Source organism: Vanessa atalanta, chromosome 26 (genome assembly GCF_905147765.1).
Source record: "Vanessa atalanta chromosome 26, ilVanAtal1.2, whole genome shotgun sequence".
Classification (NCBI taxonomy): Eukaryota; Metazoa; Arthropoda; class Insecta; order Lepidoptera; family Nymphalidae; genus Vanessa; species Vanessa atalanta.
In genome coordinates this window covers 6589548-7742673 of record NC_061896.1, presented here as the reverse complement: position 1 = coordinate 7742673, position 1153126 = coordinate 6589548, and the positions used below count along the sequence as shown (strand labels likewise).

At 32.5% G+C, this 1153126-nt stretch overlaps 36 protein-coding genes and 11 non-coding genes across 70 annotated transcripts; 24 read left to right on the top strand and 23 right to left on the bottom strand.

Moving 5' to 3' along the window:
* Positions 1–2311: 2311 nt before the first annotated feature.
* On the bottom strand, positions 2312–43360 carry LOC125073968 (cuticle protein 7). The gene is made up of 6 exons (XM_047685100.1): positions 43316–43360; positions 33698–33730; positions 13784–13921; positions 11204–11281; positions 4235–4450; positions 2312–2982 (listed from the first exon to the last, which is right to left on the bottom strand). Exons 2-6 carry the CDS (start codon positions 33716–33718, stop codon positions 2872–2874), a joined length of 564 nt encoding a protein of 187 aa, XP_047541056.1. The 5' UTR covers positions 33719–33730; positions 43316–43360; the 3' UTR covers positions 2312–2871.
* A 37087-nt stretch (positions 43361–80447) lies between these two features.
* Positions 80448–80520, top strand: Trnak-uuu. The gene has a single exon. It is a non-coding gene; the product is annotated as a tRNA-Lys (tRNA).
* A 6985-nt stretch (positions 80521–87505) lies between these two features.
* Positions 87506–87578, top strand: Trnak-uuu. The gene has a single exon. It is a non-coding gene; the product is annotated as a tRNA-Lys (tRNA).
* An 11691-nt stretch (positions 87579–99269) lies between these two features.
* LOC125073970 (neural/ectodermal development factor IMP-L2-like) lies at positions 99270–105879 on the bottom strand. Of its 2 annotated transcripts, none has more exons than XM_047685102.1 (8): positions 105805–105879; positions 104364–104521; positions 102830–102999; positions 102207–102369; positions 101593–101780; positions 101248–101380; positions 100248–100531; positions 99270–99369 (listed from the first exon to the last, which is right to left on the bottom strand). In XM_047685102.1, the coding sequence occupies exons 2-6, from the start codon at positions 104476–104478 to the stop codon at positions 101252–101254; spliced, it is 765 nt and encodes a 254-aa protein (XP_047541058.1). In that variant the 5' UTR covers positions 104479–104521; positions 105805–105879; the 3' UTR covers positions 99270–99369; positions 100248–100531; positions 101248–101251. The 2 variants fall into 2 exon arrangements, with proteins under 2 accessions (XP_047541058.1, XP_047541059.1); XM_047685103.1 differs by having other exon boundaries at positions 100248–100528.
* Positions 105880–120461: 14582 nt separating this feature from the next.
* On the top strand, positions 120462–196437 carry LOC125073953 (neural/ectodermal development factor IMP-L2-like). 4 transcript variants are annotated; one of them, XM_047685077.1, is made up of 7 exons: positions 120462–120804; positions 188876–189011; positions 190401–190558; positions 191641–191803; positions 194383–194576; positions 195318–195440; positions 195803–196437. In XM_047685077.1, exons 2-7 carry the CDS (start codon positions 188903–188905, stop codon positions 195821–195823), a joined length of 768 nt encoding a protein of 255 aa, XP_047541033.1. In that variant the 5' UTR covers positions 120462–120804; positions 188876–188902; the 3' UTR covers positions 195824–196437. The 4 variants fall into 4 exon arrangements, with proteins under 4 accessions (XP_047541033.1, XP_047541030.1, XP_047541032.1 ...); XM_047685074.1 differs by having other exon boundaries at positions 190398–190558; XM_047685076.1 differs by lacking the exon at positions 120462–120804 and adding an exon at positions 179537–179545 and having other exon boundaries at positions 190398–190558.
* Trnan-guu lies at positions 136980–137052 on the bottom strand. The gene has a single exon. It is a non-coding gene; the product is annotated as a tRNA-Asn (tRNA).
* A 6621-nt stretch (positions 196438–203058) lies between the features above and the next one.
* Trnak-uuu lies at positions 203059–203131 on the bottom strand. Its single transcript has one exon. It is a non-coding gene; the product is annotated as a tRNA-Lys (tRNA).
* Positions 203132–210825: 7694 nt separating this feature from the next.
* On the top strand, positions 210826–214816 carry LOC125073894 (pro-resilin-like). The gene is made up of 9 exons (XM_047684977.1): positions 210826–210882; positions 211193–211236; positions 212085–212143; positions 212545–212643; positions 212869–212965; positions 213008–213209; positions 213534–213604; positions 213792–213926; positions 214685–214816. Exons 2-9 carry the CDS (start codon positions 211231–211233, stop codon positions 214814–214816), a joined length of 801 nt encoding a protein of 266 aa, XP_047540933.1. The 5' UTR covers positions 210826–210882; positions 211193–211230.
* Positions 214817–221349: 6533 nt separating this feature from the next.
* LOC125073934 lies at positions 221350–248937 on the bottom strand. 5 transcript variants are annotated; one of them, XM_047685044.1, is made up of 14 exons: positions 248633–248937; positions 245421–245563; positions 231208–231222; positions 230631–230784; positions 228659–228852; positions 227549–227749; positions 227042–227191; positions 226462–226669; positions 225591–225766; positions 224917–225169; positions 224531–224682; positions 222858–223017; positions 222526–222629; positions 221350–222133 (listed from the first exon to the last, which is right to left on the bottom strand). In XM_047685044.1, exons 2-14 carry the CDS (start codon positions 245561–245563, stop codon positions 222052–222054), a joined length of 1992 nt encoding a protein of 663 aa, XP_047541000.1. In that variant the 5' UTR covers positions 248633–248937; the 3' UTR covers positions 221350–222051. The 5 variants fall into 5 exon arrangements, with proteins under 5 accessions (XP_047541000.1, XP_047541001.1, XP_047541002.1 ...); XM_047685045.1 differs by lacking the exon at positions 231208–231222; XM_047685046.1 differs by lacking the exons at positions 245421–245563; positions 248633–248937 and adding an exon at positions 237474–237571.
* Positions 248938–250382: 1445 nt separating this feature from the next.
* On the top strand, positions 250383–252353 carry LOC125073961. Its single transcript, XM_047685092.1, has 2 exons — positions 250383–250449; positions 251518–252353. The coding sequence occupies exon 2, from the start codon at positions 251522–251524 to the stop codon at positions 252329–252331; it is 810 nt and encodes a 269-aa protein (XP_047541048.1). The 5' UTR covers positions 250383–250449; positions 251518–251521; the 3' UTR covers positions 252332–252353.
* A 3486-nt stretch (positions 252354–255839) lies between these two features.
* Positions 255840–264494, top strand: LOC125073893. The gene is made up of 10 exons (XM_047684976.1): positions 255840–255892; positions 256611–256793; positions 258299–258451; positions 259477–259687; positions 259915–260090; positions 261104–261356; positions 262361–262518; positions 263254–263362; positions 264234–264337; positions 264419–264494. Exons 1-10 carry the CDS (start codon positions 255840–255842, stop codon positions 264492–264494), a joined length of 1476 nt encoding a protein of 491 aa, XP_047540932.1.
* Trnak-uuu lies at positions 261631–261703 on the bottom strand. Its single transcript has one exon. It is a non-coding gene; the product is annotated as a tRNA-Lys (tRNA).
* Positions 264495–266171: 1677 nt separating the features above from the next.
* On the bottom strand, positions 266172–280948 carry LOC125073892 (pro-resilin-like). The gene is made up of 6 exons (XM_047684975.1): positions 280934–280948; positions 273881–274016; positions 273404–273537; positions 267661–267796; positions 267112–267198; positions 266172–266329 (listed from the first exon to the last, which is right to left on the bottom strand). The coding sequence occupies exons 1-6, from the start codon at positions 280946–280948 to the stop codon at positions 266232–266234; spliced, it is 606 nt and encodes a 201-aa protein (XP_047540931.1). The 3' UTR covers positions 266172–266231.
* On the top strand, positions 269594–272678 carry LOC125074025. Its single transcript, XM_047685202.1, has 2 exons — positions 269594–269606; positions 271335–272678. The coding sequence occupies exon 2, from the start codon at positions 271750–271752 to the stop codon at positions 272608–272610; it is 861 nt and encodes a 286-aa protein (XP_047541158.1). The 5' UTR covers positions 269594–269606; positions 271335–271749; the 3' UTR covers positions 272611–272678.
* Positions 269701–271341, top strand: LOC125074026 (ommochrome-binding protein-like). The gene is made up of 2 exons (XM_047685204.1): positions 269701–269830; positions 270326–271341. Exon 2 carries the CDS (start codon positions 270331–270333, stop codon positions 271171–271173), a length of 843 nt encoding a protein of 280 aa, XP_047541160.1. The 5' UTR covers positions 269701–269830; positions 270326–270330; the 3' UTR covers positions 271174–271341.
* Positions 275192–275264, bottom strand: Trnak-uuu. The gene has a single exon. It is a non-coding gene; the product is annotated as a tRNA-Lys (tRNA).
* Positions 280949–288400: 7452 nt separating the features above from the next.
* Positions 288401–288473, top strand: Trnak-uuu. The gene has a single exon. It is a non-coding gene; the product is annotated as a tRNA-Lys (tRNA).
* A 2509-nt stretch (positions 288474–290982) lies between these two features.
* Trnak-uuu lies at positions 290983–291055 on the top strand. Its single transcript has one exon. It is a non-coding gene; the product is annotated as a tRNA-Lys (tRNA).
* An 8152-nt stretch (positions 291056–299207) lies between these two features.
* LOC125073891 lies at positions 299208–301205 on the top strand. The gene is made up of 3 exons (XM_047684974.1): positions 299208–299277; positions 299740–300646; positions 301097–301205. Exons 1-3 carry the CDS (start codon positions 299208–299210, stop codon positions 301203–301205), a joined length of 1086 nt encoding a protein of 361 aa, XP_047540930.1.
* A 3804-nt stretch (positions 301206–305009) lies between these two features.
* Positions 305010–318754, top strand: LOC125073939 (damage-control phosphatase ARMT1-like). Of its 3 annotated transcripts, none has more exons than XM_047685057.1 (16): positions 305010–305146; positions 308331–308436; positions 308941–309158; positions 309949–310105; positions 311194–311328; positions 311664–311741; positions 311958–312032; positions 312441–312543; positions 313137–313222; positions 314282–314343; positions 315177–315241; positions 315799–315914; positions 316694–316871; positions 317732–317858; positions 318260–318333; positions 318614–318754. In XM_047685057.1, the coding sequence occupies exons 1-16, from the start codon at positions 305052–305054 to the stop codon at positions 318622–318624; spliced, it is 1686 nt and encodes a 561-aa protein (XP_047541013.1). In that variant the 5' UTR covers positions 305010–305051; the 3' UTR covers positions 318625–318754. The 3 variants fall into 3 exon arrangements, with proteins under 3 accessions (XP_047541013.1, XP_047541011.1, XP_047541012.1); XM_047685055.1 differs by lacking the exon at positions 305010–305146 and adding an exon at positions 305536–305850; XM_047685056.1 differs by lacking the exons at positions 305010–305146; positions 311958–312032 and adding an exon at positions 305536–305850.
* Trnak-uuu lies at positions 307054–307126 on the top strand. The gene has a single exon. It is a non-coding gene; the product is annotated as a tRNA-Lys (tRNA).
* Positions 317127–317199, top strand: Trnak-uuu. The gene has a single exon. It is a non-coding gene; the product is annotated as a tRNA-Lys (tRNA).
* A 2643-nt stretch (positions 318755–321397) lies between the features above and the next one.
* Positions 321398–333767, bottom strand: LOC125074063 (zinc finger and BTB domain-containing protein 41-like). Of its 2 annotated transcripts, none has more exons than XM_047685287.1 (25): positions 333649–333767; positions 332515–332593; positions 332069–332211; positions 331373–331613; positions 330479–330944; positions 329768–329835; positions 329466–329616; positions 328992–329117; positions 328560–328646; positions 328119–328216; positions 327793–327853; positions 327416–327547; positions 326960–327044; positions 326740–326863; positions 326260–326377; positions 325984–326121; positions 325778–325916; positions 325387–325669; positions 324918–324977; positions 324540–324599; positions 323115–323166; positions 322721–322786; positions 322235–322288; positions 322041–322117; positions 321398–321811 (listed from the first exon to the last, which is right to left on the bottom strand). In XM_047685287.1, exons 2-25 carry the CDS (start codon positions 332590–332592, stop codon positions 321737–321739), a joined length of 2982 nt encoding a protein of 993 aa, XP_047541243.1. In that variant the 5' UTR covers position 332593; positions 333649–333767; the 3' UTR covers positions 321398–321736. The 2 variants fall into 2 exon arrangements, with proteins under 2 accessions (XP_047541243.1, XP_047541244.1); XM_047685288.1 differs by having other exon boundaries at positions 321398–321808.
* A 3328-nt stretch (positions 333768–337095) lies between these two features.
* LOC125074073 (heterogeneous nuclear ribonucleoprotein L) lies at positions 337096–745417 on the bottom strand. Of its 2 annotated transcripts, XM_047685304.1 has the most exons (16): positions 745252–745417; positions 648943–649056; positions 412390–412475; positions 404190–404286; positions 390467–390518; positions 360545–360628; positions 346822–346908; positions 344278–344357; positions 343655–343750; positions 343020–343130; positions 342571–342692; positions 341714–341864; positions 341291–341409; positions 340407–340495; positions 339536–339689; positions 337096–337226 (listed from the first exon to the last, which is right to left on the bottom strand). In XM_047685304.1, the coding sequence occupies exons 1-16, from the start codon at positions 745312–745314 to the stop codon at positions 337223–337225; spliced, it is 1509 nt and encodes a 502-aa protein (XP_047541260.1). In that variant the 5' UTR covers positions 745315–745417; the 3' UTR covers positions 337096–337222. The 2 variants fall into 2 exon arrangements, with proteins under 2 accessions (XP_047541260.1, XP_047541261.1); XM_047685305.1 differs by lacking the exon at positions 346822–346908.
* Positions 449743–450657, bottom strand: LOC125074074. Its single transcript, XM_047685306.1, has one exon. The coding sequence runs from the start codon at positions 450655–450657 to the stop codon at positions 449905–449907; it is 753 nt and encodes a 250-aa protein (XP_047541262.1). The 3' UTR covers positions 449743–449904.
* Positions 745418–747093: 1676 nt separating the features above from the next.
* On the bottom strand, positions 747094–748988 carry LOC125073993 (adrenodoxin-like protein 1, mitochondrial). The gene is made up of 5 exons (XM_047685145.1): positions 748804–748988; positions 748665–748716; positions 748356–748462; positions 747998–748138; positions 747094–747348 (listed from the first exon to the last, which is right to left on the bottom strand). The coding sequence occupies exons 1-5, from the start codon at positions 748904–748906 to the stop codon at positions 747245–747247; spliced, it is 507 nt and encodes a 168-aa protein (XP_047541101.1). The 5' UTR covers positions 748907–748988; the 3' UTR covers positions 747094–747244.
* A 269-nt stretch (positions 748989–749257) lies between these two features.
* LOC125074048 (zinc finger protein 845-like) lies at positions 749258–753932 on the top strand. Its single transcript, XM_047685269.1, has 3 exons — positions 749258–749460; positions 750557–750876; positions 751829–753932. Exons 2-3 carry the CDS (start codon positions 750577–750579, stop codon positions 753845–753847), a joined length of 2319 nt encoding a protein of 772 aa, XP_047541225.1. The 5' UTR covers positions 749258–749460; positions 750557–750576; the 3' UTR covers positions 753848–753932.
* A 1404-nt stretch (positions 753933–755336) lies between these two features.
* Positions 755337–762592, top strand: LOC125073940 (F-box only protein 28). 2 transcript variants are annotated; one of them, XM_047685060.1, is made up of 9 exons: positions 755337–755575; positions 756150–756277; positions 756537–756657; positions 756768–756963; positions 758203–758318; positions 759311–759398; positions 759890–759970; positions 760604–760690; positions 761321–762592. In XM_047685060.1, the coding sequence occupies exons 1-9, from the start codon at positions 755492–755494 to the stop codon at positions 761587–761589; spliced, it is 1170 nt and encodes a 389-aa protein (XP_047541016.1). In that variant the 5' UTR covers positions 755337–755491; the 3' UTR covers positions 761590–762592. The 2 variants fall into 2 exon arrangements, with proteins under 2 accessions (XP_047541016.1, XP_047541014.1); XM_047685058.1 differs by having other exon boundaries at positions 760604–760717; positions 761321–762590.
* A 3367-nt stretch (positions 762593–765959) lies between these two features.
* On the bottom strand, positions 765960–792173 carry LOC125074064. Its single transcript, XM_047685289.1, has 3 exons — positions 792056–792173; positions 771936–773371; positions 765960–767469 (listed from the first exon to the last, which is right to left on the bottom strand). The coding sequence occupies exons 2-3, from the start codon at positions 773364–773366 to the stop codon at positions 767263–767265; spliced, it is 1638 nt and encodes a 545-aa protein (XP_047541245.1). The 5' UTR covers positions 773367–773371; positions 792056–792173; the 3' UTR covers positions 765960–767262.
* A 4241-nt stretch (positions 792174–796414) lies between these two features.
* Positions 796415–796486, top strand: Trnap-agg. The gene has a single exon. It is a non-coding gene; the product is annotated as a tRNA-Pro (tRNA).
* A 3379-nt stretch (positions 796487–799865) lies between these two features.
* LOC125074027 lies at positions 799866–801462 on the bottom strand. The gene is made up of 2 exons (XM_047685205.1): positions 801434–801462; positions 799866–800818 (listed from the first exon to the last, which is right to left on the bottom strand). The coding sequence occupies exon 2, from the start codon at positions 800788–800790 to the stop codon at positions 799900–799902; it is 891 nt and encodes a 296-aa protein (XP_047541161.1). The 5' UTR covers positions 800791–800818; positions 801434–801462; the 3' UTR covers positions 799866–799899.
* A 1453-nt stretch (positions 801463–802915) lies between these two features.
* On the top strand, positions 802916–812533 carry LOC125073890. The gene is made up of 2 exons (XM_047684973.1): positions 802916–802992; positions 811518–812533. The coding sequence occupies exon 2, from the start codon at positions 811526–811528 to the stop codon at positions 812531–812533; it is 1008 nt and encodes a 335-aa protein (XP_047540929.1). The 5' UTR covers positions 802916–802992; positions 811518–811525.
* Positions 803202–805203, bottom strand: LOC125074019. Of its 2 annotated transcripts, none has more exons than XM_047685191.1 (2): positions 804945–805203; positions 803202–804073 (listed from the first exon to the last, which is right to left on the bottom strand). In XM_047685191.1, exon 2 carries the CDS (start codon positions 804063–804065, stop codon positions 803238–803240), a length of 828 nt encoding a protein of 275 aa, XP_047541147.1. In that variant the 5' UTR covers positions 804066–804073; positions 804945–805203; the 3' UTR covers positions 803202–803237. The 2 variants fall into 2 exon arrangements, with proteins under 2 accessions (XP_047541147.1, XP_047541148.1); XM_047685192.1 differs by having other exon boundaries at positions 804950–805203.
* Positions 812534–812664: 131 nt separating the features above from the next.
* LOC125074017 lies at positions 812665–827768 on the bottom strand. 5 transcript variants are annotated; one of them, XM_047685186.1, is made up of 2 exons: positions 827547–827768; positions 812665–813750 (listed from the first exon to the last, which is right to left on the bottom strand). In XM_047685186.1, the coding sequence occupies exon 2, from the start codon at positions 813740–813742 to the stop codon at positions 812729–812731; it is 1014 nt and encodes a 337-aa protein (XP_047541142.1). In that variant the 5' UTR covers positions 813743–813750; positions 827547–827768; the 3' UTR covers positions 812665–812728. The 5 variants fall into 5 exon arrangements, with proteins under 5 accessions (XP_047541142.1, XP_047541143.1, XP_047541144.1 ...); XM_047685187.1 differs by having other exon boundaries at positions 812665–813752; positions 827550–827768; XM_047685188.1 differs by lacking the exon at positions 827547–827768 and adding an exon at positions 824783–824867.
* A 5374-nt stretch (positions 827769–833142) lies between these two features.
* On the bottom strand, positions 833143–838033 carry LOC125074058. Of its 4 annotated transcripts, none has more exons than XM_047685281.1 (2): positions 838000–838033; positions 833143–834238 (listed from the first exon to the last, which is right to left on the bottom strand). In XM_047685281.1, the coding sequence occupies exon 2, from the start codon at positions 834228–834230 to the stop codon at positions 833208–833210; it is 1023 nt and encodes a 340-aa protein (XP_047541237.1). In that variant the 5' UTR covers positions 834231–834238; positions 838000–838033; the 3' UTR covers positions 833143–833207. The 4 variants fall into 4 exon arrangements, with proteins under 4 accessions (XP_047541237.1, XP_047541235.1, XP_047541234.1 ...); XM_047685279.1 differs by lacking the exon at positions 838000–838033 and adding an exon at positions 837785–837812; XM_047685278.1 differs by lacking the exon at positions 838000–838033 and adding an exon at positions 836700–836754.
* Positions 838034–841695: 3662 nt separating this feature from the next.
* On the bottom strand, positions 841696–842736 carry LOC125073889. Its single transcript, XM_047684971.1, has one exon. It carries the CDS (start codon positions 842734–842736, stop codon positions 841696–841698), a length of 1041 nt encoding a protein of 346 aa, XP_047540927.1.
* Positions 842737–848743: 6007 nt separating this feature from the next.
* LOC125074040 (GTP cyclohydrolase 1) lies at positions 848744–889588 on the bottom strand. 3 transcript variants are annotated; one of them, XM_047685223.1, is made up of 7 exons: positions 866105–866202; positions 853293–853570; positions 851807–851914; positions 850864–850965; positions 850147–850312; positions 849554–849670; positions 848744–849090 (listed from the first exon to the last, which is right to left on the bottom strand). In XM_047685223.1, the coding sequence occupies exons 2-7, from the start codon at positions 853549–853551 to the stop codon at positions 848961–848963; spliced, it is 882 nt and encodes a 293-aa protein (XP_047541179.1). In that variant the 5' UTR covers positions 853552–853570; positions 866105–866202; the 3' UTR covers positions 848744–848960. The 3 variants fall into 3 exon arrangements, with proteins under 3 accessions (XP_047541179.1, XP_047541180.1, XP_047541178.1); XM_047685224.1 differs by lacking the exons at positions 853293–853570; positions 866105–866202 and adding an exon at positions 889272–889588; XM_047685222.1 differs by lacking the exon at positions 866105–866202 and having other exon boundaries at positions 853293–853653.
* A 3341-nt stretch (positions 889589–892929) lies between these two features.
* Positions 892930–893580, top strand: LOC125073888. Its single transcript, XM_047684970.1, has one exon. The coding sequence runs from the start codon at positions 892930–892932 to the stop codon at positions 893578–893580; it is 651 nt and encodes a 216-aa protein (XP_047540926.1).
* Positions 893581–902984: 9404 nt separating this feature from the next.
* On the top strand, positions 902985–908267 carry LOC125073887 (probable beta-hexosaminidase fdl). Its single transcript, XM_047684969.1, has 9 exons — positions 902985–903062; positions 903531–903703; positions 903978–904179; positions 904835–905147; positions 905328–905454; positions 906070–907410; positions 907479–907579; positions 907682–907799; positions 908169–908267. The coding sequence occupies exons 1-9, from the start codon at positions 902985–902987 to the stop codon at positions 908260–908262; spliced, it is 2547 nt and encodes an 848-aa protein (XP_047540925.1). The 3' UTR covers positions 908263–908267.
* A 428-nt stretch (positions 908268–908695) lies between these two features.
* LOC125073996 (proton-coupled amino acid transporter-like protein pathetic) lies at positions 908696–920952 on the bottom strand. The gene is made up of 9 exons (XM_047685148.1): positions 920930–920952; positions 919999–920111; positions 919156–919300; positions 916733–916863; positions 915673–915908; positions 915041–915241; positions 914801–914906; positions 909325–909541; positions 908696–908896 (listed from the first exon to the last, which is right to left on the bottom strand). Exons 1-9 carry the CDS (start codon positions 920942–920944, stop codon positions 908699–908701), a joined length of 1362 nt encoding a protein of 453 aa, XP_047541104.1. The 5' UTR covers positions 920945–920952; the 3' UTR covers positions 908696–908698.
* A 1112-nt stretch (positions 920953–922064) lies between these two features.
* On the bottom strand, positions 922065–934053 carry LOC125074012 (proton-coupled amino acid transporter-like protein pathetic). Its single transcript, XM_047685179.1, has 10 exons — positions 933987–934053; positions 933886–933903; positions 932732–932847; positions 931312–931456; positions 930779–930909; positions 929637–929872; positions 928837–929037; positions 928411–928516; positions 927595–927811; positions 922065–922391 (listed from the first exon to the last, which is right to left on the bottom strand). The coding sequence occupies exons 1-10, from the start codon at positions 933999–934001 to the stop codon at positions 922194–922196; spliced, it is 1383 nt and encodes a 460-aa protein (XP_047541135.1). The 5' UTR covers positions 934002–934053; the 3' UTR covers positions 922065–922193.
* A 2345-nt stretch (positions 934054–936398) lies between these two features.
* Positions 936399–1084277, bottom strand: LOC125074029 (limbic system-associated membrane protein-like). The gene is made up of 14 exons (XM_047685207.1): positions 1084177–1084277; positions 1056406–1056598; positions 947128–947229; positions 945840–945953; positions 944653–944761; positions 944008–944144; positions 943238–943353; positions 942075–942222; positions 941543–941633; positions 940833–940971; positions 940574–940729; positions 939175–939346; positions 938756–938788; positions 936399–938160 (listed from the first exon to the last, which is right to left on the bottom strand). The coding sequence occupies exons 2-14, from the start codon at positions 1056470–1056472 to the stop codon at positions 938078–938080; spliced, it is 1467 nt and encodes a 488-aa protein (XP_047541163.1). The 5' UTR covers positions 1056473–1056598; positions 1084177–1084277; the 3' UTR covers positions 936399–938077.
* Positions 1084278–1100484: 16207 nt separating this feature from the next.
* Positions 1100485–1106692, top strand: LOC125073966 (delta(3,5)-Delta(2,4)-dienoyl-CoA isomerase, mitochondrial). The gene is made up of 9 exons (XM_047685097.1): positions 1100485–1100652; positions 1101006–1101147; positions 1101321–1101409; positions 1101909–1102012; positions 1102546–1102649; positions 1102835–1102922; positions 1104584–1104696; positions 1105089–1105215; positions 1106451–1106692. Exons 1-9 carry the CDS (start codon positions 1100598–1100600, stop codon positions 1106544–1106546), a joined length of 918 nt encoding a protein of 305 aa, XP_047541053.1. The 5' UTR covers positions 1100485–1100597; the 3' UTR covers positions 1106547–1106692.
* Positions 1106693–1107431: 739 nt separating this feature from the next.
* LOC125074054 (sprouty-related, EVH1 domain-containing protein 1) lies at positions 1107432–1121201 on the top strand. The gene is made up of 12 exons (XM_047685274.1): positions 1107432–1107599; positions 1109906–1110021; positions 1111105–1111205; positions 1112265–1112430; positions 1113747–1113838; positions 1115136–1115277; positions 1115479–1115555; positions 1116091–1116190; positions 1117375–1117459; positions 1118382–1118493; positions 1118760–1118851; positions 1119316–1121201. Exons 1-12 carry the CDS (start codon positions 1107580–1107582, stop codon positions 1119443–1119445), a joined length of 1233 nt encoding a protein of 410 aa, XP_047541230.1. The 5' UTR covers positions 1107432–1107579; the 3' UTR covers positions 1119446–1121201.
* Positions 1121202–1123091: 1890 nt separating this feature from the next.
* Positions 1123092–1139828, bottom strand: LOC125073974 (igLON family member 5-like). The gene is made up of 12 exons (XM_047685108.1): positions 1139663–1139828; positions 1132972–1133129; positions 1128362–1128419; positions 1128153–1128274; positions 1127115–1127256; positions 1126581–1126725; positions 1125890–1126020; positions 1125554–1125658; positions 1124586–1124708; positions 1124312–1124393; positions 1124186–1124238; positions 1123092–1123324 (listed from the first exon to the last, which is right to left on the bottom strand). The coding sequence occupies exons 1-12, from the start codon at positions 1139802–1139804 to the stop codon at positions 1123125–1123127; spliced, it is 1461 nt and encodes a 486-aa protein (XP_047541064.1). The 5' UTR covers positions 1139805–1139828; the 3' UTR covers positions 1123092–1123124.
* Positions 1139829–1144489: 4661 nt separating this feature from the next.
* Positions 1144490–1148116, top strand: LOC125074036 (m7GpppX diphosphatase). The gene is made up of 4 exons (XM_047685215.1): positions 1144490–1144832; positions 1146076–1146221; positions 1147113–1147337; positions 1147814–1148116. The coding sequence occupies exons 1-4, from the start codon at positions 1144490–1144492 to the stop codon at positions 1148114–1148116; spliced, it is 1017 nt and encodes a 338-aa protein (XP_047541171.1).
* Positions 1148117–1148168: 52 nt separating this feature from the next.
* On the top strand, positions 1148169–1149480 carry LOC125074035. Its single transcript, XM_047685214.1, has one exon. It carries the CDS (start codon positions 1148169–1148171, stop codon positions 1149453–1149455), a length of 1287 nt encoding a protein of 428 aa, XP_047541170.1. The 3' UTR covers positions 1149456–1149480.
* The last annotated feature ends 3646 nt before the right edge of the window (positions 1149481–1153126 follow it).

Here is a 1153126-nt window from a genome sequence, read left to right as displayed (position 1 = left end):
TTATCATTACAAAGACCGACTTCATCAGCACGGAAGTAATTAGTAAATACTATCAACTACCTCGCGGATAACAAAAGTGGAATAAAAATTTATCACACTTTCATTATGAAGGTGACGAAAACTAAGATAAATTAATTATCATGTTATTCTTTCATGTAACTGGTCTTCAACAAATTTAGAAAATAGCGTTTTGCTTCTCTTAAATTGTCTACATTATTTCTATCTAAGCAATATTAGTATTAGCTTTTACTACCTTGTTTGTAGCTTGTATTGTATGCCTAGAAGATTTATTTTAAATTAATTAATAAGACGATTTTGAATGTGCACGCGGGTATTTGCGGCAACGAGTATGCATTTAATTATAATTTAAATAACGATAGTTATCCGAGAGTTTTATAGAATTTTTATGAACCGAGCAATTATCCAATGCCAAAGCAAGCTATAACAAAATATTTAAAAACAAGAAATCGAGTAAGCAATCCTATAAGACTAAATAATCGTATGATGCAGTTATATTTTTTCTAAAATTTTAACACTTATCAACACTGAAAAATTATCGTGTATATTTTATCTATTCTCCGGCGTGAATTGGAACGCATCTGACTCACAGTTCAACCGTTGCACAAAACTGTCATTTTAATTTTATAATATTTTTAAATAAAATAAAACATTACGTTGGTAATTTCAAAAACTTACAGCTATGGAGTTATTGAGTTTATTAATTCGACCTGGAAAATGTAAAATTTGCATGTTATGTTACAAAGAATGTAACAATACGTTGAATATTTATAATAATGTGGAAATCGAAGGGAACATAATATCGAAAGATTTAAACATTGCAGAAATTATTAAGTACTTATTTCCTGCATTTGTAAGTTAAATCTTAAAAATATTACTTACCTATAAAATAATGTACTCCAACACTTTCTTTTGTAGGTATCTATTATCTTACCATTATATTCATTTTCGATAAAGATTAACATTCCTTATGTCTTTAAACCTTTAAACCTGTTCTATATTTTTTTTTTTAGCTGAAACAGTTATTTTTTTTTTGTTTTAGGATCTTACTTTATCTTATGCCTGTCAAGTATGTTGTGGATTGTTGTATAAGATGTATCTGATTATGAAAGAAAATAACTATAGAAAAAAAATACTTACGATCATAATCAACTCATTACATAATGAGTTAAATGTATATGACAATTTGAAATTGGAAGCCTCGAAAAAAGTTTATTTAAATTTAAATATATCAAAAATTTTAAATTCAAAAAACGATGTTGCCATCAAATATTTTGAACACAATGAAAGTTTTGTTAGAGACATTGAATCTATTAAAACTTTTAAAAATGTTTCTGAAAATTTGAATGAAATCAGTGATTCATCTTCACAGAAACAATGTCCTAAAATATTTGATAATATTAAACATTATAAAACCCATATAAAGAAACATGGAAGTAAACGAAAGCAAAAATATTATAATTGTAATCAATGTAACTACAAAAGCCATTGTAAATTGTCAGTACAGGGCCATATAAATAAAAATCATTTAAACACTCGGCCATATATTTGCCAGATGTGTTTTAAAAGCTTTTTTCATAAAAAAAATTTAAAGGAACATATTGAAAGTCATGAACAAGATCACAACGAAATGTGTGAGGTATGCGGTAAAAGATTTCTGCATAAAAAAAATTTAGTTGAACATCTTAAGCTTCATTCAGGCGATAGGCCGTATGAATGTGAAATTTGTTCAAAGAAGTTTGTTACATCTGGACGTAGGTTGGAACATATAAAAAGGATTCACATGGAGAAAACTGAGAACTGCTTGTTTTGTGATAAAAAGTTTAGTTTAAATAAAGAATTGACAAGACATATGAAGAGTGTACATTCAGCATTTTAAACTTGTTACATTTTTTTTTAATAAGGTCTGATCTTTGCCATGTCACTTTCATATCTGATCTGTTAAGTAACTGTCACAAGATCTAGGATAAACTTAGAAGATGTTATTTATAGATATTGTTTAACTTCAATAATATTTATCTGAATTTTTTTGTATGAAAATATTTTTTAATAACACATTTCTATAAATCATTGAATCTATTAAAACCTTTTTGTTGTTTTTGTTCAATCTGCGTTTTGTTAATATTCTTAACCTTATGTGTATTAGGATGTTTCCAGGGATAATAAAATATGTGAACAATTTTCTAAAAATATATTTATTAAAAAGTAAGTTACAAAAAAATATTCCATCTTATTGTATAATGTTTAAATTTTTTATTCAAATATTTATTACTATACAATAAATATACTTAAGGGCAGTGATTATGAGTATTTTACAATTGCTTAAAAGTAAATTAACATAATTATTACAAATTCTTGATTGTTTATGAATGAATCAGTTTGTTTTGAAAGAAATTGCTTATATAAAAGAAACAAATTAACTTACTATTGTAGGCTATTTTTAAATTTAAAACTTAACATTAAAACATAAAGAAAATAACAGCACCTCTAAAGGGTATGTATATGGTATAAGGCTTAAGGCAGTGTTTGTTAAACAAATGAGAAATGTGTATGTATTGTGGTAACTTTGTTTGGTAACTAATATAATATTATAATACTTATGGTTTAATTAACCAATAATTTATTTTTAATGATATTATGTTCAATGAAAGAATATGGAGGGGGATGTGAAATATTAAATTATCGATTTTTACTAGATGGCTGTACAGATTGTAACTGTAATTTTTAATCTGTTGATATAGGACTTAAAAATAAGCTTCTTCATGGCGTCGTAAGAATGCCATCTAGTGGTGAAAAATGAAAATGTTTGTGATAATTTTTTCTAAGCATTGTACTCGATCATTTTTCGGTAATCTAGTAATGGTAGCCCGGGCTCGGTGGTGGTACGTAGGGTTGTCCAGGTCCAGATGATGGGTAGCCTCCGGTAGGCTGGTCTGGGTACCGGGCTTCACCTTCATAAGTCACCTAGAACATTGATTTTGCAATAATTATTATAAAACAGATAATCGCAATTAATCGTACTAACACTTTAAATTATAGTACCTTTGTTGGGATATGTTCATACGAATTTTAGAAGTAGGTACAATTTGACATTCCGAATAAAACCTATCTACCTATATTTGAGATAGGTTTTTATTATTTACTATTTAGAGGCATTGTTTGGCGTACGAGCATATGGGCCACCCGATGGTAAGTGGTCACCGCCACCCATAGACAAAGGCGCTGTAAGAAATATTAACCATTCCTAAAATCACCTATGCGCCACCAACCTCGGGAACTAAATGTTATGTCCCGTGTGCCTGTAATTACACTGGCTCACTCACCGTTCTAACCGGAACACAACAATATAGAGTACTGTTATTTGGCGGTAGAATATCTGATGAGTGGGTGGTACCTACCCAGACGGGCTTGCACAAAGCCCTACCACCAAGTTAACGCATTAAAATACCATTTCAACTATATTAGCGGTAATACGATAAAAAATAACTTTAAAGTAAAAATTTGTATTTTCACGCGGAATTACTGACTATATTGCTTAACCTTGCAGAAAATCGTACTAAAACGACAACCAATGCTGATTTTCGTAAATTTGAGAATCGTAACAGTAGATACCGATATAACCATATCTGTAATGCTTTTATTCTATCGATTCTCACGTAACTATAAATTACTGTGGAATTTGCATTGAATTTAAAATAGTATCTTCTGTTATATATTATATTAGTTAATAGTAGCGAAATGTCTAAATCTCATTAATTATGACTAAACAAAACTAATTACTCAATAGTGATAAGATAACTATACTTACATGTTAAAAGTACATTATAATGTATATAGCTAAAAAGCAACAAACTATAATTTTATGTAAATTTACTTAAGATAAAATTTAATAAAAGCATCTATTTATTTAATATTAATGCATTTATGACGTTTTTGTATTAAAATAAAATTTTTAAATCGATTATTTTTTCCTTTGCCCATTTTAAAAACAAAGAGTACCAACCAAATACAATAAGAAAAATCATTCATTCGAAAATTAACAAATTAAATTAATTTTTAATTAGTATTAAAGCATTTCAAGCGAAGAAACGATACATACTATAGTTTTAAAACTAGGCAAAGATAGCCAAAGGCTTCAAACAAAAATGTCGGGCGTTTTATAAGTTATGAGTATTCAGTTTATATTATTTTATAAAATAAAGTAAGTGATACTGACCTCGGCATTGAAACCATTCTTCCAGTCAGCAGTGTATTTAACTATTTGCGTTCTGCCATCAGGCAAAGCGATTCTATACTCCCCACGTGTAACATCACCATCAGACTTCGCATTGTGGCTGTAGTCGTTACCATCTTCGTTCACCGCGTATGCGAAGTCGAATGGCATACCAGGCTCGTGATGGTGGTGGTCATGCTCGTGGTCATGTTCGTGGTGCTGGAAAATGAAATTATGTTAAAGGTTACAATCAATTTAGCCGATATTGCCAAGTGGTTACAATATTTAAATATTACCGACAATTCGGGTCTAGAAAATCCTAGACCGACCGACTAGCAAATAGTCGTTTATTTCCACCGTACGATTTGTGTTTTTCAATAAAATATTATTCATTTCATTTATAACATAAAATTTTATATCGATTCAAAAATATTATTATTACGCTTGGGCAATTTATAGTTATGGTTTTATGTTTGTTGTAAGTTACAAAAGTTGTTTTCGCGTGATGTGGTTTTAAAAAGTAATTGTTGTGTGGCGATAAAATGATTTCTATGCTACAATGCTTTGAGACGATTGTTTATTTTTTGGTAATTTTTTAAACAATTTTATTGCAATGCAATCTTTATTTAAAAGTATCACAACATTTTCGCTGCGTTTGAAATAAGTTTTAATAAATAATGGATTATTGGCTGTATGATTTAGGACACTACTCTTTTCAGATTTTATCTTTATCTACATCATGTTGTGATAATTATCAAGAAGGTTCGATTATTATTTCAATTAAAATAATATATATACAAGAATCTTCTTTGTATTAACAATAATTGTATTACAATTATTGTTAATAATGTATTAGAGATGGGAAAATATAATACATAATTATTAGTATTTTATATTTTACAGGATATAAAATGAGGGCAGAACAATTGCAAGGTTGAAAAATAAATATTTTTACTAATTTTGAAGCTACCTATTTTAAAGGACCTATTTTTCATACAATATAGAATTATTTTTTGTAAGCCATTTAAATTGTTTATGTAAGTTGAGTTTTAATAGTAAAATCATACATTTTTCAGAGTATGGAGAGAGATTATCTAGTGAGTTCACATTTATATTTTACGTATGTTTTATGAATGAATATAGATCGATTTAACAAAACTGAATTTTATTTAGTTACCTATTTTTTTTCTATGTACAAGAAAAAGTAATAATTGTTAAGTGGGTGATAGGTGCACAAACCTATAATATATAATTTTATAATTAATTTCCAGGTTTTGAAGACGGTAAGTAATGATCTTTTTTATATCAAATTAATTAATTTTTGGTCTGCAGTTCTAAAATAAATAGATATTTCGTTTTTCTTCTGTGACATTTGAAATTTTGAACTGCTATAGGTTCTTAAACGAATAAACACGATTGTTGGATTTTTCTCAGTCTTCATTTTTGATATTCATCAATAAATTTAATTTTTAATGCCTATCAATTTTTAAATTTAGAGGGAGTCTTAAAATTAGGTAAGCGTATTATTTTTGACTGTTCTGTAGTCATCATTATTAATTACATCGCATCATAATAATACTGCATATTATATTTTTTTATTATACAGCATGGGCCAATAATTAGTTAACATTTAAATCTAACACCCCGCGCAAGCAAAATCAGTGCGGGGAGGGTTCCTACCGCAAGCTTGTTTCTCGGAAATTTAGTCGCAATGGATCGCTTCTCGGGGCCGCGAAGTGCTTTTTGTGTACAACAGTTTTATTTAAACAACAGTTCGCTCATTATTGTGAGACGCTTATTTCACGTTGAATACAATTTACATGACTTAAGTCAGTGTCCAGGCGCTCCTTTAATAAAGAAATGGGTGAAGAAGTTCAAAAAGACGGGATTTACACTAAATGATAGGCAAACCGATAGGCCGCGGTCTTCTCGGAGTAAAGAAAATGTGCAGCAGGTTTCCGCTTCTGTTCGACGTGATCCTGACTTATCGACGCGCAAACGTTCGGGTCAGTTAGGAATACCCCGCACATCATTACGCCGTATTTTGAAATTAGTTTTAAAATAACATCCATATAAGATCTAGATAGTGCAGGAACTAAAAGCGAATGATTTAAATTTGCGCATGTCCTATGCCGAAACAATGTTCAATCGATTCAATAATTAGTAGGTATTGGAGTAATGAAAATCCTAAAGCTAAACACTAGAGGCTTCATTCAGCAAAGGTAACTGTTTGGGCTGCCATTCCTGCAAAAGGAATCATAATAATAATAATAATATATTCTTTATTGTACACCAAGATAAGTAAAACACACAGGAAATAAATTTAACAAAATAAAGCATGGCACAAAAGGCGGCCATATCGCTGAAGAGCGATCTCTTCCAGGCAACCTTGGGGCAGAGGAAATGGTCATATTATATTAACGGCATAGGTGTACAATTTTTTAAATGGAATATTCAATATACATCATCATTGGACCCTACTTTTTTTGAAGACTCTCACGGCCATTCGGTTACTGTTAATTCTGCTGAGTATGTAAAAATGTTACGAGAGTTTTTGGCACCGAAGCTACTGGAAATTACTGGCTAGAATCGAAACATATAGTTTCAACAAGATAGAGCCACTTGTCACACATACAATCAGTAGGGACTGATTGACTGGCAGGAGCCAGTGGTCAAAGAAATGTTTCTGGAAAAACTGATTTCTAGACGAGGCGACATCCCGTGGCCATCCAGGAGTCCAGATCTATCCCCAGCAGACTTTTTTTATGGGGTTACTTAAAGAGTCGTGTCTATATCAATAAACCAAAAACACTACGTCAACTAAAGGATAAAATCAGTGAAGAAATGTCAGCGATCTCGCAGTATCTTTGCTGATGAGTATTCCAAAATTTTGGTGCTCGCTTAAAAGTGTAAAAAATTAAACGGCGGTAATTTTTGGTGATATTGTTTTTAAAAGTAAATACACTTTCTTTCTAATAAACAATTATTTAAACATGTCAATTGGTTTTTTTATACGTTTTTTTCAAACTAATTCATGGCCCTTTCTGTATAATAACTTACATCTTAATTGAAAATACTTAGTGTATAAGAGAGAGAAATAGATCGAAAGAGAGATATCGTATTGATGTTGAACTAATTTAACTAGGGAGAGCAGAAACGGTTCCAGCGGCGGTTGCGTATGATGAGAACGTTAAAGAAAAATCCGTAGAATTAAATACGTTAATATCAACAAGATGTACAACAGATAAAGCAATTAAGAGTAAGTCAAACTTTACAAAAATGTTTTAAAACTTTTCTTATTTCTATTATCTATTTAATAATCTAAGCAATATAATCACCCATAGTCTATTCATACCGCATAAAAAAATAACCTCAAATTGACGCGATATCATTGGTCGAAATCTTAAATGATCTATGTTATTTATTATGGATATGCAAACAAAATGCGTTTTGGCTGTCGATGACGCTGTTATCGGACCTTTTTAAGAAAAGGTAAAGTAAATTAAATAAATAAAGATATATTCACTAGAACTATTGCTAGTGCACAATATAGCTGAACCAAAATCGCATGGATACGTAAACGGTAAATCTCATTACCATTGCCAATGTCTATGGGAGGTCTGATGATCACATGTCTAATCTTCGAATATTTCTTGCAATCAAGAATCATCTCTGTGAGGTATCATGTCATTAAAGTGACAAAGCATGTTTCTCTTCGTCCAATAACTCACAGAGTTCGACTGCTGACTAGTCAAACAAAAAAAAAAATATCAATCGTTATTGTATAAGTCGAACTTGGATCCAACCCGCATTAAAGTAGTGTGGCGGTAAAAACACCGACTTGAAACAATAACCTCAACAGGGCAGAAAGTATTTATAAGATGCTACTTTCAGCAAATTTTTGATTCCGAATTGTAATAGTCTTTGCTAAAATTTTATTTAATAAAAAAAAAAAACAAAATGACAGACGGTACATTTCATTTCAACATCATTAACTTGATGGGACAAATGGTAACGATGCAGATCGAAAGTGTAGCGTAGCTTGATGTTTTATTACCGGTAATGGAACCCAATGATGTTTTGATGTATTTTAAGGTACGTAAATGTACTATAAATTTACTGTAAGTGCCTCTAAAGAGTTGACTTTGAAAATCATTCGTTGACAAACAGTTTCCTACCAAATACATACCTTGTGTTTACTAACGACGAAAAAAAATTGTAAAAAAAATATATTTTGTTTACAGTTGGTGCAAATACAAATGGTATGTAGACAATCAAATAATGTAGATAAAATAAAACTGCTTTTTTAATTAAAATTTTTAATCTTCGTTTCGAAATTTTTGGGCAGATTAAATTGCATCTCGATCTATTTTTTTTTTCAGACTATTGTATAATAGAGTTGGCAATTAAGTTTTGTTCAATAGCTGTACATAATTATAATATATTAATTGTTAGTTTTTTACCGATAGTAGTAATTGAAACATCGGTAATATAATTATTACACATATTCAAATAGCTTTATTTAATTGTGTTCTATAAAGTTATACTTTTTTTTAACGTGTCAAACGGAACTAGATGTGACAGATTCAGAGACTTTTTAATCGTGTCAGACATTTAAACATAATTATTTTATTTCGGGTATGTCTAAGATATTCTTTTATTATCTTTACAGCTGCTATAGATGGTTTGTATAAAGTAATAATATACTATAATAATAATATAATATAAGCTACAATACGGTCTTTATATTTTTCCGCTTAAGTTTTCGTTAAATTTGCATCAACAATTTTTATATCTAAAATACAGGGATAAAAAAAATCTACCCGTTACGAATTTGCTATTTACTTTACATAACTTATAATTTTATACTTAAAATTAGATTAAATATTCATTGACAATTGTAGTCAAATAGATTCGATTAAAAAAAGTGTAAAACGTAGGTATTTTTTTTTTTTATAATAATTTATTTTCACTTTTCTTTTTAATAGAGACTAATGAAGAAGGTATGTAATAATTATTATAAATATTTAAAATATATATGTGTATATTACAATATTTTATACAGAAATTAACTTGTTGTTTTTTTTTTTCATGTACATTTTTATAGACTCCCATGCAAACGGTATGTGATATTAAAATCTCAATAAATACCAAAAAAAAAAATTATAAATAAAAATTAATGAAATTGTTGTAGATGAATACAACACAGTGTCACCTTTGAATAAGAAGATAAATGAAGGTAATGCCAGTATAAAGTATTTCTTTAGTCAATTACTTGTTCCATAGACTATTCCAACTCCAAAAGAACAAAGCCCATATAAACAATATTTGCGATCAAATTGATGCGATATTATTGTCGATAGCTTAAATAAACTATTCTCTATTCAAACTATAATAGGAAAGAAGCTAAATAAACGACATTTGACAGCAAATTACCGCGATATCATTGGTCGAGAGCTTGATTAATCTATGATATTCAGTATGTATTTTGGACGTCGACGAAAATTTTATCGGAATTTTGGAAGTAAATTTAAAGTGGATATACCTAAGTAGTTAAGTGTTGTATTATAAATAAAGATATATTAATCATAAACTCTTGGTAGTGCACGATATAGCTGAGTTATTAGCAAAAATAATGAAAAACGTAAATCTAATCTTTGTTTATAATTTTTTCTACTTCCATTGGAAGAGGCTATATAGATTTAGGAAAAAATGGCGTTTTAGATGTCAATGAAACTATTATTGGAACTTTAGAAGCAAAATTGAAGTTGATGTATGTATTTAAGTCGAATAATGTTTTATTATAAATCAATAATCAAGAGTCTTAGTAGTGCACGATAAAGCCGAGATATTAGCAAATTTTGTATGAATTACGAAAATCTAAGGTTTGTTGTCAGCAAAAAAAAATCCGTGGAAGCGTCAATATAGGTTAGGTTAGTACCGGTATATTTATTATTTCCCGATTGGAATAGGTTGTTCATATTACTGTGTATATGATTATTTTTATAAAAAAAAAATCGATTTAATTTTACAGAAACAGTCACAAAAGTATACATTCCACCGAGGCCATCGACGTTACCGAATCACTTTGTCGACGATATTTAATAATATAAATATATACAAAATAATGGGTTTTTTAATTTTTGTTTACAATTAGTTGTCATCCTCAGCTTTAAGAGTTGATCGTCTTGTGTTTGGTAAAAAAGTAACCTTGGAGTTCAAGCTTGATTGATACCAAATTCGGTTTAGTGGTTTGGTCGTCAAAAAGCAACAGACAGATAGGCAGAGTTACTTTCGCATTTATAATATGAGTATAGATTAGTATAATTTTTTGTTTTTGATTAAATAATAGTTTATACAAAGTGAGGACATTATTAAAGGCACAGTTTCGGCTACTATTTCTTTATAATGAGAAGTTGCTATAAACTTGTGATTATAAATTATGTTTATAATTGTTGATACAAATTACTTATTACATTATATTTATTAATTATTGCTCTGTCCTGGATTTCCACGGGTCGTGTTATAAGGGTATCCATAGAGCGTTTATATTGAAGGACAAAGAAACCAGAAAAAAGTCTTCATTTTTAGGGATAGGTGCTTAACTGGCTTACACAGATACCTTATCAAAGTTGTCTGGCTAGGTACCACTATCAGATATTCCGTTCCCAAATTGTAATATTTAGTATTTTTGTGTTCCGGTTTGAGTGTGGGACTGAGCGAGCCACTGTAACCACTGTAACTTGTGGTGACCCTCAAGTGGCTCCTTTGCCCGTTCGCATACGTGTTTAATATATATATATATAACTCTGACTGTTACAACCAATAACTATTTTGTAACCCACTTCGTATATCACTCGAAACATTTTGATAACTGATTTTCAAGTGGTTCGATATTTTTCGTATTCGGTTCGTTCGTATGTTCTTACAGAATAGCTCTACAAAGTCTACATAGATGAATGAAATACTTACATCATGAGGACCAGGGTGTGTGGGGGGTGGCACGTAGGTCGGTCGTGGAGAGGTCGGTCTATAAGTGGGTGGCGTTGGCTGAAAAAAATAACAGGTTATATGCAACAATTATTTGTAAATTTTCTCTAAACGAAAATGTGCAACAAATACTGTTGCCTGCATGTACATGTATGTAAATTTTTAAATTAAATATGATTTTATAATTATAATATAATTGTAATATTTTTTTAAGCCCAGTTTTAATAAAATCGATTTATAATAAATTACATATAATATGTGAACGTGCTCAACACGTATTATACCGCCAAACAGCAATACTAAATTTATTTGAATTTGGTTTAAAGGGTTAATAAGTGTTTTTAGAAGCGTAAGAGCTATATATTTAATATTTATACAGTGCTAGTACATTTGTTTTGATAAACCATAGACCAAATCAAATCCGGATGTCTGTCTTCTATTTTACATTAAAAATAAACTGATATTAATTACAATGTCTGAAATAAGCTAACTTGAATATAAGTATATATTGCTATTGTTTAGTACCTTACATGACAATATACTTGGTTACCACCAATGGCTTCGTGCCAGGTAGCTCCAAGCAGCAAAGCTTAGTACAGTTTTGTTTAGGTTTCTAAGGTAAGCCAGTATAACTACAGGCACAAGGTACTACATTTTAGTTCCTAATGTTGGTGGCGTATTGGCGATGTGAGGAATGGTTAATACTTCTTACAGTACCACTGACTATGGGCGGTTTTTTTTTCAGTCTTATAGAAAAATATTAATTTACAAATATAGAGATCCACAAATAAAGTCAAACGAATTATTATTATGCAAAAAACATAGATGGCGCTGGCGAATGAACAGACTTACAGAATACGGATTGGAGTTTTAGGCAATTAACGGATTATGTGACAAGAAGTTCATCAAACTTCAAACCTTATAATTGATGGTTTTATCTCACAATAATTAACAAACATCAATACATCGATTGTTGTTTGTTTAAAACGCGTAAAAACCGAACAATTGTCTTACCCTCATTGTGATACAAACAATGTGTTGCCTTGGTCCATTAAGGCCCATTCATATGTCAAAATTGTTTCACGATTGAAATTAGTGACCTTGAAAATATTTAAATATCGTATGAGAATGTTCTTTTATCAATTATTTATTTAATTAATATTCATAATTAGGTTGTTTTACATTTAAAATAACTACTATGTAGATTAAAATATAGATACCATTGCAGTCCACGTTATATCTCTAGCTTATATGACAGATCGCATTATACGGGGTCGACATTCTAAGAACAATAATATTATATCTTTTTTTAATCAAGAAATTCTTATTTTTCTAAATAATTTTTAATAGACATACATTTCCACATGTGAGAAAAAGTCACATTTAATCGCTATTTTATTAATTAAGTAAATATATTCATGCTGTGGTTAGTTTGACAACCCGCCATTTTTATCAACCTCTAATGTACTAAAAGCGCGCCAAAACTACTTATACTTTTTCCACAGGTAATAAAATCATAAGTTCAATTATAAATTTCTTAACAAAAGGAACGTTCGATTCCAGTAGACGTATATAATTATTGGTTTGAAATACTATAATTAATATTATAAATTATGATATTACAAATAATTTAATAATTATGATATTAATAATAATTATTATTTGGTACATAAAAGAACAAAAGTTTCTGGCCCTGGGGAACTTGGGTTCATAAGTGAAAAGGAGCAGAGACCACACAATTGCGTAATACGAGGTATTTTGGGCAGTTAATCTTTGTTGATAATGTAATGTCGCATTGGCTGATGTCCGTCAGAAGGACATAATTATCACCACCTGAAGGTGATTTCATGGCTGTGTTATTTTATTATAATTTGGGAAAAACAGTATAATAGAACATAAGTTACTCGTAAATACTATTTCACACACGTATTAACGTGTCAGTTATTACTAATTCAAAAATTAAATATAATTTATTATCTGTGAATTATTTAATATTTATACGAAATGATGGATGGAAAAAAAAATTGTTACACTGAATTGACCAATAATTTTATCAAATCCGATACCAGAATACTATATTAATTTATTTTTAAGTGTTTACAATTATTTATTTGTTTTAAATATTATGAAATACTTATAATTAGACAGAAAAATGGGTCCAAGGGAAATAGAGGAAAACGAGGTATAGAATTTTTCAATCGCACATGCCGATCATAAAGGCACGCCCATTCACGTTAAAATTTAATTATTTTTTAGTAAAATAAACTTAACAGATATACATAATTGTATTTATATTTTTATTGCTTGCTTTACTCTTAGTCGTCTTAAGCACACTAAGACATCTTGTAAGAGTACGCGTACGAGCATCACTCATAAACGTCGATAATTATTTATTTAACATGGAGGGGCGCGCCTTGGCTCGTAAGCCTTGGTACTACAAGAAGTATTAACCATTATACCATACTAGATGGCGCTAGCTGTACTCACACAAGTATACTATGACATTAATTTTATATTTACCAACAATACTAATAGATAATTAATCAGCTCTGTTAGACTTACCACTCTAGTATTTCCATTCGTGGGAGGGAAGGGAATTTTCGGAGGCTCGTAAGTATAGCCCTTGCTCGGTGGAAGGTACTCGTTAGCTGCCAGAGTTGCACTGATGTGCACGCAGACTACAAGTAAACTGAACCACATCTGAAATAAGTAATAAATAAAATTGATATTACAATTTCTCTCTTTGACCACAATCAAAATATACTTTTTTCAAGTTGGCTATTGAAGAAGAACTTTTCAATCGTAGTTCTACAGGATTATAGTAAATGTAAAGCTACTAATGGTTCAGAATATAGATACCTACTACCTATAAGAATCGACAAGAAACTCATTAATTACTCTTTTCTACCATTTGAATAAGAGAACGATCGATCTAGTTACGTAATGTAATGCAGAAAAAACGACGAAATATTAAGATGTATTAAGCGTACCACGAAATTCATTGTGAGATGAGCTAGACATTTGATCAGTTGGATAAAAGTAGACAAAATAGGTGGACTACGTCCTAAGGTTAGATAATGATGACAATGATGTTAAATAAAATTTCAGGTGATTATCGGTTGGACTTACGCACAGGCATATAAATATATATACACGTATTCAATGCGTACTTTTACTTGGTAGTGGGACTTCGTGCAAATCCGTCTGGATGACACCCACTCATCAAACAACAACATTTAGTATTGTTGTGTTGTGAATGAAAAGATGAGTGAGCCAGTATAATGATAGGAAAAAGGATCATAGCTTCTCAGTTCCGAAGCTAGTGGCGAATTGACGATGTAAGAAATTGATAAAATTTCTCACAGTGTCAATTTAAATGGGCTTTGGTGTTTACCAAGACTTACCATTAGGTCACCATTTGCGAGGGTTACAGAAGTTAATCATGATTATATATTGAGACACTTGTTGCATCTTATGTAAGTTTGAAAGATTCTCAGAAAAAAAAAACGATTAAAGCATATCCCTAATGATTTTACATTAGCGATGTGAAGAGTTTTTCTAATAATTTAGAAAATAATTACAATATAATAAGATACGTATTAAGTCGTCGTTATAGGCCTCGTCATTTGATTTATGTGGAAATTTAAACGATATAAATTATTCTTTCATAAGACGTTCATTAAAATATGTACTTTTGTGTTACTTCACTCCTGTACTAACTTTTCTGCACTCCCTCGGTACATAGAATATTAAACTTCTCGCGTTGTGCCCGTCTTTTGTAGAATTTTAAATACAAATTGGGGTTTGAATTCAGTGGTGTTGCTCCGGGTGTCCTATTATTAGTAGTGTCATGAGGGTTTGGTAAAGAAGAATAGGTACAAACATCTCACTTAACCAGTACGTTCATACAAACGTTCAAAAAAGGATTACAACTGATAATTCCAAAAAATCTTACACGGTTGGGTAACCAATATACTGGCAAAAGTATTCCAAAGGATCAGATCTTAAAAGGGTAAATTCATTTCACATGTTGATGTAGATAAAGATTACAAATGAAATAAATTTTGTCGCACATGAAATCACGGGGGACAGCTAGTACATACATAATATCAATCTTTACAAGCAATTCCTGTTAATGTTTTACAAAATAATAAGTAGCCAATAACTCTAATATATATATACATATGTACAGACATTAACATGTATGAGTAAACACAAGGTATACTTAACGAATGATAGAGTGCATCTTGGCCACGAGCGGTCGTCCTTGCACTATTGAATCATTGCATTATTTGTATCGACAGCAAATACTATATACATTCTTATAATAGAAAAAATAATAATAAAAATGTTAGCTGATTACTAAAAGAGCTGATTTAAAAAACAATTGTTCTCATATATAAAAAAAAACTAGTTTCTGCTTGCGGTTTCACCCGCGTATTAGGGAAGGAGGTCAGTCTATGCGCCCTGTGTTATTCCAGGCATATCTATATCTGTGCCAAATTTCATTCGGATCCGTTTAGCCCTCCTGGCGTAATTCAGTAAGAAATATCCATCATTCAAATTTTCTCATTAGTAAGTTTTCCTTACCAATGAAATGTATCCAATCTTAAAGGAGGCGAGTCGGTAAGTTTGTACGCGATAATATCAGAAACTGTTCGTCCAATTTCAACAGTACTTTTTGCATTAGATAGAGCGTTCATTAAAGAAGATTGTGTGCTATATTGACTTATTTTATGTATTTTAGGAGTAGAGTAATTCAAATTGTGACGTAATGGACGTAAAATGGCCGAGCCGAGATGGCCCAGTGGTTAGAACACGTGCATCTTAACCGATGATTTCGGGTTCAAACCCAGGCAGGCACCACTGAATTTTCATGTGCTTAATTTGTGTTTATAATTCATCTCGTGCTCGGCGGTGAAGGAAAACATCGTGAGGAAACCTGCATGTGTCTAATTTCAACGAAATTCAGCCACATGTGTATTCCGCCAACCCGCATTGGAGCAGCGTGGTGGAATATGCTCCAAACCTTCTCCTCAAAGGAAGAGGAGGCCTTTAGCCCAGCAGTGGGAAAATTTACAGGCTGCTAATGGACGTAAAATGAATACGAGTACAATTTATGCACATGAAAGCTCAGCGATGCGGGTTTTGAATCTGTAATATTAAAATAAGATCCACATCTTCTAGCCACTGGGTCATCTTGATTTAAAATCATTACATATTAGCATTGCATCGCTCTCCATCAGCTGATGCAAGTCGCTCTTTGGATGTATAATTACATTAGTCAATCATTAGTATAATTATACATTAAAGTTAATTGTACGTATAGACGTGTCAATAAGATTCCGCTTTGAAATCTTCATTTTTTATGCAATCGAAGTTATGAGTTTACTACTAAATAATTCGATTTGAAAAGTTTATTTGGTAGGATAGGGTTAAACCCTATCACTGTTAATTACTAGGATTGTCTTTTACGTTTGAAATGTTTTTTTTTGGATGTGAAACATTTAATGGCAGATCTGATTGACTTTTGTGGTTGGTCGACGCGCAAATAACTGCGTGACTCTAATAATTTCGTAGTCTCACAATTGAAATTTCCCAGACATCACTTGACGTCCCATTTTTTATATTAAATGATTTTTACGTTAAAGGCCTTACTTTAGCAGAAATACCATAGTTCTTTAGGTTCGTGATAATTTCGTTTCTTATATTCGTTATTATTATAATTAAATTAATACTTATTTTAGGAAATAGTGCAGTTTTGTTCGTTAACAAATATAATATAGACACATATCGAAAGCAGACGACTTGATGCAACATTTATTGCAACCGATTTCAGTCACGACTCGAAATATGTTTTTTTAACAACATACTATCAACATACTATTTTTAATAACATCTATTATAGTTTTAGAAGTCACGATATGGAATATATTATACTAGCTTAAAAATCATTCGGAATTACCCCTTTATTGTTGAAATCTTTTCACTCTTCTTTAAAGGCATTCCTTAAAAAAATATATACGTTATAAAATAAAATTATGTTTCGAATTTCAGTGCATTGATAGTCAGGATAAACAAGTGTATAGAATGATTGCTTGTTGACAAGTAAAACAATATTCGACCACAAAAAGAGATATGTACATAGCTTTTAAATTACATAATTATTCCATTTACCATTAAAACAATCGAAATTCGGAATAATATTACAAAAACCTCTACATTAAAGTCAAAATCAAAAAATCTTTATTCAATATAGAAGCAATATACTTGCCTATTGAATGTCAAAAAACTACCACCGGTTCGGAAAAACTTATCAGTATTTTTTTTAATGTCTTTTATTACAATTATAGTTCATAAAACAGTCTGTCTGTTTCCACTGATTATTTACCTGGGTAAATTTTCAGATCTGGGAACAGCGAACAGGGAAACGCAGCTGTCATTCGACGCGGTTAATTACAAATATATTAAACATTCCCATAAAGTTATTTGAAATATGGGTTTGTTACATAAAAGTAAGAACCTATGATACCCCCCTGCTAAGATCTCTCTTATGTGGGGTTGTTGGTTACACATGTAGGAAACATTTTAACGATGTTTTCCTTCACCGAGCACAGCATAAATTACAAACAAAGCATATTAAATTGAGTTTTGTTTCATTGTTTAAAAAAAAAAGTATAGGAGAACAACAACTTCGGACAACATCACATTTTTTTTTTTTTATGGCATTGGTTGGTGGACGTGCATATGGGCCACCTGATGGTAAGTGGTCACCACCGCCCATAGACAAAGGCGCCGTAAGAAATATTAACCATTCCTTACATCACCTATGCGCCACCAACCTTGGGACCTAAGATGTAATGTCCCTTGTGCCTGTGATTACACTGGCTCACTCACCCTTCCAACCGGAACACAACAATACAGAGTCCTGTTATTTGGCGGTAGAATATCTGATGAATGATGGTAGAACATACATTACTCTGATCCCAATGTAAGTAGCTAAAGCACTTGTGTTATGGAAATCAGAAGTAACGACGGTACCACAAACTCCCAGACCCAAGCCAACATAGAAAACGAATGAACTTTTTCTACATCGACTCGGCCGGGAATCGAACCCGGGACCTCGGAGTGGCGTACCTATGAAAACCGGTGTACAAACTACTCAACCACGGAGGTCGTCAAACTTATACTGAGCTAAATTACGTAATTACATATTACAGATATATTTATACAGACCAAGTGTGATAGATACAAAAATATAATCTGTAATCTTTCTGTTGACGTTACGTATTCCCATAAACGTATTGTATTCAACGATTGTCCGACGCTTGCACATGACTTCACTTGTAAGTGGGAAAAAATCCAAACAAAAGAATTGTTCGCGTATTGAACTAAGTATTTAGCGTTTTGACACGGTAATATCGTTTAAAATGTTACACGCTAGTATGCAAGGTATATTTACATAATATACTATATAACATTTTATGACGTATTATTTGCAAATTTAATTACATATATAATGAGTACGGTTTAGTGGCAGCGCTTGGTGTTTGGGTTTAGGCCATTTAGGGGGTAAATTCTACTAACAAATGACGCAGCTATGACTTCGAATTGTAACTCACGGTCGATTCTACTAATTTTTTTGGTTATACCACATCCACAGGCTTAAAGTTTCCGGTGCCGATACACTTACATATATTATTCTAAATATAGATATATTTCTTGTATTTCTAGATATAGGTAATTCTACTTACCTATATCGGTTATTAAACGATCTCAATTATATTCTGATCAAACTATCGCCGAACTTCTGGATTGTTCTGTAGAATAGAACAGAACAGGACAGCAACTTTAAGGATTCGATTCGATTTCGATGGCGTCCTGGGCCGAATTTAAAGGCTTGGAAGCCCGGGGACAAAATTGGGAAATTGTTTGTTCTTTGTTTATATGAAAGTTTTTCTGTGTTTGAACTGATGCTTATTCTGATCTATAAAAAATGTCATAAAGTGGACCTTTCTCTTGGAGGCAGCTGGCCTTTATAGCTGAGGCTTGTCACTCACAAATTTAAAGATTTAAGTCGTAATTTTAAAAAGGGTAAACTTCTTTTCCGGATTTGCTGTCAAGGTTAAGGGGTCAATAGCATGACATATGCAATGCGAAAATATTTATGTCCGTCTAAATGGTCCGTATTGTCTATGAGGCAGTCAGATTTATCCCATCGGATTAGGGAATTGTGTTCCCGAACACATTCGTGCACTACGACATGACCTGCGTAGTTATTATCCTTAAGATTGCCTCTTGGTGACATTGATCAGACATAACATTCTTAACAGGAAGATGTCTGGATCAAAAATCAAATCAATAATAATATACTTTACTCAAAGTAGGCTTTTGAATCGTCATTTCACAAAATGAAGTGAAGCTACCACCGATTCGGAATGTAGATTCGACCGAGAAGAACCGCACTCGTTTCCAACATTCAAATTACAAAATTATGTTAGTTAGATAGAATTATGTATGTACATAACATATAATTTTGCTGTTATAAATATTCACGAAATTATTATCTTAAAAACATATTTCAGAACGAATTGACTATAATTAAAGACTTGGGAACGTGTTACATTGGACGTAAATAGATTCGTGTTGTAATGAATATAAGAAAATACATTACATTATCCATATCATCTGGCTGAAGAGGATCGGATCGTTGCAACAATTCTCATAGCTCGTCCGAACAATGAATTGGTCAATTTAGTTGATAAGGTTTGGCTTAGTTTCATTGTTGAGCGAAATATTAAAGCTTCATAATGTAATTCAAGTCCTTTTTTTAATGCAATTTCATCTTAAGGTTCTTAATGACGGTGTGGTAAGCAAATAAAGACAATATTATCACTTACAAAATATTCATTAAATATGTAAAAAAAAAACCTAATTTTCTGCGTGACATTATTTTGCGCGCGAATACTTTAATTGAATTACGTCAATTATATTTAAAATATATTTATAATAGAATGTGTGATGTGTGTAATATAATATTTTTATGGAATATGTGTTAATATTATTTTTAATTTCGTTTCATGTACTATGAAACAAAAACATATTATATACGTACATACATTTGTACATGTTTAAGAAGTGTTTTTTTTTTCTTTATACGCAAAGATCAGCCTCTATTCTATATGTAACTATGTTCGTCGAAATTTATATAAATTTATTAATAAAAAAAAATACGAAATTAGAAAGCAACAGTAAAAAATATTATGAATACATAACTCCCTTTTGCGTTTCATTTAATAGACCTACGTAATAAAGTGGAATAATTTGTAATAGTAAAAGTTAGTTCGTGACCCGCCACGCCCGAGATTAATGTTGCATCAATCGTGATTCCATTCCGCGGTTTAATGTCAAAATGTCCCTAAACTTTAAAAGATTGACATTAAATTATATTAAGCAATACTAAACTGATATGATATTTAAGTTCACGTTTTAAATTGATTCATTAATTTGTATGGATATATTGAAAACAATTAAGGCGATGTGTTGTACTATTCTGTAAGAATTCACTTGAAATCTCACCCGTGAAATATTGACTACTTACAGTGACACGCCATATTGATACGTATGTACTTTTAATTTTCTAATTAATACAGTCAGTGTCGCTTACCACATTTCGACATTACAGGCTCGTATTCTGAAGTTAGTTTCGAGTTCCATCAGATTTATTTTAGTAATGCTTAACTGAAAGGTCACTAACCAAATAAACATAAAACTTATATCAGAAGATACACTACGATTCCGAGAACACCACCCATTTTAAATATAGACTACTGATTAATCTGCCGTTGCATTGCACCCACTCATCAGATATTCTACCGCTAAACAACAGTACTCAGTATTGTTGTGTTCCGATTTGAAGGGTGAGTGAGCAAGTGTAACAGGCATAAGGGACGTAACATCTTAGTTCTCAAGGTTGGGGGCGTATTGGCGATTTGAGAAATGGTTAAAATTTCTTACAGCGTCATTGTCGATGGGCGGTGGTGAACACTAATCATCAGGTGGTCCATATGCTCGTTCGCCAAACTATTACACGAAAAACAGTGACGATAGTGAATGTGTTGATATGCCTTCAGAGGTCCTTCAACCCAACGGTAGGCGTGAGGATTGGTGATACACTTCGCTGGTGACAGCGGCCAATTCCCATCACCAGCTTAAAAAAATTGTATATACGGCGCCATCTTTGTTATTAATATAATGAAGATATATAATTCAACTGTAACATATATATTATACTCATACACACCAACTTAAGACATTTTCATAATACATAATAATAGTAAATAAATACCCAATTGAGTAATAATTAAATGAATAAATTAATTTTTATGCAATATTTTAAGTCGCCTTAATTTTTTTAGAAATAATAATTATTAATCAAGATGGCTTCCTTGAACGGATACATTAATATTCAACCACAAAAATTTAATTATGATATAATTAGATTAGAAAGCGTGTAACGATAGTTTTTACACGCAATTATTTAATTATTTGCTGTGATCTGTGAAAAGGTTAAGCGATCATAATAACCGCCCCTTGTACGAAAATTGAGTGACCAATTCTAGTATTGCCAGAAAAATAAACACAATTCGCTCAGTTTCAATTTTCTCTAGTGTGTATAATTTTTCGTAATTGTTATACAGTCAAAACATTCTTATACCATTTTTAAATAATGCTACGAACAGAATTGATAAATTATAAACCATGGAATACACAGGACGAATTATTTCAAATGCTTGGGAATCCCTTTGTTAGGTAATTTGTAATATGTTGACCACTTTCAGAACATGTACTTGACCTGTATTACATAAGCTCAACTACATATGCGGCTAATCTCTGTTAAGATTAATCTTTGTCCGTTGTTGTGTAATAGCTAATCTGTAAGTCAGAGTTTCACATACATTTTTATGACAATAACAGATTTTGTAAATATAATTTGAGGAATATTTCTGATCATAGACAACGGAATTCATACGTGTTATTTTATGTTTTTTTTTTCTTTAAAGTAATTTATTATTTAATGATAACGATATTCATTAATATTAATATTAAAGGATTAACGATTAAAATTTTATAATATATATTGGACTACATCACATACATTACTCTGATCCCAATGTAAGTTGCTATATCACTTGTGTTATGGAAAATCAGTAACGACGGTACCACCAACACCCAGACCCAAGACAACATAGAAAACTAATGAACTTTTTCTACATCGACTCTTTTTTTAAATGAATTCAATGAAAACGACCGAATCTCTTTCCATGTATCGTTTCAGGTCTGAGTAATTAATTTTGAAAATGGTGGATTTTAGACAAATCAGGTGTAACGCTTCTACATGGAATAAATATATTGATTTTGATTTGATGGTAGGTGGTGAAATTTTTTAGCGCTTGCAATTCAAGAAGTATACCATTCCTTAGTAACCATTCCTTAAATCTCACCGTGCCTTAGTATCTAAGGAATTATGTCTCTCGTGGCAAATTAATCATGTTTATCAGTGTTGTAAATTATGAATGGGAACTGTCCTCTATCTAACCAGGCGAGCCTGCATGCACTTATATTAGAAAAAATATTTTCATTGCCTTTATATAGAATGTTGTTTAAAATTATGTAATGTAATATTTATATAATAAACCAGCTGTGCCCGCGACTTCGTGCGCGTTGTGTGAATTTAAGTTATTTGGATATTGTGGCGTGACTTTATTTTGATTCTATATATAATTCTAAAATAAAAATAGCCTTAGTTACTCCTTATTACATCCGTTATCTGCCAGTGAAAGTCCCGTCGAAATCGGTTCCGGCTGAACCGAGATTAGACGGAACAAACGGACAGACAGACAGACAGACAGACAAAAATTGTAAAATACATACATATGCATTTAGTAAAAAGGGGTTATTTTAATATTGCAAACAGACACTCCAACTTTATTATATGTATAGATAACAACTTTAAATTTCCATTTAAAATATTGTAATATCTGCGTTTTTTTAAACAAAATACTACACAAATCACTCTAAGCGATGATGGAACATTTGTTTTTGACAACATAATTATATGAAATAAGAAGGTTAAGGTTTCATATTGATAAAATCAAGTAAAGCTATAAATAACAACATCAAATTGAAAAGTGTTCGTATAGTTTTAAAATATTTAACTGGAGTTATGTAATGGAGTAATGTAATGTAATGGAGTATGCTAATGCTATCTGGAGTTCGATTTCAGTATAGTCAAACAATTTATAACAATTGTTACTAAAATATGTTCAAATCTTTTTCATTCAAATTATGATAATACCTTTTAGAAAGCGCTTTCGGATAAGTATGAATCAATCATCCGATTTTTTAATTTAAAAAAAGACAAAATAATTATAGTTTATATCAGTGTGCTTCGTCTGTAATCACTAATATTTCTGTGATTCGTCTTGAAATTGGAACTGAGCCAGGCACCAGTATATAATATAGATATATATATTAGAAAATGTATTAAGTAGAAATTTATTATCAGATATCCTGCTTGGCTGTCTATATTATTGTATTTTTGTTATTACATCAATAAAAATTTAAAAAAAAAACTGGTTCAAATGAAAGCAATATCGACCGTAGACTACTTTTATTATAATATGCAAATTTATTTTATATAAACTGAGTCGTTTTACCTAAAATTAGTTGTATTCAGTTAATTATACCATATGAAGGTACTAAAATGGTTTGAAGTCATTTGCCGGTAGCTTATCTCTAAATACATTTTAATTTTAAAATTTTATTTAATCTGTACGCAATTGACCGCGATTTTTTTTCCTTTATTTGGCTTTTATTACGCTGTTACTTGTCAACTCTCACTTTTAAAAATAATAATAACGCCTTTCATTTTAATATTTTTTTATTTATTTTATCATTTTTTTTTTCCGTAAAGTTAATAGCGCGTGAAAAATAAATGAGCTTTTTTTTATGTCACCCCTCTTTATAAATTTATAAAACAATAATTAACTAAATTATAAACACCATTCAGAACAACCATTTTAATCTGTTCTTTGAAAATCAAGTATTTTTTTTCACCAAAATGAACTATAACATTGAAATAATATACTTAAAGCAAAAAGAAAATTTTATTCTTTAAATCAATTATATGCAGTTGGCAACACTTATTATGTCTGTGAGTCGTGCTTTTAACCTCTATTATTATTAGTGTAACGATGGAACTCATAAATAAAATATCTAAAGAGGTAAATGTATGTTGCAATCCTTGTAAAAATAATTCGCGCCATAAGCATTTTGACACATCATTCAAAATGGCTGTCATAAAGCAACATAGAGCCCACAGCTTGTAATTAAATAATCATTATTATTTAAGACCAACGCAACGAAACTCTCACGATGGATTATTAAATATGAAGGAAAATATCGTGACCTTTATGTTATTTTTTTATCTATAATTTGAATAAGAGATCGCATTACGTATGATATAATAATACAATTTTAATTAAGAGGTCTTGCTGATTTAATTTAAAAAAAGAACGAAATAATGGCTGTCGAAAAATCATGTAACTTGAAATTTGATACATAGTATTATTATGATTAGTAATTTAGATTTAACTATCTACTTCCTTTTTTAAATTAGTTTTTGAATAAAAAAAGACATACACGCACACATACAAAAACTTAAGCGGATATCAGTGTAATTTGCTATACTCTGTACAAATAAAAACTAAATTTTTACTTTTATAATACATGTTATTTAATAGCTGGAAGCGCTTTGATAATGCTTAAAAATAAATATATCATTGGACGAGACGTTGCTGTCGGGTGATTTATTTAAGCTGTATTTCTAATAATTACTATAAAGATGGGATTGGAATTTTGAATTGTTTATGTCATATAAATAACAGCCGATCTGATAATGTCATAATTACTTAACGAAAAACAGTAATAAATAGGTAATAATAATAGTATAATAGGTTAAAGCGACAAGGTACTTCGTATTTGTACGCAAGTTAAAATTGATTATATAATATTGTAACCTGAATGGCGATATAATGGCAACAAAACCTAACGCATTCAAGGGTCAAGGGGTAACCTTGGACGCTCATCAATGTAATGTAAATTATATATAAATTTTGTTTTAGTAATAAATGATTTTGAGGATCTGTTTGTAGGTTATTATTATCAATAGAGTTTGTGCTTTTGGTTCATTTGCAGAAAAATAAAATTTAAAGATGTCATCAGTTCGGAATGAATGAATGAGTTTCTCACATATTATTGGGATGAATGTTCAAGCTCCTTAGCTTCTTATTAAAAAATGGAATTCAGTTATTGAATTTTTATAATAATTATGTACAATTAAATTTATGAATCTTAAATGTCAAATAAATAACTCCACAGTTTTATAGTATCCATACAATATATAGAGAATAATATATCTTATGTGTAAATGTTTTATATTTAAAGTTGAATATATCCGCGGAATTTTTGTTCACCAACGAAAAGCATGTATTCACTTTGCGGAGTCAGGAACTTAGGAACTTGTATATAAAGTAAAAGCGAAGTATCACTGGAGGATAACGCCCTCTCTCCCTTAAAAGAGAAGGCTTAGGAGGTTATCTATTACGCTATTTCAATGCGGGTTGGAGGAAACACATGTGGCATAATTTAATTTAAACGAAACACATACAGCTTTCCTCACGTTGTTTGAGTTATAAACACAAATAGTAATTATAATAAATATATCTATTACGCCGTAATTACGAGTACCTACCTATTTTATTAAGACGTCCCAAAGATAGTTGAGGTCAAATATTATTATGAAGGTTTTAATATACTTTTATCATGAGATTTTCATTCAATGAGTACGAAATTAATTATAAATACAATAGGTGCTTAATTTGAATACGCGACCTTTAATTAAGACCCGAGTTCTTTCTACTGGGTCATCATGGATATACGTACATAGTTATCAATACAACTAACTCTAAGGTTGGAATACTTTACAGATGAATAATCGAACCTCAGACTTACTTAATAAGGTTTAGAGGTTATTAAGTAAAAAACATTTCAAGGAGCTAAATGTTAATAGAAGTAAAAAAAGGTTTTGCTAAATTAGGTAATCATGATTGCATTTTAACGTTTTTTTCTAAGAACCTCGTCTGTCTGTCTGAATGCGATAATCTACCAAGCGGACTACACAGACTACCAAGCGGATTATCACACGGCTTTACCAATGATTAAAGGGCAAGGCTTAGGTTCGAATTTAACCTGAACCTGCGGCTTTACTCGTGCGAAATTTATAATACTTTACCTATAGCACACAAGTCGGCACTCCTCATTTCACCCCTCGAGAAGTTAATTGAAATAATTTAGCTTATGTCTCGAACTATCTTCATACCAAATTTCATCAAAATCGGTTCAGCGGTGTGAGACAGCAGAGAGAGTTACTTTCGCATTTATAATATCAGTATGTATAGATTAAGGTTCTACGTAAATTGGCTGAGGATGGTGATTGGTTGGTGGTATTGTGTCAGAAAAAGTCATGCCAACTTATTGGCATAGCGTTTACGAATAGAGCTATATGTATTACTGTATAAACGTTTAATGTACGATATAATTCTATTCAAGCGAATCCAGGACGGTAGCTGGTACATATCATTAACAAAATATTTTTTTTAAGTGTTTTAAATAGTAAGATTATGTGATTGTTTATCTCCTTATAAACATTGAATTTCCTTGCTGACCGTACGGAACGAAGTAATTTGTCCATCAAGTCGATTCCGTAACAATGACCGCTCATTGCAGTAATTATGCGTTTTGGCTGACATCAGTGTGCCTTTGCGCGTTTATGTAACATTGCGTTTAGATGTAAAAAACATTACGTAACAATCACATTATAGTTTTCGAAAAACGCACAAAATTTAATTCATCTCGTGTTCGGATGTAACATTGTGATGAAATCTGCACAGAGCTTTGTGACAGACCAAGAATTTAAACATATATAAAATATTAAACTGAAAAAATCTACTATTAAAACAACAAATGCCTTCTACTTCCTACTAGATGTAATTGTGGTAATCGACTTCCAAAAAATTCCGAAGCATAGTCCTAAGAATATGCTATAACGCTATTCTTGAAGTCGGGTGCAATTTTCCTAAATGGTTAAACACGATATTAATCATTAACTCAAACCAAGAACATGATAACACGTAACGATTTAAAACCGCAGTCTTCACTTAAAATCTACATGTATCTATTGAACTATTATACTAGAAATATTTAACAAAAAAATACCGACCTCTAAGACAGTAGGGTATAATAAAATTTCACTCATTTTTTTTACATGTAAATGAGACCATAAATGCAAAAAATCTAAATTCATAAATATCCGATATATAAAAGTATTTAGCATAAAAAAACAACAGACATGAGAACCTTCTATTTTTGTAATCGGTTAAAAATACCCTATAAAATTTAGTTCCCAAAGGTATAAAACTTTACATACCTCGTATTTTACGATAAAAAAAAACATTCTATAAACAACAATTAAAGCACAAAAAATACAATCGAAAGTCGTAAAGTGTATTGAGAAGACAAAATCAATGAAACTGTTAATAAATGGTTTCAAAGCGACGTAAATGTAATAACAAAAGCGCTTTCCGCTGAATCTGGATCACAAAGTTACCGATAAATATCTCGTTTAAGATAAAAAGTTATTGAATGGATTTAATTAACGAAATTACGCGTGTTTTTTATAACTGATTCCCTTATCGGACTACGGCAAAGGAGAAATTCGCATGGAATTTGAAATTGAGTTTCTCTTCATTGTATTTACAATTACATACGAGACATTTATTTTCCTTTCGTAGGATAGCAAGGACGTCTATGGGTAATCATTTAGTTATAACTGACTTGAACCGGTTAATACCGGAACTTAACATGTATTTATAAACAGGGAAAATAGACAAATTAGACAAAATAAGGTTTTACTTTCTTCTTTGTTTGGTAACTAAAACGAACAGATAGGCGAACGAGTAAAAGATTCACCAGATGGTAAATGGTTACTACCGCCCTGTGTCCTGTGTATTTACACTTGCACAAAGCCCTATTAACAAGTAGAAAAAATATGTTCGACAAATAATATTTGCTTACATCAAACTTGATTAATGATTGTAGTTGAGCGAGTACTATTTTAAAATGACGATTTATCAACTCTTTATTACTTGTTCTGTTCTAATAGTTATAAAAAAAGTAATTTTACAACTAACGAGTTATCGACATTTATCATTTTTTTTTTAAATAACATTTTCTTTTATAATTTTTTTTTATTAGTATCTATGTACTACGATATTTATCTAACCTAACAAATTTAAACACATAATGCGTCTTTTAATTTTTAACGTCATATTTGACTTTTGGAAATATTACATGAAGACGTCAAATGGGCCTCCTAATTTTACCACTTTACATCATCACCAACCTTAGGAAGTTAGATGTTTAATATTTATGTAGTAAGGAATCAATCCATCAGCCAAAGAATTTTCAAGTAAAGTTAATGTCAGGCAGGCAGGTAGATAAATAAATAGGACAAGGATACCTCTTGACTACCGTTTATACAAACTGAAAAAAAAACTTAAAGCAATCAAAGACTGAGTTCAAAGAAATATTTTTTAATTGCAATAATGTTTGCTGAGCAATATTATAAAACATGACATTCTCTAATTATTCCTGACTCAGAATAATCAAGACCGTAAATATTACAAAGAATAATTCACATTTAGATAAACATCGTAACCTCAGACTCCAAATATGGCGTTGAAGTCAATCTAACTTTACAAAGCCTTGCGGAGTAGACCTTTGGGGGGCTATAATTATAAAAAAAATGGCGTAACTGTGTGATGTATGAATCAGAACCCTCCTGGCGTGATGAATCTATACTACGGTTAAGTCTATTTACAAATCGGTCCAAAATAATCAACAGTTTTCAATATGGATTTGTGAATAAATTCCATTTTGAATGTCAGCGAAGTTATCGGAACTTTGGAATTAAAATTAAAGTGGATATAAATAATTAAGAGGAATTGTTGGAAGTGTTGTGTTTTATGAATAAATATATATTAATGAAGAACTATTTGCAGTGCGTAACATAGCGGAGATATTTGCAAATCGTATGAATTATGTAGACTTTGGTTTGTTTATTTACACTCATTCTACGGTTGAAATACAGTTTAAATCATAAATATAGTAAAATTATTATATTTAACTTTGCCGATTCATAAATGGAGTCATTTGTAAAAAATACATCGGTAAAGAAGGCATATTATTCAAAACAAGATTTTATTGATGATAAAAAAGCGCGGAGCTAATACTTGTTGCCTTCCAGGCAAGATGTATTATATAATTATTGTATTTAACAAACATTACTTTTGTTGTAAAGGAGTAAATACTGAATTTCTTGTCGGTTCTTCCCGGTAGAATCTGCATTCCGAGCCGGTGGTAGCTTCATTTAATATAGTTTGTTAAATGACGATTCAAAAGTCCTTCTAAGTCCTACTTGAATAAAGTAAATTTTGATTTGGATTTCGATACATTATTATTAAAATAATAATAATTATTATTATTATTATTAAATGCAATGCAGGGTCGAATCAATTTTAACTTTACTCAGAACCAAAATTAAAGACGATTTAGGTCTAGTATAGTTAAATATACCGCTTGTTAATAACTAGTTACTGAGTTCGATGATCGCTTCAAGCTATTTACTTGATTTTGTGAGTGTACGCCACGACATATTATCATTATTGCATGTAGCGATAGTGATGCGCATATACGATATTAAAATATATCGATAAATATAAAATATCAATTAATTATATATTTTTTTTATTTCCTAGTTTATTTAAGATTAGTATTTAAACAATTAAATTATCATATATGCAAGTATAGAAATGGTTTTAAAAAACAAAAATTGTAGCAAAGTAATATATTCTTGTATAGTAAACTATAACTAATAATGTTTACTTCACATGAGTTATTAATAATAAATGAATTTATTAATAGACAGTTTTAATTGGTGGTGGGGCCTTGTGCAGACCCATCAGGTCCCATCATCTCGGGTTATTATCCACTCATAAAAAGTTGTTACGTAAAACGGTAATATTTAGTATCGTTGTTTTCTGGTTGTTGGGTCAGCGTAAGTGTCTCTTTGTGGTGGGGACTATTTACCATTAGGTGACCCGTCCGTCAATCTCAATATATGTATATGTATATATATTGTTCTGTAATATTTAATAACGCTCAAATACCTATTAACAAAGTCGTTTAGGACGTTTATTGTATTATATAAAAATATATATTCATAAAACATCATAAAAGTTATAAAAAAAGACAATTAACGGAATAATTTAAGTTTTCTATCAATACCGATTGTATCTAATAACTCATAAATTTGAATGACAGTCGATAATATCAATTTCAAATAATCGAGTTGGTATCATCTAAGTCTATCGCTAATCGATTTTTTAATGGTAAAAACATCGATTAAATTGCATAATCTGTTATTATTGTACTAGTTTTTTTCATTCCGTGAGAAGTCTCCTTTATTTATTTATTAGGAGATTTTCTTGATATTCTAACATATAAAAAAAATGAGTACTGCTTTAATTGACTTTATGTCTCTTCATAACATTTTTTTTAACTGATAGTCTGTACTCGACTAGGGTATTGTTATAACTAGGTCAATGACTCCAAAGGTGGATATCAAATTAACAAATCAAATTAATAAAATATTCATTCAATTCAATATGAAAATCTAAATGAAAATACTTTTGATTAATTTAAATAAAATATAATTATCAACCAAGAAGAATCGCCAATAATTTTCGATACTAGATATCAATATTAGATACTACTTTTCACCCCTAATGTTATATAGTATATAAAGTAATAAAATAATATATAAAGCTGAAGAGTTTGTTTTAATGCAATAATTTCGGGATCTACCAGTCTAATTTGGGCATAACTTAGCCTTAGATAGCTTATTTATCAAGAAAGGTTATAGACTAGGGTGTATAACGTTGCTACGACCCTTAACCGCGGGATTCATTTAACGCGGATGAAATTGCGCGGAGCGGCCTTTTTGATTTATATTTATGTAACTATCAGACAACTGCGCGTTGCTGTCGCTTCGTCATGTTGAATAATGTATAATGTTTAGACAAAAACCTCTGAAAGACACTGAATGGTACAAAATAAATATTTACAGTTATATATCCAACGGTGATTGTATCATGCACGTTTAAGAACAGCGATATGTTTTATAGATTAAGATAAATAACAGTGAGCTATAAAAAATATTTATGATATTTAACGCAACAATATATGTAACTGTTTTCGTAATGTAAGCGTTTTTATATTGATACTTGTATCGTTTAATGGTTTTACCGATCGTCATAACAATTATATAAATAAAAATATATGTGCGGTATAAAATAGTATTAATAACAAGTAATGTAAATAATAGTTTGGTATTTAAATACGAATCATTCGATAGAACATGTGGGTTAATATCCGAGCCAGCACAACTGCACTTTCTTGTAATATTTATCTAATGGAAAACTTCTCGAGGAAGCGTACACGGGATTTAGAGATCTGGAAGCCTAGGGGCAAAAAAGTAGTGGAGGTCTTAATTTTAATTTTATCTTCACAAACATAGATCGAGCAAAACACAAGAATACATTTTTAGATCTATATCTTTCTTGTGGAGGCTCCAGAGGACGAGCATCTAACCCTCAAGAAGGCATTGGTCCGATAAAATTTTGTTACATATTAAGTGTGTATTAACAGTGTGGAGTAATCGGCTTCAAGCCTTAAGAGGCGCGATTTTAGACGTTGCACGCGCGATTTTTGCGTTCACGATTACGCCAAGTCAATATTTTTATTTTGTTTTCTATAATTAAGATAATAGACTATATCGTTCGGATGATTTATGGTGTTTCAAAACTTTTATGTTTTTAACTGTGGTATTGCAAAAGCTGGGTTAATTTTTTTTCAAACCGCGATTGTACTTACTTGCTGGTGACTATTCCTATTAAATTATTAGGAATTATCAAATTTTTGGTTCAAATAACAATATAATTAAAAAGATTGTAATTTTAATACCGAAAAATATAAAATTTCAACATTATTTTTTTATAAATAATATCTTCCTTTAAATTTTTTATCAACTTAGTGAAAGTATAATTAATGATGAAGAATTATCGATGTCGATAAATTGATTGACATCACTTAGCGCATCGTGCAATATGTAATGTATGACGACACTAAGATTTCTAGAAACTTGAATTAGCTAGATTAATATGGAAAAGACTGGGATTTATATTTTATCACAATGTTTATGAAAAATTATATAAATTTAAATTTTATTATTATTTTTTAAATAGTTATAATTTCATATGTAATTGATAATAAAATTACGTTCAGATATAAATATTCAATTTTATTTGGAATTGAAAGCATGCGAAGTTTGCCCTGACTAACTATCAAGTTATCAGCGACAGCGACAGCCAAAACTACAGTTGAAAAAGCTTAAGAAAGGACTATATTACTAGTAATTTACTATTCCGAATTATTGAAATAACTTTTTAACGTGTGACTTTTATAGTCTTATATGTTTTATAGTCATTTTATAGTCCCAATAAAAAACGTATAAAAATAGGTCGTATAATTAAAATAACACTCTTTTTAAATTGATTAAATAATATTTAACTCCATATATACGTATATAATTCTGTTTAGTAGTTTTATATAAACTTTACCACATATTAGAACTCGTGAAAGTTCTTTATTAAACAAAACACTACATATCTACAAAATCGTTTTAATTAAAATACTTAAACGAAATAAACTAACATGAATATAAAATTAGGTCAATAAAAACATATTCCTACCAATTTAAAAATTAATATTTATGAATAAATAATAAAGGTTTTTCCTTCTTACAAACAGTAACAGTCTGACCCACTACTGGGATAAGGCCTCCGCTCCATTTAAGGAGAACGTTTACAAAGACTAACAGAGCGTTAGAAGATTGAAAAAAAATGGAAATCAAAACTTTCCTTATTCATATAGGCTCATAAAAGCAATGAATCGCTAGGTTACAGTGTTGAATTAAATACAAAGCAACCATTGGTTGGGAAAGCAAATTTTATCGAGGAGAATCAGCAAGAAACTCAATAGTTACTCTTTTCCACCATTTTAATTACAGAGTATATTGATAAAGTACAATTAAATTATATAGAACCTGCGTTGAAGTCAACAAATACTAAATTCAAACACTTTTATCTTAAATACATTCCTGTAATATGCCTTATTAATCTATGTTTTTTAACATGGATTTTAAACAGTAATAGTAGTGTATTATGAATAAATTACCTTTCTTATTGAGAAAGACATCTTCGATTCGATCTGAAAAAAGAAAAATATTTTAAAATAACATAATTAAATAATATTTAACGTAAAGACATTTTTTTACAGGATATAAAATGTTCGAAATTTATTTTACGTGTAATCGCAATTTAAATTAAGTTAATTATTAATAAAAATAGTTTTTTTTTTTGTATCATGAAGTAGCAAAGGATTGATAAGTTTAATCCGTGATGGATTTAGAATACTACCAAATATAATTTACATATTTTGTTAAAATTAAATAAAATAATTTAACGTTATTTAACTTTAATATTTTTAAAAAAAATCCAAAGGGTTTAACAATTTATATTACATATTAAAGAAGGATTTTAAAACACTTTCATATCATAAAAAATATTATTATAATCATACTAGTGTGCCTTTTAGTTGATATCTAACAAAGCTCGCGACAAATATAATGATTACTTTTTAGCCAAAATCTATCATTGATGGAAGAAAAATGTTTAAAATAAAAATCTTTCAATATTTTGCAATAAATATAACAGATAATATAAGTTACGATACGATTTATTTATAGTGATAGTTTTATTGACAATTAATTAATAAAATAAATTGATCTCTTTTGTGCCTTGCTGCCATAAATTGAAAACATTAATTTAAATCAGTTAGAAAATATTTTTTATATATATAATCTGTTACGAATTTGTTATAATTTTAATTCAATTAATTGGGAATGATTGTGGGATTATTTATTAGACATTTGCAGTAATTAAATAATTGTGTCGAAATTGTGTATTTAATCGAAAACTTTACATAATGGATTTAAAAAAGTGGATTTATATTTTCAAGTAAATGACGAATGTGAATTGAATTTATAATGACAGTATTGTAATATTTATTTTATTGTATTTGGAACCAAGATCTATGTTTATACAGCCTAATGCATTTTATAAGAGTGAGGATTTATATATTCGATTATAATTTATTGTAATTTGTTGCACGTCCGATCTACTATTGTTTTTTCACGCCTAAGATGAATTTAACGGGTCATTAAAATTTATATAGTTGGAATATTTTAATTCCAATTATTGTTATGACTAACACTGATGATTAATGTTGCCAATGTTAAAAATATATAAGTGTCAGTATGTTAAGTTTTAAGTCGACGACTACAAATAAGTTTATAAAATATAGGTTCAGTTTGTATAATATATTGATGACATTATCTTTATACATAATAGAAGGGTAACACTTGCTTATTGATTGTTAAAATGCGTGACACATTAAAAAACTTCAGAATTAACAAGAGAGTTTTTTTTAAAATATTATTACAATTTTTAAAATCATTAAATTAAGATAATAATACGTTCGTCATTGCATAGTTATGTTAGTTTTTTTTTTTAGTGACACGAAGAAGACTCTGCAGAGGGTTGATGATTTGCACTCGGATAAACATCATGTGTGTAAAAGAGAAATGTATAATTTTATTAATTGTATACCGATAACCGCACAGCACAGTCGGTTAGTATACATAGATAAGGTATATGTGAAATATCAGTCGTTCCTTTGAAGTTATATGTAATAGCGTGTTTGATATGTCAGAATCGTGATGCAGTTATCTTGTAAGGTCGGTGCATTAGAACGCTTTGCATGAATAGGATTTAATTAGTTAGTCTAGACTTATGTTTATTGAAAACTAACAATAAAAAATGTATCTTTGATTTTTTGTGCATATTTAAATGATTGAATTAGCTTGTGCTTTTAATGTGATTAGTACGTATTGACATTTAAAAAACGCAATGCTTATATGGTTGTCGTCCTCAGCTTCGTGTTTTAGGGGTCGGTTAGCAGTTAGTCATAAAAAAAGTAGCCTATGTCTTTCCTTGGAGTTCAAGCTCGCTTTATACCGAATTTCATGCGGTTAAATGCGGTTCAGTGTTTTGGCGGTGAACCATAGACTAGATAGAGTTACTTTCACATTTGTAATATTAGTTTAGCTAAGTAACGCTTTTTTATTGACTTTTGATTTTGATTTTACTAGACTTTCAACAAAAAATGCTGATATACGCGTATTGTTTTCTTTTACGCACAAGGTGAGATCAAAGCTATCGAACACGCCACCTTTATAATTTTCATCATTTTTACTTTTTTATTAGGATACATAATGCAGCAGGTACCGTCCACTCGTCATAATAATTTCTACCACCCAGCAGAAATAATTAGTATAGTTGTGTTTGTGTTTGAATGGTGAGTGAGCCAGTTTAATTACAGGTACAAGGAACGTAACATCTCAGTTTCCAAGACGGTGGCGCATTGTTATGACAGAAATGGTCAAAATATCATATGGCGCTACTGTCTATGGGCGGAAGGCAACATACTATCAGCTGTTTAATTTGCCGGTTAGCCATCCGTCATAAATTACGACGATAATATTGTTACCATATATTGAACTTACGACCTTTGGTGCAGTGCATTGGTGCACCGTACCATATGGCTAACGATACTTATTATTATATAAAACCTTGCACTCTGAGATCTTGAACTTAAGCTTAATATGCTATTGTAAGTATACATACAATGAAGCTTTTAAGTTTGGACAAGGTCGCAAGTTCGATTCCGACTTTGTTTATTTTTTTAATAGGAACATTTTTTAGAATAATGCATTATAGAAGCAAATTTAGGCTAAGTTCAATGTTAATTTAAATATTTCGATCTATACTTATATTTTAAAAGTCAAGAGTTTGTTTGTTTGGTTGAACGAGCTATGCCATTAACTAATGGTCCGATTTAAAAAAAAAAAACAGTGTTTGATAGGCCATTTATCGAGTAAGGCTTTATACTATCAAGCTATGACCAAAATAAGCAAACTCAAACTCAAATTCCTTTATTCAATATAGAAGCATTACACTTTCTTATTGATGGTCAAATTAAACACTAACACAGGTTCGGAAAAGGAAACACCCTGACCTGAGAAGAATCGGCGAAAGAAACTCGGCGGGTCTTTTTTTTTCGTCAAATTAATTATATACATAATTGTATATGAATAGAAACAGCCAGGAGGCGATCGTTTCATTCCCAAGGTGTGCTATCAAACATAAACTCACTAATTGTATAGTAACCTTTCGCACACAAGCGTTCCTTAACAATTTTTTTAAATTTCGCAACATAAGCATTTTGGACGCTTTCTGGGATCCTGTTGTAGAAGCGTATACATTGCCCCACAAAAGAGTTACTGACTCTATGCAGTCGAGTAACAGGAGTAACAAGATTGTGTTTGTTCCTCGTACCAATGTTATGAGAATCACATTTTCTCATAAAAACATTAATATTTTTCCGTACATACAGAACATTACAGAATATACATTGAGAAGCAACAGTCAATATCTTAATTTCTTTAAATTTATACCTTAATGATTCCTTTAATTAAAAATTATTTATGACAGAATTTGTAACTTAGACGAGTGAAGCCGGGACGAGGAGCTAGTATCTCGATACTTAGAAGAATTCTTGCTCGAGAAAGTACTTTGATTAATTTTTTGTATACAGTAGGTAGGTGGGCTGGAAAATTTTATAAGCCAAATCTATATGGGCATACATTGTCGCCAAGGCGCGGGATCTCAGACGTTATATCCCTTGTTAAAACGCGTTAAAATCCTCTTTTAACGTGATTGCTCCGTTATTTACGCTGTGTGATTAACGCGTTACGTTAAAAACACGTTAACAGTGTGTCCGATAACATTACTACGCATTGAATTATCATACACCGCACTGTGTGAGACTTTAAACACGATAGTACCTACATCTTGCGTAGATTGTCAAGTTACTCTAAGTATCGGTAAAATAATTATGTTACATACAGATATGTAACTTACTTTTAATTAGGAACATATTTTTTTGTCGGAGCCGTTTTCATATACTTATGAGAGTCGTAGAGCAGACAGCTCGTTAAAATAGTACGGCTGTAGTTAAGACTACGAATAGATTAGGAATATTCGTCTGGATAACGGATTAGTATTGAGTATATTAAAGCATGCACCATTGTTTAACCACAAACATGTCGCAATCCAAGACTTGAGCTAAGCGCGAGCTATTTGAATGCGCTTTACTGACGCATGCTGTTTACTTAAATCCAATAAAAACAGAACAGTCGATTTGTGCACTCATTAAATTCACTGATTACTAGTTAAAATTCTATTTTAATAAGCTAGCGTTCTGCCTGCGGCTTGCATTTGAATACAAACTAGATATATACAAGCAATATTAAAGTGTTAGAATAAATTCAAATGAGTGCTAAATAATTAGGTATGTTATATTTTTGTTGTTTTGACTTTTATTAAGCTCAAACGATATTGATATTGTGTAACGTTCACACATTTTGAGGATGACTCCTGGCAAAAAAATAAACGATAAATTTATAGTAACAAATAAGCTAACGACTAAAATGATTAAAATTATAAAGTTAAGTATATAGTGTTACTTATCGAGAAATTTTGATAATACCGAGATAAATATTTGTAAATTTAATATTTAATATAGTGATGAAAACTTATACATGTAGGGTTTTCCAAGCTCTTTCATGTATAATATATACATATTTTTTACCCAACCTCTGCGAGTCTATCCAGGCAACTAATTCATATGGTTATATTTTATGTAATAAGCTATCCGTATCGGCTTCACACGAGTACAAATATATCTATATACAACTTTTATATTGAAGAAAAAACATATCATGAAAATTTTCTGTTTATTTTTTCCGGCTAGGAAAGTTGAAATTCTCGGCTTTTCTCAACTATAATATGCATGTAGGTATTATACATATCAGCCTTCCTCTGAAATCTCTCTGTTTATTGATTTATATTTCATTATTAATAATCTCGTACTTTGCTTTTTGCTTTGAACTTTTCGTTTCTTAAGTATGTGTAAGATAAAGTTTTGTCAGCTATCTGTCCACCACACTGGAAAGGGTATTAGAATTACTTCTAAATCTTTTTAAGAGGATAATTGCTTAGCCGTGGAATATTAACTTGAAATACTCTAAGCAAATATAGTATATATAATCCCACAAACCTTAACCTTAGTTTATTCTGCACTCCATCACGTAAACAAAGAACACAGAACGGCCGTTGCGAAATAATCCCACGCCGTACAATTGCGAACGCTGGAGACTAGACATATTGAACAACATCGTTTTACTTTAGAAGACGCGTAATATTTACAAAATATTTAAGAAAAAAATTGAATTATATAAGTTCAAAGTTTTAATTTTTTCAGTTAATCGAATAGGTTCTATTTTTATTTTAGTTCTATATACGTTTATTTGGTGGTAGTTAGTGCGAACCCGCCTAGGTACCACCTGCTAATCACATTCTACCGCCAAACATCAATAAGTGTTGTATTCTGGTTAGAAGGGTGAGTGAGCCAACGTAGCTACAGACACGGGACAAAACATTATTACGTGTACTTAGTTTTATAGTGTGTTTTGTTGCGCCATTAACGAGAATTGCAAACGAAGTTAACGTCAATGCAATATTTTTTTTAGATCAACGCATCTATTCGAAATTTTACGATTATAAAAATGATTTAGTGTTAACGGGTATCCTTGGAAATCCTGGAATCCTTTATAAGCGGAAAATGTCATAGGGCCGTTTAGTAAACGTCACGTCCTGCACTGGTTTATTAAGAAACAGAGGGATTGAATCGCGATTTTCGCATATCGATTACATAAAAAAAAAACTTTACAATACATAAAAAAAATGATAGTAAAAACTTTAAGCTGAAGGTTCCCTTAGCATTGTATTACTTAATATTTCGATGTAAATAAAATAAATTCGATATATAGCTTAGAGAAAAAAAGCTAATAACGATGATAACGGTTAATACTTTGAATATTAATTTCTATTATTTTTTATAGTTTTTTTTTCTATCATATAAAAAAAATAAGTTTTCCGGTAGAGATTACTAAGAAAAAAGTAAGAAACGTAAAGGAAACTTCACGTAAATTCACATCTTAAGACGAGTTTACATTCAATACACTCTTGTATTGCTTGAAATATAGCTTTAAAAATATATTGTATTTAATTTAAGGAAAATAATTTAATTATTTTTATGTTATTATCGATGTGTCATTTGAAGAAAAAAACGGCTTTGATAAAGTCATCCCCTTAACAATATTTTTAGGTACAGTTATAGTTTTACAGTTTAAATAAATAAATGATTTTTTAACGACTCAACAAAACTAAAAAGGTTCCCCATGTTACTTTATGTGTGCAAGTGTATAAATATAGGTGGCAGATGTGAAACATTTGATCATAACCATTTTTTTATATGCAGCTTTTTTTTATTTTCCCATAATGACTGGGACAAAAATCGGCTTAAGCTATTAATATAAGGATTAAAAAAGTGTCGCTATTTCCTTTAGGTATTGTACACCTACATTTCAAAGCCCCACATAAACTGTGTTTGTGGAAGGGACGCGTAAATGCATATTCTAGCGACAAGCAGCTGAGGTCTGTCACTGGATGGATAATTATATTATGCCCTTTCATATAATAATGTCACATCCTGGTCCCTCATAAATAAATCACAGCGAGGACAGCCTACAAATTTATTCATAGTGATTGCCATCTGCAAATCTTCAAGGGCGAATACTTAGCATAGGTTGGATCAATTGAACTGAAGATTTTAGATCATGAATGTGTTTGTGTGTTACACAATAACGCGGTGATATTTGAAAAGTCGAGGCTGTTTAGAGGTATGAGGACTATGCGAATGTAGGCTTAAACTAGTTTAGGTATAGTGTGAAAGGTATTTGTAAGTGCTTTTGAAGGTAGTTAGTGGCGACAACTTGTGTACTCTCCATTAAAATTAGACTCGTGTAAAATTACCATAGGTTCAATAAGAAACGTAATTTTTCATTGTTATTTACTTAAGGCGATTTTTTATCAGTTCTTTATAAATTTGATTACATCAGTCTAAAAATAGTTTCATTGAAAAATACAATTCCGATTTAGCCCTTAACAAAATCAAAATATATTTTATTCAAGTAGGCTTTTACAAGCACTTTTGAATCGTCATTTCACAAACTACATTAAGTGAAGCTACCACCGGTTTGGAATGTAGATTCTACCGAAGAAGAAGCGTCAAGAAACTCGGTAGTTACTCTTTTTCAACATTTAATACACAAAGTTATGTTAGTGAAATACAATTATGTATATCCTGCCTTGAAGTCAACAAGTATTAACTCCACGATTTTTTATCATCTATATAATCTTGTATTGAATAATATGGTCTCTTTATTATTTACAAATGATTTTAATTTAGAAATCGGCAAAGTTAAACATATCTGTGTAATTTTATTACAAAAATATCACTATATCAATTTACAAAAACAAAAAACTTCAAGCCCATTTTCTTCTTTTATATGACTAATTGATTTTTTAATATGCGTTAATGATATTTCGATTTGAGATAAACTTCGAATACATGTGAACACATCAACCCGTATTGGAACAGCGAGGAGGAATTCCAAACCTTCTCCTCAGAGGGGGAGGTATTAGCCTATCTGTGGAACTTTTTCAGACTGTTACATTGCTTATTTTAATTAGTTTACAAGTTAGTAACAAAAAAAAAATGTAAGTAAGAGTAAATGTTCGCAACATGGATATTCTTAGGAACATGATTTTTGATTTTATTTGATTTGTCACCTTTCAAGATGGGAGGTTTAAATTCCACTACGTGACTTCAATGAATGTTCATGTGTAATAAATCTATTTCAATTACATACTTATGTACGAAGTTAGAGGATACTTGAACAATGTATATTTTAAATTTAGAATTAAATTGACTCGTAGAATAATTTTCGACTTCTCCGTCTGATCGTGATGCACGAAATTCGTTAAATAGAGTTACGTGAGTCCAAGGAAACAATATAACTGATAATTTTGTATATTTAAGAAAATATGTAAGAATTAGAATTAATTAAGGCCTGTAAACATTTTAACATTTGCCAATAAATAACAAAAAAATAATAATTAAAGTCTGTAATACTTTCCTGGGGGATATCAAATCAAATTGTCTTTATAAAAAACAAGCGAACAAAATTAAATATAATATTAATCAAAATATATGATCATTATTTGTAATAAGATATAGCATTAGCAGCAAACCTTCTCCTCTCCCTTTGAGGAGAAGGTTTGGAGCATATTCCACCACGCTGCTCCAATGCGGGTTGGCGTTGTCAAATTAGACACATGCTGGTTTCCTCACGATGTTTTCCTTCACCGCCGAGCACGAGATGAATTGTAAACACAAATTAAGCACATGAAAATTCAGTGGTGCCTGCCTGGGCTTGAACCCGAAATCATCGGTAAAGATGCACGCGTTCTAACCACTGGGCCATCTCGGCCATAGGCCATCAATAAGATATAAATTCTATATAATGAATATATGTGTAATTAATTTTATTTGATAAAACAGTCTAACTCTATAGTAGCTTGCAACTAAAAATTGTTAATCTTATCACATGACGATTTAAAAGTAAGAGCTTTATTGATTATTGTTTAATAACTTTGACGTTTAATATATTTTATCTGTAATACAATTATTATTTGTAAATTATAAGTAAGTATTAATTATCTACGCTCAAATATACCCGAATGCCAAGACCACCTATAATCTACGCTATAAAATGTATAAAACGCATAGTTTATAGCAAAATATTTAATAATATATATATAAGATTAAATTATTTTAATTAATACGCTAAGTGTAACCGGCAAGTTTTCCCGCGTAATTTGTTGCAAATAAAAATGGCACCGTGAATTGTTCTTTACCGTCAAATTTTATCTTTGATCGCGAAAGTTCGTTATTTTGGCAAGTATTGATATCATCAATAAAAAAATACATAGTTTTAATATTATTTACTTTTGATTAGGATGAACGTTGAAAGTGACAGTTACAAAAATGTCATCTTTAATCTGTAATATTACAAGGTTTTTTTTTTAATTTGTAAAATGAGTTGCAATATCGTAGGTTCGTGTTTAATACGTTATCTGTTAAAGAATTATGTGGGAAAATTTGAACTGTTTCTTGCGTATTACAAAGACATTATTGTTTCGTCTTAGTTTAGTTTGGTTTTAAATAAACGAAGTCCTACCATGTGAAATTGTCGTGCATAAACAAGTTAATTGAAAATTGTAAAATAATATTATCTGCAAAGTTGAATTAAAAAATCTTATGTACGATGTCTTTTATCTTGCCGACGTTCCGTTTAAGGAATTCATTTACACCATTAAAACGGTTACAACAAATTGACGTCTCATTTGAATAAAGTCGATGAAAATTAACATATATTACAAGCGCAAAAACATTATTCTCTCTATTAACTGCTTTTAGAATAGCTTGTCTGGATTCAAGGGTATTTAGCTCAAAAAAAAAAAATTATATCCATTAATAATGCTTTGGAAAATATTTTGAAAATAATAAAATAAATAGTTATTCATTCATAAAAACTGTTACGTTTAAAATAATCGCGATAGTTCACGAATACATCAACGTTTTCCGTTACACATACCAAGTTGCTGATATTGGCAACACTAAATAACAATAAGTAAAAAGAATCACCTTTATTTTAATCCGTAACACAAACACAACACACACACGCGTGTAACAACGTGTAACGTACAACTGAACTGCGTGAAAGGCAACCACCTTATATAATATTCCTGACGAGACAAGGATGCGTATAGAGGGGAATTCTTCCGGAAGTTTTTTTTTTTAATAGATTAACTTAGATCACGATGCCTCTAAGAAGGTTTAATGTATAATTTTGAGATTTAAAATATAATTGATTAGAGAATATTTTTTATGTATATATAACTAATAGATAATAAAGATCTCTCTAATACAATCTACGGTGATTCTTTTAAAGATTTGTTACGAATCTGAAACACGAAACAAACGAAAATCGCTATTCTTCAGTGGGCAATGAAGGTACAATAGTTCTTGCAAATTTGTGTTAGATTAATCGCTGCGTCAAAAGGCCGTTAATTTAAGTGGTTTTATAATTGAATAATTTATTTTTATGTAACATTAATAGGCGGATTTTTTCCTTATTGTTTGCAATAATTGTAATTAAATGTGTTGTTCATATAAATAATACAATTTGTTAAGCATTAAAAATAAGTATTTCGTTTATATTGCAATCGATGAATTGTTAAAATTTTCCGCCGTAGTTATTCTTCTTCCCGGAAAAAGAGAAAACAAACAAAAAAAGAGTTTTTTTATTAAATAGAAAAATAAATAATTTGTTTCGATTTGATTTATTTTTGAGATAGTTACTGCAAGTTACGTGTTTTTTTATAAAATTTCTATTAAAATAATTAAATATGAAATTTCATTTTAGCCCAGTTCTGTGTGTGTTCTGTGTCTTTGTGAAATTCTGGATTCTCAGACGAGTCTGGATGACATTCATAATGGGGTCATCTCTGTCATAGTTTCATTTCCGCTAAATTATGACAGTTTATTTTACAGTTAAAAAAAAAGCAATTTAAATAGTATAAATCATGACTGCGTAGAATGGTGGCAAGAATGCTAACATTTCCCCATCGAATTGCAATTATCATTCTCTAAGCGAATATTAAGCCCTTCCATCACGAAATGACACAATGAGATAATGTATTTTTAATTAAAGTAAATTAGAGAAAAAGTAAGTCATAATTAATAAAATAACACAATTAATACCGGCTTTTATTTTAATTTAATTTATAAGACAGTTTTTATTTTTATTGCGGCTCTATGTATGTATATCTTAGTCAGTAATTTAAAAAAAAACAAACGCATACTACGTGGTTTTTTCTACATAGTATAAAATAAAGTCGCTTCCCGCTGTCTGTACGCTTAGATCTTTTAAGCTACGTAACGGATTTTAATGCGCTTTTCATTAAACAGAGGGATTCCAAGGTTTATATGTATAGCACATGCAAATTGTAGTTGAGAAAAGCCGAGAATTTCAATTTCCCTAGGCGGAAAAAAGATTTTTCTTTATATATTTTTTCTTCAATCTAAAATTTGTATATAGACATAAATTGTTATATATAGTATAGGAACTGCGTTACTTAAGAAACGATTAGGAAAAAATTTGTTTTTAGGAGTATGTACTTCCCGTTTTGTCCGACTTAAATAAAAAAAAAAACAACATAAGGGTGAATACATCTATTTTCTCTATGTATAATTTGTAGTCGGTTTTTTGTTATTTTTTATTTACTTAATCTTTAATTTTTTTATTTATCTATTTGACTACCTTTGGGGTATAAAGTGACACACTTTAAGTGTATCACTGTTGCTAAACTCTTGCCTCTCAATACACATTCTGTAATGTTATGTGTGTACGGAAAAGTATTATAGATTATCGATTTTTGTTAGAAAATGTGATACTCATTTAACAATAGGATCCTATGAAGCTTTAAAAATGCATCTGTTACAAAAAAAACAACCGTCGTTTGTGTGCAAGCGGTGTATTTCCTCACCGCCGAGCACGAGGTGAATTGTAAACACAAATTAAGCACACGAAATCTATGCGATGCTGAGCCGGGTTTGAACCTGCACGCATCAGTTAAGATTCACTTGTTTCAGTCCCTGGGTCACTTCGAAAATAAAATTTAAGTGTTAACGTACAAAAAATTAAACCATTCCTTATATCGTAAATGTTACACTCGCATATGGAACTGTTACACTGGCTCACTGACCGATAAAACCGGAACGGAGCGATACTAAGTATTGCTGCTTTGCGTTAAAATATGTGATAAGTGTGTTCCAGACGGGTTTGCACAGAGCCCTACCACAAAGTAGGTAAATATTATTCCGTGATATAATTCTAGTATTAGATTGAGGTCAGTAGTTTTATGTGTCTGCATATTGTTATATATCTTATAATTATGTTCATATTGTTTGAAGCAAAAAAAGGACCTAAATAATCGTGTCTTACGTCAAATTTCTTTTTTGTCCCATTTGCTATCGAAACACTTGGCCCTTGGAGTAATGGTGCAAAAAGCTTCATCAATAGTATAACATCTCGCCTTATTGCCTCCACTGGTGACAGGAGGGCTGGTGGCAGGAGCATATTCCACCACGCTGCTCCAATGCGGGTTGGCGGAATACACATGTGGCAGAATTTCGTTGAAATTAGACACAACTCTTAACATTTCTTGCATATATACTGGCAACCGCTTAATATGTTATCCCTTATATCTCTTAATTCCACTCACTGGCTAACTCACCATTAAAATAACTTTTTTTTTTGATCTTGCTGAAAAACTCATTACGCTTTTCCCCTACGTGGAAGTGTTTGTGGGAGGGGGAGGGTTATGTGGGACTCGCCAGTACCCTGGACGGTCACTGCGCCCCGGTATACCGGTATACCCACTAAAAAACCAGCTGTACTCTCTCCGTCTACTTATTGGAAGAACTAGTGAAACCCCCGGTGACATTTGTCACTATATTTTTCCTTTTCCATTCAAACTAAGCTCATAATTTGTGGGTACAATATTCCAGAGTTGAACTTACGACTTTTATTACATTTAACTATCAGTAAAATGTCCGTTAAATCATTTTATTCATAAAATACTTGTAAACAGACGTCGTCTAGTTCATCATAAATTTTATATCAATTAGTCGCATGCGTCGTATCAATCAATTTATTAATAATTTAATCGCAACTTACGAGCTGTCAATCATGTTTAACATTTATTTTGTAGAATTTTTAACGGACTACAAAAAGGAGGTGGTTATCATTTCGCTTATATATTTTTTTTCGTTTATTTTTTACAATGAAATATCCGTTTGAAAGAATGTTTGTATTCTTAAATTGTTCTTTATTTTATAGTGCGTATTGTTGGTTAGTTGGTTAATAAGTACATTATAATCACTACATAGTATAAAACAAAGTCGCTCCCTGTCTGTCTGTCCCTATGATTAGATGTTTAAAACTACGTAACGAATTTTGATGCTCTGCTGCATTGAAGGTCATACAGGATATATAAATATAATTGTATGTGATTATTACAAATTGTTTTTGTTTGAAAAAGAGTAATTACCGAGATTCCAGTCGGTACAATCAACATTGCGAACTGGTCTGGATATTAAAATTTACCTTGTAAAATAACGATTGAAAAGTGCTTCTAAGAGCCTACTTGAATAAAGTAAATTTTGATTGTCAAATGTTAGTCATGTCATAGTAGATTTTAGTTTTTAAAACAAACGTCAATAAATAACATTTGACATCGATTGACGCGATATCATTGGTCGACAGGTTGAATAATGCTATGATATTCTTTATGGATTTGCGAAAAAAATGCGTTTTAAACTTTGACGCAGCTATAATTATTTAAAACGGGATATTTATCATGCTTTTTATTTTTATTTGGTGGAGCTCGATATTTCGACATTATCTACGAATGTCTTGTTGTGAAGACTATCTTCACTCCTTTCAAGAAGATAGGGCAAATGTTGCGTTCACCTAAAGATAGCTTTCCCCTGGAAAACCCGTTGTTTACAAAATCTATATCTTGGATAGACAAAGCGTACGGTATCTTGTCGTATTAGCGAACATATCAAGGCGGTAAAAAACAATGATACCAAGAAATCAGCCATCGTGGAACATCTTCTGGAAGCGGAACCGAACCATTGGATCTAGTTTGATAATGCTCAGATACTCGCGACTGAAAAATAACCATGTTAATTTAAAATCTTTGACGGAGCTGTTATCGAAAGTTTGCAAGTAAAATTAAAATGGGTATAAGTATTTAATTGGAAAAGTTTTTACTATAAATAAAGACATAATAATCAATGACTGAACTGAATCATTACTCAATACAAAAAAAAAAGATAAAAAAGCGTACACTTAGTATATTTATTGATTTAAAGCGAGGATATATAAAAAAATTATGGTACTTTACTGACATACTACGCAATTAAAATTATGGAAAAGTGTAGCTACTGAGTTTCTTGCCGGTCATTCTCGGCAAAATCTACTTATCGAAACGGTGGCAGGTTTACAAATAATTCAAAACTGTTACATGACGTTTCAGAAGTGCCTTTATGAGTCTACTTCAATAAAGAATATTCAGATTTTGGTATTTTGACTGTTAGTGATGTGTTCACTGTTTACTAAGGTGTGTTTATTTTTATTACTTCGATTGGAATATACAATAGAGCCTTATTCTAACCGCGCCGAGTCACTTGTAACCTTTAAAGTCTATATACATTAAAGCGTATCATTTTAAGTAGAGCCGAAATGGCCCAGTGGCTAGAATGCGTGCATCTTAACCGTTTATTTCGGCTTCAAACTCAGGCAAGTACCATTGAATTTTCATGTGCATAATTTGTGTTTATAATTAATCTCATGCTCGGCGGTGAATGAAAACATCGTGAGGAAACATCTGTCTAATTTCAACGAAATTCTGCCACATGCGTATTCCATCAACCCGCATTGGAGCAGCGTGATGGAATATGCTTCAAACCTTCTCCTCAAAAGGAGAGGAGGCCTTAGCCCAGCAGTGGGAAATTTACAAGTTTTTAATGTATCATTTTAAGTAGTTTTTTTTTAATTTCATTTCTGCATGTTTAATTTGCATTTCGAGTGATTATTTGCGTATTTAATTTTAACTTACTAGATATAATATACAGCTGTGTGTTCAATACACACAGTAATAAATATCAGATTAATTAATATAATTATATTCAGACAGTAATCGTGAGCATCCGACGTAATGAAGTATTTATAATAATTATTATTTCATAATTATTATTGCTCATTAGAGTTATCTTCTACATTCTTTGAGATATTATATTAAACCCGTCGGAAACTGTAGCGGGTCGAAAGTACCCCATACATACTTAATATCTCATAAATTCCAAACCAATTAATAAATTGATATTTTTATTTATAGTATGCATTATATAATATTGATAAATTATTATTTTATATCCGTTTATATGAAGATTTAAATCATATACGTATGTCATATATACTCTCTCTACCGAAGAATAAACTTTGTGACACTTGATTTGTAATATTCTGAAGTAATCGTTATCATTATTTGTATTATCAGAGTAAAACCAGCATCGCTATTGTGTAGGAATACAGATAAGTAAAGTTGTAAAATGAAACTAGTTGATAAACACATATGTTAAAAAGCGTTCATAATAAGCTAGCGACATTGACAATCTTCTTTACATAGTATAAAACAAAGTCGATTTCTCTGTCCCTATGTCCCTTTGTACGCTTAAATCTTTAAAACTACGCAACGGATTTTATATAGTGATTCGAGAGGAAGGTTTTTGTATATAATACATAGACAATATAGTTAAGTAACACTGATAATTTTAAGTGTTTCTAATGTGATGTCGTAAATTTATACATTTTTTGCGCTTACATTGTAAACGCTGGCTGAACCCTACTAGATAGATCAAAATAATGTACTACGGAATTGTACACCTTAAAACGGTCTTCAAAAAAGTCCGCGATGGTATATGTCTATCTCTTAGGGATTACCCACATTGCACCCGTGCGAAGCCGGGGCGGGTCGCTAGTATATAAATAACATTAAAAGTACACATATTTGTATATTTAGAATAGATCTATCGATAATATTAGTATTTATTAATATTTATATACTTTTTTTTAAGTTAAATAAACATGTGATAGAAAAACAACTGTGATGCTAGTTTGCTAATGGAAATTTAGAATTTAATATAATTTATGTCTACCACAGTAGCGTGAGGGTTAAATGAAATAAAATTTTAATTTTCCGTCTTTATCTCGAAGCATTCATTATAAATTAATTAAAACTAGACTTTTTTTTAATAAAGTTGTAAAGATAAATTGTTTCTTTTCGTATCTTTATATATAAATCATTTTTTTATTACTATACTATACCATTCATCAATGAGTTTAGTGCGAGTTTAATTACTAATTCGATAGAGTTGACGTTTACTGTGATTTGTATTTTATTGAAACAGCGCCGTCTAGTGACAGAACTTGGAAACAATTATAACATCATATTTCCGTCTTCCTCTAGGTTTCGCTACTTGTAAGGAATAACCCACTGCTGCTCCATCCCAGTCTCTTGGGCAAACTTTTCGCTTCGATAACCTTAGATTGATGTATTCCACGTGATTTGCTGATAGCTCAGCTATATTGTACAGACAGTTCTTGATTAATATATATTTATTTGTAATACAATACAATATCACTTAACTACTTATTTCAACTTTAATTTTACTTTTAAATTTCCGTTTACAAATTCGCCGTTATCATAACGCTATTTTTTCGCAAATTTATAATGATATCATACCGTAATTATGGTTATAATTTTTTTACTTTGCCGTTAACGAGCATCGAACATTGACTTTAAACTACGATTGTTTGTTTCTAGTAGCGTGCGCAGGCGGCAATTTTGAGAATGTAAAATTTACGTTCACGCGATGGTGAAGTTATAAAAGTTATCTTGTAAAACACGCACTGGGCATGCTGTTTGAAATAAGACATTGTACAACTGTTGAATTTTGTACCGCAATAGAAGAGTTCCTTTCGACTGGATTGAGCATGTCTGGGTATCCCATCTACCCAGGCAGTTGCTCAAGGGTAACCGCGCAAACGATGTATTTTAAAGTCAGGCCTCCAGTAACGTCAAAGATCTAGAAAAAAATACCTGTACTTAAAAATGTTTAATGAGCTTTATTATTATATGGAAAAACAAATGTATAAAAAAGAAAATAAAGCTTAAGCAACAAAACGCAGATGTAAATAGAAAATATTAAAGAAAATCCATGCTAATCTGTAAGAAATCTCTTAGTACGTCACTCGTCAAACATTGAAAACCGACTCGCTACACTAATCCGACGCGTAAATCCTTATAATGATATCATTATTATAGTCATGTTCGCATATTCTGACGTGACAATGCGGTGAGTTTCGAGTTCGTTCGCACAGACTTAAAAATTATATCATATTCTATTCCATATCTATAAATATTCCCAAAGAACAACTCTATATAACCTTAATATAAGCGAAATCACATGTTAGTTACATAATGTACTTAATTACATAATGTAATTCGTGTCTACGATAATGTATAATTCATATTTATCTGGGTTAATTACACTCCAGTTCGTTAATTATATAGTTAAATACAATCACTTTGATCTCATAATATAATATATAATAAAATATACGGGGTTTTAAGAAGATTGTATCTCTAGTTTGGGTCCATTGACGGACATCTAGAGATCGAGATGTTACCTGCCTGTTACATTAATTAAATAATAATAAATAATAAATATTCTTTATTCCAATTTCAAACCCATAAGATACACAAAACATACATTAAAATTAAAATAATAAAACTTAACCTAAATTAAATTAAGAGTAACTATAAGTCTTTTGTCTCTCTTTTTAGATGGACGATATGGAATACAGAGGACATAATTCTGTTGTTACTCATGGCTACTCTGCCTGCTCTGCTAGAATGTCTCATTGTACCCAGACGGGCTTGCGCCTATTAGAGACTGGATGTTCTCTCCGATCGGACGGCAATCCCGTGTTTTACTTGCTCTCTGAGTTATGAGCGTTGCGCCGTTGAAATTTGTTATCGCTATCATATATGTTATACAACGAGTAACATATTATTACTATTATTGAGAAGGTATCTTGTCGTAATGTTTTTGATAGTATTATTTTTTAGTTCGCCTTCGACCGACCGATTTTTATTCCGCAGCAAAGTGCAAACGGCGTGATGCTCCCTTATGTCGTAATGATCTGACGACCTCCGTGGTCGAGTAGTGAGTACACCGGTTTTCATGGGTACGCCTCTCCGAGGTCCCGGGTTCGATTCCCGGCCGAATCGATGTAGAAAATTTCATTGGTTTCCTATGTTGCCTTGGGTTTGGCTGTTTGTGGTGCCGTCGTTACTTTTGATTTTCCATAACACAAGTGCTTTAGCTACTTACGTTGGGATCAGAGTAATGTATGTGATGTTGTCCAATATTTATTTATTTATTATAATGCGCCTCTCTGCCGGCGCTCTAGTCTCTTGTGACGCAGATGGTATGTACTTCATTGCTGATGCTACAATATCGTTATAAAAAAAGAAACAACTCTTACGTAGCTTACAGTAGACTGAACTGGCTGAAATTTTCACGTAAAGAAAAAGCGTTATACTCCTAGCGACCTCTCTTTCATTTTCTCCTTGTCTCTTTCTATTTAATACGGTTTTAAATAATGTTATTGAAACTAAATTTTTTTTATAGTGTTTATTAACACGGAATCTGTAATTTAATAAATAATATAAAGCGAAAATTACTTAATTCTAACGATACTACACTTTTTTTTTTGGTAGGATTTTTTTTTGTTCGTATATGCCTTGTATTATTTTGATTCAATTATTATATTTTTATATATATTTACGATGAATTTACAACGATATATTATATTCGGTTATGTCCAAAAGTATTAAATCAACGCTGAAAAGATACCCCTTGGGCATACTATAATGAAGCTAAGGGGAAACTGCTCTTAGTCTATTCCAATCAAAGAAATAATATATATATATATATATATATATACCCCTTTAAGTTTACCAGGTATCGCTGGCTTGAAAGTAGGTATACCGGTGCAGTTGGCGCGTTGAATCTCACATACCCCCCTACTTCATGGTGACTTCCACCGCCCTTGGACATGTGCAACACACGAAGCTCGCAGGTACGTTGTCGGTCTTTAAGAAATGTGTAGGCTCTTTTCTTAAAGGATCCCAAGTCGTATTTAGGTAATTTATTATGGTATTTTTTATGCCTACCTACGGTTTTATTTTCAACCAGAAAGTTATCTTAAATATGGCGGGTCTTCTCAGAATCAATAATTTTATTTGACATAATAATTATTTGTCGCAAAACGGGAATCGAATTGAACGTCTCCATATGGTGTACAGAGTGTGTAATTATGGACGATTCTAATAAAAATGCTAATTATTAATGTTTGAGTAACATTTTTTATAGCCGTGAATAATTTTTAATTGAATCTTCTTTACCAGTGGTTCTCAAAGTTTATGTAACCCAGTTTTATGTATGTCAAAACTTGGCAGTTTATAATATCACGTGATCTTGTGAACGTGTTCTCATCTTAATCTAGAGTGCAGATGTTGGACTCGTGGACGCTGATCAAGCCCATGGACCATCATCGAGACACTCTATAGAAGGGTTCTGAAAATATATTTTTTGAGAGAGAGGAGTTGAGAGGGAGGGGCGGATCAGCCGAATACTGCTTCCATTCTCAAACTCAATCGTTATATTTACTATCAATGCTTTTTTTAATAACTCACTTTGTATCTCATTCGTGATATGATGGAAACCGATTTAACACGATACGCTGTTTTGTAGCCTGAATTTTAATGTTATAATATTAATGTATTGATATATCGCAACTTTATAAAATCTATTTTAAATGTCATTTGTTTTATTTTCGCTGCCTTTATTCCTACAAGAGTAAAAAAACTGTCAAGGAACTCAATATTCACTCTTATCCGCCAGTCAAATTACAGAATATGTCAATCACGTACATTTAAATTTACATATATTCTGCCTAGAAATCAATAAATACTAAGTCCATTCATTTTTATCATTATTATAATCCTGTATTGAGTAATAAGCTTTATTTACCAATGTTTTTTTGACATGAAAAGTCAAAAATAGCTATAGAAGAATCTTACTACAGAAACGAATACCATGCCTCAAAAAGGATGAATTAACTTTGCGAAGTCGGAAAGAAGGTGTTATATATTACCTTTCCTCCTCGTGTCTATATAATGATTGTCAATATTTCTTTCAAGATTTATATTATTCTGACCATGATCAGACCTGCTGTTCTATATGGAGTGTTGAGCTATAAAGAGTGAGAGTGAGTTTTGTTACTGTATCTAAACTTCAAGGTTATCCAGCTAGCTATAAAATATATTTAATAACAAGAATAAATCTCAATATAAGTTTGAGAGCCGCTGCTTCAATCTAAGTCGTTATTATCGGCCTACGTTTCGCCCTTTACCTAAATATTATTAAATACACTAACTTTCTTTTGGTTCCGTACATATATTTTTGATCAAAATAAAAAAAAAATATTAATTTTGATAGCTACTCTTTATGTGGCAGAATACAATTAGATGTAAACCTTCCTTTTTTTATTTTATATTATTTATTGGGGCGGACGACCATATTGACCTAATGGTAAGTGTTATTATTATTGCTGTAAGAAATATTAACCATTCTTTACAATGAAAAATGTGTCACTAAACTTGGAAGCGAAGATCCCTTGTGCCTGTAGTTACACTTGCTCCTTCATCCTTCAAACCTCAACACAAGAACTCTAAGTATTGCTGTTTAGCGGTAGAATGTATCATGAATGAGTGTGTGATACCTACCCAGACGGACTTGAATAAAGCTCTAAGTAAACTGGTCCTGCAAGTTAATTTCACCTTTTATTTAAATAAAATTAACTATTCCTGGTTTCTGAATTATTATCTTCGTTTTATCTAAATAAGTATTAGCGCTGACGGTAACGCAATGCAAGATAATTTCCTTTTAAACTTAGGTTAACTTAACTGTTTATAGACAATCATAAAATATAATTAGAATTTTTTTTTAATTAATTGTCTTAATAAATACATAAGAGACATATTAATACAGCCGCTAATAAATAATAAGTTTTTGTTGATTTATGACTTTTACTGTTTTTGGACTTGTTTTATTTACATTTTTTTTTTATTTTTTTATTTTAATACATAATATAAATTACAGACTTTGTTTTTCAGCACATTAAGGAACTAAATATTTTTTTGTCATAATTACTAGACGCTAGTGAATAATCATTCAGAAACGCGATGACATTTAACTTAGGTTTATCTTTTAAACTTTAAACCGATAGCTAGTAACAACTGAGAACTACAGCAGCGCTATTCTGTAAGTCATTTCGTTTCTCAAATATTAAATATTGACAGCCGAGTGTTATTATGTAGCGAGTTACGTTAGATAAAGTAATTTAAATTAGAATTTAATTTAATGTCTAATGTAGAGGCATGCTCTACTCGATTTATGACCTAGTCAAAACTATTCTCACTCGAAGCAATAAATCCAACTTAAATCGGAATTACGACTTTTAATTCCAGTGGCGTAAATGTTCTTCTAATGTTCACATCGAAGGAATCTGTGTATCAGTACATCTCTCGTAACAAATGTGTGTAACTTGCGTGTGTCATTTAAATGCTATAATTAATACAGAAAATGTCGCATATTCCTGACATATCACGATCGCGGTGACGACGGTGTCTACGGTGAGCTTCGAGTATATTCTTCGAGAATAGTGCTGAAACTGTATGATGTTTAACTACTTATATACATATAGTTATCACCATTTGTTATGTATATGTGTGTAGAAAAATAGTCTTTGTTCTTTTTTGAGGTTCATGTTAGCTTGATGCAAAATTTCATCAAATTCGCTTCAGTGGTTTGGATAGACAAAGAGAGTTACCATAGTATTTATAATATAAGTGTAGACTGAATTGATATGAATTAGTGTTGAGTTTGAAACTATATTTTCAAGGATAAGTCAACTATATTGTTTCCATTTCGTTATTTTTTCGATGACAGCTCCTGTGAAAAATTAACGAGCGTTTTTATTATATTATGTATGCACTATTTTATAAAAATATGACGTTTGCAGACGTACAAGGTTATACTAGAGTCGGAGAAACTGATAGGGATGGAGCTATATCGATAAACGTAACACGATAACAGATCCGATATTTTTTTTTCAAAAGTAAGAAACAAAACTACTACCGGATACTTTTGTACGAATTTATTAACTAATATTACATATCATTACAAGAACTTACACGTATTAATACTTGATTGATAATGCCGACTTATTTAAAATTTTCGAAGCTGTTGTAAAATAAGTAGGTATAAGTATAAAGGTAGGAAATAATTATAACGCCCTGTAATCTTTAAAATAATAAATATATGCGATCGATATCATTACTTATTTGGTCACAACACTACAACTATCAAATTAGAACTGTCATCGAGAAAATAAAGAAACGAAAATAGTATAGTAAAATTACAAGCACAAGTAGGTATTAGGAGGAATTTAGGGTTATCTCTGACAGTATGAGGTATAAATTATATATTTCTTACAGTACCAATCCCATTGGGAGCAGGTTATTTTCATGTTTAACGAGCTTTTTTCGAGGTAAATTAAGAAGATACGAAGCATTTAGATTAATAAAATTAAACAAGTGTTATTATAAATAAATATATAATAATTTTGTTAATGAAGTGAATACATATTTCTTGTTATTATATTAATAGCAACGAAGTATAGTAGTATAGTACATGTGTTAACACATTAGGGAGTAGAGTTAGAAAGCGGCGGCATACCGTATACAAGTCGGTTCTACCCCCAAAGTGCGCCAATCGATATTTCACATCAAATAATGAAATAATTTTTCATAGATTATTTGCTGCAGTTATTATTATTCGTAAGTTAGTACACGAGAAATTTATTTTATTAATAAATACAAATTCGACTACGGAACTCTAAAATTCGTTGCATCACTCGAACTTGACCGATTTATTTTGTTATTATATTTAATCTTTAAATCAATTAAAATGAATCGTATAAAATTTGTAATACTAGAACCCTTAGGAACGATTATTTACTGAGATATTGCAAAATTTACACGTTCAAATCATTAAATATCTTATATACTCATAACACAACCCACCTTGGGTTGTATGATGCCGAAAGTCAAACTCTCTACTCAATTTCATATTTATATGGTCGAACTACGGTAAATTTTAAAATTTTCCAGTAAAACCTAATATTTACCGATTATGAATAGTAAATGTCCATAAAACTTTCGAATTCCAACTTTTACCATCATTCACATGGTAAATCTTAGGATTTACATGTTAAGTTAGGTTGGAATGGTAAAAGTCCGAAAAAGTCGTCCCTTTATAGTAAATACTTACATTTACCAACTCATGTCAGTAAATCTTAGGTTTTACTGGAAAATCTTAACATTTACCATAGTTCGAGCTTTTACAGTAACATATATACCAATATTTAACTTGTAGGTCCTAGGACTGGGCTATTCAGATGGGCAACAAGTCCTTAAAAGTTAGTACACATTATAATAATAATAAATTTTAACAAAAAACAACTGACTTCATACAATACTACCTAGAAGAGTAGATTTCCCATTGCTGAGCTAAAGGCCTCCTCTCCCTTTGAGGAGAAGGTTTGGAGCATATTCCACCACGCTGTTCCAATGCGAATTGGTGGAATACACGTGTGGCAGAATTTCGTTGAAATTAGACACATGCAGGTTCACGATGTTTTCCTTCACCGCCGAGAACGAGATGAATTATAAACACAAATTAAGCACATGAAAATTCAGTGGTGCTTGTCTGGGTTTAAACCCGAAATCTTCGGTTAAGATGTACGCGTTCTAACCACTGGGCCATATCGGCTCAAATATTTTTTTTAAAAAAAAATTCCAAACCTTAGATAACTGACAAATCGTTTCAACAATGCCGTTTAATGCATCTGATCACTGATTGACAGCTAGAGGTCACGGGCCCGTTCCCAGGCTAGGTATTTTTCGACAGAAGGACGCGCCTTTTAGAGCGTCGGAATGTCGTGCTGTATGATTATTTAATAAACTAGTATGATCTCTTGAATTTGTTCGATATACTAAATTATTAGTTTGAGATCATTCCATCAAGTTCTCACTCTGGATTGGTGGATATCAATGAAACATAATTATCCGACGCGATGTTTTAAATAAGAAAATTATCGATAGAGCAAAACGACGCGACTTTTTGTCTTTTCATTAATTAATAATTAAAGTGGCTGCACTTTTGAGATATTAACATTTAAATTATAATAGCAGAGGTTATGTCAATCAAAGACATATACATTCGGATAGCCAGATAGCCAGCTTTATTATACTTTTCGTGAGACGTGCAGCATAGCAGCATAGTATGTAAATTTGCATTAACAAATAAATTTTAATTTGTATTATTTTGCTGTCTGTACTCTTCATCTCACGCACACTAAGTCATCTTATAAGCACATACGTATCACTTGTGCTAACAATAAAATTTAACGTAGAGGGGCACACCTTCGCAGTTTAATAGTCTTTATTAATAATATCGTGGAGGTCTACGGAAACCTATTCACAATTACAGATCGTTAAAAAATAATGATTTTTAATAGACATCATACTCGTATGTATATCCGCAAAATTCCTACAATCGAGACATATCTATATTAAATCGATGAAATAACATGACTAGACAATTTAACGGGCGGCCATTTTTGACGTATTCGGGTGCGTTCAGAAAGCTGTGTAGAGAATGATGATTGTGTCTTCTCCATCCTACTTGACATTGGCGAAATAATCTGTGCCCAGTCGGCACGACAAAAAGGCATTAAACTAAGAATTGAATTGAAATGAAGAATGATTATTGTTAGTTTACACAACCTTAAATAGGTTTTTTATATATGTTTGATAATCACAACTTTTATTAAAAAATTTTTCGAAAAGTAAACGATAAACCGTATTTGTTTACTTTTATATATTTCACCGAGCGAAGCCGGGTTATCTTATAGTATATTAAAATTATGAGACTGCAAATGCTTCGGTGGTGCCGTCTATTAAAATGACTACAGTACCTGAATCAAGGCTTCAAAATAATTATTTTATAAACGGATCCGACATCTTTGTTATTTTTACTTGGACCTTGTACCCACATACATTGTTCCATCAAGCAGCAGTATTTTTTGTTGTTATGTTCCGGTTTGAAGTGTGAGTGAGCCAGTGTAACTACAAGACATGAACATCTTGGTTCCTAAGGCTGGTTATGCATTGGCGATGTAAATAATGGCTTATATTTCTTTCAGCGCCAATGGATGATGGTGACCCTTGTGATCTATTATATTTAAAAAAAAACCTGCAGTTCAAAGATTAAATATAATTGCTTTATAAAGAGCAGACAACATCCCTGCTATTTTTAATGATCACCGGCACGCACCAAGCCGCTCCACGGCGGGCGAGGTCGCACCAGCTCTCGTCCCACGATCCACTCGTTGGCGCAAGCTGGCTGCCCCATGAGTTCACAGGCCGTGGGAAGCCAGCTTTAGAAATCACTGGGTATATATTAGTGCCTGTATATATGTTCTTTTGGTTCATTCCTTGAGAATGAATTATGATTTCGACTTCAACCTGATTCGACTCGTAGATTTGTAATATATAATTAATTATTTCATTTAAATTGATTAAGCCATTTGAAATAACTGCTTATAGGTTATTTAGTTTTGTTATTAACCTATATATATTTTTTACTATATAGGAAGGCGCATGGGCAAATGGGCCATTAGAAGGTTCCCCACCGTCCATAAACATTCCTTACGACGCAAATGTGTCACCAATCTTGGGAACTGAGATGTAATGACTCCTTGTGCCTGTAGTTCTGTAGTTGCCTACATTGGCTCACTCACCCTTCAAACCAGAACACAACAATTATATTGCTGTTTGGCGGTAGATTATCTGATGATTGGATGGTACTTAGCCAAGGCTTGCACGAAGGCCTACCACCAAGTAAACTCCCTATATATTAATTTCAAAATAAAATAAAAAGACTCGTTCATAATATTAAACTAAGTAAAATAATTCGATATATAAATAATAATATCTAAGTTAAATAACTTAAGCGACAAAGTACTTAAGTCAACATATTTTGTATATACATATGAGTTACTTGACAGTTCAGTCACAACAGAATCAGAAGGCTTTATTTAATATTGAAGTATCGCACTTGTTAAATGTCAAAGTTTAATTACATAATACTTAAAGTAAATAAATATCGTCAATTGCATCGAGGACACTTTAACTAGTGCTTAGTGCTTGTTAATACACTGACTCGCTTAATTTTGTTACTATTCTAGCGGCAAGATACGATGGCCGTTTTGACACATTAAAAAAGTGATATTTAATGTAAATTTATTATCGATATAATATATTCAAATCTTTGTTATTTTGCAAGTAATTTAATTCAAGTTTTTGTTGCAAGTAGTATCTGATTAAAGATTAGTAAAAATATATATAAAATAAGTTTAAGATATATATTTGAACGAAATCAATTTAAATCAAAAATTGGAATTAGAATGAATAACTTTATAAACACATTACAATAAACATATATAAATAAAATAAATAATTTATAAAATAGATAAAATATTTACTGTCAACACAAATATAACACCGACTACGAGGTCGAGTGTGAGAGTGTGACGTACACGTTTACGCAAAAAAAAAAAGTAATCTTCGCGGTACCCTAATATTTGTAGTTTAGAAATCACATTCGATAAATTTTATGACTAACTGCACGTCACTATTGACAATAAAGAACAACAATTTGCTCCTTTGATGTAATTATTTATTAAATACGAAACTTCATGAGCGGGCAAACGTCAAAACGGCCATCATAGCGTGCCGTAGTGGCAAGCTATGATGGCATATAGCAAATAACCATAGCAATTTTTAAATATTATTTATTTAAGTAGGCTCGTAAAAGCACCTCCGAATGTTCAATGTTATGTGAAGGATCATTCAAGCAGGATATTTCGTATATATTGTATTTCAAATGTTGGATAAGAGTAACGATTGTGTTTCTTGCCGGTTATTTTCTGTAGAATCTACAATCCGAACCGGTGGTAGTTTTACGTTCAATACAGTCCCGAAAATAACGATTCAATGGTGTTAAGAGTCTACTTGAATAAAGCATTGCGCAATTTACTGACATGATATATTTATTACAATTAATTATAAAGTTATAACGTATTATACTAATACACTGTACATTCCAGTATGTCAGTATCTAGCAAGAGATTAATTATAAACACACTGGGAAAGAGTTCACGGAAGACCAAAGGCTTTACACACTTCCAATATCCAGACTCCGAGTTGAGATTACGAATCTTAAAAATTCCACCCATGGTTTAAATTCTGCACTTAAAATCTGTTACTTATAAGCCACTAGAGCCAAAAGTCCCCATTTAATGTATGACGTATGTTTGTATTACACCATCCATCTCCCACAGCTGGGCAAAGGACTTCAAATCGTTCGTTTGAACACAACACCCTGTTGATATATATGAGGTCAATATTTCTTCCGACATATTCAGATTTGTTCACGACTAATTGAATTACAAAAACTAATATATGTTAAAACAATTAATACATATTTATTACTGATTACATGAATATAAAGATAGTAGAAGAATGAGTTCGTATTAATTGACTTCTATAGATGTACAAAACTATTTATAATGATATAGTTAATAATATATATATACTGACATAAAAATTAGTAACATTAAGTTCTTAAATACAAACAAATATGACCGCTATATATAAATCTTGACCGCGAAGTGATCACGATGACGATACGGCATAAAAATTGAAAAGTTCCTTACATCACGAGAACGCCACATATCTTGGGAACTAGATGTTATGTCCCTCGTGCCTGTGGTCATACTCGCTCACTGATTAAACCAAAATTAATTATTAATGATTTATTTATTTTGGAAACAAATTGTATTATTACATTGAATTAAATGAGAAAATGTTTCTAACGCAACCAATTCCATATCGATATTATATTTACACAAATATTAAAGAAAAGAGATGGAAAATATAAGATGTAGAACTTAAACCAATTTTGATTAAACTTTGTTGATACGAGTATTTTCTGTTCTTTTTCTATATTATATAATTATAAAGAAAAAAAAAGTGACCGTTGCGTACGTTATTAATTGATATATATTGTTAAGGTACTTTTTTAAATATATATTATAAATAGATAATTATACTATAAAAACTAAGAATACAACAGTCATTGCAAGGTAGATAAAAAGATTATGCTAAAAAACTATCATTCTTATCTTATGTAAAATTAAATATATAATAAAATATATTTAATATATAATCTTTCTTTACGTATAATAAAGGCATTTTATTAAAAAAGGAATCCCTTTCAGATATTCTATATTTAAAAACTAAATAAAATAGGAGTTACGTGTCGTGGGACATCCGGTTTTCGCTATAAAATTTATATATATTTTTATATATTAAATAACAGACACAATATAAGAGGACGAGTAATAAAAATGTTGTTACAATCTCGTGTGAATTAAAACAATATAGAAGTTTAGTTTAAAAATCATTTTATATAAAACCGTATACATTGGAAAAAGACAGAGATAAAAATAAAGGGAGAGAAAGTTTGCGTCGTCGCATAACGCTTTTTCCATTCGATATATGACGATTTCCTCCGCTTTTGCTCCGCGATTGAATCCGCCATCTTTTTATTTTTTATTTATTTTTTCGCTGGAAAAACGCATTACGAGTTTTCTCCGCCATTGAATCCGCCATCTTAGAATAGCGTGTAAAATTACATAAAATGAGTTTCACAAGCTGCATAATAATAATATTTTAATAAAATTGCGCTATACAGTCAACGTAACCACGCTAAGGCAATTAATCACAGTGAAATCAATTGAAATCAATTCTCAAATTAATGGATTTTAGTTGAGCTAATAGGGTTCATAATATTATTTTACTAATGTTACGTAGGACGGAGAAGACACGATACTATGAAATTACAATAAATACGACCACAAACAAAACTATATACAATTGGCTATTTGACTGGTTTTTAAAATCCATTTTATATTATTTAATAGAGGTTAAGGAACCCAGTAAAAGCGAATTGTTTTTTTTTTAAATTTCTAGTACACATTTGCTAAAAAAGATAAAAATCAAAATTCCATATTTAAATAGCGCGCGAAAACGCTACTTTTACAATATGGCGCTGCAATGGGGTCGGTGACGTCACTTATCTGTATTGTAATCTGTGGAACACATACAGTAGGCAAACGACATTAACAAGCAAGTAACGTCATCATAAACCCGACCAATCAAAAGCGTTTTGTGTCACTGTTGCATTTGTATTTATGGATTTTTGAATAAATTAATTATTATTTTCAACTTTCGTTACTAAATAACCATTTTTAAACTCATAATATATGCTCATTATGATAATTGACACTTTATTGACATTGTCAAATACCCTATACTGGCGACCAGCCCCGGCTTCACACGGGTGCACTGCTGATACTAAATATACCACAGAATGTCTCTAAAATTATCAGTGTTTCTCTACTATATTGTGCATGTATTATACATGTAAACCTTCCTCTTGAATCAATCTACCTTTAAAAAAAACGCATCAAAATCCGTTGTGTAATTTTAATGATCTAAGCATACACAGGGATGGACTTTGTTTTATACTATGTAATGATTACTAGCTATTCAGGTTCGCACAGGGAGAACAAGGCTACGTAATATGTTTATACCGCAATCCCTACTAATATTATAAATGCGAAAGATACCTCTGTTGTTACCTGTGTGTTATCTCTTCACGCTTAAACCACAGAGCGAAAGTCCCGGGTGAAAACATACGTTAGTTTTCATCACGGAAATCACCAATTAAGGGTGTATAAGGGGGATGGAGAATTTAAAACAATCAGGTCGAGGATGTATGTTAAAATGAGGTGAAGGTTCTTGCGCTATAAAGTGTTATAAATTCGCGTGGGTACTGCCGCGTGTTCAACCAGCTTGTAATAAAATTATATTAGTTTACGCGGCATACGCCACAGATAATTTTTTTCCGACAACTTCAACAGTAATCCTAATATGAGGATGATTGTTGAATTTGCACCAAACTTTTAATGAGTCTAACGTTCACGAATCTCTCGTCAAATAAAATCTGGTAGTTGAGTTTATCACATTCAGATATTGACAACCAGACGTGGCGCTAGGTCTTTATTATATAATACGTAGCGTTTAATCCAAACTCAATAAAATATACGTTATAATATATATCGTTTCAAGATCCTCCTACTAATATGTCTTCTTAAAATCACATGGTATAGTATCGTTTATTTGCAAGACCAAAGATTCCAGAATCTTCCATAATCTAAGTAAAACTATCAGGCAGTTAGTAATTTATTTTAGTAGCCATAAAAAAGATTTATTACAAAATACTACAATTAAATTTACGCACATCGAACCGTGTACATTTAAATAAGTAAGATAAAATCAAGTATATATCGCGAAAATAATCGTACCACAGATTATAACACTGTACGACACCGGTAAATTTACAAGGGCATGCAAAACACAATTGTACTCCTCAAATATTTCTATCAACAATATTATAATATATGATAAAACTAACATTAATATGTGCTAACAATCAAGGCATCATTAAGACGCCCACTCACGTAGGATCCTACACTATTACACAATCCATTGTCATAGCAACACACTGATTCATCTCAACCTTACAATTTATATTATTATAATAACAACATATGCATAGCTATTCTAAACAAGAATAATAGACTACGTATGTAATATACGACGTACAATAATATATATGTATATGTGAAGTTAATATAATAGAGAGCCTATCTGATGGACAACTAAAATACCTCGCGCGCTTATTGGTTATATTAAATAAAGTTGTTTAACACTTCCTTAAGAGAAAAGAGGTTACATATTAAAATGTATTTACATTTTACTATTTTTTTTCTTTAAAATATACTTTATTCAAGTAGGCTTTTATAACTGTCATTTAACAAACTATATTAAGTAAAGCTACCACCGGTTCGATATGTAGATCCTACCGAGAACAACCGGCAATAAACTCTCATTTTCAACAACTAAAAATACAGTAATGTTAGTTAAATACAATTATATATGTATGTTATATATCCCGCCTGGAAGTCAACAAGCATTAACTCCACGCTTTTTTATCATCTATACAATCTTGTATCGAATAATATGCCTTCTTTACTGATGTATTTTTTACAAATGATTTGAATTTATGAAACGGCAAAGTTAAAAACGTCTGCGGAATTTTATTAAAATTAAGTTTTTAAATCTATATCTATACAAATATTAATACGGGCCCTAGTAAAAGTCTCAACATGCGTTGACACGTTGGCTCCGTCTCGTGTCCGAGAAACAATGTTAAGAGCTGAAACCGCTGCGGAAACAGCTGGATCCAACAAAGGATCTAAATATTCGTGTATTATTTAAAAATATTTTTTTGTCCCATTTGCTGTTCAAACTCATGGACCTTGGAGTAGTAGTGCCAAAGGTGTGCCTTCATTAAAAGTATAACAGGAGGGCTTGTTCGTTTTTTGCTTAGAGGATCAGAATTGCGATTCAATTCAAAGAATCAATATTTATACTGTAACTATTTTTAATACAAATTTTGAATGAATATTATATGTTTTCAGACAGTGTAATCACAGGCACAAGGGACATAACATCTTAGTTCCCGAGGTTGGTGGCCCATAGGTGATGTAAGGGATGGTTAATATTTCTTACAGCGCCTTTGTCTATGGGCGGTGGTGACCACTTACCATCAGGTGGCCCATATGCTCGTCTGCCAACTAATGCCATAAAAAAAAAATAGATATATATATATATATATATGTTTTAATTTCGTTCCTTCTTGAGTTATTTATAAAAAATCTGTCATACATAATTTATCATATTTATGTATATATAGATTTTATTCAAAACCGCGGGAGGAGCTTGTTTGACGTTATAAATTCAGAAGCCAAAATATCCCTGTCAATTTGCCAATTTTAAAGCTAATACGTTCCATAAATCAGAAGGTTTCACATTGAGCCCGTAATTGGTATTTGATTTCTATACAATTATATATATTTGGTGCAATTTATTTCGTATGGTTAATGTCTAATGTTAACAAAACCAATCATTAGTCATTGACTAATACCAGACACCCAATTACGATATCTGATTAATGATATAAGGACGTACAGACGATTGTTACACGTTCAAAAATACAAATCGACCAATGAACGCGTAATCATATCATTAAAGCAAATGTCAATATTTAATGATAAAAAAAAATTCACACAGAATCAGCTTCGCAACGTTATTTACCTTATTAATCGTGATAATGATAATATGTATTAGAATTCAATGATTGATGATTGAATTTAATGAATATATGTAATGAAATATTTTTGTTTTTTTTTTCTTTTAATATAATTGTAAATACGTGTTATGTAAACTCGATCGTTACAAGACGAATGTTAGTGAATGCGGACGGTTAACGTAAAAATAAACAAGATAGACAAAGTAAAGTAACTGTACATGTTCCATTATTGGGCTACACCTTCTTCAGTGGGATAGGAGAATCCTACTGAAGAATGTTTTGAGTTATTCCCAAAACATTAACCCAATGCGGGTCGGGTACAGATTATTACAACGTAGGAAATACTTTATTATGCCTAACGCGTGACGACCAGCCCCTAAAATGCGAGAAAAGCCTCCGGCGACTGCTAGTATTGTATATTTAAACATGACTTTGCTTGACTTGAAAGCTGACCGACCTGAAGGCTTCTATATAATTGATGTTCAGGGAACCATATAGTCTTATTTTCATAGTTTATTTAAAGAAAAAAAAAAAAACGAATCTGACCATGGTCAATACAAGTAATACCTAGTTTCATTTGCAAATGTTGACATTTATTATCAAATCAATATTTATACTTCTAGTATTTAAAGCTCTGTGCCAATAATAAATTTACTAAAAACGCCGTATATAAATATTAATAAAACTATTTTAAAATTTTAATAATGTATAAAATAAATTATTTTGATACGTCCATCCGAATATACCGGAGTGGTTAAAAAGGTAATCTATATGCTTTTCAAGACTATAATCTAACTTTGTGCCGAATTTTATTCAGTTCCGTTCAGCCTTTCTTTCGTGAGAGTAACAAACAGTCTTATGTTATTAGTAGGCGGACGGCCAAGGCGCCCGCCCAAAGTCTGTGTATCCAAATATAATACAAGAAAAATATTAAGAATAACAAAAAGTTTATTTGAAACACGAATTGTAAAATTCTGCATATGAAAAAGACAAAGGTAAGGTGAAACATACCTAACAAGAAATTATAAAAATAGCTAAGCAGAAAATAATTAAAATATCCCATTCATCATCGTTATGATTATTGTAGTCTACATACAAACAGAATTGCTGGTAAATGTTAGTTATATTTACATTAACAAGAATTTATTCGAACTACATCTTAGTACTAGATTTATAGTTTTCTTTTACAAGTCCGTATGACCTTTAGATATTTATAGGATGTTATCCGATGGTAATTATTGCTCATAACGGTGGTGACATTTATAAGACGGTACCTTTGCTGCAAAAAAGTATAAATCCGTCGCCATAGTTTAAAGGTAACCGTTTAGTTTAACGTTTTTAACCGACTTCAAATAAGAAGTTCTCAATTCGGTTATATATTTTTTTACGTTTGTTATCTCAGAACTCCGTCAATTGTGAACCGTTTTGATAAATTCTTTTTTTTAATAAGTATATTATCCGGCAATATATTATCCGTTTTGCCTTTTTTTAATTTGATGAAGAAATACTACCGCTAAGGTTGAAAAATACGGGATGAAATTTTTAATGGGATCGTAGGTATTTTATTTATAATTTATATTCTCAGAGTATTATTAGGATTTGGTTGTTTTTGTGAAAAAAATATATTATTATTATTATTATATTAATTGCATACCTGATGGTGAAAGGATACTTTGTGAGGCAACCTGCATGTGTCAGATACATAGATTTATACCAACCACGCTACATCAGCGCGATCCAATCGCGCTGTTGTGGATTTTCGGACATCTAAGTAGTGCGGGTGAAACTTAGAATTTAGACGAGATGTCCGAAGGTGAAACTCAGCAGCCGGGATTAATCTAAAAAATTCTTCGGAACATTCCGCGAGGAAAATTCGGTAAATTAGTTGTAGTAATGGCGAATAATTATAATAATGAAATATACTATAATTTTATTCTTATTAAGTGGATTATTATTATTATTTTATTATATATTATTAAGTAATTGTTTGTTTAGCGAACCTGTGCGCGCGCAACACAAAAAATCACCCTCGTAATTTTTTCAAAACGCGCTAAGAGAATTATTTTCGATAATATCATTCAAGTATATTCATATAATAACAGAAGTAAAATTGTATATTCAAGATTTATGATACGTAAAGTCAATCGGAAGTTCTTAAAGGTCAATAAAAATGAGTTATTCGAACACAATGCGAAAGCGTTCGTATAATTGATATAATTGTGTATAATTGTATAGTTATACACCTGCAAGTTAGAGGAAAACGATTGTAAGAGCAATGATACTCACTTTTATGAGATAATGAAATGATTAATTGAAAAAAAATATATCTATTTAAATCACCTTTGAAATATTTAAAATATGACGCATCCTATAACGTCCTGGCTTCTTACGAAGGTTGGCAAATTAAGGCGATTTTATCTTTAAAGACAGACGCGTAACAGTTTTAACGAATAGGCTTAAAAATATTATATTTAGCTGATTTTCTCTGTTTTTTCGTTCGACTGGTAATACTTAGTCCACGATTAGCTCTTGTTTATCAAGCTGAGCTCTATGTAATGGTATTGTAATTGAGCAGTATTCAGGCTGGATAAGTATGGTAGGTACTACGGATATTAGGTACTTCAACAACCACGACTGTTCTAAGATTTAATTGCAGTAGGTAACAACCTTTATTAATCAATGTAAAAATTATTGTATTAATTTTCTAATGTGATTCAAGGTTTTTTTATGACCTTACTTGAACAAAAAATATTTTTAATTTGGTTTTATCACACATCGCTGACCTAGTCTGACGTATGGCCTAACTGTCTACTTAAGTCTTCAATAAAGAATATTTTGATTTCGAAGAAGATTTTTAGAGCTCATTCCAATAAGCTACTCCTAGGTACACGTGTAGCAGATTTTCGTCCGCACGACGATTTTTTTTACGTCCAGATGACTTGTAAACATTAAAACAGTGCAAGTCTAAGCTTCTCGACAAAATGTACATTTTTTTTTTACTTTAGCAGCCTGTAAATTTTCCACTGCTGGGCAAGGGCTTCCTCTCCCTTTGAGGAAAAGGTTTGGAGCATATTCCGCCACGTTCGGTTCAATGCGGTTTGGTGGAATGCAAATAAAGCACATAAAATTCAGTGGTGCTTGCCTGGGTTTGAACCGAAATCATCGATTAAGATGCACGCGTCCTAACCACTGGGTCATCTCGGCTTAAAATATCTATTATTAACTTTTAATTAAATTATACGGTATTTAAGAACGTTTTCAAATCAACTCGTTAAATCACCTGACGTTAGAGGTTCTGATAGAATCTCAAACATGTATCATTTGCCTCGATGATATGTTTATATCTGTTGTCGTTGAGAACCAAGTAAATAATTATAATATATATAAATCATTGTCAATTGAATAACAAAATTATAATATCAAATGGTAATTCAATGGTTTATTGATTTATATAAATAGTTACTTTGTAGCATATTTACTTCTAATTTTGTTTGCATTACAAACGTGTTATAAAATATTTAATTTGCAATAAGCTCATCAAAATTTAATAGTAGAAAAAAATCGCCGTCTTGCAATTTTAAATCCGTTCTATATATGTATATATTTTATAAATATATACGATAATACTATACGCATATATAAGCTAGTTGGTTTATTCTTACAAATGACTGCGTGAAATGGAGTTTAAATGCTATCAGAATTACCGCATTGTTACGTGTATTCATTTCTTTGAGCGAAAAATGAACCAGCACTTTTGTTTTGATGAAAAATGATTGTTAGACAGATGAGTCTTGTAGCTAGAGATAACAAATTTCAAATATTTATTCAATTTGATGTTTTTGTATCGTTTATAGTTCACCATCTGTTTAGAAATAAACTGATAACTCATGAGAAGAACCGGTCAAATAATGTCTTTATTATATTAACTTTATTTTTACAATAATTATTGTTTATATTTTAAGCGAACCTGGAGATGATCGTCTATTGTTACGGTATGTGTGTTTATTTATACTAATTTTATTATACAGACGTTTTTTGATAGTTGTTTGAACTGTTAAAGCAAAAAAAAAGAAAACGAAGTACTAGTTTATTTCCACACATTAGCATTAGCAAATGTCCTACTGTTGGGATAAAGGCCTCCTCTCCCTTTGAGGAGAAGGTTTGGAGCATATTCCACCTTGCTGCTCCAATGCGGGTTGGCGGAATACACATGTGGCAGAATTTCGTTGAAATTAGACACATGCAGGTTTCCTCACGATGTTTTCCTTTACTGCCGAGCACGAGATGAATTATAAACACAAATTAAGCACATGAAAATTCAGTGGTGCCTGCCTGGGCTTGAACCCGAAATCATCGGTTAAGATGCACGCGTTCTAACCACTGGGCCACACAGGACATATAAATTTAATTCTAGTATATATTACTGTATAGGTTTAATTAGTGAACTATGCATTTCATTTGAGAATATGAGTATATTACTGGTATTAGTTTTACATACGTTTATTTCATTGTATTGTGTAACATATTTTTTAATTATTTGTAAAACAAGAGATCATCATTTTTAAGACTAATAATTGATTACTTGGTGGTAGAGCTTTGTACACTGTCTAGGTAGGAACCACCTACTCATCAAATATTCTACCGCCGAGTAGAAACAGTATTACCGGAACATAACAATAAAGAGTATTGCTTATTTGCGGTATAATATGAGATGAGGAGTTTTGTGCGAATCCCTCTGGGTATCACTACCTACAGGTTTGCACAAAACTCAACAAAGTAATTCACATAATTAAAACCATCAATTAAAATCGTGCATCATCACCTCCGTGGTCGAGTAGTGTGTACACCGGTTTTCCCTTGTTCGATTTCCGGCCGAGTCGAGGTAGAAAAAGTTCATTAGTTTTCTATGTTGCCTTGGGGTTGGGTATTTGTGGTACCGTCGTTACTTCTGTTATTCCACAAGACAAGTTCTTTAGCTACTTACATTGGGATCTTACATGTATGTGATGTTGTCCAATATTTATTTATTTAGTATAAGTTCATCGATATTCCGTTATAATTATAATTTATTGAAATGTATAAGATGTTAGGAAGTGCGGAACCAGTAAACATATTACCTGTAAGACCTTATGCGGCATTAAACGCGTGATGTATATCATCAATAGTAATATCGTTAATTGATGTATGTAGGCTCTTTATGGTGATCCATTTTGACCTTTAGCTTGTTGATTCAATAAATAAGTGTGTTTTCCTTTACGGAACTACACAAGGTATCTCAAATATGTATATGTTACAAGAATGTTGAGAAAAAAGCAATCATTAATGGTTAAAAAAAAAAAATTAAACTCTGTAATTGAGAACCGCTTCGATCACCCATCTAGAGCATGTTAAATTTGCTCATTTTAAGATTTTCTTCACATGTGTGAGTAAGTCAAATCAAAGTCTAAATCTTAGTTAAATTTAGCAGTATAATTCTACTTGGGGGTAGGCAAGCCCGTCTGGATAGGTACCATCCACTCATCAGATATTCTACCGCCAAACAACAGTCACTCAGTATTGTTGTTATCCGGTTTGAAGGGTGAGTGAGCCAGTGACGCAAGGGACGTAACATCTTAGTTCCTAAGGTTGGTGGCGCATTGGTGATGTAAGGAATGGTTAATATTTCGTACAACGCCATTGTCTATGGGCGGTGGTGACCACTTACCATCAGGTGGCCCATTTGCTCGTGCGCCTACCGATATCATATAAAAAGAGAAGTTAAGGAGCGAAGACGTAAAAGCACACACTTTATTACACGAATTATAAATGAATTTATTATATGAGGGTCCACCTCATGTATTACGAACCCCAAGGAGAGTAATGTACTCCAAACCTTCCCAATAAATAAGGAGTAGACTTAATTTTACATAGTAATGGCACATATAGAGCTGATACTTTTCTTTAGGAGATGAATTATTCATTAGTAGTTTTTGGTAATAAATCTGAATATATATAATTAGAGCATTTCCTACCCTCCAATTTATTTGTCAAGGCTCGACAGTGACGGGTAGACGACAGAAGCTATGTTAGAGGTATCACGACATCCTCAGGCTCACTTTTGTGCGGGCCTTTGCGAGAGGTGGTCGTTAGGTAGCAGTAATTGTTCTAATTAATTAAATGGTTGTGTTAATTTTAGGAAGCGTTAGAATAGAAATAGTCTTAACGTAAACGTTATTCTGAATTATAAGAGATTGATTAGTTACGTGTTGTTTTTTTTTAATTTATCCTACTTCTGGCTTCTAATAATATATATATATATATTTTTTATAATGTTTGTAGGTGGACATGCAAATGAGTTATGTGTGTGGTAAGTGGTCACCATCAGCCATTACATTGACTTTGTAATAAATATCACACTAACTCACACTGTACACTATCTCAGCATTCAAATTAGAACAAATCAATATTAACTTTTGCCGTTTGGTAGAGTATCTGATGAGTGGGTGGTACCCACGCGGACCAAAACCCCAAACCCACCAAGTAAAAATATACTGCTAAATAAAAGTCCGCCTTTTTTACAGTGTTGAAGGAACCGAAGACTCTAAATCTCATTTAATCTGAAAATAATGACTAATTTAGAAGATTATTACGTAGTAATTATATTTAGTACTGTAATTAGTATTTGATGATTTATCGTACTTTAAAGTTCAGTAGTGCTCCGTTAATGAGTACTGTCAATCGAAAGGTACGGTTGACAAAAAAAAAACATTTTTCATAAGATAGGTTTGATTATAGATAGAAAACTTCTGTTGGACACTATGCACATAGATAAAATCAATTCAGTATATAGGGTTGAATAATAAGGTGGTTTAAACGTTTAAAAGTAATTTTTTTATATATGTTAATATTTTTCTGCTCCATATTATTCCCAAAAATTAATATATCTAAAAATATATATAGATTACTATTATACTATTATATCATATGTAATTTATGAAATATTTTTTAAATATCATTAACCTATACTGATGATATAGATAGCAAAGTTCGTCTGTCTGTTTGTCTGTTGCTCTTTGCTCCAAACCACTGAATCGAATTTTAATGAAATTTGATATATATAACCTCTGACGATAAATACCTAATTTTATTATGCAAGCGAGGCTGTAGGTGACGACTACTATAGTATAAATAAAGATAACAAAGGAAAACACGTGAATCTTAACTGATGTTTAGTAATTGAAACGTGTCGAAATATATTTATGAAAGAAAAGAAGGACGAAGGTAACGAATAAAATAATAAATATCTTGAAAAGAATAATCATTTAATTTATTTTTCTGCTTCACATATTATTACAATTAAATTTCAAAGAATTTTGGTCACTGTTTTTCTATCCGTACTCGGGTCGACCTCGGGATCAGAGCAACTAGGTTACACTCTAGTCATAAAATATTTACGTGCAATAAAAATAACCTAAGCATAAAATAACTAATATAATCATTTACTTGAGATGAGTTTAATTAAAGCGACCATTAATTTAATTGAAACTAGAACTTAAAATTACGTTAACCCTGTCTGTGTGAGTCACTCCTCCTTTTGTGCAATTTGTGTGCATAGCGTGAGAGCCTATTTCAAGCTCAGAATGTGTAAAGATGTATAAGCAATTTTGTCATTGAATTGACGCAATATCATTGGTCGAAATATTGAATAATCTATCCACTATTTATTATGGATTTGACTGTTGCCGAAGTCGTTTTTGGTAATGGGGGGGGGGGGGGGGTTCTGTAAGATAAAAGTAGATATGTACGTGGCTTTATTCGCGTTTACGGGTTAGTCGTTAAATTTTAGCCATAAGAACTTGTAGCCCATGTCCTTCCATGGGGTTGCTCCATCAATCGATTCAGAGGAATGGTCGTGAAAGAGTAACAGACAGACAGATTTACTTATACAGACGTATTTATAATATTAGTATTTATGTTTAACTAGAACTATTGGAAATGCATAATATAGCGGAGCTATCAAATTGCTTTCAAAATGCCAATCTACGGTTTTTTTATCGACTCTTCTGTCTCTATAAATTTACACAGAAGGCAAGTCGAGGATCAAAAATAGTTAAGTGATTACTTAATATATGCAAATGAGCAAAAGGATCGCCTGATGGCGAGTGATCCACACCGCCCATAAACATTGGCGCTGTAATAAACATTGACCAATCCTTAGATTACCAATACGTCATCAACCTTGGGAACTAAGATGTTATGTCTGTAGTTACACTGGCTCACTCACCCTTCAAACCGGAACACAACAATACAAAGTATTCCTGTGGCTAACCTACCCAGTCGGGATTGCTAAAAGTCCTACTAGGAAGTATAAGGTATAATATGTTCATCAATATTACAATGTGATATTGACGAATCTGCCTGAACCTTAGCCTTACCCAGTTATTAAATGATAAGTGAGTAAATTCACTTCCCTTTGGAAGTGAAACGTGACGTTAATTTTATTGAATAATAGGTTTCCTTTATGGAATTCACCTTCGGTGAACATCAAAGGACTCTAGCGAACAGCAATCAAAAACGACCACAAATAGATTAGATGGAAGGCACAAAGTGCTTTCAGAACTACATGAGATAACTAGCTTCATACCCCATTGCAACCATTGTATCTAATAAAATAATGAAGCACGCATTTTTGAACCCAAAACTTTCAGCCAAGATCCACAAGCTACATCCACTGGGCCGTCTCGGTGTAAATCTATACATAATATATTACAAAACAATAAAATCACTTTAAGACAACAAACGAAACACGATCTGGACAATGTTATGTAACGTTAAACTATGTTTAATTACATCACCAGTCAAACTAGATCTTTCTCACGCACAATAAATACTCGACAATACCTCTTAGGACTCATACAATACGAGCTATTTTCGATTTACATAAATTGCATTGTGGGTCAAGGCAGTCGGTGGAGATGAATCGGTTCCGCTGTGAAGATACGAAGTTAATTCATGTTGAATTTGCACCAATAGCAACTAAATTGTTCCTCGAGGCGTCGCGGAAGGTCCGTTCGTTATTTTTTAAATTGAACGTTGTATGCTTAGTTACCCGTCCCGACTTTACTCGGGTACAATTTGATTTATCTCAATTTTTATGTTACTTCCTTTGGCACCTTGTAAAAAAAATATGACAATGAATTTCTATGATGCGCGTCTCACATGTTGATCGAAAAAGTATTTTTGGTGGTAGGGCTTTGTGCAAGCCCGTCTGGGTAGGTACCACCCACTCATCAGATATTCTACCGCCCAATAACAGTACACTGTATTGTCGTGTTCCGGTTAGAAGGGTGAGTGAGCCAGTGTAATCACAGGCACAAGGGACATAACATCTTAGTTCCCAAGGTTGGTGGCGCATAGGTGATGTAAGGAATGGTTAATATTTCTTACAGCGCCTTTGTCTATGGGCGGTGGTGACCACTTACCATCAGGTGGCCCATATGCTCGTCCGCCAAACAATGCCATAAAAAAAAATGTAATGAAGTGGCTTGCTTAACCACCAAGTAAGTCAAGTCGCTCAAAATAGACAACTTCACACCTTATATCATTCAACTAAGTATATTTTATTACAAATTTAAATTGTGACTGTTTAGATTTATGAATAATTGTTATAGTAACATACATTACATTTATCATATAAAATATTTTTATTTTATAATTATTATTTAAGTATAATTAATTATACATGCATACATTACATACATTATCTGTAGCCGAAACCGGCCAGGAGACACACACACACATACATTATCAGCCTGTAAATTTCCTATTGCTGGGCTAAGGCCTCCTCTCCCTTTGAGGAGAAAGTTTGGAGCATATTCCATCATGCTGCTCCAATGCGGGCTGGTGGAATACACATGTGGCAGAATTTCGTTCAAATTAGACATATGCAGGTTTCCTCACGATTTTTTCCTTCACCGCCGAGCACGAGATGAATTATAAACATCAATTAAGCAAATGAAATTCTGTGGCGCTTGCCTGGGTATGAGCTTGAAATCATCGGATAAGATGCACGCGTTCTAACCACTGGGCCATCTCGGTTCTATGTATCCAATTAAAAATAATTACTCCGATAAAGTAGAACTTCTCACGCACGTATATAAAAGTAAACGCACCTTTTTTATTTAAATCAATCGTTATCATCATTTGCTTATCCTATAAGTATATTAAGGGGGTTTATCATTGTCTAAAAATATATGGAATTTTTATTTTTTATTAGGCACAACTAACACCTCTAGATTAATATATATTTATTTTTAATACAATATTATTGCATTTAAATACTTATCTCAATTTTATCTATCATCTCCATTTTTCTTCCAAAGTTCCGATCATCAACGTTCAAGACGCCATTTTGTTGGTAATTGTTTATTTAGGCCAATTCTCCTTGAGCGTGCCAACGGATTGATTCCCTGCTGCAGTCAGCTTGCAAGAAAGATTTGTCGGCTGAATGGTGCTCACGATTTGAGATGTAGTGACCTGTTTTGTTTTGATATATTAACACAGAACGGCTACCAACTGTTATTTATCGTAATGCTATCCTTAATATAAATATAATAATAATCATTTACTATATGAAAGTCCGACTTCGCATGGGTTAAATAAATAAAAGTAAACAAATAAGGTTTATCCTTTACTTTCCTATAACGTATAACTTTTTCATAAACGTTGATCTATAATTTATTGTGTTCTAGTTTCCATCGAGTCTACCGTACCCCTGCACGAAATTATTATTTGGAACACACTTTCTGAACGCACCCGTAAACGTCAAACATGGCCGCCCGTTGAACTGTCATGTAATAAAATTTTATGGATTTAATATATCGATTATACGCACTTTTTTAACGACCTGCACGACATTATTAATATAGATAAATGTAAAGAAACTTGTGAACAATTAATGAGAGCAAGAAGAGCAGAGCAGAGCTAATTACGTCGTAACAAAAAGCATATACCCTTGACATTTTTAAGGTTAACCTTTGATGCGGTAAAATTAATAAATTCCTTTACAAAGATTTATACAGTAATAATCCTAATACCAATAATTATAACAAAGTTTGTAAGTTACCAATTCATGTTTATAACCAAACCAGTTTCTTTGCTTTAGAATATAACATTTCTCAAGCGAAAAAACTGGTTTCCACATTTCCCGCACTAAAGCATAGAGAGTTTTTTTCTATTATCGTCTGTCGTTGTCTAATCAAACTTGTGTCCTTGCCCGGGGCTCAAACTATCTCCACACCAAATTTCATCCGAATCGGTTCAGCATTTAACCGTGAAGAGTTACTAGTTAGTTACAGAATTTGCATTTATAATATTAATATACATATATATTATGAATACGGCCTTATATTCTTATGTCCTGTAAAAATAGCTAGGTATCACACTGCTGGCTTAAGGTCCCTCCCCTTTTCCTTCTTCCCGTGACACATTCACGTCTGCCACATGTGAGTATCCTCACGATTTTTCTTCTCCACCAAGCGCGAATTGTAAACACACATCGACCATTCAGTGGAGTTTGTTCGCAAACTCAGAATCATCTTTTCTAACCACTAGGCCATCGTGGTTCTAATATAAACAGGTCAAATTTAATTAAACAATACATTTCTTTAATTCAGTTACAGTTTTCGACCCGGCCACAGTTTCGACACTAAGATAAAATCGACATACCGACAAATGTCTTCCACTCATTGTTCTAAACACAATAATTCCTCTCTACGCCCTTGACTTGTTCGGTTTTAATGGAGCATCTGCAAATATACATACATATTGCGTTCGTCCAATTTGTTTGCATTTTAACTGTGTAATGATTTAAAAAAAAGCTTGTAACACTTTACAACTTGTAACAATCCTTCTTTTGTTTGATTGTTACAAAGAAAACAATTATTACTAATTCTATAGTTTAGCGTCAATAGCGTATTGGTTTTACACCTAGCGATGTAAAAAGTCGCAGGATCAATTATGACCATTTGAGCTATTGTTGTCCACACTCCTAAGCCTTAAGTTAATTTGGAGGGTTTAATAGAAATATTAGTAATCCTTATAGTGAGGCATAGTTACTATACTTTAAAAATAGAGTTTAAAAATAGAGCTCACTTCGTAAATTTAAATGTAAATTTCATTCGTGAAATGTTGAAAACTGATTTACAGTGATACGCTATTTTTCGATTATGTTCTTATAGAATAGCTCTACAAATCTTGGACAAACAAATCAAGTAAATTTTAATACTTAAGCGCGACTAATTAAAAAAACAAACAAGAGGTTTTATACACTAAAACTTATTGTATGAAAAAATCACAACACTTCATCCGCTTTTATATTTTTGTTGAAGATTGGCGTTCCACAAGGGTCGATTGTAAGATCTCTTTAATTTTTTATATGCCAAATTAATGAATTTTAAATATTTCAGTCAACTCAACTTTTTGGGACGCCGTTCATTTACAAAAGCGCATATTCTAAAGTCAATTTTAAGCATTACTTAAATTTGAGAATGAAAATAAACAGCCCTTAAACACCACTCAAAGTAAAAATCTTATAATGAAATGTCATTTAACGAATGACAAATATCAAACGATCTATTTAAATTATTTGTGACGCCCATGTCAACAGTATTCATGAGTACTCAAACTAAAATTCAAAAATTATTACAGTTGCCTATTAACAGAAAAACCTACCACCAATATCACAAATTCTAATTAACACATTTAAAAGTTTGGTTTTATTATATTGAAACTTTTTCGCTTTGAACGAAGGTGTAGCGATTACTTTACCCGATATAACCGAACAAAATTCTAATGTAATGTTAGACAATGAAGATCGAAGAGTAACTGTTACCACATTTTTTAATAATTGCTTGAGATTCTAAGCGACAGTGTCTTGTTCTCATTTGTGGTTACATATACTTTCAGCTCCCAGGGTACATGGTTGGGAAACTAAAGAACAAATGTTACCATTGCTCAACTATAAAGAAAGTTGAAACTTGTTTCAAAACTAATGTTCTTGTTTAACTTGGTGGTAGGGCTTTGTGCAAGCCCGTCTGGGTAGGTACCACCCACTCATTAGATATTCTACCACCAAACAGCATTACTCAGTATTGTTGTGTTCCAAATTGAAGGGTGAGTGAGCCAGTGTAACTGCAGGCACAAGGGACGTAACATCTTAGTTCCCAAGGTTGGTGGCGCATTGGTGATATAAGGAATGGTTAATATTTCTTACAGTGCCATTGTTTATGGGCGGTGGTGACCATTTACCATTAGGTGGCCCATTTGCTCGTACCTACCGATTTTATTAAAAAACCCTGGTTATACATGAAGCAGGATATGATCAAACATCAGTTTATACCCTATTTTTTCCTATACAAAGCGGGAGAATTACAAACATCATTTAGCATAAGAAACACTTAGTGGTTACGTCTGGACTACCTTTTATTTCTCCCTATATATAATATAGCATATATTATATGTTCATAAAATCGTTTGTCCTCATTGACTATCGAGACACTGGAACAATTGTTAAGAAATCTAAAAGGAACGTAGACTTATTTTATACCAGATTAATCCCCGAAGAAATAATTTTTGGAAATTTAAACTTTAAAAGGAAAAAAGGAGAGAGATATCTGTATGAATTTTACTCATATTAAGTCGGAGCGGAATGTTAGTCACTACATAGTATTAAAAACAGACGTTTCCCGCTCTCTGTCTGTCCCTGTACATGCTTAGATCTTTGAAACTACGCAACGGATTTTGATGCAGTTTTTTAATAGATAGAGTGATTCAGGAAGGTTTATATGTATAATTAATGTATAATATAGTAAAGACACATTGATAATATTAGAAGTTTCTAATGTGCTGTCGTAAATAAACACTTTTGTTTTTTATATATTATGTAATTTATTAATGAATAAGGTACATTTAGACCTTCTGATTGACGTTTTGAATTTCTCATTCAACTTTACACAAACATTGGTACAGTAGGGAATATTAATCATTCATCACCCTATATCGCTCATGTGCCTCCAATTTGGACCCTAAGATGTTATGTCCCTATGTGACTGTAATTACACTAGCTCACTCACAATTCGTACTGGACAACAACGTTACGAAATATTGCTGTTTGGTACAATATATGACGAGTGGATGGTGGTACCATCGGGTTACTACATAGGGTTTGTACAAAGCCCTACCACCAAGTAAAAATGTTGCTATTATTAAATAATTAATAATTGGAAATGGTTATTTGAATTAGCCGTAATTAAATGTAATCAAATTTTGGTACTTACAATAAAAATGTAGTTAGTTAAAGTTCATATATGAAATTAAATATAGTTTGGTTTAAAACTAGCTCGGTGATTATTCCGTCTCAGAAAATTGAGTCCAAGGTTCGATTTTCTTACAATCATCATTAAATATGATGAGTGTGTTTTATGTTACGGTATTTTAAGACTTCATGTGTGAAAAACATAACCGACCAATCAGATCTCGTGTAATTATCTATTGTTTTGTAATTTTCTTCGCTTTTACACTGGCCTCGGTCTTCTCGTTATGCCCTAAATATTCCAAGTCGTTAATAGCCCGGATAGCTCAGTCGGTAGAGCATTGGACTTTTAATCCAAGGGTCCAGGGTTCAAGTCCCTGTCCTGGCGGGTTTTTGAACATTTTCAGATTGTAAGACTGATAATTTCAGTATTATATTTTAAATAATTTTCGATCAAAATTTATGGTGTCACATGATATTTTTCGAAGCTTTAGGTAACTTGACAGTGTCGTAGACGCGTGTTACTTTGAAGAAAAGGTGGTAATATTAGATCTTAAGGTCCAAAAAAACAAATGTCTTCATAAAAACATTACAGAAATATCGACTGCCTGTTGGTCTACTGGTTATATTCTTGCGTCTCGGGTCGTGTCAGATTTGTCATCCCATCAGATTTTAGGGATTAATGAGGAATTTATGTCCTATTATATATATCTTGCTTAGTTAGCTGGTCTCTTTTGGGATTGTCGACAGAAATCAGTCAGAAGGTCATTATTTTTCATTCATTATTATAAGAAAAAATGATAATGACTAATTTGCTTCGTGCCTCACGTAACTCTTTATAAAACTTAATACAAAAAAAAATGGATATAAATGTTCGTATTTCGACCAGTGATTGTTAAATAGAAGCGTGATTCTAAAACAATTGTAATTGGACATGAAATTTATGTTGATATTAGATTAAGTTATTAGATCAAGGAAGATAGAATAGAATCTACGATTGACCCAATTAAGAATCACATTTAGAGCTTTGTGTAATTGAAATTGAAATTTTCGACATTTTATTTTCTTTTAATAAACATATATCCACAGGCGATTGATGCCTTTACTGATATATTTTTTTATGGTATAAGTATGCGGATGGAGAACTTATACACACCACACACTATAACTTTACCACCAATCTTGGAAGTTAAGATGTTATGTCGCTTGTGCGTGTAAAACAAGTACCTGTAAACACAAGAATACTAAGTATTGCTACTTAGCTGTAAAATATAGGGGGCTGTACCTACCGAGCGATCCCGTGCTCAACTGAAGAGACGGTGTGAGTACCGCTGAATTTTTAGTAGATGGTCTGGTAATCTGGGGCGCACCAGGCATTCTCAGCACCGGCCATTCCCACATATGCATTACCCCAGGCCTGACGGAAAATATACAAACCAACAAAGTTATCGTCGCCTCCTTTAAGCTTACTTAAATAAAGTATATTTTTATTTTAAATATTTGGTAATTCTCTTTATTACATATTTAAAAATGATTACATATTTGATAATAGATATTTAAGTACGTATATGTGCAAAAAAATATCTATTTTTCATACTTAATTACGTAAAATGACCTCAAATGCATTAAAAGGTCATAAAATCCGTCAAACTAAAGTGCAATTTTGATAGCAGTCATTACGCTGATGTTGGTAGGTATTTATTTTACTAATAGCTATTGACAGCCTCATTGTTATACAAATGCAATTGTGATGGTATTCATTTGTATTGGAATTATCATTAAATAATTTTAATAAACCTTTGTAGAAATAATGACGACCTCCGTGGTCGAGTAGAGTGTACACCGATTTTCATGGGTACGCCGCTCCGACGTTCCCGGTTTCGATTCCCGGCCGTGTCGACGTAGAAAAAGTTCATTAGTTTTCTATACTGTCTTAGGTCTGGGTGTTTGTGGTACCGTCGTTACTTCTGATTTTCCATAACACAAGTGCTTTAGTTACTTAGAATTGGGATCAGAGTAATGTATGTGATGTTGCCCAATATTAAAAAAAAAAATAGCTTGGTATTTAAGCTATGTTCTTAAATGAAGCAGAGAGGCTGAATACGACGAAGTATAAAAGTACTCGTTGCTTCCTCTGGGCTTCAATCTGAGACCTTGAGCAAACTTCTAAATCAAGTACATTTCAAGACAAAATCAAGAAGACCAAATAAACGGAGGCATTAAGCAGATCCGGAGTTCCTATGGAACTCATGGCCCCATCATAACATTTTTTGATATCTCAATTGATCTTCAGAAAGGCACTCGTTCAACTTGGGTTAGGGTCAGATTATATGTGATTCCCATCCACTAAAAACACTGGCTGTCCTCGACACGGATCGGAGCAGCAGCGGGGTTGTGTATAAAGCATCCGCAGTCCCCTTTGCTATGCTAGTGGCTCGGTGAAGCACTCCTCAAGGGCGAATGAAATCTCTCCCATCATGACATCAACTACATGGTACCAAATTATAACTATATTTCAAAATACAGCTCAATCGGTTGGTAGGAAAAAGTATATTCCGTTTCGGTAGGAACCACCTACTCATCACGCCATACAGCAATACATAGTATCATTGTGTTCCGGTTTGAAGTAACCCAGTATGATTACAGGCACATGAGCCATACCATCTTAATTCCAAAGGTTGGTGGCGCATTGGTGATGTAGATAATAGTTATTATATCTTACAGCACCAATGTCTATGAGCGATTTCAAATTCAGGTGGCATATTTGCACATATTTCTATCTATTTTTATACATAAAAGGATTCAGAAATAAATTTAAAAAATGTACAAAAGGCGGCGGTATCGAAATCGTAATCTCTTTCCAACGACCTAAGCGTAGAGGGTTTCAAGTTAAAAAAGCGGCCAAGTGCGAGTCGGACTCGCCCATGAAGGGTTCCTTATCAACAAGTAACAAGATTCATGGTTATGATATTTTTTTTTATAATTGAGTTGATTGAATGAAAGGTAAATTGCGGTTTACGATTTATGACGTATTAAAAAAAAACTACTTACTAGATTTCGTTCAAATCAATTTTCGGTGGAAGTTTGCATAGTATACATCATATATATATTTTTCAGTTTTAAGTTACAGAGGGGGGAGACACACTTTACCACCTTGGAAGTGTCCGTGCACAAACTATTCAGTTTCGAAAAAAAATGATATTAGAAACCTCAATATCATTTATCCCACACGTATAGGTTTGATGAAAAATATTTTTTTGAGTTTCAGTTCTAAGTATGGGGAACCCCCAAAATTTATTGCTTTTTCTATTTTTGTGTGAAAATCTTAATGCGGTTCACAGAATACATCTACTTACCAAGTTTCAACAGTATAGTTCTTATAGTTTCGGAAAAAAGTGGCTGTGACATACGGATGGAAAGACAGACAGACAGACATGACGAATTTATAAGGGTTCCGTTTTTTGGCATTTGGCTACGGAACACTAAAAAAGCGTTGAGAAGCTACATAAAAGTTCACATAAATTAATTAACAAAATTGGCCCGCAATTAGGACTTGACATAAATCTAGTTTTGAGGTTTCTAAGTGATGAGGAAACTAACTTACAGTGATCTACTTTCACACTTATAATAACAATCTGTATCAAACACTCAAATGGGAGCAAAGCCTTGACCTCAATTGCAAAAAAGAACTGTAATGCTTTTCGAAAGATTAATTATGATATACGCAGAAGTTAAGATACATTGATCTTAATCTTAGGTCGCAGGGTTCAAACCTGGGAATGTGTTTAATATTTATCTCAAACTTGTACGTAAATCATTGTCAGTTGAAACTTGAACTGTATATGTCGAAAGAAATGCTGAATTGTCCATTAATTACAATACACTTGCTCATAAAACAAATTAGGGCTTGGTGGTCACCCGTTTTGAAATCATACCACTGTATAATTTATGTTTATGAAGTTTTTTTTGTTTTTTTTCTCTATTATGACTGAAGATTATATTATTATGAAGTGACTTTTTTATGACCCACACCACCTAGATGTCCGAAAATCCATAACAGCGCGATTTTTAAGAAATTTTCTGCCTCGCACAACCACTCTGTGGAACCAGCTTTCGCCGGCGGTTTTTCCGAACCGATACGACTTGGGAACCTTCAAGAAAAGAGCGTACTCCTTCCTGAAAGGCGTGGTGGTGGCGCTGGTGTGGGAAATGTTCATGGGCGGTGGTAGTCACTTTCCATCAGGTGAGCGTCCTGCTCGTTTGCCCCCTATAATATTAAAAAAAAAACTTTTTCATTGTTGTGATTTGAAACTAGTTACGTTAGCGACAGTTAGGTCACGGAAGATCGAAAAAAAAAATAAAAAAAATTAAATTAAATTAAGTTATTTTACAACTAAACTCAATGTACTACCTACTCAATGTAAGCTTATACAGTATAATGATGGTGATAAAAGTTATAATAAAGCAACTTGCAATTGCAATTGCAAGCATTTTAGAAATGATTTAGCATTTCCGATAAATGCACATTATTGTTTGGTTCGAAGGAAATCAACGTCAGCTGTCTTCTTGGAGTATGTTTGCGTAACTAACAAAATAAAAAATAAAGGAAAATGGGTCACACACAGAAACTAAAAAAAATAAGTTATTATCTGTACTAATATTATAAATGCGGAAGTAACTCGTTTTTTTTTACGCTTTCACGGCTAAGCAACTGAAACTTATAATTGTTTACACACTATCGCCGGCTTATGAGCCGAGATGGCCCAGTGGTTAGAACGCGTGCATCTTAACCGATGATTTCGGGTTCAAACCCAGGCAGGCACCACTGAAATTTCATGTGCTTAATTTGTGTTTATAATTCATCTCGTGCTCGGCGGTGAAGGAAAACATCGTGAGGAAACCTGCATGTGTCTAATTTCAAAGAAATTCAGCCACATGTGTATTCCGCCAACCCGCATTGGAGCAGCGTGGTGGAATATGCTCCAAACCTTCTCCTCAAAGGGAGAGGAGGCCTTTATCCCAGCAGTGGGACATTTACGGGCTGCTTATGTATGTATGTATGTATGTATCGCCGGCTTAGAAAAAAACACCGCAGACTTTAGATACCTACATTTTTTTAATAACATAAAAAGTTAACTTACAGTTTGTCCTTTCCTTGGACTCATCGTAGGACCTTGCCCATGCTCCTTCAATGCGGGGCGGCTTAGAAAAATTATTAACACACTAGTTATCGCCCGCGGCTTTGCTTGTTTTCTTGTTAGTTGTCAAATGTTCGGCATTAAGAATAAACCCTTTCCTTCGAGTTCAAACTTGCTTCATATCAAATTTTTGTCAAATTGCGCTCAGTATTTTGACCTTGAAAGAGGAACAGACAGACAGAGTCACATTCGTATTTATAATATTAGTATAGATTATAAATAATCCAAAAAAATATGTATGCAAATACCCTCAATTTTTTTTATTATTATATTTTTTCTCCTAAGCTATGTATCAGAAGTCAGAAGTTATTTTAGTCACATCGAAATATTAAGTATAATAAAATGAACGAAACCCTTGTTTTTGCAGAATAAAGGGAATGGTGATATTATAGGAGAAGGATAAGTCCGTTACACAAGCTAATTTAAAAGGCGCGGCGCACTCACATAACACACGTTACCGCGGCTCACACCAGAAGGGAAGAGAAAAGGAAGTACGTCATACGTCAAATCATTCCATAGACAAAACATAGACGTTTCAACGTACGCATACACCTAAATACGCTACATATTTTTAAATATATTTTTTAACGATGCGTGCAAATAAATTTTAATTTACCCCATATTTAATCCCTCTGACGCCTAATAAATCAATGCAGGACGAGACATCGTGCTGAACAGACCAACTTTTCTCTGCAAAATTAAGGCACAGGGGGTGTGTGGTTACTATCGGTACCTCTTAAAGATTATAAACATTGCCCACAGAAGCATGTAACTTTACTCTTAATAATACTTCATATACTAAATTAATAATCAATAAACTTTATACTTGTAGTACAAGTAGGCTTGAACGTCGTCATTTTAGAGAAGTATGTATTTTAAATGTAAAGTTGCCATCGATTCGGAATGTACATTCTACCGAGAAACTCGGTAGTTATTCAAATGTTTCATAATTAATTTATAAGTATGTATATATTTATTCTGGGGTCCTAGCATACATAATATATCAAATGTGGTTAAAGTGCAGTTACAAAAGCAGTCATTACATTAAACGTCTAGTAATGAGCAAAAACTCGTTTGTCGTGATAGGGCAAACCTTGGCGGTGATTTGTCAAATTTGGATCAAGCGGCCATCTTTAATTTATGTTCTAATTTTAAAATTAACGCTTGTTTATGCACATTGCTTGTAAATTGATCAATTGATACAAGCTAATAAATTCGACGTTCGAATTTTAGAATTATCCTGTCTGCTTGTATTCTGATTCTATATTTGAATTGTTTTATATCAATAGGTATCCATTTTTAAATCATGTTCGAATTTTAAAACTAATGTTATATTATGAAGGTTAGTAGTAATTTGACATAGATACCTTTTTTTTTAATTCACACGCAAAAGCCGTGAAATTTTAAATTGAACTAGTATAATCTGTGTAAATATGCTAATTTACTAACATATCATTTTATTTTCTACATATATGACACAGTAGTTCTCAATGAACATAATAACTGTCATGCTTCTGTCATACTCGATAATATTATTATAGTTTTCTTTTAATAAAAATTGCGTTTAACAGTTTGCGATTTGGGCCATTATTTTATTATATATTAGAAGATATTTAAACAAAGGCTCTTGAGATATGACGGGGAGCGTGCGGTAAATTAATTTACAACAGTACAAGGGTATTTGATGTATTTATGAAATAGTATTTGTTAATATTTTAAGTTTACCGATTAAATAATTAAAATCATACCGTAAGAACATTTATTAATAAAATGTATTACTCGATTAAAAATTAAATTATACAGTTAGCATTCGTAGATTTGAAATAATATGTATATAAATGTAATCTAATTGTTAGAAATAAGTTCTAAATTCTGAGTTCGTGGTAACTTTTAAATTAATATTGTCAAATAAATATTTAAAAGTGCCCTCTAATTATGAACTCTCTAGTAAATGAATAATTTTTTTATTATTCAATTACATAAAAACACGCTTGGATGTATTTATTATTATATTTCATATACATATAGGAGGCAGACGGCGGTACCTTTTTTACGTTGGTTCAGTCACCATTCAAGACGGATCAGACTAGTATCACCCCATCCTCAAACTGCACACAGTGCCAAATATTGTTATTGTGCATGTTATAAGACCATAGATTTGCCACCCAGTATAGAGCCCGGATAGCTCAGTCGGTAGAGCATTGGACTTTTAATCCAAGGGTCCAGGGTTCAAGTCCCTGTCCGGGCGGTTTTTTTTCGTAATACTACATAATAGTAACTCATAAATATTTAACTATGACAGATGTATTATATATTGATTTTTAATAAATTATTGTATATATGCAAATCGACGCCATTAATTATCTATCCTTTTGTTGGTAATAAAAATATCGAATGTAAATTCAAAAATAGATTTCTCTCTTTCTTTCATATGTAACTTGTCATGAACAAGAAGAAGACAAAACACCGCGTAACAACAACAGATACATGTGAGTAAGTACACAGATAAATAAATATTTATTTACACTTGCAACACGCAATATAGAAACACAAACACGCAAAATACTCCCTAAAAATGTACATTTTAACACATGACCATCTATACTAACATAATAAATACGAAAGTATCTCTGTCTGTCCGTCTGTTATAAACAAATTGAAACATCCTTGAACCCGAGGAACTATTTTTCTATGCATAAAACCTACAACTAACACGCGGACAAAACCGCAGGCGAAAATTAGTACTTATAAAAAAAAAATAGTAATAAAATGTCTAATTTTTTTGAATTTGACCCAAACACTTACTGTATCAAAAGTGAAGTGACGTTCGAAGTCGTACTTGCTACTTTCTCGCTGAGAAGTTCGTGGCCATTTCTTTATGATAATAAAAAAATACTAAACCAGAAAAGTAGAGGCCGGGAAACTCGCGTTACTATAGTCAGATATATGATGTATAATAAGAAATAAACTTGTAACCTCCACTTGCATACGTTATAGAGAACGTTATTAGGCAATGATATACGCATATATAATAAGGTACCGGAAAATATGATCAATTTACCATATAACAAATTTCAAAAGGTTATTAAGACTAAGTTCTTCATCTTAGTATTAGTTAAAATAATACTAAAAAAAAACGCATGGTTTTAGGCTCGGGTTCCATCAAAGGACTGATCGAATAATAATTGTGAACAGCATTGTAAATCGAAGAGCAACTATGCCTAAGTTTTTTGCCGCTTCTTCAACTTGGAGGCTAGTTTCTTGGAGTGTTTAAATATTGACGACTCAAAAACGCTTTATTGTACAGTTTACTCGAATAAAATATGTTTGATTGGATATATTACACCTGCCATCTCATTTATATAGGTAGTAAACACAATTAAGAGTATATCTTCTTGGCAAATGGCACCATCAGACAGCCAACTGTAGTACCGCGCGCGCTCGTTGGATAAATCAAACAGCGTGCGCTTCAGCGGGTTTCCGTTACACACTTCCGTCCCTTTTTACGCAATCATACCTGTAGAGTTTCTTTAGCCAGTTCTAAAGTCTGGTATTTTTTTTTCGAACTTATGGTTTTTAATTAAGCAAATGAATGTCCATGTTTGAAAATTAGGTTTTTAAATTTGATTCATTTACTACAGTAATAAAAAAATGTTACATCAAATCTCAATCCATCTAAGCGCATTTTGACGTAACGACGCCGTGACACGGACAGCCTTGGTTTCGAATCGAATTAAATCTTTTTTTTTCACATTCTAGAATATTCTTGAAATAATTCCAAGCTAGGTGATTATGCTGCTATATTTTGACTAACGTTTGTCTCTGGTGTTATCTGTTTAATGACTATATTTTTTATGTAAATTTACTTGATATTCGTTTGATAGGATTTAAGCTACGGTGGAAATCTCAAGGATGAATCATACAGGATGTATAGTGCATGTGAGCCGATGGGTATGGGCAGTCTTATCAGCCTAGATATGTTACGCTTGTCACTTCAAAAAAACTCAGCTCAACTATTTTTCCAAATAAGTCGAACACAGCTTAACAGTTCAACGAAAGTGTCATTATTATATTAAATGTGACTTATATATCTCATTATATTAATCTTAGATTTTTTATATACAGTCACGACCTTATTAATGTATATATTCGAAGCATCAAAATTAAGTCACGAAATTTGATCGGATTCGTTTTTTTTTTATAATCAAATCATTGTGATGACGTAATCAGTGAATAAAACGGAGCGTAGACTTCAATCGACTTTCTCATGACTTTTGTTTTCCTGGTACTTATTAACAACCTCGTACTACTTGTTACCCTTTTTATTGAAAGCTCTACCCGCGACTTCGTGTGCATTTGAATTTAACAAAAAAAGTTATTGCTGTAGCCTAAGTTACTCCTTATTACATCAGTTATCCGCCAGTGAAAGTCTCGGCAAAATCGGATCATCCGTTCCAGGGATTAGCCGGAACAAACAGACATACAGACAGACAGACAAAAATTAAAAAGGGTAATTTTGATATATGTACCGTGTATAGATACATATGCATTCAGTAAAAAGCGTTTATTTTAATATTACAAACAGACACGCCCAATTTTTATATGTATATATAGTTAGGCAGAATGGCAAACCGAAATCTATTTTATTCAAGTAGGCTTTTACAAACATTTCATCATCTCATTATACACAACTGTATTAAACGTAATCATCAGTTCGGAATTTAGATTCTGTCGAGAAGAACCGACAAGAATCTCAGTAGTTACTCTTTTCTAACTTATGAAATACAAAGTTAAATACTACCTGAAAGTCAACAAGTATTAGCTCCACGCTTTTTATCGTCTATATAAACTTATGAGGAATTTATACCCCTGATGGTAAGTGGTCACCATCCATAGACAGTGGTACATTTAGAAACATTAATTCCTCATATTAAAGGCAACCAAGATGGAAAGACGATTGGAAAACGTGACTATGGTTTTTTTAAAGTTATTATAATTTCTCAAAAGACGTGCTGTCCGTGTCGGTGTTATTTATTATTATATATAATTTTAATTATGTTATTTTAATGTACCTGCATTTTACTGCCAGTTTTAAAATCAGAATTTTTGGGCTCTATCTGTTGGTATCAGTGCCTGTGTTTACTCTGTGGAAGTTAAATTTTACAAGGTTAATTTAAATATGTTGTAGGAATAGATTCTATCGAGATAAACCGGGCAAACTCAGTTCTGCGTTTTTGAACCATACATTGACCATATTCCATCCACCACTTTTCGTAATATATTTAGCAAATAAATAATTTATTACGTAATATTTAATGACTGAGATTAAATGTACCGTTGAAATCGGCCCATCTGTCTGTCACACGGTAGCACGAGTCAGTGCGTCTTAATGTTACATCTTATCTGACGAACTTGATTGATGTTTTAATTACCGTTTAAACTCATTGCATTACATATAATATGTACTCACGTTTTTTATATGTTTTTGTATATAAGATAACTTATGTAATAAATACGATGTCGGATTTGTTAAATGTAAAAAATATCTTTTAAGGTACAATATGATAAACCTTAATCCAGAAAAAAAAATATCTCAAAGTAGAATTCATATAAAGACGCAGTATTAAACCAGGTTTGAATCCGGAATATTAGATAAGATCCACGCTTTTGTCGAAGGCTATAACGGCTCACCGAATAGGTACGGATGTACTTACCTGTAAACAATCTCAGTTCGAAAGATCATCTATATAAATAATTTATTTATTACCAAGAATGATCTAAATCGTGATTTGTATAAATACTAGCCAAACGCCCCGACTTAGCTCGGACAGAACAAGGGCTTACAAAAAAATTTTAGGTATATTAAAGGACAAACATATTTTGTTTTCTTTAGGCCAGTAACCTCCGCTGGTATGCAGAACACCTCAAAAATCATCTCCACAATCGAATCAATAGTTTAGGAACACGAAGAGAACAAACGTACACTTGAGACATTTATTATTATATAGTGACAAGGACGTATTAATAACGGCAGGGTTTTTTCTGTTAGATAAAAGATTACTGAGTACTTTGTGGATGAAAATGGCTTACCACAAAACCCGGATATATGACGTTTTATAATAACGATAAACTGGCCATATGCTAAGTGAACCCAGTAATATCCATAGATAATGACAGTTCTCTCCTTGATCTTGAGAAATAAGATGTTATGTCCGTTATGCCTGTAGTTAGATTATTAATAAGAGTTAGACACTTATTCCCTTTTTAAATTGAAATGTAACGATACTAAGAATTGCTATTAGGCGGCAAAAACTACGGCCTCACAGCAAATACCATCAAGTAAACTAACAAATATTTTAAATGTATTATTTAAACAGATGTATTAAATGTTATCAGTTGAATTGTGAATTTAATAATTTCTTATGATGTTTATTTATCTCATTAAGCATATCGTAATTACCTTTTTATGATATAGGTAGATGGACGAACAAATGGGCCACCTGATGGTAAGTGTTCACCACCATAGACAATGGCGCTTTAAGAAATATTAACCATTCCTTACATCGCCAATGCGCCACTAACCTTGGGAACTTAACTGTTATGTCCCTTGTGCCTTTAGTCACATTGGCTCTCTTACCCTTCAAAGCGGAACACAACAATACTGGGTACTGCTGTTTGGCGGTAGAATATCTGATGAGTGGCTGGTACCTACCCAGACAGGACAGCACAAGCCCAATCTTACTATCACCAAGTAAATTCCAATTACCTTGTATATTATGATTATAGGCTGAAATGATTTAAACTGTAAGATTTTTGGTAACTCAAATAATGATAAAAATAGCAAATCCAACAGATGGTCTACGGACCGACAGACTCAGAAAGCGAATATGTTTTTATATAATTTAAATAGTAGTTGTATCCCTCGGTTTCCCCACGTTTATTTCGTATGTTCGCCATATTAGTCAACGTTTATAGTTATTGATCTGCTATCGTGGATAGTAGCGTGAAATAACATAGTCAATAACTCCATAAAGAGGATATTCAATGCACAATAAATTATTGTAATCGGACTAGTTACTGATGCAGTGTCGACGTCTCGTTTCGGCAACTATCCAACTGACATACAGTGGAAGTTGGTGTAAATGGAACTACTATTTTTAGATATGACGAATGTCCCATGTTTTACAGAAAGAAGTCTTTAAAAGGTCTCTTGAATTTTCATTTTTAGTGACGTACTCCCTTCACGTAGGATGAGTACTGACTGCGACGTTTGAAGTGTATAAAGACCAAAGATACTAAGGATAGTTTTCATGGTTCAAACCATGGAAGATAACCTCCAACGTTCCATTTAAACTCCATGTAAACTAAGTTGCTAAATCAGCTGGGTAACTAAAGGTTGTACTTCGAATAGGGTTTAAGAAAATATACGTAACTGAATGAAAACGGAAGATGAAGCTTGGGCAGGTCCTATACAAGGTGGACTGACGATCTCGTCAGTTTCGCAAAAGCCACTGAACACGGGTAGCGCAAGAGAGGCCGTGGTGAAGATCCTTGTCCAGTAGAGGCATCTCCCGGTTGAAATGATGTTGATGGTACAAATAAATTTATTTAAATCAGTTAATAAAGTTATTATTAATAATAAATATGTCACATCGATTGTGATCAACATGGATTTTGTAAGGAGTTCTCTGAAGTGAAAAACAAGGTGAACATTGAAAAATTACTTGGTGAACATTGACAAACATAGCACATGTCTAGGAACTGCTCACCACAATGACAGGACGATTCTCATGAAGACGGATTTTTATACCATAAGGGCTAAACTAGGAAGAGACACATCTGCAACACGGCGGTTGGTTACCAGGTTCGCCAACCTTTAAATGTACAATATATATATATAAAATAATATATAAATGAATTCTATAAATTGGGGACTAAAGTAGGTACCAAATAATTATGACATTTTGATTAGAAACGCAGGCAAGAAATGTTTTCCCTTCGTATCGTAATTTCGATTCTCTGCATGAAAAATAGACTGCCAAGTCACCAGTATAGACAATAATACAGGCTGTTATATTTAAGAATTGTTTTTACTGTTAATCGTAAGTGTGTTATAATTGCAAGGCATGAAAATAAATTATTACGTAATCAACTCAAGAAAAACACTAGGAAACCAATCAAATCTTATCAAAATGTACTTTATTCTAGTAGGCTTTTACAAGCACTTTTTTTTAACAACTGTATTAAGTAAAGCTACCACCGGTTCGGAATATAGATTTTACCGAGAACAACCGGCAAGAAACTCAGCAGTTACTCTATTTCAACATCTAAAAATACAGTCATGTTAGTTAAATACAATTATATATGTATGTTATGTCTCCTGCCTGAAAGTCAACAAGCATTAACTCCACGCTTTTTTTTATCTTCTATATAATCTTGTATCGAATAATATGCCTTCTTTACCAGTATATTTTTTAGAAATTATTTGAATTTATGATACATAAATAAATATATATATATATATTTTAATATATAAAGTATTTAGTAAAAAAAGATCAAAATATAGTGGAATCTGCAAAGAAAGGTACACTATAGATCAGTTCAAGGCAACGCGTTCACATTCAATAGTATGCTACGAATTGTCCCGACAAATGCCATGGAGTCGATGCGTTTTGTAAAAACATGTTTAATTTATAAAGCCTCGCCTTAAGCGCAACGCCAACCTCGCCCAAATATAAATCTTTTAGGGCGCCTACGGTCCAAGTCCTTGTAATTTTTTTGTGCACACCCTGAAACTTGGGTTAAGACGGGTCTGTATTTTTACGTACCTTATTAAAAATGTTAGTAATTTGCTATATATGATCCATATTATATTAGGCAATAAACTCGGTACTAATAAGTGTTACATTGTTACTCTTTGACATGACAAATAACATAGCAACAACTATAAATAATTAAAACTATATATTCCGCAAATCAATAAATAATAATTTCTTGTTTTTTGTCATGTACAGGGGTATACACATAATTATCATATATTGGTTATTCGACGTATTCCTGTTAGGAGGTGATAGGGCTATTTGCGACAATTTTAACCCCCATATGTATAATGCAAAAGTGAACCGTTTTTGAGTTATCACGTTTTTTAGTTTTTTTCAAAATAAGTCAAAAACGCAACTTGAAAAAAAAAGTATTAATTTAAATCTCTTTTTTTTTTCTCACGTCAGCAATGCTGACGATATGTTTTTAATAACAAGCTGAGACAAGTCACTGCGTTATACTCGTATATAATACTGATTGTCGCACGTACAATCGTTCGCTTATCGGGAGTCGTCAGGTGCTTCGAGCTCGCTTCATACGAAATTTTATCAAATCCAGTGGTTTAGCTTTGAATGAGTGACAGACAGAGTTACTTCCGCATTTGTAATCTTAATAGTGTAAATTGTTGTAGCTTGTAAATATATTGTTATTCAACTGTTAGTTCCTTTGTTAGAATTACTGAAGCTAGACTCAACCCGATAAGAAAAAAGATCAGAGTTTTTTTTTTTTCTTTTTTATAACTCTGTTCTAGCTTAGTAAAATTTTTGAAAATAATGAAAATCATTTGTTTCTTTATCTTTATTCATTTAATGAAGTTTCGGAATCCGCTTTTTACAAATCAGACCAGTACTTGACTGTTTATTCTAACGATATTTCCTTTGATATATAAAATGGAAATCGTTTACTTATTTTTGTAATTTACATGTTTTTTTTTATGTTAGATATAGCATTTTATTTTCTCCGATATATAATAAATAATATATATATATCTAATACAAAAAAAATTACAACAAAGATCGACTCCATCGCTTTGCTATTAACAAAACCTGCACTTCGTATCTGACCGGTTAACATTTTACAAAGGTTAAATTTTCTAACATACATCACATTAAGGCCATAACTCTTATCATTATAGCAATAAGAGTCAATGTGCCATAACCAATTATCTCGAATCGACCCACTGTATACATACCTGTAACTAAGTCTTATTACGAAGCTGTTAAAGTACATATTCGCTTAAATTAGTTTACTTTATATATTTCACACGGTACATAGCGCCTGTTACTATTATATGTTATTAGTGCCATATTTAAGGATAATATTCGGATACTGAGGTATATATTATAGTAATTTCGGGTGATGTCAACTTAGAAAGGTCAGCATAGGTTATTGGGGCTTTATAATACTTTGTCTGCCTAGTTTGTCTAGACCTAGAGGTTTGTTTGTAACACCTGTACCAAACAACCTGTATGTTACCGTTTTTAATCACTAGAGAAACGGTGGTAGAGTTAAAATACAGACACGCTTAGTCTGATTTTTCAGTATATGTCAGCTTATTTGGTAGGAGGGCTTTGTGCAAGCCCGTCTGGGTAGATACCACTAAATCAAATATTCTATTGCCAAGCGTTACTTGGTATTGTTGTGTTCCGGTTTGAAGGGTAAGCCAGTGTAACTACAGGAACAAGGGACATAACATCTTATTTCCCAAGGTTGGTAGCGCATTGGCGAAATAAGGGATGGATAATATTACTAACAGCGCCACTGTCTGTGGACGGTGGTGACTACTCACCATCAGGTGGCCCGTTTGCTGATCCGCCTACCTACAGTTCTGTAATTTGTGCGCGATTCCGGAAAAATAAACATATTCCTTAATTCTTCATGATATCTTCTTCTTAAGATAAACTTTTCTTTATTGTTAAGATACTATGTCATTCTTATTGTTTATCAGCATTTATATATGTATATAACACTTTATTATAACTATAAAGTAAATATGAGGTAAAAGTAAATGTCTCACTGAAAATGTTAAAGAATAATCTTTTTTTTTCACCGTTTTTCTAACGTCCCTCCTGATAAATCTTACAACTTAATCCACATCACTGATCCATTGCACGTTGGTAGATACAAAAGTTTGCAGATTATTTTTCAATCCTCACATACACGTGCAATGTCAAAACAGAACTAATTTTAAATAGTATAATTGTAAATTAGATCGCAAAAGCCTCTTGTCCTCTTGAGATAAAGATTTTGATCAAGCAAAATTATAAGAGTCGAAATAGACTTCATTTAAGTAGGCTTTTACAGGCACTTTTGAATCTTAATTTTAAACCATATGAAGTGAGACCAGCACCTATTCAGAATGTAGATTCTAACGAGAAAAACCGGCAAGAAAATCAGTAAGTACCTGCTCTTTTCCAACATATATAATACAAAGTTATATTGATTAGCTCCACGCTTTTTATCACCTATATAATCTTGTGTTGATTTTTATACAATAATAGTACTTACCGACTTCCTTACGATTTTTCACAATAATTGGACTTGGCATACTTAGTATATAATTCATCGATAAATAAAATTAATATTTAATATCAACGATGTCATTTTAAAAACACACTTTTCTATAATGGGTATTTTTACAAGATATTTAACTTGTTTGTTAGTTAGTTAAGTTAAAATCTTTAAAGATTAATTAGAACTATACATTTTATGTCATATAGGTAGGTTGGCTGGCAAATGGGTCTACTGGTGGTAAGTGACCACTACCCATAGACACTGGTACTGGAAGAAATATAAATCGTTCATATCACCAATTCGTCATCAACCTTGGGAACTAAGATGGTATGCCCCTTGTGCCTGTAGTACACAGACTCACTCATCCTTCAAACCGGAACACAACAAAGTCAAAGTCAAAGTCAAAAATCTTTATTCAATATAGAAGTGTTTGCACTTGCTTATTGATTGTCAAAAATCTACCACCGGTTCGGAATTTAGCACCTCGGACCTGAGAAGAACCGGCGAAAGAAACTCAGCGGGATATATTTTTTTTTCATTTTTTTTTAACCATTTTCCATGTATGTACAATGATAAGTATATATTAGTTGTTTGAAACAGCCTGGAGGCGATCATTTCATTCCCAAGGTGTGCAGTCAACTAAAAAGTCATTAGTGTTGTAATATCCTTTAGCACACAAACGCTCTTTAACGACTCTTTTGAATTTTATAATTGAATAATTTTGAACGTTTTCTGGGATCCTGTTGTAAAAACGTATACATTGCCCCAGAAAAGAGTTACTAACCCTGTGTAATCGGGTACTTGGAGTAACAAGTTTATTCTTGTTCCTAGTGTTAATAGAATGTACGTCACAATTTCTGGGAAAATCATTTATGTTTTTGCGTACATACATAACATTATCAAAAACAAATTGAGAAGCGACAGTCATTATTTTAATTTCTTTAAATTTACCTCTTAACGAATCTTTTGGGACCAGGTTATAAATTGCACGAATAGCCCTCTTCTGCAGTACAAAAATAGTATTAATGTCAGCTGCATTACCCCAGAGTAGGATGCCATACGACATTATACTATGGAAATAACTGAAGTACACAAGGCGTGCCGTATCCACATCAGTCAAAAGTCTAATTTTTTTTACCGCATAGGCTGCAGAGCTAAGTCTATTCGCCAACTTATTTATATGGATTTAATACTAAGGATTACTTTTTGGCAGTGGAATTTATGATGAGTGGGCTTACTAATAATTTACGTTAGTTAAAGGAGTAACTATTCGATTATTTTACTTAAAAAAGATGTAAAAATTTAGTTCCACAAAAGAGTCACGGCGTCGAATGGCGTACATTCCATCGTGAAGTGCGAAGGCTCGGATGAAGGTTTCGTCGTGGCATTTGGAGAGGATACACTTGGATCGTGAGGGCCAAGGTCATCGGTTTAATTCAAATATATCACATTAATACTTTAAGTCCAAGAGCTGATTGCCAGGGAACTTCTCAGTTTTTTTGGACAAAGAAAATGTTGACGCTTTTTGACTTGCTATTTCAGTATAATCTGCTTCGTTGATATATAAAGTGGAGCTACTCCCGGTCCGAAATCTGGTTTCTAACGAAATTACCGGCAAGAAACTCAGCAGGTACTTTTTCCAACATTTAAATAGAAAGTGGCGTTATTTAAATATCATTATATATGTATATAATATATCCTGGCTTGATAAAAGACAGTGAAATCCGAGGTCCTGGGTTCAAACCCCAGGTCTGTCAGTATGACGGTAATTCTGTCAAAACATTTTCGGTGTACGTTTTTGCACGCACTCGTGCGCTAGAATATGTCCTGCGTCGTTGCCTGGTCTTCCTTGAGATTACATATATTTATAAGTATATTTCGTCAATAATATTTAGTTGTAGGTTAAGTTATATTTTGGAACGAAGTTCGTTACGTTATATATTTTACACTTCAAACACTTTCCAAATGAGATCTAGCCCGTAAAAACCTATTCCAATCGAAGTAGGAATAAATATAAACTAACCTTGTTTTAAGTATATCATGCGATTTGCTATTTTGTGTACTACTAAGATTCTATGTTTAAATATTTTTATTTATAATACAACACTATTACACTTAACTACTTATATCCACTTTAATTTTACTTCCAAAATTCCGCTAACAGTTTCGTCGAAGTTCAAAACGCCATTTTTTCGTTAATCCATAGAGAATGTCATAGGTTATACAAGCATTAGACCAATGATGTCGCGTCAATTTGCTGTCATTTCGTCAAAAAGTTTATATATTTATGTTTGGTACGCTATATTCAGTGACTATATATCACGTTTTGTGAATAGGATGAATATAAAAAAAAGCAATATTGAAAACATATATTTGTATTGAATCACAGAAGACATTTAAAAATATATTAAACTTAAACAAAAATCATAATTCTTGAATCGCTTTGATTGATTATATTTATTGGACTATGTAAGTCCATAGCATTTAAGAAAAAATACAAAAACAAATGTATTTTATGTATAAAAACTATTTTAATACTTATATTAATACTAATATACTTTAATAAATTAAATCTATTACGAAATAAAATTTAATTTAGGCTTACATTCGAAGATAAATTAATAATTTCATGATATTTCACGCTCTACTAGCGCCATCTGTTATGTAATAGCTGAGTTAATATTAACGGAATAAATACAAATTGCCTTAGGTCCAGTTTCACCATACCCTGTTAAATATTTAACGTATTGTTAAGTCAGTTAACGGACTGTTAAAGTTATCGAGTGTCCCACCACGAGTTAACGCGTGTTTATTTGTTATAACAAGCCGTTAAATTTAATCACCGCTGTAGACGTCCGTTAGACCGTAACAGACAATTAAACTCAAGATGGACGCTGCGTACAATTTTATTTTCGAAAATAATGTTTTAGAAAATTTAGATTACTTAGACACAATAGTGCGACGCGTGTTAAATTCTTCCGCTAGTTTCTTCCATCCTTCATTTTTGATCGCAGTAGTTACTGCGTCCGTTTTCTTATTTTCAATTAGATCCTTGTATTTTGTAACTAAATGAACAAGGATTTCCTTTTCATTTGACGAAAAATTCGGTCCGCGTGTTTTCTTTGACATAGTTATTTATATTCAATAAGAAGCACACCACAAACACAATCAAAGAGCACAAAATAATGCTGCATAACCTCAGCTCAAAAATAAATATTACCATGTTATAATTATTTGACGTTTCAATCGGTTTAAATCAAAAGTAGTTAACATTTCATTGAAATCACTCGGAGCTAACGATTTTTGAAATTGGTCGCGCAGCACAACAAATGACGTATTATACGACTAGATAAAATATTACCGAACTTCGTCTAAATGACATGTCACAAATAAGCATTTCAATTTGGTTGCTTAAAATAAGAGTGAGTAACTTACAAGCCATTCAGTTAAATGTTCTGTTTAATAACGGCTTGTTAAATTTTGTTCCTGGGACATTTAATGATATAACAGCCCGTTAATTATTAACAACTCATTAGTAAATTACTGATTAAGATTTAACAAACATAGTTTGGTGAAATTAGACCTTAATATCGACGTTTACATTTAGATAATTTAGTATCATATGATCACCGATTTGTTTAATTTGCTAAATAATTAACATGTATTAATTAATAAAGAAATACAATAAAAAAATCTTTTTCAATATTAAGTACGCTGAATGCCTTTGACAAAATACTTCTCGTGAGCACGTAATAACACATATTCCTTACTCTAAAAATAAGTTATTAATAATAAATATATAATGTAGGAACATCGCGTAATCATCGGCGGGTAACTTAGTTGGTCGATCGCAATCATTCAATTCTTCTGAAACAAAACGATTCGTATTAATATAAAAATATAATAAAATCATAACGGATCGAAATCTGTACACGGAAGGTATTCGAGAAAAAATATTACTGTGGGTATCTAACGCAATAAATCACATAAATATGATTTTTAGAATTTATGTCTGTTTATCTTTTCGTTTGTTATCGCTAATCTCGAAAACGGCTTAACCGATTTGGATGCGGTTTACATTGATGTACTGTAGTAACTTTGGGTAATAAATAGCGTTTTGTTTTATTAAAATTGGTTTAGAAATAAAAATTATATGTTAACCGTATAATACCTCTTCTTTTCAGGCTTAAATTTACGCGAACGCAGTCGCGGGAACCAGCTAGTATAAAAACAATTACAATATTGTGACACTTCGTAAGAAAATAAAACATAAACTTCGTCCTTCTGATAAAAGTTAACTGACGTTTAAAAACTCAAACTGACAAGCAGAGATACTGAGCCAAGTGGCACCGTGATTACAATAGCTGAGCGTTAAACGATGACTGTGAGTTTAAGTCTAGTTAAGTACCTCTAGATTTGTATTCGCTAAGTTTTAATATATTTCGTGTGGAAGGAAAACACTGTGAGGATAGGTTTACTTATCCGTCAAACGGATGTATGTGCCGAGTGAAATTCTGTCACATGTGAACCCACCAATCTGTATTAGAGCAGCATGTAATACATAACCAGCATTTACTTTTTACCTGTTTAAGACTTAACAGGATAGAGGAAGGTCTCAGCGACGTCCTTGCCATACGCGTTCTTAGCGGAACACGTGTAGCTTCCCATGTCAGCCCACGATAGACCTTTTATATGTAAATCGCCGGATGGGAGCACCTGATAAAGAAAATATGACTAAGATTTCATGTAATAATACTAGATGGCGTTAGTGTGTTCCATTTCTATGGATTATTTGAAAATTGCTTTACAAATTCAATAATTCTTAATAATAACTAATACCAAATAAATTATTAACTATGGACTTTAATAATAGATATTTTTAATATTTTGTATTATCATCTCATAATTGGTCATAACGAAATACTTACCCTGAGTCTGCTGTTTCCGTAAATAAGTTTACTGTTGTTATCAATCCAGTACACTTGGGCCTTGGTTGGGCTGTACACCCGGCAAGGCAGTGTCGCGCTAGTACCCATTAACTGAAATATGTCGTTGTAGAATGCAGTGATAACAGGTTTAGTTGGAATCAAGGGAGAGAGAAGATCGGACTGTTCGCCTGAAAATAAAAGAGCGAAAATAAATAATCAATTAAAACATTTCTTGTCGTATCTTCAATAAACTTACCATTTTGGTTTATCATTCAAACATTTCTAAGTGAAAAAGTATAAGCATTTCTCTAGTCTTGAATTAATAATCAAGATATTATAATTTTAATGGAATTAAAATAAAACACTGATAATTTTATTTTTGTGATTAAAGCGCCTGTTAAAAGCTTATTGCAATGTCTTATATATTCCAAATTGCCTTTATTTACAATTTAAATTATGTAATTTCTCAATTGTAGGGTTTCGTACAAGCGTAAGAAATTACCAGTATTTTTGTTGACTATCATGGGCCATTTGCCCCAATGCCTTCTATGGTTGACACAAAAAAAACATTATATCATTCCAGGTTGGTAATTTATTTGCTTAATATAAATTACCTTCAACAATAACAGTAGTAGAAGCACTGGTTTCCCTCAGGCCAGCGGTAGCAACACACGTGTAAACATCACCATTGGATGGCGAACGCACCACGAGTTTGCTTGTCATTCGCGCAACGCTGAATGTGGGTGGCGAAAATATCTCGTTGACGTCTTCTTCGAACTAAAAATTTAGATTAACATAAGTTAATGGAAACAATGATGTCATTCAACTCATTTTATACCTTCAGTAATGCTATTCTAAATAATTAATACAGCCATTTGTTTTTTGAAACTAAAGATAATCTGCTATTATTATTTTCTGTCATTATTAACATTACAATTAAATTATTAACACCCTATTGTTAATGCGATATATAATTTAGTTCTGTTAGTTTCAGTTTTATTAAGGTCATCAGAACTATTCTGATGCGTGTTATGTTCTCCAGTAAGTACCCCATAACTATACCCCAGTTAAAAACTTTGTACTATTTTTTTTTTTTATATGTACTTCTGTTGAAGTTCCTTATTATTAAATAAATAGGCTTTAAACTCGGTCGTAACTTTTTAATTTGTCGTAAAATCGATCCTAATATGCAAAGGTTTAAAGTGGTCGAAGTTTTACCATTTCTCTTTAAACTTACATCAGATATCGGTATGCCGTTCTTCATCCAGCCTGACATTGGAGCAGGATTGCCCATCACCTCGCATTCTAACACCAGAGTAGACCCCGGCATGTGTCTGACTGTCTCGGGGGGATGAGATGTTATCTTTACGTATTTCTGTACGACGCGACGTCTCGGAGGAGGAATATCTGGAATGTACAGATAATTTTCCAGTGGTTTCAACGAGTGAATATTTAAATCCAGACAATTGAAGCATTGAAATTTCACATGTTCTATTTGTCGTGAGAAAATGTATCAATCAATAAAAATATGCTTTATTCAAAAAGATTATTGAAAGCAATTTTGAATCGTTATTTTACAGTGAAGCTAGCACCGTTTCGGAAAGTATTAATAGTATTCTACCAAAAAGAACCGGCAAGAAACTCACTAATTACTCTTTTCCAATATTTAAAATATAAAGTTACGTATGTCAGTTATATACAATCAAATTTATATAATACTTTCTAGTTGAAATTCAACAAGTCTTAACTCCAAGCTTTTGTATATATAATCTTGTGTTGATTGGTATGCCTTATTTAGTATTTTTAACAAATTAATTGAATTTATTTTTCATCAAGTTTAAGATGAAAAATAACCAATCCAAAGTGTAGGAATAAGTAAGCCAGTGACTTTGTTTATAGTTATTTACATTGAAATGAAAACGGTAACTTTGGAAGTAAAATCGAAGGATTTAATATAATATGTTGGTCGCCATCTTAGAAAATAATAACAAACAACTATTACGTTTTTTTTTTAACAGATCATATAATTCCATATTTAAATATATGGAATGGTAATTAGATATTTCGGTTTGTCAAAACTCGCCCTCAAATCAATTTAAATACCACAAGCAAAGACATAGCCAAATAAAATTTTCAATGATTTTTTTTGCGCGTAAAACTTCATTATACTTTAAAAACGTCTGGATTTTTGTAAGTCAAGCGCTATGCCAGATGGTCAATTTATTCCGAATAATCTAGCAGCCAGATTTTATTCATACATTTCTCGGTATTAAAATTGACCGATTTCGGCTCTCACATATTGACATATTCTTGTAAATTAAAAAATGAGTTCGTTCACTCTGAGAGCGTTAAAATATCAACATTATTTGTAATAATAATTCGTTATTTTAATAAATATATTGAACGTAATATTTTTACGTTAAGAAAAGATGAAAATTGGTTATAATAGCCAAACGTAATTCTGGTCACTAACATGGCGGCCTTATAGCGTTTTCATCGGATATCAAGCAACTGCTCAGGACATATCAATGTAGACCGGTGTGAGTGTAAATACTTGGTGTGAGAGTCTACATGTATCATATATTTCGATGGCAAGGCGATACGATACATCTAGGGAGAGTTCAGACAACGGACCAATGGATACGTGATAAATAAATCATTACCATAGGTTGATGAGTACGTCGCGAAAAAGAAGGATAAATCATTCTAATTGTGTGAATGTAATTTTTAATGTAACTTAAATCATAATATACTAATATTATTTTTCTTACCATTTGGTAATAAATTGTTATCCATTTCTAGTTTCCCTTCAATCTGTGCGTATATGTGGACAGATTGCAGCGATATTAGCGCCGCAGCGGCGAGTAGCGAGACTAGGCTGAACATTATAAGATTTCGCTAGATGGCGGTAGTTAAGTATTAATAGAGTCTGAAATAAAAATGAAATAATATAAAAATTAACACTTCTTAGTTATAATATTAATGTATACTCTTATAGGAACGTTTAACATTATTTTAATTCACGTTTTAAAAATAAGTAAGATTGTTTAAGGGTTAATGCTAGTGGTTTTAAAGAATTTTCATCGTGAATAATTCTCAGTTACATGAGTATATTAACTCTACGTCGAGCAGTTCTTTCAAGATATATATGTATATATGTCTATATTAGGGTTGTATCTTTAGAATAGTTATCCAGTAAATAGTACCATATTATTTATGTAACTAGCGCCGCTAAAGAGTAAACCCAAAAATGGAAAACCAACTTGGACAATTCGACTCGCTCGTGGCGGATTTGTTTAAACAATAAATAATTAATTGGGATGATAATATCGATTATTTAATAAATGGAATTGTGAAAAAAAATATTGGTTATAAATAGCAACGAGTTAGGTTTATATTATGCTAAATTTTTTTTATTGCACATCTGGTATAGTATAAAATTTTATACGAGTTGGTAATTTTCGTTATTTTACGAATTAATATACAGATCTTCACGTGTCTACTTCTAGGTTACTTGTGAAGTTTTTTGAATATTTATTACCTTATAATTATTACTTGATAGATTTTACGATTGCCTTTTTTAAACTGACGGTATTACAGAATCAGACTTCGATATTGATTACCATAACATAAAGTGACATTTATTTAAATATATGAAGTAAATTTTGACGTTACTTTAAACATAAAACTCTTAAACATTTTAAAAGTCTCCATCTAATAAATATAAAGGAAAAATATATTTTTTAACAAACTCCTTAAAATAAGTTTATCCATATAAATATTTCTCGTGAAATCCAATAAATTTACATTATACAGTATATCAGATATAATTCAAAAACCTTCGCTATTTATAATACGGAGAAATTTAATAATTTTTGTAAGTTATACGAAGTGACATTATTTACATAGTTTTAATATATTATATTAAACATTACAAGAACTCATCGGTCTCATCTTCTTATTATATTATTAAATAAATATTAGTAGAATTATGATATTATTTAATTTAGAATTTAATATAACTTTTGTCAATTATTAAAATTACATACTTTAAAAAAGGCATTTAATTAATATAACGAATAAAGTCTTTATTGCCCGTAATTAAAAAATAACGACTTATTTTACGACGGCTATTTAAAAATAAAAAATTGAAACGGAATTTTTTTTTTAATGACAATTTTTTTTTATACAATAATTATTCTTTATACATACCTTATATTTCACTTGTTAAACACAGATACGAACAAGTCCAGGTAACCTAGGATTGTCCTAGATGTTTCCAGGAATATGGTTTCTAAGCGAGTACTCCGTTTGAATAGGATTCATCCCTTATATATGCTGCGAGCGGTATAAACACACTACGCGGTTTTTCGTCTCTATCATATTAAATTAAGTTTTTTTTAATTTAGCGTAACGGTGTTGAATTAAAATTTTATATTAGATAAATTATTAAATATTATATGTAATAAGATTGTTTATATTATATAAATAATAACGTATATTTAATATTTCGATTGTACAAAAAAAAGTGTTTTAAAATCATTTTTTTTTTATTTTAAATATACGTCCAGTATTTATTTTTTTGACAAGCACAGACTATAACCTAAAATTCCTTTCATTACGTCTCCAATACGATTCTTACATCATCATCGCTTTCAGAGAACTGTCGAGATATCCAAGTGAGTCATTAAACTGGTTTTTTTTAATTAACGGCTTAATGATTAAAAAAAAATGTTGTAAAATCGAACATCGACTTATCCTTATATTTATTTAATGACGTCATCATATTAATTAAATAAAATAAGATTAACCGACATGGTTACGATTCAGAAGTGCTTGAAAGGGCCTTATTGAATATATATAGATTTAGAATTATAAATGTAAAACTTTAAGTCTAATATTTTATACAAGAATACGTGACTGACTGACTGTAAGATTTATTTTGGGTTCATAAGTAAAGTCACAATCATTATTCAATGTACATGGGTTACATTTTCTTATTAATTGCTAAAAATCTGCCACCGGTTCGGAAATAAACACCTCATATCCGAGAAGAACCAGCGAATTTAATTTTTATGACTGAAATATTACTAAATTTGAAGCCCTATAGTAATTTGAGTTAGGTTCATACCAGTTACAAAATCAATATCTTAAGTCATAATCTGCTTAATATAACTATTAAAAAATAAGTATTAAGATTAAATTTAAATGAAAATATTTAAGGATAAATTTTATCTATATGATTTAAGCAATTAAGAGCTGAGATTTGCCAGTGGTGACCAGACGTGTTTTAAGCCCAGGCACAACTGTTTCAAGTGTTTAATTCGTCCGAAACATAAAATCTGTTTTAATATGTGCATCCACTAACCCAAGTTGGAGCCGAGGGGTCATAATATAAGCTCCAAAACATCTCCTCAAAACAAAGAAACCTTAGTCCAGGCTATGGTCTCGGGACGTTTACGGGCTGTTCTTTTAAAGGCTCTGGTTTCGTACTTGCAAATAAATAAAACACTACTTGACTTTTCGTGGAGTCAATCATAAGGCATAAATACAATTTCATATGTTAGTTAATGTATGAATTTATTAAACAAGTATTTCGTGCTCAGATTTTATCTGATGTGACTAATATGATGTTTCTCGGAATCAATTCTTATCATTTAAATTCAATTTAAGAAGGATGATTGTTAAAATAATTGATAAGGAAATACAAGATTTCAGTTCAAATGTCGAAACTGTCTTCGATAAAAACGTGTAATTCTTGCAACTTTAAATTGTAAATAGTTTTTTTTTTTTTTTATATCACAGTTGAGTAGTTGTAGTTAGTCACTACATATTCTACCTCCAAAGAGTTCGTATTACTGATTCGATGTTGAAATAAGTTAGAATAGAATTTGTAAGATATACGTTTAAAAAGTAACAGTCATAATACATGGGTCATAAAGCTCATTTTTTCGTGAGATTGTTTTCAGATTATTTCTTTTGCAGGTGCATGGATACACATGCATTAGAATTTCATCCGGCACGTGGAGGTTTTTTCCCGCGTACCAAAAATAAAAAACTGAAACACACTAAGTTTCATGATATTATTCAGTGCTAGCTCAGACTTGAACTCTCAATATTTAGTTACGTTTTCCGTTCTATACGATTTCGAAGAGTGTTTGATGCGTTTAAGATTTTTATATTGTGTGCTACTTGACAGATATACTGTTTCCTAACGACTAGTAATTAAGTTCTATATTCGCTTGCTTTTTGACAGAATACTCACAGAAGACTCCTATCTGAATCGTGGATATCATAAGAGCCAACTATGGGAAATATTTATGTCAAGCGTGATGGTAGTGAGAAACCAACTCACCAGCAGAGAGCGTTCCCAAAAAGTTACTCCAAGCAGTCCTGCGACCGTAAAAGTCATTCCAATCCTATTTGTCACAGACTATTGCGACAACAGTCTCATGTTTTCAAAAGATATAAATAAAAAATAACTTTTATTCAATTTCGAACGAAACGCTATGTATAAAACCTCAGACGTCCCACAAATAATAATAAATCTACGATACATTTTTACACATAATTCGGCAACGTAAAGCATTACGGAGCACGTGGTACGTATGACGCAGTTACCACCACAATGGTATTGTTAGGCGTCATCAAATAAATCATTGGCCGAGCATTTTTAAGTGGAGCATCTACATTATCTTATTCGTATAGCAATAGAGCGCAAATTAGCTTGACTTCAAAAATGTTCTCAAGAATTACGTGACACAAAAGTCTGATTATTATATTTGAATGAATGGAATGTTTATTCTGAGAAATACTACGATATGCGACTTACTATAGTGAATTCGGAACACATGTTAACATTAGTAGGTATTTTAGCTGAAGCAATATTGTATAACGCTTCTTATAATTCATTTTGTAATAATATTTTAACCTACAATTTACACATAGGAAAGGATACATGGTAACAACTTTAAAGTCCACGACACAAGTTCTGGTAAATTTCTGTAAACGAGATTAATTTGGCAACATTAAAAATACCGTGAAATGGAGACACTATTACAATCTAGAATGGGCGATTTCCAACTGAAAAAACTTATTACTTAGAATTATTCCATGGAATAATTAAACGCTATTTCCTGGTTAGTAACTCTATTAATCACCACCATCTGTAAGAAGGAAAACCCTTATGTGATGCAATTTTAGGAATTGTACGTGACCTGTTTAGAACTGATAGCCATCGAGGATCAACGATGTAGATTCTTGCTTTATTGCTTTAATTGTGATTATTCTTATGTATAAGTAATAATGTATATAATTTGTATTTATATGTAAAGATAATTTGATATCTGTTGGTATTTAATTTTGATCATGTCATTTAAAAGAATAAACGACTATTTTGATCCTTGAGGAACGCCTATATTTATGGTGACCTCGTTACTATAGAAAATAATAAAACATGATTTTTTGGTGTATAATATGATTGTCATGATCAAGGTAGTGATCGGTGATCGACAATTTCATGCAATGTACATACGTCGATTTTAACTTAATATTTTAAATTTATTTTTTTAAATTTTATTCTTGGCATCAATTCTACCAACAAAAGCATTTCCAATGCGTCAGGTAAGACCTAATGTAAAATTTACACAGTGCACTAAACCAAATAAAACGAATGGACCATGTAAACTAATTATGTCATCAATTATAGTTCCGAGTACTTTTTTTCCTTATTTGTAAAATCACCTAATGTGGGCCGATTATCTCCTTAATGGTATACAAGAAGCAGATAATTTCGGACACGTTTAGTCTCAGTATCAAGGACATCAAAAAAAAAAAAGAAAAATTTGACATGATAATTATATTTCTTGGTTTATTATTCGAGTCCGCGATTTCCCTCTTTAAAGGATTATGAATATCTCATTCACAGATGACAAGTTACTTGCCTACGGCTTGATTAGTTAACATTTATGGGAATACTTATTAATAACCTTATTAGCTTAGTGAGAGAAAAGCTTTTAAGGCTGTTGGTACCGAGTTCCTGGAATCAGACCTCAAGTCGTGTCGATAATAAGATATTAGGTATTTGGTCGAGAACTCAGTTGACAGTGTTACACGTTCGTCCAAGTCGTTGGTTCTTAATCTGTTCAATCGAACTATAAGAGAAAGAGATTTGTATTTTCATTTATTTAGTGGGAGTTTGATTTCCACCTATTTTTTTTTTTGTTATTTTTATTATATCAGTAGACGGACAAATAAGCCTGATGTGGTCACTATAGTGACCAACAGCACCCGAAGACAATTCCGCTGTAAGTACACTGTACGCCTGTAGTTACACTGGCTCACTCACCCTTCAAGTCCGAATGCAACTAGACTGAATATAAAAGAGAACCTAAATGTGCCAAATAAAATATTGTAATAAATGCGGTGGAATATTCTCCAAGACTTTTACTTAGGATTCTTCGAGAGGAGAAGAGGCAGTTGTCCAGCACTTATTTCTTTACACTGATAAAGTCTGATATTTAAAACTATAATTTATATTATTTGTTCCTGAACTATCTGAATATTTGACCTATTAAATATTAGGTCAACTTCTTCGGAATCAGAGTACAGCTAGTCAAGGCTAGACATAACCAGACATCGTAATATGATGCTCACATTATATATCACCGGAAACATTAGCGCACTAGTTACTCCATTTATATTATGATGAATATTTGTAAATAATCACAAATTGTCAAAAAAGCCCACTGAGTTTCTTTCGCCGGTTCCTTTCACGCTGGGTATTTTCTTTTCCAAAACGATAGTAGTGATTATTTGACAATCAAGAATTTGATTTGATTTAGAAAGAGTTCTGTCAAAAATATATCCCTATTCGTTATCGTTTATTCGTTTGTCTCACTGTTTTCAAATTTGAAATATTACAAGTACTTGAATATATTTTCGTATGGAATTAATCCGGGTTCGACTTTTCCGCAGTGATTCTATCACCAAACAGCCAAATTTGCTTTGTTGTAAACCAATTTGAATGGTGAGTGAGCCGAATTATTGACAGGCACGAGGGACATAACATCATAGATCATTGGGAGCGCTTTAATTGTGAAATGGATAACATTTATTTTTATGCCATAGGTGGCAAACGAGCAGGAGGCTCACCTGATGGAAAGTGACTACCACCGCCCATGAACATCTGCACCATGGGACTTGCAGGTGTATTGTCGGGCTTTAAGAAATATATACGGACTTTTCTTGAAGGTTCCCAGTTCGCATCTGTTCTGAAAAACAGCCGGTGAAAGCTGGTTCCATAGATTCTCCAGGTAGTCACTACATACAAGAATACTCAGTTCTTATGGAAATAAAATACATGATAGATTAATTGATTTATTTGTAATACAGGCATTCCTAAATAAATTTTATTTGCGGTATCTATTAGTACAATATCCGTTTATACATCTTTTTTTATGTATTATTACTGACATATTAATAAATATATTTGTCAAATCTATTTACATTCGCGATGAAGTACGTTATTTATTATTTAACTAGCGATCCGCCCCGGCTTCGCACGGATACAATGCTGATACAAAATTTACTACAGAATGACCTACAAAGCTCTCAGCTTTTTTGTCATTAGACAATACAAAACGCTATGTCCCTGCATTTTAAATCTGTAGTATCTTCGAAAATATTCATTTAAATTAAATGCAAAGTATATTAATCTATATTAAAAGCACAATGCATTTCAGGTACTTAATTGAATAATGATTAATGCTATATTGTTTAAAATCCCTTGGCAAAAAAAAAACTATTTCTTGTAAAATGTAAAGAATAAAAAATGGTTATTATTATATTTATTGGTTGGTTGTGGGCAGTGGCGTAGCTATCGTAGGGCCAGTTGGTGCAGTGCACCAGGGCCCCTGAGCTCTGGGGGCCCTCTAAAGTAAGCTATGAAAAGAGCTTTGAATAGAGATGAAGTATAGATTTAACTTACTAATGATATGTTCAACTCACTGTTCCACTCTTATTACTATCTATAATTTTGAATGCCAATATACTTTAAAGAGGGGACGAGGGCCCGATTCTTTTTCTATGCACCGGGGCCCTTACCCACCTACCTACTAGTGGGTTATCCCTAAGATATAGCGTTGCATACTTTTTTTTATTTCTTTTTATGTTGTACAATACTGTAGTACATTATTTTGATCTATCTCGTAGGATTTAGCCAGTGTTTGCAATGTATCACTTTAGAAACCTCTAAAATAATCAGCGTTTCTCTACTATATTGTGCATGTATTATACATATAAACCTTCCTCTTGAATCAATATATCTATCAAAGCATACTCAGGGACAGAGAGCGGTAAGCGACTTTGTTTTATACTATGTGATAATGATTAACTTAATTTGCATATCTATGTAATTTACTTCGGACAAGAGTTTCTTGTCGGTTCCCGGTATTTTTTTAAAGTCATATACATTGTTCTCATTTTGATTTATTTTATTGTAGTTGAAGATATCTTAATTCTTGATGAATATCAAAATTTAAAGTTCAATATGTGTTTCCAACTATGGTATGGCTTTGTGTAAGCCCGTCTGAGTAGGTACCATCAACTCAAGTTATATTCTATTGGCAAGCAGTAATACGTAGTATTATTGTGTTCCAGTTTGAAAAGTGTGTAAGGCAGTGTAATTATTATTACAAGGAGCATAACATCTCGGTTCGCAAGGTCGGTGTTGTCTTGGTTTTGTAAGGAATGGTAAATTTTTCATGTGGCGTCAATTTCTTGATGGTCCAATTGCCAGTCGACCTAATGATGCCATAAAACTATTACCATATAAATAACTATTTACACTTTAATTATAATCAAAGTACGCCAAGAGCCTGTAAATGTTTAACTGCTAGTCAAACGTCCTCTCTACATTTTGGAGCTCAACAACGCTATAGATCGAGTCGGTGTAAACGCTGAATTTTATTGATGATATTTTTCCTTCATCGATCGATTGAGCTCAATTCGATATGAATTTAAAACAGAAATTGAGCGCATTTTTATTTCAGTGCCGCCGGAATTGTCACGTGTTCTTTTCCCAGCAGTGTGAATTTAAACGTAGTGTATTCTTTGAGTTTACACAAAGTAATTCTAACTGAAATCTGAATGATAACAGACTTGCGATAACGACAAAGCTGACGATATTTTTATATGTATTATCTCTGTGTTTCTCTAAAATATTCCACGTCCAAACAAACTCCCGTTACAGTTTTATACGTATAGACAATATGTAAGTAAATTGGGCATAATTATAGAACAGCGGGCGTCATCGACTCTTAATAAATACGAGATGAACCTCATTAAAAGTTGTTCAGCCAATGATTGCCACTTGGGGGGTAATAGGGATCATTTGATATAATAATTACAGTTCTTGATTCTATTGAAAATGTCGAATAGGGGGGAAAATTGTGGAGGCAGTTTTTTCGTTGTTCGTTATATTGTTTCTTGATCGGCCTGTGTCTGATGTGTTCTTATAAATATGACTATTTACTTGCAGAATAGTACGTCGGGAAACTTTAACCATTCCTTCTATCGGCAATGTGTCCATTGTTACCCTGGCTCACTCACCCCTCAAAAAAGATCATATAAATACTGTTGCTTAGTAGAATTTTTAATGAGTAGGTGGTAACTTTCCAGACGGGCTTTTACAAAGCTCTGCCACTACGTAAATTTATGGTGCATTTACAAACCACGTGTTTTTCATAAACCACGATTCATTTTTTCATATTTTTTCATAAACACAAATCTTTATCTGTAAACGTTACACTTACTAATAAGCAAGATTGAATATTAATAGATTCCTAAAGATCTACTACCGGTTCACAGTCAGGACTGATTATTTTTTTTCAAATGTCATTTGTTCAATTTAATTTTTTATACAGAAATAAAAGAATATCTTCGTTATTTGAAAAAGATAATCTTTATTCTCAATGTACGCAATCAACTTAAAAAAAATTAAGTTAATTTTTATATTTGATTATGTTACTAATTATTTAAATAAATCACTTAAGAACAATTAACTTCATTCAGTTTCAATTAATAATATACATATAACATATGACAATTATTACGATCAAACTGACAATACACATGCACGCACACATGTGTATAAACACGTGTGAACAACTGAAACTGCCTGTCCCGATTTCGAATCGAACCTTTCAAAATTTTTTTTTTATTATCTAGCAGCCCAAACGCCTGCTACTATTAAGCCATTAAAGGAAAAGTTATTAACGTTAAGTCCTTAAATATTAATAAAAATAGTTACTGTACAAATCCTGACCGCGTGGAATGGTGGCAAGAATGCTAGCACCATATCCCGGTTGAAACGCAATTCCGATCCTCTGGGCAAAAAACGAGCCCTCCTGTCACCAGTGGAGGCAATAAGGCGAGGTGTTATACTTTAATGAAGCTTTAAAGGATAGTTTAGAAGTCCCCGATACTATATATACATAAATTAAAAAATATATATATATTGACATGAAAAGTTAACATAGTCACAAAACATCCAGTGGTCCCGCACTAGGCAAGCCTGTCTTGCGGGTACCAACTACCGGTTACAATTTCAAATGTTTAAACGAGAGCTCGGACATCAAGATAGATTACTTGATTGACTTAAATTGTTGAATTTTACTATATATATCAGATTTGCATGATAAAAGAGAAATATTGTGTTAATCTGTTTGTCATAAAACGTAAAAATATATACCATAGAAGACACGTATATCGATATTTGAAAATATAATGTTGCAATATACAAGTAACAAATTATAGTTTAAAATTGTTTTAATTATTATAATGGCAACATTTACGGTATAAATATTTATCGATATTATATTGTTCCTCTATCAATCTCTGCTATATTAATAGGAAATAATCTATTATATTTTTACATAATAAGGGGGAGGTATAAGTAGTCTGTTGACGATAGACATGCGACAAAAATGTCTTTTAGTCTTGAGTTACGACGGCGGGTAATTTTTAAATTTAGAACATGATTGTCAATATGAATGTAATCGAATGTGAATATGTTCTATGTGTAAATAAGGTTTTATACTGTTTTTTTATTTTATTATATATAGCTCTGAATACCTAGGTTAAGTTAATTTAAGTTTGCAGGTTCATTCAGGCGCCACGCAATTTTCACGTATTTTACATATGTGTGTGTGTTTATAATTCATACCTGTCATTCAAGCCTGTATGTTTCGAATGTTTTTTATCGTGGAGAAGTAGCTCTTAACCCTATCTGGACCAAAAATTCTTGGCCCCAGCAGTGGATTCTTTTTTTTTGTCGCATGTGTGGCAAATGACTGGAAAACTCACCCGATGGAAAGTGACTACCACTTAGGACATTTGAAACTCTGGTACATACAGATGCGTTTAACCAATGAAAATAAAGAATTTTACGAAAAAAAAATTAATGAACTGTCCTAAGTATATAACACACTTAAATAAAATTTAATTAATTTTAAGGAACCATATTCCTACCACGTAGCGCAATTACAAAAAATTAAATTGTGTTTAACATATTGCGATTAAAATTTACCAAAAGTCGTTAGTTTGCGCTCAACCTTATCTGAGATTAGCGTGGGCCGAAGATTAATATATTAATTATAGCATTTGTCAATATATAGGCGTTCCCATGCAACAGGCTTGGAGCAAACATCATCACCCTGTGTTTATTTAATTAATCAAAGTAGCTTACATCAGATTATAGTGCGGCGAGGTCATGATATATAGGGTGTTAGCCGTACATATTGTGAGGCGAAATGTTTTAAATAGTAAGTTTAATATGCATAGCATGACAGGGCTTCGTGCAGCTCGAAAATGAATCATTCGTTTTCACCATCAAACAATTTTGTTTCAGCTAAGGTTTGTTGTGGTGATTGTTGAGCCAGTGTAATTATAGGCAGATACTGGAATGGATAACAGTTTATACGTTTGATAGAATCTTTTACAAATGTGATGTGGCGAATAAATATATGTTGGCGAGACAGTTCCGTACATTTTTCTTCTCTGTTTATCGAGCAATTTAAATTTTTTCCAGGAGCATTAGCTAGCCGACCGCAGTACACAGAACAATTTATCAAAGAGGGAAAGAATTTTATTTACATCCAGAACGCCACCAATAATAAGGTTCAATGTGAACCATACAGGCCACACAAAAAAAATCACCTAAATCGTCTCTATATATATATATGTATATATATATGAGGTAAGTGAGGATCTCGCTATGAGATTCGTAATTAGATGGATGAGACATCGTAGCAAACTCAAATAATATTTTACTCTTTTAAAATCGTTTATTCTCTTTTCATATTTGTTTGATCATTTCTTTATTTTGCAATGACGGCTGTCAACCCATGACCGACGCCCATCCAGTCACCGCCGCTCCATCTACTTCACTCAAGCGTACTAAAGATGATTTAGACATTCTTCTAAGTGTCAAATAAAGCAATAGATGGCATCTGCGACAAATATATAAGTAAATATATATATACATATATATAATTCTGTAAAATGACGATTCAAAAGAGCTTGTAAAGGCCTACTTGAATAAAGTATATTTTAATTATGTTTTTACTCATTTACAATGCGTTATCAAAGAGGCCCTGTACGATTAAAGTAGGAAACCCCGTGTCTTAGAGTCCAGGACTTCCCCAAAATGTTCACATTTATAAGGACTTATAATTAGGTTCTTCTTGTGAGGAAAAGTAGGAAAAAGAAAAAATACAAAAGTATGCTGAAACAATGTGGTAAGTATTGTATGTATATATAACAAATATATATTCCACATTCTATATTCAAATTTGATTTTAGTTGAACACTAAAAACCGATGGAATAATCCAGATTTGTTTGAAGTCTAGAATATAACTACGTGACGAGACATAGCGGTCCTACATTAAAGCGATTAAAGGGAATACCTTCAAAATTTAGTTTGAGATCTAAATTTAGTTTCACATATAGATCTTGGAAATTAGACGAGAATTTGTTGATATTCTGATGGTTGATGGATTTAGAAATTAAATGCTATTTTAAGCTCGTAGGTAACGGCTAGTTTGTAAAGCTGAGAGATGCAAGAATTCGAACCCCAGCTCGGACAAATAATAATAATCCTATAGAAGTTATTAGTGTTTTCTTTTAAGAAGTTTTACTCCCGGCTGCAAATTTTGGATCTTAGTTCCGCAGCGGCGGACGGCCGAAAGTCTTTGTGAAAGAGGTGCCTTGTAGAGGGACATCGATTGCACGATAACGGTCCTTCGGTCTCATTAGATTAAGTAGAAGAATGTTCATGGCACTTGTTACCTTCTCGATCCGGGGCACTAAGCACTCAAAGTGCTCTTCCTTTCTAGCTTTGAGCACATGCCTTATACTAGTTTCTTGGTAAGTTTCTTGGTACAAATAGATAGTATAAGGTATATTATGAAAAAAAATAATAATATACGAACGATGGATGGAGATGTTAACCATTCTTTGCTCTTCAATGCACTGTCTTAGAAACAATGATGTAATGTCCCTTGGGATTACACTGGCTTACCCTTTAAAGAACACAACAATATTAGGTATAGCTGCCTAATATATTTACGATGTTTGGTTGACACCGCACAAAACACCACCGAGTTAATTTAACACGAATAAAAGTCATATTAAATATATATATTTAAGTCCCCAATTAGTCAATAGTATATACCTAGCTGTCTGAATAGAGATAGTTTGATTCTGACCCCTTTTTAAATATATTAAACCATGCCCTTAACACTCGAGGTACTGGAAAACAAAATTAGAAATTTATGTATTTTTTTGCATTAATACGGATCTCTATAATGTTACATTCCTTATTATAAATAGAAACATTATTTAGAAAACTTCTTACACGCGTATTGTTAATCGGATCTACGCGCTTTTGTCATTCAAAGCGCACAATGATGACTTTTTAAAAGTTTGTTACCATAAACAGTTAACTAACTTCGCTTAGTTTTATCCACATTAAACTAAGTACCGCGAATCTTACCAGGTTTATTGCGGTTCTTAATAATTAAATATGTCTAATTAATGAAGAAGTATAAATTGTCTATGGGATCATCTTAATGTATCTGATTAGATTTATCTATACATTTGATGAAACATAGAGTATATTTTTTGACAGTTACCAAATATGTATAGGGTGACATAGCCTTAAATTAATTAAGATTTCTTTAAATTAGCGTAGCAACGAAACAGTTTTAAACTTATATTAGTAAATATACGTTCAACATAATTATTTCAATAACATTCGTTTAGGAATTTAATTTAAAAAGCAATTTAATTTTCGACTTTTTGCCTCAAAAGCTACACGATGAAATTGCTCGCTAAACTGTCAGTATATGTCAAGACACTTGAAATAGACAACTTCACACCTAATCTTATTTCACAATGTTTATTTTATTGTAAATTTATAATGGAACATTTAAATTTGGAATGAGTGCTGTAGTAGAATTGAAAAAAAAAAGAATAAATTACATTTATCATAATGATAATGACAATTTTATTGTTATTAATTATTTGTATGAAATTTAATACTATTTTTATATTACTCGGAAGAAATATAACTTCTTATCTATATACACAATATTTTTTTAAATTATTTTGCATGTAATTTATATTTGTTACAAAATATATATATATTCATTAAAACAAAAATGATACGCCTATTTTTACACATTAATTTTGACTTGTGTGCGTTAGGCTGAACAATTTATTATCTGCGCCAGATAATTTTCAAGTACGTTATGACGACATGACACGCCCACGACACGTATCCGTAGTGTTGGTGTCTATATCGATGCTCTATTTGATATAGATAAATAATTTAATTGGGATTTAAGTTTATTTGATTTAATTAAAGTTTTATCACTGGAATGTTTTTAGTTAATTTTAATTTCAATAATGAATAAGATTTTTATTTGAAGATAGACTCCATAATTGCTTAATTTTTACGTGCGATATTGTTAATGTACAATATTTATACTGTTCAACTACCTGCTATATATACTAACTACAATTAGAAAATAGGTTTGTAACTACATCCGACTGTGATGTGAAGTGGTCATGTGTGGCGTGATTAAAAAATTACGTTGTTATTCGAGATCATGGGTCAGTGACTGTGCGTCCTATGATTCTATTTTGTGAAATTTTATACCGTCGTAATTGGGAAGTTGTTTTTGATACGGCAGTTGGTATGAAAATAAAGTATGTATATAAGGTATAAGAAGTAAATAAATATTAATAATATCTCGCCTTATATTTTTTTACAATTTTCGTTATTTAGTTTTTTGTGATAGATTTTTCCCAGTTAATAAGTAAGTTAAACGCTTGACTTGACTTTACATAATTAAAACTGGTGTTATTATAGCTATATTTTGAACTTGTAGATATTTTAAGATATCTTTGTGTACTATGCATTGTGTTATAAAAAAATTAATCAATAACGCGTATATGTAATATTTTATTAATAATAGAACTTTATAATATATCAATAACGGTTCGAATTAAACTAGTGATTCAAAATGTTGAAGTCATTTTGCATCGTTTCCGTTTCAATTGTTGCAAATTTAAAATAAAGGTACAATTTATGTGCAACATTTCAAATTTCCTTGTTTCAAAGTCTGACTTGGGGTGCAATATGTTAAAATAAAGTTAAAGGAGTAACGATTACTTTTAATTGGTAATTATTGTTATAAGTCATGTTACATAACAAGGGTGGAGGTTCACACATGAATATGTAAATTACATATTGTAAATAAATCGTTACGTCCGTACATATGTCATTAAAAATTTCGAACCTATGTTTTTAAGAATAGACATGTTTTATAACTATGTTACATTACAAAAAACTATATATTTAATTTATAATTTACCATTAAATTACGATTTGCCTGCATATTTAAATATTATGGTGGAAGATACAAACATAATAATTTCAATTCTATTTATATCAGATATAAAAAAGTCGCGCAGATAAGGGTTAAATATAATCGATTATGTCATACGACACTTATATAATTACCAGATACGACTAATTAAACTTTATATCTCTGAAACACGGAAATGTTTGACTAATTATCGATTCTTGGCACCAAAATTGACTAGTACGGGCCAAATCGTATGATATTTTCAACACGGAACCAATTATTCATAGTTATTATACAATTTCTATGGGTGGTGGTGACCACTTTCGGTTAGGTGGCAAATTTTACGATTAAAAAAAATTACATCGATTCGAACTAATGAAAGGAAACTACATACTACTACATACGTATAAAGCTTATAAAAATATCTCCGATAACTACAGTTATTGTTTAATGGTACCGGTTTATTAACGTCATGCATAAAATTATTATACATATAACGTCGTATTTTAATTTAGGTTAAAATATATGAGGAAGTCGACAAAATATTAAGCGTTAACCCATATACATTAAAAAGATTGCACAGGAAAACATAAAAATATATGATATATTACGTCCATTAAGAATTAAATCAACGATGAATATGAAATATATATTAGTTATATTAATATCGTGAAACCTTTCACGGTGTACAGATTTTAATTAAAAAATTCCCATCGGTCAATAACAAAAGGTTATGCACCATCATCAATGTTTAATTGTGTGTTCACGGCAATCGGATTCTGATAATGCGGAATAATCGAAAATCGATACAGCCGTGCAATCGTGCTACACTACTGTCAATAATGTTGATATAACATTCTTTATGTTAAGCTACAAACCACTGATAAAGTACCTTCCGACTTAGTATAAGACTCGGCATTCGACATTGCGCAGTCGCGAATAAAAGACGTGTATTTTTTTATCGATTCTATCGATATCAAAGCATTTTGAGCGTACACGTCACTATTTTCTTTCTGACGGGACTCGCGTTCGATTTTGAAATATACCGCCAATTTACTATTTAACTTTTTTTTCTGTTTGTGTATTTTCGCGCGTTTCTGTGATGCCACTTATGTATCTGTGAACACGTGGGTGGATTGTAATACATTTTTTTTTTTATTAAAAACAAAATGTTAAATGTGTCTCGAATACAATATTATACGTATTTCGCTATAAAGTAGTTAAAACTGTATAAAAACTCTGTCAGTATATCCAGTATTACGAAGGCGCCTAAAATAGGTAAGTTTTTTTTTAATTGAATGCTTGTTTATAAAAAAATAAAACAACATAACGCATTATTACTCGGACAATTTGTTAAAAAAATAACTGTTTCCTTGTAATGTAATTCTTAAGAATATATTTTTAAATTAAACAATTCATGGCTTTTTTCCTTTTTTAACAATTTGACCTTAAAATCGGCAAGTGTGAGTTGATTTTATGTATTGAAATAGATAAGATTAGACTATATTTATATCATAATCATTGGATATCATAAGATATGTATTTAAAGTATATTATTTTTATGTAATTATTTAATAAACTTTATTCAATTTAAATGAATAAAAATATATTTAAAAAAAATCAGAGTCGTTAAATTGTAATGGCAGTACTAACGAGGTTACGATTCCGGATTTAGCCGGTTTTATTCGGATTGTATGAAATGCGAACACTTTTATTGTTTATTTTATGATAATTTGCTATCAAGCGATTATTTTGTTTTAAAAAATTAAGGGTTTTATTTAAAAAAAAAAACTGTTTTTATATTCATTTTAGTTTAAGATGGGCAATGACATTGAATGTGACCTTAAATTGTTACAACAGACAATTTAGTGTATTTTTTTAAAGTGAATCAGTAGACCCTAATTCAACTACATACATCCAAAAAATTATAAGTAAATTAAATATTAAAAAAACTTACACGAAATAAAACGAAGTTGTTAATTTCGCGTATCGTCCTTTATAATATATAAAATAAAATGATTTTTATATTTCACATGCAAGTATTCTGCGAATATTGTATTAAAAATATATGTACTTGTTTCGTTGGCATATTTTTGGTGTAAATAGTGCACAGACACAACAGTAGTCACTGCCCATTGACAGGTATTTTTACGTCATACTTACCATTCAGTGTGTCGCGGTGATGCAAAATTAGTAGGGCTACCACAATAGACTTCCAACAATTTTACAAAAAATAAATTGTATCTAATTTTAGGCAACCAGGGCATGTATTTTTAAATTATTTGCGATATTTCTAACGTACTTAATAAAAAAATATTTCTATGAAATAAAATATTTGACATATTTTAACAACCCTTAAATCCGATGTAGGTAGTATCGGGTTGATAAACAACATACTCTAAAGCATTGTATTAGAGTTCACTTGGGCTTGACCGATGTGTAGTTATTTGTAAGATCAAGAATGTTACCTATTGTGCTATAATTTTTATTATGTACTTAAGGATCTTGTCCCATGATAATCTTAAATTTATAAAGGGCGACACTGTGAACTGCCTACTAAAACAAGTACGGCTTCCGAAGATTCTGAGGTTGAAACTTTTTGAAGACTTTACACAATGGCAATTTTTCGTGGGTGGGATCTTAGTCATTCCAGAAACCTGAGTCATGGGTATCATTTATTTGTACTTCAAGGTATTTGACTAAAATTTTTGACAGAACTAAGGTTATCATATCGAATACGACACGAGCAACACGAATGACATTGAATATAATTATAGTATATAGGATACATGTACCAAAATGACGTATCACCGAAAGTCGGTTGTCAAAATTTCACGAGTGCAATACGCTTTAGTGTTATATACGCTGTAGTTAGTAGATGCTTTCACTTTAACCGCACTAAATAAATATGGCCGACATAAAGATACAGTTTTTGAAACTTAAGTGTAATGGTTAAGTTTAATAAATATATACATATATATAAAATCGTTTTCTGGTTTGTTCGATACTGATTCTAAATGTCAAATTTGACAAAAAAAAAACGCTTCAGTAACGCGATTACTAAGACATTGTAAAGCAAGGAAACTTTTTAATGTTTTTTTTTTTTGTATATGCAACTATTTTCCGCCCTCAGCTTCGCTCGCGTTTAAGGTAGATTCTGCCACGTGTATACCAATCCGTATTCAAGTACTGTGGTAGAGTAAGCAACAAATCTTCTTCTTAAAAAGATTATAACTAGCTACTAACTCATTTATTTTACTATAAAAACTTTTAATTTATTTTACTTAAAAAACATTTATGGTATTAGGTTTTATTTTATGATATAAGTAGGTGGACGGGCAAATCTCATGGTAAGTGGTCACCAGCGCCCATAGAGATTAGCGCTGTAAAATTAACCATTCCTTAAATGTCAAAAACGCCACCAAATGACGGGTCACTCTTCAAACTAGAACACAATGATACTAAGTGTTGCTCTTGGACGGGCTTGCATAAAGCCCTAAAATCAAGTAAGGTGAGTAAAGTTAGTCCAATGCAAATCAGTCTCAACATTTCTCACCAGCTAGTACCGTGAGGGTCACATTATTTCAATCTTAATTAATGTCCAATAAAGTTAACCATCATACATACCTTGCAAAAACAGATAAAACTCTGTTCTGTAATTTAACGTTCTGTAATTACACTAGTTTAATTATTTAAATGTCAAGGGAAAAGAAATTATTTGTATTAAAACCTTAACCTTTAAAATAGGTACATTGTTGTTAAAATTCATTAAAGGTACTACATTTGTACATAGTGATGACGATTTTGCCCTTAATGCCGTTGGTTTTCTCATTCCAAATATTTTTAATTTATAGTTTGATGGTAGATGAATCACGATTGTTGATAAGAATTCCAGAAAATATCGATCGCTTGATCTTGAATTAAATGTTGGCTGACCAAGGTTCACGTACCCAGGATTGATAGTTAGGACTTTATTAAAATGTTCTAAAGAGATAAATAATTTATTAATTACCTGAAGTTTAAAAGTTGGCAATGTTACATCGTGGCTCAGGTTACTTACAGACCCTCATTTTTTTACTGGATAAAGGAATTTACGTGTTCCTCCAACATGAACCGGAACCGCGCCGGATTAGGAGAGGCCTGTCTTGACAGATTGCTGTTCTATCGGACTATGAGAACGCGCGAAAAGTGCTTAATGTGTTTTGTAGATAGCTCACCGTCCATGGTCGTAATACAATTTTCTGTACGTGTGTTTTTTTACGGATTCCGTTGAATTTTTTTGTGTATATTTTGATATATCATAACTGAATAGTTTTTAAATCATTGGAGCCGAGAAGTAAATAAAATTCTTATTTTATACGGACGAAGTAAGAACGAGTAGGTAATTTAACGTAAATTGTTATTAATAATTTTCATAGTAGATATCTTCTACTTAATCCAGTCAGGACAATATTATTATTATTAAACGACATTTGCTCCAAGGTCGTCCTGTTCCTTTCGGCAATCATCAAGACAATCTTCGATGAGAGGATTTACGAATAAATAGGTAAGGGCCGTGTGTCATTAAGTCATTAAATAGTCGTCATTAATGACATACGAACTTAATTTTGGATCACTCTATCAAGATATAGCTGGATCTCTACGCTAGAGAGATATGACTAGATATTCGTACAGCAGAATGCAACCCAAACCCAGGATAAAACTGGTCACATAACGGAGACCACTCACAATCGCCTTGTCATTTTGTATGTCTAGTTCACTAAAATAATGTCTAGGTTTATAAGTCATGCGAGCATATTAGTTAGCTGCTACAAAGTCTTTGGGTGGTGCCTCTTCAGCTGCACTCACTGTAGTGTAACAATCTGAGAGTTAATTACATAACATAATAAACAGCCTGTAACTGTATTTCCCACTGCTGGGCTAAGGCCTTCTCTCCCTTTGAGGAGAAGGTATGGAGCATATTGAACCACGCTGCTCCAATGCGGGTTGGTGGAATACACATGTGGCAGAATTTGAAATTAGACACATGCAAGTTTCCTCACGATATTTTCCTTCACCGCCGAGCACGAGATGAATTATAAACACAAATAAATCACATTAAAATTCAGTAGTGCCTGTCTGGGCTTAAACCCGAAATCATCGGTTAAGATGCACGCGTTCTAACCACTGGGCCATCTCGGCTCTCAAGATAGAGTAAATTACTAAGATTAAATTAAAACATTACGTACTGCCTTACTGATTGACATTCGTTTTGTTTAACAATCTAAGATTCGATTTTGAGTATTCGCCTGCAGTCAGTGGTTTTTATGTCGGGCCAATTGTAACATTAATTTATATACAATATGAATTATTTTAAATGATTTACCTTATACAGTGTACATGTGTGTTTACACACACACATACAACATGACTTTGTTTTATTACACATACGGGCTTTCACAAAGTTGACCGTCGATCACGAGATGAATTAAAAATTAATATTATAAACAAAAAAATAATCTAGTCTTCGGCCAATATTTTCATAGTAACATTTGACATAATACTATAAAATGTTTTGTTTAAGTCTGTTATTTATTAAACTAAATAAAAAGGGTGTTTACAGACTTCACTTTTGTACTTAATGTATAGTTTGACTTTTGATTTAATGTGGGTTTTCCCCCTTATTCCACCACGCTGCTCGAATGTGGGTTGTTGGATATACACTTAACTGATTTTCGTTGCAATTAGAAACGCCACCGAGCACCAAACGAATTATTTACACTAATTAAGCACGTGAGAATTTAACGCTGCTTGCCTGGATTTGAACCCACAATCATCAGTTAAGATGATTCTAACCATTGCTCCATCACAGTTCTTTATCTTAACATTTAATTTTAGTCAAATTAAAATCCGTTCGTACGATTTTGATTCTGTAACTATTAACATTTTATAATGTTTCAAATAACTAAAATATAATTATCATTGTACATGGAAAATGGTTAAAAAAAAATAAAAAAATATATCCCGCTGAGTTTCTTTCGCCGGTTCTTCTCAGGTCCGAGGTGCTAAATTCCGAACCGGTGGTAGATTTTTGACAATCAATAAGCAAGTGTAAACACTTCTATATTGAATAAAGTATTTTGACTTTTGACTTTGACTTTGACTTTGAATGTCACTGTGTTGCCAGTAATAAAATCTAAGATCGGCTTCACGGACCTTGATTAAATGAATGAGTTCCCATACGGCTCCAGTGAGCGGTGTCACCAACGAGTATAATCGTTATGATGAGTGAGTGAATGGTGTATAAAGTAAATTGACCTCCACACCTTGTGCCGAGTTATTTAATTGCGACCTTTACCTTAAACAGTAGTATGCAGGGGCATATCTAGGGTTACCGCATACTTTCCCAATAAAAATGATTTAAACTACATAAAAAAAAAAAAAAATTGCCGCGGGGCACTCGGTTGGAACAAAGTATTTACATGACAGACACAATCAAATAAATTATTATCAACGTGTCAATAAAATAAAAAATCAAGAAATAAAATTGTTATTAAAACGTATATAATAGAAAGAGACAAGGAGAGTATGAAAGAGAGGAAAGGTGTCCTGAGCATAATACTTTTTCCTTACGCGACGGCTTCTACCAGTAATGTAAGCCGCGTTAAAAAAACTTCGTTCCAAAAACAATTAAATATTAATGAGATCAAACTTTAAATAATAATAATGATGATAAAGTTGATTATAACCATACTAAATACATTATTACACATTTGTAAGGAAAGTCAATAATATTAAAATAACTTTGTACATCCATAATTTAAATTGGTAAGGGTCGTTGTCCGTTTGACGTTTCTAATGAGATCAAGGCCGAGCGCTATCATTACGACTCTCCTAGGCTTCATTGCGTATTTTGTACGACTGTATGACAAGACTATCTTTTAAAATGATTTTATGTAATTGCTGTAGAATTTTTCTACTTGTAGTTCTGCTTGAGTTCCTTTTTAAATTAATAAATATTTATTATATATTATGTACGAAATATTTTTTATAGTATTTATATAAACTTAATTAAAGTTTTTTTTTTTTCACTTGATGTCATTGACCCAATATTTTTTTATTAACATAAATATAATCAACGACACGTTCTTTAATAAAACTTTATCTCGTACTTCGATCTGTTTTTTAATTATTTTCATTCTTATTTACCTTTTTCTTGTAATGACTGGCTCATTTTTACAACACAATGTTTTGCATTTTGGCGGTAGAATTATTATCCTGATTATCTTTGACTACTTAAATTTGTCCCAAATTAAGTATTTAATTGCTGGTAGGGCTTAGTATAAGGCGCAGGCACCACCAACTCATCAAATATTCTACTACCCTTTACCAATACTTAGTAAGGTTCTTCCGTTTTAAAGAGTGGGGGGCTACTCACACAAGGGACATAACATCATACTTCCCGAGTAATGCATTGGTGATGTACGAACTGGTCAATGTTTATTACAGTGCCAATATGGCGATGACTTACCATCAAGTGGAACATTTGCTGATCTGCCTATAATAAATATGTTAAAAAATTTCAAGTGTCAACTATTACTATTCATAAGATACAGCCTAACAGACGGATAGACGGACGGACAGTGGAATCTTAGTAATACCGTTTTACCCTTTGGGTACGGAGCCTTAATAAATAATTCTACAATATAGCATCAAGGTTCAGGATTGGTCCTGCGACTTTTTACATCGCTAGGCGGCCTGTAAACCATGCGCTTTTGACATTTAAATGATCAAGCGTTACTGTATTTTATATTCTTTTAAAATATGTTATAAATACGAAAGCAATAGGAAACAAAATGATTTATACTAATATCTTTACTTCGTATGTATACGTTAAGTGCTGTGTCTACTTCCGTCCATATGATTTCTTAGTGTAACGGAACTAAAACTACTTAGATATGACTAGTGTGACCATGACGCACTTTTTATATAAATAATATATTTATTTTTAATAAATAATGTAAGGAAATGTTGAAAATTTAAAGCTCATGTCAAAATACATTTGATAAATAAGGCATATTACTCAATAAAATATTATGTTAAAGATAAAGAAGCGTAGACTTAGTATTAGTTGATTTCTAGGCAGATATAAAAAAAAAATACTGTACTTTACTGATATAATCTGTAATTAAAATTGTGGAAAAGAGTAACTACTGAGTTCCTTTCCGGTTCTTCTTGGTAGGATCTACTTTCCGAACTGGTGGTATTATGGTTCTCTACTTTCCGAACCGGTGGTAGTTTATATTTAATTCAACACTTTGACACTTTTATATTTTAAGAAAGACTATTTTGATTGTGATCCACCTGATTGTAAACGGAGTATTAAACGCATTACAATCTGACAGTAGCGGCAATGATATTAAAAAAGGCTTCGTAATGCGTACAATCATGTGTCCACTGCATCTGTATTTTCAGACACTTACCAAAACGTCTTTAAATCTGTACTGGAACAGCATTCGATCGCATCTTGGCATAATATTCTACATTTTGGAACGAAAATATATATCATAAAAAAATTATAACACTTCATTTATTCCGTGATCGCGTTAAATTTTTGCATAAAAATTAGCGATCATGGCAACACTTCAGTGCAAATCTATAAGATCCGCTTAAATGGTCAAATGTTGATCCGGCCTTATACCTTTTACTAGACTTAATAGGAATTAAAATAATATCTCGACGACACTTGCTTCCCTGACTTTCAAAGATAACCTTGTTACAACAATCATAGGAAATAAACGCAATATTCATTTATATTTAAAAGTAACTGAAGTATATTTTACCTATACCTGGCTTTGCTCGGGTGAAATTATTATTTGGAACACTTACTGAACGCACCCGTAAACGTCAAACATGGCCGCCCGTTGAACGTTATGTCATCGAATTTTATCGATTTAATATCGAAATATCTCGATTATTCGAAATTTGTTTCGGACATATGTTGTCGATTAAAAAAATCATTCTTTTTAACGATATATAATTGTTAACTGATTTCGATCGGATCTATCGTAGACCTGCACGAAATTATTAATATGATATGGATGGATTTGATATAAAATATCGTAATTATATATTTATTGAAAGAATTTATATATAAGCAATATAAATAGATTAAAACGGAGTTAAATAACTACGACTAAAACTTAAATTTTTATTTATGAAATAAACTTCAAAATATACTTTGTTCGACTATATTCTTAGAAGCCCTTTTAAATCGTCGTGTAAGATGGTTCAATTAATATATCAAGTTACCACCGCTCAGGAATATAGCTAACGAGATAAACTCACAAGGAACTCAATGGTACTCTTCCGATTATTAAATTACTAAGTCATTTTAAATTAAAAAAATGTATTATTATCTTGAATGAAAATCAACGAATTCTAATATCAAATTTTTTAGACGATATAATCTTTTATCGAGTACGCCTTATTTTTTTTTTTAAATTAAATTTTAAGTTATTAATCGGCAAAGATAAAGTCGAAGTCGAAGAGAAAGGGCTAGTGATTGAGGAATTGTATTTTTGTAGGATATATAAATATAATATATGATAGTATAATACAGCTAGATAGTTCATATGGTTGAACGGTTGAATAGCTGGTAGATTTGTTTTATTTTGAACAGTTAGTCACACACGGCTTTGCTTGGGAGTTCAGGCTTTTATGTACATATCTAAAGTCTTTTTTTTATTTAATATTGGACAACCTCTCATATAATTATCTGATCCCAATTTAAGTAGCTAAAGCACTTATGTTATGGAAAATCAGAAGTAACGACGGCACCACAAACACCCAGACCCAAGACAACATATAAAACTAATGAACTTTTTCTACATCGACTCGGCCGGGAATCGAACCCAGGATCTCGGTGTGGCGTTCCCATGGAAACCGGTGTACACACTAATCGACCACGGAGGTCGTCGAGGCTTACTCATGCCAAATATCATCAAAATCGGTTTAGAGTTTTGGCCGAGAAAGAGCAACAGACAGACAGATAGATTTACTTTTACATTTATAATATAAGTATAAAAATATAGATTAGATAATTGTTTTATGATAATTGTTTTATGGAGCCATAGAGCGCAGCAGTGACTATAAACATAACGTTAAGTAGATGCCCTGACAGATGTTCATAATAGTTGTGGTTGTAGGGCTTTGTGCAAACCCGTCTGAGTAGGTACCATCAGATATTCTACCACCAAACAGCAGTACTCAGTATTGTTGTGTTCCGGTTTGAAGGATAAGTAAGCCAGTGTAACTACGAGCATAAGGGACGTAACATCTTAGTTCGCAAGGTTGGTGGCACATTGGCAGTGTAGAAATGGTTAACATTTCTTAAAGCGGCATAATCTATAGGTGGTGGTGACCACTAACCATTAGGTAGCTCAACTACTCGACCGCTGGAACTGTAAGATTAAAAAAACTCATAATATTATAGTTCACAGGAGTGCTTAATATTAGAGAACTCTCTTTTGCTCACTCAAACTCATGAGACTGTTAATCCACTACGACCGAAATCATGTCAGGTGTAATACCAAGCGCTTTATGTGTATTTCAAGGCACAGATTGTGCACAGTTCCTACTTCTCGATTCTGTGCTGTTACTGATAATTTTTGGTTTAACTTTTTCATTGTAGCAACTTGGGGGTTTGGACTGACAAAGGCTATGATCTTCTAAGCCACTGATCAACTCGGTTATGTATATGTCGTAGAAGAACACGTGATAACCGAACAGTGTCACAGTTGATGGGAATATCAAAAATATAACTAGCGTGAATGACTAGACATGCATTTTCGAATATCATCACGTTTGATAACGAGTTGACCCCTAACCCCTACGATATATACATATATACAGTATGTACTGCATTATGTGTATATTAAATAAGTATGCATTACCATAATATAAAGTGTCTGAAACCGCGGGACAGTAATTAAGCTAATTTTCTAAACTTTACTGCAACAAAAAATACCGGTCAAGAGCGAGTCGTATCTGTGACAGTTTTTTTTCGCTTGACCTCATTACACAGTTGCCTGTCTAGTTTTTAACAAGGATACGTAAAATAGCGTTGAATAAATCTTGATATTTGAATGCCTAGTCTAATGTCGCGACATCTCGTGACATTCAAGGTAGATCTCTTTTCAATAGAGAGCATAAAAAACTGTTAATAAATACAACTGAGATGTGGCAACATTATTTATTAATAATCCGTTTTTGTAATTTGTATAATTCCATGCGATTTTCACGTTTTATTACACGTAAAGGATTTTGATTCACCTGCTGGTAAACGGAGTATTAAACACTTCATATTTACACGAGTGTTCATCTACATTCGAGATAAAAACAAAGCGCTTTAAAAAAATGTTGTGTAACTTACCTTACATACATTACATTAACAGCCTGTAAATTACCCACTGCTGAGCTAATGCCTCCTTTCCCTTTGAGGAGTAGGTTTGGTGCACATTCCACCACGCTGCTCAAATGCGGGTTGGTAGAATACACATGTGGCAGAATTTCGTTGAAATTAGACACATGCTGGTTTACTCGCGATGTTTTCCTTCACCGCCGAGCAAGTGATGAATTATAAACACAAATTAAGCACATGAAAATTCAGTGGTGCTTGCCTGGGTTTGAACCCGAAATCATCGGTTAAGATGCATGCATTACACTCAACTAAACGTATTTAAAGCTAGACTGAAAAATCATTTGATCACAACTTGGCATACTAATCCAGATAGTAGAGCAAAAATATCATAAAATAAGTGATCACAATTCATATATTACGTGATCGCGTATAATTTCTTTATAAAAATATGTATTAACTCCAAATATATGGAATGAGTCGAGGAAAATATTAGTCAACTGTTGGCCACTAAGTACCCGCACACTAGTAAAGTAGTATGACGTTAAGCGAGTATCAAGCGTAGCTATCACGCACACAAGGATAATAAAATTGATTCATTTGTCTCAGTTCTTTTGTACACGACACTATCTAAATATATAAATAATCTAAACAGATAAAATCCTGTTGAAGATGAATGTATTTATCTTAAGTACCCTTGTATTGCATTATTAAGAAATCTAGAGCGTTCTCTTGTCTAGTAAAATGCTACTAGATCGGTCCTCTTTCTCATTTAACTGGAGATAATCTGAGCCAGTCAATTGTGGATGTGTCGAGTTTTTCTGTTGTAATCTTACAAGTAATGTGTGTCTTATCCCTTTCTAGTTTAGTTTAATTATATTTAAACAACCAGTTCACACGGGTTTTATAAATATAATTTATGGCGTAAAGCATTCAGGAGTAACGTAGTTTTCTATCAGTGACAACAGTGTTAGAAATGGACTATTAGTTTCTGAGATAACCCCCTATATCAATAGAAACAATTAAACCTCTTTATCATATTAAATAATTATTAATAAATAAATTTATTAAGAAATAAAATATCAAGCATTCTAACAAATAAAGCTATGCGGTTTTTTTTTATTATTTTCTTAAAGCGTATTATATTAATTTCGATCTCCACTAATATTATAAATGCAATAATAACTCTGTAAAACCGCGGTTCTTCTCGGTTCAACTCATATGTTAACTAACTACAGGCACAAGGGACAAAACATCTCAGTTTCCAATGCACCACCAGCTCTGTCAGAACTCAGAACCACTGGTAATGGGTAATATGAATAGGATTACTTTACATAGTAAAATACATAACACTCTTTATCTACGTAGTCGTGTTAAAATATTCGATGTCGATTTATTTCGTGTCATATTATTAAAAAAAAACTTTATTGAGATAAAATGACAAATTCCTTAATAATGTGTGTTCAATTATATTGATCACATTTCGACACGTATCGAGTTCATTGACCTTAACTGTATCTCACGTACTTGGGATAATTACAACTATTATAAAATCATTCTGTATATTAGGTATTAGTTAGATGTATTAAATGAGTTATATATATATTTTATATAAGATTTTCGAGTCGTGGCCCAGTGGTCAGAAAAAGTAAATCTTAACCGATGATTCATGAGTTCAAACCTGGGCGAAATAAATTTCTGAATTTTCATGTATTTAAGAAAAACATCGTGAAGAAATCTGCTAGTGGTGGATGAAAATCTGACACGAGTACCCACCAACCCGCATTGAAGCAAAGTGGTGCAAACGTTGTTAACCTCCTCAAAAAGGAGAGGAGGTTTTAGCCCAAAAGTGGGATATTTACTGACTGATACTTAAAGTATTCTTGTTAAATATTTTATGAATATTTTATGATGCCAAATTGTGAAAGGGTTGTGTTTATAAAAAATTGGGGTTCACCCATCGAAATTCGACAATAATTATTATTAACAAAACTTGTATGAATTTGCAGGTTCTGGTCATATTTTCTGTAATGTACAATTTATTTTTCCTAATTACTCTCAAGCTCGTCAAAAGCTATCGGATAAAAAAAATTAAAATCGGTTGACAAAGAGAGGAAAAAAAGATAGTAAACTGTTTTGTCTTTGTATATTCAAATATAGATCTTATTTTAAATTGGAATATTGACGCAATCGCCAAAAGTCTCCAGAGGATTTTAAGTAGATTCTAAATCATTTACGACCGTTATCAAAAATAAATATCATTTTATTTATAAAAAAGAAATTGACTCTGTTGTCAAAATGCGTATGGTCGGGCCTTGTGCAAGCCCGACTGAGTAGGTACCACCCACTCATCAGATATTTTACTCTCAAACAGCAGTTCTCAGTTTTATTGTGTTCCGGTTTGATGGATCTAACTTCAGGCTCAAGGGACATAACATCTTAGTTCCCAGGGTTAGTAAGTCAATGTTTAATAATTCTAACATCACAAGTATATCTGCAAATAATACAAATATTACACCAGCACTCTGACCGAAGAAACTTCGGACTTACCCAAAACTGTACGTGCGTACAGAACTAAGGGCCGGGTATTGGAACCGACACTTCGATTTCTGGATATTTACGAGCTAACCCCTAGACCAATGACAGTTGGAAGAACGATATAATTATGTATCTGTTGACCGAATTTCTAGTGATTTAATTGTGCGTTATGTCAATCGGTGATAGTTATCACAGTCGTAGTACGTCATTGTGACGCGATCTCCGTCCTCGACCGACATACACTTGGTGATTTCTTTTATTAATATTCTTGCTTTTATACTTGATAGCTCCGTGTCATTGAATGACACACAACATATCATTTTTATCGAGAGAAAATGAGTGCAATATCACTTCGATAAATAACACTTAAGCCTAAAAATATCGTTCTCTATACGTTGAAAATTAATTCGAAATTCGCTCAAAAAGATCATGTTTCTTTTTAGGTGTTATCCGATAATAATTCACAGTTCTATCGTGTAGGCTAGATATTCAGACCCCGAGGTCCTAGGTTCAAGTCCCATATGGGACCGATAGAAAAATATTGGGTTTTTCTGTTGCAAGATTCTCAGTAACAGTCCCGAGTCTAAACGTTGGAAGGAACTTCCGTCAGAAATAGGAAAAACTATTGGTGCGCCTTGAATCCCATCGTATTATGAGAGTCGGACAGAGAATTGCGTTTGCGTACACAATTGTACACTAAAAGGTGTCCTGCGTAGCTGGCTGGTCTCCCCTCAGATCAAATAATCATTATCATTATCAAATATTAATGTTATCCGTTTATATTTAAAACTGTTATTGAACTGTTATACTGTTATAAGCTGTTATTGAAATTAACGCTTGCTTTACGACTTTGTATCTAATGGAATACAATTAATAATCGTTTCTTATATATTGTATTAATATATGTTCCAACTAAGTTATTATTCAGTTTTGGGAACGAAATCAAATATATATCGAATCAGTGATTATCTGTAATAAAGTTGAGCAAATATAATAATGATAGTCACTACAAATAATGTCCATAAATGATTAATTAAAGAAAGATTTGTTTTACATAAAATAGTCGAGATGGCTCAGTGGTTACAACGCGTGAATCTTAACCGATGAATGCGGGCTCAATCCCAGGCAAGCACCATTAAATTTTCATATGCTAAATTTGTGTTTATATTTCATCTCGTGCTCGGCGGTGAAGGAAAGCATCGCGAGGAAACCTGCACGTGTCTATTTTCAACGAAAATCTGCCACATGTGCATACACCAACCCGCATTGGAGCAGCGTGGTGGAATATGCTCCAAACCTTCTCCTCAAAGTGAGAGGAGGCCTTAGGCCAGCTGTGGGAAATTTACAGGTTGTTAATGTGTATGTGTGTGATTTGAATATGCTCGTCACATTTGTCATTAGACTTTGGACTTGAGTGTTATCAACTAAGTATATCGTGGTTATCATTCGCTTAACCTTATCTTACTTATTCAGGGTTTACTTGTTGAATCTTATAACACGACCAGAAAAAGGATATGATAACGGTGGGTTCTCATCTCTTTGACTAATAGTTTCGCTAATGGGTAGGTTTACATCTCAGGATGAGAGCGATACGTGATTTATTTCATAAACAAAAAAAATTAAAATTCCATAACATTATCTGTTTATAAACACAGTTTAATTAAAAAGATATTAAGGCTTTGAAATATTCCGATCAGTCGTTTGCATTACGAATATATTTTGAGTAATAAACACAAAATAATACTATACAAAACCTTCTATAATATATTTCTCAAATAACGACAAACAAAAGTTTTTATGTTCAGACATTGGCTCGTTTCATTTTCATATATATATATATATATATATATATATATAATAAAAAGACCCGTGATTTCAGTAGGTTTCAGCATTTGAATCTTTACCAAAGGTCGTACATTCAATTCCAGGCAAACATCGGCATTAAATCGATTCACCCAACCCGACTGTGGAATATTAATATGCCATTACTATTTTTTTACTTATAAGAATAAATTGAAAAGCTTTACTCATCTTATCTTTTAAAAAGTATCTTATAAATGGAAGGGTCTAAATAAGTGCACGCTTAAATAAGTTGACATTCAATGAGTGGGCAATAGAAGTAATATTCAATCAATGCGACCACCGAGCGTGAAGTGACGGAGTTGTTGCCAGGGCACAGAGCAGAGAAAGACTAGAGTTAACTTTTTAGTTTTTCGCCTTGTCAATTTTTTCGCGCGAAAAAATCTGTCAATGTCAATTTCATTATTATAAAGAGAAAAGGCAAAAGTATAACACGATACAGCCTCATATCTTTTATTGATCGTAAAAATTAAATATATTCAAATAAAAAGAATATGGAAAATTAATTAATTTACAATTTTTATTGTTTAATAGGCGTTTAAACGTACGTGATAACGAAAAATATTTTAAAGACTTAATAGCTTATTATATGAACAGTCGTGTCTAACACACCGTTTGAAATCAAACGTTATGAACAAAATGAACTTTCAAGGTTTTGTTTTATCTATTATGCAATAGAATATTTTAGATAAGAAATGGCACTATTGCGATTAATTATTTATGCATTATTTCTTCACATTCCTTAACTTCTATTATTAAGCAAATACAAATGTGCTCATACTGAAAATGAAAAAAAAAAGTTTTACATTTGGCAGCCATTTTGAATAATTAATAATATTATACCTATAGACAAGAACTGTTTGTTTTTTTTTAAATTATTATCATAGATATAAAGGAATCTTATCAGACAATTACAAACTTTTCAAAAAGAAAAGTAAACATAAAAATAACGGAAAATTATTTTTTTGAAATAATTAATTTATTATCACTGTTGTAACTACGATTTTTAGTTTTCATTGATTGGTTGGTACCTAATATAATGTAATGTTTGTCTCTGTTAAATCTGCTCTGCGCAAGCGCAGTCAATTGACTTCAAGAGACTGCATGGCGACACTAGATTGGAGTGCTTGCAATCATTTGATGGACTTTGGATCGTTGCATCACACGAAATGAGTTGCTTTCGATCTAACAACATATACGCATAGTATATGTTAATAATTAATACGGAATCCAAATTGCTTTATTTTTTAAAACCATCGGTGTAAGCGGTGCAGTCATAATCTTACATACAAATATTTACACGCTAATACTGATACTTAATATATAAATATATATACCATTATACACTAACATAAGAATTTATAACATTAAGTGCTTAAATATATACAAATATAAATTAAAAATAGTTACTGTATATATCTTGACCGCGTGGAATGGTGGCAAGAATGCTAGCAGCATTTCCCCGTTGAATCGCAATTCCGATCCTCTGGGCTAAAAACGAACAAGCCCTCCTGTCACCAGTGGAGGCAATAAGGCGAGATGTTATACTTTTGATGAAGCTTTTTGCACCATTACTCCAAGGGCCAAGTGTTTCGACAGCAAACGGGAAAAAAAATAATTTGACCAAAAATAATTAATTTGACCAATAAAAATTAATCGCCCCCGAGTGGGTTCGAACCACCAACCTTTCGGTTAACAGCCGAACGCGCTAACCATTGCGCCACGGAGGCTGCATTTCTAAAGTAACAAATATTTACCCCACAATTAAATCCTTAAAATCATCTCGCATTTAAATCTTAAGGCTATATCAAAGACAGCTATTTTTGCCTGAAAATAAGTCTATTGTTAGTGGAAAGGAAGAAAAGCTTAAACGCCAAATTGATATTTTGTGAAATGAGGCTTAAAATTTTTATATTCTATTAAATTAAATCTCATCTTCTAAAAGTACTATCTATATTATATCACAAAGTTGTTTAACTATAACACCTACAAACTTGGAATTTGCCAGGTAAGGTTAGACATCCACTAAGAACGGATTTTAAGGGGTTTTATAAATTTTGCGCAACTAAAGCCGCAGGATAAGCTAGTAGAAATATATGTCAAACTCAAACTCAAACTCAAACTCAAATTCCTTTATTCAATATAGAAGTATTACACTTTCTTATTGATTGTCAAGTTAAACACTACCACCGGTTCGGAAAAGAAAACACCCTGACCTGAGAAGAACCGGCGAAAGAAACTCAGCGGGACTTTTTTTTTTACGTCAAATTAATTATATACATAATTATATATGAGTAGAAACAGCCAGGAGGCGATCGTTTCATTCCCAAGGTGTGCTATCAAACATAAACTCACTAATTGTATAGTAACCTTTCGCACACAAGCGTTCCTTAACAATTTTTTTAAATTTCGCAACAGAAGCATTTTGAACGCTTTCTGGGATCCTGTTGTAGAAGCGTATACATTGCCCCACAAAAGAGTTACTGACTCTATGCAGTCGAGTAACAGGAGTAACAAGATTGTGTTTGTTCCTTGTATCAACGTTATGAGAATCACATTTTCTCATAAAAACATTAATATTTTTCCGTACATACAAAACATTACAGAATATATATTGAGAAGCTACTACTGTACTACTGTGTGTACTGTACTGTACTAGTTTTATAAGTATCCTGTTTACTTTTTATCAATTTTTGGCGGAGACGTAATTACACGGTGTTCTTCGTGACATCATAAATTACAATCTAACTCGCAATTAACTTAAATAAGTGTCATTTTAATTATATCGTAAAACGAAACGGTTATCATAATCTCGTAAGTAATAAGATTTTAACGAACTTTATTTACCATTGATATAATAAACTGTTATGTAACTTAACCTGCTTAGAAAATTGGCGACCATTTTGTTATATAACCTATTATTATTAGTCATTAGAAAAGTATACAATTAAAAAGAGGTAAAATTCCTTTGTTTATATGTAGGAGGGGGGGGGGTGCTATGATTCCCAATATATTCCATCGGTGGTCGGAGGTGGGAGGTTAGTATATTATACAAAAGCTTTGTTTTAAATTATTTTATTATTTCGAAATCAAAAATTATTACTTTTTTACAAATCAAATTAATTATTAAACAAAATTAAATATTAAAAAGCGCTCTTAAATAGATATTTTTCAAAGATGGTTGAAAGCCGAAAGAAATCGGCTTAGAATGATAAACAAGAACTGGAAATAAACTCAAAGGTTGCTCATGTCAATTCAAATACATGTAATAATTATATCAATGTAAAGATATATAACCGATATGACTTGGGAACCTCCAAGAAAAGAGCGTACACATTTCTCAAACGGCAACAGATGTCCATGAGCGGTGGTAGTCGTCTTCCATCAGGTAAGCCTCCTTGTTTGCCAATTATTCCATAAAAATAAAATAAAAATAAGAGTCAGTGGTTTTACTTCCACTGTTTATCAATCGATTTGATTTTTCTTCAAAAATAAGAGTAAAAATAAACGCTGGAAACATGGAAATATTCCCCTCACTAAAATTATTGATTCCTTGAAATCATGAATTCCAACCACTATGCCAGTATCACAACATACTTTTACAATATTTATTTTTTCAATATGACATGTACCTACCATGTTATTGAACATAAGCAGCAGATGTCTATACAGTGAAACACCTCTTAAAAAAATAATATCTAAACAAGTTGTTGTCCGCGGCTTTGCTCTCGTTTCAGGGGTCGTCCATGGGGTGTGTCCTTTCCTGGGGTATAAGCTGGTCACATACCTTCTTCTTCTGTCAATAAAGGAGTTCAGTCGCTTGACCGTGATAGAGTAAAAGACAGAGCTATTTTCGTATTTATTATATTAGTATAGAGACTGCATGACACACATAGCGAGATCAATTAGTGCTCTTAATGAAAATCATGTGTTTGATCTGACAATTAAACATCATATATTCACTGCCTAACAACAAGCGGAAAAGTAAAATAACAATTCTAAAAAAAAAATAGTTCTATATATTTACAAATCGATGTTGGAACGTGTCCATTTAAATTGGTCAAAAGGTTAAAGTCTCTTAATCTTAGACAAATTTAAAACTAATATTAACAGCCTGTAAATAATTTACAGCTGGATTAGTAGCTCCCTTTAAAGAGAAGGCTTTGGAGCTTATCCACACTAATATAACGTGATTTGTTGTCACACATGTGTCAGAATTAAATGCGACCAATTCCACAGGATGATTTATTTTAACGAATTATAAAAACGAATTACGCAAAAAAGAAAAACACTTTGAGCCTGCAGTTTATAATTAAGATTCATATTTTATTTAATACTGCAACAGAAATTAAACCAAAGCACTTCAGCTAGCGTGACTGTAGTTATTTGTCATGGTCTCCATTTTCCTCCGTCATGAAACAAATCGCGGTATCGCCTGCGTGTTAGGTACCTTATATTCTCTTATGTATTCCCGACAATTTGTAAGGAAAATTTTATGACGATAGATATGAAAGCGCAATAAATAGACTGACTTTGCCTACTTTACTAGCTGAAACCCCCTCCAAAGATAAAATGGGAATAATTTACCTTCTGGAGAAAAAAGTAGCCCATATCCTTCACCGAATTCAATCTATCAAATATCATCCAAATCGGTTCAGCGGCTTAAACGGGAATCAGAGCTACTTTTGTATTTATAATATTTGTAGGGATCGGGAGTTGAAATTTATTTTCAAGTTAACAGTTACCATTTACCAAAATGGCGCCATATTATATTTTGGGGTCACCTTACGCCTAAGTCATGGTAATGTGTTCGGCGATAACGGATTAATAAGATATTCGCATTGATATCACTACGAATTTGAACTACAGCACTAATATTATAAGCAATATTATTGTAATACTACCTTCGTATTTGTACGGGTATAACCCATTCAAAGTTACCCGTGGCCCTAAAAATTGCTTATCAGCATATTTTTGTGTTTTGAAAAATACCAAAGTTTAGATCGCTGAACCTGCGGCTTTACTCGCACGAAATTGATAGATCTTTACACAAACCGTCAACCCCAATTTTACATATTAATCGGTTCATCATCAAATCGGTTTAAGTGTGAAAAAGTAACAGACAGAGACTTTCTCATTTAAAATATCAGTATAGATAAGCGAATCAAGACGGAAAGCGCAATTATAAAGGTTGTAAGCAATGCTATTAAGAGCTCTTATACTCCTTTTAGTGAAAGCGTCCTTTGCCCAATAAAAGACCTCACCATCAATAGACGTTTCAAGGTCATTAAACAAAAGAACAATCATCATTTAAATTTTCCAATAACGCTAGCCTCGTCCAAAAATTCACTTTCTAATTGTAATTTCGTCCACAATCCATAGTCACGAGGCTCGCATCGCATGCATGATATGTACGTCTCATGACGTATATGCAAAATTTTCAGAGATGCAAGCTGACCCAGATACGTCGTTGTCACGGTGGACATGCGTCACAGTCATCTTAATTTCAAATGTGTACTTTTCATTGCATCGGAATTCGATTATAACGAACAAATGAAAATACATAACGTATTAATTTATTGCGAGATTACAGCACTGGTGCTTGGGTCTATGGTAAGTGGTTATTTCGGAAAACACATGGATTTTAATCAAACATTGGAATTAAAGAAAAAGTACATTGGGAGTAAATCTGCATGAGTCAGCAGCATTGTCGCATTGGAGTATCAGCAGGAGCAACAGTTAAATAAGTTCCAAACCTTCTCTTCAAAATGAGGTACTTGCCCACAAGTTCAACAAGCTTTCACTTTAACTACAAGCTTTCAAATAACTAAAATATAATTATCATTGTACATGCAAAATGGTAAAATATATATATATATATATATATATATATATATATCCCGCTGAGTTTCTTTCGCCGGTTCTTCTCAGGTCTGAGGTACTAAATTACGAACCGGTGTTAGATTTTTGACAATCAATAAGCAAGTGTAAACACTTCTATATTGAATAAAGATTTTTGACTTTGACTTTGACTGCTTCTGGAAACAACAATATTTGATGGAGTCTAGCCAACTATGAGGAAAATATATTGGTAGCACCAGTTCTCTAAAATGTAACGTTTTCAAAGCTGTATTAATTCTCTGATAATGCACACACTTGTGCACTAAAATATATCCTTCACAGATGGTAAATTTCCCATGAGAATAGTCGTCGTGGTGGATTTATAAACTCATTACCTACGTAAAATGAGAATGCTTAACACTTAAACGAGATTTGTGTTTATAAATTATGAAGGACATCGTGAGGAAACCTGCATCTTTCAGTGAATAAAACTGCCTCACTCCTACTACCGCGCATTTTGGAATAAGATCCAAAACCTTCACCTCACAGATAATTTCCAGACTTTTACTATGAGCATAAACACTTTGACTATCAAGTACAGATACATCACCAGATCCACTAAATAAAATATATTGGTACGGTACTTCGACTCCGCGAATAAAAATATATACTCGTTTAAAAAGACGCCCTTAAATTTTATTGATTTATCTTCTAAATTCTTATAGTCTTTTGAGGTATTTCTATCCAAACTTGTGGTAGATCTTCGACAGTCAATGACCAAGTAATGCTTCTTTATTGAAGATTTGGACTCGTCTTACCTTATATATTTATGTAATTGATGTATCTCTTATACAGTATTAATATAATACAGTATTCAACTCATATTACTGAGTCATATTTAAAAAAAATACCTTTAACAACCACACATCATCCGAAACCGAATGTGTCAGCTGACAAATTAATTATAATGATGCGTTATTTTATACATACGTTGATGTATTAAAAACTAGCTCGTACTAAAGGTTTGAATTAAAAAAAAAACCTCGGAAATTACGTCACAGGTTACGCAACGTTTTGCTTTTTATTGCACGGTTTTTTGCTCGCCTGGTTTCGGATTACCGCAAAAAGTAAAAGAGGTCAGTATCGGTGAGCATGTGTTCTGCCTGTTGCTTCGTTTGATAAATAAAAGTAATATTTATAAGTATGATAAATAAATAAAATAAATATATTGACAAACGTTTACTTGGTGGTTACTCTGTGCAAGTCGAAATCTAATTTCATTTAAATGTCTCGTTGGTCTAAGGAGGATGTCGATTTGTATCGGGTAGATGGAAGTCAGCTGTCACCGATAGTTTTTAACTTAGCAGCGTTTAGGTGCCGTGCGAATTGCTGCTGGAAGCCCAGCACACAATGGGCAGTTCTCTTGTGTCCCTTGAAACCATAATGGCCGAAATCGGTCAGCACGATATTATCTCAATTTAAGATCATATAATTGATTCAAGAGTTAAGCTGATCAATATTGGAAAACTAAGTATGATTGGAATTATCTCATGGAGAACGCAGGATGTTTGTGGATGATTGGAATTATCTCATCTGAAATCTTGGATCATAAGTTAACAGACGTATAAAATGTATCTAAATAGTCAAAAACTCTAAGCCCAAGTAATAATAATAGTTCATCCTTAAGAACGTACGTTTGTTTTAAGTTTTTTAAGTTTTAATGTTGTTCGGATAAAGAAATACAAATGTTTCAGTTTCACTTGTTCTTTATCGTCGAATGTTCGACAAACTGTCGAAGTGGCGGTTGTCGAGTATTCCTCAACAAATAATCTAAAGTTTTAATTAAAATAATACTATAAGCATTTACTTAGTAATAATTAAAATTTTCGTACTTTATGTATCCATCGATAAATATTATTTATTTACGTACAGAAATACATTTATATATACGCATAAAAGGAGACAAGGTCAAATCCTAACCAGTTTTCGTCTTACGTCATATACATTACTGACTTTTTTTTACTTTTTTTTGTGAGAAATGAATTAACACACGAAAGAAATTCTTTTTCGATGTTTTTTTGTAACCATCCAATGTAAGAAGCCTTTGAAAGTAAAATGGTCTTTATATCATTTATTTAAAGTTGAAATTAGCATGCTAGTATACTGGAAGGTATGTTGTTTAATATTTATATGATTTGGATGTAATAAGTGTTTAAATAAAATAGGTTCCGTATGTATTTATTGATGGTAAGGTTTTGAAAAAAATCCCTCTATGTAGTTACCATTCATAATACTTAAATTATTAATGCTTAGAATTGTTGTGATCCGGGTTGAAAGGTGAGAGGTTGTAACTAAACGTAAAAGGGTCGTAACATCCTAGTTCCTAAGGTTTGCGTCTTGGCGATGTAAGGAATAATTACAATTTCTTACGGAACCAATGTCCACCATCAGGTGGACGTTATCGTAATGTTAAAATAGATTTAGTTGCGTTGCAATACGCTGTCGTGCCTAAATATGGATTTGATAAAATATGACACCAATGCTATGTAATGTTCTTTTCCAATTAAATTGAGCTGGTGTAATTATATTCGCTCTGTTATGCCGCATAGACGGTATTAAGAATGGCCTAAACTTCTTACAGTATCAGTTTAAATGCCCGAAGGTTAGTTTATCCATTTTTTTACTTTCTTAAAACAATCAAACTTTCAATTGTAATTTCGTATAAATTCGATCGTCGTAATGTCAGCCCACTTGAACAAAATATCGTTGGAAGTTCTTTGACGCGGCTTACAGTAGAGTAAACTGATAAGATTTGTCACGTAAGGATAGTGTAATGGCTCCTCCAAGAGATCTCTTCTTTTCTTTCTCTTTCTCCCCGTCTCTTTCTTTATTTGCATAAGAATTATTGACATTTAATCCTCAAATATATACAAATATGAATTTAAAAAAGTCACTATATAAATTATGACCTCGTGGAATGGTGGCATGAATGCTAGCAGCATTCCTGTCCTGTAGGCAAAATTCGAACCAACCCTCATGTTTTTTTCTATTGTATTTTAGTAACTTTGTCATTGTCATGTAATTATTCTGAATCATTTTTATTTATTTCATTGTCTGATATTTAATAATATACAGCGGAAGCAACTTTGTTCTAACCGAGTGTCTTACGATACCTATCTTTTTTATGTAATGTAGGCACACACAGGCAGAATAGTAGTAGAAATAGACTAACTGATGGTAGATGATCACCCCCCTTTATACATAGGTACTGTAAAAAATATTAACCTCTACCTAACCTAACCTCTTGGTGGAGAATAAGAAGTTGAGTTATTTAGATCTTGATGGAATTTTAAACGTAGTTTTTCCTTAACATTTACATTTTAATGGTTTTATCGTTTTAAAGGATCTCTAATACTTTTTAAATTCACAAAGCGACTTTCATCGGCACTCGTCCTTCGTACACACCTGCTGGCTCGTTTTTGCTGATTTTTTTGTCCGCCGTCATACCGATGACTCATTCGTAACTAACGCTTTCTTGTCCATTTAAAACTGATAGTGTGCAATTTTTTATTTAACTTTTTTTATGCCTAAAGATCGCTTAAATACAGCCTAAAAAAATGAGGTATGTCAAAATTCGTTATCGGACAATTCTCAGTATTTGAATGAATATTATTTCACTTGATTGATCAAAGAGGTACTTTGTAAGATATTGTATTAATTACCAATAACGCATGAGATGATCCAGGAGTTAGTATACGTGAATGTTTAACTAATATAATTATGGGTTCAAGCTGTGGGTTCAATCCGCCTTAGATCAGCGTTGTTGATAAGCCCTGAACCTTCTGTTAAAGGTTTTTACTTTACTTCACCAGTAACGCTGGTATTTGTAATTATCATTTTAGCGTCAAATATGGCAACATTACACGTTTCCTTTTTTGTAACATGTAATACAATCGAAGTTTTTTTTTTTAATAATTATACTCTTTAATTATACAAATGCGTTTTCTATATATTTAATTTATTATAAATACTATATTGATAATATTCTTAAATTCAATGGAGGGCGAAATAATCCGTACTCTTGAAGTGGATTTCTAAATAAAAATTTCCAAAATGTATTTTGTAATTTTTGATATAATTTAAGTAAACGTTTTTGTTTACTTAAATTATAATCTAAATATACTCTATTCAGATAAGCATTTGTAAGAACTTTTGAATCAACATTTACAAGATTATATTTAATGTAAAGATACTTGTTCGGAATGTTGATTCTCCCGTCTCCGACAAGAAACTAAGGACTTACGCTCTTATACGGTTTGCACGTGAATTAATTATTATTAACAATTAAATTTTATACATCCTGCGTGAAAATAAATGAAAGATCGTTTATTGCCTTTATCATCTGTCGCTACTCTTAATGAAGAAGGTTGTGCGTGTTAATTAAGATTCAATTTTAAACCGCAATTATGATGTATTACTTATCTTTTTAAGTAGCATCCTGTAATAGTACCACTACTCTCCCTCCTCGCTCTTTGAGGTGAAGGCTTGGAGCCTATTCCATCACGCTGCTTTATATTGATTAGTGGATAAACGTGAGGCAGATTTTCATCAGCATTTATCTGAATTTTATTAAAGAATCTCGGGATGTGTGTTCTTTTACCACCCAATAAGAATTTAAAATCGGGTCGCTAATATTATATACTAAAACTGATCTCCGAAACGTACTGCATCTTCTATTATTTTATGTATATTGATTTAGTAGTTTATTCATATATATAATAGTTACCATATGAAATTTATTATTATATTATGTATTACATATACTATTATAGGATTTTATAAAGATTTTCTATACCAGAAAATATCTACATAGTTGGTTATCCTTGATACTTTATTAAATATCTAACAAACTGTATTAATATTGGTATTTTATGATTGAATTTCGATAATGGTGTAATATCCTTCATGTTTTTGTAGTAGAGATATCCATTTTCTTTATACTTAGTTACCCGTCCGGGCTGCCACGGGTTCAATAAGGGTTTATATACAAATTTGGATTGAAGGAAAATCCTTTTTGTTTTTAATCTAGGATCATTTATTATATACATTTTTTTTTATGGTGGTAGACGGGCAGGATGCTCACCTCTGCAACACCAGGGAACTTGCAGATCCGTTGCCGGCCTTTATGTTAGATGTAGGCTCTTTTAAAGGTTCCTAAGTCGCATCTCAACAGTTCTCAGTCAAAGTCAAAGTCAAAAATCTTTATTCAATATAAAAGTGTATACACTTGCTTACTGATTGTCAAAAATCTACCACCGGTTCGGAATTTAGCACCTCAGACCTGAGAAGAACCGGCGAAAGAAACTCAGTATTGTTGTGTTCCGGTTTGAAGGGTGAGTGAGTATAACTATACGCACAAAGGATATAACAACTTAGTTCCCCAGGTTGATGACGCATTCTTAAGGAATGGTTAATATTTCTTATAGCGCTTGGGCGGTGGTGACTTACCACCAGATGGCCCATATGCTCGTCCGCCAGCCTATGCCAACAAAAACAAAAACAAAAAAAGAGTTTCCTGAAAATCTCGGCCTAAACTCAGGAATTTTTTCATAACGGTTTAAGGGAGAAATCCGGTTAGATTGCTACCACGCGGTCATGATTTGTACAGTAGGTATTTTTGATGGTGATCTTTGAATTAATTATCTAGGTCCTCAATGTAAATTATTCTTATGATTATATAAAAAATATGCTTAACATGGATGTAATTGTGACTTTAGTGGTTGGTACAGAGCCTGTGATCTGTAGTGTTATTCAGCAGATGCGTGAAATGTCTAAAACCTACTCATCTTGATACGCTATTTTGATACGTAAGTTCTTCTAATGATATAATTAATATAATCAAATTTCCATAACACTTTCCTGATATATGACCATATTCTTCTGCGGGGAGTTTCAAATTTGTTCTTGTGGAATGGTTCTGATAGCTAGCGCTGTAAAGCGAGGCATTGCTTGTATACCTATGGAACAATTTATAACATAATTTCGTATTTAATATTTACTCCTCGTTTTGTGATTCCAAGTATAACTTATCTGGTATTTAAGTGAAATTGAGAACTTAGACGGCACGTGTAAATATCTTTAGTAATTGCTTAGTGATGGGCAGACGTTTTAGTAAAATAATATCGATATTATTTTGTTATATACTCAAACAAAATTTTTTTTTACTTTACTTGGAAGGGCTTTCTGCAAGCCCTGGTAGGGCTTTATGCAAGCCCATCTGGGTAGGTACCACCCATCAGACGTAACCGCTAAACTGCAATACTTAGTACTGTTGTGTTGCGGTTAGAAGAGATCGTGTAATAACAAACACTTAGCTACGTTGGTGGCCCATTGATGATGAATAGTTAATATTTCGTACAGCAATGGCTATAAGCGGTGGTAACTCCTAATAGCCCATCAGATCCATTTACAAGTCTGCCTACATCATCATCCTCCTGCCCTTATCCCAATTTACTTGGGGTCGTCGCCGTATGTCTTCTTCTTCCATACTTCTCTGTCAGACGTCATCTCACAAGTAACATTCTTTCTAACCATATCGTCAATGCATGGAAAAGTCAGCCTACATATTTTATTAACAAAAAAATACGAACATGTATTAATTATCTTATCAGTGACTTATATGATCATTTAAATTGTAATTAACTATATAGCACACGCCTTAAATATTAAATACTAATTTTCACCTGCGACCTCACTCGCGTTTTAGGGGTTGGTTGTCAGGTATTATTCACACGATATCTTTATAAATTTTAACCTATCTTTATAAATGTGTTATTCTAATGTATAAGCTATTTTTGTAAAGTTCCTTTAAAAGTCTCATAACTTCCGTGTTCGAGTAGTGTGTACACCGGTTTTCATGGGTACGCTACTCCGAGGTCCTGGTTCGATTCCCGGCTGAGTCGATAAATAGAAAAAGTTCATTAGATTAATTTGTTGTCTTGGAACTGGGTGTTTGTGGTACCGTCGTTAGTTCTGATTTTCCATAGCACAAGTGCTTTACCTACTTACATTGGGATCAGAGTAATGTATGAGATGTTATCCAATATTTATTATATATTTATTTATTTATCGTTACTTATATATTAATCGAAAATCTATTCAGTAGTTTTTTCGTGAAAGAATAACAAACATACAAACTTTTAGCCTTTATTATATATTTAAAATAGGATAGTAAGGATATTTAAAATATCGATACAATAATAATACGAGCTAGTGGACAACACTAGACTCAATTTCAATACTCACATAATTACTAGGTTTGTTTTATTTCCAATGCCCATACTAGATCCAATTTCTGAAATTAAGGCAACAATGTTTCATTATAAAATATAAATTAAACCCTATTATAACATGCAATAAAGTTGAAATTCGAACGACAAGAAAAACTCATAAATTTACTTGCTAGTAATTTTTAATTTAATGACTGACCCTTGGTTTTTTCTGTTTTTTTTATAGAAAAAAATATATGATTAGTACATTTTGATACATCTGTTATTCGCCACTGGCTCTCAAAGTTAAAATAATTATTAATTTATTTTCTTTTGAATATTAACAGTATCATCTGCCGTTGCACGCTTATAAATCAAATGTCCTTATGATTTTAAATTAACATGATTTACCATATTTTTTTTTATTTTTATTTGGTGGAGCTATATATTATATTACGGTATATTTCGTCATTATCTACGAATGTCTTGTTCACGAGACTAATGTCGAAATAACGAGCTCCACCAAATAAAAATAAAAAACATGGTAAATACTAAATATCCCGTTTTAAATACTCGTAGTAACCTTATGATGTGCAACATTGGGTGTAATACCGCTCGTATAGCGTGACGGAAAACGTCATTATGGTCTTTAAGGTACTATTTAGGTACTTCGTTGTTATACATGGTTATAATAATTAAAAATAACTATGTTGACGAATATCTTATGTTTTTATTTATTTTTCTTCATTATTATTATTTTTAAATACTAAGTTCATTTATATATATATACATCAATAATTTTCGGTGTTCAACATACCAGGCGACCAGTGACGGTCAAATAAATATGTGGAACTAAATCTTTATCAATAAATCAAGTGCACTTTTTTGTAAAACATGTAAATGTTTATTTCTGTTTAAACCTTCAATACAAAATGTCATCAACGAGCAGATGCTATTATGTAGATATCATGCATTCTGACGTTTAAAACAATTATCTTTCAATTGAAACAAAAATGAATCAAGATTTTGACATGAATATGCATCCTATAGTTTTAAATAAGGAATATCAGTTTAGCAAATCAGTGAACGAGCTTTGAGAGCCACTGCTACATATGTATAAAAGAATAAATTCGTTCTTTACACGCCTATTGTGTTCGTGTTAGTGTGTATGTGTGAGTGTGTGATTTAATTTTTTAAATAAAATGCAAGATATTCTTGGACAAGGGGTTGTTTATTAGGTATGTAAAATTATTACAACCTTTTAAATCTTCATTTATAAAGTGAAATTTGATATAAAGCGAGATTCAAACGTAAATACTATTGAAATGTATATATATACGTATTTATATGTATATCTTACTAATATTAATATGCGAAAATTTGGATGGAATTTTGTTACTGAATAACTTCGGAACGGCTATACGGATTAGAATGAAATTTGGCACAGAGATAAATTATATTCTGGTGTGGCACATAGGTTACTTTTAATTTCTGACACCTGCACAACCCAATATATCCCCCTATCCCCACACGCGGGTGAAAACTACTGCTTCATAAAACTCAATTAATACTAACCACAAGTTCTTATTTATTAATATATTTTTTTAATTTCGTACAAAATATTTAAAATAATTCATCCTTTGGATATTAGGACAAGAGGTAATGAAAAAGACATGCCTCGAGAAAGAGTATTTCCTATTTTTATAACAACAGATGCTATACACACCGTCTTGTCATTTGACATCGAAATAATTTAAAAAAAATGTATATATATTTTATTAAACTGTAGAGCGAAATTATTCAAAATGGACCTGAAATTCAATACACAGATTTCAACGCGTGACCTCTTTTTTAAGATCTGTATATTTTATCGTCGGCACCATCACAGCTATTTATTCATAAGTTAAGATAAATATATTTACAACGAGATAACGCAGTTCATTAAACTCATACATAAAGTCATAAGTATATAAATTGTATCGAAGTTTTACATAATAATTATTGATATTCTTTAATATGAGAACCGAGATTGCCGAGTGGTTAAAACGCGTGCATCTTAACCGATTGTGGGTTCAATCGGGTTGTGCCACTGAATTTCCATGTGCTTAATTTGTACTTATAATTCATCTCGTGATTCGCGATGAAGCGAGAGGAAATATACATGTGTCTAATTCCAATGAAATGATGTCACCACCAACTCGTACTGGAGTAGCGTGGTGGTATTAGCACCAAGCCCAATCAAAGGGAGAGGAGGGCATATCCAGGCTGTTTTTTTTTGTTAATTCACTTTTTTATTTCAAATCAAAGTATAAAATGGTATATATCAGAAGTATATAGTCCAACCAAAAAATTGTAAAACCAATTCATACACTCAATAAGCCACCAATTACACTGGCCCACTCAAACCAGAATCAACACAAAGTATTAATGTTTGACGATACAATTATAATTTAGAACTGGTAGGAACCAGCCCTAAATTTTTGTGCTAACCCTCTCCAACATACTGACAACCTCAACGGTCTGCTGGCTAGCTATCAAGCTGCAGATCCAAAGGTCCTTTACTCTGATTATCGATAACATTATGGAGTCTGGAAATTGGCCGAATTTGGCACATAAATTTAGCCTCTTTAGGTGCCAGTATTATATTGTCGTGTCAGGGTTGCTGTTCCATGGGCTTTTGAAAGTATGGGAACAAATAGTGCGTTATAATTGCGCACACATTTGTGCTCTATAATATTTCCTGTTTAATTGACATGTCTCTCTGCCTTGGCCGAAATCGATCGGGTTTCCTATCGATGTTTTCTTTTGAGCCGAGATGGCCCAGTAGTTAGAACACGTTCCTCATAACCGATGATTTCAGGTTGATGATTGCCAAGGCAAGCACCTGAATTTTCATGTGCTTAATTTGTGTTTATAATTCATCTCGTGCTCGGCGGTGATCTCCTAAAAGGGAGAGATGCCTTAGCCCAGCAGTGGGAAATTTACAAGCTGATAATGTTAAAAAAAAGAAGTTTTCTTTTACCACGGAACACGTATCTGTCGGATGAAAATCAACCACGTGTGTATCTGTACCCACATTATTGAGTTGACCAAGCTGAGCTGTCATACGAGGGACAGTCCTTTGATCATGGTTACTCACCACGAAAAGAAACTTTAATAACAAAATCAGTTCTTCTATTCAACTTTCTATAAATGACTCAGAAGGTTATTATAATCGTTAAAATTTTATTTAAATGACTGAGAATTTGAAAGCAAATTAACGTAATTACTAAAACTGTATGAGTAATGACTAATTGCTTAATTTTTTGAATGTACACATGTATGTTGCCGGATTTAAGGACAGTTATCTTATAATAATTTAATTATACATGGTGATAGGACTAATTAGTATTGTTGAGTTCCGCTTTGTTTCTAAGGATGATGGTACATTGGCACATTGTTTCATATGGTGTTAATCTCCATGGTCGATGGTGACCACACCAGGTCAAATACCTCGCCCGTTGAGCTGTTTGAAAAGATAATTCAAAAATTTATAAGGCATCAAATTTTTATATGTTTTATTGTAAATTGAATTGTTTGTTATGCCTTAACGCGTTAGTTTCTCATCTGATTAATTTTTTTTTACATATATGTTGTCAGGAGTATAGAAAAGGGCAAAGTCCCTCCCTCGCTGCGGACGAAATCACGGACTTATTTATTAAAAGCTAGCATTGTCTTTATAATGATACGATGACATATATATTTATATGTCAAATCATTCCGCTTACCTTTTTTATTCCACAATAATAATAACCACAAAAAATCATCTTTATTAACAATTACATGATTGAACTAGGACAAAAAGACTCAATGTTTTTTTTTTTATGATATCGGTAAGTGGACGAGCAAATGCGCCACCATGATGGTAAGTGGTCATAGACAATGGTGTAGTAAGAAATATTTACTATTCCTTATATCACCAATGCGCCACCAACCTTGGGAACTAAGATGCTCACTCACCCTTCAAACCGGAACACAACAATACTGAGTACTGCTATTTAGCGGTAAAATATCTGATAAGTGGGTGCTACCTACCCAGACGGGCTTGCACAAAGCCCTACCACCAAGTATAATAACATAGTCATCAAACGAAACACAGATCAAGTGCTGGCTATCCTAGCTAGGCTAATTAAATAACCTGAACAGGAAGTATAAAAGACAGGATAGTGAAGTAATTTAATTATATTTTTAACTAATTAATTTACATTCAAAAACGATTTAAAACATTTTTTAAGTCATTACAGTCATTTTGAACGCGATACTCCCATTTTTAATTATATGTCTAGACAATCGTTAAGCCGTCCAAGTAAGAAAAAAACTTTGAGCCTTTTTTTAAGACAGGAAGGACGCCACTATCTCATCAGATAGTGACGTGTGCTTCTCGGAAGCGAACGCATTCCAACGGACAATCTATGAATGACCGGTGTTGACCATACTTTGTGAAACACGCGGACAATATCCATTTTTTTATATTTTGTTAAACATTTTAAATTGTCTTAACATTAATTGCTTTTGCTAATGTAATAAAAGCAATAAAATTATTTCGTTACAAATAATGAGACTCAACACTGAACGATCTGTGTGCTGTGCGCAACTCACATTGTGTGAACCATGCACGGTATGAACTAAAAGTTATTATACAAGACGCCAACACTAATAGCGCGTCTATGGACTCGCGTTAACACGCGCCGTTTAATTACGCCCTTATGATAAACTGAATGTTCAACTGAGAAATGACAGAATGCAATATAATATTATAACATAATAATTATTATAACATTTTAAGTATATACGCATCAAAATAGCGTATCAACATATGTTGATTTTTAACATTTGACGTGTAAAATACGTGATATAAGTGGTATAAGTGGACACGACATATAGAGAACAAACTGGAGGATCCTATAAATATTTAACTTATTTTATTAATCTTAATATGATTATATGTTGTTATGTGTGATTGCATCCATTTCTTTGTGTTTGTATATAATATTATAATATAATATTTATTTAAGGTTTAATTATGATTGGAAGAAGAAATATTTGCATAATGTCACAACTATTCTCTTATTGTAATGAAAAGATAAATGAAAATAATGATTTATACATTATGACTATTTTAATATATTATGAGTTACTTGCTACCCGTCTGGACTTCGTATGAATACAATAAGGAATGTATCCCGTTATACTTTTTAACCAATTAGATACACGCATTTGCCAATGATTTTATTCCGAGCTACTTTTTAACCAATTACATATCATTTACTGTATTGCGAATCGATCTAAATAAAAATTAATAATTTTTTTATCGATCTATCATCTGTATACTTTGATATGCTTATTATATCCTCAACGTTATGTTTAAAATCGTTCGTATTGAAATCTAACTTAGATCGTGAGGTTCCGAGACTATTTTTGATTTATCGATGATCCTGATGATGACTTAACTATACTGACTATTAATATATATATAAAAACAAAAATAGTAACATTCACATGTTGTTGTCATCAGTGGTTGCGCATTCTAAAACAATTTCACAACCTCTTCAATCAGGTAAAGACAGGTATAGCAGTTTTTTAGTGGGTAAAAATCTCAAATAACGTCACAAAGGTCCGAGAATTTGTTGCAAGACTCGGCTCCTTGATTTCTCAAGGAGCCGAGACTTGCAACTTCTATTGACTATTTTGTGAAACCATACTGACGTATGGCTCAATGTGTGTATAATATATAATACGCTACACCTTAGCCCCGGGAATTACAGAATTCAGTACCAGTATTTATTTGCGCATAGAATTACTGTTCAGGAACCAGGGCTTATGCCCCGATTAATATAATTCCTACGATTTTACACCAAGAAAATCTTATAGAATCAAAGATACATTAAAAAATCCCGGAAATCGATAACCGTACTTGTCAATTCACAGAGCGCAAGATAAAGTTATCTCTTATCAGTTTTTTTTACCGTCTTATCGGATAAATTACGATGAATGGTACGCAGTTTGTTGACTTTAGGCGTAAATTGTAAATTGTAACCTTTGCTAGACATTCGATATGGTGATAACAGTAATATTGCTAGTTTTATCTCGAAGTATTTTCTTATTCAAGACAGGCTCGTATTTGACATGTATTCAATAACAAATCACTTTATTTCAATTTATGTACAAACTAAAATAGTAATTTTTTGCTTTTCAGCGACTTAAAATATGATAATTCCATAAACAACTTTAAGGAAAAGCGACCTCATCGTGGTAGTACCGCTTCTTTTACAGCCTTATGTGTAAGCAGCCTAATTCATGTCATGGTTAAAGTGAAATACCACAGATAAATATATTTACAATATACTATTAATGATTATCTCAAATACAAAATGTAAAGTTGATATAATCTGTGACCGAAAAATATAAAAAATTCCCGCGCTTTTTAATCATTGACACTTAACAATTGCAATTTTAATTTCTTAATATAATATTGTATATTAATACGAGTATAATGAAAAATAACGAAACTAAATAAAAGTTTATTCAACCTATTAGATAACCACAAATATGACGGCCATTTTGGATTTATCTTAAAATGATTTTGAAAACAAAAATGTCATAAATATTTTTTTCTATCGTGATATTAAATCACAAGTAAAACGCGTGATGTCTAATGCTTAGGCCAAACATGACAAGATAAAGGTATTCATTATTTGCTATATCATATATCTAATCAAATATTTCTCAATCAAACATATATTAGAAAGCTTAACTGTTCCAAGTAAAAACTTACGATAATTGCGAAACTGTTTTATTGTAAAATGATGAAATAGTTACTTCAATTTCTAAGACCGAACGAAGGTCACTTTGCAAATTCTTTCTAAGACTAACATTAAAAATTCTATAATTTTTACAATGTCTTGGAATTTTTACATGAACGCAATTCTCCGTTGGAATAAATGATATCCTTTGAATTCAGTTTTATATTTATTGTAAGTATGAAGTATATAGTTCATAGTTTGTATTGGTTGTTATTTCACGAATGCAGATTTAATACTCTCTCATTTTTACACAAATAGTATTCACCCTGGAAGACGCGCATCTCCACACTAAATCATTAGGATCATGTGAGTGACGTTCGTAGTTAAAAAATGTCTTGGTGTGCATGATATGACTAATGCAAGCATAAAAACACCAAAAAAATACAAATTAGATTATATTGGCGCACCTTCGTCTGTGAACAGATCTATGACAACAACTCCCTATTGAACCCTAATCCCGATCCTCTGGACGTAAATATAACAAGTTCACAAATAAGATTTATTTTTATATAAGCTGACCAAATCTCCTAGCGTAAACATTAATAGCATTACAGCCATTTTATAACACAGCTGAAACGGAGCCTTAAAATTATTATTCAAAAAGGCATGTTATATAGGTTTAATTAGTTTACAAAACGCCTTGAGTTTAAAGCATATTTACCTAAAAAAACCCGATAAAATCATATTCTGATGTGGTTTCTCATAGAAGACACCCTTAAGACGTCACACGCCCTCACACGTGGTGTTTTTCGGCTATGCCTCAGTACTCGGTCCTACCAACCGGTGACGCCGTCAAGGCCAGTAAGGCTAACAGTAATACGCAATATAGAAAAATGTAAGTAAATCAACAACGTCCAAACTCAAGCCCCTGATATTTATCTTGGTATCAATTGATAGTATTAAGGTTATTGACTGACACAATTTGATTATCAAAATAGTGTGACTTATTTCGTGTGGACTTTAAATGTCTCTTCAGCTGCGATCATAAAACCTGAATATTTTCAACGTCAATTGTTTCCTCATTCTTCACGGGCAAAAGTGAATTTTATTTATATCGTAACAACGCCTTAATTTCTCTAAATACAAAGCCGACAGTTTCTTCCTTCGTCATTTGAAGTTGCTTTGTAGTTCGGTCGCGTGGATATCACGTAATTAATGCGCGTTGGCCTCGCACCTTGTAATTCTCGTATACAATAAACGACCGTGCCCAATTACATACAAAATAATTCAAATTAAAAAATAAAAAAAAAACATATATACTATAATGAGTTATGACTTCAAAAACTAGCACACGTAACAATAAAAAAATCTTTATCAGGACTGTCCTACATAAAAACGTATTGATAGCGACCCTACTACGAACAGGAAACACGTGGATATCGTACGATCTCCACTCATGACGCAATAGTAAAACCGTTCGACTCCCGGGCCGAGCAAATAATTGAGATAAGGTTTTAGAGCACGGCTATGCTTACTGTCCTATTTGCAATTCGTTTTTATCTCTTGTTATTTTTTTTTAATTTTCTTTCTATAACATTTGATACTTTGATGTATTATGTATATATGTTCAATACAAGCAATGAAATTGATGTCCTTTTATAAAGCACGACGCAGTTGATCATGTATTTTAATATCGTTCGAAAATATTTGTTGTATATTTTTGATTGGTTACTTGGTTGGGCGTTCTGCAAGCCTGTTTAATAAGCACCAACAACTTGTTAGATATTCCGCCAAACCGATACTTAGCAATACTGTGTTGCAATTTGAAGACATCTTAGTTCCCAAGGTTGATATAGTATCGACGATGTCGGGTATGGATAATATTTCATACAGGACGGTGACTATTTACCATCAGGTAGCATAACCGAAGCACTTTGTAAGATTTGTAAATCTCTGTATATATATATTTAAATAGATCATCTTCACAAGCTGTTTTGATGTTTCTTAAGCTGTGAATTGTGAATATTAATCATAACTGTAAAATGTGTCGAAATATTAATTCTTTATTTAAACGATAAGTTTTTTTTTCTTTTATTAATTTTTTTTTACGAATTTAGACGACACGTGCCCGATAAAGACCTGTAGTATTAAATATATTATAAGACGTGGAGCAAGCGGTAAAGCTGGCTTCCCACGGCCTGCGGTTTCACGTGCCGCGACGCGCCGGCGCCAACATGCCATGGGTAGCGTACCACCCATACTGGCGCTGGCTTTTTGAGCGACCATTGGAACCACCAACAGTCGGTAACATCAAAGACCCTTGTAATCACGGGCCAGGTACCAACTGATATAGTACGGACCGATCGCCTGATATTGGTTATATTCATAATATTTGCTTAAAAAAATTTAGGGTATTTACAAATTTTCATGTCATAAAAGCAATCGTCGTGTAACAGTGTTGGTTTAAATTTAAAGCAACCACCGGTTTGGAAAGTAGATTCTACCGCGAAGAACCGGCAAGAAACTCAGTAGTTTAGGTAGTTTTATCCGGTTAATGAAACGAATGATTTCTATGACACCGGAAGATTGTCGTTTGACCTCTATAATTCTTTACGAGTATCAGTAAAACTATTTGAATAATTTCCATTCTTGGGTCAAAGTTCGTATTTTTTATCCATTCAGTAAACGGACAGTTGATTTAGACTCAGTTAATATACAAACGGAAATCTTATTTTGGAATTCTGGAATGTTATATTTGGAAAACGAATTTTGATTTTCAATAGCCTTTAACGCTATGAGGCTGTAATGAGCCGTGCTGATATTATACAATAAAATTAAAAATAAAACAAATAATATGTACACATACCACTGCTGGACGCCTTTTGAAAAGAAGGTTTCGAATTGACACTACTTAAAACCTTAAAAATAAAAATAAATAAATTTTTATATTTGAAAAAAATAATATTAATTGTACACATGTGTACTCACCGGCAAACTTTACTTTAAACACCGGCTAACATTACTTTGTATTGCTGTGTTCGGGTTTGAAGGGTGAGTGAGCCAGTGTAACTACAGGCACAAGGGACATAAAGTCTTAGGTCCCAAGGTTGGTGGCGCATTGGCAATATTATATAATATTTATAATATTTCTTATAGCGTCATTGTCTATAGGCGGTGGTGACCAGTTACCATCAGATACATTTGTAAGTCCACCTACCTATATCATAAAAGAAGATAAGCATTTAATTATAATGTGTAGTGTAATACATGCAGAGTTTTTCAACTAACGGTTAAATCCTGTTTGTAAAGTAATTTTAAGTAATTTCTGTTTCACCTTAGCTTCCTAAAAAAAATAAACATCGATATTATCGTATGAGATATTCCCAACCTATATTATCATGATAATAATACATCACTCATGATAATCACATCAGAGCGATCAAGTCGTGATAATCACTAAATAATCACGAGAATGTCATTGTTGCGTGAAATCTAGAAAGTAACATCAAATATAATTTTATTTATATCTGTGTTAATACAAGATTTCTATTTTTCTTACACAGATTACAGTCTAAAGTTTCCTCATAAATGTAGCCACTCTTGTACTCTTCTAGACAATAGGACAATTGATAAGCAGTTCTATTTATGTGATTTTTCAATTCAGATAACGATTCATTGAATTGCTGTCCCAGTTTACTTTATAATAAATACACATTAGACTACAAAAGTCAATCTATAATATTAATAAATATAATATTGTCTACAAAACAAGGGTAGTTATTGCTTAAGCATCGTTCCAGCTTTTGGTGATGAGGCAGCTCTCTAAGATCTATTATGGAACGATCTTGAACTAAAATCTTTTCTCTGTGTAATGTCTCCAAATCCTCTTCTAATTGCTATATTTCTGGATCTTTCTTTGCCATATTTATATTTATTTCTTCCATTCCAAAGCCGTTCTGAAGTTTCTACTAAAAGACGTCTTTTAAAATTGTATTGTTTTTATATAATCTTAAAACTTGCGCAATTTTTTTAGCGAAAAGAAATTAAATCATCTCCCCGATTTTATATCTTACCAGTATATGTTCTCAAAAGGAAAATGCTTTTTTTATAAGATTTAATCACTTAACTTAATCTCCACAGTGGTAACGAATTTATACTTTTAACAAACAAATTAGATAATTTTTGTTCAATATATTAAGATAAAATGATTTCCAAATCTTCAGCAAAGATAAATCAGATGCTTAAATCCGCTGAAGATTTGGAAGATTGCCAACATATTTAGTATTAAAATTCAAATGTGTAATTCAGTTAAATTTTATTTATTGTTTGGTCGTGCAAGTGAATTACTATTCTAATAAAGTTTATCTTAGATGAGAGGACTTCAGCATCACATCTTCACTTTTTCTGCCACTCTAATGTTTTTTTAATTATTTATATTAAGTAGACAGGCTCGCAAAAGAGCTACCGGTTGATACGTGGTCACCATGATATATAATAACCCCTTCTATCGTCAATGCGTCACCAGCCTTGGGAACTAAGATGTTATGTCCCTTGTTCTTCTGATGTTGGCTCAGTCAACCTTCAAACCGGAATACAACAAAACTAAGTATTGCTTAAGTGGAGCTTATTCTATATAAACGATGGTAACAGGAAAATATTGTTTCTTAATATTCTCCTTTTTTCGTAATTTAATTCTTTAAATTTATTAAGATCCGATTTTCAATTTTAAAACACTTCGCTGGTATGACCTAATCATTTAAAAATTATGATCTTTTCACTGAACATGGGAAAAATCCTATGCAAAGTGTAAATTTATATTGCCAAGGCGTTTTAAACTTTATGACATTGTGTTAAAGCTTGGAGTTGTATGATAATTGTCTACATGTTAATTGATATGTCGTCCGCCCGTCTGTCCGTGCAGCATGTCACGTAACCAAAAAAATGGACATCTCCATTCTATAACACGATGCGGTTTTTTCGATGCAGAAAATGACGTTAAATTTGATTTAAAAACATTAAATGAATACTTTGTAAGAGTCAATCAATTTCGAATGTTTGCAACGTTTATAAGTAACGTTTCAGTGAAACTTTTCAGCCGTATAAAATACCTTTCTACTTCATTGTCATGAGTTGCACTTGTAACGAAAATATGTACAACGTTGCTATGCGTAACATTTTGTGAAACGTTTTTGACGTACAAATGTTTGATCTCAGACACGTGTTCTGAGATGCCAACGCTTTCATTATTACAACTGTATCAGATAATATAAAATATATCTTTACTATTTAGAAAATTAATTTTATCGCTTTGGACAATACCACGTACCACTTAATCAAAAAAACAAAATCCGTTTAACCACTTTTTGAAACATCATTTTTCAGGATTAGATAAATTTTAAAGCTAACCTAAACTCATGTCAAATTATCTTCCGACACTAGGATTCCTCAAGACATTTTCCTTCACCTTTGATCATGGAAAGTATTATCTCAAGTTTAGCATATGAAAAACTCGGCGGTGCTTGCCCTGACTGAACCTGTGACCTTCGGATAAGATCGATGTTTTATCAATTGGGCTATCTCTCAATATTTATTCATACTTTAACAAGATAAAGATGTCTGCCAATACAATATTTCAATGGCTTAGACTGTTTCGTGCGCATTACTGTTAAGAGCTTGTTTTTTTTTAATATATATATTTATATATAAGCTAGCACTTGACTGTTATCAGCCCTGATGGAAAGTGATGATACAGCCAAAGTTGGAGTGCGTTTATATAGAAGATGCCTAATCACTCTAAACTGGAAGGTATTGTAGGTGGTGGGGAATACGGAAGCCAGAACTCGGTCGTAAGCAATCGTTTCGTACATGTTTTAAGTACGTCAACAACGTACAGGTGCAGATCTTGTCGATGCTACACAGTTCTGGAGGGAAAAGATGAAGGATTGTTACAAATGACATGAATATAAATAAAGAGCAGGATATGTGATAGGACACGAATTGATGTCTGGTTGGTTTCGGTATCAGGACTAATCTTAAGCCAACTGCGCAGGAATTATGTGTGCAAGTGTGTCCCAAAGCAAGTGCACTTGTCTATCCCGTCTCTTTTATAATCCAGAGATGAAAAATCCAACACGATCGAAAAGAGTTAAGGCGCAGAATCGTTGACCATACGTCCTTTTGAAGCACGGGAGTTTAAATACATCTAACTCAAAATCTACTCCATCTTTTACTGGCTCAACCTGGGGTTTGTAACTATGCCATCGAGATCTGCATCCTTACATGCTAATCAATATACCAATGATTTAATCAGTTTCCAAAATGTATTTGACTTGGTGGTAGGGCTTTGTGCAAGCCCATCTGGGTGGGTACCACCCACTCATCAGATATTCTACCGCCAAACAGCGGTACTCAGTATTGTTGTGTACCGATTTTCGGGTGAGTGAGCCAGTGTAACAACAAGCACAAGGGACATAACATTATTATATTAGTTCCTAAGGTTGATGGCGCATTGGTGATGTAAGGTAAATATTTCTTACAGCGCCATTGTCTATGGGCGATGGTGACAATTTACGTGGTCGTCCGCCTATCTATATCATAAAAAAATATATATATAAAGACTGACAGTTGCAAAATTACCTCAGTGCTCACCACACACACGAAGCAATGACATAAGTGTACTAACAAAATGTATCAATATTCTGTTGCTATGAGGCAACGGAAACGCACTTTTGCATCTGGGTTGACCATTTTTTCCTTATACGTTGGTAATCCAATTTTATTTGAACAAGTATAAACAAACTATCAGTAAGGTAAAATACACTATCAGTTTAGCGTTACAATTTCCGAGAGAAATCGAGTTTTGTTCGTTTTTAACGAAAATAGATAATGGAGCGATGGATTTCGATACGTTTCCTGTAAGCTATTAAAAACAATGAAACGAAACGAAACTTAGTCTCGTGAACTAGACATTCGTAGATAATGTCGAAATATCGAGCTCCACCAAATAAAAATAAAAAACATGGTAAATATCCCGCTTTAAATACTGATAGAACCGAAACTCTTTCTAAAGTCTTTTATTTTTTCATTTGTGTCAAGAAACTTTGTCCATAATAATCTATTAATAATAGTATATGAATAAGTATTGATGGTGACGGTACCGCTTACCACATATTAGTAACTATATTTGAATTGTGTGGGTTTACAGAACATATAAATCGGAAATAAATTATTTAAAAAAAAAAAGTTTTTTGTATGGGAGACCCCTTAAATATTTATTTTATGCTATTTTTAGTATTTGTTGTTATATCGACAACAAAAATATATCATCTGTGAAAATTTCTATCATGGATCATGAGATTCAGCCTGGTAACAGACGGACGGGCAGCGGAGTTTTAGGGTCCCGTTTTACCCATGGGCATTCCCAATACCCAGGGCATAGAACCCTAAAAATGACATATCATACGTCAATATCAAACGTTTCAAATATAACGCTATCATATATGTCAACATAAGAACGAGATTCATATAAAAAGTAATAAATATTACATATTCTATCACCAAACAGCAATAGGTATTGTTGTGTTACGTTTTGGTGCGTAATCCAGTGTAACTACGGACACGAGGATAACATATTGGTTCCCAACGTTGGTGCATTGGTGATTTGAGGAATGATTCATAGTTCTTACAGTACATAGTCTAGGATCAGTGGTGACCACGATAACTTCATCCGGTGGCTCATTTGCCAGTCAACCTACCTATATATGACAAAACTTAAATCTACTTGGTTGATTTGAAACTGCGAACTTGGACAATCCAAGCTTTATATATAGGTCAATTAAATTTAAGTCATGATGACAATTTTATTCAAAATCAAAATTAAAGTATGTATAAGACAATCTGCTTAGCAATCCGTGGATTGTGGGAGGAACTCCACGCAGTTCTGCAAGATAAAGGGGACCACAATTCCAATGCGGATGATCGCTCACCTTTAGTGTTCGTGTTGCTCTCCTTACCTCGCCAAAATTGTTAGAAAGCTGTAAACACCAGCATTAGAACAAAAGTTACAAACTTTAATCAAGTAAGCTGCTTGCAAAACAAGCACTTTTAAATCACTTAAGTCGTTTTAGAGGATTATTTAAAATATCGCGATATCCATGTCAATACCCATACTGTTATTAAAAAGGTCGTAAGTAAAAATGTTTCCTTTAAAAGATCATTATAAACTGATTATTTCCTTACATTTTATTATTAAAATATACATATATTTGTTTGGCTTCTCCAACACTATATATTCGTTAACTAACGTCAACTATGCAGCTACATACAAAGTTAAAAAAGCTATACAGAAAAAAAAACCAACTCAGCAATTTCGGAATTTAGAAGTATGTATCCGTGCCTCAGAAATTACGTAACGCCATCCGTCTTTCGGCTCAAGTCTTTCCAGTCGTTTCGGATTTGCCGTCCCATCGGATCGAGTGAGTTTGAGAAATAGAGAGTACATCTGTATTTGCACACACACACATACTACAAATTATCCGTAGTTGGCTGGTCTGTCTTAATATTAGCCGCAGTGGCCGAAATCAGTCAAGACATCATCATCATCACATCATTTTTATTTCTTATTAAATTTTCGGACTATTGTCCTACACAGGAACGTCAAACCCATTGTCCCTTCTTTCTTTTGTTTAAATATCATTTAATATTAATAGCCATTAAATAGAATTCCAGGAGCATCCTAGCAGATTCTAAAGGATCTGATAGAATAATTTGAACAAATCCAAAATCGAAAAAACGTTCTTTTAAATTATTTAAGAGTATTTTCTCTGATTCTGAGTCTTGCCACATTCCATCAATAGGTGATATAGATCTTCAAACTTCCACACATATCACAATCAGGAGAATCAGATTTTTTCAAATCTTCACATAAATAAAGATTAAAAATTACATTATAAAATGCTCCGTGCAAAGATGTGAGATGTCAATTTAAATAACGTTATAATAGTCGGAATTTATTTATAAAGGATACAATATTTAATATTCCAAGCTTCACAACACAACACAACGTAGGCGGTTTCACGAAAGCTTTTATAGTAAATACTTTGCTCCGTTTTTAAACTTAAACATGCCTACGTCACTATCCTTACTTATATTTTGACTTAGATAGTTAATAAATTCAAATCTTAAGTTATAAATCATTTCATCTATACATATAATAAAATTGAAATGTCTGTTTGTAATATTAAATTAACCGCTTTTTACTAAATGCATATGTATCTATATACGGTATACCAAAATAACATCTTTTTCAATTTTTGTCTGTCTGTCTCTCTGTTTGTTCCGGCTAAACTCTGGAAAGGCTAGACCGATTTAAATGGGACTTTCACTGACAGATAGCTGATGTAATGAGGAGCAACTTACGCTACAACAACTTTTTTGTTAAATTCAAACGCGAACGAAGCCGCGGGCATAGCTCATTCAATATAAGATTACCATTTTAAAACAAAGTTTCTGTCCGTTTGAGCCTCCAGCTCGTTTGGCAAATAAATCCTTTTTTTATGGCATTGGTTGGTGGTTGAGCATATGGGCCACCTGATGGTAAGTGGTCACCACCGCCCATAGACAAAGGCGCTGTAAGAAATATTAACCATTCCTTACATCACCTATGCGCCACCAACCTTGGGAACTAAGATGTTATGTCCCTTGTGCCTGTGAATACACTGGCTCACTCACCCTTCTAACCGGAACACAACAATACAGTGTACTGTTATTTGGCGGTAGAATATCTGATGAGTGGGTGGTACCTACCCAGACGGGCTTGCACAAAGCCCTACCGCCAAGAATCCACCATCCTATAACATAAAAACAAAAAATTGTATCTTTTTTCCTTACTCTAAAATTAATTATTCGTTAAATTGTAACAATTTAGTATGGTCACTGGGACAAAAATCAGCTAACGCTATTAATATATGTGTATGTTTTCTGTAGACCCTCATTTTTCCGTATGTAGGCGGTACCTTTCTGTCCCTACCTACATACAGAGAGAGGCCTTCGTGAATAGATATAAATAAGTACGATTACCACACATGCAAATTGTAATTTTACAAATATGTTTCACGTTAAAGCGTGTAGATATTTTTATTACATTTAATGTAATATTTACACAAAGGTTTCATTGATAAATGACAAGACGCAATAGTAAAAATAATTGCTTTCTTCTCTCGTCTGATTCATTGTTCGAAAATTCCGATATTCAGGAAATTGCTATTAAGATCGTGATTATAATGAATCGTTCAAATTGTGATTGTTTTCAAAATATCGCATACCGTGCCTAATTTAGAATACAGACGTACATAGGGGATAAAACATACATACATATTTTAAGCACTTACCATCATAATACTTCCTTCGCGATAATTTTTTGTTGCTGAAACATTTTTTAAAACTTCTTTTGGTGCGTCATGACAAAATGTTAAGAATTAATTTTTGTGATGCGCACGCACGGAATGGCGCAAAAACTATGTACATGATGAAGTTGCTCGCTAAAACGCTGTTTAAGTGTCAAGTCGCTTGAAATAGACAACTTCACCTTATCTTATTTTAAAATACAAGAAAAATATGCAAGTTTAATTTAAAAAAAAAAAAATTACCGTTGTAATGGAATAGGCCTCTGTCTTAAAATTTAAATTGTGAATGATAAAATTGGTTGTAGATTTTTGACTATCAATTAGCAAGTGTATACACTTCTATATTGAATAAAGATTTTCGACCTTGACTTTTGACTTTTACATTAGTGGTTAAAAGAATACGTTTACCATGATAACACTAATTATTAATAAGTAAATTATTATTATTTTATTGCTGTTATTTATTTTCATGCAAAAGCTAATATAGTTTATATGTATATAAACTAATATATAAGGATGTTAAGCTTATTCGAGAATTTTATACGATAGAAGTTTCTCTAAAGATATTTCCCTTCATACGCAAGGGATAAATAATGATTATACACTCCTGATGATCACTCTGATGATGATGAACACTCACTGATGATGTTATGAATGAAACTGAGTATTGCTTATCCGTATTTGGACCAGTGGTCTTTGGATCCACGTGTTTTTGGATGGATTGATAATTTGATTTACTTGGTAGGGCTTTGAGTAGGCCCAACTGGGAAGGTACCACCCACTCATCAGATATTCTACCGCAGTCATCAGTTGGCCCAATAGCCATCCACTTACCAGTACCATTAAATGAAAAACCTGTGAGATATAATATTCTTAATATTTTTTTCCAATATATAAATCAAATTTTAGAAATACCTTATAATATAGATTACTATTTTATCCTAAAATTCATCTTAACGCTTATATGAGACAAGGGAGACTAAAGTTCAACTGCTTAAGTTCAAATCACATCCCTTTGTATGTCGAACATCACAGATATAATTAAACGTATTGTTGGTGGTATAAGCTATACGTTTAATACGGTCCAGTAAAATGACGATTCCAAAGTAGTTGTAAAATTGTACTTCAAATCAAATCAATTTTATTCAAGTAAACTTCACAACGAAGCATTTTTGAATCGTCGATATTAAAAAACTACCACCATTTCGGAAAGCAGCCTCCAGCGAGAAGAAACGGCAAGAAACTCGCATAGTTGCACTTGAATAAAGTATATATTAATTTGGATATTTATTTTGACTGATTATTTGGCCTTGTAGCTTATTAGGCTTCCGATCTCTAAATCCTAATTTCAATTTCTACGTCGAATAAAAGTAAGCTATCCAGAAATTCTCAGTTGCAGCTTTGAATGTAGATAGTGTACCATGCTTCGTACGGTATGTAGCCGTCGTTCTAAAGCTGATCTCTATGGTCGTTTAAAATTGCCAATCCTTTCTGCCGGATTGTCAGAGTGAGACGCTATAATACCCTCCGCTAAATTGGCTAGCCGAGATGGCCCAGTGGTTAGAACGCGTGCATCTTAACCGATGATTTCGGGTTCAAACGCAGGCAAGCATCACTGAATTTTTATGTGCTTAATTTGTGTTTATAATTCATCTCGTGCTCGGCGGTGAAGAAAAACATCGTGAGGAAAGCATGTGTCCAATCTGTCCAGCAGTGGGAAATATACGAATTTAGTTTGAAAACGTTTCAAATAAATTTCATGTTACAAAAATAGTTATCATCTCTCTAAACGAAACGTAAACTTTTTATGATTCTCGCTAATATTATGTTAATTTTCATGTTTGCTTACGTTTCGAGATTTACGCAAAGAACGTAAAATACGATTGATGCAGAACTTCGCGGTAGCTTGATTACTTTTGAGATTTCCATCAGCTGACGTACAGTCCGTCGATATTTTGTTCATTTTATATGATACGTCTAAAGATGTGTACGTAGTTGAAGAAAACATCATCATTACTAGAAAATCGAATGCTTATTTAAAACTAACACTTCTTTACAACAGCTATAACTCAAATCACTAACTCTAAAAGCATGTAAACACAGGGCTACTTGGTTTAATTTGGTAGTAAGGTTTGTACAATGACGTATAGAAATGATACTACGAATTTAATTGCAAAAGTTTAAGCTTTCTTAACGTTAACGTAATGATTTCAAAGTTATCCCACGATGGTGCTGTTTGTGTGGGATATAAAATACATACGGTGCTAACTTTACTCCGACACATTTAGGTTGTTTTCCACGACATCAGAATTCCTTGGGAATGATTTAGATGAGTTGGTTTTTCAAGACAATATTTGACGGTATCGACGGTCGTAATCGTATGACGTCATTGAATAATCATGGCGGTCGTCGGCTGTCATTTTTTAAATCACTTATCATGATTAAATTTTATATTCAATGATCGCGTTTTTTGCTATAATTTAAATTAAAAGAAATAAAAAAAGACACTTGACGTTTACTGATACTTATTATTAATTTTATAATCAACGTTATAAATGCTTAGTACAAAAAGGCGTCTTTGTTTTTTACTACTTACTTATACTGTGGTCTTCCTTTTTAGTCTTATGGCGAGGTTGCCAAGCTGCAGAATGCCACACTATTTTATCCTATCTGAGGCCGGATCTTTTTGTGGTAGGGCCTTGTGCAAGCCCGTCTGGATAGGTACCACCCTTTCATCAGATATTCTACCGCCAAACAGCTGTACTCAGTATTGTTGTGTTCCGGCTCGAAAGATGAGTGAGTACCACAGGCACAAGGGACATCTTAGTCCCCAAGGTTGTTTACGCATTGGCGATGTAAGGAATGGTCAATATCTTCTACAGCGCCATTGTCTATGGGCGATGGTGACGGCTTAGCATCAAGTGGCCTGTTTGCTCGTCCACCTAACTACTCTATAAAAAAGAGATAGAGATTCAATAGAGATAGATATGTTATAGATATATTTGATATAAGTTTTATGTATATTAGTTCGGTAGTATTTTCAGTTATTTTCAGTTTAGTTTTAAAAAAAAAAAAAAAAACAAATTTTTCGTACAGATAGTGTTTCATGCAGAACACTCCGGTTTCCTCAATATTGAGCACGGGATTCATTGTAAACAATTATTGAGTACGCAAAAAACTGAAAGGCGCTAAATTTTAATATGTGACCTTCGATTAAGGTTTCCATTCAATGGATACGTAGCATTTATTATTTGAAAGCCGATTAACATATTAACACAATTAGGTATAATATTGTTATATCGGCAGTATGTAATAGAAGTTAAGATATAATAATCATGCTTGACAACGCCAATGTGCCAACCAACCTTAGGAACCAATCATAGCAACTTTAGGAACTAAGATCTTATCTCGTGTTAATTACACTAGCTTACTTTTATTTTAAATCGGAATACAATAATACTAACCTAACCTACTCAGACTTGGACAAAGTTATTTAAAAACGTAGATATCAATTAAGTAAATAATAATTCATAAAACTGGATATTTGTCGTTTATTTGTTTTTTTTTTTTATATATATTACACAGACAACGGTACAAACGCAAGCGGCCATTTTAATTTCGAGTTCAAAGTAATTAATCAAGTGTAACAAATTATAAACTTTTCACGGATGTATAGCAGAATCTCTCAACGCTTTTAAACTATTTCAACAAAAATAACCTATTTATAAAAATAATGTTTATATTAAAAAACGGATAAAAAGCACATGGCGTTGAAAGATCTTGTACAAGCAAATCGATTATTTGCTGTTATTAAACTTGATTGAGTGAAAGGTTCGTTTACATCACACGTTTTTTCTTCGGTACGATTTATTTGTACAAATCTGATGTTTATCAACGGATTTTTCGATATTTATCCTCTTAAAATTTGTTAGTAAAGTAAGCTCATAGCTTTATACATTTGTCTATAGAATGTTAAAGCTGAGAACGCATCGAAAAAAAATTAATAAGTATACGCATACTAGTAAATAAAATGGCGAGAGTAAGCTGTCACACTAAGATAATATATTTGGCCTATTTATTTCAGTTCTTTTGTAATATGACACTATCTAGATATATAAATATACTAAGATTAAGAATATCTTCGATTCGATACGAATCGACATTTTACAAGATTATATTAAATGTAAAACTACCGCCGGTCTTTCCATCAATTAAAAATAATAATGTAAATAATACATAAAATAAAATCAATTTTAATTTTTAAATTGAATATAAATAAATTAATTAATTTATCGACACATAAAACAAGTCAATTATTCAATGTCATATTTATGAATACATCTAAATCAAATAAAAAAAAAAGAATTCGACGCCATTACATTGCTTGTGATGCGACGTCTTAAAATGTCTTCAGAGACCTGTGAGCCTAACCTAGAGTTAAGAGTAAGGAACCTCGTGTTCACTCCTTTGCAGGTCAATGTTATCATCAGAGATAATCTAGGATTTTCGGGTTCCGGGTTCCGTCGCTCTATGTTGCATCGACCTATATATCTGACCTTTGCGGATCCTCATATTAAAGCGCTCTGGAAAATCCTCGGGGAATAATTCCATGACTTGCAATTACGCGGGAAGTAATTACGTTACACGTTTATTATAAACAAAGTGTGATTGTGGGAACGGGATGGAAGATGTTCTGTGTCTTTGAATTTGAACCTTTTTAGTTTGTGTTGTGTGTTTTCAGCAAAACCTGTTGTAATTCTTGTAATACATTTTAATACAATAGTTCTTTTCGATTTGCCTTTTAATTAAAACTCATTTTTACGATGCATTGCGGGATCCATCATTTCAAAATATTTATTTGTACTTTATTCGTAATTTTTCAAAATACCGCCGTTTCTGAATGTAGATTCCGAGAACCGGCAAGAAACTCAGTAGTTACTCAGTAGGTACTCAGTAGTAATGAAATAAATTCGAATTATTATTAATCCTGCATCGAATCTAGTTAAGACTAAATTCAAATCTTTTTTTTTTAAGTCTCAGTAAAACTAGGCGGAAAGACAACTGACATAAAACGTCAATGTCAATAAAAAATAAAAAACAGAAAACATCAAATTACATCAACCGTACCGATCAATCTCTTTCGTGTCTTCTCCATCCTACGTGACATTGGCGAAATAATCTGTGCCCTGTCGGCACAACTAAAAGCCATTAAACTAAGAATTGAATTGTATTGAACATCAAATTGCACGCATGAAATATACACTCAAAGACAGTTTAAAAAAAAAATTAAACCTATGCTAAGAACTAAATCTCTCGGTCTAATATTAAAAAGGATTTTTTTTTTCAATTATCAACTGACGTATTACTTAACTACCTTAGCTTCACGAGAAAGTAATTTAGTTATTTTCATTTACCGGTATACTGGATCCAGTTATATCGGATATCATAATTAGTTTCTATATCTGTAACTTCATATTAAAAATTTTAATCAAGATCATATCAGTATTTCTGTCATAAGTTTCTATCGTAAGGAAGTCATTATTAATTGCATTTTATTTTTCCGATTCCATTTTCAATCTATCGAGACCTTCGTTCAATTGGATCATACCAGTTTGAGCTAAACTTCAAGTTGTTTTAAAAACTTTGATAATCGACTTCGTGTCTTCTCCATCCTACGTGACATTGGCGAAATAATCTGTGCCCTGTGGCACAACTAAAAGCCATTAAACTAAGAATTGAATTGAATTGATAATCGACTTTGGCACACTGTTGCAGTGGTGGATTCATTGGTGGTATAGGTAGTGTACAAGCTTCGAACGCTTGTTGCATGCAATCCTTGTGATTTTGAGTGCCGTATTTACGTATACTCTATAATAGCCAAAACAAAACAGTTCATTACCTATTTCTTATCTGTTTATAAGCCGAGTTTCCATTATTTAGCTTCAGTATGTAGGAAAAATAAGTTCGAATTTTCAAATTTCTCAAATTATCTTTATTATTTCGACTTCTGGGCAATTCGTACACAAAGATCTATTAGATGACATCGTACATGGCCCTCAAATTAAATCTTTAATATATCTCTCACATATATAAGTCCCACTTATGGGCAAGAGCTCATCGGTATTACGGAGAAGTTTTGAACATGACTCCACCACGTGTAAATTATACAAAATATAAATCTAGAATTTTTTGTATGAATTTATTATTCTTAAATAATGTGATCTTTGATTTTTTTTTTCATATAAAATTTTTACGCGCTTTCTAGAAATAATGAGGCGAAAATCCTTGAAATCTGAAACATCCAAATGGATACACGTGTAAGATGGTCTAGACTGAAAATTAGACGATAGACGATTTATACTCTTAAAATTCAGACGAATTCAACAAACAAAACTTTAAAATAGTTGCGATTATAGGTTAAGAATTTGTAAGTAATATTTGTAGGCCCAGTATACAACAAGAACTCGTTTCGTATTTTGTGTGATATTTAAAATCGATAATGGTACTCGATTGGTACCACATATGGACATATTCTTTGGCACTGACTAGTCATTTTCACATTTATACATAGAAATATTTCGTTATATTACATACAAATATAACTTAACGCTATTTAAAATAATTAAGATAAGTTTTATATACATTTGTCAACGGTCGTTGTGTGTTGACTCACCGATGGACGCAACGAGAAGCGGTCTTATATTTTAATAAACTTACATTTTTTATATGAATACAACAGTTCCATTATCTATTCCTAAATTATTCCTCTAATTGTAGTGTATTCCTCTAATTTTATGAAGTATTCATTCACCGACGAATGCCTTGACGTACTGAAATAAGCCGGACAAGTGCGATTCGGAATCGCGCACTGAGGAAACCGTACCAGTAGACAAATACTTTTGCCAAATTACATGAGAATCATGATCAAAGTGAAGAACCCGTTAGGTTTTAATTACCTTCGCGAATGTATGAAAAAGCGACATAAATGGCCTTTTGATTACATAGACTTAGAAATTTGATTTTTTCACAGCTTCAAGAGACCACTAATATCAGTATTTGGTATTAATTTCAACTTTATACTTTTACGCGTTCCTGAGAAAAAGAGGTCTTAACAGACAAACGGACAACGAAGTTATCATATAGGGGTTCCTGTTTTCTTTAGTGGTAACTCAAAACAAGTTTTTTTTTTTTTATATAAGTACGTTTGTCCTTCAATAAAACGTTATATGTTTATTTATAAGCCCTTATTCTTCCCTTGCGAGGCCGGGAGTAATAAGTTGTATAACCTAACCAAGTACCGTTACCTGCTATGATCATTTTAATCACGTGACACCGAATCCGAATCGTAGGTAACATTTCGTAACACATACATTTCTGAGTTACCTGCGTCAGAGTGCGTACGTGACGTAGAAGGCGTAACTACTTTTACTAGGGAATCGTAGATGAATTTAGGCACTGTGATCGTCTACTTGCGTCATTTTATTTTATTATTATTTGTAAACAATTAGAAAAAAATACAAAAAATTAGGCAATGAGTTACTTTTGTCAGTACCTATAAGATCAGAGTATTTTTGTTTCCGTATGGGTGATATAATTCATATTATTAGATTTTAAGCAATAAAGCATTAATCCTTATCAAATTATGTAAATACATTGTGCATTTAATATAGATCAATATGGCCCATAGCGGTTACATAGCGGTTACATACATAGCGGTTTGTATTGTCTACTGACTGAAAAACTGTGAACGTTGTAAGACATTATGTAGTATATTTAGTATCAGCATTGCATCCGTGCGAAGTCGGGGCGGGTCGCTAGTACCGATATAAAGCAAGAACTTTGTTGATCGATCGATGTTACATAAGATAATTTTAAACTCAAAACACTTATCCATTTTTTCTCCTATTGTTTTTCATTTACATTTTCGGTGGCTTTTTTGCCATCGATACGATTTTCAAATCAAATCAAATGTATTTTATTCAAGTAAACATTACAATAAAGAATTTTCGAATCGTCAATATTTCGATTCTACCTTCAGGGAACGCATAGTTTTTTTTTTTCAAATAACCAGTTTTACAATGATGTTAGTATTCAAAATTGTTGCTATTGTTTAATGAGTTCTGTGTTGAGACCCGAGCTTAAATCCAGGGGGTATTATCCAAAGAGTATTCTTTTAATAAAAATAAGGTTTGTTTATTAATTTTGTCTTAATAAAAAAAAAAGGTTTTTTTTTTTATCGCAACATTTAAACATTTTGTGTTGTCATGTTAACTTGCAAATAAAAATTATTTATTCCCAGAGTTCGGTAGCCGAATTGGAAAACACCATCGAAAAAAAATTTCACTGTGCTGCTTGAATATTAAAAAAAAAAACACCACAACCAAAAAAGTATAACCTAAAAGATATAAAAAAAAATCTATACGGAACCTCAATAATATTAACGCTTGATTACTTGGAACATATCCGCGATAGAAAAAATGGACTGAAACGAGTACCTACTTAAAGATTCGTCACGTTGTGATTGCAGCGACAGAATTACAAAACTTACATAATCGTTACACAACTGTCAAGGTCGTTTTAGATCTTTCAGGAAGTTTCAAATGCAATTCGATTCTGACATAATAATATTTTTTTGAAAATAGAATATGTCGAATATTAAAGTTTAAATTAAAATATTCTTTTTTCAAAAATACACGGGAATATTCGAAAAAAAGAATACGCATTGAGTTATACAATACACCAAATTAATTGTTAAATATATTATAATAAATCTATTTCTAGGTAATCTTATTTATTTCTTTGCGTTTTTCTTAAAAAAAACCTCGGAGCAAATGACATTCGCCTACTTTTCTAAACTCGACAATAGTATATCTTTATTGACTAGATGAAAACTCGACTTCGCTCGGGTAAAATAAATAAAACTAAACAAATACGGTTTACCATTTACTTTTCATATTACATATAACTTTTTCGTAAACCAAAAATTAAATTTTAATAATTTTGGCAATCCAATTAACATCACGTTCTGAAGCAGTAAGAATTCGAAATGTTTCTTTCAACAAACACGGCCGCCATTTGAACTGTCATTTTTTAATGATCGCTAATTGTGGATAGGTTTAGATCGGGTCTATAGTAGACCTGCACGAAATTATTAATATATATAAAAAAACTCTCAAAAAAGCACTTACACGTATAACAAAAATCTTGAAAATGGTAAATAGTTATGTTAGTCATTATTAATAATAATCGATCACTATTATTTACAAAAAACACAGCTACAATGATAAAATATAATTATGTCGCAAATAAGCTTAATTAGCCGTTCAATTAACAGCCTTTTTTACTACGTCGCTCAAACATCAGCTGTACATCTTCCGTTCATGGAATAGGGTAATGTTCTTTAAACTCTTCTGACTAGGCTGTTAATTGAAAGGCTAATTAATTCAGTTTGCTTCGATATAAATAGCTCAATGAGCTTTTATTTGGAAAGTTCTAATTTCAGTGATCGTGATTTCCTCTTATGTATATTTGTTCAATTTGTTTGTCCATTATTGTGTTATAGATAGAGAAGCGTTCCCGCCAACTTTTGCAAATGTAATTTGCACGTAACTGTCAAATTGAGACGAGGGACTAGTATCATCATTCAAAAAACTTTTTATATCTATACATGTATGTGTAAAAACATAAGTACCTCTTTCTCCCGAGTTTGTTTGTTGTTTGCAATGTTTTCAAAAATTATGTCCAAATTTTGCAAATTCCCATGTTTTTCTCAAATTTCCAAAAATGATTATTGCAAAATTTCGACCGGTCTATGGGCAGTGGTCTATGGCAACTTACTATCAGGTGGTCCATTTGCTCGTCCATTATAAGGGATATTAATAATTTATTACAGCCCCAATTGAAACCTTGGTGACTAAAATATTATGTATGTTGTGCCTGCGATTGCGCTGGCTTATTCACCCCTCAAACTGGAACACAAGAATAAAAACATAGGTATTCCTGTTTGATGGAAGAATATTTGATGAGGGTCTGATGCCTACCGAGACATACTTGCATAAAAATCCACACTATCCTTCACTGTCGACGTAAATCGTGCGCTTATCTATGACTTTACAAATTGTTAACAAACGATGATTTCCTCCAGCCGATTTTAGACACGGCATCCATATTTAAGGAGATAATATAGTGCTTGAGTATCTGTATAAACACAGATGCACTCTATTCCCTAACAATCATAATCCAACTGGATTGGACACAACCAGAAAGTTGAGTTCTTTACTTGTCTTATAAAGCACGGTAGTATTAACACTGGCAACTTCATATAAAATCTTGACAGAGGAACTCAATTAATTTTTGATGGGCTCGACTCGGAGTTTGAATTTAGAACCTCTGGATCTTATAAGTTAACCACGAAACTAAAGAGACAGCCAAACAAACTGATAACACAATTATACACATGTCTTTGACTAGTAGACACGTGGAAGGAACAAAATTACAATATTGTGTCGCAATGTTTTCTAAAAAGTATTAACACATTTTTTACTTTCAAAGTATTTGTAAATTACTTTTTTTTTACAAATATTTTATGGAGCAGATCACTTAAAATAAATTAATATATTAAGAAAATAATGATAAAACTGTTTTGAATGTTATTTGTCGAAATAATGTGTCTTTTTGGCTCAAATAAAGACCTTAAAATAAAATAAAAATAGACTATCTTAACACTTTGTCAAATATTTTATTACACTTCAGATAATAATACGATAACACGTCAATATTTAATTATCAAAGTGACAGGTCTTTTGACGTATTAACATAAAGACACGTCGTTTCACACTACCGGGAATTAGCATTCAATTTTGACAATCCCATGTACGAGGAAAATAAATAATTGGTATATTTTGAAAATAGAACAATAATATGTCCTCGTTGAATTTATTAAGTGTAATCTTATTTATTAATAATAATATAAATAAAAATTTTCATTTATTATTTAGACCAACATGTAAAACATTTTTTTTTACGTTTCTGTTCAAAGTCTACAATTTATTTATGATAATTCCCGCGTCGTCAACGTTTGCAGATGAAGCTGATGTTACCAAATTTCATGACGATCGCTTGAGCCGTTAAAACGTACAAGTGTAACAAACAGACAAACTCAGTTTCACACTAATAGTATTAGTTAGAATATATATAAACCATTATTATTTATCACTAACGGACTTATTAAGTCGTTCATATTGATTGACGAGGTCGGAAGTATAAAATTAACAACAAAAAAACGAACATTCGTTTTTTGAATTTTTTTGTAGCATTAATTATTAATCTGTGGTCGTATTTGTTTTTTGTACATTGAGTCATATTATAAAATATCAAAACATGATTCATTCGTTCATTTCATTCATTCAGAGTTCTATATACCATGTTAGTACTGAGCAGTCGCGACCAGTTATAACTAAAACTGGCGTATTGTCATAAATTAATACTGTCGGACTTCAGAGGGGTTCTTTGAACGGTTTAGCTGCAGATCAATCATTGGGACTGTATCCACTTATACGAAAACAAAGAATTATATTAAAAAAGGTGCTTCTCAACACGTGTGGGAAGTTTTACTTCTTCGGCGTAATTTTAAATCTCGGCTGGGTATTGAAAGAAAGAAAGATATCTTCATTGAGATACACACTTGTGGAGTTATCTTTTTCTTTATAATATGCAATTAACAGAGTAGTTGTTGAATAGAGTCAAGGAAGAGAAGATAGACCCATGACCAGCATACCCATTTTGGATTCAGATCATAGGTTCAAACCCCATATTAACCAAACTGTCCTCTTGAAAATATTTCGATTGTGTCGTATTTGCTATCCTTAGTAATATGTGTATAATGGCCTAGAAATAAAACTCAACCAAATATAAATATAAATTGAGAAAAAATTATAAGTGTTCCGCGCTACCGATAAACATTGGCGCTGTAACAAATATTAAGCATTCTTCATATCGCCAATGTGCAACCAACATTGGACACAAAGATGTTATGTCCCTTGTGCCTCACTCATCCCATAGGCCATAAAACAACAATTTTTACCATTGCAGTTCAGTGGTAGAATATGAAATAAGTAGATAGTATTTGCTCAATTAATCTTTGACATAGCCCTACCACCAAGTAATCAACTTCTTTTTTAAGGTTAGTTAATAAGTATATAAGAAACAGCTACAATTTCGTTCATTCGAAGTGGATACTACACAAAAATTCGCCGTCAACGTAAATATTGACCGATTTCTAAAATTCAAATACACTTTTCGCATACAAAACTATTATAATTTCAATCAGAACGTCCGTAGCAGGAAATCGTACGAATCGTTTTAAATAATCGTCATATTAAATGCTGTTACTTATTTATTGATACATGTGTAGGTACTGGATGAACTTTTACTTAATGGTGGGACTTTGTGCAAGGTCTTCTGGGTAGGTACCACCCACTCAGATATTCTACCACCAAACATGAGTACTTAGTATTGTTATGTTTCGACTTATTCTACTATATCTGGGTGGTGCATCGGCGATTTAAGAAATGGTAAAAAATTCTTACGGCGCGAATGATTATGGGCAGTGGTGATTCAACACCATCAGGTATCCAATTTGACAGACCTAATAATACAAAGAAAATCAATCGCATATAACTTTATGACATTGGAGGATCGACAATATAGGCGAAATTAAGACAAAGCTAGAAAAAAAAAACAATTAGTAATTATTGCGTGTTTTAATGAAAAAAGGAAAGGTACAGTAACGCTTACCTAAGAACTACTCCAGTTTGGGTTGGTAGATAATACAGAGTATTTAGTCTGCCCTATCTGTCTATAGATATTCGCTCTTCTCACGATGTTTTTCTTCACCGAGCAATATATAAATTATAAACACAAATTACAAGCATGAAATTCAGTAGCTAAACTCGCAAGCCTTACTAACAATCACGTGTCCGAACCAATGGACGATCTCGACGTAGAAATTCGAAAAAGTATCATTTATTCCATCTTAATGCAGAATATTTCCTGTTCTAAAACAATTTATTCGTCATAAATGAAAAGTAACACAGATTATTGCAATTCTTCTCTGTTTAATCGACATTTTGAATGAGTAGCTTTACATTTGTCATCTGAATTAAACGAATTTTATTTTCGTCGGGTCGTTTCGTCGGGTAATATTGAATGAAGATGTTGACTTTGAATTTAATTAATACAAGAAATAAAAATAAGCTTGTAGTCCCTACTTTCTGCTTGGATACGGTATAGAGAACGTTTATACGCTCGACGTAGGCAACTTCACAACTTATTTAAAAATGGTCATCTTATAACAAATTTAAATTGTGATTAATTAAACTTGTACGTAAGTTTTATATTAGTGGTGATAATAAAAGAAAATAAATTTATTACAATTATTATAATTATATTTGTAACTGAGAAGCTATATGGAAACCGACTGTCATGGTATGAGCATGTTATGCAGAGGAATGAAGACCATGTTGTGCGAAACCTTTTGAGAATGGATATGGATGGATATAGAAGGAGGGGACGACCAAAGAAACGATGGATGGATTCACACATGAAAGACGATATGGTTAGAAAGAATTTTACTTGTGAGATGACGTCCGACATAGAAGTATGGAAGAAGAAGACAAGAATGATGTTATTATTATTTCTATGTTATTATTAATAAGTATATATTATTATTTAATTGTAATTAATTATTTGCGATATAAGGGGGTAATGCTGCAAGCATTCTTGCCACCATTCCACGCGGTCAAGACTTATACTATACCTAACTGTATATACATACTATACTTGACTTTTTTTAATTCATATTTGTATATATTTAAGGACTTAATGGTAATAATTCTTATGCAAAAATCAATTTTCAGATGCTCAGAAAAGGTAGAACTTCTCACGTGCGTACATAAGTTCACCATTTTTAAAATATTGGAAAAACTACGGCGAAAAAAAACGGACGCATTTAATTTCAGACTACATTGTAATATTTACAGGAAAAATGTCGTTTTGAAACTGAATGAAAAAATCAACTCGATTCATTTAAAATTCGATTCAATTTGAAATTCAATGACAACTGGTATCATATTCAGGCCACGATATGTATCCTCGTGTTTCGTGAAGCCTTGAAATCGATTCCTTAAATACGTATCATTCAAATTTTATCAGCCTTAATGGAAAAAAATCATAACTTAACATGTATCATTTATATTGTTTCATCGCAAAAGGTGATGAAGAAACCACTGGTAGTAGAGTTTATCATCATCATCTTTTGCTTGGACTTATCCTAAAGCCTAGATAAACATTTAATATTCATTAAACACTTTCCACGCGTACCACAAACGCCTATCATAATAACAATTACAGTCATTGTATCTACAGAGCCTCGAAGTGTTTAGTTGTTTTAAAGTCGCAGCCAACTACTTTGATTAGCCTTGTAATTAATAGCCTAGCCATTTTTCTAACTATAATTATTATAGACAATGTCACGTGACGTTTTCTGATATACCACGATCGTGCTCCAGGGCGAATTTCTAGTTTGATCTTACTTAAGACTTGTAGGAGATTAATCGATTCGTTTTTATTTTTACAACATCAATAAACGGTCGTGCTATTGGGTGACGGGTACCCAAAGACATTGACGCTGATAGAAATATTAACCATTCCTTACATACATATACGCCAACCTTGGGAACTAACATATCATGTCCCTTGGGCCTGTAGTTAGACAGGCTCATTTTTTTTTTTATGTTTACGGTAGGCGGAGAAGCAAATGGGCCAGCTGATGGTAAGTGGTCACCGCCGCCCATGAACAATGGCGCTGAAATATTAACCATTCCTTACATCACCAATGCGCCACCAACCTTGGGAACTAAGATGTTATGTCCCTTGTGCCTGTAGTTACACCTGCTCACTCACCCTTCAAACCGGTACACAACAATACTAAGTACTGCTATTTGGCGGTATAATATCTGATGAGTGGGTGGTACCTACCCAGACATATGCACAAAGCCCTACCACCAAGTAAATTTTACCATTTATTTATTGCATTTCTTGGTTGTAGATTATGTGAATAATTGGTGGTATACCTAGATGGTCTTGCACAAAGCCCTACTACCAGAACACATATAAAATCATACAACAGTAAATATCTAGAACAACATATTAATGGTAAATATAAAATAAAACAAATTATTCACAGGCAATTAACACACATAATAAATAATTAAACAATTTCAAATTATATCTGAAATAATTTAATTAGACAATTGTATCAAATTTTGTTAACAAGTTAAGGTACATAAATGTTGTCACCGACGCATGTTGACAACACTAAACTTTCTATTTTACTTCGATATATACGCAACGTAACAGACGCACAATTAAATTCAAAAATGTATGTAAATATATATAAAGAGTTTATTTACCTTTAAATATATTCGTTTATACAAAGATCGTCTGCGCATCTTCTTGACACGAATTTATTTAAATATATTTATGATAATTTTCATCTAGAACAATTTTATGATTTTTTGCGTCTTAAAGTTTTAAAATATACCGGTTCAAGGTAACTTATGATTTTTATGTAGTTTCTAGTAGTTGATAGTACTATTTAAACAGTAAGTTTGGGAAAGTCTGTAGATCTCTCACAGTTAGGCAAACGCCTTATCAAAACGCAGTGTATCCCTTACTAGATCTGTAACGTCGCTCTGACTGCCGCGTTGGTTAACTTATGACACAGCAAACATTGAGCTCATGGGTGCGAACCTAAGGCAATTAAAAATTAATTAAAGAAATTATCAGTGGTCTGGTAGTGAATTTCATTCCTGAAATTAGTGATGTCCCGAAGCTTTTCTCGGTCCTATCACGTAGTCGTTCCATCGGGTTACGATTGTGTAGGAATAGAGAGAGAGCACACAAATGTACACTATGTTTACGCACACTAATGTACAGCACCATATCTCCTGCGCAGTTGGCTTCGATCCGTTTTGATTGGCGTGACCGAAATCGGTCAGGAGTACAACTTCGCGCGTATTCTGGAATTAATTTTAAGTTCTTCGCCGTATATTTAAAATACATCAATATTTTACATACTTATTATATATATTTTATTTTATTTCATACTAATTTCATAAAGAATGACTCTATCTTACTGTCTTGTACTCTTTTACGGCCAAATCAATGAACCAAACTTGCCGCAAGCGGGGCCAACCTGGCGACCAACTTCTAAAACGCCAATAAAGCCGCGGGCGACAACTAGTACTATATATAAATTCAATTTAAAAGAACTTCTCGGTTTTTGGTGAAATATTGCGGAGCTCCTGTACATGCAACATATTTTTGCAGACTATATATATATTTGTTTTATTAATTTATATATATATAATAGAAATAACGTAATTAGTCAGTTATTCCTTACCCTCGATTTAAAGTGCAGCAATTTTTAAAGCCAATGTACTAGTCTAACTTTACGCCAAGAACTATTCGTTAATTAGGAAGGTTCTTGTAAAAATGAATCGTCATGCCATTGAGTTAAATTAAATATAAAAATACCGTTACTAAATGTGGTGTTCACTGTGAAGAACCGACAATAAACTCACCTAACTTTTTCTTAACTTTGACTATACATTGTCTAAAATATTTACAACCTTTAAAGGATACGTATCAAAAGGACATAACACCTTACGTTAGATGTCAAAAACAAATGAGTTACGAAGCGATATCCTACAGAATCGCACTGTATAGGCAACCAACGAATACGTATTCTACGCTTTTTACACGACTATCTAAATAGGAGTAATGTTTTCAGGTTACACGTGTGTAGGAACATATCTTTAATCCACCATAACTGTTAAATGACAACGGATTTACGCACGTAGAGTAGAGATAGAATCTTTGCTTGGTCCCGAATGACACTAACTTTAATTGTTTTTGGAAAACAATCCATTTCATTCAACGACTTATCATCGATAGATATATCCTTGTATTTTATATAACATATACATAACATAACATAAGCAGCCCGTAAATGTCCCACTGCTGGGATAAAGGCCTCCTCTCCCTTTGAGGGGAAGGTTTGGAGCATATTCCACCACGCTGCTCCAATGCGGGTTGGCGGAATACACATGTGGCTGAATTTCGTTGAAATTAGACACATGCAGGTTTCCTCACGATGTTTTCCTTCACCGCCATGCACGAGATGAATTATAAACACAAATTAAGCACATGAAATTTCAGTGGTGCCTGCCTGGGTTTGAACCCGAAATCATCGGTTAAGATGCACGCGTTCTAACCACTGGGCCATCTCGGCTCTTATATTTTATAATAAATCTTGTATTTTATAAGAAACCTTATTAATTGCTGTTTTTTTTTTCAAATTTAGACTTTAATGTATGGTTTATTAATAGACCACGTTAACAATATCAGCGGAATCCTATTATAAAAACGAATCCCTTGCCCCAGGAAGGATGTGTTTATTGACTTTGCGGAGTCGGAAACTTGGTGTTATTAAACTATTAGTACGCACTGCTTCGGGTTGTTGTAGTAGGTAACGATACTCCATAAGGGCTTCCGTATCGAGTCGATCCTCAAACATATCTGAAAGGAACACTCGCTTGGACATTTTTTTTTTCCACAAATGTCAACGTGACTTAGCAAACGTACCGTATAGCGTGCGTTCTTACAAAATACACCCCTAAAGCGACCATCTCTCTGCCCATGCGTCCAATGCGTTCTCTTACCAATGACGTAGTCAAAGAATAAATAAAATATAATCTCAAGTCTGGTTGTAGGCAGTACTCGAAGATGGCCGCGTCCGTTGTCAAAAAATCAAATGCATTGGCAGGAAAAACGGCAGGACGAGAGTGTATGCACTTCTAGACTCCGAGCTAGTGATCTTTTAATGGTTCGAGAGACATTTTTTTTTAATTTTTGCGGTTCTGTATATGTTTTAGCGTAGTTGTAATTTAGGCGCTAAAACAGCGACGACACTGAGACACTGAGTATTACGCAAAGATAGTTTATCCGTCGGATATCTATGCACCATACTAACATCATCCTCCACGTGTAACGTCTCGTCGACAGACGTAACGACCGCACGTGCGCCGCATGACGACCCACCAGTCTGACAATATCCTAAGCCGAGTAGTGCTATCACAAGAAACACCCTTAGTACGTCTCACCGACCCCTTACGTCGATTCGGTTATGTCAATACCTCGCCATCAACCGGTGACGCAGACAATACCAGTAGAAAAAAGAGCAAAATACGTTTATTTTTTATCTCTATTCTTTTAGTAAAGTAAAGTTTTTCTAGAGATTAATGATTGCCTTGAATGTCATAAATATAACGCATCTAGTGATGGCAACAATCCTTATTATATACCCTTATTTAATATAGAAAAAATGTTTTCTACAAAATATACTATTTTATTTTAGTAAAATTTAAACATCGAACTTTTCGCATTTATTTTGCAACATTTGATTGAAACCTTTTTGAAGAATGTTTGGCATGTGATCGCGACTTAATTATTTACACTAAGAAATTAATATAAAGAATAAAATAAAGTACTAGAATCGTACCGAACGTGCTACGTGCGGTAGCTCGCGTTCACAGATTGATATCAATTAACAGACTTTTAAGTGCAGTCAGCTAGCTGGAAGTCGATTCTTGCAGCTTCCTCGGTCATGGGTTCGAGGGAATTAGCGTAAAAACCAACTGCATCCTTGCAAGACTTGTCAATAGATAAATGTCAGAAAAATAATAACTTTATAATAGATCGTCATTATTAATAATAATTAATGAATTATCTATGGATGTTATAAAGATAGATTTAGTATTTTTTTTTTATTATGTTTTCGGTAAATATTTTAGGGTAACAATTTAATAATCGGAAGCCATTTTGTTATTATTCGAAAGATTATATCGCAATGATATGCTTATTTTTAAATTGGAAATAAAAAAATCCGTGGTGGATTTTTTATTATATACCTGAAATAAGAATAATATTACAATTTAAAAAAAAATCACCAAACGGCTTTAAAATGTGAACGCTGGAAGCCAATTGGTCTGCGATTACGTCATCAGCTGCCGTTAACCAATGACCATTCAGATGAATCAATCTGATTTTGACTAGCATTTTATAAACTGGAGGTTACTTTAAATACTTAAGTGTATATTCTCTAATTTATACGTTACTTATATACTTAGATACATATGTATATGTTATGTATCTCATGTTTAACAATAAAAACGATTTATTATTAAGTAAAATGCCGTAATGAACTATTTGACTCCCGGCCCGTTACGTACTTCAATCAATTGGTGATTTCTGCATAAGTTACAGGGATATTGGGAAATTAGACAATATGTAATATTTCCATTTAAGTACCGTACTTGCTTGTAAAGCTTGCTTGTAGTTACAAGACCGTCTGGGTACATATCCCCCTACTCATCTACCGTCAAGAAACAATATTTAATATCGTTGTGTTCTAGTTTGAAGCGTGAGAGATCGTATAATTACTTCCACAAAAGACATAACATCTTAATTTCCATGGTTTGAGGCGCATTGGTGATGTATGAAATTGTAAAAAAAAATACAACCCATGTAGGTACCACTTACCATCAGGTGGCCCATTTGCCAGTCCGCTTAACTACCGTATAAATATATATATCTTGAATAATGCTATTTAAATAAAAAATTAACATTACATAAATAAAAATGTCCGAAATGAAAAATATCATATTTAAAATTGAAAACTTATTTCATATTCTGATAGAGAACATTTTGCTGTAAACAATCACCTCGTTACATATATATTAGTATTATAAACACTCGTTGGTGTCGTAACGGCCAATTGAGTGACATTTTGAGTGGAGTGATCTCAATCAAAGTAATCTGAAGGCCTAAAAAACCCATATGGTAACAAGAAACCAACCGCCAAGAACCATCCACTGGGTAGTACAAGCGACTGGTCATAAACATCAAAATATTAAAAAAAAAAAATCTCTTACTGTATTTTATAACACACATAACACATAAATAATAATAAAAATATTAATGATGACTAACAAATCAACGCGAGTAAAAGCATTAAAAGTGTAATAAAAAACCATCAGTCAAGTTACTAACTGTCTTATTTCAATATCTATCTGCAACATATATTTCTTAATAAATTGATTCCTTTATCGTTGTTAGGAACGAATAAAAAAATACAATTTGGGGAACCCAATACGTCACATTAATTAAATAAAGACTTGAATGGCTTAAACTGTAATTATCTCTTACGACCTTTTATGACTAATTTATATGTAAAAATGTTCTACGTATTAATAATTTCAATTGCTAACATTTAATTAATAATGTTTTTTAAATTCCTTATTTGAATCAAACAATTATTTTAAAAACAAAAATGTTATACAAATAACGAGAGTATTTTATTATATGAATTTTTACATTTCTATAAAAATGTAAAAGAAAAAATATAATTTCTTTACCAAATTTCAACATATTAAAAATTTATACAAGGAATACGTTTATATACGTGTACATTTGTTCGGGGGAACCTCAATAAGGTAAATAAATTCGCTGTGTCCTGCTTAAATTATATTACTTTTTAGTATTAGGACGATCAGTTTTATTTAATTGGTAGTCTTGCATGATTCAATGATAAAATAAGAATAAAAGAGAACATTCTAGAAGGTACAAGTAAGTTAAATTACCACAAAATGTTACCACAAAAACGAAAAATCATATATAACATAAGAACTATTAGTAGATTAGTTATTACAATTGGCAGAGCATTGGCAGATAAGTCCAAATGTTTCTAAAATCCTACGTGCTTAAAGGCAATTTGCCTAAAAAATAAACAGTCATAAAATTCCCTAAGCGCCCCCCTTTCCTCGACCAAGACATCAGGAATTAGTGTTTAAGTTTCCAATATGAATGTGTGCGTGCATTTTTCAATTTGGAATTCAAGAAGTCCAGCCGACTATATATATACCGCCAATCATGTGCCAGCGTTTAGTCCGGCCAATGCTCTTGCACGCACGCGCCTATTTTCAAAAAGTGTTCGATTTTTAATTGTTCAGAATTCAGAGTTGTCCGTTAAAAAAATTGATTCGTTATTTTTTCGTACGTTATAAATTATTTGTATTTTTGTAAATTGTGTTCAGTGTTTGTGAAGGTAGATTTTGTGGATAGGTTTTTTTATCGCGAGTGATTTATTTGTTTTAGCTCAGTTTTACAATACCAAGGTATTTATATATAATTAATTTAATTTTTATTTTATGCCGTATATCGAAATAAATAATCATGTTTTCAATTACAGGATTAATTAATAAAAACTATTTAAAACACCATCTCAAGTATTGTAAAACACTAGACAAAATCATAGTACCGTAACAAATGATGCAACAAATGTCATATATTTCTTGTCCCTAGAAATGTAATAGAAACCTTTATCTTTGCCATAAATAAAAGATAAGAATCTCATTTTGTGTAAACTAAAAAAAGGGCCCATCATTTTTTTTTTTATAAGTCTTTCATAGTGATTCATTCTAATGTTATTTCTGATATTTAATAGTATTTAAACTATTTTGAACTATAAAAATAGGTTTTTTTTACTTCTATTGAAATATCATCAGTAAATTGTAAAATTAATTAATTGTAGTATTTTGTGTTTTTATGGCTGTATTATTTATTGTGTTTGTTTTTTTTTTTTTAATTTGGAGGATATATTTTATCTAGTTATAGTCGAATTTTTAAATTAGAATTTAAATAGTTTAATTACTTTTAAATGCGAATATGCTAATAACATGTTAACATATACTTATAAAAATATTATTAATTTTAAAAATTTATTTTTTTTAATTTCAAAACTCCAATCATTTTAAACTAACACGATTTAAACACAGTGACTGAAGAAATAACCTGCTCTGCGAAATTCATAGTATGCTTTTACAAGACCCCATTAGTGTCTTAGTTGGAACATCCAGTTGCCATTAAATACGTCGCATGTTCCATCCAACTTTTGATACAATATTTACTATTAATATCATATATCTGATAATAAAAGATCATATTTTAATAATATAGTTTATTTACTCATTTATGAATTTAATTATTTATTGTTTGTCTGGAATTTTGGTGAAAGACCAACCTACAATCGGAGCCGGTGGTAGCTATTAGCTCCTCATTTAATCCAATACTTTAATTAGAAAACAGAAGTTTAGACTTTTATACAAAATGTATTTATATACATTATTAATTTTTTTCTGTTTAATAAATCATTTTAATTCGTCTATAATAATAATCTGAGTATTTCTGAAAATAGCTTTTTTTAAAACAATTTAGCCGTTGTTAAAAAAACTTAAAAATAAAATCTACGTAAATATTTATAATATGGCTCGATATTTTAACCGACATTAAAATGATCAGTCCTTTGAATCTGTAGGTAGGTTCTTTGAAATATATAAAGTAAGCTTAAATAAATAAGGTATATTCATTTCTATACAAGATTATATATCTATATGATGATAAAATAGCTTGTTTTCATCCGTCCTGATATAAGATAAATACATTTCATTATATACAATACTCGTTTTTAAGCGCGATTTCATCCGCGTATTAAGGGGTTGACGTTGGTTCGAGGTATAAAACGCCTATGTCCTTCATTATGGCTCAAGCTTGCTTCGTCCGTACCAGTAACTTTAAAATCCTGTCAAATTACAATTCATAAGTGCTTGTATGTTGTTAGAGCCTATTTAAATCATGTATATTATGATTTTATATGAAGTATTGAAATTACGTCTGTATGTCCGTATAACACTTTAAGTCGGCTTATTAAAATATAATCTTAGTACCGTTACAGTTCGTAACGGTAGCACGCGCAAGCGAACCAGTGATACCCCTTAAGAGTCGGATTGGGTACCAGATTTTTAGGGTGTTTAAGAAGAAGGGGGGCTTTCTAGGGACCGCCGAATTATGAGCGTATTTCATGCGAGAAAAAAAAAACTTAAGTAAAGTCAAAAACAAATGGACGCGTGTAGGTTATCTCACGGTGCCTTCCTTCACACACAATTTAAATTAAAAACACAGACAATGCGAAAAAGAAATGACTCAGATTTGAACTCTTAACCTTTAGCATATATACGTTAAGCATTCTATCTACTAAGCCATCGATATTCTATACACTATATGTTAATCCGTTTGTTTCAGATAAGACCTAGAATCTCATTATACATAATGTATCTTATATACATAATCGCTGTGGTCCTGGTGGGCTGCGGGAGGGCGGCAAATGTAAACAGACACATGAAGTTACTAGAAATTGAAAATCACATAGATAAAAGTGGTAAGCATCTACTGTTAAGTTTCTCCTAGTGGTCATACTCGAGAGAGAGTAGCCTGCACAGAGACGACTGTACTCTCTCCCCCAGACTCATAATCCGATGGGTTTGTAACCAATTCAAAGCAAGCAAAGCATTTTTCTGACGTAAAATTTCCTGATACAAAACCGCAAGCGCTTTTCTTATACAGCCTTGGTTGGAATCCAGAATCTCGGGTTCTGCGGTATTCCGAGCACAATACCAACGAGGCAGTCGAGTGATGTACATTGATCTATTGCACATATAATCAAATTCTTATCACAATCAAATTTCCCAGTTTCACTTACGTTTTTTATCGAGGGAATCACGACAAGTTTTGGGTATGGTTACTTGATCCATAAAGATGAGAATCGTCTTTGAACTGTCGAGTATTCCTCGATGAATAACATAAGTAACATAACTTTTTTTAAATACCTAATTTTATATACTTTGAATATCAATTAATTACATTATTAGATTTACTCCATGTTTTAGTATAACAGTGGATACTTTGGCTTATGTAAGACTTTTGGCATCGAATGTTTGTATAGTATAATATGTTTCCCGAAAATAAAAGAAATAATTGATACGAAAGATTGTTTACTATAATAGAATCTAAGAATTATCAAATATACATCAATGTGCGGTTTTGTGAGGAGTCCCGTCAAAGCATCATGCATTTACAAGATCTGACATATGCATTTTTCCACGCATGTTTTCCTTCACCGTCATGAACGAGATGAACGATAGACTAATAATTTACACATGAACAACTCAGCTAGATTTGAACTCACGTCCTTAAATTAAGATCCACGTGTTTTCTCCACTAGTACACATGGGCTTGTAATGATTGAAGAGATTTTGATATTTCGCTTAGTAATAGATTATTTTATATCATATTAGTATAAATGCGTGAATTACCTTGCAATTTTAATGGTGAGCCAGTGTAACTATTGGCACAAAGAGTATAACATCTAAAGTCCCATGGCTGACGATGCATTGATTTTATAATAAGTAGTTTCTATGTATAAATGTCACCACATACGAGAATGAGTTTGACGACCTCCGTGGTGTGTACACCGGTTTTCATGGGTACGCCACTCCGAGGCCCCAGGTTCGATTCCCGGCCGAGTCGATGTAGAAACAAGTTTATTAGTTTTCTATGTTGTCTTGGGTCTGAGTGTATGTGGTACCGTCTTTACTTCTGATTTTCCATAACACTAGTGCTTTAGCTACTTACATTGGGATCAGAGTAATATGTGATGTTGTCCAATATTTATTATTATTATTATTACATACCAGGCGCCAAATATGATCGTCTAATGTATACTATTATTATGTTTAAAGTAATTCAACAATTTCGTTTTCTCTAGTAGTACAGACGCCCCAATCAAAACGCTTCATAACTATTACGAAGAGGCCGGGACCCCACATCATACACAGGCCCGGCACCACACTCGAGCTTACTTGCGAAGCGATCGCTGCTCCAGCGCCCGCTGTACACTGGTTTAGAAACGACGCCCCTATTTATGAGGTAACTATAACAGAACACATACTTACTATCCTGGTTTATTTAGGTTTGTAACCCATTTGGGTAGATATCACCCACTTAACATATATTCAGGTACAGGTACAAGGGACATAACATCTTGGGAACTAACATGACATTTGCGATGTAAGGGATGGTTCATATTCTACGGGTATTATATTGTCTACGGATGGTGTCTCATTTGCGAGTCTGCCTACCTATTTAAAAAAAAAACTGTTATCAGTTATACTACTAATTATCGTAGGGTACAGTTTTACTAGTGGTAGGCTACATTATAAACAATTTATATAACTTTAAACACACACAAACATACATAAACATATTTTACATTTAGACAATATAGGTACCATTAAGTCTAGAGAGAATAGGCATTTTCTAGACAAGTGCGCTCCTTAGGCTGTATCACTTTCCATCCGGTGTGATATCAGTCAAGCGTCAGTTTATATATTTAAAAAAAAGTACACCACAATTACTCACCGTATTTCAAAGCAGAAACTCCACTGGTTTTCGGTATAAAGGGCGAGCCAGTGCAACCACAGAAGGCATACAACATCTTAGTTTCCATGACAAGTTGCACAGATCGATGAACTGATACTTTATATAGTTCCAATGTCTATGGATGATGATCCATAGTTTCTTTGCCTATTTAACTCCCTCGTGTTAAAATTTAAAAAAAAAAAACCAAATGTATTATTTTAAAATTTGGCTTCGATTCAATTTACGCAATCAATGAACGATATATTTGTAAGAGCTTAGAGAAATATACTCGCCTCTATTAGGAGACGACTTGGAACTTAATCCAGCTCGCTGCTCCGATACGATATATATATATATATATATATATATATATATATATATATATATATATATATATATATGTGATAGTTTAATTTATACATACAGGTTTCCTATACATACTTTCCTTCAGGACTTTCACGCGATGAACTATAAAGACCAACTCGGTGACCCTTGGACTGAGTTTGAACTCCCAAACGGTTACGATAAACATTGACCTCCGTTAGTAGTTACTTGAAATTAGAAATTTCAAGCGTATTTTTCTTTTTCAGTACGATAAAGAATCAAATGAAATAATGGATACGAATCCGACGTCCGTCGCGAGGGTCGCTTCCACGTTGCTGATAACTCGGTCCGAGACACCGGCGGAGTATTCGTGTCTTATTGTTTCTGGAATGAAAACAGCACGAGCCTCAACCATTGTTTACAGCACAGGTAAGGCGTTAATCATCAACGGCTTGGTGGTATTTGTGCAAGCCTTGGTGGATACCACTCGTACATAATTCCCAAATCTTCGCCCAAGATTGTCGCGTTGCGACCTAAAAATTTATTGCTATATATATTACCAACAATAACATCATTTTTATATAAAAAAGGTTTTCAGTAAAGCTTCGAAAAAGTAAACTCCGTATATAATAAATTTCTAATATGGCAACATTATACACATAATATTATAAGCGAAGAATGTCTGTGATATAATTATTATTATCTAAGCAGTAAGCGTGTAATAATAAAACGTCAAAATCTGAGTCACTCAGAATTTTATAACTGATAACGAAAAAAATTAACACATGTTTAGCAATGATTAATACAACCGGACAACTATTTTGTATGCACGTGTCATTTTTTTTTTTTTACTATTCAGATAAGATATTAGCTTTGTAATCTTTGAAAAGATATTATAAAAAAATTCGTCGACACGAGACGCGCCTTAGATATGTAACATCGAATTTATTAGTTATTGAAGTAATGTTTGATCAAAGAAAACGATTAAATCATTAGAAATTAATTTATACGAATACAGAATTCCATCGAAATCTTATTATCATAATCTCTACGTATAAAACAAAATCGCTTCCCGCCGTCTTTGTTCCGCGTAGATGTTTAGAACTACGCAACGTATTTAAATGAGATTTTCATCAATAAACAGAGCGACTCCAGAGGAAGGGTCATATCTAGAGCACATTCATATCGTAGTTGAGAAAAGCCGAAAATTTTGTATATTCGTGTGTTTTATAATCTAAAGGCTGTATATAGAACCTTATCATACCCATGAGCCTTAGCATTAGCAGCCTGTAAATTTTCCCACTGCTGGGCTAAAGGCCTCCTCTCCCTTTGAGGAGAAGGTTTGGAGCATATTCCATCACGCTGCTCCAATGCGGGTTGGCGGAATACACATGTGGCAGAATTTCGTTGAAATTAGACACATGCAGGCTTCCTCACGATGTTTTCCTTTACCGCCGAGCACGAGATGAATTATAAGCATAAATTAAGCACACCCATGAGAGGAGCCGGTTATATACGGTTATGTACTTGGTGGTAGGGCTTTGTGTAAGCCCATCTGGGTAGGTACCACCCACTCATCAAATATTCTACCGCCAAATAACAGTACACTGTATTGTTATGTGCCGGTTAGAAGGGTGAGTGAGCCAGTGTAATTACAGGCACAAGGGGCATAACATCTTAGTTCCCGAGGTAGGTGGCGCATAGGTGATGTAAGGAATGGTTAATATTTCTTACAGCGCCCTTGTCTATGGGCGGTGGTGACCACTTACCATCAGGTGCCTTGTGCCTGTGATTACACTGGCTATAAAATAAAATAAAAAAAATAAAATAATCTATTTGTAATTCGGTTACTATATCGGGTACGATTCGTTTCACTTACGGATAGATGAATTGTCTAACAGGCGGGATATAGAAGCTTACTTCGTATGTATTCGAAGGTTAAGAATGGCGGATGTTAGTGGAAATGAATGAAGACGACAAATGCTATTTTCAATTAAAAAAAAATAGATAATTCTACTTTATATTCTTACGAATAGTTTTTGAATATGGTTATCTTCAATCTATCAAAAAACTTATTCCCATATTTCAACTTGCAGATAAATTTCGGACAATTATAATTAGAAGTAAAATTTCGTTCATTAAATACAGATTATAAATTTATTAAAGTACATAGTTTAGTCCAATTGTACTAAAGTAATAATATAAATATATTCAAAGTCAAAGTCAAAGTCAAAGTCAAAAATCTTTATTCAATATAGAAGTGTTTGCACTTGCTTATTGATTGTCAAAAATCTACCACCGGTTCGGAATTTAGCACCTCGGACCTGAGAAGAACCGGCGAAAGAAACTCAGCGGGATATATTATTTTCATTTTTTTTCATTATTTTAAATATTTAACAATAAAACTTCTTAACACAATAAAACACAAAGTAAGTTAACTAAATTACTGATATTGCTATAAAAATTGATGACCACATTATCGCCTGTAGTAAAATAATAGCAACACGCATAACAAGGGAATAACTATAAAAATCATAAAATATCCCATAAAAACTTTTATAAAGGCTTTTATGAGTATTGAATTGGCATTATTTCAGCTATGTTTAGATGTTTTAAGAAGTATTACTCATTATCTAAGTTAGTTTTATGTAGTATATTTATGTTAAATTTTAAACATTATTAAGGAATAAAATAAAACAAAAAGATCAATATTCACAATACTTAAATGAAACACTCAATATTATTGTGTAACATAAATAATATTGATTTTGACAGATTGGAACAATTTGGTTTGAGCATTCCTCAAATTATCTTTTTTTTTGCAATATATTTCCGTTTTTTTGTAAAACATTATAATTTATGAATAATTTAAATACACTCAATTAACTCCCAAGAATACTTTTAAACATTATACATAGTAACGTAGTATTACTTTAACGATAAAGTATAATGGAATGAAATCTAATTAACTAGTTAAAATATATTATACTAACTTTTTTCATCACCAGATGGCAGCACCGAAATAACTGAGCGTTCCAAGCTTGTTCCTTTATCGCCGAGAATCCTCGTATCATATAAAGTTTTCGTCGACACGATAGGCAGCAATATCGTGCTACCTTGCAGGGTCAAAGGTCACCCTCGACCAGTGGTGGTTTGGAGGGATAAGGACGGCGTGGTCATTGAGAACGACAGTAGAATGAAGGTAAGATTCTTTGCGAAATCAATTGATACTTAGCAAGATGGTAATATTCATAAGATTTTATTAAAAATCGTTCTTATTTCAAATTAAAATTCCTTTATTACTTACAATTAATTTAATTTAATTTTTATCACATCTATTTGCATATTTCTTTAATGTGTAGTTGAATTTATTTGTATTGGTTTATTTTTGTTTAGTTGTGGTATCGCCCACAAAATTCTGATTAGCCTAAAAGTTGACTGTCAAATGTCTTGTACGATTAAGCCCATAGTACCAATTTTGGTTATGCATTTCAATTAATAATAATTGTGTAAATAACATTATCTACACAAACATTACCCAACGTACAAGGTTACAAAGTTATCCACTTAAGGTACTACTATCCAACACTAGATGACGCTAGCGTCGTACTCTTAGTTTATTATTATTTAAATAGATGGCGTTAGTTGTATTTAATGTCAACTCATTGTTTAATGCTACAATGACATATTTCCTCATTACTCTATTCCCATTGTGAATAATGCAGGCTGCATTTAACAGTTTAATTGTTGTAAGTAAATAGAATATCAGAATACAATTAAATAATTATGTTCTATGCAGTGATGAAAGAGTTTGTTTATTTCCAGTATCTTTAGTTTAGTAATTTTAGCCAAATCTACATTTTAACCCGTGATAATTTGCCCACAAGTGCTCATAAGAGTAAACTCGTTTTAAATATATCATATTTTTATTTCTGCGTTGTAGGTGCTGCGTTCCGGCGAGCTGGTGATCACTTCGCTTCTCTGGAGCGACATGGGCGAGTTTACGTGCAGAGCCAGCAATCTCTTCGGAAGTACCCAGATCAAGACATTCGTTTATCCGGCTCGGGTACGTGTTACGTCTTATACTTATATACAATTGTTGGGTACATAAAATTCGCCGGGGTTGGGATCGAATTTTCGACTGATTCGTTCACTTTTTATATGTTGTCAATTAAAATAGTTTTATTAGCTATTATTGTCTGAAGAACAAAATTAATAAAAAGGTCTCTATGGCCTAAACTTGGCTTGAAATAACTGAATTGGTAGCTGTACTTGAATCAAATTTCATCAAATTCGTTTTTTAGTAAAAATAAGCTCTATTAGTTAATTAATAAAGATAATTTTTCCGTCCAAAAGTTCTTACATGAAATTTAAAATAGGGCTTTTTTTTAAATATGTTTATTAAAGCGAATGTAATTTCTTTTACAGCCGAATGAAACCGACGGATAATCGGCAGCAAATAAACAAACGAAGTTCCTGTTGATAGTTAAGATTGTAAGAGCACTTCACACGCTCCCCGTAACGCTGCGATGTATTTGAATTTATAAATACATTTCTAATTATTTTGGTTACATAATGTTATTTGTAAATAACTTGAACGGAATATAAAATATTGTATGATAACGGCTGGTCCGGAAGTATTAAAAATATGTTTAAATATTTATACAAACTATATACTATGTATTAAAGAGTACCGCACTGTGTACCGCAAATTAATTCAATAAGATTCTTTATATAACTTGATAAAAATATCATAACCTTGTGACTATATTAAATTTTATTCAGTAGAAAACAGAAACAGTCTTAAAAAAATGATTAAGAAATTGAAATCACAATGACAGCATATCCGATTTTAAAATCTAACGCCATTCATATTCTTGGTTTTCAATGTCATCGATAGATGGCGCTAGAGGTGTATCAAGATATCTGTTTTATGATCTTGTTTCTGACGAATATACGTATTAAACAAATGAGTTACAAGTTTTTCTTACTTTAATACTTTATAATACTTTATGAAAATGTAATTGTGACCAGTGATTAGAAAAGTTAAATACAACAAAACGTGTTAGATTTTATTACATATAAAATTATATAAAAAGTATTATTTATATGTATGTATTATATATTTTTGGAATCGGCATGATGTACAATTTAAAAAAATTTACATTATTGTAATACCAAACCCAAAAAAACTTTTTGCAAATTCTTGTACCAAAAGCAAAGCAAATAAAGTTGAGTGTACTATATTGTAAACTCGTAACAACGTAAAGTGCGTACATAAGTTCGACTTGCGATTGAGCTGAGACTTTGTACTTAAAGTTGAACTAGTATTAAATTCACTTGCGCGAGTGGACTCGAATAGCATGTTTTTTTAAGATAAAGGCTTTTAAAAATACATTCAATTGTTTTAATAGTATTTTAAAAGTACTCTTTACATTCCAATCACTGGTTAAGAACTTAAAATCTAATTAATTTATCTAACCGCTGCGTAAAACAGTAAGAGAGGTGATTAATTTTTATTATCTGTATTTATGACATGTATTTGACAAATGAAGACCCAAATGAAGTTGTAACGTTGACAATTAAATATGTCCCTTTTATTAAATATATTTTAATCGCAGCGTATTATCCGTGTGAAGAGACTCTAACTGAACCGAATCTGCCTATTATTTTATTTTTTTTTAATAAATTATAATGTAAAATGAGTATAATTTAAAAGATAAACTATAGTTTTAATATTTAACAACTATTGTGATCTATAATACTTATTACTATAGTAGACTGTGATGCAACATAGATATTGAAATTAATAAAGAAAATGGAAAATTGTTTTTCTTTTATTGCAATCAGCACTCAGTGTTGTTGTGTTCCGGTTTGAAGGGTGAGTGAGCCAGTGTAATCACAGGCACAGGGGACGTAACATCTTAGTTGCCAAGGTTGGTGGCGCATTTTTGATGTAAGGAATGGTTAATATTTCTTACAACGCCATTGTATATGGGCGGTGGTAACCACTCATCATCAGGTCGTCCATTTAATCGAACTTAAAACCAAACTGGCTCAGTAGATAAAAGTCATGGATCTTAATCAAACAATCACAACTGTGTTTTTATGTACATAAATTGAGTTTATGGTAAACATCGCGAGGATTAAAAATCTGCCCTTAGACATGTCCACTAACTGGAGCAGCGTGGTGGAACAGACACAATAAAGGTTTACGAATCTGCGAGACTGTCACAAGTTAGAATGTAATATTGGGTTAAGCGAAGTGACGTATGAAGTCCGTCAACGGGAGCATTTGACTGTATGTTAACAATGAACATTCGATCGTCCGCCATTACGTTCCAATTATCGCCGATTTTAAAATATATTGTGACACTTTTAATGACATAATCGAATGAATATCTAAGCTCTGACTCCACGGCATGCGAACGCTTAAAGTCGAATCTTAGACAGACATTACAGACGAGTTTTGTCGGTGACTGCCTTCGAGTAATTTTCAAAGAAAGGTTAATACATTACACTTCGTGAGTTCTCTAGACTTGCATCTGTTATTATGCACACATTTAGCTCTTAAAGAACCGTTTAATACACAAAGGATAATATCAGGGCAATGTGTATTATACACTCTATAATGTATTGAATTTATAACTAACGGAGCTGAATTAGATCAGAGAATTATACTTCGAACTTCGTTAAACGCTCATTATTGTTAGTCTTATATATTAATAGCGTAAACAGATTTTTGTCTCAGTGATTATGGGACGATTATTCATATAAAATTTTGGTTATGGACTCATTTTGATGAGCTCCAGCCGTAGATTTGCAGAATAAGAGGATTTATGATTGTAATTTATTAAATTGTTATGATTTACGAAGAATTAATTTTAGAGAGCGTAAAAAGTTACTGGTAGAGAATTTGACGATCGATAAGTAACGATACGAGTAACGGTTTGACAGCTCGTTTTTGGTGAGAGTCGCCAAGATTTGGAACGACCTGCCTGGGTCTATTTTTCCCGATGAGTTGAACTCTGGAGCCTTTAAGAGTAGAGTGAACAGGTTTCTTTTATGGGCGTGTACCACCTTCGTCTTCATCTACACTTTCATAGATGGAAGACAAACGCCTATTCCATTACAACGATAAAAAAAAGGCTAGTGCTTCTATATTGAATAAAGGAATTTGAGTTTGAAAACAAACTAAAAAATAATATGTATTGTGTAACGGTCGGACTTTAGACTACTAAATTCATCTCTTCCAGAAAACTCAGACATATTAAATAATAATTAAAAGATGAAGAGAAAGTTACTCAAGGTTATTTACAATTATAAACATATTAAATACCTATGAGGCAATTGTTTTATTTCCCACAAATATCTTCTAACTGTTCTATTTTTATATAATTGGGAGACTTGTTGGCAAAGGGGCCACGTTGGCGTTGTACGAAATATTACATCGCCAATGTACCACCAACCTTGGGAACTAAAGTGTTATCTTGTACCTGCCGTTACACTCACTGACTATTCAAACTGAAACTCAATAGTACTAAGTATTACTGTTCGTTGGTAGCCCTGATAAGCGGGTGATACTTAGCCAGGCTGGTGGGGCCAATTGAGCAACAGAGGCTGTTTAAAAGTTCTTTGGGATTCAGTTATTACGCTTCCAACATTGTTACTGAGTCCAACCTAAGCCCAACAGTGGGCCATTCACAAGTTGTTACCTTATTAACTATACCTGCAATACAAAAATTAGGCAATAGATTTAAAATCAATTTATTTACATAATCAAGAAACGCAGGTAAATGATTTCTGTGTCGAAATATGAAATCTATGAATCCTCGCTCTGATGTTCAACGCCATCATTACAGATGAATTTGGACATATAGATCAGTCTAGCGAATTCGTGCGGTAGGAAAATTGCGTACTACATTTGTTTTCTGTCTGTGGTCCAAGTCGTGAGACCCAGCGACGTTTTATCCGTTAATAATATTTGATGGCAGTTGGAATCTAAATTAACTCAATAGTACAGTAAACTTTTATTTTTATAATAAATATTTATTTATCAAATAAATGCTCAATATAGTTATTATAAAAATAACTTTGTACTATAAATTAATTAAAAAAAAACAGGTATTTTGATGATTTTTAAAGTACCTGTATCAAATTGGGTACTTTGTGTATTTTTAATACATAAAATCAAAGTCAAAGTTAAAATCAAAAATCTTAATTCAATATATATATATATATATATATATATATATATATATATATTTGTATATAATATTACATTACATTACATTAGCAGCCTATATATTTCCCACTGCTGGGCTAAGGCCTCCTCTCCCTTTGAGGAGAAGGTTTGGAGCATATTCCACCACGCTGCTCCAATGCGGGTTGGTGGAATACACATGTGGCAGAATTTCATTGAAATTAGGCACATGCAGGTTTCTTCACGATGTTTTCCTTCACCGCCGAGCATGAGATGAATTATAAACACAAATTAAGCACATGAAAATTCAGTGGTGCCTGCCTGGGTTTGAACCCGAAATCATCGGTTAAGATGCACGCGTTCTAACCACTGGGCCATCATTATATATATATATACATACATTTGGAAAGGCAAATTAACCGAGAAGGCAGATTTGTTGTAGGGACTTAGAAAAGCTTGGCTGTTTTTTGTATAAAATAACTGGACTAGGAATTAATTCGTAAGGACAGCGGATTTGGAATTTAGATTATATATTTAAATCACCACAGAAACAAATACTTAACCACAGTATGTATTGACTTTGCGGAGTCGGAAATCTTATTCATCGGGAGGGCTCGGGATAGAGTTAATATCGAAAAGTATATTAGAAGTAGGTATCTTTCGAATAAACGGTACATCGCCTCGGTAATCGAACCCGGGACCTCGGATTGGCGTACCCATGAAAACCGGTGTACACACTACTCGACCACGAAGGTTAAAAATAAATTACAATATTTTTTTATGTATTGAAGGATATTAACTCGCTTTTTATTTACAACTTAGACCGCACACACAAACAATTAATCGATACTTGAGCGTGGTGAGACAGCTCACGATTCGAGATTAGGCAACGCGGACGCCAGCGAAGTTATGTGACAGCACTAGTTTAGTACGCTGATACCAAAATCCGCATTATGATTACTTCTATATGATTCTTCTCTATTCTCTCAGTTGATGGTCTCAATTCTACCAAGGCTTTAAGGTACAAATGTGGCCCATTTGATAAGTGGTCATAACGGCACCAACGTTCATAAAGGGTCATCTATATAAATTACGTCACACGAATTTAATGTTTTTTTTCATCCCCTGTCCTTGTCGCAGGTGATCAATTATCAGACACCCCCTCTGGTGTGACGTCACACGTTTCGCAATGTTATATAGAAGATTCTTCTATTTAAACAGCTGCAGTTCAAAAATTATATTCGTTTTCATTTAAGTTAGTTTTAATAAAATTGTCATGAAATTAAACTATTCAGAAATTTTACATAAAAAATGTAATCAACGAATATCGTTAATTATATCAATAAAATATATTAAACTTAATCATCTGGTGTCCGTGGACTATTGACCCTGTTATAACGGTCACTTTATTTTCGTTTTGGTTACGTTTATCCGACAAAGATGGCGGCTGACAGGGACTGTCATGTCTAGCTGCAATTCTTCGAGGATGTTTTTTACAACAGGATCCCAAAAGATACAAATTTATTTAATTGCAAAATTAAAAAAAATCGTTTAGTTTCGAATACAAATGTGAAAAACCCCTGAGTTTCATAAGCCGGTTCTTCTCAGGTCTGAGTTGTTTCTATCCGAACCGGTCGATTTTTTATCTTGACAATCAATAAGTAAGTTTTTTTTTTTCTTTTTATGTATCTTCGCAATCGGCATAGCCTCTTATTGCCTCTTATCTGATTTTTTTTCTCGTTTCAATGAAAATGTTGTCACGTGACGTCACCAACCAGAGGACACCTCACTCCTTGTTAGAAACATTTTTTAAACCACTCAAAATTAACGCCTTGCGAGTTTCTCCGATACGAACATAGTTTATGTTTATGACATATTCAAATATTACAAAAAAATCTTACAAGGTAAAAAAAAGGTTTATTAACATTTTTTATAAAATGATAAGTAAGTAGTTACGTGCCGCAGTAATACTTTCTTTAATCGTATTATCACGTAGTATCGATATGATACAAACGTCTCATCAAATAACTTTGAAGAACAAGAGCGTAAAATTTAATTCGTTCAATGAATCAGCAAAAGGACATATTCAAAGTCTACAATGCAAAAGTGTTCTTATAATTCCTGTAAAATTTGGGAAACACATTATCCAATATATATTACAAAAAGCAGCGCTAAATAATGTTTTAAAAATTAGCTTCCAAACCAAGGTACGAATCGTGTGGATACAGATGTGACCTTGTACTCACCTGTCTGCGTGGTTTGCAGGGGAACTGACAATCACACAACAATTGAAGATGAAGTTCGATATTCAAAATTGTTGGTGATGAATGATGGTTGTTTTTTTTTTGTTTATTTAAATAAACCAGTTAATCTGTATGTTGAATGTATTATTTGTGCTTTTAATTTGTTTAAAATTATTTATTTAAATTATTATAATTAAAATAATATTTTAGTAATCAACAATTAATTACGAAAATCTAATTAACATTTGATTATTTATTACAGAATAAGTATTGTTTTTTTTTTTTAATATAAATAGCATTAATGGTCTGTGTATAGTCTGTGTATATTCTCCAATTCGAAATGTTTCTGAATTTGAAATTATTAAAAAAAAATGACATTTAAAAATACAATGATCAAAATCGAAGTTGTTGATCTGTTTTATGTATTCTTATAACATTGTATCATACTAAAAATTATCTTTATTTCTAGTGACGTCATACATTTAGAGCAAATATAAATATCACTCGACGATAATTATAAAGCTAACGACACACACACACACACACACGGCATACATACATATATCATTAATACACACACGCGAACAAATAAACGCACAAATACAAACTCAATAGTTAATTAAATAATATTGAATGTCAGTATTCTTTAAGAAATGTATCTAAACTAGCTTTCGCCCCTGGCTTGTTTTAGGTGGAAAAAGTAGCCTAGATATGTCATATTCGGCTTAGTGGTTTAGCCGTTAGAGCGTAACAGACAAACAGAGTTACTTTCGTAGTTATAATATATTATTCGTATAGTTTTCGATACGGCCTCGCTTTTGTTAACGGTTGTTTAATTAAACAGTCTTTTCTCTCTTTCTCACAACATCGATTTAACGTTTGAAAGAAGAAGACAAAAGTTATTAATAATTTCATTATTGGTTATGTTTTGGTAAAAAAAACCTAAGTTTTTATGTGTATACAAAAAATCGTGCCTATGCTGTTGAGTGATGAGTTCTTTCATCTGGAGTCAATGCTGGTGCAGCATCAGGTCATGGCAATAATGAAAATGCATTATCATCGGTACTGAACCAACACGTAAAATTTAAGATTTCGCATGATTTGATCTAACCTAACTAAATCTTTAAATAAAACATTTAAAAAAATCATAAAATGGAGTTTAAACGTCATTATTTTTCAGTGATTGTTACATTTCATTAGCTATGCAAATATTTACTGTATAACATAAAATATATGGCCGCCCGAACAGGGACTTGAACCCTGGACCCTTGGATTAAAAGTCCAATGCTCTACCGACTGAGCTATCCGGGCTCATGACTAATCTAACGAAATTGCATATTACAAGAAAAACTCTTTTTGTCTCAATTTCTTGTTTTGCATTTGTTTCAATGTTAACATAATCGAATTAAATTTAATAAATGATAAATGTTTAATAGTTATTTTATTAGGATCTCAATAGTTAGATGTCCTCAGTGTGTCACAGAGAACTAACTTAACCTGCTTACGTGCGCACACGCGTAGTATACTCTAACTCCGCAAAGTAAACATCTATTCTAAGGAATCTATTTGCTAGCTATTTACAGCCTGACTGCCTCTAGATATAAGGTTCCTAACACCTCGGAAACCAGGAAAAACCATTGGTCTTCATTACCGTCTTTACCATAGGGCACATAGGGCACGTGCCCAGGGCCCCCATCCTAAGAGGGCCCCGAAGAACCAGCAATTTCCTTCACACGTTTGTGCTCACGTTGACTGCTATGTATATTTTGGAAAGTGATATATTTGTAAGAAATAACTAACATATTTATAAAAAAAGGCTATTGCAGATAGTCGACATTAAAAGTAGGAAGACCTGATCTTCATGATATAAATAGATATATCAGGTTCCTACGAATTAACGAAATTTACCGCACCGTTTATTTGAAACTATACTTAAGACCTGGCCATAAGCAAATTATTTGTATATGGTAGTAAATACCTACCAAAAGGGCCCCAAATTCATGGGTGCCTAAGGGGCCTAGCATAGCTTGAGACGGCTCTGTTGCTTCTAAATATCTAAATCTAATTATGTGAGTTAGGTAATACAGGTGCCCCTGTATTTGCACACACACTAGTGCAATACAATACGGTCGTAATATTTTCCGTCGACTCCGCAAAGTCAATAAATCCTCCCTACAAGTGTTGGTTGCTCTTATGAAATTCCGCAGATATTTTTAACTAGTCTTATGAATACATTAAAATGTTTTATTTAAAAATACGGCATTTTATTTTGTATACGATAAAATAGCTAGGATCTAGCTAGTTTTTTTTTTATTATATACGTAGACTCACCTAGTATATGTCACCTATGACATTGACGCTGTAATAAAGATTAATTTATTACATTTCAAATGCGCCATCTTGAAACTAAGATGTATATGTCCCTTGTACCTGTTAAATTGGCTAACATGCAACCTTTAAACCGGAACAGAAAAATCTTAAGTATTGGTATTTGTCGGAAGATCTTACATTAAAATATTATCTCTATATAGAATACGTTACATTAAACTTCCCCGCTGTAAAAGTGCTTATAATAGAGTATGTACTTGATATTTAAACGAGAATATATTTTTACATAAATCTTCATAAGTATAATATTTATCATAAGATAAACACACCCTATTTACACAGAATTTACCATTAATCTCCTAATGTTTCCTCGTATACCTGACCTGAGATGATGCTTAAATCTTTTAATAAATCGCGCATGAAAATAGTCGTTTTCATTCCAAGAATTCTAAGTTATAAAATCAAAAATAGAAAGTCTATTTTGATTCCAAGTAGACTCTTAAGAATTTCTTATAACGTCGCTTTATAAGGTTAATTTTAAAGTGAGGTTAAGTAATGAGTTTGCACAGATCCTTAGCACCAGAGCAGCTTTAACCATCTAGATGCAAAATGATGGAGATGCTTTTAAATTCGACCAGATTCATCTAACCGCAAGGGCCTGTATGGTTTTCGTACGTTGCGAGCGTAAGTACAGTAACCCATGAATCGTTTTGAAAATATACGTAATTATAAAAATTAAAGAAGCACATGGAATCTATAATCAGATTCGCGGGCAGCTTTACCTATTTACCCCTGCGATTAAACTTAAAGCTTGTGTTTAAAGGGATCAAGATCGAACATGCTAATTTTGACATCGCTAGGCCCGTAAACTAATGCGCTCATGACACTTAAAACTGGTTAAACTTTTAAAATGAATTAATTGATACATTAAATCTAATCGACAACAATTAAATCAACATCATATCAAACATTTGACAACCAATCCGATTGAAAAAAATTTGCTAATTCCGCTGACTGTGCATAAATCCTTGCAGCTTCACCATCTCATTAAGCGCACCCGATGTTTACCGAAATTGCAAGTCGAGACCTTGCTCCGAATCAATCTAATCGATATTCGGATGATCGTGATTCGCTTGTCATAATAGCGGACTCGTGCGCTTACGAAATACTAGTGATGCTATCTCATTACGAGTATTTCAATACGATTAAACCTGTATTATTCGATTGCAAACATGTGGCCTGCGATACGATTTGATTTGATTGAAAGTACCTATGTGAAATTATATGTCATAGTATTAAAATCTAGCTAACCGTGCCGACTTCATACGTAAACAACACTTGGAACAAATTTTTTTTCCGGCTAAGAAAGTTGGTATTCTCGACTTTTCTCTTTTATAATATGCATGTATTGTACACGTAAAAAATCCTCTTGAATCATTCTGTTTATTGATTAAATTCGCCTTAAAATCCGTAGCGTAGTTTAAAAGATCGAAGCGTGTAGATGGAGGACGACTTTGTTTTTGGATGATAGAATATTTTGGGGCATGAAACTTAAATATTTCTTATATTGAAATTCTTAACAATCTTCGCAGTTTCTTCTTAGGTCAGGATTTATTATTTGTTTCACGGTAGCATGCGCAAGCGATTCTGTGAGGCCCCCCTGATGTGACGCAGTGGGTACCGCTGGTTTTTAGTTGGTATTCCAGTGAGCTATATCACAGCTGGCGTTCTCAGCTGCCAGCTGCCAGCGAGTCCCACATACCCACCTTTATTTGGGTAAACCCGTAGCGTTTTTCCACCGAGAAAAAAGGGATGTATTCCTGCCATACGGTCAAGAGTACCTATTGCTTCGATTTTAATTTCAATGTAGTACAGTACCATCGCGGAAAAAAAGCGTCATCTTGTTGTGAGTATTCATTGAGTATACAATTTAAATCATCATGTTAAAGTGTTGAATGTAATGCAAAGCCTGCGAGAAACTCTTAAACATACACACATACGCCATAAAAAGAAAAGCTTGAAAACATGGTCCTGCACTGATTGTCTCCGGTCGTGTCTTTCTTACTTTTGACATTGGCCATTATGACCGAGACTCGGTTCGAAAGAACATGATAATTACATTTTAAATATCTCTATTCTTATTCCTATATCGCACAATTTAGACACGTTGATATATAACAAAAACCATGTTTAGATAATTTTAATCTACATTGTAACCAGCTTTGTTCAAAGCTGTAGTACTAACCGGTTTTTCCTTGCCATCATTAAACTATCGATCTTTATCGGCAGCGAAGCGCATCACTAACAGCTTTTTCTTCACCTTCAGTAATTGGATTTAAACGTAATTATATGGTATTGTTGAAGATGTATTAATAACACATTTTTAAAATAGTTTATTAGTAAGTTACGCAATGTATAAATTTTAAATATTAACTCGTAACGAACTCTTGTCGAGGAAGGTTTATTATAAATTGCATGTAGAAATATATAATATGACCCTACAAGTAGAAAAATACCTCAACTCTATCTGTCTGCTTCATCGCTTTTATCAAATCAATTGTTTAATTCAATGAGCTAATTAAGGTCTTGGGCACTCTTTCGGGATACATGTGACAAACAGTATCGTTATATTCCTGTTTATTATTAAGATATTTACTATTTAGACCAGTCTCGTTTAATTATTCATTTAAATTCACCAACAATTTTATACACTAATTTATACATACGACTAGCGACCCGCCCCGGCTTCGCGCGGGTGCAATGATGCCACTAAATATACTACAGAATGTCTTACAAAATTCGCAGTTTTTCAGTCGTTAGACAATACAAACCGCTATGTCCCTGCGTTTTAAATCTGCAATATCTTCTAAAATATTTATTTTAATTACATGCTGTAAAAGGCCATATTGATCTATATTAAATACACAATGTATTTAAGGTACTTAATTGGATAAGGATTAATGCTGTATTGTTTAAATCGCTTCGAAAATAAGCCATTATATCTCGTAAAAAGTAAAGGATAAAAAATAGTTATTGTGGCTTATCCCTAAAAGATAGACATATACCATCACGGACTTTTTTGAAGACCTTTTTAAAATGTACAATACTGTAGTAGGTACATTATTTTAATCTATCAGCAATGTAATCGCAAAAAATGTGTTTATTTGCTTAACTTAGAAACCTCTAAAATTTTCAGTGTTTCTCTACTATATTGTGCATGTATTATACATATAAACCTTCCTCTTGAATCAATCTATCTCTTAAAAAAAACCGCATCAAAATCCGTTGTGTAAATTTAACGATCTAAGCATACATAGGGACAGACAGCGGTAAGCGACTTTGTTTTATACTATGTAATGATATACATTTTAATGTCTACAGTGTAGCATTACAGAATGATTAAAATATAGGAATAAGAATTAATAATGAATCAATTACAGTTTGGCTATCAGGCACGGACGCTTATCATAGATAGTCGTCTAGGCATCTGTCAAAAATCAAAGATATTAAGATATTCCCAGAGACAAGTAACTACTACATTGTCAATATTTAGAGATTTTCCTAATAAGTAAGTCAACAAGTGTCATTATCGATGATATAAATATAAATATTTATTTACATAAAAAATATTATCAATAATGCCTTAAATATATACAAATGAAATTAAAATTAGCATTAGCATTAGCATTAACAGCCTGTAAATTTCCCACTACTGGGCTAAAGGCCTCCTCTCCCTTGAGGAGATGGTTTGGAGCATATTCCACCACGCTGCTCCAATGCGGGTTGGCGGAATACACATGTGGCAGAATTTCGTTGAAATTAGACACATGCAGGTTTCCTCACGATGTTTTCCTTCACCGCCGAGCACGAGATGAATTATAAACACAAATTGAGCACATGAAAATTCAGTGGTGCCTGCCTGGGTTTGAACCCGAAATCATCGGTTAAGATGAACGCGTTCTAACCACTGGGCCATCTCGGCTCTAATTAAAATTAGTTACTGCACAAATCATGAACGCGTGAAATGTTGGCAAGAATGCTAACAACATTTCCCGGTTGAAGCGCAATCCCGGTCATCTGGGCATAAATTAACCAATCCTTCATTTAACCAGTGGAGCCAATGAGATAATTTTAATTAATGTTTTTGCACTAATACTCAAAGGTCCAACAGTTTCTCCTGTAAATTTAAATGGATGGATTATTATTTCTGTTATGTGGAATAGATCACATATAATATTTTAAGAAAAAAACAATTACTCTAACAATAATATAAAACTTGTCTTATTATTTAAATACTTATATGATATAACGCTTACACATATGTAGTGAAGTCTCATTATTAACCTTAAACAATAAAGCATTTTTGAATCAAACTTAAACTCGAAATCATTTATTCAGTATAGAAACATTACACTTACTTATTGATTGCCAAATTAAACACTACCACCGGTTCGGAAAAGAAAATACCATAATCTGAGAAGAACCGGTGAAAGAAACTCAGCAGATTTTTTTTTAACAATTTTATTATTTACATATATTCAACAAGTAAAGAAACAGTTCAATACTACAATTTCTGTTGGATAGTAGGTAAATATATATATATATATATATATATAATTAAAAAAAGCCTCGGCGGAGAGGGTACAGGTTTTTTAGTGGGTATTCCGGTGTACCTAGGCGCACTCGGCGTCCTGGCCGCCGGCGAGTCCCAAATACGGGGTGTATTTCTTTGTTCTTTATTTGTAGTTATTTTATTATTTTCACGAAAAAAAAGGGTAACGTCTAGCCTAAAAAAATATTGGGTTACTTATACTCAACAGGGATACTTTGCCCAACAAGGGACCTTTATTGGCTTATAACTTAAAACTTGGGTCTTTTACTTTGTGGTAGAGCAAGCCTGTATAGGTAGGTATCACTTATCATATGTTCTACCGCCAACACCATCCTCATTGATTCTGTATAATTATAGACACAAGGGGCATCTCAGCGCCCAAGATTCATAGCACAAAATATTTTTTACAGGATGCCTACGAACAGTGACCACTTACCATCAGGTGGCCCATTTGCCGTTGCCGTTTATGAACGCGAAATTCATTAGCATAGCAATATATAAGTAGGTAATAATTCGCTTTAAATAAGTTACAAATTACACATATAAGTAATAGTTGCATTGAAATAGATGAAGCTCGAATTACACGCATTTAACTGGATCACGACGCATCTTTAGGTGATTGTACTGCACACGCCATGTAGTATGCTCCACCACAAAAGCGTTTTAATGATAAAGGTCAATCAAAATATTCGTAATAAACTTTTTAAAGAAGTTTAGGTGGTGGTAGGGCTTTGTGCAAGCCCGTCTGGGTAGGTACCACCCACTCATCAGATATTCTACCGCCAAATAACAGTACTCTGTATTGTTGTGTTCCGGCTAGAAGGGTGAGTGAGCCAGTGTAATCACAGGCACAAGGGACATAACATCTTAGTTCCCGAGGTTGGTGGCGCATAGGTGATGTAAGGAATGGTTAATATTTCTTACAGCGCCTTTGTCTATGGGCGGTGGTGACCACTTACCATCAGGTGGCCCATATGCTCGTCCGCCGTTAGTACTCGTATTCGATTAAGCACGTGTTACTTGAAAGGATGATATTTACACTAACAAAAAATAATTATAAAAAATGTTATTTATTTTAGTTAAAATGTAATTATTTAGAATATAGTTTTTTTATTTATATAATGATTAAGTTAAAAAATAAGTAGTGTACAAATTACAATCGCTTTAAAGGGTAGCAAGATTAATTGTTTTTTTAATATAATTAATTGTTAATTTTAACATAAAAAATAGTCTCTGAATGAATACTACGCACTCACCATTTATTCTACCACCAAAAAGCAATACATAGTAACTAGTATGTTGTATTTGGGTTTTAAAAGCATATAAGCAAGTGGAATTAAAGTCATAGAAAACGGTGATGGAGGATATAAGAAATTCATTATACTTTATATTTTATTATTTTTATTAATACATTATACTTAGTGTGTAAGGCGAAGGTGGACTTTCAATCAAGCCAATTTGGCTTTCAGTATTTCAGTATAATAGAGCCGAGATGGCCCAGTGGTTAGAACGCGTGCATCTTAACCGATGATTTCGGGTTCAAACCCAGGCAGGCACCACTGAAATTTCATGTGCTTAATTTGTGTTTATAATTCATCTCGTGCTCGGCGGTGAAGGAAAACATCGTGAGGAAACCTGCATGTGTCTAATTTCAACGAAATTCTGCCACATGTGTATTCCGCCAACCCGCATTGGAGCAGCGTGGTGGAATATGCTCCAAACCTTCTCCTCAAAGGAGAGGAGGTCTTTATCCCAGCAGTGGGACATTTACGGGCTGCTAATGCTAAAAAAATTTCAGTATAAACCTCATGTTCGACCGTAAAATATAAATTGACACATATATACAGTTTGCCCAGAAGTGTGATATTCATATATTGGTAATATTGAAAATAACCAATAATAAATAGCAGATTAATTCAATATTAATCATAGAATACAATACCCAAAAAAAAAGTTATTAGAGCATACTTGCATGCGTGTCCTGGTCTTATGAGATGCGCCACATATTTAGTGTTTAACGATTGAAGAGGTATATAAGGAGGGACGGACTTACGTTAGATCATTCCAAAGCCTTCTTCTTATCAAATAAGTTCTATCAAAATCTTAGTGTTGTGTTTACAAGGTACATAATTTACATTTAAATCTAATTGTATAAACCGACCTACAAAGGCTATATTGAATAATTTGTATTCAATAGTTATTAATTATTTAACAAGACCAGTATAAGTTGAAGTTCAAAATAATGACATGAAAACATTGTGGCATACTGACCATTGAAAAAATACGATTTTTTTTTTATGTTAAGTCATAGACACTATATATATAATATATATATATATATATATATATATATATATTATAATATGTCCCTATATAAAAAAGGATGATTATAATATATTGGTAATTTAACGCTTTAATATTTTGTTTTCAAGATCATCCCACCGACTTGTCGACATCAGAAGAAATCAAAATGAAGGTAAGAAATATGTACATGATTTAATTAATAATCAGGAGAGATGAGATCAGAGATAAGAACACGCGAATCTTTGCCGATGTTGCGGGTTCAAACCCAGGCTACCACTGAATATTGCACTGCATGCGTTTTACAGAGAACTCAGTTTTTTTTTTTGTATAGATATATTACGTACGCGTTCTAACCACTGGGGCATCTCGGTTCATTATAATATACTAATCGCTGAAATTTACGCACTACTAATAATTTTGAATTCATAGTTACTCTACATCATATTATTTACCGAAACAAACTATTTACTAATTTAGATAATAGTCAACAATTATCTTATGTAAATCATAAACATATTTATTTTACAAAGACAGCTTATGAAAGCTACGCATACATACGACCCCGTAGGTCGCTATACGATATAATATAGTATTAATAATCTTTGCCCTTAGACTATATATTTAGACAGAGTGTCGCACTACAAAAGAACTAAAACAAACGAACCAACTTTATTATCTTGGTGTGCGTGTCAACTACACTTGACTCTCGCTAAACGTCATACTACTTTACTAGTGCGCATAAACTTAGTAGCCAAATGTTGGGTCACAATATTTTATTCAACGAATTCTGTCTATCTAACACATTCTCAGTCTCACTAAAAGTTTAATAATCAAAGCGTCTAAAAATATACTTTTTTGATCCTGAGATTATCTCTTTCAAACAAACAAACTCGCCAGTTTAGTTTAGTATATATTAGTCTAGATAAATGACGACTTGCCATCGCAATATGATTTCCGTACAAATATTTAAATTCCGTATTTAAAAATAAAATCCGTATTTAAAAGAAATTCATTTTACAGATCTTCATACTGTGTGTGTTTCTCATCGCTTCAACATTAGCGGAACCTCCTGTTAATAGGTAAATTACATATATATTATATTAGCTATGACTTTTGGCACTTTTAGCTCTTTAAGCGCAGCATATAACGCTTTTTCCTCTAGTAACGGCAACGTATGCCATTGGAGACATTTGTTTTTTTTTTTTACATGAGTATTTAATACTCATGCACGATATATATCGTAATACCTATATTTACTTTGATTTTATGCTAAAACCTTGAATGAAGTCCCAGAAACAACTGTATAAAGTTTTAACTTAATCGGATGAAGGACGCGTGAGGGCGTAGATTACAAACAAACATACATTAACGTTTAATGACAATTAATCAATTAAATTAGACTTTATTTTCATTAATATAATTTTTGGTACTAATAGTTATTTCATTGTAATAATTATTCACAGTTAATGTTCCATTCCAGATACCTACCTCCACAAGGACAAAACAGAGGATCTTCACTTTCAAAAACATACGGAACCCCAAGCTTCGGTAGTCAGTCGCAAAACGGAGCTGCGTTCAGGTCCTTATACAAATCATTTTAAAGAATACAGTCAATTCCTGTTTCAAGGAGATAGTATGGTGCATTATAATGCCCCCTCTCCCCTAATTACGCGTAAAATTTATATTAAAATTGGTCATGAAATTAAATAGCCACAGATACACGATCGAAAATGCGTCCTCTATATCGCTGTAGTCAAATGTATTTACTATGTATAACTTTCAAAGATTATTAATACCGTTTCAGGCAGCCTTCATCGACATATGGCGCTCCATCCAGATCTCGCCCCAACTCCCAATACTTACCCCCTTCTAACCAATATGGTCTTCCTCGTTCTAATTCCCAATCGCCAACCAGTCTATATCAAGCACCAAATAGCCAGTATCAATCACAAACAAGCCAGTACCAAGCCCCAACGAGCCAGTACCAAACCCCAACGAGCCAGTACCAAGCACCAACAAACCAATATCAAGCTCCATCAAATCAATACGGTTTGCCAAACCAAGGTCAAAGTTTTGGCCAAGTCGGTAGTGGAATTCAGTACAACGCACCCTCTCAAGAATATGGAACTCCTGGAACCGGACGAGGTAATATACTTTGTATTCTCTAAAATATAAACATGATAAATTTAATCAGAACATTTTGTTTTGGTTGACATATATTATACTAGTTACCCGTCCCGGCTTCACACGGGTGCAATAAGGGTATATACAATTACAACAACTTTATTTGTATATACAACTTACATAGAAGATAATAGATAAAACATAAAAAAAAAAAATCCGGTTATAAATGTAGAGATTCTTGGCTTTTCTCGAATATGCTTTTATTATACATGTAAATCTTCATCTAAAATCACTCTATTTATTGATTGATAGAGTATTTAAAAGTCAATCCTTATGGATCAACAGGAAACAACTACAACCAGCAAAGCAGACAATATCTGCCACCTGGTGGTGGATACGATGACGGCAGCAACGGGGTTAGTTCTTAATCACTAATATTCGCATTAATATACATCCTCAATCCTGGACTATTTTGAACAAACGGGCCCACACATAGACACACACACCAACACGTCGTTTTTCACGTGTTTGCAATTGATTGTCAATTTATTTAGTACAGATACTTTAATAAATTATAAAATATGAACTCTATATAATTCACAGAAACCAGCAAACTATAACTTCGAATATATGGTAAAGGACGCGTACTCGGGCAACGACTTTGGTCACCGGGAATCAAGGCAAGGAGACAGGGCTGAGGGATTGTATTACGTTCTGCTGCCAGACGGTAGAAAACAGGTGAGTAATATAATAATTATATCCTTTACTCTACCTCAAGAAAGTAACGGGACCCGACTGGATGTGGAAGGAGGAGAACCCGAAGCTAACTTTTGGAATAAGCCTATGTCCAGTAGTGGATTGTAATTGGCTAATGATGATGATACGTTAACAATGAAATGCCGTATATATTTTTATTAATAGAGGCAGCACTATATTAACGCGGTATATCAAAACGATCGCGTAGTCTTTAGGATCCGCGCCATAGATGGTCATTGCCGGGTTTTATTGGTTAAGAATCCCACATAACCCGGTTGAGTTCTGGAAAATTAAATTTTTAATTAGTCCCTCAATCGGTTAAAAGGGCGTGGCGATTTGAGAACAACTTGTATTATATATACGAAAGTAACTCTGTCTCTTGTTCTTTCAAGGCCAAACTACTGAATTTAATGAAATTTAGTGAGGCGCTTTAACTACAAGAGATAACGTAGGGTTTTATTCTTAACAACTGACGACCACCCCTAAATCGTGTAGAAGTTGCGAGCGACAACTGTTCATCTATAAAGTCGTCAATTTATATAGCTTTCGCACAAGCCTACCCTGACATTTTTGACTTACTTTTGTACATTTTGGAATGATGTTCTAAAAGCATAAATAAATTCCCACAAAATTACTTCCAAATGAGTTTTATATCAGTAACGCTTAGCTAAGCGCGCAACTCTGAATCCGTTATTAAGCTTAATATCATAAATTCTTACGTTAAGAACCTTCTGTCATAGACTGTACAATACGAAGCTGACCAAGATGGCTACAAACCAAGAATATCGTACGAAGACACCGGCGCACGCGCAGGCTACAATGGTAACAGCCAATCGGGTTACGACGATCAATATTCTAGCGGACCGTATTAAAATTTTGATCATTTTTAAATTATTACTTATTTATTTTAAAGGTTTTATTACTTATTTATCTATTATTTTAAAAACAAATTTCGACATCACAATTATTACTTGAAATTATTACTATGAAAGGATTTAATTAGTCAAAATAATCTACTTTTCATTGTCTGTGGCGGTCCACAGATTAGTTAGTACTTTTTATTTGATGACTTGGCTATGATAATGGATTATGAACGTAATATATAGGTATTTATATACATTATATAAATATTTGTAAGGCATAGTTTTGTATTAATAAACGCAATTATTTTGCGAATAAATGAGGCCAGTAAACTAGTTACTTTATAAGAATTAAAGAATTTTTAGTAACATATTTTATAATCTGTAAATATTTTTAATAAAAGTCGCTTTTTAATACATTTATCTTTTTATTTTAATCAATTTCCTACGTGTACCTACATTTTAAATTTATTTTATAATAACTTCCCTGATGTTGAAAGGTTGGCAGTTGATCAATAATTTTAACTTGGTCTAATGTTAACTTTCACATTGAACTGAATTCGAAAGCTTGATATTTACTAGTATTAGACGTTGCTTATTAGCAAAAGTGCAAAAGGTCATATTAAATAAATTGATGTTAACTTATGTAAAATACATCGTAACATCTTCATCATTTTAAATTAAAACAATATAAGACTTTTAAATATGTAAATTAATCTTTAAAAACGATATTTCTTTCAAACAATGAGATACGACTTTATCTCATTAGAGTTAAATCGTGACATTCAGTGAAACTGTCGAGAAATATTGATCAAATGTTTTTTTTCCTTTGCTTTCCTAGTTACACCTGTTAAGAATATGTCTAATCTTTTAATAAAAGTAGTAAATGTCTATGGAATCATCTTAATCAAAATATACTTTATTCAAGTAGGCTTTTACAAGCACTTTTGAATCGTCATTTAACAAACTATTTAAAGTAAAGCTACCACCGGTTCGGAATGTAGATTTTACCGAGAAGAACCGGCAAGAAACTCAGTAGTTACTCTTTTTCAATATCTTCAAATACAGTCATGTAAGTTAAATACAATTATATATTATGTCTCCTGCCTGGAAGTCAACAAGCATTAACTCCACGCTTTTTTATCATCAATATACTCTTGTATCGAATAATATGCCTTCTTTACCAATGTTTTTTTACAATTGACTTGAATTTATGAAACGGAAAAGTTAAAAATGTCTGCGGAATTTTATTATAGAAGCGGATACCTTGCCCCAAGAATGATTTATTGACTTTGCGGAGTCGGAAACTTGGCGTTTTAAGCTTATCCTTACTTCTTGTGCACATACAATGATTATCACTGATTTTATCAAAGTGATCAATGCTACTGTGAATATATAATAATATTGTTGTAGATATACTGTGACGCAACAGTGAGTATTCCTACTTTGTTAAAAACATCCCGAAGAGAGTCTCTAGCTCCAAGATTATAAATAGACCGGATTGCTCTCTTTTGTAAAATAACAACAGATTCAATATCTGCAGCATTATCCCAAAGTAATATGCCATATGACATAATACTGTGAAAATAACCAAAATATACTAGACGAGCGGTATCAATATCAGTTAGTTGTCTAACTTTTCTAACCGCGTATGCTGCGGAGCTGAGTCTTCCTGTCACCATTTAAAGATATATTATAATTTTGCCTTTTAACATTGGGTAGGGTAAAAACTACACATTTTGTTTTTTGAGTATTCAAAACTAATTTATTTACTGTAAACCAATCATGTATCTGTGATAATGCACCGTTCACATCGTCATAGTCAGTTTTTTTCCTGTCTAACTTAAAAATCAGTGAAGTATCGTCAGCAAACAACACTATATCACGAATACCTTTAACATAAAAAGGAAGATCATTTATATATACTAGAAATAGAAGGGGACCCAAAATTGATCCTTGTGGAACACCCATTCTTAACGTAGATCCAGAAGACTTTATGCCATTAATGAAAACTTGCTGGACTCTTTGACTTATTTATTTGAAACACCATCGATATATTCACAAAAACAATTCAATCAAAAGTACACGGACCAATGCAGTGTGATACACCACTACAGGTATTTACAGCACTATTGAATTACAATAAAAAGTAATACACTCTTAAATCAATAATAATAATAATAGAAACTAAACAAGCATAAACTTAGGCAAAAGATACGGCTTAAGGCTTAATAAAAACGTAACAATTATAAACCTCTATAACTAAAGTTACAATAAAAACAATGGTAATGTTACCCACTTATAGCGTGCAATACTGATTTCTTAAAGGTAAAGAGATTTTGATAGTGGATATCTATTTCAAGTCTGTTTATAGAATTGTAAGTCCTGATGCATCGAGTAATAACCAACAATTTCCCTTAATTATGAAGCAATGAGATCAATAGCCTTACCTTTAATACCGTAGTATTTGAGCTTATACAGAAGCGTCTCGTGTTCTACACAATCAAATGCTTTAGACAAATCACAGAATACTCCATTCTGTGATTTTTCCCAAGCATCGTAAATATTTTTAAGAGGTGCTATTCCCGCATCAGTTGTCGAACGACCTCTTGTAAAACCTATATCTTTGATTGGTCTTTACAATAATAAAAACAAACGCGGATATCAAATACTAGAAAACCTTATCGCGTACGCTACTAGATAACCTTATAGCGAACGCGTTTATCACATTGACTTGGTGGCTTTGTACAAGCCCGTCTGGGTAGATACCACCCACTCATCAATAAGTATTATAGGTGTGTTCCGGTTTGAAGGGTAAGTGAGCTACTCTGACAATGTAAAACGATACCTTAGCATTAGCATTAACAGCCTGTAAATTTTCCCACTGCTGGGCTAAAGGCCTCCTCTCCCTTCGAGGACAAGGTTTGGAGCATAGAGCCGAGATGGCCCAGTGGTTAGAACGCGTGCATCTTAACCGATGAGTTCGGGTTCAAACCCAGGCAGGCACCACTGAATTTTCATGTGCTTAATTTGTGTTTATAATTCATCTCGTGCTCGGCGGTGAAGGAAAAGACCGCTAGGAAACCTGCATGTGTCTAATTTCAACGAAATTCTGCCACATGTGTATTCCGCCAACCCGCATTGGAGCAGCGTGGTGGAATATGCTCCAAACCTTCTCCTCAAAACGATACCTTATAAGGATAAAAATAAAAAACAACCTATTTCACAGTTTTATTACTTACAGATAAATAGTTACAATCATATAAAATCGGATGTACACCATGAATTTTAATTTTACTACAATTATTTACGATAAAGTAATTTACATCATGATCTATACGCGTAACAACGGGTGCCAATAGAGATGCAAGAAAGCACATTTATAATTATTATTACAGACAGCTAATCCATCCTTATTTATATTTCTGTTTAAACTTACTATATGAGATTAATTTGTGCTTGTTTTAGCGTTGTTAAATTAAATTATACGACTAAATTAAATAAAGACTAATTATATTATACAATTGATTGAACAAATCAAAAATCATTGGTTTAAATTTTTATTCAATATCAACATATTTTTTACAAGAATACGAAATTCGTATCTACAAAGCGCAGCGAGTATAAAAACTTGGTAGCCGTTCCGACTTCGTCCGGTTGAAAAGATCATTTCATAAAATTCCCGATCGCAGCGCCAATTACACGGACTCAAGCCGACAACGACACAAAGGAAAACCCATTAAAACCGGACCAACCGTTGAGTACAGTATGATTTATACATCTACTCTATTCCAACCATAACAGGAAAAAAGGCAAATAAACATTTGACAGCAAATCGATATCATTGGTCGAGAGCTTGATTAATCTATGACATTCACTATGGATTTGCGAAAAAATGGCGTTTTGAACGTTAACGAAACCGTTATCGGAATTTTGGAAGTAAACTTAATGTGGATAAGTAGTTAAGTGTAATAGTGTTCTATTAGAAATAAAGATATATTAATCATTAACTCTTGGTAGTGCACAATATGGCCGAGTTATTAGCAAATCGCATGATATACGTAAATCTAAGGTTTGTTTATATTTTTTCCCACTTCCATTGGAATAGGCTATCGATATTATCTACTAAATCTTTCTCCGAAACGCGCTGTGTCTTAGTAATTCTTTAGTTAGACATTACAAAACTCGTCTCCTTGTTTTGTAATAGAGATTCAGGTAGGTAGTTATTATTTTATTGGTCAATATTTAATGTGTACTAACCGACTCTCATTATTTTATTATTAATTTCAACTCGACTTCATACTGATTAAAATAATTTGAAAACTAATATTTTTTGGAAATAATTAATTTTCCAGAGGATTGGAAATAATTAATAATATAACTACATTGTTATTATTATTAACAAAACAAAGTAACATAAATATAATGAATATTTGCTAATATATTCAGAGCTATTACATAAGAATAATTTTGATATTGAAATCTCTCGTATTACACATTAAGGTCTTGGTTAACTTATTTAAGACAAAAATTAAAAAAAAAGTATTATCTGTCAACTATATGACAAGCTGTCAGCTTGATATTCATAATTATAATATTTTGTACTTATGAAGGAAACAAATTACATTAAATAATTTAAAAAGTTACATTCTTCTAAAAATCTATAATTTTGAAGTACAAAAACAATAATATTTTAATATTTAATATAGAATTTCGTTAAGTCAATGCTATTTAAATACCCAAATAATAGCTGTCTGTTGCGACTTCGTCCAATTGAAATAAGAAATTTAGTAACATCTCGATTGGAGTGCCTACTGAGTCCAATCTAAAGTTTCGAATTTCGTCGAAAAAGCTCCAACCATTTAAGGTTTCTCTTAAGCACCGAAGATATATATGCATAAAGATTAGACTGTATCTATTTTTCCCTTTGTCTGAATACATTGTATAAAAATTTAATTATAATACTTTTAACGGAGTAATATAAATCAATGTCATAATATTATATCATCGACAAATAGCGGTACGGGATAACAACATTTTTTTTAAATGATATCCAAAATAAAATGTGCCTAAAAAATTTTTTAATGACGTCATGGAATGTCATATTATACAATACATGACATTAGTAGTAATACTATGTTGGGATAGTATAGTTGGGATGGGTATAGAAACACTGAACTAGGGATGCATTCTAGTATACAATTTATTTTTAGAAAATTTATTTCGACACATTTATTTGATTTAATCTACTGAGATATGACATATGTCATAGTTTAATAAAGATGGCCGATGTAGAGTTACCATTATTTTAAAAATAAAAAAAAAATGAGAATTTTCTTGATAAAAATGAGTATTACAATTTTACAAAGTGAGCCTATTCCAGTCACAAGAGGAGTAAAAAAAAACAACCTTTGCACTAAATTGGATGCGATATCTTGAATAATCTATACATATAATGGATCAACGAAAAAATGTGATTGAATTTCGTCGAAGTTTTGAAGTGGAATAGTGTTGTTTCATAAATAAAAATATATATTAATTAATATTTTTTATAGTGCATGACATAGCAGAGTTTTTATGAAATCGCATGAAATATGTAAATCTAGAATTAGTTAGTCTATACTCCTTGGATGGAATAGGCTACAGGTCAATTTACTGTCTAAAATGAGACTAAACTGATCAAATAGTCATCACGATACCGTCTTCAAGATCACCAAATCAAAAGTAAAATTAACTTTCAATATAATATAGCCATCGAGTTATGAATAATGTTACTCTAAATTTATTTTTAAATAAAAAATAAAATAAAGTTTACTTTCAATTAACATTAACTTAATTTAAATTTTATTTGGAACGCTGGAAGTACTTTCATGCTGTTAACAGTAAAGTCAAAGTGAGACTGCGACATTTCCCTCTCTTTCTTTCCCTCTTCTATATTTAAATTTATTATTGTACAGGTTTTTTTAATTAAAAACTATATTTCTTGACATTTTATATTGATTTAATACTTAATTTATTTTATTGTGTCTGTTATGTTATTTCGTTCCAATCGGATCCCGAGACGCATCTAGTTTTTTTTGTGATTCGTTTTCGTTTCAATGAGTTTCAAATCGCAACGATTTCGAGGAAATTTCACATTAACGATATCAAAAATCTCTACGTCGCTGGTACAATGTTTTGTCAACATTTTATTGTAGTTTATCACTTAACAGACGTCAATATCAGATTCAATAATATTAGCATTATTTCTTCATATTATATTTTAGTGTTGTAAACACATTACAATATAATAATATCTTAAAATATATAGAAACTTTAGTAGTTACGACTAGTTATAGTTTTGCTTGGTATTAAATAATTAATTATATTTTTTATACAAATACAAATTAAACTTACATTAATCAACAAATTATTATTAAGCGAGAGGAACAATGTTATCGAGACTAAGAGTATATACAGAGTGAATTTTTCGAATATGCTTGGAAATAGTGATATGCACTTAAATAGACTATTGGGTTTTCATTAACATATATAACTAAATATCTATATATAATAATGTCAATTAAATTGGAATTTTTCGGGTAAAATGAATATTTTAACCAATGAGATTCATGAAAGTGTATTGAGAGGTCCTGGATGATTGAAAATTAAGGTATACATATAATTTTTTTATGTAATTAAAAAATCATATGTTGTTATTAAATCCGGATATGAGCCGAGGTGGCCAAGTGGTTAACGATGATGGCGGGTTCAATCACAAGCAAACACCGCTGAATTTTCATGTGTTTATAAACCATGGATTACAAATGCAATATTTAAAGCCCAACTGTGTATCACCACACTTAGTCGACCAACAGATATTCATATGTTTCTGTGTTCCGGTTCAAATGGCCAGCGAGCCAGGATAATTACAGACATTTTAGGTCATAGTTTCAGAAGTATGTTAAACACTCGTGTCAATGCATAAAAAAAAAAAAAAAACAATATTTTTTTTTTATTATTGTCATACTTGAAAAATTCATCCTATATAATGTAGTTTGTTTTTGGTTTATATCTTAAAATAATAACAATGTTTTCACGTGTACCACATAAATTAAAAAAAATATACAAACAAAAATAATCAAAAGAGCGCATTAACTTAAAACCTAATGGTAATTAAAGTGTACGAAATAAATCTACACGAGTTAAAACATGTAAAGGGGTACCCAGACATGCGAATTTGCATCTTAGTAGGTCTTACTGCAGAGTTACTGTTTGTGGTCGCGGCAGTAACAATACTTGTTGAGGTGCGGGTGTGTCGCGCTTATACAGTCCGGCTCGTTGCTATAACTGGAATACATATAAAATTTCGTTATTACTATATCCTTTCTAATATTATAAATACAAAAACTTTTGCACGTGGCGACGAATGAATGAATATATAAATTATTAATGAGTTTTTTTTTAGTGTGTATGTAGTAGTGGCCTTACAGCGTCACCCGACGTTGGAGCTAGTACTAGACTCAGCGGTTTTAAGTTTGAGCCCTATCGTGCTCGAGAGTGACATTCGTCCTGAGGTCGTCTCCTACGAGATCGCACCTCGGCTTAGAACGTAGTCGGTGAGGAAAGGTATGTGTGCGTTATTTTACTTAAATACTGTGTTTTATATTTTTTAAATCAGTCTCAAAAGTACGATCCAATCTTCGATCCAAGTCTATATTATATAAAGTTATAAAACTCACGCGTTCGTCCGCGAGATATCCCTGGTGTTGATTTCATATCTATCTTCCTTCACGACGTACGACATCGACGCTTCGTATACACCGTGACCTGGACCCACTTCAATCTGGAATATATTATATTTTACATAAAAATGTACATAGTTAACTAATTAATTAATATAATAAAAATATATAAAAAAAAAACGTGTCTACAGTTATTATTTAATTATTTAATGTGTTTTACAGTTATTATTCTTATATCAATTATTTACCGTGAAGATATGGCTAACTTTTTATATCATATTTTACTTAAATAATAATCTTTAATTTATGATAGATTATGCCGAACTCACCTTAACTTGGTAGTTCTCCCTTTCCTGCTTGACCCGGGCACCGAACCTGCCCACGTATCCGTCCGTGTCCTTCGCCTCCACAAACGTCAGCACGCCGTTGTTGGCGACCTGCTTCATCACCCACGGCACCGACTTGAGAGTACGAACGACGCACTTAGACCTAAAAAAATGTAAGAAATTAATACAGAGGCGTTTGAATTATATTACAGAAGCTTGAAAAATTATATTCTCGTTTATGCATTTGTTTGTGTGTCGGTGAGCGCGTTGATGTGCTGCAGCAGGGCGGGTGTGTGCTCACCGCGTGGTGTCGGTGAGCGCGTTGATGTGCTGCAGCAGGGCGGGTGTGTGCTCACCGCGTGGTGTCGGTGAGCGCGTTGATGTGCTGCAGCAGGGCGGGTGTGTGCTCACCGCGTGGTGTCGGTGAGCGCGTTGATGTGCTGCAGCAGGGCGGGTGTGTGCTCACCGCGTGGTGTCGGTGAGCGCGTTGATGTGCTGCAGCAGGGCGGGTGTGTGCTCACCGCGTGGTGTCGGTGAGCGCGTTGATGTGCTGCAGCAGGGCGGGTGTGTGCTCACCGCGTGGTGTCGGTGAGCGCGTTGATGTGCTGCAGCAGGGCGGGTGTGTGCTCACCGCGTGGTGTCGGTGAGCGCGTTGATGTGCTGCAGCAGGGCGGGTGTGTGCTCACCGCGTGGTGTCGGTGAGCGCGTTGATGTGCTGCAGCAGGGCGGGTGTGTGCTCACCGCGTGGTGTCGGTGAGCGCGTTGATGTGCTGCAGCAGGGCGGGTGTGTGCTCACCGCGTGGTGTCGGTGAGCGCGTTGATGTGCTGCAGCAGGGCGGGTGTGTGCTCACCGCGTGGTGTCGGTGAGCGCGTTGATGTGCTGCAGCAGGGCGGGTGTGTGCTCACCGCGTGGTGTCGGTGAGCGCGTTGATGTGCTGCAGCAGGGCGGGTGTGTGCTCACCGCGTGGTGTCGGTGAGCGCGTTGATGTGCTGCAGCAGGGCGGGTGTGTGCTCACCGCGTGGTGTCGGTGAGCGCGTTGATGTGCTGCAGCAGGGCGGGTGTGTGCTCACCGCGTGGTGTCGGTGAGCGCGTTGATGTGCTGCAGCAGGGCGGGTGTGTGCTCACCGCGTGGTGTCGGTGAGCGCGTTGATGTGCTGCAGCAGGGCGGGTGTGTGCTCACCGCGTGGTGTCGGTGAGCGCGTTGATGTGCTGCAGCAGGGCGGGTGTGTGCTCACCGCGTGGTGTCGGTGAGCGCGTTGATGTGCTGCAGCAGGGCGGGTGTGTGCTCACCGCGTGGTGTCGGTGAGCGCGTTGATGTGCTGCAGCAGGGCGGGTGTGTGCTCACCGCGTGGTGTCGGTGAGCGCGTTGATGTGCTGCAGCAGGGCGGGTGTGTGCTCACCGCGTGGTGTCGGTGAGCGCGTTGATGTGCTGCAGCAGGGCGGGTGTGTGCTCACCGCGTGGTGTCGGTGAGCGCGTTGATGTGCTGCAGCAGGGCGGGTGTGTGCTCACCGCGTGGTGTCGGTGAGCGCGTTGATGTGCTGCAGCAGGGCGGGTGTGTGCTCACCGCGTGGTGTCGGTGAGCGCGTTGATGTGCTGCAGCAGGGCGGGTGTGTGCTCACCGCGTGGTGTCGGTGAGCGCGTTGATGTGCTGCAGCAGGGCGGGTGTGTGCTCACCGCGTGGTGTCGGTGAGCGCGTTGATGTGCTGCAGCAGGGCGCGCGCGGCGGCCGCGTGTCGCTCGCTGCGCGGCGGGACGGCCTCCCACGAGACGCACGAGCACCAGTGCGGCTCCACCCCCGCCTCGCTGCATGACCGATTCTGTGTTATCTGGAAAATATATGGCGAACGTAATAAGTGATTTTTGATATATTTCATAGGATTTGAGGATACGCAACATAGTGTAATTGAAACGTATTCTTTTAGCTTTTGTTCTGTGTTTACACGTGGGCTTAAGCGATGTTATTTTAGGAAAGGTCAAGTTTGTAAACATCAGTAAATTAAAACATTATCTCATCTATCAAGTATAGATAAGATAACATAGATGCGAAATGTTTTACTTACAGGTTCTAGAAGACTGAGCCCTCTCGTCAAATCCGCGCCAGAAACCTTGTATGGATTCCAATATTTCCTCAAATCCAGAACATCCAGCACCGTCGCGTGTATGTCATGGGGGGTTGTCAGTACTTCTGCATTGTTTTCAAGGTTTTCCTGAATTTTGGAATGCCTTATTCTCAGTGAGTCCGGCAATCTAATCGCCATTAACGGTAATCTCTCTTCGAGTTTCCCTTGGAGGGTATCACGTACTTTTGCGTATCTAAAAATTTACTTTGTGATAGAACTTTGTGCACATTTGCCTGGGTAGGTACCACCCAAACATCACATTCTCTACCGTCAAACAGCAAAACTTAGTACAATACTAAGTTTTGCTGTTTCGATTTGTAACATAAAATCTTCTTACAACGTGATCGTGACAGATGACCAATTCCAAAAACACCCAATTGTATATCCTCCAAACAGGATACCAAAGGTTTAAACTTAATATCAAATAATATATTTGTTGCCTTACATCCGAATCCTGTATTTAAGCAATATTTTTGGTACATTAATAAGCATGCTACTTTGAAACTTGGAAACATATTTTAATGGGACAATTTTATCACAGGAAACAAAAACGAACCGTTATTGAAATACAAGGTCAGTTAGTAAGTCGTACTCTAATAGTTTTTATAACTCACCTAGGTCCATGGTCGCCCATTACCATCAGCAATGTATCCTTCCCCATTCCCGATTTCAGGAAGTTAAGAAGGAAGTCGGCTGTATCGTCATCAGCGGTTGATATCATGTTGAAGTCATCGTGAGTTATATCAGCTATAAAGGTGAAACAAAATCGTTTACCATCAAGACGTAGAAACTGGAAAGAGAAATTAATTTAAAATAAAAAATATTGAATTTATTATTATTTATTAAAAGCTTATAGGGAAATTAACAAATACAACCAAGTTGTTACCAATTCGCATAGCCTTTGAGTTGTCTTTACTACTTATCAATGCATACATACATAAATAATTGTATTTAACTATCATGACTATATTTTTAAATGTTGAAAAAGATTAATTAACGAGTTTCTTGCCGGTTCTTTTCGGTAAAATCTACATTCTGAACTGATGGTAGCTTCACGTAATTTGATTTTTGATTTAAAGTTGTCTAGCAGTAGAATACCTGATGGTAGTCATTAAATATTGACGATTAAAAAACGCTTCATTGTAAATTTTACTTTAATAAAATACATTTGATTTGATTTTGATTTGATGAATGGCACTACCTAGGTACCTACCAAGATCATTACTTTTGGCATAAGGTTTAGTTTTTACACTAAGAATATTATTAGTACCATAACTTATGTGATCAATTAATTTATTTTAGGGTAGTAAAAAAATATAATCGGGACCATTTTGATTATACCAACTAGGAGTCCTTAAACACAAACATCTAGTTTATGTTCAGGTTATGTCCTAAAACCTAGACCTTGACCTAATGAAAGATTAAGTTCTGTAGTCAACATCACTAATTATCTAACTTCTTACTCTCAGTAAAGGTCATAAATACCTGATCAGTAATATTAAGCATTAGTTTATATTGTGGTGTGTCTCCCACGCAGTATTTGATCTTGTTGCTCATCCATTTCTTGCCGCTATGAGATTCTTCGAGATAAAACGCTCTGAGATAGTGATCTGCGGGCTGGTGCTGGAAACCGTTGAACCGGTACTGAAAGGTGCCGATCCAGGGCATATCTTCGAAATACGCTGTACGATACCTAAAAAATCAAGAGTGAAAATGTGTGAACCAATTTTTGTGGTAGGAACTTGAATCATTTTATTAAAAGAATATTACGCATTTTATTTGTATAACACTTAATGTTAATACTACTTCTTAATTTTTAAGTAAGAAACATTTACAATTGTATTATCTTTGTCCTATGAACTGAGATTTGAACAAGTATTGAAATCTTGTGCTTATCAATAAAAACATTTGTAGATAATAAATCATTTAATATTACGCACCAAGTATCATGTCCATCAATATACTCGTATTTAGAGTACCTCTTAACCATTAATATTAACATCTTAAAAGTTCACAACTAATTCATGACAAATCAAATATAAAGAAATGTAACGGGAAGACTTACCCATCCTCTTTTAGTTTTTTAAATATAAACGGCATTGAATCTAAAGTTGCGTTGTTCATCTTCCTCCTAACATCCGGTAGTTCCAATTCGGTTTTACCGGTTAATATCGGAAATAAAGCAGCCGGTGTACCATCGCCAACTATGTTGTAACTATAAAAGTCAATTATATATGTAATGAATTATATTGGTTCTAAAAAAGGTCCCTGTGGTAGCTCAAATTAAATATTTAGGATTTTGGCATATTTGTTAACTCATACATTGATTAAATGTTGTTATCGGAATAATGTTATTTGGACAAGACAAATCTTCAAAAAATAAATCTTCTTTTCTATTGTGTAATCCGTTGATTTCCTTAAAATACTCCATTATAAAAGATAAGAAGTCATTCAACATCAAGCGCGATGTGTGAAAAATCACAATGGATAGAAATCAATAGAACGTTATATTAAAACCAATAATTCACACGCCTAAACCAATATCTAGTACAGTATTAGCTATAAAACTTACCCATTCAACACGGTGGCTTCAAGTTTTTCTGTCAATATTTCATAACTTTTCGGCATACGCCTGATGAAACCATTCTTGGAAGTCGAATCGAATCCAAGGATGAGAACGTTGAATGAATCTTCCCTGCCCGGTGGAGGTTTCTTCGGATGGACCGAGGAGCGAAATCCAAGACTATGACCTATCCATTTTGATGGTAGAATACTGAAATTTAATCTCTGAAATGATTATCTTGGAATTTATATAAATATTTGTTTGTATAAGTTCATCACAATTTCTTTTAAATTCAATTCTTTTCACACATCCATATATTATTTCCTGTACTAAGGTCAGCTTCTACAGAAAGCTATCAATTAAGTGTTCAATATATTTAAATATTATAATTAGTATAACCAGTGTACAACCCACTGCTGTACAAAAGCTGGCTTTCTTTAATATTTACGGAGAAGTTCGATTAGTCCAAGTTAGTGATTGTATAGAGTTATATCTTACAAACAATGTTTGCGATATTTTACATCAACACCATACAAGATGTGGAATAAACACAAATTTAAAACATGGGATCAGTTAGGATCACGTGGCCATCATCTGTTAATCAAGCAACGTATGAAAATTGTAAATAGAAGTACAACAATTGATTAAAACATCTAACCTCAGGTTTTTCCTGTTTGTCGTTTCATCTGACGTCTTTGTTTATTCCAAACATAGCAACGAGATAATAAAATCGTAGATAATATCTAATATAATATACATAACGTTACATCAAATCCATACGTATAAATTCATAAATTTTAATTTTAGTTGAAAGCGACGTGTATCTGGAGAGATTTTCTGACAAATGTATCTATCGAAGCACAATGGAACGGCGTGGTGAAATACGCTCCAAATCTTCTCCTTAAAGAAGAGAAATCCTTAGCCCAGCGTTACGACATTAAAAAACCGTTACTTTAACTCCCTCTTCTAGTTTCTATGAGTGACAGGAAATGGTCAAATTTCCGCCCAAGAGATCAAATTTGCCATTGAAAATGCTGCTGGCGTTCTTGACACCATTGCAGACGAAGTGTATATGCTTAATAACGGTGTTTACACTATTAATAACAAAACTCTCCTTACCTATCTTTATGTTTCCCAGTGCACTTAATTTTAACATGGTCACTTTTACTGAGTATATACGCGTCACCTCCGTAAACCTCAAACGGCTCGCCTATTGTATATTTTTGATCGCTCTCGTATATAATATCACTATACATACAGACGATGTTCTTCATCGTGTCTAATATTTCAGGTACGACTTTGCATTGAGAATGCTAGAAAAAAAAAAACAACATTATAATAAATTGTAGTACTATAACTGTATATGAGTGTGTATTTCAATTCCTAGAAAACATTAAGACGTTACCTCACCACTAAGAATTAGATTCGCACAACAAATTTTACTTTGTTAATAAACTTCTTAAACTGTATTCATTAAATTTAAGTTTTATTTGATTTGTTTTAATTTCAAAATATATTGTATCTGACATTATTTATTTCGAATTATTTTAAAATATATTTTTATTAATCTTTTAATTTAATCTGTAGGTAACTTAAATTTAAAAAAAAACCGATTCCAATGAATAGAATATGGCTCAAGATATGACAATAGTACAACATTTGACTTAATAATAATACAGTATAAAGGAATACTTTGAACATACTTCACAAGACTCATGTACTAACACAGAACATTATAAGTACCGTATTTTTTTATCAACATAGTACGTTGTTTTATTGCTTGCGAGTCTGAAATTCTTTCGAGCAGACCGAGGCGCCCGATTGGCTGAAGCCTTATTAAATAAACGACGTATTTTCATATATTATTTTCTTGTTCAAAAATGCTGAGGGTCAAATTTTATCTAACTTTTCACGTTATTTAAAATTAATTATGCTCACGACTTGGTGGCTTGATATATATTTGCATATGACGTAATAATATTCCGATCATTATTACCAATATCGGATCTGAACTGTATACCCTCTTCGACATTGTACTATAATACGACAATCGATATTTACTCGCATCGCGACTAAAGGTTTTAACGTCAAAAACTGGCCAATTAATATTCGAATTCAAATTCATCATCATCATCCTCCTCCTGCCTTTATCCCAACTTTACTTGGTCGGCGAAGCATGTCCTATTCTTCCATACTTCTCTGTCGGACGTCATCTCACAAGTAACATTATTTCTAACTATATCGTCTTTCACACCATTTTCCATCCATCGTTTCTTTGGTCGTTCGAATTCTAAATTTAAAATTGAAATAAAAGAAGTATTACACTTTGTTATTGATTGTCAAAATCTATCAACGGCTCAGAATGAAACACCTCAGACCTGACAAGTACCAGCGAAAGAAACTCAGCGGGATATTTTTGTGTCAGTCTTTAATACAATCATAAATTACTTTTGAATCGCCTGGAGGCGATCGTTTTATTCCCAATATTAATAATATCATTTAACACACAAACCTTCTTCAACTTTCTTTTTGAACCTTAAAATTGAAAATGTTACACATTTTCTGGGATCCTGTCTAAAAGTGTATATGTTATACTGTAAAAGCTCGAACTACGGTAAATCCAAAGATTTTCCAGTCAAGCCTAACATTTACCAATTCTTAACTTTCCACCATTCACTTAGTAAATCTTAGGATTTACATTTAAGGAACGGTAAACGTTGAAAAAAATCTAATCATAGCGTGTTATAAAATAATATCCGAAATGAAAATAATTTAAATAGGTTAGGTTAGTTATTTAATTACTATCGTTTGATACCTAAGGTTTTGACTAATAGTTGAGTGATTAAGAATTACTCATTGTTTTATTCTTAACAAACCAACATCTACCAGCTGACAGCGGTAAAACCTAGTATATACTGAATTCGAGTGCTAAAAGCCCGAAAAAATCGTCCCATTTTCAGAAATACTTACATTTACCAACTCTTCTCGATAAACCCTAAGACTTATTCTTTAATTTTAAGATTTACCGTAGTTCGAGCTTTTACAGTAACGTATACATATAAAAATTTAATATTAAATACACTCAACTTACATAGCACTTCACCCAATCCCTTCCTTGACATACAACTTTCGGCATCTCCTTATCAAACTGCGTTACTTCTTTTGAAAAGGGATCTAACCTCGGTATCTGACATCCCGTTCCCTTGTCCTGTTTAAGCGCTTGTTCTAAACGTCTTTCAATAAACCTGGTAAACAATTACAGGAAATTAAACTAATGAATGTTCAAATTCAAACAAACTTTTAACAAATGAAATGAAACTAATCATGAATAAATTTAAAATTTTGATTTATTAATTAGAATTTAAATTTAGAATTTAAAAATAATCATTTATGAAGTCTAAGAATTATTAGTACTTGGAATGGTTTGATGAATTAAGATGAACACAATAATCACACAAAACAAGTAAAAACAATAACATCCGAAACTATTAGGTTTATATTATAACATGCTCAAATAAATATAGTAAAGCTACATATTACCTTATAACATCGCGTACGACAAAATAAACAACACTAACAACTCAAACATGCGAATATTTTCAATACATTTCATATTGACAGCCATTACATTTCAAGCTCAACCAAAACAAAGACAAAAAGCTACTCACTCGATTACAGATTTTCTGAAAAAGAACAAAACATTCAATTAATCATACATACATGCTTTAAATATATAATAACAAATACAGTACATACAATAGATTGATAAATATTCGTAGATACAGCCATGCGTAGAAGAGACCCTTTTTTAATAATTATATTAGGTCCTTACCTATGAAATTAGCGTTTTGTCGTACTGACCACTTTGATCTGAAATATCTCCTCTTTGGTTAAGAATTCCAAATTCAAATTTATAAATTCATTTATCTATATTTGAGTTTTGAACAGACTTTCATTTGTTTTTTCCTTATTATTTTTTTCTTTGGCGTCGCTTATTACCGCACAATGGAAAACATATTTAAGGTATATTTACGAGAACGAGTTCTACCGTGGCAGCAGTGCTGCAGAATCAGCTCGAAGGGTTAATGATGTGTACGGTGCTGGTGTCGCCAAAGAAAGCACGGTACGTTTTTCTTTTCAACGTTTTCGTTCTGGAATTTTCGACCTTCAGAACCAACCCCGTGGACGGCCAAAGACCAAATTGGAAAATGAAGAATTAAAGGCTATTGTGGAAGCGGATCCATCTTAAAGCACTTCAGAGATTGCTGCAGGCTTCGGGGCAAGTGATAAAACTCAATTAATCCACTTGAAGCAAGTCGGGAAAGTAAAAAAACTTGAACGACTGCTGTATTACTTTGCTCAAGCGACACAATAATAAAGGGTTATTAAATCGAATCATTACTTGTGATAAAAAGTGGATACTGTAAGATAATCGTTAGTGCTCGTCGCAATGGCTGAACCCAGCCAAATCCTGCTCTAAACCAAAATTGACTCAAAAAGTTACTTGTGTGTATTTGGTTGACTAACGACGGTGTCATTCACTACAGCTTTCTTAAATTTGGCCAAACAATTACGGCAGATATCTATTGTCAGCAACTGCAAACCAAGAAGGATGAACTAGCTGCTAAACAACCGAGATTGGTCAATCGCTCTAGACCATTGCTGCTTCACGACAACGCACACACACTGCACAACAAACAACCACTAAGTTAGATGAGCTACAATTGGTATGTCTGCGACATCCACCATATTCTGCTCCAACACATTAAAATTTTTCCGGAATTTGGACAACATCTTACAACGAAAAAAATTCAAATCCGATGCGGCAGTCCAAACCGCCTTCAAAGAGTTTACTGATTCTCCGCCCCCATTTTTTCGGTTTTTAGTAAAGGGATCAATGAACTACCTAGGAGATGGGAAAAGTGCATATAACAACGGTCAATACTTTGATTAATAAAAAATATTTTCCAAAAAAAAAAACTTTATATTCCACCCGCACAAAACGCCAATTTCATAGGTAAGAACCTAATACTTTTCAATTTGTGCGTATTATATCTGTATTATTTGTTATATATAAATATATATGTAAATATTCAAGTTATTAAAGCATTAAATTTATTTGTTTTTAATTGAAAATCTCTAGCAATGTTAGTCACATGAAGCATAATCTCTATTTAGTAACAAATTTTTCTATTTATAAATATATACGATTTCCTAATTTAAAAAAATAACTGTATATTTATGTAATAAATTATTTAATGCAAGATTTGTATTCAAATTCAATCCAGCAAAAAAATCAAGGTTTTAATTACGACAACAAAAAATAATGTCTCGCGATTTTTATATTCTGAAAATAGTAGACACATTTGAGGGGTGTAATTAATCAAACTAAACATCCTATATATTATTTTTTAAAAACATTGAATTGAAAATTTAAGATCTAAATCCTACGAACATATAATATGCTACCGCTATGACCAAACAGAAACACAAATCTTACCGACAGAACATTTTTTTTTTCGACTTCACGTCCGGCTTTACTTTAACAATTTTAAAGCGGTTACTGCGAAGTAAAATAAAAATAAAACTTAATATAAAAAAGACTGCATATACTACATATAAATTTAAAATATAGTGTTAGAGACTAGCCCTAGCCTCCAATACGGTGCTACGTCGTAGGACATTATAATGAATTATACCATTAATAATATCACATTATTATTATTATTGCATATTATAAAACTTTAGTTAATATTATTTTATATGGAATAACATTTAATACTGGCATGTAACACTATTTCTTATTTTAAAAGTGATTGAGCTGTCATAAGGAAAACAATTGGATGATTGTGATCATTGTAAAAATATAGAGAGAGATTGAAACATCATTGTACAACATCATTTTGCCATCCCGAACTACTGAAATTACAATAGCTTAAGATATTTCACATATAGTGCATTCGAACCACAAGAGAACAACATCCAAACATAATAACGCGATATCATTGGTCGAAAGCTTAAATAATCTATGAATTTACGAAAAATGGCCATTTGAACGGAACGGAGCAGTTATCGGAACTATGGAAGTCAAATTAAAGTGCATAAGTATTTAAGTGGGATAGCGTTGTTTTATAAATTAAAATATTAATTAAGAATATTTAGTAGTGTTCAAAACAGCTGAGCCATTAGGCAATCGCATCATTCCTGCTTCGATTGGAATAGGCTATAGATATAATGTATTATTTCATTTGTATATATAATTACCTTCATTGAACTGCGATTAGCAAACCAATATACGTAAATTAAGATTATATATAAAAGTATTTCGGTGGTACGTGTGACATTACAGAAACAGCGTTTCGAATCATTGAACTTTGAACACTGTCATGCACTTGAACATTTAGTTTATAACTAAATCGCTATTAAATAATATTATTTACTACGCTACGCTAAAATTTATAGTTAAATTAATCTAACTACTTGTTAGATCGAAAGTACTCAAACCCACAACATCTAATAGGCCCGTCAAAGTAGCTAATATATTTATACCTCAGAATTTATGATAAAATAACTTTGTTTTAACATAAAATTTGTCTCGGGAATATGAAACGGTTTAAAATGATATCCAAAACACAACTGTAAACGCTATCCACGCTCCGGGCTGAGAATACATTTAATGAATTTTTTTACATCTCTTGATGACAATCGTCTAAGGTGACCTTGGATTTAAACTTGAAACTTCGCAGTCAACCTTTTACGTGAGCCACTAGACCAAAGCTCCCGGAATTAGTGCAGATGCAGTTTCACGGTAGTGACAAAAGGACAGCGTTAGTCTATTGTTGTATTTTTTTTTTTGTAAATGTCACAATGATTATGTTAGCGGTCACGCCAATGTCATTGTTACATCATTACATGATCTATCTATACCGTCTACGAGATGTCAAAGCGTAAATAATTAACAAACATTTTTGTACTGAAATTTTGTTTGACATATAATTTTCTGAATCACGCTTACGTTTGGTTCACCCCGATATATAGGTATATATAACATATATACAAATACAGAATTGGCATTTTTAAAACATTTCGTTTTAGATAACAAATCGTACTTTTAAAGTAAAACCGTTATTTAACAAAATTATAAAAATTTAGAGGAGAGCCAATGTTAGAAAAAATTTCACTGTTTTTTCATAATTATGTCTGATTACTAGCTTCTATAAGACGTTTAATGAGATTCTATGATAGATCTTTGTTTACATTATGGCACGTGATTTAAAAAAGTTATATATTTTTATTTATTTGTATGTATTTTTTTACGAAAATTTTCGTTTAGAAACGGTTTTACTTCAAAGGTGCGAAATGTCAACGACAACTACGAAAGAAGTTTTTTGCGACACTTAGATTTGAGTATTCCATGCTATTTACAAACAGTTCTTGTTGGCTAAGCTTATCATGATTCACGATTCAAAACTATTTCAATATCAATATTTATTTATTTCTTAGGATTATCAACAGAAATTAAAATAGAACACTAACAAAAATACATAATAATTAAGAATTATGTGTTCAAAGTCCTTAACAACTTCGCCGACATTCAAAACGCCATCCTTGACGAATCCTTGACGAATATAAATTATAATAGATTATTCAATATACTGGCCGAAGATATCACGTCAATTCTAAATATAAAGATTGTTTATTTGGGTACAATCTTTATGTGGTTGGTACTACACAACACAGGCTCAGATAACGATATCTCAAACGGATAGCGCGTAACTGTTATTAATCAACGTTAAATACGTTAAGAGAGCCGAGATGGCCCAGTGGTTAGAACGCGTGCATCTTAACCGATGATTTCGGGTTCAAACCCAGGCAGGCACCACTGAAATTTCATGTGCTTAATTTGTGTTTATAATTCATCTCGTGCTCGGCGGTGAAGGAAAACATCGTGAGGAAACCTGCATGTGTCTAATTTCAACGAAATTCAGCCACATGTGTATTCCGCCAACCCACATTGGAGCAGCGTGGTGGAATATGCTCCAAACCTTCTCCTCAAAGGGAGAGGAGGCCTTTATCCCAGCAGTGGGACATTTACGGGCTGCTTATGTTATGTTATGCTTATGTAAATACGTTAAACACTGCACGTGTTTTACAATTTTTTACGTAACTTCGCACTGTTTGTATATGAGGATCAAAACACGGGGATTATTTTTTAAATCAACTTAACCGATTAAACTGATCTTTTACAGTTGGTACAGTTGGTTTTATTTATATATTTCATATTTGTGATGTGTGCAGACGACATATACTTTACTGGGTATATGTATAGTCCAGGGTACTTGGTGGAAGGACCCTGTGAAAGCCCGTCTCGGAAGGTACCATCCACTCATCTGATATTCTACCGCAAAACAGCAGGAATTAGTATTTTTGTGTATTGTTTAAGGGTAAATGAGCCAGTGTGGTTATAGGCACAAGGGACATAATATCTTAGCTCCTAAGGTTGGTGCCACATTGGTGATGTAAGGAATGGTTAATAATTCTTACAGTGCCATTGACTATGGGCGGTCATAACCACTTACCATTAGGTGGCCCATTTGCACGTCCACCTACGTATGTCATATAAAAATCATGTACACTGAAAGCCCCTACATGAACGCGTATTAAGCCGACGTCTGGTCTCAAAGGACGCGCGTATTCTGAACGCCTATGTAAGGTCCTAACGCCTGGCATGAGTAAATTAACTCGCCTCCCTGTCCAGTAACGCTACAGAGGCCATTGGAATAAACAGTTACATACATAGTCCGAATAAAAAATATACTTAAACTCTTAAGACACACGTAACCTAAGTCGACTCCCAACAAATGATTGAGTCTCATTTATCCTCGCTCCCCGCGTGACTAGGTTTTGAGATAGGCGTTAACAAATGACGCAGAATTTCTTTCGCTCATACAAATTTCACCACGATGCCTTACTTTATAAGCAAACATATACCGAATACAAGTTTATTTAAATAATTAACTATGTCCTTACCCAAGGTACTAGTTATCGACACACAAAATCCTAACTTAATTTACATTGTAACATAAGTTTGAACACAGTAACGTAAAAGATCTACAGTTTAACTTCAACATAATTGAACCTAGGACCTCTGACTAATTAAAATACAAAACCATTAATATTCGAAGTATTTTGAAAGAGTTATTTACTTAAACGTTATTTTATTTTATTTACATACTACAAATATGCATACATGAATTATTCATACGAAAAACATGCACAAACATGCCGATTCTGTAATAAATAAACCATAAGGCTTAATGCACTTTTAAAACGTATTTTTATAAGTTCAATGTAAAGCGTCCATCTTTGTGGAATATAGGCTCTACCGGGAATAATAAGATGCTATTTAGTAGTTATTTTCTTTTATCAATTATCGTCAATGCAAAAGAAGAAAGGATAAAGCGCCGAAATTGTACTTTTGGGAAATGAGGTTTTGTAGTTAAGTTACTCAACGTCATATTTCAAATGTACAATTATGGCGTACGTAAAAAAATATTGATAATAAATAACCAACGAATATTACCTTCAAGCTTTTTTATCATCTATAAATATAATCGTGAATCGTGTTATTATAAATTTATTTATTAAAGTTTACCAACAAAGTCAGAGTCAAAATATTTACTATATATTTTTTTAGAAAAAAAAATAATTATTGTGTAACAATTACTTGTACATAAACTCCACATATATGTATATGTATATATATACAAAAATATAAATAGAAATTTCCCGATGTTACCTAACTTACAGTCCTGTAAAATAAATATTCAATTGCTTCTAATAAAAGCCTACTCGAATAAAGCATATTTTTATTATTTTTTTACAAAATCAACACTAATGAAGCAACCATACATGCGAAACTAAGTAAAATTACCTTTTATTAACATTTGGCGGTTCGAGCGGACCCGTCACCTTAGACATAGACACCAAAATATCAGGCTTGCTAGTAAGTTCTAGGCTAGAAGTGCAAACAAGCAAACAGTGAAACAGTTAAAGCCAATAGCACTTTGAATTTTAATTACGATTAAAATGTAATTAGAAATCAAAGCTATTAAGACAAAACAAGCTTTAATAAAGGTAGGAAAAATACCTATCATCTTAGTACCTAAGGTTGGTGTTGCATTTTTAACATTTATTACAGTGGTTATGTCTTTGGGCAGTGGAAGAGATACTAACAGTTTTTCCATTTGCCATTCCGCCTAGAATGGTTGAGGGACAAGTGCATAATTTTTCGACTGTTAAGAACAATATATTTCCTAATAGTTGTCGCTCGCGGCTCTTATTTTGGCTTTGGTCGTCGGTACTGACGTATAAAAAAGTGACCTATATCTTCAGGATTTCAGCATACTTCATAAAGAATTTCACCAAGTTCGGTTCATTGGCGGTGAAACAGTAACAGACAGACAGAATTACTTTCCCATTTATAACATTAGTATAGATTTCAACGCCCAAAAAAATGTAGCATATCATTATTAACAATACATAATTTATTTTTAAAACATACTAGAATCACCTAGAACAATTCTCATGGTAATAAATAATAACAGGAAAATATCTATTTAATACTTATACACGACATACATTTATATAAATTTTATGTTAAAATATTCTTAAACAAATTGAATCGTAAACAATTATTAAAATAGTTTTTGTTTTTTTGAGGATTTAGATAAGCATATTAGAATCAATATCAAATATTACTTTTCTCCTTATTTTATGGCATTGTATGGCGGAGGACCATATGGGCCACCTGATGGTAAGTGGTCCCCACCGCCCATAGTATTGAGTGGAAAAACCAGACAAATTGCACAAATTCCTACCAAGAGCACCATTTGATTGTTTCGTATGAACTCCACACTGACGAGATTATATAATAAGAATGAATACATTAAATTGGTTATTCATTCAACATATAATCCAAAATTAACGCTAGTTAAACCAAAACCGTTAAACCGGTAACCACTGGATCAAACTAGTTTATTTATAAATAGTTGACATTTATTCATATTAGAATATCAAACACGGATAATCATTTAACATTTAAAAGACAAAACTTGTGAGTTTATTAACAGATAATATAATTTTAAAATTCAAAGTCTAATATAATTCTCACTTTTTTTAAAGGCCCTTCGGCCCATTGGAGCAGCGTGTTGCATGACCCAATACACGAACTCCTCAAAAAGTCAGCAATGGAACAACTGTAGCCGTTAATTTTATAGAATTAATTTATTTAAATAAGAATTATTAACATTAAGACCTTGATTATATAGAAATATAAGTTAAAAATATTTACTGTAGATATCATGACTGCGTGGAATGGTGGCAAGTATGCTAGCAATATTTTCCTTAAATGAATCATAATTCCAAATTCAATTTTATAGATGCGTTTAATCGTACATTTATGATATAGAAATATTTTTTTATTGAATATTAGCTGTGACCGCCACTTCGAGCGCGTTTGAATTTAACAAAAAAGTTATTGTTGTAGCCTAAGTTGATCCTTATTACATCAGCTATCTGCCAGTGAAAGTCCCGTCAAAATCGGTCCAGCCACTCGCAGCCACCACAGACAAAAATTGAAAAACATGTTATATGTATACGTACTATGTATACATACATATGCATTTAGTAAAAAGCGGTTATTTTAATTTTACAAACAGACACTCCAATTTTATTATATGTATAGATTGATGTATATATCGAATCGATCATTTACCTATAACTGTGTAACCCATTGCTTATCAATGTATAAACGCCCACAAACTCATATCACTTTTAAGCGGGTACTGATGATATTTCCCAACGTTTTAAACGTTTCAAACTGCGATCCAAATAATACTAATCATATCTGAAGTTAAAACACTTTTGGATATAAGTAAACGAACATACATAATTTATACATACACATTTCTATTGACAATTGTTAACAACTAGTTGTAGCCTGTGGCTTCGCTCGCGTTTTGGGTTTCGTTGACATGTCTTGTAACCTATGTCCTTCCTTGGGGTTAAAGCTTGATTCATACCAAATTTTATCAAATTCGGTTCAGTAGTTTAACCGTGAAAGAGGAACAAATAGACTAAGTTACTTTCGCATTTTTAATATTGGAATGGATATTCGAATTATATTCTGTTTCTGCTAAAGTTTAATTAATAATGCATTATTTAATATATTTTATAACAAATGAGTCTTAACGTAACTTAATTATTAACGCGGGACATGTACATAATCTATATCTACTAATTATATAACAAGCTAAAATTTGTTTGTTTGTATGTAGGTGCAATCTCCGAGATAATAATCCTTAAAAATTATTGAGCTCTTAATAGTAAAGACAACATCGTTGAATGAAAATCAAAATTAATATCTAATCAGGAAAGTAGTAAAGTTTATTTCAAAAGAAAATTAAATCAAAAAAGTAATGGTTGACCGCATAATAAATATGACGACCTCCCTGGTCTCCCTTTTCATGGGTATGCCACTCCGAGGTGCCGGATTCGATTCCCGGCCGAGTCGATGTCGAAAAAGTTCATTAGTTTTCTATGTTGTCTTGGGTCTGGGTGTTTGTGGTACCGTCGTTACTTCTGATTTTCCATAACACAAGTGCTTTAGCTATTTACATTGGGATCAGAGTAATGTATGTGATGTTGTCCAATATTTATTTATTTATAACATCGAACCTCACTACATGTGGCGGTGTATATCGACACGAGTTCGGCGTTTAGTAATTAATACCTAGAGCATATTATGCTGAAATGACATTCCACCAACAAGAACTACGACATCATACAAATTTAAATCCCTGCCGCCAATAGATCATTTGCTCTACGTAATATTATTTATACATTATAATTTATATTTATTGCAATGAAATGTTATCCCTTTAAAAATAATATTTTATTTTTAGTATTTTCTCACTATATTCTTTATTTTAGTGCGTATAATTTATTAATAAGTACGTTTTCATTGTAGTATTTAATAAAAACTATATAAGTGTTTGTGAAAGGCAGCTTAAGCTGATTTTATCACTGTACTTACATTTCCACCAAATTGTTAAGATTCAGTATTTTATCTTTCTAATTGTCTGTACTTATTTGATGTATTTTTGGTGAATAAGTTCCGTATTTATTATTCTTATTACTTTGAACACAAAATATGACTTTACCAAATAGCAAAAAAATTACAACAAATTTGATGAACACGTTCTGAACCGATAAAATTGATGCAACGTTCGTAAACAAGATTGCAGAGAGTAAACAAATGATAATATCAGAACAAATAACTGTTTCGCTGACATTTTATAATCATGGCGCATGCATAAATAATTTAATGCACACGTCTAATATCGCTTTTGAGCATTCGGTTGCAGTTGAGTCAGTGTTCTTGTCAATGTCAGACAAACTGTACCCTTACTGGTTGTCCATTGTAATGCTCAGTTCTCCTAACAGACTTATTTATTGCTTTAACTAACTGTGACAATACAGACGAATGCTCGCTGCGAGAAAGCCCTTATGAATTTAATTCGATTTAAGCCCAAAATTCAATGTTTTTTTTTTATTGAGACATTTTTGTTTCTACGATTCAACTAATGTTGTTCTGACAACAAAAGACGATCGTTCAGTACTATTGACGTGCGGGAGTTATAAATAAAACTATTGGGAAATTCAAGGGTCAGTTGTTAGGTGTTTGGCATAAAATGTAGCCTGTCCTACCTTGAAGTTTAAACTTGCTTCATCAAATTCGGTTTGTAGTTTGGCCGTGAAAGAGCAACAGACAGACAGAGTTTCTTTCGTATTTATAATATACTAATATTATATTGTTTTATTAGAATTAAAAAATGTGGAAAACAACGTAAAATGTAACAGCCCGTGTAAATTCCAGGGGCGCGAGTTAAGGAGTCCTCTCCCATTGGCGAACAGGTTTTGACCTTATTGGACTACCCGGCTCCAATACGGTAGATACTCATTTGGTAGAATTTCATTTAAATTAGACACATGCAGGTTTCCTCAAAATGTTCCCCTTCACGAATTATAAACACAAGCTTCAATTTCAATTTTAAAACGTCTGCGGAAAATTCTCCGAAAACAATTCACTGAATCACAATTTACCGAGAACAATTCACCGAATCACAATGTGTGCATGTCAACTCATTAACTGAGCAAATTTTACGGAGTCTTCAATCCGCAAGGATAACCGAACTTTCTGTTATACGAAAAGCATCGACGATCCTTGATTATAAATGTTTTTATACTAATACCAAGAATACAAATTAATAAATTTCCGCTTTCACTCGCAACGAACGAGGACGTAGCGAATATATCCATCCATTTTTACATATTTTAGTATTTAAATATCTAAATCCATCTCATCTTGCTAATTACCAAAACTAACTTAAAATTTTATCCAAATCAAAACTAACGACCCAATTTTTATTTAAGACTAAAAATGCTGCCACTTAAAAATTTGAACATCTACCTTACTTGCAATTTATATAAAATTTATTTAAAAAATAACATAAAATTACGTAAAACCAATAAAATATATCGTTCCTCATTCATTGTCCATTCACTCAGTATTTTCTCCTCACTAGTGTAACTCGAATGTCATGTAAATTCAAGGTCAGAGTTGTTTATTTACATTCAATCCTATTTCCATTGGAATAGAGTAAAATATGCTCTTTGTGAGCATCTCATTAATAACACGCCTGCATATTAAATGGTATAAACAGTATTATGATTATGACTGCAATAATTGTTTCTTAAACCTCATTGTCAAGTGTGTATGTTCCTACATGTCTTTCCATTGTAAAATATTCGTGTCTCAAATAAAGCTTTACTTATTTTCAGTAAATAAATATATAACAAACAGTTAAAATAACACACAGACGCAATAAATATACTTATAAATTATGAATCGCATGTACTATTGAACGTTTTAATACATATATTTGACGACAAAATTGTTACATAATATAATCTCACTGATATCTTACTAATTTTATAATGCGAAAGTTTGGATGGATGTAAGTGTTTGTTACTCAATCGCACCCGTAAATTGCATTACTGAGTTTTGACATGCTCATTATATAACTAATATCGTGTGACGGTAAACCTCGTGACGTGACGTGAAATAAATAAGTTGTATTATAGTTGTTTTATATATACATTTAATATACACACGTAGGCAGTCTCACAAGTGGACCACATGATGGTAAGAGGTCACCACTGCCCAGAAGCATTGGAACGGTACGAAATATTTACACTCATCTATGCTAATATTTTAAATACGAACGTAACTCTGTGTGTCTGTCTGTTAGTTTTTCACCAAACCTCTATGTCGAATTTGATAAAATTTAATATGAAGCAAAAATGAACTGCAAGGAAGGACATAGGCTTTTTTTAAAAGAGAACAAAGCCGCAGGCTACAACTAGTTAGTGCGAAATTCTGATCTTTACTTTAAATGAGGATACGTTTATTTTGTTCATAAAGCCTTACTAAAGGAACTATCAAACCAATATACATAAAACTTCTACCAGAAGATATAACGCGTTTCGGAGAAGGTTTTACTATTTAATATTATTTAATTAGGTGCGCTTCGCGGTTCCAAATTTGAACTATTCACTACTACGTGACAAGCGTGAACTCGATGTTCTCATATAATACGTATGTACATTGTACATATATAACCGTTCGTAATAAAATATATTTTAAAACTACCTACACTAAATTTATTAACCGCAGGATCTTCACATCACTGATCAATCTCTATCGGATCTTCTCCATCACACATGACATTGGCGAAATAATCTGTGCCCTCTTGGCACAAATAAAAAAAAAACAAAAAAAATCTTCATATGAATAGGTTCACACGGACAAACAAACTGAGCTCCATATATAATGAAATCACGTTTGAATTTATTCATTACCTATACAAATATTACAATGAATATATGAGCATATAATAGCAGAATATATGAGCGTTATATTAATAAAACAAGGAAACACTGCATTTATGCGTTGCTTCAAGATACACAATATATTGAATGGGTATTGCACTAACAATAATGACGTTATTTGCATAAACATACATATATAATACATGAACACCAAGAAGACACGTGAAATAGTTGTCGACCGCGGCAACGCTTGCGTATTTTGATGTGGTTTTTTCTTAATAGATAGATTGATTCAAGAGGAAGGTTTATATGTATAATGCAATACTCGTCCAATTAAGTACCCTAAATACATTTTGTATTTAATATAGATCAATATGGCCCTTTACAGAATGTAATTTAAATAAATATTTTCGAAGATATTACAGATTTAAAACGAAGGGATATAGCGGTTTGTATTTTCTAACGACTGAAAAACTGTGAACGTTGTAAGACATTCTATAGTATATTCAGTGTCGGCATTGCCACTAATTATATTAAAAATTTCATTTAAAAGAGGTTTTATCATTATGGCGCCAAATGCAGTTTACAATGAAATTAAATCAACAAAACCTGTCATAGGTTTCGAAATTCCTAAAAAATATTTTTAATAAACGCGAAGTTTCGCGGGAGACCCGCTAATAAATATATTAATCAAGAATTTGTAGTTTACAATATATCTGAGCTATCTATAATGTTTACAAGTAATGTCAATTTACAGATTAAATATATATTATATTTAAATATCAGCTCGCTGTGCACAACCCCTTCTTCACCGCGCGTCAATTTATATATTTTATTCAATTCAATTCTTAGTTTAATGGTTTTTAGTTCTGCCGACAAGGCACAGATTATTTCGCCAATGTCACGTATGATATATATATTTTATTTTCCCGCGCTTTCGCCATGTGTCACTCGAGATACATAAATACACAGATAATATATTATTCATATAAAATATTATTCCAATACTAATTATTATAGATCTATGTTGACACTATCAACAAATTGAATGGAATACGTAAATTTAAGGATTGTGATACGTGCTGAGAATGCATATTGCGTTAAGACGATTAAGGATTATAAGAATAAGCATTATTAGAATTTATATAGAAGAGTACTGAAAGCTAAAATCAATATATATTTAATATGAGTTAAAATTACGTTATATTCAATAAAACATTAATTGCTTACGATCATGCCACCAATACCAAAAACATAATCATAGAGTATAGAATCAATACGTTTTATATAAAAAAAAGTCTATGGCCGATTTAAAACAGAATTGCATTATTGACATTTCGTTACATATGTATTGCCAATATTTTTTTTTTTTAAATCGACATTTAAAGCAAAGCACTCAATATAATGTTATAACTCTATGTTTATAATTGTCAATTTTAATTTTTCTAGCAATGAATTACAGTCCATTTCGACCACAGAGTAATCACTAGTATTCCTTAGTGTCAAATCAAATCAACAGTCATCATAGCACACACCAATGCCTCCGTGCCACGGCCGGATTAACCATGTCAGGGCTCCTTGACAATGCACGTCTCGGGGGTTTACCGTTTTCTAACTTTCTAAAATATGTTTTACTGCTATGATTGATGATTCTACCAAACTGTTCAAAAACTGAAAAAATTCCCAATCATCTGACTTGCCAAGGAGCCCCCAGCCATCGCCTACCCTTAGCCTTTTTGTCTACATTACTTAATGGAAAATCCTGCCCCACTTCGTGCACTAACTAATAACAATCTATATTTTTTAAATGAAAGGGGTTAAAAATGTACTACAGCACACACACACTCACAACACACTATAAAAATAAACAATTAAAACAATCTCAGCAAAACCATGCACAATAACTAATTAAAAGATATTCACTCACCGCCGGGTAACGTCAAGGTCTGGTTCCGTATGTAGACTGTCATTCAATGATATATAATATAATATAAGAAATACTATAAAAATTATGATGATTATTTGATTCCTCCGCGAACGGTACCATCTTTTCGATATGGTCATTGTCATCTGTAACAAAACAACTGCATTTAATACATACCGCTTAGTATGTACCACCCACCGATCATAAAATTATGATATTATACCGCCAAACAGCAATAGTAAAGATTTGTAGCTATTGTGAGTGAGCCATTGTAACAGGCGTGATATTCTATTGATTTATTTTATTTTAATGGAATATACATTTTATTTATATATTATACTGTATTAAGAACGATGTAACAAAAACCCTATTGGATTTACCTGTACATCGGTATTCGTTGTCAACACTTATAGACTTAAAACTATACAATAATAACAAAATAAAATATAAAAGAAACAAAAAGCTGGTACATAGCAAATAAATAATGTTATAATTAGTTGTTTGTGTTTTTTTTCCCATAAAACAGCAATAAGTTAATTGTCGCTGTGACTATTCAGTTCCCAAGGTTTGTGACGTATTAGCGTTTGTAAGGGATAGTAAAATATTTCTTATAGTGCCGATACCTATCTATGTGATCGGAAACATTACATCTGACCACTCCAAAGAACGTCCACTCGAGTGTATTTCTATGCCGAATACCAATAACTAAGATAATTGTATCGATACACTAATTATCGGTTTCGTTTTTTGGAACGAAATTCTTTTGGAGCGAACATTTTTTTATGAAAGATAAAATATGCAGATTATACGGAAAAGGAACCGTCTTATTCCGTGCGTCTCGTATATTAAGTGTGCGTCCTAAGTGGCGCACCATAAACGTAGATCCGCCAGAATAATGCAGGTGTACGTATGCGTGTCCGCTCGCGGACCGGACAGGTTCAAACGTTTAGAGTATTCGTTACGTGAATACGCCGGTCGCCGTCACTTAGGACGCACACTAAGATATTGTAGGAACGGACGGACGGTAAACTCAAACTCAAAATTCCTTTATTCAATATGGAAGCATTACACTTACTTATGATAGTCAAATAAAACACTACTTACCACCGGTTCGGAAAAGAAACTACCTTGACCTGAGAAAAACCGGCAAAAGAAACTAAGCAAGTCTTTTTTTTGTCAAATTTATTAAATACATAATGCATTGAATACGAATAGAAATACCACGAATGGTAAATTTACGTATGTTCAGTTTCTATATTCGTTTTGATTACGAATAGTTAAAAAATGTTCCTAAAAGAAACATTTGGTAAGATTCGAAATCACTATGTGACATAAAAATTAAAAATTTTTATGGTATGCCTTGTTTCTCGTAAAAGATACTTTCTTCGAACAGCATTACTTAGCATTTTTGTTTCGGTTTGAAAGGTTACAAAAAGTAAATAATAACTTAGATGCCAAAGTGGTGGCGAATAAAGTGCCCATTTTTGTTAGCACTAGTAAACACTTACCATCAAGAAGCTCATTTGCCAGACGGCCTACCTAATTTATACAAAAATAAAACTACAATAACCATGCATTAAATATAGAAAATCCGCAAGAATCAATAGTCTATGCGAAAAATATGTGCAGTTTTTCTTTTCTTAGTTATACAACATATACAAGTGAAATAAACTGACTTCCCGTCTTAAAAAGGTACCATTATTAATTAAAATTTGTTCAGAATGATTCATATTCACTTACTCAAATCAAGTTAAAATAAACTGTATTTTTTATTGTATGTTGTCACTGATTCAGAATATTGATTCTTCCACCAACAAACTCAGTTAGTTGGTTCCTTTATTGCACCAATTACCTCAATTATAAATTTATTTATGAAATTAATTAAGTAATGTTTGTTTTTTTTTCCACAAAATAAATATAAAATATTATGATGCCTTAAGTACAGAAAGTATAATGGAAACAATTCATTTCTGAATTTGAATTTTACATTACGTGAATAAAATGGTTTCATTTGAAAAGAAGAGTATTTATACAATTTTTTTTAAGCACATCATTATTATATTGCTATATTTATCATATAAATTTAAAATAAATAAATATATAATTTTGTTATATAGCAAATATATAACAAATATTAATCTGCTTGCATGCTTAATTTTAGAACTGGCAATTATAATTCAAAATCATAGCCAAGAAAAATAATGAAAAAAACTCTAAATTGAATTCTCCTCTTATCAAATGTAGAGTACTTGTTCTTTGATTTGTTATATTTATTATCTTATCCTCTAATTTATATTTATATAACAATTATTAACTTTAAACCTTAATTATATCAAAAATTAAAATTAAAATCAATTAGCATATAAATCACGGAGCGGAATTGTGGCAAGAATGCTAGCAACATTTCTCCAATGAATTGCAATTCCAATACTCTAGGGAATAAATGAACCAACATCCTGTCACTAGTCGAGGCAATAATAATAATATTTATTAACAACTATACGAAGCGCAAGCCTTTTATCATATAGTTCTTCTGGTAAAATCTAAATTCCGAACCAGAGATAGCATTACATTTAATACAGTTGTGTAAAATGCGGATTCAAAGGTATTAGTAAAATCTTACTTGAATAAAGTATATTTTGATTTACTTGATACCACCGATTCCCAACTATTCTGGTTAAGCATGATTGGTTAGAAAGGTGAGTGAACCTAAGTGATTACAGGCATATGTCACACTGTCTTAGATCCCGCGATGGTCCTTAGAATATATTGGACATGGTTTATTTTCTGCAGTACCAGAAGCCTTGGGTGAAAGTGACCAATAAGTAACAGGTAGCTTATTACTCATCCTAACAACACTTTTTAGTGAGAAATATGAAATAGAAATAATTTATTACATTTAACTGCAATCTCAGCCAGTTGGTTGAATTTCATTAAATGAGTCTCACTAGTCGAAATGAGTTTTGAAGAAATTAATTTGCATTGTAGAGATTGTACGTTATTTTATTCAGAATTTCATCTACATTATAATTAGAATGACTGTGAAAAAAATTCAAATTATGTTTCATAATTTATTTCTATAAGTATAATATTTATTCATTAAATGACGCGTTTTCAAATTAATTAATTTATTTATTTATATTTGTTTATAGTATATATATATATACCAAAATGTATATTCACGATAATTTAAATTAAATAAACGTTTTACTTACACGCAATGATGCTGTTATTATATTATCCTTAATCCTATTGAAACCAAATCCACATTTAATAGCACTTTTTTTAAACACAAAATTTAAAAATATTTACTATATACGTATTTTAAAGAGAATTTGAAATAGCGCGCTTATTTAGAGCGTCATCACCGGAATATAATTGAAACATTTGATAATCGCTCGACAACTGTAATACAGAAAAATACCTTTAGTATTGCGATAAACAATTGAAATTATATGAATGAGAATGTGACCGAATATGACGCGCTAAGCTTGACAGACAGAGACTGCAACAACATTTACGTCAGTCAACCGGTCAACCTACTGAATCGAATAGCCATATTTAAAAAAAAAACAGTGCTGCTATTTTATCATACTTACATAAAAATATTTGATAATATTATTTTTTTAATGTATTGTATACTAATGTTTGCATAATATAAAATTATTATAATTTTTTATAAAACAGACTTATCATTTATTTGTTTTGTATGGTCGTAAGTAAAGAAATAAACGAGTTTATAATATTGTAAAGTTATATATTTTGGTAAAGTGTTTTCGATTAAACGTATTTATTTAAAAATATTGAAGACAGTAACATCCATTTTGAAATTTCATATTGCGTTTTGAAAATTGACATGCATAATGCAATATGCACATTTCATGCATTTAGTAATTAAAATTGTCTTTGATTTGCTTAAAACAAGGCTGTACTAGATGTAATATCTTTTTTTCGTTACAAATTAATTAACAAAAAATAGTTTGCAATTTATGTTTTTATATAAAAATAATAGCGTTTCGACTTTGCGTAGGTGCAGTATATTAAGAAAGAAAGTAATATGATATATGTATTATTAATAATAATGTATTATTATGAACATATTTCAAATCACTTCGGAATGAAGTGGCTTCTTAGCGGTGAAAAAATCTTTAATTCCGGGGATTACCCCCCGTACTTACAACAGAAAAATTTTACCTCTTTATAATATGAATTGGAGATTAATATTATACATTACATCATTACACAAGTTTTAAATATAATATTAAATGAACTTATTTTAATTTGAAATAGGAATGTAATATTTCACCAGTATACCACATTAATATAATACAGATAGCCGTATAGATAAGTATTATTTTTGTTATTGTACTCTTTTGACCTTATATTTACTTAAATAAATATTCCGTATTTGCTTTAATACGAAACACGCATAATCGCCTGTTACAAAAAAATAGCCAAAGACCCAAAACACTTAAATATATTAATTGCATTTAGAAAAGAAAACACCAGATATAATTTTCTTTACTTCTCCTTTTTTATACCATAAACCAAATGCTGTTTTCTTATCTGATGATGCCTGGTATCCAAACGAAATCCTTTTTAGTTGTATATTAAAAATATCTAGGTAGGTTAATAAGGATGATTTTTTTTTTGTATTTTGTAAAGAAGGCACTGGTTACCTACACCAATAAAAAAATAACAGATTTATGAAATCGGTTAATAATGTATTCGATAGAATATTAGAAAGGTAGTACGTGCGATCAACCTCTTCTAAATATAAGTACTTAAATGGCCCTTTATTGGCTTTTTAATATTTTAAAACTTTAAAAAAATAATTGGAACAAACTTATAGAATAATAAAACATCATGGCCATAAAACCATCGACCTTACAATAGGTCTTACATAACAATGATACACAATGGGTACAGAAAGTTTTATCGACATATGAGTTTCACTTCCCTACATTAGGTTATATTATATCTCAGTGATCATTGGCACTTTGGATTGTAGTGACGTCCGTCGAATTTTCAAGTAAGTTTGTTTCGTTTCGAGGTTATTTGGTTAAGGGCTGTAATTAACGATTGGATTTCTATATGGATCAGAATTTTGAAACGAGTTGAAATTGTATGTTGCTTGGAGTTAAGCTATTAATAAATAAATATAAACAATCTTTAATGTCTTTATTTACTTTGAACGATTAAATATAAACTGAAAAATTTTAAAAATACAGCCCTAATGATGACCCTAGATTCTGATTTTTATAGATTAACTACATTGGTAATATTCTTTATGTTTTATAAGTTCATTTTAACCGACTTCAAAAAAAGAGAGGAGGTTATCAATTCGGTATTTTTATAAGCAAATTGTTACTTTATACTCCGCCATTTAAGAAATTTGGTCCTGTTTAAATTTAATCTGTTTTTTTTTTACACATAACATTTAAATAATGAAACCTAAATTTGAATTTTTACCTGCAATTGTGTTTGAATACTTACATACTGTATAAACAAATTAGTTTTAAATTATCTCTGACTCATGTTAGATTAAGGTTGTACAAGAAACCGGTGTAATTACCCATAGACATTTTATTATACAACCTATAAGGTTGAGTCTTTCAAGGATACAAAAACAATATTGTTTTTACGTTAAATAAAATAAACCTCCTCTACATTTGGTTATACAGTATTTAAAGCTTAATTCGATTACATATAAATGGATACGGTAACAAAAGATGGGTATTAAAAAAAGGGTCAAATAGACACGCTATGAGACACGTGATCAAGTTAACGAACTTGATGTTACGATAGTGACCATAAAGCTGCGAGCACACGTGTGTACCTATGATATGTTTGTTTGTTTACAATATAATAAAATGTAAACAGACTACAAACTGTCTGTAAAATATATAGGTATATTATTAAAGTTTATATATGAACACATATTGTTACATGGCCCACGGCATAATGTTCTTAGATCTTTTGCTATAAAATTTATTTTTCATAGATGTTTCATAAAAAAAAATTATATCTTTATTTAACTTAGTTTATATCCAACATAAACTTGGTTTATAAATAACAAACAATTTTATTTATTTTCCAGAAAGATGAAGATCTTAATAATTCTAACGATTGCGGCCGTGACATCGGCAGATAAGCGATGTCACGGCATAGATGTTGCCAATAGATATTACAATTTGTACATTATCAAAGACGGAATAAACAATATACATGATTTGGTTCTAAATCGTAACGACAATACAGCATTTTTTACATTCGATGACATATCTAAAACACCAAGAAGACTATTGGGTCATTTAAATACAGAAACAGGTACAGCCACTGTTATTCAAGGTGTACGTAACGCAACAGCCATTGCAATTGATAATTTCAACGGTAAAATATACGTCGGTGGATCAGACGGTCTCTATAAGATAAACGAAATGAAAGTAGCTGAGAAACTGCCCATACAAGACGACATTAAATCGATGCATTTCAAAGATAATTTATACTTTATCAACCGTAGAAGAGAAGCTTACAAATTTGAAGATGGCTTCGCGACACTGGTTCCCGAGCTACGTGGTGTTGAAGTCGATAGCTTGGTTTTTGATGACGATAATAATATATTCTTCACACAGAATAGTAAATTGTTCAGAATAAAACTAAACACCCGAGCTATAAACACACACGAAAGTTATTTAACAAATGCCATAGCAACTGATTCGTATTCCAGAGTTTATATTTGTACGAGCAACGGTCTGTTCGTGTATAATAAATACAAATATGTTTTCGATAAAATTGCTAATTTGAATAATCTTAAAGCGATTACATTTAACAAAAAGAATGAGCCGGTATACGCTGCAGCTGATTACATCGTTAAGCTAAGTTTAAGTGATATTGGTTGTTTTGAGGATTAATAAATATTGTACTTAACACAGATCTGGTAATACTTAATAGTTATTAAACTGGTAATCCTGTTCTATTCATGGTGATTTTTTAATGAAATCACTTCTGTCTCTCATTGTGAAAATTTATTTAAATATTAAAGAGATAGTCCGACGAATAAGACTCCAGAGAGTGAGTATTAACCAAAGAGTGAGTATTTATCAAAGACATTCACTTTGCTATTAACCAGGAGCAGTTAACGAACAGAACGAAGATGATAACATCCTAATATATACTTCATGATGATTCTGTTGATGGCCTACAAGAAACAGTCGCATGTGTCTGTAACACTTACAAATCTCTTGAACATTTCGCCAAAAAGCAACAGAGTATTGCTGTGTTCGGCAAACATGTAAAATAAAATATTCGCGTGATCTAGAACATAGGTAACTGTATTAGCAGAAAACGCACACACTGTACCTTTGAAAATATAAACTATTACATATATAGGAATTAAAGTTTAATTATTTGTACGGAGTATGTAAAATATTTATTACAAAAATGATTATGTCATTTCTAGCTTTTAAATAAAAAACGACAATGAGTAAATAAATTATAATTGTTGACATTGATAATTGTTTTCCATAATTTGTGAAATCATATCTTACCTTTAATTTTAAATTAATAAAATAGTATGACTGTAGAAAACGAAGTTATATATTTCGCTAGTTTCCGATAGAACAAAAACTATACTTTTTACTCATTGTAAATGTACTTTTAAGTATTTGGTTATTTCGTTACTAAATGAAACTAAAGGATGAAGGATTCTGTTAAGATGCCGCTTCATAATCGAAACTTTACTTTTAATGACGCTTTACGCAAAAAACTTAATTCATGGCAACAAAAGGTTTTTTTTGCAAGTAAATATTTTATTTAAATAACGCGATAATAGTTTTTCTTTGCCTTCCTCCTAATTTTGCCGCCGCTGAAAATTTGCCACTCTGACACTAGCCTAGAGTGTCCGTAGTCTACCGCAGTCCAAATCCTACAGTTAAAGCCTTCCCAATTCTGAAATTAAATAAAGAAATAGATTAACAGAAATATGTCAGATATTTTTTGTTTTTAACTTTTTTGTTGTTTATTTGTATGTAATTGCGACATTTTAATTCAGTGTATAACTATTTAGTATAAAAAGTTTTATATATCAATAACTAATACACATGTTATCATTGTTGTTTTTCTTATATTTTATAAAACACTCTTAATTATTATCTTTGGAAAGCTAGAATATTACTGACCAAAGAGTTTCAAGCCGTTCTATGTCATACTGGCTGAAAAGAAAAGTCGTGAATTTTATCGTGTCAAAAGTATAAGTAATCTTACGCGAATTTTGACGTGGGCAAAATATTTTGCGCACAATCACTATTGGTAATTGTAATGATAGTAAAAAAGTATTAAATAACATGGAAATCAAGTGGACACTGACGTCCGCCTTATGGAAGGTAAACATCAATTATTAATATATTTTAAACATTTTTACTAAAGAAGTATTCTTTAGAATATAAACGTTCCTGAATTGATCATATACATATATATCACGCTATTGAACATTGATTGTACCTGCACACAAGTCAACAACGACTTTATTTACAGCTGCGTCGGATCAATTGTGGATACATATAACAGATATGTATACATAGCTTAATTCGTTGCATAGATAATCGGTTTTATTTTTCGAGTTTTATAATACGAATGTTTAATCCTATCCTATTATTTTAGTTTTTTATAATTTTAAAACGAACAATGCATCGAACTAAGAAGAACTATTACTGTGTTGGAATTATAGTTTTTATTTTAACGTTCACGACATTATATTTATGGAAATGGCATGTGTGTGATGAACTCATCGAAGAATCTAACCTGTAAGTCTGTATATCACAATTATATAATACGAATAGGATTTTATAGGGTTCATATGTCACACAATTAAAACGATTTGTTTTTTATTAAATTAAAGGACCAAAGGAATAAATTGTTCTTCCATACAATGGTAACATATGTTTATTATCCAAACAGATATTGCCTATTTCAACACGCTGGGGTCATACATATAGTTAACTATATATATATATATATATATAGTCATATAATTTAAAATTTATGTTTTACATTTCGATGGACAAGTCGTTATAGTTTAGTAGCGTTCGCGATAGTATGAGTCGTAGTTTTGTTAAGATTTAAAAACGTAATAAAAGACGTTTATTATTTATAAAATAGAAGTAATGAAAATCTGTAATGTTCCACACAAAGGTAACATCTGCTTGGAGAAGAATATTTCGCCACACTGGATTGTTGGTATTTCTGGTTGTCTCATAGTCCCGTAGATTTCCTCACGACATTTTAAGCACACGATAAATTGTAAAATTATTTACGTCGAGATATAGCTACGATCTTAAGTTCACGTATTCTATCTCTGGGACATCTCAGCGAGTTAAATTCTACATTAAACAAATGGTGAATAAATATTCTTCACTTACGCTTATAATTACGTGTTATGTTTGAGTAATAAAAAAAACATTGAAACAATTGTTTGGTAGCTACATCAACGGTTAAAGTAAATATCTTACTGTTGGGCTACTTTTGGCACTGTTGCCACTCTTGGAGAGGAGAAGGTTTCATGTAATGTAATCATCAACAGATATCAAAGAAATTCCCATATATACCAAGATGATTCCGACGTAGGATGTCGATTCCCAGACGTATATCCATTTTCAAGAGTAGCGAAGAAGTACGACAGAATAATGCCGAAAGTTATCTGTGACGGCGAAGATTGGATCGTATGTAATGTATGTATGTAATTTTCTTTGAAATTCTTCATCACAGCCATTCAGGTGTAAAAGGAGAAGCAGGTGTTACGTATCCTCTCTGATAAGTGGAAATGGTAATTAACTCAGAAAATAAAATTGAAACGAGAAATAAACCAATACGTTTTATGAACCAAATTAATGATTCATATAATTATACTCGTATTACTTTAAACAATGGTCTTATTTTAGAAATTAATACTTACTCTTTTGAACGACTTCACTTTTGATTAAACAGACAATTTGAAAAACATGTTGATGCGAAATTATTAAAGATAATTATAGGTGCTCTACAAAAAATACATTAATAACCATCTCTTTAAATATATACATAAAAATAAAATCAAATAAATATACATATATATAAAAGGAAAATATGTACAACTTAAGCAGCTGGTACACCGCGGCTACGTTTTCATAAAAAGAGACCTACAAAACCACATAGACTCGAAAATTAGCATCGTCAATCGTAATTACGGACGTTTAGTCCGACAATCGTCTATCAATTTTACCGTAAATCGACCTTAAAAAAGATCCCTTAACTATTCAATATAGCCAAAAAAGCAAGTAACCGCGAAAGTGTCCAATCACCATACTATCATTGCCAGCATTGGTCATTGTGTACCAATCATTACAGATGTCCATATGCCAAGTAGCGAAACATATTCTCAATAAGATGAAAGACATAGAATGCCATTACAGAGATATTAAATATATAGACGATCACAAGTACGTGATAGCGCCTGCTGTGAAAAAATATAACGATGGAAAATACATTTTAAATGCGAGCGATTGCTTCAAGGTTTCGTGCTTCGGATACGATAGATATGGGTATGAGTTTCATGGACATTTAAAGTAAAGAGTAAGACTACAAAATGTTAGACTACTGGATTAAAGCCACTCTCTCTGTCCCTCTCTCTCTCTCTCTCTCTCTTTTGAGGCATTTAGTAGCTGATTTCAAAATGTTGCTTCAATGCCTGTCAGTAGATATATGAAAGATTATCTTCGCATGCTGGTTTCCTTTCACTGCCGAGGATTAATTAAATAATTAACAGAAATTAAACAGAAAAAATCCTTTATCAAAATTCAGTAATTTTTGCTAAACTTAGGAAGCAACCTTCTGTTGTAATTCACGTATTCGGCACATCGGCAATTTATAAGAAAGATTTATCAAGAAACAAAATAAAAATTAATACAAATAAATTTAACTTACTTCGATACTTATAATGCTTTACTGTGGGGTCATATGATGGTCACTAGACAAATCTGACTGTTTTCTTGAACACCTAGTGGTTATTTTAGTTGCTGACTAAGCGCGAAATGATTTGGCTAAGATTTAAATCTAGATAGGATAGGTAGGATAGGAGATCCAAGATGATCCAGTTTCAATCTCCTCGAAGATGTATACATAATTTAATCTATTCAGTTTTAGTATATTATCAAAAAGATGGCATGGTTACAATTGTGGTATACGTCCCATCGAACCTCCTCCATCACCTCCGGGAAAAGGGAGTGCAATAAATGTTTTAATACTAGGCTTCGATTCTGCATCGCGCAACGGATTCATTCGGAAAATGCCCAAGAGTTATAAATTTCTGAAAGAAGATTTAGAGGCGGTGTTTCTTAATGGGTAAGGACTTTTTAATATTATCATTGACCCTGACGCATAATAAATTATCTATCCATGTCTTACCAATAGTGTGGAGACTTAGATATATACATATATATATATATACATCTCAGCTCACATATGATTGTTACATACATAGTTTTCTTTTAGATTCTATGTCAAATTCCTCTTTCAATATAATGTTAAAATAATTAATAATTCAATAAGTTATTAATACATAGTTTTAAAGTTAAGCATGCATTTATTTTTTCAAATCTCTACCAACCTAAATGGTAAATGACTTTACAACCTAAGATAACAACAGTTATCATTTGTACCAAGTAGTAAAGTACCATGGTACTGTTGGTACCACGGTACCAACATTAGCAACAATGCTTTATGAGAATGTAATCAAAACTAGTAACAGCACAAGTCGTTAATTCTTAGAAATATATTGATTTTTATTTGTTAATGTATTATTTGCCTTGGTTTGACCATGCTCATATCTTGGATATGCTTCATCCCCATTCAGTAAATAAACAAAAAAAATATACCTCCTTTTGCTATAAATAAATTTTAGGCTGGTTCAATATTTTTTTGATTCTAGTCTCCTGGTATGTTTATTATTTAAAGCACTCATGATATTTATTCAATTGCATGTTAACCTTCAATCGACTCTTTTTTTTGTTTTCGTCATTTGACTCTATTATCCCACATTGACGTTACTTTTAATTATAACATTTACTAATAAGACTTATTATTTATTAGTGGGTCTCCCGCGAAACTCTGCGTTTATTCGAAAGTTTTTTAGGAATTTCGTAACCTATGACATATTGTTTTATTTTGATTTTATTTCATTGTAAACTGCAAGTTGGCGCCAAAATTAGGAAACCATATTTAAATGATATTTTTATTGTCAAATAATATACCTTAGTTCAGTTAGAATTGAATTTTGTCGAAAACAATTTACTTTAAATTTTTTTTATGTTTAAATTATTTTCTTATGCAGCCATAGAACTGCTCTCTAACCGGCTAGTAGCTTTTGCCGCTCTCTAAAATTAATTCTTTGTTAAATTGTAAATTTTTTTTTCTAGAATCCTTTTTAATTTGTAAACCGGTAACGTTCTTCCCCTGTTGGAAATGTTGTAATAACGAAAAACGAGCGTCATTATTTATTTAAATTAAACTGAAATGAAAAAACCATACAAACTTAGATTAATGTGTACTGAATCTAATGAGACCAACATTGTCTCATTTCGTAATAGTTTAAAGCAGTGAAAACGCTATCGCCCGAATCAATTATTCCAAAGGAAATGTAGGTGTTTGTAAAACTGGCAACTCTCCCTCTGTCGTACGATACGGGTCTGGGCAAGCAGTATGAAACATAGCTTTTTTGAAAATCCCTACTCACGCCGCGTGCACCTCCTCGCAGTCCTCATACATGTTTTTATCTAACGACATAAATCTTTAGAGTACTCCAGCTGTGTTCCATAATACAACGTTTATAGTTACATCTTTGTTCACAGTTATAATATAGTAGGGGATGGAACTCCTGACGCTCTCTTTCCGATCCTATCCGGTAGAACTGAACTGCAGCATCCTTACGCGAGGCAACGGTATTCAAAAGACATTTATCTCGAGCCGGATTTGTTTATTTTCCACACAGTTAAACAGTATGGGTAATATATACACACATCATTTTAATTCCCTCATAATTTACTTTTATTTAGTGTCAATTTTTGTGTAGATTTTTTGTTATAAATAATAAAACATATTCCATTGAAATCATTATTATGATAATGATTTCAATGGAATTGTTATGACAATAATGACAATAATTGTTATGACAATTTGAACATAATTTTTTAAGTTTAAAATCTACAAGTTAATTGATAAATGTCTATAGTTAACAATAATAATAAGCGATCAAGTAAATGATACAGGTAAAGGTGGAATGACGGACTAGCATTTAGCATTTTTTTTTTTTGACGGACTAGACAGGACCTATATCTTTGACTACCTGGACTATAATAAATAAATAAAATATAGATGTACTGTTGTATTCCACTTTATCGTGCAACATAGGTTATAATGTAATAAATTAAGTATCACCATTGAAGGGTAATGATGATGTCATGTTAATACAACTAGCTACGCCCAGCCACGCCTACAGAGCGATTCTGTAAGAATACACTTTATATCTCTCTCGTGTAATGTTGACAATCGACTTTCGGTAATACGACATTTTGATAAACGTACCCTAAAAAATGTATAATAATTATATGTTACAGAATACCTCTACTTTTATGAAATTAATAAGGAAGTAACTAAATAAACGCGTATTTTTTCGCAATATACGAAATAACTAGTAATTTTTTACATATGTATATGTTACAAACATACGTTGCCTTTAAATGAACCGCGCTGGGCTTAAGCCTGCTTTTTTGGGAAGGTTTGACGCTAGTTCCACCATGCGGCTTCAATGCAGGTTATCTGGACCCATGTGGCAGATACGATATTTTCCTTTACTGACAAGCACGAAGAAATAAACACAAATTATTAACATGAAAATTCAATCGCGCTAGACCAAGTTCGTACTCATAACCCTTATTTTTTGTGTGTGCTCTTGAAACCGACTTGGGACTAACCCCGCAATTTTTGGAAGTCACCTCGACTCCATATTGATGTCAAACTTCTATTCTAGATATCAAACAGCTTACTATGAAGACATGCCTTGGATAGGGTCATTTCAATATCGATACAATGGGTTCAATAGACGTCCCGCTGACCACTATCTTAGGTCTTTCCTTATGGAGGAAACTAGCCATGGTTCTAAATGGTGGAAAGGGCTCCACAGGAGATACTGCCTGGGGGCGACACCGCAGTACCTGTTTTTATTAAACTTGGCCAGACAGGTGGGTAATTTTATGTTTACATTTATTTTTTGTAAATAAAGCTTACCAGCTATTTTGACACAGACAGCTAGCTTGCTCCTTACCGATTTCATCAAATTGATTCAATTCTGAAAGCGTAATATACAGACATACAAATATACACAAAAAGACTTTCACAATTATAAGATTAGTCCAGATTTACAGGCTCTAATTAAATAAATGTTAATTACATCTATATTATATTTTAGTTCATGGACCTAAACACAAAGCGTTTTTGCTTCACATTCATAGCTGATATATCCCATGATGACTTCAATCTTATATCCACTGCTGATGATGACGTAGTCGACTTCCTGGACAATATGAAGCAGAGTGGGAAGTTGAAAGACACCTTGCTTATTGTTATGGGTGATCACGGGCCTAGGTAACTTGAACGTATCTACTTTTTTATAGCAATGGTTTATATTTTATGAGCCGTCTCAAAGATGTTTCCGTTGAGTAAAGTCTTATTATGGAAATTATTTCATGATTGGGACCCATATATAGAATGATTCATACATACATACATTAACAGCCTGTAAATTTCCCACTGCTGGGTTAAGGCCTCCTCTCCCTTTGAGGAGAACGTTTTTTATTTTTTATTTTATAGGGGGCAAACGAGTAGGAGGCACACCTGATGGAAAGTGATTACCACCGCCTATTGACATCCGCAACACCAGGGGGGTTGCAGGTGCGTTGCCGGCCTTTAAGAAATAAGTACGCTCTTTTCTTGAAGGTTCCCAAGTCGTATGGGTTCGGAAAAACCGCCGGTGAAAGCTGGTTCCACAGAGTGGTTGTGCGAGGCAGAAAGTGCCTTAAAAATCGCGCTGTTGTGGATTTACGGAAATCTAAGTGGTGCGGGTGAAATTTAGCAATTTGACGAGATGTCCGAAGGTGAAATTCAGCTGCCGGGATTAATCCGAACAATTCATCGGAACACTCCCTTGGAAAATTCGTCATCATCATCATCAACATCTCTACGCAAAGCCAAAGGATCGAGCAGATCAGAAAGGGCTTGATCGTCAATAATTCGAGCTGCTCTATGTTTCAGCATATTCCACCACGCTGCTCCAAGGCGGGTTGGTGGAATGCACATGTGGCAGAATTTCGTTGAAATTAGACACATGCAGATTTACTCACGATGTTTTCCTTCACCGCCGAGCACGAAATGAATTATAAACATAAATTGAGCACATGAAAATTCAGTGGTGCTTGCCTGAGTTTGAACCCGCAATCATCGGTTATGATGCACGCATTCTAACCACTGGGCCATCTTGGCTCATGGAATGATTCATGTGTCTTAAACTATCAATGGTTCGGGATAGTACTAATAGAAACCTAAACCTTTTTTGATTAAGGTCGACACATAAAAAGATATTTGAAATATTTTAACTTCAGATTTTCACCAATGCGTTCAACATATCAAGGCAAAATGGAGGAAAGGATGGCTTTTATGTCGATCGTCCTTCCTGAAAGATTAAAAATGGAAAGACCAGATGCACTCAAGTCTTTGAAGTCTAACGCTAAAGTACTCACAACTCCATTTGATATACACACAACGATATTGGATTCGATGGGCTTGAAGAATATGTCCAGTGATTTTATTGTACCGAATTTCAAGATACGGAGAGGATTGAGTCTTCTGCAAAAGGTATGTATGTTTATATAATATAGTATATTCAACAGGCCAGAAATGAAATGGTTATAAAAAAACACAAAAGAGAAATAAGTATAAAAAGCATGCTTGTATTGGCTTAGCTTAGGTTTTTTTTTTAAATGCCCAAGATTTCTTTTAAAAAGTTGATAATTTTTCTATGTTAAAATATCTAAATTATAATATACAGGGAAAATATATTCTACATAATAATAATTATTCAAAATATTTTTTTTATTGTTTGATTTCTTTTTTTGGCAAAAATGAAGATCGCCCGGACAGGGACTTGAACCCTGGACCCTTGGATTAAAAGTCCAATGCTCTACCGACTGAGCTATCCGGGCTCATACTATTAAAATTAATCAAGCAATCACTAAGCAATGCGTACCAATACTAAATATAATAAACAGAAACAAAATATACATGTATGTACTTTTTAAGTGTAGGCTCTGACAAAAACTAAAAAATCTTTTACAATATAAAAATCATTTAAAGAAGTTGAACTTTTCAAAAATTTCGACACGTATATGTATTGTTTAATGAAGGTATTTTTATGGTTTCTTTGTTTTAAATCACTGCTCAATGGTGCTGTATCACATAAACTTTTCTTCTATTTAACCGATCACAAAGACAATTATTACATATATGTCTACAACAACGTCGATGGTTGGTATATTTCTAATGTACATAATAAAACAGGAACACAGCTATGTATATACATGAAACGCCTACTCTAAGATAATCAGATGGTAAAGCTCATCATGACGCGCAGGACCAAAGGCTTTACGTCCTTTCCGAGGGACGAGACAGTACACAGCACACTTCCAAATTCAAGACATCGAACTGTTACTGAGAATTTTTCGTCAGAACAACCCAATAACTTTTTATCGGCTTGATTTGAACCCAAAACCGTGTCATCTGTTTCCTTATATCAAGTCACTAGACCAGCGAGACAGTCAATTTTTCATAATGAATTCTTTAAAATGTCTTTCCAATTCAAGATTCCAAAAACTCGTAGTTGTGACGAAGCAGGAATACTTCCGCATTGGTGCGTCTGTCTCAATATCAAATGGTACAATGTCCTTAAAACTGATAGAATGTACCAGAAAGCAGCGGATTCTCTCAGCGAATATATTAACAATATCACTGATGAAAAACGGTAAGTATTACTATTTAAAATTAACCTTTAGATGTAAATATTCACTTGCAAACATTTACGATATATTTGGTGTCGCGTGGCACAAATTACAACAATATTGTCTCCTATTCTACTGTCATTTAATACAACAAGTCTTGCCAACACCACAGACAACTGCACAGGATGTACCATAGTGTAGAAGTGTATATGTAAACATTACTTCAGTCTTCTGTATCCATCCATAGTGTATGCATAGTTTCTGGAGAAGGCTTGGATATAATTCTCTGAAGTAAGGTTACTCGTAAAAAGCAGTTAAATAATAATTGTACAATATTTTGACGTCCCTTACAGGATAGCCACTCGTAAGATAGAAGAAAGCCGACATAATAAGATCTCGAATTCTCGAGTTCCGATATTCAGTGGTCGCTTTGTAAGAATTGTTTGTTACGAAAGTTAGTGTGGGGAAGTAAAAAAGACCAGAATCATGTCTCATACAATATATATTTAAAGTATTATAAATGACAAAATAATAATGTCCATCTGTGTGTTGCTTTTCACGGCCAAAACACTGAACCGAATTTTATGATATTCGGTACGAAGCAAACTTGAACTTCAAGGAAGAAGATATTACTTTTTATGCCTAACATCTAACAACCAACTCTTAAAATGCCAGTGGAGCCGCGGGCGACAACGAGTACTTTATTATACAATATGAATAATATTCGATATAAAACAATATTGTATTTTTTTTTTTAGTTCACTGTGCGCCAAAAGGAAATTAACTAGTATAGAATGGGTGACGCGCGAAGATTTAAAAGAAAAATCTAGTAATAATTTGAGACCAAACGTGTACTATCAAATAATGGTAAAAAAATAAACATTTTTAGTATCAGTAGTTTAAATAAATACACGTTTTTATTGGTACTTTTACGTTCGTCTATACTAAGACCTTATTTTAGTTTATAAAAAAAAATGACAAGACTAAAAAATTATACAAATTATAATCACGTATTTATGTAACATACAAACTCTGTTTATTGATTCTTCTTTCACGACCACCTGCTCGCCTTGATTTTCTGCACAGAGATGTTTTTGATCTAGAGTGACAAGTACTTTCGAATTTTTTTCTATCGTGATCGATACGGATTGTGGTCGTTGCTGTTAAGGCGTTCTCTGATCTTTAATTTAATTTTATATATGTAAGTTTAATTTCAACTTTACTGTAATTGATAAATAGTATATCAGTTTGGTTCCGATCTTAAGGATATAGAATACACGAAGTTTAGTAAAATTGTAATCCTGATCTCATTTGCTGGACATAGGCCTCCCCCAAGGCGTGCCACTGACCCCGATCTTCGGCCCTTTTCTCCTTTCCACTTCCTACCAGACTAATACAGGCTGATTATGATGATATGATAGATCTCATTTGATTTATTTCATCTTATCTTTCTAATTAATTCAATTAAAACTGGGTTTCAAATACTTACCAATCGTATTCCTCAATTTAAATAGCTTTTGGAATTATACAATTGTGTGTATGTTGTATTTATAATTCATCTCGTGCTCGGCGTTGAAGAAAACCATCGTGAGGAAACCTGTATGTGTGTAATTTCAACGAAATTCTGCCACATGTGTATTCCATCAACCAGCATCCTCAGAGGGAGAGGAGGCCTTAGCCCAGCAGTGGGAAATTAACAGGCTGTTAATGTAAATGTAAAAAAATGCGTATTTTCTAGATCGTAATGAGTCCTGGTCGTGCGGTGTATGAAGGTTCTATGCAATACGACACAAAACTAGATAAGTTTGTTATTTCGGATAAAGCTGTTTCTAGAATTTCAGCGTAAGTATTTGTTTAAAATTAAACCGGGAAGACACAAGCATGTGAAATTTTTCAACCAAAAACAAAATAAATAAATACCAGCGTGCTGTCACCTGTCAAGCGATTTGCAGTCGTGCACTTCCCTGTGGAACGCCACTGCTACAGGCGTGCTAATTGAACTACACACTAAATATAGTAATTGAAAACTGGCACGCATGCATATTGCCTGTTTTAAAGGTTTAAATAAATATAAAACCGAAATTCATGATATTTAGATAAGGTTTTAAGACAGACCTTTTACAATGGTACACTTTTATACAATTAGGTACATATGCTCTAACTCTCTTAAGAGCCATGATTGCCCAGTGGTTACAAAACGTGAATCTTATCCAATGATTCTGAGTTCAAGCACCATTGAATACGCTTAATTAGTATTTATAATTCATCTCAACGGTAAAGGAAAACATCGTGAGCAAACCTGCAAGCGTTGAAAATCTGCCACATGAAACCCATTTAACACCATTGAACCCAATTGGGTTGTAATGGAGTACGCTCCAAATGGAAGCCCTTTGCCCAGCAGTGACTCATTAAACGCTGTTATCGTTCAATCTGTCTATCTTTTGATCTAACCGCCTTTATTTATTGGAGTTTTTTTCTTCAGATACGGCGATGAGCCTTCATGTGTGAGTGCGACACATCCACATCTAAACAAGTATTGTTATTGTAAAAACAAATTTTTCAAAGCCTTTAATTTGTTGAAATTTATAAATAATACTACCAATCTCAAAGTGTAAGTGAAAATTTATAAAATGTTCAATAAACTTGTAGTAATATACCTAATATTTTTAAATGTTTTTTTTTTTATGTGGACCTGAATGTAACGGAATCTTGCAGTACAATTTTCACCTACTTATCTTCGACAATGTAAAATCCGAGATCATATAAAAACCCTCAATATCATTTGATACAATTTTGTATACATAGCAAAAACAAATGAAATATATACTTTCAAAAACACAAAATTGCATCATATAGCATTATTTTTTATCAATAAATATATCAAGAAGAGGGGGGGGGAGTCCAATCCAACCGTTTTGGGTCAGACTCAATTATTTCAAAAAAACCAAAAATCTTTGTTCTATATTAAAGCGTTACACTAACTTATTTACTATCAATAATATCACCTCAGACCTGAGGAGAACCAGCGAAAGAAACTCATCACTTATTAGGTTATATATATTACCAAGTATCTGTTCCTCAGAGCAATATCTCTACATAGTATAACACAGTCGCTTCCCGCCGTCTGTGCACTGTGGTCTGTAAACTATACAACGGGTTTTAATGCGGCTTTCATTAAAAAACAGAACGATTCAAAAGAAAAGTTTATGTATAATACGTGCACATTACACTACAGAAATTCTGGGTATTCGTCGCACAAGAATCTTCAATCTTAAAGTTGTGTATAGACTTATACCCGCGTGAAGCCGGGTCGGATAGCTAATAGTAATACATGAACAAATCATACAGAACAAAATCAATTTAAGATTTATTTAAATACTCTTTTAAATATTTATTACTTATATACACTATTTAAAACTTTATTTTAGAACATGAAAATAACATTAGAATTAACTGATCTTCCTTATATATCAACGAATCGTACAAGTTATTTTAATATCGATAATATAATCGAATACTATTTTGTTGTGTGTAGAAAAATGTGAAAATTATGAAATAAAACTCAAAAAATGTGTATAAAACATATATTCAGGCACTTAACCGTAATTATAATTACACATACATTTAAACTAAATTCTCTCTAATAATACTCATTTAGGTACGTCGGTATTTCGTTTAATTAATTTAACAGTGGATTAAAATACCCACTGCCACTGAAAACCTTATCAAAATCAGTTCAATGATATCCAGGAGGTCCGTACACGGGCTTATAGCCGGAATTACCTTGAAAACCGGTTAATGAGCCGGAATAATCCGGTGTGTTGTAGTTATAACCTGAAAAAAAGGATGAAAAAATACATTTTGTCAGTATGCAGTTATACATACAGTTACGAAACAAACAAAGAAAAAACAAAACTGAAATTCATGACATTGAATTTATTCCCGTCCTTGGCAACGAGCTGGTGTTTTGATTTACCATATATTGCACAGGCAGTATGTATAACACAAATGAACTCTACAATAAACCAGCAATACTTAGTATAGCTTATTTACCATTGGTGAGCCGGTTTAGCTACAGGCACAAGTAACATATCATGGTTCCAATGTTGGTAGTTCATTGTTGATATAAGGAATGGTTAGTACTACTTACAGCGCCTATGTGGTGGTTTGGTGACCACTTACCATCAAATGGATCATTTTCCCGTCGAGGTATCTATGTTAAAAATAGGTAAATAATTTGTCAAAGAGATATTATGTGTATTCAACCTACACACGCCAAAACCTATACACATTTGAAAATATAATCAGAAAAAAATGTTTTGTTTATCATTTGTTCTGTTGAATAAATTACTCCCATTCTTATTTCCGATATATACCAACTTCCTAGCACTACCAATAGAATCCAACACACAACATCCATGCCAATAGAAGGCACAGAAATTTAACGTCCTTTGCAATGGATAGGAGAGTAAATACTGCCAGTTTCCCGATTTCGGAATACTATTGAGAAATTCTCCAAACATTTAATAAAGGCTAATCTCTCAAAGCTTTAATAGCGCATAGTATATCATTTATTATGCGGTATTTTAATTACAAATAACCAAAAGGTAACTTACCTTGATTGCTGGGTTCAGGATAACTTGCCTTTCCTTCATACCTTACATTCGCATGAAAACCAGTCTGCCAGTCCGCGTGATAAGTCACTGAAAAATATATTAACAGTGATTAATATAAAATTTTACTGTTATAAATAGTCATCGCTATACATCGTGTTAACCTAGTATCACATTGATAGACAAAATTTCATAATAATCGTTTAGGGCGTGAAATCGTAACAATCAGACAAACTTAGTTTCACATTTTTAATTTAAGTTAGGATATAGACATATTTCTAACTAGCCGAAACCGCGACTATACCTGACCGAAAATTATAAAAAAATATAGCATAAAACCCCCATTTTACATACATTGATTTATTTTCCATACAAACTTCCACAAGCATGATGAAAACCTATGTCCTTCCCTGTTACTTAAACTATTTCCATTACAAATTTCATCAAAATCGTAACAGCGGTTCAATCGTGAAGAGATAACAGACAGAGTTACTTTTGTAGTTTTAATATTGGTTGAGATACTACTTGAATCAAGCAATTAGGGAATCTTACCGATTTGTGTTCGTCCGTCTGGCAGCTGCACTCTATATTCACCTTGCACTACATTGCCATCCGACATCTCTCGACGATCGTAATCATTACCAGACTTAGCATCCTTCACTGAATAACCAAACTCATAAGACTTCGGCTGAAAATGTTTCAACATTGATTAATTTCCGAAACCACAAAATTACTCCATTTTTCCTGTGTGGATTAGATTCTATAATATAACCTTACAGACATTTTAATCCCTTAGATTTAGTTAAAAATTCATGAAAAGCATACAGTTATGGCAGTCTAACATATTCTACTTGGTATTAGGGCTTTGTGCCCGTCTAGGTAGGAATACCATACCATAGCAATAATTAGTATTATTGTGTTTCGATTTGAAGGATAAGTGAGCCAGTGTAACTTCAGGCACAAGGGACATAACATCCTTGTTTTAAGGAAGGGTTAATATTAAAGCGCCAATATCTATCGGCAGAGGTTTTTTGACATGAACATAGAAAAATATATATGACCTACCTAAATATAGAGTTTATGTGATCCAAATAGATCTACCAGTTTAAACATAACTCCCACTTTTTAAGTCGGTTAAGAATAAGTACAGACGATAAAAAATGTATAGAAATAGTCTTTTTTCACTTCCATGCAAGATTTTAATTGTATATAATTAATTAAAAAACTATTGACAATCATTAGTGTGAAAAGAAAGTAGCCTTTAACTTTAATGTTCCGAAAATAGATTCGTTATTGGTTTTTTAATTTTATTAATTCAGTTTTAATTTAGACTCTTGTATTTTGACATACGATTTAAATGATATACCAGTTATTTATTTACTTATGTATAAATAAGTGAGAAACTGATTAATGAGCCGTAGATAAACTTCGACTTCAGGTCAGGGACCGTAAAGAACATAGACTAATAGAGTTGCCTTACTTATTTTAGATGGTCAAAGTTTTTCATTAAAAATTAAAAGAGAAATATATAAAAAATTGATAAATTAATTAGTTGTCATTTGTATTAAATCTGTATATAGAATGTTTATCTGAATTATTTTATTTAAAATATTAAGTGTAGAGGTCACTACTATATTTACGCTTATCGTGTTCGCGTAGATATAGATAGATAGTAGATATCCCTTTGTTTGACCAAACATTTGGTCGCAAAAACATAATCGCAAATAACCAACTGAAATAAAAAAAAAAAACATTTTTTCAAATAACCTTACAAGCACTTTTGAGTCATTTCAAAAGGTTTAATTTATTGTTTAGAATGTTGAATCCGATGAAAAAACTGGTTGATTAATAGCTCAAAAATATCAACAACTTGCAACGTCAAGGGTACTAACATACCAAGAACAGACAGGCAGACAAACAAAATATTTGTGTTCTTTGATTTGTCATTGAAAAGTGAACCGAAAAGCGTACCGAAGCACTTTTTTATTTGTATTTTATGGCGTATTTGATTAAAGAAAGCAAAAATAGAATGTTCGTCCGAAAAAATATTTAATATTCCTATTTTAATTCCTTTGTCACTGGTAAATATATTTATGAGGTGAAAATTAAATAGTTTCTTATACTTAGAAAAGTATAAGACTTATTGCGAACCAAAATGCTTCTATTAGAGAAAAAATGAGTAATACTGAGTCAATTTACGAATAAAATTGAAAAATATATCGCATTCCGTACTTATCTTTATAATAACTATAGATGTAGTAATGAGTGTACATAAAAATCACTCAATAAATTATATTAATTATCTATATACGAATCGTGGTATCATAAAAACGTAACAACTTTAAAATGTCATATAACTCTTAACTATATAGAACTTTTCATTTCATTCCATGGACCATCATTAAATTAAAATAATTGTTGATTCTATCAAGAACAACCGACAAAAACTCAAATGATTAAAACTAATAATTAAAATTAATATATTAATTCAAAACGCAGTGACGGCTCTACGTATTCCTTATTCACCGTTAAATAGCTTTGTATAGTATCTGTCAAGAAGCACCGACAATAAACTCAGTAGAAACTCAAATACAAATAAATAAAATTAATATATGAAGTCAAATCGTAGCGACGACTCTACGTATTCCTTATTCATTGTTAAATAACTTTGTATACATTAGTACAATTTATTAGCTGAACATCAATCAACAAGTATAAACGGGTACGTTTTTAAATTATATATTTATAGTATTTTTAATTTAAAATGAAAAGTTGAACTGTCTATCAAACCAATTAGGGTTACCGTGGCCGTTCTTAAAAGTTTGTGTATAAGCACTACCAGAAAGAGTAGCACTACCTTTATTTAAATTCCGAGATGTGTCTGAGAATTGTGCACCAAAAAAAAACAAATATTGAGCCGACGGGGATTGAACCAAGGATGATATCGGTATTCTTATAAGCCACTAGACAAACGATGCAGTAAATAAGACATGTGAACCATGTTACAATATAGGGCTAGTAATATTCCTTGCTAAGTACGTTGGGAAAACGAATTTATTATTAATTTAATTATAAATTTACTATATAACCGTATACACTAAATTTACAATAATATCATTAATTAATAAGAATGTAGTGTTTCTGTAAACGATCAAACAGACATTATTGTCAAAATATTACAAATGAATCAGTTCATAAATCAACTTCTATTTTGCAGCTAAAATGCACCTGTTCCTGATTTTAGCAACAGCTGCAATCATACAAGCAGCAGTAATTAAGGAAGATGAGGTTAAACCGTGTGATGGAATCATAATAGACAATGTATACCATGAAATCGAAGAACTTAAAATAGATATCGATCGACCATACTCACTAGCTGTAGACTACAGCACCAACAGGGTTTATTTCAGCTACAGTCTGAATAAAGACGGTGATGTATTCAAAACTGCGTATGTTAATTTAAATACAAAAGAATTTGCTCATATAGAAGGTGTTAAAAACGGCTTCACTCAAGCAGTTGATCAGAAGAACCACGAAGTTTATATAGGTGGAAGTGATGGTATATACAAATATAATCACAAAACAAAATCAGCTGAATTTTTAGGTGTAAGAGATGCAGATATTTGGCACTTATTCTTCAAGGATGTGCTGTATTATTCAGTGTTTCCTTCACAGTTCTTATTTACTTACATCAACGGCCAATCAGTAAGATACAGAGACTTAGAAGATACCAAGGTTGATCAGTTTATTATTGACAATGAAGATGTTATATTTTTTACCAATACAACTGGATTATTTGGTCAAATGAAAGGAACGAAAGAAGCAACTTTGTATCACGAATTTAGTGATGTAGGTGTGAGAGGACTGGCAACGGACATCAATGGGGACATATTTGTGTGTCTTCCCGATGGCATTTATAAAGTTGATAAATCTGACGTTTCGTTGAGGAAAATGTTAGCAATTGATGACGTTTTCGGTTTGGCATTTGATAATGACAATAATATAGTTTACTCGGATGCCACTAAATTGATTCGACTCAAACCTAATAAGGATAAGACTTGTTAAACTTAAGTACGTAAAGACTTCTTTGTATAAACAATGACAATGAACGAAAATTCGAAGTCATGTTTAATATAACGCATTCCATTTCAATTTTACGATAAAAATAACTATCAGTATAAGTTAAAACTAAAGAAAATCACTACATTAAATGTTTTTGTAAATAGAAAAATCAATACTGAACTTTCATTACTTTCATCTAAATAATATGACTGAAAAAATGATACGTTATAAATTATTATATAAAGTGGAACAAGTACAAACGAACAAATAAGTGTATGAACTCCCTTAACTAGCATAATTATGATGAGCTGTTCAAAACGACCTCTACGCTTGTTTATAACAATTTTCTCAACACATCCGCAATGACAAATACCAAATGAGTAATTGTGAAAAATTCCAAAATTATACTTGTGTCTTATCTGTATAGACATACGTATCATAGTTGAATGCAGCTAACTCGTCTGAACGCAAACATTTAATCTGTTTTAACCTCAATGAGATAAAAGATTAAAACATTTACCATTGAAGTCAGTTTTAGACGTAAAGTGACTTTACGTGCACGTTTTGAAATCAGAAACAATGCTATCGATCATAGGTATCATAATTTCAGTGATAACAGTTTGTGTCAATGCTAAGATAAATATTTACGTCACAGACACACCAATAAAGAGGATCGGTACTAGATTATATAAACAAGAACTGCTTACAAATCAATTCAAAGACGTAAAAGAGTTAGCATATGATTCAGCGAGTAGAAATCTATACTTTATGTTCATGGATGACTCTATACAGAACTCGGGACGTGCTTTCATTAATATAATAACAAAAAGGGCAGTGAAAATCAATGGTATTGAAAGAAATAAAGCGACGGCCGTTGATCCAGATACCGGAGAAGTATATTTCGGTTCAGACGATGGTCTGTACAAGTACGATCCCATAGCAGAAGAAGCTACAAACATCGGCTTATACAATATGAATATATTCAAAATAGTTATAAGAAATAATGAAATGTATCTAATAGATGCAAATAATCACATGATATATAAAATATTTGACCAAGGTTTAAAAGCAGTGTTAGTTGGAAACATGAAAACAGTTATAGAATTCGATGTCGACTACAAGAAGAACATACATTTTGTGACTATGTGTGGTGTTTACTGTGCAATCGATGGCGTTGAAGTTGTTAAGAATAAAGATTTAAACGTAGTTTATCATTTTATATCTGATGAATACAAGACATTCGGTGTTACTGAAAGTGGATTGTACGAAATCGATTGTAAGAATGGAACAGCGAAGCACGTGGCTTTCTTAGATTTCTTCCCGCGTAGTATTATTTTTGGCGACTACGGCGATATATTTTATGCTGTAGACGATAATATATACAGGTTGAAACCAATTAACTCGTATACAATTTACAAAATACATAGACATAAGTCTTGAATCTTTATACTTTTTAACAACAACCAATTATGTACATAATTAAATAATTAAAATTAGCTTTTAAATTTTTTATTGATTTTATTTTATAAAACATTTTTAAATATTCATTTAAATATATGTAAAGTTATCTATTTTACCGTATTTGTGAATGTGTAATATTTTCGTGTGTTTGTGTGCGTGTCTATCAAGACCCTCGAAATTGTTGTGTCCAATACACTGCATTGAAGCGGTATTTATTATTAATGCCAATAATGTTTATATATCTACTCTAGTCTACTAGATGTTAGTTATGAGATGCATCTACAATATATATCTCAATTATAAATCATTTAGTATTTTTGATATATATTCATTATTTTTATGTTATTATTGAGGTTATTCCAATATATTGAATTATTATTAGTTATTCCACTTTTCATTTCAAATATATATCGAGTATACCTCGATAAATAATGTGAGTATAGAAGGAACATTTAAACAAAATCTGGTTAGTAAAAAATTAATTTAAAAAACCCACTGCTGGATGAAATCCTCCTCTGCATTTGAGGATAAGGCTTAGAGTTTATTCTATTCTGCTGTTCCAATGTGAAATATATACACGTACGTGATAATTTTCAATTAACACAAGCAGTATCCTAACGCTTTAACGTTGAATGCGGAGCACGAAAAGACATAAACACAAATGATGCACATTCAACGGTAAATGAATCAAACCTCCAATATTGGGCTAAGGTTCACGGGTTCCAATCCGTTCTATCTCAGGTTATTAAGAAGTTATCACTTAAATACATACCACTTCATTCTCATTTCCATGATGGTGGCTATGGTGATTGTCATAATTATGATTATTACTCTGCCTATGGTCATAATTGTGACCATTTCCAGTGAAAGAGTTCGGCGGCAGGTAACTGCTGGGTAAATTTAAACCTGGAATGTTTAAATATAATTAATAAGATTTATCTAATTCTATATTTAATACTAGTGTCGACCACAGCTTCAGTCGTTCATTTTGCGTTGATCGTAAGGTGCTAGGTATAAAAAAGAAAATTATTATAATCTTGATGATTGACTCCCAGGAAGGACATCTCATTCCAAATTTCATCAAATTCGTCGGTCAAACCAAGGAATGGTTTGACCGTGAAAGAGCAACAAACAGAGTTACTTTCGCATTTATGATATTAGTATCGACTTGTATAGAATAAATTCTACAAAAGCATAAGAAAAATAATGTAATCTTAATCTCAAGTTAAAATAGAAATATGTTACATACTTGTTTTCGATGGCAAATAACTGCTACTAGGCGTGTTAAATGTATTCGAATGATAGTTGTTTGGTTCATAGTGGTATCCTTGCACTGGCGGCTCACAGTGAACCAATGCAATCAGGCTCAAAGTGACGCAAAAAATCTGAAACAAAACATATTTTAATTGACTTATTTCATTACTCTATTGATATTATTTATTAAACTTGAAATTGTTTTTATATTAATAATTATAACTAAATAATTTTACACTAATTTATATTGGTTGATGATATTCTTCTGAGATATTAGTTGTTTAGTTAAAGAAGGAGTATCTGCACTGCATCAGAATTATTATAAACTTACAGAGGTACAGTCTCTATTTCCTCAGTTGTGCAATCTGTTTTTTTTTGTACTTTGTACAATATGGGCCACTTGTTAGTAAGTGGTCACTACCACGATTCTGCAACGATCAGTCGTAGTCTCATACCACAAACATCCAAACCCAAGACAACATAGAAAACGAATGAACGCCGCGATTCTAACCTGAGACCTTGGAGTGGCGTACCCATGAAAACTGGTGTACACACTACTCGACCACGGAGGTCGTATCTGTATCATAGTCACAAATATTAACAATTCCTTATAACGTCAATGCACTGCCAAACTAAAGCATAAAGCAAGTTAAAAAAGCGTCGATAGCGCAATGGTTTACGGGCCGCCTTGCGATTTAAACAGTCACAGCATCGTTGCTGACCCCTTGGGCTATTGTTGTCCCCACTCCTAACACAAGTGATTAACTTAAAAGGAGGGGTAAATTGGAATATTAGTAATTCCTTAATTAATTTGGGGCATTGCTAGTATTCTTTACTTTAGAATCTTAAGAACCTTATACTATCAGATTCGTTTCGTGAATAAATTACCCGGCCTTCATTGATAGAGTTTTCGCACTGATTTGTGGTAAACTCTTACATTATTTTCACTATTATCCAACAATTAAATTGATATTTATCTGATGAACCGAGATATATATAAAGCTAGGTCATGTTACATAGTTGCTGCCATGGGAATATCACTTCCGTGACTTAATTGCGACGGACGGACTATTGTGTAGTCCAGTTAACTAGTATTTAGGTAATGTTTGAATGACCAGTTGTAAAGATTTAATTTTAGATAATTTTCCTTCTTTTTTTTTGAAGAACAGCGCACGTGCATTAATTCGACGAACAAATTATTAGAATGAACCTCTTTCTTTTAAGCCATTGTCATCTAAAAAATCAATAAACTAAAACAGATTATGTTTAATATATGTTATTATTTGTTTTGAAACAAAATTGTAAACGCCCGGACAGGGACTTGAACCCTGGACCCTTGGATTAAAAGTCCAATGCTCTACCGACTGAGCTATCCGGGCTACAGTTGCACACGTATAAAGTACTTTATTAAAGAATTCCATGGGCCACGAGGGAGTATAATAAGAGGCAAGGGATGAAACATCTTAAGAATGGATTCCATGGTTAATGGCTCCTTTACAGAGCAATAGCTCAATTTTTTTTACCACCAATTTACAAAACGTTGTTCAAAGTCAAATTACCTAGTTTTGGCTTTAGTTAGAGCGCTTATCGACAAAGATTTATTTTAAAATATATAGAAATGACATTTGTATTATATTTAAACCTTACCGCTTGAGCAGGTTGAATAAAAAAGCAATACACCACAGAATTACTTCTTAGGCTACGGTAAGAGGGCATTTTGAACGCTCAAACATAAAATCACGCGTCACACATACGAGTATAAACGCGCTCGCACGCTTACACACGACCACGCACGCGCCTTATCCTACTCATATAAATACACACACAAGCAATATTTTTTTCACACTCATAAAATAAATTTATGTACCTAAATATATAATAATGGATTTTAACATAAAGTCTGAAACTAAACAAAAAAATTCTCACACACAGGAAACTTTCCTCTCGTAATCGTTGTGATTACTTTAAAATAATTGTGATTGTATTACCAAATAAAACTTTCTCCTTTCTTCTTAAGAAAACATTGTATGAAGTCACATTAACTTTTTTATATACTTTATCTACTAGTGTCCACCCGCGGCCTTGCCTGGTGTAAGGAGGGGAAGGATGCAGTGCAGTTAGTATTCTATATCATTATCTGTATGACATATATATATATATATATATATATATATATATATATATATATATATATATCTGACAAAGTATATTTCAAATTTCAAGATCATCTGTTGAATTGTTAAGACGTGATAGCGTAACAAACAAATAAACAAACTAAATTTCATATTTATTATATCGTTTAGGATATATACACTGATATTATAAATGAGAAATTAAGATTACTGTCTATCCGTCTGTCTGTCTGTTGCTTTTTCACGACCAAACCACTGAAACGATGCTAGCAAGTTTGAAATGCTGACGACAAACACCAAATACACGAGCAACGCTACGGGCGACAACTACTATTGTATTTTTTTTTATATAGGTATGTTGGGCAAATATCCCACTACATATTAGTGTGAAAGTGGTAAAATTGCCAACATCCACACAAATTGCCGCATTGTATATTTTTTTTTATAGAGGTAGGTTGGGCAAATATTCCTCCATATATTAGTGTGAAAGTGGTAACATTGCCAATATCCATACATATTGCCGCTCTAATAAATTTTAACCATTTCTTACATCGCCAATGCGTCATTAACGTTAGAAGCAAATTTCCCTTCTGCTATGATTCTAACGAGAAGAGCCAGTAAGGAACTCGGTGGTTACCTTCTCTTTTCCACCATTTTAATAACATAAGTATTTCATGTCTATAAAGTTGAATTAAATTTATATATATCCTGACCGAAATTCAAGAAATATAATACTTGTATTGTATGTTTCTTATTTATATTTTGTTGACATGATATTTAAGTTTATTAATAGGCCAAGTTAAATTTTACTAACATAGGATAAAAAGTGAGCTGTCTTGTCTATGCCTATATTGTTTGTGTTCTTGGGTTAATCGTTCTATACAAAGGTACCTAACCTAAAAAACATCATTCCTTATACCTATATTTGTCCTTTAATATAAACGTTTTTTTTAGTTCCTATGAACAGGACATGTAGCCAGTACCTAAATGATAAAATGACTTAACCTATAATCGAACCTAGTACAACGCTGACCACTTCCACGAACAATTTCTACTTATTATTCTTAAGTAATCGACAATCCGTGAGACATAAATTTGCATATAATGTGTCTATTTAAATCAGCGGAGAGAATTCACCGGTTCATGGGACCCATTGTTTAACTACTCCACGTAACATAGGACCTAGGTAGAAACTAGGTAGGCTAGGTTACATAAATATTGTCCAGCCCCTTGAATGGAACACACGGTTCTGTAATAATTAAACATTCTGTATTCAGACTCGCCTGCCTTTTTTTTATTACGCAGGGATAATTTTATTAAAGTTACATAGGGCCCAAGGGCAACTTGTATCCAATTTACGTTTTTACTCATCCTCTAAAATCCCTGCGATGAAAGTCTTCTGCATGAATTGAAGGAGCTAACGGATCGTTTCTACTAATCATACGCACCCAGTCTCGTGTATCTCAATGAGCAGAAGTCATCAATGGGGAGCGACTCGAGTCTCAAGTCGTTTCTCACCCAGATAAACTATCAAAACATATACCTATGTCTACGTCATATATACTTGTGAAGATTTAACCAAAACTTATCTATTAGATAACCGCTAAAGCATTATTAACAGCACTTATTTAGGTATACATTTTAAGAGTTGCAATGATCCAGTGACTAAGACACTCGACTTTTAAACGCAGGGCTATATTTAGGGTAGGACAACCAGGGCAACTGCCCTGGGGTCTTTACATGAGGGGGCCCCACAACAGAAATTCGAATATAGTAAAATAATAATAATGTTACTTATAATTGTTTTAAAAGTTACCGATACGAGTAAATAAATTATAGCCTACTAATTGAAATTTAAATATTTTAATGAATTGTTTCATAATATAATTATTAGGGTCTCCACGCCCCTGTTAGTCTAGGGCCAACGCTCCTTTAAATCCAACTCTGTTTAAACGATGACTGCGGGTTCAAAAATGATTGATTTATTGAATTTTAAATATTTATTCACTAGTTGTGCCTCGCATCTCGCTCTTTGCGCTTTATAATAGAATTAATGTATACATTTCATGCACGTTATAATTACTCGCCTAAAGCTTGCCCAAATGTATGTTGTTATCCTTCGAAGGTTATGATAATTGCTCCGCCATTAATAGTCGAGGCATACGATTTACAGCCTAAAAATGATTTCATCAGACTATATCATGCAAAAATAATTACACAATACCGACTAGTAGTACAATTTTTTTTTTAATTATCGCGTTTAACAATCAATTACCATGGCGATCGAATGAGGACTTGATATGTAGCAGCGGAATCCAACGGTATATTAAACTACAAATGTTTACTGACCTAGCGACTTTATGCGCGCGAATTTGATAAACTTTACCTACAGCGCACAAAACGCCACCCCGATCACCACCCGCCACGTTGTCCTTCCCGGGAACTCAAACTATCTCGATAATAAATTTTATCTATATAGGTCCAGCGGTTTCAGCGTGAAGAGTTAACAGACAAAGCTACTTTTACATAAATTATAATATTAGTATTGACAGGAATATTATAAAAAAAAAATCTCCATGAACCAAACTAAACAGGTTAGGTTGAAACATAATTAAATTATACTTTCAGTATATTTTTAAATATCACATACTTATTATAATAATATAAAGACAAAACTTATAAAGACAAACATTTTGTTACAGCGCTGATACGTATATATGTACATTTAAATATTGCTTTCGTTAGATCCAATGACAATTGATGACGTCATAATGTAGCAGTTAACAATTCATTTAAGTGATATTTTTTTTATGGCATTGGTTGGCGGACTAGCCCATATGGCCACCTGATGGTAAGTGTTCACCACCGCCCATAGACAAAGGCGCTGTAAGAAATATTAACCATTAATTACGTCACCAATGCGCCACCAACCTTGGGAACTAAGATGTTATGTCCCTTGTGCCTGTGATTACACTGGCTCAATCACCCTTCTAACCGGAACAAAACAATACATGTACTGTTATTTGGCGGTATAATATCTGATGAGTGGGTGGTACCTACCCAGACGGGCTTGCACAAAGCCCTACCAAGTAAATATATATAATATATAATATAATTATATTGCAGAATTTCAATAACTTTTATTCCTGAGCGTAATTAATAAAAGCGAAATTATTTAAGCAATTATTATTTCAGCAGCATTTAAATTTTTAATATAGTGTATTTTTTTTTAATTCAGTCATTGTGGCCTTCATTTAACTAATAACTACAGAAGTGGAGCAACAGTGGGTTCTAGGAGCATTTATTTGGTACATAATTGAATAAAAAAAATGATATATAAAAAAGTTGCGTGTCCAAAATCATTATCGAAATCAAACAATAAATATGAAGGCCAAAACTCATAATGCCTAGTGTATACATGTGAACTATTCATCAAACCGACAAAAGATTTTTTTCCCTTACATATTTAATAATACAGTGACCGTTATTAATAAATAATAAGAAAACAATTATCTAATAATTAAATATAGAAAAGGATATAGTTTACGTAAAACCTATACAACCAACTCCCCCCTTCCCTTTTCTAAAGCGAAGTCTATTCATATAAATATAAATTGTCGTATTGGTCAATTTTTTGACGAATATGAATTTCAATGACAAAATACCCAAAGTGTATTTCACGACAATGTTGTAACTCAAATGTAATGTGCCTAATATCCGTTAAAAATAACAGTCATACAAATTGCTATTTTTATGTATGCATTACGATATTGCGTTACCATTTTTATGTCACTCATTGTATTTTTATTGATAACTAGCTAATGGTCTACGTTGCAATGTCCATTTAAATTTTCTGTAAAAAATTCGACAATTACACTTTTTGTCCTTTAACGATACTATTACTAAAGCATTCTCTCGTTGATCAAATGCTTACTGGAGATCCTGGCTTCAAGGTCCCAATAAGAACTTATATCGTTTCCCTATCAAAACTCTAAGTGGAAGTTAGCAGGGCTCTAATAAACCATAATCGAAAACCATTTATTTTGGACTCGAACTCTCTCCTGTCGTGGACCCGTCAAACTATGATGATCTCCTGATCAGTTTATTCTCCGTAGATATTGTGTAATATATTATACATATTTGTTGCTCAACGACATTCAAAATTACGTGACATATTTAAAAAACTATATTAAAACTTATCTCTATAAATGGGCCAACGCAGTTTTTTCCTGAGATTACCGCGTTCAAACAAACAAATTGATACTTTACTAGCCCCGTCTTCGCACGGGTGCAATACTGATACTAAATATACTACAGAATGTCATTATATACAAAGTCCATAGCTTTTTATCATTAGACAATACAAACCGCTACGTATTATATTTTAAATCTGTAATATCTTCGAAAATATTAATTTAAATTACACGCTGTAATTATATTGATCTATATAAAATGCACAATGTATTTAAGGTACTTTACTGGATAAAGGTTAATGCTGTATTGCTTAAAATCGCTTCGAAAATAATCCATTATTTCTCGTATAAAGTAAAGAATAAGAAATGGTTATTGTAGGTTATCCCTAAAAGATAGACATTTACCATCGCGGACGTTTTTGTAGACCTTTTTAAGGTGTACATAATTTTGATCTATCTCGTAGTGTTCAGCCAGCGTTTGTAATGTAAGCGCTAAAAATGTGTTTACATTGACATTACAATAAAAACCTCTAAAATCATCTGTGTTTCTCTACTATATTATGCATGTAATTATACTATCTATTAAAAAAAAATCCGTTGTGTAATTTTAAATATCTAAGCATACACAGGGACAGACCTCGGTAAGCGACTTTATTTTATACTATGTAATGTTGATAAAATAGTTATATTTGTTATTATTTAATAGAAATCAGAAACTGTTACCTTGAAATGGGTCATGATGGAGTTGATATTCTGTAACAAAAAACAATTACACAATAAATAAACTAATTATATTTTCCTATCCTTATATTTCATGTACTGGAAATTAGCAATGTTTAGACTCTCGTGCCTCGGAAAGCACGAAAAGTCGTTAGTCCTGCGCCTAAGTTTACTTCAGTCGTATCTGATTGCGGTCCCATCCCGTAAATAGAGAGTTTCAGGTATATTATGTTTGCGCCAATACTTAAGACCTACCACCGTGATTAAAGTTATAAAAACTTATAAAACAGATATTATAAAAGATAATAAATCACGCATTAATAATGAAAGGCAAAAACATTCTTCGAACATAAAAAAAAGCTTTTAAAAAGCATGGATGCTGTATAACAATAGCTAGCGTAAAAAGAAATTCGATATTAAACATCTGATGTTATTTTGTAACGGTGCTTTTAAATAGATTTCTTTCTAGTCTAATTTAAAAGAAGCTTTATTACAAATAAGTATATCACAAAATATCATTGTGTATCAAACTGGGTCATCTATAGCCAATTCCAATCTAAATAGGAAGAAAAATAAACAAAACTTAGATTTACGTATAAAGCGTTTTGCTAATAAAATTCAGCTATATTGTGCACTACTAAGAGTTTATGATTAATATATCTTTATAAATAATACAACTATAAGACTTTAATAGTGATATTCACATAAATAATTAGAGCAAGGATATTTTTAATAATATCGCAATAAATGTGCGCTCTAAAGGCGAGGGTTCCGTGCTCAAAGACGTCCATGTCACTTTAACTTTACTTCCAAAATTTCGATAACCGTTTCGTCGATGTTTAAAACGCTATTTTTTCGAATCCATAGTGAATATCAAACATTAATCAAGCTCTCGACCAACGACATCGCGTCAATTTGCTGTCAAATGTTGTTTATATCGTTATTCTTCTCTCATGATTGGAATAGATTATAAGTCAATAAACACGGCTCAGAACATTCATACTGGATCAATTAGCAATAACATAAGTAGGTACTTCAATTAACACCGCGAGGCCTAGTCCAATTATACAATATTTCTGTAACAGTACGTCACGTCCGACTTACGTCATAGTGCTGTAACCCCCGATAACAGCTGAAACGTTTCGATGCGATTCGGTTCATTTGTAACATTATGAGCGAAATCTACACTATGACGAATTGAGAAATACGCTATTGTATACGAAACACGAAGATTTGATAATAGAAAGATGGCAGATGAAATGACTCCGATAATATCTACACTATATTAGTGTAAAGTGCAAACAGATTCCATAAAATCAAGTCCCGAATATTGTGTATTTATTTTTAATTTCTTGAATAATTAAATCGAGATTGTCTGTACTGTAGGGTTATGCCTGTATGTTTTTATTTTCAGTCTGCATCCCAATCTAAGTGTTAGAATTACAAAAATTATACATAATTATTTTAAATCGACTCTTATCTAGTAATATTATTAGAATTTTGATAGACATTTCGTTATTTAATGTCTGACCTATATAAAAATTCCTAGATCTGTTTTATTTTATTCCTTGAGGTTCAAGCATCTACCAAATCTCATCAAATTCGGATCAGTGTTTTGGTCGTGAAAGCTTAACAGACAGAGTTACTTTCGTATTTATATTTGTATTTATAATATTAATATATATTGTCAGACATAATAAGAATTAGAGCTGCAAACTATAAGATTTTAATAATGATATTTACATGAATAATTAAATAATTAGAGCAAGGCAAGCAAATATTTTTATCCTCAACAAATGTGCGCTCTAAGGGGTTCCGTACTCAAAGACTTATTATTTTATCCATATAACTTTAAAATGAATATGCCAGTAAACAAAGATAATATATTACACGATTGAAATAAAATTAGGAAAGTCAATGACCTCGAACTGTCAATTTGCACTTGAAAAGTACGGTTAGCAAAAAAATGTTTTAAGTACATACATAACGTTTTATATTTACACTATGTAATGATTTGTGTAATTGATTTTTTATGATTATTTTTTTGTCCATTAAAGTTCTAAATTTTTCAAAAACAAGATTAATACGTAATGATTTAACAAGACTTAAAAAAATCCAGTAACAAAAATGTTATATCTACTATTCAAATTGTATTTTTATGCACACTTATATTAAATACTAGCAATGCGCCAAAATGATTAAGGAATTACTAATATTTCTGTTTACCCCTCCTTTTATCACTATCACTTTTGTTAGGAGTGGGGACGAAAATAGCCCAAAATAATCAATCCTGCGACTTTTTACATCGCTAGGCGGCCCGTAAACCATTGCGCTACTGACGCTTAAATGTTTTTTTTTTTTCTAATTTATTCTTACTACAATATATTAATTTACAACTAAGAAATTTAGCCAGCATTTTTTACGCCATTGGCAAAACCTACTAATACGTTAAATTATATTAGTCTTTATTTCTTATGTTCGAAAATAAAGAAATAAATTCCTAGATTTTTTTTCAATTCGATATCAATTTTGATATTAACTTAACGACTTATTGATCGGGAAGTCATTCACTTCTTAGTACCCATCGCTAGCCTCCCCATTCCCAAGAGCCATGGGACCTACATAATTACACAGTCCACTCTACGGAACCATTCTCGATCTATAAACTTATGAGATTTATATTTTAATGCGTTTGTCTTCCTAATACTAAATTAAAAAAAAAATACAATCAACATAACGATCTGCATTTAAAAATAATTCGCACCCTGGCTTTTTAAAACGAATTGTACTTGAAAACACAAATATTTATATACATTTATACGTTTGTTAGGAGGAAATACATTCTGTAGTTTTTTCCCATGGAGAAAGTAAGATAAGATCATTAATTATGAAACGTAAACAACTACAATTCTGAATAATTGTTTGAGTACTAACAAGCTTGTATCGTCCATATTTAAATATTTTTGTCGTAATGAGACACTAACTTTGAAAAAAAGCCGCACTAAGTTATTTTATTAAAATACTTAATAATATTATTATTTTATATTGTCTGTGGAAACTCGTTTTTATCTTGTTTTACATTTCCGCTATAAATAAATTTAAAAAAAAACATTGTGTTACATACAAAGCCCTTATGAAGGGTTTTTTAAGAATATTGAGACATTTAATTAATTTTACGGAATAATTGTATAAATATATTACAACTTTATTTTTATTTAAATGCCAATAAATATTCTTTTGATTGATTTTTGTTACGTACACTTAATGTTGATAAAAATATCTTTGATGTGGAGTATATCAGATAGAACATATGATTTATAGTCCGCACAGATTATAAGCATTTTTAGTTAACGCAATAATTCAAAAGAACACGTCTGTTAATAAAATTCTGTTTTAGGTCTTAATTTATCTGAATAAAATCCAACTATAAATTAAACCACTATCACGGTGACACTATTTACGCGAAAGAATGTATAAAATTATACTATTCATTTATAAATAGAACACTTAAATCATAACAGATAAAATAACACAAATAAATTCAACAGATATTGAATAAAACCAACCAACCTTTTTTTAAAAAATAAAAAAAAAACAAAGAAACAAATAGATATCCAATAACTTTTTAAAACAATTGTAGGAACGCGATATAGTTCAACGCTCTCGTTCAACGTACTGCGATACAGTTACGCGGGAAAATGTTTTTATATAGAGATGGGGGCCTTTGTTACATATTTTAAATCTTAAATCTCGTCCATCCATCTCCTAGCCTTATAGGTAAGTAGTTTTCATGTAAATTGCAAAATTACTTGCAATCATTTTTTTATTATTATTGGTATGATGACACTTTACAGTTGGTCATTGTGTTTTAAATAATATTCAAAATATTACTAATAAAAAAGTTGTATACGCAAAAAAAAACGATTGATGTTGATGAAATAAAATTGATCGACGTTTTGAAATAAATTTAATCTATCAAATATTTTAATGGCCATATAAAAATACAGACAGATACATAAATTTTAAATACAAAAGCTTTAGTAATTGAGTTTTTGTAACTCAATCGTGTTCTAATGGGTACGTCCATTTAAAAAAGTATTATGGTCTATAATCTAATGCCACGTGCAAGTGTCCTCACAATGTTTTCTTTCACCGCGGAGCACGAGATTAATTATAAACACAAATTAAGCACATGGAAATTCATTGGAGCCTATCTAGGTGTGAATCCGAAATCGTCGGTTAAGATGCACGCGTTCTAACTATTATAGGCATATAACTATTATATCATAGGTATAATATATAGGCATAGGTATCTTAAATTATTTAATGTTACTAAAAAAAAAACTTTGCAATATTCAATATCAATGTACTTGAGATAGTACCTTTGAGCTATTTTGAATCCAACATAAAAAAAAATATCAAAATCGGTTCATGAATCCGACATAAAGTTAAACATACATAAACTTAAATTATTTCTTGTTTTTTTAATACTTCCTACTACATATATAAATTCTATTAATAAAATTAATCTGTAAACGAATGTAAAGGATCATTATTTTAGACTTGTTTAAGTTTTTTTTTTTAAATAGATATTGCCCAGAGCTTGGAACTTATTATAAAAAGGTAATGATCTATTATAAATGTCACAGAAGCTGATGTATAAATGTACACAAAAAGTCAATTTGGTTGCTTAAAACCATTAGTAAAAAACTAAACTTCCTATTACCGAACCTTCTTTTCTCTGAAATGAGAGTGTCTGGAATTTAACCATACATCTGTAGGTCGAGTACACATGAGGCAAAATTAAATTAAACACATGTATTTTTTTCTCCACCACCGAACACGAGGGAGAAAATTATAAATTCAAATTGAGTTCATGAAAATTCATTGGTACTGTCTGCAGTCTGAACCTGCGATGAGTAAAATATGTATACATATGTATTTACATTTCTTATTATAAATTCAAATCATTTATAAAAATACCTTGATTAAGAAGGCGCGTTATTCAATACAAGATTAGGTATATTATAGTTGATTAAACAGCATGGAGCTAATACGTGTTGACTTCCAGACAGGACGTATTATATACATATATAATTGTATTTAACTAACACAACTTTGTATTTTTAAATGTTGAAAAAGAGTCACTACTGATTTTCATGCCAGTTTCTCAGAATCTGCATTCCGAACCGGTGGTAGCTTCACTTAATTGTTATATTTACCTACTTGAATAAAGTATATTTTGATTTTTGATTTTAATTTTAGGTCTAATATTACATTTTCTGCCTATCTAATTACCAGCTGATTTGATTCTGCGTAAATTATATTTAAATACAATTTTTTAAGATAATTTACATTGCAATTTATTTTACTATTAATTAGATTGGTTATACACAATCAGATCAGACCAGATCAGTGCACAAGTGTATGTAGAAACACAGATTCACTCTCAACTTTACCTCTCATTATCCGATGGAACGGCAATGCAACATCTAAACTGGAGAAACTCGTGAATGCAACTGGCAAACACTAAGGAAATTCTGGATTACAATCTCAAAATGACGATGCATAACAGAGATGACTAATTCTGGACAAGATAGACAAATACCACCAAGAACGCTGATGAATCCAGAATCCCACTAAAACTAATAAAATACGCTACTCAAAAAAAAACATCGTCACTAGTGAAACATTAAAATTTATCGAGCGAAAAACTCACAGATAAAACCACAGCGTGAAAGCTAGTAAAACAATCCCATATCCCAACATAGGTATCCATAAATTTTATAACAGTCATAATAGCGGGGACTTCAAAGAAATAAGTAATAAAACTCGATAATATCTAACCCAAAGGATGACCTAGGATGTAAATTACGAAAACATCATCCTTATTTTATAAACCAAACACGAACGCCATGTGCACTTTCTCGTGAGAATTTTAACCATAGCGCTATTATGGTGTCTCTATATTACATGATAGATGTCTTAAAATAATTACTCTACGAATTATTGCCGAGTGGAGTGGTGCCACGGATACTTGACGCGGTTCCTCGTTGATTTGCAATGTTCATTATCCGTGCGAAATATGAGCGAGCCCTCTTCTTAAAGGAAGCAACGATACCGTGTATGATTGACGTTTGCATTGCTATATCTATTTCTTCATGATCTTTAGGTTTCTGTACTTCGTAATCCGTCAGTTTGTTTATCAAGATTATTTCATCAAAATCCTATGAAGATATCGAGTTGTTAATATACTCCGTCTGTCTGAACAAACTTCTAAATGAACGAAATCAAGAGATACGGCCATTCATACCCAGTTTATGTCACATATTTTGATTCTCCTCTGAGTAGATTTAAAGTCATGAAATTAGGCGGAAAAATCATCCTCATTATGTAAAACAAGTAAAGAGGACAATCTGTAAACCGTTGAAGTTACATTACAAAAAAATATACAAAAAAGGCAGATGGACAATGGGTCACTAGAGGCGGGACAAGACGAGGGATCGAGAGAAGTTTATTCCCTATTCTTGGTGAGGGAAAGCCCGGATCGGTCGGGATAAAGACCAATCTTGACCCTGATGAGAGATTTACTAATTGAAAAGAAATGATTTAGATTAAATGACGATTTTAATATTATAAAATTATTTTATTCCAGCAATTTAGAATATAATTTTAATTATGGGAAATATATTTTTGAAAAATAAATGTATTTATATTGAACATAATATTTTCAACACTATCTCGACGCTACACATATTTTGAAGGTTAAAATGACGATACACAACTTCGAGTTTAATGACCTTTTTATACTTTTTCTAGTTAAGGTAAAACATACATTTAAAAAAGTAACTAACGTATGGCACATTGGACCAAAACAATATAAAAACGAGAACTCGAGACATAACAATTAAAGAGCGATGTCTTCCAACAGCAGCGTATAATATAAAATAATAATAACGACTGTTATAATTTGTTACATGGTATGTATGTATTTGATAGTATGTAACGCCGTATGTATGTATGCAAACCTTCGTACTAATATCCGGTCATTTCGAACATATTGAGTTTGAAAAGGCAGCTGTAAGTAATGACTAGAAACAAGTTCAACAATAAATATTATAAACTAATATTTTGTGTTGTATTTTTTTTATATCATAGGTTAGCGGACAAGCATATAGGTCACCCGATGGCAAGTGGTTTGAGTGGTTGGTGCCTACCCATACGTGCTTGCACAAAGCCCTACCAATGATAGCTTGGAAAAGTAATACTGAAAGCTAAGGGGTTTTGAAGTGATAACTTCTTATGGGAGGGTGAACCATTTCGTTACGTAACGCGTCACGGGGCCAGTCTGTCTGGCTTCCTTTCGGACAGTTCAAGTTTTCATTTCTGTCGGGCGCCCCGAGACGCAGAAATATTTATTTTTAATGTCATGTGGCCTTGTACAACTAATTTTAATTAAGTCATATAGAAGCCCGGATAGCTCAGTCGGTAGAGCATTGGACTTTTAATCCAAGGGTCCAGGGTTCAAGTCCCTGTCCGGGCGAATATTATTTTATAACTATTATATTAAACAACACTTTGAAACCAATCACATTTTGATGTATTTTGAAAGATTAAACATAAGCATTAATCTTCTACATTTCTTTACTTTATTTCATGAAACGTCAATTCTATTAAGTTAAGATAATTCTCAATATTTAATATATGTTACCAGAATAAAATTATAAAATGTTTGGATTCAAAAGAGATATAAGTAAACGTGTTAAGGACATAAAGCGCTCGGGGCAAGCAGAAATCTCATGACCCACAACTGGTTTAAGGCCTCTTCTGCCTTTGAGAAGGTTTGAAGCTTATTCCCCCACGCTGATCCAATGACGGCTGGTGGGTGTGGCATGTAGCAGAATTGAATTGACACATGTGTAAAATTAAAATTAAATACATTTCATCACGATGTTTTTGTTCATTGCACGAAATTAAACACAAATTAAGCCCATGAAAATTCAGTCGTGCTTGCCTAGGTTTGAAAATGCAATCATTGGTAAAGATGCACGCGTTCTAACCACTAGGCCATCTAGGCCCCAATTATGGTAATGGTCAAATTATAATGTTACAAGACCATCTTCGAGGGTACGCTAAACCGCAACGCTCTAGTTATCGCACACCCTGGAGTAAGACCTGATTAATCACATGTTCGAAGGTCAAAAACACACACAGACTTACGTACAGTTACATGTATTACTATTTATACAAATCCCATAATGAACATGGTAATTTATCTAACGGCCAACCTTGCAACTTTCACCTCGTTATTATCCGTATTATATAGTTTTGTAATTATTACAATACAAACGGGGCGGCCGTGCATAATAACAATGCAAACTTAGATTTTTTGCTATAAAAAGTGAAATAACAGTTTGATAATATCCCGAATACAGGTAAATACAGACTTTTTTATACTTATGTATCTATGTCCGTTAAGATTAACGTGTTCTATCGACTGGACTAAATCGGCTTTTTTGGATTACCGCAACGGAATCTTTACAGTTCGTGATTTTTTAATAATTTTAAGTTTTATTAATTAAACGTCATATTAAGTAATCAGGCAGGATAAATCTCCTGCTGAATAAGAAAATCTCGTAGTCGATAGTCGATACAACATAACAATTAAAGATACAACAATCGATATAACACGTTGCCGCACTAACTAATTTTATCTGTCAAATGTGTGTCAAATGTGAATTACCAAATGCACAGAGTATAAATACAAATATTGTCTCTATAATATAAAAATGAATGACTGAATATGTCGCTAAGTGAAAATGTCGAGAACAGCTGAATCGATATCGATAATTCATTTTTTAGAATATTCTTTGAAGCACGATGGTTTTTACGCAGAGAAAAATTGCCTGAAAAAGTTTAAAAACAACACTTTTCTATATACAAACGATTCGTAATGTAAGGTTTTCTAATAATAATCCTAAATTTAAAGTAGCTTTACCGGGTAAATGATTTTTTTATCAACTGGGCACACTGGTGGACGCTCGGTGGGGCGCGGCATCCAAAAAAAATGGCGGTTTGTTACCAAGCGCGGGAATCGTGCGGATATTTTGAAGTTACCTAATTGTATTTCAAGAAATGCGGTCCTTGTCAGTTTAATATTTGAATTTAATTATAACCTTCGTCGACACGTGCAGTGATATAAAGGGATTTTTTTTTTACAGTAATAATATTTAAAAGTCAATTTGAACTTGAGTGACGTTAGTATCGTATGAATAAATTAAAAGAATATTTTCGAGGATATTACAGATTTAAAACGCAAGGACATAGCGGTTTGTATTGTCCAATGAAAAAAAAGCTGGGAACTTTGTAGGACATTCTGTACTATATTTAGTATCAGCATTGCACCCGTGAGAAGTCGGGACGGGTCGCTAGTTATTAAATAAAAGTGCTTTGTTTATTTTCAACCGTCTGTATAAATATACTCTATGTTCTTAGCGGATAGCAATAAGAATATACATAATTTCTTATGGTAGTGTATTATTATTTTATTAATAGTCGCTTTTTCATGATTTACGTAGGCGGGCGAACAAATGGGCCACCTGATGGTAAGTGGTGACCATCGCCCATAGACAATGGCGCTGCAAGAAATATTAACCATTCCCTAGATCGACTTCACCAAAAAACCAACTTTGAGAACTAAGATGTCATGTGCCTTGTGCCTTTAGTTACACTGCCTCACTCGCCCTTCAAACCGGAACACAACAATACTGAGTACTGTTGTTTGGCGGTAGAATATCTGATGAGTGGTAACCACTAAGCTTGTATGATTTAGTACATCTTCTTTAGAAATCAACGAATGATAGATCCCAGCTTTTGTATCATTATATACAATTAATAATATTAATTGTTATTGTTTTATTTTAACATTAACTGTAATTAATTTTAATATTCAACAAATATTACCGATAGGAATCGTCATTTATAAATATTTATATAATATATTTATATTTTCTTCAAATATACTGACCTACTTTTGTAATCAAATTACACAAGCCCGGATAGCTCAGTCGGTAGAGCATTGGACTTTTAATCCAAGGGTCCAGGGTTCAAGTCCCTGTTCGGGCGGCCAATTTTTTATATTTATAACAAACTTTCCGTGTTATAATTAGTTTGATAATAATGGTATTTGAAATATAAATCATTAATACGTTTTTGTTGAACTCAAATTTCAATAAAAAAAATAATATGACATTAAACTATCAACGTACAATAGGTGGCGCGCGAGTCGTATCGTATAAATGTTTACAGAACAGCGTCTTAAAATATTTTGACTCGATCCATAAATTACGAAATTCTTAAACGAAAATACTCTTTAACTTGACTACTTACAATTAAATAGTATGTAGATTATTTTCAAATGTATTCTCTTATTGACTGTAATTAAAAAATAGATCATTTAAAACGTGTACCTTTTTTTCGAAAGAATGCAGAAAGCCAATACATCATTTTACTAGGGTTGTCATCTGTAAATTCTGTATCAAAGCGCAGCGTACGTATTGATCATTCGATTTGTGTTCCATGTTTAAAAAAATATCTTTTCTATACTTTATAGCTATTTTTTTAATTCGTTTAAAAACAACTAATGAGAGTCCAAAGTCTATCTGAATAAAAAATATATATTTTTTATTTTATTATTTATTTTCGAATAAAAAAAATATTTGGTTTTTTTTATATAATACAGGTAGACGTATGGGCCAACCGGTCATCTGATGGTAAGTGGTCAGTGGTAAAAAATATTAAACAGTCCTTAGATAGCCAATGCGCCATCAACCTTAATAAAGCCTACCTTTTGTGTAATAAGCATATTGCATGGTGAGACTACCTGTATGTAGTAGAACTTTTGCCTAGATAATTTTGAAATGTAATTTATTTTTCATTTTGGATGTGATATTGTATCTACTGTTGGTTGCCCTAATAAAAATAAAACCTTGGGAGCTAAGATATTATGTCTCTTGTTGAATTACACTGGCTCACTCATCCTTCAAACTGTTACACAACAATAATAAGTATTGCTAATTGGCGGTAGAATATCTGATGATCTGATGAGTGGGTGGTATCTACATTATATCTATGTATCAATATAGAATATATTATAAATAAAACATAATAATAGAATAAAGATTTTTTTTTTTAAGTCCTCTACCTTCAAAGATCGAAGACTTAACAGCCCTACGAAAGAATATAATAAGTCGAAATTCGTTAATCTTCGTGAAGGTCGTAACAACCACGACCAATATTGTATTGTAAGTTATCATTAAAACCTTATTAAAATCGATAAATTATAAAAATAATCTACGTAGTCTATATTAGAGTTTATTATTAAGTCACGTTTAATAATATGACCTTTTCTTATTGAGTCAGAGGAGAACTGTGTGTCATACTGTACTATATACTTAATATAATCCTCCCATTAACATTTCATAATAACGGTTGACTGTATATGACTTTATTATTTAGACAGAGTCGGATTTCAGTAAGGACTTTCTTTGACTTTAAGGATATGATATTACATACGTTATACACAAAGTAAATAAATAAATAAAATGTTCGAAACTTTGCTATCAAAGGAATAGATATGGAATCAGAAACTCCTTATCATATATAAAAGTTTTCTAGATTATTCGGTCGAATTAAATACCATTTAATATTGATTACATAATAACATAGTAATTAAAGGATTGTTTCAATAACGTCCATCAGATAAAAATCAAAAATATACTGTTTTCAAGTAGGTTTTATAAGCAATTTTGAATCATCATTTAACAAACCATATTAAATAAAGCTACCATTGGTTCGGAATGTAGATTCTACCGAGAATAACCGGTAAGAAACTTAGTAGATACTCTTTTTCAACATTATTAAAATACAAAGTTATGTTAGTTAAATACAATTATATACTAAGATTTCATTATATATATTACAATCTCATGAGTATACCTTAAAAACAAATAAAGCAAAATAAAAGGTTAATTATTCTCTCTATCTTTACAATTATGAGTTGAAAACAATTGTTCAAAAACATTTGGAATATAATCATGGACATCCTGACTTCTAAATACGTCTCCGTATGAAGATTAACTAGCTACAAGTCCCGGCATCGCACGGATAAAATAAGGTTGTACATAAAAAGTTTTTATCATAATACAGACAACAATATTAGTTTTATAAAAGCCACCTCTTCAAAAAATCTCATGAATCAATCCGTCCATTGTTGAAAATCGTATTGAAGTACGTCTAGTAGTTTTTGATGTTATAGTATTAATACAGACAGACAGACCGGCCGGAAGACATTATTTTATAATAAGTAGTGATATAAGATGGCATTCTCCTGCCCGAGTATAAAATATATAATTTAATATACAATATAATTATAAAGATACTATACTAAATAGATAGGCAGTTATAGTATATTATGTTTGAGTATGACTCATCGGTCTTTTAATATAATAGAGAATATAGATCCAAGGATGTTGGGTTTTAATCCTATCAACTTAGGAAGAAGATAAAGAAGGAAGGAGAATGAATCCATGTCTCGAAAGCACCAGCCGTTAAAGCCTGCTGGGCCTGATAATCGTATAAATCCATGAATATATATCTGCGTGTTCGCACACACTTGAGTGTATATTCGATATTAAAAAAAATACTACCATAAATAAGTAATTGTTTTTTTTTGTTCAAAATTGTACGGTCCATCAGCAAGACCATCATTGGACCATATAAAGTATTACCCTGATGCTACCACAGATAATTACCGAAAACAGAATAGTTACAACAGATTGCAAATAAAGCAACTGGAGCACAGATAAAATATCGCATACTTAGGCCGTTTGAGAGATAATTTCGTAATTCCTTTTACATAATTATGCAAGGAAAAGTCGGATTGCATTCTATTTCAAAAGAAACAAAATCAACTAAATTACACACAATGGAATAAAAATTAGATTCCTGTTAAATACTTAAATCTTATGATCTTATAGATTACCAATATTATAATATCGATGGGTAGAAATGCTCATTTAATTAGTAAAACGTCTACTTTTTCTATATTTAACTTCTACTTGAATGAAAATTTAATAAAACGCCCCAATTTTTAATACCTTTTTATAAGGGGATTTTAAAATCGTAAAAGTATATTTCTTAACGATATTTATCTCTAAGCACATAAAGGATTTTTTTAAATCCTTGATTTTATTATAAGCAATGTTATTATTTAATTAATTAGTGCCTCATATTATACGGATTCGAAAAATAAATGTCATTTTATCCTAGGTCAAAGGTTAAAAATATTTCTGATTATTTAATTCAAAATTTGATGAAAATCTCAAATAAAAATATATGACACATAAATTTAGACCTCTAAAACCTTCACAAGATCTCTCGATACATTAAAGAAAACACATTATCTTTAATTAGTACCGAACAATGAATCGGAAATGTCAACGACCTTTTATGTTTTTCTTTTCATTGTTTTTTTTAATCAAAACCATACACAATTTCCAGCTATTGTATTAAAATTTTTAATCCTAGTCAAGATCAATATTATACGACCTTGCTTTCACTTAGTAAAAGAAATCGTCAAATATGGATTAAAACAATAAACAAAACATTTATAATACAGTATGGTACAAGGTATCAACTTTGCCTCGAAAAGTTCTAAGGTAAAGGTAATGATGAACCAGATTATTCGAATAATTCGAGTGGAATTTATTCGACCATGACGAATAAATTATGATTTATGTGGTTTTTTTTTATTTACTTATTTTAAATACTAAGGTTTATTTTTATTGAGCCTAAAATTATTAAAACACACCAATTAAAAAAATATTGATTTCAATATAATAAAATATAAATTTTATCAAACATATTACATATTAATGTACAAAATTGACAAAATATAAAAAGAGTGTGTTTATGTACGCAAATTATATAATCTCGATTTTTGTTTTCCCGCCATATCCTATGAATCGTAGCAAACACAAAGATGGCCGGACACAATACACATATAATGACGACCTTGCTCTACATTCGACGCCAATACCATAGCCACGCCATGAGATTGATATTCAGACTGTCAAAACATTATTGAAGAACAAGAAAAATAAACTTTACGAAATATAAGTACACTAACTACGTACCGCGGTTTCACCGGTGTTAAATTTGACTTGGATTTCATTCTTGTTTATTTGTCTTATAGTTCCTTTAAAAGATATAATATTTATGGTTTCTTTTTTTTTACTTCTGAGCCGAGATAGCCCAGTGGATAGAACACGTGAGTCATAACTGATGATTGCAGGTTGAACCCAGATGCTGACTGAATTTTCATCTACTTAATTTATGTTTATTCATCATTATATAATTCATCTCTTGCTTGGGGGAGAAGGGAAACATCGGCTATAGACACTTTTGTTCTTAAATAGGTGGCACCTGGGTTGTGAAACCAGCTGGAGGCTCACCTGATTGAATGTGAGTACCACCGCCCATGGAAATCTGCAATTGGGGGATTGCTGGTGCGTTGCCAGCAGAAATTCAGCAGCCAGGATTAATCCAAACAATTCATCGTGAAAAGTGCAATAGAAGATGCAAAGTGATTCAATTTCTCTACGCAAATCCATAGTTACAAACATGTCAGAAAGGGCTTAATAGTTTCTAATTCAAAAATCCATTCCTAGTGGTCCTGTAGCGCTCAAGGAGTGGAGGCCACTAATTATTCTCAAAATAAATTAAAAAATATTTTCAGACTAATGTATAATCAAATTATTTTAACAATTTATAGGTCATAAATTATTATGAAAAATTCAAGTATTATATTTTCCTAGTATTGGTATATGGATGATTTAGTGAAAAAAAAAAACTTTATTATCTTAGAGGCTTATGGCCCGGATGACCCCTTAATCCAGTTCTGCGTAATATTTACTTAAACTTTAAAGTAATCAGTCACAATCAACAATAATCATAAATTCGATAATGCATCCAGCCTAGATGTGTTAATAGTCAGTAATCACAATCACATTAAAATGAAGCCATTATTACCTAATTTGAAAGGCACCGCATTAAAACTGACTAATCTTCACAAATAAATCAGTCTGATTGCCATCTGTGTGTGAACCGAGTTTTAGATGTAATGCGTAATCCGAATAATGTCTTCCGTAAAACATTTTACGTGTGAAAGATTTACACTGAATGTAATTATTGAATTTTAATTGTTAAACAAAGGTAGGTTAAAAAGGTATTGGACCTAAATTGTAGATCCTAAATGAGGCAACAAAAAATTCCTCACCATAAGATAAAATTGCGTAAAAAAACGAAATTCAATCCTTTTTTCAAGATGGCGGCGAACGCACATAGAAAATCGAGGTTGACAATTTCAAGTTAAGCTTTTCTGACGTCTCCCTACAAGATATCCAATAATCAGCCTTATCCGTTCATTTGCATTGCTCGGCATGTTTTGTTTTGTTTTCTGTATATAATGACTGAATTATTATTAAATACGGAATTCCAATAGGCGTATACATATAAAGTATATATTTTTTTTATTTATAAGGATTTATTACACTAAGGCGTTAATTGTATACAAATAAGAATTAAAAAAATTGACCGCGTGGAATTGTGGCAAGAACACAAGCAGCGTTTCCCCGTCGAATAGCAATTCCAATTCTCTAGGTAACAAATGAACCAGCCTTCCTGTCATCAGTGGAGGCAATACGACGAGAACTGTTTTAGAATACTTTTAGAATGCACTTTTTTTTTTAAATACAACTAGAGCCGTCTCAAACTATACTGGGGCTCTTGGACACCAATGAATTTGGGGCCATTTTGCTAGATATTTTTTGGCTTAATTTGGTAAATTGTTGGTTCTTCGGGGCCCTCTCAGGATGGGAGCCCTGCGCACGTGCCCCATGTGCCCTATGGTAAAGACGGTAATGAAAACAACAAACTAGCTTAAAAACGATCAATATGAACGTATTATATTTTTGGGAGTAGTACCTATATTGAATTATCATTGTTAGCAAAATTTCACCACAAATGGTATAGTAATTTTTTTACATTTCTCTACAAGTAAAAAGGAAAGCTTGATAAAAACGACAAGAATAACAGAGACAACAAGATTTTTTAATTGCGTGTGAATGTAAACAAATATTATTCGGGCCACCAATCGCCGCACGTTGCCATCATAGACTAACAAATTCATTATTCAGAAGGTACAATAGGTAGAAGATACTTTACTAGAACATCATTGATACTATGTATGACAATACCAACTTGCTAATTTACATTCGTCGTAACTTCCCAAATGCTGCCTAGCTGAATTCTTCTATTCAACTCGTCATCAAAGTTGTTTCTACCTAATCGCAATGTCTGCCCGTATACATATTTTTGAACAACTTCGAATTACAATTTACATTACAGTGATTTAAGGGGATGGCCCTGGTCGCATACCACACATGTTTCTAGATACAGATATAATTAACCAGGAACTAGGAAAATTATGTTACTTTATTTGTTACCCGCCTACACAGGGTTAACAATTCTCTAACAAGACAAAATGTGCAGTTACAACAAGATCATAGATAACGTATTAAATTAATTATAAATAAAAATATATATTTTAGTCTTTGGTATACGAAGCGCAAATCATAAAAATGTTATGGTTCTATAATAATATGCATAGCAAAGTAATTTGTATGTTCAGGCTTTGAAATTTATTTATTACTTTTATTGGACAATTTAATTTTAAATCTATAATTTGCGCCCTCTTTTGATAATTAAAATAAAACAGAAATAATAATTGTTATCCACTACGATAGCTGGCGGGACAGTCGTTACACGAAAAATTGTGAAATGATTTAAATTATTTATTATATAATTATAAAAATTGTTAGATGCATTATCTATCAAGTACATCCTAAAATCTAAGCAACTAGTATCTAAACAATTATTATAAAAATCCGAGACAACAATGGCAATTAATGCCATCTTGTGTCGAATAGCAACATAAGAGCGCACGTGCCGGCGGCTAAAGGTAAACAAATAGCGGCTTTCCTTTGTGATGAGTAGCTTCATTATAGCAAAAAAAAAAAATATTACAGCACTTACAGTTGTAATGCAGATTATTTGTTAAAAAATATAGTTACTGCTAGTCTCTTTATATAGTTATTTGATTTTCAGGCAAATTATGAAAAATTTAATTGGCTACGAAAATTAATAAAATATATTCTTTTAGTCTTTACTAGTAATAAACTAATGAATATATTCAATATTAAAATGTATTAATTTAATTTCAAATGACTGTATTTCCGTACTATGAATTGTAAGGAAAAAATTGGAGCAAAATCGAACCTACCACCAACGATACCATTGATCAGTGGGCTTAATATGTGTGTCGGCTTCTTTGATCTCGCCGAAAGTTCGAAAATCGCAAGACAAAAATATTCATTCGAGAAAAGGCAATCAAAGGACGAATAACGAAACTCTACAAAAGGGAAATCTCAATGTAAGTGTATTATTATTACTTTAAAACGATTAAATTTTCTTTCTACCCTGAGTAAAAAATAAAATACGATAAAAGATTAAGAAACCCACGTTTTGTTTTTTAAATAAATTATTATTATTATTAGGTAGGTATATGTATCTTCTTTTACTTATATATAAATATTTCATAAAATCTCAATATAATACTTATATTATGCTTGAAATCTATTGATAATACGGAATAGATATTTTTATATTTTACTTTCAATTATCAATACAGCGACCTTGATATTCTTAGCGACGCACAAAGCATTTTCAAAGTGTTCGCTATTTTTAATAATCATATTGTTTAAAGTTTTCACGTATAGATTAAGAGAAATATATTTTAAAAAAGGTACCTAAAAGCACACATTTCCATAAAACATTGTTCATTCATTATTTATATTATTCTTAGTATTTTGAGACTAGAAAAAAATCGTCTCTGTATCTTAATCGCTTGTAATTAGTTTTAATATACAGAAAACATGTAAAAAATATCCAAATATTTATTCTAAATTTAAAATATATTATTGATTATTGTATATAATAATTTAAATTGAAATAAGAATGATAACTGATTAATTTGGTTTCCTGAGACTGAAAGTTAGATAGGTTTGCGTAAACATGGCGTACTATAATACTAAAAACATGTAAATATAAATAATTATTTTATTGCAATAATGTTATTGGTTTAACATTACAGATTACGATGTTTCCTTCAAAAAACATGGATTACGTGGAAGATATACAAAACTTATTGCTCAAACCAAGAATGATGGGTAAGTGTTTTAATTTTAGGACGAAACTATAAAAAAAATGGGTCATCATGCTACATTACCGAAAGTATTTATTAATGAATTAGTTGATATCAACAAAGAAATACGTTATCTTTTTTAATTGTCTCGGTTTTATATACCTAATATAGATTTTTCTCAGTTATGTACAAAATAATTCTGATAACTAGAGGCCTTAAGAATATTTAAAAAAAAATTAAGTAACCTACAGGTATTTCGATAAATTCCGCGTGTTTCAATTGTTTTTTTTTTTTAGGAATTATTGTTTGAATTGAATTTTATGTTTGTTTTGTTTGAAATGCTGAAATTCTACTCCCTAATTTTTTACTTAGGATCTAAAATCAGTTTTTCGGCGATTTGATTCAATGAGATACAACATTAAACTTTAATGGTACAAATATCTTTGCATTTCTTAAAATTTTATGTATATATTGCTATTATTTTCAGATGGTGACTCTATCTTTAACTATGGCCAATCTCCTTTTCAATCAGGGATGGTCAACAGGTCATCCAGCTCAGCTGACTCTACTTCTCCTGAGACCTATTTTGAAAATGCATTAAATATTCGTCAAACCGCAGACCATTTCCATTGCATGAGAACCAGATCGAATACACCGAAGCATGTTTACGAAACACCAAAACTTAGTTACGAATCGCCAACCCCTATCAATTGTCGATATGGATCATTTACGAATATTTTTGATCCAACGTTTGACACCAGCACCCAAAATTTGGACAGTCCTGCATCAATATATGAACCATTTATATCAACATATGAGTCCCCTACTAACTCAAGACAGATATTTGATACGCCACTACAAATGAGACGTCAACATCCGATTGTTGGTAGGAAGATCTTGGGAAGAAATTCACAGCCCAAACTTGAGTGCAAAGCTGAACAAGAAATGGATATATGGCAAACAGACACTTTAGGCCAAACTCCACCGGACGCACAGAAAAGCTATGAGCTCTTTCCTTCTGATAAAGGTTTTCAATTCAGTTCTTCAAGTAAACCAACCAATCTATCACCTGGCTATAACAGAAGCATCAAAAACATGTCACCAATAACCAATAGCTCCCCAACATATACTCCAAGAATGCCTATTTCACCTAGGTCACCAACAGCACAGTCCAACTTCACAACTCCATTTAACCCATCAAACGTAGCATGTTCATTGAGTAATGAAGGCCAGAAAATGTGCACATTCTGCCGAAAAAATGGTGAAACGCCCATAGTTTATATGACACATTGTGTTAAAGAGAAACTTGGAAATATATATGTCGTAACATGTCCCATTCTAAGATCTCATGTTTGTTCCATCTGCGGTTCTTCGGGGGATAATGCACACACAATGTAAGTTTCATGTTTCAATTTTATGTTGTTCCCCTATAAGTTGCCAAGTACAATTGTTGCAGTGTTTTTCTTCACTGCTTAGCCAATACTTGAATTGAAAGCTACATATGTTAAGATCCATGTTTTATCCACTGAATCTTCATTTTGAAATACAATCATATTACTATTATTAAAGCAATCTTAGTTAAAGTTTTGTTAATAGTTTGGTTTTGCTTTTTTTCTGATACTTACTCATGCCAGAATACACGGACAAAGCCGCACATGAAAACTACTATTTAAAGTTCATTCTATTTATTGATTTAGGTTATGACCATGACCAAATCTACATTTTATGTTATAATAATCTATGCAATTATGTCTTCAGACTGTAAACAACTTAAAGAGCAGTAACTAATTAAAACAACTCATTTATTTTTTTGAAATCTTTAATCATATATTTTCAAATTCCAGAACCTACTGCCCAGTCTTGAGAAGAACTAACGATGGCAAACCTCTTAAGTCGACAACAATTACTCTAAAAAATACCCGCATCAAAAGCAACGGTAGGAGACGTTATTAACTTCAAAACTTTTAACCATTTATATTGAATGTTCAATTAGGATAAAAATATTTATAGGAATCTTTATGCATAGAAAAGCTACCATGGATTGGAAATCTACAGTTGTTCTGATGTTAACATCAATGATCTAAACCAGAATTGTATGTAGGGACTGTTATTACACATACTTAACTATGTTAGCAGTACATATTCTCATTTGTAGTATATTGTAGGCCATTCTCCTTTAAGATGTGATGCAATGACTAAAATTTGTCAGATATACATATAAAAAAAACTATGCATGCACTCTTATGAATTCAGTGGATCTCATTCTTGTGTTTCAAAAGCTTTGATACATATTATTTCAATTGAGTGAGTGAGATAAAAGTAAATCACAGTTAGTGGTAATACTTAAAAACAAACATACCATTGGGCGCTACAAAAAGTTTATAAGATAGAATATTATTTTTTTAAATATTTTTGTGACCAATGAACAAATACATATTCATAGAAATTTTATCTGTTTATCCATAAAAAATATTTTAATTGTAAGGTGTAACAAATGAATATTATTAAAAGTGATATCATTGTTTTATATATGGAAGACTATTTATAATATAATCAAGATTGTGCATGACAAATATTTAATTATGACTATCAATAATTTGACGAATATCATGACAAATATTTAATGATTGACTTTTAATTATGATATTTAAAAAAAAATCTGACATAATAATTCATAATATAAAAACTAGGCTTTTAATATGGGTAATGGTTTAAGATTTTACTGAATAGTATTGTATACAAGAAAGAATTCCTTTTTATGAAACATTTTTTGTCTTCTTAACAATGTTTTGATATTTTCTAATTAAGTTTTATTAATATTTCTTTAAATTGTCAGTTTATATATTTAAAAAACTATTTTAATCATGATTGACAGCTGCATGCAATTTATATTATTTCATGACTAGGAATATTGTGGACTGAAAACTCAGTATCATAAGGTATAATCAAGAAAAAAAAACTATGACTTTAAACAATTAAGATATCAATATTTTAAAATTCTATTTTGTTTCTTAACAATGTGTTTAAATACAAATTTAGAAACTATTACTATGCAAATAACGCCCCGATTGCACTAATTTAATTGTTAAGACTTAACATATTTCCTGACTGCTCATGTAGTATCCATGCACTTATGAGTGAATTTATTTTGCACATGTGTCAGTTATTTTAAAAATCACTGAAAATATGTCTGTCTGAATGATGATGCAATTCGTGATAGTGAAAACATAATGAAAAAGTCGTGAATTAGATTTAACTCTTGTATGGTGGACGTTTGATAGTTAAGATGTATTACTGTAGTTGTTAAGGTCAAATTGGCAGAGTACTTATCCAAAAAATAATATATGGTTTAAATACGTATGTGTGTGTGTTAACACAAATAAAAGAAATTAAGATTTCATTTTTATATTTTGATATTTAAAACTTGATATTAATATATACATATGTATGTATTACACATACAGTCAGCACATGTGACTGACATAAAACGTAGAAACGTCGCGCTCAAATTCGATCTTCAACTTATTCTTACATAATGTTCAATACGAAACTTATAAAAATGATGTCATTTTTTTATTCTTCGTCCCAACAATAATTTTATTTGCACACACAATTACTATGGAAATGAAGTGTCATGAATGACGATTGATGATGACGGTATATGGTGTTAAAGTATCCAAGTTGCCCCTTTTCAATTCTTATTTACGTGTGTATGGTTTTTATTATAACATAGAGATTAATTTCTGTTTTTTCTGATGGTATGTAATAAAAATGTTGCTCTTTCATACCTATGTATGTAATTAAAAAGGATAGATAGGAAGTGTTATACAAAGTCCTTTCAAATCAAGGGAGTTTGTAAACCAAATAATTAGCGCCGGTAATATATTTAATACAGAATGGTTTTAAATGTATCACAAAAATTCAATACCACTGTCGTTGACCATCAAAAGTTACTTAAACATTTGTATAAGTTAAAATCTAAGTTTATTATACATCCTAAGTTTGATATATTGTTATTATATATTATTAGCTTGTTCATGAAGATTTATAATATGTTAGGACACCACCAACTGGTACTTTGTAGCTTGATGCCCTCTGTAGCTCTTCCAGGACACCTGTTAGACAAGCTGTAAATGATTAAAAGGACTAAAATACTTTAATTTAGTTTTTTTAAATTAATTTTAAGAAAATATGTAACTGATGACTTTGTCTTAAAATAATATTTTAAATATTTACATATAAGACAGGTAGGCTATTAAGTGCCGGATATTTAAAATGAATATTGAAAATAAACTACAATTACTAGGGAAACTTTTTTTTTATAAAAAAGTAGACGAAAGAGAAACTTATTCTTGAAAATAACATCATTGAGATGGGAACCCTCATCCAGACGTACACTCATCGAAAATGGATCTTAAATTTGTGAAAATATATTGCTTTTCGTATGGAGGAAATTTTTTCACTAATACACTACAGTATGAACAGTATTTTTAGCAGTTACACACCGCGAAAATTATCAAATTTTGATTTTAACGTACCTTAACATTGTTATATAAAATATAAGTATTTAAGAAAATTGCATTCAAAATGTCAATTAAAAGATACTAATTTTGATTTGGAACATGTGTTTATAAAAGTAATTATATTAGATGAGAGGTAAATTATGAAATTTTTAATGTATGAAATTATTCTTTTTATAAAATAGTTTTAAGGTTGATTGACAAAGAATTTCTGTTAAGTTTTTTTGATTGTTAATTTTCTTAAAGATTTTACCTTTGAGGTAATTAATGTTTTTTAATATTTTAAAGTACATTGTGTACTATATACCCTATGTATAAGTTTTTTAAAACAATTAAGTATAACAAATTGTTTTAAAAAAAATTTTTTACTTAAAAGTAATTGCACAATTTTTTGATAATAATATATTTTAGAAAAACTATGTGTTATTTTTTCTACCAACAAATGCCTATCTTCGAATGGACCTCATAGAATAATATACAAAATGGTGAATGTATGTCAGCACAGCTGAGTTTACTCTTAATGAACTCTGCATTACTGGCATTGCTTAAATATGTATCAGTAGTATGTATGTATATAACATCATAGTTCGTTAAGTATACGGGGATTTCCCGCAGACTTTATGTCGATTGACAGGAGAAATTTAAATTACTCTATGCTATAACTACAGCTACTCTGAATGTGTGCTTAAACAAGTGCACTCTATTCACTCCTTTATAGTCCGATGAGACAAAAAATCCGATACGACAAAGTGCGTGCAAAGATAGAACAAACACGCTTTCTTCAAATTCCGGGCTCTTGAGAACTTTTTGACAGAAAAAACTCAATAACTTGGTTGGTCCAAAACCTGCGGCTTATACCCAGAAGTTCTAGATCTGCGATATTAGAAGCTAGGTACTAGATCGAAAATACAAATAAATAAAATTATAAATTGCGTCTAATAAAGTTATAACTTTGAAATTGTCATTTTATTCAAATCAACGTTGGGGCAAGTTACATAGATTTGAACGTAAAGATAGGTTTAATTTATCGGAATAACAAAACTTAAAAGTAATTATATATTTATTTAGAAATGTAACATTAAATATATATATATATGTTTTAGTATCCTTGAAAAGATCTTCCGAATTTATACTTTGCACCAGATTGCCTAGTCTACGATAAACTGCTCCCTATTTATAACCAACAGCCACGGTCAAAACTATTTTAGTTTATTTTGTGTCGCGAAATACACGCGCTTGTTGGGCTCTCATATAACGTTTTTATTCAAAATCTGTTAAAATGGCGCCATATGATTGGCCTATAGATACTGAGAATTATCCTGTTATGCGTATAGTTACACCGCGAAATGTTGAAATGTGTGCAATTTATGGAATGTAAGTATTACCTGTTTGTTGGAGATCATACTGTTTTTTTTTCGGTTTTTGATTTCGAATAGTCAAATAATACTCGTATATGATCAAAAAACCTTTTTTTGTATGAAGTAATATACTGTTTGCATTGCGGTGTTCGTTTTTATTTTTAACAACGACGTAAATAAAATCAGTTTAAAATCACTTCAAAATAAATCAAATTATAAAATATATTTTTTGCAATTCATTTGAAAAGTTATTGTAACATATCTATTACTTTTCACCAAAATATTTTTTCGAATAAAGTGCGGATAGAAAACCATGACAAATAAAAGCGAACTTTGCAAATACACATGACAGATGTCATTTCCTCTTATCAATAGACGTCAATTTAAAAATAAAACCTTCAGAAGTTCAGACTTCAGTTTTAGTTTTCCCTTCAGTCAAAATATACAAACATTTGGTTATGAAAAATTCATTGTGATATTAAGTATTAAATTAATTTAATAAAAAATGAGTACAACGTCTACTAGACCGGCTTCCCAATCCCAACATTCGTCCGTACGTAGCGAGACAGCCCGTAGCGCTGTAAACATATCGGACGATGAAGAATATTCGACAAAACCCGAATTTATTTACGGTGGACCGTTTATAAAAGTGGAAAAACCATGTCCGTTTTTAAATACGGCTACTCCAATGAACGTTCAACTACAGGGAACTTTCAAAAAGTATGTATTAAAAATACTGCGCATTGAATTCATATTTTATTTTTATTATCAAAGATTAATTATGTACACATTTTATTGATAGATAAATATCGTAAATAATAGCAATATGTAATTAAGACGGTAATATTCTATGCTTATAGATAAACAGCAATATTACTGTTCAAAATTGTATTATTATTGTGACATATTATAAAATGAAGTGCCTGTCGCGTCTCTCTGTCTGTTTGTTTGAATGCGACAAACTCATAAACTATGGAACGGATTTTCGTACGATTTTGCCCACAGAGAAATCCATGTGGAAGGTTTAATTTTATAATTCATTATTTTTTTGTGTAAATTACCTGAAATACAGCTTCATAAACTGAAAGAGTTGTTTGTATAATGTTTATGTAGGACCACATTCAACCCACAAAGCTGGTATTGGTATTTAGTATATTTTATTATATAATTTAGAATTTCAACATTGTTAATACACCATTAACCAGTCAAATTATTTTGTAATACTATAAAATATTATTTAATTGAGACACTGAAAATATTGCCAAAAAAATAATTATAAATCTTTGATAAATTTTTTTATACCTATCTACGACACATATTTGCCATACACTGATTTAATGTGATATCTTTGCAATCTTTTCTTGGATACAATAAGAGTTAAAAAGCCTGCTTTTTTATATATATAAATGTCTTGTATTGTCATTAAAACGATGTCCAAATTGCAAAGTGAAACCAGTATTAATTTTTAATTAAAATATAATTTATTTTATATAACAGAATTATAATTAAATAAATATATATTTAAAGTATTTACTTTTTTAAATATAACTATATGACATATTAAAGATACATTAATATGTTTATCTACTTTAGAGATCTACAAACCTTACAATAAAATCAATTCTTGTAATTGGTGATTTTTTTAAATTTGCTCAAATGTCTTACCACTGATTATCATTATATTATAAATGCGAAAGTATTTATTTTTGTCTGTGTTTTTGTTTATTGCTTTTTCACAACCAAACTACTGAACCAAATTTTATGAAATTTTAAAAAATAAATTTTCAAAGTTTTTAAAATAGTAGTCTACCAGAGTAGTACGATAAAAAAGCATGAATACGAATTTTACTAAAAATATCTAATTTATATTTAAAAATACGAATGCTGTTTATTGTGTTACGCATTTTCGATTACTTATCATAAGCCCGGATAGCTCAGTCGGTAGAGCATTGGACTTTTAATCCAAGGGTCCAGGGTTCAAGTCCCTGTTCGGGCGGCCAAATTTTTTCTTGTTTTTTTTTCCAATATTTTTCTTAGTATTATATTTATTTTTATAACGAATATATAATGTTAATAATACGTCTGTGATAGGTCTTTTTTTTTCAATATTTTTATGTAATAATTTTTGAAATTTTCATTACTAGTATAGAAGTTTTATATTATAATAAAAAAACAAAGCTAAAAATATGCAATACTAAAGTATAAGTTAGGTAAAGTAAAGTAAGCAAAGGATCCCTTTACGTACTATACGCCGCTTCGTCTATATCTTACAGACTTTTAAGGTAAACTCAAAATGATTTTTTTTATTATATCAGCACTTGTCACTTGTCAGTATTATACAAGTTATATTATATCAGTATATATGTTACACAAGTAGACGTTTCTGAACGTTTTTTGGAACCTAATTTGTAAAGGTTAACAAAATAAACAAGAATGCTGTTCTAAAGTTAACGTAACTAAATTTATTAGAATGTGTGGTTAAAATTTAGCATCTTTAACTTCCTAAGATTTGAATTTAGAACATAGTGATTAGTCTTATTAGAATTTAGAACATAATGAAGAGGTTTTTTTTTTATAAAAATGATATTTAATCTTTTAGTTCGCTGCAAGGCGACAAAATATACACACCGCGGCTTTTGATTTTTTTTATTATTATAAAATAAGACAAGCTCTTACTTGTACCATTTTGTCCCTCTACCTACACTGTCATGACGTCAGCTTGGTCATTGGTTGTGGTGACTATATATAATACAAGTTTTCATTCATATCTTCAAAAAGACGCAATTGTTAGGTAACTTGCAAACATACTTTCGTGTTTATAATATTATTTAAAATGGCCTTAATATTATCTTTTAAATTATTTAATCAGTCCTGTGTAGGACTACACTACTCTAAAGCCAGGAGTCTTTATCCAAAAAGTATTATTTTAATTTATAATAAGATTTATTGATTCATTATGTTTTAATAAATTTGTTAAATAGTAAATTGATTGAATTTTCTGGTATCTTATTATATATATACCATTGCCCAAAACATTCTCTGCCCCATATGCAAGCATAAAGCAGAGGTTAGGTACAAGTTCGTTTTTATTTCTTGTATTAATAGTATGTATATCAGCTTTTATGGAATATTTTTGTATATACTTCCGTATAAACATGATTATATTTCCTTAATAATAAATCATGATATGTTATTTTCAGGAGTTTCGCGTATTACTCGTTGAAGGAACGCTTACCGATTATTTTAACAAAAGTCATCGATTACTTGTCTCGTGAAGGTTCAAAGATCAAGTCCGCAAATAGTGCCGTAAGTTGTGAATTATATGTCAACCGACACACGGTTTGACATCGAATTATTTTCTTCCTAACATGCTCTAACTTATTAGAAGATATTTCCCTTAGTCACGCCATAATTTGATAACGATTTTACCGATTTAATTTATCTGATTTTTAAAGTTTTCTAATGCTCTGTAGAAAGTTCTGGAAAGAAAAAATTTGCAAATCGGCCGTGTTTGCCTAATTAACAGTTTACAGGGGTTTTCGAATATAGGAACTGAGATGGGACTTTGGGCCGATAAAATATACAAAAGCCGGAGATATCACAATTTTTTTTTGTAATTTCGTGTAAGGCAAATGACCACTCACAATGACAATGTAAGTGGTAGTGGAGTCCAAACGCGATGACAGTCAATACAGTCAGGAACTACACTCGCCGTGCTATCATTAATAAAACCAAACCAAACCAATAAAATAAAATATTTTTTATATTCCAATATAATTCAATATTACTAACTTTTTAATTCTCTTTCAGTCCGACGAAGACATCCGCGGCTACATCCAATACATAACTAAGCTCAAAAACGATTTAGTAACAAACAAGAAATACGACCTCTTGACCGTCGATACACCGGAAGCGAGGAAGTGGAACGAATGGATTTCAAACACAGAGAATCAATATTACTTTACCAATATATGGGTCTTTTCTGAATGCTACGTGTATAGGAGGCTTAGGGAAGGTTGTGAATTGAGGTCAGTATTAAATAATATACAAATCAAAATCTGTAAACTTCTTGCATTTTGTGCTACTGTGTTCGGTTTGAAGGGTGAGTGAGCCAGTGTAATTATGGGCATGAGCCGGGATATTATCTTTAGCGATCCTTGGTTTTAATGTCCTTTAATCTACTTCTTTCTCTATATGACGCAGTGGTTAGAACAGGTGAATCTTACCCGAAGATTGTGGGCTTAATTGTGCTTAATTTGTGTTTATAATCCATGCTATAAAGGAAAACATCGTGAGGAAACCTGCATGTGTCTAAATTCAATCAAAACAGCGTGGTATTTCACTACGTTGTTCCAATCCTTCTCTTGAGCTCCAACCCTTCTCCTTAAAGAAAGAGGAGGCCTTAGCCCAGCCATGGGAGATTTACAAGCTGTTACTTCACTTATATCTATCCGAGATAGCTCACAACACGTTAAACAGAGTCAAAGATGGTGGAAGAAACTCTAAACAGTCTCTTCTAGAGACTTATGACCATAATACTAGAACTATATGTGTGTGTTCGTTTTGCCTCGAATATCTTATAACAAATAATAATATTGATCTGAAATTAATATTAGTTTTTTTTATTTAAATAGTAAAATGTTTAAAAATTGTCTATGTCTAAATCCTGTCTTTGAACATTGACAGATTAGATTGACAGTAAATAATCACTAAAGAACAATTTAACAACTAATTAATGATGATTATACAAACTGTTCTAAATTTAAAAATGGAATTTGTTTGGGTGACATTTATATTGTTTTTTTTTGTTTTTTATAGCAAAGGTCTACAAAACTTCGATCCCTTCGATGAGCAAAAGGAACAGTCGTTTGTTAACAGTTTGGAGCCTATGTGTGTAGTCGCAGACAAACTTATGACAATGTTGCCTCCCAGTGACAAGGACAAGAGGAAAGCTGACTTCATGACACTATTGAAGGTAGCTATTTTATGATAACCTCAAGCGAGACCAGACCACCATGTAGGACTGTACTATAGTGCACAAGTGTGTGCGTACACAGGTAACACTATTCCCTCACTCACTCACTCATTAGATTATTCAATGGATGAGTGAGTGAGAGACACGACCAGAATGAGTTCAAGCTTATGGCTTTGTTTAGATTCTGGGCAGTTACTGTGAATTTTTCGACTCAAGAACCCAATAACTATTTATCGCCCTGACATGGTTTTTTTTATGTTATTACTAGCTATGCCCGTGACTTCGTGCACGTTTGAATTTAACAAAAAAGTTTTTGTTGTAGCCTAAATTACTCCTTATTACATCAGCTATCTGCCAGTGAAAGTCCCGTCCAAATCGGTCCAGTCGTTCCAGAGATTAGCTAAAACAAACAGACAGACACTTATGTGTATATATACATTAGTATCTTACAACCAATGTTGTAAGATACTAGGCACAAAAAATTACTTCCTTGGAAAAAGCTTTCTTCATAGCAAATTACATCGATTTCGATTCAGCAACAGACAGAGAGACAAATACTTTTGCATTTATAATATCAGGATAGATTTTATTGTAGATAATTAACAGAATACGAATTTATGAATAGTACAAGAATTATTGCTTAAACCTCTTTAAACTAGATACATAGACTAATAAAATCAAATCAAATTATGCTTTATTCAAGTAGGCTTTTACAAGAACTTTTGAATCATCATTTACCAAACTATATTAAGTGAAGCTACCACCGGTTCGGAATGTAGATTCTACCAAAAAGAACCGTCAAGAAACTCAGTAGTTTCAAAGTCAAAGTCAAAAATCTTTATTCAATATAGAAGTGTTTACACTTGCTTATTGATTGTCAAAAATCTACCACCGGTTCGGAATTTAGCACCTCGGACCTGAGAAGAACCGGCGAAAGAAACTCAGCGGGATATATATATATATTTTTTTATTAAGTTTATTATTTTATTAAGTTTGTCTTACAGCATCTAAAAATACAGTCATGTTAGTTAAATACAATTATATATGTATGTAATGTATCCTGCCTGATTGAATCTATCCTGTTTCAGATTTGTCTATGGGCGAACAAGTGTGACCTGTCGCTGTCCATGGGGGAACAGGTGACGCTGAACTCGGCTGACGGAAGCAGTGGCGTGAAAAAGATCATAGATCCGTTTCAGATAGTTAACGATCTTAAGGACAAGGTTATATGGTTCAAATTTGAATAACATTGTTAATAAAGTCTTGATAGATTAAAAATGTATAGACAAGCTAAAATAGGTTGTATATGTGATGAGATGGTTCAGTTAGTAGAGCTTGTGGATATTAAACGGTGATTTTGGCTTCGAACTCGAAGTAGCCCCCCCCCCTGAATTTCACTTGATTAATTTAACTTTCTGGTAAAGGATACAGCGTTAACCAAAACCTATTGGAGCAGTGTGGTGGAATGCACCACCAACTTCCATCCTACCATCCCATAGGATGGCATATCCCTAGAAGATGTAAACTAGAGGCTAATGTTTTTTTTTTTTTATTTCAGTTACTAGTGGACGATACTGCCAAGATCAGTGATCTAGTTGTAACGAAGGCTGAAGCGATGGCTAAAACTATAGAAGGGGTGAGTGTAAAATAAACCTCGTGCAGCTTGCGTGTGCAGCTCAAACGTTACATGATGAAACGTGGTACTAATAGCTTAATTACTTAGTTAATACACTCGTTTCCGTCAATTTTAACATTTCATCGTTATGATTTCATACAATAATTTTTTAAATTTTAATAAGAATTCCACCTCAGGGATACATTCTTAAATATGAGTTTTTTAATATAATTGCAGAATACGAATTTAAAAACGAAATGCAGTTGCAATAGGCTGGCAACACTCGCCGGGTTGCCGCCTTGTAAACAAGAGGTTTTATGCTATACTATAAATATTGTTACGTAGATAATGACGTTAGTTGATTTTTAAACGATTAGCACAGTAGCTACACCGTGTAGATCTGTAGAAACTTTTTTTTTTATCTTTTTAAGCTTAAGGACGCAGGTTTTAACTTTCTACTATTAGATTTTTTGTTAAGATTATTATTAATAATTCTAAATATTTAGTAACTTTTTTTAAATATTATTTGTAATTTATAATAATAAAATTAGAACTCGTGTACGTTTATTTAAATACAAGCAACATTTTAATACCGATAGCATAATAGTTACCAGTGCAAAAAATAATAGTTTTTTTTTAATTGTAACAATGTATTATGTTTGTGTAATTCGTTATGTGGAGTTGTTATAAAGTATGTGCTCAGTATCCTGTAATGTACAGTGCTGTGAAGAAGCCAAGCCCTCCGAAGAGGGGGCGGCCGAGGGGGAGGCTCAGCAAGCGCCTTGTCCGGGGAAGCTGACCGTTCCGCCGACTGTTATGTTCGGTGAGACACTTAAATATTTATATTAATTTTCGTAAGTAATGTGTGCGTGCGTGTCTTTCCATGTCTGTGTTCGTGTTTTATGAAGTTATTTTCACCTTTTTATCGTATACATTTTTTTTGAATTTATTATACTTTTAAAGGTATATTTTCTTGGAGTTTCTTGTTTCTGGTCAATTAGTCATATTATCTATCTATCTTTACTACTTCGTTTTTTTTTTTTTTTTTATGGCATTGTTTGGTGGACGTGCATATGGGCCACCTGATGTTAAGTGGTCACCACCGCCCATAGACAAAGGCGCTGTAAGAAATATTAACCATTCCTTACATCACCTATGCGCCACCAACCTTGGGAACTAAGATGTTATGTCCCTTGTGCCTGTGATTACACTGGCTCACTCAAAACGGTTACGTTTTTTGTTTGTATTGACTAACCGAAAAACAACTAATTCAAAAGATAAAACTTTATATACAGAAATTTTTAATGTATAGTATATTTAGTGATTTTTTTATAGGTATATTAATGTTTCAAGATGTATATTCTATATGTATATATGACATTGTATGTCTATAATATTTTATTGGTATCGTCGCAGACATCGTGTGCGACAACGCCGGATACGAACTGTTCGCGGACCTCTGCCTCGCCCACTTCCTCGTGTCGCAGAATATTGTCAAAAAGGTGAATTCAGAACGAATCAATATATAAAACGACTCGAACGATATATTTTTATATGTAACGTCTTGCCTCTCGCTTTTATCCAATTCGTGAAAAGGGACGGAAGTGTGTAACAAAAAAAGGGGGGAGTCGCACTATTTCATTTGGCCAATTAGCGCGCGGTGATAGAGTTACCGTCAGATGGTACCAACACATTTTACGAGGATGTTGATGTTACTTATTATCTTTGAGATATCTGATGTTACAAATCATATACGACTACCGTAATGCTACCTGGTGGTTCGAACACGTGGTACTTTTTTTAAGTTAGAGGTGACAAACGAGCTGGAGGCTTACCTGATGGAAAGTGTCTACCACCGGCCATGGACATCTGCATCGCCGGGGCGCTTGCGGGTGCGTCGCCGGCCTTTCAGGAAGGAGTACGCTCTTTTACTGCGGTACTGAGCGCCGCTGTGTTTTGACATGTTAACTAATTTATAAATATATTCGTATAGTACGACACCATTTTAATGTAGCATCGACAAATTAAAAAAAACAGCCAGTCGTTTATTTGGCGAGTGTGTGTTAGTCCAGTCATTACATCGGGAAAAACGTGTGAGGATTGCAATTGAACCGCTCCCCAAATTTTTGCATCTCTCTCGATATCCTAATAACGGTGAACGATACGTGGAAAATGCAAAGAAACGTAATTGTAGATCGTAAAAAAAGCAACAAAAAAGTATTCTGCATATATTTACGTGTCTCAAAGGAGAACTGAGTTATTATGAAAAATAGAAATTTAACCCTTTTTTTCAAGATGGCGAAAATTGCACAAAGCTTTTTCGAATTCAATATTTGGATTTCTCGGTTCATTTGCATATCCAAATGTATGTAAGAACTGGACTATTCGGTTACATGACATTAAAAATTATTACGTTTGCTTAAATGTCATTTTCGCATAAGAAATAGATAGAGATTGATGATTTTGAAGACGCTCTTAATTGGATGTGATCGGTTTTGCCGACGCTACATCTCTAAGCTGTGTCGTACTATAGTCTTCTGTATGTTACGATGTGTTCCCAGGTTCGATTCCACGTGAAGAGGATACCGTGGTTCGTGTCCGACGTCACGCCTAGAGATTTCAAGTGAGTCGATATTTTTTAACGATTTTTTATTTAATAAATGGTACTAAAACTGATATATCGTCTATTCAAATCGATGAACGAATGAAGATACACAAACGCAATTGTGTAGCCCAGCTATAAAATCAAAATCAAAATATCGCAGCCCCGGTGCGAGACCGACACTTTTGCAAAGATTTAAATTTTCCGGAAGCAACCCATAGGTGCAGTTTCCGTAAGATGGCGTGAGTGTCGTTACGGTTTTGGCGCGACACACGGCGACTCTTGGGGAATGTCAAAGTTTTAGATGTTTTTCCTAAAAAATTACATTTTCGCAAAAGTGACGACCTCGCACCGGGGGGCGGGAGGATTTATCAAGTGAGGTATCAAGTAGACTCATAGAATCACTTTAGAATCGTCTTGTTACTGTGTTGAATTTAGTTTAAAGCTCCCATACCGTGTATATCCTATGCACTACAAACAGCTCTCGATTAATATACATATATATCTATATTTATAATATAACACCTCCGTGGTCGAGTAGTGTGTACACCGGTTTTCATGGGTAAGCCACTCCGAGATCCCGGGTTCGATCCCGGCCGGGTCGATGTAGAAAATGTTCATTAGTTTTCTACGTTGTTTTGGGTCTGGGTGTTTGTGGTACCGTCGTTACTTCTGATTTCCATAACACAAGTGCTTTAGCTACTTACATTGGGATCAGAGTAATGTATGTGATGTTGTCCAATATTTATTTATAATTTTTTTTTAACACTATTCTTGTATATATTTGAATGGCTTTGCTTTTATAATATAAACATACATATATAACATTAATAATTGTATGTTTTATTTTTCAGATACGTTATAAGGTCGTGCGCTCAAGCGAACTATAGTCGAGAAGTTCCAGTGGAAAGTAAACCAGGTGGGGGAGACTGTACAAATATTGACACTTAGGTATTATCTATAAAGTAACAAGTCCTGACTGATTGATGATTCATCTTTACATAAGCAGTAACTGTAATTTTCCCACTGCTGGGCTAAGGCCTCCTCCCCCTTTGAGGAGAAGGTTTGGAGCATATTCCATCACGTTGCTCCAATGCAGGTTGGTGGAAATGATTCATCTTTGCCGAGTGTAAGCTAGGCCGTGAAATTTGATGGGAAGAGTCGTTTTATTAAGTCGACACACACAAGAAGGGATTTTGGGAAATTCAACCCCTAAGGGGATGAAATAGGGGTTGAAAGTTTGTATGGAAGTTCGTCATTTTTTAAGGTAGAAAGATGTAATTTTATTTTTGGGATACTGATTAAAAATGAGTAGATACGTATTTACGCGTTTCTGGATGTTCTACCCTAAGGGGTGAAATACGGTGTGTATTATAATGTGGTATACAATGAGGTCTGAAATTAACGTAATATTTTAAGTTCATCTGTAAATATATTCAACTTCCGAGTTAAAGCCGTTTTTTTTTCATTTTCCAGAAGGCGAAACAGAAGCGTCTGAACCAGAAGGTCTTAGAAGCGTAAATTCTAATAGTCTGGTGAATCTCGGCGGGATCTGGCGCAAGTTAGTTGACGACGGCACATTTGTTGTTATGGTAACTTTATTCATAAATCCAAGTAATTATTTCTGAATAAAATGAATATTTTATAATTTCTATGTATGCAGACGGCCCCTGTTGTGTAGGCCCCCTGTGTTTTGACACCTGGGGCCAATGTCGGATTTAGAGGCCCAGGGGCAATAAAGGAATGGAGAATCAAGAACTTTTATTTTGCTGGGTATCCCAATATTTTATACCGGGATGGATTAGATCCTAATACAATATAATTATGTAGATATAGTATTTACCTAATTAATCATTATAATTTAAATGTTGAAGTTGTTTACTCGTCAATGTTTTGATGTTATTTTGGGGGCCTTTCTTTTGTAGAGGTTCAGAGTTTTAATAAACTCTAAATCCAGACTGCATTGTGTCCGTCTCATAACTGGGAAACAGTGCTAAAGGCTTTTGTGGAATCTGTAGAAACGAACAAATGGCGTACACAGAGAGAGATACTTTGTGGTACACATACTACTTGGTGGTAGGACTAGAGAATGAGATTGATGGTCACCATTACCGCAACATAGACATTGGTGTTGGAGGATATATTAACCACCAACCTTGGGAACTAAGATGTTATGTCCCTCGTGCCTTTAGTTACACTGGCTCACTCACGTTACAGTTTGGCGGTAGGATATATGATGAGTGGATGGTACCAACCCAGATGGGCTCTAAAACGCCATGTGAATATAGATTAAGAAGTAAGAACCTATATTAGTAAAATATAGTTGCTATTTTATTTTATAAGTGATATATCTGTGTGCCCCCCCCCCCAGTGTGACGACTTCTGGACGTCGCCCCATGTGTACAAGGACATGAAGCAGCACGACCCGGACCTGTACCGGAAGCTGCAGTTCGCGGTCGCCGTCATGTTCAAGGGAGACTTGAACTACAGGAAGCTGTTGGGGGAGAGGAACTGCAACCCCACGCTGGCCTTCGAGAGCGCTCTGCAGGGTAATCGCCGCTCTATTTTATGAAATTCTGACGGACATCTTGGTTATACAAATGTTTCACTAAATTATTTAGAACTAATTCTTCAGAATTATTCAAATTTGTTCCGTTTAGAAAAAAAAAGACTTTTAAATAGCTATGAATAATTAAAGATTATCAGTTTTTAGACACAAAATATTTAAAAGATTTTTTTAATTCAATTTTTTTGGAAATCGTACATAATTTTATTAGAAGACATTTTTGAGCAGGATTGTACAAGCCCGGATAGCTCAGTCGGTAGAGCATTGGACTTTTAATCCAAGGGTCCAGGGTTCAAGTCCCTGTTCGGGCGGGCCGTACTTTTTTTAACTTTATAAACTTTTAATAAATTAATTTGAATTAATAATTTTGTTACGTTTATTTATTTATTTCATTTATTTTAGTTAAAAAATCTATTTAATTATCTACTTAACATAAAAACTTATCCTAGCGACTAGCGTACCGCCCCGGCTTCGCACGGGTACAATGCTGATACTAAATATACTACAAGTCTTATAACGTTCACAGTTTTTTAGTCGTTTCTGCGTTTTAATCTGTAATATCTTCGAAAGTATTCATTTAAATTGTAAAGGGCCATATTGATCTATATTAAATACACAATGTATTTAAGCTACTTAATTGGATAAGGATTAATGCTGTATTACTTATAATCGTTTCGAAAATAAGACATCATTTCCCGTAAAAAGTAAAGTATAAATTGATGATAGTATGAATGGGTATGCTTGCACGAAGCCACCGAGTAAAATAAATTAAAAAGTATATTATAATTAGTCAGTTCCCAGTGCCATTTGGATGTGTTTCATGTACGATGTCTCCCGAGCCAGGGTTCACGCCGGCGCCGCTGGTAGCGCTGCGGACGGTGAAGGCCGACCTCGTCTGCGGGCTGCCCAAGGGCAAGTGGGAGCAACTCAACGGCATCGACGACAAGTGGATGGAGAAGGGAGACTACGGGTGAACGACTTTTATTTTAATACGTGATTTTACAAGACTGTTGTTTTTTTAGTAATATAAATATGTTATACGATTGTATACGATTTAAAATTAGCCATAGATTTCCACAATTTTTATTTAAATAAAATCATCGGTTCATAATAGGCAATACTAAAATACTTATTAATAAAAATAAAAACTAAAATTCTAATATAAGATTTTAAAATGTTGGAGCTCGATATTTCGACATTATCCAACAAATGAAAATAAAAGACATGGTAAATATCCCGTTTTAAATATTGTTAGTAATAAAATTCTAATAATCAAATGAAGAATATTATTTTTTTATTTAAATTTTAATATAATATCCTATATTTTTAATCATCTTCGGCATTAATATAATAAAATGATATTTGTTCCAGTGTGATCCAGCTGTGCGCCAAGACGGAGGCGCTCAAGGCGTCGGAGAGGCCGTGCGCGCCGGACGGAGAAGTCGGTACGGGACTTTGGAGTATTCGACTACCGGTTGACAGTAGTTTCCTTACTGGATGTTTACGGAACTGACGTAGGACATTGACATTGAGATTTACCTTGAGGATTTTAAATCAGACTCATTATATTATATACAGAAGATTTAATAGCAGAGTTTTAAAACGAAACGAAATAGCTATTACTTCTCTTTTGTCATAAAACCTTTTTTTTTTCATTAGTTGCAATATATATTAAGGATATTTTTTTATTTGTATATATTATTAAAATATTTTTTTTTGTTTCAGAGGACGTGTAAATCATTTTTTCTAGTAAAATTAATTCCAAGAATTATGCAGATATCACCATATTTGCTTATGAAGCACATCATCTTTATCTATTTTATTAATATTATACTTGTACATTGTTGAAAATAAAATCTTTTGAAAATCATGATGTTTTTTTTTTAAACACAAATGTAGTAATGGTAATGGCGGAAATTATAAACGTCACAGTGATATAATTATTTAATTCGCACGTGACACAGGCGAAATAATCTGTCCCCTCTCGGCACAAATAGAAACCAAATTAAAAAAATAATTAATTAATAATAACTTAATTCTAAATCGGTCAAAATGACCGACCTAATAAATACATGTATATTTTTATAGTATTTAGGCTTAAAATCAAATTTGGTGACTGACCGCATCTGGAAGAATAATTTATTTTCAAAAGAAATCTAGTGATTCCAGATTATTATAAAACTTTCAAAGAAATAAAACCAGGATTTCAATAAATTAAATGTAGTCAAACTCTTCTTGGAAAAAGTTTTGTATTTATTTTCTGTAATTAAGATTTCAATTAGTATCGCTTAAAAGTAGTTTAAAGCGATTAATAATAATATATCAAACTTTAGATATAATATTATTTGGTACTTTTCAAGTTGTAATCTCACTAAAAGTATTGTTGTCTAGCAGATGACAGATGTTTTGCTTTATTTGCAATAAGAGCGGTTTCGTAGCGCGTCCAAGGCGCTCTAAACATGTGAGTACAAATTTGTTTGACTATGTATTTTTTTTTTTTTTTTACATTAGCAGCCTGTAAATTTCCCACTGCTGGGCCAAGGCCTCCTCTCCTTTCGAGGAGAAGGTATGGAACATATGTGGAATATACGCTGCTCCAATGCGGGACAAAGACGATAAGCGATTATAAATTTGCTTCGTAGCAAGTCTGTATGAAAATAATTGGTCTTTGATCTATCACATTATAAAGAGTTGACGTATTGCATTAAATGATTTGGAAGAAGATGAAGTTCAAAATAAATAATTTTGTCAAGGGAAGAGTATTCGACTTGCGTTGATGATTCGGGGCTTGCGCGCCCAAAGTGGACTTAAAAGTGTATTTGCTACTCTGGTAATAAAAGTAAATTTATTTGAAAACCGTTTTATTAATTAATGATAATTACAAATAATGTATATTAAAACATAATTGCAACAATATGTTTGTAAATTTATAAAATAAACTTAATGTTACATTTAAATTAATCACGAAAATAATATGAAAATAATTTCATTGACCAATTTAGTTTTGACCAAGGTTAAATTCATGAAAAATCTTTACAAGCGCATTTTAATTTACGAGATCAAATATTCACAACAGTTATATATATCATGATTTTAGTCAAAAATAGATTATCTTATTAACTAATTAGAAACTAGCAAATATAAAGGCTTAAATCAAAACATACACAATAATCGAATAATCTTTTAACTTTCCAACAAATGGATTAATCGCGTTCAAATTTTCAGAACCAAATAAAAAACACAATCGACTGATTACCGCGTATGTAAGACGAACCGCAAAACGGACGACATATCATGAAGTGAGATGCGATAATGACTCTCATATTCAAAAGATAGACGCATCAAAGTTGCGTATCACCGTAAATCATGATTTCATGAGAGAGATGGGAAGTGAGTTATTAATATTTTAGTTGACGTATACTAAGTGTAAACTCGATACATTATTGCATTTTGAATTCGATGTTATGTCCATTTGTTGCGGTTGCATTTGTCAGTATCTAGATCGAATAATTATTGTGTAAATTTGTGTTTTAAATCCTATAAATATATTTCCAAATTGATTTTTTTTTCTATAATTATTTTAAACACGTCTTTAAGACATTAATTAAACCAATAATAACTTTATTGTTCCTTCTACTAAATCTCTATCGAGATGCCCAAGTTGCAATAACGTAAACATGTAGATATATTACTTTTAATTTACTACAATAGACTCCGTTATCCAATTAGCGATAATCCGGCTACGGTTTATAAATTTCGAATCTTATAGTTCTGAACTATTTTTTAAGTACCTATAATATATTCATCTCGCGCTCGGCGGCCAAACATCGCGAGGAATCCTGCTTGATGCTTTGTAAAACGAAAAGCTGCCTGTGACTGATCGCCGCCCACGACAGACTGTAGAGCACGAAACAATTTTTTTATGTAATGTTGATGAATAAATTGAATTAGGTGATGTTATTTGCAAGGTCCTAGGACACCAAAACGATGACGCGTGGAAACACAGAGGGCGCGACTAGCAAGCAAAATCTCATTAATTGTTGCTGCCTTGGCCTACTCGCCCTATGGGGAAGTCCACTGATAGCACAAGGCAGCTTACACAGCCGTTCACTCGCGAAGGCGCGCCCCTCCCTACTGGCAGCCACTGTCGGCGCATTAGCTGAGTGGCGGGGGGGGGGGCGGCGGGGAGTAGAGACGGCAAGAAACACAAACGCCTTCGTGAGCGCATAAATCTATACAGGAGGTCGTATAATAAAGGTCTAATGTACATTATGTACATTGTAAGTGATATAGTACAATTATTTACAATATGCGTTGTTCTTATATATTATATTTAATGACTGTCGGTACGTCAATATAGAAAAATAGGTTTCATTTTTCTGCAAAATTTACATGAATAGTACATATTTTTTACATTTATGTATATTTATATTCTCATTCATATTATTTTTATGTAACATTCAAAAGACTCATATATATAATAATAAAATCATACTACATATATGTGTATGTAGTTAATCGTTGAAATATAAGTCAATATATTAAACGAGCAATATATTAATAGTTTGAATTTTACACATTTTTTTACACTCGCATTCATATATCGTTCATCTTTGTACAGTCGTTATCGGCACTTGCGTGAACGTTACAGGCATGGTACCGTCAACATAACAATAGGAGATGCGTAAGAGATAATTGTACGAAACGAAATGTAAAGTAACGTTAATTAATTATATATACAAATTATGTGCAATTGTATTATACATAATAATATAGACACTATTCTAATATATTATAAATGTTTTCAGTCATAGCAGCTCTCTAGGCCGTGGTCCTGTAGTGGGCTCACTAGTTGTTGATGGCGACCCAGCCGCTAGAGCCGTCCGGCAGCGACACGGACACCAGTCGCAGGGCTCCGGCCTGCTGCAACACAAGACATATCACTTACGTACATATTATAACATCACCGTATACTCTAGTATAACCGGCAGTCTATAACAGGCACAAGGGACATAAGATCGACATAACGATGTAAGGAATGGCTTATAATTTCTTAAGCTTCAATGTATATGAGCGGCGGTGACCATTTACCAGCAGGTGGCCCACTGCTCGACCAACTACCCATATAAAATACATATATATCCTCATTCACCTGTTGGTCCGTCAGCTGGTCCGCAGGGATCGTGTCTATAAGTGTTCCGTCCGCTTTCAGGCTGCTGTCTATGTTATCTGTAACAAAACGAATGCACGTATACTACCAATCTTTGTTACATTAAATGTACGGATACAATACATTTCAGACAATGGCAATATAAACGATTTACGTAACGAAAAATTAATACTTACGCAGTGTTAATAAAGTTGGTTCCTCGGATTCTTGGACGATATTAATTGTTTTTCCTGTAAAATTAAATAAATACTTCCATTATTAGTTTCTTTCATTTTTAATAAATTTAATTGATAATTGATTCTTGCTACTCTTAGTAAAAGGCGTACTACAGTTTGTCCTTGATCTGTATTGAGAATATAGTAAGTATGTTTAGTCCTATTATTTTTCCTACTATATGTATATATTTATCTGGTGTACAGTAACATATTTTCACACAGAAAAAAAAATGATTAAGAGTTACTTATTTTTAAACTTTAGATATGGTAACAAATATTTTGCTTAATGAAATGTATATACTGTCACTCATGTTCAATAATACATTCACTATCACAAATGGCAATCCTACCAAGTAGGGTAAATGAATGAGGCCTTTCCTCCGTCCGGCTACTAATACAGACTTCTAGTCTCGTCTTATATTCAAATGACCACGCATAAACGCATACCTTCTTGTAGAAGTATCTTCTTGTCTCCGGTTATATAGAACTTCGTGCCGCTTTCGTCCGTCGTAACTGTTCGATAAAGACAAACAAGTATGCGAAATTAAAATAAAAACTACACCAAAACCAAAACGAGTTGCATGTTCGTAACATCACATGTATACATCGCTCTACGCATGAGAACCGTTACGTAGCTACTCAGTACTAAACACAGATCTAAAGAGTGTCAGACAAAATAAAAATTAGAGTCTTGAAATTTTGGAAAACCTATTAATATATTTAAGTACATAAAACAATATTTAAAAAATATTTGTTACATATACAAAGTTATAAGATTATTTATGTTTCATAAATAAGCCATACATGTGAATTTAAGTAACGGCTAATTCACATAGCTTACCGATAGATTTATCGTCTGCTTCGAGTTGTAGCTCTTCCGTTGTTTCGTATATCTGTAAATAGAGAATCAAAGAAACATTTCTTTAAACTGTCTTTACTATTATTGGTATAGAGGGTAGCTAATACCGATAAGTAAATCATTTAAGGCAAATAAAGTCGATATTTGTTAAGAATGAGTTAATATATTATCACAGTGTCATATGTAGAACACTCTCTTAGGCCCAGCAGAGAATTCAGACAAAAAAAAAACGAAAATAAAAAAATATATGCCATATTTTCTGTTTAACTTAGCTTATATTTTAATAATTTATTAATAGGCTAGTTGACAAAATTTGGAAATTAGTTTAAAACTATAGCTTAGCATCTATTTCACCCCAAAAATATACTATTTTAAGAAAAATAGGTTTTTTATGTTAGTATTTTGAGTTTTTAGAAATGAACTTGAAATTGACCGCGAAAAAGGCCAAGATTGTCATGGCGTCTTGAATGACGTCACACCTCGCGAAACAGCCGTGTTTGTGTATGACAGTCAATTGTGTTTTTTAATAAATAATGAATTCCTCGTATTATAAATACTGTATGGTGCCCCAATGTGAAAGTACAACGATAAAAACGCCAGACAAATTATTCATATACGTACCAAACAATAAATAAATACGAATAAAGTGGTTAAATGGCATGGAGGCAAGATGCTCTTATTTTGTCAACTAATTCCACAATTTATTTCTGTGAAGATCATTTCGATGTAAGTATTAAATACAACTTGATATATCTATTTATAAATGTATAGTAAAAGAAATGAATTTAGCAAATATAATATATCACACATAACCTATAAAATGTTAGGACTAGAATAGGATTTTATGATTTGTTTGAGTTAAAATATTATTTTGTTTTATAAAATGTAATAATTCAAACTCTTTTTACTTTTTTAGTTGCCAAATGATATGACTAATTATACAGAGTATCATATTATGGGTAAAGACACAAGTGCGTATGAAACCAGGTTGTATACCAACGAAGTTCGAATGCCAAGAAGATATATGTTGAAAAAACAAATTTTGTCAATAATCGCAGAGTGTTTGAAAGATCCAGAACCAAGTAGTACCCCCAGTTTATCTGCCATAATGATAATTGATAGCAACAACGTAGCGTTCCGCGCTTGTTTCGCGAGGTGTGACGTCACGCGACTCTGATTGGTGTTTAATGTCACGTGATTAAATGCCTCATTTTGTCGATTTTATTTTCCAAAAATATAATTAATCTTTTATTATTTTTGTAGAAAAGTTGTTTTTTTATTTACTAATTATCATGATTTATCATTAGAAACTCAAAGCCATCCGATTTATGATTAGTGGAAACAAGCCTATTATATATCACGTTGCGACCGTTTAGAACAGTATAAAATATTATTTAAATAGCTCACCGTGTCCGGAAACTTGTCATTTTTCTCTGTATCGACAACAACTGCCTGTGTTGTTAGCATCTGGAACGAAACCACACATACATTTAAATAAATTCATTACAATCATCTGGCATGTATTCCGATTTACTTGTAAAATTACACAGTTAATTTTATTAATCTCAAATAGATATCTATTTTTGTAATTATTAATAATTATATTATATATCAAATGTATAAACGCAATATATGCTTGTTACTATATGTTGTAAACCAGATAAAATATAGTACCAAGCAATGGTATTAAGTAATATTTTAATTTTATTGTACAGGGAACGGTCTCACCCTTTGGTTACCGACTCAGAAACCAGCAGTTCAAGTAGTTATAAATTTATAGCTTACATTTTCATTTATTTTCGTAACCCTCGGCTGGTTGACGACAATCGACTCGGCCAAGTGACCCTGGAATGTGTATTTTTTTTTAATTAATATGTAATTCGTGTTCTCATAAGCAATTCAGGGGGCACGTATTTTCATAGGGATCCGATCTGGAAGGAAAACATTTGTTATGCGACCCCTGTCGACTTTAATCAGACAAATAAAGATGAATAAAGAAGTCAACTTTAACTCACTCTCATGCCCCATCGAGCACGTAAGATTTCTTTACGGTGACGTCGGATTGCCGTTCTACCAGATCATAAGAATGATTAAATAGAGTGCACCTGCATTTGTGCACTAAATATGTACAGACACTTTATCACACCGAAATATATTCGTATCCAGTGTATAAGTATAGTCGCCGCGCTAGGTACGTGCAGTCTGTTGAGAGTGGAACGTTTGACAAGGGCATAAGGCAGTCGGCAGTACTGACGCTGGTGTTCATGTGCTGGTAGAGCAGCTGCTTGCGCATGTAGCCGGCGCCGCACACGACGCACTCGTAGGGCTTGCGGTCGCTGTGCACGAAGCGGTGCGTGTTGCGGTTGTCGCGCGAGTTGAACGACTTCCCGCACACCTCGCACGTGTAGGGCTTCTCGCCGCTGTGGATGCGGGCGTGCTTCTTGTAGTGCTCCGGGTACACGAACGTGGCGTGGCAGATCTCGCACTTCAGCGGCCGCTCGCCCGTGTGCGACGCCTTGACGTGGTAGTCCAGCAGTCTGCGGACGAAGACACGAGAATACATTTAAATCGATCGAAAGCCCTGATTGTTCGTTTGGACCTTCGATGAAACCGAGGATGGAACTGAAACACAAAACTCGCCCCACCTCCTCCGTTTGAACCGCTTGGGGCACTGCGTGCAGTGGTAGCGCTTGTCGTCCAGGTGCGTGGCGCGCTTGTGCGAGTGCAGGTTGGAGCGCTGCGTGAAGCTGGCGCCGCACACGTCGCACGTGAAGGGCCGCTCGCCTGCACAGACGGAGCGTTAGCGGGGGCCCGGCGGGGCCCGGCGGGGGCGTCGCGGGGGGGCTCGCACCGGTGTGGATGCGCATGTGGTCGCGCACCTCGGCGCGGCGCGCGAAGGCCTTCCCGCAGGCGCCGCACACGAAGGGCTTGCTGCCCGAGTGCACCACGCCGTGCACCTCCAGGTTGTGCTGCGTGCCGAACGCCTTGCCTGCGACCACGACGCGTTATACATTTGTAGCGACAATATAAAAAAAGTTGTTTACAATATTATGAAAAAAAGCAATGATGTTTTTGGTTATATACTGGGTGTAAGATATAACAAAATATGTAAAAACAATATACTAACCGCAAACATTACAAATGAAGTCTTTGACTCCCGAATGCGTTTTCTCGTGCTGGTTCAAATTTTGTAAAGTGAAGAATGACTTCCCGCATTGTTCGCATTTATACGGCCTCGGACGAACCTGTAATAAAAAATAGTCGAAATTTTATCAATGGCAGTTATATTGTATGGAATAATAAATATGATGCACTCTCTTAATTTGTATTATTTTAAACTTATGTATTAAAAAGTACATCGCTGTATATATCATGTATCAGAGAATATGTATTTATAATTTATTTTATATAATAATTTTTATTTCAATATATATGTAATTTTAATTCGTTGACCGGTTGATCGGTCATTCTAACGAGAACTCTCGTCTGTGACGAACGTGCAAACTGATTATGTAAGACAAACCAAAACAGAAACAAATACTCGTAATCTTACGGCTTTTGTTAGATGGTAAGTATATAATTTGAGGATATAAAAATATGTACTCACGAGATGCGTCTTGAGATGCGACTGGTGCGTGTACTTGGAGGCGAAGGCCTTCCCGCACACGTCGCAGGCGTACGGCCGCGACCCGCTGTGCACGTTCATGTGCTCCGTCAGCAGCGTGCGGGAGCTGAGGTCGTTATTATTATTATTACATTTCTCATAATGTTTACTTCTTCATTAATTTCCAGTAAATAGAGTCCCCGGTATCGGTTTTATAACTAACCTATATTTTTTCTTACATATGTTACACTCGTGAAGTTTCGTCTTGTCTGTGTTCTGGAGGGCTTTGTTTTTCTGCGCGTGTTGCTCTGAAAATATTAATTTATTTTTATTTTAAGTGTTGCGTCGCATTTCCTTTAACTGGGCTAGTGTTTACAATTTGTAGTGCGGGATATAGAATAAGAATATAGAATATAATATCGTTCACAGGTAGCATTTGTGCAGTGCAGTGCTGTGCTCAGTGCGCACTCAGTCGTCGGTCGTGCGCGTAGTGTCTGCGAGTACATCATAGCGCTATTATACAAGAAGTCTCAGAAGTTTCATTAATAGGCTTTGTCACAGTGAGCCGCTCATGCAATTACGCGAGACCGTCTAGGAATCGAACCCAAAAGGTAAGTAAATACAGTCACATCGGGGGACTTGAATATGATAATGTGTGTGCGTGTGAGTGCGTGCGCACCGACGTGCGCGGCGTAGTGCGCGCGGCGGCGCAGCGCGCGCCCGCACACGCGGCAGATGTAGAGGCGCGCGCCGTGCGCGCTCTTCACGTGCTGCATCGCCGCCTCCGCGTCGCCCACCACCACGCGCCGCTCTGCGGAAACGGCCCGAACAGTGACTACTCGTTTCTCGCCGGTTTCTCTCGGTGGAATCTACTCTCGGATGATAGCTTTAAGTTTAGTTCTACATTACATATGTATTTGCATCGCTATGTATATATATACGTACGTAACGATTCAAATATTATTTATTAAAAACCTACACCTACTTGAATAAATCTGTTCATTGTTACCACTATAGAGAAGTATTATCTCTTTTATAAACTATAGGTCAACATACCTTTTGTTTCATTCTTCTCACATAACAAGCACCGGAACTGACCGTCTTCGTGCACTACCATCTGAAAATAAATTGTTTTATTTGATTAACAAAACTATTTCTGTTTGTGTATTAATGTTCGTATTGGATGATATAGTAATGTTTGAAAAGCACATTTAAAAAACAATTGAAAAACTACTTTTTTATTTTTGTCTGTTATGAGTATTTTGACTCATAAGGCGGAAATAAAGTTGTGTCACAATTAAAGCTTTTCTGTATGTTTCATGCGTCCTTTTTAAAACACTTTAAACATCAATTATATAAATATATACAATAACAAAACTTACAGATGTATCAACATTACTAGTATCATCATCCTCTGTCGTGCTCTGTACTGACTGGACGCGATACATCTCGCCCGACTCGACTTTTATGAAAGCACCTCCTGTAATATAAATATATATATATTAATTATAGCTCGACTTGTTAGTTAGTGAACAGTAATTGTTAATTTGTACTTAATTTTATGAACCAATATGATTACAGTCAATCAAATCGTCAACTTGCCACGGTTGGTGGCAAGTTGACGATATAAGGAGAGGTATTTCTTAGTATGCCGATGTGTATGAACGGTTGTGACCACTTACCGTTAGATAGCCAATTTCTCAATTTGTAATTATTAATTTAATTCTAAGATTAATTTTTCATTAATATCTAATTTTTGATTCTTTAATCTAATCTAAACTGATATATTTTCGACTGGACCATATTATTAAGTACATCAGTACCTTGTTCCTGCGCGGCCGCAATAATAGCATTGGCTGTTTCTTCATCGCCTGACACTTGCAACTCGATCTGGGACTCATCGTTCGAATCTGTCGAATAAATAATATTAATTATTAGGACCATAAGGATAATTAAAAAAATCGAGTATTCGAATAAAATGTACATAGATTGACAACTCGCAGGTGTGATCAACACGTTCACGTTGTAAACCCTACTTTCTCTCCCCACCCGCAACACATCTCGTGTTGCGTGCGGAGTGTGTGTCCCCCATTTTCGTTGATTATAAGGTGTGTTATATATATGTAATATCTAAGCATATATTATCTGTTCAACTTATTTCAAATAAAACCATACAACGATACGACATTTTTATTTCAACATTTAAGTAATGTTTTCAAATAACTTTGTATAAAAAGTTTAGGCAGACACCTTACCTTGCCCATCGACAGAATCCTGCAATCCAGGCAACATGAGAGATATCTGATTGTCTCCATACAGAAATTTTTGCCCGGACACCACTCGTAGGATCGAACCATTCTCTCCCTCCATCACTATTGTATCTGTAACGTTTATATTTATAAATTATATTACTAGAATTGCAAAAAATATATTTTTTTTTTTTTCAGTTATTTTGTAATCCACTCACAGTAATAGGTTTAATAAAACTTTCCGTAAATGAGTGAACTCACTCCTAGCTAATCTGTTATTAGTATGATCGTATAAAGTTACTGCTGTCGGAGGTTTGATCGCCGCCAATTGAATTGAATATATATTTAGTATATATACTAGTCGTTACGCTACACTGAAATCGGTCCGCACTACACCATCTTATCATCATGATATGTATTACTACAGTAACATCGGGTTGTGTTGGAAATGACTGCAACCAATGATCACAAGTGACTAACGCTCGTCGGCTTCGGCGTCCGGGTCGGCGTCGGCGTCGGCGTCGGCGTCGGCGTCGGGGCGCAGCACCTGCAGCTTGCCGAGCACGTAGCGGCCCTGCTCCCCGAGCAGCCGCACGTCTAAATATTCAGACTTCGACTTGTCTTCATTATCCTGTAGAGTAAATAATGATAATATGAGTGGAAACAACTTTGGTCATCCTACTTTTCAAGAAATAAACTAATACGACGGTATAACGATGGTATAAATTTTAATTTATTTCTATCAGTTGTAAGAATCGATAATTATTTAAACATATTGTTACCTTAACAGTCTCATCGAAGATCAATTTATTGTCCGATTCATTCGTCGATAGCACAGTGAGAGAGCAATCTGTAAATAAAATATCAGTCTATTATTACCTGACTTTCTTATCTATTTAAATATGATTTTGGGATGAGTGAGCCAGTGCAATAAAATGCACGAGGAACATAACATCTTAATTAAAGTGCACTTAAATTAATAGTGCTAATCTACGAATTTTAAATATAAAATATGATACGGAAGATTTCTCCGTCTCCTTTGTGGCGCGTCACCCTGTTGCTGTAAGTAATACTTAATTAATTTTAATAAATCATTTGAGACAATACCTCATAATTTACACTACAATCTTTAAATCAAATGATATTTACAATTAATTCAAGTATGTTCTAAATGAGCACTTGAGAATTTAATGAGAATTTAATAATACCACTAAGTTGAGTATTGTAGAATTAATATTTACTAATTTCATAATAAAATTAAAATTTATCTGTATGATCAGTACTAATATGAGAGAGTAATTTTATTTGACCGCCTGGACCTGATAATAAACACCCCACTGAATTTGATTAAATTTGGTATACAGCAAACTTTAACGTCAAAGACAAGCAAGGGATACTTTAGAAATGAATATTTTGTCCCAAGAATACTACATGTAATATCGAGATTATCATTACTGCTCGTGTATATATATTGTTTCTAACAACTAACAAACCTTCATCAATTTCCATCGGCTGTTCGTCTGCTTGTTCCAATTCACTAACTTCGATAGAACCTTCCTTTTTTAGTTTCTCAATATCGAAGTCGTCGACTTTCGTCAAAATCGCCGACGAAAGGAAATCTTTCGGTAACGAATTGACATTGAAACTCAATATCGGACTAGATTTCGTCGAAACTAACGTATTCGACGATATCGGCTGAGTAAACGTCACAGTCGACGAAGTCAAGATTTCGTCGGATTTCATTGAACTAGAGACAAAGTTCAGTACATTCGTCGAAATTGACGGTTGATCGATTTTTTCTACTTTTGGTGTCATAATTAGTTTTGGATCAATCGTTTGATTCGCTAGTGCTGTTTTCTTGTTGGCCATTGTGTTTGTGATTATGCTCTGGGTGAGGACAGACGACCCGACTGTCACTTTGAGATTTAGGGTTGATGACGCCGGTATCGTCACGACGGGCTGCAACAAAAAAGAAAAACGGCTCTGTTAAAAAAGTTTAACTAAAAGGGTTCTTCTCGGAAGAATCTGTATTCTGAACCGGTGGTAGCTTCACTTAATATAGTTTGTTAAATGACGATTCAAAAGTGCTTGTAAAAGTCTACTTGAATAAAGTATATTTTGATTATGATTTTTTTATTTTGGAAGGTCTTATAAGAGTGGTCAGCAAACTATCAGACAATAAATGGAGCCAATAAGACTTAGTCATTCCCATGGAGAGTTGAGTTATCAGAGTCGGGTTTTCCATCCAATTTAAAAAAAAAACAAGGAGAGTACAAAGTAAATGACCCTATTCTATGAATGGAAGATGTATTGGCTGAAGTCATTCAGGCTATTATTATATATATACAATTTTATTTTTGCGAATGATAATAATATATAAATCTCACCTTTAGTTTAGGAATAACAATGTTAGATTTGGATATTGGCCATTTCCCAGATTTTATCACAAAATCAGGCGGCAAGGGTTGCAGTTTAGAAGCTGGCAACACTAACGTTTTAACTTCATTCTTCTTGATATTAGAACTATTTACAATTTTCACCTCCTTATTATATGTATCGTAGCTTAAGTTATGTTTCGGTAAAGTTTTCTTGAAGTTATCAAGTAGTTCTGTTTTAATAGCTTGTAATCTGAAATGTTTAACAGTAAATGCTATTTATATAAAGCAGTATGCATATTTTTAATATACTTATGAGTACGTTAAATGCGAAAGTAAGTTTGTTTGTAACAAGTTCACATCTTGACAACCTCTAAAAGACCTAACACCTCCTATGTAACCCAATGCGCGGGAGGAATTAATTTCCTATATAGAGAACCACTAGGCTTGTGGTATCGACGAGTGGAAGGATTTTGTTAAGCCCCCATGGATTGCTACTATATTTGTATTACTATATCCACTAACAAGTTTATTCATTGAAAACAAAATAAATAATATGTTTACACAATCCATAGATCATACTCAGTCAGTCAGCCAGTCGGTCAGTTTTATCTACTTAATTCCAATTTTATTTTATTTAATAGATGGCAAATGACCAAGAGCCATGAGGCTAATGGACAGCTGATAAAATATATTCATGAATTATACCTGACTTGTAAAGAGTCATATTCAACGATTGCCTTTTGACATTTCTTGCATATAACTCGTGTATGGACAACATCTTCTTTAATCAATTTATCTACAATATCCCCAATTACTTCAGATAGTTTCTTTCCGGAGCTGAGCGACACCTGAAAATTTACAAATTTTTCTTTAGAGTTAATGTAAAGTATTTTATAAGGATTACTAGCACACCCCAATATTAAGTTTCTATTGCCTTTAGAATAAAGCTTGTATTAGGAATGGGTACAACAAAAGCTTAAAGGGTCATGCCGGACCTGTGGCTTTAATATATATTTATTTATTTAAAATTCATTTTGCAAGATCAAAGTATTATTTTAAAATTCAATGTGTTCAGAATGTATATTTCACCGAGAGAAAACTCGGTAGTTTTTTATGAAATAGGTACATGTATATTCTAATAAGAAACTTACATCATCCCCGAATAAGTTTAAAGCATTCCTCAAAGATGCTCCTGTCCGAGCGTTGCAAATAAAACATGAGTTATTCATTCTGAAAATATTTATTAACAATTATTTATTTGTTAATCATTAATTATAAACTGTATAAACAGAAATAGTTAAGATTGGTTGTGTTGTGGTCTTAAGGGTGAATCAGTCTAATTACAGGTATGAAGAACCTATAATCTCAAGGTTGGTGACACATTAACTATGTTTGGGATGGTTATTATTTCTTTCAGTGGCAATGTCTATGGGCGGTGATGACCACTTATCATCAGCCAGCCAGATAGCCAATATGCTATATGATTAAGTTTTATTTAATACATGGCAAAGCCTTGAAGTTTGTGTATCAGTTTTATTATTTTATAATATTTGTAAAAATTAAGGTCAATTTATTTAAAATAGAATAGTAGTAGTAACATTTCAATCGTTTCTATAATTTTCAGTATCTATAATAATATACAATTAAGTTATATTTAAGATTTTAAATTAACATGGTTATTTTTATTACTAACAGTATTTAAAACGGGATATTTACCATGTTTTTTATTTTTATTTGATCGAGCTCGATATTTCGACATTATCTACGAATGTCTTGTTCAAGAGACTGACGAGAGTCAGTTTTAAATACTGTTAAGTTATATTGTTGCAATTAGGCAAATATTAAGGGTAACTTTGAAACGCCTTAGTCGATAATAAATATCATTAGCTAATTAAAATTTAACGTATGTACGTATTATTTTATTATCACTTTATACTTTAAATAAAAAATAATCGCTAAAAGATTATCGTAATTCCTATTTAACTCCTTGCATATGATAAACAAAATAAAGTTTGCTAATTTAGTATGTTTAATTATGTAATATTCAGCTTTTATATATGTTCATTTAGTTAAGTTCTATTATCATTTCAATTGTTTACAATCTTATCAGTTGCCTCTAATTTTAAATCTATTGCCACCTTTATCAACCTAATGTCGATTCTTATTTCGTAGTAAAATAATAAACGTATTTTTTTATTGTATGGTCAGCCATTTTGATGTCGATAAAACGAAATAAAGCAAAAAATAAAGAAAACCGGCGTTTAAAACAATATTAATGAAAGTACCTGTTATATTTTTATGTTTTCATCGGATTTCATTAGTTTCTGAAGGTTTCCAGAAAATATTTTCTAAATAAGTTGTCAGCAATGATTTCTCCACACAAGCAGCCACCATTACGTGTTTAATAGTAACATTTTTCTACGCTAGTAGCGCTGCAAACTTCCGTTCTATGTTAAAGTTATTGTCAATGGTTCAAATAAGATCGGTGTTACACTTTCATTTTCATTAAAACATACTCGAAAATATACATTTGACTGTAAGTGGATATTATTTTTGTGAATAGATTTTGTAATTTAATACCTTTGCATATTTCTTAAGAAAAAATATTATAGTCATCATATTGTGACGCGAATAATTTAAAATTGTTTATGGTTTATGATTTTATGGTTATCTATAGCAAAATTTAAAGCGGAAGTAAAATAGCGAAGGCGGGAACGATATTTTAGCGGGAAATATAAAAACGGTAAGGGTCATAACTAAAAAGTTTGTACTACGTTTTTAAGCTACTGACTCTGTATTTTGGCTTAAATAAACTATTATTAAAAAAACACAGATCAATCAAAAACATGTTTATTTCTATACAATTTACATCATTTCGCGTCGTACGTGCAGCGTCCTAACATTAAATATAATTTATTACAGACTTTACAATAAAACTAAGAGAAATATATTTCATAACGAAACAATTTAATATGTACATTTAAACTTAACTCTTTTATCTTCACACTTTATACATTTATGAATTTTTGGTGCGAAAAAAAATTACGACATAAGCTTGCGACATTATAACAATTTTTATAAAATTTGTATATATATAATATATATTTGAGCAATCATAATAATGGCACGTCGTAATAATGTGAATGTATGATAAATATATTTCATTTAAATTTTAAAATGTATCTCAACTAAAGTTTATTGTCGTCCATAAAAGGAATATTATCATTGTTTTGAGTAACAAAAATCATCAACAATAAAAAAAAAAACAACAATCTATACTTTTATACTTTTTCAAATATAGAATATATTAAAAAACAATTGAAAGTGAGTGAAGACTATTTGTTTACAAAATATAATAGTATAATGTTAGTTAATTACTATAGACAATTAAATAGTATTGTTATTTTTGATATTTAAGGAAATTTTAGGTTAATTTGAATGATAAATTAAAATAGGAGAATAAAGTGATCAGTTGCGTTTTGTATTCCTTGTTTGTTGTACAATGTTGTATCCATTGAGGCCTGAGGGTTTAGAATGTTCTGGTTGTGTTTAAATGAAAGAAGTTTGTTGTGTTGACATGTATTTAATGTTTACGATGTAACTACAAGTACCTAATATCAATGTAATGTCTAGAAATAAGAAACAAGAACTAAATATAATCGTTACATTATCTTAAAATATGTAAAAGGCTAGAGTGCGGTATTTTTTATGTATGTTTTTTTATATTTTCACTTTTCAGTTCCGACAGTTCGTGCTGTGTGTCGCATACAAGTGTTGTGAATTTATTACAGTTTATTTTGAGCGTGATTTTTCAAAATGACATCATTTATAAAGTTTTATTAACGTATTTTAAATAGATTATGTTTTGTCATTAGCATTTCAGACATTTAATTTGAGAGTAATATACGTTTCTTTATGCATACAATCTCTAAGCTCAGTTTATTTGATAAAAATCAAAAATATTGCTATCTCTTTTTCTCATGTAAGGTTAAAAATGATAGCAAGAATCTTATCTTGTCAAATTAATTTCGTTTAGAAATTGTACGCAATAAATTGAACACAATTTTTTTTTAATACGTTAAAAAACATTTACAAATAAATAAGCCATGGTTTATTTTTTCATTTGCTTGTGGATGTTATTTCTCAGGAGTTGATTGATTCGCTAACATTATGTTTCTCATACAATATTTCATAGCACTTATTATAAAAAATATTACAGACAACGTAATTACTTTCCTTATATACATCAAACACAAAACATAGTAAGCTATCACGACACCAATGTCCTAATACTAAAACATTTATTTTTTTTTCAAATTTGAAAATATTTCTAGAGAAAAAGATATGCATCTATTTACCTGATAACAATGGTTTTAATCAGCTATTAAAGGGACTATTACATTTTTTTTTTAATTTTGCCGGCTATAAGACTGTTTACGGTATAACAGATAAAAAATATTTTTAAATTAAGTTCATTCCTTTTAAAGTTTTTGATTGTTAGTTTCAATCAAACAGTTAAAAGACAGTCATATCATAAACAGCAATATAGACAAGCTACCACACTTCACACCATACAAATCTATTCTAAGTACGAACAAAAAGACAGCGTGATTATGGTACCATTTGGTGTTCGTGTATTGACGATCTAATTATAAAAACCGGTTCAAAGTTTGCAGGAAAATCCAATTTCGGAATATTTCCCACAGTTCACTTAACATCAAAACATCGCCTGCAAAGTTTGAACGATGAGTTATTGTGCAGGCTTTCTTAATGTATTCCAATCGTCACATTTTTTATAATTTTTAAGAAAAATGTATAGAAAATCTGTTACGGTTCATAATTTTTTTTCCACTAGTCGAATATAATTGACATTGCAATGACACTTACTACTAGCCTAAAGAGTGCTAAACTATTCTTATAATTACACATTTTGGTTCTTAAAACGGATCAGGTTTAACGGATCGTCGACTCGCCACACTAGTGACGTCAGAACGTGCGTACAGCAAAACATGCACACTCCAAGCCTAATAATAAAAATGAAAAATAAAACTCAAATAATCTACCTTATACCACATTTTTATTTCTTGTACAATTCACAACTGCCAAGTTATCGTACAACCGAATAAAATATTACAAAATACGTTTTAAATCATAATATAAAGTTTTTTTTTTTTATTACAAACAAAAAGAAAATCTACATCTTTATACGACATTGCGCACATACGAAATCACAAATTATTAATTCTATTGATTATCGTCACACTAAGTGGGCGAAACGGTTTCATTTTCAAAACTCGATATTATATATTAGTCATTTAGAAGTTACAGTCGAATGTATTGAGAACAACGTTTGAAAATGTCACCGTTTAATAACGATAATAAACTAAAACTAGTATTAATTAATAAATGGGAATAATGCTTATTAAAACTAAATCGCTCGCTACGTAAAACGAAATGCGTTTGCATTTAACGGGTAACCCCAAAACAAAAGATAAGAAAAAAAAAAAAATAATAATAATATATATAATGGAAATGTAATCATGTGTTATTTGAAACAAATTGTTATAGTGTCTAATATTATATTAACTATCTGTTAATGTCTTTATGAGTGAACTAGATCACAAATTATAATATAAAGGAATTATAAATGTTGCCATTGCTAAAAATCCTTCAGTCATTATTGTAATGTGGATCCGAAAATTTGTAATTTAAATGTTCTTTTTTTTTTGTTTTTATAATTAAGCAATGGCAATCCCCATGTTATCCCCATTCCCCTTGCACTCGTAGTGGTGTGCCTGTGTGTGTCTGTGTGCCGTCCGTCTTGATATGTGTGTTTGTGTGTTCGCCGCCACATCGCCGTTAGCTAGAAGCAAATATTTTTTCTGTGAGTTTGCATGTTTCAAACATAGCGGTACAGACGAAAAAGGTCATAACGTAAGTTTGTCACTTCCCACTGTACATAAAGGATTTTAATTTTGCGTACGAAACAAACAATCTTTTTTTTTTTCTTTTCATTAAATCCAAATTTTTTGTTTGTTTAATTTCAAAACATTTACATATTCATAGTAAATATATTTAGTTATAACTTTGTTTATTTTCGTCTATATCGCGTATGTAAGTATAATAATGTCTGTAATAGTAATTGACTAGTGAGTAAAAAAAATATGAAAACGAAAAAATAATGTAAATTGAAAATTAAAAATAAAATAAAGAAAGAGCAAAAATTGCCTCAGACTCTTGTAAAAGACATGTAGTTACCAAATACAATTATATACTAAATTTTATTTGTCATTTTGATATGTAGGTGACTTAAGCTTTTACACAACACACAGTTAAACCATAGAGAGGCCATAGACTAAACGGTATAAAGTTCGAAATATATTTTAAAAAAAATTATCTATGCCAGCATTTTATATAAAATTTTAGCGCTAACTACTTTAAAATAAATCATTTAGAAGTGAAAATTGTAAAGTTTCCATTTCACTGTTCAATGAAACATTACTAACGCACGTCAAATCACTTCACGAAATCGACGCGCTTGAGATTTCGTCCGACACGACAAAAAATAAATGAAATATTTCGAACGATAAACCATTATACATAATCCAAATTGACATAGGTAATCCTGACGTGATCAGCGAATGTACAGTCGAGCACGACTAGTCTAATCTATAATACATTAATACTACAAAATATTTAGCATTTTAAGTACAAATCTAAATTTGTTAAGCCTTATAAAGCAATTAGACGAACGTCACAAAATATACGACAGTAGTGCACGACTATACATATACATATATATATATATATAATATACCTTATATATTTATCTACATAATTTTAGACCTGAAAATTGACTTTGCAGTCATAATCGATTATTATGTCAGATATGTAATTCAATATACATTTTGTTTCATTAGAAAAAGCGTTCAAGGATTTCTGTTGATAAAATCGAACCGCTTAAGATTTATTCAACAAAAACATATAATAAAATTTTAACTTTATACACATAAATGTTTGTATATAACTATATTATTACATAACGGTTCAAATAATTGATGTCCAATTTAAAATTGCGAGCGATCTAATAGCCAACTCTTAATAATCTAAGGCATTTTCTAAGACTGAACGAGTGCGACATCAGCCTTAAATGACAATAAAATAATATTTCAATGACACTTGAGTACTTGATTGTACATTTACGAACTATAGACAACAAAAAAAGAACAAAAACATTACAACTTTTAAATTATGTACAATTTTCTATTAACATTTAAAAATGTTACTAACAATCTTTTAACACTTTGGCTAATATTTTTGGCTTAGACATACACGGAAAAGCTTAACTAAATTAAAAAAAAAAAAAACGAATACGTCAAATGCTCTAGTGTCAGACGGTCAAAATATTATATAAACGTATACAGTTTAGGAAAGTGTACATTTTATATAAGAATATATAATTCGTTAAAACAATCAAGAGGGTATATATAGAAAAGATATCTATGTATACCTGTCAAAATTCTCGAGAAAAAAACCGTTCTAAATTTAAATAAATAAAAATACTTTTTTTTTTTAATTACATTAATATTTATATACATATAATCGTTAAAATTTCATTATCTATCGCGTTTCAGACAAATGAGTCGATTTGTTTGAATTTTGACAAGCGAACATAGAAAATAATGCTCTATGGTCCCTACTGTAAAAAGGTTTAAAATATATGGAATAATATTTATTTAACATTTAAAATTTATGAATAAAACTTTCCAAAACACCACTTCAATTAATTAAAAACAAATGTGTTTTATTTATTTATTTCAAATCCATTTTTATGATATATCTTAGGCCGGCATACCGCTAGCAGACAAAACATAATATATGTTATAGACATTTAAAAAATAACATCGACACACTACAGCTAGCTACTTACAAATTTGTGCAATCAAAGACTACATAATTTACACGAAAAAAAACCACCAACCATTTTGAGAGCTGGTAACATTTCTTTGGCATGACTGGCAACACTGCCTCAACATTCAATCGACTTAACATTGGTCCGACGCCTACACGATTTACATGTCTTTTTCAGTACTTTGCGTTATTACTCTTTATTTTATTATTTTTCTCGAGATAATATTTTTACACATACAAACTAATAGAGACAGTTCTTACTAGTAGTCCTGGTCGATGCCGTTGTCGTGGCCTTGTCGGTTGTTGTCTTGGTTCTGGTTGTGGTTCTGGTTCTTCGTCGGAGTCTGTCCCTTGCCCTGCCCGATCTGCCTCGACGACGAGAAGCAGAGCTTCATAACGAACGGGAATTTTGCACCTGAAATGTTTAGAATTTATTTTGTATATTTTGAATCCCTGCATGCGAAGATATTCTTATGATCTGATATTCACAATAAATAGTAAATACCATTAATGTCACAACGATCGGTTATCGTCTCTCCGGTGGGTGGAACGCTTAGCTGAGTCTCTTCCAACACGTGTAAGATTCAGTCTTTAAGATTTTAATCGAACGTAAGATATTTTTTTTAATGCCATTTGTTGGAGGACGAGCATATGGGCCACATGGATAGTAAGTGGTCACCACCGCCCATAGACAAAGGCGATGTAAGAAATATTAACCATTCTTTACATCACCTATGCGCCATCAACCTTGGGAACTAAGATGTTATGTAACTCCTGCCTGTGATTCCACTGGCTCACTCACCGTTCTGACCCGAACACAACAATACAGAGTACTGTTATTTAGCGGTAGAATATCTGATGAGTGGGTGGTACCTACCCAGACGGGCTTGCACAAAGCCCTACCACCGAGTAAATAATTAACGATTTCTTGTAGATAATGTAGATAGCTCTACCAAGAAGAACCGGTCCGTAAATCAGTAGTTACATTGTCTCTCGTATCAAACAATAAATACGGTGATATAATCTATCTCTCCATCAATTAGGTAAGTATTATTTGTTTCAATAGAACGTATGCAATCATAAATTAATAAAATGATAGTTTTAGCGATAAGACGGTAATTATGAAAGTTACCTGGGTGCTGTATGGTCGCGTGATTGCACGCCATGATGGCCATCACCGACTGAGATATGTTCTGGAACTCCATCAAACCCGACGACGATCTGAAATTGATCATTATTGCAACACATTAGATATGGAAGAAGTTAGCCAGGAAATCGAGCATTTAACACGTCTGTTTAAATGGACTGATTTAGGTAACCCATGGGCTACCAAGAAATCACCCATAAATATGGGCCCTACATATGTTGTCCCCCTGTCATATGTCCTTATGTATTATACAGCTCATTAGCAGCCCGTAAATGTCCCACTGCTGGGATAAAGGCCTCCTCTCCCTTTGAGGAGAAGGTTTTGGAGCATATTCCACCACGCTGCTCCAATGCGGGTTGGCGGAATACACATGTGGCAGAATTTCGTTGAAATTAGACACATGCAGGTTTCCTCACGATATTTTCCTTCGCCGCCGAGCACGAGATGAATTATAAACACAAATTAAGCACATGAAATTTCAGTGGTGCCTGCCTGGGTTTGAACCCGAAATCATCGGTTAAGATGCACGCGTTCTAGCCATCTGGGCCATCTCGGCTCTTATACAGCTCACTCACTCTTTAAACAAGTAACTGAGTAAAGCAAGCTTGAATCCCAAGGAAAGATACGGACTACTTTTTATACCCAAAACTTATGACCAAAGCACTTTCTTAACCAAAGTGAGGCAAATTCTTAACCAAAAATCCTCTTTAAAATACATGATAAAAAAACCTATGACCACCTAAGCGTGGGCATCAAGCTATGGGAAAAGTCGAGGGCAAAAACTAATTTTATTTCTGTTTAAATAAATTAAGAATAGATCAATCACGTCTAAAATATTAATGTAGGTATAAAAATGTGAATTGTGTCACCTTTCGCTCTTCAGCGGGAACTTGGAGATGGTATGAGGAGGCGTCACTCCGTAGTCCTGGAACACCTGTAACAGCTGTTCGTCCGACACATCGGGCGGCGTGTTGAAGAAATGCAGAACCTGTCAATGAGTTAAAAGCGTTAAGCATAAAGCATATTAAACTTCTAAAAAGGGTATCAGCATTATTTCATAAAATGGCAACACTTGCTTAGTGTCTGGTCAAAATGTACCGTTAAAAAAACAATACCATCAACGAAAAAGAAATTCATCAGCATTAATGTTTTAATCCAAAATTTTTGAGTTTATTGGTAACATGAGTTTATGTTATGTTTCATATGAAATATTTGTTTAGTAAAATAGAGTTCAATCAAATTTTTCAAACGTTACCAGAAACATATAAGTGATTAAGGCTAATCTGTCTAACCTTGGACGGAGGCTGTATCCTGTTCTTGTGTATGGAGGCGGGCGTCAAGAAACGGTTGTTTTTGTTGCCGACGTAGTCTTTGAACGAGGGACTCTTGTCTGGTAGGGGGTAAGGGTTCATTACTTCCGATAGGTACGCCTGTTTTGAGAAACTGTAAAAGAAAACAAATAATTGGATTTTCCGAATCGCTTCGTTATACGCCACGTCAAAAGTACTCAAATAAACAAACTTGGAAATAATAGCAAGTAACCCATATATTACAGTTGGGCACGTTCTCCTCTTGTGAAGAATGTTTGGAACTTATTTCTCCAATGTCGGTAGATAGTTAAACGTGTGGGAGTTTCATGGGATGCAGGTTTCCCTTTATGATGTTCATTAGTATTGTCATTATAAAAAATAATCACATCAAAGATAATTTGTGCTTGCCCAAGTTTAACACTGTTATCTTCGGGTATTATTGAATTCACGTATTTACTTACATACTTTTATAGTTTATTGTACGCCACATGGAGAAAATAAAAAAATACAACATGGATTCATCCTAAATAAAAGAGACTGACGACCTCCGTGGTCGAGTAGTGGGTTCGATTCCCGGCCGAGTCGATGTAGAAAAAGTTCATTTGTTTTCTACGTTGTTTTGGGTCTGGGTGTTTGTGGTACCGTCGTTACTTCTGATTTTCCATAACACAAGTGCTTTAGCTACTTTCATTGGGATCAGAGTAATGTATGCGATGTTGTAAAATGTTTATTTATTTATTTATTTATTTATAGCGATCTCTTCCAGGCAACCAACAACCAACGTAGCTACTGCACGTCCCGGCTCGTAAGTAGAGGATTCTGACTATTGGCATACTTACGCGAGTGTGAGAGTGTAGTCGCCGACGGTGACGTTGTTGAGGTTTTGAACACATCGCTCGACGGACACTCCGTCTCCCATTTGAACCATCGCCGTGCCTTCCTTCGTTTTCAGGAACTTTATCTGTTGAACGAAGAATACCCAAGTGCTTATTTGCAATTGCCCAAAGCAATCAAACATTACATAATACTTCTATAGATATTTTATTTTATCAATATCGGAAGGCAAATATAATATTGTATAAATAATATCTATATTTTTTTCAAATTTGTTTTAGTCTCTGTGTGAATTTTATAGGAATTAATCGTGTACGTGATCGAGCGTGTATCTGTGTGTATAAATCAAAATAAAATCAACATTTATTTTACGTGTACGTGCGTGGGTTTGCGTGTGTGTGCGTGTGTGTGCGTATGTGTGCGTGTGTGTGCGTGTCTTTGTATTTTAACTTACTCTCACAACATTTCCGTATAAACAGCAAAGGTTGAACAATCGATCTGCGTTGACCGTATTCGGGTCCAACCCGTATACCATCATTACTGCTCCTTGTTGAGGGGGACCACCCTGAAATTAAGCGATTACGTTAAGCGCGTACGTAAGTAAGTTCGAAAACATTGGATAATTAAAATCGACATTTACATATTGACATAAATTCTAAATCAAGATTCCTTCGATTAAAAAATTATCGTTTAAAAAAAAAAAAAGTATCAATAAACCAAAGTCGATCGAAGGTAGACACGAATACAACTCTATCTTAAAATTTAGAACCATCGTTGAAGCCATTTTCTAGGAATTATTATTTTATATAAAAGAAAATTGCTAATTGAATGGCTCTTCGGAGCTATTCTGTAAGAATTCATTTCGTATCAAACCCGTGAAACGTCATAAGTGACTTACGATGATACGCCATTTTGATACTTGTATCCTTTAAAACTTATAATTATTATTAATTAATTTCGCTTATCACTTTCTGACATATCACCGTGTTGTTCGATAAGTTTTGATGCCTTACATTTTTCATTATTATTCAAGTAGAGGCATACCTCTACTTGAATAAAAAATGTAAGGAATATCTTTAATTCGCTTACCTGATTCTGTGGTGGCATTGGCGGGTGGTGCATCGGGGGAGGTGGTACGAAGCCTTCACCACCGTAACCTTCTGGACCGTAACCACGACCATCTCGCTGTTAAGAGTATTACATAAGCATCATAAGATACCAATACTTTTTTCGAATAGGTTCTTACAGAGCACTCATGAATCGACATTTTACAATTATATCAGTTCGGAGTGTTTTGAATATATCGAGAACAACATCAATTAAATAATAAATATTGCTCGAGGAACAAAAACTTTTTGCATGAGTTATCAATTAGTACTATTTTTTTTTTGTTTATTTTAACTTCAAATAACAGCAACTGACTTACGAGACTTCGGACAATACATAATAATAGTAAAAAATACAATTTGAATGTTTTATTTTTATGTGTTTTGATTAAACAGTCTTTACTAATTACTCAAATACTATCCTCGTTATTTTAGAAGTTAAGCTTCGACTTAAAGATATATATAAATAGATTTAGGGAGCAACTTCAATATGTTTTTTTCAAATCACACTGCGCGCGCGCATCACAAAAATTCACTCTTATAATTTTTTCATACCGTGTCAAAAGGAAGTATAATAAAAAAAAGGACTAGTCGAGAGCAACTAACCGGGTGATGCGGTGGAGGGGGACCGTGTCTATCTTTCATCATTCCTGGAGGCGGTGGACCTCCACTACCGAAGTCCATATCTGAAAAAAAAAAAACAAATTAAATAAAAACGAATACCACTTCGCAATAAGAAACCAAATCGAACCCCTTTCGAAATAAACGTCACAATAATCGAGAGATCTTCTCATGAAGATATAAATATACATTAAACGTGTGAAGCGAAATTACTAAATCTTTTAGATCTATAGGCGAAGTTTTAATACAAAACGTACGCTTAAACAGAACAGTCGAAGCGGTTGAAAATAATCAAGACCGCACTTAATAACATCCAATAAAACTATGTATATACCTTCAATACGATCGATATAATCGGTCAATATCTACAACAACATTGAGATTTTTTTAACAAGCCATTACACAGACGTTATGCAAGGCTTAAATTAAAATTTAGCAAAGCATTTAGAATTGCATATTCACATATCATTATTACCACGACATAATTTCTTCGAGTCCGACAAACGGGTTTCATTCAAATCAGTTACAGCGTGTTCGATCAACAAACAAATTAACGTACAAAACTTTCGCGTTTTATTGTATAATTTATTAAAATCAAAACATCCAATTAGTTTAAACAAATTGTTACAACCGTAATGCTTTTAATCGCTCGGAGTCAATCGACGAAATGCATTTACATAAATAAGCGCTTGAACCTTAAATACCCTTCGTTTATTTAAAGCTTTTGGGGACATCCCTTTATTTCAGGCCGCCGGTATACTTTGAAAGCTGTAATTCTCGAAGCGATTAAATTCGAAAATCAAATTAATAGATGTATTCAAAATATTAACGTCAAAAATGTTGCTAGTATAATTCATCTTCGCTATTAAAAACAGAATTTTATTTAAAAAACTGTATAATCTCCACTGACTTAGGCTGTTCCTTTGTCGTTTCTATCTTTATTTCGATTGAGTTTATTTTTAATGTTATTATTTTCAGGCCGTATGTTTAAAGTTCAAACCGTTTAGAGCAGTGGTTCTTAATCTATTGATATCCGGCTGATTTTAAATTGAATTAACATGCAACATTTTTGAACTACGTCTTTTCATGGAACACTAATGTCCTCATGGACTACGAGTCTTCTAAGATTATGGATTAATAGCTACTGGTTCAAAGGTATGATAGCCAATCTTTTCATTTTGAGGAATCGTCCTCTTCAGGTGAAGAGATTTCTTGGGAGAAGCTTATGTTCAGCTTTGGCTAAACAGCGAACACAGGTTGATGATGATTAAAGAGATTTCAAACATTATGAAACATCATCACACGTCTATACCTACTATTTTGCAAATTTAATAATTCTAGCATCAACAAAAGAGGGTAGTCGAAGAAAGAAAATAATAGAAACAGAGTTGCCAGTGCTATTTACAATTTTTTCCGGCTTTATAAAAATAAATACAACGATGAAACTAGCGATAGGCGTATACAGCACTCAAACGGATTATAAATAAACCTGCAGAATTTTAAACGCATGATGGTAACTATTCCAAATTCTGGCAACCCCGAGCAACAGTGTTATAATCGTGCGTCAACGTCAACGTTTTAGAGATACACAGAGCAAGGAAACGTACACACATGCAGAGGATAGGTTTATAGAAATGAAAGTCTGTTCTTGCGGAATGATTTATTGTGTTCATGTTATGTTTACAATATTATATGATAACAATAAACTATCGGTGATTGTCTGGAAGTTTACAATGTTTATATATCTAGCTGTGAATTAATTAAAATGGGTGTATTATACTGCTAAATGAAACGTAAGTAGTATGTATAACATTATTATTATATGCTATTGTGGTTTCTTTCAAGTTTATTGATCGAAGAATGCTCTCTCGGATCGGGTCGGATATTTTAAGAAAACTAAAGTCCACGAAAGAACTACGTCACCGAATAGTTTTAGTCTTTTCGATCGATTTTGTCGCGTAGGATTTCTGTCTAATCGGGTCACGAGAGTAAGAGAATGGAAAATGAAGCTGTGTTTGCACACACACTTGTAAGCTATCACATCTCTGGCGCAATTAGCTGTTCTCCATGGAGAAAGTCACTAATATCGAGCATTCCTCGAAAAATAAGTCGTAAGTGAAACTGGAAGTTTATAAAATAAGTGAAATAATCATTATAATGATGTACACGTTACATGTATGTGTATTTTATAGTTTGTATAGTATAAACCGTCCCAAAAACAAAAGCATTCATGAATGGTGGTACAACAGTCTCTTCCCAATTCAAGCAAACTTTTTTTTATAAATTTTCTAATTTTCAATATATAAATATAGTAATGTAATCAATTGTATATCTGATGTACCACCATTCAAGAAACAATTCAATTGACACGGCTTATAGTCAAAGGTATACACAACAGCTACAGGGTTAATTACACACACAAACACACACTTCGAATTAGATACGAACGACTACGACGTTACGACTGACACACTAGCGTGTCGTCTATGTGTGAGTTAATAAAGTACACTTTACACTTGCGATACAAACCGTTCTGATCACAAGACATCTGACTGTGCTGACTGCATGAGTCCTCGCTGCATGGTCTCGGCGCTTGTGACGTCACTGTGGTCGGATCTGCCAATACTTCATAGTTACAGTTCAAAAACATAGAATTCACTTGAACATTTCCGAATGAAAATTCGTTTCTTCAACACAAAAAATTCAGTCGAAACGTTTATTTCATAAATCCGTTTGGTGCGTGTTAATTGATCGTACGAATAGTTTTATTTTGTTTCGATGGCTGAAAAGTGTAAGGTTTCAATTCATCGGTAAAGTGCTTCGACGAGTAAGGTGGAAACTTGCGTATTTCGTAACTCACCGTTCCACGTTTGATGTATTAAATCTTCAATAAAATGTTCGTGTATGTTTTAAACTCTGTGTAGAAGTACATGTACAAACACGAGTGAGATGCGAGTTTCAAATGTATTTTGACGTTTAAATTTTGTTTAATTAATGTGTACCGTTTAAAATGATTCAATTAGATTACGCATATGCGAATCTTAACGTAATGCGAGTCTCATAACTTCGAACTGGCGAACTTGTTGAACACTTTGGTAACCGATTCTGATATTCTCATCATTGTAGTACTTTTTGCTCACGGCTCCACTACGGAATAGATTGGTATGTACAATTAGTATCACATTTTATTTTCACTTTGTCCCAAAAAAATAATACTACGAATATGCGTTTCGGATAATAACAATAGTCCAGATGGACGGCTTTTATGCTGCTGAGAATTTAATCCAATTAGCTATGTGTTCGAGATGTATCGAAATCAAAACTTCGGAAGAGATTCTTACGTTTTTATTCAGACGATTCTCACATTTGTACATTCATTAATGAAATATCTGTGCGTTTGTTTACAAAATCGTTTTTTTCTTTACTTAATATCAACTCACACTAAAACTGTTGAATCTAAAAAGATGTTTTGTATGAAAGTATTTATGTTTTTAAGTTAGTAACAAAGTTGAAGTGAAGCTAGGCTAGTGAAGCTAAACGGTATCGTTTGTCAAAAATCGAATGCCCACTCCTTGTATATTCATTCCAAGAATATACAATGATTTATTAATTTAACGACTTCAATAAGTTTATGCAAATCAAAATGATATAATATCTACTGACCAAATGAGAGCCGAGATGGCCCAGTGGTTAGCACGCGTGCATCTTAACCGATGATTTTGGATTCAAACCCAGGCAGGCATCACTAAATTTTTATATGCATAATTTGTATTTATAATTCATCTCGTGATCGGCTGTGAGGGAAAGCATCGTAAGGAAACCTGCATGTGTCTAACTTCAACAAAATTCTGCCACATGTGTATTCCACCAACCCGCATTGGAGCAGCTCGGTGGAAATTTACAGGCTGCTAATGTAAATCATGACATTACGGGATGGAAGGAATACCTAGCGAAAGCGAAAAATTTAATACCGTCAGGTTATGAAATCTCTTAAGACTTTTTTAGCATTATAACTCCAAAGTTCAAGAGTTTTAACTGCAAACAGGAAAACGATATAATTTCAAATTAGAAAAGAATACTTAATATTAATAAACAGTCGAAAAGATTTGAGAAAGTGGATCTTAAATAATAAATAAACGTGAAGGTTACTATTTAAGCCAAGGTGCTTGACTTCCATGTGCTTAATTTGTGTTTATAACGTAGGTCTCGTGCCCAGCAATAAAATAATACATAGCGAAGACATTAATTTTTAGGGTTAAACTTTGACACGTGTTTGCAACAAACGCCCCCCCCCCCCGCCTATTAAAGTAGATTGGTGAAATAAATTTCAAACCTGATCCACATAAGGACAGGAGACCAGCTCTGGGAAATTAATGGACTTGCACTTTACTTTTACTTATTGGGACTGGCGAATACTCTACATCTGACTGGTGGTTGTGGAAGTGGTTCCGTCTATATATTTTAGGGCTGTGAGACAACTTTTGGGAACTGCACTGTTAAGTCCATTGCGTTACACTGGCTCACTCAACCTTTAATCCAGAACACAAATAGACTAAGGTATTGCTGTTTGGCGGTAGAATATATGATGGTACCTACACAGATGGGCTTTCGTGGCACACAGACCTACCGCCAAGTAAAACTATATATATATCTCTCTATGCTTATCTGTAAGCGTTTTAGCACAGATTTCATTTTCGAGAGGCATAAATTTATGCTAATTAAATCGGTATATTCGAAATTGAATGGTATTTACGTCGCATTAACGCAGTGGACCGCAGCGTCCAATATCGTGCGGGGCAGCGCGAACTCGCTTAATTGTTTAAAAGCGTAGTCGCGTGCCCGTGTAATTAATTGAAAGCCTTTCAATTAAATATACAATTAATTCGTAGGCTTTTTATTAGGTTTACACGACGTTACGCGATGCGGTTTTACACTCGCAGAGTTAACTTCGAGAATGTGGGAGGAAATCATCGACTGCGATTTGGAATCGACTCGTCTCGGAACCGTTGGCAGACGCTATCGACTGTAAGTAACCGGTAATAGCGAATGAAACATAGTCGTGCTTTGAAAGGCACATCCAGTAACCAAACATTGATAGATTGACTACCATTACGTGATGCATCTTTTCGGTCTCTCTCATTACGTTGGTACTTAGTTTGTTACGTTAGTGCTTCAATGTAAAATAAAACTGCCCACTTTAGAAAAATATGTTATCGTTGCTACCATCTTATAAAGGAAAATTGAACTATGTATATTTGGATTTCTCTGTACGATTAATATACTATATATGTTAAACTTTTGTTTATAAGCTAACCGGTAAGTTCCTTTAAGTGAATGTTTGTAACATTGTTTTGGAATAATCTAATAGTGGATCGAAGAGTGTCGTTTGGGAGGAAAATAAGTTTTTGTAATCTCCCGTGCCTCGGAGAGCACTTACAGCCGTTGATTCTGCACCTGAAGATTTTCCAGTGGTGGTGGTGGTGGCCAGTAAGGATAAAGACTGTGTTTATGGATACACATATACCTGTAGAGCTCGAATGCTTTGCTAGTCTTTTGAGATAGCTCGTCGTGCTTAATATTCGGTCTGCGGTATATATATATACAGCCCAGGTAGACTTGAAAGATTACATTAATAGAATACATTCTCAGTTATCCTTGTGAAATATATATATCTTGGTTCCTAGATGGATGAAAACTAAACTGAAACTGAACTTCGAACAATCACTAGTATACTCTACGTACTTGATATGTGTTTATAATTTACACTGGGTCATTCACCCTTCAAATCGGAACAGCACAACAATAAGTATTGCTTGTGTTTGACGCTAGAATATATCAGTGTATCTGATGATGGGCTTGCGCAAAGCCCGCCGAGTAAAATCATAATGTATGCCCTTAGGAAATAGTACCAAAACAAACATTCCAAACAGATGCTGACCCGATTTCAATAAATAACTGATTGATCATCCGAAGAGACTTGAAATCTTACGCCCCAGCCGTCCCCCCTCTTTTATTCGGCGATTATGTTAATATCACCAAGCAGGTTCAAATTGAATTGAACCACCGTCTTGAGCCTCGTTAAAATCTCTAAATTGTTTTTATAAGAATACTGTCAATGATTGTTTCGAAGAAATTATTTATTATCCGCTCTTACGTCTGGCCGCTGAAATGGTTCTTCTAATTTTCTGACGGATCGAATGGATGATTGAACTTTAAAATTACGAAGAACTTACGATGATTTTTTTATCATTAATATCGTCAATTTTTCCTAATAGTCAATGATATTATTTTAATCTATCAAATTTATTTTAAAATACGTTGCTTAAGAGGTGTTTAGTTAAAAAAGGTGTCGTCTTTTTCTTTCGAATGTCAAATCAACGATGGAAGAGAGGGAGAGACATTAGTTTATAAATATAAGAAACATTATTTTTAATCCATAGGTAGGATAGGTGTCCATGATCTAATAGATTTCAATATTGCATTTAATTATAGCCTATTCCAATGGAAGAAGGAATAAAGATAAATAACCTTGGATTAACATTTCTATGCAATTTTCTAAAAGCTCTTCTATATTCTGCACTAAAGTCAGTTCTCATCATCATCTTCCTGTCCTTATCCCAATTTTACTTGGGGTCGGCGCAGCATGTCTTCTTCTTCGATACTTCTCTGACGGACGTCATCTCACAAGTAACATTCCTTCTAACCATATCGTCTTCCACACAATCCATCCGTTTCTTGGGTCGTCCCCTACATCTATATCCATCCACATTCATACTCAAAACCTTTCTCACAACATGGTCCTCATTCCTCCGTATAACATACCCATACCAAGACAGCCGGTTTCCAGATAGTTTCTCGGTTACCGATGCCACTTTCAAACTTCCTCTTATGTACTCATTCCTTACTATATCCATTCGCGTAACACCACACATTCCTCTCAGCAGTCTCATCTCCGCCACATGCAATCGTCTTTCAGTCATCCCTAAAGACAGTTCTCGTCTACTATATATATTTATTTGTAATACAACACTATTCCACTGAACTACTTGTATCATCTTTAACATTACTTTCAAAGTTACAATAACAGCTCCGTCGACATTATTGACGCCATTTTTTCGCTAATCCATAAACGATATTTTAGACTATTCGATCTCTCGATTATATCGCATCAGTTCGATGTGAAATGTTTAATTACAAGTAATTTAACCTTTGATGCCAACCGCATGAGGGATCTCGTGTGGTTGGAGTACGCTATAGTGCAATTTATTCTTAAAGTTTTTGGTAATAAGCACGGACGATCAACCCATGACACGGGGTCAATCAAGTTAATGTCAAGATCGAATTAATAATTGTCTTTACCTTTTAGCTAAAATACGCAAAAAAAAATGTTTGATATTTAGACTCAAACCGCTTTACTTCAGTTCAATAGATCATTATGATATCAAAACAAAAAGGTATGCTATCGTAGGTATAACGTGTGAATAATTTTGATATTTTATTTAGACTCAGTGCCCACGGTCGGTTGAATAATATGAACACGGTACATAAAACTTTTAAATGTTATCCTGCTGAGGACGGAAAAAAAAGTAGAAATGACAAGAACAAACGATCAAAACGGTGTGATGTTTTTGATTATTATTTTCCTTTCGTTATTCGGGTCGAGTTTGCGTGAAATAAGTCGTACATTGAAGATTCTATCGAGGTTGTATATTCGACCGGTCAGCGTATAAATGTATTGTCTTCTTTATTTATATTTTATATAAAAACTTTTTGACTTTGTTCAACGGAGAATGTTGTGGCGCCATCTATAATCAGACTGAGGCAACACTGAGTCAAGCTTAGAAGCGGCGGCGGGCAATCAAAGACGAGAGCTCGATCCGAGCGGACGTGTCTGTCTCAATTTAAACTATCTTTGAACCTACCTACTCTTTGTGACTATAATAATTAAAGTTACTTTTGATTAAACTACATTATTCTTGATTTTATTGATATGCATATCCTACGAACCAATCTCCTGTGGCATATTCAAATCAAATCAAAACATACTTTATTCAAGTAGAAGTATTTAACAAACTATTTAAAGTAAAGCTACCACCGTTTCGGAATGTAGAAGAACCGGCAAGAAACTCAGTAGTTACTGAATTAAATTGATATAAGACAAAAAAAATAATACACGCAGCTTGGAATGTATATGCTTCAACTTAAACTTTTAACGGGGATAGGATATTCCCACAAAAAGTCACTCGAAACGCTGAAAAAAGTTTTCAAATCGAAAATCCGAACGGAATGTAAAATAAAATCTACATTGTACGGTTAGTGTAACAATGAAGGGGCAAGTTGACGTGTCTATAAAGTAGGGTTTGTATGTTTACAACCGACAACCGTGCACGCGGAACGCTACGTATGGTCACGCAATGTTTTCGTTTTCCTTTTATCAGCTCCATCGCTTCTGGCTCGTCCTAGTTCCATTAGATATGATTCGTTTCGACATCTTTTTTTTTACTGACAATTGAAGGTAAACTTTTTTTTATATAAAACATACGACAATTTACTTGGTATTCATTTTTGCCAAGAAGATCGGTTTTGCGATTTAACGGGGAAATGCTGCTAGCATACTTACTAGCATTCCGCGTGGACAGGATTTATACAACAACCATTTTAATTACATTAGCAGCCTGTAAATTTCCCACTGCTGGGCTAAGTAAATTTCCCACAGCTGGGCTAAGGCCTCCTCTCCCTTTGAGGAGAAGGTGTGGAGCATATTCAACCACGCTGCTCCAATGCGGGTTGGTGGAATACACATGTGGCAGAATTTCGTTGAAATTAAGCACATGCAGGTTTCGTCATGTTGTTTTCCTTTACCGCCGAGCACGAGATGAATTATAAACATAAATTAAGCACATGAAAATTCAGTGGTGCCTGCCTGGGTTTGAATCCGAAATCATCGGTTAAGATGCACGCGTTCTAACAACAGGGCCATCTCGGCTCTGTACCATTTAAATTATTATTTATATAAACATTCTTGTAATAAATATATCATAAAACATCCGATCATTATTCGACAATCCCTAGGGGAAAAAAACTAACACATATCTTCAAACTCGTAACAGATACACTAACAATATATTCAACAAACAGAACCTATATCACGATTAAACATATAACCGTAATAAATTAAAGTTGACAGCAACGAGCACAACTGATACATCGTTATTCATGGTGGAAATGAAAATTGTCATAAATATTTATAAGTGTTATCATGTATTCGGTATAATAAGCGGATTTGAACTCATATATTGTATGATATTCACGATTATACTATAAATAAACAATGAAAGTAGATACAATGGACTGGGAGAATATGAAATCAATTTTTCAAAATAGTTACATAGAATATTTCAAATTTATTTGTTAATATAGCTATGCCCGCGACTTTGTGCGCGTTTGAATTTAACAAATAAGTTATAATTGTAGCCTAAGTCACTCCTTATTACATCAGCTATCTGCCAGTGAGACTCCGATCATAATCGGTCCAGCCGTTCCAGAGATTAGCCGGAACAAAGAGACAGAAAGACAAATATTGAAAAAAATAGTTATTTCGGTATATGTACCGTGTATACAAACGTATGTATTTAGTAAAAATCGGTTTTATTAATATCACATGACACAGACACTCCAATTTTATTATACCTATGTATAGATAGAAGTGAAAATATTGAAGTACTATAAAAAATGTTACCATAGCAATTCTCGCTATTGTTGGGTTCAGGTTTGAAGGGCGACAGTGTACCTACAGACAGGTGAGACATCACGTCTTAGTCCCCAAGGTTAAGTGGCGCAATAGCGTTGAAAACGGTATGAAAAGGATAGTAAATATTTCTTGGTGCGAATATCTATGAACAGTGGTGACCTACCTACCTATTCTAACTAAAAAAAAAAATTAACCATCTTGCGCTAAGTCTTTGTCAATGTAAAGAGGACTGACCTCTAATTCTGACATCATTGTACCGTTAACCATAGGATCTTAGATGTTATGCCCTTCGTGCCGGTGAATAAACGGCATCAAAAAATACTTCTCGTTAAAATATGGATTTCAAACGGGTAGCTTTACGGTCAATTAAATTATAAAAAATTACAATTCAAAAGTGCTTATAGAAATTGAAATAATAACAATTCTATGATATTTTTGATTATTTGATATGAATGACATCTGACTTCTTACTGAAAACCAATAAAAAATTCAATAAAATATTTATCAAGATATATTTAATGTTAGTCAATTTGTATAAAAATAAATTGATTATCAAGACAAAGACGAACAAGTTTAAGCCACATTCATTTTATAGTAAACTCAAACATATTATTAATTTAATAGCGGTTTTATATCGAGTTTCATTTCATTCAGTGTATACTATAATCTAAGAATTAGGTAGAAAAAAAATTAAAGATTTTGTATTGATAATGAGGGGAAAGTAAAAAGAGAATTTGCAGACTTGTTCACTTCCGGGCAGGATGTATTATATACATGTATAATTGTATTTACTAACATAACGTTGTATTTTTAAATGTTTAAAAAAGAGTAATTACTGAGTTCAGTAATTGCTGAGTCCTTCACTTAATACAGTTCTGCAAAATGACGATTCAAAAGTGCTTGTAAAAGCCTACATGAATAAAGTATATTTTGTGTTGACTCTTACGACAAGTGACTGATATCCTCCAAGGGAATCGTTTTTTTGTTGATTTAGTTTCTGTGAGTGATGATATTAACGGCATATCCGTTGACGCAAAAACTAAGACTTATTCTATGCTTATCAGTACTAAGCCTTATCATATCCTTTGTCAGTACAAATACGTCAGAACTAGACGTATTATTCGATAAACATTCGTATAAAAATACACGGTATTAGTAATCGACGATTTTCATGCACGATATAGAAAATTCAAATGAAAATAAATTATTCATATAGTATCAATAATAAATAAAAACGGACCAAGTGCGAGTCGGACTCGCGCAAGAAAGGTTCTGTTCCATCATCTATAAAAACAGCAAATAAAATCACGTTTGTTGTATGTGAGCCCCCCTTTAGACATTTATTTTATTTTTTTCTTTTGTATTTGTTGTTGTACCGGCAACAGAAATACATTATCTGTGAAAATTTCAAATGTCTAACAATGACAGCGGAGTCTTAGTATTATCTTCGGGCCCCGTTCTACCCTTTGGGTACGGAACCCTAAGATGAAATGTAGAATCAAAAACGTACCTTATCAACTATTGAATAAAGTACATTTCGATTTGCATCTGTAAAAAACAAAAGCGATACGTATGAGGGATATATAAAAGCCGAAAACATTATTCAATTTAAAAAAAAAAGATGCATTTTCACCGAAACGAATGAATTTTATACCCTCGATCCAATTACCCGCGACTCTACATCTACATCTGTTGACCGTTACATAAAAATAATGGAATAGAAGCGCGAATCGCTAAACTGTATCTCATATTTCCGGTGAAATTCGCGTGTCGCGCAAAATTTTCAAATTCGCATCGAGCGTTACAGTCGGTAACAGAGCTATGAATTATTTAAGGGAAGCAAGCGTTGGACCCGTCACAACGCCTCGCAATCCATGGAAGTTTTCGATTTACTATAAATGTTTTACGTATTTTAAGGTTTTTACTTTGTTAATCGATTAAATTGCGAAATCATAGCAATTTATATAAAACCCTTTATTATGTATATTGATATGTCTTTATTCAATTATATCGGATTAAACATGTTTATTGATTTAAAAACGTACAAAGCGTGGTCATTCGGCCGGATATGTAGGAAGATTAATAAAAACAAAATTAGCACACGAGAACTCATTGGTTGACGGTGAGTTCCTCCTAAATAAGTCCATTCCTCATAACACCAACGCGCCACCGACCTTGAGGGGTAGAATGTTATGGCCCTTGTGGCTGTCGTTACACTGGCTCACTCACCCTTCAAACCGGAACAGAACAATACGTAAGTATTGTATTAAATAAGACGATTCAACAAGTTTAATTACTGGAGTTTAATTGTAGAACTTATTTATTAAAATTCGTTACCTAATCTCAAAGAAGGAGCATACTCGGCAGAAAAACCTTTAGATAATACATAAGATAAACTATAGTCAGACTAAATTACGTTCTAGCTAAATATATTCAAACAATCGTTTCACCTGTAAAATTTGCTTAAACTAGGTTTCTAGTCTACTTCGAAACTAGAACAGCTGTTCTATTTAGATCGAGAAAAGCTACTTTAAATAACACACGTGGATAAAACTGTGTACGAAACGAAAAAAAATAACTCGTCCACTTATAAGGATAAATTTTGGAGTATATTCCACCGTGCTGTTGTATACATTTACTCGCACGGTGGAAAGAAATTGAACAAATATTTTCTTCATCACATGAAGGTTTTTTCAGGACACCCTTTTTAACCGCAGATCACGAGTTCAATTATAAATACAAATTAAACACATGAAGTTTTCAATGGTGCGAAGTGGAGCCCACAATATTCAATAAAGAAGCCTGTAAAATTGAAATCTTTTATATAGAATGTTAAGAAATCCAAGTGGATCTGTCTTATACGAAAACTAACGGATACAAATAGTAAAAATTTGTACACTAAAATAAAAAATCGAGGTAAGTCTAACAAGAGGTGGATTTACGACAGTTACAAGTTATCAAGGCGTCAACCCTATAGCCACGCCTGGTAGAGGACCGAGACGCTTGGAGAAATTTTGAGGAAGTTTTTGCCGAAAAAGGTAAATTTTACAATTCACAATAATCTATATAAAAGCGAAATACCACTCACTGATTACTCACGAAATCTCAGAAACTATAACGCCTACAAACTTGAAATTTGGCACGTACGTTCCTTAATAGACATCCGCGAAGAACAGATTTTAAAAATTCCCCTAAGGGGGGTAAAACCGCATATTCAGCTAGTATTCATAAATGAATATAATATAAGTTTATTGCTTGCTTATCATCGCGTATTCTACCACTGATTTGAAATACTAACATTTAATAAAAAAAAGCAATTCTGAACTATATATTCAATTCGAGCGAGTTAATAAAAACATTATAAAATACTATGCGAATATCTGCGAATTTAATCGTCTATACCAATATTATGAGCAAATCTTCTGACGGTCTGTCTATTTTTTACGTTTTCACGTCTATCGAATCGAATTTGGTGAAAGGTACGAAGTAAGCTTGAAACCCAACGAAGGACGGACAAAGGACATTTTCTACACCTAAAACCTACGACACTTTTATATTTTTTTTCAATTACATAAGAGGTGAATAAAGCAAAATAAATAAATGTATGATTATTACCGTAACAATAGTAAAGTTCCAAGGTGAAATAGAGGCGCTTCTATAAAATTCAATTCAACCGTTTCGTGAGGGACAGGTGAACATGTAAAAGAATCTTTTATTCATGAAGTTATTACAGGGAACGAATACGGTTCAAATGTTTCCACTAATTGATATTCCTATTCGATTTGATGCAGCTATCATAATGCAGATAAATATAGATCGCCTTATTTGTGGTGCATGAATGGAATTTTTATACAAAAATATATGCCTGGTTACTATACAACGACTGGAGAAACGACTCGTTTTGCTTACGGTTAGTAGAATCAACACTCAAAAAGTAGACGAGAACTTAGTCCAAGAGTGAAACATTTAAACTGTTATTTAAACTTTGTTTACGAGGCGTAATCCGTAAGGCTTTATATGGAAAACGTTTCTTAAGTATTGAAGCCAGAAATATAGGAGTTACTTTAACGACTCATTTTTCGTAGCTGAAAACGATCGACTGCTGCAGAATAACGATTCGTTAAATAAATAAACCGGACATTGCTAATATATCCATAATTATTAAATAAACTCACAATAATAAAAATCTCGATCAATTGAATTATTTTTTTCCGAACCATCTCTAATCCTGGCCATACGAAGATTTAATAAAAAAATTGTTAATCTAATAACATTACTCAAAAAACAAACTTAGAAGAAAGTATAGTAACAAACTCAGTTCATAATAAATGGCGAGTTTTAACATTCAGTTGCGGAACTAAATCGGATATGTGTCTAGAAAATCCAGTACCAAATGTAGCGCATGTCAGAATCCCACGTAGAGGGAATGAGTAACACATAGAGCTAGTACGCTCTAGATTGAGACCATAATAGAAAATAGAGTATCCAACCAAATTACACAATTCTGCTTTGAGATATTGAGATACTGAAATCCTCAGAATTGTGGTTCGGTCAATTCGCATTGTGCACTTTCGTTTAATGAACAAGTTATCAAGATGTCAAACGTTTACAAGCATTTTTACTTAAAACTTAATTAATGTATCGCGTAACGGATAGTTTCCATATGGACAGGAAGCAATCCTATATAAATACCAGCTCCAACGAGACAAAGAGTAGGTCCATTTTTCTATCTAATCTTGAAACCCTAAATTCCGATGTGTGTGCTAGTAATTCTTCTCCTCCTTAATGTCTTCATCGAAGAAGATGGCATTGTTGCCAGCATCCAGAATAGTTTTTTAATTTTCCGACTAATATTTAATTTTAATATATTTTGATTCAATTTCGGTCACCAGTAGTTCTAAAAATTTTAACGCATCACTATTTAAACGAGTATCACGGAATCACGACTAATTTCACTCGTGCGAAACTATCGGAGCCTTCAGATAGGTAGCTATTCAGATTACAAAATAAAACTATACTACCATAGCAACTATTCCGATATATTATATAAGAGTGTGCATGCACCTATCAGCTTCATTTAAATTTTTAACGTTTTATTCAAAGCGTTCCGCTAATTTTTCGCTCGGATGCTCAGCGGCGCGATCTCTTTTTGTCGAGAAAGATTCTCTATTTATGGAGCCGTATTATTTTTCACTTCACTTGTTGCATTATGCATCTCATCTTTAATAGAATATATAAACAATTCGCGGACTAAGTGTATTGAACAATAATAACATTAACCGAAACTTTTCATATAGAAATTGGTATAAAAAATTATTAACATTAGCATTAGCTGCCTGTAAATTTCCTACTGCTGGGCTAAGACCTCCTCTCCCTTTGAAAAGAAGGTAAAGAACACATTCCACCACGCTGCTCCAATACCCAAATTTATGACTTTAGTAAAATATGAAAATGTCTAATGAAAACGCGGTCAATATAACTTAAATAGACCAATGGTTGAAAGAAATAATAAGTTCAAATAAACTTAATGTGTAAAACAGGACAGACATATAAGAAATTAGTGAGACTTTTGACTTTAAATCTCTTTACGAATAAGCAGTAATATTAGAAAACAATAAATTTGAAAATAATAAATTAATTATCATTTTAAATTCTATTCTTTGAATATCCATTATAATATAATAAAACTCTAAACTTTTCTAGGTAAAAACGTGTTAACTCTTCAAAGTCCAAATGGTATCATCTTGTCAAAGTTTAGTGCGATTCTTAGAGCCATGCACAAAAGTTACATCGACTTCAAGAACCGTTCAAACTTCTAACAACTTTGTCGCCCTACTTCTACTAGAATTATCTGGAAAGTTCCAGAAGTAGATCAGAAATTCACCACTAATTGATTAGATAACAAGTAACACTAGGTCAGTTTCATATTACTCTTGTAAAGTTAATTTTGTCATAAGATTACAAATATTTATGTATTAAGTATAATAGAAAATGTTTATCGGTAATCATCTATGTTTTGAATGATTTCTCTCATCTTGAATTTTAGAAGTATCGTTGTCGTGTCTGTTAATATTTTGTTAGATTCATAATCGTTATCAAATCTCACATAAAATGTTATGCTGGCTTATGTTCGTGTGCGACGCGTTCACGCATTGTTCAATCGGAATCATTGAAAAGTACCATTGGTGTTGATGCACTTGCGTGAAGGTTTTTTTTTTTAAGGTATCTCATATAGCAAGTATGAAACAATATATGAAAAAATAAAATCAAGAATGTCAAGCGTCAATTAATATTAAATTTAAACGTCGACAGTAATCTTCAAGAAATCTGAAATATCCAACTTATATGACGAGACCGTATTATAATTTATAATCGACAGAATAAGCAATTATATCATATTTATACTATTTGGTGACCATTTAACACTAGAAGGTAATTTACTCGTCAGTCTTTCCAAGGTTCCAATAGAACAATTCCAATAAAAATACTTTTTCTACTTACTGTATGGCTGTGGTCTGCCGCCAGTGTACTGAGGAGACTGCAGGAGTGGTGCACTTCGCTGTGTTGGCTGGACGTCTTCTGACACTGGAAATAGAAAACATTTGTTGTACAAAGCTGTTTAAAGCCAGAGCAATATGGATACACGAAGCTTATCTTAATAGCGTTGACTATGTCATGTGGCAGAGTGCTCAGTTATCATCATACCATCATAAACAGCTGTTCCATAACCTTTTATTTATATATATATTTATTTCAATTATTGCTACTGTTAAATTTAGATCATATTATTTTATACGACACTTCTCACGCAATATTTCATGTGATTCCATCTATTTTATGATAATTCGAAGCATGCAAAAAATATATTCTAGAAGATTACGAGGAAGCCAGATAATTTTTTCGCATATGTTATTTAAAGCAAAAAAAAAAGATACGAAGACAGCCAATCAAATGCAAGCAAGCAAGCAAGACATTTAATATGAAGCTATATATTCTGGAAAGTGATAATATATCATACACAAGGAAAATTGGGGCTCGGTTGAATAATATGTATTTATCGTCTCCATTAGCACATAAGTCGATGCTATTAAACTAAATCATACAAAACGTCTAATATTTTTAAGATATATCTTCTGGATTGTAGACCGAATCATTCAAATTATTATTATTTTATTACTCCAAAATTCAATAGGCGTCAAAGCCATAGGAGTGTTTTTCTTTCAAAACATTAAATAGAAGATTTATGACAATATAATGAATTTTTTAACAATACTTATAATAATATACAGTATAAATTAATATTGTTGTTACGATATTACAGTGATCATTTATTATTTTATTAAATAACTTTACAAAAATATATACAATTTAAACAGAATTCAAAAAATTCAATAAATTTTACCAGAATATTTGAGTTAAGATAAAAACAAAGCAAAGTAATATAAAAAAAAATATATATATATATTATAAAAGAAACAGCAACAGAAAAAAAGTTTCATTAAACTAAGTGAGCGAAAATATTAGAACAATAACGAAAAGATCATCCATGAGGTCCCAATTATGATATGACAAATGAATATAGCTCTAAAAGACATAGGGCTAAAGCTTAAATTAGTAAATCCATTCTGGCCTAATGACACACTTACCGTGATTTGAAATGTGTCAAGCGTATCTTCGCACCGACCGTCCCACCGTCACTTCCCTGCACATATAAAAAGACGACCACACTCTTTATTTCATCCTTTTCCAACTCTTTAAAATGTCCATATTACTGTTTCATCTCGCATAGCGTTAACTGTGCATGCCAATTCCACGATAGTTATAAAAGCTACAAAAATATAACGGATATAATAAACAAAAATGTATCCATCTGTTTTTCCTTATTTTGAACGTATTTCAGTGTTTGCTGAGACAATTTTTTTAACTGTGTCTTGTGTTTCTTGTCTGCATGTTTGCTTGTTGTCAATTCTGCTGTCTTCATTTCAATGATTTCTGTTTGATTCTCCACATTGAGATCTATGTCTCTCACTAAACATTTCAGAGTGTGTTTGTCTTTAGTTTTATATGTGCATGGAAGATTACTAACTCATAAATCAATGCTTATATATTATTGTACATTGAAGACGAGGGAAGGTTTACCAAATTTTGTTTAAATTATTTTCATTACATCTTCAAATTCGAATATTCATTAAATGATTATGCATTTGGACACTTGAATTATACTTTTTAAGCAATACGCCATGTAAAAAAGCAGCGTATCGCAATTTTCGTATGAAAATATACTAGCTTGAAGCAAAATTTGGTTAACCTTTCCACTCTCCGGGTGTACATCTGTATGTTAATATTACACTGTAGTGGATGCATAAAATAGCTATGTAGAAAAGCTAGATAGTATAAGTTGAAAGCGGGTAAAGAAATATAAGTATTATTATTAAAAAAAAAGCTTCCATTATAGTTTCAGTTTCTCGAATGACTTCATTCGTTTTAATATTTTCATTTTAATTATCAAATTTATATTTTTCATCAGTATAAGTATATGATTTATCTTTCGATACTTTGAAAACTGAAACTTTAACAGTCATTACAAAATTATCGTAAGCAATACATACCAAAATTTTAGGATGAGCTGAAAGCTTTGCCTGTACCTAAATATTTAATGTGAATTTTTCGGTCGATAACAATTTTTAACATTTTGTCTATAACTTAATTCTAATAGAAATTTATATTATCTTGAAATAAGTTGTATATTTTATAATACAATAATTATTATCAACCGAAATATTTGTGTTTACAGGAATTAAATTTGAATGATTAATCCTCGTGGTAAGAGAGATCTTGTGTAGTCTTGTATAGGATATAGGATATAATTAACACATAGAAGTGATAATAGTGTACTAAAATTTCTGTTACAATATGTATCAATGAAAGAAAGAACTTCGATGTACTTCCATTTATAGAAGACGTGAAATCTTTTTTACGATTGAAGTTTGATAACAACGACACTGAAACTCTCGATACACTGATATTCAATTAGTTTGTGTGTTTTGGGATATGTCCACTAATGATAAAATGGTTTAAAAGTAATTCTGTTTTACCAAACTAAGCTACAATAATGTATTATTTAGATAATGTTCAAAACTTCAATTTGAATCTTAAACATTCAATTTTTGTAAATCGTTTCAGATATAATTTTATAATAAGGAGTTTCAATACCTTTAGTATTTAGATAGAAAATCCTAAAGCGTGCTCAAGTTTAGTAGTTTCATGAATACGAGAAAATTCCTCGAAATAAAAGTCTTATATTATACAGTAATTTTATTTCGTTAACTTTCTGCGAACCTTGGCAACGATATTGAAGTTTTAATCAAAATGTAAATAAGTGATAAAGGCTTACATAACTTAAATTATTTGAATTATATTTCAATTTATATTCTCGTCGATTTGAGTTGTGTCAATAGCAAGGTCTGCTGTGTTAATAATGTAATTGGCCGTTTTTTTTACATTTTACAGTTTTACCATCAAACTGAATAATTTACATCTACGCTCTCTTGCTTCAAGAGGATTTTTTTTGTATAATATTATGTCCCTTGTGCCTGTAGTACACTGGCACACTCACGCTTCCAACCTGAACAATGCTAAGCATTGCTTGTTCTGCTCTAGAATATTTGACGAGTGGGTGGTACCTACACAGACCGGCTTACTCAAAATCATATCAGCAACCTACCTTTGTTACACAATATTAATTTATTAAATAAAAACATTTAATTTGAAGGTCTCTTGCCTTTTAGTTGTTAACAAATATAAAAACTTTACATCTCTTATTTATTTTCAGGGAAAAAATCCAAACACAACTTTTTACCGGGTACTTCTTTCATAAAAGACTACTTTCTATATATTTGGAGTAGGTATAACTTAAGTAATTTCCAATCTCCCTACCTTTCCCATAAACTGTAACTAATAAATATCAACTTTCGGTCGCTAAATTTGTTATAATCGTATATTTTATGCAACCTTCAAGGCCGAGCAAGATGATTTCAAAAAATAAACTAAATACCCGAGACCGAAAGTGCTTGCTCACATTTAGGCCCGAGATCTTTGTTGAGTTTCACGTGTTCCGTTAACTGAGCCATCTATGCTAGCACTCTGAGTTTTTAAATCTCATTACGAAAACTTAATAAACGTGAACAGTTTGGTAAAGGTGAAGTTATTTGCTCCTCTGATACACTGCCTAAAATTTCACATCTAAAACCATCCACGTACTCGACACAAAGGAATGAACGAATTGCATGTCCTCGTCGCAGCTTTGCTTTAGTAGTTCATTTCGTTCCAAAACACACGGACGGCGTTGAAACGAATCTAGATACAGAGATACGTAGAATATATAAGTATCCATTCGGAATGCAATATCTGATTAATGGAAATTGAACACAGAACCAAGCAGCTGTTCATTTTGATTCAATATGAAGGAGGAACCTGGAGCAATATTCAAATTTATACACGTATCGGAGCTAACTGACTGAGGGACTGCTACTAACAGTATTCAATTAAATTATTTGCTTAACGGCTTTTTGATGTGAAATATCTATTTGCGCGGGCTGGAAGTGACTGAATCATAATTATACCGTAACAGCTAACGGGATGAGACATATTATTTTTATTTAATTTATTTATTCTTTATTGCACACCAATACTTAAAATTAAGTCTGATAGCTTAACAAAAGTTGCACGAAGTGCAACAGCCATATTAAATACCTCAATGCATTATTATATATGTCCATTATTAAACGATCAAGTGAAAGTTACGTTATTTTTTTTATTTTACTTATTTTTACATATTGATATACTTTAACAATAAAATATTTTAATAACCATCAATCGTGAACATCATTTTTTTTTTGTTTAATAAATTGCAAATTATTTCGCCTACCGTAACCGTAACTTATAATGAACTAAATATTATATGCCTATTTACATGCCTATATCATGCACATAAAGATATTATATGCTTGATATAGGCATGAAATACGAAGGCGTGAATGGTAAAGGAAGATTGTTAAATATGAATATGGCTTTAAGGCAACATTTGTTTTCTTTAGGTAATTCTAGCCAATATTATAAATGCGAAAAAGATTTATTTTTTGTTTTAATTATTACGTTTAACTACTCAACCGATAATTTCAGTTGTTAGGGTTACAGAAACGCACATAGACGAAGCCACAGGCGTAAACTAGTTTTGTATAAAATTCTGTAATAATTTTTCAACGTTCATTGATACGTTGTTCGATCTACACAAGTTATGTTGTGTTGTTATCGAATATTATCTTTCAAACGTAAAGATTTTTTCCTGGGAATTCACAAATAAATCTGCAACGTTGTTATCCGACCCTTCTACGACTGATTATTGAGACGTCAACATCTTTTACTTCCCCTCCGTTACCCAACACCGGCGTACATCAAAAGTAAGCCGATCCCCACTTACCAAAGTCCTTGTGCTGTTTATTATCTCGACATCGATATCCGAAATATTTCACCTTCCTCGTGTATAATGGTAATACTTATAAGCCGCGGTTGCGTTTGTTTAATTATTACTAGTCGTCGCTCGCGGCTTCTCTCGTGTTTTAGGGGGTTCGTCGTCGGGTGTTAGTTATAAAAAAGTAACTCATGACCTTCCTTGAAGTTCAAGCTTGCTTAATACTAAATTTTATCAAATCATCGGTTCAGTTGTTGGACCGTGAAACAGCAACATACAGACAGACAAAGCTTCTTTCACATTTATAATATTAATAATAAATGTTTGGGCCAATGGCGAAGTTAATGGTTGTTTATGACATCGCTTAGAAACTGGGTGAGCAGTACAGTACTAATAATCCTTTCTTAAGAATCGAATTATAGATCTTGAAGAATTATAAGTTTTCATAAAAATCTAAAAAAAAAAAAACAATAATTATTAAATATTTAAAAAATAATCATGATTGGTTCCGTCTATAGACATTGGCAGGTCATATAAATCAGTACCGAGTCGAAATCTTTTAAATTTACCTGAACTCAAACTCAAAAACTCAAACTCAAATTCCTTTATTCAATATAGAAGTATTACACTTTCTTATTGATTGTCAAGTTAAACACTACCACCGGTTCGGAAAAGAAAACACCCTGACCTGAGAAGAACCGGCGAAAGAAACTCAGCGGGACTTTTTTTTTGTTTTTTACGTCAAATTAATTATATACATAATTATATATGAGTAGAAACAGCCAGGAGGCGATCGTTTCATTCCCAAGGTGTGCTATCAAACATAAACTCACTAATTGTATAGTAACCTTTCGCACACAAGCGTTCCTTAACAATTTTTTTAAATTTCGCAACAGAAGCATTTTGAACGCTTTCTGGGATCCTGTTGTAGAAGCGTATACATTGCCCCACAAAAGAGTTACTGACTCTATGCAGTCGAGTAACAGGAGTAACAAGATTGTGTTTGTTCCTTGTACCAACGTTATGAGAATCACATTTTCTCATAAAAACATTAATATTTTTTCGTACATACAAAACATTACAGAATATATATTGAGAAGCAACAGTCAATATCTTAATTTCTTTAAATTTATACCTCAAAGATTCCTTGGCTCCCAGGTTATAGATTGCGCGAATAGCCCTCTTCTGCAGCACAAATATAGTATGGATAGCGGCTGCGTTACCCCAAAGCATAATACCGTACGACATTATACTGTGAAAGTAACTGAAATAAACTAGGCGAGCCGTATCAACATCGGTAAATAATCTAATTTTTTTGACCGCAAATGCCGCAGAACTCAGTCTACCCGCCAATCCGTTTATATGGGGGAGCCACTGTAATTTGGCATCAAGAGTAAGGCCAAGAAATTCAGTTGTTTCAACTGGATCCATCGATTCCCCATTGATAAGTACATCGGGTTTTACATTTTGCACGTTTGGTGTGCTAAATTTTACAATTTTAGTTTTTTTATTATTCAGCCTAAGATTATTTACGCTAAACCAGTGTACTATATCAGACATAGCATTGTTTACATCGTCATACTGTACCTGTTTCCTATTAATTTTAAAAACCAAAGAGGTATCATCAGCAAACAATACTATATCATGTTTGTTCCCAACAAGAAAGGGCAAGTCATTAATATATATGAGGAATAGAAAAGGTCCAAGAATTGATCCTTGTGGGACCCCCATACCAACTGAGACCCCAGGAGACCTTGTCCCTTTAACGTCAACCCTCTGAATTCTATTGTTAAGATAAGAAGTCAGAAGGTCGAGTGCACATTCTCTAATTCCATAGTGATATAGTTTCCTGACCAGAGTTTCATGTTGAACACAATCAAAGGCTTTGGATAAGTCGCAGAATATCCCTAAGGCATCCTGCGACCTCTCCCAGGCTTCATAGATATTTCTTATTAGTTCGATACCTGCGTCGGTAGTCGAGCGACCCCTCGTAAATCCAAATTGTTTTCTATGAAGCAGATTGTATCTATTGAAATATGCTAATAATTGATTTAAAATAATTTTTTCAAATATTTTGCTGAGGGTTGGTAGTATCGAGATTGGCCTATAGTTGTTAGGATCTGAAGAGCTACCAGATTTAAATATTGGAATGACTTTACTATGTTTCATCAGGTCAGGAAATACACCACGTTGAACACAATCATTGAATATTATTGCAAGATAAGGTGCAATTAGATCAATAATTGAATTAATCACCTTTACAGAAATACCCCATAGATCAGCAGTTTTCTTAATGTCTAATGACCTAAATGTACAAATTATGTCATTGGTGTTTACAGGGGTAAAATTAAATTTTGATTTGCATTCACGTACATTTTCTTTCATCAATGATTCGGCAACTGCTGGAGAAGAAATAAGTAACTTAGTTGTAGAAACTGGTATGTCAGCAAAAAATTGTTCAAAAACTGAAGCAACTTCCCATTCACTATTTATGACTTTATTATTATAATTTAAGTTCAATTCGGAGCTGCGACTGCCACCTCTACCAGTTTCACAATTAATAATTTTCCAAGTCATTTTTATTTTGTCATGTGCATTCTTAATTCTATTTTTTATAGTTAAAGACTTTGCCAAAAAGCACACTTTTCTAAATAATTTTGAATAGTTACTTACATAGTTGGCAAAAGTGGCACTGTGATTGTACGTCCTTTCATTGTAAAGCTCGTACATTCGTTGCCTACTTTTATGAATTCCAATAGTAGCCCAATCATTGAATTTTAAAAAGTTTTTTGTATTAACTGTTTTAGAAGTGAATATTGCATCAAACTTGTTTCTAATTAATTTAAATAGATTATTATACAAAGCATTGGGGTTATCACTAAAAGATAAGTGTGGTAGATTAGCCAAAATATTACTTCTAAACTTCTCAATACGACTAGTGGTCAAAGGAACAAACATTATTTTTTCGGAATTGCTTATTTTTTTAACATGGAAGTTAAATAAAGCTTGTTGTCCACAATGATCTGAATTTAGTTTATTAATTATAATTTTATTTTGTGGAATATGGGTTGCAAATATGTTATCTATGCAAGTTGCTGTGGAATCTGTTATTCTAGTTGGTTCTAAGAACAGATTTACCAGATTATATGAACTTAACAATGATCTGAATCTAATACTTGTGGTTGTATTATGCAGTAAATTTATATTAAAATCTCCACATACAATAATTTCTTTATTAGATTCAGATAATTTCGATAAAACATTTTCCAGTACATTTTCAAACAATTCATATAATCCACTAGGGGGCCTGTATACGCATACAACAATGACACGCTCAAGCTCTGCACAGGCTATTTCTATAGTTTGCTCAATAGAAAGGCTCACAATATCTTTACGTTCCTTAAATTTAAAATTTTTACTCATAAGTATTAAAGAGCCACCGCGTATAGCTTTATTCCTACTGAACAAACTAGCCATCTGGTGCCCACTAAAGTTAAACATGACCTGATAATTCAGAAGCCAATGTTCGGTTAAACACATAATATCAATATCATTACAGGTCAAAAATAATTCAATTTCTAGGTCCTTCCCTAACATTCCTTGAATATTTTGGTGCACCAGGTTTACAATTTTATTATTAGCTATTTTCTTTTTTTTTTTATTGGCTTCTATGGAAACTATACTATTGGTGCCAGAGACTACCTCTATTGTCTTAGAATTTAATTTAAATTATTTGGAACATGTTCCAAAATGTATGGTCTTGTGTTATACTGCTCAATAGAAGCAGTTGTCTGGTCAACCAAACAATTGGTTGATTTTGTAAGAATAAAATATGATAGCATGCTTGCTATCTGTCTCTTGTAAAAATTGGATAGGTGACACCTATCACATGTCAATAAACATAAATTATTATTAATTATATTATTGATATCAAATAATTCTATTTTATTATTGATGTCATTTTTTGATACATAATTACAATTGGTCATTATATGTAACATATTATTTAATTTAAACCTAATTGCATTTTCCTGTGGCATTTCTTTAATATAAGGAAATGTGAACATTAATATTCTTTCTACATTTAAATTTAATAATTTAGAGTAATAATTATCAAGAATTTTTTTGTTCACATTTCCCCTTCTCCCAACTAATATGATTAGTGTAGTAGAAGGACAATGAGTACAGTTCAAAATACTATTCATTACATGTGAATAACTTGCACCTGGCATACTATAATTTGTTACTAATTGTCCCTTACACATGTCATTGAGCAAAACACCCATATCTCTTCCCATTCCATCACTATAAATTTTAGTACATTTTTTGGTAGGAACATGATGTGTTTTGCTTGGTATGGCGCTGACATGAGCTGTTGACTGAGATGGAGGCATACCAGTACACAGCCCCGAACGATCCCCAGAGTCAGAAGCGCCCTGACAATCACACGCATAGTGTTTTATGAGAGAGTCAAAGCGCTCCGAATTATATTTACTTAGGTCTAGTAGATTGTTCATGGCAGCGATATGGCCAGAGATTTCCTTTTGGGACATTTCATATTTTTTTGATATGATCTCTAATGAGTTTTTTAAATATGATATCTCAGCCTGAAGAGCATTCACATCAGCCTCATAACCTTGTCTCATATCTTTCACATTCTTATTATACTCAACCATTTTTAATCTGAGTGTATTTCTTTCCTTACTAATTTTTTCATAATTAAGACAATTATTTCTAGATTTTATTAATTTTCGTGTTTTCTTAATATATCTATTAATTTTAATGTATTTCTTGAATTTATTTTTGCTTAATACTAGAATGGAAGAACCCGTGTCATCACCAGTCAAATCAATTGTCGAAATGTCATTCTTACTGGTGAGCGGGGACACTAATGTGGTTGTATGTCCAACCAGTTCATCATATAGACACTGGGTTTGAGAGGCCTTCAGGTTGAGGTTATTGTTTTCTAATTCTGATATATATTGTTGGGCCTTATGTAATTTAACTTTTAACTCATTGATGAGCATGAGAGCTTGCTCATACTCATCTCTGCAATTATCAAACCCACTGACTATTTGTTGCAAATTATTTCTTTGTCCTTCCATTTCTACATATCGTAAATGTAACTGCGAGAGCTCAGATTTTAATATGTTGTTTTTATTAAGAATTTGCAAGAATTCTTGTTCATTATCATCCCTTTCTTTTAACAGTAGATCACACTGTGTCTTAGATGCTTTTAGTTCCTGGAGCGTCAGCTGGAGTTGTTCCTCCGCCTGACGCGCCTTGGTACTACGAGTCATCATGTTTAATAAAAATAAAAATTGTTTGATAATATAATATAGACGGCGTGATCAAACAGTTACTGTAATATTTGACTTAAAAATTGTTAAATATGGTTTCTATAGTGAGTTAGAGGGATAACAAGAAGTTGAACAAGAAAACTTTTAAAATTGAGTTCGTTACCTGCGTAATGTCAGCTGACGAACACAACACAAGGAAACACTGCACATTAATGCTCGACACTCAGTATATTATTATATTTTATATAAAGTACATTAATAGCTTGATATAAATATATAATCAAAACTAATTACAATTATTTTTTATAATAAAAATGATTTTAAATTATTGAGAGAAGTTTTTTTATGACATTTAGCTAGTGTTGCCACAGGAAAAAAAAAAAAAAAAAAAAAAAAAAAAAGAAAAATATATGGGTATAAGATTATCTACCTCAAAGCGATTTCGCCATACCTAAATCCAGCCATGTATCTTGTTCACATTGCATGACAAAGAGAAATAGAGACGGTAATGCGAGACGAGATCCTATTGCTCTGGAAACGTATTATTCACAACACTGAACCCGCAACTTTACACGCGTGGTCTTCGCAATCGGGACTTTCCCTTTTTCTGACCAATCCGAGGACATTCTCGGACAATATAAATACCACATTATATTATTTTTTTCATACTAGATATAACTACAGATACCATTACATAAATAATTGTTATGATGTCAATAGGCGTTTTATTGACTTAGAAAGTGTTAAAATGAATGAAGATCAAAGTATACTGCTAAGAGTAGACTCGATTCAGAAGTACTTGTAAAAGCTTACAATTGAATTGATTTCATAAATGGACGAACGATCAGACTTGCAGGCAATATTTATTAATAATAAACATTCCCTCGTGAGGTATATACAAACTAACCGCCCGCAACATCGAACATCCATACAATTAGAGGAATTTATCGATACAGTTTCTGAAATAATGAGCAGGATTCGCTAATCAAACTATATACTGCACGCTTTATTAGCATTAGCAGCCCGTAAATGTCCCACTGCTGGGATAAAGGCCTCCTCTCCCTCTGAGGAGAGGGTTTGGAGCATATTCCACCACGCTGCTCCAATGCGGGTTGGCGGAATACACATGTGGCAGAATTTCATTGAAATTAGACACATGCAGGTTTCCTCACGATGTTTTCCTTCACCGCCGAGCACGAGATGAATTATAAACACAAATTAAGCACATGAAAATTCAGTGGTGCCTGCCTGGGTTTGAACCCGAAATCATCGGTTAAGATGCACGCGTTCAAACCACTGGACCATCTCGGCTGCACGCTTATTGGTTGGTTTATTACGTTATCGGTTTGTACCGACCAATGATCATTAAATATTTTCACCAATTTCTTAATTTGGGTTTTAGAATTAGTTGCTCCAGTATAAAACTGAAAAATGAACGCATTTCAGTCAGACACGACATTGCTTTTAATATATCCATACAAAGGAAAGGACAGACGAATTTAATTCTGCCTAACTGAAATTCTTCATAACCAATGTAAATAAAATGTATACCAGAAGATGCAGTTTATAATTAAATATATACATACACGCACAGACTCACATACGGGTTTTATTTACATTTATTATTCACCTCGTGGTTAACTTCAGTTATTTCATTAAAACTTTTAATGAGCGCATGTTCGTTATGACCCTAATAGCATTAAAGAGACGCTATTCGAGTTGCGTAGTTCTTTTGTATTATAGAATTTCCTTATCGAGTAACTAGCTCCTTTGCGCGGTTTCGTTTGATTTAAGCACATAAGTATATATTATGCAAGCTCTCATGAATATAAAGCGAATTCTAGCATTTTTTTCATTAACCGTTCACTAAAAATGGAAGGTCATGCAATATTAAGCATTACAAGAAAAACATATCGTAAGACAATCTTCCTGTTGTCTAGAATATTCTGTTGATCAACTTGACACGATCCATCGTAGGTGAAATTATTCTGGATCATACATTTTTAAGAGTATATAATAGGCTTTAGACATTGCAAGCCGTAATGTAAAGCCTTCTCTACTCATGAGAAGGAGTCTAGACGCTTCAGCACGCTTCTTGCACGCTCTGAGGTTTCCTAATGATGAATTCTGCAACCGGTTCTAAACTCAGCATAGCTTGCCTGGTTGTCTGGGAGCCTTCATTATTTAGAGCTTTATATCTGTTCCGGATTGTAAGTGAACTAAGTACAGACAACAGAATATATAACATTAATAAGCAGCATGGCACTTAATCTAAATAGTGCCCCTATTTGAAGAAGAGATGATCTACAATTAGAAGGTCCATTTGCTCGCCTGCCTTCCATAAAAATATAGACATGATTGTCTTGAAAAGAACCCTTAAAATTCAACACTCAAACAAAGATTTCTTACAACTCAAAACCACAAACTAGTTCAAGTAAATACCCAATAAATAAACAATAAATAACTGCAGGAATTGAGTACCATTTTGGAAAGTCATAAATTTAATTGACTACTTCGGTAAAACCCCCTTTGTTCTCGTCCCACCCATAGCTTTACGCTTAGTTAAAAGGGGACGATGGAATTATCAGCAGCGCTAGAAAACGCTGATGACTTTCATGAAATATTCTCAATACCACTTGCATATCAGATCTTCAGTAAACATTGCAGACAATTATCTATCTATATTAATACACAAAGAGGTAATATTTGTTTGTTCGTATGTATGGCGTAATCTCCAGAACTTATGATCGAATTCTATAAACTGTTTTCACTGGTAGAATATGACATTATTCCCGAGTTCCGATAAAGAAATAAACAGAAAAATTATCATTTCCCATATAAGGGTATCACGGAAAAATAAAATTTATATTTTGTACGATTATTTAAATACATGGTATAGAGACAGATATTTCTAAGCTGCTGTTAAGTTATGCTACACCACCCTTATAAATTACTTGGGAAAAGTTGTATTTCTGCGAAGAAAAGCCTTTCTGACAAAAAATTTCCTTCGCAGAATCTTTCATTTATTGCATTTCGGTCACGAACATGTCTGTCCTATTTTCATCATCATCTTACCCTATTTTTTCTTTTTCTAAGACAGAATTAGGTACTCACAATATTCTTCCAAAGTTCTCACTCGTGATTCTCACCCGTGTCCTATTCTACGCCCCTACAAACATATGTCTACGCCATTCCACCTTGTAGATAGTCCCGGTGTATAACTTTAGTTTTCGCGCAGGGTATACCACACTCTTTACACGTGTTCCGTCTACATAACGTATAAAGACTCAGAACCGGTTTAAACTGGATCCAAAAGACAAAATTCGTTGATTTTGACACTAACTTTCCCAAATTAGCGATAAACATTTCATGAATAAAATATCATACAAAATGAAAGATTCAAATTAAGTATGTTCTCAAATTAAATAAATCTCTTGAAACTCCATGAACGTGACGGAAGCTCGTGAAACCTTTTTACGTTAGAAGTACACAGTACTCGATCAAAATTATCACAAAAAGCCGCTTCATCATATGAAGGGGCCAGTGCCCTCAGCAAAACTGCTATATTTAATATATTTTTCTAAAAAGTAACTAATTTATTAGTCAACATGTACAAATTTTATATTAACACCCCTGAAAGTATTAAATAAATCTTATAATACTGAGATTGAAATAAAATCAAAATTGACACAAATCTCCCATTTACGTTAAATCGGTAACAGTAATAATTTTATTTCGAACTAACTGAACTTGCGGCTTTAGCCGCGAGTAATTTACATAACACAAACATCCAACTTTCGTTTTACCCCCTCCGAAAGTCTAACCCTAGTGTTTCGTAAAATGCATGTAATGAACTGTAGACATTTAGCGAATGTCTACAGTTCTACACCCTATAAGGAATCTATCTGCCAAAATTCTAGTTTGTATGTGTTATAGTGTTTGAGATTCAGGGAGTGTTATTTCGATTTTATATATATATATATATATATATATATATATATATATATATATATATATATATATATATTTAGCGCGGGAAAAATCTTGAATTAATTTCAAAGCTATACGAATAACGTATTTAAATAGATTACACTATTTTTTATGAAATCGGCTACTATAACAAAATATGTATTTATTAAATATATAATATTAATATAACAGAATAAATAAATATTTCTATTACTAGTCGAATCACGACACTTTTAACGGAACGACTATCGTATCGATTCAGAGAGAACTGCCCACGAATCCACGTGTAGCATGCCTTGACATTTAGCATCGTTGCTTTAAATAGCAACCATCTTTTATAAGTGACAGTTTTGCTTTGATTCGAAATATTGTTCGTACATCAATAACATTAATGAATTAAAAATTATAAGTGATAATATAAATTTGTTATTTTGTTCATACTTATCTATGGACCAATTGATAAAAATATTATCCTTTATAATATTAAAGACTAATAGCAGTTTTGCGTATCAAAATTCTGGCCATACATATTTTTGAACGAAATTAGTTATTAATTTAATGGGTTTATTGTAAACTGGAACAATAGGAAGACTTCTTAAATCATAACAGAAAAATCTTAGGACTTCATGAATTTTCTTTAAGAGTCTTCGTTTGTCACAAAATTGACAGAAAATTATTACATTTACAAGTGAATTATGTTGAATAAGGCCTTTTGCTTTTACAAATGAAAATGATGATACTAAAATCAACGCAATTTTATTTTATTGTGTCGAAAGTAAAAAAGGTACTGCCGAATCTGGTAAAATAAAAACACAATGTCCTAACCTAAATGAAATACCAACAACCAAGCCTTCCTCTGGTTCTTTTATCAATTAAGTCCTGTAAAATTACTTAAAAAAAATACAGAAATGAAACAAAAACACTAGAACCTTCTTAATTAATTACATTTATTCTTTTGAACGTCCACCTCCTAGCGAATGAGAAACGAGCGAAGCAGCGGTCGTTGGTTTGTTGAATTACATGTCACTAAAGAATTCGTAGCGAAGAATACAATAAGGAGAAGGTTTTACATATAATTGAATAAAATATTGGGCCGGAGTCAATATCACCAGCGTATGCCACTATGAATACTAATAAACGAACATACGGTTAGAAAGAATGTCGAACATTTGTACAAGTCTTAGTTTCAGCACTAAGTTTATATACGCGACTTTGTCGGCAGTCTGATTAAAGAGCAATACTTTGCTATGTTTGAATTCAAAGGAACATGGAGTCTTTGAAGCAATTGTAGATTGACTTATATTTTTGAGTGCCAATGTTTTCGGGTGGAGGTTATGTTATTTAACTTCCTATCATATAAAACAAAAAAAGGAGCATCATTGCCTCGTTGCTTCAATGGCTGGGCTATTAAAACTGATAAGATTTTCAATGAGGACATTTCAGTAGCGGTCCAAGAAATAACTAGGGAATTAATGGTGTTACATGTCCGTGTCTTAAAATGAAACTAAAGATTTGGGCCCTGCACATCTCCTTCTGGTCGTATCCCTGATTCATATTCCAATGAGACAATTTTTTTTTATGTTATAGGTAATTAATAAGGGAATAGGCTATAGACCTCCAACACTTGAGTTTTTTTTATGTCATAGGTGTGAAGACTGGCAAATGGGCCACCTGATGGTAAGTGATCACCACCGCCCATAGACATTGACGCTGTAAGTAATAATAACCATTCCTTATATTACACCAATGTGCCACCACCCTTGGGAGTTAAAATGTCATGTCCCTTGAACCTGTAGTTACACTGGCTCACCCACAAACCGGAATACGAAGTATTGCTTTTTGTCGGTAGAATATCTGATGAGTGGATGGTACCTACCCAGACAGGCTTGCACCAAGTCCTGCCTCCAGATAACAAGTTCATTCATTATACACACTGCGATTAACCACCGTGAGCGAAATTCGATCAGGACGTCATTATTTATTTGACAAACTAAGCAATACTGTGTAGCGCCATTTGTTTCCATACACGCTATAAATAAATATTTCATATAAGAACCTTTATTCTTGAAGGTTACAAAAGTATAACTAAAGTTTATTTTAATATATTTTTATGTGGAACAATATACAGGGTGTTCTGTAAAATGAATAAGCCTTATTAGATTATTATTCGCTTACCGTCTTCCCATTTAATTAGGGTCAGCGATTCGGCCTCCGTTCATATCTATCTATAGTAACTTCCCAGTACTTCGGTAATACGATGTTCTAGTAAAATCGTAATCATAAAAATTTTTATTTTCTAGAAATGAAACATTTGCCTTTAAGGCAAGAAAATATATTTATACAAAATAAAATGACATAATTATTTATTAAAAGTATACGTAAAATTATTATTTATGTATGTACGTGGAAAAGATTTTTCTAGAAATGGGTCATATGTCAAAATTTCCTCGCGATATTTTACCGTCGAGTACAAATACAATTTAAGCATGAGAAATCAGATCTCCTTGTCTGGATTTAATGTATCATCGAAAACACTGAAAGCCCATTTGCCTGTCAATCAACATATTTTACTTGCTTACTGTATGCCTTGCAAGAATTTTATTTGGTTATATGATGAGGTAATATATATGTATAACACTAGTTGCTCGACCCGACTTCACTCGGCTGTATTACACTATTCTATCATAAATTATTTTCGCGAATCTGTCTCAAATCTCTGTCAAAGCTCTCAAAAGAGTAATTTTCCCCCATGATTTTAAAATATATTTCATTGATACTTCGCTCCTATTGGTAGTAACATTATGGTATATAGCCTATGGCCATATTCAATAAATGGGCTATCTACCATTCAAATATATTTTTTAATCGGAACAGATATATAAATCAGTATTATGGACCTAGGCAGCAGCATAATACTGATTTATCGACGGCAAAATAGCCGAGAAGGCCCAGTGGTTAGAACGCGTGCATCTTAACCGATGATTTCGGTTTCAAGCCCAGGCAAGAACCACAGAATTTCATGTGCTTAATTGGTGTTTATAATTCATCTCGTGCTCGGCGGTGAAGGAAAACATCGTGAGGAAACCTGCATGTGTCTAATTTCAACGAAATTCTGCCACATGTGTATTCGACCAGCCCGCATCGGAGCAGCGTGGTGGAATATGCTCCAAACCTTCTCGTCAAAGGGAGAGGAGGCCTTACCCCAGCAGTGGGAAATTTGCAGGCTGCTAATGTAAATTTATCAATACGCAATAAATATTTGATAGCACCAGTTGCTTTGCTATAACCGTAATAGCAACAGAGTGCGTTCAACGAACCAACGAACTCTTCAGTTTCATAATATCAGTAAAGATATATAAATAAATTATAATAAGACCGAAGAATCGAGGCCTGTCTTTATGTTACACTGTAACCATTTGACATGTTTTGTCCATTTAGATACATTCTATATAACATACTGAGGGTGTGCGTTCTTTCGTGAAATACAAATGTGGAAATATGTCCTATGACAGTCTCATGGAAACCCTTTTTGTCGGATCGTAAACTATACCTATATGAGAAAATTCATACACCATACACCACGGTACTATATGTCACATTATGATAAGTTTTATTATGAATTATTTTCGTATTCAACAGTTTCGTCTATATATTCCTCAGATAATATGAACCAGAAAATCACTGCAAATATGGAAAAATACCTCCATCACCTGTACTATTTTGTAAATATCTATTCATATACGAAGACGAAAGCAACTATTTAAAAAAAAAATCACGTACAATGTAAAGCAAAGTCAGAAAAATGCGAACACCGACAGACACTTCAAGGTCTTTCGATAGCTTCGCTGTTTAATGTTTGTTACATAACAACTCGCTCTCTGCCTGACTTTGCCTGTATTTGCTCAACATTGAGTATGATACTAAAAAACTCAATCTCACTTATACTTTATTCAAGTACTTTTGGAACGACATTTTACAGAATAGAGCGATTTTCTCACGCCTATCTTAATTAAAGAGCTTTTTTAATTACCATTGCTCAAAATAAATCGGACGAATCTTAATCGAACAACGACATATATTAACATAATATACATATTCTTATTTATTATAAAAGTATAATCTGACAAAATAAAAAAGTTATTTCTCAATCAAACAACAAAACAAAACGGACCTATAATATTTATAAAACTAGCTGTATCGTACAAAGTTTCCGTGTCAACGTGACGTATCAATCAAGATGTAAATACAGGCCAGACCTCGTCGAAGCGATAAATAATTCGCTATGAGATATCGACGTACATCGGATAGGTTGAATACTAAATCGCTGCGAGAGCTTCTCGAACTGGCTATGAGTCACGCCAGCGTGGAACTTCTAGCGAAATGTCACGTGGAAAACGAGACGAGTAATTTAATTTGAACACACACATATGTACCGATTTGGTGCAGCTCTGAGTCAAGTTGAAGAAAGAAAATCATAATTTGTAATATTTACATTATTCATACAAAACTATCGGAATAAAAGAGAGTTAATATCATTGTTAAATTGTTTTTATATGAGATGAACGTTTGACGTTTAAAAGGCACGTCTATATTTACTTGGTGGTAGGGCTTTGTGGTAGCCACAAAAAGTTTGGCAGCTAGCTTAGCTGCTAAACCAATGTGGCATTCAACGGGAAAAAATATATAAAATCATGTTAACGTCATCAATAAAACGTCACGTATTAAAATTGACTTTTAAAAGTGTATAACTACATTTAGCTTTGAGAAAAAAAAGCAGAAATAGAAAATTCGAAAAAAAACATCCATTTGGCGCAAAACTTTTTCTTTTCAGAAGTCCCAAAAGGGCACTTCTAAACATACGAGAACCGCGGAGGCACTTCATTACAATTCATTAATTTGTACCCTCCGAACTACCTTACAATTTCAAACGAAACATTCAAAAATAAGAATCAAACTTTAAAACTATACACGCAAGATTCAAATTCTAAAATCGAACGTACCTTTGATTTTGATCCGCATCATCAAACGAATATAGATTTTAATTGAAAGATGTAGAGTCGTCATTCGATTGAGGCGGTATGTGGGGGGTAGTTGAATATTTTAGTGAGTCGAGTAGCGTGATAGTACAACATTCTATGTCAGTTCGCATCGTACCGTCACGGAAGGTAACGAGCATTAGGTATAAGAAATATGGCGATAAATATACCTTAATATTTCGAATTTCGTTAGGACCTGTCATACGCAGCGAATCATTACGTAATACAAGTTGGTAACGCTCTGATATTGAATAGTCGGACGTCAAATGCTTAGAACGATTCTGTTCTGAATTGTTAAGGTCATTGATCTTTTAATAACTAAATCTGCATCTGCATTTCGAGTATATCTGTATATCTGGATTGGCTCTGTATTAGTATTTTATAAAATACTCTAGAAAACCTTGCCCACAGCCAACCAAAACTAACATGATAAGAGTTACTTGGTGTGTAGGGGTAGATCCACCCACTCATCATTTATTCTAATGCCAAAAAGCAATACTAAGTATTTTTGTATTCAGGTTTGAAGGATCGGTGAGCCAGTGTAACTACAGAGGGACATAAAATCTTAGTTTCAGCGACATAACATCTTAGATTGAGGGCGCGTTGGTAACAACTATTTATATTTCTCACTGTACTAATGTATAAAAGCAATGGTGACGACTAACCACCAGGTGACCCTTCCGACCTCAGTCCGTCTACCTATATGACATAAAGTGTTATCATTTGTTATATTTGAATTTAGATTGCGATGCTGCTCAGAAATATAAAGATGCATTCACATAACAAAACAACGTAAATGAAAATCTTCGGAAATACAATGACACAAATTTGACATTTTACTAGATTAAACGTTAAGCTACGACCAGTTCAATCTAGATTTTTCCGCCAAGACCCGGTGAGAAGCTACTCAGTTGTAGTTTTTATCACTACCGTTTTCACTATATAAATTATAAAAAAAAAGTATGGGAACATTTTTCTAAGTGACAAATACTTAATAATTCCTAGTGCTTGTATTAAGTAATATTTCAGTGTTATTATTTTAACATCTGGTACGAGTACTTATTGCTCGCATGGAGTGGGCCTATTAATTATCTGCTTTTTAATTTGCTCTCTGTACACGTAAGTTATTTCTCCTGGTATAATATTGTATGCAATTTCTATCGATACTCTTTATATATATATATTGACCCTGTAGCAATCTTTTCTTGGTGGTAGGGCTTTGCGCAAGCCCGTCTGGGTAGGTACCATCCACTCATCAGAACGCCAAATAACAGTACTCTGTATTGTTGTGTTCCGGCTAGAGGGTGAGTGAGCCAGTGTAATCACAGGCACAAGGGACATAACATCTTAGTTCCCAAGGTTGGTGGCGCATAGGTGATGTAAGGAATGGTGTGAATACATCTTACAGCGCCTTTGTCTATGGGCGGTGGTGACCACTTACCATCAGGTGGCCCATATGCTCGTCCGCCAACAAATGCCATAAAAAAAAAATCATAATGTTGCATTCTATCAGCGAAAACCAAATTTAGATTTGTACCATTCTTTTCGGAGGATACGTATATAATATAAAAAGTATATAAAAATATTAACAAAACATCTTCGGTGGTCTGAAGGAAATTACTGAATGTCATAAAGGTTGCTGGTTGAACCGCGCTGTATAGTAAAATGGCTAGGCTATTAGTTAAAATGCTTTTTAAATTACATAGCTACGACATTATACAGGGGAAGGACAACGTATGTTGTTTTGTTAGTTTTTTTTATGTCATAGTTGGCAAACGAGCAGGAGGCTCAACTGATGGAAAGTGACAACCACCGCCCATGGACATCTGCAACACCGAGGGGCTTGCAGGTGCGTTGCCGGCCTTTAAGGAAGAAGTAGGTACGCACTTTTCTTCAAGGTTCTCAACTCGTATCAGTTCGGAAAAACCGCCGGCGAAAGCTGGTTTCGGTTCTCTGGTTCCACAGAGTGGTTGTACGAGGCAAAAAATGTCTTAAAAAATCGCGCTGTCTTGGATTTAGTATAAAATATTAGTTGCTATGACCAGCATTGTAAAAAATATTCCAATTTTCTTACAGCGCTATTGTCCAGTGAACAGTGGTGACCGCTTACCATTAGTTGGAAAATATTCCTGGCTATTGTAAATTAAATATCCTTATCAAAAGTTTGGGCAATAATATATACTATAGAATAAATATTCCCCTCTTTTAAAATCAATTATTATTTATGTAATAAATATCATAAACTGTTTGATGAAATTAATTTGGAAAGGTCAAATATGTCACAACCGAGTCACCGAAAGTAAAGAAATTTCATTACGTAAAGTAAGACGAGTAAATAATATTCGTTTACACGAAACACTCGCTAAGGAAATCGATATTATTGCGTTATTATTGTCGTATTAATCCTTGTTATTGCTTCCGCGCTTCCAAGAACGCGAATTCAGAGCCGGTTATTATCAATAAACGGTTAGAACACCAACGGCCTTGAATATAATCTAACTAGCACGTCATAAGTGAAACGCTGTCTAACTCCGAAACAACTTAAACACTTCCATCACTCAACTGACTTTTTTGAATAGTAGCTTATAAGGTTCGAGGTCCAGGATTGGAATTCCGAGATGCCATAAAAAGTTACTGTGTTTCTTCCGTCAAGACATTCTTCAGTATAGTTTAGAAGTGGAGACTTTCGTGCCTACGGAAGCACGTAAAGCAGCACAGGATCGTGTCGGGTTTGCCAATCCAACGGATTATGAGAGCGAAACACAAACATAATAACTATTCCTACATCGCGGTAGAATATATGATGAGTACCGTACAGTACCGTACAGTACAGTACAGTACAGTAGAGTACAGTAGTGAGAATATGATGGGGTACCTACCTGAACGAGCTCGCACTAAGTCCCATCGTCAAGTGATTTGCATTGCTATTATCGTTTTAAAAATAATACAAGCTGTACGCGCGTGACTATAGTTGAGTTATAAGAGGAGTTGTTACCTCAAAATTTGGGCTCTTACTTTTCACGACACGCTCTTCTTGGGAGCGCTCCCTTGGTCTTCGCACACTCGAAGAACACAGCCAAGAGATGGGTGATGTTACAGGAGAAGGATAGTAGTCCGTTACACTAGCTAATTTTGAAGCGCGGCGCACTCACAATGCACACGTTAAAAACGACTAAATTATTGACGTTTCAATGTATGCATAAACCTAAATACGCTACACAGGCGCTATATCACAATTTGTAAAAATGTTCTTAATTAGTAAAAATTATTTTGTTATGAAAACTTACTACGTATTACCAATACTAAATAATCAGCTATAAGAAGCCTGCCTGTTGCAAATTTTGCTAATCCAAATGTCAAATTTACTTTAAGTTTTGGTGTGCAATAAAGAATAAATAAATAATAATTCTATACAAACAAACGAGATACACTTATATCTCTATTCCATCACAGACGTAACCAAACTGGAGTCTTTCTTAGCTCCTTGTCTTAAATCCATAGAAACTTCACAATCGTTCTATCGGTAGCTAATAAGGCAACAAAAGACATTTTACAAGCTCGTCTCAAGACGTAACGATCGCTAAGCATGTACTCGATCCGATTGTCATGTGAAATACTTCCATTGTCTTTGAAACAAGTCTAGAGTGTAGTGTATTCGATTAAAAAATAAAACAAAAACTGTTGAATTTTTCTATTTAAAAAAAAATAATAGAATTGTTTTTTGGAAAAGTCTGAAAATTCGTCTTTCCGAAGAACTTTATTTCAATCAAATAGCTATTAGCATAGACACTAAACTTGGTTTCGATTTTATGAGGTGTTTGACAATAACATTAAAATTATTAACATCATATTTTTTTTATTTGTAAGCAGAGTTTGCTGGTGTATCGGATATATCCGTAACTATAGCAAGCACTTGGAGTGCTGGCCAATACACAGAAATTAGTATCTGTACATTTGAAACTAATATCCCAAAAACAAGATGAAATGTATAAAGACCACTATATCTAAATTCCTTTTATAATTTTTTAAATTCAAACTTTCCAAGATTTCTATTATTTAAAAATACGGAAAATCGCGGTCACATTCTTTTTTTTCATATTTAATTCAATAATTCATCTTTCCACCGTTACCTTTAATGTGGTCTTACCCCTATATCTAATGGACGGAAACGTAGGGGAGACTGGCAAAGGTAGTGGAAGGGGAAAAAGGGGGTGAGGAAATTGCACTTCGCAAGGTTTGCCGCCTGACCTCCTTATTGTATGGAAATACCGCATTCACGCGTAATGGTGAATCGGATGTAAGAGCGGTAATTAGAGAGGGGGAAAAAAGGATTTTTTGCGTATCAAATTACGGTCTTTTAGGACATTTATGCGTTTAAAAAAGTTGACCTATTATGCGTTATTTTACGTTCAGTTTATTAAATTAAAAGAAAAATTTAAGTAAAAATCTTGTGTGCTGTACGAAAGAACTATAGAAAAACGCTAGTATCAATTTTCCAATTAGTAAGTGAATTTGACTTTGTTTCCAATTCCAAACTTGATCTTTCTTCCACATAACTATTTGATATAATCCTGTTTGGATTGGAAAAATTTAAAACTAGAAAATATGCTTTACCATTGAAATAAAATACATACGAAATCTGCCAGAAATTTTCCTTTCTCGTCCAGTTCGAAACGATCAAATCCGTTCGGTAAAATAGAAAAATCCCAATAAACTGACGGCATTGGAGCGCAAATCAAATATTTTGCCGCACAGCCACGCGCTTCCGAGCTGCGTGCTCCACAAATATTTAGCTTTATCAAACAACCCACATACTCGATTGTATCCTTTATAACTTAAGGTATAAGGACCATACTGGCGTGGGAAAACTATAGTCAATCTTTGACAAAACAAATTCTAGTTTCAACTACAACCGTTATGAGATAGTTCGTATTATTTAAATTAAATACAAGGTTACATTTTTAATTAAAACTAAAACTGGAATACCTACTACCTAAAGTATTTATGAATGAAAGATGTAAGGACGATGTATTTTGCAAATTATTCGCATGCAACCGTTGGAAACGAAAGTCTTTTGATTCATAATCAACCTTTTGGGTGATGAATTTGTATCATTTACAAAATAAACTAGAACTACTGAAAACAATATTAAAAAAAACTATAGAGTTTAAGATTTAGAATTCATTGAGAAAGTCATAAGCCATTTCAAATCTCTTCCCGCCTGTGCCCTGTATACCTCTTTGTTTTTGGCTCACTCACCCTCCATACCGGAACACGATATGAAGCAAAGCTGCTAAGCGAAAGAATAACTTACTAGTAGGTGGTATGTATCGAGGCAGAAAAAAGGGAAGTTTTGTACTTGATTGTCGGAATAAAATCTTAATTAGTACAAATTACAAAATTTCAACTAAACTAGAAACAGTTATCTTTGAAGTATGGTAAAATTAGTAAGACCGGATTTTATCAATTAAAAAACAATAACTCAATTGAAGATTATTCTCAATTATAATTATTTACATCTTACATAACTTCCATTACCATCATCCTATAATAATTGATAACGTTTCTTTTCAAAGTAATCAGGTTGAAACATTGACAACTTGAGCTGAAAATAGTAACCGCTCTAAACGTAATAGTGCTGGTCCAAAATCCCTCTTACAAGGATGTGAGCGATAGCATATTGCTATCTGTAATCATTGGAGACGAGCCAAAATGATCCACCGACGGCTTTGTATCGAAGGTAGTTTCAAGATTTGTGACACTTGCCAAGCCGTTGTCTCGCGTAGATATTACCTGTCTAGCGTATTAGTTTCTTTGTAAACAGAAGACTAATCTTGGACTTTATATTAGACAGTTCATTGTTTATTTACGAAACCTTTCTGATTAAATTTACTCAAACATCAAAATGTATCTGTTTGAACGTTATTCGCGCTGATTCATTTTAATTTACATTTAACATTTTCCATAATTAACGAAGCACGTTCATACCACAACCATTAAAATGAAATAATAACAAACGGAAAATTGAAAGAAATAAACAAAGAATCATTAAAAGTTTCACCTGATCGAGGCCCACGTTGGGCGCCAAAACGGCGTCGTAAAAATAAACGTAGCGGAACTGAGGCGAAACTTGCGAAATAAAAATATTTCATACGAATGCTCATTTTAACGATCGAACTGACTTGAAGCAACTCACTTTGTATACAACTATACGGATTATGTTTCAATATTGCCAATTTATTTAAGTATCTTACGTTTTATTTAGGCAACCTGTTAAGTCTTTCCATACAAAACTTTTTCGATTCTTAATAAAAATTTAAATAAGATAACAATACGATAATATATATTCAGTAAGTCGATTAAAGGATAGTAGATTTTTAAGAATAATATTTGTAGTAGGAGTAAAAGTTTAGTTGGTTACCCAAATGTTTACGACAGAATATTTTATAGTTTTATATATTTTATAGTATTTGTCTAACTTCATAGACAGCATGCAATGTAATACATGCCAATCGTAGTCTCGGTTGTTACATTATATGTTTCTGAACTCCTTTTATTATAATGGCTTACAACAAAAAATGCATGACGTTAAACCGTCATAAATTGTTAGGTGCCATTTAACTATTTCAACATTTTTCATCCAAACTATAACTATTTACGAATTATTCATACTCAAAGGTTGTCTGGAATATTGCTACATAAATTCTTAGTTACGAATAATTGTTTTAAAGCTTATTATAGTGTTCCAGCCTGAAGTAAGGCAAATCAATTTAATTCAATCGGTAACTTCTTACAAAAATAAAAATACTGTAACAGAATAAATGCTTAAGGCAGTCAAACATTATGCGACGATGACATTTGCAATTTCCGCGGGAGGGAAATGGCCGACGAGAGATTTAGATTAGAGGAATTCAAATTCTTCGATTGACATTCGTGAATCTTTTATTATGCAAAGTAGATCATGTTTTTCGACAGATTAAAAAAGGTTATCGTTTGAAGTCTTGAATAATAACTTTTATTCGGATTATGCGTTTTTACTAACAGTATTTAAAACGGGATATTTACAATGTTTTTTATTTTTATTTGGTGGAGCTCGATATTTCGACATTATCTACGAATGTCTTGTTCACGAGACTTTAAAATCTTATATGCGTTTTTATACCATAATTAATGTATGATCGTAAATAGACTCTAAGAAATGGAGGATTATTGAGTTTTTTTTGTTGACTACTTACTACCTACTGTTAAACGCAAAAGATAAAACGTGTTGATGCAATTTTATTTAAATATATTCCAAAATTTCGTCAAAGTAGATATTTATTTTTTAATTAAGTGTTTAAATATATTATGTGAAATACGTCAAGAAATATTTAAAAAGATCCAGTTCAGTTACAATGATAAAATCTGAAAAGTTTGAAGAATAAATTTAAAGGCTTTTAAAAGAAAATTTTCCTTAATTTCACATTTCTACAAAGGACTCGACTGTCGCAGTTAAATAAAAGTAAACGATGACTTTTAAAAGAATACGTTTCACTTTTAAAAGTTGCTATTTCAAACTGTCGCCTTCGTTAAAGTGCCAGTAAAGAGTAGTGAATTTCTTTTGTCAGTAGGGAAATATTTGCCCGAAAGAACTTCAAGTGACTTAAAACATTTTTGGTATACAATTAGTCTACGAAAATTTTATGTAAATTAAAAAATGTCCCAACTGCCTGTAAACTTATCAATGGCAAAGGGATTTACCGAAGGTATTAAACTTAGACGGCAATGTTAATTTCAAATTGGACGTATTTCATGCGTTCTACGTCTATTCTTTCATAATAGGTAGGCAGACGATTCTACAGGCTACATGAATTTAAGGACCAGATAGGTACCACCCACTCATATGATAATCCACCAAAAAGCAAAATGTTATATTATTGTATTCCGGTTCGAAGGGTGAGTGTTATTTGTAACCACAGGCAATGAAAGTAATTGTTAATATTTATTATAGCACCAATTTCTTACCAGGTGAGCTGGGCGTAACTACAGACACAAGATACATAACGTCTTAGTGCCCAAGGTTGGTTATGCATAAGCTATGTAAGGAATTATTGATATTTCTTATAGCGCCAATGTCTATGGGTGATAGAGACCACTTAACATCGTCCTATTAGCCGGTCCGCCTTGATACATATAATAAATAAGTGGTTACATACTGTTAACAGCCATAAGGGCTCTGTAAGAAATGTTAATTGTTACTTACACCAAAAATGTTCATTGCATCTGTAAAACGATTCGATAAGTCATATCCAATCGAAAGTCAAAAATATAGAATATTTGATTTAAGCCGTAGAATATTCATCAGCGAGAGTAAGAGATCAGAGATCACATGTTTTTATTCATAAATCAGTCAAAACTGGAACAATTTAAACACGAACAAACAAATTTCATAAAAGTCATGTTCCAGGCAAATAATTTCCCTTCCATCAAATGGGATTAGACGCGTAATCCGTCACGCCGCTCCGTTTCGGATATACGAATCTCAGAATCCTGGACATGCAGGTTTTCTCACGATGGTTTTCCTTCATCGTATAGCGTGAGATGAATATAAATTTAATCTTTGAAAAATTCAGACAAAAATTACTACGATATTGTTTCACTCGAAGTTTTTTAAAAGATATATATTTACATAAATGCACATTACATAAATGTAATCACAGGCACAAGGGACATAACACCTTAGTTCCCAAGGTTGGTGGCGCATAGGTGATATAAGGAATGGTTAGTATTTCTTACAGCGCCTTTATCTATGGGCGGTGGTGACCACTTACCATTAGGTGGCCCATATGCTCGTCCGCCAACCAATGCCCTAAAAAAAATGCTATTGTGTTCTGTTCGGCAATCTGGTATTGATGGTGATGATTTCTGAACGATTTTGTACCATTCACAAATTTAACTACTCAGCTGCACGGGATGTATTATTTTATACTAATAATCCGATGAGACGGACAAACGGAAAGAGTTCAAGCGTAATACCGACTTTAGCTGGTTTCCGAGGAGTTAAAGAGAAATAACTGATAGTAGAAACTCAGAGCACGAGAATTTCTTAAAATAATTCGAATGGAACTTCAAAATTGAGTTGGAATATTTTAATAGATAAAGTCAAATAAAACCTTGTACAGTATTATATATTTTTAACGTCAAAGTATGAATTGTAATGATCATTACTATGATTTTTGCGTTACAGAAAGACATTTAAAGACCCACTACTGGACGTAGTTCTCGTTTGACTTTGGCTTTGACTTCTGAATGCAGGATCTTCTTCAGATCCTCGGTTAATGTACACGTGGAATACTTTTGCTGTAAATTTATCAGCACCTTCGTATATAATCCAAGTGATCTTTTATAAGTGTTGTGAGACTTAGTATGATATTATGATGACACTGTGTTACTAAAACATAAAATTTCAACCTTGTAAGTGTATCTATGACGTGTATGAATATTTATGCAACATGAGTTTGCGAGAACGTTGTAAAATATTGTAGTTTGTATTTAATAAGGATTTATTTATTATTATTAGTTGTATAAACGTGTTCTATGTTATTGAAGTTATCATGCATTTTACCGCGAACATATAAATAGGCATGCGTTTTACAATAACACAGAAAATAATAATTTCAAAAAAAAAAAATTGTTGATTTTTTAAGCAAATACTTTTTGAATCAAAAAATAATTTCACCTTCAAAATCTTTAGTTACGTATATTATCACACAATCAATGCTGAATTAAAACATAGTATATTTATTTGACCAAAATAATTAAAACACGTAATTAATTCATTCATTTTTCAAAATCATATCATATTACAGTTTAAATTAGCACTGATTGTTATAAGCAACAGTACATGTATAACGACATTTTAAAAGTATTATCTTTTTAATGATACGTATATAATCAGGAGCTAAACAAAATATTGATCTGAATTTATTTTATCAAAATATAAACATACTTCATTCGTAGGCTCATAAAAAAAAACACTTTTGAATCGTCATCTAACAGCATATAAACAAACATTTAATAAAATAATTATTTATGTAATATACATATATTACTAAAAACCAATGATTATAATTATATTCTTTTTTTCAGCCAACTTTTATAACGAGTAATAACCCGTATTTAACAATGTTTTTTTAAATGAGATCGAAATTTATTAATAGGCAAAGTTAAAAATATCTGCGTAATCTTATTAACGAATCGAACACCTTGCTCCCGACAGGATGAGTCGGTGAAGATGGAAGGTAACTTTACTTAAAATGATATGTATATATTATTGTGAATATAAAAACATCGATTAATTTGCTTCAATGAATGAATGCTCAGACGATTCGAGTTGCTTTTAAATTTAGTTATTCATCGACTCTCATCATATTTAAGTTTGGATCATTTTCTTATACGTACCCTGAACATTTAATTCAGTAGCTCAATAAACTATTACACAATTCGATGTTATAAAATAATTATATACGGTTAATATGACCATGACGACCTTCTAAATATAAAAGGAAATAAGTATAACAAATCCAAATATAATATTGTTACAAATGTCGTAATACATGTTTCGATTGCGACAGATAAAACAAATTCAAGATAAGAATCATATACTCACATGTGTAGTCCCAGCTGTCTTGGTCATTTTTGAAAACGTTTAGTCTTTCAGGCTGTAACAAAAAAAAAAAAAAACATTAATTCGATATTCAAATACATAATATAACAGGCAATGTAAAGATAAAACACTATTTCTAGGTGACACTTCTTTCCACTTTCGTTGTACGTGTAGATAATTTTTTAACGGTTCCAAAAAACAATTCAGTTGTATTTTTTACGTCTGTTATCAGAGCTACGCCATTTATGAAACCGATTTGAAAAACTTTTTTTTTTTTCGCTCGGAGGTCGTACCTGTCGTTTGGGCCGATTTAAGTTAAAAATAGCACAATAAGGGTGATAAGCCGCTAGCTCTACATTTAATTCAACAATGTTACATGACCATTCAAAAGGGCTTTTATGAGCCTACTTAAATAAAGAATATTTTTATTTTGATTTTGAAAATATATTGAAAGGATTTATTTTGCTCAAGAACCTGCAACAAATGAATAACTTTCAATCATCTCGACTCGGGGTTTGAATTCAGGATCTCGAGACCTGACTAAGAAACCAGCGACTAGTCCAAAAAAACCCAGTCAAAGAGGTTCTTATAAATATAGATCTGCTATCTATAGCTTGTATCGAATGGCATCAAAATGACTACTAGTTCTATATTGAGTTAGACAAATTGACCGACTACAATCCGTCTCTTGTAACTGAATTATCTCTGAAATCGAATTACTATCGAGTCTAATTAAGTAAATGACGCGATTACCTGCCGAGCTATGATATAATGTATTTAATAACAGCTTTGTCTCTGCTTTCGAACGTTCGAAAATGATATATTGTATTTGGCATGTACATACATATATATCCGATTAACCAACAACGCAGGACGTATAGTGCACAATTGTGGGCGCACACACAGGTGAAACACCTCATTCTCATTATCAGATGATACGTCAAATCCGGCACTTTCGGAAAGAATTCAGGTGCAGAACGACCGGTTTTGAGTGCTTTTCCAGGCTCGAGAGTGTACAATCTTCCATCTTTCAGTGAAATTTTTTCAACAGAAAAATCTTATAGATTTTTTGGACATTAGAATCTGACTTATATCAACTCTATACTAACATCATTAATCTTGTTAATTAAGAACTATGCGATTTTCTTGCCGTTTGTTCTCACCGGTGGCGGCTTTCCGAAACGGTGGTAGAGTTGTAATATTGACCATTCAAAAGTTCTTTACTATAATGTTTACTTATATAAAATAATTTTTGATTGCTTCGTGTCGAAAATAAACCTTTTATAAATTTAGATCAACGACGTGACAAGGGTGATTTTCATGTCCCAGAATAAATACAAAAAGAGACCGTAAAAACATCCTAGTTAAAACCAGAACCTCGAAGTTATCTTACGAACAACATCCGATAACAGACGTAATGTTCATCTTATGCGTTAAAAAGCTCTCACTCCACTGGAACTTGGCTTCACACATCGCGTTACTGAGCCAAGGATTTGGCAAACGTCAGTAGAATTGGCCAGTCTTAATGTTATTTACGATAACAATATTTTCTCGTATATGCTATCTCTTGCGTTTTACTACTGTCGACTAGTTCTTGTCTGTGGTTTTGTTTGCATTTATATCTATTAAGAACTATTTACTATTTTAATTTATCCTGTAATTGAATATTGAATGCTATATCGTAATATGAAATCAGTGGAACATTGGCTTAAAAAAAAACACTTTGTTAAAATTTGATTTGATTGGACTATCAAATGATGATATCAAGTGATACAGCATTTAATATGATATTGTTGCCTTATTAGTCTTGGCTCAGTTTTCGTTTGCAATTATATATATATATATTCTAAATAAGTATAATTCTAGCATGATCTATGTTTTGGAGGCGCGCCAGACTTTTTATTATATTTATGAATATACATATCTCATAACAAAACTGGAAAATAATTTATCTCAAGTTAAAAAAAAAACAAAATAGCCATATCGTTACTTTCAGCTTGTTTTTATTTCATTTTACTTGCGATTTTAAATATATAAGCGCTTATATATTATACATATAAGTTATACAATTAACTTTGTACATTTTAACTTAGTGACCGATACAACTCTAAGCTAAAACTCGAATAAAATAAATCATTTTTCTTTCTTTTTCCTTCCTGTGTTCTTTTCTATCTATTATTCGTCATCTTTTCCTATTTCTTTTCCCCTTCCCCCTTTTCCTTTTCCCCTTTTTCCCTCTACGCTCGTGCTCATAAACTGTTCATTCATAAAAAAATTATAATAATAAACTCTATCTTATTGAGTTTCTTGGGTTTAGGTTCAGGTAGGTAGTAATAGCGACGGATTGATGACTACTCGGTGGTAGAGTTTCGTGGTAGGTACGCCCAACTATCAGATACATTTTTTTATGGCATTGGTTGGCGGACGAGCATATGGGCCACCTGATGGTAAGTGGTCACCACCACCCATAGACAAAGGCGCTGTGAGAAATATTAACCATTCCTTACATCACCTATGCGCCACCAACCTTGAGAACTAAGATGTTATGTCCCTTGTGCCTGTGATTACACTGGCTCACTCACCCTTCTAACCGGAACACAACAATACAGAGTACTGTTATTTGGTGGTAGAATATCTGATGAGTGGCACGTACCTACCCAGACGGGCTTGCACAAAGCCCTACCACCAAGTAAACTCTACCTTTAAACAGCTATATTAGGTATTGTTGTGATCCAGTTTGAAAGGTGAATTAGCAAGTGTAACAACAGCCACAACGAATATGAAATCTTAGTGGCATTAGCGATGTTAAGGGACTAGTTATTAACATTAAAGCTTGGAGCTAATACTTGTTGACTTCCATGCAGGATATATTATATATATATTTAACTAACATAATTCATTTCAAATTTTGGAAAAGAGTAACATCTGAGTTCCTCGCTGGTTCTTCTCAGTTGAATCTATATTCCGAACCGGTGGTAGCTTTTGATATAGTTCTATAAAATGTCGATTCAAAAGTACCTTTTTGAATAAAGTATATTTTGATTTTGGTCAATATTGCTCACAGCGTCTATGATATTAGTGACCACTACCGCTTATAAGATACTGTTATTATGATAGTAAATTACCATCATATAGTTTATTTGTCCGTCGGCGTATGTATTTTTATTAAATAAATAAATAATAATACTATAATAATAATTACCAAGTTATTATAAAAAACAATTACGCTTGTGTAAACACAGCTTTCGATTGTGTAAAATGACAAAATTTCTAAAAACTTGCTCGTTATGTTTTTAGCGTCATATTACAAATCGACCTCATAATTTGTTTAACGAATAAATATTAAAATACATATAGACAAAGATCGAAAACTAATCATTTATATAAGATAATTAAATACAAACATTACGAAGGATAGTTTGAGTAAATACACAAAGTGCAAATTAGTAAATAAACACGATATAAACACAAAAAAATAAAATATTTACTCATATAAAATTTCTAGACTCTGTTAAATACCATAAATAAACATAAGATTATTGTCGTATGACATATTCATTGTTTCCATCGTGGCTCTACCATCAAAAGGAGGCTAAGGTCCACTCCGACCAAACTTCTCCAGCGAAACTGTATAATTTTATGGACCAAGTTCTGTTTTTCCATGCGCCAAGTGGAGCAAACTTATGCTTGGTGGATTCCCGGTGCGCGTCATAGTATTGGTATTCGCCGAGACGTTGAGTGGGTGTTTGTGGTGGTTAGTTCCAGAAAGAAACTCTGTCTGTCTGTTTGTGTGAAAGAACTATAGTCTTTCACAGCCAAACCATTGAACCGAATTTGATGAACTTTAATTTGGAGTAAGCTCAAACACCAAGATGTTCTATAGGGTAATTTTATCTGTAAAACGCGACCGAAGCCGCAGGCGACAACTAGTTTTAAATGAATTACAAAACGTAACAATAGACAACGCCACAATATATATTAGACAATAGTTAATCGCGTCCATGTATTTTCGGAGCAACAGCCGAGAGGTATACAAAAGCATTTTTTTGTCACCTGATTTATCTCACGATATGTCGGGTCGCGCTCATGAATGAAAGCGATTGTGTAGACCCTGAATGAGATCGCTGATACTGTTTGCACGTTAGAAACATGAAATAAATCAAAGGTAATCTCGGGTCGTTATATATATTCCGAAAATATTCAACATACTTGCCCGAAGCGGAGCCCACACATTCGACATTTATGTATGAATATACATAGAATCATATGATACGAGGGCATTTTGTCACATGTTCTTAGTTCTCTGAAGTGTTTTTTCAATCCTTTGGTAGATGTTTACTAATCAATAAGCAAGTATAACGTTTCTATAATTTAGTAGCTTTTACGTTGCATCACTTAATATAGTTTGTAAAATGTCGATTCCAAAGTTTTTATAAAAGCCTACTTGAATAAAGTATATTTTGATTTTGATTAAATTAAATACATAATAAATTAATAAATATGTATATTTATAGATGTAATAGTGTGTATATTACATCTATAAATATTTTTCATTTTAAACAATAACTCAATATTAATCGGTATTTAATTTAGAAAAAAGTGAGGATTCAGTGAGTTTCAGTTGATTATTTTTTTGTTGAAACCGTTGGAACTTTATACAAAATCAATAGCGAGACCCACATTAACTAATAAGTGAAGCAAGTTAAAAACTTGTAATAAAGATATCAAATTTGCCCAGACTAAGGAGTAATGTAAAAGTTTATGTTTAGTTAAAGATTATTTTCTCTCTTTCTGTTCCCTAAACCTATTCTTATTGAGCCGTGGAATATATCGTGATAATGGCATGAGACCTGATGGACGTCAGCCCAGTTCCGAGGAAACGCTCATCCTGAGCGCTAGTCTGGCACACATTATACAATGACACAGTACCCCTGCTTCTTATCAGGGAAACAGTGTTAAGAGCGGGAGTTGCAAGCAACTGAAGCGAACGAACGAACCAAATAGTCTTCTATTACGGATTATGCCATAGTTCCATTTGCAGTCGAAACAGTTTTGGAACAGAACAAGTTTGGACCTTGGTGTAATAATGAGAAAACTTTCATTGAAAAACATCTTATTGCCTCCACTGGTGACAGAAGGGCTGGTTCATTTTTTGTCCCTAGGATCGATAAAGCGATGTAACAAAATACTTCTTGCATTCTTGCCCCCATTCCACGTGATCATATATATATATATATATATACATATATATATAGATAGGTCATAGATATAACTCTTAAGAAAATAATTGATCACCCCTTAAACAATATTTATAGATAAAGTGTTAAATAACACAGCAAAGAATATTAAATAAGACATCAAATAAATAGTTCCAGAATAGTCGGAATAATTCTATCAACTTTCCGAACCAGTTGTAGCTTCCGTTGAACTGACACGATTGTCTTATAATATATCGATTCAGGAGTGTTGCGAGAAGACATCATTGAATTTACTCAAAAGTAAAAATCGTTATTTAAAATTTTCTTTTTGGATGTTTTTAATTATTTTTTTTTAATAAAAACTGGTAGATACACGACTAAATACACTGTTCATAGAAAAAATAACGTTGGGGATTAGGATATTACATTTTACTTGGCGGTAGGGCTTTGTGCAAGCCCGTCTGGGTAGGTACCATCCACTCATCAGATATTCTACCGCCAAACAGAAGTACTCAGTATTGTTGTGTTCCGGTTTGAAGGTTGAGTGATCCAGTGTAACTACAGGCACGAGGGACATAACATCATAGTCCCCAAGGTTGGTGGCGCATTGGTGATGTAAGGAATGTTTAATATCTCTTATAGCGACATTGTCTATGGGCGGTAAGTATTTATTTGCTTTCAATTATTATCCAATGATAAATATTATATAAACACGTCACAAAGTAACGCATTAAACAGTTAATTTCCCTGTTATTTTGCCATTACGCACCGGTTCAGGGGTGAATTTTTGCCAACGGAAGTGTCATAATAGTCCCTTTGTTGCTAAGGTCCCTCGGACCGTGTCGTAATTTGTCGAGGCTAATCTAAAGTATTATAAATATTTATTAGACGTTGTACGCGTTTAAGGCACGTTTATTGTACGCCCGACGGTTATATTTTTGGGTTTTGAAGTTTATTGTCATTGTGATGTACTTACACGATATCTACACGTACAAACGACGACAACGGGGTGAGAAAATGGTCGTATTAATATTAAATTGAGAGCCAAGGCGGGTTTATGTCTCTACTTCTTTTTTAAGGTCTGTAGGAGGTGGCCTAGCAAATGGACCACGTGATGGTAAGGTTTTTTAATTTTTTTTACGTAATAGTAAGCAATTTTGTATTTTACTCATATGGTAAGTGGTTACCGCCGCCCATAGACATTGACGCTGTAAGAAATAACCTTTCCTGACATTACACCAAAGCTCCACCAACCTTTGGAGCTAAGATGTTATGTCCCTTGTGTCTGGAGTTACACTGGGTCACTCACCCTTCAAACCGGAACAAAATAGTACTAAGTATTGCTGTTTGGCGGTAGAATAATAATTCATGAGTTGGTGGTATTTTCCTCGACGAGCTTGCACTATCTCCAAGGGGTGCCTATTGTTTCTTATAGTGTCAATGTCTATAATTTGACAATCTGTCTACTCATTTTGAATAAAATAAAGAGAACACGTGGATCTTAAAATGCGACTGTGGGTTCAAATCTGGATGTCACACGCTAAATAATCACGTGTTTAATTTTTATACACCTCGGCTGCGTATGTCGTATAAAATTTGCCGTACGTTCACATCAACCTACAGTCTTTTAACAGGTGAGATTTGCCCAGTAGTACTCACTTAGAAGTACATAAGTATTTCTAAAATGAGGATGATTAAAAGAGTTTAACATTAACTTACTTTTAAATGATACTCTGCAGCACAAAGGCTATGCCTTTATTGATTAAGTATCTTACACAGTACCAAAGGTATTCTCGTGAGTATTAAGAAATGTTTGATAAAAAAAAGTTCGGTAAAGTAGCCAAGGCTATAAGAAACACGAAATGAGGGAAGTCGTTAAAACTACTCAATCGAACTGTCATAATCATAGGAGTTTGACGAATTGATCGATCCAATAAACAAATAAACTTTATCAACCTCAAATAACTTATGGCGGGGCCCTGCCAGTATTAGAAAGATAGGAAGACCAATATCTCGTTAGGATAACGATATAATAAAAATAGCTGGTAAAAACTGGACGACAATTGCCAAAGATAGAATTTAATAAAGATAAAAGATAGATATCAAGAAGAGAAAAATGGAAAAGTCTGGAGGAGGCCTTCACCCTTACAAAAGAGGGGTTGTTGCATGCCTGCGTGATAAATTATTACTGGAACTTTTTCAATGTCATGTTTTTAAATAAAATATAATTTATCAATCCATTTAACATTATACCCATAACAAGATTATTCATGTCCATTATGATCTAATATTATATTCATTATATAAATCATAATTAACTTTTTGTGTGAGAAATAAAAGACTTTTTAGTCTGTTTCTATTCTATTTTAACCACAAATAATTCCATACGAGTATAACGAAAGGCAGACATAACGACATCTAGTTAGATATCTAACGTAGCAATATAATAAAAGTTCTTCTATTGTTCAAAACTCTTTCGAGAAACTTTAGCTAATTTATCTTAACATATTTACTATTAGGAGCTACGTATACAACCTTAACTTTTAGAAAATTAACGATAATGTTAGACAAGCAGTCGCGGGAAAATCTTGTAGCATAATAGCTGTTAGAAATATTTTCTCAGTCTTTTATAAATATATATTTTTTCTCTCATTTAAAAAAACGAAGTTATCTTCCTGATTTATAACCTCGAGTAGCGGAAAAAGCGCTTCGGAATAGCGGCCGCACTCAGCGCTTCTCCTCGCTTCCGATTAAGAGGAAATAAAATAGTCCAATGTTGTTCAACATTTTTATTATTAATATATTTCTTTATTCCTTCAAAAAAAAAAAAAAACCATTAATGTTCTATTTAAATATACTTTATTCCAATTGTCTCTGATTTTTTTTTTAGGTAACATATATTGTAATATATAGGCAACAACTTACGCTGGACCTACATTACATACGGTGGTAGATTTTTGACAATCAATAAGCAAGTGTATACACTTCTATATTGAATAAAGATTTTTGACTTTGACTTTGACTTTGACTACATATGTCATATTTAATAAATAATATTTTAATCGAGATAAATATGTTAATTGGGGGTAATGATTAAGTGTTGATTTTTACCAAATCTTCTCGGTAGATTAGAATCCGAACCGGCGGTAATTTTACATTTAATTAAATGTTTAATACTTTACTTGGTGTACGGCTTCCTGCAAGCCCGTCTGGGTTGATACGACTCATTTATCAGTTATTCAACCGTCAAACAGCAAAATTTATTATTGTTATGTTATGGTTTCAATGGCAAGTCAGCAGAGATAAGACACATAATATTTTATCTCCCAAGGTTTGTAGCGTATTGGCGATCTACGGATTGCTTAATGTGTATGGACCGCTAACACCAATACTGAATGGACCAATTCGACTTAAGCTTAAAATAAACAATATTTTTTTTCATCCTTTGACTTACGTCTTATAAATCAACGTTTATAAGACGTAAGACCTTTATCAATCTGGATTACTAACAACTTAAACTATAAAAAACTTCAATTTATATTTAATAACTTGTAGATAATCTAACTAATCTAATAACTCTTCCGTTAAATAAACGAATGTAAAATTTAAATGACGTTAGTTTGTTTATGTTAGGAGTGAGGTAATATCCTTCTTGAGCAATTTACATAATCGGCCGGCTTACTGGGAGCGAATTAAAAGAAAGTTACTTATCGCAATTACGTGCAGAGATTTTAAAGTGAGTTTTATAAGGAAATATGATTATCTTTATTATACCTATATATATTATGAGCTAAAGTCGAGTAAAAATATGGATATTAGTCAAAGATTGCGGAGTTCAAACCCGGGCAAGTACTACTAAATTTTAACGTGTTTACTATTCAACTCTTACTAGGCACGACGAAAAACATCGCGGGAAAACCTGCATGAGGATGCAAATCTACCAAATGTGCATTCGCCGAACCGGTGGAATAAGTATCACAACCTTTTGAAACTTGCCCGGCTGTGGGACATTAAGAGTCTTACTTGTTTGTTCATGTGTGAGTGATACTTAATAATCTTGTAATGTACATTTATTTTCGTTTTATGTGTAAGTAAAGCAAGTTTATTTTTATCTTACAATCCTAGTAAAAATATCGTGAACGATACTATATTTAATAAAAGGGTTTTAATCGCAATATTTAAAATAAAAGAAGAAATACAAATATTTTCCAAAAGTATGTCGAATTTTATTTTTAGAGTGTCATTCAAACTTTTTTGTTCATACAGTTCCATAACGATAAAAAAAAAAAGACATTAAATTTTCAGAATATTTTCAACTGAGAATTTAGTTAAAATTTGAACGGACGTTCGCGATGAATGAAATTACTTATTTTATCGTACCGTAGTGAACGTATAAAAAATAATCTAACAATGTCAACTACGAAACCGTGATATTGAATTAAATGCGATGGTCTCTCGACAGTGACCGTACATTGCACTGAGACGGTGAGTGAGCCAGTGTAATTACATACACAAGGGACTTAACATCTTACATTCCGAGTTGGCAGCGAATTAACCGTGCAGATAGTAGTAGTTAATTACAACATTAATGTCTGTCTGTAGAATTGACTATTTACTACCACTTAGACCATTCGCCTTTAAATGTAACTAGTTGTCGGTCCCGGCTTCGCTCGCGTTTTTGGAGCTACTTTTTTATTCCAAACAGCTGACTTTTTGGAATAAAAAAGTAGCCATGTCCATCCTTGGAATTAAAGCTTGCTTCATAGGAAATTATATTAAATTCAGCTCTGTTCCGTGAAAGAGCAACAGATAGAGTTACTTTCGCATTTATATTATTAGTATAGATTTAATAAACTTGTAGTCATCCCGTTATCGAAATCCCGTTATAATAATAACTATTGCATTAACCTTAGCAGCCTGTAAATTTCCCACTGCTGGGCTAAAGGCCTCCTCTCCCTTTGAGGAGATGGTTTGGAGCATATTCCATCACGCTGCTCCAATGCGGGTTGGCGGAATACACATGTGGCAGAATTTCATTAAAATTAGAAACAGGCAGGTTTCCTCACGATGTTTTCCTTCACCGCCGAGCACGAGATGAATTATAAACATAAATTAAGCACATGAAAATTCAGTGGTGCCTGCCTGGGTTTGAACCCGAAATCATCGGTTAATATGCACGCGTTCTAACCACTGGGCCATCTCGGCTATATAATAACTATTGAAAAATTTGAAAATAACTCATTTGAATTTCGAAGGTTAAGACTATTTACGTGACAAGCGTGTATTATCAAGCATGTTATTGTATAGTATAAGAACAGCCATATCGGGTTATTTAGTAATTATTTCTGAACATCAGGCCCAGCTAGCGTCTCATATACGATATCATCGTTTTATTTTGGCCTTGTTTGTACCGGGTTCGATCGATCACCAGTGTGTATACACAGAGCCCTCTGACCTCCCCAACACTTCAGAGGGCAGACTAGCGAAAGGGGTTGGAATAATCGTCTCGTCCAAGACACCTACTTGTAAACGTTAAGCTCTTTGTGGCAAGATAAAAGATAGAAAAGAAATATTACGGTAAGGGAAAGAAGAAATATGTGTATGTATATTTGTTACCGGTAACCTAGGGATATATAAGATTAAGCTTAGATTGTAAAATAAAAGGCGTATGGAGCGCTCGGTACATTATAGTGAAGCAACAAAAGCGAATACAAAACCGAAAGCGAATGCAAATAGATGCTTGTGAAGATTGACACAATAACGTAGTACAATGAAATAAGTTAACGGCGACAAAAAGAGTCATTAAAAAAACCGTATGAATTAAAAAGGAAAGAGACAGAGAGAAAGAGACAGAAAGATCGTGATGACGTGACGATTTGTCCTCACTCTACTGAAAGCCGCGTAAAAGAACTTTGTTCCAAAAAAGGATTACAACAGGTAACCTCAGAAACATATCCACGTTTTCTTTTCCCTATTCAGCTATATATACTAAACACGTAAGCCTTCCTAAAGCCTACAATTCGTGAATTCTATCCGACGATTCTGGGTTCAATCCCGGGGCAAGCACCACAGCAGTAAGAATTCTAGTGCCAGTAATTTGTATTTATCGTGTCGTGCTCAGCGATTAGGGAAAACATCATGAGGAAATGTGCACGTGGTAGATAAGAATCTGCAACCCGCATTGGAGCAGCGTGGTGCAGTAATCTCCAAGCCTTTTCCTCAATAGAGAGGGGAGGACTTGCGTAGAGTGGGAAGTTAACTGCCTGTTACATTTTCTTACGATTTCAATTGGAACACAAACCAATTATTTATATTTTGGTTTTAAAACGTAATTTCTCGTATTTGTTTAGTTTAGTTAATCAGTAATTTTAATTTACTTCTCATATTTTTTACATTGTTATCTTGTCCGTAACATGTGCTGATTCAAACAAACGTTAATTCCTTTCAACTTTCAAGAAAATTAAAGATAGAAGATCATTGAGCTAAGCGATGTCTCCAAAGATCAGAGGATGTTTCCAGAATACTGTTTGATTTTAGCTCATACTAATCACCGAACGAGGAGTTCACAGAAGTTTCCAAGTATATTGGCTATGCATGCGAAGTTTTAGGAATCGATTACGTGGAGAGTTTCCGGGTTCAATTAGATGTCCCTCTCGTTATAAAACAAAAGGCAGATGGAGCGTGCGGAACATTATAGCAAAGCAACCAAATCCCGCTAGTACGAAACGATGCGTCTTTCTGTTAATACGTCAATTAATAATTAAAGTGACAGCACTTTTAAAACCGGATATTTACACGATTTTTTTTTCTGTAATCGCTTTTCTTGTTTAACTACATTGTCCCGCGTGTTCTATCTGCCTTTTGGTTTTATAATCAGAGCTTCCAACATAAGTTTCAGTCAATCGAAAGATATTCTTTATTCATAAAGGTACAAGCACTTTTGAATTGTAATGTTTTATAGGATTTATTTTAATGTAAAGTTTTCACCGGTTCAGACGTAGATTCTATCGAGACCATCATTTTACAGTATTTGAAATACAATATGTACTGGATCTTAATTGGACACAATTAAAAATCAAGAAGGGCCTTTACTTATATTGATTGTATTGAAATCAACTCCACGATTTTTATCTATACTAAAATTATAACGAGCGCAAAATAGTCATATTGTGTTGAGTAATATGCCTAATTTATAAATAAAATTTTATCAAAAAAAAAAAATTATGATGAATGAAATGATTACTTATCCTGCACGACAATCAACGTTGTGACAACTCTGAACAATCACCGTGTAATTAAAATAAATTCGCCATTCAGTTACCTCGAGTGCCATAATTTCTTCGTATTCGTCAAAAATTGGAGCGCACTTGAAGTGAACAGATGTCACGTTGACGCAATTTGAGAAGGACCTCGTTGGGACGACGAATCAAAAGCGTCGTCAAATATTTCAAACATCCTGTACCTAGTCACGGCTGGGGGGAGCATCGAGTGCATTATCCGCTATTAAACATACGTGCCTTGCACTTGATACTGATTGATATACATCTCTACTATTAATAGTACTAAGTACAGCATAATTCTCCTACATTTGCATCCCTTGATATATTTAAAAACGTATATGGATAAAATTTTCGATGTATTTGATCACGACACTGAAAACATCAATCATCACGAACCGAGATTGACTAATCGGTAGAACACGTGAATGAATTTACTTGATCGTAAGACTTTCTGCAAGCCTATCTGATACTTTTCCACTAACTCATCAAATACTCTACTCATAATAGTCAATACTAAGTATTACCTATCATCACATAGGCCATTTGCCCGTTTGCCTACCAATCTTCTAAAAAACGAATCCAAATCAAATCAAATTCCTTCATTCAATATAGAAGCATTACACTTACTTATTGATAGTCAAATTAAACACTATCTACTATATATTACTACACCATCGGTTCGGAAAAGAAAATACCCTGATCTGACAAGAACCGGCGGAAGAAACTAAGCGGGTATTCTTTTGTCAATTTTATTATTTACAAATATTCAATATGAACAGAAATAGCCAGGAGGCGATCGTTTCATCATTCATTCCTATTCATCATTCCTAAGGCGTACAGGTACCATTTTGAACGCTTTCTGGGATCCTGTTGTAGAACCAAAAGGGTTACTGACTCTATGCAGTCGAGTAACAGGAGTAACAAGTTTGTGTTTCGAAGGGTAAAAACGCGATTACCACTGTTACATGTGGAATTTCATCACAATTCATTTATAAATCATCACATACGTCTTTATACTCTTGACGGAAAACGAAATGTACGCAAAAATGAGATGTTTCGGATGAATCAGCGTAATAGATTAATTTCCAAGCCTTCATCGAGGGTAAAAGAGGCTATTGATCAGCAATGGTGGAATATATACAGACTATAGAATACCAGTACCATAAAAATAACGTGTATAAAAATTCAATAAAATTCACCACTACGAGTAAATATATATACGAGTATATGAATAAAAATAAGACTCACCTTGGCAAATTCGATTTTGAGAGTGCAGCATCCGGAGTAAATGTCGCAGCCGTGTAGAGCTTCTTTTGCTCGCGTCGCAGATTCGATGCTCTCGAACTTGTGGCGTTGAGTTAAGGTTTATTTTTCTTTGGCAAATATTGTTATTTACACAGATAACATATGATATTGATTGTAAAATAACGAACTTCATAAATCGTATCTAATATTGCAGATTTTATTAGTTTTCTGTTAACAATGATTCCCAAAGTATTTAAAGATCTCCTATTTAATGAAGGCGAACCTTTGGCTATTTGTTAGCGAGTCTTAACATTGAAACAGATTTGGACTGGAATTAAAGTATACTTAACGTCCCCTGGCTTAACGCATAAAGTACTTCCTTTGTCCTTTCCATCAAGGTAATGTATGTAGGTCCTTAGGGAGTTCCATCTCAAGACGACCGTTAATAACTTGCTATGAATTAGAATTCCACGGTCACGAATAATACTAGTTAATCTACTGACAAAAGATCCGACAACTTTTTGTCCAAATTTTTGTCTACTTTCACAATGAGTACACTCAACCAAAAGCTATCACATAAATTGTTTCTTTTTAACATTAACGATGCTGATTTCATTTTGGCCGAATTGTAGTACCTGAATTGTAGAATTGTTCCAACCACTCCAACATTTAGAGAAGTTATTCAGATTCCTTACGCCATCGTATTTGCACCATCAACCTTCGGTACTAAGATGTTATTATCGACCTGCAGTTATAATCTCACTCATCCTTCAAATAGGAACATCATAATACTAAGAACTGCTGTTTGGCGGTAGCATATCTAATGAGTGAGTCCTACCCTACGAGCTTGCACAAAGCCCCTCTACCAAGTATAGAATCATTATACATAATACCTCTACAATATAAATACTTTATGTGTAACGATCGCTTTAACGCGTCTAATATATATCTAATATATAATCTAATATACATATTGAAATGCGATTAGCAAGCGGATTTGACATTAATAAGTATACCATTAAGGTAAGTACGTTATGAGTTTGTCAGTAAAAAATAAAAAGTTTAAAATAGGATAAAATAGCGTTGAAATTTAAAGTCCAATAAAAAATAATTTTGTTTATAAATTAAAGTAACAATTTATAAATATCTAGACTAAGGCCATTTAAAGCCGAAAATCCTAATATACAATAATGTGTGGGATGGTACAATTTCGTTTATCAATGAGCAAGTTTAACGCCTCTATATTAAATAAATATTTTTGGTATAAAGATTTTTTCTAAGCCATTGATGAATAAACTCAAAGTATTTCCTAGAGAAGAGATATTTGCTCTGAATTCTATTTGCATATACAACACAAAACACAAAATGGATAACTAATATAATATATATATGTTGTGTATTATCTCCAAAATCGTTAGTCGCTCCGCTTTCAACTAACATATTTTTTGTCGCAGACGTCGACAGACCGTAATTTAGTCGGAAAGTTGGACAGATTTGAATAAAACTCCCACGGAATTGACAAAAAACAATTTAGACAAAAGTTTTAATGGTATGTAAATATACGTTATATTGATGTAAGGAACAGATATGAAAGTATATCTCTCGGTATATTTACATAACTAATATATCTTGTTATAGAATTATGATATTATCTTTAGAAATTGAATGAAATCAAAGGTAAATTACGCATACTTTTGGATGATTCCCATTGGCCCACTGGTCTCGATTCAAGGCGAGCAGTAATGTTAGCTTATGCCTAAATTGTATTAGTTTCGTCGTAAGATAACCTACACATGTTTTTCTGCTTCAGGTATGTCCATTAGTACAAATCGGAAAATCGTGGTGAATAAATCTTCAAATCCTCTTATTACGAAGAAAAAATACTCTTTTGTGTAGGAAATTTACAGAATGTTTCCTTTGTTAATGGATAAAATACGTTACTATTCAATACATCGATTACATTGAAACATCCGATCGCTCCGCAGGTCGTTGGACAACTGACCTTTTGAGCTGCCTGTTACACTGTTGCGATTTTGGCCGACCAATGAGCGCTCATTCCTTTTTTGAATTTCAGTACTTTATTATATTTAAGATTTTGGTTATTATATCGAAATATCGTTAAAATAAAATATTCGTGTAACCTGAGTCAGTGTAGCTGCAGGTACAAGGGACATTACATCTTGGTTCCGAATGTTGGTGGCGCATTGGCGATGTAAGGAATACGTTTTACAGCGCCGTTGTCTATGGGCGGTGTTGACCACTAACCATAAAGTGGACCATTCACCATCAGGCTTGTCTGCCTACCTATATCAGAAGCCTTTGTTATATGTCAATTTGTGTCAGATTACACTTCTGTTACATGAACCTCATTTATATGTGTTAAAGATTTTAGTTCGCATATTAAATGAGAAAATATTTTCAACTATAGCATACATCAGACTTTTAATAATACCGAACGTCAAGTTTGTACAGAGTTTATATGGTTGAACGCGCTGTGCTCAGGAAATACAAACCCGATTTGAATAATTAAATTCCCGTTAGATAGTTCATTTATTAAGGCGGATTACGGGCTTTATAAATTCATACAACGAACCGTAGCAGCGGAGCCGAAACCACAAACGTCAACCTACACGGCAAATCGTCAGAAAGAGGTACGTATAACAAATTTAATGTTTGTGAAATAGAGAAGATGCACGCCTCGCACTAGCTGAGTAAACTATTGTTGCGGGTATAAGCGACGAATTATAATGACGTCACGTCGCGATGAACATGTGCTAAGATTATCAGCATATAATTTTATCGCGTTTTAACTCGGTGTCATTTACGAATCAATGTTTTTCTCTTTGCTCAAATTACATTATAGTATTTCTTCAATAATTAAAGAAGTACCTTTAGTCCTATTTTACGATCAGAGGAACGGTAGACGTAAGTACATGGTGGAGTATTAATTTCTCATATCTATAAAAAATAATAATTAATTGTTATATTATATATTTATTATAAATCAAAAATATATCGTTCTACTTATAAATAAAATATCCCAATTACTAATAATGATTGACCAATTGATTTTTTTTATTAGGAATACATAAAATAGCTCATTAAAAAAAAACAAAATACGTAATAATATTTTAAAGTTCAAAAGTCTATTGCAACCATAAAAAAAAACTTAGCACGTTCCAAAATCAAACAAAATTAAGCGACTTTTAAATGAGTCAACCTTTTAAACTACCATATTTCAAAACAACACCCGAATACAAAAAAAAAAAAACGCATTACAAGACACAAAGATAAATCACCGACATTTTTTCTGAACGAACAATATACATAATGAACGAATGAAAACATTCATTCGTCAGACACGGCACGGTGTAACATTCCACGTGGCACGTGCTCCATATATTTCGTCGTTATATTTTTTTTCAAACAAGTCGACGTAAATCAAATCGTCTAGTTTTATTTATTACTCTTAATCTGTAACAAGTCACACGTGTTTTAGATTATTCGACGAGATTTTTGACAAATCACGTTAATATAATTAATTTGTTTTTATCTCTTATTGTTTTGCGAATATATTTTTTTCTTTTTTTTTTTAAACTGTTAATAGCGCAATGGTTTATGTGTTATTGTGGTAAAAAACACACCTAGCGCAAGCTTTAAGTTAAAGTGGAGGGTTAAATAGGAATATTATTAATTCCTTATAATAAGAAATTACTACAATTCCTTATAATATTTTTATTTTCAGGAAATACTTTTTTAAGTAACATTTATTGGGTGCGATATGAATTTAATTTGTCAAGTGGTTAGCTTATTTGACCGCAGACGATCAGGCTACAGGTTGAAACAACCCCGATTTGGACCAATAAGAATTCGGTTTTCCTCAGTGGAAACTCAAGAGTCTAGAAGGGAGTAGAGTAGTAGTAGGGTGCTTTACAGTCCCTTACTTCGGTACGCACGTAAAGCAGTTGGTACCTGAAACTCTTTAGTGTTGGATTTTCCGTGTTATTATGAAGTAAGTATTTAAGTATTTTACGTGTTATAAACAAACTGTATTCCCTTTGTATGCGCAAAGATTCGTGCACCATATTAACCTAAGCAAACTAACGGCGGTCATTCCTGAGGGAGAACTCCCTCGGGAATTACCGCCGTGGTCGTCATCCTTGAAAATCATCATAAATATCCCCCTGACAACAAAACGCAATATGCAAAATAAATCCGTAAATAACTTCCGAATCGAAACAAAAATATAACCGATATAAAATCGTTATTACTAAACTTTAGAGACCACTCTCTGAAAATACTATTTCAGAGAATCCAATCCATCTCCCGTACTAAATGCTCTAAAGCCATTTTTACAAACGACTCGAACTACGATATTCAACAAAACAAACCTTATCACGATAAACATAAAGTTCAAAATAATAATACAGGATAATGAAATAATTTCTTTTACGGCTACAATAAAGAAATTATGACACTAGAAGGAGAAGTGGGTAGTTTGAAATTGGTTATATTAAAATATTAAGAGTAAATATAAGATTTTTTTTTTATAATCTGCTTGCTATTGATCCATAGTGAGAATTAAATTATCTAAACTAATTAGCGAGGCGTTTTTGTGTAATGTCTATTAGAAAAAAAAACTATTAAAACCGTGTCGTGAGTGACGCGGTTGGCACGAAGTTGCTTTCGTTATAACGTTCGAGAAGAATATTTAAATTTTAATAACAACATTGTTATTAAAAATGTCGTATGAATTAATAAAAAAAAAAAATAACGGCAGTTATGGGGATTGTCAATAGAAGCGTAAATCTCAGAAATTTACGTATTAAAATTTGAAATTTCATAATATTTAAATTGAAAATCCAAATAATAATAATAATAAACTATACGCAAAACTTATGTTGCACAATACATCAGATGTATAGCTATAGATATTAATTATGCGGTGATGCGACCACGCGAGATTTCAGTTATCCAAAAAGCGTCTAACGCGCACGGCCACTGCGCAGGCACCAGTCATTAGTATGTCGGTGACGCGTCGGTTATCCCCTACTAAAAATGCCCAAAAGAAGTTTTCACTTCAAAAACCAATAATATTGAATAAAATCGTATGCAATAGAAAGAGACAGATAGAAAGAGAAAGAGAGAGAATGGTCGCCTGGTATAACGCTTCTTATTTTGGCGACTATTTCTGCCAGTTCACTCTTATATTAAATTATCTAAACTAATTAGCGAGGCGTTTTCGAGTAATGTCTATTAAAAAAAAACTTATCTACCGTAAGCAGCGTTAGAGAGACTACGTACCAAAACTTTGCAAAAACATGCAGCGCGTTTAGGAAAAAGTGTTTGTATACTGTAATATCAGAACATGATTTTTACGCTTATAACGTCAATAGTTTAAATTTGAAGCGTATATGTATATATTTATGAGTATACATATACATACATACACAAGCTTATGACTGCGTCTGTATATAATTGTATACGTGGAAAACATTATTGGTTTAATATTGAAATCGGAATGAAATGACAAATTGTCAGAAGCTCACGAGGTAGTATACACCAAATATGATGACTTAGTTATGACTTAGACTAGAAATGTTGGAGTAGTCTTAGGTCTTAGAAGTCAACGAACGAAGGACGGTTTTACAAAAAAAGTTTAATTAACAATAGAATAATGTAAATACCAATAATCGATATTACTAATACAGCTTATGTAAAAAAAGTAAAGTAACTGTAAATCTCCCACTGTTGGGCAAAGGGGAGAAGGTTTGAAATCCATCTCTAATATGGGTATTTATCTATCTTTACTATCGTCGAATGATGGAATTTTTCGAAATTCACCAATAGTTTAATAGTGACAACACGGAGCAGCAAAACTGGCATTCTTAGAAGAACAACGGAAGCTTTGTTGCCGAATCTATCAAAAGCAATAGAGCATTTAAACAGTTAAAAAAAAATGTTACGGCAAAAATGTCTCCATAGTAACAATCCTCTCTCCGAACTAAAATTAATACGAATGACTTAAACCCATTTCGCATTGCATCGTCCACCTGTTGGTCCATCATGATTAAAACCATCCAGAGATATAAAAACTAATTTCAACCGTATTTAATACAGAATAAGATACAAAGTCGTATAGAAACAAGGTACAGGTATATCTGTATATTTTTATAAAAACCACTATCAAATGTTAAGACGTGTTTATTTATGTATCCTTTTTACTGCTAACGATAAAGACCATGGCGATCGCTGTTGAGGCGTGGTGCGAGTGCTAACGGTGAAACGTAAAAATAAAACAAATAGATATTTATTTAAAGTGGTAACGTTGTATGCGCGAATAATTCAATATTCGATTTAAAATAAACTGTATTAAGATACGTTTTTGCTTCAAATTAATAATTTTTGGTTGACCATAAGGATACCGAAGAATTTTACCGCGAAGAGCTGGCTAGATAAGCTCAAGTGAGTAACATTTTGAACGAAGAACAAACTGAAGAAATTTTGAATTGATTAAAATAATGACTTTATTATGGTATTTATTGTAAGTCGTTTAATTCATAAATTTATCTCACCCTTATTAACTTAGTAAATAAAGCGTATTAAATTACCAATGTAACAGAATCGTTGGAAAGGAAACTCCTGATTTACTTGCGGGTTCTACTCGGAGTAATTTACAATCCGAATCGGTTATCACTCGATATTCTTGTAAAATAACGATTCAAAATTGCTTCTAGAACTTACTTTTAATAAGGCATACTTTGATTTTTTTATATCTATATAACAATATTATAAAAGCGAAAGTAAGTATCACGGCTAAGCTATACAACCTTATTTAATGAAATTTGGTATGAAGAAGGAAGGACGAAGGCTACTCTCTATACAATACGACGCCCCCCCTCCCCCGCGCACCACGCGGGCGAAAAGCTACTTGCACAATAATCCGGTCTATCTATCAAACTACATATACGTTCATAGTCGTTCACGAAAAAAAAAACACAGACAAATTTTACTATTGCCCCCATCCCATGAGAGACCTACATTACGATATTCGGGTTACGACAGTACAGTAGATATTTTATTATGAAGTTATAACATAACTGTAATGAACAATAAAATATATATTTCAAATGGAATACCTTACCCTATTATTTATTACTAGCGGTCGCTCTTTTGACGAAATTCGACAGAAATTCATTGCTTATAGAAATGAGACTTAATATTCAAAGAAGGATAAGCTACAAGTTAATAAAATAATAAATAAATAAATAATGGACACCATCACATACATTACTCTGATCCCAATGTAAGTAGCTAAAGCACTTGTGTTATGGAAAATCAGAAGTAACGACGGTACCACATACACCAAGACCCAAGGCAAAATAGAAAACTAATGAACTTTTCGTACATCGACTCGGCCGGGAATCGAAACCGGAACCTCGGAGTGGCGTACCCATGAAAACCGATGTACACACTACTCGACGGTCGTCAATCAAGGAGTTATTGTAAAATAACTAATGATAGAAAAATGCGGTTTGTGTGATATTACCTTTTTTATTTATTTTAATGTAATGTATTGTATCAGATATTTTTATTTACTAGTAAGTCTTTACTTGGTGATAGTACTTTCTGAAAACCCGTCTGGCTAGGCACCAGTCACTCATCGGATATTCTACAAGGAATACTTGTATAGTTGTGCTCAATTGAAGGGTGAGTGAGCCAGTGTAACAACACGCACGAGCGATATAACATCTTAGCTCGCAATGTTAATGGCGCATTGGCAATATAAGGAATGGTTTTCATTTCACGTCTGTGGGCGGTGAAGGTGGCCCATTTCCATCTGTCTGCCTATGCTATAAAAAATATTTCCCTCTTCTTGAATATATAAACTAAATTTACAAAAATCAATAATTATATATCTGTGCAACTATATGATATGCTAATTAATAAATAACCGCCCGCTTAGCTTGGTGGAAATTAAATTAATAAATTAAATTAAAAAAAAATATTTACAGAATACAATACGTTATAAGCGCCAGGGTGTGCGCAAGAGGATTGTATATCTGTCAAATGACTCATACCTCCGAAGAACTATAGAGAAGTAATTCTTCATTGAAAATATATTTTCCTAATACTTATCTTTAACCATCCAACCAAAGTTTCGTTAAAAATATATTATTTTATTACTCATTGAAAAGGATATTCAACCATCGCCTGCACTCCATTCTTCTTGAAGACGACAATCCTCTGTACTTGGCCGTGTGGCGTGCTGATCGTGTGTATGACATCCTGAAACAAAAGAGAAAAACAATTAAAATCGTTACTATAGAATTATTTAAAAATCTATATAATAATATATATAATTTTCTATCAACATAATTATAACTAGTCGGTCGCCCGAGAAACTTCACATTTATTCAATTTTTTTGTTGTAAACTGCATGTCACTCGTCTACATTCTGCGCCAAAATTATGAAACATTATTTACATGTTTTTTTTTTTTAATTACAAATACATAGTATATACATTAGTTCAGTTAGAATCGTTTTTCGTTCGGTTTTTCGATAACAATTTACTTTAATTTTGTTTACGTTTTTAATTTTTTTTTATACAGCCTTAGCACTGCGCTCTAAACGGCCAGTAATTATTTTGCGCTCTCTGAAATTAATTCATTGTTAAATTGTAACATTTTAGTAGCTTGCAATCAAGAATCATCTTTATTTGTATGCACATCTCCGGCTGGAGCTCTTCAAAATGAGACCATATCCGATTTTTTATGAACAGCTCGTTAGCTCGATAGCTCCCAATAATCATTGGGAGCAGAGCAGAGCAGAGCAGAGAGATTATGGGAATCGTCCCATCGACAAAAATCGGCTTAAGTTACAATACGCTATTAATATAAAAGATGTTCCAATAACAAAACATAGTGTCACAAAACTCTACTCACAAATATATCGGCCCTTTCTTGTGTATGACGTTGAAAGGGATAGAAAGATTTACTTCTGCCAAAATAGGTAACGATTGTGTACATCATAAAGAGAACCTATAAACGAGCTTCAAAGTAAGCCTAATTTTTTCAAATCCAATTCCGAAATAATCTATCGACCTGATAAAACACGTGAAGCTAAATTGAAGGTGCCAATTCGACGAAGCGAGTTTTTCTAACTAAACTTTTGTTTTAAATTTAGTTACCTCGATCTCGGCGACAAAGAGAAACATTGTAACATAATTATAGAGAAATTATTATAGATACATATACTCATTATATATATATATGTATAATATTTTATTAACACAACAGTAAGGGGTTTACCTTTTAAAGAAAGATATTTCGTAATGATTTTTGAGTTGGAATTAATATAGTCAATAATACCTATTTATTCATGGTAATGTATTTGGTATAAGTATTTATTTGAAGCGTAAATGCAATGTCCCACTGTTGGGATATGGGCCCCCCTCCTCTTTGCGGAGAAGGCTTGGAGCTTACACTATCATGCTGCTTCTGTACGTGCACATTCCCTCACGATGTTTTCCTTCATCGTGCACGAGATGAATTATAAACACAAACTTAAGCACGAATTTAAGCAAACGAAAATTCTGCGATACTTGCCCGGATTTGAACTCAGTATCATCGGTTAATCATTTTATAACAACTGGACCATTCAGACAAATTTATGAATTCATTTCATTTTATCTTTTTATATTTCAAAATACCTTTCGTCCTCTTACCTATACGATGTAACCAGATGATCTGAGGCATTGATAGAATCTCTAATAATAGAAGCTCGGAGATCCCACGTGACGTCATTAGGGAGGCTATGATGAATGACTGAATAGAGTTTTACGCCCTCACACGTTCAGGGGTTTGAGGGATGTAATTAACTTGGCTGTCTTGTCTGTCGACGGAGTGTGCGGTCTTATCTAAACACATGATCGTATTTGATATTTGTGCATTCCAGCGTTTGTAAATGCACGTATCTGTGTTTTTTATATTATCATATATAGGTAGGCAGATTGGCAAATGGCAATTGGCTACTTGATAGTTAGTGATATTGGCGCTATACCAAACTTGGCAATTAAGATCTTATGTATCTTGTATCCGTAATTACACTCACCACTCAATATCCAAATAGGAACACAACAATGTCATGTATAGTAGTCGATACGATACCTGGTGGTACCTACCCAGAAAGGCGTGCACAAAGCCCTACCACGAAATAAATCTGCTTGAAATACAGCTAAAACTGGTATAGTTATATTAAAATACGAGATTTAGTAACCAATTAATTTAACAACAATGAAACTCCACGAGACGATACAGCGGAACATCGTCTAACTTCTGACCGCATCGCCCTTAAGTTCCAAACTTGGATACCAAATTGTTCTAAGCACTACTTAGTAACAGTAAGTACCTAAATATTTATAATTGTGATTAAATACAGTGTACCGTAATATTTGACATCCTGTATATTTATCAATACTAATATTTTTTTTCAATAGTATACAGTACAGTATTTATATTTTTACAATAGTATAAATATATCTTAAAGCAGACAAAGATAATTAGGTATTTTTATATGCAAACAATTTTATCATAAGTAATTAAAAAAAAAACATAAGCTCACAGCATAATTCAAAAGTATCACAGGAAACGAATCGAGTTAGTAGATAGGTAAGGATTAGACGCAATCATAATCTTTATTTTCTATGATGTCAGATTTTTACAAAGCCCAGTAAAAAATCACGCTGTATACTATCCAGTAATCTAAGCTTAAACAAAATAAAGCAACACCAAATATAAAAAAAAAAATATATATATGGAAACTTCAGTTGTATAACAATAGGAAAAAATATATTTATAAAAAAAAAAAGGAAAAGTCCGTACGTAAATGTGACGAACAAATTGGGCGTACTTTGTACAGATCTATTGTTATGGTTTCAATAAAATCGAGGATAAAGTTGAGTGTTGTTTAACTTACGTATTGTAGAACCTTCGGTTTATGGAAATTTAAAATAATTTATAAAGGTACAAACAAAACAGCTCAGTATATTTTTCTCCTTTGCTCTTCAACTGTTTTTTTTTTTGGAAATAAGAGAAGATAAAAAATTTGTTTGTGATTTGCAATTCATTTAATTGGTCCTTCTCAAATTTTCAATGATTGACCAGTAATCGATTATAATCAATAATCGATTACTGGTCAATTATTAGTATTTATTATAATTTCAATTGTTATTTTGAATTTTAATATTAAATATATAACTACTTCCAGAAATATCGTACGATTCTTCCCATTAAAAATCTCAATATATTTTAAATTATAATCAAACTTAGATTGTTAGCAGAATTCATTGTTGTAAGGAAAATTGAATATAAGCCAACCTCCTATGCTGCAAATTCTTTCGAGTTTAAAACTTACAAGAAAAGTTTATTGTAAATTTGGCATAAGATCAAATAATGAGAAAAAATATTGGAAATTAAATTTAAAGTGTATAAATATGAAAGGAGAAATGTTTAATCTTTGCCAAAATAGACAAATCGTACATAGGACCAAACTCGGGACGTTTTTGTGTGATTTCAGAAAATACTTGAATCAGAGAAACACGCTTATTAGATATCACGGTTCAGAGTTAGATAAAACAAAAGATAAAGGATATGACATGTTAGTTATAAATTTGTTGGCGCATTGGCGATGTCAGGAATAATTAATAATTCCTACTGGTTTCTTTAAGAGACTGGCATTTGCAACCATTTTTTTTTTTAAATTGTAATTCCAAAAATATTGTTGAATAAGATTCTTATTTTTTTTACATTTGCAGGTGCATTAAAGATATTAATGATTATTATTACAATGTAGACACTGAGAAATCGAGTCGTCGGAAAAATATAATTTTGAATTAAAAAAGTTCTCATCGTCGTGTAATATCAAGCCGGTTTACAAGTTCCAATCTAGTTTCTAGACACGTCTTTGGTCCGAAGCTGGAGCACTGGATGGCGAACTCGGAGACGTTGTCGGGGGAAATTGGAAAACACGAGACATTTAGTTAGTCGAAAGGGTAATGCAATCTTCATCCTAGATTGTGTTGTCTTCTAAAATGTGTCGTGTGTAATATTCAGCTCATGCTGAAATGAGGAAAATCTTAAGACAGGATGATAATTGAAGAGATTACACCTTCTAATATCTTGGTAATATTATTTCTAGTAACAACTGTCGAACATTACGTGCCAAAATCTTCTATTGGTTTTTTCTTCTTTTTTAAATATCGGGGAACGATCAAATTAGCCATTTGATGGTCACCACCGCCCCAAGACAATGGTGCTGTTAACCATTTCTTGTATCACCATCGCGTCGCCAATCCTAATTACTCAGATACACAACTTGTGACGTGGATCTGAACTGAAGATCAAATCCAGGAAACACCACTAAGTATTCATGTAATTGGTGCAATATGCAAACCAACTCTGCACTGGGGAAACATGACGCAATGAAATCCGAAACCTTCTTGACAGGAGAGAAGGCCTCCACGATTGAAGTGTACAGCGGTTAGACGATAATTGGTCCTCTATCAATTATAAGCTGATAATGATAGAGGCACTTATGACTAAGATGTTCTATATATAATCGGAACGATCACTGACAATCCTCATTGAAACTAAAAGTGATAGTTTATCGTTCGACATGTTTGTTGATAGAATATTATTAGAATTAGGCATTATATTGCATGAGGTTAATTAAAAAATTGAAATTGAGTATGGATGTGGATGGATATAGATGTAGGGGACGACCCAAGAAACGATGGATGGATTGTGTGAAAGACGATATGGTTAGAAAGAATGTTACTTGTGAGATGACGTCTAACAGAGAAGTATGGAAGAAGAAGACATGCTGCGCCGACCCCAAGTAAAATTGGGATAAGGGCAGGATGATGTTAATTAAAAAATTGATGAGAGAATCTTGATGGTCCAGTGATTAACCGACGATTGCGATTTCATACCCTAAGCACAATTAAATTGACATGTACTTTATTTGTGTCTATAATTCTTCTCGTGTTCGACGCTTAAGGAAAACTTCGTTAGAAAACCTGAATTTATCTAATTTCAATGAATTGCTAGTAGCAGGTTAGTGGATACACATATGCATTTCTAGGTGAGCATTGGAGCAGCGTGCAGGATTAAGTTACTAACCTTCTCCACAAAGGGGAAGGGAATACATGACACACAGGACATTTACATACTGTTTTTTTTTTACGTACATCACAATCAAATGTATAATATACTTCAGTAAGTTGTAAGCTAGACTCTTTAAAATAACAAGTATTTTTAACAGATTATACTAGATGTAAATCTACCTCCTCCAAAAGAGATCTTTTCATTAATTTGTAATCGTTCGAGCGCTATATTGACATACATAAGAGATAAGCGAAAACAATATTTTATATATTTTCATAACAAAACATTTCGAACATTTTGTTAGCATAACATTATTAAAAGCCGATCAGCTAGTACGATTTAAGTTCCATGACTTATTAATAAAAAAAAGCGAATTCTATTAAAATTTTCCAGACACGTTCTACTTTCTGAAACTGGAACACTAGACAAGGAAAGAAGAAACAATTGATTTTTAAATTATTCACTTTTTTTTTTAAATTGCATTTTGAAAAGAGTTTTTTCGACAATTTTAGATAAAGTTTTTGTAACCGAATTACAGCTACGCAGCCACACGAATACTAGTCAACTGTCTTGGATATATGCATTCATATAAAAAAATCACATTAAAATTATATTTAATGACCTAATTTACGTGGGTAGTTCATTACGATCTATTATTTTGTGAGGAAAATTTGTAAGTTCACCTGAATCGGACTGCCTCGAGGGCCCTTCGCCTTTAAGTACTTTTCCATTTATTTTAGGTAGGTAGACTCCACGAGTTATTTTCTCAACAATTCTCGATCCAATTCAATTAGAGAGACTCGGGTGCAGGTTAAAACATATTGTTTTAGGTTTCTTAATACGACGTTGGAAAGTAAAATTTTGTGGTGACGGAAAATAGCTGTAGCTCTTTCTATCTTTTTTTACTCAATACTATTAGTGTCATATACAAGTAGCCACGTATTGAATGGGGCCTATCACTATGTTAAGTACCCTATGTTCCTTTCAATTTCCATCCGGTACTTTTCATATAAAGTTCTGTTTTTGTATACAAATGAAGTGAATGACGGAGATTAAAATTACATTTAAAATAAAAACGCTTACAAACATTTAACATTGCTACAATGCTTGTTGCACATTTTTTTCGTCATATAGGTAGGCGAACTGTCGAACGGGCTACCAGATGGTAGGTAGTCACTGCTGCCAATAACTATTTGCACTTCAGTATTAATTACTCCTCATATCATCAATGCACCACCGTTCATGGGATCCAAGATCCTTGTGCCCCTTGAAGAGAGAAGAAGTCCCTTGTGCCTATTCGTCAGCGGTTCAGTCAGCCTTTAAATCAGACTCCAATAATACTACTGTTGAATATTGCTGTTTGCTGATAGAATATACGACTTGCACGAAGAATTCAATAAAAGAAGTCACACGTCATATGTATGCGTACGAAGAAAACACTCAACGTTTAAACTGCAAAACGCTCCTCTTTATCCCGTAATAAAAACTTATTAAAATAAACACGTAACCGAGCACGAGTCACGATACGAGAGGACAGAAGAATAAAAAGACGAAATAAACGACGATCGTCTAAAACGTCCGCCATCGCGGGTGTCGAATGAAATTTTTATTAAAAAACTTTGTAATGTCGGATGCAAATGTTATTGGGTTGGCGCTGGATTTCAATTCCTACAAGTGGATGTGCAATATTGGTCTCGCATTGTATACACCGCGGTGCAATATTAATTATACGCCTCGACGGTGATAAACTTACGGACGATATGAATTTCTATTTTAATTTTATATCAAAATCTTGACTTATTAGTAAAAGAGCAGATTCTATTAAGATTTTCAACGCACGTTCTACTTTTTGAAACTGGAACACAAGAAAACTTAAAGATGAATCACAAATGATTTTTAAAATTATGAATATCAATATTCACTTCGTATTGAATTTTCATTTTGATGAAAATATTTACGTTGAGTTGATAATAATTTTCTATTAGAATTTCCGCTACGGCTGCTTATCTTAAGGACAAGCAGACTGATCTAAATAGATTACAGCGTGGGCACAACCACAGGTGTTCTCTGTATACCCTCATTCTCGTAAGCTTATTTTTTTTTTCTATAATTCATCTCGTGATCGGCGGCGTAGGAAAACATCGTAATGCATTCAGCTTAGTGGAATATGCTCCAAACAATGCACAGGAGGCTTTAATCATATATACATATGTACCTACAGTATGGAGTTAAATATAAAACTCAGAATTAAAGCAAGTTGGAATTTAGATTCTAACGAGAAGAACCGATAAGAAACTCAGTGTTTACTCTTTACTACCAATTTAATTTATTGAAGACGAACAAATTAATTATTTATCCTGCATGATGATCAATGAATACTAACTCCGCGCTTATTATTTACACTGATATTATAAATGCGAAAGTAACTCTGTCTATCTCTCTGCCTATTACTATTTAACAGCTTAACCACTAAACCAAACATGATGAAATAGTTGTATGAAGAGAGATTATACCAACCCCTCAAAAGCGAGCTGGGTCGCGGACAATCGCTAGTCATCTAAATATGCCCTATTCAATATAATTTATTTATCAACGTTATTCTGACATGGCATTTAAATTTATTAGGTCAAGTTAGAAATGGTAAATCATGTTCGTAATTATATACATATATATGTATATATATATATATCTTAATTTATCTGATCGTTATTCATATTTAATAACACGCAATACTTACAAACATTTACATTTCAATATTAAACTCAAAGCGATCCGAACAAATAAACAAACACGACCGTCAATTGATAACAAACAGAGTTGAGTTTAATCTTGCAATATGATGTACGAAAACAAATTACGTATTGAAAGATGATATCAATAAACGTTCGAAGGAAAAGTATTCACGATCGATTACAACAATTTCCCTTTGAATATATTCATGTAGGGACGATGAATTAAATATTAATAACATCATCTAATATATTTATATAATTTTTCTGTAATATAACGATTAATAAAGTCTATTTATCTGACTATCGGATATCTATAAATATCCGTGCCGATGCCAGTCGTCCGATAGTCGGATACATAAATAAAACATTTCTTCCAACATATGTTTATAGATTAGATAATTTATGTAAACATTTCCTAGTCTAACAAGAATACATTTCAAATTTTAATTATGTCATGTAATGTAGATCGATTCGTATGTATTTCTCCAGCATGGAGTTGCAAGCGCGGTACCCTCCGTGTCTCTTTATATACATATGTACGATAATTTATAATAAAGAAGAATAAGAATAAATAAGAATAAATATTGGACAACATCACATACATTACTCTGATCCCAATGTAAGTAGCTAAAGCACTTGTGTTATGGAAATCAGAAGTAACGACGGTACCACATACACCCAGACCCAAGACAACATAGAAAACTAATAAACTTTTATCTACATCAAACATCAAGCAAACTTGATTCATACCATCCTCAGTTATTGATAAAAATTTGATATACACATGTTTCTTGTCTTAGACCTAAACGATGTCCTAAATATAACTATTATAAAGCTGATTACACTTCAATTGTTAACGAATTAAAACACATAGATTGGTTTAAAGAATTTTCTACTTGTAACGATGTTAATGCCATGGTCAAGATTTTCTATACTTCTCTGTTCAACACAATTACAAAATTTGTACCTATGCGTAAACTACGCGATACTAGATTTCCCATATGGTTTAAACAAAATTTAATTATATTAATTGCTGAAAAGGAGAGAATTCGTGAACGATTTAATAAATACGGAAATCCAAGAGACAATTTAGAATTTAAGATACTTCGCAGACGTTGTAATAAACTTTTAAACAGATGCTACGTTAATTTTAAAAACCAAACTCAAGCCAATATCTCAAAGAATCCTAAAGCGTTTTGGAATTTCCTTAAAAACAAAAGAAGCGATGAATCTTCTTTACCTGCGTCAATGGCTTTAGACAACATTACGGCTAATTCAGGTGTTGAAATTGCTAATTTATTTGCTAACCACTTTTCCTCAGTTTTTACAAACAATAGCCATAATACAATTAGAAATTTTAATCTAAACATCCCACACATTGGTAAAGTAAGGTTTCATGAAAATGCGGTTTTGAAGCAATTAAAATCTTTAGATATACAGAAAGGTTCCGGCCCAGATGACATTCCTCCTATTTTCATTAAGCGATGTGCTTCGGCAATCGTTTTTCCATTAACGTTAATTTTTAACCAGTCTATAAATGAGGGTATTTTTCCTGAAGAATGGAAAAAAGCACGAATTGTTCCCGTTTACAAAAAAGGCGATCGGATGGATATAAAAAACTATCGACCCATATCAATTCTTTCTTGTTTTTCGAAGTTATTTGAAAAATTAGTATATCCCATAATATCTAACCATGTTGGCCGTTTTCTTACAAGTGCCCAGCACGGTTTCAGGAAAGGTCTCTCTGTCGAAACCAATTTATCAGTATTTATTTCAGACCTGTCACGTGCTATTGATATGGGACAAGAAATCGATGCAATTTATACTGATTTTAGCAGTGCATTTGATAAAGTCGACCATGTCTTATTGCTAAACAAACTAAAACACTATGGAATAGAGGGATCTTTATTAAAATGGTTTAAATCTTATCTAGACATGCGATCCCAATGTGTTGCTGTCAATGGTTTTGAATCAAATACGTACTACTCAAAATCTGGGGTTCCACAAGGATCACACCTCGGGCCACTATTGTTTCTTGTGTTCATAAATGACATCACTAATGAAATATTGCATTGTAAAAGCTCATTATTTGCTGACGATTTAAAAATTTATAGAACTATTAATGACAACAGAGATGCTCTACTGGTTCAAGAAGATCTAAACAGGATATCTACCTGGTGTACTGAAAATAATATGACTCTTAATGTTAACAAATGCTTTTTCATAAAATATATTAGAAAGAAAAAACCACTTGTTTCTAAGTACTCTATTTGTAATAAAATATTACAAGAGGTTACTGAAATAAGGGATTTAGGAGTCATTATTGATAAAAAGTTAACTTTCACATCTCATATCACCAAAATAGTTACGAAAGCAGCTCGTGCTCTCGGGTTCATTAGGCGCAATACTAAAGGTTTCTCTCAAGCTACAAAAATTATATTATATAATGCATTAGTACGCAGCCATCTGGAATTTGCTTGTGTTATTTGGAATCCCACTTTTAATGTCCACTCTCAACGAGTTGAAAGTATACAGCGTGCTTTCACGAGAAGTCTCGCTTTTTCAGCCAGTGGAATCTCCCATAGGCAGCCATATAATCAGCGATTAACATGGTGTAAGATGATATCTCTGAGGGACAGACGAACAGTCCTCGAATTGTGTTTCTTATATAAAATTCTACATAACAGTGTTAAATGTACTAACTTAGTCGAGCGTATATCTTTTTCGGTTCCTAGTAAATATCCAAGAAACAAAATTCGTAATTTATTTCATATTCCTAAAACAAGAACACAAATGGGAAGTCAAGCACCTATCGCAAGGTTATGCATAAGTTACAACACCATTAATAAAAATATACCTGGCATTGACATATTTAGTGATTCTCTGAATGCTTTTAAAAGAAAACTTTTCAATCATTTTACTTAAATAGTTTTAGCTTGTTAAACTTCTATTTAGGTATTTTCTATTAGGTTTTAATTTTTCTAATTTTATATTCAATAAATTTAATATATATGTATAATTGTTCCGTGTCGAGTTGTTTGTGAAAGTCATGTACGCTAGTTATTGATGTATATATTAAGAACATGATTGTCTACTTCTGAAATTATGTAAGTGTGTCAAATATATATATTGTTAGCGTGCTTAAATAAATAAATAATAAATACATCGACTTGGTCGGGAATCGAACCTGGGACCTCGGAGTGGCGCACCCATGAAAACCGGTGTGCATCCACTCGACCATGGAGGTCGTCAAAATACCTATATGAAAACAATTTTTCGATTTACCTATGTTATTTACTAATCCACTTAGTTAAGAGTTATGTTAGTTCCGATGACAAACTCGTCAACATTCAAATACACCTCCAATGTTTTACGAATCCATAACAAATATTTAGATTATTCAAAATACCAACCAATATTATAATGTCCTTTCAATATCAGAGTTGTTTATTTGAGAACTTCTGCGATTTGAATAGGCTATAGGGGCTGTCTCGTTAGAATTAACATTCAGAACCGGTAGTAGCTTTACGTTTAATTTTAACTTATAAAATAACTTCACTTAAGTTCTCGTAAGACCGTTTTTAAATGAAGCGTAATTTATTGCGTTATCAATTAATTTTGATAATCTTATATTTACATATACATTTACTGCATTAAAAAAGTGTATTTTTTAATGCGAAGTTTACATACTTGTTTCTCACCATAACGTTGCCTTAAACAATCGCGAATAAATGATAACGTATTGCACTATTGACAAATTTGTAAAGCGTTATACCCAACTGTGATTGGTGATCAATGACGTTCAGATAGCATTTTATTCAGTTTGTAATTTCACGTTTTCTATTAAACGCTAATATTTCAGGCAAATTTAAATTAAAAGAAGATATACGAATAGACGATCTTGACGAGCGATATTCTCGTCTTCTATGTAATATTCAAATTAAACCAAATATATAAGACAACACTTTATGTAACGATGCACAGTTTGCAGTTGATAATACTCGATTCAGTTCCTAAACTGCGAAGTTCAGAACATTTCGCGGCGATCTCTAACTTTGCATCTGGTTTAGATTTGGTCGAGATAAATCCTTCGTATCATGTGGTTCACTAAGACCTTGGTTTAATTTAGTAGCAACATAAACTATATTCGAACATTCTGGAGTGATTATAAGAACTCGAGATTCGATATAATGCTAACGGAAGCTGCTTAATCACTATGTCGCTTCACTATCAAAACAATACAATAAAATAAGATTTTATTTTAATTCAAATAATAAAGGACTCTTTGAAATACTAAACCACGACTTAGTGGACGTTTCCAAATGTCTATAGACTTTGGCTAGTCTGTCAGCATGAATTAAGTCAGATTAATTTATAAACACCATTTGAGAAGAAATATTCAGTGCGATTTCGAACCAGGAATCTTCAATTAAGCTACTCGTTTTCTAGGCAAAGACATTCTTAGTATATCTTAGCATACTTATCACATAAATATATCTACTTTTAAGTAAATTCTAATTTCAAATAAAAGGTATAGCATTTTTAAACAAAAAAAATGAAATCGTACCGATTCTCCATTAAAATACATACTAATTAAGACCAAACAAAAACAATGAAGTTTAATTAACAACTCAGGAGAGTTTCACTAAACTCTCTCCACGAGAAATATAAAAGAGCGAATTCCAAGTAATATTTTCCTTTAATTTCAAGCGATCATAAACAACGGAATTAATTTGCTCGGACCGTTGAATGTGCGACACAGCCGTTTGCAGGGCGAATTCATTCATACATTGTTTTACAGGGTACTTTTAATGCTTGGACAAAATTAATATATCCATTTCGTTTGTAATATTCCACGAGATAATATTGTAAGCGAATTCTGTTTCAAAATTAATAAAACTTAACGATTATTATGTGAGCAGATTAGAGGGTAGCAGTTTTTGTGTAGGAACGCGCAAGATCGGCTAAGTGGGCATATCCCAATACGAATTAAATAATATCTATTTGTTCATTCGTTCTTAAAAAGCAGCATTAAATGCCATTTGTTATGTATTACGTATACTTTCTTCTACATAGACAAACAATGTTCCTTAGATATCACATTTTACAACATACGCTTCATTCTATTAAATTACTATAATTTTGAATTTCCGTAAATGTATGTTGATTTTGTATCTTTTGCCCAGCAATGGGAGAGTAGTTGCTACTTTACTTATTAAGTTATATGTTTTTGAAATCATTTTAATAGCTTCTGATAAAGATAAAGGGTGTACCGTCAACAAAATAATTGTCTAGTGATTTAATTTTTGCAACTTGAATTACGCTATCCAAAAATAATAATCTAACAATATTGTTATTTAATTCCGGTATATTAATTAAATCCTTCTCGTGATTATGTTTGTTTGATTCTAAGATATACGAGACTCGAGTACAGTATTGTAGATAATTATACCTACTCGAAATAGTATTATTTAACTTGATTTTAATTCTCAATTTAAACTATTTTTTCAGTCCTATAGTTAGATGTGTAATTTTATTACTTTATTTTGCTTATTTTTTGTAGATATAACATTACTAACTATTGTTAGTTTTGTTGAATAATTTGAATAAATCAATAAATATAAACACATAATTGAGACGATGTATAATAATGGTAATCTTATTTTAGTCCAGCGTTTGACATTAACTTTGACAAAACATCTATGGAAAGACCTGATTACATATTAGCCCAATTTACACGACACTAACTTAACGTTTGAGCTCCCGAGAGATCATAACCTGCACCGCTAAATACTATACTAGCCGTTAGTGTAGTTAGTGTAGGCGGTAATGTATTCACTTACCGAGTGAAACTACTACATTTGATACGATATACGTCGAGTTTCAGCGAAACTTCAGGTTATAATATTTTCATTTGAATGTGTATTAGCTTTTGACTTAAAGTTTCAAAGGAATTTTTCTGAAATACTTCAACCTCTATAAAAGGCGAGATGGAACAGCTGCTGATATAATCGAATATGTGGAGATGTGTGTTTAAATTGTTCAGGTAAAATCACCTTTTAAACGATTGAGCTAATATTGGGCACGTCGTTTAAGTAGAGTTGATCACTTTTTTATACATCAGGCGGACGAGCAAGTGGGCCATCTGATGAAAAGTGGGGACCACCGTCCATATACATTAACGGTGTATGAAATGAAATAGTCCACAGCGTTCATACAAAGTTCGCCTAATAATCAACAGTCATAAAATACTCGAGTTCTTAAAAATACAAATAGGTATATCATTGATGATATAGTAAAATGACATGACAAAATCATTTTCTATTTTCACGTTATATTTTTAATGACATCGCTCGTTGCTGATAAGAAATTCATTTTACTTGGCACCTAAGTTGATAACAGCAGTCCATTGCTGTACGCAGCAATGTATCTGTTAGATCTGCGACACCATGGAACCGCTATCTGAACAATTGATCAAAAAATTATATAATAATTCGATTTTATAAGAGCCGAGATGGCCCAGTGGCTAGAACGCGTGCATCTTAACCGATGATTTCGGGTTCAAACCCAGGCAGGCACCACTGAAATTTCATGTGCTTAATTTGTGTTTATAATTCATCTCGTGCTTGGCGGTGAAGGAAAAATCGTGAGGAAACCTTAATGTATCTAATTTCAACGAAATTCAGCCTTATTTGTATTCCGCCAACCCGCATTGGAGCAGCGTGGTGGAATATGCTCCAAACCTTCTCCTCAAAGGGAGAGGAGGCCTTTATCCCAGCAGTGGGACATTTACGGGCTGCTAATGCTAATGAAAAAAAATAAGAAGAGAAATTGGACAAAACTAATCAACGTGAATAATAAAAGAACCAAATCTCACATTTCTGGTACCACTTAGAGCTTTGAGCGCTTTAGTTTTTTTTCTTACTTTACGGATCCCGCGTCTCAGGTATGATTTCGGATTTAATTTATTTTATATAAGATGAAATGTCCGTCAAATTTGTAATTGGAATAAATTCACACGTCTGTTCTGAGGCGAATTTTGACAATCTCTTTTAAACTATACGAATCGATGGTAGCTTTGCCATTTAATTTATTTCATAAAATCAACGACTTCAACATGCATGCTGATTGGGAACCTACTTGAATAAATTATTCTGACGCAAATGAAATAAAATGTCGATAATATCGATAACTAGACGTAAAGGCATAGCAATGTTAATATCGACATTTTATCAACATAAAATACATAAAATAAAATATAGCAACGTACAAATATACTAAAACATTAGTTACAAACTAGTAAATTACACAAAGAATATCAATCAACGTACAATTCCGTGAAAACAAACACGTGTCACAAAGACGTCGACAAATGTTCGAAATATTCGAAATGAAAACACGTCTATTCGCGGTCAGTGTAAATTCTTCGAGAGATCGAGGAACATCGACGACAAGCAAATTAAAACCGAACAAAAAACGAAGACCATTTCACGAGTCAGTCGCGAGAGATCAAAGGATGCGCATGGTTTACAGCTATAGATGTAGCGTTAGTAGCGTTGGAATAAAAAATATACCAAATATTTATTATACAAGCATTTAAATAAATAAAGCAAAAACATTATTAGCTCGTACTAATACGGTACCAGAAGTTGTGGCAATGTTAAGTACTTCATTATTTTCTCAGAAGATAATAAAAAAATATTCCTATAAATATTTTTTTGTCTCATGCTCGCTAGTTAAAATTAACATTGCTATCATGGTGAGCTAATAGATCCCCACCACATAAGGTTGGTAGAAGGCAGCGCATGTCGTCTACTAAGGGCTATAATGAATGTTGATATAATATTCAAAGATCGTTTTATTAAAGTCGCTACTATCGATCATGCGGCGGCTAGGGCGCCGCCGAGTGTGTTTTCTTTCTACAAATTATATTTTTGTATCTATAAAGCTCTTTCCACATATTTCAGGTGTTCCGCAATGTCTGTGTGTGTAATAGCTTTAGCGAATGTTTTTAATAAACATCTTATTTTACTATATCTGGCATATGGTTGTCCGTATGTGATATGTCTTGCTCTGTTCTGTTCTAGACTAGGGTAAACGTTCACGCATCATTCATTCGAATCAGTTCTGAAAGACTTGCTGATGTCAATAATGTAAGGCTTCTAAATTTTCAATTATCCCCAAAGAGTTTAAAAAGGTTTTAAAAAATTGGCTTCTCTGTTATATCTCTACACTGTCACGTCCATATATAGAATACTTAGACGTCTCAAAATGTTATGATAATAATTCATGTATTCTTATTCGTGTATGTGTAATCGTTTGTATGTCTCAATTCACGAATACAAATCAATGTAATTAATTAATTATTCGATGAATTAATTTAATCAGGCAGTTAGTAGTAGTCAGTTGGAAGACTAACCTCCAGTTTCTGAACCGCCGATCAAAGTTAAATTTGAATTTAATCTGAAAGGTCATTGGTCGATGACAACCAATGACGCAATACGATTAATTTGTTAATCCGACTTTGATCAACAGTTTAGAAACTGCTTGGTTAATTATACAAATGACATATTTTACGTCATTTGTGGGCTCATCAGTAGAATTTTTTATAATTTCATTATTTTCGTAATTAATTAAAACGACATCTTACACCTAGTTATTATTGAAATAAAATTAAAAAAAAAAAGAAATTTCAAAAAAGGCGTTTGTGTTTTTTTAAGTTGGCAATAACGTGAGTTGTCAGGATTAACTTCCAACACTGTAAATAATGAAAATCACTATAAACATTACGCAAGCCTTAAATTTTAATTACATGAACCTATTTTAACCCTCCTGTAGCACGAAAGAAAATCCACCGAACCATTACAGATTTATTAATAACAGAGAAAACAAGAGAATAGTTTCTTCGCATGCAGTATTCAGAACACCGGAGCGAAGCGCTAAGACGGACCCTTTTGTAATTCTTCGCCCTTAAATAATTCAACGTAATTCCGTTACTTCCTTACATAAGTAACATCTGCGTTAAAGTTTAAAAGGGGTTGATTAGGAATTTTAAATTGCAATGTAATCATATATGTATAGGTCTATTACTGCACCTCCTACTCGGTTTCGATTCTAAAGCCTCTTTTTAAGTCGATTGAGTTTCTGGAAGAAATGGCTAATTAGCCTCGTACTACAATTTTATCTAATAATTAGATCTCAGCATTTACTGATCTAATTTTCTACAGGTGTACAATACAGTATAAATAATGGTAACAATAATATCATAATATCACGAGCATTTGTGACCTAGCCAGTTGGAAGCCAGGACATCAGGATCTAAGGCGATATATCTAGCCGCGAGATCAACGAGGCAGTTAAAGAATACCGATACACTAATACAGTATCAATATAGGCTAGTAGTGATAACAGAAATTACAAAGACGGTGTAGAAGTGGCACTTAAATAAAGTCGCAAGTCGACGAACCTGTATTTTAATTGTGAACCCCATAGTAAAGTGCCATAAAGTAAGTTTTCGAATCAAATCCATATACAATACAATATATGTATACATATAATGCGTTTGCATTTAAGTACAAAAGTATTATTGTTCTTTGAAGTAAATTTTTACATTTTTATTTGGCAAAGCACGAAAACAGTCTCGTATTATGTTTACAATTTTTATCTAAATATTTTGGAGTTTTTAAGTGATAAATCTTTATAAATTTGTTCCATCGTTTAGCCTAAGTAGACATACATACATATATGTTAAAATTTGTAAATGTTGATTTTGCTTTTGCTTGTAGCAACGTCATAAAACTCTGTCATGAGATTAACGAATTTCATTAAAAACTTTTTTATAAAATATAAAAATGGCGTTTTGTTCCTAATCGATGCAGTTACTTATACAAACATGTTTAACCCATATAAAAAAGTATCATTTTATCAATTGCAATATAATAATAAACTACTTAAAGTCAAAGTAAAATAACATCGTGCAAAAATTTCCCACTGCTGGAGTAAAGCCTCATCTCCCTTTGAGGAGAATATTTGAAGATTTCACCACGCCACTCCAATGCCGGTTGTTGGATACACATGTGGCAGAATTTCACTGAAATTAGGCACATGCAGATTCCCTCAAGATGTATACCTTCACCACGAGATGAATGAATCGCACAAATTAAGCGCATTTTAGTGGCCGGCCTGAGTTTGAACCCGCAATCATCGGTTATGATGCATCGAACCATCAGGTCCATCTCGGTCCTCAAATAAGCCGACTATCGATAAGTAAGTTTAATACTTCAATATCGAACAAAAAGCAGTTTAATCCAGTTATTTAAAGCAGATCCAATACGCCTAATGTCTAATCGGCTTTTATGTCAAATTTGATCAAAATCCGTCAATTTCTTCGACCCTATATGGACAAACAAAACATATAAACGACCTTCGTGGTCTCCGTGGTTTTCAATGGTATGCCACTACGAGTTCCCTCGTTCGATTCCCAGCAGAGTTTATGTAGAAAAAGTTCATTCGTTTTCTATGTTGTCTTGGGTCTGGGTGTTTGTGGTACCGTCGTTACGTCTGATTTCCCATAACACAAGTGCTTTAGCTACTTACACTGGGATCAGAGTAATGTATGTGACGTTGTCCTATATTTATTTATTATTATAAATTTTCATATACATTATCTAAAGTGAAATAATAAACACACCTACATCATATGATTAAATTATTTGTGTAAAAAAAGTAGAATAATATTTATTTTCTTATAACTGTTTTCAACTATAACACTTGTTAATTAAAAACCACTAAACCGTCTATTTAAACGTACGTTTGAATTCAAACAGCTGGAGATATAGCGCAAATCTCACTGAACAGCTGGACCATCTCAGCCCCTTATAAATACAAGTATAATTGGTGAGCGATGCAAGCGCTGTTAATCATTATTATACGAACACGTAACTCAGCACAGATGACACTGGCGTCGCGTACTGTTAAACAAATAACGCTTTTAATTAACTTACGGAATACAAAGTTGAGAATTTTCTACTTAGCCCGTGTATTTTACGCCCGTATTAAGTTACGGACACACCGTGACCGGAAAAAGTTTTGAGAGATATATTGAGTTATCTCTGAAGGGACTTTTTTGAGACTAATCTGGTATAAGCTAAAAGTGACGTAAAAATTTTTAAGTGTCCAGCTGCTGGGCTAAAGAGTGGAGGCTGACTTTTCTTCCGGAACGGAACCCTGGGCTATCATGGCCCTATCTACGTGGTATATTTTGTGTTCATTTAATACTACGGCGCAAAGAGACGATTTTAATAATATAATGTGATACGAATACTAATATCTTATAATTTATAAGAGAGTTGTTTTTTTTTTTTAATGGGACGAGCAAATGGGTGACCTGATGGTAAGTGGTCACCAGCGCCCATAGACAAAAACGCCGCAAGAAACATCAACTATTCCCTATATCAACTACGCGCTACCATCCTTGGCAACTAAGATGTTATGCCCCTCGTGCCTGTAGTTAAACTGTCTCGCTCACCCTTCGAACCGGAACGGACACAAGAACACTGACTACTCCTTTTTTTATGTTATAGGGGGCAAACGAGCAGGAGGCTCATCTGATGGAAAGTGATTACCACCGCCCATGGACATCTAGAGGGGGTTGCCGGCCTATTTGGCGGTAGAATATCTGATGAGTGGGTGTTACCTACCCAGACGGGCTTGCACTAAGCCTTACCAAGTAAAATGTTTACAAAGTTATTCGATTCAAATATCAGAGATAACTAAAATATAAAGACATGTCACATGAAAAAACAAAATCACATTTCGAAATGATCAAATTCTGTACTGTGTGTGTGTGTGTAGTCTCAGCATATTGGAAGTTGAAAAAATACAATTTAGTAAATGCATTCAGTATTAAAAATATAAAAAAAAACAACGTAATCCTTTCACCAATGGAAAGGTTTCGTGCAGATCTATCTGAGTGGGTACCCATCCAGCCAACGATACCGGCAAACCGCTACTCGCCGTATTATGGTATTCCAGTTTGAAGTGCCAAAAAGTCAGTGTAGTTAAATACAAAAAGCTTAGAATATAATATCTTATCATCTTCTTATTTAGTTATTTTCATACCATGGTACGATCTGTATATTAGAAGTGGTAGCTCGTAATAATAACAGTATCATTAATGTTTCCAAACACTCATTGTTGTCTACGTTTCGTTCGAAAACGGAAATCAATAATCTATTACTTCCCGTGTTCAAAATATTGGTTTCCGAACTGAAGTCCGAGGGGAATCTAGGATTCGTTGGCTGGAGATAAAAATTGCAGAAATCTGGTATACCGTTTCAAGGAATCTTTGTAAAGTGTATTTTTCAATCGCAATAACAACTCACATTTATATTTTGGTAGGAAATTTGAATACTTTTATTCTTTAAGCTCGTGCTAAAACGATATAAGTGATCTTTGAGCTCCTTTATTTTAACAAATCAGTTAATTCACTTTTTACCTTCTACTCATAAATATCACATATCGGTTGGAGCCAATGACATGTAATCCTTGCTCATCTTGTTAGATCGATGCTCTGCGTTTTTAAGGAAAACGAATCATGAATATTACATAAAAAATTAAGCGATGGCTCGTAAAAGTAACAGCCTCTAAACGCCCCACAGATGGGGTAAGCCATTGGTGTATTTTGGCTCATATCTTAATGTGATGCATGAATCTTAATCGATGATTCTGAGTTCAGTTCCAGGGAAATGCACTAGCGTCCCACTGCTGATTCTCAATTCAGTATTGAGAATCAGCAGTGGGACGTTAATAGACTGTCAGTATTAATAAAAGAAGAATCATATAATTGGATTTTTTATTTCTAATTAGTACTATAACACAAATCGAATCAACAATATCTTTTTTTTTTTATAGTTGTAATGGAATAGGCGTTTGTCTTCCATCTCACCTGATTGAAAGTGTAGATTAAGACGAAGGTGGTACACGCCCTTCCAAAAGAAACATGTTCACTCTACTCTTAAAGGCTCCAGAGTTCAACTTATCAGGAAAAATAGACCCAGGCAGGTCGTTTCAAATCTTGGCGACTCTCACCAAAAACATGCTGTTAAACCGTTTAGTTCGACTTTTGGGTATGTCAACAACGTATGGATGAAACTTTCTATAGCAATATATCCTACTTTTTGCTGTTGAAATTGTGTAGCGAAATTAGAAAGGGTTGTGCTAGAGGTGGCCGATTGTTAGACTATGTTGACGTCATTGAAAAATGACGTCAGTCTTCATCAACAAGAGTGTCACCCATGATATCACCCCACAGCTCGAAACGTATAACCCTTATCGTTTAACGTCCAGTTTCTACATTGAAATGTTATTGTACATCAGCAACCGATCCCCTTTGGGTTATGGGTAACGCAATACGTATCATTTCTTGAATATGGTAACCGTACATTATAGATTAGACGGCGGGGTCTAATAAATAATTTATACGAACGTATGACAGAGGACAAAGCTGCTGATACGAGCATACGTTTCCTCGTAAATATACTCGTTAAATCCTAATTTTGCAAACCGAGACACGACAAAAATGAACGATCAAAAGGTGACCACAATAGGGGTATCTTTATTTTTTTATTTGTTTTTGTACACAAGTGTTAACGTTTTTCTGGATGACCTGAATATATGTTTGCTACTATGAAATAAAATCTTACTTATACAATTAATTATTGGACATTTTTTGAAACTGGTAGAAATCGTCACATAAGGCGTTGTGCCCCCTCTAGCCGATATGGCAAGCATGTGACTTTTTTATTTATTTATTTATTTATTTAAAAGGTACATCAACATCACACATATTCAGCACTTATAAATAACAGATAAAACAAGAGAAAAAATTAGGACCTGATATGAGTGACAATTACAGATGTACACAACATTCACACAAAGAAAAAAATAAAACTTATTGTCTACCTGTACAATTTAAGTAATAATTAAAAAAAAAAACAAAAATATATTAAAGAAAAATCATAAGACCTAATATACAAAACTAATATATAAAACCACAAATAAAAAACCACAAATGAAAAATAAAACAATTATATCGTAGTAACAGTACAGTGATAAAATGTGACTACAGACGAAATTTTTTATTGATAGATTTTATTCATTACTGACTGTGACTTATTCTCTTTCTCTCTGTTTCTTTTTACTGTATTCGGTTTTATTATTATGTCATTGTCTTTTAATTATTCTCAAGCGTTGTTCATTTATTTTATTTTGTTTGTTATTTAATACATAATATATAGCTAAACCAACTTGGTTCCGATCGGATGTCTCACGACACTTGTTTTAATTTTATATAAGATCATGGTGTCACTGATTAGTGGTATATGGTCAACATCGCCCATAGTACTAGCGCCGCAAGAAATACTCCTCCTTCAAACCGAAATAAACGGTTTTCACCAATGAGGTTTTTACAGAGAAGACGACCCATGAGGCAAATTTAATTTTAAAATTAATTACACTTTTATGTAAATGGGTCGAAATATGCCGAAGTTTTTCAAAAACATGTGTATTGGGAGTTTTACTGGTACGCGCTGTTTAATTCAATAGTACACCTTGTAAACCTGATATCTACCGTTATGCATCACGTGCGAAGCCGGGACGATTAACTAGTACATAATAAACCCAAATAAAAGTTTTAAAAAATAAAAATCACGCAACGCTTTTTTTTATTCAAATGAGATACTTTATTTTTTAAACGAAAAATGGCGGTAAAAAATTTATCACATAGTTCAAAACAGAGTAACGTATTCACGGAATATACGAAACTAAATTTCGCTTTTTAGTCGGCGAACGTAAATAGCTAACAGTGAATAGTCGTTATAAATCAATTCGCATTTGTGAAATATTCATTGAACCGTCGCTTTGTTTATTGTTGAGTGATATATGGACGGTAATAAAGACTTCATTTTTATATATACATACGCGTCGGAACCGAGCGCGTCTAGTGGATTGAACTTGGATGCTTAACTGAAGATCACGGGTTCAAAACCCTGGGAGGGTTTTGAACCCGTGATCTTACCATTTTTCATGTGTATGTTTTGTGTTCCGTAAGAACCTGCAAGTAAATTGTTTTGCCACATAATTATCATTAAAGATCTGCTAATGGCGAGTTACTTTTGTAATATTGATGAATATCTTCAAAATTATCGAACGACAGAGTTAACTTTGTTTTATAGTGTACATTACGAGTTATTTAGTTGCGTAATAGCAGTAACTGTGAGCTAAAACAAAAACGTTATTGGGAGTTAATATTTATAAATAACTATATGTAGTCTCGGGTTTGAACCCAGTACCTTGGAATCTACAACGTTACAATCTATCTACAAACAACGAGGCGGTTAAGTTCCTTTGATCTATATAAGCCCCGAACCTCCTGTGTCATCATTTATTGTATATTCTATTACTATGTTTATTTTTATTTCGACATATTTCTATTTCCCTCTAACAATCGTATAACCGAACAACCAAGAAAGAGACGAACATACGGCGTTAATTCGTTAATGAATAGTGACGTAATGACGACGATATTAGACGTACTTGAATTATATTAAAAGCAATAGATGTCTAGATTTCATAATTATTCGAAACTAACGCTAATGAGGCATTTTAAACGCTGACAAATTCTTAAAACAACACATTATATTTAATGCGACACAGTCCCAACTCGAAATGCGGTGTACACATGTTACGACCATGTCAAAACATGTCACTGATGTGCACTTTGTACGTGTAAATCATTGCTAGAGAAAACAGATGTTTCTCATCCTCAGTATAACCTTTCGTATAACTAAATGAAAAAACAAACGATTTTCAACTTTATTCTTATTAGATGTAAGGTTGAGCTATTTTTTTATAAATAGCAAAAGATATTTTGTAAAATTCGCAGAAAGTAGAGTAGTCATGCGAATACGCTTATGAGTTAGATATGTGAAACGTACCGAAATAAATTTCAAGCGAATTAGAAATATTGAAATAACAATGCCTCGGAAAATATATAGTCAGCTGGGTTGAGGAGAGACAAATGTTTTAAGTGAATTATGAAAGCTTGGAATGCGGTGTTAGGTGGAAACAAAAAGAAACGAGACTTACAGTAGTCCTTTATGTTGTGTATCATTTGATATGACACCTATTATAATTATAATAATAGTAATTAGCAAAATTATCATTATATAGCCTTTCGGAAAATGTGTTGGTAACATCTGATGGCAACTCTGGCCCCGCGCGCGTTCATTGGTGAAACCAAAGAGCGCGCGCGCCCAGGCTTCCATGTGTGTTACACATTTCCGTCCCTTTTCATGACATCACTCCCGCACATTGCAAGAAAGAGAGAGAAAAGCTGTTATACACATGCAGGACCAACAGTTTAAACAAGGCACGGGTATGTAGACAATGGCAACTTCGAGTTTCCGGACGGTAACTGAGAAAGTATCTTTACTTTATATACACCCAATCCGGGGATTTGAACCCAGGACCTAGAGGTTCAAATCCCTGGGTTCAAATCCCAAATTGGGCTCAGCTAGAGCTGAACCCTTATAATCCAGCGACTATACCAACGAAGCAGTCTTTACAATAATCTACAAAATTTAAGTTACATCCACAAGTTTAATAATACATACTTTTATTCTTTATAACGGATATCTTGTTTTCTTTAGCACAATCATTATGTTTTCTGTTGTACAGAATTTACTGTCAGTTTTCGTTAGAACGTCGGTCAGTTTGACGTTTTTCTCACCAACTACAATAATATAAAATATTCCTATTTACCCCTACTTTTAAGCTTATCACTTGTGTTAGGAGTGGGGAGGACGATGGCCCGAGGGGTCGGGATCGATCCTGCGACTTTACATCGCTGGGCGGTCCGTTAATCATTGCGCTAGCATTAGCAGCCTGTAAATTTCCCACTGCTGGGCTAAAGGCCTCCTCTCCTTTGAGGAGAAGGTTTGGAGCATATTCCACCACGCTGCTCCAATGCGGGTTGGCGGAATACACATGTGGCTGAATTTCGTTGAAATTAGCCACATGCAGGTTTCCTCACGATGTTTTCCTTCACCGCCGAGCACGAGATGAATTATAAGCACAAATTAAGCACATGAAAATTCAGTGGTGCCTGCCTGGGTTTGAACCCGAAATCATCGGTTAAGATGTACGCGTTCTAACCACTGGGCCATCTCGGCTCTCTTGCATTGCGCTAGTGACGCTTAAATAATAAACTATATGAACTATCGCACAATAATTATATCCACCAGTTCAAATTCCATTTCAAAAACGAACAACCAAGCTTACCTTTTAAAAATAATAAAATATACAAATAAAGTGAGATATTCCTTAAAAAAAAAATCGGAAATACGAATAATAAAAAAATAAAACATATTTTCGTTTACAAGTTGACTCGAAAACCAGTCGAGTAAATAAAGTACACCCGCCCCGGGGATTAGACGGAGGAATCCTGGATTTAGTTGAGATTTTATACAGAGATCGGACGTAAGGATAGGACATACTAAGTCAATATGAACACGTCGGGTTGGTTGAGCAATTAGGTTAAAAGTCTGTAATTAAAACCGTATATCTATTGGTTGATTTGAATGTTAATGTGATTAGTGCAGTATAATAAACTAGTAGGTCGCCCGCGAAACTTCGCTTCGTTTATGCAAAAGATATTTTATGAATTACAAAACCTATGGCAGGTTTTGTTTTGATTTAATTTCAATGTAAGCTGCAAGTCACTCATCTCCAATCACTATAAAATCTACTCTAAAATTAGTAACAATTTAGTAAAATGCCATCAAGAACCCTCTTTATTTTTCTGCACGTCTACGGCTGGAGCTCTTCAAAATGATACTATAATCGATTTTTATGTGCAGCTATTGACCCTTAATCGCTGAGACAAAAATCGGCTTACGCTGTTAATATATAAAGGTGTCCCGCTGCCGTGTGTCTGGTAAAAATTACATTTGTAATTATCATTTATTTATTGTTAATTAATTTACCACATAAGTATTAAATATGACATCCAAATTATACTTAATTCAATAGTTAAAATTAAAAACTACCGACTCGGAATGTAAATTTCACCGAGAAGTCATCATAAAAAATAACGTAAAATAATAACCTTTTGATGTTCCACTACTGGGCAAAGCCTTAAGTTACATTCTCATCCAACAAGTGCAGGCATCTTCACGACGTTTTCCTTCATCGCCGAGCAGGAGATGAATTATAAATTCAATTTAAGCACATATATTCAATGGTGCCTGCCGCGGGCTTGGACTCAAAATCATTGGTTAAGATTCACGTCTTTTAACCACTAGGCCATTACGGCTATATCAATCATGTACATTAATATTATATTTATATACATTTTAATAACTGTTGCCTTGTAATTCAATGCCTTTTAATCAATCTTTATTTTTTGAGCATGACGTTCCCAATACTAGAGTTTCGTCCTCTGAGGGTAACTCTGTATATACGACGATACATAAAAGGATAACCTTCAAACAAATAAAAATTGAGCTGTTTCTTTGTTTGTTTGCAAGTTCACAGTTGATGGAGATTAGGTAGAAGACTACAATAAATATATATATATATATATATATATATATTGTATTGTTTTATAATATTATATTATATTTTTTTATTTCCACCATTTTTTTTTCTCTGTCCTATCTATACTCTACGAACTAATCTATACTAATATTATAGAGATAAGAAGAGGAAGTAACTCACTACTGAACCGAATTTCATGCAATTTAATATAAGGCAAGCTTAAACTAAGGGAAGGACATTATTTCTTTTTTATGCCAAGCGTCTGACGAGCAACCCCTAAATCGCGAGACGATATCTAATAATAAGTCCATAATAAGTCGTATAAGTAAACCTCGTAATACTGTATGTAAGATATTATAATACACTCTAAGCCAAAGTGTGCCTAATGATATTTTAGTTTTCGAAGCTTTTTTTGCCCTACAAAGCAGTCTTAGCCGTACAAAAATTTAGAATGCGTTGTCTTTCCCGAGTCGGGGATTACTCGTGGCAGTCTTGAGTGCCTTGCTGTATAAACATTCTCTATACGAACATGTCAACTCAATTTGCAAGACTCCGGCCACTGGACTTAGGAAGTGTGTTCTGCGTCCTGATTTATAAGACGGCTCCATTGCATTTATATTATTATTTAACGTAGTATTTATTCTTTATATATTGAAAAATGTAACTAAAGAATTACAAAAAAATATTTGAATTTTGTCGTTGTCCATTGATTGTATTTTTTTCATTTTAATCAGTTTAAACACCATACAGTTTTATCTTCAGTGCGTAAAAAATATATAAATATAAAAGGCATTCACACACCATAGAAGTGACACATGATAATTAAATTAAATTGAATTCACAAGCGTTTCGATATTTGCAACGATATTTTATTCCTATATAAATACTAGGTGATGGCCTTGCAAGCCTGTTGGGTATGTACCACCCGTTCATCATACAATCAACCACTAAGCAGTAATTGGTGGTAGCTTGGTATTGTTGTGTTTCGGTTTGAAGGGCGAGTGACTACAGGTAAAAGGGATAACTTCCCTAACTCTGTTCCAAGGGTTGTTGACGTGTTAGTCATATAAGAAATGGTTACAATTTCATACGGCGCCAATGTCCATTATCAGTGGTAACAACTTACCATCATAAAAGGATATATAAAAAAAAAACTTCAATGCAAAATTTTAATAATTCATCAATCAACAAAATCCCTTGACCAACATAACATTGATAACAGTGGGATGCACTTGCATAATAATTATTAATAAATTGCCTACTATACGAATTAAGGCAAGTACAATAATTTAAACTACCGTCGATTGGACAATTTATTAAACGGCAACACCGTGTCCGCTTGTTGATAAACGACTCATTAATTTAAATTACGTCGACATCATTAATACTACCGAATAACTGAAAATATATGTATTTATAATTAATACAATTTTTAACATAAAAAAGCTTTAAATCTGACACAAAAAAAAATAATGCAGAACAATAACAATTTTATGAAAAAAAGAGACAGGTGATATCTGTCAAAACACATACTTCACTATACAAAAATTTATCTTCTTTAAATAAAACAAGAATACATCTCATCTCAACATACTCAGTACATGAAATTTCTCTGAAATCTTTAGCGTCATACGTCACACACAGGAACATTGCACTACCATCCGACGCTTAAACTTAATTCTCATCGCGCATAAAGAACTCTAATAAAACGAGTTAAACATTTCTGTAACGTAAGATCGATGTGAGGTTACTAACGGATAGGAATATACGTCCTGTGAAGAAGTTTCGACAAGAATTTCAGAAATAAATCCGTAAGCGTGTCTTGGCACATGTTACCTTTTACCTACAATTACTTTTCTATGTCAGTTAAACTATGTTCTATCAATACTATCTACAGTAAGATTATAAATACGAAAGTAACTCTGTCTGTTATACCTTCACGACCAAAGCACTGAGCGGAATTTGATTGAAACTTGAATCCCAAGGAAAGACATATCTAATTCCAACCATAAGATGAAAAAAGTCAAATAAACAACATTTGACAGCAAATTGAAGCGATATCATTGGTCGAGGGCTTGATAAATCTATAATAAAAAAGGCGTTTTGAATATCGGAATTTTGGAAGTAAAATTAAAGTGGTTAAGTGCAGTAATTGTGTTGTATTATAAACAAAGACATATCAATCATAAACTCTTAGTAGTGCAGTCAATTATTATTTTTAGCATTTTCTTTTAAAAAAAAAAAAACTTTATACCTAACATCTGTGAAAAACGTGAACGAACCCACCGGTGATAATTAGGTTTATCAGAAAACACTAGTAATATCTCTATCTGACATCTTCATACATTTACCTTACTATACGTTATTCGTCGTCTTCTGGTCCGTAAGTATTACGAATTGGTCCATCTGAATCATACCTCATAGACATTTCTTCTATTCGTTTTTGAATATATTAACTGGACATTATTTGACTGTCGATCACTATTTGTAATTGATCTTGATTGCGAACGAAACAAAACAAAGCGTTGAACGTCGAAGATAATTTTTTATAAGATCTTCGTTTCCAACTCGCTTTGTATAGGTATTTTTATAACAGTAAATACTTTTTCATAATATTTTTATCAAATACAAGCAAATCTGAAAACGATTTAAAACAAACGAAACGAAATAGAATAACTTCGATTCAACAAATGCGACCTATTTTCATTTGAAAAGCTTCAACGCTTCAATAAAACTCATATGTAATAAGCTTAACTCGGTTAACCAACTTTGTGACCACGTCCAAGTTTCAAGTTGTACGGAAACGTTATTGTCATATACTTCCTTCCTAGACATGGATGGGGTTGGTCGTGTTTGTTCAAACATTGGCCCACTGCGGCCTGAACTTGACCAAACAAGAGGGCTGTGAGAAAGTTTAACCGCACGTGATTAGGGGGAATGGGGGGTTTATTCTTGTTTTTGAATAAAACTATACTTCTCCAATTTCGAACTTTGAACACGTTTTGCGATAACAATTAACATTATATGTAAAACAAAACGAGCGATATTAACTAAAATTAGTAAAGTTTAATTAGGTATTGCAGAATTCTGTACAAGTAAACCTTAGCCAATGATATTAAGTTACTATTTTAATACATTATTCCTATAATGTTTTGTAAAATGAGTACTAATCATCAAGACATGTGTTAACAGATTTCGAGAAAAACCGACTCTCAGTAATTAACATCTAAAATATTCGAAGAAATTATATTATTTATTTACGTTTAATCAGAAAGGTAATTCCACAAAAAATGACTTGAAATGAAAATGAATATTTATAAATTACAATAAAGTCTAAACGTAAACAGTAGAGTTTGATTAGGATTTAGGAGAGGGAACAGCTCAGATGAGATGTTTCCTTATTCGGGCCGTTCAAACACATGCCTTCGGGCTGTGGGCGTGTTAGGGTGACGGCCCTGCGCGTTTTTTCAATCAGGACAGAGGTCGAGGATATCATTAAATCTTCGCCACAGCTGCCGACCAATGTTACGTTGAAACCAAAAATGTTAGGATATGAAACAGTTGATTGCACTCGGAGCCTTCACGGAAGGGGCCGCGGGTGCTTTACGACGTAGCCTGTAGCCCGTAGCACCGCAGATACGTGCAATCACAAACCTTTTAATGGTTATGAATCACACTACCCCAGCTTATCTTTACGTACAAAAAATTGTGAAAAAAAAAACATTTAATCTTTCATAAATCTCAATTGTTTCCACGAATATAACTTCCAAAATAATATCTCATAAAACATTCTTTCTGCATTATCATCAATGCAATTTACCCTTCAGTAACCTTCTTAATAAATTCTACTATAAGTACCTAAAAGGTTGAAACTTGAAAGAGATCCTTTATCGGGATTAGTAAAGATAGGATCGCCTTTGTAAACTTCAATTTCCTCGTTATAGTGCTGTTTTAACGTAATGATATCTTAAAAAAATAAAATTACGACAAAGGGATCAACGATATCTAATAAAATCGGTAAATCTTTATCAAATAAAATTTATTTTATATTATATACTAAAGTAGAATCTACATTCCGAACCGATGTAAGCTTTGAACTCAATTTGACAATGTGAAATGATTCAAAAGTGCTTGCAAGAGCGTATTTGAATTTTGATTTTGATATTTTTGATGACATTACATTACATTAACAGCCTCTAAATTTCCCACTGCTGGGCTAAGGCTTCCTCTCCCTTTGAGGAGAAGGTTTTGAGCATATTCCACCACGCTGCTCCAATTCGGGATGGTGGAATACACATGTGGCAGAATATCGTTGAAATTAGATACATGCGGGTTTCCTCACGATGTTTTCCTTCAAATTAAGCACATGAAAATTCAGTGGTGCTTGCCTTGAACCCGAAATCATCGGTTAAGATGCACGCGTTCTAACCACTGAAATAATAAGATCGTCTAAGTTTTTCTTTTAAATGATAACGTTTACAAACCATTTACATATATCTTAATGTATCTGATGTGTTTGAATTCCTAATCCGTGCCCAATGTTCCATTCTCATAGAGACTTATGATTAAACATGAAACTATGCGTAACATATGTTCGGATATAACGAACGTTAAAAGCATTCCGAATTTAAACAGCCGGCGAAGAATGCCCGCATGAATGAAAGCCAATCTTGCAATTGTAATTGATGTCAAATATAATTTTCTTTATATATACATAATTCTTCTGTACGTTTGTATGACACTGAACTCCTTCCATACGGCTTACTGATTTTTATGTGTGTTCGAGTGAGTCCCAGGTGTTTTAGATTTGACACGTAAGATGGCGCTGCGATCCGGATTAGATAATTCGTTTTTAAAATAAAAACTTAATTCTTAGTAAGATTTCTTTATTGGATATGAAGTCGAGAATGACAGCTTATTTTCATATAGATTTTAGATAAAGGTCGGTACCAGAACTTTTTTAATTGGAAGATAAATATAATAATAATTAAATAACATACAAAAGAATAATTTATGGCAACACTTAAAAGAAAACTATCATAATTATCATCTGTCACAATACAATACTTTCATATTAATAATTAATAACAAACTACGTCAAACATAAAATCAAACAATAAATGAACAATTTTAATAAATTTTCCGATTGCAAGAATCAAAACCATTTAAACGAAAATTGTAAATACCAGAAAATCACATTCGATAAAAGGAGAAACGAAGCATAACGAACGTATTCACGATCGGAAAACAACAGCGAATGTTTCTAAAAGAGCGAACATTAAAAGGACTCCACAAACTTCGTAAATAAAACGACCAAAAAAATATTCCATCCAAATTAATCATCAGCTACTCGTATGACGTATAAAAGTCACGCGTTGAAAAGTCTATCATTCAGCGTTGAGTGGTTATTATTAGAGAAAAGACATAAATAGAAAACTCATACGTTTTCCTAGGACGCATGCGATTTTAGACTTTATTTGCAGGTGAAACGGATTCGAGTAAATGACGTCCGACTGTACTCCCAGATGTATCTGAGTGAGTCAGAAATTCTATTGGACGTCATCTCCATATCTCTAGGAATCTAGTTCATACATAGCAACCAATTATACGTTAAATTTAGTCTTTGAGGCTTATTTAATCTTAATCTTAATATTAAAACAACATCAAAGCCTTCCGAGATGAAAATTTGTTGGAGAAAATTCAATAAGGATTAAATTTTAATTTATGAATAATTGTATTGAATCATATAAACTGGTCCAAGTAGACTCTTACGAGAATCTTAAAATTGTCATCCTAACGAATAATACAAATACTAAAAGTAAATATTTGGTTGTTTGTTACATTTTACGATAAACCGATCATCATGAAATTGGACGTTGTCACGGGTACAGGGGAGAACATAGACAAAGAACTGACACACGAGCCGGTAAATCAGGGGCTACCACCAAGTAAAAATTGTTTTAAAATTAGCGTTACAATAATTGAATATAAGGTAAGATAAGAGCAAAGAGGCTTCTTAAAGGCAAACGCGGTCATCTTAATACTTACCATCAAGTATGACTGTTATCAAGAAGATTCATATTATTCTAGATTAATAACTTCGTGCAGGTCCACTATAGACCCGATCGAAACCTATCCATAATTACAGATCGATAAGAAACAAAGATTTTTGAGTCGATAACATATAATATAACCGCAAAATTCGTATAATAGACATATTACACACAAATCCATGAAATTCAACGGGAGGCCATGTTTGATGGTTACGGGTGCGTTCAAAAATTGTATTTCCTACGATGGTATGGTAGTTAGTATATTTATATTTCTTTAGTTTCGTTTATTACGAGCGAAGTCGGGTTATCATGTAGTAGTTAATAACTTTGTTCCAGCGCGATATCTCAACCATTTGTACGATGGAAGTTCTCGACACATCCGAACCATATCAGCTACATAGCTTAACCATAAATCCTGCTTTGCATCATGATAACAATCTCGAAGGCAATTAATCGGTGTAGTGTTAACGAGACAGCCTGTTAATTGCATATTAATTATAAATTTGCTCGTTAACGGTGGAGCATCTTGGAAGTTTTTAGATTTTATATGCTCCAAATTTTTTTAGTTCGTGGACGTCGAATATTTTTTTCTTAATTCATTGCCCGTAATATATTAAGAGTGGAGTTGAGTTGAAAAGTTTTCTGCAATTTTATTCTCTTACAAGTAATTAAAAAAAAAAAACAATAAAATCACTACAATAATAGCAGTTCTTAGTTCTATCATTTATTATTATTTTGTGAACACAAATTTAAATTTTCAAATTTTGCTATTTTTTACAAAAAATAATAAGAGATGAAAAAACACGTTAAATAATCTGTTCTCGGTAGAATCTACATTCCGAACCGGTGGTAATCAATTTAATCTTGTAAGATGTCGAATCCCAAGTGCTAATGCATTTTCGGATTTGAGTATAATAACGATCAAATCATTTTTATAAGTTTTTCTTGATGGTGGTTTCTGTAAGCTCGCCTGGTAAGATACTCATTACATATTATCACACATAAATGGTGGCACATTCGCATAAATAGATCGTGTTGTTTAGTAAGATCAAACTAAACCTTAACACTATTTTTACTTCTTTTTATTGATACGGTTAATGTCAAAATGATGACTAAACTCTCATTTAGAGTGACATACGTGGTAGAGGCTACTGCGGGTCTTTATTATTTTATTTATTTTACTCTTTTTTGCACACCAAATATACATAATGATAAAAAAAAAAAAAAAAATATATATATAGTCTTTAAAACGAAGTTGGCCAAGCAAAAGGCGGTCTTATGGCTTATAAGCCATTTCTTCCAGACAACCTTTGGGTTAGAGGAATAATGTGTATGGAAGACGGCAATATGGTGGTGCAGTAAAAACTTACATAATGGAATAATAACAAATACAACTCAATAAATATAGCAGATACATAAATACAAAAAATACTAATAAATAAAATATAAAACAAATTATAGATATTTATAGATAAATCATATATACATACATATATCTATATAGTATATGTAATAAAAATATATATATATATATATATATATATATATAATATTATTAATAAATATAATAGAAAGTATAATAGGATATTAAATAACTGTATCTCAAATGTCATCATTATTACAGTCCAAATAGAATTTCTTCAGAGAATTTTTAAATATTTGTAGTGATTTAGATTGTCTTATGCTTAGCGGTAAGTTGTTCCAAAGTGTTATTGCCTGCACTGTGAAGGACTGCTTATAATATTTACTGCTATAGGCGGGCAGTTTTAGGATGAGGCTTCGTGATGATCGTATACTATACTGATCTCCAAGAAATTCGAATTTCTCCTTCAAATAACAAGGAGCGGTCGGATTAAACAACACACAGTACAGAAGAGAGAGAGTATGCAAGTTTCGGCGACGGCGTATAGGGAGCCACTTGAGCTTTGAACGAAATTCTGAAACATGGTCATACTTTCGGAGACCGAAAATAAACCGAATAGCTAGATTTTGTAATCGCTCAAGTTTATTAAGCTGGTCCTCGGTTAGATTAAGATAGCTTGCGTCCGCGTAATCGAGAATAGATAGTAGAAGGGAGCTTGCTAACATAGTTTTGGTAGGAATTGGTAATACTTTTTGTAGACGTCGCAAGGAGTTCAATGACGCGTATGTTTTTTTACTAATTTCAGTTAGATGTTCTGACCAGGAAAGTGTTTGGTCTAGATGTATGCCAAGGTCTTTAACTGTTGAGCAGTAAGATATATTAGTGCCGTTGTAAACAACTTGGGGAATGTTCGCCCAATCAATTCTTGCAGTCATAGCTGGGCTGCCAATAACAATGACTTGTGACTTGGTAGGATTTATTTTAAGACCATACTGATTGCTCCATTTAGAAATTGCCACTAGATCTCTGTTAATAGCAGCAATTGCGTTAGGCAGGTTCTCAAGGGTTGAGTGTTGATATATTTGAATATCGTCTGCATACATGTGATAGAGAGAAGAAATAACATGAGTAATCGAGTTAATGAAGATAGAGAAAAGTAAGGGAGACAACACGCAACCTTGAGGTACCCCAGCACGAACTTCACACCATGACGAGAAAGTCTCGTCGATACGAATTCGTTGTCTTCTACCTCTGAGGTAACTCTGAAACCAATCTTTCACTGATGGAGATATGTTTAAAGAACATAACAGACTCAACAAGATATCGTGATCGACGCAATTGAATGCGTTACTGAAGTCTAGGAGCACTAAAATTGTGAGCTGTTTGTTGTCCATAGCCCATCGAATGTCGTCTGTGACTTTAACTAAGGCTGTGGAAGTACTATGACCTGTACGGAAACCGGATTGGTAAGGATCAAGAAGAGAGTGTTCGTAAAGGAAAGTATTAAATTGTTGGAAAATTAGTTTTTCAAGTACTTTGGAAAGGAAAGGGAGAATAGAGATGGGACGAAAGTCGGAAGTTGATTGGGGATTACTTTTTTTGGGGATTGGAATGATTAGTGCATCTTTCCATGCGTCAGGAAACTTTTGACAGGTAAGGGAAAAATTGAGTATATGAGTTAACACAGGAGTAACAATGTCAAGGATTGGGATGATCATATTACGACTGATACAGTCTGTGCCAACAGCATTCGAGGTCATCGACATTATGTTTTTTTTAACATCACAGTCAGAGAAAGACGCGAAGCTAAACGGAGGAAAGTTAGGAGTTGGATGAGAAGAGATAATATTAATTGTGTTACTTTTTTCGTCGCTATTAAGTGCGGCTGAAGAAGCAAAGTGTTGATTAAGGTGTTCAATGTCAATATTTATAGAAGTATTATGAGAGGATTTACCAACTCCAAGAGATTCGAGAAATTTCCAAGTTTTTGCTGTATCGCCGTTTTCGACAGATTGGAAAATATGGCGTCGTTGAGCATCTCTACACGATGTATTGCAGCGATTTCGCGCTTTATTGTATTTTTCTCTGTTAGAATCAGAGTTATTTAATTTAAATTTGAACTTAGCTTTATTTTTTTTATCAATTAGATCCTTTATGTTATCACTCAACCAAGGCGCTGGGAGGTGTTTTCTTTTGATCGGTTTAATGGGCGCGTGTTTATCATAAAGCTGCGTAATTAATGAATTAAAAACTACAAGTTTTTGGTCGATTGTTTTGGCAGCTATAACCGCAGTCCAATCTAGTTTGGAAGCATCGTCACAAAGCCGGGTCTGGTCCATTCCTCCAAAACTACGCTGCAGAAGTATTCTCGATTTCGCTTTAGGAGGACGGATTTTATATGAGAGATAGATCATGTCATGATACGAGAAGGCGTCAGCAGAACATTGACCGAATTTAGTAACAGAGTCCGGAGAAGAGACCATAATAAGATCCAGAAGTGAAGGTGAAGAGCCAGGAAAATAGTGTGTTGCCATAAGAGGTAAGATTTTCATGTTATGGGATTCCGTTATGTCTATTAATTGCCTGCTCTTAGTGTCGCCTTTAAGCAAGCAGGTGTTAAAATCTCCCATAATGATAGCGTGGCTGTAACCTGGGATAAGATTTCCTAATAGGTTTTCAAAAGAAGGGTAGTAATTGATTAGTGAAGAAGGGTTATAGTAGACACCAAGAAGGATTTTAGTGCAATTAGATAAGGAAACTTCAATAAATAGATGTTCGGCCGCATCAGCCGAGGAAGACGGGGGTGATGAACTAAGTAAAGCAAAAGGGATGTGGGACCGCAAATAGATCGCCACTCCGCCTCCTCTCTTGCTAATGCGGTCGTTACGGATAAGTCTGAAACCAGGTAATGAGTACGACGTAGAAGGTAGACATGGCTTAAGCCATGACTCCGATACAAGTATGGCGTGAATGTTACGGGAGTCAAAAGACGCAAGCAAATCAGGATAATGGGCCGGTATACTTTGTGCATTAATGTGAATGACATTAAAATTTTTCAGACAGTCTGAGAAGTAAAAATCAATGGCGACATTAAGCGGAAGAGGTAATGTACTGTGGTAACTATCATCACTGGATGAATCATCAGAAGACAAAGACAGAAAATAGTCACTATCTAAACTAATATTTGATGACATACTGATAATAATAAAATAATTGTAAATAAATACAATAAATGAATATAATAGACTATAAATAAATATCAATAAGATGAGCTAAAATAAACCTACACTAAACTGCTGTGATATAATAAATAAATGTAGACAGCAACCACCTTCTAACCCGCCAGCTATATGAAAATACCAAAAAAAAAATTACAAACAAATATTTAACAATAACCAGACTACGCGTAAACAATAGCAAATATTAAACTAAACGAATCCAAATATATATCTATCGTTAAGATTATTAAATGTAGTAGCTAAATAAAAAAATCTATATAAATAAATTAAAAACAACACTAAAAGTTAAATTATGTTTACATCATTATAACTGCTAACATGTTTCCGAACGCAATATTTCATCTTTTTTATCTGTCGCTTGCCATTCTTTACAATTTGACGTTTGACAATTGAATTTTGATATTAATAACAATCAAATACGTAAATTCAATACATCAAAGTTATTACATTAAAAGCTTACAATAAGTGGGTAGAACTAAATCTAATTCATGAACAAAGTGGAATAAACAAAACAGAAGCACCCACATAATAAAACATAGCGTTCGTGAATAATAACAAGTATACTAACTACTTTTTAACAGTCCTGACCGCCCTTACACTCCTAGAATTAATGCCTTTAGTGGTTTTGGAGGCTTCCTCTGAAAGTGTCGACGCTTGCGGGATTGATGCATCAGTCGCAGAGCTTGGAATCGCCTGAAGTTCAGCCATGGTGGAGATATGATGCCGCGTGCCATCAGGAGACAGAACTATGATGATACCGTCCCGAGTCCAGCACTTTGTTACCCCAAAACGTTTCCTTGCAGCCAAGAATGTTTTGTGCCGACTCTTCGTAAGGAACTCTGACATCGTTATCCCAGTGCCTTTGAGATTCGTCTTAGCCGACCAGACTTTGTCCTTCACGCTGCCATCCTTAAATCTAATTAATATTGGACGGGGCTTCTGAGTGACCGTGTGACCCAGCCGGTGACAATACTTAAAGGAGTCGGGAGTAATGTGTGGCAGTTTAAGATGCTCAGTAATAATTTTCAATGCATTGTCACCAACATTCTCTTTACTCACTTCATCGACTCCGTGCAGTAGAACAACTTTCTTCCTCGAGTGCATTTCAAGCTGATCATATTGCCTTGATAGAAATTCAACTTGCAATTGCAAATTTTCTAAGGCAGTCAGGACAAAAGATCGAAAAGCATTGAACTGCGAGTTGATGTTGGATGTTGGGCTCGTCGCAGGTATAGAAGTCTTCAGCTCTCTTTGGAACTCTGACATTTTGGTGTTAAAAAGTGTAGTGAGTTCTTCAATAGTGACTTTAATAGACTCCATAATGTCAATGTGTTGTTGTAGTTTATCACTTGGTAATTCACAGTTTTGTATTAAGCGTAAGCACAGTTATTGTTTTATAGTAAAGTAGCTGGCAGGCGGTAAGGGGTCACATGAACATATTTATTAAAATTATAAACTTGATTTTGTATTTTTAACAAATTAAAATATGAGGAGCACAAAGAATTTCGACTTGTTTATTTTACACCTACCGCACGAAAAAAAGTACTTTACTATGTATTAATTAGTTAATCTCCAACAAAAACGTTCATATATCTCTGACTACATATAAATGCTAAGAGAATCTAAGGCTTAGCAGTGATTTACCAACGTAAGGAATCATAAATGCCACTTAAATTCAAATGGCATAATTCTCTCGTTCCACGATCACGTGAATACTTTGTCAGCGTAACAGTAATCATTACTTTTACACTATTTCCTTAATACATCTTAGTTCTATCACTTATCCTGTTACAATAACGAGGTTAAACTATAATAGTTCAGACGGTCTTAGACAGGATTCTTCGTGTTGGAGACACGACTAGGGTTTCTCTCGAGGCTTAGTCAAGACGATGTACCGAGCAAGAGAATTCTAAGTCAATGGGACATTTTATTCTATTAAACATAAGCACTTTATTTCTATAAATAACGTCTATACGTTGAGGTGAGACATATTAAAACATCGACGGTATCAAATTGCTCAAACACCGGAATCAACTTTGATAAAATGGAACAGGCCTAGACATATTTGTCACATTTTAGATTATATTTGGCCAAAATTACAACCAAATCGGTCTTCCGCAGTGGCTGACGATATCGCAGCAGGTCTCGAAGTAGATGTTAAAACTAATATATTAAACTATTTCCAAAAGAATTGGCCTTGACTAGCAGAATTCAAAAATTTGAGGAATGAATGATTGAACTAGTTTGTTTGTCCAGGAGTGAGTTTATTTTATTGATATTTTTCTGTACAAATGAAGCTGTTCAAACTCAATCTCAAATTCCTTTATTCAATATAGAAGCATTACACTTACTTATTAATAGTCAAATTAAACACTACCACCGGTTCAGAAAAGGAAACACCCTGACCTAAGAAGAACCGGAAGAAACTCAGCGGGTCTTTTTTTTTGTCAATCTAATTAAACACATATATTGAATATGAATAGAAATAGCCAGGAGGCGATCGTTTCATTCCCAAGGTGCGCTATCAATCATAAACTCAATAATTGTACAGTAACCTTTCGCACACAAGCGTTCCTTAACATATTTTTTTGTTCTTCAATTAACAGTTAAAAAAGACATAGAAACAAGAACTTGTGGGAATTACATATTATTATTATATTTAATCCATAGGTTTTTATTTATAATAAAAACTATAATTAAATCACACTCTATTCCTCTATGCTAATTATAAATATGTCTATCTGTTACTCATTCACGGCTAAAATACTGAACCGAATTTGATGAAATCCGTTTGGGAGCAAAGTTGAACCCTCAAGGACAAAGAATATTTTTTACGCCTAACATCTAACGACCAAATCCTAAAAAGCAAGCGAAGCTATGAACGACAACTAGTTAGTCTATGAATTAAATTTTGACTATAAATTTTGCCAAAAATGCTTTTTAAGAAACCCAAATAAAAAACGGTCTTATTAAACACGGAATATATTATGAATATTGTCTTATAACACGCCCAAGTCTATTCGAAATCTAAAAAACCTGGCCTCGTGCCAACCCCTTTTATATTATAGCACCGCTGCTCTGGTCCAATGCAAATTCATCCCTTATAATCATATTTTTCCAACTCCTCAATCCTCAATTTAATGAATCTTAAATAATATTATTCCAACCCTTCTATATTTGCTTTTGTTCTATTTAATCACACGCGTAGAAATAAACTAGAATGTTTTTTTAGGGTTAACTTTTATACGTAGAGCCGAGATAGCCCAGTGGTTTGACCGCGTGCATCTTGACCGATGATTGCGAGTTCAAACCCAGGCGCTCCACCACTGAATTTCTGTGCTTAATTTAACATTTAATTCTAAATACTTCGGAAGCGAATCGCGTTCAATATAACCGTATCTTTTATTTATTTATAAGGATATAATATTATAAGTGAAACCGACCAAAAAAAAAAACGTGCGTGCTTAACGCATCTCATAAATAAATTCGAGAAAAAAATATATTAGTGATAAAAAAAGGAAATTAAATCATATATTAAAAGAGCTTATTATTAGAGAATGCATACAGCCTAATCGTTTAAATCATCAGTTTATATACAACTGTATATTTATTAACATACAAATGTATATTTACAACTTGTATGAATAAATAGAAATTATGTATATTCGGAGACCAAGTTGTCATTTCCTATTCATAAGAAATTAACATTCGAAACCTCTATTTGGAAAACAAACGATGAATTTTCAATGCTGCTTAGTTCCATTCTGTTGCTAAACGTTATTCTACAAATCTCATCCGGAACTCTGAGTTCTTTGCGAAAGAATCAAGCGATATAGTTACGTAAGGGGCGCTGTACACGAAACGACTTGTTTTCGGTCGAGTAGTAATTCCCTAACAGGAGCTTTTATGAGATTAAAGTGTATATATTATAAAATAAGTCTTATAAAATGACAAGATTCAAATGACTTAAAATTTAATATGTATATAAATATATGTAAGTATTAATATTTATAATATAAATGCACATCAGTGGCGTAGCCAGTGCGTGAAGCCTCTGATTCAAGGTTTTACAAATTAATTATTTATTTCAAACTTTGTTGCGGAGCGGTCCTTCAAAGGTGAAAAAAAGAACGAAAGTGTCAAATCTTCCGATTACAATGATGACATAGTTATAATTAATAACAAAAAATTTAATCGTATATTGTTTATTTTATTATTTATGTTTAAAAACAAACCAAGAAAATTAGTGTCCTAAATTTTAGATTACAAATTCTAGTTTTAATAAGCTTTTTATTTAATCTGTCATGTTAAATTTACAATAGATTTGATAAAAACGATTTTGGAAGCAGTTTACATCGTCATTCAGATAATCAAGGCAGGATTAACGTAAATAGAAGTACAAATACAAGCACAAAGTACTTACAATGACTCACATACGTACGTATTGTATGGCATTGGCATTTAAGTCTAATTAAAATGGGTACTCCTTTGCTTCAATCTTACACATGAATTTCAAAATAACAGGAACATGACAGTTATACGAAAACAAATCGATCAAAAAACGAACATTACAAAATATTAAAAAGTAAAAAGGTATTCCACATTTAAACCCTCGCCCGAAACGATATCTCTACCAGATTTTTGACGATTGAATAAAAATCGCAAACCGATCAGCGACACGTGTCCTGAATGGAAAGCCTTGGTCCTTAATCCGTATGAAACTCGTGACCGGGACGGAGTGGAGTGATTTTACACCTTCCTGTTTTTTTTTAAACTTCTAGCTTTTAACTTTTAAAGTTGGATTTGGAGAGATTTTCCTACGTATACATTTATTTTGAAATGTCCTTTACTGTGATTTTTGTTTTCAAGTGTACTCTCTATGAGAAAAATATTTTCAGCTAGCTTTTTGTTTGTGTTCTTTAATAGTAATGTACATTCGCGTAGTCAAGTTTTTTTTTATTTTATAATATGTAGAATTGTAGACTATTATTCACAATACAGTAACTATGTAAATTTTATTCGTTTCCTATTTACTCGGACATAAATTTTAATATAAAGTTTTATTATAATTACAACTTTTTCTATCGTAAAATAATCCATTAGGTATTTAATACCTTAACATAATACCTTATCATAATACCTTTTTGGACTTAAAATAAATTCTCTCAATTGAATGAATGAATGAATGGATTATTTATTCTATTGATTTTATTGCCTTAATTTTATTCTCAATTTTAAAATGGTTTATATAACACCAAAGGTATCTCCTTCCATTTGAACAGTAAAACGTTCACACGAATCCAAAATCGATTTGTATCGACTTTTTCAATGACATTTATCATCATTATTAATCAATTTTCATCAATATTTGAAATAAATTAAATTGCAAAGCAGATTCATTCTGGAAATTATGCTAAATTAAAATATTTTGTATTAATTTGAAAAATAACATACTCGTAAAATAAGACCAAAACATGAACCCCAATAAAAAATTAAAACAACGGATCTATTTAGAGAGATTTCAAATTTACCCCTTAGAGGTTGACCGTAAATGGGGGTAAGTGGAAAACTAAATTATGGATAAGTCGGTAAGGGTAAACAAACCGTTTAATATAAACGGGATAAGCCACACAATCCTGTTTATGTTTAATACTATATTTTAGAATGGGTTACGAGAATATCAAATGGAGTCGTAATATCGCTGAGGATAATACAAATTTGGAAAAACAATTAAGAATTCTTTTAAAAAGATTTAGTGAATTTGTTACATATACTTCGAATTGGTACATTTATTTAATGTATGTAAAGTAAAGTAGAAGGCAGGAAATGTCCTAAAGTTGAGTCAACAAGGCTCGTTTCGATGAGAAGATTTAGAGCTTATTAAAATAGCTTGTAGCAAATATGTAGTTATTAATTAATGTTCGAATGAACTTTCGGCTTCGGTTTCGGCCACCTTCGGTCAAAAAGCGACAAGCCGAAGATTTGTATCGGCGGTCGAAAACGGACCAACTTGTTCGAATGTGTGCGAGATAAGTGCCGAGGCGAGCGACAAATAGTTTGATAAATGTATATCACGAGAACTTCTTTTATTACTTCTATCATGCATAATACCAAACAACTCGTACACTGGTAGCAATTTTCGCAACAATCAATAAAAAATACTGTAAAATATATATAGAACAAATATTTCGACATCTCAACTCGTAGCTATTAAAAAACAATGTCACGTCCGTTTATAAAACGGCAAAAATCGTACATTCTTTTGTCCGTACAAAGTTGAATGATCAGAACATTGTAACATTCACCATCAAACGAAACGATATACAAAAATATTGCAGTCGTTTTGTTACGATTTAAAAAAAAAAGACTACTATTTTGATCGGCGAACGATATTTTTGACATACAGCAAATAGTTTGCACTTAACATTAAAATATATCCTCCTTTTCAAATAAAAATAAAAATAAAAATAAAAAAATTATTAAATCAAGCAAGTTTTACTGCATCACTTATAATCATTCATTCATTTTACAGTATTAAATTTAATTAAGTGCCTAGCGATGTTTTAAAAAGACCGATCGATACCTGATCCCTTGGGCCATTGTCGTCCAAAATCCTAACACAAGTGATAAGCTTTACTTATATAGTAATATTAGTAAATCAAATGCAAAAGTACTACTAGTGTCCGCTGTATATAAAGTATCCACAGAGAAAACGGGCAAAAAATTCAGCAACAATTTTTTCCCAAATGAATGACGTCATATTTAGTGTCTATAATACTAGTATTGTAAATGCTGTATATGTATGTTGTAGCTCACTTCCATTAGATATTATCAATAGGATTTGTACTGGCTATTTAAGGGGGATTTATTCAGTGATAGCTTTTATACAGGATTAATATAAATAATATGATAAAAGTTACTCTATCTGTTACTCTTTTACGGCCAAACTGAACTGAACCGAATTTGATGAAGTTTCAACCTCAACGAAGGACATAGGCTACTTTATGCCTAACACCTAATTACCGACCCCTAACAACGACGATAACTTGTAATAAATAATGATTTACCTCGTCTATATGCTTATTATACAGTTTGATTTAAATCCTGAAAAAAAGATTCCGTAATTTAGATCTCATATTTAAATAATAAATAAATAAATATCGGACAACATCACATACACTACTCTGATGCCAATGTAAGTAGCTAAAGCACTTGTGTTATGGAAAATCAGACGTAACAACGGTACCACAAACATTCAGACCCAAGACAACATAGAAAACTAATGAACTTTTTCTACATCGATTCGGTCGGGAATCGAACCTGTGACCTCGGAGTGGCGTGCCCATAAAAACAGGTGTACTTACTACTTGACCAAACGTCGTCAAAAGTCACTTCTTCTCTTCTTAATGAAAGTGAGTTTATTTGTCATGTCTGCTTAACCGATTTAACCGATCAAAATCAGGGTTACGTAAGAGGACATTGCATACTTAAAAACTTAAATTTATTGATAAGTAAAATATTCCTGAAGAATATTATTATTATATAAATGAATAACTTATCTTTAAATTGAGACATTTCGGATATCTACAAATCTTTCATGCAAAGTTATTGTCTATCTTTAAAAGTTTTGGCAGCGCTTGCTTGGAAATCGATTTGGGCGATTTTCTCTCCGACTACGTTGTCATAATGAGTTATATCTCATAAAGTATGCAATCAATAAATGCCTATGTTAGTCCTTAGGCTATAAATTATCACGAGATGAAAATTCCATATCGATTGAGCCGGATTTTGCATTTATTCTAAAGCAAAAATTTCAAATATTAACGATATTTCAAGGATCTTTTAAATTTTACAGAACTTGTAAGAGTAATTGTAATTGTTTTAATTTTTAATTAATATTCTAATATTTGTCTCTTTCAGCCGTGCTAGTCTTTATTTTTTGTTTAACAATGAATAAAAATATATGTTCACATCCACATATAATAGGGGATAGATCAAGGTGAACTATTAAAAGAGATCACTGGTACAAATCCGGGCAAGCTAGTTATTAGGATTAAAATAAAGAACAAAATATTTGGAAAGCCTGCATGTGTCAGGTGACATACCGCCGCATGTGTATTGATGGAGCAGCGTCGTGGAAGACGACCCAAGCCAGCTAGTAACAAACGAGACTTATGCCCATCAGGGGCACATTTACGGACTTCTTCTGTATATAAATACATATTTACATACAATGGCACTACTTCTCTTTAATATTTTTATTCAAAATTTATATTTAAAAGTTGCGATTCGTTAGTAATATATATCCTTCAGTATCACCGCACGTTTAACTTAAGGCTGATTACACGAGAACTTTTATACAAAACATGAAATGTTTTTTTAATTTTAAATTTAATCACTTTATAAAATAAAATAAAAACTTACTTATAAATATAAGTAATAAAACATTTTATAATAAATAAACACATAAATGTTAGTATAACTTAGCTCAAACACCCGCTCGCTCGAACACGTTATAATACTATTGTTCTGTTTGAATAAAAATCGTTTCCAAGTGAACGACATTCACACAACGACTGACAAACAGCAATATTAAACATCGTGGTGTTTCGGTTTGAGCGGTGAGTATGCCAGTGTAGGTACAGACACATGGGACGTAGCATCTTAGTTGCCAATTTTGGTTGCACATTCGCGATGTAAGGAATGCATTAACCATCCTTTACATAATTAAAAAAAACTGAACTATTTATCGTTTAATAAAACGCTACGAAATATCCGTATGCGGAGAGCCTATGGCAATTTCGTTTCGAATACCGGTGGCACTACATTTTTAATGCTAGCTCTCTCTCACCGAGCGAATGTTCAACCCTTAAATAGGGGTAATAAATATACCATAGCGGGTCGAGATTGTAAATTACTAGCCATTTGTATAGTGTTAAGTGTAACTAGTTTAAACTGCACGAATTTTTATTTAAAGGTCTAAAGGTTATGTAACAAAAGATATATGAAAGGATTTTCGTATAAAATCGAGTTCATTTATTGTTAGTTTAAATATCGAAGGGCTAGAAAAATTCATATATATAATTGTCTGATATTTTATTGTATCGTAGGCTAAATTTAATTTCAAAAATATAATGAAAATCTAACTGTCGCAATCCTTGAAGGAGACGATTATATACTTTAACACGTTTTCACACATATAAACGCAATAGGTATGTGTGCGTATATATGTGTGATATATCAGATTCAGAACATTTTTCGTCTCTGTTTGTCAACTGAATTTCTCTTTTTTTCGTCTAGTATGTAAGAGGTAATGAGAGTAGCAAACGAAATGTTCGTAATATATGTTTTCATCAAATATTCAATAATTATTGATTACTACTCCCGCAGTTTCGCTCGCGTTTTAAATGGTTGCCAAATTTTATAAAATTCGATTAATTGTTTTGGCCGTGGACGAGGCACAGACAGACAGACTGACACAGAGACAGAGTTACTTTCGCATTTATATAGTATAGATGGTAAATTCTCACCACTGAGCGAACACAATTTGTTCTAGTCGGATCTTGTAAAAATACGGCGAGTTTAATTTCATTTAGTTGCCAGTGGATGATCGACATTTTATTTTATTAATTCATTAAAAAAAAAAAACATTTATTATAAGTATTAATTAGATCTTCTTGATTATGATATTTATTTTCAAACTAAACTTAATGAGACTTAAAAAAATATTAAGGTCATTTTCATATGAAATTTGTAAAGATGGACAAAAAATATAAAAAACAACATTGACATCTATTAAACTTTTCAAAAAATATTGCCTGCGTACATATTTTATACGCGTGTCTGTCTGTGATAACAGAGAATGATTGATCCGAAAGTTTGACGAGGTAAATTTAGCAGATATTTTACAAAGGCCAGACTTGAAGAAATTTTCGACAAGACAAATAAATACTTTTTTGATTGAGAACAGAACATCCTTAGACGTATAAAAAAATAAGCATTACCTATGTATATAAAAAATGTAAACATCTGAAACACAGTGTATGACAATGAAACAATTTTCGCCAGAATCGCTACATTAAAATATTGCGTTCGATTATTTTTAGTTTTTGTTTTAAAATTGATATTTCCTTCTGGTTTTGGTTTAGCGTGGTTTGAATGAATTGTTGCTTTTTATTATTTATTCACTGTACATCTTTTAATTTTTTGATGACTTCCCTGACCTTTGATAACTCAACATGTATGATACCAAATCTATTTTGATAGTTTAAAGCTGGAGAGTACGGTTGAACTTGCAAATTTCAAAAAACACAGTTCTGTTATTTTTTACTGTTGGCCCGTACGGGTTCTATATCATCACTGGGCGGGGAGGCGAGTTAAAATACATGAATATAATGATGGGAGCTTACTTAAGGGCCCACAGTACGCGCGTCCTCCAGTGAAGTAAAACCTCGGCTTAAGACGCCGTCGACATTGGAAAAATAACAGACTAAGAAAATGTTGACTCTTAGTCGTGACAAAGTACTAGAAGTAGTGCTACGAATACTTTACGGAGACAGTAGGTACTAAAACACTATCGACTACCATTAGGTTCGATAGGAAATCGTATCCGCAATAAACAAATTCTCCACATTTAATTGGAGAATAAAATATATATTTTACTAATTCCTTAAAGCAGGCTTTAACATAGATATATTATTACGCTCGATATCATTATTATTCGTAACAAATATCGCGATGAATTAAAAGTTGAAACGAGCTTAAGTACTTCCGACTCGCTCCAAACGTTCCTGCAACAAAAGCCGCTCGCTTTAAATTCATAAGCGGTAACGATGAATCGCGGCCATTTTATTTTTCATTCTAAATAGGATTTCGTCCGCTTCTTCGCTACATCTTTTTTATTATATAACCAGACGGTAGATAGACAACGGAATCCTTTGACGAGCCCTCTGACAATTTACTTTGGTTTTTGTCTAAATATAAAAGCCGAGAGTCACTGATAACGATATGTCCACGATTTGACTAAAAATTTGGAACAGTTACTACTTTCGCTTTCTTTAAAATATTTTTTTTTTTTAATTCAACCAGTAGAGGTAGAAATGAGAGTTGTACGTCCGTATCAATTACAATTACCGTACCGTAATAGTCGTTATAAAACAAATAAATAAACCCTGTAAATATTCTACGTAATATCCCACAATCTTCAATCTCTGTGGAACCAGCTTTGTTTGTTTGTCTTGGTTTTTCCGAACCGATACGACTTGGGAACCTTCAAGAAAAGAGCGTAATTATTCCTCAAAGGCCGGCATCGCACCTGCTACCCCCCTTATGTTGCAGATGTCCATGGGCGGTGGTAATCACTCAAATCACTTTACATCAGGTGAGCACCTGCTCGTTTGCACCTATAACATGAAAACAAAAAAAATCCTCATTTAACGTGTGTTCGAACCACTACTTAACGTCAGCTCTGCTTGATAAATAATGTATAATAAATTCCACTTACTGAACAACCCGAACTGCAAACGAAAAGACGCAATCATGTTTGATTGTAATCACTTACCTGGAAATAAAGAATATTTGTTTAAAAACAATGGCATATATATGACTTTATAGAACTATTCTATTGAATCAAACTCTAAGTTCATCGCAGAACATAATCTTGAATGTCAGAAATTTTTATACGATATTGACTATAATAGTTATAGCATATTAAGGATACAAGGATCAAAATAGCGTACCCAACGGATTAATTTAATTTTTCTTTTGAATCTTATACGAACTTTTTTTCATTTTTCCGGTAAAGCCGTAGTAAAGTATTTTATTATGTCGTGATGTCCTATAATCGCAATTAACGTTACATGTTCTGACAAAATAAATAAATAGATACCTATATTGCAAGGCAAATCTCCCACATACTATGGATTTTGCCTATTAATAGAAAAATAAAACACACCTTAGACCATTTAAACGCAAGCAACTACAAGACCTAGATCGTCTATAGAATTAAGGCTTTCAAAAATATTAACCACCCATGCGTTACCTACCTAGGTAGACTAAATATCTAGTGTGCCTGCTGTTACACTGGCTAACTCATCGTTCAAACGAGAACCCAGACGTGCTTGCACAAAGCCCTTCTACCAACTTTAACCATAGAAAGAGAAAATTTAACATATTTATCCTATCCAAATAATCAATAATGTTGTCGTGGTAGAAGATAAAATCTAACAAGATTACGGCGAATGCAGAACAGGGACGACACGGTGAACAGACTAGAATATAAACGTCAAAGAAGAATGTAATGAACTAAAGGGAGAAAATAAAAGGTATACAAGGAATACAAACTAAGCTACTGTTCCAACATATCCGCTGTGAAGCACAAGTGCGTAAAAGCTGATCTGAATAATCAATAAACCCATTATTTTTTTATACCATTTTCTTTCCTAGACGATAATTTCAAATTCAATAGCGTAAATGTTAAAGTTCAAATCTTAAGAAAAATACTTTTATTTAGATTTTCCTAGAAGCTTGTCTGTTAATTTTTTCACATTTCTCGAAATCAATCCTAGTTTAATACAGCGCATTCACAAAAAGAATACATAAAGGATATTTCATTTATAGTCATTTCAAGAATTATCTATTAATAGCATTCGTAACGTTTTTTTATATCTATTTATAGATTGATCTATCTTCAAATTTGTAAACATACTAAAAATATACAATTTTATTATGTTATTTTAAGAGCGCAAAAAAATCTTGCAAATCACACATGACCTTTTTTACACTTATAGAAACACACCAAGGAGGTTCTTATAACCTTTTAAATTGTTATTTTACAACCTTAAATTCAATGTAACGCTACAAGCGATTCGAAATGTATTTACAACATGCGGACGCTACATCGACTGGGGACGCTTCTGGGAACATAACGACAATTCATTTGTTACGAGTTGTATCGATTTAGTTTAAATTCTAAGTGGCAGCATAGATACGTTTATATAGACGTTTGAAAAGAAAAGATAAGAGTTTAAGTAGGTACAATACGGTACGGTACAGAATCTGCAGTCTTAGAAGCTAGTCAATTTTTTATTACAATAGAAAAAGTAATAAAAAAAAACTCAAGCTTTATGTGAGCCTTATCCACTACAAATACAAGTGTCGATAAAAAAGGGTAAAATGTAAAAGTTCGCAGATTCTATCAGGACTCCTTAAACTATTATCGTCCCCGCTCCTAGTACAAACTTGAAGTTTGATTGGAGGGGTAAATTAGTAATTCCTTAATGAGGCATTGCTATTAAAAATTAAAAAAAATAAAGTATAAAAACTACAAGCAAGGATCGGAGAGACTGCGGGTTCGTATCCGTCCCTTCCTAGTTGTACCGTAGCACAACGTTTGATCGTGGTTCTGCAGAGCTCCAGATAAGCTAACCACTAAATCAACGGGGCAATTCATGATTATATTGAGATTAGTCCAATAAACCTACAACAGGTATAATACCTAAACAATTCTGATCTATACTATATACAATATACATATTATAATCTAGTGAGGCTTTATGCAGACCCGCCTTGATGATCACCCCCTAAACATTGACCCTCGGTATTATTGTGTTGCGAATAGAAAGGTGGGGGGTTTTTCAGGAGGGAAATAATATCTTAGATTCTATCTTTTTTTTTTAATTAACAAAGCAGTCGGCCAAAAAAGCCTTCTAATGGACACTCCCGATAGTCATTGGCAGCGTTTGAGGTATATTAATCATTTCTAATGTCGCCACTACGCCGCCAGCTATGAGAACTAGGCTATTATTTAAAGAAGGTGACCATTTACGCCATTTGTATTTGCGATGGTAAAATAATAATGAAAAAAAAACTTTATTATCTTTCTATGATTCTACTGGTTCGTCTGACAAATGTCAATGTTACTTATTTATTTATTGAAAAAGTGACATCATCAACTTATCACTAAGCACTTAAATGAACAACTGATGTGGGAAACAGTCTAAGTGATACGTCTTTAAAGGTTGACCTTCAAAAATATAAACCAAACTAACCTACATAAAATGTTACTAAAGTAAATTGTGTTCGTGGTTTTATCACTTTTTTTTGTTTCTTAACAAAAAAAAAAACAATTTAAGATACTAATTAGATAAAAAAAAAAACATTTAATTCTGCAAACATATCGTCTTCTAAGACATAATTTGAAGAACCCTCGATTCGCAAACATTTTACTTTGCAAATATACTAAATGTAAAATATGATACTGTTATGTACCAGCATGACTAAATAAATATTCATCAAATGATATTTCTTATGATACTTTGTTTTCTAATTATTATAAAGAGAACCAGTAGTGCATATAAAGGTGAAAATATGCAACATGAAAGTATGAATCGTACGGTACCACCGGTAATCGGTACCACCCACTCATCAGATATTTTACCGCAAAGCGGCAGTACAATACTGAGTAGTATTGTCGTGTTCCGGTTTTTACAGGTACAAAGGAAATAACATCTTAGATCCATAGGTTGGTGGCGCATTGGTGATGGAATAGTTGATATTTCTTACAGCGTCGCTGTCCATGAGCGGTAGTGACCACTTACCATCGGGTGGCCAATTTGCTCGTCCGCCTACATATATCATAAAAAAATGAATATAAATTAGACAAGTTTTCGAAGATTGTACGATGTTATTCGGTAAATTCGTTGGTATATTTCGAGACCACCGAAGGCACGTGTTCACGACTGACCGTCTTCAACTGTCAGTGTTATTACTATCGTGGTGGATCTTTCGTAGTTATATTAATTAATCCGCTAAACAAACACGCCCCAGTATCTCTTTGCGCTTTCGAATTCATTAGTTATTCAACTACTTACGTAAACCGCAATCCGCTTTTGTATTCAATTTTATTTTCAATTCAATGTAGACGAAGCTGCAGTCGAGAACTAGTTAATGTAATTATCTGAAACTGGGTTTCTGGGACGTTGATGAACGTTTTTTTTTTCCGTATATCAAAATGCTGTCAAAAGCGCTGTCCGTAATCGCATTCAGTCATTCCGACGGATTGCAGCGTAATCATGTTAAAAACGGTTTTATGTCTGAAATATTCATCTACACACAATGCTAGGGCACGATGGCATAGTGGACCTTAGCAGAAAGTCATAGGTTCAAAACCGGACAAATTTTTTTTTTACCAACTGAGAATCTTGGCGGTTCTTCTCGGTGAGTCCTATATAACGAACCTATGGTAGTTTTACATTTACCTCATACAAAAGTATAACTTTGTGGAACTTCTATGTTTCAAAATATTATATTGTTATCTATTGCTAGTATATATTCCGATACCTTACGGATAAAATTCAAAGATAATACAACAATACAAAGTCACCCCTGCCATTTGGTCCCCTTGAAGTTGAAATGTCCGACAATGCTTTCTTATTAAGCGTCGATGTCGAGGGGAGTAAGTAACTATGCTAAATTTGAATTAGCGGTATTTACATGATTTAATTCTATACTTCTACACGGTAATTACAATATTATAAATAAGTAGAATTTGTATATTTGTACGTATGATACGTATAATCTCCAAGACCTATGCACCAATTCTAAAAAAATCACTGTTAGAAAGCTACGTCATTCCTAAGTGTTATGTCATATCATTTTCTTTATTTATAAATAGAGCCCGTGAGAAGCCGGGGCTGCTCGTCAGTAAATAATGTAGCTAATACTATCGAAAACTGAAAATATATATATACATAAATATATTTATAATAAATAATTTATATTAGTGGAAATTGTAAGGTTAAATCTACATAAGATTTACAGCGCTTCAGAACTACGAATGCTATATTCAAAAAAAAGAACAGTTCTAACTCTTTAACAATAGATACAAGTGGATACATTTCGTAGCGGTGTGAGCGAGACAAAGACCAAAACAGCTAAAGTTCGAGCGAGACGAAAATATTCCTAATAAACCGCGAAGTGTAGACATCTATACAACGGTCTGGTAAATATATAATTCAGCAAAGCGACGTGTAGGAAACAAATCGAAACGAATGTTCGGATTAAATATTTACGTGTAATTCACGAGCGCGGAAAAAAATTTATGTACGGGGTAATAAAAAAATATTGACCGACGCCGCGAACGGTTCTCGCAACCATTATTAACTTGTAATGATGTGTGAAAGCGTGTAGTTAATACACTAATGATTGCTAGTTAGCAACGAGTCTGAAGCTGAACCATGTTGTATAAGTAATATGGCAGAACTGTTTACGAGGCGAGTTTCTTTCGACGGTTCTTCTCAGGTCCGAGGTGTTAATTTCCGAACCGGTGGTAGATTTTTGACAATCAATAAGGAAGTTTAACACTTCCATTTTGAATAAAGATTTTATAATTTGACTTTGCCGTAAATTCGAACATTTACGTTACATCTTACTATCTATTTATTTGGTGGTAGGGCTTTGTCGGTTTGAAAGGTGAGTGAGCCAGTCTAACTACAGGTACAAGAGATTTAACATCTTAAAATCCAAGATTAGTGGCGCAATAGTAATGCACGGAGAGATTAATATTTCATACAGCGTCAATGACTAGGGGGGGGGGATATTGACTACTTACCTACCTAAAAATAATCTGTTAAAAACTATCAATTACCTATGTTCAATAACGATTCGTTAAATATAGAAACCGTATGAAATTCTCACAAAACTTAGTAAAGAACTTATACGAGTTAAAAAAAAATTGTGTCTGTTTGATAAAAAAATTCTTCCTTGAATTTAATTGATGAACAAACATAAAAATACAAATTCAGGTATTCCGGCTACGATACTTGAATTGTTTAGATTAGGAAATATTTTATAACTGTATATATAACGCCTTTTAAAAAAACATTATTTTGGCTGGGAGATAAAGGCTTTTAAATTCAAAAGATAGAAAGAGATATTAAAATATCTAGAACGACGTAAAAGTCGTAATTCTGTATAAGTATTATCATACATATCATATATGTATATGAATACACGGCATAAGAATATGTAAGAAACTTATCATTTGTAATCATTACAGTTTGATATGCTAATGCCTCTAATTTAAAACACTGCTGTATTAGAAACTAGTTGTCGCCCGCAGCTTCGCTCACGTTTAAAGGGTAGGTCGTTAGGTGTTGAATATAAAAAACTCCCCTGGGGTTCAAGCTTGCTCATTAACAAAAATCATCGAATTCGGTTCACTGGTTAAGCCGTGAAAGCGTAACATACAGACATACAGATTGAGTTACTTTCGCATTTATAATATTAGTTAATATATCCCAATAAATAATATATTTTGATTGAGGTTCAACAAGTGGATCTTATCTGTGGTGACTGAAGTTATTCTGACAAACCAACATGGAAGAATAAATCACACTTCTCCTTGAGAAAAGAGGGAGCTTTTCGTCCTGCAATGGACCAAAATACGATCACAAAACTGCCCGTCTTTAACAAGTAATACTAGACATTGCTTTCAGATCGAGAATTTCAAAGATGAGACAGCGTTTATTATTAAACGCGATGCCGACACAATCGTCTATCAATCAGACCGGGCGCTAAATATAACACACGTTCGACACCCGGAAGCGTCCGAGCTGCCGATCGATCCTTGGCAAAGGCATAAAGAACACTTTTTGTTTCGATTGCATTGACTTGCAACCGTATGGCGATTGTTTCTAAACCAACAAGCTAGAGCATTCGGCGTTTTATTAAAACTAAATTGAAAGGAAATATTTTAGGCGGATTAAAACTGATTTGTATAATGAAAATTTTAGTTCAGATGATTTAGAATTATATTTAACTTGAATTTTTTTTTTATTATATCAGTAGGCGGACGAGCAAATGGGCCACCTGATGGTAAGTGGTCACCACCGCCCATAGACAATGGCGTTGTAAGAAATACTAACCATTCCTTTCATCACCAATGCGCCACCAACCTTGGGAACTAAGATGTTACGTCCCCTGTGCCTGTAGTTACACTGGCTCACTCACCCTTCAAAACGGAACACAACAATACTGAGTACTGCAGTTTCCCGGTAGAATTTCTGATGAATGGGTGGTACCGACCAAGACGGGCTCGCACAAAGCCCTACCACCAAGTAAATCGTAAATTCGATGTTCATTTAGTAATAAATTACTTTGTGGTTGAGATTTGTGGAGGGAGTTGCAACCCTCTCATTATATATTCTATCGCCAAACAGTAATATTCAGTACTGTTGTGTTCCGGTTTAAAGGGGGAACGAGCGAGTGTAACTACAGTCGCAACATAACATCTTAGGTCCCAAAGTTGGTGCCGCATTGACTATCTAAGGAATGTTTAAAATCCAACCTCAGATATATTAAAAAATATATATATTATGTTATGTTACAAAATTTGTCATTTGCTATTTTCAATTTGGACTGAACAATAGCACGAGAATAGAAGTTGAAGAAATATTGGCCGAGAAAGACAAAGCGAAAATAAAAGCACATCATTTTCTAAGACACGCTGTTACACAAAATAACTCTTGAGATTCCATATTAGAATAAAATTCAGTATAAAATACAAATATGTCAGATAATAAAAAATACTAATTGAATATAGTGCTAGTTTTGACTCGTTGTAATGGCGACCCATACATTTGTTTACGTGAGTCAATAAAGTGGGGTTAAAATATCATTCAATTGACAACTCTTGACTGTGCCGCACGTGCACACTGACCTGAATAAAATTGTAACTATATTAGACCTACAGATGGTATACGGAGTCGTCTCCTCTTGAGGAACAGATTTTCGTGCCAATGCGGATTGGTAGATTTGATTACATAAAAAGCTAAATTATTTTACTAGACCGAAATTACTATACCAATTTATACGTCCGAGGGTTCCGAGTAACTTGTATACGTCGATTCAATTCATTTATAGAGAAACGTGATCAGATAGCAATTGTTGTAGCAGAGAATGAAATAAATCAATAACATATTTCTTTCAAAGAAATTGAATTGCAATTCAGCTTGGAAATGCTGCTGGCGTTCTCGCCACCGTTACATTCGGACATTATGTTTTGTGTAACATGTGTATTTATTTTAGTACATTCTTTTATAGATTATATAGGAAATCTTTGAAATATCTGGTTGTAGTATTTTAATTAAGAGCTTTATTGTAATTTTTAACTGAGCATTATTACGTTATATATCATCATGCTCCTGCCCTTATCCCAATTTTACTTGGGGTCGGCGCAGCATGTCTTCCATACTTCTCTGTTAGACGTCATCTCACAAGTAACACTCTTTCTAACCATATCGTCTTTCACACACACACACACATTCCGTGATGGTCGCGGATTAGAATAGGACCTCCCCAACTCTACCAGTGGGTGTCGTAAGAGTATTTAATGCGACTAAGGGTATTTAATGCCCAATGCGTATCACCTACACTTTGGGCTTTCCTCACGGTGGCGGGTAAACCACCACGACAGCATTCCCAAGGAGGGGTGGTGTCAGTCAGGCGGCCGACTGTAAAATTTAAGCCAGTATTACGTTATCTGTATGGTAGGTATATGTCATATAGATTCTTCTTATATATATCCAACCTAAACTCCGAAACCTCACTCAAACTGAGAGGAGACATTTGCGTAGAAATGAGACTTTTACGGCCGATTCTCTTGGACGCGAAGTTCTATTACGCATCTTACAGTAGTGTACCCTTTTCGTTTTTTCCTCTCTTTCTATTATATATAGTTTCATAGAAAATTATTTTTTGTTATTCTTTTAATTCATACAGAAACATTAATAACAATTTTATTACTTGTTATTGTTTCTAACCATACACAGTTATAAGCGGTGATACATAGCCGAAGAGAAACCACAGTAATCATTATGAGATAAAATGTAAAAATATATATAAAGATACTGTCACTTGGACCGCATGCAATATCTTTATTTCGTTGCGCAAAAATAGAGGCGGTCGGTTTAATTGTAAGCTATTTCTGTGCTGGGTCGATACTTGTTCTAAGCCCCATATAAATTAACTGCTTACCCTGAGGGCGTTCTGTTTCGTTAAGCTATTCTATCTTATTTATTCTTGGATTGGTATTGTTATTTTTGCACGAGTATATTTTTTCTTTTTTAATATAAAGACATGCATCCACAAAATGCTTACGAATATTTAATATTTAGACAAAAGTACTAAGAAAATCAATTCGTTTTTGTATCGTTATGTTGAACTATTAAATTAAACGTAAATCAACGGAAATAAACCGACAAGTTAACTCAAGAGTTTCACAAACATGAGGCAATTTCTCGATAGTAACATGAGATTACACATCTTTGTGTATATAAAGCTATTTAAGGGCTAATATGTTACTTAAAAAACATATTAACCGGATCGATACTGAAAAAAATCTAGTTACAAAGTCACGAAACGTGACTCGGGAAGATTTAGAATAAAATATCGCTGTTATACGATTGAACGATATTAAATCTTCTTAGTGGAATCTGACGGTTATGATACCTATTGAACCTAATATAATCTCAGATAATGCGATCGAAACCTCTTTACCATCAATCATATCTTCAGCTTTGTAGATCTTTTTTTTTAAAGCGAAGAGACATTCTTCTTTCTCAAACGTATTTTTTTTTTTTAAACAATAAATGTCAAAAATTATCTGTCGACGGTAACCACATGCGTATGTGCGTTTTCATGTTTGTGTGAGTACTACACGTACGTACGATAATGAATAAAACCTTCTCCTCAAAGGGAGGGGAGAGCCTTAGCCCAGCAGTAGGAAAATTACATACTGTTAATGTATGGTGAGACTACCTGTAAGTAATAGAACTTTTGCCTGGACAATTTTGAAATGTATTTTTATTATTTTGATTGATGTAATATTGTATATACTGTTGTTTGTCCTAATGAAAATAAATAAATACTATTAGTGTAGATTAGTATAGATCAACCAAAGGCGACCTTCAAATATGGGGGCAAATTATATTAATTATACTCGTAATAAATGTTTTCTTAAAGAGTTCAGTGACACGCAAGGATTATCTACATAAAAAAATACCCAAGAGACTCCGCGAACAGATTAACGAAAATAAAAAAAAAAAACGTAGCGATTCATGAATGAACTATAGTATCGTAAAAACTCGAATGAAAAATTACATTATAATTAATCGCTAACACGCTTACCGGAAACATCGACGTCTTAACGCTATTACTCACACTCGCTTAACGTGAAGCGATTTATAGCGGATGAACGGGCGATGTTTACATTTGCACTATATCATAAGAGAAGTATTTTTAATGAAAACAATCGGGTTTCGTACAAAATTCGAATATATTATGTATGAAAAATTCAATAATAACCGTGCGATTAAATTTTCGTAAACTGTGTATACATACATATATACACTTTTATCTGTGGTAATCGACAAATAAACTATTTGTATTGCTACGTTCTAATTTTAAACTAGTCTAATTATCAAAACCAATATAAAATTAGGAAGCCATAGTTTAATACACAGGGGAAATCACATCTGGGATAACATGATTGGCAACGGCTTAACGGTAACTATAAGTACCTACATAATCTAAATTTCGCGTCATATTAGGCGGGAATTTTCATTAGCGTTCGTTAAATAAAAAAAAAAATAACTCTTTAGCAGCTCATAAATTATTAAAGAAAATTGAATGTCAATATTGGTTCAATATATACGGACGAATAAAATGTTCAAGAAATAGGAGACAATGCAATGGATTGTTGATCTGGTGTATCAAATTCTGGTGTATTAATTGATCGTTAATATTAATCGTGTCCAAGATACCGGAGTCAATCAAACGTTTATATTAACCGACCAAACATAATCGTCATTCAGTTTCTAAGCACTTGTTCTTGAACCGATGTCTGATAATTTGTGCCTGATACGCAATCTAATTTTCCATCGAACTGCACCAATTCCATATTAAATCATAGCGTACCAATTTAACACTTGCGTTCAATTGAAATTCCATACTGGTAACCGGTTCGACACATATTAAATGCAAAGTCATGAAACGTTATCTTTATCAGCAAAATTTTCCAATAGTTTTCCTCGAGACGGTACGGAACACTAACATGGTGTTTTAAGCGGGGGCGTCAGACATATGAGTTACACGCAGCGCCCGCCGATAGTTAAATATTTCGCTGTTTATTTTACTACGCCTTCATTCATAATTGGCTATCTGGCAGCAGACGGCTAGTCTGAAAGTTTGGAAGTTTTTCACCTTTGTATTTCATCGAAATTACTTTAAAAAAATTAATTCATTTGATTGAGAGCCGGAAGGCGAACGAAAAAATAACCTTGATGGTAAAAAAGTAATCAAAATATTCATTATTCAAGTAGGCTCTTACGAATCATCATGAGATTTTATAGAGAAATTAAATAAAAATCCACGGGTTCGAAATGTAAATTCTGCCAAAAAAAAAAAATCGGCAATAAACTTAATACTAACCATTTATCTTAAATTAAATAGACAGTCAACAAAATCATAAAATTTTAAATGTCCCATATATTTGATACTAACGAAAGTATAAGAATATACGTTATATTTCATGAAAAACAACACATAGCGACATAATAACACTTTCAATATATAATTTTTATTATATTTGTTTCTTTCTCCACAAACTTTTGCATCTGTGACTTTTGAATTGCCTCTTTTATTGTATTGCGTATATACATAGATCTTGGCATCTTCATGGCTCCGTTAAATTCTTTTAGCCGAAATTGTTATTAATTATATATACCTATATATTTATTTATATGCTAAGGTCTTGAGTATGAACGTGGATGGATATAGAGGAAGGGGACGACCAACGAAAGATGGATGGATTGTGTGAAAGATGATATGGCTGGAAAGAATGTTGCTTGTGAGATGACGTCAGATAGAGAAGTATGGAAGAAGAAGACATGCTGTGACGCCCCAAGTAAATTGGGATAAGGGCTGGATGATGATGATTTATTTATATAATTTAATGACTGAAATACTATTTAACCATTGATGATGTCGTCCTGACTGATTTTGATCTCGGCTAATCTCAAGGGATGATTCAGCTACGCAAAGCATACTATAGTACTAAAGTGTGTGCGCAAGGTGCACTCAATATTCTGTCACTCACACAATCTGATGGCACGGCGAATTTGACACGACCGGAAAGAGTTCGGCACAGGATTAACGGCTTCACTCGCTCTCCGAGGCACGACAGTGTACCGCCTTCCAAACTCTGGGCTGTTAAAGAGTTTCGATTGAAAAACCCAATAACATTTTTTTAACCTGACCTGGGGTGATTCCACGACCTCGAGACTTGCGTCCTTATATCTAGCCACGAAACCAACGAGGCAGTCAAATTTATCCATCATTCATTCCGTGTATTTTTTGATAAGCTTACAGTAACAGTAGAAACATGCTCGTTTATGTCAGTGGAATGTATTAAATGGACAAAAGGTACGAAAAATTTACGCCGAGCCAACAGTCTTCTTGGGAATGCAGTCTCGAACTTAACACGCTCGTTGAACACGTGAAAGGGATCAGTGACACGGGTTGAAGAATAGGAGATGATAAGCTGTATTTTAACAAACGTCATTTGTCGCCGTCGTGCAGGGATGTCCGTCAAACATCAAAACAACAACTTACAATTATTTTTCGTTCATAGTCAAAGCCAAAAGTAAAAAAAAAAACTTTATTCAATTTTAGGAGCAATACACTTACTTATCGATTGTCAAGCAAAAGATCTACCATCGGTTCGTAAGGAAACACCTCAGACCCGAGATGAACCAGCGAAAAAACACACCCAGACATTTATATTTGTAACAATTATATTTACAATTCAAACATCCATATTTCTAATTAAAACGGTCATAAGACCAACGTAATATAACCCTGTAAAATGGAGAAGTTATGGAACTTATCATCTTGATGATTATACTTTATTAAATTCAAAAGTTAGAGACACTAGTATTAACACTGGTCTCCTATTTAAAGTATTACTTCCCTTGTGACTATGACTGTTCAATCGTCAACCAGGAATCAGGATTACGAGAAGATTAAACATGAAATTCGCGAAAGAATTCTGAGTGGGTTGCATCCACCCGGGCTCGAAAAAATCCCTACAAACGGCAGAATTTAAATATTAATAAAACACCACGTTTTATTAATATTTAAATTCTGCCGTTAGCAGCTCATATTTCAATAGGAATCTAAATTTCCCTAAAGATGAAAAGTTGAACGCAACACAACAATAGATTTTGTATCAAAACACAAGAGTAATTTATTATTTTTAAGAAAAGCTGGCATAATTTAAAATTTCAATCTTGAGAATTTACTGAACAAAAAAAAACTCATCTCATCTCGTATAAGATTTAAAACAATGTCGTGAGCACATTCTCGTCGAGACGAAAACAATAACACAAGGGATTATACATCGTTACGCACGCACCGTGTCAAGTTTTTTTTGTTTAAATGGATATATACTAAAAATAAGAAACAAAAACTTGAACCGCATAATAAAATCTATACTAATATTATAAATGAGAAAGTAGAGCCGTTTATCTGTCTGTCTGTTGCTCTTTCTCGGTCGAACTACTGACCTGAGTTTTATAAAATTTGTTATGCAAGCTTGAACTCCAAGGAAAGAAATAAGCTATTTACGCTTTATGCACCTGACAGCCAACTTCTTAAACGGGAGCGATACCATGAGCGATGACTTGCAAAACATAAATAAAGATACACAATTACTGTATTTTATATACGAGTTTTTTTAGCATTAGCAGCCTGTAAATTTTCCCACTGCTGGGCTAAGGGCCTCCTCTCCCTTTGACGAGAAGGTTTTGGAGCATATTCCACCACGCTGCTCCAATGCAGGTTGGCGGAATACACATGCGGCAGAATTTCGTTGAAATTAGACACTTGCAGGTTTCCTCACGATGTTTTCCTTCACCGCCGAGCACGAGATGAATTATAAACACAATAGAGGAATTATCTAAGTAATGGAAGAGAAGTAAAAGAGTTCCCCTCTTTTACTTCGTCTAATTTTTTGTCGCTTACAAAACATATCAGTTATAAGGCTTTTTTTTTTAATTTTCATTTTAAGAACTGAGTAAATAAGATGAGTTTTTAGTTCTCGTAAGGCTACCTTATATAATACACAACCTAAGCTATTACTAACTTAAAAGTAATTAATTCTAAGTTTAATATTATTGCGCACCATCTCGGCCCAGTGGTTAGAAAGCGTGCATCTTAACCGATGATTATAATTCATACTGTGCTCGGCGGTGAAGGTAAACATCGCGAGGAAACCTGCATGTGTCTAATTTCAACGAAATTCTGCCACATTTGCATTTCACCAACCCGCATTGGAGCAGCGTGGTGGAATACGCTCCAAACCTCCCTTAAAGGGAGATGAGGCTTTAGCCCAGCAGTGGGAATTTTACAGACTGTTAATGTTGTATGTGTTGCACCATATTATGCATCCTTTTTGCTACTGCGGGTGTCGAATTAGTCTAAATGACGTTTTCGAATCCTAACGCCCTGCCTGGCACTTTACTTAGTTAAAACGTTAAAGACACAAAATTATTTGCAAGCATAAATTACGTAGTCTACTTCTTTATATTTCCATGCCACCAAAGAACAGGTGATTGTATCCAAAAGGAAAATATACAGGAGACGAGCAGACAATTTCAGAAAGGATTCTTACACGCGATGCAAGATGACAATACGCCTCACGCGAGACTGTGGCGAGACGAGTCACGCCACTGATGCGGCAAGCGTTATTCTCGCTATGCGGGGTCCAAGTTGTAAGCTTTTCGGACCTACTTTTAAAACAGTTTTCGTATGCATGCTGTTATCTAACGGAGGTGTTTCCTGAGGCACGAGAGTGTAAAACTACCTTTTTAACTCTCACTGAAAATGTCTTGACAGAAATATTGATCTCCAAACGAACGAAACAGCCTAAATCAGACCTAGATAGACCAAGCACGGCAAGTAAATATCAAAGCATTTCATGGGTTTTCAGACGTGTCTGTCTGTCTGTCTGTCTTTTATAGCAAAAGTAAGTTTAAGTCGTGACTTAAACTTACTTTTGCTATAAAAGACGAATACATCCATTGTATTATTTGCGCTGCGATACAAGATATTTTTAAATATATTAATAAAATTTATCATTATTCTTTTCACACAAATCATATTACAAAATAAATTAAGAAAAAAAGTCAAACCTATAATGACAAACATTGAGTAATTACTGAGTTTCTCGTTGGTTTTTCTCCTTTGTAACTAAAACGAAACTTTTAATTAATCCCGAAAAGAAAATGACGATTCAGAAATGCTTCTAGGCACCTACTTGAATACGATCAAATTTCATTTTCATTATGAAAAAATCAACAAGAAAGGAAATAATCTGAAAACAAGACTTTCTCAATCATTTTTCTTTTTAAAAATATATTTTCATTGCTATATTTTAGATTGAATCTCATGGCATAGACTAAGTGTATATACATCGTAGGTTCGTAAACGTTGAAGCCAGGAATCCACTCGGGTTCTGCGACGGCTGTCCAAATACAACGCAAAACGGATTATACGGTGCTAAGTTAACATTATAAACATTGTTTCGTATCGCTTAGATTAGGGGTGACAAAAACAATTTATTTACGGGCCATTCAAATTAACTTTTAAGATTAACAAATCACATTTACATTTCGTTTTAAACGATGTCAAAGTGGAATATCAATAAATGATTTAATCATTAATAAAATAATAATAATAAGAGAAAATGATTATTAAAGTATAAATTTATAATTATTTTAATATTGTATATTTATGATTAATATCAAACGCATACAACCTAGGTCGTCTGTTTGACACCCCTGGTTGAGATTAAATACAACAGTATTTGTTTAGTATATTCTATTGTAATTCGTTAAATAAAAGCAAAATAATAACTCCTAATACATAGTTACACAGAGTTTATTATAATTTGTGAATTTCTCAGTTTTAATTTAATATTTAAAACCTACATTATAAACTATATTTTTGTTTAGAACTGTTACACTACCTATAATTTTCACTTATGTAATTTATTATAACATGACAATATAAATATGTAACAAATAATATTCGCTAGAAAAAAAATATACCTATCGAAAATTAATACGTTTACATCGTGAGACTAAATATGAAATCACTTTAAAGCAAACGTATACTATATTCATATCACTTGCAAAACTTCTGATCATATATTGTGCTAAATTAATATCAACATGAGTAAAATAGCATTTACAGATAACAGTCTGTAAATCTCTCACCGCTTAAGGCCACCTCTCCCTATGAGGAGAAGATTTGGAGCATATTCCAGGACGGTGCTTCAATGCGGGTTGATGGATACATACATATGTGACAAAATTTCTCTGAAATTAAGACAGAGAGATATTTTCCTTCACCTCCAAACACGAGGTGAATTATAAACACGAATTAAGTACATGAAAATTTAGTGAAGCTTGCTTGGGTTTGAACCCGCAATCATCGGTTAAGATCCAGCACGCGTTTTAGGCTAGCCCATCTCGGTCTCATGGAAATAGCATATACAATTAAATAATTCAATGGATCGTCTACGGAACCATAGGTAATATAATATTAATAAATAAAAAACATACCGTTACTATTAACACGATAAGACAAAAGTTAATTCGAGTAGGTACGTAATATTTAGAGCAAAAAACAATAACTTAAGTTCAGTAGATAACATTACCCACAAAGTCGTTAAGACTTTGGATATCTCGTAATGACGTAATCAGCGCTAGATCGACAGCATCTAGATTGATGGTGCGATCTTAGATCGGAGCTTAGTCGAGAGCACTAAATCTTACGTTGAATTTTTTAGTTTTCGAACTCTCGATGAGGAATTGCTCCAGTAATAATGTAGATAGTTAATACTATTATATAATCGACAATCGTAAATAAATATTTTCGAATAGCCTATAAAGTAAGGCGGTCATACAGACTAAGATGCTCGATTCCTTGATATTAAAATTAAATCGTAATTGAAATTATTAATCCAGCGGTACTCTATATTCAGTAGTACTCTAGTGTTTATATTATAAACCACTACATGTACCACTGAGTTAGAGTAGTGAGATAGAGTACCACTTCATATTTTAAATATAATATATTTTCCAAACCTGTGTTAGCTTTACGTTTAAACTAAAGTATTCATTCAATCAGGCATCTTCAAGCTCTTTAAGATCGTCTTTTTACAGAATAATTCTAAACTAGCTGAAGCCGCTGCTTTACACGCGCAAAATTTATTATTTTATAGCAATGTCCTTCCCCGGAGCTCAAACTATCAACGTGACAAACTGTCATCTAAATCGGTTCAGAGGTTAAAGTATTACTTTCGAATTTATGATATTAATGTCAACAGAGCTTGCTAAGCTTTGGAATAATTATTCTACCGAAAAGAAACGACAAAAAATTCAAGTTACTCTTTTATTAAATAACAGATGTGTTAATTAAAAACAATTTATTAACGTTGTTATCTAAGTTCATTTATATTAAATATATTGTTACGAACTGACGATATAGGGATTGAAATAAAACGTTCGTGGTCACGAACACTGCAAAGTGCTCGAAACGTCGGGATGTTAAAATAATTAATATACGCGATTAAATCCGTTAAAAACTAGTTTTATTTCAATGTGTAATAATCGCGAAAATCTAAGACAACGATATAGGGAGTGCTCGTTAAATTGCATTTGAACGAAGTGATGTTTCATTTTGATTATTCGCATCGTACTTTAATAATATTTATCACTGTTACCTGATTAATATTCAGGATGCAGTCAAATAGAATAAACCAGTAGGTGGGTGGTCAGGTCTGCTCATGACAATGGTAATTTTGGGGGCATTATACACGCTGTGAATTGTTAATTGCCATTGTCAACTGTGGTATCTAAGCTGTTTTGCTTGTAATTAAATATGTTAAAAGCTCTTTTTCACGGATATAAATCTTGAGGAATATTATTGACGCAGAGGAAAAATAATACGAAACGTCACTGGAGACAACTGCTGGAAAGATTTTACATTATACCACTGGCAACTTAGATTATTATTAAAACCATTCTAATTGATGAATCGTAAAATATATTCGGAGGATTGACTCCAACTCTTAAGCTCGCACACACACACACACACACACATAAACACATAAAGATAAATAGTTGTATTTCTCTCTTTTGTTCTTGAATACAATACTTTCACTTATAAGGTTATGGTATATGGATGAGTACCCCCTAATACAAGCAAAGATTTTTCCCAATTATGTAATGCGAATGATACGATTAATAGTGATGAAATAAACATTTTTATATTTTACAAAGTCCCCATCAATGGAAATCCTTCTTGGTATGTACTACCAAAGAGTAAAAAATAAGCAAGCCATAGAACACGCATATCATTGATAGTCCTTCATACCGGTCGTTACTTATCATAAACATCTTATTTATAGTAAAGCGCTCATAAATAATAACCCATAACAAATCCTTCTAAGAAAGCACTGAATTTTTTAACACTGCCTCGAAATATAATAATTTTCATTACGAGGTCCACTCATTACTCACGCGAGGTGTTAAATTACTAATTACAAAATGCTTTGAAGTATCACCCTGTTTCTACTTGTGCTCACAGCTCCTACTCGGTAGCCCGAACTCGATTTATTCTCTCAGGGTACCGCTCACTCATACGTGAAACCCCATCAAACATCAATACTTTAAATTACTGTGTTCCGGTGACGGGTGATTGAACCGTGTAATTACAGAGACATAAACACTGCAACACAAGACTTACAGTTGACGACACATTGACAGCGCAAAGAATAGTTGATATTTATCACGTGTATGTAAATGTTTTATTAAGAAAAACGTTTTAAATAATCATCATCAAAATCGGTGCATTGTTTCGTTGTCGTTTCGTTCATCACACACACATTCGGTGGTACCTACTACCCACTCAACATATAACAATATTTAGTATTTTGTTCAGGTTCAAAGATAAGTGAGCCAGTGTAACAACAGACACAAGGGACATAACACTTTAAATTCCAAGGTTGGTGGCGCATTTTCGTTGTAAGGAATCGATAAAAATTGGCAGTGGTGCCCACCTAAGATGTAAATATATATAATATATAGATGTAAGTATATATAGAAGAATTAAAGATGCATATAATAAGCTATACAACCCAAAATTATTTTTATTGATTATTATTTATTTAATAGAACCGCACTGAACATTTAAATAATAGAAATTTATGACACGATAAAATTCAAACACCAAAACGCATACGTGAAGTAAAACTTACGAACGTTCAATTGATCGATGATACCTCTATTTGTAAATTGGACGCCCCGAGTTGTGATGAATGGGAAGGACAGACAATAGTTCGATATAGTTACCATTGTAAGACGATGGATATGCTTTTAATCGAAAATATTTTTTTATCCACATTAAGAAAGATAATAGGCAAAGATCAATCAATATATATATGTTTGAACTAGCTGCACTTACTACTTCAACCGCGCGAAATACCTCGTTTTACCCCCTTAGGGGTGGAGTTTGGTAAAATCTTTCTTAGCGGATGTTTATACCCTATAAGGAAGCTACATGTCAAATTTCATGTGGGTTTTATATCTTGTTATAGTTAGCTGAGATTTTATGAATAATCAGTGAGTGGCATTACGCTTATAGAAGATTAAAAATGTACAACAAACATGAACGTCTTAAATAATAATAAAAAAAACATTAGGATTAAAATTTAGTTTTGAGGTATTAGGGTATACAAACTTTTGGCACACCTTCCAAAGTTTTAAGTAAGAATAAATGTGTGTAAATAAATGTAATTTGAATCCAGAAGTTTCATTTTAATTCAATTCATTTTATTGCAGATTGTGTTAAAATTTTGGAAGGTACAAAATATTAAACAAAACAATCCACTATCGTATGGAATGTAATATGTTAAACTATTTATTAATTTAACAAAAAATATAATAAAACAAGAAACGAATTACAATGAGATTAATATACTGAATGCAACCATAAAATTTCAAAGAAAAACAAAATCCGAACTACTACTTTTTAGGTCCTGTTACCGGTTTTTATCAGTTAAGAATTCTTGGACAGGATAATATTGTTTTACATGCAGGAGCCGAGAAATCATAACATGAATCTATTTGGAATAAAATAAACGTGACAACACGGTACGGTGACGACGTTGTAGTGAGATAAATGATCTATATATCGTTTCGGAAAGCCACCGACGACAAGACGAATGATCGATTCGGTAGCTTTTTAAATTACATATATATGTAGAATCAAATGGTACTATTCAATAATCAACGATACTTAAAGTAATTAATGATTTAAACATGAAAAGGATTAGCCAAAAGTTACATTAATTTATTATTAATTACTCTTAATAAAATTCTAGCTAGCTATTTTCATGTACTATTTAAACGTAATGATTTAAAAAACTACATTGTCCAAAAATAATCTTAAGACACTTAATATATTAAATGAAGTCTATTTCATATAAAATTAACTCTTGAATTTCACTAGATTTTTAAACTAAAAACGAGAAGAAAGAAAAAAACGTTCAAAACACGTCGGATAAGTTTTTATACAGTGATAATAAATCTTCATCCGATCGGTCTAACACCACTACCAGCTGAGTGATCGACTTTCAGCTTTGGGAGACGCTTAGCTGAGGATTAAAGCATTCGTTGCATTCAAAGAGATTAACTTCATCTCTAAGAGAGTAATTAATGAGCTTCGAGATAGCGCCAATTTTTACAAGGTAATATTTCTTTATAAAGTTTCGTAGGTTTTCTGACTTCTAGTTCATACGTTACATTATATGGATATCTATGTATTTGTAAGGCTATATAACTGCATATATATTGTAGTTTGGATCTTGTATTTATGCTTATCTCTTATTTTTCTGTCTAAGCTGTTTACTTCCCTGGGATTTCTTTCTTTTTTTTTACAACTTTTTTTTTTTATTAGCAACCTGTAAGTTTTCCCACTGCTGGGCTAAAGGCCTCCTCTCTCTTTGAAGAGAAGGTTTGGAGCATATTCCAGCACGCTGCTCCAATGCGGGTTGGCGGAATACACGTGTGGCAGAATTTCGTTGAAATTAGACAGGATGCAGGTTTCCTCACGATGTCTTCCTTCACCGCCGAGCACGAGATGAATTATAAACACAAATTAAGCACATGAAAATTCAGTGGTGCCTGCCTGGGTTTAAAGCCGAAATCATCGGTTATGATGCACGCGTTCAAACCACTGGGCCATCTCGGCTCATAGACACCACAAAGTAGAAAGTAAGAAATTACAGTACAGTAAGAAATTATAATCATTCCATACATCTCCAATGCACCAACCTTGGAACTAAGTTATTTTGGCTGTAGTTACACTAGCTCACTCACCCTTCATACCAGAACACAACAATACAAAGTACTGCTGTTTAGCGGTAGAGCATATGATGAGTGGACAGTACCAACTCATACGGGCTTACGGAATTTTCTGAAAGGAATCTTTTCAAGAGAAAGGCATGCCTTTCATAATTAGGTCTTCTTGTTATTTTTTGTATCTATTTTTATTTCTGGAATGTATATAATAAATATATAGTTAATCTTCAAATAATAGTATTAAATACGGTTTTGCAATACATTGAATTTGATCTCAGATCCAATTCACGATCCGTAGGTGTCATTTGCATGAACGGAACGTAAATCAAGCTACCGAGGATTATGGAATCGTTGCCAGCATTTCAAAATAAACTTTTAATTATTATAGACAATTATGACACGATATAAACGATATAAAGGAACATTTAAATGTACCGGTGTGCGCTCAGTGATCGAAATTCAAATTTACGATTCGATTTTTTAATATTCTTATATTCTTAATACCAATATTAAAAAACAACGTATTAATACCAACGTTACAAAACAAAAAAGAAAACGAGGACTGACAGAGAAGAAAGCGGTACTCTTTATTTACACGTAGATTCCAAAATTTTAACATTACCTTGAAAAACTAAACGATTGAAATTAATTAAGTTCGTTAATATAGCATTTATGAAAATCTCAAAGAAAATAATATCAACGAAAATTATTTCGCTATTATTTATGAAGTATTCGGTATAAAATTATATTATATTAATACTTTTCTTTGATGTGTTCCAACAATTCTAAATACGTAACATTTTAAACAATATCCATTCAACTTATATAAAATAAGTTATCATTCTCGATTCTGAACTAAAGAATATTATTATACAGAAAATTTAACTGTAAAGGTAAAAAAGTAACATCCCGCAATTAACTCTCTACTGAATAAGCCCTTTTGAAGTTTGCTGTTTTTTCCAAAACGCTGCACCAATCCAATGAAACGCGGTATGACACATTTTCGTCTGCCACGTGCAGTTTTAATTTCAATAAAATAAAACACATAAATACAATAGTGCTAAATTCGCGGATTGAAAATCGTAATCATCTGTGAAGATTTACGTCTTCTAATCTAAGCAATAATTTCATTTGTATCCGCAGTTTATCAAAGATTTTACTTTCGAAAACAAAACGTGATATGATACGCAGATCAAAGGACGCCTTTGTAAATGCGTAAGATAGAAAATAAATTAGTTCATCTCCGAAGCTCGGGAGATTCGAGATGTCGTTACTTGATGATATTAATTTATTCAGGAGATTAAAAGCTATATATCTATCGAAAATCGAGAGACATCAACGGGATAAGTGGTTTATTGGATTTTCCATTTTGTGAAGTGTATTCGGGATTGACTGCTTATGAGAGTCGGAGACGGTGAAGACTTATGCGGTAATGACGAATGAGACTTTAATCTTCAAATTTGGAATCTCAACGATTTCCATTACGCGTTATATAAGTACCCTTCTGTTATGGATGTAGACCTAATCATAATATTTCACTGTGTTATTCTTGGTATATTTCATCTTGGAAGGTTGGCAAAATCAATGTAATTTTATTGGGAAACATCAACAGGTTACCTTCACGTGGCGAATGAAATTCTCCCACATGGGTATATACCAACAAAATGCTTTGATAGCCTATTGGAAAATACTCTTAAATTTTAATCTAATGGAGGCATTAGTTCAGTAATAGGACGCCTAAAAGCCATATGTTTATAGCCATATATGCCAACGAACCACCTGTATAAGGAACTAAGGTACCTGGCTGGCTCACCCACATTTTAAAATGGAACACAACAATAATGTATTACTGTTTGGTGTTAAAATATGTGATCAGTGATGTGATGGTGGTACCTACTTCGACTGACTTGCACAACGCCCTATCACCAAGTAAATAGTTTTATTTTTATATTAATATCAAATCTCAGTTTAACGTAGCTTATATATTCCTATAAGCTATGTTATTAAAGTGATCTGTTCATGATGTCCACAGCCTGTCATTAAATAAATTACCGAAAATAAAACATCACAAACCTCGAACCACGTATCCCATTAACTACGTGACCTTTTAAGGGCTCGCTGTATACAAACATGTCATCTTGTGAAAAATACAAAGGAAATCATTCATTTCATTGCTCTTATTTCATTCATTTTTGCTCTGGACGGTTGTTGGTGAAGTTTATATAGTAGTAGTAATGTTATGTTCGGGTTTGAAGGGCGAGTGAGCCAGTGTAACCACATACTACATCTTAGTACCCGAGAGTGGAGACGCAAAGTTACAGTGCCAACATCCATGGGCGTTGGTGACCACATATCAGTGGTTGGCCCATTTGCTCGTCACTACAATACCAAAAAAAAGCTTGAAAAACTCGGAAAAATAATAACTTGAAAAATATATACAAAGGCACCGAATACAAAAGTTTGCCAATTTATGTTGTTTATTTTGATGAGTATTATAGAGGCACAAACTATTTGACTATTTGTTTTGGTGCACGACGAAATCATCTCGAAAATTTATCAAAAGAGAATCAAAGTACTCTCATGGGAAATTTGTCCCTCGAACGACATTAGGTGCTATTATGTGAAAAGCTAAATCCCTGCATCAGCTCGAAGGGAGACCTTTCAGGCCAACCATTAGTCCGGACATAATATATATTTTTACATTTTTATTCTTACAATAGTTAAATTTAAATTTTTAACACAAAAGGAGGTTTCATTAGAAAGTTTCTTAGTGTTTATACTAAACAGTCTTTACTTAAATTATGATGAGAGAAAAAAAATCTTTGCTTTGGGAAGGATTAAACCTATAAAAAGATTTAGCCAGTCAAAGAAACAGTATATAAAAATATTTTGAAATTACATATTAGATATAGTATATTTTCCTAAATATTATAGTATATACCTCTTTTATCATTTATATAAACTTGTACTGGATGATGCGACTTATTAATGAATATTATTATTTATTATATAAATTAAATACAGCTTGAATTATTCAACAGGGCGTGGTAACGGCCAAATCCGAAACTACGAGGAATTGCAAAAAATACTCACGAAGAAGTCTCGGACTAATTGATGAAAAATGAAACTGTTATTAGATTTTTCAAAATTACTTACACATAATTGAACGCGTTGATTTTCAAAATATAAAACATACTATATTTTTATAATAGAAACCATTCGATAGTGTCACTAATAAGGAACAAATTCTCTCAAGTAATCACACATGGCAAAACATTCATACCGTTGTGATATCCATACTGTTCTTAGCAATATTCAGAAAATTGAGTATTCAGAATTTAGTACATACGGAGACTATGCCGCCTCTAAAATTTTTAAAGCCTTATATTATTTCTGGTAACATTAAACATCTGCCCCACATTTCACATCCAGATAAATGATTTTCACGTAAAATTCATTTTCGTTTCGACATAAATAATGTACAAATTAATATTATAGAAATAAAAACGAGAAGTGTCGCGGGACACTCGGCTTGACCGAAGTTGCGTTCGCTACATATTCTGTGTATTGAATAACAGATACGATGAAATAAATTAACAAAGTTTAAGAATTTAATAAAATTTTAACTAAAAGTCCCGTTTGAATTAAAACAATAAGCGACAAATATATTAAAAAAATATTATATAAAACCGTCTATCAGCATAAAGGTGGGATAACGCTTAATCCTTACGAGACAGTACAGTAACAGCCTGTAAATTACCCACTGCTGGGCTAAGGCCTCCTATCCCTCAGTGGAGAAGGTTAAGAGCATATTCCACAACGTTGCTCCAATGCGGGTTGGTGGATACACATGTGGCAGAATTAGACACATGCAGGTTTCATCACGATGTTTTCCTTCACCGCCGAGCACGGGACGAATTATAAACACAAATTATATGATTTGAACCCGCAATCATCGATTAGGTACTTACGTGATGATTTTTACCAATTGACTCTACTGTGAGCCGAGATATTAAACTTCGTTCCAAAAAAACATGGCTTCTTGTAAATAAGCTACAACAGTACCAATGTCTAAAGTCTAAGTCCTGTCTGTACTCCTGAGGCGAATATTTAGAGCGTACTCAACGCTACTGCTATGTGGGTTGCGTACATTAATAATAATAAATGAAGCGACACAGTCGTCTCGGAAAACATTACGCAATTACAATCACGTCGAGTTTATATATTGATTAAAAATAAACTATAATAATTCTAGATTTAATGTGCCGAGCGACAATGTACCGACGGATCCAAATGTCAGACGGCGTTTAATACTGGCATGAGACATTAGTACGATCAATGCTATTACTGTTTCATTTTAGTTCGAACGTATTTATTTTGATAATTAACTTTTGATAGTTTCGGGTATTCGTATTCATGAAAACATGTCGATTTCCAACTGAAGCCACTTTTTATCTTGAGTTTGCGATGTTTATGTGCCACACGGGTAATACCCAATCATCAGACATTGTACCAATGACAAAAACCAATCATTTGTGTTTTTGACTTCCAGATTGAAGGATTTTTTATAGTGTCAATAGGTAGCCGAGCATATAACCCACATGACGTTAAGCGGTCACCATTGTTCATTTTAAATTGCATTATTATGCACATTGGATAGGAGGGTGGTACCTACCCAGAAGGGCACAAATTCATAAAGCACCCACTGACTTATCTACTACGAAACAGCAGAAGCTGATCTTGTTGAGCTCCGCTTTTAAGAAGAGTGAGAGAACTCCAGGCACAAGGGCCATAACATCTTAGTTCCCATGGATGATGGCGAATTGGAGATGAGAGGGATGGTGAATATTTCTTACAGCGCCAATGTGTATAGGCAATGATGACCATTAGGAATCATTGTTATATCAATTTCATAAAAAAGGAAACTCGCTGTGTCAAACCATCTGTATTTTCATAAGCTTTTGTTTATATAATTCATATCGTGCTCAACGGTGCGAAAAAAACACGGCGAAGTAACACGTGTCGAAAAATATTCCGAATGTATACACTTAACGTCAGTGGAGCAGTGTAGCGGAATAATCTTCTAATCACTCAGAGGAGCGCCCTTTGCCCGACGTGAATCGTGATGTTTACAGAGTTATTTCTCTTCTTGTGCATTCCTCTGCATGTCGAGTGAGAGGCACATTACAAGACTTAATGTTTCTTTACATGCGTGGTTGTAGTATTTTACGCTTTCACTATGCATATGCTTGTAATATTCAGACAAAAAGTAACGTTCGTATTTTAAATCACAAAAATATTATTTTCAATTAATAAAAGCCATTTTTGTCCTCCGATTATTATTATTTTATTGTAATCTGCATGCAGTGAAGAATTTCCAATTAAACCGAAGAAGTTTTACTTCTCAAACGCGCACATAAGTACCTATTTTTTATATGTTGCTACTTCAACATTTTTCATAGACCCTTATTCTACGACGTGTAGCTATGTATAAAATGGATGTCTGTTTAAGATTCAGAACAGACCCGTCTTAATCCAGGGTGTAGTGAGTGGTAAAAAGTCGGGAGCCGCGCGATGGTGCGCAGACTATGGTCAAGTCTTGCGCCAATGAGATTGCTATATCATTGTGTGTACCGATGAGCTAGTTCTGCTTAAGAAGAGGCTCATTCGTAGATGTTGTCATCGTTTGACCGATCACAATAATTATTGGCACATATACAGTACGTATATTCATAGAGAAAGCTTTTATACCACAAACTTTTTTTTGTAATTTGTTATTCAACCGATCGCCAAAACAATGCTAGTTTATAAACACACAGACAGGACAACGTCTTCCCGGTTTTACTCGTAACATATAAAATAAGACTCCCACTTTATCATTAATTTGAAAAAAATAAAATTTGATACGTTTTGTAATCATTTACAAAGAATCCAATAGTACACAATAATTAATTTTCTTTTGTTACGCCCTCACAATAGACTTCTTTGAAAGTTTCACTTACGTATACAATATATTGTTAGAATTATTTAATTAATTCGAATAATAATTAATAATTTGGTAAGTAATTCGATCCCTATCTGAAAGCTGTAAGTTAATTACTTCATTGAATTCTCTTAGTATATTTTAAATTTATACGTAAATAATAATAATAATGTCTTGAAACGAATCGAGACAGCACAGTGGACAATAAATATAAAATTTATTCAACAAAAACTGTCTTCAAATAACTGAATATGATTTCAGAAATGTTGTATATGATGAATAAAAAATTCTAATCTAGATATTTAAATACAAACATACAGATAGAAGGTTAATTAAAAATCCAACTTTCCCACCACAAACCCGTGATATAAAAAAAATAATTATACTCAACAAATCAATAAACAACATACGACTTTTCTTTAATAACAATCCTCGTCGTAAAAACTAAAAATATTCAACATAAAAACACGGTCGTGTTAGAGAAAACAAGCAAAAAAAAAATTGATAAAACCATCTTTAATGCCTTGAAAAAACAAAGGGTAGTGCTTTTAAATTTTAGATAGATGAGGGGTTTTAAATGGCGGAAAAGAAGGTGAAATTGGTTGCATGACAAGCGGCAGGCGTAAGTGGACTATTTCCATACATTTTTAACTCATTCGACGGCGCACTTTCGAATAGAACACTAGATTAAACAATTCGACATTTACCAATAGCAACCTATAATATCAAGGAAATAGGGCTGATTTGCATGAAAGGAAACTCATTAAATAAAAAACAGTAATGTCTAATTTCAACGAAATTCTGCCACATGTGTATTCCGCCAACCCGCATTGGAGCAGCGTGGTGGAATATGCTCCAAACCTTCTCCTCAAAAAGGGAGAGGAGGCCTTTATCCCAGCAGTGGGACATTTACAGGCTGCTAATGTAATGTATTTTTAATCTTTGGTAGATCTCGCTAAAAACTGTTGTCATTGAGATACATCACAGCACGTAATTATATAAATACAAAACAGGCAAACTAAAAAAAAATCCATACAAATTAAATAGACAATAACATAAAAAAAAAACAAGAGAAAATCTGAACTTAAACAAAAAGAAAAAAAAAGACGATCAGCAATACAAAAGAATTAGCCCTCTATAAATAAAATAAATTAGACGTCAAAGAGTAATTATATATATATTTTTGTAATCACGTTATACACTATTTGATATACGATTCTAAAGACCAAATATCATATGTTGTGATCGATAAAGTCCAAACTAGATTTCTATATAAAATTAACCATTGCAATACGGACACAATACACTGCATTCGTAAGACGTAAGAATCAGTAAAGTACAGGCAAAACGCATTACAAGTAACTCGACGTTACACGAGAATTCTATTGTTAAGACTGAAATTACAATTTTAAAATATGAACGAGTAAAAATTCAAAAAGTTTCAAAGCCACATGCTCACCGTTCCGTAATGGAGCAAGCAGTAAATTCCGAAAACTCTCTAGTTAAGGATACTTTTGAGGGATGAACTACTTGTGAAAAATTGGCGCTTATGTTAGTCGGAAATACGGAACGATTTAAAGAAATACTGCGGGCATCTTGGATATTTAAGAAACTTGTTTTACATACAAATTCCGACCATTCGAGCTGCAGGAATAATATTGGTTTGAAACACATAGGTACGTACGTACAGCGAAAAAACTATAATAATCAAAATATACTCTAGTCAATCAATTTACAGAATTATATTAAATGTAAATCTACCATTTACTCGGAATTCAGATTTTTACTGAGAAGAACCAAGAAAATCAGTAGTCACTCTTTTCCAACATTTCAAATACTAAGTTAGAAATATTAGACACTTATAATAATAGAGTATTAATTCTTTATAAACAAATTATTTCCACATTTGGTTAAAGACTATTAGTGGTGGTCTTGGTGAGAGCGCTATATGTAAGGAACGTCCACTCTTCTCTTTGAGCTTATTCCACCTTTGCTTTTGTTGATACACATATAACGGCATTACATACGACAAATACATGATATTCACTAGTAAAAATTAAACTTTGGACCTGAAATATTTTACGATTCTCGTGTTTTAACCATTACGGCAAGCGACTCGTCTTTTAGATTCATTTCAATAAATTCTCAATTGTAAAAGCAATATTCTTATTAAGAGCTAAGCGAATTACATCCATAATTCATAACCAAGTTTGATGAAGATCTATTAATCAAAATAACTCAATATCTGATCTAAAATTAGATCCCAAAGAATAATTTCACGGCGATAATAAATTTGACCTGAAATATCATCTTTCTAATAGCATCGGTGCATTAGTCAGCTATTCAAATATCGAACTCGATACCTTTTCATACGCTACATTAGGACCAGTGATCCACACATCCTGAAATATTCAATTACTCTAGCAGACTTGTGCCAAGAACTGGCAGGATATTCGTTGGATGTTTGGCAACGTTCAAGTATGTAATGGAAGGGCACATGTGGGTGAAAATTATATTTTCGGGCATAGGTGAAATTTTATCTCATAAGCTTGACACTTTTCGCGAAAGTTTTAATGAATTGTCAAATTTCATATCTGGTCGTGATATTAAACGCCTTTTTAATATGTAACTAGTAGTTTTAAATTTAGAACTAAAAGTTAATGATAAAGTGATACATAGTCAAATGACAGTTTTTTAATGTCCCAAAGATAGGCTTTAAAAAAAAGGCTTAAAACCTTATTCCACCATGCTGCATGAATGCATGCATACATTTCATTTGGACTGATGGATGCCGACCACCGAGCACGAGATTAATTTTAGATACAAATTTAAATTGTCTATATTTGAATCGGTAAACATCTATTTAGATCCACGCATTTTAATCACCAGTCCATATGTGCTGCCACCGTAAGCTCTTGCATAATTTTTATCTTATAACATCATGCATCTTTGTTTATCATGACGGTGAAACTGTTACCAAAAACAATGACAATAAAGATAATATCATCAATACGGTTGTTTCTATATTGGCGAACCAAAAAACCGAATTTCGGCGAGATGAAGTCACGTGTTCCAAGAGTATAATTTTACGAGCTCGATCGTTACCGCAACGTTTTTTTTTTTACAAAACAAATACAGATAAAAGATCAGCGAATGTTACTCGTAGTTATAATAAAATTGGTCATAATCTTTTATGGGGTAAATATCATAACATTTTTTTCGAACGTTATCATATAAAACCAAATAAACCTAGTTCACAAAATTGCTGAGGTGGATGTTCGCAATTTAATAGATTTTGGAAAATCGACCCAGGAAGCATAAACCAAGAGTAATACTAATTTTTTTGTGATATACAAACGAGAAACAGCAGTTCTTTTAATAATTGCTGGCAATTCTAATCTAAGACTCCCAAAAAAAGTCCCAAGTCTTTTAGTCGACTTAATATGTTAATCATTTTAATAAAATAAATAAATAAATATTGGACAACATCACATACATTACTCTGATCCCAATGTAAGTAGCTAAAGCACTTGTAAGCTAAAGACGGTATCACAAATACCTAGACCCAAGACAAAATAGAAAATTAATGAAATTTTTCTACATCGACTCGGCCGGGAATCGGGACCTTAGAGTAATGTATCCATGAAAACCAGTGTACAAACTACTCGACCACGGAGGTAATAAATTTAAAAATAATACTTGTTAATTATTCATGCTCATATGCTTCTTAGCAATTAATAGCACACCTTTGCACACCACACATTTGTATAGCTTACAATTACATTAAGAAAATGATACTATGTGTACTACATAAGAATAAGATAGGTAGATATGAATTTTGGGGTCCTAAACGACCAAAAATGGTGATGTTAAAGATAAAATAGCAGGTCTATTACTATAGAAGAGCAAAAAGTCATGTGTGAGATCGACATGAAAAAAAAATGAATGGAAGAACGAAACATAAGTAAATGAGGGTAATGATAATGATGATGATAAAGTGATAATGAGTGTGAAAAATAAAATTCATTCAAAATATATGAAATTTTGATTCAGCTAGAAGTAGATTTAAAATAATCGATCGTGTACGTCGATCAAACGTTGATCCTCATTTTAAAACTTTATAACGATCGAAAATAACCGGGAAATTAATTAAAAAACCTTCCATCAAGATGGGAGGGTATTTATTAAACGGCGAAACATCGAGAAGAGACATCATGACTTGCAGATAAAAAGCTATTGTTGAAGCACTAATGATTAATATGAATACTATTTTTGATTCAATTTAAGTAAATAATGACATTGTTAATGAATTATCAACATTGAGCTAGGCTCCAGGAATTACTGAGTAGTTGAATGAAGTAAGATTTATCAGATACTAGTTCAGCTTGCTTAGTACTCAATTTCATCAAACTCGGTTCAGTGATTCAGCCGTGAAAGCGTAACAGCAGATACAGTATATTATGCATTTATAATATTATTTTAGCATTAGCATTAGCAGCCCGTAAATGTCCCACTGCTGGGATAAAGGCCTCCTCTCCCTTTGAGGAGAAGGTTTGGAGCATATTCCACCACACTGCTCCAATGCGGGTTGGCGGAATACACATGTGGCAGAATTTCGTTGAAATTAGACACATGCAGGTTTCCTCACGATGTTTTCCTTCACCGCCGAGCACGAGAATATATAATATTATTATAGATTTATAATATATTTGATATTTCAAGAAAAAAACACTGGTAGTATTTTATTTATTAAAGGTATTTATTTAATTTTTATAATATTAACCAGAAGGCTATGTGTGAAATGGGTACTATGCCGGTGCATTCTGCAATAATAATTAGTATAGGCTAATGATTTAGTAATCGTTTTGCATCTTAATAATATTACACAATAATCATCGAATTAATTTCTTGGCACGTCAACTTGTAAAGATTGTATTTGTAATTAAGTTTGTCAAAAATCATAAGCAATTTATCGAATTTTCGATTTTTCAAATTTATCTGAAATATTTATCTAGCTAGGATAACATCCAAGCACAGAGGCCAGCTTAGTACCGAACTATGCGTCGACCATTTATTTCACTTCGTTGCGACTGTTTATTGATGTTTAGAATTCTACTGACATGAACCAACCAATATCGTATCGAAATCCGAAGCCTTTGAAATTTTCGATTACGTCGTTTCTTCTAATACGTCACGGAACTTTTTCGCTTTGATTTAAAATTTCGTTTCTCGCATGACATTGGCGAAATAATCTGCGCCCAAATAAAAAGCCAGAGAAAACTAACTAACTTTAATATCCGATTTTTTTTACGGTTATATAATAGCTGACTCAGTCAAAATTCGTATTTACTAATTACTTTTTTTTATAACGAGTATTTTTAACAGCAGTCAGCGGATCGACTTAACGTGCTCTCTGAGGCACGGAGAGTAGAAGTGAAACTTCGAGAGACTGAAACTATTTAACAGAAATTGTCGTGCGAGCGAATCAAAACTATTAAGTACAGTCAGACAGACGGTCGTCCAACTAATTTATTACGTACAAACATAAATAATGTAGTTCAATTAGTATAATAATGTTTTCGTCAACTATTTCGTATGCAGTACTGATATTATTACAATTGAACTCGTTGGTTTGAAGAATAGTAAACGCATATAAAGATGTCCAAAAATCCACAACAGCGCGATTTCGTACAGCGTACACCTTTCCTAAGGCAGGCAACGCATCTGCAAAGCCCCGGGTAGTGCAGTCTTGTGCAAAGTCCTATCGTGCCAAGTAATTAACTCCATATTTATTTATTTAATTTTTTTTTAATACCACCATTTTGATTTTTTTGTTATAAATTTTTTCCACGAGCCTAATTTTTTTTTGACCAGTCGATACAAATACATAAAAAAATAGTATTTTTTTAAATATCACACGAATCAAGCAAGGAAATTTTGAGAAGATAAAAGTGAGATACAGCGCTGAAATCATAAATCACGTACGATTAAAAAACACGTTTCACCGTTTGCATTGAACCTCATAGATATTTACGTTTTTGTTCAAAATGAATCGAAGCAAAACAAAGATCTCTCTGCTTCTGCACTCACTATTATTACATTACCTAAAGCTACGTTTCTATACCTTTGTCTCTTTCTACATTTAATATCTTTTATAGGGAATTATGAAATGTTCGCGAATATTCCATTTCATACAATACAATATCGAGTTCTATACTCTGAGATGCATTCGTAGGTATTTTGACATAATTAAACGGGGTTCATTTTGCGTTGTTTGTTTTAGGGAAAATCAAAGTAATCTTTCTTAGGTCTAGGTTTCGGAGTTGCTAAGTTTTAGGTGGCGTAAAACATTAAGTAATTACTTTTCAAACGATAAATGAGGAGACTGATTTATTGATCATTACCGTGATCTCATCGCTTTTAGTGATGGTAGTACAGATCCCAAACCAGTCTCCTGTACTACTTCTAAGTATTCCACCCCAGTGTCTTTAAAGGAAAACGAGGCAACATTTGTGAGTCCACGGTTGACATCGTATCCACATTCTGTGTAACGGATTTAACGTCCAACGATTAAGATCTCATGGTAAGGAAGCGAAACCTCCTCGACCAGCTCTTACGACGATTTAATAAAACGAAATACTTGTTTATAATCGTGATCTTATTTCAGAAAATCTGTAAGAAAACGGCACAAAGGAACTCGAATCATGCGAAGCAAAGGCTTTTGTCGCAGTTGTACTTTAAAAAAAACGCTCTTGGAAATGCTTGAATTTCGTAATCCCCGAACAATGTACGGGTTTATCTCTCTTTAAATTTCAAGTAGTTGATTAAACTTAATACGAACGTGTGTTCCAACAATCCCGCTAAGACGAGTTCATCTGATTATATCAGCTAACTAATCTTCTATAGTATTAAAATGGACCAAGCATCGTTAGAGTTGAGACTTTATATCAATACAATAGGGACTATTTTTGACGAGCGGATATAAACAAACTTGATATCAGTGTTATTCGACAAGCAACTTAACTGGATTGTTTTAAAGTTGTTATTTACTCAACCCGTCACGTGGATTTAATTAAAAACTTCGACAAGGCGAACTCTTATCGTCACATCTTTCGTTGTTTTAATCGATTATTCGATTATTCATACCAATTTAACTTTCAATCGCTTTGTTTACATTTTATAATGTTTTTAGGTAATTTCATATTAACATACCATTTCAAAATTAGAATGAAAACAGAGGTTATAAAATTCGAAACATATTTATTCCGCGATTTGCTAAATGTATTTAAACGTTATTATTTATTAATAAAGCTATAAATTTGTATAAATATAAAATGTTTAGTGTTACTTGAACTGTAACAAATTAAGTATACAACACCTTCCTCTTTTGAATATCGATGGAATTTTGTCAAGCATGTCACTCACCTGTAACAATAAAAAACAGAAATCAGTAAATTAATAAACAATTCGTCAATTATAAGGCAACACTCAATAAAATTACAATAAAATTTTCGTAACAAGAAATAAATGCTTTTAATGAAATTAAGAGAATTACTGACACGCAATAATATACGAAAACATCTAGAAAAATAAATTCATTGTAACATTTAATACCAGTGTTAGTATTTAATACGATTTCGTTTTCAGCGCACACGTTTCGAATTTAATTTATTGTATTACTAGGCAACTTAGTAGTGTTGCCATGATTTACTTTATTACAGGATAAATATGCAGCGAAATGTAGTAAAAACGAATTAATTCGTTTTCCTTTTAGAAGTTAAATGCAGTCAGTTGACAAACTGACATAAATTAACAGTATTAATAAGCCGTGTTTAGTGATTCGTGTATTACTTTAAGGTTTTATATATTTTTGTCAAGCGAGCATGCGTAAACACGGAGAAGGTACTGCTGGTTTTTTAGTGCGTATTCAGGTGTACGAGGGCGCACTATTTATCCTGAGTACTGTCGAGTCCCACATACTCCCCACTACACATGGGAAAATGCGTAATGTGTTTTGCCAGCGAGAAAAAAACGGTATAAACTGTCGTATATATTCATTAACATTGTCATATCGTTGTAGAATGAGTTCAAAATGATGATGTCGTACTGACCGAATTCGCTTACGGCGACCAATCTCGGGAGAGACCTGCCAACTACGCAGAACATATTATAATGCTCAAGTGTACTCAAACACAGGTGTACTCCCTATTTCCTCACTTTCATAATCCGATGGTACTACAAATTTGACACGACCGGAAAGCTTTGCTGATGCAAGGGTGGGCTCTTTGTGCAATCGTGCTTAAGAAAATTGATCCACTGATGCGCTGTATTCGGGAAAGTACCAACTGAATCTATAAATGATTTATAGGATGTTGGTCTCTACTGTACCAGTTAGAAACTTGTAATAGATTATGGTTAAGTTTATTTCAATAATAAATAAAATGATTATTGTTATAACTAAATTATGCAATATGCACATAGGGTTCACAGATTTGTAACTAACAAAATATGGACGCAGTATGTTGGAAATAAATTAATTAAAAAAATGATGTATTATATGTAGCTTTATACGGGAATTTAATAGAAGTATAAGATCTGCTTTCACCCTTAATACTTCTCAGATTAAAAAATATTCTAACAATATCCAAGGTTTTATTCACAAGAAATAAAAACACAAAGCATATATTAAGAGTAAGAGCCCATCCCGAACTCACTCGTAGACTCCATGATTATTTGGAATATTTTCTTCGTTCCCGAAATAAAAGAGATTGATGGTCAATCTACACGTAAGAAGCTCTACTAAAACAAAGATAAGCAAAATGTACTGTCGCCTCCACATGCTTTTTAGGTGTGCTATTTCAAACTTTAACTTCTCATTTATAAGGTTGATTTTACAAAAACCGAGGTGGGATGGCAAATCCGATTAGAGCTGATGCCCCGAATGCTAAATTGTAAGATTTTCGACGAAATGGAGACTTCATTTTTAGGGCCTAGCTATGAAATGATTATATTGTCAAATTATTATAACTGCCTTCGAGTATTATTTATTTTACGATTAAATTTTGTCTTCGCTTTCGCCTGCAGGATTTATACCTACATATACATATTTATCAACGTTTCGTAACGTTTGTTTAAACTTTCATAACGATTTGTTGACAAATTGAGGAATAAATACATAATCGAGACTTATTCACATTAACTATGACATTATTATTATTATTTGAGACATTTATTTACATTTGTGATGGACCACTCACCTAAATATAAATTTATTATTTTTGCACATTATTCTGTGAAGGGCCCATACTTCACACTCACCGAAACATCAGTATAAATAATAAAGACACTGGTGTTTTGGCGTTTTATATTCTCTGCACGTCGTAAATGTTGGTACGATACTGAATATTAGCATTTGGACTTGTGCAGTATTTTTTCGTTTCCTGATAAAAAATACAAGTCCTGTCCTGAGACAGTCATTGAGACAGACCAAAAAAAAAGCCCATAATTATTATGTAATGGTATTTACCAATGTTCCTTAAATGGTCCTACAAAGATACCACTTGCCAGTATTGTAACAATTCAGATTTGAGCCTTCCATAAATAATAGAATGTAATGTTAAAATTTGTGACATTATATTAGTAAGGGAAGAATCGAGCAGGCCAATGCTCTGCCGAACATTGGCAAAGTTTAAAAGTAATATACAATTATATGATACATTTCTGATCTTCATGTATTCAAAACTTCATCTGACTTAAAACTGATCCCCTGTCTAACATAGACCCTTATCCTGATCAGGTCTTCGTCTTGACAGTTAAAGCCGTTTTCTTAATAGGTGGATTAATTCGTTCGAATGTATCTCTGGTGTACCTTTAATGAAACGTCCATTTCTATCTTCTGCGAGAAGTTTAATGGTAAATTATGATTATATTATCTCGAAAATCCGAGTACAATCTTATATTTCTCTCAATTTCGAGGAAAATAAAGTTCATTAGCATTATTTTGCAGAAAGCCCCAGATAAAAATATAAAAATAAAGATCCAGAAATATATTTTAACAGTCTTTAAAAAAGAAGGAATTTATCATTTGAGTTGTATTTTTTTGTTACTCGTGAACTCCGTCGTTTGAACGAATTTTGAAAAGATTTAGTTTTGGGTATGTATAATTCACGTCATTTCAATTTTATAGTCGGTTTTCTATGACCTCATCTTTAAAGGAGAGAGTTTACACCAACTGCGCTGCTGTAACAGGTAGTTGGTGACTCACACATGGTTGATTAATCATCGAGACGCAGGCAGGTTTCCTCACGTTCAACACAAATTTAGCAAATGAAAATTCACCGTGCATGCTTGGTCTCATACCTTATAATCTTTAAATAAGATTCACGTATTGTAGTAATATCATCTAAAACGTAATATATGGTATTTTTTCTTAGAAGGTCGTATGGCTATCATAAGAAAAGTATATTAAAAACCATTTCTAAAAGCGAGAAGCCGAACTCGGTTGGGCTGTTTCGTATTATATATAATCCCTTATTACTTTTCGAATGATTTCATGGAACAACGTAAAAATACCATTATCTTTTAAATCTTCGTAAACTCGAATCAGACAAAGTGTAATAGTAACTACGAATTGATTATATTTCCCCCCAAACAGCTAGTTCAAATAATACAATTATATTTGATGAAAAAAGTGTCACTATTTGATCGATGCTTTACAAATAAGTTAAAATAAATGGTATTAAGCCATTAATTCGAACGATTCGATACTTCGAATAGGGCTGGCGATGGTTTATTATTACTTTTTTATTTATTATAGGAAAGATCACGAGCATATACGGTCTAGCTGATAGCACTACAGGGCGTCTAAACCACTTTGTACATCGACAACAAAGCTAATCTAACTACGGGGTCTAAGACATGTTTTATTACAGACAAAAGGGAGGTTACCCAATATGTACAACTAACTGTTTTGTCGGATTTTTATCATCATAAAAGATTCCCATCCACAGCACGGGTCGGAGAATGCGCGGATTCGAGAATGACTATTTTTTAAGGCATAGGTAGACAATGGTAAGAAATATTAACCATTCCTTGCATCGCCAATGCGCCACCGACCTTGGGAACCAAGATGTTATGTCCCTTGTGCCACAATTCAAACTGGAACACAACAATACTGAGTACTGTTGTTTGGCGGTAGAATGTCTGATGACTGGTTGGTACCTACACAGACGGGCTTGCACAAAGCCCTACCACCATGTACAGATACCTTGCTCGATGGAACTCGTCTCAAATGAGAAGAAAAATAATATTAATTGGTCATATCAGTTCATCTTTGCTTAAAATTTCAGAGCATAACATATCTACTAATACGTAATAAGGCTTTTATCTTTCTGTTATTTTTAATCATATTTCAGTTCTATTATGCAAAAGCACTCGGAAGCGGAAGCGGCGTCAGGCAGGCGGCCGTCCTTAAAAGTCTGCCAAATGTTCTCTATAGACTTGACACTGCGCCGACACCAAATAACCATGATAAAGGCAAGCGAATATGACATACTGTATAATTATCATCATCGTCGTGATACGATCCAGATGTAAACAACTATATACCTATATTTATAATCCTCCTCCAAAACGGCTAGACTGATTTCGATTAGATTTAGAGTATAGTTTCAGTTTGTTTAGACTGGTGTCGCTACGATCGGAAAATTAAAAAATCTTATTCATACTTCACCCGGACGAAGACGAAACTGGCAGCTTGGATTATACTATTAGGAGTTACGTTCACAAACAGTCATTAACACGTTTACAATGTCAGACAAGATTTATTTATTACTTTCGTTACTTAAGTTATTTCATCATCTTTCCTGTAAATTATTTAATAAAGCGAATCGTTAATTAATTTTTAATTAGTTAAATCAACCAACCCTATTCAGTCGGCTATGCGTCTTAACGTTTATAATTAAACGTCACACGGTCTGCGAATTGTTACGGTGCGACTGCGTCCGCCATTTTGTTTTTCGACTCGACAATATTTCGTGCAGTGTTGCAATTTAAATAACCAATGTATTTTAATTTTAATTGAATATTTACTTGTTGTTTTTATTTTTACACTTCATAGTGTACTGTTCAGTGTATGTTTCGGTGAATGGCAGGCTGTCGTCAATTATTTTAATATCAGTGAACAATTAATCGTTTATATAAATCATGTCACGTTTGATATAAATGAAAAAAAAATATACCGTGGCATAATAAACTTAGACAAACATTAAATAACGACAATGACACAATTTTCCATATTTTTAGAGTAAATGCTGAATAATCTTTAATTTCATCGATTTTATAAAGTTTATACATATATATAATATAATTGATGAAAATTTCTATCTGTTCGTCGCTGCACGCTTTATACCATAACGACGATTTAAGAGTGCATATTCGTTATCAAGTGAAATTCCGTTTGATTTGTACGACCTTATAGTAAAACCCTAGCAAGTCCAAAAGCAACTCATCATGATATACATTTTCAAGCGTGTATGAATCCTTTAAATATTCCAATTAAAATATCACATTTTACGAACGTATGTTGCGGCAATTTTCGATTGAGTTTACTATTACAGAAAAGTTTCGGAACACTTTTCCCAAACAGTGAAATAATTATTAAAGACAAGAAACACACAGGTACAATTCGTTTCTCTACAAATTTTAACGCAGCTTTAATCACATTACGTAAGTACCAAACCCTTTTCTGTTCAGAATTATAAACCCTCTGCAAGCGTGACAACCCTTGACAACATACAAAGCAGTACCGCACCATCCAATAAAATTGAAAACATACGACACAACACAACGCCAATCCATCAATAAATTCGACGAAATAGAATTCAGCAGGAAAAATTGGAACCACTTGCCAGGAAGCAGGAATGGTGACGAGATTTATTTTTCAGTCATAAAAATGTGCTCCGTCTTTCGTCATTGCGCTGTGATAAAATGTATCCAAGGTTGTCGACGTATCGCACGTACCGTTGCTATGGCTATAATTCAAATTTATTCACTCTACGATACGATATCATACTTTCGTATAACGCGATTGATATTGATAATACCAAACTTTTATTTACGGTGACGTCGATTCAATAGCTGACTATAGTGATACGGCCGAGATTCCGTTGTGAAAGTAGCAGGTTCGAATCTTGAGATATTGTTATGATCAGACCAAACACTTTTAAATGAATCTAATTGTAATGTTACAAAATTAAACAGAATGTGAAGCTGCAGGTTCGGAAAGTAGATTCTTCCATGAAGAATCGGAAATAAACTCTAAAGCTAATTCTTTTGTCCAATAAAATACAGTGTAAAATACAAAATATTCACAATTACATTTTTGAAGAAAAGATAAATGGGTTGAGACCCATTTATCTTTTACCTACTGAGGTAGGTACCACCCACTCATCATACCACCCACTCATATATGATGAGTGGGTGGTACCCACTGTGTATATATATACTTCAGTTAAATAGCAATGCTTAGTATAGGCTAGTTGACAAAATTTGGAAATTAGTTTAAAACTATAGCTTAGCATCTATTTCACCCCAAAAATATACTATTTTAAGAAAAATAGGTTTTTTATGTTAGTATTTCGAGTTTTTAGAAATGAACTTGAAATTGACCGCGAAAAAGGCCAAGACTGTCATGGCGTCTTGAATGACGTCACACCTCGCGAAACAGCCGTGTTTGTGTATGACAGTCAATTGTGTTTTTTAATAAATAATGAATTCCTCGTATTATAAATACTGTATGGTGCCCCAATGTGAAAGTACAACGATAAAAACGCCAGACAAATTATTCATATACGTACCAAACAATAAATAAATACGATATTAAGTGGTTAAAAATGGCATGGAGGCAAGATGCTCTTATTTTGTCAACTACTAATTCCACAATTTATTTCTGTGAAGATCATTTCGATGTAAGTATTAAATACAACTTGATATATCTATTTATAAATGTATAGTAAAAGAAATGAATTTAGCAAATATAATATATCACACATAACCTATAAAATGTTAGGACTAGAATAGGATTTTATGATTTGTTTGAGTTAAAATATTATTTTCGTTTTATAAAATGTAATAATTCAAACTCTTCTTATTTTTTTAGTTGCCAAATGATATGACTAATTAAACAGAGTATCATATTATGGGTAAAGACACAAGTGCGCATGAAATCAGGTTGTATACCAACGAAGTTCGAATGCCAAGAAGATATATGTTGAAAAAACAAAGTTTGTCAATAATCGCAGAGTGTTTGAAAGATCCAGAACCAAGTAGTACCCCCAGTTTATCTGCCATAATGATAATTGATAGCAACAACGTAGCGTTCCGCGCTTGTTTCGCGAGGTGTGACGTCACGCAACTCTGATTGGTGTTTAATGTCACGTGATTAAATGCCTCATTTTGTCGATTTTATTTTCCAAAAATATAATTAATCTTTTATTATTTTTGTAGAAAAGTTGTTTTTTTATTTACTAATTATCATGGTTAATCATTAGAAACTCAAAGCCATCCGATTTATTATTAGTGGAAACAAGCCTATTGTTATGTTCCGGTTTAAAGGGTGAGTCTATTAGTGTAACTACAGGCATAAGGGAGGTAAAATCTAAAAGGTAATGTCCAAGGTTGGTACCGCATTAGCAATGTAAATAATGCTTACTGGATAATAATTCTTATAGCGCCAATGTCCATGTGTTGTGGTGATTACCTACCATCAGGTGGTCAATTGCACCTAACTGTTTCATTAAAAAAAACACACACAAGTGTACATTTATTATTGAAATTAAAAAAATGGAATACATTATATATAAACAGTGATGGTATACTTAAGTAGTGGTACCAAAAGAACGTCTACATAAGATATATAAAACATATATCTCATTTATAATTTAAAAAAAAAGACGAAGATTACTAAAAATTTTGTAGTAAGTAATTAAATATTTACAAATTAATTGCCAAGAAAATTCAACTGTGAGAAAGTTTAATGAAGAAAACAAAAAATGTCATCACTATAAAAACCAAGAAAGAAATCTGTTAGAAAATATAACGACAAAACAAAGTTAAACAAACCTTTCCGCAAAATACGCCATGTTCTCGCAGTAATCATATAAGCAGTACCTACACTAGGACAGTGGAACAAACATGGCGGAAGCTTTTAGCGACACCTGCTTGTGTCTCTGCAGGGGAATGCAAATATGCAGATCACTGTTAGAATCCCCTACTATGAATTTACTAGATAGTAATCTGATAATACTTAAAATTCCCCTTTATGATATATGAATATTCATAAAATTGTACGCAAATATTACGTTGGAAGCAATTTGCATAGAACCGTAAAACATTGCCATCGATATCGAGATAATTTTTAGTAGACATTCCAAAGGTGAATATTGACACCTTCGTGGTCGAGTAGTGTGTACACCGGTTTTCATAGGTACGCCACTCCCGAGGTCCCAGGTTCGATACCCGGCCGAGTCGATGTAGAAAATTTTCATTAGTTTTCTATGTTGTCTTGGGTCTGGGTGTTTGTTTTACCGTCGTTACTTCTGATTTCCTACATCACAAGTGCTTTAGCTACTTACATTGGGATCCGAGTAATGTATGTGATATTGTCCAATATTTATTTAATATATAATCTTGTATCCAAACGTCATTAATCGACCGTCGAATCTCGACAGTGCAGAAAAACATCGTGAGCGAGCCCGTACCGACAGAGGAATGGTTTTAGCCCAATTGTGGGATTTCGTGGCTTTACTTTATTTTTATTGATGGTTCCGCTTTGTCACTCTGTGAAGAGGACGGACCCTTTTGTGGGAGGCCACATGTGTTGACATAACGGCCTCATCATGGAAATGGCGTTAAGGGCAGAAACCGCAACCGAGAATTCTAAATACAGAAATTGACGCATATACCTCCTACATAAATGTAAAAATAAGAATTAACGAATTCTATTTTACATAAAAAATATTTACACCGAGGATTTTAATAAGAATATACAAATAAAATAAAAAAATATAACAATTTTAGAAATCATGCCGTGGAAAGAATTCCAGCTGCCTTTCTTTTCTATTTTAAATTGCAATTCAAATTTAGAATGATAATTAATAAAACTAAACTTCCTGCCGCATTGCAATTACTAGTAAACGGACAAATGGTTCATTGTTCGCTCAGATAATCAGAAATGCAGTTCAAAGGTGTAATACTCCTTGAATTTGTGTTCCCATGCTATTATATATATACTCGTAAGAATATTCATATATATTCATGATTTTTGTATAAGCATGAATGAACTGTCTCTATAAAATTATTTATATTCAAACATCTACAAACATTATTTCCGTTACTTAACAAGGTAAAGAATGCTTCTATGCATTAAGCCCAGTTATATTTCAACTTATTATTCAACTAGTCGTGCCCGCAAATTAGAGCGCAACAAAAAAGTTGTAGCCTAAGTTACTCCTTATCACATCAGCTATCTGCCAGTGAAAGTCCCATCAAAATCGGTCGAGCAGTTCCAGAGATTAGCCGGAACAAAGAGACAGACAGACAAATATTTAAAAAAAAGTATTTTGGTATATGTACCGTGTATACATACATATGTATTTAGAAAAAATCGGTTTTATTAATATCACATGACACAGACACTCCAATTTTATTATACGTATAGATAATTTCAAGTGAAAATATGAAGAATAAACCCGTGGTAGCTCCGATTCAGAATACTTGATCTGCATTAACCTCAGTAATTACATAATAGCATTTCCGCAACCGAATTGCTTTGGATGATTATTTAATGAGGCCGAAATACTGACGATCTAATTATAGGATACCACCGCAAGACTGGAAGATAGTAACGCTAATATAACAAGTGACGTCTGGACAAATAGAATTATCTAATGAAAGAATAAACGACGAAAATGTTATACAAAAGAAGAAACATTTACCAAACACTAATACCATAGATATAAATCTAAGAATATATTTAACAGATTAAAGCAATAAGCGAAGAATTATTAGAATCAATGGTTATTATATCAAGACAATTATGTGTTCACTAGCTGAACCAGCGGCTTTCTCGCGCAAAACTCATAAAACTTAACCTATAGCACACAAGCTTAAAAATGTCCTTTCCCTGGACTCAAACTATCTCCATACGAAATTTCATCTAAATCGGTTCAGCAGTTTAATCGCGAAGAGGTAACAGACAGAGTTACTTTCGCATTTATAATATTAGTTTTGGATATTACAGATTGATGTCGGCGCAAATGTCCCGAGCTACTAGTTAGAATAACCATAACGACCATTATTTACGCTTAATAAGGAACCGTTCAAATACACGAGATAATATTTGTATTAAATCTCCAAAAGAATTATAATGAAAACAACACCCTAAACTCATTTAAATACAAACAAAAAAAAATCCCTCCCATATTGTCGAAAGGGAACCAAGTTAATCGCATCAAAAAAACTGCTGATTCGCCAAATATTCGCGGTCGCGAAACTTTTCGCTGTAAAAAGATTTAGTGACAAAAGCGTCGAAAACTCGCCGGCAACAAAAAGTTGTCATTAAGTCGTTTAAAGTACGCTGAAAAAGTTCACGAGGAAAACCGCGGTTGGGTCTCAGTTGAAATTTGCATCTTGTAGGGGTTTTTTTTTGTAGCAAGTAATTGATAATAAATTTAAGTATTTTTACACTTACTTACTTTGCACTACTGTCTTGAATTTTGAGATTTGGAGAAATAAGTAAATTGTTAATAATTCCTAGCGAAGAAACTACTTGAAACTCGTCCATTGATTATTTATTCAGAAAAGACAGATCAATCTCTGAATAATGGAAACTCCACAAATAAAGTTTACGTACAATATTCTCATCATGATAAATAAAAATGCTCTCCGTGAATAGAGATAAAACACGATGACAACTCCAAGCAAGCAAAACTTTTGTCAAGACAGCAAATTTGAGTCCAAACCAAGGTAACAGATTGAATTTATTAGTTAGCACGAATTTTAAACATTATAAATTCGCAACTACTCTTCGTTAATCCTAAACGGATCAGGGAAAAAAATCCACCCAATAATTGTCCGTGCGAGCGCGTGACCACTAATTGGCCGAATGCCCAATAAACAAATGTGACCGCAAGTGAACAGATGGCGCTTCGTGCAACTAGTGAGGATGTGCTTCCGAAGAAATTTATGTGTTGGATTAAATTATCGGCACATTTAGATTAAAACTCCGATGGAATTTAGTTTTCGCATCATTTTCTTGGTGTTAGGGCTTTGTGCTAGCCCGTCTGGGTAAGTACCACACACTCATCAGATATTCTACCGCCAAACAGTATTGTTGTGTTCCGGTTTGAAGGGTGAGTGAGCATCTTAGTTCCCAAGTTGGTGGTGCATTGGTGATGTAATGTATGTAAGGAATGGTTAATATTTCTTACAACGCCATTGTCTAAGAGCGGTGTGGCCCATTTGCTCGTCCACCTATCGATATCATAAAAAAAAACCTAATAAAACATAAGATACAATATTTAAATAAGTCGATACATTCGTATCTAGCTAGCTAGGTTTCTTTCATTTACAAAAATATACTTTACGGAATATAAGCTCCTTTCTGTAACGGAAATCCTATGCTAGACACGATATTTATATTGCTGATATAGTTTCTACCTAAATGCCAGTAAACCTTTTATAGTGATTGGATTAAAATTCCATTTAGTGCTTTACAAGATAAGCCGAAACATTCAGACGTAGGCGTTTTCGTGATGTAATGATATTATGTTTTCATTTCGTTGATGTGATTTAAAAAACGTTTCGATAAATCTAATTTCTGCTTTATTTAATATAAAAACGTAATATTAATTAATACAAACACTTCGGGAACATTAAAAAAGTACGTAAGTGTTCAAATATTTTCTTATACACACTTGTTCAATTCTTAAGGTAATTACGAAAGTTCGTTTATTCTGCCAAACGACTGAATGCACTCAGCTCAATTAGGGCGAAACATTTCTGCAGTTATCCCATTTTTAACGCTTGATTATGCGGATATTTCTCCGAAACAATTTCCTTTACTCAACGAAATCACGTTCACATTACATGTATCTGTAAATAAGACTTTGAATTTTCTATCTTTTTCACTTAAAACTCACTCTATATTAAAAAACGATATAATTGAAAGCCAAATCACATATATTACTCGAGTCTTATACATTAAATTATCCAAAAGCATTATTGTTTGACGGTAAAATTAAAGTTATTCATGTGCAAGAAAATTTTACGTTCCCTATTCGTGATCGTTTCGATGGTGATAATGGAAGTTCGAGACACAAATGGACAAATACTGTACAAAACACAAATTCGGTTTTACCAGCTTTATGGTCGAGCTGTTCGAACTAAAATCCGCGGAAAGGCGACCCATAGTCACTTCATTTACCGGATAAGTGTAATTTGTTGAAATGTGGGGATTATAGCTTAGTTTTCGATGAAAATAGGCGGAACGTATTCTCTATATAAAGTCCAATTAACTTTGTTTGTGAAGTAGATTTTAGGTTTAATTAAAATTATAACAGTAAACAAATTAAAAATATATACGTACGTATGTTTGTTTTGATTTCGAATCGAATATTAATAATACAAACGACGTTAGAGGATTAAGTTGTTGCGTTAGTCAAACCAAACGATATTAATAAATTTTGTAGATCACTGTGTTAAATTAATATATTAATATGAATTATTGTACAATGGAAAGTTCAGAGTTACCAATCAGTTTTTTTATATAAAATATATATAGAATTGAACAATTTACATATATATTAGGGAAGGCTAACTTAGTTTGGAAGAACGATGACGAAACTTTACATATAATTTATTCTATTTGAAATCAAACATTCAACCCTAATAGTACTTGCATTACCAAGAGCCTCTACGAAAACAAAATTAATATTCAATTTTAATTTAAAATCAAAAAGTCAGAACCCAGAGGGACGGCAGCTGAAGATTATTAGTTTCGGGGCTCGATACGCTCGTAATCGCCCTTAAACCACTTCCGTTACGAAATATTCAAAGTTTCGTTTGTACAACTTTGATATATAACCGACAATGAGAAATTGATACGTTTTAGTGAAAAGTTTGGGATGATCCTTGATGTACGCCAAATAGCGCTTATAACAAATTTTATTAATCAAAGATCATCCGATCCATTGTGTCTTGGTCGGAACTGATTCTGTATTAATTATGGTACACGCTATGACCTGATTGTTGTTTTTTATGTTTTGTCATTGTTTGACCCACTTTGATTTCGTGGCCGAAAAAATAGTAAACTTCCAAACTCAGGATTTAGTTATAGACATTTATATATGAGTACGTCTGATTTCGCCTGTAAGAAACAGGAAACAAGGCAAATTACACAAATTAAAAGCTCATTAACAGTCTGTAAATTTCCCACTACTGGGCTAAGGCCTCCTATCCCTTTTGAGGAGAAGGTTTGGAGCATATTCCACCACGCTGCTCCAATGCGGGTTGGTGGAATACACATGTGGCAGAATTTCGTTGAAATTAGACACATGTGTATTCCAGGTTTCCTCACGATGTTTTCCTTGACCGCCGAGCACGAGATGAATTATAAACACAAATTAAGCACATGAAATATCAGCGGTGCTTGCCTGCTTGAACCCGAAATCATAGGTTAAAATGCACGCGTTCTAACCACTGAGCTATCTCGGCTCTAAAAGCTCAAATATTTTAAATCAAAATCCTCTAGTTATTTAAAGCAAATTATCGTTTATTGGTCAGACTCTGATTGTCATGATGTTTTTAAATCTAATGTAACGTAGAATTTATACATAAAATATAACATAATGTTGAAGTTATACGCTATATGAATATAATTAGAATAATCTCACAAATTATTTGAATCATAAAATTAATTTATAACATCAATAAAACAATTAAAAATTTTCAATTAACGACAATAAAAAGGTCGTCAAAATCTGTTTTCATGGAATGCTAATTTCGGGGGCTCATCGTAATTATTTTTTTATGATTATTATCGTTTTTCGCTACGGGAAAAATGAATTACATTAATGATTTTAAGCGAATCCCTCCAGAGTGAGTTGATGGATGAGTGACGTTAATTTTGAATGATTACAGCTTAGAACGAAATTTCTTTGAAGTCTATAGATTAATAGGATTATGGTTATACTATTAACAGATTATAATCTATCGAAGCGAATTTCAGTTAAATTATAAAAACTCTAATATAACCCATCGATTTTCTTTTTTTTTGTAGTTCACTCACCGTTAACTTAATCTTTCAACAGTTTACAATCACGCGGGATAGATTATAATCTAACAATATTAAAAATTTCACGGTAATATTATGTAGAAATTATATCTAAATTTATATCGTATCGATTGATGTTTTGAATTTCATGTGATTGTGGACAAATATTTCATACATACATATATATATAATGAAATACTGTCAACATTAACTATATTGTAATGTTATTGTTATATCTTCGACCACACTAGCCAGCCAGTTTAGGTACAAGGGACATTAGTTCCTATCTTAGTTCCTAAGCCATGGAATGGTTAATATTTCTTACAGCGCCAATGTCTATGAGCGGTGGTGACCACTTACCATCAGGCGGTCCAATTGCCCGTCCGCCTATCTGTGTTATAAAAAAGAACACCAAAAATATTTTTACTGTTATAGTCCCTTATATTCTACTCGAAAGCTATATACATTGGTATACGCCCTCCTTTTGAGAGAAATGACCAAAATTTTTCATTGTCCTCTGGACATCAATAAAATAAAATATTAATAATAGCAATAACAATTACGCGACTCGTTAATTTATTAACATTCTTAATAACCTGACACAATAGGAATAAACAATGAGATCATACAGAAGAAAATAATTAAAACTGACTTGAAAATTTAAACGTAGAGATTAATCACGAACATGAAAAGGAAAACGTTTGAGAAAAGATAACACTTAGTAGAATAACATTTCGGAAACAGTTGTATCATATGAAAATAATACACGTGATACAGCAACGATGTATAAGAAGATACCTATTATATTCGCTTTATGTTTATATATGGATCTGTCAAATTTAAATTCATTAATTCAATGTAGACATTACACTTACTTTATGATAAAGAATGTAAAACCATCAGTTCGCATAAGACCCTAACCTGAGAAGAACCGACGAAAGAAAACCAATACGCCACTATAGAAAATCAAAAAAAAATTATAGTTTTAAGTTTTTTACAATAAAGATAAAAATAAAGATAGATATATATTTCAAATAACAAAGTCGTAACAATAAAATAAACATTCAAATAGTGATCATTTCAAGATAGCAATAAATCACCGACCTAACATACGAACGCAGTAGAGGAAATTACCGTATCGACCCACTCCGGAACAGGTATCGACAATACGCGCTATGATGAATTGGTCCCCGTTTCAAACCCTAAAGAGGATAGCTCACACCGTTCAACTACTAGTGAAATAGGTCAGCAGATGATATATTTGGTTATATGCATATTCATTATGTACTAACATGTCAAGGTACATTACATGGCCTCTGATACTAAAATGTTTGTGTTAAACTCTCTGTCACACCAGATCTTGAATCTAGTATAATTACAGACAAAGAACTCTAATTTGGATGCTACGCTCGGTCTTAATTTAACTGATATTTCTTATGATTCAAGACTTCGAAGTCTTCAAATTTGAACATTTCTATTACGTGGTAATTATTATCTTTGAATGGGATGAATATAATTATTATAAATACAGGTCTCGTACTATTTAAATTTAATACGAATTAATTGCTATTTGGGGCTTAAAATTTGTCACAGACATATTTAAAATGTGCTCATTATTAAACATTATTTGACAAAAAAATATCACAATTGAAATCTAGAACATTTCGTGATATTCAATATCAAATATACCTCTTAGACTGGTACGTATAATTTTATAAGCTAAATTTCAAAATAGTCTAGGTTTAAAACTAGATCTCGTCTCGACCATATTACGCATTCAGTCGAAACTAAAACCATTGTTTGTAGAATCAATGGGTTGAATCTGATTGACTGTGTTTAGCAATGGATCCACTGTTGACATATGTACGAGTTCGTCACTTATTCATTATCATTCATTACTTACATGAACTTAATATTCAGCGTTAGCAACTTATTTAAATTTAACTTATGAATTAAGATTATTATTTTCAAGAATGCACGAATTTTCGAGATTATTTTGAGTGTTAAAATTTTGTTCAATTTCAAGATCTACATTTTCTATACAAATTGAAAGATCTTACAATTGTCCATCCTGCAAAAAGACGTTTTGAAAATATACGATATTGTAATGTGAACTGTTATATTATTAGTAGTTACTTAAATACTTACTAACATTATAAATGCGAAATTTAAATTGTCTGTTTGTTTCGCTTTCACGTTAACTACCCAAGCAATCATCATGAAAAATTGTGCACACGTGATCAGGGGTACAGAAAAGTTCAGTACACAGGCGATTAGTCTTCTCAAATATTTTAGTATAATTAAAAATGAAAGATCTAGTTTTATCTTTAGTACAGACGCCTTTTTAAACAACAAAAATCAATATTACTTAAGAACATCCGATGCTTAACTTAGTCACATAAAAGCAGTCCAAGTTAAAAGTAAATCGACATAAAAATAAGAACGTACAATCTTTACACTGAAAACATTTCTTAAGTTAATTTAAGGAAAGATCGTAAACAAGTTTATACTAGTTTCCGTGAGTCGAGGACCAATTACATAACAAGGTAACAAATTTACCGATAAGGTGTAAGAGAAGAACAAGAAACTACTGTAACTCATTTTTAAAATTATATTAAGGGTGTAATGCAATTTTCATAAGTTTTGGATTTGGGAAATTTCAGCGTTGTACACTAAGCTTAATATAATGGCTGTCCTATTTTCGTTTCGGAAAAACTGTTTCACATTTAATGTTATAAGTGTTTCATTTACATAATTTATTATAAGTTTAGTTACTAAGTTACCGTTATGTACGACTGACTAGTTTCTGTCATATAAGGCTGCAAATCTTTCGTAAACGTTGGACTCATAGTGCTACGGAATACTTAAAGGCGTTGGTCCTACGCATAAACTCTCTTGAGATGTGTTGGATTGCCATGCCATTGAAACATGAACGTTAGAGTACTTAAGTGCACCTGTGTTTTTACACACAGTTGAGTGCTAAAATATCTCCTGCGCAGTTCGCTATACTCCAATATGAATCCGCCAAGACCGATGTCAGTCATAAACTTATATATAAGCGACAAAGATAAGTTTCAATGAATGTGTCTGTCTGTATTTGTGTTCTCTTTTCGGTAGAATCTACATTTTAAACGATACAAAAGTAACCGAATTGAATGAAGCATGCTTTGAATTCGATTAATTCAACGCAAAGTTGAACAGTTCCGAATTTAATTTAAGACACTTGTCAACTAAATAAATCGCCATTGCCTCGTTTAAATATAAAGTAAGTCATAGTAAATGCATTTCATAAAAGTTTAACATTAACCCCCACCCATACGTTGTAGTCGAACAAAGTTTAATGCGACTTGTTCAACTTGCCGGAACCGGTTCTCACACGTCTGCACCTCTAAACTCTTTAAGATGTTCCTAACTTTAAAGTTCCACTGCATTTTCAATATTGTTAAGCAAATTATTGTTACTTACTGTTATATGTCGTGTTTCCTTTAATTTATTTAAATATTTCTTTTTAACTTTTAAGTCCCCAAAATTCGTAAGCCTGCGACCATTTAAGATATATTTGTATAGGCAGTATGCGGCGTTTCGTAGCTTCAGAGGGACGGCCTCGAGCCGCCTTACGCACTAGCAAGCGAAAGATGCAAGAGTATCTCTCTTTCACTCAACGAACAACAGACGCGTGTACTAAACTGCCACTCTTGTCGAGGACAGTCATCTTAAGGGTTTTAGTAGCTAAAAACCTTACATAAACCAATTTCCTTTCAGGGACCGCATATACCAAAAACTTATAAAAACAAAACTTTGCATTTCTCGTTTTGTTTTCGATTTAAAATGTTTGCAGTATTCATAGTCACGGTATAAATAAAACCTACAAGATAAGCCATACAATACAAGATAAGTACAGATGAGGTACGAATATAACAATGAAAATCAGAAAGCAATTTTTTGATAAACGATTAAACTAAACATATCATACTAAATTTTTACATAATATACGTGACACATATACACGAAGTCCATTCGGTCAGGAAATATAGATGTCATGGGTGACATAAATTTAGGGCTTTTAGTTCCGCCTCCTCAGCTTACCACAATAGCTGAACGAAATAATTAATCATGTACCTTTAGGACATTGACCTGTGTTCAAATAATAATTTGTAGTATTCACTCACGACTATTTAAGGATTCAACGAAAACTGGTGACTAATTAGAAGAGGATATAGACGAATAAATATATTCTTTTAATTTATATTTTCATGATAAAGTAGGTAGCAAATGGGACATCTGATGTTAAGTGGTCATCACCGCCCATAAACATTGGCGCTATTAAAAATATTGACAATTAAATCGCCAATGCACCACCAACCTTGGGAACCACTTTTGTAAACAACACTACTAAATATTGCGGTTTGACGATAGAATATCAGATGAGTGGCTGGTACCAAGAAGGTCTTGCACAAAGTCCTACCTCCAAGTAAATATGTACATGATGTTTGTAGTTGTCGCTGCTCTCAGCTAAAGCGACCGTAAGATATGCTATCAATTGCTTACACTCACGATATTATTAGCCTTGTGTCTGATATGGCTAAATCAAACTATACATACGTATAAACATAATCTACATAGCGTACGACATTTATACTCTTAGTTAATACAATAAACACATATGAAATATTTTCTATTACATTAATCCAGGTTAGAACGTGTGCATCTTAACCGATGATTTCGGGTTCAAAACCAGGCAGGCACCACTGAATTTTCATGTGCTTAATTTGTGTTTATAATTCATCTCGTGCTCGGCGGTGAAGGAAAACATCGTGAGGAAACCTGCATGTGTCTAATTTAATTCAATTTCATGTGTATTCCACTAACCGGCATTGGAGCAGCGTGGTGGAATATGCTCCAACGCTTCTACTCAAAGAGGTCTTAGCCCAGCAGTGGGAAATTTACAGGCTGCTAATTACATTAGCAGCCTGTAAATGTTACAACATTAAACACATCGAAACATATGAATTACACAATAATTATATTCATAATTTATTTTATTGCACAGACGTACAGCAGACGGATATTCAGCAATTATGCATATGATACGGTTAAACGGCAACACGTGTCCTGGTGACCAAACTATTGTTTAGTAACCACAAGTGCCCGCCTCGTATTCATGTGAAACATACCCGTTTCCAATAAGCGGACAATATACTCGACTAATGCGCTTCTATTCTCGGCGAGTACTAAGTATTAACTTTATTTTTAACAAGTTCACGCCCGCGATTTCGTCCGTGTGATAGAAGAAAAAATGAGCCATATATAAAAAGGGTTTCAAGCTTGCTTCATATCAAATATCATCCGATTTGGTTGAGTTTTTTAGCCGTTTTCATTGTAAAATATTAGTATACATTAAGAGTATGTTTGAATTGTATCGATGGCAACTCTTTAAACATATGACTATACCTTTAAGTTCATCAAGTATAACTTACGTGTAACACAAAGTTCACGCGAGTAAAGCACTACCATACACAACTCTTGATCGATGTGTTATGTTATATACTAAAGGTGCAGGAAAAGTGGTACAAGCGATAATCGATCGGAGCTCAATAATTGATCAACGGTTGAGTGAGGTAATTAGTGCATCAATCAATCGTCTAAATAAAAATACACTTCACGCAATAATTGAACAAATCGCCTAGCAAATGAATTAATTCGTTTCCAGGGTCACTTAAGAGCATTGCGTCGCGAAACATAAAATGAATTACAATATTAATCCTTTAAGCTCGAATAGTGTTCAACTCGACTATTGAGGGAATAGTTTATCATTACGAAAGATTAAAATATCGAAAATTTTATTATTATTAGATAATTTGTTGTGTTAACACTACTCGTTCATACATTTTCATACAGTACATTAAGGATTTTAGCGTTTTTATCTTAGTTATTGTCAGTTTTTTTTTGTAAAATAATTCTTATTGAGTTTATTTAGCTTGAAATGTTGCATATTCCTCACGCTTCTTGGTGGTAGGACTTTGTGCAAGCCCGTCCGGGTAGGTATCATCAGATATTCTACCGCCAAACAGCAGTACTCAGTATTGTTGTGTTCCGGTTCAAAGGGTGAGTGAGCCATTGAAATAAAACTAGTTTTTAACGGATTTAATCGCGTATATTAATTATTTTAACATCCCGACGTTTCGAGCACTTTGCAGTGTTCGTGGTCACGGGCAGACCAGTCTGCCCGTGACCACGAACACTGCAAAGTGCACTGTGTAATAATCGCGAAAATCTAAGACAACATTAGGTGAGTGAGCCAGTGTAACAACAAGCACAAGGGACATAAAATATTAGTTCCCAAGGTGGGTAGCGCATTGGTGATGTAAAAAATGGGAAATATTTCTTACAGCGCCATTGTCTATGGAGGATGATAACCACTTACCATCAGGTGGCCCGTTTGCTCGGCCGACTAACGATATCATTAAAAAATAATCCGATAAACATCTTCTTTTTTATTTATTTAACAAAAAAAAAAAAATATCCAAATGTACTTTACATTTGGATAAACATGACTGGCAGTGCAAAAAAACAATAAATGGTTTCACTTGTACACTGCGGATTCTAAAATAGTAGCAAAATAGTTTCTTCATTACTTTTGAGTTTTATTGATAATATATGAAAACTGAGATTGGTTTTAGTATATTTTAAAATGTTTTATTTATTTATTTGACCAAATGTCACCTGTATGTCTCCCTCAATATTAAATTATAAAGAAATTCGAATTTAGAACTAACAAAACTCCTTTTAAGCACGCTATGGCAGGCCGAAATTTTTAAATCGTTTGTTGGAAGATTAACAAGTTATTAGTAAATAATACATTGAGTTACATTAATGCTTAAACTGTTTAAGGCGACAATTTAAGACAAAAATTAGAAATTGTTTTCTTCAACGTCTACTCTGAAATATTTTGAACGCGAGATTGTATCCCTCATTAATATTTATATAATTATAGTCTCCAAAATCTAATTATTCCAAAAGCGCCTAAAACACTGCCCTTTGGGCTTTGTGAAGTAACAAATGAATGAGTAACTGAATTATTCTCTTAATACTCTGTATAGTATCTTTGAAACAATTGCTTTTTTAATATAAAGATTAATAGTCGGAAAATTATCTACACACACAATTACATTACAGATTCATGAATGACTCTATATTAGTTATATAGCAAGAAGTAAATTATCCAATGTGTTTTTGTATTTCATGTCAATTGAAGACTTAAGTTGTATATTTAAAACATTTATATATTACTCAGAAATAATGTCACTTGCTACCAGTATTTTTTTGGAATTGTATCATTAGTTCTGGACTTTACTTCCAACAAAAAGTCTTTTTAGTTTTTACTAGAGACATACAGCATATTATAATACATAAACATTTGATTGACGACCTCCATGGTCGAGTAGTGTGTCGAAGGTCTTCATGGGTACGTCACTCCGAGGTCCTATTCCGGGTTCGATTCCCGGCCGAGTCGATGGAGAAAAAGTTCATTTGTTTTCTATGTTGTCTTGGGTCTGGGTATTTGTGGTACCGTCGTTACTTCTGATTTTCTACAACACAAGTGCTTTAGCTACTTAGGTTGGGATCAGATTAATGTATGTGATGTTGTCCAATATTTATTTATTTATTGATACCAAAAAATTCTCACATAAGACAACAAAGTTTCCAACCTAATAAGAACAAGTAATTAACAATGGATAATCAAAGTATATAAAATATGGGTTTTCAAAAAGTAATTTAAAGTGTAACAAAACAAAAACAATAAGAATATTCATGAAATATAGAGTTTTTTATGGCTCCTTGAACTTAAACAGATTGACGTTAAATATTTTTTTATTTTTTCCTTAGTATTTAAACAGATTCACGTTAAATATTGGACATTACTGTAACATTTATTATAATATATAAATATAAACAAACGAGGTTTAACGGTTGACGATTCAAAATCACATTTCACAAGTTATTTTTATAATATGTATTAATCTTATAATCACAGTTCATCCCAAATAAATCACGTGATCTACTCCCAAACTTTTATCCGCTGCCATTCAAATCCTCATAAAATTCTCAAAGCTGTTACAGCTCGGTATTACTTCACTCGATAATTAAAAAAAAAAACTAAAATTGTTACCTAGACATTGGATTAAACTTAATAGTTAAATTACTTGCACGTTTAAACCGAACATCTAATTGTGAGAAACTATCACGTGAGGAATCATAGCTGATTGTAGCATTATGCTATCGATTCCGTTCAATAAAAATTGAGTTAGATTGATTGATAACGGTAATCATTTATCGCGTATCTAAAACTTTAAAACCTGAGGGAAAATTGTATCGAAACTTATAAATATGACTTATTTATTAATTGAAACTAGTTAGAAAGTGGACATATCCACTAATATACATCGTTACTGTAACCAATCATTGAATACACGCTAATACGCTTTGGCAACTAAAGCGTTACCTCCTGTGTCTGTAGTTACACTGGCTCACCCACCCTGCAAACGTAACACGACAATACTTAGTGTTCCTGTTTGGTAGTCGAATAGTACGAGATGAATTATAAACACAAATTAAGCACATGAAAATTCAGTGGTGCTTGCTTGAACCCGAAATCTTCGGTTAAGATGCACGCGTTCTAACCACTGGGCCGTCTCGGCTCATTATTATTTACATTATTAATATTAGGAGCTAAGGAATTTTAAATACACGCACGCACACAAAAATATTCACACACGTATGGGTTAACAAAAACGTATTAATCATGGGCATACATCAAATTACTGAGTGTACTTTAAAATATTCTTAATAGAGTATATTTTATGGAACTAAAATTCCTCTCATTCGCTAATTTAAACCAGTTCCCTACATTAAGTTTCACAATAGTCGAGTTTCATGCTAATGTCCGATCCTTGAATGCGGAGTTCCTCCCGCTACAGGATTTCAGTGCTGAGAGGACGGAACGGCCCATTAATGTCTCATATATCGTCACGAGTACGAATCTTTTCAGTTCCCCCAATTGTGTAACACTTTACGACTGCAGTTTTCAAACTTTACATGATTTATTGGCACTTTTTCGTCTCGGTTCAGACCGACCTCAAAAAAAAATAAAAATAAAGAGAGTCTCAATTAGGATGTATTTTCTCTGTAATTGTGAACCGATTTGGAAATTATTGGTTCATTTATGAGAATATAATTCCAGTTTGTTTCCATTTAAATTGGAAAAAATACTAGATGACTTTATGGGGACAAATATCATACCTACTATAAATGTGGTATTAAGTATATCGATATTTTATACGGTATTTAATTCTTTATTCAATCAGACTATAATTAATAATAATAATAAACAATTTTGCATTGTCATGTTACAAGACCAAATTGAAAGTACCAAAGTTGCGGTTAAAGTTGAATAATATATAATTAAAAAAAAAAGTTCAAATATTACATTCAAAGTTGAGTAAGGACTCCGATTACATTAAAACGAAGAAAATTTAACTTTGTTCATGTGTTATCGTAGTAATTGTATGATTTATATTCATACGGAGCCCAGTTGGGTCGGTAGTTTCAAATAAAAGCATGCATTCCACACGCGCATACTAAAATAAAGTAGCGACGGCTGTTCATAAATCTTCGCTTTATGTCCCTTTGTAAGAGAGCAACTTATACTTTCAAAAACAATCAGCTGTAATCATTTGTTTTATGGTAACAACTTAGGACGTGTACACACCATACATTATTTAGTTCCAATAAAAAAAAAAATACATTAAAAGCTTGTAAATTTCCTAATGCTGGGCTCAGGCCTTCTCTCCTGTTTGAGGAGAAGGTTTGGTGCATATTCCACTACGCTGCTCCAATGCGAGTTGGTGTAGTACACATTGGCAGTTTTTTTTTTTAATACAAAACATAATTATTTTAAATTATTTTTTTATCAAACTATATCACAAGGGTATAACATCTTAGTTCCCAACGCTGGTTACGCATTAGTAAGGAACGGTTAGTATTTCTTACAGAGCCAAAGTCTTTGGGCAGGAGTGACCACTTACCATCAGGTTACAAAAGGTGGCCTATTTACCATTCTATTTACCGCCAACCTATATTATGATATTAATGTATATTTTAAATAACCTTTCTTATCTATGCTGCGGAGTTCCTTCGTCTAAAGACAATCCAGGATGTAGGATCAGGTCTTACATGTTTGTACTGAAGAGAGAGAAGAACCCAAAAAACTTTATCGACCCGACGGCAGCAACGTGTCCTTATAGTACAAGTGTTTTGCAAATTTCAGATATTTTTCTCAAATCGTAATCCCATTCAAACAGACAAACTCTTCAGATTTATATATACATATTACACGTGTCTCACAACAAATATTTCCTTAAATTACAAACGTCTTGTTTGTTAAACGAACAAACTCAAAGTTAATTACACAAAAAAAAAGCGAATATATAAATAATCAAGCAATGGCATTCGAGTAAATGTCTTTGTAGAGCGCCCTAACCATAACGCTTTTAACTTTTAATTATCCTATTAAAGTAGTTATAATTTATTTGCGGTTACTAAACGCAGTCGTTTAAAAAGAACGTATAATTATAAAGTCGAGACTTTTTTTTCCATTGCACCTGTTTTTCAGAAAATCTTGTAGCAATATAGTTTAGTCTGAAAATACTTTTATCTTGAGAGTAATTCGTGTAGAGATTAAAATTTGTAAAGGTTTTAAAACTAGTATTTAAAAAGTAAAATCTTTTACTGTTTGATATATTGAATTTATTTCATACAAACTTCCGGTTACTAGGTAGGTTCGATAGTTTATGTTTAAAGTGAAAATTTGTAACCAAACTTTTTCAAAGCCAAATGTCATCCCAGTACTCTTTAATTGGTTGTACAACCTATGGCTTACGTACCACCACCGGATAGATACCGCCCACCCATCAGATATTTTACCGCCAAACAGTAGTATTCAGTATTTTTTTGTGAACCGGTGTGAAGGTGAGTGAGCCAGGGTAACTACAGACACAAGGAACATAACATCTTAGTTCCTAATGTTGGTGGTGCATTGGCGATGAAATGAAAGAACGGTAAATATTTTTTACATCGCAACTGTCTATGGGCGGTGGTGACCACTTACCATCAGGTGGATCATCATCATCATCCATTGTTTCGGCCTACCTATATACTAAAAAAAAATTCGTCCAGCTATTCTTATGCTATTGAGTAAAAACATCCGAACTCTCAAACTCATTATATTAGTAAGATACTTAACTGGACTGACTGAATAAATAAACGAATAATATCAGGAGAATGCTGACGCTATTGATGGAAGAAAGCGAGTACTTATCACACGGGGTTCGATACGAATTTGAAACCGGTTAAAATTCCCCTAAAGTGTCCGTATCCGTATGATCCACCAAAGGCCAATAAAATAAAACAGCTTCGACCAAGTGACGAGCAATAGGTGAAGTTTCAAAGTGGGTACCAGAGACGGGTATTGTTTGCCGTGCACGCTCGCGTGAACTCCACAATTTGTATCGCCGTGTTTGAAAACACGCTGTAAAATTTCACTTATATTGGCTTTTTATGTACACGTGAGAAAACTGGGACATCGAACGCTTATTCTGTTTACAAAACATAGTTGAGGACTTTTCGAAATAAATTCAACAGTTCAAGCAGTAGTCTTCTCCATAAAATATTGTAAAGAAATAATTCATTCAAAACGTAACGTTCAAATCTGGAGTTACCATCACTGGAGTCAACGATCACCAGCTTAGAATGTAAATTTATCCCTGAATAGTAACAAGTACTCATTAAAATAAGAATATAAATCCTTATCAATATTGTAGAGGCGAAAGTATGGACGTTTTTTTTATTTTTTCCCGAAAAAACTACTGATTGTTTTAATGAAACTTTTCAATAATATAGCTTATACATCAGAATAACACATAGGTAGTTATTGATGTATAAATAATACCTGACAAACAACCCCTAAAACGCGAGCAAATAAATGCAAAGCATTTTTTTAATGGCTCTGCATGAAGTAGTCGAAAACTGTATATTCGTTTTCGAATTTCACGAGAACAAAGTTGCGGCCGAAGCAGCTTATTCGTGCTATAAAACTGTATAACTCAAGCGAACGTTTCAACCGGTGGAAAAGTTGAGTTAGCCAGTGTAATTAGCAGCCAAAGGCACACAAAACTAAAGATCGCTGGTTAGTATTGCGGCAATTTAATGTAGACACCTTATCTTAACATACCTAATTAAAAAATATCAGCATGTCAATATCTCACGCTGGGCTGAGCCTTGTGGCTGTCCGACACAGGCAGGTTTCCTCACGATATTTTCTATCATAATATTCCTCATAATTTTATAAGCACATTTAATTTTGTCCGGGTTTCAAATCGATGGATCATTTGGGATCAATGACCTTATCAATGAGATGCTTTATTTCAAAACAAGTAACCCTTTCACTACTTCGCACGAGTACAATAAGGATTTTATTCAAGTGTGATATCGCACCTCGACTCGGTGTGATTGCAATCTTTAAATCACTCGAAACTATATATACCAGCACAAAATATTTTGTAGGCGCGATTTAGAAAATATAACGAAATATCGTCATTTACTACTACTTTCCACATATAAATGAGAGGATTTAAAAATTACACCTTAATTATTTACGGCAATTTGAATGTGTGCTTTTGCGCTAAGTATTTTTAAGTACGCGATATTTATTTATTTATTTATAATACGAAACTGTATACATATTGTTGTCCTAATTCGATATTACAGCACGTTTATTAACAATTTTTAGAATAAGTCTCTCCTATGTATATGATACAGTCCAAGTGGCTATGGTTGTGAGTTCACTCGGGCTTATATGTTTGAGAAATAACTTAATACAATCGACTTCGATAAAAAAAATTAAGGATATTAATTTTAAAATGTTCCAGAAACCGATTGAATCTCGAGCGAATTTAATAAAATCCCATTCAATAAAAGTCAAGACAAAGCTTATAGAGTTTGTAAATTAATTTCAATGATTTTAATTATGAATGCGATAGCGGGCACCTGACGGATCCAGCGAAGATTCCGCATAAAACCGGACAGACATTTGCATATTCGAAAAGTTTTGTATTATTGTATTATTCATATTTTAAAACTTGATCTAATATATATCTATCTCTTGCAGTCTCGCTTCTATTATTGTTTTTATCTTCTATACAAATTTTGTAACCTTTTCACTGTGATAGTCTAATAAATATTTTATTATATAGAGTTAGTGAGTCGAGATGGCCCAGTGGTTAGAACGCGTATATCTTAACCGATGATTTCGGGTTAAAACCTAGGTAGGCACCACTGAATCTTCATGTGCTTAATTTGTGTTTATAATTCATCTCGTGCTCGGCGGCGACGGAAAACATCGTGAGGAAACCTGCATGTATCTAATTTCAACGAAATTCTGCCACATGTCTATTCCACCAACCAGCATTGGAGCAGCGTGGTGGAATATGCTCCAAACCTTCTCCTCAAAAGGGAGAGGAAGCCTTAGCACAGCAGTGGGAAATATACAGGCTTCTAATGTACGTAAAAATTTAAAAAAATAGAATTAGTGGTCGAGTTACGGGTTATGGACGTCAAGCATTATGGATGTCGAGAATAAATAAGAAGCCTTTGTCTTTCCTATGGAATTCAAGCTTGCTTCATTTCAAATTTCATCAAATTCATGGGTATGACCTTGAAAGAGTGACAGACAGACAGAGATACTTCCGCAATTATAATAATATATATTACAAAGTATAGATGAGCAGCCTAAAAACTTTGAGGCTCAGGCTGTATGGAGTGATGTGATACGCAAAATAGCCTGTGGCGAAGTCGAAGTCTGAGCTCACTGGCAGATAAGAGCACAATATCCCCCATAGATAGCTTATCTATGGCGTGAATCTTATCTTCAGCGGTGGACAAACATGGACGATGATGAATAAATATGAAAAAAAAAAGGTGTCGAGGGACACCCGGTTGGAACGAAGTCGCTTGCTATATATTATGTATTTGCTATTAAATAACAAACACATTCCAATTAAGGTAACGTTCGAGAACTAAAATTGTTATTCGAAATCTCGGGTGAATTAAAATATTAACAAAAAATACACATAGAAAGGGAACGAACAGAAAAAGTCGCACGGAGGGCATAGTTAGTTCCCTTACGAGACTATTTCTGCTAATTCACTCTACTGAATAAACTAACTATCAACATAATTGACGATATATTATCATATACGTGCGTCTCGGAGCAAATAATGATTGGATTCAAAATATATTCATTCTTCAGACCGAATGAAAAAGACTCAATGTAGTGGAACAGAGACGGAATTGACGGAAGCGATCCGCTTTCAAATGGGATTCAATCGGGGGTGAAAATTGTGATGAACGAATGAATGAGTGAGCGAAAGAATAGATCGTTCATTTTCATAACTGCAAAGAATAGCGCTCGGGGGTGCGATTAAATACGTTTTAAGTTTGAAGTTTTCAATACAATACGATATTTTAACTCGCGTATATATATATTTTTTCATTATACCTAGATTCGTGTCGGATAGAAACACGTTTTTAATGCGACTAAAACCTCTTTAGTTATTCCTTTTTTATAGAATTTTATTTACTTGAAAAATTATTTTCTTACACAATCAATTGAGGGATCTCTAACAAGCCATAAATCTTACTGATTTTTTTATCAAAATGAAAATATATTTCTGGTATTATTGATTAACTTTCGATCATCAGAAGCAATATCCATTTGTCTTTCCTACTGATATAATGTTTTTTTAATAACTTCCTTGCTATTGTTAATTTTGTCGTAATTTTTTCTTTTTGTATATTGGAATGGTGAATCTGGATATGAGCTATGAACTTATGGAATTTTATTAATATCCTTCTAGTAGGTTTCGCGCAATTTATGACCAAACTTACAGACGTTGAAGTGATGTACATACATTCTTTTTTGTCTAATTTATAAAATTATTTGATTACATATATTATTTATGTAGTATATATATTCGTAGATTATCATGAAAACTATACAAATAACCTAAAAGCATTTCTATCTATTTGTTCCACAAACGGAACAGGTGTTACTAACAAATTTAATTGATTTATTACTACAATCAAAACGTGCTTGAATAAAACTTTCAATTTCATAATTATAATCTAAAACGATGACATAAAGCCCTATTAATAAATAAACTCTCGGCAAAGATGTGTTCGGGATAAAATAATTTTATTACGCGTTTAACGTGCTATTAATGTCAAAGTTGTGTGCTCATTTCTACGAAACTATAAATTATAATATTTGACGCCATTGACACAGAATCAGGATCAAACTAGCGCCTTTAAGAATATCCTGATGATTATGAAAGTATATTTGTCCCTTCATCTCTCTCCAACATATTATATTTGACATAGATGGCTTATCATCGCTTGCCCTTCTCCTTTTAATTAGGATGTCAGCATAGTTTAGTGGCTAGTTTATCGCAGATCCAAGGGTCTTGTGTTCGAAGCCCCGGTCGCACCAATAAAAACTTATTGAATTATTTTCTCGTGATATTATTGGTAACTAGCCTGGTGGTCTGGAAATTGTTCCAGCGCCTATACTCTATCCAGTAGTATCGATTTGGCCATTGGCTTATGAGAGTCAGGGAACCGACAGTGCGCTTGTGTTTCTAACACACACATGCAGTATAATGTCTCCCTTGAGATTGTGTCCCATGGCCGAAATCTATTTGGAAATAAAACCTATTCGCTATCAAGACTGGACGCCAACCGTCCTTCTGAGTAATTTCGATGGTGTGATACCCCCGTCCCAACAACGTCGCGTTGGAGGCATTTATGTGCCCGATTGATGGATGCGCTCAACAAAAACTCCCTTAGTCAGTTCATGCGACGTGATGTGGGTGACTCGATTTTGCACTGTCGCAACCACACGTAGCAAGGTGATTTATTATTTTGTTACCTATTTAACATTATATTATTTCTTTAAAAGACTACTAGAGTTTGATCACATATAGTTAAGTACAGTTTTTGTCACGCTTTACATGGGGGAAGCTTTACGTTTAATTCAAAACTGTAACATGACGGATTGAAATTGTTTTTATGAGCCTACTTGAGTAAAGAATATTTCATTTTTGATTGATTTATTACGGAATTAATAGACGAAATCTACTTACTGAAATTAACATCTCCGAGACGATTAATTGGCTTCTGAATTAAATATTTAAACTTACCTGAAAAAAATACAAAGAATACATATTAATAAAAGGTAAAGTATTTATCTATTTCTACTGCAAATAATAATAATAATATATAATAATAAATGTGTATAAAAAAGGTTATCATTGAAATAAAACAAGACATAAAACGAATACCAAATCGTATCGTCTAAATGAGTGCAATGAGATGCAATTGTAAACAGAAGTACAAGAATAGTTGGCACACGAATACATACCGACTTAGTAAGAGAAAAGTTAACTATCATACTGAGTGACATGGTATGGTTCAAGTTATAAGCTTAAGCGATTAATGTCAATACGCTTTAAGCTTGTAAACTTTGAATTGAAGACGCCTTCAAGGTTTACACAACTATTGTTTGTTTATCCAAATACGTATTAGTAACAATAAGCATACGCTCTATATTTGTCTGTATGTAACAGGGTTATAATATCTTTAGTATCGTTTAAGTACTTTAATACATATGACCTGTTGAACTTTTTCACAGAAACGTACTATATAGCCACTCATAAACAGTACAAAGCTAAAATTTTGGCCAAAAGGGCATAAGAGCCGAAAATATACATACAATATATGACTGCTACAGTATTTTGAATACTGTATGTAAGGCATATTAAATGTATCTTTTTCGCCATATATTATGTATTAAATAGAACACACAACGAAATAAACAAACAACGCTCGAGAATAATTCAATAACAATAAATCAATTGTTACTAAAATCCCGTGTGAATTCAAACTGTGACAAAATATAAGTTTGAATAATATTATACAAAACCTCATACAGTAGAAAGATACAGGGAGGTAGACGGAACATTTTCTTTACGAGACGACTTCTGTCAGTTCCCTCTACCGTTAAATAACTTTATTTCAACTAAAAGCCATTAAACTAAGAATTAAATTGAATTGAACTTTATTTTGACTTAATTGAATAACATTGTGTATTTATAATGATAGTAAAATAAATCGTATAAAAATAAACTACGATTAACTTAGACCACAACCAACATTTTTAAGACAATTTAGTCAGCCATCTTGGCACCTCACGACAGACACGAAGACTTAACGTTTCCGACACGACATTTGCTGATTCACGGAACAATTAACACATTGTGGTTACAACTACGACACTTGTTTCAAAACATTGTAATCGTGTAATATAGATAACTAAAATAAGATGGCTTTTCTTACACGGTCGAAAAAACTATTCCGACACACTACTTACAGGAACAAGGGATACAACATGTTAATTTGGATTGACGGTGTAAATAGTGCCGATGACTGAGGTGAGCACTTATTAAAACTGTAATCATTTCATTTCCCAAGTATGAAATCAAAGAAAATACGAACCGGTCAAGTGCGAGTCTGACTCGCGTACGAAGGGTTCTTTACCATTATGTATAAAAACCCTTAAATATTTATTTGATGGTTTTTTAGATTTTTTTGGTATAGTGACAACAGGAATACATCATCTGTGAAAATTTCAACTGTCTAACAATCACGGTACAGGCTGTATGTGCCTGATGACAGACGAACAGACAGCCCTTATGGTATGGAACCCAAAAACCTACCACTTACAGAAAAACAAGCAAAAAAACCTCAGCTGGTTTATATTTTGTCTATTTTCATATTCCATAATTGTTTACAAATTTCAATATGATAAAAATATAGCCAGGAGGCGACTGTTTCATTACCAAGACGCGCTATCATCCACGAACTCATTTAATAATAATCTTTTGTACACAAACGTTCATTATATTTTTTATTTAGTAATCTGTCTTTTTAATATCATTTTTCTTGTAAATATATATTCTATTTTATTATATATATATACATATCATGCCTGTTGTTACACTGGAACACAGTATGACGGTATATTATGCTTAGTATTACATATATATATGGTAGATGAATAGAGTAACTGAAAACTACTGAATTTCTTGATGATTTTTCTCCATAGAATCTTCTAATCTAAAATGACAGTTCAAAAGACCGCGTCAAATCCTATTTAAATAAATATATTTCGATTGTATTTTATTTATAAACATTTCTTTTCCTTTACGAGGCATGTGCACGCGTAACATTCAAAAGAAAATATCCCAATCTAATTAACAAATAATAAAATTATTCCGACGATAATAATTGTTACACATCCTTAACTCAAAGTTAAAATCATTAAACCGAATATTAATCGAATCAAATACCTTGGCAGTCTCGTTGATCTTAAAATACGTAACAGAAGTGAACAATGGCACCCGAGGGTCCTATATTAAGATAATTATAAATACAAATCATAGGGGACAGTTGGCAATGAGATAAACGCTTGACGAATGTCGATGACGCATCGGCGGTGCATTAAAACATTCGCTAGACATATTCATGGTGCGGATTTCGTTCTACTTTCGATATTATTTACAAGTGATTATGAGAGCATCGAGTCGCGCTTGTATATCAATAATGAAATAAATTGCTGGAAATTAGTAAGTACTGAGTCACAACACATACATATAATACAACAATATATAATAGTCATAGGCAAGATATCCGTTGCTGTAAAAAAAATTCCGCAGACATTTTTAAAGTCTCTTTTGATATTTTTTAGTATCTATTTTATTTCTGGTACGTATCCCATTGAGTACGAAAACAATGAAATAAATTAAGCTACTTTATAGTCGACACGTACTCGAACGATTAATTCCTTTTCCATATTTCAGTCATTCAAATTTATATTCAAAAAGCTTTCATTAAAAAGACAATTACTGTATTTCGCATTCTGCCTGAACGACGATACTCGATTCAAAATGGTTCTTTTATTTAATAGACAGTATCGGTAAAGGAAAATTTAATTTTAAAAATATGTTCGATATTTAATTTCCTGCATTAAATAACTCTTTCGTAGTTGAAACAAGTAATTTCAAACATTATATCGGTTATCACGCGATCTCCTATCGGGATATCGATTTAATTTCCGTACCGGTTCATACGTCCGTCCGCTCCACGTGCTGTTGCACGACTGCCGGCGGCCGTCATATGAGACAGTGACGTTTTTATTATTTTTATCGTCCTACCGTCAAATACTTAACTTATTGTTCTTTATAGAACACAATGTCACTTTTGTCACCCGATACTAGAATTTCTTTGTTTTTAAGATACACGTTTGTAAAAATGATACTTTAATATAAATGCCCCTACACGCACTTAATTTGTGTTTCAGTACATCTCGTGCTCGTCGGTGTAGAAAAAAGGTCGCTAGGAAACTTCATTGTGACGTGATTATATATGCGTGTACATAGACTGTCAAAACGGGAATACCGTCGAATTAATAGTGGCCAACGGTTAGCCACTAAGTGCACACACACTAGTAATAAATACTAAATATAGTATAACATTCGGTGAGTGTGAAGCGTAGCTCACAAAGATAATAAAATTGTCTTGTTTGTTTCAGTTATTTGTAATACGCCACACTATCTTAATATATAAATAATATTCTAAGCTCCAAGCCTTCTCTAGATAAGAGGAGTCTTTGCCCAGCAATGAAACATTAACACTCTTACTTTTGCTTTACTTTAGGAGACAGTAAAAGCAATTTGTACCCGGACACTATATACAATATATACAGAAAATACTCTCATTGTTACTATAATTATTAAAATATACATAGTACATTTGTATATTAGCAAAATTACACTTTACAATTAAGAATTTAAAATAAATTATGATTTACTATCGGATTTTTTTATACTTAGTTAAATAAATATATTTTACCTCATAGAGCAAAATGAGAGCCGAGATGGCCCAGTGGTTAGAACGCGTGCATCTTAACCGATGATTTCGGGTTCAAACCCAGGCAGGCACCACTGAAATTTCATGTGCTTAATTTGTGTTTATAATTCATCTTTTGCTCGGCGGTGAAGGAAAACATCGTGAGGAAACCTGCATGTGTCTAATTTCAACGAAATTCTGCCACATTTGTATTCCGCCAACCCGCATTGGAGCAGCGTGGTGGAATATGCTCCAAAGCTTCTCCTCAAAGGGAGAGGAGGCCTTTATCCCAGCAGTGGGACAATTACAGGCTGCTAATGCAAAAAAATAATGCATAGAGCAAAATGAAATAGTTATTATACAAGATGAAAATAAGTGTCAGTTTCATACATAAAAGATAAGCAAAGCAATCTCAATTCACTCACACAATCAACATACAACCAACGCGAATAATACTTATACGCTAATCTTTAAATCCTTTGAATGATTCATACAAATTTTCAGACAAGCTCGGCGTACATCCAGTAATGTACTTAAGTATGAGACTCTTATATGCCATTAAGAAATTATTAAATAAACATACAGAGCAACATTCCTAAGTTAATTTAAAATATCAAAACAAATCATTGAAACGAAATCTTCTGAATATTTGTTTCAGTATAAGCATTTCATATCAATATATGTAAATGTAAAATATGTAAATAACAATATTAATTTAAAGCTCGGAATCAAATCAAATCAAAGATATTTTTTTATAAAACATATCAGATATTAAATTAAATAAATATATAGTAGCACTCATTTTCGCTAGCTGCTTCGTTCACGTATTAGGCGTATATCCATCTTTCCTTGAAATTCAAGTTTTCTATTTTTCAAATTCTATCAAATTCGGTTCAGTGTTTTAACCGTGAAAGCATTATAGACGGACAGAAAATTATTATGTACCTATTAATTGCAACAGGAAATACATAACATAAGCAGCCCGTAAATGTCCCACTGCTGGGATAAAGGCCTCCTCTCCATTTGAGGAGAAGGTTTGGAGCATATTCCACCACGCTGCTCCAATGCGGGTTGGCGGAATACACATGTGGCTGAATTTCGTTGAAATTAGACACATGCAGGTTTCCTCACGATGTTTTCCTTCACCGCCGAGCACGAGATGAATTATAAACACAAATTAAGCACATGAAATTTCAGTGGTGCCTGCCTGGGTTTGAACCCGAAATCATCGGTTAAGATGCACGCGTTCTAACCACTGGGCCATCTCGGCTCACAGGAACAGGAAATACTTTTCGTTAATTTCATAAATTAATGGAAAATAATTCGTTGTAAAATATAGTTATTTACACAGTTTATTTATTAATGTTTTCTAAATTAAAAATATCGCTGTACGTGTTTCAGCCACGTCGCCTATTCCCAAGGACTAACCATCTGCGCGGATGATATTACAGCACACGAATCTGGACAAACGTGAAGCTCTAACACTACTTAACCAACTACGGGCTGCTTCGAGGATTTTCGCGATAAAAAAAAAGAATAACACTTTTAACGGTCCCAAGTGTTATGCAGCGGTTTCTGCCAGCAAGGCACTTGAATTTCTCAATATAAGTCCAAAGCATTCAATTAATATGTGATAAAAAACAAACGATAACTGTGGCTACTGTTGGTTGTCATATTCCATTGACACTTGAGCGAGCCAGTGTCAAAATATCGAATTCTAAAATAGTTAGTTTAACTGAACAAAGCCTGTTGTTGAAGTTAAATTATACTACAAGTCGAATTTTATAAAATAACATGTAACTATAGATCTTCGGCTAACTTTTGACAAGTGCAGGTTTTTTTGTAAAAGGCTATTTCAAAACTTAAGTAGCTACTGACGTACGTAACTAAGAGCCGAAATGGCCCAGTGGTTAGAATGCGTGCATCTTAACCGATGATTACGGGTTCAAACCCAGGCAAGCACCACTGAATATTCATGTGCTTATTTTGTGTTTATAATTCTTCTCGTGATTAAACCTGCACATTAATTAAATTTGACACAAATTTCAACGAAATTCTGCCACATGTGTACCCGCATCGGAGCAGCGTAGAGGAATATGCTCCAAAACCTTCTCCTCAAAGGTAACCCCGCAGGGGAAAATTTACAGGCTGTCAATGTATCATTATTTTAGTAATGTTACGCGTGTATGTATCTGAAACCCTTAAATGATTGGGGGGTTTCGATAATTTTTGTGTGTATATTTGTATTGTCGCTTGGGTCGGATTGAACCTGCCAGATTCGCTGAATACCAAGTCGCGACAGGCAGTTAGTTAACGTTAAACTATATAAATCACATGACTGTATGACATTTTAAATTAAAATAGATGAAAACATGTGCCGAATAAAAGCAACATAAATCATCCCGAAAACAAAAATTACCTCTCATGTTACAATTAAACAAAAACATATTAAGAAAAAAACAAAAATAAAAGCCGTGTTTTTTTTTCTGATTCTGGAATTCTAACATTTATTATTAAGACCGTTTCATCAAAACCTATTCCTGCTGATTCTCATAGAAAAACCTCGAACGTGTGCAAAACCAAATGGAATACAAGTTCCACAGTGTAATACTTCCACGAGTTAATGGAATTTCTAAACAGCCTATAAAAAATTGTCCATTCGAGCTTTAAAAACGAGCCAAATCGGTTTTTTAATACTTCACTCAAGCGGTTCCACTGTATTCGCGTACGTACGAGTACATAAAACTTTAAAAGCACGTCATTGATATGCAACGCGGTCCGACTGTATCGCTATCGATTTATTGCTATTTCTGGACGGACACTATACGACTACACCTACGTACAATAAAACACTGGTCATTATAAACTACTTCTCATTTTCTACAGTTAGTACAGAGGTCATAGTTCATTTATTTTGTGTGGTTTCTCCTACGACTTCGTTCGTATTTCACGGTTAGTCATAAATATATAACCTATGACCTCTCTTGAAAGTCGAGCTTGCATCAAATTCAGTTCAGTTCCGTGAAAGACCAACAGACAGACAGAGTTACTTTCGCATTTATAACATAAATATAGATTATATTATTGTGTCACGGTAAATGAATTATTTGTAATCAAAACAAATCGTATTGCATATCGACTCGCAATTCGTGTTCACACTATTCAAAACAATATTAGCTTAGTGCGATACGTATTGTATAAATATTCATTATATTTATTTTATTAATAATAGGTAATAGAATTATAGCATATCATTGGCGCTTAATATGTCTGACAATGTATGTTTAATACGAACTTCTTAACTTCGACGATAAAAGCAATTATTGCAAACAAACAACAAAAGATGAAAAACAATGAAGGTGTGAGAACAAATGAAAATTTTATCAGAACCAAAATAATATTAAGAAGCTTAACTTCACTCGATATTTTTGAGTATACCGTATATGGGAGGCACGGTTTCATATAAATTAAAGTTTAGATCAATACGAATTCTATTTCTCTAGCTAATGACGTTGCGTTTTTGTTCACAAGTTACGCAGAAGCTTCTTGTTGTTCGGTAGTAATTATCGTTACTGTAATTTGATGATAACATCAAAATATTTTAACAATTAATTTTTAAATAAAATAAAATTACTTCAATTGATAAACATGCATGGATTTCAAGGAATATTCTATACCAGCGCGTGGGATTTATTTGACGATTTATATTTAATACAAAAAAGTTACAAGCAAAAACCATAACCTTTTCAATCCCACAGTATTTTGGTAACAGCAGCCACTCACCATCGATCAATACCAAATGATAAGAGACACATAATACAGTACAAAATAAGCATAAAATGACCAAAACTAAAACCAAAATTATAATCAAAGTCGTAAACTCAGAGTCTTCGAAATCGTAACGACAAGCGATACGAAAAACTTAGTAGCTAATCGGACCATTACAAGTTAATACTTATCCCGAGTACAGTAGCAATAAGACGGGTACCGGCGCATCTTTCCCGTCCATTAGCCGATTGAACTGCTGGAGTTTTGTTTGCTGTATTGTATTGTTACGACGTGCGCGGTCCGAGTGTGAGGAAAAACGCGTTTTATCTATACCAATATAATAAATGCGAAAGTAACTCTGTCTATCGGTCCGAATTCAATTAAATTCGATATGAAGCAAGGAACTCCAAGGAAGGACTTATTTATGACTAGCACCTCACGACCCAAGCCTTAAATCGCGAGCGACATCTATATAGTTAAATAAGAACTTTTTGTTCAAAATTCGTACGAACGCTTCTTTATATGAAAATCTCATTTGTTTATTTTCTACAATTTTTCTGTATGTTAAGCTGTTAGAGGATGCGTGTAACGCTTATATAAGTTGTGCAAAAAAGTTTTAAATTAAAAAGTGAAAAGGTGTCTATATATTCTAATTTAATTGACAATAACATGTCACTGACATAGAAGAATATCAGTGGACGGCGCAGTTTTTTCTATTTTGAGAACCTGCTCATAGGAGAACGAACTGGCAGAAATCGTCACTTAAGGAAATAGCGCCATGGTCCCTCCAGGCTACCTTACTCACTCTTTCTCTTTCTCTCTGTCTCTTTCTAAGATAAACGGTTTTATATTACATTACTTACTTTTTGTTCTTGTTTTTATTTACATGAGATTTGTTACATAAACATAGTTTTTTTCAACATATCTATCTCTATCAGGATCAGAGTAACGTATGTGATGTTGTCCAATATTTATTTATTTAAAAATTTACCATAAACATCAAATCAAATTTTCTTTTGCCTTATTGGTCTACTATAAACTTTTATCACGTATTTTTAACTTACAGAATGCCACGTATCATATCACAAGATATAATCCGATAAAGTCCTAACATGTCATTAAACTTATTTTTTAAAAACGCTACCGCTTATGACTTCCACTGCACACAGGTAGAGACAAATGAAAACATCGAGCACAATATGACACGTTCCGCTTATTTGCTTTGTTTCTTTGTTTGTAAACGTGCAGGCGATACTGACTGACTGACTCGACTTGTACGTATCCTACTATTATGCTTTGTTTATCTTGTTTCGTGTATTGTATGTTTTTTCAGATATATGTCGTCAAAAACATGTTATTGAATGTTTTTTATCATGACAAAGACATTTTCCAGAGTTCGTCACTAACATTTTTTGTCGTTCTTCTAATCGGTACTAATAAATCGTGAGACAACGCCTAAATAAAACGACCGCTAAACCAATTTACATAAAACTTATACCAGGAGATACAACGGAGGTTTTAGTATGTATTTTCTGACTGGCCTAGGTTAGGGCCCAAAAAGACGGAGCTCTACTCCGTTTTTTTACTGCTGGTTGCACATACCCCCCACTTAAAGTGGGGGAAACGCGTAAATGCGTTATCCAGAGAACACAAGGAAAAAGGCCTTGGTTAGGGAATTGACTCACCAATTATTCTAAGCAAAACAGCATTAGTTCGTACATATTCCCGTGTTCCGGTTTCAATGATGAGTCAGTGTAAGTACAGGGACATCACAAACATAAATTTTAAAGGCAAATGAAAACATGAGCAGAGTGTGACGTGATCCCATTTCATTCGTATTATTCCTCCGTCTGTGCACGCGCGAGCGACTCACTCGACGAGCGATTTATTACAGATGTACAATTTTAATCTTTACTATCTTTGAGAACACACTGCCTTTCTCTCGTCTGAGCCAGAGTATTTCAAAAACAAAGTGTATTTATTTTACACTCACTATTACTTTTATTTGCATTTATTAATGTTCGCCGGTTCTTCTCAGGTCCGAGGTGCTAAATTCCGAACCGGTGGTAGATTTTTGACAATCAATAAGCAAGTGCAAACACTTCTATATTGAATAAAGATTTTTGACTTTGACTTTGACTTTGATTTGTTGCCAGCTAAATTAGATTAAATTTCCCTTATCCCAGGCAAATTAAATATTCCACGTTAGTTCAGTTCCGGTGATTCATACCAATGTTTAGCATGACTTGACATTGACAGCACAAAGAAAAAAAATTGTATTTAAAAGGTAGTCTCTTTTTCCAGGCATATTTTGTAAAATCTCCTCGTGTACAATAAGAATAATAATTAAAAAATCCCTGGACATTTTTATCAATATTATTGAGATATTGCGTACCAAGTTATCACGCAATTATATAATATACCAGATTATCGCTTAAATAACTTTGTTTAATTTGAATTGCGTGTTCACGGGGCCCTATCCCTCGCGTGGCACTAATTACTCAATCTATGAAGTTATTGCCGTAGTATTATTTTATAGTTAATTAAGAGTTTAAATATACACTATTTTCAAACGCGGCTTTGCTCACTTGAGTGTTAGGTACTCTATGTCCTTTTCTGTAAATAAATGACATTTTATTTTCATACAGGGGCCCGGGGCACAAATCGGAATGAAATTTAATGATGACCATCTCATCATGAGTAACTTTCGCATTTATAATATTCCTTTGATGGTATCATCATCAGCAAGGTACATTCCAGAAAGTGGAAACACCGATTACAGTATATCTCAATAACTCGAGTTTTAGTTCAAATTGAATTTTGTACAAAGAAGATTTTTTATTATAAACAAAGTTAAGACTATAAAATAAGCCGTTACGACGTTAAGAACGAACTCGAAACAATTTGAACCACGTGTTCACTTGAAAGCTTGGTGTTCAAAGTAATGTAACTATCGCTTGCTAAAGAATGAGGAGATGAGGAGATATAAGAAATAGGTACGACTAGATTTAGGCAAAATTGTTAAACACACACCCAATAGACGAGAGTCTTGAACACTTCTTTTGTAGCACTTTATAAAACTATAACACATAATAAATACTTAAAACATGTTCGAAAAACAACTTACGTTGCAATTTTAAATACCTTATCGAATACCTAAACGAGATGTTAGTGTCTTAATATTAAACATTGAAATTAATGGAATCCATACTAATATTTAAGATACATAAAAAATTGTTTCCTTGCATATAGGGGAAAAACTCCAGAACTATAGATTCTATTCTAAAAAAAATCCACCAGTAGAAAAAATCCACCACATTCCCGAGTTTATTCCCCAGTCCTATAGAGTACAAATTATGCAGGGTTATTGGTAATATTGACAAATAACCAGTGTTTATTGGTTTTTATAAATCGGAAGAAAAAATAGATTTTAATTAATAATTTTTTTTTAAATAAATTTTTGAAGATTTTTGACTTATTTCGAAAAAATCTAAAAAACTTGATAACTCAAAAATGGTTCACTTTTGCATCATGCATATGAGGGTTAAAATTATCGCAAATAATCACCTCCTAACGGGAATACGTTGAATTACCAATAACCCTGTATTTATGTAATATAAAATGTTTTATTACTAAGTTATACCCGTACGAGTCCAAGGCGTAGCTCTACGTACGAGTATTGGCTATTGAAAGAAATGAAGCAAAATAAATTAATACAGAGATATTTATTTCCTATTATGACAATAACATATAGCAACGAAGTATACAGTATACGCCACTCCCACACAAAGAAGTAGAGAGCCGTTTGCCGTCACGGCATACGTGTCTCTACTGCGCCCCACACGGGGCGCCAATAGACATTCCGCATAAAAAAATTGTTTACAATACAGTCCTATACATATAACAATAAACATATAATATTAAAAAAAACACGATGTATTTATTTAACAGTACATGCATGTTTATCTTGTATCAACAATGGTCAATTTATGAAAAAAGGTTCCGAGGGGAATGTTATAAAAAACACAGACGACGTCAAAGCGAATAAGTTTGGGGGGGGGGTACACAATCATTGACTACATATTTTTGGAACAATTATTTTTTTTATAAAGGAGTAGCTTTCACGTTGCAGTCCTTTTATATCGATATTTATAAATGATAATACCAAATGTTGTGTTTATAAATAGATATGAATTACTAATTCATATATAAACCTCTAATTAAGTGCTTGTGCTAGAAATGAAGACGACAATTTTACTTGATAATGACAATTTTACTTGGTTGCAAGTAAAATTGCAAGCCGTCTGGATAGGTACCACCCGCTCATCAGTTATTCCACCGCCAAACAGCAGTACTCAGTATTGTTGTGTTCTGTTTTGAAGTGTGGGTGAGCCAGTGTAACTACAGACACAACGAACATAATGTCTTAGTTCCCAAGGATGTAAGGAATGGTTAATATTTCTTACAGCGCAATTGTCTATGGGCATGGTTAAAAAAAACAAACACAGGCAGATTTCCATCCGTCCTACATGCAGAATTCCTCACGATAATTTTCTTCTTCACCGAGAACAAGAACACAATATAACTATTATAAACACAAATAAATTTGTGCTTCCTGGATTCGAACTCGCAGTCATCGGTTAAGATTCACCTGTGTCACAACTGAGAAGGAGAGGAGAACTTGACCCAGCAATGGAACTTAACAAGCAATTACTCTTTTAAAACACTCTGTTGACATAGCAATGTTATGCAGTTAATTATATTTAAAACCGTTTTCAAGTCAACTAGCTCAAGTGAATATACGTTTAGACGGCGCACTAACGCCTGCCGCTAGATGATAGGGCACTTAAAACTTTTATAGTATCCTCCTTTTAACTATTTAAGTTTCGTGAAATATTTTCGATTGTACGGCAAAACGACTTGTGGCATATATTAATAAAGAAAAATGATTATTACATAATATTTATAAACGCTCATATCCTAAAGAGGTAAAATTTGTTTGTTTCTATTTAGGGGGAAAGGTCCGGAACTAATTATACCTGATCATCAGCATCTTTATCCCAAAGTTGTTGGGCGCATTGGAGGGCTAAGGAATGGTTAATATTTCTTACAGCTCCAATGCTTAAAGACAGTAGTTATCCCTTACTTAGAAGACCGTCCGCTTGCCTATATTATCACAAAATGAGAAAGATGTCCTTTATTACTTAACTTTCAATAACTTTCATTCACTACTACCTCTAGGCTAAAAGTATGTCAAGCTGTTTAACAAAACATTTTACTAATAAATTCCAACGGAAAATATACACGCAGTTAGCTGACATTAAAATATGAGATCACGTCACAGTCACGCCGCCTGGCTTCGGACATCTACTAATAACATTATACCTTGTTTGTCGACTCGTCTAGCAATTTGTCTCATCTCTGAATTTACCTAAACTAATGTCATTACACGCTAACAGCTAGATTTTGTAGGTAGCGCTTTTGGCTAACAAACTTTAAAGTTTCGTGTTAAATTTCAACTAGCAAAATGCCATAGTGTATGTAAATATTAATAGGTTTAACATTTAGAATCCTACCAATCTTACTGATATTAAAATTTAATAAAATCAGATGTTGGTTAGTCAATCACAAAAAAACTTATCGACGGATATGGATGATATATTGAAAAGAGATAGTTATTCCCTGACTTATAGACTACCCTCTCTTTCACGCCTGGGCGGAAGCGAATACAATTTTTTAAAATACATGTGACAGCTAACTGGTTATATAAAATTTACTAAGCGGCGCTTTTCAACCAGCGACCTGAATGACATCTTTAAATACCCCTCCCGTTCATCAGACCTTTCAATGTAAAACTAAAACCAATTTGATGCATAAATATTGACCAGTTTTATATTTAGCGACAGAATAGTCGCTAAAATATTAACACACTAAAATAAAAGAAAACATTCCATTCAATCAACATTCCAAATCTTTAGTAGCTTCTCAATCCTCGTACAATTGACACTATAGACATATCAAATAACGATTGTTGATCGTCTAGCGGAGTTGCATTTACGGCACATCACTCAGATACATTCGAGAATGCATTATCCTGATATGAGAATTTTTTTTTTGTCATTGCAAGGCCATCCCAGCTGCTTTCCTGTTCAAAGCCATCTTAAAAACAGATCGAATCAAATCAAAATATAATAATACTTTATTCAAATAATCTTTTACAAGCACTTTCGATCATCATTTAATATTAAATTTATAACTACCAATGGTAACGATTGTCTGAAACCGATTTCACCAAGAAGAACCGACAAGACAGAAGTTAATAATTTTCGAGAATAAGTCACATACATTATTAAACACAATAATTGAATTATTACTCATTCGACTACTCCTTGAAATGTATTAACAACAGTATTGACAGAATAAGATCATAATTTCGTACGAGCTACCAGACTCGGTTCTACATAAAATAAAATAATATATTACATTAGCAGCCTGTAAATTTCTCACTGCTGGGCTAAAGGCCTCCTTTCCCTTTGAGGAGAAGGCTTGGAACATATTCCACCAATCTTCTCCAAGGCGGGTTGGTGGAATACTCATGTGGTAGAATTTCGTTGAAATTATTCACATGCAGGTTTCCTCACGATGTTTTCCTTCACCGCCGAGTACGAGATGGGAATTATACACCCAAATAAGCAGATGAAAATTTAGTGTTTCCTGCCTGGGTTTGAACCCGAAATCATCGGTTAAGATCATCATCGATTAAGCACGCGTTCTAACCACTGGGCCACCTCGGCTCATATAGATCATCATATTTCAGACAACTTACGTAGAGCCGTTACAAATTATACATCTAAACCATCCTCATTAATCACTCCGTCCATTAGTGAAAATCGTATAAAAATCCATTCCGTAGTTTTAGAGTTTATCGCGTAGACGCGACGGGAGGACGTTATATCAAGTAGTGATAATGATTCCAATTTAATTAAAGTTATTTATCGAGGAGTTAGTGTAACAAATTATATCAATGGCGAACGATCAATTGACTGTGGTGACCACAGACAACTTGTCCATTTCCTCGTATTCTCGACAAATGAATCAACTTAAACATTCAAATCTGAATATCTCGAAATAGAATCCAATACACTCTATCTCCGATTCAGCGAAACAAAATAAACTCAACCAGTCGGTGAACTATGTCGACTAGTTGCAAGATTGATCTAGCGATTATCTGTACCTCCTCTCACAGCTGTGAAAGTAGACAACGGGTTATTTTTCATCGCTCGCTGTATCTTTAAGATAAGGAGGAAGACACCGTAGAGCTTCTCAACGACGAAACTGATATTTTTAATTAATTCAAAGCACGTTTCCTTGTTGGGAACGAATTTGTCAAATGTGAGCTTTAAACGTGGTCTGAGCGATGGTAAACGAAAAACATTCCTTTAAGTTTCCCTTTAAACTCGACGTATATTTTATTTAAGTGCGCTCTAACGGGTACTTTTGAATAGTCATGTTATGAGATTAAATTGAATATAGAGCTCCTGCAGGTTCGGAATAAAGATCCGACCGAGATGAATTTGAAAAAACTAAGTTGCTTCTTTATACAAGCTATAATGCATTATTCATCATAACCACTGCCTAGTTGGTATCGTGACTAGAAATAAGTTCCGAGGTTCTGGGTTCAATCCTAATGAAATATTATTGGGCTTTTCGATCGAAGTAGGAAGTGCGTACACTCACGTGCCTCGAAAGTACGTAAAGACGTTGTTCCTGCACCTGAACTCATTCCGGTCGTGTGAGATTGCCGTCAGCAAATCAAAGCATGGAATAGATGGTAAAGTGCAGAGAATCAGACAAAAATTGGATAATACTCGTAAGCACTTACTTAGACATTCATCATTAAGATATATCCTTTAAGTTTGCCTTTGAAAGTCGGTGGTGAAGCGAACTTTTTAAAAAAGCGAACCGAATAGTAACATATTATAATATAAATAAAAGGAATAAGGAGTACCGTTAAAGTAGTCCGATGATTGGTACAAGTCCAGAGTATTCTGACATACTTAATATTAACGACGACAAACAATCTTTGCCACGGCGGGAAACCTAAAAGGCTAACCATCTGTGAAGGAGATATTACATTGCGCAAGCATGAACACAGGTGCATTATATAATGTCACTGTCAAAGTCCCATCAGACGAAAATCTGACACGACTCTAGACAGACTAGGATAAGGATCAATAATATTGTAAGTGATTTATGAAAAATTAAAGGTCAGCATGAAGTAAGGAACATAATCCCCGCTATCTTCCCAACTTCAGGTTGCTATTCAATTCAATAATGGAAAATATTGATAGCGTGTTATCGACTCGAGCCAGGATTTCAATCTGAATATACAGAGTGGCGCTGACGTCATCACATCGAATAAAACGAAGATTAATACTTGTTAATATAAGGCTGATGAAATTATCGAAAAACAAATAGAAAAAAAAAACAAAATTAAATCGCGGATTATTTACGCGGAATTTGAAACAAAGTAAAACAGCATTTGCAAAATTCGTTTAAAACCTGTAAAAAGGGCAACGCCGCGCGGCAGCGCGAGCGCTGGTTGTTCCCGCTCTCCCGCTCCCCGCTGAGTTTATGAATGTATTTGATTATATTTTGGATTTGGTCTTAAAACGCCATGTATTATAAGGGGTATAATTTAGTGCACATTTCATAAGTCAGCAAACACAGAACTAACGGAATAATATTTTTTAGGAAGAACACAAGCAAAATTTGAATGATTTAGTTTCGTTTAGTAACTTAATCAGTAAAAGTAAGATGTAAACATTATAGTCATAACAAAGGCGAGACTAGAGCTGACCAATTATAAACGATTACATAAAAAAAAAAATACTTTTATTACACAAAATAAAGCTTCAATATAAAAACAAAACATTAAAAACCATTCACTCTTTAAAAACAAACAATAGTTAAAACTACGTAACAAATAAACAAAAGTAAAACATCGAATTGTTCGAACGAATTTTATCGGTTAAAATTTAAGCCGAGTGCACACGACACGGTCTGGGGAACGTAGATTATACTCGAAGGGTGGTTCGGGTCAGCGGACTGACTGCTTTGAGGAATTTGGTCACAATATTGATATGATACACGAGATGGCATTTAAGGCATTTAACTTAGCGACCACACGAAACTGGGGCACCATTTATAATAACATTTCAAGGTAAGTGTACGTTACAGAATTTTATTTTATTTTGTTCGAACTGATGTAATAAAGCTACATACCAATAAAAATAACGACACGACATACTTTTTGTGTATAAATAAATTTAAAAACTATAAAGTAACAAAAGGTTGACTGGCAGAGAATGCCTTCAGACATTAAGTCCGCCTTTTGTCCCATTAACTTTGTGGTGGCCAATAAAGTATTTAAATAAATAAATAAATAAATAAAGTGAATAATGGTTGTACTTAAATTTTAGATTGTACGTTTAACAAATAATCATCATATAATAATAAATTAATTCAATTTTAAAATTAATAACATTTAAAATTTATAGTCGTAAGTATAGACCGAGCCTTAAACCAGTTCAAACTGCATCCAACCGGATCATTCCTGTGCAAACTGGCATCAATATTCGTTAGCACACCTGCTGCGAGGCGGGTGTAAAATAGATAGCCAAGTAACGCCACGAAGCAGTCGGTTAATCTTGGTAAGCGTAATGGATGCTATGATACTTAGCAAAGCAAGAGGTAACGTGTGATAAATTAGGAATTTATACGACGACTAATTGCTTGGGGTGGTTTTAACTGTACTGTAGTAATGAATGTGCAGGTTTTCTTACGATCTTTTCATTCGCCGTCGAGCTCGGGTTGCAATCGAATAAAAATGAAATGAAAGGCAAATCGGCCACCTGATGGCATGTGGTCACTACACAACTACTACAATGTTTACTCCTCCGACTTCCCTTATTGAATAAAGAGGCGTTAAAACTTCATTATAAATCAAAAAACTATTAACAAAATAAATAGCACGAAAATAAATTTCCATTCGTGATGAATAAAGAGTCCAAATCCTTTGCTCATCTGTTTGGCATCGGGCACTTTTGACGAGCCGATATAGCCCAATGGTTAGAACGCGCGCATTTTAACCGATCTTCAGGTTCAAACAAAGCCAAGCAACACTGAATTTTCATGTGAGGAAGCAGAAAAACAACGTGAATGAAATTCTGCCACATGTATTCCACCAACCCGCATTGGAGCAGCGTGTGTAAGCTCCAAACATTCTCCTCGAACGAAGAGGAGACTTCAGCTCAGCAGTGGAACCGGTTGTTACCGTACTTTTTGACAAGCTTTAGAGTCATCATGAAGATAATTTGAAAAGAGTACCAAAAAAATAAAATGTTCGACGTCTCTCCCCATTTCCAATTAAGAATCGAATTTTTGACGACCTCCGTCTTCGAGTAGTGTGTAGACCGGTTTTCATGATTACGCCATGCGCGAGGCCCCGGGTTCGATTCCCAGCCGAGTCGATGTAGAAAAAATTCATTAGATTTCTGATTATTTAAAGATTTTGCCGAATCCCTTTGTCATTTTACAAGAAACCCACGTACCTTCACACAATGTTATCCAAAAACGAAGGCTTTAAACCGTTCTGACCAAATATGAATATTTATATGATGTATTAAATGTTACCAGTTTTGACTGGTGTATTTTTCCCTGTTATATAAATAAAACATTCTTTCTCGTCAACCTGAAACGATCGGCAATTTTCATTGAAAAGCTTCAATTTTTAAAGCTCAAAGGACTTTTGTTGCCCTTTAAATGTCAACCGCAAGATTTTAAAACGTTCTCGACTTTATTTCTATTTTATTAACGTACATTATGGACTTACTTTTTAATTTTTCATTTTTACAATTTTTTGGGTTAAGTAACATGGCATTTGTATATATATAATACAAAAATACTTATACATATATTTTACTGTAAAATATAGTTTGTGTCTCTTATTACGATGTATTATAGTAGATGCCACCACCATTCATCAGATATTCTAGCGCCCAAGAATAGTTCTTAGTATTGTTGTGTTCCGGTGTGAAAAGTGAGTGAGCCAACTACAAACACAAACGACATAACATCTTAGTTCCCATAGTTGGTGACGCATTGGCTATGTAAGGAATGGTTAATATTTCTTACAACACCATTGTCTATGGGCGGTGGTGACCACTTACCATCAGGTGGCCCATTTGCTCGTCCGCCAAACTCTCTTTGTTTACTTACACATTGGCATCTTTTTCAAATTAAAAACGTGGACTTACCTGAAACAGAAAAGAAAATATTTATTATACTTATAGAATTTAATCACAGAACAGCTGAAATACAACACAAATTTAAATAAAAAAAAGCAACTCAAATAAACTTCGGAGGTGTATATTATTTTCAAATATAGAATATTAAAAGCTCATAATGAATCCAAGGGTGGGCATCAGCTCCCATTATTGCAGAATAATATAAATCTTATTTCACGACGCTGTTCCATTATTGCTCGGTGCACACACAATATGTGTCAGAAACACTTTCGACAAATGCAAATTTCCTCACGATGTTTCCTTCGCCGCCAAACATGAGATGAATTTAAAGAAAATAATACGTTAGGAAAGAAAAATTGTATGGTTTGTTTCCGGAATGTATTCGAAAGCTTGAAACGTTGAAAAACAAGAGTTTATCCATACTGTTTTTAAATCGTTTTTTTTTTTTTGTAATGCCCAACTGAATAAATACTAAAACAATATACATAAAACTTATGTTAGAAGATGCAGCACGTTCCGGTGAATATTTAAGTATATACTATTATTATCAAGTGGCGTAGCTTCTCAATTTCATCCATTTTAAATTATGAGATTGACGTGACAAACAAGAATTCCATGTTCTTGTAATATCAAACAGTTATATTCGATAAATATCGTCAAAAAATTCATCTAAACTCTCGTAGAAAAATAAGAAACTCGTAAAAATCAGAAATAAACAATATCAATACAGGTACATTCTTAATAGTAAATTTTTACATTTTTTTTTTACTTTAACAGCCTGTAAATTTCCCATCCTAATTTCCACCATGCTGCCCCGAGAGTGGAACACACATGTGGCAGAATTTCGTTGGAATTAGACACATGCAGGTTTCCTCACGATGTTTCCCTTTACCGCCGAGCACGAGATGAATTTTAAACACAAATTAAGCACATGAAAATTCAGTGGTGCTTGCCTGGGTTTGAACTCGAAATCATCGGTTAAGATGCACGCGTTCTAACCACTGGCCCACCGCGGCTCTAGTAAATTAAAACTTATTATTTATTTTAAAACATTTCCAAACCACCAATAATAAAACATTATCGTAAACAACCCATCCATTAAAATTACGTAAAACTAAGTCTTCCGTAACCGTAACGTGCTATACTAATTTTGAACTTCCGATATACACAATAAGAGCTATAATCCTATGATATCATTGACGTCACGATGCCAAAGTACAAAGCTGTATTGCTGGTTATATAAACCTTAAGTTAAGAGGAATATAATTGATATTCGTATAGCAGAATTGAATTAATCAAACACGTGGGAAGAAGAACGAGTGAAAGTTCGTACTCGCGGCGCAAAAACCACGTGCCTTGTGGTGTCGTTTATAAGATTATTAATAAATAAATATGAAGTTTGCTAATTTATCAAATGTTGATTATACAAATATCAGTTAATGAGTCGGCCTTATGAAAAAAATTGCAGCGTACTACGCCTAACTAAAAAGAATGAACAATTTGTTCATACAAAGTTCCATCCAATTCATGGTCAATACTACGAACACAGGGTGAATTATGAACAGAAATCTCTTTATCCTAAACCTCAAAAAAATCTGAAATCACCACATTCTGAAACCGTATTTAGTTGTGTTCAAAGACATATTACTATTTATTGTTCGCTGGCCCATCTCGGCTCTGATTAAATATCATCGATATTATATTAATTTCAATATTTTATTGGAAGTGCGTTTCAACGGAGCGTTATTAATTAAAACGCTATCGCTTATGCATTAAAACCAATTTTCCCTATCGTCGATCATGCTCTGGAACCGTCTATATATTTTTTGCTATGCATTACGAATATTGAACATAACACTGTTACGTGTAAGACTATCATGAAAAACTCGTATGAACTGGATATAACTGGATTTTTTCGAAATAATAGTAAAATGTGTAAACAATCAACATTAAAATAAGATATTTCATTAAAGGAAATTTTTGAATCGTCAATTAACAGTATCAAATGAATCGCTATTACCGGTTGGGAACGTAATTTCTTCCAAGAAGGAAATCAGCGGTTAGCTCCTTTTGACCGAGCAAATTATAAGCAACATCGATTATTGTAAACTTATATTTCCTGCAAGGGAATAAACTATTACTAACACAGGCCCCCCCTCCCCCTCCTCTAATTCTTTTACTTCGCAAATGTAAGCTCTGATATTTTAGGTGCTAATGGTGCAATGGAATGAGTATGTACATATGTATAATTAGTATCAATTCCTCAAGATAGAAATTTATCTTATCAGTTAAACACGAAACGTTTCTTTGCCCGAGTAAAATGCACGCATTCGTAACATTTTTGAAATTGGAATTTTAATCAAATTTCAGGAGTTACGTAACTAATATTATTCATAGGTAGATTACATTTTCTTAATCGTATCTTAATTGCTCGAGTAATTAACAGGCACGTGCGACCCTCGGTGCCCAATTTAAGGGGTGACGCTTTAGCGTTTGTCATATTTATACAAATATAAATATAAAGATCGACTTTAATTTAGTAGCTCATTCGGTTGATCTCGACGGTCTGACTTTTTTGGTCATGAAATTCGCTGTAAAAAATCCCGAATTTTGTAAGTTTTATTTAGTGGTAGGACTCTCTGAAAACCTGTAATGACTAGTACGGTTTTGTTCCGATCTGAAGGGTGAACCCACAGGAACAAGGTACAACAAATCTTAGTTACCAAAGTTGGTGATATAAGGAATGATTAATACATTTCTAACAGCGCCATTGTGTAATTGCGGCATTGACCATCAGGCACATTTGCGTATCCGGCATAATTTTTTGTAAAAAGTTTAATAATAATATATAGTTCACATCCCCATAGCTCCATCCACGTAAATACATTAATCTTAAGCCTGAATTGTTGGAAAATGCTTAATTTCGATATTGTTATGTCTTATTAACCCCAATTATTTACCTACCACTCAGTACATAATAATATTTCGACACAAACAAAAATACTCGAATACAAAATTTACGAAAACATTATCATCACTGCATTACACCAATTTTTTGTCAAAATATAATAAATTGAATCACCTTATTATGGCAATTAAAAAATATTATGAATGTTATGTAAAACGTAAATCACAGAGATACTGGCAACCTTTGATTCGCTGTGCTTACATCTCCATAGAGATGGAATAGGTCAAGATCTGATCCCACGAATTCGTACGCGGCGCTCAACACTGAACTGGGTCATGAGGTTTTTGAAAATTTTATATTGTATCATTCATGTATTCGATACAAACTAACAACCTCGGCTTCACGCATTAATAATGAACATATTAAAAAACTTTTTTGGAGAAGTCTCTTACTCATTTTATTTTGATTGAATTAAAGTGCATTTAGAGCCGAGATGGCCCAGTGGTTTGAACGCGTGCATCTTAACCGATGATTTCGGGTTCAAGCCCAGGCAGGCACCATTGAATAGTTTAATTTGTATTTATATTTCATCCCATGCTCGGCGGTGAAGGAAAACATCGTGAGGAAACCTGCATGTGTCTAATTTCAACGAAATTCTGCCACATACCACCAACCCGCAAGCGTGGTGGAATATGCTCCAAGCCTTCTCCTCAAAGGGAGAGGAGGCCTTAGTCCAGCAATGGGAAATTTACAGGCTGTTAATGTAATGTAATGTAAAAGTGAATTTGAATTGAAGATTGAAGATTATAGTTAGTGATGATGATGTCCTAAGCTATTTTGATAACGATGGCCAATTTCAATGGAGACCAGCAAACTACGCGAGATATATTATAGCACACTCGTAGGTGCGCAGACACAGGTGCACCCTCTGTTCCCTAATAATCAGATGGGACAGCTAATCCAATACGACCGGAAAGTGTGCAGGCGCAGGACCAACGACTTTACGTGCTCCACGAGACTCCGGACTGTTACTGAGAACTTCTGAGCCTTCTGGAATTTGTACCCAAGACCTTAAAATCTTATATCTATTCACTAGGTCAACAAGGCAGTCGATTTATTTCTTATTATAATTAACAACAATCTGCAAGCTACTAGAACCAACTATTATAATAATTTTAAAAATACCTAAAAAAAGTCTCACGAGCAATTCTGATAAAGGAAATAAAAGATACGCAACTCGCTCGAAAACGCAGCACAGATGACCGGTGCCAATAAAAATCCAATTTCCCGACTAACTTACTGGAATCTAGAACAAAAGTGGCACGACATTTAAAAAGTTGTCCGAACCGTATCGGCCTCCGTTAAAACTCTACGGGACGAGATATCGAACTTCGAAACTTCAGAGACGTACCTATTCATCTTTTAAGATTTATAAAATTTTTAAAACCATTTTCTACGGTCAGCTACGAAAGGTGTGCGATTGAGTAAAACTCTAGCCGAGTTTATTATCAAAGGAAACTATTGAAAAAGTATATTTTAATGAAGAATATTTTTAAAAAGTATAGTGAAAAAGAAAAGTTTCTAAATTAAATTAAGCTTTAGATTTATGAGAAATAAGTATAGGTATGCTTAGACTAGTTGTCACTCGCGGTTTCGCTTACATTTTTAGGGTTGATCGTGAGGTAAAAACTGTAATACCAAAGTTCATCTAATTCGGTTCAATGGTTTAGAAGAATTCGTAGGCCGTAGAAGATTCACAGACTGAGTTATTTTCGCATTTAAATATCTTTGATAATACATATAATAATATAAACGCCACGGGTACTATTCTGCTGTAAAGAAACAGCTAATCGTTAAATATTTATATTTATCACACAACTGTACCTGAAAGATTTGAATCTCCCAAAGCAGTCCAAAGAGAACAAACTCCATCGAACAACAAAGATGATTTGTTCGAAACGGACAAACTTTCTCGTAAGAACATTATTTTCACATTGAATACGACATAAAACAATTTCGTTGACTGGAAAAATATTGTGTTATTATTTTGAACGATATATGTGGACAAGATTAAATATACTCTTATCTTATTGGCTTTGAAAGGACTTAGAATCTTATAATCACTGATAGTAGATCCTGTATTTGAAGATACGTGTTATATATATATATATATTTAAAATATATATATATATATATATAATAAAAAGGGTTAAAAGTAAACGTGTTATATATATATAACCCTTTTTGTATTAATAAAGCAGCGTTTTGAAATATAAAGAGTAGGTAGGTATAGTACGACACAATTTAAATGCAGCATCGACAATCAATTTCGCGAATGTATTCGGTTATATGACATTACAAATTATTACGTTTGCGTAAAGATCATTTTCGCATAACAAATAAATAAAGATCTATGATTTTGAAGTCACTTAATTCGGATGTGATCGGTTTAACGAATTTTGCCGATGCTACATCTGAGTTGTGTCGTACTATACTAGGTAGTCTCTTATAGGACTTACAAAAGGAAGGTAAAAAAGTCTGTCAATATCCCACATCTGGGCAAAGATCTCCTCTTTTATGGTAAAAGTTTTGAGTTTACGCCGACTCGCTGATCGTTGATCCAATAGTCCATTGGACATCTGATGATAGTCAAAGGTACGTATAGACATTGTCACTGTAAGAAATATAAACCATTATAAACATCGCTAATACGCCGCAAACCTTGGGATCGAAGATATTATATACCACGTGCCTTTAATTAGGTACACGGGCTCAATATAATATATGATCATTGGGTGGTAGCTGTGTAGACAAACAAAATCTTGACACGAGGTAGACAGACAGATCACATCAGAAAAGATTTACTTACCATTTTTTTCTGGAGCACCAAACACGACATGAATTAGTATTTAAATTCAAACTCAAATTCCTTTATTCAATATAGAAGCATTATACTTACTTATTGATAGTCAAATTAAACACTACCACCGATTCAGAAAAGGAAACACCCTGACCTGAGAAGAACTGGCGAAAAAAACTGCCTATACTTAATATAGTAACCACGCTTCACTTGTAACGAATACATTTTACCTACAAGTTAACGAAACAGAATTTTTAAGGCATAAAGCTATCAGACACGGTCCCCCTCCAATCATTAAAACCAATTTCAACGACAAAAATTCTATTATCTCGCGTGGAGCTACTTTTTCCCTGTTATCATTATCTGCAAAGTCCCTTACGAAGGGTGTTAGAGGAAAAATCCGGACGTCAGATAGCGGTGCGCCTGTTGGCAAAACGGTGTAAGTATATTACTTATTTTTTCGCGGCCGATACATCACTACATAGTATAAAACAAAGTCGCTTCCCGCTCTCTGTCAGTCCCTATGTATCCTTAGATCTTTAAAGATCTATCTCTAGCTCTATAAAGTTTTAAAATTACGCAACGGATTTTGATGTGTTTATTTTCTAATAGTTAGAATGATTCAAGAGGAATGTTTATATGTATAAAATAAACCGATAATTTTAGAGGTTTCTAATGTGATATCGTAAATAAAAACATTGTTTTGAGCTTACATTGCAAACGTTGGCTGAACCCTACGATAGATCAAAATAATGTAATACAGTATTGTCCTACACCTTCACAAGGTTTACAAGAAAATCTATCTCTTATAACCCACAATAACCAAATTTTATCGATTACGAAGCGATTTTAAGCAATACAGCATTAATCCTTATCCAATTAAGTTTTACATATTAAAAAAAAAAACAATCATTTCTGGGTTACTTCACTTATCCATCGGGATTGAATTCGGTATATTGGATAACGAAAAAAAGAAAATATCAAGAACTCGTTAGACATTTATTTATTGATCGTAACCAGTTCGTATAAAAAGACAAGTCAAATCAAGCAGCTTGTTGTAATTGAAGCACAGTACTTCTAAAATATCTAAAGATAAAAAAACACCTTTGTACTATTTAGTACTACTAGTCGTCTTAAGATTCATCTTAAATACCCTGACGTCATGCCTTTGTATGTATACCAAATAATAAATGTTAGTTCGCTCGGAATATAAGATGAGATGTCGCAGCGTCATCTAGTGGTGAATTACAAAGATCAAATTATAAAAAACTTCTATAAGAAAATATGTATTAAATGTGCCAACTTTCTCGGCCAAGCGGTGTTTAAGTATATAAAGCTTAACATAATATTATTAGATTACTTCTTTTATGTTACCAAGTACCAGTCGAAATGTCCCACTGATGGGCTAAGGCCTACTCTAGGTTTTGAAGGTTTGGAACTACCACGCTGCTCTCATGCTCATTGAATTAGTTCAATTGGCAGTATTTCATTGAAATCAGAGATGCGAGATCACGAGATGAATTATGAGCACAAATTAAGCACATGAAAATTCATTGGTGCTCAGTTGCCGGCTCTTATATTACATACAATATATTATTTCTTTTATAAGTAATGTAAGTGTCTTTGCATTGAAATTATAACTCAGTTTAGTATTACAACAGTTACACTGACACTATATACTAACACATACAACACAGGTGACACAAACCAAACGTATACCGCTAGAATTTCGTACAAAGAAATCAAAGACGATTTTTTATTTCGGCCCGACTCGTAAACGTAGCAATAATACCAAAGCCACAACGCTTTGACGCGTACGAACACCGCGGGACAACAAAACTATACATTAACTATGTATATCATTTTAATCCGCTTATCGATACACTCCAGTAATTGATTTATTAATTAAATCAAACCTTAACGGTGATAAACAGGCTATAAATGCTCAAATTAGTTTTATTTATATTTTTCTTTCGACCAGCAATACTTGCTTTATTGCAAATACTGTGATTAAAATGGTGTCAAGTGATGTTGCGGTATGAAGATCGGAAACGGAAGTTAAAAATAAAAATATTACTTATTATTTCATAAGAACTGATAATAAAAGTCTAAAGGCACTTGTAATAAAAACCTTTGTTTGAAATATGTTTAACTTAAAAGTAAATTGTGTTGTAAAGTGTGAGAGAGAAAGAAGACAAGTGTTTAAGTGTGTGTGTGTGTGAGAGAGAGAGAGAGAGAAAGAAAGAAAAAATAGGTGTTTTTGATTTATATAATTATTTACAGCATTGCACACCGATGGACCTGCATCGTTAGATTAATTAAAACAAACGTAAGCGGTGTTCTTTCTTAGAATAAGGTTATCTTCACATGTTATTTTATTATAAATAAAAGCAATGTGCCAGTACCACACACGCCTCAAGTGTATACTAAGGTTTTAAAACATTCAGATGGATAATTTCTTAGATAAAAGACTTTTGAAATACAATTTCATTTACAGTTAAAAAATATAGATATAGAATACGTCCATGAAATTTCGCTATCACGTTCAAAAATTTCAAGTATTAATAGGCTTATACTTTTTTCATCATTCAGTGTAAAGTATCGTTTCGTCTTACAAACGGTTCGCTCGTGGTCTGCTACGTCGATTGCGACATTAATACCTTTCCTTATGACCCCATTTGACCCTCTTTTGTCCTGGCCGAAATCATTACAGTTATAACAGTGTCATTAACATATATTATTGTTTTAATAACGGAAAATATATAATCTTACCGGTTCGTCAATTTTGTAATTAACCACATTCAGGTTAATAAAAATGGAATATGAAAAAAGGTTAAGTCGACTTCTGTGCTGATATTATAAATTCATAAGTCACTCTCGTGACATTGATTATTAATAAATCATTTATTGATTATATATTTAGTGGATACGCATGTGAGAAAAACTCATCCTAAATATGCAGGTTAATTCATCGACATGAATTACAAACACATGAAAACTTAGCGAAATTTGTCTGGATTGGAACCAGAAATTTTCAATTAAAGTTTTTATCCTCAATTCACGTGCTGCTTGCTGAGTTCTTATTTCGGCTCTCTAGTTGTAAATACACCGTCTATATGGACGTGTCTGCTACTTAGAGTTTGAACAAAATTCTATTCATATCAACTCGCGACATTAGTCTAGTCGGCAGTACCGTTCTTCAATAAATATAACATTCATCCATCCATGTTTTGATGATTAAAAGTTTTTTTTTTACGCTAAAAACATAGTACATGCTAATATATATATTTACATAAAATATTTATACATTTCATAATTCTCCATAAAACTATTCATCACACATTAACCTCCTACAAGTATAAGATTTAAAAAATCTGAGTAGGTAATTAGGTACGTTTAAATCTACCAAAATTATTTCCCTTATTTTTATATTGCTAGGTAGGTATTATTTAACATTTTCAAAGGTATTCGTAGATTTAATAAATAGATAGATATATTATTTCAAACGATTCCATTCATGTGTAACTTCTGCGCTTACATGTCATTATAGTCTGTTTATACATCAATATCAAAGTGAATTTCGGATTCCACGATTATCAATAAGCATTCCACGGCTATACTATATGTATCAGAATATAAATTTTATAACAGATATAGCAATAAATAATAATAAATTCACTTCGTGATGAAGGGCAAGATCAAGTAATATAATTTGAATGAGTTTTGAAATTCGGCAAACACAGAGGCAAATTACTCCATTTATTTATGTCAGTGGAATGCATTTAGATAAGTAAACAAAACCATGGATTTCAAGACAACGTCCTCCACGTTATCTTGAAATCCATGTTTTTGCTCGTGAAGTGAATTTTTAACGAGAAAGAATTATTAACCAACCTTACATCGCCATGCGTAACGAACCTTATTACTGACATGTTATGTCCCCTGTGCCTCTAGTTACACTGGCTCACTCACCCTTTAAACTCGAACACAAATATACTAAGTAAAAAATATAGGAGAGCATGGTACCTAACCAGAAGAATCTACCCAAAAGCCCTACCAATCAGTAAAATCTAGTAAAAGTTTTATCGTCACAGTCTAATAGATCAGCTACCCAATGAACGGTAGTGTAGATATATATTGTCAATATGATCTGATCTACAAGCTGCTGATCAGGATTCCTTGAAAAACAAATCCAAGAACTTTTAACTAGCCCGAACAGATCAGTAGGAGCCTGGGACTAAGGACATAGGCATATAAATTACGACCTACGGGAAAAGTCATTTCGGAAGACCGGAATCGCGAGACGGAACCCATATTCCATAAAACATAATTAACGTGGTGCGGTTAACTTGACCAACGATAAACAAGTTGACCGCAACACTATTTTAACACGATTAATTAATCATAGCGGTGCGAGTTCATTTTGTTGAAATATACATATATTTATAATTATATTTCAATTATAAACTGTTAATAAATCGACTGTTTATTACCAGACTTTCGATCGACTTCATCATTAAAAAAAAAAAACAACAGTGCATGACGTCATAGCTCACGATAACCACGCCAAACTTGGACACACAAATAGAACAGTATTTCAACGATCGATTTTAAAACGTTTCCAATTCTGAAGCTTCGTAACAAGACTATACGAAATCGCTTACGAAATCCTTGTTGAATAAATTTAAATATCAAACACATCGTGTACGAGATCTATAAATAATACTTTGATATGTATAATATATGTATATATATATTTACAACATTATAAGCACGCAACAACCGTACCGCTCGGTGCTTTGCACTTTCCGATTGATCGAGTGACAAATCAATATGTTAAAGTATGAAGCAGGCTTCAGACTTTTGCAAGAAACACGGTGTGAATTTAAAGTTGCGATTTATTCGCAGTCAACGTTAAAGACGAGTTCCCGAGGCGAGCTGCTGTGCGTCACGGTAGCATGTGAAAGCGATCCCATGGCGTCCACCGAAGAGACGGAGTGGGTACCGCTTGTTTTTAGTGGGTATTGCGGTGTACTTGTCGTTCTGGGCACCGGCGATTTCCACGTACTACACCCCCCCCCCCCGCCTCTCTTCTCGTGGGGGAAAACCGTTATGCGTTTTTCCCGCGAAAGAAAATAAAAGGCGCGCTTCTATAACCCGTGCACTTTGGCTAACGAAAATGACATTATATGCAGCATTAATAATACTCATATCCCCAGCGCATAAACTTTTTCTGATCATGTCGGATTTGCCGTCCCACCGACTAAGCCACCTCCTTTTTTCTTTATACATATATTTAAATTAATATGAATACAATATGAAGAGATCAAGTTAAGGGTCTTATTTTAGGGGAACATAAGTTACAAAACAAAAGAGAGTTATTTCTTCATTGTTTTTTTTTTTTTATTGAATCTATCGCATATGATGGTATTATATGTTACAATTCGTTTAAGAATCAACTCAAAATATTTTTTGTTATGAATTTAAACTACAATATATTACAAATTCATTTCTTCCGTTATCTTTTCAGTAGACCCTACATTTAGAGCCCGTTCTGTAACCCAACCAGAATGTTATAAAATATTCATTCTTTTTAATTCTTCTCCCAAAATTCCAGCGTATCCTACTGGAATAAAAATTAAAATATCTACGTTCCAAGCAAATTGGAAATACGAAATACTTTAATCTGTGAAATGTCTTAGAAGTTTCAATTAAGACATGTTTTCAACTTCTTCGCGAGCGTAACCCGCATGTCTGAAACTTATCACTCGAGCAGAAGTTTTTAATTAGTTTTTTTGATGTTAAAAAGTTTTCGTATGTCAATGAATGGTATTGGTTAGACGGGTACTTTTTTATTTTATATGGGATTTGCTTCAATGGAAAAATGGACTTCATGATGCTAAGTGGTCAACACCGCCTATAGACATATCTGCATTTAAACTTAATGAGCCTATACTTGAAATATATCAACAAAAAATAAATGCCTTTTGGCTGTAGAATAATTTATCAATGAATGCTACCTATACAAAGTTGATTAATGAAAATAATGAAGTTTGAGTCTAGTGTTTGAATTTCCACTGATTTATTTTATATAAGGACTATAAGAAACTTGATGTTTGATTTTTTGATTCCATTCAAATTCCCGTTACCTAAAATATATTCGGAATCGACCCAAACGTTTATAGAACCATGCTATAGTCAAAAGTTAGTTTTATGTACAACAATAGAACAAAATTTTTGTGAATTCGTGATCAAATTTCTCAAGACATTTTCATTTTCATCTCACGTATAGCAGACATAAATGTCACGGGGCAGGATATCAAATCAATCGTGACCCCTTTTCGTTTCAGCTTATTGTACAGCGAATTGGGTTAAATTATCTGATAAATTTGTGTTATTAGGCATAAATAATTTTTTTTTTGTCACGTCATTTATTAGTATTTAATATAAGTTACAATCTATGTGGTTTGATCTTACTTAGAAAGAGAGAAAAGTAGCCACCATAGCTACGTAATTTTATAAAGAATCGTGACTTTTAACGGCATTTTTTTAAATTCAATTATTACGTTACAAAAAATTCAGATCATTTTATAGTATTTTGTTATAATTATCTCATATTTTCAGAATTAATTATTACAAAAACATATTAGAAAAGCTACCTCAAAATTTACTTTTAAAACTCGCCTACGTGAGCACATATTGTGAGAAAGTCCCTAGTTCTCATGACTTTTATTATGCACTATTATTATTATTATGTTATATTATACATATGTTTTTACTATAGCAAGTATAGAGCAATATTTATTTTGTAGATACATTGTTAAATCATTATTAATTACAGCCTTCATAGTTTTCTGTTTGTCCTAAAGGTTGACTGGCAGAGAATGCCTTTAGGCATTAAGTCCACCTTTTGACCCATTTACTTTGTGGTTGTCGATAAAGTATTTAAATAAATAAATAAGTAAAAACAAGCAAAACTTACGGTCATTTATAGTGAGCGATTATCTTAAAAACTTTTCGACTTATTAAAAGTCATAAGCCCGATAGCAGTTCTGGTGAATCTCGAGACGAAAGTAATTCTTTGTAAGGTAGAATAGATCACTGGATTGGATTCATCCGACCATAGCATATATTATTGGAGGGTCATTTACAGTCTAATGGTTTTCATCATATTTTTTTATGATATAGGTTGGCAGACGAGCAAATAAGCCGCCTGATGGTAAGTGGTCACCACACATAGACAATTGAGCTATAAGATACATTAACCATTCATTACATCGCCAATGATCGACCTTGGGGACTAAGATCTAATATCCTCGGTGCTTGTAGTTACACTAGCTCACTCACCCTTCAAATCAAAACACAGCAGTACTGATATTTGGCGGTAGAATATCTGACGAGTGGCGGCTTGCACAAAGCCCTATACGAAATCTCTTATCTTTCTCTTATACTAAGTTCGATAATATTCTCCATCAAATGTAAATAATATATTAAGTTGAAATAAATATATAAAAAGTTTTCTTAGTGTTGCTTTTACGTTTAATTATTTACTATACTGTGTATCTATTAGTAACCTGTAACGTCTTCTTAGGAGTAGGCTTACGCAATGAAGGATAGTTAGATTCACATGAGACAGATACCAATAAGAATAATGCTTATTTAACTAAAGATATTTTTACTTACAGCCCAGCACAAAAATACATTTATTAGGGTATTTCAACTTCAAAAGAGCATATAAAGACTTAAGCTAATACGCAATAAGGCGCTACAACAAAGTAGGAACATTCATCACAAGGAAAAATCATTCATAAATGAAACGAACTACATTGGGTCGCGAGTTCGTATCAATCAGATCACCAATTCATCTCAAATGCGTTCGAGCGTTACATTTTATTTGCGCCGCTATATTTTAACATATAAATGTACATTTTCGTAACACGAGTACGTTTTTATGATTACTTTATAAATTTTCTATTCCAATTTCAAATTAAAAAGAAAAATACACAACTGGATAATGATTGGCTCACCAAGACTCAGAACAAACATATGTATAAAGAAGCACGGTGGAATGAGCTCAAAATATTCTCATCAAGCGGAGCGAAGGCTTTTTTGTCCATCCCTGGGTCATTTACCGACTGTTATTATACAAAAAAGTTGTTTATCTTTACCAATATAATATTATAACGCTGCCTGTTGCTCTTTCAGGGACAAACCACTGAACCCAATTTGATCTATAAGAAACTGAGAAACGACATTCATGCTATATTTTACGCCTAACCCCTAAAATGCGAAAAAAACCGCGGGCAACTAGTAGTATATCTATAATATATATATATATATAATAAGAATATGTAGAGCGTTTCGGAGTTTTTAGTAAACAATACACATATAGTCAAAAAAGATAACGTATGCCGACGGTTTTGCTTATAAATACATGTATATATTACGCCATAAGCTTTGACCTTTAACATACCCTCTAAAGTTTCCGACTTGATCGTTAACATATCTTAGGGAAAACTGTTGGAAGTTCCCACGAGTACTGGTTAAATCAATTCCCTCTGTCACTTACCGAGATTACGAGATGGTAACCGTGTTACAAACTATTAAACGTTCGGGGTGCTATGCGCGGATTTCGGGCATTTATTTCCTTATAATATACACTAGTTTCAAGCCACGACTTCTCCCGCGTATAAACAATTTAGAAAATAACCTATGTGGTATTCCATTACTATAAGCCATCTCTGTGCTTTCATTCATATAAGTTCAGCCGGTCTTGCCTCATTGAATAACAAACACCCATACAGCCGTACATACATACAGCGTCACACATATCCATACATCAAATTTATATTTACAATATTAGTAAGATGATAAAAAAAATTTTTAAAAGGAATCTATATTGTTATTTAAACTATAAATACATTTAAGGAACGAATTAAAAGAACAATATAAAGGAAAAATGTTTTCTTTTCCTCATTATATTATAATATATCTATCTGATATATCTCCTGAGCTAAGGCCATTTCAGATACACCTAAATTAAACTCCGTGGACTTGGCCTGGTTTTAAACTCGAAATCTTCAGTTAAGTTTCACGAGTTCGAACCACTGGACCGACTCGTATATACTGTATCTAATCAAATATATATAGCAGCAAAATGCGATTCAACTAATTCAGTAAGCAACAGACAATCCAACACTATAGATATACATCATGCATGCTGGCTTTATTTCCCAGGGGATGGGCCGAATAAAAAACGTGCTGCCACTTTTCATTACGAATGAGTTGAGTTGGGACTGAGGGGGGCATTTCATTTGTTAGTATCCTTTAAAACGTTTTAGTAATTCACGAAAGTTAACTGTAATGAAGATTAAGACCAGTAGAATCATCACGTCGCATACTTTAAGTTTAATAAAATAAGCAAGTATTAAATTCGAAAATATTTTTTTACACTAAAACTTATACTGTTAACTAAGGCCGTCATGAACTGACGGCCTTAGTTAACAGTATAAGTTACATTTGACACTATTTATAATGTAAATATAGCTTGCAAAATATACTTCTATAGTAAACAAACATTAAAATTCAGGATAATATTAAATATATATAATGTATACTCTATAGCACTTAAGAGGTTTTACAATAAAAAAAAATCATTAATTTCGAAGATTACCCCCCAGAAACTACTTGGTGGTAGGGTTTTGTGCAAGCCCGTCTGGGTAGGTACCACCCACTCATCAAATATTCTACCGCCAAATAACAGTACTCTGTATTGTTGTGTTCCGGTTAGAAGGGTGAGTGAGCCAGTGTAATCACAGGCACAAGGGACATAACATCTTAGTTCTCAAGGTTGGTGGCGCATAGGTGATTTAAGGATTGGTAAATATTTCTTACAGCGCCTTTGTGTATGGGCAGTGGTGACCACTTACCATCAGGTGGCCCATATGCTCGTCCGCCAACCAATGGCATAAAAAAAAAACAAACATATTTTATATCATCATTATTATTATAGTAGCTATGACGTCACAGTATTGTACAATCGGACTGAGTAATGTTGGATCGGACGTGTCGTCGCCGATGATGCGATCAACACTTCCGAATATTAGATAAACCGACATTAATATAATGAAATGGATTAATAATGGACCGCATGTATCGCGCCGAAATGTCATCGGTATTGTCAATCAAGATTTTAGATTATACGGGATCAGTTATTAAATTCGCCGGGACTACATTATAACTATTAAAGTTTCATAACAATAATAACTCAATTTAAAATAAAAAAATATACTTCATTCAAGTAGGCTTTTACAAGTTTAACTTTTGAATCGTCATTTTAAAAACTATATTAAATGAAGCCAACAACAGTTCGGAACGTAGATTATATCGAGAGGAACCGGCAAGAAGTTACTCTTTTTCAACATTTAAAATACAAAGTTATGTCAGTTACATAAAATTATATATGTATGTACAAAAAAATATATCCTGGCTGGAAGTCAACAAGTTTTAGCCCCCACGCTTTACTAAGAGTAGCAATCATAAGATTGCCCCACTCTCTTTTAGTTATAAATATGAGTGGTTGTTGTCACAAAGGGGGCTTCTGCGACGAGTAGCCGAACAGGATAGAGCTCTCTATTGTCAGTTTTATCTAAATAAAGCGATTAATTTGAAGAAGTTGGTTTTACTTACTTTTATTATGGAAAGTTACGATAATAATAAAAAGCATGACGTCAAATGCTGACGTCATTATTTTTAAAAACAATATGGTACACGGGAAGCCGTCACATATATTTTGTAATTATTTTATAGGTGCTCGGGCAATTGTGGTAACTGACGTGTGATCACCACCGTCCATAGACATAGCCGCTGTCTGGAATATTAACAATTTCCTATATCGCTAATATGCCATCAACCTTGGGAAATTATCAATTTTATTTCTGTACGCCTGTAAATACACTGGCCTACGACAGAATTTCTAATGAGTGGGTGGTACCTACCCAGGCGGGCTTGCACAAAGCCCTACTCACAATAAATATATGAAACCTACGCCTACCCAAACATATGATAGTACCAACCAACACTACAAATGTATCCTCAGAATATTGACATTCTGCATCGAGCAAAAAATGAACTACAGGCACAAAACGAGCACTTCAAAACAACATATTTCGACTTGAACCCGCAAAATTCGCTTAAGAAGTTTAATCAACTGGTGGTATCCTTTACTAGGTCTATCCATTGGTAGCCTTTACAAGCAACTTCAATAAAATACTCCAAATCAATCACTTAAGAAATTAGCATACATTTTTACAACTATTCTTTAACGAAAACGCATATTAAAACTTTAAAAAAAAAAAAAAAAAACCGTCACAGTCTACGATACAAAATTATGTTGTATTTATCGAAGAGAAAGACCTTCAATATTCCGATTAACACGTCGGAACTGTCGGAATTAATTAACAAAACTTCGAAACAGTCTCATTACTTTCAATATCGCAACGACCGAAGTCTCTAGAAATCACTGGACGTACGGAGCCGCAGCGCCTGCATAGCGAAATCGAAGAACTTCATATTTGAAACTACAACTTTTCTTTACCAATCAAAACTTTGATGAGAGAAGTAACAAGAACACATGGACAAAGTAGGTATGGAAGTGCAGATATTCTTTAGAAATATTATAAGCTACAGTAATTGCAGACTGCGTCAATACTTATCTATCCATACATAAAAACGAGGAGACGTTTTTTATATAAACGCCTTACCAAAAAAAGAACTGAGATGGTTATAACGCGTGTATGTTACCCGAGATGATTTCGGGTTCAAGCCCAGGCAAGCACCACTGAATTTTCATGTACTTAATTTGTGTTTATAATTCATCTCATGCTCGGCGGTGAAGGAATACATCGTGAGGAAACCTGCATGTGTCTAATTCCAACGAAATTCCTCCACATAAGTATCCAACAAACCGCATTGAAGCAGCGTGGTGGAATATGCTCCAAAACCTTCTCCTCAAAGGGAGAGGAGTAAGGCCTCTCTGTGAATTTCCCACTGCTGGGCCTTAGCCCAGCAGTGGCAAATTCACAGAATGTTGTTGTACCAAAAGAACGACTACACCACTTTTACTTGATTTACTGATAACCTTTTCACCTTTAAATATGAATTCTTGGTTTCTTATGGTTATATCTTAGGTGAGCGATGCATTGACTATTCGGAAATGGTTTATGGTCACTACAGCGTCAAAATCTATGAGCAGAAATTATCACTTATCCTTGTCATTATTTACTAGAAGTGAGCCAACTTAATTTTGCCTTTTAACCATTTATATAGTTTTCAAATCATAGACAAAGCTTTTTATGCAATACAAATATAAAGATGGGTCAAGTTGATTACAAAGTTTTTCGTTTCATTTCCATTCACATAGATTTTTAATCTGCATTAATAAATAAATTAAAAAAAAAACAGCGCATATGTTCGCTTTAGACAAAGGTCACCTCACGCAAGGTGTTAAACGCTTTGAAAATGTCCTTCGCCGTGAAACGAGATCAAAGAAAAAACAAAAGTTCTCAGCGTTAAATTAAAACGCATCACATGACTCACGAAGAGGTCGTGGAACCCATCCGCTACTTTTCAGCGTGTTCCCGAAACGTTGCCAAGACATAGTGTAAATAGTATATTTTAAACTACAGGTGCCAAAAAAATTCTAAAGAAAAAACATACAAAAACCAATAACAAGAGAATATCGATTACTCTAAAGTCATTATGTACTTACATAATTTACGATTCAATTAATACAGTAAGAACAATTTTATTCCACTTATCTTATATCATGGATCAACATACGGGATTATTAAAACTTATTTCCATCGAAAACGTTCCGAGTAAAAAGTCAGACCGTTTTAAAATGAGCTCGTCGGATCGTAAAAAATAATTACTAAAATCTTTTACAGTTTATCCGACGTTTCGAGTATCAGAAACTTTATCTCAACACTAACGAGCTCGGTTCGCGGTTGTTTAATTATATTTAGTGGAAACTAATTAAAAACATACAATAATATAAAAAAATAACATCTATTCTAAATTTAAAAAGTTTTATATAATTTCAAATTTATATTATACGAATTTTTTAACCGTAATTCTTCTTAATGAAGCAGAATAGCATTGGCTACTCGAAACACGCCTATACTTGGATACTTGTACACTTGGATGATCTATTAAAAGATATAATAACAACCAAGTGAATAGAAAACTTGAAGTAATAGAGTTATCTTGTGTCATGGCACAGGTTAAAACCTGGTACTGTGTATGGACAAGCATTTGTCAAATATTATTTATAAATAAAGTTAAAAAATTAAAATTTAAAAAAAATTCTAGCACTTTTTTATCCTCGTTGTACAAAATTCTATTTGAAGCAAGTGACCGTAGATTCTATCAAAAAGAAAAATAAGATAATTAACATAATATCTATACGTAATATAACTTCCAATACGATATAACTTATACATAAAGCATGCTAAAACGTCTCTACACATTTTCCAAAATCAAAATTATATACGGAATTTTACCACAAAGACGGATATCTAACCTCCTTTCACATAAAATGGCAATTGATTAAATACTTGAAACATATTAAAAAATACTAAGAACACTATTTTGTATTCGAAGTTTAAACGTAAAATAAAATTCGCTCAACTGAATCGCATCGCCATCCATCTGCCAAAGTTTACGAACGAAATTGTCACATTTCTGCTACAAAGTACCAAGTTACGTACGTAACAGAAACAGAACGTAACAATAACATTTCAAACGATATTAACCAACACTAATATGAATTGAACGATGTAAACATGTGTTTTGTTATGTTCTTGTAAAGGACTGTTGTTTTTTATGGTTCCCTATGCTGGGCCATAAAAAAGATTGATGAAAAATAACAATACTGAAAACCGATTTGAAAATGATCATCATTCGTTCATTGCATTAAAACATCAATATTAACAGTGTCCTATTAAAAATCGATTTTAAGATTTAAAGTTTGTTTTTTAAGTCATTTGCCGTATAAAAGTTTTATTAAGTATATAAATTAAATGTGGCAGTGTTATCTTTACACAAAATAAAGTAAAAAGAACAAAAAACAGAAGATCTTGTCTTAGTTTGAAACCATCGAAAAAGTGACAGTACTGTTTATTTTTGTAAGTGTCTGATGAAATTAATTAAGTGAACTAATTTTTTGATTGAAACCTAAATATACGTGAATACGAAATAAGTGTTAATTTATTATAAAAGGAAAAAGTGCGTACGATTTATGTGATAGTGAATTAATAACAATTATACCCACTTACAAGAAAGATATTAACAATTACTCATTACTTTTAAAAAGCGTTCACCAATTTCGCTACATCATTAACATCCTCGGTAGCTCAAGTGGTATCGTAGCGGATTCAAGTCGCGGCGAACACGAGATCGAGCCTACGCAGTACATCAAAATATTTTTTTTTTTCAAATGATATATTAGTAAGAATCCAAACAAGTAAGGATTCTACAAAAATGCCGACCTGTGCTGGATGCCACGAATATTTACCTAAGAAAGAATTTATGACATGTTCATCTTGTAAATTGAAATATGATATTCAGTGTGCTAACATGTCTTCTGAACAATATGACCTAATGAGTTTACAACTTAAGAATGGTTGGAAGTGTCCCGAATGTTGCAGTAAACAACCAAAAATGGGCAATATCAATACACCTATTCGCTCTGGTCTTACTAATGCTAGTTGCGGCAACAACTTCGATAATGAAACATCATTTGTTACTACGCGTAAAAAACAAAGCAAATCTCCGCTGGCATCCGAAAGTGGAATGCAGAATTATATTACTGAGGAAGGGTTCCGCCATATACTCAAGCAAGAACTTACTGCAACCATTAAAGACTTAGTCAGTGCGCAGTTGAATAACATTAATGACCAGATAGCAGAGTTTTGCGATTCACTTTCTTTTATAAATAAACAATACGAAGAGATTAAAAACATAATAGACGAGAAAACTACAATTATTGAACAGCTAAAGAAAGACAATGATCATTTAAAAGATACTGTTAAAGATCTTGCCACTCGTTTAAATGTAGTAGAATTACATATGAGAGAGTGTAACATAGAAATTAATGGTATCCCGGAGCATAAGTCCGAAAATTTAACTAATATTATCTCACATATGGCCCAAGTAGTTAACAATCCTTTGTCCTCTGATGACATACAACATGTAACAAGGGTGGCAAAACTAAATAGAGATAGCGATAGACCACGCTCCGTGATTGTCAAATTACGCAGTCAAAAACACCGTGATGCTCTCTTAGCAGCTGTCGTTAAGTATAATAAATTAAACGTTCAGGATAAGTTAAATTCTCACCATCTCGGCATCGGAGGTACTCGAACTCCAATATTTGTGTCTGAGCACCTAACTCCATTTAATAAATCTCTTCATGCAGCCACTCGTAAAAAAGCAAAAGAAATGAAATACAGGTTCACTTGGATACGGAATGGAAGAATATATGTAAGGAAAGACGAATTTAGCCAGGCAAAGTTAATAAAAAGCTTCGATAGTCTTCATGTGATAAATTAATAATATATATAATAAATATCGAATGTTGGCGTACTATTCAACTTTAAAATGCTTGAGATATATTACCAGAATGTCAGGGGCATAAGAACTAAAACGGATGATGTTTTGAAGAATATTATTAATTCAAATTATAAAGTAATTGCCTTTACAGAAACTTGGCTAAATTCAAACGTTACTAACAACGAATGGATTGATGATCGCTACATTGTCTACCGTAAAGATAGAGTATGTTCAACAGAATCTAAGAAGGATGGGGGAGGAGTAATGATTGCTGTGTCACGAGATTATTCCTCGTTTCATATTACAAGTTTTGACAATGATAACTTAGAAGCTATTTGGGTGGTGCTTGAGATTGAGACTCATGGAGTAACTAAAAAACTTGCAATCTGTGTTGTGAATTTACCCCACCTGTTAAATTGGATTCTTTAAAATGCTGGTTTGATAGTGTCGATTCAGTCTTGGAAGAGGTAAATGATGTTATAATTTTGGGAGATTTCAACCTGGGATTTATAAATTGGAGTCCTTGTGATGAGTCTACTTTCATGTCTCCAACAAATTATCAGAACACATTAGGTTTCTCATTAATCGATTTCTTGACATTAACAGATTTAAAGCAATTTAACTGTATAAGCAATTGTAACAATAGAATTTTAGACTTGGTAATAAGTAATATTTGTAATGTGTCCGTTGTTTCACCACTTGATTTATTGAGTAAATTAGACTTTTCACATCCAAATCTCTTGATTGAAGTTTCTTTTACTAATATGTCTTATCTTCGTCCAAAAACTCGTACAGGATTTAATTATTTTAAAAGTGATTTTACGTCAATTAAGTCTAAATTGAAAAAGATTGACTGGCATGATCAGTTTTCCGTCTGTCAAAATGTTAATATTATGGTTAAAACTTTCTATGATTTGTTGTCTAAAATCATTGAGGAATATGTGCCGAAACGAAATGTATCGAGATCTAAGTTTCCACATTGGTTTCAGCCGAACCTGGTCAGACTTCTTGCTGAAAAAGACAGATTACATGACAGATTTTCTAAATATGGCAACCCACGTGATAAATTAGAATTCAAACTCATACGAACTCGCTGTCATAAATTATATGACAAATGTTATAAAAACTATAAAAAGAATGTTGAGTCTAATATTACCAAGAACCCCAAATATTTTTGGAATTATTTTAAAAATCTCAAAAAAACTAACTCGTCGTTGCCTCAATTAATGAAATTGGACGATAAAACAGCACATTCCGGCCATGAGACTGCAAATCTTTTTGCCAGCCATTTTTCCTCAACCCAGATTTCAAATAATAATGGAATACTTTCTAATGATTTTATGGAACCTTTTAATATTCCGACTATATCAAAAGTAAAATTTACTGAAAATGACATTCTTAATAAAATAAAATTGCTTGATTATAAGAAAGGCGCAGGCCCGGATGGCCTTCCTGCTCTATTTGTTAAAAGATGTGGCTCGGCCCTCACTTTACCGTTGGTTATGATATTTAATCGGTCTCTTGAAGAAGGTACCTTCCCCGATGAATGGAAAAAAGCGCGTATTGTACCGGTGTATAAAAAGGGTGATTTAACAAATATTAAAAATTATCGACCTATATCTATTCTGTCTTGTTTTTCTAAGCTCTTTGAAAGTCTTCTTTACCCCATAATCTATAATCATCTAAATAACTTTATATCAAATGACCAACATGGGTTCAGAAACGGTTTTTCGGTTCAAACCAATCTTGTAAACTTTGTCTCAGACCTGGCACAAGATATTGACAGTGGGTATGAAGTAGATGCTATCTATACCGATTTCAGCAACGCCTTTGACAAGGTTAGTCATCCGTTACTTCTTGAAAAACTAAGTCGATGTGGTGTTTCGGGCTCTCTTCTAAAATGGTTCATGTCGTATCTGTCTTATAGATCACAGGTGGTAGCGGTCAATGGTTTTCAATCTGATGCTTATTTTACCACATCGGGTGTACCACAAGGTTCTCACTTGGGTCCTGTTTTGTTTTTATTATTTATTAATGATATCACAAACCACGTAAAATCATGTAAAGTCTCTTTATTTGCTGATGATTTAAAGATATATAGAAGGGTTGGAAGTCAGTCAGATGTTAGGATAATTCAGGACGATGTAGATGGAATTTATAAATGGTGCAAAACAAATTTTATGACTCTCAACATCAATAAATGTTTTCATGTCAGATTTTCTCGAAAAAAAAAACCACTTGTGTCAGGTTATTCTATTGGCGACGCACAATTGCAAAAAATAACTGAGATTATGGATCTTGGTGTCATGGTGGATAGCCAATTAAAGTTTGTTTCTAATATTACCAGTATTATTGGTAAAGCATCTAAAACATTAGGTTTTATCAAACGTAACACAAAAGGATTTTCCGTGACTACCAAGATCTTGCTGTACAATGCTTTTGTGCGTAGTCAATTGGAATATGCTTGTATTGTGTGGAATCCCATTTATACTATTCATTCTCAACGTGTTGAGAGTATTCAGCGTAACTTCACTAGGCATCTTGCCTTCCATTCAAATGAGTTCTCGCATAGACAACCATATGTTCAAAGGCTTCTGCATTTCAAAATGCTGTCTCTACGTGACAGACGATGCGTGCAGAGTCTTTGCTTCTTACATAAAATACTTAATGGTGATATTCAGTACAGTGGCCTAGTCGAACGCTTCCTTCTAAATGTTCCTTATAAATGCCCAAGGAATTCTATTCCGAACACATTTCACATCCCGCGCGTTAAAACTAATCTTGGATCCCAGTCTCCCGTGGTGCAATTGGCAAGATTTTGTAATGAAATTTCCAAAAAGTTGCCAGGTCTGGACCCATTTTGTGATTCGTTTCATGTATTCAAACGAAAAGTTGTCGACTATTTTTTTTTTTCTTCTCTAAGTTAATTAGTTTTCCTAAGTTTATGTAGTGATGTTTTTTGTTTTTATTTTGTGATTTTTGCGTAATGTTTTTGTTTTATTTTTGAATTAATGTGTGGACATTTTAATTGTACACTGTTTGTAATTTGTATATGTTATGTGCACTTGTCATTGACGTACATATCTGATATTTTAATATAGTCGATTTTGCTGTAAATGTTTAATATGTATGTTGTAAGTGTGCTTGTTTAAATAAAAAAAAAAAAAAAAAAAAAATAAAAAAAAAATGTTGAGGTTGTTCGTGGTCACGGGCAGACTGCCCGTGACCACGAACACTGCAAAGTGCTCGAAACGTCGGGATGTTAAAATAAAATAATTAATATACGCGATTAAATCCGTTAAAAAAAACTAGTTTTATTTCAAACACAAAATTGTTACTCCTACTATTCGACCGCATAGAGTCAGTAGCTCTTTTGTGGAGCAAGTTGGTTTTACAACATGATCCCAGAAGCCGTTCAAAATGCATCTGATGCCAAATTAAAACAAGTGTAAAAGAATGCACAAGAATTCTATGCGACGTGATTATATAATGTTATATAGTGCAAAGGTACAATAATTAATCAGTCCATAATTTATAGCACATCCTGGGAATGAAATATTCACCTCAATACTATTTCTCTGTAATATTTTATATAGGTAAATCACAAATAGACAAAAAAAGAAGTAAAACCAGCTGAATTTATTTCGTCGGTTATTCTAGAGGCATTATTTAATTTTACAAGCATGTGTCTAAAAGAGTGCTATATGATTAATAAATATAAATACGTAAAAAGAGAGACGAAGCCAGAAGAAAAGTTAGAAGATTATATTACAGCATAATATATAGGAGTGATACGGCCGACCGGAACCAATTAAAGACGTGGCCATACTGAAATAGATTCCAATGACATTGGGAGGAAAGAGGAAATATATATTATAATATATTTTTACATTAATATATAAAAATATATCTTATATATTAATAGCGTAAGCCGATTTTTGTCCCAGTGATTATGCCACGATAGCTGCACATAAAACAACGGTTATAGTCTCATTTTGGAGAGTTCCAGCAGTAGATGTGCAATAAATGACGTTGGATCCTTGATGGCATGTTACTAAATTGTTACGAATTAATAAAGAATATCTTTTGAAAAAAGTAACTTGGCGGTTAAAGAGCGGCGCTATAAGAAACAATTGAAAACCGTAAACAAAATTAAAGTAAATTGTTTTGACAAACACCAATTCTAACCGAAATGATGTATACTATTTGGTTTTAAAACTATCATTAAGAAAAGGTTTTATCATTTTGGCGCCAAATACAGATGTGTGACTTGCAGTTTAAAATGAAATGAAATCAAAACAAAATCTTTTGACTAAAAGCGAAGCTTCGCGGGAGACCCACATGAATCCTTAAGTGATATTAGAAATGTAAAGTATTTGTAACGCTTTTATCGTTCATGCAGTTTTGCACGTTGTCGTATTGACGATCCCTTGACATGCGACAAAGTCGAAAACTATTTTGTCAATATTTCTGCAAAGCAATATTGTTCGCTAATATATAAGCGGATTGAAGTGTGTATTAATTATAATGTTAGAAATTATGTATGTAACTGTACTCGCATTTAGCTATGTAAGCATAATTTTATTAGTATATTTTATTAATATATGAGTTAGACCAATAAACGCCACGATACAGTAAACAGTTGTTTTCTTTAACTAGAGAGTAAGGTTCCAACATCACAGGATACGTCAGAATATCCCGAGTGACGTCTTACTTGCAACCGAAACTTTTACGCTTACAATCTTAATTCTTGAAAACATCTACGTGTTCGAAATTCGCGTAACATTTTAGCGTCAACTTACCAAATTAATAACTTAGCAGTTGTTAACTATACGTCGGGTAGTTTTAGATTACTTGCCGAAACTTGCTCCGTGTTACGCTTCTACTCGACGACTATTTCGGGCCGATAAAATTTTTACTGACATGATTATATATATAAACGTATTTCATTTATTCAGCAATTTCATTTACTCATCAGATATAATGGTACCAAGATAAAAGTACATAAGAAAACTAAAAATTTGAACATAACTCCTTCACCGTGACCGAGAGAGAATATATCGTTTGTTTTTTAATCATTTTAGAATGTAAGGAAATCATATTAATGAAGAAAGGACGTAAATATCAGCACATTGAACTAAATAAAAAAGTTTTCCGTCAGTATCCTCACTGACTGACTAAAATTCAACCTTAATACTATAACTGTCCCGAATAAAATTTTATTATCTAAACGATGTGCTGAGATGACTTCGAGCAAACACCATTCAATTTAATTTGCCTAATTCATTTTCAGCTCTGCGGTGAAGAAGCCCTGCATCCAGTCCAGTAACAACTATGTTTGACCTACCTAACAACCTGATCGTAGGTGGTCACCACCGCCCATAGATATAAGCAATATAAGAAATATGAATAATTACTTACATCGCCAATGCCCCAATAACCAATCTTGGGAATTAAGATGTTAGGTCACTTATACCTATAGTTACATTAGCTCAAACCGGAACACCACAATACTATGCACTGCTGTTTGGTGGCAGAATATCTGATAAATAAGTGGTACCATCCAGACGTGCATTCACATGGACCTACTACCAAGTATACATTATACGTATATGATCATGTGATTCGATCAATTTATGCCCAAACGTAACACGTCCCAACACTAGCGTCTACCAGCAACGGGTCGTCATTCCGCACCAGCGATATGCGCGAACACTTACGTACTTATATACTTACTTAATATTACGTACGTTATATATTAAGATTTAAATAGTTAAAATCTGCATTATGACTCGAGAACTTTCCGTCGAGCCAGTTGCTTGCGAACTTCGAGCATTACGTAACAAGCAAATGTTACTTTTAATTAGAGTCTTGTAAGTAATATACTTTTAACTATTAATTACAGACACTTTAAATTGCTTCAATAGTTGTTTCTCGACTGCAGTGACTGGTTCAATCGGGACCATCAGGTCTGTAATCACTCCTTAACTTTCAGAAGCTTTCCTTATGATAAAGGTATAGCAAATGGGCCACCTGATGGTAAGTGGTCACCACCGCACATAGAGAATGACGCTGTCAGGAATATTAACCATTCTTTACATCGCCAATGCGCCACCGACCTTGGGAACTAAGATTTTATGTCCCTGGTGGTTTTAGTTACACTGGCTCACTTACTATTCAAACCGGAACACAACTGAGTACTGATGTTTGGCAGTAAAATAGTTAATGAGTGGGTGGTACCTCCCCAGAGGGGCTAGCACAAAATCCTAACACCAAGTAAAATGTATGTTTATACCCTGTATTAAAGTAGTAAAGAGTCGAGAAAAGGTTCATTATTTCGTCCCCATATACTTCAAAATATAGTTTTATTAAGGATATTTTCGGGGTATTTGCAATCTCGGATCTCGGAACTCCCTTGGGTATAAAGGACGTCACAATATATTTACATCGATATAATGTACAACGACAAACATTATATAAACTCGATAAGCAAATACGCAACGAGGAAACTTGTAACAAGAAGGTTTCGTCCTTTACAAAGGCAAAACGCCCTACCTTCGACAATATATTCCCTTCTAAAATAAAATTCCGTGGATTTTTGGTTGAGCCAATTAAAAAAAAATATATCTTACTTTAAAAAATATAACTCCGTAATGATACGGAATAAAAAGTGATCTTTGATTTCCATGTAGAATATCAAAACAAAAAGTTCAAAAGTAACATATATTATATATTGTAAATGATGTACAACTATTAGGTTTTTTTATGTAAACATATCATCGCAACGTAATATTGTTTAGTATATAATCTGTTACAATATGGACTTACAAACGTTAAAAAAATATATTGCCCTGAGATAAACATTCAAACAATCTTTTCACATGATATCATTATAAAAAAACACAAGATACTATACATACAATAAATAAATAACATCACAATAAAAACTTAAATGAAAGATATTTAAAAAAAGTTACGTAATTTTTAATCCTTACTTATATTATAAATAAGAACATAAAAAAATAGTTGTTTTTTTTTTAAAGAAATAACATGCATTTAAACAGTGATGTAAAAAAGAGGCAATTTATTAATTATATATAAATATTAGGCGGTAACCTGAAGAGATAATTTTAATTTTCCTCTTTTATTTCCTTATTCAAATTTAACGCGAACATTACGCTTAATTGTCTTGTATTGTGCTGAAGATATTTTTAACTGTTGGAAGTGAGGCATATTTTTAAAAGTATTGTCAAAACGCCTTGATTTATATTTTATACAAAAATTACGCTCATTTTTGTGAAATACGCTTTCTAATATTATAAAGAAAATTATGACGTATTCACTTCATTTTATGTTTTAAAATAACACTACATTGACCTAACAAATTATGTCCAAGTAATTTAAGATTAAGCCGTTGACGTAGTTGAAGATACGGCGGTAAACTCTATAAACACACTCAAAATAACATCAATTTACACCAAAACATCCACGCCTATAAATATAATGATGTACATTATAGAATATTTTGTAATGTCAAATCTTTGATAACAAAAGAGTCTAATTTATTTGTTCCGAGCTTTTATAATAATAAGTTTAGAACACATTCTATTTTCAAATAACGTAAATCTAAAGTATTAAATTCAAAACAGATAAAAAAATAAGGTATTCAATTCATAGGAAAATTGAGTGAAGAAAACCTCCCCTTTATATTGCGAGTTTCTTTTCATTGAATATCGTATACAAGCGAAATTCCTTCGTCTCCCCATCTCTCATTTTAAATTTTAAAATAGACCAACATTGGTCCACAAAATGCAAACATTGGACGGAGCAGTCATTTGCATGCATTGCTCCGAGACATATTTTCTTCGGAGCCCGATCTTAGCCTGGCCTCCTTTTGATTCTGCGATGAACGGAAAGAGTACGGTGGCATTGTTAGCGAGTTTAATTAACGGTATAATTAAATTTCTAAATAAAACTTCGTTGTATATTTTCTACTTCAAAGGGAAGTCAAGCCGTATGAATAAATTATTCACGTCCAATCTCATAGAGAATAGCGTCGGACCATAGCGTCGTTTCATCTTTGCGAAGACTACCGGAGCGTTTTTAAGTTAAATGCTGTATCCAAGTCCCGATTGAGTATTGATTTTTTTGAAACATTACATTACATTAACAGCCTGTAAATTTCCCACTTCTGGGCTACGGCCTCCTCTCCCTTCGAGGAGAAGGTTTGGAGGATATTCCACCACGATGCTCCAATGCGGGTTGGTGGAATACACATGTGGTAGAATTTGCAGGTTTCCTCACGATGTTTTCCTTCACCGCTGAGCACGAGATGACTTATAAACACAAATCAAGCAAATGAAAATTCAGTGGTGCTTGCCTGGGATCGAACCCAAAACCATTGGTTAAAATGTACGCGTTCTAACCACTGGGCCATCTCGGCTCTTCTAATTGAAAATTAGCTTATAATTTGAAAATTCTTGAGAGCTCATGAGTGTAACCTTTTGTAAGACTACTGCTAGTTCGACGGATCATAGAATTTTCTATTGAGAAAAGTCAATGTCCGGAACGAGCTAGTATGCTTAACAAGGTTTAATTCATATGAGATAACTTTTCACGGACAGATTCGTCGTGCGTTAATTGGTTAGTAGAATTTCGAAATCAGTCCTTAAAACTATTCTGAGAATACGCTTAAATATTTCAAAATATTTAAAGAGGTATTTTAGCGGAAAATCCGCTGACACACGTACCACAACCTATCATAAAAAATTAACCCCTATAGTGCTTCAGTTCCCTTTGATACGGTGCTTCCTACCAACGTTTCCCGACAACGGTATTATGGGTCCTTGATTAAAGCTGTGACGTAAGATGTCTTTAAACTGTGACGCCAGATCGCTCTCGACGATGGCTGATATGAAATGATTTTGACTTTTTTTCCTTTTAAAAGAATGAATACATACGTTATTTACTTTTACAGGATTTTCTGCTATAAAAGATACATTTTATTTTTATTTAAATTTATATTTTCTGAATAAATATATACTCTTCATTAAAATTTTAGAAGAAGAACGGCAACACTGAATCGGAATAATTGTAACATATAAATAATTATAAATTATTATATATTTTATGTATTAAACGATTACCACGATCAACAAAATTACCTATTAAACATAGACAAAAACGATTCCACCCAATCGAAAATCATGAATGCAAATTTGAACACAGATTATAAAAGCCAACATCAAAAGCCTAATTTCTGAACGCATTCATAACCACGGTCAGCGGCATTCGAAATTTAAATTTGAAAAGCGGTATTCTCGTTTGAAATGAGTCATTTCCAATACAGAGCTCTTCATGTTAACAACGCTCACATAAAATTGACTTTAAATTGTTTGAATATGCAATGTACAGTAATTTTATAATTGCCTTAATGGTCCGACAGAGCTTTTGGTGTTTTCGAATAAAATTATATTAAAGTATTAAAAGGGTTACGTTCGATATAATATTATTTCCGTATAAAATTATTCAACGTTTAATTATATTGTTAGTTCGAAATTTTAATAAATAATTAAGTCAATTTAAAACTCGATAGTTTAATAAATAATTACAGAAAGCTATTCGGGAATACGATAGAATGGCCAAAGGATTGATTGAGACCAATGCAAATTTAGTTATTGCTTTCAAAACGAAACTGCTAACTTTAGTAATAGGGTAGGAGGCTGAATAGGGGAAACATCACGAAATTTGAGAATTTGATTTATTTATTTTTTTATTTCTTAAATATAGGTGGGCATACAAACAGGCCACCTGATGGTAAGCGGTCACCACTACCCATAGACATTGGTACTGTAAGAAATATTGATCATTCCTCATATAACCAGAGCGCCACTAACCGCAACTGATATATTATGTCCTCGGTGTCTGTACTTACACTGGCTCACTCGCCTTCAAAACGGAACAACAATACCAAGTTTTACTCATCAGCAGAATATATGATGAGTAGTTGCTACCTACACAGATAGATACTACAGAGATACACGGTTAGCACAGAGCCTGCCAACAAGTAAACGATTAAGATTCTTTACGAATATAGCAAAACTATAAAATTGTAACAGATAACCTTTAAAAAAATCAACATATTTCAACAAAAAAACTAACAAAACATCCTTATTTGAGCTAATTACCCATATAAGTAAATACTAATGATACGAGACCCAATCTCCATAACAAGTACAATAAAATCTATGAGTACACTTATAAATGTAAGCAGCTTGGACGTTTAAGTATGAAGAAGGATAAATTAGAAAAAGTATTCGTGTGTGTGTGCTGTGTAAAGATGACAGCCAGAAGTTACTAGATTAACGTTCCGTACGTGAGAAGTGTTTATAATTAAGCTAAGTAATTTTTAAATTTAAGAAATGTTATTAACATTGAATTTTCTTCAATTAACGAAGAAAAAATTTTTTCAAGCACCTTTGAATCGTTATTTAACAAACTATATTAGGTGAAGCTACTACCGGTTCGGAATGCAGATTCCACGGAGAAGAACCAACCAAAAAACTCAGTAGTTAGTCTATTTCAACATTTCACAGAAATACAAAGTCATGTTAGTTAAATACAATTGCATATATATGCATGTGATATATGCATGTGTGCTGTCTGGAAGTCAACAAGTATTAGCTCCACGCTTTTTTATCACCTATATAATCTTGTATTTGACTACCTCCCTGGTCGAGTAGTGTGTACATCGGTTTTCATGGGTACGCACGCCACTCCGGGTTCGATTCCCGGCCGAGTCGATGTAGAAAAAGTTCATTAGTTTTCTATGTTGTCTTGGGTTTGGGTATTTGTGGTACCGTCCTTGCTTCTGATTTTCTATAACACAAGTGCTTTAGCTTATATTAGAACATTGGGATCAGAGTAATGTATGTGACGTTGTCAAATATTTATTTATTTATTTGTATTGAATTATATGCCTTCTTTACAAATGCTCGATAAAAACGAAATTGGATCAACGACAAACCATTTAGTCTTATCACGGCCCACAATCAAACGTGCCGTGATCGAGCTGAACAAATAGATTGTTAATAAGCTAAGTATTCAAACAGGACATCCTCACCGGATGCCTCGAAAGTGGTCTTTACACCATTAAAAGCGATAGGATCTGTTAAGAACTGCCCCCGTCGTTAAATTGTGCCCCGACTCCTTTGTTATGCCCCGGTGATATCATCAGATATTATTCAACGGTGACAGGTAAATTAATCTTAGTCAACTATTTGCTTAATGTGTTTTGAACGTTTATGAAAATAATATGCATATTTTGTTTCAAGGGATGAGTTGTGCGGTATCAGGCGAAAGTTACAGGTTTGAATTTCGAATTTTGTTTAAGGGTAAATGCTAAGAATAATGCTATCTATATACAAACTTTGTGACTTAATTTGAGGTTGTATGACTAGCAATCCTGCCCAGCTTAACACGAGTGTTAAAAAGAAATAGTATAATTATAATTACCCACACTCGGAAATATTGTAGTTTTATTCCAGTGAAAAAATTTAGATTTGGATGATTACTTTCGGAGATTACCCCTACAAACAAACAAACAAAATTTAACTCTTTAAAATATTCCTAAACATAATGCTTAGCCAAAAAACTTCTCTAAAACACGCTGAATAAAATGGTGTAATGTTCGTTTCAGTGGTTATTGCGTGATACGCGTTAAAAAAAGTTAATACCTAGATATAAAAACATAGAAGATAGGAATTGTTCATATCTACATCGTATAAAACTAAGTCGCTTCCCGAAGTCTGTACGCTTAGATCTTTTGAACTATGCAGCGGATTTGAATGCGGTTGATGTCAATAAACTGATCGATACGAGAGGAAAGTTAACGTGTATAATACATTCATATTATAGGAGGTCTAGAAAAATCTTTCCTAGCCGCAAAAAATCAGGAATATTCTTTTCATGCTAGTTCTTGTATCCGTGTGAAACCGGGTCGCGTAACTAGTTCACCATTAAAATACAATTATTACAGACAATGTCGTGTATCGGTGACATTTCACGTTCGTTATCTGCGGCGAGTTTCGACTTTATTATTACGGCACAGCTGCATCGCATCAACGTGGCGGATTAAGTTTTAAACCGCTCCCGATAAAGAGAGGAAGAGTCCTTTGACATTCACGGACTGTTATTTGCCTTTAATATAACGAGGTATCCTATCTTGTTGCTTTTCATTTCTTTTCACTTTTCATCGACCGAGATAGCACAGTGACCTTTTTTTCACTTACTTTACGTCTTGCAGTCAGGTATCGTCCACTCATCAGATATTCTATCGTCAAACAGCAATACTTAGTAATTTTGTGTTTCAGTTTGAAGGCCTGAAGGGTGAGTGAGCCAGTTTATCAATAGGCACATAACTGGTTAGATCCCAAGGTTGATGGCGCATTGGTGTGACGTAAGGAATAGTTATTATTCCTTGCAGCGCCATTGTCTATGAGCGGTAGTGTCTACTATCAGACGGTCCCGTCCACCTACCTATTACCTAAAAAAGATGGAATTCGGCCCCCATTCGAAGGGTAGGAACCCTTTCCCAATACTACATTACATAATAGGAAACGTATTTCGTACAATAAAAGCTATAAGTTACGTAACTCACGCAAAGCAAATAACATTCAGATCGCGTCGCATTCAACAAGTCGGCAGTTAGCTGGGGTCAGACAGACGCTTTGTGAGTTCCGAACAAGTGTGTCTCGTAAACTCGTATCACCCATATTTACTATTGTCATCGTCATATAAATACTAATAACACAATCACGTATTGCTAAATGTAACTCTGTATGTTTCGTACGTTTCTGAAAATGCAAATGAAAATTTCTATACATAAAAAAAAATAAAAATTATATCTTATTATATTTTGATTACGTGAGATTGTGAAAATATTAGTTCAATACATAGCTGTAACCTTTAAACTTCCTTATGTATGTCAAAAATCTACCACCACTTTCGGTATGGAACCAATAGTAGAAACTCAATAGGATAAGATTTTTCTTTCTTAATAATAATGATGGCTAACAATAAAATTAATAATATTATATTTCTATTTCACAACAGCCTGGCAGCGATCATGATTTTTCCTAGACGTGAGTGAACACAAGTCACACAGGTACTCCCTATAGTAATAAAAAGGAGCTTACATATATATCACCTTGTGGGTACAAATGTAACACCCAGTATATTCCCGGATTCACATTGGTACAATAAGTGTATACATATATAACTTTTGTATTAAAGAAAAGACATAAAAATTCCTTACTTTTTTCTAGCTAGGTACGTTGAAATTCTTGACTTTTCCTTGTTATAATTATACGTACATACAATACGATCTTTTGAATCGCTCTGTTTATTGATGAGAACCGCATTAAAATCCGCTGTGTAGTTTAAAAGATCTGAGACGGGAGGAAGCGACTTTGCGGCGCTTTTTTATACCTACTATGTAGAGATTTATATACATGAAACAGCAACATTGCTCCAATTACAACGTGAAAAGTAATCAATCGAATTGTATCGAAACAGGAATACTATTAATTTATCGAAAACACTCCTAGTACTATATCACAGAAAAACAAATACATTCTAATAGATTCGTTACCAGGCAATACCGCCGAACAAACATACGGATCCAATCTGTAGATCTATTTACATACACTAGAGTTCCCGAATGAAAAACCATTTACAACGACAATTCCAACAGTAGTTTCACGAAACAATGAGCAAAACTACGATCCGTTACTTAAACGGGCATTGAGTAAAAATAATTCGAATGACACAATTCAAATGAATGTTTGTTTCAGTTCGTTCACGTGGGATTATATCATGGCCGAACAAAATAAACTCAAACCATTAAAGCCGATCATTCATTAATTTCAACGAGTTAGCCGTTATTTCATTAGTAACTCTTACCTTTGGTCCTATTTGATTACAATTGTAACCAACTAAATAACAATATAATATTTATTTTCCTCTTGTTCTAGAATCCACAGAGCACAGTAAAACTATTTACAGTTTTTGTTGCACTGACATGTTTTTCTAAATGTACTCTCTTTTTCTTTAAATAAATAAAATAAACAGATATAAAATTAATTAAATCATAGGAGTTCAAATCCAGATAAGCACAACTCAAAATCAAGTCATCAAAAAATCAACATTAATCTTTGTTATACGTTGTAAACATTTTATAGAGACCAAATTATATACATACCGAGCCAGGGCGGGTTACATGGATATCATATTTTTAAAACTAATAATACAGATACTAAGTATATATTAATACGTCACGTGTCTGATGCCACATTCGTATCTTTAAGCGACCTTACGTCACAAACTATTTAAATTACCCGTTAGATTTTTGTAGTAGTTTCAAAGTAGTTACGCGAACGCTAAAGTTGTGGCAGTGAGATTTAAAACCGAAAATTAGCCCGCACTCTACAAGGAAATCGGATAACTTCCACGAGCTTTTACTAGCACAGCCTATTTAAATGACCCGTATTATTTCCTGTTAAAAAATCGATAGAAATTTTATATATTCTTGCTTCGTTCGTCTGTATTTTATTTTGCAATTGTTAAATGAATGTTTCAAGTCTAAGTCTACATAATATAAGTCGCTAACACACTACTGAATATATACTCATTCAACGCTTGTTTTTTTTGTTTTAGATACAGATGACAGCTAAAATTTTGACAGGTAATTGTGTGGCATAATTTCTTGGTAGAATTTAGTAAAATTAATAATATACGAGAAATAAGAAAACCATAATGAAACATCGCTAACGTATTTCAATTTATATTGAGATACTAGTTTTCGCCTTCGGTTTCACTGGCATGCAAGGGTCGGGGAGGGTTTTGTCCCGATGAATGCTCTACCCTACCCAAATTATTATCATTTTTTTTTTAAACTCAGATTAACTTATACAAACGAACAAACTCTTCAGCCTTATCATATTAGTATACATAATTATAAGTCACTTACAGTAATAATCTTAACCGATGATTTCGGGTTCAAACCCAGGCAGGCACCACTGAAATTTCATGTGCTTAATTTGTGTTTATAATTCATCTCGTGCTCGGCGGTGAAGGAAAACATCGTGAGGAAACCTGCATGTGTCTAATTTCAACGAAATTCAGCCACATGTGTATTCCGCCAACCCGCATTGGAGCAGCGTGGTGGAATATGCTCCAAACCTTCTCCTCAAAGGGAGAGGAGGCCTTTATCCCAGCAGTGGGACATTTACGGGCTGCTTATGTTATGTTACAGTAATAACTTACAGTAATATAATTATTAAATAGAGCGAGACACCCCCGTCTAATATCACGAGCGACCCCATAGCCTCGAAAATGACGTAACAAATTATTCAAATTCTCTATAAGATTCACCATAGCTGTTCGGAACTAGTTTCGCGAGCGCTTAAACTTGTCCAAGAAAGATTTAAAATCCTTCCAATGCATATGTCACTGTAACAAGAGCAACCGATTGCTTATATAGATAGCGAGTATTTATAAGAACTGTGATGAAAAATCAACGCACCTACTTCAACGGTGAATATATGACGGTGAATAATGTAACGAATATTAATTGTTACAGCGTCACTGTATATAGTCGGTGGTAACCACTTAACATGCAGTGGTCCATTTGCACGTCTGTATGTCATAAAACAAAATGGTGCTTTACCAAAAATATACTTATTTTTAAAATCATAATTGTTTAAAGTTGGTTATTATGAATCAAGAAAAGTTAAAACGTACAATAAATATAGATACAATATTAATTTATTGTACATCAAACGGGTGTGATGTCTACAATATTGTATACTTTGGAACTGTATATACTGGCTCAGTCACTCTTAAAATCGGAAAAATAGAGATTATGTATGGCTAGGGGTAGAAAATTTTTATTGGTCAGTTGCAAAGCCGATCTAGCTATATTCTTTAGTCAAAATATTTATTAAAATATTGTCAGATACTTCCTATTTGGAAATAAATACCTCGTACTTGAGAAGAACCGGCGAAAGGAACTGAGTAATCAGATAGAACCTTACCACTGAGTCAAGCACGTCCATTCCATGATATATTATTAAATATAATGTATGAAAATATGAATTCCATGTATTCTTTATTACATCATATCAACGTGAGACAAGGTCACAACATTTATGATCAATAAAAGACAGCGGATGCAGTTTCAATCTAGTGCGCTTAAAATTGCAAGTTAAATATTTGTTCAGGAGTCCCGGGAGATTTTGTTGCCTAAGATATACAAAGGAACCTATGAAGTTTACAAAATAATAAAAGAGAAACCTATTTTCAGTCGCATATAAAAGCCTTATTATCTTTTAAACTCGTAAAAACGAATGCTAATGCAGTTGTAAAATTATTTTATGTTTGCTTGAAGGTTTATAATACCATATAGTACCATAAAGGTTCAATAGGTTACGAGTCGCATAACTGTCTGTTTACAAACAATAAAGAAATATTACTACACACCAGCAATTAGCAATCGTAGCACAATTATGGCATATCAAATTACAATAAGTTACTACCTACATGACCTTTTATAAGACCAGCAAAGAGGTCATCTAATTAGCAGCCCGTAAATGTCCCACTGCTGGGATAAAGGCCTCCTCTCCTTTGAGGAGAAGGTTTGGAGCATATTCCACCACGCTGCTCCAATGCGGGTTGGCGGAATACACATGTGGCAGAATTTCGTTGAAAATTAGACACATGCAGGTTTCCTCACGATGTTTTCCTTCACCGCATGAGCACGAGATGAATTATAAACACAAATTAAGCACATGAAATTTCAGTGGTGCCTGCCTGGGTTTGAACCCGAAATCATCGGTTAAGATGCACGCGTTCTAACCACTGGGCCATCTCGACTTGCCAGTACATACGATACAAAAAAGCAAACAGCTGAAACTGTGGAAAAATACATGGAACTTAAAATGCTTTGCCTTTAATTAAGTACCAAGTCGAAACAGTAAAACAAATGATTATTGCCGCCTGGAAGTGAGGTACCTGATAAGAGTGCGGTACTTTCAAACAAAAGTGCAAATAGCCAACACTCACCAATAAACCATCACAAATGAAAGTTTAGAGCCAATATCAAAATAGGACATTAAGTTCAAAAACACTTAATTAGCCAATTTTGATAAGTTGATAGTATTGGTGGTAGGGTTTTATTTAAACCCGCCTGGGATAAAACCGCAAACCAAAATACTCACCAGATATTCTACCGCCAAACAGCAATACATTTTATATTAGCTCCCACGGTTAGTGGCGAAATGACAATGGAAGATTACTATTATTTACAACGCCAATTTCGGTGGGAAATGGTGACCATCGATCACCAAAAAAATATATTTTACAATTATTTTAAAATTACACACGAAGAACTTATTGCCAACCCTTTGATAAGTGGTTAAGATGAAAAGTGCTTAGTGAGTCCAAAAAATATCGTTGGTATTGATTGGATTAGGATCGACCTGAGATTTTCTCTGAGAAATCTCATTCTAGTAAAAGATGGAATGCGAATCTTGCCGGATGAGACTAACTACCGAGGAATGACTCGCATCCTTTAGATGCATTACATAATGTACCTAGAACAATGTATGCATAAGATAAAATCGTAACGAGAATGATTCTAGGAGAAACTTTATTGGGAATCGCCATTTTAGTTTTAGGAAATGTATATTTAAATGCGCAAATGGGTTACCTGATGATAAGTGGTTACCAACGCCCAAAGACATAGGCTTTGTCATATTAACCATTAAATTGCTTGGAGTTATTGTTTCTCTCACCCTTCAAACCAGAACACATTAATACTGCGTATTACTGTTTGGCAGCAGAATATCTGATGAGTGGGTGGGTGGGTTTATTACAAAGATACATAAAATCTTTAGGGCATAATTTAATCTTTAACTTGTCTATTCTTGCAATAGTTATGGACAAATATTTAAGTTTCGGATATTCTGTATCAATTTGGGTGCGCATTGTGCAGAAACAGCTGGGGGATTAATATGAAACTCAGCATGGTTTTTTATTTAGAGTACTAAAGTTGGTCCATGTATAATATTGGAATATTTTACAAGGGCAAAGTTTAGTATCCGACGCGACTTTGGAGGAACAAAAGTGGTGAAGGTTCAGATCTCACAGATGAATTATATTAAGGGATGATATAAACATATGATAACGTCATTTTCAAAAACATCACATTTAAGAGCACGTTGAAAGACTGCTGACGTCGCGTATACATATATTTATTATGGTAATTTTTATGTAATATAGGTAAGTGGGCCTCGCGAATGGGTTACCTAAAGGTAAGTCACCACACTGGTACTATAAAAAATGTTAATCATTCCTCATATCACCCATGCACCACCAACTTTGGGCGGTGGAAAATATAATGAGTGGGTTGTACCTACTCAAAAAAGCCCTTCAAGTGCTATATAGAGATGAAATTTGAAATGTGCTCAAAAAATATAAGAGCAGTATCGACTCTTGGTCGTAATATAATTAGGTCACTCCATCAAATCGAACACACTTCAAAGTCTCGAATCATAATTTATATTTATTATACAAGGTAATATTTTATCAAGTGTTCTGCTTACCTTATAAAAATATGTAATGTTGTGTAATATGCAATAGTATGCTTATAATCGTAATGAGTAAGCACGTCAAGGATAAACTCAGCTACATACCTGGAAAGAAGAAAAAGAAAATTAAATAAGGATTAAAACTAACAACGAATAGAAAATATCATCTATACTAATTTTATAAATGCGAAAGTAACTCTGTATGTCTGTCTGTAGTTCTTTCTGGATCAAAACGCTGAACCCAATAATATATAAAAGCGAAATACCACCCACTGATTAATCACGAAGTCTCAGAAACTATAACGCCGACGAACTTGAAATTTGGCAGTTAGGTTCCTTATAAAGTGTAGACATTCGGTAAGAACGGATTTTACGAAACTCCACCACTAAGAAGGTAAAACGGAGGTTAGAAGTTTGTATTTTATAAATTTCGGCACAGGTTCAGCTAGTAAATAATAATGACGGAAACGGATGAATCCAAAACTCGATCGAATCTGTATGAGTAATGATAAAAAAAATCCTCATTACCAATTATTCAATACTGACAGATCTCAGTGAGGACGTATTTTCTACTAAAATCCGTCCGTCCGTCCGTCAAGTAGCACCGACGTAAAAGATTAACAAAAAAAAATAAACTATACAGTGAACCATTCAAAAGTTAAGCCGGTAATATACAAAACAATGACTAACAATAAAAATAAAAAACCATAACATTTTTGTAAAGCATTTAAATAAAAGTAGAAAACAATCGAACGCAATTGAACTTAATGGTCCGTACGTCGGCTTGTTACACAATTACGTCGGAACGTCCGTTCGGGATTGGATGAAATTTTAACATTATAAATATTTAAAAGTGCATAATGTAACACTGGAACATTTCGTTGTTTCCACTAACTAACTTTACTGTATTAACATTTAATTTAAAGATAATCGGATCTGTTCATATTGTAAGCTTAATTTGTTTAAATTATTCGATTGAAGCTTGACGATCGAAAGAATAATTTGATTGGATTTGATTTGCTAAACCAATTTATGGGAGTTGTACATTAGGGAACGGCTCAATCACCGCGACATACTTAAATATATTTGCGTTATTAAGATAATTTTAACATTAGCGACTTCATAGCAACTTATGAATAAAACAAGACCCTCTAAGATATAATCAGAAATATATACGTACATAAATTTATCAACGATTTTCAGAAGGTGTACGTGTGTATAATTATAAATTATTTGTATGTCCGGAAGTTAGTCAAATTGAATTGAAAGATTTAACCAAGTTCTGTATAATATATTAAAAAATAACAACATAGAACTCCCCGATTCTTTTGCCCATGTACATATATAAACAAAAAATCGATTTTCGTCTGTTTCCGTACTGCAAACGCGTAACTATTAAATAGTTTTAATAAAATACGATAACTTTATCCCGGGCATCATAATACGACATGATAATTTTCCCCCGGGGATATTCCCTAAGCGTGCATATCTGTAATCAAAGTTTTCGTATGGAAAGGCGAGGAAATAGCTCGTTCTTTTATATATTTAAATCGAACTTACATCTTAATAGTTTTCCGAACCAACGAATTGGAAATTTCAATTTTCATACACTATCTCGCCTTTTATCTATATTCTATCGTTTCTTTTATAAACCATCTGTAGTTATTCTGAAGAACAAACTCGATACTCATTACGGAACACGATCGTGAAATGACAGACAGTGTTAGCGAATTTGATAAGAATAATTATAACATAAAAAGTAAGCTCCAAACATTGTTCTCAAAGTAAATGAAGTGATTTTTTTTTAATCATGATCGTTTTCGATTTTAAATATAAAAAAAAGTCTAGATAGTTTTATAGTCAAACTCATTAATATATTTAAAACCTTTTGAAAACAAATATATTTTTACACATTATTTTTAAATATACCGAATAGAGGCAGTTTGGTAATATTCTAGAATCCTGCAATTGGCTCGCCTGATGTAGGTAGTCTTTATACTACTTGTCACTACCGCCCATAGACAATAGCGCTGTCAAACCATCAATATTTGACCATTTCCTACATCGGTAATGCGCCACCAACCTTGGGAAATAAGATCCCTTGTGCTCTAGTTACATTGCCCCACAAATGAACTGACCATGCAACGAATAATATTAAAATAAAATTCCTACCATTTAATTTCTTAATAAATAGTAAAATAAGATTTTATAAGTGACTTTGAAAGATATCGGATACACAGATGTATATATATTCGTTACATATTGATTATACTAAAACGAAACACCAGGCATATTGCATTTATTTAATAAAACGTACCTGTACCCTATTACAAAAAGCACAATTTAGACGTACTTTATAAATAATACAGAAGCAATTAAGCCTATACAGGGCGAGGGCACGTTACGAAGAGATTGCAATGTGAAAAATTTGTTTTCAAAAATTACATGCAAATTTTATGCGCTGTGGAATTTGAACCTACCTTAAATTTCGGTATACGTAGACGTAAAATCCTCATATTCTCTAAGATAAGTTATTTTTATGTCAACTGAGAGTACTATAAAATATGGATATTCAAATAATGCTTATTACTGCACTTTTAAATCAGATGGATTGAAGCTTAATTCACCATGCTGCTCTACTTTAGGGTTGTGGATCAAGTATTGTAGAGTAAGCACTATATATGTACATAGATCATCATATATGTATTTATTAATATAGATGAAATCTCAGCATCGTGTTTTCCTTATGAAATAACATTTTTCTCCCCCCGATTCCTCATCAAATACCTGTCACGCATGACACTCGTATTCGGACCCTTATCACGTGAAATTAAACGAAATGTCAATGACACGTCGATTAAGTGTCGATTGTGTAACGTTACATAGTCACGTCGATTTAGGATCTCAAACCTTCGGCTTTTATTGCTATACGGGAAGTTCGCATGATAGATAAAGAAAAAAAAATTAACAATGTCGTTTATATGAAAAGAAACAGTCCGTTTTGTTGTTGGAATTTAGCTTCCATTTGGGATGATTAGGAGTTTTTACCACGCTGCTCCAATGTGGACTGATGGATACGGATGTGGCAGATTTTCATCCAACAGGTTTCGTTACGACGTATTCGCCGAGTACGATTTAAATTAAATCTTGGATGGTCATGTTACAGGTATTGTATGTTTTGGTTATGATAATTGTTACCCATGTATATCATTCGTAAAGTAAGGATGAAACAGATAAATTAAAAACACAAAAACTATACTAAAAATTCAAACATTAAGGATAAAATTGAATATAATAATAAAAATATATTATATATATATTAGATACTAAGTCTAAATCTACGATTACCTAAAACAAGCATTTTAATTTTACGAAACGAAACAAGCGTAATGAAAGCAACTGAGGCAAGTTTAGGTATTCGAGTGAATTACCGAGAACAATTCGAGAGAACACCTGAGTACGTGACCTTGGAGACGAGACTACATTAACGAGATGAAAGCGTTTATAACATTTACAAAAGAGAAAATTAAAACAAAATGGCACAATCACATTAATTTAAAACAAACATGTTCTATAATTGGATTGGATGAAAATTGGACGCGCTTAGGATCACTTTGGGAGGGGTGTGTCATGGATCCAGGGGAGCAGTTTGAAAAGGTCGAGCAGCTGATGATAATCATGATTACTAAGTCTTCAGACTGTCTAACAGTGTTCAAAACTAGATAAGACCCCTGGAAAGGAACCTGTGGGATTTATACTAACAAAAATCACTGCGGTCGCCATCTTGGGCTAGGAGATGCCGCAGGTCCGTTTCGCTAAAACGTATCGACGGCTCCTTTAGTACTGTACTTCGCTCCTACTGTATCTAATACGACACACGCTAAGCAGTTAAGTTAAAATGAGTAATATATTATAAAACACCAAGTATATGATTGAATTCTACAATTTCAGGAAATGCCAGACGAATTTGAATGATTCTTATTGAGATCAAATGTCCGTTTATTGGAGAATGTTATTGGATGAACAACGTCACGCTACGACTCTAAAAAGCAAACCGGTCACCACAAATGCGAGTAACTATAGCCAACCATATAAAACAGACAAATAAAATCGGTAATTAACAAGGTAATAGATATATTATTATTTTTACATTACATTAACAGCCTGTAAATTTCCCACTGCTGGGCTAAGGCCAAAGAAGCAGGTACATGAGAAATATGCATAGTATTTTAAGTATATATCATATATTTGTTTATCGACAATTGTTCTAATAAATATAATTAATGAGAAAATATACCAGAGTGATGAAAATAAAAAAAAGCGAAATGATGCCGTGCTGTTTGTTCTTTATAAAAGGCAAAAATATTTACCTAACAATAATACAAATTAATTTTCGCATCATTTAAAAATAATGCACATGAAGTCATTTACAAAAGGTATTCATAAAAGTAGGCTCTTTCAATTTACATTAACTTTTGAATCATAATATCATAAAAGTAATCAATCATGAAGGTTAGCTAGTATTAACGTCAGAAAACTCAGTAATTAATCTCCAGCCGTTTTAAATTTGTTAGTTTAATGAAATTTTATTGTCTAGCACGAAAATCCGTGTAATTATTTTTTAAGTACACAAGCTTTGAATTGATTAAATTATAAAAGCGTTAATTACTATGTGTTTACTCGAAACATAAATAACATAAAGGCCATGAATGGGTTTATGTTATTAGAACTTCAAGAACTAATTAATAAAAGCACGTTAAGCTTAAATAATTAAATAAATAAATAAATATTGGACATCACATACATTACTCTGACCCTAATGTAAGTAGCTAAAGCACTTGTGTTATGGAAAATCAGAAGTAACGACGGTACCACTAACACCTAGACCCAAGACAACAACATAGAAAACTAATGAACTTTTTCTACTTCGACTCGGCCGGGAATCGAACCCGGGAACTCGGAGTGGCATTCCCATGAAAACCACGTAGTGTACATACTACTCGACCACGGAGGTCGTTAAGCTTTTATTGTAAGAATTATTGTAAAACTATATACAGACGTTCTTTCTGACTACGGAACCCTAAAAGAGAGACAAGTTTAATGGCGAATAACAAATGATCTACGGGAAATAATTGCCAAGCAAACGAACTGACTACTGAGTTTCAATCAAAAGTTTCATGTGAAGTTTCTAGCCACTCATCATGTATTCTACAGTCAAGCTGCCATACTTACTATTTTTGTATTCCAATTTAAAGGGTGAGTGAGCCAGTGCAACTACAGGCACGCGGGACATAACATCCTAGTGCAAAAGATTGGTGGTGAATTGACGGTGTAAAGAAGAGGTTACATTACTTACGGGGACAATGTCTATGGGCGGTGGTGATCACTTACCATCAGAGGGGGCCATTACAATCACATCGATAATATTGTTATTATGATGAATAGAAACAAAAACACCCAGGAACGTTGAAAATAACGTATATGAAAATAAATGAAAAGATTCACCACAAGCACGGGCAACACGTCTGTGATGACACGAAGATTATTTACGAAAAAATAACCACTTAGATACTACACCTAAAAACGTTGCACTCAATCGCGCACACACACACAAATTCCACCTTGAAACATTTCTCTTCACCAACCCAAAGAAAAAAAAAGTCGCTTCGAGACGCCCAAAACATTAATTTAGACCATACCCCTAAAACATTCGTACTCGAAACGGTATCCATTCAAACCGACGTTGGAAACGCGCAAATAATTAAAGACGGCGAGCATAAATAAGGGAATATAATTTAATATCAAAACGAGAATTACCTTAATTTACATATATTTAGATGCAAAGTAATGTTTGTGTTTAAAAAAAAAAATTAGTATGTTTAACCTCAATAGCTTTATGTGCTTACACTTTCAGAAATCGAATATGAACTTTTACAAGTTAACTCATAATAACATTTTAACTAAAATGTGTCTGTATATAAAAACTGCGTGGTTCGGGATTAAAATGAACCTTTGTCATATTTGCACGTGGGTGTCGTAAGAGCCGACTAAGAAAATTTCCGTTAAGCGCCTCAATCACCCGTATGGCGAAGGGGAATCAATCCACCAGCAAAAGCGTTTCCTAGGAACGTAGGCGTCATACAGGCGACTCGACTCCGAACAAATGGAAAAATACCCTCTCGACTAAACATTCCGGAAGAGATTACTGAAACCAAAACCGGCACTCATTGCATATAAACATATCTTAATTTTAAACAAGTTTTGTTCAATTATAGAAAAAAAATATTGGTCTGCAATAAAATAATTCTAATTTTGTACGTTTTAATAAAAAAACAATGTATATTTGTCACCCGATTGTCATAACTCTTCGGTGAAATGTATTTTCTACGTATGCTCGCGAAGATCCTGGCCAAAATATAAAAGTTTTTTTTTTTTTTGATATAAACGTTCAATGATCGGTACGAAGCTGAGCTATTTTAAAAGCACCATTAAAGTAAATTTCTCAAAATCGTCTTTATAATAGAACCTCTTATATTTCTAATTTGACAGATTTAAAACTATTGCGAACACAATTCATACGTACGAATATACTAAATAATACGTAGATTTAAAAAGTACCAAGTATTTTAGTTCTCTTTGTGACAAGAGGTATCCCTACTTTGTTATATTTACGCTGGTGGATTGATTACTCACGACAATACGAGTGGCTGAGGGTAAGCGCTTCGCTTGATTGATGTTCTTAACAAATAATCCCTCGGTCAGCACTTACGCACCCACAGGGTTTAGATGGGGTGGCTTTATTCTATTCTATCGAAACCACACAGATGTATATTTTATACATGTAATTTTAAAATTGGATTGAGCTCAAGCTCCTAATTGTTTCTGGTTGTAGGATTTAAGAAGGCCTGGGTGGGTACGACCCACTTAAATAAACACAGCTACAGAGTAAGCACAGACACTTTATGCATGGGACGATATTTTAAATCCAGTGGTAGGCACCGCTTTGATAGATAAAAACGTAAAGTACTAATAGATATAGTCGATATATAACAATTACATTGTTATATATCGTTTTTACATTGTTAAGTTTAGTGATATTTTTATCATCATTAGTCCCAAAGTGCACTTAAGCTACCAGCTCTCGGTCTTCCTCATCCACTCAGGTCCCGACAACTTCTTTAGGTCATCGATCCTCCTGACGGAGGGCTTCCTACGCAGCTATTGCCAATGTCAATTAGATTTTTATTTATATAATAACATAACATAAATAAAATTAATAATATAACACAAAAAAAATATGCTCTAATCATATATTCATCTATTCCATTAAATATTTCCATATAAACATCTTTACTTTCCCCATAAGTCCACCAAGAAACACCTCTTTCCACACATAAGGTTCTATATACGACGTACGAAGATCTAAAATATATCAATAACGAATTTCGCGTCTATTTTAAGGAAATCTGTTTATTCTCCCGTACAACAGTGTCATATCGAGTGATATGTGGGAGCAATATTTAACCAACATCGTAAGATTTCAATCTAGCACGCCCGGTAAAGAAGAGAGCGTGACTCGAATTGAAAACGACGTTATTAGAAAATTTTCGTTAGGGAACTTTCGTAACTTCAGAACATTTATAAAAAAAATTAAAGACATAATTAATACGTTTATTATTGACTCATTTCAATTATTAATCCATCTATACTTAACAACAAGAGTTAATGATCTAACATTAAAGTGGTTTCAGTGAAATAACTTGAATTGCCTATTAATAAATGTAAAACTCATATTAAAAAAACCGAATACACAGTATATTTATATATTTTACATTTTGATAGCAAAAAGGCGTGGAAATAGTATTTGTTGTTTTGATAGAGACAGAGATTTGTCGGTAGAAGATCCGGACCGGTGCAGTGGTAGTTAAAGATTCATTTAAGTCCTGTAACATGACGGATCAAAAATCCATTACAATTATTGTGTTAAATTTAAACTTCAATAATGTCGATAACAAACCTTAAAATATGTTTAATAAAACAACAAAGAGTTTTCACATTACATTATATTTAATAATTAATAATAAAAGAAAGGTACAAGTACCTTATGATACCAAGCATAGTGGAATGAGCTCCAAGCGTTCTCCTCAAAGGAGTCCCAACAGGGATCTATATTATTTCCAAATACTGGTCAAGAAAACAATATCATGAACAAGCATAAACTTTAAACATCTCCGTAAGGATTCAATCTCTTCGTACCTCACTTAGCATACGCACGTGATCGGAATATGTTTAGATTGTGATCGTATTGAAATTTGATGACAGGTTAGTTTATTGGGAACATTTGATGATATCATCCGAGATGAAAATTTTATTTTATTACAAGATATACTTTATTAAAATTGGCTCTTACTAGCACGGAATGTTAATTCTATCGAGAATAACCGGAAGGATTTCAGTAATCACTCTTATTTTACCAATTGAATAACAAAGGTATATTAATCCAAACAATTAGCATTAGCAGCCCGTAAATGTCCCACTGCTGGGATAAAGGCCTCCTCTCCCTTTGAGGAGAAGGTTTTGGAGCATATTCCACCACGCTGCTCCAATGCGGGTTGGCGGAATACACATGTGGCAGAATTTCGTTGAAATTAGACACATGCAGGTTTCCTCACGATGTTTTCCTTCACCGCCGACAACGAGATGAATTATAAACACAAATTAAGCACATGAAATTTCAGTGGTGCCTGCCTGGGTTTGAACCCGAAATCATCGGTTAAGATGCACGCGTTCTAACCACTGGGCCATCAAAACAATAAAACTAATATATACTGACTGAAACAAGAAAATACTCCGTAGTTTTCATTAACCTCAATATTGAACTAATTAATCATATTTAAGTTAATGTTACCAAGCGAATTGTATATATTATACAACAAAGTTTTCTATTTTACATGAACAACTCACCGGTCCTTCGTTATGCAGGTCCTGAATCTGGCAGGTTTGGATCTGTACCACCCATGCACCAGTTATTCAACCCAAGCATACGAAATTGCTGTGGATTGTACGGTAAGCCATTGTAGTAACAGGTAGAAAATATTTAACGTCTTGAATATAGATAAAATGACGTTGTAGTATTTACGTAAATACAGTACAAGTATAGTCTTCTCCGTGTACATAAATATATAGTAATAGACCACTACCATTATTGGATAAATTTAACTTCAGTTTAAAATAAGCACTCACAAGTAACTAAGTTTTACATGTCAGACTATAAATCACTCGAAAAACGACTGAACTAGTAATTTCTGAATGTTCGTACTTATAAGTCGTGTTTTTACTGAACTTTTACTTGACTGAGTCAACTGTAGGTCATTTAAGTATAATCGAACTTACAATAAATCTACACAGGTCTGGATTATATATAATAACAACTCATATAAGGTATAAAGAAAAACTAATTGAATTACATGAGAATGAATAAATAAGCACTGTACCTATGTAAAACAATTTCAGAGAGAAGGGTGTTTTAGGTTGCGCTCAACGCAGCATGAGACTGCAGTGAAATTTTGGTCCGAGCCCAAAAGCTGATTCTATTTTTGGACGTCGTTGCGAGAATAGATACAGGCTTTTATTAGTGTTATTTAACAATTTTCTAGATTAATTGCAGTATATACAGCGATATCATATATCGTATTACAAGCCATCAATCCAGAATTTAAATAGAAATTTGAGCTGCTAGCTAGCTAAATTTGGATTAAGTTATCGTTTGATAAATTTAGAAGTAATATCAAATATCCAGTTGGTTAAATCAAATTTATTTATAAATATAATGTTGGATGGACATTGTCCAAGCATAGAATAGGTAGGACGGACAAATAACCCGCACAATGGTTAGTGATCACCACTGCAAATATTATTGGCTCTGTTAAATATATTAGACATTCTATACATGGCCAAGGCGCCACCAACCTTAGATGTGCCTGTTATTACAATAGCTCACTCGACTTCGAACCAGACACAATAATACTAAAAATTGATTTTATTTTTTATGGTGAAGATGGCAAGCAGGCAGGAGGCTCACTTGATGGAAAGTGACTACTATCGCCCATGAACATCTGCAACACCGGAGGGCTTGCAGATGCGTTGCCGGCCTTTAGGTGTAAACTCTTTTTTTGAAGCCGTATCGTTTCGGCAAAACCGCCGGAGAAAGCATTGTTGTTTAAACTCACTAATTTCATTTCCTTAATCTCCAACAATATCCTCAATTGCCCTCTTCCTGCACACGCTATATCTCACACAGCCAACCCATCAGCTATGTACGTATTACATAAGTGGTTTGATGTTCTAAGCAACTTACAATATGCTTATCAGTTTCCTTATAAAGAACCATTGTATCCTTGATATGCTTCTGATACATGTTCGTTTTATATAAAACATTTTAGTGCCATTTTATCTTTGGTTGTTTTAAAAAGGGTCTTTTTTATTCCACTCGGATCTTCTTTATCTAACATTTTACGTTTAGTGTCGCTATAAGCTCCTCAATATACGATTTATATTATACTTGCCGTTTCTCCTGTCTCTACACACTTTAATTTAATTTATTAATTAAATAGACACATATAATAATAATAATATTATCGAATCGTACAATACAAAATTGTCTCCATATAAATAGAGAAACCCCAAACGGTTCAGTAACTATTTCTGCGTTGTCAAACGATTTATTAACAAGTTACGAATGTATTTACTTATATTTTGTTATTCAAAATCTATATATTTATTCAAGTAGGCTTTTACAAACACTTTAAAACAGACACCTAAAAACAAAACTATACTAGGAAAACTATATTAGATGAAGCTACCATCGGTTCGGAATGATAGATTCATCCCTATTAAAAACCCCTTTAAAGAATGTTAAACTTGGTCAAATTTCGGCAAGTGCATTCAATTTTAAATCCTTACGAGTATAAAATAAACAGTCTATGTTGACCGATCGTAATCTATCCCCGTTTTAATAAGCTTTGCAATGGAAACCGTGCAAATATTAGCCGTCTCGTTTTATCGTAACGAAACGTGACTGTCGGAGAGGGATGGAGATCTGTGAATGAGTGCTAACATCGTTTAAAAGATATTAAAAGTCAGTGTGTCGTATAAAGCCTCTAGCTTCATTTATTACATTATCTTCTAACAAAATAGACGAGATGTATGTTCGTTTATCTTTATGAAGTTTTAAAGCGATGGGGAAGCGATCGTTTCATAAAAATCTTATTAATAGTATATATATATATATATACCACCACCTAATGGTAAGACGATTTTCACCATCTGCTACAAACAAAGGCGCTTTTAAGAAATATTAACCATTCCTTCCTGCTCCACAAACCTTGGGTGCTAAGATGTTATGTCTCTTATAACCTGTAGTTACACTGGCTCACTCAAACTTCAAACCGGAACACAACAACACAGAGTACTGCTGATGAGTCGGTAGTACGTACCCAGCTGGGCTTGCACAGAGACTTACCACTAAATACTGTATTTACTGTTTTGCCGGTACAAATCTACGAGAATCGTATATATATTACTTTAACGATCACTATTCTTAACATGAGAGAACGAAGACTGTAATAACGATTATCTAAAATAAGTTTATATGAAAAAATATATACAGATATAGAAATCGGTCAAGACGTCATTATTATTATTACATATTATAAATATAACAGGAACTATTAAATTTACTTTATTATATATACAATTATTATTGTAATAATTTTATATGGAATAACATTTAATACTGGCATATAGGTTACACTATTTATTATTTTAAAAATGATTGAGCTGTCATGAGAAAAACAATTGTATGATTGTGAGGCATTGTAGAAGAAACAAAGCATCATTGTAAAACATAATTTTATTTTTCCATCCCGAACTACTAAGAGCCGAGATGGCCCAGTGGTTAGAACGCGTGCATCTTAACCGATGATTTCGGGTTCAAACCCAGGCAGGCACCACTGAATTTTCATGTGCTTAATTTGTGTTTATAATTCATCTCGTGCTCGGCGGTGAAGGAAAACATCGTGAGGAAACCTGCATGTGTCTAATTTCAACGAAATTCTGCCACATGTGTATTCCACCAACCCGCATTGGAGCAGCGTGGTGGAATATGCTCCAAACCTTCTCCTCAAAGGGAGAGGGGGCCTTTAGCCCAGCAGTGGGAAATTTACAGGCTGCTAATGCTAAAAAAATCCCGAACTACAGAAATTACACTAGTAAAATTATCAAGCGGTCATGATTTGTACATTAACTATTTGTATAGTAAAACAAATTACCAAAAAAAATAAATACATAACAATCTAATAATGAAATCAAATAATTTTAAAGTCACTGTTCATTCTTTGCGAAGTCCTAAGCCGTCGAGTAGTGCTTCGAGCAGAGTTCGTCCGTATACCCCTTAGAGAAAAATTCTTGCAACGCCCATGATTATTAATGAAGTTTTTAACGTTTTCAGATCATGAGCAATGCGCACTTGAATATTTCTTTCGTCCCACTTCATATTTACATATATGTGAATCACTATAGAAAAATTTACGATATTAATAAATGTAAGTATGTACCAACCTACGGTGTCATCCGAGTAATATTCTTGACAATAAAATATTAAAAATAAAAAAGTACATGATGTTTGAAAACGTTTTTAAATTATTTTTAAAAAAGTATTTCGGTCACGGTACTTAAGTATCGATATTTTTATTAAAAAAACAGTTTACAAATATTATGATAACATATACAACATTATTTAAATAGCAATTAAAACCGGAGTCCTAAAATACTAATCTGACTAGCAACTAATATAATAACCCTTTAATATCCTACAGCTCGACGAAGCCCTATTCTGTAATCAAAGAGATGAATTCAGAACGTATTTCGTTACGTTGCTATACAGCAGTTTGGTAAATATAAATGTTTCAAGTAAAAACGATACGCACTAATTAAAAAAAAAAAAAAAACTTTTGTAGGAACTATTAGAGGCATATAAATATAGTAACTTGATTTTAAATTTTATGACTATGTCAATATCTAACTACATATATAATTCTCAGTTGTGATATTAGAATACGTTTGTTATTTCAAACAAAATACATAACTAGAATCGTATAACCGATGGACGTCACCTCTACACCAGCATCACTCTGTATTCTTAACTTATAATTATTTTATTGATTTCGCAATATGCATGTGTGCGTGATGTCTCTATGTCGGTGTGTGATTAATATAATACAATAAAAATAATCATTCAAAATAACGGTAATAGAATAATACTCTTTATTTAATTTCCAAACGTAACTGCTCCTTCACACAGACGTTATAAACACTTAACCGTAGCAGTGATAAACATCACAGTAGCACTTTCGCTCTGCCCACTGGAGCGAACATTTACACGCTATTTCCTATTCGAATCGACTTCGAATACAATTGGGCTTAGTTATGCTAAACCGGACAACAACATATTATTATATTAAGCATAGGATCAAAATTCACAATCCATGCGGAATGTTGAATGAATGTATAAAATCTGTAAATATACGAAGGATCAGAATGTCCGTGCGAGAGATAAGTGTGTACACTGTATTAAAACATTAGAAAGGGAAGTTGTTTCTCGAAATCTGGCCTGTTGTTCTCGGAGACACTTTCTTCTTGACCCCCCCCCCCGCCCCGTTTCTTCGGGGGTCTCCCTTGGTCATCACACACTTGAAGAACACGAAACGATGGATGGGTGATATTGTTTGTAGGATAGGAGAAGAATAATTAATCGTTACACTTGTTAACTTTAAAGCACACACGCACATGTCCCTTATCTTTTAATTGTTTGAACATGAGCTGTTAATTATTATATTAAAGCCATTATAGACAAATTAATTGTTAATTTATATTGACCGCCCTGTGACGCCGAAGTCCGCGTTTTGATTTAAAAACAATGGAACCTCAGTTTCTTTCGTCGATCCTTCACTGAATGAACAAATTAAATTCAGTTTTGAGTCGCGTCAATTATTTTGAAAATTGAAAATGTCAGTATATTTCGTGGAATATTCAAGAACAAAAAGAAAATTAATTTACAGTATATTCAGCTCTATTATTTTGTAGCACTGTAGTAATCCTTAACTCTAACACTAAAAACTAACAACATTTTTATTACTTTCCGGTTATATCAATCACTATTTACGCTCGGAAATATTAAGTCAGTGTAATTTTATATTAGTTGCAACACAAGCGAGGTTATTGATTGCTTTATAGAATACTAGCTGAACAAGCGGCGTCGCCTGCACAGAATTTATTTTTTTATGAAAATTCTCTTAAAGCTGTCAACATGGCATTTTCACATATTTAAATTACAGATACAAAATATTTTAAATATTAATAAGACAGACAGCAAAGTACAATTACATATCACGCACATACTACTGGCCTTTCGATGTTATGTGGGTAGTGATTTTTCCTTATTTTCCTCGCATGTCTGATATAAAATTCGTTTTTCTAACCTATTTATTAAGACAGATGTATGGTTCCGCAGGCTTTATTTAAGATTGACTATAGCTATTTTTTTTTGGTATCTTATTTGTGTATAAAGGACCATTTATTTAGCGGTGTAATTATATACACATTCAATAAAATAGCTAGGAAGCTATTTTTCCATTAGGTGAGATGGAAGACAAACGCCTATTCCACTACAACGAAAAAAAAAATATATTAATGAAATAATATAGTATGGATAAATTGTTCGGCAATTTTTTCACACCTAAATTAAAATATATTATCTAATGTAAAGTCCATGTTGAACCCTTGAACGGGAACCGTTCATTTCTCCGATACAAGAAGTAACCTATGTGCCATTCCAGAACATAATCTATCCAGATCTGTTGAGCCATTCTAGCGTAACTGATTAACAAACATCCAACCAACCAAACTTTCGCATTTATTGTGTTAGTAAGTCAAGATAGTAAGAAGTAAGAATTTGATTGACTATACTATTATTATTACATTCAAAGTAATATGTCTGTTACTTCATCACCATGGGTACGACTGCAAAATGGTCACCATCGATTGCGAAATAAGATTATAATTATGTCCCTAGTATCTGTAGTTACGCTGGCTCACTCACCCTTTGACCCTAATATTTAATAGACTTTTTTTTTGTAAAACGTATTTCATTTATAATTTTTTGAAGCATAAAATCTGCATTTTTACCAATCAAAGTTTGCTTTTAGAAAGTCAACATGTAATGTCTTAGTACTTCCTTGTTTAATTTTAAGACTATATTAAAAAAAAAAAAACATTCGTTTTAATATAAATTTCAGTATGAAATACTGTTTCAAACACGACGTGTGATGACATCATACACTTTCGCTATGTGCAACTGCGCGTAAATTTTGCTTACACGTCAAGATTTTTTTTTTAAATTATAATACGTAGGAAGGCAGTCTAGCGAATGAGCAATCTGATATTAATTTAAATCAAAATGAAATTGTAATTTAATCAAGGCATTTTTAATCATCATTTTACCGAATCAAATTGAATGTAAGGAAGGAGTTTTGTGTAACATTCAAAGTTTGTAACTATACTTTTAAAAAAACATTATGATTCAGTTTATTTCGTTGTAACAGCCTGTAAATATTGGCCGATGACCTCCTCTCCTTTCGAGTGGAAGGTTTGGAGCTTCTTCCACCACGCTGCTTAAACGCGAATTATATACACAAATTAAACACATGAAAATTCAATGGTGCTTGCTAGGATTTGAACATGCAATCATCGGTTAAGAATGCGTGATTCTTACCACTGGGTCTCGGCTGTACATTATATTTATTTAAATATACAAAAAATCTGTGCTACAACTTCTAAAAGAGAAACGTGACAAAGTCCCTCGATACATCGTCCCGAGGATGTAGTTTGTCGAACATAGTTTTTTTCGCTCGACCCAATTTGATAGAGGATCAATGCTGTTAAAATAAACTTAAACAATACAAGTAAAGCGATAAAACTCGAATAACTTGTATCGGGCGTTGCGGATTGTGAATAAAAAAAACGAATATTTAAATAAAATGTCCAGGAGATTTATGCTTACAGAACAAACTCGAAACTCACTGCAAGATATGATCGTTAAATATCAGAGAGAAACGACATTGACGGTCCATATTGTAATTATTAGTGAGTTGAAAAAGGTAGGCGGATGAGTTAAAGGGCCACCTGATGGTAGACTATGGCGCTGTAAGAAATATCGACCATTGCTTACATCGTCAATGCGCCACCAACCTTGAGAACTAAGATGTTATGAAACTTGTGCCTGTTACACTGGCTCAGTCACCTTTAAAACCGGAACACGACAATACTTAGTACTGCTTATGGCGGTAGAACATCTGATAAATGGTTGGTACCCAGTAAACACCACCACCACCTAGTAGATACCATCCGTTATTTGATGGTAGGGTTGCGTGCTATTACTGTTTCCGGAAATCTCTGTACTAATACTACATTTCCGTGCCACCGATAGCATGTTCAATCGTTGATTCTCTACCCAATGTCTCTCTGATCGAACTACGAGAGAGTTGGTGTAAGAACTTTTGTTTTATAATGTCATCCGTGGCTACTCTCCGTTTATACTTGTCACCGTGTCGAGATACCGAGAATTATTAAGGGATGATATATGAACATTAGCGGTGTGTACGCTCACTACTGGCGCACCCAGTTGATTTTTAATAAGTAAAGATTCCTAATACTATAAATGCAATTTAAATCTTATTAATACTTATTATCTATCTATGTACCTACATTGGCACGCTTTTAGCTTGCATGGTTGGCAGGTCGCAAACATTCATTTTAACATGTTATATTTTAAACAAAAATATTACAAAATCTTAAACGTAAAAGGACTCGTGAATTTCAACTCCATATAATGTTGTCCCCATAAATCTTAACATGAACTTGGTTTAATACAACTTAGGTTCCAACAACTTGTATCTAAGTTTTACTATTAGAACAGAAACATCTTTAGCCACATAGAAATAGAGTTGAAAATGGCTTTGAATTTGATAGGTTAATTATTATATCATAACGAGCATTCTTGGTGAAGTCTCGAGAATTTTCTCAAGTAGTAAGGACTCAGAAGTGTCGTACAACTGAGATTATGATACTTAGATGACTAGTATTAAAACATTACATGCAATAAATAATATTTACATTGAATTATTCTTTTACTTGTAGTTGAACTGAAGTTGTCGAGACCAAACCTGGGCAAGCAATTGCAGTTTTTTTTTTGAACGAAGTTCTTTTACGCGGTTTACAGTAGAGTGAACTGGGAGACGTCACGTAAGGAAAAAGCGTTATGCCCCCTCTAGGCGATCGTTCCCTCTCTTTCTCTTTCTTGTCGTCTCATTCTATTATATACGGTCTTATAAATAACGTTTTTATTTTTAATTTAATTTATGTTTATTAATGTTTTTTGTTTAAATTCAGATTTAAACAAAAAACATTAATAAACGAAATTATTAATTAAAATTTAGTTTCGCATTTAATTATTCTAAAAAATTTTTGATTAATTTCATTGTCTGCTATTTCATTTAATAAATAATATATAGCGCAAGCTATATAAGGAAGATGACCTACCAAAAGGTTGGAGAAGACTTGCTCGTGACAGACGCGAATGGAAGAAACTAGGCCTATGTCGAAAGACAACCTGACCAACAGACTGGTTGCTGAAGATTCTACAAACCCCTTAAAATTAATTAAATTTATTATAACTATTATTTAATATTATAGTGTTATAAAGTTATTCATAAGTATTTGGTCAGTGAATAAAGGCTTTTATTATTTATTATATACAGCGAAAGCAACTACGTCCGCAACCGGGCGCCCCACGAGAACTCTCATTTTTTACTTGAGAAGTTGTCACAATCTGGGATTGTTCAGAGTGTGCAGTTATGTTATAGAAAAAAAAACCACTTACATAAAGTTTTGACTTTGATTTTTTAATTCTCTCTCCCTCTAACATGTACTAGTTTTCGTATAACAGAAGCCGAAGCTGAGACTACCTCAGTGCCAGCTACGCCTAATTTGTTATCACGAATGGAGCTTGTTGAGCTAAATTTACAATAACTTATTATATGCTGCGGTATATTTAGGTCAGGTTTGCAACTCTAGGAAATGTCTAGACAGGGCTTACTCGTGGCAATGGAGTGTCTGTCCTATTTGTTAAGCATAATATCTGTAGTCTGAAATTCAGTGCACTAACGTGTACCTATACGGTTTGCGAGGAACTGAATTAGAATATACGAAATTAATATTAAGAAACATTAGGTCAGACATACTTAGCGGTAGGGCTATGTGAAACGTTTCGGTAGGTACCACCTACTCATTAGACATTCTACGATTTTTCTGTTTTAGGTTAGTAAATAAGGATTCAGGATATGTCAATATTTGATATTAATTAATTGAAATGTTTAATTTATAATAACATTAAACCTTTCTGTTTTAGATAAATATACAATTGTGTGTTATTTTGCACCGATATCATCCAACATATTACATATATAATGTCATTCTGATAAAATTCAACCAAAGCAGCCATTCTAAAGGGAGATAAGTAAACAGTGCGGTTCATACGATAGTGGTTAAGTGTGTGCGTCAACACAAGTGGAGAATACACCATTGCCTCACTCCCTTGGCACGGAAAATCCAATGCGATCGGATAGAGTTCAGGCGACATATATGTATATTAACACGTGAAACAAAATCATTGTACCCCTTTACGAGAGAACACGGACGTAATGGGATTTGGCACAGTTTAAGTTTATATGAATAATTCTAATATTTAAATATAATTCGCATTAGAAAATAGTTAAATTAATAAAAAAAAAAAGTGTACATGTACTTATTTAATATGAAACATTCATAGTAAACTTTCACACTGCCAACGACAACGTCATTTCATGAGTGGTTCAATCAAAGGCCAAGTTCAACTGAAGTTAGTTTCTCAAGCCAAAATAGTAAGCTAGCAAGCTATTAAAGTAACTCTGGCTTCGTGTAGACAAAAGAACTAGCGTTACTAATATGCTAGTAGCTACCGTGTCAAGCTGTGACATATTAAACAGATGACGTTCAAATTCTTGAGCTAATAACACCCACATCCTTACCACAGATTTTACTATCGTGGCTTGTGTGCGAACATCATGTTGCTGAAAAAGCTAGTATTCGGACGTGTTAATACCCTAGTCACTGCAAGCCAAGACAGTACATATTAGCTTGTTATCTCTGTTTAACAGACGAACTAAACGTTGTGCATTAAAACTTTATTTACATTATTAAAATATTCGACCAATAATAGTTTTGGAAGAAGTTGAGTACCCTTCGAGTTTAACTTTATCAAGTGTGAAAACATTTGTATAAAAAGTCTTCCAAACAAAAAAATATTTCATATGTGTATCATTGCAGGCAGGCATTCAAATCCAGGCAGGCACCACTGAATTTTCATGTGCTTAATTTGTGTTTATAATTCATCTCGTGCTCGGCGGTGAAGGAAAACATCGCGAGGAAACCTGCATGTGTCTAATTTCAACGAAATTATTTCACATGCATATTCCACCAGCCCGCATTGGAGCAGCGTGGTGGAATATGCTCCAAACCTTCTCCTCAAAAGGAGAGGAGGCCTTAGCCCAGCAGTGGGAAATTTACAGGCTGCTAATGTAATGTAATGTATGTCGAAAATACAATCAACATAGCTGTTCTATAAGAACAAGTCCGAGACACATCGCAGAACTATATCAATGTCACAAAGCAATATGCGAGTGAAAATATCTTACCAAAGTAACTCGATTATTCAAATTCACGAGTGAGATACGTTAGTAAGACCACAAAGACGAATATAAACATAATCATGAACATTGTTTTATTATTTAAAGATATTAAATCTTACATAACTTTTTACTTAAATACGATTACTTTAATTAAAGCACTATTTCAATTTTAAGCTCGTTTAGAAAATTACAACACCGCGAATTTTCAATTTACTCTCCTAAAACATAGGCACTAAGGAGCTCTTCGAGTTACATTTATGTCTCACTAAAGTGGTTAAATTTATTATATATTGTTTACCTTCCGAACCCGTTTATCGATTGAGACCATATTAACACGATACATTCGTTTTGTCGAGGCGTTATGAACTATGCGATCCCGTGGGGGGCGTTACAGTCAAGTTATTAACAAATGTCATATTTATGTTATGTTATTGTATGCGAAACTATTCCTATTAAAGATATCTGCGCTATTTGGCGCAGTAAGCGAGTTATTAATAATCTTCTACATCCGTATTATTAGTAAATACCATTTACGACAGAACGGAAATGAAACGAATATCTTTTGGTTGTGATAAAAAAAATATTAAAAATTACAATATATGGACTGATTATTTTTTAATCTTTATGGCTCGTCGCATTGAGAATATATGAAATTCAACTATGGTATCCAACATATTATATTCCTTGTGCTCGTAAAACAGAAATAAAAAGTAATAATATTAAACGGTAGGAGGCACTAAGATATATCGTTTGATACAACAAAGAAAGATCCCATATAATTTGACTTTATTCGTCTCTTCCAACATTTATTTGAATTTATTAACATTAGTACTCCAAAAGAACGCAATCACTAATAAAACAATTGACAAGCTAAAAAAAAAAAATACGCACCAAAAGGACGTAACTCTCTCAGCAACTTCAAAGTAAATATAATCACAAGTCGCCTCACATTGCATGTCGATAAGGTTGAATTCCCAAAGAATATGCGAACAAAATTGCGCCTTCATATGCTCTGTTTCAAGTTAACTTATTATAAATTGCCATAAATTCTAACATACAAGGAGGGAACGAGTAATTCAATCGAGTGTACCCACAGGTCCTTTGTGGGTTGATAAGGAACCCTCAATAAAAAACCGTCTGGTAAAGAAAGACAAGGGTTGTCAATATCGTAACACATTTTTAATAAAAATCAAGACATTTTTAAAACTAAAAGCTTATTTACAAGATTCAATAAAAAATATATATTTGTTCTTTATATACATATATATAAACAGTTAATTAATCTATAAGAACATCATTTGACGACCTGCGTGGTCGAGTGTGTACACCGGTTTTCATGGGTACGCCTCTCCGAGGTCCCGGGTTCGATTCGCGGCCGAGTCGATGTAGAAAAATTTCATCAGTTTTCTATGTTGTCTTGGGCTGGGTGTATGTGGTACCGTCGTTACTTCTGATTTCCATATCACAAATGCTTGAGCTACTTACATTGGGATCAGTGTAATGTATGTGATGTTGCCCAATATTTATTTTTATATTTATTATTTACTACCATATTTAAGACAGGAAATCATACGTTCTTCATACAATTTTCTGGCTTATGACTTTCCAGTTATATCAATTTTAAATCCAATCCCGGATATTTATAAGGCATATGTCCAAATTTTTCGTATTCATTGTTAAGCCATTGATAGTAAGCGTCAATAGCCCAATGGTTTTTGGGCAGCCTAGATGTAAAAAGACGCGGGATCGATCCTGAGCCCCTGGGCTATTGTTGTACCAACACAAAAAATTGGTGCCACTTAAAATAAACAATAAGCACAAAACACATACACGAATAAACCAACAAACTAAAGTGACAACCCTAGCATGAGTTCTTTGAGAGCCTCCAACTATTCTGTAAGAGTCTGTTATGTTTCTTCAATTCAATACGGCGGCATATCTGTTAGCGGACAACTATTTTTTTTTAAAGACAACAAATGTTAGTATCTTTTTCTATACATACATATGTATGTATATAATAAATACGAATGTAATCCAGTCTGTCTGTTACGATTTCACGGCTAAGTCAGTGAACCGATTTTGATGCAGTTCGCCCCATCAATGGAGTAAAATTAGGGAATAACGTTTGTGTTATATTGAAGTTTTATAAATTCCGAGCGGATAGAGTCACGGTTTCAGCTGTTTGCAAAAGGTAAGGTAAGGTATTTGATTATTAAAAATCTACAATCGGTCCAGATATGTGATTCTGTAAGAAGTAACTTCGTAGATCACTCGTGAAATATTGACAGCCAACTTACACTCATAAGCCATTTTGACACGTGTATCCTATAAATTTTATTTATTATTACTATAGTCAATGTCGCATATTACATTCTGACATTCCAAGCTCATGTTCTGCAGTGAGTTTCGAGTTTCTTGTTACAGAATAGCCTAACAGAAATGTGATGAGGAGAACCTACAAGCACCTTCTACGAGACCTTCCAGTCAGTCTTAGTTCCAGGCAGGAGACATAACATACATATACAATTTTATTTAACTAACAAGACTGTATTTTTAGATGTTGAAAAAGAGTAACTACTGAGTTTCTTGTTTGTTAAATAACGATTCAAAAGTGCTTGTAAAAGCCAACTTGAATAAAGTATATTTTGATTTGATTTGATTTAGTCTAATTTAGATTCTTGTCTTCATGATCGAATTAAAGTTACGAATTATTATTATGAATATCATTAGATAGAAATTGTTTTTGGTTCATTAGTATACTCATTGGGTACTGAATACTGATATAATTAGTCCTCTTGAAGGTTTGGTAAGTGGTCATCGAAGACAAGGGACAATGTATGAAAACTTAACATTAGTAATACATATTTACTAAGACCCGTACCTTACACCAGCTCACACATAATTTAAATTATCAGCACTATTCTGTAATACACACTTCGTATCTTCCTTGTGAAATATTGTAAATAAAATATATCGTGTATACATGTATCGATGTATGATATTTTAAAAATACATGCTCGTGACATTTCACTAACATGTTTTGCGGTGAGTTTTGTAGTTATTTTCACAGAAGTTTTCTAGTTTTTTAAGTGAAATTAGCCTGTAATTGTCTCAAAGCTGGGCTACGGAGAAGGTCTCCTTTGGCAGAGAACATTCGGAGCATATAACACTATACTGTGCAATGGAAGTTGGTTGATACATTTAGTATATACTACCTATACCTATCTATTACCTGCACCGTTGAGCACGAAATACATTAAAAACCTAAATTAAGCACATGAAAACTAAGCGTCTGAACTGACTGCGTATGATCTCACGATCGTCGGTTACGATTCACGTGTACACGCACCGAAATATCTCAGCTCTTTATGGAAAAATATAACTTGACAATAATTAAAAAAGGCCCGTCCTTATTTCTGCAAAATAAATGCTCTTTTAAATGAGTTTATTACGTTTCATATATTTCCTTTTAAATTTCCAATAAAGTGATTACACATCGCTCCGTCGACGCTTTAATATATTACTCAATGAACATAATATAATTACTATTTTATACTTTATAAATCTCGTATCGAACATACTGAGGCAGTATGGTTTTAAGTTAATTAAATTATAAAATTCATTGAACACTTATCAAAGAATAATTTAATTAGTATATTCTAGCCTCTAGATTCAACGATATATTTATATAAAGAGATTATAAGTCTTACCTTTTTCTAAGATAACGAATTCAAAAGTAAATATTAAATGTTATTTTCAATTAGTTATAAAAAACAAACACTCATCTCTATTATAGAATAATAAAACATCATTTTGAAACCATTTCATAGTACACATATAAAAAAAAATTAACAAAAACAAAACATAAATAATCTCCATTGTTCCGAGCTGTCAAACTGAAATTGTCACATTTGACAGCTGTCAAAACGGTTGACGCACGCGTCCGCCGGTCGCGTTCGCTCGGTGTAATTATAAAGATATAGATCACTCGTGACACGACGACCCGGTTGTTTGAGAATTTCTTTTTATCTTTTATCTAAAATTAGCGTACGTGCTATCCGAGATTTTTAATCTAGTTTTCGAAGTGTTCATATAGATTTTCAACTTCCTCATTATTAATGAGCAAAACTAGGATCACCTATGTCTGATCAAATCTAGCAGATGTACTCTAGAATGATTTGCTGAGTAGCTGACTGCGCGGGATTTATATATGTTTATAATCTAACATTACTAATCGAATCTATTGATAACGTCAGGGGCAAAAGTTTTCCGTAGAACGAAAATATATTTTTTTTATGATAGAGATAGGCAGGAGGGCAAATGGGCCACCTGATGGCAAGCTATCACCACCGCCCATAGAATATGGCGCTATAAGAAATATTAACCGTTCCTTACATCCCCAATGCACCACCAACCTTTGGAACTAAGATGTTATGTCCCTTGTACCTGTAGTTAAACTGGCTCGCTCACTCTTCATACCGGAGCACATTAATACTGAGCACTGCAACTGTGGCGGTAGAATATCTGACGAATGGGTGGTATCTACCAAGAGTCAAGACTAGCTTTAACAAAGCCCTACAATCAAATGAACCTATAAAAAATACACTACACAAACTCAAGAGGCAACTGAGAATTTCTATAAAACAATGATTTTTAAACACTACTTCTTTGATGACATTACAAATAAGATATTCTTCGATCAAATAAAGTTTTGCCAGAAAAACACAGCAAAAAAAGTTCCCCCAATATCCAGCCCAAAGCATACCATAAATTATACGACAACCATATAAAATATATTTAAAAAAAAAAGCAGTTTACTTCTCCAACAGATAATTAATCTCTTAATAGGAATTACATGAACGAAATCAAACAACGATAATAAAATTTAATGACACATTATTCTCACTTAACTGACAATACAGACGACAAAGCGACTCGTGAATTATGTTCGCAAGTCATCGTGGCCGAGTTAAAAAGTAGCTTTAATGTATAGGAATGTCTCCATATTAAGGTTAATTCACACTGGACGTGGATTGGATGACGATTGTCGACGAATGAAATAGTTTTAATTAATGACCGTCATTACGTATAAGTAAAATTATCGCCGATTTTTTTAGATAGATTTTTTATTGCTTTGAATAAAGTTTCGTAAACCATAAAGACACCTTCACAAGTTTCACGTTAACTTGTTGTTTTTAACTTCAATAAGATTATTTATAATTAAATAAGTTTAGAGAGTTATTTTGTTTTTTCTATAGGCTTATAAATCGTTTTGATATGAAACTATTATAAGTTTTGGCTTTATAAGAGCTTTATAAAACAATTATTCTTTCGACGGTTTTTCTTAGGTCTGAGAAACCGATAGCAAAATATTGACAATGAATACGTGTAATACTTCTCGTGGTTTCTTCAAACTGAACAAAACCGTGACGTAAATATGTTGTACTAATATATTTCAATACAATATGTAAACAGCGACATAGACGGGATTACAGGAGTTGCGATAGTTTTCAGGTAAACGATATGATATGAAAGATATAAAAACTTTATACCAAATTTGGCGATTGGCAAAATTTACCACATATAACAGATGCAGGTATTATATAAAACCTAAAGATGTAAACTCATTCACTGTTCAAACTGTTCTCTTTTTAAATATTAAATTTGCGACACCCATAAAAATCTTAGAATTTCCAACGATCGTTTCTAGCGTTATTATTTCAAAGACTTAATTAAGAGCGCGGTAACACCAAACATTAGTTCTAGTGAAAATAAAATGAAAAACCCGACGTAATTGAAAATGTACTTCATCTTTGAAGTTTTCAAACTAAGTCTTACGTTCTTCATTTGGACGTTTAAATACTGGAAATGTTTATAGTTGGACTATCAAATACTTTAAATGCCAAGAAGACAAGAAATTAATTATCAAATTAACTGGTGGTGGAGGTTTTACCCGACCCATTTGGGAAGATCGCACTCAACTGTTATAAAGTACCGCCCATCGTCTTGATTTGGCAAGTTTTAAGGATGAGTGAGCCAGCTTACCTACATCCATAAGACGTAAATTGCAATTACTAAGATTTGTTTAAACGACACTTCATTCTCATACTCATATCGATCTTAGTGTGATAAATTCTGAGCGATTCCTGTCAAAGCGGCCATTCTCGAATAGACAACGACGCAGGAAATATTATAATGTTCAAGTGTGTCAAACTCAGGTGCATTCTCTATTACTTAGCTACGTAGCGGAGGCAATTTAGAGAGTTGGGCTCTCAAAATTCGAAAAGGCGGCTATTCTACACAACGCTGAAACACTTATTACTACTTTTAGAATAAATTTCTTATGGATAACCTTGCCTTAAGAATGATGCCTTCGCCAGTAGGATTGTTGATATTTAGTAACCTTTAAAGGTAACTTACCTGTAACAAGAAAAATTAACAATTAACAATGGAATAATTAGTTAGAATAATACAAAATAATGAGGAATATTAAATCTGACGTATTAGATACTAGTTCTTTCCCAAAGACAATACTTCCAAATCAGGACATGTATTACTCAAATGTCAATGTGCTTGATTTGGTTTTATTGCGCTAAAACAAGATGGTTAATCAAGATATTACTATTAAAACTGAACGTAGCGGAGGCCATTACGAAATAATGCTGTTTTTACAATTAATACAACCCAGTCGCAATTGTGGACTAATTTTAGTATTTTTTAGTAATATAGTTTTAAATATTTAAATTCTAATAGGAAATAAAAGTAAAATACGCTCCGTGGCTAAAACCCGTGACTATTAACAAAATATGGCGGGTTCAAAAAGTACACGCACTGAGTTTTCAAATGTTTAATTTGTATCTTTATTCATCCCTTGCTCGACAAAAGGAAACATAAAGGGACCTACGTAACGTACGAAGAAATTTTACTACCAAACTGTATTTGAGCAGCGCGGTAAAACGAGCCGGCTGTGGAATACAAATAAAATAATTCAAACACTTTCCACTTTAAAATTCACACAACAATAATTCATAAATTAATTTAACTAGAATCTAGCGAGAAGCGCGTCGCTAACAATTATTTCCGCTAATATTAATTGGCTCGTTAATTACTTTCATCCATAAATCAGCGGTATCGCACATTTGTTACGCCGAGTCTTGATATTACTTTGTTGCTGAAGAATTTTAAATTATTTTCGTGTGAAAATACTTTAACACGTTTGGCTTGTGTAAATTTTATGAAGAGCCTTTTTGACATATATTGTAATCGATCTTATTACCATGAAAATTAATGTCAAATTCCTTTATATTGGGCTTCTCAAGGTCGAATTTGAATGTTTTAAGGGTGTCTTGTTTGTGTATTTCGGATAAATACTATCTCTAATATATTAAATGAGTTTTCTTAACTTTTATATATAACTGATATAGATTAAATATTCAACTTTAATGGTACATAATTTTTTGATGTAATAGGTAGGCGGACCGGCATATGGGCCACCTGATGTTAATTGGTTACCACCGCCTAAAATTCTTAACAGCGCCACATTGGCGCTGTTAAGAATTTTAACCATCCCTTACTTCACCAATACGCCACTAAGCTTGGGAACTAAGATACTATGTCCCTGTAGTTATACTGGCTCACTCTCCCTTTCAAACCGGAACACTACAATACTAAGTATTCCTGCTTAGCGGCAGAATATCTGATGAGTGAGTGGTACCTACCCAAGCGGGTTTGCACAAAGCCTTACCTCCAAGTAAATTATTCAGGTTTAAGTGCATACGATGAACCTTTAGCATAGAATTAATATCAGAAAAATTAGAGAAAAGATCTGTTTTTTTAAATCAGAATTGCTTTACACCAATGTTTATAAACACGTAAATCCGAAATTGATATTTTATTCTCAAAACAAAAACGACGTAAAAGTGACCAATCGTCAATAATGATCAGCTCAATATATATCAGCCACAAATTCTTACAAAGAAGAATAAAAGAAGGCATTATCGAAAATAACATACATCCAACCGTTGCCCCAAGTTTGTTAATGAAGTAGAGTATTTAATTAAAAGCAACAGCCATGTTCATCAATTGAAACGACCTCGTGAACACTATATCGCACGTGTAGGGTCGCACTGATAATACAATTCCCATCACGTAAGGATGTAGAGATCTCGTTATAGCGAACGTAAAACATCGCCATCAAAATAATACGCATCTAAGCTGAGAATCAGCGTCGAGCCACTAGATCGGCGTTTTATTACATATACTAAATTTTCCTTAAAAAATAAAATAAAAATGTATTTAAAAAATCACCTTAGACAGGAAGTCACTTTTCATATTTCTATACACGTAACTTATTCATAATTATATAACAAAAAAAAATCATTATCATGTAAGTAATGTATTTTCCTAGCGATAAAACTTTCCTCCTCAACTATATGCACAATTTATAACAATAACCTACAAGCATGCCGAGTGTATTAAAATAATAACCATTGTTTCATGACGTATGAATCACAGTATTATTTAAAGTAAACCGACAGACAGACAAACAAAAAAAAATGTAAAGTAGTTCTCTTTTACTCCCATTTCAGTATATGTGCATTCATATTTAAATAAGATGTTTTATTTGTCATTATATTATTTATATTTTTTATATTTTACTTCTCCAACATAACAAACTGACTATATTTTGTGAAGTAAAACAAAAAATTATTAACAAAAGTGTGTGCGAATTCATACGTCAGTTGGTAGAAGGGAAACTTAATGGAATTTAATGACTTTTTTCGTTACGCATTTCCGCTACATCGAAATGATTCGAAAGAAATTACACTTCAATAATAATGAATATGACTACAGATAATTCTTAAAACAGCACAAATCACAAACGCAAAAGCTAAAAATCGCTCCTTTACTAGCCCTTCAGTATAACCCATTTACAAATTTCTTACTGCACTCATCCCCGATGATCACATGCCTGGAGGCAATAGAGCACGCTTGCTCCATAATTATAATACATGTACAGACATGTACATGTAAGGACTTGCGCTACATGTAACGAGGTGTTCTCGTGATTTATGGACTTAATTTTACACGCTAACACATATTTCATGAGTTCTTTATGAGTTTCAAAATTACGATCGCGATAAAATTATCGTTAACGAAATTTAACTTAAGCACACCTTTATCGTAATTCTTATTCGCAGAATGATAATCTCGCGACTAAATTTGTGACAGCATTTGTTATAGAAACGTTTTCGACTGCATACGAAGCGGAAACGTTGCATTAAATTAAACTCCTGGCTACTGAATATGTGTACAGAAAGCGAGACAGACCGAATAAATTATAACTACACTTTATTCATATTAAATAAGTCTCTCTGCGACGTAAGTCTGCCTGGTCAAAAACTATCAAAAGGACTTTCAATCAATTTTCAAACTTTGTGAGGACTTTATGAGGAAGGTTTCAAATCCATTATGGTTTTGTTTAAATTGGAAGAATGGTGATAACGGAAATAAACACACAGACTAGGAGCTTTTTGGCCACACACATAAACCAATATAAAAAAATATATATATAACACAATATATACACGTGTTACGTGGACTTATTTTAGTCACGCAAAACCGGGTCGGAAAGCCTACTCGTACTCAATATTTCGTAATCTATGTAATTATGCTAAAAATGTTTTAAGACCAAAATATTGCAATTTAGTTAAACCCCATGTAGTAGTCACTGAATATGCGGAGAGAAAGCGAGACAGACAGACTGATAACAGTATATAATTTATTATTTGGAACCGATATCATATGTAGCTTAAATTATTTTTTTTCTTTTTTGGACAACATCACATACATTACTCTGATCCCAATGTAAGTAACTAAAGCACTCGTGTTGTGGAAAATCAGAAGTAACGACGGTACAACAAACACCCAGACCCAAGACAACATAAGAAAATAATGAACTTTTTCTACATCGACTCGGCCGGGAATCGAACGAGGGACCTCAGAGTAGCATACCCAGGAAAACCGGTGTACACACTACTCGACCACGGAGGTCGTCATTTAAATTTTAAATCAATATCTTAGCAGCTAATCATGATCAAAGATTTAACTGTACAAATGAATTCTTATTCTAAGGTCTTATAAAGCAATTTCTGCTAGACGTCGGGGTATAGGACATCAAATCATATAACACAATTTAATCGACTTGGGAGTCTGAAGACACCCGGTAATAGGGCTTTGTATGTGGCCGTCTGTGTGGGTACCTGCATGGTACAATTATCCTACAGTCAATTGTGACAGTGTAGCTAAGGGCACAAGGGATATAATATCTTGGACCCCATGGGTAGTGGCGCATTGAGGCTGTAAAGTGTGCTTTATATTCACAGCACTAATATTTTACGCATAAATATTACAAAAAAACAGTACCAACATAAGAACCGAAGAAAATTAACAGCGATCGACATCAAATTGTCGAAATAATAAACAAAATCGATGGCACCTGATTATTTACCGAGGGTTTCATTTAAAATTGTCGCTTGTTTGTTACTCCGACGATCTAATTGCGTTCTTCCAATTCGAGACCTCTAATGGAATGGGAATAAAGTCATGAGCGACAGCAAACTTCACGAAAAACTTCTCGTCGCTTCTCAACTCCTGGCATTTTATATGAGAACTGTGCCGTGCTTAGACCAGACTTCGACGCAGGAAATGAATAGAGTACGTGTTATCAAACTGTACACGCGGCAAAAGATAAACTTCAAAAATATATTACACTAAATGTAGTGTAGTAGTAATGACTTTATAGGGTTGGTCGTCAGATCATAAAAAAGTACCATGTTGAGTTTTGACTTCGTAAGGAAGGACTCCTTACGAAGTTCAAGCTTGGTTTTTAACAAATTACATCAAATTCGGTTTAGTGGTTTGGTTTGAAAAAGCAACCGACAGACTTACTACTTTTGCATTAATAATATTAGCATAGATGTAAACGTTGTACGCAAATTCACAAAACATGACATTTAAGTTTAAAAAAATCTTTTCTTCGTGTTAAAAGCTTTGTGCAAGCACATTCAAGTCAGCCAAACAGTAATCCTAAGTATTGTTGTTTTCCGGTTTGAAGGGTTAGTGAGCCATTGTAACTACGCACGCGTGACGTAAAATCTCAGTTCCCAAGGTTGGTGGCGTCTTGGCGATGTAAGCAATAGTAAAATTTTTTATGGCCCCAATGTGTGAGGTCTGTGATGACCACTTAACATCAGGTGGCCTATTTGCAAGTCCGCTTACCTAAGGAATAAAAAAATCATAGTAATTATAAAATTGCACTCAAGTCCATAGCAGAGACGTTATTTAATACCTAACCAGAACTGAATTTAAAACAAGAAGAAAAACAAAAGAACCTTACATTATGAATAATATAATTTATTTTCCTTCGTGCCAAATGACAAAGTCAGTGAAAGTAAGTGAAGAAACTTGTATACCATACAATACTGTATAATTATACAACATAATATGTAACATCTGGGTTTAACCACGATTTTTAATATCCCGCTACCTCTTGTAAATTAATAACACCATTATTTAGCGAGTTCGCGGCGGTTTTCTTGTCGCCCCTCTGTTTTACGCCTGGGTTTAATTAAACCCATTTCTTTGGAGTCGAACTACAATTTTTCTTACAATAAAATTCGCCTCGCCATGGTGACGTAATTAAATACCAACGATAATTTCATTTGTTTTGTTATATTCGCGCGGATTTCTACCGTATAACGTGTACTGTATGAGTATTAAAATGTAATTTAATGACTAGTTTAAATAAGGCTTATCTAAGGGTTGGTGCCATTTGGACAAGAAAAGCCCTAGCAACGCATATGAGGAACCGATTGGTTTATGGTTCGGATTTGCCTTTCCATTCGTGTCGGTAAAAGAAGAGAGAAACTTGTATATTCGGACTTGCACTTGGAAGTTGCCATGTTTCCCTTGAGTAGGGCACCGAAACGAAAATCAGTCAGTACCTACCAAGTAGTAGTAACTACAAAGAAAGCTGATTTGAAATACATCTATTTATTTATACCCTTCATCTCTATCTAACATTCTAATTATAACATAATATGGCAATATGTACAAATTACACGAATAATAATTTCATATAAGCATGTAAAGAGTAATATGACTAAATAGTAAATAGAGAAGGGTAAAAACAAAAATAAAATATAAGTAGCCTTTATTTCTACTACAACTATTTTTTACATGAAAGCTTATTCTAGGGTATAATAATGTTTAGTGAAAATATATAATATAATGTACTACTTTTGTATGTATAAATTAATATCAATACTTGTTTGTAGCAGTCGCCTCTGCGGCGTAGGCCTCTGCGGAGTCTACTCTGCGGCGTAAGCCTCTCCGAAACCATTCCGTAAATTTCTTTCTCCCATCCCTTGTCTTGTGTGAAAGGTTATACAATTAGTGAGTTCGTGTTTTAAACGATGGCCTCCTTGTCATATTTATTTACGATATTTAAATTTGTGAAACAATTACAATAATTGAATAAAAACCAATGACTGTTTTCCGCCTGCGCTCAGTTATTTCCTTTTGCAAACCGATTGTAGTTTTCACTTAGTCTACCGTCAATCTCGATAACACATCTACACAATCATAAGCTAGTTTGTATTTAGGATACATACATAATTACTTTCACAGCCTATTAATATCCATTAAGAACCAAACAGCGTCGTCAACAACCCTTTCGTCGTTCGGCTATTAAGGGTTTATGACACATCGTTATATATCAACAATTTAAAATATATAAAAGTGATCGTAAATATCATATATCACGTATATATCATATAATATCATGTATCAAATAACTCAAAAAATACACAACACATATTCTACCTCTACACAGCAATACTTAGGTGTATAACTACAAACACAAGGGATATAACCTCTTAGTTCCCAAGGTTGGTGGCACATTGGCGCAAAATTGATTAATACATATTTATTTATTTATTTATGGTCCACAAAACAGATTATAACTAAAGACACATTTAATATATAAGTAAACATTATAAGCAAGCTAAGTTATAACCCAACAACTATGTGAACAAAGATTGTAGACGAAATATTTCACTTATAAAAATCAAATAACATCAGCACTTAAGAATACATTGTATACTTTACAAAAAACATTTACAATAAATGAAAAGAAAAAATTATACAGAAAAATATGAACAAGTTATGACAATGAAAAATAAAATGAAATTATGAAATGGTGAAATGAGGATCTAAATAATGAATAAGAAAATAGATTTAATCACTATTTTTAGTTGTTAATTGAAAATTTTGAAACCAATTGTTTTCTAAATAGATTTAGGTTATTGTTGAAAATGTCAATGTCATCCGCGTCTTTTTCGAGAAAAAATTTGTTATATGCACGACACATACGACCGATAGGATTATGATATGATATGTTGTTATTGTATGCGTCCAGGGTAAATATTCTAGGGTGTCGGTATTTAAAGTTAGTGTTTATGTTGATGGATCTTAAAAGCAAGGGTGAATCAATAACACCGTGTATTATTTTATGCAAATATACTAAGTTATTGCAGTCACGACGCATTTCTAGTGTTTGCAATTTAAAATGACTAAGCCTGTCATTGTAGTACTTGAGTTTACGTCCGTACTGATAGCGAGAACTGAGTAATCGTAAAAACCTTTTCTGTACGGCTTCTACCTTTTCACAGTGAGTGGCATAGTTAGGTGACCATATATTTATTGCTGTATTAATGTCTTTACCCAGTAGACCACTTAACATCAGTTGGCCCATTTGACAGTCAACTGCAAGACATAAAAAATATGCGTAGTTTAGTTTATTTTATGAGATATAATTCAGTCAACGTAAAGGTAGACGCGGAGAGACTTTTCTTGTAAGTCTTTACAAAACTTAGGCATATTTATACATTAATAAAGACTTGCCCGATAATTTAGACCTCGTACCATCATTATTTTAATTAATTTTTAAATTCTATAGATAGTTGGACTTTACAAATCAAGGAACAGGGCGGACAAGGAAAACATCGTGAGGTTAGCAGTATGTATCAGATCTATGTATCTAATGTATAAATAAGCCACGTGCGTATTCAAGCACCAACTCAAACCCCAACTTACATTTTAGCTCCGAATCTTCCTAAAGAAAGATCTTCTTAGCCCAGCGGGAAATGAAAGGGCTATTACTTCACTGGGCCTAAAGGTACACCACAAATGTTCAGCGAAAATTATAATGTTAAGTATTATTTGAAAACATGTGTAGTTCGAGCCGAAAACTAGCGAATTTCGTTTATAAACATATCAATCCTAATTAATCTTACTCGTCGTTAAACGCAAGTGTTATTATAAATATCTTGACGTTATACCGAACATTATTTACGGCTTCCGTTCATCTCAAACGAAATCTCTATGAAATTTACTAGCGGATCGTTAACCGAATTACAATAATAGTTAATGTTTGTACATTATAATTTACGATAATATGATATAAATGAGATGGCCCAGTGGTTAGAACGCGTGCATCGTAACTGACGGTTTCGGGTTCAAACCCAGGCAAGCACCGCTGAATTTTCATGTGCTTATTTTGTGTTCCTATATGTTTCTAATCTCAACGAAATTCTGTCACGTGTTTATTCCACTAACACGCCTTAGAGCAGCATGGTGGAATATACTCGAAATCTACTCCTCAAAAGAGGAGGCCTTAGCCCAACATTGGTAAATATACAGGCTGTTAATGTGATATATATTTCTATAAATATAGATCCAAAGCTATTGTGTAATTAACAAAGACGAAACCGACCACCGCTGAAAATGATCTTAAAATAACTAAAAAAATGATATCATTGAAAGGGTGCACGCGTCTAAATAGCGTATCACCGTTAGTCAGATTTCAATATCTACGAGTGACAGACGACGCGAGTTCTTACAAAATAATTATAAAATATATTTTCTGCAATAGTGAGTGTTTTAAATCCGAATAAGTGTCTTAATAGAAAATATCTAGGGCGAACCTTCGTTGATATCCACATCTGAAAATTTATGAAGCCTCAAACACCAGTCACTTTGAAATAGGAACGTATTATAAATTTAGTTTGATCTCAATTCATTATAGTTATTATACGGTCAGTGAATATTTTCGATTCAATGGCCGTGATAATTTATAAAACATCTATTCATCAATGTTGTACACAATTCGTTTCAGGATTCGATAAAGGGTGGATTGAAAGTCATCGACTATAATTAATGAAGCACCGGTAGAGACAGTCTCGTCAGAAGCAGTCAATTAATGACGTGGGCAATGTTTACACTCCCTTGCCACGAAGCGCGTTCTGATGGTGTCGGATTGGATTATGAGAGTTAAGGAATATTGTGCACTTGTGTTTGCTGTGATCGCACTTGTGAGCAGAGATGGCCCAGTCGTTAGAAAGCGCGCATCTCAACCGATGATTTCGGATTCAAAACCAGGCAGGCACCACTGAATTTTCATGTGCTTAATTTGTATTTATAATTCATCTCGTGCTCAGCGGTGAAGGAAAACATCGTGAGGAAACCTGCATGTGTCTAATTTCAACGAAATTCTGCCATATGTGTATTCCACCAATCCGTATTGTAGCAGCGTGGTGGAATATGCTCCAAGCCTTCTTCTCAAAGGGAGAGGAGGCCTTAGCGCAGCAGTGGGAAATTTACAGGCTGCTAATGTAATGTAAATGTTTGCTCATACAGTTGTGCTCCATAACATATGCTCGCAGCTAAACTTTGTCAGGAGAACGTAATCCTTATTTATATATTTTTATCAGAAAATAAAAAAAAAACCTTTTGAAATGTTCAAAGTAGAGCAAATTTATTGAACTCTATAAAAATACTAGAATCTCCTTATAGGAATTAACTTTTTCCTCTCCAATTAAGCGTGCAGCTTGTTTCTGAAGTTGAGACGACAACTTTAGATCGAACCGTAGTTTTGTGCTATTGCTATGAGACGATTTAAAACTATACATACTTTTTATTTTCCTATCACGAGTACAGCTATTTTAAGCAACCTGATAATTTAACATATAAAAAAGGTTTTTATACGAAATTCGGAACGAGATAATTTGGTCAGATAACTGTTAGTAGGAATTCCAATAACAAGTGATATTACTGGCTACAGATGTAACACAGCTTACACTCAAATTAACTCTGATACTCATATTGGTAGACATATATATTGTATACAATACTCCAATAACCCGAAGAGTAGAGATAAACAAAACATAGTACACGTATTACATGCGATGTATAATATCTCTAATATATTTTGGACAACATATAGTTCTTGATAATACATAACCATTCAACATAACTGCTTATATACGAATTTACTTTCAAAGTTCCGATACCAAACTGGTTTAATTTCAAAGCGGCGTCTATTCACGAGTCAATGGATTCCATGGATTATTTAGATCTCGACCAATGACGTCACGTCAATTCAAGGTCAAAGTTGTTTATTTTTCTTTACTCCTCTTGCCGTTCGAATCGACTACAGATGTTAACGTAAATTTGTATGTAATTTATTCAATGAAATAGTTCTCGTTTTTATTAATCAAGACTAAAATGTTTGTTAAGTACCGTCCAAGTTGTACTTAATGGAACAGTTGTCGCTTTGACTAATTGAAATTTTAATAAAAGTACGGATTAACAGCAACGGCTCATTTACAATTTAAACATCGTTGACTTGGTATTAATGTCCACTCATCATATAATTCATTCAGGATTTAAGAGTTAGTGAGCCGGTGTAAATTCGCGTCCGAAGATAATTGAAAAAAATATATGGCATCTACAATAATATATATCGGATACAGAAGCGTTGCCGTAATGGATTTATAAATCTAATTACATAGTCATTGCTTTAATTCATATTTATTTCAGATGTTCTTTTTTCTTCGCAAATTAAACTCAAACATGCTCTGAGTCTTAAACTACTTTAATAAACCATGATATTTTTTTTCCCAAATACCTCCGAAACGTGCATGTTTTCTTCACGTCATTTTCAACACGAATTGGGCTCATAAAAATGTAATGTTACTTGCCTGTGTAAAGCCCAGCCAATCATCGGTTAATATTCACGTAGTTTAGCCACTGCGCCATCTCGACTCTTTACGTAGACCGTTATTTAATCCCCTTCAACGCTTTAATAAATTATTAAGCGATCCTATGTTACGAAGTTGCAAAATCCTTAAGTTTACATCTATCTATACCTAACTATACATAGATAACAAGTTGACTGAGGTAACAATGCCGAAACGAAACTAGTAAAGCTAGGAGTATAAAATTTAGAGTAGGTAGAGGTAGGCTAAGAAAGGGTATCTTATATTCAATCTCTGGAGGCGAAAGATACGGGCAAATTGTTTTGAATTCTTTCATACTTCCAATTAGGGCATAATAAATTGATATTTAAAATTTTAAGAAAATCAATAGAATGAATTTTGATGGGCATCGAGTTGGAATTAAGTTCCATAAGTTGTATATTATGTAATAATTAACAGATAAAATAAAATAAAAAAATATAACCTTTAAGGTAAATTAGTTAAAAAAAAACGAGTTTTGTCGCGGGACACTGTTTAAGAACGAAGTTTCTTTCGCTATATACTATATTATGTATTAAATTACAGACACAATTAGCAACGTTCGATACTAATTCAATGGGAAGATTTTTTTTTTTAATAAAATTTCCGCTTGACTAAAAACAATAAATTTCAAACCACATACAATAGAAAGAGACAGATAGAAAGAAAAAGCGAGAGCAAGATCGCCTGGACCATAACTTTCAATTCCTTACGTGACCTCTCTACTAGAAGACGCGTAAATATACCTCGATCCAAAAAACATTTCTTTGTAAAGTTGTAAATGTCAAAGTTTATTATACTAGTTTATAAGCCTAAGTGTAACACGACAAGGTACTTGGTCCAAAAATCATTGAAAACTATTATAAAACATGAAAATGTCTATTATAAAACATGAAAAATCTTGTATATCATGTTAGTTATATCAGTTTATAAAAGCACAATAAAAAATAAAAATAGAAATAGATAGACAAGCTGCAAAATATGTTAATAACACGCCCCAGCGAGTTCGTTTACCTACCACGGGTCGGTCGACTATCGAAATTTTCGGCGGGTGCCAAGCCGTCAAACTAGTGTCAATCAGTAGTATTAATAACTACACATTCCTTTTTGTTGTTAAGGAAAAATGACAAAAAAATAAAGAACTATAATTAGGTACGTACTAGGTTTCTAGTTCGAAGTAGCTAAATTAAAGCATTCCTCGTCTTTTTAAGTGTTAAATACGGTCAAGTGAACTCTTTTTTTTCGCATCATATTATTGAAATGGTGATTCGTAATGAGGGTAAATTTCAGTAACGATTTTGAAGACAACGTAAAGTTTTAATACAATTACGTTCACAAGTATACTTGCTGATCCAATTGTCTGTCCATTATGAAGGGTGTTTTTTATGATATATGTAGGCGGACGAACAAATGGGCCACCTGATGGTAAGTCGTCACTGACACCCATGTACAATGGCGCTGTAAGAAATATTACCCAATCCTTACATCGCCAATGCCCTACCAACCTTGGGAACTCAGATGTTACGACCATAGTGCCTGTAGTTACACTGTCTCACTCACCCTTCAAACCGGAACACAATATCTGATGAGTGGTTGGTACTTACAGACGGGTTTGCACAAAGCCCTACCGATAAGTAAGTGTGTGACCAGAGTAACTGCAGACATGTGAAGGAACAATCTTAGTTAGTGTTGATATCAAAATTGGTTAAAATTTCTTGCGGCGCTAATGTAGTGGTGACCACTTACCATCAGGCCCATTTACATGTTTGTTATACCAATGGTATAACGGAAAAAAAACATGATGGGCAATGATGTTCTCCTAACCACTTTCAATGGACTAGACTCAGCTGTACCGAATACTATGGCATATAAAGGTTTCCTAGAACACGGGTACACTCTTTTCCCCCACTCTATATAGTACCGTGGAGAAAAGACACTACCAGAGTCAGTTCAGGCGCAGGATTCCATACTTTGGTTGCATAGGTACGGGAATTGTAACCGGGTAGCTTCGGGGTCCTTCGAACTTAGAGCCTAATTGCAAGTATACACAACATGTTGGTCCAGTGTGTGTAGTTGCAATGCAAGGCAATCAATAAATTCGATGCATACACACAGCAACGAACTCACCAGCGTGACTAATCGAATACCAACTTTCTTTGTTGTTTCGCGCTTGGACGCGCAGGTGTGGTCGTATCTTAACAGATTTGTTACAAAGTTAAAAGTTACCCGCCACAGGATTGTAAATACAAAGGACAAAATAGTTTCGAAAATGGTTATTTATGGTTATTTTCCACGTTTTTCAAAAATAAAATCAATTTATCTAAACAGTCTTCATAAAACTAAGTTCAAATCTGTTATCAATTCTGAACTCTTTGTAATATCGTTGGTTTATCTATTCTCGTAACTTTGTGAAAGTTTTGACCGATTAATCAGGTCATATTTACAAATATATTTACTTTCTGTTAATAACATGGTAAATGGACCACCATAATGATAAGTGGTAAACAGTCCGTAGTCATCGGCAATGCGCCACCAATCATGGGAACTAAGACTATATGTGCCAGCTGTTCTACTGACTCACTCATCCTTCAATGCATTTTGGCGGTAGACTATGCGATGAATAAGCAGTACCCACCCAGACGCTTACACAAAGCCTCATAGACGATATATTGAAGTCTCATAGACGTAGGAGGTAATGTCATAACAAAGTAAAAGTTCTCATTTAAATATAATTTATTAAGAAGCGTTAAATAAAACACAATGATAACAAATTATATTCATATAGTTGCAATTAAATATCTCCCTTGGTGCGTGTTGCCATAACAATAGTTAATATATGGACTGTCTAACCTTTAGTACATTCCAATCGAAAAAGAAATTGAAAAAAAAAATTTAGATTAAAATATTCCATGCGATTTGCTAAAAAATATACAATATCATAATATGCGTAGCTACAAACAATGTTTAATTAAAACATATTTATTTAAATCTATATAAATTTAAAGTGTTAAATTTATTTCCTAAGTTTTAACGACAACTTCACCGACATCCAAAACGCATCCTTAGGAACTAACGCTCGTTTAACATCGAGAAATATTTACATAATAAGAATATATCAACATTCGACAAGTAACACTACTCGAGTAATAATAAATAACATTGCAAGTTCAGTGTAATAAAATACATAAAACTTGAACCCGTTAAAAGACCACGTATCACGAATTAGAGAACTTATTCTTTGTTTGCTTATTGATTTATAATGAACGCTTGAATGAACACGAGAGACAACGTATTTATAAAATTTCAAAGCATCTCTATTAAAGAGAAACAAATTCGAGAACCATGAAATATAAAAAAAAAAAAACAAATCGCCTCCCTTGTAACTAATATGGTTGAACTGTTTCTTAAATAGAAGCGCTGACTTTTTAATTATAATTGCGAAGCGGATTTTTGATATTATTTCTAAAAATCGCTTAAATTAAAAATAAAAAAAAATTATAAAAAATAATAATTTTATTAGCAACATTGACCTAAAAATAAAAACAATACTCGTATATTTGAACTGAATACCACAAAATCATTCCTTTCTTTATAAATACCATCAGGGTAATCTATACCAATATCATAAAGGTGAAGAGTTTGTTTGGTTGTTTGGTTGAACGCGCTAATTTCAAACACTACTGGTCCGATTTTTAAAATTCTTTCACTATTACATAGGTAATAATCCAATACGGAAGGCTATAGGGTATATACCATCACTCTATTACCAATGGAGTATTAATGCAAAATATTATTATAGTATATAGTAAATAAATATTGCTAAAACGGAAATTAAACAGGAGCTTCCGTTGCGTGCGCTGCGAAAATTTCGGAAAAACGTGTATGATAGAATCTGTAATATAGCCGAGCGGAATCGGGACGAGCAGCTTGTATATTTGCGACGCTTATCGTCCGCAGTAAGAATAATACAAACTGTGTCATATGACACATCAAGCTGGACATCGTGCCAAAGTATCAATCGTCTAACTGTATAACATCAAACATCGAAGGAGACACCACGAAGAAATCTTAAAATATTTTATACGTAGCGGTGCATGTGACTTCGTCTGACATTCCCGAAGTATCTTTATAGTTGGCCGCATTTATTTTTGATACGGTGTGGAGCTTATACCACCACGTTACTGCAATGCTGGTTGGAGGATTAAACCAAGTTTCCTCACGATATTTTTCATCATCGCGGGATATGAGATAAACTAATTGTAAACAATACATAAGCATAACATAAGCAGTCCGTAATTGTCCCACTGCTGGGATAAAGGCCTCCTCTCCCTTTGAGGAGAAGGTTTGGTGCATATTCCACCACGCTGCTCCAATGCGGGTTGGCGGAATACACATGTGGCTGAATTTCGTTGAAATTAGACACATGCAGGTTTCCTCACGATGTTTTCCTTCACCGCCGAGCAAGAGATGAATTATAAACACAAATTAAGCACATGAAATTTCAGTGGTGCCTGCCTGGGTTTGAACCCAAAATCATCGGTTAAGATGCACGCGTTCTAACCACTGGGCCATCTCGGCTCGGAAACAATACACGTTAAATAAATTACATTACATTAAAAAATTATGTAATAATACTGTAAGTTTTTTTTTTAATATTACATTATCTTATTTAGGAACAAATTATTTACGAAAATTCATTAATATTAATTAAAATCTATTCTGAAAAATATCTTCTAAAAAAGATTAGGTATTCGAATTGCCAAGTGAATATAAAAAGCTTTGATTTGCTTCCTTTAATAATGTTAGGATGTAGGATGTTTTAATTAATTATGACCTAGTTCCAAATAAAATAATAACATCAAAAAATTAATTAAACCGAAATAAATTGTTAAAGAAAAATAAATATATTTAGAATATATTTTTATATGAATAATATACCAAATATAACATACCTGAAATTACGTAAAAAAAGTTGTGCTACAAAATTAAACGGCATTCCGCGCCGTAGGCATTTTCATCAGACATCGTTACTTTGCAATTTACGCTTTTAATTTTTCTCATTAACCATGTCACAATTCATATTGACCAATCTTCTTTTTTTAATTTCAATAAATTTATATTCACCAGGTTTAACTGATGCCAACATATTTTAAATAGTTTTAATAAAGAATAATGAAACAATCAAAAAGTATAAGCTTATTAGTCATATCTTATACTGACCTCGCCAATAAAAAATCCTCTACGCACCTAAAACATAAACAAACACCAACATTGGTCCAAATATCATGTAATAAATTGGTTACATAGAGACAAACGATGTAAGTACTCGATGCCAAGAATTCCGGACAAATTTCAACATTGACGCGTTAACGCGTTCATCATTCCTTATCAACAAATCCTTAAATAAAGTTGCTAATTCAAATCTTTCATAAAAATATCTCAAATATGTTGAGATTTAACTTACCTGAATTACCAAAATATTAAAATATATTAAATATATTTTAAACAACTTAAATTTTTGAAGTGATAGCTCTTATGGGAGGGTGATCCGTTTCGTTACGTAACGCGTTACGGCGCCAGTCTGTCTGGCTTCCTTTCTCTTACGCATACGGCATTGGAAGACAGGCTCCACCCCTCTCACTCTAACCCACAGCGCTAGCCGTATTTCGGACACTTCTAACGGGCTTCCCGCGACGCACACGTACTTTTTTTTAAGCAATAATAATATAGTAATAATATGTACTAGTATAATTACTTTTACAATACATAACGACTTTTTATCTCCGTCTCTTATTTCATACAAAAAAAGCAAACATTAAGTATAATCATAGGGCTTTAAGAACAGAAAATTTTATCAAATAATAATATATAAAATAATATCAAAATGCTCGAACAAAGATTGACAGTTCCATTATATAATACGAGTAAGATTTGTTTATAAATTACATTTGAATCATGAACATTTATATATTATATAATGATATACTGGTATAATAGATGTGGGAACTTTAACTCTAATTCGATCTGAAAATGATGATGAAACCAGGGTTGGCGGATATATATCACGATACATATCAATTGATTTTTATCTTGATTTATATCAATGGATTTTTTCCTATCTTCTGGGTAACACTCATAGATCAATGCTTAAGGTCTGACTCTGAAAGATTACTTTTTATGATTAATCGATAACAAATTAATATTAAAATAAAATTAGTTGATTCATCTCACAAACAAATGAAGATATAATAATAAAAGGTACTTGTTTTTTAAGTGTTCATTAAAAAATTCTTTCTCAAATAGATAGACACTAAATCCTTTGTTACTTTTTTTTAATAAAAAATGTGGTATTTCGACACTTGTATTATTTTACAAATACCTTTCACATAACTAAGTGTTTACAGAATGAAATTCGCTTCGTTTTCTTAGCCTGGATATATATCAGATATATATCGGATATATATGAAAAAAATCGGATTTTTGATATTTATAATAAAAATCGGATTTTTTCGAACCCTGGATGAAACCGTAGTGTTATATGATGCTGTTTGATTTAAAAAAAGAAAATCATAAGTTAAGCCAATTAAGTCACTGTGCAATCGAAAAAAAAAACCAGAAGAAATTTTACGAACAAAAGCAATTCAAAATCCTAAATACGAATCCTATCAATCATTGGTAATTGATCGTTGGTTGGTTGGCGAACGTTGGTCGCCAACTTTATTTCGAGCGGTTACTGTCCCGCATAAGAATAGAATCGTTTTACTGCCTATAAAACTGTAGTACGCTCATCGAAATTACAATACCGCTTCCGATTATCATCGCATGGTATTTTAGGGTTAATTTCAAATGAAATAAAGCCTGTAATTGCTCGCTTGGAAATGTTTCAATTAGTTATGGGTCGGACAGAAGACTTCATTCAAGTGTTGGTAACAGTGGGAAGGTTGGCAGTTAAATTGGTCGTAAAATTGTAGACAAGGAATTCATTTATTTGACAATGAAACAAGTAATCTCTAAGTACGTTTCCACTTTCTCCACGTTATCGGAAAAACTGTAGCCAATATTTCGTATGTAACGAAAAATTAAGCGAAATGTAAGTTAAAAATATATTATATCAAATTAATCCAACTCTTCGAATCTTATAAACACCTTTATAGCGTCAAAAAAAGAGAGAAATAAACGAACTTAGAATTAGGTATTTCATATAATTTGAAAATGTTAGTATTTCATAGAGCAGATATTATATAAAAAACAGTTTATAATGAACATTAACAGTTTATAATATCGTTATTTATAACACATCAATACTTCACATATTTACTTATAATAAATTTCATTTCATTTCCAAAATTCCGAAATAAACTTTGCCCATATATAAACCATCTAGATATCAACCGATGACGTCATGTCAATTTAAGGTCAAATTTATTTTTTACCTTTGCACCTACCGCAATTGGAATGGACAACATAATAATAACGCCGTAAAAACTACAGTGACTAGAAAACCAAACCAATACTAATGGATTTATTTTCTGTTTGATTTTAAGAAGTTATATGTACCTATAAGTTCGTAAAGTCGTAAGTCCGTTGAAGTCTCTCCTGTTGTGACGGATTGCCGTCCTATGACATCAGACTTAGTGAGGGAATGGGGAGTGCATCCGTTTACACGCTCTTATGCACTATCACCTTTTAGTTGGTCAGTCTCTCTACTTTGGCACGAATAATTAGAATAAAAACGCAATTCCAAAGTACAATCATATAAGGTCATATGTATATTGCGATAAAACACACATATGTTAAACCTAAACGCATTAACGCTTTCGACGCAGGCGGTTAAATAAACAAAACACGATGCAATCCGTGACGTCTTTTACGAGTGGCTCGTAAAAATTAATAAGACGTAACGCCTTTAGGGAACATAAAACGAGGCGAAGTGACCAGCTATTATTTAAACATTAAAAAAGGATTTTTAAGTAAATATTGACTCTAGTTTGTAAACTTAATTTGCGGTCGTTATTATAGACACGGAATTAACTTTGAAAGTTTTTTTTTTAAGAATATTCACAATACCATATTAATTAAAGAATTACTAATATTCATATTCATCCCTCTTTTTAAACTCATCACGTGTGTGGAGTGGGGACGACAATAGCCCCAAGGGATGAGGATCGATCGATGTGACTTCTTACATCGCTAGGCGCTCATGACGCTTGTAATTGTTGTAATAATTGGTGATGTCTTAACATTGGACGCTGTCCTAGAGCTGGACCACGCTGTCCCAGGATTTTGGAATGTATACCACCACGCGTCTTAATGTATCAATGCAGCTCGTTGGATATATATGTATGTATATGTGGCAGAGATTCATTTCGCATACTCATATAGGTTTCCTCGTCTTGTTTCCTTCGTCAAGAAGCAAGACGTGACTTTAAAATAAAGAATTAGAGAAATGGGGCACCTGATGGTACGTGGTCACTGCCCATAGACATCGATACTCTAAAAGATATTACTAATATATTTAACATTCTTTTTCCCCTTAGTTTTACTAACTAACTCACCCTTCGAACAGGTATCCAACAATATTAAGTAATAACTGTCACCCACGACTTTGCTCGCGGTTTTAGATGTTAGACACAAAAAAGTAGTTCATGTCCTTCCTAGGAAACTTTAATTAGACTTGTTCAAGCTTCATACAAAACATCATGAAATACGGTTTAGTGATTAGGCCATAAAAGAGCGACAAAGACAGACTTACATTTACATTTACATTTATCTCTTTCACTTACCTATACGGGCTTGCGCAACGACTACCAAAACCACCAAATTTATTAATTACCGACACTAAAACGATACATATACGATAAAGGATATCGATAAACAAACCAATTACACGTTAATGTGAACATGTATCTTTCGATATCAAAGTTGTGATAAAACTAATATTATATATTAGATCGAATGATCATTAATTATTATACTATCACTCGATGTTAGGCAGGGATTAATAATATGTAGTTATTGTTATATGTAGTTAAGGTCGATGCCACACTTACTGAACTGCATTAAGGCTGTAAGCATTGTAACATTGTTTAAATATCCGTAGATATTACCGATGCTGATTTGTCGTAAGAAAAAAACTTTTAATTATTTCAAGAACCGATCTACGGACTCTAGTCGGCGCCGGACCATGTACGTATGACAAAAAGTAAAGTCGCATTTTAACTACGTCGACATATTTTACGAACGGACTACGAACTGAGCTTAGCGCCGGCCAAGGACAGAACTAACATTATGTTTACATTGCCTTTATGAATAATACGCGATTAATCACACTCACACATTCGTAAAAACGTGTGATTAAAGCGCGTAAATATTTTAGTAGTAGTTTTTACTGAATGGTCCTAAATTGACATACCTTTCGAAAATTATAAATAATGATGAAAAAAAAATTTTGTATGTTCATGTTAAGAAATCGTCTCGAAGACTACATAAATAGCAAACATAATGGTGAAACAATCTACAATTCATTTAAAAAAGGTATTATTTATTTCTGCTATAAAAAAAAACTATCCTCTTAACTAAATTTTGTATCCATTGTACACCTAACCTTATCACTGACTCCTCACACTGGAATACCGACTCGAATCGTTTGTACGATAACACCGCCTTAACGCGTGGTCCGTCGAGATAACAACGTTCGATAGTAAGGCCGGCAGTCCATAACAGCTATGTACGGACTACACACGCCCCTTCATGAACAGGAATGACAGGCGATTGATGTCCAATATTTGTTATAGAAAATTACAATTACTATGAAATTCAAAAAAATTAATAACGATATTCGTATCACGTGTTAGAAATATAAAAAAAAAATGTATGTATTCGTAACAGCCACGTAATTAACAAATTCTTTAATTTTTTTTTACTTTGAATTTCGTTTGACACGAAATTGTTTGACTTGATGAATTGTTTTACTGATTTTTAAATTTTTTTTTAATGGCGCTTCGAGGCATTTTTGTAAAAGCCTTAAGTATTTTCACTGTAGATTACGGTTTATTAAGCAGTTATGGACGTGTGTATTGTGTCCACGTGTCGTTAGTAGTAGTGGTGGGTAGGCCGCCTTAATTATATTAATATCGTATACCTAATAGTTATTACGGTATTAATACGCTATCTGCTTTGAAAGGTCCGTCATAATATTTTATGACGAATGACTTCCTGATGATGAGAACATTAAAGTATCTCATTATGGCAACATATTGTACAAATATTACGTAACGCCTCGTTGATCTTGTGGCGACTTATAAAGCCTCAGATCCTTAGCATCCTCGTTTAAGCTCTATAAGTACTATAAAAAGTTTTCTCAGATTCTGAACGTTAGCAGTGAGGGGTACACCACGGAATATATGTAAAGCCGTTGGTCCTGCGGGGCTCTTCGCGGTCGAGTCCAATTGAGGGTGAGGAAGTAGAGAGTATAACACCATCCTGCTTAAATTTCTTATTTTAAATACTCAATAATACATTGATGGTGTAACTTTGTAATAAATAAATCATTTCGGACATTTTTAATAGTTCTCTTCTAGAATGACTTCAGGATGAAAAGGGGTTAAATATATAATCACACATCTAGTCTGGTCTGATACAACATGGTGCAAATCAGAGACTATATTGATAAAATTTTAAAATACATAAAATAGCTACTTAGATTTACTTTTACTTACCATCGTCTTACGATAAATCATTCATAATTTTAAAATAAACAAGCTGTTCGCCGTCCAATTCAAATCAGAATATTATTTATTCTTATTCCAAAAAATATTAATGACAACATGTAAAGATCATCAATCTACTATCAACCAACCACCAACAGAAAAAATAAAACAGTTGACAAACAGAAGAGAAAATGATACAAATATTATTTTAATCTAAACTTCATCTCCACAAAGAATATCCCAAATTCATGGTACATGCTAGCTGTAGTACATACACCGAGTTTAATATTCTACATCTTGGTCAAATATACCTTTAAAATTCAAACCGACCCCAAGGACAAACAATCGTTACGACCATTGAACCTACAGACGGTCATGATATAATCACGCAAACTTTAACTATAGAGATGTTTGATATTAGTTAAGTTGGAATCTTTAGACTTAGCCCCTTTATTATGTAAATAACACTTTGAATTTAATGAACTTTAATACCTTTTAGCTTATCACAGTTTGAGATGTTATTTTCATTTTATGTGAATCTTATATTAATAGTATCATAGATGTGAAAGTTTGTATGTCTTTTACAGCTTTAGTCCTTACTTCTTTTCAAATTGTAAAATCGATAGAACTCAATCCTTACTATCGTTTCCTAAAAAATACCAGTACTAATTTATTAAAAATATTTCAATAAGTTCCAACCCTTTCTTCTAAAGTAGAGAAAACCTTGGAAGAGAAAGTGGGAATAATCGAGCATTTGAACATTTGCAAGCTGTTACTGTCTAACATTTAATCGTAACAATTAAACAACTTGACTAATATTTTTTTTCCTTTAATTAAATTAAATTAATTACTGGTATTCATAAAGATATCAATTTTATCGAAAATAAAAAATGAATAAAATCAAAATAAGTCCCATACTGGGCGCCACTTTGCAAAAAATTTGAACATTCACTATTCTTATAAGCACCAAGCGATTTCTCAATAGCTTCACAACATCGAATAAATACATCCATAATAGTAAATGACGTAAATACTGATGGCTCGATTTCTCTCCCCATCTCGGCACCGTTCAGAGAGATAACCCAGCGGAAGTCCTGTGTGGATAAGAGCAAACGCCTTAAAGTATCGCTTCAAACTGTTATGTAAAAGATCAAAGCCCTATCTCTTGGGAGCATGAATTTACAAGTATGTATCGAGAGATCGTTTTGCGTGCGATCGATGAGGTACTCAACGCCCAAAGACTACCGAATTTTATGTGCCAAAAACGAAGTAACATTGATTTTAGAAAAGGGATTTTTGCAGACTTGTTTTAATAGTTATTCTAACTATATCCGAATCCCGTTCCGAGGTCCTGCGTTCAAGCTCAGTTACGGCCCAATAGACCTAAGAGTCGGCGTGTTATTCAATATATAATTCAAAATCTGTCATATTGTCTGTTGTACTATAGATATTAAATATTTAATTTACTATGAAGCAACACAGAAAGACACTACAATTTTATTTATTTGTAGATAAAGCGTAAGTAAAGCTTTTATTTGATATACTAACAAAACAGGATACTATTCATCAAATGTCATCGAACTTATCACAACTTATGAAAATTGTTAAAACACGCGGCAAATAAATTACCCTCTTAAATTATAATAAAGTCAGATCTTTCAAAGACGAAGTAAAAATCGAATAATATAAACGTACTTAAGACATTCATACTTGTTCAGAATCTATAAGATTTTTGTCAGATCAGAACAATAGAATAAATATTATTTGTAAGTAATACTTTACACTCTTAGAATCGTTTCAGACGACACATAAAACTTATAAAACGAGAACGAAACAACGTGTCCTGTTGAGTTTAGCGTTGAACCAATAAAACGGGAGATTGCCAACGAGGAGACAAAGACAGTCAAACAGACGCTGAGCACCGATCTACTTCATTTGATTATAGTCCTCGAAATAGTATGGACTGGGATCTATATTTGCTGTTGAAAATTGATTAAGTGGATCGTACTTGACTGGAAAACATTAATTTATAACAAACAATTACTTTAACTAGACATAACGTTACTGTAAATGATAAAGATATTATTCGTGTACAGCGAAAAAAATAGTTTTTTATTTATACTAATGTTTTAAATGCGAATATAACTCTGTCTATTTTTTTCTCATGTACGAACAAACGAGTGAACCGTATTTGATGAAGTTTGTCATGAAGCAATCTTCCTTAAGGAAGCTTAAGGAAGAAGGAAGACAAGCAATCCATGAATCGCGAGCGAAGCCGCAGGCGACACCTATTTTCATATAAATTGTACTTGCCATTGTGATTGTTTTGAATATGAAATACCTACTAGATCAAATAGTACAAGACACCGGCGAGCCATCTACCAATTCTAATAAGTGAATTCAAATCTATCTAATACATACTAAGACTTTCACGAGATCAACTCACCTTGTATTCAGGTTAACAGGAAACAATGTGATATAATGGACACGTGTAAAAAAAAATCATTAGCAATTTATTCAAAGGCTCATAAATGATACAAAACGAATGCCTCCGACTATAACCTGACCACATACCAGTAAATGCTTTACTATTTTATACGGTCGTCATTAAAATAATTACATAATAATCGTAAATTAACAACGAGATAGATTCAACGCGAGAGATTGATTAAGAAAATTTTCAGAGGAAAAAAATTGTTTATAAAAGAAATATCCTCATTTCATCTCGTTCAAGTATCCATTTGAATCTTTACATCAACGAGATAGGTTACTTTGAAATAAAATTATTTCTGTTTAGAAAATTATCTCGGTTATCATTTTCATCTGGAAATGGACCCGACGTCAAAATTATCTTTATTAAAATATTCGAGTACAATCTCATAAACACTTTTGCCGTATTTCAATAAGACTTTTTATCGTACATGTAGACGGACGGGCAAATGAAACCGTAATTAATTATTACATATATAAACAGGTGTATTTTAAAATATTGAAACATTGAATTGGCTTAATAGACTGTATTTAAATTGCAATAATAATTAGGTCGTCGAAGTTAACTAATCGTAAGCTCCGAGTAGTTACAGTAGGTAAGATCAATATCGAGACATATTATTTAATTAATTGCCAAATGACACTAAGAGAGATGTCTGTTCTTTCCCCACTGTGAAAATATACAATCATTACGAAATATTAATTGTCATTATGTAAAATAATTTAGGATAAATATTAAATTGTTCTTTTTTATGATATCGGTAGGCGGACGAGCAAACAGGCCACCTGATGATAAGTGGTCACCACAATATTAACCGTTCCTTACATCACCGATACGCCACCAACATTGGGAACTAAGATGTTATGACCTTGTGCTGTAGTTACACTAGGTCTAGCCTTTCAAACCGGAACACAACAATACTGAGTATCGGTGTTTGGCAGTAGGAAATCCGATCCGAGTGTATGGAGGTCCGTACACTTTGGATACCAGTCCATACGGATGGGTAGGTACCTAGGAGGATTTGCACTAAATTCTACCTACAAGACTAGAATGTTCTATGAGTTTTCATTATTATTTTTGAAACATATTGAGCAAAAAAAAATGTAGTTATAATATAAATTATAACTAACACGATTATTATAAATTACAAGGCTCAAACATAAATCGTTTCGTCTATTATTTGACTTCTATTTTGTCTGACGATGTATAGTCATACTAATTGAGTACCAAATCTGTGTTAAATTTGTTACAATAAAAAATCGTAATGATTCTATATTTAACAAAGATTCTGAATTGATTTAAAATGTACTGTAAAGTGAACAATATTAGCTATTCCATTAAACATATACTAACAGTTACATGTTTCATAAACAATGGTAACATAAACAATGGAAAATCGCTTGCAAAAACTTAATAATAAATCCGAAGTAAAATTGACGCTCAGCGCATATTTCCTTTGATCTGTCACGATAGATGTCGGTCGAGTAATTGATTTATAACTCTCGATCGTTTTTAAAAGTCATAAAATAAAATACTTATCACAAAACAGAATATAATAAATTAACTGGAATTACTATTAAAATCGTCACTGTGGCATTGAGGATCGATAGCAGAACTTATCGTTCGTAACTATTCACGTTTCAAATGAAATCCACATCAAATAAACACCATAACCTTTCCAAATGTTTTCTTGAACTAGTCGCTTAGCCTCGCTTCATATTCATAGCAAGTTTCCGCTAAATAAACGCGACCTGTAATCCGTCACCTCGGCACCGCCGTCAGACATCATTCCGTATTGTTACGGCTAAGGTCAAAGTTATACTAAACGACACAAATGTATATAAAGATTAAGTTATTTTATGTATTGATAGATGTTAAAAAATTATGGTATTATTTAAATTTCTTTGACTCAAATGGGTACATCTAGTTTTTTAATCACATTTCTGATTCCTATGTATTTCATTTGGTATCGATATCAAAATATCTGCCCGGGAATTTTTTTAACAGATAATTAATAAATAAAGAACAAGACCGCTTTATAAAATACAGATTTTAAAAATAATTACTCGAAAAGTTAAACTTCTTAAACTAGTATTAGTTTAATTTGATCATACTGAGTAGTTAGCATATAGTGTCCGAAACATTACTTAGATAAGGAGTAACTTTTGAGTGTATTTAGAAAAAACTTCTAAGTTCAAAGCAATATTGCATAACATTAAAAGAACAATTGTGGTTGTGCAAGATATTGCCCACACATAATAATACAAGGATATGTATAAAATTAAACATCACTATATAAGAGCACGTGTATGTCTGTATATTCGCATGTCATTGTCATTATGTCTGTTTATTTACTTGGAAGTATTCTCTTTATGTTATGAAAAAGTATATAATATCAAAATACGTTATATAGTACGTATTAAAAGCATGTCAACGTTGATATATTACACGAATGACATGATGATATGCGGCAACACGAAGTTCCCTAACTAGGTAACTGCTGGGGTGACCATAGATTCAAGTCTCATCCGAGAACTTTCCCATTTAACCTAAAGATTCAAAATATACTGTGAGTAAAAATTTATTTTTAAATTTAGAAAGTTTATCATTCTTGAGTGTATATTTCAAAACTCTGACTGTACTGGTACTGACAGTTAAAATAAAAACTAACGCTAAATGCTTCGGATGAAAGTTTTAACACTTTTTATCCTGAAAATTGAAAAAACAACTACGATAAATACGGCATAACAATTCAAAATACAGTATAAATGGATTAAATCCGGCCGAATTGATATGAACTAAAATAAACACAAACATAGACAAATAAAGTTTAGATTGACCAAAATGAAAAAATGTAAATAAAACGCGCAAATACTTGTAAAACCAATAAAATTAACGGGAATCGAGAAAAAATTTAGAAAAGTATTTCAATTTCGATTTAACTGTAAAAAAAAAATATGTTTAGATTTTTTTGCATACAATATCGAATCGGGTAAGCCTATCGTTTAATAAATTTTAATTCTAGTAAGCAAACAATAGTTTCTCTTCGATATTAAAAAAACAACAACGGATTTAAGTGTTATTCTACTGATAGCGAATATAACCTTACTAATAACAAAACATTATTAAGCGTGTGATCATATTACAACACTAAACTAAATTTATAAAAAAATCCATTTAATGCCCGAAAGTCCCGGAGAAGTCATACATATGTGGTCAACCTAAACCAACGTAAAGTTCTTATATGACAAATTGTTGGATCAGTCAAATTTTAGAGGGCGATATGCGCCTCTTGATAATGTATTAAAATTTTTCTTATACATACATTTCGAAAAAGTTCATAAATAAATATAATCAAATTAAACTGTTTATTTATATTTGACTTGCTGTATTTATACTTATATCATTAGCGTAATTGTTTTATTTATACCAAGCCTGTATTTGGGTCCGATATACTTAAATCTCCAGGTGGAATACATAATAAATACACTTTTATAATATTAAGGCTTAGACCCTGCAATGGTAGCGAAATACCATGAAATTACAACTAATCTAACACCTGCCGATGAGAACTTTATTAGGAGAAGTCGAAAACTACGACGGAAATATTAGATTCGACATTCATAATAAAAACTTGTTCAAGGCTTAGGAAAACGAAATATCCACATAATTTGACACGCAAGATTCGTAAATACGAACGCACATTGCAGAGTTATATATAGAGCAAGCAAGAAACAGTCGCAAATATTGATACATAAAATAACCAATATCTTTAGTTTAATTACGTCTTGAAACACGAATTGATTGTTTTGTAAGTCTAAAGATTAAAAAAAAAAAAAAACAAAAAAAATGTTGAACACATTTGTCGATATTAAACAATAAAAGTTAGTAAGACGATTTCACTTGTTTAAGCTCAACGTGATGTACAAAGAGTTTAGAAGCGTTTCCTTTTCGACTAGTCAAATCGTATATAAACAGGCTACAAGTCTGATGTACTTTACCGACGATAATTTATCTATACTTAATATTATAAATGTGAAAGTAACTCTGTCTGTCTGTCTGTCGCTCTTTCGCTTCAAAACCAATGAACCGAATTCTACGAAATTTGGTATGAAGCAAACTCAAACTCCAAGGAAAGACATAGGCTACTTTTTTGCCTAACACTTGACAAACAACCCCCTAAAACGCGAGCGAAGCCGCGCATGACAAATTGTTCTGAATAAGCGACGGATAATATATATTCCATGAAATCCGAATACTCTTAAAATATCAGTATGATGGGATATTCAAAAATAGTTTTTTTTTTGTTAAGAAATAAATCGACAGTGTACATTTTAATTTATTTAAAACAAAATTTCATTTAATATAAAAACGTATTTTAGCACGCGTTGTACATCGTCGCGTTCACACAACGATTCATCTCTTTCTGTCGTCAGTAATTTCATATATGAAAGAAAAAGACAGCATTTTAAAATGTAACTATATATATAACAACTATACACTATACATCGTCTATTAGTAATGGCTTTATAATATTATAAAGATAGTAGTAAGATTATATTAAAATTAACCTTGTATAATGACGATTCAAAAGTGCTTGTAGCTACCTACTTGAATAAAGTATATTTTTGATTTTTATCTGATGGACGTTATTGAAACAATCCTTTAATTACTATGTTATTATGTAATCAATATTAAATGGTATTTAATTCGACCGAATAATCTAGAAAACTTTTATATATGATAAGGAATTTCTGATCGAAACTATTCCTTTGATAGCAAAGTTTCGAACATTTTATTTATTTATTTACTTTGTGTATAACGTATGTAATACCACATCCGCCATCTTGAATTTAATATGACATTACATAACCCATGACGAGTGGGACTCGTAAGAAAGACGCACACGTCAACTCGTGACAAAACATATCATATGTAACTTAGTAGCTAGCTACGAGGGAACAGGTACAAACAGACACCCACACGCAGACACCTGAAATAATAACCGGATAATTTTTCAACACCACTGATATAAAATATACTTTATAATTTCAACGAATTATTTCAAAGGCTATTTTATTGTCTTTAGGAGTTAAAAGCTTGCTAATTACAAATCAACAAAATCATAACCAATGTAGGTAGACTCTATGAAAAATAGAGTCTACCTACATTTATCTTGTACTTAATACCTTGAATTTATAAGTTTCCACGAAATAATACAGCTATACCACTAATTTAAAACGTGTAAAAATATTGAAAATAATATAAATTCAAAATTCCATCAGTTTTGAGATACAAACTAATTATAAAGTAAAGTTTCTTGCCGGTACTCGTTAGAATCTACATTTCGTACCGGTGCGGTAGTTTAATGTTTAATATCTCTTCTTAAAAGACGATTTAAAAGTGCTCGAAACAGCCTACTCGAACAAAGTTTATTTTGATAATTTCAAATTTCCATTATTAATGTCGATGATAAAACTTTTCGACGAAAATCAAACTGGATTCAAAGTTGTAAGTAGTTCTGTAACGTCGACGTCTCAACTGCTCAGACATTGAAAGACGAATTGATAATACCTAGTCATTAACTGCGTATCGTTGAGGCTAGTAATTTATGAGTCGCGGGTACCTCCCTTTTATTTAAAATACTAATACTAGCTTAACCTGCGGCTGCGGCTTTATCCGCGCAAAAATAATAAAACTTTACCTATAGTACACAAGCCGTTAGACTAAATTTTACTCCTCGAGGAGTAAATAAAACACTGTCTTTTTCCGGGACTCAAACTATCTCCACGCTATATTTCATCTAAATCTGTTTAGCGGGTAAAACTTGAAGAGATAACGGACAGTTATTTTAGTATTTATAATATTAGTATAGACTATAAATTCGAAAGTCCGAAACCGTCTGTCTGTCAGTCTGTTACTTGTTCACAGCTAAGCTATCCCAAGGACGGACAAACGCTACCATTTTGCCCTTTAAATGCTTAAGTTATTGATTAGGGGTTGTTTGCATATTTTTGAAGGATTTCCATCACAAAGTGAATTTTTCTTTTCATTTTCGCGGGCGACGCTGCGGGTTCAACGAGTATTGTACAAAAAGAAGAAACCTACGCCTTTACTGAAGACTCTGGTTCTCCGATAACAACTAAGTGATTTAGTACATCGAATTTATTATATTTTGTGAGCTGCGTTAATGAATCATTTCTCATTTTCACCGACGCCATTTTATTGCCGACAATCACGTAATATTATTAGTATACTATTTAAAAACTGAAACTGAAACTGATTTCAAGATTACTATATAAGTCAATGAAGTAATATATGTCACAACACAAACAGTCGAATTGATTATTAAATTTTTTGTAACTCGGTAAAAATTACAAATTCAGACTAGAAAAGCTTTTCGGCCAAAGTTGACGCTCAATGTGAACGTCACAGACCGATGTGTTAAATTACTAAACAATTGTAACTATTTACAATAACATCTATTTATTTGTGTGAAAATACTATAGTTAACTGTGGAATACCACACTACTTTACTAAAGGTTAGTGGACTGACATACACATAGCATTGCAGGCAGATGCAGGCAACACTGACGATGTTTTCCGATGACGAGACTCTTTCAATAATAAAGCTAAATTAAACAAATTGCTTATCTTTCATATAAATCTATCGTAGCATCTAACTCTTTAACTAGGTACGTCTCACGATAAAATCACTGTTTATCCCACGCAACGTAAACTGTGAAGTGGAATAATCAAAGAAGAGCATTACATCGTCGACATTATTGTCGGCTCAGTTGACATTCAAATAACGAGACACTCGAGAAACTCGTCCAGGAATATATATATTTTTTTTTTTTTTCGTCAATTGATTAAACTTATTGTTCTTCACTAAATAAACGGCTTTACAAAGTTAGAATGATATTCGGTTCTATTTTTGAAAATATAATAATAAAGATTAGAGAATTTCAAGTGTTCCGTTGATCGATAATTTTCTATGTTGTCTGGGTGTTTGTGGTACCGTCGCTACTTCTGATTTTTTTTAACACAAGTGCTTTAGCTACTTACATTGGGATCTGAGTAATGTATGTGATGTTGTCCAATATTTATTTATATTTTTTTTATCTTGTTGATCGTATCATTCTGGTTAGAATCGTAATGGTGGAACCATTACGATTCTAACCAGAATAAAACATGTATTAATATACATAATATGGGATATAACACCGAACAGCGTGCAGCTAATGCTTAACTTCCAGGCAGGATACATAACATACATATATCATTATATTTAACTAACATGACTGTATTTTTAAATGTTGAAAAAGAGTAACTACTGAATTTTTTTCCGGTTCTTCTCGGCAGAATCTACATTCCGAAGCGGTGGTAGCTTTACTTAATATAGTTTGTTAAATGATGATTCAAAAGCGCTTGTCAACGCCTACTTGATTTGATTTGAAACAAGATTATATAGGTTACAAAAATAATTACATAGAACTTTGTATATAACATTACATAAATTTAATTGTATATAATTATAGTTCATCGATTCATTTCGATCACTCTTCGAATTTCAAAAATCTTTTCGTCATTCATTCCCTTGGTGGCGAATGAAAGACTAATTACGAACTATTTCTGCTCGTCGGCGACCTTGCTGGCCGAACACTTCGTTCGTCTCCATCGTGTCAAATTCGACTGTCAATATTTGCATGGTCAAGCCAATCATTCTAAATTCAATTGTAATCGCCATTTTTAAAAAGAGATAAAAAAAAATTGTAATCATATTGAATTCTGTATCTTTCTGGGCAGGTACCACCTACTCATTTGTATTCAACCGCCAAGCAGCGATAAATGTATCCTTCAAATTCAATATGGTGAGTGAGCCAAAGTCACTACAGGCACAAGGGACATCATTACTTAGTTTCCAAAATTGGTTGGTGAACGTAGGGATTGGTTAAAATTTGTGCCATGGTGACTATTTAATATCACGCGTCCAATTTGCTCGCCCACCTACTTTTGTCATAAAAAAATCATGAGGGATTTTAACTCGCTTTAAATTATAAACAAATAATGGGAGATTCATTTTAGTTATTTATTTACTGATATTAGAAGAAAGTTTTCGAATCATATTTACGTTACGCGTTCTAAAGATTCACTAAAATAATTATATAGTATATATGACATTATTATGTGTGCATTATTGGAATGTAGTTGTGTGTAGTTTATTATTTTACTTTTGTATAATTATTCTTCTATATTGTCTCCTCTCTCTATCTATATATGCACGCTTGCTTCTATCACCAAAGGTTGCCTGCGAGAGATCGCTGTAAGCGATAAGGACGCCTTTGCGAACCCTTTGTCAAATACATTTTGTTTCATTTATGTACTCATGTGTTGTGCGATAAAGTATTTAAATAAATAAATAAATAAACGAATGGTACACAGAATGACGTCACACCGTTTCTACTATGCGACAAGTTGTGTTAAAGATATTGTGGTGTACGATGAGATGACGATATGCATCGGGTCGTCGTGTGGTACGGCCACAAAACTAGCCACAAAACCAACGAGAGTTATTTATTTATCATTCAAACAAATGTACACTCAAACTTAACACCGAATGCAGTTTGGTCGCGATCGACTTTTAACATTTAACGCAAGCGGTTGATCATCAAAGAGAAATAAAACTTGTTCGATTCCCAAAGAACTCCAACAGAACTAGCATTATCTAAAAGTTTATGCGAACGTTGCAAATCATTTAATAATGACTCGACTTAAATTGAATGTTAAATTTTACATAAAGAAAACGAATTATTCGCATTTGTGGCGGTTGTTGTAAGGTAAAGTTGATATTGTAATTTTGTAACAGCTTGCAAATATTACACTACTGAGCTAGGACTTCGTCTTGTGAGCAGATTTGTAGCTTATTCCTAAATGCTCAATGAGGACTGATAATACCTGTTAGAGACCTTCATGCAACAAATGCAGGCCTCCTCACGAAGTTTTCATTTACGAGCAAGAGATGAATTACAAACAAATAAACCACATAGATGAAGTATGTTGCTTGGCCGGGTGCACGTCAAGCCTAAACCCTAACCTTCCTGAATAAAAGGAAAAATGATTTTTTGTTTAGATCGACTTCATTGTTGATAGTATTTAAACATGGTCACATAAATAAAAGCGTCATTAGCGCAATGGTTTATTGTTTATGTATACTAGATGAAACTGCGGCTTTTCCCGCGCGAAATTTATAAAACATAAACTTCCAAGCCCGTTTTACCCCGTTAGGGGTGGAGTTTCGTAAAATCCGTTCTTAGCGAATATCTACACTTTATATGGTGCCATATATATACACCTGCCAAAATTCAAGTTTGTAGGTGTTATAGTTTCTGAGACTTCGTGATTAATAAATGACCACTCATTTATTATTTGTTTCACTTTTATATACATAGATTATAATATAACAAGACCAAGATTGTCTCCGAAGTTGTGTTACGACAACATCACACTTCAATGCTGTGACAATAGTAATGAAAACAATGACAAAGTTGGAAAGACTCACAAAAGAACTATAGTTATTTAATCTGACAACATTTGAAGAGCGGAAAAATATCAGATCGAAGTAAACAAATAATAAAACAATGAGCAAACTACTTCAAAAGTGCTTAATAGCAAATTTTCGTTTTTGAACGTGTTTTCTCTTGAATTTTTTCTTCACAAATCAATTTTTTGCCATTTTAAAGATTTGACCACACTTGACCGGTTTATTATTTTATTATATGTAAAAAAAATCGAAAAATAATTAACTTTTAGTAACTAATTGACATATATTTCGAAAAGCTTGTCAACATCTAAAGAATCCCGGATTTTAAGGCTAATATTCGTATATAAAATATGCGACTTATCAGCGAACACGGGTTCGAAATACCAAAGATAACAAACGAAGTAACAAAGTGGAAAAAAAATTGATGTGTAATGGCGCGGATTGAATGAGAAACTTGACTTTCATTCAACAGGTCCCCGGTTGTTGTTGCTTCTATATAAATTGACTGAGCCGCAATGTAAAGCTGGGGAGCAGTGAGATCTAATAGGTTCGGTCGCCCCATCGTCGACCTACTTGACAAAACTGAATAGGTTGCGGTTAAGCCCAGTCTATATTTCATAAAAAAAGTCATAATTAAAAAAACTTAAATTTAAACGTTTTTTTTCTTATCTTCAGCGCGTTGAATTTTCTTTGCTCAACATCGTATCGAAAAGGCTACGGGATCTTTGGCCAGTTGCAGTTGGTATTCCTTCCATTTAGGTTAGTTGTAATGTAAGTAGTTTGAGTGTGTAATTCTACGCACATCCACATTTTAGAGTCGCGTTGGTGTAGCAGCCAAATTATAATGCTGCAGATTCCAATCTCTAGATTCCAGGTTTGAATCCCACATCGGTTCAATTAAGCAACAGCCCAGAATTAGGAGTTGGTAGTGTTCTTCGGTAAGCATGCAGAACCTTTGAACTTGCGGTTAACTCGCTAATTTTTCTCTCTTATTAGAAATCAGATTAAGAGAGAAAGAGAGAGAAGGGGGGATCAGAAAGAGCAACTGTTCTTACGCAACAGATTTATTATTTTTTTATAATTAATAATATATTTATTTTAGTTTAGTCTTTCTCCTATTTACTGTCAAATTATCCTAGAGGCGTATCCAGGAGCTACATTAAGTACAGCTCAACCTATTTTGGGCTCCCACTTACAATTGTGAACATTATTTTAATAGTGCACCATAATATCAATGACGCAATAGGCAAAATTGAACATAAATAAAATTATTTAGTTTCGGTGATCGTCGAGTGTATAGCGTGTCTTATTTCAGCAATAGAATTTTAAATATACAATATATTATAAATATTATAAAAAAAAAATTGCTAAAACAAAATCCACGTCGATTGCTTTAAAATATTTTACACGCTCACGCGATTCGTTAATTTTAGTGTGAAGGCATTTTAGGGTATATAAGTTTTGACCTTCGTTGTATGAGTCATCGTGAAACAATATATTGAAATTTCTCGTGCTTTATGCGATTACCGAGTGAAAGCACAACTCGCTTTAAAATCACTAGATGTAAGAACATTATTATTAACGTTTATTTTTTAATTTCCAAGTAAAGCAGCTATATTAATGGATGAATACAATTCTGTCAAGCCGATTTTTATATAGTTAAAATGGTTTAGGACTTATTGTTGCCTGCATCTTTACCCCCGTTTTAGGGGTCTTAGGTATAAAAAATAGCCCGTCCTTGGGGTGCAAGCTAGATTCATATCAAATTACATCAGTTGTTTAGACGCGAAAGCGTAACAGGCAGAGATACTTTCGCATTTATAATGTTTGTATGGATCTATGAATACAAAAGAAAACGTTACAAAATTTTACGTTGAACGTTGACATTTATTGCTTTAATTAGTCTATTAATAACAGTAATAAAAATATCCCGAAAGCATATTTTAACTTGAGCTTACGATATTATATCCCTTGGGCCTGAAATTACATTGACTCACTCACGAATCGGAATACAAAGTTGTTTGCCATTCGTGTATAATGTCATAAATATACCAAGACACCTAATCAGCGAGACGTATTACGCAAAGAAGAACCTAATAATCAGCAAGGCGTAAAGCAATTATTTGTCGTCTTAAATCTACCTAAAGCCTGACTGAGCCTGAGTTGGTTTGGTTCCACCAAGGGATACTTAACGAGTATAACGATACTCCGCAACTCTGGGTCATATGTACTTGTATAATCTATATACATATATACCAATATTTTACTGCTGTCTATATTTTTTTGTTTTACTTTTTATCTTAATTGTATTTAAATTATTTTTTTGCTAAAATTAGTGCATGCCGTGGTCTCCTATAATTGAAGGAGCACACAACTTGTAACCCTTATATTGTATAATTTTAAGAATATGTATTTAGTGTGTATCTTTCGTTGGAGACTCGTAAATTAAATATAAATAAATAAATAAATAAATAAATAAATAAATAAATAAATAAATAAATAAATAAATAAATAAATAAATAAATAAATAAATAAATAAATAAATAAATAAATAAATAAATAAATAAATAAATAAATAAATAAATAAATAAATAAATAAATAAATAAATTATGAATGCGAAAGTATCTCTGTTACGTTTAAGCCGCTAAACCGATTTATATGAAATTTCGAAGAAGATATTATATTTTTCATTTTGATATAATATAAACAAATTCTCAAGAAATAGCACGATTACAAGTCTGAATCAATAATTGACTAAAAAAACTACCTAATGCAACTTAGAAGTCGGCTAAAAGTAACGCCCGACTTCTAAATAGTGTGTTTAAAATAACAAAACAAGAGTTTTACCTTTATTCAATAAAACCTTATCACAGTTACGAAACTTAAACTATAGAGTACAGTTTAAACTTTTATTATAGAATCACGTTTCATAGAATTGAAACGTCTAAAATAGTTTAAGTTTGGCGCTTTCGAGCGTTTACTCGAGTTTAAATCCTCGGTTACAGGATGAATTTTTCATTTCGAAAAGTTACTTTAGAATATCATTCTTGTGTTATTCTTGTGTATGTTCCTGTATACGATCATCATTATTGGAAGTATATATTTTAGTCATGATTTTAATGGGTCACGATCGCCCATTCACATTGGCATCTATAGAATATAGTACTGGCTGTGGCCGCAATTTTGTGCGCGTTTGAATTTAACAAAAGTGATTACATCAGCTATCTGCCATTGAAAGTCCCGTCAAAATCGGTCCAGCCATTCCAGAGATTAGCCGGACATTTGCATTTAGTAATAAGGGATAATTTAATATTACAAACAGACACTCCAATTTTATTATATATATAGATTCCTTCCATAGCCAATGCGCCACCAAACCTTGGGGCTCCTCGAAACCGAAACACAACAATACTTAACACCGCTGGTTTGCGTTTATATTTGTAACGCCTAACTGAAAAAAAAACACTAAGTCAATATACATAAAACTTAAACCAGAAAATGCAGCGTGTTTCAAAGGAGGTTTTAATATTTAATAATATTATATAAGTTGCTTTTCTCAGTTTCAGCGGTTTATATTGAGCCTATTGACGTGACAGGCGTGAATTTTATATTTAAATTCCACAGACTAATCATCTTTGTCTTTGTTAAAGTAAATTACTAGCTATTAATACTTTAGTGTAAACACAACTATCGTTAAAAGATTGAAAATGCGGATGCCATGTACCAAGAGCTACTATGCGGAGATTTCCCGTTAAAATTTCCTTCGTCGCTATGAACCGGGTTTCTGAAGGTTTTGGTCTCTTTTAAAAATGTCTTCTTTACTGATAAGGCTTATATGACCGCTATTCTTTCTCGCCAAACATCAAAATTTGATGAGTAATTAATTTGTTACGATTTCTTTGCGAAATTTCAGACAAAAATTATATAAAGTCTTGGGTCTTATGATTTGCGGCGTACAAAATTGAAATGATTTATATTCCTTACCGGGGAAATTGTCCACGAGCGGAGATGAATAATCAAATAAGCCATCGATTATTGTCATTGTCTTTTATCAAATTGAATGAATAAAAAAATTTGTACGTTACGATTATATTTTAACTGTATAGCAGCCGGACTTATTAGTCCGGCTTAAAATTACATTATAAATAAAATATACAATATAACTATGTCTGTATAGCGCCTTATTGCCTCCGCTGGTTTGTTTTTTGCCCAGAGGATCTGAATTATGATTCAACGGGGAAATGAAGCTAGTATTATTGCCACGATTCAACGCGGTGATTCGTATAGTAACTATTTTTAATTTATATATTTAAGAACTTAATGTTAAAAATTCTTTGGTAACGATGTCTGAAAGTGTACTGTCAAAACCAAGAAGACATCCTTAAGAGTTGACGTGACTAATTAAGGTGAATCCATTAACTATTCGGAATCCTAAAAGAGCTTAAACGGTTAGACTTTGAACTGTAATTGTAAACTTTTGATTTTGATTAAATGTATACAAAAATTATTTAACGGTTCTTCACGACCTCAACCTACAACCGTCAGTTATGCTAACTCTATTCTGGCAATTAGTTTAACGTCAAAACATTGCTATGATGATATTTGTAAAACGAGGCTTCTATTTCATAAATATTTTACAGTTTCGCAGTTTTTTTAGGATTTTAGAATTCCCAAATCATTTTTGCCATTTGCTTTTTTACCGTCGTATGAAAATATACCTATTGAAAGATATATAAGCAGTAGTTTTTATATTTATTTTGCGTAAAATTACTACTGGTACACAGAATGAGAGAAATGTTCAACTATATTTTTGGTCCTTCGAGCCGGATAAAAATCGTTAAATATATTTTTTATACAATTACAGGTCCGTAATTGTTGTAGAATGAACTATTACTTACCACAGTGATGGGATAAGCCGGGTTGATGATGGTGTAGAGCAGAATGTGGTTCGGCCGCGCGGGCATCTCGCGCTTACGCCTTGGCTCGCCTGACATGTAATTGTTGCCATTACTCTGTAAATAAAATATGTAATCGATAAGTACGAATCTAGAAAAGGCACATTACATAAACATACTATAAAATATTATTTTAACCAATTCTGACATATGGAATAATTTTATCGTAAATTCGATGAAATTTTATTTATTATGACTATTTTGTCTAGAACTTATAAAAAATCCAATAATAAATTATATAGGGGTTTTATGCACCATTTATGTTATACATAAATATAAATATACTTTTTCAATAGTCAAAGTGAATAATTAAAAAGTAGATTAGATTCGGCCTTTATTTAACAATTTTGACGATTTAACCATCATACTAACAACCGACTGTAAGCCTTTCAAAGCCCAAGGAGAGACTAAATGAAAACTCTAATATCTTTTTATTAAAAAAAAATTACAAACAAATTGCTAAATACGACCAAAACTCACATAAATTATAATTAGTACGAACGATGTCAGTCAAAAACATTTAAAAAGAGACAGAAAAAAAGCGAACGAAACAGTTATTTATGCTCGGTCAGCCCCACGTGCCCCGTGATTCATACCCTCAATACGTACATAAAATAAAACACGTATGAATGTTAGCTATAAATATTCTAAAGTGTGCAAATGTCTATACGAATGTGATCTTATTTGTTTGAAAAGGGGCTAAACTTGCTTCAATCCTCTATGGAATATATTAGTACCTCATATTAGATGTTTGTTCTGCTGCAATCCAGACTTTTATGTTTAAGTAGATAATTATAATACAACATTTCAATACAAATAGAGAGCTCTGAGCAAATATCTCATAGTTAACAACAAATAGAAAGGATATAAAATACAAACACATCTTACAAAGCTTATATTTATTAAGTAGGTACTAGCTGTGCCCGCGACTTCGTGCGCCTTTGAATTTAACAAAAAAGTTATTATTGTAGCCTAAATTACATCAGCTTTCTGTCAGTGAAATTCCTGTCAAAATCGGTCCAGCCGTTCCAGAGATTAGTCGGAACAAACAGACAGCCAGACAGACCGACAAAATTGTAAAAATGTTATTTTGGTATATGTACCGTACACGTACAATATACATTTAGTAAAAAGCGGTTATTTTTATATCTTATTAATTACATGTATGGATTACTTATTAAGATTACGAAACCATCATCGGGGTCCCAATAAGTTTACCTATCGATAAAAAAATACATGACGTCGCATCGCAACAAAATTGAGATTCGAAGCTAATGTGCAGATCAACAGATTCTTATAAGAGAACGCCAACAATCCGTCTACTTATTCGTAATTTAAAAACAAACATTCAAGTCGTTCCATAAATACGTCACTTAAGTCTATCGTCGTGGGATATATCAACATTTTCCGGTACGCAATTAAACGTCCAACTGTCAAGGCGAATAAATCAAAACGCATTCGCACAGAGCACTTGGAACAGAGCTAATTGACAGTCGAAATGACCACTGCCAATTCGTATTTGACGCGATAACGACTGATAAAGACTTGTGGTTCCGCAATCAGTTCGCAAGGTTCAAAGTGGGAAGCGTTAAGCGTGTTACATGAACATAGTCGGTAACGAAAGTGCTATGAAATACGAAGTAAAAGTAAGTTTTAAATTAAAATCTACGGCCGAATTATTCTTCAAGCTGATTATATCAAATTTGAAAAGACAATGAAACGGCCCGTTAATCTTCCACTACTGGACCTCTTTCCTTTTCAACGCTGTTCCTTAGCGGTGTGGTAGACGTAACTGCTGCAGAATTGTTTTAGCGCCGTTCTCGAAAGTCAAATTAATCGTATTGAAAAGTTGTATGAAGATTATCTCAAGCGATAAACATATTTCAATCTATCTAATGTGTATATAGTTCATATTACAAATGCGAAAGTAACAGAATTTAATGAAATTTGATATATTTTGATGATATCTTGTAGGCGGACGAGGATATAGGTCACCTGATGGTTAGTGGGCACTACCGCCCATAGACGATGGCGCTGTAAGAAATATTACCTATTCCTTACATCAGCAATGCGCCACCAACCTCGGGAACTAATATGTTATATCCTTTGTGCCTGTAGTTACACTGGCTCACTCACCCTTCAAATCGGAACACAACAATACTGAGCACTGCTGTTTGGCGGTAGAATATCTGATTGGTGGGTGGTACCTACCCAGACCGGCTTTCACAAAGACCTACCACCAAGTAAAGCAAGCTTAAACTTCAAGGAAGGACAGAGGCAATTATTATGCCGATAAACTGAGGGATTGATCCAATATAACACGTGCGATGCCACAGGCGACAACTAGTAAATAATATATTATAACAATTCAGGTCGTGTTCGGCGAAGGTAAGGGCGAACTTTCTGATGCCACTCTCTTTTGTCTGTCACGATATCGGTCGAGACAACGAGCGAGACATGGGTTTCTATTAGCTGTGAACTTCCTATCTCGGTACTACTTTGTGATCCAATAAGCTAAACCAGTATATAATTTCATTATTTTTTCATGAGATATAAAACAAACAAGGACATTTTTCAATTTTCAATCTCCGTGTGTTCTCTGTTTTAGAATTACTCTGTAACATCTACGCGTCATTACTGTCACTCAGTGCTGTCAAACAAGTCGACTGGGACGTGAGACTAGCTAGGCTGTTTACGAAGTGCACTAGAAATTAGACACGCTATAAATCATCAAACGAGTCGCTGATTGCTGATGCATTAGCGTTTTTAGTTAGTATTAGCTATGCTTTTACCGTTTCAGACATGCTTTAGCGTGCTTCTGGGCTTAGCTGGGATATGACTTTATTATTCTCTATGACAAAAGTGTTGTTATGTCAATTTTATACATGCTATTGTATGCTCGGATATTATCTGATTAAAAAAGACTTTATCAATTTCATTTAAGGTTTCAAATGTAGAATTCATTCCAATGCCTATTTTTCGTTGTATTTTAAGAAAACTTTTATATCCAATAAAAACAAAACACTATACAATGAAATCATAAAAAAGTATGTATATATAATGAAATATAAGATAAAATAATTAAAAATAATTATTAGTCTTAAAATAAATTTATTTAAATTACTTAAGTAGCAAGAAAGCATTCATATGCTGCTGTGTGTAGTTAAAAAAAAAGACACAACCTGCTATTAAAAATAATACGGACACTTGTTAAACACTTCAAGACAAAATCAAAATAAAACACAAAAAAAAATACTTAACTTCAAAAATTGTCGAAACTTACTCAAAGGTCTATATTAAAACGATCGCGTCTTAACTTCTAATTGGAAATTCATCAAAGCCTAGTATTTTTAAATACGCCAAGGCCGAGTTTATGGCTGATCTTAAGTTTCGCTTAGTCAGTCGTTGCTACGCCAACACCGAAATTAATAGTAAACAGTCTACTATCAGCAAACAAACGTGATAAAACGTGATGCTATGAATATTCATTAGACCTCCTTGAGCCCAGCCTAATTTTCATTCAGTTAGGTTATGACAATTAGAGTATGAATTATTAAAGTTATATTTATAGATGAACAACTTAAAAATTAAAAAAGATCTTAATGAGCCGAACTGACCTAGTGGTAAGAACACATGAATTTATTAATCTAAGATCGAGACTCGAGAGTTCAATCTCGGACAGGCACCATTGATTTTTCACGTCCTCAACATGTACTTAAAAATGAACGTCATACTCGGCGATAAAGAAAAACTTACATTTTTGCCTGATGATAAAAAAAAATTCTAACAGCGCTTTTTTTTTAGTAGTACACTATAAAAAAGTAACTTCATTTTATTCTCATTAAATATAGTTTGTGAAAAGAGACAAAAATAATTTAATTTTATGGAATATAGTAATGCTAAGACAGAGTATGTACAAACGAATAAATGTTCATAAGTTTTCGTATCACTTGGACACGAGCAGTTTTAGTTTCGAGTGAAAATTTTCGTAGTAAAAGTAGAAGCGCAAAAGAACGCGTATGAATTAACATAATAAGTTTTCGCGATGCAGGCGCGGCTGGTGCGTCTTGGTCCTTAACATTTGTCGAGATTTAAAATGCATAGAAAAGTGAATTCGCGATTACAATAAAGATCTAATCTATAATATATATAAAGCGAAATACCACTCACTAAAACTCACTAATTAATCACGAAATTTCAGAAACTATAACACCTATAAACTTGCAATTTGGCAGGTAGGTCCTTATCGGACGGTCTATACCGGCTATGCGGATATGGCCGCAGGTTCAGCTAGTATGTATGATATTTTTAAACATTAAACTTACACTTTAGTATTAGATCATTAATTCCCTCCGGCCGTTTTCTCTTCTGCTTAAACATTTCAGGCCAGACAAATTATAAAATTAAATTCAGTTAAAATCACAAACGTAACAGAGGCGATAGTGTATCTAAGGTGAAGGGCCGTGATGACGGTATCCATAAGAGAACCAAATGAAACTTTAGGAGTTGCCATTGGTTCAAGTTACATTACGTAATTTGACACAGACTATAACAAATGCAAAAAAAACATGCTAGATTTCTAGCTTCACCAATCAAAGAGTCAAGTCATTGTCATTCATTTTAATTATTATTGTTATTATTTTAAAATTCGAAATTAAATATTTCTTATTGATTAGATGTTCATCAGTAATTAATTAGTTTAATTTCATATTACCTATTTTTTTGTGAATATAACCGCGAGTGCGGGGTTACCTTTGTTTAAAATATCATTAAAAAATATAATGTACCTCCTTTACATAGGTTTCGATGTATATTGGTGGTCTTTTAAATAAATATTACATAATAAATGTATGTAATAAGGTACTTAAATATCGACACATCCTATCTGGAAAGTACAGTCCACTGCAATCTTTACGAAACATATCGACCATATCTCATACATAAAGTAAATGCACCGAAAAAATTAACAATAAAAATCCACTTATAATAATAATAAAATCATCTTTGAAAGTATATTTTACAAACAGACAATTTTATTAAGAGCTTGTAGCTAATAAAATAGACGTTATTCAGACGAGATCTAACCTCGTTATAGGTAATTTATACTGAAACGAAACTTGAACATCTTATTTACGCGTACCGAATAAACTGCGTATAATAATGTAATTAAACTTTAACAGTAACAGCCTGTAAATGTCCCACTGCTGGGCAAAGGCCTCCTCTACCGGAGGAGAGGTTAGGAGCTTATTTCACCACGCTGCTCCAATGTGTAAATAAATGTGGCTACATTTCGTTGAAATAAGACACATGCAGGTTTCCTCACGATGTTTTTCTTCACCGCCGAGCACGAGATGAATTATAAACACAAATTAAGCACATGAAAATTCAGTGGTGCTTGCCTGGGTTTGAACCCGAAATCATCGGTTAAGATGCACGCGTTCTCACCACTGGGCCATCGCGGCTCGATTTAATATTTATCATAAATTATTTTACGTAATGACAATTAATATTTCGTAATGATCGTATATTTTCACAGTGGGGAAATAACAGACATCTCTCTTAGTGTCATTTGGCAATTAATTAAATAATATGTCTCGATATTGATCTTACCTACTGTAACTACTCGGAGCTTACGATTAGTTAACTTCGACGACCTAATTATTATTGCAATTTAAATACAGTCTATTAAGCCAATTCAATGTTTCAATATTTTAAAATACACCTGTTTATATAATAATTAATTACGGTATAAAAAATATGTATTTAAATTTCAATTAAAACGAATGTTACGAAAGACACCATGACCTATCGCTGAATCATTCTATTGTTTAACGTTTATTTAAAACGAAATTCGTCCGGCCATCTGACGTTATTTAACGTATGACAATATTGACACAGCTGATACAGTTCTGTTAAAAATATTTAATTATGATAATTATTACATATACATACATATGTCATAAATTATATTTTATTGAACACTTAATATTACCAAATATAATAATTATAATATATTTATATAAGTAGACGGATGGGCAAATGGGCCGCTTGATGGTGAGATGTCACCACCGGTCATAGACATCAGCGCTGTAAGAAATATTATACCTACTTCATGGTATTGGACAATTACCTCGGAACTAAAATGTTATAATATCTCTTGTGCCCGACGTTATAGTCTATTTCAATAGAAGTAGGAAAAAAGATAAACAAACCTTAGATTCACGTATGTATTTCATGCGATTTGCAAATAACTCACCTTATTGTGCATTACTAAGAATTTAAGTTAATATATATATTTATAATACAACACTATTGCACTAAACCACTTATTTTCACTTTAATCTGACTTCCAAAATTCCAATAACCGTTTCGTTGACGTTCAAAACGCCATTTTTTCGCAAATTCATAATCAAACTCATAGATTTTTTAAGCTCTCGACCAATGATATCGTGTCTATGTGATAATCAATTTGATGTCGTTGTTTATTTAGTGTTTTTCCTGTTATGGTTGGAACAGAGTATACACTGGCTCACTCACTCTTCAAGTCGGAAAACAACAATACTCAATATTGCTGTTTGGCGGTAGAATATCTGATGAGTTGGTTGTACCTACAGTCTACATAGATGGGCTCGCACAAAGCCCTACCACCAAGTACCTAAACTACTAGCAACTATCAGGTAATAAAAAGAAGCAAGCAGATATATTAAAAAAGACAAATCCAAGAAAAAATACACCAGATATCCGAAGAAAAAAGTATTTTATAAAAAGTAATTAGCGACAACCCTTCCAAGATTCATTCCAATCCAGTGGCCTCCGTATAAAATGAATTAAATGAACAAACTTTATTTATATCTTATTACATAACATTTTTTACATAAGCAGCCTGTAAATTTCACACTGCTGGGCTGAGGCCTCCCTCTCCCTTTGAGGGGAAAGTTTGGAGCATATTCCACCACGCTGCTCCATTGCGGGTTGGTGGAATACACATGTGGTAGAATTTCGTTGAAATTAAACACATGCAGGTTTCCTCACGATGTTTTCCTTCACCGCCGAGCACGAGATGAATTATAAACACCAATTAAGCACATGAAAATTCCCGTTTAAAAGAGCTAATTCAATAAGTAATTTATTGTTTTAAATAAACGGAGATACGAACCACCACGTTAACCCAACACCGCGTGTATGGACCCAGATCGTTTACTCGAATTTAATATTCTCAAACGGGTATTATTAACGTAGATCATTAATGCCTTGGGATTACGACGAATGCTATTGTTATGTTACAAGGTAACTTAACATTCTCTAGAATTAAGATTACACTTGTATTTAAGGTTACTTACCTTAAGGTAGGTATACAATTATATATATACTTTACCAATGTTATAAATAAATAAATAAATAAATAAATAAATAAATAAATAAATAAATAAATAAATAAATAAATAAATAAATAAATAAATATTGGACTACATCACATACATTACTCTGATCCCAATACATAGAAAACTAATGAACTTTTTCTACATCGACTCGGCCGGGAATTGAAACCGAAACCTCGGAGTGGCGTACCCATGAAAACCGGTGTACACACTACTCGACCACGGAGGTCGTCAATGTTACATAGGGATTATTAATTAAACAATGCTTTGTCTTCTTTCAAATGTCAAATCAATGGAGACAGATAAAGAGAAGCAACCATTAAGCAAATTAAAGGTTCTAATTAACATTTCGAACTACCCTAAACACACATTCTATCAAACTATTCATTGAAGTACTCTACTCAAATAACACAAATTTTCTAATATATTAATAAAGCCGATTTGTGTCCCAGTGATTATGGGACGATGGCTGCATATGTCAAAAATCGTTTACAGTCTCATTTAGAAGTCGTAGACCGTAAGCCGTAGACGTGCAGAAAATTAAAGAGAATTCTTGATTGTAATTTACTAAATTTTTAAGATTAATTAATTTTAAATGATTAATTAATTAATCCAAATCCAAATAATTAACTTTAGAGAGCGGAAAAAAGTTACAGACCGATTAGGGAGCGGTACTACGGCTGTATACGAAAAAAAAAGGTGAAAACGTAAACATTCCAAATGAACTAATGTAGTACACATTTGTTATTAAAAAAAACATTGAAAGGCATTAATCTAATACCTGACGATCTACCTAAGACGCGAGCGAAGCTCGGATGAGAATCTAATACTTTAGTGATAAAAGAATACTGGGCAAATAGTTTTTATTACTTATGCAAATTGTGACCCTCGTCGACCTTACTTAACCACGACTATCTCCAACAGACAGGTTGAGAAACGACTCTGTATTCAATTGCTAATATTAACAATTCCATTTAGAATAAGTTAATATTTCGCGTGGTAGGCTTTGTGGAGGCTTTTGAATACGGTACTTACGAATTCCTAATCAATTGCTCCACCGCAAAGTAGTAACACTTTGCTGTGTTCCAATATGAAAGATGAGTGTGCCGGTGTTAAAAAAAGTACTCGGGAAGTAAAATCTGAATTTCTATGCTTAGTAACGCATTGGTGTTTTAAGTTCTGTGAGTTTTCATCGCTTAAATCAATGAGATTTTTTACACTATTTGCATTAAACATATGATAAAACTCATGTGGTTCAGTAACTTCACGTAAAGATTGACTACACACCTTAACTAGATTAATATACCATCTTATAGACACAAAAAAGTAATAATAAAATAAAACTAGCGATATAGAGTAAGGAATTACTAATATGCCTATTTAACCCTCCAATTCAGCTTAAAGCTTGTGCTAGGACTGAGAACGACAATAGCTCAAAGGGTCAGGATCAAACCTACGCTTTTCACATCGCTGGGCGACTCGTAACCCATTGCGCTATTGACGCTGTGATTTGTTGATGTTTGTTGCATGAAATCCACCAGTTATATTTATTTACATTAAAACATCACTGACGTCGCGCAATATCTGAACTATAAAGCCTAGAAAATCGACACCTGGCACGTACATTATATTTTATTTGGATTTCAACCAATCAATATGAAAAATATTGAATATTCTACAATCGACTTAGATTTGAAATGTTATTTTTTTTAGCATTAGCAGCCTGTAAATTTTTCCCACTGCTGGGCTAAAGGCCTCCTTCTCCCTTTGAGGAGAAGGTTTAGAGCATATTCCACCACGCTGCTCCAATGCGGGTTGGCGGAATACACATGTGGCAGAATTTCGTTGAAATTAGACACATGCAGGTTTCCTCACGATGTTTTCCTTCACCGCCGAGCACGAGATGAATTATAAACACAAATTAAGCACATGAAATTTCAGTGGTGCCTGCCTGGGTTTGAACCCGAAATCATCGGTTAAGATGCACGTGTTCTAACCACTGGGCCATCTCGGCTTAGTTATATTCATAGTATAAGTTATTTCACAACAAAGATGAGGCATTTCAACAAAGCGGACTAAAATGAAAGTCCATGTTTGTCCAAGATTTAAGTTTTATTTATCTAAGTGATCAACATGCCTTTACATGTCCGAAACACATTTACAAGTTATTTTTATTGTACCAAGTCTAATTAACAGAGTCGTTAACGATTTGACTGAACGTGCGGTATACACTGCTTCGAACGTTCGTACATACTTAGTTAAAAACCGCAATTAAGTACCAAAAAACTATTATGGATTGGAAGCGGAAAAACTAAACTGGATTAAGTTCATTAAATTACCTTCCAAATACAAAAACGTAGATGCCTTCAAGGTCAGTTATATCTAAGTATAAAATCACAGTAAGCATTTAAAACTGTTGAAAAGTAGGATCAGTTAAGGAGAAGGCTCGATCCAACAGCCAGCCTGTTTCCAATGCGGACTGATGGAGACTGTGGAAACACCGCTTAAGACGAAATGGATTACGAAATTTAATGAAAACTGAGCCGTGCTTTCCTCTTGCACCTCAACTGATCAATCTCAACTGCACTAATAATCATTACTAGTAAATACATACAACTAAAAATGTGTCCGAGGTATTGTTAATAAAATTATTGAAGATTAAGTTGCAAGACTTGACCGATATATTCTATTAACTGAAAGCCCTACCAGCGGGAATAATATTATTCAAAGTGTGATAAACAGCCCAATAAAATATTATTACAGCGGTACGATGTATAAGCACTAAATAAACAAGGTATACACGTAGATCGCATACCGTGTTCACTTTATTTTACTAAACTAGCTGAACCTGTGACTCTACCCGCACCAATATAATAAAACTTTACCCATAGAGCCCAAACCGACACACCCATTTGATCCCTTCGAGGAGTGAATTAAAAAAAACACCACATGTTCTTTCCTGAAACTCAAACTATATACATACCAAATTTCATCCCAATCGGTTCAATGGTTTAAGCGTAAAGAAGTTACAGACAGAGGTACCATTCGATTTTAAAATATTATTATTGAATTAAAAATGAAACATTTCAAAATTAAACACATAGTCGCACTTACTGAGTGACTTTAACACCAATTCGTCATTTCCAAGCAAACAGTTTTTATATAAATCTAATACCAGGTTTCAATCGTTGATAGATTCAAATTTAGAATACTTCATTAGATACGTTCTAATGATGTTCATTTGTGCTCACGGATAGTGTAATAGCTGAGAATAACCAAGCATTTTACAAGGCACATGTCAAGATTCAGTATATGAATGGCGCAATTTGAGCAAATTCAATTGAAAATATATATAATCAATGTGGTTATTCGAGTCAGCATAAATTTACGCCCCAGTTAAGGGGAGGATGTCTTTATTGATATTTATTTAATACGAGCAGGAGCTTCGACGCAATTTTATAATAAGAATACTTCGTACAAGTGACTCGTCATGACATCGTACAAATATTCTTTTGTTAATTTAAATAAATATATATAATAGTAAATTTTTGAAATAAGAATTCTTTTGTTAATAAATAATTCTGGTACTCAATTGCAGCGTGCAATCTAAGCCATAAAAATGCGCCCACTCAAAAACACACGAAATATCATCAATTTCAGTCCAGCCATTCACGAGGAGTTTAATGTCAGCAGATATATAGTACGTTGCATTGATTTTCCTATGAATCGTACAACTTTAATTTTTTTTTTGAGAAACCCAAAATGTTTAATAAAATAAAAAATAAATAGTAAGCGCTTTTGAGTAGTCATTTTAATTAAAATGTAAGGCCGGTAAATGAATCACCGGTACGAAATGTAAATTCCACAAATGAGAACCGAAAATAAATTCCAATAATTAACGGATTTCTTAGATTAAATTACACGAAACTGAACTAGGAACACAAATTTACAAGAAAATTTACTTGTGCGTTTGAGTTTGAACCAACGATTATCGGTTAAGTGTCCAGTACTGTGCCATCTCGGTTATTAGTATGTATATTAGACACTAAAGCGTTTTTATTACTTGTTCTATTAAGTTCTATTATCGACACACACAAAACTGGAAGACATTACCTACATTTTATCGTTACAATAGAGTAATAGGACCGCTCCTTAAATCTCTTTAAACCGTACCTTATTTGAATTTCTCGCCCGAATGGCACCCTATGGCAATCTTACACTACAAATATATATAATCAAATGTAAACTTTATTTAGGTAACCACAGAGCATATATTCGTTTACCGGTATGTGAACATCTTTTTATCGCTCTAAAGATTTCGCGAGGAAATTTAAACTTTAATAGTTGGATTTTAAGGTGTGATTTCGGTTGTTTACAGTTACAGGATTATAACAAAACATGACATTATTCTTCGACTTTATTTGCGTACAGAGTAGAGAACTCACAGAGCTACGGTTGGGTTTATTCGGCGACAGTGCATTTAAGTTTCGTAAGGCGAATTTCAAATTTAAATTCCTGAAAGTTTCGACGGTATTTGTAAGGCGTTTGGTAGGATAATGGTTATTTATTAAAGGATCTCGTAACGCGTTGGTATTATTTGTTGAAAATTATATTTAAGTCGGTGAAAACAATTACGTTACTTTAAAACATTTTCGCATCGGAAATAATGAACACAAATTCAATCTGGAAATTTTAGTCCGATTGTAGTTTTGACATTAAAGTCATTTGGATCGATTTAAAATGACGAATCAAACGTAAACTAAATAAGAACTTACTTGTTTAGAGTATATTTCGAAATTAATTTTGTGATTGAGCCACCAGCGCATTAGACAGTATAGTATACAAGAGCGAACACAAATAGAGATTCACTTTCAATTTCCTCACTTCCATAGTCCGATGGAACGACAATCCGACACCACAATAGCGAGATCAAGTGTATCACGAATTGATTAACTTGCCTTCCAAAGCTTCGAATACAATAATACAGACTGACACAACATCCTGAAGCCGGGCTACTACTCAGTACTTGCTAGCGGGATAACTATATAACTATTTAGGAGCCCGACCCGGGAAACTCAAGTTTAACCTAGCCACTAGTCATACAGGACTCGTTATTATAATATTATAATATAAAAAAAACATTCAACAATCTAATAAAATATTCGTCGTGTAGATTATCCGTTAACTGAACGCAACAGGTTCCGTTTTTAGTACGTACGTGTTGCGGTATGTAAAATGTACATCGCATTGCGGTCAACGCAAACATTAATTACGCTAGATAAAAAAGGAACAAAAAAAAAATTAAACCTTTAAAATTGAATTTTTTAAAAGGGAAATCCCCTCAAATTGGATAAATCATTTTAAAAAAGGAACAGTGAAAATTAAGTGATAAAGGCAACAAAGGCCAACCGTACCTAAGTGATAAAAATTACAAACCCATTTTTATCTAAACACATATTTTATATATGTTTATGAAAAACAATTCAATTCAAATACACAATGAACACATACAAAAACGTTCAGGTATTTTGTAAATCCATTTGATAATGAATGGTGGTTGGTGACCTCAAGAACATAAGAGCATCTTTGGTTACGAATTCCATAGCTTGATCTTGAAAATAAAACCATGCTGTTCCAAACGAAAAAACCTTAAGTAATTACAACTTTCACACAACACTAAATAATTATCCGATATGATTAGTAAGGATGATGAAACACTTAAATATTACTTATACAAGTTCTTACAGATTTCATTCTAGAAATTGAGATGTGAAACAAAACACTACAAAAAATGTAAACAGATGTACAAATACAGTAATGTTATAAATACATAACACATCAATACCTACTACTTAATATCAAACATTGAAATGAGAATTCGAAAGATACATAACAAAAGCATACGAGCGATGAGTAACAAACGAAATATTATATCATTCGAATTCAATACTTAGAATTAAGAGCATAAGAGCTAGAATTGTCTGACAGTGATCGTAAACAACGACAGCACGTCTGAAAGGAACTAGCATTGAAAAAGCCGCTAAAACTGAAGTAAAAACTAGGCATTTATATATAGCTGAATAAGGGGAAGCCATTTTTAAATGAAAGATTTTAAGTAGGTCACGACTACAAGGACAGAAAACACGCACTTTCTTTGCAAGAGTAAAAAAAAATAATACACTAACGACATAAGAGCCGGTTCATTTGTTTTAGGAATTCACGGAAAACCGACTAAATTTTATTTATACGACTTTCGGTACAATTTATAATTTAATTTTTCACGAATACTACTCGTAGATTTTTAAAAGAAAAACTAAAATATAAGTTATACTACTCAGTACAAGATTAAATAGATAATAAAAAATCGAGGAGCTAGTACGTGTTGACTTGGTTGGAAATTATATAAATTTATTTGTATTTGATTGACATCTCTTTGTATTTAAAATGTTGAATAAGATTAACTAACGAGTTTCTTGCGCTTTTACCAGATAGAATTTTCATTCCGATTTGGTTGTAGCTTGAATTTTTTTGTATGCTAATGGGCCATCTGATGGTCGATGGTAGAAGTAGTCAACAACGCAAAGTACCACCAATTTTGGGAACTAAGATGACATGTCCCTTGTGCCTGTAGTTACCCTATATGACATACCCTTAAAACCGGAACAACAATGCTAAGCAGCAAGACTGCTTGCTGCTTAGCATTGCTTGGCCATTATCGGTGGTTGGTTCCTACCCAGACAGGCTTGTAAATAAATTTAATAAAATTCTAGATACAAAACGTTCTTTTTTTATGATATAGGGGGCAAAGGAGCAGGAGGCTCACCTGATGGAAAGTGATTACCACCGCCCATGGACATCTGCAACACCAGGGGGGTTACAGATGCGTTGCCGGCCTTTAAGAAATAAGTACGCTGTTTTTTGGAAGGTTCCCAAGTCGTATCGGTTCGGAAAAACCGCCGGCGAAAGGTGGTTCCACAGAGTGGTTGTGCAAGGCAGAAAATGCCTTATAAATCGCGCTGTTGTGGATTAAAAATTAAATATGTTAATTAAATATATATTATAATATTATATTTTATTAAGATTCTTGTTTAGAGAGGCTACTAAGAATACAATATTGTTGATATTATTTATTAAATTTGTCATAGAAAAACGCATATTAGGACATCAGACGTTGAGTGTTAAAATAATACATTAAAACGTTTGAATCAGCCTATGCACTAGCAATAAATAAATAAACAAGTGTTCGAGAAATAAGTACCAAATAACACAGTACACAGAGCGCTGTTGTTTTTAAAATGCTAATGGTAATAAACATTCAGAGAAACCATAAAATGGACATAACTCACGAGCTGCGTTCGGATAAAGATAGGTATTGTTTTCGGTTTGGGTAGTCATAACTATTATCGTTTTATATCGATAAGTAAATGTATATTTACCGTTAGATATTAAATTAGTACAGATTACATATACATATATATTAGTATAAAATTATTTTTGACGAGAAGCATTACATAACAAAAAATTAATGTCAAATTAAAATAGCATTTTCCCGTAATTAATAACGTGCTCTAAAAAAAAGAACTTTACTTAATCAGAACGTTTATGCTGCTCAATTTGAAACATATAATAAATACTTAATAAATATATAGTAGGTATATCATTATAGGGTAAATAAAGCACGTCATGTCATTCTTTAAATCATATCAAATATAAAAAGTATTTATTTTCTTTAATTAGGAAGGCAAATGGGCAAAGATCTATATGATGGTTATACATACTAAGAAAATAATAATATGCTATGTTCGTTATTGGTGGAATAGCTAAAGAATTAGTAGGTACATAGAATTTGCTCAAAGTCTTACCATCTCATATTTGTATTATGTACTAGTGATTATTTATTACTTATTTCAACACATACACACACATATACATCAAGAAAATACAACACACAGTCACAAATTATAACGTCACTGAACCGTTAGTCATAAATGCGCAGTGAATCATTTTGGCTGAGATACAAAGGAAAGAAGACGTAAAAAATAAAATTGTTTTATAGCTAAATAAAATCTTTCAGTAAATCTCTGATACAATTTCTCTCTCGTAAAAAATAGTTTTCGATATCAAAGTATTCTTTACGATTCGTATCTTGTGGTTTTATTCGTTTTTAATTAGCGGCGTCTTCAAACAAATTATTCCAATCCAATTTAATTGTATCGTGATATTATACAAGGACTTAAATAAACTGAAATAATAGCTTTTGAAAGTATCACAGCTGGACAAAGACGTGCACTAGACGTGCACACTATTCTAATGAGGGTTGGTAGGAACACATATTAAATTGTTTGTAGGGCTTTTTACACCGAGATTAGGCACCGCCCACTCATCATGTATTCTACAGCACCAAACATATTGACCAATAGCAGGGTGAATGAGCCATTGTAGCTAGTCACAAGGGACATAACATCACAGTTCCCAAGGTTGGTGGCGCATTGGTGATATGAGGAATGATTAACATTTCTTCCACTACCGATTTTAAAGGTAATGGTGACAACTTACAATCAGGTAGCCCATTTGCCAGTCCGCATAAATAAATGACATAAATAATAAAAATAATATTTAAAAAACGAATGCCCGTTGTGCACGATATCATCTATCAACACAAATTAGACACAGCGAAATTTCACGGTGCTTACCCGGATTTGAAGGCTCATCGTTGCACTCGTACTAACTACAGTACCATATCGACCATATCGACTGTACCCTATAGCTATATCATTATATTTATTAGGTTGGTAATATTTGTCTATTTATACCTACAGTATGTAATTTACCTCAACGAACTTTGCATTGTAATGTATTTTAAATCGCTCCTAGATGATCGGTAATAGACGTAAATTATCTTTACTCTATCGTCACGATAAAATGTAATTCATTTTCGATATTTATCCGTGACTATATTACGGCCGATGAGAATATAATTTCAAGGTCAAATTTGACTAAAATTTCTATACACATTTACCGTTAGAACGATAACTTTGTGACGTAACGATGCTAGTATAATTAATTGATAGAAATAAATAATAATTTATAAACGTGGTAGGAAGACCAAGTTGCGTTAAGAACAAAAAAAAAGTGGTGTCGTGATACGGTGGGTGGAACGAAATTGCTTTTGCTATATTATACTATGTATTGAATAAAAGACAATTAAATAAATAAGCAACCTTCGACAACAATAAAATAACAATAAATAAAATTATTATTAAAAATCCTTTCGAATTAAAGGTATAACACAAAAAAATAGTATATAAAATCGTATATAATAGAGAGAGATAGAGGGAAAGGAAAGAGAGCGAATGGTCACCTGGTAGTTCATCCTACTACATAAAGTAAGCCGCGTCAAACAACTTCGTTCCAAAAAAAAAAAACATGATGGAGCATATAGCTTTTTGAGATTATATATACATACTAAAATAAATAATATTATTTATGTAAGAAATGAAAAGTACGCTAAGCACGTTTTAGATAGTTACCGTGTATCGTCAACCCTCAAACGCGATGGTAATTTGGCACTAGCTCAAACTACTTACAACGGTCGTTATTACCGCAATGAGAATTTGAAAATTGCTCTAACGTTATCGAACGTTACTAGTAGTCGTTTGACGTTATCACTGTAATTAAAAAAAAAAAAAAACAAATTGAATTATAAAAACAGTAACAACTCTTAAGACATTATATATATATATATATATATTTATATACAATCCACGTAGCTCTTATAAGCTCTTCAAATGACTCATGACATTCTATGTTTAATCTAAACCAAACTTACCACACTTACAATAAGCTTGACAATGCAAAAAATAAAGTGTCAATTATTGTAATCAGTATATGAGGTTAAAAATGGTTATTTGTTAACGAAAGTTGAAAATAATGATTAATGTATTCAAAAATCCATAAATAAAAATGCTTTTTTTAAATGTTTGTCACGTGACACAAAACGCTTCTGATTGGTCGGGTTTATGATGATGTCACTTGCTTCTTAACCTTGTATGCCAACTGTATGTGGATTATATGTGCCACAGATTATAATACAGGCAAGTGACGTCACCGACCCCATTGCGGCGCCATATTGTCAGAGTAACGTTTTCGCGCGCTATTTGAATATGGAATTTTCAATTTGATATTTTTCAGCAAATATGTAGATACTAGAATTAAAAAAAACTTTTTTTATTGGTTTCCATAACCTCTACTAAATAATGTAAAATGGATTTTAAAAACCAGTCAAATAGCCATATTAAGCAAAGAAAGAATTTATAAATGTAAATAATAACATTACATTAGTCATTAATAACAAAAAAAAACCTATTATTTTCTTTCACATTTAGTAGGTATATTAGTATATCACTCGTCAGCCCGCAAACGGCTTGGTTATTTGGCGCCGGTACAAAGTTGTCGGAGGTCGTTAATACCGCGACCGGTGTAAGAAAATTGCTCTGACATTTCTTTACAGATGTGCAAATTGTTTAGCGATTTTTGTCAAAAAAAAAAAAAAAATACAAATTATTTTTCACAGTGATATAAATGTAAACGAATTGTAATTAATTAATTTCAGTGTAAAAAAAATATATCACGATTTAATGTACACGTTGCTTAGTGGAATGAGCAAAATTTTCGCACAAACATTTTTCAATGTCATACCAAGGAAATGAGGTTATTATTCGAAATAAAATACATTGGATACAGTACAGTATTTCTCTTGTTAGCATGATAAATGCGTGATAATAATTCATAAATGGACTACTACGATACCATATCAACTGCTTAATAAACCATTATGTACAAAATATTAAGATTCACAATACTTTAAGTACATACAGTCCAGTGAATATAACAACTGGATTCACCGAAAATCAGGAGTCCGAATTCGGATAAGAATCATCAGTCACCAATCACTCATCAGAAAGTTTTATTCAGCTAATTTTTTTACACAGTTGCCACTGATCAATTACCAACTATACATTTGATATACTGAAGACATATCGACCCCACAAAACGAACAGGTTATGTAACTTAAGTCTGTAATTCCAATCACTCGATAAATCAAAACGTTCAAATTATTATAGAAGTATGTAGATTTATGACGCAACGGTAGCACACACTTACAAATACCGTAAAATAAATTATGTTAGCTGTTATATATTCATTTTATGTAATATTTCAGGCAAAATTAACAATAAAGTACTTAACTACGTAGTCGTATTTAAAACCAGACAGTAGAGTAAATGTATTAAATTGTATAATCGTAATTATATTGTTACAAATGAGCTGAAATTATTTTAATACGTCGGTAGTTTAGTGTTAATTGAAAGTTATTCACTAACAAGATACTATAATGAGTTTTGTAATTTTAGTTACTAGACACGAATGCAGTTCTGTGTTATTTCTGTGTATATTCTGTGTTATTATTTAGTATATTATATGATGAATAAATAAATTGTCTTGTCGATTAAAATATATAATTTTACCGTGTTTGTGTACATGTTATTAGAAAGTGGTACATAAAGTTTAACAAACAATACAGTAATTTATAAAAAATTGCTTATTTTTTTCGAAAAAGTTCTAGAGACGGGAGTTGTACAATTTTCTTCGATATAAAAAAAAATCCTTCGTAAATAGAAATAAAATATTTTTATATCAATAGTACTTTGTTTAAATTTTACTCAGACGATGTCGGGAAGGGTAGCTAGTGTATTATATAGAATACATCATTGTGCTGTACTGATAACTCCAGAAATGAGAAAGCTCCTTTGAAAAACATCCTTTTTAATAACTGGAAATACTAGTTCACAAGGCTGTACTAATAATCCCATTTACCCTCTAAATAATTTATCTCGTGCTAAGTGGGGGTACAGAAATAGCCTAAGAGCTCAGGACTGCATCAGCGAACTTCATATCTATAGACAACTTGGACCTTTGAACTATTAACATATGCCAAAAATTAAAAATAATATTATCATAAAAAAAATTCTGTTCATAACATTCACAGATAGGCGAATTTATCGAGCGTGAACATTTTTGATGTATCAGAACAATTGCCCAGGACGTCAATGACCCCCGTTTTGGGGGTTAAACTGGCGGAAGGAGCTGCCTTATCTATCCCTTTCCTTATTACCCCGAGTCGATTTGTTTTAAGGGCTCATTTCTAGAATTGTAAGACCTTCGTAATCTTTAAGGCCATTCCACTCAGATTTTAACACAGTTTCTTGCGAAAGATGATACTAATGATTTTGGAAAGTTTTGCTATTGCTTTTTTAAGTCAAAATATTTGTTTATTTATAGACTACCTATCCCTGCGACTTTACCCGCGCAAAATTTAAACAACTTTACACGTAGCACACAAACCAACTCTATTTGACACCCTCGAGGGATGAATTAAAAACAATAGCCTTTTCCTTTTACGGGACTATTATACATATCCCAACCGAATTTCATTTAAATCGTTTTAGCGGCTTAAGCGTGAAAACAAACCGATAGATTTATGTACTTGCGCTTTTGTACTTTTAGTATAGATTATTTTATCAAGACAAGAAAGGTGATACGGGCGAAGATTTTCATCACAAAATTAGTTCGTATTATATTTCAAAGCAATGAACGCTGGACATGAACCACATAAAGCTGGAAGTTGAGATTATTACAGGTCTAAGTTCCAAGGCGTCAGGGTAGCATGCCAAAGCGATCTGTGGCTCCCGACGAAAAGACGGTGAGAGTACCGCTGGTTTTTTGATGGATATTCCGGTGTACGGAGTCGCACAAGGCATCTTGGGCACCAGCTAGTCCCACATACCTTCCCACTTCATGTGAGATAAAAGCATAATGCGTTTTTCCAACGAGAAAAAAAAAACTAAGCAAGTATCGAATAGAACCGCATACCGCTCGACAAGAGATCCTTATACTTCCGGTTTGGCGAGGAAGATTGCCTCACTCAGAATTTTAGATCACACATACTTCAAAGATAAAAAGTATTTCACTCTCGACCTTATTTAAAAAAGAAAATCTCAAATAAATCTTAGATCTAGTCCAATTACTAAAAGACCAAAAAACCGTATATTATTTATAGTTACCAATTTTAATTAAATTTAAAATACATTAAACCCAATCGCGTAAGCGTGAGACCTTCCAGTTCTGTACTCATTATCGATGAGATTAAATGAATCAGATAAAATCTGCCCCGGCACGTATTATGCAGCCGAGTGAGAAATTGCAATAACCAGTGCAGGTGGATAGAGTCACAGATTGCATCCGGATATATGGGAAAATTGGGCCAGAATCGATAATCGTAGCTCATTAAAACGCTTATCACACTCAACTGGTCGCTGTACTTTGGAAAATATATATTTTTACAGAGAAATCACAGTTGGAAATAAACCTGTTCTGATTCATTGAAAAACACACGTCGCTTAAATAGGTATATGACTACTTTTTATATTTAATATATTAAATGTAATAATTCAGTAATAACGGCATGTAAGTATCCCACGGCTGGGATTTTGATCTCATTTTTAGGTTTGGAGTTTATAGCAACCACGCTTCTCACGTGCAGTTTGTTGAATACCAGCGTGGCAGATTTTTATCCGATACAGAGTGTATGATTTTCATCACCAACGAGCATAGAAGGAATTATTATAAACACCAATTAGGCACATGGTACTTGCCGCGAATTCAAACTGCGAATCGTTTATAATCATACAACAATTTTAATAAACCATTTTATATCAATTTCGAATTAAAGTAATATTATCTTGTTTCGTGCAATAGTAATTCTCTTACTTTGTTGTGGAATTAATCTAGTATAAGTTTCATATGATACAGTTCTTGAACCGGTCATGTAAGCTTCATTCGAAACTATTTAATATAAATGCTAAAGAGAAAACTCTAAGGAGCTTTGCATATATTTTTAATAAATAATTAATTTATTTAGGAGTAAATTCGTACATAATGTTTGTAATCAAATCAAATCAAATGAATATAATATAAAATTGTTATACAAAATCATATTTAAAATAGTCTCTCCTGGTTCCCACCCGACGCAAAGCTGCCCATAATGCAGGCTGCATTTCCACGCTGTACGGCAATGGACAACCTCTGCGCCAGGTAGGACCCGGAGCGACTGTCAAATCCCCTCTCTCTAAGGCGATAGCCAATCTCCCTGATTAAAGCAAGGGCATCCGACCCCCAACATCCTGACGTCTCGAACGCTAGTGGCACAAATAAAAATCTTTTACACAAGGGGGCATATTTCTCCCGCTTTTTCGCTGCCGCACTCTCAGCAGCCGCCCCAGCCGTCCGTGTTGTATGAGCTAGGTGAGATACTGCAAAGGTATTGACACAGGTAGCATCCCACAACAAACTCCTCCCCCTTTGCCATGGGACCAGTGTCAAACCATCTGGTCTCTTGCCATCGGAGCGACAGAGACCCGGTGGTTCCAGGACGCATGGGACATTCGCCGAAACCAAGGCTCTCCGGACAATGTCGTTGAGAGCGTGGTGTCGGGGAAATCTCCCCGAGCATCGTCCGCAACTCAATGCGTGATGCCCGTTGGCACCCACCATGGACCCGCAGATGCATCGGTGTGGTTGACAAACATCGCAGCCCAGGCGGAGAGCCACAGCCACACGCAAAGAGTCACTGTCGAGAAGAGTCCCAAAGTTAGGTGAAGGCAAAGCCTGCAACCAAGCTCCAGACTCCGCCCTCGACACCGCTCTGAGTCTGGCCAGATCCACTCCACTAGCAGCACTGACAAGTCGGCCGAGCTTAGACTTGTACCCCATATCGTCCCAAGCACGCTGCCTTTCTGGAAATTCAGGAAGAGGTGCATTCGGGAAGAGCGTCTCCCACTCCGCTACTCCCTCAGCAGCAAAAGGTATGATAGTCCTGCCTCCATCGTACGATAAAATTTTAGAGACCAGACTAACAGCCCCATGCGCCGATGCGAGAAAGGCAGGCAGACACACATCCCTCACTCGTCGCACACCTAGACCCCCAAACCGTACAGGCAAAGAGGCTTGGCTCCACTGGGTATCATTCAAAGACACATTCAAGATGTTTTCCACCGTACATTTTAAGGAGCTGTCAAAGGAAGATATATCTTGAGGGAACAACCAGACAGGAGACGTCCTTAAAAGATAGGTAATCTGTGGTACCGCAAAACACATTCTCAGCAGAACCAAGGCTACATGCGCAGAGATCTTAGTGAGACGGTTCTGAGCAAGTAAAAGAAGACGTCTCCCGACTTCAATAGCCTCGGGAACTGCTTCCGGAAAAATAGGTATATATTTAATACAAAATTAATACACGCTACCCAACGCTATACTCGCTATACATATATAATCTGCAACTATTAAGAATAAACATAAACATATGACGGCTATATCTATTAAAATCGATTTGGGTATCTTATATTTTAATAGCGTGAGCCGATATTTGTACCAGTGATTATGGGACGATAGTTGCACATAAAAAATCGGTTACAGTCTATTTTGAAGAGCTCCAGCCGTAGATGTGCAGAAAATTAAAGAGGATACGAGAGCCGTGCTACGGCTGAATAAAAAAAATGAAAAACGTAAACAAAATTAAACAAAATTCCGATGCTAACTGAACTAATGTTACTATTTGACATTTCATGTTTCATAATTTTGACGTTTCATGTAGATGAGATGACTTGCAGTTTACAATGAAATGTTTTTTTTTTTAAATAAACGCGAAACTAGTCATTAGTTCTAGACAACAATGTCTTCCTTTATCGAATATGAAAGACAGAGAGAAATCATGATTTAACAAAACCTTTTAATAATGTTTAAGAAAATATGTTGTTTATAAAGTCATATAATTTCCTGCCCTTACGTTTTCGGAACGAAGTTCTTTTACGCGACTTTAAATACAGTAGAGTGAACTGTAAGGAAAAAGTGTAATGCACCCCCCCCCTCTTTCAGGTAACCTTTTCGCCCTATCTCTTTCTATTTTAATAACAATTTTGTAATTTTCATTTAATTATTCTCAAACGCTGTTAATTTATTTCATTGTATCTTTTATTTAATACATAATATATATAGCGAAAGCAACTTCGTTCCAACCGGGTGTCCCTCGACACCTCTCGTTTTTATTACCATATAAAGTATATTACACATAAACTCAGTATAATAAGAAGCTAACCGTAATCCATTACACAAATGCATTGCTAATACAGGAAACAATGTTGATAATTTATTACCTAAACCACAATATTAAATAGACAGCAGCCACTAATCCGATTACGGCGAGAGAACCGCGCACTGTTTCCAAAATATTAACACATTATACGAAACACTAGATATGCGTCCTGGTTTCGCACGGGTATAGAAATGGTCTACATAAAACTTTCATATCATTTTACATGTAACTTGGCGGCACGATTTTCTCTGACATCTTCGAAAATAATCGTCAAATTACAACCAATATACAAAAAGAAAACCTGTAATAAATGAAACAACCCTGACAACAACAAACCTAAACCTTGCTCATCAATCACTACGTCCACATGTGAAAACAGTACGGATCCAGCATTAAATCCGTTCAGTTGTTTTGAGTTAATGCGTTCAGTCAAACAGACAGACGTGATGGGAGCATCGCTTTCGCCAGGGTGGTTTCGCGCTGCCGTACACACTAGCGAGAAGCGCTGGAGGCAAGATTATTTACGCCTCTGAGGATAACTCCACCAAGCCACGGACGAACACGACGACATTCGAATGCATTACATCAACACGAGCCTTTTTCGATTCGCGACGAAAACAGCCATCACAGTTGTTTTAGTGAGTAAGAATCCTAGACAATCATAAAAGAAAGCTATCCGTCGGTGTCGCACGGGTATCAGTAGGAGTTCATTCCGTCATCATATTTTAAATAATGAGGATCATTGAAATATTGATTTATAAAATGCTGAATGTTGAAATGAGTGTTCCACTAGGAATCGTCTTGGGTTCTATTTTATTTTTAGCATACAAGTTATATTTTTTTTCTATCTTAAAGGTATTGATGATATTATATTTTATAATAATGATACTCCGTGAATTTTTAAAGTTGACAGAAAGAAACAATTTAGTTTTCATTGCTTATAAAGCGAAATATGTATTTTTTACTTTACCTAAATGAGTAAGTGAGAAAACAAAATTACATTATAGCATTAAACCGTAGTGATCTGAATCACTTTAGATTCGAAATTTAAAATCCTCTTTATTACCAACAAGAAGGCTCAGCTGAGCAGCATACACGGTTTATAATAGTAAAAAAGTAATGAGTACTATTAAATATAACCTTAGATAACCGGTAGGTACTCATTATAAATTCATTCAAAGTTTTGAATGTCGGCGAAGTTATCGGAACTGTGAAAAATCGCCATAAGCTATAAGACTATATTTATATATTATTTATCTTTATATTTAAACTTATTGAAAGGCTTAACTAGAATACAGATCTACCTGTATTTTCTACAACATGTTTAAAATTAATAAACACGCATAATTAATCTTGCAAATAATATAATTCACTCTATATTTGTAACAACGAATTTGATTGAATACTTTATATCACATTAGCAGTACTAACGATATTGCAATACAAATATGGATTTATATTACAAGTTTTATGATATGCCAATAATCAGCGAACACGCGACAAATGTAAACATATCGCGTGTACTCATTATGCGTTATTGTTATAATATTAATGCTAAACTGTATTTAAATTAAACGGAAATGTTGAATTTTAATATTAGTTTAATATATTTATTACTGTAACAACAGTTTGTAATGTATTCATGAAGTAAAACTGCTATAGGATTGATTAGTGTTCTATTTTTGTTGTTAGATGTGAAACAATAATGTTCATACTATCTTTCTCTTTTTCGTTTCATTATTAAAATATTCCTTGTTAATAATGCTCACTGAGACAACATCAGTCATGAAACTAATAGTCACAAAGAGACGATTTCAAATCAATCTACAAACGATTTTTATCTCAGCAAAATAGTTCTCATCATCACGAAATATATTTTAACCCCAAACGTATAAAACAAATAAATACACGCACACAATGAAAGTCAGGAACCGCACATAACGCTATCACATACATATTAAACTCACATACTCTGATATTAAACAACAGAATATAAGGCGAACCCTTTATCCACTATCCCGTATAATGTTCCCCACACTTAAATATATAGCTAAAATAACGAGTAACTTACAAGCAACGACTACGTATGAGAAACACTAACTTGTAAGACCATGTTTCCGGCTCCCATTAAGTCAATATTTCCTGGGGCAAGGTAATACAATTCTCATTAATTTTATTCTGTTCTTATATCTGATTACAGGTTTCAAGAAAATAAATATGATAATAAATAGTAAAGTAGTCGTTGATTTCCATGAAACTTCTGACTGACTACCGAACTTCCGACTAATTACATTTCAGTTAGTTCCATCTTTTTTATTTTGAATCGTTTTTAATCCTAAGCTGGTTAAATGACTCGCTGTTTTATAAAGTTCAGATCAATACGAATTGACTTGATTCAGTATATAAAGGCTTTACGACCTACGTTTGAGCCTTAAAACGATTTACATTTCCTATACAAATGGTGCTAAACTAGATCATGTTTATGTTATAGATAAGGTAACAACTACCAATATACCCATCTAAAAGCACATATCTTGAACTATTAGCATTCAGCCTAGTAGATATCGTATCGTGCTCTATAAACGTCTCCGGCTTATCGGCTAAGTTTCGTACTAAGCCGCGGTATAAGGGGATGGCTAATAAAACGTGTTGAAGATTCCATTGACGGATAGGAAAAGATTGGCTCTCGAGGCTTACGAATGATTGACAAAAGGGTCAATATTATACTTATGCAGTACTGTCTTTTGTTTTATGTTTTTTGCAACTTTTTATACTGTGATGGTGTTTTTGTTCACGATGAAGTAATAAGAAACAGAACGGCTGCTTCAGTAGTTATATACAGTCAGTCATTACAGTCAGTAGAGTCAGTATTTACAAATGAAATCACGAACGTATTGCTTAGAATTCTCTCAACTCTCAATAAAATCTTCCAACAATTTAAGCTTCTCAAGACGATATTTATAAAATATATAACATTAGCAGACCTGTTTCAAATTTTATATTCAAATACAATTCACCTTCAAACAAAAGCTGTCAACAAAAAATGCGATTGCTGACAAAATGCCACTTCAGAATCCAATTCAGAAGACAAATTTATAAAAGTGCTAACATCTTCTGCCAAGTATAACTTCATCCTGATGCCTTGTCAGACAAGTGCAAACTTGGTCCTTCGAGCCTGATATTTAAAAAAATATATTTTCAGTCAAACCGAAGCAGTCTGGCGCTGAAATAGGATCTTGCGACATAAAATGGTCCTATTTTAGGACAGAAGGCGTAACTCAATCTGTTGTTAAAGCGATCTGGGATGGTGAAGCGACTCAGCGTATTTCAAGGTGTTTGAAATTTTTACTTTTATATTTTTTGATCGTGTCACTATTTAGATCGTGATAAGCGTTTGTACAAACATTTAAACATTAACCAACGCAATATAGGGATACCATTTCGAAATATAACAATTTCAAGGCGTCATTCAAATTTTTATTTTAAGCAATTACATTAAAACTTCATGTCGCTTACCGCGTCTATGAAATTAAATTCAGTTTCAACAGTCGTCCTCAGCAAATAGGAAAATACAGGCTTACCTGTTAACAAAATAATAAATGTATCAGCAATCCCACCTCAATGAGTCCCTCGTGGCGTTGTACATAAAAATAAATTTTGAACCTTATCTAAATAACAGTTAGATCCAATCTAGCTTCAAAGGTTTTTTTTAACAAGTCCGCTTGATATTTATATGCAGGTAAAAACATATTTTTGTTTAGACAAGGGGTCACAATGTATGGTAAAACAGCCAACAAAACGTTAACAAATACTGAACCTATGCGTGACGTTTTGACATTTCTGACACGGCCGCCACACAAGTTCATAAATTTATAAAAGAAAACATTACTAATACTAAATATGAAGCAGGAATAATAAATAATTGTTAGACATAGAATAATTATTATTATACTCTCAACAATAATATTCAATGTGTACAATATACGATAAATTTAATAAGCAAATATTAATGTTATAAGTAAAGGTTTAGCATACGGAAAAAATACATATCAGAGCGTTTTTAACGCGATGGATCGTTCTAATCCCAAAAACGTATACCATATAATTTGTATGTAAACCATATAATTTGTCGTAGTGTGTTTAAAGCGATGACAATTTAAATGCGCGGATTAGATGAAATTCAATATTGAGCCGCCTTTCTTATTGTATCTTTACACAATGAAACAAATGACCTCTCTATATTTCAAATGTCTATGATAGTCGGGTATTTAGTATTTTTGAATCAATAGACATCAGAATTTCGCATGACAATAAAAATTAATTAACTTTATGATTGATACTGATTGTATTTTAAAACTTGTATATTCCCTGTACAACCCTCATATACTTTCTACAGTACATATTATTAGTAACTTAAATCCCCACAGTTTTAATGTTAATAGATCACATAGACGTATTAAAATTTTATCGCAGAAAATATGGGAAGAATTTTCCATATCTTGTGGTAAATTCACTTATGTTACACAAGTATTATATTATAAGCGTGTATAAAGAAAGGATTTTCCTTGTTTGAACCGCATGCTCGCTTCCTCGCCTGAGGGTCAAACAGTTCACTGTGAAATCAGAGTAATTTTGTCGTATCAGCGAGCGGAAACTAAGGATGATGGAAAATATCAGAAATCGAAAATATCTGGAGTAAATCTACACGTTGAAATTCGTGTGCTATTTTTAGGTGTTAATTGGACTTGGATATTGACTTAATAAAATATATCATTTCAATTTATTTATATTGACAGTTGTTCCAGTGTTAAACTACAACACAGAAATTACTAAAAATACATTTTAAATGAGTGATCTTTATTTTTTTAAAAAAAATATGTCGATTTTAAATTTCGTGCCAAACACAGAAATGTTCGATCAACTATTTAAACAAAAGCGTTTAAAGTGGATTCAATATATTTTCAAAATCTATTCACTCACCAAAATTAAATCTTTACAAGATGGAATCTCAATTAGACTTTTCATATCAATTGCAATAGACTTAGATCATATTTAAAGGTATACCTAAAATCTACGATAATACATTAAATACAAAAAAAAAATATTATTTTTTTTTAATCTGTATTTTTCATAACCGTAAAACAGAAAAAATACTAATCATTAAAAAAAAAAGGCCGGAAATATTTAAATTAAATCTAATAAATCCGACAATGAGACAACATTTCAAATTATATTGTAAAAACTGATAGAATCTAGCACGTCTTAAAACCCAAGCGAAGTTACTGAACTGTGCACATAAAGACTCGGCTTTGTCCTGAGTTTTAATTAAGATAAATAGGTATACTAAATCCGAAAACGTTTTCTTACATTGAATTGCAAAATAATCTCTATTAAATATAATACCGTTACAATTCTTCCACGTATTGAAAAATATAAAATAACAGGTAAAGAAAGTAAACTATAAATTATTTCTATGCAACTAAAAAATCCAGTTGAAATTTATTTGATTACATATGTCATTGAATGTAAACCCATTTGAAAATTATATTAAGCGTGATAAAAGTAGTTCAACGGAAATACAACGAGTAAGTTCGTGTTCACAGGCAGTCTGGAATGTAATCGTCTGTCAGTAAGTTACAATTATGAGGCAACTACCGCCAACTGTTCCCAAGTTGTTATCTTGCATACCGCTCTGAAACCTTGCAAAATGTGATCATGATGTCATTAGGCGTGCAACATGTGAAATATCAAATGATAAGAGTTGGCCGCAAATAAATAAATGAAAGAGATAAGTATTAATAATGGACATAAATATAAAATATTGATGATCATGATACAAATGTAACTTGGTCTACGATGGAAATAACTGCAGTATCTTATTTAATGAATAAAATAAAATAATAATGACAAGCCGGTAAAACAAGTACTGTAATTAAAACATATCGTTGTACTAGTGGCGTCACATCAACCGTAGATGTTGAGAAGATATATAATCCACCATGCTGATTCAATGCGCATTTCTCAAAATTTCTTCAGACAAACCCTTTCACATAATAAAGAGCAACACGTGTAATTAGACACTTAACCAGCTGCCCTTGTCCAGATCTAATGTGACGATCTCTGCTTGAAATCAAGGTTATCTATCGTTTTAATAGCAGTATTACTAGACACAGCATCTTACACAAATGCAAATAGATAAAGTTTACGGTAACTACATAATGCAATTTACAATTTCTGCTTTACGTGCGGAGCTAATTCGAACTGAACAAAAGTAAACTACACGTTGTAATCTAGCAATTACTAGTTTAATTGGAATGTGTTCTTTGCATTTAAATCATGATTAAAATTGAAAACGATATTACTTTTTTTATAGCTTCCATTTCTTTACTAAGAGTTGATTATATTTTTTTTTATAAAATGCTATCGCTGTTTCAAACTAGGTTGCTCTGAAGTTTTATGTTAAGTAACGCCCACTCAGGATCCTTGTTATATTTAAAAAGGTTTCTAACAAACATTTCTAAATATAGAAGATGAAATTAGATAATCATCATATAAATAAACATTGTTTACCACCTTGTATACTCAAATTATGTTAAAAATAAGATCAGCCTTTTATTATCAGGCTTATTTGTTATTACAACATCGACGAGGAGGAAGATTATTGCGAACTTCAACTAAAATCTACTTGTATATTTTAAAATAAACATTTAAAAAATTATGTTTCTCTATTTTTATTTCTTGATAACACTAAGCCTCTTTTGACAAACAAAAGAGAAAATGGTACTAAACTGGTATCTTATCTTATAGGGTAGATTACCAGAAAAAATGTTTTACTAACCAATACAATTGTATCGAAGACTATTTTACTATTTTCATGAATTTAAAGATGTTAAATCTTATTCAGGCGTAGGCATATATTCGAGAATCGAACGAGTAATGAACGCAAGACCCAACTGATAATTGCTTCTAAACGATTTTCTAATTGCCCGACATCTTCTCTGATTGGACCGCACGACGCAGCACTTTTATCCAAATGTTCGATAAAGGTTAACCATTTTAAGTTGAAGAAATCTACTATTGAGGGTTTATATAGTGAAACATTTAAACAGTCATTTTTGAATGGAGAATGAATTTCTAATTATCGATGAATGAAAGGCATACCACAAATTAATTGGCATTTTTTGTTGAATTTACTTAATTGTATAGTTTAACAAGTCATGTTTGTCGCTATCGTGCATATTTTATTTTTATTCCGTTTAACATCAACAGAAATTTGAAAATAGAATAATTGCCAATCAGTCGTTGATCTATATTTCAATCACGATCAAATTCACAAAATTTAAATCATTCGAGAGGAAAATCCGATTAAGCAACCATACAATGCATGAATGCCTAAAATATGAAATTCTACGTGTCTAAAATTCATTCCATATCGTAGGTATATCTGACTTTACGATAAAGACTTTTACGAAAAACTTCGTCGGTTCAAAGTTTTCCGAATGGGCAAAGGTTTAATAGAAGATTACGAACAGAATACGCCTTAGAAAATTCGTCACGTAGGACAAAAAAAGCACTGATAATACGAATGATATAATTAGAGACCCTTTCTAGGTGTGACTTAATGGAAACGGCATTAAATACGTAAGTAAGAGTAAAGGAAGTTCAGGGATGTAAGGTGTATAAACACCCGAAGGACGAAAAGACCAGTCTTTAATTTACCTTTTTTATTTCTGGAATACAGATCCTAACTTAGGTAAAGTATATATCGTGAACTTTATATACGCTGTTACTTGTTTTTATATTTGAACCATTAGTATCATCAACGTTTCTTACTTCGGGAATTCTAAGGTTCCATAATTACACTTACTTGTCCTAAAACCATATCTAGGCTGAAGAACTTGACCCAGGTATGAGAAAACTTAGTTGAATTAAAATTAGGTCACAGATTCCAAGTGCCTTGAACACAAGTATTTACTTGTATAAAATATTTCTACGTTTGACGATTACTGACGCAGCGTGTAAATAGAATGTGTTGAGTTTGGTATCTGACAAATGTAATTAAAAATTGTTTTAATTACATTCATTTGGAAAGAATACAAGCACATCTGATAAAAAATAAACTTTGTTTCCATAAAATTTGAGACACCAAATATACTTTTATAGTAAACCAAATACGTTTAGGAGATTAATTTGAAAAATATCTGAATTTAATTTCTGTCCACAGTATCTAATTTTGTGACACATTTAAAAACACTAATGATACAATTAATTCGCAGCTTCACTAAAATTTTGTTCATGATTCGATTCCATTTTCATTTTTCTTTCTCCCTCTCACTTATTATTTCACGGTATATATTACTCTGTTCAATAGCCACTCCATTACGAGGAGTTTTCGAGAGCTCTTCCGACGCCAACGAATGGTAAAATCGTTATTGCAATACCAATATTTTCTTAAGAGATTAATTTGTTTCGACAACAATAACAGACAATAGATAAATATCGGGCAATTCGTATTGTCGGTGGATCATCGACTTATTGTGATTTTATTTATTGGGGGAGATAACGGCTATAGAAATAACATAGGAAAAATTTTACTCTAGCGTTTTATTAGAAGAGGAAACATATTCTTTGATATCTTGGCAGCTAACTGGTGATTTCATCAAGGCTGCAGGCCGAAGGGGTTATTTATTCAACTCAGAATACTGAATTAAAATGATGTGTGCAAGATTATCAATCTTGCACACATTACGAGAACGTTTAAACATACAAAGAAACAGTGGCGTGCATTTCTTAGAATTACAATTGCTGCATTGTATATAATGTATGTTTATGGACATAGAGTCGAGACATTTTAAGCCATTTATAAATAAACTCAGTATGATGGACGAATGTTTTAACAAAGATTTTTGGTCTCTATGTATCATAACGATGATTTTGAATAATAATAATATTATCTTCGTAACCAACGAATTTATTCCTGCAATATAACAAATTAAAGTGCTCACAAGAACGTCAGGTAGTACACGCAAACTTTTGATTTAATTTCTGGCACTTCTAAATACTCATATCACTAGCATGGGATATACGTGGATTACACCGTCATGTTTGAACTGTCACCAATTATGTCCTGTACTTTTATTAAATGTCAAATAAAAGTGTTGATAGGTATTCTACAGTTGCATTAGGTAAGTCCCTTAATATTATGTAAAAAAAAATATACTACACAATATATAATTATATTCGCTTCATCATATGAAACAAATATGTTTTAATAGAATATATTTCAAATAAATGGAGACAATGAATGAATAGGTTCATAATAACGTATTTTATTATGTTTTCTTTGTTGGAGACGCGACATTAATTGGAGGCGTTTTAATTACTGACTCTAGTTTTCATTACAATTTTATAATTAAATTAAAATAATCTTGAAAGCCTGCAAAATATTTTTTCATATTTTTGGAACATGGAATGCGGAGCTAGGAAATATATAATAATATATTTCCTAGCTCCGCAGGGCTTCTATCTAGGTTCAACCTATGTTTTTACTACCAAAAAATCGATACCTGGCCAGAGATGACGAAAATCATGCAGACAGATTAAATATAAAGTCAAAACCCAAAAGAAAAGACACGTCCTTAGATTCGTTTATTCAAAAAATAGATATGTTACTGTTTTACGCTGGTCTTCTATAAATAATAAAAACACATTACTTTCAAAAGTTTGGTTATAAGTCAACAACGATTTGTAAGCTAATTAATAAAACCCAATCCCATTTTCAACACCACTATTTAAAACTGTACCGCTTATCTTACTCAAACATATTATACAAACAAACATACATACGACTTGCATAATTTACATAATTTCAAGCGCATAAATTTTAATATATTTAAACAAATACATTTAAAATCAAGAGATAAAATTCACGATGCATTATCACTTAGAACCTCGCAACCCTCGAAATGACGTTACAAATGTAATAAAAACCGAGTATGATATATTTATTTTAATTTCACTCAACTTTTGCTTGATAATTTTAACCTGATTTTAATGTAACTTACTTAAGGAGCTCATATGTACCTTTTAATTATTAATTTAGTTGATGTTTAATATGATTAGTAAAACAAAACTTGCTGAATCTTGAAGTAATACACGAGACTTCAAAATAAGTACCTAATATATATGTGTGTATATGCAAGCATCCGAGCTAGTGAGAGTTATTGAAAAAGTGCAAATATTTTAGGGACCTGGCAGGGTTCTGAACCAAGAGTGACGAGATCTGAAGCCATATAAGTGATTTAATATACTACCAAGGCATTTATTTTTTTAATACATACAGTATAGTAAATATCTTGCTATTTCTTGTTTTACATCCAAGTCTACAATTGTAATAGGAGAAGAAGGATTGAAAATAAGACGCCGCTAACAATATACAAATCCACCGGTTCTTAATTATGCACATTTCTATCTTATCCCTTCAAATCAAACCAAATCAAGTTATTCTTTATTGAAGTAGGCTCATAAAAGCATCTAAAGCTTTTAAATCGGCGTGTTACAGTATAGAATTAAATGTAAAACTGCCACCGGTTCCTATTTTCTCTTCAGTATCCAACACACTATAATAAGGTGAAATGGTTTGACACAACAAACTTGTAGATTTATCGAATAATCTTTAAATCAATGAATAAACAAAGACTATTTTGAGATATTATATTTAGAAAATTAAGTCGAAGTCAATAAAAAAAGGAACACATAAAACCTAATCCATCGTTATGTTAACCTCGCTTCATACTTGCAACAAAATCTACAACTATATTGCTCGATAAACGTGTACGTAACCTCATACACATTAAAGCATTCATATTTTGCAACGCAAAATGTTGAGATGTGTACACGAGCCACTTATCCACAAACCTGGGGGGGGGGCAGCTTTTGTCGTGCCTTCAGTGTCATTCACATGTCGAGATGATGCGAGGAATTTAATATCGCTGTGTACTCTAGATGCTTTTATTACACGCTGGTCTTAAGCTGGAACAGTCAGCAAATTTTAACGTGCAAAATGCATGCCAAGAATGTTTTCAACAAATAAACTAGGGGATCTTCTGCAAGCGAATATACCCTTGTGAATATTAAGGATAAATGTTTTATTGCTTGCAGTATTATATTCATTCCTGTTTAATATTTCTCTAATATTCCGGAAGTGTAGAGGAAATATCTAATGATCACTTTACAGTGACAAAGGCTTACCTCCACTTGTCTGTGTAATGTTAAAATGTCAAGAAATGCACTTTGCAATTTACTTCGCAACTTTAACTGTACCCGCGAACCTTTTGTAATATTTGTTATAACGCGAGCATAAATTTTAAATGCTTTTGTTTCAAAAGTTCTTTACACAAGATACTGGTTAACACTTGTTTAAAAAAAAATATATTGCGGTAAATTTTTAAAGTACAGCCCAATGCGATATTTTATTGAATAACACAATTTAGATATTCCCTCGAACTTGAAATTGAGAATTCCAGTAATTATTCAGGTTTACAATTAAATTTGAGTACAATTATTATCTATTTTGTGAAACCCCAACCATGACCTGAATTTTAAGCAATTACATTAACGAAGGTATCTATTGTAGACCATAGTATTAATAACTGACTGACTGGTATTAATAAATCAGGAGGTTTAATAAGAGAACTAGCAGTGATAAATATTTTAAACTTTGGGGGTATGAGAAAAAAAAAATATCGAATGATTATAGCAAAGAATGACGATGCATTTGATTTTAAAATATATAAAATTACGGTACACTAATAAAAAACATATCAACTGAGTTAAACGACGCCAAGAAAGCCATTCATATGCATCTTAAAATAATCATGTTTGTTGACTACAGTCTTTATTTCGCAATCTTTGTTTATAAGACTTCAAATATACTAAATTGCGTGATTTGCCAAATGCCCAATAATGTTTTTCAACGTCCCACTAAATTGGGTTGCTCGTGGCGATCTTGTTTGTAAATTTCCAAAACAAACTCATTTGAACATTTCAAAGGAATCGAGTATTTGTGAATTTATGATAAACATTTATGTTTACGGATCATTACGGTAGAAGGAATGATTTTGAAGGATACATAATGCACTTTAATCTTTTGATCTCTGGGCACTATTTAAGAAATATGTGTCGTATTTTGAAAATCGATCATTCGCATTTAGCTTATTATATATATATATATATATACTCCTGTTACATGATGCCCTTACGTAATTCTTTCTCATTGTATAAATAGCGCCGATTACACACTTCCCATTCCAGGAAGATAACCATTGTTAAAATTAGGCTCGTCACCTACCCTCGAAGCTTTCAGATCGATGGAGTGACGTCACAGTTCAATTTAGACAACGCCTACAACGATATCGGCTGTAAAATTTAATGTTGCCACTAACATTGTAGAGGCTAATGGTCGTAAGCTTTGTGATGCAAATTGTAGCTTTAATAAAACGGAGGAGAGATCACTTTGGCATGAATAACATAACTTATTAAGGAACATAGATGTTAATGTTAACCTAAATGTTTCATTGTCACTAAGACAGTCCAAAGGCTGAGAAATTTCGTTGCATTTGTCTAGTTCGCAAAATAAAATTAGCACACTCTACAAATAATTTGTCAATCAATACTTACCTTGTTACCAAGATATATTTCAGCTTATTGTACGTTTATATCATTCCACGTGAATTGTATAAGACATTTAATTAAATTATTTAATCGATAATATTAATAATCTAAAAGAAATTACTGGATTTTATCATTGCCACCTGATGAAAAGTGGTAACGTCGGGCAACGTTAATGCGCCACCAACCTTAGGGACTAATTTGTTATGACCCTTTCGCCTGTTGTTACACTGGCGCACCCACCCTTCAAACCGGAAGACAACATAACTAAATTGCTGTTAGGCGGTAGTCACTTTCCAGAAGGGCCTACGCCAAGCCTCACCGCTAAGTAAAGCAATATTATATTCATAATTTGTCTTGTTCTTCAACATCATATCACAATCGGCAAGCACTCATTATATCTGGTCTAGATTCGATCCGGAACCTTGTCGATTGACTATATCGTTGATCCTTCTTGTTTCTAAACGTCCGCCTTGCCTTGCCTTCAAGCACAGAAACTTGCCAACCACGATTCGGAAACTATAGTTCAAAAATAAATAATATTAAACAATATCAGAAAAATCATTGACTTCATAAATGTTCTATATAAAAATAAATTCTATTGTTAAATCTTTAAGGGCGAAATTTGCATGTAATCCTATGTAAATATGACTTCATAATCAGAAATCCCGTCCCTCGAACAATTAATTCAATCATCTGAAACTTTAAACCATCAATTAACAGAGAGACCAGTCAATATAAGGTTTTATTACTTACTATTAAGACTGAAATTTGTATGTACCCTTATCGAATTATAATTACCATTTCTAGTTTCTGACGTCTATTTGTTCAAGACAAAAACGACTTTATTGTTCGAGTCTTAAGCACTATTTCATAAAGCAAACAATTTAATTACTTAAATGGCTACAATCGGCGTATGTTTACATTTGTTTGTAGTTTCTTGAGATATTAGTTTTAACAACATTATAATAATTGAATATTGAAATTATTGTAATTTGTATATTCATTTCCAATATATTTGAGATTAGTTTATTAACAGTTTCCAGTTAATATATTATAATGAATAGAGTCTTTCAATCATATCACCAAACCCAAAATGCGGAGTGTGTACCGCTGGTTTTTAGTGGATATTCAGGCGCCTTCAGCGTGGCCAGTCCTACATAACATAATGTGAGGGAAACGCGTCAAGGCGTTGTCCCAGCGGAAAAAATTCAAATGCTTGAAAGAAATAAATCTATTTTTTTATATAACTTTTTAGTAATCTTCACCTTTCCAAATTAAAAACGATCTACACTGCGTTTTCGGTTTCGAAATAGTTATTACAGGCATTTTTTACAAGAACTTTATCTCAGAATATTTTTTAAATAAGCACGAACTCATCTATTATTATTATAGCTTTTTCTAAAAGAAACTAACAGCCAGCATTTTTGAAGGATGCACAGATTCTAGTTTCCAGAGTTTATTAGGTTACGAACATTTGTTAAAAAGTTAAAAGGTTTTATACATATATTAATAAATAGGTAGGTATTATTACAGATTAGAAAAATATGTCCATGAAGCTCTGCCTGGGTTTAGTACAATCGAACAAATAAACACAATTTACTCGCTTATATTTGATTTCAGATCACAAAACAATATTATTCTGTACGGAGATAAACTACTTCAGGCTAAAAAAACAATGGCAGCGATATTATGTCGCCGCCTATATCGAATTGTATCTATTTATAATATTTAAGCATTGTATTTATCTATCTTATAGAAAATTAATAGATATCCTCAGATCAGATCAGACATCCCTAATAACCTTTTGCTTATTTATTGATTCCTTGAAACGATCGATTAAAGAACTTTCAGGCAATAGTGTCGTGTGACGTTAGCACATGAAAGCGATCCCGTGACGCCCCCCAGAAATAGAGAAGATACCGCTGGTTTAGAGTGGTATTCCGGGAGCACGTGTTCTGTACCTCATGCGCAATATACGCATAAACGCGTTTTTACACCGGGACCAAAAAGGCTTTAATTGGCTTCATGACTGTGTGTTATTAATATAAAAAAATAATCATATCTTTTTTCTTTTTTCGTATTATTTTAATGAAATAATGAATGAATTTAACCAAAACTCTTCTAATTATTACCTTTTTCCTCTAAACATCACTCTAATAAGGTTTGAAATTTTTTTATTACACATTACATTTGACATTATGAAACAAATTCTACTTTTTTTTCTGTTTTCATCACTCGAATCATAATCTATTATTAAATTTAGTATTTTTAGATTAACTACGTGCGTACGTTACGTCATCGGTCACGTCACACCGTCAACCGTTAATCAAATCAAACTGAAATATTTAAAATTATTATTATAAACAGACACGATTTATTAAGTATCTAAGATTGTTTACGCGGAACATCTATACGATAAAGTTTGCAGATATAAGATCAAACAGCATCACAGCCCATTGGCCGTAAAGACAACAGTGTAAAATATTAAACTACGGGATATTTGTATTCCTTGCACGTGGACCGGAGGCTATTTACTGCGGCACTATTGAATCAACTTTGTTACTGGTCTATCTGCTTGTTTGTTGAGAATTTATTAAAACTATACAACGCTGTATGGATGTTACACATCTTTGCGAGCGACGTTAGTAACATTACAAGGTCGAATATGCAACGATACAAAATTATTATTTTCAAATAATCAAATTCGTGTACTGGCAAATAGGAAGGCTCATCACCGCCTCTAGACAATAGCTCTCTGAGAAACAGCGAAACCACAATACGTAGTCGTTACTTGGCGGTAGAATAAAAAGATTCTGACGCAAACATTTTATTTACATCCCTTCTAATGAATACTTAGCGCTGTATTTTCATCAGATTACGATTAAGGCCGTCATTGCTTTTGTACAAAAATATATGTAGTATTATCCTTAGATTCAAACATCAATGCAGCTTTTTTCTAACAAAAATCGTCTCCATAGTAGGTATCGTTTGGCTAATATCCAATTATTCGATTGGATTCGAACTCCAATACCTCGGGGATGTCGTATGCACGGACCGTAATCATTTATTATTACGCTTCCTATCATTAACTCAACGTATTTTTATCACCGTAGCCCAAAAATCAGATAATACTGTTTCTGTGGTGAGATGTTATTTGCACCTCGAAACGTATTATCTCGCACTTATTATGTTGGCCGTACAAATTTGTATTACTCATATTCGATGCTGGTAGAAATCTAATAGCTTTACTAAACACAATATGTTTATGTAAATTATTTGTACACGTGTTAAAATAAATAAACGAATAACTACAATAATTCGATAATACTATCATGGACTGGACTTGGGACTTCTGTATAAACGACATAAAATCACTCAGGTTGTGTCTTGAGATATTTTTACGAAAAACCCGTTTGAGCTCAAACCTTTTTTTAATCATTAACGTATTATTATCGTTTTTTTTAAATTAAAATAAAAAAAAATCAAAATATACTTTAATCAAGTAGGCTTTTACAAGCACTTTTGAATCGTCATTTAACAAACTATTCAAAGTAAAGCTACCACCGGTTCGAAATGTAGATTCTACTGAGAACAACCGGCAAATAACTCACGCCTTTTTATCATCAATATAATCTTGTATCGAATAATATACCTTCTTTACCAATTTATTTTTTACAAATGATTTGAATTTATGAAACGGCAAAGTTAAAAATGTCTGTTAATTAATCTATAAAATAAATTTATATATACCAAATTATTCACGTAAGTATGGCAGACTAGCGATTTTATTTGCCAGTCGTGTAAATAAAGCGTGTTATTGTTATTATTGTAATAACCTAAAATATATATATATTGGAAGAAGCACAGCCTACATAAGGCGTCGTGCAGCTCGCACTACCAACGAAAGAATGATTCCGTTCTTCCTTATACTGGATTTTAATTAGTAATGATTACTATTTTTCTACCTACTCACTACCCACACCTTATCTTAATATATCTTGTATTTGAAATTAAAAGTCTAATTATGTAAAAGTCTGATAAAATAATTCTATTTTTACTTAATACCTCTTAGAATATATAAATTCACTAGTAAAACTAGGCAGAAATCATGTCTATTTACTAATTGCAACAGCGATCAGATATATGGTATATAAGTTGATCTCGACTCTTTAAAATGTACACAGACAATTGTGTTCTACTAAATGGTAACATTTATTACAAATAATCCTTTGACGTGCGAACTCAGACAGGACAAGATACGGCGTAAAGCGAAGCGCTTTTAAAACATTTTGACGATATTTCACATCGGAATTTAATAACGCATTTTATCATGTTTACAGCGGCTATAAATAAATATTTAAAACGATTTTTATAAATTATTTTTAATCTTCAACAAAACTAGATGTAGAGACAAAAAAAAAACAAAAATATATTAAATTTGCAGCTCGTAAAGTTCCATAGATGTGCGAACATCTCTGGAGGAGAAAACTTGGAGTTTATTCCACCGCGTCGTGTTAGTTTGGGTTGGTGACATGAAGTAGAATTTATAATCCAAACATGCTGGTTACCTCGTGAAGTTTTCGTACTCATACATATAAACTTTGCGGTGTTTTCAATCCACCGCTTCTACCCACTAGATCATTACGACTTTACAATACTATATGCTTATGAAATTATTATAATACTAACGTATATAACGTTTAGTTTACATATATGTAATAATAATCTTTGGAGGATATGATAAATGAAAAGTAATGCGAAAATTTGGGTCTCAAAGTTGTTATTAAATTTTGTTTAACCAGCTCGATGGATTCTAATGAAATTTGATAAAGAAGCCGATTAAAAATTTCAATGATAAATCATCTATAATCTCATAAACAATGAGCAAAACTAGCAAATAATAAATCTATATTAATATTATAATTGCGAAAGTTACTCTGTCTATTACCTCTTCACGCTTAGCAGATGAACCGATGTAGATGGAAGTTGCTGTGGTGATAGTTTGGAGTTCGAGTCCCGTGGTACATGGGCTACTTTTTCATATTCACCCCTCGAGTGGATAAAAGGAGTTACGTTTGTGAGCTATAGGTAAAGTTTTATAAATTTCGCGCGGGTAAAGCCGCAAGTAAAGGTAGTATATAACTTACGAGCTGTGCCGAATCCGTACGGGTGAAATAAACATTTTATTCATTTCTCGATCGCAGTGCCAATACCGGGTACAATCTTAACCACCCAGAGCGCCACTAAAGCACCCAAAATTTTTTTTATCTTTTAGTTACCTAGTTGTTAGGTACATATGTACACTTACAGAAGATTTATTGTATAAAGACATAAATTATATAGTAATATTAACTTATTATTTTAGTATTCCATAGCGTATTAAATAACATACAACAAGACCCGTTGATAAATAAACGTATCAGTCTGAATGGACTTAACTCGGTAACTATAGTCGGGTCCGGAAACAAAACACAAACAGTCCGACCACACCAGCGGTGTTAACTTTACGAACAGCTGATAGAACACAGTATACCTAAATGACGATTCGAAAGTACTTGTAAGTACGTTTGTCGTATTAATACTAAACGATCTTTACACAGAGGCTGTGGCGCGCCCACACAGAAGTCTGTATATTATTACTGATGATATTATTCATTGTTTGATTAAAAATATCTGATTCGTGGTATTAATTTTAATATACATATATCTATACATAATAATAAAATTGGAGTGTCTGTTTGTAACATTAAAATTAAAATTACTAAATGCGTATGTACATACACGGTACATATACCAATATAATTATAAAATTTAAAACTCATGTCATAAAAACATTGATAAATAAGATATATTAAAATCAATATAAAATTACATTACAAGTAAAGGTAAAAACTTAGTATTTGTTGATTTCTAGGCAGCATAATTATACATTTTATTTTTATTTATTGACAGTCTGCAATTAAAATGGTGGAAAAGTGTAACTCTTTGAGTTTCTTGTCGGTTCTTCTCGGTAGAATCTATTCTCCGAACCGGTGGGAGCTTAACATTTAATTCAACACTGGGACTATTTAAAAGTACTTTTATGAGCACTTGAATACTTTAATAAAGAATATTTTGATTTTGTTTTTAAAGTTTGTACCGGTTCAAATTACAATACTATCGTCATTATAGTGAAGAATCGGTAAGATACTCCGTTTTTAACTTATTACATACTGGAAATATGTAAAATAAAAAACAGACCAATTGCGAGTCGGACTTGTACTCGAAGGGATCCGTACCATTATGTATAAAAACGGCAAAAAACATGTATGTTGTATGGGAGCTAAATATTTATTTTATTCTATTCTGTTAGTATTTGTTGTTATAGCGGCACCAGCATTGCATAATCTCTGAAAATTTCAAGTGTCTAACTATCACGGTTCATGAGGTACACGCTGGTTACAGACAGACCGACAGCGGAGTTTTAGTAATAAAGTCCAATAGTACTCAAAAATCATCGAATGAAAAAGAATTTATACCTACTCTTATTGGTAGTTCGTAGACAAATTGCAAATACCCGGTTTAAGCCGGCAATTTAAAAAGGTGATTTTTCCCGAAGGAATTTAATAATATCGTGTTTAAGCGCTTATAAGGAAGCTGCTTTTGACACGTAAGCCTTTATATATAGATGTCCGAAAAACTTGTTACGATAATCAACCAATTATTATAAGAAAAACTTAAAAAAATAAAACAAACCAAAAGTAGACGTTGCGATTGGGGTAAAAAAAAATCCAAAGATTTTTTTTTTTTATTTTTACGTCACACTGACGCTGTAAGAATTATTAATCACTCCTTTCATCGTCACTGCACCATCAACACAACCTATACTAACTTATAGCAGCTGTTTGGCGGTAGAATAAGCGATGATATGGTAGTACCCACGCAGATAGGTTTGCACAAAGCCACCAAATAAACTGAATACAAATGTCATCACGAATCATCTGACTTCCTTTACTAAATCCAAGTTTCAACATTCTTGAATTATAATACAGTGAAAAATTCTAAGGAAATATTCCTTGAAAAGGCATACAAGGTTAAGCACGTCGACTGATCTTTTGTAGTTACAGAATTCCGAGCGAGAATTTACGCAAGAAAATTTTCTCGTATGCGAAGTAAATTCTTACTCGACTACGACGCATCTATAGATATTTTATCGATTTATGATAAACTGTACTCGCGCTGCGGTCACACTTGCGTTAAATTTGCATCACACGCGCCTCTCACAGACATACGATGAGATGAGATGACAATAATTTTGTGCATATCGTAAATAATACAGTTTTGTAATTACTACATACACTTCACGTTGTATCGTACACATCTTTAAACATTAATAAGGATTTAAAAAAAAATCTAAAACTTAGAACAGTACTCTTTATTAGGTAATATTTTTTCACAGTTATATACATTACTTGTTAATATATTATATTAGGCTATATAAGGGTTAGCGTATATACGTGATAGTTGGTAGAACGTTGATTAGTACAAATTTAGTCTAGCCATTAATTAATATAATTTTAAATATATTTTTCTATATTATAAATTAAGTAACGAAGAATGATCACGTTTTGTATTATTTTTGCTAGAACCCGTCCGTCCGTCTTGTTCAAACGGAATTTTTCATTCAACATCCAAAAAAATATTATATTAGTGAGATAAAATACATTATGTCTGAGGAGATATGACCGAGGGGATTTGTGTAGCTTGTTATTTGTTTGAAGCAACTAATACAAAGAGACAGAAACGGGCCCTACTCCGTTGAAGCACTCTCCGACGCCTCGGCACTTCGAAACAAGTGAGCGATGACTTTATAAAAAATTAACATAGTACGAGGTTTTCAGGCTTTTGGAGCGCGCTATGTATGTATAATGGACAACCCAATGCGTACTAGCCACTAGGATTCTTAACTTTTTGTGTCGCATCTAGAAAATGTACGACTAAGTTTGTCTCAACTCAAGATCTGTAGAACACTAGAGCTCTGTGAAGCAACTTCAAATCCTTTGCAATGAAATTAAGTACATAATTACAAACTGTTTGAAAAGAAAATACTACATAAATAAAGTTTTAAAGGACCACTTCATAAAACTAAAAACACTTTGAGGCATTGTGGTGCTAACCTTCATTCGCGACTCTATGTTAAGTGTTTTATTTTTCTTCTCTTCCTCCTTTCTCCTATTTCGTCTTTAAATTAAAATTTACTGACAACGTCTGTTTTAAAGGTCATGATGAATCATAAAAGTTCAGCGCAAGAAAATATCGAAGATTAGCTGCCTGCCAGCTGTTCTCTTTTGAAGAAGAGATTTATAACGGATGCTTACTTTATAAAAATAATTGTATGTTCCAAATTTCAACTTTCTATAAACAGTAATTCAGGCTCTTCGTTAAAAGTCATCAACGACAAACAATCTTATAGTTACAAATGAGTGTTCCGCACGAAGAGAACCGCTTATAAATATATAACGTTATATTTAAAGCGATAATATAACCTTTATGACAGACCGTCGAAATCTAAAGTCGAACGTTCGAACGGTTAGTAAAATTTAATACGACCAGTTAAAACATTTAAGATTACAAAGTTATAGCTTCGCCGAGTATAAAGATTGATGTGGAAGATCAGTACATAAAAATTGCTTCACTTTAAAAATAAAACAAGCCGAAGTAGAAAAACTAAACGCAAAAAGTAAAGTAAAGTGTTCGCCTGTAAAGGTCCAACTGCTGATCAGAGACTGTTCTTGTAAAGAACAGATCTTGACCACCTCCGTGGTCGAGTAGTGTGTACACCGGTTTTCATAGGTACGCCACTCCGAGATCCCGGGTTCGGTATAGAAAAAGTTCATTAGTTTTCTATGTTGCCTTGGGTCTGGGTGTTTGTGGTACCGTCGTTACTTCTGATTTTCCATAACACAAGTGCTTTAGATACTTATATTTGGATCAGAGTAATGTATGTGATGTTGTCCAATATTTATTTATTTATTATTATTTATTTAAAGAAGATTTAAAGCTTAGCTAAGATTCTTATTCGAAACATGCTGATTTTTTAAGATATGTATAGGCAAATGGGTCACTGGTAAGTGGTCATTACCACCCATAGCTACTGGCGCTGTAATAAATAAAAACCCAATACATCGCCAATGCGACACCAACCTTTGGAACTAAGATCTTGTCAATAGTGCCTTTAATTACACTGGCTCAACATTCAAACCGGAACACAACGATACTATGCAGATTTTGCAGTTTAATGGTAGATAGATGGTTTCCAAAAAGCCCACCGAGTAAAGTAAAGTAAGGTTTCTAATGTTATTTTTCAACGCTGACAGTTCAAAACTTAAGCAAATTAATAAGTGGTGTAAATTGCCCGATTTCGAACCCGCAATCGTGCGATTCACGTGTTCTAGCCACTGGACCACCTCGGCTCTTACACGTGAATGAAGTAAAACCTTTTTGCTAGAGTTATGTAATACGACCTCGAACTTTTATTCTAAACTCTCATTATACTACAAAAGTACGCCTAACTTTTTAGTTAATTTGATTCAATTTACTTTTTTTTGAATATATAAAAAGTTATTGTAACGTCAACATTTTATTTTACGAAATGCGAAAGATAGTATGTTATCTAATAACACTTGAGAACTGAGCGAACGGATTCCAATGATACTCACGAAAGACATCGTAAGTCTGGGCGTAGCACAAGCCTTTTTTATTTCAACTAAAAAAAAACGAATAATTTAAATACTTAACGAATAGTGCGTCTAATAGTTACTATTAAAGCAGAAATAAAAAAAACTTCCAACCGTGTCTAGTATACCGAGTCGGCTATTGTAATGCGACAACAAATATAGCCTCTAGATACTATAGTAATTTTATATAAGATTTTAAATTAACATGGTTATTTTTATTACTAACAGTATTTAAAACGGGATATTTACCATGTTTTTTATTTTTATTTGGAGGAGCTCGATATTTCGACATTATATACGAATGTCTTGTTCACGAGATTTTCTGTTCCAACAAATAATAATAAAAAACATGGAAAATATCCCGTTTTAAATACTGTTAGTACGATAGTAATTTTACCTACCATTTAAACTTACCAATAATAAGTAAAGTATAGATGATTATTCATGATGACTTACCTGTAAAAACAAATTAAAATTACATTTAATAAAATAAAACAAACAAGATACAAATAATATCTATACAACAACATACACCATTAACAGCCTGTAAATTTCCCACTGCTGGGCTAGGGCCTCCTCCTTTTCTTTTGAGGAGAAAGTTTGGAGCATATTCCACCACGCTGCCCCAATGCGGGTTGGTGGATTATATCTATACAATTATTCATATTAAAAAAAAAAAACAATAATCAATAATAACTTTTTCGTTCTGACCATAGTGATAAAAAATATACAATAAATCTTAGATAAAATTGTACGATCTATGTGATAGCTTGAAATAAAAATATCACAAAATATCATTAATAGTGAAACTTTGTTAATAAAAAAATTCAAACTAAAGAAGAAAAAAAAAACGTAACCAAAGCAATTATGTAACAGAGAATCGAATTCGTGACAGCAACGAACTAATAAAAAAGACCATCAAAATCCTAAAGTACCAGGCGTCCATAAACACTGAAGAGTTCACGATGATTTAACGACACGCAATATAGTTAAAAATATGTGGATAAGATGATATGCACACGATTCAAACTACGTGGGCTTTGAGGATAAAGGTACAGTCTAGCCTTATATCGTATGTAGAAAAGACAAGCCATCGTGAAGCGAAATCTTTAAATTTGAAAACGCTCGCACGGATTTTTAGTATTCTTTGTCTAAAATTCACTTCTATTAAAAAGAATATTTTATTCTGATTATATTAAGAAATTCAATTAAAATTTGAAGATAAATATTATATAAAGACGTGCGATGTTTTTTTAAAAACAATTAAATATCTATATATTTTAAAACAACGTATTCGAATTCTCTCTCATGGAAACCAAAGTTAATTGTCTGAAGCGAATCTTTCTTTTGTGATCACCTTGATCACGATGACATATATTTATGTAATATATGAAATCGTTAAAAGTTTTTACCAACAAATTTTTAAATCGACAAGTAACTTGATTAAACCCGCATATAACAAAAACCTTTAGCGCAATATTACAACAACATTGGTACACAATATTCATAAACTAAAACAATTGCTATCCTTTTTTACCGCACACGTGAGAACGAAACAGCAATTACTATCTTTTGTCATGTTCGCAATATACGGAAAACGTTTTAATCTATGTATACTATTAAATAAGGTAATGTTTTTTGTGTAATGTCTAACTGAAGTTTTAGTATAACATATAATATAAAATTATATAAGAAGACCTGCCAAGCTTGTGTTTGATCTTCTTTTCCGCAAGAAAATAGATTTTAATGAAACTACAAATAAATTGATCTAATGAAGCCAGAAATCCAAGAATAATATATTTAAGGGTATCCAATGGAGAGCCATAAAATTATTTCATCGCGACCACAGTTGCGGTCACATCTCATATATAATATTGTTAATTTAAAACGGTAACAAATTCACATAATCTTTAAACGAGCCCCGTTACCCATAAATCGAAGCCTGTGCTAGTCCCCGAGGGAGCACTAACTGTCTTTAACGTTTTCATAGTAATTACTAAACGTGTAGAATGTACCATTTCAATTGTTTTTTACTGAATAAATAATTATCATTTTTTTATCCTATTTTCCAAACGCAGATACAGTGGATTAACTGCGAAAACATTGAGTTCCGTTCCGGATCCCGTCAAATCACGTGCTTCATGTGTTTAAAATTCATTAAATTCTGTCACATGTGTATTCACAAAAGCTGGTGGTTTCAAAATGACGAAGAAGAAGAAAAAAAAGAAGGAGCTTATTGGCGAAATTTTCAAACCTTCTTCTTGAGAGGAGAGAACGCTTTGCCCATCAATTAAACCTATTTGATGTATGTATTAATAGTTATGGAATGAGAGGAAAACCAAAAAAGGAGACAGGACTTTATGCCAAGGACATTACTAAGAAGGAAGTGAGAGTTGAGATAGTCTGAGAACAAGCATCCATTATTTAAACTGTGTGGTGCACTGGACATAGCGTCCCTTAATTCACACGATATCGATCCTTTGAATACACTTTCTGAATACAGCAGATTCTCGCGATTCTCCTTGCCCGGAGCTTCGTTTTCTGATCGTGTTATACATTCAAAGGCTGTTCTTTCCTTTCGATTATCAGTCTTTCGAACCTGACAGCCTTACCAGTGTCAATTCAGCTATTGTTCATCGCCACTTTCCAAAATTGCTAATCGTCTATTGGAGCAGTTAGATCAATGAGAATTAATTCGCTCATTTTAATAAAAATAATATCCCTTTCTTCACAAATAGGTTCTAACAACTTTATTTTGTGTTATTATTTACGTAATGTGGGCAACACTGAGATAATCGATGTGTTATACAGCGATAACAGCTCAGGTGGCGTAGCCACAAATGACATTCAGAATTTCTATTATTTTATGTTATTTTATCTAACTCGTATTTTTCTATTTTAAAATACTAATATTGTTACAAGCTTTGAAAACATATAAAACCACTACATCCGACATAAATACTGGTATATAGTATATATAAATATAGTAGGTAACTAATATTGCAATCGCTATCTGACCTTATGGGAGCTTTAAGTTATATCTCGCCTCTAAATGTTAACGATTATAGGCTTTATCATTATCTGGAACGGAGGCTTTAAATTCTATCCGAGGCGCGATAAACGTAACCGAAGCATCATCCAAGTCCTAACATTAAAACTCCTTATTAATAGCCACCAAATAATACCAACATTTTTCCAGATAAGTGCTCAGAAATATCTGAAATGAGAATGAAGTTTTATCATGACGAGACGTTTTGGTAATGTAAAAATCTTTTAAAGTATCCCGATGACGCGGCACTTTTAAAAAGGTACTGTATTTGGGAAGATTTTTAACTCATAACACACGCTTTCTACATCGTATAGAACACGTCGATCCTAACGGTTGATCGTGGCTTCAAATCCACGCAAGCCTTATACTACAAAACAATTTTATAATGCATGAATTAATGACGTAGAAAACATTATTAGGACAATTGCAAATTTGGAAAGTATCGCATAATAATGCATCATATGTGTATTCACCAACCCAGACTGTAGCATCGTAATGGAAAAAGCGTCAACCCTTCTCCTTGAGGAGGAAGAAATACAGTTACTGCTTTTTACTTTTAATTACAGATTTTACAGCTCACATAAATATATTGGACATCGCTTCCGCATAGAGTAACGCGCCATAAACAAGAGTATCGGCCCACCAGAGGGCACTAACTGTTCGTTGTGAAGAGATTTACCACATATTGAAGTGTTACACGAACATACGATGCAGTGAAAGAGACATTTTAAATTAACTTTAAATCTTATTTAAAACATATTCTGTACTATTTACATAAATCTATTTAAAAATTTAAATAAAGATTCAGTCGTAATCGAAGTACACATAAAAAAAAACATTTAAATGCAATATGAATTGATATATATATATATACGAATAAGAACTCAAAGGGGGCAAACTATTACTATTTACAAAGTGTATATAAATAAGTGACTGATTTTTTATTTTAGTTTAGCAGAGCAGAACGTACAACCAGGAATTAAAATTACCTTTGTTCAGAGTAGTCGTCATTTTTTATAAATAAATATTGTAAATAATAAACTAATGTATCCTTTGAGTATATAACGGACTTTTAAGTAGTAGGTACTGCTCTATTACAATTTACAACTACATTAAAATTACTCCATGAGGCATGAAGCTCTGTTATGCTTATAATATAAAATATATGATAAAATGGAGGGGGCACCCCTCCATTTTATCTTTAAATTGCTATATACTTTTTTTTCATAATCGAAAAATATATTTACTGTATATTTAACTAGCTGAACGGCTTTACTCGTGCGAAATTTATAAAACACAAACCTCCAACCCCCGTTTTACCACCTTAGGGGTGGAGTTTCGTAAAATCCGTTCTTAACTGATGTCTACACCCTATAAGGAACCTACCTGTCAAATTTCAAGTTTCGCTTTTATATATATAGTTTATTACTATACATTTTTGTACTAATCGAAAAATATATTTAATTATCGAACCTGTATGTTTGTTTATATTTTACTGCGTATTTATTTATTGGTTTGCTTTAATTGTATATTATTTCAATTACGATCAATTTCTGTTAAACATCTGGCGGGCGTCCCGGCCACATCATTCTTAAACGGTATATCTAAATTACGTACCATATAAACTCGTTTCGAATAAGAAGCACTACGCCCTTGATCTTCAAATACTTTAATGTTGTTCGGGATCGAGCAACTCTATTCAATTCTATGACTGGACAAGCTTTCAACAATGAAGAAAATATAACATAATCTCTACAATAAAGTCATGCAATCGAATAATCTTAAAAAATATTATATATATAACAATATTACAAATGCGAAATCATATCTGATACCTCTTCACGCTTTAAACGCTGAATCAATTAAGATGCGATTAGATTTGGAGATAGTTTAAGTTCCGGGAAAGGACATGTTCGATTTTATTTTAATTCGCCCCTAAATCACGTGTCTTATATAACGCCCGTAAATTTCGCGCTTTTAAAACCGCAGCTGCAGCATGTATTTTATATATAATAGAGATATGTACCTTGTTATAAACCTATATTTAATTAGATCATAAAGTTATATAAAGTCTTATTCAATTGAATATACATATAAAAATATCTATTCGTATGCATGATTGTATTGTCACCAGACTCGAGTATGTGGAAAGTTAAACTCATAACTCTTTTGGTTAAGTGGACACGCACATAACGTACTAATAGTCACGCACACAACTACACGCAAAACACACAATAGGTGAAATAAAAAAAACTGTATAATTATTAAATTGTATAAACAAACAAAAAAACGGTTACATAACGTTTTTACATACTTTTTCGTATTTATGTTTATTTTTAACGGTTCTTTTATTGTTTTTTTTAACGTAATTTAAGAAAGATAAACGATTATAAGCTAAACATTATATAGCCTCTGTGTGCGTAAGATGTAGATGTATGCCGATTATAATACATGTGTGAGTACATTTTCTGGGGTAAAAAGTCTCCTATGTGCTAGTCTGAATTACAAGCTATCCCCGAAACAAATTTAATTGTGATTAAATTTACATAATGTGCAGGCTTGTCTTGGTAGTACCACCCACTCATCAAATATTCTACCGCCCAACAGCAATGCTTAGTATTATTGAGTTCCGGATTGAATGGCAAGTGAGCCAGTGTAAATACTACAGGTAGTAGATCCTTAGCTTGGAGGCGCATTGTCTATGTAAGGAATGGTTCATATTTATTACAGCGTCAATGTCACGGACGGTGGTGACTTCCCATGAGGTAGTCCATTTACTCGTCCGCTTAGCAATAGTTATCATTAAAAAAAATGTACTGGAATGATTGAGGGATAAACATCCATCCACCTAAACTTTCTTATTTATAATATTAGATTTACCATAGAAGGGTTGACATTAAATAAACGCAATTATATTTTAATATCTATGTTATAACTTTTGATAAACCTAAAGCAATATCCATAACTGCTTTCACGCTGTGTAAACGATTCAAAATGAAATGTTGTACCAAGACATCATTTTAAAAAATCTACCCGAAGAAGTCGAGATAAAAGAGAACTATTAAATATCCAATGTATATTCATATCTAAAGTCGTAGAGAATATCAATAAGCCTGCGAAACTCGTAGAAACAATGAGATTCCGAAGTTTCCAGATGTTTGTAAAATTATCAAAAGTCATAAGCGTAAGCGTTTTATATAGGACACTGAAAACTAGACGACAAATATTATTTTAAACGGGATGTATATGACCAAAAACGCTTGCAGTATTTCATGTTATATAATTATACCTTTTTTTTGTATAGCTGACCTCTGATGGAAAGTTGTTACCATATATGGACATCAGCGACAACAGGGAGCTTGTGGGTGCTTTTTCGGCCTTTATATGTATGCTCTTTTCTTGTATTTTCCCAAGTATTAATATTCGTATCGGTATATACATATGTAAAAATCTTCTAAATTATCCCTATGACGCGGCACTTTAAAACATGTATTTAAATATCGTAAAAACTGAACCAACAACGTACATATCTTCGTTTTATAATCGACAGTCAGATTTAACTTGTAAAATCCAGTTTTGTTATTTCGCATACATTAGAATCTAATTTTGGAAAGAATAATACTTACAAACTGTTTCCTCTCGTGGTCGAGGTTTAAATATTTTTATTGAAACATGTAATTACTTCCATATTTGAATAAATAATTAATGAAAACCGAGCACCTTTTCTTTTGTAACTGGTTGCGTTTATGCTTAGTTATTCTGTAAAAAATCGCTATTTCATACAACTTGGACCGTAACTAAATAAGAAATTGTACGGTGGCGCAAGTTTTGCGAAACAAAACCATTCGATTTTGTTCGTTAGGTAGTTCTAATTAGTTTTGGAGTTCTCATAATAAAATCTCGATATTGAATGAGATTCGACTCATTGATTTTATTATGCAAATTCAATTGAGGTATTATAAGGAGATGTATTGTTGATTTATTTCATTATTGATTTATATATCGATGATTTTAATTCGAGAAGTTTCGAATAAAACGATTGACAAAAATATTGGTTAAAATAATTATTTGAAAACTATTGTTTCGTCACCAATTTGTTCTGGAAGAATAAAACTCATCGTAGAACTCTAACTGTTCTCATACATAAATTAACTAATGATTTAAAAAAAAACCACATAAATAAATATCTATCATATAAATATCTCATATCTGCATACCCAGTATGAAATTTAATGAATAATCGTGTCGTGTGTCATAAGTCACCCAGTGGAAGTGTAACGAGTTTATTTCTTTTATATAAGCCACATTAGCTTACACTGTCATCTGAAGGTATTTCGTTACAATGAATGTACACGTATGTTATCACCTACTCATCATTTATTATAACAGTAAACATCAATATAGATACACTGACATAGTAATGCCATTTGTGTGGGCCAACGTAAGTCTCATGATTGTGTAATAATCACGATTGGATGCCTACGTGTGATTAACAACAATTACTGGCGTCACCCTCGTTAGTTTAGTGGACAGCTTGAAAGGCTGAAGATTCCTAGTGTGAGGTCAGCTTCAAAGTGTGAAGTCAGGTCAGGTCAAAAAAGTTCCATAGAAAAATATATATACACATAATTGATTCGGATTCTGAGAGTATAAAAAGTTTAGTTGTGTGTGTCGGCACACACTTGTACAGTGTAATACGTCTAGGAAAGCTCATAAAGCTGTCTGTGTATCTGATCTCTCCAGTCGAGTGTGATTGTAATAGATACTGAAGCTGTGTTTACTCCTTTCGCAGGCACTATTATATGTAAAAATACATTTTACTGTACACCAAATTAAAATATATATTTTTCAACAGCGACATTCTTAAGGGGCTTCGCTTAAATAGTCGTTATTTAATGCTGAAGAATAATAATAAAATCGATCATAAGAACATCATCTACAATAATTAGAAGCTCTATATAATATTCCAAATTTCATACACATAATCCTTTATATAAATATCAAACTAAAATTTTCTTGTAGTTCGATATTCAATAATAGGAATTTCGATAAAATATTTATAGCATAACTATCAATGCAAAATTAACAAACACATTCGCTTTCAACATAAAATAAACTCCCACACACACTAACACACTGATATGTCAACACAAATGTCATTTATGACATGACAAATCAATAAAATGTCGTAACATGACGTTTACAGTGGCGAATTAAATTTGTCGCTCGTTATCATCCTATCCAGCAAAGCTAATTTTCAACTAAAACTCGAATTGAGCTGTATTATATAGCTGTATTAAAAGAAGTATTTTGAACATTATTAACTTCACGTTAAAGTCTAGTTTCCTTCATAATGTATAAACACGTTCGGCTCACCTTATGAACGTTGTTTAGCGTGTGTTTAGTTAATTACTGATTTGTCCCTTTCTGTCACAAACGATCGAAACAGGAGAAATAATATTTAACTAATTACTCTTGTTTTTATAACATAAATATCGATGGATTTATAAAAACTCTAGAATATATTATATAATTATAATGGTATATCTTTTTTTTTGTTATTTAATAAGACTATATTTGTACCTACGAGTGACTATAAATTGGTAGAAATAAAAAAGGTAATATGAATCTGATTTCCAGTGAAATCCAATAAAAATCAGTGTTGTGTTTCAATGTCTCCAACTTGTAAGTTGAACGATTCATCTACAATTTGAGACACGGCACGGTTAAGGACAGTGGCGGATTTACCAGCAGGCTGAGTAGGCTTGAGCCTAGGGCGGCAGATTTTTGGGGCGGCAAATTTGGTTACCGATTTTTTTTTTTTGCTACCAGAAATCAAAAAGATTTCTGGATGACGGTTTTCTGTTTAGCAATCTTCCATATTCTAGAGTGAAACAACTAGTTCGCCGCCCCCAACCATTAATCGGTTGGGGGCGGCGAATCGGTAATCGGTCTTTGCGCCCTCTCCCCGCACTTTGATGAGTGTAAAGAGCGAAATTATAGAAAATGTCTTTTTCTTTTCCTACCGTAAGGCACGAAACTAGAAAACCACGAGTTTTACGCTTGCGAATAATACTGGGTCGCGATTCGAGACGCTCTCTGCTCTATGTTGTGCGGAGTTAGTAAATGCGAACCAGAATTCACGAAATATATTGTAATCATTATTGTAATCAAATTCCTCGTTTTAAAATTTCGAGTAGTATAAGTAGGAGTGTCGTGATTTTTACCGGCACCTCCAAAATACAGCTGCAACAAAGGCGAACTGTGACTTTAGCGTGCTGCTGTAATTGCATACCGAATTGATATTTCTACGCGGGTGTGTGCTGTTTTTTTTTCGACGTGTTTCGCGGATTGTATGATTTTTTTCACAACACCGGTAAGTAAAAACTTTTAATAATCCCAATAAATAACAATAAATTATCTGTAACGAATAAATTCATTCAAAAAGCCCTTCAAAAATATTTTTTATTTCGAAGCTTGGAACATGGTCTCGTTAAACTTTTGAACATTTTCATACTAACCATAAGATATTCTAAAAGATTGCTCATGGTTATCTTATCATTTTGTTTTTTTAATGAAGCAAACATGAAACCATAGAAATAATAATTCACAATAAACAATTCATCGGAAACTATGCAAAGAAGTTTCGATTTTTCGTGATAGAATAACAAAAATTACGTTACGCTAACTATTTATTGCGGGAATTCGGAACGAAGGATGCTGTTGCTTGCGTATGAGAAATAAACTTCTTAATTTCATTCTTTCCATTTCAGTTCCTGAAAAGAAATTGTAAAAATGAGTGATGGTAGAAAGCGACTTAGCGGAGCGGAGTACAAAAAGAAGGCCAAAATAAAAAAAGAAGAACAAGAGCAAATCATACGAAAAACCACAAAAATTGACAGTTTTTTCAAAAATGAAAATTGTATCGAAAAGTCGGGAACGTCAACAATGCAATCTGGAAAGGATGAAACGGACTTCAAATCGGCTGCCCATCTGTCATCTGTTGAACTATCGACTAAAGAAAAAGTTGATGATTGTGTTCTTGACGGCGAGTGCTCCAAAATTAATGATAGTATTTTTGACGACGAGTGCTCCAAAATTGAAGATGCCTCTCGGACCGAGTCGTTAAACGATGATCGAATGCAAACAACTGAAGATCAGAACAAGGATCCAGCTTTATGGGAAATTAACGACACTTTAAGGGAAATTATTGCAAGATGCGGCTTCGATCAAAACAAATGTTCTGACTTCTCTAAAAGTGAAAGAGTATATGCTGATCAACGTCGTTTCTTGTCAGTGAGTATCTTCCAAAGAAAAATGAAAAACAATGAAGTAAAGGACCGAAATTGGCTGGTTTACTCCGAAAGTAAGAGATCCGTATACTGCGGGCCGTGTTTAGCATTTGGTCCATTGGAGAATAAAACTCAGTTCGAGAACGAAGGATTTAATGACTGGAAAAATGCAGAACTTCGAGTAGCTCAGCATGAAAACTCAGCGCGTCATAAATCCAGTATTCTTAGTTTGAAAGCTAGAAGTGCGATTGATTCTCGAATCGATAATTTACTTCATTTGCAAATTGATGAAGAAATCACTTATTGGAGAAACGTCTTGAAAAGGGTTGTTGCTGTAGTGAAGCGGCTGTGTTCAAGAGGTCTCGCTTTTAGAGGAAAAAGTGAAAAGTTCGGTGATCCACACAACGGGAATTATTTTATGATCCTGGAACTGTTAGCTGAGTTCGATCCTTTCTTAGCCAGTCATATTGAGCGGTTTGGGAATCAAGGATCCGGAAGTACCAGTTACTTGTCGAAAACAGTTTGCGATGAGTTGATACTCTTGATGGGCCATAAAGTATTGAAGCAAATTGGAGATGAGATAAGAAGGGCGAAATACTTTTCATTAATTATCGATTCGACACCGGATATAGCGCATGTGGACCAGCTCACCTTCGTGATCCGATATGTTTCAGAAACAGGAGAACCCTGTGAAAGATTCCTCAAGTTTTTGCCCTCAGTGGGACATAAAGCTGAAGAAATGTTTGCTGCTATTGCTTCGGAACTGAAAACCTTGGGTTTGAATATTCAAGACTGCCGTGGACAATCTTATGACAATGCCGCAAATATGTCTGGGATATACAATGGCTTACAGGCTAAAATTCAACGTCAAGCACCATTTGCTTTTTTCGTTCCTTGCTCTGCCCATTCTTTAAATTTAGTGGCAACAGCGACTGCTGAATCGTGCACAGAAGCTTGTCGATTCTTTATGTTGCTCCAAGAAATATACGTTTTTTTTTCAAGTTCGACACAACGCTGGAAGATTTTGATGACTGAAGTTGGAGAAGGCAAAACAGTCAAGAGAGTAAACCTCACACGTTGGTCAGCTAGAGAGGATGCGTGTAAAAGTTTGAGAGATTCGTGGCACGAAGTCATTAAAGCTTTGGAAGTAATCAGGGACGATTGCACGGAGAAGCCTGTCACAAGAAACGAAGCAACGGGAATTCTTTCAAAGTTGAATCAAATGGAAACGGCGTTGATGGTTGTTGTGTGGAACGTTTTTTTGGAAAGAATAAACAAAGTAAATGTTCAAATCCAGGCTTCTACCGTCGATTTGATTACCGTAGCCGATCTTTATGAATCTCTTCGCAAGTTTTTCGTGGATCAACGGGAAAACTTCAAGTATTTTGAAGAAATGGCGATGGAATTAAGTGTGTCGAAGCAATACGCAAAAGACCTCGGAAAAAGACAACCGAAAAGGAAAAAATTTGCTGACGAAACACTCGAGGAAGAAATAAGTATGACCGCGAGTGATACTTTCAAAATCAACACATTTCTCGTCATCATTGATAGACTCGCATCCGAATTGGAAAAAAGGAAGAAGGCGTACGACAATTTCAATGAAAAATTTTCATTTCTGACCACAATGAGCGAATTGTCATCATCAACCCTTACGAAAAAGGCTCGGTCTTTGGAAGAAACGTACCCTAATGATTTAGAGACTGAATTAGTTCAAGAATGCATACATTTTCGAAGCCACATTTCTTCGCAAAGCATTCTGGTGAAACCAGATTCTCCATCGTTGCAAAGTCTATCTTCGTTTCTGCGAAAACAGAGTTTGCAGAACGTTTATCCGAACTTGGACATAGCCCTTCGTATGGCTTTATGTACACCAGCGACGAATTGTTCGGGTGAGAGAAGTTTTTCTTGTTTAAAAAGGGTTAAAAATTATTTGAGATCGACCTTGAGCCAAGAAAAATTAAACGCTTTAGCTCTTTTGTGCATAGAGTCAGAATTGATGAACAAAATCACGTACGACGATATCATCGATGATTTTGCCAACAAAAAATCACGCAAAAAAGTATTGTAACGTAATTATATAAATTTACTGAATTAAGTATTTTCAACTGTTTGTAAACGCAATAAAGATGATTTATTCTGTTTATTCACGTCTACCAATTGTGTAAGTGGCATGCATTACCCCGCCTTCCAAATCTTACACGATTGAGCTTTAATTTGCTCAAAAATACACCTAAACATTATTTTACGTACAATTCCAACGAAATTTTTGAATTGTAAAAATAATCTAGGACATGACAATTTGACAATTGTGGAGGCAAGGGCGGCAAAAGCTTTACAGCCTATACCTTGAAAATTTGTAAATCCGCCACTGGTTAAGGACTTAATAAAAAATACATTTCTCGTTGTAATTTTTATTTTCATTGTTTAGTGATTAAATGTAGTTATCATTATATTAATTTTAATCAGTCATTCATTCGTCAGAAATCGGAATTTGTGTGCAGAAAGTGTACCAGTCCTTCGATCACCTGTCAAGACAATAAAAGAGGGTCACATGTTTTAATTACAATAAATATTGTTAATTTTAACGTTATTTAATTTTAATCTATTAAATTTTAAGCTCATGTAAAAAAACATTGATAAATAAAACATTACTCAATACGAGATTATATTAAAGATGAAAAAAGCATATATATATAATTTTAGTTGTGCTTTATTGACATACTCACTCATTTAAATCGTAGGAAAGAGTATCTACTGAGTTTCTTTCCGGTTCTTTGTAGAATCTATTTCCCGTACGGGCTACATTACATTTTATAAAGAATGTATTTTGATTTTTTAATTTTAATTTATGAATTCCTAATATTAGCTATATGTGATATTAAAGCTATGTCATTTGACTATGATAAAAGAATGAATATACAATTTAACTTCTCTATAATAATAGAGCGATATGTTCAAAGCTTAATAAAGCTAAGATAGGTTATGTCTTGACCCACTTAATAGCGACATTTTATGAAACTATCATAGTAATTAATATTAAACTATAATTCCTTTGAGATATGGTTGAAATTTGCATATAAGATTTCCGCCTACGATTCTCATAATACTTTGAACTTATTAACAACTCTCGATACGATTTATCTTCTCGCTAACAATTTTTTATTTTAAATTAGAAGGCGGAGTTGCCAACCGGTCCACAAGTTAGTAAGCGGTCACCACAAAGTATATATTAAGGGCGCTTTAAGGAATATTAGCTATTCTTGATTGAGCCATCTCCATTTTTTATCGGACTACTAGGCGCAGGCAAAGGTTACATCCATACGCAAAAGTCAAACTAAACGGTTTGACAGCTCGTTTTTAGTGAGAGTCGCCAAGATTTGGAACGACCTGCCTTTAAGAGTAGAGTGAACAGGTTTCTTTTGGATAGGCGTGTACCACCTTCGTCTTTATATACACTTTCCATCAGGTGAGATGGAAGACAAAGGGCTATTCCATTACAACTATAAAAAAATATCTTTACATTTGATCGACGGAACACAACAATCCAAAGTATCGACGTTTGTTCGAATATATGTTAAGGTAGTTACTTCCAAAATGGGCATGCACCAAGTCCTACCACCGAATGATATATAAACATTGCATGAACCACCACAATACAGATAATTTATATAGACTTCATTCGATACTATCCGTTTACTAGAAACTTCTTGAGACGAAAATGTTTTTCTCTTTATGGCGGTTAACGTTTGTTGACGTCAGATCGCGTCCGATATTAAAATCGTATCGGATTATCTAAAGAACGCTGCAACCAATAAAGCGCTCAAGATTTACAGTAAGTATCATATATTACGCAAATGGCTAATTATATTCAGTGTAAATTGCATTACGAAAGATAATATCTCTATAAATTACGAGTGAATTTTACTTGTTGAAACTATTATATTAAGGTACTTTACAGTTTCAAACTACTACAATGTACTATATATATAACTATATGTATATACATTAGACAAAGACACGTATATTACTGATTAAGTAAAATTTAGACATTTTTAAGGTTCCGTATCTCTTAAGGAAAAATAAAATAAAGTTATTTTATAAGTAAAATCACTTTGCTGTCTATTTTTCAGTCCGTCAAGACCATTTTTCTCAGAAACGCTAAGAGGTATAAAGTTGATAATTACATCTACAAAGGTTCGCGGACCCTTGGAGTGGTGAAAAAATCAACCTTCAAGTCTACGCAATCAAAAGACATGGCCGTTTATGTCGCATTTCCCACACATTCGCAAAGGGAATCAAAACTTATGGGGCACTTACTGTTCACCTTGATTAAAAAAAATTTGGCCAGAAGCAAAATCTTGAAGCACAAGTATAGGAAAACTGGTAAATCTTTTAGTGTGATGTTGTGATACGAAATCCTTAGTGACGAGTCCGACTCGCATTTGCCCGATGTTTCTACGATTCGTAAGAATTGTTTTCGCAACAAACTTTAAATCTTGATGTTTCTTAATAATTCATATTATTATATTCAAAAGTCATGGGAAAGTCGCTGCTTTTCTAGCAAAGAAGTTTCAAGGATGGTAAAATACCAAAACGTGCGATATTAACTATACTAGAATTATAACATAAAAAATTGCGTATCCTCTTTAAGTCACTTAACAGTCACTTCAAGTAATCCTAATTTTTTTGTTAACAGAATAAGCCATTCAAATGAGGTATCTCGATCTGTGTCTCGTTAGCAGAAGGAATTCCTGCGAATCCCTTTCATGTAGTGTCACCAAATATCACGGTAAGTGTAGGGACACTATGCCGTTTCAATCTGGAATATGTCCTTCCTGCGCCCTTTAGTTTGGATTGCAGTTCATTGAGTTGATATTCTCGTCAGACAACTCTTACTATATCTAGTGATCTCTTGTTTGACGGTGATCTTTAGGTCCTCGTGTACATATTTACGTAGTAGGGTATATCTACCATGGCACTCAATTTCTTGTTTTGCTAAGAAGTGTTAGTGTTTCGGTGGTAGTGTTTAATTTGACCATCAATAAGTAAGTGTAATGTTTCTATATTGAATAAAGGAATTTGAGTTGAAATTGAGTTTGAAATCTTTCAAGTTTCTCTATTTGGCTATTGCTAGCATCTCAAAAATTGACCACAAATATGTTGATTTAAAGCGAAATATCATAATGTTAATTATATGCAAAACTATTTCTTAAAGGTAAACGACCACTGGTTTATATTAAGCTCCAATAAATTTGTAATCAAAACACACGTGTACTATTAACAAAGTAGTTTAAACGTAATTCAGTATCAAAATTATCGCATCTTATAGTTTAGTTATTACAACTCTACCATATGATATATCTACATATATATAAAAGACTTCGAAAGAACAGAAGAAAAACCTTCTGTGTGTCTCTCAGACATTTTAAAACGACTTATATTTCTATGATTATTTCTTACTGTTCGTCCTTATGGATTTGATAAAGTAAATGTTTAGATCAAATTTTTGTATAAAGACTAAAAGATAAAATGAATCTATTTATCGTTGGATAAAGACAGAAATAATTCGAAACAAGATTCTTAATATTAGTTCATTTCAAGTTATTGCACATGATAGTTATTAGGTGATAGGATTAAAAGTTATTTAAAATACTATTACATCAATTGATGCTGTACCTATTCTCTCCCTCTCCCTCTATCTTTATAGTCAAATAAGAAAATAAAGAGTACAACTATATTTCTGTGCACATTTATGCACTATAATAATATCTATGTGAAGTTAGATTAAGTGAAATACGATCTATATATTTATTTGTAAGTATATTGTTTATATATACCCCACGGCTAGACAAAGACCAGAAGTCAGAAGAGCTTAAAGAACCACACAATTCCACAGAGAATTGGCGTACACTTGTGACGTGTTCGCGAAAAACTTCCGACACGTGCCAATTTTCAAACAATTTTCACGATGATATGCAACATTTTTAACCCAACTCAGATTTCCAGCACGAAATAAAACTAAGTAAGATATGGATTAATAAAAAATTTGGCAGCGAAATTGATAACGTTTCTTCAACGAAAGTATAACTACCGTTTCAACCGTATTTTATTTTTACAAGAATTATTAAAACTTATATTGCCGTCATAAAAGAATATCGTTACTTGGAAAGCATTTATACGTATCGAAAAACACCGATATAAATTGCATATGTTTAGTTATTTGTTTGTTACACTTTGAAGGATCAAATACTCAAACAATTAATTATCATTCTATTTCGCATACACGTACAGAAAAGAAAAAAGGGTAACACAGACAACTAAGACCTCCGCGGGCAGAAACTACTGGAAACTAATGGGCTGGGCATACATGTCGAACAGCTGAACTTTAGGTTAATCTGTACTGGTTTAAGAATTTTTACTAGAGATTCATTAGATATTAGTCGCCCTTTTTAAGTGTTGGTCATCAACTGTTAAATATAAAAAAGTAGCATATTAGTCTTCCCTTGCGGTTCGATCTTGCTTCATACCGAATACTTTCACATTTATAATATTAGTATAGATTTTTCTGATACGTCAGGTTTCTAATACAGGTACAGTTTGTCTAAAAAAATGTTCAATTGAAAATATTTGATCCAAAGATATCGTGTGAGTCGTAATGGCTTCGACGACGTCACCCAGTGGAGCGAGTCATGATACCAAGTACTCCATACAGCGAACTATTCTTCGATTTTCAAAAAGGCATGCATAAGTAAAATCGTTTCGTTCAATAAACATCCCTAACGTTTCTATAAAATCATTTTTATTTTATCGTCTGTTATATTAACAACCACACATAACAATAAAACGCCTTCCATAAAAATTGCTACGCTTGATGTCATATAAAAACCTCTGCTCTTTTATTAATATCAGATTATATGATATATATAAGAATGGCGGCTAATATTGGTAATAACAGTTAAATAACCGGAGAGACGGGAGCATTGGCGCATATTGCCTATGTGGAGTGGATAATGACAGAAGGGATCCATAACCAGTTCTAACCACCTCGCCCGGATGGAAAACTGTCAACTTCTATAAGGCTTGTAGTCCAAACGCTGAAATTTTGGAATTTATTTGAATTTAGACACATGAAGGTTTCCTCACGATGTTTTTCTTCGCCGCCGAGGACGAGATCAATTATAAGCACATGAAAATTCAGTGGTCCTTGCCTGGGTTTGAACCCGAAATCATCGGTTACGACGCACGCGTTCTAACCACTGGGCCATCATGACTCAAATTTCGAATTTATTTACATCGTCAAAATCAATAACATATACTTACTGGTAGTTTCGGGATAGTTTCGTATAATCCGTTTTTAGCGGATGTCTACATCCTATAAGGAACCTACCTGCCAAATTTCAAGTTTGTGTGATATCGTTTCTGAGATTTCGTTATTAATCAATGATTGTTGGTATTTCGCTTTTATACATATATAAATTTAACACAATACTATGGCGCGATACAATCTACTACTAACGCCATCTAGTAAAAAATAAATAAACGTTACTATGTCCATTGATGTCGATTATTTGTGTACGATCGTTGTATGTATATAGTAGAACCGTAAAATTAATTCATTTGGCGCGAGATCCGCATGTAAATGTGTGCATGTCGTAATTTACGTTTGTTTATTTGTTTTCGTGTGAACCGAGATCGATTTATGTGTGTGTGTAAATTAAGAGATTTTTGTGGGTAATTGCCATCGAGTTGTACACGTCTTAATGTAAATGAACGACACATTACAACCTCCAGAGTGAACTTTAAAAACTATATTTAGAATGTTTTAAGATCAAAACACGGGTGACTTTCTTTTGATGAGTAATTTTAGTTGAATTCGTAGCGATCAATCGTAATTATTTTTATACGAAAATCTTGACTTGTATTCACATTTGCAGAAACTAATTGCTATCCACGGTTTTATACGATTTGCGTTCCGTGTTATCTGCTAGGATTATTACATCCTATTGTGTTTCCCTGACAACGTATATGCAAAATTTTACAATTTAAATAGTTAAGAGATAAGACCGTAACAAATGAACAAACTGACGTTGGTATTTATAATAACACTAAAAGTATAAGAATAACAGAAATGTTCCTTAAATACTTAAACACATTAATTTGATTACAAACATATCTTAAAAATAAACATAAATTTAACGGAACGGTATTCTGACATCACGCGACATTGAAACGAAACGAAATAAAATATCTCGGTTAGTCATTATCGCGAACGTTAAAATTTATTGGTAAATACGTGTCCCCGTGGGTGTGTCCGATGTCATATGTCTACGCTCACCTGCGTGCATCACTATTAAAGCGCGTCGCAGGCGAAGCGATTTAAATTTTCTATACCTAGTTAATGTTTATGAAGTTTCTAGGAATACTAAACATAACTAAACATTATGATATATTGGAATAAAACTATTTTAAACATTTATTATAATAGTGTAAGTTTTTTAATTCATGTTTTACGTTACCATCATTTGAAATTACAAAAGATAATAAAGAAATTACCTTTTTTATTATTGATTCCATTTTCGAAATCATCTATAAGTTCTATTTAGATAATACTTTTGTAGTACATGTATATTATATACCGTACGTTACGTATTATAGTTACGTGCGCAATCTGTCAATTTATTACGAGTTATAAATTATTGAATTATATCAACCAGTGTAAAAGTCCTGACAACTATTGACCAAATGTAGTCCTTATGAATTGAATCAAAACTTTTAATTTTGTTGTTGTTCTTTTACGTCTAACTCTTGGAAACAGACAAGTCCTTCGGAGCCGTCTTGCTAACACTGAGGCTCCGAAAACTAACTGCCTTAAGTTTATAGCTATACTGTTCGACAACGGCCAGGCTTGTCCAGACTTACCGGAAGTAATAGCTATTAACAAATTAAAAAAATATCGAATCGGTACTACAAAATTGCAATTTAATTAGACGGCAAAACAACAAATAAATTAAAAAATGAAGCGCTAATTAATATAATCGCAACAAAATAGTAAAGGACGATTACAGATTAATTTTAAGGCATTGAAGAAAAAAAAATTAACATTGAATTCCCGACTTATAAACATCTGTGATCTCTATCACATACCTTATTATTTAAAGTGAAGTAGTCAACGAATCGAAAACGCTATGTTTATCGCCGCCCTAACTCATTGGCGTACAGCCAACCCCCTGATACAGTGCATACCACGTTGATTCATGCACGGGGATTATTCCGATCCCGCAGCTATGTCGAGTGGCCTCGCGATTATCGTGCGGTTACAGAATTCGTGTATAGTATTTCGCTAACAGCTAACATGAATGTCGGTTAAATGTCCAAAGTAACGTGATACAAAACGAAATAAACTTTTAGTTTAAATTTCTTGTAATTCGATTCACGTTTCGTTTACTCAAATTTTTTCGTTTTTTTTTTTATCTGAACTAATTAAACATCTTTTCAAAATCAAGGCGAAGAGCTGGCCAGAAGCCTTAAAATTAAACGACTTTTTAACGCCACCAAAATTATTATAAACACTTCACCAGATCAGATGAATGATTTTACTTAGATGGTTAGGCGATTTAACTGCTCACGAGTGCATATTAATTATCTGATCTTCATTATGAATTCGAACGTTACTTAATCTTTATATATAATGACATATGTAAATAAACAAACAAGCGTGTCATGATTTAATTGTCATGTGCATAATTTGTGTTTATTCATATCGTGCGGCAAAGGCGGTAAAGGAAATATTTCAGGTGAAAACGAGAAAAACTAATTGGTATTATAAAAACGTGCACGAGTTTCACACTGATTGACGGGAAAAGTGTTTGATATTTTCATAAATTTATATCTAATTAATTAAATTAGGTATGAAATCTATCTCGTGTTCGTGAACTAACAATGAGGTAATAATAAAAATAGTTGTCAGAATGAGGTGTAATTTTTTTATGGTTCGTAAACAAATCTGATCATTTGCATCCGCGTCGTGCAATATTAGTAAAGACAAAAAAGGCATTGCTCATATGTATTAATAAGTAATAGCAAACATATTCAAAATTATAATAAATTTATGATAATTTTGACCACGAATGTCAAATCAAATCGGTCGCAGTACATTTGAAACTCGATAAAACATGCCGACAAACGAAACAATAACATAAACGATCCGAATAAAATCGTATGTACCGACCACAAACAAAACCATTCACGAGTGAAACTCTAACTTCGTGATGTTTGTTTATACGTTTATTGGTATAAGTAAAATTGGCACACAAATCGAAAAACGAATCGAAGTCTTGCAATAACATAAACCTATTTTTAAGAACTGTATTCATTAATAATATATATATCCTATTAATATAATAAAATTATATAGCAACGATATATACAAGACAAGACCGTCACGCTGTTTACCATAACGGCATACGAGTCGGTATGAAGGCTTGAAATAGATACATATAATAAAACCACTTTATTCAATATAACACTATTTCGGGCAACAATTGTTAATATTTTTTTATTTCTTTCAAAAAAACATCTAAATACAGTTAAAGGTAGCCAAATCAGTCAAATTTAGAATCGAAGGAAATCTCGGCTCAATTCAACGGAGCCTGGTGGTATATCTTCATAACTGGACATGTTTAAAGTTCATTTTAAACATATCCAAACCTGTTATATTCCTTGAACTCATCAACGATTCGCACACAAAAAATATTGGAAATATCAAGAACTCGGCATAGTGATAGGAATTTAAAAAACTTTTGTGAATAAGCGAGTACAGATTTGTTGTTATCAAGTTGCGACTTTTTGGATCTAAGCACTACTGCGAGGATTCCCAAAGTCCAGTCCATCAAGAATTTATCGTTTATAAAATATTTCAGAATTCGACTCGAATATTTATAAAACATATCAGTATTGGAAAAGTATCAGGAGCTATATTTCAGGATTGGAAGAATGATGAATGCTCTTCGAAATCCGACCTTTATTCCTGAGATATTTACGTCACCAGTAATTTTTCTATTGAAAATATTAAAATCCTACAATATATGCTCTTCGTGTTTCATAACAATCTTCATCTTTATAGCCCATATAAAAGTAGGTAAATTACTTATTAAAATGGTCTAAGTGTGACACATAGTAATAGTCAGGAGAACTTTATTTCTGACATAAGATTGAGCTCAATCTTCGTGTCGACTGTGTTTACGCACACACTTGTGTAATGTAATACGCGCAGTTACCTAGTACATAAGATTTTTGCCGTGGTTTCCAAGTGTCACTCGGCACTTTCTAATTATTAATTCTAAGTACATATAAGTACTATTTATAAAACTTCTCATGAATATAATATGATACTCCGTCAGTATCATATTGATAAGGGTGACAGTTTCTTAAGGATCGTTTATATTGCATAAAATACGAACAAAAGTGACCTATCGTTCGATTGTAATTGAATATGCTTTGAAAGTAGAGAATGCGCTATTCGGTATCGTACAAAATCCCTAAACTTTCCCGGGATAAAAATATCGTAACCTTGAAATAAACGCGATCGGGAATTCCCAATAAAATTCCGTGAAAGTCCGAAGAATCGAATTTTAAATTATTACGTTTCAGTTTTGGTAATGTGATGCACCTAGATATTTTTTTTTTACATCAGCATTACATTAGCAGCCCGTAAATGTCCCACTGCTGGGATAAAGGCCTCCTCTCCCTTTGAGGAGAAGGTTTGGAGCATATTCCACCACGCTGCTCCAATGCGGGTTGGCGGAATACAAATGAGGCTGAATTTCGTTGAAATTAGATACATTAAGGTTTCCTCACGATTTTTCCTTCACCGCCGAGCACGAGATAAATTAACACAAATTAAGCACATGAAATTTCAGTGGTGCCTGCCTGGGTTTGAACCCGAAATCATCGGTTAAGATGCACGGCCATCTCGGCTATTTTTTAGTATATTATTAATGATATCTACATAAAATACAAATATCATATTCGTATTAAAATTCAACGAGCCAGTTAAACTCATCAAACAAATCTTCTAATTAAACTAACCCGATATTACAGGCTATAAAACATCGTACAGCACTCGTCACGTTCAAATGAAATGGTCCGGCCTTAATCCTTAGTTCATATATCGCGAGATAGTTCTCATACAGCGTGAACAAGTGTTGCTTACATAAATTTGAATAGATTCAACACACACTCAAAAGCCCTGCTCCTCTTTCAAGGCCTTTTTATACATTCACAGAAACGTTCATAGGAAAACATATGAAAATATAAGACGCTTTTTAAAATTTATTTTCGGCGAAGAATTCGACTCGGTCGTATATATTCACTGAGATTATTATTTTAATAATCTCGCATCTTTTGTTTCCTGCGAATTGTATAGAAATCATTTTTATACGTCATATAATACACAATATTCAGAAAAGGTTTTTTTGGTTTTCCGAATACTAGAAAATAGTAGAGATACATCATCAAAAATGGCGTACCAAGTATTATGAAATAAAGATTTTTCCTTTGAATTTGTACTGTCAACTTCCTGTCAGTTTATTCGAGTAAGGTCTAAAACTAAACCAGATCACGACCTGCTCCCTGTTTAGACGTCTAGACGTGTTCAACTTAGCCTACATCCCAGAATAACGTTTTGGACACAGGTTCAATATCAAGACGAGGCCTCGAAGGCCGAAATGTCATATTAGTGCATCGAATTTACAAGGGCTATATCTGGATAACACAATATTAATTTTAATAACTTCTATCTAATAATTCCTTAGGCAAAAAATGTTTCCGGTGTCAGTAACCGTACCAACATTTTATTTAGTACATAAGACGATATCATATACCTAGACAATTAATAGAATAAAAGTAGTGGCAAACATGAGAATCAAACAATTCTGGCATCACAATTTTATTTTGTAATCGATAATGAATTTTATAGATTTGATAACTTTTTCCTTGCAAAACATTCAAAGAGAGGCGGAAAATTCTCAAATGCCAACTCATTTACTAAGAAAAGACGTCGTACAAATGATAAAGTATGCCATTCGTCTCCTTTGAACATTACAAATCTACCATTGATTTTCACTTCTATATTCTATATCAAAACAAACAATTACAACCCGATTATTGGTAACCTCAACCTAATCCAACATCAATGAAACTTGCTTATTAGTATTGAGAATATCAAAGGCGTATTGGAAGACTTACCACCCTGGAAATATAAGAAGCTTGACTCTCATTGCTGTAAGTGGTGAATATTGAGGAGTAAAAATAAACGAACAGTCAGACACACCGCATTATACGGGGTCTATGCCCCGACCATTATTAATCTCCGCTAATCGTGCATCACGCTCGGAATACCTGGCAAAGGTCGGCTATATCTGTACCACTCAGATGCCTCTTGATTTATTCGACTCAGTACTGAATTCATTAGTTTCGTTCGATCGAAGCGTCGGTAACTCGTGACTTGCTTGAAATAGTAAGATACATGCATAGATTAGATCATTAAGCAATATCGATCGTCTGCGCAATTATAATCTTTGAAGAGTATTGATAAGAACATAGAGCCATTATTAAATAAAACGCATTAGTGTCAGATACACAGTGAAATGTATTCAGTTCCAGTTCAATTATTTCAAGAATTTCTTCTGGAATATTTTGTAATAGAAACTATAACCGTTTTTTTATGGACGCTTACCCAAAACGGCGGTAGAATTATTATATTAACGATTTAAAAATTACTGTCATAATTATTTGAAAACAAATGTGTTTGATTTGGTAGTAACAAAGTCAAAACTAAATCGCGGTAAAATTTGAGCACACAACGGATGCATACGTATCACAATTAAAATCTTTCAAAGTACAAAAGTCATTTGCAGTATGATCGCAAATGAGGACAGGCACACATCCATATATGATCACACTTCTAATTAAATGTCACGCTCAAGTGCTTAGCACAGATCGATTACACTCAAGCTAAAAGTTCAGATATATCAAGAACCGCCTTCAACAATGACTTCACATAGGTATATTTGATAGGACTTTTACAATCAGTCAAGAAAATAAGGTTCTTAATAAAATTGTTTGGTTTCGTGGTCAAAGCAATAATTTGAATACGTTAAATATCAAACAGTGACTGTCACGAAGCTTGCCATTATATTGGTATTATCCACGAAAAGTTCGAACAGACACACCCATTTGATGAACTTTTGCTCGATCAAATCATTAAATCTTTAAGGTTAAAATTATGGAAATATCGCACGACATTCAATACGTACTCATTGTAAAAATAAACTTTGATAGCTCAAAGTAAATTTATTGGTTGATATTTTAGATATTTCTGCAATAATATTTTAAAGTGACATATTTCAAAAAAAGATAAATGCTTACAATGTATTTTTTTATTATAATTAATACTTATATTAAGAGAACATTTTTAGCTGATTCCAAGAAAATTAAAAATTCTTCTCATCAAATACTTTGACCACAGTAAGTTTAAAACTAAAAACGGTAAAACTTGTAGAGAAATACTCTTTTATTTGGATTGCAAGAATGCGATCCTACTTGATTTATTGGCACCGGTCGTAAATTCATTAGTTCCATTCAACCACTGCTGCGGAAGATTTACGATGATCTAGACCGTGACGTCATACTGTCGATTCCTTCAATAGCTTAAACGTTATTTGCACGTGATCAGAACAATTGTTAGCTTGCCAATTTTGCACTAATCACGATGAGCTAATCAAGTATAACTGTTATTATAGAAATGCCTTTTCTCTCAACTTTGCAGTCTTCAAAAAGTTTCAGAATTTCTTAGCGAGATAATGTTTCCTTGCTAAGCATTCCTTTATTACTTTTTGTATTGTAACATATTCCTCGAACAAATTTATTAACTATTCTCGAAACATTTTAATCATTTCAAAAGTTATCGTATGAAAAAACAACAAGAAAATGAAAATAAAATAATCAGTTACCATAACTTCCCTGAAAACGCGGAAGAAATTTTACACACGCACACAATTTGTTTACTTTGCGAGTTGATTACATAAAGATAATTATCGGTAATTAGTGAGAAATTCAAATATAAACGAGAATTGTTATAGAAAGAATTTCAGGGCAATTTTAAATAAAGATAGGATAATTTTTTTGATATTAATTTATGGCTAGTTGCCAATTGTGTTTCTTTTCTTTCTAAACTGTATATTTTGAGTTCCACGTCATTCTCAATACTTGTTGTTTATTTATTTTTTAGAATAAATCCTTATAAACCTCCAATGGAATCTATACAACCAGCCGATATCATCATCATAAACGAGCTAACTTCGAAACCGATAGTAAAACAGAGCCATACTCAACAAAGTAGCATATTCTTCGTGCCAATCCATTTAATACCAATAAATCGGTAAAGTACATCGTGACATACGTGACCTATTTACTAAATTAGTGGTAGTGGTTACACGCACACAAACTAACCGACACACAACCGAGCATGTGTGTTTGTTTCCATTATAACGAATATTTCAAAACGATAATTATGAGGTGACATCGAACGACAAAACAAAACCATATTACAATCGTTATATACGATGAAATTAAAAAGCCTTTATTCGATACGAAATCTTTCGAAGTCCTTCGAAGGCTACCAAATTTTATTTTAGTTGCTTGACGGAGTATGTCATACCATGTTGGACTTCACATATAATTTAACTCGCAAGACGCTTACGGTGAATCTAACGACGTTAATTTGTCAAAATATCCTCATTAGCTTAGCAGCTAAACCGAACCGAATAAAATACGTACAGATTTCTATGACATATTTTCTTCCTCCTTTTGCTTTCATGTACTTATCATATACTTATAAGGTTTAAAAAAAACAATCTGCTTAAAAACTCATAAATTACGGCGTCGTCGAAAAAAAAATTTGTTCACAATTTTTTTCGACATCATTCATGTTCAGCACCTACCTATATTTTTCGACGTTAAATGACAACACGTGCTCTATCTACATGTTGATGTATTAAAAGATTTTAATATTTAAGAAGTTTTTTTTGTTTCGACAAATATATTGGTATACCATAAAGATGAAGCTGGTATTAAATTCACCATTATAGATACAAATTTAAATACGTCTACTATTATTGGACGTTATAATATCAGAAAGATAATTAAAATCCCGTAGAAGATGCCATCGCCATCAGGAAGGTTTAGGAATGTATTCTACAATGCTATCTAATTTCATCCGAGACGTGGTTTCCTCACGATGATTTCCTTCGCCAAATTAATATTCATATCTCAGGTTACAATTCAAGTGTTCTAATCAATAATCACAAGTCTAGTCTATAGATAATATTCAAATGTTTCAGCGTTATGTTTGGATATTTCAAAATCTTTCCAACGTCACAAGATAAAATTCATTCTCGAGAGAAAAAATAAAGATCGTTAACGAGACAAGAGTGTGTTAAAGCCCTTAGAATATATTTAGAAGTACAATCACCGCGATAGTTACATCTATATGTACGAAAAAATATCGGTTAGTCATAATGTAAACCAACTAACGTCTTATTTTAGTCCAACATTTGCGGTCATTTGTCTTGTTAATGGTAACGCTTGATGCCTGTCCGTCTGATGTCGCTGCGATGTTTTCATCTATATTCTAGCTTCGGTAAGCCATTAAAACTGATATATTATGATTGATATTAAAATTAAACTTTTAATTAATAAATAAAATTAATTTATATTATTTTTTTATTTTATTTCATTTACTTTATCGTTTATTAAGAATAAATTAATATTATAAATCTGTACTAATATTATGGCGAAGCCGAAATGTTAAAAATATTTTCGTATCAGATGTGACATTTACTGAGAGGGTAGACTAAACAATATCGTGCTTACAGATAACGGATAACAATTAAGTCCATATGACTAAATTAACAACGGTGAACAGTAAAAGTTATAGAAGTGTTGAAACACGCATTTAAAAAAAGCACAAAACACAATACATCTTTCGACGCAGACGTCTGAGATAAAAATCAAGATGTTTTGTCATTTGTTGTTAATATGTAATTGGTTTTATAATTGTGGATCAACCAAAAATATTAATTATATTTATGTCATCATTAAACGCACGTTTAGCGACCACACGTCGTTCATCAACTAAATATGGAGCGGGACAGCCCAGTGGGGAGGTTGAGAGTTAATTAACATCAACTAATCGTAATTTTTTGTCAATATTACATGTTTCTCATACCGTAATTACGGTTACCAATAAATTATATTACATTATAGACATCATTGAACCGATATGATCCATATGTGGATATTGACCAAAAACTGCGAGTTTGAACCCATAACCACTACTAATTTTGATTTGTTTCATTCTGTTTATTTTACCTCGTGCTCGACGGTGAAGAAAAATATCTTAAGAAAATCTGCATGGGCGTCACGAAATGTATCTACCAATTCATATTGGAGCAGCGCAAGTCTTAAATGAAAGGAGGCCTAAGCTGTTACTTTACTAATTTTTATAAATATGATTTCGATAAGTTTAGTTGAACATTTCGTGATCAGTGCTCAGATTCAGAGCTATTCAGCAAGAACTCACTTCGAAACTAACTCGTGAAATATTGTACGATGGTACGCTATTTTATTGCGTATCCTTCAAAAGTTATAATTATTATAGACAACGTCACATGTCACTTCTGACATTTCGCGATCGTATTCTGCGGCGAATTTCGAATTTCACATTACATTATAACTCTTCTTTTATCAATTCTTTCTCGATATCTTTCTTGTGTCGTTATTTCAGATCTTTTGGATGAAAACAATTATTGTTCCAATGAATAGGACTATTCAAGAGACGGATAAACAGATACATCAAAGGACAACAACGCATTGGCACTTGCCAGTGGTTCTGTAAACGTTGGGCGGCGTTAATCACTTAACATCAGGTGATCCGCACGTTTACTCGCAAATAAAACCCATTATGGCTTTATACGGGCCCATCGTGGGTACCATAACTATCATCCGTTTATCTGTTATTGTTATATGTGTATAACAAATTTTGTTACAGACAGAGATATAACATCAAATACCGACGCTTTGATAGTATATCAAAGTAAATAATGATTAATATTTTTTACAGTGCCAAGGACTACTACGTCATCGAGTTGAACACATGTGACCGTTTTGTCTTTCATTTTTTTTTTGTTTTAAATGAACAGTAAAGCATAGAGGCATACATAAATATATTTAATACTAAATTTACATCTGTCTAGCACTCAAGATGGGATTTAAATCAAACTTTTATTAAACGTGTCGTTCGTGGCGGTTTATTATCATCTTCGTGATACTTATCGTATCAAATTTGTCTCACAAATCGTTTTAATATTACAACAATTAATATTAATTATATTGTCCACAATGGGCAATGCTTGTTTTATTTTCCTGGACGTAAATTTATACGCCTGTCCTTACAATTTTTATTACAATCGGTTCAGTGCATTTGTCGTGAGAGCTTAAAAAAGAGTTATTTTCATTTATGTCAGAAGGTATTTTGTTTTAATACGTAGGCAGGCGATCGAAAGTGCTTCTTGATGGTGCACCAGACATTGCCGCTGAAAATTATTAACCATTTCTTACATGACACTTAACCGTTACCAATTTTGGGAGCTAAGATATTTTGTCCCTTGTACCTGCAGTTACACTGGCTTAAGTACACTAACTACCCTTTACGCCGGAACACAACAATACTACGTAATGACGGTGTTTTTCAGCAGCCCACGTTGTATTTAAACTTATATGGTGATCAGTTGAGCAGTCTTGACTTGAAAGCGTAACAGACAAAAAAAAAGTTTGTATAGCAGTAAAATGGGCGTGAAGGTTTGTACAATACAGTTTTATAAACTTCGTGCGGGTAAAGCCGCGGCTTCGACTAGTTCTCAATAAAAACATTTAAAAATGTGTTAAAGTTTACGTTGGCGTCAAACAAATGCAAACGATTAATCTTAATCGAAATACAACAAGGGAATTGATCATCCGGTTCAGCGTCAAAATAATGACAAAATTCACTTTGTTAGCGAAAAGCGGCGCTGATATTTTGTGTAGATTAATAGTCTAAAATGTTGTTTTCGTGAACATTGTAAACTTCATTACATTAAAAAAAAAAAGTATTTTAATAAACAATATTTACGAGTCGTTATAAAATTAAACATTGTTATTATTACTTTACCATTATACTCTAATTCGGATGGAAATTCTCACGACAAAAACAAGTTTCCTCACGGTGTTCAACGCCGAACATTAGATCAATTCTTAATACCAACGAGAACTGGTCACCTTTTCCCATATATATTTAGTAAGTAAGTGCCCGTAATCCATCACGATGCTTCAAAGGATGGGAAGCAGCATCGCAGAATGTCATTCACAAGACGTATTATAAGCCCCAGGTATTTGCAAAAATATCAACTACTCCATACACCTTGAGCTACTAGCCATGGGTTGGTTATGTTCCTTTCGTAGCGTGATACCGGCATTCATCAAAACTAAAGAGATTCTTCAATAAATGGTCTTTTAGGAGTTATATTTAACCGCAGGCATGACTTTTAACTAGTATTTCCATAAAAAATTACAATATATGAGTATGTTTTTTCGTATACTATTTATACACATATAAATAGTAACATTATATACATAAATTTATTTCTTTTTATCGTTCAAGTGGGCCGTCTGCTTATTGATACTCATACACTGAAGTTTCCATATAAGAACTAAACTCTACTACACTTTATGACGTAATTCGTTTAAGAGTAATCACAACAACAAAACAACAAACAAGTCCGTCAAGAATAAAACAATAATGGAGGATGGAAAATTACGCTGTAATAAAGTTCTTGACCGAGCAAGGAAAATCCGCTCAAACCGTAATGTGTGAGTTAGAAGTTTCTAGAACTCACTATCCTGATAAAGCCAGGATATACAAGTGGCATCGTCTATTACAAAAACGTCGAGCCGTCGAGAGAAAGGCTGAGTGAGGCTACCACATTGGACATCGTCAAAAAAAATAAAAAAAATTAGGAGTTGCCTGACTAAATCAGGATCAGCTTACTGTGTTAGCTGTAGTTTCGGATATTACCATTGTGAGGATTTAATGATAATATTGCCGTGAGTCTATGCAAGGTGAAGATGAATATTTGTCCAACGTAAGCACGACAATTAACTATACTTTCTTTTATTATTAAATTAATTGAGTACTTACAAAAGTCTATCGTGTATATTTTGTAGAGAAATTTTGGAACTTACCTGAAAAAGAAAAACATGATTAGGATAAGTAAGAAGTAACACATTAACAAAATATTACATTCACAGTTCGAAACACCGTAACAGAGATTGTATAAATTAATTTAATTGATTATCTTATAGAACCAAGTTTCCGATCACGTTATAGACCATAATCAACAGACGCAAACATTTAAATTATTATTTTATATAAGGCTAGCTACGTATGTGTATGTAGATATTATGCATATAAATGTTACCCTTGAATCACTATATTGATGAAATTCACATTAAAATCCGTTGCGGAGTTTAAAAGATCTAAACGAAAACGGAAACGACTTTGTATTCATTTTATACAAAGATTATATGATATAATAGTGCGTTATACAGCAAGTTTGATATAAATATTTATATCATATTAATTAAAAATAAAAATAAATTAAATCCTTATAATGTTACCACGCTCCATATTTATCTACATACATCCAATGGAAACGACCAAGGAAATCAAAACCTTCGTGTTTTTCATACCATATTTGCTTTTACAATAATAAGGCTTCGATTACCTTATTACATAACTGAAAAAAATATATACTAAAAAGCTTTTAGAAAACAACAAGAATTTTAGTTAAGTCTTAAAAAATTACCTTTCGTCGATTTCTTTAGACAACCATTTAAGTATTTTGTTTCTATGTTGAATAAAAGAAAATTAACTAATTGACCTTTCATTTTTTTAATATAATAAATTGATTAGTATTTCTAATAGCATTAAAATTAATCTCAATTAAATAGGCTTTCACAAAACACACTCGTTACAAAACGATCCGGCAAGAACACCTTTAGTTACTCGAAACGAATCTTTGTAGGAACTAGTATTTATTTATCAAGGTACATCAACATTGCTTATATTTAACATTTGTACATTCTGTGTAGTTAACAATTACAGACGAACACAATATGATAATGACAGTAATGATCGTCGTATACCTTAATAATATACTTGAACTAATAAAAAAAACAATACATAATCAATTAACTATTTAAAAAAAAAATGATTTATTACAAACTATACATTTATGTACGTCAACATGATTTATAAATAATCACACGAGCCATTGGACGTTATTTAATAGACCTTTTAAGTTATTGCATAAAAAAATATATATATCAGATAAATTCCACGATATTTCGTACGAGAAAGCAATTAGGCTAATTGCCACCCCAATTAGTTTACAGCGAAGATGGGGATACATCGACTTAATTAGTAGCATATTTCATATACATATATGTTACATATGATTATTTAAAAATATAATATATGCTCTGAAGAATTATCAAGTTCACATATGCAATAAACCTATACGTTATAAAAAAAAAAAAACTTTGTCGCAGGAAACGTTTGGAAACTTCACCACGAGATATAAAACTTCAATTAAGAATCATATGATTGTTAACTAAATATAATTCACATACATATTTTTTTATGTTTAAATAGTACAAATAGTGTCTTACTGTTCTCTATCTTTTCCACACATTGTTTAGGTGAAGTGAATAACATCATATAAATTGAACTAACTAGGTTTACATATGAACCAATGAGCATCAATAACTAATAACAAATCAATAAAAAAATCTGGTGTTTTTAGCTGTTGCTAACATAATATTTGATTTAGATTTTTCAAGGAAAATAATATACATTATTACGTAACATATCTCCAGTCAGTAAGGCTATAAGGTTCAATTCTACGAAACAGAGTCGAACTAAACACACGAGACAAAACCATAAAATTTAGAACCAGACCTTGTATCTCTGCTAAATATTCGAGCGAAAAGTTTTGACACAACACAGAACCGAATATTACTTACAGAGTCGTTTTTTACCGGTGTTAATTTTGACAATATATAAGCAAGCTTAACACTACATCCTCCAATAAAGATTTTAGACTTTTAGTTACATCGTCACTATGTCGCCAAGCACGAGATCCTAAACTCTATTCCAAACGTAACAGGGAAAAAAGGCAAATAAACAACATTTGACAGCAAATTGACGCGATATCATTGGTCGAGAGCTTGATTAATCTATAATATTCACTACGGATTTAAAATACGTATGGAATTGAAATACGTTAATCTAAAGTTTGTTTATACTTTTTCCTACTTCCATTATAATAGGTGTCATGAACCTTGTTCTTGAAATAAGATGCAGTCAGGATTCAGGACAATTGAAATCAAAAGAAAAATTGTTCTGTCAAGGAATTATTTGTAGAAACCCTGAGTTTAGAAGGAAGTGTTTACACTCTTATGCATCAGAAACCTCGAAAGTCGATGTTACTACGCCAAAAGTCAGGACGTGTCCGATTGTCGTCTCATTAAATTATGAGTACCATGGGATGCACCTAGCAGGCTTGTCTCCATCAAGAATACGAATGGCCGAATTCGGACAATAATACGTCGACCTGGCTGGCACACTCAAAAATTAATTCGGAACACTTCAATACAAAACATATTCCGATTCCGAGGAAAACTATTGTATGGGGAGTATATCCAGAAACAAGATTATACACTCACCTTATACTACTCCAATTAAGTAACTACTGTAAGTTAGTCTTGAAACTAACGTTCATTGCTTGAATCATTAATATCTCGTTGAATATTTTAATTATAAATAACATTACAAGGGATTCGTGTTGTTTTAAGACAGTTATGGGCTGTTAACGTGATTTATGTCTCGTCGTTAAGTAATTCAGTAAGTGTAATTAGGGGTCTTCTAATTGTCATTTTGAAATGTCTTCAGTGTCGAGATTTTATGGACTTTTTTATCAAACTTTTCTTTTAAGTTCTGTACTCAATTTCAATAAAAACTGATGCAAACCAAACACGAACACACTTACAAAATTTTGAGCATAGTTAAACCCACTGCCCTTTAAACATAAGTCAGTCGCAGTTACCATTGTAATATTACTGTCACGAAACTCTTTAATATCCTCGATAATTGAGCATCTTATATGCCGAGTTACGATAAAAAACATTTTATTTACATTTGACAAGCCAAGATATAATCAAAACGCCGTGGATAGAATTAGAGATCACAGGTCTAAAGTCGGACCAATATTACAAAACAAAACACGGACTTATTTTAATAGTCAATACAAATTTCTTTAATGCATTTTTATGGAACAAATGGGCCATCTGATGGGGAGTGGTGGTGTCCACCACTGCCCATGCGTATTGTCGCTGTAAGAAATATTAACCAATACGCCGCCAATCTTGGTACTTGAGAAGTTATGTCCCATGTGCCTATAATTACATTAGCTCACTCACCCTTCAAACCGAAACTAAACAATACTAAGTATTTCTGTTTAGCGGTAGAATATTTAATGTAAATAATGAAGAAAACATTACGAAAAACACTAGAGGACTCCTTACAATTGTCAGAATTTATTTCATCACTTACGACATTTTTCCACTAATGTGTTTCGACGATCGCCAAACCTTAGTAATGTCGTTTACAGAAGAACAGGGTCTTTACCCAACATGGGGACATTTATGTCTTATTACCATTTACTTTGATTAAATTTTATATAAATTTATGTAGGTACTGATAGGTGACTGCTAGTCATCCATGCAATTGGTATAGATTCCTCTGTGTCTTCTTTGGAGCGCATAAGCTGAAAGCTAAGTCAAGTGTCGTTGCAGTCAAGGTGCTCGAAGACGGTAACCAATGAACTCGCTTTTCATTATTCAATAACTGCCGTTCGATCGTATCTATAGATAACCAATCGGGGTTACTATCAGCATCCTATTCACTGAAATCTATTCATGTATTAACATGTTGTGTGTCAAATAGACAACTAGAAATGTATTTAAAAAACTTTTTTTTAAATTTAAAATCATAGATCACATAAAAACGAAACAAATTAAATTCGATCAGTTTTAAATGGTTTTGATAAGCCACCTGATCTCGAGTTCTTAGTAAGTATCATCATATTAGCAACCTGCCCCGGCTTCGCTTGGGTGCAATTTGTTAATAAAGAGAATCATATGATATAAATGAAATTTATACACTACAGCAATCAGGATTTATATAGCTTTCTACCTGTAAATATTTTCTTTGTATATATATATTTTTAGAATCGAATCATAAGTTTCGGAGATTTGCCCCGACATACAAACAAACAAATCTTACCTCGCTCTACAATATTAGCATAGAGGGAACCATATCGGTCGGTTGTATGTCTTCCATTATTACATTTCCTATTGCATACAATTATTACTCAAAAGCAAAACATCGTATCTCATATTCTATATCCAAGCTTCTAACAACTTTATATGTTTGTTCGAAACTTTGTACCTACATATATTATACATATAATTTTTTGTTTGAAGTCACAAAGCTATTTGCAGGAGAAACGCATCAAACGTAAAATATTCCCGTAATGAATACAACTCGAAACATTAGTTTATATTAAATATTTAATATACATACGAGGTATCTTATATGTACAAAGACATTTATTTAGTGGTAGCCAGCCACTCATAATTTTACCGCTAAGCAGCAAAACTTACAATTAGTATTGTTATGATTTTAAAGGTGATTGAATCAGTCATCTTTCCCAAAGTGAGTGGCGTATTGGCGACGCAAATATTGGTTACTTCTTATAACGCCAAGATCGGTAAGTAGTAAAGCAAACGACCCACCTGATGACAAGTGCACACGATCGCAGTAAGAAATATAAAGCATTCCTTAGAACACCTCAATGCTTTACTTCCCAATGTTGGTGACACATTGGGAACTAAGACGTTACGTTCCTCGTACCTGTAGTAACATCCTTCAAACCGGTACACATGAATACTGAGTATTGTTGTATGGATATTATCAGTCGTCCCACTTCCACCGACCTATTTTCTAAAAACAATCTAACTCCTACCATCGGAACAAAGTATAGCTCATGAACTTTTTCCTCGTACTAAAAAAAAAAAAACATGCAATACAACACAATTGTCAAGTAAAGCTCGCGGCGTAGTTATTTTAACGGCAATAAATCAATTGGTGACACAAAACCGACGGCTGTGACTGATGTGCCTCGGTAAGTAGAATCGGTAATACTATTTCTCGCGATGTAAAAATATAATTGTAATTACATTTCACGTTGAATATTCACTCTGTTTATGCAATACTGTCTATATTTTTGCTTTTCAAAAGAGTAATTAATGACCCTCGTGGCTATTCTTACGAGCGTCCCAAACTGGTAACGTTTGACTTGAAAAACAAGTTAGCATACTTTAAATAACTTATTTAATTCTAAACCTTACATTACATTGGTTGTACGTATATCCATACAAAAAAAAATGTTGTAACTTCTATTTAAATCTTGTTATTTGATAAACACAGATATTTCATTTCAAATAAATTATCGCGAAAAATAACTCAACTTATATCGTTTATTATATTCCGTTCTGGATCTGTTCATAATTCGTACGATGTTCGGTTGAAGCATAACGGATTATGAAAACAAACAAACGCACTTTTACATACACTATTAATAATAAAATTTATTGAGAAGCAATAATTCTGGTAGTAGTGTTGCAAAAGTATATATTAACATATTGTATATCTTGATATATAACAATATAACAATATAAAATTGTATTTATTATTTTATTAATTTTAAATTTTCACAAACATAAAAGTCCATTTGTATATTTGTAACTAAATCGCGCTACAATGTGTAAACGAATTCTAATGAAATTTTGTATATTTTATAGTTAACGTGACCATACGTTCCATTTTACGTTGGACAGTCCCGCTACTATGTGACCGGTGCGACGTTGCTGAAAAAGAAAAAACGAAACATCCCGCAATGAAAGAGCAGACTAAAAGAGAATTAAAAGAGGATTTCATAATGAAACCTGATATGCTGACACAAATATCCGTTTTTTCGGAAAATAAAAAAATCAAACCTCCTAAGCTGTACAAAAAGAAACACAAATTTCATAAACATAATCATTGCTGTTATAGAATTCAAGCTTTGTTGGTAGAACATGTAATCAAATTAGGTATTGTACTGATATTATAATACTGAGGAGGTTGGTAGTTTTTTTTTGATTGCGTATATTTTAAGATTATACCAATCCGTTACGAAAAACTATCATTGCTTTAGATAGATTTTTTACAGATAAGAGCGTTAAACTTTATAAAAACTAGATGGACAAATAGATTTCATTGATGAAAATCATCGAAAGAAACCCTGGTGTTTGTGTTATATATTTTATAATAGTTATATTAACAGTGTTAAAGAAAAAAATCATTAGTCCGAGCGCACTGTCTCAGAAAAAATTACATTAAAAACAAAAAGATAGAAAAACTTATACTAGATACACAATAACACATGTGTTATAGTTACTTATAGATAATCTTAGAAAATTAAAGAGGTCATGAAATATTTCAGAAATATTCGTATTGTGATGACATTTCTCACGAACAGACGAAGCCTTTAAAATTCGTCACGCAACTACCAATTCGCCGCGCTCCACGAAGAATTTCCTTTGATAACTAATTTCGTGACATTTCTAAGAATAGTTAACAAAATTAATAAATTTAAAAGACGTTCACACATATTCTTCGCAAGACAATTTAGTATAACGGAAAATAATATTGTATCTCCTTTATATATTTTTATCACAAAAAAAAAACATTTCATCTGCATTCATAAATAAAAACGGATCTTTGAATTATAATTATATTTGAATAGAGCTTAATTTTATATCAGTTAGAGGTTCCAACGAGGTTCCACATATGTAAAATACGCACTTTAATTTTATTTTAAACAATGCTATATATATATATAGCATAACACTGCAAAATAAATCCTTCAATCCTATATTCCATTAAGGCTTGAGAGTATACACACTGTTATAAATACACAATGTCATACTTTCTTTCGACACATGCTGATTTTCTCACGAGATTTGTCTTCACCGCCAACCACAACACCAGGAACAAAACCTACATATCAGACTTAGAACCCGAGACTGAAGAAATATAATTATGTAAATACGTGTGTACGTATTAAGAAATAATCAAATTTAAATACAGATAATTGACAATTTTATAGAATTTAATATATGTAAATATATGAAAAAAAGTTATTGATCCCAATTTAAATGCATGACAAATTGGTGAAAAAATCAGGCGTCCCCCGGTTAAACATTACTTATAGTTTCATCCATTAACGTCTACTTCCGGTTCGGTAACTGTATATTTACTGTTGTTTAATAAAAATACACATATATCCCGACAGATTTACAGTTCAATATTATTTTAGAACATAGACATACTTCGATCGAGTTGATAGATTACAAAACATTAACAGAAGTAACAATATGATAAGATTCTTTTGACGGTTCTTCTCAGATATTAAATCTCTTTCTTTCGAAAAATAAAGTAAATATCAGTCGAACAATTTCATATATCGAACAAAGATTTTATTGTAAAATATTATTCAATATATACATCAAAAATAAACGTCGAAATTCAAAAAACAGAAAACGTCCAATCAAATAGTTAATTAAAAATTGTTGATGTTTTTAGAGGATAAAAACGTGGCAATCAAAGGATTGCCCTACGGGCTGGTTCGTTATAAAGAAAAACCTATATATTATACGCTTACTAACTACTCTTCCCAACTTCGCATGGATTAAATTAATTTAGAAATTATATGGTGTACAAAATGAATAAGGATCTAACCTTCAAAAATTTGACATGCATTTTTTTTATAAAGAATTCTAGCAATGCCCCTAATTAATTAAGAAATTACTAATATTCCTATTTACCCCTCCTTTTAAGCTTATCACTTGTGTTAGGAGTGGGTACAGGGGTCAGGATCGATCGTGAGACTTTTACAGCGCTAGGCAGCCCCAAAGCCATTGCGCTTATACGCATTACCCCATCTGTGGGACATTCATAGGGTTTTACTTTTTAATAATAATATCAGTAACTCTGGAAGCTCTCTACACTCTTTCCATATTTATATATATATTTCTTATCAGTATAAATATTATAAATGTAGCTCAAGAGTCAAGTCGGAATATTTGTTACCATCACGAGTAAATCATTTACATTATAGCCCGGGACCTCAATAAGGACATAGGAATAAAAGGATTTAGAGGGTCTCATGATTTTACAATATCAGAGCTTGAGATGGAACCTTTGATGTTTTTAACAAAGTTAGTTCACTCAGTGCGTTTTAATGCAAAACTGTATACATAGAAACTGTGACAAACATTGTAAAGTAAAAAAAAACTTGTAACAAATTCGTTTCCGAAAAAACAATTAATTCTTCTTTGAGCAAAACATTAAAAAATTAACGCTCATGGCGAAAAAAAAAACCATTGATAAATAAGGCATATTACTCAATATGAGATTATATTCAAGACAAAAAAGGCGTGGACTTAGTATTTATTGATATTATTTTAAGCAGTTATTGTACTTACATACTCTGTAAATAAAATGGTGGAAAAGAGTAACTACTGAGCTTCTTGCCGGTTGTAGCTTTATATTCAATTCAACATTGTAACATAACGATTTAAAGTGCTTTTATGAGGCTTCTTCAATGCAGACTATTTAGATTTTTGATTTTGGCATGGTTTTTGCTTATATAATAAAATGCGCCAAATACTTTTAGTGCTACCAATCAACTAATAACTTGAAATCTTACGTTAACAAAAATAAATAAAAAAAGATTTTATAGAGGTTTTAAAAAGCGTAATTTGAGTGCTCCTTGATTTCATGCAGGATGTATTACGATTTAATTGTATATAATTAACCTCAGTTATTTAAGTGGAGGTAAGGAGTTACTATTTATTTTAAACTACTGTTCATGTTGTTAATTTTCGGCAGAATTATATTTCGGAGCCCGTTAGTTTTTAATTTAATCTCGTTACGTGTAACATTAAAATTTAAATGTGTAAAATACGATAAACATTGCCACAGTTTTTGTCGTAGCTCGTTTTGAGTTATACAAAACTTACATAAAGTTTTACTGTTTGTGTTGTAGCTTAGGCAGCGTTCGCTAAGTAAAACTGAAACCTACCATAAACTAAAAGTTAGATATCAAACGGATCAGTAGTTGCATTTTTCCAAAGTGTTATTAACGATTATATTTTCTCAGCGGATAATAATTTATTTTGGCAATTAACCAGAAAGTGTTATTCCAATCCTAAAGTAAGCGTATTTTTTTATTATAGAATCAGACACGTCAAACAATATTATGAAAATGGTCGACGCATTTTATATGGCGGGTTAATGAACTCATTTAGTAAAAGTATTATATATTTGTGGGGGAACAAATCCCTTTTTATTTGCCCGAGTAAAACGCACGTCGTAAACTAACATGTCGTAAATTGCAAGAAAATAATTATACAAGGGATTAAAAAGTACTAATTTGTATCAATCGTAACGTTCATTTGTTACTATCATTCCTTAGAATTAATTACCATCGAGAGAAATATTAAATTAGGTTTATATGCGTATTTGATTAGTTATTAGACCCAAAACACTTGTACACATAAATGTTTGTTACGTGAACGCCTGTATATGTACATTTAATTAGCTAACTTAGTTAAAATTACGTACGAAATTAAGAACAAAGTCGTTCAGAACGTATAATGCAATAATGTTATTCATATCAAAATAAATTACGCGACGAACTATAAAAAAAATAATCTAAAAACCCATTAAATCCAGAACAAACAGCGACCTATTAATATAAAATAAAAATGACGAACTAAACGTCGTAAACTCGTGAATAGTATAATTTATAAACTATAAAAAAAAAGCTGTAATCCTCATATGTCAACGTAACAAAAACTAACAATAAATCATAATGTACTACTCATGGCTGAGCTCGGGGGACACCTGTTACGTCGATAAAAGAAGAAGAATTTAAAAAATGAACCGATAGCAAAACTTCAATAAAAATTGTAAAACGAATATTTTGTACGGTATTATTTCAGGCACGTGTAAAAAAATATTGGATAGATTTATGCACATATATATATTTATATTCTATATATAATTCAGACGACAATACGTCTTTGATTATCTGATCAGATCGTTCTATTTATGGAACCATTGAGCAGAGGTGAACAGATTACTCTTTAAATACGATCGCTGGTTTGAACTCATTTTATTCATTTATACTTTACTAGCCACTCGACCCGGCTTCACGCGGGTACAATAAGAGCCTTTTAAAACTTACTACTAAACTACTTTGTTGAAACTCTCTTCTGTACAATAAAATGCATATATTATAGACCTAAACCTTTCTCTTGAATCACTGTATTTATTAAGAAAACCTCATTAAAATCAGTTACGTAGCTTAAAAGATCTAAGCATACAGACGGCACGAAGCGACTTCGATGATTCGTGTGACAATAATCTATAATGTACTACTATTTAAATTATAATATTTTTTTATTGCGGCGAAATCTAACATAAATAATATTAAATGAAACTAATCTGCTATGATCATATATAAATACCAATATATATACATATATATATATATATATATATATATATATATATATATATTACAAAAGCAAAAATTCATACCATTACTAAGACTATATTTCAATGACTACAAAAAAGTTAATGTTAAATAAAATGAGTTAAAAGTTTCAATCGTATCGTTTCTGCTAACCGTACTTCTTCAAATTAATACGTAGAAAAGTTTAATTACAGCCAGTAGGATGCAAAGGCACTGAAATTCATTCCGACGAAGTTCAAAGTTAAATAATATAGGTTGAGGCAACTCGGTTCATTTTAAATTGTTTATTTTAACGGTATAAAACATTATTTGTATTTGAAAGGAGACTTATAATACATATTTAAGAACTAATCGTGTAAATAATTTGATTTATACGGAAAAATTTGAAGGTTATTGCATTAAATTTTGCTTTACTTACCGAATTTCATACAAAAATCATAACAAATTGGATGACAAAAAGAAAATCAACAAATTTTAACCATTGACATAAAACTTTTCGAAAAGACGTTGTAGATTAAAGTGTTAGCTGTTTGACCTTAAAATAAGAACAAAAACATCGCGCGTATCAAAATAACACAAGAAACATTATTTTGTGTTTTTGATTGGCAGACGAGCCGAGACACGACCTACCCGCTATTTCTGTCTTCAATAACTTTGGAATTAAGCTTGTATTTATTTCGAGTACTAAATGGTATTTAATATCACTTCAGAAATCCAAATAAAACGTTGATATAAAATAATATTTATTGTAGATTATTGAATTGCGAACGGTACGGTAGGGCATCGAATCTGTTGATATATACACTAAGCAATCATAAACCTTACGTTAATTATGAATAAGGTATATTATTCTTTAGAAGATATTAGAGATGTCGAGTCATTAGAAAAAAAATCATTTTGTGATGAAATATGATATCGCAAAAATACAATCATACGTATTCGATCGTGCGAAATTGACATAAAACCAACTCTGTTAACCGACTGATATGGGCTTAACTCTAGTGTTTTTTAAGAATCCGAAAAGACGAAGTGGCAAATGCCATAGTCCCGTCGGCTATCGAGTTTCAAAATTGTTGATAAACAATCTAATTTTATAGTTTTATTTTTGCCAGTATCACCATAGTCTCATTATCATTATAGCTTTTCCGCAAATATCTCTAGGGTTTTTGAAATTCGAATTATCAAACCATCTTACGACATATGCAATGAGCGTATTAATTGTGACATGGCATGTTTCAAACTGCGCTATCAGATAAAAACTCGCGCGAAAATTGACATAGATCTACTATTAATAGTTTACATTGACAAACATATCGGAGATCAACGCAGGATTTCTGGCTTTGACAAATAAAAAAATAGTGTACATTTTGACTATTCTCATATTCCATGACATAAATACCAACCAACAACAGAAAATGTTATATTAAGTTTTTTCGCAACTACAAAACACTCTAGAAGCGCTTCAAATAAATTTTACACGAATACAAAATAAAGATCAAAACACGGTGAAGGCTAGAACCACGCTAGCTAAAAAGCTGACCAATTTAAACTTTCAAATTCGTTTAACGTACAGGATAAGTTTCACAGTGACGGCAAATGGTAATTGTGAATGTCACTGCTTTCATAGCTAACTGCTTTCATTATAAAAAAAAAGACTATAAATGCTCATTTAAGTTGCTATATGGCTATTTCTTCGTTTGTTAATACGAATATTTCTCCGTTTAAATATCGAGACGGACATTTAAGGTTGATATTTGCTATTGTGGAGTTTGTTTTGGAGAAATTTTTTAAGTATTATTCTTAATATTTTTGGATACAGGTAGAAACGTTTTCCAATCATTTAGAAGCATCACAGTAATTAGATTATACTGAAGATTTATTGCTAATATTTCATTTAGAAGCACGACGATAATGAGATTAATCTGAAGAATTGCAAAAAATCGTCGATACTTGGATCAGCCTCAATTGTAATCCAGCATTATGCATCAAGATAACAAGACAGAATTAATTGTCGTCCAGAATATTCAAATCTACTGGAAAAAAATATGTCCCGTTGACTTAACCAATTAAAATTACGTCCGAGATGGCAATTTAAAATTCTGCGGCCAATTTGAAAGAAGAATAATTTAAAATGGCCAGCTATTTTCTAGGCGCACGTTTTTTCATTACATCTCTTCACCCTTTAGGTCTTTGGTCTCTAGCATCGAAATGAACCGGAATAGCTGCTTTGCATAATCTAATAACAGCTCGATTCAGCTCACGGAGTTTTGTTTATATTACTTTTATTTGATTCTTTCTTCTAGAATCTAGAAAAAAGTAACTTCGCTTCTCGAAACATAATACGTAATGTCTCTATTATATTCTTTACCAGAACCTTATTTTCTGCGTAATCTGCAAGGATTTGGGTTATTCATCATTGTATAAGGTATTTAAAGAACCAAGGTAATAACTTATATCTTAGGCAAATCATGCACATTTTCAATCAAATTTTAGACCTTGTGTACTTGGTGGTAGGGCTTTGTGCAAGCCCGTCTGGGTAGGTACCACCCACTCATCAGATATTCTACCGCCAAACAACAGTACTCCATATTGTTGCGTTTCGGTTTAAAGGGTGAGTGACCAAGTGTAACTAACAGGCACAAGGGACATAACATCTTAGTTCCCAAGGTTGGTGGTGCTTTGGCGATGTAAGGAATGGTTAATATTTCTTACAGCGCCATTGTCTATGGGCGGTGGTGAACACTTACCATCAGGTGATACCCATATCACTTATTATATTATTTTAATTATTAATTTTTTATTCTCAAAACTTGTTCTGTTGTAGTTGTATTTTTAGTTATTATTATTATTATTTTTTGTTTGATGTATTTTAGGATAAGTGATATTTTGTTATGTTTCGTTGTTTATGTTGTGTGAAAATAGTGTAATTTGCTCAATAAATGTTTATTATTATTATTATTATATACCTGCCCTTCAACCTATGCCATAAAAAAGACCTGCAAGTATTTGCACTGTCGAAAAAAATATATCTAGATACAAAAAATGAACATAAGAGTAATTTTAATTTTACATTTAACTAAAAATGCAAGGACTTATTTACGTGTCTGTATTGATATTAAGACTGTGAATATCATTACACAGTATTAACGTGATATCTCATTTCTAACAATTTATACTAGATATATTATAATAACAATTCCATAGATTACATAACTTATTAGACCTTCGGACATCGCATCGCATACTAGGAATTCTGCAACAATCCCAGCGTACAACAATGGCAACTATTGGTCATCTGAGCAACATATAAATATACAATCAATAATGTTACATCATATCTGAAAATAATTTAATGTTTGGAGTATATCGCTTTACTTATTTTAAAACTAATTGATATGAATGACATTTAATTACCTATTTGTATGCGTCTTCGTCTTCTTCTATGATGTATAAAACTAATAGCTAAAAAGGATATAATGGGCAGCTACGCACCGAACCGACCTTTCTTGGAATTCTTGGTAACATAGAAAAGTTCCACGATAACTTGTTCCATCCAAAGGAAGACTTTTCTTATGTCATCCCTGATATATTATAGTAGATAAGAAACTAATTACTCATAATAAATTCCCTTGTGACAATAATATTTTGAAGATTAAATCAACTTAAGTTCTTTCGCTCCGTCACATTCCCCCATAAGGAACTCAATAAAACCTGGTGCGAGTCATTTATATCTCTATGCCTTTATCCAGGTCTCAGGCTACCTCATAGTTAAATTTTAGGTACAATTCGTTCAGTGCTTTAAAAGTGGGAAGGTAACAGATTTTTTAAAACAAACGATGATATATTCTTTGTACAGTTATTTAAAAATATCTATGTACAACATTAGTTAACAAAGCATATACACAATCATATTAAATATCCAAGAATATTACAATATATTTAAAAAAGTGCTCCAACTCCACTAAAAAGTCCTCGTTATATGTAGGTATTTTAGACAAATGCTACATATAATTATGATCACCGTATTAGGACAAGAGCTCTACGCGATTTATTAACATTACAGAACCAGCCCGTTAATGTTGCAAGGCTGGACAATAGCATCTTCCCCTGCAATTAAGAAGCCAATCGCAAGCTAGTTCATATTGTTTTCCCTCAAAATCAAAACAGTTGAAGCACGAGAAGCTCGATGTTTGTCCGGGTTTTAACTCTTCGAAATATTCTGTTAAGATTCACGTGTTCCATGAGCAGAGGCTTATCATACTTAAGATTAAATAAACGTTTAATACCCGAGAAATATTATTTGTGTAGAACATTTAGTTAAATCAACAAACTGCCTGTACATTGGTAACCTAAATCCGTGTCTATTAGCTAAATGGATTTCAATTTCTGTGAAGATTTCTTGGCATTTCGTCATGTTTGCATACGATTTGCTGTTATTGTATGGTGTTTGCAAATTTATGGGTAATTTTCGTGATATGCACACTATACGCGGTAAATTACTTTACTATGTACATAATTACGAAATTAAATTAGCCTTAAATATATTAGAAGCGATTTAGTATTTAATAAGAGACGTTGGATCTGATGACGAGTTAAAGCCGAGACCTTTAAACGATAAAGTACATTCATCAAAAAAAAAATTATAAACTATTTACAGTGATTAATTATTTACAGTGATTATTAACAACAATACAAATTACACGAAACAATAAAAATATTTCGTACGAGATTAAGTGCTAACCAATCTCAGGCATCAAAGAAAATTGAAGTATGTAATGTACGTTTAGAATTCTTAGTGCCAAGTTCCATTAAAACCAGTCCAATATATTTGTAATTGAGCAACAAACAAACGTCAAAACATTCCAATTTATTTATATTCATATCCCTTAACATTTGTCTATCAATCGTACTAAATCCCATGACGTACGAAGATAGATAAACGTTTAACATCTTACTGGCATGCTCTGAATAGTTAGCGTATTAATCTATATATAAATAAAACAAACTATAGAGGAATACTTATCTATACAAAATTCAGACTATGCAAAGGCAAAGGTAAAACAGTTTAGAACTTAATTCTCCTCTGTTTGTCAAGCGATTTATTTATTTTTTGTTTGGTCTGTGGCTACAGCTTTAATGTTATCGATAAGAAATTGAAAGTACGAGTAAAAATAAGTGAACAAAACATGCATTTTCATTAAGGAATATGGTCAAATTTCGTCCATACTTGTTTCATTGAATCTTGGTGTAGTATTTGCGTATACTTGGGGGTCGACATATACCTGCGTACAATTTATCTCGTCTTATATACTTTATAGCGACTCGCCTCGATTTGGTGCAATTTATTAATACTGAATTATTATATTATAAAAATATAATTTATTCTCTATAGCACTCAGGAACAATGTAGCTTCCTATGACAGTTTTTTTTAGAATTGGAACATTCCAAAGATTACCTCCTACATATAAAAAATCTCTCTTTATAATATAATAAAAGTAAATAAGTAATAAATGTAGATAATTTCATACTGTACATGTATTTAATATTTTCTACCAACAACAGTCAAATTAATTCATATAATTAATAAGTATTCAATACTTCAGTCTTTCAACATTGGTCCACAAAATTGATTTATTTTAAATAAATTAACAAATAAAAACCTAAAGCTTTTTATATATATTTTTAGACCATAGCACGCAGGTATGTCTAAGTCTAAATAGAAAACTATTCGGCCAATAGTATTACACTTCATCTTGGCACAGCGCTGGCCACGCCTCCTAGTACACTTACATGAATCAGAGATGACGAATTAGCATCTTCAAAGCAAAGGGATAGCGCGTTTAAATACTAACCGTCTTAATCGTTCCAAATTAATCTTTACATTATTCAAAGCTATTTATTTGTTCCAAATCGCTGAAGTTGTTTGTTTAATTAAATTTATGGAATTAAAGAACCCGCCAAACGAAAACCGCCGCCGTGAAAATCGTCCCTGTCTAATTTCTACATATAAATGTTGAATAAGGAAACGGGTAATTTCCGAATGTGAAATAAACTGCATATGGTGCAAGTTCTTCTGGATAGGTAACACCAACTCACGTATAATCCCACCATATTTTTGTGTTCTAATTGGAAGGGTGAGTGAGCCAGAGTAACAGCGCACGAGGGACGTAACATCTGAGTTCCAGTAGTAGGTGGGGCATTGGCGATGTATGAGACCATTAATTCACCTATCAGGTAGACAAAGTTTCCTAGTCCAATTCACTTTCATATACAGTTATTAGTATTTTATATTTCGCAGAACTGATTAATTAAAACGAGGCGAAATATGATGACTTTGTTTGCCGTCTATAGCTGGAATTCTCTTCCACAATTCTCACCTTTTGGTTCCGATTTCAAGTGTCCTTTCCATATTTTATAATACCCAACTAAATTTCAACTTAAGGAATAACACTATTCATGTAATAGTTACTGAAACAAATGATGGCATTAATAATAATCATCTTATAAAGCAGGCGGCAATATTACCAGTAATATCAAAATTTCAACAAATTATTTAATAAATTAAGTTCTAATTAATAATAAATTGTTGTAGGCTTATTTTTGGTTACATATCTACTTGTAGGATTTTTTTGACGGGTTTGATGCTTTAGTAGGTCTGATATAAATTTTTGTTCCTCGTTGATTACAATCGACGTATATTTTTAATCTACATAGGAAAAAAAATATTAATCACAACAAATTCACCGTTTATGTAAATAGCAATCGGATGTAAGGTGTTGTCGTGTAATCGCGTGGTGATGCTAATAGTTAGACTTCCGCTGACAGTCTCGCCACACGGAATAATTGTGTAACTTCTTTTTTTGATGATTTTTCACTACGTATATGTCGTGCTGTTTTACCGACGAACCTTTATCTTTTTTTTTCTTTGTTCCAAATCCCATCACTAATTACACTATCGATTTTAATAAAAACGTTTTATTTTTTCCTCTTCTCGTAAAGCTCATAATCTCAGTTAGCTTACTCAAGGCTAATGTAGAATATATTACTATAACATTTTGTTAAAATAACTTTTATAAACACATCTACGATATTCATGAATCATTGATTTTCTTTACTAACAATAGACTGGCTTAGCGTAAAGCGATTATTAATCATTCCATATTGTTCTTCAACAACAGACCTAATCGTTTCAGATCTGGTCTCTAGATCGTAAAATTACTAAGTTCAGACTAGCGTTTATCGATATTTTAGACGATTTCCTTTGGCTTATAAATTAAATTATTTAAAGATACTTTGTTTATCATTCAAATTTTGTTTTGCTAACATCGAGTTGAGATTTTGAATTGATGGTGTTAAAACAACATAGAGTTTGACAAATTTTTCACGTTTATTAATGGAAATAGAATATAATATATTTAACACCGATTAAAATAGAGTTGTTTAAAATTAATTTTATTATGATTGGATATTATGCTCAATTAATTTATTTAATGGTCATTAATTCATTTATATTTATTTTATAACTAAATAAGATTTAAAATAATTTAATCCATTAAACTCGTTAGAGTTGTATAAAACGGAATAAGTAAAATAATAATTCACTATACTGAATCCGCGCCTTACAATAAGCAGCCGATATTTGGTTGAATTCGTTTGAATATTTTCTTAATCCACTAAAATATTTTCAACTTAAAAATGTATTTATCGTCGTTAGTGTTCAATGGTTCGAATTTGTCGTAACGCAGCACACAAAAGTCAAGTACTAAAATTTTATGCATGTAATTTGTATGTATACAATATTTCGCGATTCGTTTTTATCAGAAAACCAGTCACGTCATATTTTACGAATGAACGCTTTATGAATGAACGAAAATGTTCGTTAAAATATGTACTAATAAAAACGCGCTAAATAAAAGTACTCGTTCTGAATAAGCATTTTTCCTGTGATTTACAATTTATATTATGCCAAAAAATAATTGCTTCTAAATTCCGTAGATAAAACATAAGTAATTAAAATATCCTTGGTAATCTTCAGATTGTTATATCCGTTTAAAGAATAGGAAACGACATTTTCAGTTTAAAATGTGTGCGACTTTTTTTTAAAGTATTTCGATTAAAAATATTTTGCATTACAACTTAAATAAATAATTTTATGAATACTTAAATGAACTAGTAACAATTAGGCTTTTTAATAACATTTTAACTAGTTTTTCTTGAATTTACTTATTTTAATTCTGAATGTATATAATTATGATAAATATATAAATTTAAGTAAAGTTACGAATTTTAAAATCTTTTTTTATATATGGTTAGTCATTGTTACTTGGGTCAAATCTATGATTCGAAAATGGTAATATCGCCCTAATGTAACCAAAGGTTAAATTGTTAACCCGTTCTTTTGGATGAATAAATATGTACAAGGTGCATTGGAATGAAAAAGATAAACAATTATTATGACGATTTTCAAAGTTATCTAGAATCAAGTATGTTATACGCGCGATAAAAATATATCACAATGAAGACAGAATAATACTTTTTCTACAATCGATTTACATACTTAAAAGTTTGTACATAAAATTATTGAATTTCCAATTGTTGACAAGGATGTAATATATAGAAACTTTTTGTAATATTTCAAATACTGGTCATTGTTATCGGTTTACGAAATTACGAGAATTTTTCCCGCCCGGAACGCCAGACCTAATGACCGAGGCATGTCAATCACAATAATTGACAGTCCGGCATCCAGCTATTTTCGTACACACAGACGAGAAATGTTAAATGTTTTAAAGAACTTTATAGTGGTATCAACTATCGATACTAAATTACCTAAACTTTGTCATGTGTCAATGTTGTAACCTCAAATACTACAAAATCAACAACATAACGTGGATATGACAACATGTAAACTCGCTGAATAATAGACTACTAACCTTGTCATTCGTTATTTAACGTTAGGCGTAAATATACAAACGTTATCGGTACATATATGGCAAAACATGACGGTGGAATCGGACAAAACACGGCCATTTTCATCCTTATAAAAAGTAGAAGTTTATTTTTTAAAACATACCCTCTCTACGTCCAGGTCGGTTCCTAAGCACAGTCTCTTGCCACTACCACCGTTGTAAGCCATTGTACACCACAATAAAAACACAAATCACACCGAAACGCGTTTGACAGCGAACGAACACGAGTAATCCACCTCCTCCAGAGGTTGCGAGTAGACTGAAAGAACGAATGGGTTGAAACAAGCATCGAATGAATGGAACGACGACGCGGCGCCAAGCGCTTTTGCCATAGACAATCATTGTCATGTTTGTTAAATTTTTGCCATAGAAATAACCAGAAACAAAATAGAAATATTTTAGTATTTTGGCAACTACAAAGTTGCCGGTTACAAGATGTTATTTTATTTTAATGTTATTGAATAAAAATATGCTTAAAACTACACTCTCGGAAATTCATTTTACATATTTTATAAGAATATATTTTAGTAGGGCTTATAGAAATTAATATTATTGACAATATTAAGTAAATAAAACATAGACCGTACTAAGAAAATGCAACAGGACAAAGATTTTACTGAACATTTTGATTGATTAAGCACACTATCAATATTATGTGAATATCGAAATTTAAGATACTATTATGAAAGTATTAAAAGTGAAAAAAAATGCAATTATAATATTAACTAGTTCTATAAAAAAGTTAAAATAAAATCTTCGTATACATAATAATGGAATAATAATTACATATAATATATTTCAGCTTACGACATTTTCACATCTTAGTTTATTTTTTTCTTGCTACGCATATAATTATTTATAAATGAATTTTATGCTCGAAATTTAAACTACAGAATACATGGTTGCTTATTTGAAATTTATTTTAATAGTAATAAAAATTAAGGCAAGATACCTGAAAATTAAAAACTAGGAAATTTTTAACGATGGCAAGCATTTGGCAATCTTTCTTTTAACTGTCAAAAGGTGATTGAACCTTGATTCTTTAACCTAAGTTTATTATTTTTATAAAAAATCTTGCCATTACAATGTAACATACTTAAAAACAAATAATCACTATTGAGTTTTGATTGTGATCTTGAAATAGAATATTGTGAAGGAAATAAAAATACCAATTAAGTGATGATATTTGCGTAAACCAGTATTTGTTTTACATTTCAGGGTCAAAATAAAGATATTTTTGTCAATAAAAAACGTTGTCTGCAATTGAAGTTTAATTCAATTTGAATTAATTTAAGATCTAGTCAATTTGATTATTTAGTTGTAATTAATAAATCAATTAGAACCAGATAACCAATTTGAATAGAACAATTCGTTTTAGATATTTATACATATTCTTGTTAGGGATTTTTTAAATATAATTCTTATAGACACTAGTTGATAACAACTCAATAATAGTTATTCTGATAATGTTATATCAATATGGTTATATTGTGATGCAAGTTAATGATCTTTAGCAAGTACAAAGGATATAGCATTTTATTTCCCATGGTTGGTTCATTGGTAATGTAATTGATTTTCGGAGCATATGTTTGTCAAACATTGAATTGTTTTTTGTCCATAAACTCTTAGTATATTGTATCTATGTGTTAAATATGTAGATATCCAACATAGGACAACACAATAAACATTCTGTAAATAAGTTATCACATGATGCAATATTGTCTTATTATGTAATGCAACTTATCAAACTTTAATGTTTGTGAATGAATACAGATAAATAATTGACCTTGTTTGTGATTTTTGTGATGTTTGTCTTTTACAAATCAATAAAAAAAAAAATTTATGTAAATAATATTTGAGTAATTAAAGAAAAACTATTTTTAATTTTAAATCTTTTATTTACACTACTTAACTTTTCTTACTGTTTGTTCTAACATAAAAAAAAAAAACATTTATATACATATCAGGCATGTTAAACACAAAATACACTTTTTATTAAAAACAAACTAGAAACATAGTTATATTGGATTTTAAAATCATTGAATTATTTTAATCAACAAAAGTATTGTGATATTGACTCGTTAATTCTTCCCTTATTTAATGAGGTGCAGGCTTGTGACCATCTACATAGAAATTACGTGTTGCCTTGGGCAATGTTAGTTCCATTCCTTCCATTTCTTTTGTTAATATGATTTGACATCCTGAAAATGTAGTTAAATTTAAGAACCATAATGTCACTATTCTCTTAAGTAATAATGATAAAATAAATTATCATTGTATCACATGTAATTATGAGATGTTTCTTACAATTAACCCTTTGGTCTAACAGTAGAGTTAATGTATTCAAATATTTATCTTGTCATTTTACATTTTATTCAAAAAATTAGGTCGTAGCCACCTGGTATGTATCATAAATGTCGACATTGTAAATGATGGCAGTTATGTTATATTGCACACATTCCAACTTTGTTACATAACCTCAAACTTGCGGAGAAATAATATTTTTTTCAATGATTTTGTAAAACATTCACATTGACATTCATATAAAATGCATGTTAACGCTGTCGAAAATATTACCACATAGCAAAATTTAAGAAAAATACTGCATAAGAATATATATATGAAATATTTGCTCACTTTCTATTATTGATTATTTTGACATTGAAAGAATAAGACGAAACATTGTGTAAAATGTTTATAAGGAAGTGTTTAAATGTGTATTGCTCTTCTCTTAGCTGAATGAATGAATGAATTATTCGCCTTACTCGCCCAATAACACAGAACCATATCAAATGTTCTATATTCATAAGCAATCCAATTTGACTTAAATATAAATCAATAGTTCCTTACCTAATCTAGAATTTTCTTTTAAAAACGGTGCCATATCTAAAAGATCATCTTCTTTCTCTTCCGGGTCTGTCAGTTTATCAAGATAGTCCGTGTTTACATACACATGACACGTGGTACAGGCTAATGATGCTTCACAAGCACCTTAGAGAAAATAGAGAAACATATTTCCAATTTGATTGTTTCACTTTATAATTAATTAGTATTATTCGCATAACTTTAGTTATATACTGATTGATCGATGTTTTAGTTTTCAACTTAATCGTTGATATCAAAACGAGATGTTAAATATATTAAAACCACAATTGTGGTTTTATTTGGATAAAGATTAAAATAAGATGAGTAAAATGTAAAGTATTACCTTCCATCTCTACACCGTATCTATGAGCCAAATACAAAACATTGTCGCCGATTTTGCCTCTTACATTTGTTTTCTTACCATCTTTATCTACATAAATAATATTTACTCTAAAATAAGAAAAAAAAAAAATTGTTTAATTATTGTTTTTGGTTAATTGAATTATATAATTCATTCAGTTCTTAATTCATTAAAATTTAAAGTAAAAAAGAAATACATAACAAATTTTCTATAATATCTTATAATTAAGCAAATTAATAAACACCTTTTGAGAACACAAACGATTTTATGCGAATATTTAATTCAACTTACACTTCGTCCTCTGACTTTGGATCCTGCCATTCATATTCACCATGTCTTAGTCCTGGAAAATAAATAGCATAATAATTATTTTATAATCTTCAAATATAATTGTATAAAATATTTTAATAATAAAAAGAGTAAACATTACTTGAGGTTAAACTAAAAAACTTCTTTTGATCATTTAACAGGCTTTGTCGTTTTACTATTTTAACAAGTCGAGCTTTATGAAGGATGTTTAATATTCGAAACATTTTTCTCTCTAAACAATATCAATCATGTTATTTATAAAAGAATATAAACAAATATTTGTAAGGTTAGAAATTAGCGATAAGATTGGTAGAGTTTTGACATATTATGACATTTCTTCCTTCAAAAAGTTGAAAAGTATGACTACTATTAAGTTCTTTAATTTTATTATTTATAAATAAACAAAGAAGTAACTTCCATTTTCAGTTGAAAGTATAAACCGTATATTGATTTTGAAGATGTATTAATAAAGTTCGTAATTTTTTTATTAATATAAAAATCACATATATTATATTTAAATTTAGTTGAAATCGCAGCAACACCTTATCAAATGTCATACACATTCTTGAAAAACGTCAATAATCACATCCATATTGCCCATTTTTCATAATGATTTTAAAAAATATAGTTATTGATTTTTACCACAAAGGCGTTGAGGACGAATAAGAAACATAAAATTATGATTATAGTATAGGATTTATTATAAATAAAATAAATTACGGCCATAGTATCTTATGTTGTGAATATTGGTGATAGAATTTTATTGTAGAATAATAAGGTAAGTTTTACGATCTAATGACGTGTATTTCGCAATATCACTCGTAAGATGATTTTTTGTACTTTTAGTCTTATTAAAATAGAAAATAAAAAACTTTTTATCAATTTGTTAGGTGTTATGATTCCTTTGTTATTAAAAGTGATAAGCTAATAACCATTGATATAACCAAATTATGTCCATGCTGACTTAATATAAAAATAGTATACATTCTGTTGTCTTCTTTATCTTATCTTTTTTAAAAGTTATATTAATTTAAAACTACTATTACCATTCCTTTATCAGTCTCTTTAAACAATATATTTTTATATCTAAGAAGAATCTTGTTAGGAGAATTATATGTAAATTACTTATTAGAAAATATGTCCATTCTATTTATATTTTATAATACACTTCAGCAAATGATAAAATTAATAGTTCTAATGTTGTAAAAATAACATTTTTAAGTTGAAACAGAAAGTTTTTAATAAACTTACTGTACTTCTTATAACATGAATAAAATGATAAAATGTTATGAAAAATATTTTTAAATAATATAAATATAACCTTACAGTTTATTATTGGCTATTGATTTGATAAACAATTTCTATTTCGACTTTGTCCAAGTTATAATGTTAACTAAACTCTTTTCAACTAACCAATAAAATAACTGAGTTGACTAATTACATACACAACAACAAAATATTATTTGAATTTGAAATTGCATGGAATAACTATTAATGAATTTTGAGCAAAAGTTGAGTGACATTTAAAAAAATTACACCTAACATATATTACTACTACACTACTAACTTAACTACTAACTTAACTGAACTAGCAGTTCTCGTGTATCAAGCACTCAAACATCCAGGCAGTATTTTGATATTCTCATAAATATTTATAAAATTTATATAAAATTGAAACTGGGCAGCATCAAAACAAAAAAAATATGGCCAATGAACTCGCAATACATATTTATACACCATCCAAACAATTTAAATGACCTTTACAAATTGAATATAATATTAGGTAACTATATTTTTATGCCCGAAGCATGTACATATAAGCTATAACTTGTTTTATTATTGTAGATGTAATTTGCTTTGTATTTTATTTCCAGATAAATGTAAATAATTTAAAATGTCTATAAAAGAGGAAAATGTAGATATAAAAGATATAAAAACTGAAAAACAAGAAGATGCAGACAGAAAGGATCCTACGTCGTTCTTACCCGAAGAGCCAATGACATATGAAATAAAAACTAAAAAGAAGAAAAAAAAGAAAAAACAAGAAGACCCATTTAAAGACATTGAAGAAAAAGTTGCATTACCGACACCGACATATTATGATCCTGTGAATGAGGTCGATCCTGAGCCCGTTTTGGATCCAGAAGTTAATATAAAGGTTGAAAATATCGAAGTTGAGTTGGATTTTAATGATGTAAGTTATTGATTTAAATAACTAGGATTTTAGGGTTTATTTCTTTTTTTTTATGGCATTGGTTGTCAGACAAGCACATGGGCCACCTGATGGTAAGTGATCACCACCGCCCATAGACAAAGGCGCTATAAGAAATATTAACCATTCCTTATATCACCTATGCGCCACCAACCTTGGGAACCAGGATGTTGGGTCCCTTGTGCCTGTGATTACACTGGCTCACTCACCCTTCTAACCGGAACACAACAATACAGAGTACTGTTATTTGGCGGTAGAATATCTGATAAGTGGGTGGCACCTACCCAGACGGGCTTGCACAAAGCCCTACCACCAAGTTTATATAAATGTGTGCTTAATAATCCTAGATAGAAGTAATCAATTTAAAGATTTGCTGAAGTTTTAATTTGCAATTATGGATGATGTCATATTCTATAGCATATTCGAATGAAAGCAGATATTTAAAACGAAACGAAGGTTTACATATTCCATGTGACTTATAATAGCTCTGCTATGTAATGTGCTACGAACTATTTTAGATATGTTTCTTTATAACACAATTTAATTTTTATTTTACTTTCAAAGTTCGCCAATATTGAAAAAAACATTTTTTTCGCGAATATTATAGATTTTATATTTGAATCAATTCAATGTCAAATTCGTTTTTTTGTCTTTCCTCTTGTAGGGGTTGGAATATGCTATATCCTAAATTTTAACTTTCCAGTCAAATGTCTTATATTGAAATATTAAGTAGTGGTTAAAACATATTTGAAGAATTGTACTAGAAGGAATGGTTTTGGATTGTATTACACCAGGTTACACTATGTTTTAGACCTTTTTATAAGCATGCGCACAATTATTATGGCTTTTTAATAAGGTTTAATGAAAATATAAGTCGATTATTCCTCTTAAGTTTTACCTCACACTTAAAGCATATATGTATTTTTATTTTCAGTTCGCCAATGATAATGGATTGATGTTAGAAGGTCCGCAAAGTGAAGATAGTCAAGAACCGGCTGTGAAAATCGAAGAACAAAATCATGAAGCAGTGTTATTAACATTTGAAAGTATAATTAACGATAAAAGCGTCATCGGTTTTGGACCAGTCGCAGCTCCAGCTCCAAATTATGTGTGCAAAGTTTGTCATCTAGTCTTTCAATCGACAAAAACGCTTAGAATGCATCAGAAAAGAAAACATAAAGTGTTTAGGAAATCCTTCAAATATATATGCCATTATTGCTCAATGTCATACGAACAGAAAAATAGTCTCGTTGCCCATATTAAAAGGAAACATGGACCAGATTCAGTGAATGATGACGGTGAAGAGAGAACATGTGATGTTTGTGCGTTAGTGTTTAAAGGTATGACGAGGTTACGTATGCATATGCGGAGAAAACATGGATCTTTTGAAGAGTCGTTCAAGCACGTGTGCGAGGATTGTGGACTGACGTACGACAAATACAGAAGCTTAATTGTACATATACAGAGGAAGCATTCGAATGAAAAAAAGCCAGTTCTAGACCAATGGTACAATTGTCCATTCTGCCCTAAAGTCTTCACAAAAAGAGAAACATACGCGAGACACGTACAAAGAAAGCATCGTGTGAACGATGATGAAGATGAAAAACCCGACGATGAAACAGAAAACCTCTTGAAAAATTGCAAGAACGAAGAGACGGGCGAAATAACGTGTAAAGAATGTCCTCTAGTCTTTTCCTCGCTCAATTATCTTAAACTTCACATGAGAAGAAAGCACAATGCGTTAAAGGAAGATTTTCGTTTAAAATGTAGAATCTGCAATTTGTCGTACGACAAAATTGAAAGCTTAAAACGTCATATACGAAGAAAACACGATAAGGGTTCTTATTGTGACGTGTGCGATAAACAATTCGAAACTAGGGATATGTATCTGAATCATTCACACAAGAGAATGATACAGGAATGTAACATTTGCGGACTAGTATTCGCATCTCAGGGTGGGTTGTGCAAACATTTGCGGTGTACGCATAAAATACAATCACCGAAAACAATTGTCTGTACTTTGTGTAACGAAACGTTTCACGATAAACGACAATTGAAGCCACATTATATGAAGGTGCATTTGAAAGTTTCGTACACGTGCAATTTCTGCAAGAAGATATTTAAAGCGAAAGAGAGTTATAGGCGTCATGTGCTCTTAAAACATCCATCAAGTAAGCCGAAAAGTGATAATCAGAATTGCGATCAGTGCGATGAAACATTCTCGGACGAATTTGAATTATGTCGTCACATAAACATCGCACACGGTAAATCGCAAACAGGAGAAATGGGACCCCTATCTTTGATAGAAATCAAAAAGGAAGAAGTCGAAATTCCAGACACCTTCCAATGCTCAAAATGTCCCGAAAATTATTCAAATTGGGAGCAGTTGAAACTGCATTATGAACAGAATCATCAAATAGTACCTGAAACTCAATGCCAAGTTTGCGGTGAACTGATACCGGGTAACGAACTGCAGAAGCATTTAAAAACACTACATACGGATACAACGGTTCAGTGTAAATATTGTGAATTCGAAACGAGTAATCGTGCCAGTATGACACAACACATGTTGCGTCACAAAAACGCGACTACCCTTAACTGTGATTTTCCCGGTTGTAAATACAAGACGTTCTACGAAGATGCAATGGATAAACACAAGAGGAAGCATGCCGATCAGGGCGTTAAACTCCAGTGTTCCCAATGTCCGTTTCAAACGATGAACAAGTATATACTAAAATATCACGAAGAGGCCCACGTTACGGGGAAGAAAAGGTATTCCTGTGATCAATGCGATTACGCAACTATATTGCCAGCGAACTTAGTTCAACACAAATATAAACATTCCTCCGAGAAGAGGTTCAAATGCGAAGTTTGTCCATTCGCAACAAAGTACAATACGTCGTTACGTTTCCACGTTAAGAAGAAACATTGTGATCTCCCAACATTCAGTTAAATGTTAATGTTTTTTGAAAATTTAAATAATATTTGGTGTTATGTCTTTATAAATTTGATTTATTAAAACAAAAATAATTATATGCTCAGTTTTTTAATATTTTTTTTATGTTTGGTAATCGATATCTGCATTTACTAGCGATGTTTTTGTGTTCGTTTTCTAGGATGGCGTCGATATACGTGATAACTTTCTTTGAGTTGCTTTGATTACTTTTTTCTGGGTAATTGCTACCGGAGAATCTTAAAATAATATCTTTGTTAACCTTAATCGTAAACCGCGTTCCCTCTCAATCATCAAAACAATTAGGAGTGTTATGACAAAATGAATACGACACCTACATGTAGCTACAATTTGAAATACCTACAAAACATGTTCGAAAAATCAAATTAATTTTAATACATATTTTAAATCTACACTATATTTGAAATTAAAAGTTAAACATTAATCGATTTTATATTTTCAGTATCAACTGCTAAATGCACAATATTAAGCTTCAAACTACATCTTGTTTCTACCAAATTACATCGTTAACCGAATAAATACTTATGCAATTATAAAGTTTTAGTCTTTGGTTACTGAAGAACTTTTTTTTTTAATTTAAATTACCTATCAACATTGAAACGCAGCGCTCAAATTAGCATACCGCGCCGAGCGCTCACAAAAGAATGATGTATATGTAGTCGTCGCGTGCTACACTCACCCATATACAGCAATGTTCTACATAATCATTTTAATGTTAATATATCTTATGTTATTATATAATTGTTTCATTATTTAAAAAAAAACTGCATATTAAATACATAGTAAATATCAACTGCGTAGGAAAGCTAAAATAATTATCAAATGTCATTTTATCTTTATCAAAAGGTTTTACGTAAATTTGGTATCTATAGCCTATTCCAAAAATATAATAAACCATAGATTTACGTATTTTATACAATTTACTAATAACTCCGCTTTTTTGTGCGTCTCTTAACAGTTAAGAGTTTATGGTTAACATGTATTGATGTATAATACAATACTATAGCATTTAACAACTTATTTCCACTTTAATTTTACTTGCAAAATTCTGATTCGTCGATGTTCAATACGCAATTTTTTCCAAAATCCATAGTCAATATCATAGATTAATCAAGCCTTTGACCAATAATATCGCGTCAATTAGCTGTCAATTAATTTGTTTAATCTATTCTCGTTCGTATTATATTGTTACTACTGTTAATCTTTCTGTAATAGTTCGTAGTCGTTGTTATACTTATTTATGCAATATGTCAATCTATTATGTACCCAATTCTTTAATTTTTTAATCTATATTAATTAATATTATTGCAACTGTCAAGTGTCAAACTGTATTTTTATTTTAACACGCTTAAGCTTCCTGTTTTTTATTGTCTCTTTCACTCCTAAGCATTAATATCTTAGTGCGAATGAGAAAACATTATCTGGTGCATAATGAATGACGACTGAGGATATTCTGCCCACCGTAAGGCGTAAAGAAACGTCGCGAAAACCTGTACATACCTACTGTGTTGTATCATTGCTTCATGAGTAAACATTAGAGTTTAATTATATAGTTTAGATTTTAAACACCAATGTGATAAATATTTTTTTATTTTATATTGTTATAAAATTGATTTAGAGACAATGACTTTATTAAGTCTTCCAATGCTCGTAGTTGAAAATATACTCTCGTATCTATCTTACGACGAAATTGCAAAGTTGAGATTGGTAAGTATATTTTATTTATAGATATGACCGTTTTTTAAATTACCCCTGTTATGTATAAATATCTGCCTGATTGTTACGTTCTATAATTAACACCTTCGAATTTTCTTCGAGAATGTGCATTAACGTCAGTGCTTGATGCGATTATTAAAAAAAAATGCAAACATAGGCAAAACGTTTAGTTTCATTAGTTTACTAAGCAATATAACATTATTTAATGAATCTAAAATGATAATACCTATATTTAATTTTAAATTATTTTAATTTTAAGTACCATGATTGTTTATCAAGTCATAAATATGAGACAATAACTTTACGAATTTTTATAAAAATCCATAGCTTGATAATATGCTTGCACATAAATGTTAGTTAATGTGTAATTAAATTCTCAGTAATCAAATAGCAAATAGATTTCCTTCAAAAGAAAATTAGTACTTAATCAATAAAAACTTGATAATTGCTGTAACTTTTGAAATAAACCAAGACGATCATCCAATCCAATTAATTATAATTAGATTAATGAACAGTTTATGAATATTGATTTAATTTGATTCTGTCAATATTTTTTTGTTTTCAGGTATCAAAGCCATTTAATAACATAAGTATGCGTTTGCTGAATCGAGGTTTTCTGATGATTGAAAGACGACATGCATTGGCCCTTAAGAATGTTAAGGCACAATTACCACGCAGGGAATCAGAGCGCAGGTATATTACAAATCCACTTCCTTTTATATTCACGGAATAACTTACAAATTGTATACAAATGTGTAATTCTACTCTACTCAGAAATTTGCTATTTCTTTGGCTTTTATCATCTTGCCTCACTTATCTTTATACTGCTGTTAAAAAGAAAATTTTAATAATAAATGTATGGGTGTTATGTCTTTAAGTAATATTCAATAGTCTGATTCTAATATGGTATCCATTTACCTTTGAATTTAAATTGTTTTTTTTTTCATTACAGGTATCATCCTTTGGCTCGTCACTGCGATATTCTAACATCAATAGAGACACGTATATCAATGCTTAACATGACTTACTCCAAGTTTATAGATAATGGGATCTGTTGTTTTATACCGGGAAAGGTGAGTTTTGAACACAAAATTATGTAGTAATACACTGGGACGAGAATAAAAAAACCAAAATATCAGTAAATTTTATGTTTGTGATTTAGTTAATGTTTTAAATTTTTCAGGTGATCGATGAAATAAGTCGCGTGCTTTATATAGTAGAAACATCAAAGTCGCCGCCTCGCGCTCATGAAGTGCTCCAAGAGCTGCGCGATATATCCAGTATGGCAATAGAGCATTTTGACGACAAAATATCACCGGCATTAAGACGAAAATTACAAGAGGGTGTTGCACCACCTCCACCGAGGCCCTCTCCACCAGGTAACTATTTAACTAATAATGTAAAAGTATCACATTCGGATTCCAATTCTAACAGTCTGAACTGAAGTCTTGGGTGCGGTATTGGTGGAAGGAAGTACTATCTTCTTTTCTCTGTCTGTCTAATACAAAGAAAACTTACTATAGGAGTATTTAAGTATATTTTTTATATATTATTTTATTTTGAACCTCATTTATTTAATATACCACACTAAATCAGTGATGGAAATATTAGCATGACATGAAAATAAACAATGGTTTTTAAAAAAGATTATATTATTTTAAGGAGCCGAGATGGCCCAGTGGTTAGAACGCGTGCATCTTAACCGATGATTGCGGGTTCAAACCAGGCAAGCACCACTGAATATACATGTGCTTAATTTGTGTTTATTTTCTGTAATTCATCTCGTTCTCGGCGGTGTAGGAAAACATCGTGAGGAAACCTGCATGTGTCTAATTTCAACGAAATTCTGCCATATGTGTATTCCGCTAACCCTCATTGTATAATGGTAGTACTGAAGCCCGAGTATAATCCTTTGACCTACAGCGATGTGTTACAATGTGTTTAAATTCATCATATTTTTATTTGATACTAAAAATATTTTACAATGACGTTTCAATCGTAATTTTAAAAATTGTCACAAATATAATTATATCGAAATATTCTCCTGTATCGAATAACATACATTAACATTAAGTAACATGTACACAACTTTCCGTATTTATTAATTATTTTTTAATATAAGATAACAATAAAATATTGACTATATGTGGGTCAACTTCTACGAAGCTAAGGAAACGGAATAAACTATAGTAACAATAGACACGCTTGAATTTTGAGTATAGTCTATTCCAATCGCAGGAGGATTAAAGACAAATAAACTGTGACCACAGCTGGACGCGATGCCATTGGTCTAAATCGTGAATATTCTAGTCTATTCCAACGACAAGAGGACAAACGTCAAATAAACGACATATCATTGGTCGAGAGCTTGAATTAGGTATTATCTATGGTGTTCTTGTTCTGAATGACGACGAAGCTACTATCAGAACTTTGGCAGTGAAATTTAAATGGATATAAGTGGTTATGTGGAGTTTTGTATAATGATTTATTGTATTACTCAGGAACTGTAGTGCATGATATATCAGAGTTATTAGCAATTCGTATTGAATATGTAAATCTTAAGATTTGTGTATGTCTATGTTCTTTGATTGCGGTGTTTGATGACGTGATATTTTCAGCTGTTTTAGCGCCAATAACGCTGAACCATGAGATAGTGGCGCTTCGCCGAAGATCGATACTGAACGCGAGGCTGTCTCTATACCTGGCTGCGCAATATAAGAAGTTTCATAAACGGGTAAGGTTATAATTTTATGTATATCTGAAGGTGTTCAAATTTTCTCACGTTAAAGGTTGAAATATTCTATCTAGATTAGGCATTATGGCTAGGCAATAAAGACAAAAATAATATTTATTATTTTTTACACGGTGGTGGCGTTAGTGATCACTTACCATCAGGTGGTCCAATTATCAGTCCTACCAGCTAGAGTAAATAATAAAAAGCACTTTTATCAAAAGCCTGTTGAAAGCCTAGATGTGGGGGCAAGAAATTGAGTTATATTTTTGCAAAAGGGGTCTCAAGCCATCGCGAATCCAGTATGATGCTCATAAAAAAAAGGTTTATTTGGCAGTGTCTCCTTTGTTAGCGTCACCACTCTCATCACAAGACCAAAACAAATAACTTCTATATATCTCACGGTTGAATAACTTAATCATAAGATTTCTCTCAGTAGCAGCCAGCGTATGAACTTTCTCTGGTCGTGTCGGATTTGACCTCCCACAGGGTTATGGGAGTTATCAAATATCAATAGAAAGTTTTGTGTGAGGATGTATTATGATATATCTAAGTTGAGTATTGAGATTGTCAGAAATCGGTCTGGAGGACGTCATCTATACATATAATAATATTGGAGTGTCTGTTTGTAATATTAAAATAACCCATTTTTACTAAATGTATATACCAAAATAACATTTTTTACAATTTTTGTCTGTCTGTCTGTTTTTTCCGGCTAATCTCTAGAACGGCTGGACCGATTTCGACGGGACTTTCACTGGCAGATAACGGATGTAATAATGAGTAACATAGGCTACTTTTTTTTAGAATTATATATAGAATAAAAATAAAATCACGCTACAATATCCAAATAACTTAAATTCAAACAACGCGCACGAAGTCGCGGGCACAGCTAGTTATTAATATTAGGCATTCAATCGCACATGATCGCCGACTAATTATAATTATTAATTAAATATTATCCGTCGTAAGTTTAAACATTGTAGTGATTTCAGATGTTAACTTACAAACGTATCGCTGGCCTGCAACAAAAACAAATACGAGAATATCAGAAGAAACAAAAGCAACAGGATAACTGCATAGGTGATTCTTCTTATTCCATAAATATATCTACTTTTTTTTTTTTAAATAAAAATATATTTAAAGATTTCTTACGATGATCTTTAACTCTGAAAATGAGATAATTTTAATCTGAATTCAAGCATATTTACTTGGTGGTAGGGCTTTGTGCAAGCCCGTCTGGGTAGGTACCACCAACTCATCAGATATTCTACCGCCAAATAACAGTACACTGTATTGTTGTGTTCCGGTTAGAAGGGTGAGTGAGCCAGTGTATTCACAGGCACAAGGGACACAACATCTTAGTTCCCAAGGTTGGTGGCGCATAGGTGATGTAAGGAATGGTTAATATTTCTTACAGCGGCTTTGTCTATGGGCGGTGGTGACCACTTACCATCAGGTGGCCCATATGCTCGTCCGCTAACCATTGCCATAAAAAAAAAAATATGAGAATTAGTTAGTGGTGCTCTTAAAACTAACGCATATACAATTAAGACAGAAATTTATGTTTCCAGCGGACCTTAAGAGGCGTATAGAGGAATGTGACATAAAATACAGTGAATTGACACACACGAACCAAGCCGTTGGAGGGAAAGGTGAGCGACTCATGGTGTTTTAATATTTTACTGGTGTCAAACAAACTATTGAAATTCAGGACTTGAAATTGTACTGTATACAATACTTGCAAAAGGTACTTGTGTTGTTAGATTCATGATGGCAGACCTCTGCTAGGATCGAAGATTAGGTAGAACTCTCCTTAGAGAAATAGATAGCTACTTTCAACCCCGAACTTCTGGGTTGCTTCTCATCCAGAGGGGGGTTTGAACTTGTACCAATCTCGATATCCTCGATGCTTCGCAAGCATAAAGCGGCGCCTCACAGAGGAGGGGGCAGAAGGCAGTGACCAGCGCTAGATTGTCCTGTAGGTTAATGTACATTGCAGAGCCAGCCTATACCGGCCCCCCCCCCCTCACTCACTAACAGCTGACCGACCTGTAAAGTACCGCCGTCGCCTCAGTCGTTTCAGCGTAACTGGTAAAAAATCAGATTACCTCCCGACCATACCATTAATTGTATTGCAGTGTTCATTTGAAATGTGCGTTAGTCGGTTACACGTGCGAGGGACATATTCCTTAGATAGTTCGCAGCGACAAATGGAATTGGTTACATTCCTTACCATCCGTTTCCTATGAAGCCTATTTAACTAATATGTTTATTTTAAATTTTAGCTACAGCTACAGAAAACTCAACGGGTACTCAGCCGTTAAGGCATTTCGGGAGTCAGATCAAATTGGATTTATCCGTTCTACCAATCGGTACGTCTAAAAGGAATCAGAATATACGTAAGTAAAATAAATAAATATGTATACTTTATTTCACCTGCCAAATTGGACTGGTGTCTGATCCTGGGTTCAAACCCAACTAGTCAACTAGGTTCTTGGCAATCTAGGCAATCAAAAGTTCTTGGATTTTCCGTCGACAAAATGGCAGCTGGCATGTACGCTCCCGTTACTAGGTGCGCACGTAAAGCCGTCGGTCATGCACCAGAACACTTTCTGGTTTGGTTTGTCTTTCTGTTTTTCGTCCTAGCGGTTCATGAGAGTCAAGTAATAGAAAGTGCACTTTGCGCTCAGCTCAACAGAGTTTAGGTACTCTAGCTGAAATCAGGCAAAAAGACATCGCCATATTCTACCTAACTGCTGGTTTCGTTTGCTTATAACAATTTATTCAATATTTGCTGATAGTGAACAAAACCATTCCCTATTACCTCATCGTAAGGGTTGTTTTTGAATGAAGATACTAATCTTTGTTCAAAAACCGTTCAGAGATATAACTATAACGATATTTTAACAAGAACTAAAACTATATTCAGATTTATAGTATTACTAATTAATTGATAATTTTAAAAAAAACTTAATTGCTAATTTAAAAAATAATATTTACAGTATTACCGAACATAAAACCAAGGAATCCATTAATCAAGCTCCCGAGTTTATCAGAAGATAGAACCCAGAGATTCGATCAGAACCCAGGACCGTCCACATCGAACCAAAGTCCGAAAGGAAGAGTTTTATCCACAATGGCCAAGATACGCGGTCTCACAAACGAAATTAGAAATCTAACAAATATATCAAAATCTATAGAGGGTAGGTTAAAACGTCCGTTGAGAACAGAAGACGACGAAATACTACCAAAAAAATTAAAACAAGATTAACTAACTTTTATCAATAAATATTTCGACTAGACTTGTATTTTTCTTTAAACAAAATGTACAAAAACGCTATTGAAAATATTGGAAAAGAATTTTATGTACTCGTTTGAATTAAATCATTAAATCCAAGTTTGTTTACAATTACACTTCACAATCCTTGGACAATTTGTATCGCAATATTTATTTAATAAATATATCATAAACACTTTGTAGTAGATAATTTAATATTTTAATGTTGCAACATTTATGTAATAAACTGTATTATATTTACTATTTTCATTTATTTATATAATGTAAAATATATAATCGTATAATTGACACGCACTCTTGATTCGGTAGTCATCTTTCATCTAAAAAAAAAAACATTTCATTCATAATAATATATTGTGTTGCCATATCAAAAGAAATTAATTTGAAAATACTCTCGAACTTTAAGATTTAAAGTCACTTTATCTTATGTATATACTTTAATTGATAAGTAATCCGCCTTCGTTTGTTCTGTAGCGATTTATTCTTGCTTATTAGCATATAAGAATTTTATGTAATTTTAAATTTATAAACGTCATTCATTACGAAAAGTATTTTCAGAGTACATTATTTATAAGTTTTTTTTCAAACTTTGCACTTTTGTATTTTAGAGAAATATGAAATGTTTATGAGTTTAAATAACTAAATTTATGTTAAAACATAAGTCGATATTTAGGAAATAATCACTACAAATTATTTACCGTATATTATGTATAATACAGTTGTTGTTTAGCGCAAATATTTGTTAACGTCATAAATGAGAAATCGTTTCGGATCAGAAGCGTATCCAGAAACACCGCTCTCAAATTCGACGTTGTAACTTAAAACACTTATGGCTTCAATTTAAAATAAATATTTTGTTACAAAAAAAAAAAAAAATTTACACGAATATTGTTAATGAAGGTTATAAAGCAATTAGTAAATATTTATATATTATGTAACTGCCAGATTATTTACTAAAAATAAGCAATAACGTGCCAACTTTTAATAAAATGTGGTAACACCTCTATTATTTGAAAGTTTTTTTTTTCAACTCACCTGTGCCTTTCGCCAACTTTGCCAGTACGGTTGAGCGATCAAATCGCGAGGGTTGATTTTAATGGTAAAAATATTGTCTAGGGCTCCAGTATCTTAGGGATCTATGTACTATTGGTTCAATTCTCTTTCTCGTCTACATACATGACTTTTATTTTGTAGGCCTACCTAGGTGGACGAGCAAATGTGTCACCTGATGTTGATAAATGGTTACCACCGCCCATAGACATTGACGTTGTAAAAAACAACTATTCCATACATCGCCAATGGCGATCTTAGGAGCTAAGATGTTACGTCCCTCGTGCCCGTAGCGACATTGGTTCACTCACCCTTCAAACTGACACAACAATATAAGTATTCCTGTTTGTCGATAGAATATCTGATGAGTGGGTTGTACCCTCCCAGACGGGTTTGTACAAAGCCCTACCACCAATTGAATCGATTGGACTTTGCCATATCTGGTTGGTAATAATCGTGAGATTGTATTGTTTTTTGATGTTTCTTTAATGTTTTATGTAATTTAGTGTGAATTGAGAAAATGAAAAATCTGTATTCAATATTGAAGTACTTTCAAAAAATATATCTACCACCGGTTCGAAAAGAATCGCCTCAGATCTGAGAAACGGCGATAGAAACTCAGCAGGCTTTTTCATTTTTTTTTTTCTTTTTTTTTCAATCGTATTTTCAATATTATTTTTGTATTTCTATTTGAAACGGTCTGGTATTTATTTTTATAATATCCTTAAACACGCAAACGTTCCTTTGCATATTTTTTTGAAAAATTTTGAACGTTTTCTCGGATCCTGTTGGATTACAAAACTACAAAAGATTTTTTAACCCAGTGTAGTCGTGTAACAGTCCTAACTAGATTATGTTCAATATATACTTATAATGTATGTACTAATAGTATATATATTACAATTACTTCAAAAGATTTTAATATATTTACCTACATCAAATTATTATCAACTAAACTTATGTACTTTTATAAAAAGAAGCATTAGGCATTATTGGTACAACATAATTTCAATGTTCAGTAAAGGGCTAGTAGTAGGCTTTGCGGCATTCGTATTTCAAAAAATAAATTATAAACAGAGAAACTTTTTAAATTTTTTAAATAGTACGAGTACTGAAATTTAGCAACGACAAATTTTGTAACATATAAATTGTGATAGTGAATATTTTGTTCTTTTTAAAGCATCTAAATAAAACATCGTTTTTATAACCTGTCTTTTTTTCATTCGTTTTTTAATTTTCCATTATCGCTGACCAGGTTTCTTACAGCGAGGTCATTTGGCGGTTAATTTCGAACAGTATAGCTCGTCGATAAGAAGATTGTGGTATTATGCTACGTATGCTTGACCAGTAGCGAAGAGCTTCGAGCTTAACTATATAACGGAATGGTCGCCCACCGATGCTACGGACTCGAACAATTTGGCCTCAATATCATAAAATATATTTTTCAATATTTTATACACACCAAGATTTCAGACGGATCTGAGCAACGGAGTTTAACTTATATTCGTATTGTCCTTTCATATGGTAATCATATTGTAATAAAGCATTAAAAAACTTAGTCCGCCATCTTTTTTAATTGAAATTCCTCTTCAACGTTAAAAAATGACACAGCTAACATAAGTTGTATTAATTAACCACTAACTTCTTCTAATCTTTTTTTAATTAATAAACTTTCTACGATGGTGTTTGTGAGATTTGTTACAATAATGGAAAAATACTTATCCACATGTATACGGTACGTAAGCTCTGAATTATTAACGGTCGTGTTGGATCATGAGAGCGAGGAAATAGAGCGTGCACTTCAGGTTAAAGAACTTTATTACTCATAAAGAACCTTACAGTTCACTTTTACTATGGGCAATACATATAACTTATATACAAAGTTGGTTTCAGCGGTAGAAACTGTGACAGCACATGTCCACGACCACAATGACCTAAAAAAAGGACAAAATAATGTATAAATTAAAATTTTAATCAACATTAAATTTGAGTTTTAAATATCGAATAACATTTACTAATTTTATTCATATACATTTTTCCTTACAAACAATTTTAGTTCCTTATTAAAGTTAACTATACTTGTATACGCTTTTTTACTATTCGGAAAACTATTATATAACTTTATCCCGTTATATGGAACTATTTCCGTATTTAGTTCTAGGGTTATAAAGATTAGTGCATGGTTATGTCCAGCGCACATTTGCGTTGGCAGGTAGAAGTTTGGTTGGGCACGGCTTCCTCAATTAACCTCGGTGACCTATAGTCAGTCATAATTTTATCCTAATCCTTTGTAGAAGAGTTGACCTTCTGAGAACAAAACCCTTGCTACGCCAATGCTGCAGATAGCTAATATGGGTTATTGGTAAGTCGACGTATTCCCGATAGGAGACGATATGAGTGATTATTTGCGATAATTTTGACCCTCATATGCATCATGCAAAAGTGAACCATTTTTGAGTTATCACGTTTTTTAGATTTTTTTCAAAATAAGTCAAAAAAGCAACTTCAAAAATTTATTTAAAAAAGTATCAATTAAAATCTATTTCCTTATTATTTATAAAAAAGATTAAACAATAGTTATTTGCCAAACAATAATTATCGGTCCAAATTTCAAAATGCGAGACGCTATCACCTTCTAACGGGATTACGTCGAATTACCAATAACCCTGTATATTAAAATTGGTCGAAATCAGTCCACAACACATTAAATCAAATAGTTTTGATTTTAGTAATATTTGTCTTTCGGGTATGTCTTTGCTGTATCTTAATCCCTAATGAAAATAGATAATAAAGAAGTGTCATGTACAGGGAATAGTGTCGAGCCTATTTGTTGTTTCGTAGTTATGTCTACAGAAACATTTAAAGTATTACATGTAAAAGGGAGAGTTGATTATGGGTAATATTTAAGTAATTCTCATTTGCAATGTAAATAGTTACGTGCTTATTGCTGTACTGTGTACTCTTGATGATATAAGAATTAATTTTATGAACTATATGCTTAATTTAATTAGCATGGAAACTTAGTTCAAATATAGATTTGTAAAGGGCTTTCTATTGCTGCTATTTAAAATACATAAGAGTTTTATTTTACTATCGTTGAATTAAAAAAATGTGCTATAGTAGGTTGCTTAAAACTTTACCAAATTACTTCATTCGTTTTGAAATGGTCGAAATTAAAATATAATAAATGTTTAATATGTATATTTATTTACAAAGATATTTACAGTTAACTTAAATTTAAATTATGAGTATTTTTTTATAATTTAAAAATATTTGCGTCGTTGTAAATAAAAGAAATTATACAACTGAAGATAAAAATACAAGTACATAATATTGGTAAATGATTAGAATTTTTATTGCACAATTTTTTTTAAATATACGTATACAAAAAATGCCAAATACATTGCACAGACCCAAACAGTTTTCAATTACGATTAAAAATTTTATACCTACTTTAAACATGTACAATATTTAGAAATAAAATTAAAAGTACAATCATTTATTTTGATATGGGTACTAATATGGTCACAATATAACAGTTTTTTTTAACAAATATAATAAAATTAAACTTCGACTAGTAATAATTCGCCAATGCTGGTAACGTATTGAATACTAGTGTTGCATATCGATAGTCCACTATCGATAGACTATCGATAGTACTATTTTATATTGAAAAATAAACCACCCTAGTAAAATCAATGACTAAAAAAACAATAAAAATTAGAGATAATACATACTTAATTAAAAAACTGAGTAAGAAGTGAAAAAAATTGCGAATGTTTTTTATTTTAATTTAATTTATATTTATATTGTGCATCGATTCTGTCGCAATAATAAATTTGTAGTAAAATCTGAAATTCTAACATAAGAATTAAATCAGTCAACAAGTATCATAGCCAATTTTTAGTTTATTATTTTTGTTACAGAATGTTTTAACTACAAAATGCTTATTATCTATTAATTAATATAATAATATTCACATCGATTTAACATAAAACGAATTTGATAGTCTAAAAAATTAGCGCTATAATCTAGAACGCAATATTATATTTGCAGACCATTTGATATCTCATAATCAGTAATTTAAGAATTAAAAAGTTTAAAGTAACAATGATTTATTATCTGTTACATGAACCTTACGTAATGTTAGCGAGGAACTGCAAAATGTCAACATATCACATCGTAAAATGACGTTAGCTTTCTATTAATTTCTCTTTTCTCAGTTTTGGCGGGAATCGTGATATATATTTTGGTTTCTTTTTTAAATATGCGCCATTTTATGTTTTGGTCTGTGACTGAAAACACAGAATGTGTATTTTATTTTTAAAAGTGTTCAATTAACAAAAAGTGAATTTAAACATAATAAATTTAATTTGTTATTATTTTTTGTACAATAAATATTTTTCCTGACTGTGTTTTATTTGTACTTTTCAGTATATATTCACAATATTATTTAAATGAGCTAAAATTTATGGCTTAAGTTACTTAAAATAATTTCTGTTGTTCAAATATGTAATTACAAACCCACTGAAAATGTGTTTTAGACGCGATTTAAATAGATTTTTTTTTCCAATTTGATCTGTGGGTTAATTATTATTATTGTAAGTGATCATACGTAATATCCGCATGAAAGCCTTCGGGTCCCGCTGAGTAATTGACCTGCTGCATTCTACCATCTGGTAATAGCACGTGGTATTGACCTTTGGTATTCTCGCCTTTTTTTGCTTCACGGTGACCAAAATAGTTGCCGCTATCTTGATCTTTTACTCTGTACCCGAATTCGTAGTTAGCTGCATATTTGAGCTGAAAGGTTAAAATAATTTATTTTAATATCAAATAATAAAAAAATAAAACACTGCTTTTTCTGTAAAATTTAATTTTTTAATTATTGTTTGGGGGCTACGGCTCTTTCAAATATCAGTAGAGTCACTAATCTGGACTAAACTGATATATGATTATATAACTATCATTTTTTTTTGCTCAATTTTTAATACAGGATTCATGTAAATATATTACAACTATAGTTATTTATATAATATTTATATAAGTATTTTTAGCCTTTTTAATTTGGTAATTTTATTTTCAATTAATTTATATTTTATACGTTCATTTATGAGAAAGTTAATCGTATTCACTAGTATATTTTAGCATTAGCCTCCTAATAATAAAGGCCTCCTCTCCCTTTGAGGAGAAGGTTTGGAGCATATTCCACCACGCTGCTCCAATGCGGGTTGGCGGAATACACATGTGGCAGAATTTCGTTGAAATTAGACACATGCAGGTTTCGTCACGATGTTTTCCTTCACCGCCGAGCACGAGATGAATTATAAACACAAATTAAGCACATGAAATTTCAGTGGTGCCTGCCTGGGTTTGAACCCGAAATCATCGGTTAAGATGCACGCGTTCTAGCCACTGGGCCATCTAGTATATATTATATAATATTTTAATTTTCCATCCATACTTCGTACTGTTATTATAGATCACAATTCTGTTATTTATATTGACTTGGTTTTAAACCTAAGATGTTGAAATAAATTGAATTAGCGATAAGAAGCCTAATTATGAATCTTGAATAGTTTTATATATATTATACGTTATTAACTGTATGTCGAAACCGTCGAGTACCGATGAGCGGAAATCTATATATGTATATTAAGCATATATGCAATATATATCCCATAAGGCTACGATATTGAATACAATTAAAATGTACGCTTTTAATAGCGCGGTATTTATTATGACAATTGTTTATTATCTGCTGTATTTTTTTTTAATCTGTATCGTCAAAATATACGATTTTAATTCTAATATATGTTTTATTTCGTGTAGTTATCATTAAATAAAACCAGGGTTATTTATTATTGCTCAACTGTTTTTTGTGGATTATTTAATATATTAAAAACTATTTATACATCCAATTTAAGATTCAATCTTCATAATAGTATTTCCTCCGATTTTTTTCTGCTTTAGTTTTTGTATTTGTTGTTTTTATTTGTCATTTTCTAGTCCTACATATATCGGTGGGTCCCATAATTCGATAGGTCGGAAATTCAACACGACCGAAAAGAGTTTCGATGCAGGGTTAACAGCTTTACGAGACACGGGAATAAACACACTTCCAACTTACACCGGGTACTGAGCTACTCAGAAGAAATTACTACTTATCAATAAGAAACCTAAAAGTTTGAATCCAGGACTTCACAGCCTTTTATGGTAGCCACAAAATACTTTAATAGTTATGATAATAGTACAGGAAATGACAATTATTCCTAAAATAAATGTTCCAGGTGATGGGTCGCCCTTACAGATTTATTTTAAGCGCATACAGATAGAAATTAAATACACTGCACTCCGAAACTGTCAGTTCTATTTGAATAATTATACTAGAAGGTACAGCACGTGTCCAAGTAGGTTTTAGTATATAAGTAGCTGCGCTTCCCAGTTTCGCCCGCTTTGAATTAAGACTATTTACGTGACAAGCGTGAACTTCGTGTTATTTTCTATACTTGTCGTATAATTCAATTCAATGAACTCACAAAGCCAGAATATAAATACGAATCTATTTAATTCAGGCCAAGTATCAGTAACTCGAATAACAGTTACAAATATTAGATAAGTCTTCTCAAACGAAAACACTTTCTGTAATTCTAGATTCTAGAACGCATCAGATTTAGAAAGTTAATTTATCGCTCGCGATTGCAATAGATTTTAAACAATACTTATTAAGTTAATAATAAAATAAAATACGAGATTATTAACAATATAATCCAGTATCTTTATAATATAATTGAAACACTGTCTGGGATACTTTAACAGTTTGAAAATTGATCACAAAATATTATTTGATAATTGTGGCTCCGTGTTTATTTGTGACAAAGTGCGTCAAAGAGAGGGTAAAGCTATGAAGTGCTTTGTAGTAGAGTTAATATTTAACTAAGTACATCACATTAGTATCTGTAACGTAACAACCTCGTTGCCAGGTTATAAAGCTGCATATCTCGGTAACTTGGGGCCCAAAGTTATTGGCTTATTAGACCATTAATTTCTGTGTGAGAACCCAGTTGGTTGTTGGAATTTGGCACTGTTACAATTTGTCATCTCGGAAATAATTAGTAAATATTTAATTTTTCGCCGGTTTTTCTCGGTAGAATCTGCATTCCAATCCGGTGGTAGCTCTACGTTAATTTTATTTCTGTAAAATGACTATTCAAAAGTGCTTGTAAAAATGACTGATAAAGTATGTTTTGATTTTGATTTTTAATTAAAAACTGATGGTTCCACATTTGATTTGAGGGTTGTATCGGAATGCCGTTACACGCTTACCTAATATTTCCTGGTAGACCGTTAACGAAATCGGTCGTCATCATTTAAAGGGTATCATCATAACAGTTTAAAATCATCTAATGTATCTGCCGTCGAGAATGGCCATTATTAAAGATGAATTATTTATCCTTATACATATACATTTAAAATAATCAAAATCATTGTATTTAAAATATTATATATTTTATAAAGCAAATGGTATAAGACATAGGTCTTTGTTTGTAGAATGTGTCAAGTCATTGAAACATTATTATATCAATTTCAATAATATTTATAATTTAATATTTCAAGTATGTCTTTGTTCGTTTTCCTTGTGATAGTTGACTTATCAACAATAACTAACACACAGTAGTGATATTAAAATTCTTATTTATTATCACAAAAATAAATAACATGAAAAATATTTTTGTACCATAGTCCATAAGACAATAAAAAAAAAAATATTTTCTCTTTTTATTTCGTACCAGATCTATAAAATTTCAACACTTGCTCTTCAGGATAACCCAAAAAAAAACCAGCGCAACTGAGTAAGTAATACTCAGTAACTGTTAAATATATTAATTTATATTTATTGTACAGATAAAATAAAATTTATCGTCTTGTTCTCAATTGCACAGTGATAATATTCAATTTATGCATACGTAAAATAGTTTTGAACTTGTTTGTTGCTTAACATTCCAATGAAATTAAATTAATATTCCATTTTATATTATTAGGCTTAGGTTTGACACATATAAGTAATTCACAACCAAGGCAATGGAATTTATTATTCAGCCAAGATTTTGCAACAAAAATATTGATTAATATTATTTAAAAAAAAAATTAAACACGTGCAATTCAGTAACTTGTCAGGAAAGAATTTTTTTTGAGATAAGTAACTGTAACTCAAACTTTGCAGAGAAATCGCGTCCAAAATTTTTCTTACTTATTTTTCAATTATTAAGAAAGGATATATTAAAAATTAAATTTAATTAAAAAAGAAATATTGAATATAAACTTTTTACAATTTTATTAAATCACCTTAAAACATCTCATAATAAATTAGGTTATAATAAATAACTTATAAACGACATAAATTATAATTTACATAATATTGATACCATCTACAAATTAAACTTATGGAGTTTGACCAAGTTACTTTTAACATGTCTGAGCGGGTATCTTTTTCTATATTTTCTAGGGCGTTGTAACGTTTTCTTCGCTTTATTGTCTTTTAATAATTGATAAACGTCTAAATGCTCGATATTTAGGTTATGGTGCCCTATCAGGTCTTTTAACTGAGATTGTGTAACCATGTACACGGGTTCGGCTATATTTTGGAAACTTCCTAAAGTAGAAACCGTTTGAAATTCAAATTTTTGCGGGTAAGTTGCGGGTGTACTAAAAATATGAGGCGAACCATAAAATGGTACACCATATGATGTAGCGGGGGGTGTATTACGGATTTGGGAGATACCAGACGTGCCTGGGGCACGACGGAAATGACGGTAATTTTTTAAGAAACTACCTTTCGACTCCAAGTGATAACCACTCGTTGGGGGATCATTTTGATAAGATTGCTTAAAATTCGGTACGTCAAATTCATAATCAGGCGAACTGAAATCATCGTAATTACCGTATTCATCTTCTTCATACAACGATTCATATTTATTACTAGGTTTTTTAAATGGACCAGGTGTGTAGTCGTAATCATCGTTGTAATCTGTTGCCTCACCGATCGGAAAGTTAGGATTTAGAAAAACGTTGAAATCACTCCGGGGTTTCTTGCTAAACGGATTTAGCCTTATAAGGGCTTCGGATGTGGGTGTGTCTGAGCTATTTGTGGTCATCGGCTTACTTGAAGTTTTTTCATTTGGCAAAAGAAATGGATCGGTTTCTAGTTTAGAACGTTTACTGCGAACTTTATTTGATGTTTTTAAGTTTATGTCTAATGGTATACTTACGTTATCATCTCCAAAAGCGGATGTTTCTGTACCGTCTTCAGATAAATGCTGAACTCCAGTGGGTTGCGCGTTGTGGTGTAAATATTTTTCACTCGTATCAGCCTCCGTTTCCTTGTTGAAGTAGGGCTGATATCCGTAATTAACAGTATGGTAAGCATCTTTATCACCATTTAAATAGTTAACATGACTAGTTTTACTATCATCGCATATTACCTGACTTGCATCTTCGACTTTGTAATAATTTGTATTGTCAGTTTCAAGGTTTGATGCTGTTGTTGGAGCTATTGGCTGAGAAAATGTTATTGGTTGTTTATTTTTAGTAGGATCTTGAATGTCGTCTGTTTCTTCAGTTATAGGTATGTGGTCTTTGATTGGGATTGGATTGTTTGGCATGTATGCACTCGCATATTTTGCCGGATCTTTTAAATAGAAATAATAATCGATTGGTTCTTGTTCAACAATATCATCTGTACCTTTTTGAGAATTTAAAAGAGCTGTAAATTTCGATAACTGTTCCGTGGGATTCTTTGATAATAGATAATTGAGAGCTTCTATTTCTTTAACTGAATTAAATTTCTGTAGACCATATCGCTGAGGATAAGTTGGCGTCGCCTCGCTTGGTATTGCTTCTGTATACAATTTGCTTGGTTCTTTTGTTTGAAGATGATTTAAACCATCGTTGCCGTTAGATTTTATCGTCACATCTTGGCTATAATAGGGCACCGGTGACACATATATTGTTTTGTATCTTTTGGGTTCTAAATATTGGTGATAATCAGCAGAACCGTATGATCGATGGTTTCTGTTTCTAGTATTTTTAATTACTGCGTCAGCTTTTGTAATTTTTGTGGGTTCTGATCTTTGGATGGACGAGCTTCTTCTCGGGATGTCTTTTCTTTGATTTTGTACTCTGTTTGATGAAAAAGAAGGTTCATTTGGCAAAGTTTCATCTGAGTTATCACCATTATTATGTACTCGTTTATTTTGAACTCGCTGTCTAATTGGGCGACCTCTAGTCGTAACAGCTGGTGTTACAGCACTGTCTTTTAAAGTTGCTTGTTGTTCTTCGATTTCCAATTGATGATTTTCTTGTAAATCGTGATACGCTTTCATATAGCTATCAATGATTTGAGGACCTTTCGTCCATCTCTGCAACTGAGCCTTGTGCTGTCTTATTCTTTCAGCATTAAACATGGCTTGTTGATTACTGGCGTGGAGTCGTGCATTTTGTTTCGAATTTCCAGCTAAAGGATTGCCATATGGGAGTATTCCAGGGTTATTTACGACTTTAGGCTTATCATCAATTCTTGTTTGTTCATTGACTTCGTAGACCGGTCTGGCATTTGGTTTGGTAGATGCTGATGACGTTGATTGTGATGTGATGAGAAGGAATGTTGTGATGAACTGGATATGAAGCTTTGTACGTGTCATTGTAGCTGGAAATAAGAAGGACATTGTTAAAAAGGTTATCAAACAACTTATAATTTACATAGTATTTGTTTTTTCCTCGTGTTAATTAAAATATCTTTACCGAAGATACTTTAATTGATATGCTTCCAGCGTACTTTAATCCCGAGAGTAATATATAATTTTAAAGTGTATATTCTTACGCAAGCAATATATTATATAGTTTCTTATAGCGACTAGAAAGGCAGTTAAGCATTTACTCATTAGAGCACGTGCACCTTCGCCTGTAATATCGGTAACACTGTTAGAACCATCAATTGTATTAAATATTAATCTCATAACACTGTACACCAGACAAACCATATGCTTGCATATATATAATAAATAAAAATTGCAAAAATTGTGGTAGGTATCTATTTAATAAAACTTTAACACAGACTGATAGTTAAAAATTGTCATTCTAAATTGGTCGGTCTATCTTAACAATTCTCCCCTAACGAGTAAAATTTAAATATGGAATGAAAGTTCCATATTTAAAAATCGTATTATATTTATTATAGTATTTATATATTTTATAGTATTATAATTTTTTAACTGAATGAATAAATATTATCGAATACATTTTTAAATTGGTATTTAATCTTGCGTTTATAAATAAAAGCTAGAATTTTTGGGAAATTAATTCCTTAAAAACGTTAAATGATTGGAAAACATAGTTGAAGAAGTGTTTGGAAGATCGTCTTTCTTCGTTAGGAAAATTTTGTTTTTATGTTTATATATAAAAGTTAGATGTACAAAAGGATTTTAGTAATTCATATTCTTATGGGTAAAAAAAAGTAATGAAAATTTTCAATAGAAAGTGTGTCATATTTGTTTATAGAAACGTGGAACTTCCGTGGTCTCTTAATCTTTATTTGATTATGGGAAAGCGACTCAACACAGGCCGAGACGGTTACTAAACTAAACTAAACAACGGTTGTTACATTTGAAAACAGTCCTATACTTCTAGACGTCACCTACGGGAAATCCCATTGGAGACACTGTTATAAAAAATAACTCCCTGCACCGACTTTAAAAAATTTATTAATAAAGAAAATTTTATCACTCGCGAACAATGTACATTTCTACCAGTGATTTTTTTAGAAAAGGACCATTAGTTCTAGATATTATTGCCATTACAAACTAACAAATTAATTTTATTTCCTTATAATATTAGTATAGATTATTAATAATTACTGTGAATATCGAATGAGTTTTTAAAATTTCGTTAAGTATTTATTTATATCTTCTATATAATATATTAGAAAGAAAAAAAAGCAGTTAGTACCTTTTTCTTCTCTTTATCAATCGATTTTCTTTTTTTTTTGGATGGATTTGGAATTGATACGAGACATACATGTCTGCAAATTTATTTAAGATTATTCCATTTATCTGACAATAATCATGTTCGAATTTTGAAAACTAAGCGGATACTAGAACTCCTTGTTTCTATAGGATGTTGAATCTTTTTAAAAGGGGGTCAAATAAACGATAAATTCGTTTGAATTGTCCACTTTCTCTTAATGGTCATGGCGTGTGCGAGTAAAAGTCACGATCGTATTACCTGATTAATTAAATAATGACCGAGTTTATTGCATAAATAACGTAACATTGCATAATATAATTTAAAAAAAAAAAATTTTTATAGTCATTCGCCATTTTAAATTTCCTGCGTAAAATAAGGTTCTTATCATTTGCTTGTAATAACAAGTAAGATTTTGATAATGACTTATTGTTATCTAGTACACACTGGACACCTTAGTTTAGTAGCAAGATGTAAGGCCGCACATAAATTGGTTCTGGGTTCAAACTCCAAGTTGATAAAAAGTTATTTGGTTTTCTATTAAAGGTGGAATCATTGAATTCTCATCTGAATTTCTTATCGTGTCGAATTTGTGATCCCAATAGATTATCAGTGTGAGGGAATTAAGAGTGCAACTGTGCTTGCGCACATACTTGTGCACTATTGTAAGTCCTATCTAGTATATGGGCTTCTTTAAGTTTAGTCGCCGTCTGATATCATCATCATCACTGACTCATACTTCGAGTATACCTACACACATTTCTAATAGTCATAGGTCTTTGTGGGTAGGACTCGGGTGGTCCCTGTAAGTTTATTAACTGTTTAGGGACAGTATACCAAACATTATAAACAAGTTATTGTTATATCATGTAAGACGTTCGTTGTTCCAGAGAGTGTTGAGCTTTTTTAAAGCTATAATTCCTAATACAAAAAAAAATTGACCAAAACATCAATGGATGTTGTTAACTTAGTTCCGACATGTTTTATTTCTAAGCCGTAAAGACGAAAAAAACTACTAAATAACCAAGTATTATACGACTAAGTTAAGGCGCGTGGGACTCACATGACAGAAGTGAAAATTCGCATCTTTGCTCTTAATCTGTCCTTAAATTGTAAACTAATTAAATGAAGAGGTTCGGCTTTTAAAAAAATATAACAACTGTTCAAAATCAAACAATTCTTTATTCAAGTAGGCTCATAAAAGCAAGCAAAGCAAGTTACCACGGGTTCGGAGAGTAGATTCTACCGGTAAGAACCCGCAAGAAACTCAGTATTTACTGTTTTCCACCATTTTAATTATGGAGCTCGTCAGTAATGAACAATTATTTTTTTATATATCCAGCCTAGAACTCAATGAATACTAAGTCCACGCTTTTGACACTGAGCAAAATCTACTCGAAGGTTTTTTTACTACAAAATTAACCTGACGTAACGAATCACATTCCCAAAGCAACAAGCTCAATGACTGCACTTTCACTCATATATAAACAAGTTTGCATGTCCGTACGTCCGTTGAAGATATGTCGGAACATAAAACTGTTTGAAGGGATAGAGTCATTGAATTAAATAACTTCCTGCGTTTACTTTAACCTGTTTTAAAGTATTTGTAGGTTGGTTTTATAGCTAGTTTTTATAAACATTATTCGCTTTCATATACATTATTATTGTGGTAGGGCTCTGTGTGACCACTGGGTAGGGACGACCTTATTTATTACTAGCGATCCGCCCCAGCTTGCACGGGTGCAATGCTGATACTAAATATACTACAGAATGATTTACATTACAACGTTCTCAGTTTTTTTGTCATTAGAAATTACCAATCGTTACGTCATATCGAGAAAAAAGAAAATAGTACAAAGTTGACACTTATACATAGATGACGCAAAATAATTACGTTGAAAAGGTTGAGGTTGAAATTTATCTCGGAAGACAACTTGTATTTTTATAATTTAACGTGTTCGCGTCAGAAGAGCCTTTAAAGAATCTTTATTATTATGAAAATCGCTTCAATTTCTTCAAAAACTAATGAATATCAAGCAACCCAGATGAAGAAAATGATTGATAAGTAAAGATGGCGTCGGGCAAACATTCTAAATAAACTGTGCTTCGAAATGAACGGGATCGACGTGACGAGCAAGGGAATGACGAATGATGAATGATGAAATAATGACCGAGTATAAACTTTGGAATGATATGACCAACTCTTAATATGTTTTTCTTAAAAATAAGGATCAATAACAAAACTGAGACGGGAATCGTAAACTTTTATTTTTATTATTAAAAGTATTTGTTTTAATTAATTAATTTAACAAGTTTATTCACGAACTTAAGAAGTAAACTTATGAACTTTGAAAATCAAATGAAATAGAAAACGTATAATCTTGTCTGCCATCTCACACGACGTGCAAGGTTGATGTCGTGTCGTTGTCGTTTAGTATTAAGAATCTTTCTCAGCAATTTACATTGAATTCAATGCCATTAATGTTCCGGACATAGCTAAATTAAAGCGTGATACTAATAATCACTATTTATTCTACTATATATATAAAAATATCAAAGTATCTGTTTATCTATCACTAAATGACTAAGCTGATTTTGATTAACTGTGTTATGTAGATAGATTACATGGGCTCCTTTAAAAATCAAATAGAGTTATTGTACAACAATTATTTAGTTTTATGTAGATTCCAAAATAATAATTTCCTTATATATATACGACGAGAAGGCTCAGTGGATAGAACAGGTGTATTTTAAACAAACATAAAGGGTTCAAATCTAGCCACGTAGCATTGAATACCGATGACCTAGCATGTAGACATGCGGAGTGGAATGTGGTAGGCACATATGGCAGAGAAGGCAGTTAATAAAGATTAAGCTCAAACCTTCCCCTTAAGCCTCCTAGAGAAGACTTTTGTCCAGTAGTGCAGAACTTATCGATTCTAATACGTTTCCGATTCTATTTCGATCCAAATTTGACCGAACTGCAATTGGATCGTCGTGTTAGTAGAATAAGAAAACTAAATGCCAACGATTACTTTTCGATTCGATTGCGACAAAACGACAATTTATTTGTAGAATTGATCCTTCGTTGAATAATACTATAAAGCTGATTCCACACAAACGAAGTCGAATGTAAAAACTTATTAATTTGAATGTGTATTAGATTGCTTTTCTTGTTCCTTGTAGTGTTGTAATTGGAATATTACAATTTGTTTCGTATAATTGTATTGGAGTGTTAGGTATTTCATAATAATGAGGTTTTAGTTTGGATATTTATTTATTTATTTTAATTTTATTCAAGTAGGCTTTTACAAGCACTTTTGAATCGTTATTTAGCAAACTATTTAACGTAAAGCTACCACCGGTTCGGAATGTAGATTCTACCGAGTAGAACCGGCAAGAAACTCAGTAGTTGCTCTTTTTCAACATCGAAATATACAGTCATGTTAGTTAAATAAGTATAAATAATAATATCTAATTGAAATCAGTCTGTAACTGTTCACGATATATCGTCTCACAAAAACCTTAGGTCACTTAGGTGACCGTTAATTTGAATTACACTTTCGAAAAATTACTTTGACGTATGCAAAGTTATGTACTTTACCAATCGTATAAAAAACAATAGCTTTTTTTTTTATTTTTTCATCCACTAATTAGTAATGCAATTATTGATGTATTTAAAATTTTTTGAATTAAATTACTAGCTTATTCCGCCGCAGGTCTCCAGGTCCTGGTTACAAACCCCAAGTAAGGCTATTTTCTCAGTAGCAGCCTAGAGTCCGGACCGTGAAAGTATGTTTACTTTCGAGCGTCCAAAGGAATAAAGGTGTTGAACTGTGTCTGGACTCTTTCCGGTCGCGTTATGGAAGTGAAGGATCAGAGAGTGTTCCTGTATGGCGCACACACTTGTACACTATCCACGTAAGAAAGGCTAACGTAACTGAATTATCAGGAGGACATCGTTTCATGAGTCGAAAGAAAAAAAATCAGTCAATTCAAAATGAGATTTAAAGTGTAAACATTAAGCCTAATTTTCAACAACTAATAATCAAACGTTTCTTCCTTTTCACTGATGATATCATTGGCGGATCCACTGTAGCTAATACAAAAGACTTACAAGCGGACACGCTGCGCAAATCCTTATCAATTTGAATATTTATTGTGTTATTATTTCTAAGCATTTAAAATTTGCATTATGGATTCAACAATTTACCTAAGATTAATAATTTATTATCTGTGACACATGTCGATATGATTATGCGATTTACAAGAATGTATTTAGTATATCCGTGTTAATGTTTAATTAATTTAGTGGCAATGTTCTCATTTCATTTTGAGCCGAGATGGTCCAGTGGCTAGAACGCGTGCATCTTAACCGATGATTTCGGGTTCAAACCCAGGCAGGCCCCACTGAAATTTCATGTGCTTAATTTGTGTTTATAATTCATCTCGTGCTCGGCGGTGAAGGAAAACATCGTAAGGAAACCAGCATGTGTCTAATTTCAAAGAAATTCTTCCACATGTGTATTCCGGCAACCCGCATTGAAGCAGCGTGGTGGAATATGCTCAAACCTTCTCCTCAAAGGGAGAGGAGGCCTTTATCCCAGCAGTGAGATATTTACGGGCTGCTAATGCTAAAAAAAATGTGCTCATTTATCTATGTATATATAAAAGCGAAATACCACTCACTGATTACTCACGAAATCTCAGAAACAATAATACCTACAAACTTGCAATTTGCCAGGTAGCCTTCGTATAGGAAGTAGACATCCGCTAAGGACAGATATTACGAATCTCCACCATTAAGGATGTATAACGGGGGTTGGAAGTTTGTGTTTTATAAAAGCGAAAGATAAGCTAGTACAATATATAGGAACAAGCTGAAATAATTGAATCTAGTTTTTAAATAACACATTTCAACATATAGAACTTCAGAATTGAAGTACTTACACACAAACTTTTATCACAATTTTTACCCCTGCGAGAGATGAATTCAAGATCAAAATAATCTTTATTCAATTAGACTTATATAAGCACTTTCCAATCGACATGTTAATGTTGAATTAAATTTAAATGGTTCGGTTTTTTTGGGTTCCCCCATAAGGATATCCGTTGGGTATTTCAGTCGTGAAAGCGCAACAGACAAAATTACTGTCACATTTATTACTGACCTAGTCTGAAAGTGGTACCGAGAAGTTATGTGGAAGCTGGCTGTCATGGTATGGGCATGTTATGCGGAGTAATGAGGACCATGATCTGAGGAAGGTCTTGAGTATGGATGTGGATGGATTTACAGGATGGGGTAGACCAAATAAACGATGGATGGATTGTGTGAAAGATGATATGGCTGGAAATAATGTTACTTGTTGACGGCAGACAGAGAAGTATGAAAAAATAAGACATGCTGCGCCGACCCCAAATAAAATTGGGATAAGGGGTGATGATGATTTATTACTATGGACAATTTATATCATCTTGTTTTCTACAAAGGGCTTTTAGTTCCATGGCAAGTCTATCCATCTGTTTCTGTGTGACATTTTATGTCATGGTTCTCGTGACTAACTTACAGAGCTACAAATCCCGAGATACTAGTTTCAAATTCTGGCTAGCAGGTGGAGGTAGGAAGTCAGCACGACACTCTTTTATGGCATTGACGAGCATATGAGCCACCTGATGTTAAGTGGTCACCACCGCCCATATACAAAGGCAATGTAAGAAATATTAACCATTCCTTAAATCACCTATCCACCACCAACCTTGGGAACTAGGATGTTATGTCCCTGTGATTACACTATCTCACTCACCCTTCTAATACAGAGTACTGTTATTTGGTGGTAGAATATCTGATGAGTGGGTGGTATCTACCCAGACGGGCTTGCACAAAGCCCTACCACCAAGTAAAACTCTTCCCTAGATTTCTGACTGACCTCCCGTTTTGATTGAGTTAAAACATCCAAACACACTCTCACACTTATAATATTAGTAGGATTGTGTCGTGGATAAAAAATTGTAATTTTTTATTCGGATTTGGTGCTAATTGCATTAGCGTGTATATTTATCGTAGCGGATATTTGTAAGGCAACCGTTCTAGATTTTATCGATTGACGAATATCGTAAGATTCATTTTGAAATTTATTTACGCCACGTTTTATACATTTCGCATACCCTGGAATGGTCGCAAGTATGCTACCAGCATTTCTCCGTTGAATCGTTATACGTAGCAAGAATTCACTTCGATCCACTCTTGAAATGTTCACAACCGACTTTCGTAGATACGCCATTTTGAGTCTTCTACCCTACAATGTTTTCAATTAATATTATCAATGTTGCATATCACATTTTGACATGTTACTCGTGTTCTGCGGTTTTCTTTCACAAAATACAGGAATGACGTCCCAATTTTCTGACACCAGAGCGCCAGGCAAAGGTGTTAAATCCTTTTAATTTTTTTAAACTATTACTCCAAGGTCCAAATTCGAATTTCGAATTCCTATAATCAATATATATTAACTTACATATTGAAAATCACTGGATATCTATTATCAGTTCGGAAAATGTGTATTCTTTGGTCATAAAAGTCTTTTTGTAAAGTTATTTGTAACTGTTAACAATTTTCAATATGATATTAATGGAACTTAGTACACAAAAAAGATTCATTATGGAACATGAGATCAAATCGAATAGATAAATATCGCCGCTCGTGCTCATGTACACCCCTAAACATTTACGCGACAGTGCATAGGTTTATATCTACAAGTTAAGTCGCGCGAAGTAACGGGCGCATACGTTTTGCGCAGACGCGTTCTTACACGTTACTTGTTACCGCTCAGCAATTAAATTAATCATATGTGCATCGGCACTAGATGTCCCAGTGGTTAGAACGCGTGCATCTTAACCGATGATTGCGGGTTCAAACCCAGGCACAGAATTTTCATGTGCTTAATTTGTGTTTATAATTCATCTCGTGCTCGGCGGTGAAGGAAAACAACCAGCATTGAAGCAGCGTGGTGGAATGTGCTCCTCCTAGGCCTTATGCCAGCAGTGGGAAATTTACAAGCTGTAAATGCAAAAAAAAATGCAATGCATCGGCACTAATCTTAATCGGGTTCGGGATTAATACACACTAAGTCACACTAGACACTAAGTCGTGTGTAACATTTGATCGTAATATTGAAAATCGATAACAAAATATCGATGTTTGAACTTGCTGATAGTAAAAGTGTATGTTGTCATAACGTTAATTAAAATATAATCTGTAACGAGAATTAAGATTCGAATCGATAACAGAACAAAGACACGAGTTATTGTAGAAAAAATTAAACGAAAAATAAAATAAAATACGTGAGAGAGAATAGTGCTCAGCCCATTGTGTCATTGTGTGCGAGGTTGTGTTCTAGGGTTACGTGGCAATGTGAAAAATCCTTTACACAGTATCAGAATATGTTATCGCTTCTTATCTATAACATCTTGTTGTATAATAGTGTACTTTAATCTACAATACATTGTAACCATTTTTATGTGACATTAATAAAAAAGTCTCTTAGTAAATCTTGATGATGATTTTGTAGCCTTCCTAACCGATATTGGCTAAGGCCCCTAATCTCAGGGAGACCAGCCAATTATGCAGGACATTTTGTAGTGTGCAAGTGTGTGTCTAATCCGATGGAATGGCAAATCCGAAACGACCGGAAAGTATTCAGGCGCAGGACCACCGGCTTTACGTGTTTTCCAAGGCACGGGAGTGTACACTTCCAACTTCTAGACTCCGGGCTGTTATTGTAATTTTTCGACGGAATGAACCAAAAACTTTTTATCGGGTTGACTTATCTGTCTCGGGTTTTATATCTACGAGTCAACGAGATTTGGTATTTCGAATTTGGTGTCGTTTCGATTACGGTAAAATCAAATCCAATCAAATCAATATACTTAATTTTCGAATTAATAATCGAAAATACTCTGAACTGAGAAGAACCGGTGATAGAAACTCCGCGGATTTGAACTTTTTTTTGTGAAGTAAATGAAAGGCAAAATTGTTATTTTATTGTTTATTGTTATTTACTTTGGAATTAAAATTAATGATAAGTTAATAGTGTTAAGTAAAATAGTAAATAAATTATTGTATATTAAATAAAGATATATTCATCAAGAATATTCGCAGAGCATTATTTAAGAAGCGATATTAAATCGCGTGTTATTTGTTAATCGTTTTTCGATTGGACTAGATAATAGATAGAACCACAATCTAGGCCATGTAGGACCATCTATGTAATTTTTTTTTCTGATATTGCTAGGCGAACGAGCACATAGGTCATCTAATGGTAAGTGGTAATTAGCGCCCATAGACAACGGCACTGTAAGAAATATTAACCATTCCTTACATCACCAATGCGCCACAAACCTCAGGAACTAAGATGTTATGTCCCTTGTGTCTGTAGTTACACTGGCTCACTCACCCTTCAAACCGGAACACGACAATACTGAGTACTACTATTTGGCGGTAGAATAAATAAGTGGTACCTACCAAGTACACAAAGCCCAACCCAACCACCAAGTAAATATATAAGGCTGAATATAATCCTAAATAATAATTTAAATTTCGAAAGTAAGCATGTTCGTTACGTATTCACGCCCTAAGTATTTAATCGTGCGTTAACCTGTACAGAAAAGGACATCGGGTACATAACGCCACCCCACACAAGCGGAAACTGCGAATATTATAAATGCGAAAGAAACGTCTGTTACGCTTTCCCAGTTAAACCACTGGACCGAATTTGATAATATTTGCTATGAAGCAAGCTTGAAACCCAAGGAAGGATCCAGGTACCTTTTTTTATTCCTAAAACCTAGGACCATATAAAAGAATCGATCAAATCAATCACACATATAAGAGAATATTTTTATGATTTTGTGAACTAAAATTTTCGGGTAAGAGTTTCTATTGAGATTCTTGCCTAATCTTCTCAGTAGAACCTACATTCCGAAACGGTGCTAACTTTACATTTAATCCTGTAAATTGAGGATTTAGAAATGATCACAAGACAAGACCCCACTTAAATAAAATAAGGCATAGTTTCCCCGTCTTCTTAATGGCTGTTTACATAATATAATTAAATAAAGTTACAAGTAGTAATTTTTAAATTAAGTATCAATTACGCTAATTAAATTATAAATATATTTAATTTTCAAAAATTGCGTAGTCTCTTAATGGTGCCTAATTGGCACTTCAGGCGTAATAGCAAAAGGTTTTTTGTTTAGAATTAACGAATAACTAGGATAATTAATTGTTTTTATTTTATTAAGATAAGAATTTCATTTATAAACTATTTATTTCACCGGTATTCATTTGATTCATTTTCATATGCTTTGTTTGTGTGTGTGTCTAATTTCAACAAAATTCTGCCACATGTGAATCTATTAACACGCATTGGAGAAGCATAGCGGAATAAACATCAAGAACCTCCTGAAAGGGAGAGGAGGCTTTCAGTGGGAAATTTAGAGGATGTCACTTTACTAAGTATTTATTCATGTTTATCCGAATGAGTTAAAACTTGCTACCGCTGTGTTAGTTTATGATAAAAAATTTCACGGAGTTATTCCTTCATATTTTTCCTTTTATTTTTAATCACATACAAAAATATATTTACCAAAAGGCTATATTGCTTACTTCTACTTACTAGAGAACCTCACCTAAGATATGATGAGTATACCCTATTCCAATTGGAGAATTAATCGAGGAGCAAAGAATAAAACTGTTTGCTACTAGCTTTATTTATTTAAAAAGTTCTAGATGAATATTATCCGCTATTTAATTTATTATGTCCATTAATTTTACTTCCTTTCGCCGAGGGTTTTTTGAACTGATACGACTTGGCAACCTTCAAGAAAAGAACATACTCATTTCTTAAGGGCCGGCAACGCACTTCATACCTTTCGGTGTTGCAGATGTCCATGAGCGGTGGTAGTCACTTACCATCAGGTATACCTCCAGCTCGTTCGCAACCTATTCCATAAAAAAAAATCCCAAATTCTGATGACAATTTTACCAAAAATCCGACTGTTGATAAAGATTCACGAATTCATAATGAAAATCATAGATTATTCAAGATTTCGACTGAAGATATCGCTTCAATACGATGTTTGTTTAAGTTGTCTTTATTCTTTCTATGATTGGCAGAGGTTTTATTATTTATATAGTTTATAATTCCATATTAGTAATCGTTTCTGATTTGATTGACGGATTGATAATGTTTAATTGATAAATTAAATTCAAACTGGTTGCCTAAACGACGGACATGTCGACACAACTTAACCGACGAAACTTGAATTTTACGAAATTCAAGGTTGAACTAGTGACGTATGTAGGTCTTTTTTATGAATGAATTATTTGCGGTTGCAATTATGTAGTACTATTAAACAGATACAAAGAATGAAGTTTTGTACGTAAGTATATTAATAATTTCGTGCAGGTCTACAATAGACCCAATCGAAACCTATCCACAATATTAAAGATTAAAAAAAAAAAAATATATTAATTAGTCGAGAAATATTTCGATATTAAATCCATGACATTCAATGACATTTCAGGTCAACGGGCGGCCATGTTTGACGTTTAAAGGTGCGTTCAGAAAACTGTGTAAAGAATGATTACTGTTAGTTTTAATTTTTCGCCACATTATTAAACATTTAATATTCACAAAATTTATAAAATATATTTGAAAAATAAATGTTAAACCGTATTTTTTTAGTATTATTTATTTCACTCGAGTGAAGCCGGGTGTTCATCTAGTATGTATATAAGTGTTTACTTAAAAATTGATCCTTAATATGTGATATCCACATACAGAAGAATAATATACGTGTATAGTTAACTCCACCAAAACGTTTAGATCGATTGTCTTGATCGATTGATTGGCTCTTTGAATTTTACTCCATACACCGCTTCAATCCATGTCAGATTGTAGCGGTGTATGGGGTAAAAAATCGGATGATTTAAAAAAACAATCTTATATCAAATTAAAAGTCACCATTTGAAAAATAAATAAACATTCGATCTTGAAAGTGTCACGCAAATAATGCACGCTCACATTCTGCTTGCATGCTTGTGTGTGTGATTTTACGATCGTGTCTTTGATAAGTAATACACTCACAAGCCTATTTTTATTCAATCAGATAATAAGCTCTAATCAAAACTAGGTCTGTTCCTTGACCTTGCTTGGATATTTATTTTAATTTATCCAAACTTAAATTATACAATTATTTTATATTTTTAGAGGTCAATTAGGTAAGAGTTCTTATCGGATGTAATGAATGGATCTAAAAATTAGTATTATAGATTTAGAATCCAAATATCAAGACTCTTAACTTCTTTACAAAGTAGGTTAATTAAACTATTTTCTATTACTAATGTTTGTTTTACATTAAAGTTACGTAAATTAAAAACCAAGTTAATTACATTTTATAATTTGGTGCAATCCCATCTGAGTAGGTACCACCACATCATCATATATTCTACCTCAAAGCATCAAGACTTATTATAGTTGTGTACCGGTGTAAGGTGACTGAGCTACTGTAACAGGCACAAGGGACATAATATTTTACTTTCCAAGTGGTTAATATTACGGTACCAATGTCTACGGACAGTAGTGACCACTTACCATGGTGGCTCATTTACAAGTCGTTGAAATAATAATTATAATAATACAAAGTATTATTTTGCCGTGTTAACTATCTCACGCACACAAAGACATCTTGTTAACACGAACGTAAACTCAATACTAACAACTATTGTATTTTAAACTTACGTTCCGAAGTTCCACCTTACTGATAATAGCGTGATGTGCTTAAAACAGCTCCTTAATGTATTATACAAATGTTTTCAACTTCTACGCGAAAGAAGTTGTGGGCAAAAGCTAGTATATCGTATAACCCAAAGGCACAGCTTGACACAAGCTATTTAAAGCTCTTAGAAATAATATTGAAACAAATATTATTTGGCGACCTCCGTGGTCGAGTAGTGTGTACACCGGTTTTCATGGGTACGCTACTCTGAGGTCCCGGGTTTCGATTCCTGGCCGAGTCGATGTAGAAAAAGTTCATTAATTTTCTATGTTGTCTTGGGTCTGGGTATTTGTGGTACCGTCGTTACTTCTGATTTTCCATAACACAATTGCTTTAGCTACTTAAATTGGGATCAGAGTAATGTATGTGATTTTGTCCAATATTTATTTATTTAATTTATTTATTAATTATGCATTAAATTTGACGTTTGAAGTCATCAAACGGAAACACGAATAAACGCACAAATTTTTAATTTTAAAACGTCATTACCAAATTTGGCATTTAAAAAAATAAAATTGTCATTAATAATCTTACAATACAAAAAAAAAACAATGACATTTGCTTTATTCTTTATGCAGAACCATTTATGAGTTATCAACACACGCACTTGACCGCGTTTAGCGTTCTTTCTCATACTACAAGTGTCAGCTGTATTGTCCGTGAATGTTGTGTAAAAACGCAATTGAATGCGTAATTCGCTTTTGTTGTTACTAACATAAATGACGGTGTGATTTTTAATTCGTGTAATTATAAAATAAACTAATAATAGTAAATGTCCTTCTGACCGCAGGCTTGGTTACTAATTTCAAAGACATTTGCGCGGGAAGTATTATGTGTAAAATAGGGTATATGTTTCAGCAAAATAAACACGCTAACTCTTTTTAATTCTTATTTGTATCTACGGCCTTAACGTCAATAATTCTTTATGTAAATAAAGTTATTACAGTACATAGTGATTATTACTACAGATTCCTTGGCATTGAAGATTTTTGTTTATTTCCTAGGGGGAAATGGGTTATTGAGGATTCTTACCCACTAAAACCACTGTTATGGTCGTTTTAGTGGATCGAAGAATACTATATTTTTCTTTGTGTTATAATCATTTATTAATTTCTTATTAATAAAACTTTATTATTAATTTTAATTAATAATTTTATTGTAATCGTGTATTTAATTTATTGTTATTCGAATAATTATATGTCGTAGAAAATAATTTTAATTGTTAACAATTAAATTTGATTAAATATTTATATTCTTTCAGGAAACCAATTTATTTTTGAGTTTTATACATTTCTCATGTATGTCGTAATTACCTGTAATTAAAAGTACCTTGTATAATATGATTTTGAGCTTAAATTATTTAAATTGTAAAATTGTCACTTTCGTTGTTGATTCAAAATAAATTAATATAAAAGATAATAACTAAAAAAGACTGATTTAATGCTTTTTACAAATTAACAAAATCTAGAAGTAAAATTTATAGCATAGTTACCTATTTTCCGTATTTTTTAAACTTTGTATAAAATGTTAAATCAAAGAAGTTTCCCAGCAAAAAGGTTTGAATATTTAAAGTTAAAAATAGATTAATTAATGATCTATTCCATTGACATATTTGGTAATACATAATTATATTAATAAATAGTTTACGAGTGATTCGATGAGTTCCGAACGGATGATATATGGAAATTGAAGTTATATAATCTGTGATGCAACGTATTGGCGCGTTTCCGGTTTCGAAGATGGCCGGTTTCTCTTAAAGAATCAATTGAATGTTTCTGAATAGAATGTTAAAAAAAAAAAAAAAATTATATTCGTGTAACTTAATGATATTTAAAATAAATGTTAAATTAAACTAGTTTTAGATATATTGTTGACTGTATATAATGTATGCACTATGTATATTTTATTTCTCTGAGTTTTTATTGGTTATTTCGTCACTTAGAGATAGGAAATTATATAAACACGAGTGGTAAATGTATATTTATAACACCTTGTTTCCGTCTCCGCAAATTCAAAACATCCTGAGTCAAGAACTCCCGTCCTCGGTCAATTCGGTTATTAAAATTCTATTTTTTAATAACAATTAAATATCACGATTGAAGAAGGTATACTTGGTGGTAGTGGTTTTATACTTGGGTCATGGACCTGATTTTTTTATTGATAATAGATAATAGGTAGGCAGGCTGGCAAACGAACCATTTGATCATCACCGCTTTTTTTTTCTATAGTATAGGTTGGCGGATGAGCATATGGGCCACCTGATGGTAAGTGGTCTCTAATGCCCATAGACAATGGCACTATAAGAAATTTTAACCTTCTCTTACAAATCTCCAACAAACTTTGAGAACACTGTTATGTCCTTGTATTGTAGTTTCAAGCCGGAACTAAACAATACTAACATTGTTGTTTGTTACAATTGTCCTATATTGAGTCAGACTGACATCTCTTGTAGGGCTTTGCGCATGCTCGTCTGGTACTACCCACTAATCAGATATACTGGCAAACAGCAATACTTACTATATTTGTTTGGGTAACTACAGGCGCAAGGGATGTAACATCTTTGTTCACAAGGTTGGTGCCGCTTTGGCGATATAAGGAATGGTCATTATTTCTTAAAGCGCCATTGTTTATAGGCGGTATTGACTACCATCAAGTGCGTTCAAGCCCGTTCACCATATATCGTAAAACCATTGGATGATGAATTAATTATAAAAGTACTTTGAGTACTCTTGGGCATTACAATGAATGGACACTGAGACTGCGAGTAACGCTTCGTTGAAAATTGTAATTGGATTTAAATTTCGTGGGCGTAATCCGGTCAGGACGTAGTTCGATTAAGGCAAATTACTTCTGTTACTGTGAACGTAATGTCAAGTACGACATAATGAATTCAAAGTCGTGTGTAAAGCTTATAGTAACTCGGGTCGCACCGTTCAAGGTGTACAACTTTCCTTCGTAAACTTTAACATTTCTGTTCTTTCATATATTATTTGCAATTAAATTTTAATGTTAGTTAATAAACGAGTTTGATTCTGACGTTACTTGAAACTCTGATATGTAGTTATTTTTATTTATGCCATTCAGGTAGGCGGACTGGCAATTGGGTAAGGTAACTTTATGGTAAGTAGCCATTGCCCACAGACATCGGTGCAGTGAAATATTTATCATTCCTTACATTACCAATGCAAACAACCTTGGGAACTTAGATGTTATACCCCTTACGCACAATAACCATACAAGTATTGCTGTTTGGCGGTAGAACATTTGATGAGTGGTGACAGAAGACATGTGCGCGTTGAGCTCTGCGGGATTTCTTTATGTAAGAAGATCCCGCAATTATGACGTAATACTATTACAGTCAGCTCCGTTTTAAGCACAAAAAGCAAACGGGTATAATCTGGGTTCTAGCGATTTCCCTTCCCCGAAAAAGATTTTTAAAAGAGCTTCTGAGCGCACTTTGCCGATGTTCTCAAAGTCGCACCTCGTCGATAATGATCGGTACCGTCCAGCGCGCGGCGCTCGGTGTTTTCGACTCTCACCCTGAGAGAGGTCTGGATGTAATAGGGGGGTAAGAAGCCTACATATCCAGAATACATTTTAAAGCGTGCCATCTAGGAGATGCGACGTTTTTATTCGTCATGAGGTCCTTACATTATATATACAAACATTAATGTTTCTAATAAACCTTATTTCTTACTAAATGGTCACTCTGAGATCTAAGATTCACCTTCAACCCGCTATACGGCCGTTCAAAGTAATTGAATTTTTACCTTGTATTCTACAGAACACCTGATAAGTGATCGATGTCTATTTAAGTTACTTTAATTATTTATTAAGTTTGTGTTGCACACGTTCTACAATAAATATAAAAGAATAATAAAATTATAAACTACAATGACAGAGTCTAGTGTGGTTGTAGCTTTAATAAACGAATGAAAAATAATAATGTGGTAATTAAGTGAACGATGAATGATTGAAAGTTGTGTAAATGATAACGTTGATTTGTTATAATTGATGTTTAACTGATAATCAGTTTGTTAAATAACTATTGATCTAATTAAGACGTAAGCATGGGTTTTATTAAATAATTTAAAATCTTTTAATTATTATTATTTCGGCATTTTGATAACGATGTGTTTACCATGACAGTCTATAATTTTTTTTAAAATTAAAAACATGAAAAATTTATGACGAAGCCTAAATGAACGTCTGACACGTCATGTGTCAGATACACGGTTTGGAAAAGCGTGTTAAACAACCTCTAACTCAAGAAAGGGGCATCTTAGCCTGCTTGGCTATTTGATAATTTAGTTTATCATAATAATTGTTACTACAAATGTGTTTTTTTTTTTTAATTTAGCTTCATTGATTACATTAAGAACTATATATTTTAATAAACTTCATTTAGCCAGACGGACTAATGGACCACCAGATGCTATTTAATAGACATTGGCGCTCTAAGAAATATTAAACCCCCTGCATATGCGCCAACCTTGGGAACTATGTTAACACAAAATCACCCTTCAAACCGGAACAATATTAACCATTGTTGCTTGACGTTAGAATATATGATGAGTGAGTGAGGCTTTGTTTCTTGTTGGTGGTAAGGCACGAAACCCTACCATCAAGTAAAGTTCGATAAATCTTTGCCTTCTCTAAATAGATAAATTAAATAGTGTAGACATTTTGTGTAACAGAAACATCACACACATATTTTAGGATCATTAACCTTCAATAAAAAGCTCAGTAGTCTCTCTTGTTAGGACAAGTCTGTCTTTTTTAACTTAAATGTTTTGGTTTGGTTAAGTTTATTGCTTGAAATCAAACAACAGTTTACAAGTAGCTTTCAACTCAGAACACGTGACATAAGTAAAACTTTGGCTCAGAAACGATTCACTCAAACGTTACGTATAAAACGCTGCACTCAATTTTAACGTTATTCAAACTCGAATCGCGCCCAATAAACTTCCAATTAATTTAAACAATACTATTGAATGAATTCAGAATGTTTTTTTTTTAAATCGTTCCAAAACAAGCTAAATTAAATCTATTTTAAATTTTCATTACATATTTTAAATATATTATGTAATTAAAGATCTATCAAGTATTATACTTAATGTTTATTGACACATAATTATTTAATAAAATTCGAATATACATATTCGCATGTTATTTTAGATGTAGATGATTACATCTACATATAAAATTTAAAATGTATACATACATATGTATGTAACCCGATTATAAAATATTAATAATTTAAGAATATAAGATATATTAATTTAAATTACTAATTACAAGTCATCAAAATTAAAATGATATTTGGAACTTTTTTTATAATAAAAGTATTTAACAATATATAAAATCATCGCAAGTTATTCATTAACTGACGTTTTATTAAAATATATATTTTTAAAAACGTCGTCATCTTAAATCCATACAACATATTCTATTTAATTACTAATATTTATGATATTACATAATTTATTAATGTATATTTTTGACACATAATAAATATTTAAAAAATACTCACTTAACACTCGAGTCCGATATGCACAGATAAATAATTAAAAAAAAACTTATTTACACATTTGATTATGTCTTGACACGAACGAAAAAAATAAATCAAAATGGTGTCCACGCGTCTACGCGATAAGACTCACTGCTTGAGTAGTGATTGTCGTTTAAGTTTTCAAGACTTTTCGAGCTTGGAGGTGGATGTTCCCATGGTATTTGTTTACGTTGGTACGGTATGAAGAATAATTGGCATTATAACAATGAACATGTTTAATATTTAATTTGACATTCCAATGACAAACAAAAACCTTAAAAAATAAAACTTTTCGTATCATTATTTTTGAGCCTAATAGCTTAGACACCAGTAAAATATATTAAAAAAAAATTGACATACCTAAATGAATTTAAAAAATATAATAAATTGATATTTCATTTTTTTTTTTTTTAATATTACCGTTGATAAAAAATAATTTTAATGTTCGGCTTGCCTCGAAGAAATTTCCATTGACATCCAGTATTTTTAATTGCTAAAAAAAGGTTTGAAATTAATACAAAATCCAATACATGTTTCCCCTGAGCTGTATGCTAGAGACCTTAATTACTAACGCCATGTAAAAAAAAGTTCACGGTTCACGGGATTTTAAATCTCGAAATTGATGTTTATTAAAACAATTTATATTTAATTTCAATCAAATATTAAACATGGAGTAAAATTTAAAAAAAAAGTTTTCTTATTATTGTAACTATCGACGCGCCCCGGCTTCGCACGGGTTCAATTTATACACGAAAACATTTAATATTAATTTTAAAGCGTTTCGTTACGTTATTACGGCATATTTATTTTATAACGTTCATTTATTTATTAGCTGTACAAGTATGTCATAAATAAGAAATATAAATAGCCATTATATTGTGTAACAGATTGAAATGTGTCTACTGTTTATGGATTCAAATTTGAATAATTTAAACTCAACGAAGGTCAACATTTTATTGTAACAGTTATCCGAACGACCGTTTCACAGAGACTTTTGTCGTTACATCATTTTGAAACGATGATAGTGTAAAAGACAATTTATTTATAATAATATATTTAATTAATAATTATAATATACATTTACTTAGTCTGAACAAGAAACAAGTAATGCAATAATTAAATTTTTCAAAGTTTTTGAGTACAGTCTGGTCATCCTAGTTAGATTTTGTTTTAACTCTTAAGAAGGCTTAAAGTGTTTCCGTGCGTTTGTTTTATACTATTTATTAAATAAATAATATTGTGCGTGTCACAGTAGATGCAATATATCCAAATTATTTAAATAATTCCTATTGCAATATCGTAATTTTGATATCGTAATTTGATTTTGTTAGCGTTTATTACAAACCTAAATTAAGGTTTTAAATTAAAAAAAAAAAGTGCATGTTTTCGATTAGAGAAACTAAGTGAACAAATGAACATACACAACATAAGGTAACGTACGTAAATAGTGATTGCTTTACATAATTTAAGATTACCCTAGCAGACAAAACTGTCTAGACTAGTCTAGACTCTAAACCTAGAAAACAACACATTATATAACATCATTGAAAAGTGATAAAATTAAACCAATATTCTTGTATCACGTTAAGAAGTAATTTCATAATTACGCGAAGCAAAACCATATGATACAACGTCATTGTTATGCGAGTGAAAATCGCGGCAAAAAGTTGAATTTCGCGTTCAATTGCTGGGAAAATTAATCTGGTACCAGTGAACGACTTGTATTGCGGATTATTTTGTTGTTGTTCGAAATTCAAATTTAAAAATAACGTTATCTACATATATGAAGAATTTAATAACGCTAAAATAATAACGCATATTCAATATTCATGTTATTAACCAAAAGTGTTTTAATAAAAAAAAAAGAAAGTAGACGTCTTTTTTATTTGTATGTTACACTCAGATGTTGTAATGTATATTTTGTTAGAGTGGCTGTATAGCTTTGCCTTTGCCTTTCTGAATAGGAACGATCTTAGCATTGCTAAGTCACTGTGTGTACGAAAATATCCACATATAGAATATGAACTATTTTTTAATTTTATTTTTAATATCGTTTTCGTTTGTAATAATGCTTTATGTATTATTTTTTATGCTTAATTTTTGACAATTAAATTATAATATTTACGTTTTTGTGTTAATACTTTTTTACTTACTGGATTTTTTTACCTTATCTTACCTTACCAAATAATGTATCGTTAATATTTTTTTAATTTAATAGGTTAGCGGACGGCCAATGGTCGACCTGATGGTAAATCGCCGCCCATAAAAATTGGCGCCGTAAGAAATATTAACCATTCCTTACATCACACATCTGCACAAAATAGTACATGGAGTCATAGATTGTAGTAATCTGTTGCTAAAGATTTAAGTTAATTCTCCTTCTCGTATGGCCCGTATAAAAGCATATAACTTATTTAATATTCCTACATTTCAATCAAACTTAGGCCATAACGCCGCTGTTCCAAGGCTCTGTACACAATGTAATATATTTTCTACAAATAATAATGACCTCGATATTCATCGTTACAGTTTGTCCAAATTCAGAGTGCGTCTAACTAAACTTTTAACCTAACACAAAAAAAAAAATTAATTAAAAAGCTATTCTTAATTTTTAAATTACTAATTTATATTGTATTTAAATTATTATTTAGTGCATGCCGTCGTCTCCTATAATTGAAGGAGCACACAACTTGTAACCCTTATATTGTATAATTTTAAGAATATTTATATAGTGTGTATCTTTTGTTGGAGATTCGAGAATTAAATAAATAAATCACCAATACGCCACCAACCTTGGGAACTGAGACGTTTTGTCTCTCGTGCCTGTAGTTTTACACTGGTTCATTACCCATCGAACCGAAACACAACAATACACAGTATAGCTCGGAGTTAAATATATGATGGATGGGTGACACCTAACTGGATGGGCTTGCACAAAGCCGTAGCACCAAGTATGTATAGAGTTAAAGTTAATAAAGGTAAATTTTAATTTTGTTCGATTAGACTCTCACAAGCATCGATATGATGTTAAATAAAATAATGGAGAGCAACCATCGTCTCCGAATGTAGATTCTAATCGCCCGGTGAGACCTCTGTAGTAACATTTTTCCACAAATTTAATTGCAGAACGTCATAAGTGGAACATAATACATTCTTTTTTACTAACGTTAATTCGCCTTTATTATTGTTGAAATTAATTCCTTTTAAATCTTAATTATCTACTTCTCTAAAAAAATCTATACAAGTATTATAAATGCGAAAGTAACTCGATCTGTCTGTTGCTCTTCCACGATTAACCACCCAACCGAAATTGGTGAAATTTTGTATGAAGCAAAATTGCGCTCCAAGAAAGAACATAATTTTATTATTTAATATTTAACCGCCAACCCGCATTGGAGCAGCGTGGTGGAATATGCTCCAAACCTTCTCCTCAAAGGGAGAGGAGGCCTTTATCCCAGCAGTGGGACATTTACGGGCTGCTAATGCTAATGCTAATGCTGATCACCGACCCTAAAACGCGAGCGTAGTCGCAGGTGACAACTAGCGTTCTGTAAGGAGGCGCCGAGATGGCCCAGCGGTTAGACCGCGTGCATCTTTACCGATGATTTCGGGTTCAAACCCAGGCAGGCACTACTGAATTTTCATATGCTTAATTTGTGTTTATAATTCATCTCGTGCTCGGCGGTGAAGGAAAACATCGTGAGGAAACCTGCATGTGTCTAATTTCAACGAAATTCTGCCACACGTGCATTCCACCAACCCGCATTGGAGCAGCGTGGTGGAATATGGTCCAAGCCTTCCCCTGAAAGGGAGTGGAGCCCAGCAGTGAGAAATTTACAGGCTGCTAACGTAATGTAATGACTAATATACTAAATAGCAACAATACGTTTATTTATAATTTACAAATGTTGTTTATTTGTCTTTATTCCTCTGCTGGTTGAAATAGCCTTAATGTAAAATAGCCAACAACGAGGTATTAGTTGATCACAACTTGTTAAAAAGGCTTAACAACAAACAGAGATAGGAGTTTCTCATATATGTTTTTAATTTCTTAAAGTAACTTTATCTACTCTGGTCGTCAAACGCTTTTTTTTACTCTTTGGTAGCTTTTGACAAATTTTAGTGTTATAAAAAAAAAATGGCAAAAATGTACTTAAAATTGTAATTTATTTTTATGTTTCCTGCAAATTTTTGAAGATGATTTTAGTTGAATTTCGTCACTTGGAGTGAATTATAGTGATATTAGTTATGTTAGACGTCTTTGATGTTTTTAATACAATGAGATAATACAGACTTATGAATTGTAGAACTATATGTAATATTTCAGATGCTAAGGTATCTGGCTCGTTGGTCTAGGGGTATGATTTTCGCTTAGGGTGCGAGAGGTCCCGGGTTCAAATCCCGGACGAGCCCAAACCAAATTTTGCAATTTATTAGTGTGAATTTATTTTGTACATGTCATTTTAAATATTGCTTCTATATAAACGTTATGAAGTTATATTTATTAAAACCAATTTCATTTTTTTTAGCAATATTGAAAATAAACATATTTATTGCACAGCAATTTTTTTTTATTTCAGGTAAAGGAATTTATGGAATCAAGGTATACATAAATTATTAAATATTTTACAAAGTATAACATAGTTTAAATTTGAAGTATGTAATATAATTTTATTTGATGCTTCGATCAATTAATTTGAAATTATTTTTTAGTAACGCCATCTAGTGTCACCATAAGGAAATACGTTAATAGTTATTGAGTGCTCACATAGATGGCGCTGTAGCTCATTGCAGAAGAGCTAAGTAATGATTACTAAGATTGTGGAATATTTTGTTTCACTGTTCGCTTGTATAAATATCAAAATAGAAAAGATTTCATAAACGTAATTGGTTTTGTATTTTATTGATCATTTATATCTCATATTAGTATAGTATTAAATGTGTCTAGTAATTGTATATGTATTAGAAAATGTTTAGAGATTTCATACATTTATGAACTTGTTCTTCTTAAATTTCTTGACAAAAAAAAATCTTATAACTTTTTTTACTAACCCGGGGTTTGAAGCCAGAACCTCGACGAACAGCCTCACAAGCTAACTACTACAAAAGCCATATAGCATATATAACATAGAACATATACATATTTATGTACGTAATAATATAATACGTGATTTGTTAATTTTGAAATCAGAATGCGAGTTGTATATATTTTTTTATTGTATATGTCCATCACCGATAGATATTTTTTGATGTTCCTTAAGAAATTGTAATTCTTCTGCGCTGAATAGAGAATTCGAATTGGACTGCCTTTAGGCGACTTTCATTTTGATTTTTTTATTTCTCGGATTTATTAAAAAAAAAATGATGATGGACTTTGGCCTTTTTTGAAGTAGGCTTAGATTTTATTCCACCACGCTGCTCTTAACTTGCTTTCTATCGGCATGCAAATTTCCTCACGATATTTTCCTTCGAGCACGAGATGAATTACAAACACGAATTAAGATAAAAAATCATTGGTTCGTTTTTATACTTAACATATGAAATATTCAATTAATTTATAAAAAGTTTTACGCCGATTACGTTATAAATGAATAATTTATTTACTCTCGTAAGTGATTCATTTACTAAGAAATTTGCGTTCTCGTCATTCCATTCGCCGGTGAAATGTTTGTTTATGAAGTGTATACGTCGCAGACACCTTGTTAAATTGGCCATTCAATGTAACGCCCGGCCACTTTAATAACGGAAGCGCGCCGTTCTACCAGCGGACTGAATGACAGCAGTTTTATTTATTTTTTTCTTTTATTAAATTGGGTGATAAAATCGCCTCTGTTAACCCTCTTAACTCTTTGTTGCCTTGTCAGTCCCTTAGTGTATTTTTTAAGGAACCAAAGGAGTTTTTGGTAAACAACATTATTTTCAGGAGAATCCCTATTGTATTAATGGAAGTAGAATTGACTGATTGGTCTTTTTTAATATATCATATTAGTAAAACAGTAAAATTACTTATGTCTAAATCTCAATGTCTTTGATTTGATATAGCAGTATATATAATATTTGACAGAACGCCGGGAGACTATGTTAGAGTAAGGTCTATGGATTCTTTAGTAATAATCAGTAACTAATGTAAATAGCCTTACATAATAATAATGTAAATATGAGCCGAGATGGCCCAGTGGTTAGAACGCGTGCATCTTAATCGATGATTTCGGGTTCAAACCAGGCAAGCATCACTATGTGTTCCCAACCTTCTCCTTAAAGGGAGATGAGGCCTTAGCCCAGCAGTGGAAAATTTACAATTTTAATTTACAGTTACTGTAAAATGTATGTAAAAATGTAAATAGTATCTAACTACACAAGACTAAGAACTCAATAGTGATAATGACACAAGCTGCTTGTCATTTCATTAAATGACCAATTTAACCAAGTGACTACGACATACACAAGCGATGTCTCAGACAGACAACGTGTTCGTAAAGAATGCTCATTGCACTCTCATCGACATATTTTATTTATCGATAGTATTATGAAATAATTACTAAGCATAAATTTATAAAAATTGCAAACTAAGGGTTTATGTAATACAGGAAATAGCAGAATTATTCAGTTCGAACCGGATTTCAAATTCTATTGAAGACACGCTCGTTATATACAATAAAATGTAATTCACGCTCGTCACGTCAATAGCCTTAATATATAACGTTATATAATCTATATATATATATATATATATATATATCACTTACAGATTTATCAACAGATCTCAGAAAATATAACACCTACAAACTTGATATTTGGCAGGTAGGTTCCTTATAGGGTGTAGACATCCGTGGATTTAAAAACAAAACTCCTCCCCTAAAGGGTTATCTGTGTTGGAAGCTTGTGTCTTATAAATTTCGCGTGGGTAATGCCGCAGGTTCAGCTAGTAATATTATATTCTACAACCTGCTCCGAAACGCACGACATATTCTGGTATAAAAAGTCAAAATATAACTATTTAATTTGAGTATGCTTTTACAAGTACTTTTAAATCGTCATTTTGAAGAACTGTACTGAACGTAAAGCTACCACCGGTTGAGAAGGTAGGATGACATGAATCTCTTTTCAGTTAAAAACAATTATATATAACGAAGCTGTTGCCCACCGCTTTGCTCGCGTGAAAGTTGAATATATTTATATTATATAAATACGTATCTACTGATTTTAATCAGTATCCTCAAAATAGAGTTTCATGTTTCTAACTTAAAAAATGTTTGACTTTCATACAAATTTTCGACTATTATTTCACCCCCTTATGGGAAGAATTTCCAAAATTCCTACCTTAGTGAGTGTCACAATTAAACGATCCTACTCACCAAATTCCATGGCCCTAACTTTAATAGCTTACGCTCGGCGATAATGTATCAGTCAGTCACTCAGGACGTGTTATTTTATAAGTATAGATATCTTGCCTGGAAGTCAACAAGTATTAGCTCCACGTTTTTTTATCATCTATGCAATCATGTTCTGAATAATATGCCTTATTTATTAATGTATTTTTAAACAAATTTGAATTTATGAATCGGTAAAGTTAAATCTGCGGCATTTTATTATAGAAACGGATACTTAACCCCAAGATAGATTTATTGACTTTGCGAAGTGGTTAACTAAGGCATATTGGTTTAGTAGATTTTTAAAAATAAATAGTCTACTTAAAAAGTTCCAAGAATATAAACATAATATCTGGACGAATATATAATATACGAAAATCAAACACTGAAGTTCATACGAATATTTTTATTATTTTTTTACATTTATCAAAATTAATTTATTTAAAAATTCCCATATCAAATTCCGCTCATGAAATAGTCATCGGGTGGACAGGGATCGTTCGTATCGATGGGTCTATATCTATATATCTTACCTTTAGTACCGATAATAATATTATTTCGATGATCAAACGCCATGCCGGTTATTTTGAATCCAAGCTGACCAATTTTAACTGGCAACACGCTAGCCGTTGACAACTTGAATAAGGAACCTTTCACAGCGACGATGGCTTCATCGTTAACGTTGAGACGTAACACATACTTCAATTGTCTAGTAAAACCCTTATACTGTATTGGTTCGTATAAATCATTTGAAAAAAAGTACAATTTGCCGTCAACGTATTCGTAAAATGCATTCCCTTTCGAATCCAAAATGAAATTGTACGCTTTGGGTATTTTATCGTATCGCTTTATTGCGGCTGAGCCGTTTACGAAACGAAATATTTCGTGATTCACGCCGGTTGTTATGTACATCCGATTGTCGGTTTTGTCAATAAATATGCTACGTATGTCATCGTCTCCTATTGGTCGCTCTGCTGTTATTTCTGAATGCGAATAATCGTAAGTGATTAATCCTTGATTTGTTCCGATATAAATGATATTGTTCACGCCATCTATACCCACGCACTGGCCGATAATATCATCAGAAACTGGCAGTTCCTTGATCCCCAAGGAGCCGTGTTTCAAAAGATATATGCCTTTGGTGTAATTTTTTTTATGCAGAACGAAAAATATGTGTTCTGTTCTCGGGTCTATGGCTATTCCCGTAGGATAGCCATCGATGGTGGCTATTAAATGTCGCTTGTAGTAATCGTTACCTATTTTCGTTCGTTCGCATTTATCCGTCGTAACGTTTGAAATGAGGACGATAAGTGATATCGAAGCAAGCACTTGCTTTATCCCGAACATTTTGATTTCATGTCAGTCGTGGATTTCTCTGTAAAATAAAATATAAATTTTAACAATTATATTGTTTTTTTTTTATGTATTTGGTAGGCGGACCGGCAAGTGGGCCACCTGATGTCAAGTGGTCACCACCGTCCATAGACATTGGTGCTGTTAAAAATATTAACTATTCCTTACTGTGCCACCAACCTAGGGATGCTATGTCCCTTGTAGTTACACTGGCGCAGTCACCCTTCAAACCAGAACACAAAAATACCAAGTATTGCTGCATGAACAGAATATCTGATGAGTGGTAACTACCCAGACGGATTTTCATAAAGTCCTACCACCAAGAAATGAAAGTAGAAAGTAATGTGGAAACCAGTTAATTCGACAGCTAAGCAAAGATATCCTCTTCTTTTAATGAGGGTATGAGTTTATTCTACGACACTGGTAGAATGAATTAGGGAACTATAAACAAAAACTAAGCTTAAACACTTAAATATCTTTCTTCAGATTTTATACCATGACTTCTAAACGAATAGCTAGTAACCAACTTATATGATTTCAGTGATTCCAGTTTTAAACGACGTTTTTACGTAATTGCTAATTATTTTACTAATAATTAATAAACACGTAAGGGAATATTAATTCCAAGTGAATTTACCTGATTGGTTGACGTGCACTTTCTTAAGATCAAATGTGTAATGAACTAAACCGAGTGGAGTCTTTATAAAACATAGCTATTGTGTCAGGTGTCTGTCTGTTTGTAAACACTATCCGTTTAGCTTCGTATATATATATCCTGTTCAAAAACAGTTTAGTTTTGTTATTATTTCTATCTAATTTCATTGTTTGATCGTAAAGGACATTTCAAGGTCAAACATGGTCCTTCTAGAAGGATATTCTGTTATCTTAACTTTAAGTATAAATGTTTTGAATGAAATATATTGAGACGCGTTTTAGAAATAATAACTTTATTTTTTGTCAATGATTATTTTTTTCGTATAACACAGCCTTTTTTAGAAACAATTTGCTGTCCATGATCGTGTGTTGATTTAAAAGTCTTAACAGATTGTACAAAATGAATGAGTTTAAGTATATTTATTTATAGGTAACAAAAATAGGTATAATATTACATTTTCACTTACTTCAGATATAAGGTATTTAAACAAAAAAATTTAATTTTTAAGATAATTCGATGTCAAAACGTTTTAGTATTAGGATATACCAATATATCACGCAAGACGACATTGGCAATTTCGTGAACAATATGGAGGTCACGTCGATATCCTTTATCCTTCTTGTTTTTTTATTCGTTCTATTTAAAATATGAAGTCTAACGACAATTTTATTTTAATTCATAGTCAGGTGTACTGTCAAATGGGCCGGCTGATAGTAAGTGGTCATAATCTCCTTCTGGTATTGGTGCTATAGGAAATATTAACCAAACTTTACATCCTTTGATTGAGAGGTGTGTAAGGAGGCTGATAGGAGACGACTCTTTGGTCGAGTCTAGTCTAGAGTGTAGTTTCTTGCGTCGCTTTCAATTGTCTATGTAATACATTTCGGAAAACGTGCTCGGGAATTACATAAATTATTTCCGCCCGCATTAAACTAAAGGCACGCCGTGGAAATTCCCCGCCTACGTACGAAGCACTTTGAATTCACCTTTATCATTCTCACTGCTAAACAATTATTCTTTGCCTGAGTCTGTATTTCCCGATAGGTACGTTGATGTCTTCAAATCTACAGTTACCAGGTATCTTCTAGGCAAACTTGCTACATCGTAGACCATGTCGATGCTTAACATCAGACAAGACAATAGTCAAACGCTCGCTTAGCATGGGTATAAAAAAATACCGATGGAATTTTGGGGGGCAAAAATATCATTATTTATTAACGACCTATAATTTTGGATAGGTTTCGATTTGGTCTATCGCAGACCTGCACAAATTTATTAATATAGATAAATTATTACGAATGAATTGGCAAAAGATATAAAGTTACAGACTAGATACACCATAATCAGATCACACTGTATCTATTGTATTGACGTAATATAATATGATAATGTAATGATGTCATATCTAGTACTAGACTATAGAATTGTAAACCAAACAAAAGCCCTTCATGAAACTACAATAGTTTTAAATATCGAATCAATATTAGTCTCAACTCAGCTCTTAAGTAACCTTGTCATTTTGCTTCAGTGATAAATTTAAGGTAATTTTCCTATTTTTTATTTATGTATAGTTTATATAGTATATAGTATACATTTTGAAGAAATATTAATTAAAAGATTGTTAACTCTCTTTACTTTTTTATCTTAAAAATAAGTCGCTTTTAAATAAAAGATAAATCCGTATTAAATGAGAAAAAAAAATAATCTTAAAACTGTTCGGAAAGTTTGACTTAAATAAAAATAGGTAAAATAAAATGCTTAAAATATAATTTATTCAACGAACTCATCATTCGCAATCCATATCACTAAATTCATAAATAATACCACTCGTCGACAAATATAAATTATCACCGAAAAACGCTATGCCCGATGGTATAAAATCTAAATTCATCAATTTCTTCGGGATTAATGAATCTGATTTCAACCAGTAAATTCCGTCGTTAGCAGCTAGTATCACTCTATTATTATCGTCGATAGTAATCGCTCTAGCTGAGTTCTTGGGTATACCAACGAATTCAATTGGGTCTTGGAAATCTTTTAATAGTACTTTGACGTACTTCGAATCGCATTCAAAGAATATATTTTCATCGGCGTCAACAGCAAGCATGAAGGCGCATGGCACGTTTTCTATTTTAGTCTTTTCGTTTTTCTTCAAATCTATAGCATAAACCAAGCTCTCTGGGAATAGAACAGCGTATAGCATATCACTATTAGCTGGTTTGAATAGCTGAGTTATGTCTTCATCTTTGAATGCAACGAAATTAGCTTTATCGGTTTTGTTTAGTACAGTTAAACCTTCATCGCTTGCGATGTATACTTTATTGGTTTTTACATCAACAGCTGCTGCTTGACCATTAACATTGTCAATTTTGATTGGTTCACCGTTCCTTAGGATATACTGATCCATTTTTGTTTGTACGTTGTCATCTTGTAAAGTATCTATGTCTATAAGTGTGAAATGAAGATCCTTCGTGTTTGGGTTGATGACGAGGTTGGTTGGTAGACCTTTTATCGTTAAAATTGATTGTTTGGAGTAACGGGTTCCGTCGTAGTTATAGGAACAGTTATCAGCGTAAGCAGATGTTATTGCGAGGATGATCAATAATGGCAACATTTTTATATCTGAAACAAAAAAAAATAAAAAATTAGGTTTCTGTTTTTGAGTTGAGTTTTGAAGTCATTTGTAAATATAGTTTAATTTTCGGTGTCTTTAAGAATACTAACTGGAAATTACTTCAATTTAGATTCTTATTATTATAGCTACTTTAATTATTCAACAGATTATTAAAATAAGTTTTAAAATCTGGACCAAAAATTTTGAGTTACATTTTTTTTCTAGAAACTGTCTCCATATTAAAAAAAAAAATTCCCGTCAGAATAGCATAGCAGCAATAGCATGTATGTTTTGTTTATTTTCTATTGATAAGAATTCTCAGATAATTAATTGTTATCAAAAGCAATGTTTTGACCTTTTGCATATCACATTGACTCAAAAATTTCCGATTGTCTTCGTATTAAATTTTAATTATTTATAAATATTTTGTTTACGTCTTTTAAAAACATACTTTTGCTTGAAACCTCTTTTTTCTAAAATATAAACTAAGAGATATAATATAATTATAATAGATATATATAATTCGAAATAAAATCCTAACGACTTCTGTTTGAGAATGAGATATTGTTATTGTTTTGATTTTGTTATTTAACCATCAATAATTAAATGAAATGCATCTAAATTTAATAAAGAATTTTGAATATTAACACATAACTTTTGTTCATTTTGGAATGAAACGTTTTTTTTTTTTATTTCGAACACAAAATAAATGCACTAGGACTTTTAATAAAATTTCATTTTTATTTTAAATCATAATAAAAGAATTGAAATTAAATGTAATAATATATTTAAAAAATATAATTTTCTATTTCGCACATAATTATATTTATTATTAATTTATTATATATTTATTTAATAACAAGAAAAATACAGAATGACTTACTTTTTTTTTAACAAATTCCTTTACTCCGAGACGTCACAACAAACACTGCTGTGTAACAAAAAAAAAAAACTTTGTATTCTTTAACGCAGAGTTCATTAAACTTATATCAATGTAGGGCGAAAAGATTGCCGAATTCTAATTATTTATTTGAATTTTGTATCTATGTTTATAGTTGTTTAATTGTTTGTTCGTTTGTAAATGTTTTCGTACGGGCCATTGGTCGCTATATAAGTGATTTTATAGGAAGGAAGGAGTCTTATCGTGTGCGTGTGCATTGTTTCATTACGATATTATTAACGGTTGAATTTCGAATGATATAAATATACATTGTAACAAACAGCGTCAGTGGAAAGGAATAAGAGCTGAAGCGACAAAATTGTGCATTTGGGAAATGAGGTTTAAAGTTTTTACTTCATATTTTAGCTCCCAAAAGTATGATATTGGCGCTTTAGCTTTTTCGCTTCTATGCGCTCCGGCTGTCTCTTGTGTTATAATCTAAGGCGTATCATCATATCGTCTATGCGTCTTCAATCATGGAATCTAAGACTTTAAATATATATAATTAGGTGTTATGTAATATAGTTGTCTTGCAGTAGGATATAATTATAATAAATGTGTGATACCTACCTATACGGGATAGTTGACATCCTCCTGCCCTTATCCCAATTTTATTTGGAGTCGGCGCAGCATGTCTTCTTCTTCCATACTTCTCTGTCTGACGTCATCTCAGAAGTAACATTATTTCTAGCCATATCGTCGTTCACACGGGTTACTACTACACTCATGTCGGTATAATCTTAGACAAAAAAAATAAAGGCGACCTTTATTTTTTATCAACGCAGCAAGCTATGGTAGTTATTTTCATCAGGTGAGCCTCTAGCTCGTTTGACAAGTATTCCATAAAAAAAATTGATGTTGGTATATCTGATCGATATTAATACACATTAACAAAAAAGTTGGAACATAATATGTATTATTTTTAAGGAACGTGTGTGGCAATTCTTACCTGGTTTAGGTCAGGTTGGTCACGGGTATCGCGGTTACCCTCCTCACTCGGGCGTTTCCTCACAGATAGCTTCAACTACCTGTTCATTCCGTTTTTACATAGGTCAAGGCCAATTTGTCTAGAAGGATGATGATTTTAAGTAAAAGTATTTCATATTCATGTTGATGCTGCTTGTCATAAGATGGCGGTGTATGTAAAAAAAATATTATTGAATAATAGTAATTATTCAATTATTATATTTGAGTTTTGCCGGTTTTTTATTGGTAACATCTACATTCCGAACTCGTTTTAAATTTATTTTATGATGTAAGACAACGTTGTAAAGGTTCTAGAAAAAGCCAAGTTGATTCTTAAAAATTGTAGTTTGGTTAAAAAGGAAGCAATTTTATTCTTTAATTATTAATCATTATTATTTTATTTAATTTAATTATTGGCATGCAATTAAAAACTATTTTTAATTATACAGAAGAAGTAGATCCTCTCGCGCCTAAGTAAAACCTCCTTTTTCTTTTTTTCGTTTTATACAGTTACCCTTAATTTTTTTCGTGTAAAGCCGGTATCGTTAGCTAGTTATAAATAAAATGGACATATGCTCTGATATACTTGTGTTATATAACGCAAGGACTTGTGGTTTCATTGCGGTTTCCTATCAACTGATAGTGTGTTTTGTAATAATATTGAAAGATTCAATTATCATCGAACTGAGCTAGTTCAGAAGCCAGTTATCTGGTATTTTTTTTTCAGAATACAGTATGGCAACACTTCCCTAGTACAAAAGTTACTCTTGCTTTACTTTATTTAAAATATATTTTAATACATAAAAACATTTGAGCATGTTTTATTGAATTTAGCAACAATCACGAGCCTCTTGTGTCGCACTCTTGTGCATTGTGCAGTATTCACATATAATTTTACAAACATACATTAGCAGCCTGTAAATTTCCCACTGCTGGGCTAAGGCCTCCTCTCCCTTTGAGGAGAAGGTTTAGAGCATATTCCACCACGCTGTTCCAATGCGGTTTGGTGGAATACACATGTGGCAGAATTTCGTTGAAATTAGACACATGCTACTAACGATGTTTTCCTTCACCACCGAGGACGAGATGAATTATAAACACAAATTAAGCACATGAAAATTCAGTGGTGCCTGCCTGGGTTTCAACCTGAAATCATCGGTTAAGATGCAGGCACTGGGCCACCTCGGTGGTTAGAACAGTAGAAGTTAGAACTGCTCTCGGCGCAGTATTCACACTGGGACATCATTTGACCATAATATAATGTAGATATGTTCCAACTCAAAAAAAACACTAAAGTTAAAAAAAAACATTTTGATGAAATAAATAAAATAAAAACTGTTTTCTCTTTTAAACCTTAGTATCGTTTATTTTGTGGTTTGGACCACTTTTGCACAACACGGTCCAATTTAAGTCGAAACACATGAATACGAAGTACTGCTGTTCGGCGTTACAATAACTTGTGAATGGGTGGTATTATACTTGGACATAAAAAAAACAATAAAAGCTACTACTACCAGTGAAAATCACTTTTACCATATCAAATTCTAAATAGTATCAATTGCGCTATACATGAAAACACAGCTCAAACTACTATTGAAGCAAAATTTAAAGTCATATTGTGTTAGGTTTTTTTTGTTCACTCACTGTTGAACGAGTTGAAGGGGGTCGAAGATAAATTTCAAAAGCTCATTTACATCGATAAACATTGATGTTCGTTGAACGTTGAACTTTAAGTCTAAGTAGTCCCCTGTTTTTGGTAGTATTCGTGCATACTGGACTTCAAGAGCAGAACCAAAGTTTTCGGGATGCTTAGAAACAGAACGTGATATTTGTTTAATGAATATAATCGAAAACAGCTCTTTTATATTATAGCTTCACGATCTCTCAACTAGATCACCGAGGGTGATAAATCAAATGTCTTTATTCAATATAGAAGTATCAGACTTACTTATTGATTGTCAAGACATAAATTCTAACGCCGGTTCGGAAAGAAACACTTCAGACCTGAGAAGTACCAGCGATAGAAACTCAGGGAGGTTTTTTATAAATTGTATTTACAATATTTTTCATGTTTATATATGTAACGGCCTTGAGGCGATCGTTTCATTCCCACGGCGTGTTATCATGTAATAAGTCATTAGTTTTATAATAACGTTTAACACACAAACGTTCCTTAACGATTTTATTTGGATTTTGCATTTGAATAATTTTTAACATTTTCTTGGATCCTGTTGTAAAAACATATCGGTTGGGTGACATTCGTAAATAGCTTATTTCTAATACTAATAGTATGTACGTCACAATTACTTTTTAAGTATTTGATATTTTTGGAACATTCCTCACATTATCAAGTATGTATATTGAAGTGACAGCCAATATTAAAATCTTTTTTTAATCGTTTATTAAAGAAACTTTGGGCCCTTTAAACTATTATTAACAGAGTCGTCTTAAGCTATGCTGGGGCCCTTGGGCACACATGAATTTGGGGCCTTTATTATATTTACTAAAATAAAAATATCTTAGAAAATAACATTGAAACCATTTATTTTTAATTTTAAAAATTCTTCTACCTTGTAGAAATAACTTACTTATAAGCCTCAAGTCAGTTTCAAATAAATGTCGTAAATTCTTAGGGATCTGTTTGGTTGTTCAATATTATGGCCACAGTATGCTGTGCAGAGAACATCTATTTCTATCATGAAGGGCACGTCTATAGCTTTCAACTTTTAATATCGACATTAGCCTTTTGATAAAGTCGGTAGTTATTTCTTACACATATAGCAATTTCGAAAATATACATAGCAGTCAAAGTGTGCACAAACGTGTGAGAGAAATTGTTGGTTCTTCGGGGCCCCCTCAGGATGGGGGCCTTGGGCACGTGCTCCGTGTGCCCCTATTGTGAAGACGGTTATGATTATTAAAGCATCTCAGTCGACTAAAAGAATACAATGAAAACGGTCAACGCGCATATCGTTCACGGTTAACTGCGAATAGCGTGTTTAATGTTGTATAATTTATATTTACGTTATATAATACACGCTTTTATTTCATACGAATGTCTTGTGTGGATAAGTGAAATTTCGTGTAAAAACTTATGTATTATGAGCGCTGCTGTTCAACGGCTGAAATTAATATTAAAGAGATTTAAGATATGTATCAAACGATAGAACTGATTACCAATAATAGCGAGCGCATTTTTTTTTTCAAGTAATTCGCTAGGCAGACTGGCAAGTAGATCACCCGTTCAATGTTAATTGACCATCGCCCGTAAACATCGGTATTGTAAGAAATTTAAACTGTTCGTAAAAATGCACGCTCCACGAATAATATATACATAAATCCCAAAAAAAATTATAAATAATTATATCCAAACTCAAACTCCTTTGTTCAATATAGAAGCATTGATTGATAATAAAATTTAACAATGCCACCGGTTCGGAAAAGAAAATATTCTGACCTGAGAAGAACCGGCGGACGAAACTCAGCGGGTCTTTTTTTTGTCAATTTTTTTATGACAATAGAAATAGACAAGTGTCAGCAAATGTGTCACCTAATGTTAAGCGGCCACCATCGCCCATAGACATTGGCGCTGTCGGAAATATTAACCATTCCGACATCTCCATGCACCACTAACTTCGAGAACTAAGATGTTATGTCCTTTGTACCGATAGTTACGATGACTTCATATTCACCCTTAGATAGTCACCCTTGACACCAGAAAACAACAAAATCAAAATAAACTTTATTAAAGTAGGCTTTTACAAGCACTTTTGAATCGTCATTTAACAAACTATTTTAATTAAAGCTACCATCGATTCGGAATGTAGATTCTACCGAGAAGAACCGGCAAGAAATTCAGTAGTTAGTCTTTTTCAACATCAAAAATACAATCATGTTAGTTAAATACAATCATATATGTATGTTATGTCTCCTGCCTGGAAGTCAACAAGCATTAAGTCCACGCTTTTTTTAATCATCATATAATCTTGTATCGAATAATATGCCTTCTTTACCAATGTATTTTTTACAAATGATTTGAATTTAAGAAATGGCAAAGTTAAATATAATATCAAGTATTAGCATAAAAAAAAAAAATTCTGTTTGTGCGGCTGTTGTTAGACTGACTTTTCATCCTTTAAATCGTATCACAACAGTATTTGATAATATATCTACAGTAATGATACAAATTTATTTTAATTAATTTTGTCCATTTTAATTCTACTTTCGAAGTTCCGATTCCAATTTCGCTGACTTACTAGACGACATTTTTCCACGAATACCTAATAACAATACCATAGGTAATTAAAATTTTATCTACCAATGTTAATCTGTCAAATTAATGAAAAATTATGTATGTACAAGATAGCTTGATTTTTTTGACAGATGTAATTTTTTCTGACCGACATAACTTTGTAATGACGAACATATTATTTTCTTAATTTATAGAATTTAATAATTGTAAAAATATAAAAAAAAAAATGCATATAATACAAAAGTTCCTAAATGAACGAATTGTATGTAATATACTTTTGTATTGTATCTAACGCTTGAAAATTTTAAGACTTATTCTATTATATATTATTGTTTCAAAGTAAAATTTACATAGAAACACTGAAAATAATAGACGCTTGTACAATGTTATATCGGTCGGACGGTAGGGACGCGAATAACAGGCAGTAACTGCTACAAATATCGATTACAAAAATCCTTATTAAAGATCATTGTTAAGTTATTGTTACGAACGGGGGTCCATTTGGTTGGCTAGTGGGGTCTCTTTAGCTGGTATAACTCTTTTTAGAAAAATATGTTAAAAAAAAACATAGTATATATCAGAGGATATTAGTTCCTTAGGATAATGACGTTTCACACAGAACAGCAATCGTGTAGATGAAGTCGGTTAATATTCAAGCAATGATTTGTTTTGCTTACAGATAGTATTATCTAATTTACTTTTAAAATTTATTATAGTATCAGAAGTCATCAAAAATTTAACGTACTATCTGTTATTTGTAGCCATCTGATTATCTGATAGAATTAACCGAAGATCTTAATTAAAACGAATTCCTAAGTTTTCTTATATAATTTTGTAATAACTATAATTATAATTATAAGTCGACGCCCATTGACAAATAAAATCTAGATGATCTATTTTCGCGCCATGACGACTGTCTATTAATATTCATGTTGCCAGATTATTTAAACGTCCAGAAGCGAAACACATTAAAAAAAAACCCTAACAAAAAACAACCCAGTTAACCTTGCAAATCCAAATAACACACAACAAACGCTTATCAAATTACAAATAACTAATCGACCTTACTGACCTAGCCCAAAAAGTAAATTTAATGGTGGTTTAATTCACATTAGCGCTTTTTTTCACTAGTCTAGCCAGTTCTATTGGTAGAGGAAACTCCTAAATATGTTATATGATTAATATAGACAGAGAAGTGACAGACACTCGTCTGTTTTATATATAGATAAATAATAATTCGTATTAAATTGTAATTGTGTGTTACAAAACTAATCTTACTTTTATCACATTTCAGATTCGCAAATGGATACTTTTGATACATATCACGCATTTTTGATAACATCCATTCTACATTTTGGCGGCTCGACACCTTTGAGTATAAAAGATAATCTGGTGCCTACAGTGTTCAGATCCGAACAAGTTATATTTTCATCCAGTTCCAATATAACTAGACTCTTAGTACCATCAGATGGCAGTACATATTTTCTGGACGACGTTTCAGATCTACCATCTGTATTTTTTACAATAAACGATTCTAGATTAGACGGTGGCAGTTGTATTTATGTCTTGGAAGATTTAGCTGCATATGAAATACTCGAAGGAGGAAGAGACTCGACTTCCGATTATAGTGAAGACAAATCAGTTTATTTTGGTGGTAAAGATGGCGTGTATAAATACGATTCTGAGAGTTTATCAGCTAAGAAATTCGGACGGTTTCACGATGACATTATTCAAATTCAAAAAGCAAATGGAACCGATGTAATATACTTTTTAACGTCAAACAATAAACTATTCAAATTGGAACAGAATGGTACAATTAGAACAAAAATAGAAGCGGTTACTTGCGCTCTAGAATTTGTTTTGGATACATCAAACAACATATATTTTATAGCTTGTGTAGATGGATTACCACGTATAATTAAAACTGATGGAAACTTAGTTACTTATATAGCCAGTATAACAGAAGATATACAAGAAGTTCATCTGTTACGACCGGCTTTCATAATGGTAGAATGTATACCATTCTTCGGCGATGGAAATTTATATGTGTTGTATGTTAATGGAACAAGTGAGAGAAAAGACTTTTATTTGAACAGAAGAATATCAGCATATAGTATTGATGCAGCTTTGTATCTGGTTGCGGCCTTAGACGGAAAAATATACGAGTATAATGTTATGGAAGCTATGTTGAAATCCATGTTCGGTTTTGCTTCGAATTGGTCAACAGATCTTAGTAAAATTGTAATGTCCATCATAGAAACCACTAAGGATAGTATTTATAAGGATTGGAATTCGGTTTTTGATCAATAGAATAAACTATCATAATATTAATTTATATTTAAGTAAATATGTCAGTAGTTTTAAGATGTTTTTACATATATTTCGGGAATAGTTCTTAATAATAATGTAAATAAAAACGCACATAATGCATTATATTTAATATTTTTTTATTATTTCATATATTTCAATGACAATTGTAATTTTAGTTATAACAATTTAGACACATTATTGGTTATTTCTATTCTTCATTGAGAGTGATTGAATATAATCTAGGCTTTTCTTCAAGTAACTCTTCAATTCTTCTAACATTGAACCCATAGTTATAGAAATGATTTTGTATTCATAAATATTCTTATCATAAGCATAGTACTGGAGCAACGTTGCTTCCGGGGCAAATGCTGAAGGCTTAGCGTCAGATTTAAATTCAAATGTATGCTGTTGACTTTTACCATTAGCATAGATAATATAAACGACGTTGTCGACAATAACAGGGACTCCATTTTCCAATATGAAAGGTGGCTTGATAAGCGTTACACTGCTTGGATTTTCTGGAAGTCCTTCTATTTTCTTAATACCATCAGATGTGCGGACATACGCTTGCTTATCATCCGAGTAAAAGTAAATGTTGTTAGAAGAATCGAGGACAATTTGTTTTGCGTTAACCACGTCATCTAATTTCTCTTTTGTCGTTCCACCGTTTGATACTTTGAACAATTCATGATTCTCAGTCAGTATATAGATTACATCGCCAGTTTTTTCTTTGGCAATACCTATAATACTATCATCGACAGTACCATATTTGTCAGCAGAATTATTTTCTTTATTGTAAACATAAATTCCGTCTTTAGCCCCGAAGAAGACTAATTTGCTGTCATCGTAGGATGCAGCCGCGTCTCTACCATGATCCAAGAGCTTAGTTGCCTTACCTTCCTTAAGTACATACAGACCTTGATCTACTCGATCACCATTAGAATTAATATCAGCTTCTACAAAAAATACAAATACTTCTCTTTCAGTTTCTTCCGAACTAGACTCTGATGATCCGTCTGCATTGAGGTTAAGGCTATTTGTAGGCACAAGTAAATTAACGATTTCATGTTCGGCCTTGTATTTGATGAATTCTTTCGGGAACATGCTCTTAGTAATCAAAATTTTTTCATCATCTTTATCAATAGATATAGGAGCGCCAAATACGACACCGAGCAGCGATAAAACCGTGATACTCGTTATAATCTTCATTGTGATATCTGTAAATAAAAACAAAGTATGTTTATCTCATTGACCTGTACATTATTTATTTCCGTTTTATATATTTTATGATTTCAATAACAACAATTGCCATTTTGTTTTGTTTTTACTTAAGTAATAATTATGATAATTTTGTGAATATAAAAATTATGATGAAATGTGTTTTGATTTTCCAACATATCAAGTATATATTTTTAATGGGTTTTAATAAATTTTTTTAAGTAATATTTACTATCATTAGTGTTATTACTAATTGAATATACCGATGTTACAGGATTTAAATATAAATCAACATCGTTGTGTCCCAATGTCTACTAGTATTATAAATACACAAAATCATGTTGGACGGATTTGTATGCAGTTTAGGATAAAAATAAAACTTAACGTGACGTAATATAATATTAGTATTGCCATAAAAAAAACTGTGCGCCTGTAATAATACTGGTTCATTCACATTTCTCTTTAGCACAGAATAACTTTATTCGAAACTGATATAAAAACTCCTATATATATAATTTAATTAAATAAACGATTTCTAAAATACGATATATGTATGGATAACAAAGATAGAAACATTACATAGTATAAAGCAAAGTCGATTCCGGCCGTCTGTACGCTTAGATAATTTGAACAACGCAACTGATTTTAAGACAGGTTGATTCGAGAGGAAGTTTAATAATAATTAAAATACATTCATGTTTCAATTTCAATTTAGATTAAAATAATTCATCTTTGTTCTTCAATCTATTGTATAGACCTTATTGTACCCGTATGAAGCCTGGACGAGTAGCTAGTATATAATAATGCATATAGTACCTATTTGTGTTTGAAGAAGCGGTTAAGTTAAATATGACACTGATATTATATAACATCTAAATAGGTACGTATGATAATTGGTATTAATTTAACACAATAGGTATTTAAAATGAAACTAAGCTTAAACGAATAATTTTCGACCTGTTCATGTTCATTTTTAGATCTACTTGTTTGGAGTCTGTGTGCTGAGGTCATTTAGCATAGTGCCAAGGTCTATTAAGTTATCAGTTCTCGTCGGCATGATTGTTGAAGATAACGGAAAAAAAAATATGCCGACGGAAAACTTTACAGGTATACGCGGCGTAAATCAGCAAGTATTATGTCCTATGTACCCTTATTATATACCCGTGTGAAGTCAGGGCCGATAGCTTGTACTAAATTTAATATAGCTTAAAAAATGTTTGTTTGGACGCTACACCTTAGTTAAAACCATATGTGACAATAATTATATACTAGAAACGTTGCCTGGAAGGATGTATCGATTCATATGGTTGTACACTTAGTTATAAGATATGATTACTGATTGTCGCTTATTCTTTCAAACATAACTATTATCATACTGTACAAATATAAGTCGGGAAAGCAAATTAAATTAAAAGTAATTTAAATTTATTAATTTATCCAATACACCGTGCGTTTGGCTCGAATGGTGAAATTGGATAAGAAATATGATATATAGGTTTTTCGCACGCCTCATACCGCGTAAGCGTATGGGAGTATTCTTATCAAGCGCAGTTACCGCCTAATCTACTGTGACATCTACCATATAATGGATAATTAATTTTCTTATATATTAATAACGTAAGCCGATTTTTGTTTTAGTGATTATGGGACGATAGCTGCAGATAATAATCGACTATGGTCTCATTTTGAAGAGATCCAGCCGTAGATGTGCAGAAAATTAAAGAGGAATCTTGTCTGCAACTTACTAAATTGTTACGATTTAATAAAGAAATCATTTTTAGAGAGAAAAGGTTCTGGCTGGTTAGAGAGCGGTACTAGCAAAATTTTATAGATTATCCATATTTATTATCCAATTCTAGCTGAGCTGATTTCATTTAAATAAGGTTTTATCATTTTGGCACTGAATGTAGATGAGTAACATCCAGTTTACAATGAAATTAAATCGAAACAAAACAATACCCATAACTTAAATAACACTTTTACCGAAAAAATATCTAAGTACACTGATTTATCCATAGAAATAAAAACACAATGGAGGGTTAAGAGCACTAAAATGGTGCCTATAGTTCTACCCTCCACAGAATTTATACCTCACACTCCACCACACCATGGCAGTTGAAAATCGCTGAATATCCATAGATCCGTCTATATGCTTTTACAGAAAGCTGTAATTTTTAATATAATGTCTTGTTAGAAAATTCTTAAGCTAACTCCCCTAGCTATGCACTTGGCTCAGCCCCGTGCATAGTTGTGTAATCCTTTTTCAAAAAAGAAGAGAATTAATGATGCTAAAAATATCATAATAATAAATAAAAAAATGGACGTAACATATATATTATAAAACGCGTTGAATCGCAATAGCAATGAGACAAAAAACTAACCGGCTTGCCTGTCATGATTAGCCATGAACCGAAATTACAAGTAAAAAATACAGTATATGTATATCGTTGTTACTCTTCGTGATGTAAGGATTCTGACGAGCGCAGACACCTAAATCTGTTCAGGCATTTAAAAGTTATAGCTGAATAAAGAAACTCATAAACTATATACATGAACCTTCAAAACATTATACTCTTTTTGAGCAGTTTTGTAAAATTTATGATCGATTGTAATTTTGTAAAAACAAGAAACTTTGACAATTTTAAAGTTTAACGAAAAATTTAAAAAAAAAAATTAAAAAAAAAAAAACTATTTTTTTACATTAAATTACATAACTTTAATAAACACAATTAAAACAATACCGAATTGAAAACACGCTATTTAATTACAGGTCTTTAATTTTATTTAAAAAACAAATAAATTCTAGAATGGTCTAAAATAGATCAAGCATTTTTTTAATCTAACAGAAGTATTATAAATAATTTAAATCAGAGGCCCAGTCTTAAAAGGGTTGACATCTACGAGTATAACCCCTTCTTTGGTTAATCATATGCCATTTTTACATAATATTTTCGGCATAGGAAGCGTGCCGTTTTAGCACCAATAAGAATTTATTGGTTTATATATGATTTGACGATATATAATTTGAAAAACGAAACGTGTTAGAATACGACGAAAAGAACGTTTAACTCAAAAATGGACATTGGTCCTTTAGCACAAGGCAACAGAATTGATTTTAGCAAAACAAATTTTTTCACACTTACCCGGTGAAGCGTTCCGAATAACTGACACAATTAATTACGCTGTGCTACATTATATACTAGCGCCAAATCGACTAACGAATTGTCACTTTATCGCAATCGAAATGTAATCGTTGCCGCTTAGTTTTCCTACCCTAATACAACGATATTGTTGCGGTTGGTCGAAGTTAAGAGTGCTTCCAATTGCCGCTTCTCAGTGTCTGACATTTTTTAAGCTTGTGTGCGTGTAACTGCGTATAAGCACAACTACTATAGTCAAGCCAATCGATATTATCGTGACATTATTACATTATTTATTCCGTATATATTTGTTTGGACTTTATTTTCAATTTTATAGAAATTAAAACGACATACGAATCATAATAAATTACTGAAATAGCAATAACATATTGGATATACTCCCAGTTAATATATAAAAAAGTAAAAACTTTGATTAACATATTAAAATCGATTGTAATCGTAAATTTTACGGTGCTTACGATTACTTGAGTAATTTTATTATAAAAGTTTGCAGTCAAACTTGTAGTCCAATTGTTGTATTATACGAATATTCTATATCTTATTCATCGGAGCAAACATGCGAGTCAATGTTGACAATATATTTATCTTTTTAGATTCTCTTTCAGAAGTAAAATTTGTATAATCAGAAAATTTATCTGCTTCCGGATCCATTGTAATCCCAAAATTTTCACAAACCCCGGACTGTCCTAAACTACCTACTATTGGAATCGCATTCCCACAATTCAAATCCGCCAGAAGCTATAAAGTCAATTATTGTTCCTTTCAGATCCTTTGCTTTTTCCAAGCAATGATAATGATATTATGTAAATAGTACTAGTAGTATTTATTGCGAAGTACATTAGCCACATTTGATGACCTTCGTGGTCGAGTAATGTGTACACCGGTTTTCATGGGTACGCCACTCCGAGGTCCCGGGTTCGATTTCCGGCCGAGTCGATGTAGAAAATGTTCATTAATTTTCTATGTTGTCTTGGGTCTGCGTGTTTGTGGTACCGTCGTTACTTCTGATTTTCCATAACACAAGTGCTTTGGCTACTTACATTGGGATCAGAGTAATGTATGTGATGTTGTCCAATATTTTTTTATATTATATTATTTCCATGGAAAACTAATCTGCACTGGCTCGGCCAGGCTTAGGCCTGGTCTAAGGGCGAGGGGACTCACCTCTAAGCTCCAATTATAGATTCAATTGTAATATTTAAACATAAAAAAATAGATTTTCATAGACATATTTGGTTACCAAATTTGGTACTTTTTGTTTCAGTTACTATATATAGACTAGACTAAACATAATCATTTTGCGATAGCATATTTTAATCTTAACAAATTCTTAAAACTTATATCATGTAGACAACAATTTTAATCAAAATTTGGGTGACCGGAAAAAATCATGACATAATACAAAACAAAGTCGCTTGCCGCTGTCTGTCTGTCCATACACATGCTTAGATCTTTAAAATACACAAGGGAATTTGATGCGGTTTTATTAGATAGATTGATTCAAGAGAAAGGTTTATATGTATAATACATGCAAAATATAGTAGAGAAAATTGACAATTTTAGAGGTTTCTAAAGTGATGTAATTTTTTTGAGCTTACATTGCAAAACGCTGGCTGAACCCTACGAGATAGATCAAAATAATGTACTACAGTATTGTACCCCATGAAAAATTCCACAAAAAAATCTACGATACCATGTCTATCTCTCAGGGATAATCCACAATAACCATTTTCATCCTTTACTTTTTACGAGAAATAATGGCTTATTTTCGAAACGGTTATAAGCATCAAGCAATCCTTATCCCAATTAAGTACCTTAAAAACATTGTGCATTTAATATAGATCAATATGGCTTTTTACAGCATGTAATTGAAATGAGTATTTTTGAAGATATTACAGATTTGAAACGCAGAGACATTGCGGTTTGTATTGTCTAATGACTGAAAAACTGTGAACGTTGTAAGACATTCTGTAGTATATTTAGTAACAGCATTGCACCCGTATAGGAGCCGAGATGGCCCAGAGGAGCCGAGATGGTTCAGTGGTTAGAACGCGTGCATCTTAACTGATGATTTCGGGTTCAAACCCAGGCAGGCACCACTGAATTTTCATGTGCTTAATTTGTGTTTATAATTCATCTCGTGCTCGGCGGTGAAGGAAAACATCGTGAGGAAACCTGCATGTGTCTAATTTCAACGAAATTCTGCCACATGTGTATTCCGCCAACCCGCATTGGAGCAGCGTGGTGGAATATGCTCCAAACCTTCTCCTCAAAGGGAGAGGAAGCCTTTATCCCAGCAGTGGGACATTTACGGGCTGCTAATGCTAAATGCTAATGCTAATTGCACCCGTGCAAAGCCGGGGCGGGTCGCTAGTATACTTATAAGTATATTGGAGTTAGTTGTTCTCATAATGGTCAATCAATAACTCTTTTAAATATTAAATATAATTTCATTTTGCTCGACCTTTATTGTCATTAGTAACATCGATAAAAACTTACCGGATTTCGGTTTTTTTTTCTGTCTTAGTAAAAAAAAATAATAGTCGGTCATTCTTAACGTGTTTGAAACACGTTTTTTATTCTTAGTTCTCTTATTAGAATTGTAACAAACTTAAATCTCTTTGGATCAATATTATCAAAAACTATTACTAACAGAGCATTGACTGATTGACAGGTAATAACTTGGTGGTAGGGTAGAGCTTTGTGCAAACACGTCTGGGTAGCCACCACTGGACCAATAATACTTGGTATTGTTTTGTTATGGTTTAAAGAGTGAGTGAACCAGTGTAACTACAGGCACAAGGGACATAACATCTTAGTTCCCAAGGTTGGTGGCGCATTGCCGAAGGGATGTTTAATATTTCTAGCAATACCAATGTGCTATGGGCGATGGTGGTGATATTTGCCGGCTGCCAAGCTATTACATAAAAAAAATGACATTTGAATATGACGGCGTAGGATTCACTTCAAAAATTCAATTAATATCAATCAGTCAAAAATAATGTTTAATTTTTTAACGATATGATATTTACAGATACCGAACTAGTTACTTGCAACGACTACGAATAGTTTTAAAAACATTTGTGTTTATGTTTTAATTGTGATCAAAGTATGGGCGAAATATAATTTTTACAAGATTTTATTAACCTTGCATGTAATTACATATGTACGGATGAAATCTCGCAACTCAATTTAGAAGCAGATATCTTTAACCGATTGAGTTGATTTTTATATACACGTTCAATGCATGGTAACTGTCTGAAGTCTAAATCAAACATGGAGGTATACCCAAAATGGCGGACCAATTATTTTTAATGCATGCAGACTTCTAAAGCTTGGAAATCAATTTCGAAGCATCTCATTAACTGATTGAGCTGTAATTTTGTATAAACGTTCAGTTTGAATGACAATCCATGGCCAACTGTGTGAAGTCATAGTTTCATAAATTCAAGTCATTTGTAAAAAAATCATCGGCAAAGAAGGCATATTATTCGATACAAGATTATATATATGATAAAAAAGCGTGGAATTAATGCTTGTTGACTTCCAGGTAGTGTTGCATATCGATAGTCCACTATCGATAGACTATCGATAGACTATCGATAGTTAAGGTGTAAGCGATACTATCGATAGACTATCGATAGTATTGTCACGTGTCAATACTATCGATAGACTATCGATAGTTAAGGTGTAAGCGATACTATCGATAGACTATCGATAGTATTGTCACGTGTCAATACTATCGATACTATCGATAGCTTCCCATGAACAATACTATTGATACTATCGATAGTTTTGCAAAGACCATTACCTTTAACATAAACTATCGATAGTATAGATAGTTTTACGCTATCGATAGCCAGTAATTTCCGATACTATTACTTTCTCAAGATAGTAATTTAGTAGGCCTTCCAAAATAGTGTATATTTAAATAAATGAAATTAAATTTACAACAATATTTGTTTTTAGAATTAAGACATTTTGTGCAGAATAAGGAATAATGAAAAATTTTGCGGGCTATCGATAGTTTTGGACTATCGATACTATCGGTAGTAGCAATAGTATCCCTACCACCAATAGTATTGCTTACAAAGAACTAGCGATACTATCGATAGTATTGATCAATACGATACTATCGATATCCTGAATAGTTTTCGAGGTCAACGATCGATAGTCAAACTATCGATAGTTCTGCAACGCTGTTTCCAGGCAGGAGACATAACATACATATATAATTGTATTTCACTAACATGACTGTATTTTTTATATCATATAAAAGCTTGTCGACAGATTTACTTGTGTAAACAAGTAAATTAAATAATTTGATGTCAAATAAAATTGTTTAAGTTATTACGAGTACAGTAAAACCAAATTTCAATGGCAATAAAACCGATTACTGCCGATTTAGAGAACCAATAGAAACAGCTTCCATCACGCCATTCGACGATATTCGACGCTATAGATTCTCGCTTCAGTTCAACCATGAGACAGCAATGTTAATGCATATGAGAGAACAATTCCATGCACTGCATGACAATTAAATGGTAAAGTGAGTATTATTTATTTGTCGGTATTTCTTTCAAAGTCGTGAAATATTTTTTAATATTCAAAGGCCAAAAATTCCAAAAAATTTAGGTTTTGGGAAAGACCACTTTCAAAACATTCAAGAGCGACTTGCGAAGGCAACTAGTATGTCAATGACAATGCACTAAATCCCAGCTCTCTAAAACCCACCGTGCAATCATGGCTTTTATCTAAAAATATACGCTTTGTATTCAATCTACTAAAACCGGAATTGTATGAAATCATTACCACGCAACAAAGCAGAACATATTGAATACTTAAATTATCAAATAGTGGCGGAACGTGGTCATTCTCTTTTACGGTTACCTCATTATCACCCGAAATTCAACCCAATCGGGAATATTTATGCCCAAGTAAAAGGTCACGTTAGTTCTGAAAATGTCTCGATTAATTTAACGAAAATCAAATAACTGTTAAATGAATCGTCATCAGATAACGATGAAACATTCGACGATTTTGGTCGAGCTATTGAGAATGAAATGTCAAAGGAAGTTTAAAAATATCATTATCCTAATGGATGTCCTCATTTTTAGCTTTACGCTTAATTACGTCTCCAGGTAAATAATAAAATTCCTGGTAGATGCCATGACCAAATGGAAAACAACTCTATCACTTTCGAATGGGACTTCCAAAATTATAACATTTTGCAGGGTTCTGCCTTGCATCCCCCAATTTCGCATTTACTTAACCAATCTAAAAACGGATACACATTATCTTACAATACAGCAATAACACATCAAATGTATATGGATGATAGATGACGGACGTCAAGTTATATGGTAAAGCACATACAGAAGAGCTACTAAACATAACAGTAAATTCTATTAAACGTTTGGATTGTAGAAATGAAAAACTTTAGACAATGGAACATTTTGACAGGACGTTATACCATAAATAACACGATAAATATTACAGGTATGTCCATAAACACATATAAGTATCTAGTCATACAACAAAATAAATACATAAGTCAAAGAAAAATTAAAAAAGAACTTACATATCTAATCTAAGTAGTAATATAATATGTAGAAAGAACCTTAATTCTAGATTTCTTTTACTGTCATGATCATGATTGATCACTTACAAATTAAAAAAAAGGACCTCATTAACTAAACACCAATACCTGCATACGACATCTGCTATTGTTGAATGACCATGACTAAATATTATTTATAATTTAATTTACAGTCATGTGTCCACTAGCGACTGTTGTTATTTTTTCACCATCAGTCTTTATTTTTGTTTTAGTTGTGTCCATGTGTAAACCTACCAGTACACCTTCTAGTTCTAGGCATTTAGTCATGTGTTGGATTTCAACGTCTTTTTCATAAATTTCATACCATATGTTATAGTATTTAGTTCGAAAAGCTGGAGTGCCTGATCCGCATTTCACTAAACTATCTAGCCGCCTTATGAATATCAATCATCCTTAACATCATACATAGTATATATACGTAGTAAAAACTATCTTATGTAACCAAAAGCGACAAATAAAATTTGCATAATATCATGCTGCAGATTTGGACCTGCATCACAAAGACCACCAGGTTAACCATAACAACTCTTTGTGATGGTTTACAGATGACTAATTCTCTATATTATTACTCTCTATCTATTTATGAGCGTATAAACTGAACATGTTTTTCACGAAGATTGTCATCCAATTAAAAGAGCAATTTTACTTCAATCCTCAAGTTGCAGTCAATTCGACACAAAGGGTAACCGCCCAATAAATCTACCGCTATCTTCGCATTTCAAGGTAAGTCGATAATTTAAATATAAATCTTATACAAAACTTCTCTGAATAAATTAAATTTTTTTTATTCCAATTTATTGTTATTAGTTTTGATTCTATATTTATCTATCAATGTATTAGTCAGTTATATAAAAATATAACAATATACTGTCTGTCGTGTGTTGCACTTGGACATTGCGTAGTGTTTCTTTGTGTTATGTTCGTCAGCTAACGAACTCAATTTTGAAACGTGGTCTCGTTAAATTGCTCGTTATCCTTATCTCTCACTATTGAAACCCTATTTAACATTTTAAATACTCAAATATTACATTACCTGTTTGATAACACTGCTGGTTTTTATATTATTTTAACATACGACATATATTTTTTTTTATTAAACATGATGACTCGTGGTACCAAAGTGCGTCAGGCGGAGGACCAACTCCAGATGACTATCCCGCCTTTCTCGAATACATTTACAATATTTAGACATGGAAGAACAAAGATATAGTCTGCAACAAATGTCAGTGGCTTTGATAATTTGATAAAGAGATGAGTATGACCAATCCCTCATGCTCACCAATGAGTAAAAAATTAAATTACATAAGGCCCAACAATATACAGGATTATTGGTAAGGCGTATTCCCGTTAGGAGGTAATAGGGGTGAATTTTTGCGATCATTTTGACCCCCCCCCCCCTTTGAGTTATCACGTTTTTTTTATCTCTTTTCAAAATAAGTTACGAATACAACTTCAAATATTTATTTTAAAAAATAGTATCAAACGATTAAATACTGGTTATTCATCAATATTAAAACAATAATTATCAGTCTAAATTTAAAATTGCGAGACGGGAACGTTATTTTTTTTTTGTCTTTTAATACGAATTTCTACTGGTGAATGATATTAATAAAGTCGTAAATAGTGACGGAGAAGTTGCCTCAGTTTTTGAAAAAAAAATTTGCGGACATATCAGTTTTGACAACTATGTTACATATTTCAGACCCCAACAACTATAGACCAATCTCAATACTACCTCTCCTTAGCAAAATATTTTAAATCAATTATTAGCATACTTTAACATATGCTTCATAGAAAACAATTTGGATTAACGAGGGGTCGGTCGCGTACCGACGCAGGTATTGATCTTATAAGGTATATCTATGAACCCTGGGAGGAGTCACAGGACGCCTTGGGGATTTTATGTGCCTTATCAAAAGTCTTTGATTGTGTTCAACAAGAAGTTCTGGTCAGGAAACTTTATCACTACGAATTTAATAATGTGCACTCGACCTTTTGACTTCTTATCTTAACAATAGAATTCCGAGGGTTGTTAAAGCAAAAAGGTCTCCTGGGCTCTCAGTTGGTATGGGGGTCCCTCAAGAATCAATACTTGGACCGTTTCTATTCCTCATATACATAAATGACTTGCCCTTTTTCGTTGGGAACAAACATGATGTAGTTTTGTTTAATAGAAAACAGTACATACATATTGTACATATGACAATGTAAACAATATTATCTCTGATATAGTGCACTGATTTTACTTACTTACTTATTAATGGGGACTCGATGGATCTAGTTGAGTCAGCTGAATTAATTGGCATTACTGTTAATGCCAAGTTGCAACGGGTCCCCCATATTAACAAATTGGCGGGCAGAATAACCCCTGCGGCCTTTACCGATGTTGATGTATACGGTTCTACAACAGGATCCCCGAAATCGATCAAAATGTCTCTGTTGCCAAATTTTAAAGAATTGTTTAAGAACGTTTGTGTGTAAAAGGTTATTATACAGTTACATAGAGGGTATATGGTTGATAGCACACCTTGGAAATAAAACGAACGCTTCCTGTCTATTTCTCTTCAAATTGAATATTTGTAAATAATAATAATAATAAAAAAAATAGACCCGCTGAGTTTCTTTCGCCGGTTCTACTTGGGTCAGGGTATTTTCTTTTCATTTATAGAACATGGTTTTGGCTTCTAATCCTTGATATTCGACCAATATCACTTAAAAGAATATTATCCAATGATATCAGCGCCTATGAGTAAATAAATACCGCACCTATTATAAAACTCTTTATCCACTAAATTAAGGTCACTATAAAATTTACTAATATCATAAGGTAGTGTAAAGCTAGGTAAGTCATCTGAAATTTTACTTAAGACAAGACCGTTTGTAAACAAATCTGGTTGCTCAGATTTCCTAGGGCAAATTTTCAAAATAACACATTCCTTACAAACGCTAAGAACATTTCCGCCAATGCATTTTACCACAAGAGACTCTGATCGTAATTCCAAACGTAAAGCACATGGTCCTGAAATAAGTGCTTTGACTACCGTCATCTATCAAAGCACGAGTTTCCTGATAAAACCCGCAATTATCCTAAACGTCTGCAATACAATGCGTCGAGGGGTATCAGCAGATACAGTAAGCAAAACATGTGGCTTTTGTGTTTTATTTACACTTAAATTATTTTCAGTTATGGGTCTCAATCATAGAATTAACTACATCTCTATGTGTACTTCCCAACATACAATTAGTAGATTTAAAACAAAATGTAATAAGGAATTGTGCTTAGGAGATTTAAATTTAGCAAGAAATAATTTTAAATGGCAATTACCTATTATTAAATATTAACAATGCCATAGGTTTTAATTTAAGATTTTTTTCAAATATTGTGGGCCGCTACATTCTAAACATTTCCTTACTTGTTTTGGAAAATATTGTATGATACATGAAATTTATGAGATAATATATTTTTATGAATATCACTATCTATATCTGCTTTCCAAAATTTAAACTTCCTTTGTTAAAAATGAAATGAAAACAAAGCTAGGTAATATCATCCTGACACCCATATTGATGAATCAACCTCATTTAAATTAATATGCAATAACAAGAAAAACAACTGTACAATGGAAAATTTTCAGTTTTTTAATCCTTTGGTTGTTTCTAACAATGTATTCAAGAAATGTTTTAATGAATATTTTTTAACATAAGAATTGATAACATGAGGTGCTTAAATATATACTAATAGGAATTCAAAATAGTTACTGTATAAATCTTGACCACGTGGAATGGTGGCAAGAATGCTAGCATTTCCCCATTGAATCACAATTCCGATCCTCTGGGCTTTTAATTAATGAATCCATTTTGATACCTGATTTATTGATAATAATCTATTGAATAATCTCTCTGCTTGCAAGCCTTTATTGTCATACCTCTGCTTCAGTATATATAACACTACTCGATAATTTTTTCCAATAATTGGTAAATATTGTACCAGTGACTTAGCCTCACCTCTCATATTTAAGCTCCATGTAAATGATACATTTTATGTGTATTAGATACTTTGTTTGTTTTGCCTATTATTGCAGGAAACAGATCTACGAAATAGCTATATTTTTCCAGTTTCAATACTGCGCAATGCAGGATTTTTTATGAGAATTGTTTTCAATAGATGATGTTTTGGGAATATTATTTGTTTCAAATAATTGTGAGTAGCCTTAACGCTGTATTAGTAATTTGCAAAAAAACTTCCCTATGTTTGTTCTGATTTTATCCTATGTAATTCATAAAAATCTTTAACATAGATTCTAAATCTGCACACCTTATTTTCATGAATATTTTTTGTCTCTAGTAGTCCATTATACAAAAAGATATAAACTGTTCATTACTTTCTTATGTTCCATTTTGAATAAAAAGTAATAAAAAATTTAACTTTCATATTAAAATAACAAAATAAATTAAATATGTATATTCCTTCTAAAACTGCTTGAAATTAAAAATTAATTTAATAATAATATTTAATGTTAAGTAGGTATGTTTAAATTAATATTATATTCAAACCGCAAGGATAGTATTATTATTATATACAAAGAGACCTCAAAGGCCAACTTTAACTGAATTAAAATTGACACTTATAATATACCTATCAATTTTTTCACATAACAAAATAAAAATATGTAATTTTATACGACCCAATAAACTTTTATGAATAAAATTACGACCCAATCAAACACCAGCTTTATAAATAAATTAATAATTAAAATATCGGATGTAATTATGATGAAATTAGTTGTTTTGTGAATAATATATAATAATAATAGGTAAAGTAATCATATAATACAGATACATTGTATGTTAATAGCCTGTATTCTAGGGAGTAAAGTTTTATGTTCAATTGTATGAAGGTACTTGTGAAAAGTTTCTATGTATGGAATTTATGAAGCTAAGGCAAAACTAAGACCGCTTTATATAATCAAATATCTTTATGAAATATAATATATGAATTAAAACCTAATCTTACCTGCAGAGTCCTGGATAACTTGTATTCACTTCACATAACTATTAACTTTTACATACAGGATATTCGGGAAAAGAGAGCTTCCTTTTTTTAACCACCGAATTTTTACATAATTATAGTTCAAGAAGTTCTTTAAAATGGCGCGAAACATGCTTGTCGCTCATTGGTCAAATGACATCCCAATAAATATTAAGGGAGGGAGACAAATATATATGTTTTGATATAAGCAAGAAAGAGTAATTGTATATTTTTGTAGTGTTAATAATAATAATCTTTATTTTGAAAAATATAAGCATTACAGTAATTACACCAAGTCGCTTATATCTACACTAATTACTTAACAATTTTTTTTCTTTTTTTAAAATATTCATACTAATTTGACTAAAACATACTAAAATTTAGTAAAAATAAAAATATAATTTATAAAAAAAGTAAACAAAAATAAGCTTAAATCTATTTAGGAACTACAAAACATCTTTAAAATTCTGGAATATATAGAATTGTTTGAATATAGTATAAAAGGGATCACAAAATATGTCTACATCTCGACAACAAAGTAGGAAGTTATTTAAAAGTTTAACAGCCCTAGCAGTGGGGCTGTTGCTAGCTTGGGGAGAATGCCACATAGGTGGGTAACAAAATAATCTATGTTGCCGTCTTCCAACACCACGCATATATTGGTCGGGAACATACAAATATATGGATTCACGTACAGCAATGCTATCCACTCTATTCATTAGAATTAAATAGTAAAATTTTATATGTGCGGATTCCTGCCTAAGCTGAAGTGTATCTAAACCAACCATACCTGACACAAACATAGAAGGATAGAGAAAAGGGTAGTATCCATATTTACGTTTAAATAAGTATCTACAGAATTTACGTTGAATTTTTTCTAGCATTATAGTGTACATGGCCTCACGCGGACTCCAAACTATTGAATTATATTCTAATTTACTACGGACATATGCATTATATAATTGTTCTATTACTTGGGTATTCTTAAATTGTGATGATATTCTAATAATGAAACCAAGGCTTTTGTTAGCATCTTTGCAAGTTTTAATTATATGGTCATGAAAATTTATTTTGCTATCCATTATAACTCCTAAATCCTTGATTTTGATTACATGTTCCATTGGTGTGTCAGACAGATTATATACATTTTTAATAAGCTTACGAGATCGAGAAAAGGTGATAGTTTTACATTTTGAATTATTAAATGATAATTTGTTTCTTATAGTCCAGTCAACTACTGCATCGATATCACGTTGTAACGCTACACAGTCTTTAGTCTCAGTTACAGATAGGTACAGTTTCAAATCATCAGCAAACATAAGGCATTTGGCATTAGAGATAACACTTGGTAAATCATTTATCATTATCAAAAATTGCATAGGACCCAAGGTACTACCCTGACTAACCCCTGATCGAGTGTAATACTCTTTCGATTTATAACCGTCTAGCTTAACAAACTGTCTTCGATTTTTTAAGTAGTGAGCCATCAATTTTAACAGAGAAGTTGAAAATCCTAATACAGAAAATTTGGTTAAAAGTACATCATTATCTACGAGATCGAATGCTTTCGTAAAATCAAAATAGGCGGCATCTACTTGACAGCCAGATTTAACTTGAGTACTTATATAATCTATAAATTCTATATGATTTGTCAATGTGGAGCGTCCAGGACGAAACCCATGTTGGCAATCACTCAATTGCCCCTTTATTTGTTTATAAATAATATTATTAAGGATCGATTCAAATATCTTTCCAAATACACATAGTACAGCTATAGGTCTATAATTTGTTATATCCGTGGACGAACTCGATTTTGGGATAGGTGTTACTCGCGACACTTTCCATTTGCTAGGGTATAAACATTGTTTAATTGAAAGATTATATACATGAAGTAAGGGCTCTTCCAAAGCCGACAAGCAATCTTTTACTAGAAAGGGAGGTATGTTGTCAGGACCACAAGCAGTTGAAGCTTTTAGTCGCCGTACTGCAATTCTGAGTTCAGCAACTGTCACTTGTTCAATGGTTACCGTAGATTGGCAACCAAAGCGACTAGCCTCTTCCTCAGCTATCTTCACGTCTAACAGAGGAGAAGTATCATGAAACACAGAACTGAAATATTTAGCAAATGAATCAATGGCTTTCTGCCCCTGTATGGTTTCATTGTTATAGGTGTATGTTTTTATCTGCTGTCTAGTTTTACGTTTTTCCTTTACAAATTGCCAAAAACTTGATGGTTCTATATTTATATTGTTTTCAACCCTAGATATATAATTTTTAAATTCTATATTTATGAGTTCCTTGACTTTAGTTCTATAGTATTTAAAAAGTTCTTTATTAAACTCTAAATCATAACACTTAAATTTTTTTAAATTAAAATATTTTAATTTTATATAATATATTATTTGTTTGGTATACCATTTTGGATATGTATATTTATTATTCAGGACTATTGTTCTTGTAGGAACGTGTGTACTAATAACACCATTAAGTTTACTATATAGTATATCTAAAGCTAAGTCTAAATTTAAATGATGTTTTTCAAGTAAGTCGGTCCAGTCAATATTCGCAATGTCAACGTACAAGCTGCGCAGATCTGCTTGCCGAAAGTTCCACTCCGTGATTAAATATTCTCCTGGTGCCAGAGATGCTGGATTTTTTGCTGTTCTAGGAAGTGTGAGCAGTATCTCTAAGGGAGGGTGGTATGCATCCATGGGAACTAGATGTTCCGTATCGGACGATATTTTAATATTATTGTGATCCAGAGTAGTTAGTACTAAATCTAAGATACATCCATATTTGTTGCTAATATTATTACATTGTTGTAACTTACTATATTCCATAAAATTAATAAATTGAGATCTAACACTATTATTGCACGAATTTAAGTTGAAATCACCAACTATCAGAAATGGATATTCAGTATACATATTAATTGCATTTTCTATACATGTTAAAACATCAAGATATTGTTTACTGCTGTAACTGGGTGGTAAATATACTACACATATCATTATCTTAATATTTTTCCAGGTAATAATAGCAAACAATAATTCTTTATCATCAGTTAAGTTATCTACATTTGTAATTCTTTTTATATTATAACAATTTTTAGCTGCCAATAGAACCCCACCCCACCCGACGTCGCCGGGCCGGTCTTTCCGTAGGACACAGTATTCAGGTGGAAATAGTTCAGCGTCATTGATAGAGCTATTGAGGAAGGTTTCTGTAAGGATGACAATATCGCTAGTTATTGTTCTAATATTGTTATAAAACATATTAGTTTTCGTACGGAGACCTCTTACATTTTGGTAATATAACAATATTTTTTTAGTACGTGTAATTTTGGTATAAATCTTTTTATTCTTTTGTTTATTTCCTTTCTTTGGATATTTAAAAGTACATCTGCTATAATGACTAAGCGAGAAAAAACAGAGGACTTCTGTCCTCTATATCTGAAGTTTTAGGCCTAGGTACTAAATACCCATAATACTTGTAATCAGCCAAAATTTTACATAATATATCATTGTAGACATGTTTTAATCCCAAATTAGTGAGCTTCCCAGTTATTAACGAAAACATATCAAAAGTAACTGTGGCATTGGAATCATAGAAATATGCATAAGTGTTATTTTTAAGTTCTAAGTATAAAAGTTTATTAAATAATTCTATTTTGTAATTGTATATAGGAGCGCCACACACATACGTAGGTGTACATATAATTATGTTTGTATTCGAAACATACTGTATAGCTTCCCTTAAATATACAATCAATTCTGCATAATCATTACAAGATGCCTCAAAATCTCTTTCTCCCAACATTATAATACAATAGTCAATCATACTATAATTACGTAATTTGTAGTCTAAGTTCTGAAGTAGAAGTTTTATGTTACAGTTTGGTGATACATAACGAATATAATCAAATTGGTTGAATGCTGCATCAACAGTTTGTAATGTACCGCAAGCACTATTAGTTAAAATACATATTTTTGGTTTTCTGCCTTGTTCTGTTGTGTTTTGATGATTATTTCGTACAGTTTCAGTTTCTGGATCTTTACTTTTCACGGCTCCTGTCGTAGTATGGTTGGAACAAGCAGTTTTACTTGGAGGGTAATATGAATATGAATCACTCGATGATAACTGATCGATTTGGTTCTTAGATTCGTTAAGAGATGGCGTTACTTGTACTGTTTTTTCAATGGATTTTGTTTTGTTCATAAGTTTATTTTCAGTACCAGAATAATCTAACTTGGTTCGCATTTTACTTATGTTCAACTGTTCACTGGATTTACACGAAGATATAGGCTTTCTTATATGTGTAAGTTGCTGAATTTTCAATTCATATTCACAAATTAGCTTTACCTGTTTATTATTTTCGAACAGTAGGTTTTTAATCTCGTTTTCCGCCCTTAATAACTTATCCTGAAGTGCGAACAATTTGTTTCTCATACAGTTCATGTCTTCTATAACTTTTGCGCTAGAAGAAGTAATACTTCCATTTAGTTGACGGGACGGGGTCGAGCTCATAAAAGACGAATTAGTATTATTTTCATCTGAGTACACCTCGGTTAGGCCTTCAAAAGAGTTATCTGTCGGAATGTTAGTTATGCATTTACGAATTGTTATATTGTTTCTTTCTGTCTCAGGAGAAATGGAACCTGATTTTGTCACAGGTGTACCGTGTTGTGTAACAAATTGATCCGTTTTTCTGGTTACTTTCTTGCTTAAGTACGACATCATTTTCAAAAATTTATATTTAAATGTATATCCAACCAATAAACAGTTTTTTTTTTTTTTTTTATTTATTTATAATTTTTAATCGTTATTTCTTACAGAGACATCTATTTTTTAATAGTAGTAACTCAATTGTTATTCGATATATTAGTTGCTAATATCTTTATTCACTCTTAGATGGCGTTAGTGAGCAAAAAATTTTTGAATAAAAAACGGATTTGGTCTATTATTATTTGAAATATGGCTGCATTTAATAATTATTCCGTTGTTTTTACATTAAACTTAGGAACACTTTGTTGTTACTATTTTTAATTATTTTTAAATATTATTCAAGCACTATACTCACTTGTTCAATTTTAATAGGCTTAAATAAGGTGTTTGTAATCATAGGTCTTTATTTTCGTTTAATCTGCACTAATATGTTGTCCCACAATATCACTTATAGAATCTAAGTTTGTTATCACTTTTATACACAAACAACAACACTTATCGACACTTAAATATTTTTATGAATTATTAATTACAGAGACAACTTTGGCTTGTATGCACTAGATGAGCGCCACCTAGCGGAGTTGCAAGTATTATAAATTAAACAGTCCCGTCTATCATAGACACCACTAAGGATGGTATTTATTAAAATTGTAATGCTATTTTTGATCATTAGAATAAACAATAATAATGTTCGATTTTAAATTAGCGTGTTTATTTTTATTACTAAGGTCTTGTTCACGAGACTCTCTGAAACTCTAAACACGAGTTCTCATGAACAAGACATTCGTAGATGATGTCGTAATATCGAGCTCCACCCAATAAAAATAAAAACATGTAAAAAGGTAAATACAACACATAATTCATAATATTTTTATTATTTTATATATTTAAATGTCGGTTGTGTTGATTAGTGATTACAATTTAAGCACTTTGACGATATATTCTACTTTTCGTTGAAAGCGATTGAATGTCATCGCTGACTTTGTTCAGGTAATTTTTCAATTCTTCTAAGATTGTACCAATAATTATTGTCAAGATATTGTATTCATAAATATTTTTGTCATAAGCATAGTACTGGAGCAACGCTGCTTCCGGTGCATATGCTGAAGGCTTAAATTTGGGCTTAAATTCAAATCCAGCGTGTTCACTTGTGCCATTAGCATAGATAATATAAACGATGTTGTCGACATTAAAAAGGACTCCATTTTCCAATATAAAAGGTGGCTTGATAAGCTTTACACTGCTTGGATTTTCTGGAAGTCCTTCTATTTTCTTAATACCACCAGCTGTGCGGACATACGCTTGCTTATCATCCGAGTAAAAGTAAATGTTGTCAGAATAATCGAGAACAATTTGTTTTGCGTTGACCACGTCATCTAACTTCTCTTTTGTCGTTCCACCGTTTGATACTTTGAACAATTCATGATTCTCAGTCAGTATATAGATTACATCACCAGTTTTTTCTTTGGCAATACCTATAATACTATCATCGACAGTACCATATTTGTCAGCAGAATTATTTTTATTATTGTAAACATAAATTCCGTCTTTAGCCCCGAAGAAGACTAATTTGCTGTCATCGCCAGACGCAGCCGCGTCTCTACCATGATCCAAGAGCTTAGTTGCCTTACCTTCTTTAAGTACATACAGACCTTGATCTACTCGATCACCATTAGAATCAATATCAGCTTCTACAAAGAATAATAATATTTCTTTCTCAGTTTCTTCCGAACTAGACTCTGATGATTCGTCTTCATCGAAGTTAAGGCTATTTATGGGCAGAAGTAAACTAACGATTTCATGTTCGGCCTTGTATTTGATGAATTCTTTCGGGAACATGCTCTTAGTAATCAAAATTTTTTCATCATCTTTATCAATAGATGTAGGAGCGCCAAATACAACACCGAGCAGCGATAAAACCGTGATACTCGTTATAATCTTCATTGTGATATCTGTAAATAAAAACAAAGTATGTTTATCTCATTGACCTGTACATTGTTTATTTCCGTTTTATATATTTTATGTCTTTAGTTTTTTATAATAATACTTGTCATTTTGTTTTTGTTTTTTTTTTTTTAGTTTAAGTAATATTTTTTTAAGGATTTCCAACAAAGGACACTTGCTATTATTCTTAATATTTTAAAATATATGTGCTCCTACAATAGGCTATTTCACTGGTTTTTAAAATCCATTTTATATTATTTAGCAGAGGTCAAGGAATCCAGTAAAAGTTGTTTTTTTTTTTAATTCTAGTACATATTTGCTGAAAAATATCAAATAAAAAAAAATGCATATTTAAATAGCGCGCGAAAACGCTACTTTGACAATATGGCGCTGCAATGGGTCGGTGCCGTCACTATCCTGTATTGTAATCTGTGGCATATATAATCCACATACAGTAGGTAAACGAGGTTAGAAAGCAAGTGACGTCGCCATAAGCCCGACAAATGCATTTTTCAAACATTTGTCACGTGACATAAAACGCTCCTGTTTTATGTCACGTGACAAATGTTTGAAAAATACATTTTTATTTATGGATTTTTGAAAAAAATTATTCTTATTTTCAACTTTCGTTAATAAATAACCATTTTTGAACTCATAATATATACTGATTACAATAATTGACAAATAGCCTATTACAGGGGACCAGATCGAGCATATGAAATTTTGCCTCAAATGGATTTTAACAAAAAATTATGTTACTAGTGGTATTTAAATAGTTAATATGGGAACCATAAAAAGTTAAATAATAATTAGTCAGTAATTTTTCTGTTAAGGGAGTTAAGGGAGGTCACTTTAAAGCGGGGCACATGTCAGTCACCTCCCTCCCCTCCCTACCCTGGGCAACGGGGCCGGCTTTAGCCACGGCTAAGACTGGCGGGAGGGATGCCGCGGGGCTGCTCCTGGTACGTCCCTGATCGGCGTCAGGGCGGACCATGTGAGTGGCCTCGTTGGCTAGGAGGGAGTGGGAGGGCTCGCTACTCGAGCCTCCCAGGTGTTTTACACCGGTGGTCAGCGGCGAAGTCTACCATCTTATCCGCCGCAAGGCTTCAGCTTCGTCAGCCTCCAATGGCGGACTTGGGGGAATCGCCACATTCCCACGTGGAGGATGAGGTGGAAGGCGCGCACTAGGCTCGCTTTACATGAATATTCAGCCGCCTGACGGCGGCTGCCGCTGGTGGGGTCGCGGTTGCATGCCCTTGGCGATCCCGTGGCCTCACCACTCCGCGGCATAGTGGAAACCCGAGGATGGTTTTAGTGGGTAGGACAGGGCATTAGCATTATAGTGACCTGACACGGGGCATTTGATCCCGGTTGAGTCCCACATACCCGTCCCGGTCCCCCACCGGGCGGCATGCGTAAATGCATATCCTCCTCGTTAAACAAAAAAAAAGGTCGCTTTCACTCAAAATTTGGATGCTTCATTGTCATCTAATGTATACGTCATAGCATGGGGTCCAAGTTTTACAGTTGTATTCAAAGACAGGCCAAAAAATCACGTTGAATTTATGATTTTAGTGGATGACTTCCTAAAATTTTTGCCATTTTTCATATCATCATCAACACCCAACATATTAGAACCCTACCTAAAGTTGTGTTTTTAAATATGATTTGTATGGATAACAGCGATAGAATCATTACAATGTATAAAATAAATTCACTTCCCGCCGTCTGTACGTCTTAGAGCTTTGAAACTATGCAACGGATTTTAATACGATTTTCATTGTTAGACACATTGATTCAAGAGCAAGGTTTATATCACCGGTGGCAAATAAAACTGTACCTACTACTTTTTTATTAGATATTATTTGTCTTATTTTCATCTGTGAAGCTGAGATATTTATCCAGTATATAATACTGCATAGAGAGGTACTCTATTTGTTTTCGAAGAAGCGTGCAAGTCAAATGTTACAATGATAAGAGAAGATTAAACGTTTTAATTAAACATCTAGGTAGGTACGTTTGATAATTGGTATGAATTGAAAACGATAGTTATTTAAACTTAAGCTAAACTTATATAATAAATGTATTTAATAATCTACCTCACTACTCATTATTAAACAAAGTTGTCCTGTTTCTGTCTCTCTGAACGCTAAACTTAAAAACTATGCAATGGATTATTATACGCTTTCCGTCGATGAACGGTCTTATTCATCATTCAGTGTAAAATTTTATGCAAGCCCGTCTAGGTAACCAGCCAACCAGTCTTCAGATATTCTACCGCTAAACAACAGTACTAAGTATTGTTTTGTTCCGGTTTGAAGGATGAGTAAGCCAGTGTAACTACGCCTGTAGTTACAATAATAAGGGACATGAAAATCTTAGTTCCCAAGGTTGGTGGCGCATTGGCGATGTAGGGAATGGTTAATATTTTTTACAGCGCCATTGTCTATGGGCGGTGGTGAACCTTACCATTAGCTGGCCCATATGTTCGTCCGTCAACCTGTGCCATAAAAAAAAAATCAGTAGAGATTTACTAAATTGACTGACATTTGACGACGATTGATGAGGATGTTGGAAAAAAATAATTAATAATACATTAATGAAATATTTGTGACAGCATATTCCTCTCTCGACATGTAGTTATATTTACATATTTCAAACAACACGTTAAATCTGTAAAAAGGATGTTAGAAATCGTTGATCCCTATCAATCGCAGTTACCGGCTCATATATTATGACAGATATCATACAATAGATAATTATTATTAATTAGAATTCTAATTATAAAGCGTATCTGTTTATGTTTATAAACTATTTGTATTTAATGATAATAATACGATTGTTCAGCCATAAATGGAAGTTAAAAGTAAAATAAAATATAGCCATTGTTAATCGACATCACGTAAGGATTCTACACCCCATACATCCGAATCTTTTCAGGCATTTTAAAGTTATCCTTGAATAAAGAATCCCATACATTATATATGTGAACCTTGAACACATTATACTCCGGTTTTGCTGAGTTTTGTAGAATTTCTGTACACAAGACAATTTAAAAATACTATCATCCTCCTGCCCTTATCCCAATTTTACTTGGGGTCGGCTCAGCATGTCTTCTTCTTCCATACTTCTCTGTCAGACGTCATCTCACAAGTAAGATTCTTTCTAACCATATCGTCTTTCACACAATCCATCCATCGTTTCTTGGGTCAGCCCCTACCGCTATATCCATCCACATCCATACTCAAAACCTTTCTCACAACATGGTCCTCATTCCTCCGCATAACATGCCCATACCAAGACATACTAATAATAATTTATTTAAAAATTAAATTACCGAACTTTCATTAAACACTGTGTGGAAATAAACAAAAATAATAAATACCAATAAATCGTAATTTTAATTACTGGGGCGCTTAAGAACTAATGATTAAAAGCTAATGAACTCTAGAATGATTTAAAATAAATCAAGTATTTATTTTTAAAATCCAATAAAAATTTTATTGATGGTTGAAATATTGTGGCTTGGTGCGAAGAAGGAACTAATACCTTACTTTTGTTAATCATATATCACACGCCATTTTTGCATAATGTTGTCGGCATAAGTAACGTCAACATTTAGCTCGTTTCAGCACCAGTAAATTTATTATTTTATAAATGATTTGTCAAATAGCGAAACGCGTTTTACGTTAAACACGCAAATGATCATTGGTTCTTAAGCACAAGGCAACAGAATTGATTTTAGCAAAACAAATGTTTTCACACTTACCCGGTGAAGCGTTCCGAATAACTGACACAATTAATTTCGCTATACTGTAATATATACTGGCGCCAAATCTACTAACGAATTGTCATTTGAACGCAATCGAAATTTAATCGTTGGCGCTTAGCCGTTTCCCTGCGTTACACACAACGATCCAATTGCGGTTCGGTCGAAGTTAGATAGGAATAAATTAACTCGGTGTGCCCAACTCATTGGGTACCACCCGATCATCATAAATATTCAATCGGTAAGTAATATGTAGAATTGTTGTGTTCAGGTATGAAGGGTAGCTTACCAGGTATGTCTATGGGCAGTGGTAACTACTTACGATCGGTCGATTTGCAAGTAAGGTTGATGGCGCATTCGTAGTATGAGGAATTATTAATATTTCTTACAGTACCTATGTCTATGGTCAGTGGTAACTAGTTACCATCAGGTGGTCAATTTTCCAGCCCACCGAGTCGTAAATAAAAATTAAATTGGAACGTATTGAACGAATTAGGTAGTAGAATTGATCGCTTAATATTCCAATCTTATCTTAATGTCTTTATTGACGACTGTTTGCAGTTTCCTGACCATTGTGGGATTATTTTTATGAATAAATAATAGTAATAGTCAGGATGTATATATGTATAGCTTCCGTATACCGTCTTCCCTTAGGAGATTTTCGTTCGCTTGATATTACTATGGAGGATTTGCTTAAGACTATATGTAAAACTAATAAAAATTTAGAATTGACTTGATATATAACATGAGGACAGGATAACAGTACAGACTTCTATTGATAACGTATTTTGTCACTGAAATATATGATTTACCCTACCTATCAATTGTAAACAAACTAACCTTTGACCGCTGTGGGCAAATATTTTCCGTGGAACATATAATAATAACTTATATACCTAAAGAGTGTAGACCTATATCAGTATAAGGTCGATTGTTTTAGGGATATTGTGAGGTCTAAAATACCTAACTTAGGATTAACGACGATTCAGATTTTAGATGAACTTTAAACCTCTTTCTTTAAACTAATTTTAAAATATGTTAAAAATGAAAACACACCATAGAAATTAAAAAATTAAAAGATGTTCTACGATAGGCTACTGGTATTCTAAGGGTAGAAATCAATTATACGTATTATAAGTATTACGATACAGTGGAATCATGAGATTAATTATATCTTTCTGGAACATGTTGAGCAACTTAAGAGCTATTCGAATACTTATACATTAGTTTGTACTAATGCTAAATCTATTTATATAAGAAATAATAATCTAAATTCAGATAATAAAATCAAGGCTACTACAAGGTAATCAACAGTGTTTGTTGTAAACATAAAAAGGAAATTTTGCCTATGGAATTAAACTCTGAACATAGAATATTTTGTTTTTATGACATAGACAATGGTGCTGCAAGAAATATTAACCATTCCTTACACCACCAATGCGACACTAACCTAGTTACACTGGCTCACTCACACTTCAAACAATACTGAGTACTGCTGATTGGCGTTAGAATATCTATTGAGTAGGTGGTACCTACCTAGACGGGCTTGCACAAAGCTCTAAAAGTAAACATTACCAAATGCTTACTTGTAAATGCCTTAAAAATCGCGCCGTGGATTTTCGGATGTCTAGGTGGCGCGGATGAAACTTGGAATTTTAAAGCGATGTCCGAAGGTGAAATTGCAGCCGGGATTAATCCAACCAATATGTCGAAACAATCCTTGTGAAAAATGCGGTAGAAGATGCAGATCCAACATCTCTACGCAAAGCCAAGCAGGTAGGTCGAAAGGCAGTGGTAACAAAGGACATGTTCTCAAATCTTGACGACAAATAGTGATTTTTTTGTGGTTTTATTTATATATTACTTCTACATCGTTAACATAATATATGCCTACGTAGTTATATAGCTGAAGTCTTTGTTTACGAAAAAGATATTTCTTTATTTAATTTAGGATTAATGCAATTTTTTTTAAGTTACGTTTACGTTTCAATGTTGATAGGTAATCCACATTGAAACGTAACGCCCAAATGTCCATTCTGCAACGAGCGCTCACAAAGGGCGGACGTATTATTAATATATTTGGTCGTCGCACACTCAACATACTTGCTGGAGGTCTTTGCGAGGCCCCCTGTTCTCGGTGAAAAGTATGTATGTGATTCGAAAGTAGGTCTGGTTCTTTGGTTTAGTTATTTGTTATGTTTGACGAGAGATGGTAAAGTTATACGAATAAATAAAATTTGTGTACTTTTAAAATATTTTACATTTAAATAATTACAAAGTTGACAAATAAAGAAATTATAATTTTTTAAATTGATGTTTTTGGCGTCTTCCTTAGACTAAAATCTTTTATTAATGCATGGGCCGAGAACTATGCGATTAAACCTATCTTCACGTGTTTCGAGGCGCGATTTTATCAATTATGTTTTGAATTAATGAATTAGTTAACTAAATTTATTTTAATTTACTGTTATTTTATAAATAATAAGGGATCAAAAACAAAAGTTTTAAATAAAAAATCTATTTTTTTTTTCTTCAATTTTGCTTGGGTTTTTGCGCGAGGCCCCTGCAAGAGCGTGGCCCCGGCCGATTGCCTTGTTCGCCACCCCCTAAGGCCGCCGCTGCTACTAAGACGTTTTGGTAAAGTATTTCTTTTAACTTTTACAGCTATAAAAAATATGTTTTTCTGATGACAATACACTTTAACTAACTTCAAAAACAGTTTCTCAATTGTATTTAGAACGTGGTAGCTATTATAAAAAAATAACCATAGTGCGTTGAATTTATTGTATGTGTATGTTACTGGAAATGTATGAAATCTAGGAATTGTATACAAATCCGAAGCTATTTAGATATGTATAAAAAATTGTTTCAAAACTATTTAATACATTGGGAAATAAATAAAAATAATGCTTTCTGTAATAAAACACGTTCTTGAAATAAGAATAATAAATTTTATTAAAGCACTCGTTGAGACAATAACTTTCAGGTAACAATCATATCGTAAAATATAATCATCTTCATATAATCTTACCAATGAAAGTTTCGAAAATCAACGATCTAGTAACTTATAATGTATTTATCACAAAATCGACTTATATTATTTTTATAGAGTCAAACTTTCGATAACAATACTCTCCCCTCGCCCCGCTATCCCCGCGTTCCCATTGGTAAATGTTATACAATGTTGTACAAATGTTTTACATTTCCGATTGCTGTTTAGTAAATGTATAGATTTCCTAGGAAATGTGTCTAATATAATTTATTTTACACATTCCCGTGCGATTTTAAGAATTACATAAATTTCCTTGTAATTGTATACAATGCATAGATTTTATACATTTCCGGTAACATATGTAAAACTCATAGTTTAATTATATAGAATAAAAAACCATACGAATCATAATAAATTACTTAAATAATAATACATATACAGTTGATTTGTATCTCGTGTTCTATTTTAAAGGCTGAGTCGTGTAATTATAGAAAAATTAGACATAACATTGTGTAAAATTTTATGATATTTATTTCCTTATTTAATATATTTGTGGTTTACAATAAAGGCCTTCGTATAAAATAATATATCCCATATCATATAGCTTAAAATAACTATATCGATATTACCAAAAACATTCTTTAAACTCGTATAAATTACATTTTGTTTCAAAAATTATTCCTTATTTTGTAACCACAAGAAATTTAAACGCGTTGACGCTGACGCGGCCGTTGTGATTTGTTTGCAGCTGATTGTATTTTATCCATATTGTCATATATTAATTTATCTAGAGAACTTGTCATCTGGTCGTAAAACTTAGCGATGAGATTGAATTCATAGATCTTCTTATTATATGCATAATACTGTATCAAGAATCCATCTGGAGCGTATGCCGAAGGTTTCGCTTTAGGTTCGAATATAGTTTTAAAGTATTTACTTGTACCATTAGCGAAGATAAAATATAACCTGTTATCGACAACGAAAGGAACTGCATCTTCATACATCAATACAGGTGGTTTGATAAGAGTTACGCTGCTCGGATTTCGTGGAAGACCTTCAACATTTTTTACACCATTAATTGTTCGAACGTATGCTTGCTTATCGTCCGTGTAAAAGTATATATTGTTTGATAAATCTAGGACGAATTGTCTCGCGTCAACTACGTCGTTTATTTTTTCTTTTCTCATTCCACCGTTCGATACTTTGAACATTTCATGATTCTCTGTCAGAATGTAGATGACATCACCAGTGTCCTCTTTGCCGATACCTATTATACTGTAGTCGATTGTACCATATTTATTAGCGGAATTATTTGCATAATCATAAACGTAAATTCCATCTTTAGCTCCAAAGAAGGCTAAGTTACTGTCGTCCCTTGATGCAGCTGCATCTCTACCATGTTCTAAGATCTTAGTTGCCTTTCCATCTCTCATTACATAGAGACCTCGGTCCACACGATTGCCATTTGAATCGACATCAGCCTCAACGAAGAATAGTAAAGTATTAAGATCTATTTCGTTGGAATTAGGATTGTATTCGGATGAGTCACTGTTATCATGCTCATGGTTCAGGCCGTTCAGAGGTACCATTAAGTTTACGATTTTATGTTTACCTGAGTATATGATAGAATCTTTGGAGAAAAAGTCCTTCGTGATAACGAGTACTTCGTCTTCATCGCTAGAGGTGGGAGCGCCGAACGCTAGCCCGACCAGTGATAACACCGTTAAACTCAAAAAAATCTTCATGGTGTGATCTGTAATAAAGAAAAAGTATCTTATATCGCTGTTTTGTTGAAATCGATTCAATATTTTTAAATGAAAAATCAAACTTATTGTATTTATTATATTTTTAAAGTGCCAAAAAAATGTAATAATGACTACATAAGTTTCTATAATTATATTGTTACTTTTTCATTTATAATAACGTTTATTAACATAAAAAATAAAAATGGTAGGTGTAATGTTAAATACAATTTAGTAAATATATATAGTAATAAATAATAGTTGATTTTGTATCAACCAATGCTTGTAATTTGAATGAAACTGTTTGCTTAAAAATACAGATTTAATAACAGGACCGGATCTACCATATGGCTTTTTGGGCTTCAGCCCAGGGCCCCGTGGATTCAAGGGGACCCCAGCTAAATCAAGACAGTCAAAATACGATAGTACGAAAGAATCCATAAATTTATTAAATTAAATAGATCGTATGGTTTACAGCTCTGCGAGTCCTGCAATTAATCAAACCCATTCGATTAATTTAATTCAAGTCTACAATACATTATATTTAAGTATACAATTAAAAATGAATCCCTTCCCTTAATCACGCTATTCCCTGGGAATGACTTAACGGAATTCATTTATACTTTACCATTTAAATTGTCTTATATAGAAGATTCTTACGGAGAAGCGATTTCGTATCCGTAACCGTTTCTAAAACCGGTAAATTATTATTGGTATTTCCGTTTCCATATCCGAACTAACATTTCCATAACATCCCCTTTAAACTCTCCTAAGTCTATATCTAGATCCAGATCCAAATTGTCAAATGTCAAATATCCATAACATTCCTATTTTAAACTATATAAATGGTTCTAACTCGACGCTAGATGGCGTTGCATTACAATATCTACGTTAAAACGAGTCGACAGTTATAATATAAACACAGACACATTAACACATTATCAACATCACTAATGGCATTTATTTATAATGGTCTAATAAGCTAACGACATATTTTATCAAACCTAATTAGAACTATACTAATAGTATTTCTAATATACAAATATATAGTAATTTAAATAATAATAATAGCATAGACAATTTATCATGGCCGGACCGTAAGTTGAGGGGGCCCTGGGCTAATACTTCTTAGGGGCCCACCTAAGACGTATCTGAACGTAGACTTGAATTAAATTAATTGAATGGGTTTGATTGCAGGACTGCACTGACTGACTGATTGCATATGGACAAACCATACGATCTACTTAATTTAATAAATTTATGGATTATTTCGCATTTTCGTCTATTTTTAACTTTGACTTGACTTATCTGGGGCTCCTTGAATCCACGGGGCCCTGGGCTGAAACCCAAAAAGCCATAAGGTAGATCCGGCCCTGTAATTTATTAAAACCGACCAACCGACGACTAACCCCTCAAACGCGGCTTCGCTTCATGTGTTTGACATAAAAAGTAAAATTAGGATTCAAGCTCGCTTCATACCAAACATTAAATTCGGTTACCTGGCTTAGTCAGTCCGTAACAGGCAGACAGAGTTACTTTCGCATTTATAATATGACTATAGATAATGCTTATTAGTTTCCACCAGTGGCTTCATTCGCATGTGGGGGGGGACTTAGGTATCCATTTCTGTATTCCTTCCTACGCGTATGTAAAATTTAGTCAAGATCGATTGAGTTTAGACTTAATAGCGGAAAAAACAAACAAACTCACGTTCGCATTTAGAATATTAGGTCGGATGTGTTAGCGTTTCAAAATAAATTGTCATATTTTATTATTATTGATATGTATGTAGATAAAAGGAATTTATGAGGGGTCGTACAAGCACTTTAGTTTATCTGGATGATAGTATGTTTAGTCCAGATTATAAAAAAAAACACGACGTTATAAGTAACAGTCCGAAAAAGTCCTACTTCTGTGATAATTATGCTGCTCTTTAAGGGGGGGATTTAGGTTGTTGACCTTGCTCTATTTTACGATTACTATGGGGCAAATCAAAGACCCCAAAGAAAAGTGTCACAGGTCAGTTACACGCAACATATCCTTCCGCACTGCTTTATCAGGTGAGACTTAAAAATAGTATGAAGGAGAAAACAGCGAAAAAAAAATTTAAAGAAATGGTACATTTTGAAACGAAAGTGCTAAATATTGTTCTTTTTTAAAACGCTTAAGCAAGATAGATACGATTAAAAATAAAATGTTCTTTACATTCTGCCCAAAATATACAATACAAAACACATGATATAATAATTAGCACGACTTTTAATTAACATAGTATATACGTTTAAAAAAACCACAAAAACACTGACAATTACTAATATTGTTAATTAAGAAGGATAACGCAAAAAAAAAATTATACCAGTACTAGTATCCGAACGATATAACTCATTGATATAATCGACTTGTGATATAAAGATACAAATGGAAAAACTTTTAAAAAAAGAACGCTTTGAAGTAAATTTAAAATAAATAAAACTTTTTAAAATATTGTAAAGAACACTCACCCGTCAACATGTAAACGTCGAATGATATACAGCCCTAAATTATTTAATTTAAATATTCTCGGTATTAGATTAGTTAATGTAATACTTACATTTATCATAATGTATTGTTAATGAACAAAGAATATTTGTTGTTTCATAACCAAATCGGGTTAAGTTAATTATATTTTTGTACAAACAAAGTCAAGATATGTAAATAGTTAATTAGTATGACAGACTAAGAAAGACTAATAAAATAATTTAAATATTATGACAATCTTTTTGTATCCGAGGAACAAGACGGAATGAGTTTTTTTTAAATAGTGTTTTTAGAAATCGAAATCAATTTATTTTTTATATGTCATGTTCCAGTGTTGAATTAAATATAAATCTACCACCGCCGGCGCCGCGTCGGTTCGGAGTGTAGACTGCTGATAACAACCGGCAAGTAACTTAGTAGTTACTCTTTTAATTACAGAATAAAGGACAATTAAATTTATTAGAAATCTTAATAAAAGTCTTATTATCCAGTGGCGTTAATAGAATTCTCGGGCTTAATGCAATAATGTCGGATGGCTTCCCTTTGTCTTATTTATCTATTATGAAAACGAACGAACCTTGGCTACAATATGGACAGAGCAGCCCCTAACATTAGTAAACTCATTGTGGGTTTTTGATAAAGAAGGCAACTAAAATCTAAAATGTTGAGACATTTCACTCTCGCGGAAAAACCAAAAATGGGTAGAGTAAAATTTAATAAAAAAAGGTTAGCTTAAAGTACCAATGATTTTTTATAACTTAGGTGTGGACTTATTCCGCTGGGTCCTCGAAAAATAATGCAATTTTAATCGCATGTGTCGAAACTTAGGGAACTTTTTACTTGTATTTTTTTTAAATTGTATGAGAGCCTCTCGTCCTTGAAAAGTAGTTCGAAATAAAATTATTATTTGGACCTCCGTGGCCCTCTTGGATCAGAGGACCACATGCGACCGCATTGGCTTCATTGGCATGCCACTGTATTTATCAATATTTTTTTTATATTAGATTAAAATTTTTAATCAACTTAGTTATAATTATTTTGGAACCTTATTATGTATTATGTAACCCCGGGAAGGATGCTTTGCGAAGTCGGAAACTAGGTGTTATTAGTGTATCTTCTCCTATTTTAACTACTCGTGTGAAATGATTGTCACTGTTAGTTTCAAAAAGATCTGGTTTATTATAAATATAGATAATATATACGGACGGGCAAATGGGCCACCTGATGGTAAGTGGTCACCATTGACAGTAGCTCAGCATGTAACATTAATCATTCTTCACATCGCCAATGCGCCACCAACCTTATGACCTAATATTCGGGTCGATTTTTATAAGTAGTTTTTCCTCATTGATTACACACAGACAGCAATGCTGTTTTATTCCTATTCTAAACTAGTGGTAATAAAAATAAAAATTAAATTTCAAGTTTTTGTTACAGCGCCATCTAGTGGCGAGTTACAGCAAATTTCATAGAATAGAAACCTGCATTAAAATATACATATATGTGTACCAATTATCATGATAATTAATCAAGCAAAGTCTAAATCTATTAAACTGTGATCGAACTGGTACCGAAAATTGGGGGCTTAAATCCGAGTATCACTTGAGGAACATTATTAACCGACTTCAAAAAAAGAGGTTTCCAATTCGATTCTATTTTGTTGACTCCGGAAATTGATACATTTTTCGATTTGAAAAATATGTACTTTTTTGTTTTGGGACAATTAAATTTAGGGAAAAAATCACCATTAATGGTGAAGAAATCGGGATGATTTTTTTTGGCGTGAATTTTATATATAACTTATTTCCTCAGAGTACTGTTTTTTTTTTTAAATTGTGCTCTTAATTTGTCTTGTGCCCATCGTTGAAGGAAAAAATCGTAAGGCAATCTTCATGTATCAGATGACAATGTACCACATAACCAAGCTGAACTCGCATCACAACGAAACCTCCTCAGAGCTGAGAGGCCTTTGACATTTATCGGCTGTTACTTTGCTTTGTGTGAATAAAATTTTAATTTTTCGAGTTTATTTAAAATAAAATAAATATATAGGGATATCAAATAAAAACCAAAATTTGAACTTAAATAAAAAAATTTATTTAAAAAATCAAATGCTCACTTTACAATATTAAATATAAAATTCGTATATTCACATTTTTTAAGGCATCGTCATGGAATCAACATTGTATTAAAAAAAAAAATATCGTAAAAATGTCAAGCGTCAGCCATTTTACGTCTTGAGATTTTTACATTGGTCCACTTATAGACAAAATATTGTACTCATCGTTTTCGATTTTTAAACTAATGAACTTTTTTTTTTGAGAGAAGCGATGATTTTTGGGCAATGAAATTTGTCATCAAATCTCACAAAAAATATTCATTTGTCAACAACATTAAAAGAAAAAAAGGAATTTATTTCTTAATTAACTAAGTTAAACATGCATATGATTTTACTTAAGGCAGTTTAATTTGAAAAAAAAAATGATAAAAATAAAAACAAATATTTATATTAATATACAATTAACAAAAAAAAAAAAACAATATTTACAAAACAGTTTTTGGCACGCATTATATAACTCTTAGAAAATCAAAAAATATAAAAATATGCGTGTTACAAAAAATATTAAATAAAGCGTGTATGGGAATCAAAGTATTCTTTTTTTTTAAATTTAAAATTTGTTCCAACAAAGAACATTGCAAGAACAAAAACAAGAAAAGCGCAAAACTAACTTATCATAAAAAAAAATGAATCAACAAAATGCAAAACACCTATTATATTAGATTACAATGAAAAAAAATCTTAGAACTTTTACATAGAACTCCTCAACTCTCTCTTCGTATTTGTAACTCAATAACTCCTCAACTAATAATAAAATAAAACAGTATCAAAAACTCATAATAATAATATTGAGTTTATTTTATTTTGATTCATTTAAGTATCAGAAATTAATCAGAAAAAAACAAAACTAATATTTTTATTTTATTTATATTAAAACAATTTGAAATCTAATAATATAATAAAAACAGTTAATATATAATTGTAACTGGTAGCATTTGCTGATTCATTTTATAATTAAAAACTTATTATAATATACTTAAAATATGAATTAAAAAGAAAACTTAATTTAATTTAAATATAAGTTATTGCTGATTCGTAATCAATATTTGTAAATTTTTGTAAATAATTTGAACACAAACACTTATGAAAATCTATAATTTTATAACATGATAGTTAACTAAGGAACTTTGAAATTAGAACTATTGTTTTTAAATTTCGAACAAAATAAAAAAAAATATTATAATATATATTGTTTCATTGAAGCCGTATTAGTATTGTAAAAGTCACTGTTACCCAGTTGCTTTTGCCGAAATATAATGTTCAACAAAAATGGAAAAAAAAAAATTTCTTCGAAATCGTTAAAACAAACTTGTTGAGATAATATACTATATAGGAAAAATTAACTTTTTAAATTATATAGGCAATAGATTTGTAGGTTATTTAAGAGTTCATCACGAAAGTGACTGCGAACCCAAGACTATTTAAGAGGGCCACTGTAAAGTTACAGTCCTCAGTAAGAAAAACGATTCTAGTCTGTTATGAAGAAAGGATAGTGGGCAAATAACTCGTTCGTATACAAAAAACTCCTTTAAGTAAAAATAATTTACAGCGAATGAGCAAAACATGAAATAACAATTAATCGGTGTGATCCTCACTTGGAGTGCACGAGGTTGAGGAACTCCTCCCTGGTCTTGGGGTCGTCGCGGAAGACGCCCAGCATCGTCGACGTGACCGTCTTGCTGTTGATCTTCTGAACACCGCGCATCACCATGCACATGTGTCTGTTGGTAGAAATACAAACTTACTGATGGTGAAGATTACTACTCGACGGCTTCACCAGACTTATTTGGTCTCTACGAGCTATTGTCATATCTTTAAACTAAAGACGAACAAATAGGTCATTAGGTAATGGTTCAAAAATATTGAAACATACATAATCGCAGTGCTGCAATTATGAGATATAATGTTCGATGTGCCTGCGATTTGTCGGCGATTTATTTGATAAGTATTTGGACATCCTTACAAGTTGTCATTCAACTTAACTCGTTCATTGTGTGGGTTTAATTTTAAGTCACTCGTAGTGAACGATAGAGCTCCAAAATATTGCTCACCAAATGTTATCTCAGTTCATGCGATAATTCAAAAAAATATCATATGCAGGGTACGTTTTGTATGCATAAAGAAAATTTAGCTTCTCGAGTAGAAAGGCCACTAGTGATGTAAGGCAAACGAGAGAATACGTACACTCCCTCGATGACGACGGCGACGCCGGCGGGGCGCACGGCCTGCGTGACGGCCACCGCGATCTGCTTCGTGAGGCGCTCCTGCACCTGCAGCCGCCGCGAGAAGATCTCCACGATCCTACCGGCAGGGCGGTCTTGTAGTCGAATCGGAACTACTCATCGCTGACTTTTCGCCTATTACATTCATCTCTACTGCCGTACCCATACTGTGCACGTGGCTAATCAGAGATCACCGGAATAAAATCAGACGTAGGACTCTTTGTGCTTTCCGATAGTAGAAAAACTTCCAGTGATTATGATTTTTTTGAGAATAAAAAAAGCAATAACCTTTTATTTGACTTATCCAGGTTCTTAGGATTTGTGGTTTTATATCTAATCTGGTGAACAAAGAGTTTATTATTATAAACTCTATGAACCAGTCCAAGAAGTCACACAGTACAGTATATCGGAAGAAATTTGATTCATGACATTAAAGTAATAGATTTGTAAGCTCTCCTCGAGAGGATTAAAGGTCCTGGGTCTGTTGCACTGCCCACAGTGGAACAGTTATAGGCTGCTACTAAAATAAACTACAGTTGGAAAATAATTTCTTACCTGGCTAACTTACTGAGCCCAAGGATCTTGCCTTGGGGTAGGTAACCGATGGAAACCTTGCCGTAGAACGGAACGAGATGATGTTCGCACATTGAAAACATTTCTATATCCTTAACCACGACCATTTCATCCGTGTCTTCGTCAAATATGGCATTGTTTAGGACCTCTGTAAGATATCAAAATGTACTTTATTTAAGTAGACTTTAACTAGCACTTATAAAAGTTACCAAAGACTCTATATGTATATTCAACTCAGTAGTTAAGTCTTTTTCATCATTCATAAGTATATATCATCATTCATAAGTGTATAATAATCATAAAATTTTATAATAAAAGTTTTGTTATTACATATTGTTTGGTCTCGTTGTTGCCTATAAATGATTGTTATAATATGATAACGCGGTATTATTGAATCTCGGCAATGTAAAAAGAAATAAAATTTGAAGAACAATAGTGCTGATAATTGAGTTGATTGAGGACTATAAATATTGTGTGAAGCTAAATAAGAAAAGCAACCATAGCAAGAACCCGATGCTAAACTCACTAAAATTTTAAAGTCCGTTATTTTTTGGTAAGAGAATATGTAAAAAAAAATTCTAATTCTTTAATTCTGTGAAAATCTTCGTTTACTTTACATTTAAAAATTCTAAGTAAAAATAAACTTATCCTTGTATTTTTTAAATAAGCGGTTTTCATCAAATTCAAATCAAGTATTACCTTCGAGGCTTTGATCGTATCCTTTGGTAAAGAACAACATCGCCTTAGCGGCACGTTCTGGTGTTTTCAGAAGACCCTGTCTCTCGGGATCTTCGCCTAAGCCTGTAATTAAAAAGACCCAATATTATCACAACAGAATTACAAAAAGCAATATAAATTAAAGTTATCATATTAGATAAATGTAATTAATTAATAATATAATAATAAACTAAATTATACAATAAATAATTCATTATTAATTTGAGAGAAAGCAGAGCATCCAAGTAAAATATTTGATACACTCGTAGATTTAGATGAGGAGAAAATATATTGACTGTGAACTGGTCCACAAGATAAACACAGAATATATATAGAACTGGAATCCTAGACCATCAATTGTGATGCTGCTACTAAACTCTGTGGCAAGACGTCAAATACCTATGATTTCGATTGGTTACATTCAATTGAAAATTCAATATAACGCAATAAAATTGAGAGCCGAGATGGCCCAGTGGCTAGAATGCGTGCATCTTAACCGATGATTTCGGGTTCAAATCCAGGCAGGCATCACTGAAATTTCATGTGTCATTTGTGTTTATAATTCATCTCGTGCTCGGCGGTAAAGGAAACCTGCATGTGTCTAATTTCAACGAAATTCTGCCACATGTGTATTCCGCCAACCCGCATTGGAGCAGCGTGGTGGAATATGCTCCAAAAAACCTTCTCCTCAAAGGGAGAGGAGGCCTTTATCCCAGCAGTGGGACATTTACGGGCTGCTAATGCAATAAAATTGAAATGTAAATTCATTAATCAATGATAAAGCAAGTTGAAATCTTTGTATCCTATTGCTTAACCTTATCCTAGTAGTAGTTACCTTTAAATATCAGTAATACATTTATAGAATCCTTCTTACTTCTATTACACGTACTGTCTGCCTTTCGCAATGTGCTACAAAGAACCTTACCTGTGAGTAGTAGTCTATAAGAGTTAGCCATGTCAGGTAGCAGTGCTTCCCTGGTTGGTGGTCTATGATCCAGTTCCAGGTCGTGATGGAATGTGCAGTTCTCATGGCCTGGTAAGGAAAGATAAAATTAATTTTATGTTTGAATCTTAATTAATATTTTTTTATTGCATTTGATATTGACTTAATTCAAGTCATTGTATTTAATATGTTGCGGGTTAAGTATCTTTGACCTAAAATCAAGGGCAGGCAGAAATAATGTGTTTGTTATAACTAACTTTACATTGTAACGTGTATATTTTTTTAATTAAAAACGATGCAATTGTTAAAAGTGTAAAACTAGTTTTGATAATATTCTTATTTGATAATAATTAAATATATATAGAACTGAAGTTATGGAAGAATTCCATGAAGGCTTAATTTAAAATTCGTCTTTAATGGCAACACTTAAAATTTCTACTTTTGTTTTTTACAAATGGTGTAATATCTCGCATTGGGCAAAAAAATATTCTTTTTTGTTTTTATTGCAAAATATATTTCCAGTGAAAATATTCTTGTCCAATGAGAAACACTGATTATAAACGTGACTACGACGTCCTTTTATCATGCGTATCTACTCTGGGAGGATTTTCTCTTACAATAAATGTCACGAACAGATGTCAAAGTAACTTCGTCATTTTTTTCTCAAATACTCAACATTTTTTTTTCCGTTTATTATACTACTGTTTATATCAACACAGTAGCGTATTTTTTATCTTTCATAAAAAAATAATGACCTTGAACAGTTGCGATAGCCTAGTGAAATGTATTTAATATTTAATCTTATATAAACGAATATTTGTATAACTTAAATGAGCAGACAGATTGACAGATGCTGAAAGCATGATCCAATCCTTCACTTATGTAACAGTTTAACGAAATAAAAATGTAACAAAATGGCTCACGAAAGCTATATACGTTTATAAGAATTACATAAAATGCAACACAATATTCCTTAATTCCATTCACGTGTTCAACGAACTAAAAATTAAAAGTTGCGGAAAGAAATCTACCGTCGAAAATTTGCCGTCTACTTCAAAAATGGCTACCGTTGACACATACATATGTATGTATATAGGAATGTTATTTAAAAAAATATAATATTAAATATTTTTTCATATGCTTTAATGGTAGGGGGTATAAATGTGTTTTGGAAACAGACTGAGTAATTCCCATGCTCCGAATCTTATTTATAGGGTACCCTGCATAATGCTATACCCCATTCCACAGGCTGAATATATCTACACTCAACTTCCCTGCTAAAGGAAAGAAATACTCCTTGCGCTGTAAATGATATGTATGGCTCTTCTGATGGAGATGCCATAATTATGGTGATTATGGACTTGAAGAGTACAGATTATATTCAGAATAGATTTGAAAGAAGAAATAAAAATGTTACCAGAAAAATAATTAATCTGCATAGCCTTCCGACCAAAAAAAAACAACAAACCCGGTGTAGTGGAGGTCCTCGGTGTCATTGGCGTCCCTGGTACTTCTAATTCGCTCTCAGCATCGTTCATGTGGAAATTCTTCAACGCTTCTGGCGCCTTCTTATACTTGCTTACAAATGATCCCTTTCCCGCGCAAACGTCGCCATTTTCTTTGTCTTCCGAAATTGAATTTCGAATCGAGCGCGAACTGACGCGGCGTATTAAGGAAGATGGCGGTACTGGTTGTTCGGTTAGATCTTTTCCATTGACAGCGGCCATTTTTATTTTATCATCAAGTCTAAAAAAATTATTTTTTTAATTTTTTATTTGAGCGAGCGTCGGCGTGGCGTGCGGATTGCGTCGATCAACTTTAGGAATGATGTTTTATTAGTGTATCTTTAGGTTATCTGTAATAATTTTACGACTTGTTTATCGATAACCTATTTTACACGCTTCCTAGGGGACAGTATTGTTTTCTACCATGTGTTACATTGTTTCACGTTATGTGCCAGTATCTTTTACTAATGATTGATATATACATTTTATAATTTTCCATTCAGTTCGATATTATTTAACTTTTCCATTTATTTTGTGTATGTAATCACTGAAAGAATATCTTACTTATATACTTGGTACTTTTTAAGTTTTTTTATACACGTAATTGCGTTAGATTTTGAAACGATGGTCAAAGTTAGATTATTATTTAATGTAGCTTTAATTTCAATGTTTATTGATCGTCTGCTATCTTGCGTCATTTGCTACCGACCAATAAGCGTCTTGGAAACTACAGTTTATCACAAATTATCATTGAAAAAGATTTTTTCTTCCTTTGCTTCATGATTTAGTTAAAAAAAATCCCTTCGCCTAACGTCTTAACCGTTGAAAGAAAAATATAAAATTCACGATTTTACTAAATTTTAATAAAATTATACATTATTAAAAAAAAAAATCTCGTTATAGATTATACAATAATTCATTGAACTATTTATTATCTGTGCACATGTTATGCAATTTTTCCTACAGTTGTATCATACTTAGAAAGCAACGATAAGAATTATTATGTATTTTGTACACGAGATTATATATTTTAATTAATAATTAATCAATTTAAGATATCGTTCGTTTCAATACACGAGTTGATGATGCGTCAAAACATCGGACGTGAACTTGTGGCTCATTTCTGACATTGATATTTCGATATTATTATGTCAATAATAAATTAATTAATAAGACTTACACATAAATTGATACGATATTCCATAGATAATAAAAACAGCTAGAGTGTAGTTAATTTTTTATAGGTTTTTGTGCAAGATAAATAATTATTTATATTATTTTATTTTATGGGTATATTGAGTCGGTGGAAAGAGTAGCTACTGAGTTATGTTATATGTGTGACTATCGCTGATATCTTTAAATTTAATTAATTAATTAAAAAATATATTTTTTCTTTTGACTTGTATAGTATCCTAAATCGTTTATTCGATTGAGTTTAAGTTTCGTACAGTTATAGTTATCATACAATAGTTACTGGTTATTAATGAAAAACAGATGACAAAGAAGTTTCGTGTAAAGAAAAAATTATAATTAAACGTTAAATGCAACGGATGCCAGGTCTGTATGGATATACCAAAAGGTAATATAATGATACTATTATATACAGATCGTGTGCAACTCTCAAAATATAACGATGGATTTTTTAATATTAAAAAAATTTACAATGAATATGAAACAAAAATAGCAATAATCATACACTCGAAACACACATAATATTGTATGGAAATCTGTTGAAAATTTCAAAATAACTATGGAAACATTTGTCACGCGTTTGAGGCCTGTAATTTGAGTTATCAAATTATACTAATTTTTCTATTATGGAAACGCAGTTCTCTGATCAGTTTTTTAAACATTTGCATAAGATTAGTTATAAAAAAAGAGCACCACACGTGTTGGACGTGAAACTTAGCGACGGAAATGTTTCATAATGGAAGATTACATATAGTGGCAAATATATTAATTATAAGAGGGAAGGGGGACCATATCGGATGTCAGGCAAGACGGTCCGACGATGTGTCAAAGATTGGCGTAGAAGTAAAGCGTATGGATTACGAAACGCATGATTTAAATCTAACAGTACGATAAGACTTCATTATTCTATATTTGTGGTCATACACCATACACAGACGGCGCTGTATTCACAATCGCCCAGAGATATTAGCGCCGTAAGAAATATTAACAATTCCAAACATTGACAATGCGCCAACCTTTGAAGCTAAGATGTTATGTCCCTTGTGCCTGTAGTTACACGGGCTCACTCACTATTCAAACCGGAACACAACAATACTGAGTTCTGTTTGATGATGAGTCGGTAAACCCTGACAGGATTGCATAAAGCTCTACCACCAAGTATTAATAGTGAATATCATGATATAATTTATGCTTAGGGTAAGATATAAGATTGCCATTTAAAATGCAGCGGTTGTAACCAGTTATCGGATTTTAGCTGATTGCGTGCAACGTGCTTTTAAGGTCTCGACCAATGAACGGAGGTTGACTCGAGATTTACACCAATCAGGATAAGTTAAAGTGGATTGATAATTATTATTGTAATTTAAACTCATATTAATCAAGCATTGTTCGCGTTACTATGACATAGAGCAGTCATTTTAATATTACAAAGATGTCGATAACTGCCTGTTTTTTCTATATTTTAATTATATGTTTACATTTATTTTTTATTTTTAATCTGTACTTGACTTCATTTGTTTTTATTTAATATTTACTGTTATTATTTATTAGTTATATTATTTAGTCTTATTTTATTATGACTAGTTATATTGTTTTACAAATCAAATGGTGGCCGTCACGAAATAGTCACCAATCTCCACTAACATTGGGAACTAAGATGTTTTGTTTCTTGTGCATGTAATCTTACTGGCTCACTCACATTTCAAACCGGACCAGAATATACTATTGCTGTTTAGCGGTGCAATATTTGATGTGTGGGTGGTTCATACCCGGATAGTCTTGCAGAGAGTCCTAACATCAAGTAAAATATCTCGCCTTGCTTCGAAAAGGACTAAGGAACGGTTAATATTTCTTGCGCCAAAGTCTATGGGCGTTGCTCACCACTTACCATCAGATAGCTCTTAGATCATCCGTTGATTAAAAAAAATAAGTCCGCGATAATTCCGTAGCGTTGACTTAGGATCAATCTTCGTGATCCACGTCTTCAATTAACCATATTGGCTCTTAAAGTAAAGTTATCAAAACAATGTATGAAAATCACGAAACATTTTATATCGCGTTTGTTTGTGTGTATTAAAGTGGATGTGTTTGTGTGTGTGGTTTCGGATTGATTAATTAATTTGTTATTTATTTCCTACATGTTAACATGGTCAATAATTAATCAATGATCTATAAGTTCAGACTTGCATGTTTATTGATATGTTGCAATCATGCGATTATCCATATGTTAAGTCAATATTATTAAACTAGCCGAACCTGTGACTTTACTCAAGTAAAATTTATAAAACTTCATCTGTAACACAAAAATTTCCCTCCCATTTTATCATCTTGAGTGGTACATTAATTAACCTTCCCCGGAAATCAAACTACAACAACAACATTAACAGCCTGTAAATTTCCCACTGTTAAGCTAAGGCCTCCTCTCTTTTTGAGGAGAAGGTTTGGAGAATATTCTTTCACGCTGCTCCAATGCGGGTTGGTGGATCACACTATATCCATACCAAATTTCATCTAAATCGGTTAAGCAATTTAAGCGCGAAGATCTGACAGACAGTCACTTTCACATTTATATATAGATAGAATATATTACTATATTGACTTTATAGAGTCAGTAGCACTTTTGTGGGGCGATGTTTTATACGGTTTTACAACAAGATCTTAGAAATCATTCAAATTTCCTCTGTTGCTAAATTGATAAAAAAGGAACTTTTTTATAATGTAGATGGCATCCAGCTGACTCATCGTATGGAATGAGACTACTTTAGTCTATGTACATCTACAACACCGGAAGGTTGCAGGTGCATTGCTGGACTTTAAGATATAAGCAGGCTCTTTTGGGACGTTTCTAAGTAGGTTCAGTAAAAAACGCTGGCGAAAATTTGGTGAATTTATGGATGATATCCCGCTTTGGAAATGAAATCGACTTCGCACTGGTAGAATTTGGTAGGTGTTAAAAATATTTGTTGGTATAAAACATTTATATTAAAGGCTAAACATACGAAGAATAATTCTTGTATTGGTTTAAGGAGACTTCGTGGGAACGCAAAATAATTCACCAAACTTTTATCAAAATTATGGTTTAAAAATGAATTGAGGACAAACATACATAGTAACGTTCATTTTTATATATATAAGATATTAAACTAAGTGTTTTAGAACAAGGCGGTTAGGTTAACTATTTCTGTGGCCTAGAAATCCAGTCAGTGTACGGTCGCATTTGTCACGAACAAGATCAAGAATAAACTTCAATAATATCCATAGTTTAAATATTTATTAATAGCTATTATACATTTCAATATATATTTTTCTAATATATGATTATATATTAATTGCGTATAATCTTTTTGGATGGAGTAGCGGATGACCTTTGCTAAATTTTAAGATGATAAAAGAAAAAAGTAAATGAAATTTAAAAATAGAATAAGGTTCGCCATCACTTGAAATTACATTATTATAACAGGGAAATTAAATTCACGCATTCCGACAGCTGAACGTCTGTACAAGTTTTACGTATACTCGTTTAGTATTTTTTTTTCAGTACATTACAAATAATGTATCTTCATTAATTAGTAAGGATATTTTAAATTTAAAAAAAAAAACATCAATATAAAATGTTTTTAATGGACTAGTTTTTGCTCGCGGCTTCTTTCGTGTTTTAGTACCTTATGGTTTTCCATGGAGCTTAAGCTTGCTTCATACAAAATTACATAAAATCTGATTCAGTATTTTGACCGTGAACAGACACACATACAGAGCTACTTTCACAATTCTAATATTAGTATGGATGACGAAAATATTATGATTTAAATTTATTACATTGAATATAGAGCAATGGAAGGTTCCAGAATGCTATGACAGAACCTTCACGCGAGTGTCAATAACACACAATTTGTAATATAATCAGAATCTGATGAATGTTATAGGATAGCAAACGGGGCAAAGAAATATTAAACTAGACATAAACCCGGCTTAAACAAATACAGTTTATCGTTTACTTTTTATATAACATATAAAAAGTACACTACTTACCGTAGTTCAACTAACGTCTGTACGTCTATGAGTTACGCTTCTGGTGTATAACACTGGTTGATTTATTTTTATACGAAGTTTTGATTTTTATCGGTTCTAATAAGCAACTATACGAGTTTCTTGCCGTTTCTAGAGGCTTTCCTGTGGTAGAGTTGAAATATTGACGATTCAATAATGTAACAAAGTTAACTCGAATAAAATACATTTGATTTTTTATGTTTAATAATATAATCGTATGAAATTATATTCATACAAGTAATTTTTACGTATTTTGTAAACTTGTACGCGTACTTTTATTATATTTATTATAGTATTTAGTATTTACCAAAATAACATATCAATCGAAATTATTAAATATATAATTCATTAAACAACGAAATACTTATGATAATCAATCATTTATATTACCTATGTCCTATAATTAGGCATAACTGTTTAAATTTTTGCATTCTTGAAGGTCCCAAGTCGTATCGTTTCGGTTCACTTTTATGTTATTGATGTTTTTAAAAATAAATCACGCAACTGCTGAAAATTAAAATTGAAACTGGAGAAAATTCTAACAAGACCTTTGATTTGATTTTACAATTAATTTTCAGTCACAGCATCGATCCTGGCTATTGTCGTCCCCACTCCTAACACAAGTGATAAGATTAAAAGGACGGGAATAGGAATTTAGTAATTCCTTAATTTTTAATTGTCTGTGCCCTATGATATAGGGTCAGGATTGAATCTGCGACATTTATATCACACCGCAAACATAACATCGTTGAACTCAAGGCTAATAATATATTTCTTACCGAAACAATAATAAAAATTCCACTCAAAACAAACGGTACTCTATAAAATTCAGTATACGTAGAACCTTTGTTTCTCTACATAGGTATATATTTATATATACGTACACAAAGAGCTTCGAAATTGAAAGTATTTCTATTTATAGTTCAATCGCGTTCACAACTCACCGTCTGTGTTACTTAACCACACTAATAATATATAAAGCTAGGTTTCGGTTGTCTGTATGTTCTGGATTTACGCGATTGATTTAATTGATGCAACTTTTACTTCTTGATAGGCTAGTTTCAGTACAGATCGAAGCTGTGTAAGAAAAGATGTACGTACAAATATATGATAAATAAATATCATATTATATTTATTAATACTAGTTACCAGTCGTGGCTTTACACGGGTACAATAATTATATATACTACTTTTAAATCTTAAATTTAACTTAAAGAGAAAATCTTGTTTTTGTCTGTTTAGGAAAGTTGAAATTCCCGGGTTTTTTTTTTTAAATATAATATGCATGTTTTGTATTAAATCTCTTTATTAATTAAAGCTCCGTTGCGTAGTTTAAAAGATCTAAGCGTACGTCTGTACGCTTAGATCTAACAAAGTCGCTTCCCGCGCGTCTGCGCGGGAAGCGACTTTGTTATACTGTAAAATGTAAATCCGTGTGGTTTTGAGAAACGAAAGAAAATGGATGGCTCAGGCGTTTTATAAGCGAACGCTGTTAAAACTATGAAAGATACATGTTGTACATAAGATTTGTAGTTCTTTATTAATTCACAAAAAAAATTGAAACAGATTGTTTATCTTTCAAAAACAACTCATGCTTGATGTTCACGAAGTGTTTTCATATTAAAACGGAAGAAATTACAGTTATTTTTATTAGTTTCATTTGTAATTGCCTTATGAAACTAAATAATATATATAGTATATAAAATAAAAAATGTCGTATATATTTCACAATTCGGAGCACTGGCTTTGATTATCTATATTAATATTATAAATGCGAAAGTAACTCTGTCTGTTACCTCTTTACGCCTAAACCGATTTATATGAAATTCGGCGTGAAGATAGCTTGAGACCCGGGATATAGGCTACTTTCTATAATTCATCCCTTGGAGTAAAATTTGGAGGTGATGCTTTGTGTGTGTGCTATAGGTATTTTTTAATAAATTTCGAGTAGGTAAAGCCGCAGATTCAGCTAGTATTATATATTTAATTAAACGAACAGTAAACTAAGATTTATAATACAACCTTGATCGTATATTTGGTTACTATTTTAACAGTGCAAAGTCGGGACGGCTACCTAGTTAAAACATGACTCAGTTCTTTGGAATAGGCTTAATAATATTTATAATAGAGTTGCAACTAGTATTCACCTTAAATAGGATTACTTAATTGATATAGTTTAACCGAAAAGAACGAATATTAATTTCTGTACGGTGTTTTTTATACATATATATTAAATCCGAAAATAAATTCTGTCTGTCAAGTTATCACGTTTGTAACTTATATTGGCAATAATAACGTGACTAAAAGAATGATGAGCATGAGGTCAGAGGGAGGGAGAGGACTACCAAAGAAGACACGGGTAGTGTGTGGATATGAACGATCAGATGGCGAATGAAATATATACGTACGTCTTTTGTTTTTTTTTTTAAACAAAAATTTGGTTTTAAAATTTAATTAGTTACCTCTTTGTTTTTGTTTCTTATTTTTATTTAAATATTTGTTTTTTTTTTTATTTGTTAAGTATAATTTTTATAATTTTGTATGAGATTGTGTGTTCTCCGGTAATGGATTGTATATAGTTAGTTTTAATTTAATTTAAAGTGAGTTTTGGATGTATATTATGTACGACTGGTAATCAAAATAAATAAATAAATAGAGGAGAATGAAGCCTCAAATAAATTGAGACGCTTGAAGGAATTGGAATTAAAAAGATTTAAATAATAGGAAATAAATAACGGCAGTACTAAGTATTGTTATGTTTCGGTTTGAAGGGTGCGTGAACCAGTGTAACACAAGGGACATAGCACCATAGTTCCCAAGGTCGGTGGCGCATTGGTGATGTTAGGAATGGCGAATATTTCTTACAGTACATGTGTATGGGCGGTGGTGACCATTTACCATCAAGTGAACCATTTGCTCGTTTGCATACTTATATTATAAAAAAAAGAAAAAAAAACCGGCCACATTAACTGGGAACTATTTATAAATACCAAGCTTTATGATCTGCACACTGAATATTAAATAATTAAAAATACGATACGAATAATAAATAATTATAAATATGTTTTAATCAAATAATCTTTGAACTTAGGTATACGGTTACCGAAACGAGTTTTATAACTAACTCACTTAATTTTGACATTGACCGTCTTTTTAACGAGGATAAACGTTTTGAATGATTTGTTACAATTTTTCGTCGTACACATGCAAATATGATCTTTATGTCATTACGATAAGTTCGATAATTCGGTGTACGTTATCAAAACTGTGTTTTGATTTCAACGATATCACAACGATACATTGATGTTTGACCTTACCAGGTACAGACAGCAAAAAAATAATACATACCTATACCAGCTGCTGTAAAATTTAATGTGGATTTTGAATTTAGAGCTTTTGAGAAAAACTTGAGTCAAATATTTATAACTTTGAGTCTACACAAAAGCGCCACAGATCCGTTCATCGCATCGTCACCAAACTGCTGGTGAAGAAATCATAGGTATTTAGGAAGGAATCGCAGCCATGCACACACGCGTCATGCATGTGACAACAACAAGTACTCGGGCACAACGTGCACACATAGACAATGCTTTATATAAATAATTGATCTTCAAGTGTGTGTGTGACTACACTCGTCCAAAATTGATGGAATGATTTTTATGATTTTTCTATGTGTATCACGGACCTTGGATGGCTTGGTACAGATAGGATTTCGGGATTATATTTTAACCCAGCTAATTTATTATACAATTATATTTAATATTTATAGTCATATAAATCACAATTGTAACTGGTTTTGTTTTTTTTTTTACAAAATAATAGATACATTATATTGAAAAATTACTATTTAATGTGTGCAGATTTATTTATTGAATATATTATATATTTAATGTCTATTGTCTATTCTATATATATTTATATTAATTTAAGTATTCGTATTATAACTTGGTCACCGCCCGTCAGTAGTTATCAAAGAGGGTACCATTGAAAACCAGCATTAGGTGTCCACGCCTATTAATTGCTGAATGGTACACCTATTTGGGACACGTCATATATGTTTATTTGTAATATAGTATTTTTTTTTTGTTTCTTTTAACCCTTTTTTTGTATCAATACATTTAAAAAAAAATTATGTCTAATTTATATATTAAAAGTTAATTTGATTTTAAGTTTGTTTTGATTGTACTTTTAATTAAAAACCTAAAACCAGTTTCGTATTTACTACAAAAAGTAAATGAGATACCATTAATAAATTCACAAATTAAAAACTGCCAAATTGCTTTCATTTAAAAATAAATAACCACGTGCTTTTTTTGCTGACCGTACATGCTACAAATTAAATAACAAAGACGTAATGTTCCTGTGAATTCTACTAACGCGGACTATAAAAAAAATTACACGTGATCAAATAATTTTTGCATGCGATTTTGTTCTGTAAATATATGGACATAAGCTTTATTATTGAATTAATTAATGTATTTTTCTTGTAAGTTTCCTTTTTTTTCTAAATAAGTAAAAGTATTAAATCTAGAGGTCTTATTGTACGATCGGTCTAATTGCGTAAGAATTCGTTACGAAGGTATGTGGAATTCGAATTTCTTTTTTTAAATTCAAATTCGAATTTCGAATTGTCATTTAAGTATATTGTACGTTACGATATTTTAATAAAAATAGAAAGTAAAATAAGGAAAGTAGATCACCATACTGTTATAAACTAATCGGTTCGAATTTCGAGCTCTGAATACAAATTAATTTTAAATACCGAACGCATTCCTTAGTTTGTTAAAAGACACCAAAAATTACTATATTTATATTTAACAAGTAGACGAATACATGTCAAGATCAATTTAAGTGAATTGTCGTTTAACTAAATGAGATCCCATGATTGGTTGAATTATTTATTTAAAGATAAGGTTTGGAGCTTATTCTACCACTTTGCTTGAATACTGCTTGGTGGATAAGAATAAAATGAATTCAACTAACGCTTTGTAAAGTTTTCTAAATTAAGAAAAAAAATGAACTATTTCCTATTTCACAGGTAATTATAAAATTAAAGTTAATATGAGGTGTGTGACTCAACCTTTATAAGGACACTGATGAAAAAAGAAGAAAATAATTAGTACTATTCGGTTTAAATACGAGGCGAGAGATCACTAAGACCTCTTTTTAATTTTATTATACAACTTTTAATTTACTTTCGCAATTTTAGGCTGTCCATATTGTACCTTTTTTGTTTTGCTACTCATTTTACAAATATAATAAGTTCATACTATTAAATTTTACAATATTTATTAAATTTAAATAATTCTTTTTGTGTGTATAGTGCTTAAAAAATAATAAAAAACACTTGGTGGTATGGCTTCGTGCAAGGTCGTCTGGGTAGGTAGCACCTGATCACATATACCGTTAAACAGCAATACTAATTTAATCTAAATATTATCGGTGTACCTATAGACAGGCGACATAATATAGTAGTTACCAAGGTTGGTGGCGTATGATGTAAGGGATATTTAATTTTTCTTACAGTGCCATGGGTAGGTCAAAAGCCTATGGTAAAACGTATGGGGTAAAATTTCAACGAATTAATTTCAGTGATTCTGCTGTGGAATCGTAATATACAGACAGAGTTACGTTTGCATTTATAATATTAGTACTGATGGAAGTATTTGAGTTTAGTTTATTTCAATTACTAGCTATCCGTCCCGACTTAACACGGCTTTAATAAAGGGATATATAAAAAGTTTAAACTATAAGACAAATATTTACAAATAAAAATGATACAAAGGCTATTTCTTGTATTTTTTTGGGGTCAAAAACCTTCTCTTGCTTACGAGCAACCAAAGCTCACTCAAAATCGGGTAAATGATTTAGAACACAAAGAGATTAAAACTCTCAATTTTTTTAAAAAAAGAATGTTAACTTCCAATTTCAAAAAATATTTTTTAAAGTTAACAGTATTGTTAATATAAATGGTTCAATGTTTGGGAAGCTACGCCCCTATGATACGCTTTCCTATTTCAAATATATCGGGTGTAAAACTGACTTTTACAAGTAAATGTATTTTCATTTAAATTGAATTTTATTAATAAAATGTCGACTGATAAATGAAATCGGGGTTTAATTTTAGAGAATTCAATGAAACTGAGTTAAATATTGTTTGTATACATTCCTAATATACTTAAGATAATATATAGTATAAAAGTCTCATTGTTAAAACATCTAAAACCTTTAGAGAGAGAATATCACGTAGGCACTCAAATCCAAGTGCCTCGACGGTGTAAGCATTCAATTCAACCTTTATATTAGGTATACAATTGTAGCTTTTTAATTTGTGTTTTTGTTTTATAGGCAAAGATAACTAACTATACAGACAAACTTAACATTAAAAAATATATATAAACACATAATTCATTGTCATAAAGGCTACGACGAAAACTGTATTAGGATTTATAGAATGTATATAAGGCGTGGAAATAGCATTCCATCATTTTCTTGCAGTTTTGTCTTGAGCCTAGTTGAATAATGTATTAGTTTTTTTTTTTAAATGCGTGAGACGAAGGCATCCTTTTCTGCGTTCTTACTTTTTATATATAAACGAAGTATAAAATGTTTCATAATATATTTAATATAAACAAATCGCAACTATAGTAATTAATACGAGTTCTAAGTACAAAATGACCTCACGAAAAGTGAATGTTTGTCCTTATTCTTCTTAGTACTGTTGGAAAGATAATTTTGTTTGATTTATAGTGATTTAAGTTTTTTTTTTTTTTTAATTTTTTTTATAACCTTGTACGACGAGGTGATGTTTTAGTTTTGGAAATACAGATTATGAAATTTAATTTTATTGTTTATTTTTTTTTTTGACGTTGTTTAATTACACAAATTTGTTTTAAATTTAATCGGATCAAATTTTAACATAAAATACTTTGAATTACTAGTTTTTTTTTATGTATTAGAATTATATACAATAATTATACACATACTAAGCGGATTGTTATATTTTGGAATATTAACTCTAAGCTGTATTTAAACTTTTTATGTCCTTGTAAATTTTATACATACCGGTTACTAGGTTTTTTTTTATTTTGAATTTACAGAATGTGAAAAACGTAACCAATTATATTTGCTATACAAGTTATGCCTTAAATTATCTGTGTTGTTGATTTAAAAATAAACAAACTATAAATTCAAGTGTTGTATAAGATTTATATATAGATACATTTATAAAAAAAATTATTAAGGTAAACTTGTGTTATTGTATTTGTAAAGCTTTAGTTATGATATTTTAATCAGAACATGAACTTCGATATATATGTATATCAGATAAATTCCAGAGATCATATAGAAAAAAAAAACTAAACTGACATTGGAAATTAATCATTCATTCAGTAATCGTTCATGTAGTTTTCTCTCACTTTTCGAGGCTGTATCAAAGTAGACTTCCTCCTTACTTACTTTTTTTTATCCTTTAAAAAAGACACTGGCACAGAACATAAAATTAACCGCGCAATCCGCACTTACAGCGTGTACTTACGAGGTTCCTTGGATTTAAAAAAAATAAACAAATGATGGCACACACGTGCACACGCGTTGGACTTGTTTGGCTGACTGGATGCAAAGCGTTTAACAGATGACTTTTGTAATACCTTGTGCGCTTGTGTGAAAACTGGAAAATCAATATGGCGCCCGTATTTTATAAGGACCTGTTGAGTTTCGCGGGTTTTTTTTGACAATTATTGTGACGTGTATAATTAGATGTTTAAGTAAATGACATTGCTGTTTTTAATCTGTGGAAAGTTTTGGTAATGACGTCAGAAATAACCATTGATAGAAGGTGATTGATTTGGAAATTTGAGTTTGAGTTGAGTTTGAGTTTATGACGATCGTTCAAAAAATTAACTATCATGCATATTCATACTACATTATAATAATGAAAACTATTTGAAAATAACATTTTTAATTGTTTTTTTTTTTCTATAAAATACTTATACGATAAGACATACTAGTTGTCGCTCGCGGCTTTAGTCGTGTCGTAGGAATTCAAGCTTGCTTCATAACAATTATGTAAGTGTTTTGACCGTGAAAGAGCAACAGACAGACAAAGTTTCTTTTGCATTTATAGTATTACCATAGATAATAAATACCTAAATCGTTAATTAAAAAAAAAAACAAATCAAGTATATATTGATACAATACTTTCAAACGATCGTATTCTGAATTAGACTGAAACTTGATATACAAGACCAACTAAGAACGAAGCTTTAAGACCAATATAAATATTTGCATCAAGCGGGAATCGATCTAATCATACACTTGATAAGCAGTAGAAATGCCATGGCGTCAGTCTGCGCAAACAGGATCAAAGCCACCTATAGATATGGATGTGTACATAATAACTTAGCTTTAAAGATGGAATAAAAGAGAAAACTCGTTTTTATGGTGTAGGGAGGTGGACGAGCAAGTGGGCCACCTGATAAGAGGTCACCACCGCACAAAAACAATGGCGCTGTTCGAAATATGAACAACAACATTGGATATTTGCTTTATGTATGTGATTTATTTTATATAATCTAAATACTTTCACATTACATTCATTGGATATGTTATTTGAAAAAAAAACGGATGCTATGTGGTTATGCAATATTTAGACCCGTCTTAACCCAGGGGGCATCAACCCGGGCACGTAGGAGCCTAGCCCATAACCAGTGGACCACCAGGTACACATTCGTTATTCAAAATATATTAATACTTTTTATTGGATTGGTTTCTGGACATACAAATAGTTGAGACGAAATCCATGTTATTTATAGAAGATTTTAATTTAATTTCTCACACCCACTAACTGAGAGGGGGGTACCTATATCCTATAGTTAAGACCAAGGTGTAATAGTAGGGATTGATGGATGGAAAATTTGTTGCCAATATCAGGAAAATCAATTCGTTTACTAACACGGGAAACAATTTACTTGTTTGTTTTAATTTTAATGAATAAATATTAAAAAGTGAGAGAGAGATAGAACAAGTCAGCTGATAGAAAGAGAAGACACTATACCGTTCTATACATACAGTTATGTCAAAATATTGGATTCATTTTGTACAAAAAGTTCTTCATATCGGGTTTACCTATAAATGGAGATGAATTGTTAAACAATGTTGCGTCTTCTTCTATCGAATGTCAAATCGATAATGACAGAAAGAGAGATTGTGTCTAAACACCCTCTTAACACAAAGGAAGTAAATAGTTAAATATTTCGTTTAGTACGATAAAGCAGCTCGCTAGCGCTTTTTCTGTTCGCTTACATTACATTTACAGCCTGTAATTTTCCCACTGCTGGGCCAAGGCCTCCTCTCCCTTTTAAGGAGAAGGTTGGAGCATATTCCACCACGCTGCTCCAATGCGGGTTGGTAGAATACACATGTGGCAGAATTTCATTGAAATTAGACACATGCAGGTTTGCTCACGATGTTTTCCTTCACCGCAGAGCACGAGATGAATTATAAACACAAATTAAGCACATAAAAATACAGTGGTACCTGCCTGGGTTTCAACCTGAAATCATCGGTTAAGATGCACGCGTTCTAACCCCTGGGCCATCTCGACTTTTTTTTCTGTCTGTTCGCTTGTTTTACAAATATTAACTGTAACTAAGGCTTAAATAAAATTCAGCATATTACGTCTGAATAAATTAATTTTCTAATGGTGAACGAATTATTAAAATTGGTTCAGTACTTTCAGAGTTTATACATTAAAAGCAAAAAAATCTTTCCTAACTATATTATTGAGTATGTAGAGATACAATGTCAATTTTAACTACTGTAGTTTTTTCACGATGCATAAATTAATAGAATACTGTGTTCGGTACAAATATATGCGGGTATTAATCTGAGTTAGTATTTTTTTATAACTCAGCTTGTTTTTATAGGTAAAGGAAAACATCCTGAGGTTACACGTCTGTGTCGAATATAATTCTGTTACATGTATTTCCAAGTGCTGAAAAATTACTTTCAAATCTTCTAAAAAGTGATGAAGAATGACACCAGTCATGGGACGTTTACAGACTGTTCCTTATGACGTAAAATTGTTAATTCAAATTAATTATTTCCGCATAGCAACACTGTTCATTATACAATGCAATTTACTACCAAGATTTACCTCTAACCTGTGTTAAATTGCTTTTAATATAAAAAAGGTTGTATATATCATCTTCGACATCAGTATTTATCATTGTTTACAATAAATATTGAAAATATAATAAATATTAAAATAGGAGCTCTGAATTTTAAGTATGAAAAAAAAATGTCACATATTTATCAACTAAAGTTCAAATTAGTTATACATTATTTTATACTTTGATTATTTGTGTCTAGATAGACTGTCAAAGCCGAGAATGCGTTAAAAAAAAATAGTAGCAGTTGAACATAAAGTACACGCACACTAGTAAAGCAGTATGACGTTTGGTGTATGTCAAACGTAACTGTCACGCACACCAAGATAATAAATTTGTTTCTTTCGCACGTGACATTGGCGAAATAATCTGTGCCCTCTTGGCATAAATAAAAGCCAACACTAAAAAAAAAAAAAATTGTTTCGTTTGTTTTGGTTTCTTTTGTAGTTCATCGCTGTCTATATGTGTTCCACTGGACTGTGGTCTAGTCTCGTTAGAGGATAATTGATAGTTTTACACCTTTCTTTAATAACGTTACGTAGATTCACTCGCTGCAGATACCCATTGCAGGTTTCCTCACGATATTTTCCTTTAAAGTTTAGTCGTGATTATATTTTCGAATATAAATTTCCTTCCTAATCGTAGTCTATTTCAACCAAGATATAATATAGATAAACGAATCTTAGATTTACGTTTTCCATAAAATTTGCTTATAACTAAGCTATAAGTATAATACACTACAAACAGTTCTCGATTAAAATATCATTATTAATAATAGTGTTGTATTCTACAATTTTTATATCTAATTTAATTTATTAACAAAGATCCGATAAGAGCTTCGTCAAAGTTTAAAGTGATATTTTTTCGAAAATCGAAATTAAATGTCATTTTCAAGTGTTCGACCAATTCTATGTATAATGTTGTTTAATTTATTTTATTTCTTCTCTTGTGGTTGGAATAGGCTGTATGGTCCACGAACCTAGTCGGGGAACTCCAGCCTGTATATATGACGTTAATTATATTCATATGCGGGAAACCCTCGGTTAAGTTAACCGGTATGTAACCGAACAGGTAAAACCCTGAGATTATTTTAAGGTTAAAAAGAAAGTTTTACCTTAACACTATTACGATTAACTTACTTGTTATTTTACTGTGACACTAAATGTCGTTTATTTAACTGTTGCTATACATAACATACTCGTTGTCTCCCGCAACTTCGCCCGAGTTTTAGGGGTTAGTCATTAGGTCTATTAAATTAGTCCATGTCCATACTAGGAATTCAAGTCTCCCTCATCATAAATTTCACCGAAATCGGTTCAGTAATTTGGCTGTGAAAGGCGAGCAGAGTTAAAACAAACAGAGTTTCTTTCGCATTTATAATATCAGTATAGATTATTTGCAGTCAATACGCAAACATATTGCAAGTATGCTCTTAAAGTTTAACTCATCAAAGTCAAAGTCAAAGTCAAAAATCTTTATTCAATATAGAAGTGTTTACACTTGCTTATTGATTGTCAAAAATCTACCACCGGTTCGGAATTTAGCATCTCGGACCTGAGAAAAACCGGCGAAAGAAACTCAGCGGGATATATTTTTTTATTTTTTTTAACCATTTTCCATGTAAGTACAATGATAAGTATATTTTAGTTATTTGAAACAGCAATCAAGCATTCTAACCTAACGATACGATAATTTTTCGTAAAATAATAATGTATGCAATGAAGATTAGTCTCGTAAATATTTGTAAAACGAATAATAATAGAACTTATTCTTTTTTTAAAATACAGGGAGAAGTTATGCTCTAACATTATGTCAAGAGGCGTTTGAAAATCGAATATCTGACACTTTTTCAACCAATGGGCGGACTCCGTACGTCAAATCTTGCAACTGAATTCGAAATCACGATCTTGATACCATTTATTACTGGTACAAAGTAGTATACTACAAAGTACTTTTAAAATCTTTTAAATTTACTTTTAAATTAATTTTACAAGATTTAATTTAATGAAAGCTATCTTTCGGAATAGCGATTCTACCGAGAAGAAGAAACGCCGTAGCCATTTTTTTTAAGTATGACGAAAAATTATTTTTACCATTAAGAACAAATAAAGGTGAATATAATGGTGTAGATTTTTGTCTTGAAATGTAATCTATATTAACCAAAAATATAATCAAGAATTGTGCAGTTTTTTTTTTGTATAGTAATTAGTGAATATCATAATAATTATATATTTAATCATCGTTGACGTATGATGTGAATGGAACGTATATTACAAATAGATGCGTAAGCGCCATCGTCATTGTGACGTCACATTGTCAAACGGTACAAAACATAAACGGGGAAATCTATATTTGCATGAAATTTGTCATAAATTTTTTCTCTCAATTGTGATCACGTGACTAATGCTACTATTAATGATTAAATATTTTATTTATAAGCAACAATAACATCTTACTATTTAATTAAACAAGTATATTATTTGCAACGGAAAATCAAATGGTACGAGTAGTATAATACAGGAAGGAGAACATATATACTCGTATACAAAAACTAAAACATCGTTCATTCGATTGAGCTGAAACTTTGAACCGTAATAATTCACGAGTGAAAAACGAAGTGACTTCTTGCATATTAGCACTGCAGATATTATAATGATTTATACACGACTTCACTTCATTCTATTTTTAAATCTCAATATAATTTTGTAATAAATCAAAAATTACGAAAGTCATTGTAGTAAGGAGGTTGGGCTAAAGTCAACCTCCTTATACTAAACTACCTATAATATAAAACTACCACCACCTTCAAAATAGATAATAAAAACATAACAAACATACAGGGCATAAGTACAATGTGACGTCACAGATGCACTACTATTTCACTATTCATTGTCTACGATGACGAAGAAGGAAATAGACAAAAAATATGTTTTCCTTTGCCACAGACGTATCGTTACAATAAAAAAAAAGAACTTGATAAAACACATCGGAGTATACACGCGAATTTCGCTTTTATACTCTATGTGTTTCATCCACTGGACTTTCTAATTTCGTGTGCGATTTTGTACATATTTATTTAGAGAAGCTGCCACAGTGACTGTAGACCAATTAGACACAAATGTTTAGTTACATCAAACAATTGAATACGGAACCTTTTGTGTTTATAATGCATTAGTAGGTAGGTACTAATACAATAGGTATGTACATATAGTCGTATTATTATTTAAAATATATATATGTGTGTGTTATTACAAGATATTCGGCTCTGTTCGCGTTGTTTGGTCATAAAGCGTTGTGCATAAATTATTAACCTACGTCCTTCCTTGAAGTGCAAGCTTGCTTCATAACAAATTTCATCAAAATCGGTTCAGTGTTTTGGCCGTGATAGAGTAACAGACATACAGAGTTACTTTCGCATTTATGTACAAATCTACGAATATTATTTTTTTTAATTAAACTTCTAATTCCTTGGGAATCATAATAATTTTATAACGACAAATAATCACAGGAATGTTAATTAAATCAAGATAATCTTTACTATAACCAAGAGAGCAATTAATGTACGAAGATACCCGAAATAGCAGAGGTAAACGCCCTTTGAATACTGAAGTAGCAATAGTGTTCTTAAGATAAAGGAGCACATGATACCTCCGAGAAATTAGTCTCATCATTAGGGAGAGGTCTCCTCAAAACAATTTACAATTTCTAAGTGATATAATGTAGGCTATGATAACCAAACCACTGGTAGTTGATAATCCAAATTGATGGTTATTGAATTAAATTCTTACTAAATAAGAAGCGTAGTACACATGTGAGTAGACAACGGCAGCAGATGGTTCATGATCATATAAGCATTAGCATTTTTTTAGCATTAGCAGCCTGTAAATTTTCCCACTGCTGGGCTAAATGCCTCCTCTCCCTTTGAGGAGAAGGTCTGGAGCATATTCCACCACGCTGCCCAATGCGGGTTGGCGGAATACACATGTGGCAGAATTTCGTTGAAATTAGACACATGCAGGTTTTCTCACAATGTTTTCATTCACCGCCGAGCACGAGATGAATTATAAACACAAATTAAGCACAAGAAATTCAGTGGTGCCTGCCTGGGTTTGAACCCGAAATCAACGGTTAAGATGCACGCGTTCTAACTCACTTTTAGAGCGTTTGCCGTCACGGCATACGTATCGGTCTAACTCCCAAGGCGTGCCAATTGATTACATGCATCGTTATATAATCAGTTATTCTAGTATGGGACGTTACATGTCGACATGCTGGCCTGTAGGGATATATTAAGGACCAGAGACGCTGCGGGAAAAGCTGATCCAAATATTCATCTCTTATTCCAAATTATTTCTTTGCCCCATTTGCAGCTGATACACATAGATCTTGACATATGAAATCCTTGCCCAGAGGATCTGGATTGCGATTCAAAAAGGGAATTGCTGCTAGCATTCTGGCAACCATTCAGTAATAGTAACAGCCTGTAAATTTCCCACAGCTGGGCTAATGCCACCTTGATGCTCCAATGCGTGATAATGAATTTGTAGAGTAACTATTTTTTAATTTTTATTTTCAAAGGCATTCGGTATCACTACGTAGATTATAAGTTAGGTATGCAAACGAGCCTGCAGACTACCTGATGTCATTCACCTTCCCCCTACATTGTAACTGAGAAATATTAATTACCATAATTACCCTGGTTGAAGCTCAATCACCTTTTAAGCCGAAGTTCAGCAAAGATCGTAAGTATCGATGCCATAACAATCAAAATGTTACCCAGGGGATTTCACAAATTTCTACCACCAAAAAAATGACATACTCGTATATCAATATAAGTATGGATGTACCATTACCATAACATAGCTGACGAGGTGGTAAGATAAGGGAAGGGAGGAAAAATGGCATAAAATCCTACCAAAAAATTAATATATACTTTCATTATCTACAAATGTCTCGTGTACAAGACATTCGTAGCTAATGTCGAAATATCGAACTCCAACAAATAAAAATAAAAAACATGGTAAATATCCCGTTTTAAATACTATTAGTAATAAAAATAACCATGTTAATTTAAAATCTAATATATTCTTTGTTTAAGTAGGCTTTAACAAGCACTTTTGGATCGCAATGTAGATTTTACCGAGAATAACCGGCAAGATACTCAGTAGTTAAACTTTTTTAACATTTAAAATACAAAGTTATGTTAGTTAATTATATATATTATATACATTTATTTGACGATCTCCGTGGTCGAGTAGTGTGTACACCGGTTTTCATGGGTATGCCACTCCGAGGTCCCGGGTTCGACTCCCGGCCGAGTCGATGTAGAAAAAGTTCATTAGTTTTCTATGTTGTCTTGGGTCTGGGTGTTTGTGGTACCGTCGTTCCTTCTGATTTCCATAACACAAGTGCTACTTACACTGGGATCAGAGTAATGTATGTGATGTTGTCCAATATTTATTTATTTTATATTTATATAATAATATAATATATCCTGCCTGGAAGTTATAAGCATCTATATAATCTTGTATAAAATAATATGCTTTTTTTATTAATGTATTTTTACAAACGATTCGAAATTATCAATCGGCAAAGTTAAAAATATCTGCAGAATTTTATTATAGAAACGGATACCTTGAACCAAGAAGGATTTATCAACTTAGCGACCTATAAACTTAACATACGTCATCATATATTACCAATGACATAAAACAATAGAATAATTGTAATTAAAATAAACATATTATAAGATCTGCCTGTAAGCCTAAAGAACTGTAAGGTATCTAAATCCCAGTCTAGTTCCAGGATGAAATTACAGACCGAGTGGCTTTTAAACTCTACGCTAAGTGTTAGGCTGTTCATCCACTAAATCATAGCTTTACTATATTCTATATTTAAATATTAACAGCGTTAACTATAAATGTTGTTGAGGGCGGTGATTAGGTAAAAAAATCTGTGTCTTCTATAGAATGTTTAACTAATACGCTAAATAAAGAGCTTTGATTGTTTTTATTTTTGGAGCCATCTAGAAAATGTATTCGTTTAGTTAAAGCATAGGGGATACAGAACGGCTTTGTTGGTCTAGAGGCTAAATATAAGACAACAGATCACGAGGATTCAAACCCTAGGTCGGGCTGTGAAAAAGGTATTGGATTTACTGACGAATAATTCTCAGTAGCAGCTCGGAATCTGGAAGTTGGATGTATACGTACACTCTCGTGGCATAGCACGTGAAGATTTGCCGTCCCGTTTGATTATGAGATCGGAAATAGGAAGAGCACATGTGTTTGTGCTCACATCTTCTACTTCTCGCACTATATTATGCCCTGGGTAGTTGTTTAATCTTCATAATATTTTATTATTACTAAGTTTTTTTTTTGTAGAAATTCGACATTGAATTTGCAGATTTTTACGAAATACTCAAGAATAGAGTTTAATGTATATCTTTAATAGGTAATTAGTAACAGAATCTTTATTAAAATATGTATAAATTGCTATTATACATGTTGTATAATCTACAATTATTTTGTATAATATATTATTTTTACTGACAGTTATCAGTTATGTGTCGCAGATAAATAAATACGTAGAGTCAATCTATGTATTTTCGGTTTGAAATAAAATAATTATAATTTTAACTTATTGCCAATTTTTATTAAATATTTATATACATAAGATTCATTTATATTGGCTCACTGACCATTAAAACTGACTTAGCAACACAAAGAATAGACATATTCGTGTTATTAAATATTTATATCTAGATTAAAACCCGGCTTCGATCGGTTAAAGTAAATAAAACTAATCAATTATCCTCAACCTTAACTTTATAGTTAAACTTTTTCATAAAGGTTGATCTATAATTTAGTGTGGATAAGTTTCCATCGAGTCTACCGTAAGTCCGCGCCCGTAAACGTCAAACATGGCCGCCCGTTGAACTGTCATGACATTGAATTTTATGGATTTAATTTTGAAAAATTATTATACGAATTTTGCGCATATATGTTGTCGACTCAAAAATAATTATTTTTAACAATCTATAATTAAGGATAGACTAATAAATTATAATTAACACTTAGCTGTGACATAAAATATTGCGAAACAAATACATGCAATTATATTAGATATTTTATTCGTCTATGCATCGTTTGGAAATACCAGTATTTAAAAATAGGCGATTTACATTTTGTCATCTAGGAATTCGTTGTAATGATTATTTAGAATAATTGTAGTAAATTAATTATATGGAATTACCCTGAGTGAGGTGTGATTGGGTTTTTTGTGTAAACTTTGCAACTGTTTGATATTTAGGAGCTGGGCCTTGTGGCTTTACCTGTGTTTTATTGTTATACGTGATATAGAGGTGAATATCGAGAGCTTGACTTTCGATATTTGACCTCGAAAAACTATTTAGGATATCGATAGTATCGTTTTTATCAATACTATCGATACCTATCGATAGCTCTCCGTAAGCAATGCTGTTGATAACGGCGATACTATCGATAGTATTGATACGTAAAAATACTATCGGTAGACTATCGATATGGAATGTTGTTATGGGGTAATGCAGCAGATATTGAAATAGTATTTATTCTGCAGAAAAAAGCTATCCGAACTATTTACAATATTAAATCTAGGACATCATTACACAAAAAAAATTAAGAAATTAATATAATATTTATATAGAAGAATATACAAAAATATTCCATAAAAACTGATATACATACTATTAATACAAGAAATAAAAATAAACTTGTAACCCCTACTTTTTTGGGCAATATACGCATATCTAATAAGATACTGGGAAATGTAACCAATTTACCATTTACAAAATTTAAAAAGTTTATTAAGATTAAATTAATAAAGAAATCTTACAATTCATTAAAAGAATACTTTTTAGAAAAAAAAGAACGCTTGGATCTAAGCTCCAGGCTTCCAGCACGAGACACTAATTATTGTAAAAAACAATTATTATATTTTTATTTAAAAAGAGCAACTAAGCGAGTTTCTTGCTGTTTCTAGTCGCTGGGAGCTGCTTTCCGAAACGGTGGTAGTATTTAAATTTATACGATTCAAAAACGCTTCGTTGTGAAGTTTATTTGAATACAATTGATTTGATTTGATTTGATACTATCGCTAACACCTTAACTATCGATAGACTATCGATTATGTATATACGATAAACATCACTAACGTGAACTTACACTTAAAGTTGTTATAACTTTTGGTAGACTGAACCGTCCGAACAAATATATAAATGAATAAAATTAAAAATCAAAGTCGTCAAGAATGGTAGTTATTTAAAAAAAAAATTAAGACACCATATTGAATTTTAAAAAGAAAATAGCTTGAAATTACAGTAAGACACTTCAATTTTATTTATTTTTGTTGACCTCCGTGGTCAAGTAGTGTGTACACCGGTTTTCATGGGTACGCCACTCTGAGGTCCCGGGTTCGATTCCCGGCCGAGTCGATGTAGAAAAAGTTCATTAGTTTTCTATGTTGTCTTGGGTCTGGGTGTCTGTGGTACCGTCGTTACTTCTGATTTCCATAACACAAGTGCTTTAGCTACTTACATTGGGATCAGAGTAATGTATGTGATGTTGTCCAATATTTATTTATTTATTTTATTTACTTGTATATATTTAGCTATTTCGAGAGCATTCGATAGAAAAATACATGTTGTTAATTTCACGTAAACTTTGAAATGGCAATTAAATCAAGAAAAACAAATCTATTGATAAAAACGGTTCGTTAATATCATGACCCATTTATAAAAAACCTCCCCACACCCACAGTCCTCCCAGTAAAATTTCCTATCGAAAAAAGTTCCGTGCATATTTCCTGTTAGATTATTTATAGATTTAAGGCCGGGAAAAGTCACGTTTATCCCTACCCAACTCACTGACGTTATTACCGGAGAGGGATAAGTCTTAGTAAATTTAAAAATTGGAATAAAATCATTCCGATTTGAAATAAATTGTATTAAATATAAACTCTGATGGTTAAAACAGATTTTGTGATAGGGTCGTCGTGAGAGTCCGTCTGGGTAGATACCATCCTCTCATTATATGTATTCTATCGCCAAACAGCAGTACTCAGTGTTGTTGTGTTCCGGTTTGAAGCGTGAGTGAGCCAGTAACTATAGGCACATCTTAAATCCCAAGGTGCGCATTGGCGATGTAAAAAATGGTTCAAATGGTCTGTGGGCGGTGGTAACCACTTACCATCAGGTGGCCATTTGCTCCTCCATCTACCTACATTTTAATAATGTAAACAAAGTCTATTAAAACAAGCATGACTTAATTTTCAAATACACATAATTTACACTCGTACACACATTTTCACGTACATATTCAAGATTTGTATGAATAAAATATTTTTTTTTTTTGTAATTAATTAAAGATTTTATTAATAAATAACAATTCTTTACATTGTCATATTGATATACATTTAAGTACTAACCCAAGATTTTCTCAAGTTAAACAATTTCAATATTAAATAGTTCAACTTAGATTCGTTTAAGTTATCACAACTGTCAGGGGTCCTGAGACGTACGCGTACATATATACGGACATTGCATATAATATATAGCTTGCTCTAAATATAGCGCGCAAAATCAAGAGGACGACAGCCTTTCATAGTATATTTATCTTTAAGCTTATTATACAATGTTTTGTGCACATTATTTTGTATTCTTAGCTTAATACAATATTTTATTTACAGCTTTGAATAAAATTTACATGGGTATTCTCAATCGGAGTACATTTATGCCCAGCAGTGGGATAATAAAGTCTAGTATTATTAGTAACCTAACTCAAGTGACTCCCTATTCGACTTCGCAGGAATACTCACATTTTATCTCTTCTCTATACAATTATTTTTAATCCAGCGACTCCCTTCTATCTCAAAGAGCGATTGAAGCTCCTAAGGGAGACTCATAATTTCACGACTCATGACTTCGCTTGGATGAAAATTTAATTCTCTCCATTCCTCCCCACTCTTCTTCTAACTATTCTTATTATTCTGTTGAAGCTTCTCGACTTTGCAATACATTACCTTTAGCTATAAGGCGCGTTCAATCATTAGGTATTTTTAAAAGTATGATTAAAGACTTTTATTTGTCGCTTTAATATCCTTAAGCAATTATTGTCGTTGATTTTTTGTCTTTTTATTTATTTTAGTATATTATATAAATATGTATGTATTTGTTTATATAGGTATATGTATATTATTATATTTTATATACAGTATTTATCAAAATTATTGTACCCCTTCCCAAATTAGTTTTACAACCGGTCCTCCGCCCAAAGATTGCCTGGATGAGATCGCTGTTTTAGCGATAAGGCCGATATTGCGTTCATGCAACTCTTAAATGTTAATCCTTACGTATAATATAAAGGTAAACCATAAATAAATATTATAAATGGCTTTCAAATATATTTTGAATGATTATATCGACATGTTGTCGTGGTTTAGCCCGGAGTTTAGTGTTTCTTGTTTAAGATATCGTTATTTGATATTAAGATCAATGACAGATATGTATACAGGTTGCGCGTTGAGTTGTTTTAATAAACTTAAATAACAATAAAATTAATTATATATTTTGTCGTTATTTTTGTTACTATCGTCATAATTGTTTCAGTATTTTTTTTTTTTTATGATATAGATCGAGAAGGAGAGTCACCACACTTAGACATTGTCGTAAGAAATATTAGGCATTCCTTACGATTAAACTTCTTAAGGAATATAACGTTATACAATTTTAATGATTCACCGAATATAAAGCAGCTTTTGAACAAAAAAGGTTTGAAGTGTACGTGTTTTTAATTGTTATAATTACTACGGCGCTATTCTGTAAAAAAAACCACTTCGTATCTAACTCGGGAAATGTTTCAACTGTCACAAATGCTATAATTATGGTAATTGTCGTGTATAGAATGATAACATATTAACGTTAAACTCACCACGAAATACGACTGTGAACTTGTCATGGAGGGGCGTGCCTTCGCGACATTGTGTGATTGCGATCTATATCACTTTATGAAAAATTAATGGTCGAGTTCTGAGATGAGTTTAATTCGTTCTCACAGCATTACAGCAATTACTGTTGTGAAAAAACCACGATCGTATCGTCAGAGTACTTTCAAATACCGCGAATTTAATAAATATACAAAAAATAAGTAATGAGTAATTAGTGAGTTTTGCCGAAATTTCAACTGAAAACCGGTGATACTTTTACCTTCAATTAATAATATAAGAAGATCAAAATTATAAGAGCCTTTCGAATAAACTGAAGTAAAAACTTACGACTCTGTAATTTTTGGCATTTTAAATTAGTTTAAATAATTTGAATGTTAGTAGAGTATACAGTATTTATTTATTTATTCATTTACCAAAAACAAGTAACAGAAAAAAAAAGAATAACAAAGAAAGAAAGTGATACTTAGGAAAGCTTATCTCTATGAGAGATCTCTTCCAGCCTCTTCTCTCTTCTCTATCTCTTGGAGTGTGAGTAATATTATGTCGAATTACACATAAGGTAGGTACATTTTTAATTTTGGTGACAAAGAGAATAATTAAATTGCGTTTTATTTATTACTTTACATAAACATACTTAAATATACATAAAACTACAGTGATGAGCCGAGATGACCGAGTGGTTAACCACGCGTGCATCTTATATCTACAGATTGTGGGTTAAAGCTTAGGCAGACAACACTGAATTTCCACGTACTTTATTCGAGTTTATAATTCATATCGTGTTTAGGAATGAATAAAAATTTCGCGAGGAAATGCATGTGGCTTATTTAAATGAAATTCTTTCACATGTGTATCCGCCAAACCCCTTTGGTGCAGCGTGGTGAAATTAGCTCCTAACGTTCTCTTCAAAGGGAGAAGAGGCTCTTAGCCCAGCTGTGGGAAATTTACAGGTTGTTATTGTTACTCTTTTCTGTTTTTTTTTATTATTTATTTATTTGACAACACCAACAAGCAGTACAACAAAAAGACCAAAAGACATCATAAGTAATTGGGTAATTGCCTACTTTTTTACAGGTGTTCTAAAATTACTTGATAATTGAAATATAAGTCAACATTGTAAAAATTATAAAAAAATAATTGATAAAATTAAAATGTATAAAATAAAAATAAAAAAAAAACACTAAATTAAAATTAAATATAAATACAGATTTTTTTTTAGTCAAAATATCAAACTTTAATTAAATAAGCGATTTTCAATTTAAATACATTGTTAGAATTTGTAAAATGTCATAATAGAAATGGCTGAATGATGCTGAATGGCTATGAATTATTATTTGTATACATTAGTGTTTTTTTCTTAAAATGACGTATATTGTCATTAAAAATGACAATATTATACAATAAATATAGCAGAGTTATTATCAAATTAAATGGAATATTTATATCTAAGCTTAGTTTATATCTACTTTCAAAGCTGAGAACGCGTCCAATAAAATTGTGGCCAACCGTTGGCCACTAGCACACGCACAATAGTAAAGTAGTATGACTTTTGGCGAGAGTTTAAGAGTAACTGTCACGCACACCAAGATAATAAAGTTGGCTCGTTTGATTTTTTTCGCCAAAATTGTACGCTTCTTTTATTAAGGCTGTATCCATGTCTATTTATTTATTTTCTCTTTGTGCTGTACAATAAGAAAGTATTAAGTACTTTTATGTAGTGCCTTCGTCTAAACCCAGCTGCATTTGAAATTTAATCACTTAGCGACAATTTTAATGCATCTACTAATATTGTATGTACCCTTGTATATAAATATTATTATTGTCACTTTTTGCAAAATTACAAAATAAATTAGCTTCCTTATTTATCAAGGAAGTTCATTTATTTATTCATTTTAATTGTTTGTTAAAAGCCAAAAATATTATTGTCCTTGTGCCTATTTGAGCTTTAAAGATTTTATATAAATATATAATTTAATGTCAGATGTAAAGTACTTATGAAGGCCAATCGCAATATTTAATTTAAAATACAATAAAGTTGGTAATTTGAAAATAATCATTGTTTTTTATTGCTATAATTAAGTTCAATTAGAGTGACCGTGCTATTTGATTTTGTAGGATAATTCCTGCATTAACAACTGCTTCTCATAAAGATAAACATTTTTTTTTATCATTGTATAATATTCGTATGATTATTAAACGTTGAAAAAATAATACAAACTCATTATGAATGAAACGTAACTCGACAGTATCGTACAGTATTTTTAAGAAAAACTTCGATACACAATAAATTGTATTATTGGAAACAGTCTGGAAGCGATCGTTTAGTTCTCCTAAGTCAAATAATATTGACATGATATAATAATACTCAATGTATATTGTTTTTGAGAAGATAAGCTGATTGTAAGAACAAATTCGAAAGACACTCAGCGCAGAACACGAAAGTCAAATATCAAAACGTGAGAAGCGACATTGACTATTATGAATACAATACTAAAAGGATACGCGCATCAAAACAGCAAAGAGAGTTTCTACAGATTAGTTATTTTAGATACTTTTGTCGTTTATACGCTATTGAGAAAAGGAGTCTTGGAAAGTACAAGGCAATAAAAGCAAAAAAAAATCACAGGTGGCGTAATAGACGTAAAATTTATGCGATATTAAATCTATGCTGATGAATTTAAAAAGCCGAAACTTTTATATTAACTTAAGTATAGTAATTGATTAATTAAAAAAAAAAAAAAATGTTGCGGCATTTTACTATATAAATGAAAACGTTGCCCCAGTTAGGTATGTTTATTATATTTCAATTTAGAATAAATATGCATAAGTTCATAAAATATAATTTTGACCGGTTGAATCTTAAAGTGAACGTAGTATTAGCGCAAAATATATCTTAGCCGACAAAAGGTCATTAGACATGATTCAAGAACTGTTTACTTTCTATTTTGATTTATAAAGTGCAAAATTATATTAAAGGTCGGAGCCAAATTCGTTTTGCGAACAATGACCTCGGTTTGACCTTGTAAATCAAAATGGAAGATCATAGTCATGACTTATTATATAAGGAACTAATTGGATTTTACTCAAGGTGTTTAACGTAGCCTTAGGCTTTTATTTTATATCTTGTTTATATGACAAATAATGTGTACTGGGTTTGAAAAAAGTTATACACCAGTTTCTGTAGTGTTGTCCGAAGTTAGATTAACAAAATTGGATTTTCATTGGTCGATAGTATCTGATGACGTAATGGTTGACCAATGAACATTTAGTATAAATTTCACGTTAGTTAATTTAACATATCAATGGTAATGTTTGTAATCATATATTTTCTGTTTCATCTTTTGGGTACTCTTCAATAACTCGCTCTCTGACTGATAAAACTAGTCCGAATTTAAGTTTGACTTTATTTACTTCCAATAAATATTTTGATACCATTTTGCGTAAATCAATTCGAAATTTAAATAATAATATTTTATTACGATGCGGGTTGGTAGATCACGTGGCAGAATATTGTCCGACACACGCAGGTTTCCTTCGATAGACGAGGTGAATTGTCGTAGACACAATTTATTATTAAATTGAAATTTATTCGATACGATTGTATGTAGGACACATATTTTTATCATACATATAATTTAATTTAATTTTTAATTACATTTTATACATTAACATATAATTTAATTAATTTTGTTTTCTTTTATTATCAGTAGCATGTGAAAAAAACAAAAATTAAAAATCGGCGTACAAAAGAAATTGATAATGATTTTAATAACGTTTAGCAAAGGCTGTGATAATACAAACTGTTCTGAATGATTACAAGACTATCAATTTAAAAGGTCAAAGGCCTGATCGTTAGCTGATCGCGATATTTTACTGTTTGTACTTGATTTTGTAACCTTATCATATTTTTATTATCGGTATTACATAATTTTATTAACTTTGTACGATATATATTTTTATTGGTATAAAAGTTTTATACTTATTGAAAAAAATCAATTGATCGATTTAAAATATCATAGCATAGCATAATCATACATATTTATCTTCATAATAAAAACTACCACAAAGTAAAAGAAAATACCGAGACTCGAAAAGAGAAATGGAAGCTCATAGCTCATCTGGTTGTCTTTAATTTTTTGAAAGAAATAGTCCGGAGGCTATCATTTCATTCGCAAGGTGTATTTATGATTCACACAATGCTGTTATTTTTTTGACAACGAAATTATGTATATGTAACGCTTACTCATTAAAATGTACGTTTTTTTTTATAATAATAAATATCTATCATTATACAATCGTTTACCCTGACCCTGATTCTCGCAGGGAACTTAGATCTTTTAATTTTGATTATATGAAAATATATTTTATATTTTATTCTGTTAATATAGCAAAAACCGTCATTACACTTACATCTCCGTCATCATGGAACAGTACGGTACTGGTGATGGGATTATTCATTTTTCGTAAATACTACTAGCATCCATGTCATCGTTTCACGCGATTATGATTTGAACAGTAACTTTTTGTATATATATAAGGGTCTTATGGAAAAAAAACACCATTATAAATTGATATAAATAAATATAATTGACAACTGAAAATAATTATTCATATTGTGTTATTATTTTATATAATTATGTCGTATTACTCAATACAATAATATGTACATGATAAAAAATCGTGAAATTAGTATTCGTTGATTTCGATGCAGGATATATAATTTAATTGTATTTAATTAACATACATTTATAATGTAACTGGAAAATAGTACAGTGCGTACTATGCCGAGTTATCTGCGTATAACGATTCAACAGATCGTAGCGACTTACTTGAATAAAGTATATACATATATAAAAAAACTACTTACTTACTTAACACTTAATCCCTTTTGCCAACAGGTAAAGCTAGAATGAACTAGTTGAAATATATATTACTATAATCAAGACTGTCCCAGAGTAACATCAAGCATGGACGCCCTAGGACATCAGTCAGTCATTACAAGCGCTATTCAATGAAGCCTTGATGTTAATTAGACCATAACGTTCTCTAAGATCTAACTAAGCGGAAATTAGCAAATCATAATCTGTTATATACATTATATTTAATATCAAATGTTTGTTATAATTGCGATTTTTAAGTGTTTTTTTTTATTTTATTACAGTTACATCAACTTGTATTAAATGTTATTCAAGGTGAGTTTTATTGTAATCGGTTTTATTTACTTTGCTTATGTATAAAATAATTATGTTTGAGAATAATAATATGTTTGACCGATGGCCTGTTCATACATGTATGTATGTCGTAACTTGCTTAGTTTCAGCACATCAACGTCTATATAGATCTATTTACGAACGAAGACGCGCCCTACAATAATAAATTGTTCGGCTTGCATTTTTGTGTGAGTTATGCTTGTACTTACAAGATGTCTTAGTGTGCGTGAGAGTAAAGACAGCAAAACAAATATATATAAATTTTTTAATTAATTAATTCGTGTGTAATAGATGTAGAAATTAAGTATATAGATGTCTATATAAGTGAATAGTATAGTGAATAGTGAATCGTAATTAACTTACTTAATCTCCGTAATAAGTTTTTTTTTTAAATTTAATTAGTAAGATTGTAGCATTCTTATAATACCTTTAAAAAATTAAAATAAATGTTTTACAAAATTACTATATTTTTGTAATGCTACTGTTGGACTTGTTGCATTTTAAGGTCGAGCCTTAGTGCGACATTTAGATCGGTTGTCGTAACAAGGTCTTGCTTCTATCAAGTATGGACTTGCAAGCTATATAGTATATAACATACATACGTCTCAACTAATGTTACGTATGAGCATATGTTTGTATGCTTTAAGATCATAACTACTTAACCGATCGTCATGAATTTCTACGTACAAGCGTACCTTAATCCCCCCTCCCCCCTCTACGCACAGGTGAAGCCGAGTTAACTAGATTATAAATGTGAAACTTTGTATGGTGGGATGTTTGTAAGTCAATCACGCAAAAACGTCTAAATGGTTTTCAATTAATCTGAAACTATCCAACATCTGCACCCCCTTCGTGTTGTACATAAGTATTATCAATGATTTTTTTCGTCAACCACACATAGGTCATGGCGACACATATAAAAACTGGTTATCAGTAAATATATTACGTATATACGATTACATAACATAGTAACAAAGTAAACGGATTATATCATTTCATTATTATAAATAATTTTTATTTCCATTTTTGTTACTTATATTATAAACGCGAAAGTAACTCTGCGTGTTACATTTTCTCGTTGGAACTGCTGAAACAATTTAAATGTTTAAGAACATAGTTTTTTATACAAACCCAAGGGTATAATGGGGGTGACTTTTTATGTTCTATAGCTAAACTACAGGCACAAGTGACATAACATTTAAGGTTCCAACTACCGAAGGTTGGTGGCGCATTGGCGAAGTAAGGGATAATAATTCTAACAGCACCAATGTCTATGGGCGGTGGTGACCACTTAACATCAGGTGGCGCATTTGCCAGTCTGCCTACCTATTAAAAAAAAAAACATTTTTAAATTTCGCGCGATTAGTGCCGTATGCTCTAGTTTGCAATTTTGACCACGTGGGATATTTCTTTATATTTAATTTATGATTATTAGGATATCGAAACAAATTTATTATAGAAATAATATTGCCATTAAAAGTACCCTTAAGTTTTACTATTTGTTTTACTTGAATATTAAATGAATAAATTCACCGACCCGCGTTAAAGCAGCTCTATGGAGCAACTATTATTGGGACATAAACATACTATTACTATACCTCCCGATTGGTTTCTCCCTGGTAGCTAATTTCAAGCGAGACTAGACAACTACGCAGGAAATTATTATAGTGTAAACACATGTACACTCACTATTTTCTCACTCTTTAATCAAACAGGATGACAGATCCGATACGATCAGAGAGATTTCAGTACGAGGATGTACAGACTATCAAATTGTTGACTTCGGGGCGCTACTGTGAATTTTACGAAAAAAAAACTGGTGTTTGAATCCAGGATCTCATATCACTAGACCAAGGAGTTTATAATCATTTATATATGCTCCTAACATACGTACCTACATACCTTTTCTGGGTAAGGATGGTAGGATCTTCGACTGTATGTACAAAAAAAAACATCAACAAAGATTATTTAAATTTAAAATATTTTTAGTAGCCGCCATTTTGTCTAATAAAAAAAAATGTCGTATATATACAAATATATTATTACACAGTGAAAAAAAAATGTATTACGCAATTGTTCCTATATATTGAATCATATTATAATTCTCACAGTTTTCAAATAAGACAAAAAATACACTCAATAGTTTGCATTTTTAATTATCGTTTATCAAATAAGTGTAATATTATTATATTTTGATATACAACTAGTTTCCGCTTACGGTTGCGCTCGCGTTTTAGTCGGATATGCGACTGTTAGCGAAAAAAAGGCACCTATCGTTCCAGGACTCCAATCCTACCACGATAGTCAATATTCTAGAACAGAAACGTAAAAGATCCAGTTGCGTTTCGCTTAAAGTTAAATCGAAATATATTCGGGATCGTATCGTTTCCGCTATAAGTCAGTAGAATTGGGCCACGAACTATATAATATCTGTATGTATTCGCTTTTGTTGATTCAATATGTTCCCTATACTGCATCTGCCGTTTGTGTTACAGTCTGATAAAATAGTACAATTCGTCAGGAAATTTTATCTATCTATCTATCCCAGAAACTGGATGAAATATTTAAAATCTATACTAATATTATTCACGAGAAAGTAACTCTTCACGCTTAAACCGCTGAATCAATTAAGATGAACTTTGGTGTGGAGATAATTTGTGTCCCTGGGATAGATATATACTAAAATGTGGGATGACGGTTTGTCTGCTAAAGGCGCAAGTTAGTAATGAATAAACGAATAATACAGGAACGGCAGCGAACAGCGCTATATCGAGCAGTCTATGTTTCCGTTTATCTTTTGTTTTATTTATTTATTTATTTAACCTTCATCCTCGGTCATTTTTAATAATAAAATACATTTAGTGGGTGTTCTAGTATACTTCCCTATTTATGTGCATATACGCTGTACAAAAGTCAGATCAGTTGATGGATTTAAGCAATTGTTTTTAAGTTTTAATTGCATAAGAAGCTGTAGATATCAAATTGTCCCAGATTTATTTGTTAAGAAGTTCTAATATGAGTTCGGAGTTACATCACAGTAACAAACTTCCCAGCCGTGTAGAATTAAGTGAAATACAACAACGTAAACTGTGTTTGTGTGTATTGCACACATACACACACACTTGTGCAACATTTTTTTTTTAATAAGAACGTTGACGAAGGAATGAATCTGAACGAATTGAACGAAAGACTGTCGATTTCGTATCATAAACAGAAGATCAATTATTATTTATGAAAAACTTCAATTAATGACAATATTGTATTTATATTATACGTAGTGTTTATGAATATTTATATAACCTTGAATTCAATAGGTTTTTACGCAAATCAATTGTCATACTTCAATAAAACGATTCCTTAATTGTTTTGTAATGAATCAAGCTATTTTCCGTGACTTTACTCTCACCAATATTTTTGACGTTGTTGCCGAGATCCTATCGAGATCTCAGTTTATCTCTTTGTCTTACATTAATTAATGTTTAGTAGTTTAGTCTGTATGAGGTAACAAGTTATACGGCCTAATAAGTTTAATAAACATAGTAATAATTCTCAATGGTCTGCCAAATAAAGGTGTTAAATTTATTTTTAATTTGACACGTATTCGAAAAAATTACCGTAATTGTTGTGTCAATCAAATCCTGACGGATAAAAAACGCGAATCACACCCCAAGGTCGTTGCAAGGTTACTCAAATTGTTTCTAATACTTTTTTGTGTGAAGGGAAAAAAATATAAATTTTTTTTTTTGTTCTCTACATATCAAAACCTTTTTAGGTCAGTAATGGGATATCTTAGATTTGATCTACACCAAGGAATACACTTTATTCCTAATTTGCTTGAGAAGCTAATTTAATAATCAATTGAATTAAACTTTTTAATATTAGGAAAAAAAAAATTATCTGTTTTTAAAAAAGATTTATTTAAAGAGTGGGAGACACTATATTATACATTTGGAGGTATTGTTTTAAGCTGAATTTCAAACTTATACAATTTTAGAAATAAAAACAAACATAAATATTGCCTTAATTTTAAGTAATGCAGTTCTTCCATATTTGTTTTTTGTATCTGTTATGTCAAAAAAGCTAACAAGATATTTATTTTAAGTTTATTTATTTATAATAAAATTAATATTATTTATTTACGTATCAATATTAATATGAAGATAAACCTTTAAATATTAGTAAATAAATTAAATATATATTTTAATATTTTTAATGTTCAACGCGTAAATAAACAAAAACATTATTTCTTATTTTGCCCAAAATTATAAGTCCGAAAGACAATATATTTTTTTATTTTTCAAAATACAGAACTTAATTTTTTTTAAAAATAAGATAGACTTACTTTTTTCAATTTTCTTCCCATTTTTGGCCACGATCATGGATCCATTTTCTTTGCACTCGTTAGCTACAAGCTCCTTCATTTTCACTGTTTATGTTAAATTCAAAAGTCGAACGCGCGGTTTGTGAGCGTTTCGCGCGCTTTCCAACGTCACTTTGACAGCGCAAATTACAACCGAGTGGCAATGGTTCCGGTAATTGGAGCGGGAAACCTGTTCGCTTATGTTACGGTCAAGGCGATCGCGATAAAAATTAATTGAAAAAATATATACACAATAAGGACAGTATTAAAAGATTACGCGTGATTGTTAGGCTGTAAGTATCGAAACTGTAACAACGCGGTGTTTTAAAAAAAAATATAGTGCCTAGTCTGCGGTCGACAGAAAAATGGCACGTATCAAGATTTTTCGTTTATTTATATAAAGCGCAGGCCGTCTAATTTTTTCTTGTTTAATATTGTGTAATATTATTGTCATATAAAAAAAAAATATATTGAATATTTTTCTATTATGTTATAATAATTGTCACCGTAATTAGAAGATATGTACGTAGGAAAAATTCTTAAAAGTTGCGTCATGTTTTTTTTTTCTAATCATAAAAAAGCGAGTTTATACTTTTTAAATTATCACACCAGTTCAAGGCGTGACATGTTTCTGGAGAAACTATTACTGCTACAATAAAGTAAATACAAATTGTGCGTCTGTTTTTCTTTTTCTTTCGGTTTTAAAGTGTTCGAAATATACCGAAGAATAGTATCAGATTAACAGAGACTTTCAAAGAGGATTATGTAATAAAATCAAAGTCGATTTTATCATCCACTCATCATTTATTAAGCAACACTTTTCAGAGTTTTTGTGTTCCGATTTGAAGGGCGAAGAGTTTCCAAGGTTGATGGCGCATTGGTGGTGTGAGGAATGGTTAATATTTCCTACGATTCCAATGACTATGGACGGCCTTGATCACTTACCAAAATATGTTATGTGCTGATTATATAAATAAAGCACAATTGAATCGAGCATCATCATGGTATGCGGTTAAATGTGGCATTAAATTCTCATTTAGACTAGTTAGTTCTGTGGATATTATAAAAGTATTTAACACTCTTAAAATTAGGAAAACTTACGACCTTCTCCACACACACAAGTGCTTTAGTTACTTACATTGGGATCAGCGTAATGTATGTGATGTTGTCCAATATTTATTTATTTATTTTTTATTCTCCATATATCTCTATAATATTCAAGCTTATTATTTGCAAGAGGAGACTAAACAATAGTCCAGCAGTGGGACTTGAAGCATTAGATTGCTTGGCACAGGTAAGCTTTTTATCAACTTAACCATTATGGCTGTAAAGAAAATATCATTGCTTCATATGTAGCTCGTGGAACTCAATTCTATATTTATACTAATATTATAAATACGAAAGTAACTCTGTCTGTCTGTTGCTCTTTCACGGCCATACCACTGAACCGAATTTGATGAATTTCATATGCAAGCTTGTACCCCATAGCCTACTTTTTATGCCTAGCACCTGACGACCAGCCCCTGAAACACGGGAGAAGCTCCCGACGATTGTATAGAATTCTATAAACGTGATAAAGATCAGTCTGTTCTCAAAGTTGGTGTTCCACAAAGAGTTATTTTGGGACCTTTTCTATTTTTGGTATACATAAATGATAACGTTTTAATTTTTCACAATCGTTAGTCATTACTTTGATATTAACACCTCAGATTAATAATTTTAAATGCCTCAGTTGAATTTTATGAATAATAGTTCCGGATATTATCTGTTAACTGACCCATGCTGACTTCATATGTAAGATTTTTATTATGTTAGCTTTTTAGCGAATGATGTAGTTATAAAATAAACCGACATTCCAATATATTTCTAAATTTTAGCTGAGTTTTAAAGTATAGATTGAAGTAAAATTGTTATCTCACTTAAATTTTGTTTTCTTTAAAATATAAAAAAAATTACGCCTATTATCAATTGTATAACAATTATTTTTATTAGGCATATAAAAATTCTAACACTTAGTTTAAAGGTTATCACTAATAATTTATCGTTTAGCTTTTTTTTTTTAAAGGAAATAAAAAAATGACATTTAGAAAACAAGTTAGATTATAGTATTCTATTATATATATGTAAGTATATATATATATATATATAATATCTCTGAGTATTATTGCACAACATTGTTATTAATTTTGTGATAGTATATTTTGCCCTAATCTAAAATTGTTTAATTTTTAGAAAATTACTTATTATAAATCGTTCACTATCAATTTTATATGTGGCGTCAATTAGATGATACATTTCTCTGTCAGTGTTGCCATTGTAATAATTCTACCGCATGGAATGGTGATGCTCGATTTAATTGTGCTGTTATTTCAATAAATATTATTTAATTACTTTTAAGAAATTTATTCTGATTTTATTATGAAATATTAGCATTATAAAAGTAACAAATACGTATGATTTATTTCTATTGTTATACGTAACCTTTTTTTTTAAATGTGTTATTAAAATAATTATTAAACAAAATACATGTTGTTGATTTTTTAAACTGAAAACACTTTGATCTGGTCTGGTAAATGTGCCACCTGATGGTTTATGGTCACCACCCCATAGACACTGACGCTATACGGAATATTAAAAAGTTCTATTCCGTCATTCAGTCATTCATTCAGTCTTAAAATTGATCAATAATAATACTATGTATTAATATTTGGCGGTAGAATATTTGTATCTACCGAGACAAACTTACACAAAGCACAGTGCATGGGACTTTGGCACAAATTTCATCTAGGCATAATTATATATACCTACTTTGCTTGGAATTATTATCTTCAAGATGTTTATTCTTGTAAAACGATGTAAACGACTCATTTTTATCCAAACTTACTGGTACTCTATATTTTGTCAATAAAAGTATCTGTATTTAATCGCTGATAGGTCAACAAAGATTGAGAATTGTATTTTTTTCACACATACACACAAAAATTTGATCAAAATCGGTCCAGCCGCTTAGGAGTTCAATGAGATACACAAGGACGGAAAAATCATGTTACACGCTTATTTTCTACACCTTATTGAATTTTTTACCCAATTGGGTTGAAACGTTGTACTTGGAATGACTTTGAAAGCACTTGAGTATACATTTTTGACGTGTTATCTTTAAAGTAAAAGGTGGCGCGCGAGCCTTAGTAAATATCAATAAAAAAATTAAAGAGTCCTTGCAACACATGTCGCTTGCAAGCTTGTCTATGTAATGAATATGTTTCCGGTTCCGGTGTTCTAGCAGTGAATACGTTTGTCAGTGCTCTCCGAAACAAATCAAATAAATTCAGTCTAAACGAACCAAAAACATTCGAATTGCGAAATAAACTAATATTAAAGGAAGAAGGATTAAATTAAAAACTCAAAAAAACATCGAAAAACCATCGAAAAAAAAATAAAAATAGGCGTATATATAATAACAATATTATATATCAATAACAAAACTGACAACATAACGAAAGAACTAAGTGCTGTCATATCGAATTGAGATCAATACATACACTTACACTGCAGCCAACGTAACAGGTAACTATTACGTTCCAATTTAAGCATTCAGCAAACGTTTTGTTATTGCAACGAAATAATAACTTTAAAAATTACGATGTCTGAAGAAATGTCAATATCAACGCTCTTTTCTAAAATGAAAATAGAAATGGAAAAACAAGCTAATCTAATAACAGATAAAACAGTTAACGCTATGATGACCATGGATGATAAAATTAAACCCGTAATGGAAGAAAACCAGAATCTTAAATCAGAAATAAACATTCTAAATAAAAAAATAAATACTCTAGAGAATGTAATCAAGAAGAACAACATCGTAATACACGGATTCGAAGAAAACGAAACTAGTTATAATCAACTATTTAAAAATATTACTTACTTACTTCAACAGTTGGATGTAAATATCGACGATAACGACATAAGCAAATTGTATAGAATTGGAAAACTGACATCAGAGAAAACGAGACCGATAATAATCACTCTCGCGACGTACAACAAAAAGATGGAAATACTCAAAAATAAAAATAAAATGCCACAACCAAGCTACATCACCGAAGATTTTACCAAAGAAACGTTGCAAAAACGCAAAGAATTACAAAACGAGCTCCGCCTACAGAGGGAGAGGGGAAACTACGTCTACATAAAAAATAACAAAGTTGTTGTAAAACAAAGAGGAAATAAAAAAAAGAAAAGGATCTTCATGTCTGCTTGTAATACCGCAGCATTAACATGCGACTGGCATTACTAAAAAAAATTACTACTAATCCATTTGTATATATGTAATTCAGATCAACCCCTCTGACAGTAGTGAATACATCAAAAATATAATTTCTAGACCTCGGTAACCCAATAATAAATAAAATCACACCATTACGTAAGATATAAACCTCGTCTAGACTTGCTGCCTATAAAGCAAAATATATCAGAAAAAATAACTTACACATACATAAATACAGAGACAAAAAGAAAAAAGAACTAGGAGAGAAACAGTTTCTATATATCTTAACAAAAGAAGCTTAAGAACAGATGAACCTATCAGAATTGGAATATGCATTCGATTGGGATATTAGAAATTGAAGTGAAGTGGGCAGAGAGAAAGAACTCGGATAACATGGAAAATATGAAAGCTTACATGTTGCTAGTTTACTTGTTAAGGATAATATATGCACCTACAAAGATACAACAACACAGAGAAAGAAAAAATAACACCAGAATTTCAAGAAAACCCTCTTTACATTCTGAGAAATTTATGAACAATACTGAAAAATAAAGTCTCGACTACAAACTATTACGAAAATGTATTAGAAAAATGTAGTCTACTCGGAACTGAGGAACTACGAAAACTGTCTAGAAAGTTGTAAAATATCTATTGTGATAAATGTTAATCTAATGACCAAAACCCATATTAAAGATAAATTGGTTAACCAGAAAATTAAATCCAAAAGGAAATAAGCAATAGAAAAAGCAGCACTTGAAAAAAAATTTGGTTCCATAAAGAAGCCACGAAGAACCCAAACTCACTTATGAAGACTAATCTCAACTCCCGCATTGTACCATGTCAAACCGGATGACAAACCAGGACTCTTACTAACGAACAACACAAACTAACAAACGAAATAAGATGGAGATATTCGAAAATGAAACTATCAAGCGTGAGAAGTAAGATTGAAGTTACAGATGCCACAGACGCGATGGAAAAAATTAAATGGAACTTAGAAGGAACACGATAAGAAATATGAGAAATAAATGATTAAGACGTTATGACCTTTGTGATAGAAAATTGAAGAAAGAACGCCAAATAAGAAGATCGGAAGATAAAATCATATCATAAGAATTTTCTGGAACATCATGGAACAACAGAAGATTTTGGCAAACTTTAGAAGAGGTCTATGTCAAAGGGCAGATTGCTTAAGGTTACCAAAGTCCATTGAAATTAATGTTATACAGATGTAAAAATTACGAAATGAGTATTAATTATTTTAAATTGTATTGTGTGTTATGGTCATTATTAGGTATGTGTAACCTAGAAATGTAAGCTTCTGATGTCTATACAAAGACGTAAAATAATTATAGTATACTATATAAGAATAACATTCGATGTAATTTATAAGATATATATATTAGAAATGAACGGAACGAAAACAAACAATTTAAGGCAAACGGTACGGAACAAAAAAGACTGGAAAATGATATATAATGTAGTAGCAGAAAAGATTATTATATATTTCTTTTTAAGAAGAGATATATATGTATTTATTTATTTTAATAATAAATATTATGCAATCTGTCTTTTATAAAAAAGTTGAACAAAACATTTATTACATAAAAAAAAATTCTTATGTATGATTGTATTGTACACCATCCGTGCTCCGCGATTCTTCTCGCTGTTAATTTCATTTTGAACATTAAATATGTAGTTTTTGCACGTGGCGTACAGTTGACAGATTGGTTTTTTGTATGACTATTGGTCTGTTCCGTTGGAATCGTAGGTTAAAGTTATATAGCCTTTTTATGATATATCTAGACGATAAGTGGTCATCGCCCGTATACACTGGCGCCGTAAGAAAATTTAATCATTCTTTATAAGTCCAATGTTAAGTGCTGCTTAGCGGTAGAATATATTATGTTATGGATTAAAATACTCACTGATTGATCGATTACAAGGTAAGGCAGAAATACATGTGTATTTTATCGTCCAAAAAGGTTTGAATACTATTCAGTTTGTTCTAGCTCGATACTAGATGGCGCGACAGGGCAGAACTTCTGCAACGTTTAACCGATCCCCTTTTAATTACAATTGGTATACATATAGACTATTTAATATTAATTTATACAAATTTGAGATGTTATTTATTTTATATAAATAAAAAAAGTATATTAGAAAAATACGATAAGTGGTCACCATCCACAATGCGCCACCAACATTGGAAACTAAGATGGTGTGTCCTTTGTGCCTGTTTACATTGGCTCACTCACTGAAAACGGTACGCAATACTTAGCATTGTTGTAGAATACGTCATGAGTGATTGGTTACCTACACGCTTGGATTTCTTGACTACGTATATTCGGAATCTAGGATTGTTTAGACTTAACAAATTGCGATGGGTTCCGGACTTGCCGTAGATATAAGGTGTTGTATTATAAGAATTATGTGTTTTAATAATAGTATAATTTGCAATCATCAAATGAAGCCTCGGTTTAATTAATCGTCGAATTTTAAGTCACTATCTAAATGTTAGATCTACTTGTTAAAATAATGTTTCGTAACAAATGAACGGCTACTTGTAATTTTTCAATACTTTTTCTGATTATATGTGTGAAACATTTGAAAAATCTTTAATTTATTCGTTCACCTATTGACCATGTTTCTTATTTTGAGTACCAAGTGCTGAAATTATCTAGTATTTTGAAAAAGTAAATCTTAACGGATAATTACGACTTTAAACTAAGACTTTTTACCATTGAATACTAAGCTAAGCGTTTCAGTCAGGATCTCTTATCAACATCATCGCAAGCTCCTGCTAGATATAGACCTTCCCAAAGGTGCGCCAAAGCTTCCAATTCTCCACTTTTCTCATATAGTCAGGTCCAGCTTATTTTTTCAGCTCATTGCCCAACTGCCTGAATTATCTCTAGGACTCTATATTATGAGTGCGAGTTACTTTGGAAGTAACCCATCAGGACTGGTGTAAACCATCTAACCATATTACTAATATATCATCCTATATAATGCGTTGAAGCATGAGACAAACAAACAAAAATACCCCCCTTTTATTGTATATTATAATAATTAGATGATAAAAGTGTTATGTAAGGTGCTTCAAGTTTATCATTTGCCGAATTGTTATCAAAAAGTGTTTTTGTGTCCACGATAATAACAATATACCAAACGTCAACACGTGATTTATGTAAACGAATATCGACCATAGTACATAGTTTTTACTCGGTGGTAGGGTTTTGTACATGCCCGTCTGGGTAGGTAGCACCCTATTCTACCATCAAGCAGCAAATACTTAGTCTTGTTGTATTCGTTTCTTAAGGATACGTCGTGTTGGCGATGTTCGGTACGGTTTATGTTTTTTAATTGCCCATGGCAAATAAGCCACCACATATTTGAGTGGTCTTCAATGCCCATAGACATTGGTGCTATGAAAATATTAACCATTCCTTACACACACAACAAGTATTTGGCGCTAGAATACCAGACAAGTCACCCAGACAAAGTCCTACTATCAAGGCAAACGTGCCGTTTTGAATGGCGGCCAAATTTTGACACATTTTAGTACTAATTAAAGCAAACATTTTGATGTTGGACATTAAGTTGAATAAAAGTTTAAAAGTGTTTTGTTATAAATGAAGATATTATTAGTCAAGGACTGTTTGTATTGTATAATATAGCAGAGCATATTGCATGCAATATATATATTTTTTATGATATCGGTAGGCGGAAGAGCACATGGGCCACCTGATGGTAAGTGGTCACCACCGCCCATAGACAATGGCGTTGTCAGAAATATTAATCATTCCTTACATCACCAATGCGCCACCAACTTTGGGAACTAAGATGTTACGTCCCTTGTGTCTGTAGTTACACTGGCTCACTCACCCTTCAAACTGGAACACAACAGTACTGAGTACTGCTGTTTGGCGGTAGAATATCTGATGAGTGGATAGTACCTACCCAGACGGGTTTGGACAAAGTCCTACCTAGACTCTGTTGTTGGAATATATTAAAAGTATGTTAGTATAGATAAATAAACCCTGCATGAATATCAACCACTAATAACAAATGTAGTCAATATTTTTTATTAAATTATAGGTTATCACAACGCAATGTCGTTTAAAACAGTTAAAAATTAATAAATGTCAAATTAATCACTTCCGTGCTACTAATATTTGGACAATACACGAATTTCCCTATCAAAAATTTTCGAATCGAGTTGACACTTTAAAAAACCCCAGTCATATAGCGAAGGACTTTTCAAATTTCCAAGAATAATCTCTGATTGTTAAGATTGTGAGGAAAACCGCAATCACAATTGTATTTAAAAGGTAAAGTGCAATTTTCTTTGTGAAAAAAAAAAATATTCAGGTCGACGGAATTGAGGTCTATGCCGTGTGCTTCTCAGAAGCAATAATCTAAATACTAATATTATAAATGCGAAAGTATCTGTCTGTCTATCTGTTGCTCTTTCTTATCTAAATCACTGAATAGAATTTGATGACATTTGTTACGCAGCTGGTACCCCAAAGAACATAGGCTTTTTTATTCCTAAAGCCTGACTAACCAAAAACTAATTAATAAATAAAAATCTTCTTAAAAAAATATTTTTGGATGCATTCAAATAACATGGCACACTAAACAAGGAAGCCTCAAGCAGACTCAGTATCGTACTATATAGAAATTATATTATAGCCTATTCTAACTACAAGAAGTGTATAGACAAATAACTTTATAAATTTGACCTTGACTTGATATGACATTATTGATCGAGACTTAACATAAACTGTGGTATTCATTATGGTTACGTGATAAGGACCGTGTGAAGTGGATCTTAGTTGTTAAGTGAAATAGTGTGTATTAGTAAAGAACTGTTTTTGGTATATAATATCGACGATCTATTAGCGAATTACATGGAAAGGTAAATGTTATGTATCTTTATATGACGACCTCCGTGGTCGACATATAATATAGACGTGGTAGTGTGTACACCGGTTTTCATGGGTACGCCGCTCCGAGTCGATGTAGAAAAAGTTCATTCGTTTTCTATGTTGTCTTCGGTCTGGGTGTTTGTGGTACCGTCGTTACTTCTGATTTTCCATAACACAAGTGCTTTAGCTACTTTCATTGGGATCAGAGTAATGTATTTGATGCTGTCCAATATTTATTTATTTATATTTAAAACTTTTTTGATTAAAACAAGCTTATGTCTTATGCCTATACTATTTATAAAATCACACACACATTTAAAAATCAGGATATATGTCTTTTAATATAACTTGATAAGTTTTACCGTCTCATAAGTCTAGGGTTTTTGTCAAGGACTTCTCGGTAGAAGCCCGGACTTAGGAAGCATTGTTACGCTTCCGTTCCTCAGCAAGTAGGTTAAGCTGTTTGTTCTGCTTATCTGACTCGGGTTATATTTCTACCATCAGGCAGAGAGTGGACCTGTGTTTTGATTTGCTTCTTTTATTCACATGTGCTATAATGTCTCATACTTAGATTGATAATCTTTTAGAACGGTCGTTTTTGAAGAAATTTTGCTGACCGTCAGATACTTAACATTCTTTCTACAATTTTTTTTCGGTACAGTAAACTTGTCGATCTTTTCTCCATTTTTCGTAAACAATAGTATTTTTGTATTGCATACATATATTAAACAAGCTACCCGTCCCGGCTTTACACGGAAACAGTAAGGGTTTATATACAAACATTAGATTAAGAACGAATACAAGAAGAACTTTTATTTGCCGGCTGGGAAAGATAGGAAATATATAGCTAGGAAAGAAAAGAGGAACTCGTCTTTTATGTACTGTAATTTACTCTTATTATGATATATGAATATATATGAATCACTCTTTTTTGATAAAAATCCGATGCTCAGCTTAAAAATCTAGAAGCGACTTTGGTTCACTATGTAGAGAATAAAAACCTCTAATACAAACATCTAGTAAAAACAACTCATTTCAGGGCAGTAGACGAGTAAAGATTAGTTTCTGGTAAATGGTAATTTCCGTCCATACCAACTGGTAACGTCAAGCATACGCCAGTTCTAGTATCAATACGCAAAAACCAAACGAACTAAGATATCACGACCCGTAATTACGCTGGGTTAATCACCCTTGAAATTGGAACACTGCATCAAATAAATATTCCTTCAAACCGGAACTTAAATAGAAAGCATGACAGTCTGGCATGGTAACCCTGTCCTTAACAGATAATAAGAGAATATAACAAGCGAGATATATATTTGTTATAACTTAGACATTACCATAATATTATTTAATTTTACGTGACCTTTAAAACGGGTTACATTGACAAGATCAGACATTTTACATTACATAATAACTGACCGTGAAAACTAAACAATGTACAAAAAGTGATTGTCAATTTCATTGTGATTATGTCGGTCAAGCGTGAGTTGTGTTTCGTGATAATATTCAATAGTCGATTATTATATAATAATCTTGACCTTGAATAAATATACAGCTTTTGATTCTTCGTTAAGTGCTGGGTGTTTAGTTTTTTTATTGGAATCGATTTTTAAAAAAGTATTTGAAAACTCTTTGGTAAGGTTATTTGTGATGATAGACACTGGCATAATAATAATTCTAAATCATTAACTTTATCCTCAGGTCTAATCAGGTCAGGAGTTGGAATACGGGATGTGTGTTTCAACTTTCACCTGGGTGTATTTAGGATTGTAGGTTCCTTACCACCATACAGATGAACAAACAGACACTGATGTAACAACAAATTTACCGTGATGTTCGGAACTCATTATTAAAAAAGTTATGACACCATACCATTGATATGTTACTATGATATGTTTACTTTCACAGATCAAGAGTTGCTTAATAATAAATATATGAAAAATGAGAATATAGGATTTGAATACCACATCGGCCTCATTCCCATTAAGAATGTTTTTTTTTTATTTGTTAGGTGGCAAACGAGCGGTAGGCTCACCTGATGGAAAGTGACTATCACCGATTAATAAATAAATTATTAATTATTATTAAATGTCAATGTTGTCAAATGGAACGATGGCATAGATGGATGGATTTCTTCGAGCTAGCTGATTGCTATTCCGTTGGAAGATTGACCAGGTCTTGTAGAGAGGTTGCACGGTATCACTGTCACCGCTCTGAACGGGTCTGTTCTGCGGATTTCTTCGAGCTAGCTGATTGCTATTCCGTTGGAAGATTGACCAGGTCTTGTAGAGAGGTTGCACGGTATCACTGTCACCGCTCTGAACGGGTCTGTTCTGCGGAGACTGTTGTGGGTCATAGCGGTGACGGCGATACGTGTTATAGTAAGTTTTCCTCGACTTTTCTCGCGAGCGGTCAGCCCTGCTATCTCTATTCGAGCACCTTAATAGGCAACTCCGCGATAAATGCCTAATTTTGATATGCGCAATTTTTCGATTTGTCTTCTAAGCAGAAGAAGGGTCGGTAAGCTTTCCCCGGAGGTTTTTCCGAAACGATACGACTTGGGAATCTTAAAAAAAAGAGCGCATTCCTTCCTAAAAGGCCTTCAACGCACCTGCAACCCGCCTGGTGTTGCAGATGTCCATGGGCGGTGGGAATCACTTTCCATCAGGTGAGCCTGCTGCTCGTTTGCCCCCTTTAACATAAAAAAAGAAAGCCAGTCTGGTTACAGGAGATTACATACATATTGAATCTCTTAATAATTTTCACATTGAGAATATACTTATAGTGTAGGAGGATATGACCTTAATTCGCACATAGATTATTTTCCAATCATAACAACAAAGTAATCCATATTTTTATTATACTTTAAATTCGAACAAATCTGATAGATAAAAATGGTACTGTAGATCCATCGCATTCTCAGTCGACTCGTATATGTCATGAAAATAGAATGTATTTTATATTTATTTTGAAGGTTAATTCGAACAAGATTTCTTGACCTTTTATTTATAGATATAATAAAATAACAGGGCCGTTTTTGGAATTAAATATTTTCTCCGTAAATACCATTTACGAAGAGATTATCATGCATTATTAATTGGTTTGGTTAGTCTGATATGAAAATAGGTAGACAGCCTGGCCAATGGGTTTCCTGATGATAACTCACCACCGCTAATAAAGAATTAGTAAAATTATCATAAGCAATTAATGACCGTTATAGTTTTAATTTCATAGTTATATCTGTAAAAACATACCCGCTACCCCATATAATACAATACCTTTTCATTTAATTCACTAATCCAAACGGAGCTGGGTTAGCAACTAGTCTTAGTATAAACATAGGAAACTTAGACACTAGGACAATAATATTAATTGTTTATAAATGATAGTAAATATTGGACAACATCACATACATTACTCTGATCCCAATGTAAGTAGCTAAAGCATTCGTGTTATGGAAAATCAGAAGTAGTGACGGTACCACATACACCCAGACCCAAGACAACATAGAATAGCAGGTGTATACACTACTCGACCACGGAGGTCGTCATGCTTAGATTATATGGTTTATATAGCTATATAAATGTTTAGAGTCGTTTTGAACAAACCGCAGAAAATTGTATAGTTCAAATACAAACATAAAGGATATATATAAAAATGCACTTAGTGGTTGGAGTTTTATTATCTATTGGTGCATTGTATATATGTAAATTAAAATGTATATATGGTCAAATACGAGACAATGAGAAGATAAACGATCCGTAATGGACCGTTGTATAATTCCGTCGGCAGATTTTATGAATAAACGCTTTCGTCAGTCTGAATCTGATAGAACGCTTCTCTATTTTATTTATACGTTACTAACGAACACTGGATCATTCACTCTTCAAATCATTCAGCAATACAGAGTATTAACATTTGGCAATGAAATGATTCGTAAGGCATAGACACACATACATAGCATCCATAAACATTATTGCCAATGGGCCAACAAGTACGACTTTGTAGACGTTGTCGTGTTATTGGCGAGTAGATTATTTCGCCAATGTCACATAAGACAGACGTTTTTATTATATATTATATCAGTAAATGACATCGAGTGATATTTCAAACACGCGTTTATGAAAGGCTGGTTACTTGGGGTCGCAAAAAAATCAGCTACACCGCTGCGGTATTGTTGAAAGATCGTATATGTACAATCATCACATAAATCAAAGTCAAAACTAATTTAAATATAATTGTATTTGCTTATTCATTAACAAAAATATATTACCAGTTCCTAGCACTTAGAATTAAATAGTAGTTAAAAAATCTTACATTTAGAACATGACAAAACTTTTCAGTCAATATTTATCCTTTATATTTTGAGAACATGCGTGACATTGGCAGAATATTGAGCACTTTTATAGCAAAGAGACATTACATACAAAAAAAGTTTGACTTATGTTGCAAAAATTTTATCCGCTGTGATACTGTCAAATAAAGTATACAGCCAAAATGAGTGATGATGAATCATGTTCCGATTGCTACTTGGAGAGTATTGAGAAAAATTGGAACCAAATATTGTTAAATTGGGTATGTCTGACGTCCTTTCCATTTCAGTCAAAAGAGATGAGGGTTACAAATAATGGCCATTAAATGCTCAACTTGTGCCCAAATTTAAATGAGATTTACATTGAGAACTTATTTCATTACTTACTACGTATACTGATATATGTTTTGCACCACCATTTACCCATTTACCCATCTCTTTAATTTAAATTTCTAACCCTATGAGTAGCTTGAAGAAATCATCATCAAGCGAGAACAGCGCTTTATTGTTTAAACGTGTTTTGTACAGTAAGGATGGAAAATATTGAATTTTGTAAAGCATTTTAATTGTTACAAATTAAATTCGACCTAAAGTATGTTTATCATCACCATCCATGGCCTTCCGTATCCTCTAGTCTGTACTAACCAACTGCCTCGATTTTCATCAAGCGTCTGATTCTGCACAATAGTGTTGTAAAAACAAATATTAATAATAGTTTCTCTATAATTTAGGTTACCAAATGCATTTTATATACAGACGTACAAGAATTAAGCTCCAACGTATTTATGAGCATTATTGACAAATACAGATACGATATAAGCATTGATGAATTGGATAAACTCCCGTTACATTCGGATGATATTGATTTTTTTATAAAAAACAAATTTCCTATATTGAGACTGTGGTAATTTTTTGTAATAATATTTCTAATTTTTAATATTTTATTTAATTATCTGAATAAACATTAATATCTATCTATATATAAAATTTGTTTTACGTTTTTTTTTAATAATTATAAAATAACAAAGACAAAAATATCCGCTGATTTTCTTTCGCCGGTTCTTCTCAAGTCATTCATCGGTATTTTGTTTTCCAAACCGGTTGTAGTGTTCAACTTGACAATCAAATTGTTAATTAAATATAAAAGATAAAGGTTAATAATAATACCAAATCAACAGGACTCTTTTTAAAGAAAATTATTATGAAAGAAAGTCATACATACTGACTTCATTGCTTTTATACTATTTCTGTATAAATTCACAACACGGTAAAGTCGATGCTGATATTTGCGAAAATCTTTCAAAGGAGGAACAAGCGATAATATTAAATTTTTGCGAAAATTTATCGGAAATGGAAGTCACTGTTAATAATATTGAAAGAGCTATAAAAGGTAAAATAGTTGATATTTTTTTCAATTGGTAGATACACTGGTACTAGCAAATGGACTGGTCCATTGATATTGGTCCATCCTGGCTGGTAATTTTAAAATAGTATAGCTCCTAGTTATTGGCAAAAAAAACAAGCATCTCTGACAACCTGTGAATGGTGTGAATTACTTGGTGGTAGGACTTTGTGTAAGCCCGTCTGGGTAGGTACCACCTACTCATCAGATATTCTACCACCAAACAGCAATACTCAGTATTGTTGTATTCTGGTTTGAAACGTAAGAGAGCCAGTGAAATACAGGCACAAGGGACATAACATCTTAGTTTCCAAGGTTGGTGGAGCATTGGCGATATAAGGAATTTCTTACAGCGCGATTATCTATGGGCGGTGGTGACCACGTACTATTAGGTGGTCCATATGCTTATCCGCCAAGATATACCATAAAAAAAAAATAAGGCGTTATGTCTCTTATGCTTATAATTACGCACGCAACTAACTCAGCGGTAGAGTGTTGGTACCTACCTAAACCGCCATGCACAAAGACCATACAAAAATAAATAAATCTATATTGTTGATAAATATCTATTTAATTTTTAAATAAATTGACAAATTGTAAAATACAAAGTTGATGATTATTTAATATTAAAAGATATCTGTAGGTGCATATAAAACATCCACCAAAGAAGAGAAGGCTGGTAAATGGATACAAGAAGCAAATGAAAATGAATCAGAGCTCGACGATTCTAGTAGTGTATCATTGTATGATCGAAAGAAAGCTCAGATACTAAAATTTAAATCTTCAATAACTGTCCTGCCATCAGTAGTCAATGATGCGTCTTTGTCGAAATCTTCATTAGAAAGATTCACAGATGAGTCTGATTTTAAAGTTGGATATTTGGGAACTCAGTTGGATAGAGAAAATATTGTTTCAACGGCTGAAAGAAATACAACAGAGGAGCAAGGCAATGAATTTAAATAATAAACCCAGTAATGAGCGTTTCGTTCGCGGTATTCATAATTTTTATCCAATCGTAGCTTCTATGAAAGTATTCGTTTCTATGGATCTGCGTAGTTCTTTCTATTTCTTCAGTCTAGTTTTGATTAATGAATTTTGTCTTAATATGTATCTTTTTTAATAAAAGGTTCAGATCACCAGTTCTGTCAGTCGAACTGCTCTTGTACTAAATGCACTCCTGTTGGCCAATGCTGTGGTGACCCAGGTAGCACTAAGGAATTCTGCGACAATATTCCAAAGACTTCAACGTTAAAGTAAGCCACTAGATACAATGTTTTGCTTTCTCTTTATCTAAATTTGATCGGTAAAGCCAAATCGAGCAAGATTGACGTAGAACTTTTAACTTTTAACGTCAAGGTCGACAATATTAATTTAAGCTTTTCAAAGCTCCTCCTACAACATATCCATAAATCAGCCTTCCTTATTCATTTGCTCTTAAAAATGTCTATAGTGATTGGACTATTATTTTATCACAATGCCTATAATCTTACGAGCCTGGAAGTGCTTTCGGAAGTGAATAGATCAACGCATCCTTCTATATGAATCTATAATTTTTCGAAAACATTTATAGCAATTCCAATATGTCAAAAAATGCAAGTAAATCTGCACGTGTAATTTTTATATATCAAAATGATGAACAGTTTTTTTCAGGAAAAGTGTTAAGTGGCGATGGTTTATAATATTCGGTTCGATAGCATTATTGGTAATAATAATAATTATCTCCGCAATACCACTTTGGTGGATAAAAAATGTTAAATCATTACATACTAGGAGAACACTTCAATTGAAAAGGTATTATTTTTTAAAAGATAATATATGTTATTGTTTTACTAATAAAACTATCTTTATAGTCTTCATACATTCCTTAGCTATCGAGAGAATTTAGGCTGGACGTGGATTTGTCAGAATAACTTCTGCCAAAGAGTATTTAATTCAGCTTCCAATGTATCTACGTACTCTTCTATAAGTCGCTGTACATTATTATGCTCTGGTTTACCGCTGTGGCCGTACCCGATTGGCTATATATATTACAATAAAACTATCATCAATATATCGACAAAGAAACTTGAATATAAATTTAAATCTGTACCATCCACGGCAGTTCAAGAATACTTATCTGATGGTTTTAATTTATTCTTAAAATATCTGATTAGGCTTGAAAAAAGTAAATCTAGAAATGTTAATGTTGATTCTAAAGTTAAAAAAATTAATATACAAATCGATATTGAAAGTGATCCCGACCCAAGATTACGTTTAAACACCGACGAAACGTATTCGCTAAAGGTTGAAACAATTGAAGATCATGTTTTTATTAAAATCAGTTCCGAATCCTTTTGTGGCGCACGTCATGGACTTGAAACATTGAGTCAGCTGATTATGTTAGATCAAAGTACAGGTCAATTGATAACTCTCTCAAATATCAGTATAAAAGATGGCCCTACATTTAAGTACAGAGGCGTCATGGTAGATACTGCAAGAAATTTTATTCCAACAATCGATTTAATGAGAACCATTGATGCAATGGCGAGTTGTAAATTAAATACTTTTCATTGGCGAATATCGGACGTTACCAGTTTTCCTTTATATTTAGAAAAAGTTCCCGAGTTAAATAATTATGGACCTTACGATAAATCAATGGTTTATACAAGAGACGATGTAAAATTTTTGGTGAAAAGAGCTGGCGTACGAGGTATTCGTATTTTAATAGAAGTTGCTGCACCAGGTCCAGTTGGAAGGCCTTGGTCTTGGTTACCTGAAACAACTTGTGCAAGAAGAAATAGTAATTTAACGTGCGATAATATTCTCTGCTTACGATTGTCTATGCAAGAGTCAGTTTTTAATATACTCCAAACGATTTATTCGGAAATTATTAAACTGACACACGTAGATGATGTGTTTCATTTGAGCGATAGTCTGTTTTCATTTACCAATTGCTACAACTTAATGGATGACAGAGAAGGTTTTTTGGATAAAGCGCTAATCCATCTAAAGATGGCAAATAAAGGTTTTCTTCCAAGGTTACCTATAATATGGTACACCGCTCATTTAAACAGAGACTACGAAGCTAAGACCTGGAATAGACTCGGCGTCCAATTGAGTAATTGGGATCCAAATTCATCCAAAGATAATTTAAATAAATTTAGGGTTATACATTCATCTAAATGGGATTTATCTTGTGAAATGATAAAGCAAAGATGCTTTAAGTACAGGTGAGAGACGATTACAATATTAGCCAAATTACTTTTGCTTCGAATTATGTTTATTTGTCTATTTTAAGGTCTTGGCAACAAATGTACGCATGGACATCTTGGCGTAATATAGATGCATTTACTGTTGAGGGTGGCGAATCTATTTTATGGACCGATTTAGTTGATGCTAGTATGTCTTCGTATTTATAGCTACTCTTTTAATGTTTATTTTGACTGGAAAAACTGACTGGATAAGCTGATAATATGTTTCTATCATATAATTTATGTCTAGGTAGCTTAGATTATCATTTATGGCCGCGAGCAGCAGCAGTTGCAGAACGTTTGTGGTCAGACGTTATCGCCAATTCAAGTGCCAACAAATTTGTATATTTGCGTTTAGATTTGCAAAGGTACTTAATCTATACTATCTATACTAATATTATAATGTGAAAGTAACTCTGTCTCTATCTGTCGCTAATTCACTGTCCAACCAATGAACCGAATTTGACAAAATTTGGTATGAAACAAACTAACTCCAAGAAAGGACAGGCTACAGGACAGCAACCAATCCGACAACTGACGTATGACAACTAGTTAATAATAAAACAGCTTATCAAAATCCATTCAATATAATAACACTATGTAGTTTTTTATAAACTTAACCTTTGCTAATTCTTTCAAATATTTTCTGCAACGATTTTTTAGATTATGTCATTAGTTTTATTACTTTTAATATGAACAATGTATAAAAAATTATTACAATTGAAATTTGTGTACAGGTCACGAATGCTACTCCACGGTATAAAGACTCAACCAATTTGGCCATCCTGGTGCAGTAACAACCCGAACACTTGCCTTAAAAAAGTTCATTAAGTATTTGGAAAAATATACTTCTTTAACGAGACTATTAATTATCTTTGTAATGTATATCTTTGAAAATATGGAAATTATATTATTTTAATAGTATTTGTAAATTAAAATCTATCGGCTTTACCTAAAAATTACGTTTGGGGGTTGATTAGTTAAACAATCTTTTTGAATTTGCGCAATTCTTTTGAAAGTGAAGTCAATGATGATAAAGAGAAAAATCAGTGTTACTAACTAAACAAGGCTTATAAGCCGTAGTTTTTTATAAAATTACTTTTAATACTTTTAATAATTTTATTGAAAGAAATTTATTGTGATATTTAAAAAAAACAGTCACATTTATTAAGAAACACATAATAATTTACACAAAAAATGTTGACATTATACATATAAAAATAATAACGACAACTACAATTCTTATTATGGTATAAAGAAACAATATTTAGAAGGACTCCTTTATAAGGCCTTTGACGTTAGTATAAGTGCCGACGACACACAGTGTGAGACCAAATGTAACAATCAGGATAAACCTCCAAAACCTCCACATCATGAAACCCAAACCGGGATCAGTCCAATCCAGGCACAGCTCAATGAAGGCTGGATAGATGAAGCCCATGTTGGAAATACAGAAAGAACCCAGCTGAAAATTTCAGTTAGTAGTACGTAATTAGAAATTATATTAAAAGAGGGATTTGTTTATTTTAAGTTGTACAAAATTGTCAGTCAGAAACAAACAAACAAACATACAGGTAACAAGGACTCAGTCGTGCTTAACCTTTAGTCTTCCATCTATATCGAGACACATACCTCTTTTTAGTACTATTTTTTACTACATACATAAGATTAAAGCATGCGTTAGATCTATAGCCCAAATCGCTTAGTATTTTCAGATGTCAAAAACTTTATTAATTGTATCACACCGGAAGAAGATCAGAAGAGAAATGTATGTATTTAAAGTCAGTCATTTGGACTTATATAATAACGCTAATATGACAATGATAAAAAAAAGAAACAGGAGAATAAGGTACTGGTTAAACTTCTGGAAAACATACTGTAAATAAATCTTACCACCCCAATAAATTTGGATACATTAGGAAACGTGGTAGCTATACACGTTATGCCACAAATAAATATGGCTCTGTATACTCGTTCCCATAGCCAATATTTCGAAGGATCATATTTGTTCTTGATATAATACCACATAAGGTCAAATGGGAACCAAAAATTTAAAGCAAACGTCACGTATATCATAAAGCCGAGGAGTAATTTCAGCGCTATTGGAAACCTGAAAAATGAAATAATGATAAGCGCATAATATACAAATAATGATAAATTCATTAAGGCACCGTTCAAACAAGTAGACATAATGTTGTCTTAGATTTTCGCGATTATTACACATTGAAATAAAACTAGTTTTTAACGGATTTAATCGCGTATATTAATTATTTTAACATCCCGACGTTTCGAGCACTTTGCAGTGTTCGTGGTCACGGGCAGACTAAGGTGACATTTGTCTGTTTGAATTAAAAAGAAATATTATTTACAACTACCGCCAACGATTTCTTAATTGGTATCTTGAGTAGCGTTCCGGTTGCACGCAGAAGGCACTAACTGTATCTTTAGGTCTTGCAGTCTGGTGGATTTGGGATTTTAAATTTTTAATAAGTGGATCCCAAGTGTTAGAAAGTCTCCAACCATCTTCTCTATTGAAGTTCGGATGTTTTTGAATTTCAATAGCCTCGCGTATCATTCTAGGAATGAATCTGTGTTCTCTAGCGAGGATCTGTGGTTTATCAAATCGAATAAAATGGTTAGGTTTATCCAGAGCATGTTCACAGACTGCAGACTTTGAAGAACGCCTATTTTTGACATCTCCTATATGTTCTTTGACCCTAGTACCGATACTTCTCTTTGTTTGGCCTATGTAAGATAAACCACACTCACATTCGAGTTTATATACTCCCGCAGTTTGTAAAGGGATATTACTCTTGATAGGTCTCAAGAACTGGCTCACTTTCTTATGAGGCTTGTAAATGGTTTTAATCGAAGCTCGCTTCAAGATATTGCCAATCCTGTCTGTAACTCCCTTCACATATGGTAGAAATGCAGGTTGTCGCTCAACTGTGGGTGGCTTGATACGGCTTCTGCGATGCTGGCGAGGCACGGGCAGCTTGTTCTGGTGGAGTGCAAGCTTGACCTGAAGTAGCTCGTCCTCTAGGTGTTCAGCATCGCAGAGATGGTGGGCTCTCTGAAACAAAGATTTGCCAACGGTAGCTAACTGACTAGGGTGGTGGTGCGAGTCACCATTGAGGTATTTATTAGTGTGTGTGGGTTTCCTATAAACTGTGTGACTTAATGTATTGTCAGGATTCCTGATAATAAGGATGTCAAGGAAAGCTAAAGAATTATTTGCCTCTAATTCCATAGTAAATTGAATGTTTTTATTTATAGAATTGAGATGTACTAAAAATGCAGATGTCAGATCACTAGGTAGTATTGTGAAAGTGTCATCTACGTACCGTTTATAAAACCTAGGTGTTATTGGTCCGGAGCGAAGAGCCCTCTCCTCTAGGTCCCTCAGAAGCCGTATCAAGCCACCCACAGTTGAGCGACAACCTGCATTTCTACCATATGTGAAGGGAGTTACAGACAGGATTGGCAATATCTTGAAGCGAGCTTCGATTAAAACCATTTACAAGCCTCATAAGAAAGTGAGCCAGTTCTTGAGACCTATCAAGAGTAATATCCCTTTACAAACTGCGGGAGTATATAAACTCGAATGTGAGTGTGGTTTATCTTACATAGGCCAAACAAAGAGAAGTATCGGTACTAGGGTCAAAGAACATATAGGAGATGTCAAAAATAGGCGTTCTTCAAAGTCTGCAGTCTGTGAACATGCTCTGGATAAACCTAACCATTTTATTCGATTTGATAAACCACAGATCCTCGCTAGAGAACACAGATTCATTCCTAGAATGATACGCGAGGCTATTGAAATTCAAAAACATCCGAACTTCAATAGAGAAGATGGTTGGAGACTTTCTAACACTTGGGATCCACTTATTAAAAATTTAAAATCCCAAATCCACCAGACTGCAAGACCTAAAGATACAGTTAGTGCCTTCTGCGTGCAACCGGAACGCTACTCAAGATACCAATTAAGAAATCGTTGGCGGTAGTTGTAAATAATATTTCTTTTTAATTCAAACAGACAAATGTCACCTTAGTCTGCCCGTGACCACGAACACTGCAAAGTGCTCGAAACGTCGGGATGTTAAAATAATTAATATACGCGATTAAATCCGTTAAAAACTAGTTTTATTTCAATGTGTAATAATCGCGAAAATCTAAGACAACATTATGTGAACCAGTACGGACTGGAAACATCAAATAAAATTCGCCGGTTGGAGTACCTAAAAGTCAAACATGCCCGATTCGTAACGTCCATGAACTTCCTGAAAAGATGCCGTGACAATAATCTTATTCCGGTTTGTGTAAGGATCGCACCTAAGAAGGACATAAAGCATGGTGATAAAATACTCAATCAGGCAAGTAAGAAATTATTGTTACAACTCATCCGAGAACATCGATTTGACGCGCGACGGTTAACGGATCAAATTGACAGCCTAGGTAAAGAACTCGAGTCACGATTATCTAAAACAGATTGGCAAAAATGCTACGATTTTACTAATAAACGAGCCGCTATAAAATATAATAACTTAAAATTAAAACAAATAAAAAAATTCGAAAAACTCAGCGGAGTAAAATCAAATTATAAGAATTTCAACAATGGCAACACCGGGGAAATTCAAAAACCTGCGCGTGCGTCACTTGTCAATCTGTCAAAACAAAGTTTAGATGAATCGACTATTGCGGTATTAAATAAAGGATTAAACTTTGCACCGGCTCCATCCACAATACCGTTTGAAGACATTATTTGCAATGTGGAGGAGTGTCTTTTCAAAAATAACATCACAAAGGAAGACTCGGAAGCTATTCGACAGGACATTTCGAGTGTTTTACGTCGAAGCCGGCCACCGAAAAGAAACCTTACTCGTGATGAATCTATAGCACTGAAGAACTTACGCAATAATAAAGACATTACAGTCCTCCGAGCAGATAAGGGAAACGCGACCGTTGTGATGGATACGTGTGATTATAACCAGAAAATTTCCGCGATTTTATCGGATGTAAAAACTTATAAAAAAGTAACTAAAGACCCTACCAATAATATTCTTAAAAATACATCCGCGTTAATATCCAAACATCAAGAAAAATTAAATCTGGACAAAAAATCACTCGTGCCTACATGTGCAAAGCCACCTAAACTGTATGGGTTACCTAAGATCCATAAAACTGGTGCTCCGCTGCGTCCTATTGTAAGCCAAATCGATACACCAACATATAGATTGGCTCAACACATAGCAAGGATATTATCACCCCTCCGAGGACACACTGCGGCGTATGTCAAGGATTCTTACCAGTTTGTTGGTGAAATCAAAGACCTTAAATTAACCAACAACGAGACAATGGTTAGTTTTGATGTCCAGTCATTGTTTACATCCTTACCCATACAAGACTGCATCGAAATTGTCAAGAAGAAGCTACAGACACACAACATGCCTATTGAATATGCAGAGCTGTTACATCACTGCCTCACATCTGGTTATTTATTGTGGAATGATGAATTCTATGTACAAGTTGATGGAGTAGCCATGGGTTCCCCAGTATCCCCCGTGGTCGCTGATTTATTCATGGAAGACCTAGAGGAGAGGGCTCTTCGCTCCGGACCAATAACACCTAGGTTTTATAAACGGTACGTAGATGACACTTTCACAATACTACCTAGTGATCTGACATCTGCATTTTTAGTACATCTCAATTCTATAAATAAAAACATTCAATTTACTATGGAATTAGAGGCAAATAATTCTTTAGCTTTCCTTGACATCCTTATTATCAGGAATCCTGACAATACATTAAGTCACACAGTTTATAGGAAACCCACACACACTAATAAATACCTCAATGGTGACTCGCACCACCACCCTAGTCAGTTAGCTACCGTTGGCAAATCTTTGTTTCAGAGAGCCCACCATCTCTGCGATGCTGAACACCTAGAGGACGAGCTACTTCAGGTCAAGCTTGCACTCCACCAGAACAAGCTGCCCGTGCCTCGCCAGCATCGCAGAAGCCGTATCAAGCCACCCACAGTTGAGCGACAACCTGCATTTCTACCATATGTGAAGGGAGTTACAGACAGGATTGGCAATATCTTGAAGCGAGCTTCGATTAAAACCATTTACAAGCCTCATAAGAAAGTGAGCCAGTTCTTGAGACCTATCAAGAGTAATATCCCTTTACAAACTGCGGGAGTATATAAACTCGAATGTGAGTGTGGTTTATCTTACATAGGCCAAACAAAGAGAAGTATCGGTACTAGGGTCAAAGAACATATAGGAGATGTCAAAAATAGGCGTTCTTCAAAGTCTGCAGTCTGTGAACATGCTCTGGATAAACCTAACCATTTTATTCGATTTGATAAACCACAGATCCTCGCTAGAGAACACAGATTCATTCCTAGAATGATACGCGAGGCTATTGAAATTCAAAAACATCCGAACTTCAATAGAGAAGATGGTTGGAGACTTTCTAACACTTGGGATCCACTTATTAAAAATTTAAAATCCCAAATCCACCAGACTGCAAGACCTAAAGATACAGTTAGTGCCTTCTGCGTGCAACCGGAACGCTACTCAAGATACCAATTAAGAAATCGTTGGCGGTAGTTGTAAATAATATTTCTTTTTAATTCAAACAGACAAATGTCACCTTAGTCTGCCCGTGACCACGAACACTGCAAAGTGCTCGAAACGTCGGGATGTTAAAATAATTAATATACGCGATTAAATCCGTTAAAAACTAGTTTTATTTCAAGTAGACATAATTTCAAAGATTATGTTCTTAAATTACAATAATAGTCCAGTGAATAAAGACCTGAACCTTCCCTTTGTGGTACTAAACAAAGTCCCAAAAGTCCCCATTGATCCATGTGCCGCTAGAAAAGTTATCCAGGGTCAAAAGTCGTGAAACAGTTTTTCGCGATAATCTCGTAATTTTGAAAAAAAAACATGGAGTTATTAAATTTGAAGCTCATAAAATTTCCAATAAAAAAGTTATCTATCACATTTTCTCGGGAAACCAACCGTTTTCGATGCAATCTTTAAATCCCGCTTTCCCCCTAATTTTTCCGAAGTGCAATGTCTTTATTCACTGGACTATATGTTATAAAATAACAGCGTCACTGTTGGACCAGAGCTCCCTAATCTTTGGAGGAGAAGACTTGCAATGTATTCCATCACGCTGTTCGAATGCAGGTTAGTAGAGCATCGATCATAAGATTATTTATCAACACTAAATAAGAACACGCACACTAGAATTTGTTAAAAAAAAAAAAAATTTTAATATGTGATTTTTTAATGTTTTCAAAATTTCATTTTATGGATGTATAGAGATTTATGTAACGAGATAACACTGTACTTACGGTTCTAATGGAAAATTAAGTGTAACGGGCGATTTGGACATTTCTCCAAAACCCCAATAACCGAAGAAACCGATGGTAACGACGATGCTTACAACGATAGACATGCCTATGAACAAATATAATAATTATCAACAATAAATCAATTTGAAGAAGCGTTTATCATTACATTATCATAAACAAAAAACATAGCTACAATATACTTTACTTTTTAGTCACAATATTTTATCAACGTATAGGTACCTCCAAATAACGCACGACCCATATTCCTTGGCTCTTCCATATTGTTCTCCACGGCCATCACCGCACCTAGACCTTCCATACTGAATATACATACGCCCATGAATTCAAAGAGGCCCGCAACAGTTTTGAATACAGGCATATCTAAAGGACTTGTTTCTGCTACCTTCGATGCATAGTGCACTGTTGCACATGCAACGGTAACTAAAAAAAATAAGAACGAGAGTCACCACGAGAAACCTGATTGGAAATAAGGCGCTTTTGATTTATATTATGTATTAAATAACAGATGATAATCGTTAAGAAAAGTTATCGAATGATTCTGAGAAAGAAACTAGTAAACTACCTGATATAATCAGCTAATATTCCTTGTGACAATGTCTATGGGCGGGGGTGACAGCTTGCTATCAGGTAGCCGATTACCCGTCCGAAAAAAAAACATACATAGCCGGTATACGAGTTAGTATATACGTAATAGACCTATTACATACTCTGATTTTAAAAATCAGTATTTCATTTATAGGTCACTGAATGGTCTTAATATTAAAAAGTCAAAATTTCCAAATCAAAATCCAAATTTTATACATATCAGTTAATCGATGGATATTAATTTTAGTCCAAATAAAATTACTTACATATAATAAAATCAGCTACTATAGAGAAGGGTGCGAGGTACTTCAAAGAAGTGATCATGCCAAGAAGTGTGCATGGTACAACAAGGCAAATTATGTACACCCTGAGAGGAGGGTTGCCTTCCAAAGAGACTTCATTCGTCCCCTCCACGAGCTGCTTAATAGTACGCGCCATCATGATCTGGTAGACGCAACAAGAACCGAAGAGATTGAAGCAGATGGTAAAGTCGACGAGGTACCTGTAGATTGCAATTTGTAAATGTTGCGTTAAATCTAGATTCTTCAAAGAATTATCAAAACGGAGATAGTAATCTATACAATAAATGCGAAAGTAACTCTGGCTGTCTGTCCGTCTCTCAGTCACGTTTACCAACTGAATCGAATTCGATGAAATTTGGTATAAAGTAATCTTGCAACTCAAGTAGGCTACTTTTTTATAACCAAAACCTACGACCGTAGCACTAAGCCCCGCGGGAAAAAAACTAGTACACAATAATTTTACCGAGTGTCTGTTTAAATTATGCTGCGAATTATAGGTCCATAAACAATTTCGACTGTGTAGGACATTATAAAGGGAGATTATCCAACTACTACGATTTATTATGGCGCATGACTTTTGTACTTTCTAAGGCACGTTGTAGAAACACTACCAATTTTTAAAATCACGATTATCACTGAAATTTTTTGACAGGAAACTCCAGTATCATATTTATGGTAATATAAAAATGTCTTTAATTTATAATATACATTATACCTGATAAATGCCCAGTGGTTGCAAGAACGATGTGTGCATTTTAACCGATGATTGCGGGTTCGAACGCAGGCAAGCACCGTTGAATTTTCATGTGCTTAATTTGTGTTTATAATTCATCTCGTGCTCGATGGTAAAGGAAAACATCGTGAGGAATCCCGCATGTGTCTAAGTTTTTTTGTTGTTTGAAATTTGACAACAAGACACAACCAACCCGCATTGAAGCAGCGTGGTGGAATATGCTCCAAACCTTCTCCTCAATGGGAGAGAAGGCAGCAGTGGGAAATTTACAGGCTGTTAATGTAATTATACCTGAAACATTTGCTATATTTCCTTATGCTGACAAACGGCCCTGTCTCCAGTGTAGCTTCAGCAAGATCGGGGTAACTCATTTGTGGTACTTGTACTCTTCCATAAATCCGTTGAGCCGAATGGGCGATCATCTAGATAAAACTTTTACGTCATTCATCTGTATTACAAACTATTTTCTATAATATGCTAATAATGTAGGTGTATTTTATTTATTTATTATAATATCAACACCAACAAGAAGTACACTCATACACACAATATAGTCATTAAACATAAGGTTTATATAAACCAAGTGTCTCCTTAATTATAGGTGTTGCAAGATATGTCAATATTACAAGTTAACAAAATATAATAATTTCCAGATTTACAATATTAATTACAATTAGAAAGAGATATTAAGAATTCAATTATTAGAAAAATTAACACATAAATATAAATAAAATGAATAAGATATTATTATTAGAATACATTAAGATTTACGATTAAAATACGAATTAAATGCAAACAATTAATTATAAGGTACAATTAATAAAGGGGTTAAAACATAGATTCAAGACAACAATTTATACATTATTATTTAAAAAGCATTGATATTTTTTTACGAAAGAGATTCAATTTGTCATTAAATATATCAACAATAAGAGCTTCGTTTGACTTTTTCTCATTGTTAATCATATTGAGCGACTTATAAATATTGTTAAGATCGATGATTAGCCTATTAATTGGAGAGTAGCGCCCTTGACGGGAGCGAGTGAGTTTTTCAACGAAGGGAGTATACACTGATGGTCTGGTGGCCTTAACGGGAGCCCGAATCATAACTTTAGAAAGTAGATAACTACAGTCGATTTTACCGTTCAATAAGTTATAAAGGAAAACGTTATCAAGGACACGTCTACGATCGTGAAGGGAAAGAAGATTAAAATATGCAAGTCTACCATCGTAACTTGGCAGTCTTTTAGCTAGATTTTGACTATAAGATAAGTGCCATAAAAATCTTCTTTGTACACTTTCAAGCCTATTCTTGTAGATATCGTAGTGAGGATTCCATACAATGCTACCGTACTCCAGAATACTGCGCACTAAAGCAGTGTATAAAGTAATTTTAGTCTGAGGCTGTTTAAAATCCTTACAATTACGCAAGACAAATCCCAAAGCCTTAAAAGCTCTAGTTACTACATTGTCCACATGAAGATGAAACCGCAATTTAGTATCTAAAATGATGCCTAGATCACGTATATTGTCCACTTCTGTAAGCAAATGTCCGTTAATGGTGTACGATCTATCGAAAGTGGTTTTTTTTCCTACTGAACCGTATAACGAAACATTTTTCAGTGTTTAAGCTCATGTCGTTTATGTGACACCATGAGACCAAACTATTCAAATCTCTCTGCAGAAATATGGCATCTGAAGCATTGGATACAGGTCTAAAAAGTTTGAGATCGTCAGCGAATAAATAACATTTAGAGTGTTTGAAGCATGAACTAATGTCATTAATAAAGACATTAAAAAGCAAAGGTCCCAGGTGAGATCCCTGAGGTACTCCAGAGTGAGATATGAAGGGTTTGGATGAATAGCCGTTGATAACCACCTTTGACTTACGATCGTGGAGATAAGACCCAAACCAGTTAAAAACAGTGCCCGTTATACCAATCGATTTAAGTTTTTGCAATAGTTTATGATGGTTAACTTTGTCAAAGGCCTTACTAAAGTCGGTATAAATAGCATCAATGGAGTTGCCACCATCCACCGCCTCAGTAAGGTCTTCAACAAACGAAGCAAGGTTAGTTGTGGTAGAACGGGCCCTCAAAAAACCGTGTTGTTGCGGTACAATGGTCTGCTTTACTTGTGATAAGAGGCACGGGTATACAAGAAGTTCAAATATTTTACGAAATACTGAAATTATAGATATTGGTCTATAATTTTCTGCCGAAGCCCTGTCGCCTTTCTTATGCAAGGGTAAAACCAAAGCTTCCTTCCAAGCTGATGGGTAGACCCCTGTACTCAAAGATCGGTTGATGATTAATGTAAGTGGCTTGACTAATTCATCAGCACACTTGGTAACAAATAAGGCAACAAATTTATACGAATACCGGTGCTAATGAATATAAACTATTTAAAAAATCTCCATCTGTTAAAACGTGGATGGAAATAAACTTCGGTCTTCGGTAACGCCTAATATTTGGGTCTAGGAAAACTAAATAGATAACATACGTCATTTTCTAATGGATTTTTTTTTCTTTTATTTCAAATGTATAGGCTTACAAATCGATTACACAATGGAAAGTTTTCTCTACCACAAATAAACATTAGCATTGTAAGATATATTAACCATTGCTAATACGCCACCAATTTTGGGATCTAAGATATAACCCTTGTGAAAATGATCGTATCAAGATTATAAAATATAATAAGTATTTACTCACGTACATAGCGTAGCTGATACAAAACCCAAAAACAATAGTCAAAACAAAAGAAGTCAACAGTCCGCACATTTTGTATGACTCGTGAATGGCTACCACTCCACCACCCAGACAGCTCTTCGCGAGGTTACCAATGGTTTCAATTAAACTGAAACATGAGACACGGTATCAATAATCTTCAAATCTTGACGACCTCTATGGTCGAGTAGTGTGTACACCGGTTTTCATGGGTACGCCACTCCGAGGTCCCGGGTTCGATTTTCGGCCTAGTCGATGGTATGTGGTACCGTCGTTACTTCTGATTTCCATAACACAAGTGCTTAGCTACTTACATTGGGATCAGAGTAATGTATGTGATGTTGTCCAATGTTTATTTATTTAAATTGTAAATTTTCATTAACTCTATTAAATTCTTTACTTAGCTAAAAGGATAAAAAGTTGACCATGAGCTGTTCATGTGTGTTTATGGTACCATGAAATTTTTTGCAACTCTATATTTCTTGGCTAAGGTCTCCTCTCTTTTGAAGGATACATTTTGGAGGCTTTTTCACAACGCTGGTCCAATGTGGCTTGGTGGACACGTACAACGATAGACACATGCAAGTTTCTTTACTTCACGATATATTCAATTATCGTTGAGCATGCACATGAAAATTCAATCAGCTCTTATCGGAAGAATCTAAATTTCGAACCGGTGGTAGCTTTAAGTTTAATAACGATTTCAAAAATGACGATTCAAATGTGTTTGTAAAGCACTACTTGAATAATCTAGATTTCGATTTTGATTGTTTTTGTCCGAACTTTCATACGCAGTCTCAGATTAAAGAAGTTGGATAAATTTTATACTTAGTCCTTTTCCTGCCTGGTGGCCTAGCTGCCTTAAAGTCATAGTTTCTAGCAGCTTCTCCAGTCGCTTTTATTACATATTTGTGATGACCAGTGCGGTGGGGGGAACGACTCTGTTGCAATATAATTAAAACATATTATAATGTGAATAAAAAATCAAAAGTAGCTTTAAATATTGTTGGGAGGGGGGGGGGATTAGTTTTGCAATGTTATGTCTTCCTCTTCTTTCAAATGTCAAATCAACGGTGACAGAAAGAGAGATACAGTATTTTTCTGAACCGCTAACCAATATTAATCTTATTAATATTGTAAATGCGAAAGTTTGTATGGATGTTACTCAACCACGATACCAGGAACTGATTTGATAGTAATTTGGAACAGACATACATATATATAGATAGATAACAGGCTTATTTTAATAAGTCCTCCAGCGCCAACGCGGGCGGTACTCGTGCATATTAAGTAAATAATAATTAACATGCTTAAAACACAAAAAAATATCGGTGAAAATTAAAAAAACAACACATTATTAAATCAATATCTACACTAATATTATAAATGTGAAAGTAACTCTGTCTGTCTGTCGCTCTTTCAATGAAAGGAATTTGATGAAATTTGGTATGTAGTTTCCCTGAAATTTCAAGGAAAGACATTAGCTACTTTTTTGCCTGACACATGACAACCAACCCCTTAAATGCGAGCGAAACCGCGGGCGACAACTAGTAAATAATAATTTGCATCGTGTCACGTCACGACTTCATAACGGCCTAATACGGATAGGTAGTCCTACGAACATTATCGTCATTTCTCGATACGCTTATGTTATTATATGTTCGAGTTTTATAGTATCAAAGTTCCTTTAGCCTCGGTCCATGAGGCTCACTTATCTAAAAACGAATATTTCTTAGTTCTAGAAACAATATTTACTCACAGACGAGCGACTCATTTTGAATATAACGATATTTTATTATCGTTATTTAAATCGACGGTGTAGACACTTATACGCGAAATAACAGAGCAAAAACATGTTTTTTTTCATCAATGAAACGTTAGGAATGGTACATTGAATTGGTTTATTAAATTTGACAGAGTCATACAGAAATTGTTATATTTTCGACCAGTTATAAGATGTTCTAAATATAGGAAAGAGATGACACATCTCCAAATAAATTACTTATCTGTGACGTACTGTGGGTATTTAAAATACTACCATGAGACCACTGTTCTTGCTTGATTCGGATAATAATATGCCTTTAATTGAATGTGTGATTTTTTGGATAGCCGAGATGGCCCAGTGGATAGAACGCATGCATCTTAACTGATGATTTCGGGTTCAAACCCAGGCAAGCACCACTGAATTTTCATGTGCTTAATTTTTGTTTATAATTCATTAGAAAAACATAGAGGAAACCTGCATGTGTCTAATTTCAACGAAATTCTGCCACATGTGTATTCTACCAACCCGCATTGGAGCGTGGTGGAATAAGGAGAGGAGGCCTTAGCCCAGCAGTGGGAAAGTACAGAATCTATTGTTTCATGATTTTTGATCTGTGTCTCAATAAAAGCGTGTCTGTTTTAATACACTGAACTAGTATTTTAATACTAACCGCTCGTTGCCCTAGTATGATTCAATATTGTATCAGGACTCTAGCGCTCAGAAGAACTTATTTCAAAAAACAATATTTTTGATATTTAGATTGATTATAGTTTAACCTTACACTCGATGTGCCGCCAACCATGAGGCATGAGATGTTCTAAATCCGTAATTACACTGTCTAGTACACCACAATTACTTGTATAACTGTTTTTTAATAAAATGAATAGCGATTATCTTGTACCAGATAGGCCTGCACAAAGCCCTGTCAGTTTTCATCTTTGCAATGTATTTTTACTAAGCAATGTGAATTTTGTAAAAATCAAGACAAATTTTCCGCCCCAAAAAACCCGACGAAGTAATTGCTTTCATACGAAAACTTATACAAAATGTTCATCATTTTTAACAAAAACATTTATTATTCATAAACAAAAAATTATAAACAAAAAAAAATATATACAAACTGAATTGTAACAACAATATTAAAAAAAATACAAGTACTACTATCAACTCGACTTACACGTTTGACCGCACTAAAGTTCTAAACTCGTTATCGTTACTGGAAAATTTTCAAAAAGCTTTTAAACGCGACGAAAAGACTTCAAAATACTTCTGCGATAAGTTCTTTAGCGTTGCTGTATGTACCGACGATGCAAAGAATAGTTCCGAATATTAATATCCCGACGAACTTCCACAGTCTCCACATCATGAAACCGAGACCTGGATCGACCCAGTCCAGGTTCAGTTCGATAAACGCTGGATATATGAAGCCCATATTTGATAGACAGAAGGATCCAAGCTGGAAAGCAAAAAAGAAGATAAGTTTCTTGGGTGTAGAACGCTGAGATGGCACAGCCGTTAATATATGCAGAGCTTCACTAAAAGATTCCAATCTGAATATATATCAACTTGGTGCTCATCTTATCAAGTAGTTGAGCTGTGCCGTGGAATAAATTCTTAAACTTCTTTATAAAAGAAAGCATTTTCTTAGCAGTTGATCATTGATGGACCTTAATTATGAACCATTGAAGTGATAACTCATCGGATGTTAAGTCAAAGTCAAAGTCAAAGTCAAAAATCTTTATTCAATATAGAAGTGTTTGCACTTGCTTATTGATTGTCAAAAATCTACCACCGGTTCGGAATTTAGCACCTCGGACCTGAGAAGAACCGGCGAAAGAAACTCAGCGGGATATATTTTTTTTTCATTTTTTTTAACCATTTTCCATGTAGGTACAATGATAAGTATATATTAGTTGTTTGAAACAGCCTGGAGGCGATCATTTCATTCCCAAGGTGTGCAGTCAACTAAAAAGTCATTAGTGTTGTAATATCCTTTAGCACACAAACGCTCTTTAACGACTCTTTTGAATTTTATAATTGAATAATTTTGAACGTTTACTGGGATCCTGTTGTAAAAACGTATACATTGCCCCAAAAAAGAGTTACTAACCCTGTGTAATCGGGTACTTGGAGTAACAAGTTTATTCTTGTTCCTAGTGTTAATAGAATGTACGTCACAATTTCTGGGAAAATCATTTATGTTTTTGCGTACATACATAACATTATCAAAAACAAATTGAGAAGCGACAGTCATTATTTTAATTTCTTTAAATTTACCTCTTAACGAATCTTTTGGGACCAGGTTATAAATTGCACGAATAGCCCTCTTCTGCAGTACAAAAATAGTATTAATGTCAGCTGCATTACCCCAGAGTAGGATGCCATACGACATTATACTATGGAAATAACTGAAGTACACAAGGCGTGCCGTATCCACATCAGTCAAAAGTCTAATTTTTTTTACCGCATAGGCTGCAGAGCTAAGTCTATTCGCCAATTTATTTATATGGGGGCCCCATTGGAGCTTAGAGTCTATTGTCATACCAAGGAACTCTGTTGATTCTAAAACATCTAATGCTTCCCCGTTTAAACGTACACTCGTTTTGACACATCTTACATTGGGAGTAGTGAATTTAATACATTTAGTCTTTTTACTATTTAACATTAAATTATTAACACTAAACCAATTTACTATTTCAGAGAGAGTATTGTTCACATCGTCATATATTGAAAGACGTCTTTTTATTTTAAAAATTAAAGAAGTATCATCAGCAAACAATACTATCTCGAGTTTATCACCTAGGAGATGTGGCAGGTCATTTATATAAACAAGGAAGAGAAATGGTCCAAGAATTGATCCTTGAGGGACCCCCACAGTAACTGGAGACCCGGGAGATCTCTTTCCATTTACATCAACCCTCTGAATGCGATTGCTCAGATACGAAATCAGAAGACTGAGTGCAGTGTCCCTAATTCCATAATGACGTAGCTTCCTGACCAAAGTTTCGTGTTGCACACAATCAAAGGCCTTAGATAAATCACAAAATATCCCTAAGGCATCCTGTGACTCCTCCCAGGCCCTGTAAATATTTTTAACGAGCTCAACACCAGCGTCAGTTGTCGAGCGACCCCTTGTAAATCCAAATTGTTTCTTGTGTAGCAACTTGTTATTGTTAAAATGTACTAGCATTTGATTTAGTAATAACTTTTCAAAGATCTTGCTAAGAGTTGGCAGTACAGAGATGGGCCTATAGTTGTTGGGGTCTGATGTACTACCTGATTTAAATATTGGTAATACTCTACTATGTTTCATGAGGTCAGGAAACACGCCACTAAGGACACATTTATTAAATATAGTGACAAGGTAGGGTGCGATTACATCAATTATTGAATTGACTACCTTGACAGAGATCCCCCACAGATCGGCCGTTTTCTTAATATCTAGTGATCTGAAGGAACTTATTACATCACTTACACTTACTGTATTAAATTTAAAGCTAATATTACATTCTTCCACATGGTTTTTTAATAATGATTCAGCAACGGTAGGAGAGGAATTTAATGAGTTAGTTGTCGAAAATGGAATGTCAGCAAAAAAATTTTCAAAAACAGTTGCAACATCCCGATCTGAGGAAAATAAATTGTTGTCAATAGATAAGCTAAAGTCGGAGATGTTATTTTTGACTCTTCCAGTTTCACAATTAATAATTTTCCATGTCATTTTAATTTTATCAGGTGCCTCAATAATTTTTTTTTTTATATGCAATGATTTAGCTGTATGACATACACGTTTGAATAGTTTAGAGTAGGCACTAACATAACTGATAAATGAAAAAGACCGGTTGTATGATCTTTCACTATAAAGTTCATACAACCTCTGCCTACTCTTGTGAATTCCGACAGTCGCCCAATCATTAAATTTAAGAAAATTCCTAGAATAGACTGTCTTGGAAGTAAATATGGCATTAAATTCTGTTTTAATTAATTTAAAAAAATTGTTATAAAGCTCATTAGAATTATCATTTAATTGTAAATATGAGAGCTTTGCCATGATATTACTTCTGAACTTCTCAATTCGATACAAATTGATTGGAACAAATGTCTGTTTTAAATCCTTAGCATTGTTATTTATTTGCGAATTAAATGAAGCCAACTGTCCACAATGATCAGAACTTAACATATTTATAATACATTTATGATTAGGTACACAGTTGGTAAATATGTTGTCAATACATGTTCCAGTGGATTCAGTGATTCTAGTTGGCTCTAAGAATAAGTTAATGAGGTTATATGAATATAATAATGATCTGAATCTAATACTTGTGCTACAGTTTTCTAATAAATTTATGTTGAAGTCACCACAAATAAAAATATATTTACTTGATCCAGATAATTTCAATAATGCACTTTCCAATATTTTCTCAAATGCTTCATATAACCCGCTAGGAGGTCTGTATACGCATACAACAATGACATGCTCAAGCTCTGCACAGGCTATTTCAATAGTCTGCTCAATAGAAAGGCTCACAACATCCTTACGTTCTTTAAATTTTAGATTTTTGTTAATAAGTATTAATGAGCCACCACGTATAGCTTTTTTTCTATTGAACATACTAGCCATCTGGTGACCACTAAAGTTAAACATAAACTGATAATTTACAAGCCAATGTTCTGTTATACATAAAATATCAATGGCATTACTGTTTATGAATAACTCAATTTCTAAATCTTTTCCTGTCATTCCTTGAATGTTTTGGTGCACCAGGTTTACAAGTTTACTATTATTATTGTTTTGATTATTTCTAATTTTAAGATTTAGGAATTTATCCAAGGTTAAATTACTATTAGGTAAATTAATATTAGTATTAATAATACTTGAGCCAGAGACTATCTCTTTTGTCTTAAAATTCAATTTAAATTACTTTTATCAGTGTTAATATAAATTAAATTGTTATTTTTATTATTTCGGTTCCGCATGTCGCATACGGCAGCGGTAGGCGAGCAATAATGATACTAAAATGTACAGTCAGAGTAAGAAAACCTTCGTCAGTTTTCAAATTCATTCCTTTATCAAGTCGTAAGCTCTTAGTACATTTTGAAACTAAAACATTAAACAGAAAACTGCACATAAAATTAAACTAACATTATATGATAACTAGGTTCAAAATAGTCTAAATTGCGATTCTATATGTCATAATCAATCGGTAAAGCAGATTATCGCGCATACTGAGCATACCAAAATAGACCTTAAGGTGACGAACCTTTTATTACCCTGACTGTACATATACAAAGTTCTAATGTTGTATACATTAAAATTTTGTGACTAAGAATAAAATAAATTTTATAATCGAAAAACGAGTTTTCATTAATGTGAAAATAACCTTTCCTTACAATATCATATTAGTATATTATGTAGTAAGTATAAGTATTAGTGTGTAAATATTTGTATGTAAGTTTATGACTGCACCGCCTACGCCGATGGTTTTAAAAATTCTCACTCAGATTGGGTTGTCTGGAAGAGATGGCTAATTAGCCATAAGTCCGCCCATTGTACAACACTCGTAATCAACATTTATTATTCGTTTTTTATTTTATTTTATCGAATATACGTATCGTGTATCTTTGTCTACGAATATACGAGGGAAAAAAAGGACGTATCCATTACATTTTTGCCTTTGAATATAACTTTAAAAGAAAAACACCAGTGAATTGCAATCGAATTCCATTTTAATGAATTTCCATTTTTTTATAATATATTTATTCTAGTGAATTACCAATATCACTAAAATGGTACCAATTAAACCGTATTTATAATGAAATCAAACATAAATTAATGTTTGTTTAATGATAATGAGAACTTCTCTTTTTTTTTCTATTATTTAATTATAGTTATAACTTATTAATAAAAACAGACGTATTTGCGGATCTAGGCAATGATCTATTTTCGTATCCGTAGCCGCAGATATACTTTTAAACGATCCGGCACATCACTCGTACTTAGCATTCTTATTTATTGACTTGCGGATGTAGCAGTTCCGTGTTGTGTCATGGAGCTGACAGTTAAGTTATCGTGTGTTAATAATTAAGTTAGACACGGGAAAATGATTAATTGGTTTAGGATATATGTTCTGGGGGTCAAATTGCTGGCTTAAGATAGTAGAATGTTCAAGATATTATATCGTCTATTCAGCAATGGGTTGAAATGCTATGATGCAAAATCATCAGTTTTGTTTGTCGTAAGTTTAGATTTAAATTATAGTGTTGTTGTTGTTGTTCATGTTCGGCTATTTTCGAGTGTATCTCGTGCTGTCTAGCCATTGTTGTATCTTATTTTTAATTTAATTTAGGTTATTTTAATGTGCCTGCATATGTTTAATCTAGGCAAATTAAGGATGACGACTTCTATTTTTTCTAGCATTCCGCCACCAGAAAGTTTAGGTTCAGCGCTTTCATAGTTAATTTAGATGGCAGAACGAGGAAAGATAACTAGAGAAATTTTTATGGACCCTGTCTATAGTTCAAAATCAGGAGATAGCTTTAGTAATAATATTATTTTATGGAATTTCAAATCCTATTCTTTAAAGGTAAGGGAATCTATTTCTAATCGAACTCTTTTTTAAATAAGGAATTCTTGTAAATATCTTAAGTTTAACTCTCACCAATCCAATAAACTTAGTCACGGCTGGAAATATGACAGCGATCACCGTGATGATGAACACAAATAATCCTCTGTACACTCGCTCCCAAAACCAGTACTTCGACGGGTCATACTTCTGTTTGATGTAATACCAGACTAGTTCAAATGGAACCCAGAAGTTAAGTGCGAACGTTACATAAATCATTAATGCCATCATAACTTTTAGAGCTATTGGGAATCTGTGAATAATTAAAAAAATAGTTTTAATCTTTTCCTACAGCTACAAGTTCACCACATTATACCAGCATACAGCATTGTCTGCGTAGGTACAACCCACCATATTCTACCCAAAAGAGTTTGAGAGCCGGTGTAACTACAGGCACGAGGAACATAATCTTTGATTTCGTTTTTTTTTTTTTATTAATTTGATATAGGAGAAGTAAATAGACTAACATTAAATGTAAGCAATTAGCCACCTGATGGTAAGATTAACGATCACATAAATCGCCAATGTACCACCAACCTTGAGAACTGAGAGCTTGTCAATTATGCCTTTAGTTATATTGTTATTATTAATCTAATATTGATTATGGACTAAAACACGTGAATCTCAAGGGCTGAATTGAAGAACCGCTGAATTTTCACGTGTTCAATTAGTCTTCATAATTAAACTGCCGCTCACTGTTATAGGAAAATATCGTCAGGAAAACTGTTACACGTGTATCCATCTACACGATTGGGAGCAGCGTTCTTGGCAATTACTCAAACTTTCTCTTTTAGAGATGTCTTGACCGAGTAAAAAGTTTACAGGTTGTTAATGAAAAAAAAAACAACTTACGGCTCTAAAGGAAAGTTCAGGGTGACTGGGGACTTCGATTTCTCACCAAAACCCCAGTAACCAAAGAAGCCAACGGTTAGTACAATACTAATCACAATGGACATCCCTATAAAAGATATCATCACTTATCAATAAACTACTACACCAATATTCATAAAACTTATAATAGGAAATACAGCGTGTTTCTAAACTGCGACGAGCCCTTTAAGCCGCTGTAAATTTCATGTTCAAAAATAATTTTAATCTTGAATCTAATAACTGAAGATCGCGGGTTAAAAATCTAATATATAAGTGTGTACGTCTCTTGGTTGGCGCTGATGGCATTTGTATATACCGTTTATAAAGTAGAGCATTAGCCCAACAGTGGGACATTTGTTGACTTTATATTTACCAACGAAATATCTATCCAAACTTTTTGCTACAAACCTCCAGCTAATACAATGGGGATTTTCTTAGGCTCTTCCATGGAATTTTCAATCGCTAAAGTGACACCGACGCCTTCCATACTAAACACACAAACTCCTACAAACTCGAATAGACCGGCGACCGTTTTGAAAATTGGAAATTCTAAAGGCGTCATTTCAGCTGATTTCACAGCGTAGTACACTGTTGCTCCTGCTACTGTTACTAAAATATAAATCAAAAGAGTTTTTATTCTAAATATTCTTTTACAGAAAACAAAATTCAGAACGCATGTTCTTTTTCTAAAAACATAAAATTATTAATAAGATATAAAATGTAAAGGTATTATTTATAATGCCAATGAGATATCAGTCTTAGATTATCTGTATTATTGGCTCATCAGTCATGACATCGATCATGTAAATGGCAATGCCGTTAGTGAATATCTATACTAAATAATATCAATACTAATATTATCTTTACTAAATAATATCTATAATATTTTCTATACTAATATTATAAATAAATAAATAAATGCGAAAGTAACTGTCTGTCTGTTACTCTTTTACGGCCAAATCACAGAACCGAATTCGACGAAATTTGGTATGAAGCAAGATTTTTTCAGGCCTTACATTTGACGACTGATTCCTATAACGGAAGCGAAGCCGTCGGCAGCAACTTGTATTATTATGTGTCATAATATCGACCTTATTTTAATGATAGTTTATTTTATTTCCTTAACCTGACACTTCTAAAGCTACAATCGTTGTCTGAATTTAAATTCACTGCAATCAAAATATTCGACGTAACAAAAATCATCTTACCAATGAAAAAATCAGCCACGATTGAGAACGGCGCCAGATATTTGAGAGTGGTTATCATACATATAAGAACGCATGGGATTAACAGCATCGCGACATACGCCCTCAATGGTGGATTGCCCCCTGTGGAGATGTCATCGGTCCCCTCGACCAGCTGCTTGATGGTTCGGGAGATCATAATCTGATACACGCAGCAGGAACCGAACAGATCCACACATATTGTGAAGTCTACAGCGTACCTGGATTTTGTAAAATTCTCATTGGTAAAATCTAGATAAGATTTTTTAAATTTACGTTCAAAGTCGTATTCCTCAATTTTTCCTTGTAACAGGTAGACCGAAAACGGAAAAATAGGACACCCTATAGTAAGTGGTCACCACCGCCCATAGAAATTAGCGTTGCATGAAATATTAACCATTCCCTACATCGCCAATGTTCCACCAACCTTGGAAGGTAAGATTTTATGCCCGTTGGGAATGCAATTGCATTTTTGTTTGATTACAGCAATAAGTATTGTTGTTTAGCGGTAGAATATCTGATGAGCGAGTGGTACCTACCCAGACAGGAGTAAATCCCTACAACCAAGTGAATAAAGTCAATTCGGACATAATTGTATTACAGTAATGGATCTATTGTTTTTCTTCATTTTTATACGCAATCCGACCGGTGTTTTAAAAACACTGGAAGAAAAAAGATATCGTGGATTTGAACGCCTAGTTATTCTTTTCATTACTGACGTTTATTGCTTTAGTTACATTAGTTTAGTAGTAGTTAAGTGCTCTATATCTATATTGGTGTCCCGTACACAAAAACCCCCATTCTTTACACCCCTACGAGATAGGCTTTCGGGATGGCTACGGTTACCATTAAAAATACTTTTATTCATTCATAACGTACTCGTGCATATTATAAAAAATGTCTTAAAAAAATAAATTACCACCTACATCAGAGTTTTGCATTAGTAAGACACTTCCTTATTCCAAGTAGCAAGTAGCAAATTGAATTTCAACTTCAACTCAACCACTCTTTACAAGCTTAACTTTGTGATTGAACCGACGACGTCAGAATATACATCCCTTCGAATTAGCAGTTCCTGCGTGAGATTACTGAGGAATTTATGACTTGGTTTTTCGAATAGCACCTACCTAAAACATTTGCTGTATTTTCTGAGATTCACGAAGGGACCAGTCTCCAAAGCCGCCTGAGCCAAGTCCGGATAGGACATAGCGGGCACTTGCACCCGACCGTAGATCTTTTGAGCTGACCTCGCGAGAATCTGGAATTAATATTAAAGATTTTACTGATTTTTATTACGACAAATAATATTAAGAACCCTACCTTTAATGTATCGTAACTCACCGTAATCACATGCGAAAGTGACCACTCACCATCCAATCGCTTATCACCATGTCACAAATACCACATGTGTACGTTGTTATAAATATAAAATGTGAATTATGACGATGCATGTGTATATAAAATCTATTTAGCAATATTTTTGTTCGATAATTTTGCTATTAAATTCTGTAAGGCTAATAATTATGATTTAAACAGTTCAACATCAGAGACAATTTAGATAGCTAATTTATTACAATTCATGTTTTCCTTTGGTATAATTGGATAAGTTAAACCAAGCCCTTCGGCTTCAAGTTCAGTTAATGAAACCACGTCAACTCACAAGCATGCAATAGCTGACGAAGACTCCCAGCACCACAGTGAGTACGACAGACGTCCATAGCCCACATTGTTTATAAGATTCGTGTATCGCGACGACACCACCGCCCAGGCAACTCTTGACGAGATGGCCGATCGATTCAATTACGCTGAAACCATGAATAATATTATACTCGTTTGTTTAAAAACAGTAGTTGCAAAGAGCAAGCTGTCAAAGTCGATACGTCATTCTCTATTTCTAATTCGACAGAATGTCCCCCGCCCCCCTACAACTACGTTGAACCGCGATCTCATAGAAGACAACCTTAGGATGGATCTCATTCAGAGTTTGTGAAAGCTCAAATTCCAAGGTTAAGTCCCCACTCCCGGTGACGTTGTAAAGAGCATTGGGGTCAACAGAATTTACGCAATCAGTAAAAGGACGATTGGGACATTTGATTAGCGGCTGTTTGATCGGTGCTCATGATGTACCAGTTCTGGTATTCATTTTGAATTATTACGTTATTAATTATTTTGTATTAATAAGTTATTATTCTAAATTAAAATAAAGTTTATAATTATTACAATATCTTATTAAATCAATGTCGGATAACGACCCTATAAATTCATACGACAAGAGAGATCGATACAGCAAAATACCTGTGAGAATATGATGCATGTCTGACAGTCTACAGATATAAACGCGTATGAGAGAGATATGATAATTATGAATTCAGCTAGTACTACACTAAACTTAGAAAAGCCGATTGAAGGGATACTGAACCAAAGAGAATGAATTGAAAGAAAAATTTAATAGCTCGATTTTCAATGGCCCAATGTGACGCTTCTTGGGACCAGCAGTCTTAAAGAATCTACGCACCAATCCCGGACAAATATTCAATTAAAACTATACAGTCCGAGGGACCGCAACTATAAAATACATTACCAAAGGAAACCTCTGATAAAAAATAGATTTATAAAATCCATTAAAAAAAAACAATCTTGTAAAGATCACTTTGATTACTTACCTTATATCATCCTATAAGTCACTAGAAATTAATATTGTAATTCCTAACAAATATTTATGTCATGTAAGTGTTCTTTTTTTTTTTAAGAACAATCTCTTAAACCACAAATGTTAGTAAAAGCGCTGCATGCTGTGAGTACACTTTTTTCTACGAATAGATAGGCAAAATCATTCCTTACATCTCCAATGCGCCACCAAACTTATGAACTAACTTATTATGTACCTTGTGCCCCTAGTTACACTGGGGCACTCGCCCTTGCACATCAGAAACATTCTGGGTACTGCTGTTAGGCAGTAGAATATCTGATGAGTGGATGGTACCTACCCAGACGGGGTTGCACAAAGCCACCAACTATCGTATTTAGTTATTCGTTGTATAAAAATATTTAATTTAAAAAATAAATGTAAGTTGATATACTTAGTTCTCTTGCCAGGGGGTCGAGCGCTCAGGAAATCGTAAGCCTTGGCAGCATCACCGGTCGCTTTTAGTTCGAATTTATGGTGACCACGTCGAAAATTCCTTCCGTCATTGGTCTTTAATAAAATACAATTTAATATAATAAAATAATAAAGTGAGGTAATACGAACAGGAAGTAAATTGTGATGAGGTCAGATACGCGTCGCGTTAATACTCGTTGACTTCCAGGCAGGATATATTACATACATAATTAAATTACATATACATAAATAATTGTATTTAACTAACACGACTGTTTTAAATGTTGAAAAAGAGTAACTAATGAGTTTCTCGTCGGTTCTTCTCGGTAGAATCTACATTCGGAACCTGTGGTAGCTTCACTTAATATAGTTTGTTAAATGACGATTCAAAAGTGCTTCTAATAACGTACTTCAATAAAGAAATAATGAAGTTTTATAAATCTTATGTACGTATAAATATGAACGCGTTTAAAGTTATACTTCTTCGTAGTACGAGTTTGATAGTTAATCATAAAGAAGAAATCTTCCATGCATTTAAGTATAAGTTTAAATCTGTCGAATCTACGTAGTCATCATTTGACGTAATGTCCGTTTTCCGCTAAATTATACTCTCAACGCACTTGAGAAGTTTAAATTCGTAATATGCGTGGTGATGTTCCTACTCCATGTCTTCAACGTATACATTAGAAGTAATAAGAAGGGGTAAAATGTAGAGGGGTAAAGAGGTAAAGTATTTGTTTTTAAGGAGAAAGCTCTAGAACAAACGATCGTATTGAAAGAAAAAGTACTGGTAAACTGGTTACATTATTCCTTAATGCTACAGGGCATAAATTATATTTAAGAATATCACATGATTTTATTTATTTAAAAAAAAAATACCGAAATAAGTAAATAAGATTTTTTTTTTACAATTTTTTTTTTTAACATTTTTGGTAGAAAATTAAATATTTTAGAAATTTTTTAAAATAGTCCGCGGGATTGACTTTGCATCAATGCCGTCGAATCTTTGAAATGATTTGCTATAATTTTTTTTGTTGATTGAATTTGATTTCATTAAATAATTTGACTTACAAATTTTTTATTACTGACAATTTTCAAAATTATTGAATTTACGTTAAAAAGATAAGACCTTACCTCGCTTAGGCGTCCATCCTAAAAGAAAAAAAAAATCGTGAAATTTTAATAAATAAATGTAAATTCAATATACATAAATATTTAATTAAAATTATACTAACGGGCGTCCGAACCATTATATTTTACATAACCAATGTATATATTGAATGCACACAAATTTTATTAACAGTGATTGGAAAAACGCAAATGGTTAATGAGATTTAGTTTGACACAATCGTGACATTAATTTTAACGTAAAGAAGAAATAAAGGATCATTTTTGAAAGAAGAAAAGCGTGGAGTTTTTATTAAAATTATATATATATATATATATATATATATATATTTTTTTTTTTTTTCTTAAATAATAAACTGTGTTTTTTTATAAATAAATTAGAGTGAGCCCTCATGAAAGTAATTAAAAGATGTAAAGCATAATGATTCCGTAGTCAAACCCAGGTACCAATAAATGTTTATCTCGTGCTCGGCGGTGAAGTTAAATATCGTGAAACCTGCATGTGGTTGGTCAAAATCTACTATGCCATATATTGTGTATTGCTAATTTCGAGGTGAAGAGTGAAACACAGCGTCTCGTGAAAAACATTTTATTAGAACTGACGGTTTATTGACATCTGTCATAAAATAGACATATCCTATACCATATTGCAGCCATAGACCAGCATGGTGCAGTAGCCGCCACGTGGTTCCTTAAGCGGTTAAATCGAGATTTCCTCGAAGCCAGTGTCGCGACCTGGCCAGAAAACGCTGAGGAAGTATCGTACGATCCAGACGTCGTCCGGCTCATGATGACGGATTCTCATAGATCTACCGATGAGAGTGATAGAGTGGCTCTTCCCGGTAATTGTCGGCATGTACCGTAGAGCTGGGGATGACTGAGCAGGAGCTGAACCGTGTGATAGATTGCATGCGGGCTCGTAACACGGCACCTGGCCCCGTTGGGATTCCGGGGCGTTGGTTTTAGCTTGGGTTTCATTGGGGAACAGGCTTAGGTGGCTTTTCAACGTCTGCCTCTGGTGCGATCATCGTTGGCTACTTGCATGACAGGTATGCTTGGTGGTTAATCTGCCGTGGAACCTTACGTACGACGCAGTCCTGCGCCTCACTCTCCCTGAAGGTGTTATTGAGGTTTGTTATACGGATGATACGTTGGTGCTAGGCATCAGGGAAGAGTTTAGAGAGAATCAAAAACGCGAAAGTATAAGCAGCCCTGCGTCCTCTGTCAGAACGGTGAAAGTGTGACCCCTCCAAGTGCGCTGGAGATGTTGAAGACGCAGAGAGGCAGATCACGGTCCGCAAGGTTTAACAACCATGTGTCTTAGATTCAAAAAGTCCGTTCGTTTCTTCTGATGAAACCTCATTTATCGTCCTCCAAAGGGAGACTCAGCACCGCAGCATACGCGGCTAGAAAATTTAGACAACTGTCTGATGATGATACTTCTCGATTAGTATACTTTGTTTTCTTTCATAGTATTATGTCTTACGGTATTTTGCTTTGGCGTAACTCTATAGATATTGTAACTGTTTTGATACTACAAAAAAATACAGTTCATTTGAATTACGCAAATACGATCATGTCTCTGAATGTCGTAAAAAACTCAAGTGGCTCCCTATTCGCTTTCGCAGGAGTACTCACACTTTGTCTCATGTATATTCCATTATTTTGAATTAAGCGCCTTCCTTCTATCTCAAACAGCGATTCCAGCTCCTAAGGGAGACTCATAAGCGGACTCTCCGTTTGCATGGAAGTGTATGACTCTCCATTCCCGCCCACTCTTTTTCTTGCCGTCTAAATCCTTTACTGTACATAAAGTACTGACTTTAAATACTGACTTTGGCATACATATCTCAATCATAAACCGTTTTTTTAAATATGATTAACGGATTATTTATCGCTTTAATATTACTAAGATATCGTTGTCATTGCTTTTTATTATTTGTTAATAACTCAGGTTATTGTAATATGTATGTCGCAGGCAACTAGCTTAATTAGGCATCCAATGAAACGCCTAGCAACTTAACTAAGCGGCGCTGTTCAATCAGCGCCCTGAGTGACACTCAGCCAATCCATTTCCGTTTATAGTATAGTACGCGCCTTGTAGTACCTATCCTAATGTCTAAGACGTTAATTAAAAGCCTAATTTAACCAGTTGGCTGCGTGTTAATTATATGGCTTTATGCGTATGTATTGTACTTAAATAGGTTTACACATATTAGACGTAGCTATTTATTTATGGATTTTTTTATTTATATTTATAGTTATATGTTTATTGTGTTCCACTTTATTTTACAGCCATTTATATGCTCAAAGTTTGCTTGGAAGAGATCATTGCTGCAGGTCGCCGGTTTTAATTACAAATTTTAAATTTAATTTTAAGCTTGCACCAAGGAATAACAAATTAAAAAAAAAACACACGCTTGTACATTATCTGCCCAGTTGGTCTGTCAAAATTGTTCGAAGGACAACATCGTATCTAAGGGTGTTCAATGAGTTTTATCGGATGAAATAAAACAATGTTTCTTGTATATAATTATTTACAAACATTAATCGTTTATTTAAGATCAAAAATATCACCTTCCGTTTTTTCTAATAGAAGGCACAAATAGCTAGTTGTGTACAACATGTACAACGGTGTGAATATAATTAGTACAGTTACATAATCACAAATTATTTGCATTACAATTAACATAACCGGAATATTTTTTTTTTTATGTTACGTAAGAACAAAGGTATTAAATATAGGGCTTTCGGATTATGGCAATTATAAAAAAAAATGTTATTAATTTTGCAATATAAGTATAAATTGTAATTTTTAAATCGGATTTTATAATATTTCAATGGTTCATCAATCATTACGTAAATATTATTACAATAGCGATATTAAAAAGCAATAAACTTAAAAAATTACCGTTGCTTTATGAATGAATACAAGAATGTATCACTTTTTGTTGAAAAAACCACTAAGTCATGTTAATTCTTGTTTCTCTATACAGTTAATTGTACTTTTATATTATATAATTAATGTAATCTCTTCTACATAAGATATTATAATGTAAAAACCTATGTTTATATAAAAGCGCCACATTATTAATTATATCTTAAACAAAATATTCACTTATTCATTTAAAAAGCGATTTTAATATTATAGACTAGCTGGTAAGTCATTGAACTGTCAGAAATCTTTCATTTAAATGTCAACGTCAACCATTTTTTTTTAACTGTTCTAAAACTTTTATTTTGACAGATGTCAAAGTAAAATTACTTTGAAACTTGAAAAGTTTTCTTTTTTTTTAAGATTTTTAATAGCGCAATGTCTTTTCATTAAAATACAGTGAACTGGAAGATTACAATTACATTAATAAGGTAGAGCACCTTCTGGAACTATTGTATATTAGGCACATTATTTATAACTACATATAACTGGTATTAGTTTAAACAACTATTATATTTAAAAATGGCAGCTGTTAAAATTTTTCGTTTCTTTTTAGGCTGAATATTTTTTATCTGAGGCCGAGTGAACATTAAAAAAAAAGCAATTCATTACGATTTAAATAAAACTGTAACACTTAATGTGATTAACTTAAATACACTTTGGTAATAATTACCTATATTTTTAATACATTAAAACTAAAATTATTTATTTGTGAGAAAGTTTACATTAAAATAAAAAGGACATACAATTTTAATTAACGAAACTTACCAATCGAATGAATCATTAATTTAATTAAAACATAATTGTATAATATTTACAATAAAATAATTAAATACAATGATATTTAGATAATTTTAATTACATAATTTATTTATTTATATTGAACGTAATAAAAATCAGAACATCGCGGTTTTTTAAGTAACTTGGCTTTTGTTATAAACGTCTTTTAAAAGTTACTTTTCATATCGAATATTTTGTACTTCGTTTTTTGCATATACTATATCGAAACAAAAGCATATAATTTTAATTAATATTAACGTCAAAAAGCCTCTAAAATGAGTATACGTTAAAAGTTAAAATGCATATGTCGACGATTTTCTTTTCTTTTTTTTTTTGTTTCGATAAAATTTATAATCACCAACATTTATACGAAAAGCGGTGTTCGAACATCGACAGATTTGATGAACAATAATCAAAACAGCGAATGTATATACTTGTCTTATACTTGATACTAGTAATAAATAATTAAGCTATTTCATCACTTTACATTCGCACGAGGAGATACATGATCGACGCGGCGAGGACGAGAGATGAGGACGTGATGGAATGCGCGCTGTCTCGGTACACTGGAATAAATATAGATTGATCTTCAAATTTTGCATATACTATATTAGACATATTATATATTTAATTTGACAACATCACATACATTACTGTGATCCCAATGTAAGTAGCTAAAGCACTTGTGTTATGGAAATCAGAAGTAACGACGGTACCACAAACACCCGGACCCAAGACAACATAGAAAACTAATGAACATTTTCTACATCGACTCGGCCGGGAATCGAACCCGGGACCTCGGACTGGCGTACCCATGAAAACCGGTGTACACACTACTCGACCACGGAGTTCGTCAATCGTATTTTATGGTATCGTACAAAACAATGTGTCATCTTCCACGGTCTAATATGTATCTTTTGTCTGTGATTCCACTGGCTCACTAATCTGTATTTTACGCTTGGTGATAGAGTAAAAACTTTATTTTTGTGAACTCAAACTATATTATTTTAATAAAATAACCATTTGATTATTATTTTTTGAATGGCATAGCTTGGCTGGCGAGGATATGGGCCACCTGATAAGTAAGTGGCCTGATGAGTGGGTGGTTACTACCCGAAAACATTGTGTTAAATAAATTTACTATTTAAAAACTATGCTTACCTGAAGCGTGTTGAATATACTCCGGCTGAGCTTCTATAAAGAAGAAAGCAAAAACGAAAAATGTTAAAAAAAGTAAATAACACAAAAAAATAAAACAAAAAGGCTAAAGGGAGAGGAGGTCTCTTTGAGGAGAAGGTTTGGAGCATATTCCACCACGCTGCTACAATGTGGGTTGGTGGAATACACATGTTGCAGAATTTCGTTGAAATCAGACACATGCAGGTTTCCTCACGATGTTTTCCTTCACCGCAGAGCACGAGATGAATTATAAGCACATGAAAATTCAGTGGTGCCTGCCTGGGTTTGAACCCGAAATCATCGGTTAAGATGCACGCGTTCTAACCACTGGGTCATCTCGGCGCGAAAAAGAAAAAAAATTCAAAATAATAAAAGTTTAACTACACAACTATATAATATACCTATTTCAACTAAAGCGCTGTCCGTGTGTACGCTCCAGCTTTTTTCGTTCTTGACTTTGACCGTTGCTTCGTACGTTCCGCTCTGTAGTTGGTCGTCGAGTGTATACACGACATCATATTCATGGTTCCTTCCTTGCGGTACTGGCACACTCAGTGTTCTCCAATCACCCTCCTATAAATCCATAAATGATTAATATCAATATCTAAATTTCATTAAAAAATTAAATAATGATTTTATATTTTGTTTAAAATCACTAAAGATTTTTGAGTATGAACTATTAAACAAAATCAATATAAATAAATAAATATTGGACAACATCACATACATTACTCTGATCCCAATGTAAGTAGTTAAAGCACTTGTGTTATGGAAAATCAGAAGTAACGACGGTACCACAAACACCCAGACCCAAGACAACATAGAAAATTAATGAACTTTTTCTACATCGATACGGCCGGGAATCGAACCCAGGACCTCGGAGTGGCGTACCCATGAAAACCGGTGTACACACTACTCGACCACGGAGGTCGTCAAATATTATTAACAAAAGTTCAACGAATCAATTAAGGTCACAAGGAACAAGGAATTACTAAATTTCCTATTTACCAGTTAGGCTTAAAGCTTGTTCTATGATGAGGCTGACAATAACCCAAAGGGCAGGATTGACGCTATTGACACTATTTACAACGATAAAGTATTTAAGAAAATAATACTCGTGTTATATTTCTAGCATCCATGTTACATTTGAAGTCATCAACTATATTCCAATTGGAGGTATTTACGGATAGCGTGACTAAATCATTTATTAAAATATCAGCGTATAAATTGCACTATTGTCATGTAACAGACAATCAGGGGCAATCGGTGTCGTATTCATTGATGCGTGTTACATAAGAGGTAAGTTTAAAGCATCTTATATATTAATAGCGTAAGAAGATTTTTGTCCCAGTGATTATGGGACGGTAGACGCAAATAAAAAATCAGTTATGGTCTCATTTTGAAGAGCTCCAGTCGTAGATGTGCAGAAAAATAAAGATGATTCTTGATTCTTGATTGTTATTTACGATATCGTTACAAAGTTTTAATTTTGGAAAACGGATAATAGTTATTGGCCCGTTAAAAAGTACTACGGCTGTATAAAAAAATATGATAAACATAAACAAAATTAAAGAAAATATCGAAAAACTCCAATTTTAACGGAAGTAATCTGTACTAATCGACATTAAAAAATCATTTAAATAATGTTTCATAATTTTGTTTCACAGTGTAGACGAGCGATTTGTACTTGACATCGAAATGAAATTAAAAAAAAAAAATCTTTTGAGTAAAAGCGAAAATTCGCGGGCGACCCACTAGGTAGTTACTAACAAAATATGTAATTTATAAAAGTATATTTACCCCAGACATATCTTTGAGTTGAATCTCAATCTGTTCGACAGGCTGGTGTGAGTGAATGGTCCAAGATAGCCTCGGTCCCTCAACTTTAAGTTGTTCAACTACCGGACTTTGGACCAGGTCGATAGATCTATTGTGTGAACCGAATTCATTTTCAGCCTGAAAAAAATTCAATATAGATTAGCTATTGTAATTATTAAAATATATTCAATTATGTTTAATGATTCATTAACAAATCAAATAAGTTATAAACGAAACTTACCTCACAAGTGAACGTACCGAAGTCCTGGTCGTCATCCGGGGTAACGGTGAGGTTGGAGTGTTGGCCCCTTGTGCTGATACTGAACTCGGTTGAGGACTCCTTGATGTGTTGACCGTCCTTGTACCAACGGATGTGGGAACTAGAGACGATACAGATGAAGACGTTTATAATAAATTTATGACATTTTATCACATATTTTCAAGGTGATAAAGTAAAGATAAATGTTCCATAACTAAACAACAATATCACTTAAGGAGAAGATTTGATGCCAATTCCACACCACACCTCTACTCCAGTCCAAGTTGCTGGATCATATGGCAGTTATCACGATGTTATCATTTATCGGCGAGCAAGAGATGATTATTAGCATTAGTCGAGTAAGACGTCACGCATTCAATTATTTTTTAATTTTGATATATGGTTAAATGTAGAATGGTATCGATGTCACCGCCTAACTGTGACATCAATACTATCGCGCACGAAGAAATTTGACAACTTTGTCGCACCGCCAAAAAATGGAACTCTCCAACAGCACACGTGTTAGCCTCCTCTTATAACCTGGGTGCCTTCAAACGAGGCGTGAAGAAGCATCTCGTGGGTAGCATGACGAAGACGACTAGTGCAATTCATTCTCGCTGACTGTATTGGCCGTCTTCGCGTTTGTGAGTGGAGTCACATGCCTAACCGAATAGTTTAAAAAAAGTACTTACGTAGGCTCATCGTGCACAGCGCATTGCAAAACAGCTTCGACATTGATGGCGGAATTCACAACAGTCTTATGGACATGAACGCGGGGTTTGCCTGAAAAGGATTTTGTTACAATTATTTATTGAATTAAAAATATATATATTTATTACTATTAATAAATACAAATCTAATAAATCATTAAATTTCAATAAAAATTAATAAATTAAAAACTCTCAAACGGATTTAATTTATAGAATTACTATATCGATATAGTAAAGTAAAAAAAAATAGTAAAAAATATATTTTATATATTGCCAATAAAATATACGTTTTGACAGTTTGCATAAATTTGACAATTAAAAAAAAATTTACAAATATATTCTTCAGTTCGTTCATTATCACAGATTGTATTTGACGATTGTATGTGACGTATCAGAATTCAGAAAAATTATATTGGAAAGGTAAGATCGTGAGGTTACTTTTTTATTACCTACCGAAACTTAAGGTAAAATACAATTATCTTATCTAAAATAATATAAAAGTAAAAAAACTTACCTATCACTGTGATATAGACCTCAGCTTGATTCGAACCAACTCCATTGAAAGCATAACAGTAGTATTTGCCGGAATGCTCGCGCCTTGCGTTCTTGATAAAGACGGAGTTGACGGTGAACTCTCCATCCTTTTCTTCCAGACGCTTGTTCTGTAACGAGTAAAAGGGTAAAAATATATTTAGAAAAAAAATTAAGGTTTCTTTTTTTAATGTTTTAATCGAATTTTCTTATTATTATATTTGGACTTAGTTTGATACTGAAAAATTGTAATAATTATTATAATAGTAGAAATAATACCTAAATTTATTGTGTAATATATTGGAATTCTGGATATATAGTTATTTATTTATTTAATGCTTTCAAGATATAATTTTTTGTCTAAATAGTAATATGTTATAAAATAAGGTTTACGCATTGAGTTTCGTATAATCTTTTGTCAATTCAATTTTTCATAATCACATAAATAAAAAAAACAATTAATCTTTTTTTTTTAAATCACAAAATTACATTCCATTTGACAAGTCAGTATTGTTTATTTGTAATGTATATTTCCTATTTACGTTATAATTAATTACGCAATGAGGCGCCGCGTATCCTGTGGTCGGACTATGTTTCCTTGTCCGGGATAACTAGGTTGAAATGACATATCAGCCTGTCAATGCATCGAGTGATGTTTATTTGTTCAATAACGGAAGTTGCTCGTTGAACTTGACGTTGTTATAACAAATTTAGATGCAAATACATAAACAAACGATGTATGTGATCGCCTTAAAACTGTTTTTTTTTAAGTGAAAAATAATTAAAATTTTGTAGGTAATTTTTTAAATTGTCATTTTTTTATGGTAAAGGTGTCAAACGAGCAGGAGTCTCACATGATGGAAAGTGATTACCACCGTCCATGGACATCTCCAACAACATGGGGCATGCAGATGCATCGCTGGCCTTTGAGAAACGTGTACGCTCTTTTTTTGAAGAATTCCATGTCATATCGCTTTGGAAAAACAGCAGGCGAATACAGAAAATGCCTTAGAAATCGTACTGTTGTGGATTTTCTAGTTGGTTAGGTGGGTGACTATAAAATGTCAAACGAACATGTCCTACAGCTGAGTAATTACCTTCATTCCTCTCAATGTAAATTAAGTAATCGATACAAAGGAAACTTACCCCATTTTCACCATCTCTTGACCAAACAATTTGCGGAGGGGGTGATCCAGAGACCTCGCAAGTGAGCAGAAAATCGGTCCCTTCCGCGATTTGACCATCATCGCTTGCCGTAAACCCTTTAGAAGGAAACCAGTTATTAAATATTGAAACGAAAACTAAAATACTACCACTATGATGAACTATGGTCCTTGAAGATGTTATGTCCCTTATGCCTGTAGTTACATTGGCTCACTCGTCATTTAAATCGGAATACATCAATACCTTACAATACAATTGCCTTACCCTATCAAGGCCCTATCACCATGTTTTATTGTTACTCTACGGCTCACACCTTCGATCCCACAGTGCCTTAAGACGAAAGTCTTCAACCAGTGCGTCCTACCCGTCATGACATACGGAGCCAAAACGTGGACTCTCACGACAAGGCAGGTCCACCAGTTTAAATTCGCTCAGAGTGCTATGGATAGGGTTATACTCGGCGTTTCTCTGAGGGATCATCGACATAGCCCACCGGATTAGTAAGCTGAAGTGGCATTGGGCCGGCCATATTTGTCGCAGAACTGATAACCGTTGGGGAAAACGTGTTCTAGAGTGGAGACCGCGTCTCGGCAAACTTTGCGCAAGACGGCTGGCAGGAGCTGGATGCGAGTAGCCGAAGAGAGAACACAGTGGCGTGCAATTGGAGAGGCCAATGTCCAGCAGTGGACGAGTATGGACTGCTGATGATGATGACGGCCCCCTAACAGCTAATAGTAGTAATTAGTACTCACTGATAATTTTAGGCGGTTCGAATATAACTAAGGTGTGTTCAATGTTCGCACGGTTCATTTGCAATATGTCGCACTTGTAAGCGCCGCTGTCGTACATCTTGACATCTTTTATCAAGAGGTCAGTTGAATTCGCGGGGCTGAAAAATAAAATACAACACACTTAAATACAAAAAATGATATAAATGATAATATAATACAAATTTCCATCTCATTCTTTGTAATGATTAAATAAGAATTCCATTTGTAAAACAAATAATAATCTTGGAATTCGAACGTTGTGGAAATATTTATGCGTGATGTAGATGACGTATACTTGACACACGGTCGGGTTACTTGACTGGTCAATTGTGAGGGTCATATAACACTGGACAATCTCAATCTCATAATCAGATGGGACGTAAAAGCCGACACGATTGAAAAGAGATCAGGCGTAGGACCAACAGGATCTACGTACTTTCTTTCAATTGTTAACACTACCTACTTTCAGATTCCGGGTTGTTACTGAGAATTTATCGTTAGAAAAACCCAATATCTCTTAAATGGCCTAACCTGGGATTTTAATCCAGGAACTTGGGATATGTGGCATTATATCCAGTCACTAGACCAACGAATCCAATCAGAAATAGAAACATTATGGTAACTTACATCGAAAATCTATTCTCGATTCCGTAAGAAGTGAGATTTTGATCCAATGGCTTCTGCGTTCCTATGAAAAATTTGCCATCATTTCTCGTCCACTGTACAACGACACCGTCTGAAACAATTAATTCTTAAAATAACCTCAATTGAATTGGATTTTAATCATAAGAGTAAGGAACAACCCACAGTTGGACTGACTAAGGCCTCTCCTATTGAGTGTGTGAGGTTACTTACACACTCAAACCTCCGTCAAATGCTGTTTTGTGGATATAAATACACGTGAGAGGTTTCGCCCAACAGATGTAGGTTTCCTTAATATGTTTTCTTTCACCATCCAGTATGAGTTGAATCATAAACAAAAAATAATCACATGAAAATTTTTCACATGAAAAAATTCACTTTTAATTGGCAAAGTTTGAATCCACAATTTTCGCCTAAAAACCATGTACCACGTGATAAAAACAAGTTGTCATGTAATAAAAGTGTCGGGCAATTTTAATTTTAATGCTCGTTTCACATACTCGCTAAACACTTTAATTATCTTTGATAAACACGTCATGCTAGTCGTAAATATAGTCTCGCATTTGTGTTATAAATCATGTTGCGTCACAAGATGGCGTTGTTCCGGTGGCGCCAAAACAACTTCCGCCTAACGGTAACGAAGTGACAGACAGCGTGTCCACTTATTAGGTACGTAAATAAATTTATTATTAGAAATGACGATTTGTGACGATTGTTACATTTGATACGATAAATATGATATTATGACTATTAATAAATACGACTGTATTATTATTTTATATTGTAAACGTAAAACAAACGAAATTACCAATGTATTACTTTAATATTTATATCATTCTTTAGTAGAACTATCAATAGTGTATTCCAATGGCAGGAATACCTTAGATTTACATATTCTATGCATTTTCTAATAACTTTGCTATATTACAAACGATTCTTGATTAATATATATTTAATTAAAATACAAAACTTTACCACCTAAATACATATATGGATTATAATTTACTTTAATTTTTACACGTATCCATAACGAACCACACATTTATTTTAAATCTCGACCAATGATAGCGTGTCGTTTCAAGGTCAAGTTACTTTATGTAACCTTACTACTCATGCCATTGAAATTGACTAACGATAGTTTTTGTTTTGATATTGTACTGTACAAAACTTACCTGCTGGTGAAACTTTACACTCCAATCTTATATCTTTCCCAAGTGTAGCGTTGTAATTAGTTGGTTGAGTCAATATAATGGCATCTGTTTCTTCTTCTTCATCAGCGTCATTGCCTGGAATTATATAAAAATAATACATTAACAGCCCTTAAATATTCCACTACTGGGACCTTCTTTCTGTTACAAGAGAAGTTTAAGCTTATTACTCTAGCCAATCCAAGTTGTCCTGGTAAATAAACAAGAATCAGAGCAGCCGATTTTTGTATCCTCGCGATGTATTCTTTAGCCTCCATTTATGTGACCAGTTAAAAAAAAACTAGTATCAAAATTAAATTTGAACTATTGAACCTCTGTTAAGATCCAGGTGTTGTCAACTAGGTCATATAAGTTTGAAATATTAGGTTCATCTAAAAATCTGTAAGATGTCTTGATATATATGTATGTAATATAGATACTTTAAGAATTTAATAATACAACCTTCTAATAAGTTATGGCGGCACTTATGACCTCTTGACACTTTAACGGAGAAAGTTAAAATGTCGCATAAATATGATTTGTGCTTTTGTATTTTGATCAAACCATTGCGCTTGGTAGCTATCAAACGACTTTTCGTCAGCGTTGTGTTCATTAAACTTTATTACGTTCTCATGGTAGTTCAATGGATACAACCGGTTTGAAAAGATGATTCTTCCAAGAAGCAATTAGCAGTAAATTTATAAACTTAAGTTAATCGATAATTTTGCGCTGTGAACGCTTTACTTCAGTCTTTTAAAATAAATTTAATGCTGCGACGTGCAGAGCCGTTCAGGCTGTGTTTGTGTGTACGTGTGTATGTATGTGTGCAATCTTGTAATTCGATGCAGTTTTTATTAGTTTTTAACTAAACGAATGTGTTCAGTAATCTACAGGGTCATTAAGAAAGGAGCGAAGCAAGTTCGATGGAGAAATCTGATTTTAAGAATAGGTTAAATATCCTATACACAAATGGGAGTCATCGAAATAACTCCTTGATTTTATTAAGAGGATACATAGAAGAGCCATAAAAAGTTGGAGTCGATACGTTTAGTTAAAGGCAGTCATGGCGAAAGGCTGATGACAAAAATGTAGAAACACGTTAAAGAAGGAACTGCACTGATCCTAAATAAATGGAACAAGCTAATAATAATAGATACCCTTGAAAAGTCTACAAATGTTATAATACTATTGATGACTATATGATGCAATCAATCCTGAAGACCTTAATCTAGCAGCGTTTATTAATTGTTAGAGTTAACAATACTTAAAGTACCTTCAGCGTCGTTTTGTGCTTCATCGTCAGTCGCTTCATCAGCCAGCACGTCCTCGTAGTGAACATCGTCGACTTCACGACGATCCCTCGAGTGTCGGGCTTCTGTAAAAGAAATAACATTATATTAAATTTTGATTACATCTATACACTCAGTTTCTGGATCAAACACTATTATGCAGATGATTAAAAAAATTATGTATGTTTATACTGTCAAAATAACTGTTAAGTTTCTTGTCGGTCCTTACAATAAAATCTACATTACCGACATGTTTTCTCGTTTAAATATAATATGACGACATAAAACGGTTACAAGAGTATTTGAATTAAGAATATGTTCGATTTAGTTCCGTAAACAGAACAATACTACAAAACTTATATAATGTAGAAATAACATCGAGGAACCTCGACCATCACTTGTTTTACTTAAAGGCACTTGTATGCCTCTGTATCTTTATTAATCTGTTTACAATTCTAATTTACAACTGCTTAATTCTGTAGCTATTGTACAGATCTTTATAAGGACATTGAGGTAGAAGGCACTACCATAAACAGTCCCTGATATAATAGCACTTCTGTAATGCTTAAGCAAATACCTCAGGCTTGGAGGCGATTGGACCAAGTTATAACCTTACAATATTACGACTCGTCTTATTCCTTCCTTCCTAATGTTGAGTTACGCAAAAGATAAATACACAAGTACAGTATATATGTACATATCAGTTAGAGCTTATTTAATAAATGCATGGAATTCAATTCAAAGTTAAATTCATAAGGAAGTTTTTCCTATACATCTCGTAAGAGAAATTTATAAATGACGAGAAGTCCAGTTATTTGGTTTAAATTTAAGTCATATTGCAAATGCAATTTTAGTATTATAAATAAGTCTCCTTTGTGTATGATGCAGGTTGATATTAAGAGCGCCATTTACCCTCCTCGCCGCCTCGTCCCCAGTGAAGACTACCATTATTGGAACGAAGTTCTTTTACGCATCTTATAGTAGAGTGAAGTGGCAAAAGGAAAAAGACGTTATGTAGTTCCCTCTCATTCTTTTTCTCACTGTCTCTTTCTTTTATATACGGTACTAGAAAAATTGTTTTGACTCCCATGGGAATTTTAATCACATCTTTTTTATGATATACTTGGGTGCACGAGCATATGGGCCACCTGGTAAGTGGTCATTATGGCCCATAGACAATGTCGCTGTAAGTAATATTGACCATTCTTTAAATCGCCAATGCGCCACTGGTTTTGGGAGCTAAGATGTCCCTTATGCCTGAAGTTACACTGTCTCACTCACCCTTCACCCGGAACACAACAATACGAAGTACTACAGTTTGGCGGTTGAATATCTGATGAGTGGGTGATACCTACCCAGAAGGACTTGTACAAAGACCACCAAGAACTCTATCTCTTGTCATTTTATTATTCTCAAACATTGTTAATTTATTTTATTGTGTCTCTTATTTATTGCATAATATAAGGCGAAAGCGACTTCGATCCAAGCAGTTGTTCCACGACACCAACTTTTTTTCATGTTATTTGTCCTTGTGTACGATAACTGCAGTTATAACTTTTACGCCAAATAAAATATGATTATTAAAATGTCCAACACTTGCACCAAGCGCTAAGGCCAGCATGTCCGCTTGTCTTTCGAGCCGGTAATAATTCTAAAACTGTTCCTCGATTTGATGTTGATACTATATGTTTAGTTTTACCTTTTATAGATCAGCTTTGAATACCTTCAATGGTTCTGTTTACTAATATTATGTGTGGTTTATTGATGGTTTATTTTACCTTCGATAATAGTTTTTTTTAAGTTGTGTGCGATGGTGTTAGGTGTTAATTTGTAGTTCGTCTCGTTACTGTAGCTAGCTTTTAAAGCTAGAAGTTCTGACTTCAGTGTGTTGAGTTTTTTCTGATGAGATTTAATCAGTAGCTAGGAATATTGCAGTTTTTGGAAACCATGCCTCGGGAAGTGCGAAAATCTTGCGCTCCCACAAAACATCTTGGTCATCCCATTGGATTATGAGAATTAAACAGCAGAAAATAAATCTGTGTTTGTGTATTTTAATTTCCTGTGCAGTTGGCTTACTAATTTAACTTTAATATACGAGCTGCCCGACTTCTGCTGACCAACTTCGATTGACGACCTCCGTGGTCGAGTAGTGTGTACACAGGTTTTCATGGGTACGCCACTCCGAGGTCCCGGGCCAAGTCGATGTAGAAAAAGTTAATTAGTTTTCTATGTTGTCTTGGGTCTCGGTGTATGTGGTACCGTCGTTACTTCTGATTTTCCATAACACAAGTGCTTTAGCTACTTCCATTGGGATCAGAGTAATGTATGTGATGTTGTTCAATATTTATTTATTTATTTAATATATGTATTTACTTCCCGATCTCAGCGCTATCAACCGGGTCCAATTTAAACCATACGGAACCCACTCGAAATCAGTTCCACATATAGGAGAACTTCAGTAACACACACACGTACATAATATGTATATATAAAGATATACATAGCGTGATATTTAGATTCCTTTCAGAACAATTTCGGACTAATATTCTCAATAAAATAAATTACATCATGTGTAAAAAGTCGAAGAGAGTTCATCATTTGTTCCGACTCGAAGCTATTCAACTCAATCAGTATGCACGGTGTTACAGACAGACCGACACGCAGTCTTTCCTCGTCCATAATATAAAATGATTTATATTCACTGAGCTAACTCGTGAATAATACTAGTGCTCTATGGTGACTTCTTTCGAATTTGAAGTTAAGTAATCCTATATGATCAAGGACAATTTATTTAAATCAAAACACATCGAGTTTTTCTACTAAATGTGTTAATAATAAATAGTTAACATTGACAATGTCTGTATATCGTAAAGAATTAAATGTCACACTGAAAATATTTTCGAATTCAAACTTATTTTGAATTTTTTTTTTACCAGAATTCGATGTTTTATTGTATAAGGTAAAATATGATTATGACGTAAAAAAATCCTAATTTAATTTGAACATAGAATTGTATTTATAAACCTTTTTAGCAAGATTTTCAATATATTTGATTTTTATTTGATAATTGACTATATAAATAAAACGGATAGAAACTATTATTAATTGTTTACAGTTATTAAGTGCCTCCTTAATTATAATAATTGTTGTTAGGTCATCAGGTCCTAGTAAGATAATAACAAAATTATATATAATCGAGATAATTAGTTCTAATTGATGACTAACCAATAACCTTGAAAATATACATTAAAGATTATTACATAGTGTAATGTCACATAAATATCTATGTGTATAAGGGTTTTAAAGTTCGGAAAAACCAGTTATAACCGGTACGAAATATTTCAATCAATCAAAATTCTCTATACAAGTAAGATTTCGCAATTATTTTGGAGTTTAAAATTTTACTAGCTAAATTCCGTAGTTGATCTTTTATGACCAAAGAAATTCGTTTAAAAATTTATCATATTTCTAAATTCAAATTTAGAACATTCTTACAATGTCTTGTTTAAGTGACAGTTCTTCAATATGTTTGTTGGCGGATTGGCAGATTGGCCACCAATGATGGCCTGATGGTAAATAGACACTATTGGCTATATACATTGGCACTGTAACAAATATTTTACATGTTTTTAATCGCCAATGCATCACCAACATTAGGAACTAAGATATCTAAGTCCCTTGTGCCATTTGCTTGAATTATGATGTTACCTACCCAGACGAGCTATTACAAAGCCCAACTACCGAGTAAATCAATCTCGACCACACGTTTACGGGTCTGTTACTAACAGAACACCAAATGAAGAATCAGATTTTAAGAATTCAGTCAAAATAAATTGAGAATTTCATTTAAACAACTTCAAGAACAATTTTCTATAAAATCACTTAAAACATAATCAAAATGTGCTTAGTATAATGAAAAGTACGTCGCAACGTAATTTGGTTCATTGTAACTTGTATAAGGAAGTAAGCTAACGGGCGAAGCGGGTCGTTTCAATTAATTCTAATCAACGGACAGACAACATCTAAACATATATATATAAATATAATAGGTCATCCTATACTAGATTATCTGTTGGCTAGACCTTCATTGTGCTTAGATAAATACTAATTATGTAAAAGCAATTAAAAACACATTACGTCACTTTGACATTTTTGCTTAATGCTATAATATATTATCTGTGGTTTTTGTCTGTGGTTAACTTAATTATAAACACGAACCTTGAAGAGTCGTATGTATGAATGGATCGAATGCTATGTACTGAAGCAGGATTGATCGGTTTGAAGTATTACATGTAGGTGACACACATTAGATCTGCATGATGATGGAGTTAAGGAGACAACGGATTTTGATAGGTTATTAACTATTAGGAAGGTTTAGGATGGGGGTGGATTAACTGGTGTACGGTATATTTTAAATGTTGGTAAAGAGTAACTACTGAGTTTCTTGCAGGTCTACATTCCGAACCGTCGGTCACTTAATATACTTTCTAAGATGACAATTTAAAATTTGTAAACGTCTACTTGTATAAAGTATATTTTGATTTGGACGGTTCTAGAACTAACCACCGGGCCATCTCGGCTCTAGATGAAGCGTCGTTACTCAAATAATTATTGATTTGGTTCGGAAGCAGATGAATGACGTTTTCCTCACTCACAGAGCACACTCGTAAAAAAAGTTCTCAAAATCCTTTGTTGGCCCTGCCAGTGCTGCCCCCTATTCTTTTCATGTCATGTAGGCTGAAACACAGTGGTACTGGATTAAACGGTCGCTTTAATTAGCCAGATACAATAACCTTGATCCAGTTAGACTAGGACGCATGTAGGTCGTCTAGTATATTTAAAATGCTTAATTTATTAGTGCATTAAGTTAATGGACCCCACGATGCTTCGTTTAAGCACTTTTAAGCACGATAGAGGGAATATAATCATATATATGTTTATATATTAACACTTATAATAATAATAATGTGTTTTTTGTTTACGATACGTTACGTACATCGACGTAATTACATAAATGAGATACGGAATATTTTTTTACAGAAAAGCTATGGAACAGTCAGTCACAAAGAATGTTTGTTTGTTCGAGATTAGTTTTACAATATGATGTATGTTTGGTTTCTATAAATATTTATCTATAGTTTATCTATCTATCTATTTGACTAGAAGTAGAACTAAAACAGTTACTTAAAATCCATGAGAGCTTCATTATGAATACCAAAATTGATATTGTCGTTTTTTGTAAAGTATTAATAACGAAATATATTTTTAACCAGGAATCGAATTCATGTCCAGACGATGAAGAAATAAGGTCATAGTAAACGAAAACAATATTTTTTAAAGACATAGTTATAACATTTATTCTATTATGAACTTATTACTGAGGAAATAAAGTCTAAATTTCTTAAAACCAATATTTCGTAAGTTCACCCCTTGACTATATTTATATTTTTAGATGACTCACAGATGCAGCTGGTCAAATATTTCTTATTGGATATTATTGGAACGCACAGACGGTCATCAGATCAATATATACATATATATATATATATATATATATATAGTAGGTAAATACTGAAACATTCGCCTTATTTCAAAACCAATACTTTCATTTACTAACGAGAACTTAGACATAAGTCAACGGCATTCTTCCTAAGGTTCTACAAGATGCCGCAACTATTCAACAGTTGCGTCTCAATTTTATTCTCAAGAAAGGCTGACTGGCAACCTACAACGAAGTTAACCGTATCACAATATGATGGGTTGAACAGTCAGTCAAAGGTAATTCAAATTGTGTTCCAGAAATTTCGATAGCTTTGAAATTAAAACAAATACCAGTACATAGAAAATATCATCAGCATACGTAGCAACACATCAATAGCACAGACAATAAATCTATAGAGAATTGTTAAATTAGAGAAGAAAGGAAAACCTTAGTCAGAATGTACTTTTTCCGTTGCTTTGTTTAATCTTTTAAATAAAAGAGGATTATCAGCTAATTCGTCTTCTTTTCAAACTAATGACATCAATTAACGAAGATCATGGACTGTAGTCATTATCGTATAAAGAGCTAATGAGGCGACGATTGTGATTTCATGGACTCTTTGACTGTTCCCTGGGGAACAATTGCGAAGATATAACTCTTTGACTATGTCTTGAATTAAAAGCTTACGAATCACGATGAATTTTAAAGGACTTACAGAACGCTATATTAAGATATTTAAGACAGGCAGAAACTGAATATTAGATTAGATATTTAGATGTTGAAAAAGAGTAATTACTGACTTTCTTGCTGGTTCTTCTCGGTATAATCTACATTCCAAACCGGTAGTAGCTTTACTTTAAATAGTTTGTTAAATGACGATTCAAAAGTGCTTGTAAAAGCCTACTTGAATAAAGTATATTTTGATTTGATTTGATTTGAATATGTTTGAACTATATTTGGATCTTTAGAGGCTGTGTGACTTTAGATAATTGGAAATGTAGAATTATTACCTTATAGTATTACATTATGTGAAGTGATATATAAAATATATTATGTAAAATATGTTAGACTATTTTTCATTTAGACTTGTCTTCCAATCCTTCAATTCATCTTGTATAGTTGTTTCGTTTCATCGGGAACCGAAAAGGAAGTCCAACTCAAACATTACAAGCATGTTATTGAACTCATTTTATTTTTAAATTCGAGTGCTTTTAAACGTACTTATAACAATTTTAGATGACCATACGTTACTACTGGTTAGTGTTTGAATCTAAATTAAACCTTTAGCCTTATAATTTATACCTTTGTATAAAACATGAATAAAAAAAAATCTAATTATTCTAGAGAAGGATTGTGTTGATGTTCTTAATTAATATTATATGTAACTTAACTAATGATATCATTCGAGAGTTAGTTTCGTTTATTTGTTTATCTGTTACGCTTTTCGTCTTAACATTTAACCAATCATCATTTAATTTTGGATACAGGTTGTCAAGGATATAGAAAAGGACAGGTTACTACTACCTGCCTACTACTTAAATAGCAGGTCGACTCCACGTGTTCGATACCGCGGGGAAACTAGTTAAACATTACTTTACTTCCCAAGATATGGTATATATGGTATGAAGCGCTGACGATTAATCCCTAAAACGGAAGCAAAGCTTCGGACGACAACTAGAATAAGATAAATTTTAAACTCGATATTTTAACTTGAACATCCAAAAATAGTTAGAACTGATTTTAAACCAGAAATTGCTTGAAATTCAAGAACTGTTAAGATCCAGACGCAAGATGGTTTGAAAACATTATCAAAGTTGTGGAATCTGACTTGGAGGAACGAAACCTATACACGACACCAGGATATTCTCGCGTTATAAATTAGGTAAGCGAATGGTCCCATGGGCCAAATTCTCTGACATTTCACGACCGTGTTCAGCCTTTCCATGCAAAAAGTCTTTGGGATTGATTAAGTTGACGATATACCAATCGAAGTAGGTGTGTAGTATAATTCTATTGCTCATCTCTACCGTTAGCAATGAAAATTATATGACTTGTATACCTAAGCGGCTTAAGAAGCAATGTTTTGATAGCATTGAATGTTTTTCAAATGTTTATTCTAAGTTTCCGTGTGGTATAAGTGATAGGATGTTCAAAGTATATATAAAATATTTTTTTTTATAGTTTGTTTTACTGACGGTATTGTTTTTTTTTTTAAATAAGGAACACTATTGTTGATTCAGCACACATAGTTTAACATTGGAATACATGCGGTTTGCTAAGAATGTCTGTACTAGGAACCGTTTAATTTATTATTAAAAAACAAGGTTTATTAGTCATCAAATTGATATGTGTTTTATTACTATTATTATTAAATATATAAACGCGAAACAAACGTTCCAATGAACAGATATTCTTGATTGTGGTCATAATATTTATCTATATTTTCGGCTTCTTAAGCTAATCATGTCTGTGATCATAATTACATTACATACATTACATTAACATCCTGTAAATTTCTCACTGCTGGGCTAAGGCCTCCTCTTCCTTTGAGGAGAAGGTTAGGTGCGTATTCCACCACGCTGCTCCAATGCGGCTTGGTGGAATACACATGTGGCAGAATTTCGGTCAAAGTAGACACATGCAGGTTTCCTCACGATGTTTTCCTTCACCGCCGAGCACGAGATGAATTATAAATACAAATTAAACACATGAAAATTCAGTGGTGCTTGCCTAGGTTTGAGCCCGAAATCATCGGTTAAGATGCACGCATTCTAACCACTGGGCCATCTCGGCTCATAATTAGTCATAGATAATTTAATTTAAAGAATTTAATCGTAAACTTTGTATTGAGCAATAAAACAAAACGGAGTCATGATGTCATAAACTCCGACATTTTTCTTATAGAGATTAGAACATTGCTTTTAAAATTTAAGGCTGATATATTTTTTTAAGAAAATAGTCGTTTGTTTGATTGCTATCCATACACACCGGATGTGCAAGATATAATAATATGGGTAATAACCCATATAACAATTACACTGGCCCAGTCATCTATTAAACTAAAATAATATCTGGTATATAATCGTAATAGAAAATGCTATTTAGTATAGAATTTAAATCGCTTAAGCTTATGAACTTGTGCCATAGCCAATAATAACAAAACAGGTGGAATCTATGGTTTAACTACACGTTTGTTCGATATCCTCTTTAAACCAATTTTATACAAATAAACTGTTGCTATGATCTTGACACACATTCTCGTGGAGTACGTTTTAATGTTGCATTAACAGTACGATACGATACATTGTGTGTAAAAAATGATTGCAATATTTTGAAATGATTTATTATTTATGAAGCTTGTTTTTCCTCAAATAAACATACTTAAGTACTACACTATTTAATAGTTATATTGATTGAGAGTCAGAATTTGTGCTGAAATTAGATATTACGTATATTTCCGAAACATAAATTATTAATAATATACCTACATACATGACGTGTGGGCAAGTTTCCACACCACATAAAACATTGTTAACCGTTTAAAAAGATCGTAAATGTTAAAATTAGTAAAACGAACCGGATTTACGCGTTAATTTAGGTTAATTATTATAGTTTCAGCTAAGTCTTTAAAATGTAATAATGTTTTATTTATATCAGATATATACAATTCCGTCATCGGTTGCAAAGTCGGCTTCGATTACAATTTACAACATAATTTTCCAAAGAGTACACAATGTTTATTTTAAATAAACATTTAAAAATGTAATAATAATAAAAAAAAAACTAGTTATATTTTTTCTTGCAACATTGTTTAATGTCAAACGAGATTGACGTTTAAGTTTCGCGCGTAAAACTCTACAGACGTTCGCGAAAGTAATGAAACTCACATCACACGAATGACATCACATCTTTGAGAACGGATGTTATGATTATTTTTATTAAGCCGAGATGTTGAGATGACTCACGGGTTTTATGATTACTTTCCCGGAATTTTCTAATATGATAAGCAAAACTCTCATGACTATAAACCTTTAACCTTGCGAAAATTGTAATTAGTGAGAGGAACGCAAGTTTATACCTCTTCAAACGATTGAAATTATTTTAGTAACGATATCGCAATTTCGATGTGATTCATTCGAATCCTTACAGATTTTTTATTATAATTAAACCAATTATGTTTATTTTTTACTTTCATCTGCATCTAGTATCTGTGACTATTTGTATGCACACGTTTTTCGACTGTCGAACGTAGCTGTCACGCACACAAATATAATAAAGATGGCTCCTTTGCTTTAGTTCTTTTGCACGACACTGTAGATATAAAAATAAAATTTAAGCTATATACTTAAGGATTAATGGACTCTGACCTTGAAAAATTGCAAATTTCAGTATTTTTTCATGGAAGAGTTATTAAAACTATTTCCATTAGTGTAATTTGCCTTAAGATGGTCATATGCCCTTTGCTACAATTCATGACAAATAGTATATTTAAGTAGGGAGATAATTTTAGCGTCTTATATCGAATAGTAGTTTAAAAATCAGATGTTGAAATGATACATTGAAATGACAAAATGCATTACAATTATAGTATTATATGTATAAAACTCATGTCAATTTATTGAAATACATTTAAATACTTATAACAATTATAAATATCATAAAAAAACAGTAAGCAGGCTAAAAGTCTCGATTCAAAACTCGATACTTCTATTCGATTGCACAAGAGGTTAGATTAATTGTTAGATTTTACTTGATTGTTAAGAAACACATCGCGTTTTATTAAAGCTGTGAGATTATGAAGTCATTAGGGTGTTTCTCGTAAGATCGTTTAAGATTCTTATCATCTTAATAATAGTTATTACCGCCTATGCGTTTTGTTTATTTCGACATTCGTATAAATTCACACAAAATAATGTTTAACATAAAAATGAGGATGAGAATGAATTACAGTGCGTGTAAATCAAAAAAGTTTTTATATTAAATATGCAACGTTGCAATCAAATTAAACGTTCGAATTTTAATCTTATCGCGTCTAAGAACTTCTTAATCAAAAACTTACGAGTAATGTTATAGAAGACGACCTTCGTGGTCGAGTAGTGTGTACACAGGTTTTCATGGGTACGCCACTCCGAGGTCCCGGGTTCGATTCCCGGCCGAGTCGATGTAGAAAAAGTTCATTAGTTTTCTATGTTGTCTTGGGTCTGGGTGTTTGTGGAACCGTCGTTACTTCTGATTTTCCATAACAAAAGAGCTTTAGCTCCTTTCACTTCTAACAAGAGTTTTGAAATCAATATTTACGCTATGAAAATAGACAAAACTAATCCCTTACAGTCCACTGATTTTTTTACGTTAACATTAAGGTTCTCTGGACGTTTTTTTTATATCATTGGTGGGCAAATGAGCCACAAAATGGTAATAGATCGTCAATGTCTATAGACGTCAGCGCTGTAAGAAATTTCTTACTAAGATTGCCCATGTGCTTGTAGTTGCACTGGCTCAAACATTCCTACCGGAATACAACAATACTTGGTATTACAGCTTCATCACCATCATCCTCCTGCCCTTATCCCAATTTTATTTGGGGTCAGCGCAGCTTGTCTTTCTGACGTCATCATACACGTAACATTCTTTCCAGCCATATCGTCTTTCACACAATCCAACCATCGTTTCTTTGGTCGTCCCCTTCCTCTATATCTATCCAAGTCCATGCTCCAGACCTTCCCCACAACATGGTCCTCATTAATCCGCATGACATGCCTATACCATGACAGCCTTCCACAAAACTTCATCCTTTTGTTATTACTTTTTGGCAGTAGATTATATGAAGACTGGACGATAACCAGCCTCGCATAAAGCTCCACCTCCGAGTAAACCCAACAGTCTCTAGACTGTTACAGTTATAATTAGTTCAATGAACATAAAAACATAATTATATACCACATAGATTCAAAATAAGTATACTGAATTTTAAGATTGTATACATAATTCATCACGCGCGTAAACTACAATAGACCTTAAAATAAAATTAAAAAAAAAAACAAACATATCTCGTTTACAATTGGCAAGAATTGTAATGAAACGTGTATTATGTAAATATAATTTCACATATGAATAAAAACTGCGATACGAATACTGATCGCGATATTATTCAAATACAAGTCCATATGTTTTTACAAGAAATCCATGTAATATCGTTACTTTAAACTGACTGACTTACTGGTATTACAATAAATTCAACGTTTCGTATTAAACAAATAAAACATACTGACAGATCGATAAGCTACGTACATGTGCTGTGAATCATTGGTCTAATGTTATTATTAAAAAAAAAAACTTTGTACGATCGAATTTTAAAATAGATTATTTAAGCTTTACTCGATCTACAATTATGGATATTGCGATGACATTGAGATTGATTATTTAATGTTAAACTAAAGGAAATAGCAAATATCTTTGTATATACGAAACAGCGGAAATTAAAAAGTGATGGTAATTTTTTTATAATTATAATCATCTTGATGTTTTGTCACGCGGCATAGAATATGGACATAAAATTGTATGTATTTTATTCCATTATATTTATCATGAATTTTTAGTTGTGGCAACGTGAAAGTTTATTATGCCAATGTCATATGCAATAAGAACTGGCGTGTTGATAGCTGTCACGTTGACTCAAGCTTATTTTTTCCTATTTATGGCAAAAGTATTAAACCATGCAGCCACACCTAATGTTTATTATAATTGAGTACATTAATTTATAAAATTAGTTACATATAATTTCTAATTGATATACATAAAGGTCCAATAAAGCTTATAAAAAAAATGATAGACGTAATAAAAGGGAGCTATGCCTATAAGTTTTGTTCGATGTAAAAATTGCGCGCCAAAACAGAAGTGTCGAATGACGATGTTGTCATACCATAAATTTTAGTTCCCAATAAAATTTCATTTGTATCGTGAGCTTAGTATAATTTTATCATTCTTCCCACACCCTGCCCCAATAAACGCGAAAGTATAATAAATCTCTCATTTAGGTTATTCTTGCTTTGGGAATTATGTACTATTATGAATTCGTCTGATATTTTGTCATAGATAATAAACATTAAGAACGAATGGTCTGAACTTTAGATGTCAATGTAACATTATGCTGTTTAAATGTAAAATTTTAATAAAAAAAAATGTTATGATGAACAGAACTTCTCGTCGCCAAAAAAAACAGTTTATTTTAGATATCTAAGCGTATCACTCTAATATTACAAAGGGATATATTGCACTTAAGATCATCATCCTTGAAATCCTACCCTCACTGCATCCCAACAAGATAAACTTCACACAAACTGAGCCGGACACGTTTTCCCATAAAACTTTATAAGTTGCCTTCAAATGCTATTATATTCTATAAATATAAAACATGTGAATTAATTACCCACAAAAACCACGATGAAGCTTAGAAATTTCCAGAAGATATTATATTGAGTAATGGCAAACATTATTGGTTAGTAATTATTTTTAATAAAGTTTTATAGTACGCAGTCTTATTAATATATCAAATCTATCAGACATTCCGTGATTAACGATCGCTGAACATTTTCCTCGCTCAAAGCATATGGCTCGCTTTTAGCTTTTATTGCTACCTTGTTGGGAGATAATTATAGATTTTATTGCTACCTTCGCCCCTTAAACGATTTATTTTCTTTTAACTGTTCTATTAAAATAATACTGTAAGTACATTTTTGGGAAGTAAAGCGTTTCTGTATATGGCAACATTTGTGAATCATTGACGTTTATGCTCAGCGTCATTCAATTTTCAAAGACGATCGGCAAATTTATATGTATTCATGCGTGCTAATCGTGAACATTTTTTTTCTGTGGCAGGCCCTTGTGCAGATCATCATTGGGTACCATCTACCTACTCATAAGATATTTTACTAAACAGCAATACTTTGTGTGGCTATGAATTTTGAATGGTGAACAAGGCAGTGTTGTTATAGAATTAAGAATCAAGAATCAATCACATTGACTGTATTACGAGTGGTTTATTTTTACACTAAGGTGGTCCATTTGCCTTTGTTATAATATAAAAAATGAATAAAAATTCCTAATAGAATACGTACTAAGTGATTTAATTTGATGAAACCAGTACTGATTGAAGGTGGATCGCCTTCATTTAGTCATACCTTTATGACGTAATATATTTTTTTACCAGGTTTTTTTTTTTTTTAATAAATAACTCAAAATACTTTTCACTATTTGTAACACACTACAAACAATCTATTCTTTATTTCTAAGGTCTAAAATCAAACCTCTCATCCCCAATCTATAGACCTAAACAAGTCAACCTCTTTGCGCGAAGGTATGACTCTACTTTACGAAGTACGAATAAACATTCAATTTAAGTACTGCATTATGTTTTAGAATTATACGATCGATTGTAATGAATATTTCACGCTGATACACTTGAAAGTTCGAAGATCAACAAACAGACAGTTTATAATCTTATATACAGACTAATACTGGAACTTACATTACTCATATTTGATATTTAAAGAAATTCAAGCGCGAAACGACGATTATTTTCGTTAATACGTCGAAAAAACTTATCACTTTAATAATTAGTGACGTATTTACAAGTAAAACAAAACACTACCGGTAATTCGTATTCGCTTTTAATTGGTATTCGCTTTGTTGCTTTACTAATCAGAGATAATTTATTATCATCGCATCAAAAAATCACCGTAATTCGATTGTCAATATTTTCAACATTAAATACGTAGTGAGTTCATACGGAATAACAGATTAAAGGTTATATAAAATAGGATCAACAATTAAACACTACCCGGATAGAGGATAAGACCTCTAATTACTATTTACTTTAATTACCCTAATCATATAACTAATAATTACAAACGCAACAGTGATTAAGTTCAACCGATTATCATGATATTTTTTAAGAATTCCATTTTTAAAATTATTTAAAACCGTTAAATCTAATCAGATGTCGTCATTCCACGAAATAGGTTTGACGAAAAAGTTTTTATTCGATACATGCATATAAATTATCTTTATGTTTATAGATTAGCAAGTTCTCTGTAACAAGGAGAGAAAACAAACGACTACAATGCCATTACCGTTATTGTCCTATAAATAACATGACATCATACGTTAAGCCTAGGTCACACTTGTTGGGGAAAGCAGATTGTCTATTTAAAGTAAGACGCGATTTTTAATGCTTTTGCCTGTATTTTTTAGATATTATAAATTAAATAACTCGTAATATTATTACTATTTTTAGTGTTTCGTCACCTATTTTCTCTCAATCTCAGTTATTAATTAGATAAGAAAATACAATGATATAATTTAATTTTCGCAAAATAAGTAACTAAAAAAATAATAATAGAAAATTAGGACGCATTTAAAATATAAGTCAAAATGTTGCCAGACTATAAAATGCGTTCTAAAAATCAATTAATAAAGGATCTAATATAAAAAAATTAAAAAGATTAAAAAAAAGTACTTAAGTGTGTTCACGACACGTGTAGTATTTTTCCATACAATCCAGGTCATGGATTATGTGCTTATGGGGTGGAAAGCTTTTATTTGCAATGGTCTGTGGGTGGTTTAATCTGCATTTTCTACGTATATCGGACGTGGGTGACATTGAAGTATAACGTTGCTAGATATAAAAATAAGTATATAAAATTATCGTGAAAATTGTTTTCTTTTTTTTATCAAATGAAATGGATTGACGTCATACGTCGACCATGGGATTCAACTGTCAAATTGTATTTGGAATGTAATCATGACAGTTCTATCGAAATTTTCTTAAGTATATCTTTTGACTAAATATTTTAGTATTTTTAATAGTCATTTTACAAATAGTATAAAGCTACCATCGGCTTGAAAAGTTGATTAAATCGAGAAGAAGAACAGTAGTTCTTTCCACCATTTTAATTAAGGTAAAGTACAGTCAAATTTATATATATTCTGCATAGAAAAAAAAAATGCTACGTCAATGCTTTTTTTAAACATTAAACTATAAACCTAAGCTTTTCAAAAACAAACCGGATAAAACTAGTTACATAAAAAAAGTGTTGTAACTTAACCTTAATTTAGTAGTGTTTTAAAATTTCACGATTCGATAATTAGGTCACATGTGGGTTAAGAACTTAAGTTGCTCTCAGCGAGAATCGATCCAGCTGCATTTGTGAGACATCTTAATTATATTTACGATCCGTTTCAAAACCACACTCCATCGATATAGTACTTTTAATAATATAATATATTCTTATATATCGTCAGTTGAAGTATAGTGAACACTTTAAGGCTCATTTTAGAATTTAACCACTTTGGCGCTTATGCTTTTCTTCTTTTACATCCAATGGGTTTTGTAAAAAACTTTGCTGCCAATATAGCGTTTAAATAAACATACTTTTTCAATGCTGAATGTATACATTTATTACACTAACGTACATTTAACAAAAAATATCTATATAAACAAAATAGGTAATATACGAAATTTATAATGTCGTAATTGAGTCTATCCCTACGTCTAACGTCGGAATAAATTATTAAAAATAAATTGTTATAAAACCTCTTTTCGATGTAAAGATATCGCATCGTAAGTATTCCCGCCAATTTTGAATTGTCAAGAATTTAATGAGTTTCAAACTCATGAAGAGATCGGAGATAAGGTTACGTATTCCAATCATACACAGTCTAGGTCATGCGCAGCGTGACTAAGGCTATCTAGACTCATATAGGCAGAACTAGGATGTAGACTTTGAACGTATTATGTAGCCGTGAAATACATTTAGAATATATTTTCTTATGAATGAGGAGTCGTTTGTTTTATAATACCTACATGAAAAAAAGCAAAACTATGTAACAAAATATCTCAGTTTCAATACTGCCCAAAAGCAAAATCTAATAACTTTTGGTAATTGAGGTTGTATTTTTAGGGTAAACACCATATTTTTATAATTATAATTGTAACTAAAACGTATTGTCTTAAATATACATATAACCTTTAATATGTACAAATTTTCGTTCATTAATTTTAAAAAGGTTTTTTGATTACACATTAGAATTGAGCCAATTTCTTACAATAAACAATATTTTTCAAATTTTGAGTTATGTCAATGTTTTACTAAGAAATGCAGAAAACGAATACCAAAATTGTAGCGGTCGAGAAGGTATTACTACGTAACGTAATTGCAGTTTCACTCTTATTAAATAAGCAGTATTGACGTGACAATTGTCAATGTCATTGGATATGATACGACTTACGAGTGTCGATGGAGAGCGAGTTCAAATCTGGGTTTAATTTACGTCCGTATTTTTTTTTTTTAATGTTATAGGGGGCAAACGCGCAGGAGTCTCACCAGATGGAAAGTGATTACCACCGCCCATGGACATCTGCAACATCAGGGGGGTTGCAGGTGCGTTGCCGGCCTTTTAGGAAGGAGTACGCTCTTTTTTTGAAGGTTTGAGTTGCAATTTTATAGAAGTTTCACTTCGAAGTAATGCGTGCACATATATATACAATTAATTCATACAACCTTATATAACAGGTATTTATATATTAAAATTCAAGACCGACATTGTCAGTCAGTATCAAGCGTAACTTCTTATTGCAAATTGATGCGTTATTTTACAATTGTGATTGACGTATTTCCGTTGCGTTTTGCATTCCAAAACAAATGAACTAGGAAACCTAGGCGTTTATCTTTTTAAATGTTTCCTAGGTAGATAGTTCAAGATCTTATGTAGGTATTAGATGATAAACGCGGATGTTAGTCAAAAGTTTTATAACATGTTTCGAACGTGTCAGAAAGCGACCTAATAATTACCAAGGCGACTATTCTTCATGTCAGAATGTAGAGTCTACCATCAACTCCTACAATGAAGTAACTCATTGTTAATCTTATTGCCAAATTAAATATATAGTCATATGTAAATACAGTTTATAAGTCACTTATTTTCTGTAAATTATATTCTACATTATGTAGTAAGTTGGATCAATTAATATTTTATTAACGAAATATTTAAATTTATTACTCGGTAAAGTTTAGTATCTAATTTGTCTTATTATGAGATACAAGATGTGCCGCGGCTTCGCCTGCGTTGTATTCACTTTGTGAGTATAAGGATATATATTATACTTTTCGGTTTATTCTTAAGCATACTTATGTCTTTGGTTTTAAGTGTTCGAATTATGCGTTGTGTTAACAGCATTGGTATAGTTGCGGACTGAAATTCAGCTACTTCACGTCCACGACGTTAACACCAGCTTCAATCAAAAATCAAAATATTCTTTATAAAAAAATTTAATTTTTTAAGATAATTTTTTGACCTTCTTTTTACTGCTTGGTAAATAAACCGATTTATTATTATTATTGTATGTACATACATACGCGTACGAGTCAGTGGCGTAGCTATCGTAGGGCCAGGTGGTGCAGTGCACCAGGGCCCCTGAGGTCTGGGGGCCCTCTAACCTAAGCTATGAAAAGAGCTTTGAATAGAGATGAAGTATGGATTTAACTTACTAATTATATGTACAACTCACTGTGTCCTGTATCCCATTCTTATTACTGTCTATAATTTTGAATGCCAATATACGTTAAAGAGGGGGCGAGAGCCCGATTCTTTTTCTATGCACCGGGGCCCTTACCCACCTAACTACGCCACTGGTACGAGTATAAACCCGGTCGGTAAAGCTCTACGCTTTATCTCCTGGCTTGTGTTACGTATACAATTATTACAAGCTGAAATTTTATTATTACTGAAATAAAACACAATCTGTGTTATTCCTGACTAAATAAGCATTTTAATGGTGAAAGAATGATCTAAATCAAAATCTGTTCAATAGTTTAAGAGTTTATCACTTACAAATAACATAAAAATTCCTCATAATATTATACTTAGTATTAGTTCAGAAATATATAATTATAGAAAATGTGCCCCAAAAAATTAAAGTTAACACCGAAAGTGTATTCGTTCCAATATTATTCGAAATGTGTCGCAGCGAGGCTTATTTCCACGATGTCGTTACGAATCTCAAATCTTGTATCTGATGCACTTTTATTCAAACAATTTAACTTTAATACTGACGCGTGACAGCGTGAAGTGCGTTCGTGCTGGTTCAATTTAAAAGCGTTGATACATTTTTTTTTTAAATATTGATCGTGGACTGATTACATTCAGTCCAATTTATTTGTATGTAAACTTGTTGGTTATATTTGTTATTTAAATTAATAAATTATAGTTACAATCCAGGACGAGATGGTCCAATGGATTGATCATGTTAATCTTTACCAAAGATTGAGGGTTCACACACAGACAAATATTAATAAATTTTCAAATTTTAATTTGAAATTAATTGTGAGAAAACCTGCATGTATTGGATGAATTTGTCTGGTGTGCAGCCACTAATCCGCATTGGAGCAGCGTGTTGGAATAAATTTCAAACGTTCTCTTAAAACCGAACAGATCTTAGCCCAGCAGCTGGACCTAGGTTACAAATAAATATGTACCTATATATATATATATTCAGTACGAAATAAAGGGAACGATTTCCTGTTGCTTGTACGTCACCATACGGGCGGTTGACCCGCTTAGGATTAATGCGCTTAAACGAGTTAACCTCTTACGATACCTACGGGTTTGATTGTACTCGTATAGTTCTATTCTTCTATAAATATTTATACCAAGCCTCGTAAAGCCGAAGAATCGTTATGTGATGGCACATACATATTTATTTCAAAATCCTGAGACGTTTCGTACTGTTACATTCGGTATTTCTCACTAATGTAACGTTCGAATCTGAACTGTTACAATACGGGCAAATGCTTCTGGTTAGGGACCGTACTTATTCAGCGGATTTGTTATATGTCACTAGTGGGTAAAGGATAGAATAACAAGATAAATATATTGATTCTATGAACGAAACTACCACTAGAACTTTTAAGCTGAGCTTAAACTTTATTTATTAATTTTCTCCGCTTATAAATGATTGCATGAGCCGTTACTGTTGCCGTACCATTGAAAATCAGCGTTGGGTTTTGGAAACCAACTTGGAAGCTGAATGGTACAACTATTTGGGTCACGATTGTAGTCATTGCTTCTTAAAACGTATTTATCTTTTTTGGTTTTTGTGTAAATTAAGTAGATTGTATACTTTGTCTACTTTTTATCCTAAATAAACTTTAATGAACTGTAATTTTTTTCTTCTTCTGACCGTGACAACGACTTTTTTTACAGAAATTAATTTTAAATAAAAGCATGTTAAAACAATATCATATATATATATATATGATATAACAAATAAATCGGATGAATCAAATGAAGAACTATGTATTTTTCAATTAAATCTTTGTTAATATTAATATTTTCCTGTTCGAAGGTTCGACCGCTTACAACTTGGACTCAGGACGATATTATGTCGACTCATGCAGTAAGCGTGTTCCTCAATTGCCTCTCATCATCTTATATGACTACGTTATTGAGGAGTTATCTTCCACTTGGAGCTGGATTATATGACATTTATTTACTAAACATTTTTACGTTTGAAAAACTATTATTCTCAATATAAATAATTGGATCGAAAATAAATCATATATATTTTTGTATTTTTTGATATAAGGTGGATCGGCAATTGGGAAAATTGATGGTAAGTGGTCACCACCACCTAGAGTAATTCGCGATGTAATATAAAACATTCCTTAAAACGCCAGTGTGCTATTTACTCGAGAACTAAGATGTTACGTCCCTTGTGCATGTACACTAGCTCACTCACCTTTCAAGCCAGAACAGAGCAATAAGCATTGCTGATTGACGGTAGAATATATGATCAGTTGACGGTACCTACCTCGATGCACAGACCTACCCACCAAATAAATCATTGCCACATTAATATCAATTAACAATATTACATATATCACAGGTTCAGAATTTATATTATCACGAAGTGAATAGGCAAAAAGCACTCAATTAAATAACATATTTATGGTAATTATACACTTTCATTTATAATATATGCTGAATGAAAAGAAAAAACATATTACCTAACGCTTTTTATCACTTATATGATCTTGTATCGTAAAAGTTTTAATGTTGTTTGCTTAGCATATCAAGTAGGCTGTATAGTTAGAGCCTTAACGTCTATAGTTCCAATAATAAAACAGATGATTTGTAATAAATAAATTTAAAAAAGTTTTTTTTTTTTTTATTTGTTATGGCGAATGAATCTTTGCTTAAAATTAATATTCCTGCTATATTAATTTCTATAATAATAGAAAAATTAAATGCCAAATATTAATTATATTTCGTAAAATCAATACTGATATAAATGCAAAAGTAACTCTCTCTGTTTCGTTTTCACGGCCAAACAATTTAACCGAATTTGATAAAAAGCAAGCTTCAATCCAAGAATGGACCATGGACTACACTTTCATACCTAAATCCTTACGACTAAGCCGTAAGAAGAGCATATCCGTCCGAAAATTAGTCATATATTAAATGTCAATGAATATAACATATATGTATATATAATGGTACTAAGCTACATAAACAACTTTTATCAGATAGGGGTTTAATATAACATCAAACTACACATAAACAAAGCCGAACACAACAGCTTGTACAGAATACATAAAATATGACTGTCGGGATTATGTTGCGTTTATAATTAAACCTTGTAATAAGATACATTTGAATCTCAGGTGAGTTTTTTATAATTGCAAGTTACACGATACATCTGTCGGTATGTTCGTCTGTTGGGATTATCTCTTAAATTAAAAAAAAGTGTATACTGATACGGTAATAAGTTCTGTATATTAACAATCACAGTTAAACGAGTATTACCTATACCCTATTCCAACCATAAGAGGAGAAAAGCCAAATAAACAACATTTGACAGCAAATTGACGCGATATCATTGGTCGAGAGCTTGATTAATCTATGATATTCACTAGGGATCTACGAAACAATGGCGTTTTGAGCGTCGACGAAACTGTTATCGGAAATTTGAAAAAATTTTTTAGGTTGAAATAAGTAGTTAAGTGTAATAGTGTTGTATAACAAATAAAGATATATTAATCATAAACTCTTAGTAGTGCAGAATATAGCTGAGTTATTAGCAATCATAAGGTTTGTTTATCTTTATTCCTACTTCCATTGGAATAGGCTATATCTCTTTACAGCTATCTTTACATAAATTTTATTTATAATATGTAATGAGATCTAAACCTTAGAGGAGAGGACTTAGCCCACCTGTGAGATATTTACTAAGTATTATTGAACAGGTATCTACATTATTACCTCAGAATATGACTCAAAGTACTTAAGTCTTTATTGCCACGACACTTTTTTATATATTTACGTATTAACGTTTATTAAGGTGCGAGAATTTTCCATAAAGTTTAAATGTCATAGCTAAATCTCTTGAGGGCAGGGTGTGGCAGAAACCATAGACCATAAGTCTATAAGACTGATGTCACCAATTGGGTCATAGCTATAACAGCGACCATGACATTAATGGGGATTTATTTTAAGCAACAATTTATAACAAAGCGTTGTAGTTAGCGTGTGACTTAAGCCTCTTGTTATGTTCAAACTTTAATGTCAACAACATTATGAATGGATGAATGAATGAAACAAAATTGGTGTTAAACTTCATACAGTCAATTTTTTTTCTACATGGAATATTTTTTTTCTAGTTTATCTGAATTAAGTTCGGTTAAGTAGAGTTTGATGCAGTCTTTTATTCAAAGTTATTATTTGATAAATTTTATGTGTCTGTGTATGTATTTCGTAACAAAAAAGTATAATTTTATAAACTGTATTATGTTAATGTATGAGGTACAGTTTGTTTGTAGCGGATAATCTCCAGAACAAATGATCCAAATTTATATATTTAACACATATAGAAAGGTAAATTATTCTTGAGGCTATTGGGTATAAATTACATTTATAATAACATTATTTTTATTAATAAATTTAGACGCAGGAAGCCGGCGTATTGATTTGTTTGATTTGTCTATAAATTATTTAAAAAATTGAATTATCTTATGAATTATTAAATAATTATCACTATTAAAATCGCTTAAATTAAATTAAAGAATAAAAATAAGTTTCATTCTAACGTTACATTCAAATTCGACCTTGAAATACTAAACGTACCCAAAAAAAATGTCACTTCAAACACAAGATTCATTCATTTAAATGGCACAGAGAACCAAAACATAATACGCTCGTTTGTCAAAGCTAATCAGAATCACAAAACCGTTGATGCATTATGTATGGACTTGCAAAGACGCCATTTTGTTTTTACAATAAGACATTTTTGAGACACGACTTTTTTACGGAATTTATACGTTTCATATTTATAGTTTACTAGATGCTTGCTGCAAATTTGCTTCATACAAATATTATCAAATTCGTTTCAATGGTTTAGCCGTGAAATAGTAACAGACAGACAGACTTACTTTCGTACTTATAATAAACCTGCATATCACAATAACAAATCAATCATTCTCTATAAAAGGAAATGAGACTTTCGACCAGCAGTGGAATAATTACGGGATCTAAGTTTAAATTAGTAGTTTTCGTTCGCGTCTTCGTCTACGTGCTAGTGAGGGGCAGGTCAGATGTTATAAAAAAGTATCTGATGTCCTTGAATCTCAAGCTTGCTTTGTATTAAATTTCATCAAATTCAGTGCAGTGCTTTAGCCGTAAAGGCGTAACGAACAGACAGACAGAGTTACTTTCGCATTTATAATATTAGTATAGATTGTTGCTTATTATATACAAGCACATTTGACAATAATAAATGTAAAGCTACCACTGTTACTGAAAATAAAGCATTATTTTTTTATGATATCGGTAGGCGGACGAGCAAATGGGCCACCTGGCTGGTAAGTGCTCACCACCGCCCATAGGCAATGGCGTTGTAAGAAATATTAACCATTCCTTATATCACCAATGCGCCACCAACTTTGGGAACTAAGATGTTACGTCCCTTGTGCCTGTATACTGCCTCACTCACCCTTCAAACCGGAACACAACAATGCTGAGTACTGCTGTTTGGCGGTAGAATATCTGATGACTGGGTGGTACCTACCCAGACGGGCTTGCACAAAGCCCTACCACCAAGTAATTTACATTTAGTAATTCCAAAATAGAACCAAGAAAAACTCAGTAGTGTCTTATCTTGCAATTCAAAATAATAACTAACGCCATGATTGCATAAATAATAAAATCATTGAATCATCTACATAATATGACTCGTATCTGACGTCCGTCACAAACAAGTCATAAAAACAAGGTTATAAAATGACTGACCTGATTATAAGTAGTAAAAATTATACACTCGGTCACTGAAGATGACACGATTCCAAAAGAAGAAAGTTTTCTGCGAAATCTCGAGGAACTCAAGGCGTTTAGGAGTGCGATGGAGTAAATGGTCGTGGCTTTCTCTTATAACGAGACATTTGTAATTGAACAATATCTAAATCAAACACAATATTGTTTTTAAAAATGTTATTGACAAAGTAATTTTAGACACAATCAATTTCTTTTAAATTATAATTCATCGTAATTTGGTTGATAAAGAAATTGACAAGAATACGTAACTAAGTTTTTATGTATTTGTGTCAAATAGTCATGTGGTAGCATTATTTTTTTTGTTAGTTATTTTTATGTTTAAGCAAAGGTCGCAATACGATAAGCCATTTAAACTGGCTTAAAATTATTTCAATATTTGCAGTCAAATATTCAATCATAATCAAATATGATTTTAGATACTTACAGCAATAATTAATCGATATTATATTTATTATTTGTTATGTCAAACAGATAAATTCTATTTCTGAAACGAATGTAAATAATACGGCAGATTATGTTACCACACATAACACTGAGCAATATAATTTATCAACAGAATATTCCCAAATATAACCTTGAACCAAATCTCATATGAGATTCAGCAGACTGTATAACCTAATCGTTTATTTTCGTAACACGTGCAAATTCTTCTACCATATGTTCAAGCAATATAATCTGTACTATGTATTTTTTTCCTACGACGTTCTTAATTTAATAAATATTAAAATTATTTTGATTAATGTTGAATGTTTGTTAATGTTTGTGTTTAGACAATTTTGTAAATTTTTATGTAAATAATATTGAACGTAATAGGATTAAGCTGTACCTAAATAGTTTTGTGATTGTTCTTATGTGTTTAAATAGCAATTATTTTTTATCTAACTATCACTATTATGCCTTCAAAATTAAATTGAGCCTGTAATCTCGACCGCACCGATCAATCTCTACCGTGTCTACTCCATCGCACGTGACACTGGCGAAATAATCTGTGCCTTTTTGGCACTAATAAAAAAATTTAAGTCAGTTCTAATGTCAGTAAGTTTAAGGTTATAAAATATTAAAAAATCCGTGTTTTGAATTTAGAACAGTCATGAACATATCGTTTAGTTTGAGAAATGTCTTATAGTTTAATTATCTCTCAACAGTGCGTATATTTGCCTGTGTGTGATGAGTGTCCTTCTGGCGAAGGCTAAAGGACTTCACGTGTAGTGGGAATGGCTGCTTGTGTTAATTGTTTGCATGTGAATACGAGCTTAATATTGTATTTGAATTTCATATAATAGTCTTTGTAATATAAATAGAGATAACTGTAATTTTCTTAAAATATTATATTAAGAAGATTTTAATTTTCATAATAATAATAATTATTATATTACTGGTTTTTGTGAAACTATATCTAAGTTACAAGCAAAAATGAGATTCAATTATTATTTTTTAATATAAGTATCTTAAAAGATAAGTAGAATGGTGAACTGATCACGAATTCTTCAAAACATTGAAGTTTATTTAATTACCGAATAACCTTAATATTTTTATATGCCTGCCCATTTATAAGATCTTGCACCATCTATTGATTCTCACTTTGTTCATTTGTATTTCTAGATAGACGAAATATCAAAGACGAGTACACGTCAAATAAAATAGTGACCAACAGTTGGTCACAAGTAAAACGCACATTAGTAAAATTTAAGGACGTTTGGCGAATTTCAAGTGCAGTACTCTCACACCAAGATAATAAAGATTGGTTTGTGTTAGTGCTTTTGTAGTGCGATATTCTATTCCAGATATATGAATAACATAAAGATTTCCCCAACATTATATCGGATTAACTTTGTTACATTGTATTTATAATACATATCAGAAGCTTTCGTTTGTTAAATGTGATTAGTTAAATTTATTTTGGGTATGCGAGTTAAGGTTTCGTCCATAATGTAAATGTTTTATTAAACGTTACAGTCCAATAAAAATGGAACTTTTTATCTCTAGTATACTAGATTAACATGAATACAAGACAATCTTATCCAAGTATAGTTCTGTTGGTACAATTTCTTAACACATCAAAGAGTTCCGACGTAACAATTAATACGGGCATTGCTTTTATCCTTTGATGGCAGAATAATAAAAAATACACCAAAAAGGTTTTAATCTCGACGCACGAAACTCGTTCAACTTTACAGCTTTATAATACGAAGGTTTAGTTGACTTGGTGCTGTTTCATTCACTCTAATGAAATTTGTATAAGTGTTAACAGGACGGCGAATACGCAAGCTTGTCTAAAGTGTTCATTCACATAGGGAGTCACTGCGCCGCATTCTGTCGTGGTGATGTGAATTTATCCATCTGCTACAATATATATAAAATATATTTGTAGTTGAATAAACTTATATATTATAACGATCTTTAATTCGCTCTATATACCTGCTGTTATGAATCTTTTGTATGTTATCTATATTTTAAATACACGATAAATTATAATATAGTTTTTGTTAAAACTTCTCAATAAACTTTTAAATAATATTGTCGACAGAAAACTCGGAACAGACCATTGAGCATCACTTTTACAAAATGATTATTACTAAGCTTAAAGAATTATTAAAGTATTCATTTTTCGATTTAGGAAACTAAAGGCAATATATTTTTGTATAATATTTGATATAAGTTAAATCGATAGTTTAAATGTCACAACACTATTTAACCGGGACAGCCGACCGGTTGGCCGCTGGATTGGCGAAGAGTTTTTGTCTGGATGGTTAGCTTATGTAATTTTCTATGTAAGGAGGTTTCATTCATAGCTGAATTAACGTTAACTTCACTTTCATTCAATTCAAAAAAGTAACCGTATCTGGACAAACATAACGCAACTTTACTTTTAGTAATTTAAATATTAAGTTACAATAATATAACTTAAGTTTATTGCCTATTTATAGTTTTGATTGCTTTATATTTAACTAGCAACTCGCCCGGCTTTGCACGGGTGCAATGCTGCCACTAAATATACTACAGAATGTCTTACAACGTTCACAGTTCTTCAGTCGTTAGACAATACAGACCGCTACGCCCCTGCGTTTTTAATCTTTAATATCTTCGAAAATATTCATTTAAATTACATGCTGTAAAGGGCCATAATGATCTTTATTAATTAATGCATAATGTATTTAAGGTATATAATTGGATAAGGATTAATGTTGTATTGCTTAAAATCGCTTCGTAAATAAGCCATTATTTCTCGTAAAAAGTAAAGGATAAAAAATAATTATTGTGGGTTATCCCTAAGAGATAGACATATACCATCGCAAACTTTATTGAAAACCTTTTTAAGTGTACAATACTGTAGTATATTATTTTGATCTATCCTGTAGCGTTGAGCAGAAATTTGTAATGTTAGCGCAAAAAAATGTGTTTATATACAACATCGCTTTGGAAACCTCTAAAATTTTTTATGTTTCTCTACTATATTGTACATGTATTATACATATAAACCTTCCTCTTGAATCAATCTATGTATTAAACAAAACAGCATCAAAATCCGTTGTTTTATTTTAAAGATCTAAGCATACACAGGGACAGACAGCGGTAAGCGACTTTGTTTTATACTATATAATGAAACAATGATTATAAAAATTTATAAAAGTGTACTTGACTAGAGTACATTTTGTTAGCGTTTTTGAAAAATATTTATCATGGTCTAAAAAACATAAAAAATAAGGTGAAGCATACAAGTTGGTGCAATTAAAAATTGAAGATGAACTGTATTTTACGCTCTCTGCTCCGAAATTATATTGATCGTGACGCAATTCAAAGTAGTGGTTCTCTAGAACCATTAGAGGACTGAGGAAGCCTTTGCATGATATTTACTAGTCCTTACTTTAGATTTATGAGCCGAGATGGCCCAGTGGTTAGAACGCGTGCATCTTAACCGATGATTTCGGGTTCAAATCCAGGCAGGCACCACTGAATTTTCATGTGCTTAATTTGTGTTTATAATTCATCTCGTGCTCGGCGGTGAAGGAAAACATCGTGAGGAAACCTGCATGTGTCTAATTTCAACGAAATTCGGCCACATGTGTATTCCGCCAACCCGCATTGGAGCAGCGTGGTGGAATATGCTCCAAACCTTCTCTTCAAAGGGAGAGGAGGCCTTTAGCCCAGCAGTGGGAAAATTTACAGGCTGCTAATGCTAAAAAAATGCTAATGCTACTTTAGATTTGTATGCCAAAACAGAATTAGATATCACTAATAATAATTAAGGCCCATATCCAATGTATGCGAAAGAAATAAAAATGTTTTTACGAAACAAACGTAACAACAACGAAATCTTAAGATATTTCATAACAAAATGTCTCCTAAGATACATTCCTGATATCACGAAACCGGCGCAGTGTCATTTCATTTCTTATCTTGATAAAATAACCATAAAACTCCCATACCGTGTAAGTCCTGTACAAACAGACGAGATGTATTATTTTTATTATACATACACATCGAAATGTCTAAATGAATTCGTATAACGTGTGAACGTTAAAAATAATCCACTATTCGTCATAATTTTCGGAGGCAGATACAATAAACGCCACTGATTGCAATTTTTTCAGAATTTTATTCTTCGTTGTCATCCAAAATTGTAGATTTTCTTATTCTCTCTTACCCTTAGTGGCTTTGTAAATTTTCTATTCTAAAACTAAGCTATATATTGGGTGCCTACTTAAGAACTGAGAATTAATACCTATTCTTAGTTACTAAGAGTCTTTTATCGATAGGTTCAGGCTTTAGCTCCACTTTAATCAGGTCACGAGTTGGTACAAAGTAAATCAATAGCCTAACTTCTTCGTATTATTTATTTCTAACAGCTTTTTGAAATGGTTACTTAAAATTAACCTGGTACCAAAATGTAATATAACGATATCACTAATTTGAACTTATATGACGTTTCAAAATTTCTTGTCTAAATCGACAGTCTGTTAACTATTTAAATGCTCATTTATTACCTACCTCATTATTACATCAGTTCGTTCAATCCCTTTCGTTTCTTCTTTAACCTTTAATGTCAGGTACATTGGCGAAATAAAATATGCTCAGTGCCATATAAAATTCATCAAAATAAAAAAGTATTGTATTAGCTTGTGTTAAGGATTGGAGTCTAACCAAGATTAAAAAGTCATTAAGCAGACGAAAATGTCATTGAGTTATGACATTAGAACAATAAAAGTGTTAATAAATGGTAAAACGAATTAATTTCTATTTATTCAAACGACTAAGCATGAATAATGGTACGTCCTAAGAGTATTGTCGAAGTCTAGACACAAATGTAGGTCGTATACAGGGTGATGTAATGACCTTGCTATATAATTTCTAATTAGTTCGTCTATGATATCACTGTCTAGACAAATATGATCTAATTTAAGTATATTAAATATATATATAAGAATAAACTTAATATACATAAACACTTATGAACTATTATATATTACCGAATATAGAAAAGCAAAATTTAAAACCAATTTTAAACAATAGTAATCTAATTGTAACTGACAGAGGATTGATTTTGTTAGTATTCTCTTTGACTATCGTATATTGAAGACATCTTTAACATTGCTGGCATTTATATTTTTAAATCACTATGTGTATGTATGTTTCGTTTTTTAAATTACTTTGATGGGTAAAATTAAAGCCGTATTTTTAGCCTGGCAACAGTGAACACTGCAAGCCGAATTGTATTATTTCGATATTTATTATTACTTTACTTATCCAGTCCATCGAAGTATTTTCTTTGTACTGAAATTATTAATATATATGATGTAAATTACAGTTTGCTACTAAATGTTATGATATAGGTAAAAATTCATCTACATCTGAGATGCTTCAGGTTATAATAAATTTTAGTACATTTAGTATATAGGTCAAACGGATCTTCATTATAAACAGTCGTAGAAGATTTGTTTGTTATAGATATTATTACATAGACGGTGTTTTGTTTACATTAATTTGATTTATGGCAACTTTTTCTCTTACAATACGCAATTTGCAAGTCTAAATTGGTTTTGTGATGTGCAAAAATAGTACTTATTGTTAGGTATATAAATATGTAATTCGTCAATATAAGATGACACGAAGCAGATGCGTTCAATAGTAATATTAATGATAAGACATTCATTCAACAAACCATTCATTCAATAGATCGTAACAAATTGTAACATTTTGTTTTCTTTGATTTATACCTGGTAAATAATAAACCAAAATTAAAATAAATTGTTTTTATAATTCAAATAACAAATTCGTAATTATATTTTGTTTATGTTATAAAAACTAATTGTTAAAAGACAATATCCCAAAGAGTAAATAACTAATAAATTATCTATAGCGAAACGCTCAAGCTCCATGCGCGGGCGCACGGGTCAACGCTCCCAATATGGCGCTAAAATAGACCGAAAGAATGCCCGCCATTTCAATTCTAACCTCGGTTTGTTTCACAACACAAACAATAACTTCACACTTTTAAAGTACAATAAAAATGTAAATATTGTTTAAATGGGTATAATTACGTAGTTCAATAATTACTAAGAATAAAAATTTCCGAAACGAAAAACCAAAGATTAATGAAGAACTTTATTTATAATTTATTCATTATTAATAATTACTTTCATTAAATTAAAAAAAAAGTTAACGACGGAACGAAACCTAATACCATGATTTATTTATTTTAGATATTATCTGTAACATTTTTTACGCGCGAAAGTTCTATTATTAGCATTGTTTGTTTAGTTTACAGTAAGTCAATAGAGATTCGATTTTCAAAACAATAGACTCGATTATATCGATACAATTACCGATTTAATGAATCTTTTAATGAAATAATAATGAAGATTAAAAGTTAACGTCAGTCTCCAGTAATTAAAAAAATATCTTAAAAGAATAATCTTTGATTTAGTTTCCGTTAGTTTGTTTTAATCGGCTTCGTTGAATGCTTTTGTTTTAAAATAGTTTTATTTATTTTAATATTCGTCAGAATAATATTATATATTAGTTTTGCTTCTCAAACTTTTTGTATTAGTTTACATATAAACTCAATAAACGTGAGAAACATTTTGAAACGATACATAGAGTAAACTAGCATTTCCACAGATTATATTATAGTTCTGATATTTCGTTTAAAATTCGAACTTGAAATAATATTTCATGAACAGAATACATTCACAACCGAAATAAACACATGTTAACTCAACATGTGTGTCGAATATTACTCGCAGACAACACATTGGCAAACAGATATTGTTTTTTTTATATTTTTAATATTCATTCAACAACAAGTACAAGATTCACCATCGTTCAATAATCGTTAATGTCAGATAAATCGTTTCATTCGATTGTATCGATTAAAATCATCCCTTCAGGTCAAAAAACTCTCAATTGGTTAAATAATGAATGAATTTCAACGATTCGTTCTATGCGGGTTTTTATTGTGACTGTCAAATGTCACTTGGTTATTTTGGTGTGCTTTTAATATTATGTTAATGGTCAAAGAGACACTCAAACTTTTTGATAATATGTCTTAAATCCATCGAAATAAAGCATATTAATTGATTTTATAGAAATTTACTTATGTATTTTGATTGCGTAAGACTACTTCAAACACATGTAATAGCAGCATTTTTTAATAAGAAGGACGCTTGGTGCTTATGCCACCGCGTTGCCCCAGTGGTGTTTGTGGATTCATATAGCGGCATTTTATCCGATACAGCGATTCTTGAAGGTTTCCTTACGTGTTATCGATCATTGCTGAGCATGAAACTAAATATATACACAAAATTTGATCCTGAGACTTTCGGTTAAGAAGTTCTATTCACTGGTAATTTTGACTTTATTACGTACATATATTATAATTTCATGCACATGTTGAGATCATAACCACGGGCATCTCATTAACTAAGTACCACTACCAGTGATTATGGTTGTTTTTCCCCTACTAAAGGGTATAGGGTGACATTATATAGCCCATAATGTCCTCAATAATCAGGATATCAGACGCCAGAATATTCAAAAAATAAAACATGAGCAGTTATTATTTTGTGTATGTATTTTGGGGGAGCATGTCTTAGGTACCCTATTTTCTTTCCTGTACCTCTAACGTCTATGCACCTACATGATGATGGGAGATGAAGTTAAGTTTCGTATTTATAATGTGAAGTTAGGATTTTCTTTTTAGACAAAAATAAGGCGTACGTTAAAGACCTAATTAATCGATGGCCTGTTTAATAATTATTAATTTAATGCATCGACTGTCTGGTGGCTAGATATAAGAATTAAATTCCAAATCAGAGCGGTAAAGAGTTACAGCTTTTATCTGTCGAACATTCTGGAATTTGGAACGTGCCGTGTCTCAGAAAGAACGTAAAGCATTGGCCCTGCGCCTGAACTCTTTCCAAACGTGTAGGATGTATCGTCTCATTGGATTATGAGAGTGACGCAATAGAGAGTGCACCTGTGTTTGTGCACACACTTGTACACTATCATATGTCCTGCGTATTTGGCTGGTCTCCATTGAGATTACACAGTAACCGAAATCGTTTAGGAGAACATACAATGGAAAAAACAACACTATTAAAAGGTCTAAATGATTAAGACTTAAAAAGTTTTTATAACACTTGCTGTCTAGTTTACAGTCGTTGTTAGATGTCCAATCATTTATGTAACAGATAATAAAAATGTATTTATCTTTATGTTGATTCCCAATAAATGCTTATTTGTTTTATTTAATTTCAACACTAAAAGCATAATGACTATTGCCTCATTTTATTGCTGAACATTTTGATTTATTGATGTTTTAATGGCAATAAAGATTAATTACATTTTGTGATTAATTTAAGTAGTTTCGAATATGATTTTTCGTTTTTTTTTTATTGACTGTGGTGATCTAGTATATCAAAAATATAAATGATAGAAGTCACATTTATTTTTAAAACGATAACAAAGGAGAAAATTCATAGAGGCCGCAAGTAATTTATTAATAAATTCTTTTACGTTTCAACAAAAGAGGTGTTGATATAATCACAATACCCACCGAATTTCCCTACAATAGTCCATAAACTATTCAATTACCTCTTGTGTAGGTAACGTGTAGTCGCGCCCTAAAAGTTTTATAGTTTTATAGATACTGGTCATTGTCAAAATTTTGGCGCCATTTTAATTTGTAATGCACAAGATGGCGCATAATATATGAAACTATTCGTGTGTCTATTTTCTACGTATAAAAATGAATAATAAAAATAAATTTAAATTCAAATTATGCACTTAGGTATACGTTTCAACAATATTTTTAGCTTTGAATGATCCGATGTTCGATTATTTCGTTGTAGAAGACGAATCTATGTGTGAATTTTTCTGAATGTGGCCTTTCATATTTTGGGAATAAATTATTTTATCGACTTCTAGTTATTGCTTGAATACCTAATTCTAGTGATTTTTATATATCGTCAAACGGTATTTTATCATTCATGAAATGGACGCGGATGACAACTCTGACTCTGACTCTGACGTATGCGTATGCCGTGACGGCATACGGCATGACGCTCTCTTATTCCGATATGCCTTTCCACCATAGAGTCTGTGCACTTGTATAATATACACGCAGCACAAATATATTTAACGAATCTAAAAACTCTGTGTTCATTTATTTTATTCTACATTTATTAATTACGTTCGACCATGGACTTCGAAATTAAAAATCAGCCCATATGACGGCCATTTCTTATTTGTAATTTCGAACTGTACTTCTTCAAACATTTCACAATTAAAACATTTCAACTGCAATGTAATGGAAATAGGTTAATTATATTCTTTTCACACTCTACTGACCTTTTAAGTGTTAAAATTATACAAATCCGACATGTTGTAAATTACGAAATACAATAGCGGACATTTTGTTTCCTATTGTTATAACCGAAATTACAAAATGGAGTTTATTAGGTAAATTAGTTTATTATAATTATTGTAATCGATGTTGTAAATTATATTTATTAGAATTAAAACAATGATATTCGTACCAAGTTAATGGAAACATCTGACCTTTTATCGGAAAACGAAAAGAATTTGTAGGTAAAGTCACGCAAACGAAGCGTCTGGCGTAGCAACTTGTGTTCAATAAATATCTTTTATTATCTGTGGTATTCCAAAGAGGTTGAATAGCTAAAGCTAAAGATGTCTAAAGCAGATAATGTTAGAGAATAATTCATTTTAAGTAAAAGGAATCCTACACCCACACGTGTAGATACGATCTTACTTTACATTGCTTTCATAGTATGTATATTTGGTATTTTCTTATAGCAATAATTGTGGGCTTTATATGAGCATAAAAATGCTCGTAATTTTTAAGTAATATCTTATTATTTATAAATAAAAAAATACAGTTCAGTAACATTTTGTTCTTCTGGTTTTTACTTTTTTTTTTGTATATGGCCAAAATAGTACGTATAAATAAAAAAATCTAAATATTAGAAGAATAAAAAAACGATTTTGGTTGAATTCCGATCACCGGGGTAACTATTTAATTTACCCCGGTGATTAATATTTCGATTGTCATTAAATTTTATAATCAGATTAATGAGATTATCAGCAATAAAAACACTTACAAATAGATAAACCTTATATATATATATATATATATTTTCAATTAAATTTATTCCATTTAAGTAAAATCTCTGGAATTATAAATATAGTTAACGTGTAAGTTTACCTAATTAATTAAACAAACAGCCCAAAAAGTCAGGAATCTAATTAATAAAAAAAAAAGTGTCCATGACACGACTGTGTGAGTGAAAAAAGTAGACCACCCGATTCGAAATTCGAATTCACTAAATAGAACTAAATATGTTCTTGATTCAAATTAATAAAGTTGTCGATATACCAAGATTATACTAGTTTATAATATTATTATGAATATTCGAATTATATGTCTTAGTAAATTTTAGGATTGCTGTGTTTTGTTTCGTTAAATTATTTTTCTGAAAGAAAAATGGTTATTAATTAAATTAAATTCATCCAAATCCAAATGAGACGTGAAAATATAAAAACAAACTCATTTTCTCATTTAAATATAACATTAGTTTTAATAGCATAGTTCGGTGGACAGCCATATAGGCCACTTGATGGTAAGTCGGTGATGGTACATTCCTTAAATCGCCTATACCGCACCAACAATGGGGACTGAGATGCTATGTCCCTTGTTCCTGTAGTTAACACTAACTTCATTCTATCTTAAAACCGGAAAACAAATGTACTCAGTATTGCTAGTTGGCGGAATCTACGATGTGGGTGGTACCTACATTCATATACATTTTTATCTAGAATAGGTCGTTTCAGTAATTAAAAATAAGCATAACTAACATAATAATTTTCAAATAGTCGTATTAAAAGAAACGATACGATTTGTTTTGACAACTAAATCTCCCTCGATTGTAGACGGATACGTTTAAGCTTACAGTGAAAATGTTTGTAGTCGTAAACAAGGTTTATACAAATTGTTACGTCTGTATGTTGAAATAGAATTCACGCTTATTTCCTAAATAATGACGAAAATGGAAATAATAAGGTTTTCATTATAAATAATTGGTTTTAATTGGGATTTAAAGGTTTTTATTCTGACTGAGATTTTGTAGTTAGCAATTCTGAGTATTCTAATGTCGTAACAAAGACAATCAAACAGTCAAAAATAAAACCTCTTTGGATGTAAGACTAAAAACTATAAGAAAGTAATTATCATTTGTGATCCAACAAGGTTTTACTTCCATTAGAAGATTCTCTTAGATGAAACTTTAGTTAATTAAAAGCACTTATAAATAAGACAATCTTGGCCTTGTAAGTCAATTCGACTAGCGGTATCTAATATAAATTATACAAATAAGCAAATTAATATAATCGCTTTATTTCCTACGCTAGTAAAATCTAAATGCTATAATTAATTTTAACATCTTCGAATCATTTTGATTAACATTGCACATTTTATTACGAAATTTGTGCGTGGTTGTTCTCAGTGTGTCACGAACGTTATTATTGTGGCTTGGCAACAATTACCAAATTCCCTGCACCCATATTGTTTTAGTGAGGGGGTTATTAACCTAACTAGTGATGTTGTTTTATCGATTTTATTTTGTTATAAATAGATATTTGACACCTATTCCGTACACTATTATTTTATCGATATATGTAGATCTTATAGTTTGGAATAATCTTTATATCTAATTACATATCTATTTACACCAATAAAGAGTGTCATGTATTCAGGGTTCATGTTTGAGTTTCTTTATTCCACTGGAATTCTTAAAAACCTGCACATATTTGTATGTGTTTGGTATTGTCCTTAATAGATGCTATATTTTTTTAAGGTCAATCTCTCTTGTTATATAATTTCCAAAATCTTCAAATTATTAAAATCTGCACATATGTATGAAAGTATTATTTTTTGTCTTTGTCATATTACTTACGAAACTGTTTTATCGATTGATTTAAAACTTTGTTTAGATATTATTGGCACTTCCACAAAAGTTTCTAGTCGATAAACATGGTCATTCAATAGACGTGGAACTCGTATCAAGTAAATTAAGAAGAAAATTTAAAGAGGCATTGCAGACGCATGAGTAGGTATCGTAATATAAACGTAAAAGTAAATAACGTGAAAAGAACCTTAAATAATATAAACAAATAAACTAAATGTTTCTGTGCTTAAAATGTGTACAAAATCTATTAAAACGTTCATAAATAATCCTTGTTAAACGTTTTAAATCATACAGTCGACAAGAATATAAAACTAAATGTAAAACTACGTGAAAGTGCGACTAGAATTCTAAATAAAATCATCAATAGATCTTTCGATACGATCAAACAGTTATTTTTAGTCACATCACTCACAAAGGGCGTCACCGCGTCGCGCACGCTTTGAATTTAACAAGACATTTACGTCTAATTTACCTATTCCGAACTTCAATACGATCTTATCTCTATACAAATAAGGATCAAAACACTTTAACTCATATTATCATAGATGTATAACTTCAATGTCAAAATAAAAGCGGGAAACACCGAAATCACGCTGTCAATCGCTCGCTGCTCGGAAGCCATTTTATTTTTGTCGAATCAATTAAAATAATTGATTTTACAGATGCAACGATTTCTCGATACTGGGAATTTTTATCTGCTCCGTCACCGCTCTATGTGTGGGAAAGTGATTCGGTGTTCAAATTATTCTTTTTTAATTTAATTTAGTAACGCAAAGACTTTGCGCTTTTCTATTCCAAATTTGAAATAATAAAATAATAATAAATTATTACCCCTTATCTGAATCCTGAACTGCGAATATAAAATTTAAATAAAGAACGCATTGAATTTTTGGTCCCTTTTCACCGCACTACTGACGTCGTTTTTGGACTTAATGACGTAATTTGTCTATTAAATTCTACATTTACTATTATCCGATAAATTTAAATCCATATGGATAGGACTTCGTATCATGAAAGGATATTACCAAGCTGTCTACTACAGATAAAAAAAATATTCTTCAAAGAACTAATTAAAAATTCAAACATTCAACATATGAAAACAACTATTGCATTACATTCCAACTGTAACCAAGGGCTATATGCTATGAATTGTAAAGCAAATAAATTAATATTCACATAGAAATCCAATGTAATCACAATTATTATGACTAACACGCCGGTCACACCTTCAATAGATGCCAATCTACGCTAATAAGGCCAGTACAACTTAACCTATTATACCACACGTTTAATGCAGCCTTCGGGGTCTCTACAATTTGGTATATCTAGATAAAAAGGCAAAAATTGCTTGAGCTGTACTTCGAAGCATTTTCTATTAATTAATGGCTCTGTAGTTTTTGGTTTTGTCTATACAAATGAACTATTATAACTTGACCCATAAACTTTAACACTTTTAATACGAACAGAGTTCTATATAATTTGGTTGAACTAGTACTATTTGAGCTTTAGTTCTATACTTTTATTAAAGCATAAAGGGTCTAAAGAATTTGGAGGTATATAAGCATTAATATTTAGCCAGGGGTGACCACTTCCTATAATTTTTGCCATACAAAATGAATCTTAATGCATTATTGATTTCAGGGATCCATATGTCCACGTGTTCATCTTAAAATTAAATATTAATGCTCTCGGTAGGGGTGATATACGACAACGAAAATAAATCTTGCATGCTTAAAGTATTTAAATATTTAAGTAGAGTGTCACAATAAAAAATACCTAAAACAACTGAGCCCATTTAAATATTATTTTATTATTATATAAGTGTGTGTGTCAGCTACGCTAGACACTCGCTAAACGTCATACCATTTTACTAGTAGGCGTGTACTTAGTGGCCAACCATTGGCCGCTATATATTTTGATGCGTTCTCAGCTTTGACAGTCTATACATATAATAATAAGCAAAGTTTGTAGTCTTATGTAATAACTCTTGCATTTGTAAACACGCTTGTACCAGCATCGAATCGTGATCGAATCGTCAGTTGCTGTTGTGTTTGAGCTTTGTTTTTCCATTTACGTACGCTGACCGATGCCGCGGCGGTGCCGCTTCTGTTTCGGGCCCGTGTGTAAACACCCTTATACTAACAACAATCACCTTCGAAGGCACTATATAGAGATGTTACAACGTTAATTTATATTTGATGAACTCCGAATTGTCTTCAATAATCGTACTATTTTATAATCGTACTATTTACATAAGTCACAACGTAAAATGTCCCCCTGATGATCAAAGGCCTTCTCTTCTCCTAAGGAGAAGGTTTGCAGCATATTCCACCAAGCTGGGCCTGTATGAATCTGCGGTAGTTATTATTAGATATTATCCTTCATGGCCGAGCACGAGATAAACATATGAGAACTCCATGGTTCTTGCCTGGATTTGAAACTACTATTGGTCAATATTCACGTCTATTATGTAGTGATATAAGTTACATGGGGCATTTGAATCGAATATATAAGTGATAACTATGCTTTATTGAACAAAATAAAATATTTTTAATGTTGTAGCAGCTCTATGTAATGCCTTCTCATTGTCTTAAGGCAAATTAGTTCTGCCTATATTCGCTGTATCGCTTATTACAATGCATCCCTTATCCAGAGCTCAAGGAAACTGGTTAATACCGGTTACAAGTTGAATAATTATTGTATTTTTCATTGACAACTCATTAATATTCTATATGTGAAGGGCTAGTGGAACCCTACGCGTTACAATGCAAGTGTCGTCACAACTATTTTCGTTCATACCTACCACCTATTAAATATTTAGGGTTCGCCTTAAAGGGAAAGCGTCATATCCTTATTAGGTTAGTCGGTTATAATACTAAAATAAATAAATGTTTTGAAATATATAGTCGTAGCAAGAAAACTCAGTACTCTTTTTACAGTTACTCTTTTTAAAGGCCTTCTCTACGTATGAGAAAATTTAAAAGAGGTTTGGAGCTAATTCCGCCAGGCTTATTCAATGTGGGATTCACGTGTGGCTGAATTTCGATCGAAGTTAGACACGTGCAGATTTCCTTGCGATGTTTTCCTTTACTGCCTAGCACGAGATAAATTATATACATAACTAACTAATGTTATCAATATTTTTGCATGGTAATTTATTGGTGTGCCGGGGCTGGAACTCGCAATTGTTGTCACTCATATATATATATATATGTAATAAAAAATGTCTATAGATAAATGTTATGGATCCTGAAAAAAAAATTCAACGAGCACTAACTCCAAACTCTTTTACCATCTGTATAATAATACTTATTTATAAATATATTTTTAAATAAGAATTTTCATTATGCCATTTTTTTTTTCTTACCACTACAGCCTATGACAGCATAATTAAATATTCTTACCTGAAAATAAAAAAAAATTGAAATCAGTACAATTATAAAACTTATCTCAAAAATTCGCTATTAAAAAAACATTTGATTTGCATAAGAACTAATTAAATAAAAGCAATGCAAATATATAACGCGTTAAATTAACGTCAAATACATTTAAATTGACAGTTGGCACAACGCCTTCCTTATGAAAATTGATACCGTTCTATTTTTAAAACGTTAAATATAATCTGTCATAATCAATGACAAAACTATACGCAAGAATTCAGTTGAATGTTTTTATTTCCCGCCTTTTTTAATGTCAGTTACGTCATTGTAATTTCGCAATAAACCGTAGGCATGTTTATTCGGACGCCTACTATAATTCTTATGTTTGTTTTTCCCACATCATTATTCGCTATTTGTTGTTAGTTTTTGAAATCTGATTAGATATTCTGTAAGATTTTACATTACGATAATTTTGTTAGATTGACAATATTTTTGCAGATACCTATAGGGATTTCGTTATCTGTGACAAAAATTTTAAGCTACTGAGCTGTTTAGAAGATTCGCTCCATGTCGGTCTTTATTTTCTATATTAAAAAAAATGTCTCTTGGACATTCCAAAGGCTGACCAAATCGAACCTAGATCAAGTTCTAATATTGTAAAGAAAAAAAAAGGTATTCATGACTCATTACTCTTAATAAATTTTTCATCGACTCGTACATATGCAAAGTTTAAATGACATGTATTTCACAGTTCATTCACAACGTTATATGGGCCACGTACATGCATTAACTAACATGCGCATGGACTCAGAATACACGATGACGTGCGTGACGGTATTAAATACGGGGACATGTTTAGATTATTAGGTATTTAACAAATTCTTCATTCGTGCTTTATGACATTTTGAATTAGAATGTAACAAATTATTTAAATATTGCAATAATGCGCTTTAAAGCGGATTAATTTCAATTGAACATAAGTAACCATTTTATTTTTTTTACATACAACTTGTAACTCATTATATATTCAGTATATACAGTAGAGACTTTTTGCCCATTTGTGGCGGGTGTGATACTACTTACTACATTTCAGTATAATGTTATTTAAAAATGAAAGTCAAGTACAAAATAGGTACGTCAAATTAAAACAAAAATGCCTTCAGGCCCTCGGTATCTGAGGGCCTTTTACTGTTACTACATAACTAAAACCCAGTGACTTACATACCCAAATCTATTAGGGCAAAACTATTTTCAAAAATTACACAGTAACTATTCTGTGTAAACTAAAAAAGGCGGAAAGTATCAATCTAACCATTCGTTTGTTTTATGGCCTATTTTATTCACGGTTCATCCCACTAACCTATTTTCCAGCACAAATTACAAATTGTACTGGACATACTCCATCCTAAATTGATCCCAGACACAGTATAAATATTATTTTAGTCCGATTCAAACTGGTTTCGACCAGATTGTGCTGCCCTATATTACCTTAAACAACACTAAATTCGAGAGTTACAAAACGTTTAAATAACCACACAAGCTTGAGCTGGGATTTTGAAGAGTGACATCTTTAATACGGTTCTAATATTGTTGGTGTTAAAATCATTTAATAAAATTTATTGACCTATATTATCATATAAATAGTTTATTTTAAACGTTCTTCTTAAATTGGACGTAATATTAATGTCAGTAACGGAAATTACTAAGATAACTTTGACGCTTATGCAAATAGAAGTACTTCTTTGAGATAGACCAAAAAGAAAAAAAAAGTAAAAGCTAGCTAACGTAACTCGACATATGTTTCTAAATGGATAGTTCTTGGAGGGAGTTCTAAATAAAATGGACGCTAAAGCCAGCTGTTTTCATAATGTTTGCTTAGATAACCTAGTTTTTTAAATTTTTGTGGGATAGGTGATTGAATTTTGTTGTTAATTAATGTCTGGCGTTAAAAGAGCTTTATGAAATATCTTTAATGAAAGTTGCCATAGGAAAAATGTGTAGAGTAATCTGAAAATTTGATCATTTTGAATACGTCTAGATCATCGCTAAAGACTAGGTGGTTTATAGAACGAAATAAAGCTTATTATAGAATTCATTGAAAAGTTACTTAAGCGATAATATTAGTATATATGTATCACAGTTTGTTATTTATTATTGTTGCTTCAAATTTCCTGAATGTTAAAAAAGTACTTAATTGAATACACGGCACAGATAATTAAATAAACTCAATAAAATTTAACATAAATTTCGATTAATTAAAAAAAAAATGTCATTCAGCAAAACTGGTTACGTCATATCAGTAAATTCCACTAATTACACCATTATGTTACAAGAAACGCAAACACTTGACGATAAAATAGACAAACATTCACAAATACGTAATGTGTTGCCGTTTGTCCTTAGATCATTGATGTCACAATGTATGATGACATTTAAAGACCTGTAACCGCCTACAATATTGCTTAAACATTTTTTGTTTTATAAATAAATATTGGACAACATCACATACATTACTTTGATCCCAATTTAAGTAGCTAAAGCACTTGTGTTATGGAAAATCAGAAGTAACGACGGTACCACATACACCCAGACCCAAGACATAGACAACTAATGAACTTTTTTACAGTGACTCGGCCGGGAATCGAATCGACCTTGGAGTGGCGTACCAATGAAAACTGAGATTCTACCAAGAAGAACTCAGCAGTTACTCTTTTTTTTAATATCTAAAAATACAGTCATGTTAGTTAAATACAATTGTATATGTATGTAATATATCCTGCCTGGAAGTCAACAAGCATTAACTCCACGCCTTTTTTATCATCTATATAAGCTTGTATCGAATAACATGCCTTCTTTACGAATGTATTTTTTACAAATTATCTGAATTTATTAAACGGTAAAGTTAAAAATAAGATTAATAGGAAAATTATTATTATTACTATATTTAGATGCTTAACATATTTCGATTTCTGGACTCTACGTGTACTCTCCTTAATTTTGTTTTAAAGATAATTCATTTTAGTGTGACAGAGTTCTTATATTTACTATGATTAAGTTTAATTTGACTTTTGTTGTCAGTTTTGATTTATTTGTTTAAGTCAAATTGATGTTTTTACTTTAATCATTTGTACTGATATGAAACATTCAATTCTGACAGATATGTACATATAAGAACCGTGTTCACACGAAGGAATATATTAAGATATATATAGAAACTTTTTTCTTATGTGTGACAATAAACAAATGAAGACAATTTAAACTGCACGAATAGCAACGTACTGAAATTCGTATGTTACGCATGTATTTATAACTTTGTAAATGGTTTGCGAAATAATAATCGGTGCGCTAAGACATAAATAAGTTAAATGACAATATTATACAGATTCATAATTTAAATATAGTTGGTCTACAAATCATGACCGCGTGGAATCGTGGCAAGAATGCTGGCAACATTTCCCCGTTGACGTTGTTGTGGTTTCAATTATTTTACAGTTGTTTTGTTGAGGTTCGATTGAATCATCTATCAATCAATCAATCGAGTGGATAAAACAAATATATATGAAACTAACATCGTGTTAATACATAAGCATTTTCATTCAATCCAAGATTTCTATTTAGCTTTTGCAGTTTTCTTGATCTATGTGATAGATCACAATAAACAGTATTTATACTCAAAGATATATAAGTTCTGGAACCGCTGTTAATAATATGAATAAGGCATATGAGTAGCTAATTTTTTTTATAAAAATTCAAAATAGGCTGAAAGGATTACGACTACAGTAGCTATTAAAAAAAAACGCATATTGTAGTTTAGAGTAAGAACTCTCGCAAATTTAACCACAGATTAAAATACCGGATCCACAGACTATAAAGAATGTAGACCGAATCTATTTCCGCGAACAATGTCCGTATTGGATGCCTTCCAAGAATTGAAGACATGCAACTATTAATGGATTTACATAATAAATTTGGCTATAAATTTAAATAATCAGGTCGATGGCTGATTCGTTTGCTTGTAAGTTGTAAGATTCAAAGGGAAATATTTCCTTATTCCTAAAGGCCGTGCAAGACCGTAGGTAGGTTCCATTTACTTAATATTAATTCTACCGCAAAGAAGAAATACTTGGTTTCCTTATGATCCGGTTTTAAAGGCGAATAAGAACTGCATTGGCTGTGTAGGATATGATTTATATTTCTGACAATGACAACGTGTATTAGTGTTGATTTACTGTCAGGTACAGGTGCCTACTTAATTTACATTTAAAAAAATATCTGTCAATTGCAAAGGTTTTTAACTCTATCAAATTAAACTACTAAGCTGATTTCAATGTAAAGGTTTCCTTTAGATTAAATAATATTGCTTGAATCAATTCAAAAGGAATCTATGCTATGTTCATTAATCTAATATAGATTTTACCGCGAAGAACCGCTAAAAAACTTTGTAAATTTAAGAAAAGATTCTTAAATTTGCATAGTTGGGTTGATTCAATATAATATATAGATAATTGAATTTTACAGAACCACTTATTTCAAAGACGGTTAAAATACATCAAAAACGGTTCATTAGTTTCCAAACATAAATTCATATTAGTTTATATAGAGCTGAACATTAACTTCGACACGGTTCCAGGTGCCCATAACTTCCTCAAACCGCACAAACATTTGTAGAACAATGTATCACTGTCGAAATAAAACATGACTGTAGCTCCCGAAATAACCAGCGTTATAAAAACGGTAACCCGGTTAGAAGCGGAATTGCACAACGTAATGTTTATTTATTGAGAAATTGTACTTTAGGAAATGTTACTAGGTTCGATTACTGAGATAATCTGCTTTAGTCGAAGAGGTCATTATATAGTCGGAGAGTTCACACTAGCTACGCTTCCCTTCCACTTTCACTTAAATTTTCAACAATTATTATATTTATAAGTTTTTTATGATATAGACAGGCGTAGGAGCAAATGGGTAACCCGATGTCAAGTGAAATCTTAACCATTCCTTACATCGCCAATGCGCCACCAACCAACCAACTAACCAACCAACCTTGGAAACTAAGATTCTATGTCCTTTGTACCTGTAGTGACATAGGCTCACCCACCCTAAACCAGAACAACAGTACTAAATAAACTGTTTGGCGGTAGAATATCTGATGGTTCTTACGAAGATATACATATACACAGATACATACATATACATATATACAGAAATACATATGATTATTTTGAAGTACATTCCAGTAAGAAATGTACTGAAGGAGCTCATTCATGGCTCGCGTTACGGCGCGTGCCACGGCCAGACCCGAGTGGATTGTGTAATGGTTTAGATTAGACTTGTGATTTATAGTACTGCACTTGCGACTTTCTTTGTGATATTATATGTTGGATTAGCAGATTATACCTTAGGGTAACATTGCATGGACCTTGAATTGCTTGATGCGCAACAAAACTTAATACCTTTTTCATATATTTTTTGGCGATGTATTAAAAAAAATATTATTAAAAATTACCTTGTTTTGTCAACAGTACTTAATATGCGTGGAACGGGCATAAAATTTACAGATCTTCATTATCCTGTTAAGATAAAATGTTTTTTACGTGGACCAGTTTAGCAATGTCGACGAAAAAATAGTATTTCTTACGAACGCTCACTTAAAAGATATTTATTTATATAAGGAACTACGGCATTTTCACACTTTTTTTTTTTTTTTTATTGCCCGGGAGGGCAAATGACTCTGCTCCACCTGATGGTAAGTGGTAGTAGAGTCCAAACGCGACGACGGCTAGTGCAGTTGGGAAAGGTGATCTGCTCTAGCCGCCCCCGCCTTGCCGACCCGCAAGATGCCTCTTCACGCCTCGCTTGAAGGAACCCAGGTCATAAGAGGAGGGGAATACGTGCGCTGGTAAAGAATTCCATGTTTTGGAAGTGCGACAAAGAAAAGAGTTGCCAAATTTCTTTGTACGCGATGGAATTGATGTCACAGTTAGGCGGTGACATCGAGAACCAGCACGCGTGGACTTGTGAAGGAAAGGGGAAGCAGGAATAAGGGAGAATAGTTCCTCTGAGATAATATTCAGCTAGTACAGACACCATTATAGACATTTGCAACAATACACCTACAATTTATATGTATATTATAACGAAATTAAACTCAATTTAAATTAATGACGGTGGAAGAATCAAGGAAAGCAAAATAAACAGAATATTATCAAACTATCTATAAAAAAAATCTAATACTGCTGCTAAATTAGTTCTATCATTAAAGTTTCTTAAAAGTAATGAAGTTCTGATTGAAAAATTCTTTGTCATGGGAATAGTTATTGTTGATTCTCAGTGATTGCTTCCTACAGAAACGTTACAGAACTTAAATAGATCTGTAAAAAAAAAATGTGACGACGTTCTTTTTTGTGTTATAGGAGGCAAACGAGCAGGAGGCTCACCTGATGGAAAGTGATTACCAACGCTCATGGACATCTGCAACTGCAACACCGGGGAGTTTGCAGGTGCGTTGCCGGCCTATAAGGAATGAGTACGCTCTTTTTTTGAAGGTTCCCAAGTCGTATCGTGTCCCCGGCGAAAGCTAGTTTCACAGTGGTTGTGCGAGGAAGAAAATGTATTAAAATCGCGCTGTTGTGGATTTTCGGTCATCTACGTGCGAGTATGTTACGATTAATTCATTAATATATGATATATGCCTTAAAGTAAATTGTATATTAATTTAACTTGTACATTATAAAAACTTTCATTTTAAATATAGAAAAGTAAAATGAAATCAATTTCCGTATTTGCGGAGACAGAGTGAAAACTATGAGTCAGTCAATACGACCGAGAGAAAGTACGATACCAAAAACACTGATGTATATACAGAACGATCGAGATGTCCGTCCGTCTGTCTCAGTGTAAGTGTCACGGCCTTTTACGGATAGACACAGGTCTGCTTTTACCTATGAAAAAACAGTGACGTGACGTTTATCGATAGCGTATTCTCACGATATAATATACAAGTGCAGATCTGTCGGGGTTGATACGTCTCATTTATAAATGATTGAGAGTCGTGATTGCTTAGTAGTTAAATAGTAGAAATCGTTACCGAAGATTGAGAATTGTTTGATTACATTTTCATATGCTTAATTTATGTTTGTTTTTTTTTTTAGATCTGAGGATTACTGCACGTGTCACGTGAACTAATTTGACCACTTACCAAGAGACTGTCTGCAGACTTGGAGGGAGGACAGATAGATAATAAAATACTTAAAAAAAAAAAACATTACATGTCAGTATATTAAATTTAAAAGAAAACTTTATTAAAATTTTTATTTCATTACTACGTCTACTCAGTATAATAATTAATGAAATCTCAATTGCCGATATATATGTATATAACTACAATATTAATTTTCATAACTGAAAATACATCGACATTGAAAAAAATAGTCCAACACTAGCTTGACACAATTCTATATAGGTCAAACGTGATCTCATCTACCATATATAGGCAGGCTTGTCTGGCATTCTTGATAATTGATTGTCAATGAAAGTCTTAGAGATGTCGGACCTTATGAGGGATGATTAATTTCTATGATAATTGATCTGTAAGAACTAGTCCGATCAAGACGTTGGCACGTGGTGTTTGTGATACGTTACTTGCTAACAAGTACGACATTTAAATTCTTGAAACTATAAGGTTCTGTAGAGGTATTCAGTAAATCGAAACACACTGCAGGACCCAGGAGCGTGAATTGTCAAAATGTCATATACGACATTGGTTATAATAATTACAATCACATAAGTATCAAAATGGCGTATCAACGTAAGTCGGTTGACAACATTTCACCAGTGAGATTTGGAGAATTGTTTCAGAATGGCACGGCTCTTAAAAATTTCTTTATCAATTTATATATGTTTTTAAATGTAATGGATTATCTGTGCAAGCCCACCTGGTTTCTCTAAACAGAAATACTTAGTATTGTTGTGTTCCTGTTTAAGGGGTGAGTGAGCCAGTGTAAATACAGGTACAACGTACATAACATCTTATTTGGTAAGATTAGAGCACCAATGACGATGGTCAACATATCAAAATCAAAATCTAGCTCATCACCGTTGAAAATAATTATCAAAACGAACACAATTTATTAATATAAGATTACAACACAAATTAATTACTCGATTAGTATTATTAATAATGAATACATTCGTATATGGTGTTACCATTTATTTAAATTAACCTTTCTACTGATTATTGATGATATATGACGACAAATAAAACAACAGGAAGAGAATAATCTTTTAAAGACGTTTTTTTTAATCAATAAATACATCAAGATCCACACTCCCATAGCCGTTAGCCTTCGAAGTTAAATATAAAATGTTTACACAAGTGGTCACAGAAAGACATTCCTGCATATTGTCGATGTATAGCGATTTACAACAGAGTAGTTAACACTTATATATTTATATTCTTAAAGAACAAAAAAGGTAAAAAAATAAAAAAATATTTACAAGTAGTTTTTTTTATGGCATTGGTTGGCGGACGAGCATATGGGCCACCTGATGGTAAGTGGTCACCACCGCCCATAGACAAAGGCGCTGTAAGGAATATTAAACATTTCTTACATCACCTATGCGCCACCAACCTTGGGAACTAAGATGTTATGTCCCTTGTGCCTGTGATTACACTGGCTCATTCACCCTTCTAACCGGAACACAACAATACAGTGTACTGTTATTTGGCGGTAGAATATCTGATGAGTGAGTGGTACCTACCCAGACGGGCTTGTACAAAGCCCTACCACCAAGTAGATATTATATTATGCTTAAAAAAAAGTTCATAGTGATCCACTTGTAAATTCTGCTAACCGCAACTAACTGCTGGGTTAAGGAATTCTCTGAGTTTTGATGAGAAGTTTTGGAGGTTTTGGACATGGTGCAGTCATTCTAAGCATGCAAGTTTCGTCACGATGTTTTCTGTTACCATGGAGCACGAGATGAATTATAAATACCTTGCCAAACGGCAATAGTATTGTTGTGTTCCGGTGTGAAGGGTGAGCCAGTGTAATTAAAGGCACGGATAATATTTCAGTTCCCAAGGTTGGTGGCGCATTGAGGAATTATTAATATTTCTTACAGTACCATTTTATCAAATCCAACCAATGACATAAAAAATAATAATAATACTAGAACTTTAGTTACAATCAAGTACATATTGAAAAGGAGACTGTAGTCCAGCTGTAGAATCTCTCTCAATACTATGGTATTGGGATCAGAGTAATGCATGTGATGTTGTTCAATATTTATTTATTTATTATTTGTGTAAATATTAATGAAGACTTGTATTAGACACCTTTGATACCTTCGAAATAAATAAAAAAAAAAAACAAATCAATGTACATATATAAATCTTCACTACTCTGTACAGTATTAAAACAATGAACGCTCTCTGCGTTCACATTATTTATTTTTATAGTTCAACTCTTAATTCCTGTATCGTAAGCTGCATTTTATTCATTAAAGCAATGTCAATGAAATTAAATAACTATCACGCAAAAAAATATCAGATGAAACTTTAGTTGTCTCCGAAAATTTTAATTGTTCTGTTGATTTTTGTAAATGGAATTTTATAATTGTGAAGAATTAATCGATTTGAAAATGGAATTAATAACCCTCAATTTGACATATTGGCCTCTATAATTAACTTCCTGGCTTATGTGAGTTTGTGCTTAAGCACAGTTTCGCTAGCACACACATAGTTGATGGCATGGCAGTTCATCACTACCAAACGAGATCAGACAGCATGATCGACGCGGCAGTATATTTTAACATTGTTGCTTTGATCAATTAGCTTCAAGTGTCTATCTAAAGTCTATTTAAGTAACCGAGATAGACCAGCGGAAAATTCAAGTGGTCGTTAATTGAAAATCGGGTGTTTAAATTCATCGAAGCATTACCGACAACTATTTAATAAAACCTCCTTAAAAGATGTTTATCCACAATCCGCATTGGAACTGCTTTGCAGAATGAGATTATGTTATTATTTTTCGTACTCTGTCGAGAAAAGGGGGTTATTTATGGACAGTTATTTATTTCTAAGATATATACATAGATACATACATATAATCTGAAACTAAACAAACTATTAGTATCGAAAAAAGTTAAAGTTCCAAATTTAAATCTTAAAAAAAATGTACGAATATAACTTTGTTTTGGCAATAGCGAATCGAATTAAAAAATTATTACTGTGTAGTTATGTTAAGCTTATAGCTGCTTGGAATGGCGGGAATGTTCGGAGCATTTCCGCATCAAATCGCAATTTACACTAAATAGGTCATATGTTATATATATCTATATATCTTCGGAGCAGAAATTTCTCAGTGGTTAAAATCAAAATGCACTCGTTGAGTGTTCAAAATTGCATGAGTACCACTGACTTTTCATAATGGCGGTGCAAGAATACATTGCGGTCACCCTTGTATTACTAGCACCAAACCTTCTCCTCAAAAGGTTAGCCTTAGTTCAGTAGTGGGATAATAAAGGCTGTTAATTCTACTACAATATATCTTTATATATCTATAAAATATTTATGTTTTTTTAACGCGCAATATGAAAAAGCCGCTGAATATTTTGACATCTATATTTTTTATAGCATTCAGTATGTTTTGGAGAAGGTTTTTCCTCCAAACATTATTATACAATATAAATCAAATTATAACGTAGCCACAGCAATGGCCGTGTCTGCTATTATATATATACAAATGTATATAACCGGGAAATAATTTGAACAAACATATAGCAAGTTAATATATATAAGGTTAGTAAAACTTGTAGCTTTTCATGCTAAATCACATATATTGATTAATATAACCGAAATTAGGATGTCGTCGTCAGCAACTATATATGGATCTCGTTGAATCAATATATATATGTACTGACAAATAATTAGCAATACTCCTACGAACTAACGCATTATAAACCCTGTGCTTTATGTTCGAGAATAGTCAGGGGATTAAAACAACTAATTTATAACGGTAATAAAACGTTCTCGATTCTATTCCGATCTATCTTCGATCGGACCGCAAATGGATCAATGCGTTTGTAGAATAGGCACACGTCTGAACCACAATGTTTCAACATTTCGATTCAATTGTGATCAAGTGTCAATTTGTTAATAAAATTGGGGACCAGCTTAGATTCAAACCTGTGAATAGCACCCGGGTGAAAACATTGGAGCAATTACAACCATCCTTGATCTATTTTATGGGCTAAAATATGAAAATACATTGCAACATCTCGTCCTGAGAATGAACTTGGCAACAATCCATGTATGAATAAAGCTTACATCATGAGCTGTAATCAATGAAATTAGTACACCGACGGACAAACAAACGTATAGTGTCATGGTGCTAAAACTGAACATACATCACAGTTATTTGAACACATGCCGTTTTATTTATTTAAGCCGAGCTTGTGTGAACAACGTCGTTCGAATATCAAAATCCAATTCGAAATTCGAAAATTCAGACATTCGAGGAATCCCCCGAAATAGTAACTATTATCTATTGGAAGTGTACTTACATATTTTTAGAAATAAAACTTATTGAATACTGAAATTAATCTATAGAATATTAATTATAGATAAAATATTGTATATGATAAACATTTTGGTAATCATGATATACTAACCGTCAAGGTCGAAAGTTTGACCCAAATATTATTCGCAGAAAAACATCACTGAAATAATTGTCTCTGACTCAACATCCTTTCATTCTATTAATGAAACTCACGTGCATTCAAAACTATATTTATTTATATATCAACTAAAATCTTGTATTTGCGAATATATAAAATTACCAAAGGCCCCGTTTGGGTAAGTACCCAGTAGAATATCTGATGAATCCATATCAAATATTCTACCGTCAAACAGTAATACCTAAGTTTTACTGTTTGACGGTTGAATATTAAGTATTTCTGTGTACCGGTTTGAAGTTTGGTGGCGTTTTTATTTAAGAATTGGTTAAATTTCACATGGCGGCGAAATCTATGGGTCAGTGGTGATCACTTAAATAAAAGATTAAAAATATATATAAAAGTAAGCCAACAAATTAAAATCGATACGTTACAAGACATGCAAAAGCCATCGGTTCCAAGTATACAGTGTATTTATTCCTTCTTAGATCTTCTCGTATTAAATGAGCAGGAAAATTCTTAATACTTCAACAACTTCAGACTAGAATGGCTGGTGATTAAGGCGACAGTTACACATTCCTAACACATGATCTATTGGCATTTTATGCGAGTTTTACCTGTTTAAGTATGAAATAAATAATCTCAATGGGCTCGTTTGATTTTATTGGAGACAACAGACCAGTAGGACCTTTTTACAAGAAAACAAAACACGAGGCAAATCAACATTATTGTAAACAGATATTATTGTATTCAAAAGTAGATGGACTTTTGACTGAAATACATGAATTATTTTTTACATTTATTATTGTACAACTTTAAAATATGTAATTGGGGAAATAAAGAATTGCCGCTAATGATAGAACACGTAGAAACACTGGAGCAGTGTTGTGGAATAGGCTTTAAGTTTCTTAAAAAGTTCTTTGGTCCACACTTGAATTTCGAGTAATATTCTAAGAAAATAAATGATAAATATAATTGAATCCCATTAAAAAAAATACTTTTCGTATTTTGCAAATACTTATTTCTTCAAATTCAATTGGGACCAAACGGATAACATACCGTGCGAAATTAAAAATAATTTTCAAACTCCATTCATCAATGATGGTATTCTGAAACATAAAAAATACAGCCATATCGAGACCCCTTGTTTTGGATTCGTTTAAAAAAGGAATGCTAATTATCTTTAAGCATGCCACAGTTCTTTTTATAGACTTTCGCAAATACTAATAAAGGGGGTCATGTCTTGTGAGACTGTAGATTCTAGCGTAAACAGTGTTTCAGTTAGGGCTCTCTGTATCCAATCCTTAGGGAGAAGCGATGAATGGGCTACCAGATTGCACATCAAAACTGTAAAGTCCTACCAAGTGTTTAAACCTTGGGTAAGTATTTTCTTTTTTACTTTTAAAGTGTCGTTGAATCTCTTTGGGAATATATCATATTTCTTGCGATTGTACAAAAAATAATCAGAAATGCTGCCCTACAAGCAATTTTGAATCGTCATTTAAAAATATTTAATATTCCACTAGCAGATCGATTTTATAAGCAAAAGTAGGCTCGTTGAAAGCTGATTCGTTCTGTGTATATCGTAATCTGGAATTCATATCAATATCAATTTGATATATATCAAATACAAAATATTACCAAAACCAACTGTAATTTATGGATTAACCAAAAGTTACTGACATTGGCGTAGCTGCGTTTTAAATTTTACTAATTTATGGTTTATGACTTAAATTACAATAAGATTTGATGAAATCTGATTAAAAAATCGCTCCAGCGATTATTATGGATACAATTGAAACTATAGGAGGTCAAAGCAAAGTACAAACATAATCCAATACCATTATACTATAATCCAATTGATCATATACAATTCAAATACGCAATGAAGGCCAGATGAAGTCAAGCGGTTATAAATTTAGGTCACCATAATTCAATGGATAACGATCAAGTTTAAGAGGGCGCAGATTCAATGGCTAAACATTATGGCAAAGTGCTTTATAACAAGAACAAATCGAAGATTAATCCATTTGTGGATTGGACTGCAAGTTAAGAAGACTCCATTGCTCATAGTCATTGGCTGTAAGAAATTCGCTACACCGACAATTCTAATCATTAGATATGAGGATCTTAGATCACCATTATGCCACAAAAACATTGGTGGACCTTGGGAACTAAGATGTTATGACTGTTGTGCCTGTAGTTCCACTTGCCCATTCACAATTGAAACTGGAACACAATAATGCCAGGTATTGCTGTGTGGCGGTAGAATATGTAATACGTGGGTGGTACTCAGACGGACTTGCACAAAGCCCTACCACTGAGCAATGTATTGTACCTATAATTAAACTGGCTGACATTAAACTGGAACACAGAAATACGAAGTATTTATATTTGATCGCAGTATGGATTATGTCTATATATGACGTAATTAAAAATAAATACAGAGATGATTATATAAAATATTCGAACTAAGTATCAAATTGAATATCTCATGGTTAAGTTATCAACACCTAGTACTTTCCCTCTCAACTTTCAGTCCAAAATAGCTTCAAGTCCAGCTCGCAGACGTGTTCCTCGTGTAAACAAACGCAAGGTTTTGTAAACAATCTTATATCTATTGTAAAGGTGAATATTATATCGAACTCAACTTGGCCTGTTTCAAATTTAGGTTAAATGGTAAAAAGCCCTTGATAAACTTATACTTGTCTGAAATAATTTTTGAAGCGCTTAACGCTAGAATTTAATTTATACTTGTCATAAGATAAAATAATAAGATGACTAGACATTATGATTGAGACTGTGAAGGGATTGAGAACCAGTATATTTACAGTCATAGGTGCTCTAAACTGATATCCCAAGATATTCAAAATAGATTTTTTTTTAATGTATTGTATCTCTCAACGAACATGCTGTGCGTGCGTTTGTTTCATCACATTATTTACAATTATTATGTTATTTTATCATGCCTGCATTTTATTGTCAGACAGTATTACGATCCAAATTTTTGGATTGCCAATTGATGTCCAAAAGTTTGCATTATATATTAGAATATCTGAACTGTGTGCATCAGAGAGTACCCAGAGGGTCTATTGTAAGACCACTTTTTTAATTACACACTCAATAATTTCGGGTTTGAATAAATGTAAGGATTCATACATTCGTTGTAAGCTTCACAAAGTACGCCGCTCAGTATCGCTTTTGTAACGGCATCAAGCTTATATCCTGAAATAATTTATATTATACACTCATCCGCACATGTGAGAAACTTTATACCGGTTGCGCAAGCACAGCTCGTTTCCATTGCTCGTACGTTTTTTTTGTGATCGTCAGTATCAGGATAATATTTTCGGTTCAAAATCGTTGGTATTCTTTATTGTAATATAAGACTATGGAGACGTTTTTCTGTAATTCCTAATTGTAAAAAACGACTAATACATCGTACATAAAATACTACTACTGCTTATTTACTTATACTAAAGGAAGTAACGCATTTTGGAGATGGTTTTAATATATATTATATAAATAATTGCGTTTTGCGGTTTCGCCTGCTTAAAATTTAGACCATTGACAGATACACAGTTGAATATGTTCTCAATTAACTTTGGTATTATTTATTGAAATATATACTTATATATAAAATTAAAGAGTTCGTTGGTTCGACTCACACTACCAAACCAATTCAAAAAAATATTTTTTGTTACATAGCCTAACCTATATAACATCATACTACCCACAGGAAACCACAGTAACTTTAAACGCGGTTGAAATCACGCGGAACAGCTTGTATATCATTAATACAATGAATTTAATCATAATATAAGCTGGTAGTTATCGTGCTATACGATTAGTGATGGGACACGAGCGGTTTTTTTTGTGTTCACATCGCTGTGATGCGAATTTCCACTGACAGACGAGTAACTGAACAACGGAAACGCTCTATTAGAGATAGCTCGCTGTAAATAGGTCACATAGACGCTTTCTGCGCGCATTTGTTAAATTTTTAACTGCTATGATACGATGTAATTCATAGAGGACGCAGACAGACGTGATATCTATACTAATATAACAGATACGAAAGTAACTCTGTCTGTTACAACATTAACTAAGGTCTCTTCTCCCTTTGAGAATGTTTGGAGAATATTACACCACGCTTCTCAAATGGGATCGTGGATACACATGTGGCAGAATTTTGCTGAAATTAGACACAGGTTTCCTCACGATGACACAAATTAAGCACATGAAAATTCAGTGGTGCTTGCCTATGTTCGAACCCGCGATCATCGGTTGAGATGCACGCGTTCTAACCACTGGGTCATCTCGGCTCTGTCTGTAACGCTTTCTCTTAAAACACTGAATCGAATTTGATAAAATTCAGTGAGTAACGTAAGTAAGCGTGAACCCTAAATAAGGACATAAACTACTTGTATATATCTGACCCCTAACACGCAGGCGAAGACTAGCATAACATGCGTATAATAAATATAATTTTAAAGCAGGTCAAATACATTTATGGTGTTATAGTAATTGACACTAAGAAACTGCAATTTAAAGCTGATTTAGTTTTGAATTAATTTTACTGGATATAAATACAAGAAAAATAAGGTTTTACTATTTCTTACTATATCTGCATTGACTTGTTGCATTTAGCGTAACATCTAGTGATGTCCGTGTGTTGTGAATTTATATCGATATATGTATATTACGTTACATTTAAAATATAACTTTATTACATTCAAAACAATAATTATTAATATCGATCGTTCCGAATGTAGAAGTCAATTTATTTGCGCTCATTGTCTGAATTACCAGTTTATATATAATACCAGCGTAATCATTCGAATGAATTTGAAGAAAAATTTACACTCATATTTTATGTACTTTGTAGATCTCTTGTAACCTATTTCTGTCCTGACACGCATCAAGGAGTCATACAATTAGCGAATAACTGGAAACAATAAGCTTCGATCGCCGATAATTGAACAAAACCCCGCCTAAAGCCGCCGCCCATGACGTTTAGTGTCAAATGAAGATGTAATAGGGTGTCTATGTTTTGGTGTTATAATGAAGGACATAACAACACAATTTCCAATGCTCTGAAATCAATTCTTGTTGCATGGTGGGTATCAGCCACCTACGTAGACACAACCGGCCAAGGCCATTGGTGCTGTATCACCAATGCACTTCAAGCCTTGGTAGTTTCAATGGTACCCTTGTGTCTGTACTGACTCACTCAGCCTTCAAGTCGGTACACAACAATGCTAAGGATTGCTGTTTGGCGGTAGAATATCTTATAAATGATTACCTACCCAGATGGGCTTGCACAAAGCCCTACGACTGTCAGTTTTAAACATTAATTCCTTTAAATGATGTCAAAGGAAAAGAAAGAAATGCATTTGTACTAAATTCTATTCCAATTAATCACATATACACTAAAACTAAACTTAAAATTTAATTATAAATCACCTAGACCTAGATTTGCTAATTTAGTTTTAGTGTCATGAACACAAACTCGGGCGATGTGCGGTTATTTCCTGCTATTTACAAGAATATTTCGAAATCTTAGACACTAGAACTTGAACTAATTTATTTATTGGTTTTGCATTAAACTTACTATACACTGCCTTATTGATGTTAAGTGTATGCGTACCTGAAATTAAAAAAAAAAAATCTTTAGTAATTTTGTAAATTTGCAACACATAATTAAAAAAAAATTAAAAACATTAAAAAATAGGCATTCTAAATTCAAATGTATCTTAAATAACCAAATTCTTTCATAAAAATTACTTCTCATTGCACGTACTTGGTGTATTAAAAATTATTAGTTGTTCCAATGAATGATTCATAGACACTTAAGATTTATAAGTGTAAATAATTTCAAGTGATCAATTGATACGATGATTTATTTAAGAGTACATATATTTATTTAGAGTATTTTATCGGTCAGTAAACTTATTATTTGTAATTAAAATAAATAAATTTATATAGTAATCTATTGAACATTTTTTTTTTTCTTTATTGTAAAATATTCGTTTTTCAAATAAACTTTTCCTTATTCTTGTTTATACTACTAACTAATATTATAATTGAACTATAATTATAATAGTGGAAGTAACAGTGTCTGTTTGTCTGTCTATCTGTTATTCTTCCACAGCCACACTACTGAACCGAATTTGATGAAATTTGGTATGAAGTAAGTTTAAAGTCCACGGAAGCACATAGGCTTTTAATGACCAACATTAAAACGCGAGCAAAGTCACGGTCGACAAATAGTTCATAATATTTAAAAATGTTTGCATTAAATTTATATGATAATGATAATATTCTGCAAAATATTTCACCAACGACAATCATGTTAAGGAAGGCTAACTAACACAGGATATATAATAATGCAGGCGTGTCTGCGCGCTCCAATAATGGGACCGCAAATCGGACAAAACCACATTTAAAAAAAAAATCCACATTTTATTCGTATCTATGGTCACATTTCGTCCATATGGCGTTCCGCGTCGCTGAGCGGTCTCTGACCTCTTTATGGTCAAGTTTAATCGCCAAATTTGGTCCGTCACAGAGACGGTGACTTAATGACCGACTGTTTATGGTTAAATTGTTTTTAATTTTGTCCTTTATACAGATAATAAAATTTAAATTAAGGGTCATTTAATAAGAAAGTTGTTATCAGCGTGTATCTACACCAGAGCACTACGAACGAACGAACAAAAGATATTTTACTGTCGAAACACGAGAACGCGTGCAATTTAGCCCAGCAGTGATATACAAATGAATATTTAAAATCGGGAGCAAAGACTCTGCAGCCGTTACTGGCTACCCTAATCCAAATTTTTTAATTTATTATTACCCAAATCACGCAAAATCCAAGCTGATGAGATTCGTCTTTCAGAAATACCAATCGCCGATTGCGAAATTGAATTATCCAAATATTTACATTAGATAATTCGTATTTTTCGTCTGAATGCGCTTATATAGGTCATTGACTTCTTTTTTACATAACACGATAAAACTACGGCTTTGCCCGTTTGGAATCAATTTAAGACAAAATTGCTTCAAGGACTTGTATTGTCATTCATTCTCAACATTACTCCGTCAAAACAAGGTACCTATTTCCGTCTATGGGGTTCAAGCTAGCTTTGTACTAAATTTCATCAAAACCGCTTCAGTGGTTTCGCCCTGAAAGTATTAATGACAGAGTTACTTTAGCATTTATAATATAAGTATAGATAAAGTTATATTTACTGTCTACGAAATATCTTTTTTAAATATATTTTTTCGAATAACTATTACTGTATAAAGGAACAAAACATTCTGCCAACGTCATATGATTTTAAAAAGCTTATTGTGACATTTTGCTGTAATATATCAGTACATTCGTATTACTTATAAACTATTTTAAAACGTTATATATGTTCTACTTTACAAATGTGAAACAAAATGTTAAAAAAAATGTTTTTATTTTATATATTATTTGTTTTTCTTTCTTCGTTCAAACTTATATTTGTATTTAATAATCTGTGGAAATTTAATTATTTGACGTTACGTAATTTAATCTGTTATACAACTTAATAGGATATAAAAAAAAACTGTCTATAATAAACCAAAACACGTAAAAAAAAAATTAAAATCTTCCATTTAATTCAATTTTGAAAATATATACAAGGTACTAATTACAATTATAAAACACACCTTTATAGTATATATCCCAATTCCTACTTGAAAATTAGTACAGCCGACGCTTTGAAAAACATGCAATAAATTCGAATTAAGATAAATCACCTAGACCTAATTTCAGCTAAAACTAAATATTTAGACGTACCATCTAATATTGGTTTCATCAGTATTCGTTTGTACATCAACCTGGTTTCTTTAATAGATTGTATAAAACACACTTTTAAAACTTCGTTGCTCTTAATTTTAATAATAAAAAGGTTTTTGATTTATTTCTGTTGGGACAAACATAGTCATTCTTGTTTTATTTTATATAATGTGAACATTACCGTCTTTACCATAGGGCACATGGGGCACGTGCCCAGGCCCCCATCCTGAGAGGGCTCCGAAGAACCAACAATTTATCAAATAAAACCAAAAGATATCTAGCAAAAGGGCCCCAAATACATGGGTGCCCAAAGGCCCCTGGATAGCTTGAGACGGCTCTGAATGTGAATAACAATGAAAATACCTTAAAAATATAACGAGTCACATCCCTATTGTGTTTATAAAATAGTTTTAAAATTACTAAACTAAAACAAATAGGGTTCACAAATTGTATAGACGAACGAAAGATAAATATTTTAAATATTTTCGCTCTATTGAACGACTATTGTGGAAAGTTAATAGTCCAGTAAATGTTGACACATTACTGAATTCTATTTTAGAGTATGGTCACCATGATTTCTGGTATTAAAAACGAGACTAAATTTACATCTAGTATATAATATACTCGAATACCGTCTGTACGTTCATATTTTCCCGCTATTATCGGGAACTATGACAATTCAAAGTCAAAGTCAAAGTCAAAAATCTTTATTCAATATAGAAGTGTTTGCACTTGCTTATTGATTGTCAAAAATCTACCACCGGTTCGGAATTTAGCACCTCGGACCTGAGAAGAACCGGCGAAAGAAACTCAGCGGGATATATTTTTTTTATTTTTTTTAACCATTTTCCATGTATGTATGTACAATGATAAGTATATTTTAGTTGTTTGAAACAGCCTGGAGGCGATCATTTCATTCCCAAGGTGTGCAGTCAACATTCAATTATCATATAGTTTTCACCGAAGTAAAGCTCAGACATTATCTTGGCTTCATGTGACAGATTTTCATCCCACACATGCAGAAGTACGAGAAGAGTTAAAAACAAAAATGAAGCGCATGAAAATTTATCGATGCTTTGGTGGTATTGGAACCCGCAACCTTTGGTTAATATCCCCCTGTTCTATTAACTGGGTCATTCCGCCTTTTTTTTTTAACCAATAATCTTAAATAACTTTACTATCCATTATGTTGTCTTAGATTTTCGCGATTATTACACATTGAAATAAAACTAGTTTTTAACGGATTTAATCGCGTATATTAATTATTTTAACATCCCGACGTTTCGAGCACTTTGCAGTGTTCGTGGTCACGGGCACCGTGTCCGTTAAAAACTAGTTTTATTTCAACTTTACTATCCATTGTTTGGTATATGTTGTAATTACTTAATACGTTTGATATTTAATTGCATCCCAAATAATGACAAATGATGGACACCCTAGGCTTACTACATTTACGTTAACAGAAACTTTCGACTATTCTTTAGGCGATACGAGCGCACACATGCACTTTCTGAAAGAACTTCCGCTTTACGAATTTGTTTAAAATAATATGTATTAGACTTAATTTAATCGGTAGACACCTTTTGTAATTGCGTAACGCTAAAAATTTAGGGTTCCGTATACATATTGTGAAATCCTTCAATGCCTACGTCATATGTCTCGATGCCTGTCACATGTGTCTTCGGGATAATAGCTAACCAGTTGATAGTTTCAATAATAATGGCCGTTATTACAAATTAATGATAATATATAGTCATAATTCTTCGATTTGCACTTGTATGTCGGACTGGCAAATGGGCCATCTGATGGTAAATGGTGACCACCGCCCAAACACTCTAGAGTTGTAAGATATCATTCCTTACACCGCCAATGAGCCTCCAATCATGGGAACTAATGTTATGTCCCTTCTGCACTGGCTCAATCCTCTCAAACCACAATATACTAAGTACTGCTGTTTGGCAGAATCCCATAGACAAACATGTATCTATCCAGACGACTATAAAATGTTATACATTCTTAATTGTACACAGCAAATAAGAAAGGAAAATAATTATAATCTTAAAATTTCGAAAGCAATGTTGCTTAGAAATAAAAAAGATGCAAAACATCGAACTACTGAACTCAATCAAAAAATATAGAGTCAAAGACACACGTCGAAAGATTTGAAAGATTATTCTTCAAAAAAATAATACATATACAACCTATTTTTAACAATAGAATCCTTTAATGTCCAAGTTCCCGATCTACTGGAACACATTTAAATATATAGTTCGTAATAAATTTACGAGGTAGCTGATAACCTTAGCTCTTTTATCGGTTGCATTATTTATTGCTTAACCCATATCGTTCGTATGATGTAACGGGTTGTTTTTCATTGAATGACTCTCTTGAGTGGTCCATGTTATAGATTTATTTTTTATTCAACTCTTTTAACACCAAGGTAACAATTGTTACAGCCCAAAAATATAGACGGTAAATTTTTAATTTTTATTTTTGTCGGACAGAATTTTTTTCATAAGAATTTTAAAATAATGTATATGAATCAAAATTCTGATTATATTGTGTGAAACATAAAACAACCCTCCATGACCTTATCAGTTAAAAGCAATAAACACGATACACGTGTTACACCTATCAGTAGCATTGAACTATCTGTCTGTAAATTCAATATAGCGGCCGTTTCTTGTTGCCTTTAAATTCATATGACAAAATTTTGTTCATTTTTGTTTTTTTCTTAACCAGCGATTTCTAAGTGAAATTATGTTAGTTTTTTATAAATATTTGTAAGAATTGAATGAATTTGAATTGGTAGTGTTCTCATTGTACAATGTACCCGCGAAGTTTTATCAACTTACACCACAGATAGTACCGGAACCCATTACCTTTGTGGCACGCCGACCTAATTACGCGTTACGGTACAAAATTACAATTGAACGTTAAAAATCTTAAAAATAATCAACTTATCGAACATTCGATTTTTAAAGTGTCAATTTTTTATCGAAATTATCGTAAATACATTATAAATAAATTACCTTACAAAGTAAAAAGTGCATAAGTGACATCTACACTAATATTATAAATGCGAAAGTAACTCTGTCTGTCTGTTGGTCTTACCAAATCACTGCACAAATTTGATGAAATTTTATTTTGATTTGAAGAATTAATTACTAATATTCGCTCGTATAATTTTCTAAATCCATAATGCCCACTTAGCGTAAAAGAAAAAAATACATCCCTAATAAAAATGCTTTTTCATTCGTCAAAATCAAAAACAGAACAGAGAAAACAAACAAAAAAATATATTTGAAAACGAATAGGAAAAGCCAAAAAGCATCGGTGCCATTAATAAAGCGAAAATATATTCAGATTGTAAGAGTGCTTTCACACGACATATACAATCGCGGCTGTTTTCTCATTGAATTCAAAGATAATAATAACGTATTTTTTTTTTATTATTTCGCAACAACTTTATAAAGACTATGTATTTTTAATTTAAAATATATGTCTATATAGTTACTACTTTTTAAATTCAAGTACTATTTGGAGGACATTGTAATGATGAAAATAAATAAATAAATATGGAAGCCGAAACACCCAAGAAATGCTAAGCCGTTTTTCAGTAACCAATCTCCCCAACAGAAGAGGAGGCCTATGCCAGCAATGGGATTAACACGCTATTTATTTCCTTTTTTAAAGTATTTTGATAAATATTCTATTTTATGTCAGTATTCAACTGTATTACTTGATCTTCTGGTTCAATTGTGCATGCTATATAGCCCATGTAATTTAAAATGAACTGCATTAGTGTCGTGTGCATTTTAAAAACTACTAAAGTGTCCATTCCATAGCAGAAATATGCAAATCGCAGCGTTTTAACGACTGTCTGAAGCTCATCGTTCTTGCGCAATGTATGGAACTCAGCCAAAACCGTGTTATGTAAACTGGAGATGCATCCTATGCCTAGTTAATTGATTTTAAACGTATTTTTATTTGTTTAAATAATTTGCTATCGAACAAAATACATCACTATGGATAAATATATAAAACGTTTAAATTCATTTAAGAACTAGTTTTTAACTTCAATAATAATAAATTGGGAATTTAACGATTGTTGGTTATTTTCTTGTAATATAGATTATATGTATATAATCATAAATCAGTTTCTTTAGGCGATTCTTCTCAGGTCAGGGAATATTCTTCTCCGAACCGGTTGTAGTGTTTAATTTGACAATCAATAAGAGTAAAGTTTCTATATTTAACAAAGGATTTGAAATGTTTTGATTGAAATTATAATCGTTGGGACGGCTTCTGTAATGCCTAAGTGTACTGACGTGTAAAGTGCACAAGCCACATACAAAAATTTACAAATCAAAGGGATTATGTCAACCCGTAAATATGTCCATCGATTCCCGCAAAACTTCTAAAATACTTTTCATAATTATACAAATAAGATATGCTTAAGTTTTATCGTCCTTTAGTTATTGCCTGTGTGACGTCACTTTAAATCCAATATGGCGTCGTTTAGAAGCCAAAAGTGAAATTAATAATAAAAAATATGTCTTGGTTGTCAAATATATTGTTAGTAGTTTATCAATAGGTCTTGAAAACACATGTACATGTACCTACATGTAAATATATTATTAACCAATCAACGTTTCAACAATTTTTTTTCGAGTTGTAATGAAATGTTCGGACAGACGGACACGACACCATAATTAAAGATTCGATTTCGTAATAAAATATTGTATCTGTAATTATATATTACAAAAGCGGTATTAAAATTATACAAGTCTCGTGTTTTCCGTTAAAGTATGATAACTATTAGTGTGGGCTAGGTGTCCCACAGCGGGGCAAAAGATTCTTCTCTTACGTTAATTCTTATTTCGTTACCCGATATTTTTATCTTTTTTATTTCAGGTTTAATCTGTTGTCAAATCAACAAATTTAGAATATTTTTTCAGTTTTGAATTAAATGATATATTTCTGAAATTGCAAACACTAAAGTACTGCTAATGCTAATACAGGCAGGTTGCCTTACATTGTCGTCTCCGATGAATTATAAGTTCAATCATGCTTGTGGGGGTTTAAATCCACGATCTTCGTTTGAGATGAAAATATGAAGATATATTTTTATACCACTGACAACGTTCAGTTTAAACAAACAAATAGGTCTTAAATTTTTCGTCACGATAAACAAGAATCCAACAAGTTTATAAAAAAAAAACCTATCAACCAATAAGTCACGAATAATTGTTGCTCGAAAGAAAATATAGAGAGAGACAAACATACAAAGGAAATAAAATTATTTCCCGTTCAGAGCGAGACAATAGATCAAAGCTCACCGACCATTGTGATGGTATCTTCTTCTCAGTATTTTTTTTACCACTAACATTACGTGTCGTGACGTGCATTCTACGAAGGGCTGTGATTGGTTGATATTCAACATTTCGTAATCCTGTCGCGTCTTCGAATCGGGATAACCCGACTTATGAAAGATTCGTGTTATACTGTCAGTTCAAATCCAAATTCCTTACATACTAGTTACTCGTCCCGGTAAAGGTCTACATAATACATTAATAACATCATTATAATAAGTGCCAGTAAAGCAGAGGGAAAAATCATGCCAATTCTCTGAGTTTGGCTCAAATTTTGTCATCCCAAAAAGTTAACTAGTTAGTGCTTTTCTCAAACCCGTCTGGGTAGAAAACATCCACTTATTACACATACTGTACCGCCAGTTTTATTTATATTGTTGTGTTCCGGTTTAAAGAATGAGTGAGCTAGTGTAACTACAGGCTCACGCGACATAACATCTTAGTTCCCAGGGTTAGAGGCGCATGGTCGGATTGGCGTAAGGAATGGTTAATATTTCTTACAGAGCCAGATACTCCGCTTACCTAAAGTATAAAAATAAAAAAAACGTGTATATTCCGGTTGCCCATCTACTATATACAAAAGTGTTGTAACAATAACGGAAGTCAATTGAACGAACAAAATTTAAATGACATAATATATTTCTTTTATTAAATCGTCTTAAAACTTAATCTCAACCCATCAACCATTCGTATTCCAATCAACGATAATTGATAAACGATGATAGTGCAAAGGTGATTTTAATATCACGCTTCGTTAACCATGAATTCGAAAGATTAAATATAGATTAACACAGTAATCTCATTTCCATTCGTTCCCATTCGATTGATTGAATGGTGATCGATAGTCAAATTTCGAATGGGTTTTTGACATTTTGATATTTAAATTAGCTTTCTTTGGGGGTTTAATGATTTAAATATATTTTATTGTCACATTTTTATAAAATACAAATAGTTTATTATTCGTTAATCATATCTTAAGAAGTAAAGGCTGGTCTAATAGACCTTTGCCATATTTAAAGACATAAATAAGAAAAAAATATGTCAGAGATTTTCGTCAAAAAAATGCGAATACAATTAGTACCTTAAACCTCCAATTAAGCTTACAGTACAGTTACGAGTGCGGACGGTAGCCTATGGTGTCAGAATCGAACCTGTGACGTTTTACATTGTGAGACATATACAATTGCGCTATTGACGCTCAAATACTAACAGTAACACTTACTGGTACCGATAAGTGGTAATCAAACTACATAATACCAATGTAAAAAATGTCTACCATTTCTTACACCATCAATCATGGAGTATGAAGTGTCTGGATGTTCGTATGATCAAAAAAAAAAAATGTACCGTTTTCTCCGTAACGTATGTTACTCACACAGAGATACAGATAGCATTTAACATATATTTATTTCAATCTATTATTAACATGTTTCCACGACATATATATGAGAATATGTAATCCGAACTGTCTCGTTATATATGTAGTAAGTGTACAAAATGGTAAAGAAATGTAATGTAATGCGTTCATAGTTTCATAGTGTTCGTATACGTAGGGGTGTCCAAACACCGGTCCGCGAGCTTATTTTTCTACTGGTACGCAGACCGTCGAAAACTATCGCTGTTACGAAAGATGTATCACGTGCCTAATTTATATTTGTAACTAGAACAAATGTATCCACAGACAACTAGCCTTCAAAACAAATAAAGAATAAACAAGACTTATTCTGCTAACATTAGCGAACCGTACATAAAATCTATATAAAAACTATAATTTATGTTTTATTCAAAACTTCAGTATACAGTAATAGTGCTAGAGAGTCGTAGGTTTTAAGTCCTTTGGGGTTCAAGCTTGCTTCATAGCAAAATTTCATCAAAATCGGTTCAGTACTTTAGCCATGAATGTGTAACAGGCAGAGTTACTTTCGCATTTAGAATATTTGTATTGTAAGGTAGCTAAGACAATATCAGTTACCTAAAAATGCCTATAGAGCTAGATCCATCCGGCCCCGATTCTAAAAAGTTTGAAGACCCCTGATGTAGAGTGTAGTTAAATCAACGCCCCCGCAAACCAGTTTACTGACCACCATGCGCTGTATACATACGATAAAAATATTTACATCGACTATTTCGTTCTAATTCATATAATTAATGAAGATTTAGTTTAATTTATAGGACCAGAGGTACTATCACGTTTGTAACCTAACCTTGACAACCTTTAATTTAACGGTTATGTCCTTTTTGCCCTATGTACGCAAGAACAGACTAAGTAAGCGGATACCAAACCGAAATGACTGGTCCAAAACAAAACAAGGACAAGTTCTAAATTTTAAAATTCAATTTTATTGATGAAATCAAAACTATCATCATATCTATAAGAACAAGAAACTCAGTAGTAACTCTTCCACTATTTTAATTACAGAGTATGTCAATGAAGTATCTATTTTATTAATAATAAAAGTGTAATAAAAAGGATCCTTCTCATTTCTCCTTAATTAAATTCTCAAAACACTATCTCGAAGGAGGTTATCTAATTTATTGTTTTATAATGCTTGTTTCACACGTAATAAAGGACCACTATCGTCTTAATAAGGCCGTTAATAACCGTCTGAAAGGGCTTTGTCTTAGTTTTCTTGGAAGTGTGTAATTTATTACGTCGCAGTTTATTTGTCACCTCAGATCGATTGAGAATCGGCTACATATTGACGTGGATGTTTTTTTTTTTTAGTTGACCTATTAAATGATGTATGTTGTAGGTCATATACGGTATCGGGTTTATTGAGAAATAACTAAATTTCTGAGATGCATTTTGTTAAAAAATACTTATACAAATTACATTATGATTGTCATTCAAACAAATTAAATTAAATGGTCGTGATATTATTAATGTTATCCTAATAATCATCAAAATATACAAATTTTGTTTCTTATCCTCAACAAGGGAGTTAAAATAAAAAAAAAATAGCAAAAACGGTCAAGACAAGTCAAGTTACATTGTTACCTGGTTTTCTAGGAACTGACCATCTTCTCATACGTACATATACAAAGGGCACCTTTTCTGAATCTATGCCAATATGTTTTTTTTTTATAACCGGCAGAATTTTGCCTACTCGAGGCCAACGCATAAGTTAAAATTAATCATAAATTGTCTATCAACTGTCAAATAAAAAAGTAAAAAGGGCGTAGAATCTTTTTGCAATTTGATACTTTTTTAAAATCAAAATTAATTTATTCAAATAGGCTCATAGAAGCACTTTTGAATCGTCACGCTAAAACCTGTTCGAAGAGTATATTTTGACAAGAAAAACCGGCAAGAAACTCATCAGTTACTCTTTTTCACAGTTTAAATTACAGAATATTAAAATTAACAAATTAAAGGCCAAGTTTTCAAATTTCACATAATTTAGATTTGTGTATTTGAACTTGTCTTAGCTACAAATGCTAGCTTGATACGGTAACCACGAGAGTATCGAGGTATTTTTGTTTACAAAGGGTCGTGCCTGTCCGTCACTTTTATCAAAATAGAGTAAGATTTTTCATTTCTCGTGGCATAGCTCATGCGTGACTAATAAATGATATATTGAAAACGTATGAGTGTGTGCGGGAATCTCATAAACAAAAGCGTTTTATTGTAACTAGTAACGTTTGCTAACATTAAAAAAAAAATAATAAACACAAAAAAATATGCGTGTTATACAATATGTGCATGTATGTGCGTTTAAAATAAGCTAATACTTCATCGTAGTACGAGTTTGATGGTTAAATAAAAAGTTATTTAATTTCAGTTTCCTTTCAAGTAAAGTAAAGTAAAGCGACACTGTTAACGTCCCACTTGTTTGACGAGAAGGTAAGAACTTTATTCCAGCAAGGTGCTCCAATATGTTTTGGTGGATTAGAAAAGTCGCGATGTTTTCCAAAGGCATGAAATTCTACCATTATCCAAACTTTTGTCATAAAAACAGTTCTGTAATCGTGCCCAAAGACGTTTCGCTTCAACAAATCTCCGTAGGTATTACAACATAATATTACCAGCCAATTAGTTGCTCTGTTGGTAATATTTCCAAAGGATTAAGTATCGTTCTATGTAAATAGACATCTTTATCTCATAAGTCAACGCATAGTTACGTGTTGTGTTACAATAATTTATGATTTAGCATTCACACGTTTATGATACTTGGAATCATTTATTTAATATATACTAATATTATATAAAGTAACTCTGTCTGTCTGTTACTGCCAACCCACTGAATTTTAAGAAATTACATATGAAGCAAGCTTGAACCCCAAAAAACCCAGGGTATTTTGTTATACCTACCTGTACCAACTCCTAAAACGCGAGAACAGCCGCGGGCGGCAGTTATTATTTATGTACACCCATAACTGAATCTTACAAGTACCTTTGTAACGTCAAGGGTTACCAGCGTTTGGCACCAAAATAAACTATAAATATACAAAAGAAATAACATTAAATACTAACATGTACCAAAATTCATGATTTATATATTTATAAGTCTTATGTCAAATCTAAATACATACATTAAATATAAACCTTCCTGTGCTACCACCGGTTCGGAATGTAGATTCTAATTAGAACCGTCAAGAAACTCAGAAGTTACTAGCGTAATATATAAATCTCCATACAAAATTACATACGTGACAACATTAGTTATAATAGGTCATAAGTGCTAGCATGAATTTTTATATAAAGGTAGACTCACCAAAAAATAAGGACTCGGACGAAACGATTACGTGCGCGATCACCCACGCTCTGGTGGTCCTAACCCTTATATTTTGTAATTTGGAATCATTACGGTCTCGCCCCACCGCTCACTTGATGTTTGAATCGACCATTCGATACGGGTATTAAATATTTAGTGTCGTCATAAACGTATGATTACAATGTAGTTTATATTATTCCCTTCGAGGTATTGGGTATTTAAATAGTTACCCATACCCCGCGACTCTACCCACGTTGTCTTAATTCTTTTAGTTAGATTTGGATGTATATATAAAAATTGGATGGATTGAATGGATTTAGTCTCGGCTCCATCACTGATTGAACAATTGTGAATAAAAAAGCATTTTAAATTTGTTTATTTGAGAGCAACTATGCGAGTTTCTTGCCGCTGGAGGCTGATTTCCGAAACGGTGGTAGTGTCTAAATATTGACGATTCAAAAACGCGTCATTGTGAAGTTTACTTGAATAAAATGCATATGATTTGATCTTACATATACCTTTATTCATATTTTGGTTCTAGGCAATTTTTAAGTGACTTGGTTTACGATTCGTCCTGTATTTATTAGGTAGGGATACTTAGAGTTATTGCATTCCAGTCTGAAGATTAAGTTAGCCTGAACCAAAGGCTGAAGGGTCATAACGTCCTAGTTTTCAAGATTAGAATGGATCTCTTACAGCGTCAATGACTATGGGTAGTGGTATCCACTTACCATCAGGAGGCCTTTTTTCCATCGCTTGCCTATATTTAAAAAAAAAAATAAGTTAAGTATTGTTGACCCATAAAAAAAACGATCAAAGACAGTTTAACTTTCATTGACAATAAAGGCGTTTTCTGTTTGAATCGTACTTAGAATTAACTAATAATAAGTACAGGACGCGTGTCGGTACATCACCTGCGGCGGGTGTGCCGTTCAAAATGGCCATTTTTTTGAGCCGTTTGGGTGTAGGGTGACTATAAATTCTGGATATATTAACATTATATAAAATAAGCATGAATTGACATGAATTGGGGCTTCGATTTGGAAAAAACATTTAATTTAAATTACTTTGTTCTTATTTAAATTGTGAGAGAGACAGTGTAACTACAAAATACACCTTAGATATATATGTAATATGACCACCTTGTACCACGCGGGGTAAAAAGTTTATATATATATATATATATATATATATATATGTTTATTATAAAAAAATAATAGTTATTGCATAAGACCCCTTTACACCGAAGTCAGATGATAATTTTTCTACACAACTATATGACAATATTTGTTTCAAGCTGTTTTGAAGACGGTGTGACTGTATCTTTGATACCCGGAATAGATATCTAATTTCGTGTCTGTAATTGGAACAAACTTCATAAGCCAGACATAACAACTAAATATATCACACTATGTCTAAGTTTGTTACGAAATTTGAAAGAAAGAGTAGCTCTATCCAAGAGTTGGGAATTTTACGTACAATAATATTAGATCTTGTTGAAAGAAACGGTCAAAATAATTGTATAAACACAAGGAGGAAAGGTAAACTGACGACTTTCGTGGTCGAGTAGTGTGTACAACGGTTTTCATGGGTACGCCACTCCGAGGTCTCGGGTTCGATTCCCGACCGAGTCGATGAAAAGAAAAGTTCATTAGTTATCTATGTTGTCTTGGGTCTGGGTGCTTGTGGTACCGTCGTTACTTCTGATTTTCCATAACACAAGTGCTTTAGCTGCTTACATTGGGATCAGAGTAATGTATGTGATGTTGTCCAATATTTATTATTTATTATTATTATTTAAACTAATAACACACACCTAGTTTCCGACTTCGCTAAGTTGATACGTCCTTCCTGGGCCACAGATTAGTTTCTATAATAAATTTTCACAGTAATTAATATAGTGAAAAGATCAACTACCGATTTACCTGCCGGTTCTTCGCAGTAGAATCCACATTCCGAACCCGGTGGTTTTACATTTAATTCAGCTGTAACATGCCGATTCAAAAGTGATTTTATGAGCCTATTCAAATAAAGAACATTTTGAAGATTTTGTTAACGTTCAAATTTCTATTGTGATGTTTTCTTCAAATTCCCAATGTCTTTGTGGTCGAATATTGACAATTGAGCAAACAAATGGTTTATTAAACTGCTCATTTAAATATTGCATTAAACGTGAGATTGACGATACTGTATGCTGACTTTTATACTTAGGTTCTTAGTACATTACATATAATATGTAAATAAATTCACTTAATGCGTAGGTGGTACCCAGACGCTTACAAAGCCCCACCACTAAGTCAACATATTAAATAATATTTATCAAACAATAAGTTACGCACAGCTTCCATAAAGTTAACGTGAAATGAAATTATATAACAAAAGTTCCAAACGTAAAAATTTCTTTTAAAATAACGATGCATTCGTCTCGGTGCATTAACGAGGCAGGTTCGATGACCGGTTCAGTCATTGTTTACTAACAAGCCACGTGAGTTTTAAGTTTATTCTTAAACTGCTTAACATCTCAATTCTTTGGTGTGGTTTTAAAGTTAAAAGGTGCTAAGCTTGACTTGAACTTAACTATTAACATAAATATGTAAGTTTTAAATAAGATTTTTACAAACATAGGACTATATGTATTAAATAATATATATCTAATTGATATTTGAATAGTTTTTTGACAAAATAATGATTTAATGTACGTCTTCTATGTGTTAATGATTTTACTGACTCAGGATATAAGCTATCAATATGTAATAAATTAAATAAATATATACATATTTCAACAACGTGTTCAATTCTAATCAAAGATGGCTCAAGGTGGTTAGAACGCGTGCATCTTAACCGATGATTCCGGGTCCAAGCCCAGACAAGCACTACTTAATTTTCATATGCTTAATTTGTATTTATAATTCATCTCGTTCTCAGCGATGAAGGAAAACATCGTGAGGAAACTTGCATGTGTCTAATTTTAAGGAAATTCTGCCACATGTGTATTCCACCAACCCGCATTGGAGCAACGTTGTACAATATGCTCCAAACCTTCTCCTCAAATAGGAGAGGAGGCCTTAGCCCACCAGTGGGAAATTTAAAGGTTGTTAATATTGTAATGTTGTTCAAATTATTACATATATTTGAAAAATAATATAATGGATATTTTTAGAAAGGTACCTTATGAACTTGCATTCTGTAGTTTTGAAGTTGACTTTCGTCCTATCGGATTATATTAATGAGAGAATAGTGCACGTCTGCTTATGCACACGCAAGCATTTTATCATCGCCCGCGTTGTAGGCAAATCTTCGGTAAGAATGACTACCATTGCAGAAACCCAATAGGAATGTATACAGAGAAATATTTTTAACGGTTCACTTTAAAACCGTGTTAGCCTGAGGCCGCCTACATACGTACCATCATTTATTTTACACACAGAAAATATAAACACTTTGTATTGTTGTGTTCACACACAGGCTCATAGGTACAAGGGATATAATATTTAGGGACCCAAGTTGCTGGCGCATTGCCAAAGTAAGAAATATTTTCTAACAGTGCTATAATCGCTGATGACCACTTACCATCAGATGGCTTATTTGCTAATATATTTTTAAAAAATAAAAATAATACATTAGGCAACATGTATCCTCAAACATTAAAATTGATGGAGTCATTACAAAAAGCAAACGCTGTAAGCTCATTGTGTAGTTATGAATAGCTCTCTTTCATTTGCAATCACCTTTACCGAGACACGACCTACTGTGTACTATCGGCAACTTAATCTTATTTCTTAGAAGGCTTTTTTTTTTTTAAATCAAAGCTAGACCAAGAACGTGATCACTTAACCGAAGTTTTCCATACAGGACTTGACTGTGTATTTACATTAAGGATGTCGAGTAACTATTGAATTCCTCGGTGGATCTTCTCGGTAAAGTCTTTTTACACATGACGAATTCAAAAGTACTTACTTAAAAATAAGTATGCTCTATTTGAATAAAAAAATATTTTCTTTTGAATTTCTACTACTGGTAGAGCATAGTTAAGGTCATCTATCTATATTCATAAATGGGAAGATTATTTTTGTAATGCCTTACTAAAATACTATATTAAATCATACTTAATATATACAAATCTTTCCCAGAATATGCTGAAGAAGATTTTTTAATATAAAAAGCTGACTTTTCTCGATTCGATTTAAATTTTGTTTATAAAGGTGACAAGCGTGAGTTTTGCGTTCTTTTTTTAAATGTATATGTTTCGTCACAATTCAAAGACAATTGATACTTAATCGTTAATTTTATCTAAAACTTATTTGTCTGAACATTTTTTGAACATGAACAAAAATATTCAAAACTTAATTATAAGCGAGAGTCAAACGTCTAATTCAGACAAAAACCGACCTTACCATTTTTCACTAAAATTTTAATTGTAAAAACCTTTTATTTTACATCACCTTTAAACCAGGTATTCGAAAGAATTTATAACAAAAAAAAACGAAATAACTCGTAACAAAAAACAGCGGTTTCTTTGTATTCGAAGTGAAGAGGAGATTACGAACAATGGGCAAACTTTACTGTTTGGTTCCGATTTTATCGTCATCTCGAAAGAAACAATACTATCCAATGACCGTGTAGTTCTTTTACACTTCCTAAATACAAATTCACAAGATTTTAAACCTTATAGCAATAACAATAAGGTTCTATACACATAACTTGAATTCATAAATAAGTTTGGTGATAAATTTCGTCGTTATCACAGTACGAATAACCCTCGCTAAATGCTCATAAAGGTCTTGATGGCTTTCTTATGTATTTAGTAAGTTTCTTTTTAAAGGAACCGTCTTCAGAAATGAGGTCGTTAAGCAATAAAATTGATAACACGTGAACACTTCATTCTTAGTCCTAGTAGACTTATACACACGACAGTTTTAATTCAAGTTTAATTTTCAGAGGAACTATTCTGTAAAAACAAAGTCAAACTTATTGCAGAATTCGAACGAGCGGTTAATACAATATCTATAGGTAGTGGTCACCTTACACTTACAGAACACGAGCGTGAATTGTCAGAATAGATACATTATACATATAATAGCTAAATTAATTATTAAATTTAAAATAATACACGTTTCAAAATAGCGTATTAATAATATAATATAATAGCGTACCGTGAATTAGCTGTCAACGATTTACGAGTGAGACACGATGAGATATTAAAGAGAACTGCAGGATCTACCATCAATATATCACCATAAATTCAAATAGTTTTGTTCTGAATTCCATTGTTCTAGAAGAGTAGTGTATTGTGAGAAATTGCCATGAATTTTGACAATCCAAATACAGAAGTGGTCATTATGTGTCTCACTTACTGTTCTAAAGGTAATTATAAATTGAATTATTGTGTTCGACTTTACTTATAATGGTCGAATAGAAGTGGTCACTGTCAATGAATCTCTTGTAGAGCAAGTGCAATTGAAAAAAAAATTAAGTACATTTTTACGATTATTATCCTTTATGAATAACGATTATATGTATTTAAATATTGTTCTTTAATATTAATAGTTTAAAGGTTTTGATTATTTTATAGCGCCTATTATTTATTTGAATTTAGCAATAATTAATTTTATTCAGAATAATATATCGATATACATATTAAACAATATTAACGAAAAAATTAATTAAATTAATATTGTAATTAATAAATGTCTTATCAATATATCATTGAAGCAATAAATTTAATTCGAATTAAGTTTATATCTGTCTTAACAATAGGTGTTGAAATTTAATACCAAAAGGAGTTAACATTAAATCATCCACTACGAGTTGACATAACTAATATCTTAAACAAAAAACACAGGAATTTAAATGCACAAAAAAATGGACATTTTACGATTTGACTCGAAATGCACTCTGCAGGTGGCATTATAAAAACGACACCTCATTATCTATGATTTTAGAAACAATAAAAGTTTTATTCGTCTATTGTTATAAGTTACATGATATTTTTTTCTATTAATAAACTAGAATTTATCGAATACATTCGAAATATTTGAATTCAAATAAAGAATTTGATGAACGGACGTCAATTTGTAGTATTTTATTTCATGTATTGATCTATTGTGTAACAGACATGCAAACAGATTAGGTCAAGCGGCCAGCTGCTAGATTGAATATCATATTTCAGGCGTATCAATTGATTGAATGTATGTTTTTGTTGAATAAATTTGTTTATTTATATAGAATTAAACTGTGATGACTCACTAGTTAGAACATATAAAACTTATCGGATAAATCTGAGTTAAATTTTTTGTATTAAGCATATCTGCTTTCGTAATAATAATCTTCTTTTTGTACGGAGGTGAAGTAACCAGGGGGTAATTCTACTCACTTATAACGTATACGAACTTTTGACTATTGCTTTGAGCGACAACGATAACTTTTCGATTCGATAGCGATAAAGTAACGATTACTAGAATTGGCATCTTGCATGAATGAAAATTGAATTCGTAACAACAGCACAGAGTATCCAACCACGACCAAAGACAACACGACCAAAGAAACGATGGATGGATTGTGTGAAAGACGATATGGTTAGAAAGAATGTTACTTGTGAGATGACGTCCGACAGAGAAGTATGGAAGAAGAAGACATGATGCGCCGACCCCAAGTGAAATTGGGATAAGGGCAGGAGGATGAGTATGATGAGCACAGAGTATCCAACCCACATTGGAGGACTATGTTGGAATAAACTCGCAACTCAGAAGGAAAGACTTTTAATTGTCAAATAATTCATAGGTTTTTCTACAAAATCTATTTGTGTAAAGTATTTTTTTATATTCATGAACTATTAAATGTTACTTGAAAAAACACTTCCTATTGTTAATATGCTACTAATTAGAATAATTCTCATGAATTAATTAATTAATTTTAACTCGTCTTTCGTGACTACTACTCAAATGTTCAGTAAAAACACGTGGCGATGAAAATGTTGAAGTTTCAAATCCTAGCGAGCGTTATATCACTTAAAATTATATGTTAATGTTACTTAATATATTTATGATATTACTTAATATATATATTATATATTTTGATTAACATTATGACATATAATGATAACGATAATGCTAAGAAATAAGTAATTTCGAAGTAAGAAAAACAAAGGTTTAAAAGAATTACTAATATTCTTCTTTAACCCTCCAATTCAGCTTGACGTTTGTGCTGAGAGTGGGGGACGACAAAAGCAAGAGGCAAAATCGAACCTGCGACATTTACACCAATATAAATAACTAGCTTACCCTAACAAACTTCAATTACAGAGTAAATTAAAAATATTATATATGATAAAAAATAATAAATATGAATTGTACTTTGTAGATAACAGCAATTAAGATTAGAATTCCTTCCTGAATCCCCCTAATTAGTAAACTAGCCCTATAAATGTTTTTATTTAACATGTAAATTCCCTAATAGATTCCATGGAATGAACTAACCGCCAAATGGGTGGCAGATGTTGCGACATATTGATGACGTCATATCTATAATATTCTATTTATCATCTAACCGCTACTTATAATATCACTTGGCTATGATATATGTCGGGGAAAACTTTATGGAAGTCTATAAACGTGGCAGAATTTTAATATATTTATTAATTAAGCGTTACACAAAACGTTGCACTGAAGTTTGATCGAGAAACTTGGATCTCAACACGTCCAAATCTGTTTTTCTACGTTTTGGTTTAAATACACTCGTCCAAACAAAGTTAAAATATATTAGTAATAATGGACAAGAGACTTAAATTTACGGTTTTTTTTTTTATAATGTTATCATAATATAAAATTTGAGCTAATAAATAAAATGTCTATTTTTTTGTTGTCAAAATTAGACAAAAAAGAAGATTATTTATTTACGGGATGTCTGTATATTTTTATATTCTATGTAATATAAGTAATATTTATTCAACTAATAACAAGCACCCCACCCGAACGCGTTGCCATGGTAACCTATGCCGTCGTCTCGGCGCCTAAAACGCGTAGCTTTTTCTCAAAGGAAAATCAAACCATCAATATAACAATATATCTTTACGTATTAATTTATAAATCAATTAACATATTATTCATTAAATAACATAGTGCTTAAATATTATGATACATGATTAGAATGACCAGTAGCGTAAAGGTTTGGATAGATATAGTTTATGGGTTGGAGAAAGATATAAGCTAGATTCTCCTGGTGGTAGGGGTTTGGGTAAGTCTGGGTAACCTCACTCATCAAACATTCTACTGGCAAAAAGCAATACTTAGTATTGTTGCGTTCCGGTTCAGTTCAGTTCAGTTAAGGTTGCTGTCGCATTCGCCATCCAAGAGGCGGTTAATGTTATTTATAACGCCAATATCTTTGGGCGGTGGTGATTACTTACCATCATGTGGTTTATTCAATAATCTGCTAAGCAATATTAAATTAATATCATTACAAAGTATAAAACAAAGTCACTTAGCGCCGTCTGTTAAATCTTTTAAAATACGCAACGGTTTTTAACGCGATTCTCATCAATTAACTTATTTTTGAATTAGGTATGTTTAAAATATCTTCTCGGTAGCATCAACTCGCTTAACTAAATGATCGAAAAGTGGTTTAATGACCCTTAATGAATATATAATATTTTGATTATATTATAATAAAGAAGAGGTACGAATTAATGTTTCCTAGGCGGAAAATACCAAGATATTTTAATTTTTTTTGTTTGTATCTAAAAGTTGAATATAGACCCTTATTACCCGTTTGTCTGGACGGATAGATCGTATATTATCTATAGATATAATAAAATTGGAGTGTCTGTTTTTAATGTTAAAATAATCGCTTTTTACTAAACGTATATGTAAGTATACCAAAATAAGATTTTTTCAATTTTTGTCTGTCTGTCCGTCTGTTTGGTCCGGCTAATTACTGGAACCGCTGGACCGATTTTGACGGGACTTTCACTGGCAGACAGCTGATGTAATAAGGAGTAACTTAGACTACAACAATAACTTTTTGTTAAATTCAAACTCGCACGAAGTCGCGGGCATAGCTTGTAAGTCAATATAATATTTACAAATCAATGTACCGTTGAACTAAAGTTTGGAGAAAGTGTGCTGACCCCACTTAGTGTTTCTACGACGTATTAACACTATGTATAAATGCAGTTAAACAAGAGAGATTACGTCAAATTAAAACATAATTAATTGATTGATTTCATATAATAATGTTTAGATAAGTACTGATAACTCCAATCAAGTCTGAGACTATATTTATTGAGGAAACCTTTAATGATGGAAGCAATTCTCAACCGGTAGTAGCTTCGCTTTGACTTATAAGGAGATGCTTTGAAAGTACATTTACACATTTATAATAAACTATTTACGTACTTGATCGAAAATGAACCAGATTTTCATTCATTTCATTCAATATTACTGAAGACTGATTACCGGTCACTGTCATTTTTAAAGGATACCGGCGAACTGCGTAATGTTTTTTAGATTCATTAATTCAAATCATTTGTAAATAATACATTAATAAATATATAATATAATTCAATACAAGATTATATAGATGATAAAAAAACGTGGAGCTAATACTTGTTCATATATTACATACATATGTAATTGTATTTAACTAACATAACTTTGTATTTTAAATGTTGAAAAAGAGTAACTACTGAGTTCCTTGGCGGTTTTTTTTCGGTAGAATCTACATTCCGAAGCGGTGGTAGCTTCACTTAATAGTTAATATAGTTTGTAAAATGACAATTCAAAAGTCTACTTGAATAAAGTATATTTTGATTTGATTTGATTCTAGTAACTAAAAAGGTATTGATACGGTTCTGTTCTGATCCAGCTTCGAATATTCCTCACAGAAATTAACCTCAGATTAATCGTAACTGTGGATTTTACTTATCTATATAATTTACGATACAACTTTGACTGAACCGCAACTGGATCGTTGCGTTTGTAGAATAGAATAGTAAGAAATTATTTGTTTGTAGAACTAAAGAGTTTCTACGTAAATAATGGTATTATTGAAAGCATAGCACTCGCCTTTTATCTACGAGATGGAGTAATCTTGAACTGTTCCAACCTACGTAACGAGACACCCTTGATCCGACATACATTGCGGTCGACCCAAGTAATTATTAACGCGTAAAACAGACATGCTGTTTGCGGTTAAAATTAACTCGAACTAGTTAGGTATTATAATGTCTAACAACTTCTTTCCCAACGACTATCTCTTCAGGAGAATTAATCTATAATACTATAAGCTCACCGCAATACTATCGTGAAATAAATAGTGATATGCAATACTGGTTATTATATTTATTGATACAAGTATCAAAATGGCGTATCATCTTCCAACATTTCGTGTGTGTTCGAAGGTTCTCTTAAGAGATTACTGATCAATAATTATTATTAATTCTACAAGCTGTCAACAAAACTCACACAACACTAGTATTTTTATTCAATTTTTATTTGGAAGAAAGATGTCTTCGAGAATTACATTAACACATTAACAGCCTGTAAATTTCCCACTCTCCCTTTGAGGAGAAGATTTGGACATGTTCTACCACCTACATGCTGCTCCATCGCGGGTTGGTGGAATACACATGTGGCAGAATTTCGTTGAAATTAGACACATGCAGGTTTTCTCACAAAGTTTTCCTTCACCGCCGAGCACGAGATGAATTATAAACATAAATTAAGCACATGAAAATTCAGTGCTGGGGTTGAACCCGAAATCATCGGTTAAGATGCACTCGTTCTAACCTGGGCCACCTCTCGGCTCTTCGAGAATAACAATTAAAAACTATAATTATTTTATTTCACAGTGGTGTTTGCCAATTTTGAACGTTTTACCTTGAACATTTTGACTCGACCACTGCATAAATTTGATTCTAGACTCTTATACACATTTGATCATTTTTTGAATAAAACTACAACCGGTTCGAAATTTAATGTATAGTATAAAACTGAGAAGATCAGTAATCAGTATTTAAAACAGTGGTAAAATATATATTGATATATATTTGATTATAATGTTATATCAGATTGTCATTAACTAATGCGAATACTTTGATTGTTACGTTGTTAAGAAAATTAAAAAGCGTGGACAACGAAATCCATAAAGATTTCTTAATTTAAAATTTTTAATTATTAATTACAAGAATACCGATGATAATTTTAATTGAAATTTCATTACTGTCAACGTTTTATTTCAATCTCGATAATTTCTACCAATTGATTGAATTTTACTTAACCAAAAAACTAATACCACGACTCGAAATAGAATCACGTACATAAGCATTGTTGATTCAAGCGGCGACTTTGTGTCAGAATGGTCTCACTGACAGCGATTTGATATAAAAATTTAGACGTATTTTACATTTAGTACTATTTCATCTACCTTTAACTAATAAATGAGATTTTTGTAATGCGTATCTAATAAAAACCACTAATAAACTCATAAGATGCAGCGGGTTCCTAAGAAGGTTTTAGTATATCTAATTATTATATATGTAGTAGCGCTTCGCAAAGTCATGAGCTTTAATTTTAGACTATTTCCATGACAAACATGAATTTTATATTAATTTAAATATATAACAATTACTACAGTTAAATAATTTAAACAAGATTCCTACTGCATATTTAAGTGTAATATTTGCAGTAAATTGACCGTCAAACTAATTTTCATATATTTGGCAGGTAGCATTGATAATAATTTGTGCTCAATTAGACAGTGGTATACACGAATAGCTCGTTATTAATTTTTGATCAAAGGTCACTGATAGAAAGAGAGAGATAGATCGGTTATCTCACGACGTTGTTTTGCTTTGGATGGAACCCAATCAAACAGTTTTCATAGGATTATGTTAGGTTATATTTCCTCTGACATATGATATCATTCGAACAATTCTAAATAGTTCAAAAAGCTATTAAAGTAATATCATTATGCTAAAATTCGAAACTGATTCCAAGAAATTAAATTATTTGAAATACAAAAAAAATATATATTTATTATTACTTGAACTTCAATTACACGCTGTTACTAGCACCACGCCCTACAATAGATTCAAAAAAACAATTTTTTGAATTGCTCCTCGTTGGTTCTCGGTAAAAAACACATTTGTTTAGACTTTGCGTGATCGTTTTAGTTATATGTTTAAATAGAAATGTTACGGTTACATGTTCATTGAATAGCAACTAAATTATTTTAAACCACCTGTACCTACTTCTCACGGGTTTTCTTTTTAGTAAAATTTCAGTCTATTTACATATTTTAACGAATTTTACACCTAAACCTTCCTCGTGAATCACTCCGCAACCGAAACCGTATGAAAATCTGTTCAGTAGTTTTTGAGTGTATTGCGTTCAAACAGACAGCAGCGAAGATATTTTGTTATGGTTCTAAAATAATATATAGTAAACACTGTCATAGGAAAAATTAAGTAAAGTCAAATTGAATAAAACAGCTATGCTATAATATATATATATCTATATAATTATCCAAATAATAAAATGTAGATTACAATCAGTTAACATGTGAATGATGATACACAGACCGACCTCCCTATTGTTAGGCAATATTCGGGTCTCTCGATCCTTTGAAGCCGCCGTCATTACTAAGCATTTTTGTATGAGAATTAATTTCTTTCTGATTCGAAGTTATATTATTTATATTTTATATGTTTCTTGACGTTAAGTTATAAAGTTTATTTATTATTTACTTACGACAGCTGGAGTCAATGGATTTTCCAATTGTGCAAGGGATGTTGTTGTGCGCGAGTGCTTGTACAAACATAGATGACCTCCATATTCCCTTACTCTCAGAATCTCACGAGATGGTAATCTGACACTACCGGAGAATGTTCAGACGAAGGAGCAATGGCTTTACGTGTTTTCGAAAGCATTGCAGCGTACACGGGAATTCCCGAACAGGGAGCAGCTACTGAGGTCTTCTTAACAATTTTTTCTGTACTTTTATATATTAATATACGAACAGTCAATACGAGATCAAGACCTTAAAAGTCTTCTAAAAAGAAACGTTATTGTTACCAGTAAAAAAACTGATACATATTTGACGGAAAGACAAATGTTGCCATATCTGTAAGTCAATTCAAACGGATTATAGAATATGTATATAAACACAAGTGCCTGTTTAAAACGTAAAAAAGTCAACCATGCAGTATTTCATTGAAACAATTTAATTGTATACAGAACCTCTAAATCATTTTTTTAACTAAGTTTTTTTCTAGAAACTCATTGTCAAAGGCATTCATTGAGTAGTTTGGGCATAAAATTGTATTCATTTAAATAACAAATGTTATGTAATGTGTCCATTTCACCTGAAACGCATTGTTTATTACAAATAACAAAATTGAAAGCGTGTTTCAATGTCGGAAGTCGGCCATATATTCTTTGACAAAAAGCTCGCTAACAACATGTCTGACAGTTCGTATTCGAATTTCGAATAGTTTAAAAATAAAACGGCATTCTCTGTTGCATTGTTTGGTGATAGTGATGTACCCGCGTCGATTATTGTGTGGTCTCATTCTATTTATTGTTACTAGCGTTGTGAAAAAAACGTCCTCGCTTACCAGTTTTTCGTTTACTGTAAAATCTGCTTTAGTTACCTGAAATCAAAACGATAATATTATTAAAAAAAAACATATTATATAGCACGAATTTAAATAACGTTCTACTCTTCAAGCTTAAAATTTTACTCTTACCGCACCCATAAACTTGCAAAGTTTAAAACAAGACATCTAAGGTGTTTAATTTTCTTATTCTACCGCTAAACAACAATACTCAGTATGATTGTGTACCGATTAAAAGGATGAGTGAGCCAGTGTAACTACATGCACTAGGGACATAACTTCTTAGTTCACAAGATAAGTTATGTATTGACGTTGTTATAAAAATGGTTAATATTTACTTCAGTGCCAATGCTTATAGGCGGCGATGACCTCTTACCATCAACCTTACCAGCCTACATATTTAAATTACTATAAATCAAAAAGCACAGACTAAAAATCACCAATTCGAAAATTTTGTAACAATACCGCACCAATTTCACTCTACACACAACTTTCCGAATTACAACGGTAATTAGTGAGAACTAGTTCTCTCGTTTCGTTATTAATTGTGTTAGTAACGTTACTTGCGAATCGTTAAACAATCGGGGATTGCATTTGTTTGAAGATCGATTTGTTATTTGTATTTTTATAAGCTGTTGGGACGGCAGTTTCATACGAGAGAGAGGTGCAGATTTAACGTCTTCTAAGAAATATGGAAATATTATACTGCCTATCCCTTAACTTCGAGATTTTTCTGAATAAGTTTTTGATAAAACAATGACAACAAACTCGATCCAATGTTATCAGACTTGCAGACATGCTTTAATTTTTAGTTTAAGTGATAAATGTACAAAATGTTATGTTTGGATGTTTGTTAGTCAATCACGCAAAATTAGCTGGACGGGTTCGGATGCAATTTGGAATAGTGGTACATGTTACTCTAACTTAGAATCTTAGCTACCCCGCCCTAAAAACTGGCCCTTCAACGTGGATAAAACCACGAGCGGAATCTAGTACTTTATAAATTGATTTTAGTAATCTACGTGCAATTCAATATAGATGGTTGTTCAAAATCCAATTCGTGTCAGGAATGCGGAATCCATTATCCAATGCGAGATTAATTCGCTTTGACATCCAATTCAAATCGTCATTTGATATTAACAGATTTGAACACACGACCTAAATATCATCAATCAATACACATATCGAATTCGGATGAACTAGTATCTACTCCTTGCTTTACTCTTCTGAAAATATCGGAAATTTTCGAAATAAAGCCTATATCAATCAACCATATCTTCTCTATGCAAGCATATCACACATTTCAATCATTTAATAATTCAGTTTTAAAACTATTTTTCAAAACATTTCTGAAGTAAGACTTCATCGCGCGATGAGACTAATGTTTCAAGGTTGGATTTTATTAAATAATTTGAAGACGTCTCCTCTGGAGGAGAGGGTTGGTAGCTCATTCTATGTAGCTCCAACTCAGGTTTGCGGAAGTACATATTTTGTCACATTTTGATCCTAACTGACATGTTATTTTAAATATGAAGGTTTGCTTTATCGTCAAGCACGAAACAAAAAATCAAAAAGCGTACAAATTTTTTAAAAACCTTAACTTATGATCTACACTATTTATACACTAAACAATCAACAACTATTTCGATCTAATACATCTAAGATTTACTATCATTTACTTTAAAAATAATAAGTATATTAAATTTAAACATTGTAGATTTTCATATAATTACAAATATTCTGATTCCTATAATATTGGAGAGAAAGCTTCGAATAAACAAGGAAATGTTTATAATTAGCCTCCCTATCTTATAAGTAAAACAAGACGTCAGAGCAACGTAGACACATCCTGGGACCTTTTTTCTTTTATTTCTTCCTATGTGGCTATAATTAATAGGAGTTACTTTGATATCTATTACCTATGCAATAGAGTCTATTACACATTAAACAACTCGTCGCTATCTTTAATACTTCGTAACAAAAGTGCTATAACAGATTTATACAAAGATTGTAATTATGAAACTTAAGACGTAGTATGCTGATGTTTAACCAAAATTATAATAAATTTTAAATCGACTTAATATGCTAAAAATTTGAGTGATCAATCATAATTATAAATGCAAAAATTATGTGTTTGTTTCACAGTTAAATATTTAATAATCACTAGACTGATTGTTATGGAATTTGGTATAGAACATTGTTTGTCAAAAGACATAGAATTTATCTTGTGTAATTAAATTAAGAAAAAACGTAACAGTTAGTTCATTCGAGTACGAATAACTTATAAATTATACATAGTTTAAATAAAACTGTATTCCAAATAATTATTATTCCGTGTCTATCATATTAATTATGTATCCATCCAACGAGAAATGTTACTTCTAAGAATAATAATAAATAGGTGTAGACCCACCCGTATTTAAGTAAGCCGCGTGCCATAAACTATCAATATCCTCAAAGGAACTATAGTTATGATATTCAGTTGCACTTTGAACCTTAAGTAATTTAGCAATAAGGAGAAACGTTGATTAATGATAGTAATTTGGGGACGCAAATTTTTAATTTAACATTTCAAGGAATATTGAACTCAATTCAGTTTGGTACAAAGTTGAAAATGCAATGAAAATCTTTAATAAGAAAACATCAAGCTACTACATCAAATGACCCTCGGGTATGTCAATCAATAACTTTGAAGTTGGAGTAATATTGCCAATTGTGATGTCTGAGTGTTATTAGGAAGTCAACAAAGTAGTTATTACTTGTTCCATAAGTCATTTCAGAATTGAAAATTCTGAGAACACTCACATTATTCCTTGAAACATTTTTAAAGTCTTGAGCGTTTAAAAGAGATGTTTTTATTATCGGAATATATTAAATCGAAGGTCAAATATATACGTGACATTGAAAACAAATCTTAAAGGACTATTAAAAAATAAATCATTCCACAGGGAACAATATTAGGCCCTACAATATTTAATGTTTTTATTGACAGCAAACCAAATGCAAGCAATAAAGATTTAACAATGTAACCTATCAAATGATGGGAGACATATGGTCAAATAAATTAAAAGTTAAACTGTAATTCAATGCCCGGCAATCCCATTGATTGGCGAAAATTGCCAATGACCGCGCGAAGCCATATTGTTATTTTAATTGAGTTTTGATATAAGAAATTATGTGGGTTTGTTTTGAATTGATTGATTTATGTTTTTGTACGTCTAATTATTCGTTTAAAATAACTTTGTCATCGTTTATTCGTTGCGTTTGATAAATCGAAAGCAAACGAAATACGAACGATAAAATATTAATGTAATTCCTTTTAATACAAAGCTCATTTTAGCACTTGAAATTGTTTTAGATATTGAATTGCATTGACCAAATTTATCACTCTACGTTATTACTTGGCATGATTTATATAAAAATAACTAGTTGTTCGTCCCGACTTCGTCCGGGTACAATCTAAAATATCTGGAAACCCATTCAAATACATACAAAAAAATTCAGCGATATCGGTTTGACCGCTTGGAGGAGTTCCGATACATACACGTATAGAAGATTTATATTTATAAAAATATGCTATTTGTCAATTTATATAGATAGATTCGTTTTTTTTTTATTTATAACGATGATTATTGATGATGTTAATAATACTACTAGATTTATGAATATGAAAGTTTGGATGTTTTTTAGTCAATAACGCTAAAACGGTCGGCTAAAAGAATTAAATTAAGAATAGACAGAGCTTATATGGTTAGTTAATTTATATGGTATTATATAGACCACCAAAAACATGAAACCCGCGAGCGGTAGCTATAATTCTTCAAAATCATTTGAATTTGTGAATTTAGAACGATGATGTGTGTGATGACCGCAACTAAAATACCTTTAGATTGATCATATATCTAGAATATTCCATAACATTCTACAGTAACATTATCGATTTTAAATTTACCAAATTCGTGATCCGTTGCATGATCGGTTTTGACTCCATTGTGTCCAATATTATTTGCAACACTAAATTGTCATGCATAGGGGCGACTCCCTAAAAGTAAATTTTACATTTACATTCACGTAGGGGCTTAAAGTGCATAAATATTGATTAAATTAAAACTTTTCTATTACATAAGATATATATATATATATACTTAGGAAACTCATTTCTACTAAATAAAAAAAAAATCATTATAAGGCACGAGCGTACGCCCGTACTAAGGGGCATTCTACTCGTTGGCTTGGTACAGAACGGTAGCTAAAATTATTTTTGTTTGTATAACCGATTGGTGTTTTATTTTGGTATAAAAGTCATGTAATTAAATGGGTACATGAGTTTGTATTTTTGTTTAATTTTGTAATTATTTAATAAAGTGTAAGATAATTTTTTTTAGTAATTTCTACTTCGAACTTCTTTATATATATATTAAATAAGAACATACTACAGGAATGCAAATGATCTCATAGCTCATATATGCTGTGTCCATGAACATTAGCAATGATATGTCATAACTCCCCATGAGCAACAAACCGTAAAAAAATAATTACTTTATATTACACAGATAAGAATATATAATATACAAAAAAAGCTAATATCGTTACTCATAAATATGTAAAAATGATGCCTTTTATATTTATTCAAGATATATAAATTACCTTAGCATCTTTTTCTCCTTTCTTTGTCAAACGATTTTCTTTTTGTGTGGTTTCGGTATAGACGAGCTTTTGTATTATCAATAAAAAAAAAAAATAACATTGAAAATAAAAGTAGCCAATAATAAATATACGAATTATGGTCGTTTGTACACTACATATGTCACTGGGCGACCACCATTGTATTAAAGACAGTCCACGTCGAGGTTAAGGAGGTTAAGCTTTAATTTATAATTGAAGAAATTTAACTGATTTCTCTAAATAACTTGACATATTAAAGTCCGAGTTGCTTTATAAAAACCAATACTTTAACGACCAAGAGCCATTGAAAATGTAAACCATTACGAGCTTAGTAAAGTGAAATCATTGGTAGGAAGGCTCTAACGGTTTGAACTTGGGTCAAAAGTCAAACTGTGGAACTCGAATACAAAATATTATGATAATGGCCCGAGAGGGTGCTGGTCGGACATGGAACGATTAAATGGGCATACTCTTATACTTTTCAATACGTAGGTTTTTTGACACGTTCCTGTGGTCTGGTCCGGTCATGGTATACGATAGTGTAGCAGTACCTTGACTGTCAAATGTGTTTTTTTTTGAGATTAAAAATTATAATAATAATAATTTTGAATAATATATTCTAGAACGAGATAGCAGCAAATCAATTATTCATACTATGATATGATACATATCATAGTATGAATACATATGATGAATTGATCAAAAAAATGTACAATAATTAATGAATAAATTTATGAGAACTCATTAAATGTACAACTGTTGAGGATGTAAATTATATCAAGAAGTAGGTACAAGAGGTAACACAATAAATAGACCATATTCATTAATTAAATTAAACACAATTATTATTATAATATTTTAGTATTATAACAACCTCGCAAATAATTCAATAAAATAACTACCGCCTTTTATAATATTTTATACTATAATTAATTATTGTAATTCCGTTTGAAGAATCGATAAAATTGTTTATATAATGCAATGTCCTAATTTTCTATCATAATATATTTTAATATCAAATCTTACTTGATAAATGTCAAGAATTAACACAAGTGGTACTCCAACCACTCGAGTATTTCACGCAATTATATAGCATTAAAATTCTTACAGATAACGAATTAGACAACGTTATTGTTATGAAAATAACCGTTACTATGTAACGTCATGTGTCGTTATTTTTGCAATGCGTAAAATATATTCAATAGGTTAAAGTTTAATTTATAAATAATATTATACCTTGCTTGTGGTGGTAAATGTTTTTTGATTATTAATGATTATACAATTAGTGAGTTCATGGATACTTCTTATGTACTTATCTTTGTTAAGTTGATTATTTGTGAACAATAACAAAATCTGATACAAAAAAAATATTCATTACGAAACATGTAATAGTGTAGTTTTAATAATACAATCAATGAATAGATTATGTTTCTATATCGAATAAAGGGATTAGATTTTTTTATGGTATATACTTGCGTACGAGCATGGCACTGTAAGCAATATTAACCATTCCTAACATCGCCAATGAACCATCAACCTAGGGAACTAAGATATTTGACCCTTGTGCCTGCATTTACGTTCACTCACCCTGCTAACCGGAACACAACAATACTGATTACTGTTGTTTGGCGGTAGAATATCTGATGACTGGATGGCACCTACCTTGACGGGCTTGCACAAAGCCCTACCACCAAATAAAGTTGACAATCAATAAATAAGTGTACCTAATGCTTCCATATTTAATTTTTTTTAAATATTTGATTTTAGTGAATTAATTTTATAATATCTAAATCATAAATATACATACGGTTAATCTACTAACTACATACAGGTATTTGTCTAAGCCCGTATAAAAATACAAAGCCAGATGGACACGTTACGAAACAGAATACAAATAGGTCCTTCCTCGAAGCAGCGAATGTTTAAGTATAATTTACATGTACTTTAAGCATAACAGTTGACTTTCCGCTTGTATCACTACAATTACATCTATACTTATATTGGAAATGTCAAACTAATTCCGCGAGTCTGTCTGTTGCTCTTTCACGGCCAATCAATTCATTCGAATTTGATGAATTTCGGTATGAAACAAGTTTGAACTCCTTATTTGTGCCTAATATCTGAGCACAAATCTAAAAATGTGAGAGAAGCCGCCAGTGACAGGTAGTATTTTTATATAGCAACAATTGGCCCAGTGTTAACATGTGAATCTTATCCAGATATTGCGCAACAGTGAAGGAAAACATCTTGAAATATAAGAAGTGTCGAAACATATGTCAGATAAGAATCTAACACATCATCAGCCCGCGTTGGAATTAGAATTGGTGGAATAAACTTACCTTCTCGTCAAAAGGGGAGGAAACCTTAGCCCAGCTGTGGGATATTTAAGATTTATATTATAGGACTTTAGTTTCCTTGATACTAACTACTTGTATTTAATAGGAATTCGATTCTCATTTCTGTCGGTTCAACACCGTAATTGAAATAAACATATAAAAACGTCGTCACCTTAACACCCAATTAGAAACAATATGGCCGCCATAGACAATAACATAAACAATACCGAACAATAAACAAGAAATTCTTTCCCACGCGTCCTTATATTCCCTCCCTTTCCCACAACACTTGAAAGAGCGAGATCGATATGTTTATTGTAACAAATATTAATGCGTCTTTTTGACGGTTTCACACATAGCAATTAATACTTTTTTATTGACTTCTGTTGATTTTTCTATAAACATTGAATTAAAAAAAAAAAAAAATTAAATTCCTTTATACATTATAAATATATAAATATACATAGTAGACCAAGGATCGTAAAAGAAATATTAGCTAGATTGATTGACTGAATCTCCAGCCTCGATAGACTAATGGTTTAATAGACTAAAGAAAATACAGGGAACCTTCCAGAATCCAGATTCAAAAGACATCATACCTTATGGTATTTTGTCAAGAATAGGTCAATTTCATTTTACTATGAAGAGAGGATCGTAATGCTAAGGTTACGCAGAAGATGAGAGTTTCCAATCATTTCCAATCTTGGCTGTATGGATAATAAACGAAGCTTGGTGCAAATATTTTGCACCAATTAAGAGAAGTTAGTTGGATAGTCAAATGTGAAGCACGATAGTATATAAATGCAAATGATAGCAGTAAAGCTCTTTCAATCTAGATTATTCATTATCTGTCCGACGTTCTATTGGCGGAACAATCTTTGCCAATTAGACAGTATTAAAAAAAAAAACTTAGAAACCGTTCGGAACATTCCATTCAAAATCATTTTCGATTTTGATTATAACAATAATAAGGCTATCGTAAAAACCGTTACTATGGAAACATATTTAAAAATACATCATTATCACACTAGTAAAATAGTATCAAAATGTCATCTCGTTCACACATTTCAATAAAGAAAGGGATAGATGCTCGTTAATTAACAATGTTTCAACGTTATGCGGGTAATTTTCGTTACTCTCAAAACGTTTTATTTAATTTTAAATTTTGTTTTAATTGTTATTAATGAGCGGTATTAAGACTGAGAAAAAATCGTAATCTTGTATTCATTTTATTATAAGCATTTATTTTACTTTGTCTGTATTTATTTTACTGATAGAGCTGAAATTTTGCAGACGCCATTTATAATGCAGATAATAAAATGTGTTTACTCAATTTTATTCGTTCTAATAAGTGCACAGATAAAATAAAAGTACGTATTTATTTATTCAATATAAAACCGTTATTCTACTAAGCTAATGTTGAGAAAAGTTTTAATTTATTAAAATAATTGAAATGGCTCAGTGAATTGAATTCCGAAGATCGCAGGTTCAAACCAGGCTAATTAACGCCTAGACTTTATGTGTATTTTGTGTTTATAATTCCTATTATATACGTTAATATGTAAACATTATCCTATACATTTATAAATCCATTTATTTTTAGTTATATAATAGAAATAAAAAACAAAAAACATTGGAATTTGTTAATAAAATATGTAATGACAGCAAACGTCAAAACATTAAGTTTAAAAAAAAGCGCGCGAAACACTTTCCGCCATATTGTTTTACAACCCACAACGAGTTGTTATAACGTGTTTTACTGTACAGTAAACGATTTACCGATTCGAATAATATTATTAAGGGAACCGGTTATGATATAACGTTACCTGGAACCGAACCCGCGAACAAGCGTGATAATCAACCGACTAACTATTTGACATTGATAAATGATAGCTGTTCGTCTAAACAACTTTACTTTTTATTAGATTATTAAGTTTTAGTATTTCTACACTATTTTTTACACACACACACACTTACATATAGGCCACCGAATTGTAAATGGATTTTGAATAACGTCAAATACAAAATCCTATCAAAGTATCGAATTTTAATACGGCAGTGTGTCTGGGCGGTAGGGACCACTTTTCATATATAACCTAGTTGCCAGTCAAGTTCAAATAAAACAAAATCCAGGTGTTATATTTGAATTAAACTATTTTGGCTGTATATATAACAATTTTCAACAGGTTATTTAAAAAAAAAGTTAAATATCGAAGCGCATCTACTAATGTATACCTAATATATAGTATATTGGTAAATGTGTTTGTATGCATTCTCGCGATCACGCATCAAATTCGACACGCATTCCGCGTTGTTGAGTCACCGGGACTCGAACCGGTCGTGTGTGAACTATAACCCTACTTAGTTCCGTACTCTTGAATATTATTTTAAGAATTACTAGCCTTTACTAGTTTCGCTCGGCATAAATTTATTTATTCATAAAAAAAAGTTGATACATATTTTTAAAAGTGTGATTATATTCCGACATAGTTTAGTAGTTAGAACATCTGAATCTTGGAACATTGCTTATAACACTTCTCATGCTCGGCGGTGAAGGATACCTTGACAATTGTATATCCTACTCATGGTGTTATAAGCTCCTAGCCTTATACTCCAGTACTCTATTTCTCTATTAGATTACACAATCACGTGAACAGTTTACTTTAAATAAATAAGGTTGTAAGTTTTTGAACTTTTACTAAGTATCCCTTAAATTAATGCAATACTCGAAAACATTGAAAAGGGTTGTTAATTTCAGATTTGCATTACAGATAATGAATATGAAAATTCTCGGTATCAACTTAATTCCAGTACGAATTTTGCATTTACAAAGTCCTAATGGCTTTTCATTTAACTTTAAAATCAATGGCTACAATTTAATTATGTTTAAAAGCTTTTGTTAATATGTAATTGTTCATTGATTTAAAGAAAAAAATATATTATCAGTTCGAAAATAAAATACTTCAGAACAGAAATATCGGTGAAAGAAACTCAGCGGCATTTACTTAAAACATTTGTATTACACATTAGCTTTACACGTGAAAATTGATGTTACATACATAAATGGTAATGTATTGCGTTAGACAGTATATGGACCTTGAGGCTAGTAATCAAAGACCATAGACAATGATACTCGTTAGCATATTCCAATCACAAGATGAGTAAAACCAAATAAACATACTTTGTGGTATTTGTAGACATTTACTTTGTGGTAGAGCATTGTGCAAGGCTACCCAGACGGGGTACCCACTCATCATACATATATTCTACAACTAAATAGCAAGTGTAACCGGGACATAACATCTCAGTTCCCAAGGTTAGTGGTGGACTGGAGAAGTGAGGAATGATTAAATTGTCTTACAGCGTCAATGTCTATGGGCAGTAGTATCGGATGGCTCATTTGTCCGTCTACCTTTGCCATAAAAGTAACAGTTTTGTCATAAATCAGATGTCATTGATCACGTTCATGAATAATGTATATTTATTATTGATTCGTGAAAAATAGTTTTATGAATGATAGCGTTGTTTTTACCGATAGTTTGGAAATAAAATTTAAGGGGAATAGTCTTGTATTATAAATAAGGATTAAAAAAAAATGGTTTGTTGATCTTTCAGTAGAAGACATTTTTAGTATATTACAGAACACGATATAGCCCAGAGCAAGCTTGTCTTAAATTCAGGGTGTAGGGAAAACTTGAGCAAGACTTAATCTTGGAAAATTGGTAAGGCGCCCTTGGAAGCCTATTAAATATATATTTTTTTATAGATTTTGGAAGGGAGGATATACCGCCAGAACATTGTTTGCATCTGGATGAGGTGAGACATTTCAATTCTGTCGTATAAAAATCAAAATCATATATTTTAAAAACATTTCGTAAACTTGACACCTTCAAAACCATACGTCACCACAGAGATTTCAAATTTCAACCTTGAACAATAAACCCTTTAAAAAAACCCTCACATTACCTAACCCTCTAAATCTCTCGTACTTCCTTCCAAATGGTTAACCCGTCAACCCTTCACTAATTACCCTCATATAACCGTGAAAGCGAATGTGACAACCCGTTGATAGATTACACGGCTCTATCGACCCCATATTTTTAACTATTATTATGATAAAAAAAAGTTAATATTCTTAACGTGTTTTCTTTAATCTATACATATATTAAATCTGTCAAGGGGTTCGTCCGTACGAGAATATTTATAAAGAGAAATATTTAGGATGTTATTATAGATTCAAAGGATCCGTACCCAAAAGTTACGGGACCCTATTACTAAGACTCCGCTGTACGTCCAGTAGGTTGTATCTCATGAACCTTGTTAGTTAGACAGTTGAAATTTTCACACATACTGTTTACACTTGCCGCTACAACAACCATAAAATAGAATTAAATATATATGTAAGGCGGCTCCCATAAAACAGAGGTGATTTTTTTGTCATTTTCATAGAAAATGGTACGCGAGTTCCTTTTTTTTAAAAAAAAATTATCCGACTGTGGAATCATTTATTTGAATAAACATAACTACATTAATAACGGAAAATAAAATGGTTTCAAATCAAACAATTGTTTTAAAACAAACTGAGATATTCTTTAATAGGTACCAGGAAATCATAGAGTTTCCAGAGCAGATCATGAGTTGTTAAGAAACCAAGGGGATACTATAACATATTAACGCCGTAGTTTAACGAGCCGTGTAATATTTGCTTCACATTCTGTTAGCGTTAAAAACCTTTTTAATTAATGAAGCGAGCCGCTACAGGGTTACTTTTTATGTGTTGTAATGAATAGTGTCAATGACCTTAATCTTGATTCGTGTCACTTTTCGATCGTGTAATAAAATAAATATTATGATATGTTTTACCAAAAATATGACAAGAAATCTATAGAGATGGGAATTATTTAAATCTAAGTCAAAGTAGAAAAGAGCCGAGATGGCCCAGTGGTTAGAACGCGTGCATCTTAACCGATGATTTCGGGTTCAAACCCAGGCAGGCACCACTGAATTTTCATGTGCTTAATTTGTGTTTATAATTCATCTCGTGCTCGGCGGCGAAGGAAAACATCGTGAGGAAACCTGCATGTGTCTAATTTCAACGAAATTCTGCCACATGTGTATTCCGCCAACCCGTATTAGAGCAGCGTGGTGGAATATGCTCCAAACCTTCTCTTCAAAGGGAGAGGAGACCTTTAGCCCAGCAGTGGGAAAATTTACAGGCTGCTAATGTAGTCAAAATAAAAAAAAAACATCCAGAGATATATTTTTGTTAAACCTAATATACAACAGAGCTGTATACCGATATATATTAAACTTTAGACTCGCTGTTTGAGTTGATTATGAATTTAACTATATTGATATACGTTTTATATTTCGTGCAAATTTTTTTTTACATTTGCACAATAGATAGGCGAAAATATCGCCATACAGCCAAATACTTTCTTGATAATTATTTATCTGTTTAAAAATGACCTTGAACTTCCTCGACCTTGAGTCGCTGATTTCGCAACTAGGAAAACAATTTAAAAACGATTGAGTATATTAGTTCGCGATTCTCAATAATTGTGCACGATTGACATTGGCCTTCTAGTAGGGCTACCATCAAATCTTATTTTTCTGAACTGTCTCTATCAGAATTATATTAAAATTTTATCGCCTGTTAATTTGTCTCTGGTCATAGGTATATTTTGAGAATATTTAGATCTTATACGCAGTTCTGATGCAGAAGTTTGAAATGAGTAGATAATTGTGTGATAGATTATAGAGATTCCTTATGATGTTTTTCTTTACCACAGATTGAGAGATAAAGTTCAAGCAAAAATTAAGCACTTGTTATCCAGTTGGTACGTTGGTGCCAGGGTTAAAGCTACGTAGTGATATTAAAAACATAATTCAAAATAGTCCAAGATTAAAGAAAACCGAACATTTTGTTCATGTAAAACTAGTTGATATTTATGTAATATCTCGTTTGAAAACTAATTCATAAAATTATTATTATTAATAATATACGTACCACCTGATATGACATTTTTTAAATATAGTATGTCATATCTGAGCTAAATTTAATTCCTACGGGGAAATGCTGCCAGCATTTTTCCACCATTCCACGCGGTCATGATTTGTAGTCACTATTTTTTGTTTTTATTTTTAAATAATTAAGGCCTCAATGTAAATAGTTCTTATGTAAATAAATAAAACTATTATACACTACATCAAAAAAGGGGGAAAATTTTCAAAATTATAATGTTATTATGAATATTACTTGAGGTTTAAAACATGTTATCCAAATTTAACAAATAAAACAAATATATATTATGTGATATTTTGAATCTTTTGTAAACGTTTATTTTTTTCCTAATCACTAATGGCTACCCTACCTCTATTAGTCAGACAATCTGTTAAGAATTTCACGCTCAATTAAAATTGATTCGAGAATAATTAATGATGAAATGATTGTCTTTAGTGTCGTTGACTTAATTGAGATTCTATTTTTTTTAATGCATTTTTTTAATATGGCTGTATCAACTCAATTATTTTTTTTATTGCTATTGCAACACAATAACGTAAAAATATTTAATAATAAAAAAAACAAACTAAATAATCTTACAAATGTCTAATCTGTAAAATAAAAAAAGCTGCTTCACCCACGGGGATTCAGTTTGTGATTATAAGAGCTCATTAATAAAAAACATACATGCGTATTGAAATCTTAGTATTACTGAAATAAAATATGGCTTATTACCACAAATAAATATTTCTTTCTTGTATATAGATAGAGAAAATATTATATGAACTGTAATATACCGTTCTTCTAAAAGTCGCGGCCGTAAAACATTATTAATTTCACGGTGGAAACAAGAAAGGCTCCCGCGTGCTAACATCTGTGACCATATTAGCTACTGGATGTGCTATAGCGTTGCATTATAAAAGAAAAGATAAATACATTTTCGGTCCCTCAATATTAAAACACAACTTATGACGCATTCAATAAATATCAATTGAATAGATTTCATTCGCTGTCTTCCTTACTCTTGTGAAGATCAATAATTAAAACGCAAGGCACGTCCAGTGGTACAATGTCAAACCGTGACGAGCCGCCATGTTTTTTTGAGCTGTCAAAGTTGTACTAATTACTTCGTTCAGAAACACGCTGCAGTTGACAGGTTAAGGAGTTTTTATATGTATGTGTCACTTTCATTTCTGCATCCTAAGAATAGATATTATAAATTGTAATTTTAAACACGCCCCTTTTGTGTATTTAACGAAGCTATTTCTATCACTGAGATATATTTCTTTGTTGAAATTTTAAATAATATGCCGCAGGAATTGGATTTGTAGATATTATGGTTTAATAATAATTTTGTTTATTATACTTCGATTTTAATATTTTTTTAAGAACCGAGGTCCAGTGGTTAGGTCGGTGAGCATTTTGACATTGACATTGAATTTTCATGTGTTTAATTTGTGTTTATAATCATTCATCTCGTGCTCGGCGGTGAAGAAAAACTGCGTGAGGAAACCTGCATGTGTCTAATTTCAACGAAATTTTGCTACGAGTGTATCCACCAACCCGCATTGGAGCAGCGCGGTAGAATATAATCCAAGCCTCTTCAAAGGGAGAGGAGGCCTTAGCCCAGCAGTGGGAAATTTATAGGCTGTTAGTGTTGATTTTAATTATTTAATATTATTGATTTGGTGATGTCTCTGCTAAAGGGATCTGTTAGATTTTACGGTAAAAGAGTGTTTCATGGTGAACGTTACAAGTTATTTTTACCCCACATTATTTTAAGCCATTAAGTTGGCATACGTTGTAGGTAGAATACCCATGTGTGAGGACTTCAACGGATTAGTCCTTACAAACAATCGTACAAACCATATTTTTCTATTTTTTTTTTGTAATTACAGATAAAACATTTTTTTTTTTACTATATTTAAACGTCATCTCGTCCGTGATTAAGAAATTAAAAAAAAAAACATACTTTATTTGTGTTGGTTTCTGAAAACCATATTGAGTTCCTATTTATTTATGGACTATAAAATGGCAGAATAATTTAATCATAATGATATGTATGGATAATATATGCATATAATACATTAAAACAGTTTCATCACACACGTATTTGCACTTCAAAATCCAAATAGTTAAAATATTTAAAAAAAAACAAGATTTTTCATCCCAACCTATTATATTCTTTTATTAAAATATCTTTGATCCCACCACTAAAAACTAAATATTTTTTATAAAAAATTAAGTGCTTTCAAAGTTATTGCCCAATCCGCTTAATATAACTGATTAAAAATTTAATTGCTCGATTTGACCCACACATACTAACTGATAAAGTTGAAAAAACTCTAAATACATATATAATTAAATAAAATTTATAATATATTTTTATATCAACAACTTATCCTGGTAAGTATTCTAGATGGCAACCCTACTACACCATAATGTTTTCATTACACGCACATATTTTAATTTTTTCTAACGATCATTCAATTTTAGTTATTGTTTAGCATGTACAGCTGTGGGGTGCTTTTTAGAGACGGGTAAAAAAAAAGAAACGTCACTTTGATATTTATTGTTAATATTGACAGTCCGTAAAAATACAGCTTACAGATAATAAATACTTTTTATTTTACGACGCTTTTAAATTTGGAACAAATCGATGACTTGTATTTCGATATCCAAATTTTTTTACTGTTAGATTGAATATCGTCACCGTCGTTGAACAAAGTTTTTTTACATCTATGTAAATTCACAGAATTGAAAGTAATTTCATAAAATTTTGTACACGGCGTAAGTTCCCTTACTCCTACTGTTGACAGTGTTGACACTTTCAAACTAATTTGCCACAGAGTATACAAAGCCGTTCGTTCAATCCCTGCGTCATCACTAAACAAGCTAAGCTAAGCAAAGTGACGCACGTCTAAATATACTTGCCCTTTCTTTAGCAAACACGGTCTGTGGGGCATTTGGAGAAACACGATCACACCAATCGCTTAAAGGCATTACTAATTTTACATTATTAGCTTTGTCCGTTTAGCATCAAGCTACGTGAAAATATGTCTGTTTGTTTGTTCCCTCATTACACCCACTGAACTGGTCGTTATGAATTTTGACGTTGAATTGTATAGATGTAGTCTGTGACCTAATTAACCAGAAAAAGATTTTATTTATATGGCATAGGTAAATGGACGACCAAATGAGAATATAAGTGGTACCTTGCCCTAAAATTGGCGCCGTAACCTTGGAAACTAAGATGTTTTGTCCCCTGTGCCTTTAGATACACTGGTTTAGTTAAATACATTATTTGTAGGCAGATTATTACAATTGTCGCTACACAATCAAGTTAAAGCAGTTCTTAGAATTATACAAACTAGCTTTATACAAAACAAAAAAAGAAAAAAAAACAACATTTAGATGAATAACAACAATTCATTCGAATAAAATTACTGGAAAGAAACGAAAACCGTCTCTTTACACGTATTTATGTGTGGGAGGAGATATTACAGTACAAGTGTGTGCACAAACACAGATACACTCTCTACTCCAACAATCTCTCTATTAGGAATACGACATGACCGGAAACAGATCATGACACAAGACAAACCACGTTACGTACTTTTGGCGGCAAGGAAGTAAAACTACTGGCTGCTTCCTTTCTAAATGTCCTAAGTGAAGTAGGATCTCAGGCTCACCGCGGCAGTGGCTATTATTATAGCACTTCTCACACCGGATGAATCAAAAAAACTTTACAAATAAAATGCAATATCTTTCACTCTGCACTGCGGTGTGAATGCGTCCAAACGTATATATTCCAAAATAAAAGAGAGCAACTTCTGTGAAATCGCTTAATCATATATCAAATGACTATAGCACTTATTGTTATTAGGGATTATGTTTATTATCCCTCAAAAACTAAAGGGACATTTATGCGATATAACCTAAATATACTGTCAAGGAATTTCAGTACTTGGGAGCTAAGATTTTAGATGTATATTTCTTAAAAATGCTGTCAGTGAGTTTTTTTATAATAATAGTATTTATAAATACTTTTAGAAATTTATGACGCGAAAATGAAACACACTTAAAAGATATAATGTCCATTCCAAATAAATGTCACTTAACCGACTTCAAAGACAGGTAGTTATCTAAATGAATTCGGAATTATTTTAATGTATGTGCTAATTTCGTCAGCGGCGCCTTTTATGGATTTCCTATTAAAAATTCTTTAAAGTTTATGTTAAATATCATTAAAAAAAGTATAGATAACGCATATTAACATATAAGTAGGTATTAATATATGTATCTATATATCCATATGCAAAGACCTTCAGTACCTTTTTCTCTTCGGTTTTTCAAACGTTTTTGTCATTCTTTTTTTGGCGCGCTATAAAAAAATTTTGACAGTTAATTTTTATGATGCGCGCGCACAGGATGATATTAAGTGTCAAGTCACTCGAAATAGACAACTTCACACCTTAATTCATAATTTTTATTTTATTACTAAGTTAAATTGTGAACGTTTGTAAGTATTATAGTAGAGTTGAAAAAAATTTAATAAGATTTATCATAATACATATGTATATATATTTTTTGTGTATGGTATTATAAGCGAAGAAAAAGTCTTTAAAATAACAAAATTCATAATTTATGTTTTCCTAATACTTTCAAGCCTTATTATGGTCAAATTTAGACCATTGAGCGAGCACTAGTATTAATAAATATCTGTGGAGTCACTTGTAACTGACTCTCGTAATAATAATAAAAAAAACTGCAAACGTGACTTTAGACTTTACGATTTCTTTGACCAAATTAATTCGTTTTTTATCGACTATCCTTTATATGGGATTGCTAATTAACTTAATAAAATATTATCAGCACGTGTATTCATGTTCCAAACGTTTCCAGTGCTAAAATATCATTTGAAGCGTCAAAATCAAAACATTTGATTGATTCTATGTTATCACCTTTTTTCAAAATATGTCAATGATGCAACTTTAAAAAAATAAATTTAAATTGATACTTTTTTTAAGTTACCTCCTCACAGTAACACGTCAGATTACCAATAACCTGTATAACTAAACATTGCACGAATTCGTACCGAATTCCACAGAGCCATCTCATGTTTCTCACAAAAAATAGTTCCTTATTCATATAAGACTTCTATTACACGATATTAGCGCTTTGTACAAGACCATCTGGGTAGGAACCACTTATTCTACCGTTAATTTAAATTTAGTATTGTTGTGTTCCGCTTTGAAGGGTGGGTGTGACAATATTATGGAAGAAACATACTACTTAGTTCCCAAAGTTGGTGACGCAGAGATGGTTTGCATTTCTCGCAGTGCCAATATCTACAAGTGGACCCCACTTACCATCAGATCGCTCATTGCTAGTCTTACTATCCGATTTGAATAAAATATATATGTATTTAAACGAAATACCATTCAATGGTCAATCACGAAATCTCTGATACTGTGAGACCTAACTTGAAATTTAGCACGTAGGTTCCTTATAGGGTGTAGACATTCGCTAAGAACGGATTTTACGTAACTCCATCCCTAAGGAGATAAAACAGAGGCTTGAAGTTTTTGTTTTATAAATTTCGCGCATATAAAGCCGCAGGTTCAGCTAGTACATATATAAAAGTATATCTTACTTTATCATATAAAAAGACACACTTTGTTACTTTCTTAATATTATCAAATAGGGCAGTAATAGTTAACTAAGTCAAGCATAGGTCGAAGAGATAAGATGTGTGTTTGCATCACATTCCCTCGTAAATCCTAACCAAACATTGCCACTGCGCTTGCGCCACTTCCCCGTATGATGTAATGCTGTTATCGATGACCCTACTAATGGAACTAGATTTTGATTATAATTGTAATTAAAATTATTTTATGACTAATAAACTAACGCAGGGTTAAGATATTAGTGTAACTGTAATCACTTCTAATGCATAATAATAATTAACTTTAATAAGATAATTTGTAACCAAATATTAATTGAAGATAAAAAAGCGTGGAGCTTTGTAAAATGGTGGCTTATGTGTAGAATCTACTTTCCGAGCCGGTGCTTTGTATTTAATTCAACACTGTGACATGAATTAAAAATGCTTTTATGAGCCAACTCGATAAACAATATTTTCATTTTGAATAAACTAAAAATATATATTTATGGTATCGATCATATTTCGTAAACGTTATTAAAGCTGAGTAAGCCAGGGTAGAAACTACCATCATCACATATTGTACCGAACACCAATTGGTATATAATATTGTTATACTCCGGTTTGAAGGTAATCAATGTCCAGCTTAATGAAATTTGGAATACAGATAACACATACCACAAACGGGTAGCTGCGTGTGAAAGGTACTCAATTATATCTTCTACACAGTACTACGACGTTCAGAATGACGCTCTAGCTGAAGTCGAATACCTCGTCTATAAGAGTAAGGACGTAACAACCGCAAATGGGTTCGAAAAAACTTATGTGCAATAACGCAATGCTTCACGGTGATGTCAATAGCCGCAAGTTTGATCCGGACTCTTTGGGCTATTGTCGTCCCCATTCTAGCACAAGCTTAAGCCTTAATGGGGGGGGGAATTAGTAATAAAAATAGATATATATCTCATGGCGGGTTTTAATACATTATAACACTTAGTGTCTATACACACTACTGATATCATATCTCGCTACCGTTAATATCAATGAATACGGTATTAGCCAAACCGCAGTGAACAATAGTCAAGATTACGTCTCCATTATTGTTTCACGGTCTAGGTGGTATCAAGGTCTTCCTTTGTTAGTTCAGGTATTATGATTATTGTAAACGACAGTTTGAATAGTTCTTACGCAATATCTGATAAACTGAAAAAAGTAAGAATTTGTAGATGATCTCTTCGGGACATGGCTTGGAGCTTATTCCAACACGCTTCTCTAATGGCGTAATTTCAACAATTTTTCATTTAAAAATAAATTATAGCATATTTGTTAAAGATCCGAGATGTCCAGTGATTATATCTCGTAAATATTAACTGAAGATTCTGGGTTCAACTTTGACAAGCACCAACATTTTCATGTGCTTAATTTGTGCTTATAATACGTCTCTTAATCAGTGAATCGCAGCACTGAGAAAGCCTGCACACTTCTAACCTTCTACTCAAAAGGAATAAAATTTACATTTTTTTTACTTCAATCGAATACACTGAAAATAACACGCAATTCGATAAAGCCGATGACTTTAACCTTGAAATGTTTCATAATATATTCAAAACGAAATTTACGTTACAAAACATTATGTAATTACAATATATTTGAATATTTCGAAACGATATCGCAATCAGCTGCTTATAATATGAGAATGTCGTCGAGCGAGTTTCGGTAAGCAGCGGGTAATAGTTCTACACATTTTATCAACATCTTTATGCTTTTAAAAAAAGAATCTTATCTGTGTATCATTTTTTATCTGTGCGTTAAATTTTATTGCTTTTCGCGCGTAAATGTCATTGCAAACAAAATGGCGGGACACGTATTTTCATTTTCTTTTATTTAAAGAAGATTTCGTTTTTGTTTAAAGAAGAATTATAAATAATTATACTAATAATATATAGGTACTTGGTGGTAGGGTTTTATGTTAGCAAGCCTGGGTAGGTTGATACCTACCCAGGCTGATGGGTGATCCCACAAATCAGATATTCTACCGCCAAACAGCAATACTTAGTACGGTCGAGTTCCGATTTGAAGTTAAGCTAGTGTAAGTACATTCATAAGGGACATATCATCTAAGCTTGGGAATTTAGATGTATGTAGATGAGGTTGGTGAAGCATTGCGATGTAAGGAATGGTAATTATACTTACAGCGCCAATGTCTATGGGTGGAGGTGACCACATACCATCAGGTGGTCTATTTGCCCGTCATTACAAATAATAATATCTTAAGCTAAGTCAGATGGACAGATGATTCACTCGTTCATTAATATTTCACCAGGACAACCATTTTTTACACCTTGTGGCCTCAGCCAGCTAAATATCAAAATTAGCTATTAATCGATTTTATAATAAGATGTAACAGGCTTACTGCAATACAAATTATACTGTGTATAAATATTTATTAGTGATGTTACGGATTCGAACCAATCCAAAGTTCCTTTGCTATTTCTTTCACATTTTAATGTATCAAATAGAAAGCGAATTGCATTAAAAAGCTAATTTAAACATGGGAGCCTAACCGATTTGCAATAGCTTATTCAATCACGTTCATTCGGTCACTGAATGATTGATTGATTGATTGAATGAATGGATTAAGCGAATGAACCATTGTGTGTATTGTAATGTGCACGATTGTTCCCGACTGTAATGGTTGCGTAATTTACATTATGAATTTAAATAGTTTTTTAATCTAAAGTTTATTTACTATTTTAAATTGCATGAAATTTGAAATGTACGTTAGATTAATATTTAATCGAACATATTTCATAAGAAATTTTTGTCAGTTGTTTTCGGTATGACTGCGGAATTTCCTGAACCAACAAAAGCAGATTTATCCTATATAACATACATAAACGTGTTTGAATGATTTATATTTTAAATTTGCCGAGCTCCATACGAAATGCAAAGATTTAATCATAGACAATCCACAATCTTGTAAATATTTTTTATTCGACTTCTTTATTAACAATGTTTTTTTTTTAATAATATTTTATGATAAGCCTTGTGTGGTTTGTTGCTGTTGCTATTGTCATGTAGTAATTTTTATGTCCATAAAGTTTTTTTTAATATATAATATAGTAAAATAAATATGCTGTACTGTTTTTTGTATGTTATATCAACTAATTTCTACAATTAATAAGCGATAATAGGGTTTAGAAACAGTCAGCATAAGCCCTTATTCAATCCGTGCAATGCTGGTACGTGTATCCGATCATTAATAAAAATAACTATAGAATTAATTGCTACTAGAATGTACATTCCAAGCCAGAACTACAATCTCGTAAAACAACGATTTGAAAGTGCTTGTAATTTAAATTAATTAAGTTTATTTCAATCTCGATATCAAAAATACAATTAAATTATAATTACATTACTTCATAGAATATTTTAAGTTAATCAAATAATATAGAACTTAAAAATAGAGAATAGATATGACGTCAAATCAAAAATACATTTTTTGTACACACATGTTGATTTTGAGGAAACGCAATTCTTTAAGTGTTGCAACACCAAATCTGCCGATCGATAGTTTAATTTTTTTTTAATATAAATTGTGTTTAAACGGAAATACAAATACATTACTTACATTTTTCCACCGTTCTAAAAACCCAGCAGCTACCGGTGTCAAGGTTTGAATTATATATTAAAAACAAGTATTTTTCCATATAATACAATTGTGTATGTAATGCTACAATGCGGTAGTGGAAATAAATTATAATACTTGCTATTAGCAACGACTCTAATTTCATTGGCATTTAAGTGACCAGTGTGAAATGACCCCGCGGATAGAACAAATTGATATAAAACAAAGACCAACTCCGAGTCTAGGTTAGGTACCGATTTAATGTGTTTAATTTCTGTAATAGTCTAAGAAGTTTAATTTGATATTTTTCTATACAAAACGACTTAAGATATATAACTAGAACCTATACTTGCAGTTCTCAACACACGAGACAAATAATAAATAATAATAACAGGCATAAGGGACATAACTTCTTAGTTCCCATGATTAGCTGTGTTGATAGAAATACTCGTTTCTTACGATGTTTACGGAAGATGACTACCATCCGGAGGCCAGTCCACCTTCCTATAATAAAGTAATAATATTATACTTAGTCCTTTTCAAAGTGTGAGGTTCGAATAGCTTAAAAATGTGTATTGTAATATTAAAATGACGGATTTGCAATTTTGTAAGTAAACAATGACCTTGAAATTAGACTTGGTTTTTTTTCTTAACTACAGACTAAAAAAGGTATAATTTATTTAAATCTCTAAATTTAAAATTGTTTTGTCTCTTTCTTTTAACCTTGAAGTTGATTCGGAAGATAGAGATAAACATATTATACAAAGCTCTAATTTAATTATATTCGTGTAATTCGTGAATCAACAAAAATTACCATAATGATCTACAAATTAAATAAAAAATGTAGATGATAAGTAGATAGCATTACCATAAAGCGCCATCTTATAAGTTTATGTAATTATAAAGACGATTAATTAACAGATAAGGTCATTGAACCTAAGGTGCGACTGATTTATAGTCTGTAGTATTTGGCGAATCGGTAATATTTATTCGACTTTATCACGATATAAACTCATTAAGGCAGACGAAGCTTTCGAGAAAAGTTTTTGCATTACACAGAAACGACTTCGTAATATCCAATTCAAATATGGAACAGTAAAATGAATCCCAAAATTAATTTAAATTTAATATTTAATTGTCATATATTTAATTGACGTTTAGATTTTTTTACAATAACATAATTATAAATGATTATTATAGATTAAAAAGTATTTTTTAATGTTTCGAATGTCCAATTCTCAAGTTAAATGTAAATGCTAGCTTTAAAAAAAAAGTTTTGAGTTTAGATTTCATTTTATTTTGCTGCGTATTAAAATCAATACTCACAAAAACAATCTAGTTCCACTAAATTCTTAATATTAATAATTCAAGTTATATGTTTTAGTGACCACAATTGTGCATACAAAGTCGACCGAAATAATACAATATAAAAAAAAAATTAACGGTGCATGAATCAATATCATAACCGAACACAAAAAATACCCGATGAACTTTTGACAGCTGTCAGGTTGACAGGTGGGATGGGGCGTTTTGACAGCGATTGTCAGCGAGAGCCATTATAAAACCGTATTGTAATCCGTTCATAGTAAAGATTATACGGTTACTCTTAGTAATGTTATAGCAAACAGGTTATAAGGATTGACGGAATACAAAATGTCAAGTCCGTCCAACTACGTACAAAAACTTCGTAATCATTGCAAAATCAATACAAATAATATCCTGTATTTTATATATGTAGTAAAACCTCTTTAGGTGCGATGAGAGTGAAATTTCAAGGTCGTATTTAAACGTTTCTATAATTATGCAAAAACTATGCACGAGACATAGTTTTTGTCGATACTTTGATGATAAAACAATCAATTCTAAAGCGTATTATATAAATACTTTCATAGGGTACACTTAAATCAGAACACGAAATAAATCCTACGCATTTAAATAGTAACAAACTTATATTAATGATAGAACATTATCTTTTTTTTTATCCTCATGAAACAATGCAATAACCCACACATATTATGCCACACATCTTGCATTATTGCTTAATCGTACCTTATAAACTTAGAACAAGGAATAGCCACAAAAATAACATGCATAAAAATTCTTGAAAAAATAATAATATATATACATAGGTATTTTAAACCAAGGCTTTTCAATATATATATACAGAAAACCAGTCTTTCTTTCGATATAATATACTTTTACCGTAATACTAAACATTCGATTGTTTTATCTTAAAGATATTTCCGTGTTTCACTTATCGTGGTAGGGTTCTGGCAACCCCGTCTGGGTAGGTACCGCCCACTTATCATATATTCTACCACCAAGCAGCAATACTTGCCGCCGCCTACCTATATTATTAAAACAACTTCCAATTAACTCTCACATCTATGTACATATGATCAAAGATAGTTCCACCTACGTTCGTTATAGAGTATTATCAGCTTTTGACAATCTGATGTATTGAAGGCATTAATTATGACTATCCTTAGAAAGTAACGCTCGAATTCTGGTACATTCAACGTCATATAAAGTAACAATTATAATAATGAGTTTGACTCTTTGTAAAACGCCAAAACACATGTAAATAGACTACTAAGCTTATTTTTGTAATATTTACTTTTTTTGCCAATTAATTATAATAATTACAATTATGATTACCAAAACCATAGAAACATCTAAGGTGATCAATAATGTTTATTCATTGAAAATTATCTAAGTATTTAAAATACTCATTTTGCTCTAATTTATCGGAGCACGAACATCGTCCAATAATTCAAATCGTCATTCAAATGGTAATAAAATTTCTAAGCATCCAAAGCTGTTTTAGGAAGCAATTCACCTGTATCTCGCTTGTGTAAAATTTTGAATGAGCACAGTGTATTAAATTTAAATTGTATTTTAAGTTGTATTAAAATTGTATACCTTTGTACGTGTTGATGTATTTACCACTGGTGAATCTTAAATAAATAAATAAATATTAATAGCATATAAGGATCACGTCATGAAATTAAAACTTATCGCAATACATTTTAATAGATATTTATGACTTATGGTAGTATTTTCGATAGCATAAATATCAAATAAAACGAACATCTTCTATCTCTTTCGTTTTTTAGCAGGATCATTGACGAGTCTATTGTGTCCATGTTTGCAATCAAAAATTATGAAAATACAAATAATTAACTTATAAGTATCTACGTTGTAGTGTACTAATAACATAATTAGTATTATATTTATAATATATATTATCTGTGTAATCATGTATCTGTCATCTCGAGTGTCACACATCGCGGAAAGCGCGGGAAAATAGGATATATAAAAATTGGCGCGCGGTGAAGACGATGTGTGTGCACAGCGAGCCGATATTTAAATATAATATATATTTAATGTAACTTGTAAATCGACCTTACATGTGAACATTACATACATAATATATGTATAGGTAATAGTATATGTTACATTATATATGATTCTGACTGCACATTAAACATGATCAGAATTAGTGTTGTAGCACAAGTCTTTCAACATTTTACGAGTGTGATAAGAAGTGAGAATATCACTGCAATGCCGAACGAAGCGTACAAAATTGTTCAGTACATCTTAAATAGAATGTATTGCGTTTTTTTTTTAAAGTGGGCGACCTCGTAATTTGTTTTTGCGACAATTTAAGATTTAGCGGAACGCAAAACTCGTGGATTAGTCATCTAGATGTGTTTTTTTTTATAAGCTGCTATTTAAAAAGACAATGACTTCGTTATTTATAGTATAGAATGGCTTATAAATTTCACAGTTAATTTTCTTAGAAGATAAGTTGGCCCCAAAAACCAGCGCCATTTTGTTTTTCATCGAATTTCCCTGATATTCTAGCTAAAAGATATTTACTGTTTTGAATGAATGATTCTAGGTTAAAATCGCAATATCAAAAGCGATAAAAACAAGAATGACTATAGGCTGTTCTTAAGTTGATGTTTGTCATAAATTCAACTATGAATAAATAAATCAAGATGAAAAATATAAAATGTATTACCTGAACATTGTGCGATGTACGCCAACAAAAACAACGCCATACATATAGACAGCCTCTTCAACTCCATCGTATTGGCACTCAGATCACTGCTTTTAAAATTATTAAAAAATATGAGTTTAAATATTTATTAGGCACTTTTAACACTCACTCAAGGCACATCACAATCCACGCCAGGCACTTGAATTTCGTTTATCTGTAAAATAATAATAATAATAATTAGTTTCATTAAATACGTAATCATTAAATGAGGTCTAGATTTATTTTTTGTATATAAAACCTTTTTTCTATTTGTGCATTTTGTGTTGGTGTCGGTGAACGTTCTATATATATATTAAAATAAAAACTATTAATTATTCCGATTAAATATATTTCTTTTATTTGTAATTTTATTCATTATATTTTACAGCTTTCAACACAATGGACGTAATAAAAACACAGATGCACACACTTCTATTGCTTTAGAGCGTGGATATGCGAGAAATAGCTACGTTTGAGCTCCATTGATTCCTTTTTCCCGGTATTTATTAATGTAGTCCAAACACCATATACAGCACTTCTTCAAAAAAATTAAATACAATTAGAAGTTATAAAAATACCCTCTATTTTTTTTTAATTGTTAAAGTATTAATTGCCTGGCAACACTCATTTATCGGAAGGAATATTGACATAATGTTCTTTGTCGTAATCAGAGGAACATCGTGTTATGAGCCTGTGTGTACTGGCCGTATCGCATAATAAATTCACAGGTTCTCTGTTCGATCAGCTGACGCAATAGTAAGTCTTAAGGGGTGCTAGGGGGGTAATCTGCGAAACTAATGATATTATTCTAAAACAAAAGAAAGTTGTTGTGAATCGGATTGGAACAAAGTTTCGATATATATCATATACACAATAAAGCATAATGATATATCAAATAACAGACACAATAAAAACAGAATCATTATTACAATTTCCGTGAAAATTAAAACCATTTAAAAGAATACGTTTAACAAATATTTTATAAAGTTGTATAAAATAGAACGAGACAGAACGATTACTGCCAGTTCATCTCTGAAAGCCGCGTAAAAGAACTTCGTTCCAAAGAAAATGACACCGGTAGAATTGTAAATTATTCCTGAGTGCTATAGGGCTAGAGGCTATCAATTATGTTAATATCATATCATTTTCCGTATCGGATGGTTAGCCTAAATATATAAATAAAATACATGTATATTATTATAGAGTTAACCCCTTACCTACCCCGAGTTGATACCCGGATAGATAATATATTTTTCTTGTATTCAAAGGCTTGAATCGAGAAATAGTTACGTCAATAACGGTAAAGGTCGTGGCGTCATTTCCGGTCATGATAGATATATTATCTCCTACTATAATTAGTAATAAACGCAATTATATTAATTGCAAAGGTCATTTACGTCCATTTGCTATTTTCATATATAAACTAAAAATAGATAAGATAGATGATTTTCTGACTTATCTTTTTACTATTAATAATGAAATACTTTATTATTCATTTTTTTCCTTTTTTCTTTGGATTATCTAGCCTTAGATAAATTAAAAAAAAAATAATAATAATAATAATCATTTTAAAACTTTTCGATAAGTTTTTAATAAGCACTTTTTGAATTATACTAAAGGGTAAATCTTTAAGCCTACTAGGCTTCAGCAGAGGTGCATCCATACCAATTTTATTTAATCAAAATATACTTTATTCAAGTCGACTTTTACAAGCACTTTTGAATCGCATCAGAGCTATATTCGATATCAAACTACACCCATAATCGTTTAGGACGGAAACGCGACATTTCCAAGATCACCGTACCAATGTGCTGCGTACATACTCTACGAGATACAGAAGCGTAATTACTGCTAACATTCATTTCCAGCTATTTGTGACAGTTTTTATAATCAATTCAAATTCCATCAATATTTCAACTCTACAACCGTTTCGGCAAGCAGACTCCAGCGACAATAAACGGCAAGAAACTGCTGTTTTCAAATAAACTGATTGACAAAGATGTCATTCACAATTATTGCTCAATCAGCCACGTTGGAACCCGAGCCTAAATTCAGGCGTATTCTTGCAAAAAGTATTCTTTTAACGAATAATAAGATCTATTGATGGATTTAGTCTTAATACAATTTTTAAAACTAAATTAATAAATTTAAACCGAGTTAGATAACTCAAGGTAATTTAGAAAAAGCGCTATTAAGCAATAAGTACTTAAACAGACGTACATATTGATTTGATTTAGTATTTAATTTCTGATACAAGTCACGGGTCACTAGTAATATTATATCATAGAGCGTTCCTATTTGGGAGTCATAAAATAGATAAGGGCAGGTCAGCTTTCGACAGACGAACAGACGTCACTCACGTGGACGCGATAAAGCACGTTTGATGCTAAATATGTTGTATCATTGAACATATATAGTTAAAGGAAAAATTACTCATATTTAATAAACCATATTTGAGTCGGACTGGTGTAACTACAATTTTTTTAATATCTCAGTTTACAAGGTTGGTGTCGCATTGGCGATGTAATGACTTATGGCGCCAATGTCTATGGACAATAGTGCCCACATTCAGGTACTCCATTTGCGAGTTCACCTACCTATATTAAAAAGTATTAAAACCATTACACCAGGTAATTGGGACTTTAGTATTCGTTAGCAGAAGCTTAGGAAGGATTTAGCGATTGTAATATTTTTCCTCATTTTTTTGTAAACGGTCCTTTGACTTGACGTGAGTGCATTAAGAAGAGTTGAGCTCTTTAAGAACTAATTCTGAACTCACCTTCGAACACTAATGTCAAATGTCAGAAAGAGATATGCGACTTGTATCCTACAAGGATTCAACATTTAACAAGTATGACGATTATAGAATAAATATTATAAATAGCAAATATTTTTTTGAATTTTTAAATAGCTTCTCCAGCATCGCTTGCGTAGTTATGACGGAAACACAAAGAAGGTTTCATAATTATTTTATAATCTGTATTAAACTGTCAGTCGTGTTTGGCATAGATAAAAAAGTCATCAATAGCATCTTTTAATAACGCATCTATAACGGATGTTCGTACTTACGAGGGGTTAGTATAAAAATAACCATTATTTATTGGACTAGCGGCTTCCTTCCGAGTCTTTGATGTTTCAGATACATCGAAGAACAGAGCTCACCATTTGTAATCTTGTTAGTGAGAAAAAATTGTCTGTTGATTCAAATGGTCTTAGAGTTTTTTAAGATGCACCGATTTTTGTTGTCATTCGAACCAGTTTCGACGTAATTGATTGCTACTTGCCGGAAAGTGAAGAAATCTGTATAATTTAAGTAAACGAACATAGAATTTTTTTTTAAAGAAAAATAAAACGGTAGTAATAAATTTGCAAAAAAATATTATAAATTTAACTATACTTTTGAAGATCAGTCTATTAACATTTTTTTTTTAAGTCCTTTTAATAATCATAAATATAAATTATGTTAAAACAATATAAATGTATAATTAAAGAGTTTACGTGGTGGCACCAACAACTGACCACCTTCCGCCATAAAGCAGTGTTACGCTATGAGGTTAGGGAATCATAATTGCATGCTGCTTGATCTCATGGTTAGGTTTACTACCATTAGCATTAACAACTAATACTTTTGAAATAGGAAGGCGAACAAGTGAATGGATCGGATTAAGTGGTCACTGTTCACTTATATACTTTAATACAAGCATTAAAGACAGAATGAGCAATAAGGTTTATGTTATGTTCCAAAATATTGCTACACCACACAACACAGCACCTATAGTTCAAAGTCAATATCGCTTTTTAATGTAGAAGAGTTAAAGTTGCTTTTTGATTGACAAAAAATCTACCATATAGCTTATTGCAATGGAAGTAGGAAAAAAAGTAAAAAAAACCTTAAATTTACGTATTTTATGAGATTTGCTGATAACTCAGCTATATTCTGCACTACTAAGAGTTTATGATTAATATATCTTTATTAATAATACAACACTGTTACATTTAACTACTTATTTTCACTTTAATTTTATTTCCAAAATTCCGATAAGTTTCGTCGACGTTCAAAACGCCATAGTTTCGAAAATCCATAGTGAATATCATAGATTAATAAAGTTCTCAACCAATGATATCCTCTCCTCTCCTCTTACGGTTGGAATAGAGTATACGTTCGTAAATAAGTACCTAAAACCTGAGAAGAATCAACAAAAAAGATTCAGATAGATGACGACTCAGCATCAAATTCCTCGAACACTCCATTTGTCATTGAAACTATAAATCTTTTTTCCACCTGAACTCATAATTAAGTAAATAATTACTTTGTCTGCAATCAATACGAGTTTCCGATCGGTTAATCACATTAATTACTTGAATTAAGAGATAAAGCTGTCTAGTCACGTCAACATTAAATTAAACTTCAAGTGTAAAACTTAATAACTAAAATCATTACTTTTCTTGTACTTAAACACTTTTATTACGATGTTTTACTGTTATTAACGTGTATCCAATTTGAGATTCTATTAAGTTTTATCCATCCATTTATCCGGACAGTTAAACGATTGAATAATTTATATAAAACTTATACCAAAAAATGCGGCACATTTTGGAGACGGTTTTAGTTCATAATGTTATGGTACAAGTAACTGATCTTCACAATTTCAAATGCTTTTTATTCAATTTGACAGACGTAAAAGGCTATAAGTAAATAAATAAATAAATATTGGACAACATCATATATACATTACTCTGATCCCAATTTAAGTAGCTAAAGCATTTGTGTTATGGAAAATCAGAAGTAACGACGGTACCACAAACTCCCAGACCCAAGACAACATAGAAAACTAATGAGCTAGAACTAAACTTATTTTTAATTTCCAAAATTACGTATGAGCCCGTTATCATCAACCAACCTATTTATCTACAGTATCTTGGTTTTGACATCCATTAGGAAAAATCCTCATAGGTTAGGTTATAATTTTGATGTCGTTAACTTTATTTTGAAAAGACGAACAAATTGATAATTAAATAAACAGTGTCACCATTAGAAATTTGAGAGCGATATCACTATCTAGAACAACAGTGGCCTCCACTACTCTTGAGGGTACTATTAGGACCTTTCTAAACGTATCCAACCACGCACCATCAATGCGGATTCACGAATACACGTGTCCCGTCACAATGTCTTCCTACACCATCCAACATCAAACTCTTCTCTTTCTTATTTCATTATTCAAATTTATTACAAGCACTTTTGAATCGTCAATTTACAAACTATATTAAGAGAATCGGAATGTAGGTTCTACCGAGCAGAAAAGACAAAAAACTCAGTAGTTACTTCTTTTCAACGTTTGAGATTAATAATCAAAATCAAAATTCAATGGAGCCTGCCTCGCTTTGAATCCGCAACACCGTTAACACCAGTTAACTGATTCTCAGACCCACACACACACACACACACACACACACACACAATTTTATTAAAGTTTTAGTATTTTAGTTTTAGTATTTTTACATTTTAGTAAAGTATATATATTTAATGGTAGATTAATTGACACACAGGCGGGTTTAAAGTCCTTAAATTTGATTGGAAGCCGATATTTTCTTTTATATGTCAAAAGGGTTTTATCTTGAGAATAGTCTGAGCAACGTGACCACCATCATGTGGTAACACCTGCAACGCATAAAGTATGCTATTCATTATCTCCGAAATAAACTTTAACCTCCCATAAATAAGTGACTAAGTGTGAACTGTGAACAATGATCGCTCCTTAAGGGCCAAGGTTGTACAGACATATAAGTATTTCTTAATTCGAATGTACGTCTCAAATTTTAAGAGAATTAAGTTCTGTAAAAGGAGGTATTATATTTTAAACAGTTATTTGATATGGTGAAGGTTGTTGCGAAGGTGTTGCCCAATCTTAACCCAATATTCTGTAATCAAATAACCCATTGTTTTCCAATACGTAATCTATCATCTAACAAAGTATCGAATAACTTTTATTTGGTTTATCTAACATTGCGTTAGAACTGTGATGGCCCAGTGGCTAGATCAATCAGAGGGCGCTGCTTCAAGTTCGCATAAGCATTCTCAAATGGAGGCGTTATCCCAGTAGTGGGACATTTACAGGTTATAGTTTTAATAACAACAATAAGCCTTATCAGTGATTTAAGTACGAAATACGTTACATAAACAAAACAATTACTTTTTTTAGAAATCCTTTTTGGAAACATCTAGAAAACAGGGAAGAACATTTGTATGTAACACACAACTATATATTTTTATGTCTTTACATACATCACAAACAGAATTACTTATTAAATAATTTGTCAAAAAGTTTACCCCATTAAAAAGATTACAAATCATGTAATTTAATACGGCATTCCTTATTTAATTAAATATGAAAAACATTTACCAAGACAACAGGTGTGAACAGGCAGACGTTACCAAGGTTAGGACCTCACCCATTGACCTATAAACACGATAATCATCTAACATTGACGCTATGATACATTATAACCTCGTGTTAAGTGGCTTAGGTTGAAAATTATCATGTCGCTATAAGTATAAAACTATTTATACAGGGTGTATATATGTTATTTTCAACTGGGCGTAAATATATCCCAAACTGGGAGGAAAAGCAGATCTCTGAAACGGGTCTTGGTCTCACATATTGATCGTTTGATTTTTGAAAGCCTATAATTTTGATTTTTTTTTTTCTGATATCGGTAGGCAGACGTGTAAATAGGTCACCTTATTGTAAGTGGTCACTACCGCCCATAGACAATGGAGCTGTAAGAAATATTAACCATTCCTTACATAACTAATGCGCCACAAACCTCGGGAACTAAGATGTTATGTCCCTTGTGTCTGTAGTTACACTGGCTCACTCACCCTTCAAACAGGAACACGACAATACTGAGTACTGCTGTTTGGCGGTGAAATATCTGATGACTGGGTGGGACCTACCCAGAGAGGCATGCACAAAGCCCAAGAGATGATGATTTTGACACCATTCGATGGAGTCGCTAATAAGGATCAAATCCTGGGAAGTAACGACGTATGTCAAATTTAAGGGAAATTATGAATTGGAAGGTAATATATCTTTGATACATACATACGACATTTATAATTTTGTCACAAGTTGTTCATATTTAAAAAAAAATATCACTTATTTATTTACAATTGCTTCGTCCAGTTTCTAAAAACTCCTGATACAAATCTAGGACCTCAGCATCTGCGACCTTATATCTAGTCACTGGATTAAAGAGGCAGTTATATTTGTATACTAATATTGCAATCTGTAGGGTTTGATATTTGTGACCGAGCTAATCTCAAGATTTACCAGTCTGACTAGAAAAAATATTTTTGCTTCTGATAGTGCATTTATTGAGAAATCTTGAGACTAGAATCTATTAGAATTATAACAAAGACAAGTTTTAAGCAAATACCAGTATTAAGTCTGTTGTATTTTCAGAAGATCCATAGGAAGTGTACAAAAAGTGTCACAGTTATGCAAAATAAATCCCCATACGGTTAATTTTATGAACAAACTCACACAAGGTTCTCTATATATAATTAAATGTATCGCGTACTTAAATCAAGTATGAATACATGTAATTTATTTAAGTGCAGCAATTATCGTCAAGTATTCGCAGAAAAATAGTTTCCTATAAATAATTTGGTCTCTCTCCCTCTAAAATTAAAGACTAACTTTCTGAAAATGTTCCAGCTGACGCTAAGGCCTTTCCTTTTATGGTGGTTTATTCCACCACGCTGCTCCAATGCAACATGGAGGATATCCCTCCGTCTTTGTCTAGGAAGCGATAATATATGGTATGATGATAAAAGTCCACGTCTAGTTTGCGATGATGTCCTTCTAATCGATAATGGCATTGATGGAAATAGCCAGTACACAGGAAACATTGAAGTCAAGTGTGTGCGCAAACCCAAGGGCTCTCTCATAATCTGATGTGATCACTACCTTTTATAATATATTAATATTAAAAAATTAAAGAGTTTGTTTGTTTTAACACGCTTATTTTAGGACTTACAGGTCCGATTTGAAAAATTATTTCAGTGTTTGATAGACATTTTATCGAGGAAGGCTACATACAATCACGCTACGAACATCAAGAGCAATATCACGTATGACAGATATATAGCCCAGTGAAGCCGGGACGTCCAGCTAGTATGTAATGTAATTCAGTGAAATGACGATTCAAAACTGCTTGTAAAATTCTGAATAAATTAGATATATTTTGATAAGAATTCCTAATGGCATTTTTTTTCTAAATAATGGAGCCAAAAACATGCGTCAAGGTTATACATTTATGATACTTCATGATAAGAAACTATGTGTGGTATTTAATTTGAATCGAACGAATATTTTCTTATGTGGCAATACTGCTAATTATACTTTTTGATTGCAATTTACTAAAAAAATACTTGTAATTAAATACAAATCATGCGTCCTTTAACAAAGGAGTAATTAAACATGTATATCAATTTAATACCTACATAATTTTTCGTAAAGGTAAATCTTTGTTATCTTATCTATAACATGCGTTGGTTTTTTACCGTATGCCTGAACTCACACAAGAGTTAGTTATGTGTGTACCTATACATTTTTTTTCAATGTGTGAAACCGCAGCGATAATCATAGTTATCTTGCATTATGCGCACTAACTCAAAACGCACACATACATAATGTCAATTATAAGTTATACAAACACAATTCTAATTTCAATTTATATCCTTGAGCTATTCGCAGTTTGAACGCTCAGACCTTGAAGTAATAGTGCAAAGGAATATCTCGTAGATCCCAATAGTGATGGGCTGTTTTATTATTCGTTCAGAAATTGCGTTTAAAAGAGGATATTTTGGCAGTTTATTTGCACCCGAATATTGAAAAAATATTCTTTATTCAAATAGGCCTTTATTAAGCAGTTTGAAGTCATGAATGTTTGACTGTATTTGACTTAAATATTAAACTCCCATAATCTGTATGCCGTTATTATTGATTAATTATAAAAATAAGTTGTTTTAAATTAGATACTAGAGGCGCCATCTATTGTTTACTATTTGTCTATTCCTCAAACTCAAAAAAGAGTCAGTCTGTTGTAAAACACAATATACAAACAAAGTTTTATTAATAATTATATTATTACTTTGAAATTTTAAACATAAGTGTGCGTTAGTTCATTTGGTCGCACCTCAGAATCTACTAGACTATTATAGATTTGGAAAAGACTTTTTGCTAGATAGTCTATTAATTGATAAAGGACTATACAACATTAAGGATCGAAGGAGTTGTGTTAAAAGCGTATAAAAGACGCGGAACAGATTAAATAATACTTGTACTTTTTCAGTAAAATAAAATGAACTAAACTAATACTATATTCATTCAATGGCTTATATACAAATATATACAGATTAAATTGTAGTATTCACAGTAATAGATGTACGAGCACTCCTAGAAGTGGAAAACATGATAACAGTTATCGCGAGATAAAATAGACAGAATGACATCAGAAATACATACATATATATAACATATAAAAAGGCAATGTCCTGAATGGCTCACTATCAGAGCACATCTCAAACTATAAAATAGTCTTAACTTGGGGCGAGTCTACAACTCTTAAGGTCACACTGAGATATTTTAATTATTTTTTATTAAGGGTACGTTATATTGTGAATCGTCTCGAGAAAGTAAAGTAAAAATTAGCATTTACGTATGCTACGTTTTATTATAAACAAATAATATGTATAGTAAAGAATTATTATTTACTTTTCCCGTCTGGGTACCACCCACTGATCAGATATTCTACCGCCAAAAATTAGTACCCTGTATTGTTGTGTTCCGTTTTCAACGATTAGTAAGCCAGTGTAACTAGAGACACAAGGGACATAACATCTTAGTTCCCAAGGTTGGTGGCGCAATGGCGATGTAAGGATTGATTAATGTTTCTTATAGCGCCATTGTCAATGGGCGGTGGTGACCACTTACCATCAGGTGTTATATTCACTGGGCTATTCCGGCACATTAATACAATAACGTAACATTTCGTCCCCTAACAATAGCAGTTAATTTAGACTTCAAAGCTACCCGTAGCTTAAAACGAGGGGTTTGCCATAGCGCGTCAATAAATAACATATTTGTAAGCGAGTTGATTTTGTTAAGACTATTAAACGAATTTATAGCTTCAGAGTTTCAAAAAATATTCTTAAAGATTTCACACAGGATCCAACTCATTTATAAAAGGGAATTTAATTGAGAGGTGATTTTAAAGGGAGATTTAAATTTATTGATAAATAGGTACCTTTAGATATCATGATTAAAATATATCCTATTCCAAAGGAAATAGGAAAAAAGATAAAGAAATCTTATTGTGCTCTACTAAGAGTTTATAATTAATATATCTTTATTTATTATCCACTTTAATTTAACTTCTAAAATTCCGATAACAGTTTCGTCGACGTTCAAAACGCCATTGTTTCGTAAATCCCTAGTAAATATCATAAATTAATCCAATGATATCGCGTCAATTTGCTGTCAAATGTTTGTTTGGCTTTTTTCCTCTTATAGTTGGAATAGAATATAACTAAGTCTATTCCCGTTCGTATTATATTGTTACTACTGTTAATCTTTATGTGATCGTACCATCAATGTACAGTGTACGTTACGCGTGACAAGTATTTGATAAATTTTGTAAATCTATACTAATATCATTAAAATAAATGCAAAAGTATCTCTGCTACGCTTTCGATACGACTAAAACACACGACTGATTTTGATGTAATCTCGTACAAAGCAAGCTTGAAATCCAAGGACAACCTTTAGCTACTTCTTGTCAATCTTCAAGGGTTAATGAAACATGAAGGGTTATAAACTGAAGACCACGCGGGCGAAAGGGTTTAGCTAGTTATGATATAAAATATACAATAATCTTAATAAAATATTTTGCATTCAAATCCGATCCAGCATAACTGAATTTTCATATGCTTATTTGTGGCTATAATTGGCCTATTGACCTGTTCTTTGGTCTTTTAATTAAATAAGACACCGTGAGGCAACCTGCATGTGTCTGTATGTGTTGACTCTTGCATCTATTAGTAGAACATCTACCGTCTATTACTATACTTTAAATTTTATATACTTAAGTCACTAAATTAACGTAACTTAGCATTAAATTAGTAACACATTCGAAATTCAAAAATTACTTTCATATTTTTCAATTATATAAAACCTCATTATTTCACAACATTAAAAAATAATCTCATTCGATGCCAGTATTATTTAGTTTGATATTTTATATAATTCGAGACATCGATCCGGTAATATAATACGATTGCCAGCCATCTGGCAATTGAAATTGTGAATTACAATTGTAATACACAGCCGAACGTTTATTTCAACCTTGGAGAGTGAAGTTACGAACGCTATTTGTAATGTAATTTTAGTTTATATGAGCCAAGAACTCAATTATTGTTAATACAATCTACTTAAATCTATATTTTAGTAACAGTTAACTAACCATTATGAAACGTTAGAATAATGAGAACAAATGAGTTGTGGAAAATAGTAACTACTGTTTCTTGCCGGTTCTTCTCGGTAGAATCTACTTTCCGAACCGTTGGAAGTTTTAGATTTGATTCAATAATGTAACATGACGATATTAAAGTGTTTTAATCAATCTACTTTAATAAAGAATATTTTGATTTTAAAAAAAATCCCATGAAAAAAAAAAAGATATATTTATGACATTGACTGCTTAAATGTCACACAGCTGTTTGCAGAAGCTTATGCCGTCATGCTTCTCTAGTACGGGTTGGTGGATAAACATATGACAGACTCAGATTAATTATTAAAATAGGTTAGATGCTCGTGAAAAATTCATAAAACGTTTCCGAACTTGAAACGGTGATCTTAACGTGAAAATCAACACATTCTAGTCACTGGGCTGTTAACGGACTACGACATGACAGTGACACAAAATTCGCGATAGCGACAGAATGACTCATTGTCGTCATGCTGTCTCGTTCTTTCATTGTTTGTCTCATTCTAGTAGAAAGCGAAGGCGTTGTTTGTTCGTCTGACAGTTTGCACGTTGTAGGAAAACTATAAAACATTAAGGATGAAAAAAATTAGCGAGATATCAAAGTATTATGTATATAAATAAAGTATAATAGATGTAAAAAATAATGAGAGGATATATTTGAATTAAATTAAAAACAAATAAAATAAATAAATAATAGAAAGTAAAGTCAAAGTCTACCGCTCCTTTTAACAAATTACGTTTCAAATTTAAAATTGTAAATACGATGAAGTAAAATTATTTTTAAGAAATCTGACATAGATGCTTTTATAAGAGGTTTAAAAATATAGTTATCATGGTCACAACAAAGGCTGTTGACTGGTCGACTCGGTGTGCTAACCATTATTTGTACAACGAATTCACGTTAAGTCAAGGATGTTGATTTTGACATGGTTTAAATGTGTTACGCTAAAACGTTATCAAAATGGCTTTTTTATTCTACAGTTCAGAACTAAAATGTTTTAATACTAGAAGTGTTAATTGTAACATATTAGAACATAATTAAAGCCCAAAATGGCGGACAACTATAAACAGGTACCTACGTCATTTATTTTTATGCTTCTACGGAATTTATTTAATACTATTGAATATTATTTATAATTAATAGTTTTTATTTCTATTTTTGGTGTCGTTCGTCTAAATTCGTCTATAGGTACCATTCATTTTTCAGTTCATCTAACTCCACACATTAATGTATTAAGCTGATGACGGTTAAAAAAAATCAAGTACCTAATCTATGATTTAAGCAACGACTATTATAATAAGATATAAGCATCTTAGATCTTATGGCAGCGATTCGCCCGTGTTTGATATTTTTTTATTAGAAGGTCCGAATGGCCGAACACCTTTGCCTAATATCTCAAAATTAAAAAAGACAGAGGGCGTTATACGCTTAAAGGCAAACGAATAACTAGTTAATGAATAAAGTCAATTCATCATATAATTATTTCAATCAATACGAGATGAATCAGTTATTTTCTCAAAGAGCTCTCTATCTCGATATCAAGTAATACTGACCTGAGGCTACTGTTTCACAATTACTTTTACCACGGAATAATTGATAATGGAAATGGTATTCATAAAAAAATCTATACATATAAAAAAATATTCAAGATAAAATTAATTTAAGGCTTAAGCATAAGAATATTAATTTAAATTTTTATATTTACTGTTATTTATTAATTTTTGATTATTAGATAAAAAAAAATCGCCTGACTATATGAATATAATTGTAATGAGCAATCTAGCTAAAATTATGAAAGTCTGAAATTTTAATGTATTTTCTGACTGTATTCTATTTGTGTACCCATAAATAAATAAATAAGATTTCTAGATTAATAAAAATAATTCTAATTAAAAAAAAAACACTTTTATCACACCGGATGTCCCACGACACGTTTTTTTTATTTTTGAATATAAATTTTACAATAAATCATTTGAATTAAAATATTGTACTATTTTAAATTTAACAATGAAAGTATATATGCATATCATTAATTCATATATATTGTATACATTTTTATTTTTATTTATTTAGGACTAGTTTAAACGTGAATACGTAACAAATATACAGATACACTTTCGAGTTTATATTAGTTACGATGATACCATTTCCAATTATTATTCATCTTCGAACCAAATAATTTAGGGCGTCATTTCTCTTAAGGTATTTCCACAACAAATGTTTTTGATTAGTAACAAGTTATTGAATTTTAAAAAAATAACTATATCGTTAAAAATATAAATGAGAACGTTCGTGTATTTTTAATTATGCACGAATGAACTGGTCTGTACAGATACTTATAAAATCAGCCATAGATAATAAACAAGGCGAAGCTTACGCTCGTAATCAGAATTCAATTTGAACGCTGATTTTGAATCTGTACAGGCATTCTGTAAGACTCGAATACGCAGAACACGGGCGTCAAAGTCTGTGTCTGAGTTTCTTTCGCCGGTCCTTCTCAGGTCCGAGGTATTCATTTCCGAGCCGGTGGTAGATTTTTGACTATCAATAAGCAAGTGTAATACCTCTATATTGAATAAAAGTTTTTGAAAAAAAAAAAACAAAATGTCGGAATTGTGATATATGCGACATTGACTAGACGTATCAAAATGGCCGTGAGATTGTCAATTCACGCGTGAGATACGAAATTAATTACAGAATCACACCGCTGTTTTGGTAAATTAAATGAATAGTGTGGAAACATCTTTATTGTTAGAATAATTCTGATTTGATACTTTATAGCATATAATTATTACAATTACTTAAGATAGTAGACCTACTTATTTTATTAGTAATTTGTTTATTACAGTTCATCTAAACTATTATTATAAATGAGAAAGTAACACTATTACTGCTTTTTTTTAATTTACAACATACACGGGCTCACAATTGCCCGTGCCTATTTTTACTTTTTTTACGTTTTGGCGTTTTTATATTTTTACTGAACATCAGCAGATCTTCGCTGGACTTCGTGCTTGTCGTCTTCTTGGAAGACGTGGCCCACGCTGACTTTTTTTCATTTTAAAATAATACATACATAATCCATAATAAATAATATATAACTCTGTTACTGCTTCACACACAAACCGCTGTCCCGATTTACATGTAATTTTGTATGAAGATAACTGTTAACTTGTTTAATTCACCCCTCGGCGGGATAAAGTGGGGATAGGGTTTGTGTGCAATAGGCAGTTTTATAAATTCATAGGTTCAACTAGTAAGTTGTATAAATTGGAAATGTAGTACTTTTCTATATGAGATGATTATCGTGATGAAACCTTCATGTGTCATAAGGTACCTTCACTTCAAATTAGAGTGGGCATTTATAATTTAACATGAATAATATTTATTTAAATCATATATTAAGTTAAGTTTAGTGAAAATTATTTCAAAAGGGTGGGGGTAGAGGGATATACGGAGATAGATTAACATGGGCGGCAGAAAGTCCCAATGTTTATGCTAATCCCAAGGGTATAGGCACTCGTTAGGACACCATGAATGAATGAATTGAGGTTTATCACGCACCTTATGGGCAGGGCGTAATTAATTTTGAACGTTGGGGCGACAGTGTTCGATATTTGAATAAGTATTATCCGACACCGGTAAGTTGTCACTCGTTGTGTTACAGGCTTTTTACATTAGAAGACTTTTATTTCGAGGGTTTTTTTTAATTTTAATGATACAGTCAGCTGATTTTAAATCTGTTAAATGATTACAGAATATCAAAACGTCCAGTATGTCTACAAGTTTTATTCCATTGATGTACAAAAAACTAATATAATTATCACTATTAATAATTTCGTGCAAGTCTACGATTGATCCGATCGAAACCTATCCACAATTATAAATCGTTAAAAAAATATTTTTTTAGTTAATTTCATGTATCCGCAAAATTCGTATAATTGAAACATTTCTAATATTAAATTCAATGATGACATGACAGCTCAAACGGGCGGCCATGTTTGACATTTACGGGTGCGTTCAAAATTTTTCTTGCAGGGTTACGGTATTTGCTTAGTTTTATATACTTTACGCAGCCATTTTCACTTAGTTGTGTATAAATGCGTATATTGAAAAGCATGTCATGACTGAATTATATACAATTTTTTATAATACCTATATATTAAGTTAACAGTCTGCTAAAGCAACCTCGAAATTCATCTCTGAATACGATGGATAAAGTGATATACAATATTGGCTATGATAATAATAGCATTTAAAGGATACACGTATCAAAATCGCGTATCACGTAATCGGTTTACGACGTTTTAAAAGTGAGATAAATAGTATTTTTTTTTACAGAATAGTATAGCAAATCTTAAATGGTCGTTTATATCATCAACTAAGCTAAATACAGTCTCTCAACGTAATTATGTACATATATAGTGATAATTAATATTTATATACAACCCATAACTATGTAAGACCATGATGACTCAATGGATAGAATAAATGGTTTTTCACTCAAGATCATAAGTGCGAATATTATCAAGATTAGATTGATTTTTTACTTTCTTACGCAATATAGGTAAACTTCACCAGGAAACCTTAATTATTTCTGATACATTTAGACAACTATCATAATCTTAATAAGTGCTGAAGTTTATTGTCATAAAAAAAACAGAGCTGAAATTGAACTGTATACTTTTGTGTAAGCGACCGCTATACCACTCGGTCAATCAGTTTTATGATAGCGTGGCATTGACGCAATAGTGATAACATATCGATTCCATACAAAGTAATCGCACTGACAAAAATATTGAAACGCTTTATTGTAGCAGAAATATTTACATAACGTAACGTACAGCTTGTAAATTTCCCACTGCTGGGCTAAGGCCTCCTCTCCCTTTTGAGGAGAAGGGTTTCCGGTTGATTGACACAAATGTGGCAGAATTTCGTTGAAATTAGACACATGCAATTTTCCTCACGATGTTTTCCTTCACGAACGAGATGAATTATAAACAAAAATTAGGCACATGAAAATTCAGTGGTGCTTGACTGGGATTGAACCCGAAATCATTGGTTTTGGAAGCACGTATTCTAACCATTGGGCCACCTCATATGAGCTATGTGTTAATGTGAGAATGATCGAATGAGCCATTTACGTGAATAGACGAGATGCCTGTATCGTACATGAAGGTAATAGATTTTATGTTATACGTAAGCGGACGGACGTATGGGCCACTTTAATATATATTAAGAATTTTTTCACCAACCATAGGAACTAAGATGTTACATCTCTTGTTTTGTACCCACCCATACCTACTCTAGGGCACAAAGCCCTATCACTAATATAAAATAATATAAAAAGTTTAAAATGACTAAGTATTGCATGCAAATAAACTATCTCAAATTTTGTTAAGGCTAAGGGAAAATATAAAAAAAAAACTTAATACTACTCAAATTTTTATGTTACACGTATATTGGTATATTTAGTTATTCGGATAGTTTGCAAAAATGCATACATTAAGCAGGTTGTTTATATTCAACGTTCACATAAATAAAAAGCAAGAGAAAAAAAAATATAAGGCTTATAAGTCAAGTTTCTGCTGTAAATAAAGTAGCGTCAGAAAAATAATCACAAAAGTTTTTTTTTTTTTTAATCGACTCATTTATATTTGGAATGATATGACGGAATTGTCAACGAGGCATAATTCAAGTGTCCATAATAAAAGATTATTTTTCAAATGATATCCGAAATGAAGTCTACAAAATTAACTTTGTAATCAATCTATATTTTAGATAAATTGTTGTTAACGATAGTAAAATTTAAGTCATTAATTGTGCTACTTATAGATAAACACATATAAACTAGATTGTGATATAGTTGATCGAACGATTTCCTGTCTAGTCTTGGCAAAATATAAACGACATTTTAATAGAATTTGCTATTTAAGCGGACTTTTTGAGTGTGATAAAAATAAATTTAAAATATTTTATTTTCTGCTGCTGACGCTACTTCATCTCGTTCTACCGGTACGAGTGGTTATGGTAATGCCTTCTGAATGAGGCATCCGATTTTCTTTGAACTCGCTAAAATTGTTAAACGTGTTCAGGAAGTATTGAACAAGTTTTTGTATATACGACATCGAATAATATAGGTCGAATCGATTTCGACTCGATTACATTTTGTAAATTTGTCAATGTTCTTTTAAATATTTCATTGTTTTTTTTTTTATATTACCTATACTTAATAAATGAAACGGAAATAAATGTATCTCACGTTAGTTAGCGTAACGTTTACAATATTTTAAAAAGAAAATCTTAAAAACAAAAATCAGTGACAAGTATTTTTATTCGTCAGACTATATCTATGCCTGAGTATGTTTTTTTTTTCTTAATTAATGAAAAGGTACAAAAGAGTATTTATTATTATTATGCATATATTACATTCCTATTTTAAAATTAATATATTTATACGTCATATTTTACGTTGTATTGTATTTAAAAATAAAATATTTTGAGTTCTTATTCTGATATATAATTTCATGTATTTACAACAAACATATATCCAATAAATTCTTATCTCGTTACGTCTCTAGTCGATAGATTGTCAAGGACGATCTAATAACACGTGAATAGGTCAATCGACCGCCTACAGTGTAACAATTATTCGATTATTAATAGATTATCGTTATCATTAATCGATATTCGTATCTAATATGATGATGAGGAATTTTGTTTGAATCTACAACCGAATTTTAGCGGTTAGACGTAAAAAAGTAGCCTATGACTTCCTTGGAGTTCAATCTTGTGTCATGCCAAGTTTCATCAAATTCGGTTTGATGGCTTAGTCATGAAAAGCAACTCACAGACAGACAAACTTATTTTCCCATTTATAATATTAGTATAGATTGGCAATATGTTAAGGCACTATATCAAGATCCATAATTAGCCCGCAATCAACTGTTCACGTTTTCTTTCCAATTAGACATCCAAGTGCGAGGCGGACTCGCCCATGAAGGGTTCCGTAGCAGCAAGTAACAAGGTTTATGTTTATGAAATTCAATTTGTTTATTTTTAAATTTGAGTTGTTTGAGTGAAAGGTAAATTGCGGTTTACGATTTATGACGTATTAAACAAAACTTACCAAGTTTCAACAGTATAGTTCTTATAGTTTCGGAAAAAAGTAGCTGTGATATACGGACAGACAGACAGACAGACAGACAGACATGACGAATCTATAAGGGTTCCGTTTTTTGCCATTTGGCTACGGAACACTAAAAAAGCTGTTACTTTAATATACTTAATTAAAGATCCACGTTCTGCTTCCGCTGAACTACCAGTCTTTAGTTATTGTATTGACTCTATATAAACCAGATTATGTAATCAATTATAGATGGTATTAAAACGCCTTCAAAAGTTGTTCAACCGTTACAAAACTTTTTGGTGCGTACTTCAATTCGCTCACGATCGCATTTACCGTTATTTGACACAATTAAACTTTTAATCTTATTTGCATTTTAGATTTTTTTCACAAAAAGCCTAAACGTTACGTCCAGGCTAGAGCAGACTTGCGACTATTATTACATTGACAGTACCCTTACGTCTTGATATTTGCATTTTAGATTTTCTTCACAAAAAGCCTACTCGTTACGTCCAGACTAGAGCAGACTTGCGACTATTATTACATTGACAGTACCCTTACGTCTTGATATTTGCATTTTAGATTTTCTTCACAAAAAGCCTAATCGTTACGTCCAGACTAAAGCAGACTTGCGACTATTATTACATTGACAGTACCCTTACGTCTTAACTGAATAAAAGTAAGATATCTAGAATAAGTTGACGTACTACAGCGCCACCTATCATTTGTTTTTAATTTATCTTTTGTCTCTCGAACTCTTTAGTTCGAGGTTCAAAATATATTTTTTTTTAAGTTGAAACTTACATCGTAAGAATGTGTCTCGATAAGAAGAACAAAAATAAATTATTAAATTCCACTTCTATCGTGTCGTATATCGTGCACAAACACTTCATTCGTTCGTATGTATTCATATTTGTATGATCGCGAGTTTGTTTTTAATTCCTTGTCTGATATATTTATAACTATATAAAAAGGTTTGGTTTGAGTGAAATAAATAAAACTAAACAAATACAGCTTATTACTTTTCTATAAACGTTATGATAATTAAATATCTATATTTTTTATTTAGTTGGTCAAAACTAACAATAATCATTCTTTACACAGCTTTCTGAACACACCCGTAAACGTCAAACATGGCCATTGGCCGCTCGATCAACTGTCATGTCATTGAATTTCGTGGATTTAATATCGAAATATCTCGATTATACGAATTTTGCGGATATTATTTGTCGACTATTAATCATTATATTTTAACGATCGATAATTATTGAAAGGTTTCGATCGGGTCTATCGTAGACTTGCACAAAATCTAATATGTATAAAAGCGAAATACCACTCACTGATTTATCACGAAATCTCAGAAACTATAACACCTACAGACTTGAAATGTTATAGGTAAGTTCCTTATAGACATCTGCTAAGAATTTAAGGAAAGTCCACCCCTAAAAACAGGGCTTGGAAGTTTGTGTTTAACAAATTTCGCGCGGGTAAAGCCGCAGGTTCAGCTAGCTAACCTAAGACGTATTTGACGCAAGTTCATGTGTGAATGTCTCGTATCCTTCATACCTTTCAGTTCCGTCGATTAAAATTGTTCTCGACAATTACTTGGGCACAATTAAAATACAATAAAATGTCGGTATGTCTGTCATTACTTTTTACTTGACGCTGGAAAGTGAATATTTGCAAGTTTCACTCCTTACAGCCTTTTAACCTACAATATTTTGTTCATTGAACCGGTTTTTGTTGTAATTTTATTGTTTTAAATTTGTAAACTCTCTTTGTACCACATTTATTTTGACAACTGAAGGTCACGACTTGTAAACTTATTAACATCATTTGTAAGTGTGCGTTAAATCTTAAGATTGGTCTGAAATTTACTACACGCTTTACACGCTGGTGCCTATGTTATCTGGTATTTAGATATACTAATATATATTTATTTAAACACAAAGATGAAAAGTTCGTTTGTGTGTTTGTTTAAACGCGCTAATGTCAGGGTCACCACTCCAAACTGATAAATTATATTTGCGTGATCACATTTTTTATATACTAAAAAATATAGAAAAACATACTATAGCATACATACTGTAGCTAAGACCAAGGAGGTTAAACCATCTCTAACGTGACAAAAACCAAGAGAAGCAGCTTGTAATTAAAAAATAGATAATTTATTAATTCACCTTATTAACTGTAACTCGATTTGAAACTTCAATAAATCAACGACGGCTACGTTTACCAGCATCGAAGACAAAATAGAGTATCTGAAAAATAGTCAATTAAATCTGGATCAAACTGGAATATTCCTGATTTCGAACTGGATATTACTGGATATAAAAAGGAATAACTAAAATAAATTACTGATAAACTAATTTAAAAGTATAAAAACTGCATACAAGTTTTATAATTGAAATGCAAAGTACTTGTATATTTAAATACGCATAATGATGATGTTTCAACTTTTATATATATGATAAATACATAGACAAGGACAGACTAATCCAGATATACATAGAAAAATAGCGCAATTACTCTGCGGCTATATCGGACTGAAATGGACGTCAAAAGAAACTTAAAAATGCACTCAAATGCGACTCTGAAATATTACTGTCAAGGCACCCAAAGTTTTACTTGGAAAACGTATTGGAATAAGTTCCAAACCTTTTCCTCAAACAGAGAAATATTATTTCTGGTATTAAATGTAAATTAAAATCACTTAAGCTTTTAAGTCATCTCCTTAAAGGCTGAAATTGATTACACACCACCGATTAGGAATATGATTATACAGAAAAGAACCAGCATGCAGTTACTTAATGTTATACTGTCATATCGCATTATTCCCACAAATTAGGTTTCTTTTTTTTATTTTATGAAAGCGAAGGCGCCTCACACAGCTAATAATCTCACAATTTATAAATAGCATTTTATATATTTTTTAATTGACGTTTATTTCTAATCTATTAAACAAAGCGTTGCGAAACATCTGTTTTATGTCAACAATTTATATAGATTACGGAATAAATATCCTCACATAATATTTAATTATTTAATCATTATCAATATTATAATAACAAAACAAACTTCACATGCTAATATGTTTAATACTTACATCAGCAGCCTGTATTATTTATTTGTTTATAATTGCTGTCATACCCTTGGGATATTTTTTTAGCATAAAGGCAGAACTTTATAGTGCCCAAAAATTAAGACACTCCGTATTACTTTACTCTAACAAACCGATAGAGCGGCAAACCGAAAAAACATTGAGTAAAACATGCTCAACTAAACAAAGGACTTCCAAATCCCGTGATGTACCTACGTAAATAATTTTCTTCCATATATATAAATATTTAATCATTGCTTACATGTTATTGTTAGTTTAATCATTTCTATTATATAAACTAATATCATAGATGCGAAAGTAACTATCTGTGGTTCTTTCACTCAATTCGTATAATAAAAAAAAATAATTTCGAGATTTCCAAGGAAAGACCTTTTCACGTCAAAACCGAGTGTATAATATAGCATAAGCGCACACAAGGTAGCAGAGACTGACAGAGAAAACGTCCCGTAAAATGGAACGCACCGTATAGTAATTAAGTTAGTCTAATATCAATTGTATTTACTTATTTCTCTGATATGAGTGTGAGGGACCGCTTGTTGTCGTGACTCGAACGATTAGCCCGCAAACAAGATTACGTTAGCGAATCGTGTAATACGGATTTGCAGATAAATTAGCGAATACACTCACAATAACACATTCTGATAGCATTAGCAGCCTGTAAACTCCCCACTGCTGGGCTAAGGCCTCGTCTCCCTGTGAGGAGAAGGTTTAGAGCATTTTCCACCACGCTAACACACCACATTCTGATAGTTGAACGCAAATACAGTTATTTTGTTAACACGACCACTTTTGATTTTGACGCAATAATGTCCATATAATTTACCGAATTGGTAAAGGTAATTTGTCATTATAAGCTTGTATTAATCCAATATTGTTTTTTTTTTAAACATAAACGGTGAAAAATTGTGGCGCTGTATGCCTAGTTGTTCTAATCGTAATTTACAGCACTGGACACCTTGAATCGGATACCTTCGATTGATATGTAATAGCGTAATTTTAGGCTATTGAATGGTGTCCCCTTGCTGGGCGAATATGTTCTCATTATTAAGTAGAATGCACTGCACGTTTTTTTTATATAGATAATCAGTTTTTCAAAATATATTCCTACGAATAAACAGATATTAGACGTGTAAAAACTCCTCAGTGAACTCCGGTTTGAACCAGTTTTCGGTTGTAATTCACGCGTCTTTTCCATAAGGCCATTTTGACTCTTGAAAAACATTGAATACCTCATAGTTTAGGGTTCCCGAGGGAAATGACAAAAAAATATAAGCTCAATAAAATCTAATCAAAGCAGCTTGTAGGATATATAAATATAAAAATATCTCACAACCGTGGGACATAAAAGCTTTTAACCTTGAAATTCAATATGAAAACGAATTTAGCAAACAAGGGTTGAAAACAATGGAAAATGACAAAAAATATAAAGGTGTCAAAATTAAATAGAGGGGAAGATGGGACCTTGAAAAAAGGGGTCCCATTATGATTAGAATTTGAATAATAATAATTATTGCTTAATCATTCAGAAGATAATGTGGTCTGTCATATTTAAGGGTAATTTCACGTATTGTTATTTAATAGGATCAAGCGCGGACGTGAATTTATTACAAACTTATTATCTCCATTAAATAAATTAAAAATGTTTATTCAATAATAGCAACATCGATGATTTAAATGAAAAGCTATTTTTACTTTTTAAAATGATATACCTAGATTATTTTAAATGGACATAGAATGTTATAGTAAGAAAATAAACTTATGCTTCTTATATTTAATAATTTTCATATACCAGACAAAAGAAATAATCTTGCGGCCAAATTACATCCTCTTTTTGCGTCTGTGGGCGGCACAGATTATTAAATTATGGATGTACCCTTTTTGTTACGGTGCAGGTGTATTTTTTTGTCAACATTTTTTATCCCTATTTAATATAACTAACAAACTGCATAAAATGAATAATGAACTAAAATACAAAAACATACGACTTGTAATTATTATTATAATGTTGATGATTTTTTTGAGTTAAGGAAAATTTTATAAAATAGATATTAATTTTTGTTTAATAATAAGGCGAAATTTAAATAGAACGAAGAACTACCGTTACTATCTCTAAGTTACAAATTGATTTCCATAGTCAATCTAATACTTATCAAAGAGATTGCGATAACAATATCGATTACTCAAAAACAACTTCGTACGATTATGATTGACATATATTTGGGAATAAGAGCACTAGATCAGTGCTATTATAACACGAATTACTTAAATAAGAACCCCCTATAAAACTAATTCGTTTAAAAAATATATATGTCACTTTGACAAAAAAAATGGCGGCAAAAAAATAACAAAATTTAATGCATTTGTCAGTTCGTTCAAAAAGACAGTTTAACACGATAAAACATATTCCATATTACGTGAGAAGTATTGATTTATGGTATTTAGTTAGTTAATAAAAGAAACAATGACGCTATTACTCACAGAGCTTGAGTAATATTGAATGTCAAGGCGAGGAATTATGCAAATAAATGCACATAATCTGCTAATTGCGTAATATGGACGCGTGTATTTGCATGTTCCTATATGACTAAAGAGGTATCATATTATTCTACAATCATTTTATTTTCCAATGTATAAGATTTTTAATTTTTTTTTTTGGAGTCTTTGACAGCTACGTTTGATACGCGCCAAACGTCATATTACTAGTGTGCGTGTACTTAGCGTGTTGGTGTTCTCAGTTGTAACAATCTATCGAGCCATATAAATAAAGTTACAAATATTACGTATAAAAAATTGTGACATATCATAAATATTTTCTAGATAATTTTACACATCCGATAAATTTGATTGAACATCGGATTTACGGTTTCACGTGATTCACGTGATCTTATTCACGTACACACAAATATTGAGAAATGCGATTTTTCAATCTGGCCAGATAATTGAAATCCTATAATATTATAACGAGGTATTTTTTATTACAAGATCTGTAGTGTTTCTATTATAAAAAAAAAAATTGTCAACACCTGGACACTTTTGCAAAAAACAAAGAGACCGGTTGTAAAAAATAATTTATAACCGTTACATAAATGTATAATAATTATTTATGTTATCAAATTGAAATAAGCACTTCATATAGTTAAATTCCTTTAGTCACAGTGAAGGTAAAGTCAAAATAAATGAAATAAAAATTAAATAAAGTCACTATCATAATATAATAATAATAAAATAAATAACATATTCAAGTCAAGATTTCAAATATACTAGACTAATTAAATTAAAAAATTCCGTGATTCCTCTTACAAACCAAATTAGATTGACAAAAAAAAAAGACAGTTTTTTTTTTTTTATTATTCTTTATTGTACAAATAAAACATGTACAGAGGGCGGACTTAACGCTATAACAGCATTTTCTGCCAGCCAACCCAGAATAGTGTAGGAGAGTAGTCAGTAAGGTGTGGACAGAAGTTAAAGAATAATTTAAAAATATATATACATAGTAATACATGCCTATAATACATGCAGTTTTCTTTCGCCGGTTCTTCTGAGGTCGGAGTGTTTCCTTTTCCGAACCGGTGGTAGTGTTTAATATGACTATCAATAAGTAAATGCAATGATTCTACAGTGAATAAAGGAATTTCAGTTTGAGTTTGAAACCCTTTTGAATCGCCATTTTACAATAACGGGAACAATTTTTGTATAAACTAAATAAAAAATTAAAAAAAAAGATAAAAAACCATGTTTCATTCTTTGCAATAAATTTTAAATTCAATCAACATTACTTCATTTTACATGAATGAAATTGTGAATGAGACCATCATTCAATTTCATTCATAAAAAAACCCACAGACGCGGAAATACTATTAAAAACCTTAACATTCCTGTTATTATTCGTTACTTCAACGGATAAAATTCGGTAAAATTATTTGAATTAAATTTTTTCTTAATTAGTTCTGTTTTATCTTTCCGCTTAAACTTTGAAGATAAGAACAGGTCATTTCAGAGTAAGTAAATTTTAATGATAAATTTAATGATTTTAAAAATGTAAAATGCCTTCATTAAAATATAACGTATTTTATACGTTGCAATATATTTTTATTCGCTACTTTATGGACAGATATGTAGGCAGTTCTTTTTTTAAATTTGAGTATAAATTTTTAGCGTGAAACGAAATTGACATTCAAATATTTTCGTTAAACATTGAAGTTATTCACTTTCTTTTTGATTGTCAACTGAAAAGAACGGAATATATTTATTACATGAAAGAATACTTAAAGTACTTTATAGTAAGTTACCGAATTTTACTAGCAAGAAGTACAACTTTTAGCGCGTGTGCACGCATCCTTTTTTCAACCATAAAGATTGTGATACGAATATTGTCCTGATAGTGCAAGTCTATAGCAATACGAAATTTAATAAATACATTTATATTTTCACAGAATAAAATTATTATTACTTATTTCATATATCAAACAATTGTCGGATTTTTATTTTAATAGTAATAAAAATCATTATCGTAAATTTAAAAATACACTGAAACATCGATCAGCATACTAGTCGGACAGAGCCATATGGTATATAACCTTGATTATCTAGACATATCATAAAAGTTTAACGACTCTTAAGTCTCTATGTGAAATAATTTTCAAAAGAGGTAAAAGAAAATCAATAGAAACTCTTTGTTTCAACATTTTTTACTATTTATTATAGGGATATGATATTCATTTAAATTAAAAACATAATATAGTAAAAAAAACTACGCATTTTTTAAGTACACGTCGACGAATTTAGGTCTCTATTAAAATTAATTAGTTTCCTAATACTTCACATAGTCTCTATTATACATTTAGTATCTCTATTTATATCTAACTTTTTATTTCTTGAAAAAATAATAACTCGTAAAAGCTGTTAAAAAATAAATTCTAGTCAGTAGTAATGCCATTTGAATAGGTTTTTTTTTTAAATATACAGGCTATAGTTTGACTTGGTTAATTCTTGAGGTAAAAAGTAAAATTATATAAATAATAATTTAATTTTACATACTTAAATATCTTATAAAATAATTCAATAATTTTTACTGATTGTTCATACTTCACGAATAATTTTATTTGTAAAAAATCGATTATACAAAGTTTTAATAAAATCAAAATTCATAAATAAATTGGGCAGTTTAACGTAAAATAAATTGACTTTTTTTTTTAAATCACTAAGTTGAAAACCTGTGAACTGTTATCTGATTATTGAAATTTAGGATGGATAGATAGCATCTTAGTGCTCAAACAAATAAAGAAATTGTCAGGCGAACGATAAAAAACTTTCACACAGAAATCACGGCTTATCGCGATCTAAAATAAATATCTAGATATTTTTAGGTCATTTAAAAACCGCTAAAAAAAACCTAACACCAGATAAACGATATATGGTATTTTTTTTTAATCTTTGCAGTTTAGTGTATCCCGTAGTTTAAGCGAAAAAATATACCGAACATTGCTAGGATACTAAATTATCAAAAAAAAAAATTTTTTGATAATACAAATTTCTTATTCGCCCTTTTTCTAGCAACAACATATTAGAAGGTTTTTCGAAGTTTATAATTTATGGGTTTAATATATTATCGTATATGTCTACCATAAAAATATTTTATTGCTATAGCATTTCATTGTAAGTAATAAACCATCTCTGTCCATAAAATATTTTCGTACGCAGCCGCTGCATCTATTCTAAAATAATTTCTTACCGCACCGAAGTTATTTTCGTTTTCGCAATAAAACCAACTCGAAACTATAGATCTAAACATCCAACACAAAATGCACAGATAAACTCTATAACACAGCACTTGACACAAAAAAATAATAAAATAAAATAAAAAAGATTTTATATCTCCAGCAATTTTTCTTATTCAAAATTGGAACGCTTTTATAACTTTTTTAAATTTAAAGGTTGGCGGGCACCTACCGGGCGATTGTCACACGACTGTTCCGCCGCGCTCGCAAACAGAACTGAGACTACTTTCAAACTCCCGATTTCCGACGCTTTACTTTCTGAGCGTTCCGAATATACTGTATAGCATCTCACAGTACATTGTTACTGTGTGGGTACGATTAGTGTAGGACGATAGCTGTATCGATAAATATATAACTTCGTTAGTAGACATAGTACATATCAGTCTGTTTTATAATATTTTTAATGTAATAATAGATAAATGCAGTTGTTATCAATAGCACGATAACTCGATACTATAATAATATTGTAACGCTTATTACAAAGTCATTGTAAACATTATGATTTGCTTTTTTAATGAATTTATTAAATTGTATAGTGTTTAAATAAAATATAACTCTTAAACACCAGCTCGAAGTTATTCTTGTACATGAAGAAGTAAAATCTAGTTTGGTATTATCTCCAGCACTATCATTCATTTGTAGTTCCAGGTTAATCGGATGAAACGTAAATAATAAGCGAAGGCAATGACACGCGATCTGCCACCGTTTATATATGAAGATAAAGTGTATTTTACGGTGTTAAAAGATCTAACTTTATTACAAATTGATAATAACAATGCCACTTGCAGCGTTGCAGTGTGTAATAAGCAAATCTACTCCTATGCTTTTTCTTGGATAACAGAAGAGACATTTGTTCAACGATGAGTATATACATATAAAAATAATTAATTTACTATAATTTTAATACATATAGAAAATATTTATGTAAGCAGGTATTATGATACTTTAGAAACAAAGAAGTTATATCCCATGGCCTGTAATAACACCGGCTCACTCATCTTTCAAACCGGATTATAACAATAATAGGTAGTGGTGCGTACCGGTAGAATATACAACAAATGGATAGTATCTACCCCGACGGGATTGCATGAAGCTCTTATCATTATATTTAGTGTTTATCGTTTGTATATCACTACGTGTCTATTTTCCTTTTACTTTGAATACTGCTTACGTGATTTATTTTACATGTATTTGGTGTCTAGAGTGGTTTTCTTTCGTAATTGACTTTAACAAATATTTCAACACAAATTTCTTGTAAATTAAATAATCCATCATAGAATAAAAACATATTACTTTTAAACAAACAAATATATTAATTGATTTACTTAATATGATTCCCAATGTTACTTTAAACTCTATATTGTGTTTTATAATCGATCTACTATGTCGATGTCGACTATAACTATAAAAAATGATAAAATAAAAAAAACATCGACAAAAAATCCTTCCATCACTATTCTGGAACACTATCCCATAATACACATACAAATTTGCTGAACACGCACACATAAACACTGAGTAACTAGAGCTTTAAAGCTTCAGACGTTTACGAATACATTTTCAAACTTATACCGCTGTGATAAAGTGTATAATTGCTTGTACGTCTTTAAAAGTAGGTGACGTATGACTTCAGACTACAGATTACAGCAATTTTTATTGTCTTGTGCCTTATCGTATAACTTTTATATAGGCTATCTCTTTTGTAAGATGAGTAACATTTATCTTGTAAGATTTTGGGTGAGAACAAAACAAAATTATTCAATAGTTGACTATAAATTTTTCGAACGCATTTTTTTTTAAAGTTTTTTAGTTATTTGAGTTTTGTCGTCATTTTATCTGAAAGGAACTGTCCAGTCACTCAATTGTTTACATATATATATAAATATATATATATGTAAAGTAACAATTTTATATATTGTTAAAAAAAGTCCTATCTAAAATATTAAGGCCCACACACACACACAAAAATTCAGCCGCAAGCAAGTGACATACAAACGTACAGAAGAATGATATATATAAAGATAGCATATATTTATTAGATACATATTATACATATTTGATGAGTATGAGCTTAGAGGGCTTAAGGACACATGGATGGAGTGGAGGTATACCAGAGAGATGAATGTGAACGATCAGATGACGAATTATAGGAGAATGGGAATAAAAGACATGTTGCCCCCCCACCCAAATAGATTGGGAAAAAAGTAGAGAAAAAACATATTATACATGCGAAAGCTTGGACAGATGGATGGATATTTGTTACTTAACCAGGAACGAACCGCCAAAAGGATCTGAACGACATTTGGAACAGAGATAAATTATATTCTAAAACTCTATACTTACGAGTATTATATCAAACGCCCGACCAAATCGTACAAACGCGGACAAAGTTGCAGCCGGAAATTTACAGCTATCTCCAAAATCAGTTTAACATTACTAAACATATTATAACAATACATTATTTTAAGTACAGTCCCTAAATACAGAAATAGAAATATAAACGTAATAAATTACGCTTAAAGGTTGGATTTAAATATTCCCGAACCCTTATAATGGGTGATATATCTTAAATGCTTGTTTCTGGAAACGAGACGAATTTTAAGAATGATTTATATATCAGCAGATTATCTCCAGTAAGCGTTGCGGTGGTTTTTTTAACAATTGCCTGATTCTGCTGATTCTGCTGCGCGGAACGAATATTTTCCTGTAAATTTTCCCATTGCTAAGCTAAGGCCTCCTTTCCCTTTGAGGAGAAGGTTTGGAGCATATTCCACAACGCTGCTCCAGTGCGTGTTGGTGGAATGCACATGTGGCAGAATTTCGTTGAAATTGGACACATGCAGGTTTCCTCACGATGTTTTCCTTCACCGCCGAGCACGAGATGAATTATAAACACAAATTAAGCACATAAAAAATCAGTGGTGCTTGCCTGGGTTTGAACCCGAAATCATCGGTTTGGATGCATACATTCTATGTGATGGTGATGATGAATATGATATTAGCATAACGTTTCTCAGCATTTTAGTTGCGATCATAGATTTGGATTTTCAGCCTTGTACTAAATATTTAGAAAATTATATAGAAAAATATAAAGACGATAAAACAGCTTTGAAATTATGATTATTTAAATCATAAATTTTTCAATGGATTCTAGTTGTTATATTGTGTCATGTTCCTGTTTGAAGGGTGTGTGAGCCAAGGTAATTTCAGAACCACAAGGCATAGGCACAATGATCCAATGTTTGGTGGTACTTTGGCGATCTATTGGATTGTTCTCACTTGCGCCAATGTTATATATAACAAATCTAACTGACGATATTCAGTAAACAACAAATCATTTCAAGACAAGAACTTCATAGTTATTGTATTATTTAATTTAATTATGGAGCAAGTTTTTTATTAGTGGACGTATGGAAGAACAAAAACAGTATACAGATTTTTAAGGCCATGAGAATAAATTAAAAAAAGTATTTATTTTATTTTTATTTTATCAAATACGAAGCCAACATAGTGTATAATGTAGGTATATACTCGATAAAAAAAAAGAAACGAAAAAAAATAGTATTGAGACATTTGATAACACCATACAACAAAAGTGTTATGTACAGATCTAGTTTTGCTCATTCTAATTTAACATTTTTAAATCAAATCTTAAAAATCAATATACATGTTATATGTATAAAAGTTAATAAAACAAGTCATAGATTAAATTGAACTACTAGTTGTGCAGAACTTACAACAGTTATTTGTAACAGGCACCTTGAAATTTATAATCAAGCAATAATGATTTGAAATTCAATCAGATATTAACCACACGTTACAAAGTTCACATCATAAGCCGTTGGATAGTGACTTCTTAACATTCTGTGGTAATTTCGCCAGTCCGCCCCTATAAAAGAAAATCACTAATTTCCACACAGATAATATTAAATTAACTGTATATTATGACAAGTTTTTTTAACTTAAGAATAAAGATAGGCGTCATTTATAGTTAGGTATTGTGTAAAAGCCCTATAACAACTCTTGTAACACTTTAGTCAGTCTTCAATTCATTTATATCAAAATAATTACTAATTTATATCTATCGTATAACATATTTTTAAAGTAATTAATTCCTATAATCAATAAGACAAAAATAAATAATACTCGAATAATTTTAGAAAAAAAATTACGACTGACAACACCAATTAACACTTTACATAAAAATTATTTTATTAATATATTTAAATGTTTAATTTATTATATATAAAAAAGTTTATTTCATGGTCGAGTCAATTAAAATCACATAAAATGACATTCATTTCAAATAATTCTTAGATAAAATCGAAATTACATTAAATATAAAAAGCGACATCGAATGGGACAAATTTACTGACTGATTACGATCTAGGCGTTCAGGAAGTCGACGAGAAGTTTTTTACAAACATTCCTTTTTTAAAAATCGGCGCCATTATATGCCTTTCCTAGCTGAGTCATTAATTCAAGAAAATGTTCAGGTATATCTTTAACACTATGTAACATAAAATAAAGTCACCCCAGCGAGTTTTTATACAGTTTTCACAAAGGCACGTGATCCGTGAGAGAGATTTAAATAAATATATAATTCAATAAGGGCTTATAGTTAATCCAAAAAATCATGCTGACTTGTTTTACTGGAGTGCGCCGAGTAAACCAATACAATTATATACATTACAAAATATACGTTTTATGTAGATCCTTATTCTATCCATACAAATCCAGGACGGATAATTAACGTAATCTAAATTTGAGACCAATCGCTAGAACCGTGTCTGAGATACACGAAATATATTTAAATAAAAAAATAAACATATATATGTATACACAAGAATTGCTCATTTAATATTATAACATTATATATTTTAAATCCTAATACCAAGGATAAATACTTTTATGTCTAGACATAGTAGGAAAACGACTTATCTCTGGGAAATATCACGTCACAAAACAGTCAATTTAGAATTATTAAGATTTATTTTATAATCATAATAAAATCATAAAATCTTTTAAATGTTACGATATTATATATATATCTTAAGATATAATATGAATACTTTTGATTCGATTCAGCTTGAAAACGGATCAGGAAGTAACACCAGTACAAGCTGCTTTACATACAATTTGAACAATCAAGAATTATAGATAGTAAATTAATTAAAATTTACGAAAAAAAATTATTGCTATTTATTAAACATAAGGTTCTAAATTTGAATATATTTTCTTTTTAATGTATAGCTTCAATAATGGCGTTGGTAATAAACTTGACATTTACAGATAACATAAAAACTACTTAGTCTCTAGATTTGTAATTTCAACACGCTACACTGTTATATATAAAGATTACTCTTAATAATTACGACATCATTTTAGTTTTATTTTCAGCTCACGCTATGACTTACCTAAAGGGAAAAACCTGAACTTCTTAAAACCTAGACCACAATGACAGAAGAGCTAAAATCGGGTTACTTAAAGTGAATGAATATATTTATGCGGTTGTGGTCTCAATTGTGTTATAAGAATATTTTCTTGAATGTTCAAATAAATAGTCATGACGTAATTACTTTTAAAAAACGAAAATATCGATTTATTCAGTAAATAATATGTTTTTGTAGACATTACTAATATTTCGTATTTTGAATTATTTGTTCGTAGGGAAATAATATATGATTCAATTATTATTTAATTATTATTTCCAGTCCAAGAGAATTAGACCATTGTCACAAATTTTGGTGATTTTAATTTAAAAAAAAATATATTATTCATAAGCAGATATTAAACACCTCGACTGAGTTATAAAAAAAATCTTTAATGTAAACAAACTTTTCAAATGTTGACACATAAAAAATATTGTTTTAGTCGTTCGCGACGTTAATAATAGAACAACACCTTATTAAAATTTGACCTATTTTAAAGACAAAATCTTATAAAACTTTTTTCATGAAAGCGTTTTCAGAGGTAATTTAAGAGTTTATCTGGCAACATTATTGACTAACTCGCACTCTATCCACATAAAAAAACAGTTATTATATACGTTCTTTAACACGGAGTAGCTGCATATATATCTAACTAACATTACAATCGTATGACATCAATAAATGATTCACGATGATGAACCCTAGGATCATAGGATCTAAGGTCACCATCGTGACTCATTTATGTATTACCAATGTGAAGCCCGGATTTAGAGCTGCCATAACCACTACACAGTTGGCATTAGATACAGGTTAAATGGGGAATCCCCGTCAATGAAATGCATCTTCACGTAGCTTTCTTATGCTTTAAAATAATTCCAATTGTTTACACTGAATGATTTAATCGACTCTCTAGTCCAGGGGCTTGCTTATACTAAAATTGTTACAAGCAATAACCACAATCCTGATATTTCGTCTTCGATTATTCTGTCAACGAACTGTCAATGTTTCGGAAACAACGTCAAGGTGTTGGCTGTGTCCCTGTCTGTGTGTGATTACAAAAAGTAATACATCCTTCTTGGACCGTAGTATTCGTATCCATAATAAGATTACACAGTTATTTTTAACTTATATTAAAAAAAATTAAAGCTTACGTCAATTCATAATTGTTAATACTCAATACAAGATATATAAATGATAAAAAATCGTGGACTTAGTATCTGTTGATTTATAGACGAGATACATATAAATTTTACTGTACTTTATTGACACACTGTAATTAAAATTATGGACAAGAGTAATTACTGAGTTTCTATCTGGTTCATCTTGGTAGAATCTACTTTCCGAATCTGTGGTACATTTACATTTAATTCATTCAGTGGTTTTAAGAGCCTACTTGAATATAGAGTAAATTGATTTTGATGGTAGTTGGAAATCAGCTAAAGAAATATACCACCTTATCACACCTGTCTCAAATATATATTATATATATAAACAACGATCGATATTGCAATTGATGTAACTGGAATGATTTATTTTCTTATAATAAAATCAAAATATTCTCTTTATTCAAGTTTTTTTATAAGCTCTTTTGAATCATCATTTAAAAAACTATATTAAGTGAAGCTACCACCGGTTCGGAATGTAGATTATACCGAGAAGAACCGCCAAGAAACTCAGTAGTTACTCTATTACAACATCTAATGGCTAATCCTCTCAATTAAGCGTTTGTGTAGTTCTTGAAATAGTTTATGTTCTCTCTAAATCTATGGTCGCGTCTTAATAAGTGGTTATTGAAGTTCTTGTCTATAAAGCTACAGTCAAACAACAGCGAAACAAGCTATTACGAACAATTTTTAATGTTGATCCATTATCGTGTTAGAGCCATATGTTCGATTTGTTTAAAGCAAGGTAAGCGTAAGTGTGTCCGAACCATTACAACTAAGTCAATGACTAATCAATAAAAGTAAAAATATTTCCACCGTGATGAAAACATTGTATCACTTGCTGTGTAATATTTATTTATAAGATGCAATATTATTTGTATGCAAGGAATAGCTATATACATAAAGTGCAATGATTCCGAGAATAATTGTGCGTTTGTTTGTTCTACATTGCAAGACTGATTATTTTGTTGTCATTTAGTCGTAAACATTTGTTATAAATTGATATGTGTTTATTAATGTCTGACTAATCGTAAAATTTATTAAATAAAAATTTAAAAAGTTTTTGTAATGACTAATTTGACTTCGTAATGAACCCCCATTACGAAGTCAAATTAGTCATTACAAAAACTCTTTAAATTTTTATTTAATAAATTTTACGATCCAGGCCAGGTAATAATTGTTAATGTTGTGCTAAGTGTGAATATTGTATTGACCTAGTAAAACTACAGGCACAAGAAATATAATATCTTAATTCTCACTATTGGTGGTACATAGACAATGCAAAGGATGGTCATAATTTTTACAATGCTATGGTGACCACCTAAAATCAAGTGGAGACGTGATTTATCTTATACTTACGATTTCCATGCCCTAAAATACAAACGTTGAACTCGATCTGCAAATGTGTATGTCATCAGCACGATTCGGAAGAACTGCCCGCATTGGAATTAAATATTGATAACTTCTAAAACAGTCATTACGCCTTCAACTATCCAATCTCAAATAGTGTATCTTGTATCTGTCCTTGTGCGTGTGTTTTTACACAAGCTAACGCAGCCTTTAAATAGAAACCACAGCAAAATTCTAAGTTACACCCGCACCACCTAGATGTCCGAAAATCTACAACAGCGCGATTTTTAAGACATTTTCTGTCTCGCACAACACTCTGTGGAACCAGCTTTCGACGGCGGTTTTTCCGAACCGATACGACTTGGGACTTCCTTAAAGGCCGGCAACGCATCTGCAAGCCCTCTGGTGTTGCAGATATCCATGGGCGGTGGTAGTCACTTTCCACCAGGTGAGCCTCCTGCTCGTGTGCCACCGATAACATAAAAAAAATACAAATTACAAAAGAATATAATGACAGATTGAAATATCTAGCCATAACAGTAGTTTCTTGTACACTAAAAGCAAAGTATTAAAAAAAATATATTACCCGCCATTTTACTAGACGGTCGCCATATTGTCTATTCAACAATGACGCATTTAAAATACAATATCATTGAAGTTGAAAACGATACTGCATTTCCTACATTTAATTCTGGTAATGTTATCTCTTGTGACCTTACTGCAATTAACTTCACAATCAGCTACGAATACATACACCATAAATTAAAAATTTAGACTACTAAATAAAAAAGGTGGCGCTTGTATGCGCGCTTTATTTTCTGTACTTCTAATTCGTTTTTCTTTTTATTTGTACTTTCTATTACAGCGTTGTTGAGCGTATAGATGTAGACACTGAAAATATTTTTTATCTGTGCTTATGTAAATTAAAAAAAAAGAAACAAATATAAAGAACTTATCAAGCTTTAACATAAAACTGTGAAGATTTCTTGCCACCGCCAACTGAATATATTTTTAATGTTTTATTTAAATTTAAGATATATAACAATTCGTTAATTATGAAAGATTTTTTTTATTATTATTAGAGATTGTAATAAGTATTTGTAAAGTAAAATTAAAAATAGTTACTGTTCTAACCAAACTGAAAGCAGCTTTATATAAAATCAAATCAAAAGTATATTACTTAAGTAAAATTTACAATAAAACATTTTTGAATCGTCAATATATCAAGTCGACTACCTTAAAGCAGCTTCCAGCGAGAAGAAGCGGCCACACACTTCGTTGGCCACACACACGTTTTAATAAAGCTCAAACTCAAAATGATAAGAGTTTACTTTATACTTTAATACGTTAGTAATATTCATTATTTTGTTTATTTAACTTCCATACCAATATTTTATTTCATCCCAAGAAAAATCTTTAATAGGCATTATCTCGACATATATCCCGCGTAACTTAAGACATCATCAGATAGAAAGTAAAGTTGTATGAACATTCGTAGTTGTGTGATAAAGCGAAGTGTTGCGCAACACAAGACGCGCACTATATTATGGTCATTTTATGAATGATCTAATTACATTGACTCCGGTGACCTCAACATTAATTTAAACGTTTCATTCATATTTCCCTATCGCATCGTGTTGTATTGTTCAATTATTGTTATTGGTATAACAAGCTGATCCGCGTGGTTCCACTCAAACCCTTGTCTGAATGAGCCGCCGCCCAGTTGTTAGACACCTGCATCATATATGTTCACCTGGCAAGCAGAACTGTGTATAATTCATCTCAGGTTTAGAAAACATCGTGAGGAAACCTGCATGTGTGATTTCAACGACGTTTTGCCACAAGTGTATCCACAACACTGCGTTAGAGCAACATGGAGGAATAAGCTCCTAACTATCTCCTCTAAAGAAGAGCCCTTAGCCCAGCAATGGGGCATTTACAGGTTGGTAATTTACTTCGCTTTGTCAGGCTGAAGATCTCTACAAAGACTGTCCAGGGTAGTTAATATTAAATACTGGCAACTCCGTGCGGTAATTTCCAAAAAAATCCCTCTTCAGCCTAGCAACAAAATGCCTAATTTCTACTTACTAGAGTTAGTAATTTGGCTGTTGCTCTGATAGTCAGAACAAAATAGTATAGAATTATAATATTAGTATAGTATTTTCTTAATAATAGTTCTATGTGAGTTAAACATTGAAATCAATGTTTCATTGAAGAACAAAAAATATTTATTCTATAATTTTTCCTTATTAATAATAACCACAAGAAACCACAACTATAATATTCGAGTTATAAATGTTAAATCAGTCGAAACAACACGAAATAATATTTATTTTGTGTCAAATAAAAATAAAGCGGCTTTCAATTGATGTTTAAATTACGTGCAAATGACTACCAAAATTGTATGACAGTTCATTAATCGTGTATGCTAAAACTGTCACGTACAATTAATATGGCGCCAATAATTGTAATTGATGTGATTATTTAGACATAGGAGCTAGACTTATAAAGGATTACTATTTTAGACTTCAGGTCATAAAAAAATATGATAGTTTGAATTTGCCGTACAATATTTGATACCAATGAATCATACAGCCGTCGAGGAAAACAATTTAAGGAGAGCATACAATCATAATTTATATTTAAAAAAGCAGGATATTTGTATTCTCGATATAGATTGCGGTTGATTACCGACTGGATCTAAGTTATCCGCTTTTATAAATACTATGTATACTCTATGCAAATTGACGCGATATCATTGGTCGAGAGCTTGATTAATCTATGATATTCACTGTGGAATTGCGAAAAAATGGCGATTTGAACGTTGACGGAACTGTAATCGGAATTTTGGAAGTAAAATTAAAGTGGAAATAAGTACTTAAGTGTAACAGTGTTGTATTATAAATAAAGATATGTTAATCATAAACTCTTAGTAGTGCACAATATAGCTGATTCATTAGCACATCGCATTGGAATAGGCTATACCCAGTTTCACACGGGCAAAATAAGGGTCTATATATAACAACATATATTTAGATTTAATAATAAAAATAATTAAATCCTGATTTTTTTCGACTTTGACAGTTGAAATTCTTGGCTTATCTCTAGGATATGAATGAATTATACATATAAATCTCCCTCTTATAAATTTTATTTACATAAGTTTTCTTAACATTAAATAACCCTTATTTTTTTACGCATTACGCGCTTCCCCCATGGATAGAAGTGGGCACGGGATCGCTTACGCATGCCGCCCTGACGGTCGGCCCACCTATGCGGGCTTCTAACACCTAGAGGGGGGTTCTCGGGGTAACATTAAATAGCCTTACTTAACTTAAACTAACCTTAAATATATACAAGTATTAATTCCGCAAGACGGCTGGCAGGAGCTGGATGCGAGTTGCCGAAGAAAGACCACAGTGGCGTGCATTTTTAGAGGCCTATGTGCGCTATTGATGTGGTGCTAAAGAAGGATAGCATACTAACTATGTTAACCTACTTAATGTGGATAAATATTTACGGACAAATAGAGCTATGCATTCATTATTAAAATTGTAGAAAAGAGTAACTACAGAGTTTCTTGCCCGTTCTTTTCAGTTGAATCCACTTTCCGAACCGGATGTAGCTTTAAATTAAATTCAACACTGTAACGTGACAATTCAAAAGCACTTTTATGAGCCTACTTGAATAAAGAATATTATGATTTTGATTTTATAGTTTATTATAATTCTTAGCACTGCGTGCGATCTTAATTCCCATCAAAGATCAATTTAATCGAACAAGTCATCGATATCGAATTGTGTGAAATCATTAAAAAAAAAATTAATTCTTATTGAAAACAAAAGAAAAACGGTAAAACATTTTCTATGTTAACCTAATAACACATTCCTTGTGCTACATTATAAAAATGGAGCTTGTATCCATATTGACGTGTTTTACGATTGATTTATGACTTACCAAACAATGGACAGTGTACTTATTATGTTGAACGTGGCTTAGAGGCGCCAAATCAGCTTTCTAGCCTAGAAAAAGAAACCGAGAAATTTGAGGAATGTTTAAGCTTTTTTATTTATTAGTTACGTGGTTCTACTTGTTATGTCTTAAAATACACTAAAAAGGCTGGAAATCGATATAAAAATATATATATTTATCCTTATCAATTCTTCCTGTGTCTGAAAGTGAATTGGAGAGCGTCTTAATATCACGAAACTGTATTTATCGGTGACGCCCAATCCAGCAAGGTGAACAACGTATATCCATCTTAAACAGATATTGCGCAATGGCCTGTGGATATGAAGATCCAAATATACTATTATGTTCTTTAAGCATGTATCGTCAATATGAATATCTGCTTTCTCTTTTTTTATGGCATTGGTTGGCGGACGAGCATATGGGCCACCTGATGGTAAGTGGTCACCACCGCCCATAGACAAAGGCGCTGTAAGAATATTAACCATTCCTTACATCACCTATGCGCCACCAACCTTGACAACTAAGATGTTATGTCCCTTGTGCCTGTGATTACACTGGCTCACTCACCCTTCTAACCGGAACACAACAATACAGTGTACTGTTATTTGGCGGTAGAATATCTGATAAGTGGGTGGTACCTACCCAGACGGGCTTGCACAAGGCCCTACCAAGTAAAATAGTCTCTGCGATACAATAGTCAAAAGATTCACTGAGAACGTCTAAACAGCTTTTGTAACATACTATCGTAGTTGGAGAACAATAATATAATTAAGTAACTTCGACGCTCATTTAGGCTACAGCTGTTACTTTAGAACCAAACAGCTTAAGCAGAGATGATGGCAAAAACTGCCGAAATAAAAATAGTGCCATGATATATAAGTAGATATAATACATCCCGAAGACCGATGGGAAGGCATCGAATGCGTTCCTTCTCTCCCAGCCATAAGCGTCTTCGGGGCAAGGGGGTATCTCGTATCACGAGCACTTTGGTATAGGACGCATCGACCATGATAGCTTTCGCATGCGATCCCGCGACCTCGTAAGTGAAGTATCCACCAGTTTTACCAGCGAAAAAAGGTATATCTCAGTAAACAAATTCAGCTCAGTAAAATAAACTCCATAACTTAAATTAAATAAAGGAGAACAACTGAAACAATAATGAAATTCATTTTGTTTGAATAAAACTAAAATATTTTTATCACGGCGGACTGTGCTAAAAATCTATTACTAAAATATACAAACAATTTGTTCCATTTTTAAGTGACGTCCTTCCTTTCAGGTCGTCTATTTTTATACCAAATAAACCTAGACCGCTTTGATGTCTAAGAAAGTATCGTTATTTGGCTTCCTCGATGATGTCACGAATCGATCGGTGAATTAGCAAAAAGTGTAGTGCGACCATAATAAACTAACAGTGGACATTTTTTTTTATATATATATAACCATTTCCTGTTACGTGATTTGTTTTACAACGACGTTTAATTCAGTTATTTCCTGATATTCAAAAGTATTCTTTCGTAATTATTACATATTCACACAACATAAAAAGACCATATTATGTTTTTAATATTGTAAAAAAACTCTTTCTTAAAATTACCTGACAGAGCTCTAGAGAAAGAGATATATATAAGAGCAGGAAATCGTTTTTTTTTTTTATTGAAACCACAAACAAGTTTACAAATATCATTCCTTATAGCTTAAATAGAACATATCAGTTATTGTAAACTCAACAACGATGGTCACATTATACATAACAAAATAAAAATGATGAACCTGTTTAAGAATTAAATATTAACAAATTCAACCAATACATTTAATCATTATAGTGAAAAGATATGGCAGATAAGGAATGTTTTGGAAATTCGATGTAAAAAAGACATTACCGAGAACTACACGCACAAAATAAACATCATGAATATTTTAAATAGCAATAATAAAACCTTAAATAGGCTATTAAAATAAATAGTCATCTGCTGTACCTTAATCATCGCTATAAAATGGTGACACCATGATCTGACTCATACTAGTTATACATTTAACGCTCTATACACGCAACGCATTTTTGGTCCAACGTCCCGTATGTGAACGTGCCGAAAATACTAATCGAAAAACCATTCTAATTACAAATTGTACTAACCATTCTAATTACATATTGGGTGATGGTTCGCTCCCCTTTAAGACGTGTAACTACAGGCACTAGGGACATAATATCTTAATTCCCAAGATAGTAGGCGCATTATTTATAGCAGTGATGATAATATACCACAGCCCTTTTCCCCGTCACTACTGGAATCTCTCTATCTGGTGATCACTTACAGTTTGTTTGTTTGCCTTCCCTATAAAACTAAATGCTGTCAATGTGAATATTTCAGACATCCTACAACGTCTATAGCTCACAAACGACTATACTACAAGATGTCTACAAGATACTATTTCAAAACTTACCACCCTATTTAATCTTAAAGCTTATAAGTCAGTGCAGAGATACTCTCTACAAAAGCCATTAAAAAAAATAGACACAGGGTGTTCGAGGAGATGACGAAAGGGGTCTATGGATGCCACTATAAACCTTTTCTTTAGTGTTAGCTTCCCTTACGAAATACAAGACTGCATGAAAAATATGCCAACGTGTATAATTAAGGTTATTAATGAATATTTTTGCAGCCAGCGCTCGATTTACGCTACAGATACACGGATTTGGAGCTCAAGGTGGCATAGTTTCAGGCGTGGCAAAATTAATATAAATATTCTTAACAATTAAAAAATATATTAAAAACAGGATGTATTGTCGGTTTCCCGGTTGGAACGATGTTACTTTTTTATTATGAATTAAATAACAGACAGAACGGAATAGTGAATTAAAACAAAAACTAAACTTTATGCTAGTATATATTATGAAATTTCGATACCTTTAATAATCTTTTTTTGTATGTACCTAAATAAAACTTTAATTAAAGCAAACAAAAGAATAATCACAAGATTTATTACAATAAATGTAAAATAAATAATTTTATTGCTCGTCGTCTTCCGACACATTGGAAATTTGATGGACGAGTCTTCTGTTTTCGCCTAATTATATTAATCGTGACAGCCTACATATACATATATATGTATATATAAATATCGGAATAACACATTAAGTCAAGTATCTATAGGGGAAATTATATACGAGTAATATTAATTAATTTGGTTTTTAATATATATATGTATATTAAAAACTTTCATAAAATATTATGCACAGAAAACGGTGTTTCTTGACATTTATGAAGCCTCATTTTTGAGTGTATAGCCTCCTACATCACTTATACGGCAAGTACAACAGCAATACAAATATTGCTCTTTAGTAATCGGACAGGCGCCAGGCGGAATGTGCGGTTTTCGCATCCAGTCGGGGCCGGCTTTTTCAAGTCATCTGTCCACCAGGCAGGAGGCAGGCATCCTACACTACTCTTGCTAAGACTCGTCTGGTCCAACCACCATTGATCTTTCGGATTACATTTCCAGACAACCACCTATTCAATATGAATCTAATTTTGAACACTTCTATGTTTTTTTAAATGTTAGTTGCAATGCCCCAAGTGAATTAAGGAATTACTAATATTTCTTTTTACCCCTCCTTTTAAGCTTATCACTTGTATTAGCAGTGGGGACGACAACAGCCTAAGGGGTCAGGATCGATCCTGCGAATTTTACATCGCTAGGCGGCCCGTAAAAAATTGCGCTATTGTCACTTCTATTCATCCTCTCGATTGTTCCAATATTTTTTCAAGCAAAAGGGGCCCCTGAAACCACTGCGATGGTCATCCTTGGAGAGGCTGCGGGAACGTGTCAATATAACGCATTCGCGGCCTTTCCCATGCAATGCTCCTCTCGTGGCTCGGCAAAGCTCTAGCATACCAGCTGCCGCTCTCCTCGGGGCCATCTAAAATAAACCTGAGGACCCACCTCATCCATCTACGGGCCCTGGGTCAGGCCCTATCTTTTAAACCCCGGGCGTCAGTGAGTAATGCCTTTGTTGTCTCCAAGGAGCGCGATCAGCCCTTTTCCGTTTCCACTCCACCTTTTTCTTCTGGACCATGATGGCCTCACAGAATTTGTCAAAGCCGATTTTCGTAGGATGAAGTTCTGTCCAACCTCGAGGTTCAGGATCTACCTTTCTGTGTTTTTTGCTGCCTACGTACGTCGCGTTGCAACCAATCTTACAAAGGCATTTTCTAAAACAGTCATGGCTGGTCATTACCAATTTAAGTCGGAAGGTAACTCGTTGCTTTCGACTCAATGGGAGTGCACTATTCCATTCTGACACTACACGGGCGATAATTCTCCACTATATATTCCTATCATCTGTTAATTTTTTTATTACCAAAACAATAAAATAAATGTGTTCGATACATAGACTGTAGCCTAAAATCTGTATAAAAACATTTCATGCAAATAAATGATTGACATTACCAAAGAATACAGACTTAGGTTTTAATAATTTCAAAGTTGGCAATACTGGTTTGACAGCTACAGTCATTGTTGTGACGTATAAAGTCCGATTTGTTTTTATATCTTGAGTCGGAATCAAAAATTCAAAATCAAATAGACTTTGAACCTTGTTAAATTTTGTTCTAGTTCAGTTGTTTTTTTATTAAATTCTTTATTTAAAACTTAATTTTTTAATTCTTAGCACAATGTCACTAGTAGCTAAATCTTTAGTTTTCTTGAATTCTGCAAAATTAGCACCCGGTAAGTTAATAATTCGGACACCTATTTATGTTGCAGTGTTCAAAATAATTAAGTTGCTTGAATTAATATTTTTCAAAATAACATTGAAGTTCCTTATAAAATTATTTTAGAAAATATGATTATGTAAACAATACTTAAATCTCTTTGATTGAACTTTTTTTTTAAATGACTTGAACATTATAGATTGTTTTAAAAAAAGTTTTTATTAATTTTGAAAAAGCCATTTTCAGTTAAAGAATACTTAGTAATAACCTAAGTAAATTTACCCATTTGGTTAAATTAGTAAAGTCAGATCAAACCTCATACCGTTTTAAGTTATTTAAGTATAAGTAATAAATAATTGTTTGTTACAGGAATATTATCAAGATTATATTCTTCTAAAATCGAAGTGCCACAGTTCGAAACATTAGCAGTATCTGTTCCTTCGAAAAATGTCTTCCATGTTGAGATCAACCGACCTAAACAGTTGAATACTTTTAATGGAGCTATGTGGAAGTGAGTATTCTATTTTTAAATTAATTTATAAAAAAAATGTCAAACCTCCTTTTCTTGAAGTCATTTATTTATTAATTTAAGTTTGGAACAACATACTCTTGTTTTATATATATATATATATATATATATATGTGTGTTGTTGGAATTTTAGACAATTTTTTTTTATGCTTCAGAGACTTCTATGATTGCTTCATGTCGTTAAACAACAATCCTGAATGCAGAGTCATTGTGTTATCTGCAAGAGGAAAACATTTCACAGCAGGTATGATAATTTTATTAAAAAAATTGTTTCTGTCCATTTCATCCCACCAGTATCACCACCACCAGACACGACTGCACATTGGTGCTATTAAATTAATATTAAATTGAAACTACATTTTCTTTCAAAACCAATGCACCACCAATGTTGGGATGATATGTTATGTCCCTTGTGCTAGCAAACTAAAATACAATAATACCTAAGCAGATGGGCTTGCATAAAGCCCTACTACCAAGTAGAATCTAGCAAACATATGAGGTTACGGGTGCTGGGTATTAGGAATTATTACGGACTATAGTCTAAGACTATGAAATTTCAATCAGATCTGTTAAGCCATTCTGGTGTGACTGATTAACAAACATCCAACCATGCATTTATTATATTAAGAAAGATTTTATTTTTTCTTAAATGCTACTTATTAAGAATTTTAAGTTTACTCAAGCTGAGAAGCAGAGGTGTGTAATATAAAGAATAATTCAAATAAAGATTTTATCCGTTAAAGGTATTGACTTCAATAGTCTTCTCGAAGAGGAAAGCAAAGCCCAGGAGTATGATGATGTAGCGAGAAAATCACGCATATTCCAATCACTCATCGCTTATTGTCAAGTAAGTCATAAATTATTCTATAAATTTCCTAGACATTGTTTTCTATTTGGTAATCAGTTTTTTCCATTCTATGTTTAAATGAACACCTTTTTAAATGATATTAAAATTTGTTTTTTAAAAAAAGTATACATTGAATGACACAACAATTTCAAGACATTTTTTTTTTAAACTGGCCAGAGGTCATTATCAGTGAATAAAGAACTATGTAGAAAATAAAATATAGAAGCTGTGCCTGGGTGTATGTAAACATACAAATACAGGAATCCTTTATTTCATAATTTCCATACTTAGAAATACCTTTGAAATTTAATTTTTTCCATACTTTGAAATTGTATTTTCTTAAAAATAGATATATATATATAACCTTGGTGACGACCAACACTAGCACCGCGGGCGCTGATTAGTCAAATAAAAAAGTGCACTTCCTCAGCTTCCTGTTACACACTTCCATCGCTATTAGTAAAAAAACTCCTACATATTATAGAAAAACAAAATGAAAGATATTACTTATTTTGTTTCTATTTTTTTTTCAGAATGGAATATCAGCATTGGAAGTTTGTGTAAAGCCAGTGCTATCTGTGGTTCATAACGCTTGCATCGGCGCCGGTGTGGATCTCATCACCGCTGCTGATATGAGGTAATTTTACATTTCATTCAACAGCCTTTAATATTTTTTAACTAGCAACTAAAAATTTTAAACGCAATCGGTGGTGTAGAACTAGTTTACATTTGTAAAGTTTCATCCACACATACTATAACTGAAGATAAATTAAAAAAAAATATAAATATAAATATATGAGTGTGTATACATTAAAATTTCAGATACTGCACAGAAGAAGCATTTTTTCAGGTGAAAGAAGTGGACCTTGGGCTCGCTGCAGATGTAGGATCTCTGCAAAGACTTCCTAAGGTAATAATTAGTTCATCTGTGCTTATATAAAGCTAAAGACTTTGTTTGATTTCGTTGCGTGAACCCATTTATAAGGGGTAACCCCATGGGTAGGTAGAAAAATAACATAACATGGGTTGTACATCATGGACCACGTCAAGTATAAAATTTTAAAATGTTTAACATACAATCGCAGATCACCTCCCAATAGATACTACTTGTTAAACATTTTGGATTGTTCGTTTGGTGATATAGTCAAGTCGATCTTGGTAGATAGTACTCATTATATATTCTACCCCAAAACAGCAATTCTTATTGTTGTTGTGTTCTGGTTGAAGGGTGAATGAGCCATTGTAACTAGAGCCAAAAGGGACGTAACATCTTAGTTGCCAAGGTTGTTGGTCCATTGGCGATGTAAGGAATGGTCAATATAATTTTTTTTTAATTTAGGGTTAAAACACAGCACTAAATCGCTTATAGACAATAGTTTTCTCGCGATAAAAACGCCGTAAGCGCCTGGAATTTCATGGCGCTTACGGTTTTCGTTCAACGTAGTATAACAATATGTTGTCATTAATTGTTTTTTTTTTTCATTATGGTAATACAGTAATAATGACTAGATATTTAATCATTTATTTTTAAGGTTCATTCAAAAGTCAAAAGTCAAAAATCTTTATTCAATATAGAAGTGTTTACACTTGCTTATTGATTGTCAAAAATCTACCACCGGTTCGGAATTTAGCACCTCGGACCTGAGAAGAACCGGCGAAAGAAACTCAGCGGGATATATTTTTTTTATTTTTTTTAACCATTTTCCATGTAGGTACAATGATAAGTATATTTTAGTTGTTTGAAACAGCCTGGAGGCGATCATTTCATTCCCAAGGTGTGCAGTCAACTAAAAAGTCATTAGTGTTGTAATATCCTTTAGCACACAAACGCTCTTTAACGACTCTTTTGAATTTTATAATTGAATAATTTTGAACGTTTTCTGGGATCCTGTTGTAAAAACGTATACATTGCCCCAAAAAAGAGTTACTAACCCTGTGTAATCGGGTACTTGGAGTAACAAGTTTATTCTTGTTCCTAGTGTTAATAGAATGTACGTCACAATTTCTGGGAAAATCATTTATGTTTTTGCGTACATACATAACATTATCAAAAACAAATTGAGAAGCGACAGTCATTATTTTAATTTCTTTAAATTTACCTCTTAACGAATCTTTTGGGACCAGGTTATAAATTGCACGAATAGCCCTCTTCCGCAGTACAAAAATAGTATTAATGTCAGCTGCATTACCCCAGAGTAGGATGCCATACGACATTATACTATGGAAATAACTGAAGTACACAAGGCGTGCCGTATCCACATCAGTCAAAAGTCTAATAAATTAAAAATATAAACTAAAACGTCTGGGAGAGAATAAATAAATATATTGTTATTATTATTTGAACAACTTGAATACTGAATTTTTATTAGTCCAAGTACACATTTTGATTCGGACTTTTAAATTATGAGCACCGCACCCACATAGAAAGAATGGCAGAGCCACATTAATGTTCGGTGAACAGTCTACAGTTTAATTCAATCAAACATAATAATTGTTCGAAACGCCATATCTAGTACACATATTATCATATAAATCAATGTTAATTTATATGTTATTTTATATTTTTTGTAGGTGATTGGCAACACATCAACGGTGAGGGAGCTTTGCTTCACAGCGAGGAGGTTGGAGGCCAAAGAAGCATTGGAACTTGGCTTAGTCAGCAAAGTGTTCCCGGACAAAGACACGTAAGATTATATTTATCAAGTAATTGTGGAGGGAAATGAGTAACCTTTAATTTTCGTTTGCTTAATTAGTGATTATAATTCCTCTCTACTTGATTGAATGTAAACATCACCAGGAATGTAAACATTTGTATCCACGAACCCGCATGGGGGCAGCATGTTGGGATAAGTGGTGTTAGACAGGCTGTTACTTATCTTTAAATAAATATAGTAAAATTATATAGCGGTAAGCGATGATACCCTTACATGCATTATTGTTGAACATGACCTGACCCAGAGATTTGAACCTATACCGGGATAACGCAATCCACCGATCCACTAGATTAAAGAGGCTGTCATACTATAGTTTAAGTTAAAAATAATTATACCAATTGATGTTTTTTTTTTTATTTCAGTGCAATTCAGAAAATTCTTGAAATAGCTCAAACTATCGCCTCCAAGAGTCCAGTTGCTGTTCAAATGACGAAGAAATCTATGGTCTACTCCCAAAGTAGACCCAACGAGGATGGCCTTGAACACATTGTAAGCTTTCTTTATATAAATATTTCTATTTATTCCAACTTAGTTAGGGTCAACGGACAGGACCCTAATAAGCAAATAGTACATATGTGCTCTGATATATTTGGGTAAATGGATGTTTGAAATATTTAAATGACTTTGGTTTTATAAATATTATTGATCAATCAAGTCAAATTCAACCCAGGAATAGGGTATAAAACCTCATTTATTCCAGCAAAAATGCTTTGAGTTATTTTGATGACGTCAGATTGTTAAAAACAACAGTCATGTATACCATAGTCAAAGTCAAAGTCAAAAATCTTTATTCAATATAGAAGTGTTTGCACTTGCTTATTGATTGTCAAAAATCTACCACTTAATGTACTGGTCATACATGTGACCAGTACTCATTCAACGTTAACAGCTATAAATATTTGGTGTTTTATGGGAATAACGAATATAAATCGATATCGTTGGAGTGTAATAGACAAATACTAGTATTAAAACTCCAGGAAAGTTGTTTATTAAAGATATTGAAATGACAGATTTTGCTTATCTGGCGTCACACCATGGCGGCTCGCGCTTGAGGTCACGTGATATACAGACTATTATATATAATTACGTTTTTTAATTTTAATATAATGAATTAATAATGCGCTTTAATGGCTCAATATATAAATATACAAGTATATTTCTACATATATTTTAATTTTTATTAAATTTAATACCGAAAATACCTTATTAAATTTTTAATTTTTAAATTTAATTTTTAAACTTATTTCTAAATTTTTCAAACCAAATTAACATACATGTATAAACGAATACTTGTATATAAATAGAAGATATATTTATTTATTTTATAATTCTCGATAGTAATATATATTACATTTTTTCAATTATTTATAATAAATAAAAATATGTCTTCAATTATTTCTAATTTTAAAAATAAAATTGTATTCTGCCAAAAGATAATTGTTAACACTATAATCCAATATTAACATTAAACAGAGATTGCAGACATTCAAAAAATAATCTTTAGTTTAAAAAAAATAGTTGAAATGTTTCTCACTTTTTTTGACCCTCAATGGAATGTTTGGTATTAACCAAAGCTAAGTTAGAACACCGAAAAAATTCTATTAACCGTCTCTTACAAAACTGTAACAAAAATTGGTGCAACTTACTGTTATGAACAATAATTATAAGGGCTATTAATTATAATTTATGACAAACTTTATTAAATATTATTTTCATAATTTCAGAAATTAATCAATCAAATGATGCTGCAAAGTGAAGATTTAAGAAAAGCAGCAATGGCCCAAGCAACTAAGACTGTGACTGAATTTGATAATTTGTAATTTTTTTTAAATAAAATAATGTTTTCAACAATTACCAAAAAAAAAAAATTAGATTATATATTCTATTACAAATGATGTATTCAATTAAGTGTAACTCTTATTAAGTTATTAAGCTTTTGTACACAAATCAAATATATATTTTATACTATCCATGAAAGATTTTATTTCCTGAACAAACTCATTATACATATAACATTATACGAAGTTAGAAATGCTGACGTCACAGATAGCTATGACGTCACTGTACCGCCTATTAACTTTGTAAAATCAGGTAACCTACTTTATAAAGGCTTGCATTTACGTTATACGAATGACCTGCCCAAATATAGACCATCTATAAATAGAATCGTAGGTCCGCTAGGCGACTGTGAATGGTGCAAGATTCTTGAAAATAGGGCACACTGCAATGATTTGACCTATATATTTTTCAATGGTCCAATGCATGAACGAGAAAACGGGTATCCATAGCGAAATTTTCATTCAGTAACAGTCGAACTCTCGAGGTCGAGGTGACCTAGTTGAGAAATTTCATTCGTTACCGGCGCGAAATATCCAATTTCATGCTCAGTGTTAAATAAAACTCATATGCGATGTACAAATATTGTGTTAAATTCAATTAATTAAAGCTAAGTAATACATCGAATGTAAAATTTCCTCAGTGCAGTTTTATCTTGTAGAAAATGTCAAATAATTCAAATTAACCGCCTAAAATTATTCAACCAACATTAAAAAACAGCATTGGCTGTTACAAAGATACTGCTCTGTGATTGGTCGATATTGAAGATACGACGTCGCAAGCCAATAGTGAAGCCAGTTTCATAGATACTGCACGATCCCCGCGCCACCTGTCGCTCGCTCACGCTGCGTTCATTGAATAACCCGCCCGGACTGTTTTATTGACGCAAGCGTACTGAGGCCCAACAAAGGGCCGAATTAAAGACGGTTTTCAAGTGAATCTGATGTATTTACGTCTTAAAAATGGTGAAATCTGTGAAGTGGCGTTTGGAAGTTAGAGTGTTTGCAATCTCAAATCATGACCGAGGCCTCTGAAAAGTAAGTTTCCCTGTAACACAATTTTGGAAGTACGTGTTTCGTCCTGCTCTAGCTAGGCAGGGCCCTACCCCGGCCATTTTCGGAGCTCGCTGAATGTGTTATAGTGTTTTTAGTGATCTAATAGACTTAGCATAGAACATTTAAACTTAGGAGTTGTCTAAAAGTGATTTACAAGCTAGCATGTATGGAATCCTTGATGTGCGACCGCCGCCCTTAGGTCACCCCGTGTGGTGTATAACTATAATCAATGACTTGACGTTCATTCACAATAAAGTACTCCTTTCGGGGTCATTTCAAGCTAGCTCGAACGGAGCTGTTTCACTCAATGAATTACATAGCGGTTTCACTAAGCTGTGTTCTGTGAATTGAAAAAAAAAATGAATGAACTGGTTTAATTTTCAATGTAATATCATTACGATACTGATGGCAGTTATTCTTTTTTATTATAGAGCAGAAATGATTAGTGATAATCTTTAATTTTAATTTAGATTAAGAGATATTACAAATTATATTAAAAATTAAAATATCTCATAATATATTCTCATAAAAACCTGATTTTACCATGCAGAATAAATTGCAGTATATTGCTTTAATTTTATTATATTAAATTTAATTAAAAAATAAACAATATTCTTCTTGAAAAAAGGCGAAATTTATTTGCTTTAAAATGTACATGAAGGGAATTAAAAAAATAATTATGATATTTAAAATCACAAATTCCATGTTCATTAAAAAACTAAAATAAAGCAATGCAAATGTAAAGTCACATTTGAAGATCTTATACTAATTTTAAGTATAAATGGGGGTACTAAAATCTAAACAATGTATCTTACTATAAGACAACAATGAAAGATTGGTTCATGGGTTGAATATAAAATTGGTTAGTTAGGCAATGTCATCAATTAAAGTGAAACTTGGCTTCAAATTTAAAATGAATTAAGATGTCGGGGAAAAGGTATGTCTGTAGTAATAATATTAATTATTATACTGTTATAATGTTGTGTCATAACTTATGAGAAATAAAAATGCTATTATAAAGAATGATGTATGAATGTTTATGACAGATGGCTGTATTATGTATATGCCATGATTACTTGGATATAAGAAATTGATTAATTTAAAAAAATGCATGAATTCCAAAATCAAAATGATGGAACAATGGCAAAGCGAATTATGATATAATTTAGATTATGATTACGATATTGTATTAAATCTTTAAATTAATAACTGTTTTTGTTAGGAAACTGGCCTCTCCTTACTTTATCTATCTTTATTTAAATTATATTTAATTATAAATTCTTTATAACATACTATTCTTATATGATAATAAATATAATGTCTATGGAATTAAAACAAGGATTTAGTGTTTGAGCAAGGATAGCTCAGTTTGTTGAAAGCACTCAATTTATATAATAGTCTGATAATAAAAACATTGTGTGACAATCTGCAAAACCTCACATACATAAATAAACTAAGACGCACTGCCTAAGTCAAAATGAACCATAAGCCAAAGCCCCTAAAGTAGGATTTCATCCAGCAATAATTGTGATTTGTTGTATGTATATATATAAAACTTTTTTGAATAACAAAGAATGGGATAACATAACTTGTGTAGAAGTACAATATGCATATAAAACATTTAAAATTTAAATTTTATACAATACCTATATGGCAAAAATGCCCTTAATAGAAATACTAGGCTAACATGAATGTTAAGATCTTTACCCAACACACATATCTAATTAGTTAATCGAGGAAGACAGGAAATGACAAATTATATTCGTTTGCTACATTCCGATGCACTTGTTCTCAATTCCTTTAATCACAATGAAAGTCTCAATTTTGTAGCTTTACTTTGCTACTGCAAGTAGCTGTGGTTGATATATTGATCATATTAATGATATCTTAAATTGAATTTTAATAAAATTCTTGCTCATATCAATTAATCTGGCAACATTATTTTAAAATGGCTGTATATATATTGATTTTTCGTCATCTAAAATTTTGCAATCTGTATTTAGATAACATTGGCAGAATATTTTATGCAACATGTACCTGTGCAGAGAAAATTTTCAATGAAACCATTTTACGTCAGGAACGTTTCGCTCATACGTTACATGAACGTATGTAAACGAGAAATGCAATCTTGTAATTTCAATTTACATCTCATATAACCTAAAGAAATTCACTTAAAAAAGTACTATTTATTTTTTGTTAATCTCTTTAATTTTGTATTGTACCTTTTTGTCTTGCTTGTGTATTCAATACCGACCCTGGCAATTTAGAAAAAAATAATTTTTGCTCAGTGACTATCTGGTGCGCGTGCGAGCGCAGGTCATGTGTCGGGACGAGGGCACGGGGGGATGGATGGCTTTGGGTGGTGGCGGCCTCGCCGATGTTATGGTGTGCCGACGCGGACCAGGTAAATATATCTAATTATTATTATTAGTGTTCAGTAAATATTCAGAATTCACGTAAAACTTATTTAAAAACACTCGAAGGTGTATTTTTTATTAGAGTAATAAGTGACGAAGGACCATCGTACACTGCTTCTTTTCAAATTAAATTCTGATAAGTATGATATGTTAATAAATTAACTATTAGTAATTTTAGTGAACGTTGAAAAGGAGCTTATTAATTCTCATTGTTTTCATTTGTACTATAATAATAAAATATATATTCTGTGCTATCGCTGTTTATTCTAAATCGCTTGCACTTATCAGTTATATTAAAAAAAAAAAAAACATTCGAATTTTAACGTCTTTATTTGATCACGTGATATATCAAATACTTTTGTCAATTACATACAGATTTTGTATTCTACAAATCGATGTAAGTTAAATATAATGTATGCTACGTGTCGCTCGTTATTGTGATTACGGTTTAGCAACCCCATATGACATACGGACATAAAAATAAAACCACTGGCCTTGGCCGTTTGCCCGGTTAATGGGGAAAACCCCGAAAACCGTATCCCGGATTGGCTAAGGCCTGTTTAGAAGAAACCTACTCTATATGAACCCTGTCTATAAAGCGAGATATTTAGGGTATAAACCCCGGATTTCTATATTGAAAGAAAATCTTAACAATGACGCACCAATATCTATAAGTTATAATTTATAAAGAAAAATATTTAATTTCAATTGGAGGTTTTTATTGGCCTAACCCAGTACTCGCCACTGGAACAAGAAGTAAGTCAACATCTAAAGTAATTCTTAAAAAAAAAATTTACAGCACAAAATTATACAAATTAGATTATATTTGTTAAGTTTATTTCATTAATGGCGCGTTTTCGTGAGTAAATAGATCCGGCCTACACATAACATGCACTATCTGTTCCCTTATTTTCATAATCCGAGGGTTCAAGCTCAAAACTAATAGGTCTTACATTGTACCAGTAAACACCGCCAGTATTTAAAGGAAAACCCAATCACTTTCTGCGGGTTCTTAGCTCAGGTCCTTGAGACCTCTGAGGTATCCACTATAATTGATGTAAAATTAACAGGTAGTGGAGATATCAACGGTGACCAATCTCAGACACAGACGAGTACGAGCGTATCCCACACCGAATACTACATACACGGCAGACGTATCAGCGATAACACTGTAAGTTCAATGACCTTTTTCTATTCCCTACCGAAAGCCTTAGGGCGTACGATTAAACTCTCGTGGGTGCCCGTCTCGGGCCTGGAGCATCGCAGTGACAGCTGTGACTTAAAGCTGTCATTACACCGATTTAAATAATTTTGACATGAATGGTGTTTATTAACGACCTCGAACAAGGTTTGTTATAGTAGTTTTTAGTTTTCAGTACTGGAAGTGTTTTTTTTTCAGTGAGTTGAAAATGATCCCATATGGGCAGTTAAGGGTTAAGGTTGCCTGAAAGAGATAACTTGATAAAGGGGATGGATGTATTAGGCACGCCTGTGTGTCTTGTATATATTCTATGTTTAAATTTCATTAGTGCAATTAAGAACAAATATATACAGAATTTAAAAAATTGTATCTGTTTGTTCGTATTCTACGGAATTTTTGAATTGAATTTTCACGATTGTGCAGTATTGTTATTTTAAGTTATTCGCGCATGCGTGAACGTTTTCGCGGAGATATCATCATAGTTATTACTTTATAGTTATTAATTATAACTTTAATTGTAATCAACCATTATTATATTACAATGCATATCATATTTAATACCATAGCTATAATATGATAAAAGTTGATCTGCTCTGATCAAAATAAATTTAATTCATTTTACCACACATTAAATTTCGTTTAACATCGTAATTGTTTTAATAAAAATAAAGTGTAAGTATCCGAATTGTTATTAAATAATTCGGATACTCACACTTAAATAACTTCTCACCTCACTTACTGACGTTTGTGGTTGAGATCTTATCTTAATAATAAGTAAGCTACGGCAGACAGTAAAGTGACACTGACTGTGAATGTCTTAGGCTAAGGCTCTCCCTTGAGATGGTTTGGAGGTTGTTCCAGCACACTAATGACTGATCTACTGATGCTTCTCTCACGAAGTTTTCGTTCTCCGCATAGCACGAGATAAATTATAAACAAAGTTATTGGTCGTCCAGTTTGAAACTTACATTTTCTGAAACATAAAATAGTACAATGCAAAAGTTAATTCGTTTTCATGAATATTTTCAGCTCGTCCTCGATTGCACGGTCAAAGATGACTTCCAGTACCACAAGGTTATGCCGACGTTCCATCATTGGGTCTCGGATGAGAAGAAATTCGGGTTAACGTTTCAGACTGCAGCGGACGCGAGGGCCTTCGACAAAGGAGTTCGGATAGCTGTCAACGATCTGTACCGTGAGTTTCTTTTTCTTAAATAAAAAGTCGAGTCGTTATTCCAAAAAGTACTGCTTTTTTTATTATGAAATAGTATGTCATACTTTGTTTAGAAGGTGCTACCGACGACTATATTAAAACCATGGTTATTTTTATTACTAACAGTATTTAAAACGGGATATTTACCATGTTTTTTATTTTTATTTGTTGGAGCTCGATATTTCGACATTATCTACGAATGTCTTGTTCACGAGACAAATAAGTTTCGTTCAAGAGTTTTGTTCAAGAGGTAAATATCCCGTTTTAAATACTGTTAGTATATTAAAAACTTATGTACATTCTAGAAAATTCTAAGAAATATGGTAGGCTATGTGTAGGTACTACCACTTATCACATATGGTACCGCAAAACAGTAATACTTAGTATTCTGGTGTTTCATTTGAAGGTTGAGTGACTCAGTGTAACTACGTCCATCTTAGTTCCCATGGTTGGTGACCAAATATAAATGTAAGGAATGGTTAATATTCCTTACAGCACCAGTGTCTATCGGCGTTAGTGATAATTTTACGTCAAGTATTCCTATATAAAAAAATAATAACTAAGATTTTATTTGGAAATCATTTGACACGTGTAGGTATCCTCACGGTGTTTTTCTTTCGACAAGTATAAGATGAATAATAATACACTAACCTAGATCTGACCCTCAGTTCCAAAGTACTTGATTATGCGAGGCACTATTTACGAGGTCATATCGGATCTCGAATAATGGATCAGCACGTGTGTATCTCAACACGTGACACATATTAATCCTTTTAAATAAGTAACGTTGCATGTTGATACGTTGTCCTTAAATTCGCCATTAAAGACGATTATATCGTTCTATAATAAAAAATGAACGTATATCCCAAAAAGCAAATTGGAGAGCTAAGAAAACGGTTATATTTTTAAAATAATATGCAGGACAGGTTTCATAGCGATTTTTTAGGTTTTAAGGCATTTTTATGGAAAAAAAATTAAAATAATATCGTTTCCAATTATTGTTTTAATATTGGCAAATAACCATTGTTTCTGTTGGCTGTAACTGTCGGCCGTTGCACGTGCTGTTTACAAAAAAATTATAATGGAAGACGGCCTCATGTATTATAAAGATATCTTTATATATGTATATATATATATCTTTATATATGTATATATATATATATGTATATATATATATATCTTTATATATGTATATATATATCTTCCAAAACAGATTTCGATGAAATTTTGTATGCCTAATTGACTAGGCTCCTAGATGGTGAAGATGGTACGGGCCCCTAAAATTTGTATCTCAACAGGTCTGGGCGGTGCCTGGCCGACGATGTATGGCTTCGAAGAGAAAAATAGCGAGGCGAAGCCGAAGGAGGACGATGAGGAAAATATCTTCGAAGTAAGTAATCCTTTACATCTTTCCTCTCTTTCGAACTCTCTCTGTCTCTTTCTATATTAATATACATTATGGAGCTTGGCTATCATATCAATAGTGACCATGCAGACCAACATAATAGTGAAACTTGTAATGTTGTTGATTCCGTGCTACACAATATTTTAATTAAAATATTGACATCTCTTTCTCAAGTGTAGTGACAAAATAGATAGCAATATGTAGCTGCTACACAATCTTTTACTTGAAATATTGCCGTCTCTTTCTCACGTGTAGTGGCAAAATAGGATAGCAATATGGACCTGCTATACAATCTTTTACTTGAAATATTGCCGTCTCTTTCTCACGTGTAGTGGCAAAATAGGATAGCAATATGAACCTGCTACACAATCTTTTACTTGAAATATTTCCGTCTCTTTCTCGTGTGTATTGGTAAAAAAGGATAGCAATATAAAGAACACTTAAATTAGTGTAGCTTAGATTTGGAATTGATTTTACTAAAGAATCAGCATCAATCTTGAAGTATTTTCATGTACTTATTATCCTAATACGAAAGTGAATTTGTTTGTTACCTTCACGGTACTTGTACGGCACGGTATTGGTGTCTATAATAATATTCTACAGTTATTTCGAACTTTGCTGAATTTGAAAAATTTATAAATAAGGCTCAATACAAGATTATATTGAAGATAAAAAGCGCGGACTTAGTATTTATTGATATATAGACAAGATTTATATAAAAATTTAATTGTACTTTACTGATGCACTATGTAAATGGTGGAAAAGAGTATCTACTCATTTTCTTGTCGGTTCTTCCCGGTAGAATCTACTTTCCGAACCGGTAGTAGCTTACACTTAATTCAACTGTAACGTGATGATTTAAAAGAGCTTTTATGAGCGTACTTGAATAAAGATTTTTATTTTTACGTCTAAACGTTGTTCGTCTCGTTTTATGTGTCCGTAATCGGTTCTTCTCAGATAAACCGGTATTTTCCGGTATTATTTAATTTGACAATCAATAAGTAAGTGAAATGCTTCTGTATCGAATAACGGAATTTTAAATATTTTTAAATATGAGTCGGACAATCTTGTGTCGAGATGACCCGCTATAATCAACGATTGCGCTGTGTTACAGTTTAAAGGGTCTGTGAGCTAGTTTAAAACATACAAACATACAAGACTAATGTCAATCGATCAATTAAATATAATATAACAACTCTGCCGCCGTTTCGCAAAGCGGCAGGAAGAGAGGATGGGTAACGTGTAACACTGACTGATTGCGTGTGTGTGTGTGTGCGCGCAGCCCATCTACTTCGAGGTGCTGCCGGTGCCGGAGTCGCGCTCCAGCTCGGAGAAGTCGAGCGCCAGCCGGCGCCAGGAGCTGTCGCAGACGCCCATCCTGTCCGCCATCACGCTGCCGCACCACGCGCACCACCCGCTCAGCGGTACGCCTCTGTGTATTACTTCCACTCCGCCCCGTGTACTTGCCAACTTGGCGGCAGCCTTTGGTAGCGTCAGAAAAACAATTGAACCAAATAAAAATATTGCTTTAAGTATATAGGTACTATATTGTTACTACTGACTGTCCGTATGTTCCCTCCGATGTGATAAAAATTAATTTTATATTATGAATTATTTTATTACAGAATCTCTGAACCTGCCGTACGATGACAAACTAGACGATTCGGATACAGACCGCTGTCCCTATGTCCATCTGTCAGCTGTAAGTATTTATGTAGAGCCATGTATATATGTATATTTGCTAATAACTCGGCTATATCGTGCACTACTAAGAGTTTATGATTAATATATCTTTATTTATAATTCAACACTGTTACACTTTAGTAATTATTTCCGCGATAATTTTACTTCCAAAATTCCGATAACAGTTTCGTCGACGTTCAAAATGCCATTCTTTCGCGAATCCATAATGAATATCATAGATTAATCAAACTCTCGACCAATTATATCGTCAATACACATATATTTCTTAAAACATTCATTTTTTTTTTATATTTTAAAATATATATGGCAACATTGACAATTATTTTAAAGTGAGAACCAACGTGTTTGTATATAACGTTTGAACGTATGAACTTAAAATATTAATTTAAATAAATTAATATTTTAAGTTCATACACACAATGACTTTTTCGGTGCTTTATTGGTTAAAGAAAATCATAGAATAGACTAGGTTGCCTTTGCCCAACAGTGGGACAAGAACGAGCTTTAACTTACTATTATGATACACCTTCCAGGTCCACGAGTACACTTACCCGCAGGTGGGTCCGGGCGGCGTGATTAGTTCGGAGAAGTCTTCGCCCAACACCAAGCCGCCGCTGTTGAAACGTGATTCCGGTAATATAATCAATAAAAATATGTACTTTTGCATTACGATACTTTTTTAACAAGTATACAAAGTCAATCAAATTGTATTGAATACTAGATAGAATATTATCGGTAACATATTTTTTCTAAAGAAACACGCGAACGAAACAAAGTTTTTTTGTTTTCAAGTGAGTAAATTATTGTTTTTAAAAATTAAATTATTTCTGTATGTAAGGTTAGAGGTATTAGGATGATATGCTTCTTCCTATCTAAAATTTAAAGAAAAAATACAAAAACGCGAACTCACTTCTCACATCTTACAGATACAGAAATATATTTTTGGGAAAACTATATAATAAAAACAAAATACGGTTACGACTGCACGCTATTTTATGAAAAGCTTCTATTTAACTTGCAATGTATGTTTGTTCGGGTGGAATCTTCCTACTCAATTTTGAAGCAGATATCTTCAACCGATTGAGCTGAGATTTTGTATACACGTTTAGTTCTAAATCCAAGATGGCGGAATAGAAGAATATGGGTATCAAATGAAAGACATTTATTAAATGACGTTTCAAAAGTGCTTGCCTACTTGAATAAAGTATAGTTTGATTGATAGATTGAAAGGGCTTGTTGAGAGTAACTCGAAAAAAACTTTTATGATCATATACATTGTGTATAATGAAGTTGATAGTTAAAATTTTAAAGGAATATTTTATTTTCTACTTTTTAGAGCATTTAATTAAAAGGTTTTATTAAATTTTATTGCTGTTAATTTATTTTGAAGACATTTTGATGAGCGACCTTAATAACTTAATTTCATATTGCGTGGTTTTTTTTTTTTTAAATTATAACTTCTTATGGGAGGGTAAACCGCTTCGTTACGTAACGCGTTGCGGTGCCGGTTCGTCTGGCGTCATCTATTCCCTTACTCTTATAAATTCTTAGTTACAATTCTTGAATATGTACATAAGAATTATATCTAAGAATAGAATATTTTATAATCAATAAAATATTTTAATAATGAATAACCTTTCCTTACATTATCATAATCATATATATTTTGTCACGTTAAACAATTTCAATATATCAAAATTAATAGTTCAACTTAGATTAGTTTAAGTTATCACTTCTGTCGGGCGTCCAGAGACGAACACGTATTGTTTTTGAAACTGTTTTCAATAATAATAATCAATGTGGTTTTTTTTTTAAAGGATCGTTAAAGAAATGTGGCTACAGCGGTGCCCCGCCGTTACCAAAAAAGCATACAGAAACTTTCCAAGCGAGGGTTAAATGCAGGTTAGATTAATATCAATATAATACGTACTTAGATATAGACGTACTTCTATACTCTATTCGAACCATAATAGGAAAAAAGCCAAATAAACAACATTTGATACCAAATTGACGCGATATCATTGGTTTGATTAATCTATGATATTCACTATGGATTTGCGACAAAATGGCGTTTTGAACGTCGACGAAACTTTAATCAGAATTTTGGAAGTAAAATTAATGTGGAAATAAGTGGTTAAATGCAATAGTGTTGTCTTATAAATAAAGATATATCAATCATATATTCTTTTTAATGCACAATATGTAAAGGTTTGTTTATCTTTTTTCCTACCATTGGCATAGACAATATATATATCAGTATATAGACATACTTTTTTTTTATTTACTCAATGGTTCGCATGATGGTAAGTGATCACTACAATAGAAGGCATTGTAGAAAGTAATACCCATCCCTTGAATCGCAAGCGACTTTTGGAACTAAGATGTATGTTCCCTTGTGCCCGAAGTTACTCTGGCTTACTCGACCCAATACATTTAAAACATACATCTATGTTAATAATTTCTTACAGGTCTACAATAGACCCGATCGAAACCTATCTAATATATTTGTTAGTTGACAGTATATATTCCCAAAATTCGTATAATCGATATATTTCAATATTAAATCCATAAAATTCAATGACATGAAGTTCAACAGGCGGCCATTTTTCACTAGTTAGCCGTATATGTTTAGTTTTATTTATTTTACCCGAGCGAAGCCGGATTTTCATCTAGTGTAAATATAATTGCACATTTTCCTTTGAAACTTTAGTATTGAAGGTTTCCAAACTGGAATAAATACACTAACTAGTTAGTTACTACTACTTTGACTATTGCACAGTTATCACAGTTATCACAGTTATATATGTATATATTTTTTTTCCAGATACTGTCAAGAGTGGTACTTGGAGAGCGCAAACAGGAGAGGCGCTTGTAAGTTTGCACCAGACTGCTTTCGATCGTGTATCGATTGTGTTTCATGCATCAAATGCGCTCAGGTAATTTGTTTTGTATATATTTTTAAAGCAAAATACTTAATAAGTCCTTTTAAGTATACAAATAAATAACTTGACCAGTCTTCAGGTTAAGTACATAAATCAATAATTGCCTAAAATGTTTAAAAAAAATATTGGCCTTGTGATTTTCACATTGAATGTTCCTGTCGCATTTAAAAAAAAACATAGTTTTTTTTGTTGACTGATTTTTTATGACAAAACAATTACATTATTTTTTGATTAATAATTAAATGGAATTATTTTTACAGTGTATGCTGTATCACTGTATGTCTGACTCGGAAGGGGATTTCGCTATGCATCCTTGCACCTGTGGCCCTCCCACTGAAAATTGCGCTAAACGGTGAGTAGTTAACTTTACTTGGTGATAGAGCTGTGTAACCTCGCACACATATTTTCATTCCTCATGGAGGAATGAGGACCATGTTGTGAAAAACGTTTTGAGATTGGATGTGGATGGATATAGAGGTTGGGGACGACCAAAGAAACGATGGATGGATTGTGCGAAAGACGATATGTTTAGAAACATTCTTTCTAGTGTGTGTCTTGTAAGATGACGTCCGATAGAGAAGTATGGAAGAAGAAGACATGCTGCGCCGACCCCAAGTAAAATTGGACTAAGGGCAGGAGGATGATGATAAACTTGGCCACATACAAATAAAATGAAACAGGTTAATATAACATTTGCTGGGCTATATAAACCTGTTCAAGGGACAATGCATTCAAATCAATCTAAATATTCCGTACTCAAGCAAGCTCATAAAAGGCTAACATCGGTTATTAAAACCTTGTAATAATTATTCACAGTTGGGTCGGCATAACACTTCTGAGTCTGCTAGTACCATGTCTCTGGTGCTACATGCCTCTGAAGTGCATTCACCGGACAGCAAAAGCGTTCAATCTCACTGGAGGTGTCCACGCTCCTCAGCCCAAATAGGATTCACCGTCACATATCGCTGAAACGAATATGTGACTAAATTGAAAGTATCATCGGAGCTAAAACTGCTGAAGTGTTAAGTGTTTGTGACAATAGTGACTCAGTGATAACACCAATGATGAAGTGAGGATTGTTTATGTGGAGTGATGAGAAAATGAAGAAATAAGCAGGTTAACGGAAATCAAACTGCACACATTTGTCGTTATTTATAAAATGATTTCAGAAATTCCAATATGTGGAAAATGTGTATGGAAATTAAACGTATAAGAGATGTTTTAAAATTTTCCATATTATAAGAGTTTTTCATATTATCTTATTGAATTCAGTATTTATACCGAGGGTAATGTAAAGATAACATTTTGAAAATGTTAATTTGCTTAAAAAAAGTATTATGTATATGGAAATAATGATATATTTATTAAACATATTTTAATATATAATAGTGGCTATAAAATAACGAATTCCAACTTGCGTTTTAATCATAGTAATAAAATAATCTGGTATGTATGATGTACTCCTAAAAGTTTCTAAAAGAAATGAAGAAATCTTTATCCTGTTAATAAGATAAAAATATCAATTAAAATTTTTACTTATTTAACAAAAACTGTTTTTAGTACAAATAATAAGTCTTAACGAACTTTTAAACAAAATAAAAATATAAGATGTTGACGTGCTTGAAGGTATTATAATCTGTGTCAAGTGTTGGGACATTTTTTTTAATGACAACACTTGTTGGGGTGTTGATTAAATGGCATGCTAAACAGTTCAGAATGCTATACTAGTTATTTACAACTTTTATACAAAAAATGAATGAAATCAATTGAATAAGGTTTATCTGTGTTGCCAGTTTATGACAAATTTGATAACTATGCTATAAACTAAAAGGTTGTCCAACTCGCCATGGTTCAAAAGGCATTTAATTGTATGTAGTGCCATATGTAATCTTTTTAAAAGATTTGATTTTCAAAATTCTGTAATTTATAAAGTAATTGGGTCTTCCAAGTTTTTTGTATTATCCAGCATTTGTTTTTTATTGTTATATATATCTGGTTATATATGTATTGTTTACATTTTTGTAAATTCTATTTAGACGATACAGTTGAGTCTTGCTAATCTAGACTAAAAGGGACTGTAACTTTTATTAAGCTGATTTACTATAGAAGTCACATATTGTATCCTGACCATTTTTTTTTTAATTTGTTCTTATATCTTCAGTCTCATCTTATGTATAGAATAACATAGTATATATATTTTAGTTTTATATTTTTTAATCTATGATAGTTTTTTTTTGTATAGATTGTCTGGATTAGTAGGATTCTGCTGTATATAAGTTACATATCTCGCTGATGTTATAATTATTACGCTTTATAATATCTTGTCTACCATCATATATGTAAATTAGAATTTTAAAAATTAATAATTACAGCGCACTTGACCAAATTCGGTCAGTATTAATAACAATTTGTGTGATTTTATTATAATCTTTTTTTTAATAAAACATATCTGATGGTAGATTAAATAATATTTAAACACAAATTTGCATTTCATTTTAAAAGATCTGATTGTTTACGGGTAAAAATGTTACCTTATTAAAAAAGATCGGATCTTCTTTTGTCCGTTTTTAATAATATTTCGAATTCGACTATAACATGCTATATATCGAAAATAATCGTAATGTCACTTTTAACAAATATAATCGTACATAATTAGTGTTATATAAAACATACATTGATATTTTTTAATCGTTGAATGGTTTAGGCTTAAGCTTTAATTTATTCAGTTTAAGATATTTTTTTTTTACTAATAATATTTAATAATTAATTAAATGCACAAATTTACATTTTTATATATGTTCTTAATTGAAATATTAAACTATTTAACGATTATTAATAACTAATGTATGGTTAGGATTATATCTAGTTAATCTGTTGAAATTTTATCATATTAAATGTTCATGTGGATTTTACATGTATTTCATTATAGAATAAGGATATTCACGAATATTTATTGCTAACATTCTCTCTGTTCTAATCTAGTCTGTTATTATATAATTTAATAGTTGACTCAATTTTTTACATATTCATTTGTAAAAAAAAAAAATGACCAAGGAGTTTTGTATTTATGAATAAGACACGAAATTGTTTCAGGCTCAAATACGTTGGGTGTCACACTCTCGATATATTTTAACATAATTACAATAATTATAGATTAAAAAAATATAATAAATATATTAAATCATCACCATTTTTGTGGGATAAGGGCTCACTTACGAAAATCGTTGTTGATTTTATATATCGCTTTGTTGTTTATATACCATATTCAATGTGGTATATATTCTACGAAGGTCAGGATCGTAAACTGTGGACAAACCGATACTAACTCCAGCGTGGAGCACCCAACAATAATGAAAGATCTGAAACGATATCGTCACTGTTACTCTGCTTTAAAATTCGAAAAGAATAAGGAATTAATAAAATATAAGTATTTTAACTGATTTTTAATGCATATGAAATAATTCTCAAAATATTCCTTTAATGTTTTTAAATGTGTTAAATAGAAATTTAAAGAGACTACTTATCTGTAGATTGTATTTCTAATAAGAGTATCAATGTTTTAGTATCCTGTATATTATATTGTAAGAATCAACATTTAAATTAAAAACCAAAGTTTATGTACGTGGAGGTGCCTGACACCAGATGGTTGTTTAAATGATGATAAATATATGATAGTATTGATATATAAATAAATAATCGTACATTAAATATATTAATTGTATTATTTTATTTAACCACTTAATTATATGACATTTTGGGTTTATGAGTAGCCATCAATTATCCTGGTCTGGTTCTAGAGATAGTGTCGCACTACAAAAGTCTAAAAAAAACAATTTTAATATCTTGGTTTGTGTGACAGCTACGCTTGACCATCGCCAAATGCTTGCCTACTTTACTAGTTTGCGTGTACTTAGCCAACTGTTGGCCACTATTTTCGAAGAGTAAATAGCTTTAAGTCTATCTAGAAGTATAAATAATAAAATTATAGAACGTAGCTAACTTTTTTTTGTTAATGGGATGGGCCAATTCTCTCTAGAAAATTTTACTGGCCAACATTTATTATTTTCAACATTCATTATAAGGGATAGCCTGTGGCAGACCGTTTATTGTTTTTTATTTGAGCAAAGTTTCGGACTTATTTAAAGTAACTTTTATATTGTTATACTATTCTTAATGTGTAAAAATAATTCTTGATGATTAATAATTTTTGCACAATTTATCTTCCCAGAATTTGCCTATATAATCAATTTTAGCATAAATTCATTAATTATCGTTGATTAATCTTGAACTTTTAAATGACAAGGAATGAATGAATATGACTGGAATAATAAACAACATATCACAATTTTTTTTATAATTTATTTGATTCAACAACTTATAAACAAAACTTCATATCTTTTTAGCATTATCTGCATTGTCTAGAGCTTGAATATAAATTAATTATAGTCCCGTCATTTAAATATATTTAGAATTATTCAGATTTAATGTACTACACATAAAAAATTAGCCATTCATTCATCATTCAATCTTTAGATTAAATCAAGATCTGTGACCTTAAGATTAAAGTTATAAAATAATTACGACGTAATGGACATTGACCTCTTATTTTTTCTTAATTTATTTTATCAACTTAGTAAATAGCACATTATTACAAATACAATCATTGTGACAGATATGGTTGACTTTTCCCGCGCTCCCGCCGATGACAGATCGTTGTATCGTTCAAAAACACGAGCTTGTGTTATGTTGTGCGCCTGTACGGGTTCTTCTTCCAATAATTGTGTTATATCTGTGTAATCTGATGTTGATGGAAGCGTTCTACCAGCTGAAAAAAAAGATTAATTTATTTCTTAAATGATTTTTATATTTTCAAGACACCTTTGATTATATGATATAGATAATGAAGATAATTTTGTCGATATTGATAAAGATTTTTGTTTACTATACCAATTTTTTTAATATATATTTCACAGCAGTTGTCAGACTTTAAATAGTCATCCAATGAAACGCCTAGCCACTGTACTAAAAAGTACTGTTCAACTAGTGGCCTGAATAACACTCAAGTAATTCATCTTCCATTTATAGAATAGAGTAACTTCTCTTAGACTCTCTTTGTTTTTAAATTGGTTAAAAAAGACCGACTCTCTAACTCTATGTGGTCTTTTCGGTCTGACCCTTAAAGTGTTTTTTTAGTTTAAACGAAAGCGCGAATGAGTTATTGAATATCCCATAGCACTAAAGGCCACTTCATCACCAAGTTTCGAAATTTTTGAATAACAACCTAATTTCAAAAAGATTGTTTTCTGTAAGGTCATGCGTTATCAGATTAGTAGTGATGTCAAAACCTTTAAACAAAATCGGTCTCAGTATAGACGCGATACGATAAATATTTAGCATTTAACCAAATAAATATGGACCTACCATTATCAATATTTTTATTTACATGACATTCGGTTGAACGGCGCTCTATAGTAAAGCATCTAGGTTGTTCATTAAAAGTCTAATTTAACCTGTTGGCTGTGGCATGTATGTTTTTATTTCAGAGATTTTGTTTTATATGTATATAGGTATTTTCGTATCCCTTACACTTTTAAATCTGATTTGAGTATATAGATTTTGCTTTCATAGTCTTTTATGATATTGTAAATGAAATAAATTTAAAATTACTAAATTTAAAATAAAATACCTCCTGGCTCCGTGGCAAAATGTAACACAGGTGATTGCTTACTCCAACCGCACCTGTCGAAATCACTAAAATTAGTTAAATCGTTTAAATATTATAAAGGAAAATTTAATAAAATAGTTAAAATACCTATTTCTGGATGTTACTACGGCTTCGTATACTGTAGACGGTGTAAGCCCTCTTACGGTATATACTGCGCTGTGAATCGGACCTGAAATTAAATTAAAACATTTTCAAATGTCCAAGCAGTTACTTCAAATTTATTCACCATTAAAACCTATTTTTAATTTTTTGGCCGGAATTGGGATTAAAACCCAGGTATATATATATACCCTCGGAATCGGCATAAGCTAATCACTAGACAAACGAGACAGTTGAACACAAATAATTATTAAATACACACCATCATTGGAATCTCCCGGTACGACAATACTGCTCCACAAATTGGCGGGCGGTTTCGTCGTGAAAGCGTCGGGTTCAACAGTTGACAAACGTCCATAATACGGACGTAGCCAGAGATGATATTCTGTTGACAGACAATAACAAAAGTTATTAAAATATTTATTGTACATACCCTATTCCAATCGAAGTAGGAATAAATATAAGCAAACCTTAGATTTACGTATTTCATGCGATTTGCTAATAACTCGGCTATATTGTACACTACTGAGAGTTTATGGTGAATATAGGTTTATTTATAATACAACACTATTACACCTAACTATTTATATCCACTTTATTTTTACTTTTTAAATTAAGATAACAGTTTCGTCAACGTTCAAAATGCCAATTTCTTCGCAAATCCATAGTGAATATCATAGATTAATCAAGCTCTCGACCAATGATATCGCGTCAATTTGCTGTCCACTGTTGTTTATTTGGCTTTTCTGCTCTTATGATTGGATATATAATATAGGGTATAGATCTATTCACTTACGAAGACGTGGGAAATTAATTAATTTTTACTAAATTAAATCTAATTTGCGCACACTAAGTCTTGTAAGCATGCGAGTCACGCAATCTATCAAAAAATTATCATATTATATTTTTACTTGAATTAGAGCGAAGGCGTGCTATTATGTTAGAAATTTGATTTATATTTTAATAGCAATTTAATGTTCAGTGCAGCACATTGGCGACCAACTTGGGACCAAATTTATTAAAATATAATTGAATATTTTTAAATATAAGAAATGTACTAAAACCTGCCACCCCATAACCTACTCACGAGCAATGCGTCTTGAGGATATTACATCTTCAAAATACAATTAGAAAACAAAAATTGCTTTCGATATATTTGTTTAAGCAGTTCATATTGTGTATATATTTATATATAATGATTGTCAAGAACAATATGGAAATAATACGAACCTATGATAGTGGAGTAAGAATCCACTTCCCAAATGAGAGTGAAGCTTGTTGAAGTCGCTTTATTAAGAGTTGGATCCACTTTAAACGATGCCACGTTCGGAACACCTACAGAAAAAAAATTAACCTTAGAAAAAAAATCCATAGAGTATCCACATATAATTAAATTATTATGTATTTAGTTAAAAATAAATCCACGCACTGACTACTCCCAATTCCAAATATAAACAATCGTATAGTAACTACTTTTTTATACGCTAATAGCAATAACATTAGTAAAATTTACAGTGCACTTTTATATGGAGAAATTAACTAGATACTGGCAACCCTGCTACGCACCTGTTAATTTAAAAGAGACATCGGCCATACCGAGCTTGTTCTCCGCTCTGAATGTATAATTGCCGAAATCTGTCTTTCGAACTGTTCTGAAGATTAATTGATGGACTTTATCTTGCACCATTACGATCACCCTGAAACATCACGAGGATTTATTAATAATTATTATTTAAACTTAAATATAATGAATAAGTATCTAATAAAATTATTTATAAAAACAAAATAAATAGTTTTTAGTCAGTATACCTACAGTGGCCCAATGGTTAGAACGCGTAAATTTTAACAAATTATTGCGGGTTCAAACCCAGGCAAGCACCACTGAATGTTCATGTGCTTAATATGTTTTATAAACACATATTAAGCATCTCGTGCTCGGCGGTGAAGGCAAACATCTTGAGGAAACCTGCATATGTCAAATTTCAACGAAATTCTGCCCCATTTGAATCCAACAACCCACATTGGAGCAACGTGGTGAAATATGCTCCTAACATTCTCCTCAAAGGGCGAGGAGGCCTTAGAACAGCAGTGGAATATTTACAGGCCGTTACTATACTACTAATACAAGAGATAAAGAGCAACAGACAAACCTACAGAGTTACTTTCGCATTTATAATATTATTACTGATTAACTGTTTTCAAAAAAGTCTAAAATTATAATAACGTTAGTGTAGTCATAAATATTTATAAACGTTACCTATCGTCAGTCCGTACAAGTTTCCCGTCTCGGTACCAGGTAGTACGCGCTGGTGGTATAGAGAACTCCAAGTTAGCTGCCAACACTGCTCTTAAACCTATCGCTGTATGAACGAAACTTCGATCCGTTGACACCACTGGGGCATCTACAAACAATTTCAATAATACACTATTAGCAACATACATTTTCTATTGATTTAGTCAATTTAAGTAATTTTAAATTAGAAGTCATTGTACTAGAGAGTACTACTACTTTAATTGATTATACCTACCTAATTTTTTTTATTCAATTGATAGTCAAAGTCCAACAAAAGATACACTTTCTTAATACTAATTCTGGAAATTAAAATTTTAAGCATTTTCCCGCCATATGGGGACACTGACAGGTGGGCTGGTTCTTTTAATAATGATTATGTAAATAAATACATATTTTAGTACTTATAAGTTTATTGATTTATATTTTATTCTAAAAATGCTAAAAAAAAAGAAAATTTATTCTTGTTAGTTTAATTTTTTCAACGTATTACAGTCTTACCTTGAATAATAACAGTGATGGCTGCTTTGACTGGATCGCCGACTCCATTGTTGACAATACATTCGTAAACTCCGGCTAACAGACGGTGCTCAGCTCGGAATCGAATTCGCGATCGATGTTCTAATAGAGCCATTGACTCGCCCTGATTGATAAAGAATTTATTATTTCAATTCTATTAATAATAATCTGTACGTCTAATTTGTAACAAAACGGTGTCAAATTAACTTAGAGCCCTGGTTTCGCACGGATCCAATTCACTAATAAATAAAAATGGTATAAATTCAATGTATAATTTAAATTAATTGTTTAAATAATAAAATAGACAAAAAAAGACCCGCTGAGTTTCTTTCGCCGGTTCTTCTTAGGTCAGGGTGTTTTCTTTTCGGAACCAGTGATAGTGTTTCAATTGACTATCAATAAGTTAGTGTATTGCTTTTATATTGAATAAAAGAATTTGTGTTTGAGTCTATACCTTATATAGCACTCAGAAATAATGTAGCTTTCTACCAGTGAACTTTTTTTAGAGTTGGATCATTAGTTCTGGGTATATACGATTATATATGTTAGTTTGTATGCCAAAAAAAAAAATATATAAACGCATCCCGCGTGCGTTTCGGGACGCTCGATAGAAGTGATAACTTAAACTAATCGCTGCCGTATTCGTAAGAGAAAAGGAATCCAGATAGAATGGTGCCGTAACGCGTTACGTAACGAAGCCGTTTACCCTCCCATAAGAAGTTATCACTTCAAATATCGATTTAAATCTCAATCAAAATCAAATGTGAATTCCCGGTAGTGCAATAGACCGTTTTTTTGTTAATAGTTAGGTCAAAAATGCCGTCACCTTAACTATGAATTATTGAAGTACTAAAGACGCATCGTTTTGTACTACCGAGAATATATAGTTTTTGATTTGATATATTTTTATTGTTTGATATATAATGTTCTACAAACATCAACTTTTTAATTTATAATCTGAGTAGTTCATTCATGTTATAATTCTTTGATGTTATTTTAAGTTCCACTAATTAAACTTACATTTTTCCTCCAATTAACAATGGGTGGGGGGGTGCCGGTAGTCTCGCAGCCGATGTCGACGTATTCGCCTTTCTTCACTTCTAGAATTCCTTCGTCGGGTACAGATCGTACAGTCGGCGCATCTATTTTATCAATAAAAATATATATGATGCTAATATTTAATTATCTAATTATTCATTATAATTTTTATTTTATTAATAAAGACTTACACTGCACTTCTATAGAATGTGTTTGTCTAATAGGTCCCCACGGTTCTTCTCTAATAACCTGTAATAACATCAATACATAAGTATCGCCTAATACTCTTGCTGTGATCGACGTTTACGATATAATCTGCTCAAATTTCACCAAAAAAGTTACAATACAAGAACCATTTAAATAAATAATACTTATACTTTATTGAAATGGTTCTTGTTTTGTCATTTTACTATATAAAATTTATTAAAAGGTACCTCTGGTTGTATGTATATCTGTGAAGAACCAGCAAAAATCTCTTCTGGTTTACCTTTTTATCGTGTCTTAAATCTACACTAATATTATAAATGCGAAAGTAACTCTGTATGTGTGTCTGTTCCTGTTTCCTGGCAAAACCACTGAACCAAAATTGATGAAGTCCAAGGAAGGACATAAGTTACTTTATAAATAGGAGTATTAAGCCTACCACCTGATTTAGTCGAAACTCTAAAACGCGAGCGAAGCCGCAGTCTAGCCTAGCCGCAACTAGCGATTTATACGAGTATATGTCACCGGAAATTTGTAAGTACCGTTACATTATAATCTATCTCGCGATATTGTGAACTATCGAAAGATTGTAAACCGTAACATATTACTTTAGACTAGATTATAATCCACCCAAATTAAGATTATAACCAAAGCTTATTAAAGTTAAATTATAAAAACTCTAACCTAACCTAACCAAAATATCATAAACTATCGAAATTTTTGACGTTTTATTTTGAATTAAGTCACCGTCCACAATATTTCGGCAGTTTACAATCTCGCGAGATGGATTACAATCTAACGGTATTTACAATTCTATGGTGATATATATGTATGTACATCGACAAAAGAGTTCAGTACATTTTTGAAAAAAAAAAATGTTTAGTAGAATTTGACGCGTTTTAGTCAATATACAAAACAATTTAAAGTACAAACAAAATATCCAAAATATGCTAATTATATGATGTTTATAATTAATTATACATCAATGATATAATTATTGGATATTTCAGGAAAAATGATTTTATGGAATTTCAACCACAAAATCATTCTTATATCGTTTTTTCCAGGAATTTACATATAATTAATAAATAAAGTACTATAGAGCATGGTACTCGTAATTAGTCTGTCTGTACACATTAAGTACCGCCTTCCTCTCAATGTAGAGGAGAAACAAACTCAAAATCCGGAAACAGTTTGATTGACGAATGGAATTGTTGAGTATTGCGTCAAATTGAATAAAATTAGGATGGTTTAGCAAATTAAACGACATTGATTAAAATACTTATTATTTATTACAGCCATGGGGTACGCTTTAGGGACAGCCATGGAGAAAATCTATGACAACCAGAAAAAAAAAACATATTTAATTCCAAAAACAATTGTTCTCCTGAATCTTTAAAATATGTGTATGAATGAGCCTATTCCAATCGAAGTAGGAATAAAGATAAACAAATCTTAGATTTACGTATTTCATGCGATTTGCTAATAACTCAGTTTGTGACTAATATATCTTTATTTATAATACAACACTATTACACTTAACCACTTACTCACTTTAATTTTGCTTCCAAAATTCCAACAACAGTTCGACATTCAAATCGCCATTTTTTCGCAAATCCATCGTGAATATCATAGATTAATCAAGCTCTTGACCAATGATATTGCGTCAATTTGCAGTCAAATGTTGTTCATTTGGCTTAGGATTGAAATGCACCTACACGATCGGATATCGTTTAGGCGCAAGTTATTGATACAGAGAACCCGTGCGCCAAGCTTTTAGAGCCTATTTATGTATCATACGCATTACTAAGTTTTATGTACTGATAATACTATATATTGACGACCTCCGTGGTCGAGTAGTGTGTACACCGGTTTTCATGGGTACGCCACTCTGAGGTCCCGGGTTCGATTCCCGGCCGAGTCGATGTAGAAAAAGTTCATTAGTTTTCTATGTTGTCTTGGGTCTGGGTGTCTGTGGTACCGTCGTTACTTCTGATTTCCATAACACAAGTGCTTTAGCTACTTACATTGGGATCAGAGTAATGTATGTGATGTTGTCCAATATTTATTTATTTATTTATTTAAATACATAATTGATACCGTGATTAGAGATGAAGGACTACACCCCGAGGTAACCTGCATGTGTCATGTAAATACTAACTCGCTTTCGAATATCATCTACAGGCATTTGTTTCACTTTTTTTATCTAAGACAATGAGATTTAGACACAGACTTTTTAATACTTTTTACAAATTGTTACCTATATTCCTAAAATTTAATTGCTTCGAATTTTAATATAATTGATAAATGGTTTCGTCTTGTTTCATAATTCCCTTACGAAGTCATTGACTCTAAAAATTTTCACAATTGCGACCCCGAAAAAAGGCAATGTCAATAATAAACCTTCTAAAAAGGAGACTTATCCCAGCGATGAGATATTCACAGGTTTGTAACTTTAATTAAAAAAAAACTCTGTCACAGTAAAACACATACTGTTTTATTTATTTTTTATCATTCATATTTAATACATTTTTATTCATAATAAATCAGGGTTCGCGGATATATATCATGATATATATCACGATATAATTATATAAATTGATTTTTATCTTGATATATATCAATAGATTTTTCCTATCTTCTGAACAACACTCATAGATCTATGCTTAAGGCCTGACTCTGAATGATTACTTTTTATGATTAGTCGATTACAAATTAATATTAAAATAAAATTAGTTGATTTATCTCACAAACAAATGAAGATATAATAATAAAAGGTACTTGTTTTTTAAGTGTTCATTAAAAATTTCTTTCTCAAATAGATAGACACTAATTCCTTTGTTACTTTTTTTTAATACAAAAATGTGGTATTTCGACACTTGTTTTATTTTACAAATACCTTTCACATTTTTAAGTGTTTACAGAATTAAATTCGCCTCGTTTTCTTATCCTGGATATATATCGGATATATATAAAAAAAATCGGATTTTTTTCGAACCCTGTATGAATGTGTGATGAATAATTCATCGATTAAACTATCGATATATTTAAAGAAGTGTTGCGCCAAAAAATTTCAACCTTGTTTAGTATTTAACAGTTAATTTATAGCAGTTTAGATACGGGTTGAGATGTACATCGCGAAACAGTTGGGCAAATTGATTAATTGTGTAATTGTATCCTCTATACTTTAAACAAACCGACGCCTAGTGCTGGCAATGTCGATAAAGTGAGATGTCGACTTTTTATTCAGCATTCACTTTTCATGCTGGAATTTTAAGGTAGGTTAATATAACATAAGCTGTTTTAGTTATTGGTAAATTTAAGTAGAAAATTAAGTTCTTTTTAAACGATTTCAAAAAACTTAAGTGGAAATCAGCTGATGGTTTGGACTCATTATTTGTTTGTTTTTTATTTTAGTATTGAAGCTAGATTCTGTTTAAATTTTCATTTTTAGATTTCAATTATATTCTATCAAAAAAAAAAAACAATTTCTGTTATCGATATAATGTTACGTCACTATACACAAATAACGCTACTTTCGGTTGAAGGGCTCGCGGCTAGTTTAAAGTAATTGTGATATTGATGTACTTACTTACTATTGTTGGTTAGGAAATAGCAAAACACGTAATATTCACTGAAATATCACCTCAAAGAAAATTCAAATGAAACTTTATTATTTGTAAAACATTCAATAAGGTCTAAAGACTCAAAACTCAAAAGAAGTAATTCAAATCATAGAAGTTTTCGAGACGTACCGAAAATAAATTAGGAAGTTAATTCAATTTTTGAGGATATAATATGTCATATTAAATTGTATTGTATATTATTATAGATATGCCTTAATTAAATTTACAATTAAATTTATAAAATCAACGAATAGTTATGTCTATAATAACGTTACGTTTTAACTAAACTTTGTATTAATATCAAAATATGATCTGATTTAACTATCTACTAATTTAACGCTCTGCGAATTGAAGAACCTGGTACTGGGGAGCTCCCGCCCAGAAGTGAGAGCTGTACTCCATGTGAGGCTGAATTTACGCTTTGCAGTTTTAGGCGACGGGCCGACGTGACCCATCTTGCCTCGCTGAGCAGACGAAGCTTTTTAGATGCCAATTTGGTTTTACCTTCTAATTGACCGCGGTACTGAACTGAACGAGGTCCAAAACATCAACGACAAATATTCCGATACTAGCTGTGGCGACGACAACAGTCCGATTATCCGGTTATCAAATCGTGGATACGAAAAATTATGATTTTTAGGGGATAACGCGAGAGAGAACTTGTCTTTTTGGGGTTGAATTGAGCTAGATCTACGTAACAGTCCAAAACCTTGTGTAACAAAGACTTGATTTCAGACACAAGTTTGTTCCGGTATTTGTGGACACATGTTCCCGAAAAATATTAGCACGGTCGGTGTATAAAATGTCTACGTAGTTGTCATCTGCATGGCAGTGAATATTCCTTGCTTGGAACAAATCATTGATATGCAGAAGGAACAGAGTAGGTGGTACACAGCCTTGTGGAACACCAGAATTGACGAATTTTACGTCAGAGTATGCTTCGTCGAAAACGACCTCGACTCTATACTTACTTCGCAAGTGTAATCAGCTGTGTCACTGGATGTCAGCTGGTCTATCTGCAGGCTGAAGTTGGCGTGCATCCTCGTGTGCAACGGCAGCAGATAGTTCGGGTCCTTACTGTCGCCAAGGAGCGTTTCATTTTTGTACCATCGGACCCGGTGTTTTGTTTCTGTAATGAATAAATACGTCATCAAATATAGCAACACGAGGATCGATATTTTAGGATAAAGTACTGATGACTACTTAAACTTTTAATTGGATTATTTTGTCCGTTAAAAGAATATGTCATTCACGCTTGATCCGTCACTAAGCTTATTTTTACGTGCTTAAAATTTCTTATCCCTATAGTATAAAACAAAATCGCTTCCCGCCGTCTGTACGCTTAGATCTTTTAAACTACCTAACGGATTTTATTTTAAATTTTTCATTATTAAATAGAGCGATTCAAGAGGTAGGTTACACATGCATATTAGAGAAAAGCCGAGTAAAACCAAGAAATTTTCTTTTTATATTCTTTCTTCAATATAAAAGTTGTATATAAATCCTTTTTGCACCCGCGCGAAGATCTATCAAAACCATTTCAAACAGGCACCGCATCTTCTGGTATAACTATCGTACAAATTCGTTTAGTAATTTTGTCGGTTAAACATTACATAATATATCTCTTAATTTAAAAGAACACATATAAGTACGCTTCGTTTTCAGAAACAACTTAATTGTTTCTTCTTTGTTTTAAACATTATGAACATAGTACAGCGTTATTTCTTGCTTCTTCTGTGACGTAAGTCGATATGGAGGCGCGAAGTGTCCGGCAAAGGTCGACCTATTAGGACGTGTAGGCAACAACTGTATAGGAAATATATAACTTTTAACTTGAATCGTTGAACCCATATATAAATATTATGTCATATTGAGTTGTGTTATAAATATATATTTTATAAACAGGGATATTATGAAGCTCCGTAATCGTATAAGCCGAAACTATCGGATTTCCGAAATTAAAATCTATCCGTTAACATAAACGAAACCGATAAAAAAATATTTATTATAATTTTGTTTTTCTATAGTTCTTTCTTAGGAAGAGCAGCTAATTTTATTTTAAAGATATTACTTTTTTTCTGTGATTTACACCTAATACTAAAATATAGTCAACGAATAAATACGAATTAATATCTTGTAACTTTTTCTTTCAGTATTTCTAAATAATCTAATATCCGTAACAAAAACTATCCGAAACAATCGGATAATCCGAAATAATTTCGTACCCGTAACCGTATCTGAGACTGGTAAAATATCATTCACATATCCAGATCCATAACATCCCTGCTAGAAAAGAGTAAAGGCGTCTCGACATGTTTAATCCAGCCCTGAAATAGAAGCTAAAAGTGGTAACTCTTGTGAGAACCGTAAAAAAAAAAAAATTTATTGCATTATTAATATAGAACTTTTGAATCTATAGGATCGTTAAATAATACTCATACCTTTACATCATTCACAGACGAAGATACAATATCCATAGATGATTTAGAGCTCCTTTCAACTCGCTAGTTAATAAAACATTGTTATTCTTATATATATCTATTCGTGGGGGGATCCACGATCAACTGGTACACAAAGATCTGAATCTACGGCCTCTTCCTGTCGCTAACGATACAGAGATGTGATAATGTATTGAACAGAGATAATGGAGGCGGCATTTACGTTAAAATAATATTTATTTTATTGATATGATTAGAAAAGGGGAGTCATTTTTGTGTTATTGTTTATTAGTTTTAAGTATTCATTACGATATTGATATTGTTTTATATACGAATGAAGTACGTTGTCGTGGACTTTGTGTGGTGTCATAACGTATTAAATTATATTATATTAACTTAATCCGCGGCGGCTTTCGCGCGAAATTTAAATTTTACGTTACTGTAGTAGTAACTTGATTGGTCAAAAATGTACAAATATTATTTAAGTTAACGAAATGTTAAATTATAGTGAGTTTTATATTCCTTATTTAAGAAATGAAAGTATCCCGATACAAATTTCCATCCTCATTTTCACTCCCTTAAGGGAAGATTTCCGAGATAAAAACTAACCTATCCTTTCTTCTTAAACTATTGTTAAGAAGAAAGGATGCTAAGTGTTAAGAGGTAACAGAGTTACTCTCAACTTACTCAAAATTATATAGGTATATTTTTAATTATATACGATTATATAATATAATAAGGGAGGCGGAAAGACGATTACTTTATTAACGCACTTTATAAATTATTAAATAAATTAAGTTTTCATTCATTACTATAATTTAATAAATAAAAATTTTGGTCTTGATGTGGTCTTCCTTCAATAGATAACCTCAGTGATCGTATTAATAGTGGTCTCATTACTAAATAATTTTCGTAAAAATAGATTATTTACATAATATTATTTAACTTTCGGTCCAACTTTGTTATCTTTAAGTTAATGACAGCTACGCTTGACAGTTTAACAATCACCAAACGTCATAATACTTTACTTGTGTGCGTGTATTTAGTAGGCAAAAGTTGGTCATTTTTATTTCGAAGCGTTCTCACCTTATCTAGGCAAATAAATAATTAATCAAAACTCTTAAATTAAATAATAAACATTTTAAAATTTCTTTTTATAGAACAGATAAAAACAGTTTGTTTTATAGTTTTCGTAACAACCTAATAACATATACAACCTTGTTTGACGTTTTTAAAATAAAAACTTAAAACTTAAAAAAAGAGCGCCTCCTCCAAATATTTGTCCTACATACGATTAGTTATATAGATTTGGTCTTCCGACAAGGGGCAACAACACCGCTTTGTTAAATACGTGCACGACACAATAATGTCGCTCTTTTGTACTTTTGTCAATTAATAAACCGCCGTGCCGCATCTGATTGCCTGCAAATTATACTTTTTTACATTAATTTGTTAGTATAATACAATTTGAATGAATATACTTTGGCAGAATATAATATGGCACATGCTCAATTAAAAAACATTTTTAATGTTTGATGTTCTAATACTAAATGAATGATAACTACATACATACATCCACATACGTAGATATATTAGTATAAGTTTTGAGTATATTTGAAATAAAATTGTGAATAAACAGTATAGGAATTTACTTAATCTCATAAGGCTTTGTGCAAGCCCGTCTTGTACAGTGTTGTGTTCCGGTTTAAAGGGTGGTTGAGCCAGTGTAACTACAGTGACAGGGGACATAACATCTTAGTTCCCAAGGTTGGTGGCGCATAAGCCACAGATACCACTTACCATCAGGTGGCCCATTTGCTCGTCCACGGTGAGACGGTATCTATATTAAAAGAAAAGAAGAAAACGAAACATATTTGCATAGCCTATTTGTATAATATAAATACACACGTAAAAGTACACTATTAATAGTTCTTAAATAATATATAAATATTTATAATACAACACAGTTCCACATAACGAATTATATCAACTTTTATTTTATTTCCGAAGTTCCGGTAACAGTTTCGTCGACTTTCGAAACGTAATTTTTTCGCAAATCGCCAAAATATCAAAATTCTATCAATTTATGATTTTTCATTCAACATGTACGAAGGGCAAGTATCTTAGAATTTTCAATTGATTAATTCTGTGCTCAGTTGTCAATGTAAACATCGTGAGGAAATTTACAAAATTTAGACGAAAATCGTATGTTTTAAAACGTATTGGAATAACGTGGTTTAAGCTATAACCAAAAGTGGATGCCATAGCTAAGCATATACTGGCTGTTAGTTTTTGTCTTATTAAATAATACATCAAAATTATCAAAAGTATAATCAAAAGTAACATTACAAAAAAGATTACACATGTATCCAATCAAATATCATTATATATCATTATATTTATTAAATATTCAAATCAAATAGTTAAATGTATACCTAATAAAGAACCTATTAAAAAAATTAAATTACAAAGTTCTTAAATACAAAAGTAAAATTAGCTCGACGTCAAATAAATAACTTAATCGCCGTAGCCGGACCGTAATTTAAACATTAATAAAAACGACTGCTATCTAAAATATGGTTGGCTATTTGTTTAAACTAATTTAGAAAATTAAGGCGCCCCGCATACGTTGTGTAAATGAAAAGCAACAGCATGCCACTGGTAAGGCCTCCTCTCGCTGACTCCATGACGCTCCGCCTACTGCAGGTTTGTTCACGATGATTTATTTACAAACAAAGTACACGAAAAAACCTGTAACCATTGTTTAATATTCAAGTGTTCCAACCACTGTGCCAGCTAGGCTTTTTTATATGTTATGTACGTTATGAATTAATCATCAAGTTCTGCAAAATATATTTTTATAATGGTAAAAGAAGGTTTTGCTTACGTGTGTTATAATTTTAATAAAAATAACGTAATATTAATTATTGTCACATTAAAAATAAATATAAACACGCATACACAATTCATATTTTAAGCTCTAAAAGTAATAACTTAATGCGTAACATAAAACCAAACAAAACAGTATTCGTATAAAGTTGAAAGTGCATAAGTACCCTTATTTTAAAAAAATTAAAATTAACTCGTAAACTCAAGACAACTTGAGCTCACGAACAATAATAATATATTTTAGAAACACCTGTATACTATTTTTAAATTATGATGCATGAAATGAGATGATAATTTTACAACTTTATATCGAAATAGGTATGTTCGGACACAGGTCGACATTGCTCAATTCAATTTATCTTTTAGTTACTCTTAGTTGTGTATGGCACAGATTATTTCCGCGTGAAAAGAAAGAAATACAGATAATTATTTTACTTTTTTTTTTTAATAACTTGTACATCCAATTAGGCAGTTGTTAAAACATGTACCATCATAGAGTACTTACAACGTTACGATCGACGCCTGCGATAATTTATTTTATATAAGTAGGCTCTTGCGAGTTCATTTAAATATTTGTGTATTTCATAAAGGTAGACGGACAGGCAAATAGGCCATCTGGTGGTAAATTGTCACAACTGACCATATACATTGGTACGTTAAAAATATTAATCATTCCTTACATCAACAATTCGCACATAATTGGAACTAAGATGTTACGTTCCTTGTGCCAGTTACACTGGCTTAACCCTTCAAAGCAGAACACTACATTTCTAATATAATACTGTTTGTCAGGAGAATATAATATGAATAGTGGATGGCACCTAACCAGACGAGCTTGCACAAAGTTCTACCGCAAAGTAAATAAGTAGGTATTTTACCGAGTAGTATCTATCGAGAAGAACCAGCAAGAAATATGTAGTAACGGATTGCTGTCCCATCAGATTGATAAAAGTAAGGCAATAAAAAATGCACTTATATTTATTCAAATGCTTGTGTGCAATTATTAACTCTACGAAGTCGGCCATATTATGGTCTTTTCCAATCCGAGAAGGAATAAAGATAAACGAATATTAGTTTTAAGTATTCCATGCGTTTTGCTTATGAATCACCTATATTCTACACGACAAACAAGTCTAGATTAATATATCTTATTTATAATACAAAACAGTTCCACTTAACTACATACATCCAATATAATTTAAATTCCAACGTTCCGTAACAGCTTCGTCGACGTTCAAAACGGCATTTTTACGTCCATAATGAATTTCATAGATTATTCAAGCTCTCGACCAATGACATTGCGTCAATTCGATGTCAAAAGTTGTTTAGTTTTTGTCCTCTTGTTATTGGAATAGGCTATATCATATTAGTTCCCAAAGTTGGTAGCTCACTGACGATGTGGGGGACGGCTTGCACAGTGCCTATGTCTAAAAAGTGGTGACCACTATTCCAAACGAAGTACAAAGATAAACAAACCTTAGATTTACGTGTTTCTTGCGATTTGTTAATAACTCAGCTATATTGTGCACTACTATGAGTTTATGATGAATATATCTTTATTTATAATATAATACTATTAAACTTAACTAGTTTAATTTTACTTCCAAAATTCCGATAACAGTTTTGTCAACGTTAAAACGTAATTTTTTCGCAAATCCATAGTGAATATCATAGATTAATCAAACTTTCGAACAATGATATCGCGTCAATTTGATGTCAAATGTTTATTTGGCTTTTCGCCTCTTATGATTGGAATAGAATATACGTCTTGGTGAAAGTTACATTACATAATAATTCGAAACGATTTTAGCTTAAATAATTTAATCTTGTAAAATAACAATTCAAAAGAGCTATAATGGATCTACTTGGATAAAAAATATTTTGATTTTGATTGTTTAGTTTTATAATAGAAATCATCGTTAAATATCAAATTATTATAAAAAAAAACGAAACGTAACATTCCGTTTCTATCGCAGATAAATGTTTCAGGAAAGACAGCGTTCTTTTTTCAAATATTTTATTTTATGTTGGTGATGTTTTGAAATGCCAGCGTGTTATTTATCAATCAGAAAAAATGTAATTATAACATTTTTTTATTATAAATAAAAAAATAAAATGTTCTTTTTTTAAATTTGACTTCTTTTAATTTAAATTTATATGACAAATGTAATCTTTGGAAGGCCTGTTTGTTTTTCTATTAGGAAGTGTTAATTTTTTTAATGTCATTATAGTCTTTGGGAGACCAAGGCATTTTTTTATTTTATCTTTATTGATATATTTTTTAATAGATAATATACACGTACAGTAATATGGAATACATAAACATATTTATTACCTGTAACATCCACATAACAAGGCAACAAAACTGTATCGTTTTCATACGTTTTTACAGTCACGGGAACACTTTTGAAAACTTTTTCACACAATATAACTTCCGATAAAAACATTAAAACGATCACTTTATAAATTAATTCCATTTTTTATTTGAATATAGAATAACTTTATTAAAATTAAAAGTTTAAATTGCACTTAATAAAAAAAACCTTTTTGACAATAATTGTTATATAAAATACAGTGTCATAAACTAATTACTATTTAATATTCTTTGAAAAAATTTAAACAAATACTTGGAACGTCAGTTACATTTAATAATACGTTATCAGATGCGCGCGCGCAGCTACCAGATCGACATACGTCTGCCCGTTGGTGCATATGCTCAATAAGTAAGGATTATTCTGAGGGCACTATGAGCTTTGATTGTAGTCATTTCATATCGTGATGGAATAAAGTTTTGTTTGAAAATACCTTGCCTTGACATTCTATATATACATTTTTTATACATACATTGTTTTTTGTAACTTTTTTCATTCTGAATTTTAAAATTAATAGTTGGCATAGATTTAACAGCCTTCGATTTTTAAAATCCTTGTGATGTTAGTCCAAGTCAGTGGCATATTAAAAACCTTTTTTATGTGTAATAAAATTTCAAAAGTTATTTTTATCTTTACTAAAAAATATTAATAGTTTTTATGGATTGTCTGTATCAATAAAGCTATATCATGCAATCATTACTAAATTTTAATTAAAACTGAAACGGAGTCCATCTAAATAACTTCTAAACCTATCGGCGAATTAAATAATATGCATTATGGGTTGTATTTTAATGAGACAATATACGCTGTATGTATTTTCACGAGTAGAACTTTTTGAAGTTCTCACCATTCACCTAATATGTTTCGGTACAAATGATGAATGACTTGACATCCTAGATCCCATTGTTTGCAGCGTATCGACAGTATTAAAAGTAGTTTACAATACTAACAATCCAAGTATATTTGGAAAATTTCAAACGGCAGAATTTTTCATTTGTCTATATATAAAAAAAAAGAATGTTTTCCCAAAAGATCGTTAGTGGTCCGAAAACAGTGCGATTCTGTATGAATTCACTTCGCACTTCACTCGTGAAATTCTGACAATTGACTTTTGATACGTGTATTTCCATTATTATTAATCAATCTCGCATTTCACATTGAAATTTAACGCTCGTGTTCTACAGTGAGTTTCGAGCTTCTAAAAGAATCGCCCTCAGAGCACAGAGCTCATTGTGCCGCAACTTTATCGCATCCCGTCAATTAATTGATTCACCTTTGTAAAGAAGTCGGCATTTAGTAAGATTAGTCATTTAAGACGCGTACAGATCTAATGTCCACTTCATAAGCACTTCCCTTTGTATGCACATTACGAATTAACAAGTGTAAAACGATGCAGTTTCTTTGCACGAAATGTCGACGTCATCGTTCATCCGAATCTTCTATATGTCTCTAAAAAGTCTTATGCTTTAACTAACACCTGACCTCTATTCAATTTACCGAGTTAAAATAATATTCGGTAATTAATTATCCAGAACTAAGATAGAACAATTAGGTAATTTATAATATATTCAGCGTAAAGAAGAGTAATAGATTTAAACAAAAAAAAAACAAGAATTTAAAATACTTAAAACAATTTACTAACAAACCGAAAATAGTTATAACTTCGAATTTATCTTAACATAAATATGTAATCACCAAATCATACATGTTGATGTAATCTACTGACTCAGTTAAGCTTACAAGTCCGAAATAAAACACACCGAACATTTTTAACAATTTACTGTCCGCGCCAAAAAAAATGTAATGGCGGTTCAATTCAATTTCGCGCGCTTTTGCTTAATTTGTATTTGTTCTAAGCAGTTGTATGGATCTCATAAATATATTGAATATTATCTATATATAAATTTTTCCCTTATCCGTTCTCTTGTCCAATCAAAATTCCGAACGGCGGCTTACTTTACGATTCAAAAGTGCTTGTAAGAGTCTACTTGAATGAAGTATATTTTTATTTATTGTATCAGTTATCTCTCAATCACTCGCTCATATTCAATTTATCAATATGTGTGTAGACTGTGTGAGAAAAGGCTTTGGTAGACTTATAGCCAGTCGACTGTCAAGGTTTTCTTTCTTCCTTGAGAATACTTTTACTGAGGCGCATGCGCACTCAATTCTTGGATGGGAATCTCAGATCTCTCGGGCTCTTACGTCAATCACAGTTTTTGGTGGGGTGACTATTCTACTCCGAATTTCGTAGCTATAAATACACCAGTCCGGTCTTTTAACAAAGCCTTAATTAGTCTTTTTTTTTAATCTTAAGGATTAAAAAAAGTTGTAAATAGAATATTAATTTTTACCGGGCTGATTCGGCGTTTACACACATCCCGGGATCTGTGGCCTGAAACTATCCAGTACAAATACCTTTAACGCAACGAATTATAAATCGTCTTTTATAAAGCAATTACATATATGCCATAACAATGTAATTAATAATTTGGATGAAACAATTAAAACATTTTTTTTTTTCAAAATCATGAATACTCATTTATTATTAAAAAGTACACCAGCGTCTGTTACATTTAGATAATAAAATTAAGTAGAATTTAAAAGTGGAATGTGTTCTATAGTCTGTATCGATTTTCTTATACCCCGCGACTAATATGTAATTTGATAGAATGCATAGGTTGTTCGAAATTTAAAAGTGTTGAAAACACTTTTTTTTATTTTATGTTTGTTATTGCATTTTTTGGAGTAATAATAGAGCCCAGATGGATCGGTGGAGCCCATAAAAGCCTCATAGGTGGACTAGCTCCAACTAACAGGAGTGCTGTTAAATTTAATTCCTCTTTTCTACCCTATTGCGTGTTGATGGATCTGGCAATATTTAAACATTCAGTAGTGCTTGCCTCGATTTGAACCTTGGTTTGAACTTATAGTTTTGACTCTCATTGGGCAAATATCAAGACAAAGGTGCACGTATAATATACATAGAATCTCTAGTTTTTTATGAGGTCTGATAAAAATTTTAAAAACTCAAGAAATTTCAGCCACTCAAGTGGCTGAAATTTCTTGTCGGGATTTCGAGCGACATCTGTAAAAATCATTGTTATCACCATTCATAAAATGAGGAGTAAAAAACAGGCTGTACAGTGTACATATCTCACTTCTTGGCTAAGATTCCTCTCCTTTTGTGAGCTGGTTTGGAGTTTATTCCACCATGTTGCCAATTTGGGTTGGTGGATACACATCCTCACGATGTTTCCCTTCACCGCCGAGCACAGCTGAATTATAAAAAGAGATTAATATGAAAATTTAGTTTTACTTGCTCGAATTTGAACTCGTAATCTTCAGTTGAAATTCACTTATTTCAACTACTAGACCATCTCAGCTAGAGTAGATAATAAAAGAAACTCTATCCCAGTTAAGACGACAATACAGTTTGATTAAATCATTCGTCATTGAGATAAATATAGAGTTACGATTACCAACAAGTATGTAAACCATTAATTCCATCTATTTGATATGTCATAGTTTGATATTTCTAAAAATAAACTAAAACCTCTTTCGTGTTATTTCGTCTAACGAGATAATATTTATTATCTGCGCCTCAAGCACTTTAACAATATTGTATTGTAGTCAAGCTTGATTAGCTCCAATTAAAAAATTGGTGTGTAATTGGAATTTGGAACTGTAACTGGAATGTCTGTACTTCCCATGAAGCTTAAAGAAATCTTACAATAATATTAAATGTAATTTTATCACCAAAAGGGTTATATACCCTTAATAACAAAATTGTTAACAATCGTGTCTTCGTTTATCGAAACAATGCGCAACAGCATATTCTACCTTAAAAAAGGTTGTTTTTAAAAATATAAAATAAATTACACTAACAATTACTGTACCCTACTATAAATTATATATAAAATATAACAAAAAAATACGAGATATTAAATATAGAAAATAAATATTTGAAGTGACTTCATTTTATATACAATTCACCCTGAACAATAATTATAAAACTAGATAACAAAAAGTATTATATTGGTTGGATAAATATTAGTTTAAAAAATCCAACTTTTATTATAAGTTGAATCATACTCAACGACAGAAGACCAGCTATTGTATCCAACGGTTCAAGTCATTGCTCAATTTATCTTTCAAGTGACAGACTGTATTGAATTGACGGTATATTAAATAAAGTGATCCATTCTTATGTGGGAATAGCATTATAATGACCACTTTAAACCAACGATCTATTCTATTATTTGAAGTACTTAAAATATCAAAAAATCATAATTAACTTTATTCTGGAGATTAGGGAAGAAGTTAAATGAAAATAAAATAAAATGTAAAGCTATCACCGTTTCGGAATGTAGATTGTACTGAGACGAACTGGTATAAAACTTGGTATTTACTTCCCCTGCACATGCATATGTTGAATGTTCAATTGTTGAATTAATTACATATTATGTCAATGTATACAGCTAACTGGTTAATAATTATATATTTTAATATATATCCGACATAAAACAACAAATTCTAATCAACGAATATTGTATTTTCGATTCTAAGAACATTAGAGTTATTTTCATTGTAAATAAATATTTATTTATTGCGAAAATAAAATTACTTTAAAGTTATCATCAGAAAAGGTAAAAATTACAAGTTTTATGTATATATTTAATTAAATGTATATAATTGAATTAAATTCATTTTTATATTCTATTTTTTTCAAAGGCAACCTTAATTTTGCATTATTAATATTATTACTAAAATGGCAACATCGTCACAAAATGTCCGACGGCAATTGCCAAAGCGACGTTAATGAACCGCCTTGCGCAAAGAAAATTAAAAAAGATGAGAAAAATGATAACGGCGTAGCAGAACCAGTGTTAGAATTAAAAGACTTTATACCTAGCAAAATATTAAACAATAATACGAATAGAAAAACTGTTTGTGTTCAGGGAAATTTCAAAGACAAGAGTGGTGTAGCGTTGGTGATTTTAGAGAAAAATGCTTTCAAAGAAGACGAATTAAATAGCAAGGGTTACTTCTCTGTTGAGAGCGACTTAAAAACGTTCTTTCAGAACGACATTTACGGAAATTTCGAGTGTTTTCCGAAATCTTCTATTAACGGTAAGTTCGCAAATTTATAATTCCTTAACATTTTTCTCTACCAATAAACTTTCGATTCTCAAGGCTTTGCATTCGTTTGTGTCGAGTCAGACGCATCTTGTAAAATTCAAAGTTATTTCCGTCACCAATTGGTGAGTAAAAAATTAATTTTAGTTCGTATTTAGCTGTCAAAAAGTTATCGTGGTTGTCCCGAGTCATGCTTTTTCTTACACGAGTCTATTAGTTTAAATTAATTTTGTACCTAAACGACGCATATGTTATAAATGGATAAAAAGTTTTTAAGGCATTGCAAGATGTTTCTTTGTGAATCGTATTTTATTGCGTATGTAAATCTTTCCTCTAAACATATGTATATAAAACATACAAATGCTTTTAACTTACTTTTTTTTATTAAATATCTTTATTGAATAGTTTTTGCGAGTCAAAAAATTTATAAAACGAAATTATTCTTACATATTCTGCCTATTTTCCTTCCATATGTTAAGTACAAAATGTAATTGATGTTACGATTTTCTTAACTTTCACAATATACGACTCATTTTATAAATATTTATAAATATTGAATGTAATTTTATTGTTTCACTATCAATTTTATATATATAGTCTTGATTTCTTTGTTAAGAAACATGCAACAATTATTAATATATTATCTTAGTTATAGCTGAATATTTAAACGTGTGATATTTTATGTGAACTGATTAACTTGTTAGAAGTTAATTTTGTATAAAATCATACTTATTGTCAATTTCTTGGAAATAAATAAGTTAATTATATTTTTTAAAAATATACCTTAATACTTGTATAATAGAGTTGAAATTGACTTAAATTTTAAACAATTATTGATGAGTTAAGATAAACTATATTAAAACAAAATATTTATCGTTACATAATTACATACTAACTGTAATAAAGTTCGTATTATTTTTGTATTCAATTATAATTATACATAATAGAAAATGTCTTTGTTTTCACATATGGTTGTTAATGCACGTTATAATATGTTTGTGTCAAATAAAAATTAAAAAAAAAACATTTCTTTTGAGTCTGTAACATTAGTTTTTCTATAAATAAGTGTGTGAATACTATTACAAAGTTTATTTTCAAGAGCACTTCCGCAGTCGGGTCTATGTGCCTTTAATATTTCTTTACTTTAATTTATTTGTATATTTTGTTTTATTAATAGTATCATCAAAATTATTATAAATAAAGTAGTGTACTTACTTTCATTTTAATATCTTTATAGGTGTTAAAACAACTATAATCTACCCAGCTACTGAGAAGCACATCGCCAAATTTAGTCAACAAGAAGTACATATAATACAAGAAACAATCGACTGTTATAATAAACTAACTTTGCCGCACATTGAAAAGGAACAGTTTAATTTACAGGTAAATTTAGCATGTATATGTTTTATATAAAACTGCATAGATTCGTGTTAGGGTTTGTTGTCAGGTGTCATAGAAAAGTCCATGTCCTTCTTTGGAGTTCAAGCTTGCCTCATCCCAAATTCGGTTCAGTGGGTTGGTCGTTGAAGGAATTAGACAGAAGGACTGACAGTTACTTTCGCATTTATAAAATTAGTATTAGTAATTTAGGGTTCATTAAGGCATTAGAATATAAATAAAGTCACAAAGAATTTGCAAAAGCCTTTTGCTTCTGGCGCAATGATGTAAGGGGTCTATTTTGGAAGGAGGTTCGAGTAAGTTATATATCAAATGTTTGATGATTTTGCAGAGGAGAACTATTCTCTCAATACTCAAAATTGTGACTATTTTTGAAAAATTCATATTTTTTAATTTAATTATTGTTACATTAAAACCTTGTTTTAAATTGTTGAAAAAAAATTGCCACATATGTTGTATCCACTAACCAACCAACAATGGAGTATGGTGTTGAAATAAGCTTTCCGACTTAGACCGACTTCTCAGCCCTTATCTTAATCTAAACCTAATCAGAAGATCCATTGTTTTATTAACATTATGTTATATTTTTATGATGATTTAGATCCTCTTATATCATATGTGTTTGCCAGAAAGAAAATGAATATAATTATATAACATCTATACATGACGTCATGTCTAAATTGAATATGCCTTAATCTCATTAAAATGTATGTAAGAGCAAACTTAAATAGATAAGAATTTCACTTTACATTTAATGACACTTGTTATTCTCGATAAATTATATTCAAATTTTGTTCTAAATTCCATGAATAATATTAATAGGAGTTTTAATAATTATTTTTAGTTATAATACATTGAAAGTATTGTCTTTTTTAGTGGGTATACAACATCCTTGAAGGCAGAAGTGAACAGGATAGAGTGGTTTATGATAACAAGTGTGAAAAGGAAGGCTTTGTGCTGGTCCCGGACCTCAAGTGGGATGGTTTAACGAAGGAGACGTTGTATTTGTTAGCGATTGTTAGACAGAGAGGTATCAAATCACTGAGAGACTTGGATGGCAGTCATCTGCCATTGCTGAAGAGAGTCCGTGACGAAGGAAAGGTTCGATAATTTTATTTTATTTGTATTTCTTTTCAATTATATATGTCATGCTACTTGTTTCATCCCCTGTTAATTTATGTGATGGGAACATCTCTACGTGTAGTATTTTATTATTAGTTTACCAATTCTACAAATTTAGATTTTCTATCTAGAGAAGATGAATACAATTTATTCATTATATATCAAAAATATGCTTTTATTTTACCTATATGTTTAACAATATGCAATGGCGTTTTTATTTCTAATGGAATGTTTGTATTGAACAACAAAGAGTTGTGCCTATGCGGATGCAGATTTTAAATGATGGAATCATATTTAACTTTTTTGAATTTATACAAATAATTTAAGAAGTATATCATTGGGAGTATCCAATAAAATAATTCATTTTGATGAATGAATGAATTCATTAGTGATGCATTTCTATGTGTAAAACATTTAAAGTAATATACTGAAAAAGTATTCATATTTATTTACAGAAAGCAATCTTTGAGAAATACAAGGTCCCGGGCAGTCAATTAAGGATCTACTTCCATTACCAGCCTTCGTTCTATCATCTGCACATTCATTTTACATACTTGAGGCACGAGGCCCCCGGCATTTATGCAGAGAAATCACATCTACTTGATACCGTCATCAATAATATTGAAATGATGACCGATTATTATAAGCAAGCTACCCTACCCTTCACCATCCGTGAGATGGACACATTGTTCAATGTATATGAGACAAATGGTTACGTACAGAAAATTAAACCAGATATTAAACTAATTGATAAATAAATTTAGTTGAAATTAAGATTACTCGGTCCAAATTAAAATATTTGGAACAAAAATGTTGGTAAAAAATATTTTTATGGAACTCCGTTCCCGTTTACGCAGTTGCAATGTTTATATAACGACTAATATTGACTTCAAAAAGGACTGCAATTTGAAAATTAATATACAATCTAATTGTATTGTACTCAATTATTATGATAATGAAAACGATGACACGATTACAAGAAGAGACAGTTTGTCGTCCATTGAAAGTCTTTCCGATTATTCTGAAGATGAATCTGATGTTACATGCATAATTCCTATACAGGAGTTCTGTTTTATAATACCTAACTCAATGTCATGCCTTAAAATAGAAAAAAATACCATATCATTTAGAATTTTAACGGAACCAAAGAAAGGTGGGAATTTTTATACAGAAATTATTTCTGCTGAGACAGAAAATAAAGAAATAAAAGTTGAGAAATTGAATACCAATTTGAAGTTAGATAATGAAGTGAAGTTTGCATGTGCAAATTGTTCCAATATAATATCAAATAATTCTGTAAAGTTTAATAGAATTTTAGAATTGCCATCTTCAAATTTGGATATGTCTGAATGGTTCTGCCATGGCAATGGTAGTCACAGTCACGGTCACGGTCACGGGCATGACCACAATCACACATCACAGGCACAAACAGATGTGCTGAAGCCGAACAAATTAGATTTTCTCTACCGACTAACATTCTTTGTTGTGAATAACAATATTCTATCAGAAAGATCAAATAAGTTCAATTCAAAGAGAACTGTGTTCCATTGCAACAGATGCTTAGCTTGGTTGGGTCTCAAAAGTAAGGATACAGTCAAATTATACAATGCCGATGTTAAAATACACAACAACAATACAGAGAAGCATGTATTTTCTCATAAGAACTCCCTACATAACATAAGTACAGATGATTTTATATACACAATTGAAAGTATGACCCGTGAATTCAATCTCGGCTTGCAATATACGATGATGTGTAAAATAGTGCTAGAATGTACAATTTCAGATGCAAAAAAACAATATTTATTAATATGGGTCATGGATAGAGAACTACAAGTTTTAAGGAACATAGAAAACCATAAGCAAAGTGATATAATACTGTTACAATCTAGTTTGTTAACTAAAATTTTGTATAAAATTGAATCGGAACTAAATAATGAGGTTGAGACTTGGCTCTCCGATCCGACTGTTGTGTCAACAGACATATCTAAGAGTATGTTCTCTCACGGAGTCAGTCATTTGGAACACATGTCCTTGAAAGTACCAGAATGTTTTCGTTACACAAATGGTTATTGCGTCAGTTATTTGAAAGCTTAAACACCAAATAAAGCTATTGATTACATTCAAGTCTTTTTATTATATTATATACTAGCGACCCGCCCCGACTTCGTACGGGTGCAATGCTGCCACTAAATATACTTAGAGAATGTCTTACAACGTTCACAGCTTTTCAGTCGTTAGACAATAGATACCACCACTATGTCTCTGCCTTTTAAATCTGTAATATCTTCGAAAATATTCATTTTAATTACATGCTGTAAAGAGGTATATTAATTTGCACAATTTATTTAAAGTACTTAAGCGCAAAAAATGTGTTTATTTACGACATCACTTTAGAAACCTCTAAAATTATCAGTGTTTCTCTACTATTTTGTGCATGTATTATACATATAAACCTTCCTCTTGAATCAATTTATCTATTAACAAAAACCGTATCAAAATCCATTATGTAATTTTAAAAATCTAAGCATACATACGGACAGACAGCGGTAAGCGACTTTGTTTTATACTATGTCATGATTTAAATCTTCCGTATATAATTGGACTAGACAATGATCAAAAATTTTTGTTTTCATTTGAGTGGATAATTTAAATCAGACCAGCGCTATGATTGGGCAGTAAATAAACTTCTCAGTTTGAAGTCGGGATGGGCAAATAGTTTTCAAATAAAAAAGCAAAACCCAGCAGTGATGTTGCCTGTATTTGTATAGGTATGAATATAATTGTCATGGTAATCTGTTTCAACAGAGGTCAAAGAGGAACAAAACCTTAAATTTATATATATTATACAATTTGCTAATCTCTATATAAAGCTATGTTTGTTTACTATATTATGCACAAGCAGTTCTTATATATTTCGATATAACAATACTGTTCTACTTCACTGCTTATATAAGTTTCGATACCAATCTTCCTCGACATTAAAAACCATTATTTCGCGAGTCCAATGAGTCCATAATGAATATCATAGATTATACAAGAACGCTTTATGATATCTTGTCAATTCAATGTCAAGGTATTATTTTGCTTTACTCCTCTAGTAGTTTGAATAGACTATATAATAGCTGTGCTGTAACGCCATCTTGTTGCTATATGACGTGCACAGTATTAAAGGTCATCTATATCGTTCTTTCGGTGCTTAGAACACATGAAAATTGCGGGCTCAAACCCAAGTAAGCACCAATCGATACGCTCCGAATATTTTCAAAAGGAGAGGTCTTAGCCCAACAGTGAAACATTTACGGCATTAAAACCTCCATTAACACATAATTATACCATAATAAAACAAGTTAAATTAATAGTTACTTCTAATTTGTTTTTTTCCTTTAAATTCGTATTCTACTTTGTTATTACGTATAAAATTTGCCTAGTAAGTTATATAACGATGTATTTTCCTTCCTCTTATACAATCCGCTTACTTATGTAATATTATTTGAAATACAATACAAATCTGTACTTACAATATGTACCAAAACAGGTATAATAGCATACAAATATAAAGGGATATTAAATGATTAGGGCGCAAGGCGACTCAAAACCTTCCCGAGATCTGAACCCAATTTATTTTAAATATAAATTAAAAAATGGTATTAATAATTTAGCACACAGCAACGCGTCGGCACGTTATACTTTGAATAGAGCTCCTATAATTATATTTAACATAAGGAAATTAGTAAGGATTAGTCAAAACAATAAAAGTTAAATTTCAAATTATTTATTAATTAACAATAAATATTTAACAATATATGTTAGACAAATTTATAAAACCTTAAATTATTGTACAGTAGTCCCTAACTCTTCTATCTGCGGTGTGCCCCTCAGCTGAGAAACTGCATTAACGATGATTGCATAATTGAAATACCAAAACAATATGAAGACCATAGCAAGTAGAACATCTGTATTTTATGAATTAAGGATCTTAATAAGAAATAAAAAAATTAACGAATAGAAATTAATTCTATGATGTGTTTTGGATGATGATAATTATAAATATTAAATTAAGATATACAAGGTTCATAGAAGTTCACTGAAATATTTGAAAATATGTCATAGTGTCTATTAAAGATTTTTTCTAACTGAACGTAACATTTGTAATTATGAATGCCTTCATATGACCTTTTGTCGATTAGTTAAGTACTTTGGATTTTAATAAAATGATATTATCAATCTTATCAGTTGTACAATGAGTATGAATCACTGTTTTTAAATTTGATTAAAGTAAGTTAAAATTATTTATGTCTCATTATTATTCAAGGTACTTCAACAAGGGCCCCATTTAAATAATGAATTATTTTCAAGTAAAAACATTTAAATATAAATGAATAAATTTAAAAAATATTATTAGATAATTTATACATGTGTAATAAGACATAACAATTATATCATAACATGGAAATACACAGAGCACAATTACATAAAATAGGATTTTCTATAGTTTTTAAACAGGAAGGCATAATATATCTGGGTTTTCCATGTATCTTGACAGCAATAAGTTCATTAGTCACCATTAAGGATAATTGTATTTTACATTTAACAATACATATTTATCGTTAAACAACAAAAAATGTTAATAATATACCCTGCTGTGGGACATGGTTGCTGGCTAGTAATTTAAGAGGTTTTGATTAATTATTTTTGTATAGAAAATGCAATTTTTTTTTTAAAATTACATTACTTCTATCTCTAAAGGGCTTAACAATTTTTATAAATAGTATATCACATTTTTTTTTAATCTAATTCACACTGAGCAAACTTTGAAAACATTCTGATACTTTAGTTGTTACTAGAAAAGTTACAAAACGTAAGTTATCCTTACATTCTTATTATTATAATATTTATTTAAAATCACAAATAAAAAAATATTCTGTGTGATTTGGGTAACATAACTAGATATCTATGTCATACTTAATATGTTTATAAATATAATATATTTAACATTAGGTATATTTTTTTTATTCTCTAAAACTTAATGAATGAGACATAATTATTAAAAAAGGATACGTATTACTACCTTTTCCCAGGGTTCGACCATGTACAGCTCAGTGGAAACAAGGTATCTTATATACCATTGTTTGATGGTTTTTTGCATTCTTTTGATGGAATCCATGACTAACTTATGTTACGCACTTAAATGTAAATGGAATGTGTTGAACGAAGTTTGAGGTCGATCGTGAAATGACTCGTATACCGACAGTCTTATTTATTACTGAACTGCCTTTATTTTGTATTTTATTTCCTCAACCTATCTAATATATATGCTTAAGTCCTCGACTTCCTTTAGAAATAAATATTTCAAAAATGACAATGACAGTGACCTAGCCTAAAACTCATAATACATTTGACAGTATTTTAAGTGCTGCCATCATAATGTGTGTATTTAAGGAATGGGTAAGATCTCGGATAAATATTTTTTTATTATAATAGACCATCTAATCGCTTGGCTTCCATTTTCAGTTCACCTCTTCAAATTATCTTTGGAATATTTTTTTGGATATGGTAACCGACCTAATCTAACCATAAAGACTAATCTCTTGGAGAATGTGTTTTACCTTACTCATTATCAACAACATAAACTGTGTGTACATTTTACAAATTAAAAAAATATACCATTTTTATCTAAAACTATTACAGAATCTTGTATAACCATTATACATATACCAATTATATGGTTTAAGGAAGTTCCAAGTGAGGTGAGTTCTTATCGCCCC

Coding starts and splice junctions, on each gene's coding strand:
- LOC125073893 (XM_047684976.1), top strand. CDS start 255,840: ATGAAAGACATAGAATGCCATTACAGAGATATTAAATATATAGACGAT. Junction 258,452..259,476: donor CACACAGTTAAACAGTATGG/GTAATATATACA, acceptor CTTCTATTCTAG/ATATCAAACAGCTTACTATG. Junction 263,363..264,233: donor ACGTGTACTATCAAATAATG/GTAAAAAAATAA, acceptor CGTATTTTCTAG/ATCGTAATGAGTCCTGGTCG.
- LOC125074029 (XM_047685207.1), bottom strand. CDS start 1,056,472: ATGGAGTTGAAGAGGCTGTCTATATGTATGGCGTTGTTTTTGTTGGCG. Junction 945,954..947,127: donor AGCACAAAACGACGCTGAAG/GTACTTTAAGTA, acceptor ATATAATTCCAG/GCAATGACGCTGATGAAGAA. Junction 939,347..940,573: donor AACTCAAAGATATGTCTGGG/GTAAATATACTT, acceptor ATGGATTTATAG/GAGGGTGATTGGAGAACACT.
- LOC125074063 (XM_047685287.1), bottom strand. CDS start 332,592: ATGAATAACTCATGTTTTATTTGCAACGCTCGGACAGGAGCATCTTTG. Junction 329,836..330,478: donor GCCGATGGAAATTGATGAAG/GTTTGTTAGTTG, acceptor TTTTATTTACAG/ATTGCTCTCTCACTGTGCTA. Junction 325,917..325,983: donor CCACATGCGCATCCACACCG/GTGCGAGCCCCC, acceptor CCGTCTGTGCAG/GCGAGCGGCCCTTCACGTGC.
- LOC125074064 (XM_047685289.1), bottom strand. CDS start 773,366: ATGACACGTACAAAGCTTCATATCCAGTTCATCACAACATTCCTTCTC. Junction 767,470..771,935: donor CCGCTTTTGGAGATGATAAC/GTAAGTATACCA, acceptor TTAACCTTTCAG/CTCAAATATGCAGCTAACTA.
- LOC125074027 (XM_047685205.1), bottom strand. CDS start 800,790: ATGTTCGGGATAAAGCAAGTGCTTGCTTCGATATCACTTATCGTCCTC.
- LOC125073939 (XM_047685055.1), top strand. CDS start 305,636: ATGAGTACAACGTCTACTAGACCGGCTTCCCAATCCCAACATTCGTCC. Junction 310,106..311,193: donor ACTTCATGACACTATTGAAG/GTAGCTATTTTA, acceptor ATCCTGTTTCAG/ATTTGTCTATGGGCGAACAA. Junction 313,223..314,281: donor CGCAGAATATTGTCAAAAAG/GTGAATTCAGAA, acceptor ATGTGTTCCCAG/GTTCGATTCCACGTGAAGAG.
- LOC125073888 (XM_047684970.1), top strand. CDS start 892,930: ATGTCTGAAGAAATGTCAATATCAACGCTCTTTTCTAAAATGAAAATA.
- LOC125073974 (XM_047685108.1), bottom strand. CDS start 1,139,804: ATGGAATTAATTTATAAAGTGATCGTTTTAATGTTTTTATCGGAAGTT. Junction 1,133,130..1,139,662: donor TTGTTATGTGGATGTTACAG/GTAATAAATATG, acceptor TATTCATTACAG/AAACAAAACACCGGGTCCGA. Junction 1,123,325..1,124,185: donor TTTTGCCACGGAGCCAGGAG/GTATTTTATTTT, acceptor CTTTTTTTTCAG/CTGGTAGAACGCTTCCATCA.
- LOC125073934 (XM_047685044.1), bottom strand. CDS start 245,563: ATGACAATGACCATATCGAAAAGATGGTACCGTTCGCGGAGGAATCAA. Junction 227,192..227,548: donor GAAGCCACCGTGTTGAATGG/GTAAGTTTTATA, acceptor TGACTTTTATAG/TTACAACATAGTTGGCGATG. Junction 225,170..225,590: donor ATGGGCGACCATGGACCTAG/GTGAGTTATAAA, acceptor GTAAATTTTTAG/ATACGCAAAAGTACGTGATA.
- LOC125073993 (XM_047685145.1), bottom strand. CDS start 748,906: ATGTTTCGAATATTAAACATCCTTCATAAAGCTCGACTTGTTAAAATA. Junction 748,463..748,664: donor CCAAAGTCAGAGGACGAAGT/GTAAGTTGAATT, acceptor TTCTTATTTTAG/AGTAAATATTATTTATGTAG. Junction 747,349..747,997: donor AAAAGAAAATTCTAGATTAG/GTAAGGAACTAT, acceptor CTACATTTTCAG/GATGTCAAATCATATTAACA.
- LOC125073891 (XM_047684974.1), top strand. CDS start 299,208: ATGTTTCCTTCAAAAAACATGGATTACGTGGAAGATATACAAAACTTA. Junction 299,278..299,739: donor GCTCAAACCAAGAATGATGG/GTAAGTGTTTTA, acceptor TATTATTTTCAG/ATGGTGACTCTATCTTTAAC. Junction 300,647..301,096: donor GGGGATAATGCACACACAAT/GTAAGTTTCATG, acceptor TTCAAATTCCAG/AACCTACTGCCCAGTCTTGA.
- LOC125074036 (XM_047685215.1), top strand. CDS start 1,144,490: ATGTCCGACGGCAATTGCCAAAGCGACGTTAATGAACCGCCTTGCGCA. Junction 1,144,833..1,146,075: donor TCCGAAATCTTCTATTAACG/GTAAGTTCGCAA, acceptor ATATCTTTATAG/GTGTTAAAACAACTATAATC. Junction 1,146,222..1,147,112: donor AGGAACAGTTTAATTTACAG/GTAAATTTAGCA, acceptor TGTCTTTTTTAG/TGGGTATACAACATCCTTGA.
- LOC125073889 (XM_047684971.1), bottom strand. CDS start 842,736: ATGAAGATTTTTTTGAGTTTAACGGTGTTATCACTGGTCGGGCTAGCG.
- LOC125074019 (XM_047685191.1), bottom strand. CDS start 804,065: ATGTTGCCATTATTGATCATCCTCGCAATAACATCTGCTTACGCTGAT.
- LOC125074025 (XM_047685202.1), top strand. CDS start 271,750: ATGCTATCGATCATAGGTATCATAATTTCAGTGATAACAGTTTGTGTC.
- LOC125074048 (XM_047685269.1), top strand. CDS start 750,577: ATGTCTATAAAAGAGGAAAATGTAGATATAAAAGATATAAAAACTGAA. Junction 750,877..751,828: donor TTGAGTTGGATTTTAATGAT/GTAAGTTATTGA, acceptor TTTTATTTTCAG/TTCGCCAATGATAATGGATT.
- LOC125073953 (XM_047685074.1), top strand. CDS start 188,903: ATGTATCTTATATACATAATCGCTGTGGTCCTGGTGGGCTGCGGGAGG. Junction 189,012..190,397: donor AAATCACATAGATAAAAGTG/GTAAGCATCTAC, acceptor CGTTTTCTCTAG/TAGTACAGACGCCCCAATCA. Junction 195,441..195,802: donor CATTCGTTTATCCGGCTCGG/GTACGTGTTACG, acceptor TTTCTTTTACAG/CCGAATGAAACCGACGGATA.
- LOC125073970 (XM_047685102.1), bottom strand. CDS start 104,478: ATGTTCAGCCTAGTCTCGCTACTCGCCGCTGCGGCGCTAATATCGCTG. Junction 101,781..102,206: donor TACTACTGTTATTGTTGAAG/GTAATTTATATT, acceptor TTTTATTTTCAG/GCGAACAGTCCGATCTTCTC. Junction 101,381..101,592: donor ACGGAAACAGCAGACTCAGG/GTAAGTATTTCG, acceptor TTTCTTTATCAG/GTGCTCCCATCCGGCGATTT.
- LOC125074054 (XM_047685274.1), top strand. CDS start 1,107,580: ATGACCGAGGCCTCTGAAAA. Junction 1,107,600..1,109,905: donor ATGACCGAGGCCTCTGAAAA/GTAAGTTTCCCT, acceptor ATTTTTGCTCAG/TGACTATCTGGTGCGCGTGC. Junction 1,118,494..1,118,759: donor CATGCATCAAATGCGCTCAG/GTAATTTGTTTT, acceptor TTATTTTTACAG/TGTATGCTGTATCACTGTAT.
- LOC125073892 (XM_047684975.1), bottom strand. Junction 267,797..273,403: donor ATGGAAATGAGAATGAAGTG/GTATGTATTTAA, acceptor AAACATTTTCAG/CCGAAGTCTTATGAGTTTGG. Junction 266,330..267,111: donor TCCTGAACCCAGCAATCAAG/GTAAGTTACCTT, acceptor CCTTTTTTTCAG/GTTATAACTACAACACACCG.
- LOC125073894 (XM_047684977.1), top strand. Junction 212,144..212,544: donor GCGGAACCTCCTGTTAATAG/GTAAATTACATA, acceptor GTTCCATTCCAG/ATACCTACCTCCACAAGGAC. Junction 213,210..213,533: donor AACTCCTGGAACCGGACGAG/GTAATATACTTT, acceptor ATGGATCAACAG/GAAACAACTACAACCAGCAA.
- LOC125074026 (XM_047685204.1), top strand. CDS start 270,331: ATGCACCTGTTCCTGATTTTAGCAACAGCTGCAATCATACAAGCAGCA.
- LOC125074058 (XM_047685278.1), bottom strand. CDS start 836,739: ATGGCACAGGTTGACGGACGAACATATGGGCCAGCTAATG. Junction 834,239..836,699: donor AACATATGGGCCAGCTAATG/GTAAGGTTCACC, acceptor TTTTATTTACAG/ATATCACAATGAAGATTATA.
- LOC125074012 (XM_047685179.1), bottom strand. Junction 931,457..932,731: donor CCCCCTGGCAAGAGAACTAA/GTATATCAACTT, acceptor TCATGGTTTCAG/CGTAATTGAATCGATCGGCC. Junction 927,812..928,410: donor CTGAACTTTCCTTTAGAGCC/GTAAGTTGTTTT, acceptor AATTATTCACAG/ATTCCCAATAGCTCTAAAAG.
- LOC125073961 (XM_047685092.1), top strand. CDS start 251,522: ATGAAGATCTTAATAATTCTAACGATTGCGGCCGTGACATCGGCAGAT.
- LOC125074073 (XM_047685304.1), bottom strand. CDS start 745,314: ATGGCTTACAACGGTGGTAGTGGCAAGAGACTGTGCTTAGGAACCGAC. Junction 390,519..404,189: donor TCAAAATCGAATTTGCCAAG/GTGAGTCTTATT, acceptor TTTTTGTTACAG/CCTGAAAGACTAAACGTTTT. Junction 343,131..343,654: donor CAATGCCACCACAGAATCAG/GTAAGCGAATTA, acceptor GCTTAATTTCAG/GGTGGTCCCCCTCAACAAGG.
- LOC125074074 (XM_047685306.1), bottom strand. CDS start 450,657: ATGGAGTCTATTAAAGTCACTATTGAAGAACTCACTACACTTTTTAAC.
- LOC125073940 (XM_047685058.1), top strand. CDS start 755,492: ATGACTTTATTAAGTCTTCCAATGCTCGTAGTTGAAAATATACTCTCG. Junction 756,964..758,202: donor ACCGAGGCCCTCTCCACCAG/GTAACTATTTAA, acceptor TGATATTTTCAG/CTGTTTTAGCGCCAATAACG. Junction 759,399..759,889: donor GCAACAGGATAACTGCATAG/GTGATTCTTCTT, acceptor TTATGTTTCCAG/CGGACCTTAAGAGGCGTATA.
- LOC125073966 (XM_047685097.1), top strand. CDS start 1,100,598: ATGTCACTAGTAGCTAAATCTTTAGTTTTCTTGAATTCTGCAAAATTA. Junction 1,101,410..1,101,908: donor AGGAAAACATTTCACAGCAG/GTATGATAATTT, acceptor TATCCGTTAAAG/GTATTGACTTCAATAGTCTT. Junction 1,102,650..1,102,834: donor ATCACCGCTGCTGATATGAG/GTAATTTTACAT, acceptor TTAAAATTTCAG/ATACTGCACAGAAGAAGCAT.
- LOC125073968 (XM_047685100.1), bottom strand. CDS start 33,718: ATGTCTTTCTCAATAAGAAAG. Junction 13,922..33,697: donor TGTCTTTCTCAATAAGAAAG/GTAATTTATTCA, acceptor TACTTATTTCAG/ATGTGGTTCAGTTTACTTGT. Junction 2,983..4,234: donor AGAATGGTTTCAATGCCGAG/GTCAGTATCACT, acceptor TCAATGTTCTAG/GTGACTTATGAAGGTGAAGC.
- LOC125074040 (XM_047685223.1), bottom strand. CDS start 853,551: ATGGCCGCTGTCAATGGAAAAGATCTAACCGAACAACCAGTACCGCCA. Junction 850,966..851,806: donor TTATAGACTACTACTCACAG/GTAAGGTTCTTT, acceptor TTTTAATTACAG/GCTTAGGCGAAGATCCCGAG. Junction 850,313..850,863: donor ATACGATCAAAGCCTCGAAG/GTAATACTTGAT, acceptor GATATCTTACAG/AGGTCCTAAACAATGCCATA.
- LOC125073887 (XM_047684969.1), top strand. CDS start 902,985: ATGAGTGATGATGAATCATGTTCCGATTGCTACTTGGAGAGTATTGAG. Junction 903,063..903,530: donor ACCAAATATTGTTAAATTGG/GTATGTCTGACG, acceptor TCTATAATTTAG/GTTACCAAATGCATTTTATA. Junction 903,704..903,977: donor TTTCCTATATTGAGACTGTG/GTAATTTTTTGT, acceptor CCAAATCAACAG/GACTCTTTTTAAAGAAAATT.
- LOC125073996 (XM_047685148.1), bottom strand. Junction 915,909..916,732: donor AAATATAGCAAATGTTTCAG/GTATAATTACAT, acceptor TGCAATCTACAG/GTACCTCGTCGACTTTACCA. Junction 915,242..915,672: donor AGTAGCTGATTTTATTATAT/GTAAGTAATTTT, acceptor TATTTTTTTTAG/TTACCGTTGCATGTGCAACA.
- LOC125074035 (XM_047685214.1), top strand. CDS start 1,148,169: ATGTTGGTAAAAAATATTTTTATGGAACTCCGTTCCCGTTTACGCAGT.
- LOC125073890 (XM_047684973.1), top strand. CDS start 811,526: ATGGATACTTTTGATACATATCACGCATTTTTGATAACATCCATTCTA.